Source organism: Cydia strobilella, chromosome 17 (genome assembly GCF_947568885.1).
Source record: "Cydia strobilella chromosome 17, ilCydStro3.1, whole genome shotgun sequence".
Taxonomy (NCBI): Eukaryota; Metazoa; Arthropoda; class Insecta; order Lepidoptera; family Tortricidae; genus Cydia; species Cydia strobilella.
The window spans coordinates 14,053,421-15,191,233 of record NC_086057.1 but is presented as its reverse complement, the minus strand read 5'-3'; the positions used below and the strand labels follow the sequence as shown (position 1 = coordinate 15,191,233).

Below are 1,137,813 nucleotides of genomic sequence, written 5' to 3'. Positions count from 1 at the left end.
GATAGCGGAGGCTAAGAAGGACTTGGCGAGCAAGGGACTCAGTTGTTGATGCCGTACATTCCAGTAGACTAAGATACATGTAAGGATAATTTGTAAATTTTATATTATATATTTAATGAAGTTGACTAGAGACTTTTAATATGGCTGACGGTCATCTGCAATTCATGTTAGGTAACTAATGCCAAAGCATTTTTTTATTATACACCAGAATGTGTAGTCGGTGACTACATTGGATGACACAATGGTATTGGCAAAATAGACATGCCACTGATCGAAAATATGGCAATGGATGGTCCAAATCTTGACTAGAAAGTAGCGCTTAGTACACCTGAACCAACAGTCCAACAATGTTTTAGTTGTACTAGGCGATCAGTTGAGAAGGGGGCGGATCAACTGAACCCTGCTGGAAAGAGCTGGAAGTAGCTGCTCAAGATTGCGACAAATGGGGAATTCTTCTGCAAGCTATAGGGCTTCATGATTGGTTGTACTAAACTTACTTTCCATTTACACAGTGGAGGCATATTGTGCAGTCGCAGGTGCATGAATTTGAAGCCAGGCGACACAGAACTCGACGCTAAGCATGACGAGCACCTGTTACATCGGATTACATCGGAGGGGTGCTGACCTTCAGTGAGTGTGGCCGCACATTTGCTGCAAAGAATGACTATGTCAGTCACCTGAGAGCACACTAGCGACACTCAGCAGTAGAAAGCAGTTGCTGTGGCCAAAAACGGCTAGATGATGATTTTGACTCTCCATTTGACACAACCAATCTCAGAGCCCCAAGTTCATTAGGTAATTTATAGGCTTGCCCCATGAGTCAAAACGGGGATCTGGCAGACCTCATCGACGATGGTGGGATAACTTAGACTCCTTTTTGAGTGACTGGCCAGATGTAGCTCAAAATCGGGAGGAGTGGAAGAAGAGGGGGGAGGCATTTGCCCAGCAGTGGGACACAATAGGCTCATCATAATAATAATAGGCTTAGGGGTAGGGCTTTTAATCCTGTTAAAAATAAGAAAGGTTGTATAAAGGTCTAGTATCTTGCACCCTAGAGGAGCCCGGGGTCCCTAATCAAGCAACTCCTTTTTACCTTCTAACCCTGAAAGGAACCTAGGTCTTAATGAGATAATCATTCCTTAATGTTTTCCTTCACTATTAAGCAGTTGGTATACTCAGATTTGGTATAGTTCATCATACTAGAGAGGAGAAAGAAATATAACCATTTATTTTAACACATTTAAAGAGGGTCATACCCCTATTTAGATGCTGTATTTATATTTTTGCATCAAAAATTCAATGAAAATTAGAAATAATTTATATTGATCTCACAATTTAAAAATAATTTAATCAAGGTGAAACAAAGAATAAAACAATTATATATTTTATTAAGATTTATTTTAAGCTAGTTAAAAGTTAATTTATTTGCATAGAATATTTACATTTGGATTACTTACAATGTATCTATTAAATACAATTTAAATGCCTTCAACTCAAATAAATAACAGGCATTTCACAATATTAAATTAGCAAACAATTATATAAAATTATTCAAAACAAACTTTTTAGTTGACATATTTTGGTCCTTTTTGGCTTAAAGAAACTAATTTATTTATCCTTAGTTTAAAAATATATTTAAATGGCAACACTTTAACATACCTGCTTTAGAGGTAATTATAGTTGGTCAAGCAAATCTTGTCAGTAGAAAAAGGCGCGAAATTCAAATTTTCTATGGGACGATATCCCTTCGCGCCCATTTTTTTTAAATTTGTCGCCTTTTTCTATTGACAAGATTTGCTTGACCAACTATATAGTCACCAAGACACATTCTGCTATCTTGCTGTGAGTGACAAGAAAATTGTATATACCTTTCTCAGTCCCACACACAGCAGAATCAGATAGAGGGTATTAGAATAGAATAGAATTATTTTTATTCGTAAGCACAAACAAGACAAATTACATAGTACACAAGTTACATAGGTAATATTATAAAAACAGAAAGATTAAAGTGCCACGACATAGCCTCATCTTAGCATGTTGCTGGTGGCTTCCAGCGCTGATATTCTGATGAGATGTATTCTTAAACTTAGATTAGATAAAATGCCTGCCCTTAGGTATGAGGTAGTTAATAAAGTGTTACTATCTAAATACACTTTTTTATATAAAAGAAGTTACGAGTAATCATTAAGAAAATAACTTTTAAAATCAATCTCAAATAACCATCAAAATGAGCAACATTTTGCCACAATTTGGACCTTGAATATACAATTAAATTTAAATTTGCACCTTAACTCTATTTACAACAAACTTTAAAGCTGTTTTTTTCTTATCAATACAATACAATATGCAAAGTATACAACCGGCAAAATATCACAAACCTTATCAATGGAAGTGCAAGGGGGAAAAACAATAAAGTCGAGCCTATGGCCTCGTGAGTCTAAAGGATTTGCCACATTGGATGCGTTCTGCGGGCAGCGGTCAGGTCAAACTTCAACTTCAAAGGTTGCTGTCAATGTTACGTAATACGGGTTTGACCTGACCGCTGACCGCAGAACGCATCCAGTGTGGCAAATCCTTAAATGAACATTAAAATGTAGGTAAGTACATATTCATTGCAATCTAATTTGAACAAATGAAACAAATAAAGTAGCACTTCTATTCTATTGTTTCATTGCGTTGTAAAACAAACTAAATTCGGTCTAATTTACTTATAGAACAAGGTTCAAATTAAAAATTGAAAAACTTTATATGGTGGGTCTTACGAGGATAGGCTTGACACTATGACACTCTTGATAGGTATTCAGGTGTATTCGAGTATATCACGTTCCCTGTCCGGGTGCCCCCAATGTGGGGCCATGAAGCTTTTTGACAAGAGTCCGTGCTTCCATGGGTTCACATGTTCACAACTAAAAAGTAAAAGCACACTTTTGGACGTGTGACTTTGTCATATCATTTTGTATGTGTACAGTAAACGTGTTATGACTAGTTTAAGATGTTGGCTTATTCCGAAAATCACCCATTATTCCATCATATTATAGTCAATTTTTGTAATTACTAGAAATTCTGAACTTTTCGGAATTACCTGAATATACCGTATTACATTAAGGTCTGGCTAACAAAAGTTACAAATGGATATGACTTCAAAAGCTGTTATTATAATATGTCAGGTAACGCAGGAGACAATAAGTATATAGCTTAAAACGTAACAATTCAATTTTACTTTGTTAGAATTAAAATTTCCTCTTCAAAATCATGTTTTAAAAGAAGTTTTGTAAAGGTTTCTTGGTAACTTCAGAGACATTTTAGTAACAAGATGTGAAAATGGTCAAAAGATTTCTGCAAGTAGTAGGTAAACCCTTTGACAAAGGATGTAGAAGCGCCTAACTACGTCTAGCGCATCTACTACAGGGGTCTCCACGTCTAAAGCTCGTGGGCAATACGATACGATACTAATGTATTTACACAGTACCTACTTAATGTAATTCTCTGGTATTGCAAGCGTCCATAGGCTACGGTAACTGCTTACCACCAGGCGGGCCGTATGCTTAATTGCCACCGACATGGTAAAAAAAAAACTTACAATGATTTAATTCTCAGTCACCCATATTTTTTTGCTTAGTGCTTTTTTTACTCTGTTTTAGCTGAGGACAGTTTCAAAGAATTCGAACTAAAGCTCTTGCTAGACGGTCGCCGACAAGCCCCTCGGACCGCGTGGCCTTGGTCTGGACGGACCGTGTAGACAGTTGTTTTCAACAAAATTCCGTACAAACATACCAAGGTCAGACGGTCTGAAGGCTTGTCAGCGACCGTCTAGCACACGCTTAAGACCTTTCGTTCCTACTCCTCCTCTCATCTCATCAAGAATTAAATCACAAAGAAGCGAATAAACGTTATTTTAGATCTCTCAAGAAAAAAAAGTGTCATTTTTCTCGTGCACGATTAGAATCAGCTTGCGTGTGTAATGGAGACCCCTGCTCTAATTCATCACACTTATGGTCCAATTCAAATTATACACGGTGTTCCCTCACTTCGTTTATAATAATCTATAGGTGGATCAACTTTCTTGTGTTGTTATTCTGTCCCGTTGTCCAAGAGACAACAGTGGTACAGTTAGAAAAAAATCTCGTATAAGGATTTTGTACTTAGTAGATGGCCTGTTGTGGAAATGGCTTGTATTTACCATAGAATGATTGGTAAATTTAAATGCTGCTTTTATATAAGGGTTTTAAGTTGTACAGGGAAAGTAATATTGCAACGAATGACACTAAAAAGTTGATTCATCCTAATACCTATCTACTTTAGATAGTTACAGAGCTACTGGGACGCTATATCTATACTAGACATTCTGGTTTTGAACAGCCATATACATATTAAGAAATCTAGGTTTCCTAATTTAAACCACAATTGATTAATTAGAAAATATCTAGTCTATTGACGTTGGTTGAGAAGTCATTTACATATTTGTTTCCGTCAGTGGCCATAATATATATAGTAGGGTAGTTTTGATTGCTGTTGATAAATCATCGGTATTCACAAATACATGCCTCTATTTACAAAAACTGTGCTAAATTATGATTTTTCAAAACGTTTAGCAATATTACAGCCCTCTGATCTATACCCTTTCCAAGTTATGCAATTTAAACATAATAAAAATGTCAGCAATAGGACATTATAGAAGATAGTGATGTGACTTGAAGTGATGTGTTATGATTCATTATTGTCAAAGTTGTATACAAAAAGCAGAAAAATCTTTATCGTAATAAAAAATGGACTTTTGTTTTGCAGTAAAGATGAACCTCGCAAAACATGTATTGTTAGTAAGTTAAATATACGAGCAGCGGATTTTATACACACAAGTTTATTATGCTAGCATGCGTTGTATCTATCTATGCATCAGTGACTTTTGACTGAAAAGGTCTGAAGTAAATAATTTGCTTAAATCAGCTATTATACAGCGGATGATATGGTGTAGATTTAAAGCTACAATTGAGGTATCTAACTACATAGTAAAGGATTTAGAAGTGATAATTATTTAATATTTATGTATTAACTAAAATTATTTTATTTTGTATCGTTATAATTTATTCATGATATACCTACATTGCGCCCATTTCGGCGATATTTTTACCCGTTTATTCTATATAATCATATTTTTTTGTTAATTTTTACTAGTTTCATAATTCGTTAAAACATCCAAAATAATTTCAATGTAGCATTTTTCAGATGTTTCGATCTATATATAGCATAAAACTTTCACACACTTTGCTCGGTAACACAGGAGACAAAACCTAAGAAGCTATTACAGATTTTGGATTTTCGTTGTCTTTCATAAATTGCAATAATTGCCAGTAGCAATTAAACTAAACAGCAATAAATAAAAATACTATGGTAATATTAAATATGAAGTCAAAAGGTAACGCAGGAGACAGCAAAAGTGTAATGCATAAATTGATCGGTCCAAATAAAAAGAACACTACATTTTTCCGTTGCCTCAAGAATTCAGATAGGCACGAGGCACGAATGAATTTCAGTCGATGTACCTGAGGCCAATTCTGTTTAAAAAAATTGATGTTTTAGATCTTATTTTGATAAGAGTTATTTCGACAGGCATCTCACGCGCACCAATAAGTGCGAGCGAGATGCCTCAAAGACGAGTTCTGATTGCTTTCGTGAGGAACAATCAGCGTTAGCGACTTACGCTGATTATAATGCAGCGGCGCATGCTGATTGAAGTTCGTGTCAATATAAGATGAAAATACGTTTATTTTGAATATTCGGTTGCTGCAAAAACACAATTTACAAATACATTTACAATAAAAAACTGATGTACACAATTTATTTAACAGTTAAACACGAAATAATTAGCAAGTGCTGTACGCTACAGCAGTAAAACCATAACAAATTGGCGAATCAGAATCGGCTTCTGGGTATCGCTCCAGGCGGACCGTACTCATGAATAAAATATAACGGTCAACTTTTATAAGTTTCCGTCTATCTAGATATATTTCGTGTTGCTAACTAAGTTGAGAAATATTGTGTTTTTATTTTAAGGTAAACTATGTTTACTATCAAGTGCGCGGTTGTTTTATGCGGTAAACGCAGCGTTAAACGCAGCATGAAACGCAGCGTTAAATGCAGCATTAAACGCAGCGTTAAATGCAGCATTAAACGCAGCGTTAAATGCAGCATTAAACGCAGCGTTAAATGCAGCATTAAACGCAATGCGTTTGCCGCACACCCATTTTACATCAGATAATCTGTGACGTTACCAAAAGGTACCAAGGTTGTCGCTTGTTGATAAGGTTGATTTCTAATTGAAGCTATATGGAAATAGCGCCTTACTGACAAGCGACAATAAGTACCCTTTTGGTTAAAAATGGCACATCTAATGACACTTTAATTGTTTTACGCGGTAAACTCAGCGGTAAGCGCATTGTCATTTTTCCTACATTCCGTTGACGCATGCGTTCAACGCTGCGTTTAACGCATAAAACAACTGCGCTACTTAAAGTTTTTTTCTAACCTAATAATAATTTTACATAAACACTGAAAGCTTTCATATGAAACAAAATCGGAGCTATTTCATAAATTGAAATAGATGTCATATACTAAAGAAAAACCGTAGATTGAAAAACACTGTTTTTTATTTATTTATATATTACCTATTCTATACATTCTATCGGACAGAGCACATTTAAACGTCAAAACGAAAATCAAATACGATACACTGAACTACTCGGTATTTACTTAAAATTGGTCCGAAACTTTGCTCGCAATGTTTAAACATTAAAGTTCAGACTAAGGAGTAAATATAATAATTTATGAATAGTACAGTCGAAGTGGAAAGTGCTAAATGTAAAGGACTAATATAATACGAACGTGTACACAGTAACCCACTGTAGGTCCCAAGTCATTATGAACTCAGGATTTTGTTAGATAACTTTTTTAGTTAAATATGTAGGTATTTAAGAACGGGTCACACGTATTTTGCACGTTGTTTTTCGGGTTTTTTACGGAGTGAAACATGTCGAGCGTTTTTCGACTTAAAATGCGTGAGTGGCCCGTTCTTAATATATTTAATATAGTTTGTCAAGCAAATCTTGTCAGTAAATAGAAACAAAACAAAACTACACCCCTTGGCTTCTTCTGGGCGGCAGCACCAGTGCAAGACAAAGACAGTATGATTCTTCGCCATAACGAGCAGCTTCAACGGGACTACGCGTTGGCGGACCGACGCAGCTCTCCGCGACCGATAGCTCAGTGCTGTCAACGTCGCCAGGGAGACAAGAAACTACCCTCGGCATTATTGACAAATGATGGGTTGCACGAAAGAGAATATACATATATAATAGAGGGCTACTGTCATAGTAAATTTTGTAGTTACAGTAAATTTACTGCCATCTATGGACACACGATTAAAACTAAAAATAATTATATAATATATATATGGATTAATAATTTTTTTATTTGTATTTATTATTTTTATATGATTTTGACTCATGTTCTTCCACTGATTTGTGTTAAAATTTGTTAATAACAAACGAAACCGTCAACGCCATCTAAACGAGAATAGGCCAAAGGTTGGTACTTATGGTGGTAGCGATCTGATTTCCGATGCACGTTTTTTCCTTAGACTTCACTAAGTTTTTAGTTAAAGGTTCGTCCACACTGTCCACCGACGTAGTACACAAAACAGCTAGAAAATTGTCTCATTAAGGCATATCGCACATTGCTGCGTGTGAGATGCATAATGACGCTTTTAGCTAGAAATTACGTGTAAGTACACCTTAAACCTACCTGTATGTATAGTAAGCAACATTAAAAGCCCGAGCATCTTGCACCGTCACCCTTCGCCTTCGCCTGTCAGGGCTTAGCACTGAATTCGGCGTTTATTTATAACCAGCACGTGTATCAAATCGATATAGTTGACTACCGAAATCGTACCTAGCGCCGTATTATCTAATCGTTAATTATATACTAAAGATACTAACCACAATGAGACACACTGATCAATGTTTTCCAGCAATGAATTGAAACTTTCCATGTAGGTATAAATAAGACCGTTCCCTGAGCCAGAAGGCAAAAAATCTCGATATGATCATATTTTTAAAATTATATTTTTATACATGTGAATTTTTAATTTTAATCGTGTGTCGATATATGGCAGTAAATTTATTGTAACTACAAAATTTACTATGACAGTAACCCTCTATACTATCCATTCTCTTTGGTACAAGTAATGGCGCGCGAGAAGTATTGGCAAATTATAACAAAATGTTATCTTTTGATGCCAAATTAGAATTGGCCTCTAGGTCTAATAACTAAAACAAAAATATAGTCCTATCCACTTTCCACTTCGACTGTACCTATACCTAAAGAGAAATATTTGGCATGTGGAAACAGTGTTGTGGAGCGTTTATCAACAGTTTACGATACATTTGTGGGCCCATATACCGATAGTTAAACTTTATTGCGATTTCCTTGGTTTACGCCGCAAGTCCGCAACTGTCGAAAGAATAAGACCCATTCGATATCATTATCTTTAATTTTATGCATTTCGATATCAGTGATCTGAGCTGATCTCATTTTGTTATTGTTGAATTGCACTTTAGTATATAGGTAATTCAAATTTCAATTTTCTTTCGACAGCTGTTGAAACTAGAGATGCTCCGAATAGTGATTTTGGCCGAATACCGAATATTCGGCCCCTCTCGGCCGAAGCGCCGAATATTCATATTAATAGACCCTTTGCCATGTTTAATTGAGTTTATTAATGCTTACACTTAGTTTTTAGTATTTTTTTTTCTTATTGTATTGTATGTGATCTTATTATGGCAAGAAAACAGTTTTTATTATTATTCTTAAATGCTCAAAAAAGGGTTTTCGTATTTAACAACTTTCAAGAATACATTTTAGTTATTAAATGTACCTACTTACCTAGTTTTTGGTTATTTATATTGTGTAATTTTTCTTTTTAGGTAACTTACCTGCCTAGGTGCAACATACATTCTGTATTCGGCCGAATAGTAGGCAACAGTCGGCCGAATACCGAATATTCGGCAAAGTGGCCGAATACCGAATAGTTGCCGAATATTCGTGGCATCTCTAGTTGAAACATTATTCACTTGTATAATCCGCGGCTCAGAGCTGAGGGATTTCCTTTTCAATTCAAATTGTGGAAAGACTGGAAAGCAATCTCACTACATCCACTTTTGTTAGTATACGTTACAATTTAACTACATAGTTATTTTATAGGCTAGATTGCGGTGAAATCCATTGGAATATGATATTTTCCCAGGTAGCAAAATGACGTATAAATGCTACTGGGGTTATAGCCATCGTATGTTTTAGATACATAAATAAACGAAGTAGACTAAAACAACCCAACTAATAGTCTAATACGTCTCAAATATGGTCCAAAAAACTCTAATACCTGTCTTAATTTAGGTGTGACTAATATAATTTGAAAGACGCATTGCTATTAGGCAAAATATTTCCAAAATATAAGAAAAATAACTTAGATAACATAAAATGATGAGCTCAACGAGGGTGCGGAGCGTTAGGGTCGGCAACGCGCATTTAACTCCTCTGCAGGCTACGGAAACTGCTTAACATCAGGCGGGCCGTATGCTTGATTGCCACCGACGTAGTATTAAAAAAAATAAAAAATAAAAAAGTTTTGATAATTATATAATTACAAATTGATCTTGGGGACCATAGATGTAGTGTTACTATAATATACGGTGGGCACAGTTTACGCGACGTTTGTTTTGTCGACGATAAGGCCTTTGCTATAGTATAGTTTAGAGTAAAGGGACCCACTGACTATCAGTCCGCCGGACGATATCGGCCTGTAAGTTGTTCGGAACTGTCAAATTTTTGTTCTAACTGACAGGCCGATATCGTCCGGCGGACTGATAGTCAGTGGGCCCCTTAAGAGTAATTTATTGTTGTGATGTATAAAATGTACTTACTGTAAAATAATTGTGAAATATTGTAATTTGCATAAATAAATAAACATTTAACGTAGGTATTATTCCAATATGATACTGATTTGATACTGATCTGTTCACCAAATGACCAATTCAGCAGGTCGTCTAAAGGATATTGGAGCCATCTCATATTGGAATGAATCCATGTTAGATCAGTATCAAATTATATTACTGGAATTGGCCTGTTGACTCCGTCCACCGTTTAGAGCGCAGTTTCCTTATGGCTGCTGCTATATTCCTATACAATATGACGCTATTCGCAGCGTAATGGTGCCAACGAAAGAACAATAGTAGATTGTGTCACAAGGGAGCAAAATGACGTATTTACAGCGAGGGCATACATTGGATCCTGAATGAAGCGAAAGATTCTATAATTGAGTCCTAAGCGTAGCGAGGGATTCTAAATAGAATCCTGAGCGTAGTGAGGGATTCAAGTGGTAACGCCCAAGGCGGAAATAATTTTGCTACCATGTGACACATACTGCTTTTCACATAACCTATGAGTAAATTATTATGTTCCAAAATATTATTTAACCTAAAAAATATAGTATGTAAAAAAAAAAATCGTGTTCTTGAACAGAAAAGTGCCACTTTGATCCCTCCTAGCAGGAAAGATAAGTGCTACTTTGATCCCTCCTAGCGGGGAAGAAAAAGCCCTTTTTCGAATAGGCGATGTGAAAAACAATATGCCAGCGTGCCATGGCTCTTATAAAACATATTTCAAGTACATGAAGAGTCACTTTGAGTAAACTCTTGTATATATTTAGGTACACATACTTTTTTTTTTTAATCTTTATTAAAGGGCTTTTTCGAATACGAATATGCCGCCCCAACACATACTCATTTTTACACTATATCTCTTTGACGGACTGTGAAAGGCCTAAGGTGTTAACCTCGAACATGTAAGGCCTATAACAGTCTCACAACTGTAGAACTAAATAATGAAATCTCTCTTGACTATCCTTACATAATGACTCACTACAGTCCGGATGACCCTACTTTTCCAGATGTGTGTGTAGACGCGTGCACGTGCGCATTGAATTATATAGATCGGCCCACCGCTTGCGTGAGGAGTGCGTGCACGGCTCCAACATTTGTGGTATTTTCTATAAAAAGGGACCTACTTGTCGACGGCGCTTACGCCATTATAAACGATGCTCCGATATAAACACAATGCCGCGCAACGCTGTGCGGCGTAAGTGCCATCGACAATAAGGTCCCTTTTCATAGGAAATGCCCCATTTTATGGCTTCTGTACACCATGGCCCAGCGTAGGCGAGTCTAAGGGACGCAGCTATGCGGTGGAATGAAATAGCAATATCACTTGCTCCCTCTAACGCATAAATGCGTCCCTTGGACTGGCCTACACTGCCCCATGGTGTACAGTCGCCATCAGATATATCGGAGCGGTAAGTGTGCTCACAAATATCTGAACATGCCTCTATTGTCAAGGCGTTAGAGTGCGTGTTCAGATATTGTGAACACCTTGGCCGCTCCGATATATCTGATGGCGACTATACAGGAGCCTTTAGAGCACGCGCATGAGCCCATCTATGCATTATCTACACACACGCAGCCGGTGTGCTGTGGCCTTTACCCCGCTTCAACTTGCGTCATCATTTCGTTCATCGTGAACATTAACAATTGAAAACTATGTTATTGATCACCATTCATGCAAATTAATAAAAACTGTCCCAGATTTTTTCTGTTTCTCCTACCATACTAAGTCCAGCGTTACATAAAATCTTTCACTACCCAAAAATACTATGTTATATTTTGAAATTTTACTCAAATCTTTAACACTGTTGTTGAAGCATTTCACTTTCCTATATCACCATTACAAAACTTCACTAGACCACACACTGTACACATTTACAACTCCTATATCGTTGCATTCCAACAGTCTATGATTTTCACGTTTTCCTCCATTAAGGCCTCTACAGACCTTGCGACAAATGTCATGCGATTTTAGATATTTTCTGCCATGAACAACAAAATTTAATCGGTCGGTCAAATACAGCAACGAATCGCATGCGATATCAGTGACCGGTCCCAGGTAGCATTTATACGTCATTGTGATGTCCGTTACGTCATTATGACGTATAAATGACGTCATTATGACGTCGCTGACGTCACTGCTACTAGGGTGACGTTTGAAAAGGCCATTACTGGCTAGTTTATACTCAGACAAGCCTAGCAACGGCCACGGCGAGTATCGACATGCCGTATTTAAGTTCTTTCGATGGCAGGATGTGGTGCGCGGAAGAGTTACCGGCGAGTATGAGCGCCCGCAGCCGCTGCCGCTCGCGGTACCGGATGTCTTCGCCGGGTGGATCCAGGCATTCGAACTCGCAGCACCGCTCGCCTACGCGGAAGTTCTTGCAGAACTGGAAAGAAGAAAAGTTATTTTTTATCTATTTTGTTAGTTACACAACATAGCATTTATACGTCATTATGACGTCCGTTACGTCATTATGACGTATAAATGACGTCATTTATACGTCGCTGACGACACTTTGCTACCTAGGATACAGTTAAGTGTAAAAATATGGGACAGAAGGGCGAAATAGTTATTTGTTTTACAAGTGGGCAAAGTTGTTGTTTAACCGCTCGTGCTAATATCAAAGAGGATATAATAGGATAGAGCGGTACTGTCATAGTAAATTTTGTACCCACAGTAAATTCACTGCCATATATCGACACGCTTTAAAACTAAAAATAAAGATTTATAAAAATACGATAAAATATATTTAAATATGGATAAATGATTTTTTTTATTTGCATTTATTAATTTTATGATTTTGACCCATGTTCTTTCACTGATAAGCGTTAAAATTGTTAAATAACAAACGAAACCGTCAACGCCCTCTATACGAGAGTAGGACAAAGGTAGTGGCGCCATCTGATCGAGAACGTTTTTTCCTTAGACTGTATCCATCTATTACGGAGTTATATCTATCTTTGCTAATATTAATACCCGAGCCACCCGAGCAAGCGTAATATTCATAAATTGAACCGAAATCGAAAAGTGGAATCTTGAGCGTTGCGAGGGTTCCTAGGCACGAGTGTAAAACGATTTTTGCCACTGAATGAAACACAAAATCTTTCACCACAACAACGCGAGGAAAATACTTACTGTAAAATAATAAATAAAATCAAACCAAATCCACCAAATGAACGTTATTAAATATTTATCATTCAAATTCATCATTTAAAAGACAAATATTTGGGAGACCGAGCTTTGCTCGGAAAACATATAAAAATTCAAAAATGCGTTTTCCCAGAGATAAGACCTAGATAAATCGATTTTTCGCCCCCGAAAACCCCCATATAGCAAATTTCATCGAAATCGTTAAAGCCGTTTCCGAGATCCCCAATATATACCTAGTCGGCTCATAAGTTCTGTCACTGGCCTTTAAAATTTAAATTTGGAACTCCTAAAACAAAAACCGTTCTGCATTTGAATTTCGAATCTTTATTAAATATTTGAGTAGTATAATTTTGCAATTTTCTGTTTTCTTCAACATGGAGTGGACGCTTAAAGATAGCCGTACCGCAATAATTGCACTATAGCGTTGTGGTCACTCGCCGACTAAAATTTTTATGCTACTTGAAAATTTAAAATTCTCTCTAAGATTTGTGTATCGTACCATAGAAAGATACAGTGAGGTTTCTAGTTTAAATTACAAGAAAAGAAGCGGTCGTCCGCGTACAGCTAGGACTCCAGCGGTTGTACAAGCAATTAGGGCACGCATTGCCAGAAATCCCGCTAGGAAACAAAAAGTTATGGCCCTCCAGATGGGTTTGAGCAAAAACACGGTGAAAAGAGTGCTTAATCAAGACCTGAGACTTCGTGCTTATAAACGAAAAACTGGCCATCTTCTCAATGGTCGGCTTAAAGCTTTAAGGCTTAAAAGATCTAAAGCTTTATTGAAGAAGTACGCTAAAAATAAGCACCGTTGTATACTGTTTTCGGACGAGAAAATTTTTGACATAGAAGAAAACTGTAATAAACAAAATGATAGAGTGTACGCTCGCAATAGTAAAGAAGCGTCTAATAGCATTCCCCGTATTCAAAGAGGTCATCAACCTTCATCTGTGATGGTTTGGCTGGGAGTTTCTTATGCGGGCATCACTAGTATGCATTTTTCTGAGAAAGGAGTAAAAACTAGTGCCAAAGTGTACCAAGACACGGTGTTGACTAATATTGTGAAACCACTATCCCATACGATGTTTCTAAACCAGCATTGGGTTTTCCAGCAGGACTCTGCTCCAGCCCATAAGGCAAAGTCTACACAAGCCTGGCTCGCCTCCAATAAAATCGACTTTATACGGCATGAAGATTGGCCCTCCTCTAGCCCAGATCTGAATTCTTTAGACTATAAAATATGGCAGTATTTAGAGGAAAAGGTGTGCTCAAAACCTCATGCAAATCTAGACTCGCTGAAAAAATCTCTTGCTACGGCAGTGGCCAATATCGACATGAAAATGGTGCGTGAATCCATTGACGACTGGCCACGAAGACTTCAAGCCTGTGTAGATAATTATGGCGGTCATTTTGAATAAATGTTATACATTTAGATTCTCTAGTTTATAAGCTTTCAAACGCTGTACAAATTATACGGAATAAACTTAAACTTTTGATTTTATTTGATACTATGTATATGACAGAACTTATGAGCCGACTAGGTATATATATATATATATATATACAAGAATTGCTCGTTTAAAGGTTCTATATACTACTACTACTACTATTAGCGTAATTATAATAGCCAACATAACGAAACAATTCAAAATTTGCATTTGATTACTTTGCCACACATGTGGATAAAATTCAACTTTCTCATTAGTTTTTGAACACTCAAGAGAGCCTTTACCAGTTGGTGTCGTGAAAAAATATGTCCCATAGCTCTTATGTCGGCGTACATGTCCTCATATATTAGTACACTTGACTATATCCACATTACAATTTATAAGAAGGAACCAAGAACGAACCCAAATTGTAAAAAAACCTGAAATCATTATCTGCCTCTCTATCGCTCGAATTTGCAAGAGAATTAGAGACGCAGATTTTCGATATTTCGATGATGGCAGTAGGCCGTCGGAATATTGCAACAACAGAATTGGAACGCAGCGTTATTTTTATTTTTGTGGGTAGGTAAGTTCTCCCAACGTACCTTCTGTCATTTGTTTGAGTCAGTGTCGAAAGTGTAATCTAGCTATATTTTAAACGAGAAAGTGTATTTAATAACCATCAGTAATATTGGGGAGGGCTGTGATCAGCATACTTTTAGTTTTAATAGCACCAATACACCTTTTTTCATTCAATCATCGATAAACGGTAAGACGGTAATTGAAAATAGTATAATTTTTGTGAAAGTTTTTATGCGGTGGCACTGCTAACAATAATGGCCGCACACGCGCATATCTTTTTAGATAGATTTGGATTTATTTATTTCATAATATTAAATTACATTATAAATTATTTTAAGCTAATCTATACGTATTTATATTATGATCGTCAACTATTATATACAAATGTCAATACAGATAAAAATTCATCATCAAATATCATGAGCCAAATAAATTCATTACAAAGTTAAATAAATATTGGGAAATAAATATAAAATATCAAATAATAGCATGGTTACAAAAAAGATGTCAATATGGATAGGTTTTTGACATGAAAATTTATCGATTTTTAGGGTCCCGTACCCAAAGGGTAAAAACGGGACCGGTATTATAAGACTCTGCTGTCCGTCCGTCCGTCTGTGCTGTGCAACCATGCTGACACCGCTGGTGACAGACAGTCACCAGCGGTGTCAGCATGGTTGCATTTTTATCACCTGTCACTATGTCTGTCACTTTCGCACTTACATACTTGTTAGAACGTGACAGGCATGGTGACAGGCGATAAAAATGCTACCATGCTAAGCCCGCAGGCTGTATCTCATAAACTCAAACTCAAAAATTATTTATTTCAAGTAGGCTTAAAAATAAGCACTTTTGACAAGTCATACAGTCATAATCAGGAGAAAATAAAATATAACAAACATTCACTGAATAAAATAAAATTTTGAACAAATACAATTGGTTACAATTAATAAATTAATAGAGAATTTACATACAAGAAGGGAATAAAATGTCAGACAATTGGTAACAATTAATAAATTAATAGAAAATCAGTATCAAAATTACATACAAAAAATTGAATAAAATGTCAGCACAAGAAATAAAACAAACATAAATATCATTCAGTCCCAGGCAGTTTTGTCATTAATGTAATCTTTGGTACTATAATAAGCTTTACAAATTAATTTACTTTTAATGTATGTCTTAAATCTATTCATTGGAAGCTTAGTTATACTACTTGGCAGTTTATTGTAAAACCGTACACAATTACCTTCAAAGGAATTTTTAATTTTTTGCAGCCGTGTGGCTGGCACTGCTAACTTGTCCTTGTTTCTTGTGTTAATATTATGTACGTCACAATTTCTCTTAAAATTATGGATATGTTTATGAACATACACAATATTTGCGTAAATGTATTGGCAGTATACAGTTAGTATATTAATATCTTTGAACTTATTTCTGAGCGAATCTCTAACATTCATTTTATAAATTGAACGAATGGCGCGCTTCTGCAGTACAAAAATGGAATTGATATCAGCAGCATTACCCCAAAGCAAGATGCCGTATGACATGATACTATGAAAGTAGCTAAAATACACTAATCTTGCTGTTTTTTCGTCTGTTAAATGACGCATTTTGCATACTGCATATGCTGCAGAACTGAGTTTACCTGCGAGAATATTTATGTGAGGGCCCCATTGCAGCTTGGAATCTAACGTCAAACCCAGAAATACTGTACTATTGGTCATTTCCAGTTCCTCATCTTTGATAGTGACAGTCGTTTGTATATTCCTGACATTTGTAGTGACGAACTTTATATATTTGGTTTTCTTCTCGTTCAATAATAGGTTATTGACATTGAACCATTGCACTACTTTTGCTATAGCACTGTTTACATGATTGCTCGTATCTTCGTGACGCTTGACTTTAAAAATGAGGGAGGTATCGTCAGCAAACAGTACTATACCATGGTGATCACTCACTAAGTACGGTAAATCGTTTATATAAATGAGGAATAGGAAGGGCTGTCACCCACCTCAACTATTCCTATTTAAAACTACTCTTATGCTAATCACCTCTTAAGAATTTACCTCTAAAATTTGGCCATGTGATCGTCTAGTCTAGCGTTAGAACCCCTCGAAGTGAACCGCGGAACCCTAGATTCTTTAATGAGTAACAACTATATTTTGGACCCAGATTTTAAAGAATAAATATTTATGGTACTGAAGATATATTTTATTATGACACTTAAGGAATATTTTAATAGTTTACAAGAGTAGAAAAGTCAGTAGTAGATTGAGTCACAAGGGAGCAAAATTACGTATTTACAGTGGTACATCGAATCTTGAACTAAGAGTAGGATTCCATAATTGAATACTGAGCGTAGTGAAGGACTAAAATAGAACCCCGAGCGCAGTGATGAAATTAATATTACAATTTAGTTAAATTTATTTGTGTAATGTAAATGCTGTTAAAGGCATACTACATATGACGTTATTTAGGTAATTGCAGTAGACATGGTTAGTATGAGGTTAAAATTGTTGTTAGTAAAATAAGTTTAAAAATGTTTTTGGTGAAGTCCCGCTACGCCTATTAAGCCTTCGGGATAACATACGAAGCAGCACTCCCAGGATAAGCCCAATTAATCCCTAATATTTTAGGAAAAGTTATAATTATACTATCACCTTCTAAACGATGTGTGAGTTCACACGTACTGCTTCGCATGCTCGATGCGGGTCAGAAAGCCTTATCCCGATTCAAACCATCAATCGGGTCACCTATCCTAACATTGTAGCCAGACGGGCTATGACCAACGCTTCGCAACCTAAGCATTCCTAGATGATCTGATGAAAGAAGCGCCAAGTATCATCAATCAATCAAAATTACTTATTTTTTATGTCCAAAAGCTAGGGATACTGATCCCTTTTCCCCAATCCCCAAAACTAAAAGAATAGACTGCATTTCCAGTCTTCAGACGCACAAACGAAGTACCAAATTTATTTGTTAACTATTTTATGAAACAGAAATATCAAGTCGAGCATTATTCCACTCTTGACTCCTCCCATTGGACTGCTCTTGCCTGCCAAGGGATCCCTAAAACAAACCATTCTTCTATTCCAGAACGGTATGTATACCTAAACCCAGCTTGATATTTTAGGAATTTATTTTGTATATACCTTGGAATCCAGAATGAAATATTTAGTACCTCGCTTCTACCTCAGAACACTAGAAATTTTAGCAAAATAAAACCAAATAGTATAAGATTTTATATACAACAATACCTTTTTACGCAGATACATTATAAAATAGGAATATCTAGGCAATTAAACCCCTTGCCTATTACACGTACGCTTTTCAGGATAATGAAGAAAAATATATATGTCAGATTTTTAGATCAAGCATTAAAAGAGACCCTAACTCCTAACAAATGGTGAGTGTGAAGCTACCCTATTCCTAATACAATGGCCTATTCTAGTGTAATCAAAGCACAGATCGTACTTACCATTGACCTAGTACTTTGAAAAACACGCAAGTGATTTCCCTAATTAGAGAGCTAATCGTTCAACCGGCCAAGTTGATACATCAAAACTAAACGGCCTGTGTTTTTAATCCCCTCCAAGGCGGGTTGCACAGAGGCAGGGACAGCACTTGGATAGATTAGGTCCCTATTATGTCTATAAATGGCACATATAAATATATTTAAAATACAAGACCTCCAAATACTGTAGGTTTCAAACGAGCAGAGTTTACACTCAATGGCACGCACGTGATGCCCTCGCTTTAGTTTAACAGTTGGGCATTGGAGACCAGGGAGGGAGAGATATTTCGCTTTCTATGTTGGTAAAGAGAAAGCGCCAAGTACACCCTCATCTTGGTAAAAGAAAGACCTCCTTCCATTTGCCGTTTGTCACCGTTTTGGATAGCAAGTGAAAGGCTAGACTACTGTCTGTCTAGACACTGATCTGGCTTTGAATCATAAGAGAAACAAGTAGGAGTTTTCTGATATTATTCTCAAACAAATAATTTTTATTACTTTATAAATTATGTCATATAGATATTATATTTTACATAATCAATCATAACGCAAATATTTGATCAAAACAATTTAATTAGATATTATTTTATGAAGGCATAAAATGATAATAAAATACTCCGCCCGGATGCATTAACTCCAAACGATATGAGTTCATAGACCCCATTCGTCCGAAAAATAACACATCTTCTAAACTTAGCCTTGTTGAAGACGTTTGTCCTCAGTAAAACCAAATAATAGATATCATGGGCAGAGTATTCACTAGATGTTAAACCTTCATTACAAAACTCCTGTTAAAATTAATAGCAAAAGTGGAAACACACTGCTCGATAGTATCAAAGTTTATCCATTACGAAAACAACCATAGTTTCCGCAAAGCCAAACAAAGACACAATTTCCAAAGGCTAACTTCATCAGGTCAAAGACTAAGTCTTGTCCTAAATAAAGTCAAACACTTAGAAAAATGAACAGAGATTTTCCACTCACCAGTAATTTTTTTCAATCACTATTAAACCAGAGTCAATTGCCGGTCCGAAGCACAAAGTAAAACTGAATTCTGATCCTTCCCTACTCCCTTTTATATGGTTTCATTTGTCGTCATTTCAATAACACCTGCGGTGCACCTGCGTAATGCCGACATGATTCTCAGAAAGTCTTTAGACGCATTATGGACGCATTATGGTAGCATTATGGTTGCATTACGGTCTCATTATGGTTACATTAGAATTTACCTACCAAATATAAGATTGCAATTTTCATAATATAACTCTTACGTCCTTTAATTTAAGTCTCATTTTTGTTTAATGACATAAGTTGGACAACATGCACCTGTGCGAACACTCGATTTCTCAGAACAAAAAGTCGTAACAACGTGTCTTTCGCGTAACCCTTATTCCCCATACATAAGATATGTTTTTGATTGACCACGATGTAATACCTTAATCAGAGCCATCTATGATCCCTCTTATGCAACCACTTGAACGTGAAACAGCTCGTTGATAATGTTTCGATAGTCAATACTTTTATACGTACATCATAATGCACTGAATTTCTCACTCGGCCCACAGATGGCGTTGTTTTCAAAAGTTGATATTATTTTCTAAGATTTTGTCTAATAGTTTTCTTATTGTTTTTACTTTAATACAATTGTATTTATATTGTAATGTTTTGTCAAAACCCTAGAGAAAGATAAAATCAAATAAATCGACATTAGCCCATATGAATATTATAAAAAAATAACTAATTTTATTTTGAATCTAAGGCTTCTTAGTATTTAATTGCTTTATATTTATGGATAGAGCATATGGCTAGTCACATCTCACCCCCAAAATGGATTCAAGTTTTGTAATGGCTCACAATGTGTGCTATGGAAACTTTAATCTATTTTTCTAGACTTGTCGGTGCTTTTCCCCCCCTGTTTAAACGTGTAGTGTGTTTTCCATTACTAAGTGACTGTTAATGACTCAGCTCTGAAACAAGTTCATCAGAATTCTGTCAATGAACCATGATAACTTTTTCCCCAGAATCCTCGCTCCGCTATGAGATACCAGGTTGTGAGTCTGATAAGTTCTAATAACTTATCCTTGCCAGTTCATTCCGGCATCGTCGGGTATTCCTTCCCCCTGTGAGCCGCACACTTCCGTAGAAGAGCATCTAATGAAACAGCAAAAACTCCCCACACGAAACGAAGAGACCTTTAATTCTTATAAGTACGAAGCTTTCAAATTCCATTGCCAAAATTCGAACTAATTTTCACGGCCTTATCACCCTCAGTCACGCTTTCTTGGCGCATGTCTTGTACTTGAATAAAATATACCGACTTAAGTTTGTTTGGGTGTTTTTTTTTTTATATAAAACAAACTTAAATTTGACACAAATAAATACCCCATCATGGTATTATAAAAACCTTTTCGTCTAAACTAAAGCATTGCTTAACCAAAATAAATAACATTAAAATTATTTGCTCAATAATATACCTCACTTTCATGAAAACATAACTGTACTTCTTTAACCTCTTGAAAAGAGCCTCGCCCTTTCTAGACGCTCACGGCCCATCAAAATATGTCGAATGTCGGATATATCCCATCCAAGCCAAGGTGTGTAGAGTTTCGTATTGGGCTTATTACCATGTGTAGTTCTGGCTACAAAAATCTACCCTTTAAATGGGTCTAGTCCAATGGACTTTAACCTACTGATAAGATTTTTCCAGCCAGATGTCCCATTTCCCCCCCGTTTTGTTCCCATTGCAAATACCGACAATTCTAATTTGATTACACTCAAGCCCTTGTCTATCCGTATCAATCCATTTTTTCCAATAAAGGTTCATTCGTCCACTTTTCATTCATCATCTCATAATCATACATCCCTCACATAAATCATCACAGACTCATAACTAAATATAAACACTCAATCACACACACACAATCATTCCTCCTCAGTTACGCTTTCACACGATCTTTACAGACAGCCAAGGCTCCGTTATGTAATCAAAATGAAATAATAGAAATTAAAGTCACAATTACATATTTAGTAAAAAATAAAAATCACCTATCTTGTCCTATCCCAATAAATAACCCATTATTTCTAGCCCTACATGAAACAAAATCTATTGGCATTCATCCCGAGTATACCCTTTAATCATTTTAATTTTATTTCTTATTTATTCATCATTATCTGTTAATATTTTGACTAAATAATTAATATAATTAATTGACTCATACGAAAGAAAGAAAAATGCACCAATTTAGCCCCTTTTTTTTTTTGATCTACTAGGCTTTGTGTTTATTCTAAAATGAACGCTATATTATCAAAACGCAACACTAACAACCCACTACACAGTGAATCAACGTTGGAACTGTACAGTTAGTTGCAGAGAAAAATGACCCACCTTGCATTCCTACAAACGGATAATACTGCTAACTGTACATACTATTGTTTTATTTTTTAATTGCTTTTTAAAATAATTACTTAACAAAAATAATTCTGTAATCCACACAATATAACGCAAATACCTATGCACATATACCTATGTACAAATTATATCTCTTGAAAATGTGTTATCTACCGAATTGCAAACAGAATAATCAAGAAAGCATGTGATTATAAAATTATTTGAACGCTTCAGAGATCTAAACACCAATTAAGTATTATATTTCATATTATGTGGACAAGTGATAATATATTTTATATACTAACATAACCTGGAAATTGGTTTGGACTTATCAAAAGTTGTACTCGCGTGTTATAGGCAAATATAAAGAGATAAAGACATATGTATAACTTTAAATCCGAAATGTGAATACGTTCCGAACTACTGTTTATCCATCCATAAACAAAAAGTCACCACAGTTGTTAGTCATCTGTCACTGTAGGTAAATGAATAAAGTTAAGAAAGTAAAGCTCTCCGATTTTGATAACTCTGATCGCAATATGTGCATGGGACCTCTAAAAACTTGTTACAAATATGGTTTATGAAAAGTACTGTTGCTACTCCCGAAGTTGCTATATCCACATAAATCCAGCACTAAAGTATGCTTTTAATTCATGGGCCGAATAATCACTACAACCAAGTTGATAATAAATGAAATCCACTGTATATAAATAATTTCATACATAAAAATGGTTTATTCCGCAATTCTTTAAAAACAAAGGAAGCAAAACAAGAAAAGAATACATACTAAGTTTTCCAAAATTCCATGTGTGATGTGAATTTGCCCAAATCACCTTCAGTGTGTATCTAAAAGATTCTTCTCTCCGTCCTTGGCTTGTGCAATCACCTGTTTATCTTGACTTTAAACATACTTGCAAAGAGGTTTCCTTGAGTGTTTTATTAATCATCCATAGTAGTTATGATGTTGTGAGTGCCAATGATTATCTAAAGAACACCTTGCTCTCTCCTTCTCCATTTAAATCTTGAGCCTTTATTGAAGCAACTGCACATCATTCGTCGTGTTTACTGTCGCGCAGGGAAACCGTGATTGAAGGATTGATCCTAATATGCAATTTGATCTGATGAGTTTCAGTCTGGTAAGGTTTCTTCTGTCTGTGTTCTTGAATATCTCCTGATTGCCTGATTCAAGTCCAGCAGTTGCGTGAACGCCTTAGTCAGCTGTAGCACTAGCACCTCTTTGTGTCACTTTCGGCAATTCCACAGATTTCAACGTTGTTATAAAGCCTCTGCCTTGACTTTGAAAGTCGAGTAAAATTAAATTGTAAAATTCACCGATTTTTATCACTCGCGCACAACAATAATCACAAATTATACTCATTTTAACATAATTTGAATCAAATACCACTACACTTTCTTCACTTTTCCACTAAAACAATAATTTATTCGTAAATTCACTTTGTTTATTTTGCAAATTAAATATCAAACTGAACTGTCAAAATAGAAACCAAATAAATTTACCGCCAGGTTATTGCCAAAACCCAAGACCACCCAAGACTATTAACGACAGATCAAAATATCAAAAAGAAATAATTTTATTGAAATAATTTTTTAATTGGTCATATATTTTTTCTAAAGATCAATCTAATCTGTTTTTTATGAAGAAATAATTAGCAATCGATTCATTAATTAATTTCAATACTGTATGAAAACGACAGTGTAAACCGCTTTTTCGCATAGACAATATTCTTTTATAGAGGTGCGCGAGCGCCCGTGAGTATAATGTGATGAAATCAAAACATGCTCTAACATCCCCTGCAACACACCGAACACAACCCACGCAATTGGGTCGGGTATAGTTTGTTTGTCTATGAATGTAGTGTATCGGACTTAGTTAAGTAAGTTTCTAATAGATGGCGTAGCAAAATAAATTATTATTTAGGCCTTAAAATTGCACGTCATATTAATTTAAAGATAAAGATGCATTATACAATGGGAAAATTTAACTAATCAATTTAATAGCTTCAAAACCACAACCAAACCTCTAGACTGAATCGAAATGTTTAACACCTGCTTAACTTGATTTGTCTATGGCAACCTTCGCTACTGTCAATTGTTTAAATACCTATTTATTTTCTTCTTGAAACGACGTGTCGACGTTCATTTTTTCTTATTTAATATTTATTATTCAGGACAGTTACCTATTCCAGTTACCGGCGTTATACTTTTCAAATACCTAAACATACGATAAACGCTGGAACAAAACTGAAGACGCCATTCTTGTAATGGAAGTCGTGTCTATCTACGATGTGACATTGTTTCGTAAGTGATTTGCGACAACAAAATTGTCCAGATGGACCTAATTTGAAAACCAGAAAGCAAAGCAAAGATTGCCTCTGAGAGCGCTCGTGTGATTTTCGTAATATAGCCTATCGTAAAATCGGTAGAAAATAAAATGACGTGGGAACTCAGAAATATTATATGGCCAATGTTCCTCTTTTCTCGTCAACTTATGGATGTTTCTAGTGCTTTTTACTATGACCCAGCGTACGATCAGTCTATAAAGGATGTTTAACAGGCCTACATATCGTTATTGTGCATGAACTGAGTTTTAAACTTGGAGAATTTATTGCACAAACAAGGTAAGGTTTTTTTATTTATTTATTTGTTAGATAAAAATGTCTTTTAGAGGATGTTAAACCTACTTTAGCACTAAATAATTGATCACAAATTGAACTATCTGTCATGAAATCTACTGTCTAATGATTCCTGTCCCTTACAGACTTGCATTAAGGTTTCTTGTTGAATAATAAGTAACTACTTAGCCCTGTTGTTAAAATTCTATATATAATGCTCCCCTCTACTGTTGTATGTTTCAAAACAGAAACAAAGATGAGTATTTAAAACATTTTTTGTTTGTTTTTAGTTGCCTATCTAATATAATAGAAATAAAGAAAATTAAGCTTACAACCTGATCTTTTTTTTTTTTTACAGCAAGCCAACAACTGCTGATATGATCCCTGGGTACCTGATAAGCATAAACTGTTTACCAGAACAAAATAAATTGGCTCTATATTATGAAGATACCCTGACTAATCTATTTTGAAGAAATATTCAACAACTTAAAGTAAGTACAACCCCATACTACTAGTTGACAGTTACTCTTAGGTTTGACCATACTATGTTTAAAAATTTATTGTTTTCAAAGACTGACACTTATTTCAAAACCCTAAGGAATAAGTGGAGAGGTTCCCTAGAAAGAACATTTCTAGCGTTATACATATTATTCTAATTCTGTTAACTAACCTAGTTTTAATCCTGTTAACCTGAATCTAGCCTATTTGTGTCCTAATTAATAGAAATTTGCCCCGTAAAGCAATAATATCCTAATTTTCCCTTTTCTTAACTGTTAAGACCCTAAGTACTTATAGTAAATAATAATAAATACTGTAAATTAAACTTATAAATAGGTTTTCTTAAATATACCCTATTAGCTAACTCTTTTTCTTTCTGTTTCCAGCATTTCCTGGAGAACTGACATTCCCCCGCAGCGTCAACATATCCGCCTTCACTGTACATCTACTGACTATTCCCATTTAAGACAGGTATTTTATCTTACTATGTAAATACAAAACTTATTTTATGCTTAAAAACTTATGGCTTACATCTGACACAAATATTTCAAAAAGCCTAAACGGAGAGTTCCCGATGAAAGAGTGAAAAGATGAAAATGTCTTTAGGCTTACATATCCTCCCTATTCTAATTCTGTTTACTAACTAACTTATTTTCTAGCTTATTCGTGATCTAAACTTATGGAAATACAACCTGTAAAGCAAAGGTTCTCAAAATTAGAATTTAAGTTTTGTTCTATGAAACTTAATATTTCCTGTGGATGTGTTTAATAATTACCTAGGTTAAACTAGTATTCAAATTGATGCTGTACCCCCTCAAATGGATGATTTAAATGTAACCATTAATAAGTTTTCTTTTGTTTCAGGTACTCCAATGAATATTGTCCATATAAAAAAAATTAAGTTGTTAATGAATGTAGGTACACAAATGATGTTTGTTTTATTTTTTAAACCACAAAACCCTCCTGGTTCCATTTCGTCCCTATATTTTACCTATAATTACTTCATACCACCCTACTTAAATAGCAATAAAATAAAATAAAAAAATCGATAGCTTAATCAGCTTGAGATAATTAGCAATGTGGCAGACAGATGGACAGAGTCGCACCATAAAGTCTCCCTTCGCACCCCCTTGGTACGGAACCCTAAAAGATCACATTTGTAAAAATCATCTTAACTACTAAGTTAACGAGATAAACTCAACCCATTCACAGAACATACGCAATGATTGCACTATCCCTGCTACTCCTATCAAAAGCAAAAGACACAAGACCACCCCGCCCGGTGATCTCCCCTCTCCCTCTAAGTTTCATCTAGTTATACTAAATTCATACTACCAACGTAACGAGATAAACGCATAAATGTCATTTTGATGTATTGCTATAATAAAACGAACCTAACTTGTCAATCTTGCGCCTATATTTTTCAAATCAGCCGCCTTCCTCTACTGACAAAGTCGCCGTGTCAGAGTATATCTGTGATATGTACCAATGGTACCAACCATCCGCACGTTTTCTTTCAAAACAAAACATGGACGTTCGCATAAAATGTGAACTGGCGATATGTGATTCCAAGTCAAATAAAACAAATGTTGGGAGTGTGACTAATTTCAAAGAACAAGTTAGTATTATACTTTAGCCCTTAAATATTGTTTTGTTCCAGTAATGCCGCATGAACAATCTTGTGAAAATTATGTACGTTGTGTCAATCTTTCAATGAAAATTCTTATTTACAGATTGAAATATCACTCACATGAATCTACAAAAGGATTTTGCCGCGAATTATGGATGAAATACAACAATAATTATTGGAAAATGCAGTGTTAGAGGTTAAAATGATCATAAAGCAGAAAATCAAGAAAAAACGCCCGTATTTAAATGTCTTCTCTAGTATTATTATGAAGGAAGGCTGCTTTTTATACTGGATACAACAAGAAAGATGGCTTTATATGTTGCAGCGCGTAACGTCAGGTACCTTAAAGTCTAATCCTACTCGATAATATTGAATATGTTCTGTACATTCATAAAATACTGATGCCTATGAAAGTGAAATACCAATAAGTCACCTAACGATAAGGAACCCAATGTGAATGTCTCCCCTGTACCCCTAGCTAATTGGAACTTAACTGCTGTAACCTGCACACTACTAGCTATCTATTTGTCAAATGTAGTGTCACATTTGCATTGTTATTAATAAAAAGTTAGGCTTCACCCCCATTCCTTCAGACTACTTGTAATTTTGAAGTGTTTTATACCCCACTGCTCATCATCATCAGTCTAATACACTATGGTTCTGTGGCTAATGTAATAAGGTTCACCCCCCATTATCTAAACTGAAGTACTCTTACATGACATTGTTATAAGCTATCCCGTCTTAACTCATCTTAAGTTTTAACCTACTAGTAAATTTCCTATTTAAAAAGGCAATATTATTTAACTAATGTGTCTATTTTTATTTCTCAGATACAAGATACACTAGCAGTTACAAAAATGAAGGTTGCTCCTAAAAGTCCCTAACGTGACTAAGTGATGAAAGAATATGAAAGATGAAAAATGGGTACCTTCCTGGCAGCAGTATCTCTAAGAACATTACCCTGAACTAAGACTGAAAACTGAAGAAATGTATTTAAAGCCTGTTATTAAATAATGAACTCAAAATTTGTCTTTTTATCTCCAAAAGGTCAGTTATTTTCTCTTAAAAGTCCAAAATATAGTGTACACACTCCGTTTCACGTCAACAAAATGTAGCCAACGGCTACTTTTATATATTTTGAAAAACCATAGTAAGGTAAAATGAATCCTGCATCATGTTACACCAAAATGTACCCCAAGGTACATTTCAGATACTGGTCACGGCTTCCAAAATGCCACCCCCCCAACTATAACCCTTACAACTACTCTTATTCTAAATCTTAAAAATCTACCCCTTAAGAATTTACCTCTAAAATTTGGCCATGTGATCGTCTAGTCTAGCGTTAGAACCCCTCGAAGTGAACCGCGGAACCCTAGATTCTTTAATGAGTAACAACTATATTTTGGACCCAGATTTTAAAGAATAAATATTTATGGTACTGAAGATATATTTTATTATGACACTTAAGGAATATTTTAATAGTTTACAAGAGTAGAAAAGTCAGTAGTAGATTGAGTCACAAGGGAGCAAAATTACGTATTTACAGTGGTACATCGAATCTTGAACTAAGAGTAGGATTCCATAATTGAATACTGAGCGTAGTGAAGGACTAAAATAGAACCCCGAGCGCAGTGATGAAATTAATATTACAATTTAGTTAAATTTATTTGTGTAATGTAAATGCTGTTAAAGGCATACTACATATGACGTTATTTAGGTAATTGCAGTAGACATGGTTAGTATGAGGTTAAAATTGTTGTTAGTAAAATAAGTTTAAAAATGTTTTTGGTGAAGTCCCGCTACGCCTATTAAGCCTTCGGGATAACATACGAAGCAGCACTCCCAGGATAAGCCCAATTAATCCCTAATATTTTAGGAAAAGTTATAATTATACTATCACCTTCTAAACGATGTGTGAGTTCACACGTACTGCTTCGCATGCTCGATGCGGGTCAGAAAGCCTTATCCCGATTCAAACCATCAATCGGGTCACCTATCCTAACATTGTAGCCAGACGGGCTATGACCAACGCTTCGCAACCTAAGCATTCCTAGATGATCTGATGAAAGAAGCGCCAAGTATCATCAATCAATCAAAATTACTTATTTTTTATGTCCAAAAGCTAGGGATACTGATCCCTTTTCCCCAATCCCCAAAACTAAAAGAATAGACTGCATTTCCAGTCTTCAGACGCACAAACGAAGTACCAAATTTATTTGTTAACTATTTTATGAAACAGAAATATCAAGTCGAGCATTATTCCACTCTTGACTCCTCCCATTGGACTGCTCTTGCCTGCCAAGGGATCCCTAAAACAAACCATTCTTCTATTCCAGAACGGTATGTATACCTAAACCCAGCTTGATATTTTAGGAATTTATTTTGTATATACCTTGGAATCCAGAATGAAATATTTAGTACCTCGCTTCTACCTCAGAACACTAGAAATTTTAGCAAAATAAAACCAAATAGTATAAGATTTTATATACAACAATACCTTTTTACGCAGATACATTATAAAATAGGAATATCTAGGCAATTAAACCCCTTGCCTATTACACGTACGCTTTTCAGGATAATGAAGAAAAATATATATGTCAGATTTTTAGATCAAGCATTAAAAGAGACCCTAACTCCTAACAAATGGTGAGTGTGAAGCTACCCTATTCCTAATACAATGGCCTATTCTAGTGTAATCAAAGCACAGATCGTACTTACCATTGACCTAGTACTTTGAAAAACACGCAAGTGATTTCCCTAATTAGAGAGCTAATCGTTCAACCGGCCAAGTTGATACATCAAAACTAAACGGCCTGTGTTTTTAATCCCCTCCAAGGCGGGTTGCACAGAGGCAGGGACAGCACTTGGATAGATTAGGTCCCTATTATGTCTATAAATGGCACATATAAATATATTTAAAATACAAGACCTCCAAATACTGTAGGTTTCAAACGAGCAGAGTTTACACTCAATGGCACGCACGTGATGCCCTCGCTTTAGTTTAACAGTTGGGCATTGGAGACCAGGGAGGGAGAGATATTTCGCTTTCTATGTTGGTAAAGAGAAAGCGCCAAGTACACCCTCATCTTGGTAAAAGAAAGACCTCCTTCCATTTGCCGTTTGTCACCGTTTTGGATAGCAAGTGAAAGGCTAGACTACTGTCTGTCTAGACACTGATCTGGCTTTGAATCATAAGAGAAACAAGTAGGAGTTTTCTGATATTATTCTCAAACAAATAATTTTTATTACTTTATAAATTATGTCATATAGATATTATATTTTACATAATCAATCATAACGCAAATATTTGATCAAAACAATTTAATTAGATATTATTTTATGAAGGCATAAAATGATAATAAAATACTCCGCCCGGATGCATTAACTCCAAACGATATGAGTTCATAGACCCCATTCGTCCGAAAAATAACACATCTTCTAAACTTAGCCTTGTTGAAGACGTTTGTCCTCAGTAAAACCAAATAATAGATATCATGGGCAGAGTATTCACTAGATGTTAAACCTTCATTACAAAACTCCTGTTAAAATTAATAGCAAAAGTGGAAACACACTGCTCGATAGTATCAAAGTTTATCCATTACGAAAACAACCATAGTTTCCGCAAAGCCAAACAAAGACACAATTTCCAAAGGCTAACTTCATCAGGTCAAAGACTAAGTCTTGTCCTAAATAAAGTCAAACACTTAGAAAAATGAACAGAGATTTTCCACTCACCAGTAATTTTTTTCAATCACTATTAAACCAGAGTCAATTGCCGGTCCGAAGCACAAAGTAAAACTGAATTCTGATCCTTCCCTACTCCCTTTTATATGGTTTCATTTGTCGTCATTTCAATAACACCTGCGGTGCACCTGCGTAATGCCGACATGATTCTCAGAAAGTCTTTAGACGCATTATGGACGCATTATGGTAGCATTATGGTTGCATTACGGTCTCATTATGGTTACATTAGAATTTACCTACCAAATATAAGATTGCAATTTTCATAATATAACTCTTACGTCCTTTAATTTAAGTCTCATTTTTGTTTAATGACATAAGTTGGACAACATGCACCTGTGCGAACACTCGATTTCTCAGAACAAAAAGTCGTAACAACGTGTCTTTCGCGTAACCCTTATTCCCCATACATAAGATATGTTTTTGATTGACCACGATGTAATACCTTAATCAGAGCCATCTATGATCCCTCTTATGCAACCACTTGAACGTGAAACAGCTCGTTGATAATGTTTCAATAGTCAATACTTTTATACGTACATCATAATGCACTGAATTTCTCACTCGGCCCACAGATGGCGTTGTTTTCAAAAGTTGATATTATTTTCTAAGATTTTGTCTAATAGTTTTCTTATTGTTTTTACTTTAATACAATTGTATTTATATTGTAATGTTTTGTCAAAACCCTAGAGAAAGATAAAATCAAATAAATCGACATTAGCCCATATGAATATTATAAAAAAATAACTAATTTTATTTTGAATCTAAGGCTTCTTAGTATTTAATTGCTTTATATTTATGGATAGAGCATATGGCTAGTCACAGGGCCCCAATATCGACCCCTGGGGTACGCCCATTGAAACCAGTGATCCAGAGGACCGCTCTCCATTCACATCCACTTTTTGGATTCTCCCATCCAAATATGATTTTAGCAAATCCAGCGCTTTCCCTCTAACACCATAGAAGTGAAGTTTCCTCACGAGTGTTTCGTGAAAAACGCAGTCGAACGCCTTAGATAAGTCACAAAAAATACCAATGGCATCATGTGACTCCTCCCAGGCATCGAAAATGTTTTTGATTAGTTCTATCCCAGCGTCAGTGGTCGATCGACCCCGAGTGAACCCAAACTGCTTGTTGTGCATCAAATTGTTCGTGTTAAAATGACTAACTAACTGAGATAAAATTATCTTTTCAAAAATTTTGCTAAGTGTGGGCAGAACTGAAATAGGCCTATTATTAGTGGGATCGGTGGTACTACCTGTCTTAAATAGAGGAGTAATTTTGCTCGCCACAGTCGACGCAGTTGTTAAATATGACTACTAAGTCAGGCACTAGTAGTTCAATAAGGGGCTTAATAACGAGAATAGAAACTCCCCAGAGATCACCGGTTTTTTTTACATTAATAGATCGAAATGCTTTTAGTACATCTAGGTTAGTAACGTATTTAAATTTAAATTCTGTGAGACATTTAAGCAAATTATTTTCTAACAATCCAATGGCAGACGAACTTGATGAATTAAGATGCTTGGTCGTGGTAACTGGTGCATTAGTAAAGAAAGTTTCAAATTCAGTAGCGACATCTGTATTAGATTCTATTACTTTCCTATTTACGTTAAGCCGGTATGTGGTATTTGTCTTTTTTTTGCGACCAGTCTCCTCATTTATTATTTTCTATGTAGTTTTAATGACGTCAGAACTATTTTTTATCTTATTGCTTAGAAAATTACATTTAGCTAAACGACAATTAAATTTGAAGCTTTTAGAAAACTGCTTTACATATTCTTTGAATTCATCGCTCGTTCTATAGCGCCGTTCCTCGTAAAGTTCGTATAATTTTTTCCTCTGATTATGTAAGTCTGCAGTAGCCCACTCACTAAAAGTATTTGCACCGCTAGCTACAACCGATTTAGAAGTGAATATTGTATTATACTTTTTTAAAAAGGTTTTGAAAAATTTATCGTACATATCATTGGGACCTAATTCCGCTGGCAAAAGTGGTAACTGATGTGCAAGGTTATTCCTCATTCTCTCCAAACGCTCTGAAGTTACTGGTACAACCGTAATTTTCTTCTTTGTAGGACTTAAACTCCGTACTAGCTCAAATGTAATTAATTGACCCAAGTGATCTGATTCCAGTGAACTGATTACATTTTTACTAATAGGAACAATATCAGTAAAAATGTTATCAATACAGGTTGCGCTCGTAGCAGTTACCCTTGTAGGTTCCATAAAAATATGATCTAATCTAAAAGATTTGAAGAGACTTATCAAACTAACACTTAAGGAAGAAGTTTCTAGAACGTTGATGTTGAAGTCTCCACATATGACAAGTTGCTTTTTAATGTGTGAAAATTTTGATAAAATGGTTTCCATTTTCTTTTGGAAGATTTCAAAATTGCCCAAAGGTGGCCTATAAACACAAATGACAATGAACTGCTCTAATTCTACAGCGGCTATTTCAACAATTCTTTCGACAGACAAGGACACGATATCTTTACGTTCTTTGTATTTCAACTGATTGCTTATAATAATCATAGACCCGCCATGTATGGATTTAACTCTACTGAATATACTACCAAGTTGATGATTGTTGAAATTAAACATTATTTCATTAGAACTTAGCCAGTGTTCGGTAATGCACAATATATGTATACCGTTACAATTTAAAAATAACTCAATTTGTAAATCTTTACCTCTAATGCTTTGTATATTTGGATGGACCAAGTTGATGCGACTTACATGATTGGAATCCTTTTTTTTGTTATTAATCCTTACAATATTAGTATCACTTAACTTATTATTATTATGTAAGATGCCAGCACTGGAGTCCACTGTTGTCACATGATTCAATTTAAATTAATTGGAACCATCACCAGGTTTGTGCTTCTCTGCTGGAAGTTAATAGACTTGCCATAAACCGTGATAGTTAGTGTTTGTTGTTATAACGGCAACAGAAATACATCATCTGTGAAGATTTAGACTGTCTAGCTATCACGGTTCATGAGATACAGCCTGGTGACAGACGGACAGACAGACAGACAGACAGCGGAGTCTTAGTAATAGGGTCCCGTTTTTACCCTTTGTGTACGGAACCCTAAAAAAAACGAGTTTTTAGGCAAAATGTCAGTTTACTCTTTCTAATTCTTACAAGCACAGGGTTGGCTCAAAAAACGTTGACAAATGTTTGCATCCTGGAATCAAACCTTAAGGCAAATATTTTGCAGACAATACGTTTTATGTTAGTTAAATAATTGTAGTTTTTAATTTTTAATGACATTTTGTAAATGCATACGAAAATTATTCCTGAATATTTTTTTATCCCTACTAAATTTTTGGTAATTTTAAAAAGTAAAATTTGTACACGCCAAAATAGGGGTTTTATTAGTTTCACCGCTATGCCTGTGTGTCTGTCTGTAGCACTCTGTGATGTGTGTGTGTGTTTAATTTAATAAACTATATAATATGTATTTTGCTACTCGATTATTTCTTTACAGTACATATGGTGCTACTTTCTTGAACTAGTGCGTAGAAGAGCACTTTTCGAGCATATGTCGAAAGTTTAAAGGGCCATATGTACTGTAAAACGTTGTACGATACACGCAACTCGTGTCGATTTAAATTCGATTTATCGCCACTAGTTTCGAATTTCCTCTTTTCCGCATTTGTATCGTAAATAACTATTACCTTTCTAGGTGGCGCTACGTGCAGCAAAACATGGCTGCTAACATCATGGAAATATTGAAACAAATACAACGTGATTTATCTGATCAAAAACAGTATATGAGGAATTTACATGTCATAAATCGGAACCTGAATGAAAAGTTTATACTCATGGAAGAAAAAATAAATAATCTTGATAAAAATAACGATCAACAACAAATTCTAATGACTATAGAAAGGCTTGAGCAAGAAGTTAAAAAGAATAATATGGTGTTGTTCGGAAATGACGAAACTCACATCAACTTGGAGGAAAAAACTACAATGTCTTATGAACCAGATGAAATGGAGAAGCCAGGCTCCTTCGAGAGTAACTCCAAGACAACTATTGAAATTGCCGAGTTAAACGAATTTAAAAATACTGAAGTAGTACAAATGGAAGAAATAAATCTAAATTATGATGACACAGGAAAAAATATAGACCATTTTCGTAATGAACTAAAGGAAATGAAACAGTTGGTAAAAGATTTTGTAGCAATAAAACAAACGCCTATTGATAAAAGCTGCAAACAAAATTCTGGAAAGATGGTCACTACTTTTATAAACGCAGATCATATCAATAGGCTCGATGATAAACTTCAGCAAATATCTGACGTGCATGCGTCTGATATGGAGAATTTGAGGAAATCAATTAAGAATTTTGAAGAAATGATTAAACCTTGTGTTGTAAAAGCACAAAACACAGCCCGGCAATAAGATACTGCCCAGACATTCTCAACATATTTCAGCATTGAACAGATCAATCAACTTAATGCTGAAATTAAACGAGTCACAGGCATGAATCAGTCCGAGACAGAAGACATTAAAGATTTAATAAAAAATTTGGTAGCAACCAGCAAAATCCCAATCAAAGAGTCTGTAAGTACTATCCGTGAAGGAACTATCCAGATACCATCAACTTATTTTACAACAGAACATTTCAACGAGTTTAATGTCAAATTGATGCGAGAGATAGAAGAAATTAAGAAATTAATTAATGAGTTTATTGCAACAAGTAAAGTGTGGAATGAGGATGCTAAAGAAATAAGTACAACCGAGGAGACCGGACTGGCATTACCTATTTGTTCTGAATTAAAACGAATCACGAGAACAAATCAGTCTGATGTGAGAGAAATTAAAGAACTAATCAAGGATGTAGCAACAAAATTGCGTGTTAATGTCGAAGAAGCTGTAAGTGGCAAACAGAAGACTGTTCAGATATCTCCGACATATTTCAGTCCAGACCAGATCAGTAAACTCAACAGTGAACTGAAGCGTGTTGCAGAGATATATCAGGGGACCGGCATGTTCCCTGTTATAGAAGTTGTACCGGGGGCTGCTGATGAGCACCCTGTTATGAAACAACTAAGGCAGGGTGTACGCTATAAACCACGTGACTCGTGCGACCAAGATCAGATAGTCAAATTAAAGCTCGGACTCGGAGGGTTTAAAAGATTCGATGTTATAGATATGATTACAGAATATCCAGATTTAACTTTGGTTGAAGTTATTAGGGAATGGTGGTCACCTCGTAAAGACAGAAGCAGGACATGGCAGGAAGCTTATAAATTATACAATTTCAGTGCTCCACTGACGCGTGACAAGGATGGCAACTTAGTACCATTAGAATCGTTCAAATAATTTATCTATGTATTCTTTTTTTAACTAGCTTCTGACCGCGACATATCGTCTACATAAATGATAATTTCCGAAGGCCTCAAGAGTTTAACTACTTATTTCTTAATTTAGCATGTTTTTAGAGTGATTTAATAATCATTATGATTGACCCTATCGATTGGTCTCATAAAAGTACAAGTAGTTTTTTTATTTAATTTTAGCCGGTCCGATTATTTTGAAATATCTCTAAATGCTGTTTTGTTTCTTTTCAAAAATATATAATTTACAGTATTTACAAGTTGAATTACTTTACAATCACTTTTGAATCATCAAAATTACATTAAAATGTAAAATAAAATGAATTACAAATATATGAGTCTTCATTTATTGTTCAACAATTATAACTTATAACATTTGACACTTTATACATTAACATTTCACATTTTATTGTATTAATTACAAATTAATATAATGATAAACATTAAATTTTCCATTCACTAACCACTGCGGGAGCCGAGATTGCCCGAAAGGTAGTGTCTCCGATGCCTGGAGTTACCATGGTTACCAGTACAATTTGACACTGGGTTAACAGTTTAATCGCTTAACCCCGGGTTAGTGGGATGGTGCAAGTGGGCCTTAGGGAATATGAAAGGGGTTAAGTGGAGGCAGAATACCTACACGAGAAATAGAAATTAACACGTTATAATCTATGATTTAAAATTTAAATTAGTCGGTTTATTCACACGCACTGTACTGTAATACAATACATAGGGCCTACCGCGAACACCGAAGTTCACGAATTGTGGACATTTGTCTCTGTCACTCTAATTACGCCCCAATTAGAGTAAAAGAGACAGATGCCCGCAATTGGCGAACTGCGGTGTTTGCGGTAGACCTTTAGTTTTAGTGCTACCCCGTCAGCACATTCCCGCGCCGGCGCAGCCACCTCGTCTCTTGTCATTCAAATCCTGCTCGCAGTGAGAGCGATAGAGATGGAGATACTCGTTCTCCGAATTCGATAAGCTTTGCTCGAGTTGCTCGAGTGTCGCAGATAATGACTAACAACTCTAACAAGCGGTATTGTCCCCACAGCCACAGCCACAGTACAACATTGTCTTGGCCCATTAAGACGTGGTATTTATTTGATACTCAAAATAGTTTGCTTAATATTCGTGGGTTTTCAGGATAAAGGCAGTTTGTGAATTGTGCCCAGGACTGACTACCTACCATTTAGCAGGTATACATTTTTTTTGTTACTATTAAGAGTATTAGTTAACAGTATGTATATAGGTACCTACTTTTAGAAATATTTTTCGTGTAATAAAGTAAATATTTTAAGTTTTTTTAAAAACGGTTCGGTCCTTTAAGCCAAGTGCTTTTCCAGTAATTGTTTTTAGGGTTCCGTACCCAAAGGGTAAAAACGGGACCCTATTACTATGACTCCGCTGTCCGTCTGTCTCTCAGAAGGTTGTACCGTTGAAGGAACCGTGATAGCTAGACAGTTGAAATTTTCATAGATGATGTATTTTTGTTGCCGCTATAACAACAAATACTAAGAAGTACGGAACCCTCGGTGCGCGAGTCCGACTCGCACTTGGCCGGTTTTTTATTATTATTACTGGCGAATTTAGTGAATCGGGTGAATCATGGTCATTGGTGTTAAAAAATTAAGTTACCTAATTTGCCGAAATGTGCATTTTATTGACATTTTAAGTTTATTCACGCATTATTCGTTTTTTTTTAATGAAAATTGTGATAGGTACATAAATAATTGTAATTATTAGTCGCTATTATTCTAACAATTTCATCAACAAAGTTCAATGTGATGGACATATTGAACCAATAAAATAACAGAAAAATATTCAGCAGTAATCTAAGCTATAAAGCTACAAAAACTTTTGTAAGGAAAATTTAATTGATTCTCTTGTGTTACTAAAAATTAACGCAATTATATGAATTCATCTTATCTTTCGATTTTTTTATGTTTAGGTACCTGTTCAATATAAATAAATAAATAAATATAGGACATTCTTACACAGATTGACTAAGTCCCACAGTAAGCTCAAGAAGGCTTGTGTTGTGGGTACTCAGACAACGATATATATAATATACAAATACATAAATACATAGAAAACACCCAAGACTCAGGAACAAATATCTGTGCTTATCACACAAATAAATGCCCTTACCGGGATTCGAACCCAGGACCATCGGCTTCACAGGCAGGGTCACTACGCACTAGGCCAGACCGGTCGGACGCTTTGGGGTCATCCATTAATTACCTCACACGTTTAGGGGGGTCAAAACATGTGACATGTTGTGACAAGGGGGAGGGGGGAGTCACAAACTTTGTGACGTCACTTTAAATTATTTTATTCGCTGTACAGTTTAATAACACGTTTTTGGAACGATAATCGTTTTTATTCGTTTAATTTTCTTTCCTAATCAGTTTTGGGTTATAAAATTACTAATATTTCTTTTGTCAAAATATTTTGATAAAATAGTAACAATACTTAATTCGATTTGCCGATTTCATTGAAAAAATGTGACGTCGCATCAGGGGTTTGCCATATGTGACCAAGTGTGACAAGGAGGGGTCAAAAAACCTTGAAATTGTGACGTAATTAATGGATGAACGATCTTTTTAACAATTCACTTAAAAAAAAAATGTTATTTATTAGTGCGCTGTACTACATACATATAGGTATACATATATCTTCTTCTTCTTCTTTTAAAATTATGGCTTCAGCCCAGTGGGACTATTTCGCCAGTATCAAGGTATTGAGAGGTTTACAAACGACAAAAATTGTACGGTTGTACAAGACAGTGTACGGTGATTTGTTAGCTCTTGTAAATCGATAGCTAGTCTTTACAAGAAGCACGTGGACTACCGGCCGTTGACTCCAAGATGGTGGTTAAACGCGCTTCAAAATTAATTCTCCATTCACTGCACACTACCACATTAGTTTACTGTATAATAAGCTATCGATATTACACTTTAAACAATATTAATAAGCAAAAAACAAAGTAATTAATCACGATGCTAACTATCAAGATGGCGCTCGAACCGGAAGTCCCATACATATATCGACATCACGTAAAATGGAACGAAACGTTGAAACGTTGTCTTCTACCCTTTTTCGTTTTATGTAGATCAAGTTGTAATGCAACGCTTACTTAGTCGTTAAAACTGTTAAAAGTGTATCTTTAAAAAAAAGAGCTTCACAGGATATAACTATTTGACGACCGGTCTGGCCTAGTGGGTAGTGACCCTGCCTGTGAAGCCGATGGTCCTGGGTTCGAATCCCGGTAAGGGCATTTATTTGTGTGATGAGCACAGATATTTGTTCCTGAGTCTTGGGTGTTTTATATGTATTTATGTATTTGTATATTATATATATCGTTGTCTAAGTACCCACAACACAGGCCTTCTTGAGCTTACTGTGGGACTTAGTCAATGTGTGTAAGAATGTCCTGTAATATTTATTTATATATATATTTTTTTTAATTTTTTTTTAACTAATCACTAAACACAAGAAGTGTGCGAAAAGTGAAAGTTTTCTTTTTATTGAATGTGTTTTATACATTTTGCAATCACAGGTAAGCTAAAGGCCAAACGGACTTTTGTTCTAGTCTTGTTTTTTTTTAACTTTATAGTAATACCGTATTTTTTTTATGCAAGGAACAAATAAGCGTTCCATATATATTATTATTTCCTATGAGCAGTACTAAATAGTCACAAAAACCGGACAAGTGCGAGTCGGACTCGCCCACAGCCCTCTGTATAGTACGTTCCGTACTTTTTAGTATTTGTTGTTATAGCAGCAACAGAAATACGTCATCTATGAAAATTTCAACTGTCTAGCTATCACGGTTCCTGAGTACAACCTTGTGAGAGACAGACGGACAGATGAGTCTTAGTAATACGGTCCCGTTTTTACCCTTTGGGTATGGAACCCTAAAAAACAGACTAATTCAGACTATGATACTTTGCTTTTTAAAGTGTTTTTACATTCAGACATATCAGATAACTATCTTGTGCCCGCGACGTTGTCTGCATAGCATGATGTTAACTTATGACAGTATTTTGATTACGAAGAAATAAATTGCCAAATTAGCACACTTGAGTGACATGATTTTTTAGGGTTCCGTACCCAAAGGGTAAAAACGGGACCCTATTATTAACTCCGCTGTCCGTCTGTCTGTCTCCAGGCTGTATCTCATGAACCGTGATAGTGACAGATGAAATTTTCACAGATGATGTATTTCTGTTGCCGCTACAACAACAAACACTTAAACCGGCCTAGTGCGAGTCGGACTCGCGCACGAAGGGTTCCGTACCATTACGCAAAAACGGCAAAAAAATCATGTTTGTTGTATGGGAGCCCCACTTAAATATTTTTTTATTCTGTTTTTAGTATTTGTTGTTATAGCGGCAACAGAAATACATCATCTGTGAAAATTTCAACTGTCTAGCTGTCACGGTTCATGAGATACAGCCTGGTGACAGACGGACGGACAGCGGAGTCTTAGTAACAGGGTCCCGTTTTTACCCTTTGGGTACGGATCCCTAATAAAAAGTAAGTAGCCAGACTCTGATGACAATCATTTTGACGCTTGTAAAGCACAAAAGTATCGGAAGTATTCCAGCAATTGTAGGGTCACCACGTCTTTAATAATTTGAAACTTTTAATTTTTTTTACTAAAAATAAATAAACGTTAATCACACAACAAGTTTGGGAACATATCAAGTTATTTTATTAAATATATATATATTTTTTTTTTAAGTAGTCACACTACTATATATAAATTAAAAACTGTTACAGTTTTTAATATATGACATCTATTACAGTTTTTAAGTTAATCTCACAATTCAAAAGGATCATAAACCGAGCTGGGCGAGCTGTCAATAAGGATGCGGCAAAAGTCGACATTGTTTGTCGATGATTCTAAATCAATGACACAGTACTGTGCTTCTTTGTTAATTTTTTTATGAAGTTGCAACTTTATTATCTTAGAATATGGTAATTAAATAATGACCTAATCATGTGATATAATTATACTACGAAATGGGTACGTAATATATCTGTACCTAGTTAATTATCATAGCGGTCATTATTAATTACCGAATATTCATTAGTATCCACGTATCATGAGTGTCCACATAAATATTGTTAAACGCTGCACAATCCCATATAGTAGTAGAGTAACATACATGTCGCGCCTTCTATACCCAACTATGCATAATACAAGTGCCTGAATCCAATTGGGTATAGATTGCTCTGGGCAACAAAACATATCATCATGAATACACATAACACCATGCTACATGAGAGTAGGAGAAGGGGCCGACCTACGACCACACTGTTACATGTACAAGTACATTTACTTCCGAGTTGGCATCGCACATCTGTATCAATATGAGAGTGCAGTCTACTGGCCTATCCAGAGTGACTCTCCCGTACGATTCGGTTCGCCTCCAGACTAGGTACTACCGTCTAGTACCCTGGTGTCCTGCACACCACCTGGACGTGGGGGCGGTGCCCCCACGGGATCCTCCATATGCCTGCCCCCTAGATCCGGCCCTTATACTCCAACTCATAACCGACCGTACTACATGCCTGCCTGTGTGCTTCCGATACACACTCAGGGAAGCCCCGGGCTTCCCAGTCCAATGTCGAGATTGGACTGCACCTTAGTGAAACTACGTTAACCAAGGACCGTTGGTTAACCCCTTGTTCCACTCCCATGTAGCTAGGATGTCGATTATATACGCATAAATAAGTGTATAAACACTCACCTGGGCAGGCTCTCGTTAGAGCGTGAAGGCGCACCGTGTACCGACTCAGTACACCCCGCGCCGTCCAACACCTCATGCACGTACCTCCATCTTTTCTCTAATGGCGCCATCGTGCTTTTCCCCGCCATGAGAACTGTCATTCTATCTGTCAGTGTTGCCACATGACAAAGTAGAACCTGGTTGATACCACTTACCAACTTACATCGCGCTTGGCGCTTGGCGCTTGGCGCGACACTCCCGACAACAATGAAGGTTACTGCAGCAAGGCGAGCAGGTGTCGCGTCCACTCCAGGATTTTATCCCTGGCACGAATGGCTGCGATCCGCTTGCTTCTCCCATTGCCTCTTTCCTCTGGCTGCTCCTCTGGTGGTGGGACTTCATTGTGACTGGTCATATCACATCCAGCCAGATGATCCGCGTCGATCTCCGGTTGTTCATCGAGCACAGGTACGTGAGCATCCACGCTGGTTGGAACTTCCAACTCCCCGCTGTCCTCTTCAATCTCAGGCAAGCCTCCCTCTACAGGTTCTACCTCAGGCGTCTCGTCATCTACCTCCAGCGGGTAGAGATGGCCAATGGAACGCGTTAAAGTAGAATCGTCAACCTTGACCCTCGCTACTCTACATTCACCATCACTTCCTCTGATCAGCTCGTGGATCTTCCCCACTTTCCAGAGGTTTCTGTTCTTGAGATCCGATTTAACCTGTACAAGGTCGCCTACTTGTGGTGATCGATGAGATTTAACTCTAGGTTGCTTGGGCGAGTTGTTGTACCTCTCTCTCAGACTAGCAAGGTACTGCTTGACGAACATTCTCTTAAATTCCTCTAGGATATTGCATCCTCTCTTCCAGCTCTCAAACAGGTCGCTCTTTGTAGCAGTGTTACAAGTAGGAATATCTGCGGCAGATGGTCTCATAGTCAAACATTGTCCTAGGCTTAAGAAATCAGCCGGGCAGAGAACATGTTCCACTTCTGTACCGACTCGTGTCAGCGGTCTTGAATTCAGTACCGTTTCCACTTCCTTCATCACCGTCAGTAACCTGGTATCATTGAGAAGGTGTTTTTCTAGAGTTCTTTTAAGGCAATGCTTCACCAAGGCCACAAGCCGCTCGTAAAACCCTCCATGCCACGGTGCTAGTTGACATATAAATTTCCACTGGATGTCATTCTTAACGCAGTATGGCTGTTGTACCATTTCAGCGACTAACTTAAAACAAGTTGCATTATCTGAATACATCCGTTGTGGCTTGTTTCTAGCAGCTATAAATCGTCGCAAGGCCAGGAGACATTCTTCAGCCGAAAGGTCCTTCACGATCTCAAGGTGTATCGCTCTTACTGTCAAACACGTGAATAAGGCTACCCATCGCTTCTCTTTGCCAGTCTGGGTACTCACAAATAGTGGTCCTAGATAGTCAATACCAGTGTAAGTGAAGGGTCTGTTGTAATTTACTCGTTCTGGAGGCAGCGCCGGTGTGCCTGGTAAACGATACGGACCGCCGCCGTGTTTGACACACTGGGTACATCGCTTTAACACCTTCATCACCTGGGCTTTCCCTTGGGGTATCCAATACCGCTCCCTGATGATACTCAATGTATGTGGAGCACCGACGTGGTAGTTACTCTCATGCGTCTCCTTTATGATTCTGTCAGTGAACTCAGAATTTTTTGGCAGTAGTATCGGATACTTCATGTCATAGCTCCAGGTGGTGTTCGCCATACGCCCGCGGCACCTAAGAAGGCCGTCCACATCGACAAAGAGATCTAGATTTCGTGCTAAATGTGTTCTTTTACCATCTAGTTCTTCTTGGAAGTGCTTTCTTTGCAGATCCCTTATCTCGGACACTATTTTGGAAACAATCGTCTGCTGCTGGATGTCTCCTTCATTGTGATAGTCAGGATTGTCAAGTTCCATGCTTCCATCAGTAGGATATTCACCACTCTCTGTAGGTATACTCAAATCCTGGGTTTCCATTGGTTCAACGGGATCACTGGGACTTCCTTGCTCCAGGGCCTCACTCTGGTCAGCGTCATCACCAATGGGTACTTCCTGTGTCGGCTCATCTGGGTCGTCACCCAGGACCTCCCCAACAGAAAGAAGGTTCTGATGTGTCTCATAGAGTCTATTTTGGGGCCAGCATGATTCTTCCTTGGCAAGAAACTCCGGTCCGTTAAACCAAAGTTGCCTTTTCTCTTCAAACAGTTCTGGACGTGTGGCAACATCAGCAGGATTTGCCTTTGTGTGGACATAGAACATCTCTGTGTTTGGATGGTTACGCTTGATTTCGTTTACCCTGTTGGCAACAAAGGGTGGGAGCAGTTTGTTTGACCTCATCCAACTAAGCACAACCAAACTATCTGACCACAAATATTCTTTCTCGATGTCAAGATCAAGATGGTTCCTTACGTATTTCAGGAGTCTGCTTCCAATCAGAAATCCTAGAAGTCCTAATTTAGGAATTTTCAATTCATCCTTGTCTTTGGTCTGTGACACGTGTGATTTTGCCATCAAAAGGGAGACTGATTTTCCTTGTCCATCTTCAATCACTTTAAGGTAGACAATGGCAGCATATGCGTCTTTGGAGGCATCTGTGAAGCAGTGCAAGTGGTACTTAAGCTCACTCATTGAGACATCTGTTCCGATGTACCTCGGCACCTCTGTGTTCACTATGGATTTCAGACTTTCCATGACATTCTTCACAGACTGTGTCATCTCCGTAGGTAGTTCTGTATCCCATTTGCATTTCTTTTCACAGATATTCTGGAAGATCAGCTTCATTGACAACATGAGTGGGCATACAAAACCACATGGGTCATACACACGTGCTAGAGCCCGAAGAACTTTCCTCTTTGTGTCTATCGGAGGATCTGTGCTGAAGTGGTCCTCAGTCAGATTCAGTTTCAGCGTATCTTCTTCGACATTCCACATAAGTCCGAGCACTTTGACCTGTCCATGTTTGACTGACCTATGATGTTCTGGTATCTTGTCCATAAGGCTCTGGTTGTTTGAGATCCAGTCTCTCATATTCATAGACAGCTGTTCAAACACTGTTCTGGTTTGCTCATAGATCTGTTTAGCCTCCTGCAGGCTATCAGCTCCAGTCACTAAGTTATCCACATAGCATTTGTCAGCGACTTGTTTCAGCAAGGCCTTGTTTGACTGGCTTATGTAGTGTTGGATCGTTGCTGTCAGTAAGAATGGACTTGCTACAACTCCAAAAGGTACCCTGCAGAACCTCAGATACAGTAAGTTATCCTCCGTTGCTTCCTTGGTTGTGTCCTTTAACCAGAGGAACCTTGTGACATCGCGATCATCCTCTTGAAGTGCTACTTGTAGAAACGCCTTTTCTACATCAGCCAGTATGCCATACCTCTTAGTTCGGAACTTCAAAAGTAACGCCGTTAGGTCTTCTAACATAGAAGGTCCGCTGTAAAGGCACTCATTGAGGCTTTTCTGTCCAGTAGTTTTGGCACTAGCATCGTATACTATCCTCCCCTTGCCGCCGCCATCTTGTTTCACCATATGGTGGGCGAGGTAGTGAATTGGGTGGTCTGCGTTCAAGTCTGACCCTCTAGTAACGACTTCTATAATTCCTAGGTCCAGCTGTTCCTTCAGGATCACGTCATACTCCTTGATTAAATGCAGGTCCAGTCTTTTCAGGTTACTCTTCAATCGACCTAAGGCCAATCCAAAATTTGATGGCAAATCTGGTGGGTACTCAATCCAGGGCCATTTGACTAAGTACCGGCCTTCCTCATATTGCACGGTCTCATTGAAGTGACGAACTGCTTCTTCCTGTCTTGTAGCTTTTGGAGAGTCCGTAATCCCTAGGTTCTCTAATGACCATAAGAACCTTACGTCTATGTTTCTTAAAGGCAGATCTGGCTCACTGAAATATGGGCAGTTAGGAGTGTGACATTGACAGTATGTGACCACTGAGAGGACTTCGCTTCTTTCTTCAGTAGTAAGCTTTCCTGAGGGCACCCATCCAAAGTCCGTATCCAATAAACAAAAGTCTTCTGACACCTGGATCTTTCTTCCTGTGAGGATAGAGCCAAAGTAGTCATTCCCGATGAGTACATCAACAACCTCTCCAACTGTATCATCATCAGCAACAATGTCGACTCCGGGATGCTTGAAGGACGTCACCGGAACACTGTCTGTAATTCTTGGTACGACGTTTACAGTAAACTGCTTAGTGACATCACGTTTCGTCTGGATGTTGACTGTTGTTCCGGGGGTTAACGTCTGCAGAGGTTCAGAAGCTCCAAAAGTGAAAATGAGTAGAAGGTCTTCCTGGAGGGTAGGCAGGCCTAACCTTTTTGCAGCTGCCAGAGTAATGTAACTCCGCTGACTACCGCAGTCTATGAAGACTCTGCCTTTGATACTTTTCTTAGTTAGAGGGTTTTGAAGAGTTGCCACTGCGGTCTGCAAAAAGGTATGTTTGTTAGAGGTAGCACACAAGGATTTTAAAGAGAGTTTCTCCATTATGTCATGTTCCTCACCATCTGAGGCCGGATTGGGACAGAATATAAGCAGGTGGTCTCCTTTACAGCGGAAGCAAGCAATCTTGCGCTTGCAGGATGATGCCTTATGGTTGCGTCGTAGGCAGTGTAGACACCTTCCCGTTACTTGCTTCTGCCGAGCTTCGACTGTATTGTATTTGCGACAGTCCCTGCTAGCATGTCCTTTCAGGTTGCAGAACAAGCATGCTCTCTTTGCTTGCTTTGATGGTGGTGCTCCAGCATTTCCCGCGTGTTTCCGCTTCCGGCTACTCTGAGACCTTACTTCTGTACGTACTTGCAACGCCTCAGTTGTGCTTCTGCCAGGCACGGCAATGTACTTTGGACTCGGTACAACTGTATCCGCTGACTTTTCCATTGCTGTGATAATTTTATCTAAATTATTTCTAATGGCCATCAAGTCAGTAGCTTCACCTATGAGGTGGTGCTCATGGATCACCTTTTCTGGGAATTTTGACAAGACTAATGCTCTCAAATGATTGCCTCCAACCGGTTCCCCGAGCTTCTCCAACACCCTGATATTCCGTTCAACACTGTCCAGGACACTACGGCAGCTGGCACTAGTATAGTCTGCCTTTTGGAGGTTGTTGAGGGCGGTATAATGTGCGTCAATCAGAGTGTCAGTTGACCCGTAACGCCGCTTCAAAGTTTCCACTGCAATGGAGTAGTTTGCATTGGTAGCCGCTATTCCTGAAACTGTTTCAAGCGCTGCGCCCTTCAGGCAGCTCAGGAGGTACATTAGTTTCTCAGACTCCTGTAACTGTCTATGGTCTACATTAGCAGCAAACCGGTCCCAAAACTCGCACCACTTCAACTTGTCCCCCGAAAAGGATGGAAGACTTAATTCAGGTAGTTTGGATTTTTTAACAGTTTCACTCCGCCTTTTGCCAATCTGTAATGCAATTTCCAATTCTGTCAATAGATCTTCAGCCTTAAGTTGATCTTGGGTCATCTCAACCACATCTGCCTCCGGTTCGACACTTAAATATTGAAATAACTCCTTTTCAAAAGTCCCCAAGCATTGCTTCAATTTTAAGTGGATTGCTGTGAATTCCTCTTCACTGACAGCTCCCTCCGCTTGCAACTGCTCCCAGAGGGCTTGAGAGTCCGCAGTCACCTTTTGCAATTTTTCATGGCGCAGCTTAACCCGACTGTACAAGCTTGCCATGGTAACGGCTGAAAATAATTTACACAGTTAGCCTTCACTACATTTTAAGGTATAAACAACCATCATGATTACATCCATGACTAGTCAACGTTATAATTTTATAAAATAACTAATTCAAAAATGTAGGTAGTATTCTCTCGGCGGAGGCACTAGCGTGCACCCATTTACTTTCTTCAGCGTAATGTTGTTAATATGGTGATTTCATGTCGAATGTTCCCAACAAAATACATAAATCATTACGTATCCATTACTTCTTGTTTAAACTCACCCTGGAAACCTTCCTGCCGTACAAGTTTTCTTTTCTTTTTTCGGTCCGGGCGGTGGAATTAATACGCGCATACGTATCACAAAAATAGTCTCGAACTGGCCAGGTATATTCCCTACTTCTTTGTGCAGCTGTAATGTACACAGAATACCACAATTACCACCTTTTACATAAGAATATTAACATATTTGCTGATAATTCGAAGATAAAGTTAGTCGCCGGGAAGCCGACAACGTCATGGCGGCTCAACCAAGTACATTACAACTTGTTCGTACCTGTAATTCTGCTGCAACTCGCTTTGGAAATGATTTCCTTTACCAGAACTGAGATCGCACTTCTCACAACACTGATTTATCCACGAACACTTACAACCATGAACTTAAACAAGAAACCTCAGGACGCCACTCGCTCAAGTAACTTTGAATACCGCGAAACTTATGTTTTTTCCTCGTTGATTTTTTTCTTGACTTGTTGGGTCTTGCCAGAGTTGCCAGCGCACAGTGGTGCGTTCCAATTCTCATTCACGTCCGAAACATTTTTTGGCTTATCGGTAAATTTACCAAATAGTAAATCTATTTAAACGCGAATAAGAAATACAAATTATCATGAGTAATCGAATTCATAAAAGTAATTATTAAATGCCCTTCATCTGACATTCTTTACCACGCTCTTTCATTTATCACTGAAAATAAAATGATGAAATGAAATCCGAACGTACCCTTACGGGCATAGATAAGAAGAAGAGGAACAACCATTCTTTTACAATCATATAAAAGGTATGATGGCCAACATAACATAAAAAATACCTTATGGCTAAATTCTTAAAACAAATTATTACACAAGAACAAATGTATAATTATAACAATTACGCAACATTTCACAACACTTAATCTAGCCTAGGGTGCACCCTTTTACCTCTAAAGTCAAACAAAGGTTAAATTAGTACTATGGAATTAAAACAACATTCATTTTATATTTCTTTATTAGACTTCGTTGCATGCTGTGAGAGAAATAATAATTAATTACGTATTTTCGAAACAAAATACGCCGAACAGGTACCTTGAGCTCAAACAATTCAAAACTTAATTTGACAATCTCAGCTACAAGGCCCTTCATAAGGGATCTTCAGATGGAATAGCCAAACCTAATCTGGCTTCCCACCATCAGAAATCTCAGATCATCTCCACCATTTTTGTCGCGCCTTCTATACCCAACTATGCATAATACAAGTGCCTGAATCCAATTGGGTATAGATTGCTCTGGGCAACAAAACATATCATCATGAATACACATAACACCATGCTACATGAGAGTAGGAGAAGGGGCCGACCTACGACCACACTGTTACATGTACAAGTACATTTACTTCCGAGTTGGCATCGCACATCTGTATCAATATGAGAGTGCAGTCTACTGGCCTATCCAGAGTGACTCTCCCGTACGATTCGGTTCGCCTCCAGACTAGGTACTACCGTCTAGTACCCTGGTGTCCTGCACACCACCTGGACGTGGGGGCGGTGCCCCCACGGGATCCTCCATATGCCTGCCCCCTAGATCCGGCCCTTATACTCCAACTCATAACCGACCGTACTACATGCCTGCCTGTGTGCTTCCGATACACACTCAGGGAAGCCCCGGGCTTCCCAGTCCAATGTCGAGATTGGACTGCACCTTAGTGAAACTACGTTAACCAAGGACCGTTGGTTAACCCCTTGTTCCACTCCCATGTAGCTAGGATGTCGATTATATACGCATAAATAAGTGTATAAACACTCACCTGGGCAGGCTCTCGTTAGAGCGTGAAGGCGCACCGTGTACCGACTCAGTACACCCCGCGCCGTCCAACACCTCATGCACGTACCTCCATCTTTTCTCTAATGGCGCCATCGTGCTTTTCCCCGCCATGAGAACTGTCATTCTATCTGTCAGTGTTGCCACATGACAAAGTAGAACCTGGTTGATACCACTTACCAACTTACATCGCGCTTGGCGCTTGGCGCTTGGCGCGACAATACATATATACCATACATACTGTGCCGTTAACAGTTATTTGACAAGTTTTCAGAGATAATAAAATATAACATTGATAAAATATAACATTTAACCAAGGCGGTTTTTTATATGAATATTTTTTTTGATTTGAAATATGTAAGAGTGACAGAGATGTTAGATAACGAAATTTCGATTTTCTTGTTTAGTGATAGACCCTCAGATTGTGGTAGTGGCGCCCCTGCGCAGAGTTTCGCGTAATATTCCCTATTAATACAACTTTTTACTAATTTGCTCCCGACATTAGGCCTCCATGTATAAAATTTAATAAATAATTTATGTTACACGTCCATCTTTGGGTCACCGATTTACATATTATGTGTACCGAATTCTGTCATTGTGGTCGGTTCATTCAAAAAATAAAAAAAGTAAATCAGTTCAAAGTTTGTATGGAACACGAACTCGGAGCGCAATTCCGACTCGCATTTATTTAACGGTTTAAAAAATAAATCCCACACGAAACTGGCATCATCACATATTGTCCAGGTGATTTGGTCAAATTGTGTTTTTTGAAAAACAAATTATAGCCAGCATGAACTGAATGTAGCGTGATACCTTTGGGTATGGTGCTTTACGCACACTAGTGTCCCATCCCCTCCCCCTTGTCAAAAATATATATAACTCCGTAATAGATGGATACAGTCTAAGGAAAAAACGTGCCTCGAAAATCAAGAAAATTTGATTCTCGATCAGAGGGCGCTACTAGCTTTGGCCTACTGTCGTATAGATGGCGTGAACGGTCTCGTTTGTTATTTAACAATTTTAACGCATATCATTGAAAGAACATGGGTCAAAATCATAAAAATAATTAATACAAATAAAAAAATCATTTATCTATATTTAAATACATTTTATCGTATTTTTATAAATCTTAATTTTTAGTTTTAAGGTGTGTCGATAGATGGCAGTGAATTTACTGTGGTTACAAAATCTACTATGACAGTACCCCTCTATCTTATCATATCCTCTTTGCCCTTGTTTAAAATTTATTAAGGATTAATATTTCTTACCTTGACATTCTTTTCCTAATACTTTTCTAAAAAATAAAAAAACCGTCAACCGGAAAAAATTTCATGCTAAAAAGGGGGGGGGGGGGGTTGCGTCAGGGGTAGGGGAGGAGACGCTATATGCTAGTGTGCGTAAAGCACAATACCCAAAGGTATTATACTACGTTCATTTAATGCTGGCCTAATATAATTTGTTTGTCTTCCCCATAGATTAGAACATTTAGAACATAACTTGACCGAATTTGTTGGGTTGTTTTACTTTACTGTCTATTTTAATTCTTAATTTTTATTACTTCTAGGTGAACTACTAGAAGCAAGGTGAAGTGAACTACGTGCATGAAATCATGGCTGCTAATATTATGGAGATGTTAAGACAAATTCAACGTGATTTAGCTGATCAAAAAGATTACATGAGGAACTTGCACGTAATTAATAGAGACCTGAAAGAAAAGCTAAATCTCATGGATGAACGAACAACAGACTTACCTAAGGTACTTGTGGCTATAAATAGGCTAGAACAGCAAGTTAAAAAGAACAATATGATTCTTTACGGAAACGACGAGACTGAAATTATTTCCGAAGGAACTATAATGCCCTACAAATCTCATATTGACGACGAGGAGAAGGCAGAATTTCTCGGTAGAATATCTGAAAACAGCACAGAAAATACTGAGGTAACTGAACTTTATCCATCGAAAGTAAAATTAAAGGAGGAGTTAAATGGCAATGATGAAAGTAAAAACGATGACCACATTGAAACGCCGGAGTTTACCACAGACGAATTAGGAGAAATAATCAGTAAGGAGATGCACGAAACAAAGCAACCGATTCGGATTCTAAATTGTCCATTCTGCAAACAAGATGCTGCTGAGAAGTTCACGACTTATATAAACTCAGATCAGACTCAAAAGCTCGAAGACATTTTGAACAGAATAACTGACCTGTATCAGTCTGACATGAAAGATCTGAGACAATCAATGAAACATTTAGAAGCGACAATCAAAATGTTTACTGAGGAAGCAGTGAGCACAGTACGACAACAAGAAACGATTCAGAATACACCTACTTATTTCACTACAGAACAGATCAGCCAGATCAATGCTGTATTAAAACGAATTACAGACTCGAACCAATCTCAGACCGAAGAAGTTAAGAAACTAATTAACGATAATGCAAGAAATGTTAGTCAAGAACAGATTGACAAATTAATTGCCACTTGTACTAAATTAAAATCAAACGCAGAAACGAATCAGTCTGAAATGAGACAAATGCAAGAACTTATGAAGTACTTTGTAGCAAAAAAGTTGCCCATTGAAGCGAGTACAGCCAGCAAACAGAAGACTGTCCAGATATCTCCGACATATTTCAGTCCAGACCAGATGAGCAAGCTTAATAGTGGACTGAAGCGTGTTGCAGAGATATATCAGGGGACCGACATGTTCCCTGTTATACAAGTAGTACCGGGGGCTGCTGATGAGCACCCTGTTATGAAACAACTACGAGAAGGTGTATTTTATACCTTGCGTGTGGATTGCGAAAATGAAGGTAAATATTTTAAGGTTAAACTTGGAACCAATGGACTTAAGAGGACTAGTGTCATAGACATGATCACAGATTATCCGAATTTGACAGTAAATGACGTTGTTAAGGAATGGTTGATATCAATCAAAAAATGGAATACGTGGTCTCAAGCATACTGGTTTAATTGGCCTATGGGATATAATAAAGTCACAGGAAGATTACGAGCTCTTGAGGTAGGGCAGTAGGAACTAAGGCGTGGGCCAGTTAAGTATTATCGTACTGCTTGATACTGCTCCTATAGTTGCCACCTTCAATTATAATTCCTAATACCCGAATACCTAGGATATAAATAGGATGCCAACTAGACGGAGTATTATTGCAATGTTCTGTCACCAGCGTGCAGCACTAGAACAAACCGTAAAGCATAGAGTAACTTATTAATCGTATTATAGATATTATGCCCTTAACTTTTTTCACAGAATATTACTCGTACTTGTTACGAATAAAATTAAATATGACATTGACGCATCAAGGCGGTTTGTTGACTGCTTACTGTGCTAATAGCACAAACTGATTAAGACTAACTGCGAAATCTCTAGAACAGTCCTGAAATTTGGTATGTATATAAATTAAAGGCCCCTTTTTCATGTCCACGGATACCATTTGACATTATATTTTTAGTTTACTTGTCGCCAGTTAAGGCTTAATTTGATGATAAATGACTATAGTCTTTCGATAGCGATTATATTTTAAGATTTATTTTTAATTATATACGTGCAAATTTGTGTGCCATACGTTGATGACGATTATGAAATAAAATAAATGCCTAATACATTTTCATTTTTCATATCCCGGTCAATATAAGTCTAGCTAATACATTTTGTTTTTATTTTATTCTCTATTATGTATTATCACTATTATCAGCCACAAAAGTAAATCATGGCGAGTTATCAATTAGTTCATTCATAATTTCTCTCTTCTATAACTAATTCATGGAGTACATCAGTAGGTAGTCTAGCAAAAAAGAGTAGAAATTAAAAAGTTGCAACACTGTAGTGTCGTCCCTTTCAAATCAATCTAATAAAAACGGGACGACACTACAGTGTTGCCACTTTTTAATTTCTATTCTTTTTTGCCAGACTGTATGTGCCCTTATAAATGCTTTGAGTTAAAAAATGCAGGTAAATTTCATTTGTTTTTGTAGATACTCGTAGTTATAGTGGATGTGCTAGAAAGCCGCTTTCTGCAGCTTTTGGAGTTTTTTTTTTACAATTAGGACGGATGCGAGTGACGCCAAGAGCTTATATCTAGTATTTGGGATATTTTTATATCATTACTGTCGAATTTAGCGAATCATGGTCATTTATTATAGCGAAAGTGTATTATTATTGACATTTAATTTAATTTAACCGAATAATGCAATCGCGTTTCGTATGAAAATTGTGAACACAAATACTTATGTATTTTTAAGATGTATTCGCGATCATTATAACAATTTTATCAATAATATTAAAACAATAATAACAAAATAATATTCAACAAATACCTATGCTATGCTGTAAGGCTACAAAAACAAAACTGTTCTATGGAAAATTACCTGCGCTCCACAATTTGTTTAATATTTCATCGATTGTATTTATCGTATTTATTAATATGTATCAAAGCGAATATATAGGATTAGAGCCCAGGTAGCAAAATGACGTCAGGGACGTCATAATGACGGCATTATTACGTCATAATGACGTCGCTGACGTCATAATGACGTATAAATGCTACTGGGGAGGGGTAGTTACTGTGTCATAGTAAACTTTCCTCGCTATAATGAGGCGAAAAGTTTTGTGTTACACACAGGTGCAAATGTATTTTACTTCTCGTGTGTTGAAACACTTGCGGGTAAAATACAACTTTGCACCCTTGTACATATAACAAAGAACTATTCTATTATTCACCTAATAAACTTTATTTTATTTTGTAGTATACAACCTACCTACCCTATTGTGGTATCACTGCAATGTTCTGCTACCAGAGTGCAGCACTAGCCCCTCTAGTAAACAATAGATTAACTTATACATTCTGCGCCTTTAACAGTTTTTAGATAATGAAATATGTTATCGATGCATCAAGGCGGTTTGTTTACAGAGGACCTACCGGGAAACGCGAATCCGAAATTTCGCTATCTGCCTCTTTATCGCTCGAATATGCAAGAGTGACAGAGATGTTAGATAACGAAATTTCGATTTTCTTGTTTCGCGATAGACCCTCAGATTGTGGTAGTGGCGCCCCCTAAGCAGAGTTTCGCGTAATATTCCCTATTTAACAAAGAGAGGGTCGTTGATGTTTTTCCTTTTAAAGCTATATACCAGATAGATATAACTCCGTAATAGATGGATACAGTCTAAGGAAAAAACGTGCCTCGAAAATGTTTGTTATTTAACAATTTTAACGCATATCAGTGAAAGAACGGGTCAAAATCATATAAATATAATTAATGCAAGTAAAAAAATCATTTCTCCATATATAATTTCATTTTTTGATATTTTTATTTTTAGTTTTAATAGTGTGTCGATAGATGGCAGTGAATTTACTGTGGCTCAAAGATAGATATAACTCCGTAATAGATAGATACAGTCTAAGGAAAAAACGTGCCTCGAAAATCACGAAAATTTGATTCTCGATCAGATGGCACCACTTTGGCCTACTCTCGTATAGAGGGCGTTGATGGTTTCGTTTGTTATTTAACAATTTTAACGCATATTAGTGAAAGAATATGGGTCAAAATCATATAAAAAATCATTTATCCATATATAAATACATTTTTTGATATTTTTATTTTTAGTTTTAATCGTGTGTCGATTGATGGCAGTTAATTTACTGTGGCTACACAATTTACTATGACAGTACCGCTCTTGCTAGTTCTCTCCTCTTTGTATATACCTAAGTAATATTTATTATTATTTATTTTATTTATTTAATAAAATACAGAGTATTCTTACAATAATCATAGCCCCGCAAAACTCAATAAAGAGTTTGACTGTGGGGTCATCAGTCTCTAGTTACATATGTACTTAACTTAATTTTTATAGTATTGCAATTACTACAAAATATTGAGGTAGTGTATTTTTAACATAGATTTAAATTTAGACTTCTTATTTTCACATCTTATGGCTTCGCGCATATTAAGTAAATATGGAATTCTTTTCCTAAGGGTTCTATCCCCGTAATAGTTATTAATTCTAGGAACGCATAGTTTGCCTGAAGTCACAGCCTTTGTGATGTAATTGTTTGTAATTATTCCTTGTGTGTATTTTTGTAATGTTTTAATATGTATCTTTGTGTGTTATCTGTCGTTTTATCACCGAATGGGCCTTACGGAAGACCAGCGCTGGCTTTATAGCTAGCATTATGCTGAGTTGGGTCCATTTCGTGATGCACACTTGATGATTTCTTCTTTTCTTGCTGTTGTTGTCTGTACATGTTCGTACTTGTGTTGTGATCGTCACGAAAAAATATCTTTTATCTTTATCTTTTAAGTACTTACGTAGGGTGGATCACAGTAGATGGCCTTGCACCACATCGGCTCCGAGTGGTAACACACGCAAAGGGAGCACACGCCGGGCCCCGGCACGTACAGCAGCCCGTGCGGGATGGACTTGCCTTCCCAGTCTATGCAGTCCTCTTCTACGCATGCTGGAAAGAGATGGATGATGTTAGAATAAGAATTAGAACGGTCTGTATCGATAGTAGAAGATAATGCAATGCGCCAAAAGTACAGAATAAATAATAATATTATCATAATACAGAACGGTCACGCACCGCCCCGCCCCGATTCGAATTACCTCGCCCCGCGACAGCAGTTTGACGACCTTTTGCCGACCGCTTAGTATTGTTTTTCAACAACTTACTTACACAATGACGCATGCCGCGTGTACACACGTGCCGTTCACACATAGAAACGCAAGTGATTTTTGATGTATAGCGTGTTCGCCCTATGCCAAAAGTATGTATAGGTAGAGTAAACCAAGCTAACTCCGCATGGCATTTGCAGTGACAAAGTGTGGCAATGTCATCATTAATGTCAAATTATAGCCTGAAAATAGTTGGAGGTTACCTCTTGCGTCAGTACATGCCATATGTTCCTATTGCGGGCGAGATGATCGTTTATATGTACCAGCTGCTTAACTCCGACTTCTAAAGAGGTCGGAAAATATAGTCTGGCAAACCATCTGGCAACCAAACTACTAGACTTTTTTTTTCTAAGCCGATTTGAGTATCCCACTGCTCGGCCCAGGCCTCCCCCCATGAAGACTATATAACCTCCCCCTTGATTTCTACGACTACCTATTTAAAACAAATTGTAAAGTGACGTCAGTGACGTCATAAAGAAGTCGATGACGTCATACTGACGTATAAATGCTACCTGGGACTTATCAGTGACCACGTCATGTCATATGCGACATGACTGTGAACACTAGTCGCTTTGGCTTCTTAGCTATTGGAATACATCCTAGTACCGAAATAATAAATGACAGCCATTATCTACGCGGGCCAACGGGTGCTGTATAATGATATACAGATTTCAGGTTATACACAATCTTACTCGTTGAACGCAACGAAACTTTTCGTCACGTGTCAGAATATTTGTCGCAAAAGAGTGCACGTCTTTTGAAGATATGAAATGTGTTCTTTTTACTTTAAATTTAAAGGCTTTATCACAACACAAAACACAAGTTTTATTGAGCTTACTGTTGAACTAGGTAACATTACCCTGACACACACGTAACACACACACGTATCGTAACATTGTCCTGTGTGTGTTATGTGAGAGGTTTTATTATTAAAAAATAAATAGGACAATCTTACACAAACCGTGACAGAGATTGTCCTATTACCTACCTATATATATTTATTTATTAAATCAGACCACGCACCTAGTACCTACTATACATAGGGCTCGCGGTCGCGTCCGGGTTTCGTGTACCCGTCGCCGGGGCCCCGTTCTCGTGTTACACGAAACCGTATTTGTGGCCCGTTCGGAACAGGTAATTAGGGTCCGTGTAATTAAGGTTCGTGTACCCGTGTTACCCGTGTGTCCGGATGCACGGATATTAATTACACACGGGTCCGGCCCGTTCTCGACGTATAGTGACGATCGGACGCGTTCTTTATAAGAGCGAAGAATCACAAGTTTAATATCGATCAATAACACATTAACAATAACAAGCAAAACAAAAAAAAAACAGAACCGCGAGGACCGTGGCTACGGAGCCGAACGCAGATCCGTTCCCGAACGCACTACACGGGCACGGACTTCGACGGGTTCGTGTAGTTCGGACGCTTAGCACCGCCGGGGCTAAGAACACGGACGCACGGGTTGGCGTGTAGCACAGATACCGGGAGCCCTACTATACACGTAAGCTATCGTGTAAAACTTCTTAACCTAAACAAACTTCTACAAACTGCTTCTGTGCTTAAATTTCCGTACGAACGTTATCCTATGTTTAAATTTCCGTACGAACGTTATCCTATGTTTTAGAGCGTCGCTAAACACAGGAAAATTCGAATGTACACTGACATCAGAATGATATCTAACTGATGTCATTCAGTTATTGTGCATTTCTCTCGTACTTGTCCGTACATGTGTTAGCGCGGGCGAGACGCACAATAAAGGATGACTCACACTACAACGGTCCGGATGCGCGAGCCAAGGCGTCCGACAGGTCGTTTTCTATGACAGGTGATAGGCGATGACTCACGCTAATAACGTGATTTAAATATTCTGATGTCAGTGTACTTTCGAATTGGCCTGCCAATCTTAATATAAAGGCGTTCCACACTCACTCGGTTTAATTCCATTTAGGCGTTAAGCCCGGCTTTAGTTCCGTCTATATGCTAATTTGAGTTAAGGTTTCCTTCACACTGGCGTGCTTATCGCGTTTAGATCAGCGGCGGCGAAAACAAACATATGGTAGTAAGTATGTAAATGTTATCAATAAGCTCCCTCAAAAAGCAAAAAACCCTGAAGATTAATACCTGGAACAGGGTCTCATGTTTCTAGTTTTATTCTATGGGATTTGCATCTAGGTTAAAAGGAAAACAAGAATTTGGCACTTTTATATTATATTATAGGACATTCTTACACAGATTGAAGTCCCACAGTAAGCTCAATAAGGCTTGTGTTGTGGGTACTCAGACAACGATATATGTAATATGCAAATACATAAATACATAGAAAACACCCAAGACTCAGGAACAAATATCTGTGTTCATCACACAAATAAATGCCCTTACCGGGATTCGAACCCGGGACCATCGGCTTCACAGGCACTTTTGGTAAAATTAACTGAGATTGGCCAAATAATTTCTTTGATACACGGCGCGATTCGGGAAATGAATTAGAGTTTAGAGATTCACTAGATATGAAATAGTAAAGATATGTGACGTCTTACGGGTAAAGGTAAAAACCTTATAGTGGTTGGCAATTACGCTATTATTAACGCCGCTCCAATTAATATTGGATGGCGCTTACGTCGCATAGCGTCGCAAATTATTGCGGCGCTAGCCGCCATAAGGTACCTTTACCCGTGGGACGTCACATATCTTTACTATTTCATACCTAGTGAATCTCTAATTCATTTCCCGAATCGCGCCGTACGTCAAATTTACAGTCTAGTTAACTTTCGTTAAACATAAAAAAACATTGGCCTATTGTGAAGGGCCCTTTATGCAAACCACGGTATTCAATCAGCGGGTATCTCGTCAATCTATCACTTTTTGTGGACGTACAGTCGCCATCAGATATATCTGAGCGCCCGAGATGCTCAAAATATCTGAACACGCACTCTAACACCTTGATAATAGAGGCGTGTTCAGATATTTGTGAGCACCTTGGCCGCTCTGATTTATATGTGATGGCGAGTGTACATCGTACAGGCCGGCTGTCTTATTAAATGGGCCCCAATTTTCCCGAAACATTGCCCGTTTTTGTAAGATAGTAATATAAAGTTAGTCGGGGGAAAATGGGCGATTTACATTGATAGTTTTTTGAGGGGCATTTTCGATTTTTCGGGAACTTTCATTAACTTTTTTGTGCGTTTTGGCGGCGTCTAAAGGGGCCCACTGACTATCAGTCCACCGGACGATATCAGCCTGTCAGTTGTTCGGAACTGTCAAATTTTTGTTCTAACTGACAGGTCGATATCGTCCGGCGGACTGATAGTCAGTGGGCTCCTTAATATGTTGGGTCGTCTAATATATTTGAATGAAGTAGGGACAATGAACCAAAGCAGTCGTAATCTCTTGAATACAAAGATAATGATTTATCATAATCAATTTATAGTATACTATACAATAATTTGTGTACAGATGAGATGGTATTAGGTTTATTTTGACAGGTTTATAGGCCAGTTCAGAGGAATGTATGAAGTGTATGTGCCGTGCCTAATTGATGACATTTTGCAACTGATACTGTCGTTTATAAAAAAACAAATATCTATAGGAAAAAAACAGTGAAAAATTCGTGTTTTTTTTACTAAAGGGTAATAAACTAATTAATATAGACATTCGTCCAGGTGGTCGATTTTAATTCATGTATTGAATTTGATCTGTTTTGATACGACCGTCTTGGTGACTGGCGCACATCTCACGCACGACTTTCACTTCATTTCATATGCATCAATCAGCGAGAAAGATCTTCAAGGTTGTATGAAAATAAGATCAAAACCATAACAAGTTATTAAATCTGAATCGAGCATAATAACTTTTTAAATAATTTTATGTCACTTGGCACAGGCCGAGCCATTTAATAGATATAGAATACCTGAAAGATATTTTATAATAACATTAATAACGTTTAGTGACGCAAACGGATATTTTAGTTTTATTGGTAACGAAGGTGTGAATGTTGTAAACAAACTTTATGAAAAATGTTTTTAGTGTTCCGTACCCAAAGGGTAAAAACGGGACCCTATTACTAAGACTCCGCTGTCCGTCTGTACGTCCGTCTGTCCGTCTGTCTGTCTGTCACCAGGTTGTATCTTATGAACCGTGATAGCTAGACAGTTGAAATTTTCACAGATGATGTATTTCTGTTGCCGCTATAGCAACAAATACTAAAAACAGAATAATATAAATATTTAAATGGGGCTCCCATACAACAAACGTGATTTTTTTGCTGTCTTTTTTTCGTAATGGTACGGAACCCTTCGTGCGCGATTCCGACTCGCACTTGGCCGGTTTTTTCATCACACTTGCTTAAAAAAGATCTTATTTCATGCAGGTGTACTGAAGGACAAAGGCCTATATAGTTCCCGCAGGAGTTATGGATATGGATTCTGAAAAAAAACTAAAAGCTTTTTTTTAATATGTCACTAATTCATACGAACCAAGTAGGTATAAATGAGTTTAACTTTGAAAATACTGATGTTTTTAAATTATTATTTTTTGTTTATGCTTTAAAATATTTAATTTGATAAATGTAATAGCCGTTTCAAATTGTTTTAATGTTTATTTGGGCACAAACGGTACATGTTTCTTATAACTAGTATCTTATACATAATTCATAAACCAGGACAGTTGCCACCACTTAATAGCTCATTAAATAAAAACAAAATACGGGATAACTAAACTTAAAAATTAACAACATGGATCGAATTAGGACAGGGGCTTCACTAATGAAGATAAAACTATTTTTATACATTAAATTTGCAATTAGGTGTAAAGTTACAGTGCAATGTAATGTTTTCTATAAGTCCTCAAGCCTCGTGTAATGCCATGAAATAATATGTATAATCCTGTTAAATTTAAATTTAAACCAATTAAGCACGGCGACTGTTTACTGTTATATTGGATTATGCGCAAGTTGCCTTCACAACTAATTTATTTAAAGTCTTGTCCGCGGCAATATATGAGTAATTTTTTTATACTTACGGAGGCAAAAAGGCGTTTTTCTCACTTCTATAAGTGGTAAAAAGTCGCTAAATTCTGGAAATTTTCATATGTTTTTCATGCGGAAATCATCGTGAGGAAACAGTCCACTATTACTAGTGGCTCTGTGACCTGTAGACCTCGTGACCCTCACGGTTTCGCCATTTTAGAAATTTTCTACAATCGGAATTGACAAAAAATCCTATGTACACAATGTTTTTATTGAATTCCGTTCACTTTGGCGTACCTATGGCTAAATATATTTGAGGATGTATTTATCATACAAATTCATTAAACGCCGATGACACTTATAGTGTTGTTGTAACATGGCATTTAAATTTAAACCAATAAAACAACTAAAACAACACGTAATTATCTAACTTGCTTAACAAATATCTCTATACATATAATAAGTTGAAAAATGCTATCTGTAAAAACAGCGGGACAAACATACAAAAGCATATCCCCAAGCTGAAACTGAGAACTTAACTCTCGCTTGGTCAGAAATCCAGACCTATTTTCAGTTTACGCCTTGATTATAAAAAAAGATTTATTTCAACAGCCGGCCGCCTATTAAAATATCGGCACTAAAACGCAAATACATCATGAAAGTCAACATAGAATAGGTACCTACTACTCGTAAATCACGGCTTAAAAGCTGCACTGAATAAATTTACATTTTTAACGTCACAATATGTAGGTTTTAAATCCTGAAATCCTGATGTGCCACTGTAGTGCCGTTGGATTTTCAACAGAAAGGCTATTTCCATTTATTAACCAGCAAGGTGGGACTGGAAGTTACGAGTTAGCCAAAATATTGTGATCTCGGAACGGTAGAAATAAAAATATTAAATATGTACTTTATTATATTTTTTTATTATTTAAAATTTAAATCAGACAACAAGGCCCGCCATATTACAAATACCTTTAAAACTAAACACTATTTATGCGATCATATTTTAATAACAAAACTTCCGTGAGACACAGACATGCATTATGATACAAGTGTGCTAAGTTGGTCATTACACACGAGGCGATATTGTGCGCGCAAGCTGTAAGCGAGCGCGCAATAAGAAAGCCGATGTGTGTAATGACCAATGCACACGCGTTTCATACGACGTTTTTCAACACACTTGCGAAAAAAAAAAGAAACTTTCATATTAATCAAATTTTAATAGTTTAAACAGTTAGTAGGAGTTTGGTTTTGACCGCGGCCGGGGTCGGTTGTGTTCCGGGGGCCCTTTACAATGGCATTCGCAATTGCATCTTGTCGCCAGATGTTGACCGGACCGTGATAGTTTTTACCGACGCGAGCATCTAGATATGCAGTTTACGTTTCTCTAGAATATCTGCTTATCTCGAAAAACGTGGGTTGGTTGTATGTGAAAGTGAAACAGTGAGTGGCAATGTTAACAGTGCAATTTACCGGTGAGATTTTTCCATTTCACGTCTTTTAAATAACGGTCCGTTCTTAACAGTGTTTGTAGGTACAACTACATTAGGTATTGTTGGGGTTAAGTTAGTTTAAAAGCAAACGACTTGTTAGGCTACAAATTTTACGCTTGAGCCTTCCTCGGGAGTCGCCCTTTTGATGGGTGGGGGCCGCATGGGGGTCCGCTCGGTGGTTTTTAGGGTTTCGTGCCCAAGGGGTGGAAGCGGGGCCCTGTTGCTGGGACTCCGCTGTCCGTCTGTCTGTCGCCGGCCTGTGTCTCGTGAACCGTGATGGCTGGACGGTTGAAGTTTTCACGGATGATGTGTTTCTGTTGCCGCTGCAGCAACAAATACTAGGAAGTGCGGAGCCCTCGGTGGGCGGGTCCGGCTCGCACTTGTCCGGTGTTTTGAGTTTATCCCGAACGTGCAAGCTGACGGACGCGGGGGAGGGGGCTCAACGAACAAAGAACTTAACGAAACCATCGTATTATTACTGACTGCGAGTGGTCAACGTTACGCTTCAAAATTCCTTTTGCATTGTCTACACGATTTCCTGCATGTGCAGTCAGTGCTACAACATGTGCAGTGACAAAAAAAGGGTATCGCCACTTCACTACGCGGAATTAGAGGACTCTACCACTCAAAATTGATAGCTATGCAATTCAAGTAAGGTGCTATTTGTGTGTTTTTTTGTGGTGCTATTTGTGTATGAATTGTTTAAATGAGTGTTGTTTAAGTGACAACGTGCCGTCCTCTTGTGCTCGAAGTATGGGCATTTTGGTAGACATAGTTTTTTATAATATAGGAGGCAAGCGAGCGGGGAGAATCGCATGATTGGGAATTGGTGTCAAAACGGCAAAACAATAAACAAGAGGATAAAATGCTACCTAGGACATCCTAAGACGCCCAAAACCTCATCTCTTCGAAGCCGCATAAAATATAGCTACAGAGCTCCATCCCGGTATCCCTCTGAATGGCTCAAATGGCAGACGACAAAGGCGAATTCATCAAAGCAGCAAGAGAAATATATCAACTGGACGATACCGACAGCGAATCAGACGAAGTAGAACCAACACCTCGAATCGACGAGCAAACGGCATCTTAAGATGATATTGGCCTCGCTTGGCACAAGATGTTACGAAGACCGAAACGAAAACGATGAGAAGCATATCACCAACGCTCTCCCTCGACGACATAACCTACCCCACCTACCTTCCAATATTGGCTTAAGGCTGCATAGCCGGCTGATTATAACTATCCATTTCCCATCCCAGAGCGTGTCACTCCTCATAAAATTACGTCCCCGGGTATGCCGGCTAGTCCGGAGCAGGCATGTTCCTGGCTGGGTGTGGCGTCTCTTGTCTTGTGTCTTGTCTTTTAATAGTTTAAACAGTTAGTATTGTGTGTTTCATCTGTCATACTCGTACTGCCGGCCGGCCCTCGCTCGCCCCGGCCGCGGGCGGCGCGGCGGGCGGGCCGGCTGGGCCGCGCACTGCGCAGGCGGTCGGGCGCGCCCGTGCCCGCCAGTCCGACCAAGTAAAGAAGGCTCCCTTTCCATACATATTATTAGCAATCAGTTAGCTTCTTAACTCAGTCGGATAATATAATGAAAAAGCATGAGTGGAATAATACACTGAAAGAGCACGCGTGTTTAATATCTAGGATTATGAGCCAAAAATCGGTGGAATGAAAACGTCGTTTTGAGCAAGTGTGTCGAAAAATATATTAATAAGGGGTCACTCACCTATTTAAAAAACGCTCGGTACGGAGTGAAACATGTCGAGCGTTTTTCGACTTAAAATACGTGAGTAACCCGTTATTTATATATTCAATACTAGTCATATTATTAATTTATTACAATAATATACATCGAATTGTATAAAAGTGTTTTCTAAAATATTAATATCCAGATAGGAAAATGAATTACGTTCATATATGGAGAAGTGTAGCTTTCTTAAGCGGAACTCTGATGGACAGCACTACCCTGGTCTTGTCTAAAACATTTTATATTACCTTAGCGTACATAAGTTTTTATAACATCGTTAAAACGAAACTATGTTTGCTGGTGTTTCCACTCTTAAACACGTTCAGGCTTTTTACAATTTTATCCGAATACAAAAAGTCGTAAGTGACAAATATTGTTTACATTCATATGACTTATCTAAGCATGACCTGTTACTAGGACCCTTAAGGTTTAACGGTTTTGTTTTAGCTTTTAATTAAAGTTTATGTTACATGGGTTACGTGGGTGATTCCGTTGACGGGGCGGTTTTACGATAACAAAGATAATCCCTGACCTCCACTATAATAAGAATAGAATAAGTAATAGTTCTTCTTCTTCCTTGGTGCTGCTGCTTGCTGAGGATCGCGACTATGTATGCACCGTCTCCATAGTGTGCGGTCATAAGTCTTACTCTCACTTACTCACTAATCTTAATACTAAATCTCGCTACAAAGTGGTCTACGGCTATTTTAGATTTTGCGTTTCCATTCGACGAAAATAGTTGATCTTGACTGGACCGAGACGGACAGAATTGGATTATGACCGCTTGCACCTCAAATACTAAGTGGCCACTTGCGAATGACGTACAATTCTATTTCCTCCGAATATATAAAATCAAGAAGCTAATAAATAGAGTGCTAATAAATTGTGGCTTTCCATTACAAAAGGGTCCTTATGCTTCAAGTACAATAAGGTCCTTTCTAATAACAAAACTTCCGTGAGCCACAGACATATTAATTAACGGGTCATGTCGAGCGTTTTTCGACTTAAAATACGTGAGTGACCCGTTATTAATATATTTAATAAGGTCCTTTCTATCTGAAATTCCAACATAAAATCTGTTAAAAAGGTCCTTATTGCACATAAAGCATAAGGGTTATATATATTGCATATATAAACTTTCTCTGATGGAAAGCCACAATTGTTAAAGAAAGTTATTATTCGTTTTGGCTTAGGAAAATTGTAGCAAGTCTAGTTTGGGCAAATCAAAGTGTTTCTTGTACTGTAATTTTAGACCTTGGATATACAGCTTTAAAGTAAAAGTGCTTGATGTGCATACTTAAACGAAAATATTTTCACAACACACCATAATCTAAAATGAAAGAGAGTTCAGCGTTATATCGTTTGAGGTAACCTCTGAGGGACGCGGGATATTTAATACCAGATGAGATGAATTTTTAAGAGTTCGGCCTTTGCGGGTGCAGCCGGCCACAGAGGCGCATTTTGTGGGTTCTTGGTTATTCGAGAGTAGCTTTTTTATATTATTAAATGACCAGTGATTGACCCTAGTTACACGATGGAAAGTGAAGACAGAATCTAAGACAGAGCCCGTTGTAATAGCCTATTCACTCTTGTTTCAACAAGACCGAAATCATATTTGTCAGGGAACACAGATAGCGGGAGCGCATCCCATGCCTAAATAGTAAACAAAATTCATCATGTCACCAAGCCTTATCCGTAGTAGAACATTTTTTTATGTAATGGGAAGTAGTCATCGCCGCCCATGGACATAAGCAACATCAGAGGAGCCACTTATGCGTTGCCCACCTTTGAGAACCCTAATTACCTGCTTCTTGAAGAACCCCATGTCATAGCGCAAGGGATACGCCTCAGAAGGTAGCTCATTCCACAACTTGCACGTTCTGGGCAAACACGAGCGAGATGACCGCTTGTTTTTGGTTGGTTGGTTTGGTTTGGTTTGGTCGACCATAATAACTAACTTCTTATCAACTGCATTCATAAAACTATTAATTTATTTATTTATTGCAATCATGTTCATTACATACAGGTGTTAAATAAAATATAGTACATGATATCCTGCACAGCCAATTTATTCCCCTAATTTAAAAGTCCCCGGCAAGCTCGGCCGAATTTCACCTTCCCATACAAACGGAGTTTCGTTCTCATTTTAAAGCTGCATGTTGGATTGTAATAAAACTTGCACATACAGTGACATGCGGTATACCAATGCCTGTAATTAGTTTATATAGCTCCAGTTTATAAAACAAACAAAATAGGGGCAAAACAAATTTCGTATGAAAAACTTAAATTCACTGTATTTTTTTACTATAGTATCTGAAAGCTACATAAACTAATTACAGACCTATACAGTATCCTATTGTAAGTACAGCGTAACTACGTTTGTATGGAGAACCGAGCCTGCCGGGGACCCTTAAGGCCGTTCCATCGGTTTGCCGCTGTCACTCTCACATTTCGCAAGAAAGAACGGGAAAGATCATACGCGCCAAATGTCAATTTTGATCAAATTTAGTCGATTTTTATTTATTTTAAAAACGTTACCTTACAATATCAAAATTTGAAAGCTATGAAATTACTATTTAAGTTAAGATTGTTTTTTTGTTTATAGTATCAAATAATAAATAACCGAGTAAAGTAGGATTAAAAGTCCGAGTTAGAGGTTACTTTGGGAATTAAATGTATCGAGTGAAGTGTCATAATTCATGTATCGGAAGCTATGTTGTTAAAGATAATATAAACAAGAACTATATATATTTTTTCCACGTCTACGAATATCAACGCCTCTTAGAAAAACATGATCATATAAGGGGATTTTTCGCCTTCAGGCTCATGGAACCGCCTGACATTTACTTAATTTTCTAAGCGACCCGCCCTGGCTTCGCACGGGTAGCTTACCTAATTTACACAAAACCTTTACAAATTATACATATAAACCTTCCTCTTGAATAAATAATAAAAAATAATAATAATAAAAATCTTTATTGCTTTAAACCTTGGATATTACATTTCACATTATAAAGTTTGACAATATGAAACAGGTGTAACAGGTTTGTAACACATTTAGGTAGTGGGGTTGAGTCTCTGCCTCCCGAACTAGGTCCAAGCCTGTGTCTCGGGAGTCAGTGATTCCTCCTAGGTACATTTGAGCTCTCAATTTAATAACAATAATAGTATACACGTAGCAATATACGTTCTTAAACAGGGATATAAAGGGATATAATCACTCTATCTATTAAAAAACACTGCGTCAAAATTCATTGCGAAGTTTTAAAGATCTAAGCATACATAGGTACAGCCATACCTATACAGTAGTAAGTAGTATCAACAATTAAGAGAAGGAAAGCAGCATATTTTGGACATATATATATGGAAACAATAAATACAATTTACTTAAATTAATAATTGAAGGAAAAATTGAAGGCAAGCGTGGTAGCGGTAAAAGGCGCACATCATGGACTGGAAATATAAGAGACTGGTTAAAAGTGAAGAGCATAGATAGACTAATTCGCATGACTGAACATAGAGAGACATATAGACATATGGTCGCCGACCTCCTGGACGGAGACGGCACGTGAAGAAGAAGAAGATACCTATACAGTACAGACAGTGGAAAGTGACTTTGTTTTATACTATGTAATGATTAGGGCCCTATGGAAGGTGGCAGATTATTACTATGGCGCATAATTCCATCCACTACTAGGTACTTCGCTGACTATACATCACTCATGATTACATAATCGTTAAGCGTTCAGCTTCCTAAGAGTGCTCGTTTACGTTAATTTCCTTCGAGACCAATATATTAAAGAACTTCTGAAGATGGCTAATAAATCAAGAAACCGCACACTGCAGTTTGTCTCTGGAGTAAAGCGAAATCCGAAGTAAAGTGCAATTTAATCCCTTGGTATTTTGTATCCGTTATTTTTAACTCCTGAAGAAAGGCCAGGTCAAGAGCACCCTAAACCGGCGAGCGTGTATGAGGAATGTTATGAAAGTGAAGGAAGCGAAAGAGGTATGTCAGGATCGTAACAAGTGGAAATCCGTGGTCTCTGCCTACCCCTCCGGGAAATAGGCGTGATTATATGTATGTATGTATGTATGTATGTATGTATTTTTAACTCCTAGGGTTATCTTAAAGTCGGACCCGCTAACTCCGCACAGACTAGTGTTGGCTAAGTTTCGAGTCGTTTGACCCCTCTGCTTTAAGACTCGACTCAGTAATTCAGACTCTTTATGATTAAGTTGAAACTTCAGTTCAACTTGTTAGACCCGAATCTTTTGTAGAGATTTGACTCCTAATTTTTACATTAAAATCCAAAATGCATTGTCTTCATGTGGGTTAATTACACCATACAATAACGCTTATTTTGTTTAAAGACTTTTTTTATTTTTCTCGTACATTTCACTTCACGAGAATACATTAAAATAAAAGTAAATCAGTGAGCATCGCACATATAAAACAAACAATAAAAACCGGCTAAGTGCGAGTCGGACTCACGCACGAAGGGTTCCGTACCATTACGCAAAAAAATCACGTTGTTGCATGGGAGCCCCACTTAAATATCTATATTATTCTGTTTTTAGTATTTGTTGTTATAGCGGCAACAGAAATACATCATCTGTGAAAATTTCAACTGTCTAGCTATCACGGTTCATGAGATACAGCCTGGTGACAGACAGACAGACAGCGAAGTCTTAGTAATAGGGTCCCGTGAACCCTTTGGGTACAAAATTAGAAATGATTAGGTACTTCATTTTTTTGTCTTAGATACTTCTTCAATTTTGCATTTTTTTTTGTATGAGGAATGTTATGAAAGTCAAAGACGCGAAAGAGGTATATCAGGATCGTAGCAAGTGGAAATCCGTGGTCTCTGCCTACCCCTCCGGGAAATAGGCGTGATTATATGATCGAATTTAAACTGTTGTGAAACATGTTGCGCGAGTAACTAAAACAAGTGAGTCTAAACCGTAAAATGATTTAACGTGATTATATGTGTATTTTTTTTTCCACCTAATTCTGAAATAATTAAAGTTCTTAAGCTTGTTTGGTCCATATCCTCAAAACGGGAACAATAGACACATACAAGTATAAGCAAGCCATTTCACGATCGCTTTTCATAGCGTGGTACGATCAATCTTGTCCGTCCATCCATCTTCCTAGACATAGTTGCTTTTATTGTCTATGTCTACCCTTTATACTTGTAGTTAAAGTGGCTCTATTGTCTTTAGTGTCAACTCTACTTAACCCTCAATTTCGAGGACCCATTAAATTAAAGGCCGTTTTAAGGGTGTTAATCGTGGACAAAGATATATAAGCGGTGTCCCAAAAAGGACGCAAGATTTCAATTTGCCGCCATTTTTGTATTTTAGTGCTGGCAACCCTAAAAAAAAACTATTTGACAACTGAATTTTTAGGATTTGTAAAAATGGTGTAAAAATATCGATGTGGAAGCAATGTGGTGTCAACAAGACGGGGCCACTTGCCACACAGCCCGAGAAACGATGCAATTATTGCATGAAACATTTCCTAGTCGTGTGATCTCTCGATTCGGTGATCAGAATTGGCCCCTAGGCGATCTTGCGATTTAACGCCTTTGGACTTCTTTTTATGGGATTATTTAAAGTCTAAAGTCTATGCCAATAAGCCCACAACCACTCATGCTTTAAAAAAGGAAATTCGACGCTGCATCGGAGAAATTCAGCCGCATCTATGCAAAATGGTCATAGAGATTTTTGACAAAAGAGTGCGTATGTGCCAGCAAAGCCTGGGAGTCCTCCTGCATTTGCCTGACGTATTATTCCACAAATACCCCTATTTTATGCATTTCAAAATTTTATATACAAATATATTATACCGAAAAAAAAAATGTGTTTTTCATCAATTTCAAATCTTGCGTCCTTTTTGGGACACCCTTATAATATATAAATACTTAAATATATAGAAAACACCAATGACTTAAGAACAAATATCTGTGCTCATCACACAAATAAAAAGGTGTTAATGGTGGATAGGGTAGACTGGGTACGGTTGGAACAGAGTATTCACGAAAGTATGTACAGGAGAGTGAGGGTTTCAAGGTGAAAGAGGCGTGTGTAGCAATAAACTTGGTGATCGATGAAGCTGTGCTCTCCACGCGATGAAATATTTCTGGTTGAAATTTTTTTTTAACCTTTTGACACTTTTGGCACTGACATATCATATCTATTATATCCATACACATCCCAAGTTCATTATCTGTATAAGATACAATCATAATACGCCTCACGCCTTCGGAATATGTGTAGGATTTGCATATAAACATTATCTTTATTTATATCTGGCTATTATATTTTAACGTTTTGCGCAACCGTATCTTTACTGGACTACCACTAGATTTTTTCCATCTTTAAAGGCGATCCCGAGTGGGACCCACGGAACACCATAGATGGTGCTGGCCGGGGTGCAGGCAGGCCGAAAAGGAGATGGCGGGACGACTTGGATGCATTTTATCCGGATTGGCGGGACACTACAAACGACAGGGTCGAGTGGAGGAAACGAGGGGAGGCCTTTGCCCAGCAGTGGGACACTAAATTAGGCTAGTAAAAGAAAAAAAAAGGCGATGAAGGTTCGTTGCCTTTAAAGATGGAATAATCGTATTCGTAGGTACGAACAGCTGCAAAATTCTCCTGAATAATAAAACAGCAAGCAAGCGTAATGAAACCGACTTAATTCGATATAATAGTTTAATAGCGTGATTACTGTCATTAGGTACCTCACTCTCATTAATAATGCTCAGTAATTCGAGTATCGGGTCATTAAGTACAGTCGCCATCAGAGAGAGCCGTGGTGCTCAAAAATATCTGAACACGCACTCTAACGCTTTGACAGTAGAGGCGTGTTCAGAAATTTGTGAACACCTAGGCCGCTCCGATATATCTGATGGCGACTGTACCAACACGCGATATTGAAACTTACGTATAAATAAATAATAAATAAATAAATATTATAGGACTTTCTTACACAGATTGACTAAGTCCCACGGTAAGCAAGGAGGCTTGTGTTATGGGTACTCAGACAACGATATATATAATATATAAATACTTAAATACATAGAAAACACCCATGACTCAGGAACAAATATCTGTGCTCATCACACAAATAAATGCCCTTACCGGGATTCGAACCCAGGACCATCGGCTTCACAGGCAGGGTCACCACCCACTAGGCCAGACCGGTCGGCAAATATATTTATTACGTATATATATTTATTACCAACTATAAAATGGAGGGTGGATTTGTCGGACTTTTTTTTGCATTTTTAAGTATGTTCCCAGATTTTTAGATATTTTTATTAACTTCACGGTTGGTCCAATGAGGCCGATTTTGTGATCAAAATGATATCTACATACTTGTGATTCTTAGGTATGTTTGATAAAAATCGATCCGGTAGTTTCAAAATTATCAACTCTTTTCCAAAATGAGGCATTTTTGCATAAAATGGTTTTAAATCTTTTGATTTGAAATTCATAAATAATAATTAAAAAATGTCCCAAGGTTTTTTTCTCCTATTGTGTTACCATTTCCCCATATACTTTGAATGGCGGTAACAAAAAGGAAAGTTTGAAAAATGTATGGAAATTTTGGGACACTTTTTTTCTCCTATAAGGATGCAAAGGGCTCGTAATCCTGACTAGAAATAACACAACAGTGGCAAAAAAGTTCACATAAAAAAATGGCAAAAAAAGAAACGCTATTACGAAGCACCGTCGAAAGCAAACCTCAAGCTCCGCTTTCACTTGTGCGATAAACGCGACCGAGTACTTATTTCAACCTGCACTGCACTGCGCTAGTTCTCTGGAGCACTCTTGTGCGAAAAGAGGGGAGCCTGTTTTATAAACTTGTCATTATCGGAGGCACTCATGTACTAACGTTTAAGGGTGAAAATATGAAAGATACTTCGAAAACAGTAATAATGTTATTAAGAGTAACACGAACATAGCCTCCGCCATACAATCGAAGCTAAGCTGTCTGTCTGAATAATATCTTATCTATTATATACTATATTATGACGACCGGTCTGGTCTAGTGGGTAGTGACCCCGCCTGTGGAGCCGATGGTCCTGGGTTCAAATCCCGGTAAGGGCATTTATTTGTGTGATGAGCGCAGATATTTGTTCCTGAGTCATGGGTGTTTTCTATATATTTAAATATTTATATATATTATATATATCGTTGTCTTAGTACCCATAACACAAGCCTCCTTGGGCTTACCGTGGGACTTAGTCAATCTGTGTAAGTATGTCCTATAATATTTATTCATTTATTTATTATTTATTTATTACTATTACATCTTAAGGGGCCCACTGATTATCAGTCCGTCGGACGATATCAGCCTGTCAGTTGTTCGGAACTGTCAACTTTTTGTTCCAACTGACAGGCTGATATTGTCCGGAGGACTGATAACCAGTGGGCCCCTTAAGATGTAATAGTAATAATAGTATATAATAGATAAGATATTATTGAGACATGAAGTGTAATTAAAAGGAGATTAATTATTCATACGTGGTCCTCGGCGGCATTTGTATCTAAGTTGTTCTATAGGGGCCCACTGACTATCAGTTCGCCGGACGATATCAGCCTGTCAGTTGTTCGGAATTGTCAACTTTTTGTTCCAACTGACAGGCTGATATTGTCTGGAGGACTGATAACCAGTGGGCCCCTTAAGATGTAATAGTAATATAGTATATAAGAGATAAGATATTATTCAGACATGAAGTGTAATTGAAAGGAGATTAATTATTCATACGTGGTCCTTGGCGGCACTTGTATCTAAGTTGTTCTTAGTTGTTGTTAGTTAACTAACAACGTAGTTCGTGTGAAACAATAGTTTGTTTTGTTACCGACAAACCGGAACGGAATACTATGACTATTCTTACCGTTACCTAATATACTACCTCTTTATACCTTTAAAATAAAGAAATACAGTTTAACACAAATAAAAGGTAGGTTAAATCATTGCCGAAAATTATTTTGCCGAATATCATTTCGCAACCAATTATTCGCATAATTTCATTTTGCGGAATAATCAAGTGGCAACTCAACACAATAATAGGCTAGATGACGATCATCAAAGTCGTACCAAAATAAGATCAAAACCAACGAATTGTTAAATCAGAATCAGCCTCTAAATTGAGTTTTTATGTCAATTTCAATAGTAAAGATGATCCCAACTCCTATTACTGAGTTTTTTAAATTTTGAAATGTTTTGTCAGTATTTCACGTCCATCGCAACAATTTAGTTTATTTATAGGAAAAAACCCTATTCTCGTAGTTAAATTCTAAATGATATTTAAATTAATGCATTCTACACGTTTGTTGAAAACTGATGTTGCCGCAGACAAAGTTTAGTTACATCAGAACAAACTGTGTTTTATTAATTTTAAATTGAGAGCAGCAATTTTAATTCGTTTATTTATAGCCGAGGACCGGAAAGCAAGTAATTGGCAGAGCTGAACACTCACGAGCAGGCAGCCAGGGCGAGGCTTGCCGGGGCCGTCAAAAAAGCTGAGTCAGGCAATTCCTATTTCCGATATGGAAATCATTATAAATACTGTGAGAAAAGAAAATATGTACATAACAATAATAACATAATTATAGCTAATCGTCTTTAACTATGGTGGTATTAAATAAACGCTTATTAATTATTATTATATTAGGGCATAGAGCATTCTGTGTATAAGATTTTTTTTGTAATAAATAAATCTGCTGTATCTCATGAACCGTGATAGCTAGACAGTTGAAATTTTCACAGATGATGTATTTCTGTTGCCGCTATAACAACAAATACTAAAAAATACGGAACCCTCGGTGCACGAGTCCGACTCGCACTTGGCCGGTTTTTTTCTAAGTTGATGTAAAGGGGCCCACTGACTATCAGTCCGCCGGACGATATCGGGCTGTCAGTTGTTCGTAACTGTCAAATTTTTGTTCTAACTGACAGGCCGATATCGTCCGGCGGACTGATAGTGAGTGGGCCCTTTATTTATATAAGTAGGTGCATGTGTGCCTAGAATTTTATCCACGCGTTAAATATCATTTGTTTAACTGAATGGTACCGGAAATGTTCAATTTACTACCGACCTTTATGTTAAGTGATATTAATTACCATTCATTACCTCCATTTACGTTACGTAATGGTAATATTTTATATAGAACTGACACGCTCCACGTTAATTGAAAAAATGATTTATTAAACTTCTTTATTCATGAAGAACATGAAAACGGTCTAATCCGATTAGATCTAACGCTTCTTTCCGTTACCTATATGTAAGGCGTAACAGTTATTTATACTAAAAGGTAAGCTAAGTTTTGGGACTAAACTAAAACTAGGTTACATACATAATACCATATATTGTACTAACCCTAGATTTAAATATGTATGTTAGTAACACAATTAGTGCACAAAGGAACTTAAATACAAAATACAGTAAGTAGCAGCCCCCTTTTTTAAATATCATTGTTAAATTTAAATAATCACAATTATTTAGCAGTGGCGCTAGTGTGCACGTTGATGGGCTCATAATAACTTTTTACTAACCGCCTCAGTTAAACGGTAGATCTATTACGTTTCGTTCGGCCTTAACGATAAACGATTCCGCTCAGCCTCAAGTAAAGGTTGAAAAGCAAGCGATTATCGTATTTCATTAAACCGGGAGGTCGATTTTGATATAAAAAATTGTTATGGTTTTGATACCACCTTAACGTCTTGGTGATTAATCGAACTTCAAATATCGTAAGACATATTTCAAAATACAACCGCCCGCACCGCCCGCCGCCCGCCGCACGACCCGCACCGAATCGCACGACGTACAACCGCCGCGGACACTCGTGCCCGAGGAAGGATTCCCAAATAATCCGAAACATGTCGTCAAAAGCGACTAAAAATAATAGTGAGTGAAACCGTACTGATCTAAATGTCTTGGTGATTGGCGAGCATCGCACGCACTACTATCACTTCATTTCGCATGCACCGATCAGCGTGAGCGATCTTCAAGGCCGTATCAAAATAATATCAAAACCGTAATAAGTTATTTAATTTGAATCGGGATTTGGGGGTGAGAATAAACAGCCATTAAGTTTATAATATCTTGACAGGATTCAAAGCCAAATGCCTTTGTAACTTACGGTAGTTGGTAATATTTGCGTTTGAGAGCCGATTTTTATACCTGCCTTCCTTTTTTAGGGTTCCGTACCTCAAAAGGAAAAAACGGAACCCTTATAGAATCACTTTGTTGTCTGTCTGTCAAGACCCTATATCTTGGGAATAATCTCGGAAATATGAAACAGAAACGATAACGAGATATTTAAGAAAGTCATGTCAAATTTGACATTTCCGCGATTCCGAATGTCCTCTTGACCGATCTCTTTAAAATTTGCTTAAGATATTACTTAGACATTAGATATCCAATGGATATCCCAAAACGTCACAATAATTGTAGCGTGAAATGACAATTGGTTTCTCGAATCGAACTGCAAAAGATAACTAGTTGAGAACTAAACTATAACGTATCTATTAGATTTCGTATTGTTCTCGTATCTCGTACTAGTAATTATCACGCTTCGAATTCACCGGTGTAACTCCTGAATACATATTTTCGTATTTTTCAGTTGGTTAACCGTATATTCATATTCATATTTTTTATTTGTATTAATCATACATTGTCATGGATGCGTAAATTACATTATATCTAAGAGTACAGTTTTTGGTTTTTAAACTCAGACGTTTACTGCTTCGCAATAATATGTTACAATAATATGTTGCAATAATATGTTACACAACGAAGGCCGCAAAAATATTTGACACGACCTTATTCGTAAAACGATTCTTGAGCTCTTGCATGTCACATATTTTTTCACCCTTCAAAGTCACATAATTGCAGCCTGCAGGTGGCTGTACTGTCATGTGAATGTAAATAATTATACCGTCAAACGGGAAGGCTTTAGGAAAATTTGGGGTTACTTTGATAGTTTTAAAACGGCCATAAGATTTAGCTAACTTAGCGGTTTCACTCACGTATTTTTAGTCACAGCGCGACACACAGTGAAACCGCTGTTAGCTAAGTTAATATGTCTCACGACTCACGATAGTTTAAATTCGGCCATAAAATTACCATTATTCATTATTTATTGAAACTGTTCGTGTAACTAGTTAGATTACGATACATTGATGTTCACCTACTACCTATACCAATGGGTTTTTCGGAACTTATGTACGAAATATCATTTGATATTTACCAGTCGCTTTTCGGTGAAGGAAAACATCGTGAGGAAACCGGACTGATCCTAACAAGGCCTAGTTCACCCTCTGGGTTGGAAGGTCAGATGGCAGTCGCTTTCGTAAAAACTAGTGCCTACGTCAATTCTTAGGATTAGTTGTCAAGCGGACCCCAGGCTCCCAGGAGTCGTGGCAAAATGCCGGGATAACGCGAGGAAGAAGAAGAAGAAGATGTTCACCTACTGTAAAAAATCTCGCATATATATATGGCTTAAAAACCAAAATTTCAAAGTCGCCCCTGCATTTGAAAGCCCCCCGCTTTACCATAGTAAATTATCTCTTAACGTCGTAAAATGGATGCTACCCGAGCTACAAAAACTTTTATCCTCAAGCAATATCATTTGTTACATGACGCACAAAAGCCTCATAACAGGGAAAACAAAACAGCCAACAACGCTTCCCGAACTCTGTGACGTTCATAAGAAACAGCTGCGTTGACCTATTTCAGTTTGTCTTTACCTCCGTGTCGTCGTAAACGATGTTCACGAAGCTATTCTTTAGCCTAAGACCGGCCAGTATAATGCCAGCCCCAACCGCCTCATGCGTGTGGCGAGCAGGCTGGACTGCCAGTTCCAGCACCACTGATGAAGCACCACTGGGCAATCTAGACTGCGCAGTTAGGTAATTAGTTTTATTTTTTGTTTTAGCCTTAAGTAATATTAACATTATCCTTATTGTTTTGTTTTGTTATTTGTTACTAACCAATTTTATGGATACCTATAATGTGTCTTAAAGTTTTTCATTTTTTTTTATTGAATAAGGAAACAAATTATAGTTTATTGGATTATTACAAGGCCCATCGTAGGCAAAAGGAGGTTCGTGTGCCGATGGGGAGTTCGAGAATAATACAAAGAAAAACAATATTATATCCTATACCTTATCATAAGTATGATTCTGACTATACATAGCTTGTGTCGTTAGTTTTTAATAAGTGCATTTTAACAACTTTTTTATATGTTTACCATTTAAATATTCAGCACAAACAACTTTTTTTTTATACCACGTCGGTGGCAATCAAGCATACGGCCCGCCTGATGGTAAGCACATCATTCAATATTTCAATTATAATACAATTTAGTGATTAAAGGTGGGTCACTTTGTAATAAAACCACAAAAAACTATAATACATCACAACTTTCAAGATTTAGCCAAGGTATTTTTTTTTTCAACCAAAGAAATAATGAATAATTCATCAATCAGAAATACTCGTATTTCACTACACCTTATAAAACAAAATCCTCCGCCGCGTCTGTATGTTTGTGTGTTTGCGATAAACTCAAAAACGACTGAACGGATTTTCATGCGGTTTTCACCTATCAATAGAATAACTCTTGAGGAAGGTTTTTTTCTTGTGCAAAGCCGGGGCGGGTCGCTAGTTTAAAAATATATATGTAGATAAGAAGGTGTAAATCATTCAAATACCGCGCCATTTACGAGTACTTACTTCAGCTGTGAGATTTATGGCGATAAGATTATAAAATAAAATATATAATGGTTTTAATGTTGATATGATAACATGCACTGAATGTCGTGTCAAAACAATATATCAAAAGTCATGTTAGCTATCATATTCACAAATCACAATAGCTGGGGCGACTTTTATACTGAAGCCCGATTTTGACTTAACAATTTGTTACGATTTTGATATATCTCGACACAACTGTCAAGATTGCTCACGCTAATTGGTGCATGCGAAATTAAGTGAAAAACGTGCGTGAGATGCTCGCAAACCAGCAAGACGATCGTCAAGACAGTATCAAAACCATAACAAAATGAGCTTCGTGTAAAAAGACTTTGCTTATACCTCTAGGGATCAAGTTACACTAGTTTCTGTCCCACCGCTGAGAAGTTTTTACACGAACGAGCAAGGACTGCCCCATTTGGCATCCCGCCACGGTTCGATATCTCGCATAAGTAATTGGCTAACAAAGAATTGTTAACGAAAACAAAACACATAATTAAACCTTGACAACATGTAATAGAACTGAGTTTGTGAGAAAATGTTTGAAAGAAAACGTTGCAAAAACGTTGTTTCTTGAGGTATGACTTGCTTGAAACAGATGCAGATGACATGGTATTTTAACCCTCTGAGCGCTTTACATTAGAGTTAGGCCTCATACTCACGAGCGCTTTTTCAACGCGCGTTAAAAAAAGAGCTTGAATCTGCCCGCACGCTAAATTCGATTTAAAGACCAACTCTTAAAGTTGAAAATCCAACAACGCTTGATAAAAAGCACTACCGCTATCGTGTGAATAAATACATACGTTTCCTTCCATCTTCCTCGCGTCATCCCGGCATTTTACCACGGCTCCTGGGAGCCTGGGGTCCGCTTGACAACTAATCCTAAGAATTGACGTAGGCACTAGTTTTTACGAAAGCGACTGCCATCTGATCTTTTAACCCAGAGGGGAAACTAGGCCTTGTTAGGATCAGTCCGGTTTCCTCACAATGTTTTTCTTCACCGAAAAGCGACTGGTAAATATCAAATGATATTTCGTACATATGTTCCGAAAAACTCATTGGTACGAGCCGGGGTTTGAACCCGCGACCTCCGGATTGAAAGTCGCACGCTCTTACCGCTAGGCCACCAGCGCTTGAATAGAAATACATACGTTTCCATCTGTGTCATTCAAACGCTTTTTTAACGCGCGTTGAAAAAGCGCTAGTGAGAATGAGGCCTTAGACCAAGAGTCTGCAACGATTTTGATAGCACACGCAGTGCAAGTGTAAGTGCAACTAAACGTCAAACTTCTATGAAATTATAGCATATTATAAATAACCTTTGCACTGCGTGTGCTATCAAAATCGCTGCAGACTTGTCTTGGTCTAACTCTAAAAACAAAAACATCACTGACACGCCAAGGTCCCGGGCGCAAGCGAGCTAATATAAACCTTACTTGAAAGTTGAAAGTGTGTGTCCTAAAATTAAAATGAAAATGAAAAAATTGTTTTTTTTTTTTTGGTTACAACATTTCAGAATTTACAATTTAGTTATGCTTGGAATCTCCTTGTAAGTATTGTAAATACTTGTGACAGAAGACCCCGCTACTAACTATTAAGGGTTTATAAATAGTAACCGAACATATCATATTAATTAGTATGAACTTTAGCTAAAGTAAAATTTAACATACAATTTATATTAAATTTGAAAACAAAATTATATATAATGTTGAGAGATTAGTGCATTCAAAACAATTGAATTTACAAAAATTTTGATAAAACGTGTATGTGTGTGAATGTGCGTGCATGTTTTTACATGTGTATTGATATAATACTAGTGTGTAACCGTAGTGATTTAAATATTTTGAAATATGTCTAACGATAGTTTAATTTTGATTGATATAAATATGTTTGGAATAGCTGATTTATTTTATTTTATTATTGTTGCAACATTTAAGGTCCTAAGTTTCTTTAAACAAAAACTTCACTTTTGGCATTGACAGTTTCGCTCCATATCGTATCGAGATAACATTTTTGACGTTTATTAAAATTAGAATCAGGCCGCCGTCTTTGGTGCGTGGCCTGTCGGACATATTTGCAGAACGTGCTAAGACGGCGTAGCAAATTCTCGTAGCGGCGCTCGTAGCAATTCTTGGTAAGGTTCTCGTAGACCCTCTACGCTAACAACTGTGACGTGTAGAGGTTTTAACTTTTGTTTGTAGTTAGAAAAAGCCGACAAAACGTTCTTTATGTTGTTATAATGTGTATTTCAAGCATAGATTTTTGTACAACATAAAGTTTAAGGCTAATATTATAAAAGGTTTTGTGATTTCACTGATAAGACTGTACATTACCTATCCAAAAATACAACACAGGCTTTTGATTTAATTAACTTTCTCATATATTATCAATTTATCACAAAACAAATTCAAAGAGAAACGAATACGTCGGCCGGCTGAGTTGAAAACAAAGAGGATATAATAAGATAGAGCGGTACTGTCATAGTAAATTTTGTAACCGCTGTAAATTCACTGCCATCTATCGACATACTTTAAAACTAAAAATGAAGATTTATAAAAATACGTTAAAATGTATTTAAATATGGATAAATGATTTCTTTTATTTGCATTAATTATTTTTATATGATTTTGACCCATGTTCTTTTACTGATATGCGTTAAAATTATAAATAACAAACGAAACCGTCAACGCCCTCTATACAAGAGTAGGCCAAAACTAGTGGCGCCCTCTGATCGAGAATCAAATTTTCGTGATTTTCGAGGCACGTTTTTTCCTTAGACTGTATCCATCTATTACGGAGTTATATCTATCTTTGGTTGAAAATAATGAAATAACATTTTATGAAACATGCTCCAATAAAATGGAAGCAAACAACAATACATTCGTTACTTTGTAATTGTGAACCGTTCGAAATGTTAATTATTCGTTTTTATTGAATAAGTAGGTACATTATATATGTCTAAAATCTACGTTATAATTGGTAACCTAACATTTACTTGTGCTATTTCCTGAATTATATCTGGCCTAGTGTGTAGTGACCCTGCCTGTGAAGCCGATGGTCCTGGATTCGAATCCCGATAGGGCATTTATTTTTGTGATGAACACAGATATATGTTCCTGAGTCATGGGTGTTTTCTATGTATTTAAGTACTTATATATTATATATATCGTTGTCTGAGTACCCATAACACAAGCCTTCTTGAGCTTACTGTGGGACTTAGTCAATCTGTGTAAGAATGTCCTATAATATTTATTTATTTTATTTATTTATATAAGTTGCCAGAGCTCGAGGGAGAGGAGTGTAAGGGTCGGCAACGCGCATGTAACTCCTCTAGAGTTGCAGGCGTACATAGGCTTTGGAGACTGCAACATCAGGCGGGCCGTATGCTTGTTTGCCACCGACGTAGTATAAAAAAAAAATATATAAAAAAAGTCACTTTTTTATACCATTCTTGGTGAACAATATAGTAAGTAAATTAATTTTTAACAAGCAGAAACGTCTGCGATCGATGCTATTAAGCTTAGAATAAATTTAAAAGTGGAAAAATTACTGCGTTGGGTGAGACTTGAACTCACGGCCTCTGGATAACTGGTGAATTTCCAATATGACTTGGAACTCCGGTGGCCGTTTAAGAAGTGTAACACTCTTACGGTAGATGTCGCTAGGGTCCCCTAGACCCATATAGTGGGAAGATTTGCTGACTATGGATGAGGTCTTGGTGGCTCAGTTGGCAGAGCGCTGGAGTATCGATCCAGAGGCCGTGAGTTCAAGTCTCACCCAAGGCAGTAATTTTTCCACTTAAAAAAAAATATATATATAGTAAGTAGTAAGTATATACTTGAATGTTTATAGTATTTATGTGGCTAATCAACTAATCATTCCCAAATTGTAATTTACCTTCTAAGACGCTGTTCATGGAACGGCATAAAAATTGTGCTTGAAACTACATCGCTTTTGTTCCATTATCAGGAATGAAACGTAGCTGTTTTGTATCTATCTGAACACCACAATTAATTTAAACTACATCGAGTGACATCGGTTTCAGGTCGGTCATTGAATTGTAAAACAAATCGCCGCTATACTTACTCAACCTCGTATCTGCAACACTTATTTGATGACAAAAACACCCGTATTCCGAATGAAAGAAAAGCGACATTTCCATCAAATGATTGTTGCAGATAGCGACGAAATGGAACGCAGTGGTTAAGGCCGAGCGTGCTGCAAAAACTGTCCCAAAATTTCCACATATGTTTCGCTCTTTTAATTCCGTTACCAACATACAAACAATACAATGAAAAATAGTAACGAAATGACAATAAATAATCTATTGATACTTTTATTCTCCTATTAGAATCGAAATACCTCGTGATTTTAAGTAGAGATAACTTAAAAATGACAAGATTACAAAGTCAGTCCGCCGGATGATATCGGCCTGTCAGTTAGAACAAAAAATTTAAGGGGCCCACTGACTATCAGTCCGCCGGACGATATCGGCCTGTCAGTTAGAACAAAAATTTGACAGTTCCGAACAACTGACAGGCCGATATCGTCCGGTGGACTGATAGTCAGTGGGCCCCATTACAGTTCCGAACAACCGACAGGCCGATATCGTCCGGCGGACTAATAGTCAGTGGGCCCCTTAAAACTTTAAATAATAATGACCCAAATATCTGTAAAGGGGCCCACTGACTATCAGTCCGCCGGACGATATCGGCCTGTCAGTTAGAACTAAAATTTTACAGTTCCGAACAACTGACAGGCCGAAATCGTCCGGCGGACTGATAGTCAGTGGGCCCCTTAAAGCTTTAAATAATAATGACCCAAATATCTGTAAACTAAATATCTGTAAACTAAAATTTGACAGTTCCGAACAACTGACAGGCCGATATCGTCCGGCGGCCTGATAGTAGGTAGACCCCTTTAGCCACAACCGTTTTTTTTTTAATTTAGTTGTTTATTACAACAAGAAGTCATAATTGTTTGTTATGGACAAAGCTCCACAAAATTACATTTAGTTTGATGTGCAGTGGAGTCATCTATCAGTCTCACTCTTTAATTAATATTATAAGTATTTGTAAGTACATTGAAAATTCTAGTAATTAACCGGTCAATTCGAACAACGTGATAATTACTAGATACGAGAACAATACGAGATCTAATAGATACGTTATAGTTTAGTTCTCAACTAGTTATCTTTTGCAGTTTGATTCGAGAAACTAATTGTCATTTCACGCTACAATTATAATATTGTGACGTTTTGGGATATCCATTAGATATCTATTGGATGTCAAAGTAATATCTAAAGCAAATCTTAAAGAGATAGTTCAAGAGGACATTCGGAATCGCGGAAATGTCAAATCTGACATGACTTTTTTAAATATCTCGTTATCGTTTCTGTTTCATATCTAGTGGACATCTAGTTGATATCTAGATCATTATTCGAATTGGCCCGTATGTCGTGAATACTCCGTAGGGGAACACATCCCCTATAGAGTATCTAAGAGTAACCTTTCAGACGGTTTTTAAATCATTTTTTTGGGCTCTTGTTGTACTAGTATGTCCGCGAACAAAGTGTTCAGTAAATAGGGTAAACGTTTCTTAAGTATCCGAGGTCCGTATTTATTTAAAATACATCGAGTGACATCGGTTTCAGGTCAGCTATTGAATACCCCCTGCAGTAATACCCCCTGTATTACTGCAATTTTCTGCCAGCAGAGTACAGCAGTAGCTGGTTAGTAAACCATAGATTAACTTATACCAAAGATAGATATAACTCCGTAATAGATAGATACAGTCTAAGGAAAAAACGTGCCTCGAAAATCAAGAAAATTTGATTCTCGTTCAGAGGGCGCTACTAGTTTTGGCCTACAGTCGAATAGATGGCGTTGACGGTTTCGTTTGTTATTTAACAATTTTAACGCATATCAGTGAAAGAACATGGGTCAAAATCATAAAAATAATTAATGCAAATAAAAAAAATCATTTATCTATATTTAAATACATTTTATCGTATTTTTATAAATCTTCATTTTTAGTTTTAAAGTGTGTCGACAGATGGCAGTGAATTTACTGGGGTTACAAAATTTACTATGACAGTACCGCTCTAGTATTACTCTATGCTTATACTGTGCGTTTAATAGTTTTTTGACAAGTTTTCATTAATAAAATATGACATTGATGCATCAAGGCGGTTAGTTTACAGAGGACCTACCGGGATACGCGAATGCCAAATTTCGCTATCTGCCTCTTTATCGCTCGAATATGCAACATGACAGAGATGTAACATAACGAAATTTCGATTTTCTTGTTTTGTGATAGACCCTCAGATTGTGGTAGTGGTGCCCCCTGCGCAGAGTTTCGCGTAATATTCCATATAAACAAATGGAATGCAGTGGTTAAGGCCGAGCGTGCCGGAAAACATTTAGCGGTGACATTGGCTTCACTTTCCTGTTGCAGTCATTATATTGTGTACACGTAACACGTAATCATGTACCAGTATGCCTAGTGGGCAATTGTTGAGTCATAAGTATGTAACCTCGTAACGCAAAATACTATAAAAGTCCTATTTCATAATTTGAACCTTTTTTTTATAGTAAATTTGAATTTTCGTTTGTTTAAGAAAGCAATGAAACAAAAGAAATGCTACTTTATTTGGTTTATGTAAGGTTCTAATTAGATTGAAACGGAATGTACATTGTAATGCACATTGGGCTTTACGAGGTTATTCTTTACCGACGAAAAAGGAAAGTTTTATGAATAGATCGAACATGTTATTGTTTAACCTTTTCAACGCCATGTCAAACACAAAAGCTGTCACTCGGATTCCACGTCACCCAAATGTCAAAACTGAAATTAAACTTTATTCACATGCACGTAGGTTTATGTTGCTCTGTGGTCTTTGACCGATTAATCCATCTTTGGCGTTGGACCTGCGGTACCGATATATCCGTCATTGGCGTCCAAAAGCCCAAAAAAGCCCATGTATTCAATATATAGCGGAATAATGTTTATATGCTAGTTAAGTATTAGGTAAGTAGTTTAGTATTTTGGTATTTATATACGTTAGTCTTAAGTATATTGTACGTCCGTGATGGATAAACTGTTTCTTCCTAAATGTATTATTGCCAACATCTCTGTACACAGTTATTCAATAATTATTATGTTATCTTATCTTAAGGCGAAGTTATGTACTAAATGCGAACTTGCGTATTTATTCCAAACCATATTTTCAATGAACTGCAACATTGATAACGGGGTTTGGCAATAAGGTACAAACAGCAACACTCACTGATTATCTGTGGTCCTTATGCCTTTTGTAATAAGACCCAGCGACGGACAGTTAAATAACAGCGATGGTACAAGAACACGCGCAGTAGGTTGGTTCTGGTTTACCAATATTTGATGATATGCAGAGAGCGAAACTTTGGTGCCGATGACAGACGTATGACGTCAAGCTAAATACAGTGTGTTGTTATCTAGATACTTAATCAAATAACAACTTATTACCTTAGCCTCTTTAGTTTGAACCTTGAGTTGAGAGTTTTTATACGTACTGGCCACGTATAACTGTCTTTGTCATGTTAAAAACAAGATTGTTGGAGAAGACAACCAATTTCTGTTTAATTTTTGTATAAATTACCAAAAAACAAATAAACATCCTATTTATATGCGACTTAACGTCATACGTCTGTCATCGGCACCAAAGTTTCGCTCTCTGAATTGATATGATATGATTTATTTATCTCACAATATACAATTGCACTTAAAATTACACATGGTAAATTCTTAGGAATTTATATCGTGATTGTAAGTTTTTTTAACATTATGAATTATGAATAATTGAATATGAAAAATAACAGTTACAATCAAAATTACATTCAAAATTATTAAATTACAATCGTATGTCAGCAGTTTCATAATAAATTAAAAACAATTATTTAGAAAATAAATTCGCCAGGAATGGGTCGTTATGTTATGCTATGCTATGAATAAGTTATGCTTTTGATTTTGTTGTGATACGGGTGATATCTACGACTAACAAGTAACAATACATTTCACACACACTAAAGATGTCTAATGACAACAATGACACGACTTCCAGTTATTTTTCACTCGCACCATTCACTAATCAACGTCAGCTATCATCAAGGTCGAAATAACAAAATTAATACCGTAACGAATTGTTAAATCAGAAACCGCTTCCTGGATTTCAATTAAAACAAACGAGGCTCGAGCTTTTTTAATAAGTTTGTACCACGGTTTACGCTTGCGGCAATTATCAGAACCTTCTATAATGTATATGTATACATTTTCGCCCTATTACAATGGATTAAAGTACAAAATTGTATAGATATATTTGACATTGACTGCACTGTCACCGCAATAAAGGGATTTGTGCAAGACTATCGGCCTGATTCGAACTTTAATACGTCAAATATTTGCTAAAGATACGACATGGATCGGATATCACTTTTAACACTGACATATCCGATCTTTATCGTATCTTTAGCAAAATTTTGACATATCTTAAAGTTAGAATCTGGCCGTATGCGTACTAGTATATAGGTCACGTCAGGACGTCTTTAATCGTTTTCACTTTAATATTTCCTTGCTTTTTACATACATATCTTAAATATGACGCATAGAAATTAATATTTATTTGTGGTGTAGGTAATATTTTAGAAGTAAACTTTAAATAACATAATTTAAACATAGAAACAAAACATCACTGGCCTAAAATATTATTAGTAAGGTTTCTTTTATTACATTTTAAATTATACTTACCTAATTACAATTTTATGTGATAATAATATGGGTTACATATGTGTATATCTAAACGAAACGTTAAACATATTTTAAAACGTTTCGAATCATAGGGGTTGTTAATTTGACCAAGGGGGTTTATTTTTTTTTTTTTTTTATAGTCGTTATAATTAACGTTTTTTTTTTATTGCATTCATTTTGCAAATTTTATTTAATTCATATGAATTTTATTTACATAAACGGATTTTTTTTGTACTTAATCTTTATAGCTATACCTACATATCATTGTAATAACAATTTATTTTATGCAATAAATTATTTTGTATTTTAAATTTATTAGCTTTGCATTAAAATTTTGTATTTTTTTAATAATAGAAGTATCCAAATCAATTGTAACTCAGAGGGTTATAGCACTTACAAAATCATCTACATAATGCTGTAAATGAGTGTAAACCTACTAATCTCCGCACTCACCAACAGCTATTTCTTAAAATCATGAATTCACTTTTGCTCCTCTTTAAGCAAGCACCATTAAAAATATAGATACTAAATGGAAATAATTTAGCGACAATAATAATAATAATAATTCATGGTTTTTTTCAATTAAATGAATCAATTTTCTTTTTGACAGAAACTTAATTTTTTTGTTCATTGGATATTCTTCCCTAAATAACATCTTTATAAACGAACGCATAAACAAACGTATGTATTTTTTTATTGACAACTCTTCCACTAACACATCTCGCTAAACCGTACTTATAAACTATCAATTTCCGAACACATCGACATTTTTTTTTTTCAAAAAAAAATCGTAAACTCACCGGCAAACGCAGCGAGCAGTGAGACCGCGAGCGCGAGCGTGGCGGCCGCCATGTCTGAGCGGTGGGCATGCCATCCGCAGACTGCCCCGCGCCCCCGACTGCGGCATTGCGACCGTGCACTGGGTTACGGGGTACGGGGTTTCGGGTCTTCCGTACCAACATGAAAATTTATAAAAAATAAAGTGAGTAAAAAACTTAACTTTTACACATTTCTTAAAGGTGCTGGTACATGCTGCAGCGAAAAGGTACCACCTGCATACCGACTTCTATGCACTTTATCTCTGCAGATAGTCCATTTTTACGTTGAAGAGTAAATTTAGTATTAACCGATGGACAAAATGTAACGGTTGAAAAGGACAGTTGTATGACATTACATTATTCGTGGTTTGATTACTACCTCTGTCTGACTGTCTGTATGTTACCTCTTCACACTTAAACCTTAATGAAATTAGAAATGGAGATAGTAAAAGGACATAGGATAATTTTTATCAATATCATCATCATTCAACGCAGACGAAGTCGCGGACAGCTGATATCACTACATAGTATAAAACATTCGCTTTCCGCTTTCTGTCCGTCTGTCCCTATGTATGCTTAGATCTTTAAAACTACGCAACGGATTTTGATGCGGTTTTTATGTATAATTTGTAAAGGTTTTGTGTAAATTAGTTGAACTACCCGCGCGAAGCCGTGGGTCGCTATTTTATTAAATGTAAGAAAAAACTCAGACAAAACCGAAAAGAAAATTGATAATGACATTAAATTACGTATTGAACTTGTAGACTACAGTTATAGTACAATATTAGTGTAAATTTCATCCGATAGCGTAACGTTACGTTCGCGTTTGCGTACGTGTCCCGCTTGGAGCGCTGTTCAAAATCCTATACAACAATAGACATAACGAAAACGCGTACGTCCGTCAAGCTATCGATAGGGTTGGCAACTGTCAAAGGTTTGCAGAGATGGCGCCATCATAGCTTGCCCCTTTTTCTATGAGATTTGGCTTAAAGGGCAGCCATCCAGGGCATTAAAAAACAAAAATTTGACACAATTCTAGGGATTGACAGGGCAAGCTATGCTAGCGCCATCTGCTTAATATTTCGACCGGCCAACCCCATTAAATTAACAGGGTTTTAGATTATATTCGGGTGGTTTTCCGGTACCTACTCAAACGTGAAAATAGAAATATCTTAAACAATACTGTCCCTATTCTGGGAGTAAGCTGCCTCACGAGACGTGCCCTTTTCTACAAACATTATTAATGGAGTTTAGTGCTCACGTCTTCACTCGCCGTAATCAAATAAACCGCAATATAAGAGAATAAGATTTACGGTCAGATTTACCCTCTATTTGACTTTTAATGGTAATCTCGAGTAAATGTCACATAATGAGGTAGGTACCAGTCGTGGTACCACCAAATATAAAATCAAAAAATAAAATCAAGAAAATTTGATTCTCGTTCAGAGGGCGCTACTAGCTTTGGCCTACTGTCGTATAGATGGCGTTGACGGTTTCGTTTGTTATTTAACAATTTTAACGCATATCAGTGAAAGAACATGGGTCAAAATCATAAAAATAATTAAAGCAAATAAAAAAAATCATTTATCCATATTTAAATACATTTTATCGTATTTTTATAAATCTTCATTTTTAGTTTTAAGGTGTGTCGACAGATGGCAGTGAATTTACTGGGGTTACAACATTTACTATGACAATACCGCTCTAGTATAAGTTACTCTATGGTACCACTAATTAATAAAAGGTTATATGAACCGATAAACACTCATAGCAACGCATGGCGTGTCAATGTCAGTAGTCGCGTGTTGCCTAATAAAACCACTTATTTTCGGTTATTACCAGTTATAAAGAGGCATATTTATTTAGTTACCTATCGTGCGTCTCGCCCTCGCCAAGACATGTACGGACAAGTACGAGCGAAATGCAGGATAAATAAATAACAATAATTCAAATTAAAAACTGTAATAGATGTCATATATTAAAGAAAAAGTGACGAAGCCCTCCAGTGGTGAAGGCCGGATTCGAACCGGCGTCTTTAGCTATTTTTTTATGAAATAGGAGGCAAACGAGCAGACGGATCACCTGATGGTAAGCGATTACCGCCGCCCATGGACACCCACAACACCAGAGGGGTTGTAAGTGCGTTGCCGGCCTTTAAGATGGGAATACGCTCTTTTCTTGAAGGTTTGAAGGTCATATCGGTCCGGAAATACCGAAATAGCTATCGCGGCTAACGCCATGAACTCTCTACACCTCTATATATGACATCTATGACAGTTTTTAATTTATATATAGTAGTGTGACTACTTAAAAAACACAAATCTAAATGTTTAATGAAATAATTTGATTTGTTCCCAAACTTGTTAATAATTCGAATATTATTCTGACGTCCAATTCGAGCGTACAGTACGTTCGAATTAGCCTGTCAGGTATTGTGATATTTAGGTAGATACAATGAAACCGAAGCCAATCGTGTCAGTAACAAATCAAGTTGGCATTTTTGAAGTTCGAATTAGCCTCCAGTAATAAGAGTCCTGCCGTGACCAATTGGAGAAGGTGAAAGTGCTCTCAGCTTTCTTTATGTTATTGGTTTGCCCTCAGGACCTATTTGGCACGCATACTTTTCTATGATACGCTGAGGCTAGGGGCCCGATTCGATTTGTTTTAATAATTTGAAACTGAAATTGAAAATCTTTATTTCAGGCCTGTTGGCCCATATTTTGTTAGTTTATAGTGCTTAAAAATATATTAGTTGAAATACATAGTTCGGACCAAGATTTCGTCGGCATTTGCAATGACAGTTTGGAAATGTCATCATTAATGTCAAAGTTCTATGAAAATGATGATGATGATGGTACTCTCCTGACTGATTTCGGCCACAGTGACTGTGTGCCTGGAGTAGGCAGTCAGTCTAGTGACTAAAAATACGTGAGTGAAACCGCCAAGTTAATTATTTAAACTCATATTACATTTTTTCTTGTTTTGGCCCCAGATATGCGTGGTTCAAATCATTCGGGTTCTTCGTGAGCGCTTGGTATACATAAACTAAGTCTAGGATTAAGAATATACATAGGTTTGATGGTGATTTAGATGCACTTAAGTTAGTCGTAGAGGGTCTACGTGCTACGCTTCTACAAGCGGCTACGCAATGCTATGATATATGACGAAGAAAGGAAAAAAACTGTAATATATGACATCTATTACAGTTTTTAATTTATATATAGTAGTGTGACTACTTAAAAAAACACAAATCAAAATATTTAATAAAATAATTTGTTTTGTTCCCAAACTTGTTCACGAAGAAAGGAATTAGTTTTATTTATTTTTAGTTTTAGTTTTTAAGTTTTATAGGTTATTAATTTTGTATTAATTAAGTAATGTATTTATAGCCCGTTTGAATAATAAATACCACAAGCACGAAAAAAAATTGTAAATTTAATAAAAGCCTTTAAACCGCAGCCAAATAACACTAGACCTTAAACATAGTGTTGTGTTCCTGCCGATGAGTAAGGTTGCCAGAGCTCAACGAGGGTGCGGGGTGTTAGGGTCGGCAACGCGCATGTAACTCCTCTGGAGTTGCAGGCGTCCATAGGCTACGGTGACCGCTTATCATCAGACGTATGCTTGTTTGCCACCGACGTAGTATAAAAAAACCTTCAAGAGAGCGTACTCCCATCTTAAATGCCACAGGTCCGCACTTACATCCGGACGGTAATCGCTTACAATCAAGCGATTTATCTGCTAGATTGCCTCCTATATTATAAATAAAAATCCGGCCGTGCGAGTCGGACTCCCGCGCGAAGGGTTCCGTACCATTACGCAAAAAACGGCAAAAAAATCAAGTTTGTTTTATGGGAGCCCCCCTTAAATATTTATTTTATTCTGTTTTTAGTATTTGCTGTTTTAGCGGCAACAGAAATACACCATCTGTGAAAATTTCAACTGTCTAGCTATCGCGGTTCATCAGATACAGCCTGGTGACGGACAGACAGACAGACAGACGGACAGTGGAGTCTTAGTAATAGGGTTCAGTTTTTACCCTTTGGGTACGAAACCCTAAAGAAAGCTTCTCAAGTATGCACTATGCAGGTCGCATGGAAAATGCACCAGGCACTTACCCTTCCTACAATTTAACATAATGTCATCTCGTGTTTGTTTTGCAGTATACCAGCTTTATGTAACTCTATCTGGCAGTGCAATTCCATTGGCTGCAAGAGCACAAGAGAAACAATGCGGTATTTTGATTTTACAATAGGGTATTTGACAATTTTTATGGTTCCGTACCCAAAGGGTAAAAACGGGACCCTATTACTAAGACTCTGCTGTCCGTCTGTCTGTCTGTCTGTGTCTGTCCGTCTGTCTGTCACCAGGCTGTATCTCATGAACCGTGATAGCTAGACAGTTGAAATTTTCACAGATGATGTATTTCTGTTGCCACTATAACAACAAATACTTAACAGAATAAAATAAATATTTAAGAAGGGCTCCCATACAACAAACGAGATTTTTTGGCCGTCTTTTGCGTAATGCGGAACCTTGTGCGCGAGTCCGACTCGCACTTGGACGGTTTTTTTATGAATGGTATCAGTCGATCAGGTCAGGGGTCGGAAACCGGTATTTGCTCCATACAAAAATACCGGTATTATTACGTTCTTTTTCGTTCTTTTGTTTATAATTTCATTTTTAATGGGACGTTTTAATAATGCAAAATTGTTTCCTAAATACATGATTCAGTCCTACGTAATGAGCATAAAAAAATTCAAAATATTGGGCTATTTCGGGGTTTAAAAAAAATACCGGTTCCGAGCCCTGGATCAGGTTTGTTTTGAGGATCAAATGTCTGTATGTGACCCATTGCCTTAAAGCAATACAAAAGTCACAAATGATCGTCAAAGTCTGGCACCCGCACTTTTCTGGCAAATTTTTTTTCGATGTATGGAAAACAAGGACGTTGCGATTTTGTCGGTGAAATATTGCATTTATGTATATTGTTGCTATACAATTTTTTTTTTTTAATAAAATGTAAGGAATCGTATAGTATCTACCATTATTGTTTTCCTATTTGGCAGCAAAATTTTTTTTAACAGGTATTTTTCTATTATTCCTATGCTTTTAAAATTTCCAAATATATAGTTATTATAGTAACTAATGGCATCGTACACAGCGCTAAAATGCTCATTTTTACTATGACAATAACCCTCTATACATGCTATTCTCTTTGATAATATATAGTAATTATAGTAAGTAATGGCGTCGTGCATAGTGCTATTTATTTTGGATATCATAATATCATAGCTTGCTGCCTCTTTGCAAGCGATTGTAATAACACCTTGTAGCTTGCAGCGTATTCGAATTTTAGATTTTCGTCTGTTTCCGATATGATACTGATCTGTTAGTGTCAAAAGTACCGTTTTTAGGGTTCCGTAGCCAAATGGCAAAAAAAGGGTTCCGTAGCCAAATGGCAAAAAACGGAACCCTTACAGATTCGTCATGTATGTCTGTCCGTCCGTATGTCACAGCCACTTTTTTCCGGAACTATAAGAAGTTTACTGTTGAAACTTGGTAAGTAGATGTATTCTGTGAACCGCATTAAGATTTTCAAACAAAAATAGAAAAAAAAAACAATAAATTTTGGGGGTTCCCCATACTTAAACTGCAACTCAATTTTTTTTTCATCAAACCCATACGTGTGGGATCTATGGATAGGTCTTCAAAAATGATATTGAGGTTTCTAAAATAATTTTTTTCTAAACTGAATAGTTTGCGCGAGAGACACTTCCAAAGTGGTAAAATGTGTCCCCCCCCCTGTAACTTCTAAAATAAGAGAATGATAAAACTAAAAAAAGTATATGATGTACATTACCATGCAAACTTCCACTGAAAATTGGTTTGAATGAGATCTAGTAAGTAGTTTTTTTTTAATACGTCATAAATCGTAAACCGCAATTTACCTTTCACTCACGTTTAACATAAAAAATACATTGTATAAATTGTGTAATGTACGGAACCCTCGGTGCGCGAGTCCGACTCGCACTTGGCCGGTTTTTGTTTGAAGAAATGTCACTTTTGGCACTGACAGATCAGTATCACGTCGGAAACAGATCGAATAACTAATATTCGAATACGCCTGCTTGCAACGTTAACAGCCACCCACAAACTAAGCACAACTTTTAGTTTCAGTTCACAAGCACATAATTTATAACTTTATCTCCAAGTTATAAGGTGGAAATTTGAATACATATACGTGAAAGGTTAAGTTACACGTGTCTTGTAAGAGCGCCTTTACGATGTAACGCGTTACGCATTATAAGGCAAAACATGTAGATATATTTTAGATCCTTTAGGAACATAATGTTGAATTCTCATAATGTTGGATTCTCGAAATGTTGCATTCTCAAAATGTTGAATCTCGAAATGTTGAATTCTCAAAATGATGAATTCTCAAAATGTTGGATTCCCAAAATGTTGAAACTCAGAATGTTGAATTATAAAAATGTTGAATACTCAACTTAACTAGACGGAGCCCCGCAAAGCGGGGCTCCTATTTTTGATCGGTTTGCCCTTCGGGCATTTGAAGCTACCTAACGAACCTAACCTACCTACCTATTGATTTAGTGTGATATCCGTGAAAACATTACACTGGGGAATAAAGCGTAGGTTCCATTATGTTACATATTTTAGTATAATAAAGGCAAACAATTTGGTATTATATTTATAGGTAGGTAGGTAGGTGCACAGGACAAAAACAAATATATTTTAGTTTCGGCATAAAATTTTACTTTGCTTCAATTTTCTCCATCATTTTGTACATAAAAGTCTATAAATCCCCGCTATATCGAAAGTGGAAAAATTAATATCGTCTCCTCAGTCGATTAAAATGTTTTCTAACAGTTTCACTCCTGAAACTAGCGCCACCGTAACCTTGCGGCTGGAAAACACGCCTGTAACAATTTTTAATACAAAAATGAATAGAACTTTGGTCGACCGCTGGTTTTCGTAACTTCATATCTGTGTATTTATATGGGTTGGAAAGTGAACTTTATTTAGAAAGGGTTTAAGTTGAGTTTGCAACGAATGTTTGTATCTGATACGACAATGTGAAATATTCGGTATACAATTTGCGGCTGAGCTTAGATTGTAGGTTATTGCTGGCACATTTTCACTGCAGTCTTAGTTCCTTGGTGCCAATTTATTTATGAACGATGAATTCGAACTTAATTACTCTATATTGTCTGTTTCTTATAAAGCATGGTTATAACTTAGTATAATATTATATTATTATGAGAAAGATAAATAATGTTAGGTATATTTATCTACCATTAATAGTAGATTATAGTTTTTTATTTAACAAGGGGGCAAAGTTGTTGTTTAACCTCTCGTGCTAATATTGATACACGAGCAAGCGAACGATTCCAAAACTGGGCCACGAGCGCAGCGAGTGGTTCGAAAAATGAAAGCTTGAGCATTGCGGGGGTTTCAACGCACGAGGGTTAAACAAATTTTGCCACCAATTTGCCATTTTATTTATTTATCTACAACTTAATAGTAATAGTTATTCATTTTAAAAGGGGGCAAGGTTGTTGCTTAACCTTTCGTGCTAATATTAATATTCGAGTAAGCGCAAGATTCCAAAATTGGACCACGAGCGTAGCGAGTGGTTCGAAAAATGGAAGCTTGAGCATTGCGGGGGTTTCAACGCACGAGGGTTAAACAAATTTTGCCACCGAGTGAGTTGAAACACAAAATTTTTCACCACACCAACAAACAGAATTATTATTATTATTTAATCAGGTAAATACACATAACATACAACTTAATTACAAAAGTACCGTTAAACCAGTAAGGTTTGTCTCGGTACGCCATTCGCAGTAGATTTGATACAATAATAAAATATAACACTAACACAATGTCACCCGTTGACCACGAACGCTGTAAAGAGTTCGAAACGTCGGGATGTATTATAAATTCAATATACGCGATATAATCCGTTTTCATAGTTTTATTTCATGAGTAACTATCGCGGTAACCGAAGACAATACTAACACAATGAAAATACTAACTGTAAAATATCAAACGAAATTCAAGCAAATCGATTCAAAATTAATGTTATTAAATATTTATCATTCAAAATCATAATTTAAAAGTCAATTCTATCAGCCAATTTATAATTAATATAAATATAGGTATTTCCTTAGGAACTTTAAGCGGTCATCGTAAAGTGCTAAAAAGGACATTCGTATTCAGCCGGCACCGAACCCGCGACCCGCTGTGTTTTATTACCTCCGACAGGTCCGACATATTGCCGGCTTAACCGACATGACTTGCAGACCAGCCTAGCGTTGGCCAGACTAAACTCACAAAAGTATGTGAGTAAATATTCTTTTCACCACACTAACTGGTAAAGGCTCTCTTGTTTGTTCAAAAACTGATAAGAAAGTTGCATTTTATTCACACGTGAGCCAAAGTAATCAAATGCAATTTTGAGTTGTTTTCTTATGTTTGCTGGTAGAATTGACTAAATGATGATTTTGAATAATAAATATTTAATAACATTTATTTTGAATCGGTTTGCTTTAATTTTTTTGTTACTTTTTTTTGTTTTTTTTTTCTGTGCATCCACCTTTTCTGTAGCCCTATGGTTAACTTGTAGAGAATGCCTATAATGGCATTAAGTCCGCCTGTTGTACACTTTTTATGTGCAATAAAGTTTAAAATAAATAAATAAATAATATTTTACAATTAGTATTTTCCTTGTGTGGTGTGGTGAAAAATTTCGCGTTTCACTCGGTGGCAAAATTTGTTTAACCCTCGCAATGCTGAAGATTCCATTTTTCAAACCACTGGCTACGCTCGTGGTTCAATTTTGGAATATTTCGCGTGCTCGGGTATCAATATTAGCAAGAGAGGTTAAACAACAACTTTGGCCCCATGTAAAACAAACAACTATCATTGCACCAATACATTTTACATGTAAAATTACATATATATTAAAAAGATAATTATAACTAGGTAACAACAGACGGTCTTATCGCTAAAGAGATTTTTTCCAGACAACCTTTGGCTAGGGATCCTAAGATTTGAATTATATGCCTATTTCGTGGCGTAATCGTAAAGCTTTAATAATTGCAAGACGGGCCCTTGACGTAACTTGGAAATTATTTTATCTTCTTCTTCTTCTCCTAGCCTTTTCCCATACCACTTGGGGTCGGCTCTCCTCGTCATCCTCCAGGCGTATCTATTCTGGGTCGTCGAGGCATCTGCTTGGGCTTTCTTAAGGTCTTCGTTAATGACGGACAACCAGGTCGTAAGGGGTCTACCTCTGCCCGATCTTTTGGAGCCGATGTTGATATTAAGGACTTAATTGTCTAGTCATGTGATTGGAAATTATTATATATCTGGCCAATTATGTCAAATCGTGCATTATGTATTTTACCCATATGCTACGGTCTCGAAAATATAATTGCAAACACCTAACAAAAAGCTGTGGACACTGGATGCTTAATATATAGGTCACGTAATGTGTTAACAGCCTATAACGTGCAGGGCGTAGCAAGCTAGAGACACGCTTAATTACGAACCAGGGTGCGTAGCCAACGTGCAATCGTTGAAGGAGTTGACACACTGGATGCGTTCTACGGGCAGCGGTCAGGTCAAACTTCAACTTCAAAGGTTGCTGTCAATGTTCTTCATACATAATGCGGGTTTGACCTGACCGCTACCCGCAGAACGCATAGCTAGCCATACACGCACGGATTTGCCTAAAAGATGTGTCTAGCGGACACATCCGTCAATGTGTGGCGAGAAATAGACACAGATGGGTAGCGGACGGGCATCCGGCGGACAAATCTGTGTCTATTTCTCGCCACACATTGACGGATGTGTCCGCCAGACACATCTTTCAGGCAGATCCGACGGGCAAATCCGTGCGTGTATGGCTAGCTCAGTGTGGCAAATACGTAAGCGAACGAATCGCGAACGCGAAGCGAAGCAGCGCGGCGCGGCACGGCAGGTCCACGGCGTTCGCGTTCGCAACGAGATCGCCCACGTAGGACACTTCTATAGGTATCAAAGGATTGATTTACCTCGCGCCGCATCGCGTTCGCGTGTTGTTCGTCTACGTAGTACGCTGCGTAACGTTCCGTAGCGAACGAAACGTAACTGTCACTGTCGCAGTGTGGAAGAGTTATAGAGAGAGATGACTACGATATGCTAGATACGAGTTAACGATTGGCACGTTGGCTACGCGCACTGGTGTGGTTCAACTTTATTCTAGGTGTGAAGCAATTAACTCTGCAAGCGCATACAATGACAGTCCTTGGCATCCAGATTAATTAAAAATGCGGCCTCACGGCATGTAATTGTTACATTCCAGATTCATTACTGGCTCTAAAGAACATTTCCTTTAATTAAACTCGCTATTGACGTTGAGTTGTTTTAATGAAGATAATCTATTTTCGACTGTTGTAAGAAAGGTGTTAATGCATTTGATTGAAATAGTATTTGAGCTTTGACTTTCAGGCTAATAAAACTTAGAATTTTTTTCCAAGTTAGAAAAACTTACCGCTGCTGTAGGCCGAGCAAATGATTGGCGCGACAGTATCTCGCCGCGAGATAGACTACCCGTCTTTTACTAACTGTATGAATGAAAGGGGGACAGGTAGTCTATGTAGCGGCGAGATACTCTCGCGCCAATCATGCGCTAGCCCGGCTGCACTTCTTCCAAAGAAGTCCACTGCTTCCAGATAGATCTCATGATATGGTCTGAAGATCCACTACTTCTATATAGGTCACTACAAGACTGACCTTGCCCTGCTTTTATCTGCTTTTATCCAACAATGCCATGGATTTTGACCAGATCATTTGGTATGTTCATGATGATGGATGGAGGATGGTCCATATTTTTAGAGCTTTCTTGTGTACTATATAAAAACTAGAATATTATTCTAGCTTGCGGTTGCCACACATCTTCGTTGTGGTATCAGCATTTGAAATTAGCGTATCACGACTAAATGCGATGGTAAATTTTATTTTAAAAATATTGTTTATAAAATGCCCAACCAGAATTTCGCTTAATTTATTGACACTGACATATAGAGTAAAAAAATATAACAAACGACAGAAAAGGATTATTTTTTACGAAAAAGCAAAGAATACACAATCAGATCAGGTACGACGCTAGTTCACATATACTATGTATTACATCGTATTTAGTTTTAATTTACCTTATTTATTATTAATAATAATAGACATAGGTCAAAGAGGGGGCATGAACTCTTTCATCCAACATCGACAACCCTAACGGTTGCTTGGTTACCAAACAACCCCTAGCAACCACCAAGCTACCACTAACGCTTGTGACAGTCAAATATTGTCATTTATCCTTTTTGTGCGTATTTATTGTTATTGTATTAATATTGTGGTGTATTCCGTGGATGAGCAGTCATGTCCGGAGTTATAAACAGGCCGATGAGTCAAATGAGGAAAATGGAGGCGGTACGTTCTGTTAAAATTGTTGTCATCACTACATACAACAACTATGCTGGTCAACAATTTAAAATTAAGCAAAAGTGCCAATTTCATATTCGGTTTTGTCTTAAGTTTTTTCATCCATTTATAAAAATAGGCCCGCAACTTCGTCTGCGTGGAATCAGTAACAGCAGCTAGAGTAAGTTTAGCGCCTGGATAAAGTGTAATAGCAGTCATTCAATTTCGGCATAAGCATTGCTTACATCAATTATCAGGCAATTCATTATCTCTCTCAATTCCACCCCCCTTTTTACTCTCTTTAGGGATGATTTCCGGCATAAAAACTATCCTATGCCCTTCTCCGGGACTAAATCTATCTCTATACCAAATTTTAACTAAATGGGTTCAGCGGATTAAACGTGAAGAGTTAACACACAGACAGACAGAGATTTTCGCATTTATAATGATATGTTAAATCAAGTTGATATTAACTCAAACTCTAAAGTACCTACTTATCAGTTTTAATAGAATAAGTAAGAAAATATGACATTTTACATTTTACAGTAGCTATTGTATAAGAAAATACCTATTGTGTAAGAAAAGTACGATACATAGTTCTATGCTTTACAGTACCTATATATAAGAAGTGCCACACACACACACACACACACACACACACACACACACACACACACACACATTTAATGTAGATAAAATTGTATTAGCTTAAGTTTTCTTTCTGCTTTTGTTAAACTAAAAATTACTTGTTGCTACGGAGGAGCGGGGCTTCCTGATACAGGTATAATATACTTAAAAGGAAGTCCCAACCTACTACCTTGTAATGTAACATTTTATTAATGAAATAAAATATTTTTATTTTCATTTTTTCATTTTCATTTTCATAATATTATAGTATACTAGCTTTTGCCCGCGACTTCGTCTGCGTGGACATAGTTACAGCAGCTAAAATAAGTATAGCGCCTGGAAAAATTCTCATAGCAATTATTCAATTTGAGCATATTATGCACACAAATTTGCAGGCACTCCATCCCGCTTTTTACTTTCTTAAGGGATGATTTTCGGGATAAAAACTATCCTATGTCCTTCTCAGGGACTCAACCTTCATCTAAATCGATTCAGCGGTTTAAGAGTGAAGAGGGAACACACAGACAGACAGACAGACTTTCGCATTTATAATATTAGTATGGACTAGCTTTTGCCCGCGACTTCGTCTGCGTGGACTTAGTAACCGCAGCTAGAGTACGAATAGCGCCAGGAAAAATTCTCATAGCAATCTAAATTTGAGCATAATGTTATGCACACAATCACACAAATTAGCAGGCACTTCGTTAATTAACTCAATTCCACCCCGCTTTTTACTTTCTTAAGGGATGATCTTCGGGATAAAAACTATCCTATGTCCTTCTCAGGGACTCAACCTATCTCTATGCCAAATTTCATCTAAATCGATTCAGCTGTTTAAGCGTGAAGAGGGAACACACAGACAGAAAGTCAGTCAGACAGACAGACAGACAGACTTTCGCATTTATAATATTATATATTATAGTATGGAAGTATGGACAGTATGGATATGGATTTAACCAAACAACACTCACGAAATTAAAATATTTTCATAAGAAAGTAATTTAATTTGTTCTTAGAGAAACAACATTCAAATAAAAATAGTTGGGAGCTTTTGTACTACTTATAGTTGGGTGGTTTAACGGTATTTAAACTTAAGCAATATCGCCGCTATACTTACTCAACCTCGTATCTGCAACACTCATTTGATGAGAAAAACACCCATATTCCGAATGAAAGAAAAGCGACATTTCCATCAAATGATTGTTGCAGATATGAGGTTGAGTAAGTATAGCGACGATATTTTTTTTGTCTTTAAACAGAAAGAGTCCCTCTTCCGGACTCGCAAGCGAATCCTTCGGTACCTGGTCCACAGCTACCTGAAAGCCGAAGGTCTGTTCCACGCAGCTGATACTATGGCGGAGGAAGCGAGTCTTACTGCGGAGTACGAAGTTTGTGATAATATAGACCTAGACATCATCATGCAGGTAAAAGTATTGATTCTATCTCCATATTAACCAAAAATAGTTGAAGAATTATTTAATCAGCAGTCATACTTACTTACTTACTGCTGTGGCGCGACGACCCGAAGTGGATCTTGGCCTCCGACACCAAAGACCGCCATGCTACTGTGTCCCAAGCCATTTCTGTCCAGTCGACGGCGCCGAGTTCGCTGAGATCTTTCTGCACTTCGTCTCTCCAGCGGTACCTAGGGCGTCCACACGGCGCCTGGAGCACCGCACGGGGTCTGGAGGGCGTACTCTGGAATCAGCAGTTATAATTATTATAATTCTTGAGACGAGAGAGATCCTTTCCCAAGATGATTGATGAAAATAATAAGTGCCTGCAGAGAATGATAAATATCTACTAAACTACAAGCACTTTCAGCAGAGCTGTAGCAACAATAAGCAAGATGTCTTGGTTGCAGTAGCGAGCGAATTTTCACATTGTACAATCCGATATCGGATGTAGGAACCTACACTCACAATATCGGGCTGCGGGGTGTGCCGTTCCGATATCGGATGTCATGTGGCCTTTATGGGAAAAACAGATGTTAGAGTGCCATGTGGCAATTTTTTTTTTACAAAAATTTTCCAACGGGCTGATTTTTGAATAACGACCTCTCGATTTTGTGTATTTTATTTAATACTATTTCCAGTACTAGGCATTTAAATTCTACTAATATAATCTAAAACGAGTGGACATCAATACCACTAGATTCCCAATTCCGATAGCTTGTATTTCAAAAATAGCATTTAGCCGTTTTTGACAGATTTTCGAGTGACGACATCGAGGGCTCAAAATTAATAAAAACCGGCCAAGTGCGAGTCGGACTCTCGCACCGAGGGTTCAGTACTTTTTTAGTATTTGATGTTATAGCGGCAACAGAAATACATCATCTGTGAAAATTTCAACTGTTTAGCTATCACGGTTCATGAGATACAGCCTGGTGACAGACAGATGGACAGACGGACAGACGGACAGCGGAGTCTTAGTAATAGGGTCCCGTTTTTACCCTAAAAATCGGCCCCTAGATTCTTAAATGAATCAATAACTTAATTTCACCCTATATGTAACTTTAAGTGACACATATTCGGAATCCAACTCCCGCAGTGCAGTGTTCAGTGAACCGGTCCGTTCCACACGAGAGCACCAATCACACTGAAACGTTTAACGGGGATGTTGCCCCCTACTGTCACAATAGGAGGGTAATGGCTACAACACTTATGTGTGCATCTTGGATATAGGTCGCACATATAACAACAGCAGTTATAGTGTAGGTAAAAACCTAAAAACTCGAGTAAGATTTTATAAAGGTCCCTTTTTATAGTTTTTTAGGGTTCCGTACCCAAAGGGTAAAAACGGTACCCTATTACTAAGACTCCGCTGTCCGTCTGTCTGTTTGTCACCAAGCTGTATCTCATGAACGGTGATAGCTAGGCAGTTGAAATTTTCACAGATGATGTATTTCTGTTGCCGCTATAACAACAAATACTAAAAAGGTTTGCATCAATGTCAAAAGTATGTTTATCTTCTTATCAGGATCGTCAAACATTAAATACCAAAAAATATAAAATAAATTAAAATAATTTTCTCTCCCGATTAAAATCGTCATTTATGTATATATAAAATAAACAAAAACAAGTCAAACAAAAATAAAATACCCCAAAAGAAGTAAATGTCATTTTTAAAATATTATCAAGGGGTGTTGGAATCTGGTACAGAACAATCCAAGATAGACCCTTGTGGATACCCTGGTTTGATTCTGCTAACCTCTCTAGAAAAGTTTTAGTCTCAGCTTTCCGAGTCCGGTCCGGACACATCCCTACAAACAAATTTCTGTGCATGATGGGTGTTAAATCGTCACCACTGTGTGCAAACTGTCAGAAGACTGATGACTTGTCTCACGTGTTGTTGGAATGCGTCCGGAATTCGGACTTGAGAAAAATAATTTTTGGTAGTCTGGGCTCCATGCACAATGGACAGATCAATTGTTGGTTGGCAGAACCTATATCGGACAAAGCAATCAGTGTTTACCACTTTATTGACCTCTCCCTTGAGTAGGGAACTATGATAGCACCCATGAGGCTGACATGTTCACCTAGAGTGTCCAAAGCCTTCATAAAAACCAGATTTAAAAAAAAAATACAAAAAATCATTTGAGTTATAAATAAAATTACACATATATATATAATACAAATTACAATAATTATTGATGATTACAAATTCAATTCCATGAACTCATTTATAGGTTTATTTTTTTTCATTCTTTTAGGATTATATGCGCCATTCTTAAATAAAGTTTATTTATTACAAGCTTTTATTTAACTTGCAATGTACAGATGTAAACTTATGTATGTAACTGTTGGTATTAAATTTGAACCAGTTCCCAGTTTCCGATGAAGCTGAAAATCTGCATACATATGTAAATCGGGTGACAATGCAATATTATGAATATTATGATACCATCGAGCTGATGTGATGACGGAGACAGGAGGTGGCCATAGGAACTCTGTGATAAAACAACGCAACCTAATTGTGTTTGGGGTTTTTAAAATTGTCTCGATGAGTATTAGTTGCCTGTGGCAAGAAAAGTACAGTCAGCGATAAAAGCTTGTACCATTTTTGCCAAAAACTTATTTTATCCATCTAATCTGGTCTAGCGTCATCGTTCAAATAGATTTTCACATATCAATCTTACGAATTCGCATCAGATTTTGGAGATATTCGCAGCCTCATGAATTAAGGTCACACGTCATAACCATAAAACGTATTAAATTGTATAAGATGACGGCTTTACGATATCATAGCGACATTCACTCTGTTGGCGGGGTGCCTAAACTGGCATAACCTTGCTACATTCAAAAGGCCATAACTCCATGTTAAAGTTACAAAGATATGACTTTTCGGAGTTGGGCGGTGTGAGAGCGTCATCTGTGTCGTATGCAATATATTATATATTGGCAGAGTCAAAATTTAAGTCATTATTTATATTATGAACGCGCCTAATCCGTGTTATCGCCTAAGTATCTAAGTACATATATAGGTATAATTACTTACTAAATATAATTACTTCTTGCCAGTACCAAAAGATCCGACTACCTCAAATTTACGCCCTAGAAATACAATTCCGGTTCCATTTTCAAATTTAAGTATCCATAGCTCTAGTTCATACTTCCAATAGATATAAAAAACGAAAAAAATTGACAATATGTTTAACAAAAAACTTACGAAATATTTATTAGAAAATAGTTTTTTCCCCTCACTAGCTCGGAAAGTTGTCTTTTATCCTTCAAAACAAGCGGGGAAAAACACGTTTTATCCACTAGTGGGGAAAGTAATTTGACCTTGGATGGAGCGTGTTTAAGTAGCTTGACAGATAACAAAACGTAAAACGCTCATGATAATGGTTCGTTCGATATTAATTATCATTAAACAAATGGTTTGAGAATCTAATAAAAAATACCAAATTTAGCTTTATTTAATGATTTTAAGTCATAAGCCTTAAAATTCCATAAGAAACGTTTGTTTTTTATAATGATGTAAATATAACTGAACGCACAAGTTGAGTCGATGCAATTTCAAAACGCATCGTTGACATTTCATACGTCAGAAATGTCAACATTTGTCAACAAATTTGTCAACAATTTTTTTACTTAAAAACTTCTCACCGACTCGCGTAAAAATACACAACTTCCAGAGTTTTCTGTTATAATATCGTAAAAAATGAGTGATTCCAGTGGTGAAGATGATCTAACGCCTGTGGATGTTGCACTTTCCTCGCTATAGTGAGGTGAAAAGTTTTGTGTTACACACGGGTGCAAATGTATTTTACTTCTCGTGTGTTGAAACACTCGCTACGCTCAGGATTCTATTTTAGAACCACTCGCTTCGCTCGTGGTTCAACTATAGAATCCTTTCGCTTGCTCTTGTTGCAATTCTACACTCGCGGGTAAAATACAACTTTGCACCCTTGTATAACAAATAACTATTATAATATGCAACAGTTTTTTGAAAGTTAAATTTATGTTAGGTATATGATATAATATATATAATAGAAATGTAAAGATCTCATGAATGTTATTATTACTATTGTGAGCCTAATTGTGTCCCAATGGTGGGATAAGGCCTCCCCCCTCTCGTGATGTTAAATTTCCGTATTTATATTGAGATTAAGTTTATGTTACGTAATATTATAAGTTAAATAAATTGTAAGTAACGTGCTTAATTTGCAGTGCTCTTACAGGGTTCATAGCTTGTTCACCATTTTAATGTCATATCATATCATATCATTTATATTGTACCTACGAAAGCAATAAATTACTGATTACTGATTACATATACACAAGTTAGACTATACAGTTAACACACGCTTATGAATTATCGCCTGAAGTATTCTCTTTACGTTATTGATGAGGTTCTATTATCTTGTACTCGTAGATATATTCTCATCAACTTTGTAGTTTTAAAGATAATAAAATTCACACGATAAGTAAGTTTTCCTGTTCGCTCTGAAACTTTAGCTGGCAAGATTCTCAGATGAGCTCAACTTTCACTCATAACATTATTAGGGTTCCGTACCCAAAGGGTAAAAATAGGACCCTATTACTAAGACTCCGCTGCCTGTCTGTCCGTCTGTCACCAGGCTGTATCTCATGAACCGAAACAGTTGAAATTTTCACAGATGATGTATTTCTGTTGCCGCTATAACAACATTTAGTATTTGTTGTTATAGCGGCAACAGAATAAAATAAATAATAAATATATAACAGAATAAAATAAATATTTAAGTGGGGTTCCCATACAACAAACGTGATTTTTTTGCCGTTTTCTGCGTAATGGTACGGAACCCTTCGTGCGCGAGTCCGACTCGCACTTGGCCGATTTTTATATCCGCGAAGAGTTGTTAGCACTACTATTAGAGAGCTAAATTTAATTTCCGCTAGAGAAGACTAAGTATCAATCATAATACAGTCGAGTTCACAAATATCTTTACACGCCAACGTTCCAAAAATATGTTTACTTGAACTTATTGTCAGTGTCTTAGAGACGTGTAAATATATTTATGGTACGTTGGTTTGTAAATATGTTTGTGAACTCCTCTGTACTCTAATTAAGGTGACTTGCGTCAGCCAGGGTTAGCAACTAACCCGGGGTTAACCGTTAACCCAGTGTCAAATTGTAGTGGTAACCATGGTAACTCCAGGTTTACAAATTAATTTATGTAATTTTAATATAATTTATTTTAATTGTAATGCTTGATTTGTTGTTGTGGACCATTGTTGTCTGGAGTTAAATAAATGATTATGATTAACCGGTTAACCCCGGGCTAGTGGGCTAACCCTGGATAGTGCAAATTGGCCCTTACTCGTTAAATCTTGTGCAAGTTGTGCATCATAACATTCATAACTGTAAGCTCTTCTTCCAGCTAAATTTAATCTGCATTTGTGACGTTTTCAACAAGAAGGTACCACATTGTCGCTTGCCAATAAGGTTAATTTCTAATTAAAATAAGTACCCTTTTGGTTGAAAATGGCACATTTGGTCGTGCGTTCGATAAATACGGTTTCTTATTTACTTTCCAATTGTGGCGAATATTTTCGTCCTATCTAAATTGCAACTTCAGTGCCTTTAAATGTGCTTACTTTACTCCAGAATTAGCTCCAAAATTATTATTTTTTATTTGTGGTATATTGACATATTAATCATGCCGATTATAAGGTTGTGATATGGTTTAATAGCTGTTGTAGTTTATGACTGTTGAAGCACAATAATTACCCAATGGGGACCAAATAGACACATTTTACGGTTAGTTATGTTCAAATGTGGCCTCTCCCAAAGTGGTGTGTGTGTTTTATAAAAATGTTTTCGTCAGCTCTGCTAAAACGATAATTTCATTTTGCAACCAGTTAGTTTTGCAATCAAATCTATTCTATAATTATTTTCTGTTTGCGTTATTTTATCCATAACTGATGCATCTACAAAAACCAATGTAATTCGAATTTACCCCCTCTTTTTTTCTCTGTCTAGGACTATACAAGTTACTACCTATCCCGCTTCAACAAGCAGCCACAATTCTTACGCCAGGTGTCGTCTCCGGCCCCCCGCAGGCCTCCGACGAGACAGGCCAGGCCGAGGCCGGAGCCCGAGGCCCTTGAGCCTCTTGAGGCCTCGCTGCCTAATGTCACGGTCACGCAGCTTGGTTTGGCTAAACAGGTGTGGGTCTTATAACAGACAATAATCAATTGATTGATAGTTTAAAGTGACAGAAATGTTAATGTTAATTCTTTAGCTGTCAAGAGGCTTGGTTTTTAATTAATACAATTATACAACAAATACGATCAATGAATCCTTAGTAAAAATAGTTTTCAATTTTATGCATGTTTTGTCTTTTTGTTTCTATAGGACTATCAAAGCATACCAGCCATAGAATTGAAATCCTTATCAACATTCCTGGCCCGAGCGTCTCCAGAGAAGAAGCAACTGGTTGAAGACTTGTACCAGGATATCATCAAGCCGGCGAATGTCAGCTGGGAGGACATCAAGGGGCTGGGAGAGGCAAAGAGCTTGTTGATGGAGTCTGTTGTTTATCCTGTCAGGTAAAACAAGTAATTTTTTTTGTAAAATCAATTTGAGGAAGGCTGGCATATAAAATGCATATAAGGAAGGCCGTCATAAGGCAAGAACTCTATTTGTATATGTACGTCGATCAGACACAGTCAAAAATAAAGAGCTTCTTTACTGCTCTACCTTCTGTGAGTGCATAGTATGTGTTAAAAGACGACGAAATAGCTTGTAGACGGTCTTCCGTAATAAACGATCTTTGACCCTATACAATCTTTGCCCTTTGTAAAATCATTTCCAATGCAGCTTAGCTTTGTATGTTAACAATTGACACGTAAATCATTAAAATCAGGTAATTTCAACGCTACATTGGTACGTATACCCCAATCCAACCACATAAGTAGGTAGTTACACTCAGCGTCAAATACTCTGTAGCAGACAGTGGCCAAATAGTTCGGTACACCATCTATCTATACATATAATAAAGCGGAAGAGGGCCGAAAGTCTGTACTTGGAAGATATTCGAAAAAAAATTGGCTAGGGATACTTTGAATCGATAACAGAACACGTTCCAAGAGTTTTTAGATTTTTTGTCTGTTTGTCTGTTTATCTGTTTGTCTGTTTATTTGACCGCGCATCACGTGAAAACGGCTGAACGGATTTTGATGCAAACTTTACTAATCTGTCGAGAAAATCCCCGGCCAGGTTATAGGCTATAAGAATTCAATCCATTAAGGGGGGGGGGGTGGCCACTACACTCTAAAATACGGCGTTGCGTGAACAAAAGATTACCTGTCCTTAGGACTCATGAATGGATTTAAGAAGTGGAGCCACCAGCCACCAAGATTTTTGATGTAATTTTTTAAGGGGCAAGGGTGGGGGGGGGGGGGGGGCTCAACTTTATCTTGATATCTACATATATCATTTAGGCCAAGTTTGGTATCGTTTTCGTTGACAAAATGAAACCATTCTGAAGTAATAGTACGAAAAATATGAAGAAAAAAAATCCTCTACACACTACAGTCCTCTAGCGTATCCATCTGTCAACTTTACTTCAAGTTCCGCCTCCAGGGGAGAGGGAGAGAAATTAGGGGTGAATTAGCCGCTTACTGACACAGACTGAATTCCACGCGGGCGGAGCCGCGGGCACAGCTAGTACTAAATATATGGTGTACCGAACTATTTGACTACTTTGGTTGCTAGTTGCTACAATGTATTTGACGCTGAGTGTACGAATAGTTTACATAGACTGTTAAAATCACAAACTTCCCTTCTGGTTTTGCTGTATGTATATATTTGGGAAAAATGTATTTGAGGGATATTGAGAAATAAAACCTTTTATAGTTATGCTTTGAGAACTTCCGCAAATATAATTTTTTTGTGGATGAGGGTACTATATACCTAGTTGCACGAGTAGAAAGATAAACTTTTTAATCCTTGAATCAAACACAGGAAAAAACCTACAAAACGTAAAATAAAGTTTGCTAGTCACGCATTGACTCTGGAGGCGAACTTCGGAACTCGCTGATTGCAACGTTGTACAACTTAGCCCGTCTTGAACTTGAAAGCGCATAGCGGGAATGCTTTTAGGGTTCCATAAACTAACTAGAATAGCTATAAAAGTCTGACTAGAGCTAAAAAGTTACCCCGCGGGAATTGTGCCGCGAGCGACTCAATTGTACGGCGCGTATCTTGACAATGTCAAATATTGTCAGGTAATGCCGCATAAGAGGTACATACAAAGGTGCAGAGGCTGTTGAGTCGCTCTCGGTAAAATTCCCGTAGATCATTTTCGAGCTCTTAGTCACTTCTACAAGTAGTTATTCTAGTTGAACAAGAACATCAAAACAAAAACTTTGACAACAAACTTTTATTCAAGGCACCCAGAAGTGTTCACTGGTCTTCTGGAACCCTGGCGCGGCGTTCTTTTACACGGCCCCCCGGGCACGGGCAAGACTCTGTTGGCGCGCGCGGTGGCTAACGAGAGCCGGTGTACGTTCTTTAATGTGCAGCCGAGCACGGTCGTCACCAAGTGGCGGGGGGACTCTGAACGAATTATTAAAGTAAGTTCCTTTTACCCCCCGGGCATGGGCAAGACTCTGTTGGCGCGCGCCGTGGCTAACGAGAGCCGGTGTACGTTCTTCAATGTTCAGCTGAGCACGGTCGTCACCAAGTGGCGGGGGGACTCTGAACGAATTATTAAAGTAAGTTCCTTTTACTTTACCCCCCCTGGGCATGGTCAAGACTCTGTTGGCGCGCGCCGTGGCTAATGAAAGCCGGTGTACGTTCTTCAACGTCCAACCGAGCACGGTCGTTACCAAGTGGCGGGGAGACTCTGAACGAATCGTTAAAGTTAGTTCCTTTTACACCTCATCCCGGCACGACGCTCTCCCATTCTCTCTAAGTGTCCAAGCCATTAAAGCCTAACTGCTTTGGTTGGCTTTGGTTATTGGATATTTTGAAATTCTTCTAAATTTACTTGTTCCAGGTACTCTTCGAAATGGCGTCTTATTACGCTCCCTCAATAATCTTCATCGATGAGGTGGAGACACTGGCCTCAGAGCGATCCATGCCTGGCGAACACGAGGCTTCACGACGACTGAAGGCACAACTCCTGACTGAGTTAGATGGAGTAAGCGAGAGGGAAGGCATCGTGTTCCTGCTTGCTAACTCTAACATGCCATGGTTCGTCATAAACAGTTTATGCATAGGATTTGCCCCATTCTTCACCGTTATTAATTATCAGCACAATAATATTGTAGTTTATTCATTAGTATCTTCTTCATGTAGATCTCTGTTAACTCATCGGAACTCCTTGATTAGGTATAATTGCCTGCATTATGATATGATTGTCATCATTATCAACGATGTTATCATTCATCATTAATTCTGGGCAAGATACTATATAGGTAAATATGTTGGAATTGACGTACATACGACTGTCGGACTTTGACTATCATTTCTGACTTTTGTATTGCTTTAATGCAATGGGTCCCATAATTATAGACATTTGATCCTAAAATTAAACCTGATCGATTGATACCATTAATGAAAATTTATCATCTGGCCTATTCTACTATTCCACAGGGACATCGACCCAGCCATGCTGCGTCGCCTAGAAAAACGAATATATATCCCCCAGCCAGACCACAAGACTCGAGCTGAGCTGTTCTCACTGTTCCTCGGTCCTGATGCGGCACCGTACCTCACAGTATGTATAAGAGTTACGATGTAAGTAACGAGTACACAGATGTATTGTTTAAATAAGTGTTTTCCACCGTATTTTCTTGAAAACGTTCGTATTTGTCATGCTAGTTCAGTCAATGTCAGTACTTTTAGTACCGAGACTGACTGAAATGAAGTTTCCGTGAGAATACGATGGAGAATATTTTGCTCTACCTACATTTGTACATGATTTATAAATCAGTATTTGTAACCAGTATTTTTTATGTTGATACGAGCCCCGATGCCCCGATATTGTTTTTTCCTCTTTGTTTTCGTCTAGTGAGACCATTTTTTGAGGTTCCGATGTACAAAAATAGTGTTTAAGTTTAAAAATCACTAACATTTTAATGCTAATGTAGTTTAATTTTATATGGTAATATTCTCCAATAACCAAATCCAAATACAAGAAATATCGTTTGTACTAAAAAAAATAACGATTTTTTTATTTTATTTGACGGGTAGGAATATAACAGAGATGTGAAAAGGGTCATTACTAGGAAAAGCAACACGGCTCTACCAATGTACTGACAATTTTGTTTCGAGTCCATGCATGCAGCAGTGCTATAGGAGAGGACAATATGATTTGAAGAACGTTTTTGAAAAGTAAATTTTTTTAACAATAAGAGTCTAATGCAATTTTATTATACGATCAAAATAAACTAGATTAAACATTACTATTACCAAAGATAGATATAACTCCGCAATAGATGGATACAGTCTAAGGAAAAAACGTGCCTCGAAAATTTGATTCTCGTTCAGAGGGCGCTGCTAGCTTTGGCCTACAGTCGTATAGATGGCGTTGACGGTTTCGTTTGTTATTCAACAATTTTAACGCATATCAGTGAAAGAACATGGGTCAAAATCATAAAAATAATTAATGCAAATAAAAAAAATCATTTATTTATATTTAAATACATTCTATCGTATTTTTATAAATCTTCATTTTTAGTTTTAAAGTGTGTCGACAGATGGCAGTGAATTTACTGTGGTTACAAAATTTACTATGACAGTACCGCTCTAGTATAAGTTACTCTATGCTATTACAGTTCCCATTACTGGGTCATTTTATCTTCATGTGTAAAATTTATTAGAATAAACAAAATTGTTGTGTGGAACTAGACGAACTAATTTGCATCGGGGCTCGTATTGACGTGAAGCTGGCAGATATGTCTAAAGACGATTTTCATCGTTTTTTTCACGGAAACGACCGGTGAACGTGTCTTGCTATTTCAGTCAGTCTCACTACAAAAAGTACTGAGGTTGACTGAAGTAGCATGACAAATACGAACGTTTCCGAGAAAATACGATGGAAACCAATTATGTATGCACTACATCTGTACACATTGTTTTACGCAACATAAAATCTTTCAGTTCTCATTTCATCCCTTACAAATACAGTCGCAATGGGTGCCATCTCATATAGGTCTAACGGGAAACGAATCAGCTGATAGATTTGCTAAGGAAGCTATCACAGAGGGAATAATATTTAATTGTTTACCATACCATACTGACTGTCTAAACATGGTACGTTCTAAATGCCGGGACTTATGGAAGGAGCACTTCGACGAGAGGTCTCTGAACAAAGGAATATGGTACAGAACAATTCAACCTAATCTGTGTCAAGTGCCATGGTTTAGAGGATCTGGTATGAGTAGGTTAGATATCATAATAGCCCTCAGACTTCGATCGGGACACATTCCACTTAATAGCTTTGCTTTCTTGATGCGCAAGAGTGATACTCAAAACTGTACGGAATGTGGGACGAGAGAAGATGCTACTCACATTATGATGGAATGTATCCGGAACGAAACAGAAAGGCAAGCTTTTGTAATTAAACATAAAATTAATATATTGAATGTGGGTACATGTAATGATATCTTAGCACACCCTTTGTCTAAAACAGCTAAAGATTTATATAAATTAGTCAATTTAGGAATAAGGCGAAGGTAAATTTGTGATTTTGATTTGTAACAATGGGGGTGCCATCATCAAATATGATAAAACCCCTTTATTAAATAGATTAAAAAAAAAATCCCTTCATTTATGTATTTTTCAGGATCTGGCCACGAGAACCGAGGGGTATTCGGGCAGCGATGTGAAATTGGTGTGCAAGGAGGCGCTCATGGCAGGCGTTAGGACGATGCTGCCCAATATGGGGAAAGGTAAGTTTCACAGGCAGCATCCTTTCCGACTCCGACTTTAATTAACTTTTACATTTATCTTGCCTCTGTTGAAAGGACCCAATTAACTATACACCTAATCTCTTTACAAATCGCTTAGCACCCAAACGTCAGTTTCGACGCGATTATGATCGACGTTGGCACTATCCCAAACTAAAGCACTATGCGTCAAAATGGTCCAAAAACAAATAGAGTTAAGAGTTATCTCATTTAATAGGTATTTTTATCTACTATATTTCATAATATCGACACCAAGTTGAAATCCATTGCAGAACTGAAATAATCAAGTTTTAAGATAAGGTAAGTTAATGCAAGCTGCATGGCTTTTGTTTCATCCGCTTGGCGAGCTCGGCAGATGGGTCTAACATTCATGATGGAGCTTCCCGATGATACTCAGTTTTTAGGGTTCCGTACCCAAAGGGTAAAAACGGGACCCTATTACTAAGACTCCGCTGTCCGTCTGTCACCAGGCTGTAATAGCTAGACAGTTGAAATTTTCACAGAAGATGTATTTCTGTTGCCGCTATAACAACAAATACTAAAAAATACGGAACCCTCGGTGCGCGAGTCCGACTCGCACTTGACCGGTTTTTTTAGATATCCGGGTCACACGACGCTGGACAGCGTGGCGCGGAGTTCGATCAACCAGAGCTCTCGTAATAGCCTATCCTACCCTTCTGTGTTTGAGGCAAATGGAGCTTTGTGGCGCCCTCTGTTGCACAACTCATGAATTTTTTTGTTCAGGAGTCAAACACCAACGCAAATACCGTCTAGATCTCGCCGCCATCTTGACGGCCATAAACAAGACGAAGCCAGTCTCCAAGAACCTGAGCAAGAGGCACGAGGATTGGCAGAACGAGACAGGTTGCTCGTGATCGGAATTAAGTGTTATTGCGTCCTGATAAAATTCATTGCTCAATATATCATTATAATGTCTAACTAGTGTGTTTACTGTTTGTTTTATTCAAGGGCCTGACACTCTTTGATAGAGAAAGATAGTCTTATTGCGATTTCTATAAGAGGAAAGAGAAAATAGTGCCATGCTTTGTCTTTATCACCGACCGGGCATTTTCTTATGGTCGGATAATGGCATCATAGCAAGGAGGCGATGGCGAAATACCGAAATTTATAAGAGTGAAAGAGAAAAAGGATTATGCTGCCATACATGAAACTGTCAATGAATATGTCTTTCTCTTAACCCTGGTTACCTCGGTTTCATGTCTATAACTAAAATTTGTCAAAGGACTGTCTCATTTCAAACATAGACAGAGAGAATCATACTATCTTTGTCTTACACTAGTACTAGCGCCCAATAGAAAGGGATGCGTATAATTTTCCTGGTTGTTAGTGACTGACAAATTGGTTTGACCAACTATACTTGTATATACTATGTCTATGGTTTTATTGAAACATTTAAGGTGGTTCGACTAGGTTACCCAAAGCTTAAACCCCGCTAGATGGCGTCACTTTCGCAAATTTTCAGGTTTTATTTTTTTGTGGAATAGTGTTGGTATCTGTATACTTAAAAGTATGTTTAGCGCACTCATTACATAAATATTGAACTATTATAATAAACATTGAATACTTCATTAGTGCAAAAAACACTTTTAAAGTCGACAGAGTGTTTCTGTCATGCTATTTCCTACTATTACTCACACATGCAAACAGTGTTTCCGTGATGCTTGTAGTAGACAATTTCATGCAGTGTAAGTATGCTGCAATGGCGTTGCGGTATGTTCGTGGAAATACGTGCAAGAGGATTCGGGTTCGAGACTGGTACGTCAGGGGTACTTTTTTTTGTCCTTTTTGTGTTATCTTATGTTTCTTATACCTTTTATTCTTCGAATTCTTGTCCGATTCCGATATAACCGAAATATATTTCAGTGATATCGGAAACGGCTCTAACGATTTCGATGAAATTTGCTGTAAGGGGTTCGATCTAGCTAGGTCTTATCTCTGGGAAAACGAGCATTTTTGAGTTTTTACTTATGTTTTCTTTTTCTCCCAGATATTCAGTATTATTAATAAATTAGTTTATAACGTTTTATTAAAATATGTGACGTTTTGAACTAAAAGGTACCACATTGTCGGTTGTCGCTTAGGTTGATTTCATTTTGAGGCTTTATGGAAATATGACAACAATAAGTAGGTACCCGTTTGGTTGAAAACGCCACATATATTGAAAACCTGACTTTCACAAATCTCACCTTTTTGGGTTCTTCCAACTCAGAAAGGATGGAGAATACTGACGATTCTTAGTAGCACTAGCCCAAGGAAGTCCAGGTTTGTAAGTGTCAGGTATCAGTTTTTTTTAAAGCGCTAAATATCGTTCTACAAGTAAAGCAATCCCTTACTGCCCAGCCTCTATAGTATTTTTCAAACTGGAAGGGTACGATGATAAATTTCATCTCCATACAATTTATAACCTAATAATGCCAAATGTTGCAAAATTATATTGAATTGAGATCTATCATCGTACCCTTGCAGTTTGAAATAGTTATTTACGATACAAGTGCGGAAAAGAGAAAATTCGAAACGAGTGGCGACAGATTAAAACACGACCGCAGAGAGTGTTTTAAATCGACACGAGTTGCGAATTACCTATTCGCACGTGTCTCGTACAACGTTTTACAGTACATATGGCCCTTTAAACTTTCGACATATGCATGAAAAGTGCTCTTTACGCACTAGGGCGAGAAAGTTGCACCATATGTACTGTAAAATACTTTTTAGTACATATGGTGCTACATATACGTTACCGCCCTAGTGCGGTAATTGGTACAATACATGCATATGTCGAAAATGTAAAGGGCCATAATTATGTACTGTAAAACGTTGTACAATACACGTGCGAAAAGGTAATTCGCAACTCGTGTCGATTAAAACACTTCCTTCGGTCGTGTTTCAATTTATCGCCACTCGTTGCCTACTTTTCGCACTTGTATCGTAATGTACTAATAATAAAGTAGTAATTGTAAAATAAAATTAAAACTTTTTTTATATTTTTTTTTTGGATTCAAGTAGGTACAGTGAGTAACAACATTGCATGGCCTTCTAATTATAACTATTATAGAAAACGGGATATTTATCATGTTTATTTATATTATTTATTTCTCGATATTTTGGCCGGTCTTGCAAGACCAGTCGTTGTGGAGATCCCTGGGGAGGCCTATGTCCAGCAGTGGATGTCTTGTTGGTGTAGATGGATTCACAAAACAAATGAAATAACATTTTTTCATATTTGTTATCCGTAGTTGTCCCTGTACCTGAAAGAAAAATAATATCATGATAGCACAAAATCTCTAATGTTATAGGAAGAAAGATGATGCAACAATATGGATTCTAATAAAGTTATTATTTACTTACCTAGTAATAATTGTGTTTTTCATTCATAGACAAAATTCCATAATTTTCATCCCCAGGAAATGTTTTATTTTACTTTATTGCAGTGAGGATGTCCTGATTTTTTCTGGCTAATGAAGGAAAACATTATATTTCCAAGAATGCCTCTTCATTTTGCACAATACCTAAAAAAAACCTAGAGTTAACTCTGACTATTCGGCAACCAAAACAGTAATAATTACATTATATAGGTATTGTTCACTGCTTATATTACGGAAGAAGTGAGAATTATTTTCTAAAAAGATCGGCACGAGAAAATTACAATGTACAATGAAGGAATGAAACTTACGAAACTTCACCATCATGAATTCCGCTTCAATTGAGTCTGAATTTTTCTGGATTTTCGCGGACCAGAACACCGATGATTTTTGTAACTTGATTTAGACGTTGCTATCATTTTCAATTTATACAAACAAATTGATGTCACAATAAACATGACTATGTGTCAGTGTCAACACTGTCAAATAAAAATGCACTAAACATGACGGCACTGCAAATCCTGCCAGGTCGGCCAGGCAACGTCGCCAACGTCATAGAGTGGCAACGCCGCACGCAACGTATTTGTACACGACATTTGTGACACACACATACGTGAAATTGATGAAAAAATTACGTTGATTTATGTATGATTTCTGTATGAAACAAAGTTTTTCTATTAATTTAGCGCAAACGAATATTCGAAAGTAGATAAATAAGCAAATATTTCTGTAGTAATAGTGTGTAGTGCCTTAATTAAAGCAGATTGAATTTTGTATGAAAATCGAACCACCTTAAATTGCAAATTGGTTGCTCTCAACTTATTCATTGAGCCAACGCATAGACAACTATTTTAAACACGGGGGCCACTTTTGGGGGGTAAATGAGAAAATTAAAAATAAAGTTTTTCAAACTATATCGTGTTACATATCAAATGAAAGAGCTCATCATGAGAATCTCAAATATTTTTTTTTTATAATTTTAGGATAAACACTAGAAGTTATTCAAGAAAATAGGCAAAAAATGACCATTCCCCCTTTATCTCCGAAACTACTGGGTTAAAAATTTCGAAAAAAATACACAAAATAGATCTTTACCTATAGATCATAGAAAAACCTATTAGAAATGTGCAGTCAAGCGTGAGTCGGACTTAATTACTTAGTTTTTGATCCGACCCCTACGGGTTTTTTTAAAGACATTTCACTCACGTTTCGCATAAAAATGTAATAAAAATTGTGTAATGTACGGAACCCTTGGAACGCGAGTCCGACTCGCACTTGGCCGGTTTTTTTTTTCATATAAGTATACAATAAAACGATATAGTCAATTGATGCTTTTTATTCATAAAAATAAATACTGGCTGTAACAAAATTCATCATCTAAGTTATTCTCAATTTGAAGCCTGACCAGGAATTTTGCACGCGCCATGTTGCGGAATTTCACTGGAACTAATTTTTTCATACTATACTGAACTTTCACCCTATACATGAGAAGAAACGGGCGCTGTTTATTGCTTGACAAATTTTGACTAATATTGACTAACAAAATTGCTTGACTAATATATGATATTAGGTCAGGCTTTACATGCATTTTTGTGACACTGTTTAAAAGCGATACAATGAGGGCTATCGTTTTTTTGCTCACCAGTTGGCGCCTCTGTTGATGGTGGTCCAAAAGACTAAAGAACGGCTGTCAGTCATTGAAGTGACAAGTGACATTTGACATTTCGAACTATGGAAAAGACCACCATCTACACTAGCGCCACTAGCGGCGAATTCATACGCGTTAGCCCTCATTAATGTCATCGTCATCGCACCGGATACGTAGTATTTCCGGATCTAATTTGAAGTAAGTGTAGTGAAATTATATCATTAGTTACCTAAATAGTTGAGTGAATTTGATTGCTTTTTTTATAGAATATGTATAGACTAATACTGAAGAAGAAAGAATATTAAGCCCAAAAGAATTCCAAATGTTATGCGCCATTCGCATACACAACACAAATAATGCTGACAGGTAGGTAACAATGTCTCAATAGGGGGTATTACTGCAATGTTCTGCCACCAGAGTGCAGCACTAGCCTTTTTATTAAACCATAGAGTAACTTATACATATTGCGCCTTTAACAGTTTTTTGACAAGTTTTCACAGACAATAAAATATGACATTGATGCATCAAGGCGGTTTGTTTACAGAGGACCTAGCGAGAAATGCGAATATAAAGTTTCGCTATCTGCCTCTTTATCGCTCGAATATGTGACAGAGATGTTAGATAACGAAATTTCGATTTTCTTGTTTCGCGATAGACCCTCAGATTGTGATAGTGGCGCCCTCTACGCAGTGTCGCGTAATATTCCCTATACATTTCCTTTTCTCGAAATTGCAGTGAAATGTTGACACGACTTACTTCAAATTAGATCCGGAAATACTACGTATCCGGTGCGATGTTTATCCGAATATCATAATTCATAATACAATAGATTAAATGGTAGTTTTATCTAATACGATATCAAATTTAAAGATTGGGTTATTTAGTCAATTATATTATGCACAGATCATTTCTTATCATTCTGGTACCGATAAATCTATATATTTTTTTATATTTTGGTATCAGATCTCGACAATCATTGCAAGAAATGTGACGTTTTCAATCAAAAGGTACCACATTGTCGCTTAACATAAGAACGAAAATTGCTTGTACGAAAAACCCGTCAGAGCGTCCTTATGGCAAGCGACAATGTGGTACTTTTTGTTTGAAAACGACACAAATAATCAGTAAAGAAAGTGGTCTGCCAAGCAATTTTGAAAAGACAGAACCAGAGACTTAACTGACTTCGTGACTAGCTGAATTTCGAACCCACCCATACTCACAGTTGCGAATGTGTGCGTGTAGCGCACACGAGAAAATCGGCGCGTTGGAAAATCAGTTTCTTCTTAAGTGGGATTTACATTACGAAATTAGTGTCATGCATGTTGAAATCAGTTTCACGAAAGTAGTTTCGATATATGCGAAAGTGATTTCATGAAATAATTAGTGTTGTGAAATTCACAGTATCGCAGTGACCGCGGCACTATCAGCATCTAAGCTACAAGTCCGGCACTTTCACGACACTAGGTTTCACGTCGCATTTACACTACGAAATTAGTTGCATGGCACTAATTTCACCTAAAAATCGCGCAGGACACGAAATTGATATGCTTTCATGAAATTAATGCATGCATTACGAAAATATTAAATTACACGTGGAACTGTTGGTAAAACTAATATCACAAAATAAAACTATGAAAACGGATTATATCGCGTATATTGAATTTATAATACATCCCGACGTTTCGAACCCTTTACAGCGTTCGTGGTCAACGGGTGACCCGTTGCCACCCGTTGACCACGAACGCGGTAACCGAAGACAATATAATGTCACAAAATCAATTTCACGCCACCAATTTCGTAATGTTAATTCCGCTTAAAGTAACGTCTCCTCTCGTAGGGTTGGAACTCTGTGGATTTGACTAATCTGCAGGGGTTAAATGTAGAAGATGATGGCGGGAACCTGTCCGTCCTCGACCGAGGTCCCGTTGTTGTTGCCGGCCGCGTACGAGAACTGAAACACCACCTTGTCCCCGTTGTTGCACTCCACCGTCACCCGGCGGAGACCTTTGGTGCCGTAGTACGAATCCGTGCCCTGGTAATGGGAAATTGCACGTTAGGCCCACTTGCACCATTCCACTAATCCGGGTTAACCGGTTAAACCTGGAGCACAGAATAAGTAATAGTATTATCATACAGAGCGGCCACGCCCCGCCCCGCCCCGACTCAAATCCCCCCGCCCCGCGACAGGATTCCGGCAACTCAGTACTATCATAGAGTAACTTATACTAGAGCGGTACTGTCATGGTAAATTTTGTAACCCCAGTAAATTCACTGCCATCTGTCGACACACTTTAAAACTAAAAATGAAGATTTATAAAAATACGATAGAATGTATTTAAATATAGATAAATGATTTTTTTTATTTGCATTAATTATTTTTATGATTTTGACCCATGTTCTTTCACTGATATGCGTTAAAATTGTAAAATAACAAACGAAACCGTCAACGCCATCTATTCGACTGTAGGCCAAAACTAGTAGCGCCCTCTGAACGAAAATCAAATTTTCTTGATTTTCGAGGCACGTTTTTTCCTTAGACTGTATCCATCTATTACGGAGTCATATCTATCTTTGGTACTATTTTTAAGCAACTTACTCACACTATGACGCATGACGCGTGTACAGACGTGCCGTTCACACATAGAAACGCGTGGCTTTTGATGTGTAGCGTGTCCGCCCTGTGCCTGGAGTTACCATGTACCAGTACCAAAGACTATGTAACTCGGTATTAGATGGATACAGTCTAAGGAAAAAACGTGTCTCGAAAATGAAGAAAATTTGATTCTCGAACAGATGACGCCACTACGTTTTACCTTTGGCCTACTCTCGAATAGATGGCGTTGACGGTTTCGTTTGTTATTTAACAATTTTAACGCATATTAGTGAAAGGACATGGGTCATAATCATATAAAAATGGCGCGGAACATGTCGTCGGTGTTACCTTGAGTTTAGCGCTGGCTATGTAGGAAGTGTTGGGCAGGATCTCGACGGGCTCCTTGAACATGTCGTCGGTGTTACCTTGAGTTTAGCGCTGGCTATGTAGGAAGTGTTGGGCAGGATCTCGACGGGCTCCTTGAACATGTCGTCGGTGTTACCTTGAGTTTAGCGCTGGCTATGTAGGAAGTGTTGGGCAGGATCTCGACGGGCTCCTTGAACATGTCGTCGGTGTTACCTTGAGTTTAGCGCTGGCTATGTAGGAAGTGTTGGGCAGGATCTCGACGGGCTCCTTGAACATGTCGTCGGTGTTACCTTGAGTTTAGCGCTGGCTATGTAGGAAGTGTTGGGCAGGATCTCGACGGGCTCCTTGAACATGGCACGGAACGTGTCGTCGGTGCCGTCGCAGCAGAACGTCGTTGTGTTGGAGCCGCATACTTTCTTTGTTGCTAGGTGGATTATCTAAAAGATAAGATACTATTTGAAAAAGAAATGTTTTTATTTTTTCAGAAAGTGTGCCACTTACACATCTAATCATCTTAATCTTTAAAAAGCATTGGTGCGGTAAGGCTTCCAAACTTTGTACTAGTCCATAGAGTTTTTGTTTATCAGTTTTTTTTATAGTGTTAAAAAACCGGCCGTGCGAGTCGGACTCGCGCACGAAGGGTTCCGTACCATTACGCAAAAAGGCAAAAAAATCACATTTGTTGTATATGTATGGGAGCCCCACTTAAATATTTATTTTATTCTGTTTTTAGTATTTGTTGTTATAGCGGCAACAGGAATACATCATCTGTGAAAATTTCAACTTTCTAGCTATCACGGTTCATGAGATACAGTCTGGTGACAGTGGTGACAGACGGACGGACTGACAGCGAAGTCTTAGTAATAGGATCCCGTTTTCACCCTTTGGGTACGGAACCCTAAAAAGGATAAAAACACTGTGGAAATTGAACTAATCCCAGAAAAGGTTCCGCACCCCTCTGAAAAGGCAGGTGTCTATTTCGTAAAAATTGTGCCTGCACAAATGCTGATTAAGTTGCCAAGCGGTTCCCGTAGCTGTGGCAAGCCGCGACTATGCTAGGAGGATTAAATCCTTCTGTCCGAAGGGAAAACCGCCCAGAAATAGGAGCCCCACTTGCGGGGCTCCGTTTAGTTGTTGTAGAGGAAAGGTTTTTGGAAAAGAAAGACTTAGTAGTGCTGTGGGGCCATGGTAAAAATAAAGTTCAAGTCTCACTGTGCCAGATTTGCATTTGGACAAAAAGCAAGAGCCCTAAGTCTCCCTGTGCCAGATTCGTATTTGGACAAAAAAGCAAGAGGCCTAATTCTCCCTGTACCAGATTCGCATTTGGACAAAAAAGCAAGATACCTGTCTCCCTGTGCCAGATTCGCATTTGGACAAAAAAGCAAGAGGCCTAAGTCTCCCTGTGCCAGATTCATATTTGGACAAAAAAGCAAGAGGCCTAAGTCTCCCTGAGCCAGATTCGCATTTGGACCAAAACGCAACAAGCCTTATTCTCGATTGGACTAGGCATAACGCGAATTAGTCAGACTACGTTTTAGGCACACCCGGACAGAACAGACAGATAAAAACTGAGCACTAGTATTTCCCCAAAATTTCAATGAATTTAAGACTGACCTAGACAAGCATAATGCAAGAACCTTGTTAAGATGGCTGGATACAGGCATGGTCAGTTTTTACAACTGCCTGCCTGCTAATACTCTAAGCGCCACTTGCACCATTCCACTAACTTGGGGTTAACCGGTTAAAGCATTAAACCAGTGTCAAATTGTACCCATGGTTGAGTGAATGGCGCAAGTAGTGCTAATACTATTTGTCAATGACTGCAACAGGTTTAAAGTGTCAGTTAATATGAAATAGAAACTTCCGTACTGTATGTACCGTCTTGAACAGAAAGTGAAAAGTGTTTAACAAACCTGCAGATGTACTTCATACTCCGTCGGCCCGAAATATGAGCCATAAAGTCCAAATCCCACTACAAATATTCTTTGGTCTACTGTAAACCGTATCCGATCAGTGGTTCCACTGTAACCCCATCGTGACTCCGTCTGAGGAAACCTGTTCACTGTTAACTCCTTCCCAGTCATACAACATCTCGGTGTGTCTAGAAACCCAACATTAGGTTTAGGGTTTACGGTAAAATAAAGAAACAGTTGAACTATTTCTCGGTCATCAAGTAAACCACTTTGTGCCGGACCCATTGCAAATTCTTCAACAGACATTAGAGGGAAGCGGATGGCGTTGAAAGCTTGTCCTAATGCTGTGCGTTGGTTGGTGGGGGTTACGGGGAGTTGTCTACGGATGCACTCAGCTTCTGACCAGCGTAGTACCGCTGAGAATATTTTGGCTTCTCTGATGCGTAGGGTGTCCCTGAAATCACATAATATGCTTTTTATATCCTGTAGGTGAATTAGTTGTTTGACAATTTGTAGTGTTAAATAATATAAGGGAGCTCCTACAAAAACCAGTCTGGTTTAGCATATTACTTATTTAATCAAATGAATGATGAATAACTGAAAAATATTCAGTCTAATTTACGTTAAATTTAGATCAGTACGATTTAGTTGCGTCGGTTCAGTCGCTTCCTGCTGTCTGTCTGTCCCTATGCGTGCTTAGATCTTTAAAACTATACAACGGATTTCGATGCGGTTTTTGTAGTAGATAGAGTGATTCAAGAGGAAGGTTTATATGAATAATACATCAGCATTGCACCCGTGCGAAACCGGGGCGGGTCGCTAGTTGTTAATATTTGTGACTATCAGACATTGTTGTTTATCAATATCACATACAAAATAGCCGGGCTCGCGCGCTGCAAACGAACGGTTGCCAACCGCCGTTCTATTTCATACAGCTCTTAAAAATAATTTACCTTTCTAAAACTGCATTCAAGGTATCCTGATCAATATCAGTAAAACCTTCAGCATTTAAAGCATCAGCTGTATTCTTATCTATCATCTCTAAGCAAAGAGCAGCTAGTTGCGGCTCGTCAAACAACCTCGCTTGTGTCAGTAGCAGGAAAGCATTGTCCGTACCCAAGTTACTCTTAAGAAAATCCACACAATGCTCCTCTAAAGCGGCCACCGCATACTTCTTAGCAGTGTACAGAGTTGTCATAACACTCTCCGGGCCAATTCGAACTTCATCCGAGTATAGGAACTTAAGTAAATGGAGAAACGCTGCCGGCTCCACATCAGGTAACTCTACTTCGTCAGATTTGGTCGCTAGGACGCCATTGAACATCACATCGAAGACCGCACTGCCGACGGAAAGGACAAATTTGTGCGCGGGTATGACTTGCTGGTTCGCCTCCCTACCCACAATAAAATGGACGTCGCACAGTATTTCGTTGTTGAAGAGAAAGGACAGGCGTTCCTTGACGGTCGTTTTGGTCGCTTGCCAGTTGTGTAATCGGCCGCCGCTGCTGTTCGTAGGTTGAAGATTCTCGATGGCAGACGACGACGCGATCGCCTCGCAAGACGGCCCGCTTTCTTCGTCAGGCGCGTTGCTCCCTTGCCTCGCCTGCTGGTTAGAAGGCAGCATGTTCTGCGGCGGAACCTCGTCCCCGTTCCCCCCATCGTCCAGCCTCACGTTAAGCAATCTATTTACTACATCGTTCTTAAACACAGGAGCCATTACAAACTTCACCCGTTGCACATATCAGTCGAAAACGCCGCGCGAATTCGCAATTGGAACCTAAATTGACGAACTGGCAGACTATTATCTGAATATTGGAATAAATTGGTGTGAATTTGTGATTGTAATGACCAAGAGTTTTGTTTATTTATGTACGAAATGTCTCGACAAATTAGTTTTATTTAATGTTTTATGACACAAGTGACATGTCAGTGAGCTGAGCGAAATGTAAAAACAAAAAAAAATGTTGCCAGTAATTTAGTTCCAAAAACTACCATGAACGGATATTATACCTGTAAACCTCTCCACACTCGTGTCTGGAGCGGCTTAATAAATATGCTAACGCCAAATGGAAATTTGAATATCTTTCAATGTCATCTTATCAACAAGATTAAAATATTATATTTTTAATTATGCTTTTAATATAAAATTTTAGCGACGACGACGGAGCTATGACCGAACGCGTTGATCGTATCCAATTCAATACATTCGATAACAAAACTGAAGACTGGGATTATTATATCCAGCGCTTCGAAATTGAATTACAAATTCACGGCCTCGACAAAGAAATTTCTGAAGACAAACGAAAACAACTTCTTCTCTCTCAGACTGGACTTGCAGCCTTCAAGGTACTAGTAGATTACTATTGACCAGCCGTCGTTACTACGAAGTCGTACGATGACCTATAAAAGGTTCTTAACGAATATTATGGCAAAAAAACGTATTGATCCGATGCCGGTGAACATGCCAAACGTCATGACGTCCGTGACGTACTCGCCATCGACCTTGTGGCAGCGAAAGGGGAGCAGTACCTACCTAATATACTTACTACAATTTGGCAGTACCTACCTCAGGGAGGGAAGTCAAGAAGTCAGGCCCGCTTAGAAGGTCTGGTGGTCGTTGAGCGATTTCCCCGACACAATCAAGAACCCCGCAATCAAGAACTATTCGCAGCTTGTCAGGTTTGTTAGGATTAAAAACCGCGGAGTGGCGTAGTGTGCGAACCATTCCTTCGAAGCCCGTAGAGAAGCCTAGCCGTACGTTTGAGCCCGCAGCACGCTACGCGGTACCACCCAGCAGTAAGCTCGCGCTAACGACGAAGCAACCTACGACCAGCCGACCGGCGGACCCGCCGTGTTCACAGTAAACAAATAGAACAGTAAGTCAACTAAGAAGTGCGTCATGTGCGAAGACAAACACGGTATAGAGGTGCCCTAAATTCCTAAATTTAGGGCACTTCAGCCAGGGCCCTTTCGGGCCAGTTCCAGTTTGCCAAGAAGAGCGGCGTGAGATTTCTGTCCACTGCTGCCACATCACGATGCATCCTACACTCGTTGTTAAGGAAATAATTCCTGAGATTGCACACCTCTCGCGGTTATGGAGATCTTTGGCGTTTAGAAAGCCTCGACCTCCACACTTCCGTGGGATGTACATTATTATTATTCTCTTTATTTATCTTTCATCTTAGGCTAGGTTTTTATAATATGGATATAAAAGTAAAATACAAAAACACTTACAAAACATTACAAAAAAATATATAAACACATTATAAAAAACCTAACCTAGGGTACCGCCGGCAGCGGGGCAAGGCCCAAGCTGCCGGTGGTCAGGGCCGCAGAGAGAGGAACCGGCGGACTATCCGCGCCGTGTCCAAGATCACCGCCTTCTGCATCTGACCCTTGATCCAACCACCCAGCGAGAGTCTCTCTAGGTGTTGGTCGAGACTCTTCGCAATGAGACCGTTCGCTGACACGACTATAGGAACAATGATCGTCGAGTCAACATTCCACATGGCGGTTATCTCGTGAGCCAAGTCTAGGTACTTGCTGGACTTGTCCTTCTCGGCCTTCACGAGATTCTCATCATGGGGGATGGTGACGTCGACAAGCACAGCCCGGCGCTGCGTTCGATCTATCAGCACGATGTCAGGCTTATTGGCTACAATAGTCCTGGCAGTGATGATAGACCGATCCCAATAGAGCGTGGCACGACCATTCTCGAGAACTGGCACAGGTAAATACTTGTAGTACGGTACTTCGCGGTCCACAAGGCCATATAGAAGAGCAAGCTGCTGGTGAATAATCCTGGCTACGAGATTATGTCTGTGCAAGTATTCGCCGTTAGCAAGATGAGAACAACCGGAAATGATATGCCTGAGTGACTCTCCGGGACGGCGGCATGCCCGACAAATGTCGACCGTACCGTCCTTCAGGATATATTTCCGATAGTTGTTCGTCATCATAACTTCGTCCGCAATTGCACAGGCAAAACCCTCGGTTTCTCCGAAGAGGTCCCCGAATCGTAACCAGTTCACCGACGCGAGCAGGTCTACATCGGGTCCCGTGAGGGCCTTGTAGAACCGCCCGTGTAGCTGCTTATCCTTCCATACCGCCCTGCGGTCCGCAGTACTTTGTACCACAGGTTTGTGCCAGTTCTCGTTTGCCAAGGAGAGCGGCGTGAGTTTCCTGTCTACTGCCACCACGTCACAATGTATCCCACACTCGTTGTTAAGGAAATAATTCCTGAGATTGCACACCTCGCGGTTGTGGAGATCTTTGGCGTTTAGGAAGCCTCGGCCTCCACACTTCCGTGGGATGTACAATCTCATAACTGACGAGCGTGGGTGTAACATACGGTGTGTGGTGAGCAGTAGCCGGACCCTCCGATCCAGGGCATCCAGCTCGGTCTGAGTCCACCTTAGTATGCCAAAGGAGTATATGAGTAGGGGCATTACCCAGGCGTTGAAGGCGCGCACTTTGTTGCCTCCTGACAAAAGACTGTTAAGGACTTTTGTGAGCCGACTGAAAAAGCGCTCCTTCACCGTCCGTCTAATACCCTCATCCTCAATACCCAACGACTGTGACATACCAAGGTATTTATAGGTTTCTGATTCAGAGATAGATCTAAAAGACATAGTCTCAGAAAGTTGTAAATTTGTTGAATTTACAACCTTCCCCCGCTGTACATGCATAACCGCACACTTATCGACACCAAACTCCATTCTGATGGCGGTACTGAAAACTTCTGTGGTTTTCAGTAGCACCATCAAGTCTTGGTTATTTGGCGCAAATAGTTTGAGGTCATCCATGTACAGAAGGTGAGAAATGACTTCACCCTCTCTCCGAAGCCGGCAACCTAACCCTGAATCCTTCAGCAGGGTGCTGAGGGGATTCAGAGCTAGGCAGAACCACAGGGGACTCAGACTGTCACCCTGAAATATTCCTCGCTCGATCCTTATAAAGTCCTGCGGGCCAGGGCGGTCATCCCCACCACCTGGTTGACGAAGAACTGTGATCCACTGCCTCATACATGCGCTTAGGAAAGATATTAAAGCTGCATCAAGTTTATACAGCTCCAATACCCTTCTCAGCCATGAGTGAGGCACCGAATCATAGGCCTTCTTATAGTCAATCCAGGCAGCCGAGAGGGCCCCCCTGTTCCGCCGAACTTGTTGACATATGGTCATGTCTATGAGGAGGAGCTCTTTAGTACCACGGGACCCAACCCTACATCCATTTTGAGCGGAGGCCAAAATATTGTTTGCGACAATATGCGCGTTGATTTTTGCTCTCAAAATGGATGTAAGGAGCTTGTAGAGTGTAGGCAAGCACGTGATGGGTCTGTAGTTCTTCGCTTCCGTGGTACTACCGGACTTGTGGAGCAGGAAGGTGACACCAGTTGTTAAGGAAGGTGGGAGAGAACCAAGCTCGAGGGCTAGTTGAAATTGTGCTGCCAAGCAGGAGTGCGAGCATCGGAACCATTTTAGCCAGAAGTTGTGCAATCCATCCGGCCCAGGACTTTTCCAGTTCTGGGCCGTGCGGGTGGCACAACTTATGTCATCGGGGCTGATGGTGACTGCCCCCATAGGTTCGATAGACTCGCACTCATGCTCAACAACATTCATCCAACTCCCCTCGGTGTGTCCGACAGGCACCGACCAGATGCTACGCCAGAAGTCAGTCATGACAGTAGCATCCGGCGGCTGCGTGTCGGACGCGCGAAGGTTGGTTTCCTCCCACCTTCGGTACACCTTCCTTTGGTCACTCTGGAAAAGACGATTCTGCTGGAATCGATCCACACGCTCTCTGTAGCGGCGAATACGGTTTGCCCATGCATAGACTTTCTGCTTTAGAAAGTCGACGCGCTCTGTAACATTGGCCATGTAGTCGCGGGGCCTGATATCCGTCCCCGCGAACGCCTGGTTCACAAAGCGCATTACTCGGGGGCGATTATTGCCCCCCCTAAAGCAGATCAGCTTTGCAATGAGAGTCCTAAACGAGCTGATACGTCGCTCGATCCGCGCTTGCCATGCAGGGACACCTCCGGCGGTCCTAGTTGCACGTTCAGCGTCCGGAAACTTGACTCGAGCAACACGGCACGCCGCGATGGCTCCGCAGTACATGATCGAGTGCGTATCTTCTAAATCTTTACTAGTCCGCAGATATGGCTCTAACAAAGCGTTTAGGGCTCCCATTATCGCTAGATTGCGTCTATTCATAGGTAAACGTGGTAATCGTGGCCTAGTGTCGGGTGCGGAGCGATACTGCGTAATTGCCTCCTCCAGAGTCCTCCTCAGTTGCTCATTGGCTGTACTACTCACACTCTGCGCGAACTCCTCCTCGTCGGCATTGAGATCCACCCGCGGCGCCCCCGGTGCCTGGTCGGGTGCCGGCACCGGATCCGGCGACGTGGCGGGCGGGTCCCGCGCCGAGGTGGAGGCCGCGCGAGCAGAGAGAGCCTCCAGGCGAAGCCGATCAAGTGTCGAGTCATCCAACCGCTTTAGCCGCTGAATGACACGCACCTGATCCGATAGTCGTTGCGCAGTCACGTCGATGGTCGGTTCAAGAGTCTGAAACAGAGGAAGCATCCGGACACGATACGCGGATAGATTAGTTCCCCCCTCTGTAGCCCCATAGTAGGCGCGCATGACGTTCTCATTCATGGATTGAGACCATCGCATGCGACGCACTACACCACCGGCAGCGGGAGCCGTGGGCGGGGCAGGATGTCCCGCAGGCCCCAAGCGTGCCGGCAGCGGTGGCCGCCCTCGTCGCGCAGGTGGTCGTGGCGGCGGCGGCGGCGGCGGCCCGCTCTCGTCACTGGACCCGTCTGTGTCAGGCGCCGTTGCAAACTCGTCGCCTGACGACGATGTTGACGAGGAACTGGACGAGGCGGGCGAGGGTGGTGGTCGTGCGCTTGTCGAATCCGCTGCACGTGTTCGACTCCTCGTAATCATTATATTACGTTATTTACGTTTATTTATCGTGTTACTGTTACATTACGATTTATGTCATGCAAATGTCAGTGGCGTGAGTATTGATTTTCGTGCTATGCATTTCAGCCGCATTTCTTTCACGATTCCACATATTACGTAGATTCCACATGCACTTGATGGTAAAATACACAATAAGTTTGCAATAAAAACGTATAAAAATATATTTAAAGCAATAAAAATTTTACGAGACGTCTGTCATTGTCAGAGCGGTTTTTTTTTTTATATATAACGATTTACGCAGCGTACGTAGGCGAACAACACGCGAACGCACGAACCTATAGAAGTGTCCTACGTGGGCGATCTCGTTGCGAACGCGAACGCCTTTGGCCCGCCGCGCCGCGCCGCTTCGCTTCGCGTTCGCGAGTGTTCGCTTACGTTACGCAGCGTTAGGAAGGGCCATCTGCAATTCTGAACCAAAACTAGACTTCTGTAGACCCGACTTACACATTGATGTGTTAGGCGCGAGTTCATACATTAAAACGACCGGTTTTGATACGACCTTGACGATCGCCTTCGTGATTGGCGCGCACCTCACGCACGAACAAAGAGTAAAGTAAGTATATCGGGCTCTTGTTCTAATCACGTTTTGACAGTGGCGTAGCGTGGACTAATCCAGCCGTGGGCGAAGTCGCATCTGCGAAGTTCTTTTCATTCAAAATGATAAAAAGGGTTGGCTTCCGCGAAGCCTTGGTGAGGGCCCACTTCGCGCACGCCTAGCTACGCCACTGCGTTTTGCATTTTTTTTTAAAGTATTCGTATTAATTTAATAAATCGAGAATATTTATAATGTATTAAATAAAAACCTAAAAGATAGAAAAAGGAAACAAGGACCACCAAAAATGAGGTGGGAGGACGAAATCGTAAAATTCGCAGGGAGACACTGGACCAGACTGGCGAGAGATAGAGGAAATTGGAAAGGGATGGAAGAGGCCTTTTCCAAACGGCACACAGACCAAACCGATGTTGTCTGAAACGATAAATAATATGAAAAACTATGTTTAGATAAGATATGTACAATATAAACTATAAAAATGTAAAATTTGCATAAACAAAATATGTCTGAATAAAAGGCTTATATTATATTATTAAATAAAAACCGGACAAGTGCGAGTCGGACTCGCCCACCGAGGCTTCCTTTACTTTTTATTAGAGTTCCGTACCCAAAGGGTAAAAATGGGACCCTATTACTAAGACTCAGTCTGTCCGTCTGTCTGTCTGTCTGTCCGTCGCTGTCTGTCACCAGGCTGTGTCTCATGAACTGTGATAACTAGACAGTTGAAATTTTCACAGCTGATTTATTTTTGTTGCCACTATAACAAAAAATACTAAAAACAGAATAAAATAAATATTCAAGTGGGGCTCCCATACAACATGATTTTTTTGCCGTTTTTTGCGTAATGGTACGGAACCCTTCGTGCGCGAGTCCGACTCGCACTTGGCCGGTTTTTAGTAGGTATCTGTTGTTATACCGGCAACAGAAATACATCATTCGTCTGTCAAAAAAACTTGTCAAGATAGTTTAGCTTGAAAACATCGAAATGCATCGTGCAGCAGTGTGTTCCAATTTGAATGTAGTAGTAGTAGTAAAACTCTTTATTGTACAAAAATAAACATAAAACAATAGAAAAACGCATCTTTTGTATAAAGGCGAACTTATCCCTTTCAGGGATCTCTTCCAGTTAACCTTTGAGCAACTGAGATGATTGATTGATGTAAGAACTTTTGTATAAAGGCGAACTTATCCCTTTCAGGGATCTCTTCCAGTTAACCTTTGAGCAATTGAGATGATTGATTGATGTAAGAACTTCACTTCGCTTCGCTCCCTCGTTCGATAATGCGTTACGGTTTTGAACTGGTTTTGACACGACAATGAAAATAGCTCAAGCTGATTGGTGCATGGTCGTATCAAAACCAAATAAAATCAAGATTTATAATAATCTTGATTTTATACTGATTTAAACTAACACGATTTTCACTCATAATTTAAAACTAACACGGGACTTAATAGAATAGTATAGAATAGAATAGAATAGAATAGAATAGAATAGAATAGAATAGAATAGAATAGAATAGAATAGAATAGAATAGAATAGAATAGAATAGAATAGAATAGAATAGAATAGAATAGAATAGAATAGAATAGAATAGAATAGAATAGAATAGAATAGAATAGAATAGAATAGAATAGAATAGAATAGAATAGAATAGAATAGAATAGAATAGAATAGAATAGAATAGAATAGAATAGAATAGAATAGAATAGAATAGAATAGAATAGAATAGAATAGAATAGAATAGAATAGAATAGAATAGAATAGAATAGAATAGTATAGAATAGAATAGAATAGAATAGAATAGAATAGAATAGAATAGAATAGAATAGAATAGAATAGAATAGAATAGAATAGAATAGAATAGAATAGAATAGAATAGAATAGAATAGAATAGAATAGAATAGAATAGAATAGAATAGAATAGAATAGAATAGAATAGAATAGAATAGAATAGAATAGAATAGAATAGAATAGAATAGAATAGAATAGAATAGAATAGAATAGAATAGAATAGAATAGAATAGAATAGAATAGAATAGAATAGAATAGAATAGAATAGAATAGAATAGAATAGAATAGAATAGAATAGAATAGAATAGAATAGAATAGAATAGAATAGAATAGAATAGAATAGAATAGAATAGAATAGAATAGAATAGAATAGAATAGAATAGAATAGAATAGAATAGAATAGAATAGAATAGAATAGAATAGAATAGAATAGAATAGAATAGAATAGAATAGAATAGAATAGAATAGAATAGAATAGAATAGAATAGAATAGAATAGAATAGAATAGAATAGAATAGAATAGAATAGAATAGAATAGAATAGAATAGAATAGAATAGAATAGAATAGAATAGAATAGAATAGAATAGAATAGAATAGAATAGAATAGAATAGAATAGAATAGAATAGAATAGAATAGAATAGAATAGAATAGAATAGAATAGAATAGAATAGAATAGAATAGAATAGAATAGAATAGAATAGAATAGAATAGAATAGAATAGAATAGAATAGAATAGAATAGAATAGAATAGAATAGAATAGAATAGAATAGAATAGAATAGAATAGAATAGAATAGAATAGAATAGAATAGAATAGAATAGAATAGAATAGAATAGAATAGAATAGAATAGAATAGAATAGAATAGAATAGAATAGAATAGAATAGAATAGAATAGAATAGAATAGAATAGAATAGAATAGAATAGAATAGAATAGAATAGAATAGAATAGAATAGAATAGAATAGAATAGAATAGAATAGAATAGAATAGAATAGAATAGAATAGAATAGAATAGAATAGAATAGAATAGAATAGAATAGAATAGAATAGAATAGAATAGAATAGAATAGAATAGAATAGAATAGAATAGAATAGAATAGAAAACGTTTATTGTATAAATCTACATACAGCACCATACAAGTTTAAAAAGAAGAAGATCTTATACACTAACACGTAAAATTACAAGTAGCTTATACTAACATGCAATAATTACAATATTGATGCTGCTATAGAGGCTACAAATGGACACCACTCAGCATATGCTCTAACATATGGGTATATACTACAGCGCTGGTCTTCCGTGGAGCCCAGGGCAAGAAGATAGCTCAGAACAGTAGAGGCAGTAACTAATAATTAACACAAATTAGAAACAATATACAAGGAAAAATTTGAAAGTGGATGTGGAAGTGAGTGGTTTGGGAATATGTAAAGATATATATAAAGAGGTGTAAGTCAAGCATGTATTTAGTTTAATATATAGTGGAGCGTATATACCTTATAATCGCGTACAACACACACACGCGTACAGGGTCGCGTGTGTGTAGGCAAAGTGACAACCCCAGCGTACAAGTTAATAATCAAGATCAAGTGCGGGTAGTTCGCAACCGCGCGGCAAGAAGATGTTGATACAATTTCCTCGCCAGTCTGCCTGTGACCACGAACGTAACGTGACGTTTGAAACGTCAGGCCATAAATAAACGTAAGTTTGTACGCGATTAAGACACGTGTTAGATTTTAATCTTCATTTTATTTGTATTATAATTAATACAAATAAAATGAATTATGTTGATTTTAATGAGTTATTTTGTAATTTTATTTGTTCCTGAGTCATGGGTGTTTTCTATGTATTTAAGTATTAATATATTATATATATCGTTGCCTGAGTACCCATAACACGAGCCTCCTTAGGCTTACCGTGGGACTTAGTCAATCTGTGTAAGAATGTGCTATAATATTTATATTTATAATAATCTTGATTTTATTTGGTTTTGATACCAACAAAATCAAGATAATTGTAATATAAAAGTTTATCCAGATATTGGCTCTTGCTGTATTCTAATACACTTGTAATAGAGCCGTTAAGGGGCCCACTGACTATCAGTCCGCCGGACGATATCGGCCTGTCAGTTTGAACAAAAATTTGACAGTTCCGAACAACTGACAGGCCGATATCGTCCGGCGGACTGATAGCCAGTGGCCCTTGGCTTTAGGCCTACTTGACGAACAAATTTTTGAATTTAGTGCGTCGGTATCTTTTATACATTCATTACACTGAATAACTTCATCAGCCTACTTTCCCCGTCAAGCCTCTACCTCGATAAGGCTGCGTTTCCACCAGAGATGTGCGAGAATGCGTAGCGAGGGATGTGTTTGTTAAGAACCAATAGAATTACTTCATTTTTAGGGTTCCGTAGCCAAATGGCAAAAAACCGAACCTTTATAGATTCGTCATGTCTGTCTGTCTGTCTGTCCGTCCGTATGTCACAGCCACTTTTTCCGAAACTATAAGAACTATACTGTTGAAACTTGGTAAGTAGATGTATTCTGTGAACCGCATTAAGATTTTCACACAAAAATAGCAAAAAAACAATAAATTTTAGGGGTTCCCCTATAGAATAGAATATACTTAGAACTGACAATAAAAAAAAATTTTTTTTCATCAAACCCTCTAACTTCTAAAATAAGAGAATGATAAAACTAAAAAAAATATATGATGTACATTACCATGCAAACTTCCACTGAAAATTGGTTTGAACGAAATCTAGTAAGTAGTTTTTTTTTAATACGTCATAAATCGTAAACCGCAATTTACCTTTCACTCACGTTTCACATAAAAAATACATTGTTTAAATTGTGTAATGTACGGAACCCTCGGTGCGCGAGTCCGACTCGCACTTGGCCGGTTTTGTCCCTCGCTCAGCGTGTAGTGATTCTATGTCTAATGCCTATTACAGCCTGTCCACATATATGCAAATTATTAGAATAAAAAACTTCTTGAAAATTTACATTCGGTAAAAAAATCATCCACGACCACTTTTTTTCGTGGACATTTATAGCTTATTCTGCCCTTGCGTTGTGGATATGCTGTCCGCGCGCCAATTCCGTGCATTCGGAGGTCGAGGAAGTGGGAGCCGTACGCCGCGCCGTACGAAATATAATGTACAAAATGACACCATTCTGTCATGACGCCCAACATTCCTAACATTCCTCAGCCGTGCACGGAATTCGCGCGCCGACAGTTATATTTTATTGGTTTCTCCACAATATTCGTAGCTCCCAGTAAATTTTTCGTACGTCACCAAGGGCACGCACGCGCGGAACGGTCGATTAAGCTACAGGTGCCCAGCACCGGGGCCCAGTCATACCGCGGCCGCCGACTAAACGCGATCCCCACCTAAACGCCTGCAACAATATCAATAGCAAAGCAACGCTCGTGACTTGTTGCGCTGACATTATCAACAGGCGCTTGTAAATTTAATGGTTGTGTTTCATGTTGTCCATACCTACTCTATATCTAGTGTGTATAAGTTGTGATTCTTGACATGTTGTTGTTATTTCTTCGTGTGTGAAGTGAATGGATTGTAATTGTCAAATTCGGAATATGAATTCTGTTGTTAAGTGAAAGTAAGTAAAAAAAATTATCAATAGGGTATAAATATGACTGTATTTAAAATAAATTTATTTACACCACGCATGAAATAAAGCACCAGAAGATTAATAGAGAAACGTAGACAGCAGTTATTTTTAGACACAATCTATATTTTAAAACCCGTATAAAACTATAAAGAGTAGGTAATTTGATTGTGACGTCACATGCTAATATTTCATATAAATCCTATAGCAGCAAAATCGTTTTGACAGTTCTAAAAAAGAAACTGATTTGACTAGTAGTCAAATACCCTATTATCAATAGTTTATTATTTTAGAGAACCTACCCTCAACTTGTTTATAGATTGTTATTTTTGTTCATTGCCTATTTTTGCCAATATTCAGCCCATTTTCAGGTGATTTCACGTCTCCATTTATTTATTTATTACTGACGGATTCATTTTCTTATTCTTTTACACCTGGTTCTTTGGTATTTTACACATGGTTACACCTGCCATTTAGTTTAATTACGAGGAAAAAAAACAAAATTATTTGTGATTTTAAGGTTAAGGTTAGGAGGATCTTGAGCGAAGTTTTAGTAATTTCTTTTGACCTTAGGGTATTTGACCGTATTTAAAATAAATAATTTTACACCATGCAAGAAATAAATCAGAAGATTAATGAAGAAACGTAGACTTTAGTATTTTTAGACACAATTTCCATTTTAAAATCCGTATACAACTATAAAGAGTACCTAGGTAATTTGATCGTGACGTCATATGCTAGTGTTTTATATAAATTCCATAGTAGCAAATCGTTTTGACAGTTCGAAAAAAGAAACTTATTTTTCTCTAGGAGCGTTTCAACTAGTTTCAAGGCACGAGGGTTAGGCAAACTTTGTTAGCGAGTAAATTTTTCACTACACCAATTTGAGGAAAATCAAATCAATGCTATTAAATATTAATATTAATCATTCAGTATTATCATTTGAAAGTTCTAAGGAAGAGTCTCTAATTTAACAATTTGTTATGTTTTTGATCTGGTTTTGACACGACCTTGACGTTCGTGTTTGTGATTTGTACTTAACGTATTCGTATGTTGTATCGACACACGACTTTTACTTTGTTTCGCTTGCACTAACCAGCATGAGCTATCTTCAAGGTCATATTTAAACAAGAACAAACCCGTGGGTCAAAATTATTTTCATTGTCTTGTTTCTTATTGTCACGATTGTTTCCGTCTTTTATCAAATAAATAAAAGAAGTCAAGTGCTATCGCATGTGTTTCTAGCTGTAAATTATAGTTTACATGAGTCAGATTAAAAACTAAAAGTCATCTCATACAAAAAGCTCCACTCCGTAGGTAATGTATGTTTGTTTAACCGAAAACGAGTCACCATTAAATTTTAAGTTTTTAATATTTGTACGCCAATTACGCCAAACACAGAGCTCTATTTATTATTTTATATATAAGACCTCAACTGTATTACCTGTGTTCCACAAATAAATTTTACTTTACTTACATTTTTTGGGGACAAAAAACAAGACATCGAAAAGAATTTGGACCACCGTTACAAATTGTTCGAATCGGACGGATGGTGTTTGAATCGGACTCACGGCGCAATTCGGGAAATGAATGAGATTCACTAGATATGAAATAGTAAAGATATGTGACGTCCCACGGGTAAAGGTACCTTATGGCGGTTGGCGCTTACGTCCCATAGCGCCAATAATTTGCGGCGCTATGCGACGTAAGCGCCGTCCAATATTTATTGGAGCGGCGTTAATAATAGCGTAAGCGCCAACCGCCATAAGGTACCTTTACCCGTGGGACGTCACATATCTTTACTATTTCATATCTAGTGAATCTCTAATTCATTTCCCGAATCGCGCCGTCACTGTGGCCAGGTCAAAATCTACATCATCTTATTTAGAAGTCAATAAAAGACGTCGTGACGTCTTTTATTCAAGTCTAAATTATGCAATTATCACATTAAATATTTTAAATGTTATAAAAAGTCGGATCTCAAAGAAACCCCGCCGCTGGGCTGAGCAATTTGTCCGGTAAACATTCATCATCCTCATTATAGCCTTCAGTCGCCCACTGCTGAGCATAGGCCTCTCTTCGTGTACGCCACTTATCCCGGTCCTGGGCTAGTCTCATCCAAAAGTGCCCAGCGATTTTTCGAACGTCATCCATCCAACGAGCCAACGGACGCCAGGCGCTTGTTTCATGTGAAAGCGACCGCCAATCCGTCAACATTTTGGTCCACCTGCCATCACTCTGCCTGGCAACATGTCCCGCCCAACTCCATTTAAGCTTTGTAATGACGTCTCCCACATCTCGCACCTTAAACTTAAACATTAAACTTTCACAAAAGACTTGAGTGCAGAGACATATTTTAAAATATTAAAAACAAACTCGCACACTCACTCAAACAAAGTTACTCACCAACTCAACCCAAAGTTACTCAACGTCGGCGCTTTAAATACAAGATGGTTTAAGAGGAAAGCGGACGACCGTGATCCATACGAACGTAGTCCCCATTTTCCTATCTCGATATTGACTTTATGGAAAATAATTATGTTGACTTACACAATGTATTTGACTGTATTTAAAATAAATTATTTTACACCACGCACCAGAAAATCTGGTGGTTTTTTATTTTTATTTATTCTTACTGCTTTTATTTGTATTTATTTTAGACACAATTTCTATTTTAAAACCTGAACTATAAGGAGTGCGTAATTTGATTGTGACGTCACATGCTAGTGTTTCAAATAAATTTCATAGTAGCAAAATCGTTTTGAGAGTTCGAAAAAGAAAGATTTGACTAGTATAGTCAAATACCCTATTCGATAGATTAGATGTTGTCGGAAAAATAACCGACATTTTCTAAAAGTTCCATCGATAGTCTTGTACCTGTTGCACTAGCTACAGGAGCGGGACACTGAAAATTAATCTTTGTTTCTTTGGAACTAGGCACAAAATAAACATTTTATCCCATTCGTCCCCAGATTCATGATGCTGAGCCCCAAGATCCAGCGCTCCATCCGCGTAAACGATGGGCAGCTCATCGCCCTCTCTGAGCGGGCCCAGTACGACCACATACAGGTATAATTGACTAGCTGTCTCTAGATATAGGATGCTGGGCCCCAAGATCCATCGCTGGCCAGCAACGATGGCCAGCGCATTGCCCACTCCAAGCGGGCCCAGTACGACCACAATCATACAGGTATAGTTGACTAGCTGTATTCAGATCCAGGATGCTGGGCCCCAAGATCCATCGCTGGCCAGCAACAATGGCCAGCGCATCGCCCTCTCCAAGCGGACCCAGTACGACCACATACAGGTATAGTTGACTAGCTGTCTCCAGATCCAGGATGTTGGGCCTCATCAAGATCCAATGCTCCATAAGCGAAGCTCTGTGGAATGAAATGTGACCCGCGATATTTTCGGACTTATATGACCGAAAATAACCTTCAACGAAAGAACGTACTCCCATATCAAAGGCCACCTCCCAGGTAGCCCAGAGGGCCTACCGCGAACCACGTTCGACGTGTTGCCTGCCTGTCACACTTCCGTACGAATTTACTAGTGCGAAAGAGAGGCAACACGTCGAACGTGGTTCGCGGTAGACCATCAGACCCCTCTAGTGTTGCAGGTGTCCACTGGCGAAGGTAATTGGTTACCATTAGCCTCCAATATAATAAAAAACCGACCAAGTGCGAGTCGGATTCGCGTTTCAAGGGTTCCGTTCATTACACAATTTTTAACAATGATTTTTTTATGTGAAACGTGCATGAGTGAAATGTCTTTAAAAACCCCGTAGGGTTCGGATCAAAAACTAAGTAATTAAGTCCGACTCACGTTTGACTGCAGATTTTCCTGTCATCTATAGGTAAAGAACTATTTTGTATATTTTTACAAAATTTTAAACCCAATTAATTTTTTGTCTATTTTCTTAAATAACTTCTAAAGTATTTATTTAAAAATGACAAAAAAAATATTTAAGATTTTAAAAATGATCTCTTTCATTTGATATGTAACACGATATATAGGTAGTTTGAACAACTTTATTTTTTTAATATTCTCATTTACCCCCCAAAAGTAGCCTACTTGTTTAAAATTCATTTGTTTACGTCACATCTTTGGGTCACTAATTTACATGTGTACTCAATTTCAACTTAATTGGTCCAGTAAATAAACTAAATTGAACTGAACTGAGTAGTTTGGGAGAAAAAAGCTGTGACAGACGGACTGACAGACAGACGCACGAGTGATCCTACAAGGGCTCTGATTTTTCCTTTTGAGGTACGGAACCCTAAAAAACGTATAAATCATGGCTTTCAATTGTTTCAGGCTGGGTACCTCCACAAGCGGAGCTCCGACAACACAAAATGGCAGCTCCGATGGTTCGTGCTCTACCAGGTACGTTTTCCTCAAATGACTGCAGTAGTATTTCAGCACGACATTACTGCTGCAGTAAGCCTGCCTGTCCACTGGGGCGGAGCGGAGAGGAGATGTGGGGAATTAACCAATAAAATGGGGCATTTTCTATGAAAAGGGACCTTATTGTCGATGGCGCTTACGCCGCACAGCGTCGCGCGGCATTGTATTTATATCGGAGCATCGTTTATAATGGCGTAAGCGCCATCGACAATAAGGTCCCTTTTTATAGAAAATACCACAAATAGCTTTGGTTGTAATCTCCGCTTCGCTTGATTGCTAATGCTGGTGTAAGTACTAGTCTGAATCTCTTACACCTTAGACAATAAAGTCGTGTTCACATATTTTTGAGTAATTTGTCTGGATCGATATTTTTGCCTTCGACTGTATAGTGAACTGAACATGTAAAAAATACGTGAAGAAATGCTACGTCTATTTAGTTTATGGTCTGTATTTGCACCCTCTAATTATCTACGTAAGCAGAATATTTATTAGATAATTAGCATTTTTGCATTAGCTATTTTAAGACCTACAAATCTTAGTAAAGTTCTTATTGCATTTTTAAATACCTCAAGATATTAATGAAAGAGACGCGGAATATTTTACCTTTCAAGAATGACCCATAAATTGCAATAAGATGGCAGTTTTCATAACGGGAGTTGAGACATTAGAACTCTTTATTACTTTCCTTCTCTCTGACACGCATCACGCATCAGAGAATCTCCAATGAGTCTTCCATAATAAATGTGGAAGTGCGTTCCTGTGTTCACGTTCCTGTGTTCACGTTTCGGGAGTTCAAATGTAATAGTGGCCTGACCTTTTCTCGTAAAGTCTTCTAGCAATCGATTTTCGCTCATTGATCTCGGATATAGGTATATTTGGTATCCGTGCATTCAGTATGATGTGCGAGCGTAGTTCCATTTTTATTGCCTGTTACTATGCCCGTCACTTTCGCACTTACATACTTGTTAGAACGTAGCAGGCATATTAAATATATTAATAACGGGTCACTCACGTGTTTTAAGTCGAAAACGCTCGACATGTTTCACTCCGTACCGAGGAGCGTCATCAGGAGCTTGCGTCGACGGTGACGGACCGGCGCAGACTGCGGGCCGCAGCCCTCCGCGCCCGATGACTCGGCGCGGGCGCCGGTGGCGGCAGGGGGGGCGAGAAACTACCCTCGTTTACGTCTACTACAGCACTACATTCGCAGTTTAGCGAATGACGTAGTGAGTGTTGTGTGCAACCCATCATTTGACAATAATGCCGTAAACGAGGGTAGTTTCTCGCCCCCCCTGCCGCCACCGGCGCCCGCGCCGAGTCATCGGGCGCGGAGGGCTGCGGCCCGCAGTCTGCGCCGGTCCGTCACCGTCGACGCAAGCTCCTGATGACGCTCCTCGGTACGGAGTGAAACATGTCGAGCGTTTTCGACTTAAAACACGTGAGTGACCCGTTATTAATATATTTAATATGTCTATGTCTCACGGAAGTTTTGTTATTAAAACGTAGCAGGCATGGTGACAAGCGATAAAAATGTCACCGTGCTACCGCCGCTGAATACAAATATATGAGATGAAAAGCGCGAAAGTGGTGGGGGTAGTTTCTGTGACGTCATAAAGTCGGCATTAAAAAGTATTTTTCCTTTTTTCTTTTAAACATACCATGTGTGGTAACAAATGAAAGGGCTTTGTGAGTAGATCACAAATATATAACATATTGTAACATTTTTACTACTAAAATACTTTGTGAGTAGATTAGCGCTTTGTGTTTACCGCTCGTAATCTCATATATTTTTTGTACAGGACATTATACTGAATGCATTAATACCATATTCACCCGATTCCGAGACGACATGAACGAAAACTAACCTAAAGGAGCCCACTGATTATCAGTCCGCCATTAGAACAAAAATTTGACAGTTCCGAACAATTGACAGGCCGATATCGTCCGGCGGACTGGTAATGGGTGGGCTCCTTTAAGCCTGTTCGGCCACCCTACTATAAAGGGAAAAGGTTACGTGTGTTTATTAAGCCGTACGACCTCGATCTCTCGATGAAAATAGAGTATTAGGGTGTTACAAAAATAAGTTATTTTACTTATCTAAAGATATCAAATAAACACAAGAAGTGAATTTGCAATTGTTTTTTCAGCTCAGCAGCTCGAACAAGCCTACTTTGGAGTGACGAAAGTGCGACTTTCTTCACTCCAGGGAGTAAAACGAAGTAGCTTTTTAATTTAGTGAAGGCCATGAACTGCCACTTAATACTTCGTGGTCTATTACAAATTCGAAATTCATTTTAACCTTTAATATGTACTCACTACTGAGGTGAAAAATTATATGTGCAACACGAGAGCAAAGTTACCGAGAGTTATTTCGAATTACACAGAATAAACAGAAAAAAAAAGAATTATAATTGTACCATACCATACGATACGATACGATACGATACGATACGATACGATACGATACGATACGATACGATACGATACGATACGATACGATACGATACGATACGACACGACACGACACGACACGACACGACACGACACGACACGACACGACACGACACGACACGACACGACACGACACGACACGACACGACACGACACGACACGACACGATACGATACCAAACCATACCATACCATACCATACCATATACCATACCAAACCAAACCATACCATACCATACCAATTTCATGGCCTTCACTAAATTAAAAAGCTACATTGTTTCACTCCCTGGAGTGAGGAAAGTCGCACTTTCCTCACTCCAGTCAGTGATGAAAGTAGGCTTGTTCGAGCTGCTGAGGTGAAAATAACTATTTCCAATTGCTAGTTGCCTGTGGAAAGAAAAGTACAGTCAGCGATAAAAAAATAAAGCTAGTAGCAATAATTAAATTTTTGCCAAAAACTTATTTTTTCTACAGTGTACTTGCAATAACGAGGCCATATTCTCGTGTCCTCGGGGAACTGTCCTATTTCCGCCCAGTTACAGCCATATTGGATTACAGGATATTTTTATACCCGTGTTAATTTGCAGTCGAGTATACTAACCCACTGGTTAAAATATGATAAAGTGGTATGGTATCCATTTATAGAGTGATAAAGAAACGAAAGTGCTTCTTGTGCGTTATTTTTATTTGACCATTGCTGTTTTTTGAAGTTTTCTGTTTTTTTGCGACAATAAATGACTTGTTTTTAGGCCAGGATTACACTCGTAAGTTTTACATACGTAAGTAGGGACACAGCTATACTACAGCATGAAATAAAATAAATAAATAAAGTTTTATTTTCAGGCATCACGTACAGTAAATAGTACACTCATATCAGACTAATTACAAATACTTAAAACTAAGATAAAAGTAAAACAAATAAAATAGTTAATTCTTACTATTTTTTGTTTCCGTGTCGATGCACTGAAAGCCAGTGCCTAAACATGTTACAGTTAATGTTGCGGTACACCGACATGAGGATGGTGTTATGCGAGCGGCGCATCCCCTCCCAGAAGGAATCAATGCGCGCGCGTACCACTGCAAAGAAGTCAGGGATTCTGGCTTCCGCGAACATGGTGGAGGCACTGCAGGAATGCGGCAGCCCCATCAGTGTCCGGAATATATTATTATATTGCACACGGATGGCGCTGTACGATTTTCTGCTGTACCTGACCCACAGTTGACAGGTGTAGAAGGAGAGACAATATGCATTAAATAATGTACATTTGACTCCCCTGCTACACCCGGCAAATCTGCGGGCTATCATGTTGCCACGGACAGCCAGAGCTCTTCTTTCGCGTTCTATATCACTGTCGTCCCTCATGTCGTCCGTCAGTATATGGGCAAGATATTTGAACCGCTGCACAATACGCAGCTTCTCTCCATTTAATTTGACTTCTGGTATGTTATCCGGACCCCTTCCAGCCCTGAAAACCATCAGTTCAGTCTTAGCCACGTTGTAAATCAGCCCATGAGAATTTACATAATTTTCACAGACTGAAACCAGCTTTCTCAGACCCTTGATGGAGGGGCTGAGCAGCACCATGTCGTCAGCGTAGCTGAGACTGTTAATACAGACGTTACCCACGTGACAACCGACTCCAGTGCTCCTCAGCCTCCCCATCAACTCATTGACGTAAAGGTTAAAGAGGTCCGGAGAAGTAACTCCACCCTGGCGTACCCCGCATTCTAATCTATAACTATTAGATGTCGTGTCGCTCCATTTCACACAGTTTGATTGATTTCCGTACCAGCACTCGAAAACGCGTACCAAGTCCTCAGGTACTCCCGAGCCGCGCATTTTACCCCACAGAATTTCATAATTCACAAGGTCGAATGCACGGCTGAGGTCGAGAAAGCATGCGTAGACGGATGTATTGTTACTCATGTAATGGTCCACTGCATGCTTCAGACTTACGATCGCGGAATCGGTCGAGAGACCGGGACGGAAACCAAATTGCGCGTCGTCTATTCTGAGAGCCTTGAGTAGTCTGGGCTGCAGCAACCGTTCAAATATGTTGTCCACCACCGTTCCAAGGGATATTGGTCGGTAGTTAGCCGATTATGACAAATCTCCTGTTCGGTTCTTGACAATCGGGACGACAATGGTACGTATCATGTCTGCAGGAAGATGAGAGTACCGCAAACATAAATTAAATAAGGTATGAATATCGTTATCTCATTCTAGCAAATAGCTTTGTCCCTACTTACGTAAGTAAAACTTACGAGTGTAATCCTGGCCTTAGGACTTTTTTTGTTTTATATTTCGTTAACCCGCTCAACCGCTCCGTGCAAACGCGCCAGCTAGCGGACGCCCTTAATCAGATCTGGATTCGGAATTCAAAATAATTTGTTTGCCAACAGAACTTGTTGTTTTACTACGAGTCAGAAAACAACACTCGACCAACAGGAGTCCTTCTTCTGGAGGGCTCTTACTGCGAACGCCTCAGCAAGCCGCTAGAGCGGGCTCCTGTGGGGGTAAGTTTTAATTGTATTCTCATCTTTATTGTATATTTAGTAAACACCCCTATGATGGGCATGACACCGATAATGGGATGTATATAAAATGAGTATTTATCGTCACATCTTGTCGTACTGCGATTTATCGCAAAAATGCGTATAATATGTGCATTTTTTATACCTATAACCTGAGGATATGAGGCAACTGGAATACCTATAATAAATGTGCAATTGATCACTGAACTGAATTTTTTTTTATAATATCAGGGAATTTATGGACTTTAAATTGTATAACCAAAGATAGATATAACTCCGTAATAGATGGATACAGTCTAAGGAAAAAACGTGCCTCGAAAATCACGAAAATTTGGTTCTCGATCAGATGGCGCCACTAGTTTTGGCCTACTCTCGTATAGAGGGTGTTGACTGTTTCGTTTGTTATTTATAATTTTAACGCATACCAATGAAAGAACATGGGTCAAAATCATATAAAAATAATTAATGCAAATAAAAAATCATTTATCCATATTTAAATACATTTTATCGTATTTTTACAAATATTTATTTTTAGTTTTAAAGTGTGTCGACAGATGGCAGTGAATTTACTGGGGTTACAAAATTTACTATGACAGTACCGCTCTAGTATAAGTTACTCTATGGTATAACTAATAACTGGCATTACTACTTTTATATAATTATTGACTGATTGGCAATATAATATTATTTGCATCGTAATTTTATCGTGATTATTGTAATTTTAAGTTCAGTATCTATGTTAAAGAAAATGTTATCTTGTTGATATTAGTTTATATAATTCTTGCATGTCGTTCACCGGCTGAATACTTTATACCTTAACATCCTTTACTACATGTTGTTTTTAAGTATTCTGGCAAATATTCTAATTCATCACATTTTACCGTAAACAAGATCTAGCTAAGTTCAACGTTTCAGTAATTATTATTTGTTTAAAAATAAATGGCGCCATACTGCCCATGACTGGAGAAAAAAATATTTCTCTTAAATCTCTCTTAATTGGTGCCGTTATATTTAATTTTGTTCTCCTTAATAATCTATTTCGCAATATCCTAATTAACGATTCTAGCGGGCTGTAATTCTGACACAAATCGGTTTAGAGTGTTTAGACTACCTACGAAGCCTACGCATTTTTTTTCGGGCTCTGTTTCACGTCTACCCTGGACCTGGGTAGGAACAGGTTCCTACCCTCCCTGTACTTTCCCTAAGTGCCCTTTTTACAACGCTCTGTCCGGGAAATAAGGCTCGAAAAATAGTATAGTTTAAAACGAGGTTTAATGATATGAAACAATAGGAAATCCGCAATCTCTACCTATTCTGCTGAAAACGGGAGTGATTATACACACAGATCAGATAAGTACATTATGTGCTGTTAGATAGCGTTAACTCGAAAAGCGTTGGAAAGTGTCTAAAATTCCACTTGGATTTTTTTTGACATTTTCCATTCCCAAAACGAAAGTGTCCTTTATATCTCGTGTAATTTTTGTGAAATTTTCAAGAGCTCTTCAAACTTTTTGAAAAGTTTCCGCAACTTAAAAAAGTGTATAGATAATATGTTTACCTACGTGCTAATCAATAATTTGTTGCAGTTTTGCTTCACAATATCCTACCGTCGCGAGAGTCAGAGGCAGTATGAGCTGCGCGCCGCTTCGGAGGTCGACTGCGTGCACTGGGTCGACGCCATACGAGAGGCCAGGTTAGTCTTCACTTAATTACCACTTGCAGCGCCATTTCCAATACAACATGAATATTTAACAAATAAAACGAAAGTGTTCCAATATTCCCATACCAAAATTTTTCGTTCCGTCCATTCCGTTGCCGTCATACAAAGTCTATGAAACGTAACGGAGTGGATATTAAAATTTTGAGACATGTTTTTACTAGGATCGAAATATTTATTGATTTAGTGTAGGAATAACATAAAAAAAAAACAATAAAAAAATAATATAGCTACATACTAAAGACGATATTAGACGGTTCTTGGGCTTATGAAAACCCATACCAAGGCCATGAGTACTGCAAGATTAATTCGAAGTTCGGTAAATTTAAAGATTCTAAAATAAATATTATCCGTTATGCAACGTATTTTTATTGTTATTTGTTATTAATTTGGATTCCACGTTATACGAGTATTGACACGGCGGCTGAAGCAGTGGCGAGGCAATGTAGCGGCAATCTGGTGCCAATCTGAGATCACTCGGCGTCTGTTTGCTGAGCAAACGTTCCCTGCGACAACATTTACATGCCCCCAACCGTAGAGGCGTAGACATTAGGTACGAGTATAAGTACATATTATGATTATGACATATATGTATACTGATACATCGTATAAAATCTAGGAGGATATAACCAAACGGAGTAGCCATTAAAGGGGCCCACAGACTATCAGACCGCCGGACGATATCGGCCTGTCAGTTGTTCGGAACTGTCAAATTTTTGTTCTAACTGACAGGCCGATATCGTCCGGCGGACTGATAGTCAGTGGGCCCTTTAACAGGCATTCCCCTCTGTCGAAAATAGTCGGCCAATGGTCATACACAATGTATGGACTGACGTTTATTGACATTTGACGTTCCCCTCCCCCGCTAAAATTAGCAGACTTTTTTGTACAGCAAATTATGGACGCGGCGGCTCCGTTTGGTTATATCCTCCTAGTATAAAATATTTAAATTATTTAAGTTTGTCAGCTGAAAAAAACATAAGGCATAGGTATGGTTATTATTATTGTGAGCCTATTGTGTCCCACTGCTGGGCAAAGGCCTCCCCCCTATTCTTCCATTCGTCCCGGTTTTGAGCATCTGTCCAGTCTCTCAAAAGGGAGAGTTATCCCGCCATCGCCGACGAGGTCTGCCGAATCCCCGGTTTGACTCGTATGAGGTATTGAAATATTTAGTATCGAGTATGAGGTCTTGAGGTATGGTATATGGTAATAATACTTAACCACTACAAGCTGAAATATATTATATCGTACCCCAGTTATCAATGGTGCAAATTATTGAAAATTTAATATGGTTCGCAAAAGTATCATATTGAGTTTTTGCCCAACTTCGCCTTTAAAATAATATGTTCACCAAGAAATAGATATCACATTAAATAGAGCTGTAATCGGGGTTTGATACTGTGATATTGTGTAAAATATTTTAGTTTGACATCCGAAAATAAATAAAAATAACATAAGGCGAAGAATAAATAACTTTAAAGAAATAAAATAAAATTTTTGTTACAAGCTTTTATAGCTGACTGTACTTTTCTTTCAACAGGCAACAAATACTAATTGAGACTATCCTAACAAACTCAAACATAACTATGTTGCGTTGTTGACGTGATAACGTCTTATAAATCGATGAACACCGGTAGCATGCACCAAAAACTGGACAAGTGCGATTCGGACTCGCCCACCGAGGGTTCCGTATTTTTTAGTATTTGTTATTTTAGCGGCAACTGAAATACATCATCTGTGAAAATTTCAACTGCCTAGCTATCACGGTTGATGAGATTCAGCCTGGTGACAGACAGACGGACAGAGGAGTCTTAGTAATGGGGTCCCGTTTTTACCCTTTGGGTATGGAACCCTAAAAAGTTATGTGTGCAAGCCTTACAAAACCCTGAAACCTGATAACAGTGTTGGCGAAACGTTAATTGCAATTAACCATTAACGTTTCGGCCAACACTACCGGATAAGAACCTCTTTTACGAAGTCAATAAATAAATAATCAGCCCTTGAAATCTAACTCTATTTCGAGTAGTTAGTTTATTTATAGGGGCTCAGTTTATTCCGAGAGGGTGGCTTTTGGTACGAGTATGCTGAGTATGCATATTGCATAAATGATGTCAAGCGACAAGGGAAGAAATGTCGATAGTGTTAAAAATATCATTACACAATTTGTTGACCCCCTTTGTTTGACATAATTATTGAAAGTCATAATGTAATGTAATTATTGTAAGTCATATTATCATTAGTCATAATTCTGAAATGTTACGCGTTTCTGAGAAAAACCAAATTATGGCTAACGAAAATGTGGACAAACAATACATTATGACTTAAAACTTTATGGGAAACAATAGAGACCCATTTGTTGTATATTAACCACAGTCATGCCTTGGGTTTTTTTTTGTCGTTGGCAAATAAGTTTACGGCCAGCCTGATGGTAAACAGCCACCGCAGCCTATGGACGCCTGCAACTCCAGTGGTACATGCGCGTTACCGACCCTTTAGAAACCTATACACTGTTTTTTGAAGAACCTCTCTAACAAAACTCGGCGGGAGCTCATATATTCCACAGCCGGAGCGTCTGTGGGAGGAAATTCCTCTTAAACCGCACAGTACGCGACCATTGGTTCTAGGGTGTGAGGATGAACACCCTGCCGACGGCGAGCGGTGCGGTGATAGAAAGCGGCCGTTGGCATCATGTCAAACAATTCTTCAGCGCAGAGCCCATTGCACAAGCGGTAGAACACACGCAAGGAGGCAAAGTCTCTCCTTAGACTTAAAGGTTTAACACCGCTTGTGAGTTCGAGATCGTCGACAATTCGTACAGCGCGCCTTTGGACTGATTCGAAGGGTCCATACAATGGACCATAGAAAGGCGCTTATCATCCTCCTGCCGTTTTTATACAGGCAGGTCGATTCAAATATAACAATTTGTTTTGGTTTTGATACGACATTGACATCCCACGCAAGACTTTCACTTCATTTAGCATGTACCGATGAGCGTGAGCAATCTGCAAGCTCGTAATAAAATAAGATCACCTTAACAGATTGTTAAATATCGAGCTCATTGTCAATGAGAGAGAAGTTAGATTAGTTTATTTTTTTTTCTGAATACCTATATACAAAAAGAATGGACCTCCCATAGAAAATGGACCAGCCAAAATGTATGAAACGGACAATAGTTATTTGTTATACAAGGGTGCAAAGTTTTATTTTACCCGCGAGTGTAGAATTGAAACACGAGCAAGCGAAAGGATTCTATAGGTGAACTACGAGCGAAGCGAGTGGTTCTAAAATAGAATCCTGAGCGTAGCGAGTGTTTCAACACACGAGAAGTAAAATACATTTGCGCCCGTGTGTAACACAAAACTTTTCACCTCACTATAGCGAGGAAAGTGCAACATCCACAGGCATCATCTTCATCACTGGAATCACTCATTTCTTTACGATATTATAACAGAAAACTCTGGAAGTTGTGTATTTTTACGCGAGTCGGTGAGAAAAGGTTTTAATTTAATTAAAAAAATTGTTGACAATGTTGACATTTCTGATGTATGAAATGTCAACGATGCGTTTTGAAATTGCATCGACTCAACTTGTGCGTTCAGAATTATATTTAACATCATTATAAAAAAACAAACGTTTCTTATGGAATTTTAAGGTTTATGACTTAAAATCATTAAATAAAGCTAAATTTGGTATTTTTTATTAGATTCTCAAACCATTTATTTAATGATAATTAATATCGAACGAACCATTATCATGAGCGTTTTACGTTTTGTTATCTGTCAAGCTACTTAAACACGCTTCATCCAAGGTCAAATTACTTTCCCCACTAGTGGATAAAACGCGTTTTCCCCCGCTTGTATTGAAGGATAAACGACAACTTTCCGAGCTAGTGAGGGGAAAAACATTTTTCACGATTTCGGGGTTGGTCCCATCCCATAGTAAAAGTTGCTTAGTATAATCCCAAAACCTCCCCGGCAACGGGGATGCACTTATTTTTTAGCCGCCGTGTACTACATAGGATAGAGGGGTACTGTTATAGTAAATTTTGTAGTCACAGTAAATTTACTGCCATCTATGGACACATGATTAAAACAAAAAAAAAAAAAAACAAAAATATGTATATGGATAAATGATATTTTTATTTATATTTATTATTTTTACAAGATTTTGACCCATGTTCTTTCATTGATATGTGTTAAAATTGTTAAATAACAAACGAAACCGTCAGTGCCATCTAGCCGAGAATAGGCCAAAGGTTGGTATTGGTGGTAGCGCTATCTGTGCAACAATATTTTTTTCTTGATTTCCGAGGCACGTTTTTTCCTAAGACTGTATTCATCTTATAAACTTTGTATAAGATGAATACATAAATAGGTCTTTGATATATAAATCGGTAGCAGAGCTTCTGCGTCTTTTATTATTGACCTTCGTTTGATCTATACTGAAAGCGACACCGTATTTATTTTATTATTTATGCACAATTGAAGCCACAACGCTGTGTTCTCTTTATTTATATCTGTGATGGCTGCCATCAATTATCTGCGAACGTAATCTGGCCTGGGGTGACCATGATTTAGGCAAGGTACCTTAATGAACATGTGGTATTTTCTATAAAAAGGGACCTTATTGTCGATGGCGCTTACGCCATTATTAACGACGCTCCGATATAAATACAACGCCGGACGCTGTGCGGCGTAAGCGCCACCGACAATAAGGTCCCTTTATAGAAAATGCCCCATATAGCAAGTACGTATAAACATACTATTTATTGCATGAAACAATTAGATAAAGTCGGACCAAGCTAACTCTGCAGTTGCAATCACAAAATGTGGCCATGTTATTCGTCCTGTTGCCTTATGTTTTTGTAAAAACGGTACCCTAGTATCTGTCACCAGGCTTTATCTCATGATCCGTGATAGCTAGACAGTTGAAATTTTCACAGATGATGTATTTCCGAGAACAATTTACAACTAATATTATTTTATTTATTTATTTATTTAAGCCTTTTATTTCTTTAATAATACATTACAATATATATTACATTTAAATTATACAATTAATTTTACAATTCATTTTTATCGGTTAAATTAATGTAATTATTTTTCAAATTTCATTGTATAAAAATTATAATTATTATTACTATAAAAATTTTGTTCTTTTAAATTTGATTATTATTAAAGGCCTCTCGACGAGTATAGGCCTCCTCCATTTCTCTCCACTTTTTCCTATCTTGGGCTTCTTTTGTCCAGTGGTCGTTCAACCCTCCATTCGAACTAATATTATAAGCAGAAGGAATTGAAAATATTGTTCCGGTTAATCCGGTTATAATATTAGCTGTAAATCGTTGAGGTTTTCCGTTCGTCGCGACGGACGGACGTTTTTGACGGACACTTTGATACATGGAGATAGTATTCCTTCCATATATAAGGGTTAAAATGTTAGTCTCATATAATTTACAAAGTGACGAAGCCTGTTGCGGATATCATCATTGGTATTTTTGGGACGAAGCATTTGTATTTGTGGCCACCTGACGAAGCCTGCGTTGCGGATTTTTTACATGTAACTATATTATTTTTTAAGATTTTCTCAAATTCTGTATTTTATTTTTAATGTAGTGTGCAAATTAAATAAATATTTTACATCGAGTACATAGATTTACAAATACAAATGCATTTATATTTAATTATACGAACGGGTCTACTGGGATTTAATTTTATTGCTTTTACCTTTAATTCCGACGTGCGTATAATTAAATATTTGTTCAAAACGCGAGAGTTTAAAGTGTAAAAATGCATTTATTTCATTACTTTGTACAGCTGTTCTTAGAATGATGGAATTGTGGTGTGGTCACCCCGGTATCGACTACGATGTCACAAATGCCGGTATCGCGTGATGGACACCGAGCAGAACTATCTATTTACCTAACTAGCTTACATCATTCTATGAAATTCCAATTCAATATTTATAAATATTTTTAAAAAACCGGCCAAGTGCGGGTCGGACTCGCGCACGAAGAGTTCCGTACCATTACGCAAAAAATGGCAAAAAAATTACGTTTCTTGTGAGGGAGCCCCACTTAAATATTTATTTTATTTTGTTTTTAGTATTTGTTGTTATAGCGGCAACAGAAATACATCATTAAATAATATCACGGTTTAGACTCACTTGTTTTAGTCACTCGCGCGACATGTTATGTTATGTTGTGTTATGTTGTATATGTTGGTATGTTAGTATGTCTCACAACAGTTTAAATTCGAGAAATACATCATCTGTGAAAATTTAAATTTTATCACGGTTCATGAGATACAGCCTGGTGACAGACGGACAGACGGACGGACGGACGGACAGCGAAGTCTTAGTAATAGGGTCCCGTTTTTACCCTTTGGGTACGGAACCCTAAAAATATAAAATAATTCGTATTTAGTTTCTAGAAGATTAACGGAAGGAGAAATGGTTATACTTACTGGGCAATTAAATGTGGTTCGACACACACTTGGCCAGTATTTTCATTAATTAAAAAATACAGTACCTACTTATTAACTCAAAATATTTTGTATGCGAATATGGAGAAGGCTACAGATGTAGTGCATACCCAATTGTTTTCCATCGTATTTTCGCCGAAACGTACGAACGTGTCTTGCTATTTCAGTCGGCCTCGGTAAAAAAAATATATATTAACTAATTCAAATAATAATAATTAATTAATTAATAATTAATTAATAATTAATTAATTATTATTATAGGAATTAGTTAATAATTTTTTACCCAATACCCGAACTCAATACCCAATAACCGAAATAATTAACCAATTAATTAATTAATAAATAAATAATTAATTGGTTAATTATTTCGATTTTAAATGTTTTAACCTTATATGGAAATATTTTCTGAATTAAATAATTTCATTCATTCATTCAAAAAAAGTACTGAGGTTGACTGAAGTAGCATGACAAATACGAACGTTTCCGAGAAAATATGAAGGATAACAATTATACACTACATCTGTATATGGTTAAAATACGTAGGAAGCAAATACTTAATTGGAGTGACGGTGACACATCGATCGATTCACAGATGCAGCATGGATTACATTACCCCTAATAGATGCCGCGTAATAATGGGTTTATAAAATTGCGTCTACTAGGCACTTGGCCAACTCCTTATATGCTGTGCGAGCCTTGACCCCACGGCCCAAGCGCCTAATAGACGCAACGGGTGACCGGAAGGCTGGAGCATACCTCGCCCAACGCATCGGCGTTGCCGTTCAGCGCGGCAACGCCGCCAGCCTTCTGGGCACCCTACCGGACGGCACAGACCTGGGGCCAATTTTTTATTTGTAGAACTTTTTAGTTAGTTTTAGTTTAGTTTGTTTAGTTCGTAGTTTAATTTATTTTTGTTAGTTTTAATTTGTTTTTAGGTTTATAGGTTAATTTTAATAATAGTTTATGAATTTTGTTATTGTTTTTTATACAATATTAAGATTATCTAAACCTATACATTATTTATTCTTTATATAGACAATTATTTATTCTGTTTATAAAATAGGCGGTTTTCTTCTGTCAAAATTCTCCCATGGATTTGACTAGTTAAAATCGTAAGAGCGTTTTTACATTCTCCGATCCGATATCGGATGTCGGGAGGAAGTAAAATGTAAGATATACAGAGTTCCAATGGCCACCTCCTGTCTCCATCATCAGATCAGCTCGATGGTACCATAATATTGCACTGTCACCCGACTTTCATATGTATGCAAATTTTCGGAGAGTGGGTCAAATTTAGCTTCCAAGATTTGACCCACACCAACTACACACGCAGGGCAAGTTAAATAAAAGCTTGTAAATAGGCATACTTACACCTATACGCTTAAAATATTCCATTTTTTTTAATTTATATTCGATTCTTACATAATTCCTTTTCCAATTCAATTCAAACATTTCCTTACAGAATTGGTCGTTTTGTGAAAAGATAATTGCAAATTGAAAGGTTAGGGTTGGCAGCAGGTAATTGAATCCTATCGATCGTTGTTCCATGGGTGCGGAACGTTTCCAGTTTGGTACCAGTGAAACCAGTGGGTCTCTATTGTTTGACATAATTTGGTTTTTCTCAGAAACGCATAACTCAGGATTGCCATAAAACAAACCTAACCTCACCTAACCTATCTATAGGATAACCCGAGGAAAATCCTGAAAAGTTAAAGGTTTCAGAATTATGACTAATGATAATATGACAATCATTACATTATGACTGTCAATAATTATGTCAAACAAAGGGACCCCAAAACCAGTAACCTTACCACGAGTATGGCACTAACATAGTCATATTAAACAAATTTCCCCTCTTAACATAATATATTAGACATTCAGGATTACGACCCAAAAATCATCCAGTATTCTTGTTTCCGTGTGATTTTTTTCGTTGCACTTGACTACAATGGTTAAAAATTCATTATAAAAACTACAATTGTGCGTTGTCTCCCTAATAATTCAATAAAACTCCAGTACCCAACAACGACGTGTATTTGAGGATCACTTTTTACTGGTTTTTACTGTTTACTTGGCTCGGTAACCGATAGGAATATCACGCTTAAGCCCGCCATGGAAAATGTGGAAGGACGCAGCCCTGACCTATATATATCATACCTAGGTGTTCGGTATGTTTCCGGTAAGGAAAAAATAGTCCAATAACCAGACATCAGAATCCAGAGATGTAAAAGCTGAAGGCTATTTGATACTTTCATCCAATCATTTTAATAGATGGATCAATTTTATCGATCACATTTTATCTTGTCACAGGAACCAGTGGGCCGGTCAGTTAAATCGACCAAATGCCGCAATGTAACAAAAACCGCATGCATGTTCTTAAACCGTCTAAATGGGTTTTCCGTTCCACTATTACTAATTGCAAAGAGGATATAATAAGATAAGAGAGAGCGGTACTGTCATAGTACATTTTGTAGCCACAGTAAATTCACTGCCATCTACACACGATTAAAACTAAAAATAAAAATATCAAAAAATGTATTTATGTATGGATAAATGATTTTCTTATTTGCAATATTAGCATTGATTATTTTTATATTATTTTGACCCATGTTCTTTCACTGATATGCGTTAAAATTGTTAAATAATAAACGAAACCGTCAACGCCATCTATACGAGAGTAGGCCAAAGGTAGTGGCGCCATCTGATCGAGAATCAAATTTTCTTTATTTTCGAGGCACGTTTTTTCCTTAGACTGTATCCATCTATTCTATTACGGAATTATATCTATCTTTGCTAATTGGCTCAATATGTAATATTAATTGTTTTACAAATTACAACCCACTACTCTGATGGAATTCTATCAATTCCTTCACAGGATCAAATAGTTCTCGTAACTTCTATCCGGCAAGCCGGGTAACCACGGCAACCTGAGATTAAGGCCGCAACCCTGACCCGCTGCCGCTTGCGTTCTGTTTATTTGCCGCTTCATCGCTTCTGCGTTACATATAAGTAAGTGGCAAGTGCTGCCATTTATCGTTCTCGTACGTTTTGTTGTGCTTAGTATTAGGTGCTGCCATTTTGTGGGCTGCATTGAAAGCATAAACTTCTTTTCATGGTAACTTTTCTGATAGTAACTTAATAATTTACAGTTTTACAGGGCCCACCAATGAATAGGCTATTTTACTAATTTTTGAAAATGGTTTTAATTGATTGTTTATGACTTAATAATTACACTACATTGATATTTCCGTGAAATTTCCTGTATTAAATATAAAAAATCAATGTTAAAGTTTATTTATTTTGAACGCGCCTTAAACGCTGTTTTTGCAAAGGGGCTAATCACGTGACACGTGTGACGTCACACGCGAGTAAACTCAGTCAATGACCTTAGTAAATCTTATGGTTTATGTGCATTGAATTGATTATTTCACTGTAAAATGGTATATAAATGGTGACTATAAAAAATCCAGATAAATTGTTTGTTACTGTTCCAACGAATCCCAAAAAAAGAAAAATGTGGTTAAAACTAGCGCGAAGAGACGATAGAGAGAGGGAATATTTAACTGTAAATAAATATGGTAGTTAAAGCAGCGGATTTTGTTGTATTTAACGAAACAAGATCTAGGTATTTAATGTATTACTACATAACCTCATAACATAGCTCTTTCAGCATTAGTAGGTAGGTAAAGTGCAGTATGGAGATACTATTCTCGTCATCGTATTCTATACCTATATATATATCGTCGTCGTATTCGTATCATCGAAATCGAAATGTTCGTAAATAAACAATTTCTACATATACTTACATAGCTGTTTTTACATTTCTAAGTTCAGCAGCATAGTAATCCGGATTATCTTTAAAGAAAAGTGCAACCATTAATGCGTCTATGTCTGGTAGGTTGCCGCTATCAGCTTTCACATATTTCGGCTCCATTTTGAGATTCTTATGAATATTGTGCTACTAGATATACGGATAAATCGGAATATATCAGAAAACTGTGGAACAATAACTAAATACAAATAAAACAGTTAAAACACTCAAGGCAATCAAGAATGTTTACGCGCGTGTGACGTCATCCGAGCGTTGACCAATCGCAGAGCGTTCACGTCCCTGATGAAATTTCAAAAAATATTAAATTTTCTTTCGTTTATATTCCAAAAACTAAACATAATTTACATTCAAATATAGTGAAATATACTTTATTAGTTTATTATCTTTCAGGATGACAGCAATTCGTTATATATTTTTAATGTTGTCAAATACCCTATTCTATCATTTCTATTCCTTCACAGGCTCACATAATTCCCGTAACTTCTATACCGGCAAGCCAGGTAACATAATAAAATTGTAAAACGGGACTTAATCTCGTATTTAAGTTTTAAGATTTACCTCCGACGAAGCCGGGTAACCACGGCAACCTGAGAGGCCGCAACCCTGACCCGCTGCCGCTTGCGTTCTGTTTATTTGCCGCTCAATTGCTTCTGTGTTACATCAATTACGGGAAAATGTAGGTGCAGTAGGTTCATCCAGCAGTTTTTGAAAAATCGTAGCGCTTTGAAAAATCGTAACGCTTTTTGAAAAATCGTAGCGCTTTTTGAAAAATCGTAGCGCTTTTAGAAAAATCGTAGCGCTTTTTTAGATCACAATACGGTAGCTAAAAATGTAATTAGCAATATTGCAGTCTTTCTCTAGTAACTTTATCGATTCGAAACCTGATATCTTGATTTTCGCTCGATAGGCAAAAAATCACGAACTTCTAAAGCGCACCTTAAAATTATTATCAATTTTTGAAAAACATTTAAAAATATGAATATTGCTATTTTTTGTATTTTGGATCGAACTTATTTTGGTAAAACTTACAAAAAATTTAAATTCAAATACATGATTCCGTGATCCCGGGTACAGTCAAGGGCATACATATATACATTCCCAAAGTTTCAAAAATATGTGTACGCTCTTACACCTTAGACAATAAAGTCGTGTTCACATATTTTTGAGCCATTTGTCTGGATCGATATTTTTGCCTTCGACTGTACGCAAAGCCATCTCGCTCTCCCTTACACTCAGTGAAAATGAAAGAAGGACCCACGGGGCTTTAAGGTTTGAAATTAATTTTCAATAATTTCCATGGTGGTTTTTCTTGTAGTAATTATTACTTATTTATTGATAAGTAGGAATTGTTTGACAAAGGGCTGTATTTATCTTTTGATTCTTTCTTCTTTTGACTGTTTGCAAATGCAAAAGAGAATGATTTTTTCTGCTCTATACGGAGGTTTCAGTTCACGATTTTTGACCACCAAGGTTAAAATAATTCCATATCAGAATCACACCTGTTTTTGACAGGTAATATATTGAGTAAGTATGAGCAAAATGGGAATTAGAACTGAGCTCCTGTGTGGAGAGTGTTGGGGTCAGGGTTGTGACCCTAATCCCTGTTACCGAGGTCCCGTCGGCCTTCTAAACCTTACCTATAAGGAATATTGTCTTCGGTTACCGCGATAGTTACTCATGAATTAAAACTATGAAAACGGATTATATCGCGTATATTGAATTTATAATACATCCTGACGTTTCTAGCCTTATGAACCGATTTTGCATGTACAACCAGCCTTAAAGTTTATAGTCTATGATGGTTCATTATTTTTAGTATGTGGGTATTTCTGCACTTTGTAGTTTTTCCTCAGTCACCCGTTGATCACGAACGTTGTAAAGGGTTCGAAACGTCGGGATGTATTATAAATTCAATATACGCGATATAATCCGTTTTCATAGTTTTATTTCTTACCTATACGGTTTATAGCAGTTGGAACTTAATTGGTTTTAGCAAAGATAGATATGTCTCGAAAATCAAGAAAGTTTGATTCTCGATCAGATGGCGCCACTACCTTTGTCCTACTCTCGTATAGATGTCGTTGACGGTTTCGTTTGTTATTTAATAATTTTAACGCATATCAGTAAAAGAACATGGGTCAAAATAATATTAAAAATAATTAATGCAAATATTGCAAATAAAAAAAATCCTTTATCCATATATAAATACATTTCTTGATATTTTTATTTTTAGTTTTAATCGTGTGTCGATAGATGGCAGTGTATTTACTGTGGCTACAAAATTTACTATGACAGTACCGCTCTATCTTATTATATCCTCTTTAGTTTTTACCTGATTCACTTTTTTACCTGGGTGACCTACTAGGCCAGACCGGTCGTCACCTTATCCCCCCCCCCGACCCGCCCCCCCCGTCCGTCCCGTCCCGTCCCGTCTGGTCGTCGGGTCGTCGGTCGTCGTCCTTTTATTGATGTTAATGTTTAATTGTATTCAAAATATTTTTACTTGCATCTTTTAGAGAAATCATATAATGTATTTTTTCCCATATATTCCACGACATTTCTCTTTCTGCATAGACTCTACAGTCCGTTTTTTTTCAGATTAGAAATTGTATAACTTCAAAAGTAGTGGTAACTTTTTCCTCCAAAATTAAGTCTGAGTAACTATAACTATGCACTGAATTATAGCGTCGTTCACATACTATTGTATCGCAATATTAGATAGGTATCATAGGATCTAGCATATCGGAAGAAAATAATTATTAAGTCTGAGTAACTATATAGGTAACTATGCACTGAATTATAGCGTCGTTCACATACTATTGTATCGCAATATTAGATAGGTATTATAGGATCTAGCATATCGGAAGAAAAGAATTATTAAGTCTGAGTAACTATATAGGTAACTATGCACTGAATTATAGCGTCGTTCACATACTATTGTATCGCAATATTAGATAGGTATCATAGGATCTAGCATATCGGAAGAAAATAATTATTAAGTCTGAGTAACTATAACTATGCACTGAATTATAGCGTCGTTCACATACTATTGTATCGCAATATTAGATAGGCATCATAGGATCTAGCATATCGGAAGAAAAGAATTATTAAGTCTGAGTAACTATAACTATGCACTGAATTATAGCGTCGTTCACATACTATTGTATCGCAATATTAGATAGGTATCATAGGATCTAGCATATCGGAAGAAAAGAATTATTAAGTCTGAGTAACTATAACTATGCACTGAATTATAACGTCGTTCACATACTATTGTATCGCAATATTAGATAGGTATCATAGGATCTAGCATATCGGAAGAAAAGAATTATTAAGTCTGAGTAACTATAACTATGCACTGAATTATAGCGTCGTTCACATACTATTGTATCGCAATATTAGATAGGTATCATAGGATCTAGCATATCGGAAGAAAAGAATTATTAAGTCTGAGTAACTATAACTATGCACTGAATTATAGCGTCGTTCACATACTATTGTATCGCAATATTAGATAGGTATCATAGGATCTAGCATATCGGAAGAAAACAATTATTAAGTCTGAGTAACTATAACTATGCACTGAATTATAGCGTCGTTCACATACTATTGTATCGCAATATTAGATAGGTATCATAGGATCTAGCATATCGGAAGAAAATAATTATTAAGTCTGAGTAACTATAACTATGCACTGAATTATAGCGTCGTTCACATACTATTGTATCGCAATATTAGATAGGTATCATAGGATCTAGCATATCGGAAGAAAAGAATTATTAAGTCTGAGTAACTATAACTATGCACTGAATTATAGCGTCGTTCACATACTATTGTATCGCAATATTAGATAGGTATCATAGGATCTAGCATATCGGAAGAAAAGAATTATTAAGTCTGAGTAACTATAACTATGCACTGAATTATAGCGTCGTTCACATACTATTGTATCGCAATATTAGATAGGTATCATAGGATCTAGCATATCGGAAGAAAAGAATTATTAAGTCTGAGTAACTATAACTATGCACTGAATTATAGCGTCGTTCACATACTATTGTATCGCAATATTAGATAGGTATCATAGGATCTAGCATATCGGAAGAAAACAATTATTAAGTCTGAGTAACTATAACTATGCACTGAATTATAGCGTCGTTCACATACTATTGTATCGCAATATTAGATAGGTATCATAGGATCTAGCATATCGGAAGAAAAGAATTATTAAGTCTGAGTAACTATAACTATGCACTGAATTATAGCGTCGTTCACATACTATTGTATCGCAATATTAGATAGGTATCATAGGATCTAGCATATCGGAAGATTTTTTTTTATTAAGGACTACTTTTGAGACTAGAAAATATTTTAATTTAAAAAAACGGGGTACCTATAGTAAAATAAGTTAGTACCACTAAAAATCCGCAACATGACGAGGCCACAATATCCAATTCATACCAATACCACAGAATAAGTAAAAGTATTATCATACAGAACGGCCACGCACCGCCCCGCCCCTACTCGAATTACCTCGCCCCGCGACAGCAGATTGACGGCCGTTTGCCGGCCGCTCAGTACTATCATAGAATAACTTATACTAGAGCGGTACTGTCATAGTAAATTTTGTAACCCCAGTAAATTCACTGCCATCTGTCGACACACTTTAAAACTAAAAATGAAGATTTATAAAAATACGATAAAATGTATTTAAATATGGATAAATGATTTTTTTTATTTGCATTAATTATTCATGAAATAAAACTATGAAAACGGATTATATCGCGTATATTGAATTTATAATACATCCCGACGTTTCGAACTCTTTACAGACCACGAACGCTGTAAAGAGTTCGAAACGTCGGGATGTATTATAAATTCAATATACGCGATATAATCCGTTTTCATAGTTTTATTTCATGAGTAACTATCGCGGTAACCGAAGACAATATTATGCATTAATTATTTTTATGATTTTGACCTATGTTCTTTCACTGATATGTGTTAAAATTGTTAAATAACAAACGAAACCGTCAACGCCATCTATACGACAGTAGGCCAAAGCTAGTAGCGCCCTCTGAACGAGAATCAAATTTTCTTGATTTTCGAGGCACGTTTTTTCCTTAGACTGTATCCATCTATTACGGAGTTATATCTATCTTTGGTACTATTTTTAAGCGCTTAACTATGACGCATGCCGCCTGTACAGACTTGCGGTTCACACATAGAAACATAAGTGATTTTTGATGTATAGCGTGTCCGTTCTGTGCCAATACGGTATAAAGTAGCTACTAAGTTGACCTTTCAACTTCCAGCATCACGGGCACATAATAGTCCAACGCCAACGGGAGAGTGCACTTTAACTAACTAGCTGCACTGGTATTAAGGTTGCCATATGAAACATGGAATATCCTGACAAAAGTGCGAACATCACCTTTAAAATCCTGATATATTTCTTGGACGGCATTTCTTCAATAATCGTTCACGGTTTACTGTTACTATTACCATAAAGTACCTATAAATGCGCACATAAAATCACTTATTCCATAACTTTTCATGGGTCTTTAGTAACTTACTTTCCACCATATGCTGTAGCTATACCCCGTTTTTTTTCAGATTACTAATGTTATAACCTAAAAAGCATTGGTAACTTTTTACCTCCAAAATTAGATCTGAGAAACTATGCACTGAATTATAGTGTTTTACATAATAATATTATTGTACCGCAATATTAGATATCATGTGAACCCTAGCTTATCGGAAGAAAAAGTTAATTACTACTACTTTTAGGTACTAGGGTTTAATAGGTTATAAAAATTATAATCTTAAAAAATTGGGGTATACAGCATAAGTAGCATAATTTAAGCTAAAACCATGTGTCATTCAGTGTCAAAAGTGACATTTCTTCAACCAAAACCGTCACATTTGACACTGACAGATCAGATCCATAACATCCAGCGGTGGCAGCATGGTTCCATTTTTATCGCCTGTCACTATGCCTGTCACTTTCGCACTTGTTAGAACGTGACAGGTGACAAAAATGACACCGTGCTACGGCCGCAGTACGGATATGATGGTCGTATTTGTCCACGTGACAGCGTGGTAAAGAAAGTTTCTCTCTCTTTCAATCGCGTGGCGTTAAAAAGTGACACTTATTTTATCACTTATTACATCCATAATGTGTATAATTTTACTATGTGTTTGTCTCAATGTATTATAGGTTAAAAGCCTGAAATAAACGGTATTTTATTTTATTTATAATACGCCCACAGTCCCTGTGGATCTAATTCATAAGCTGTTATTAAAATCAGAATATGCCTGTTAGAGTATTCATAACGTCCGATTGTCTACCCGTGTCTATGAATCCGAGTGATCTGCTACGGCCAACGTTCGTAGCAATTACCTGAGTGCTACATGCTACGAAACTTCCATAATGCCGCTACAAAATGGCAGAAGCAATTTAGGCCCTCTGTGAGTCAGCACACGGACCATAAGCGTATCGTTAACACGTTACGAGTTCGAGACGCGTAGAGTTCTGCGGTGGCAACATGGTTGCATTTTTATCGCCTGTCACTATTCCCGTCACTTTCGCATACTTGTTAGAACGTGACAGGCATGGTGACAGGCGAACAAAAATGCGACCGTGCTTGGCCCGCTAGGCACTAAGCGTCGCGTAAGCGTAATCGTTTTACGAGTATAAGTGATATCTTATTAGTTGAAATCATGACGTCACTGGCGTCAGATGTTTTTGGCGGATGTATCGACGATCTTACTCACTCGTCAGATGAAGAAGATTTTTTTATTGTTTGATTATGTCACGCTACGACGGTCGTAATTACGACAGAAATCTCATACGCTACGTTACGACTACGCTTCGTTTGCGGACTTGTTTGAACTTGTTCCTGCTCGTAGCGCTCTTGTTCTACGCGCGTATTACGATACGCTTACGCGTCTCTTACGTTACGACGCCGTGTGCTGAGGGCCTTAATTGCTCGTGCACTTCTAAATTAAGCTTGGAGGCCTATTCCGATAGTAATTTCTTGGAAATAATTTGTTACGGATATGATCCGTCAGCTGTTAAGGGGCTACCTGAGGTTTACATCGATTTTTGACAAGGTTTGAATCGTATCTCCTACTTTTGCACTACATATAGAATTATAAGACAAGCGGCTATCGGTTCTTCAATCTTTTATCTCCATTTTTGTCTACCGGATTGTGAAAAAAATGAATACTTATTTATTTATGATTGTTTTAAACGTTGTCTAAAAAAAACCACTTTTTTCGTATCTCGATTGCTGTGACAGATCTTACTTATACGAAATCTACATATTTGGGTTCGTCTTAGACGTGTCTAAAAATTTGTCTAAGGTTTTAATTTTAAACTAATTAACACAAAAGTTATGGCCAGAAAACCAGTTTTTTGGCCTAAAATTGTTCAACTTTGATGCCAAATATTTCGAAAACAATGAACTTTGAAATAAATATGGGATACTATATTGCTAAAATCCTTTGCTGTTAATATGATAAGCTACAAAAAACATTAGAAAACTAAGGGATTCAAATCGAAGGTCATTGGGGCATGGGATCCCCTTAACCCAAAATGTTATTGTTGACAGCTGATCTTGGAGCGCGATTGTGATTTTATAGTTTTAGCTTGAGGCTGATTATAATTTTACAGTTTGTTATAGTTTTGATCATGTTAAGATACGACCTTGACACAGATAAGTGCAAGCGAAATGCCTAATAACACGACATCAGCGTTAGCGATTGTCAAGATAGTATCAGAACACGATCCTAATCTTAACAAAAAAAAACAATCTGAATCGGCCTTCTTGGGTTATTATTGATACGCGCATTCATCTCACGCGCGAATAATTGGAGCGAAAAATATTTTATCGGTATTATAACAAATCAAGTTAAGATTTTGGAATCCGTTTACAGCACATAGAAAAAAACATTTATTTTACAACTCACAGTTTAATTTATTACGTTTGATATCGTAATCTCGTACGGTCACAGATTTTAATTGTGGATCCATCTAAGGATCAAGCTAATTTAGTTGTCAATACTAACGGTTTGAAATGTCCAATATGAAGTAAACCCTAAATATTTATCAGTACGGTTTTTACTCACTATTATTGCTTTTGGCGACATGTTTCAGATTCTTTGGGAATCCATCCTCAGGCACGAGTGTCCGCGGCGGTTGTACGTCGTGCACTGCTGCTAAATAATAAATATTTGCTGCTGATAAATATTTTGAAATATGTCTCACGATAGTTTAAGTGCGATTAAACCCTAAATGGCTGAACAATTAAAGTCCGTGACTGTACTACGTACTTATAGTGTGTAAATATTACTAACTCTCTAAGATCACATCGAATCCTTAAGGCGGTTCCCTGAGCCAGAAGGCTAAAAATCTCCTTTTATGATCATATTTTTCTAAGAGACGTTGATATTCGTAGACGTGGAAAAAATATAATAATATGTAGTTCTTGATCATATTATCTTTAATTTATAAACTTCCGATACACGAATACACTTCGCTCGATACAATTAAATTACGTTTAAACGTTTAAAAAAAAAAATCGACAAAATTCGATCAAAATTGACACTTGGCGCGCACGGTCTTTCCCGTTCTTTTTTGCGAAATGTGATAGCGGCAAACCAATGAAACGGCCTTAATTAACCAAGCGAAATGACCAAACATACCTAATGAAGTTCCAGTTACCCTCTGATTGAGTCCCGTGAGTTCCTTGCGAGTACGTTTCGTCCCTCGGGCGCAAGCGGGCGGAAATACTTCAAAGCCCTTCGTTTGCTTAGGATTACATAACTAAAAGGTTATAGAAACGGTGAACGAACATATTACATTACATTTTTATTACATTTCGGTATTAAAATAAAAGTACTAACGAACTTGAATAACTATAGAAGTCGGATAGCTCAAAAATGACCCCAAGTGTATAGTCGAAGGCAAAATATCGATCCAGACAAATGGCTTTAAAATATGTGAACACGACTTTACTGTCTAAGTTGTAAGAGCGTACACATATTTTTTGAAACTTTAGTAATGTATATTTTATTTTATGTTTATTTTATTGATGCAAAAAATTACACAGCATTACAGCGAACTAATACACTGCGAAATTTAAAACGGACAGTATGAAACAGTTTCCATTTCAGTCAAGTCCAGTTTTGGTTTATACTTTAAATTATTCGTTTGCTGTAAATTAATAGAAATGTTGTTTATACAGAAATCACGCAATGTTTTTATACTTGTATCAATGTAACACCATAATAACGTTTGTTTCGTACCTAAAGGGCCCCTACAAAAAGTAGAGGAGGATAAGTCGGTAAATAGACCTTGAGTTCCGAAGTAGCAGCTAATACAACCAATACGATAAACAAACAACATTCTACATAATTAATTGGAATCTTCACTCCTGAGACACCGCTAAACTACTCTTGTATACCTTTACTATCAAAGTATGTAAGTAGTAAATAAGACTTTTGCCCCTGTTAGGTACAGTCACCATCAGATATATCGGAGCGGCCGAGGCGCTCACAAATATCTGAGCACGCCTCTATTGTCAAGGCGTTAGAGTGCGTGTTCAGATATTGTGAACACCTCGGCCGCTCCGATATACCTATATCTGATGGCGACTGTACTACATTATGTTGTCTAACCTAACGCTAACGCAACATTGTGGTTTTTATTTTTTTTAGTTTATGAGAACGACTGTGGCTAGGCAAGATCTTGCCTTGTACCATACTCTATCAAATAAAGATATTTTTTTTAAAGTGGGGGCACTTAAGTACCTTTTGCTCATAACAGATCGAAACATGTCGAGCGAAATTTGACAAGAAATTCGTGACTTTTTAGAGTTCCGTACCCAAAGGGTAAAAACGGGACCCTATTACTAAGACTCCGCTGTCCGTCTGTCCGTCTGTCACCAGGCTATATCTCATGAACCGTGATAGCTAGACAGTTGAAATTTTCACAGATGATGTATTTCTGTTGCCGCTATAACAACAAATACTAAAAACAGAATAATATAAATATTTAAATGGGGCTCCCATACAACAAACGTGATTTTTTTTGCGGTTTTTTTCCGTAATGGTACGGAACCCTTCGTGCGCGAGTCCGACTCGCACTTGGCCGGTTTTTTTTTTAGTTTATGAGACGTCAGCTTCGGTGGTGCGGTCACGTTTCGCGGATGAACGACTGTGGCTAGGCAAGATCTTGCCTTGTACCATACTCTATCAAATAAAGATATTTTTTTTAAAGTGGAAGCACTTAAGTACCTTTTGCTCATAACGGATCGAAACATGTCGAGCGAAATTTGACAAGAAATTCGTGACTTTTTAGAGTTCCGTACCCAAAGGGTAAAAACGGGACCCTATTACTAAGACTCCGCTGTCCGTCTGTCCGTCTGTCACCAGGCTATATCTCATGAACCGTGATAGCTAGACAGTTGAAATTTTCACAGATGATGTATTTCTGTTGCCGCTATAACAACAAATACTAAAAACTGAATAATATAAATATTTAAATGGGGCTCCCATACAACAAACGTGAATTTTTTTGCGGTTTTTTTTTCCGTAATGGAGTCCGACTCGCACTTGGCCGGTTTTTTTTTTAGTTTATGAGACGTCAGCTTCGGTGGTGCGGTCACGTTTCGCGGATGAACGACTGTGGCTAGGCAAGATCTTGCCTTGTACCATACTCTAGCAAATAAAGATATTTTTTTTAAAGTGGGAGCACTTAAGTACCTTTTGCTCGTAACGGATCGAAACATGTCGAGCGAAATTTGACAAAAAATTCGTGACTTTTTATAATTTAATATTCAGTATTCCGCTTATCAATTTTAATTAACAAGCATCGAACAATTTCCCATCGGTGCCCGGTTTTCCGGATATAACCTGGCCTTGCTCTACTACCCCATATCTGTTATCCCTTATTCCAATGTTGGATAGCGGGAAATAACAATTTTGAGTTCAATAGGTACGCTGATGTAATGTGAGTAGGTAATATTGTTTTACCCTCACTAGCTCGGAAAGCCGTCTTTTATCCTTTAAAACAAGCTGGTAAAAACGCATTTCATCCACTAGTGGCAAAAGTAATTTGACCTTGGAGCGTGTTTAAGTAGCTTTTGACAGATAACAAAACGTAAAACGCTGATAAAATTGGATCGTTCGATATTAATAAAATTATCATTAAATAAATGTTTTCAGAATTTAATTAAAGATACCAAATTTAGCTTCATTTAATGATTTTAAGTCATAAACCTTTAAATTCCATAAGAAACATTTGTTTTTTTTTAATAATGAATTCCGTTCCGTTTTGTCCTGCTGAGGTATGGAACCCTAAAAAATAGTAATTATAAACCACAACAGTAACACCCTTCATTAGCAGAAAAGTACACGGATACAGCCATTAAAATTATTAACGGTACAATCTCTGTCCACCATCTTTGGTGAATGATATGAGAATTTAAAAACGAACTTAAATTTACAGCCACCATAATCGCTACTCTCTTACAAATGCATCAAATTAGTATGAAATGATGTTAGTTCTCGTTTTGCTCACCAGCAAAAATAAGTTGGTAGCGTTGTACATTACACGGGCATTTTGTCTAGTTAAATATTAATCAAACCTTGCGTGAGGAAGGTGTTTTACTATTTTGAGCCATAAGCGCTTGTTATAGGGCTCATTTTTCAGTGAAAGCAATTAAAATTGTTCACAACTGGCTGGAAACATTTAAATGTTACTGGCCACATGGGGTGAATAATTTAAAATACATATTTGTAGCTGTCTGAATTAATTTTTCAGGACATTATTCTGCTGGTTTAATAACTTAAGTTTTAATATTGTTTTGTGCCAGTAATAAAACGTGTGTTTATTGTTTGCAACACCTAAGTCATCATCTTCCTCGCGTTGTTCCGGCATTTTTGCCACGGCTCCATGGGAGCCTGGGGTCCGCTTGGCAACTAATCCCAAGAATTGGCGTAGGCACTAGTTTCAACACCTAAGTATGTAAGAGAACTGCTGTTTTGCGTTAAAAAGCTACTTCTAATGCTAGTTTCTTCTTTTATAAGACAATGATTTAATTTTATTTTTTAACAACATTATTTTTAAACAGAAAATTTATATTTTCATTATTATTTACAACGACGGGACTTAATCGCGTAAAATAAGTATTAAACCCACCTCCGACGTTTCGAGGACGGCGTTGTCCCCGTGGTCTCGGAGAAGACTGAAGATTTACGCGATTAAGTCCCGCCGTTGTAAATAATAATGAGTAAAAATCGTGAAAGTTTAAATTTATATTTTATTTTTAAATATTTTTTATAAATGTCAGTAACGTCAAATATTTTTAAATTGCTGTTCTGTTTTAATTTATTTATTTTTAATTGTTTTTTTTTTACATTGTAATATGTTGTCTATGTTGTGTAAACGGATTTATTAATTTATTATTTAAACAAAAGAGGGTAACTATACAACATTAGAAGCTTTTTACGACTTAACGACCGTGTACTTACTCACTCGAGTGACATGTTTCATAGAGCAGGGGCTATGATAGTCCGGCGCCCGCGCCGACTCACAGTTTAAATTCGATTCTTCGTAAAATTCATCACCTTCAGGTATTCTTCACCTGACATAAAACATCTGTAATTATTAATTTCAGAAATAGATCGATATTTCTTCCATTTGTGAAACTATTGATTTATATATATTTCTTTGTCCCCAGCTTCAATAAGCTGCTCCTCCAAAAGGAAGAGCTGGAACAGAAGCAGCTCCACCTGCTGCAGGTGGTTGAGAGCGAGAGAACATCTCGGTGGCAGTACGCTCAACAGTGCGATGAGTTGAGCAGCGAGGTCAAAAAGCTGAGAACTGAGGTATGTTGAGGTTAGGTTAGAGGTTGAAAGCGAGAGAACATCTCGGTGGCAGTACACTGCGATGAATTGAGCAGCGAGGGCAAAAAAACTGAGAACTGAGGTATGTTGAGGTTAGGTTAGAGGTTGAGAGCGAGAGAACATCTCGATGGCAGTACGCTCAACAGTGCGATGAGTTGAGCAGCGAGGGCAAAAAGCTGAGAACTGAGGTATGTTGAGGTTAGTTTAGAGGCTGAGAGCGAGAGAACATCTCGGTGGCAGTACGCTCAACAGTGCGATGAGTTGAGCAGCGAGGTCAAAAAGCTGAGAACTGAGGTAGGTTGAGCTTAGCTTTACAAATGCAAGGAGCAATTCCACCTGCTAGTGGTTGAGGGTGAGAGAACATCACGGTGGCCGGTAAGCTCAACAGTGCGATGAGTTGAACAGCGAGGTCAAAAAGCTTAGAACAGGCAGCTGAGCTTAGCTTTACAGACTCTGACTGGTTAAGATCAATTCCTTCACCGAAACTACAGTGGAACCTCGATAAGGCGAAATCCTCATTAACACGGAATAAAATGTCGTTCCCTTTCCTTCAAACCCTAAAACGTCTATTCCTTTCACGACTACCCAGTACAATTTTTACCTCTATAACTCGAAAAATGTAATCTGACCTCTACAACTCAAAAAAATAGGCGTATTATTTTATCACCTCTATATCTCTTAAGTTAGAACTAACTAACAAGCTTCTGTACCTCGAAAAAGGCAATAAGATTGTACTTTACGCATTTGTATAATTACCTCTCTAATACGAATTTTACATGCATTGTACCTTTATAACTCGAAACCTCTTTAAGACGAACCAAAACCTGTAAGAATCTCCTATAAGAAGTCGACACCATCTATAAGACAAAACCTCGTTAACACGTTAACAGTTTTTGATGTTTTCCTTGAGATTCGTACTATCGAGGTTCCACTGTATTAAATTTCGAGGAACTGGCGAGAAATTGATGTAATTGGTTACTTTATTAAATTAAAAATTAAAAAGCTTTTATTTCGGATTATAATTATATCCATATAGAAGTACATATTATTAAAATTAAATTGAAATTAACTTACATATATTTAAAAGTTACATTTAGTACTTGTGTAGTGTAGTGTAGTGATGGTGTAGTTTGTAGTAGTAGAAATATATGCTCTTATTGTATATTCTACTATAAGTTTTGTTTCTCAACAGCTATGTACGTTCAAGAAGGAGCATGATCAGCCGACCCGCACGGAATCAGCTAGCACGTCCCCCAGCCACTCGCCAGACATCGACCCGGCGGAGCTGCGCAAAATTAAGAAAGTCCAGGTATCACAGTTACTTATCTTCTGGTACCTATGGATCAAAATACCAGAATTTGGGTACATTTTACTAATAATACAGATTTTAAAACGTAGATTTTAACACGCCTCTAAGAATCTACAAAGAAAATTAAGCCTTCAAAGTCCATTTATTGTATTATGTCCATAGAAAGATACATGCCTCGCGTTATTTATATTAAGAAAGTTTTTGGACAGTTCAGGAATATAGTCTTAACATTTTCGAGAGATACGAATATTACAAAATAGCAGGAATTCGTTATTTACGACACAAGTGCGGAAAAGAGGAAATTCGAAACGAGTGGCGATAAATTAAAACACGACCGCAGGAAGTGTTTTAAATCGACACGAGTTGCGAATTACTTATTCGCACGTGTATCGTACAACGTTTTACCGTACATATGGCCCTTTAAACTTTCGACATATGTACGAAAAGTGCTCTTTACGCACTAGTGCGAGAAAGTAGTACCATATGTACTGTAATAAAATTTATAAATCTAAGTTAAAACTTTGACATTTTGTTTCGTGTTACAACACTTACGAGTGTTGTATGAATCTTCTCAAATTATTTTTACGCCTAATTATTTTTTTATTTTTTGCGCATGTTGTTCATAATTTTATTTCATGAGTAACTATCGCGGTAACTGAAGACATTCATTATGTTGTTAAATACATTCATAATGTCGAATATAAGAAAATTATTAGAGTTTTGAATGATTCACGGTTAGTTTCACTAGACTTATATTGACCGGGATATAGACCGTGATTACCTTTTGTATTATTTGTGAGCAGCCGACGCGCAAGAATGAGGGTAGACAGAGCGCTGTCTACACAACTTTGACACCCACCCGCTATCTTCAGTCACCCGTGAACATGATGCAGGTAACTGCGTCGAAATATCGGGAGCTCACAAATAATACAAAAGGTAATCACGGTCTATATCCCGGTCAATATAAGTCTAGAGAAAATTATTACTTCCAAAGTAACATAGCTCAATATGAAATCATCGAGCATCGACACGAGAAGAATAAGATTGGTTGTAGAAAGAAACTTTAACATTGATATAACGAGGTTATAGGACGCGGGACGCTAGTCACTTTCTAAAACGATCTTAAATGAAATAGGGTGTATTCTGATAATTCCAAATCACTCTCGAATGCCGGGTTGTTCCGAAAATCGCCTCTTATGTAATGTACTAAAGATTCTAATAAGCTATTCTCAGAATTACCAGTGTTCCCAATTCCCAAGTGATAAGTATGATACAGTAAGGTACCGAAGAAAGTGACTCACTTTAGACGACAAATTTACACAGTGACGTCAGTGACTCTTTTACATGACTCTTTAGTCAAAAGAGAGAAAAATAATCTAAACTAAATTTTCAGAGTTTCTTCCGAGGCTGGCTGTGCCGTCGGCGATGGAAGCAGATTGTCGACCAGTACATCAAGAGCCCTCACGCTGAAAGCATGCGGAAGAGAAACAGGTACAGTAAGATTTGTTTAAAGCTACCTAATCGTCTGGACCATGATGGTCTCACATTAATCTATTCAGCTACCAAAAACGGTGTCTCCCCGGTGTTATACTATAAACCGTCTGCAGTAGACGAAAGGGCCAATGATGAAATTGATGGCATGAAACGACTTTCGAACATAATAATGAGCTCATTTTCTCATTATTAGGCAGTCAAAGAGCTTGTTACTCTAACTTAAAGTTTTAATGTCCCTTCTGTAAAGACTTTTATCAAGAGTTCATGCAGATTTCTATTCTCGAAACAACTCTTTGTTACTGATTGTATAATTAACGTTAATTATACGTCTTTGATCCTGCAAAGACGCATATTTAATGTTAATAATGTTATTTTTGCTTCCAGCTTGGTCTTCAAAATGGTTGAATCAGAGGAAGAATATCTAGAACAAATGGAAATATTGGTAAGCCGTAACGAAAAAAATATGTTGGTATTATTTAGGTGCATTCCACCCAGGTGTCGCTTACCTAAATATTATAATTTATATATTTATTTTAAACTTTCTTGCACAATTAAAAACAAGTACAAATGGCGGACTTAATGCCTTAAGGCATTCTCTACCAGTCAACCACAGGGCAAAACAGAAATTCTCGAATGTGGATCGAATGAATATTAAAATAGTTTTGACAATTCGAAGCAGCTGATTGTTGCTCTGATGATGATAATTCATGGTTTGTAAATTTGATAGTCAGCTTCTTAGCATTTTCCGAAGAACTAAACACTCCGGGGCGTATGTTGACGTGGTTATCGACATGTTATAAATTCTAAATAGAAGAGAAAAAGGTACTTTTCAGCATACATGCTAATGTACAAGTATTATATTTATTTATTTATTTAAAGATTAAATCAGGCAACAAGGCCCATATTACAAATACCTTACAGACTAACATACATTAGTTTTAAGTTAATATAATACATACTATATTAACTTAAAACTAAACACTATTTATGCGACAAAACGGCGTGACTCCGTTGAATCGGCGGGCTGCTCTTGTGTCGGATTCGGCAGTTTGCCCCGGAACCTCCGAAACACGACACCCTTCGGCCAGAAGTCGGCGTACGATACAACATATATGATATATTATATGTATCAACTTGCTTTCTCCCCAGGTAACTTGCTTCCTTCGTCCATTCAAAATGGCGGCCAGCTCCAAAAAACCCCCCTGCACCCACGAGGACGTCAACTCCATCTTCCTGAACAGCGAGACGGTGCTCTTCCTACACCAGATTTTCTTCAAGGGTCTCACATCTCGCATGGAGTCTTGGCCAACGCTCGTATTAGGTGAGATGCCATGGATTTTTGATGCATGCGTGCATGTCTGTCGTCTACGCAACAAATTGAAACGAAAGAGTTGTTTCGCAAAGAATTCTAGAAATTCTGTACATATTATAAATGTAAAACAATGGTTTCTAAAATAAGCTCAATTTGAATAGCAGCAATTACTCTAATTGACTTTACTTGAAATAGGAATTCTACATTTTCAATAAGGTTGTGATTAAATGTTATATAGGGAAAGTGACTGTATTTCATATGGAGTCCAGAAGAGGGCTATCTACAATTAGATTTCATCGGCCCTTTCTATTAAAAATTAAAGCAGTCACACGTTGCGTAGAAGATGGACAAATTTGAAAAGATAATACTGAAAATTTGCTCTCCAGCAATAAATTAACGATTCAAACTATTTGCAAGTTTAGAAATAAATTAAAATTAATTTAGTATGGGATAGCGCATCGTTACCTACTGGTGAATTTCCAATATAACTTGGAACTCCGGCAGCTGTTTAAGGTTCCATCGGTTTGCCGCTGTCACTGTCACATTTCGCAAGAAAGAACGGGAAAGAACATGCGCGCCAATTTGTCCATTTTGATCGAATTTTGTCGATTTTTATTTATTTTAAACACGTTACCTTACAATATCGAAATTCGAAAGCTATGAAATTACTATTTAAATCAAGATTATTTTTTCTTCTTTTTTTGTTTATATGTATCACATAATAAATAACCGAGTAAAGTTTGATTAAAAGTCCGAGTTAGAGTTTACTTTGGGAATTAATTGTATCGAGCGAAGTCTCATAATTCGTGTATCGGAAGCTATGTTATTAAAGATGATATAGTCAAGAACTACATATATTTTTTCCACGTCTACGAATATCAACGCCTCTTAGAAAAACATGATCATATAAGGAGATTTTTCGCCTTCTGACTCAGGGAACCGCCTTAAAAAGTGTAAGACTCTTACGGTAGATGTCGCTAGAGCCTCCCTACGGCTCATATATGGTGGAAATATTCGCTCTATTGGGTACGGTCTTGGTGGCTCAGATGGCAGAGCACTGTACTAGTCTAGTAGTCGTGGGTTCAAGTCCTACCCAAGACAGTGAATTTTTTCACCTTTAATTTATTTCTAAGCTTAATAGCATCGTTTGCAAACGTTTCTACTTTCGTTAAAGCTCAATCTCTAAAAGTATTATCTTTATCTCCAACAGCATGATTTAAAATTGTTTTTCCATCGCTCCCTTATAAAAGTGACTTAATAACCAAATAGATCAAAGAAAAACCGCATTAAATGACCGAATGCTACCAAGATGGCTCTCAATAAGTCTACCTGATGGAAAACCAATTTTGATTGATAATGAAACTTGCAAAAGCATGACCAATACTTCAATGGAAATGGTGTATCAAAGCACCAAGTGACTGATGTTTACTTTTGGTGTTTCAGCAAATATTGCTATTATTTAGATATAACTAATAAAGAAAAATAAAGTCTAGGTCCACCAATGCGCTGACGAAATTAATCCTAGGATCAAAATGCAATAGAAAGCTTTTGTGTATTTTTTATGGGTCTCTATTGTTTGACATAATTATTGAAAGTCATAATGTAATGATTGTCAATTATCATTAGACATAATTTGGTTTTTCTCAGAAACGCGTAACTTGGTCAGGATTGCATATAAAACAAACCTAACCTGACCTAACCTATCTATAGGATAACCCGAGGAAAATCCTGAAAAGTTAACGGTTTCGGAATTATGACTAATGATATTATGACAATCATTACATTATGACTTTCAATAATTATATTAATTATGTAAAACAAAGGGACCCCATTTTTTAAACATACTAAATATATTAGAACGCTGGAAGCACTAAGTGTCTCCAGGAATCAGAAAATAATGTTCAACTGTTGTCCAAACGTAAGTTAGTGTTGAACGTTTAATTTTCTCTGCAAGATTCACAATTTTGTTCAGAGCACTGTGTGGAAACTTAGTTCGTTTAACAGTAAATTATAATATACGTGTAATGTTTAGGTGATACAAGATATACATACGCGACTGTACTTATTACTGTAAGCAACTTTTGTTATAAGAGCAACACTGAAATCACAAAGAAAAGTTTACGTGATCCATACTAAATTCGGCATTTATATGGAGATAAGAATTATTTTTTATGATTTCAGTTACTTCTATTGTAAAAGTTGATCATAGCAATGAGTATAATCACAAACATATACCTTGTATCACCTAAAAAAATACACCCAGTATAATATATACATATAACACCAAGAAAAGAAAAACCGTATTCCCATCTTAAAGGCCGGCAACGCACTTACAACCCCTCTGGTGTTGCGGGTGTCCATGGGCGGCGGTAATCGCTTACCATCAGGTGATCCGTCTGCTCGTTTGCCTCCTATTTCATAAAAAAAACAGTATACAGTTTTATCGAGTAACTATTTGCCATTTGCCATCATTATTGCAATTGTTAGTTATATTGAAGTCATGTGTTGCTATTTGTTCAAGTAACAGCCTAACAGTATTTAGATGGCGTGACTTTCTGTTAGTAGTAGAAAATAATAGTTTACAAAATTATATATATGCGTACAACACTTTAATTACACTTCATAATGACATTTAGGTAAAAAAAATCATTTTAATATTTACCCTGGCATTAATAAACGTGTATTTCTTTTAGGTATGTAATTATTATTAATCATAATTATATATGTATCTTTTTTTTTCAGTAACAAATGAGTAGAAATATTTATTTTGCCGCGTAGAATGTAGAATAATTAGTCAGTAAGGTATTATGTGTACAAAATTTTATATTATATATCTTAGAGTAGGTAGGTAGATTAGACAACATAGATAATAGAGTAGCGCAGCATGGCGAAGCTCATTAAGACTTTAAAACAAACAGAAATAAAGACCTAATAAGTGAATTTAAAAAATATGTGTCCCAATGAAACCTGTATAGTAAAATCTTGAATCCATAGTGAATGCCAATGTAGTAAGCGTCCTTAATACATATGTTAAACCGATGGCGGTTCCGAAATATGATGACTTTAAGAATGTGACCTTGCATAACTCCCTAGTGTATTTTTTCTGTGTGTAAAGTGGTCCCGTCTTCAGTCCAAAAGGCATCCTTTGTTGTTCATAAAGACCTTTCCTTACTTAACCTGAATGCAAAGCACATGTTAATGAAACTGCCATCATTTATTTTTTATCTTGGTCGCCATAACCAATTTACAATGATATTCATGTTTCGCACATTTTATCAGAATACATAGTATAGAAATGCTCCACAGATGTGTTCTTTGGACACAAAGTGTTTCTATACCGATCTGAATAACCAATGGTGACAAGACTTAAATGTAAATTTTCTCGAGCATTTCATGCTTGAGTACGTATGTATTTTGTCTCCAGTTACTGTATATTTCCACGTCTGGGTAAAACTAAGTTCAAAAAAACCCTTGACGTGTCAACTGTTCCATTAAAAACTAGTACAAAACCTAAGAAAAATCTTGTCACTGTAACAAACTAGAGAACATAATGTAAATTGATGACTAAACATTATAATGTAGGCGGCCAGTAAATGAGACCAACCCCTCATAGCCTGGAAGCTAGCATGGCATTCGGTGTCGTCGTAGCTACCCCTCGTGAACTGTCAACCAAACAATCAGACGGTAGGCGTGTCCACAGGGGACCTGTTCGACATGCTGCTGCCCATGCTGACGATCTACCAGGAGTACGTGAGGAACCATCATTACTCGCTGCAAGTGCTGACTGAGTGCAAGCAGAGCCAGCCGTTTGCTACGTTACTGGCGCGTTTGGAAAGCAAGCCAGCGTGTCAGGGTCGGTCGTTGGAGACTTTCTTGACGTATCCTATGCATCAGGTATGTTTTTGGTACCAGAAAATTGTAATCAAATTTAAACTATCGTGAGAACTACCAAATTTAAGCTAATTTTGCGGTTTCACTCACGTATGTTTCATGTCACTGTTAGTGGTTGAAAATGGAGACCTAAGCTCTCCGGAACATGTCGTGCGAGTGACTAAAATACGTAAGTGAAATCGCAAAATTAGCTTAATCAGAAAATTGTAGTTTAAAGACTTAAAGTTACAATGCCACAGAAAGCCTTCTGTAGAAGTAAGAAGTTTCCTCAAGTTTTTAATACTCTTACCCTGGAAACCAAGTTAGATTGGGCACAACAATTTTTTTTTGGTTTATAATTATTTGTAAGAAAATTGCAAAGAAAGGGTGTATCCCTTTTTAGTACGAATTTTGACAAATTTTTCTTTGTATTAAACGCAGTGTTGTAATGTTTTTTCTGAATAATATATGTCTGATACAAAGTTATAATCAGAGTTCTACAATTCAAAAATCTCATTCTGCGTTCTTATTAAGGGTACACTAATAGTGGTCCTGTGTACTGGATAACCGGATATGGTAACATCTAAGAATGGTCCTTTGAATCGAATACCTATACTGATTTCTAATAATGGTTATCCGAACCAGATTCTAAGTACCTCTTATGCAGATACCTCGCTACATTATAACCCTGCACGAGCTGCTGGCGCACACGCCGCACGACCACGTGGAGCGCCGGAGCCTGCAACATGCGCGCGCGCAATTAGAAGAACTTTCGAGGCAAATGCACGACGAGGTGAGGCACATTGCTTCTAAGTTTTGAAATTTGTGTATTTTGAGAATTTTTTTCTCAACTTGCAGCTAAGCGTAATTCTGTAACAAACCATGAATTTATAACATGTAAATACAAATTGATAATATGACGTCGTGTCAATTTATAATTGATATTTAAGTTAACATTATGGCCGACAGGGAAAAGGATTAAAATATCAACATCGGACCAGCCAAAATGTACGAAACCGCCAATTTTTTTCGCGATTTCAGGGTTGGTCCCATAGTAAAAATTGCTCAGAATAACATATATATTCTTGCAGGTGACTCAATTTACACCCTGTATGTAACATAAAGGTCTTAAGAAGATGTTTGACTGTAAGTTCTATGTTATCATCTCTATGATATTGATAGGTGAGCGAGACAGAAAACCTGCGCAAGAACTTAGCCGTGGAGCGCATGATCATCGAGGGCTGCGACATTCTGCTCGACGTCAACCAAGTCTTCATCAGACAAGGTAATACTTTCATAAATAACAATGGTAGTATTTGATATAAGCTAGCATGCCTCATTTTACTTAAAATATATCATCGCTATACTTACTCAACCTCATATCTGCAACAATCATTTGATGGAAATGTCGCTTTTCTTTCATTCGGAATACGGGTGTTTTTGTCATCAAATGAGTGTTGCAGATACGAGGTTGAGTAAGTATAGCGGCGATATAAGTATCCCAAGCTATGACACGCGTTCCGGCATTCAGTAGATTTTGGTAATGGTTTGGTTGAGAAGGTTCAGAAAAATCAACGACTATATAACACAAAACAATGACTAATAGTTGTATGCGGTTTAATGTGCATAATCGCTTGAATATCCTTGAGATCATAGACAAAATTGAAAGATGAAGATGATACTCGAACACGAAAAAATGCGAAGTGTTGACAATGGACATAGCTTTAGAAGCAGTACTTATTTTATCTGTTATTATTCCTCAGGAACGATTTCACAAGTGGTCGGTAAAGGCCGTCGAGCCTCACTCCAAGCCCGCCAAGCGTTCCTGTTCAGCAACCACCTACTCCTCAGCACCAGGGCTACGGGAGGAAGACTGCATCTGCCACCAACTGGAAGGCTGCCACTGCATGACGCATTGCTAGTTGAAGATCCTAGCAGTCATGATGATGATGGTATGCTTCCAAGATTACATTCATCTAAGATCACCATCTTCCATCTGAAGATCATACTGAAGATGGGATTGAAGGCTTCCAACTTACTCAAGATCTTGGGAGGCTTGTTTCCTTAACATCAGAGTTACAGGAGGAAACTGATTATAGATGATCAGTTGTATGTGTCAGATCTCCATCAGATGTCATTTTTTACCAGTGACATGTTCTTAGGCGATTAACCAGTTTAACCACCAAACGCTTCTATATGCTTTGCGATAACTTGAAAAATATTTCTTCAAAAGTTTTGTATAAAACAACATCAAACTTGTTACTGCTTGTAAAATACAATCACCCCTACAATACCAAATACTTTATCATAGGTTAAAGTCGTCTAATTATCTCTTCTATCAGGCAGAATTTTAAAAATATTCACACCACAAGACGTTTTCTTAAAATTCTTAACATCGACAGTTACAACAAAATTACTTTTGCTCATTTTCAGATTCTACATCCATCTGTTCTTCCCCAGGAGGCGATCTCTATCAAGGGAAAGACTTTAAGATTCTTGTTGAAGTCAAAGGAGAACAGATCTGTGCTCACTTAGGTAAGTATATATCGCCAGGTCTGTTGCTTTTGTCGGTTCGAATGCTCTCTTGTATTGATGTTTTGGGCAGTAAATAGTAACAGCATGAAAAGTGGATGTTCTGACATTGTAAAAAGTTTCTTCCAGATTTGAAGTGAATTCCTGATTATTTTTTTTAATTTGGAAATCTGGAGACTACGCAGATCCATTGTTTGAGGGGTTTACATTTGAAGAGTTCATAGTCGGATATCCTTTAACATTTTTAGAATAGACAGATTCTATCAGGCTTAATCTGTCCGTCATTGTCCGTTGTTGCACCTTCCAACCGGTCAATGATTGACTTTAATTTGTCACCTTTGTTTATCAATATACTGTCAATGTGTCAACAGTGGCAGCAACTCTCGAAGAGAAAGCAGCCTGGACCTCCGAACTAGCGCAGTGTATGGAGAGCGCCGCGTTGACAGAACTGCTTAGAGCTTGCGGTTCATGTGGTGCCGCCTCCGCCAGTCTGCCCGCCTGCCGCTCCGACAGAGCTCTATTCACCGATGACGTCGACATACGGTTCAGCAGGTATCTAGTCTTATGAAACCACCACATTTAAAGAGCATGGATTTTTAGGACGATATGTCATCGTTGGAGCATATGAAGTACCATTTTGATTTGTCATAATTGTGAGGGAACGATAAAGAAAGAGAAAACTCTCATCTACCATCACCTATATTCTCATTTCATTTTCCGTATTATTCTGTGTTGCACAACAGAATGTTGTAATTTTTCAGGACGCTGAATTCATGCAAGGTGCCACAGATCAGATCGGCCACCCCACAACGACTTCTACAGCGGCTTACTGGTGAGTGATGCCAATTTTATTTCAGCTATGTCTTTCATCAAACCATCATCCTACACAGACAATGTCTAACCTATATGTTTATTATGGTAGTCACTTTATCATGTCATGCTCAATCAGTTGGATTTGATGGGTAAAAATTATAACAGTTTACAATAATTCACAATTGCTGTATCTATCATGTGATACAATAATTAAATTCTAAGTATGTAAATCCATAGCCATACAAAGTAACACTTACAGTTCATTCAATGATCATTAATTTAAAGTGTCACCACAAGATTCAGCTGCATTCGTCTAAAAAAAAACGTGGAAACTTTCATTTTTTCAGATCTCCGCTTCCTCTCAGTGGACTTCCTAAACACGTTCCTACTGACGTACCGCGTGTTTACCGACGGTGTAACGGTCCTCGAGGCTCTGAAGCAGGTGTTCTACGAACAGTCAGCCCAAGAGTTGGAGTTGGCTCCGCCGCCTGATGCTACGCGGAAGACCAGCGCTGCTAGCTCTGTCTCAGGCAAGTTCCCTGCCGGCTTATGTTCCCAAATTGAGGGTTTCCACATGGAAAAATCTCGCAAAGAAAAGTAGTTGTTATGTTGGATAAAATTAATTAATCTATTTGTTTCAGGATATGGATCTGAATTTAGTGAAAGAGATTGGCATTGGAAACCTTCGAGATTAAAAAGTAAGTTTACATTTACACTTAAGCCTTTTTCCTAATTAGCTATATAACACTGTTCATCTTTATTATGTTCTAAAGGCATTTATAAAGATAGGAACTAAAAGCGTTTAATTTTTACGCAGGCGAGGAAGAGGATAAGCTGTCACCATATTTAATGGCGCCATCACGACGGACTTCCTCAATAAGTGTATGCAAGGTAAATCAATTATTTACACCCGTGTTTTTATCACCTCTGAAAATAATTTGGAGGTAGGCGAAAAACATTTAGTCACCGTACTGGCACTGTAATGCACCTGTCAAAAGTGTCAAAGGAAACTACTGCTGCCTTAAAATAAGTTTAAAGGTTGGTTAACCCTGAGTTACTTATTTAGACTTTGATATTTAAAAATTAAATAAGCAATATGGTATATAAATCAGCATGTAAATAAGCAAACAGGTAAGTAGCAGCAGGCATGTATGTTACTGACTAATGTTCTTATCGGTTTGTCTTTAACCATGCTAACAAAAGGAGGAGGAAAAAGAAGAAAAAGACAACAGCCTCTTAACTATCCCAAAGATAATGGCCACGTCTTCTAGCAATGAGACTTTGAAAGGTAACCCAAACCCTTCATTTCATTTCCGAAGAATCATTTTGTCAACTATGCTTGAGAATGAAGACATAGGCTCTCTGAAATATGTCGCGCAAGTGACCAAAAATTAGTGAGTTCAACCATCAATTTAGTTTGTTGAATCATCGAACTCACGATAGTTAGTTCATCATCTTCATCATATAATTATTTATGAGTTAGACTTGTCGGTGGAGCGATTTCTATGCATGTCGGTCCTCTGCCTTCTCCTTGTCAGCCTGATACGAAACGACGTTGAGCTTTTCCTTTACTTCCCTAACAGCATTTATACGTCATTATGACGTCAGCGATGTCATTATGACGCCATAATTACGTATTTATTACGTCATTATGACGTCGCTGACGTCACTTTGCTAACTGGGTTGATCTATGTACGTTCTCCTTATAGTTAGTTCAAGTTTAATTATAATGTAGTTTTGAGAAGTTTTAATTCAAGATCTGTAAAATATTTATAACGTAGTTTATAACTCGGTTATGAAATGATATCATAGCAAATATTGACCTTTATCAGATATATAAAAACACAACGTCATGCTACTTACTTACTTTCGCTTGAAATTATAATTATCATACTAACGACAAACGGCTTGGTACAGTAAACAAATATATATATTTAAAGGTACAACCCCCACATCTCCCGGCGGCATAAGCTCAGTGACCCTAGTGGGGACCCCAAAGAAGTCCAGCCCCGAACCCCCGGACCCCAAGACCCGGAAGTCCCCGACCAAGGATAATGATGCGGCCGCAGCCATCATGAAGGATGAGAGCATAGAGCTGGTGGACCAGAGCGATGAGGATATCAAGTATAAGGAGGAGGAACAGGAGAAGAATAAGAAAGAAGAAAAGTTTAAGATATCACAGAGATTTTCGGAGGTAAGTATCTTTAAGGAAGTTTCGACGGTGGAACGATGATTTGACCAAGATCGCATCAATCACATGAAATCCTACAGCAGATTTTTAATGGAAATGGTACCCAGGGCCCAAAGTGACTGATCTTTTCCGAGATAAATGTCTTGGGAAAGAAAAAAAAGAAGTCAAGATTTCATTCAAAATTCTGATACTTTTTGAAAGAAGTATTTTTGCTGACCCTTAATTTTTAACATGACCATCATAGGGCTTGCGTACCTAAGTATATATAGTAATTAAGTTATATCCTTTGCGCCTTGCCGATAAGGAATCGTTGGGACCTATAATATCTGATAGGTGCGGATGTGAATGGTAGCCGCAGTCGCACATTAATAAAAAAACCGGACTCGCCCACCGAGGATTACGTACTTTTTAGTATTTGTTGTTATAGCGGCAGCAGAAATACATCATCTGTGAAAGTCTGTCTAGCTATCACGGTTCATGAGATACAGCCTGGGGACAGACAGACGGACAGACAGACAGTGGAGTCTTAGTAATAGGGTCCCGTTTCTACCCTTTGGGTACGGAACCCTAAAAATTACTAAATGAGCTATTCATAACACATATCCGCCATATCCAAATCCTTCATCGTTTCTCAGCGAGTCCGCACAATGTCGCAAAGTCCACGGCGCCTGCTGCCGGCGGCGGCGTCGGTGTCGGACGCGCGGCGCCGCTCCGAGGGCGCGCGGGAGGCCGCCGCCGCCGCGGCCGCCGCCACTGAGGAGAGCCGTCGGGCTTCGGACACAGGACGGTACACACCGAGGCGCTCTGTCAGGTATGACCATGGAATCCATTTCAAGTCGCAACTTCAAATTTCTTTACACAAGAATATCGCCATTAGCCATACTCCTTTTTAACACAGTTCAATTAAGGCGGTGCCAGTCAATTATTGGAATTAACTTGGATTACGCTCCTTTTCTCTCCACTTTTCAGTTTAAATTTCTTAGCCACTTGTTGTGTGAAACAAAAAATCCACATTTGTAGTTTGCACTTAATGTCTCGTACTTCTTTCAGCGAGCGTCGCTTCACCAACTCTTCGATCAACAGCGAGAGGCGCCGGTACTGGGGTGGCTCGGAGCCCCGCTCCTCTGTCACTTCGCAGGTGTCCCAAGTACAGGTATATTCATTTTTTCTATAACATATATTAAGCTCTAAATACATTTATTTTGGCATGGTAGTTAACGCACTGCCAGCGCGAACTACACACTACGTTCGTAGCCGATAACGCATATTTCAGCTTCGTAGCGAAAAGCGCCAACGAACTGGTGACCCACCTAGCGGGTAGCTGGCAGTGAGTGTGTTAATAATTTAAGACAATATGCTATTGAACCAAACATTTGAACCCTGATGATTTCTTAGGTACTCTTCTTTTGTTATCTTATTGTTTTTTATACCTTTTCAGAATTATCGTCGTGAAACGAGCCAATCCAAGGCAGGAGTGGTCATTACGTCGTTCCGTCAGTCTCACAGGAGGTACGACTAACCTGTTATTGTTTCTACTGTTATCATCATCTCTCTTATTCATAACTTTATCGATTTACTAATTACTGTTCAGCACAAATTGAGAGCTTATTCATATCTCAATGTTGTGGCATGTAACTTTTCTAAAATTTTACAATCACAATTTTTAAATAATTTTCACACAATTACGGGTCGGATCGTGACGTCCGTTACGCAACAAAATTGTTTAGAGAAATAACTGAATAATTCAATTGGTATTCGTTTAACAGCTTTGGAAAAGACCCGTTGTGGTGAGTGGTTGAGAGGTAACTCGTAGATTGCAGGCTTTTAGAGCGGCCGTAGAGGACGACTGAAATTACGCTTCTTTAGAATTTTTAGAATTTTGCCCTTTTTAAGATTTTTTATGTATGGTCCTCGATTGATGTAGTACACAGGGCACACCGAACTACACTTTGAACAGAACTCACCACACGTTTTACTTTTGACTTTTAATCTGCTTATACTCAGCCACTATCACATCGACAGCAATTCAGTCTACATTAGCTTCCATTCATACTTGTTCTTTATCAAACTTATGTTAACTTTTCCTACATGGTCTTCAGTCACAACTGTCACAAGCCTCACGCCATCAAAATCAGAAAACAGGAACTAACACAATTCGGACATTTGTATGTAAAAATATTTTTGAAATTCGTAGAAAATTGGCACGATTTAATCTTACCCTTTTCATTAACGTAAACGCCTGAACGATCAATTGATATCTTTGAGGTTTTTGCACCATGTTTGATTCAAAATTATCTACTTTAGAAACTGCCCTGTGATTCATTATGTCTCCTTTAAATAAATTCCTGACTAAATCAATCTATGCATGAACTTGAATCGTTTTTAATTTTACATTTTCTATCTATTTGTCTTTTTCCCTATGCATGTAGTAGTTAGTTCACTATGTGGCGTTACGTAATTTATTCTAATCTTTATTTTGCTTTCTCCCTTTTTATCTTTAACTCACTGTCCGTCCAGTTTCAATCTTAAAAGTCTTATCTCTACATGTAAACATTCTAGTAAATCCTGTGTCCTAATCACTAAATAAATTCTACGTTAGACTTTGACAAACTAAATGGCTATCTAAGAAAATATGCACAAATATAATAAATATTAAACGTCATTACTAACCCAAATAATTTTGTGGTCATCATGATGCTCAGCGTATTTCTGTAGCGAACTATTTTTCTGATAAAAACCCTAAAAATACCTTATTAGGTAGGATACTTTTGAGATTCCACGAACAAGCATACAAGATCGATAGGATAATAAATCAAAAACCAAAAAAAAAACAGCCTTAAAATCCTAAACGAAAAAAAAAACAATATTTAACTGTTTATAATTCAAATTAAATGAAAATATAAAATTTATGATTGGATTTGGCTTTATCACTGGTCAGGGTGTCAGAGAAAAAAGTAGTTAGGTACTTTAAGTTTTTAAGCCGCCAAATTTGGCGTATGTTTCCGATTTGAGATTGATGCAACCTCCCTATTTGAGCATATGTACTATATAAGTAGAAAACCATAAACACCCGAAGGTTAGCCTTTTTTTCCCGGAATGTTTTTAAGTAACCTGCAGCCCGCACTTTTAACCCTTTTCTGTTATTAAGGGACCTAACCTAATAACAACCGTTTATAGAAAACGCCAAACGAAACGTAAATAACCTATTATAAACTGAAATATATAACATACACTAAAGAAAAAGTGACCAAGTCCAAGGGCGGGCAGTGCGTGTGTACTTGCACCTCCTAAACGAATCCTTTACTGAATTACGGTATAGCGAGAGAGATGGTACCGTCTATCCAACTAGGGAACAAATCAAATTATTTCTCCCTTAGAGTTGGTCAAAGATAGCATACACCAGAGAATTTGGGACGGGTACCGCCGTGGCCGGGTGGTCTAGTGGTCAGGACGTTAGCCGCGTCAGCTGAAGACGCGGGTTCGATTCCCGCCACGGCCACCGGTGGACTTGGTCACTTTTTCTTTAGTGTATGTTATGTATTTCAGTTTATTATTTATATAGCAGTGTAACTACTGAAAAACACAAATCCAAAATATTTCATAAAATAACTTGATTTGTTCCCTAGTTGGTTAAATAACCTATCTTTATGTAAACCGCATGATTTCCCTTACGGGACTGTAAATGTAACTGTTCTAATATTTTTCGGAAAACTACTAGTATTTGTATGTATATAAATGCTCACGTCACTTTTCCTTACATTCTGAAACAGTTTTCGATTGGCGTTGGTCAATATACGGTTATCTTGGGTAGGCTCTCAGATCCCGTGTCTTTTCTTTGTCTTTACTGGAGTTTTCAATATGTAGGAGCAGTACGTCAACGGCAGCGGTTGCATTTGCTGTAGCCACGTCGGCATCCTCGAACCCTCGGTCGCCACCCACCACGTCACCTCCGCAGACTAGACGAGACTCTGTTATATCTACTGCGGCTACTATGCGAGTGTTGAATGTGCTGAGGTGAGCACTTTAGTAAAACTATTGGTTAGGTTAGCAAAGCTCGTGGTTTTAAAATTACCGTTGATAGTGTTGATAAAGAGGAAATACAAGTAGTTTTAGACTTGAAAAAAAAACTAAAAGGAAAAGGGGTAAGATTTTGGGGAAAGATGAATTAAATTTAACATTTGATGGCTGAAATATTCATCAGTGCATTCCCAAAGTAAGCTCATATCAATATCATAATGTCCACAACAATTTCTTGTTAGTGGCCTCAAAGAGGAATCAAAGGAATTTATTAAACAGGCAATATAGGCATCCGGAATCATGCGGTCCACATAGGAGGTCACAACCCTCAGTTCTGAGGAGAACGAAGCAAGGAGAAGGAGGAGGATATGCACACCTGTTGTTAGAACGAGAACCAAGTTGTCACAATCTACTGCTGAGTTTCTAAACATTTGTATAAAGAAAAACTTAAACATGTTTATGTGATGTTTATAATAAATATTATTAGAACAACATGAAATTCGCATTAAAAACTATTTATATTGTCTTATCACGATCAGGCACTGGATCTCCAAGCACTCCTCCGACTTCTGGTCAGACGAGCGTCTCCGCGGTCTCACCATGGACTTCCTGAAAGAGATCGAGGCCAGTCCAGGACTATTGCCGGCGGAACATAAGGCGGCTGCTCAGCTGCTGCGGTTACTAGAACGGTCTCCTGATAGAGCGGTCGATTTGAAGGCTCTGTTTGCTCCGCCTCCAGTAAGTAGTATTACTACCAATAGGTTATCTTTATATCCATTGTCATTTTGTTTAATATCATCAGTGACGTCATTATTTAAATCATCATTACCATAAATATTATCACTATCATCGCCGTCATTGTCATCAATATTAGTATACATATTGTATTTTATATATGTGACAAAACTCGTAAGCGATTTTCATTTCACCTTCGGGAAAAGCATCATCTACGACATCATTGTCATCTTAATTATTGGCATGCTCATTATAAAAATTGTGATCGATTTTACGTTATTATTTTCGTTGTTATTATTATAGCCATTGTCAACGTCTGTATCATCATGGTAATTTTTTGTCATTGTAAGTAATTTACTATTCAATTTTTGCAGGTACCAACTAAAGAAAGCGTAGAGACTCTGTCAGCATTGGAGATAGCTGAGCAAATGACGTATTTGGACTATCAGATCTTTAGCTCCATTCACAGCGAGTAAGGAGAATCAAATTTATACCACCAACACTTTTAGACCCGTAAATGTCATTAAATATAATTAAATTTATATTTACCTGTCTCTGTTTCTATATTAGCGTCAATCTTTGAAAAATATTATTAGCAGTGGATCCAAAGTTAAATCTAACTATGGTTGCATGATTATTCCACACATACACGTTAGCATGCTTATTCCATACAAACATGTGTCAGCGACCCTTTAACCTGTTAGTCCTTTCTCTTGAGAAAAAATCAAAACTGCAGAAACCTAAGGTTTTATGTAGCCTATGCTATAATATGAGGAATATTTTTTTGTAATCCTTCAGAGAATTCCTGGGGCAAGCGTGGACGAAGGCTGACAAGGCCGAACGAGCGCCACACATCCTGCTGATGACGTCACACTTCAATCACATTTCCAACCTTGTCATCTCGGAAATCCTCAAGAAATATACTTTAGCAGGTTCGCATTTTCAAAGTGAAAAATAATACATCTTTATTGTGAAACGTCTTCGATTTCGAAACTCGAACTCAAGGCAGGGCATGAAGGCCGGAAGATCCATTCACATCGTGCGACTGTGAAGTCCAAGACCGAGCTTTAGAAAGGCTGAGATCCGACACTGACTCTAGCTCACGCAAGTCGTTTTAACTACATAGTCTACTTTGGATGCGTCATGCGTCCCTGATATGTAATACTTTTTTACACGCTTTTACTTAGCTTCACTTTGTATATCTGTATAACACATATTTGTCAAGTCTTTCATTCAAACGTGGAAAGTTATGAACCATTTCGTCAAAGAAGCTTCATGAAAAAATTACATAAAATTGGAACTCAATAGAAAGGCTTCGAGAATAAGATTTATAGACGTGCAAATAGTCAGCAACAAAAGCATGGATCCAAAAAAAATTTTTCTCCAGGACGCGTGGCTGCCATTGAAAAGTGGGCAGCAGTCGCCGACATAGCACGTTGTCTCCATAACTTCAACGGTGTACTGCAAGTGTGCGCTGCGCTGTCCAACACATCGGTGTATCGCCTCAAGAAGACTTGGGAAAAGGTCTCCAAAACTGTAAGTTCACCGTTTGAAGGCTCTAGCTTAGACTCATAGCTGCACTGTTCAACACATTGGTGTATCGCCTCAAGAAAATTTGGGAGGTCTACAAAATTGTAAGTACACCGTTTGAGGGCTGTAACAGGATATACAAACTGCTGCAAGTGTGCGCTGCGCTGTCCAACACATCGGTGTATCGCCTCAAGAAGACTTGGGAAAAGGTCTCCAAAACTGTAAGTTCACCGTTTGAAGGCTCTAGCATAGACCCACAGCTGCACTGTTCAACACATTGGTGTATCGCCTCAAGAAAATTTGGAAGAAGGTCTACACAATTGTAATTACACCGTTTGAGGGCTGTAACAAGATACACAAATTAACCGGCCTGCTGCAATCGTGCGCTGCCTGGGCTATTCAACTCATCGATGTATCGCCTGAAGAAAATTTGGGAGAAGGTCTACAAAACTGTAAGTATACCGTTCACTTGTATAATTTTGAAAAGGAAAAAGCCAAAAAAACAACGATGTGTTAAAAAATATACCTAAATTATAAGACATGGAACTACAAAAAAGATTGCGTCACATATTTTTGCACGCTTCATGGTGTTAGATATTATTTTCTATAAGTATTTAATTTCATTTTGATTGGCTAATATTATTAGTTAAATAAATAAATATTATAGGGACATTCTTACACAAATTGGCTAAGTCCCACGGTAAGCTCAAGAAGGCTTGTGTTGTGGGTACTCAGACAACGATATCTATAATACTTATACAAATACATAGGAAACATCCATGACTCAGGAATAAATATCTGTGTTCATCACACAAATAAATGCCCTTACCGGGATTCGAACCCAGGACCATCGGCTTCACAGGCAGGGTCTAGTGACCCACTAGGCCAGACCGGTCGTCGTAGTTTTATTCAATCATTGTTTGTTTTCAGAGCAAGCAGACGATAGAAAAAATGCAAACGATCATATCGTCTGAATGTCGATTCCGAATTTTAAGAGATGCCCTTCACAGGTCAGTACCTAATTTTGAAAATCCGTATAAAATTTTAATTATTTAATAGTGATTTTATTATATTTATTATCTTCGCCTTCCTATAATTACCACAACCCTTTTCATAAATATATGGAGTCGTAGCAATTAGACTGTATAGGTACACATATTTAGTAGTAAAAACTATGCGTGAGGTTTAAACTAGTAGTGGCAATTAGGTATGATTGCCAGCATACTTTACGTACAGTTTTATAGTATCGCAACTATTTTTTTAAAAAAACGTTATAAATTTCTTACAGATGCGATCCGCCATGCATCCCTTACCTGGGAATGTACCTGTCGGACCTCTCTTTCATTGACGAGGGCACAACCAACTACACTCCTGATGGCCTGCTAAACTTTTCCAAAATGCGTATGGTAAGTGTAGGTATACTAACTGGGAGATGTCCGGTCAGAAGGCCTAGGTATCGGTGGATCGATGAGGTCTAGAAAGACCTATGTAACATCCAAGCGGCTGAATGGCGTCGGATCGCACAGGATAGGAAAATGGCGAAAAGTATCGGAGGCCAAGGTCCACTTCGGGTCGCTGAACCAGCGAAGTAAGTAAGTAAGTAAGTGTAGGTATAAGAAATTGGTTGTTGTACTTGTTGTTGTAGATTTGAACTAAATTGAGTCTATGAGACATCATTTTCTGATTGCGTCATCGTCAAAATTGTTTATTAAAAAAAAGTCTAATGATTTCGTTTTAAAATAGTTCATGTTTTGACAAAATTCGCAAATATTTTTTCGTACATTTCAGATCGCGCACGTTATTCGAGAAATAAGAAACTTCCAGCAAACACCGTACAAGATAGATCACATTCCAAAAGTAAGTCAACGTTTGTGATATTTTTAACGTATTCCATTCACTCCCACATTTAAATAATTGATAGTTTAGTGCCTAAAGGTAAAAAAATTGTGCAAGAAACGTGACCAAAGTAATCAGAAACAACAAGGCATACAAAATATTCGATTTTTTAGCTGATTGTATTAACAACGTGGGGGCACCGGAGACCGACAGGGAAACAGTAATCCGACACTTCAATTTTTATCTTAGATAATAAGGGTAGGAATGTGGCAACACTGTCCAGCTGCGCGCAGTGTTGCCGTGCTGAACTTATAAAGCAATATTTTTTTGAATTTGATCAGGTATGCGACTTTCTTCTCGACCGCAACCTCGTGATCCCCGAGGAGCGGCAATACACGCTCTCTCTCGAGCTGGAGCCCCGCGTGGCGCGCGGCTCGGCCGCCGGGCTGCACTCGCACTCGGCGGCGCCCGCCTCGCCCGCCTCCTAGCGGCGGCGACGCGCGTCCCTCGCCGCGCTCGCGCCCTTGCGGCCCGAGCGCTAGGACGCGCGGCTAACTCACAGTACCTATACACTGACAGTGTGATACACCTGAGCAGTGTCGTAACGTCAGTCGGGACACTGGACCTTTCGGGCGCTCTCGGCTCCGTTCGGTTCAGCGTTGCAACGAGCTATTATTAGGGTTGGCAAAACTTGACGTTCCTTAGCGTTACAACCACAGATAAGATAATATGTGTCGTTTGGTCTTATATTATATAGTCTGTGGCGTTGCTTGACGTTGGCAACCCTAAATAGCCGAAAGTACAGTAACAGTAGTAGTGCCCTAAGTAGCAGTAGTAGTGCCATACATTAGAAAGGGGCAGTATGATTTGTCCCTGAATCGCTGTCAAACTTCGGTTTTGTAGGAAGTGTCATTTCTGTACGGTAGTACTATTGTTTATTCTGTGGTAACGTGACTCTAGTCTATTCTAGTCCTTTCATTTCAAAATGTGTTCCCGAGGTAATAAAAACGGATGGCTTCCGCGGGCTCCCTTAAGTGCGAGGCCACTTTTCCCTCGCCTAGTTACGCCACTGGACCCGAGAACCATGGAACGCTCGACGCTGACACCGACCGCCATATTGTTTTAATCAGTGTTTGGCAGTAAGCGTTAGCGTCAAACGTGGAGCGTACGTTTCTTGTCCTAGGCGTTAGTGAAACTGCTACATATATCAGTGAACGGAAATTTCTTGGAAATTTTTCTTTTAGTTTGATTTCATACAATATACATTACCCATTGTCTTATTATTACTTCGTAAAGACGGGCCCGGCCCTTACCAACATTACGATGTTGGCCCGTTCATTGGTGCACAAATGGCGTTTGTGCGCGTTTGCGTTCGCTCGGCATTATATGAAAGGGCCCTATCCTTACTTTTGAAATCTTTGACATTACCTATATTTACAATGCAAATGAATCTCGGGTTAAATGCATGGGTTGTTAAGTATTTCAAAGCGCAACAGGAGAATTCCATGAAATTATCTACCGTTGTCCCGTACATACGCGAATTAGAGTTTTCAATACAGCTTGGTACGGTCAAGTGTAAAAATATGGGTGCACTCATCATACTCAAAAATATGTCCCATAGCTCTTATGTCACCGGATTAAGAACTATAGGACATATTTTTGAGTAAGTTGCATGCACCCATATTTTTACACTCAATACTACTGACAAAATGCAAAGTAAGGAGAGGTATCAAACTGCAGTAAAACAATAAGTAGGGGAAGAAGAAATGTCAGAAAGATTTTTAAACTTATGACTAAAATTCTAACACATACACTAATAGATATAATTAGAGAATATAAGAAAATAAGTAGTAATAGTTAATGCATTCTAATAGATATACCAAGTGAGAAATTTAAAATAAATGAAAAGTGTAAGTGTAAAATTAGGACAATTTAGAAATATGCTGCTTTTCTGTTTAGACATGAAAATTATGTGTTTAATGTCACATATTAACTACTTATAATAACATACAAATGTGTTAGAATCTTTCATTATTGTAACTGTGCCTGTAACCTTAACATCCAAAATATTGAATATTTAAAGACTCAATTCTTTTTACTACGATTCTACGATCATGTCTTTTTACTACGATTTTCAATAAATGAGCACAACATTAAGTTTTAATTTAAAAGAAATTAAATAAAACTATATATACATAAATAAACGATGGAGATTTATGTACCTAACTATACTATTTAAAGAGGCTTAAGTTTAGCCTTGAGTTGTTATGGAATTGTTTTTTTTTGTATATTGACATTTATTGAATAAATTTGATAATGTTACTGATTGATATCAGTATTATTAAATCTTTAAAAAAATATAAATAATTAAGACTGCACATTTTACTATGTCGTTTACCTCTTGCTCTATTTTTGTAAAATACTGTCATTGTCAATTAGTTGAAATACCATTAATATAAAACATATCACAGTAATAAAGTGGGTAAATTATATTTTCATATTATTATAATCGATTAGCGTCATAATTCATTTATATCAAACATACAGTCTGAACATAGCAACAGAACTCATTAATTATAGTTAAATGTTATGATTATAAAAATAATGAACAGATATTCTAAAACGCTGCTAAAATGATTAACAGTTCAGATTATACGTACGTAATTATATAAAGTATTTGATAAGTACCATTATAACGCAGAATATAATAAAATACAGTATTTGAAATGTCCGATTACCTTAATAGAAACCGATTCTTATTAATAATTTGTTACGGTTTTGATATTGTTTTGATACGACTGAAGATCGTTAACGTAGTTTGTTGCATGTGAAAAAAAACAAATTCGGGGGTTTTCAAGCTCGTATCGAACGAAACAACAAATTTTTATCAATTTAAGTAAGAATTTACTTCAAGTAAATTTACTCTTATTTAAGTAAATATATCAATTGATTTATTTTCAAGGTCATTGATCGATTATGATTACACACTGATTTGTTATAGTGATCGATCAAATTACATTTCATTGACTTAGATCAAGATTGTGGTTGTCTGTTACTCGTTAATATGGTTGTTATTGTAAATATTACTCGTCTATTCGACTGCTTATACACTCTTGTCGTAATTTCGTGGCTTTATCAATAACTGACAATCGTCATCTGACACTGACAACTATCTCTGGCTGGAAAAATAATTATAGTAAGGATAATTAATATCTTAATTGTCAGGTTAGCTGACAATTGTCAAGTTAGTGAGATATGAGTCAACTCACTAAGAAAACTATCTGCATAAATTAAAAATTAGTATTTTTAGTCGTTTTAGAAAAGTTGTTTAATTGAGGGATGGTCCTAAAATGGTGACCCAAATTTATAATCTTCTAAACGTTACCTGAAGTTTATAAACATAAGTTAAATAAAATTAAATCTAATATATCAGTGAGTTTTACACTAGGTACTTACTAATGAATACGCCAAAGCTTAATATTCTTCTCTTTTAAAATTAAACCACTAAAAAGGGTCACTAGTGGATGAAAATTGTATGATGTAACCTAACGTGATTTCAAGTGAGAATAGATATGTCTTTAAGTCTTTTTCTACGACCTTTTCTATGTCATTTAATGTTAGTGTTATATTCTATTGTAAGTTCCCCATGCGTTCTCGTTGTTTGTTCAAGGATAGGTGTACCTAATACCTACCGTTGTTTCATTTTATCGACAAAATAAAAAGTTCCCTAAAAAGTGTTTAAATCTATAAGAATTTATGAATTCGATCATGTAACTTTTTTTTTTACGATAAAATTTCGGGTGTATTTTAATTTATATAGGTATAAACTAGGAAATTTGCCAATGCTATTACTAAAAGGTACATCTAATGTTGGACGTGACTTTTCCAATTCGTTCCTCTTGTTTCCAACGAGCTGAACTGAAAGACAGTTCTATGAGGCTAAGGAGTTTTGTCTTAGGTTAAGGAATTGTTGTAATTGTAGATAAAACAGTGGCTGTTTATAGAATGTTGTGGTTGATTTCACTAGTTCTCAGCACAATTTTGAAGTATTATCACGTATCAAAACCATATCCTCGTTTTTATTTGTTTTAAATTTAATAATAAACCTGTAGGTAAGCTTTCTGTGAATATTTCTTTAAAAAAAACGTCTTCCCTTGTAATATAAAACCACTTTTTATCTTTTAAATAGTTATTAGTATAATATAATATATTGAAGTATCTGAAGAGTACTTTTCGTTGTTTAATAACAGAATATCTAATGTTTATTATATCGGCTAGATAAAACTTATGAATATTTAATAATAAATTACTGTGCGCTTCGATTTTAAAATCTCTTATGAATATCCAATAAGGAGTTTTGATAGTAATTTTGAATGTTTACGCAACTTTGATCTACCTCTTCACTTAAATTCTAAATATATTGAATATAATTATTTAGAAAACATCTTTAAAACAGCTCAACCTTTGATTGTTTAGACGAAAAAAAAAAATTAAATATAATTGTAGATTGGCGTTTTTGGTCACAGCAACTAGAGGGCGTTGTAAAAAATACATAACTTTTCATAAAAGTTTCAAAAACTCGAGAAACGCCTTTTGCACAATGCTTTCTAGGCGTATTATTGTTGTAAATAATATTATTATCTCACATTGCGACGCCTTAACAATAAGAAAAGATTTATTTCTATTTTTATTTAGCGTATTTTCTTATTAGGAAAATGTGACAAAATTAGTTAATTATATTTTGTATAGGATCAAATAAAGTGACAAAAGGATGTAGGTGCTTGCAGAATTATATTGGAAAGAGTATTTTTTGTAAGTAATGCTAAGAAATTTCCTTTGGTGTATAGTTTCTGTAGAATATGTATGTAGGTATGTTAGTAAATATTATTATACAGTACAGCATGTGAGCAATTAGTAATCAAGTACACTACATAGCGATCAAGGTATAATTCGCAAAAATCTGATGAACTATAGTGATTTTTTGATTTATTGTACGATATAACAAACCAGAAAATCATATACAACTTGAATCATTAAGTCCATATCATTCGATTGGGCGACCTATTTTATTTTTAGTGTTCCATACAAAACTTTGTTCACGCAACACTTGTGGGATCACTTCGATCTTGCAAATGAGTTATTTTATGAAGAAAATCAAATAGATTAAAATCATCTGCCAATTAAAATGATACCGTAAAAATGACATCAAAGTCCAACTATGAAGTGGAAACCAGGATTTTTGAAGCGAAATACCAACCATGTGTTTTCTTGAAACTGTTAATTTATGACTATATTTTTAATGAGAAATACATGTTTATTCCTAAGCAGGTGTAAGCATTTACAAATAAGACTTATTTACAATTTCGTTAGAACGCACTGTAGGCGCAATTTATTATCGTCTCACGATTTCTATCCCCATATATCGTAAGTTACTTTGTCATTAGGAAAAATCTGAGTCTATTTATTACATTTAGTAAGTAACTAAATTACAAAAACACAACTAAATAACTGTTGCAAAGTTTTTATAGTTATGTTAATTAGAAAAAATGTTATCCACTAAGTTAGGGTGTCGGCAGGAGAATTGAGGTGTAACGCACATAGCTACAGAGAACAAGTTGCAAAAACACAGTGAATTTACGAATACTTAAGCCAAAATAATAGATTTTATTTTCCTTCAGCGACCCTCGCCCTGCTTCGCACGGGTAATACATTGAAATATAACAAAACCTTAACAAATTATACACCTAAACCTTCCTCAAGAATCACTCTTTTGATAGATGAAAACCGCATGAAAATCCGTTTAGAAGGTTTTGAGTTTATCAGAAACATACACACATACAGACAGACAGACAGACGCGGAGGGGGACTTTGTTTTATAAGGTGTAGTGATATTGATGTTGCAGTGGGTCGTTAAACCTGCTATCAATAATTAAAAAAGAACAATATCAAAATCCCGCTGCCATCGCAATATGTTTTTTATGTTTAGTTTTTTCTGCATTAGTACGCTAATTTAAATTCGTGTTGTTGTATTGTTTTTGTTTTAGTATGGGTGCGTACTGCGTAGTAACGAGAGGAAAAGATGCATTTGTATGTAGTTTCTTCATATGTGTGCTATTTCGTCCCCGTAGAAAAACGGCAGAATTATTTTGTTAGGAAAGATGTAGTGATGCGTACTCCATTACTAATTCTTTCAAGATAAAAATACCTAAAAATACCATATTTATTGTAATTTATTGTTTTATTGTTTTTCACTGTAATTTACTTATTGTAATTTTTAATTACACAGACTTCATTTCCTATTGCATTAATTTCTGAATTGATAATTGAAAATTTTATATACCTATTGACATAATTTATTGTAATTTATTTTGATAATAATTGTAAGTTTTAACCAATGTTTGACAGCGTTGTATAATCAGTACCAATAAATACCTGTGTGCGTAACCTCAATTCTGGTGCCGATAACTAAACACGCATCTGTAAAGAGACATAATCTTGTTATGAACTGTCTAGTTGATTGTATTTAAAACACTTATAAACATTTTAATGTTATCAATGGTGTTAGTGACCTCGACAATACCTATTTTCAATGTTATGATTACATTTCTGGATATTTGTAGCAACATTGTTAAAATATTGTCTGAAATGAATGTTGTGAATTAGTATAATATATGTCAGTGGGGGCTAATATGTGGCTTAAATTTTATCGCTATGTCCCTTTTTCAGTAACTTGACAATCGTCATTTGGTGGTAGCAGGGGCGTAGCTAGAGGATATGGTGCCCGGGGCAGTCACCAAATTTGCGCCCCTGACGACTGACAAAAGTTTCCCTGCTACTTTTTGACCATTTTGCCCCCCTTGGATGGCGCCCGGGGCAGTTGCCCCCCCCCTAGTTACGCCACTGGGAGGTAGTTTGTCATTGATATTTCTTTGTTATTTTCTGGCCCCTGTTTCATCGCGCTGACAATTGTCATCTGACAATGATATATAATGATAATTCACCGTGTATTCAATGTATGTATTCAACAAATATATTTTTAAGCGCAGTGTAAACTAACAAAATAAGTCGTGTTCACATATTTTTGAGCCATTTGTCTGAATCTATATTTTGGCCTTCGACTGTACATTAAAAGGATCGCTTAGTCGCGTTATAACCTGATACATAAACATAATATACAGGGTGGCTTAAAAATACGTGCATTCCCGTTGCCAGGGAGGTTTTGGGATTATACTGAGCAACTTTTACTATGGGACCAACCTAGAAATCGCGAAAAAAATTTTGGCTGTTTCATACATTTTGGCTAGTCCATTTTCTATGAGAGGGTAAATATTTTTTCGCGATTTCGTGGTTGGTCCCATAGAAAAAGTTGCTCAGTATAATCCCAAAACCTCCCTGGCAACGGGAATGTACGTATTTTTAAGCCACCCTGTATATGGCATTGTCAAGTTGATGAAATTGGTGTCGAGCGCATCACTATTTTGTGTTGCACAATTTTTACCCCAGTTTTTTTATTTCTTTTATAGTGTTATGACAAATATCAGCTAGCTAAAAGTACCTAAAGATTTTCTAAGAGACTTTCAGTGGAAGCCAAATATTAGCTCTCATTAGTCATTATGTTACAATAAATATGCTTAAATTACTTTCATATCATATTATTATATTATATTTACATAACAGAAAATAGTTTGTTAAAAAAATCCCACGAGCCATTTCGTAACCCTGACTGAGTGTGTAGATATTTATCAATGGCAGTGTTGTGTTATTATAAAAATGCATTACAGTGTAATAGTCAATTAAAAATCTTAAATATCATTATTAAATTCAAGAAATACGTTTCAATTAAACGTGACAAAATCCCAGAGTCCATCTAAGCTAACTCTGCACCGACTTTGACAAAGTGTGGCTATGTTATTATAGCGGACATATTTTCACCAAAAAAATTGTTTTTATAGTAAAACCAAGAAAAGTCTACAGAGATTTTGACAGCACACACAGTGCGTGTTATTTTAAACGTCAAACTTCTATAGCCCCCTCCACACACGTGCGCGAATCGCGGCGCGAAGTCGCGTAGTCTAGAGCGCCCTTATGAAATTATGACGTATAAATAACACTGGCACTGCGTGTGCTGTCAAAATCTCTGCAGACTTTTCTTGGTCTAACTCTATAGACCTGTACCGCTGGCTATATTTTGACCCCTAGGTTATAAAAATATTAAAGTCAATTCTGTTTTCGCTTATGAATACTTTGTTAAGATGTAAATCTTACATTTTGTTTTGTGTCATATATATAATTTGCTTTTCTAGTAATTTGTTATTTTGTGGTAATTATTTTTTATTTTGAATTATCTTGGAGAAAAAAATATTCGAGAGAAAACATGTAACTGTGTTGCATTTAGGATAGTGTTTTTAGTGTGAAAACATAGTTTGTGTCAATTACGTCCACTGCAATCTGATACTATGTCATAATATTCTAAATGACACAAAAAAAAATTAGAGTTAAAAAAAATTACTTAGGTCGAATTTAATCGTTTAAATAGGTCCATTAAATGATTTTGTGTCTTATTAAGGCATAGCTTCATAAGATATTTGATGATTTTGTTGTAACAGGCTGTCACCGTTACAAAAGAATATTAAAGATATTAGAGTTTACATCTTATTAATTTGAAATGCGGGATAAATAAGATGTATGAATTTGTGTCACTTGCATCCACTGCATAAACAAATATTACAAAAATATTATTTGCGTTCAAACGAAGCTAGCGGGCGGTCTGAATGGGCAACGGAGGCCGTGCAGGGTGGGGCCGCGGCGTGACCTTGCCGTACGCAACGCATGTTTACTTCGCCTGTGCGCCAAATTAACGCAACTTATTCAAAGAAGTTACGCAAACAACACAACAACAAGCAACAAGCAAGAATGCGTCGAATTATCTTTTACCTATTTAAAACTCATAGATATTGTACAATATCACCATTATGCAAAAGAACTGTAAGTACATGTTTGATTTGCGAGCGAGCTGGCAACATTGCGCAGGGAAATCTTAAAAATATCGCGTTTACGTGAACGCCACATACATTTGTGACAGTGATAGGGAAAAGGTACCACTAAAGTAAAATTTGGTTATTAATACCGTGACTTTCTTTCATTCTTTGATAAAAAAAAATTGCTATTTATGCAACAAGTGCGGAAATCATCTTTACGCACGTGTATCATACAATGTTTTACTATGCATTGTGCGAGTAAATAAAAAAACATGTCATGGCAAATAAGTTTAATTATTAAAAGGAGTGTTTTAAATCGACACGAGTTGCGAATTACCTATTCGCACGTGTATCGTACGTTTTACAGTACATATGGCCCTTTAAACTTTCGACATATGCACGGTAAGTGCTCTTTTCCGCACTAGTGCGAGAAAGTAGCACCATATGTACTGTAAAAAAAATTGAAAACAAAAAGCACTAGTGCGGAAAAGCAGTACTTTCCGCACGATATGGCTCCGTAGGAAACGCACTTTTCGAGCACATGCATTGTAAAAAAATATATAGGACTGTATCTCCTAAACCATGCGTCGTAGCGCAAAAATAATAAAATTTTCGTTCCCCTTTATGTAACCCAAAAGTAATACATGAAAAATACAATGAAAAAAAAAGAAACAAAATCTTTATAGGGCTGTATTAGCTGTATCTCCTATATCGTGCATCGTAGCGCAAAAATAATCAAATTTTCGCTCCCCTTTAAGAAGCCCCTAATTAAGATTTAAAAACGCAAAAAAGAAAAAAAAAGAGGAAAAAATCTTTATAGGGCTGCATCTCCTAAACCGTGCATCGTAGCACAAAAATAATCAAATTTTCGTTCCCCTTAAGAAATCCTTAATTAAAACTTTTAAAAAAACCAGGAAAAAAACTTTATAGAGCTATTATAGCTATATATATAGATATAATATCTCCTAAACCGTGCGTGGTGGCGCAAAAATAATAAAAATTTCGTTCCCCTTTATGAAGCCCCAAAGTAATATACTAAAAACACAATGAAAAAAAAAAAGAAAAAAATAACAAAAAAACTTTATAGGGCTGTATCTCCTACACCGTGCATCGTAGCGCAAAAATAATTAAAAAAAATCCCTTTAAGAAACCCCTAATTAAGATTGAAAAACGCAAAAAAGAAAAAGTGGAAAAAAAAATCATTTTAGGGCTGTATCTCCTAAACCGTGCGTCGTAGCGCAAAAATAATAAAATTTTCGTTCCCCTTTACGGAACCCCAAAGTAATACACAAAAAAACCCAATAAAAAAAAAACAAAAAAAAAATCTTTATAGGGCTGCATATCCTAAATCGTGCATCGTAGCGCAAAAATAATCAATTTTTCGTTCCCCTTTAAGGATCCCTTAATTAATACTTTAAAAAAAACAAAAAAAAACAGGAAAAAATCTTTATAGAGTATATCTCCTAAACCGTGCGTGGTAGCGCAAAAAGAACAAAATTTTCGTTTCCCTTTACTGAACCCCAAAATAATATACAAAAAACACAATGAAAAAAAAAACAACAAAAAAAATCTTTATAGGGCTGCATCTCCTAAACCGTGCATCGTAGCACAAAAATAATCAAATTTTCGTTCCCCTTTATGCAACCCATAATTTATATTTAAAAAAAAACGCAAAATTTTAAAAAAAAATCTTTATAGGGCTGTATCTCCTAAACCATGCGTCGTAGCGCAAAAATAATAAAATTTTCTTTCCCCATTATGCAACCCATAATTTATATTAAAAAAAAAAACGCAAAATTAAAAAAAAAAACATTATAGGGCTGTATCTCTTAAACCATGCGTCGTAGCGCAAAAATAATTTTAAAAACCCCTTTAAGAAACCCGTAATTAATACTTTAAAAAAAACCAAAAAAAAAACCAGGAAAAAAAACTTTATAGAGCTGTATCTCCTAAATCGTGCATCGTAGCGCAAAAATAATCAATTTTTCGTTCCCCTTTAAGGATCCCTTAATTAATACTTTAAAAAAAACAAAAAAAAACAGGAAAAAATCTTTATAGAGTATATCTCCTAAACCGTGCGTGGTAGCGCAAAAAGAACAAAATTTTCGTTTCCCTTTACTGAACCCCAAAATAATATACAAAAAACACAATGAAAAAAAAAAACAACAAAAAAAATCTTTATAGGGCTGCATCTCCTAAACCGTGCATCGTAGCACAAAAATAATCAAATTTTTGTTCCCCTTTAAGAAACCCTTATTTAAAACTTAAAAATAAAAACCAGGAAAAAAAACTTTATAGAGCTATTATAGCTATATATTAGAGATCCACGCCGCAGCCAAAAAACCCGGCGGCGGCGCGCTGGGTTTTGAACCCGGCGCGGCGCGGCGTCGCCGGCGTGAGGACATTTTTTAGGAGGAATAATTAAAAAAAACATAACTATGCTAGGAATAAACATTTATTTCTTATCTCCATCAATCACTGACTAAAAATTGTTTACAGTACAGCTACAGTGGTTGTAATTATCGTGAATAAAAAATATTTTGTTCACCTTTGCCGGATTTAAGCGCGATCGCTTAGCAGTCAAAACCATCCCAGCTACAGAAAACACCCTTTCACTGGGTGTACTTGTAGCTGGAATGCTTAAAAGTGACCGCGCCAACCCTGCAAGCTAAGGAAACATTTTTTTTTGTTCCCAATACAATATCGCCTACCCTGTTCGTTCTGCATATCAATGATATGTTATTTACTAACAATATTCATTGCTATGCGGATGACAGCACTGGTGATAGCTGTTATACAGGTCGTGCAAACGCCCCCCCCCCCCCCCCCTGAGCAGGTGTCGGAGTGCAGGATGCGACTTGTGTCTGAGATCGAGACGTCCCTTGAATAGGTCTCCGAATGGGGTAGACGTAACCTCGTCCAGTTCAACCCTAGTAAGACACAAGTCTGCGCGTTTTCCGCCAAAAAAAACCCCATTTGTCACGGCGCCAAAGTTTCAGGGCATTCCCCTTACCACCGCTAAAAGTATCGCGATACTTGGTGTCGACATTACGAACGAAGTCCAGTTTCGTAGTCATCTGGAACAAAAAGCCAAACTGGCCTCCAAAAAACAGAGCCAAACAGTACTTCACACCGGGTCACCGACTTTTGTTATATAAAGTGCAGGTTCGACCTCATATGGAGTACTGTTCTCATCTCATCACTGGTCTGGCGCTCCACAATACCAGCTCCTTCCCCTTGACTCCATCCAACGGCGGGCAGTTCGTATTGTCGGCGATCCCGAACTTACTGTACAATGGGGAATGTTCCGAAGAACTTTTTGATCTGGTGTCATCGTCTCGTTTCTATCACCGCACGCACCTCCCGCCAAAGGAGCAAAACTCATCCTCACTTCTTAGACACATGGCACACCAAGAATAAGCGGGCATCTTGCTCGTTTCTTCCCAGAACGTGCAAAATGTGGAATGAGTTGCCTCCTGAGGTATTTCCTTTGCGCTTCGACATGGGATTCTTCAAGAAGCGGGTATTTAGGGTTCTCAAGGGTCGGCAATGCTTAATGGCTCCTGTGTTGTTGCTTATGTCCATGGGCGACGATGACTGCTTCCCATCAGCCGGCTCGTCTGCTCGTTTGCTGACTATCACATAAAAAAACTAGTCAAGCCAAGCACTGCAATGAAGTGAGTGATCCAGCGTTCGTTCTTTCACTTCACTCACGCGGCGTGATGGATAGATGATGCGGTGGGGATGGGGGTCAGTGGAGCGGGCGGGAGTGATGCATGCAGCGACCAGTCGCTAGCGCACGGAATGGCGACAGCGCATTGTTTGTTTTGGTCGGTTTGTTCATCATATTTATTCGAATTTCGAGGTCGGCGCGAAATTTTGAACGAATATAATATCTCCTAAACCGTACGTGGTGGCGCAAAAATAATAAAATTTTCGTTCCCCTTTATGCAACCCATAATTTATATTTAAAAAAAAAACGCAAAATTTAAAAAAAAATCATTATAGGGCTGTATCTCTTAAACCATGCGTCGTAGCGCAAAAATAATTTTAAAAAACCCCTTTAAGAAACCCGTAATTAATACTTAAAAAAAAAAACAAAAAAAACCAGGAAAAAAAACTTTATAGAGCTGTATCTCCTAAACCGTGCGTGGTACCGCAAAAACAATAAAATTTTCGTTCCCCTTTATGCAACCCATAATTTATATTTAAAAAAAACGCAAAATTTAAAAAAAAAATCTTTATAGGGCTGTATCTCCTAAACCATGCGTCGTAGCGCAAAAATAATAAAATTTTCTTTCCCCTTTATGCAACCCATAATTTATATTAAAAAAAAAAACGCAAAATTAAAAAAAAAACATTATAGGGCTGTATCTCTTAAACCATGCGTCGTAGCGCAAAAATAATTTAAAAAACCCCTTTAAGAAACCCGTAATTAATACTTTAAAAAAAAAAAACAAAAAAAAACCAGGAAAAAAAACTTTATAGAGCTGTATCTCCTAAACCGTGCGTGGTACCGCAAAAATAATAAAATTTGAGTTCCCCTTTATGAAACCCGAAAGTAATATACAAAAAACACAATGTAAAAAAGAAAAAAAGAAAAAAAAACAATAAAAAAATCTTTATAGGGCTGTATCTCTTAAACCATGCGTCGTAGCGCAAAAATAATTTAAAAAACCCCTTTCAGAAACCCGTAATTAATACTTTAAATAAAAACAAAAAAAAAACCAGGAAAAAAAACTTTATAGAGCTGTATCTCCTAAACCGTGCGTGGTACCGCAAAAACAATAAAATTTTCGTTCCCCTTTATGCAACCCATAATTTATATTTAAAAAAACGCAAAATTTAAAAAAAAATCTTTATAGGGCTGTATCTCCTAAACCATGCGTTGTAGCGCAAAAATAATAAAATTTTCGTTCCCCTTTATGAAGCCCCTAAATAATATACAAAAACACAAGAAAAAGAAAGAAAAAAATAATAACAAAAAAACTTTATAGGGCTGTATCTCCTAAACCGTGCATCGTAGCGCAAAAATAATCAATATCCGTTCCCCTTTAAGAAGCCCCTAATTAAGATTTAAAAACGCAAAAAAGAAAGAGAAAAAAATCATTTTAGGGCTGTATCTCCTAAACCGTGCGTCGTAGCGCAAAAATAATAAAATTTTCGTTCCCTTTTATGAAACCCCAAAGTAATAACAAAAAACGCAATGACAAAAAAAAGAAAAAAAAAACAACAAAAAAAACTTTAGGGATGTATCTCCTAAACCGTGCATGGTAGCGAAAAATAATCAAATTTTCGTTCCCCTTAAGAAGCCCTTAATTAAGATTTAGAAACGTAAAAAAGAAAAAGAAAAAAATCTATATAGGGCTGTATCTCCTAAACCGTGCGTCGTAGCGCAAAAATAATCAACTTTTCGGTCCCCTTTATGTAACCATTAATTTATACAAAAAAAAAAACGCAAAAAAAAAGAGTTTTTTTTTTATAGGGCTTGATCTCCTAAACCATGCGTCGTAGCGCAAAAATAATTAAATTTTCGTTCCCCTTTATGAAACCCCAAAGTAATATACAAAAAACACAATGTAAAAAAGAAAAAAAGAAAAAAACAATAAAATAAACTTTATAGGGCTGTATCTCCTAAACCGTGCGTCGTAGCGCAAAAATAATCAAATTTTCTTTCCTCTTTATTCAACCCTTAATTGGACGTAGTTACGCGAAAACGTTCCAACCCACAAGTCACTCGAAAATGAGTTACCATAACCAGGGTACTATTTTTGACATATTACATCATGTGCACACAAAGATGCAAGTATTTTTAGGTTAGTTTCATCAATAAAGTTTGACCCAAATGTTCCAACCCACCATTTTGCCAAGGACGTGTACTCAAAATAAAGTAAAAACATTACATGCATACTGAAACATATTGTTAAAAACTCTTAATAGAATAACATATCGTTATAATGTTCCACTTGTCTTGGAACATTATACTAAATTCATAAAACGCACATTAATTTGTTTCTTAAATGATCCATGTGGGTTGGAACGTTTTTGCAAAATCTTTATACATTTTTTATTCCTGCAAAAATGTTCCATGTAATTTGAAACCTTTTAGATTAATCCATACTGTTTTTTTAAGCTGCGAAGACTGTTCTAAATAAATTGGAACGTTTTATTATAATATATTATTTTCTAATTTTTTGCTATAAACGATCCACATATACTTGATCCATTTTTGCTATTAAATATGTTCGAGAGAAAAAAATATTTTTTACCAAAATAAATAACTATGGTATATTTAAGTTTATGTATTTAGTCAAAAGAATCAATGGACTATTTACAATAAAGGTGGCAACATTATTACTCTTTGCTCCCGTAAAATGACAGCACCAACGAAACGCACATGTGAAACGAAACGCCGCCGCGGACCTACTTGTCATCGTAGTGTGAAAACAAATGCCGACAAAGTAAGACGTGCTGCCGTGTTGTCTTCTTTTGTTAAATTGGACGTAGTTACGCGAAAACGTTCCCACCCACAGCGACCCCATTTTGAGATAAACGCAATTTTGTGTTTTAGTGGTACACTTTTTTCCTGTAATTATTTCAGGCAAATACTATTGGTTTTACTGTGGAATGCCAAACTGGTTATTGAATGATATGCATATTTTTTGTAAATACATAATACAAGGGGCATATAAATAGGTAAAACGAGTTTGAAACGTTTTTGCTAAATTTAATTTTGTATGAACCTTGTTAAATAGCAATTATGCATAAACGTTCCAAAACGAATTTAAGTGTATTATTTTATAAATATATCTAAAATAAATTTAATATGTAAAATAATAAATAACAATGAGGAACACACAAAAACAAAAAAAAATGAATATGTATTACAAAAAAAATAGGACGTGATCTTTTGAGCTTAGAACCTATGCCAAAAATTAGCTGATATGGTTCCAAAAGTTATCAAAAACTTATATTAAACATTCAATCATCGTCGTATTCTATGATCTCGAAGTCCGGAACTCCACCAAACCCATCAACATCATCAGAAGCTTCTTCATAACATCAATATTATTAAAACCTGTAAAAAAGTTAAACCTCTTCAAGTTTACAAAATGACAAAGACTGATTTTTTTAGTTCAACTAAACTGGAAAAGAAGATTACCAATAGGAAGAAGTTTACAGACTCATCTAAAGTTAGTTGGCTACATACAAAAGAAATTAAGTTGGATAAAGATAAAATGTTTTCTATTTTTATGCTGTCTACGATGGATTTCATACATAAATACAAACATACATATAATCACGCCTATTTCCCGGAGGGGTAGGCAGAGACCACGGATTTCCACTTGCTACGATCCTGACATACCTCTTTCGCTTCCTTCACTTTCATAATATTCCTCATGCACGCTCGCCGGTTTAGGGTGCTCTTGACCTGGCCTTTCTTCAGGATTTCCCCGATCTGATCAGAGAAAGTCCGCCGAGGTCTGCCCCTTCCAACTCCCGTTTCTACCTCTCCCTTGTACACTCTCTTTGTTAGCCTTCTTTCACTCATTCTTTCCACGTGTCCAAACCATCTCAACATACCTTTCTCAATTTTTGTCACTACATCTTCGCTCAGTCCACACTTTTCCCTTATCACACTGTTCCTAATTCTATCTTGTAATCTCACACCACACACACTTCTCAACGCTCTCATTTCCACTGCATTCACTTGACTCTGATGCCTCTTCTGCCATACCCAACTTTCGCTACCATACATAAGTGTAGGCACCAGCACCCCTCTATGCACAGCCAACCGTGCCTTTTGCGACACCTTCGTTGTCGACCAATGAGTTGAAAATTGATAAAAGAATAAAGCGAGAACTGCAATACATAAAAGAATCTGATTTTTGTTTATTGTGGCCTAATAGCAAAACGAGCGATGGAAAGGAGCATGCTAAAGCTAAGGAAAATACATAAAGTCAGAAGTGAATACATAAGAAACAAAACGAAAATCACAGATGCTATGCACTTAAAATAAAATGGCGATGGGCCGGCCATGTAGCAAGATACACAGATGAACGGTGGACAAAAGAAGCGACTCTATGGAAAGGTCCCGACGTAAAAAGAAAGGCAGGACGACCACGAAAGCGATGGAGCGACGACATAGTAGCCACGGCCGGTCTAAGATGGCTAAATAAGGCAAAAAACAGAGACGAGTGGAACAAATTGGAGGAGGCCTTTACCCAATAAAGTGGGGTTTCTATCAACTTTTAGTTTTAAATACATAAACATAAAAATAAGTAAAATAATTATACTATTTATACTAACCGAGTAAAATAAGTTTTAAAAAGCAAACATATATATATTAATTAAAATAAATTAACAATATTAAGTGTTACCAAGTTTGTAAGTAGTTGATAAGAAAATAAAAAGGCTTTTTATTATTATTATATAATGGCAAACCGATTGCTCCAGCGAAATTAGTGGACTTACAATCCATGTACCACAACATACCTGAGGATTGCCTTCAATTTTATAGAACGCTTCAAAGTTCTGAAGAAGCTACTGATGATGTTGATGGGTTTGGTGGAGTTCCGGACTTCGAGATCATAGAATACGATGATGATTGAATGTTTAATATAAGTTTTTGATAACTTTTGTAACCATTTCAGCTAATTTTTGGCATAGGTTCTAAGCTCAAAAGATCACATCCTATTTTTTTTGTAATACATTTTCAATTTTTTTTTGTTGTTTTTGTATGTTCCTCATTGTTATTTATTATTTTACATATTAAATTTATTTTAGATATATATTTATAAAATAATACAATTAAATTCGTTTTGGAACGTTTATGCATAATTGCTATTTAACAAGGTTCATACAAAATTAAATTTAGCGAAAACGTTTCAAACTCGTTTTACCTATTTATATGCCCCTTGTATTATGTATTTACAAAAAATATGCATATCATTCAATAACCAGTTTGGCATTCCACAGTAAAACCAATAGTATTTGCCTGAAATAATTACAGGCAAAAAGTGTACCGCTAAAACACAAAATTGCGTTTATCTCAAAATGGGGTCGCTGTGGGTTGGAACGTTTTCGCGTAACTACGTCCAATTTATATTTAAAAAAAAACGCTTTCACTAAACTGCTGTAACTCGGAAACTTAGAATCCACAAAGGGGACTTTACTAAATTATGACACATATTAAAGCCTGACCAGTAATATATGATCATTGTCAAGAGGGCGCTGTTCATTCTCATGTATAGGGTGACAGTTCAGTATAGTATGAAAAAATATTGTATTTAATGAACATCATCATCAATGTAATTAATGTTGCTTGCCACGCTTAAACATAACAAAAATCACAATAAATTGCGTCTTAAAATAAACTTAAAAAGTCTACTAAAAATCGAAACAAAAGTAATTTTTAAGTCGCTGTTGTGACATTCTCAATCAAAAGGTAGGTACCACTTTGTCGTTTACCATAAAGACGAAATTTGATTATATCTTTATACAAATAACCTGTCAGAGAAAGTGGTACCTTTTGATTAGGAACGTCACAAATGTTGGTCAGTATGAGGAGTGCAGCCTACAGTTTATTTTTAATTATATTTATATACCTACTACGGTAAGATTGATAAGACAATGTAATTATGCCTCCGAATGAAATAAATACACTGTATCGCAAAACTAAGTGGCGAGACAGCTCATAATGCCATCTCTTGGTTGGTCTTAACAAGGGTAAAGGAGATAGTATTAAGATCTCAGTCGCCAGCTGATATTGCGGCAAGTATAATAAGCACCCCACCCGCGTAGGTACCCTTCCCCGCGCACGCCCTTCTTGCTCAATTGAGTTTTATTTTGCCAGATAGTAAAAAAAACCGTGGATCAAAATGACCCAAATTATGAATGATGTCTCAATGTGGTATTATAATATTGTAGACGTAAACTTAATAACATGATTTTTTTTTTGTGGCAGATACAGGGTGTTAATTAGAAAAAAATTGTTTTTAAATAAAAGCGGTGGATGAATTTGACACAGATTTGTTTGAATAACATATAACAATGTTCTGTAAAGTACAACACTTCACTTACCGACTCTAATATTTTTTTAGGCGTTTTAGGATCAATATTAGGTATTTATTAAATGCCATTATACCCGTGGATGAAAATGACACAAAATGCGTGTGTACGTCGGAAGCCACTTTGCCTTTACAGGGAAACAAAGAATTTCGTCTCGAATATTTTTTTTACAGAATGCTGATTGAAAAAAGAAATACCTAAATTTCTACCTAAGCAAATACCTAGGATGACACAAAATATTATTTTTAGGTTTAGTATATGGTCTGGAAACTATATATAAAAAATAAGCAACATTAATATTCTTATAACCTCAGAAGTTATTGGTACAGGTCTACTAATGATAATGACATACTTACACTTTTTCATTGGCAATACTATACAAGGTTAGCTTGGTCCAACGCAAACATTTTTTGAGAAATCAACAAACTTATATATTTTAATGTATTTCTCAGGTTAAATTGGCTATGTACTCTTCAAAGGTATAACATCATAAATTGACTAAAAAACCTTTCAGGGTTCCGTATTTTATTATATGTATCTTTATTCGTCATCAAATCATCACCTAGCACAAAATAAACTATTAAGTTTTAAAATATATTTAAAGTTGTTTAGTTCATAGTGAGGGTAAAGGGGAGCGAATGTGTTATACTTAATAGTAACTAATTAAAACTACTTAGCTAACGAAATCGTACTTAGTCAAGTCATTAAAAAGAAAACCAATACGGTTACCACGTGTTGACACTTGACGTTTATATAGTGAGTGCGTGAACTTGATCGCACTCATCTCGTTTGCACTGAAAAGGAATTTGCGATCGAGAGGTAATGTTCATGGTAAGGTTACTTAAGAAAATTTAAGTTTATTCAAGTCAGTGAAATATGAGCTTGATATTTTTTCTAGTCGCCTAGAATATTTTTAGGGTGCAAAATGCATTTTTGCTCCCCCTGCCCACGCTCAGAGTTCATAGCTCAATGTAGGTATTCTATTGTTGTTGTTGACAAAACTATCGTAATGTTGTTTCCTTCAATAAAGTTGTCAGTATAAGGTTGCATTGAATTTTATTTTATACTTAGTTTATTTTAGCTTTAGAAAAAGGGTAAGGTTGACCCGTCTTTTTATTGAAAAACGATAAAAAATAGTAAATTATTACTTATGAAACCAAATGATCATATGGGGCATTTTCTATGAAAAGGGACCTTATTGTCGATGGCGCTTACGCCGCACAGCGTCGCGAGGCATTGTATTTATATCGGAGCATCGTTTATAATGGCGTAAGCGCTATCGACAATAAGGTCCCTTTTTATAGACAATACCACATATATATACACAAATTGTTACAGATTTGCTGACTTATTTTTCGAGACTAAGACTGTTTTTAATAAAAAAACACGTCAAGATCGCTTACCTTCTTTCTAATGCTACAAAAAACGAAGTACAGTGTCAAGTACCTACACCTGCCCCTTTGTGATGTTCGGATAAAGACTACGCGTTTTTCATAAACGCGTTACTGGCCTGAATTAGCTATGAATCGTTTGTCTTTATCTGTAATTTTAATTTATGTATTTGTAAGAAAGGGACAAAACATAATAAATCAGGCCCGTAAAGATTAAGGAATAAGGGCGCATTCCACAAATATCAATCAAGTTATCATCGTAGTCAATACAAACAATGACTGAAAGTATAAAAATAACGATTGAGATTGTGTTTTCTCGACAGTATTTATTTTATATATTTATTATCAATTTATCATCATCATCATCCTTGCGTTATCCCGGCATTTTGCCACGCCTCTTGAGGGCCTGGGGTCCGCTTGACAACTAATGTCAATTGAATTGGCGTAGGCACTAATTCTTACGAAAGCGACTGCCATCTGACCTTCCAATCCTTATTGGGATTAGTCCGGCCGGTTTCCTCACGATGTTTCATGTTTCACCGAAAAGCGACTGGCAAATACTAAATGACATTTCGTACATAAGTTTCGAAAAACTCATTGGTACGAGCCGGGGTTTGAACCCGCGACCTCCGGATTGACAGTCACACGCTCTTACCGCTATAGACCGATAGTGGGACCATATTTTTGACCTCAAAGTTATGATAATTCTAAAGAAGGAAAAGCGATGCTTATATGGCAGGGGACATGTTTTTAAGCATATTTGTAATTTAAGAGGAAAAGTTAGAACGAGCGTTAGGTATAAATTAGGTATTTATATATTTTGATTGATGCTTTTTGAATATTGAATTAAAGTGCAAAGTTTAAGCTTCATCGTTTAAATTATGTATGACTCTTTAAACTGTTACATTTTTAGAAAAAATTTTAACGTGCTTCTTTGTCAAACTAAAATTAGCTTATTATTTTGTCGATATTGAATTAAAGTTTTAAAAATCCACAATAATATCTCTAAATTCTTAAGTTAATAGACAAAGCCGAAAAATTAGAAAAATAGGATTGCTGCTTAAATTTTAATATGCGTTTTTTGTCCTGTAAGGTCCAATATTGAATTAAAGTCTATAAAGATAAGTTTCATACTATAAAATAATATATGCAACCATATTATGAAAAGTAAGAAATTTCTGTGAGTAGCTTCCATTGTTATAGCCAAATCTATTTAAAAAGGCGCGAAATTCATACATACGCCGCGCTGGTCCGTCAAGGTGCCGGCGCGGCACGCGGGAGCCTATCGTAGCATTCGTATCTATCTATACCTATAGGTACCTCGCCCGGTCGCCCCACCCCCCGCTCAGCTTCGTAAGTACTTCGTACTTTTCTTGTCATTCATTAGTTTGTTTACCGTGCACATAAATTAGATGCCGATATTACGTGAAATTAATGTAATTATGACTTCAAAATGAGTACAAAATGTTTGTTATGTGGACTGATTATTTGTAGTTACTTAGTGGTCCGAGAGCTGGTAGACATTTTGGAGTAGGTCCTTGAGGCAAGCTGAAAATTTGCCTGATACTTCTCCTATCATACCCTAACTCAGCACTGGAGGTCTGGCTGCAGGGTAGCGGGGCTAAATCAACCCTTATATTTTTTAAGATTTTTTAGGGCTCCAAAAAAGTTCGTGAGGCAATCTGTAATTTTTACAGGTTGAAGTTAAGTATCTAAATAGTCACAAAAAAATAAGCCTGAACATTTGGTCGGGTCTTTGACCTTGCCAGAAGAGCTAAAAAGTAACGTATGGCACTTACTCGTACGTAAAATTAAGTTTGTCTACTATAGTAATTGTATGCATTACAAAGTTATTTTTGTAGTACAGTAAATTAAAGACTACTGGGTAGGATGTACAGTCAGCAATACTATTCGCTTAGCACCGTTGCATACAAACTTCTTTACAGGGGTGGTATCTTTTCTCTGCAGCTGACTGTACAATGTGATTGTAACTATGACGATGGTGTATATTTATGATGATGTATGTTATTTATTGTGTTTTTTGTATGTTACTTAAGGGCTTCTGTTCAGGGAACGAAAATTTGATTATTTAAGCCCTGTAAATATTTTTTTCTGTTTTTTTTTTCTATTTGTTTTTTTTTAATGTTTATTAAGGGTCCACTGCAGGCGAACGAAAATGTTTATTATTTTGCGCTACGGCACACGGTTTAGGAGATACAGAATTAAAAAGGTTTTTTGTGTTTTTTTTAAATATATTAATTAAGGGTTTCTTAGTGGAACGAAAATTTGATTATTTTTGCGCTCCGTCGCACGGTTTAGGAGATACAGCCCTCTAAAAAATTTTTTGTTTTTTTTTTCTTTTCTTTTTAAATGTTAATTAAGTTGAACGAAAATTTTATTATTTTACGCTACGACGCTATTATTAAATTATGTTAGATTTTGAAATTTTTATATTAAATATATCTACTTATATATAAAGTTGAAGTTTGGTTATTGAATTTTATATTATATAAATATACAAAAAAAGAAATATAGGGTTGTATCTCCTAACCCGTCCGTCGTAGCGCAAAAATAATAAAATTTTCGTTCCCCTTTAAAAACACTTTTAATATACAAAAAACACAATGAAACACAATAAGAAAAAAAACTCTACACGGCTGTATCTCCTAAGCCGAGCGTCGTAATATTAAAAAAAAAAATACCAAAAAAGTCTTTTTATAAAGACCGTATCTCTGAACCGTGGGGCGTAGAGTAAAATAATAAAATTTTCTTTCAACTTAATTAACATTTAAAAAGAATAGAAAAAAAAAACAGAAATTTTTTTTTAGAGGGCTGTATTTCCTTAACCGTGCGTTGTAGCGCAAAAATAATCTAATTTTCGTTCCCCTTTGAGAAACCCCTAAGTAACATGCAGAAAACACAATGAAAAACTAAAAAGAAAAACAAAGAAAAAATCTTTATAGGGTTGTATCTCCTAAACCGTGCGACGGAGCGCAAAAATAATCAAATTTTCATTCCACTAAGAATCCCTTAAGTAATATATTTAAAAAAAACACAGAAAATCTTTATAAGGCTGTATCTCCTAAACCGTGCATCGTAGCGCAAAATAATAAAATTTTCGTTCCATTGCAGTGGACCCTTAGTTAACATTAAAAAATAAGAAAAAAAAAACATAAATAGTACATTTCGATGCTAGTGCGGAAAGTATGTCATACTTTACATACTTTCGAAGAATGACATTTCCGCACGTGTATCGAACGACGTTTTTTAATACCGTTGCGAAAAACAACAAGTAAGGAATTCGAAACTTTTATATTATTAATTCTGTGACATTATTGACATTAGACTTATATTGACCAGGATATAGACCGTGATTACCTTTTGTATTATTTGTGAGCTCCCGATATTTCAAAACCACCGTGAATCATTCAAAACTCTAATTATTGACATTGACATTATGAAGAGGTGTTTTTATAGCTTTTATTCGACTAGAATGGATTTTGTTATTATTATTGAACCCACTACATACAACATTATACACATTGTATTGTTTTACAAATATAAAACATTGTACTATTATTACCTAAATATCGTTATTAACGATTATTTCAATACTCAATACTCAGTAATCAACATAAAAACCTACTGTTAATGTTGTGTATTTTTGCCTTCGATATTATAATTGCTAACTGTAAACCATAGGTTAAATCTTTAACTGTACTAGCATTACACAAACCACCAAAAATGAATCCACATACCTCTTTGATGACATGCGACGACGGCGATGTGCGCTAGATTTAAATGTTTCGACCGGGCCCAGCGTATATCTTTATGCACACACACTTATAGTTATATTATAAATCTTTTTAGGTAAAGATGAGTTCACTTCTCACAATATTTTTAATATAAATCTTAGTTTGAAGCACTGAGAAAACTTTTACATTCCGACATTTTTACAACCGACAATCAAGACTAACTTGATTGGTCCATTTGAACGCTTGTTCTTTTCGCGGCTGCGCAGTGCGAAGTTTGGTGTTGCCATGCCATGACACAGACAATGGATTTCAAAATTGAGAGAATGAATAATGCTTGCACATATTCTCCCCCCGAACCAAGCTAGGTCTTGGTTAGCAACTATCCATCAAAGGCAATACACAGAGTTTTGAAACAGGCCGAAATAAAGAACCGTTTTGAACCCTTAATTCAGCTACACGATTGATTCCGTCTTTTCCTGGCAATAATCTAATAATGCGGCCACGTTTCCACTGTAAGGGTGGATAGTTATCTTCCTTTATTAAAACTAAATCATTAATTTCCGGAGATTTCGTACGTAAAGTCCATTTAGGACGCTGTTGTAGAGTATGAAGATATTCATTGCGAAAACGAGACCAAAAATGTTGTGTCAGTTTTTGAACTTGTTGAAATTGTGACAAACGCCCTATGTTCGTTAGTTCAAATGGATATTCCGGTAGAGCTACTAGTGGTTGACCGATAATGAAATGACCAGGAGTTAAAACTTCCAAGTCTGTCGGATCTGAACTAAGAGGACACAAAGGCCTTGAATTCATCACCGCTTCGACCTTAGTAAAAAATGTCGTCAAACATTCGAACGTAAGCCGTTGATCACCGAGTACACGATACATATGTGTTTTAGCCGATTTAACAGCAGCTTCAAACAATCCACCCATATTTGGGCTACTGGGAGGGTTGAACAGCCATGTAATTTGGTTTTTGATTAAATCGCGTTCTAACTCGCCGTGGTGATTATTTAAGTATATGAATAACTCCTTTAAATGTTTGTTAGTCCCGACGTAATTTGTACCACAATCAGAGCGAATCAATGAAGGTAACCCCCTTCGAGAAACAAACCTAGTAAAAGCAGCGACAAATGCTTCGACTGATAGTTGAGAGACTATTTCCAAATGTACCGCCTTTGTTGACAAACAAACGAAAATGCACAAATAACACTTTTGAATGCGGGCATTTCTTAAACTACTGCTCTTCATGAGGATTGGACCTGCAAAATCCGTTCCTACTCCTTCAAACACTCGATAACATCGAACCCGATCCGCAGGTAAGTCTGCCATAAATGGCTGTTGGTGTCGAGGCGCAGTTTTAAAGCATGGAATGCATTTAAATGTCACATTTTTAGTCACAAATCGCATTGATAATATCCAATAATTCCGACTTAGAATTGAAGCTAAAGTGTCAGCACCTACGTGACAATATACCTTATGATAATGTTCCACTAAAAGAAATGTGAGTTTTTCTTTTCCCGGAAGTAAAATGGGATGTCGAGCCGAATAAGGGAGTTCTGAATGACAAAGACGTCCGCCAACTCGAATCAAACCTTGTCCGTCGACAAATAAGTTAAGTTTTCGTAACGAGTCTCGAATAGGTTTCCCAGCACATATATCTTCGATATGATTATAGAAATGTTTCTTTTGAATCATCAGGAACAAACGAGACAAGGCGAAACGACGTTCCGATACAGAAACATTTTTGTTAATGTTTTTATTACCACGACAATTATTCATAAATCGAAACAAAAGAGCAGTTACGTTGACTAATTTTTCAAACGAACTATACCGATCGACTAAATCAAAGTCACCTAAAGCTAGACTGTTAGACACAAATTTTGAACGTAAACCTGGCAAGTTCTCAGGAAAATCTGGCTTGGTTTGACTAGGCCAATATTCTCGAGGCTGATTTAACCATTTTGGACTCCACCACAAAGGAAGTTTAAGTAATTGGGCGGCTGTACAACCACGAGATGCAACATCCGCACAATTTAAATCACTGTTAATGTAAAACCAAGAAACTGGTAAATTGAGCTCATTTATCTGGGAAACTCTGTTGCCTTGAAATACATTCAATTTATGGGGTGAAATACTTAGCCAAGCTAAAGTTATCGTGCTATCACACCAACCGATAATTTCCGTTATTGTAAGTGAGAGCTCACATAGTGCTAAATATACGTGAGACAATAATTTAGCCAGCAAAGTTGCGGCACTTAATTCCGTCTGTGGTATCGTCAATTTGGTTTTAAGTGGAGAAATTCTTGTTTTTGCAATAACCAGGCGAACAGTAACTTCTCCGTCACAAGATTCTGATCGCAAGTATACCGCAGCTGCATAACCGACAGACGATCCGTCACAAAAACCGTGCAAAGAGTATGACACTTCGCTCTTTAACTTCAAACACCGAGGAATAACTAGTTTTTTTAAATTGAGTAAGTCTGAGAGAATGTTATTCCATTTGTCGATTATATGGCTAGGTGCCGGTGAATCCCAGTCTACTCGTTTAGCTCCATCACTTACTAGCTCCTGTAATAATAATTTTACTCTGAAAACTACGGGACTAATCCATCCGAGTGGGTCAAATAATTTTGCCAACGACGAAAGAATACTGCGCCTAGTAGGCGTAGCTTGCTCGTCAGGTAAATTAACTCTATAGGTAAACGAGTCCGTTGATGGATTCCACTGAATACCTAAGACCTTGATAAATCCAGTACTATCATCATTGTCAAAACAACGAGGAATTTCACAATGATCCGTGGGAAATCCAGCCAATAAGCGAGGTTCATTAGATGCCCATTTTCGCAATTCATAGCCCGCAGTTCGCATGATCTCGATTAGCTCCTTCATAAGCATTTCAGCTTCCTGAATGGAGTCTGCTCCTCCGTTGATATCGTCTACGTATGTGTTAGCTAATAGAAGCCTGGCAGCATTCGGAAACCGCTCCTTTTCGTCCGCAGCCAGCTGGTGAAGACACCTAATCGATACAAAAGGACTCGACTTCAACCCGTAGGTATTAGTAGCCAGTTCAAAAAATTGAACAGGCTCAGTTTCATTCTGTCTCCAAAGAATTAGCTGGTATCTTCGATCTTCAGGATGAATCCACGTCATTCGAAACATCATTTTTACATCAGTAGTAAAAACAATCAAGGGCAACCGAAAATTTAAAATTATTGTAGTTATGTCATTTTGCAATTTTTCCCCTGAATATAAACAATCATTTAAACTAACACCAGTTGTTGTTTTTGCACTTCCATCAAAGACAACACGAATCTTTTCAGTGTCCCCAGATTTCTTAAAAATTCCATGATGAGGCAAAATGAAATATTGATGACCAGAGTCCACATCAAAGTGTGAAGTGTGTATGACCAAGTTCTTGATATTCCTCCATAAATTGTTTGTATTTTTCTTTAAATATCGGCTGTGATTTCATGCGCTTTTCTAAAGCTATAAACCGACGAATCGCATTTGGTTTTGAGTCACCTAACTCCGCATGATTAGGTATTAACGGTAAACGAACAACATATTTACCATCAGTCCCCCGAGTAACCGTAGTAGTAAAGAAATTCTCACAATCCACATCCATAGGATCCTTTATAGAAACCTTAGGAGGCTCTTCCGTTTTCCAAAACCGCTCGACCGTGTCAATCAAGGAAACACCCGAAAAACATTCCACACTACGTGGTATCTCCCGATTAATACCACGTAATGGACCGAAAACCGCCAAATCAAATATTGTATCGATAGCATATGGACCACCCTTCCGTATAATGATTTTATTTCCTTCAATTATTTCACCGAGTATGTCACAACCGAATATTATGTCCACCCTAGACATGTGTTCAAAACCGAAATCCGAAAGATATTCATTAGATAAACCGAGCCGAGAAGCAATATACGCCGTTGGCGACCGTAAAACCACCGCATTTACCGACAAAATAACGTTTTCTTTACGTTCCGACCGAAAAGTAAGAGTCACTATATGCTTACTATTACTACCTTTGTCACCGACACCCGATAGCGAGGTAAAAGAGTAATGTTTCTTTAGCCCCAAAGTTTCAACAAAATCTCTCCGCACTACTGTAGTTTGAGAACCTAAATCTAAAAGAGCTCGAGTCTTAATAAATTCTGCATTTTTTGATAATACACTAACGATAACAGTTGGTAAAATTACATCTTCAAGCAAAGCGGGCTTCGAAGAAACATTACTCGTGATTAATTGCTATTCCGTGTTGTCAATAGATGTCACTGGCGCATCAGAGCGCTCGGACGTACAAGTACAAGTACGCATGCAGTCCGCGGCGGCGGCGGCGGTGGTGCTAGAACTTAGTATAGCCGCATTTGTAGTTCGCTCATTTCGAACACGCCGATTATATTGTTCAACCGGGTCACGTGTGCTCATTTCCATCACACAAATTAAATAATTATGTCCAATATTCCCGCATCGTGCACAAGGAATGTATTGACTACACGTTGCCGCCGAATGGTTTCCAAAACAACGAAAACAGCGATTATTATTTCGTACCCAATTTTTGCGATCACTGGGCGTACTATTTTTAAACTTATAACAATCTGTTATAACGTGTCCCGACACAGAACAAAAAGCGCACCGCAAACTAGGAATCGAATTATCATAGTTTACGCGTTGTTCAATTATATTTACGCTTTTTCCCGTTTTATGTGCGATTATTTCTGACGTATTAGCAGTGTCAATAAGTTGACATTCATTTTGTAGAAATTCAACCAAGTTTTCGAATGCAGGAATCTTCTTCACGCCTCCATAAACTTGTTCAAACCGAGATTTAATATCAATAGATAATTTCGTAAGACTTATATGGAGTAATATGAAGCTCCAGTGCTCTGTCGGGAAACCCAAAGATTTAAGGGCCCGTGTCGACTCAAGTAAAGGATTCAATATTTGCGCCCGTAATGCGCTTTGTTTTTTAATAGGCATTAGATTCAAAATACGCGAAATATGACTATCCGCGAGCAACCGTTTATTGTCATACCGCGACTTCAAAATTTCCAGCGCTACATCTAGCGAAGCATCTGTCATAGGCAAATGTTGAACTAATGACTTCGGTTCATTGCATAAGTTTGAAACTAAATAATGCAATTTTTCAGTTTTTGAAATATCTGTCCTTGACTTGACCAACGAGGTGTAGAGACTCATAAACCCGGACCAAGCAAATATATCGCCATCAAATTGCTGAAGATGGATTTGTGGGAGGCGTGGCCGTTGTGCTGAAGGCACGGCCGCTGCGACCTCCAAGTTCATTTTTTCCAAGGACAACGCATCTAAATTATTATAGTGCATCTCAGCATTTTTATAGCAAAGCTTATATTCTTTGATCTTTTCACCATCGGTTTCCACCTCGAGACTTTCAAGTAAACCCTCATACGCCACAGTCAATTTATCGAAATGAGATTCCAACTTTCGTAATCTCGCCGCTAAAATACTAGAACTAATCTCGGATTTTATCATCTCAAAAGATGATTGCAACCAGTCGCATTCTATATTAAACCGAATATAATTTGTTTTGTTCTTCGCCATTTTGAAAACACACAAAATAAACACACGTATTTATTTACATTGACCGCACCGCGAATTAAAGGTCAATGATCCGGTTCGAAGGACCAAATTATGTTGTGTATTTTTGCCTTCGATATTATAATTGCTAACTGTAAACCATAGGTTAAATCTTTAACTGTACTAGCATTACACAAACCACCAAAAATGAATCCACATACCTCTTTGATGACATGCGACGACGGCGATGTGCGCTAGATTGTTCATGCACAGATTTAAATGTTTCGACCGGGCCCAGCGTATATCTTTATGCACACACACTTATAGTTATATTATAAATCTTTTTAGGTAAAGATGAGTTCACTTCTCACAATATTTTTAATATAAATCTTAGTTTGAAGCACTGAGAAAACTTTTACATTCCGACATTTTTACAACCGACAATCAAGACTAACTTGATTGGTCCATTTGAACGCTTGTTCTTTTCGCGGCTGCGCAGTGCGAAGTTTGGTGTTGCCATGCCATGACACAGACAATGGATTTCAAAATTGAGAATATATTTAAAAATATACATATTTCATATTTTATTACTTACCTCTTCATCATTATAACACGTCTATTTTTTTATATATTGAATATTGAAAAACCGTTCTTAATAAGTTGTCTGAATAGAACGGAACGCCTGTCAAAGGAGAGGCGTTTTTTATTTCTGCTTTAAATTTCCGAAGGCAACATTCGATATTGTTTTTATAAATGTACGATACACAAATAATCGTAATTAACGATATTTGGGTAATAATAGTACAATGTTTTATATGTACAATTGTCTTATAGAACATGCATTTAAAAAAAAAAACTTTCATTAAAGTGGGTTCAATAATAATAACACCCAGCTAAAAAAACACCTCTTCATAATGTCAATGTCAATGATGTCACAGAATTAATAATATAAAAGTTTCGAATTCCTTACTTGTTGTTTTTCTTATTTTTTCGCAACTGTATTGAAAAACGTCGTTCGATACACGTGCGGAAATGTCTAATAATGACACACTTTCCGCACTAGCATCGAAATGTCCTATGACAGGGCTGTATCTCGTAAACCGTGCGTTGTAGCGCAAAACTAATCTAATTTTCGTTCCCCTTTGAGAAACCCATAAGTAACATTCAAAAAACATAATCGAACAACAAAGAAGAAAACAAAAAAATAAAAAATCTTTATAGGGTTGTATCTCCTAAACCGTGCGTTGTAGCGCAAAAATAATCTAATTTTCGTTCCCCTTTGAAAAGCCCCTAAGTAACATACAAAACACACAATGAAAAACTAAAAAGAAAACAAACAAAGAAAAAAATGTTTATAGGGTTGTATCTCCTAAACCGTGCGTCGGAGCGAAGAGCAAAAATAATTAAATTTTCGTTCCACTTTAAGAAACCCTTATTAATATTTAAAAGATACAACCCTATAAAGATATTTTAATTTTTTGTTTTCTTTTTTGTTTTTCATTGTATTTTTTGAATGTTACTTACGGGTTTCTCAAACGAGAACGAAAATTAGATTATTTTTGCGCTTCAACGCACGGTTTAGGAGAGACAGCCCTGTAAAGATATTTTTCTGTTTTTTTTTGTTTTTTTTTTAATGTTAACTAAGGGTCCACTGCAATGGAACGAAAATTTTATTATTTTGCGCTACGATGCACGGTTTAGGAGATACAGCCTTATAAAGTTTTTTTTTTTAAATATAAATTAAGGGTTTCTTAAAGTGGAATGAAATTTTGATTATTTTTGCGCTACGACGCACGGTTTAGGAGTTACAGCCGTGTAAATATTTTTTTCGTTTTTTTTTTGTTTTTTCTCATATTAAAAAAGGGTTTTCTAGAGGCAAAGAGGATATAATAAGATAGAGTGGTACTGTCATAGTAAATTTTGTAACCGCTTTAAATTCACTGCCATCTATCGACATACTTTAAAACTAAAAATGAAGATTTATAAAAATACGTTAAAATGTATTTAAATATGGATAAATGATTTTTTTATTTGCATTAATTATTTTTATATGATTTTGACCCATGTTCTTTCACTGATATGCGTTAAAATTGTTAAATAACAAACGAAACCGTCAACGCCCTCTATACGAGAGTAGGCCAAAGGTAGTAGCGACATCTGATCGAGAATCAAATTTTCGTGATTTTCGAGGCACGTTTTTTTCCTTAGACTGTATCCATCTATTACGGAGTTATATCTATCTTTTTTAGAGGGGAACGAACATTTTACTTTTTTTGCGCTCCGACGCACGGTTTAGGAGATACAGCCCTATAAAAAGATTGTTTTCTTTGTTTTTTTCTTTTATGTTTTCATTGTGTTTTTTGTATGTTACTTAGGGGCTTCTGATAGGGGAACGAAAATTTGATTATTTTTGCGCTATAACGAACGGTTTAGGAGATACAGCCCTGTAAATATTTTTTCTGTTTTTTTTTCTTTGTTTTTTTTTTTAAATGTTTATTAAGGGTCCACTGCAGGCGGACGAAAATGTTATTATTTTGCGCTACGGCGCACGGTTTAGGAGATTAAGCCTTATACGGATTTTTTGTGTTTTTTATATACCGATATTCATTAAGGGTTTCTTAAAGTGGAACGAAAATTTGATTATTTTTGCGCTCCGTCGCACGATTTTTGCTCTACAACGCACTGTTTAGGAGATACAGCCCTCTAAAGAATTTTCTTTCCTTTTTTCTTTTTTTTATGTTTATTAAGGGTCCACTGCAGTTGAACGAAAATTTTATTATTTTGCGCTACGACGCACGGTTCAGGAGATAGAGCCTTATAAAGATTTTTTTGTTTTTTTTTTGTTTTTTTTTAATATTAATTGAGGGTTTCTTAAAGTGGATCGAAAATTTGATGATTGTTTTTGTGCTACGACGCGCGGTTTAGGAGATACAGCCGTGTAAAGATTTTTTTTTCTTTTTGTGTTTCATTGTACGACCGGTCTGGCCTAGTGGGTGACCCTGCCTGTGAAGCCGATGGTCCTGGGTTCGAATTCCGGTAAGGGCATTTATTTGTGTGATGAACACAGATATTTGTTCCTGAGTCATGGGTGTTTTCTATGTATTTGTATATTATATATATCGTTGTCTGAGTACCCATAACACAAGCCTTCTTGAGCTTACTGTGGGACTGTCAATCTGTGTAAGAATGTCCTATAATATTCATTTATTTATTTATTGTGTTTTTTGTATATTGAAAGAGGGGAACGAAATTTTTTTTATTTTTGCGCTGCGACGGACGGTTTAGGAGATACAGCCCTATATATATTTTTTTGTTTATTGTTGTTTTTTTGTATGTTATATAATATAAAATTCCATAACCAAAATTCAAATTTTTATATAAGTAGATATACTCAATATAAAAATTTCAAAATCTAACATAACTTTTAATAGAAATGTCCTCATACATCATAAATATACACCATCCTCATAGTTACAATCACATTGTACAGTTAGCTGCAGAGAAAAGATACCACCCCTGTATAGGTTTGTATGCAAAGGTGCTAAGCGAATAGTATTGCTGACTGTACATCCTACCTAGTGGTCTTTAATTTACTGCAAAAAAACCTTGGTAATGCATACACTTTGTTTAGTAGACAAACATAATTTTGCGTGCAAAAATAACTGCGATGCATACGCTTTGTATAGTAGAGAAACTTAATTTTGTGTGCAAAGATAACTTTGTAATGCATACAATTTGTATAGTAAACAAACTTAATTTTGCGTGCAAGTAAGTGCCATACTTTTTAGATCGCCTGGCAAGGTTAAAGACACGACACGACCAAATGTTCTGGTTTATTATTTTTATGACTATTTAGATACTTAATTTTAACCTGTTAAAAATACAGATTGCTTTTAGAACATTTTTTTGAATTTTGTGAAATATTATTTTGCACGCGTCTAGCAAGGTTAGGTTACCCGCTAGTCCGTTGATCTATATACCGTTGATCTACCTATATATCAATACCGTTTGATCGCTGCCTCGGCGGCGCACAGCGCGGCGCGCGCAACCATGCCGCGCGTTTGAAATGTAACGTAAATATAAGCACGGAATGCATACGTATCAGTATTTAGTGACGCACAAATTTTATATTTCTAATCTTTTGTGTGGGAACTAAGATCATTGTCATGACCGTTTAATATTAACTCTACAAACTTTAATTCAATATTGGCTATACTGCTTAACCAGATATCAATATCTAGAGAAGCACATTGTCTACATTTCTAATTTTTTACAAGTATAATAAGATGATCCATAATATCGTAATTTTGCAATATCAGCTACTCTAATTATTTATTTACAAAATAATTCATGTTTTTAAGTTCACCAGAAAGCACATGTTCCAGATTTCTAAAAACCGAATATTGTGTATAAATTAAAGTGGTATTGAATATGTTAAAGTTTTTTGTAACTTTAATTCTATATTTACAAAGTTATTAGCAGAAATTAAAATATATCAATATATCCGAACGCTCACCCTAAAAATTTCTAACTTTTTACAAAAGTCTTATTTAACATGCTAACAATGACATATCGAAAAAGAAAAAACTTTAATATTATCAAAACCCATTTTTGTTCCACCGCTGGTCTACTAGGCCACTAGCGCTGTTGCCAGCGCTAGATTTATTATAAGTATATACAAAGAGGATATAATATGATAGAGCCGTACTGTCATAGTAAATTTTTTAGCCACGGTAAATTCACTGCCATCATCATCGACACACGATTAAAACTAAAAATAAAAATATCAAAAAATATTTAATTAATTATTTTATTTGCAATATTTGCATTAATTATTTTTATATTATTTTGACCCATGTTCTTTCACTGATATGCGTTAAAATTGTTGAATAACAAACGAAACCGTCAACGCCATCTATACGAGAGTAGGTCAAAGGTAGTGGCGCCATCTGAGCGAGAATCAAATTTTCTTGATTTTCGAGGCACGTTTTTTCCTTATACCAACTATTACGGAGTTATATCTATCTTTGGTATATAACATTATCGTTCTTCGTCATTTTTCCTTACACACATTAGTCTCGCCTAAATCATGTGCAATATCGTTTCGTGGTATGATTCGTGCAATTCTAATCAGTACGACACAAATCCATTTTTATCTCCACAAATACAGTATCCAAACAACATTATTTACCCAAAGATTAGACTAAAATAGTTACAACAAACAGTAGGAAGGAAAAACACTGATGACGTGAGATAGAGTGGTAAAGTTGTTTGAGATAAAATCAAATCAAAATACCTACCTAACGTACCTACTACCTACGTAGCGTTGAAAAAACCGGGAAAATCGGGCTCGTTTTTTTTTCAAGTTTTATCGAAAAAAAAACAATGTAGTTTTCTATATACTTAATTAGGAATTTAAACAGGTAGGTTAAGGTTGCATGTCTAATGTGTTTGTTTATGGCATTGACACTGTCATCACTCATTGGTGGCATTGTGTGTGACATATTTAATTTTTCTGAATATATTATATTGTATGTTATAACTGGAAAAAACCGAAAAGAACGAAATTTTGTAAAACTCCCGAAAAACCATTTGATTTTTTCCGGAATTTTCATCCCTATACCTACGTACACTTACACCCATAAGTAGTTAGGTTTGGTATTTTACTAAAATAAATAAACAGAACTGCACGTGACCAGATAATTGCAGCTACTTACTTATATTGTCTTCGGTTACCGCGATAGTTACTCATGAAATAAAACTATGAAAACGGATTATATCGCGTATATTGAATTTATAATACATCCCTAAATAATGTATGGGATGTATTATAAATTCAATATACGCGATATAATCCGTCATAGTTTTATTACTTTGAGTTAGACCAAGAAAAGTCTGCAGAGATTTTGACATCACACGCAGTGCCAGTGTTATTTATACGTCATAATTTCATATTAGTTTGACGTTAAAAGTAACACCGGACTGCGTGTGCTGTTTAAATCTCTGCAGAATTTTCTTGGTTTAACAGACTTGGTTCTCAGAACCAGAAGGCAAGTAGCGCCTTGCGCGTTCATTGAGTATAATAACTTACTGAGGATGCTGTTGGGTCTTCCCAGATACTGTAGCATTTCTGGTATTTTGGCGGATTTAAAAATAGATGGTTTCCAGGTAGGGTTGCCACCTTTTTTCTATACACATATAGTATTTTTGTCAAAATATTGAAAAAATATAGTATTTACTATTTACTGGGAAATTTGAAAAAAAAAAATAGGACGCCGATTTGAGGCGAATTAAAAATCCAAGTCACATACGATGCGATACCGGTGACATTTGTATACCCCATTCTTGAGTGATGAAAATATAGTATTTTACGTAGTATATTGTTTTTGTATAATATATAGTACAAGTGACTAAAATATAGTACGATACTATAGGTATATTATAGTATGGGTGGTAACCCTATTTCCAGGCCATAATCCGGAAACGGACCGCTTGCATTATGCGCCGAATACGTGAGCAACCAGTCCAACAGCATCCATTAATAGATTATACGGATAAATGTGACATTTTCAAACAAAAGGTACCACATTGTCGCTTGTTGATAAGGTTGATTTCTAATTGAAGCTATATGGAAATAGCGCCTTACTGACAAGCGACAATAAGTACCCTTTTGGTTGAAAATGGCACAAATTCTGTATAGTTTAAATTTATCGCCCGTATTGGATTCTCTTGGAAGGTATTTAAGGGGCTACCTGAGGTTTTCATAGTGTTTTGACAAGTTTTGAATCGTATCTCTTACTTTTGCACTACATATAGAATTATAAGACAAGCAGCTATCGGTTCTTCAATCTTTTATCTCCATTATTGTCTACCGGATTGTAAAAAAAATGAATACTTATTTATTTATGATTGTTTTAAACATTGTCTAAAAAAACACTTTTTTCGTATCTCGATTGCTGTGAAAGATCTTACTTATACGAAATCTACATATTTGGGTTCGTCTTAGACGTCTCTAAAAATTTGTCTAAGGTTTTGATTTTAAACTAATTAACACAAAAGTTATGGCCAGAAAACCAGTTTTTTAGCCTAAAATTGTTCAACTTTGATGCCAAATATTTCGAAAACAATGAACTTTGAAGTAAATATGGGATATTATATTGCTAAAATCCGTTGCTGTTAATATGATAAGCTACAAAGAACATTAGAAAACTAAGGGATTCAAATCGAAGGTCATTGGGGCATGGGATCCCCTTAATAAAAAGTTGATTTAAAAAATATTGATTTATTAAAAATGGCTTAATATAACAATGGCAGTCGTAGTACCTATTTATATGAGTACCTAGTAGATGAGTAGGCCGGAGTAGGTAGGAGTAGGAGTAGGTATCACATATAATATAGGTAATAAGTACATACATATTGTTATATAGGTACTCATTACCGACTTATGTTTGAGTAAAATAGTTGTATGCATATTTTTTTTTCTATACCTATATAATACACAGTTAAACAGATCAATACAAATAATTAATTATCTATTACTTTGTACGTGATACATAATGTTATACCTACAATATACATTTTGTAAAAACATCTAAAATCGAATACAAATAAAAATATTTCAATAAATTGTTATGCTTAATTAAATATGAGATTTATTTTACATAATAACCGGAGTTGTGTAATTTCATTTGGTAAAATTTGTAATAGCTACTAAACTAAACCATAGAGTAACTTATACTAGAGCGGTACTGTCATAGTAAATTTTGTAACCCCAGTAAATTCACTGCCATCTGTCGACACACTTTAAAACTAAAAATGAAGATTTATAAAAATACGATAGAATGTATTTAAATATAGATAATTGATTTTTTTTATTTGCATTAACTATTTTTATGATTTTGACCCATGTTCTTTCACTGATATGCGTTAAAATTGTTAAATAACAAACGAAACCGTCAACGCCATCTATACGACTGTAGGCCAAAACTAGTAGCGCCCTCTGAACGAGACTCAAATTTTCTTGATTTTCGAGGCACGTTTTTTCCTTAGACTGTATCCATCTATTACGGAGTTATATCTATCTTTGACTAAACCATACTAAACTAAACTTTTTTACAAGACTTAGCGAATGTCTATCTCGATCACACATCAACACCGCACTCGCTCTTCTCCTCAGCTTCCTTCAGCAGCGGGGCGCTGCCACACATACGCAAGTCTTTCGTGTACGCGATGACGCCTACGCACACACCGGAGATGACCAGCCAGAGGCCACCGATGTAGAACGTCAAGTCCCAGGTTCCCGTCACGTCGTAGAGCATTCCTGGAACAATTATAATATTTTACAGTACATATGGTGCTACTTTCTCGCACTAGTGCGTAAAGAGCACTTTTCGTGCATATGTCGAAAGTTTAAAGGGCCATAAGTACTGTAAAACGTTGTACGATACACGTGCGAATAGGTAATTCGCAACTCGTGTCGATTTAAAACATTCCCTGCGGTCGTGTTTTAATTTATCGCCACTCGTTTCGAATTTCCTCTTTTCCGCACTTGTATCGTAAATAACTATTACAGTACATATAATGCTACTTTTTCGCACTAGTGCTAGAATGAGCACTTTTCGTGCATAAGTCGAAAGTTTAAAGGGCCATAAGTACTGTAAAACGTTGTACGATACACGTGCGAATACGTAATTCGCAACTCGTGTCGATTTAAAACACTCCCTGCGGTCGTGTTTTAATTTATCGCCACTCGTTTCGAATTTCCTCTTTTCCGCACTTTTGTATCGTAAATAACTATTTTATGATTTTCATATGCTAGAAATCATAAAAAGTATAAAAAATATGCAATTCTTGTAATTAAAGAGCCGCCTGCTACTAGGGTTTGCAATCCGGACCCGAAATGTATGAAATTATCCGCATCTGGATCCGGACCTACTAAGACTCCGCTGTCCGTCTGTCCGTCTGTCTGTCTGTCCCAGGCTGTATCTCATGAACCGTGACAGCTAGACAATAAAAATTTTCACAGATTATGTATTTCTGTTGCCGCTATAACAAAAAATACTAAAAAGTACCGAACCCTCGGTGGGCGAGTCCGACTCGCACTTGTCCGTTTTTTTTGTATTTTAGTCTTGTTACGTATATATTATTTTAGTCTTTGTCTGTCACATTAAGAAGATAATGATATAGCTGAGCGCTGAGCATCATGGTTACGGTCGGGGACTTTTGATATGTTCACCCCCTAACTAGTCCATACAAAGCTACGAAGTCAAAAATTGTGTTCCAAGCATTTCCCTCTATAACTTTTTTTGGGCATTCATTTCCTGGCCTACTTATGATGTTGTAAACATTATTTTTCCCCTGGGATTAACTATAAATGGTTGTCCATTATTTATAATTAATGAGACTGGAAGGCCGATATTATTATTTGCGTTGTTGTGTTTACTCGTAGTTTATTGTAAATGTTAGTATTTTATTTTACTTGCTTTAATTTTGGAGCTCATTAAAACTTTTGATTTAAAATTACATGAAATAAAACTATGAAAACGGATTATATCGCGTATATTGAATTTATAATACATCCCCGAAGTTTCGAACTCTTTACAGCGTTCGTGGTCAACGGGTGACTGAGGAAAAATTACAAAGTGCAAAAATACCCACATACTAAAATAATGAACAATCATAGACTACAAACTTTAAGGCTGGTTGTACATGCAAAATCGGTTCATAAGGCTAGTTATACACTATAATTATTTTTCAAGTAAAGATATATCAATATACGCGATAAAAAATAAAAAAATAAAAAAATAGTAAATTCAATATACGCGATATAATCCGTTTTCATAGTTTTATTTCATGAGTAACTATCGCGGTAACCGAAGACAATATTAAAATTACATATCTAGTGAAGTGATGCACGTTTTCTTAATAAATTATACGGAGTGTGCATGAGGTATAGGAGCCGTCAGATTTTTGCCGCGAGGCGTAAACGTGAAGTTTATGCTTCCGATGTAGCCCACAAGATGGCAGAACCTACTATGCACAAGAAAACGTACGAGAACGGTAGATGGTAGCACTTGCTTTGGCAATGTACATGTTTATGTTTTCGATTCAGGACATTCAGGACACAAGATGCGATGGCAGACCCTAGAACGCCCTATAGCATGAAAAGCTCGGAGTCCCAATGAACTGTTATTACTAACGTATAGAACCGGTACAGAGAACAAGTATTTTGCGCCATAAGTCGATGTAGTTTTGGCATCAAACCATAGAAGCGGAGCGTGAATCTCGCGACCTAAACGCGTAAGCGCCATGATTTTTTACGGCGCTTACGACGTTTGGGTCGCATGGTACACGTTGTGATTGCGACAATTTCATTGTTTGGTATGGTTTCTGTATAGTAATAATAATAGAGTCCGCTAGATTAATTTTAAGTACGGTATTATCTAACACTAATTTTAAGTATGGTTAGATATAACGGATGTCCGGTGACTTTATTGTTAAGTAGCAGACAACAGCCGAGATCAACAACTGTTAAACACGTTTTAAAATACGAATATAATATAAAAGCTTCAGAAGGTATCGTTATATTTATAGCAACGATAACAAAATGACAAGAGCCCGTTTACTTATATTAATTTCTTATTGTTACGGTAATACAATATATGTTCTATAAAGGATGACTCACGTTAGACCGGGCCGTGTCCGGGCCGGAGCTTCCGGCGCTTCGTTTTCTATGGAAAGCATTACATGATCACCTGTCATGTCATAGAAAAGTAAGCGCCGGAAGCTCCGGCCCGGACACGGCCCGGTCTAACGTGAGTCATCCTTAAAGGGTAAACGCATTATTAAATTTGAATGACGACACTTGATGCATAAACTATTACGTCGTAGAAATGTAACGTTTTATAATAGATATTGTTATTATTCACTACACTGTTTACTGAGAAGGTTCATCGATTATCTTTAACGTCTTCATACTGACCAAGCAGGGCTAAGTCCCACATAAGAGGCGCGCTGTGCGCGCTCTAATGCCGGACGCCTTCGGCGCTCTTACACTAACAAAATAAGGGGCACGCTGCACACGCTATATTGTCAGACGCCTTCAACGTTCCCACACTGATAAAGTCGGGCTAGCCCCATAATGAAAGGGGAGCGCTGTGTGCGCTCTATTGCCGGGCGCCTTATTACTTACTTATTACTTTTAAGGGCGCTTTAAGTAATCACGTTTTGAACTTATTTTTATAGTACAAAGGATATATTAAAACAAGAATAAATTAAACGAACCTCCAATAGGCGGCCCCACAAGATGTCCGATTCCCTGACTCAACAGAATCAACCCATATGCCACAGTGAAATGATCGATCGGCATCAGCTCCATCAGTATGGCGGGCGTGTACGAGTAGGAGCTGGCGAACGACAGCCCGAAGATTGCCGAGATGACTCACGTTAGACCGGGCCGTGTCCGGGCCGGAGCTTCCGGCGCTTCGTTTTCTATGGAAAGCATTACGTGATCACCTGTCATGTCATAGAAAAGTAAGCGCCGGAAGCTCCGGCCCGGACACGGCCCGGTCTAACGTGAGTCATCCTTAAAGGGTAAACGCATTATTAAATTTGAATGACGACACTTGATGCATAAACTATTACGTCGTAGAAATGTAACGTTTTATAATAGATATTGTTATTATTCACTACACTGTTTACTGAGAAGGTTCATCGATTATCTTTAACGTCTTCATACTGACCAAGCAGGGCTAAGTCCCACATAAGAGGCGCGCTGTGCGCGCTCTAATGCCGGACGCCTTCGGCGCTCTTACACTAACAAAATAAGGGGCACGCTGCACACGCTATATTGTCAGACGCCTTCAACGTTCCCACACTGATAAAGTCGGGCTAGCCCCATAATGAAAGGGGAGCGCTGTGTGCGCTCTATTGCCGGGCGCCTTATTACTTACTTATTACTTTTAAGGGCGCTTTAAGTAATCACGTTTTGAACTTATTTTTATAGTACAAAGGATATATTAAAACAAGAATAAATTAAACGAACCTCCAATAGGCGGCCCCACAAGATGTCCGATTCCCTGACTCAACAGAATCAACCCATAAGCCACAGTGAAATGATCGATCGGCATCAGCTCCATCAGTATGGCGGGCGTGTACGAGTAGGAGCTGGCGAACGACAGCCCGAAGATTGCCGAGATAACGGTCAGGGCCCAGAAGTTCTTGATGAAGGGAGGGTAGGCGGCGACGGAGAGACCGCAGATAATGAGGCAGATTGCGTAGGTCTTGGTCACGTTGATCCAGGGCTGGTCGCCTGCCCAGCCGAGGACAACCTGGGAAAAATAATCAGCTCTTAGAAATGGACGTTATCACGGTATTACTAAGTCGTACAAAAAAAATAGTTCTCGAACAAAAATTAAAAAATCCAGGCTTCTTAAGGTGACGCATCGTTAAACAATAAAATCTAAAAATGAGGTGCTTACTTGCTTCCCAAACTCAAATCTGTAATGAATTTGCTTTTGCGTTATCTTATTTTATGAGGTCGTATGTGGCATGTGGCGAAACGACGACAAATTAAAGTAAAAAAAAAATTACCGAAAGATTTTTACCGAGAGATTTTTTGAAGTGTGTGTCTTAGAATAATCATAATCTACGATTTTCTTTGCTATAAAAGTTAACCAATCATGCAACGGCAACCACAGAAATAAAGTCGATGCCATGAATAATTTTAACAAATAATAATTGTTCCACACTTAATTATATCCTACATATACTCATATACTGACAATAATGACATTACATTATATTCTTTGCTTACCTACTCATATTCGCAATATATGTTTTTTTTTATCTTTTTTACTGATATATTTAGATCTCCAAGGTTAAACATACGAATTAGGCACTAGACGCAACAATGTGACATAGCTTAACAATTTATAATGAAATGCTATTATTAAATAAATAAATCTACTTACAATCCCGATGCTGCTAGCGACCCCAATGATACTAATCATCAGAGCACCGCCCTCAACGCCGCTATCCGTCATATAGGACTTCAGGAAGAAGTACGGCACGATGAACCACACGGAGAGGATGAGGGAGGCCAGGTTGAACATCAGGAAGTGGAACTCGGTGAACATGCGGAAGTCGAACATGGACTTCATGGTCTCGAAGAAACGATCATACCACATCTGCGAAAACATAAAAGTTCACACCGGCTGTGTAAAAACGTAAAAGGTGAAACCATCTGTAAAGATATAAACAGTGATAACATCCCTACAGAAACATGAGAAATTTGCAGACACAGTAGCACACGATAGGTTGCTCAAAACAATGTGCTATTCTATTACTAAATGCATTTTTTATTTATGGTCCTTCAAATCGGATCTAAACTCTTCTTGTATTACTTATTTCGTGCTCTTGTCATGTGTTATGAACTTTATGAAATATTATATGGAGAAACGTTTTAGTAATTAAAAGATGTTAGTTGAAACTTGAATAGCTTACCATTTCATCATCCGATTCAGATGCAAGAGACCACATCGAATTGCGATAAATATCAGGAAGAGAAGATGCCCGAAGCTTATATCTCGGTATATTGAGCATGGCACCTCTATGCATCAAGGTATTTCTGGTCAGATGCATTTCTCTTAGATAATGATGATCCGTGGATATTTGTCTCGAAAACCAGTTAGTTTGCGGCATATTGTGTGATGCATGCGTATGGTGAGTATGAGGTTTGGGCTTAGACTTATCTTGTAATAATTTAAGATTACTCGCTGTTAGAGCGCTACTTGTTCCCACTTTTTCTTCAGCCTTATTTTCTTCATTTATTTTCTCTTCAGATTTCTTAGTTTCCGATTCATGCTTAGGTTTCTTGACTTTGATAGTTACTGGCAGTTGAGCTGGTTCGTTTTTAACATCTGTCGGAGCTTCTATAGCAATATTGACTTCTGATTTTCTTCTTGTCAATACATCTGGATAGTTTTGGAGTATTATGTTGTACAAACGCTTATTGGTCATCAGTTTTTCAATTACTTCAGCTGGCACCTTTTCGTTCTGTTGTACGAATGTAGGTAGATGAATCGCTGAATGCATCCTTCTTTGGAATGCCTGATCCGCGTTCATTTGAGTAGTCGCTTCTAATTGTTCAGCCTCTGCTATAGTGGTAGCCAATGTCGACAGAATGTATTCCGGGCTCTTTCCACTCTTCATCAAGTCTCTAATCTCTTCAGCAGTTAAGAATACCGACTCTCCTCCGATAGAGCCCACAGAGCTATTACTGGACGATCTTCCTGATTTTGACCTTGATAATTTCCTCTCCTTCCTCTCACGCTTCATTTTAATCTCCAACCATTCAGGGTTTCTCATCAGAGCTCCGCAAACACACATGTTTAACAAAGTGCCAGCTAACAACACTATAGTATTTCTCCAATCATATAAATATAAAAAATAATTCGTCATCGGTGAGTATAACAATGTGCCGAATCCTATCCCGCACGAAGCTAAAGATACCGCCAAGTTTCTTCTCTTGTCGAACCAGAACGCTACTGAGACGACAGAAGTTACGTATAAAATGCCCATAGCTAAGCCACTCAGAAAACCGAAAGTTAGACAGAGTACTTCAACAGAATTGCTCACTGAAGCCAGAAGGAATCCAACCGTTGAAAGGACTCCAGCCAGCATAGTCATTATTCTGCAGCCATATCGGTCCACTAAAGCGCTCATAATTGGTCCAGCTAACAACGGAGTAGCTATAAACAAGCTTCCAATCAAAGATGTTTTTGATTGCGTGGTTTCGAAGAAGGAAGTAAATTCTTCGTGAAGTAAACCAAAAGAAAATGCCAAGCCATCGGCACAGGCAGCGACTAGAAACGCAGAGATTACAACTACCCAGCCCCATCCACCATCTGGAATTGGTGGGAGCTTTTCTTCTTCACTAGACTCATCGGAACAGATGCTGTCATCTTCTATCCCAAAGAATTTCACCCGATCTACTGGTGACTCGTCACCAGCTTTAGTGTATTGAGCCGCTAAGTCATGCCCGTTTGATTTAATTGAGTTTATTTTGTCAAGATCTTTCTTCTCATCCAAATCAGCTGCAGCTTCGATTGCGTCCATGTTCTTTACTACTGGGTTACTATTCTCTTTACTCGTTTCATGATCGTCTACCATTTTCTAAAGATTCACAGTCAGAATATGACTTATTTCATATGGTTCAGGTGAATGAGGTCTGAAACAAAAGAACGTTTTATACTCATTTAAGTAGTTTGGTGAATCAACTTTTTCTTAGCACTCGTTGCCATGTTTACGTTTCTCTGGGTAACTGGCTATTTAAATTTACCCAACATACATGTATGTGGTAGTTATCGAAGCATGTTAATAGGACGTGATACAACATTTCCTTTAATAAATCAGTTTCCCCTGGACAACAACATATAAAAATGTATATAGGTACCCAGTTAATCGTTGTTCAGTCCAATGGTTAGTAATTTGAAGGGAAGGTTCTGCTTAACTTTACTGTTCAATACTAAAAAGTCAGTACAGTATTTATTGTACTAATAAGTTAGTAGTCCTAAAACTGTGCCAGGCATCTGCCTTATAATTTATAATATTAATATTCGAATAATATAATTTTTTAGAGCAGAATATCCAAAAATTTAGATTTTGGACAACATATTTAAGTCGAAAGCGGTCAAGGCCGAGCCTATCCCATTATGACGATTATTGAATCATTACGTCATTGCTGTAGGTATGTCCTTGGCCCATATTATTACAATAGGAAAATTATGCAACGTGTTAGTAGTAATTATTAATTTTAATTAATATCAAGATAGACTCAGTTGGCTTGTCTGATCACGTCTAGCCTTTTTCTATTATTTCAAAAATCATCAGTGAGATTATTTTAATTGTCACGGATGTTGCACATTTGATTAGTGTTATATCTGCATTATCAGTTATCACGCTATGGTTGTTGTCTTATTAATAACAAGTACTTGTTAAATACAGTTTATCTTATCTTATCTTATAGTTTCGGGGGCCCTTACGGATACACTTCGACCCATAGGGATCTTTTGTGCAGTTACCCCCTAGGAAAGATCCGTCCGCTACTCAAGAGCCTTCCCCACCATCTCCATATGCCGGATGATGGACCTTATGGGTAGCTTTTTGAATTCCTTTGGTACCAGGTAGCCTGTTCCAAAGTCCTTCATTCTTTGTCTGGCGAGGGCGTGACATTCACACATAAGGTGTTCTATTGTAATACAGTTTAGTTTCTTTCTGAATTTGTAAAAGTGCATAATTTATAATTTGATACTGGATATTCAAGGAGCATTTCGTAGTGTCAACAAAAATTATAGGTAGGTATTATTATTTGTAGGTTTTTGTTTGATCTACTATTTACACTATTTAACACTCTCCACTTGCTCAATTGGTACCGTACCGATGATCATTTGTTTTCTTAGTTGAATATAAAAACTATTAAGTATAAATAGTAACTAAACTACCTACAAAACTAAAACTAATACCTAAAAAAGAAATAAAACATAACATGGGTGATCTAGTATCATGTACATATTAGGCTAGATCACCCAGGTCCGAGCCCTGTGGAAGGGTTCCCATAAGTTCCAATAGTAACTAGACTTAGAAATTCTTTGAAAGTGACGTTTTTATTTGAAGAAATGTCACTTTTGACACTGTCAGATCGGTATCGTATCGGTGTGACATCGTAATTGTTCGAATTGGGCCGATAGCATGTTACATTTTTGTCTGAATTAGCTTAATGCATGAAGCTTATATTTGAAAGAACGAAATATTTTTTATTCGGATGTTTGTTACCGTTATATCATGTTACACATGCATTTCCGTTATTAAATTATCATTTAATTGCTTAATAATTCAAAGTACAAAAATTTGCCCGCGCAAAAGCTAGTAAGCGAAACGCGCGAAACTTCACGTGACGTCACGCGTTAGACAGATTAGTTCACATAAATGTCATTAGCAAACGTCAGTTGGACCGTCCAACGTGTGACGTCATCACGCTGTCGAATTCGAAAAAAATTATGAGCGTTTCAACCGCTCAAATTTTTTCTACATTTTAAATATTTTTTAATAAAATAATGTGAAGGTTTGTTTACAAAAGTATTTTTATTTTTTCCGGTGTTAAAACGATATAAATAACGATTAGAAAAATTAAAAAAAATCATGCATGGATCTAATAGTAGACTTTAGCGACAAAAGGTAGGTGTTTTTCTATAATGGCATTCGCACGTGCGTGACATCATGCAATTTGCATAAGAATACATAAAACAATTTCTACGTATAAAGCAGAAGAGAAACGAGTTCTGCGAATAGCTTGTACAGTCGCCATCAGATATATCGGAGCTGCCGAGGTAATCAATAATATCTGAACACGCACTTTAACGCGTTGACAATAGAGGCGTGTTCAGATATTTGTGAGCACCTCGGCCGCTCCGATATATCTGCTGGCGACTGTACAATCGCCATCAGATATATCTGAACACGCCTCTATGAGGGCTACCGCGTTTAATTTCGTCGCTAGGGGCGCTAGTGTAGATGGATTTCAAAATGTCAAATGCATAATAGAAGTTTTGGGGGTTTCAAGCTTTTTTATCGGGAATTTTCACTCCTTATTCATAATTGTGGTATATCTTTGTCCATCTTTGATTAATCATGGTAAACAATAATAGATATAGCTCAATAAATGTTAGTGGTTTAAAAAATGTGCCAACTAAAATATATGCAAAATTAAACAGGTTGAAAAAAATGGCACATTCAGACGTTAAAATACCTTTGTGTATATTTAGAACGCATTGATTTTTATAAAAATAAGCCTTTAAGCATAGAAGAATTTTGAGATTTGTTCTTCTCATGTTTTACTGGACCTACATCTACAGTGGCGCCAACTGGTGAGCACAAAAACGGTAGCCCTCATTTTCAAGACGCTAGAGTGCGTGCTTAGATAGTTTTGTGCACCTCGGCTGTTTCGATATATCTGACGGCGATTATAATAGGCAAATAAATTATACCTATTTATAGTCATCAATGTTATCATTCGTTAATTACGTCTCCAACAATAAATAAAATTAGTATGCTTTGTCTGTTATGTTATCATTTGACCTTGAACTGATGACAATTGGCGCCAGATGTCTTAACATTATTATTGTCACTACATAGTATAAAACAAAGTCGCTTTCCGCTGTCTGTATGTCTGTCCCTATGTATGCTTAGATCTTTAAAACTACGCAACGGATTTTGATGCGTTCTTTTTAATAGGTAGAGTGGTTGTGGTGTGTATAATTTGTGAAGGTTTTGTGTAAATTAGTTGAACTACCCGGGGCGGGTCGCTAATCGATTATATATATTTTTTTATACTACGTCGGTGGCAAACAAGCATACGGCCCGCCTGATGTTAAGCAGTCTCCATAGCCTATGTACGCCTGCAACTCCAGAGGAGTTACATGCGCGTTGCCGACCCTAACACTCCTCTCCCTCGAGCTCTGGCAACCTTACTCACCGGCAGGAACACAACACTATTAGTAGGGTCTAGTGTTATTTGGCTGCGGTTTTCTGTAAGGTGGAGGTACCTCCCCAGTTGGGCTCTGCTCTAGATCTGGAATGACATCCGCTGTCCTGTGCCCTACCACACAAAGCGAGATGTCATTCACAGTGCCCATACCTCTCTTTTGGACGTAGTTTAAGGACATACCCGGGTCCATAATTGATTGAGAATAGCAATATGTCTGTCTGTCACGGCCACGTACGTCATCCCTCTTGACCTTTCATAATGTGTGTGCTGATCAAAAATCACGTGTTCAATTCACTGGTTTTACTGATTAGAGCAGAAATTAGACACACACAGATTTGACATTTGATATGGAGATAGTTTGACTTCCGGAGAAGGCCCTACCCTAGGTTAGGTTTTCGCACCCAAATCGCCATTATAGGGTAATTGCGCTATTAGTTTCAGTCCATGCTGTAATTTTTGTCCACTTGACAGATTAGCAAATGATATATTTGATTTTTAATTTGTTACTTGCGAAATATCATTTTTGAGTAGATAGATATATTGTTTACACATGCAGGATTGCAATAAGTCCAAATTTGTGCAGCAATGTAGATAGGTTTATATTCAAATTTCTTCAAGTGGACGAAAACTAACGCACCTGCCCTACGCAGACGAAATCACAGGTACCCACCGCCTATAATAATAACGAACCCGTCGAACACTAACACTCGTATATAGCTCAATTAAACCGTTCTAAATTTAAATAATGCGCCCTAATCTAAGTGTCACGATAAGGCACTGTACACACTGTTAAATTAGGACTATCGTTTTTCTGCTCACCAGTTGGCGCCTCTGTTGATGGTGGTCCAAAAGACTATAGAACAGCTGTCAGTCATTGAAGAGACAAGTGACATTTCACATTTCGAACTATGGAAAAGACCACCATCTACACTAGCGCCCCTAGCGGCGAATTCATACGCGTTAGCCCTCATTAAGTCGAATTCTGTACATATAATACCTAAACCATTTTTCCGAATCGTCGTAAATCTAGAACTATTTTCGATATCAAATAAAATGTTCAACTTATACTGTACCTAAGTATCTACATATTTATTTACTTATTCAGGGTGTTTTATAAACGGTACCTTTTTTTTGTTTATTCAAATATGTATTTTAAATAAGTTTTGTATCCACGAGTAAAGTACCCATTACTTTAAACAAATATAGTTATCTCTATGGTTTAAACTTGCTATGATTCACCTCACCGAGACTGAACATTGAACTCATCTGCGTGTCTGTCAAAATTATAATTATGATATATGTAGGTACGGCGGAACTGTTACTGCACCTAAGCACCTACCTAGGCACCTAGTTACTGAACTGGTTCTGATGAAAGCTGAATCCCTGCTAAAGGATATCAAGTATGTTAGGTACTTTGTTTTTGAAAATCTACCCACTAGGGTGGGTGAGGGATTTGAAATGACTGTCCAAAATACTGGTCTACCACGCGGGTTAAGCCTGCTAGTGAAACATGTCATGTCAGTTTGATTTCTAAATAACTAACTAGATAAAGCCTGACCAGGAATATAACGCGCCATGTTGCGGAATTTCATTAGAACTAATTTTTTCATACTATACTGAACTGTCACCCTATACATGAGAATAAACAGCGCCCTCTTGACAATGATCATATATTACTGGTCAGGCTTTACTTTCCATTAGAGTTGAAATCTCACTTTAGACCCAACCTCACAATCCCGTCACTGCCAAATCAAATCTGCGAAACGTTCCACCAATGTGCACCAACCTTAACCTAACCCACAACATTCCAATTTCAAAAACCGCCACAAACTTTTTAATCTTCGAATTTCGACGAGCACATTCAGCCACTCACCTAGTTACGAGCGTGAACATAACACGTGACGGTTCAGTTAGTTTAGTTAATCAAAAATGTAAATAAAGGCGCGGCGCCGGTGCGTCATACCGGCTTCGGGGGCGGCGGTATACTGAACTGAACCGAAGTTGGAACCACTCATGGTTAGCAATATAATTATAACCAGACTAACCAGTACTATAACTGCTAATACAAACAGTGTAAGCAAGGGGTATAATTTTAATACGGGCGTCGGTGTGTCTGTCTACTGTCTATGCCCTATAGTATTACCAAAGAGGATATAATAAGATAGAGCGGTACTGTCATAGTAAATTTTGTAACCACTGTAAATTCACTGCCATCTATCGACATACGTTAAAACTAAAAATTAAGATTTATAAAAATACGTTAAAATGTATTTAAATCTGGATAAATGATTTTATTAGTTGCATTACTTATTTTTATATGATTTTGACCCATGTTCTTTCACTGATATGCGTTAAAATTATAAATAACAAACGAGACCGTCAACGCCCTCTATACGAGAATAGGCCAAAGCTAGTGGCGCCATCTGATCGGGAATCAAATTTTCATGATTTTCGAGGCACCGTTTTTCCTTAGACTGTATCCATCTATTACGGAGTTATATCTATCTTTGGTATTACTGATGTGCCGTTGGAAAGTTTCCAAAATTGAGAAATTTTCATGAAATTTTCTAGAATTTTTACAACTTTTAGGCAACGTTCTACAACTTGCACGACTATAAGGGCCACTTGCACCATTTCACAAACCCGGGGTTAACCGGTTAAACCTGAAGTTACTATGGGTAACCATTCCAGTGTCATATTGTACTGGTAACAGTACAATATGGCACTGGATTAAAGCGGTTTTACCGTTTAATCCCGGGTTAGTGGGATGGTGCTAGTGGCGCTAATTATAATACAAAATGACAGCAATAAATCTGAAATTTCTTATAGATATATAGTTATTGTTATAATATAAGTGTTCCCTGGAAGATATTTCTGAATGGCGGCACGGGGAAAAAAAATAGGAAGTTAAGATACTGATTTTAATTAAATATCTGTATTTAATGTACCTATATTTAATTATATCGAGATAACTAAACTTTATTATATGCATATAATAGCTGTCTTACCTTCCGACGTCTAGAACAATTAGCTTAGGTAAATAAAATATACCTATTTCATCCATGGAAACCTAAGATGTTCTTTGAAAGAAAACATCGTTAAGGCCAAAAATGTAACATTATACTTAGTACTAACATAGAGTAACTTATACTAGAGCGGTACTGTCATAGTAAATTTTGTAACCCCAGTAAATTCACTGCCATCTGTCGACACACTAAACTAAAAATGAAGATTTATAAAAATACGATAAAATGTATTTAAATATGGATAAATGATTTTTTTTATTTGCATTAATTATTTTTATGATTTTGACCCATGTTCTTTCACTGATATGCGTTAAAATTGTTAAATAACAAACGAAACCGTCAACGCCATCTATACGACAGTAGGCCAAAGCTAGTAGCGCCCTCTGAACGAGAATCAAATTTTCTTGATTTTCGAGGCACGTTTTTTCCTTAGACTGTATCCATCTATTACGGAGTTATATCTATCTTTGGTACTTATTAGTGAGTTTTTAAGAAAAGTTAATCACTGTCAGTTTTGTGACGAATTGACGATTAAGGATGACTCACGCTAGACCGGGCCGGGGCCGGGCCGGGGCCGGGCCGGGGCCGGGCCGGAACTTCCGGAACTTTTCTATGGAAAGCACCACGTGATCAGCCGTCATAGAAAATTATATGTCTGACGCCTCGGCCCCCGGCCCGGCCCGGACTAGCGTGAGTCATCCTTACCTAATTGAGCATTAAATTTTAGCTTTGAATGATTCACGGTTAGTTTCACTACTTATATTGACCGGGATATAGACCGTGATTACCTTTTCATAAATAATACAAAAGGTAATCAATATAAGTCATTTAATTTTAATAAAAACTTGTAAGCGATATTACAATGTAAAAAAAACCGGCCAAGTGCGAGTCGGACTCGCGTTCCAAGGGATCACATTACACAATTTAAACAATGTATTTTTATGAGAAACGTACGATACAATTCTCAACCATAATGTTTGGAAATAAAGTACATATTTAGTCCGTGGTGTACACGACTAAAAGGTGGATTTACGGCAAATGATGATGATGGAATTTCATTTTGCACAGTTGCTCCTTTCAACTCCTTTAAATTTAGGAATGAATTAGGAAGTCATTGAAGAGACAAGTGACATTTCACATTTCGAACTATGGAAAAGACCACCATCTACACTAGTGCCCCTAGCGGCGAATTCATACGCGTTAGCCCTCATTAAGTCGAATTCAGTACATATAATACCTAAACCATTTTTCCGAATCGTCGTAAATCTAGAACTATTTTCGATATCAAATAAAATGTTCAACTTATACTGTACCTAAGTATCTACATATTTATTTACTTATTCAGGGTGTTTTATAAACGGTACCTTTTTTTTGTTTATTCAAATATGTATTTTAAATAAGTTTTGTATCCACGAGTAAAGTACCCATTACTTTAAACAAATATAGTTATCTCTATGGTTTAAACTTGCTATGATTCACCTCACCGAGACTGAACATTGAACTCATCTGCGTGTCTGTCAAAATTATAATTATGATATATGTAGGTACGGCGGAACTGTTACTGCACCTAAGCACCTACCTAGGCACCTAGTTACTGAACTGGTTCTGATGAAAGCTGAATCCCTGCTAAAGGATATCAAGTATGTTAGGTACTTTGTTTTTGAAAATCTACCCACTAGGGTGGGTGAGGGATTTGAAATGACTGTCCAAAATACTGGTCTACCACGCGGGTTAAGCCTGCTAGTGAAACATGTCATGTCAGTTTAATTTCTAAATAACTAACTAGATAAAGCCTGACCAGGAATATAACGCGCCATGTTGCGGAATTTCATTAGAACTAATTTTTTCATACTATACTGAACTGTCACCCTATACATGAGAATAAACAGCGCCCTCTTGACAATGATCATATATTACTGGTCAGGCTTTACTTTCCATTAGGGTTGAAATCTCACTTTAGACCCAACCTCACAATCCCGTCACTGCCAAATCAAATCTGCGAAACGTTCCACCAATGTGCACCAACCTTAACCTAACCCACAACATTCCAATTTCAAAAACCGCCACAAACTTTTTAATTTTCGAATTTCGACGAGCACATTCAGCCACTCACCTAGTTACGAGCGTGAACATAACACGTGACGGTTCAGTTAGTTTAGTTAATCAAAAATGTAAATAAAGGCGCGGCGCCGGTGCGTCATACCGGCTTCGGGGGCGGCGGTATACTGAACTGAACCGAAGTTGGAACCACTCATGGTTAGCAATATAATTATAACCAGACTAACCAGTACTATAACTGCTAATACAAACAGTGTAAGCAAGGGGTATAATTTTAATACGGGCGTCGGTGTGTCTGTCTACTGTCTATGCCCTATAGTATTACCAAAGAGGATATAATAAGATAGAACGGTACTGTCATAGTAAATTTTGTAACCACTGTAAATTCACTGCCATCTATCGACATACGTTAAAACTAAAAATTAAGATTTATAAAAATACGTTAAAATGTATTTAAATCTGGATAAATGATTTTATTAGTTGCATTACTTATTTTTATATGATTTTGACCCATGTTCTTTCACTGATATGCGTTAAAATTATAAATAACAAACGAGACCGTCAACGCCCTCTATACGAGAATAGGCCAAAGCTAGTGGCGCCATCTGATCGGGAATCAAATTTTCATGATTTTCGAGGCACCGTTTTTCCTTAGACTGTATCCATCTATTACGGAGTTATATCTATCTTTGGTATTACTGATGTGCCGTTGGAAAGTTTCCAAAATTGAGAAATTTTCATGAAATTTTCTAGAATTTTTACAACTTTTAGGCAACGTTCTACAACTTGCACGACTATAAGGGCCACTTGCACCATTTCACAAACCCGGGGTTAACCGGTTAAACCTGAAGTTACTATGGGTAACCATTCCAGTGTCATATTGTACTGGTAACAGTACAATATGGCACTGGATTAAAGCGGTTTTACCGTTTAATCCCGGGTTAGTGGGATGGTGCTAGTGGCGCTAATTATAATACAAAATGACAGCAATAAATCTGAAATTTCTTATAGATATATAGTTATTGTTATAATATAAGTGTTCCCTGGAAGATATTTCTGAATGGCGGCACGGGGAAAAAAAATAGGAAGTTAAGATACTGATTTTAATTAAATATCTGTATTTAATGTACCTATATTTAATTATATCGAGATAACTAAACTTTATTATATGCATATAATAGCTGTCTTACCTTCCGACGTCTAGAACAATTAGCTTAGGTAAATAAAATATACCTATTTCATCCATGGAAACCTAAGATGTTCTTTGAAAGAAAACATCGTTAAGGCCAAAAATGTAACATTATACTTAGTACTAACATAGAGTAACTTATACTAGAGCGGTACTGTCATAGTAAATTTTGTAACCCCAGTAAATTCACTGCCATCTGTCGACACACTTTAAACTAAAAATGAAGATTTATAAAAATACGATAAAATGTATTTAAATATGGATAAATGATTTTTTTTATTTGCATTAATTATTTTTATGATTTTGACCCATGTTCTTTCACTGATATGCGTTAAAATTGTTAAATAACAAACGAAACCGTCAACGCCATCTATACGACAGTAGGCCAAAGCTAGTAGGGCCCTCTGAACGAGAATCAAATTTTCTTGATTTTCGAGGCACGTTTTTTCCTTAGACTGTATCCATCTATTACGGAGTTATATCTATCTTTGGTACTTATTAGTGAGTTTTTAAGAAAAGTTAATCACTGTCAGTTTTGTGACGAATTGACGATTAAGGATGACTCACGCTAGACCGGGCCGGGGCCGGGCCGGGGCCGGGCCGGGGCCGGGCCGGGGCCGGGCCGGAACTTCCGGAACTTTTCTATGGAAAGCACCACGTGATCAGCCGTCATAGAAAATGATATGTCTGACGCCTCGGCCCCCGGCCCGGCCCGGACTAGCGTGAGTCATCCTTACCTAATTGAGCATTAAATTTTAGCTTTGAATGATTCACGGTTAGTTTCACTACTTATATTGACCGGGATATAGACCGTGATTACCTTTTCATAAATAATACAAAAGGTAATCAATATAAGTCATTTAATTTTAATAAAAACTTGTAAGCGATATTACAATGTAAAAAAAACCGGCCAAGTGCGAGTCGGACTCGCGTTCCAAGGGATCACATTACACAATTTAAATTTAAACAATGTATTTTTATGAGAAACGTACGATACAATTCTCAACCATAATGTTTGGAAATAAAGTACATATTTAGTCCGTGGTGTACACGACTAAAAGGTGGATTTACGGCAAATGATGATGATGGAATTTCCTTTTGCACAGTTGCTCCTTTCAACTCCTTTAAATTTAGGAATGAATTAGGAATTCATTATAAATTTAATTCATTATAAATTTATAATGTTAATGTTAACTTTATTTACTTCTCTTAGTATAGATTTAAAAAAAAAAAATAATTCTGGAAGAGCGAGGTCTCCTGATACAGGTACTTCATACCTAATAGGAGGACTCGACCACTATGTATTTACCAACTAAGATTGAAATGAAATAAATTATTATCTTATCTTATCTAGGAAGGGGAGCCAATCGAATTTTCAATGCAAAATTTTGACTTACGGAGGGTACCGATTTACGGTGGAGGTAAACATTATTTTTTTTTGGTTCGTATTTTTTAAAATAAATATGCCATGTGTACCTATTATACTTTTTATAATGAGGAACAATAAGTAGGGCTTTTTTATTAAATATTTTTTTTTTTGTGTGCATATTAAAATAAGAAAAATAAAAGCATTTATTTAAAAATAAAATAGCAAATTTTTATTTTTCCTCTTTTCCAACATATTAAACCGTATAAATTTAATATCATAAATAAATTTGGCATCCTTGAGTTAAACAAAAATGATACCAAACTTGACCACGCAGCAAAACTTCTTTTATTTTTATTTCGGGAGCATTTTTTTAAAAGTCAAAATTATACATCAAAAATTCGAATGGCTCCCCTTCCTAAATCAATCTGTGAGTCAAAAAGAGCAACTCTGCAAAAGGAAATTTCATCATCATCATTTGCCGTAAGTATAATGAAATGTAATTATATAGTTGGTCAAGCAAATCTTGTCAGTAGAAAAAGGCGCGAAATTCAAATTTTCTATGGGACGATCACGAATTAATAAACTACTCCGTGGGGACGATAACACTTCGCGCCTACATTTTTTTAATTTGCCGCTTTTTTGTACTGACAAGATTTGCTTGTCCAACTATATTTATGGCCTTGATTGTACATAGGTACACGTTTATGCAATGGTGGCCCCAGACGTTATAGGGCGCCCGTCTGGCGCTCCGTCTGACTCATACTCTCAATGGCTTCTATTTGCCAAAATATATGGGAATGAACCAAAGAGTAAAGTAAGTATAATAGGTAGAATGGACGGTCAGAGTTCACAGCAAGTTCACAGTCATCGTGGTATGCTATAATTTACTAATTGACAACTAAACTATAGTTGGTCAAGCAAATCTTGTCAGTAGAAAAAGGCGGCAAATTTAAAAAAATGTAGGCGCGAAGGGATATCGTCCCATAGCAAATTTGAATTTCGCGCCTTTTCTACTGACAAGATTTGCTTGACCAACTATATATAATTACTTAGTATTGTCTTCGGTTACCGCGATAGTTACTCATGAAATAAAACTATGAAAACGGATTATATCGCGTATATTGAATTTATAACGTACGTCGGGATGTATTATAAATTCAATATACGCGATATAATCCGTTTTCATAGTTTTATCATGTTTTATTTTATAATTACTTAGGTTACAGTTACAGGCTCGAGTTACAAAGGATAATTGTTGTTTTGATTATGTTGGTAAAATGTGATTACATGTGGTAACATAGCATGGTAATGCTACAACAATAATTTCAATGGTCATGTTATTTTATAGTCACTTACTGCAAAAAAATAAGTAGGAACAAAAAGTTATTAATTTTAAAAATTCGCGCTTGAAAACTCATGAATGGTAGAAATATAGAGCTACCATTACTACCATTACACAACAGCGTTGTAATTTTTAGTTTAGTAGTTTTTATACGCAACCTGGCAACACAGCACTTAACGTCATAACGTCATTGTTGTCAATCTATGCAAGCTGCATTTCTATTTCTGTTTCAATTAAAACCAACTAATTCCTCACAAACCATGGCTGAAAAGCCGCCAGAAGAAGGCTATATATCCGTCGTGGACGAGGAACCAGAGATTTTCGAACTCCTAAAATGGGACGCGCCGCAAACGCAAAAGCATCATCAGAACCCTCATCCCGACCATCGGGGTTTGGAGAAAGGAGTTTATACTCAATTAAAGGATAAATCTGAGCAGATGAATCAGCAGAAGGTTTCAGAACAGCCCATGGTTCAGGAGAAGAGGTCAAAGCCCGCGGAAACTGACCCGTTTGACCTGCCTGACCCGACGTTTATAGAGACGTATAGATTGTCAAAGGACTTGGCACGCGGGTTGATTGAAGAGTTGAAGCCTGTGATGCCCGAGTCTACGAAGTCTATTGAGTTCTCCGTTGAGAGCAAGGTCTGCTGTGTACATGTTTTAACTCAACTGACAAGTTTGATAGCTATTTTTTGGCTTATACATTGTTTTGATTGCACTCACAATTTTAATCAAGTAGATATAGCTAAGGTTCAAAACATAGTGTAGTTTATTAAGACCTAAATGCCTCTTTAACAACTAAAAAACCATGTAAGGACATTTTTTTCTGTAGTGATGCACTGGACTTTTTTTAGAATATGTTATTTGTGCCCAGAATCATGAGCTGATTCCTAGGAAACAATGTCCCATAATTTTCATACATTTTACGTACTTTCCGCTTTTTTCCTCCTAGTAGGAACAAAGGACAAGGAGAAAAGCATTAAATTTGCCTATTTTGGAAAAAAAGGGCTAGTGCATCACTACAAAAAAGGGGGCCCATAAGGGTTTATCTGTAGGCTAAAAGTTTGAGTATGACCAAACTTTATGTTACTATTGAAAAATATGTTTTGTGACTAAAAGCTTTTACTCCCATAATAAGAAGAAACATCTAGTGTTGGCCGAACGTTAATTGAAAAGAACTGTAAACTGTAACCATCCATTACGGTTTATGGTTCAATTTGTACTGGTTAATTGTTAATTGCATTAACGTTTTGGCCAATACTGCTTGTTTCCATAATTTCCAGCGGTGGTGTATATTTATGGCCTACAAAAATAAATATACAAATTTGTAAATTAATTTTTAACAAGAAGAAACGTCTGCAAACGATGCTAAGCTTAGATTAAATTTAAAAGTGGAAAAAATTACTGCCTTGGGTGAGACTTGAACTCACGGCCTCTGGTTCGATACTCCAGTGCGCTGCCAACTGAGCCACCAAGACCTCATCCATAGTCAGCAAATCTTCATCTTAATTTTCTTCTTGGGTGAGTTCAAGTCTCACCCAAGGCAGTAATTTTTCCACTTTTAAATTTATTCTAATACATTTTGTATTTCAGGTAATGGCAGCTCTAGCATTTTTCGCAACGGGCAAATACCAGAAGTCCATCCACGGAAAGACTGACCCAAACATAACCCAGTACTTCGTGTTATCAGCCGTCACTCAAGTTACGGAGGCCTTGAACAATCCGGCTTTAGTGAAGAAATACATACACTTCCCGCATCTGAGAGTGGAGAGGGATAATCTTAAAGCTAGGTTAGTATGTGCTGAGGTAGAATATGAAATGTGAGACAAAACTTTTTGTTCATAACAAAAATATTAATTGTTAAAGGAGAGAATTTTTCAAGCCTCAATTGTAATTAAATGTGCCAAATTTGTTTTGTTTATGCAATTTTGGGGTCATCCATAAATAACATGAATTTCATAATTTTTTACGTGCTACATTTCCTGCCACCCCTCGTGTGACTTATTAAATGGATGATCCCTTTTAAGTTATCCCTTAAACCTACATTGTTCTTGTAAATTGCTAAAATGGACATCATAGATATGTTTATACTTTTACAGATTATTTTATTGTTAGTATTGAAAAGCCACAGATTATATAATACTTCTTACGAACAGATACTTATCTCTCAAAGAAAACGCAAATACCTACCGTTTTGATACCTACACAAAAATACAATGGAGTGTCCTCCAACGCGCCGCTCCCCGCTCCGCGCGCGCCGACACAACGCTAGGGTTGCCGACGCTTCTTTCAAATACTTAGGTGTATTAGGTAGAATCTAGCTATAAGTTTGTCGTAAAAAAACATTACCTACATCTTTAAACAATTTAATAGTACATACGTAGCTTGTAACTATCGTAAAAATAATAACAATAGGTGTAAGTACTTTTTTTATTTTATTATTATAAACTGATCGGCGATTGGCCCTAGTCACACCTGATGGAAAGTGAAGACAGGGCCTAAGATGGAGCTCACTTACTTTTCCTCATTCGTCGAAAGAGGAAAAAACTATACTTTTAATTTGTTTTGTTGTTTCTGCATCCATCCACACTACAAGCTGTATTATTTGTTTGTGACGAGGACATTTCTTTAGCATAGCGCGCGGTGACGTGCGTGCGTGAGCGCGTGTGGTAACCAACTGGCTAGCTTGAGTCCCGCCGGCGGGAAGCGAGTCGTAGGTATAAATCCGAGCTCGCGCGAAGAGTTCCATAGGCCTGGAAAAGCTTAAAAGAATCTAAAACTAAATAAGGGTTGCATAGATGCTGGCAGCATTTTCTTGCTGTATTGCCACTTATCCATTGAGCAAATGCCTTAAAAATGTCAACTGTTTATATCTTTTTCTAGGTTCTACATGAAGTATGGAGTCCCAAATGTCGTTGGCTGCATAGAGTGCACCCATGTGCCTATAGCGCGGCCCGATGTGGACCAGAAGAGCCATTTCAACAAGTCATATCACTCCAAGAAGGCACAGATTGTAAGTATGCTGGCAGGACTAACCCCCACACCAACCCCCCCACCTCCAGTCACGCAAAATAGTCGCCACTCGTCGAGTTGCGGAAATTCGCCCGAATTACAATACGATCTAAATAAATATAAATATTTGGGCAAAGCTTGTACAGTCGCCATCAGATATATCGGAGAGGTCGAGGTGCTTTTAATATCTGAACACGCATTCTAACGCCTGGGCAATAGAGGCTTGTTCAGATATTTGTGAGCACCTTAGCCGCTCCGATATATCTGATGGCGACTGTACTATGTGCACTAGGCGACGATATACATATTTATAATAGATAAATATACATACGTAGATACATAAAACATTCATAAATAAATAAATAAATAAAATAAAATAAGCCTTTATTACTGACTATTCTTTTACAATAAAAAATCTCTTAACCTCGTTAGGCCCAATGTGCATTACAATGTACACTCTGTTTCAATCTAATTTGAACCTTACACTAACTTAATTAAGTAGCATTTCTTTTGTTTCATTGTTTTCTAAAACAAACGAAAGTCACCCTAATCTTCTATACAGCAAGGTTCAAATTAAAAATAGGGAAACTTTGTATGGTGGGCCTTACGAGGTTAACATTTATTAAACTTAATCTAATGTTCCTGACACCGAGATGTTTTCATTCTTCAGTCTGCCATTTGGCAAAGGCCTCCCATAGAAATTGCCATGATTTTCTGTCCATGGCTATCCTTCTCCACATTAGTCCAGCTATTTCTTTAATTAAAAATTAAAATTAAATTAAAGAAAAAACATCCATAACTCAGGAACAAATATCTGTGATGAACACACAAATAAATGCCCTTGCCAGGATTTGAACCTGGGACCTGCTGCATCGGAGGCAGGGTACTCACTACTCAATATCTTTATTGCTAATAAGGACGAATCCATGCAGTAGTGGATACACAGTATCAAACCAATTTGAATATATATAAGTAATTAATTTTATACATGTCAAAATTATAGATACCCAATAAATCAAAATTGATGAGTTAATTTCGATTACAATAATAATGAATAATTATACAGATTAATTCGTCATGAAATTCTACAAATAGTAATAATAATAGTCTAAAACAATAAAAATTAAAATAAAATGAGTGTAATTGTCAGTCTTTGTTAATCAAATATCTTACCAAAATATTCGTCTAGGTTATAAAATGGTCTACTTATTAAGTGTACTAACTAGGCTAGGAAGCCGTTAACTTGTGCGGCTCCATTAAAATTCCTAATATTTGCTTCAGATTTGCGACAGCGACCTCAACATCATCAGCGTGGACGCGATCCCCGGTGGGATGCACTCACATGACACTATACTGAACCAGCATGCGGTCAAAAATGATCTTGAGAGCCTTAACAACTCGGGGGAGCAGTGCTGGCTTATTGGTAAGCTTTGGTTTGGTTCCTTAAAATTGGAGATTTGATTCCTAGCGATGTAGCTTTTTGTCACAGCTTTTCACCCGGTCGGGAAAACGTCTTACTGGAATAAGTCCAGCTTCCTCACGATGTTTTCCTTCACTAAACGCAATCTAGCCATACCTAATATTTGTTTTTCATAATCACTATTAAACCATTTAATATTTCTTAAGGAAACTTTAAATGTTTTCACACATCCTTTATGTTGAGATGATGGCTTTGTGTGATGTGCGTGGTGGGAAAAATACAAGGAACGATAACGCACGGCATAGAAAAAAGGGAACTTACACATGTTCTCACAATTTGACAGTTGTTATCAACTGTCATCCCCAATGTACGACTTGTATGAGTATCCCATAGTCACTACACGTGCACATAGTGAATAATGATAAAAAAACACGTCCTAAAATTATAAACTCTTTTCAAGGCGGTCCACACTACGCCCAAAAGCCCTACATAATGACCCCCATACCGAAGATCACGAAAAAGTCTCCCGTGTCACCTGAGAAGTACTACTCGACCGTACACACACAGACACACAGCGTCATCCTGGAGGCCATTAAACAGCTGAAGAGTAGATGGAAGTGTCTGCAAGCTACTTGTAACAAGCAGTACGATCCTAATACTGGTAAGTACTACTCGACCGTACACACACAGACACATAGCGTCATCCTGGAGGCCATTAAACAGCTGAAGAGTAGATGGAAGTGTCTACAAGCTACTTGTAACAAGCAGTACGATCCTAATACTGGTAAGCACTACTCGACCGTACACACACAGACACATAGCGTCATCCTGGAGGCCATTATACAGCTGAAGAGTAGATGGAAGTGTCTACAAGCTACTTGTAACAAGTAATATGATCCTAATACTGGTAAGTACTACTCGGCCGTACACACACAGACACACAGCGTCATCCTGGAGGCCATTAAACAGTTGAAGAGTAGATGGAAGTGTCTGCAAGCTACTTGTAACAAGCAGTACCATCCTAATACTGGTAAATACTACTCGACCGTACACACACAGACACATAGCGTCATCCTGGAGGCCATTAAACAGTTGAAGAGTAGATGGAAAGCTACTTGTAACAAGCAGTACGATCCTAATACTGGTAAGTACTACTCGACCGTACACACACAGACACACAGCGTCATCCTGGAGGCCATTAAACAGTTGAAGAATAGATGGAAGTGTCTGCATGCTACTTGTAACAAGCAGTACGATCCTAATACTGGTAAGCACTACTCGACCGTACACACACAGACACATAGCGTCATCCTGGAGGCCATTATACAGCTGAAGAGTAGATGGAAGTGTCTACAAGTAATGTGATCCTAATACTGGTAAGTACTACTCGGCCGTACACACACAGACACACAGCGTCATCCTGGAGGCCATTAAACAGTTGAAGAGTAGATGGAAGTGTCTACAAGCTACTTGTAACAAGCAGTACGATCCTAATACTGGTAAGTACTACTCGACCGTACACACACAGACACATAGCGTCATCCTGGAGGACAGTATACAGCTGAAGAGTAGATGGAAGTGTCTACAAGCTACTTGTAACAAGTAATATGATCCTAATACTGGTAAGTACTACTCGGCCGTACACACACAGACACACAGCGTCATCCTGGAGGCCATTAAACAGTTGAAGAGTAGATGGAAGTGTCTGCAAGCTACTTGTAACAAGCAGTACAATCCTAATACTGTATACATATAAAACTTCCTCTTGAATCACTCTATCTGTTTAAAAAAACCGCATCTAAATCCGTTGCGTAGTTTTAAAGATCTAAGCATATATAGGGACAGACATCCAGACAACAGGAAGCGACTTTGTTTTATACTATGTAGTGATTACGTCTAGTAATACACAATCTTTTTCCAGTGTGCAACATGATAGTGGCATGCTGCATGCTGCACAACCTCTGCAACCGTCGAGGGCTCCCCGTTGCACCTTTGACACAGACCGAAGAACGACTAGAAGCCATGAAGCAAAAGGTGGCCAATAGTCCGGTCTCGAGGAAACAGGTTGAGGACCCGAAGGGAGTGCAAGCGAGGCAGTTGCTGGTTGATCATCTTTGGAATGAACGGAAGGTAAGATAAAGAAGATATTTAATTATTCTTATGTGCGAATGCACAGGCAGCTGCAAATACGTGCACATCTATGTCCACATGAACCGTGATAGCTAGACAGTTGAAATTTTCACAGATGTTGTATTTCTGTTGCCACTATAACAATAAATACTAACAGAATAAAAAAATATTTAAGTAGGGCTCCCATACAACAAACGTGATTTTTTTGCCGTTTTTTGCGTAATGGTACGGAACCCTTAGTGGGCGAGTCCGACTCATACTTGGCCGATTTTGTTCTATAGCGTATCAGCCGTGCTCACTCACAGGTACTGATTTTTTGATAACGAAACTTCCGTGAGACACAGACATATTAAATATATTAATAACGTAACGGGTCACTCACGTATTATAAGACAGATTTTTTGGTTAGCTTTCTTATTTTTTCCTTATTCCCAGGTTACCCCAGACTGCGGTAAAAAACGAAAGAAACCCGTCGAAGAGCGCCCTCCTCAACCCCAGCCTACACACATCATCCATCAGCAACCCCACACGCACACGCACACACAAGTCACACAACACCAGCCCATCATGCACGAGCACCATTTGCATCATGATGACGTCAATAAAAGGCCGAGGATCGTCATGAACAACCCCACTTACGGGCTGGGGGTCACGTCGGGGTGGGGCCATTTTCCCCCGCACTAATTGTGACGTTTTCAACCAAAAGGTACCACATTGTCGCTTGTCGATAAGGTTGATTTCAAATTAAAGCTATATGGAAGTAGGGCCTTATTGACAACCGACAGTAAGTACCCTTTTGATTGAAAATGGCACAATTTGAGCAAGAAGGAATACATAAAAGTATAAGAAAATGCAAAATGTGAGGATGTTAGAGATGTCATTTCGAAGAGATTAATGTTTGTTTTATCGAGTAACACAGCGAACTGACCGTGATCGCATATTATAGTCGAGATAATTATTTTATTAGTCAATTTTGAATCTTATTCCAATTATAGTATACGAGCTCAGTAGATACTGAGCTCGTTCACTTACCTGTACTGGCAATGGCATTCTGTTAAACAAAAGCCATTATTTCTTTTGTGCCTGAGCGCGTGGCCTTTGTGCCTGATCGCGTGGCTATTGTGTGGGAGCCTCAGGCACAAAGGCCACGCGCTCAGGCACAAAAGACATAATGGCTTTTGTTTAACATAATGCCATTGTTAGTACGTAAGTGAACGAGCTCAGTAGACATAGCGTTAACTATACCATAGAGTCGTGAACAGAAAAGTGTTATTTTGATCCCTCCTAGCAGTCCACTTTGCTCCCAGCAGGGAAGAAAAACCCCTTTTTCGAATTGGTGATGTGAAAAGATATTGGTTAGGGAAATATTTTAATAGAGAAGTGGGTAATTTTTGTCCTCACAAGCAAATGTGACGTTTTCAATCAAAAGGTACCACATTGTCGCTTGTCGATAAGGTTGATTTCTAATTGAAGCTATATGGAAATAGCGCCTTACTGACAAGCGACAATAAGTACCCTTTTGGTTGAAAATGGCACAAATAATGATACTAACAAGCCTTTAAAGAAAACTAAATCCTAGAATAGAAACATCGTTTTAGTGGTTTACCAACAAAAAAATACCAATTTTACTATTTGTCTCGAAAACTAACAGTACTTAGGCATTACCGAATGATATGCAGTTATACTATGTTTATTTATATTGTAATTTAATCTACTTAAGTTTTCTCGAATGATTTGTATTTTAAGCTAAATTAGTTTTAAAAGGCAATTGTGTTTCAGTCGTTCGGCCAATGACATGATTCCATAGATTCAAAATGCAGTAGGTACCTCACTGCACGAATGATCGGTTCATTTTTTGTAATTTTTTTTAATCGTTGTCGATTTTAGTTCGATTAAAAAATCGTATGGAATGGAGTGTAATACCTACATATGTGGTATTTTCTATAAAAAGGGACCTTATTGTCGATGGCGCTTACGCCATTATAAACGATGCTCCGATATGAATACAATGCCGCGCGACGCTGTGCGGCGTAAGCGCCATCGACAATAAGGTCCTTTTTCATAGAAAATGCCCCAATGTATAGTATGAATTATCTCAAATGATTTTTTCGTCCAAACCCTACGCCGTTAAACAAAAGGCATTGTTTCTTTTGTGCGCCGCGGTGGCTACCTCATTTCTCATCAGTCAAAAGGACCACGCCCGTTTTAAAGGCAATTTTAGCGTACATAGGGCTTAAACTTATGGTACAGCTTTTTCCCTACCTCCGAATATTCTAACCTGTCGCCCTACATTACCCAAACGTGTTAACTCCGAATGCTGTTATCTGAATTTGAACCGTAAAAGTAGAACGCTAAAATTGCCTTTTAAACGGTCGTGATCCTTTTCACTGATGAGAAATGAGGTAGCCACCGCGGCGCACAAAAGAAACAATGCCTTTTGATTAACAGCTTAGGGTTTGGGCAAAAAAATAATTCGTACTATACATATGAAGGGTACACGGAAAGAACATGTCTCGTCACTTTAGTAACATTTTAAGTAATCGAATCGAGGTTTTAAAATTTGGAAACATGTCAAAATGTATGGTAATTCCGTGGCCAGGTCTTATTTAACAAAAAAAAAATTTGTTACATATATTATACAGTGGTAGCAAAAGGTATAACTAATAGTTAATTAACCCTTAAATGCATGATTTTTATTTTTGGTTGGAAAAAATGTTTTTATTCAGAAACTTAAGCTTTTTTCTGTTGAATTTGTGAGCTGTCCAATGCTTTGTATACATTTGGCAACAATATGCATTTAAGGGTTAAGAGCACTACATTTTGAAATGAAAATCTCATTTTCCGAAAAAAGTGACTAGGACATGTTCTTTCCGTGTACCCTTCATATATACTCCAGGCCAGAAACAAATTCCTGTGGCAGCTGACGTTTACGGGGTTGCGTTACATTTAAATATATCCTATAAGTGTTAAGCTGTAGTTGGCCTGCGGTCAAATATTAGAGAGCAGATATTGACCTAATGTCTATGTAGCTACAACTGGTCTCTATTGTTTCCCATAAAGTTTTAAGTCATAATGTATTGTTTGTCCCAATTTTCGTTAGTCATAATTTGGTTTTTCTCAGAAATACGTAACTTTTCAGGATTGCCATAAAACAAACCAACCCTAATCTAACCTATCTATAGGATAACCTTACGAAAATCCTGAAAAGTTAACGGTTTCAGAATTATGACTAATGATAATCTGACAGTCATTACATTATGACTTTCAATAATTATGTCAAACAAAGGGACCCCAGCTACGAGCCTACGACACTGCCTTAAGACTTTGATGTTTAGATAAGTACAATGTTACTAATGTATTGAACATTTACATGTTAATTTGTACAAAATTCTTTGGTGATCTTCTGTTGTCAGACATTTTGTACAGCCGCATACATCAAATATATATTATGCACTTGCACGTAAATAAATGCTTTGTTCAGATATTTGTGAATACCTTGGCCGCTCCAATATATCTGATGGCGACAGTACATACACATTTTGCTTGAAATTGATGTTTCCAGGTCTAAGTATTTTTTTAACAGGAAGGGTATGCTGACAGGTGTCATCTCCATACAATTTATAACCTAAAAATGCCAAATGTCGCATAATTGTATTGAATTGACATCTATCAGACTTCCGGTTCGAACGCCATCTTGATAGTAGCCTCGTGATTAATTCCTTTGTTTGTTGCTCATTAAAATTGTTTAAAGTGTAATATCGATAGCTTTATTATACAGTAATCTAATGTGGTAGTGTGCAGTGAATTTAGAATTAATCTCAAAGCGTGTTTAACCACCATTTTGGAGTCAACGGCCGGTAGTCCACGTGCTTCTCGTAAAATCCAGCTATCGGTTTTACAAGACAATAACTACCGAACAACGTCGTGCTCTAAGAGCATTTGGTATTTCTACCTCTAACCGTGTCTGGCTAGAGCCCTAGAGGCCCATAATTTTATTTACCGTACACTGGCTGAAGAAAAATCAAGAAATATTAATTCGATCCCACGTGGATCGGTTTGACGTTGGCGAAATCATCGACAGTATCGATGGAGCCATACTACTTAAAGATTGATTGATTGACATCTATCAGCGTACCATTTTGAAAGTTTGAAAAATACTATATAGGTAATGAACATAGCATCAATATGTTATTATTATTTTATACTGTGGTTCTAAAAAAAAGTGTGTGCGTGTAATCTTTACGCGTGATTGAAGTAAAACTTCTTTGACGATGACGTTTATCGCTATGTTGGCACTTTGACGTGTCCTATGTGCGTGTGTCAGTGTCGCTACTGAGCGTTACTTCCGTCAGAAAAAAAAATCGTTACCCTCTAGTCGCGCCTAAAGAAGTTTTACTTCAAAAAGTCTTAAGGTTTATAAAATCATTTTAAAACACCGTAAACAATTAAAAAGAACAAAAGTTAAGGACTAAGGAGACAAAATCGTGTAATTTTTAAGTTATAAATAAAAGAAAAATTATGTTATACATAGTGATATATTTCGTTTTATAATATAGATGATAACTTAATCCAAAATGTGTTTTATTCACCTCACCCTTGATATCTATCTTATGGTTATATTTGCGTTTATATTATGTTACTAGATTTTGTTATAAAATTCAACATGTGTCATCATCCCTATTCGTTTCGAAAAAAAGTACAGTCGGTGATAAAAGCTTGTGTCAAAAAGGACTTGACAAATACGACTTAAGTAATATAAATATGAGATAGGGCGTTAGATTTAATTATGTGTTGAACGCCTGAGCTACCTGATTGGCTAAGAGAGAAGCAATCGCCATGTTGGGACAGTTTGCCGTTACTCGGGTCGAGTCCGAGGCGATGTTGACGGAGAGTAGGACTAAATCTTGGGATGACATCATACGACCGGCAAATCTGTGGAAAAAGCAAAAAAAAAACAATGACCATGAACTTCATTCTTGAATCCCTAAGGGGTCCACTGACTATCAGTCCGCCGGACGATTTTGGCCTGTCAGTTAGAACAAAAATTTGACAGTTCCGAACAATTGACAGGCCGATATCGTCCGGCGGACTGATAGTCAGTGGGGGCCTTTAGTTTTCTAATGTTTTTTGTAGCTTATATTAACAGAACGGCTTTTAGCAATATAGTATCCCATATTTACTTCAAAGTAATCGAAAATAAACTAAACTGTCGTGAGACATATTTCAAAATATTTAGATCAGTACGGTTTCACTCACTATTATTTTTAGTCGCTTTTGGCGACATGTTTCGGATTCTTCGGGAATCCTTTCTCAGGCACGAGTGTCCGCGGCGGCTGTACGTCAATAATAATAAAAATAGTGAGTGAAACCGTACTGATCTAAATAGTTAATTGTTTTCGAGATATTTGGCATCAAAGTTGAACAATTTTAGGCCAAAAAACTGGTTTTATGGCCATAACTTTTGTTAATTAATTTAATTTAAAGTTAAAACCTTAGACAAATTTTCAGACACGTCAAAGACGAACCCAAATATGAAGATTTCGTATATGTAAGATCTTTCACAGCAATCGAGATACGAAAAGTGTTTTTTCTTTAGGCAATGTTTAAAAAAAAACATAAATGAATAAGTATTCATTTTTTTCAAAATCCGGTAGACAAAAATGGAGATAAAATATTGAAGAACCAATAGCAGTTTGTTTGCATATAATTCTATATGTAGTGCAAAAGTAGGAGATACGATTCAAAACTTGTCAAAAATCGATGAAAACCTCGGGTAGCCCCTAATTCAATGCCGAAAAAACCCGAGTATCGGGTATTTTATGGTTTCGCTCCCAGGCCGGACGACCCGATAGTCGGGATCGTTGTACAGTCGCCATCAAATATATCGAAGCGGCCAAGGCGCTCACAAATATCTGAACACGCCTCTATTGTCAAGGCGTTAGAGTGCGTGTTCATATATTGTGAACACCTCGGCCGCTCCGATATATCTGATGGCGACTGTACTACAGCTTTATATGACTAAATCTTTGTGGCCTGGCGCGGATGTCTTGTGGCTGGGTGACAATGAATGTGTTAAGCTGAAAATGGACATTATTACATGGCAAAAGATACTATATTCCCTTACCTAAGGAGATCCCCTTCTGCCGTTATGGCGGCCACATTCGCCGTTTCGAACACGCGCTTGCAGATCGCCGCTCCATCTGCTGGCTTCGCCGCTTTTTTATCGCACTGAAATGGAAAGTAAGGAAACTAAAATCAAAGAGGATATTGTGACAATGTGCAGTTCCCCACTACCCTTCCGTTTCCAAAATCATAACTTACGCCGATCGTTCGTGAACGCTCGGCAGAATGCGATCTGCCTCCGAGCTTGACACGTATCGCGCGTGTGCGTCCCGGACTCTTCAAAAGAACTCAAAAGGGTGAAGTTCTACACCCTCCGTGTCGCGTGTGCCTTCCGAAACCAAAGGCCCTCCGAAACGCGAGTGAAAGGAGTGAACAGTGCACTGTAATTTAGACAATCGAAAGGACGAGCTGTGAGTACCATCCCTTCACCTTTCTCTCACCCCCTACACGTTATCACAATATAATAGGATAGAGGGGTACTGTCATAGTAAATTTTGTAAATTCACTGCCATCTATCGACACACGATTAAAACTAAAAATGAAGATGTATAAAAAAAAAACATAAAATGTATTTATATATGGATGATTTTTTTATTTGTATTAATTATATTTTTTAAGATTTTGACCCATGTTCTTTCACTGATATGCGTTAAAATTGTTAAATAACAAAATAAACCGTCAACGCCATCTATTCGAGAGTAGGCCAAAGGTAGTGGCGCCATCTGTTCGAGAATAAAAAAAAATTGATTTTCGAGGCACGTTTTTTTCCATCCATCCATCTTTTTGCCTTAAACTGTCTTACCTCAGTCATGCCACGAAGTCTTTTCTGTTCAGTGTCCCACCGCGCTTCTGACATGGTGACCGCTCGCATAAGTTCGCCAACAGGTGGCGTTATAGACACTAATACTTCGCCTGTAAACAAAAAAATTTATACATCTTATAAATCAAAGTCCCCCGCCGCGTCTCCGCGTCACAGACAGGCAGACGCCTGTCTGTGCGTTCGCGATAAACTTAAAACTACTGAAGGCCGTTCCATCGGTTTGCCGCTGTCTCTGTCACATTTCGCAAGAAAGAACGTGAAAGAGCATGCGCGCCAAGTGTCCATTTTGATCGAATTTTGTCGATTTTTATTTATTTTAAAAACGTTACCCTACAATATCGAAATTAGAAAGCTATGAAATTACTATAGGTATTTGTTAAGATTGTTTTTTCTTCTTTTTTTGTTTGTAGTATCACATAATAAATAACCGAGTAAAGTTGGATTAAAAGTCCGAGTTAGAGGTTACTTTGGGAATTAATTGTATCGAGCGAAGTGTCATAATTCGTGTATCGGAAGCTATGATATGAAACATAATATAGTCAAGAACTACATATATTTTTTCCACGTCTACGAATATCAACGCCTCTTAGAAAAACATGATCAAGGAGATTTTTCGCCTTCTGGCTCAGGGAACCGCCTGAATGGATTTTCATGCGGTTTTCACCTATCAATAGTGTGATTCTTGAGGAAGGTTTAGGTGTATAATTTGTTAAGGTTTACCAGTGCGAAGCCGGGGCGGGTCGCTAGTAATAGGTCGGTATTACACTGTATTTTAAATAAAGCACCAGATATTTATAGAAAAACATAGGTAGCACATTATCATACAGAACGGCCACGCACCGCCCCGCCCCGACTCGAATTACCTCGCCCCCCGACACCAGATTGACGGCCGTTTGCCGACCGCTTAGTACTGTTTTTAAGGAATTTACTCACACTATGACGCATGACGCGTGTACAGACGTGCAGTTCACACATAGGATCGCGATATTTTTGATGTATGGCGTGTCCGCCCTGTGACTTACCCATGAATCTAGTATAACATGGATCGGTCATGAGGGGTGGGGCGAAATGACCGAACGGGATAGTCTTATGTATCTTTCAGTAGTAGTGACAGAGAGCAATACATTACTTTTTGTCTTTGTCATAGTTTCACTTTTCCACCGCTGCCACAACCGAAATTGTGGCAAACAAATAAGTACGTGACATGTCATGCTTGTTCGTTGCTTGTTTAATTATTGTCGTTTTCTATGAAATTGTGCTTTCTCTTATAAAACATAGTGATGGTTAGCGTTTTGAATTGATAAAATAATGGTGAATTGTTCTGTAATCGGCTGTAATAGCCGCTCTGAGCAAAAATATGAGAACATAACCTTTCACACGTAAGTACGGTATTTTACGCCTTCCTCTTAACGCAATATGTGAGAATAACATCGTAAAATTACGTTACACTCAAAGCAATGTAGAATCAAACGATTTCAATAAAAATACCACAATTATTTACGCAAATTAACAAAACATTATTTGTAAAATTATCCGCCCAAATTACGTAGGTTGTTTGTGGTAATATGTCAGCTACTCAGACGAGTCTGAGGTCAGCCGTTTTTAATCTTCTTAATTTAGCTGCATAACAATCATGTTAGGGATACCAGATGAAAATATCATAATTTTATGGGTAATTTTGACCTCGAAGTTTTTTCGTTTCGTAATTCCAAAAAATAAAATAAACAAATGTTGTGATGATTAAATGTGGTGTACATTAATTGGTGTGAATAATGTGATTGTGATTTGTGATTTCATAAAATTAAAACTCATAATACATTTTATTTACTAAACATGTTTAGTTTTGTACCACCTGCGCGAATTATAGGAGGTATTTCATTGTTCATATGCCTAAAACGAACGGCCCATTGACATTTTATTCAACAATTTTAATACCGTCAAACTTTGCCTCCAGGGTAATCGCCCCAACGTGATATCAAATATTGGGGTAATTTTTACCAATATGGTATCCTCACGTTTATGACGTCATCTATGTCTATCCCATACGGGCGCACGCGGTAGGCCGCATCTATGTAATGCTAGGTCTATGGACTTACCTAAAGAAGAGAGAACAGTGAATTCAACAGGCTGTATGGAATCTTGGAAATCTACTCCAAGGGTGGTGCTGGCCGATGCTCCGGGTGCAAGGCCCGCTATGCTCGCGAAATCGTGGATTGAACGGGACCCTGTTAGCGTCTGTGAACAATATGCTGATTGTTCAGTTTATCGTATCGGGTGAAAGAACAGGGACAAAAAAATAATAATTTGTAAGGAGACAAGAAGCAACGTGTAACGGGGTTTGAACACGCCGCAATGTTGAAATCGGCTCCCGCGATTCGGTCTGTACGGCGTGAGCCAGGAGGCGGTGGGAAATGTTCAGTTTATCGTAGCGATTGTGATCACCAAATATTTTTATACTATGAGGTATGCTCTAAACAAGGTTTGGAACAGGTTTAAATTTAACGGTTTATTCGCGTTTGACAAATTGACAAATAATTTATTGAAAAAAAGTATTGTACAGAGGTTCATCTTAGACTAAGAGTGAAGAGGAAAGTGGGTTACAAATGCCTGAACTAGGAGTTCCTGTGTTTCAGGCAGCGAAGGACAAAATTTATCACGTTTTAACGTTTGGCTCTATTTACTTATAAATAATCAAAAACATTGTTATCTGAAATTATCATGATAAATTTAGATGAGGATAATTTCTTGTTTCATACTTCTCGCCAGGCCATGCGACGGGACGTCCCGCGGGAGATTACTTTTTGTGGTGTTTGAGGGTCTGGCTTTGGAGCGAGCGAAGCGCGCCCCATTTGTCAGAATTGTTTTAGCGTGACGCCAAAGCCAGGCGTAGTCGTTACTTATTCTTATTATACCTTTTTATTAATCCTAATATTCCCGATTGCAGTTGCTGAACGGTATCTCTATGGCGCAGATGGACGCGGAGTAGAGATGCGGCGCTCTGGTCCAGCGGCGGACGTCACGCGGGTGACGAGTTCCGTGGTTGTGGTGGGGGTAAATTTCTGTCTTCGTCCGACCTTATTAGTTTGAAGGAGTCTGGCATTGGAGCGCGCGCAGCGCGCCCCATTAGTCGAACTTTGCTCGCCTTTTCTCTATGAACAGGCGCGCGCCTTGGCGTTAGAGCCAGACTTTTTTGGCGTGACACCTGGCTTTGTAATGATCACTCATTACATTAACTGTACCTAGCCACTTATTGCACTGACCTTTTTATTAATGTTGATATTCCCGATATCTTCCTGCGTGCAGTTGGTGAAGGTGATCTCCACGGCGCACATGGAGGCGGAGTAGAGGTGCGGCGCGCGCGTCCAGCGGCGCGCGGCGGCCAGGCCGCGGGACGTCACGCGGGAGATCACCTCCGTCGTGGTGGTGGGGGTCCATGCGGGCGGGACGGGGGTTATTGCGTCTATGGGAAAATGGTCACTGTTTTAAAATTTTAGAGACGGAGATTGTATAGGATATAAGGCTTTTTGCTATAATCATCGACCATGTTCGCGGAAGCACGCGTAGACAGTTTCAATGCTCTGCTGCGGAAAAAGATGGCATCGCTTCTGAACAGAATACGTGACAGCCCCAACAGCCTCCTGAACACAATAGCTGTAAGGAATGAGTGCTCAATAATGCAACACTTAATTAAAAATACGTTGTCATTAGTGAGGTACGAATACTAACATAGTTTTTAGGTTTAGTTTGTAGATTACTAACAAAAATGGATCTTGTTATCTAAATAAATAAACGTTTTATATTATATATATATAGGTATATTATAATATTAAACACAAGTTGTGACGTGACGTGTTGAAGTAAAAGGTACATTGTCGCTTACCATAAAAACGGAATTTGCTTGTATCTTTATAAGAATAACGTATCAGCGCGCCCTTATGGCAAGCGACAATGTGGTACCTTTTGCTTGAAAACGACACATTTGAAGATTAAGAGCTAGTTTAAAACGTGTAGCCTATTACAGCTTTTTAACTGCTGAAACATATGTACTTATTGGTCTCTAGCCTAACCCCGGGCGGCTAACAGGAAACCATATAAAGTGTGTACTTGTGTCACACAAATTATACATTAAAGTCATAATAGTCAGTAGAGAACTGGCAAATATCGTCCAACTCCAGTAAGAGTACCGAATTCGAACAAAGAGAGGTTTCAGTAAAACAGACAAAAAGAAAACGTTGGATAAGCTAGGAAGCTACTGTTTCACACGGTACGATAAGAAAAAGAGAGAGAGGGATACATGTATATACCTATATATAGACACTTACCATCGCCGTAAGCCCCAGACCCAACACTGGGCGGCGACAGAAATCCCCCACACGTGGGTGTCATAGTCGGCAGAGAACTCGCAACTTCGTCCAATTCCAGTAACAATTCCAAATTTGACTTCTCGTTGGATTTGGGTTCCGGTTTCGGCTTAGATTCTGATTTTTCGGGCACCTATGAAATTATTTAAAAGTGTTATTATTTCAAAAAAGTCAATCATTTACCGTGAACATGTTAAATTTTCGCTATCTGTCTCTATTGCTTTTGTATATTCGAGAGAGAAAGAATATTAGTGTAGTGGTCCGCGGTAGACCGTCGGCTACAAACGACAATAACTCGAAATTTTATACTTATACTATTAGAAAACTTAGTTTTTATTCAACACAGACGCGAAGTGTCACAAGTGGTAACTGTTAGTTAAGGTAAAATTAAAAACCCTTTTTAGGGTTCCGTACCCAAAGGGTAAAAACGGGACCATATTACTAAGACTCCGCTGTCCGTCTGTCACCAGGCTGTATCTCATGAACCGTAATAGTTAGACAGTCGAAATATTCACAGATGATGTATTTCTGTTGCCGCTATAACAACAAATACTAAAAAGTACGGAACCCTCGGTGCGCGAGTCCGACTCGCACTTGGCCGGTTTCATTTAATCGTTTCATGGCACTAACACTTACGACTCAAATCAATTAGCGGTTGTATTAAAAATACACCTTGTATAAAGTTATCATAACGTTTAATATAGACATGCGGTTTAAACTATTGGCGTAATAAATAAAATAATTATTAAATTAATGATAATAATTAAAAAGAATAACTTACCTTCATTAGTGAATTAGCAAATTAAAATAATTCGTGCACACTTTTAGTTATATAAATATGTAACTACATCGAAAACGAATACAAAAGGGTAGGTGCTAAATAAAATTAATAAAGTAAGAGTGAAACCAGGACCAATTTATTATATACACTAACAATAGTATTACTACATGACAAGAAAATAAATAAATAAATAACAATATATTAAACGAAAATATAATAGGCCATTTATTAGTAAACACCATTATACTATACTTAAAAATATTGTTATCTAATCAAAATCATAATCCACAAGAAAAACTACTTAGCTTTTTAAATATTATGATAATAGAGTGAACTTAAACTATCATAAGACATATTAACTTAACTAACTTAGCGGTTTCACTCACGTATTTTTAGTCACTCGCGCGACATGCTTCGGAGAGCCTAGGTCTCCATTTTCAAGCACTAACAGTGCCTGAGTGAGTAGCGATAACGACGGGTGGGCGTCACGTACATGTCGCGCGAGTGACTAAAAATACGTGAGTGAAACCGCTAAGTTAGTTAAATAGAGTGAACTGTCTGTCGTCGTCCGCTATCTGTCGTGAACTGGTCGTCAACTGGTCTTGTGTTTGTCATGTCTAATTTTGAATTTAAATGTCGGTCGTTCCAATATTCCAAATATGTATGTCAGTCAGCCAGTCAGTCAATCGGTCTATGTCAGGTCGCCACAGAGGTTGGAATGACGACGGTAAGACCAAGATAAGCCTGCAACGATTTTAATACCACACGCAGTGCAAGTGTTATTTATACGTCATAATTCCATAGAAGTTTGACGTTTAAAAGAACACTTGAACTGCGTGTGCCATTAAAATTGTTGCAGACTTATCTTGGTTTAACTCTAAGTACATTGTCTGCTTATTTGTGTGTAAACTTATGGTACCTACGTTGCATTGATAAATATCTATAGTGCATTGGTTCATTCACACCAAAACTTTTACAGAACTTTAAACACCTACTGTGATCACTTAGCAAAGCAACTAACTGTAGGTAACCAAAGATATATTTTAATGTATTAGATGTGTAAATTGCAAGACAAATTTGTGTTTCGAATTTGACTAAACGTACGATTCCGTACGGTTGTCAAAAGATGACGTTTGACAATAGGGGGTATTACTGCAATGATTTGCCACCAGAGTGCAGCACTAGCCCCTTTAGTAAACCATAGAGTAACTTATACACACTGTGCCTTCAACAGTTTTTTTGACAAGTTTTCAGAGATAATAAAATATGACATTAATGCATCAAGGCGCTTCGTTTACAGAGGACCTACCGGGAAACGCGAATCCGAAATTTCGCTATCTGCCTCTTTATCGCTCGAATATGCAAGAGAGAGATGTTAGATAGCGAAATTAAGATTTTCTTGTTTCGCGATAGACCCTCAGTTTGTGGTAGTGGCGCCCCCTACGCAGAGTTTTGCGTTATATTCCCTATTCAGATAACAAAACACATAAAAGCCTGTACAGCGCCATCTGTTCTGCCCTCCTAAGCTAACTATCTCAAAAGAAAATTCATTGCTAACATACTTTATAGCTGATATTTCCATTTTCAAAATCATTTGTTATTAATATTGTCTTATGTTACCGCGATAGTTACTCGTGAAATCAAACTATGAAAACGGATTATATCGCGTATATCGAATTTATAATAAAAAAAAATAAAAAAATTGAAAATATTTGTATTGTATCTATTTATCTATATATCATGTACAACCAGCCTTAAAGTTTATACTCTATGATGGTTCATTATTTTTAGTATGTAAGTATTTTTGCACTTTGTAGTTTTTCCTCAGTCACCCGTTGACCACGCTGTAAAGGGTTCGAAACGTCGGGATGTATTATAAATTCAATATACGCGATAGTTTTCATAGTTTTATTTCATTTGTTATTAAGATATCGCTGTTCGGCTTAGGAGGGCAGTGTTTGAGCTGTTAAACTCGAGGGCAAGCTTTTGTCATAGACTTTTCACAACTCAATAGAATCAATGGATTTTACCATAACCAAAGATATTTTTATTGCACTCTACCACCACTTTATCTATTTTTGTACCTTCTCCTTCACCTCCGTGGAGTGCTCGCTGCTCTCCGCCGAGCTGTCGGATTCGCTCTCCTCGTCTGAACTGGAGGAATCACTGTCCGAATCGGTGTCCGATGTACCGGAGTTACTGCGAGAAAATGTGCCAAGTTATTGTCGTTTGTCAATAAGGCGCTATTTCCATATGGCATCAATTTGAAATCAACCTTATCAACAACCGACAATGTGGTACCTTTTGGTTGAAAAGGTTACTAATGTTTGTGTATTTAATTCACTATTGACTATAGTTGGTCAAACCAAATTGGCAGTAAATAAGAACAAAAAAAAACTATACTCATCCTTTTCATTTGGGAGCTAATAGGACTAGTGTAAGACAAAGATAGTATGAGTCTCTCTGTATATGTTTGAAATGAGACAGTCCTTTGACAAACTATAGCTTAAGCACTAGGCGTAGGCACGAAGTTGGGTTCTGATTTTATATTCTACTAAAGTATGTACAGTCAAGGGCATAAATATATATACATTCTCAGTCTCAAAAATATGTGTACGCTCTTACACCTTACACAATAAAGTCGTGCGTGCGTGCGTTTTTAATGTAGTGTGAAAATTAAATAAATTATATAAATAATAATAAAATAAAATAAAAAGTCGTGTTCACATATTTATGAGCCATTTGTCTGGTTCGATATTTTTCCCTTCGAATGTAATTCCAACGTAATGAGATACTTTTAGGGTTGCAATATAATAACAAATAGTAAAAACAGAATAAAATAATTATTCAACTGGGGCTCCCATACAACAAACGTGATTTTTTTGCCGTTTATTGCGTAATGGTATGGAACACTTCGTGCGCGAGTCCGACTCGCACTTGGCCGATTTTTTTATGTGTCGTCAACATACCTGTTGTAGTTGTTAGCCTCTTTTGCTTTCTCCACTTTCTTATCCACATCGTTGGCATCCTCTCTGTAAACAAAAAAATATTGTCAAAAGTTATCGTATCCATTAATTGCAATTTGTTTGTATATATGCCATTCTCAATCAAAAGGGTACTTATTGTCGGTTGTCAATAAGGCGCTATTTCCATATAGCTTTAATTTGAAATCAACCTTATCGACAAGCGACAATGTGGTACCTTTTGGTTGAAAACGTCACATTTACAACGGGAAACAATGTGTTATCTGTAGACCAAGAGTGAAAATTACACACGAGACAAAAAATAGTAGATTGTACAACAAGGGCATAAAACGATCCATTTTCAGCCGAGGCAATTTATTGGTCCGAGCGGAGCGAGGACCAATATAGTCGAGGATAAAAATGGACATTTACGCCTGAGTTAGACACTGCTTTTCACTTCGATTGTGAGTAAAAAAAAATTTTTATTTTTTAATTTTATTTTATTTATTTGGGGCATCAACAGCAATACAAAAAGTAATACACAGCATAGTGAACAGAAAACAAAGCCAATAACAGATGTCCACAAAAGTACAATTAACATGCAATAACTAAGTGGAAACAAAAAAAAGAAGGGAGTAAAAAAGCATTTTATACAAACTAGATATGGCTTGCATAACATGTGTACGTGTGTGTTTTGAGTGATTGTGTGTGCGTGTTCGTGTGTGTGTGTGTGTGTGACTGTGACTGAGTGTGTAATGGAAGACGGAAAGATTAAGGTGTGTGATTATTTACCTAGTTAGATTTTGTCAATTGTCGTTATTTTTGGATTTCAGTAGCAGTGACTGAACTCGTTTTTTTAAAGTTGATTTTGTGCAGTCGAACAAGTCGATACTACTTAATTGTTTATTATAAAGTTTACATACAAAAATATCCAATATTGTAGGTTACCATATTTATTTGAGACTAAAGAAAATTGTACTCGGTTGTCTCGGGGGCGCGCCGGCAGGGCTGGCAGTTTGTATGGCAGATGCAGGACTTTATTGTTAAGTCAAAAAGGTTCGTAATAGATGTACTTTATGCTATAGAACATAATAAGCAAATTAATGTCGTCTACGCACGACTTAAAGTCAAACTTTACGAACATGAGAAGTGGAAAAAAAGTTTTCATTGTTTTCAATAATTTTGTTTTTATTTTTCGTACAACAAAACTTCAAGTCTCTAGATAGTTAATAAAATAAATAAAGTTTTTTATTTCGTTGCAGATTACAAAAAAGAGAGAAGAGATGAAAACAAAAATTAAGTTCCGTACCCATAGAGTAAAAACGGGACCCTTTTACAAAGACTCCTCTGTCCGTCTGTCTGTCTGTGCGTCTGTCAGTCACCAGGCTGTATCTCATAAACCGTGATAGCTAGACAGTTGAAATTTTCAAAGATTATGTATTTCTGTTGCCGCTACACTATGACGCAGTGTACAGACGTGCCGTTCGCATATAGAAACGCAAGTGTTTTTTTTTTATATGAAATAGGAGACAAACGAGCAGACGGATCACCTGATGGTAAGCGATTACCGCCGCCCATGGACACCCGCAACACCAGAGGGGTTGTAAGTGCGTTGTCGGCCTTTAAGATAGGAATACGCTCGTTTCTTGAAGGTTTGAAGGTCATATCGGTCCGGAAATACCGCAGTTCATTCCACAGTTTAGCTGTGCGAGGCAGGAAGTTTCTAGAGAAACGCACAGTTGAGGACTGCCAGCCATCTATGTGGTGATTTTTAGGGTTCCGTACCCACCGGGATTCCGCTCCACTCCGCTTTCCGTCTGTCTGTCACCAGGCTGTATCTCATGAACCGTGATAGCTATCACAAGTTCAACAGTTGAAATATTCACAGATGATGTATTTCTGTTGCCGCTATAACAACAAATACTAAAAAGTACGGAACCCTCGGTGGGCGAGTCCGACTCGCACTTGGCCGGTTTTTTGTTAATACTTGAGTTATTAGTGTTTAAAATTAATTGTTAGATCTAGATAGTTAAAAACCGCTAAATAATTTTGTATGTTGGACTTACTCATCTGAAGACTCTTCAGAGCTGGACTCTTCTGAGGATGAAGACCCGGACCCACTGCTTTCTGGCTCCGAGTAGAACGTCTTGTCTTTCTGTGACTAAAATTATATGAATTATATTACAAAAATATTTCAACTATACATTTTTAGAGTTCATAAATATGTATAAATTTTTTTCACCATTTTTGCAATAGATTAAATGTGAAGAAATGTGAACTCGACTGTACCAGTCGCCATCAGATATATCGGAGCGGCCAAGGCGCTCACAAGTATCTGAACACACCTCTATTGTCTAGGCGTTAGAGTGCTGGCTATGTGTGCGAGCCATTCTTAAATGACGCAGATCTGGCGGCACCTTTACACTGTTTACTTCATATTTTAAGTTGTGTTGTGTATATTAATATTTTTTTTATATAGCAGAAACGTCTGCGAGTGTTACTCCAAATTTTTAAATTAAAGTAAAAATTTAAACATTTACACCGGCAGGACTCGAACCTGCGACTATTGGAACACCGTTCCAATCGCTTCTGCCAACTGAGCCACGGAGGCCTACCAGATGTGTACGAATTTTTCCATCCCTTCCCTCAACGCCTTATGAGTGGCGTATAGCAACATCTTATACGAATAACCTGTCAAAGCGACCTAATGGCGACAATGTGGTACCTTTTGCTTGAAAACGACACAATTATTTAGACCCGGTGAACACTTACGAGGATGCTGACATGTTTATTAGGCGGTGATTCTATTTCTTGCGTCGGTTCTGCGCGTAGACGCGCTCCTTGTGCTGTTTCTGGTGCCGTGGGCAGCGGGCGGTACCCAGCCGCCGTAGTTCCGATGTATTGGGATAGGGAGCCAAAGATGAACTGCTCACGATCTGTGATATTATAATTGGCCATTTTCAACCAAAAGGGTACTTATTGTGAGTTGTCAATAAGGCGCTATTTCCATAATAGCTTCAATTTGAAATCGACCTTATCGACAACCGACAATGTGGTACCTTTTGGTTGAAAACGTCACTTATTAAGGCGGTTCCCTGAGCCAGAAGGCGAAAAATCTCCTTATATGATCCTGTTTTTCTAAGAGGTGTTGATATTCGTAGACGTGGAAAAAATATATGTAGTTCTTGACTATATTATCTTTAATATCATAGCTTCCGATACACGAATTATGACACTTCGCTCGATACAATTAATTGCCAAAGTAACCTCTAACTCGGACTTTTAATCCAACTTTACTCGGTTATTTATTATGTGATACTATAAACAAAAAAAGAAGAAAAAACAATCTTAACTTAAATAGTAATTTCATAGCTTTCGAATTTCGATATTGTAGGGTAACGTTTTTAAAATAAATAAACATCGTCAAAATTCGATCAAAATTGACACTTGGCGCGCATGATCTTTCCCGTTCTTTCTTGCGAAATGTGACAGAGACAGCGGCAAACCGATGGAACGGCCTTAAGAAGGTTTACATCGATCGATGTATAGAAAGATGTATCAGTAAGCGAGAATGATAACAAGAATATGAATTAGATAAAATACATATTTGAGTAATAATAATGTTTGTATTTGTTGTTGATTAAAATCACGCTGTTCATATTACTAATAGCACACGCAGAACCGGCTTCAGTGATGATAATTTTTAAAAACTTTTATTTTGACGATATTTGTAGTATTTTCTATAAAAAGGGACCTTATTGTCGATGGCGCTTACGACAACGATGCTCCAATATTAAAACAATGCCGCGCGACGCTGTGCGGCGTAACCGCCATCGACAATAAGGTCCCTTTTTATAGAAAATGACCCATTTTACCTTCTTTAGTATAATAAGTACCAATTTCAAGAACAAAGCTATTAAATATCAAGCAAGCTTTAATCAAAATAGCGGGCCTACTGTAAAAAACGAACAAAAAAAAATTTAAATTTAAACTGTTTATTTCATAAGACAAAATAAGGTAAGTAAGTATAAGGTTACCTTTGAAATTGCTCTGACTCGGCGGCTTCGGTTTGTGGACGTGAAATATCTCTGCCTTGTGTTTAGACAACTCGCTGTCCTGCAAATAATAATACCTTAACCTTTTGACCGCCAAAGACGGTAAATCACGTCGTCGACATTTTGTGCCACTCACGCCGCCGACGTCATTTGCCGTCCAAACTTAATTTATCAAAGTCTCTTTAATAAATAACTATATTTCTTTGTTTGTATTTGCATTATTTTATTTTGCCCTTCTACTTTATTGTATAACTTTATTACAATTCAACTATGAATAGAAGGTTAAAAAAAAACAACATGATGTTATAATACGACTTACCCAGTAAATAGCATAGCTAGCCACGCCAAAAACGGCACTTGACGTCGCCTAGTGATGTGACCGAGTCATGGAGGAATAATATTATTATATGAAAGTAACAATCTCCTAATAGAAATCGTTTCGCGCAGTTCCGACAAACACGCTAGCGCCATCAATAATAGATATGGCTTAATCCCATACATTTTGTAATAGGAGTTGTTTTTGCTAAAATAACTGCTATTTGTGCTGTTACGGTACTTGTTTTCGTGCTTAATTTAAACAACTTGGTTTGAAAGACGGTACTGACCTTTTGTGATAATGTAACCCCTTATGCATTTATTTTATTGTAACGATACTGCAGTTTGCTAATTAATAGGTAATAATAATCGACAACGGGTTTGCACATCTCTGAGTAACGCGCGCTTATCAGTGTTCCGTGCGCCCATGACGGCACTTCACGTCCGATGCCTGACGTCACCACCAAGTAGTGATGTGGCATTATTGAGAGATTTGAGTGGAAGTTACAAGTACATTTTGATATTTAAATACGTTATTTAAAGGTTTTTAGTAGAGCTAAAAGCCAGAATTATCTAATATTATAATGTAAAACACCTGTGTAGTGGTTCTTCTAATCTAAGTATGTCAAAAACGAAATCAGTGAAACTATCGATATCCTGTTTTGTAATCACTATTGTTCTCTAAGGTTTTATTTTGCTTGATTGCGGTGTCACGTCGAGTTACGTCAATGCTTGGCGTTCAAAAGGTTAAAAACAGTGATATATCCAGTAGTAAGTAGTCTAGAGCCTAAAGAGAGCATGTCATGATCAGGGAGGGACATCATGAAACGCGATCTTCAATTACTTTTAGTCTGTAGTTGCGTTATTGTCAGTTTTACATTTTCCTCTAAATAAGATAAGATAAGATAAGATAAAAGATATTTATCCGTGACGATCACAACACAAGTACAGACAACAACAGCAAGAACAGAAGAAATCATCAAGTGTGCATCACGAAATAACCTATCTTTCTGCCAAATTTTAACTTACTAGTCTTTCTAGAAATGCTTTGTCATTATGATGAATTAAACGTAGCATCCTCGCTCGGAAACGTCCATCGTAACTCGCATCGTAGTGTGCGAGCGTCATCACGTAGCGACACACTGGTAAAGCGTAGGGTTACATATTGCCAATTTTAATTTTTTTCTTGTCATTGGACTAAATAACCCACCTGCCTGCCAAATTTCAACACTACGCCTTTTAGAAACTCCAAAAAAAAAAGTTTTTAAATGAGTTACCTGTAATATGAAACGCCGCAGCATACGCGCTCGGTCGCGTACATCGTAACTCGCATCGTAGTGTGCGAGCGTCATCACGTAGCGACACACTGGTAAAGTGTCGGGTTGGGTTATTGACAGTTTGACAGCCAATGATAGCAGCTGAAGTTTCACTAGTTCATCCTGAAAAAGAAACCTGTATATTTTTTATATATATAAAGAGTTATATTTGTTATTTTTTATACTCAAGATACCTTTCCAACGATAACTCAAACGGAAACGCTTAAAAATAGTGCTGATGATTGTTTATAAACCTACGAATCACACCCAACGGTTTGAGTAGAAATACGCTTAAAATATAAGTATTAGAAAATAAATAAAAATGACAACAGTAGCTACAATCCATATTTAAATAAGTGTTAGCGCCGCAGCGGCCGTAGCACGGTCGCATTTTTATCGCCTGTCACCATAGACATAGTATAGTAGTTATAGACATGAAACCGAGCGACCAGCCGGGCTAGCACATGATTGGCGCGACAGTATCTCGCGGCGAGATAGACTACCCGTCCCTCTTTAATTAATACAGTTAAAAAAAGACGGGTAGTCTATCTCGCCGCGAGATACTGTCGCGCCAATCATGTGCTCGGCCTACAGGGGTAAGATAAAGACATATTTATGTATTGACAGGTTAATGTATGGCAGCATAATCCTTTTTCTCTTATACATTTCGGTATTTCGCCATCGCCTCCTACCTATAACCCGACCATGAAAAAAACCCGGTCGGTGATAGGGACCATTGGTGATGGCATTATTTTCTCTTTCCTCTTATAGGAATCGCAATAAGACTATCTTTCTCTATCAAAGAGTTACATACTTGTTAGAACGAAACCATGCTGCCGCCGCAAGTCTCAAGCATTTGCGAATGCGCCTCTACTCTAGCTGTTTGTATGCACTTCGTAATTTCGTAGGTATACGGGTATGTACAATGTTTCCGATCTATAAAATCGCCCTTGGCATTCTTTTAATGGTATAGGAGGCAAACGAGCCGACGAATCGCCTGATGGTAAGCGATGGTAAGATGGCGACACCCGCAACACCATAGGGGTTGTAAGTGCCTTGCCGGCATTTAAAATGGGAGCGCAATGGGGTTGGCAACTGTCAAAGACCTTAGCGCCATCATAGCTTGCCCCTTTTTCTCTGAGATTTGGCTTAAAGGGCTGGTGGATGTCATGGGTGGGTGGGCATTAAAAAAACAAAAATTTGACACAAGTCTAGGGATTGACAGGGCAAGCTATGCGTGCGGCGCCCTCTGCTAATTATTTCGACCGGCCAACCCCATTGTTTCTTGAATGTTTGAGGGTCGTCGTCGGTCCTCGTTGTATAACATACCTGGTCAGCGAAGTTGCTAGCCATGTGCGCCAAGATGGCGGCCGCGCGGGGGTGCTCCGCGCCGTGCTCGGCCACCAGCCACACGGCAGCCGCTCGTGCATTTGGTGCCAGTCTGTACCAATATTACTTATTATTTATGTTAACTTTACACATTAGTGTCACCAGGGATTAGCAAACTAACCAAGAGTAACGTAATTTAAACACCGGCCAAGTGCGAGTACCATTACGGAAAAAAACAGCAAAAAAATCACGTTTGTTGTATGGGAGCCCCATTTAAAAACACATTATTCTGTTTTTAGTATTTGTTGTTATAGCGGCAACAGAAATACATCATCTGTGAAAATTTCAACTAGCTAGACAGCTATCACGGTTCATGAGATACAGCCTGGTGACAGACAGACAGAAGGACAGACGGACGGACAGACGGACAGCGGAGTCTTAGTAATAGGGTCCCGTTTTTACCCTTTGGGTACGGAACCCTAAAAAAAGACTAGTTCAAAAAACAGTTAAATTCGTCGTAAACAAATCGTCATTTTCGGGAGAAAATGCCCGAGTTAATGAAAAATACAAAAATAAAGCAATATTGGGTACGATATTGAAAAGCTTGATTATATCACTATTGTATACAATACCTTTTTTACGACTCAACAAAAATAATACTTTAAATTAGTATGAATCCAAAACCGGCGGGTTGGTCAACGACACCTTCTCGTAACTCATGAGGCCCTGGTACTTGCTCCGCGCTAAATTAAATACATTTTTAGACAGCTTTTTTTTTTCTCGATTTTGGCGAGCTGTGATTGGTCAATTTCATTATAGTTGACTAAACTGTTTCGAAATGAATATTATAGTTGAGTTGGGAGCCGATACATTAAAAGTACCCAATAACTGTTTTGTATACGAAATAACTATTACAGTCGACGAGTAGAAAACATATTTTTTTTTTATTGAAATAGTACATTATATACTTTACAGTTGGTCCCACTGACATCAGGTCAGGCTCTGACGATGGCAACACCGAGCTACATACTGACCGGTCAGATCGCAGCAGTTTAGCTGCGCGGGCGACGGCTGCGCGCGCTGAAGTGGCGCCGCCTCCCACCACCCGCTTCACCACCACCACGGCTTCGCACACCACCCACTCTGTTCAATAAAGATACGAGTATAGCGCATTACAGTAAACTCCTCTAACAAATACATATAGCGGGAAATATGAAATCACTGGATAAGTAGTTAAAAATCTGCGGAAATACGACTGAAAACCAATAATAATGTAAGGTTAATATAAGACGACATACATCCAGCCGCAAAGTGCATGTTCACTTAATAATGGATTTATTGTTCATGCAATTTACTCGCTGTACATAAAACTGGCCTGACCGGACGTAACGTAACGGGCCCGCAAAGATATACTAACATTCGTTGCTGGCTCGCGCTAACGCCGGCAGCGTTTGCTACCTAAAGCCTCCGCAGCATGATGTTTCACAGTCAATTGTCACGATTTTTAATGATTTTAAGTATCTCTGCATATGTTAAAAAATGGTAGAGAGGAGATTTAACACTTTCCTTCAATAATACAGAATCATATTTCGGTCCAGACAAGATTAAAAGAAATACTTTTCAATTTTAATTCACTATACACTACGAACTCAGTTATAACTCACCATCTTTACTGCTGAGCAACTTCAGAAGGCCATTGAGACACGTTTCTGCCTCGCCTTGAATGGCCACGGCCAATCTGCCGATAGCCTGGATAGTTGCTCCAGCGAACACCTACATAAAAATGTAAGATATGAAATATGAATAATTATATATTGTAAGGAGTGTTCGCCACCAAGGATAGACAAAGACGAGGAGGGTTATAGAAAAGCTAAACTCAGGTCACAAAACATTAGATTTTGGTTTGTTTCCCTTTATGATTCTACTCGTTTAAAGTATTATTTTTGTTGACTTGTAGAAAAAGTATTGTATACAATAGTGATATAATCAAGCTTTTCAATTTCGTACCTAATAAGACCACTCAGCACTATTGTGGGAGTGCTTGAAATCAGACTTGTGAACGTTACCTTATCAGAGCAGGTGACGTATGTCTGGAACTCCCTAAGTACCACGGCAGCGCTGGTCTCCGTAGCTAGGTTGGTGAGGATCTCCAACTTGAGCAGTTTTAGGTGTGTGGGGTCCGAGTTGCGAACGAAGAAGGATTTCAGGAACGGTTCGAATAGAGTCTGAAACAAGATCATATATTAAAAATGTGCAACATAAAAATAACTTAATTTACGTATCAATTTATTATTTTCTTTGAGATTATGTTGTACAAAAATTAGCTAATTTGTTTATTTAAAAATTTAAACAAAACCAATGGGTGTGGAATTAAAAAAAAATAAAAATAAAAATTATTTATTTTCGTAAAATATACAGGTGTCTATAAGTAGGGGATAGTGCTGCCCGGTAAGCAAAATTTGCCTGTGTTGGGCAACACCGCTGTTCCTTAATTAACAGATTGTTACACGAAACATTTTTTTTTAAGTACTAGTTTAAGTAATATAACATGTATACAATTAAAATTATATATAACATTTGTTTATAGAACTAAGTGAATAACTGAGTTGTTAGACATGCAGTAATAAAAAAGGAATTAAAGGAATTAAAAAAGGAGTAAAGGAGCCAGTAATTTTGTGTGTGTGTGTGTGTGCGTGCGTGCGTGCGTGCGTGTGTGTGTGTGTGTGTGTGTGTGTGTGTGTGTGTGTGTGTGTGTGTGTGTGTGTGTGTGTGTGTGTGTGTGTGTGTGTGTGTGTGTGTGTGTGTGTGTGTGTGTGTGGAATGTGGCTGTGCCTTTTAAAAATGATGTTAAAATTCGTTGAAATTACGACTTTTATATATAAGTACTATTAGTAGGACCGCGGGTCTTAGGTTACAATACCACAACTTAAAAAAAAAAACAAGTTAAAAATTAAAACAATACAAAATGAAAAAAAAAATCGCTGAGGACAGGATTCGAACCTGCGCGGGTAGAACCCATTGGATTTCAAGTCCAACTCCTTAACCACTCGGACACCTCAGCTGTTGCTGCGACTGACGAAATTCAAGACCTCTTTCAAACAGAAAACTCCGTTAATGAAGCCCTATTGTCTTATTCTGTTGTTCATAAAACGAGTAGATATTAGCAAAAATAGATATAACTCCGTAATAGATGGATACAGTCTAAAGAAAAAAACGTGCCACGAAAATCACGCAAAATTTGATTCTCGATCAGATGGCGCCACTACCTTTGGCCTACTTTCGTATAGAGGGCGTTGACGGTTTCGTTTGTTATTTAAACATTTTAACGCATATCAGTGAAAGAACATGGGTCAAAATCATAAAAATAATTAATGCAAATAAAAAAAAAACATTTATCCATATTTAAATACATTTTACCGTATTTTTATAAATCTTCATTTTTAGTTTTAAAGTGTGTCGATAGATGGTAGTGAATTTACTGTGGTTACAAAATGTACTATGACAGTACCGCTCTATCCTATTATATCCTCTTTGATATTAGTTATTTACTTTGAAAACTTACATTATACACCTATGGCGTCATTCTGTCATCTGTCAGCATTAACATTTTGTGTTCAATAGGAAATATAAATTTGACGAATATGCTTAATTCTTTTGTAGCGTAGAGAAGCGAAAGATTGACGAAGATGGCACCTACTTATATGTCATGACCAAAGGTGGGAAAAGGTGAGCTATATTTGCTATAAAGACGTAAGGCAATGTCAAATTATAAGGTAAATAGCTAACCCAGTCCGACCTCTGGTCATGACAAAAGCTCAAACATTGGCCGGTCGAAGTATTTAGCAGATGGCGCCAACATAGCTTGCCCTGTAAATACCTAAAATTGTGTCAATTTTTTGTTTTTTTAATGCCCTGGATGCCAGCCCTTTAAGCCAAATCTCATAGAAATAGGAGCAAGCTATGATGGCGCCTTCTATGCAAACCCCATTGAAAATATTTAAACAACATATTTTTAAAATCGATATAATTCTGAATATTTACGGTTACGGTTGTATAAACAAGATCTTCCTAATGCGGTTCTGAACATTAAGTTTAAAACTGTGTTTGTTTTAATTATCAATCTATTGTTCACTACTAATTGTTTGCACCTGAATAAAACAGACAAAAAATAAAATTAAACAATATATCGTAATTTTAATTGCCAATGGACAATATTAGACAGATACTATGCGAAAATAAACCTTAACATACACACTTAAGGACTTCAAATTGAAATTTCTCTTACTATAACCATATCTATCTTTGCTATAACTAAGTTTATTTTGCCATGAAGAGGCGTTAAAATTCGTCAGTTACAGCAACGGCTGAGGTGTCCGAGTGGTTAAGGAGTTGGACTTGAAATCCAATGGGTTCTACCCGCGCAGGTTCGAATCCTGTCCTCAGCGAGTTTTTTAGCAATAATATTACCAACATTATGAGATAATAAGTAGACTTTTTACATTCAAACCACGATTTTTTGTAAGTATAAAATATGCTATTATTTTTAGGATAATAGGGATAATGTTTTATGTACTATAAAAGTAAACTTTACGGGTTCCGTTTTTGCCATTTTGGCTACGGATCCCTAAGAAGAAATTCAGTTTTACCCTTAGACTACTTAATAATAATAATTTGCCTGTGGACTGACATGGTAAGCAAATGATTATAAGTTTATTTACATTTACTGTATGTAATTTTTTCCATTCATTACGCTCCATGTTCATTCAACCCATATATGGGGCATTTTCTATGAAAAGGGACCTTATTGTCGATGGCGCTTATGCCGCACAGCGTCGCGCGGCATTGTATGTATATCGGAGCATCGTTTGTAATGGCGTAAGCGCCATCGACAATAAGGTCCCTTTTTATAGAAAATACCACATATATGTACGAAGAAAAAAGTTAAAATCTGCCGGTGTTACAAACAGCAAATAATAGGACAATAGGGCTTCATTACCGGAGATTTCTTTATGAAAGAGGCCGTTAAGGCGCTTCGCGCAGTTTTTGGCCAAAAACTGTTACTTTTTAGAGCTTATAACTTCTAAATGAGTCAACCAAAAATTATGAAAAAAATATATATGCATCTTCACTCTATGGACAACAATCGCAACATTTGACTTTTTTCCTGAAATTTGTAGTTTCACCGAAAAAAAAATAACACGACAGGCCGTTTTGCGGCTAACTTTGCTTATAACTTCTAAACGGCTTAATCGATTAAAATTATTTTCAAACTAACAAATATGTTTTAACAGGTTCTACAAATGCAACATAGCTTTTCTTAATCAAAAAATATTTTCTTAAGAAAACGAACGTTTTTCCACATTTCATGCGTATGCAGCCTGAAAATGGCGTGGCCGGCAGTCGTGTGCCAGCTTTGAGACGAGGAGGCTGTGTCGCTCGTCGCTCCGTGCCTTCCTTGCACTATGTTCGCTTATGCACAAGCAAAGTGCTATAATATCGGAGTTATTGTGGCCAAAGAATAAATAACTGCAGAGCGCTGATTTGGTTGCGACGCGCATTAGCGAGCGCAACACGGTATTTTGCGGTCTATTACAATGAATGTAATGATAATATCCGTATATAATATACTATGATATACGTATGTTTGAGAAAACTTCATTTGAAATAAATAAATAAATGTTTTCTAACCGACATATTATAATGTCATTCAAGTTTTACGTTTTGAATAATGTTCCATTCCATCTCGAAACAATAAATAATTGATTTAACATATTTAAGCTACCTATTACCTATTACGTTGTATGTATGAATAGTACCTTTTAAAAAACATTGTTTTTGTAGTTTAAAAATAATTTTAATCGATTAAGAACTAGCAAAACGGCCTATCGTATTTTTATTTACGGAAAAACTTACTATTATGTTTATTGTAGGTTTAGTTAAGTAGTAATTAGTGTTAAATAGTGTAATTGTAGTTATGTCTGTAAATTTTTCATGGGTGATCCTTGCCTGTTAATAAACGTTTTATTATTTTATTATTATTTGTATCTCCTTCTGGATTTCAGTAATTATTTCATTGGGTCAACTTGGTGTATTATGTCTTCTAAATGGGTAAACAAAAAATTATGAAAAAAATATATATGAATCTTCATTTATTGTTCAACAATTATAAAATTAAACTTATTTCCGGATATTTATAGTTTTACCGTAATAAAAATAATAAAACAGGCCATTTTGCGGCTAACTGGTTATTTTTACTAAACGGCTAAATCAATTAAAATTATTTTTAAACTAACAATAATGTTTTAATAGCTGACGGTCTTTCCACAGCGATACAACCGGCCGACGATTTGTTTTATTAACAATATCATCTAAACTACCATCTGACAAAGTATGAAATGGGATGCGATGACTGAAAAGATTTTTTTACATGTTCATGTGACCAGCTGACGGTCCACCGAGATACAACCGGCTGACCATTTTTTTTATTCACAATAGCATCTAAACTATCATCTGACACAGTATCAAGCGGGAGGCGATAACAATTTTTTTTGCGTGTTGCGGTGGCTGCCATTCCTCAACCCATCAACGGAGCGGCGGCTGACGTCCACAGGGGTTCATCATACATAGCCGTTAACCACTAAAAAAAAATGACTACAAAGCGCTGATTTGGTTGTGGCGCGCTTGTAATAAAAACCGGCCAAGTGCGAGTCGGAGTCGCGTTCCAAGGGTTCCGTACATTACTCAAATTAAACAATTTATTTTTTATGTGAAGCGTGCGTGAAATGTCTTTAATAAACCCGTAGGGGTTGGATCAAAAACTAAATAATTATGTCCGACTCACGCTTGTCTGCTCATTTCTAATAAGTTTTCCTGTGATCTATAGGTAAAGATCTATTTTGTGTATTTTTTTCAAAATTTTATACTTAGTAGTTACGGAGATAAAGGGGGGAATGCTCATTTTTTGCCTATTTTCGTGAATAACTTCTAAACAATTTAAAAGTGCTTGTTGCTAGGCCTATTTGAGTAAAGAATATATTGAATTGAATTGAATTGAATTGACTGTTTATCCTAAAATTATAAAAAATATACATTTGAGATTCTCACAATGAGCTCTTTCATTTGATATGTAACACGATATAGTTTGAAAAACTTTTTTTTTTAATTTTCTCTTTTACCCCCCAAAACTGGCCCCCGTGTTTAAAATTAATTTGTTTACTTTACATGTCCGTCTTTGGGTCACAAACTTACATATATACACCAAATTTCAACTTAATTGGTTCAGTCGTTTCCGAGAAAATAGGCTGTGACAGACGGACAGACAGACAGACAGACGCACGAGTGATCCTATAAGGGTTCCGTTTTTTTCTTTTGAGGTACGGAACCCTAATAATGATGATATTCCCACGTAATGATTGAGAAAACTTCGAACTTCGAAAAATAACACATTTGTATTAGTATATGAAGCTAGTAGGTACTTTAATTTTATAAGTTAACTATTAATGGCATTATTTATATTTATTTATTACGGATAAAAAAAACTGTATAAAATAAACGCACTGTACGCCTCAATTTAGTACATACCAAGCTTTAGCTATAAATCTTAATCCGTCGATTTGACTTAGGTATTTATTTGTAAGAAACAGATAAAACACAAATTAACTAATTGAGGCTTGTAAAGTATAATGCATAAGGGAATATATTTTTATTATAATTTACGACCACTACACGCATAATCTACTCATAGTCAAACAACAAAATATCTGCAAAAGATACACAAATACGAGGTATGGCGCCAAATGCCGCGCGCCTCTGGGCTGTAGGTTATTCTTTGAACCTCGTTCCGCCGCAGTCGCCGCACCGAGACGAAATTCACGTACGATCGCAGTGAGCGGGGTGCGGGTACAGAGACGCTGAGACGCTCAAGGCCAAATCAGCGAGAATCGTCTTAATTTCGTCAGTTGATGCATTAGCTGAGGTGTCCGAGTGGTTAAGGAGTTGGACTTGAAATCCAATGGGTTCTACCCGCGCAGGTTCGAATCCTGTCCTCAGCGACTTTTTTGTTCTCTTTACATTTTTTGCCCATCAAGTTTGTATCAACCATTTAGCTGCCAAACTACGCATGTATTTATACACTGCTGACAGTTATTACAAATATGTATCGTTCGTATTTATCATGCTATTTCAGTCAACGTCACTACTTTTTTGTATCGAGACTGACTGAAATAGCAAGACACGTTCGTACGTTTCCGTGAAAATACGATGGAAAATAATTACATCTGTACTTACGCAGGTTATTTGTAACATTAGATGTTTCTCTCGTTCACTTGAGCGTCGCGACAGTATCTCGCAAACACATATTTTTCTATTATAAAGAGGGACGGGTAGATATAGTTTGTCAAAGGACTGTCTCATTTCAAACATGAACATAATTACGGGGGTGTAGTGGTTTGCGCCATTTGAGATGTAGTAGATGAAAATGAGTGCAACATCAGCCAATGTTACAGTGCATTACAATTATGGTGCTCCCATGGCTGTTATAAATGTTATATAACAGTGTGTGACCAGGGACCGGACAACCCTTTCCGCGATAAAACCCTTTCAATGGGCAACACTTAAACACGGCTAACACATTGAAAGACTTTCCCTTTTGAACTGCAAGCCCATTCAAACCCTTACCTTTGACTAACCCTTACCGAAAAGCTAACCAAAAATAAGGCTAGCCCTTAATAAGGGTTACCCTTATCTTTAAGCGCTTTTTATAAAGGTTTCCCTTTGCGTGAAAGAGACAGGATTAGTATATATCTACGGTAGTGTATGAAAAGGAAAGAAAATACGTGCCTAGTCAAAGAACGCCGCCGTCGCCGCCGATGATCGCTCGGATTCGAAGTAATGTGTGCTTTATGAACAAGGTAGACGACTTAAATTAGCACGCTTATATGCTAAAAGGGAAGCCCTTTATAAGGCTAACCCTTATAAGCAATATGCAAGGTGTTGGTGAGCGGATGATAAGGGTTTTGTAAGGGTATTTGGGCTACCGATTACTCAAATATGGTAGCTTTATATAAGGGTTTTTAAAACCAAAACAAAGGGTTTCGTCTGGCAAAGGGTATGGTGAGTTAAGCCTTATGCAATACCCTTATAAAACCCCGATAAGGGATAGCGGGCCGGTCCCTGTGTGTGACAGGAACAACATGATAGTATTGATAGTGTTTTATTATGCTGTCCCTGTCACAAAATGTTATATAACATTTTATAATAGCCAATGTGGGAGCACCATTATGCTTGAAATAGTTAAGCTTATTTACTGGCTTACCACATCCACATTCACATTGGCATTGCCACTCACTAAGTAATATTATCCGCAGTAGAACTAGGGTCACCGACATATCTCGCAGAATTGCAAACCTTAAGTGGCAGTGGGCGGGGCACATTGCTCGCGGAACTGATGGCCGGTGGGGCCGGAAGGTTCTGGAGTGGCGTCCGCGTACCGGAAGACGAACTGCCGGTAGGCCTCCAACGAGATGGAGCGACGACCTGGTGAAGGTCGCGGGAATTCGGTGGTTGCGAGCGGCACAGGATCGGTCGGAGTGGCGAGCCTTGGGGGAGGCCTATGTCCAGCAGTATACGTCTTTCGGCTGACATGATGATGATGATGATGATCAAGTAATATTACATTACATACATTCGTATTTGTTCCATATAACAATACATTAAATTGACACGATGACGGTAAAAATGTCTCCCGCCCCCCTTTTTTTTTTCTTGCGTTTTTTCCTCTTGAGGTACGGAACCCTAAAAGTAGGCTCACCCGTTTGTTAACCGTGAGCGCCGCTATGGAGTTGAGCACGACGCTCTGCACTTCGACTGGAGCGCGCAGGAGGCGTATCATTGCTTTAGCCACCGGCGCTAACTCTTGCGCTGTACAAAAAAACACAATTTTATTGAGTAAATTTAAAAATTTAAAAACTCGAAATACCTTAAAAAATTAAAATCAGCCCTTCGGCGATGTCAACGGGAAAGACACGACGAATCTAAATCTCTATACAACACGAGGTTACATAAATATCTAAGTACAATGGATTTCGGATATAACGAGCGTGTGGACGAGCGCGGAACGAGTTGTTCTAGTTGTTTTTGGTGATTTTGTTTAGTTTGTAATTTTTTCATTTAGTTCTAATAAACCCTTGGTAAGCCGGAATTCGAACCCGCGGCCTTCGGTATGGAGCGCAAGCCTTACCACATTAGGCTATTAACTAACTAATTGGTCGCTTAATAAGTAATACTAATAAATAATTACCTGGTCCGGCGTGGTAGAACAGCTGAGCCACCGCCATAACGACGCCAGAGTTTCTGCTCTGCAGCAACGGCTTAGCGGCGCGCAGCAGCAATCTGAGTAGCAACATCATAAATGATTTATTTATTTGTAAGAATTTATACACAAAACAAGTTCTCACAATATAAAAATGTTCAATACATTCTGCTTGACAAAGCATGCAAAGAAGGTTCAAAAAACAAAAGTCTCGCAAGGCCGTCCTTTGGCCTCGAACGGAAGCTCCGGGTTCTATTCAGAGCTCGGTCTTCGGCCTCGCTTTTTTAAAACACTAAATATATGGGAATAATAAAAACATACAAGAAGTTTCTAAAAAAAACTTTTGTTTAATTTTCAAATAGGAAAAAAATAACGGTAAGTACCATTCGATTCCTTACATTTTATTTAAAAAAAAATTGTATAGCAACAATATACATAAACGCAACATTTCACCGATAAAATCGCAATTTTCTTGTTTTCCACACGAAACGGCTTCTAAGCAAAGTGACACAGGACACAGTGACGTCACGATGTGTTGCCATTTTGTTAGAGCGTTTCGTCAGTAAAGTGCGGTGCTAGACTTTGACCATCATTTGTGACCTTTGTATTGCTTTAAGACAATGGGTCCCATACAGACATTTGATCCTCAAAACAAACCTTATCGACTTATACCATTAAAAAAAAATTACCAACTATCCAATTCATTATATACAAGTAGTTATAGACGCGCCACCGAGCGACCGGGGGTGAGAGAAAAAATATTTACATAAAATTTGGGCAGCATAGGATTTTTTCTCTACTCTTCACTTATAAATTTCGGAATTTCGCCATCGCTACCTATGATGCCACCCGGTCGGTGATAAGGACAAAGCATGGCACTATTTTCTCTTTATAACATTTAAAACTTTCGCGGTTTAAACACATATTAAATCACATTTAGAAACGGGTCGAAACGTCGGTAAATAAAGGTAACAAAATAAATTCGCGATAGACCCGTTTCTAAATGTGATTTAATATTTTCTCTTTCCTCTTATAGGAATCGCAATAAGACTATCTTTCTCTATCAAAGAGTGTCAGGCCCTCGGTCCAATGAGTGCAGGTACCTGTGGTCGGGGTCTAAAGGCGCCGCCCTTTGCGGCCGCTTCTTGGGCGCTCCGTCAGTTTCACTGTCCGACTCATAGAACGGCTCGTCGCTGTCCGTAGAGTATTGCTAAAATAAAGAGTTTCGATTAAAGTGAAAATGAAATGAAAAATGAAAAAGGTTTAATTAGGCAAAAAACATCACAGAAAACTTGACAGTGGTCCCTTAAACTAGGCCGAGCCTGTATCTTGGGAACCGCAGAGAGTTCGTAAGTATTTAAATTTATGTTACACTTATATATGTCACCTAGTACTTAAAGAAATAGTTATTGTAATACTAAATGCTAACATGTTTAAAATTATTGAAAATTACTAAAAAGGCATGCAGTAAGTATCTGGGGGCACGGCCGTGCCCCCGCCAAGACGAGACAAAGGGCAAAAGGCAGTGCATATCTTTTCTCGGCACGTTTCGCCGTATTTTCGAACCCTCGTAGTTTCGGCTTGGACAATGCTAGAGAGCTGAAATTTTTTGTATACCATGTTAACTATATTTACAGAGTAAAGATTGTGATATTGTAGGGTTTATTGTAGTATGATTGAATGAGTGTGTGGATCCTACTTACTTAAGGAGAATAGGGTCTCTGTCTTACAGTATGACAATGTCAACAACCAGGACCACTTTCAACTTAGGAAGTGAAAGCATTACTTCCATTATTGAATCACATTTAAGGATTTGCCACACTGGATGCGTTCTGCGGGCAGCGATCAGGTCAAACCCGCATTATGTATGAACAACATCGACAGCAACCTTTGAAGTTGAAGTTTGACCTGACCGCTGCCCGCAGAACGCATCCAGTAAGGCAAATCCTTTATAATCGGGTCTATCGCGAATTTATTTTGTTACCTTTATGTGATTGAATATGTGTTCAAAGCGCGAAGTCGGACTCGCCCATCGAGGGTTCCGTACTTTTTTAGTATTTATTGTTATAGCGGTAACAGAAATACATCATCTGGGAAAATTTCAAGTGTCCAGCTATCACGGTTCATGAGATACAGCCTGGTGACAGACAGACGGACAATGAAGTCTTAGTAATAGGGTCCTTTTACCCTTTGCGTACGGAATTCTAATAAAGTACATGTAGTTTACGACAAAATAGTCCCGCCTCAGCATAATGCTCCCTAAAGTCAGCGGTGGTCTTCAAGAGACCATTTGTGGACCACGATCGCAAACGTACGACATGGCCTTTTTAGGGTTCAATACCCAAAGGATAAAAACGGGACCCTATTACAAAGACTCCGCTGTCCGTCTGTCTGTCACCAGGCTGTATCTCATGAACCGTGATAGCTAGACAGTTGAAATTTTCACAGATGATGTATTTCTGTTGCCGCTATAACAACAAATACTAAAAAACCGGACAAGTGCGATTCGGACTCGCGCACCCAGGGTTCCGTACTTTTTAGTATTTGTTGTTATAGCGGCAACAGAAATACATCATCTGTGAAAATTTCAACTCTCTAGCTATCACGGTTAATGTGATACAGCCTGGTGACAGACGGACAGCGGAGTCTTAGTAATAGGGTCCCGTTTTTACGATTTGGGTACGGAACCCTAAAAAGTATCGGTGGGCAAATCCGACTCGCACTTGGCCGGTTTTTTTTTCTTTTATTTGTATGGACTTGAGGGCGGTGTAGCCCGTAGCCAACGTCAAACACGGCCTTATCATTAATCTGAACGCGAAAAAATATATATAAGTTTACCTCATCGTTGGGATCCGGGAAGAAAGTCTTCGCGTACACCGTCAGAACGTTGAGCAGCGTCAGCTGACCCCACTCGTCCACGTCCGCCAGCAGGGAACAGATTTTTCTGAAAAGAAAAAATATATACCGTCCAAATGGTTACCTAATGATTCTCCGACACATTTTAACAGATTATCGATTATAAACTCTATTTACAGGGCATTAAAGTTCACTTACCTATAACTTTCATAAAAAAAAAACTGCGGTGAATCAAGCTCATTCGTTCGGGACAGACTTCGGTGAACGCCATTGCTTCCGAACCGACCGCTAGAGGAGCCTTGTCTGACAGCAACTAGTCTATTATGAACTCTATTTACAAGGCATTAAAGTTCACTTACCTATAACTGCGGTGTATGAGGCTCATCCGTTCGGGACACACCTCGGTGAACGCCATAGCTGCCGAGCCGACCACTAGGGGCGCCTTGTCTGACAGCAACTAGTCTATTATGGACTCTATTTACAAGGCATTAAAGTTCACTTACCTATAACTCCGGTGAATCAAGCTCATCCGTTCGGGACACACCTCGGTAAACGCCATAGCTGCAGAGCCGACCACTAGGGGCGCCTTGTCTGAGAGCAATTTGTCTATTATGGACACTAGCTCTTCTTTCTGCTCGGGGTCGAGGCTGTCAGTAAAGAAAAATAATTGTAAGTAACTAAATATAATTTTTTGTGTACCATATCATGAAATAGATAATATAGAAACACACAACTAACAACTAGAAAACAACAGACGGCTGACAGTTGTTTTATTTATCGTAAAGGAGATCATAGACATTCCGCACATTCTGGTGCTTCATTTCAGATCCAGTCGGTGCTTAAAACAAATTTCTTAGTCTTTGCACAGGACTTTGCAGACCTCAACGAAGGTGCGGAGTGTTAGGGTCGGCAACGCGCATGTAACTCCTCTGGAGTTGTAGGGTACCGTCAAATATTACCTGTATAGTTTAGGTATAGCATGTGCAGCGGTCTTCCTCACGTAGGGACTCATGTCGGAGGAGGAGTCCCGGATGGCCAGCATGACGATGGGCACTATCATGGGCACGCGGATCGAAGACAGGACCCGTAGGGCCCCGGCGCGGATCAGCTGGTTTGGGTCCTAGAATGGCAAGTTTTGAAATATTTTTTGATTTTTGATACAAGCTTTTGTTCCCATAGTAAAAGTTGCTCAGTACAATCCCAAAATCTCCCTGGCAATGCACTTATTTTTTAGCCACCCTGTATATCTGGCCAGCTCTCTAGCTGGCCAGATGATGCTAGGGTAAGATGATGTGAATATACCTTGAGGGCCCGTTGGAAGGTGCTGATTGAGAGTAGCGCCAGATCCTGCTGCTCTTCAGCATACCGGACCAGGTACACATACACCAGCTTCTTCACTTCTATATTTTTTGACACCACATTCTTTACAACTGCTGGGAAGCTACAAGGAAGAGAATAAACATGGTATCAACACAGAACATAAAACAAAAAACCGGACCAAGTGCGAGTCGGACTGGGTCACCAACGCAACGTCCAAATTGAACTTATTTTTTATTTATTTTTGAAAAATGTATAGTTTTCAGATTTTTTCTTTTACTTGTAGTATAAGATGACATTACTTGCCAAATTTCATAGTTGTAGGTCAACGGAAAATACCCTGTAAAAATTGTATTCCCTTCAGAGTCGAAATACCTATGTTACCATAGAAGTTCGATTTTTTCATAGCTTCAAGGGACTGTATATCTGAGTATATATGGTTTTATTTTTAACTCGATACCTCCACGCGTTTCCGAAATAAAGCGTCTTGACAGACGGATGGACGGACGGACAACAAAGTAATCTTATAAGGGTTCCTTTTTTTTCCTTTTGAGGTACAGAACCCTCAAACCATACTTTTTAGATGCTGTGGCATTTCAGAAAAGTGTCAGGGATGAGATTATGATGCTACTAGCTTTTGCCCGCGACTTCGTCTGCGTGGAGTTAGTAATTTGGGTAGCTTATTTTTTATTCAATCTGCTTTTTATCACGATTCCCCATACAAACTTCCATGCCACCTATCCCGATCCTGCGCAACTTCCTGCCAGTTACTAATGCGAAGCTGAAGCAGATCCACCGTCAAAATGTCTTACAGTCGTTCCTGACTACCAGTCAGTCGTCCTAAGAACGCACTCTTGACAGCCCGATCCTCTTCCATTCTGAGTAGGTGACCGAACCTGCAAAATATGTGGGCTTTCCTTTCGCTGATGAGTGGGCAGAGCCCGGTTTTTAATTTTACTTACAGGTCTGAAGCATCCCTGCCTTTAGCAATCAATCCAATGATCCTCTTCATGGCTTCCAGCTTTAAGGAATCCTTGGAGCCATCAAGCATCATTTTAAGATCTTCATTCCTGAAAAATACATTCTAAATTTTATACTATATTCATAATTTTGTTGTTGGTTTTTACTTATATCTGGACTTGGAACACTTGATAAAATGATTTTTCTTAAATAAGTGTACCTAGTCGGCTCATAAGTTCTGTCATATACATAGTATCAAATAAAATCAAAAGTTTAAGTTTATTCCGTATAATTTGTACAGCGTTTGAAAGCTTATAAACTAGAGAATCTAAATGTATAACATTTATTCAAAATGACCGCCATAATTATCTACACAGGCTTGAAGTCTTCGTGGCCAGTCGTCAATGGATTCACGCACCACTTTCATGTCGATATTGGCCACTACCGTAGCAAGAGATTTTTTCAGCGAGTCTAGATTTGCATGAGGTTTTGAGCACACCTTTTCCTCTAAATACTGCCATATTTTATAGTCTAAAGGATTAAGATCTGGGCTAGAGGAGGGCCAATCTTTATGCCGTATAAAGTCGATTTTATTGGAGGCGAGCCAGGCTTGTGTAGACTTTGCCTTATGGGCTGGAGCAGAGTCCTGCTGGAAAACCCAATGCTGGTTTAGAAACATCGTATGGGATAGTGGTTTCACAATATTAGTCAACACCGTGTCTTGGTACACTTTGGCACTAGTTTTTACTCCTTTCTCACAAAAATGCATACTAGTGACGCCCGCATAAGAAACTCCCAGCCAAACCATCACAGATGAAGGGTGATGACCTCTTTGAATACGGGGAATACTATTAGACGCTTCTTTACTATTGCGAGCGTACACTCTATCATTTTGTTTATTACAGTTTTCTTCTATGTCAAAAATTTTCTCGTCCGAAAACAGTATACAACGGTGCTTATTTTTAGCGTACTTCTTCAATAAAGCTTTAGATCTTTTAAGCCTTAAAGCTTTAAGCCGACCATTGAGAAGATGGCCAGTTTTTCGTTTATAAGCACGAAGTCTCAGGTCTTGATTAAGCACTCTTTTCACCGTGTTTTTGCTCAAACCCATCTGGAGGGCCATAACTTTTTGTTTCCTAGCGGGATTTCTGGCAATGCGTGCCCTAATTGCTTGTACAACCGCTGGAGTCCTAGCTGTACGCGGACGACCGCTTCTTTTCTTATCATTTAAACTAGAGACATCACTGTATCTTTCTATGGTACGATACACAAATCTTAGAGAGAATTTTAAATTTTCAAGTAGCTTAAAAATTTTAGTCGGCGAGTGACCACAACGATATAGTGCAATTATTGCGGTACGGCTATCTTTAAGCGTCCACTCCATGTTGAAGAAAACAGAAAATTGCAAAATTATACTACTCAAATATTTAATAAAGATTCGAAATTCAAATGCAGAACGGTTTTTGTTTTAGGAGTTCCAAATTTAAATTTTAAAGGCCAGTGACAGAACTTATGAGCCGACTAGGTACAGTACAACCTGCTTAAGAGAAAAGGAATGCTGGTTATTATAAAATTATAAAATATTTACTACTAGCTTTTGCCCGCGACTTCGTCTGCGTGGAGTTAGTAATTTGGGTAGCTTATTTTTTATCCAATCTGCTTTTTATCGATTTCCCATACAAACTTCCACCCCCCCTTTTCTCCCCCTTAAAGGATGATTTCTGGGATAAAAACTACCCTATGTCCTTCCCCGGGACTCCAACTATCTCTATACCAAATTTCAACTAATTCGGTTCAGCGGTTTAAGCGTGAAGCGGTAACAGACAGACAGGCAGACAGACACACTTTCGCATTTATAATATTGGTATGGATAGTATGGTCCTTTTAGGGATTAAGAGGACAATCTGGCCCTTGAAAAGGAAGCAGGAAACCCGAAGGCCTCGCCGTGGCACTATGACAGTGAATTTTTAAGTGACTACTTTTGAAAGGGAAGATATTGAAATAATCCACAATTTTATTAAATATACTAAAAAAGAAATGTTGAAACGACTGTTAAACTACAGCAGGATATTCTGTAATTCATGGAATGCATTGATACATCATCTTGTTAAAGAAATGTTAAAATTCCACTTACTTTTTATAATCCGCTTGGAAGAACGCCCCAGAAGCCGGATCAGTGGCAGGATACTCCACTTCGCCTTGGACAACTTTGTCATTATTATAAGACGAATTACTCGTCATTTTGAACTTTCTAGCCACTTGGAATGAAATATAATTAACACAAACAAAATATGAGAAACGAGAAACTGCTGCACTCTCTTTTCGATGTTTGACGTTCGAAAAATGCTCCAATTTACGCTAAATAACAGTTTATGTTTTGCTGCTTTTATGCAGACTTAAGCCTTAATATATTAAAGAAAAGGTTTATTTTAGTGTTGTATTTTGTTCAACAGTTATAAAAACCGAAGGAATTAACACCAACCTATTTATGTCATTGTGACGTTGGACACGAAATGTCAAAATTGCGTTTAGTCTTTGCTTTGTTTATTAAATAGGGAATATTACGCGAAACTCTGCGTAGGGGACGCCACTACCATGACCTGAGACCGCGAAATAAGAAAATCGACATTTTGTTATCTAACATCTCCGTCAATCTTGCATATTCGAGCAATAAATCCCGATTCGCGTTTCCCGGTAGATCCTCTGGTGGTCCTCTGTAAACAGTAAACAAACCGCCTTGATCTTGGGGGATATATATAACCAACGGAGACGCCTTGTCTGGAATTTGCTGTACAAAAAGTCTACCAATTTTTGCGGGGGAGGGGAACATCAAATGTATATCAAATGTATACGTAACGTCAAAATAGCCATGTCAGATAAACGTCAGTCCATACATTGTGTATGACCATTGGCCGACTATTTTCGACAGAGGGTATCGCCTGTTAATGGCTAATCCGTTTGGTTAAATATCCTCCTAGGCATTTACCAACGTCCAATTTTGCCGGCGTGCCCATTGTTCAATGTCGTTCACAAGCCGTAAATCCATTTGCACCGCTTATGCACTTGGTTAAACTGCAGACCGCAACGTTTCAATAATTGCTTTCTGTGGACGGACTAACGAACATCCTCAGTAAAACGGATTTATAAGGGCCCGTACAGACGGACTGTTCCCATACAAATTGCAGTCGGGTTGCATTCCGTCTGTCATCATCTTCATATAATTTAAGAGTAAGACTCTTGTCGGTGGAGCAATTTCCATGTTTGGCAGTCCTCTGCCTTCTTTATGACCTATTCCACGATGTAAAATATTGCGGGTCATAAAAAAAGCAGCATGTGTAGCGGCCAAATAACCTTTTGCTTGATCCTTCTTGTATCGCCGTAGTCGGGTAACGTGCAGATAGAATCCAGAGCGCTTGTAGATTCGTAATTTCGTAGTTCGATGTACCCGATACTGATTTCGATTGTGACTACAAACCAGTTTGATATTAGGTAAAAAAATATAAGAACATATACGCAGTCAATAAAAAGTTTCAGATGAATGATGTTACTACACAACATCGGTCCTTCAAAAATATCATGGCTGTGGGTAATTTTACAACGCTAAAATAAGAAACCTAGATAATAACGTGTATTAAACATATTAATAACGGGTCATACGTATTTTAAGTTGAAAAACGTTCGACATGTTTCACTCCTTACCGAGGAACATCATCAGGAGCTTGCGTCGACGGTGACGGACCGGCGCAGACTGCCGAGGCGAGATTCCGTCAAGTTTCAGTCAATCTACCTACAAATGGTAATTTTGTCCTAACTACAAATACTTATTCTATGACCTTTGTAGTTTTGATAAAATTCTTCTACGTAACACAGACTGATAAATATTAGTTAGAAACTACAAAAATAGAAAATTTGCGCTTCGCGAATTTTCCAGTAAGAGGTGTACTGGAAAGAACTCCACGTGTAAAGCCAATAAAGACTATTAATAAAAGTTCGGGTAACCTAATATTTTCAAGAAACCTGATTTTATGGAGATATTAATAATTAATAATCAAATTATAAGGCTAAAGGATACTGGCAGCATTTCCTTGCTGGATCGCTATGCTCAAGCGTTGGGCGAGGAAGATGCCAGCCAGCTCTCTTATCCCTTATCCCCAGTCCCATCCACAAGCCGTTTCGCCAATTGCCGGTATAGGCCCTGTGCTGCGGGGCCCTACGGACCAAGAGTCTCGACTCCAAATGCAGTTGTAGTTGGTGTCGAGACTTAACGAGACTCGAGACTCCCGTATTTGCGCTGTTTGAGGGCCTCGGCCGCCTTCGCTGCCGCGCCGGCTTTGTGTGTAATATATAGTTTTGTTATATACGTACATGTTTTTTTATATTTATTTACCTATTTATGTAAATTAAAATTTGTAAGATTACACTCGATAAATAATATATATATTTTTTTTAAGTAAAACTTCTTTAGGCGCGACTAGAGGGCAATAGGGTATTTGACAACATTAAAAATATATAACGAATTGCTGTCATCCTGAAAGATAATAAACTAATAAAGTATATTTCACTATATTTGAATGTAAATTATGTTTATTTTTTGGAAAATAAACGAAAGAAAATTTAATATTTTTTGAAATTTCATCAGGGACGTGAACGCTCTGTGATTGCTCAACGCTCGGATGACGTCACACGCGGGTAAAAATTCTTGATTGCCTTGAGTGTTTTAACTTGTAGTTTTAACTGTTTTATTTGTATTTAGTTAATTTTAGTTATTGTTCCACAGTTTTCTGATATATTCCGATTTATCCGTATATCTAGTAGCACAATATTCATAAGAATCTGAAAATGGAGCCGAAATATGTGAAAGCTGATAGCGCAACCTACCAGACAGACGCATTAATGGTTGCACTTTTCTTTAAAGATAATCCGGATTACTATGCTGCGGAACTTAGAAATGTAAAAACAGCTGTGTGAGTATACGTAGAAATTGTTTATTTACGAACATTTCGATTTCGATGATACGAATACGACGACGATATATATATATATATATATAGAATACGATGACGAGAATAATATCTCCTTACTGCACTTTAGTTTGAAAGAAAAAGTATGCTACTAACTACCTACTAATGCTGTACTGTAAGAGCTATGTTATGAGGTTATGTAGTAATACATTAAATACCTAGATCATGTTTCGTTAAATAACAAAATCCGCTGCTTTAATTACCATATTTATTTACAGTTAAATATTACTTACATTAAAACATTTATATGCGATAAAATGCTCTTTGGGTCTCTTCGCGCTAGTTTTAAACACATTTTTCTTTTTTTGGGATTCGTTGGAATGTGGTTGGAATGGAAACAAACGATTTGTCTAGATTTTTTATAGTCGTACTTGAACATTGCGGCACTATACATCATTTATATACCATTTTACAGTGAAACAATTAATTCAATGCACATAAACCATAAGATTAACTAAGGTCATTGACTGATGGATGAGTTTACTTGCGCGTGACGTCACACATGTCACGTGATTAGCCCCTTTGCAAAAACAGCGTTTAAGGCGCGTTCAAAATAAATAAACTATAACATTGGTTTTTTTTATATTTAATACAGGAAATTTCACGGAAATATCAATGTAGTGTAATTATTAAGTAATAAACAATAAATTAAAACCATTTTCAGTCAAATAGCCTATTACTGATCATTAAAAGCCCTCCACACTCATGCGCGAATCACGGCGCGAAGCCGCGAACGTAAGTGTGGCGTCGATTTCGCATTTCGCAGATTGTTCACGCCTTCGCGCCTAGTTCCCCGTTTTTTGTCGGTTTATTAGCCCGCGTCAAAGGAGGCCGGAAGCGCGAACTGGCAAGACTCTACATTACACACTATTTTGACTCGTATGTGGTAAGATAAATAATAACTATATTATATAAAGCGGCTATATTTTACGGTTTTACAACAAAACAAAAGGGAAAAACAGCTAAATCACGTATGATGCCATAGATAACTAGCAGTTAAGCTCGATCAGCTGATGCTTTTCCGCCATCTTGGCGAGAACCAAACTGCGAAATCGCCGTGAAGTTTGCGAGTGTGGAATCATACGTCAACGTCGCGACATGTTCTCTCCGCGAAGTCGCGCCGCGATTCACGCACATAGTCTGGAGGTCGATACCTTTACATTATGACTTTCAATAATTATGTCAAACAATAGAGACCCATTCACCCTACATATAATACTATATTATATAATACTCACATGTAGGTCCTTAATTTAATTTGAAAATAGTGACATATTTTCAATTTCTGTCGCTACACACGCTACATCATACTAGTACCTAAAAGCATAACCGTTCCCCCACACTCGCGTAAAAATTGGATTATCCAATTCTGTCTAATGGCTATCCAGAGTCCAAGGTCTAACGTTTCGGTGTCAAATTTAAGTGGCTACTCTGATGCTGTTAGGTATATAGCTTTTCGTTATTATACCTAACTATTTAATAAGAAGATCACGAAGATCAACCTAAAATATTTCTTTCTTAAATTTTTACCTCTCTATGGAGTTAAAGCTTCTTTTCACAATATACCTAGGCCTTTTTTCCTTCAGTATTACACCTGCCAACCGCATGAAATAAGATCTTTTTCGATCAAGTGTGGTGAAAATATTTTTTTTGTCTAGTAGAAAAAGTATTGTATACAATAGTGATATAATCAAGCTTTTCAATCTCGCGTACCTTAATTAAGCAACACTAAGTACTCGACTGAAAAGCTCTCAATTATATCACGATTATGTAAAATACTATTGAACGAGAACTGTAGTTTTATCTCTATTTGGAAATAGTTATTTACGATACAAGTGCGGAAAAGAGGAAATTCGAAACGAGTGGCGATAAATTAAAACACGACCGCCGGGACTGTTTTAAATCGACACGAGTTGCGAATTACCTATTCGCACGTGTGTCGTACAACGTTTTACAGTACATATGGCCCTTTAAATTTTCGACATAGTTGCGTAATGCGCTAACTATCGCACTAGTGCGAGAAAGTAGCATCATATGTACTGTAAAGTATTATACGGTGCCAGATACTTTTGCCGCGTTATTTCATCCACTATTATTGATGCTGACCATACATCCCTGTTTGAACCCGCAGAACATTACGCTTAATTGATATGACGTGTTTGGTGGCGAGGGTAAGGTTGTCGCGAATATTAACAACAATTTTGTATAACTATAATACTCGTACTTGCAGCACAAGGCGGACACGCCATACATCAAAAATCACTTACGTAGAAACGCAATGAAATGTGCGAACGGCACGGGCATAGTGTGAGCAAGTTGCTTAAAAAAGTACTGAGCGGCCGGCAAACGGCCGTCAATCTGCTGTCGCGAAGTAATTCGAGTCAGGGCGGGGCGGTGCGTGGCCGTTCTGTATGATAATACTATTACTTATTCTGTGCTTGCAGTTGACTTGCTTGTTATTATCGCAGACATCAGTCCATTGTGGGCTAAATTAAGAGTAAATGAGAGGAAGGGAATTCTTACATCGATCAACTCAATTATCGATATAATCGCGGCAATGGATTGGGTTGGATGGATTGGATTTTTTTGCCGTTTTTCGCGTATTGGTACGGAACCCTTTGTGCGCGAGACCGACACGCACTTGGCCGGTTTTTGATTATGGTAATAATTAGGAGCGAAAAACAGATTTCTAATAATTCCTAACTTTTATATAATAATTTAAAATTCGAAAAAAATCTGTGGTTGATATGCAACAAACTGTGTCAAAATAATTGTGACGTTTTCAACCAAAAGGTACCACATTTTCGCTTGTCGATTCGGTTGATTTCTAATTAAAGGTATATGGAAATACCGAAATAGCGTCTTACTGACAAGGGACAATGAGTACCCTTTTGGTTGAAAATGGCAGAAAATGAGGACTACGTTTGCATGAAAAGACGATTTCGCGCGGATCCTCCAATTTTGTCTTAAAATGAGATCTGAGTTCTCAGGAACCCAGAGAACTCAATATTAGTCTTATATAATATATATCTTGGCTGATATATGTTATATATCAGCCAAAATGCCACACAGCCATATACCTACAAAAAATGCCTATAATATGTGTATAGATATACGATAGCATAGCGTACCTGAAAATCTGAAATGTCTAAAAGCAACTGAATTTAGGAATAGAAGAAAATGACAAACTTTCTGTTAATAGTACATTATGATACAAGTGTGCTAAGTCGGTCATCACACACGAGGCGATATTGTGCGCGCGAGCTGTAAGCGAGCGCGCAATAAGAAAGCCGATGTGTGTAATGACCAATGCACACGCGTTTCATACGACGTTTTTCAACACACTTGCGAGAAAAAAAGAAACTTTCATATTAATCAACTTTTAATAGTTAAAACAGTTAGTATTGTGTGTTTCATCTGTCACACTCGTACTGCCGGCCGGCCCTCGCTCGCCCCGGCCGCGGGCGGCGCCGCGGGCGGGCCGGCCGGGCCGCGCACCGCGCAGGCGGTCGGGCGCGCCCGTGCCCGCCAGCATATTATTAGCAATCAGTTAGCTTATAATATGCTACTTATAATGAAAAAGCACGAGTGGAATAATACACTGAAAGAGCACGCGTGTTTAATATCTAGGATTATGAGCCAAAAATCGGTGGAATAAAAACGTCGTTTTGAGCAAGTGTGTTGAAAAACACTGTTTCTATAGTGCCGAGGAATATATTAAACACAATGATGCAAATAATTAATATTATCATAATGTAATTTAATAGAAATTTAATTATAATCAACTTATGTAGGTAATGTAATGTATTTGATATTAACCGAATTAGTTTAATGAAAAGTGATATTAAATTTTGTATTATATGTATTGAAATTTAGTTTAGTAACATTCTAACACATGTGCTAAGCTGTAAATTATTGTTTTTCTGTAAAATTTGCGCATCGTTTAATTACGATAGAATACAAGAACATTCTGTAAGTATAATTAAACATTCTTGCAAATAAATTATATCATTGATATCAATAATTCGGCGGCGACCGTATAAAGTTACTTCAACCTTGTCGTAATAATACTAAATACTTAGAACGTTTTTTCAGTGACATTATTATTAGAATTACAATTGGAATTTTATTACATCACAATACTAAAAGTGTTTTCATGAAGAAAATAATGCCGCTAAAAATAGACAGTAAAAATGTGAATGCCAGCCTAAGTAGCCATTAGGTAGCCATTATTCTAATCTTATACCTGCCACTTTATGGATTAAAACCTTTAATGGCGACATCAGAAGTAAGCGTTCTGCGCATTTAGGTCCTTTTAATAGCACGATACGAAAAATCGATATTGGTAAAACATGTAAAAATCCACGCATTTAATATGTAGAGTGCCACAAATGGTTTGTACAAAAACTGATAATAGTTATTTGTTATACAAGGGTGCAAAGTTGTATTTTACCCGCGAGTGTAGAATTGAAACACGAGCAAGCGAAAGGATTCTATAGGCGAACCACGAGCGAAGCGAGTGGTTCTAAAATAGAATCCTGAGCGTAGCGAGTGTTTCAACACACGAGAAGTAAAATACATTTGCGCCCGTGTGTAACACAAAACTTTTCACCTCACTATAGCGAGGAAAGTGCAACATCCACAGGCGTTGGATCATCTTCATCACTGGAATCACTCATTTCTTTACGATATTATAACAGAAAACTCTGGAAGTTGTGTATTTTTACGCGAGTCGGTGAGAAAAGGTTGACAATGTTGACATTTCTGACGTATGAAATGTCAACGATGCGTTTTGAAATTGCATCGACTCAACTTGTGCGTTCAGTATTTAACATCATTATAAAAAAACAAACGTTTCTTATGGAATTTTAAGGTTTATGACTTAAAATCATTAAATAAAGCTTAATTTGGTATTTTTTATTAGATTCTCAAACCATTTATTTAATGATAATTAATATCTAACGAACCATTATCATGAGCGTTTTACGTTTTGTTATCTGTCAAGCTACTTAAACACGCTCCATCCAAGGTCAAATTACTTTCCCCACTAGTGGATAAAACGCGTTTTTCCCCGCTTGTATTGAAGGATAAACGACAACTTTCCGAGCTAGTGAGGGGAAAACACGTTTTTGCTTTTTGGTCGCGCAATCGGGTTCCAGGTGATTATATAATATTTTTTCATATGATTGTATAATATTTTGAGAGTTTGTACTGTTCAAACACATCACAGGACTCAAGTATTTTGAAAATTTATTTTTAAAATATTACGATCAAGCGTTTTTTAGAGTTCCGTACGTACTACTGATTCAGTCATGCGTTGTACCCAATACCAACTTCTTAACTCTTCACTTAAGATGTTTTTACTTCTACATTCGTCTTCTATTAAACAGTGTTAAATATTCGCGGTCTCGTAGCTGCGCGTCCTCTTACCATAATAATTGTTCGCGGAGGTTCCACGTATTTACGACGCTTTAACCCTCTTTGCGGCTTGGCTTTTATTATCTGAATGTTACGTGACCGAAAATGCGGACCACCATTTTTTTCTCGTGAGTGCTGACGTCACTATAGCAGAAACAAGACTTGTAGCTTTAAATTTAATTTTCATTTCTCATGCTCTGAAAAAGGATCATATTTGTTCTAAAAGGTGCGCAGAAAATGATACGTGTCTGCACTAGAGCATTTTACGTTCGAAGTACGATTTTTAATTATTTTTTTTACGATAAGCAATTGAAATTTGAGTTCAAATGGATTTGTTATACAATTTCCATTTTGATATTTGACTCTCTATTCCATAAATTACGACACTTTAGGCTAAATTGTTAACTGAAAATACACTTAAAAAGTACTATGAAAGTTTATACTTGTTCATGTTTAAAAAATGCATTTTACTTTCCTCGTATTCGAAATGAAAAGTAGAGTGTTTAACTCGGGTGAAACGCATCATTTCAGCCTCGGACTATTGGCGCTCTCACTGCGTTCGAGCGCCAAAATACCTCGGCAGGAATGAGTGCCTTTCATCCCTTGGTTAACAATCTACTATTGTAACAGCGGCGAAAATTTTCTCTGCACATTTGGCGTTCCTTTGTTATTGCACTGCTATTATGACGTCACAAGAATGGCGGCTGCCTTTTTTGCGGGAACATTTATCGTTAAAATTTTAACCAATTTTTCCTTGCATATAGCGATATTCAGGAAATAAAAAACATGTTTTTAATTACTGCGCAAGCATCTTCTTTCAGAAGAATTTAAATAATGTTCTCCATCTTGTCTGTAGTAATGTATTATTTTATCTTCTATATAAGTATTTAATTATAATTTTGTAGGTTTATTTTATTATGTTTATATTTATACTAGCTTTTGCCCGCGATTTCGTCTGCGTGGAATCAGTAACAGCAGCTAGAGTAAGTTTAGCGCCTGGATAAAGTGTAATGGCAATCATTCAATTTGAGCATAAGCTTAATTGCTTGACATAAATTATCAGGCAATTCATTAAATTTCTCAATTCCACTCTCTTTTTCACTCTCTTTAGGGATGATTTCCGACATAAAAACTATCCTATGCTCTTCCCCGGGACTCAAACTATCTCTATGCCAAATTTCAACTAAAACGGTTTAGCAAATTAAGCGTGAAGAGGTAACACACAAACAGACAGACTTTCGCATTTATAATATTAGTATGGATAATATTTGACTTTTTTGGTTCAATTTCTCGTTATAATTTATAAATACTCTCCTGCACCAACATTTATGTCTCTGTTTGACCCAATGGTTGACTGGTAGAGAATGCCTTTTGGCATTAAGTCCGCCATTTGCATATTTTTATTTGTTTATGCAATAAAGTTTAAATAAATAAAATAAATAAAAAAGTTCTACATATATGTATTTAACCCTTAAATGCATATTGTTGCCAAATGTATACAAAGCATTGGACAGCTCACAAATTCCTAGATCCTACATCCAATTAACTAAATAAAAACATTTTTTCCAACCAAAAATAGAAAATCATGCATTTTAAGGGTTAAAAAGAAATTTAAAAGCCTATTATCAAAGATAGATATAACTCCGTAATAGATGGATACAGTCTAAGGAAAAAACGTGCCTCGAAAATCACGAAAATTTGATTCTCGATCAGAGGGCGCCACTAGTTTTGGCCTACACTCGTATAGAGGGCGTTGACGGTTTCGTTTGTGATTTATAATTTTAACGCATATCAGTGAAAGAACATGGGTCAAAATCATAAAAATAATTAATGCAAATAAAAAATAAAACATTTATCCATATTTAAATACATTTTATCGTATTTTTATAAATATTTATTTTTAGTTTTAAAGTGTGTCGCCAGATGGCAGTGAATTTACTGGGGTTACAAAATTTACTATGACAGTACCGCTCTTAGTATAAGTTACTCTATGCTATTATGTATGCAGAGGTGCTTTGCCGACTGTACATATTGTACATAATTATTATTGGAACCGTGACGATTTCTTCGTAACTCGCATTATGTAAATGGTGATCATACGTTTCAATAAACACACAATTCGAATTCTGAATTTTCCTGGAATTTTCCGCCATTTATCTTGCATGTAGGTACCTATACCTATAAAGTAATGTAAGACTCTTGGAGGTAATAAGGCCTATAGTATATAAGGCCTACCCGAAAAAAATGTACTTATAACTTGGACGCATTTTATCCGGATTGGCGAACTACAAACACAGGGTCGAGTGGAGTAAGCGAGGGGAGGCCTTTGCCCAGCAGTGGGACACTAAATTAGTCTAGTAAAAAAAAAACAATGTATCTGTCTTGGTTATTGGGTGATTCTTAATCTTACCATAGAGTAACTTATACTAGAGCGGTACTGTCATAGTAAATTTTGTAACCCCAGTAAATTCACTGCCATCTGTCGACACACTTTAAAACTAAAAATAAATATTTTTAAAAATACGATAAAATGTATTTAAATATGGATAAATGATTTTTTTATTTGCATTAATTATTGTTATATGATTTTGACCCATGTTCTTTCACTGGTATGCGTTAAAATTATAAATAACAAACGAAACAGTCAACGCCCTCTATACGAGTGTAGGCCAAAACTAGTGGCGCCATCTGATCGAGAATCAAATTTTCGTGATTTTCGAGACACGTTTTTTCCTTAGACTGTATCCATCTATTACGGAGTTATATCTATCTTTGATCTTACTGAGGGACACTTACAAACCGTGCTTATGTACTCTTTTTGTTTACCTTTCCTGAGGGTATTAAGCTTGACTAGGTATGCATCAACAAGTAGCCTTTTTTATGTACTTTTTAAAATGTAAAAATAAATAAAAAATATATAAAAAAAAATCTGGACAATACGGTATTACTGCAATGTTCTGTTACTAATAGCAAAGATAGATATAACTCTGTAATAGATGGATACAGTCTAAGGAAAAAACGTGCCTCGAAAATCAAGAAAATTTGATTCTCGTTCAGAGGGCGCTACTAGCTTTGGCCTACTGTCGTATATATGGCGTTGACGGTTTCGTTTGTTATTTAACAATTTTAACGCATATCAGTGAAAGAACATGGATCAAAATCATAAAAATAATTAATGCAAATAAAAAAAATCATTTATCCATATTTAAATACATTTTATCGTATTTTTATAAATCTTCATTTTTAGTTTTAAAGTGTGTCGACAGATGGCAGTGAATTTACTGTGGTTACAAAATTTACTATGACAGTACCGCTCTAGTATAAGTTACTCTATGCTAATAGAGTGCAGCATTAACCCGTTTAGTAAACCATAGAGTAACTTATACATACTGTACCTTTAGCAGGTTTTTGACAAGTTTTCAGAGATAATTACAGAGGACGTACCGAGAAACGCGAATCAGAAATTTCGCTATCTGCCTCTATCGCTCGAATATGCAAGATGTTATAACGAAATTTCGATATTTTTGTTTCGCGATAGACCCTCAGATTGTGGTACTGGCGCCCCCTACGCAGAGTTTCGCGATATTCCCTATTTAAGAATGACCCTATTAGAGTAACATTTAAAATGATATAATTAAAAGCTAACAGCAATCCAGTACATAAATAATATCTTATACAAGGAGCTACATTTCCTTGATTCGTACATATTTGACGATCTCCTCGACCTTCGTAAGGTAGTCTAACTGGTCATAACACTCTCAATAGACACCTTAAGATAATGGAAATTAGCAGAGACGCCTCCTGTCCACATTGTGGTAAGGAGGAGACTAGCTTTCACTTACTAGCAGAGTGTATTATGTATGCGGCATCGCATATAATACATTCGGTAGAGACACGCTGAGAGAGAATGAACTAAAGGACGTCGAACTTAAAGATGTCCTTCTGTTCTGCAGGAAAACAAAAAGATTTGAGGAGAATAGTGTGGGAATGCCGCCGGGACAGTCACCTGCAGCTCCAACTTCAGGGAACTGGGCTGAATGAACGCGACACGGGATCGACAGCCCGCCTGCCTCCGGCCGGGCGTCCCTACACTACATCTACATCTACAAGGTAGTCTAAACGGGACTCGAACAGCACCATAAAAATACCCTCAGGCAAGCACAAAAAGCAGCAGCCATAAAGGAGAAATTTTATGTCAAAGGGTCGTCCCGACGACACGTACATGCACCCACGCTTGAATAACTTACGTCACAGAATAAGTAATAGTATTATCATACAGAACGGCCACGCAGCGCCCCGCCCCGACTCGAATGACCTCGCCCCGCGACAGCAGATTGACGTGAGATTACTAAGATTGACGGCCGTTTGCCGGCCGCTACACACTCGCGTTCACGGCTTCGCGCCGCGTAGTCTGGAGCGGTCGGGAAACGATGGGAAACGCCGTTGATTATCGCGATAATCCCAGTGTGGCCGTATGAAAAACGTCGAATTAACGTGATGATTTAGATACCGTTAGTGAGGCCCCAGCAGTAGGAACCCTAGCATTTCAGAAGAAAAAGTTAATTACCACTATTTTTGATGTAAGAAAAATTCTAATCTTTAAAAAAACGGGGTAGTTATATATAACAACCGGAACAAGGAAATGAAACAAAATCTGATATCCAAAAATATAATATTAACAACACCAGACCTGCAATTCACATTTACTTAAGAATATCAAGAACCATACCTATGCATGGTCCTTGGTAATATAATATTTACACCATGCAATACTTATTATTACACATATTTACAGCACATTTCAATCATTTCTTTGATATAATATTTGAAAAATACATAATTCGTAACTACGAAGCCGAACTTCCATTGCGACATTAAAATTTATTTAAAATTTAAATCAGGCAACAAGGCCGATACTACAAATACCTTACAGACTAATATACATATATATACTCGTAACATATATATAATAAAGAGATCCCACGTAGGACAGTTCCACGCGCCACTAGGTAGCGTAGGTGCCACGCGCTCGCCTAAAAGAAACAATGGCTTTTGTTTAACAGATCTTTGGCGTAAAAATCATTTGAGAAGATTCAAACTATATGTTCGCGTGTTGTCCGCCTACGTAATACGCTGCGTAAGAGTGTGTCACATATTTTTTCTGCGAAATCTGCGTGCAAAAGTCTATTTTAACCGCTAGCGTGTAAAAGTCATTTGAATTTCGAACACGATGAATGTGTGCTTTTCTCTTGTTTATTTTGTTTGGATTTGAGTGGATTATGTCTTAGATATGTTAAATAGAGTGCAAAATTAAATATGAATATTTTTATATTGTTACGGTTTTTTTTTCTTGAATCTCGCATTTTCCTCGCTGTAGTGAGGTGAAAAGTTGTGTGTTCCGCACGGCTGCAAAATTATTTGGCGTCTCGTGTCTTGAAAGCCTCGCTCAGGAATCTATCTTTGAACCATTTGCTTCGCTCATAGTTCAATCTTAGATTCCTCCGCTCGCTCAGCTTTCAATTTCAACACTCACGCCAAATAACCACTTTGCAGCCTTGCATAACAAATAACTATTGCGGCCTTCATTGTGTAACATATTACTGCAGGTGACTGTACTAGTTTTTGTTGCAAAAAATTGTTATACAAAGAAAATAGAGCCAGTAGAACTTTTGTCTGTAATACTTATATCGTAAAAAACCGACCAAGTGCGAGAAGACGCGAGTCCGTCACTAAGGGTTCCGTACCATTCCGCAAAAAACTGCAAAAAAATCACCTTTGTTATTTGTTGTTATAGCGGCAACAGAAATACATCATCTGTGAAAATTTCAACTGCCTAGCTATCACGGTTTATGCAGAGATACAGCCTGGTGACAGACAGACGGACAGCGAAGTCTTAGTAATAGGGTCCCGTTTTTACCCTTTGGGTACGGAACTCTAAAAATTATGGCATATGTGATTGGAAGCTTTTTGGTGGCAAGTTTGTGTGACTCAAATAAAATAATTGGTTTTTCAACACTTGCTCAAAACGACGTTTTTATTCCACCGATTTTGGGCTGATAATCCTAGATATTAAACACGCGTGCTTTTTCAGTATATTATAACACTCGTGCTTTTTCATTACTGACTGAAGAAGAAGTCTGAGTCTGAGTTAAGAAGGTAACTGATTGCTAATAATTTGCATGGAAACTTTAATTGGTCGAGTAGATTTTACTGGACCGCGAGCCAGGCGCAAATTTCGTCAGTCATCGCCTCCCGGGCGAAAACTCGTATAGCGGTTGACGGCTATGTATGATGAACCCTCATGAACCCACCAACGGAGCGGCAGCTGACGTTCACGAGGGTTCATCATACATAGCCGTTAACCACTATACAAGTTTTCGCCCGGGAGGCGATTGGTCATGGACATCTGTTCCTGGCCCGCGGTCTATACTACGCGGACTGGCGGGCGCCGGCGCCCCCCGACCGCCTGCCGCGCCCGGCCGGCCCGTCATCGGCCGGGGCGAGGGGCGGCAGGCAGTATTACAGATTTTAGACTTTTACTATTTTAACAATTAAAATTTGATTAATATGAAAGTTTCTTTTTTTTTCCTCGCAAGTGTGTTGAAAAACGTCATATGAAACGCGTGTGCATTGGTCATTACACACATCGGCTTTCTTATTGCGCGCTCGCTTACAGCTCGCGTGCACAATATCGCCTCGTGTATAATGACCAACTTAGCACACTTGTATCACAATGTACTATTATACAGTATGTAATTAGACTAATTAGAATATTAATTATCACTAAGAAAGTAGTTACATTACTAATTGCTAACATCGCCTTTGAGCCGAAACTTAGAAATTAATTAATTTAGTTGAAATATATATATATACATATTTAGGTACAGTCAAGTGGGATAACTGAGGACAGAGGGGTACCTTTAGAAATTTTTTTTTACTATGAAGTAATCTAGCTCGTTGAAAAATTAAAGACTGGTAAATCCTGATGCAAAGGTGGCAAAACGTATAATGCTGTCAGCCATGTTCATGTAATTGGGAAATATTTCCTATATGTAATGTTACCCCTCCTTTCCCATGTAACCCCACTTGACGGTATGTACGTATGTTACATGTGTAACAGCTGACACATTCAATATAACAAAAGAATCCGTTTTCCTTCGTCATACGTTATTAATATCTACACACTTCTCTGCAACTTATTTTCATAATTTTTTTCACCGTTAAAATGGTTTCTCGGCTCCACTCGTCCGCAGCGCACGTGAGGCGCGTACGGCCCGATTCGAACAATGCTTATTATAAGTCACAGCGTATGCGTTGTTATAAGTCTATATCTGCACAACGGTAGTTTTATCCCGGTTATACTGCGACAGCACCCGGCTCCGCTCGTGCGCGGCGCACGTGAGGCGCGTACGGCCCGATTCGAACAATGCTTATTATAAGTCACAGCGTATGCGTTGTTGTAAGTCTATATCTGCACAACGGTAGTTTTATCCCGGTTATACTGCGACAGCACCCGGCTCCGCTCGTGCGCGGCGCACGTGAGGCGCGTACGGCCCGATTCGAACAATGCTTATTATAAGTCACAGCGTATGCGTTGTTGTAAGTCTATATCTGCACAACGGTAGTTTTATCCCGGTTATACTGCGACAGCACCCGGCTCCGCTCGTGCGCGGCGCACGTGAGGCGCGTACGGCCCGATTCGAACAATGCTTATTATAAGTCACAGCGTATGCGTTGTTGTAAGTCTATATCTGCACAACGGTAGTTTTATCCCGGTTATACTGCGACAGCACCCGGCTCCGCTCGTGCGCGGCGCACGTGAGGCGCGTACGGCCCGATTCGAACAATGCTTATTATAAGTCACAGCGTATGCGTTGTTGTAAGTCTATATCTGCACAACGGTAGTTTTATCCCGGTTATACTGCGACAGCACCCGGCTCCGCTCGTGCGCGGCGCACGTGAGGCGCGTACGGCCCGATTCGAACAATGCTTATTAGAAGTCACAGCGTATGCGTTGTTATAAGTCTATATCTGCACAACGGTAGTTTTATCCCGGTTATACTGCGACAGCACCCGGCTCCGCTCGTGCGCGGCGCACGTGAGGCGCGTACGGCCCGATTCGAACAATGCTTATTATAAGTCACAGCGTATGCGTTGTTGTAAGTCTATATCTGCACAACGGTAGTTTTATCCCGGTTATACTGCGACAGCACCCGGCTCCGCTCGTGCGCGGCGCACGTGAGGCGCGGCGGCGGACGTCAAGCCGGCGCGCGCGGCGGCGGCGTTGCATAAAACGCTGTTTCGGCAAAACGCACGCGCGTTTGTCGCCCGTTCTGTGGACAAGACTTTATTTCAATCTATAAAGTATATGTGGTATTTTCTATTAAAAGGGACCTTATTGTCGATGGCGCTTGATGACCTGTTGTAATGTATGGATCAGAATGCTGGGCGACGAAAGTGACGGATGAAAGAAGAGTGCACGCAGCGGAAATGAGAATGTTGCGATGGATGTGTGGAGTGACGAGGAAGGATCGGATTAAGAATGAGTATATTAGGGGAAGTTTGAAAGTAGCACCAGTAACGGAGAAGATAAGAAGTAGTAGGTTAGCGTGGTATGGGCATGTGATGAGGAGGGATGAATGCCATATAGGCAAAAGAATGTTAGGGATGAATGTTGATGGACGGAGAGCGTATGGTAGACCCAAAAAGCGATGGATGGATTGTGTAAAAGAGGATATGAGAAAGAAAGGAGTGAGTGCTGAGGTGACGAAAGATAGAGGAGAATGGAAGAGAAAAACATGTTGTGCCGACCCCACATAACGTGGGATAAGGGTAGGAAGAAGAAGATTGCCGATGGCGCTTACGCCATTATAAAAGATGCTCCGATATAAATACAATGCCACACGACGCTGTGCAGCCTAAGCGCCATCGACAATAAGGTCCCTTTTCATAGAAAATGGCCCATATAAGGAAACACCAGGAGGCTCGAAGAAACGACTCATCATTTGCAGTAGCATCGGGAGGTTTGGTAGCATCAGGTACATCATTATCACCAGCGGGGCTAAGATGGACGGCTGTCTATCATTTGTCACCATACCTGTCACGCTCTAACAAGTACGTAAGTGCGAAAGTGACGCATGATATGACAAGTGACAAAAACGCGACCATGATACCGGTGCTGGCTTCGGATTTTCGTGCTACAGAAACTGATTATCACACATCGTGGCGTACCGTACGTAATACCGGAATTATCGGAAACTAGTTTCTGTAAGTCCTCGGTGAGTGATGTGGGAACACAGTAAACACTTAAACAGTAAATTTGGTACATGAATGATTACAATTCAGACTTTATTTCAATCTATAAAGTATATGTGGTATTTTCTATAAAAAGGGACCTTTTTGTCGATGGCGCTTACGCCATTATAAAAGATGCTCCGATATAAATACAATGCGGCATTGTGCAGCGTAAGCGCCATCGACAATAAGGTCCCTTTTCATAGAAAATGGCCCATATAAGGAAACACCAGGAGGCTCGAAGAAACGATTTTCATCATTTACAGTAGCATCGGGAGGTTTGGTAGCATCAGGTACACCATTATCACCAGCGGGGCTAAGATGGACGGCTGTCTATCATTTGTCACCATACCTGTCACGCTCTAACAAGTACGTAAGTGCGAAAGTGACGCATGATATGACAAGTGACAAAAACGCGACCATGATACCGGTGCTGGCTTCGGATTTTCGTGCTACAGAAACTGATTATCACACATCGTGGCGTACCGTACGTAATACCGGAATTATCGGAAACTAGTTTCTGTAAGTCCTCGGTGAGTGATGTGGGAACACAGTAAACACTTAAACAGTAAATTTGGTACATGAATGATTACAATTCAATTCAGACTTTATTTCAATCTATAAAGTATATGTGGTATTTTCTATAAAAAGGGACCTTATTGTCGATGGCGCTTACGTCATTATAAAAGATGCTCCGATATAAATACAATGCCGCACGACGCTGTGCAGCCTAAGCGCCATCGACAATAAGGTCCCTTTTCATAGAAAATGGCCCATATAAGGAAACACCAGGAGGCTCGAAGAAACGACTCATCATTTACAGTAGCATCGGGAGGTTTGGTAGCATCAGGTACATCATTATCACCAGCGGGGCTAAGATGGACGGCTGTCTATCATTTGTCACCATACCTGTCACGCTCTAACAAGTGCGTAAGTGCGAAAGTGACGCATGATATGACAAGTGACAAAAACGCGACCATGATACCGGTGCTGGCTTCGGATTTTCGTGCTACAGAAACTGATTATCACACATCGTGGCGTACCGTACGTAAATACCGGAATTATCGGAAACTAGTTTCTGTAAGTCCTCGGTGAGTGATGTGGGAACACAGTAAACACTTAAACAGTACATTTGGTACATGAATGATTACAATTCAATTCACCATGATTATAATTAAATGCTGGCAAGAACTTCTGACGTATTGATGAACAGTTGTAACAATAACAACTCCTCACTTACCGCGTTTACAAACAAAATTAATTATACCGCTGCGGCATTTAAATTTCAAGTCGCAACTTGATTTCTTATTGATATAATATGAATTTGCGAATAGTTAATAGCCAGGGGAATGAGATTGCTGTAGAAATGACCCTTTTATCTGTATGTTATAACCAACGAGCATTATGTATGCAAATGTTATGATTGGCAAAACCGCCATTGGCGTGCGTGAATTGATTTGCGTGAATTTAGGAATTTAGGCGAGGACACCGGTAGCAGCCGAACTTTAGAATTTGTTATCATTCGCAGAGACCCTGAATATACAGGCTGATCAATCCAAATGGGTCAGTAGGGAGAAGTCAGAAACTATGAGAGATAACGAAATCTGTTCTTCTCGGGAATCGAACCTGGTCAATATTCTTTATTGTAATCGCGTGAGTATTTGTTTGTATTATCGATTGAAATTTGAATAAAACAACGTGAAAAAATTTAATACCATCATCATCTTCCTCGCGTTGTCCCGGCATTTTGCCACGGCTCATGGGAGCCTGGGGTCCGCTTGGCAACCAATGCCAAGAATTGACGTGGGCACTAGTTTTTACAAAAGCGACTGCCATCTGACCTTCCAACCCAGAGGGGACACTAGGCCTTATTGGCATTCAGTTTTTTTAAAGCGCTGGTGGCCTAGCGGTAAGGGCGTGCGACTTGCAATGGGAGGTCTGGAGGTTATGTGCGGAATATCTTTGATATTTACCTGTCGCTTTTCGGTGAAGGAAAACATCGTGAGGAAACCGGACTAATCTCAATAAGGCCTAGTTTCAACAATTTGAATTGGTTTTTAATTTGATGATGGATAATTTGAAAAAGGCGCGAAATTCAAATTTTCTATGAACTTTTGAATAGATAATATAGAGTTCGCACTTGTTTGTGTTAAGTTCTAGTCCTATTGATTTGAATTGGTTGATGATGGATAAAAGATCATTACGAACGGAATTCGCTTTGCATCCCAAGCTACCAAACTTTGAATTTGGAATTTAGAGCCGAAATAATGGGATGAATAGCTAGGCAAAATTTTCAAATTTTTAAATCAGAATGTGCCTCCGTATGTGGTGTCAGCTCAGTGCAATTGTTCTCAAATTTAGACAGTTTAATAGATGTGGCTGGAACTCGAACGCAAGTTTAATTAATTTTAGTGAAGCCTTAAACCACTTGATTGAGATGTAATTTATCAAATTCTATTGTTATTATATTATTCAGATGAAGCTACAGCTGAAATAAAACTATGAAAACGGATTATATCGCGTATATTGAATTTATAATACCTACATCCCGACGTTTCGAACCCTTTACAGCGTTCGTGGTCAACGGGTTGTTTCAGTATACGCGATATAATCCGTTTTCATAGTTTTATTTCATGAGTAACTATCGCGGTAACCGAAGAAAATATTATGAAACTACAGCTTTTATAATTAATTTTAAAAATCTATTAATATATGTATATTATGGTTATCGTGATTCATTCTTTATTTCTAAATATTAATTTTAGCATCTCGCCAAATAAAAGACTCATTAAATATTCGTAGAATTAAAGTAATTTCATAAATCTCTACTCAAAGTAAATTCATTGTTATAAACCTAGTTATCAGAGGAAGTTGATATTTAATAGGCCGATTGTACTGATAAACTCATAAATTACTTATTTCCAAGAATATCTCATTTACTTGACAAACAAATTATGTACTTACCCGCTTCAAACTCCGAAGATGTTTAAATGATGAAACAGATGTTTAAATGAATGATGTAAACAAAGTTAATTTGTCTAGCCGCTAGTCGACAAGTTGAAGAATATATCTAATATATGATCACGCGCCATGTTGCGGAATTTCAATGGAACTAATTTTTTCATACTATACTGAACTGTCACCCTATACATGAGAATAAACAGCGCCCTCTTGACAATGATCATATATTACTGGTCAGGCTTTATAAAAATAGAGACACTGCTCCTAAAAATACGTGCGATACCTCATTGGATTCGAAATGATGTGTTGCAAAATTGATTTCAAGCGTTGAAGCACTTAAAAAATTGCTTAAGTTATAAACAATAAAAAATTAATAAAAAAAGGTATGTTATGTTTCGCCAATATCTCGTAAACTATTAACATTTAAGAAATGTTATAATAAGAGTCTATAACGAGAAGGAAAATTCCAATAAAAACTAAGTCCCGGAATATCCATTCTTTATAATTTCCATTTCAAGATCCCAAGACCTCCTACAATTCATCGGGACAGCTGGTGTTTCGTGCTGCCGGACTTTTAAAACCAAATTTTGATTTGCGAGTCATGCTCGCGCCCAATGCGCGTAATAGCACAGAATAAATAATAGTTCTACGTAGTAATAATAAAGATCCTTTTAAATTATGTCGCCATCAATGGATACGTCTGTGAGGACATCATCATATCGTACCGAATGTGTAACGATGTGTTATATTTATTTATGGATTTATTTCTTTAATATTATTTGCATCTAAAAATACGCAAATATAACGGGTTAGCACTAATTGAATAGCAAAAAAAGTGTACGTAACACAATGGAATATTCACAATAATGTGACACAAAAATGAAGAAAGTTACACAAAGGAAATTATAAAGTTTCATATTGAACAAAAAAGTTCATTGTGGTAAAAAAATAACAGACCGCGGTTGGGCAAAGCAACATTTTGATTAATATGGATTTCCGCAAAGTAACGCCTGATTCAATAAACAAAAGACTGTCACTGATGATAGATGGCAGATCATATCTATAACAGATTACATACATACGCTACACACACACACATAGCGTACATGGCGTACATAGGCTACGGAGACTGCTTAACATCAGGCGGGCCGTATGCTTGTTTGCCACCGACGTAGTATTAAAAAAAAAGATTGATGGCAAAAAATACTATCCGAATAGGCCTTCTGGTCGCAAACTTAAATCCCGCTGAAACTAATATAATATATATTTTTTATTTTTTTCGTCCTTTAAATAAAAATAATAATTAAGCAATTAAACCCTTGTCAATCATTTATCCTAAAAAACTGACTTACGTCGGTTAGAATAAAAGAACTCCGACTAATTGGATGTCGTGCTGTTTGGATGACATTTAATCATCATGCTCAAAATGTATCAACTAATTGGACATAAAATAAAAACATTTTCGGTTTTTGTTTCGTTTGCCTCACTCTTCGAAATCTGCTATTCGAAAACTCATTAAATTCATATCAGTTCCAAATTAAAACAGGTTTTCCAATGACTGAGTTTTTTTTTTTAATTACAAGATCAACAAACTGGATCGTTAAAAAAATTACAATTACAGTTGCACCATCCGCACTTGACAGACTGATCAACGTCACCCGGCGCGCCGCGGCGGTTTACTATGAAACTTTCCATACAATAAAATTTAGCGAACTCTTTAACGGTGACAAACAGTTTGGTCCAACCGACCCTTAGTCTGTTGGTTTATACAGTGTGTCCCTACTAGCCATTGGACAAAGCCAAAATGCACATAATTATGCATTAGGGACCAGTATACAAAGTATCATAACAACCGGTGTAGCGGTTACGTAAAAATTCACAAATTACGATTTTTTACTTTGGAGCAACCTGCATGTATGTGTTAGTAGCTCCTGAGGTAAAAATATCTAGGAGACCTAGCTTTGCTCGGAAAATATATAAAAACTCAAAAATGCGCGTTTTCCTAGAGATAAGACCTAGCTAGATCGATTTTTCGCCCTCGAAAACCCCCATATAGCAAATATCATCGAAATCGTTAGAGCCGTTTCCAAGATCCCCGAAATATATATAGATAGATAGATATATACAAGAATTGCTCGTAGGTATAAAATTTAAAAAAATACCGGCCAAGTGCGAGTCGGACTCGCGTTCCAAGGGTTCCGTACATTACACAATTTAAACAATGTATTTTTTATGTGAAACGTGAGTGAAATGTCTTTACTAAACCCGTAGCGGTCGAATCAAAAACTAAGTAATTAAGTCCGACTCACGCTTGACTGCATATTTCTAATAGGTTTTCCTGTGATCTATAGGTAAAGATCTATTTTGTGTATTTTTTTCGAAATTTTTAACCCAGTTAGTTTCGGAGATAAAGGGGGGGGGGGGAATGGTCATATTTGCCTATTTTCTTCAATAACTTCTAAAGTGTTTATTATAAAATTATAAAAAAAATATATTTGAGATTCTCTAGTTCTAGTTTGAAAAACTTTATTTTTTAAATTTCTCATTTACACCTCAAAAGTGGCCCCCGTGTTTAAAATTCATTTGTTTACGTTACATGTCCGTCTTTGGGTCACAAACTTACGTATGTGTACCAAATTTCAACTTAATTGGTCCAGTAGTTTGGGAGAAAATAGGCTGTGACCGACGGACAGACAGACAGACAGACGGACAGACAGACAGACAGACGCACGAGTGATCCTATAAGGGTTCCGTTTTCTCCTTTTGAGGTACGGAACCCTAAAAATAAGTTATGAGCATTTCTAAGAAATAACCCAACGTGAGATTTCAGGGTTTGTCCAATGGCTAATATAAGGACACACACAGTGTATACCACGGTTTAAGAGTCCCCGGCAAGCTCGGCCGAATTTCACCTTCCCATACAAACGGGAGGTTTTTTTTTTATACCATTGCCTGATAGTAAGCAGTTACCGTAGCCTATGGAGTTTCGTTCTCAGTTTAAAACTACGTGTGTGGTTGTAATGTTTTGTAATGAAACTTTCCGCATACAATGACATGAGGTATGCCTGTAATTTGTTTATATAGCTTTAGTTTATAAAACAAGCGAAATAGGTTTTATTTGACAGAATTTGAAAGAATTTACATAATTATTTAAAAGAATTAAAATCAAAATTACAAACTAAATTAAAAACTAAAATTAAAAACTTTATTAAAAACAAAAAAAACAAGCGAAATGGAGCGAAAACAAGTTTTGTATGAAAAACTTAAATTCACTGGGCTATTGTGGATAGACAGGCGACAAGGATATCAGTCTCAGAGGTAGCCAAAGCCATTAAATCCATGTCTGGTGGTAAGTCACCTGGTCACGATGGCCTCAGTGTGGAGCATCTACGGTGTGCTGGTCGTCATATCCTGCGTGTACTTGCAATGTTTTATTCTCTGTGCGTATCCCATTCTTACCTGCCCCTCGACTTAATAAAAACCGTTGTCATACCAGTGGTGAAAAACAAGACAGGAGACCTAACTAGTAAAAATAACTATAGACCGATATCGCTCGCTACTGTTACAATGGCAAAGGTACGGACGGTGTGCTTAATGCGCAGTTGAATAAAAACCTTTCGTTGCAGTTCGGGTTCAGGCCCGGGCTGTCAACTGAAAGTGCTATCCTGTGCCTTAAGCATACCGCCGCGTATTATGTTGACAGGAATACGCCAGTGTATGCTTGTTACCTAGATTTATCAAAAGCGTTTGATCTGGTTTCCTACGATATACTGTGGAAGAAACTAGAGGGAATTAACTTAGCTCCCGATCTGATAGGTATATTTAGATATTGGTATGGAAACCAGATCAACAACGTGAGATGGGCAGGTACATTGTCTGAGACGTATAGGTTGGAATGTGGGGTGAGGCAGGGGGGGTTGAGCTCACCATCACTTTTCAACCTATATATGAATGAGCTTATTGTCGCACTCAGCAGCATGCATGCGGGCTGTCACATAGACGGGGTTAGTATGAACAACTTGAGCTATGCCGACGACATGGTGCTGTTGAGTGCGTCAGTCTGTGGCATATCAGAAGGTTGCTTAAAGTGTGTGAGGATTATGCACACACGCACGGACTCATGGATAATGTGAATAAAAGTCAGTACATGGTGTTTGGGGTCGAGTCTAAAATACCATCTGTAATACCAACTATCAAAGTAAACACGGTTGCCCTGCAAAGGGTATACCAGTACAATTATCTAGGTCATTTAGTTACTGCCGACCTCAAGGACGATGCTGATATAGAACGGGAACGTAGGGCCTTATCGATCAGAGCTAATATGATTGCACGCAGATTTGCTCGGTGCTCAAAGGAAAGTAAAGTGACATTGTTCAGAGCTTTTTGCACAACATTTTACACCTGCAGTCTGTGGCGAAAGTTCACCTTGAAGTCGTATAAGGCCCTACAAGTACAATATAATAACGCGTTAAGGGCGCTGATGGGGCTGCCGCGATATTGCAGCGCGTCAGGGATGTTTGCGGAGGCGCATGTGGCGTGTTTTAAAGCTACTATTATGCGCCTGCGAGCCGCGTCCCTGGTGCGACGCGTCCGCGCCAGCTCCAACAGCGTCCTAGAAATGATTGCGGACAAGTTTTGTCCGTATATCACATTTTGCTGCGGACTTCATACGCCCGGCGGCACTGTGGTAAACACATTGAGAAATAGATGAAGGGTGTCAATGTGTTTACCACAGTTACCTACCTTAATGTAATTTTTGTAGTTTTTTTAAATGTTTGTGTTTTGATTAATGTTTGTGTTTTGTTTAATGTTTGTATTATGTATTATGTACTTATGAGTCACATGATACTCGAAATAAATTAATTTTAATTTTTTAATTTTATTTTTACTATGGTATCTGAAGCTACATAAACTAATTACAGACCTAGATATACCTTATTCTATTGTAAGTACAAAGTTTCAGAGTAATCCAGAAAGTCGTTTTAAAATGAGAGCGTAATTACGTTTGTAAGGAGAACCGAGCTTTATGAGAATTATGAGTTATACTTCTTATCAACACTGTCTGGAAAGTTTTTTAGTCGAAAGAGCGAGCGAAGTGAAGTGAAGTTCTTACATTCAACTTGGAACACGCGGCCGGCTAGGGGCACGTCCCGACATTTCGATGTTTTTAAGCTGAACTTTTCTAAATTAAATGAAATTAAGGAAACGTGTAGATGAAGGCATTATATTTAAGTCATTAAATTATGAGCAGGATCAAGGGGTTATGGAGCTAGAAGAGCGTAGAAGGCCAAAATAGTACATTGTGCAACATGGGGCGTAAGTTCAATATTGCAAACGAGAGTATAGTTAAAGTAAAAAGATAAAGATTTATAGACTCAAGTTTGCAATATTATTACGCCCCGAGTTACACACAATGTTTTTCATCACACTTGCGATACAAAAATGAAGTATAAAGAAAAAAAACTGTTAATTATAATACTAGAAGCTTGATAACTCCATAGGGAAAACGCTTTTTCTTTAGTTCCCGCTAAGCCTGCGTTCAATTCCACATTTACTGAGCGAGTGTGATGAAAAGCTGTTTGTGAGGGGTCTTGATATTCTGGTCATCTTATTTGCAAGAAAGTATGGTAAGGTAGTGTTATCGGGACACATACAGCAGCGTCGTCGGTGTTGCAGGACGCAGCAAATGATTGGGTCCAGTCGGTGCGGTACCGCACTGGTTCTGACGAGATGGCTTCTTTCTCCTCCCCACCTTTTTGAAACCATCTCTGTCGCATCCCGACCTAGAGTCGGCTGTGATCGATCCTTGTGAACAGGTTCACGAAAGCTCTGCACCCCTTTCTTCAATAATTCTATTTCATTTTCTTTTTCTTTAGGTAAGGGCTCCACAGACCCGGTTTTCGTTCCTTTGCCGACTAGCGAACAACTAGTTATGCAGATTAGATTAGAATTAAGACTAAATTACCTTTATCACAAGTGGCGATTCCAGATTAATGTTCCTCTTCATCGAACTTGAAGCCGCGGAGTTGCCTGCGGCAAAAGAAATTAAAGATTAAACTCTCGCTTCGAGTTCCATAAGGTCGAATTCGAATGTAAAAAAGTCAACTTTTCAGGAGAGCCGAATGTAGCCGCCGTGCAGGTCTCGACGACAAATAAAAAGACTTCGATTTGAAGTAAACGTGTAATCATATAGGTGCTGGTTGCTTTACAAGGTACAGTTGACGTAAACGGTTAAAGGTGTAGAAGTGGTGGTAACAGTATGGAGGCTGATGCGAAAGTGGTTAAGTTAATTTTGAATGTTAAAAATGGTAGTCTAAATTTAGGTGCCTCTAATTGGCCGCGATACAGGTTATGTGGAGCGCTCCTATTGGTGCATTTAAATAAGCCTCCGCATAGTAAGCGAGCCCGACGGCTGCGTTTTGCTACTGCATTATACACATAAAAGGTTGCGTTCGCAACACCGAAATATAATTGACTCTTTGGCGAGGTTTAGACTAGCAAGAACTTGCATGCAATTTGCGTTACATTGCTGACTACTAAGGTAAACTGCATTCAAAATGTTTATCAGATACCGCAATGAATTGAAAATTACATGCAAGTTCTTGCTAGTCTAAACCTTACTTTAGGTTTGAGTATGTCATGAAACTCATGAACTATGTAAGCTATCTAGAGTTCTAGAACATTTTTAGGGTTCCGTACCCAAAGGGTAAAAACGGGACCCTATTACTAAGACTCCTGTCTGTTTTTCTGTCTGTCTGTCTTTCCGTCTGTCACCAGGCTGTATCTTATGAACCGCTCATCTGCCGCTATAACAACAAATACTAATAACAGATTAATATAAATATTTAAGTGGGGCTCCCATACAACAATCGTGATTTTTTGCCTTTTTTGCGTAATGGTACGGAACCCTTAGTGCGCGAGTCCGACTCGCACTTGGCCGGTTTTTTTTTATTTAGCAGTCTTTGTACCTTTTATTGTGGATAAGGGATAAGTGTAAACGTTTTAATTAGTAGTAGGTACATGTATACACGTGTAAACGGCTACACAATTAAAGTACATGATTGTAACACGTTTAGGAGGAATTCCCCTAACGCCGGACGGCACCTAATGCCGGACACGTACTATCGCGGCAACTAACAATGCGAGCGATTCAAGGATAAGAGAAAGGGGTGCGTGGGGAAGTACAGTCGAAGGCAAAAATATCGATCCAGACAAATGGCTCAAAAATATGTGAGCACGGCTCTATTGTCTAGGTGTAAGAGCGTACACATATTTTTGAAACTTAGGGAATGTATATATATTTATGCCCTTGACTGTACCTACCGATGCCGAGTCACGGGACGCACATTGCCTATATAACGCGCGTAACAAAACGGTGGGAACGGTTGTTTTGTGTTTTTAGAGGGAAATCGCGTATTTATGTCACATGCATACATACTTGCGTACGCAGGGGTGTTAAGGGTCCCCGGCAAGCTCGGTTCTCCATACAAACGTAGTTCCGCTCTCATTTTAAAACGACTAGCTAGATTGCTCTGAAACTTTGTACTTACAATAGGATAAGGTATATCTATATCTGTAATTAGTTTATGTAGCTTCAGATACCATAGTTAAAAAAATACAGCGAATTTAAGTTTTTTCATACACAGTTTTTGCTCTATTTCGTTTGTTTGATAAACTGGAGCTATATAAACTAATTACAAACCTAGATATACCTTATGTCATTGTATGTGACTATGTGCAAAGTTTCATTACAATCCAACACGTAGTTTTAAAATGAGATCGTGATGGCTTCCCTATTGCACACTTAGGGCCGGTTGCACCAAACCGTCTGTCACCGTTTTACCATTCGCTAAATTTTATTGTATGGAAAGTTTCATATTTCTCTGTTGCTTGACGTTAATCAGTCTGTTAATTGTGATTGGTGCAACTGGCCCTTATTCTCTCAAAGGTACCGTTCGGATTCAGACTACACCAGACCTAAGACGTAAGCGCCTTTCTAGTTCTCTGGTTGAGCAGAGCTGCTTACTTTGATCTTCACTGAAGCAAACGCCCAGATGCAGCAAACTAGGTTTTGTTGCTTATACCTTTTTCCGAAGCTAGCTCTCCTTTTAAGAGGCTGTCAAACCTAAAAACCTAAAAAAAACCTAAAAAACCTAAAAAGCGCGCTCACTGTCTATTTGTATCGGAGTAAATGAGATAGAACTCTGTCGTTGTTACTGGGCCTGGGCAGGGGTGCAAATCTCGCTTCGGGTAAACTTGGCTCCATTCGGCTCAGCATTGCTCCGAGCAATTATTAGGGTTGGCACAACTTTTTTTTTTTTTTTTTTTTTTTAATTTATTTAGGCAACAAACAGTCATATACAAAAATGATGTAATAATAAGCAATGTGTTAATAGACCTTGAGTGCCCTACCTTAATTAAATAATTTCTAATCTAAAGTAGCTAGTGTAGGAGCAGTAAGCGGAAAATAAAGTTATCATTAATTAACAAACTTATCAGTAACTTGAAGTGTATCTATATTCATTCATCCATGTATATGTATGCACGGACAGGTTGCTTACTCGTACATACAACCACACGGGGTACACAAAGAAAGTTATAAATTATTTGTGCATAAGTTACCTATTACAATGTTAAATTATAGAAGTTGTTACAAAAGTTTAATTATACCTACTTAAATAAACAGTTTGTTATTGTTTACAATTTCGATTTGAAGTGAGTAATAATTTGTTTTTTAAAACTTTCACAGGTTTTATACGAAAAAAGATCAATGTCTTGACGTCCCTTTGCGTGCACGACCACAGATAACACACAACAACACATTATGATGTTATTAAACATGATGTTAAAATATTTTCATTAAGGAAACTGTAAGTCTAGCTTTAAGAAAATTTCCAGTGTTATGTATAACTATAAAAGACTGTTTGTTTCTTAAATAAATAAATAAAATAAATAATAAATAATGACTTAAATTTTGAAAGGCCCTGAACCGGTGTCAAGCTTCGGTTTTGTAGGAAGTTTCCTTTCTGCACGGTAGTACTATTATTTATTCTGTGGTCTGGGCAAAGGAATAATAAGAAAACTATTGAAATAATAAAATGTGGATTATTTGTCTAATATTACTCGTTAGCGATTTAGGTATACAGGGTGAAATTTTACCCACCGTTCATACTTTGCGTAGTGACTTTATAGGTCATACTGAACAACTTTTATTATGGGGCCAAAGGGTTGCCACCCGTACTATAATATATAATATCGTACTATATTTTAGTCAATGCTCATGCGCAATGTCAGCTAAGGAATGGAATGCGCTCCCGCCATCTGTATTCCCTGATCAATATGACCTCGGTCTCTTTAAAACAAGAGTGAATAGGCTGTTACTGAACCGGTGAGCTCCATCTTAGGCCCTGTCTTCACTTTCTATCAGGGGTGACTAGGGCCAATCGCCGATCAGTTTATAATAAAAAAAAAAAAATTATACAAAAACAATATAATACGAAAAATATTATATTTTCATCACTCAAGAAAGGGTTATACAAATGTCACCGATATTGCATCGTATGCGACTTAGATTTTTAATTCGCCTCAAATCGGCGTCCTATTTTATTTATTTTTTTCATTTTTCCCAGTAAATACTATATTTTTTTCAATATTTTGACAAAAATACTGTGTGTATAGAAAAAAGGTGGCAACCCTAGGGGCCAATGTCGAAATCGCGAAAAAAAAAATTGGCTGCCCCATAGAAATCAGCGGCATCACATCACCTGGAATGTATGAAACAGCCAAATTCTGTTTTTGGCGATTTCGGCATTGGTCTCTTAATAAAAGTTGTTCAGTATGACCTATAAAGTCACTACGTAGAGTACGAACGGTGGTTAATATTTCAACCTGTATAATGTTTTGAAATTGCGATTTTTATTGCAAAAAAGTAAAGACATAAAGCCGTTTATTTGTGATTTTAATAGCAATCTTTGCAAGTATTTCCTATCAAGCCGATTTCGTTCAATACTCAATATCTTTAACTTAACTAACATAGCGGTTTCACTCACGTGTTTTTAGTCACTCGCGCGACATGTTTCGGAGAGCCTAGGTCTCCATTTTCAAGCACTAACAGTGCCTGAGTACCCAGCCGCAGTACGTGATGCCCATCCGTCGTGACCGCTACTCACTCAGGCACTGTTAGTGCTTGATAATGGAGACCTAGGCTCTCCGAAACATGTCGCGCGAGTGACTAAAAACACGTGAGTGAAACCGCTATGTTAGTTAAGTTAATATGTCTCACGATAGTTTAAATTCGATTACTCAATATCTTTAGTGCTGATAAGGAAGAATCCATGCAGTAATAGATACACAGTATCAAACCAATTTGAATAGTATAAGCAATTAATTTAAACATGTCAAAAATATAGATACCCAATAAATAACACTTAATTAAAATTCAATCATGTATCGAGTATGGCCACGGTGTTTGAAATTTAATATTAAAATTATATTGTTTTTGGTTTTCTTAAAAAACTGCTTAACATCAATTTCAATGACATTGGGTGTTGACAGCCTCTTAATAGGATAGAGCGATTGACGAGCTTATATAACCAGTATAAATCCATCTCCAAACGAGCATAGTTGTTAAGTATCACGGGGTCTAGTTACATTGGTAATTGGTAATGTTTCCCCAGCTTTTAATTCTAAATATTTAAATATGGTACACGTGTACCTAATTGAATTGTCTTTTGTAAGCGTAAGCTGAATAATGAGATCTAATAGACAATTATTCTCTTTGTGTAAAATGTAAACTGGTATTGGCATCTTTTGTATAGAATCAAAGAATGAAGCCATTAAATGACCAAAGATAAGGAAAATATATGTACTTAATAAATATAATTTAATTTGGAGGCTAAATGATATGATATTACCGTACTGGTTTTATGTCGAACTCTTTCGCCGTTGAGGCAATCCGTCTCTGGAATTCCCTTCCTCTCTCGATTCGACAAGCCCCAAGCAAGCCTGTTTTTAAGCGTCTACTCCGCAAGCATCTTCTGTCAGAAGAATTTAAATAATGTTCTCCATCTTGTATGTACTAATATGTATTAGTTTATCTTTTGTATATCATATAAGTATTAGTATTTAATCATAATTTTGTTAGTTTACGTTATTATGTTTATATATATATACATAATATTTGAATTTTTTTGGTTCTATTTCTCGTTATAATTTATGAATCTATCCTGCACCAACATTTATGTCTCTGTTTGACCTAATGGTTGACTGGTAGAGAATGCCTTTTGGCATTAAGTCCGCCATTTGTACATTTTTCTTTGCTTGTGCAATAAAGTTTAAATAAATAAATAAAATAAAAAATATTATTCATTAAGGTTGCGGAGGTTGCTCTCTTTGGCGAAATTCACGATCGGTGTTATTAGAAACGAAATAGATAGGGTAGCCCTTGTCGAGGCCTTCATGCGATTATTTGTGCCTAACCAGTACATTCGCGCGCGGTGTCACCCGCTGCTGGCGGAGGGCTCCACGCGCACGCGGGCGCACGCGCAGGCGCCGGTCGCGCGCGCGCACGCTCTGCTCAACTCCGTACTATTTATTAATCTGTGACTAACCCGGAGTGTGATTTGTTTGTGAGTGCAATCGGACGACTGATGATTGAGTGTAAGATAGTGAGTGAGTGAGTGATAGAGCGAGAGATGCCTGTAAGTAGTATTATATAAGTATAATTAATACTGTTATGTAAATACTTTTGTACCCAAAGTATAGTGTCTCCCAATTTGTGCCGCTGTGGCTCTAGCTGTTAAGGTACAATTGTCAACTTAAATAATAATAAACAATAAACAAATTAAGGACCGTCCACACTCATGCGCGAATCATGCCGCGAAGCCGCGAACGTAAGTGTGGCGTCGCTTTCGCATTGCTCACGCCAGTCACGCCTTCGTGCCTTAGTTCTCCGTTTTTTGTCGGTTTATCGGCCCGCGTCAAAGGAGGCGCGAATCGCGAACTGGCAAGACTCCACATTACACACTATTTTGGCTCATGTGTAGCAAGATAAATATTAATTATATTATAAAAAGCGGCTATATTTTATTGTTTTACAACAAAACAAAATTGAAAAATAGCTACAGCACGTATGATGCCGTAGATAAATCACAGTTAAACTCGATCAGCTGATGCTTTTCCGCCATCTTGGCGCGAACCAAACTGCGAAATCGCCGTGAAGTTCGCGAATGTGGAGTCACACGTCCACGTCGTGACATGTTCTCTCCGTGAAGTCGCGCCGCGATTCACGCACATAGCCTAGAGGGGGCTTTAAGAAGCAACCGGTAAAGTCAGAGTTATGTTTTAATGTAGGTCGACATAATTATTAAACATTCGTATTAATTATGAAATTGTATGGTTATGGTGGTGGTATTATTATTATGATTGACTGGTAGATAATGCCTTAACGCATTAAGTCCGCCATTTATACTGTCTTGTATGCACAATAAAGGTTAAATAAATAAATAAACAAATATGCTTATAACGTTAATTGTCATAATTACACCACAAAGTATAAAAAATATACATATTAGTTTGTATAGGTGTTACTAATAAAATGTGTCTTGGTTACATGAAATAAATGCACTGAATTGAATAATTTAATTTTGACGACCGGTCTGGCCTAGTGGGTAGTGATAGTGACCCTGCCTGTGAAGCCGATGGTCCTGGGTTCGAATCCCGGTAAGGGCATTTACTTGTGTGATGAGCACAGATACTTTTGTTTCTGAGTCACGGGTGTTTTCTATGTATTTAAGTATTTATTTAAGTTTTTATGTATTTGCATGCATTATACTACGTTTTATGTGCAAATAAATGATTGATTGATTGATTGATTATATGTATATTATATATGACTTAGTCAATCTGTGTAAGAATGTCCTATAATATTTATTTAATAATCACCATAATCCAAATTTATTTAGAATACAATAAAATATTACATTTCTTACAAATAATTATATAATTACACGAGGTAATTTAGTCAAACCCGTTCGTTATCGCTTCCGGTGCAAAAGTGCCCATAATGCTCACGGCATTACCCCGCTGGATGGCTATGGACACCATCTGCACCAGAAACGATTCGGAGCGGGGGTCCTCTCCCTTTTGCCTAAGTCGACGGCCTATGTCACGCACAAATTGCTTCGCGTCAGCACCCCAGCAGCCCGCCGTTTCCACCGCAAAAGGGACGAAAATATACCCCGAGCCCAATGGAGCATACTTTTGGCGCTCATCACCATAATTTAGATTTAAAAAATAGTTTGTATTTGAACTGCCGATGTCGACGCGTTCGAAGCATAAAGCTCGATTTATAAAGAGTATAAAATAAAAAATTATAACCATAAGAAATTCATAAAAATAATTAATCGCAGCGACGGCATGTAAGCCGAGCCGGACATAAAGGTGCTATTGTTTACGCCCACTGCCCTTTTTTGTCCTTATCATCTGCATATCAAAGTGCAAAAGAGAGACCGCTATACTAGCTCGTTATCTTGGATAGAGTATACAGACAATAGATATTGAGCGTGCCAGACACGTGCCTTGTATTTCTTTTTCTATACCATAGACATAGTATATACAAGTAGTTATAGACACGCCACCGAGCGACCGGGGGTAAGAGAAAGAATATTCATGTAAAATTTGGGCAGCATAGGATTTTTTCTCTTTCACTTTTATAAATTTCGGTATTTCGCCATCGCCTCTCCTACCTATGATGCCACCCGGTCGGTGATAAGGACAAAGCATGGCACTATTTTCTCTTTCCTCTTATAGGAATCTCAATAAGACTATCTTTCTCTATCAAAGAGTGTCATGCCCTTGTTCTAGACAGTTGTCTGCGGCGTCTGCGCGGCCGTGGAACGATAGGTATAAATACGTACCGTCAACCAGGTTGAATAGGGATGGCTGGGGTGAATAGGGACAAAGCATAAAATGTGATTTACCTGAAAATTTCTTAAAAAATACCAACAGAAATGGTATCATACAAAATCTATTATTATTTTCAATAGAATGATACAATTTGTGTAGGCATTTTTTAAGAAATTGACAGGTTAAATCACATTTTAAATTTTGTCCCTATTCACCCCAGTCATCCCTATTCACCCCGGTCGACAGTACCTATAGACTGTCTATAATAGACACTGTATAGATTAATACGGCACGTGTCTGGCACGTTCAATGGCTGTAAATATAAACAGAGCTTAAAACGTGTTTTAAACTCTGTTTGTATTTACACAATTTCCAATTGGGGCATTGTGATATTTGTGATCTGAATTAAACATGGATTTAAACATTAATGAATGATCTGCTGAAATGATGGGTAAATATGGAGCCTGGGGTAGCGGACATCATTTAGAACAGGGATCTGCAAACTTTTGAGCAGAAGAGCCAACTCCAGTAGAAATCATCAGTTTGGGGAAGCTCAAAGAGCGTCGTTTTCATTGGTGTAAGAACTCTTTAGGGTTAATTCTATGGATCACTTAAAGAGCCGCAATTGTATCTCCAAAGAGCCGCATGCGCCGCGGTTTTCCGACCCCGGATTTAGAGAAAATAATCTAACCCACAAAAATCTGTCATGAATCATGATATTGTCAGGTTTTTAAAGGGTCGGCAACGCGCGTGTAATATCTCCGGTGTTGCAGGCGTCCATAGGCTACGGTAACTGCTTACCATCAGGCGGGCCGTATGCTTGATTACCTCCGACGTGGCATAAAAAAAATCTGAACGTTCTGTCAAAACCAAAAGACATTTTCAATGACAAAATGTTCAGATGGACTCTTTTCTCTAAACTAAGTCCTGTTCTCACCTATGGTATCAGAAGCGCTGGTAGCTATACAGCACCCCTTGCAGAACCTTCGCGCCATACTCCTGAAGTTGAGGCGGTAGGAGCCGTAGACCAGCGGGTTCATGCAGGAGTTGGAGACGGCCATGGCGAACAGTAGACCTTGGACGCGCCTGGGGATCTGGCGGGCGGAGTCCCGGTCTACCATCCACCTGGGGATACGGAGATCGGTTACTACGTGATACTCCAAGGATATACTTATATTGACCGGGATATAGACCGTGATTACCTTTTGAACAATTCGATCAATCCGGTCAATATAAGTCTAGTGAAACTAACCGTGAATCATTTAAAACTCTTACTTCGAGGATAGTACAGCATGGTTCCATTTTTATCGCCTGTCACTTTTTGCACTTACATACTTGTTAGAACGTGACAGGCATGGTGACAAGTGATAAAAATGCGACCGTGCTACCGGCCCAGGTTGTATTGTATCGATAGATTTCTGAAACCTAGCTCCAAAGCCCAGAAAAAGTAATAAATAAAGAACTTAGCCCTGACTTGGCAAGTAACAGAATATGAAAGTGTCCAACAATAACTTTGGCTTTGTTCTTTCCGATTTATTGTGTCATAAAATGACTGCAGTCTTCGTTTTTCCACAACCAGAAATGTCATCAAAATATTGAAACACTGTCATAAATATGTCCAAAGATATTAGAGGGATTAAAGACTGACGATGGCGAGACCCTTGAGGATGGGGACGGTCACACAGCACATGACACGCTGACGATGGTGACGGTCATACTCACCACAGGCGATGACCCACATGACTGTCACTCACCACATGCACATGGTGGCGTAGGGCAGCCAGCACAGCGCGAACACGCTAACGATGGTGACGGTCATTCTCAGCGTGCGGCGCCGCGCGCGCTGCAGAACGCGCCGGTCCGAGCGACGCAGGCGCACCGGCCCGCCGGCGCGACGGCTGCCTGCCGACAATACATAATAATAAAATAATAAAAAAAAAAACATTTTATTTTTTAAATTCAACTAGAAATGTCGATTGTGGAGGTACTATCGGGAGCGTTGCCGATTTAAGGCGAAAATCGTTTAAACGTCTTCAGGCGTTCAGGCGATTAAGTACACGGAAGTCATAACCAATAGCATGGCACTTAAAAATGCGAGTGTTTGGTTTGCTCAGGTAAAATTGATTGTCATCATTGTTTTTGTAGTGGCCAGCATTTGCAAACTAAGATAAGGAATCCTAAATGCATGCTAATTGGTTTATATATTGGTAAGTGTCCTGACACGACGTGGAAAACTGCTGATAGGATTCTAACTAATTACATATATACGGTCGCCGGTCACTTTCTGAGAGGAACAGAGATATTTCCCAGGCACTGTTATTGTAAGGCCTGAGTGGACGTTCGAGTTGGGCGTTCAGCGGGGCGGGGCGTGCGGCGTGCATGTTAAACAAATGCAAACGTATAGGAGCGGCCTTAGTGCACGCTGCTCAAATAACTTGTGAGCGCGACGCCACGCTGCACGCCCCGCCGAACGCTCCGCTTTGAGCGTCCACTCAGGCCTTACACTTAGCAGAAAGTTCCTAAAGAGAGATCTAATAACCCCTGTTTACAGTGTTTACGCACGTTAGCATCCACCCTATCTGGAAGGGCGTACGGCGAGTGTCCAAGATATACAATACAACATAGCGACAGAGAGGCATATAACTAAATTTCGATGTCGATTTCCGCGGTAGAATCTGATTTGTCGCGGCTGAATCGGTATTATTGGTATAGTGTTTCTTTCTGATTGACAGTAGCATGCGACAATATGGAAGTAATAACCATATCACACGAATTCTTTTTCATCTTCTTTTTGTGTTTTATTTATATTAAGACGAAACGACTCGACCGCTTCTCCATACAAACGTCCCAAGTTTTCTGTCTGATTGAGATTATAGAAAATATTTTAACGCAATTCGATGTGTATTAACCTATGCCCCTTCGTGTGATATTTTTAGATTTTTTAATTACTATAAGAGGAGCTTTTGAAAATTTGAATGGAATTTGTTTTTCGCTCCTAATTGTTATAAAAAAAATATAACAAAAACGGGCCTATTTAATCGACGGGCTGGACATAATTCACGGTATTCGTTTCTTTGACTTTATTTTATATAATTTTTATATTTACAAACATCGGATCCCGTATACTTCTAAGGAAATTCAAAGAGGTGTGTGAAATCCCTATTCTCGATAACTTCTCTCTTTGTTTTTCTCACATGTATTTATTATTATTCATAGAATATCCTTTGATATTTGAGAACAGATTTTACGACTTCAGAAGTGAATGGAAAAAAGGAATGAAATAAATAACACACGTGTAGGTAAAAATATTGACGAAACTATTTGTATGTGTATTTATTTACAAAATTCCTAATATTATAGTTATAAGTCCAATATTGTAACAGCGGCAATACAAAAAATTGTGGCTTATGCTATAAGTACAATAAGGTCCTTTCTATCTGAAATTACAACATAAAGTCTGTTAAAAAGTCTTTATTGCACATAAAGGATAAGGACCTTTCTCTGATGAAAAGCCACAATTATAAATACACATTCTGTGAGGTTTCAACCAAAATCACGCATTTATTGTTTAAATGTAATTGCACCTAAATTTCATAATGCCAAATTATCTTTAGGTATTTGTCCAAAATTTCAAAACAACTTAGCCTCAAAATGCCTAAGTTTCAAATTGTTTCTTTCTTAATTAATATACCCGAAATATGTCATAATGACTTATTCCTATCATCCAAATCCCAAAATACCCAAATGTTAAAAAGTAAATTAATCAAATTTAGAATTACCGATAACTTTTTACAACCTCTTCATTAACTTGCAATGTACCTATGTATGTATGTATGTACGGGTCAAATTTTGCAAGATAAATTTGACCCACTTCCCACTTCTCGATTGAAGCTGAAAATTTGCATAACAAAGAATTTAACATTAACATAACATTCGTAACGGTGGATGAGTGAATGCCTTCTGCTATTAAATTACATTATAAATGTTATTCAGAATCCAAATAGATAATGCTGCTTTAAAAAAATACCCACAATATAGTTTAATAGTTTCTGCCAAAAAATCTTTTTTTTAAACACACTAAATTGTACAGGTTGATCCTGTTATCTTTGTAAGTCGGGTGACAATGCAATATTATGATCCACCGAGCTGATCTGATGATGGAGACAGCAGGTGCCCATAGGATGATAAAACAACGAAACCTAATTGTGTTTGGGATTTTTAGAATTGTTTCGATGAGTATTGGTTTCCTGTGGAAAAAAGTACAGTCAGCGATAAAAGCTTGTACCAAAAATTTCATTTTTGCCAAAACCATTATTTTTTAAATATTATATTGTTTAAAAGGTAAAAGGCGTAAAAGGCACTGGTCGTTTGTCGGGAGAGTGAGCGAATCGACAATCGACGAACAGCATTGTTAACGTAGTGTACGCAACCTGCTACTGTATGAGCAAGGCCTCCGTTCCGCTGCAACTATTTAATTAGTGTTATAGATTATTTAATTTTAGTTTAGTTTAGAATAGTTAAATTTAATATAGATTAGCATGTGTAAATTATAATAATTATTATTTTAATGTAATGGGTTGATACCTAAATAAATAAATATTTTATTTCAATTTTATTTAATCAAAAATTAAAATCATTTATTGTCAGGCAACAAAAGCTCATAGATATATACATTTAAGGACCATACATATTAATTTCCCAACCTCAAACTAAACACTGGCTCCGTTGAATTGTCTGCTCCGATTCGAACAATGCTTATAAGAAGTCACAGCGGTACGATACCGATCTGTCAGTCAAAAGTGACGTTTTCTGTCACCCGACTTACATATGTATGCAAATTTTCAGCTTGATTGGAAGTCGGGAAGTGGGTCAAATTTAACTTGCAAGATTTGACCCGTACAAACATAAGAGTCAAACGAAGAAAAGTCTGCAGAGATTTTGACAGCACACGCAGTGCAGGTGTTATTTTAAACGTCAAACTTCTATGACATTATGACGTATAAATAACACTGGCACTGCGTGTGCTATCTACATCCGTGGTGCTGCCAAAACCTCTGCGGACTTTTTAATTCAATTTATTTATTTAAGACAACACTGGCCCATAATGGTTAGTAACAATTAAGATTAAAAACTAAGGATTAAGGAGGAGGAGGAGGAGGAGGATGGAGGGATTGGTCTAACTCTATATAGACTGCAAGTTAATAAAAAGCTTGTAAAAAGAAGTACCTACAAATTTTTAAGATGGCGCTGTCGTCAAGTATACATCTCCCATGGAAATTTCTCGCAATTTTCTACTGAAAACTTAGGTGTGCTTGAGTATAAATGTCACAATCCCTGTTCTTGATCTTGTTTAGGGTACCGATTGATTGGATACGGAAGCGTATTTCCCTTTCCGTGTTCAACTGGCAACACCGGTCTCGCTAAATCCGCACGCCTTTGTCACTACCATAGCGTACTCCCATCTTAAAGGCCGGCAACGCACTTACAACCCCTCTGGTGTTGTGGGTGTCCATGGGCGGCGGTAATCGCTTACCATCAGGTGATCCGTCTGCTCGTTTGCCTCCTATTTCATAAAAAAAAAAAAAAAAAAAAAAAAAAGATAGTATATGTACAAGTAGTTATAGACGCGCCACCGAGCGACCGGGGGTAAGAGAGAATATTTATATAAAATTTGGGCAGCATAGGATTTTTTTCTTTTCCCTTAAAAATTTTGGTATTTATTTCGCCATCGCCTAAGCTCCTACCTATGATGCCAGCCGGTCAGTGATAAGGACAAAGCATGGCCCTATTTTTTCTTTTCTGTTATAGGAATCGCAACTGTCTTTCTCTATCAAAGAGTGTCAGGCACAATCTTGGTCACTACACAATCCAACCAACCCGTGCTGAGCCCGCGTCAACTGGCACATTTTTCGATCAAGCCGTTAAAAGAGGTTTTACAAAACAGTATGCGATGGAATTGAACGTGGTTCAAAACAAATCCGTGCTCATTTAGAGCGTTCGTAAATGTTCGGAATAAATCTTGTGGGCCGAAGCAAGCTATTTTGTAAAAACCCCAGCGCCACTAGAGATGTGCCAACCCGAAAATATTGCAAACCGGGCTGAGCGGTTCGACTTTCTGTGTAAACCGGTTTCAACCCGGGTTGCTAATGCTATGATGACGGTCCAAATTGAAAGCGTTTAGTGTAGTACCTAGTACCTATTAGGGTTGACCTGTTTGAGGCGATTCGTAAACGCGAATTCGAGTCAGTCGGGTCGGGTCGAGTTATAGCCGAAACACATTATTAAAGCTCGTCGCGTCGGGTGGCGTCGTGTCACGTTTTAATAATGTTTTTCGGGGTTTTCGGGCTTTATTGTCACATTTGTGAGCGTTGCTACAGTTACAATATTGCCATAGAGTAATAATTAAATTAACCATAGATAGCTAAATCTATACTATATATAAGCCTGTCAAGCCATTTCCATCATGAAGCGAATTGAACACGTGAAGTGCAGTGCAGTGTGTAGTTCAATTCTATAGCAATACAAAAGCTTGCAGATTTCACGAGATCGGTGTCGCCCGTTGAACACGAAAACGGAAATACGCGATACGGAACCCTAACAAGTTGATATTGTGCGTTATTTCCCTCGTTTGCTGTGGACACCCCATTTCCTACCTTCTCGCTTTGAACTCTGTGTTCAAAGACTTCGCCCACCACAGAAAATAAATTGAGCAGAAGTCGGAATAGAATAGAATGCAATATAAAAAAAATGTTTTTCAAACGACACCAAAGGAAACATTTTTCTAGTTGAGTATATTTTTAAATGGTTCCAATTTGTGGAAAGTGGGTTAACCGTTCGTAAAGCTAGTTGAACTAGATATGAATACAAGGTGTTACATAAATAGTGTGGATCTGAGGGCATATTTGGTACCGTGTACCTACTGATTAGGAAAAAATATTTTATTTATTATTCAATAGCCCGTTAAAGTGTCCCACTGCTGGGCGAAGGTCTCTTCCCTTGATCTCCACAACTCCCGCTGTTGTGCTTTTTCCGGTCAGTTACTGATGAAGGTGTCTAAGTCGTCCCGCCATCGCCATCTCCGTCTGGTCCGTCTTCTCCCCCACGTCAGCTATGCCTGTTTTGGAGCACAATGTAGTGTTTCGGATGCGAGGAAAAAGTAGAAAAAAAATTTTTTGACGCGAAAAAAACTTTTCTTTTTCTCTGGGGCAGGTCGTCCGAGTCGGCCAACCCTTCATACATAGGCCAGATCTTTCTTCTACTTTTTCCTAATATGTACACCCTAATTTTGCATATATTTTCTTAACTTTTGAATTATCTAATTTTATGGTCACGAATCTTACAGACTATATTATAATCTGGATTAGTTATGGCAAACACAGACATATTAAATATATTAAGAACGGGTCAAACACGTGTTTTAAGTTAAAAAACGCTCGATATGTTTCATCAGGAACTTGCGTTGAGGGTACCATTACACAACCCCGAATTACCTAAACGAAATTGAATGTTTTTGATCCAGATAAGTATATAGTAACCTACCTATTGTTTTTGCAAATTTTTCTCATGCAAATAGTTAATTAGGCCTATTTAATTAGGTAGTTTTAGGCAATGTTTGAAGAAGTCTCGCTTCAAATACCATAAAAAGCAAAACAGTATTAGCTGCTTGCAAAAAAAAAACTACATAGGTATGTCAAGAAATAAAACTATGAAGCGGATTATATCGCGTATATTGAATTTATACTACATCCCGACGTTTCGAACCCTTTACAGCGTTCGTGGTCAACGGGTGACGGGTAACGGGTGAGTATAACTATCGCGGTAACCGAAGACAATATTATACATAAATATGTCAACAAAGCAGTGTGACACAAATATAGATAACTAGATAACTTTTTTACGTCATATTTTTTCAGCTAATGTTCGACTGCCCTAATGGAATCCTTCATTAAAAATGTTACAATCACTCACTGAGATCTTTTTACCTCTACTTGTTAGGGTTCCGTACCCAAAGGGTAAAAACGGGACCCTATTACTAAGACTCCTCTGTCCGTCTGTCCATATGTCTGTCAGTCTGTCACCAGGCTGTATCTCATCAACCGTGATAGCTAGACAGTTGAAATTTTCACAGATGATGTATTTCTGCTGCCGCTATAACAAATACTAAAAAGTACGGAACCCTCGGTGGGCGAGTCCGACTCGCACTTGTCCGGTTTTTTTATCCTACACGTGGCACGTAATATCACTAGTTTCTCCTACACTTAATATTACTTGAATTGCTACATATTTCCATTGGGACTCAGAAACAGACGCTATATTGACCAAAAAGAAAGTAACGTTTCGGGTAAGTTTGGACACTACAATTTCGTGTTATTTTGTTACGTGTCAGTACAAGACACAAACACGAAATAGAAACTCAAATAGGTATTATTATTTGTTATTTCGTTGTCAAGAGAAGGGCCACGTGTAGAAGAAACAAGTTGAGAAAATCTTAGTACTTAACTTGAATGTTGGCAAATTTTTCACTAATTCCTCCGAATATAGAAATAATATATTAGCAGTAGAACTGCTAACATATCAAAAAAAAAGTAAAAATAAAAATAATAAATATTATTTATGGCACTTAAGGCGGTTCCCTGAGCCAGAAGGCGAAAAATCTCCTTATATGATCCTGTTTTCCTAAAAGGCGTTGATATACGTAGACGTGGAAAAAATATATGTAGTTCTTGACTATATTATCTTTAATATCATAGCTTCCGATACACGAATTATGACACTTCGCTCGATAGAATTAATTCCCAAAGTAACCTCTAACTCAGACATTTAATCCAACTTTACTCGGTTATTTATTATATGATACTATAAATAAAAAAAGAAGAAAAAACAATCTTAACTTAAATAATAATTTCATAGCTTTCGAATTTCGATATTGTCGGGTAACGTTTTTAAAATAAATAAAAATTGACAAAATTCGATCAAAATTGACACTTGGCGCGCATGACCTTTCCCGTTCTTTCTTGCGAAATGTGACAGAGACAGCGGCAAACCGACGGAACGGCCTTAACGTGCATAACACCTAATTTTACAGAGACATGCAGAGAGGAAAATGATGACTACGATTGTATGGAGAACCGATCGTCCTCTGTCCTACATTTATGGGTCATAAAATCTTATTATAAACTCATATGTCTGGCATTGACAGTTGTCTTAATTATTACAACTTTACATTGACCATTAGGTTCAATGTTTTTTTTTTTTTTTTCATCTCTCCTGTTCGGAAAGTTCACTTTTCATAGGCTGATAGCCGGGTGAAAAATTGCTTTTCTAATAGTAATTCTAATATAAATATGCCTGGCAAAACTTTAAATTTTTCGAATTGTTAAAATTTTACCGTAATCTTCAACTAATTTAATTTCATTGTTGTTATATGGTTTACCTATAATTTGTTCTAAATAAATATACTTACCAATAATAAACAGTTCTAAAGAAATATATGTACTTACCAATAATAAACAGTTCTAAAGAAATATATGTACTTACCAATAATAAACAGTTCTAAAGAAATATATGTACCTACTTACCAATAATAAACAGTTCTAAAGAAATATATGTACTTACTGTATGAGTTTGCTTTTGGTTCTTCTTGTGTTATAATGTGCCACGAATAAACTATTACTATTTCTATTTATTTTCTATTTACCAATAATAAACCTTCTTGTGTTTGAATTTCCTCATAGTCAAAATGAAAAGTAGAGTGTTTAACTCGGGTAAAAGTAACCATCTCACCCTCTAACTATTGGCGCTCTGACTTCATTCGAGCGCCAAAATATCTCGGGTGAGATGATTCACTTGTCACCCTTGGTTAACAATCTACTATTTTTCGGCTTTTGTCAATTTTAATTGGGGTACTGTTGTGGTGTATCTCACCTTCAATATCCTTGCTGCTGTGGTGTATCTCAGCAAAGATACACACGTAGCAGGCGGTGATGACAGCTAGTGGCAGAAAGTACATCGCGCACAGGCAGAACACGTTGTATGCCACCTGTTCAACATAATCAATGTACCTAATTTAAAAAAAAAACTTGAAAAAACAGACTTCAAAAAACATAAAATAAAATATAATCCCTTTTTAATGGGGTCCCTTTGTTTGACATAATTATTGAAAGTCATAATGTAATGATTGTCATATTATCATAAGTCATAATTCCGAAACCGTTAACTTTTCAGGATATTATGGATATTATATATATATTGCTCTAATGCATTGTTTTTGTGCTATAAGGGCATGATTTACATATGACGAATTTCCCCACATCAATATACCGTACCTTAAATTGGATACAACATAAGCATGATATGCCATTATTGACTAGTATTGAAACTATTTGGCTTGGCACCGACTTGCAATACAATACGGCTTCGCATTACAAAATTTACCCTCCCATAGAAAATGGACCAGCCAAAATGTATGAAACAGCCAAATTTTTTTTCGCGATTTCGGGGTTGGCCCCATAGTAAAAGTTGCTCAGTATAATCCCAAAACCTCCCTGGCAACGGGAATGCACTTATTTTTTTAGCCACAGTGTATATCTACTAAAAATACTTTTTATGTGTCAAAGTTACTACCAGGCGTATTCTAATTTTAATTATAGGATATGAATTCGATCTGGATTAGATATGGATCGGATCTGTCAGTGTTAAAAGTGACGTTTTTGGTTGAAGAAATGTCACTTTTGACACTATTTCTAATTTTATTTTGAATATCACTGTACCTCTTGGTATGGCGAGCTGAACGCTTCGAAGGAGACACACTGGGAAAACCCGGGGACAACTGGATGCTGTTTCACGCTGAATACCACGCTCTAGAACAAAGGTGATTACAAGAGTTTTTTATTTACAAGCTTTTACTTGCAATGTTTACTTGACGATAATGCTAAAAACACGAATAATAGAGAATTAGAGAATGTAACGAATATTCGGCAACTATTCGGTATTCAACGTATACGGCCACTAATATTTGGTATTCGGCAGAATGTTGCGTTCTATTCGACCGAATACCGAATACCTGTTACGCCTACTCTACTTGTTAGGGTCCTACAGGGACGTATAAATGAAGGGTCTCTATTGTTTGACATAATTATTGAATGTCATAATGTAATGATTGTCATATTATCATTAGTCATAATTTGGTTTTTCTCAGAAACGCGCTTAGAAACGCGTAACTTTTCAGGATTGCCATAAAATAAACCTAACCTAACCTATCTATAGGATAACCCGAAGAAAATCCTGAAAAGTTAACGGTTTCAGAATTATGACTAATGATAATATGACTATCATTACATTATGACTCAATAATTATGTCAAACAAAGGGACCCCATAAAGGAAATCGCGGACTGTATAAAAATAGGCTGGTTTATTCCGCCTTCATTATAACGAGAAATCCCGGCCAAACAATTATAAAAACTAATTCGGTACTCGTCCGTTGCCGGTGAAGTAGAAGCCGAGTAAAAAGAAAAATTGCACAAATCTCGTTGCGAACGCGAACGCCTTGGGCCCGTCGCGTCGCGCCGCGCCGCTTCGCTTCGCGTTCGCAAGTGTTCGTCTACGTAAGACGCAGCGTATAAGGCAAGCTCGGCCGAATTGCACCTTCCTTTGTAATTGAATTTAAGTTGTTTTAGTTTTAAGTACACTCTTATTTTGTTTGACATTTAACATATTACTTTCGTTTGACATCTGTTATAATTAGTGCATGCTCCATCTTTTCTTGGTTATATTTGTATGCCAAATGGCAAAACATAGTGAAACATAAATTATTGTATAAGACCTATATTTAACCTATGTTTACAAATAAATAAATTTTGATTTTGATTTTGATTTTTGAACAGGTACACGGAAAGAACATGTCTAGTCACTTTACTAACATTTTGAGTAATCGCGGTTTTAAAATTTGGAACCATGTCAGAACGTATGGTAATTCCGTGAGTTGTGTTACATATATTATACAGTGGTAGCAAAAGATATAATTAATAGTTCATTAGGAGCTCTACATTTTGAGATGAAAATCTCATTTTCCGAAAAAAGTGACTAGACATGTTCTTTCCGAGTACTCTTCAATTAGTTTATATAGCTCCAGTTTATAAAACAAACGAAATGGAGCAAAAACGAGTTTTGTATAAAAAACTTAAATTCGCTGTATTCTTTTACTATGTTATCTGAAGCTAAACTATTTACAGACCTAGGTATTCCTTATTTTATTGTAAGCACAAAGTTTCAGAGCAATCTAGCTAGTCGTTTACAATGAGAGCGGAAGAACCGAGCTTGCCTGGGACTCTTAAATCGCATCAAGATCGTATTTTCCGGTTTACGATCTTACGACTTCCTCTGGAACACGTAATTGGCTAACGTTCCCAAGAATTTCTATCTGCCCGGGTATTTATTAGTTCCGAATCGGAACTGATCGGAAGTCACTTCCGATCACTCCATACATTGTAACGTATCGATGTAGGTATAAATAAAAGTAAGTTAGGTAACTTTTACACGTGTAGAAAAAATATTGTGAATAAATCTTACGTCGACCTACAACTAAGCGAAGCTTGCACTATACTATGGGTATACTCTACAATTTGTGGCCTGTAATAGGAGCAAACAATTAAACTGTAGGCTATACTCCTCAAACTGACCAACATTTGTTCAGCGACTTTTAAAAATAATGAAGAGTTTAGACTTCGTATTTTTCATACAAAATAAACATTATCTTCAATGTACGCCATTATCATTGTGATTGACGTTGCCTGTCACACCTTAAACATAACAAAACTCGCAATACATTGCGTCTTGGAAAAAACTTTAAAGTGTATTAAAAATCAAAACACAAGTTATTTTTAACAGTCGCTGAACAAATGTTGGTCGGTATGAGGAGTACAGCCTACAGTTTAATTTTTTGCTCCTATTACAGGCCACACATTGTATACTAGGCGACGATATACATACATACCTAAAGAGATAAATTCATACTAATAATAAGTTTTACATACATAGTAAACATACATATGAGTAGAAATACTCGTGATAAACACACACTCATGATTGGAGATAGAGCTTAAGGTTATTATTTCCATTCATACAAATAAATATTAATCTGCTCTTCAATATAATGTGGATCTTACAGTTTAGTACCAACGGATTATGAAATTTGGGTCGTACACAGATGTATTTTTGTTTTTTCTTTTGTGCAATTTTTTATATTTTTTCTGGTAGTAGCAATAAAACATTTTTTATTTTATGTACCTAGCTTATTTTTTAGGGTTCCATACCCAAAGGGTAAAAACGGGACCCTATTTCTAAGACTCCGCTGTCCGTTTGTCCGTCTGTCACCAGGCTGTATCTCATGAACCGTGATAGCTAGACAGTTGAAATATTCACAGATGATGTATTTCTGTTGCCGCTATAACAACAAATACTAAAAAGTACGGAACCCTCGGTGGGCGAGTCCGACTCGCACTTGGCCGGGTTTTTTGTATTTCTTCTAACTACTCAAAAGCTACAGGCTACAGTGGTGAAAAAATATTAGTGCACTATTTAGAAACTATTTTAAACGAGTTACTGAATAAACGCTCGACAATGGCTGTGTTTATTCGAATTACGTGAGTAAGCCGTTTAAAATAAACTTAATATGTTCGAGTCTCACGGGAGATTTATAGTTAGAATTGATAACCCAAAGCACAAAACGACATTATACTTTGACGATTGGACGATACAAATCAGAAATCAGGCTCCAACAGCTTTCCAGGATAAAAGAATCAACTTTTGTTTCCGCGTGTGACCCACTTCTCAACATAAGCCGCTTGCGATAGGTTGAGTCAACATTGACAAGTAGTGGATAAAACAACGTGCTTAATCATGGGTGGTTATGATTAGGCACGTAAACTAATAGTTTTACAAATAGAGATACTCGTGTGTATATCACTATCACGTTCAAAATTTCTGCGAACCAGTGTTTCGAGTTCTACTTTCATTTGTCAAGTTAGGTAAATCAAAAAATAGTACTTATTGGATAACGTAGCGTCTTACGTTGGCGATCGACGAGCGAACTCGAAGCGAAGTAGCGCGACGCGGCTAAATCAATCCTTTGATACCCATAGAAGTGTCCTACGTGAGCGATCTCGTTGCGAACGCGACGCGGGGCGAAGCGGCGCGATTTGCACGCGAACGTCAGGCGGCGCGACGCGGCGCGGAAGAAACAGACCGTTCTTACCTATGTAAGTGTCCTAGGTGAGCGATCTTGACGCGATGGCGAAGCGGCGCGGAACGAGCGCTATCAATCCATTTGACTTTTTGACGCGAATACGACGCGGCTTGAGGCTTGGCGCGTGTAAAATACCGGATTAGATTTGATTAGTCGACTCACATTTGATTTTTTATAGGTTTAACTGTTTTTTATAGGGAAATGAAATAAAAATTATTTATATCCTAAGTTGATTACAGCGCCTCCTATGGACCGTCTTGTGAACTACGTACCCTGGTGGGTGCGATAGAGAATAGAGAGCGTCGAAAGATGGCGCTGTTAACACACAATACAAAAATAGACTTTAATAAATATGAATAAGGTCGATATCTTTCTAGCATCAAACCCGTACACGTGTATTATAGACGGCCATCGCATTGCGCCGCCTGCGTTCGCGCGAAAACGCTCACCTAGGACACCTCCATACGTATCAATGGTTTGTTTCTTCCGCGCCGCGTGGGCCGCCGCGTCGCGCCGCTTCGCGTTGCGTTCGCGAGTCGATCGTCTACGTAAGACGCAGCCTAACCGTGAAGGAAATCGTTGGTTACTTCGTGTTAATGAGATTTAATATTTTTTAAGTTACGGAGGTTTTAAGCTTTGAAGGGATTATATTTCGCATAATAGCATTATATTATTATTGTGTTGACCACGCTAGTCGTGCCAGCTGCATTACTGAGTGGAGACCATTTCGGCTTCACATCTCTATTTCTACTGTTTTGTTTATCTTTGTCTTGTATTTGCTATATATGTGTTGTATTGATGTGTTGTCTCAATAAATGATTTCTATTCTATTCTATATTATATAGCATTATGTTAACCAGGATTTCGCCCGAGGTTTGAGTTATCGAGGTTCCACTGTTTATTTAAATTTACCTGAGGTAAACTGCAAGCGAGGGCCATAGCCCACGCACAGTACAGCATTTGCTTGCTCCTCCTACGGGCAGCAGGCAGTCGCAGTGGGTACAGCACCGCGAAGAACCTATAACAAAACAATTGGGGCACATAACATTATACATTTCTGGGAGACCGAAAACATAAAAACTCAAAAATGCGCGGTTTTCCCAGTAATAAGACCTAGCTCGATATAAATTTTTCGCCCCCGAAAACCCCCCATATAGCAAATTTCATCGAAATCGTTAAAGCCGCTTCCGAGATCCCCGAAATATAAAAATATATATACAATTGATTTGCTCGTTTAAAGGTATAAGATGAATTTTCTCTTTTCACTTCTTACCCGAGCGTCACGGAACGTCATATTTATTGCATTTCGCGAGCGCCACAAAAAAATCACATAAAAACTATTTATCTTTGTAAAAACTAGTTATTTATCTTTATTTGAAAAAATACGATTAATTAATATCGAAAGATGAATTATTATGAGCGTTTTACGTTTTGTTATCTGTGAAAAGCTACTTAAACACGCTCCAAGCTCAAATTACTTTCCCCACTAGTGGATAAAATGCATTTTACCCGCTTGTTTTCAAATGATAAAAGAGAGCTTTCCGAGCTAGTGAGGAGAAAAAAAACATTTTTTTTTGTACTTTTTATTTTACAGTTGTCGCCATGCATGATTTATATATCCATGCCAAATTGCAGCTTTCTAGCACTAACGATCCCGGAACAAAGCCGAGGACGGACAGAGAGACGGACATGGCGAAACTATTAGGGTTTTTAGTTAACTACGGTACCCAAAAAAAGCGCTAAGATTTTTAAAGAACTAGTGGCTGAACCCACTACACCTTGAGACGAAAGTGGAGGACCCGCGCGAAATCGCCTTTTCATACAAACGTAGTCCTCATTTTCCTCTCTCGATATTAACATTATTTTGATACAATTTCGAATTTTTAATTATTATAAGAGTAGCATTTAAAAATTTGTATGAAATCTGTTTGTCGCACCTAATTTTTACATAAATCAAAAAATCTAAAGAAGTCAAACGTATGGGCATAGCTATGGTTAAATACATCAAATTATGTAAAAATATTTTCCATAATGTCATTATCCAGAGAGGAAAATAGGGGACTACGTTTGTATGGCGAACCGGCCGTCCCCTTTCCTCTTAATATAAATAAGAGTGCTCGAGTGTTTAAACGTAGTTATCTAGAGAATTCAGGGCAAGCTAAACTAATTGAAAGGAATTTTAGCGAGGTATCTGCAAATACCTTGGAAATACCTACACAGAGTAAAATTCAAAAACGAGATCAGAGTAATACTTATAACGTGAAGGTGATAAAAAAATAATTTAACGAAAATGTTATTAACCCAGTATTAAATTAAATTACATCCAGTATTTAACTTTGAACTTACAATATTGGAAAGTATTAACACATAATATTGTCTTCGGTTACCGCGATAGTTACTCATGAAATAAAACTATGAAAACGGATTATATCGCGTATATTGAATTTATAATACATCCCGACGTTTCGAACTCTTTACAGCGTTCGTGGTCAACGGGTGACGGGTGAGTATTAACACAATATATATTTTAATGTGTTTGGCTTTCCTTCACAGGAATTTTCACAGTAGGGGATGAATTATAGCGTTCAGTTCACAAGTTCACAAGGCCAAAAGAAAGGTTATGAATTTGGCAACTAACTTTAAGTTAACCAATATTTATTTGTGCAACAAGAGAGGAAAGTTGGTTTTTCTTGCGTGTGTTTATTTGGAGTCCCGAGAAAGCGAAAGAAGCGAGTGATTCTAAGATAGAATCTTGAGCGTAGCGAGGGACTCAAAAACACGAGATGTAAAATAACTTTGCTCTCGTGTTGCACATATAATTTTTCACCTCAGTAGTGAGAACATATTAAAGGTTAAAATGTATTTCGAATAACACAGGATAATACAGAGAAACAAAAAAAACGAATGTGTAATAGCACTGGCAGTTAATGGCCTAAATTAAAAAGCTACTTTGTTTTACCTGGAGTGACGAAAGTAGGCTTGTTCGAGCTGCTAAGGTGAAAAATACCTACTTATAATGTAGGTTATTTATTTCTATAGATATTTTCGAGTGGCAGAGCCATGAGCGGAGCGCCAACGCAGTGCAAGCCGCAATAGTAGCAGATTTCGGTTTATAAAGTTATTATTTTCATTCACAGCGACGGGACTTAAGCGCGTAAAATAACTTTTAAATTTACCTCCGACAATTCGAGGAAAATCGTGAGTTTAAATCCGTGTATAACGTTATTATACCGTTTAATAAAATGCCGGTATAGTACTTATATAACATTATTTTTCGTGAACCGGTTAAAAAATACCGGTAAAACACCGATTAAAATACCGGTATTTTCTAATGTTACTCCTAAAAGTACCGGTAGGAAAGAACGTTACGCGAAAATACCGGTGTTTAAAGCCCTTGATATTCCGGCAAACCTAAAGTTAGAGTTCGTAAAAGCTAGCTCGAGACAGACTTTGATAAAACAATTTGTGGAAATTTCCTTACATCGTAATTTCTTTGACGTTTAAGAAATGAAGACATATCTGGTGCATTTCATAAACGCGTGTCAAGTAGGCCAAGCAATAAGAGGGTATAGAGAATTTTTGACTTCGTAGCTTTGTTTGCACTAGTTAAGAGATGAACATATCAAAAAGTCCCCGACCGTAACCCTGGTGCTGGGGGGGAGAGGGGGGTTTGAAGGTTCCATTTTTCGGTTTTTCGATTATATCTCGGAAACTATGCGTCTGAGCGACTTGGCCACTTATACAAAATGAAAAGAGATTTAATTTGTTACAAGTTTTATTCAGTCAAGTTTTTCGATATCTTGTATAGTTTTTGAGATATCCGATCTTCAAGGTTTATTTAGGGCTCTCATTTTTATCTTGATTATCTACATCAGTGAAGCTGCTAGGCCGGGTTTGGTTACGTTTTCGTATAAATCGGGGGTGCTGAACTCATTTATACATACAATCGCTTAAAGAAGTTTAAGACGTACCTAGACGTAAACGTCCTCTTTCTCCTCTCATCTACTCAAAGGTTAACTGGAAGAGATCCCTCAGAGGGATAAGTTCGCCTTTGTACATCTTATTATTTGTACCATGTAATTTTTAATATGTATTTTTGTACAATAAAGAGTTTACTACTACTCTACTACTACTACTAAACGTTTTAATTTTAATACGTAACTTCGGCAGATATTTTTCTTATAATACCAAACCCAATAAATATTTTTTGTTTGAAAACTGTTTAAGTAGGTAACTTTTATTTCAAGGTTTGTTGTTCAACAACAACAGCCTTCGGAGCGTGTACCTATAACATTTAAAAAAACGGCCAAGTGCGAGTCGGACTCGCGCACGAAGGGTTCCGTACCATTCTGCAAAATCACGTTTGTTGTATGGGAGCCCCACTTAAATATTTATTTTATTCTGATTTTAGTATCTGTTGTTATAGCGGCAACAGAAATACATCATCTGTGAAAATTTCAACTGTCTAGCTATCACGGTTCATGAGATACAGCCTGGTGGTAGACGGACAGACACAGACAGACAGACAGCGGAGTCTTAGTAATTAGGGTCCCGTTTTTACCCTTTGGGTACGGAACCCTAAAAAGGTCTAAAATAGCTCGCTTTTGTTTGACACAGTTGGAGCATGGCAGACGGAGTTTATGGTATTTATTTATACTTTCCTTTCATAAACAGCCAATGTTCTTGTGTACATTGTTAAAATAACATACTCGTATTTACCTACGTCGACCGTAGGTAAACGTGTTGGAAAGCGATAAATATTTTTTAAGGGATAATCCGGACAATAAATAGGCCTTTTCGTCTGTGTCAGATGATTTAAGCAGCATCCTGTGGAGACGACACTTGCGTTCGTGGCTGTATTAAAAGTTAAAGAGCGCACCGCGCCCTGACAGGTAGCGGCCTGAGTCTGGATTAGTATGGAAACCTGTCGCCAACACGCACACTACTACAAACTGTACAAACACAAACACAACGCTATCTAAAGGGATGATTGGTCATATTTTCTTATGTCGAAAGAGATTATGAGCCCTCGCCCATTACAATCATTTGAACTTTACAGTAAAGGAAATTACGTCGAAATTGCATCTACGATTTTTGTTTTTGAAGATAGTCCTATCTAGCTTCGCATAGTTGAGCTACAATCACAGAAGTTCTGCTCAGGGGCCTAAGATATTCGAGAACGTTCTTGAATTTTACGCTATATAGATATCAACCTTATTACATTTAAATAAAGTTGTTTTTTGTACTTAACAATCAAAAAATCCTAACGAAACCAAAAAGTGGAAAATATTGCAATATAAATGAAATAATACTTAGCGATGATACGAAATCCCTCCGGGCATATGATGCGGAGGGATGAAAGTCATGTGACGAGAAAGGTATTAAGAATAAATGTGGAGGGAGGTACGAGGAGAGGAAAACCGAGGAAAAGGTGGATGGACTGTGTGAAAGATGATATGAAACTAACGCAAGTGAATGATCTCTCTGCTTTGCCCTAAGGTTGACTGGTAGAGAATGCTTTTGGCATTAAGTCCACCTTTTATACGATAAGTATTTCTTTTGTGCAATAAAGATTAAATAAATAAATGATGAGATGACGGGTGAAAGAGAGGTATGAAAGAAAAAGACATGCTGCACCGACCCCAAGTGAATGGGACAAGGGCAAGCGAATGATGATACGAAATCCCTCCATGTGTGATATTTCTTGTTTGGTTGGAGTTTTTGCAGTCCAAGACAGAAATACGGCATTTTTGTAGTTTTAAACGGATTTGTTTTCACATTGACATCTCTTAAACGCCGTACTGAACTTTTTTTTTTTAATTTATTAACCCAAAGGGTACATGCTTACAAACAAAATTTATGCATCGCCAAACTGTAACCAGTTTGTTGGCGATTGAAGCGCTCAATAACAAAATGGAATCATGCACCTGAACAAAATAATTAACAGCTTAGACAGTAATCCTTATATATAACATAAAAACTAACATGCACAAATACCTAATAAGTAAATAAATTTTCCCAATGTTTAATTTTCTAAAAGGTATGTTTTTAGTCTCTTTTTAAGGATCGGCTTACTAAACCTAGACCTGAACACCTCAACTGAAACCTGCTGCCTGTTGGTTGCCTGTGGTAAACATAAAAAAAGCATTTATTTCGTTAAATAGTACATCATAACACTCTCATGGTTGGGACTTCCTAGTAAGTATGTATTGTACCTGTGACAGGAAGTCCCGCTCTTCCTCATGAGTGCAGCTAATCCTCGTTTGCCACACGCTTCACACCTACGCATTTCTATTACTTATGCGAGAGATGATCCCGCGTCCACACACGCGGCAAGTGTATGCTTTTACGGGATAATCTTACACAAATCGACAGAGTTCCACCGCACCAATTTTTTTTTTCATGATTTCGGTGTTGGTCCATTCAAAATATGCCCAAGACTTAAAAAAAAAAACCGGCCAAGTGCGAGTCGGACTCGCGCGCTAAGGGTTCCGTACCATTACGCAAAAAACGGTAAAAATCACGTTTGTTGTATGGGAGCCCCACTTAATTTTTTATTTTATTCGGTATTGTTCGGTTCTGTAAGGATCGCAGTTCAAAAACACCCACCCAATTAACCCACTTATCTAGTAGCATTTCCGGGTCCGGGTTTGGGTTCGGTTAATAAAATTTCAACTGTCAAGCTATCACGGTTCATGAGATACAGCCTGGTGACAGACAGACGGACAGACATACAGACAGACGGAGAGTGGAGTAGGAACAGGGACCCGTTTTTACCCTTTGGGTGCGGAATTCGACTTCGACTCAGTCCAAAGGCGCGCTGTACGAATCGTCGACGATCCCAAACTCACAAGCGGTATCGAACCTTTAAGTCTAAGGAGAGACTTCGCCTCCTTGTGTGTGTTCTACCGCTTGTACAATGGGCTGTGCTCTGAAGAATTGTTTGACATGATGCCAACGGCCGCTTTCTATCACCGCACCGCTCGCCATCGGCAGGGTGTTCACCCTCACACCCTAGCACCTAAATGGTCGCGTACTGTGCGGTTTAAGAGGAATTTCCTCCCGCGTACGCTTCGGCTGTGGAATGAGCTCCCTGCCGAGGTTTTCCCGAGGGGCTACAGTATGGGGTTCTTCAAAAAAGGAGTGTACAGGTTTTTAAAGGGTCGGCAACGCGCGTGTAATATCTCCGGTGTTGCAGGCGTTCATAGGCTACGGTAACTGCTTACCATCAGGCGGGCCGTATGCTTGATTGCCACCGACGTGGTATAAAAAAAAAATCCTAATAAACACCCTGTATAATTTAAAACTAATACGGGACTTAATCGCGTACAAACTTACGTTTATTTATGGCCTGACGTTTCGAAAGTGACGTTACGTTCGTGGTCACAGGCAGACTGGCGAGGAATTGTATCAACATCTTCTTGCCGCGCGGGTTTTGCGAACTACCCGCACTTGACCTTGATTATTAACTTGTACGCTAGGGTTGTCACTTTGCCTACACACAACACTCACGACATCCAATGGTATGTGGCGGGATGTTTTTTCCCCCTTACATTTGCTAATTACTGGATTCCACGAAGACGAATTTCGTCTTCGTGGAACGCGATTAAGTCCCATATATATTAGTTTTAAATTATGAGTGAAAATCGTGTTAGTTTAAATCAGTAAACACCCTGTATATTCGAAAAGACAATTCACAGTTTTATACCTACTAGATTAATACAATACCCAATATAGGTAGGTAAATAGCAAATACTTGTGAAGCAATTGTAACTTGACAAACATTTAATATAGGTCTTCCTTATTTATTTATCCGTGGGTGGCACGTGGACGTGGCGGCGTGGGAATGCGAAAACACTAAATTTACCTATATAGGTATATATTGGAAAATAGCTGTTTCAGCGATTTCTGGATTTTCATTCTGGATTCAAATGTTATACGAACCCAATTACCCGTATCAGAGACAATGAGTCGCCATATTTTCAGATAGAAATAGAAATATTTATTTGCTTATATATGGTAATTGCATACGGATGTGAGGAGCAAATAAATTAATTTAGTATCACATGTTTAGCCAAAATATGGCATGCAAACTTAAAGCTAAAAGAAACCCTCTATTACAATGTCAAAATAATACAAAATCATTAAAATAACATGCAAGTCACGTAGTTTAAATATTACGTACATTATTTATTTATTTTTAACTTTATTGCACATCAAAAAAAAAACAGTACAAAAGTACAAGTGGTATTCTCTACCATTATAAGTTTATTTAATGAATTTAAAGTCACTATAATCAAAATCATTTAAAATACATTTAGTTAACAGAGAAGTTAACTAATGGAGACCTCGGGTGACCCTAGGGCTGGCTCATTCCTTGGGCAAAGAATAGGCATAGCCATCCAGCGGGGTAATGTAGCCAGCCTCATGGGTACCCTTCCGCAGGGGACAGACTTGGGGGACCTTTCATAGGTGGGTATTTATCTATATTACTTTAATTTTTAAGTAGTTTTATTGTAATATTAGTTTAGTTTTAATTTGTTTAGATAATATGTAGTTTTAATGTTTTTTTTAATGCTTAGATATGTAATTTGTTATGTATGTTAATACATTAAATTCCTATTAAGCTTCTATGAAATATGAATATAGGTATTTATGTTTGTTAAAATTAATAAAAGTTAACAGAGTAATCCAGAAAATCGTTTAAAGAATAAAAGCATTTATTTTTTAACCATTTGTGTAGTAAATAATTTGTCGGGTAATTGCCTTATCTCATATGGCAACTTATTGTACACAAGAATATCATCACATAACAGTTTTTTTAATACAGTTGCTCAAAAAGTGCTACTTTTCGTGGCTGTTTAGCGTGCGGAAAGTTGGTTTTCGCGAACTAGTGCTTTTTACTTTTCCAATTTTTTTAAATTTATACTTGTTCCAATTCATGACTACTTATTGATGAGTGTTAATATTAGCTTCCTTTAAACGTCGTAATCAACATAAAAACCTACTGTTAATGTAAGAATTCCAAAAATATGCATATTTCATATTTTATTACTTACCTCTTCATCATTATAAGTATTATAACACGTTTATTTTTTAATGTTGAAAAACCGTTCTTAATAAGTTGTCTGAATGGAACGGAACGCCTGTCAAATAAGAAGCGTTTTTTTCTTACTGCAAGAATGTTGTAAGTTTCCAAAAACAACATTCGATATTGTTTTATAAATATACGATACACAAATAATCGACATTTAGGTAATAATAGTACAATGTTTTATATTTACAATTGTTTCTGTCTTATAGAACATGCATTTGAAAAAAAAAAACTTTAATTGAAGTAGGTTCAATAATAATAACAAAATCCATTCTAGTCGAATAAAAGCTAAAAAAAACACCTCTTCATAATGTCAATGTCAATGTCACAGAATTAATAATATAAAAGTTTCGAATTCCTTACTTGTTGTTTTTCTTATTTTTTCGCAACTGTATTAAAAACGTCGTTCGATACACGTGCGGAAATGTCATTCTTTCCGCACTAGCATCGAAATGTACTATTTTAATACAGTTGCTCAAAGTGCTACTTTTCGTAGCTGTCTAGCGTGCGGAAAGTTGGTTTTCGCGAACTAGTGCTTTTTACTTTTCCAATTTTTTTAAATTTTAGTTCCAATTCATGACTACTTATTGATGAGTGTTAATTTTAGTTTCCTTTAAACGTCGTAATCAACATAAAAACCTACTGTTAATGTAAGAATACGAAAAATATGCATATTTCATATTTAATTACTTACCTCTTCATCATTATAAGTATTATAACACGTTTATTTTTTTAATGTTGAAAAACCGTTCTTAATAAGTTGTCTGAATGGAACGGAACGCCTGTCAAAGAAGAGGCGTATTTTCATACTGCAAGAATGTTTTAAGTTTCCAAAGGCAACATTCGATATTGTTTTTATAAATATACGATACACAAATAATCGTAAATACCGATATTTAGGTAATAATAGTACAATGTTTTAATATTTACAATTGTTTCTGTCTTATAGAACATGCATTTGAAAAAAAAACTCATTGAAGTTGGTTCAATAATAATAACAAAATCTATTCTAGTCGAATAAAAGGTAGAAAAACACCTCTTCATAATGTCAATGTCAATAATGTCAGTGTCACAGGATTAATAATATCATAGAGTAACTTATACTAGAGCGGTACTGTCATAGTAAATTTTGTAACCCCAGTAAATTCACTGCCATCTGTCGACACACTTTAAAACTAAAAATGAAGATTTATAAAAATACGATAGAATGTATTTAAATATAGATAAATGATTTTTTTTATTTGCATTAATTATTTTTATGATCTTGACCCATGTTCTTTCACTGATATGCGTTAAAATTGTTAAATAACAAAAAACTGTCAACGCCATGTATACGACTGTAGGCCAAAACTAGTAGCGCCCTCTGAACGAGAATCAAATTTTCTTGATTTTCGAGGCACGTTTTTTCCTTAGACCATTTGCATTTCCATCTATTAGGGAGTTATATCTATCTTTGATAATATAAAAGTTTCTAATTCCATTCCTTACTTGTTGCTTTTCTTATTTTTTCGCAACTGTATTAAAAAACGCGTTCAATACACGTGCGGATATGTCATTCTTCACTCGTCCCGAGTCTTGCCGATATCTCAGTACTCGTGTAGTAATGACATACTTTCCGCACTAGCATCGAAATGTACTATTCTTAAATAAAGTGGCATCCGTAGCTTAAATTCATCCCTTGCTCTTAATTTACTATTTAATAGACGTTTTCCGTCACTAATTTTGTGAACGTTCGTTTGAAATACAGTGGAAGTTTGCGTACAAGGCACCCTAATTCTAATATTATACATGTCCTATAAGGTTCTCTAAGTCTAAGTCTCCTACACTCCTACACAAACGCCGGCAAGAATCTCTCGGCTTAGCTCCGCAGACCGCTCTAACACACTTTTTAGGGTTCCGTACCTCAAAAGGAAAAAACGGAACCCTTATAGGATCACTCGTGCGTCTGTCTGTCTGTCTGTCTGTCTGTCCGTCTGTCACAGCCTATTTTCTCCGAAACTACTGGACCAATTAAGTTGAAATTTGGTACACATATGTAAGTTTGTGATCCAAAGATGGACATGTAACGTAAACAAATTAATTTTACCCACGGGGGCCACTTTTGGGGGGTAAATGAGAAAATTAAAAAATAAAGTTTTTCAAACTATATCGTGTTACATATCAAATGAAAGAGCTCATTGTGAGAATCTCAAATATATTTGATTTCAAACCATCAGATCCATATTTTGTTAGTTAATAAGAAAAATAAAACTATGATGAAAACGGATCACATCGCTCACACTGAATTCATATCCCGACGTCTCGAACCCCCTACAGCGGTCGCGGTTAACAGGCGACTGAGGAAAAGCTACAAAGCGCAAAAACACCCACATACAAAAACAATGAACCATCACAAACTACAAACTATACTATATAACTTACCTATCAACCGATATACAGACGAGTACGTTAGAGGATAGGTAGAGGCCGAAGGCTCGCAGAACCAAGAACAGCTTGCAGCAGAAGTTCCCCGCCAGCCACGCGTTCGTGTACTTCCAGCCGATCTGGGGACAACACACGAACATAAAGTTAGGGACAAACAGCCCATGTACGCAACGTATGCAATACGTTATATTGACCGGGATATTGGACCGTGATTACCTTTTGAACTCCCGATATTTCGACGCAGTTACTATAACATCTTGTTCACGGGTGGACTGAAGATAGCGGGTGGGTGTCAAAGTTGTGTAGACCGCGCTCACGCACAATCACCAATCATCAATGTAAAAGGTAATCACGGTCCATATCCCGGTCAATATAAGTCTAGTGAAACTAACCGTGAACCATTCAAAAACACTGTATGCAATGCATTATGAAATCTGCATAACTTATTTTCTATAGGTACATCTCGCTCGCACTAATATGCCACGAGCGAGATGCATAGAAAGTAAGTTACGCACACGCTAGCGAATACATGTATATCAGTCGAGCTCGTGGTAAGGCTGAATGCCTGATGACGAGGAGGTTTTTCTATTTCGTGGTTAGTTTAGCAATATGCATGATGCAGAACATTGATATCTCAACAACGCAAGCTTCCCCTACGCGTAAAATATCTTAACAACATCTGCAATAATCAACACAACACAACTTTCTTGGGTATATAATATAATATACTAGGTATGGCTCCAAAAAATTTTAATAATATCCCACACTATATAAAGTGCCTGCAGCCTGACCAGTTTAAAATACAACTAAAAACATACTTAATTAACAAATGCTATTACTCCGTAAGTGATTTACTTGCAGACACCTGAAACAATTATAACTTGTCCATTTTATATAATAGTTTAACATTGATTGTAATTATGTACGTGATTTGTGAAATGTTATTATTTTATTTGAATGATAAACAATATGTTATTTCTGCTCTAAATGTTTATTGCCGTAATATTACTAATAGGTAGATAATGTATGTTTGTTTAACTGAAATATTTTATTATTATTAAGTCACCATTATATTTTAAGTTTTTAATATTTGTACGCCAATAGGCAAAGCACAGAGCTCTATTTATTATTTTATATATAAGACCTTAACTGTATTACCTGTGTTCCACAAATAAATCTTTACTTTACTTTACTTTACTTTACTTTACTTTACTCTACTTTACTTTACTCTACTTTACTTTACTTTACTTTAATTTACTTTACTAAAAAAAACATTCTCAAAATCTCCGCAATTTCTGGAAACTTGCATGAGAAACATAAAAAAGTCGTTAAAATGCACTTATTAAAAACTAACGACACAAGCTATGTATGTATACTAAGAATCATACTTATGATAAGATATAGGATATAATATTGTTTTTTTTTTTATAATATTGTTTTTCTTTATATTATTCTTGAACTCCCCATAAGCACACAAACCGCCTTAAGGTATTGCCTACCATGGGTCTTGTAGGTATTATTTTAAAAAACTTACTTATTCAATAAATTAAAAAAAAAAGTACAAAAATACATTTATTTCACGGGAGCTTTGCAATTTTTTTAAATTATTTTTGGCACAGTGCTTGTTTAGATCAGAATCGCATAGGCGCGTTCCCACTCGCTTTCACGCAGCCGTACGCAGCGTACTACGTAGGCGAACAACACGCGAACGCGAAGCGGCGCGACGCGGAGCGGGGTGAATCAATCCTTTGATACAGGATAGAAGTGTCCTACATGGACGATCTCGTTGCGAACGCGAACGCCTTTGGCCAGCCGCGCCGCACCTCTCCGCTTCGCTTCGCGTTCGCGATTGTTCGCCTACGTCGCAGTGTTAGCTTGATTGGTATTTTTCACCTCAGCAGCTCGAACAAGCCTACTTTCGTCACTCCCTGAAGAAAGTGAAGAAAGTGAAGGGAGTGAAGAAAGACCAACTTTCCTCATTCCAGGGAGTGAAACAAAGTAGATTTTAATTTAGTGAAGGCCATGAACTGCCACTTCATACTTTTTTTTGTCTGTATTATTCTGTGTAATTCGAAATACTTACATTTTAACCTTTAATATGTTCTCACTACTGAGGTGAAAAATTATGTGTGCAACACGAGAGCAAAGTTATTTTACATCTCGTGTTTTTGAGTCCCTCGCTACGCTCAAGATTCTAACTTAGAATCACTCGCTTCGCTCGTGATTCAATTATGGAATCTTTCGCTTTCTCGGAACTCAAAATAAACACTCGCAAGAAAAACCAACTTTCCTCTCCTGTTGCACAAATAACTATAGATCGATAGAAGACGGGGAAGCGGGCTTACAAAAGATTAATATGCAGATATCTGCCAGTTACCGGTTAAATGGAAATCTATTTACGTAAGAGGCAGATTAATGCTAATTTATTACCCGGGTTAATTTTGGCATGAAAATTATATGACTAGAAATGTTTTGGTTCGCAAGCAAGCTGTGCCCAATTCGTTACCAGATTTGGTTTTACCACACCAAATATAGCAAAGTAAGTTTTATAAAAAGTAATTAATAGCATTGTTGATTATACGATTATACCTATGTATGATTTTGATGAAAGCAAATACACCTACATGATGATACACGCTTCAATGTGAGTTTTGAAGCGCTTGAATTACCTAATGAGTATGACGATTGTAACAATGTGGTTTAGTCGCGCTCAGGCAAGCGAGAGATTCAGACGTTCTGTCAGTAACCGCTGCCTTATTCCGTTACCGGACGCCAGACCTAGATATACACCGTTGGCTCGAATAAGCCGACAGATTTTTAACCACGCATTCCTGTCAAATTCGGCAAAAACATTTTTTTTGGGTCTGTGTGTAACGAAATCACGAAAGGGCCGTCACAATAGATCACTGCTTGGTCGACGTGACACTCACAGGCCCACAACACCCCAACAATAATAATAAAAATAACGAAATCACACACCCTATCCTCATTATCTCGGGGTCAACCGCGATGAACTCAAAAAATACACCTTTAAAAGCTCGGGTCGGGTCGGGTTATTCGAGCCCACGGCGGTCGCATTCACACTCGTTAGTCTGGTCGCGTTCACACTCGTTGGTCTATCCAAGCACACTACACTCATAGAGTAACTTATACTAGAGCGGTACTGTCATAGTAAATTTTGTAACGCCAGTAAATTCACTGCCATCTGTCGACACACTTTAAAACTAAAAATGAAGATTTATAAAAATACGATAAAATGTATTTAAATATGTATAAATGATTTTTTTTTATTTGCATTAATTATTTTTATGATTTTGACCCATGTTCTTTCACTGATATGCGTTAAAATTGTTAAATAACAAACTAAACCGTCAACGCCAAAGTCAAGGCCAAAGCTAGTAGCGCCCTCTGATCGAGAATCAAATTTTCTTGATTTTCGAAGCACTTTTTTTCCTTAGACTGTATCCATCTATTACGGAGTTATATCTTTGCTACACTCACAGTGTCACTGCGCGCGTTTGATTTAGATATCACTGTTTTTTTACACAAACAAATCACAGGATTCTACACATTTGACAGCAAATATAGTCGTTTCCTTGTGATTGTTTCCATAGCATTTGGCCCCTGATTTAAACATGTAAAAAATCAAAATAAAAGCCCCATCCTGAACCCCTATTAGTTTCCCTTATTTGTGTTTGGAATAATACCAGAGATTTTGCTTCAAGACTAAAGTAAACCGGCTACGTCTTTTATCTTAATTGAAAGCTTATTTTCTCGTTTTCTCTAACAGTCAACAACATAATCTATTATACGTTTAAGAATTATTCACCTTATGCCAATGACATAAAGTTCAAATTGTACAAATAACTTGTGTTGCGAAATGTATGTACTTAACTCGGCTTGTAACCTCAAACAGAACTGTACATAAACTGTGTAACTAAAATAAAGCTTAAACAGAAGTTGGAATCTATAAAGGGCTGGAAATAAAGTAGAAAGTCTTATATGGGGCATTTTCTATGAAAAGGGACCTTATTGTCGATGGCGCTTACGCCGCATAGCGTCGCGCGGCATTGTATTTATATCGGAGCATTGTTTATAATGGCGTAAGCGCCATCGACGATAAGGTCCCTTTTTACAGAAAATACCACATATATCTTTATGTAGTGAGGTCCCTCCTTTTATTGTGGTCACGTAAACGAAAAGTTAAATAAATGAAGACAAACATACCTTCTTGATGATAAGTACACCACACAAACTGGTAAAGGCTCTCTTGATTGTTCAAAAACTGATGAGAAAGGTGCAGTTCATTCACAAGATTCAAAGTAATTATAGATGCAAATTGAGTTGCTTCCTCATGTTAGCTGAAGAAATTGTCTTTTTAATAAGTGATGATTTTAAATAATAAATATGTTATAGCATTCATTTGGATTTGATTCGTAATGTTTTACAATTAGTATATATGGGGCATTTTCTATGAAAAGGGACTTTATTGTCGATGGCGCTTACGCCGCACAGCGTCGCGCGGCATTGTATTTATATCGGAGCATCGTTAATAATGGCGTAAGCGCCATCGACAATATGGTCCCTTTTTATAGAAAATACCACATATTTTCCTCGCGTTGCTGTTGTGAACATTATTGTGGTTCACTCGGTAGCAAAGTGTGTTTAACTCTCGCGCCTTAAAAGCCATCGTAACTCTCAAGACGCCACTTGTCGAACGACTACGCTATTTCGCTATTTTGTAATTTTCCACTTGCTCGGCTAATATTAGCAAGAGAAGTTAAACAACCACTTTGCCCCCTTGTTAAATAAATAACTTTTGATGCTTTGAATTGCTTCCTCGCGTTACGTGGTAGGATGGACTTATGATGTGATGGACTTATAATGATGACTTTGAATGATAAATGTGGTATTTTCTATAAAAAGGGACCTTATTGTCGATGGCGCTTACGCCATTATTAACGATGCTCCGATATAAATACAATGCCGCGCGACGCTATGCGGCGTAAGCGCCATCGACAATAAGGTCCCTTTTCATAGAAAATGCCCCAAATATTCAATAGCATACCTACATGTACATTTGGATTCGATTTGTAATAAACTGAAATAAATGTCATATACTAAGAAAAAGTGACCAAGGCTGGAATCGAACCAGAGTCCACTGCTATCGCATCAGGTACATAAGCCATTCGATATTTCCAATAATATATTTGCATTTCTTACTGAAGCTTATGGCGCTCCCTATTATTTTTTACTAAAAATAATTTAATTTGTTCTAATACTTTAAATAGTATCGCTTCGTAATGTTTTACAGCTACTTATAAGACCTTTATAGGTCTACCGTTTAACTGAGGTGGTTGCTATGAAGATATTACGGTCAGCTACGGACTGGTTGAACTTGACTGCATGAAGATTCAAACTTCAGATATTATTATTTATTCTTTTTTATCAACCACCTGAGACAAGTGATAGACCTATAGTATTTTCCTCGCGTTGGTTAGGAGACAAATGTAAAATACCCTCGCAACGCTCAAGATTCCACTTTCCTTACCACTCGCTACGCCTGTGGTTCAATTTTCTTGCTTGCACGGGTATTCAATATTAGCACGAGTGGTTAAACAACTCTTGAACTTTCAGCTGTGAAGGAAAGTTGTGGCTTTCAGTAGCATTAATCGGATTATGACTCAAACATCAGACAAAGTTAATAATCAGTTCAACTATGCACGCGTGTTGGAGATAAAAGGGAGCATTAAAACCTGTGCAAACAAGGCTTGCTTTTGCAATGGCATGTGCAAAGTCGGCAGAGTTAGAGAAAGAATGTAAGATGTGGGTTAGGAATATCCAGTGTCCCATAACTGGGCTAAATGACGTAGGGTACCTATATACTTCATCATCATCATAAGTCAGAGCCTGGCTCTTGTCGGTGGAGTAACCGCCACTCCGTTCTTCTTTCTGCCACTGTTTTGAGCTCCTGATACGTCACTAAATCAACGTAGTGACGTATCAGGTATATACTTAGTTAAGTAATATTTTATAAGTAGATAATCTTTGTTGACATTATTTTTCATTTTGCTTTTATTATTATTTTATTATTATTTTGTGTCGTCATGTATTTGTATTATGGGCTAAAAGCCTGAAATATTTTTTTTATATCTAGCATAATGAGACGAACAAATAAATGAGTTAGATAAGTGAACGAATGGCTGTATTAGTTATCTCGATTATACAAAGGTTGCATAATATACCTGACAGCAGCAGATTTTATAGGTACTAAGTGGCAGAATGAGATAGATGTAAACAACTGTGCAACATAATTACAAAAAAAAACATGTCAATTTATAGTTCATAATCAGCAACGCAGGTTTCGTCCTTACAAAAATAAATTAGCTACAAGCTTCGTCACCTACTAGTAAATGACACAATCCGCAATTGATATTAAATAATTGAAATGGGAATGTTGACTATTTTTTAGAACTGTTTTCATTTTATAGATAAACGCGTAATTATTGCAAAAATATAATTTTTAAATTTTTAATAAAAAATCGACGTTAATTAGTTTAGTGTTTAAATTTCGCGCAAAAACGCTCCAAGCTGTCACGTGATCTGGATGACGTAACGATGTGATAAACAAACAACAGTCGGGAGGACCACCGTTTGACAACTTGTCTGTGCGTGTTTCTGACACCGTGACGTCACGCGCTCCGATTTGCGTTTGCAGTCACGTGATGCTGGGCATCATTCTAAATAACTTTTAATTATTTTTTATTAAATTATTACGCATATTTACACTTAAAAAATATGATTATCAGCATTCTAATATTCTCTGCATAAAATTTTATGGTAAAAACATAAAATTTTATATATTCGCGATTCATGTCAACATCCCTTTGTACAAGTTTTTGATTTTAGGGCTTTTAAAGGGTTGGAAAGGCTATCTATGCTTTTTGTTAGTTTAGGTTCATTGTTTACCCAATAACCTAGACCCTTCAAACTTATGGAATGGCTCCCACGCTTTAATTATAGTAGATAAATAGTAACAAGTTAACAACTGCCCGCAACTTTGTCTACGTGGAACCCGTCTTTACCGGATTTTACCTTCAATACAAATTTAATAGTTTCGGGAACAAATATAGTGTTCACCCCTCGTGATATAATTTCAAACTTTTTTAATTATCATTTCCAATGCTCACTTTCATACAATAAATTATTTACAGTCGATAGTTCGTAGCATGTTAGAGGGCGAGAGAGACAGACATATTAGATAGAGATAGAGACAACAAAACAAAACTAGTGCCTCCGACACTGTGCTATGTATGCCTGTGTATTTTTCATAAATATTGACCGTCAAGGATTACTTAACACTTTTAACTGCCCCTCGCTTTCACTACAGTAGGCCGAACACATGATTGACGCGACAGTATCTCGCCGCGAGATAGGCTACCCGTCTTTTACTAACTGTATGAATTAAAGGGGGACGGGTAGTCTATGTCGCGGCGAGATACTCTCGCGCCAATCATGTGCTAACCCGGCTGACATGGATTGATACGTCCGTGCATTACAGGTAATGCACAAATGTATAGAGCCATCCATTCTGACGTCACGTAGACGTGACAGAGTAGTTTGACGGTGCATGTCATGTAATGCACGGACAGTAAAAGTGTTAAAAGACCCTATTCTAAACATGTCGAATATACTAAAATATATTTAACGGGTCACTCACGTTTATAAAGTCGATGATTGCTGGACATGTTTCGCTCCATAACGAGGAGCAAATGACGTTGTGAGTGCTGTGTGCAACCCATCATTTGACAATAATGACCAAAACAAGGGTAGTTTCTCGTCTCCCCTGCCGCCGCCGTCGCCCGCACCGAGTAATCGGTCGCAGAGAGCTGCAGCCCGCAGTCTGCGTCGGGCTACCAACGCGAGCGCTCATTGAAAATGTTCCTCGTTATGGAGCGAAACATGTCGAGCAATCATCGACTTTATAAACGTGAGTGACCCGGTTTAATTTATTTAATACTAGCCTTTTCCCGCGACTTCATCTGCGCGGACTTAGTAACAGCAGCTAAAGTAAGTATAACGCCTGGAAAAATTCTTATGGCAATCATTCAATTTGGGCATATTATGCACACAAATTAGCAGACACTTCATTCATTATCTCAATTCCACCCCGCTTTTTACTTTCTTAAGGGATGATTTTCGGGATAAAAACTATCCTATGTCCTTCTCCGGGACTCAAACTATCTCTATGCCAAATTTCATCTAAATCGGTTCAGTGGTTTAAACGTGAAGAGGTAAAACACACAGACAGAAAGACAGACAGACAGACAGACTTTCGCATTTATAATATTATATAGTATATATAGTATGGATGTCAGTGCCTCACGGAAGTTTTGTTATTAAAATGTCGAATATACCTCCAGCGGGATGACGCCGCAAACGACGCACACGTCCGCAACGGCGAGATGCGTCATGAGCAGGCTGACGCGCGAGCGGCGCCTCGAGCGCGCCAGCGTCGTCAGCACAGCGAGGTTCCCCGCCGCTCCGCCGAACAGCAACACGAAATACACCGTCACCACACACGCACCGTCCGTCTGTACTGCCAGTGAAGTGTTGTATGGCGATTCGCTCTCGAAATACTCCCAGAATTGTTTGTCTATTGTTGAGTCTTTGGTTGAATTGACAATTTTTGTTACGTTTGACATTTTTGTTTTAGTTTTTAACTGCTATGTTGAGGATAAAAATTAAAATGTGAATAAAGTTTTTTACGATATAAGGGCGAGAAATAGGAAATTCGCAACGAGTGGCGAATTTTAAAACACGACCGAAAGGAGTGTTTAAAATCGACACGAGTTGCAAATTTCCTATTCGACGTGAAGCATTATTGTTAAGAGTGGCCAATTACTATGTAGTGGCCAATAACTATAGCAACATCATTACTTTTATACACGTTAAAAACATTGGTGTTACTGCCAATAAAGTTACTATGACATGCGGTCACTCACGTTCCACCGTTCCGACTTTAAGCGTTAGTGACCCATTTTATAATAAATGACATAAATACCTACATATTTAATAACTAACGCATTTTGAAAATACTGACGCTCCGTTTCCAAAAGCCAATAATTAATATTGTTATATTAAATTAATATATTATGATTAAAAGTAAATAATAATATTATCCTCAGAAGATAAAAGGAAATATCAAGCGTAATACATTGTAAACCAATTTTACACTAATTAATTAGATATGTACCGAAGATTATTACGATCTCAGCTCAACTCGAACATTTATCAAAGTAAAGTGTACCTAGTCGAGTACGAGCCCCGATGCAAATTAGTTCGTCTAGTTCCACACAACAATTTTGTTTTCCCCTCACTAGCTCGGAAAGCCGTCTTTTATCCTTTAAAACAAGCGGGAAAAAACGCATTTTAGCCACTAATGGGGAAAGTAATTTGACCTCGGATGGAGCGTGTTTAAGTAGCTTGACAGATAACAAAACGTAAAACTCTCATAATAATGGTTCGTTCGATATTAATTATCATTAAATAAATGGTTTGAGAATCTAATAAAAACTACCAAATTTAGCCTTATTTAATGATTTTAAGTCATAAACCTTAAAATTCCATAATAAACGTTTGTTTTTAATAATTATGTTAAATATAATTCTGAACGCACAAGTTAAGTCGATGCAATTTCAAAACGCATAATTGACATTTCATACGTCAGAAATGTCAACATTGTCAACAAAAATTTTACTTAATAACTTCTCACGTAAAAGTACAGAATTTCCAGAGTTTTTTGTAAATAACTATTATTCTAACCGTACCGTTCGAACCGTAATAGTAATCCTCGTAATAGTGTCCTTAAACTACGTCCAAAAGAGAGGTATGGGCACTGTGAATGTGAATGACATCTCGCTTTGTGTGGTAGGGCACAGGACAGCGGATGTCATTCCAGATCTAGAGCAGAGCCCAACTGGGGAAGTACCTCCACCTTACAGAAAACCGCAGCCAAATAACACTAGACCCTACTCATAGTGTTGTGTTCCTGCCGGTAAGTAAGGTTGCCAGAGCTCAACGAGGGAGAGGAGTGTTAGGGTCGGCAACGCGCGTGTAATATCTCCGGTGTTGCAGGCGTCCATAGGCTACGGTAACTGCTTACCATTAGGCGGGCCGTATGCTTGATTGCCACCGACGTGGTATAAAAAAAAATGTTTAATCTAGTTTATTTTGATCGTATAATAAAATTGCATGAGATTCTTTATTGTTAATAAAAACTTGTACTTTTCAAAAACGTTCTCTGAATCATATTGTCCTCTCCTATTGCTGCATGCATGGGCTCGAAACAAAATTGTCAGTACATTGCTAGAGCCGTGTTGCTTTCCCTAGTAATAGCCCTTTTGATATCTGTTACATTCCTACCCGTCAAATAAAAAATAAAAAATCGTATTTTTTCTTCATTCAGTACAAACGGTATTTCTTGTATTTGGATTTAGTTATTGGAGAATAATTACCATATAAAATTAAACTACATTAGCATTAAATGTTAGTGATTTTTAAACTTAAACATTATTTTTGTACAAACGCGAGAACCTCAAAAAATGGTCTGACTATACGAAAACATATGCATCGGGGCTCTTACTACTTAAATAGTCTGATAGGTAATTCCGAAAATAACCCTTCCTTATATCACTATACAAGTGATATACATATAATGGATCAAGTTACTTAAAGTTAAAAAATAAATTGACTGACTGGCTTTTAGAAAATTGTTTCTATAACGTAAAAACCGGCCAAGTGCGAGTCGGACTCGCGCACGAAGGGTTCCGTACGATTACGGAAAAAAACAGCAAAAAAATCACGTTTGTTGTATGGGAGCCCCACTTAAATATTTATATTATTCTGCTTTTACTATTTGTTGTTATAGCGGCAACAGAAATACATCATCTGTAAAAATTTAAACTGTCTAGCTATCACGGTTCATGAGATACACCCTGGTGACAGACGGACAGACGGACAGACAGACGGACAGACGGACAGCGGAGTCTTAGTAATAGGGTCCCGTTTTTACCCTTTGGGTACGGAACCCTAAAAAATACCTGAATCGGAATTCGGAACTGACATTTGGTCTTTCCATTGTAATATGTAATTTGAATTCTACTAGTTTTAATTGACATTCATAATTTGGTAGCTATTGTTAAACTCTATTATTTTATATAGCCTTGGCTATAGATGGTATAGAAAGGATGTCAATCTCTTATGGCAGAATTGTTGTAAAAGTGACCGCGTTAAGCTTTAAATAATAGTTCCTAATCTCTCCGGTGGCGCTAGTTAGGCTCTGGGACATGAGTATAACATGAACCATATAAGGCAACAAATAACCCGACCAAATTACGTAGGTTGTTTTTGGTAGTATTTCGGTGTATGGTGGCGCCGCCTAATTACTGTTTTTTGATGGACACTTTTCATACATAGAGATTTGGCTCCTTTATACAGTCCCATGGCCTTGGCTCTTGACATTGTTTAATCAATTTTTAGTTATAGTTTTTTATTCCGTAGACTAAAATGGCATTTCATGTGTTGCTAGTTTTTTACGTCTTATACTTATATTTATATTTATAAGAAAACGTAAAAAACTAGCAACACATGAAATGTCATTTTAGTCCACGGAATAAAAAAATAGACTTTATATAATCCTTGATCCTCGATTTTTTATATTGTGATATCACTTTGCAAATTTTATATCACGTATATTTATATTATTTTAAGCTTTTGTAAATATTGCCTGTTTTTAGGGTTCCGTACCCAAAGGGTAAAAACGGGACCCTATTACTGAGACTCCGCTGTCCGTCTGTCGGTCTGTCCTTCTGTGACCAGGCTGTATCTCATGAACCGTGATAGTTGAAATTTTCACAGATGATGTATTTCTGTTGCCGCTATAACAACAAATACTAAAAAGTACGGAACCCTCGGTGGGCGAGTCCGAGTCGCACTTGGCCTGTTTTTTACAATATTTGCACGCCTACATGCAGACTGAATACACGGAATTCTTTTATCTTGTAACACCTTCTCATAACTGTGTTCAATACAAATAAATTCTTTGAATCTGAAAAGTTTCGATGTTACAATAAAAACGCCAAAAATATTCCCAAAGAAGCAAAAATGTTTTTAACAAGTGCGAGGCGGACTCGCCCACCTAGGCCGTACTTTTTAGTATTTGTTGTTATAGCGGCAACAGAAATACATCATCTGTAAAAATTTCAACTGTCTAGCTATCATGGTTCATGAGATACAGCCTGGTGACAGATAGACGGACAGTGGAGTCTTAGTAATAGGATCCCGTTTTGGGGTACGGAACCCTGAAAAACCGGCCAAGTGCGAGTCGGACTCGCGCACCGAGGGTTCCGCTTTTTAGTATTTGTTGTTATAGCGGCAACAGAAATACATCTGTGAAAATTTCAACTGTCCAGCTACCACGGTTCATGAGACACAGCCTGGTGACAGACAGACAGACGGACAGCGGAGTCTTAGTAATAGGGTCCCGTTTTTACCCTTTGGGTACGGAACCCTAAAAAGGACGAAGGATTACGTAGGCTTATTGTTCACGTCCAGTAAAGATTAAGCCGCGGGGGCGCGCCGGGCCGTCTGTACTGTCTGCAGCGGTCACACACAATACAACAACAGGCATTACGCCTACACATACGCACACAAACAAATATTATCGGTCCGACAGCTGACGGGAGGCTACGACATGGCTAAATTTATCGGAAGCGCCTTTCCGATATCGGATGTCGGAAGGCGCCTATGACAAAGACGGTTGCACGAGTGCCATTGACATTGTCGGCCTTTTTTGCGTTATTTATCGTGTTTTAGTAATAATGATTTATTAAATACAGAGAAACACATAATATATCTTACACTAGTCTTTAGGAATTGGCTTATGCCTATGATGCATGTTATCTCATAAGTTAGTGTTAAGTATATTGCCATACCCTTACAGGGTTCATGTGGAACTGTATTAAATAGTTTAAAAACTGTATACTAATATGAGTGCAATAAACAATTCTAATTAATATTGAAATTTTAGTTAATATTGTAAAATACAGTTGCTAAAATATGTAATTTGCTATGTCCTGATCAGGGTCCATGAGATACTGTAACTTTATTTATAACAATTGTTTATTGATGAATACCATGGTTGCAATAAAGTATAAAATAAAATAAAAAATAAAATAATTCTAATTCATTTTACTTCCTTCCGACATCCGATATTGGTCCGAGTGTTAAAGTGGAGTCCAGACGGGACGATCAAATCGACCGATTTGATCAGAAATGAAATTTTCGTCAATCTCCAATTTAATCACCAATTTTAGATTTATGGTGATATTTTGAGCTCTCTAAATTCAAAAAATGGCCACAAACGAAAATACTTGCGTCACAAACTATTCTTGCGTCCGCGCCTCCATTTTATCGGTAATAGCGGTCATAATCGGCGAGTCAAATTGGCGTTTACATCCGCACGACCCTGATTTGATCCCGTCTGGACTGGACTTAATTCCAACTAAACCATGATTTGTAAACTCAATTAAAAAGTTTGTATAACACAATTTGTACCTATCTAGAACTTTTTTACACGAAGTTACAGAGTAATTTATAACTGTTGTTTTTAGACTGGTTTTTATTGCAATGATTACAATTTTTTTAATGTAAATTTTTTTTGAAAATCGACTTTAGTTTTCGTGTAATAATAATTATAAACTTTGTCTATTAGCACTTTTAATGATTGTTACTTTCATCAACCAATAATCATACTCGTACTTATTTTAAAGACACGAAACATTATTCACATCTTTTAATTTATTTTTCTTTATATTTTTTATTCAAAACTCTAATTTTAGTCAAACTATTATTGCACACGCATCACATTTACTATATTTTTTAACACAACATTGGCACTTACTTTTTTACTATTTATACACAATTTATTTATTTACGTTTTTATCAGAACAAAAATTTACCTTCAAATAATATTTTTATTTCGCGAACATTACTGTTAAGTATCATCACTACGCGAGTCACTTGTATGCAGGTGTGCGCTACGCGACGTCGTAGCACCAACTGGCGTAGCAGCTACGAGCCGCTACAGGGCTACGAGGAATCAACAAGTTGGTTCGACCATTCATTTTTGTAAGTGGAAAGCTTACAGGCGTATTAAAATTTTCGTTATTCAATCTGTTTCCGATATGATACTGATCTGTCAGTGTCAAAAGTGACATTTTTTTCAACCAAAAACGTTAACAAGTCAATTATTACGACATTATTCAAACATCAGACATTTATTTAGCAAATAGGCCAATTTTACATGTAAAATTTCTACAAGCAATAAAAATAATCAAAAATTACAAAATACAATTACAAATCTCTCTTATTGTCGAATTACGCAAACAAAAACTATAATAAAAAAATATACAAACAACAGACAATAAATACTAAAATTGTTTAGAGATGTAAAAGTCCCGAGGTTTTCCCGAGGGACTACAGTATGGGGTTCTTCAAAAAAGGAGTGTACAGATTTTTAAAGGGTCGGCAACGCGCATGCAATATTTCTGGTGTTGCAGGCGTCCATAGGCTACGGTGATTGCTTACCATCAGGCGGGCTGTATGCTTGTTTGCCACCGACGTGGTATTAAAAAAAGTATCTAAATGTCAGAGATAAAAGATATAATATATAGTGCGAGTTGGACTCGCGCACGAAGGGTTCCGTACCATTACGGAAAAAAACAGCAAAAAAAATCGCGTTTGTTGTATGGGAGCCCCATTTAAATATTAATATTATTCTGTTTTTAGTATTTGTTGTTATAGCGGCAACAGAAATACATCATCTGTGAAAATTTCAACTGTCTCGCTATCACGGTTCATGAGATACAGCCTGGTGACAGACAGACATAGGGACAGACGGACGGACAGACGGACAGCGGAGTATTAGTAATAGGGTCCCGTTTTTACCTTTTGGGTACGGAACCCTAATAAAAACGGAACGATCCTTAGAGATGTAAAGGGTCTCCAAGACTTGAATTGTTATATAAGTAATTAAAAGACAATAAATTAAATCAGACAAACAGACAACAACCGAATGAAGTGTCTCACGTTGATGTCACTCAAAAGTAAAGTTACATAGGTACTTATAACGTAACATGAAGCCCTTGTAAGCTGAAACAGACCTTCACGAACAGCACCCGTTCACGAGTATGACGCGTATCTCAGCCATCGCCTCCCTCAATCCGCCCTCCGCCCCATTCGGGAAAGTGGCGACCCGATTAACGACGCCACCGTAACCAAAGACTTTTAAGGGGCCCACTGACTATCAGTCCGCCGGACGATATCAGCCTGTCAGTTGTAGGGAACTGTCAAATTTTTGTTCTAACTGACAGGCCGATATCGTCCGGCGGACTGATAGTCAGTGGGCCCCTTTAAGGGTCTCCGGCAAGCTCGGTTCTCCATACAATCGTAGTTCCGCTGTCATTTTAAAATGACTAGATAGATTGCTCTGAAACTTTGTACTTACAATAGGATAGGTATATCTATGTCTGAAATTAGTTTATGTAGCTTCTGATACCATAGTTAAAAAACAGCGAATTTAAGTTTTTCATACAAAACTTGTTTTTGCTCTATTTGGTTTGTTTTATAAACTGGAGCTATATAAACCCTACCTCATGTCATTTTATGTGCAGTTTCATTACAATCCAACACGTCGTTTTAAAATGAGAGCGGAACTACGTTTGTATGGGAAGGTGCAATTCGGCCGAGCTTGCCAGGGACTCTTAAGTGAGCATGACATGTTCAAGTATTACTACTGGAAGAGATCCCTTTTTTTTTTTTTTTTATACCACGTCGGTGGCAATCAAGCATACGGCCCGCCTGATGGTAAGCAGTTACCGTAGCCTATGAACGCCTGTAACACCAGAGATATTACACGCGCGTTGCCGACCCTTTAAAAACCTGTACACTCCTTTTTTGAAGAACCCTATACTGTAGCCCCTCGGGAAAACCTCGGCAGGGAGCTCATTCCCTTATAGGGATAAGCTCGCCTTTGTACCTAAATTTATATGAATTTCATGTTAACAATTTTTGTTTTGTACAATAAAGTGATTTACTACTGCTACTACTATTACTTAATTACCACTGACTATCAGTCCGCCGGACGATATCGTCCTGTCAGTTAGAACAAAAATTTGACAACAACTTACCGGCCGATATCGTCCGGCGGACTGATAGTCAGTGGGCCCCTTAATACACCTCCTTTTCAAATTTTAACTAAATACTAAAGAAGTCGTTTAAATAAATACGAATATTGGAAGAAAACAATGATCGGAATCATCAAGCGCAAAATTGACGAGTTTAAGAGTTATAATTGAAATAAATAATATTGATTAATTGAAACAAAAGTGTTTTTAATTGTTTAAGTTGTATGGCTTTTTGTATTATATATGAAGACACGCGGAACCTGGTTAAACACGCGCTTGGCCGGTTTTTCATTAGCTGCACACTTCTATATTTCCGCGGCAATTTGATGATTTGTTTTAGTTTTAGTCTTTGTTTTAGTTTTAGTCTTAAGTTTAGTTCGTTCTGGTGTTGGTTTTTTCTGTAACTTTCGTTATAAATATATTTAAAAAAGGCGGTAATTAATATTTTGTTTGTCTTAATTTTCTGTTTAATAATATTTGTTTTTTTATGTCAATGTAAATTTATTTGTGTGTCGTTGGCGTACGTGTCGCCATTATTTTTAGATTAAGCCAGGTCCCCACAGAAAACCAGGTTTGCCGCGGCACTATGCTGAGTGGGGATCCTTTTTGGCGTCCAAATGTTTTTTTGTCTGCATGCTTTTCTTTTTTATGTACTATGTTGTGGCGTCAAATAAATGTATTTTCTTTCTTTCTTTTCTTTCTTTCTATATTAGTTCACTGCATAACAAGCTATCATAAAATTAATTAGCAAAAAACCGAAATCCAATAAGTATTGCCTCTCGGCCTGATTCTAATTTTAATATAAGTCAAAAATTTGATCTAGATACGATATGGAACGGATCTAGATTTAATATTTGAAATTAAAATTAAAATCAGGCCTTATTTACTCGTACCGAAATATTCTTATCAAGAGTAAAATAAATTATTCTCATGCATACATCACATATAAAACAAACATTATTTGTTCAAACGAACCCTATACAAACTTGCGTTTGGGATTGAATATTAGAATCGGCCAAGTGCGCGTTCGATCCCGCGTAATGAGGGGTACATTATTTAGGTCTTTTTTAGGGTTCCGTACCCAAAGGGTAAAAACGGGACCCTATTACTAAGACTCCGCTGTCCGTCTGTCCGTCCGTCTGTCCATCTGTCTGTCTGTCACCAGGCTGTATCTCATGAACCGTGATAGCTAGACAATTGAAATTTTCACAGATGATGTATTTTCTGTTGCCGCTATAACAACAAATACTGAAAACAGAATAATATAAATATTTAAATATTTAAATGGGGCACCCATACAACAAACGTGATTTTTTTGCTGTTTTTTCCGTAATGGTATGGAACCCGTCGGGCGCGAGTCCAACTCGCACTTGGCCGGTTTTTTATACTACAGTCCCGGCCAATAATATATCCCCTTTGAGTGTTTTTGTATGAGCTTGTATAGAGTAAATAATATAGGTTAGTTTGTAGATTGCATATTTTACTAGTCATTTTATACAAATATATGATGAATACTGGAATGAAATACTCTGAATTACAAAAGGAGACTCAGCATATTACTAAAAAATCTCTACTAAAAAAAATGAAGTTGACAATACATTAAAGAAACCTCTATGAAAACACCATTACATGAGACCAATTTTTCTCATCGCTCGTACAAAGGAATACTACTAGACTACCCTAAACAGTGAGGTGGAAGTCACTCACAAATATATAAAAAAAGTTATACCGTAAAAACATGGAGTTGATATTATAGGCCGGTACTGTATATGTATACTACGTCGGTGGAAAACAAGCATACCCGCCTGATGGTAAGCGGTTACCTTAGCCTAGGAACGCCTGCAACTCCAGAGGTATTACATGCGCGTTGCCGACCCTAACCCCGCACCCTCGTTGATCTCTGGCAACCTTTGATGATCGTTTTTTAGGGTTCCGTACCCAAAGGGTAAAAACGGGACCCTATTACTAAGAATTCGCTGTCTGTTTGTCTGTCTGTCTGTTCGCCTGTCACGAGGCTGTATCAGTGTATCTCATGAACCGTTATAGCTAGACAGTTGACATTTTCACAGATGATGTACCTCTGTTGCCGTTATAATAACAAATACTAAAAACAGAATAAAATAAATATTTAAGTGGGGCTCCCATACAATAAACGTGATTTTTTTACCGTTTTTTGCGTAATGGTACGGAACCCTTCGTGCGCGAGTCAGACTCGCACTTGGCCGGTTTTTTTATTATATATATTTTATCTCTGACACCTAGAGACTTTTATTTTTATACAAATACAAATAGTTTATTTGGTTTAACATTATGATACACTTTACATAAAAGGCTGGAGTCTCCCATTAAGTATAACAATACTTGTGACGGGAGAGCCCGCTCTTCCATTAGGAAATAAGGTACTTTTACATCTCTAAACAATTTTAGTACTTGTCTGTTGTTTGTATATTTTTTATTCGTTTTTTTTTTGTGAAATTCGACATTTAGAGACTGGATACTCTAACAAAGTATCTAATACTTCATTGATTTCATATTTGTAATTTTTTTTGTAATTTTTGGTTAATTTTATTGCTTGTAAAAATTGACATGTAAAAGTGCCCCTGTGGCCTACTTGCTGAATAAATGTTTGATGTTTTAGCAAGCAAGATGGCAGACCCTCCAACGCGCACGTATACGATTTGGCAGCTGCCGAGGCGGATACGAAATACTTACAAACTTTAAAAAGAAAGAAGACGGCTTCGGGAAAGATGTGTCCCGTCGAGTTTCTTGCCGGTCCCATATTGGGATACCCTACAAATTAGGAGGGAATTAAATCTTGTCGGGTCAGAGGTGTAGGGTTAGAGCCTGCGTAGCTTTATCGCTTATATCTTTACTTGAAAATTGTTGTATTGTATAACTAGCCTTATAAACCGATTTTGCATGTACAACCAGCCTTAAAATTTAATATGGTTCATTATTTTTGTATGTGGGTATTTTTGCACATTGTAATTTTTCCTCAGTCACCCGTTGACCACGAACGCTGTAAAGGGTTCGGAACGTCGGGATGATAAATTCAATATACGCGATATAATCCGTTTTTATACTTTTATTTCACGGCTTCAAAAAGGTTGAATTATTTTGTGAGAATACAAGAGTATAAAGTATGTAGCCACTTTTATATATATTACCGTAAAATGGGGTGAGTCGGGTTTACGGGGACAGTTGGGTTATGAATGGGGAGAGAAGGTTTGAAAGGGTGGTGAGATGGGTTTTTAGGGCTACTGCTACACAAATAATGTATTCCAATTTAAAATGGAGCTATATATATCCAAAAATCTTCTAAAATCACCTTTGTATGAAAACCCATCTTATCCCAATTACGAGGGACTACGGGGTGAGGTGGTTTTACCTGTTTATCGTCAAAGTTATGAAATGGAACTACCCAAAATAAAATAAAAACTAAAATACAAACGTCCGGAACACATTCAGTTTGCATATGCAAAAATAAAATGTTATCGAGGTTTGAATGTCAGTTTTGCTCCTACTCACCCCATATTACGGTTAGTGTTTTATAACTACACGAGTTGAGAATTGCCTTTTCTGTAGGCCGAGCACATGATTGGCGCGACAGTATCTCGCCGCGATATAGACTACCCGTCTTTTACTAACTGTATGAATTAAAGAGGGACGGGTAGTCTTTGTCGCGGCGAGATACTCTCGCGCCAATCATGTGCTAGCCCGGCTGTGTATAAATTTACTGTCTATAAAATGAAACAGAATTTTGCATGGCTAAATGTAATTGGAAACTGTAATTGGTTTTCCCGAGGGGCTACAGTATGGGGTTCATCGAAAAAGGAGTGTACAGGTTTTTAAAGGGTCGCCAACGCTCATGTAATATCTCTGGTGTTACAGGTTCATAGGCTACGGTGACTGCTTATGCTTACCGTCAGGCGGGCCGTATACTTGTTTGCCACTGACGTGGTATATAAAAAACAACTAGAATTATCACCCCTGGACCAAAAACTAGAATTATCACCAGGTGGCATGCTCTTGTTTCGGAGGCCAAGATTCTCTTTGGATCACTGAGCCAAAATAGTTAGTTAGTTCAGAATTATCACCCCTAATCTTGTAACTTTGTATAGTCAGCTGTACGTAGTTACAAGATGAAACCATAACGGTTCCGTTTTGGCATTTGGTTACGGAACTCTAAAAAATGTATGTTAAATAATTGAAAATATGCCAGTCATACCGCAATTTATTATCCCCGAGGCCTTCGATAATAACGAAATTCGTGGAGTTTTCCCTGGAGAAACAATTTACCAACAAGGTTGGAAAGATTTTATGTTCATAATAAATGGAGAAAAATATATATATTCCACATATTTAAACAAGTTTACACAAAATAACAACAAAATAAACTAACATTAAAACTAAACTGTACCCAATAAATATTAAATCTTAAAGTAAACTTATAAATGCTGACCTCTATAATGACAAGTTGTGTCTTTTGTGCTCAAAAATATCCCAATATTTAAATGTTTTTTTCACACGTCCCTAGCAAAGGCGGTTGGGAGATATGCCCGAATATAAAATGTTGTTTTTATTATGTTTAATTATGATATTTATGATGAATTGTTTGTTTTGTTGCGTTTTACTTGTGTACGAAATGTTCTTTCCATGTCCTGGCGTTTGGCCTATGCTGTGAGCCGGACATCTTTTTAAAAATAAATAAATAATAAAAATAATAAATAAAAAATGCTCCCCAGGTCACCTTCATGCGTTATGGTGCCCAGAAGGCTGGCAGCGTTACTTCTTTGGATGGCCAGGCTTATCCTCAGGCCGAGGCAGCTGCCAGCCCTCCGGTAACCTGTGGTGTCAATAAGGCGCTGGGAAATTTCCTTGAAAAGGGTTTTTGCGCTGAGCCCCCACGGTCCCAGAGTTTCTGCGCCAAACGGCGCAAATATGTAGCCCTCGCCGAGGACAGCATATTTGCGCCGCTTGTTCTGTTCTGCGGTTGTAGCCGCAGCTCCTCCTCCTAGACGGAGGTCACCTGTAGGTGAGACGGCGCGAGCGTGTCAACGCAGGATAAATTGATAATATTTGTGGGTTAGGGGTTAGGGGAAGGCGGGATAATTACGAACACCTAAGGGAGTTTTGGAATAAATCAAAAGACAGTATTTGTAGGTTCACTGTAATAGCTTCTTCTGAAAGGTAAATTATCGTGCTTGAAAGTACTACAATCAACAGTATTAATTACTCTTTATTTATTCAATATAACAATAACAATACCTCTTGGTGTTCGTGTTTACCCGACACTGGTCTGGCGTGATTTCTAATATGGCGATGAGTAAAATCATGTTATCTCTCTCTAACATAGTGAAACAGGCTGCGTTCGCGATTACCCTGCGTTCGTGATTACCCGGCCTTCCCCTATCACTTCACTACATAGTATAAAACAAAGTCGCTTTCCGCTGTCTGTCCGTCCGTCTGTCCCTATGTATGCTTAGATCTTAAAAACTACGCAACGGATTTGAAAATGTCTTGATTTATGATTTAATAATAATCACTAAAAACCGTGCGGTGCAGTGCGAGTCGGATTTGGGCACGAAGGGTTCCGTACCATTACGGAAAAAACAGCAAAAAAATCACGTTTGTTGTATGGGAGCCCCATTTAAATAATTAAAAATTATTTCATTCAGACTTTCAAAAAATCCATATTTTGTTAGTGATACTTATAAACTAGGGAACCTATAAACTAAGTGTTAGTCTAATTATAACATTTACAACATTTACTATACAATTAAGAGCTAGCCATAAAAACAAAAAACAAATACCTACTTACTTACTTTATTAATTTGTACTGCCTATTACTGTGTACAGGTTTTTAAAGGGTCGGCAACGCGCGTGTAATATCTCCGGTGTTGCAGGCGCCCATAGGCTACGGTAACTGCTTATTGCCACCGACGTGGTATTAAAAAAAAAATATATATATTAGCCCAGTGCCTTAATATAGGGCAGTCGAGGCGTCCAGCTACCATCCTCAGGATGCTGTTACTGCTGCCTCTCACTCGTCTCAGCAAAGAGGCTACCCTCTTGCGTCTGATGATAGCAATGGAAGCCATCCATGTGCGCCTCGGCAAACATGCCTGACGCACTACAGCGGCGAGGCAGCTTTAGCAACATCCTGAAGATATTATTTAACTGAACACGAAGCGCGTTATAAACACGCTTCGTATGCTTCACCCATATAGACTGCATGTATAAAAAGATGTACAATATGCTTTAAAGAGTGTGAGCTTAACTTCCCTTGAACATTTTGCAAATCTACGGCATGCATGCATGCCCATGTCATGCCATTTTGCATGTTGCCCCTGATTGCTAAGGCTCTTCTTTCTCTTTCTATATCTAGGTCATCATCCAACTCCTCTGTTACTATGTGACCCAGATATTTAAACTTGCTAACTATTTTGAGAGGCACACTACTCAACATGATCATAGGTATACTTTGAGGGTTGTATTTGCGAGCTTTAAAAACCATCGTCTCACTTTTATTTGCGTTATACCTAAGACCATGCCGTAAATATATATATTATTCTGTTTTTAGCATTTCTTGTTATAGCGGCAACAGAAATATATCATCTGTGAAAATTTCAACTGTCTAGCTATCACGGTTCATGACGGTCTGGTGACAGACAGACAGACGGACGGACAGACGGACAGCGGAGTCTTAGTAATAGGATATAAGAAGAGAAGGAATAAGAGGTAAGGCGTAACTACGGGCTGTTGACTACTGCATGTAATGTCTTACGGGAGAACTCAAGACTGCCCTGAACTGGTTGCACAGCTCGTACGCCTGTTCGTTCCATCTATAACTAAGGCCCAATTTAATTTCCGACCGCGAAGTTGTCACCTATTAGCTGTGCCTAAAACGCGCACTATATCTCATGGCAAATCACCACTTGTCCGCGCTCTACAATATATCAACGCGCTCCTCGCATCAGCACCGGAATGTGATGTATTTGCAAGGAGTTGGATGGATCTGTGTAAAGAATGTATAAAGTACTGTGAGGCGATGGATAAGCGTGAATCATCTGTTTTGTATTAGTTCTTCTTTCTTACATTTGTTCTGTTGTCCTTTCTAGACTGTATCATGTACCTATATTTTGTATAAATACTTTAGTTTGTATAAATACTTTCTATTATAAATTTCTCAGTGTATTAGTTCGCTGTAATGCTGTGTAAATTTTTTGAAATTATAAAAAAAAAGGGTCCCGTTTTTACTCTTTGGGTACGGAACCCTAAAAATGAATGTTCCCAACTTTGAATTGTGGCAACAACAGGCTTTACTAACTTCCAAGAGATCAAAGAAAAGCATTCTTAATTAACCAAAAGGAACGATTGAAGTAAACAAAATAAAATTGTGAAGGAAACGCTATGTACCTAAATGAACGAGTATAGTTTATTGCTTGAGATAATTTTGTTTTTGATTAAAAACATTAAAATTCTATCCAGTTGAACAATGTGGAGCAATCAATCTTAAACATGAAAACATATTAATATTTAGTACTAGCTTTTGTCCTCGACTTCATCTGCGTGGAATTAGTAATTTGGGTACCTTATTTTTTTAAGAAATCTGCTTTTAAATCCATCCTTGTATTCACACCCAAATTTATAAATTTTCCACCCCATATTTTACACCCATAAGGGATGATTTCGGGGATAAAAAATATTCTATATCCTTCCCCACAGCTCAAACTATCCCCATACCTTTTCATCTAAATCGGTTCAGCGGTTATTGATTACCCATACAAATTTCCACCCCCCTTTTCACCCCCTTGAGGGGTGAGTTCTGAGATAAAAAGTATCCTATGTTCTTCCCCGGGACTCAAACTATCTGTACACCAAATTTCAACTTAATCGGTTTAGCGGTTTAAGCGTGAAGAGGTAGCAGATAGAGAGACATACAGACACACTTTCGCATTTTAGTATGGATTTGTACAATTAATATGACTAATAGTATTCCAACAATGTTGTACTAACTATAACGCAGCGTACTACGTAGGCGAACAACACGCGAACTCTCTGGGCAAGGGCATAAATATATATACATTCCCAAAGTTTCAAAAATATGTGTACGCTCTTACACCTTAGACAATAAAGTCGAGTTCACATGAAATAAAACTATGAAAACGGATTATATCGCGTATATTGAATTTATAATACATCCCGACGTTTCGAACCCTTTACAGCGTTCGTGGTCAACGCCACACGCGCGCGTGGTCACTGGTCAGCGTGGTGGTGGTGGTGGTTCGTGGTACAGGGTTTGTAAAGGGTTCGAAACGTCGGGATGTATTATAAATTCAATATACGCGATATAATCCGTTTTCATAGTTTTATTTCATGAGTAACTATCGCGGTAACCGAAGACAATATTTCGAGTTCACATATTTTTGAGCCATTTGTCTGGATCGATATTTTTTTCGCCTTCGACTGTACACCACCTACCTACCTGCCCGATATAAATGCCGCGTTTGTCATCAGGAAATTGAAGATAAACTTAATTTCAAAATTTGTACGTAATTGATTCAAGTTCAGCAATGTTCTAATAATGTTCTACTTCTATATCATAAAGCTTAAGTGAGTCTAATCCTCGTCGTCTAGCTAATAGTCGCTCTTATAGCTAATATCCTTATGATCTAAAATAGCTTAGATATCCACAAGGACTTACATCATTTCGTTTTCAGTAACAGGTTTATCAAATGATTCAAATCCCTTGCGAAGTTTCCGAATACAGAAGTTTTAGGGAGAAGGTCGTTTGCTTTCCGTTTTGTGACGCGATATTTCTTCGAATCCTTATCAATTTACGTAGGTACCTATATGTATTGGCGAAGGCGGGCATTTCCAAGGCTGGAATACTCTTCTAGTTGGGGTATGTGTACGGCGTCTGTAATAATGAAAAATCAAAGTTACTTCTAATTTATTTTTTAGGTATATTCTTTCGTAGCGTCAAAGATATTATAAAGCAAAAACTAAAAACTTAAATGAACGTCATATATGAAGGAAAAGTAACCAAGGCCTCCAGTGCCCAAGGCTGAAATCGAATCGAACCAGCGCCTAAAACCGCTCGGTCAATTGAGTCACAGCTGCGGCATGGGTCGAATTTTTCCCTCTTATATTATATGAAATTTCTTAAGGGCTTATGACGCCCTCTTTATGGGGCTTAGTAAGCAAGAATTTAGTTGTAATGATGCTAACCCCGATGGACTTACGTCTGAAGTAAACAACTGTTATTTATTTTCAAATAATTATATGTGTAAGTCGCGTGGCGGGATCGATGGGGTTCCAATCAGCAAAAGGCAGTGGTTGACGACATATGGTTTTTATTTTTAAACTTAGCAAATGTATACAGGGTTTGTAACAGTTATCAAAAAGGAGGTAACACTGTTCGCGTAAAGTGTAGGACCCACAAGATATTGCAGGAGCAAACACCCTATCGAACGTGACCGCCAGTTTTTAATGGCATAGGCGTAGTATCAGTGTCCGAATATCTCTAGTCAGAAAATATACAGAGTAGCTGACACTTCGCATGTGTACAACCGTGTTACCTATGGAATCTATCAAATAAACAAAAATCAAACTTAGAACTTAACTATTCTACGAAAGACAAACGCTTGCGTGTACTATCTCGACGCCACCGCCATCTAGTGAGCGGTAAGCATAATAATGTCTAATACATGCCATGAAATTACGAAAGACAAACGCTTGCGCGTTTTATCTCGACGCTAGCGCAATCTAGCGACAAATTGGGTAAACTTTCCGTGTTGGAATTGATGTTATGTTACATATGTATAATATTATAAACATTTCTTCAACCAATAACGTCACTTTTGACACTGAATGATCGGTATCGTATCGCTGTGACATCCTATAAGCATTGTTCGAATTGGGCTGATAGTCTCGGTCCTAATTTGTTCAGATAACGAGGTTCTGTAGTTAAATACTTTGTTCATTCGAGTAACGTACCTACGTCCTACCTACTTGTTAGTTAATTTACCGCAGTGTTTATATTTAGCCTCGTGTACGCTCCCAAGGGCGCAAAACGCTATTTATTGGTGCTGTAGCTTCCCAGAGCTGTTGAAATTGCTTTCACAATATAGGGCGTGAAATAAAATCCATTCAATAGTGGCTCTGTCGAATATTTACCCGTGGCAACGGGTAAATAGTCCAAATTAAAAACCTGGCCGCTTGGCTAGATGTATAAAAATCTATTTACAGTTAAAGTTTACTATAGGAGGCCAGTTCCAAACTTACATTGTGACGTCAAAATGATATATTAATGATGTCATGTCAGTCGCCTATGCGTCACGCTCGCGCCAATACATATATACGCACGATTTGCACGTGCGAGTCGTGCGACTTACGTCTTTTAGATATAATTTTGATGTCACAATCACATCACCGAAACCCGAAAACCACCCACCTACACTACACACACACACACACACACACACACACACGCACACACAACAAAAACAATCAGATTTCAAGTATTCGAAAATAGCGCAGTCGTATTTTTTTTCGGTGATGTTCGGTGGATGTCCGTGAGCTCGGCGTAGGCGAAAGCTGGCGTGATATCGCTGGACCGGCCAAAGTGGCGTGCTCTTAATTGTTTTGGAGGCCAAGAATCATTTTGGGTCATCACGCCAGCCAAGTAAATAAGTAGAGTATGGCTAATGAAAGTTGAACCTGAAAAAACGTGACAATTTCAATAAGTCTGTAGCAGGTAGGGTTTGCATGGCGGATCCGAGATGCATGGAAAGATCCGCGCATTCGGATCCAGATGCGGATAATTTCATACATTTCGGGTCCGGATTGCAAACCCTAGTAGCAGGCGGCTCTTTAATTACAAGTGCATATTTTTTATACTTTTTATGATTTCTACCATATGAAAATCATAAAATAGTTATGAAATAAAACTATGAAAACGGATTATATCGCGTATATTGAATTTATAATACATCCCGACGTTTCGAACCCTTTACAGCGTTCGTGGTCAACGGGTGACTCATGGAACCCTTCCCTGTCACCCGTTGACCACGAACGCTGTAAAGGGTTCGAAACGTCGGGATGTATTATAAATTCAATATACGCGATATAATCCGTTTTCATAGTTTTATTTCATGAGTAACTATCGCGGTAACCGAAGACAATATCATAAAATAGTTATTTACGATACAAGTGCGGAAAATAGGAAATCCGAAACGAGTGGCGATAAATTAAAACACGACCGCAGGGAGTGTTTTAAATCGACACGAGTTGCGAATTACCTATTCGCACGTGTATCGTACAACGTTTTACAGTACATATGGCCCTTTAAACTTTCGACATATGCACGAAATATGCTCATTTACGGACTAGTGCGAGAAAGTAGCACCATATGTACTGTAAAGTATAAAAGTTATGCAATCCTTGTAATCAAAGAGCCGCCTGCTACAGATTTTTTGAATTTGCCGCGTTTTTTCAGGTTCTACTTTCATTAGACAGAATCATATCACAAAAGAGCCAAGATCTACGAGTAGAAGCTCAGTTTACACATCCAATTTTAACTTCAACTGTAAGTACATTTTAAATAGATTTATAAAGTTCTCAAATTGAACACTCGCGTCTAGTTTCGCAAAGCGCTAGCGAGTTCTTTGGACTTTCTCGAGTTTTCCGATACCGGTTAACATAACTTCTCAAGAGGGAAGTGGACGACCGACCGTTTCTCCATACAAATGTAGTCCCTATTTTCCTCTCTGAATATTAACACTGTAGAAAATATTTTTACACAATTTGATGTACGTAATCCACAGCTATTAGTGTTCCGTGCAAAACTTTGTTTTGACAAACGGAAATCTTATGGGATCACTTCGGTCTTGCAAATCATTTAAATGCGTTTTTCTCAGAGACCGTTTGACATAGATACCTAAAATTTGAAACAGTTATAGCAATTACCACTACTAATATTTATTTTTTTGTTTGATTTTCTTATAGGGTTGGGAGATTTTTTTATTATAGGCAAAGATAGATATAACATAGGTTTAGAAGCGTTCTTAAATTTTAATGTATTTTTATTTCTAACCTAACAAAGTATCACCATATGTATACTGTAAAAAATATTTTTCATAGTGTCAATATCAAGAAAGAAACATGGAAACTACTAAGGGGCCCACTGACTATCAGTCCGCCGAACGATATCGGCATGTCAGTTGTTCGGAACTGTCAAGACAGGCCGATATCGTCCGGCGGACTGATAGTCAGTGGGCCCCTTAACGCTGCGCCTTACGTAAGCGAACTACTCGCGAACGCGAAGCGATGCGGCGCGGCGCGGCGGGCCCACGGCGTTCGCGTTCGCATCGAGATCGCCCACGTATATAGGTGACTTCTATAGGTATCAAACTGGTATCAAAGGATTAATTCACCCCGCGCCGCATCGCTTCGCGTTCGCGTGTTGTTCACCTACGTAGTAAAGCTTCGTTAGTTACGTTTGTATGTAGAAGCGATCGTACGCTTTCCTGTTAACAGAACTTCCTACTCAACTCGTTTATAAGTTTAGAAGTTGATACCCTTAACATAATTCCGAAATATTTTATGCCGAATTTTAGAATGTCGAATTTTAACATCCCGATTTTTAAATGCTCGACCCATCATTATTAATCAATATTCCGATTATCATAATTTTATTACGAATGATGAAAATCACGAAGGTTTAAAATTAAAATGGTCCTACTTTGCTCCAATATTTGCTCACTTTAAGGAAATTTTGAATATTTTCTTAAACTTCCTTGGCAACTAATCCCGAGAATTGGCTAGTTTTTACGAAAGCGACTGCCATCTGACCTTCCAACCCAGAGGGTAAACTATAAGTAGACTTTATTGGGATTAGTCCGGTTTCCTCACGACGTTTTCCTTCACCGAAAAGCGACTGGTTTGAACCCGCAACCTCCGGATTGAAAGTCGCACCAGCGCTTTCCTAATATTTTTTTTAAAGTGTTTATTATTAAATATTCAGACGAATTGAATATTAAGAAGAACATCTTAGGTAAATCAACTTTATGAAATATTGTTTTATATAAAACGAAGCTATGAATAAGGAGCACAAGATACCCATTATTTGGGGTATTTTTGCTCCTACCTATAGTTTACTTAGGGGTGCAAAGTTACCCCATTGTGCGCCAAAACTATTAGGCTCCGCCAAAAAAGAGGGATTAATTTTATGACTAACGTTCCGACCATAAGACATCGTCTACAAACACTCTTATCACCGAGGAAACGGCTGCCGATTCCAATATCATTCTAATATCCGTTTGATGTCAATTCACATTACAATTGGCCTGTATGTTTACCCAACGCATTTGCGAAGACTTCCGTCATAATTCGAGTCAAGTCAAGCCTCATGCGTAATATAAGTAATTTCCTGTTACTGTCTCCCCAGCGGTATCTGGGACGACCTACCGGGAATGCTTAAGATAAAATGGACCGACAAAGTTAGTAACGAAAGAGTCATGTTATTAATGAAAAAAAGGTGGAAGTCGTAACAACAATTAAAGAAAGGAAAGCTTCATATTTCGGACATATATATAGAAACGCAAAATACGACTTGTTAAAACTAATAATTGAAGGGAAGATTGAAGGGAAACGAGGACGTGGCAGAAGGAGAATATCATGGACAAGGAACATAAGAGACTGGTTAGACGTGGACAGTACAGAAAAACTAATTCGCATGACTACGGATAGAACGGCATATAGGCATAAGGTCGCCAACCTCTGGAACGGAGAAGGCACTTGAAGAAGAAGACCGGGCGGCCACCAGTTGGTCTTCGACGACATAATTCAAAAGAAACACTCATACTGTAGGTAGTGCAGGTTATCATAACAGTAGGTATCTATTTATCCAAGGACTAAATTAATTAAATGTCCAGTGGGAAACCCGAGACAAAACCTTTGAATAGGATGTTAGGAACGGAAACCTCTGCATACAATATTCACTCCTCATAATTTAACCATTAGATTTCCAAATTTCTCTCGTGTCCCTCTCAGCTTATGTAGGCTTTACAAACGTACTAATGTACATTAAGTATGCATGAATTTGGTAGGAATCATACGGAAACGAAATTTGCATTAATTATGTCAGAAGATAATGTTCACTGTAAGTAGTACTATTTCATTTCATAACACAAGCTAGCCATTCTTAGATTTCCGTGTAGTGTACAGTCTAAGGCAAAAATATCGATCCGACAAATGGCTCAAAAATATGTGAACACGACTTTATTGTGTGAGCGTACCTACAGATATATTTGAAACTTTGGGAATGTATATATATATATATATGAATGCCCTTGACTGTACCTAGTACCTACTATAAGATAAGATAAGATAAGATAATCATTGATGGTAAATACATAGTGGCCGACTCCTCCTATTAGATATGAAATACCTATGTCAGGAAACCTCGCTCTTTCAGATTACATTTTTAAAAATCTGTACCTGTAAGGGAAGTTAATGGAAAATGTACATTATAATTTAAAATTGAATTAACAAATTGATAAAATTTACAAAATCTACATTTGATTATAATTATTTATTAATTTTTTACATACTTATTCTTAATTATTTTTACGTATCTATTTTAGGCAGCATGTGAGTGCGTGCATGCTTGCGTGCTTGCGTGCGTGCGTGCGTGCGTGCGTGCGTGCGTGCGTGCGTGCGTGCGTGTTTTTATTTACGAATATTTGACATCCATTTCATCCGCTGTGTAGATATATGAAGTTTTAAGGTTGCAAAGGTTACCTATGTACAACTTAGTCACTAAGTGCGTTACAATGTGCATACAGTTCTGAAGTGGGCTATCTTCGTGGCTTAAAGTAGGTCTTTTTCTTCTTAAGAGGTACGTAGGTACTAGGTACGTTTATATACGTTTGTAATTTGTTGTGTAGGTATTAATACGGACAATTTGTCTGATTGCAGACACGTTTATAGAAACATTTACAAATTGCATTGCATAATTTCCAGGAAATTCGTGTTTGTTCGGAACGTGAGACATTTCATGGAATACTCAACAATTTCGTTCAATAAAGTTTAGCTTATCGCTCTTTGATGGAACTTCATTATGACTACACGTGTTGGCGTAAATGTCGGTGTACCTCAAAGCCAGTATTATTCTAGGGATGGTACCGTAATATCAAAGATAGATATAACTCCGTAATAGATGGATACAGTCTAAGGAAAAAACGTGCCTCGAAAATCAAGAAAATTTGATTCTCGTTCAGAGGGCGCTACTAGCTTTGGCCTACTGTCGTATAGATGGCGTTGACGGTTTCGTTTGTTATTTAACAATTTAAACGCATTTCAGTGAAAGAACATGGGTCAAAATCATAAAAATAATTAATGCAAATAAAAAAATTCATTTATCCATATTTAAATACACTTTATCGTATTTTTATAAATCTTCATTTTTAGTTTTAAAGTGTGTCGACAGATGGCAGTGAATTTACTGGGGTTACAAAATTTACTATGACAGTACCGCTCTAGTATAAGTTACTCTATGGTAATATGTAATACCAAGAAGCAAAGTAGGTATAATATAATAAAGAGCAGCAGAGGAAGCGCTATTATCGTTTGTCGTATTACTCTCACTTTAGATTTCTTGTACTTACTAATATGGTTGGGTAGCCCAAGAAGGGATTTATGTTGTTACTCGAGCGAGATTAAGATATGAGTGATATCTTCCTATCCCGTGGAGTCTACCTTTACTTTAAGCCGTCTATGTGGCGTAGTTAATTGGTAGGGGGTTCAACAAATCGTTAAGCAGATTGTGGATTTGGTCATTTTAGTCCAAATTAATGCTATAAATAACAATATTACTAAATCTGACAATTATTTATACGTTACAATGTGAAAATCGGGCGTCAAAGATGTTTCATTCCACTTACCCGTCATCAACTACAAATATTGTAAACATTGCCTTTTTTTCAGCTTGAATAGCCTCGTGCAGATTTTTTATTATTGTAAAATTATTTATCATGCGGAAAAGTAGCTCCCGCACGCCGCTTTTATAAGATTTTACCATGGTTTCCCCGTTTCTAACAAAACATAATTTTATTTATACTATTCTGACAATACACATGCCATGTGGATGACGTTTAGTCACTAGGTTCGTTTAGGTCAGTAGGGAGAAGTAGAAACTATGAGAGATAGCGACATCTGTTCTTAGGAACCATGGCTTCGATTTTAGATTTAATAATATTCGCATTAAATTTGTTTACACAACATTTCATAGCAAAATTTGGTCCTTATACTTTCAGATCTACACGCAATTACATAAAGAATATTGACCAGGTTCGATTCCCGGTTATGTATGTTTAAAAAAGTTTTAATGTCATTATTATATCTAAAATCGAAGCCATGGTTCCTAAGAACAGATATCGCTATCTCTCATAGTTTCTGACTTCTCCCTCTGACCCATTTGGATTGATCGCCCTGTATATTTTAGTTTTTAATTGAATGACAGCTGCAGACTTTTCTTGGTTTAACTCTATCCTCTTTCAACAGATGAGGAAAAGTAAGCAGACATTTTCAATATAGGTACTTACACCTGCTGTTATTATTTTTACGATAGTTACAAACTACTTAGGTAACTATAGTTTGTCAAAGGACTGTCTCGTTTCAAACATAGACAGAGAGAATCATACTATCTTTGTCTTACACTAGTACTATACATAACATATAGCACCCAAAAGGAAAGGATGAGTATAGTTTTTTTTGTTCTTATTTACTGACAAGATTTGCTTGACCAACTATAGTAGTATCTGTTCGTAAGAACTATTATATAATCTGTGGTAGAGGTTGAAGGGTTAAGGCCGGTTAAAATCTAAATCCGTGGGCCGGTTATTGCCTCTTCAAATGTTGCCAGGTGGAGTTATTAGAAACATCTAATGTTTTTCCCGCCGAAAGCACACAGAAAACTTCTATTCAAAAGAATCGTAATATAATTTATTTTATTTTAATGTATGTATTAGGTACTTAATGTATATTTATGATGAGAGCATTAGCCTCCACCCGCAAATTTCAATAATCTTTAGAAAAAAAACCGACATTAGAAAACAGTTTTAAATGACATTTATTTTGTAAAACTAGTTTTAATCAGGGAATACGCGTTACAACTTGAAAAGGGTTTTTACTTTTACGGTAACATATAATGCAGCCAGTGTCAAGAGGGCGCTGTTGTTGTGCATGTATAGGGTGACAGTTCAGTATAGTATGAAAAAATTAGTTCCAGTGAAATTCCGCAACATGGCGCGTGATCATATATTCCTGGTCAGGCTTTACACCATGTTTTTTTATTTCCGTTAATTTCAAGGGTGCATTCCTGAACTTTTTAGTAGTAACTTTCTCAAAAACACCTGTATTCTAATTAACTCCATTTCGGAGATAATCAATAATTTAGTTTTATCTGATAAAGCCGCTACGAGCGTGTAAACTTGCCTTAGGGCCTGTTTGCATATTGATTAGTGTTAATTAGTACGAGTTTATACATTTTCTACTAAACGTAAGTACTATCTCCGAAGATCGATATTCGAAATGTCACAGTCACAGTTTTCAATTTTTAGTGTTCCGTGCAAAACTTTGTTTTAACAAACGGAACACTTAAGGGGCCCACAGACTATCAGTCCGCCGGACGATATGGGCCTGTCAGTTAGAACAAAAATTTGACAGTTCCGAACAACTGACCGGCCGATATCGTCCGGCGGACTGCTAGTCAGTGGGCCCCTTTATGGCAACTTATGGGATCACTTCGGTCTTGCAAATGAGTTAAATGTTTGGTTGAGTAATGCCCATGTTACAACAACGCTGTAACATTTAATTACTTTTTGATTAAAAAAAAGTATTTTTATTTAAATTAAGTAACTATGCCATTTAGTGTTCATAACTACCTATGTGGTGCGCGTATATATTGCACACTATTAAACGGGCTTCCCCCCCTTTTAATTTAAACTAGAAAATAATGTTGTTTGCGAGAGGAAATTACTTTGAAAACCCTTTGCGGAGAAGTTTCATCATTACTGAGCATGACGTTCATAACCAAGAACTATTTTTATCTAAAAAATATCAATCTCGCTTTAGAATCAGGGCTTTACGGTGGTGGGCGTGTATTTCATACAAAACAGTCATTTCAGAAAAAATTGTACTATTTACTTTTTTTTCGAAAAATCAGCAACTTTTGGGTTATTTAGACTCAGAATCACGAGTACTTTTGAATGAGACAAAGAAAAAAAGTGTCCCCGGTTTTTCATACAAATTTTGGGTGTCAGTTTTGTAACGGTCCATACAAAATGAATGTGAAAAATGCGTTACAAAACTAACATTGTTTTGGGGACATTTTTTTCTTCTTAAATCGATAGTACTCGTGATTCTGAGTAGAAATAACCCAAAAGTTGATGGATTTTCGAAAAAAAGTAAATGGTACACTTTTAAGTAAAAATGCCCATAAACCATATTTCAACCGTAATTTTGAAAGCATTTATAATAAATACTTAATAATGTTTAAACTTCTCTAACTGATCAAGAACCGAAATTCCAATTTCGTATTCGATCTGAGGATCTGTTTCGTATGATTTCCAATCTAAGTCCGTACGGACTTAGATTGGAAATCATCGGACGGAACAGATCGTTATTGGTTTCGATTCGACTTTAGTTTACAATAGCTGTCCCAAAGAGAATTAAGTAGACATAGAGTGCTCACTCTATACCTCAGTTTTGTTACCAAAAAGACTATTATTTTCGTAGTCTACATCTAGCGCCAAGTAGCGGATTTACACACTGACAAACGCTGCGTCTTACGTATAAGCAAACAACTCGCGAACGCGAAGCGGCGCGGCGGGTAGAGTTGTGCATGCTCGTTCACTAAAAAGATCGCTCCCAACCAGTACAATCTAACAACTGTACTAGTCTTTTTACAGTAGTACACAGAGAGAGTCGACGTTTAGTTTGTTCGGTCGGATGAGTCGGATCACTCGGATCGCTTTGCTGTCAATGTCACTCCTCGGTCCTCGCTCCCATTCTGTTTCGTTCGCGTGTAGTGTACTAAAACGTACTAAGAGCAGAATCATTAGGGAATAGTTCGGTGTAGTACAGTGGAGGGAATCGTGTCTTTTTGATTTTAGTACATGTACTACCCAAGCCTAGCGGCGGGCCCGCGGCGTTCGCGTTCGCAACAAAACCGTCCACGTAGGACACTTCTATAGATATCAAAGAATTAATTCACGTGTTGTTCGCCTACGTAGTACGCTGCGTAACAGACGGGACTTCCAGCTTGAGTTAAAGTTCCTTGTTGCCTTTGTTCGTTGCTTTTGTCAATATCAATATTGTATTGAACAGAATTCTCTTCAAATCCAATCGTATTTGAAATTTTGAACTTCACAACTTGATCTATATAATAATTAAACTAAATAGTAAATACCTATCTGGGAGACCGAGCTCTGCTCGGAAAACATATAAAAACTCAAAAAGATGCATTTTCCAGAGATAAGACCTAGCTAGGTCGATTTTTCGCCCCTGAAAACCCCCATATAGCAAATTTCATCGGAATCGTTAGAGCCGTTTCCGAGATCCCCGAAATATATAAATATACAAGAATTTAGAATAGCTCGTTTAAAGGTATAAGATATTCGCTGTCCTCGGGTATCTATAACAGGTTACCATCTGATATAAAGGATGTTGCCTCAGATGTCATTTTTATAAAAAAACTCAAGTGTTTCCTGACCAAAAAGGCGTATTATTCGGTTAAGGAATTTCTGGAAGGCTAATGAGGCTAGTATTATAATTCCTAACAATTTAATTATTATTATTTTTCCAATGTTTACAATGATACCTAATTTTAATCGTATATGTATATTTCTGACATATCTATTGTATATATGACAATGTATGACCAATACAAATAAAGATTTGATTAATTTATTGATTAATGACATTCATTCATAAGAACAGCGGAGATGAGTTTTGTTTTGTTATCTTGGCACGAAGCGCACGTGGATGGGTTCGACGGCCCGCAGCACTAAGTCCGCCACCAGCGCCGGCCGGTGGTCCTTGATCCTCGGCTCCACTATGAAGTTGTCACAGATCATGCTTAGCACGCATTTCATCTCCATCATAGCGAAACGTTGACCTGAAATAAATTTATTTATTTTTATTTTATTTATTTAGAAACAAACAGTCTCTTATATTAATAAGTTGTTACAATATAGGTTAATAGACTTATAGACCTACAGTTTCCTAAAAAATTGTGTGAAAACCATGTGACTTATATAAATACTAAATTAAACTAGAAATGGAAATTCCAAGTTGTCAAAACAATGTTACAAAAATACTCTTTCATTTTAACAAATAAATAAAATAAATACTATGACTACTCACTATGAATTTGAAAATCGCCAAATTTCAAAATATAAAAGTTAACATGAATGGCGCCTCATGGAGTTATTAAGTACCTAAGACGAATTATGATGAAAATTGATATCTGAAGATCCGAAATGTACCTTAATATGAATCCGTAGTCAAAGTTGTAAAAATTGGCCATCATTTTGAATGTCTTTATTGGTATTGTACTGTATTATGTATTGGTATTGTATTATGTCTAAATCAACATATTAACAGTAACGTAGTTACTGCCTGCAACATAAATATGCGACGCACGTAATTGAATAAATAGCACGTAAGCAATAATAGTCTATAAATAACTAATGTTTAGATTTACGAGCTCTCTCTATACTTGAACACCGACAATATATACATCTTCGGTTAATGTTTGGTTTCACTTAACCTCCCACTCGCTCGCTCGCTTCTCGCTTATCAACCTATTTGAGTATGTTGATGTTTATGTAATCACATTTACAATCGGGTCTATCGCGAATTTATTTTGTTACCTTTATTTACCGACGTTTTGACACAGGTTTACCAAGTTTACAGGTTCGGTTAAGGTTTAGGTCTGTGCCCTGTTTATCAAAAGCTTGTGGCTTGTAATACAAGCGGAACTCACTTTTTGATCGCTTTTGTTAGAGAGGGACTTCCACTTGTATTACAGGCTACAAGCTTTTGATGCTAATTGACGTCCCAGCAAAATGTAACGAAATTGTATCGAAACGTCGGTAAATAAACCCGATAGTAAGTACTTGTAATTTTAGTAATTTAAGTTTAAGTAAGTGAAAAGTATAAGTCTTTTCTATTTTTTATGCATTTATATGCTATTGTTATTAGTAGGTGTACTATTGTTATGATTATGTACAACTACTAGGTACTACAAGTTTGCACTATTTATCATTACTTTTTAATTGTACCTCGATATGTGAATTAGGAAACTATACGTCTATAAAAAATTAATTTGTAGCTATTAGCTAAGTTGCTTATGTTTATTTTAAGACTGTTTGTTTCTCAATAAAAAAATAAAAAAAAAATAAAACAAAAATGAAGGTAAAATAAATTCGTGATAGACCCGATTGTAAATGTGATTTAATATGTGTTCAAAACGCAAAAGTTTTAAATGTTATCAAAACGAGATTAACAAATTGTTAACATAGAAATAGTTCCCCATACTCCGCAGTGAGCGATGCACATTGCACATGCATGATGCGACATGCACTTTCACAGTTAAATATTATAATGTGCACACATCCTATTTCAAACTTTTCCGTCTCCAATTGCTTTGTGAGTGATACATGAGTTTCAACAAAGAGGATATAATAGGATAGAGCGGTACTGTCATAGTTAATTTTGTAACCACAGTAAATTCAGTGTCATCTATCGACACACTTTAAAATTAAAAATGAAGATTTATAAAAATACGATAAAATGTATTTAAATATGGATAAATGATTATTTTTATCTTACTTACTTACTTACTGCTGTGGCGCGACGACCCGAACCCGGTGCCGGTGCCCGGTGTGGCGGTTATTTTTATCTTACTTACTTACTTACTTCTGTGGCGCGACGACCCGAACCCGGTGCCGGTGCCCGGTGTGGCGGTTATTTTTATCTTACTTACTTACTTACTGCTGTGGCGCGACGACCCGAACCCGGTGCCGGTGCCCGGTGTGGCGGTTATTTTTATCTTACTTACTTACTTACTGCTGTGGCGCGACGACCCGAACCCGGTGCCGGTGCCCGGTGTGGCGGTTATTTTTATCTTACTTACTTACTTACTGCTGTGGCGCGACGACCCGAACCCGGTGCCGGTGCCCGGTGTGGCGGTTATTTTTATCTTACTTACTTACTTACTGCTGTGGCGCGACGACCCGAACCCGGTGCCGGTGCCCGGTGTGGCGGTTATTTTTATCTTACTTACTTACTTACTGCTGTGGCGCGACGACGCGAACCCGGTGCCGGTGCCCGGTGTGGCGGTTATTTTTATCTTACTTACTTACTTACTGCTGTGGCGCGACGACCCGAACCCGGTGCCGGTGCCCGGTGTGGCGGTTATTTTTATCTTACTTACTTACTTACTGCTGTGGCGCGATGACCCGAACCCGGTGCCGGTTATTTTTATAGCTACATTAATTATTTTTATATTATTGTGACCCATGTTTTTTCATTGATATGCGTTAAAATTGTTAAATAACAAACGAAACCGTAAACGCCCTCTATACAAGAGTAGGCCAAAAGTAGTGGTGCCATCTGATCGAGAATCAAATTTTCGTGATTTTCGAGGCACGTTCTTTTCTTAGACTGTATCCATCTATTACGGAGTTATATCTATCTTTGGTTTCAATAATATTATTAACGTGTCTGACACGATTTAATTTAATTTCATTATTTTACCTTTTTACCTGGTAAAATAATGAAATTTAATCGCGTTAGAGCCATACTTAAATATTTATTTTATTCTGTTTTTAGTATTTGTTGTTATAGCGGCAACAGAAATACATCATCTGTGAAAATTTTTACTGTCTAGCTATCACGGTTCATGAGATACAGCCTGGTGATAGACGGACAGTGGAGTCTTACTAATAGGGTCCCGTTTTTACCCTTTGGGTACGGAACCCTATAAATTGAGTACCTATTTCCTCCGAAATTTAGACGTCGGTTGAAAAGTTAAGGAAACCCCTCCTTTTATCAAGCCATGCGTGAGTTGAACACGAACGGACATGCACTTAGTACTTACTGTACTTACTCGTAGTGCCACCCGCCACCCCGCACTAGTCTTTTGAGCGGCGGCGTCTAATGGCTCCTGTACACTATGGCCCAGTGTAGGCCAGGGGACGCATTTATGCGTTAGAGGGAGCAAGTGATATTGCTATCTCATTCCACCGCATAGCTGCGTCCCTTAGACCAGCCTACGCTGGGCCATGGTGTACAGAAGCTTATGGCTTCGTCAGCGCTATGGAAAATGACATCGCTGCGCTGTTGCGTCGAGCAGCAGCCATACTACATAGCTATAGTATACTGTTTTGTAGGTTTTAATTAGTTGTACTTAAATACTAAGCTTTGGCTTTCCCACGAAGTGTGATTTGGTTGAGTACTAATCTTTTTATTATTGTTTTTTTTTGCACGTGATATATATATATATATATATTTAATATTTATTTAGTACTATATATTTATGTATGCTAGTACATATTTATTTTATTGTATTGATGTATTTTAGTTATTCGTAGACGTTAATATTGTAGTTTTCCTTTTTAAATATTATTGTACGTTCTATAAGTTTGTCTATCTATCTAATTTGAATTTTCCACTCATTATCTCTAAGGTTAGCTGGAAGAGGTCCCTTATAGGGATAAGCTCGCCTTTGTACCTAAATTTATATGAAGTTCATGTTAAAAAAAAATTGTACACTAGACGCCGGTGGGGTGGCACTTAGAGTTTACAGGCCCGCTGTTCCCTTTTAATGGGCGAGTGCGGGGGGAATTTTCGGGTCCAGTTTAAGGAGGACTAGAGGCGCCGTGAGTTCAGGGCTATAACCGCGAAAATAGAAGTTCGCAAATTGCGGGCATCTTTCTCTGTCACTGAAATTACGTCTTCATTGGAGTAAAAGAGAAAGATCCCCGCAACTTGCGAATTTCGGTTTTCGAACCACGTTCGACGTGTTGCCTCTCATTCATGGCTTAAGGGATCTAAATTGAACCCGTTTATTTATGTAGCTACGTTATTTTTTGCAAAAACAGACTTACTAGATTTTAGCGGGGTAATTTCGACTGGTCTCCATACTAAATATGGGAGCCCCATTATTCTGTTTTTAGTATTTGTTGTTATAGCGGCAACAGAAATATATCATCTGTGAAAATTTCAACTGTCTAGCTATCACGGTTCATGAGATACAGCCTGGTGACAGACAGACAGACAGACAGCGGAGTCTTAGTAATAGAGTCCCGTTTTTACCCTTTGGGTACGGAACCCTAAAAACAGTCGATAATGTTCTACACATCTGCAGGATCAAAAATCCTCAAAAACCCCTCCCGTAATTAATGGACGCCCCCTAAATTATTTTATTTGTAAGCTTCAATTTGTAAACATATTTTAATGAATAAACCATTGTATTTGATTCCACCTTTTTCACGTTCTGGAAATGAGCGAACGAGAATATAGGCAATAATAGTTCACTTATGGGGAAACTTGGATTCACCCAAACACGGCGACCATATATATACGAATGCCCGCGCAGCATGGTTTCCCGTATCACTAAGTCCGTCACTTTCGCACTCACATACTTGTTAGAACGTGACAGGCATGGTGATAAGCGTACCGTGCTACGACTGCTGCTGCTGGTTTGATCACGACCACATCACGACCCAGCTTTTAAACTTGCTTTTCCGTATTTTTAACAACTCTTAGGGGGATAAAGAACGTGTTTTTACTGTTAAAATAGGTAAATGGTAATGGATAACTGACCTTTCAGCTTAGAACGGAATCTAGGTTATTAGGATAACGCTAAGTGAAGATTGAGTCGAATGGTTAACGACTGGGGAAGTCCATTATACTATTGGAAGGTTACGGTTTTCTTTTTCACCCTAAATAAATGGCTAATTGTAATAAATGGTAATAAAAATTTAATTACACTGAATAAAAATTATTTGCCTTAACCCTTATACCGAACGTATAGCCAAAAAAATAACTGAAACTAAAGTCAAAAAGAAATAGAATTAGGAAGCGGTGTAGCTCGCTGTTGAGGCGATGGCGCGCCAGCTATACCATTCTGTGCACGTTGGCCGACCGGTGGCGGTGGGACTCACCGTGGCTGAAGCACTGGGTGCAGCTACATGCCCCATTATGTGAAATTCTGTTTTAATAATATCTAATCTAATCTATGTTACTTACACATTATGGACTTATTTGTTCGAAATAAATTATTATTGATTGATTAGGTACTCAATTTTTTATCAATTTTGTTTTTCGCTCCTATTTTTTAGAATAATAAAAAAATCGAAATAAGAAACTTATACAGAGCTATGGTAAATAAATTACATCAAATTATGTAAAAAAACATAATGTCAATATCCAGAGGCAAATGGAGACAACGTTAATATGGAGAAGCGGCCGTCCTCTAACCGCGTCTAATCTTTTGATTCGAATTGAAGATATCTTACCGATACAGTTTCTAGGGCCAGCGCTGAAGGGCACAAAGGCGTAGGGCCTGTGGTCTGACTCAAGGAACCTCTCCGGCTTGAAGTCGTGAGGTTCTGGGAACAGGTCCTGGCGTCGTTGGAGATCGTAGATGCGGATGGCGACTTGGGTGCCGGCGCGCACTAGCACATCATCTGCATGGACAAATATGTTTTTTTAGGGTTCCGTACCTAAAGGGTAAAAACGGGACCCTATTACTAAGACTCCGCTGTCCGTCTGTCCGTCTATCCGTTTGTCCGTCTGTCTGTCTGTCACCAGGCTGTATCTCATGAACCGTGATAGCTAAACAGATGAAGTTTTCACAGATGATGTATTTCTGTTGCCGCTATAACAACAAATACTAAAAAGTACGGAACTCTTGGTGCGCGAGTCCGACTCGCACTTGGCCGGTTTTTATTTATTTATTGAAGCTTTATTGCACATAAACTGTAATAGATGTCATATATTAAAGAAAAACCGGCCAAATGCGAGTCGGACTCGCGCACGAAGGGTTCCGTACCATTGTCTTTAAAAAACGGCAAAAAAAATCACGTTTGTTGTTGGAGCCCCCCCTTTAATATTTATTTTATTCTGTGTTTAGTATTTGTTGTTATAGCGGCAACAGAAATACATTATCTGTGAAAATTTCAACTGTCTAGCTATCACGGTTTATGAGATACAGCCTGGTGACAGACGGACAGACAGACAGATAGACAGACAGACAGACAGCGAAGTTTTAGTAATAGGGTCCCGTTTTTACCCTACCGTACCGTATAGAAGATTTACCGTATAGAAGGTGAGTTGGTCAAAGACGCCTAGTCTTACTAAGATGGCATATAGTCGAGAAATTGGGACGGGCACCACCGTGGCGAGGTGGCCTAGGGGTTCATGGCGTTAGCCGCGATAGCTAAAGACGCCGGTTCGAATCCGGCCTTCACCACTGGAGGGATCCGTCACTTTTTCTTTAATTAATATATGACATCTATTACAGTCTAATAATAAGTTTGAGACAAATGTAAACTCAAATAGTTCGATTACTGAAATGAAGATTCATTCATATTTTTATTTAACAACTACACTTTAATTAATTATAATAAATTGACTTCGGTTACCGCGATAGTTACTCATGAAATAAAACTGTGAAAACGGATTATATCGCGTATATTGAATTTATAATACATCCCGACGTTTCGAACTCTTTACAGCGTTCGTGGTCACCCGTTGACCACGAACGCTGTAAAGAGTTCGAAACGTCGGGATGTATTATAAATTCAATATACGCGATATAATCCGTTTTCACAGTTTTATTTTATAATAAATTGAGTTTATTTTAAATGGCCTTCGTTTTTAATTATAGCCATATGTTGGCATTTAAATCATAACAACACTATGAATTTAGCACCTTTTCTTCAAAAATAAGGAAGGAAGGAAGGAGAATGTATGATGTAGTGTATTCACATGAAAATATCTTCCCCACCACTAATTAATTACGGAATTACGCGTGCGATAAAGATAGGAAATGGCATGTCAATGTTCTTATTCGTGCTTAGCGTCCTTAACTTTATAGTTGACTGTTGACAGAAAAGTACCGTGGGTCATGGATATTGACATATTGTATTAAAAACTATGAAGAATTTGACAAGAAACTGTTCCTTCTCACCGAGCATAAAGTCCTCACTAACAGTCCGTCCAATAAACGGTACGCTGGGATACAGGCGGAGCGTCTCCTTGATCACAGCCTCTAGATACTTCATTTCAGTGAAGTCGGACATAGTGAACGAGCGATCCACCTCGCCGATGATTTGGCGATATTCTTCACGAATTTTATCCTGGAATTTGAGTAGAGGCCAAAAATAATAATTACTCTAAGTTGCCTACCATATGAAGACTTGTTTATAAATGGTGATTCTCTTCCAAACACTAACCTTTCTTAATAATGGGATAAAAAGGGACAATCTCCCCCCTGATTCCTAAACCCCCAACCTCTGCCCCTCAACTCTCCCACCACCATCTTGAACCCCCGACTTCTTAAACCCTGTCGTTTGTCTCCACTACTGAATATCAGTAAATGTAATTCATTCATAATTTCTCCATGCAATTTCGAACCTCACTGTACAGTCAGCTGCAAGGATAGTTGACCCGCCATGCAAACAAATTTCTATGCAGTGGGTAAGTTATTTAGCTGACTGTACGTTAAAGATATAGCAACATACCTGTACTTCTGGATGGTCAGCCAACAACATTATACCAAAAATTAAGGCATTCGCGGTAGTGTCATGGCCCTGGAAATTAATTTCCAATAGATAAAATAATTTCATAATACGAGTATTACGTATACGAGTAGTACAGTGACTTCGTGCAGTTAATTAATAGAAACTAATAAAAAATTTCATAACAACATACTCGTAGGTATATGACATTTGAGAAAACTTCAATCTGAATCTGAATGGATAGTGCCTATAATGGCATTAAGTCCGCCTGTTGTACACTTATTATGTGCAATAAAGTTTAAAATAAATAAATAAATAGTGGATACCCCTAGGATTTTATTCTCATACAAAACCAAACCACTGGGGGCCTAGTCAAGATAACAATCGTACATTGACAAACTCCAAACGAAAAGAAAAAATGCTTCGGGATGGCAGATGAAGAGATGTCACAAGACTATTTCCATACATTATTTTAGTTTGGATTGGCGATCTCTATCAACGATTGTCGTTTTGACTAGGCCCCCAGAATACCCACAAGCATTTTTTCACCTCAAACATGAACGTATTAACTTCCTCTCTGATTCCCTCCAAATCTATTTCTCCTTTACTCTCAACTTCCAACAAGAGATCCAAAAACGCCAGCCGCCTTTTAACTCCATCTTCTGTCGTCTCAAACTCTTCCATATCCCTAAGTCTCTGCTGTTTACTCCTATGAATAAGATTATCGGCAAAAGAGTGGATTGTTTTCAAGTATTTATCGTGCTGTCTACCAGCGGGTAGTCTGCGGTAAAAGAAGTCCGATTGCAGCCAGAAGCGTAAGTTTCTTTCTAAGAATAAAGGTCCGATGTTAATAACAGCTTCGAGATAGTTTACAGCTGGCTCAGACTTGTCTAGATCTAAGCTGATGCCCATGGCAGTTTCTGTGGAAAAAAAATGCGAGATAATTTGCATGACGGGCCGAAAATACCGCAGGCGACAATTCATTCCACAGTTTAGCTGTGCGAGGATGGAAGAATTCAGGTATTTATTTTATGTAGCTGGGAAGCCGGCGATGTTAAATGTGTAGTTACTCGAAAGTCGAGCGTCGTAGAGACCTATTGAAATCGAAAGATTAGATGATAAGAAGAAGAAAAAACCGGCCAAGTGCGAGTCGGACTCGCGCACCGAGGGTTCCGTACTTTTTAATATTTTTTGTTATAGCGGCAACAGAAATACATCATCTGTAAAAATTTTAACTGTCTAGCTATCACGGTTCATGAGATACAGCCTGGTTACAGACAGACGGACAACGGAGTCTTAGTAATAGGGTCCCGTTTTTACTCTTTGGGTACGGAACCCTAAAAAGGTTATATAAAGTTTTCTTTTCCAGCGAGCAGGAAAGCGTCTACAGATTTTTTTAAATTTCGGGGGGTTGGTGGAGGGTTAAAAATATCGATAAGCAGATTGTGCATTTGGTCGTTTTGGTCCAAGTGAATGCTATAATTTATAACTGAATATGACACTTATTTATACTCATTTCCTTAATCTGACGACCACAAGTTCGACGCCCGATTTTCACATTGTAACCGTCAGATTAAGGAAATAGGTACAAATAATTTTGAGATTAGTAATAGCACAATTATAGCTTTAATTTGGACTAAAATAACCAAATCTACAATCTGCTAAACGATTTGTTGCACCCCCCACCAGCCGTCCACTAACCCAACTGCCTTTTTTTTAAATATCACGTCGGAGGCAATCAAGCATACGGCCCGCCGTAAGCAGTTACCGTAGTCTATGGACGCCTGCAACACCGGAGATATTACACGCGCGTTGCCGACCCTTTAAAAACCTGTACACTCCTTTTTTGAAAAACCCCATACTGAAGCCCCTCGGGAAACCCTCGTCAGGAAGCTCTTCTTTTTCAGAGCACAGCCCATTGTACAAGCGGTAGAACACGCATAAGGAAGCGAAGTCTCTCCTTAGACTTAAAGGTTCAATACCGCTTGTGAGTTTGGGATCGTCGACGATTCGTACAGCGCGCCTTTGGACTGAGGCGAAGGGTCCAAGCTGGCATCCAGGTACTCCTGCCCAAAGGTGACAGCAGTACTCCATATGGGGTCTGACTTGCGATTTATATAGCAGCAGTCTTTGCCCCGGAGTAAAGTATCGCCGTGCTTTATTGAGCACACCGAGTTTTTTGGATGCCAGATCAGCCTTCCCTTCCAGGTGGCTACGGAATTGGACGTCACTGGAGATGTCGACACCGAGGATCCCAATACTCCCTGACATGGTAAGGGCTGTGCCTTCAAACTGTGGGACCACAGTAAATGGGGTTTTCTTAGCGGTAAACGCGCAAACTTGTGTCTTGGTGGGGTTGAATCGCACTAAATTGTCCCGGCCCTACACCGAAACTCTGGTTAGAGTGCCCTCAATATCCGACACAAGCTTCTTACGACTCTCTAGCACCACGGAACGAGGGATGTTGGCACGGCCTTATTTTATTTTATTTTATTATTTAAGGAGTACTAACAGCTACAAAATTATTATGCTTATTCAGGTAACAATACAAAGCCAATTACAGTTAATTGTACTATATATTATACAAAAACAATATAGTACGAAAAATACTATATTTTCATCACTCAAGAAAGGTTTATACAAAATGTCACCGATATCGCATCGTATGCTACTTGGATTTTTAATTCGCCTCAAGTCGGCGTCCTATTTTTTTTTTTTTTAATATTTCCCAGTAAATACTATATTTTTTAAATATTTTGACAAAAATACTATGTGTGTATATAAAAAAGGTGGCAACCCTATTTTAATCTGACGCGCTCGAGTAACTACAAAAATCCCCTATTAGGCTCTCCAACCATCGCTGAACGGCCGGACTGCCCGATAATGCGACATTAGGACGAGGCACACGTTTCAGTGCGTGCCTCTGTCCGTCGGTATTGGTTTTTAAGATTTCTTTATTTTATTTTCTTTTTTATTTTTATGTTACTAATATATATGTATATACAGGGTGTCCCTAGCCATTGGACACAGCCGAAATGTACATATTATGCATTAGGGTATTTAGAACCAGTATACAAAGTATCATAACAACCGGTATAGCGGTTACGAAGAAATTAACAAATTACCATTTTTTTACTTTGGAGCAACCTGTATGTGTTAGTAGCTCCTGAGGTAATAAATAGTAAGAAACCTTCGACCTCTGTGATAATCTTTTTTATTTATGACACTAATAAGTTTCTGACTTTTGACAAATGTCATCATTGCCGCACATTTTCGAACAAATTGTCAAAAACACTGCCAATGATTAATACAGCATGTTTCTTTTTGTTGTCGATTATTGGAAATAACTTTTGTTTGAAAATTTATTTTTCACCTCAGTAGCTCGAACAAGCCTACTTTCGTCACTCCCTGGAGTGAGGAAAGTGCGACTTTCCTCACTCCAGGGAGTGAAACAAAGTAGCTTTTTAATTTAGTTAAGGCCATAAACTGCCAATTCATACTTTTATAAAAAAACATTCTCTGTGTAATTCGAATTACATTTTAACCTTTAATTTGTTCTCACTACTGAGGTGAAAAATTATGTGTGCAACACGAGAGCAAAGTTATTTTACATCTCGTGTTTTTGAGTCCCTCGCTACGCTCAAGATTCTAACTTAGAATCACTCGCTTCGCTCGTGAATCAATTATAGAATCTTTCGCTTTCTCAGGACTCAAAATAAACACTCGCAAGAAAAACCAACTTTCCTCTCTTGTTGCACAAATAACTATTTTCATCTTCTGTTATAATTTAAAAAATATTTACGTTAGAGCATTCCTGAGAACCCTACGTGGGATTTTGGGGTTTGTCCAATGGCTAAGGTCAACCTGTATATGTTGTGTAACCAAACTATGGACCCAGAGATGAATTAAATTATTTTTATTTTACCACAAATAGTGTAGAGTGTGAAGTTCTTGATCAGCGAAGCTACTTCGACCTCCGTCCCTTTTGTATCCCGAAGTTGACGAACGAAGGATCTGCTCCTCTCTTCCATGACGACAGTGAAGTTCTTCAGGATGTTGAAGTGGAACGTTGGGGTTAGGAGTTTTCGACGACTGTGCCATTTGTTACCTATGAAATGTATAAGTAATCCATACTTAATCCATACTATCCATACTAATATTATAAATGCAAAAGTCTGTCTGTCTGTGTGTTCCCTCTTCACGCTTAAACTGCTAAACCGATTTAGATGAAATTTGGCATAGAGATAGGTTGAGTCCCTGAGAAGGACATAGGATAGTTTTTATCCCGAAAATTATCCCATAAGAAAGTAAAAAGCGGGGTGGAATTGAGATAATTAATGAAGTGCCTGCTAATTTGTATGCATAATATGCTCAAATTGAATGATTGCTATGATAATTTTTCCAGGCGCTATACTTACTTTAGCTGCTGTTACTAAGTCCACGCAGACGAAGTCGCGGCCAAAAGCTAGTGTATAATATTGTTAACTTTTCTATCGTTGGAAAGAAAACATTATAGCTTTTGAAAGAAAGAAGAACTATAGTACAACTGATAAATATTTTCCGTATCAATTTATTTTAAAATACTGAGCACAGCACGAAGAATTTCAAACCTTCAAGAAAAGAACGTATTCCCATCTCAAAGGCTGGCACCGCGCTTACAACCACTGATGTTGCAGGTGTCCATGGGCGGCGGTAATCGCTTACCATCATTTGTCTGCTCTTTTGCTTCATATATCATTTAACACGTTCACGGGCACAGCACCATTCTCTAAATTGCGTGATGTGGCACAGGTAAATCCCATACAAGATGTTTTCCTGTCTATGGACAAACTGCCACATGGCATTTTCTATAAAAGTTGTACTACATATTGACAGCTCAGTTTGTATACATCTTCATACATTGAAGAGGCTCGTTATACGGTATCTCGTCTATAGCCGTAACGCCCGTAACGTCACGTAATGTTCTCAGGAGTGTCGTGCCACAGCATGCGTCATGGCCCTATACTGGTGGTGGTGATGCATAAAGTCGGTAAGTAAGTCACTGAGGATTTTGCTGTGACACCAGAGAGCCTTGTGGTGTGCCTAAAACGGCACAAGATCCTTGACTTCATTATAATCCTGTGAAAACTCGGCGTCTGTGGACGGGATTGCGAGGGGGGGGGTTCTCTATCACACGCGCGTAATTATATTGCTGTCTATTGTCTATGATGCGGGCGATCAATGCCACTGTGCGAGAGGGACTGCAATAGTATTATGCGCGTGCGATAGAGATAGCGGGATAGGAAATAGCGGGTGAATGTACGTTTTTTTTTTAAATACGTTTTGTGAAAACAAACCTGTGCTAAGCAGCAACCCGGTTCCAAGCATCGGCTCCACAAATTTGTAGTGGGTACTTTTAGTAATGTTGCGGGAGTGTGACAAAATCACCTGCAAAAAGAAATATATTTTTCGCCTCAGCACCAACAAGCAGCAGCAGCTCGAACAAGCCTACTTCCGTCACTCGCTGGAGTGAGGAAAGTGCGACTTTCCTCACTCCAGGGAGTGAAGAAAATGCGACTTTCCTCACTCCAGGGAGTGAAACAATGTAGCTTTTTATTTTAGTGATGGCCATGAACAGCCACTTCATACTTTGATTACAATTTTTTTTTGTTTCTGAATTGTTCTGTGTAATACGAAATACATTTTAACCTTTAATATGTTCTCACTACTGAGGTGAAAAATTATGTGTGCAACACGAGAGCAAAGTTATTTTACATCTCGTGTTTTTGAGTCCCTCGCTACGCTCAAGATTTTAACTTAGAATCTTTCGCTTTCTCGGGACTCGAAATAAACACGCAAGAAAACCCAACTTTCCTCTCTTGTTGCACAAGTAACTATTCCTCACTGAATATTAAGTCCCCAAGAAGCTCAGTTCTCCATACAAACGTATAGACCGCGGGCCAGGAACAGATTTCCATGACCAATCGCCTCCCGGGCGAAAACTCGTATAGTGCTGGTTAACGGCTATGTATGATGAACCCTCGTGAACGTCAGCTGCCGCTCCGTTGGTGGGTTGAGGAGTGGCAGCAAATAAAGTCTATAAAAGAATTTAGTCATCGCCTCCCGCTTGATACGTTGTCAGATGATAGTTTAGATGCTATTGTGAATAAACAAAATCGTCAGCTGATTGTATCGCTGTGGAAAGACCGTCAGCTGGCCACATGAACATGTAAAAAAGAAAATTCTTTTCAGTCATCGGCGTCATCGCCTCCCATGTGATACTTTTTCAGATGATAGTTTAGATGCTATTGTTAATAAAACAAATCGTCAGCCGGTTGTATCGCGGTGGAAAAGACCGTGTTACGCGTTTCGGTGGGTGCCATTCCTCAACCCACCAACGGAGCGGCAGCTGACGTTCACGAGGGTTCATCATACATAGCCGTTAACCGCTATACGAGTTTTCGCCCGGGAGGCGATGACTGACGAAATTTGCGCCTGGCTCGAGGTCTAGTAGTTACGTTCTCATTTTAAAACGACTAGCTAGATTGCTCTGAAACTTTGAACTTGCAATAGGATAAGGTATATCTAGTCCTGTAATTATACTCTGATTTGTAATTAGATTCCAAAAAACTAACCTCACTTTTTCTCTTTTCCGTATGTTTTAAGAAACTAAACAAAGCTAAAAGGATACATCAATATTGATTTTAAATGCTAGAGTATGCAAAAGGGAAATTTGTGTTTACTTCTTCACATATTTTCCATTATTACGAAAGAAAAAGGATCTGAGTGAGGTTAGTTTTTTGGAATCTAATTACAAATCAGAGTTTAGTTTATGTAGCTTCAGATACCATAGTTAAAAAATACAGCGAATTTAAGTTTTTCATACAAAACTTGTTTTTGCTCTATTTCATTTGTTTTATTAACTGGAGCTATATTAACTAATTACAGGACTAGATATACCTCATGTCTTTGTATGTGCAAAGTTTCATTACTCATTACACATTTTAAAATGAGAACGAAACTCCGTTTGTATGTAAAGGTCAAATTCGGCCGAGCTTGCTGGGGATTTAACATTAAGTACTGAAAATATTTTACCACAATTTGATTTATATAAACAACAGCTTAGAGATTTAGAGATTTTAGATCCCTTCGTTAGAGATTTTTCGAGTTATTATAAGAAAAAGGATAGGAGCATTTAAAAATAACGTGGTGAAACGGCTAGTGTGATGGGTACCTTTGCGCCAGGGATAACTGGGGGACAAATTATGCTTACTTCTGTATCCTTAGCGCCGCAGATGTTGAGGACCCTCGTGTTGAAAACTTTAAAAACGAACCGGTCGCCATATTGTTTCACGAATTCACGCAATAGGATGAAATATTCCTCTGAAAAAAACATTTCAATTGATTATTACACAAGGAAAATTATTCTTTTTACAAGCTTTTATTTAACTTGCAATGTACCTGTGTAAAATGTTTGTAAGGGTCAAATCTTGCAAGTTAAATTTGACCCACTTCCCGGTTTCCGCTGAGCGGAAAATTTGCATACATATGTAAGTCGTGTGACAATGCAATATTATGGTACCATCGAGCTGATCTGATGATGCAGACAGGAGGTGGCCATAGGAACTCTGTGATAAAACAACGCAACCTAATTGTGTCTGGGGTTTTTAGAATTGTCTCGATGAGTATTAGTTGCCTGTGGAAAAAATGTACAGTCAGCGATAAAAGCTTGTACCAAAAATGTAATTTTTGCCAAAAACTTATTTGTTGTTGTAAAAGTATAAGTAATACACTGGCGTCCGTTGGCTCGTTGGGTGAATGACGTTCGAAAAATCGCGGGGCACTTTTGGATAAGGCTAGCCCAGGACCGGGATAAGTGGCGGTCACGAAGAGAGGCCTATGCTCAGCAGTGGGCGATTGAGGGCTAAAATGATGATGATGATGATGATGATGATGAAGTAATACACAGTATAAGTTAAAGTTATTGGCAGATTCATATAGGTAAATACATAAATTAAAAAAATATGTATAGAGACTGTGCTCGTAAAGAGAAGAGTGGTAAAATATAAGGGGGGAACCAATACATTCTATGACTTCCCTTTCCTTTATCTGACATGGCTATGTTTACGTTACTGTTACTTATATATACATTTGACGTTTCCCTCCCCCGCAAAATTCGGTAGACATTTTGTGCAGAAAATTACAGACGTGTCGTCTCCGTTTGATTATATCCTCCTACGTTAAGGTCATTAGCTATTTGAGACGAACAGTTTACGCCAGGGGCGTAGCTAGAGGATATGGCGCCTGGGGCAGTCACCAAATTTGCGCCCCTTGACGACTGACAAAAGTTTTCCTGCTGCTGCCTTTTGCCCATTTTGGCGCCCCCCCCCCCCTTGGATGGCGCCCGGGGCACTTGCCCCCTCTGCCCCCCCCCCCCTCCCTAGTTACGCCACTGGTTTAGGTTTATAAGCTGAACTGCGTTTGGATCGTGTCAGAAAAGACAAATTGAAATTGAAATTGAAAATCTTTATTTCAGGTCTGTCGGCCCATATTTTGTTAGTTTACAGTTCTTAAAAATATATTAGTAAACACACATAAATTGTAAAATAAATAAAGTCTATCTAGCTTTAATGTAGGTACCTTGTGACGTCATGGACAGGATGAACGGGTTGCCCACAATAGGCCACTTCTTCGGCCCTGGTAGCTTGTCCAGCGGATCATCCTCTGCCAACACCTTCCAAATTATCCATAATAGGGCCCCGATAATGATCACCCAGAACATGGCTCGATAGTCTGGAATAGTACATAATGATAAAGAAAGGACGCTTACCTCAACGAATTTCGTACATTGAGCCGCCTGTTGCTATCTCTATTGCACGTGCATAATTATATTGCTGTCTCGCACACACAGTGACATTGACAGCCGGCATTATGGACAGGTCAGTAATATAACTACGCGTGTGCGATAGATAGAAAGATAGATAGTGATGTGTGTAATGACCAAAGCACACGTGTTTCATATACGACTTTTTCAACACACTTAGGAAAGATAATCAAATTTTAATTGTTAAAACAGTTTATAAAAGTACAATTAATTAAACCAAAAAGTGTCTTATTAATGCACTAGTTCGATAACTAGTGCAGTAATAAGACACTTTTTGCTGCAAGTGTGTTGAAAAAAGCCTAAAATCTGTCATACTGCCGGCCGCGGCAGGCGGTCGGGCGCGCCCGTGCCCGCCAGTCCGACCAATTAAAGAAGGCTCCGTTTCCATGCATATTATTAGCAATCAGTTACCTTCTTAACTCAGTCGGATAATATAATGAAAAAGCACCAGTGTTATAATAAACTGAAATAACACGCGTGTTTAATATCTAGGATTATGAGCCAAAAATCGGTGGAATAAAAAAGTCGTTTTGAGCAAGTGTGTTGAAAAGTACTAATATTGTTTATGTATAAAAATATTTAATTTGATAAATTTAACAGCCGTTTGAAATATTTTTACACAATTTTCAATTGTGGCTGAATGCCGGATGGGTCTGTGCTTTTACCTAAACCTAACCTAATCTGTCAAAAAAATTACAATATGGCGGACAAATGTCTGAAATGTCACCGTATGTACTTTTCTTCGCAAGTGTGATAAAAACATTGTGTACGATACGAGTATATATCCGGGGGTAAGAAAATTGCAAACTCGAGTTATTAATTCACGCCAACCTGCGGCTGTCGTGATTTGTAATATACCTCCCTCGTTGCACAATTAACTATTTCTAAAATGTGTTTGACCCGTTAATGTCTTTAGAGCCACTTGCATTAACCGGTTAAACCTGGAGATATCATGGTTACCAGTACAATTTGACACTGGGTTAACGGTATAACCGCTTAACTCCGGGTTAGTAGAATGGTGCAAGTGGGCCTTACTGTAGGTATACTAAAGAAACTTACGTTTATCGGTACCCGCGGTACCTATAATCGCCGCTTTGTCGCGCAAACAGCGACAAACTGCCGGCTTGTTTATCGCTAGTGACAGTCGTGACCGCGTGACGCGACTTTTTTGTCGTCACGATTTAGGTTTATTATCGATGTGTACAAGGTGTTAGGTTTTAGATAAGCGCAAAACACTGTGTAAAGGAATTAACTAACTATTTAAGTGAAAATGTGAATTTTTTGAGGTCAAAGCTTATGTGAAAGTAGTAAACTTAAGGATGACTCACGTTAGACCGGGTCGTGTCCGGGCCGGAGCTTCCGGAGCTTCGTTTTCTATGGAAAGCATCACGTGATCACCTGTCATGTCATAGAAAAGTAAGCGCCGGAAGCTCCGGGCCGGACACGGCCCGGTCTAACGTGAGTCATCCTTTATCTTTCAATAACTGTTTAGCATGGTGGGGTGGAGTACATTTTAGGATTCCGTACCTCAAAAGGAAAAAATAGAACCCTTATAGGATAACTCGTGCGTCTGTCAAAACGGCACTTTTCTGTTCTAGGACACATTATTTTTACTTTTTTGCATACTATTTTTTTAGCTTAAATTATACTTTGAAACACAATAATTTCCTCTTAGGTGAAAATGTCGTGTCACATAGAAGCAAAATTATTTCCACCTTGGACGTTAACGATTGAATCTCTCACCACGCTCAGGATTCTATATTCTTCCCTTGCTACGCTTGGGATTAAATTATAGAATCCTTCACATCGTTTAGGATTCAATGTACGCCCACGCCGTCAGTATCTCATTTTGCTCCCTTGTGACACAATCTACTATTATTTATTTTTTTTAACTCAATAATATTGTTTAAAGTATACTCGTAATACAGAAGAATTATTCTTGAAACGCGTTTAACCATTCTTTAGTGAACACCCGGCACCATTTTGGTTAGGTACCTATCTTCTTCTTCCTCGCTCGCTAATGGGAGCCTGGGGTCCGCTTGACAACTAATCCCAAGAATTGACGTAGGCACTAGTTTTTACGAAAGCCACTGCCATCTGACCTTCCCACCCAGAGTGGAGACTAGGCCTTATTGGGATTAGTCCGGTTTCCTTATAGTATAGTTATTTTACTCTAATTTACAGTAATATAATTATTTTCGTAAATGAAGAATATCGCGTAGGCATCCATCATATAACTTTTTAAACTTCTATCAAACATCGGAATCTTTGGCTATTGCTGGTCCGTTTATTTGGGCAGTCTTTTTAGGCAGTACAATTTAAACAATGTATTTTTTATGTGAAACGTGAGTGAAAGGTAAATTGCGATTTACGATTTATGACGTATTATAAAAAAAACTACTTACTAGATCTCGTTCAAACCAGAGTGGTTTTTAACAGGGACACTAAAGGAAAATTGGAAACATTAAAATTATGATGTTCTTAAAAAGGAATCTTAAGCAAGTTAGACAGACTTTTTGTATTTTATAATGTTAACTTAGAAAAATAAGCTTTTTTTATGTTATGTTTGCAGCTTAGTAAAAAAAACCGGCCAAGTGCGAGTCGGACTCGCCCACCGAGGGTTCCGTACTTTTTAGTATTTGTTGTTATAGCGGCAACAGAAATACATCATCTGTGAAAATTTCAACTGTCTAGCTATCACGGTTCATGAGATACAGCGTGGTGCCAGACAGACAGACGGACAGCGGAGTCTTAGTAATAGGGTTCCGTTTTTACCCTTTGGGTACGGAACCCTAAAAAGGAATGTAGACATATGTTGTATAGCCATAAGCGAAAATGCATTGGCCGTCTCAACCGCAGCGCTCTTGACACAGCGTTGCAACAATCATCCGTCAGGGATGCAGTGGCCATTGATGATGAAGGTGTTTGTAATATGGGCCTTGTTGCCTGATTTAAATATTAAATAAATACTTTATACTTACTTACTTACTGCTGTAGCGCGACGACCCGAAGTGGATCTTGGCCTCCGACACCAAAGACTCTGTCCAAAGCCGTTTCTGTCCAGTCGACAAATAAATAAATAAAGATATAAATTGCATTCTTTTTTGTTTTCAGCAAGTATGAGATGAGATCCTATTTTCCCAGGTAGCAAAGTGACGTCAGCGACGTCATAATGACTTAATAATAACAACCATGGAGACTGTATAAAGGAGCCAAATCTCTATGTATGAAAAGTGTCCATCAAAAAACAGTAATTAGGCGGCGCCACCATACACCGAAATACTGCCAAAAACAACCTACGTAATTTGGTCGGGTTATTTGTTGCCTAACTAGCGCCACCGGAGAGATTAGGAACTATTATTTAAAGCTTAACGCGGTCACTTTTACAACAATTCTGCCATAAGAGATTGCGATCCTTTCTATACCATCCATAATAACAACAATTAACAATAACAACAATACAACAACAACACAACAACACCACAACACACACACGTAACAATTTATTTCCTGTGTACTAACATAGTTTTTCTAAGTATTACCTAACATATTTAGTTTTAATTTAAGATTAGTTATTTTATTTTAAATGTAAATGTAATTGTATATGGAATTTTTGTTCTGAAATAAATTATTTGAAGTGAATTGAATTGAATAATGACATCATTATGAAGTCACAATGACGTCTCTGACGTCATAATGACGTATATATGCTACCTGGGATTTAACTTGCAATTCTTGCAATGTCGGTTTGTAATATGTTTGTTTGGGTCAAATCTCGCAAACTAAATTAGACTCACTTACCATTATTTTAAGCTAAAAGTTCACATCCATAATATGGACTCAGTAGAGCGCCGGGCTCATAGACTCTTTGGCGATGATCCATCTGTCAAGTCAAGGATACAGAGCCTTGAGCATCGCCGTCGAGTCGCTTGCCTATCGGTGTTCTATCGGATACATTTCGGGGAGTGCGCACAGGAACTGCACGACCTGATCCCACCTTCCCCTTTCCATCATCGGACATCCAGGCGCGGGGAGCGTATGCACCTGTTCGTGGTCCACATTCCATTCGTTCGGACGAAACGTTTTGCCTCCTCCTTTTTGGTACGGACGGCTAAGGAATGGAATGCGCTCCCGCCATCTGTATTCCCTGATCAATATGACCTCGGTCTCTTTAAAACAAGAGTGAATAGGCTGTTACTGAACCGGTGAGCTCCATCTTAGGCCCTGTCTTCACTTTCCATCAGGTGTGACTAGGGCCAATCGCCGATCAGTTTACTTATAATAAAAAAAAAATACCATCGAGCTGATCGTGAGCTGATCTGATGATGGACACAGGAAGTGGCTATAAGAACTCTGTGATAAAATGTTTGGGGTTGCCAGAATTGTATCGAGTTGGCTGTAGAAAAAAAAGCTAGCAATAAAAGCTTGTATCCATAGCACTCCATAGACATAATATATACAAGTAGTTATAGACGCGCCACCGAGCGACCGGGGGTAAGAAAAAGAATATTCATATAAAATTTGGGCAGCATAGGATTTTTTCTCTTTCGATTATAAATTTCGGTATTTCGATATCGCCATCTCCTACCTATGATGCCACCCGGTCGGTGATAAGGACAAAGTATGGCACTATTTTCTCTTTCCTCTCATAGGAATCGCAATAAGACTATATAATTATATTTCTCTATCAGAGTGTCAGGCCCTTGCTTGTATCAAATATGAATTTTTAGAAATAAAACTTATTTAGATTTCACCTCAGTGTCTCTTTAAAAAACCGGCCAAGTGCGAGTCGGACTCGCGCACCGAGGGTTCCGTACATTACACAATTTAAACAATGTATTTTTTATGTGAAACGTGAGTGAAAGGTAAATTGCGATTTACGATTTATGACGTATTATAACTACTTACTAGATCTCGTTCAAACCAATTTTCGGTGGAAGTTTGCATGGTAATGTACATCATATATTTTTTTAGTTTTATCATTCTCTTATTTCAGAAGTTACAGGGGGGGGCACACATTTTACCACTTTGGAAGTGTCTCTCGCGCAAACTATTCAGTTTAGAAAAAAATGATATTAGAAACCTCAATATCATTTTTGAAGACCTATCCATAGATACCCCACACGTATGTGTTTGATGAAAAAATTTTTTTTGAGTTGCAGTTCTAAGTATGGGGAACCCCCAAAATGTATTGTTTTTTTCTATTTTTATTTGAAAATCTTAATGCGGTTCACAGAATACATCTACTTACCAAGTTTCAACAGTATAGTTCTTATAGTTTCGGAAAAAAGTGGCTGTGACACACGGACGGACAGACAGAGACAGACATGACGAATCTATAAGGGTTCCGTTTTTTGCCATTTGGGTACGGAACCCTAAAAACACTCTGTGTACCAACACTACTGATTAGCCTTTTTGAGCCGTCTTACCCGACCGTAGGCAAATACCCAACCCTTATCTCGCACATACGTGTTCTGTGAACGACCGAGGGTTTTATTTGCACTACTTACGGCTTATTTTATTTAAGATATGGTCTAGGTACAGACAAATATTTCTATACATATATTCTTAGTTATTCTAGTAACTGATAGGTTTTTGGGTCACAAGTTATGACTTCTATAAATTATAATTGTTGCCGTTATATCTCAATAAATAAAACTTTTCACCACACCAGCTGGTAAAGGCTCTCTTGATTGTTCAAAAACTGATAAGAAAGTTGCATTTCATTCACATGTGAGGCAAAGTAATCAAATAAAATAGAAAAACCACTAAAAAAATCGGCCAAGTGCGAGTCGGACTTGTGCACGAAGGGTTTTTATTTTATTTTATTTTATTACAAGGAGATAAAACAGAAGCATACAAGTGAAGAACAATATAGACAGAATATACATAACTATTATAGATTATGTTGTTTCCTTAAGCATATCTCACCGAGAACATAAGTGGTATTAGAATGTAAACCTAGCAACATGCAACACTTAACTATTTTAACTACAACAACTACATTAAATTCATATTTATGATTTATGAATGTTATGATCTAAAACTACTTATCTATTTTTTATATAATTTTGTGACAGCAGCCTTGAATGAGGCACGGGAGCATGAGAATAAATCTACATTACAAAGTAGCTGGTTGTGGTGGTCGCAAATTCTATGTAAAGGAGCCCGTTTGCCTGCGTTAGAACGCGTAAGCGGTAAACTAAATAAGTGTTTGGTTCCGTACCATTACGCAAAAAACGTCCAAAAATCACGTTTGTTGTATGGGAGCCCTACTTAAATATTCATATTATTCTGTTTTTAGTATTTGTTGTTATAGCGGCAATAGAAATACATCATCTGTGTAAATTTCAACTGTCAAGCTATCACGGTTCATGAGATACAGCCTGGTGACAGACAGACAGACGGACGGATAGACGGACAGTGAAGTCTTAGTAATAGGGTCCCGTTTTTACCCTTTTTCGTTTGACATTTTACAGTTAGTATTTTCTTGTGTTGGTGTGGTGAAAAAGTTTGCGTTTCAATCGGTGGCATAATATGTTTAACCCTCGTGCCTTGAAACCCTCGCAACGCTCAAGATTCTTTTTTCGAACGCTACGCTACGCTACGCTCGTGGCACAATTTTGGAATCTTTCGCTTGCTCGTGTATCAATATTATCACGAGAGGTTAAACAACAACTTTGCCCCCTTGCAAAACAAATAACAATTTACTTAAGTTTAGTTCATAATATGAAACAAAGTTAAAAATACTTCACACTGTTTTATAATAAATTGAGACGTCAAAAGGTCTTCAATTGCCTGACTTTTGATTTTAAGAACAAGTTTCCGCGCAGTCATTTAATTTTCAGTCAAGAAAATTAGCAGCTGTTTCAGAACTTGTAGAATTTATAAATCTCCGTAAAATTATGTCCCCTAAAATAAGGCGATTCGATTCGTCGGCGTCCACTAGGCTCGCCGAGGCGAATCGCAATAATTCGCCTTCTACATTTACTATGAAACTGCGTCTATTGATGAAGAGTGAAACTGCGTCATAATGTTAGCTATAGCATTGAAAGTCTTTATCAAGCATTTTTTTACAAAAAAAATTTCGCATTTTTGGACTTATGGCTCAAAAGTTAGAGGTTGGAAATATTCAATGTATCAAAAAATTGTTGTTGAAGACCCTCATTCGTTTTTAAATCCTACCCAATGTTATCAAAAAATTGTTGTTGAAGAACCTCATTCGTTTTTAAATTCTATCCAATGTTATCAAAAAATTGTTGTTGAAGACCCTCATTCGTTTTTAAATCCTATCCAATGTTATCAAAAAATTGTTGTTGAAGAACCTCATTCGTTTTTCAATCCTATCCAATGTTATCAAAAAATTGTTGTTGAAGAACCTCATTCGTTTTTCAATCCTATCCAATGTTATCAAAAAATTGTTGTTGAAAAACCTCATTCGTTTTTCAATCCTATCCAATGTTATCAAAATATTGTTGTTGAAGACCCTCATTCGTTTTTAAATCCTATCCAATGTCACCCCACACCAGACACCATATTATAAGGTCACGTGCGGTTTTACTTACAATAGACAAAGAGTTAGCCGTAAGAACAACTATACTATACTGTAAGAATCGTCGCGCTATCTGATAAGAGCTATAATATTGTGAAGTATTTTCGTGGCAGTTTTATTTTCATAAACAACTTGTTAACAACTGTTTAATATGTGAATCAGCTTGCAACATGCACTTATCTAGAACAAAGATACGAATTAAGTTACATATTTTGAAAGTAAATATGTACCTTCTTATTTCAAACAAAATTGTTACTTTCTTTAATCCGGCCTCCCTTAGACTGGCGACTGGTTTGCGACTCGGGGTTTCGGTGTGTACGCCACACATATGCTCTTGTGGCACGGACGTGGACCGACTGGGACACCATGGATTATCTTGTCAAAAAAGTGCCGGCCGTTTTTCAAGACATGCGTCGCTTAATGACATAATCCGTCGGTCTCTTGCCACCATCAATGTACCCGCTCTTCTTGAGCCGACTGGCATTATCAGAGATGATGGCAAGAGGCCCGATGGGATGTCCTTGGTTCCTTGGAGCTTGGGACGGATGTTGGTGTGGGATGCTACCTGCGTAGACACACTGGCACCGTCCCACCTCCAACGGACTAATGTATAAAAACTTTTATAAAAAAAAAGATAAACCGACTTCAAAAAGGATGAAATAAAATATTATCCTTTTTAGGGTTCCGTGTTTAAGTATATGCGTTACCAACTGATATTTTTGAAGTCGGTGCCAAGCCAAATTTTAAACCATATATTCATAATGATTTTGGTGCAATTCGATAAAGATACATAGATATAGAAGTGTCCTACGAGGGCGATCTCGTTGCGAACGCGAACGCCTTGGGCCGGCCGCGCCGTGCCGCGTCGCTTCGCTTCGCGTTCGCGAGTGTTCGCCTATGTATAGTAAGACGCAGCGTACACGACGACAATAAACGAACTTTCTGTACACCTCAGAACAGAACACACGGTTGAACCTTCTTGGCGCAGTTCGTACCATGCTTGTCGGCACGTTAGTGTAAATCTAATACGTTTTGTCGTCGTATTTTTTTAAAGAGCATTTCTTACTAATTCTTGAACAGTCATAGCACGCAAGTGTGGGATTGGGACTGTCGCTTATCCAGAGGACTACATTTCAAAATATAAAACAATTCAAGGAACCTTCATGCAAAATTTCAGCTAAAGCGGTTCAGTTGTTTAGCCATGAAAAGGTAACAAAGAGGCAGACATAATTGCTTTCACGTTTATAATATTTGTACAGTTGTAATGGGATTTATAGACATAAAGCTGATTATTTTTGACTGGTATTGTTACTACTTGGAGTACTTGGCTTGGCACCGACTTCAAAAATATCAGTTGGTAACGCATATACTTAAACACGGAACCCTAAAAAGGATAATATTTTATTTCATCCTTTTTGAAGTCGGTTTATCTTTTTTTATAAAAGTTATTATTTTTCCATTTTTAGTTTTAAAACATTGTTAAGAGCGTGACGCATGAATGAAAAACATAATGATGTTTAACTGTAAATTCGTAAACTTTATTAAATAATCAGAATTTTCCTCGAGTCCGTCTGGGAAATCATTCCTGTCACTAAATCCATTCTCCGCCCCGCCACTGACCCAATCCCTCAAACCCGGTGATCACTCAACCTCACAGCACATCAACCCCTGATCACTGAACCCCTCGACCCTAAACCACCAACCCTTCAACCGCCATTCCCCGACCCCTAACCCCAGACCCCTTAACTTCTAACCCTAACCCCCGATCCCTTAACTCCCAACCCCACAGTCCCCGACCCATCAACTCACCTCCCCTCAACCCCCAACCTCAAACCCCCCAAACACTAATACCCTCTACCTTCACCTCTCAGTCTCTTTGGTTGTTTCCAACACTACCTACATCAAAAATCATAATACACATACGAGGGAAGTTATCAGTAGCCTTACCACGAGTTTGACATTGATATATTCGCTATCGTGTGCGTAACTTACTGTTTATGCATCTCGCTCGTACTAGCATATTAGTGTACAAAGTAAGTTACGAAGAATATTTAGTGTCAAACTCGTGGTTAGGCTACAGTTGCACTACATCAAATTGGTGGTTTTGGGGAGGAAATGCTTGAGTTACTTTAGAAAACACCGAAATTACCACACACGTGCCTTTAAAAATTGAGGAGTTCCCTCAATTCCTCACGGATTCCATCATCAGATCAAAACCAAAAATATTACGAAAACACCTTGGAGAGGTAACTTCTTTCAAACAGAAAAAGAATAACTCAAATCGGATCATGGGTGCCGGAGTAATCGCTGAAATCATTATCAACAAAACAATCATCATCATCAGCTCCACTTCATCAAATTGGTGGTTTTCGAGAAAAAATGCTCAATTTGCTTAAGAAAACGACCAAATCACCATACATGTGCCTTTAAAAATTGAGGAGTTCCCTCAATTCCTCATGGATCCCATCATCAGAACAGCACCAGATTAATGTGGGACCACCTATGAGGTAGTTCCTTTCAAACAAAAAAAAAATTGTTCAAGTCGGACCACGGGTCTCGGAGTATTCGCTGAACATCCTACAATAAAAAAATCATCATCACTATCTTCAAAACAATCATCATCATCAGGTGCAATTCATCAAATTGGTCGTTTTCGAGAGAAAATGATAAAGTTGCTTATGAAAACACCCAAATCACCATACATGTGCCTTTAAAAATTGAGGAGTTCCCTCAATTCCTCAGGGATCCCATCATCAGATCAGAACCAGATTAATATGGGACCAACTTGGAAGTAGCTCCTTTCGAACAAAAAAAGAATTACTCAAATCGGACCACGGGTCTCGGAATAATCGGTGAACATACATAAAAAAAAAAAAAAAAAAAAAAAAACAGCCACAACCGAATACAGAACCTCCTCCTTCTATGAAATTGAAGTCGGTTAAAAAGCGGGCGGAGCGGCGGAAAGCGCCGAAATTTTAAAACGTAATAAATAAAAGAGCCTCGGTAGAGAATATCATTTCATTCCATTTGGAGTTGAAACTCTAGGTCCATGGGGTCCCAGCGCGCATAAGTTGTTTGCAGAAATCGCGAAGCGTCTGGTTGACGTAACTGGTGACCGAAGAGCTGGCGGCTTTCTCGCACAACGTATCAGCATTGCGATACAGCGGGGAAATGCCGCCAGCATCCTTGGTACAATGCCTCAAGGGCCTATTTTAGATTTAAGCTAGTTATTAATTTCGTTTACGTAGTACCACTGTATATATCTTGTATGTAAATAAATGTTGTTTAATTGTTAAATATGCTTTATCACGTCTATATCCGCTAAATTCCAAATTGCCTCTCACTGATAATCACCTTTTTTCCAAAAACTAAGCGTAATAAGCTTTTTATAACATAAATATCATTAATACAAGTTAACACTGTAAAATAAAAACCAGTTTAGTTCTTAAATCTCACCATTTTAAATATTTTATAAATAATAATTTTTACTCACCGAAATGAGTAAGTAAATACGAGTATGTACTGGGTGCTTTGAGTAAACAGTATTTACTCACCCCTACCCATCTCTAGCTGGGGGACATGTTTAGATTCTCTCTCTTGATGGAAATTTGAATACCAAATATAGATTCTGCACTGCTCTAACATATAACAATACGAGATCATTAGACAAGGATAGGCTACACTTGTTCAGTATCTTCAACAAACTCTTAGGTTTATATTCATAATTCCATTTTTAATGCTGGGGCCACACTAACGGGAAACGCGTTTATTCGACGTTCAACGGCGTTTCCCGCCGTTTCCCGTCGTTATGCCCCTGGCATAATTGAGCGATGGTATCTTGGCCCGCCCAACCCTCGCAGACGTGGCAAAATGGAGGTCAGCAGACGTGGCCATTGTATTTCCCTCCCGCTGCGGGAATTCCGCACACGAAGGGTAAAGTTATCTTATTCTGGATATTACTGTTTCTGAGAGGCTCTTGACCATCCACCATTCTCTAAAATCTCCATAAACAGTCGTTTTTGTCATTGCTGCTTGGTCGTTGAGCAGTTTACATATGTTGCATACATCTTCTTCCTGAGCTGTTGCTTTGAATGTGTAATGGTTTCGCCATCTGAAAAATAACCATCGAAAAACTTGAAAACTGAGTGGTCGCTCGAGCGGCGGCGACCGGGGTGTCTAGGGTGGCGTCCATATTAAATGCAAACATACTTATGATAGTAGCCTCACTCCTCAGTAGACATGAGTTTAACACTGACAGTGACATCGCTCGTAGGTATAGGTACTAGCATATTAGTGCGAGCGAGATGTATAGAAAGTAATTTACGTTAGCAAATGTGTCAGTGTCAAACTCGTGGTAAGGCTATGGCACACGTTGCTCAAATGGTTTGGACGCTCGACAGAACTCTGCACTCCCCTCACGCGCGCTGAGCGCCGCTGGCAATTGGCAAACGAACTGAGAGAACACAGTAGACTCCTCACCTAACGGCTCGGCCACGACATTGCGCGACTGGCGGCTGCAACTATAGGTTGGAGCGAGACACAGTGATCGGACTTTTTGTTCCCACCTATGGTTATGGTTGCCGCTGCCGCCGCCGCTGGTCGCACAATGTCGTGGCCGGCTGGAGCCGTAAAGAGGCAGGGTCCTAATACTCCTAATAATAATCATCATGCGCAAGCGGGTGGCGTCGCTGGTGCGGCGCGTGCACGGCAGCACTAACAGCATCCTAGCCACAGTCGCAGACAGGATAGATGGCGCTTTCTGGAAATACTGGAGTAGCCTACATGTTTATAATTAGTTAAAGTATACATAGGTTACATACATAGATATTGTCACTAACATAGGTTAAGAGTTAATAGATTCTGATATAAATAATTGTTTAATTTAATTTAATAATGAACACGTGCTAAATAAAAGGATTACCTAAAGAAGTCATGGTACATACTGCCGTTGCCTCTCTTGTGTTCATGAATGATGGCGGCCATCCGTGCCGCCAGACGCTTGGCGCCCAACTCGCGCGCATCCAAGTAGCTGCCCGGAGGCAGGAACCTGCAACATCATCATTCCTTATGGTAGGAGAGCGGACTGCAAAATTTCGTACCGACTTGATACCGCGATGAAATGCACAATGGTTTCCCATAAAATTGATGCTAAGCCCGAACTTGATAGTCTGCCACGGCGGAAGTTACCGAAAGTACAAAAAAGAAAGCCACTTCCGATGCGAAAAACGGGGGCTTATTTTACCCATCTGATACTGAAATAATAGTTATTGCACTAGTTAGAAATTTACTAATAGATACAGAAAAGCGAAATCTGTCAGTATTTTTTTTACCGGAGAGTGCTTGGCAGACGCTCTCAACGGTCTCAAAGGTGACCATCAGGACCCCTAAATACGAGTATACCCATCTGATACCAGCATAAAACCAATTCCAGACGGTAGATATGAACCTTCATTTCAGGAATATATAAGTCTGCCAAGTCTTTTTTTCCCGAAACACCTTGACAGACGAGATTATGTAAGCAACATCCGCGTGGAACCCGTATTTTGGAATTGTACAGATTACAGACATTTTAATTACTGCAGGCTTATTTATTAGGTACTTTATACTTATGTTTGTATATTATCATATACTTAATTAATAACATAATTAAAGGATGCCCAGTAATATACGATCATTGTCAAGGGGGCGCTGTTCATTCTCATGTATAGGATGACAGTTCATATAGTATGAAAAAATTATAGTTCCAGTGAAATTCCGCAACATGGCGCGTGATCATATAGGTACTCCTGGTCAGGCTTTACCTATATATTATTTATAATAATTATAATAAACATCCGTTCCGTTCCGTATCCGTTTTCATAGTTTTATTTTATAATAAACAAAATAAAAATAAATTAAATAATATGATACTTACTCTCTTGGCAATACTTTATAGGTACTGAATTAGCTATGAATCGTTTGTCTTTATCTGTCATTTTAACTTATGTATTTGTAAGAATGGGATAAAACATAATTTAAATAACTCAGACAACAAACAATGTCCAGAGAGGAAAATTGGGACTATGTTTGTATGGAGAAACGGCCGTCCCCTTTCCTCTCATATTAATGTTTGAAATGAGGTGGATAAACTACGAGTACATTTGGGATAGTAAACTAGGTCTTACCTGGAATAATTAGCTCCTCCGAACACAACAGGCACCGTGTAGTGATTCAGAGCCGTCAGCACCTTTTCTGTCACATAGTCTTCAGACAGCGAATTCTCAAATGCCAAGTAAAAGTAGTATTTCTTTTCCAACACTTTATCACACTCTGGATTTCCCCGCGAACACACGCCATGGCGATGGCGCCTATGGCCACACGCTCCGTAGACGTGTAATAAAAGTCCGCGCCGTTGTAGCTTTCTTTTCAAAGCTTTAGCAAATGCTTCCCTTTCACTAATTGTGTTACAATTAGACGCGAACCAAGCTGCTGCTACGCTCTTCGAAGACAAACGAGCCTCGGTCTCGTCGTCTATAGGATCCATCTCTTGCCAATGCATTTCTTTTTTAGGCCCAACAATTTGCCCTGCCAAGTTGTAAACTGTGAAGTAGCCCCAACGCAAATCAGAATCCAACTTAAAAGTCCAAGTCCAATTAAAGTAACCGTTAAGGTGAGTGTCGTAAACGGGAAAATTTTGAGGCGACTCCATATTGGCATAAACGTATTTCTGCTTAGGCGACCTATATCGTGGCCAATGGTGTGCTTTAGGGAGTTGCCGCCCGTTGAACACGATTGTATCGAAATGAACCACGCTTCCCAGATCGCTCACATTATGCGAAACGTAGCAGTTCGTGTATTCGCAATCGTTCGATGTAAACGCGTCAAATGCGTGACTTAAAAAACTCAAAGGAGCGAAATTTGGGTCAGACCACAGTAGAATATATCTGATTATGTTTCTCTCTCCCTGTCTTTGTATTGTCGGTAAATAACGATAGGCGCACAGAAGCAGCGCGGTTGTGAAAACGGCTGGATAGAAAAAAGCAGGAGCCATTTTGAACATAATAGTTCTCATGATATCTAGTCTATCTCAGACTAGTGTTCGATCGGCAACAAATTATCCACAAGCATTAATAACTAAATATAGTATTTAAAATTGATTAGATTGAAATCTGTTGGTAATCTGCTGGTACTCAATTCATTATCTGACCGACTGCAACCGAAGATAGTGTTCGCGATAGGAATGCGTTCGCGTCCGACATATGAGGAGCATCATGTGCGTTTGTTGTGAATTCTTTGCATATTCGTGAGTCATGTACAGGAGGATTCAGTCAAAAATCGTGGTTGCCGTATAGTCCAGAAAAAAAATGCTCACAAAAAAAATACAAAAGATGACTAAAATTTCGATCAGGATCCTTAAGGGCACAGATGGACTGCAACCCAACTGCAACTTGCATGGGAACTGCATTTCGACGTTGCAGTTGGCGTGCAGTCGGGTTGCAGTACGTCTGTATCAGCCCTATCACAGACAAGAGCTTAATAATATTATTTAGCGCATTAATTTACACGCGCCCGGCTTATGAAAACGTGCAGTTTGTACATCAAACCTGCAGCAAACATAAAAAGAGCATAAGTAATTAAAACTTATGTATGGTGCCCAACAATCGAGGGTGCAAAATTGCAAACTACGTGTACTCGGGTAATACTGTAGCGCAGAAAAATCACGCGACCAAAACGTCGTACAGCGCCGTGAAACTCATGCTTACGCCTTACGCGTTTAGGTCGCGAGATTCACGCTCCGCTTCCATAGTTTGTCGGCCGGCAACAACTCAAGGCGCAAAATACTGATTCTCTTGCCGGTTCTGCGTAGTAATAAAGGCTGGCGTCCACTAAACTCACCGAGGCGAATCGAATCGAATCGCAATAATTCGCCTTCTATACATTTACTATAAATGGCAAATTAGTTTCGACGCGCCGCGGCTCTTCGTCACCAGACGCAGTTTCATCACGAACTGCCCGCGACTTCGTCAGCGTGCTTAGTAACAGCAGCTAAAGTAAGTATAGCGCCTGAAAAAAAACTCATAGCCATAATTTAATTTGAGCATATTATGCACACAAATTAGCAGGCACTTCATTAATTATCTCAATTCCACCCCGCTTTTTACTTTCTTAAGGGATGATTTTCGGGATAAAAACTATCCTATGTCTTTCTCAGGGACTCAACCTATCTCTATGCCAAAATCGGTACCCCTTTTCACAAGGCTATCTAACACGGCCTTCGGTCTAACATCCGCGTATTATTCGCAAGTTTCGCAACATTGTAACCAGTTTACTCCTTTAAACTGTGGCTTTATAAAGTGGACTCCTGATCTCCTTTATACTTAATTTCAGGTCCAAATATTACGACAAAGTGCCAGTAATTTTGCAACAACAAAAGTAACAAAACGCAATTACATAAAGCGCCACCCACTGTCTGTTTTTAAGTGTTTATAAACCATAAACTTCAAATGATCGTTTCCCAGCGAGACCTTTATTCGACAATGAAGTTTACGAGTACTGCAACAAAATAAATAAAAGGAAATAAACAATTACCTATAATTATTTTGACACCGACAATTCGACATTGTCCATAGAGTAACTTTTTATATGCTTTTTATTAGTTTTTATATACAAATTGTCAATACATTGTCAGTAAAAAACAGAGGGCCTAGCAAAGAGTATAATATGGGCCTAGTACGAAAATCAAAAATGATTATTATTTGTGGTATTTCTACAAAAAGGGACCTTATTGTCGATGGCGCTTACGCTATTATAAACGATGCTCCGATATAAATACAATGCTGCGCGACGCTGTGCGGCGTAAGCGCCATCGACAATAAGGTCCCTTTTCATAGAAAATGCCCCATTTATCAGGGAACGGAAATCGTTCACTGTTATTTATTTATTTATATTATACTGCCTCGTTTTTAACTCCCGACGCAACAAGACGAGTGTTATATGTTTGACACCAATATCTGTCTGTGTATCTGTCTACGGCATCGTAGCCACCAAACGGATGGGCTGATTTCGATGCGGTTTTTTTTATGTGAAAGCGAGTTTCCTTGCGGTGCTTCTTAGCTACCTATTTGATAAAAATCGATCCAGAAGTTTGAAGAGTATGATATCAGCTCTTTTCCAAAATTATGTAAAGCATTTTTGGCATATTTTTTTTATTTTTTTGGATAGGGGATTTTTAATATTTTTACAAGCTTTTATTTATCCAGAGGTTTTTTCTTACGGTGAGATCTAAATAAGTCTTAACTGAATGCCTTAGCTCAAATAATTCACGTTTAATATCTTGCAATAATTCCGCTGACGTATTCTCCAATATACAATATTCATCTGCGATATTTTTTCAACCATGTTTGGGTGGCAGCACTCTCTAGCGTCGAGTAATCGAACTCTATATGTCCAACAATTTTCTTGTTTCACGTCCTGTCTCATGTCGCGGTAAACGTTTCCTAGATGGCGTTATTATTACGCACTTATTTTAAAATAGAGGCTATCAGATCAGGGAGACGATTATCTACATCTATCTATATACATATTACCATTAGAGAAATATAAGTAAGAAAAGGGTGCTAACTCCATACATCCGTTTTCTTACTAAAGCACGAGTTATTTCGTAGGCGACATCTAGCGTCAAGTACTGGATTTATCAGTACCACTACTTTACACTACGGATGGTATAGAAAGGATGCCAATCTCTTACGGCAGAATTGTTGCAGAAGTGACCGCTTTCACCTTTAAATAATAGTTCCTAATCTCTCCGGTGGCGCTAGTTAGGCTCTGGGACATGAGTATAACATGAACCATATAAGGCAACAAATAACCCGAACAAATTACGTAGGTTGTCTTTGGTAGTATTTCGGTGTATGGTGGCGCCGCCTAATTACTGTTTTTTGATGGACACTTTTCATACATAGAGATTTGGCTCCTTTATATAGTCTCCATGCTTTACACGATGTCACGATGGTCACGACTGACGAAAAATGTATTGCTAAAACAATTAACAACTAATATTGCAAGCAGAAGGACTTGAAAATAGAGTTCCGGTTAATCCGTTAATAATATTAGCTGAAATTTGTTGAGCTTTTCGTTCGTCGCGACATCTATTGTCAACTATCAGTACTGATACATTCGCTACTTGACGCTAGATGTCGACGAAAATAACTCGCGTTTTGGTAAGAAAACTGATGTATGGAGTAGCATAGAAAATTTAACGGTTTATAAGAAAAGAGAAAAGAAGAGAACAGCTCAACAACGGGAGTCATGGAAATCTAAGGGAGAGGCCTTTGCCCAGCAGTGGGATACTACAGGTTATTAAAAAAAAAAAAAATAAGAAAAGACTCGAGACTCGAGAAATAAAATGGGTCGATAAATCAGAAACCCTACAAGAAATTAAGCTTATGCTCAAATTGTATGATTGCTATTACACTTTATCCAGGCGCTATACTTACTCTAGCTGATGTTACTGATTCCACGCAGACCAAGTCGCGGGCAAAAGCTAATACCTAATATACAAGAGCAATAGATACCTCGAATATCGAAATTTGGTTATCTCATCTCGTCACTGAATTCATAAGTGTCTGCCGCGAATATCGAAATTTCGTGATTTGCCTCTTTACTTCATTTCATAGAGTAACTTATACTAGAGCGGTACTGTCATAGTAAATTTTGTAACCCCAGTAAATTCACTGCCATCTGTCGACACACTTTAAAACTAAAAATGAACATTTATAAAAATACGATAAAATGTATTTAAATATGGATAAATGATTTTTTTTATTTGCATTTATTATTTTTATGATTTTGACCCATGTTCTTTCACTGATATGCGTTAAAATTGTTAAATAACAAACGAAACCGTCAACGCCATCTATACGACAGTAGGCCAAAGCTAGTAGCGCCCTCTGATCGAGAATCAAATTTTCTTGATTTTCGAGGCACGTTTTTTCCTTAGACTGGTATCCATCTATTACGGAGTTATATTTATCTTTGCTTCATTTATACATCGAGCGATAGAGAGGGAGATAACGAAATTTCGATTTTCGACGTTCATAATAGGTAGGCTTGAGGTAGGCGATAGATAATTATATTTTACTCTTTGGGTAGGCCCTCCGTAGAGACGTAGAGACACCGATAGCTATGGTTACCTACTATACCTATACTCTTTGGTGCTTTGGTCCAACTTTTGGTCCATGGAGACTGTATAAAGGAGCCAAATCTCTATGTATGAAAAGTGACCATCAAAAAACAGTAATTAGGCGGCGCCACCATACACCGAAATACTACCAAATACAACCTACGTAATTTGGTCGGGTTATTTGTTGCCTTATATGGTTCATGTTATACTCATGTCCCAGAGCCTAACTAGCGCCACCGGAGAGATTAGGAACTATTATTTAAAGCTGAAAGCGGTCACTTTTGCAACGATTCTGCCATAAGAGATTGGCATCCTTTCTATACCATCCATATTTTGGTCTCTGCTTACTGACAATTGAGTACTAGTGCCAAATTTTTGAGAATATTTTCGTCATTTTTGTACTACATACCTCGTAATTTTATTATTTGTTTCGGCTGCAATGACTGTACTTTTAAAACCGCGTGAGTCCTTGAATGACCTTTAATCAAATCAGCTAGTTCAAAACACTGAAGACAAAGACATGATTTTAATTCACACCAAATCCATATGATGTACGGAAAGTCCCTTTGTGTTGGACGCAAACGCATTCAAATCGCAATCACCTATTATCTGCAATTCTGCCGATTCTGCAGCGCAGTCGTTGACAGATAACAAACCAAGTGCAGCCAGATTAAAATTCGAATCCGTCTCATACAAATCTAATCAAGTAATCAGTTTTAAAGTACCTAAGTATTGTTAGTGAGCTCTGCTTTATGGTACTCTGCTCACACATTAAGTTTTGTCACGTCAATGGTAAAGCAAATCTCTTTCAGTCCAATCAACGAACTATATATTCCGTCGCAAAATAGGTGTAATGTCGAAATCGATCCGATACTCGAACAGAATAACAAGGTTCGCTTTACTGTATGCAACCACCTTCATAACCGCTTTACTTCTATGCACCTACCTTTATTCACCGTATATTGTACATACCCGAGAAAAAACCAAATATATCCTACTATGGACTGAAGCCAGCTCGTTTCCTTTAAACTTCTTACGACACGGATTCGATGCGTTCACATCCAACGATTGTCAATACACAAACTGCTACGTTTCACATAATGTCAGCGATCTTGAAGCATTGATTCATTTTGATGCGATCGTTTTCAACGGTAAGCATCTGCCTGCTATGAAACCTATATCATACCATTGGCCACGGCATAGATCACCTAGTCAAAAATATGTTTATGCCAACGTTGAGTCACCCCAGAACTATCCTATTTGTGACACTCATTTCAATGATTTATTTAACTGGACGTGGACTTATAGACTAGATTCTGATTTGCGTTGGGGCTACTTCAGAGTTTACGATTTGGCAGGACAACTCGTCGGGCCTAAAACAGAGATGCATTGGCAAGAGTTAGATCCCGTAGACGACCAGACCAAGACTCGTTTGTCTTCGAAGAGTATCGCGGCAGCCTGGTTCGTGTCTAATTGTAAATCTAGGAGCAGGAGAGAAAAGTTTGTTAAAGAATAAGGAAAAGAACTAGACCAGAATGGTCTATCTTTACACATCTACGGTTTCTGTGGTACACACAAATGTCCACGGGGAAAACCAGAGTGTGGCAAAGTATTGGAAGAGAAATACTACTTCTACTTCGCATTTGAGAATTCGATATATAAAGAATACGTGACAGAAAAGGTGCTGACGGCTCTGAACCATTACACGGTGCCTATTGTGTTCGGGGGTGCCAATTATTCCAGGTAACAGCCATTTTGCCAACCGTTTTAATAGTAGGTACCTATTCTTATTCGCACAGAGTTAATAGAAGAAGATTTGCTAACAGCCATTCACACAAATACTTAAACTGTACTTTAGATTAGGCCTGAAAAAAATCAGAGCGACCACAAAAATCGAAAAACTGACTTGTTATCACTCTTAGCTCACTCTTGTATATTCAAGCGATAAGCGCCCTCCACACTCGTGCGCGAATCGCGGCGCGAAGCCGCGAACGCGAGTGTGAAGTCTAGTTCGCTAATCAGCGAAATCGACTCCACACTCGCGTTCGCGGCTTCGTGCCGCGTAGTCTGGAGTGGGCTATAGAGAAGCAGATAACGAAATTATGATTTTCGCGGTAGACTCTCAGCTTGTATGTGGTGCTCCGTCGTATGATACTTAAAAGTCATAATGTTGCAGGTTCCTGCCTCCAGGCAGCTACTTGGATGCGCGCGAGTTGGGCGCCAAGCGACTGGCGGCGCGGATGGCCGCCATCATTCATGACCACAAGAGAGGCAACGGCAGTATGTACCATGACTTCTTCAGGTGCCTATTTTAATTCTAGAGTCAGACTACAATAAAAAATTTATTGGATATTTACTTTTTTTTGCTTTAAAAAAAAAACATTTATTTCGGATTTATATTACAATCCATATTTTGTTATTTACAAATATACTTAAATTACTACCTATATGTTAGTACCTAAACTAAGATGTTGGGAGGTCCAGTGCCTAATTAGGGCACTGTCCCATCTCCCTGCCACGACGGCCAGGAGACTGTGGCGGCTGTCGCGCACCCTTCGGAGGGTACTTTGTCAGTAGAGAAACGCGCGAAGTTCAAATTTTCTATGGGACGATTACTCTTCGCGCCTATATTTTTTAAATATGCCGCTGTTTTCTACTGACGGAAATGGCTTGACAGACTATATAAACAACATACTTGAATAGATTTTTGGCATTTCCACACTTACAGGCTAATTCGAACGTAGGTACAGTCGCCGTCAGGGAACATATATGTCCATACTACGTGACCCATCTTTCACAAGGTTTTAACCCAATTTCGGGGACCGCGCCCGTAGGATATGCCAACGAGCTAAAAAAAATGTAGGTAGAGAGTCAGACCAAGATAACTCTGCAGCTATTGTTTTTTGCACGATGCAACATGCAATTTTATTTTAAAAGTCAAACTTCTATGAAATTATGACGATTCTCACAATATGATGTAGGTATAAAATACAAAAACTTGTTATGCTCATGAAATAAAACTGTGAAAACGGATTATATCGCGTATATTGAATTTATAATACATCCCGACGTTTCGAACTCTTTACAGCGTTCGTGGTCAACGGGTGACTGAGGAAAAATTACAAAGTGCAAAAATACCCACATACTAAAATAATGAACAATCATAGACTACAAACTTTAAGGCTGGTTGTACACGCAAAATCGGTTCATAAGGCTAGTTATACACTATAATTATTTTTCAAGTAAAGATATATATATATACGCGATAAAAACTATGCCGGCTCCAACCCTACACCACGGACCCGAGAAGATTTAATTCCCTCCTAAATTGTAGGAGGGTATCCCAATATGGGACCGGCAACAAACTCGGCGGGACACATCTTTTCAAAACATCAGAATGTCCAGCATCATCCAACACTAAGGTCTCACAGTCTATGTCTCGCTTGCTCCTTTATCAGGTGGACTACAGGATCCCAAGCTGGTGGTAGAGAAAAGCCATCTTCCCTATTAAAGTTTGAATATTTCTTAATCTCAATGGCCTCGCGCAGCATTCTGGGTATGTAACGCTTCTCCTTGGCAAGAACCAGAGGCTTATCAAACTTGATTGAGTGATTGGCTTTATCCATGACATGCTCACAGACAGCAGACCTAGGTCGACGGTGCTTGACATCAGCTATGTGTTCCTTCACCCGAGTGGAAATGCTCCGTTTCGTCTGCCCGACATATGATAGGCCACACTCACAGTCCAGCCTGTACACTCCTGCAGTCTGTAGAGGGGTATTGCATTTTACAGGCCTCAGGAATTGTGACATCTTCTTCATTGGCTTGAAATATGTTTTTATAGAAGCACGCTTCAAGATGTGGCTGATCCTGTCCGTGACCCCCCTGACAAAAGGCAGAATGGCAGGCCTGCGCTCGACTGTGGGGATCTTAATGTGGGACCTCTGGTTGACCCGCGGTATCCTGAGCTCATTTGCCTGGAGCGCGCGCCTGGCATGCTGGAGCTCCGCGGCCAGATGCTGGTCATCACATATCCTCTGGGCTCTCTGAAACAAAGATTTGCCTACTGTAACAAGTTGACTGGGATGGTGATGCGATTTGCCATTTAAGTACCTATCAGTATGAGTAGGTTTCCTATACACAGTTATGCTTGTTATGCTGTTTGCAGATGGCGAAACCACTACAAATTCAAAGCAACACTTGATACAGAAGATGTGTGCAGCATGTGTAAACTCCTTAACGACCCAGCAGCCATGTTAGAAGATACTGTTTACAGCAATATTCTTGAATGGTGGATCGGTAAAGGAATGACGTGTACAAAGCTGTGTTAATTGAGGGTCACCCCACACTAGCCTCTCCTGAGCGCCGGGGTGTAGTCAACTCTGTCGCTGAGCACCGAGCGGACGTCCGTGTGTACCACCCTGGGTACAGAGGGCCTACCGCGAACCACGTTCGACGTGTTGCCTCTCTGTCGCTCTTGTAAATTCGTACTTAAGTGTGACAGGGAGGCAACACGTTGAACGTGGTTCGCGGTAGGCCCTCTGATCATGTAATTCACGAGGACGCATGCCTTGGTTCGTATTGTCATGCCATTAAAGGTTAGATTTGTCAAATTCACGCGTCATCGTGAATGACACGATCTATAAAAGTATACAACTTTGCCCTTTCAACATAAAATTTCTATCTGTAGGTATCTACTTTTAAGTTATTTCGCTTTTACTGAACTGTGACGCGGTGGGCAAAGTTTTGTTGAAAGGGCAAAGTTGTATACTTTGTTGTTGTATATCATTGTTCTTGAATTATTATTTTTAAATGAATGTGAATCATTCAAAACTCATAGACAACAATACGTATTTTAGAAGTACAAATACCTAATTTTCATGTTAACAGCTTTTGTGCAAAAATAGTTAAGTACAAATATTTATGGGTCCGTAAGACGTTACCTTGTTCGTGTTTTATTCTATTCTATCGATCGAAAGTAGATTTACTTCCCTTGTTTTGTATGTACCTCCGACAACCTCGCTCCGTTCAGCTGTTTCCACTAGAGCTGCGGTGAGCGAGAGTAGGTAAATGAAGTGTTTCTATTTGGTTCAAAAACACATACACATCCATGAATCTAGTATAACTGGATCGGTCATGAGGGGTGGGGGGAAATGACCGAACGGGATAGTCTTATGTATCTTTCAGTGGAAGCAGAGAAAGCGCTGTTATTGTTTATCCTTATTCCCCACCGTAAATTTAGTATGGTTTATGGTGGGCTACAAATCTTCTCGACCAATCATATTGTCGCATTGCGTATGTTTTGTCCCTCACGGGCGTACGCGTTACGCGTATAGCTGATCTATGTAATGCTAGGTCTATGTAGACATCCCTCGCTAGACATCATTGCACATCGCAGGTGGAAACGCAGCATATAACTTGTGTGGTAAAAAAAACAAAATCGATTAGTTTATCTGCCGAAAATAATTCCCGCCTGCCGGGTAGGGACCCGTTATCTTCACCCCCAACCTCCGGTACTTTTAGTATGTTGTTTAATAGGTACACCATTCCCTACAACTAGGCCAAAATTTGCTTATACACGAATTATTTCCCCTGATTGGCAATTTTTGGTCTTCGCATGTCTTCGTTTGGTGAATGACATAAGGCATATAATTGGAAGAACAGCACCATCTAGTGAGCTAACTGAGAGGTTAAAAAAGTCATGGCCTCATTCGCACGAGCGCTTTTGTCGACGCGCGTCAAAAAGCGTTAGAATGAAACAAATGGATACATGTGTATTTATTCTTGATTTATTCACATTTCGATTTTCGAGTGCGTTGGCCCTTAAATCGAATAGCGTGCGTGCGAATTCAAGCGCTTTTTTAACGAGCGTTGATAAAGCGCTCGTGTACTGTGGCCTAAATCTAAACTTTGGTGGCTTTGGTGATTCAATGAGGGCTATCGTTTTTTGCTCACCAGTTGGCGCCTCTGTTGATGGTGGTCCAAAAGACTAAAGAACAGCTGTCAGTCATTGAAGTGACATTTGACATTTCGAACTATAGAAAATAAGGGAGACTTCCGGTTCGAGCGCCATCTTGATAGTTAGCATCGTGATTAATTACTTTGTTTTTTGCTTATTAATATTGTTTAAAGTGTAATATCGATAGCTTATTATACAGTAAACTAATGTGGTAGTGTGCAGTGAATGGAGAATTAATTTTGAAGCGCGTTTAACCACCATCTTGGAGTCAACGGCCGGTAGTCCACGTGCTTCTTGTAAAGACTAGCTATCGATTTACAAGAGCTAACAAATCACCGTACACTGTCTTGTACAACCGTACAATTTTTGTCGTTTGTAAACCTCTCAATACCTTGATACTGGCGAAATAGTCCCACTGGGCTGAAGCCATAATTTTAAAAGAAGAAGAAGATAGAAAATAAGGATCGCAATCTCTTATTGCAGAATTGTTGTAAAAGTGACCGCGTTAAGCTTTAAATAATAGTTCCTAATCTCTCCAGTGGCGCTAGTTAGGCTCTGGGACATGAGTATAACATGAACCATATAAGGCAACAAATAACCCGACCAAATTACGTAGGTTGTTTTTGGTAGTATTTCGGTGTATGGTGGCGCCGCCTAATTACTGTTTTTTGATGGACACTTTTCATACATAGAGATTTGGCTCCTTTATACAGTCTCCATGTATAGAAAAGACCACCATCTACACTAGCGCCCCTAGCGGCGAATTCATACGCGTTAGCCCTCATTTTGTACGTGTGCTGTGGAGTGGACCTACGCGCCCTCCACACTCGTGCGCTAATCGCGGCGCGAAGCCGCGAACGCGAGTGTTTTGGAGTCAATTTAGCAGATCCGCGAAGGCTCTAGAGATTAGATCACATTAGATTAATGTTAAATTCATTTCTGATCAAATTGTCAATTTGATTGTCCCCGGACTGGCCTTAAAATTTGTAGTTTGTATTGTAGATCCCCGAATTAATAGCTGGTCACACTGAATTCCGCGTTTTTCCGAGAACACCTCCATTTTTTGATTTTATATTCTAATAAATAATAAACTCATTACGAGTGTTAACGTCAAAGGGAAACTGTTATATATATCTCCGCTTTTAATTGTTAAACAGTTTAATATATCTTAGTTCTAGTAATTTGTTCCACATTAGTTGACTTTTATTGCAAACCATGGCTGCTAATATGATGATGAAGGTGTTGAGAACAATACAACTTGATTTAGCCGAACAAAAAGATTACATCAAGAACTTGCATGTCGTATATACAAATATAAACGAAAAGTTCAATCTCATGGAGGGAAAGCTTAACCAACATCAAGCAACTATGGAAAAACTTGAGGAGGAAGTTAGAAAGAACAATACGCTACTGTTCGGGAACGGAAACAATGTATCGGGAATCGAACGCGACGACACTACCATGACCTGCGAAGAACTGGACACCAATGATGTCAGTGTGCGGACTGGCAAAAATATTGAAAATGATGAGGCAAGACAACTTCAAATTTTAAATAAAGAACCACTCTTGGAGCAGACAAATTGGCAAGGCGAGGACAATAATAAAAATAATGGCTTTCAACGTTCTGACAGCGGCAGCAATGTGAAGGATTCCATCACTGGAGATATGAGGGAGATTAAAGAACTGTTTGCCGATTTTGTGCAATCAGGAAAAAGATTCTTTGAAGAAACAGTACCTCCGGTTCGGCAAAAAGAGGACCCAATATCGCAGACTTATTTCATCCCAGAACAGATTAGTCAGCTCAATGGTGAATTTAAACAAATGATGTCTGAGGTGAGTGACAAATAGAATTAAATCAATTTTAACTAGATATTATTACACTCAAAATATTTCAAATTCAGATTTATTTATTTATCTATTATTAAGGTTTGCCAACAGGTGTAATATAAAAGCAAATGGACTTAAGTAAGGGTGGTATTCCATCTGTCCAATATCTTTGTCCAATGTCATTGTGTCTCTCTTTCTCATTAAGCAAAATGTGAGACAAAATATACATTAGACAATGAAATTGGACAGGTGGAATAATACCCTAATGAACACAATATTCACCCAATTTCTATTATCACCCAATTATAGAAATGATCTCATTGTATAATCCCGTAACAAGACTGTCCCTTATGTAACAAAATGATTACCAAGCATCTGTCCATAGACAAATCTGAATGCCGCTTACTTTAAAAAATTAAATCCGTAACGTTTTCTGTCCATTAGCTATGTTGTTACCAATTTTCGACATCTCGTCTCGCCAGCTAGCTTGCTAGCAGCTAACTTGTTTTGTGAGCAAAATAAAAAAATTAAATATTTTTGGTCTCGGTCTCAGTGGCGGGGTGGCCTAGGGGTTCATGGCGTTAGCCGCGATAGCTAAAGACGCCGGTTCGAATCCGGCCTTCACCACTGGAGGGCTTCGTCACTTTTTCTTTAATATATGACATCTATTACAGTTTTTATTTTTGGTCTCATTGAAGTACAACTGAAGAGCAAAGCCATATTTTCGAATTTAGCATGCTGGCCTTAACACATTCACTGCCCCCAACGCACATGTGCGTTCACCGTCATACAAGTTTGTTCCTAGGCCACGCCCCCTGGCAGTGAATGCGTTAAAAGGTTTGCAACCCCATAGGCACCCAAAAATTGAAACCTTATAGCTAGGTTTTTATTTTATTTATTTATTTATATAGTTATCTTTTCAGGCACCAACTTATGAAGAACAGATAAAAAATCTTGATAGCCAGTTGAATGAAATTAGAGAAAAATATCAATCTCAGATGAATGAAATGAGAGAATTAGTTAAGATAATTGAAACTGAGGGCAAAATGCCCACTAAAAAAACTGCAACTTCAGTCCCTCAACAAAAACCAGAGACAATTCAGATACCAAGTTATTCAAGGCTTCGTGAGATCAGGGAGCTCAATGCTGAATTGAAGAAAATCACTGAAAAGTATCAGGAAACCAACATTCCCAACATAGAAGTTGTACATGACACGAGCCTTCACACACATCCAGTCATGAAAGCACTAGAACAACATAAGGGTGTAGCATTAATAAACTTTATAGACAGCAAAATTATATACATTGATTATCACCTTTTTCAACCTTCTCTCATAGAGCAACTAAAAGACAAACCAGACATGACCTTAGAAGAGTGTCTTAAGGATAATTGGGGAAGCATAAAAGATGCTAATGGATTACCTCTTCATACCAGATGCCATTTTTATACTCGTATAAATTTTGCAATAGTTACGTAAGTATATTCATTTTCTATCCCTAAATTAGCCCAAAATCTAAAAATCTGAACTAAACCACTAAGATTTAAAATAAAATAAATAAATAAAAAAAGATGATAAAAAATTAAAACAAAAAAACAACACTAAAAAGTATAAAATAAAATTTAATAAATGAAAAAAAAAACTTAAAAAGTAAAAAAAAAATTAAAGAAAAAACCAAATAATAAGTAAAAACTGTATTAACTTAATTTCAATTCTTTAAGAAAAAAAGGGAACCGCCTTCAAAAAACCAACCCACTGAAAAGCACAAAATAATTTTTATGTAATACCCCACCCCTATCCTTGTCCAGTCCTTATCCCGTCGTAAAGCAAATTTCTGCCAAAAAGCAATTAATACCTAACAATAAGCAAATTAATAACCATCCAGGTAATAATTAGTTCTTGCACTACTAACTACTCGTATTTTTTTTTTTCTATTTGTCAGCAAAGAATGTTTTTGTTGGTTTTATTAGTATAAAATAGCTAGTGCATGTAAATATTAATTTTATATAGCCGAGGGATCTGACAAGCAACATTTTAAACACTTGTTTCCTATGAAACATGCAAACTTTGTGAATCTTAATTTTAAAGAGGGGTAGCAGAAACAGAGAAGAACATCTGGACTTACAAAAGCATTTTTGCTCAAGCTGTAATGGAGACACCTCACAGTCGCTCGGTCGATAGTGATCTGCTTTTTGTAAAAGTACACAAAAGTTACATAAAAATTTCGAACAATAAATAGCTAAATTCCCGAATCATGAGGTCAGGTGTTAAGGGGTCATTTATTAATAACATCACACGAATTTGAAGATTTTTTTGATCCCTTTCCCCTACCCTGTCACACCTGGTCACATTTGACTAACCCCTCCCCCCTGGTGTTGACGTCACATATTAAATTTGGCAATTTTGTTTTCAACACAATGAACAATTTCAATTAGTTTTTATTATTTTCATTTTTTTTTTTACAAAAGCAATGTAAGAAATTTGTAACACGAAGCCGATTAGGAATTAAAACATCCATTAAAACTATTATCTTTGCAAAAACTAGTTATTTAACTGTTAAAAGCGAATAAAAAAAATCAAACCCATTTTCGGTTACAGGTGTAGTTCGTGACGTCACAAAGTTTGTGATTTCCCCCTCCCCCTTGTCACAACGTCACATTTTTGTCCCCTCCCTCCCCCTAAACGTGTGACGTAATGACCCCTTATATAAAAGTTAATTTTTAGAATTAAGTAGATCTTTAGTTTAGTTGATTTTCAGTAAGAAGTTCGATTGAAGCTTGTTTTTAAATATATATATATATATATATATATATATTGTCTATTTTTAAGTTTCTAATTATTTGTAACAATAAATTTAATGAATAAAAATAATTACTTTTACCTTATTGGATTTTATTCATCCAATTTAACCAAGCTAGTGATCCTGATCGCCAAAGGGCGTTCGCTAGCTAGCGCGGTTGCACGGGGCGGGTGAGCGGGTTAACGGAACATACTTAGTATGAGCAACGCAAACTCGCGTTTACGCGTGTGGTGGCTTCTCTACACGATGGACCAGCGAGATGGCCTTACGATGGTTGAGAGCACGCACTATGGAATGGGCCACGTGCAGATGCGTACGCACCATCGCTGGCGCCGCGGCTATCCCATCGCCATCCCGCCGCGCCATAAGCCATCCGACACCACTACCCTCTCTACTCGTTGGCCCATATATGGCCCATCGTGTAGAGGAGACATGATGATGACTGATTTTACCTACAGTGGCACGCTTGCGAAGTGCACCCGCCTACGCTAGCGGACCGGAGACCCAAAGACCCGGACCGGAGACCCAAGTGACGCGCGCGGCTACAGCCTAATATCAAATTTCGTGTACTTCCGACAAGGTTCACGATACCGGGCCGCACACGATGTGTGCGGTGCGCCATTCAAAGTCGTCGGTACAGACGGAGACGGGCTGCAACGTCGTCGTGCAGTTTCCACACTAGTTGGAGTCGGGTAGCAGCCCTATGCGTGGACGCAAACAGCCATCCTAGAGGCCACACGCACGAGCGCTTCATCAACGCGCGTTAAAAAAGCGCTTGAATCCGCCCGCACGCTAAATTCGATTTAACGGCCAACGCTTAAACGCAAAAATCCAACGTCGCTTGATAAAAAGCGCCATCGCCATCGTGTGAATAAATACACATGTATCCATTTGTGTCATTCTAACGCGCCTCGAAAAAGCAGGAGAGCTCGAAATAAAGAACTTGACAATTTAATCAGATTGTGCGCTTAAATGAAGTAGCAGGGCACGAAGTACCTAACCATTAATAATTATTATTAAAAATCGTGTGCGATATTAGTGAAGTGTGTATTAGAGCCCATTGAATTTTCATTTATATCATAATTGGTTCATTTGCGGATCGCTGGTTAGGAATCGGCCGGCGCGTACGCCAGCCCGAGGTTCCGCAGCTCGCAGTCTTCGCGGATGAAGTCCTGCAGCAGTAACTTCTTGAGAGCCATGCGGCGGACCTGACGGAGTGAACATTCATTTGTTACAGACTGAAGAAAAAGGGCAGAGTAGAGAGTGTTTTTATCCAGCTAATTAATCTGAAATTCACCCGTTGCGAATGGATTCATGAATGCATTTTTACAGTTGATAATTGCACGAACTCACGAAGGGCATGTCTAACTAAGTGAAGCTTTGATGTTTAGAAAAATGGAAATAAATTAATAAAATCTAATGTCGTTTCTCAGAGGGCCTACTCTTTTACTAAAATTGACCTGTATTTATGAACGGTAAAGGCCTGAACCTTGGTTTGTACTTACAGCAAAGACCTGGATCTTGGCCTGTACTTACTGCAAGGGCCTGAAATTTGGCCTGACGTATAGCTCATCTGTGCGTCAGCAGATCGTTACGCCGTATTGATACTTTGGTCAGAGGCCTAAAACTTGGCCTGTATTTATAACAAAGGCATGAAACATGGCCTGTACTTACGGCTAGGGCCTGAAACTTGGCCTGGCGCAGCTCATCGCGTATGAACATCATTTCGGGGCGGAAGTCTCTGTGTGCCAGCGGATCCATGTCGATCTTCAGCCGTGGGTCGATGTTACTGAGTTGGTAGTCGCTGAAAAAGAAAATAAGTTTGTTTAACAAGGGGGCAAAGTTGTTGTTTAATCCGTCGGGCTAAGCACACTATATAACCTGATCAAGCAAAACATTCCAAAAGTGAACCAGGAGCGTAGTGGATTCCAAAATTATCTTGAGCGTTGCGAGGCATTCAAAGCACGAGGTTTAAAACAAACTGCTACCTACCGCTTAAAACAAAAAAAAACACCACGTTGTGAGGAAAATACTACCTAACCACACCTAACTAAAACATTACTTAAAATTCAAATCCAAATGCACGCTATTAAGCATTTATCATTCAAAACCATCACTTAAAACTCAATTCTACCTGTAATCGGTCAACATGAGGAAACAACTCAAGATTTGCACGAAAAAACTTTGCCACTTGTGGATAAAATTAGGCCATAAATGAAATAAAACTATGAAAACATGAAAACGGATATAATATAATCCGTTTTCATAGTTTTATTTCATGAGTAACTATCGCGGTAACCGAAGACAATATTAGGCCATAAATGTTCAAAAAAAAAGTGGATAAAATTGATAAAATGTAAGTTTCTCATCCGTTTTTGAAGAATAAAAAGAATGCCTGTATTGAGCGTAATGAGACTAATGAGGTGTGGTAAGCATCCTGCTGAGAGACACGTATATTACTATATTTCTGTTGAAAGGGATAGGGCGTAGACCTTTTGGCTTGTGGGTGTGTAAAGCGTTTAACCCTTAAATGCATATTGTTGCCAAATGTATACAAAGCATTGGACAGCTCACAGATTCAACAGAATAAATAAAAATTGAATAGATACAAAGATTCTACGGTTGAAATCATGCATTTAAGGGTTAATTTTCTTTTTTAATAATTTTAATCAGGCAACAAGGCCCATATTACGGCTACCTTACAGACTATATTATTACAATAACTTAAATAAATAAAACTACTACTTAAATAACTAACTTAGCCCAACAGCACTCCTGTTGTCCATGTGCATGGCATTCCATTTGTTTACTATTGGACAATCTAACCTGTCCAAAACAGTATTCAGAAGGCTGCTGGGGCTGTCCCTAACACGGCGCATCAGGGAGGCCACTCTCTGGCGCATTATTAAGAATAATAAGAATTGTGTTAAGAATGATCGAATTGAGAAACTTGAACCAGCAACAGATTTTTTTCATTTAGCTTTACTAACAATCGAGCCCCGACGTCGGCCTCCAGAGCTCCCGTCTCCTCCAACACATCAGGGGTTTCGTCCTGTTCTTCTACTGCTGACATTATAGCAGATTTCTAGATTTATGTTAGCTATAAACTCTTCAATTAAAATAATAAACCAATGTTTTAATTTTAGACTTGGCTGTTTGAATGAAGATTGAAGGTTCCGGAAAATCAGAAATAAGTATAATATGTCAATCAAATTTATTTTTTATTTTATGTGGGTGGGACCAGTAGTTTTCAAAAAGTTTTCACAAAATCTGAAATTTAAGTAAAATTATATAAAATCTGAAAACATTCCAGAACTTCCGGAGCAAAGTTGGTCAAGCAAATCTTGTCAGTAGAGTAAGGAGCGAAATTCAAATTTTCTATGCTGATTTCGTTGATTAGCGAAATAGACTCCACACTCACGTTCGCGGCTTCGCGCCGTGATTCGCGCACGAGTGTGGAGGACCCTGTGCATACACAGATGATTTATGATTCATCCATGATTCATGTCATCGACGTTCAGATACTTCAAATCGCTCATAGAAAATAAATAGAAGCCATAATGTAGAGTTCTCACTGATTCCGTTACTTGGTGATAATAACAGAATAATATAAACATAAATGGAAGAAAATTACATATGCATGGGTAAGAAAGCACAATATGCACAAAATAAATTTTACATAACAAAGGTTACGTAATATCGTTTCGGAACGCTCCGATCTTGCATTGGGCGTTTTTCAGTGTATTCACAGGTATTCACGACCTTGTATCAAATTTGTCCAATAACATTGTAGGGAACGCCTGAAACAAAGCTCCGATTGGCCGATATTGGGGTCAACACGAATATGTTTGAGAGACGGAAAAGTTCTCAGAGGGGTGAGTGAACCGCCTCATTGTCATTTGTCTTGTCATTTTATTGCATTCGACTCTAATAATAATACATTAATTAGTCGTCTTCGCGCTTGTGGTACTGGGCGTGCATTAACTGATCATAGGTCGAGCAGCCATGCCGATGTGAGTAATACCAGAGGTGTGGCAGCCGACCGACGTTTCGCGTCGTATTCTCCTTCAAGTGACAGTAGTGAAAAAGTGAAAAATACACTTCCTACACCGTTTCAAGATGACCGAGTACAAATTGGTGGTTGTCGGCGCTGGTGGCGTCGGCAAATCCGCATTGACTATACAGCTAATACAGAATCATTTCGTGGACGAGTACGATCCTACGATAGAGGATTCGTATAGAAAACAAGTGGTGATAGATGGTGAAACGTGTTTGTTGGATATCTTGGATACGGCAGGGCAGGAGGAGTACTCCGCGATGCGGGATCAGTATATGCGTACAGGAGAGGGTTTCCTGCTAGTGTTTGCAGTGAATAGTGCAAAGAGTTTCGAGGATATCGGCTCTTATCGTGAGCAGATAAAGAGAGTCAAGGACGCTGAGGAGGTGCCCATGGTTCTGGTCGGGAACAAGTGTGACCTGCAGGCTTGGGCGGTAGACATGACGCAAGCTAGAGAGGTGTGTTTTGTTTTTTTTTTTTTTTTTCAAACAAAATCTGTTATTTTTGTAAAATGTAAACAAAGACTTGTTGAGGAACTAAACTAGTAACAGTTGATAGTTGTCAAATAAATTGGAGAGGACAATGATCATGCCCTGGTTAAATGGGTGCTAAAATGTACCAATGTTAGTGAATAATTAAACAGGACTGTAATTAATATTGATATGGAATGAAGCAATTTCTGAATCATAATAACAAATGTGACTTCCCCTCAAACTAAATGTATTAATTCAAGCATCATTATCTATTTGCAAACCTTTTTTATTTATTCTTATTGAAACTATAAATATCTAACATATAAAGAAAGAAAGAAATAAATAAAATGCATTTATTTAACACCACAACATATAGTTCTTTTTTTGCATTAGAAAGAAGGTAAGCGATCTTGACATGTCTTTTTATTAAAAATCACTTGAAAAATAAGACAGCCTAGGACATTTTAGCGCAACTTCATTCTGTGTAATTATTTTTAGTTTTATGTTATGTTGTGCTAATAAATGCTTTTTCTTTTTTTATTTCTTTCTACAAACTTTACAAAATGTATTTGCAGACCGGTCTGGTCTAGTAGGTAGAGACCCTGCCTATGAAGCGAATGGTCTCAGGTTCTAATCCCGGTAAGGGCATTTATTTGTGTATTCCTCACAGATATTTGTTCCTGAGTCATGGGTATTTTCTATGTATACATATAAGTATATATTTATCTATATACATATGTATATCGTCGCATGGTACCCATAGTATAAGCTTTGCTTAGTTTGGGACTAGGTCAATCTGTGTAGGGCTGTCCCCAAATATTTACTTAAAATATTTATTTATTTTATATTTCATTTATACCTTATTTCATAGCTATAAATGAGTCATTCCCATCTTCGGATGGGAGATACAGTCAATTATTGACAAGGATGACAAACACTAGAATGATAACTAACATATACAAATCACAAATAGGTATTAACAACAATGCTCGTTTTTAACAACAATACTATTTTTCTAGCCAGTAATGCAATATTTATTTTCATTAAACTATGCTTCAGTAAATTAACTATAAATAATACAAGCCACACATCAGATAAACAGTTGGGTGTAAAATAATAGCAGTATTTAAATTAAGTTAAAATAAACCCCAACATTTTCATGTCAAACTTAGATATTTAAAAAACTTATAAAAACGGCTAAATCAATTTTGATAAAACATCGCTAGAAAACCTGCTTTTAAATAAATAAAAAACTGCATCCAAATCGATTCACCTGTTTAAGAGCTACGGTCAGACCACACCCACACACAGACACCCGTCACACATGGCGGTCAAACTTATAACACTCCTGTTTTTGCATCGGGAGTTAGATCACGCCAGGGGCTCTTCTAAACTTTTTCCAAAGAAATATTTTCACTTTGCGAAATAATATTTCCCTGAAACAACATTAGTAATGATTGCATTTTATAAATAAACTAGTGACACATCGCGTGGGCGGTAAACAGGGAAGTGGTATTATTCCAAGGGACTTTGACCAACTTTGGTGATAGATGGACCAGTTTCTTCAATTTTGTGTCAAGGCTATTCATCTCAATTATTTAATAAATATAAATAAGACAGCGAGTTTTTCCACTTTTCCTCTATTTCAGCGTTGTCTTTGATACCCCTGACTTACCCCTCACACATTCCAGGTAGCGCGAAGTTACGGCGTCCCCTTCGTCGAGACATCAGCCAAGACGCGAATGGGCGTCGACGACGCTTTCTACACGCTCGTCCGAGAGATCCGCAAGGACAAGGAGGCGCGAGGCAAGAAGAGCCGGGGCAAGATCGGCGGCCGGCGCACCATCAAGTGCGAACTGATATAACTTTGTACTATAACTCTTAACTGTCCATCGGTGGATCTTATCCATTATTCATAAAACTTAGCGAACCTTTGTTAAATTGTGTCTCTTTCCAGCCAACAGAAATGTCAAAATGACGAGGGACAGACGATTGTCAACGACTTGTTAGAGTTGACAGACGATTATCAACGACTTGTTAGAGTTGACAGACGTTTATGAATAACGCCGTATGCATAGTTCAAATACCTGCTAATATAATAAATACGATAGTTATTGTCTGTCTGTCTCTATACTCTAAAACGAAGTTGGTATGGAAATCGTTTAAGTCCCGGGAAAGGATGTCCTTTGGGTCCTTTCCCGTGATAAAAACTAATATGTACATGTGTATAGTTTTTATCACGGAAATCAAAATCATCGTTGGTTCGCCTTGCCCATGGACTGTATGTTAAGTACTTTGATAGTAAATTGTCCCATATGCTCTTAGCGCTATGGGACGCCGGCTTCGGTATGGTAGTTCTTTAAGCCTGTCCATTCGTATATTTTAACCTTTACCTGGGCTTTATCAAAAATTACAATCAAATTTATTGATCTTAACTTAAAGCACAATGCTTATCTTATTGTTTGGGGGCCCTTGCCTGGACACACTCCGACCTATCCGGGATCTTTTGTATAAGCCCCCTCAAGATGTACCTTGTGCTCAAGCTCAAAGGCAGCGCTTTGAATTCCTTTGATAAATATAGCCTGCTCCAAACTTTTCATTCTCTCTCTGGCGAGGGAGTGACATTAACACATTAGGTGTATTACTGTCTCTTCCTCTTTGCCAGACATTCGAGAATCTGTGTTGTGGTATCGCTTAAAGACAAGGCTTACAGAACTAGCTTTTTATGTGTAAATCGGTGTTCAATGAAAGACAAAAATGTATAAAATTAACTAATTTTAGACTAAAATGCAATTTTTTTTTTTCTTAAGAAAGAACGTGAAGTAACAACCAAGTGTAATGATTGTTGATACAAGCATTACTGATCTTTGACTATTATTAAACGCCATTTTACTATAAAAAGTATATGAACGCACAGGCAGCAGCGCCGAAGCCTTTTGCCATAATTTTTTCAACCAAGCCGAAAGGCGCGATGTTTTAGGGCGTTTTGGGATACTCTCTTAGACCATTTTGGCAAAAACTGTCTATGTCTGTATATTTTCCATAGTGCCTCAAGACGCCCATTTAGAGTTAAGCTTGCAACACTCAAGACTATTTTACTCTAAACTTGAATTATATCTTAGATAGTGTCTATCTAATAAAAGGCTAAGCCGTTATTGATCATTTTTGCAAGTTGAATTGCTTGTTTCAATGCCACACATTATCATAAAGATAATGTTGAATTTATTAAAAAAGGTTAACCCTTTGAACGCTATCGTGTGCGGCGCGTTATTATGAACCATGTCACAATGCACGAAGGTTGATATTGGGCTGTAGCAGTGCACGTCAGTTGACATCTTTGGCGGTCAAAGGGTTATGATTCCGTTTGTGTACATATTTTTACACATTAGGCGCTTGGCGCTTTCATACTTGCTTACCCACTTAGTGTGTGATCAGTGTATCGTTGTTACGAATTTTATACATTTTTTCTAATCTATACAGTTTATAAAAGTTTATTTCATTAGTAAAGTTCTACTAATTTTAATGTTTAATTTGACCAATGGGATGAAATAATATCAGATAGAACTTATGTTGGAAAAAATATTCTAGTATTGTTTAATTTACACTAAATTCTATCATACGAAAACTAACTTCATAGTTTTTGTTATGAGGTTTAAAATACAATTTTGTATTACATTCATAGATTAACATTTATTCTGTTTTAATAACAAGACTTCCGTGAGGCACTGACATATTAAATATAATAAACCGGGTCACTCACGTTTACGTAACGTACCATGAGTGACCCGGTTTAATATATTTAATATTTATTCTGTTAAAGTAATATACACCTTAATTACATTGAAAAACAGTTTAAAGTTGCGATGCCTCTAGTAGTGATCTACAAACTATAAAAATAATCCCTTTATTTTTAAAGGGTATTTGGTAATTTATTAGGATTACCTAGCTCTACGTATCTCTACTGAATTTACATATACAATTATGTAGATAAATATAAATATACTTAAATGTTTGCATACATTGTTGTAAATGAAGTGCGAAGTCCTCCCCACCCTTGGATTGATGAAAAACCTTATTAAACCAACACTCTAAAGCCGTGTTTTCACTTAGTGTTTTGAACAGCGCTGAGCGAAGTCCTTAGTACTTTTACAACTGAAGTGTTCAGAACACTAAGTGAAAACACGGCACCTTTAGTATGGGTGGGTGAGAAGAAATAACAAACATGTCAAGAAAATGACCATAAAATTTGGGTCAACAGAGGGAATGATTTGAATTTATATAAAGCGCCGAATTCAAAATGGCCGTTTTTATAAAATGGCGGCAAACTTTAGCCATCTATATCATTGTTGAATGTTTTCTATGATAGCTACTTTCTATCTGTAGAACCGAACGTTTTATCCTTAAATTCCATTCGTCAAGTTAATTTTCGATAGACAAGTTTTCTGTAAGAAATGCTTTCTATTTTCTGCAGTTAAACGTACCTTTAGAATAGTTTGTATTAAACATGTCCGATAAGTCTTCTAGAATAGAATATCTTTTATAATGTAAATGTTTATGAAATTTTGAAATCTAAAAAAACTAACTGGTCCTATGCAAAAATACTGAGTTGTGAGGATTTTATCCATGGATTATTATTATAACAGTATATATAGCTATTAAAGTCTAATTAATATTCTATGCTTGCAGGAGGTATAGTTTGGCCAGCCAACCGCAAGAGTAAGATAAATATAAATAAACATTATGTTTTCCAGAATAAATTGTGTCGTTGGCTGGCCAAACTGTATTACCATAATTTTCATAGACGCAATTTTATAATAACTTAAATACAATGAATTTTAAACGAACTTTCACATACAAAAATAGTGTTTTATAGTTTTAAGTTCAACAGAAGTTTCAAAAAACTATTTTATAGTTTTTGGAAATCACTGTTTTTTTTTCTACGCCGATGCCGATGGAAATAAATAACGTTGGACGTTTTAATGACTTTTTTGATGACATGAAGTATTTATTTTTCATCGGCGTTACCATTAGTTTTTAGCGTAAAATATGGATTTATTTACGAATATTATGCTGCCATTAATAATTTTCCCTTTTTTATCAATTTGCGTATTTAGTGTCACAAACAATTGAACTAATAGACGTGCAAAGTGATCCTTATTTCGTGTTATTAAGACAGATTTACTATAATTCGGTTTATTAGCATTAGAAAAAGGGTCTTTTTATTGAAAACGCTTCAAAATAATTATCCTCGTAAGGCCCACCATACAAAATTTCCTATTTTTAATTTGAACTTTGTTGTATAGATGATTAGGATGACTTTCGTTTGTTTTAGAAAACAATGAAACAAAAGAAATGCTACTTAATTCAGTTAGTGTAAGGTTCAAATTAGATTGAAACAGAGTGTACATTGTAATGCACATTGGTCCTTACGAGGTTAAGAAACCAATAATGTAAATGATCCATACATAATAATTGTTAATAATAATGATAATTGTTACATATTAGCTGTAACTTATTTTCCAAAAGTGTTTTTTCAATAAAAAGACGCCGAGATTGTTTAGGTGACGCTATTTCTTGCTTGATTGCATTGCTTTCCACTATAAGTTCAAATATCTCGTGTTTCGTTGAATTGGCAACCCTAGCCCTAGATACAATTGATAGAAAACACAAACATAAGGTACATTTTAACGCCCTCGGACGCCTGATATTTTAGGAGTTCACCTATTCAGAGGGAGTAGTAATTAAAGCTGGTCAAGCAAATCTTGTCAGTAGAAAAAGGCGGCAAATTTAAAAAATGTAGGCGCGAAGGGTTGTGGTCCCATAGAAAATATGAATTTCGCGCCTTTTTCTACTGACAAGATTTGCTTGACCAGCTATATCTATCGTATCGATGAGAACTGGCAATTTAAAAAAATATATGACAAAAAGATGCAGTCGCTAGGGTTGCACATCCAATGTTTAGATAAATCTAAAAAAAATTCAACTGGCCTCTTAGCTACTATGTACAGTGATAGGTCTTGTAAATAAATTAATCAAAGCATTATGACATTGTATCAAATGAATTTCGATGCTAGTGCACAATTATGTTGGAAATAGTATTTATAATTAACTCTGTAACAATAAAGCACAACACTGTGTGCTAATTTGAAATAAATAAAATCAAATCAACTATTATTATGTGTTTTTAGTTATTTCATCATTTGTCATAGTCGTGAAAATGTGGATTATTATAGTTTGTCAAAGGACTGTCTCATTTCAAACATAGACAGAGATAATCATACTATCTTTGTCTTACACTAGTACTAGCACCCAAAAGAAAAGGTTGAGTATAGTTTTTTTTGTTCTTATTTACTGCCAATTTGACTTGACCAAGTGTAGTTAGTGTTCGAGCAAAATCGGATATTGCTCTAGTTTCGGCCAAAACCAAACCTTTGATTGAAGTATGATTTTTATAGCGATATTAAACTTCGGCCAGACACTACAGTTTCGGTACGGCCGAAACCGAACCTTCGGCCGAAACATGATTTTTATGCGGAAGCCTACCGAAACCGAAACTTCGGTCACACACTTAATATTATAAATGCGAATGTAACCCTATCTGTCTGTTACCTCTTTACGCTTAAACCACAGAATCGATTTAAGTACCTAGATATACGTAGTATCTTCTTAGTAGTTTGTGACTTAGATGAAATTTGGTATGTAGATAGTTTGAGGCACGGGAAAAGACATCATCATCATTCGACGAAGTCGCGGGCAAAAGCTAGTTCTTCGATGTGTAATTAAGTTAAAGAGAAGTCCGTCGTTTCGAATGGTCACGAATTCTAATCTCACTCGAAGTGATTTAAAATAAATGTCCATAGTATGAGCAAAGAGGATATAATAAGATAGAGCGGTACTGTCATAGTAAATTTTGTAACCACTGTAAATTCACGTATCCATCTACTACGGAGTTATATCTATCTTTCTGACAATCAAGATAGTGATCTGATAGTGGTATCTTTGGTGACATTAATAAGAATCACCATAATCTTATTGAAGGAATAAAATTTATTATCCCCTTATTAATAAACAAGCTTCGTCTATGCAAACGTTCATAATTAATATTAGCTAAACAAAATATCCCGAGCCTAGGAGGATACATCCTCTCAAGCTCCTCCACACTCGTGCGCGAAGCCGCGAACGCGAGTGTGGAGGCTAATAAGCGAAATCGACTCCACACTCGCGTTCGCATCGCGTAGTCTGGAGCGGCTCTAGGTATCCATAAAACTGGTGCGTTCACATACCTGACATTTTATTTGAAGTAGACTATTTTCAAGACATTATTTTCAGGCTCACCCTTACATAACATACAAAATTGATGAAAATTATTACGATTGTTGATGATGATGATGTTTTGAGAATAATAGTACCTACTATGTGAAGTTGATTAGCTCAGAAGTAGAACTAAAATATTTACTTCAAACACGTTCAGATACTTTCGGTTATTATTCTGCATCTGCAGGGGTGAAGTTGTCATGTTGTCAGAAAACTGTCAAAACAAAATTTCATTTCATGGATTGTGCCATGATTGTGCCTTAATTCCATGTTAATAATTCTACAATTTCTACATTCATTTAATAAATAATGGATGCTAAAGACGTTTGTGTGGAAATAGAAAACGATGAGTTCTACAGTAAGTTCCTTGTCGACACTGTAAAGCCGCTGGTTGGCGAAAACATATCAGTCTCCGATCAAGTCGCAAGGCTCACACAGGGCATAGAAAAACTCGGAAAAAGCCTAGAAAAGCAAGTGCTAGCTAAACACAATGATCTGCTAACGCAGGCGAGCCATATATCCGATTTAGAGACGACTTTGGCATCGGTGCAATCGCAAGTCCAGGGGTTGTTACGTAGCGCCGAAAAACTGAAAGATAGGGTCCACACACCGCACCGAGCGCTTGAAGAGCAAACGCTCATGCTTGAGCGAGTCCAAACAACATGTAATTTACTCAGACACACAGCAAAAATTCTGTTTTTATGGAACAAACTGGCCAGTATTAAAGATAACCCACCTAAAGAAGCTATAATCTTATTTGAGCTGAACGAGCTAATCGGCGACTACGATTTTGAAGGCATTGTGATCCTCGAGGAAGTACTAAAAGAAGTGGAGCACAGGAAAAGGGAGTTGTTAAACAATTCTACTGCTCTTTTACAGTCAAGTTTATTAAATGGAGAAAAGGAGAAATTATTGCAATGTTTTAAAGTATTTCATAATTTACAATGTACAAATGAGCAGATCAGAAATACTGTTGATAATATCCTTAGTGACCTTAAGAAGGAGATTAGAGCTGGTTTAAATGTACAAATGGTTTCTATTGAAGTGAAAAAGTCAAGTTCAGGCCGGGTTGCCCCGGGGAAAGCAAATATAATGAATGCACAAGATTTCAAAATTAAACTTTGGGACAATATTGAAAAGCTGTTCAAAGTAGATATCTATAACGGCTGCACAAAAGTAATTATGCTTCAGAATGTTGTGAATGAACTACATGCGATTGGTAACTTCAGGAACATTGCCAAGACCTTTTGGTCTGATTTGTGTACTGTGTTCAGCAGCGAACTGGAAAAGAGTCCACTTAATGTCAACCAGTCTGTAGAGATTGACTTCCCAAAACTATTAAAGTGCTTTAATGATTTGCTATCTAAACTTAAATGCAAAGACTTGGAGATTAACCGGTCCTCATTGGTAAAATGGGAGAACTCATTCTTGTCCAAGTCTCTTGGGAAGCTATTGGAGCCAGTTAGAAGCATGTGGCACTTGAACCCTGTGCCAAACATGGATCAGCTTGACGGTGCAGTCAGGACCATTGCTGAAGCTCTAAGCATTTCTCTTGGAGATAAACAGCTAAGTATAAGCTTAGCTAACAGTGTGGCAAAGTGCATCAAACAAATGAATGTTGAGGCAGAGCAGCAAATAAATCTTGACATTGATGTAGCACAGATTGTTGAACCACCAACCAGTGCTCAGCAGAAAAATGCAGAACTCTGTAATGCTTTATATTACTTCTCATCACAAATAAAACGGGTATTAGTCAACATGAACTCGATGCTGCCTCAAGAGAGTGCTCAGATCGTACAAAATAGTCTTAAAGACATCACAAGCATGCCAGTTTTACAATTATTTACAGAATCAATTAAGAATTCTCTTTTCATAATCCTAATGACAATGCATGATGAGCCGGACCTGATGCGCTCCGATGACCCTACTGGCAAATCTTTATCGTGCTCACCATATATGAAAGAGCTGCAGCAGTTTGTATCTAGATGCAAAGACATATATTTATCAATGTTCCATGAGAAAGCAGCACTGAACACTTGCTGCGTTACCATCGCAAAGATGACAGTTGAAAGATTTATCCAGCATGTCTGCAATGTGAAGTCTTTAAGCAAGTTTGGAAGATTGAAGCTGCAAATAGACTGCAAGCATTTAGAGACCGCCTTATCACCTCTAGTAGATATATCAGAGTTAGATAACTGCAGACAGCTGAAAGCACTAAGCTTGCTGCTTGAGAAAACTCCTCAAGATATAGCGAAGAGTCAAACGGAAGGAGCATCACTACCATATTCCTTAGTTATGATGTATCTCTTTTCATTTGCTGGTCCTCAGTTATTAGCTCCGCATGCCTGTGCGGGCTGGAACATTCAGAAACTCATGCAATGGCTGGATTCACACCGGAAAGAGAAGGAGAGGTTAGACTTTGTTGCTGGCGCGTTGCAGCGATACCAGAACCATGTGCGGCAGAACCAGATCGCAACTTATGATGAGGTATATCCGATCCTGCTGCAGTTGCTGGAAGACGGACGGGAAGCTGCTAAGAAACAAGAGAAATGAGCAGCAAGCTGAGATTAGTTTTACGAATACTAATTTTAAAGTAAATAATAGGAGAGTTCATGAGATGGCATTACAAACCTGAATGTTAATAATAGGTGTGAGAATGCCACCTATCACCATTTATTATAAAATTTCTGAAAGTCATGAAATAAACTAAAAAATTTGATTATATCGCGTATATTGAATTTATAATACATTGAACCCTTTACGATATACGCGATATAATCCGACTATATAGTTTTATTTCATGAGTAACTCGCGTGTTAACCGAAGACAATTTCTGAAAGTCATGTTACAAATACATACTATACTAATATTTTATCAGTATGACAGACAACATTAAATAGATACTCGTAGTGACGTCTGAAGTGGCCAATTATATTGGTACACATTCCTTATTTCTATAGTAACAAAGATGTGTTACAATATATTTGGTCACTTTGGCCGTCACTATCTTTTTGACTGTACATATATGAATGTGCAATAGGCAATTAATTAATAATACTGATATGTTAAATATTATTGCATTAATTAAAGCGACTTTCCATTCGATTCCTAAACCCTCCCGGTCCCGTCTCCCATAGCCATTTTCTTGGTTTCATCTTCGTGCATGCGCGCGGGACCTAGTTCAATAATAGATAAAGGACCATCCCTGGCGTGAACTTGACCACCTACCGACCTACTTGACCTGATAATGGTAATTTAGAGTAAAAACCCTTAATCGATTATTGGACTTGTAATATATTATTTATAGAGATATAATCCGTTGGACCTTCAAGGTGGTTCTGGTATCGGTCCGGAAATACCGCAATTTGTTATCTTAGTACGTGTTCAGCCCGTCACAGACTGAGCGATAATATATCGGCAGGTACCGACAGATATTTAGTATCGCTAATGATCGCTAAGCACCACACAGGCCAACGACCCAACGATACCAAAATATTTATCGCTCTGTTTAGCACCTACATTGTGAGAGAGACGAAATATATCGTAATATACCGAGCTATAACATCTTAAGGTATCTTAAGATGCCTTGCGATAAGATATATATAACAGCTTCGTGTGTGGGCTCTGTCAAGTAAGATGCCGCATCCGGTATCTGCCGATATATAATCTCGCTCCGTCTGTGACGCGCTTTAAGTGGCCCGGATGGGACATAAATTAAAACTTTTTTTAAAGTTAAAACACAGAAATACAAACAGCCGCAGCTTATTTAATCATTGTACCAGTCCAGAAACAGCAAAGTAAACGACAGTACAAGTAAAAAGAACAGTATGTACACTCGCAGCCCCGCGTTGCGCTGGATGGCCGCCCTTATTTGGGCGTTCGCGTCTTTTACGTTCTCTGTGGCGCCGACAACGGTGTTGGAGATGCGATCTATGTCTTGTTCTTGTTGTAATACCTGGAAGAATAATTATAGCTGTATTTAGTATATACCATTAGACCATTACGTATGTTTTTCTTACACAAGCTACCCAGGACCGAGGTCAGTAAGATTATGATTTGAGCCCTACAACCCCAGTAACAGAATGAAAAGAAGATGATAAAATAGCAAAAACGGAACTTTTTAGTTTCGTCGTGTCCTTCCACCTGTCTGTATTTCGCAGCCATTTTACTCGATCTATACAGAATTTAAACAGTTTTGTGATCTGCTAATATGTAAGAATTATAAAGCATTAGGGTCTCCCCAGATATATTATTATTATTTTATTATTATTTGTAATGGAGGCAGGCAGTTTAAACAACTGATAATGCCTGTATCCAGAGTCATAAACCGAGTTCTCAGTGTTGAGTAGAATTTTCTTTGTGCTTATCTAATTTATTCTTAAACTCATTGACACTTTGGGCCGCTACTACATCCCCTGGGAGTTTGTTTCAAGCGTTGACCACTCTGTTGCTAAAGAAGTGTCTATGAGGATTATTACCGACGAGAAAACGCCAAAGTCGATAGGAAAAACCTTTATGTCTGCGAAATATGAGCGAAAAGGCCGCCGACGTGTCGGCCGGTGCGAGCCGAGCCGAACGACGACTTTTTCGTTCGTTATATAGGTATGTTCATTTACTTTAAATTGAGCAAAAACAAGTTTTGTGTGAAAAACTTAAATTTGCTGTATTTTTTTAACTATGGTATCTGAAGCTACATAAACTAATTACAGACATAGATATACCTTATCCTGTAAGTACAAAGTTTCAGAGCAATCTAGCTAGTTGTTTTGCTCAGTGCAACTGTGTTTGTATGAAGAACTGAGCTTGCCGGGGACGCGGGGACTCTTAAGTGAACCTTGTAAGATTAGTTAGATTATACAGAAACAGACACTCTCAGAGGAAAGTAATTGAAATCTTGTAAAATACCTTCTCAGTGAAGATTTCTTGCAGCTCCGCAATGTGAAGCACCTTGCTTTCAATCTGCCGCACCTCCTCCGTCATGCTATTTAGCTCATTGAGGAGCTGAACGTTCTCCTCCTCCAGCAGCTGCAGCTCCTCTGGGTCTAGCTGGCCTTCATCTTGCATTATAGCCACCTGTGGAGCAATGTTTGAATCACTCCATTATAGCAGTCGGCAAGTATGAGTCAAAGTAGCAAAGTTATTATCGGTGTTGGTAATAATAGCAAAGACAAAGAGACGCTGTTAATGATTTTGTTGGTCTTAATCAAGAATCGGAACTGGTTTTTTGCCAACTTGGAAATAACCATATTTTTTTCTAATTATTTTATACTTGAGATGTAGGACTCAGTTGTTTTTAGGTAACAACTTATTATTAGATTGCCCAATTAGAATTTAAATTATTAACAAAGAATGAAAAAATACTGTCTTCGTTCCCATACAAAAAATACCGGTATCCGATCCCTGGTCTTAATAGCTTTTAAAAAAAAAAAAAGCTATCCTAGGAAAAATCTTAATACTATATTATGATATTCCATTCAAAAACTAGAAGAGTCACATATGTCCCTCAAAGCCATGTTTTGCCAAAAGAAAAAAGGGGGAATTATTTCATTAGTATAAGCACAATTTTGAAAAGAAGTTGACTTAAGAATTGGATTGATTTGATTTTCATCTACAAAAACATAAAATACATACCTCACTATCAGTCAAATCCACTGGCCTTTTCAAACTATCTGTCTCTTCAGGCTCTATTTCTGCATCCTCTTTAACAAGCTTTTCTGTTTTAAATAAGCTAGGATTACTAGACTTTACTTGAGGCTGTTCTAGCCTTGAAAGCTTTCTCATATCAATTGCCCTTTTTACCCTAAGAGCTTTAAGCTCACTGTGGATTTTACATACAGCCTTCAAGTACGAATCTATGATGTCGATGACCACGTCCATAAACTCCCTAGTCTGTCCCGACACCGCTAGCTTTCGGTTATCATTCCTAAACTCTTTTAACAAGTGGGAACAGGTGTTGATAATTCTCTGAGCTCCCGTGTCTATTTGATCTCTCTCCGCCTCTGTCATCTCGTCCCCAGTCATATTATTGAAAAAACTTAAATACCTTTCTCTATGTTCAAACAAAAAGTCTCGTAATCTAGTGATTTGTGAACAAATATCTTTCGCCGTTTGCATGAAACCATGTTTCGATTTAGGCCGCAGTATACGCTGTTTGTCTTCACTCACGGGGCTTTGGATGCCAAAAGCTTTGTTACGAGCTTTTAAAGTTTTTACACAGGCTTTGAAAAGTGGAGTTATATCCATGTTGAGGCTAAGTTTTAATACAATAAGTAGAATAATAACATTCCACAAAAATCACACGTCGATACGAATATTTGGTGACATTATTGACATTTGAATTTGACAGCTACAGCTTGTCTATGGGTAAACTGCTAGAGGTGGAGACGTATGTTTTGGATATTACCGGTTTCTTAAATTGTGCGATGCAAGAAGTCTTACGAACTATAAAATGCATTTATCCGGTGAATGGATGGATGGACTAAAAGTCATAACACACTACCGGACTGCACGGCACCCATAAGTGAGAGCGAGAAACAGATCTCTTTCTCGCTCTCATTTATAGGTGCGGCCTCCTAGTGAGTATTATATTCTTAGAGTGTGGCGCACCGAGGTCACGGTACGGTGCGGTAGTGTGTTATGCTTTAAAATGTGTCGTTGCGGCCTCCTAGTGAGTATTATATTCTTTGGTCGTGACATTTTGATACTCCTGTTAAAAAAATCAGTAGTAATAAATACACATGGCAACACCCAATTAAAACTGTCAAATGTCAAAATAAAATACCTAGAATTCATAATTTTTGTAGATTTCGGTACAAAACCAAAACAAATGTGTTTATTAGTTTAAATACTTCTATTTTATAAAATTACTATTATAAAAACAGTAAGTGCCACCATGGCTACAGCTGGTAGCTCGATTCGTGTTAAACATTCAATTCCCATCGATATTCTCGATGACTTATGCAGGTTCGTATTGCAAACAAACGAGCAATAAAAACAGCGTTATTTGCCCTTTTGTATGCTTTCAATATTTATTTCCTTTGTAAAATATTATACTTATATTTACAACCAATAATAGTAACAGATTTTTCTTGTAGTAAAGGGTAGTTTTCTCCCAACAACAACCTATGAATACAACATTCTATAATTCCACTTCCTTATTAGAATTATGAATGTTTTTATTGAATATCAAGCCAATACACAGTTTTCCGACTTAGATAATACATATTTAGCTTAAACCACACATTTTTAACCTTGACCAGTATGTTAGATGTGCATGGTGCAACCAACCAACACAACAATAACATAACAATGTTACCTGCAGTCGCTTCATCATTAACCTGCCGGAGTCAGAGCGGGGAGACCTGGTGCGCATCTGCTTCCAGATGGAACTGGCGCACTGGTTCTACCTCGACTATTACTGCACTGATGAGGTGCACAACCTGCATCCGTGTGGTATAAGGGACTTTGCTCAGCACATATTCCAGGTATGATTTGAGGTACTTTACGTCATTTCATAAAAAACGCAGTTCTAACCTAACCTAACCTACTTTTCTGGTAGACCTAATGGGTTCTACACAATAACCTTTTAGCTGTACCTAAAAAGTAAATGGTTTTTGAAAAAAAAAAAGTTTATGAAATGAAAATTCTATGAAACAATTTTCTGTGAAAGAAGCGGACACCCTTTAGCCTCCTTGCAGCATATGCGCCTTGAATTGTGCGCTTTTAGCGCGTCATCACACCATTGTTTGATTGAGCTAAAATTTATATACATTATATATCCCCAAGCCGATTGGTCATCGTGGGGATTGCGACCAATACCCTTCTACAAACAAAATACACATCAAGCCGAAAAAGTGTTTAAATGTGAACAACACCATAAATGCAGAAACATGTAATAAATACAACAACAACAACAACAACAACAACACTATATTAAGAATAGCGTCATACAATACAAGATCCCTAAGATCAGAAGAGAGATTAGAAGAGCTATGTTACGAATTAGACAAGGTCACATGGGATGTCCTTGGTCTTTCGGAGGTTCGAAGACAAGGAGAAGAATGTATCAAACTTCAGAACGGGCATACCCTGTACTACCGAGGGGATGACAATGTCAGTCACGAACATGGAGTTGGTCTCCTGATACATAGAAGACTCAGTGATAACATCAAATGTATTGCCTCAGTGTCAGATAGGATAATATATGCTATACTTCAGATTACCAAGAAGCTTACACTTAAAGTGATACAAGTATATGCACCAACTAGTACCACATCAGACCTCGAGGTGGAAAAATTCTATGAAGACATCAGTGCTTGCATTCGGGACAACAAGAGCACATACACAGCAGTAACTGGGGACTTCAATGCAAAAATAGGCGCTGAAAGAGACGACACAGTAACTTTTGGCAGATTCGGCTTCGGATCTAGAAACTCCCGCGGAGACATGCTGGTTAACTTTATAGAACAAGAAAAACTTGATATATGTAACTTGGCTGACAATGCAATATTATGATGCCACTGAGTTGATCTGATGATGGACACCTAACCTAACCTAATTGTATTTGGGTTTGTTATAATTTATTCTTGATGATAGTTGGCTGTTGAAAGAAAAAAACTTGTATCAAAAATGAAATTGTTGACAAAAAACTTATATGTAACATTGATCCTTCCAGCATGTCCCAGCACTCCGAGAACACCTCACCAACCTGGACTCGGTGCTAGAGAAATGGCGGGAGTACAAGCAAACAGTACCAACATACGGTGCCATACTTCTAGACCAGGAGCTGACGCATGTGCTGCTGGTGCAGTCCTACTGGACGAAGGCCTCGTGGGGCTTCCCTAAAGGCAAGGTCAATGAGGGTGAGGAGCCGTGGAAGTGTGCTGCTAGAGAGGTCAGTTCACAATACAATACAATACAATACAATATATTTTATTTTCAGACCATGTCCATAGTGTTAGCAAATTAACACATTTATTCCTGAATAAAGATTTACAATTTTAGTAACAAAAAACAGAAATATATACAGTTAATTATAATTTTATATCTAAATTGAGTAGCCAATCCCTTGCTTCCGGTGTGAGTGCTAACAGGTCCTGCATGCCTCCCGCAAATCGCCTCTTAGGACATTTTTCTACGATGTGAGGGATTGTTTGAATAGGCTCCCCACAGTCACAGGCTGCTGTCGGTGAAATTCCCCATCTGCGAAGGTTGTGATTACAGCATCCTACTCCCGTTCGGATAAGGTTTATAGTGACCCAAATCTTCCGTTGGTCTTTAAACCCAGTCGGCAGTTTAGTGGGGTCTATGTTGGAGTCACCATCTTGTTCTTGCCACTGCTTTCTCCACTCCGCTATGGACAACTAATAACTAGCAATTAATTAAATTATTATTAATTTTAGTTTAGTGTTTAGTTACAATTTAGAATTAGCTTTGCTCTGAGCCCTATAAATTCACTGAGAGAGGTAAGTCCTCTTGTAAAAGGCAGGTCAGTCTATTACTAACTTTTTTTTATACCACGTCAGTGGCAAACAAGGATACGGCCCGCCCGATGGTAAGCAGTCACCGTACCCTATGGACGGCTGCAACACCAGAGATATTACATGCCGTAGGTGCCTCGGAAACAATCCAGCACATTACATAAGCATGATGCGTTCAATTTTACGAAGCCGTGCCGTACAGCTGCGATCGTGGCCCACAAATGGACTCGCCGGAAGATCAGCGGTGACACTTAGGACGGCATTATGCTGAGGCGAGCCCATTTTGTGGTAAACACTGCAAATATGTTCTAATTTAATTTTTCATGTAGTGTTACTATGAAAGTTTATCACGAAATAAATGATTTATGATTATGATACCTTAAAGTGCAGCTTTATAAGAGGTATCTTATCTTGATCCACATTATATAAATTATAAAATTGTTTGCGAAAATCAAATCACATTCACAATTAAATTTACAGGTTCTTGAAGAAACGGGCTTCGACATAAGCAAGCATATAAGCAAGAACGACTACATTGAAGCCATCATCCACGATCAGATTGTCCGTCTGTACATCATCGGCTACATACCGCGGGACACCAATTTCCAGCCCCGCACTAGGAATGAGATTAAAGCGTGCGAGTGGTTCCCTCTTGCAGATCTACCGTCCAATAAGAAGGATATGACGCCCAAGGTACAGTAAGTTTTCACATTACCCGATCCGATATAAATAAATAAATAAATAATAAGAAATATTATAGAGACATTTTTACACAAATTGACTAAGTCCCACAGTAAGCTCAATAAGGCTTGTGTTGTGGGTACTCAGACAACGATATATATAATATACAAATACATAAATACATAGAAAACATCCATGACTCAGGAACAAATCTGTGCTCAACGCACAAATACCGGGATTCGAACGCGGGACCATCGGCTTCATAGGCAGGGTCACTACCCACTAGGTCAGGCCGGTCGTCAAATGGATATCGGATGTCAGATGGAAGTAAAATGCTATACAACTATAAAACCTGCACAAAAGTCGATTTGATTTGATAGGTCTCGCCTAAGGCGACGGTGGGGCAGTGCGGGGCGCGACGCGGACGCACCGCACGTTTCCATAGTAATGCTTTAGCAACCGGCAACCTGCGCAGTAGCAATGCGGTAGCAACCGGCAACCTGCGCAGTAGCAATGCGGTAGCAACCGGCAACCTGCGCAGTAGCAACGCGGTAGCAACCGGCAACCTGCGCAGTAGCAACGCGGTAGCAACCGGCAACCTGCGCAGTAGCGGCCATGTTGTTTTACTTACGTGCCGCGGACTATAATCAACTTATAGTGTCCATATATTTACAAGAACTTATTTTTTATCTTCAGGTGAAAATGGGCGTAAGTCCGAACGCGTTCTTCATGGTGCTACCATTCGTGAAGCGCATGCGGCGTTGGGTCGCCGAGCGGAACCCCAAGGGCCGTCGCACACGGCACAAGTCGCTAGGAGACCTAGACCTCAACAAGAGTAAAGGGAAGATATCACAGGTTGACTACTCTCTCTTTATTTATTAAACTCTTACTTTCCAGATGTATTAATATTTTATAGAGATTAGAGTATCTTGCAAGTTTAAACCTTCATACGGCAGAGGGAATATATTTACCACAATGATTTTGAACTTTGTGTCAAAGTCATAGAGTTCCATTCATAGATATAGTATAGACATGAAACCAAGCGACCAGGGGTAAGAGAAAGACATATTCATTAATATTCAGGTTAATGGCAGGTATGGCAGCATAATCCTTTACCTCTTTCACTCTTATAAATTTCGGTATTTCGCCATCGCCTCCTACCTCTGCTGCCATAACCCGACCATGAAAAAAAAACCCGGTCAGTGATAAGGACAAAGCGGCACTATTTTCTCTTTCCTCTTATAGGAATCGCAATAAGACTATCTTTCTCTATCAAAGAGTGTCAGGCCCTTGGTTCCATTTAATTTCTGACACCTTTATGCCTGATAGTGTTAGAAAAATATTCAATATTCGATTTTATGACTATCTACAAAACTAAATTGAGTCATTATGACGACTGTAAAGACTCAAAATCGTTAACAACACAAATATGGACTCTAGGAGGCTTTCGTCTAATCCTTGGACTCTGTTTGATCCTCCCGTATGATCATAGTGACCTTATTCTTAATATGAGGTTAACTACACTATTTTTAGGGTTCCGTACCCAAAGGATAAAAACGAGACCCTATTAATATATTACGCTGTCCGTCTGTCTGTCACCAGGCTGTATCTCATGAACCGTGACAGTTGAAATTTTCACAGATGATGTATTTCTGTTGCCGCTATAACAACAAATACTAAAAAGTACGGAACCCTCGGTGCGCGAGTCCGACTCGTACTTGGCCGGTTTTTTTTATACCCTACTTAATTATAGGGCCTTTGTTTGAAACTACTTATCAACCCAAGAAATTTCAGTATAATGATAACTTTTAATCCTTTTCAGGGTCTGCAAAACGAGATAACAGACTACCAACAGCAAAACCCGGTTAACCCCACTCCAAAATACAACAGCAACCCCAAACATCAACCACACCCAAGCACATCTAAAAACACCAATGGCAGTGCCAGGAAAGAGCGAAGGAACCCCAAAAGGCAGCTCTTTACACCCCAGAACACGCAAAGTGCTAATTTCTCACCTGTTCGAAAAGAGCAGACTCCAACTCAAGAGCCGGAAGAAGAATTATTTGTGGCGCCGTCTTGGGCTAATTTTAAGTTTGATATGCAAGCGATATTGAATTGTCTTAACTGAGATTTTATATGTGCAAACTCGTTAGTTTACACTTATTACTTATTAAAGTTGTAAGAGAGTGTATAATGTATTTTTTTTAAACATAACTCCCCCGAATTACCCTTGTTTAATACACATTTTTAAGTTTTACACATTTTTACTCCATTTATTTTAGTAAATTTGTATTGCATAGCACTCTTGTACCAATTATGGATCTACTGATGTCTATTTTATTGAAATCCACTCAATAGTTTAGGCGCTAGAAGTAAAAATATGATTTACTATTCGGCGTCCTCTCAAGGCGGCTGTATTAATTATTCTTTAATAAAACAGGTGTAAACAGGTTGTGAAGGGCAAGAGGAATCTACCGATATGTCATTTTAAAAAATCCGTCCAGTATCCTGAGCTACAGGGTGTACTGATTTTCAGTATTTAAACCCATAACCCTACTTTCTGTTTAAGTCGCAGTCGAGTAAAATGTTGATATTGGAGTAGAACGTGTACAAATGTATAGACAAAAGTGGAATTCATATTCCTCTAAGTTTCATATTAAGAGAATATCCCCTGAAAGGGTATAAGCGCTAAATCTGGATTCAGCTATTATTTTCTATAACAAGATGTATTTTTTCCGCAAAGTTATCTAGGACTTTTTTGTGTAGAATTTAATAAGCTTTAATGTTGCCTTACACCATATTTTCATAGAGAACGTATATTTAGTAAAACGTAAATTTCTCCAGGATGGTACACATTTTCCAAGATAGCTGTGATTCCTCGAGGTCCCCCAAATGTCAAATAGTGTGGACATGAAAAAGAGACCTTTAATTAACATACATACCAAATTTCATATCTTTGGCAGGATTTCGAGGTGAGACTTAATCCGATTGTGCTAAAAAAAAAACACGTTTGATGTATGGGAGCCCCACTTAAATATTTATTTTATTCTCTTTTTAGTATTTGTTGTTATAGCGGCAACAGAAATACATCATCTGTGAAAATTTCAACGGTTATTACGGTTCATTAGTACAGCCTGGTGACAGACGGACGGACAGCGGAGTCTTAGTAATGGGTCCCGTTTTTACCACTTAAGGTACGGACGGAACCCTAAAAAAGAAAAAAATCTTACTTGGAAAGTAAAATGCAGTGCAGAAACGTATCACTTTCTGCACACTTTTTAGAACAACAACGGCCCTCTTACAGGGCATGAGAAATCAAAAAGCCCTTTTTCGAATAGGTGATGTGAAAAATGTAGCAATTACTATTACTATAACATATTGTTTACTGGCAATTATGGTGCTATCGTTGCACGCTGACGTCAGGTCACGTCAAATTAACCTTTGACTCTACTATCGCTGCGATTAAATGGTACGACAGATAGCCATGGCTCTTCAAACAAATTACTTTATCAATATTGAGGAACAAACAAATAGGGTATTCTCCTACTAGTCAAATCAGTTTCTTTTTTAGAACTGTCAAAACGATTTGTTGATATGGAATTTATATGAAACACTCACCTATATTTTAGGGTAAAAACGGGACCCTATTACTAAGACTCCACTGTCCGTCTGTCTGTCACCAGGCTGTATCTCATGAACCGTGATTGCTAGACAGTTGAAATTTTCACAGATAATGTATTTCTGTTGTCGCTATAACAACAAATAATAAAACGTACGGAACCCTCGGTGGGCGAGTCCGACTCGCACTTGACCGGTTTTATATTTCTATCCGATTTATTAAATAGAACTTGTGTTTAAAAATAACAGCTATCTACTTATATGTTTTTCTAATAATTATCTGGTGCTTTATTTCATGCATGATGTGAAATAATTTATTTTACATATAGTCAAATACCCTATTAGCCATGTAGTAAATAAAAAAAAAATATTTTATTTCTGGCAAGCACCCATATAGTAGTAGTATTGTCGATGTAGCGCTTTTCATCTTCGATTGAAACAATAGTTATTTATTATTTGTTTTACAAGGTGGTGGTGGTGGTGGTTTACAAGGTTTTTTGTTTTGATACCCGACCAAGAAAGATTCTAAAATTGAACGTCGAGCGTAGCGAGTGGTTCAAAAAGTGGAATCTTGAGCGTTGCGAGGGTTTCAAGACACGAGGGTTAAACAAATTTTGCCACCGAGTAAAACACAAAATTTTTCACCACACCAACGGCAACTTGAGGAAAAAGTGATACTAATCATACCTACTGTTATCAGCCACTGAGTAGAAAAGAAAGCGGCGCACACCTCTCGACACTCCTTTTTTGATCTCCATACAAACTTTCATCCCCTTTTTAACCTTAGGGGTTGAATTTCTCAAAATCGCTTCTTATCTCTTGTACACTATATAAATGCAACCTGGTGTGCAAATTTCAACTTTCTATAGGTCAGTTATAACTCAGAAGGCTTTTGTCATTATAGGATATGATGGTGTTTTAAGCTATTTTTAAATATTTTTAATGTATTTTATAACTGTTGCGTAATAGGTCTTACACAGAGATATGCAAAACAAGATGAATTGTTAAAAACATGGGTAGATAGAGGCGTCATAGGTCAATTGCTAGACCCATGAATCTTCCATAACAGTATGATAACTAAGATAAGTATCCCATAATCACAAAACATATGCGTTTCGAGTGGTGAGCTCGTACCTATTGTAAATTGAGCTTGGCTTACGTAACATTGATGTAATATTGAAGATCAGCTAATACTGGTCAGCTAATGCTATGATATGAGCTACGATATAATTATGCAATTGCAAGTAACAGTTTATTAGTAAAGAGGTATTTAGATCTTTAATTCGCAGGACATATTTTGATATCTTGCTGCTAAGAAAAGCAATAAAACAACATATACCTTTCTCTGCTTCCCTCAGCAGTAAGTGTCCTAAAAATTAATAACTGAAGGTGCGCCACGAGTGTGCAGGGTACACGCTAACTTGCTGTAGAGTGTGCGCTTTTTCGCCAAGCCTGGCATGAGCTTTAAAGTAATTAAATTAACCGGCTAAAAGCTGGCAGCAGGCTGCTCTTGACAGCAGCATATGCGAAGCCTGCCATTTTTGAAAGCATTGCGGGTGCAGTTCTCTTTTTTTGAACTTAGCTTGACACGCTCCCGCGAGTCCCGCGTGTCTAATAGGTCTACCTATGAAGGGGCCCACTTTTTGGAGTGTGTTGAGTTTTTTTTCATACCACGTAGGTGGCAAACTAGCATACAGCCCGCTTGATGGCAAGCGATCACTGTAGCCTGTGGACGCATGCCAACAATCGCTGATTGAAAACGCCAATCGGGACTTCAATAATGTAGTATGGAAAGTCACGTGACTTTTCATAGCATCTGATCCCGTACATTTTTTAGGGTCCCGTACCCAAAGGGTAAAAACGGGACCCTATTACTAAGACTTGTCTGTCCGTCTGTCTGCCTGTCACCAGGCTGTATCTCATGAACCGTGATAGCTAGACAGTTGAAATATTCACAGATGATTTATTTCTTTTGCCGCTATAACAACAGATAAGTACTAAAAAAAGTACGGAACCCTCGTCGGGCGAGTCCGACTCGCACTTGTCCGGTTTGTCGATGTACGAATGTCATCTTGGCTAGGCAGGATAAATCTGCAAAAAAAACCGCGGCACCCGTTTTTGATACCTATGGTGTATCGCAAAAAAATGGACGGATATTCATATGCACATTATAATAATAACACATATTAATATTGTATACAATATAACTAAACCTAAAACGCACATTGGCATTTCATAATGCAACTTAAAAAGAGAGAAGGAAACATAACACACAGTCTTCAGTCTTCACACAACAAAATAAAAATAAAAACTTGTAGAAGCATCCCTAATAGACCGCGAGCCAGGCACAGATTTCCATGACCAATCACCTCCCGGGCGGTAACTCGTTTAGTGGTTAACGGCTATGTATGATGAACCCAGTTGGACGCCGTTGGTGAGTTGAGTAATGGCAGCCACCGAAACCCGTAAAAAAAGACTTCGCTTCCCGTTTGATACTTTGTCAGATGATAGTTTAGATGCTATTGTGAATAAAAAAATCGACAACCGGTTGTATCGTGGTGAAAAGAACGTTAGGTGGAGGCCTTAACATGTAAAAAGTAAGCGCTTTACCTTTTTATTATAGTAATACCAAACTCATGAAACTTTGCTTGTAGCATTTCATCAGGCGTTTCAATAAACTACACAACTTCAATCACGCATACTTTGCGCTATTATATAATCTGTGACTTTGCGGACATAAGTGGGAAGGCGCGTATTTTTTAAATATTCATGTGGACAGCTGACGGTCTGTCCACCGCGACACAACTGGCTGACGGCTTTATTTATTTAAAATAGCATCTAAACTATCATCTCATCTGACACAATATCAATCGGGAGTCGATGACTGAAAATTTTTTTTTACATGTTTAAGTCATCAACATTCAACTGACGGGCTTTCCTTCGCTACTTCGCGATACAACGGCCTGACTATCTTATACCTTCAAACGAGCAATTCTTGTATATATGTGTATATATTTCGGGGATTTCGGAAACGGCGCTAACGATTTCGATGAAATTTGCTATATGGGGGTATCGGGGGCGAAAAATCGATCTAGCTAGGTTTTATCTCTGGGAAAACGCATTTGAGTTTTTATATGTTTTCCTAGCAAAGCTCGGTCTCCCAGATATTTTTTTTAAATTCATGATAGCATCAAAACTATCATCTGACAAAGTATCAGCCGAGAGGCGATGACTGAGCGATATATGCTCCTGGCCCGCGGTCTGTAACAAACACGTAATCAGATATTACGTATTCGCGATACCCTGGTCAAAGGGTAAGGAGATAAGCCACCATAAAAACTATGGTGGACCATAGCGACCATCATTCGATCGCCGCTGGTCGTCGTCTTCACAAAGGTATTTATACAATCCTTTTTTTGCACATAGAATTTTTTTTATTTTTTTTTATGGGACCTGTGTTTCGAGAAGTCGCGAGAATCTTACCCGAGGTGGTGATATTTATCCATGTGCATATCTTTTAACGAACTTTTTTTCTATTATTATAAATTTAAAAATAACCTGTAGGTAGGTTATTTTGGTACTATATGCCAAAAATGCCTTCATTCAAATAAATAAATAAATGTCATCATTTTGGAAAAGAGCTGATATACCTTCTCTTCAAACTGCAGTGCTGGATCAATTTCTATCAAACAGAGCATCTAAGAATCACTGCAACGAAACTCTCTTTCACGTAAAAAAAAACCGCATTAAAATCGGTCTACTACATTGGCGTTCCGAGTGTCCCGACCCCTCTTTTTGCATCGGGGGTTAATTATGTAATGTTCCTTAAAGATTGCTACAATTAAGTAATCAGTTTTGCTTAAACCGTTCGTCCGTATGTACTTGTTAACTAACTGCCTAGTGTTACAATGAAATCTCAAATCAAATTGATTGTAAAATTAACTCCTTTGTACTTTGTAGTTTCCGTTCCGTTTAGATTAATGTATTATGAATGTTGGTATTTCAGGCGCACTGTATCACGTGAACCGCAATTTTTTTATTTTATTAGAAACTAGTTGTTAGTGTAATCTCATAGAAATTTTAACCTATAATAAACACACGCAAAGATAGCAAGGCAAATAGCAAGATAGTGGTGTAATTATATTTTTCCAGTGATGTTTAAGTATGTTAATGTTGTGTAAAATTGTCATAATTTTTAATGGAAGTACAACTTATTAAGCTCTTTCACTTGGCCTAGGAAATAGACTTTGAAATTTGCCCCATAATGGGGAATTTTTCATAGCGAATAATTAAAATAGATAAATAACACTTCCAATGCGTCTGGTTTAGCCTTATTCATAACTATTCTAAATTAAAAATCGATAGCGTTATATAGCGATAGCGTAGCGACGAAGTCGTGGGCAGAGGCATTACTAATTAATTAAATACTTTCTTAATATCTACTTGGACCTAGATTAAGACTTAGGTTAGGCCAGGAGCTTTCATTTCATATAGTCATTATAATATTTTCTAAACTTACACTTAAATTGCAGCAAAATGGTGAAGCTTACTCCCGAGCAAATCCAGTTCTTTAAAGACAATGGCTACATCAAGGTGTCCGGCATCTTCACGGAGAAGGAGCTGCAAACCTTGTCCAAGGAGTACGACCGACTGTTCTTCTTGAAGAACAACCCTGGCATGGAGTCGGCGTGGCTCGGATCAGCTATGGCAAACGCAGTTAACGGAGATAATTATTCCGTAAGTTAAGCTAAGATACAAAAACATAATTAGGGAGACAAAAGGAATTTTCAAGGACATCTAGGCAGGGTTTCGATGCAAGGTTAAGCCGGGCGGCAATTCAAAGTGGACTAGAGTCTTAGGATTAGGAGCCTAATTATGGTCTTCGAGCCATTACAGCCTGACACGGAAAGTAAGCGGGAGAGCCAAAGGCCATATAATCCCGCCCGCGAAAAGGAAGCAGAAGTCAAAAAGTTTGAAGACTGTAGATCCAACACATTTTGCTGGATCTTGTGGGTTTAAGTAGTAAAATATATTCGTCCAAAATAATCATCCTGGATGCACTCCTACTCGTGTGATCCCATTGTACAGTCACGCTCAGCGATTGTTATGCCATTTAGGGTCTAATTAAATTGGAATACCATAGCGTAAGCATGGAGAACAAACAAATCTGAATTCAGAGTCCGTTTGTCTAATTGTTCTGATGTAATAGTCGAGATTTAATGCCTACAAATTGACTAATAATACAAACTTCCCTGACGAGACATCCTGGCATCCATGAAAAGTATGATAAAGTACACATCCAAACCTAAAGAAAAGCATACAAACTAATATAAACTAATTTCTTCCTTCCAGGTGCACGCCGTCCACAACCTGCAGTACCACAGCTCAATCTTCGCTAACGCACTACACAACGAGAACCTGCTGGATACTCTGGAAGGCGTCATGGGCACTGAAGACATCCTGCTCCATCACACCAAGGCTCACTACAAGCCACCCAGAGTTGGAGCGCCTTACCTGATGCACCAGGTGAACTTATCTTCAGTTTATTGTTCGTGATTTGGATTCTCGGCACAAAGCTGTACATACATCTAAACATTCTAAACATGACTATTATTTAATCGCGTTAGACCCGTTAATGACATCCGTTGTGCCTGTGCCTTTTGACATACTTGTAAAAGTTCCCTTAAGGCCAAGTCGCAACGTTTCAATTTTTACTCTCTTCCACACAGGACTACCCCTACTTCCCGTTCAAGAAGCACTCCATGGTAGCCGCCTTCATCCACATCGACAAGGCCGACCCTGAAAACGGAGGTCTCTGCATCTACCCTGGCTCGCACAAGCTCGGACCTCTAGAAGACGTCGGCACCATTGAGAAGGGAGAAGCCTACCATTACGTAGACCCTGTAAGTTTTCTTTCATAAGCTGACCACAGGCCAGTGATAGGTTCTGACAAAGCTTATCTTGTTGCACGTTAGAACTTAGAACCTCTTAGTTCGGCCATTCTGATCAAATCCTCGTCCCCGACTTCCATCTGTAGCCCAAATTCTAACGTGTTCATCTCCACAGAAAAAATACCCCATCGAGAAGGCAACGCCCGTAGTCGCCGAGCGCGGTGACGTGGTCATCTTCTCGTACCTGACCCTGCACGGAAGCTACCGTAACCTGTCCGACCGCCCGCGCCGCATGTACCTCATCCAGCTCATGGCGGCCGACGATGAGCCCCTCGTCCCCGGCGTACACAAGAGCTTGGGACAAGGCTGGGTGCTCCGAGGAAAGAACGACTACAAGAAAGCTGACATGGCTGAAAGGTTCCTCCACTGATTGTTGATAGCAAAATCCGAGTTCTTATTTATGTTATTGTTATGTTTGTTAAGACTGTAAGATTAAACTGGCTTTAAAACCAAATGTGTTTGTATTTTCGCCTTGCTTTGTCACACGTAACATAATGTAGGGTGGTTAAGGCTGCCTGTCCACTGGACTGAGCGAGGCAGCGAGGTGAGCGAGATAACAATCCACCAATTGTGCACCTCACTCGATGGCAACTCGTTGCGCGTGGTCGTTAATCTCCGCCTGGGCTGCGATGTGTGTTAACCACTTTAAATTTATGCATCTGCGGTTCCATGGTGGGTGCTGATAGTCACCACGCACTGAGTTGTCGCCAGCATCAGCGCCACCATGCCCTAAATAATACGATCCAGCGGCCCTTAGGTCGGCTGGTGTCCCATCGGTACTTGAACCACCAAGTCTTAGTCGTACCGACGGTAAACGGCCTGATGGCCTGGCTTTAGTACCATGGGAAAGTGGACGGTGTTTGGTATGGGACGCTACGTGCGTCAGTACCTTCGCTGCCTCCCACACCGGCTACCTTGCTCGTGGCCGGAGCGGCAGCCGAAACTCAAGCGGATCTAATGCGTCAAAAATATGCTCTTCTCTCCCCTGGCTACATATTCGTCTCTTCCTCTGTAGAAACGGCGCGTCCAAGACATTCCTTGTTAGTGCAAAGGCTGTCCGTGGTACTCCAGCGTGGAAAACCTGCGAGCATCATGGGCACCTTTGCACCGGGAACGGCAGCAACTGAGAACGCCACATTCTGAGACCGTCACTTTCTGAGTCAATTAAAGACTATGAACTCTAAGTACTAGAAATAAAGTAGAATTTTACTGCTGTAATTCTGTAATACGGCATGCTGAAGACGGACCAAAAAATTTGAGGGAATAGAATAATTAAGTTTCACTTTAAAAATAAAAACTTCTAGAAGCATCCTTAACAAACACCCTGTACCTACCTACACGTAATCAGCTATTACGTATTCGCGATACCCTGGTCAAAGGGTAAGGAGATAACCGTAAGCCACCATAAAAACTATGGTGGATCATAGCGACCATCATTCGGTCGCCGCTGGTCCGACGGTCGTTTTCACAAAGGTATTTATACAATCCCTTTTTTGCACATTTTTTTTATGGCGAGATATTCGCGAGAATCTTACTCGATGAGGTGATATTTTTCCATTTACATAGTTACCTAACTTTTAACTATTACCTTTTTTAACTTAACAAATAATACTTAAATAACTTTTGAATATAAATTTAAAAAAAAAAAAACCTACACTATATGACAAAAATGCCTTACAATATTTTGGAAAGGAACTAAAATAATCTTCAAACTGCTGGATCAAATTTTATCAAACATAGCTAAGAACCTTCTTTTTCTTCTTCTTCCTGCCCTTATCCCACGTTATGGGGGGTCGGCACAACATGTTTTTCTCTTCCATTCTCCTCTATCTTTCGTCACCTCTAACATAGCTAAGAACCACCTTAAGGAAACTCTTTCACGTAAAAGAAACCACATTAAAGTCGGTCCATCCTGCATCCTTTGGAGAGCTACAATGCCACAGACAGACAGACAGACATTGTCGTCCCGACTCCTCTTTTTGCGTCGGGGGTTAATTATGTATGTTCCTGATAGTGCTATAATCAAGTAATTAGAAGAATGTAAACATGTAGATGAGCACACGATCAGTTTTGCTTGGACCGTTCGTCCTTATGTACGTGTTAACTGACAACGGTGATGAAGTTATATCGAAAGTGTTTTTTTGGGCCAAAATTCTTTTCGTTGTCTTGTTTCGGTTGTTTCTGACCACTTTCACGCTTCTATTTTTGTATTTTATCAAATAAATAAATAAAGTTGAGGTTGAATGCTGTTGCATGTCTTTCTAGCTGTAGATTATAATTCTCTTGAGACAAATTAAAAACTAAATTTCATACCACACACAAAGCTCCACTCCGTCAGAGTTTTGGGGACAAAAAACAAGACAATGAGAATAATTTTGACCCTTTTGTTTATAAAATAAAATCATCATCAGTTGTGATTAAATTTAAAATGTAAAATTATAATAGGTAAGTATTGGAATGTAAATTTACAAGCTCTTTCAAATGATACCACTATTTACTACACCACCATGATACCACCACTAATGATAATAAAAAAAAACTTTTATTGCCACTTGATCGAATGTGTGCTCAACGTGTAGTACTAGCAGAAATTATTTTGCAATTTACCTACTAAGGGATAATACCTACCTACGTAAATTCGAAATCATTAGAGGAAATAGCGACATACCTATAATAAGAGGACCAAGTCGTCAGAGGCATTACTACCCAATCAATTACCTTCATAGTGTCAACTTAAGGTACACATCATTTTAATCACGGACTATTATATTTTCTAAACTTACACACCACACACCTCAATTACAGCAAAATGGTGAAGCTTACTCCCGAGCAAAAGCAGTTCTGGAAAGCTACATGGCTACATCAAGGTGTCCGGCATCTTCACGGAGCGGGAGCTGGAAACCCTGTCCAAGGAGTACGACCGACTGTTCTTCTTGAAGAACAACCCTGGCATGGAGGCGGCGTGGCTCGGATCGGCTATGGAGAAGGCAACAAGCGGCGAGAATTATTCCGTAAGTAAACCTACTTACAATAAACTTGTGGCTCTGTGAGCTGTAGACCTCGCGATAAAATTGATATCTGAGCTTAAAACATGTAAAACACAAAAATACTTTACTTTACTTTAAGAGTTTTGATTCACGGTTAGTTTCACTAGACTTACATTGACCGGGATATAGACCGTGATTACCTTTTGTATTGTTTGTGAGCTCCCGATATTTCGACGCAGTTACATGCATCTACTCACACCCACGGTGTACGGGTGACACTCATGAGTCACCCGTGAACAAGATGCATGTAACTGCGTTGAAATATCGGGAGCTCACAAACAATACAAAAGGTAATCACGGTCTATATCCCGGTCAATATAGTCTAGCAAAAATACTTTGTTGAGTCATTATCACAGCGTACTCACAATAGTCTTAAGTGCCATAGACCCTAATGGCACTTAAGTCCTTTATGCAAATTTCCACCATTTTCCACCAGAAAACCTGTTCGAAAAATTTCAATTTCAAATTTCACGAGAATCGGTTGAGCGTCAACAAAAGCAGATTGCCCAAGTCAAAACGGAGACCTTCACTAACGCTTCGGTCAATAATTAGAGTCAAAAATAGTCTAACATTAGGCAGTTTAAAAATTGTATTATGGAGTACTCAAGCCCAAACTTTCAGAACCGAAAGAAAAACATACAAACTAATAACAAATTTCTCCCTTCCAGGTGCACTCCGTCCACAACCTGCAGTACCACAGCTCAATCTTCGCCAACGCTCTCCACAACGAGAACCTGCTGGATACTCTGGAAGGCGTCATGGGCACTGAAGACATCCTGCTCCATCACACCAAGGCTCACTACAAGCCACCCAGAGTAGGAGCGCCGTACCTTATGCACCAGGTGAACTTTTTTCTTCAGTCTCTTATTCTTGGTTTAGATTCTCGGCTCAAAGCTGTACACGACTAAACACGACTATTGTCAAGGCAATATTGCACTTTCTAACATTTTTAAGTACATCGGGTATATAGTTCCATGCCCGTCACTTTCCACCTATACCTACCACCTTACAGAAAACCGCAGCCAAATAACACTAAACCCTACTCATAGTGTTATGTTTCTGCCGGTGAGTAAGGTTGCAACGCGCATGTAACACTTCTGGAGTTGCAGGCGTCTTTAGGCTACGGAGACTGCTTACCATCAAGCGGGCCGTATGTTTCCCACCGACGTAGTACAAAAGATAAATAATAAACCCAGATTGTCGGCTGAGCTCGCTTTACTGCTGGCTTTTCTCCAGTATCCAGCATGTCTGTTCTTTTATAAGTACTTTTAAGCTCCTGTCAGAATTCTAACTTAAAATTTTCTTTAAAAGCACTCATCCATGATCCATGAGAACGAATTAAAGTCCCTATAGATAATAGACAGTTATACAATACACCCTATATTAGCAAAATCTCGTAATGTGGATATCTTTATATACGTTGCATCCAAGAATAATATCTGCGATAATAATATTATAAACAGCCTGTCTTAAAGGTCACGAGTGGTCACGATAACAAGATCAATGTTAATTGTCGACAAATTAATAAAGTAATCACAGACACATAATGACACTCAACATATTCAAATTCGGGCTTATGTAATCATAATCAACCATAGGTAATAGCATAGGTAAGTACAAATATTCCATCTTCTAAAAATATTTGGGTCTAAAAACAGTTTACAATACTACTACATTTACCTTTCAAGCTGTCCGACTCTGGAACTCTTTACCTGGAGGCATTAGCTCTCGTTTTCAAAAAATCACCTTTATCTTTATCCCCGTTGGGATGTTCCAAATATGAACAAGAATATTTTCCGTTGTCTCCTTTGCCATCTTTACCCATGAAAATTCCCTTGGCAAAGTCGCAGAATAAACATTTCAATTTTCACTTTCTTCCCTATAGGATTACCACTACTTCCCGTTCAAGAAGCACTCCATGGTAGCCGCCTTCATCCACATCGACAAGGCCGACCCCGAGAACGGAGGTCTCTGCATCTACCCTGGTTCACACAAACACGGACCTCTAGAAGACGTCGGCACCATTGAGAAGGGAGACGCCTACCATTACGTAGACCCTGTAAGTTTCCTTTTATATGGTGACCACAGGCCAGTGATCCTGACAAAGCTCACCATGTTGCACTTAGTTCGGCCATTCTGATTAAATCCTCGTCCCCGACTTCCATCTGTAGCCCAAATTCTAACGTGTTCATCTCCACAGAAAAAATACCCCATCGAGAAGGCAACGCCCGTAGTCGCCGAGCGCGGTGACGTGGTCATCTTCTCGTACCTGACCCTGCACGGAAGCTACCGTAACCTGTCCGACCGCCCGCGCCGCATGTACCTCATCCAGCTCATGGCGGCCGACGATGAGCCCCTCGTCCCCGGCGTACACAAGAGCTTGGGACAAGGCTGGGTGCTCCGAGGCAAGAACGACTACAAGAAAGCTGACATGGCTGAACGGTTCCTCCACTGATTGTTGATAGCAAAATCGAGTTCTTATTTATGTTATTGTTATGTTTGTTAAGACTGTAAGACTAAACTGACTTTTGAAACCAAATGTGTTTTTATTTTCGCCTTGCTTTGTCTCACGTAACATAATGTAGGGAGGTTAAAGAGGTACTTGTTTGGGCTAAAAAATAAGTGCATTCCAGTTGCCAGTGAGGTTTTGGGATTATACTGAGCAACTTTTACTGTGGTACCATGGTACCAACCTAGACATCGCGAGAAAAAATTTGGCTGTTTTATACATTTTGGCTGGTCCATTTTCTACGGGAGGGTAATTTTTTTTGTGGTTGGTCCCATAGTAAAAGTTGCTCAGTATAATCTAGGGTTTGCAATCCGGATCCGAAATGTATGAAATTATCCGGATCTGGATCCGGATCCGCGGATCTTCCCGTACATTTCGGATCCGTCGTGCAAACCCTAGTACAATCCCAAATCCTCCCTGGCAACGGGAATGCACTTATTTTTTAGCCATCCTGTATACAAGAGAGTAGTTACAAGTTAGGAAAATTAAAATGTCAAAAGTACCATTTGATTATAAAATAGTAGCTTCACTATAACTGGCATGATTAAATTGCATTGGTCAACGAAATGAAAGTTTTGTGGAACAAGTTCAGTCACATACGTATTAGTCCGGAATGTCCGGATGAGGGAAGATCGCGCAGTCTGGAGGGCGTAATCTGGAGTACCAATTGGACGAAGACTTCTGGACGCCCTAGGTACCGCTGGAGAGACGAACTGCAAAAAGACCTTAGCGAACTCGGCGCCGACGACTGGACAGAAACGGCTTTGGACAGAGTAGCATGGTGGTCTTTGGTGTCGGAGGCCAAGATCCACTTCGAGTCGTTGCGCCACAGCAGTTAAGTAAATAAGTTACATATACCTAAAAAAAATGGTACAACCAGAGGCCCTAAGCGAAAAACGAAATTTCTTTATCTGCAGCTCGAATACGCAGGAGCGATAGAGAGGCAGATAACGTTTTTCGATTTTTCGATGTTGGCTGTAGGGTAGACCCTTAGAGTTACTGGATAATGTACGTGGAGCCCTGCCGTGTAGTGCCATCTAAATTTCGACATCTTACACAATCTTTCGATAAAACCACAATGCGTAATAAACCGCAATAGGTTATGGGCCCAAATGTTTGTAAAGTTTTAGATATAGGTATTTTATTTACCTGTCATTGGTTCCGAAATTGAATCACAATGTGTAACAAAATAAGTATTTATTGTTTAGTTACTGGGTGGAGTACAATTTAATAATAAATTTTAGGTGGTCAAGCAAATCTTGTCAGTAGAAAAAGGCGGCAAATTTAAAAAATATAGGCGCGATGGGATATCGTCCCATAGAAAAATTTAATTTCGCGCCTTTTTCTACTGACAAGATTTGCTTGACAAACTATGTATTGAATTTAGTGCGCCTGAAAAACATGAACTTCATATTGTTACCATAAAGCTATTTAAAAATATAAGGAGATTTGCAAATAAAGCCAAGCCTCTTGTTATTCCGATTTTTATCTTTTTACATGATACTTCGATGAACCTTGATCGCATACCCAGTGAAGCAGTATTAGACTTTTTATACTACTATATATTATACTAACAAACAGCGTAAGCGGTCACCGTAGCCTATGGACGCCTATAGTCAACATTTTGTGAAGACCTAAAAAAATTTGAAAGGTATTTCTAAGAAATCTGTTTTCAAGTTTAACACAAAACAGGCTAGCAATGTCACGAGTAACGATTAAACAACTCGAACAGCGTGTTTATTTTAAATATGTTGTGAATCTTAACTGCCAAATTCGAGAATAACATGTTTTGATTTCAGAAGCATAGCGAAGTTACATCAGATCGGCGTTTATTTTCGTATGCTAGGTATGAAAAAATAAAATAGCATAACACCTACAATGACTACATTCATGTCTTGCAGGGAAAGATATAATAATTATGGTCTAAGCCTGTACATAACTATGTACTTAGTAAGCCATGCCTATCAACGATGTAAATTGATAGAGAAAATTTAAACAATTTTACCCTCCCATAGAAAATGGACCAGCCCGACCAGCCAAAATGTATGAAACAGCCAAAAAATTTTTCGCGATTTCGGGGTTGGTCCCATAGTAAAAGTTGCTCAGTATAATCCCAAAATCTCTATGGCAACAGGAATGCACATATTTTTGGCCAACCTGTATAGTATCATCAATTGAATCACCAAATAATATAAAATACAAGAAACGTGTTAATTAACGGTTTTAATTACCATTTTTAAATGCCTAAAGGGAGCTATTTGTCTCAAAAAAGTATGTACATAGGTATAGGTGGGCATGATGCTAAACAATAATAACTAGAAGAATAACTGTTTCACTGATAGCAACCGGTACGGCAACCTTCACCCGCGCCAGACCGCCAGTGCCGCGGCGTCAGCTGAGCGCGAACGACGCTATTTTATTTTTCTATTGACGTTTTTTTTAACTCGCGATGTCGCAGCAAGGCCCCGCGTTCGACGCGAACGCGATGACGCTTACGCGATGGGTGCTTGCGCAGCAGAGGACAGCGCCTGCTGCTACTGGAGATCTCACACAGCTGCTCAACTCTATACAGACGGCGGTCAAGGCCATTCAGTCGGCTGTCAGGAAAGCCGGTATTGCTAAATTGTTAGTGGTTTGCAAGTTATAGTACCATTTATTTACCTATTAGAGCAAATTTGACATGTTTTGATGTCAAATAAGTAAGCAAACCGATGACAAATCGTGACTAAACACTGTTAAAAGAGGTTATGTCACCGCTGAGGCAATTAATGTCATTCATATTAATTAGTGGCTAAAAAATAAGTGCATTCCCGTTGCCAGGGAGATTTTGGGATTATGCTGAGCAACTTTTACTATGGGACCAATCTGAAAAAAATTTTGGCTGTTTCATACATTTTGGCTGGTCCATTTTGTATGGGACGGTAATTTTTTTTTTTCGCGATTTCGTGGTTGGTCCCATAGTAAAAGTTGCTCAGTATAATCCCAAAATCTCCTTGGCAACGGGAATGCACTTATCAAGACACTGGTCAAGACATTTTATTTCTATTTGAATATTTTGGTAGGTATTGTTGACAGACCACACCCCAGCATCCGCTTTGTTATCATTTTCGATAATTAATTACCCTAATGAAGTAAGAGCAAGTAGAATGAAGTGATAACTTGGGAGATAGGTATATCTGTGTCAGTGTTTAAGAAAACTTTTCAGTACTAAGGGATATGATTTGTAATAAAGTAGGTAAACTTTTTTTTTGCTTTAATAACTTAATTTCTCGGAAGTAATTTTTAATATAGGTATTTAGATTTAAAAAATGTCCTTTGGTTAATTTGGCTTTTTCCTTCTTAAGATATAGACAACTAGCTTTTGCCCGCGACTTTTTCTAGCGTGGAGTTAGTAATTTGGGTAGCGATACCCCATACAAACTTCCACCTCCCCCCCTTTTTACCCCTTTAAAGGATGACTTCTGGGAGTAAAACTACCCTATGTCCTTCCTCGGGACTCAAACCATCTCTATACCAAATTTCAACAAAATCGGTTCAGCGGTTTAAGCGTAAAGAGGTAACAGACAGACAGACACACTTTCGCATTTATAATATTAGTATGGATTAGTGTTTATTAAAGGTACTTAAATAAGCTACATATGACCAAAATGTGACCAAAATGCACTTAAGATAAGACTGAGTACCGAAAGTAATGCATTGTATGACCTTGCAATCTCCTTATTTATAAGTAAGTACCCACGTAGACATAACATCACCTATGCCTGTTATCTAGTAGATACCTAGATATCTACCTGTTGTTTGTTAAACGAAAGACCAGCGTCAAGATACCTAAAGGTAACTACTTAATTGACATCAAACTGAAGGGAGACCTTTATGATCGCACAAACTATCGTGAGACATATTTCAAAATATTTATCAGTACGGTTTTTACTCACTATTATTTTTAGTCGCTTTTGGCGACATGTTTCGGATTCTTTGGGACTAAAAATAATAGTGAGTAAAAACCGTACTGATAAATATTTTGGAGACCTTTATGCTTTATTATTAATGAAAGTGTATACTAATTGTAAGATTTGTAAGCGTCCTTAATAAACTTATTATCTTCTTTTCTTATTAAAACCGTTGCATTTAATGATCAAGCTTGTTAGGGCTCCGTAGCCAAATGGAAAAAAACGGAATTCCCTTATGGATTCGTCATGTCTGTATGTCTGTCTGTCCGTCCGTATGTCACAGCCACTTTTTTCCGAAACTATAAGAACTATACTGTTGAAATTAGAGTTTTGAATGATTCACGGTTAGTTTCACTAGACTTATATTGACCGGGATATAGACCGTGAGTCCCCCGTGAACATGATTTACATGATGCATGTAACTGCGTCGAAATATCGGAAGCTCATAAATAATACACTAAAGGTAATCACGGTCTATATCCCGGTCAATATAAGTCTAGTATACTGTTGAAACTTGGTAAGTAGATGTATTCTGTGAACCGCATTACCGGTCTAATAACAGCTGATACTGATATCTCAGAGGCACAACGCAGGATGCAGCGCGAATTTGATGTGTTATGCAAATGGTCCCACGATGCAGGATTATCAAAACCAACATAATACCCAAGATTACAGCACACAGCAGCTCGAACCTGACCCATGCAAACACCCTTGTTTGCATGGGTCAGGTTCGAGCTGCGACTGTGAGCCCCTGGACATAGTAGAACAGCATAAATACCTTGGACTTATATAATTGACCATGTATGTATTAAGAGACTAAGAGCTGTACTCAGTAACCTGACAATACTTAAAAACAAAATGCCCTATAATACACTCCGTCTAATATACATGGCCATTGCTGACTCGGTGATAAACTATGGATCATCTAGCTATGGCAGAACCCACAAAAGTCACCTTCAGCGAATATATAGTTTACAGTTAAGAATCTTAAAATCCATTGTACCACCTCCCATACAACAAACGTGATTTTATGCCGTTTTTTGGGTAATGGTACGGAACTCTTAGTGCGCGAGTCCGACTCGCACTTGAAGATTTAATGCCTGATGTAAGTATTCGTTAAAAGTCAATAGTCATCGGCCTTATAAAAGTCCCTCCCCCCCCTAACCCATCAGCTGGCGACGCCCTTGTGTATCTATGATGGTTGTTCCCAGGCATGGCATCTCTGGAGACACGAACGTGCAGGGCGAGCAGGTCAAGAAGCTGGACTTGCTGTCCAACGACCTGTTCATCAACATGCTCAAATCCTCCTTCACCACGTGCCTGATGGTGTCTGAGGAGAATGAGAACGTCATCCAGGTACTTCATTGAGCATTACAAAACGTGCTACCTACGTACACAGCCCGCCGCCATATTTGAAGCCAGAATCCCTGACTTCTTGGCAGTGGTACGCGCGCGTATTGCTTTTTTGGGAGGGGATGCGCCGCTCGCAAAACACCATCCTCATGTCGGTGTATCGCAACATTAGTTATAGGTATGTTTAGGCACTGGCTTTCGGTGCACCAAAACGGGAACAAAAAATACTGTAATACTATTTTTCATTTCTCATGCTCTGAAAGAGGGTCATTGTTGTTCTAAAAGGTGTGCAGAAAATGATACGTGTCTGCACTAGAGCGTTTTACGTTCGAAGTACGATTTTTTTAATTTTTTTACGATAAGCAATTGAAATTTGAGTTTAAATGGATTTGTTATACAATTTCCATTCTGATATTTGACTCTCCATTCCATAAATTACGACACTTTTGCCTAAATTGTTAACTGAAAGTACCCTTAAGAAATACTATAAAAAATTATACTTAGTCATGTTTAAAAAAACAACACATGCATTTTACTTTCCTCGTATTCGAAATGAAAAGTAGAGTGTTTAACTCGGGTGAAAGGCATCATTTCGGCCTCGGACTATTGGCTAAAATACCTCGGCACAGTTGAGTGCCTTTCATCCCTTGGTTAACAATCTACTAATTAATTGTTTACTTTTATCCTTTTGGCAAACTTTTAAATTGCATGTTGATATGGGTATTATATTTTTATATTTCCTTGTCCGTTGATCTGACAAGGCATTGGCGTACTTGAACAGCTTTAACCTGATCCATACGGGGTCTTGTCTGAATCCAATCTCTTTGATTTACACGTTAACTAAAAAATAACTTGCAGGTGGAGACTGAGCGCCGAGGCAAATACATCGTCTGCTTCGACCCGTTGGACGGGTCTTCCAACATCGATTGTCTGGTGTCCGTCGGTTCTATCTTCGCTATATACAAGTAAGTCACTGAACACAAAGTCACATTTTTTCTTTTGTAAATAACTTCCTAGAAATTCATAGGTACGATCTGGAGCCGGCTCCCCCCAGAACCCGAAACCCCGGGGTTTGATCGACCTCCGGTTTGGATTCCGCACGGCTTACCATTGGGCCACTGCTGCCATTAGCGCTCAATCTAAATATCATCATCATTAACTTAAGAGTTATTCTCTTGTCGGTGGAGTATCTTCCAGAATTCCCTATCCTGCGCCAGCTCTTTGACTTTTTGATACGACACGACCCCTACTTTTTCTTTCACTTGATCTGAAAAGGTGCGTCTGGGTTTTCCTCTACCCCGCTTATGCTTCCTATCCGCCCCTCCAGGATAGTTTTAAAGAAGTATGTAGTCGTGTCGTATTAAGTGTCCAATCATTTTCCCGCGTCTATTTGCAATAGTGTTCAATAGCTCCTTTCACCCACTCGTCTTAGGACCTCCTCATTCGTTATCCAGTCTCTCCAACTAATGCCTTCCATTCGCCTCCAGCACCACATTTCAAATGCTAAATGCACAATCTAACATATCGATATCTAAAAACCCAAGGTCCAGTCAGAATATTTCGTCATGGTGACTATTGATCGTTCTTCATCATCAGCATGTGTCCATTGCTGGACCATATGCCTCTCTCGTGTGACGCCACGCCAGCACGCAAGCACGCAACTACGCTTGAGCTACAGATCTCGTCCAGGCCAGGCTACGCCAGATGCGACTACGCGCCAAGTCTCTAGCACTTTCTAGTATCTTAACAAAAATAAAAATGTAGAACAATTAGTATATTTGTGCTCATTCGGTTGTGTCTATGTTTGTGACTTGTGTATTATTCATTAAGTTACAGTATGCTTAATGGAACTAATGCCTACGGCCTACATAAGCCTTGTAAGGTCTGATTTTAGTACTTAAACGTTCCAGGAAGCATTCAGACGGCGAGCCATCAGTGGCGGACGCGCTCCGCCCCGGCCGGGAGCTCGTCGCGGCTGGCTATGCACTGTACGGCTCTGCTACCATGATGGTGCTATCGTTGGGTACCGGCAGAGGCGCCCATGGCTTCATGTATGATCCTAGCATTGGGGAGTTCATCCTGACTGATCCTTCAATGAAGATTCCGGAGAAGGGGAACATTTATTCTATAAATGAAGGTTAGTTTTTTGTATTCTGCAACGTATTTCTCTTAGTAGTCACAGGCCGTCTACGGCGAACCATAAGGCTTTGCTACCAAGACGGTGTTATCGTTGGGTACCGGCAGAGGCTTCATGTGTGATCCAAGCATAGGAGAGTTTATATTGACTGATCCTTCTATGAAGATACCTGAGAAGGGGAACATTTACGTTCGCCTTGCCTTCTTTACTTACTGTTTGATATGGTAGCGAGTGAAGTGACACACACACGGGTGACAAGATATTCTGAATCCGAGCATGAAACAACGATTATGTCTGACACTGACTTCAAAAATGCCGTGGACCAGAATACTAGGATCTCTCGTCTCTCTTTAACTTACCATTTATCCCAGTGGATCTTCAGCTGAGACCATTCAGTCATTTCTCGCAACGTCCAGACACATGTAGACATGACGGTTCTCGCAAAACGTGGCCGTACCAGCGCCTAATAGTTAGCTATGTCACTATCACACGACCACGGGCTCTAACAATGACCAACTATTCCAGGTTACGCCGCCGAATGGGAGCCAGGCCTAAAGAAGTACGTAGAAGAGAAGAAGAGCCCCAAAAGTGGGAAGGCGTACGGTGCGCGCTACGTCGGGTCCATGGTGGCCGACGTACACCGCACCATCAAGTACGGCGGCATCTTCATGTATCCTGCCACCAAGTCTGCGCCCAATGGGAAGGTAAAATGACAATATATTCGCAGAAAGTCTTGATGTTTTACTAAAATCTGGAAATATTCACTATACCTAACCCGGGCCTCAATCTTTCTCCATACCAAATTTCATCTAAATCGGTTCATCGGTGTAAACGTGAAGGGGTATCAGACAGTTACATTCGCATTTTATAAGATTAGTAAGATTATCGTTATTTTTCTCTCTTAAACAACTGGTAACTAGAGCTTGAAATTTTGCCCCCTTTAAATTGGGTATTTTCCATAATTTTAATAACAAAACTTCCGTGAGACAGACTTATTATATTTAATATTTTCCATAATTAAAAAAATACACTTCCAAGATGTCCGGGTTAGCGTTGTTAACTAATCCAAACTACTATAACTATTCCAAATTTCAAATCGATAGCTTAAGTAGTTCTCGGGATATTTAGCAATGTGACAGACAGACGGACGGACGGACCGGACGGACAGTCGCACCATAAGGGGACGCTATTTATTGAAAAGGATCCATCCTCTAAAATTTGCCATTTAAATCTATGACTTTTCGTTTTGACAGAAAGTTTAAATTCTATTGACAGTTTTTTGTGGATTGGATCCTTTTCCCTAAATGAAGTCCATGGGTTCCTTTTGTACCTTTTCGGTACGGAACCCTTAAAGCGGGTAGTCTATCTCGCGGGCAAGATACTGTCACGCCACTCCTGGTCTGTATCTGTATAACTTGGTGGTAATCGAAACTACTTAATCCTGTTATTTGATTTTAAACCTTAACTTCATTAACATAAGTCTCTATTTCCAGCTGCGTCTCCTGTACGAATGCAACCCGATGTCGTTCATCGTGTCGGAGGCGGGCGGCGTGGCCAGCAACGGGAAGATCCCTATCCTGGACATCGAACCCGCGGCCATACACCAGCGCGCCCCGTGCTATCTCGGCTCCAAGAAGGACGTAGAGGAACTGCTCAAGCATTTCAAGTGATTTTGTGTATTTACAAAATGGCCAGTTTTCGAATAGAAAAATTTCGAAAATGTTTGACAGTTTTCTTGGAAAAATTCTTAAATAATTTTAGTGAATTTTGCTATGATTCTGAAATTTTTCTTGCAAATTGACCATTTATTTTTGCTTTTATAAACTGATCTACAGAATAAAATTAAGAATAAAGACTGAAAATATACGATATGTACCGTACTATAGTTCTGATTCCAAATCTTTTTAGGGTTCCGTACCCAAAGGGTAAAAACGGGACCCTATTACTAAGACTCCGCTGTCCGTCTGTCTGTCACCAGGCTGTATCTCATGAACCGTGATAGCTAGACAGTTAAAATTTTCACAGATGATGTATTTCTGTTGCCGCTATAACAACAAATACTAAAAACAGAATAATATAAATATTTAAATGGGGCTCCCATACAACAAACGTGATTTTTTTGCTGTTATCTTTCGTAATGGTACGGAACCCTACGTGCGCGAGTCCGACTCGCACTTGGCCAGTTTTTTTTTGTTTATGTATTAAGATAGAAAAAGGCCTTTTTCTTTAAGGACTTTAGCTCCCGCTGCACATGCCTGAAACAGCACGCTTATTGAGCAAGTGTGATGAAAAATTATAAATATTGATGGTGATTTGTAAACTGCCCGGAAAAAAAAACAGGATTTAAACCTTAGTCTTTTATTTTATATACAGGAAATATGCTTCCTCTTATCTTACCAGAAATTCACTTATTCTATTTAGTAAATCAATAAAACATAACAGTCTATATTAAAACACAATATATCATAGACTGTCAATTTGTAATAAATAGGATTGTAATAATAATTTTAGTTTATGCTCCAGAACATAATAAGCAACTTTATGTCGTCTACGTACGACTTAAAATCGAACTTTACGAACATGAAAAGTAAAAATGAGCGTTTCTTTTTTTTTTGCCATTTTTTTAAGTGACCGTTTTTGCCACTCTTGTGTTATTTCTAGTCAGGATCACTAGCCCTTTTTATCCTTATAGGAGGAAAAAAGTGTCTGAAAATTTCCATACATATTTCAAACTTTCCTTTTAGTTACCGCAGTTAGCGCCATACAAAGTATATGGGGAAATGGTAACACAATAGGAAAAAACCTTGGGACATTTTTTTATCCCATTAGGATTATTTAGGATCGAATGAGCTCGTTATTCTGAGTAGAAATAACACAAAAGTTGCAAAAAAGGTCACATCAAAAAAAATGGCAAAAAAAGAAACGCTCAAATAACTATTGTTTGTGGCCCGTCCGTACTGCGGTACGATAAAAAAGTGTGCGAGAGAGCAGTCAAACAAATTTTTTACAAGAACGCCAACGTGACAAATACCTAATATGGTAAATTTGCGTAAGTGAGACACAATGCTATTTCGGACTGTTTTCTCTATTTAATGTCTTGCTCGGTGATAAGGTTATATTTAGAAATAAACTAAAAGTGGAAAAATCACTGTTTTGGGTGGGACTTGAACCCACGACCACTGGATCACTAGTACAGTGCTCTACCATCTGAGCCACCAAGACCGTACCCAATGCAGTGAATATTTCCACCATACATTAGCCATTAGCAAAGATAGATATAACCGTAATAGATGGATACAGTCTAAGGAAAAAACGTGCCTCGAAAATCACGAAAATTTGATTCTCGATCAGATGGCGCCACTAGTTTTGGCCTACTCTCGTATAGAGGGCGTTGACGGTTTCGTTTGTTATATATAATTTTAACGCATATCAGTGAAAGAACATGGGTCAAAATCATATAAAAATAATTAATGCAAATAAAAAATCATTTATCCATATTTAAATACATTTTAACGTATTTTTATAAATCTTCATTTTTAGTTTTAAAGTATGTCGATAGATGGCAGTGAATTTACAGTGGTTACAAAATTTACTATGACAGTACCGCTCTATCTTATTATATCCTCTTTGGCCATTAGGGATGCTATAGCGACATCTACCGTAAGAGTGTTACACTTCTTCTTGGCGGCTCAGATGGTAGAGCACTGTACTAGTGATCCAGTGGTCACGGGTTCAAGTCCCACCCAGACAGTGAATTTTTCCACTTTTAATTTATTTCTAAGCTTAATAGCATCGTTCGCAGACATTTCTGCTTGATACAAAATTAATTAAGGTTTTATTTAGTTTAGCAAAAGTAGCCCACTTTAGATAAAATTAAATCCATGTTGGTGCTAACCTAGGTAGTCTAAGCCGTGAGCGCGACGAACTGGTGGAACACGTCGAGGATGTGGGGGTCGAGGTCCTGCGTGAACAGCAATGTTTCCAGCGTGCTGCTGTACTTCTGCACCTGCTCGTGGTGCTGCGGACAAAGGTTACGTTATAAATACCTATAGATAGATAGGGTTTATTCGTGGCAAAAAAGAGGAAAACACATACATAGGTAACACAACATAAATAATATAAGCCACGAAATGGTCCCGACTCAGCATGGTGCTAGCCTGGCTCCCCAGCCATATAGGGTATTTACCTGTATTTAAATAGCTATTTATGCAACAAGTGCGGAAATCATCTTTACGCACGCGTATCATACAATGTTTTACTATGCATTGTGCGAGTAATTAAAAAAACATATCATGGCAAATAAGTTTAATTATTAAAAAATTGAAAACAAAAAGCACTAGTGCGAAAAAGTGCTCTATTCCGCACTAGTGTGAGAAAGTAGCGCCATATGTACTGTAAAAAAAATGCGGCTAATTTTGCCGACTAGCCGCCGACTATAAATGTGGCCGGATAGTCGGCTTTCCCGACTAGTCGGTACATCCCTAATAATTATTGAATCTGCTCACAAACTTTCACGAGAATTGGTTGAGGAATGCGACCTGTAGAGGAGAACATCCTGACATTTCTGGACGAAAGCATTTTTGTCCAAGCTGAAACGGAGACCTTCGCTCCTCTCGGTCAATAAACACTCACAGCGAGGAACACCTGCCGCAGGCGGCCCACGGTGCTCCGGTACCAGCCCGTGTTGGGGTCGCGCGCGTCCGTGTCGCACCGCACCAAGTGCTCGGACAGGATCATGATGAACCGCTGGAACACGATCAGGAACAGACGCTTCTGGTCCATGTGGGCCGCCTCCAGACGCTCTTCCATGCGCTCAACTGCCTGCAAATTTAGATTACATATTTTTTTTTATTGATAATGGGAAACAAACAGCGAAAAATGACACATATAGATAATTACACTTAAATACATACACTACTGAAATTAAACAATTATGGTTGCTCAGACAAGACTTGTTTGTACAATTCAATTAAACTATCTCTGGGTCTAGTGCTAAAGAACTAAACAATGCGAATTTGAAACCACAAACGTGACATGCATTAATTTAACTTAATTTTTTTAAAGCTATATTTAGATACTAGGCCTCTGAAAATGGCCAGGTTTTGCAATTTTTAGTTGCGTCCATTGGGAATAAATATAAATAAATAAATATTATAGGACATTCTTACACAGTTTGACCAATTCCCACAGTAAGCTCAAGAAGGCTTGTGTTGCGGGTACTCAGACAACGATATATTATACCTGTAATATACAAATACATAGAAAACACCCAAGACTCAGGAACAAATATCTGTGCTCATCACACAAATAAATGCCCTTAGCGGGATTCGAACCCAGAACCATCGGCTTCACAGGCAGGGTCACTACCCACTAGGCCAGACCAGTCGGAATGCGTTGAAAACAAAAATAAGAAACTCTGAGAAGTGTGTACATACAGTTCTGAAATCATAGAAAACTGGCGACCCGCCCTGGCTTCGCACGGGTTACAAAAAATTTAACAAATTTTACACCTTACCCTTCATAAAGAATCACTCTATTGAAAGATAAAAACCGTATGAAAATCCGTTCGGTAGTTTTTCAGTTTATTGCGAACAAAAAGGATCAGTGTACAACGGATCCAACAACCACTGTTTCATCACTCCTTCTTCCTGGACTCCTACAGTCCAAAGAGAAGAAATACATTTATTGTTTGAACTTAAAGGTTACCTCTTCAGTGGGCTTGTCCTGATCTTTCTTCTTCTTGCTGGTGCCCTCGTCTTCAGAATCCGAGCTGGAGGAGTCAGCCCTCGCCAGCTCCGCGCGAGCGTCCTGCAGTTCGCGACCTGGAAATAATATAATAGGGATGTTGAAATTTTTTTAGAACTGTTTTAATTTTCTCGTGTCATACTCGTGAACGGGTGCTGTTTGTGGAGACCGGTCTGTTTAAGTTCACACGGGCTTCATTTTACCTATGTAACTTTACTTTTGAGTGGTATTAACGTGAGGCACTTCATTCGGTTCTTGTCTGTTTGTCTGATTTAATATCTTGTTTTTTATTAATTATATAACAATTCAAGTCTTGGAGACCCTTTACATCTCAGGATAATTTGATGATCTTTTTTATTATTATATACATTTTATCTCTGACACCTAGAGACTTTTACATCTCTAAACAATTTTAGTACTTCTGTTATTTGTATAGTTATTATTAGTGTTTTTTCTTGTGTAATTTAACATTTATATTTACGTAATTGTTTTTTGTAATTTTGGATTAATTTTATTGTTTGTAAAAATTTACATGTAAAAGTGCCCCTGTGGCCTATTTGCTGAATAAATGCTTGATGTTTATACACGTAATTATTACAAAAAAAAATCGACTTTAATTCGAGTGTAACAAGCTCTAACTCCAGAAGATTCGGTTAAAGGAAAGCCATAGGCGATCTACGGTCCCTAGACAAATAGTCTTGCCGTACTCACTGAGTTTGGAGACGTGTTTGTTCATCTTGTCAATAGTAAGATGCAAGATCTCCCACAGCTGCGCTCCCGTGAAGTACGGCGCCATCTCCTTAGAGAACAGCCACGTGGCCACGGCGCTGCACTCCACTATCTGCGTCTTCAGCATCTTGTCCACCAGAACACAGACCATTTGAGGGTGGCGCTGCCAGAGCTCCCACACGTTGCGGAGGATGCAGATTTGGGCCTCCTCGGATTCGGCGAGAATCTGTGAGAAATACAGGCGATTGATAATGTGACACTTTAAACTCTCGAACAAAAAAAAATTAAAAAAAATGAAATTAAATCGCGTTAGACCCGGTAATTACATTAATTATGATTGATAATGTGCTTAATGAAAATCATCTTTGACCAGTAGGTATGTGTCGTTTCCAAGCAAAAAGTCCCTTTTTGTCGCTTGGCATAAGGACGCTTTGACAGGTTATTCGTATAAATATACAAGCAAATCTCGTACTTATGGTAAGCGACAAAGTGTGACCTTTGACTAGACTTCGACACATATTTATTCTAGAATTCTAGGGTTTGTTTTTTTTTAAGTTTTAAACTCATTTATTATGGACATTATGGACTTTCTCCTACTCGTCTTAACGTACAGGAAATAGTTATTGTTATGGGATCGAAATGGATATATAGTTGGTTAAAATTTTATGAAATTGAATATAACACCAAAGCTATGTGAGATGGCCTGCGCTGCCGACGGCTGCTCACTTTATGTAAAGGTTTGAGCACCTTTTACGTAAACGTCCCTTGATGACTGATTTCCCCTCATGGGTCACCAAAGAAAACACACCTTAAAGACGTAATGAAACTTCGATATAGCAGCAAAGCTATGAGAAATGCTCTTGCTGCCCATCAAGTTAAGTAGTGTCTGGACAAACACGTCGATCGTGAGCGGGTTGTGTGGCGCGGCCTGCGCTGCCGAGGGTTGATCGCCCTCGCGTAGGGGGTTCGAGAGCTCTCGGAGAACGTTTAGGGCTTCGTTGGACACTTTTGACGGACCTACAGGTGTTTTTTTTTTAGATTTGCTTTCTTGACTAAGAGTCAAAAGGGCCACCAAAGAAAACTCACCTTAAAAACGTAATGGAACTTAGATATAGCAGCAAAGCTATGAGAAATGCTCTTGCTGCCCAAGTTAAGTAGTGTCTGGACAAACACGTCGATCTTGAGCGGGTTGTGTGGCGCGGCCTGCGCTGCCGAGGGTTGATCGCCCTCGCGTAGGGGGTTCGAGAGCTCTCGGAGAACGTTTAGGGCTTCGTTGGACACTTTTGACGGACCTACAGGTGTTTTTTTTAGATTTGCTTTCTTGACTAAGAGTCAAAAGGGCCACCAAAGAAAACTCACCTTAAAAACGTAATGAAACTTAGATATAGCAGCAAAGCTATGAGAAATGCTCTTGCTGCCCAAGTTAAGTAGTGTCTGGACAAACACGTCGATCTTGAGCGGGTTGTGCGGCGCGGCTTGCGCTGCCGAGGGTTGTTCGCCCTCTCGTAGGGGGTTCGGGAGCTCCCGTAGAACGTTTAGGGCTTCTTCAGGGGTGCACTTGTTGCGGACGCAGACTACCAGCTGGTGGGCTGCTTCGGTGCCGGGGAGAGATGCTGAAACAAACAGAGAAATGTTTAAAAGCCGTCTAATTATTGTATGTACTAAAATGTAGTAGTAAATGACGTTTAAATGACCAACCCGATATAAAGGCAATCAAAGGCTATGAGGGAGATAGAGCGCAAAAGTCGCACTTAAATGTCTAAGGGCGAGTTGCACCATCCACAATTAGCGGACTGATCAACGTCACTCAGCAGAGAACCATGAAAATTCCCATACAATAAAACTTAGCGAACGCTTTAACGCTGACGGAGGGTCTGGTGCAACCGACCCTAAATGAGACATTAATGATCACAAAATTAAACTTGTAATTAATAAAGATCGGTGATAAGATTTAGAATCATTTATCATTTATTGCATGTCACAAACCAGTTATAAGGTGGTACTTATTATTGGGTTAGTTTAAGTGACGCCCTGTATGGACACAGCAACATTTTTATTTATTTTATTTATTTAATAAATCTTACAGCTATCCTTACAGTTTCCCAATGCGATAGCGACATAAACTTATTATACTACGGTTTCCTTAAAACTACAAACTTAACAATTAAAACATTTAAAATTTTCATTACATATTATAAGATCATTTTTTTCATCATATTTTTCGTTAAAGTAGTCTTTCACACTAATATTAAAGCACTTAGACTTAGGTGCTCGACAAAAGGAAAAAAAAGCTTACCATTTTCGAGATCAATGAAACTCCTCTAGTTTCATTCTTATTTCTACATCCGGGCATTGAGTGGAGGTTAGAGTGGCATGTCATATAGGTGCACTTTTCTGGGGTCCTAGCCAAGATGCCAAACGTTTGAGCCGTAGCGAACGAAACGCTAATATCTCTGTCGCAATCATATTGTAGTGATAGAGATATATTACCGTTTCGTTCGCTACGGCGCAAACGATTGGCATCTTCGCAAGGCCCTCTGTTAATCAACTATGTTCTAACAGCAACACACTTTGAACATTAGTAGATCTTATGTCATCGCAATAGAGTTTACATCTGCTCAGCCAACTGTGTCAACGATGGTACGTCTCCTAAGCGCGATGGCGCAAAAATTCCCGCGCATAAAAGTCCAATGAGACATAACGCAACGTCGTAATTAATGTAGATGTGCGATAAGATGCACAATACGTTGGGCAACTAGTGTGGGAACGAGACAAGTGCTAAGTATCTGGTTTAGTGTCAATTCGACCAGGGAATAGTTTTGTTCTAAGATTAATTTTATTAGTCCACTTCAACTTCAAACTTCAACTTCAAAAATCGTTTTCGTTCAAAAACCACACAATCTTGACGATCTCGGAATATGAATAGTTTCCTATCTACTTCTAACAACAATATTGATGAACCGGGTAGCTTTTTAGGGTTCCGTACCCAAAGGGTAAAAACGGGACCCTATTACTAAGACTCCGGTGTCCGTCTGTCTGTCTGTCACCAGGCTGTATCTCATGAACCGTGATAGCTAAACAGTTGAAATTTTCACAGATGATGTATTTCTGTTGCTGCTATAACAACAAATACTAAAAAGTACGGAGCCCACGGTGCGCGAGTCCGACTCGCACTTGTCCGGTTTTTTTTCCTCAACTATAACTGCATAAAAGGTATTTTAGATTGTGATCAAAGACATAATATATTGTATGTTTAACAATTAACATTTAAACAGTCTTTACGTATTTACAACTATATGTATCTGGCGTTTGCGGCTGCGAACGTGTATTCAATGAGAGAGATTAGAATTTTATAGTTTAAATCTAATACTTTTACAATTTATATGCATCGAAAATCATTTTTGACAACATTTCAAGCTAACATAATCACATTTTAATTATAGTACATTTTATTGAAACATACATACATGGTAATAAATATAATATGTATGATAACATTGATAAGTTGATAATATTTGTACTAGATGCTATATTATTTTACTTTTCATCAATTTAAATATAATTATTAGTCATTGAACATACTTAGCGGCCTTTCTTTATCTTTTAAAATTTATGATTATTTCAGTATTTGGAGATACAATATTAATTAAAAAACCGGCCAAGTGCGAGTCGGACTCGCGCACCGAGGGTTCCGTACTTTTTAGTATTTGTTGATATAGCGGCAACAGAAATACATCATCTGTGAAAATTTCAACTGTCTAGCTATCACGGTTTAAGAGACACAGCCTGGTGACAGACAGACAGACCGACAGACGAACAGACGGACAGCGGAGTCTTAGTAATAGGGTCCCGTTTTTACCCTTTGGGTACGGAACCCTAAAAATTATAATGTTAAGTTTCCTTTTAAAATGTTGGTGCCCAAGAGGCCTTATTGCAGGCACCAAACGACTTATTTGTTATCTTTGGGTCCAAATCAATTCAATTAAAAGCAACCATGTGTGAACAGATACAGTATCTGAGAGTATCGTACGTAAATCGTATTTCATCACTAAACTTACCGGTCTAACGCCTCCAGCGGATAACGATGAAATCTATTGCAGATGAAATCCATTCTAAATGCTTTGGTATATTGAGTTTGTGTGATTATATCATTTGATAGCTGTGTTCATTTTTATTTTGTTTTGTTTTCATTTCGTCAAATATTGATAAAATTTGGTAATATTGAGCTCCTCATTTTATAAATCAAGGGAAGATTTTGGAACACTTGGTAAAACTGGGCTTACATTGTAGATATGTATAGAATAGAGAACTCTATCTATTCACCAAGTTTTATCGAAATCTGACGAAAGAAAAAACAACAGTCAAATATAACTCGGCCCAAGTAGAGTCCGTCCAGCTAGCTCTTAATATTTCAGCGCATTAAGAACAATGGGACAATTGGGACATCTTTGAGTGAGTTTCATGCACTCGTATAGTGTACAGTCGAAGGCAACAATATCGATCCAGACAAATGGCTCAAAAATATGTGAACACGACTTTATTGTCTAAGGTGTAAGAGCGTACACATATTTTTGAAACTGGGAATGTATATACAGGGTGTCCTTAGCCATTGGACAAAGCCGAAATGTATGATGTATGTGTGTGATGCATTAGGGTATTTAGAATCAGTGTACCGAGTATCATAACAACCGGTGTAGCGGTTACGAAGAAATTAACAAATTACGATTTTTTAATTTGGAGAAGCCTGTATGTGTTAATAGCTCCTGAGGTAATAAATAGTATGAAACGTTCTTCGACCTTATTGATTATCTTTTTTATTTATATTTATTATTTATCATCATTGCCGCACATTTTCGAACAAGTTGTCAAAAACACGGCCAATGATTTATACAGTATGTTTATTTTTGTTGTCGATCATTGGAATTAATTTTTGTTTGGCAATTTTTTTTTCTTTCGTTCTAATTAAAAAAATATTAACGTTAGAGCATTCCTGAGAAGTAACCCTACGTGGGATTTCAGGGTTTGTCCAATGGCTAAGGTCACCCTGTATATTTTATGCTCTTAACTGTTGAATTACGTACGGCCAAGGTATTTGATTTGATATGATCCTTATACCATCCAATCCAATTCAGATCAACACAATTAGGAAATATGTAATGATGATTTCATTAAGGAAAGCGGACAATTGTCTATCTCTATTCAAGCATATCTCTACGCATGTTACATGCATCTATACATTCTAATATTAGCGAATATTTGTTATTTATTACTATACAACCAAAACCATGATGAGTGATAATGAACCTTAAAATGTTGTATATAAAGTTGTAAATTGGTTGTTGAATAGTGTTGCAAGAGGGAATGTATAATTGTATATGTATATGCGTTCCGCGTGCGACAGGGACATGATGAAGAATTGGTAAAGATTATTTTTTTTAGAACTCAAGGTTCTGCAGATTTTTTTTCGATGATAATAACTCGTCTCAGTTCATCTCAAAAACGAATTTCTAAATCAAATCTCAATCTATGTAACTAAGTTTTAGAAAAATTATACGTATGAAAATCATCGCCTGGTACCCATAGTGTGTATTTACAGGAAGCGATGCTTAGTTTGGGCCTATCTGTGTAAGTGTCTCGAAATATGCATTTTTTAAATATGTATTTTATCCTTGGGATTAGGTATTTATCTACTACCTATCAAGCAAACTTAAGAAAATGAGAAAAAATAACATGGTAGAGTAAGAAAGAGTACCTATTATCGAATTTAAACTGTCGTTATAGTCATAATATATGTATTTTAACTTACGTATTTTTACGCATTTGAAACAATCTCACCAAGGGGGAGGAGGGTTTAAAAATCATCAAAAACCCCTCACGTGTTTAATGGACGCCCCCTTACTTGTTTTCAGTAAGACACTTGAACTTTACTTACTTTAACTTTAAAAAACTTAACTAGAATTAAAATAAAACAAAATAAATCTGAAATAACACTACTCATAATAATTCTAAAAATGGCCCCTGCGGCATGGTACCGAAAGCGCTGGCAGCATTTCCTCGCTGGATTGTTAAGCTGATACGTTGAGCGAGGAAAGCTGCCAGCTCTTCGGTCTCCTGTGGCGTCTCTGAGTCTCTTCGAAAGGTTGATTTAGTTTTTATTAATCATCATCATCACTCCTAGTAGAAGCTCATCATCATAACTCTTACGAGCCTGGCTCTTGTCGGTGGAGTAACCGCCACTCCGTTCTTCTTTCCGCCACTGTTTTGAGCTCCTGATACGTCACTACGTTGATTTTCTCATTGGCTTGGTCCAAAAACGCACGTCTCGGTCTTCTTCTGCCTCCCCTTTTTCCTATTCTTCCTTCTATTATAGACTTTATGTTATCGTGCCGTATCAGGTGCCCCAACATGTTTCCCCTTCTGTTTTCAATTATTCTCAATTATTAGCAGAAGCTAGTTTACTATATTCCAAAGAAAAATGCGCAAGGAACCCCGTTCGCAAAAACGGCGAAAAGCGCTCGAGATGGAAAGTGCACACGCGAGGTTTTCACTCGCCCGCCGCGCCGCCTCGCGTGGACGTGGGTACTATATTTCAGACGGACACATTTTTGCACACAGTCATACTGCTGACGAGATTTGTGGGTTTTCACACGACTTAATTTTAGCTACCCGACCGAACTGACATTTCAGAACAAAATTGGTATAAAACAGAATGATAGGGTATAATATTAGCCAATTTAACTGTCATTTTAGTATCCAGGATATAATAACAGAGCTTTTATATAGAGTTCGTAAGAACTTGAGTAAGTTTTAGGTAACTGCACTTTTACTAGTACCTATATATAGACCAGCGGTAGAACAAAAATGGGTTTAGATAATATTAAAGTTTTTTCTTTTTCGATATGTCATTGTTAGCATGTTAAATAAGACTTTCGTAAAAAGTTAGAAATTTTTAGGGTGAGCGTTCGGATATATTGAAATATTTTAATTTCTGCTAATAACTTTGTAAATATATAATTAAAGTTACAAAAAACTTTAACATATTCAATACCACTTTAATTTATACACAATATTCGGTTTTTAGAAATCTGGAACGTGTGCTTTCTGGTGAACTTAAAAACATGAATTATTTTGTAAATAAATAATTAGAGTAGCTGATATTGCAAAATTACGATATTATGGATCAGCTTATTATACTTGTAAAAAATTAGAAATGTAGACAATGTGCTTCTCTAGATATTGATTTCTGGTTAAGCAGTATAGCCAATATTGAATTAAAGTTTGTAGAGTTAATATTAAACGGTCATGACAATGATCTTAGTTCCCACACAAAAGATTAGAAATATAAAAATTGTGCGTCACTAAATACTGATACGTATGCATTCCGTGCTTATATTTACGTTACATTTCAAACGCGCGGCATGTTCGCGCGCGCCGCGCTGTGCGCCGCCGAGGCAGCGATCAAACGGCATTGATATATAGGTAGATCAACGGTATATAGATCAACGGGCTAGCGGGTAACCTAACCTTGCTAGACGCGTGCAAAATAATATTTCACAAAATTCAAAAAATGTTCTAAAAGCAATCTGTATTTTTAACAGGTTAAAATTAAGTATCTAAATAGTCATAAAAATAATAAACCAGAACATTTGGTCGTGTCGTGTCTTTAACCTTGCCAGGCGATCTAAAAAGTATGGCACTTACTTGCACGCAAAATTAAGTTTGTTTACTATACAAATTGTATGCATTACAAAGTTATCTTTGCACACAAAATTAAGTTTCTCTACTATACAAAGCGTATGCATCGCAGTTATTTTTGCACGCAAAATTATGTTTGCCTACTAAACAAAGTGTATGCATTACAAAGTTATTTTTGTAGTAAATTAAAGACCACTAGGTAGGATGTACAGTCAGCAATACTATTCGCTTAGCACCTTTGCATACAAACCTATACAGGGGTGGTCTCTTTTCTCTGCAGCTAACTGTACAATGTGATTGTAACTATGAGGATGGTGTATATTTATGATGTATGAGGACATTTCTATTAAAAGTTATGTTAGATTTTGAAATTTTTATATTGAGTATATCTACTTATATAAAAATTTGAATTTTGGTTATGGAATTTTATATTATATAACATACAAAAAAAAACAACAATAAACAAAAAAATATATATAGGGCTGTATCTCCTAAACCGTCCGTCGCAGCGCAAAAATAAAAAAAATTTCGTTCCCCTCTTTCAATATACAAAAAACACAATAAATAAATAAATAAATATTATAGGACATTCTTACACAGATTGACAGTCCCACAGTAAGCTCAAGAAGGCTTGTGTTATGGGTACTCAGACAACGATATATATAATATACAAATACATAGAAAACACCCATGACTCAGGAACAAATATCTGTGTTCATCACACAAATAAATGCCCTTACCGGAATTCGAACCCAGGACCATCGGCTTCACAGGCAGGGTCACCCACTAGGCCAGACCGGTCGTACAATGACACACAAAAAAAAAATATCTTTACACGGCTGTATCTCCTAAACCGCGCGTCGTAGCACAAAAACAATCATCAAATTTTCGATCCACTTTAAGAAACCCTCAATTAATATTTAAAAAACAAAAACAAAAAAGAAACGAAAAAATCTTTATAAGGCTGTATCTCCTGAACCGTGTGTCGTAGCGCAAAAATAATCTAGTTTTCGTTCCCCTTTGAGAAACCTCTAATTAACATACAAAAAACACAATGAAAAACAAAGAAAAAATCTTTATAGGGTTGAATCTCCTAAATCGTGCGACGGAGCGCAAAAATAATCAAATTTTCGTTCCACTTTAAGAAACCCTTAATTAATATAGGTATAAAAAAACCACAAAAAATCCGTATAAGGCTTAATCTCCTAAACCGTGCGCCGTAGCGCAAAATAATAACATTTTCGTCCGCCTGCAGTGGACCCTTAATAAACATTAAAAAAAAAATCAAAGAAAAAAAAACAGAAAAAATATTTACAGGGCTGTATCTCCTAAACCGTTCGTTATAGCGCAAAAATAATCAAATTTTCGTTCCCCTATCAGAAGCCCCTAAGTAACATACAAAAATCACAATGAAAACATAAAAGAAAAAAACAAAGAAAACAATCTTTGGCTGTATCTCCTAAACCGTGCGTCGGAGCGCAAAAAAAGTAAAATGTTCGTTCCCCTCTAACAAAGATAGATATAACTCCGTAATAGATGGATACAGTCTAAGGAAAAAACGTGCCTCGAAAATCACGAAAATTTTATTCTCGATCAGAGGGCGCCACTAGTTTTGGCTTACTCTCGTATAGATGGCGTTGACGGTTTCGTTTGTTATTTATAATTTTAACGCATATCAGTGAAAGAACATGGGTCAAAATCATATAAAAATAATTAATGCAAATAAAAAAATCATTTATCCATATTTAAATACATTTTAACGTATTTTTATAAATCTTCATTTTTAGTTTTAAAGTATGTCGATAGATGGCAGTGAATTTAAAGCGGTTACAAAATTTACTATGACAGTACCACTCTATCTTATTATATCCTCTTTGCCTCTAAGAAACCCTTTTTTAATATGAGAAAAAACAAAAAAAAACGAAAAAAATATTTACACGGCTGTAACTCCTAAACCGTGCGTCGTAGCGCAAAAATAATCAAAATTTCATTCCACTTTAAGAAACCCTTAATTTATATTTAAAAAAAAATCTTTATAAGGCTGTATCTCCTAAACCGTGCATCGTAGCGCAAAATAATAAAATTTTTGTTCCATTGCAGTGGACCCTTAGTTAACATTAAAAAAAAAACAGAAAAATATCTTTACAGGGCTGTCTCTCCTAAACCGTGCGTTGAGGCGCAAAAATAATTTAATTTTCGTTCTCGTTTGAGAAACCCGTAAGTAACATTCAAAAAATACAATGAAAAACAAAAAAGAAAACAAAAAATTAAAACATCTTTATAGTGTGTTTTTCAATACAGTTGCGAAAAAATAAGAAAAACAACAAGTAAGGAATTCGAAACTTTTATATTATTAATTCTGTGACATAATTGACATTATGAAGAGGTGTTTTTTTAGCTGGGTGTTATTATTATCGAACCCACTTCAATGAAAGATTTTTTTTAAATGCATGTTCTATAAGACAATTGTACATATAAAACATTGTACTATTATTACCCAAATATCGTTAATTACGATTATTTGTGTATCGTACATTTATAAAAACAATATCGAATGTTGCCTTTGGAAATTTAAAGCAGAAATAAAAAACGCCTCTCCTTTGACAGGCGTTCCGTTCTATTCAGACAACTTATTAAGAACGGTTTTTCAATATTCAATATATAAAAAAATAGACGTGTTATAATGATGAAGAGGTAAGTAATAAAATATAAAATATTTATATTTTTCGTATTCTTACTTTAACAGTAGGTTTTTATGTTGATTACTGAGTATTGAGTATTAAAATAATCGTTAATAACGATATTTAGGTAATAATAGTACAATGTTTTATATTTGTAAAACAATACAATGTGTATAATGTTGTATGAAGTGGGTTCAATAATAATAACAAAATCCATTCTAGTCGAATAAAAGCTATAAAAACACCTCTTCATAATGTCAATGTCAATAATTAGAGTTTTGAATGATTCACGGTGGTTTTGAAATATCGGGAGCTTACAAATAATACAAAAGGTAATCACGGTCTATATCCCGGTCAATATAAGTCTAATGTCAATAATGTCACAGAATTAATAATATAAAAGTTTCGAATTCCTTACTTGTTGTTTTTCTTATTTTTTCGCAACGGTATTAAAAAACGTTGTTCGATACACGTGCGGAAATGTCATTCCTCGAAAGTATGTAAAGTATGACATACTTTCCGCACTAGCATCGAAATGTACTATTTCTGTTTTTTTTTTCTTTTTTTTTAATGTTAACTAAGGGTCCACTGCAATGGAACGAAAATTTGATTATTTTTGCGCTCCGTCGCACGGTTTAGGAGATACAACCCTATAAAGATTTTTTTCTTTGTTTTTCTTTTTAGTTTTTCATTGTGTTTTCTGTATGTTACTTAGGGGTACAAAGGGGAACGAAAATTAGATTATTTTTGCGCTACAACGCACGGTTTAGGAGATACAGCCCTCTAAAAAAAAAAATTTCTGTTTTTTTTTTCTTTTTAAATGTTAATTAAGTTGAACGAAAATTTTATTATTTTACTCTACGACCCACGGTTCAGAGATACAGCCTTATAAATATTTTTTTTGGTATTTTTTTTTTAATATTACGACGCTCGGCTTAGGAGATACAGCCGTGTAGAGTTTTTTTTTCTTATTGTGTTTCATTGTGTTTTTTGTATATTTAAAGTGTTTTTAAAGGGGAACGAAAATTTTATTATTTTTGCGCTACGACGGACGGGTTAGGAGATACAGCCCTATATTTCTTTTTTTGTATATTTATTTAATATAAAATTCAATAACCAAACTTCAACTTTATATATAAGTAGATATATTTAATATAAAAATTTCAAAATCTAACATAATTTAATAATAGCGTCGTAGCGTAAAATAATAAAATTTTCGTTCAACTTAATTAACATTTAAAAAGAAAAGGAAAAAAAAACAATTTTTTTTTTAGAGGGCTGGTATCTCCTAAACCGTGCGACGGAGCGCAAAGATAATCAAATTTTCGTTCCACTAAGAAACCCTTAATTAATATATTAAAAAAAAAACACAAAAAACCTTTATAATTCTGTATCTCCTAAACCGTGTGCCGTAGCGCAAAATAATAAACATTTTCGTTCGCCTGCAGTGGACCCTTAATAAACATTAAAAAAAAAAAACAAATAGAAAAAAAAAACAGAAAAAAATATTTACAGGGCTTAAATAATCAAATTTTCGTTCCCTTAACAGAAGCCCTTAAGTAACATACAAAAAACACAATAAATAACATACATCATAAATATACACCATCGTCATAGTTACAATCACATTGTACAGTCAGCTGCAGAGAAAAGATACCACCCCTGTAAAGAAGTTTGTATGCAACGGTGCTAAGCGAATAGTATTGCTGACTGTACATCCTACCTAGTAGTCTTTAATTTACTGTACTACAAAAATAACTTTGTAATGCATACAATTACTATAGTAGACAAACTTAATTTTACGTACGAGTAAGTGCCATACGTTACTTTTTAGATCTTCTGGCAAGGTCAAAGACCCGACCAAATGTTCAGGCTTATTTTTTTGTGACTATTTAGATACTTAACTTCAACCTGTAAAAATTACAGATTGCCTCACGAACTTTTTTGGAGCCCTAAAAAATCTCTAAAAATATAAGGGTTGATTTAGCCCCGCTACCCTGCAGCCAGACCTCCAGTGCTGAGTTAGGGTATGATAGGAGAAGTATCAGGCAAATTTTCAGCTTGCCTCAAGGACCTACTCCAAAATGTCTACCAGCTCTCGGACCACTAAGTAACTACAAATAATCAGCCCACATAACAAACATTTTGTACTCATTTTGAAGTCATAATTACATTAATTTCACGTAATATCGGCATCTAATTTATGTGCACGGTAAACAAACTAATGAATGACAAGAAAAGTCAAGCAGCGCTTACGAAGCTGAGCGGGGGGTGGGGCGACCGGGCGAGGTACCTATAGGTATAGATAGATACGAATGCTACGATAGGCTCCCGCGTGCCGCGCCGGCACCTTGACGGACCAGCGCGGCGTATGTATGAATTTCGCGCCTTTTTAAATAGATTTGGCTATAACAATGGAAGCTACACACAGAAATTTCTTACTTTTCATAATATGGTTGCATATATTATTTTATAGTATGAAACTTATCTTTATAGACTTTAATTCAATATTGGACCTTACAGGACAAAAAACGCATATTAAAATTTAAGCAGCAATCCTATTTTTCTAATTTTTCGGCTTTGTCTATTAACTTAAGAATTTAGAGATATTATTGTGGATTTTTAAAACTTTAATTCAATATCGACAAAATAATAAGCTAATTTTAGTTTGACAAAGAAGCACGTTAAATTTTTTTCTAAAAATGTAACAGTTTAAAGAGTCATACATAATTTAAACGATGAAGCTTAAACTTTGCACTTTAATTCAATATTCAAAAAGCATCAATCAAAATATATAAATACCTAATTTATACCTAACGCTCGTTCTAACTTTTCGTCTTAAATTACAAATATACTTAAAAACATGTCCCCTGCCATATAAGCATCACTTTTCCTTCTTTAGAATTATCATAACTTTAAGGTCAAAAATATGGTCCCACTATCGGTCTATATACTCGTATTTTTGGAGTGTACCACATTTGAAAGGTTATATTTAATTACCTAATAATTTTTTGAGAAATAATTAATTGCTTAGGATATTTTTTTCAGTATATATTTCGTTTCACGCACGCCGACAATGATATCGTTCGTCCGTCCCATCCAAGAATTCGTTCGAAGCTACCATCCCATGGGCTTCCCGAGAGATTATGTGTATGGGTCAGTAGCTTTCTAGCAGACAGAAGCATAAAGGTCGTAGTTGACGGTTAATGCTCCGACTACATGTCTGTGAATGCTGGTATCCCCCAAGGTTGTGTGCTACCCACGCTATTCCTTCTACATATCAATGACATGCCTTGGTCCGATCCGTTTATTGCGTTTTCACGAACACAATACAAAACCGGAAAACTGCGTATTTGTTTTTAATTGAAAAACGAATGCCTCAAAACAATTGCAACACGCAGAGCGTTGACACGGGAAGCAGTTGCAATTTTAAGACAAAGTTGTAAACGTTTCCTTAGATATGGTCTCCGATGTGGACATCAGATAGTCGGCCATTATTATAAATCGCGAGTCGTTTGCGCTTACATAGTAAAGCAATAATCGCAGTCCGTTTACTAAAGGACGCTGCATACGTACCGTCCGGGAAAAAAATCATGGCGCCGCTGCGAGTAACCACACACGCACAGATTCACTCTTTGAGATCTATTGTGTGCCAGGCGGGCATAACGGTCAATAAACGGTGAGGCTGAGGACTGGGCACTGTCTTGTCTGCTATATGTCTGTTGATTGCCCGTTTTTCGGCGTACAGTGCAAATTTGTGCGCCTATTGTCTGGTGATTGGAGTGGAAAAGCGACTTGCACAGTTTAAATAAATTAGATAAAAGTCGCTTCACACGTACGGTGATTTTTACTGATAACGAGGTCAAGAAAACTCTAGTTCAAGCGACCGGCCGTCCCAAAGGAAGTTAGGTATTAAGTGCCTACAAAATTTTCCAGTCAGAAACGGGGCATATACGGTAAATGCTCTTGTCTTGCACCCAAAATGCAAAAATCATCTTTGTCGTATCCTCATGACGGAGGAACGTGACGCCTGTCCTGTGGACACTCTTCACCAGTGCTCTCCAAGCCGTTCCATCTTGGGCCCGGTGTATGCTAGCCTGATGTAATGTACAAAAGACAAAGGGAAAAAGTCTCTGACGTTATTCTGACCGCCCAACGCGTGGCCATACGAAATGGCCATGCAAAAATAAAATGTACAACTCATAGCTGTTCCGATCGGCATGTATGCATCGACCTTAAGATTTCTATTAACCATAATATAATATATGTTATGTATGTACCTATGCTGTCAACATATGTGGAATATTTAGATCTTTAAGTCATCGGCTGAGGGTAGAATTTTGGTTGGCATATCGTCGGGGATAGCGCAATACCGCGTAACTAACAAATGCAGTAAGGTCCAATATCTTTGTTGCATTGTTTGAATTTAAGACTCTATTGACTTTGTTAGTTAGTTAGTTAGTTACGCGGTATTGCACTATCCCCGACGATATATTAGGTAGTTATAGCTGTCCTTTGTTGGCTTCCTCAGTTATCCTAACGCTTTACCGGAAGATATCTGATGTAAGATGCATCAAGTAGCTGATCACCATACTTATGTTTACAATTTGCAACACTGAATGAATGTTCTTGTCCGTCGTACGGTACGATGGATAGGTTGGATTGTTAAACTCATGCTAGTGAAAAACAAAGTAGGCACCTAGTTAAATAGAAATAATGTAATTAAAAAGATAGGTATCATCACAATGAACTTTTCGCAACATATGTTTGACGCACAGCTGTGCAGTGTGCAGTGCAGTGTGCATGTATACCATCAGTAAGATTAAGATTCGGAGGCATATCTGTCAAAAAACTTCATTCACAAATAATTAGAACATATTGTTTTCCGTATTCTAGCCAGTAGTAATTGCCTTAAACTTTATAAAGACTGCAAAGTGATCCCAGGTAATGCGCTTACGTCACAACATAGACTCCTAGTTGCAGTGATGACTCTACCCAAGCCTATAAAAACACACATAGACCGGACAGAGAGCATAAAGTGGAAAGAGTTGCACACCTCCAAGGGATCACAATTCCTCGTATGGGCGGCCACCTATGTGGTAGAAGATGTAGAGGCGAACAAGCCAGGCAAGCAAATGTGGGACGATTTCCAACAACTCTGCCTCAAGAAAGCAAAAGCAACCTTGGGAGTATCGCGCGGAGGACTGCGTCTGAATAAGGAGACATCCTGGTGGAACGAGAGTGTGAGAGATCTAATAAAGGCAAAGAGAGAAGCGTTCAAATTGTGGCAAAAATCAGACCTTGAAGAAGACCGTCTAGAGTATAAAAGCCACAAGAAGATAGCAAAATCTGCCGTAGCACAATCCATTGCGAAATCTAGAGAAGACTTCTATGACAAACTAGAAAAGGCGGAAACTGAGAATACCATCTACAAAGTTGCTCGACAACGCTACAGATCCACCCTCGATATTAAAACTAACAAATACATCAAGGATACCCAAGGCAAACTGCTAACAGCAAATAAAGATATCAACGGCCGTTGGAAGGAATATTACGAACAACTAATGAACGAGGAATTCCCCAGTGCACTTATGCCATATGCGCCTGCCACCCAGGGACCTATAAGCTACATAGCAGTTGAGGAAGTAAAGAAGGCATAACCAAAAATGAAGTTTCACAAAGCTACCGGGCCTGACCAGATACCAGCTGACATCTGGAAGAAGCTGGACCAAACAGCACTACCCTGGCTGACTAAACTTTTCAACTGTATTATTAAAGATGGCAAGATTCCCGAAGACTGGCGTAATAGTACATTATGTCCTATTTATAAACAAAAAGGCGATATTGCACAGTGTGGAAACTATAGAGGAGTGAAGCTCACATCACACACATTAAAACTTTTCGAAAGAGTCATTGCTTCTCGCTTAAATGATCACATCCGCATAACCGAAAACCAATATGGCTTCACTCCTGGCAAATCAACGATAGATGCTATTCAAACACTCAGAGTTGTGATGGAAAAATACCGTTTGAATAAAGAAAATTTGTATCTCCTTTTCATTGACTTGGAGAAGGCTTTCGATAGAGTTCCCCGAAGGCTAGTATGGCAGGCGATGAGAGCGCAAAACATCCCAGAGTGCTACATAACTATAGTCCAAGATATGTATAAAAACACAAAAACGCAAGTCAAAAGCCCTGCCGGCCTCAGTGATCCGTTCTGTGTAGAAGTAGGGGTCCATCAAGGATCAGCTTTGAGTCCTTTACTGTTTAACGTATGCATGGACTACATCACCAGAGACATACAAAAGTCAACACTAGAATGTATGCTGTACGCGGATGATATCGTCTTGCTATCGAAAAATGCAACAGACCTTCAGGAAACACTCTGTCAGTGGGTAACACGCATAGAAAGCCACGACCTACGTATAAGCCGGAGTAAAACCGAATATTTGGAATGTAACTTTGGAGGCACAGAAGAAACTGGGTGCAACATTTATATAGACAATCAAGCACTACCCAAAGTAAACAGTTTCAAATATCTAGGGTCGGTACTTACTTCTGATGCAAAAGTCGATAAGGACGTAGATCACCGTATCAACACCGGATGGCTTAAATGGAGATCATTATCGAGTGTCCTTTGCGATCACAAAATGCCCATCAGAGTAAAAGGCAAAGTGTACAAAACGGTTGTACGACCAGCCATGACATACGGAGCAGAGTGCTGGACCTTTAAGAAAGTACACGAACAGAAACTCCACACAAGCGAGATGAAAATGCTCAGATGGGCGGGAGGAGTGACTCGATTGGACAAGGTCAGAAATGAATTTATCAGGGGATCGTTTAAGGTAGCACCTATAGTTGAGAAAGTAAGGGAAAGTCGATTGCGCTGGTATGGCCATATCCTTAGACGTGATGATGACCATTCTGTTAAAAAGGCCCTAAATATACCCAACCAATCCCGAGGAAGAGGAAGACCACCCAACACCTGGTGGTCAGACATGCAGAAAGAGATCCGGAAAGAGAACCTGAGTACGCAGACAAGCCAGAACAGAGCACTCTGGCGCAGACATACAAGGAGGCCCGACCCCAGATAAACTGGGAAGAGGGACAGGCAAAGAAGAAGAGATATTGTTTTCCGTATAACTTTGGACACGCAGAATATACAGATTCCTCGCTAATAACGACTTATATACACATCGCATGCGTATTGCCAACTAGATCGATGAAAAGTATCACGAAGTGTCGTTTTATAGCTATTATTTACAACCTATTAATTGTAATTTGTAAGCAAATATGCTTTACATTTTACATAGCAATCAATTTATCGGTTCTCTTTTATACAAAGGATTACAAAAGTATTCGCGCCCTGGGCCAACCGTGCCCCCATCCACGGCACATCCTGGGTGACACCCATTTTTTTTGGGTTGATTTTATTTTAAAATGGCAAATACCTACTATAATTTTTACTGTAGCAATAGTAAGCAAGATGCCTTGGTAAGCGTTGCGGTAGGGTTGCTAAAGTATGAAGTGCTTTTAGTTTTATTTATTGTTATTTTCAAAATAACTCGAAGTTATGCGCCTTACCCATAGACATAGTATATACAAGTAGTTATAGACGCGCCACCGAGCGACCGGGGGTAAGAGAAAGAATATTCATATAAAATTTGGGCAGCATAGGATTTTTTTCTCTTTCTTCTTTCATTTTGGTATTTCGCCATCGCCTCCTACCTATGATGCCACCCGGTCGGTGATAAGGACAAAGCATGGCACTATTTTCTCTTTCCTCTTATAGGAATCGCAATAAGAATATCTTTCTCTATCAAAGAGTGTCAGGCCCTGGACTTTACCGAATACCCATTCATAATAAGAAAACAACTGAAAGTCTGTAAAATATCGATGTGGGCCGTATTACATAATAAACTACAACTAATATTACAAGCGGAATTCCTTTACTAATTTCACTTATTAGAAAGAATCTTAAATTGTTTTTCTACGAGTATTGCTGTTAGCTGGCAATTATTTGTCCGTAGGTATGCAAAAAACGTATCGCGCACAGTATGACCCTTTTGATAACGAGGTTTGTTTTTCACCTTATTTCTAATAAGATAAACATGTGACGGGCAAAGTTGAAAATACCACATTTTCCCGAGCGAAAGGCTTCAGTGGGTCTACCCCGAATATCCAAAACCTATTTTGTTATTTTCATCTCTAACACTCGAATATCCAAGAGCGATAGAGAAGCAGATAACTAAATTTCGATTTTCGAAGTTCGCGGTAGGCCATCTGTCCCTAAGCCTCAGTTTTCAACCTAAGGACGTGACTGTCACAATCATTGAAGGAACGAATGATGATGAGCTGGAACAGGGCGGCTACCGGTACAACTACTTTGTGGATTTGCGGTAAAATATTGAGTTTTGAATGATAAGTTGACACTAACCAACCAAGAAGGCAGCGTTGTAAAACCACTAGCAAAAGCTGAGTCACTAGCATATCGTTGTAGGCGTAAGTTATGTTGTTTTTCCTTTATCTGTGAATGCCCGCTGTTTTGTTTTGACAGCTAGAGAGTGTTTAATGAATGGATAGTTATTAGATTAACTATATTTTACTTTACAACACTCCTAAAAAGCACACCAGAAAAGTCCTAATTACAGCCGCGAATCTTGTCAGTCAGTTTTTGCCCGCCCAGAAACGTCCATAAGACTTGACGGACATCGCAAGTTTGTTTTTCATTTGCTTTCCCTTGCAAATCGCATGTTTCTAATTAAACGCGGTTACATAATGGGTGTAACACACGTAATGTCATTTCCCGGATCGTTGACGCGGTTGAATGTTTTAGGAATTTTGCTGTATAAAAAGTTTAATTGGCAGTTTAAAAGTTTGTAATGGCACACGAAAAAGTTGTATTGGATAAAGCGGTGACTCAGGTCCTAGTATATGTGACTTTGAAACCGTGGGTTCGAATCCTGGCTACAAATATCACAGTAAAATAAATCAAGTCAGTTTAACGATTCTTCGCGTTGAAAAAAAACTCCTTTTTTGGCGTGACTCAAAAGAACTCGGGTAATATACGAGTACTATTTCATCAATTTTAAAAATTGATATTTCCTCTAGTTTGTTTAACAAATTCTAGTTTAGATTAAGAACCATGAAGGATTTGCCACACTGGATGCGTTCTGCAGTCAGCGGTCAGGTCAAACCCGCATTATGTATGAACAACATTGACAGCAACCTTTGAAGTTGAAGTTTGACTTGACCGCTGCCCGCAGAACGCATCCAGGGTGGCAAATCCTTGAATTGCACCTAAAGATTATCGTGACTACTTTGAAAAAAAAACTCGTATCTTGTTCTGTCAATCTAAAGAAAAATGTGGTAACTATGTATGGGATGCACACAGAGTTACTGCGTTTTAACTTTGAGTAGCAGTGCGAGATAAGAATTTTTTTCAAAACAGTGACGTTAAAATGCGTCTTTAATCAAATTCGCATCCAAACAGGGACCGGACAACCCTTTCCGCGATAAAACCCTTTCAATGGGCGACACTTAAACACGGCTAACACATTGAAAGACTTTCCCTTTTGAACTGCAAGCCCATTCATACCCTTACCTTTGACTAACCCTTACCGAAAAGCTAACCAAAAATAAGGCTAGCTCTTAATAAGGGTTACCCTTATCTTTAAGCGCTTTTTATAAAGGTTTCCCTTTGCGTGAAAGAGACAGGATTAGTATATATCTACGGTAGTGTATGAAAAGGAAAGAAAATACGTGCCTAGTCAAAGAACGCCGCCGTCGCCGCCGACGATCGCTCGGATTCGAAGTAATGTGTGCTTTATGAACAAGGTAGACGACTTAAATTAGCACGATTATATGCTAAAAGGGAAGCCCTTTATAAGGCTAACCCTTATAAGCAATATGCAAGGTGTTGGTGAGCGGATGATAAGGGTTTTGTAAGGGTATTTGGGCTACCGATTACTCAAATGTGGTAGCTTTATATAAGGGTTTTTAAAACCAAAACAAAGGGTTTCGTCTGGCAAAGGGTATGGTGAGTTAAGCCTTATGCAATACCCTTATAAAACCCCGATAAGGGATAGCGGGCCGGTCCCTGCATCCAAAAACCTGTTTCTCAAAGGTGTTGTTTTTTTGGTAGCACATGATCATTATGTATTTCCTAAAATAATATTAGGCCTGTGTGGTTAAGTCCTTTTAGTCCCACCTGAAATACGAACAGTCTAAAACTCAACCCCTACATCTGAAAAAACACCTATATGGAAAATATTTTATAGACGATTCCAAGTTCTAACTATATTAATTCTCACTCATTATGAAGTCTGAAATAAACGATTTTTTTTAATACTAAAATCACTACACCTTATAAACCTAAGTCCCCCGCCGCCGCCGTGTCTCGCGATGTCGCGATAAACTCAAAAACTAGTAAACGAATTGTCATGCCGTTTTCATCTATTAATAGAGGGACTCTTGAGGAAGGTTAAGGTGTAAAATTTGTCAAGGTTTACCCGTGCGAAACCAGGGCGGGTCGCTAGTTGATAATAAATTCGAACGTTTATGATAACTGTGTAATTTGGAATAAAATTTACCTAACAGTAAATAGCATACATAATTCATTATATGCAACAACGCTACCACAATATTTCTTATAACCAACAATTTCCACAAAAAAAAACACAAACAAATTATTCAATACATCAAAAAGCCAAACCGCCTATCAATACAATACTTACCAATCAAAAAAGTCCTAAGCTCAAAGACATATAAACGAATACACGCCTATTCGGTATCATGCGTGATATTTCCGCATGCCACCCCCCACTAGGGGTGAGCTGTGCGTCCGACGGTGCGCAGGCGTCAGTCCGCGATGCTCGGTGCCACGGCGCCGCACGCGTCTGATCTATGATACATATCGATCATCTATGTGCTGTGAATCAGTGATTAACAATGCGGTCCGGGGTTATATGCGTTTTGTTAGTTTTACTTGTGAGTAGTTTTGTATATTTTTTTATATAGTGATATTGGTAGATTATATTTTTGAAATTATGAGTGCAAAAGTAAAGATTAACACGAAGATTTTTAAAAGAAGCGAATGTTTATATCAATAACTTTAGTAAATCAACATTGACAAGATACAATATACGACCAGAAAATAATACAAAATAATATAAAATTGTATACTCAGAACAGAAACTTTTAAAATAAATATTAGGCCAAATATTTATGTAAAACTGCGATATAGGTCTACAGTACGTAGAACTTTGTAATACACAAATGTATTAAAATAATCATGGAATTCGAAAATTAGAAACTAAAAACCACTCAAAGTAGGAGTTAAAGGGCGTGATGGAAAACCCCATCGCTTTTCTCCAACAAATGTGCTTTAAATGGATTTATTTCATTACCTAAACTTCATTTTCGTTTTTAACCACCCTCCCTCCTTGAATCGGGCTGAAAACTACCCTTTCTTTTTGCGCCTACTTAACTAGCGAATAAAATACTCTACCAAGTCAATAAAGTGTAATCAAGTTTAAAGATTTATATGAACCAAATGTCGGAAAACTTTTACATCAAAACACAATAGTTATAATTATAGGTAATAGTAATTACTAAGTTACGTTACGCTCTCATCCAATAAGTGACAAACGTTAGACAATGACCTTCTATTGTGGAATGTGATTTTCCCAGCGAAGTAGAGCGTTGGCGGATACCAGCGCGTCTTATTACTCGAATCATATATCACGATTGTTTATTACGGCTACGTTCCGTGTTGTCTTAACTAGGAGACACTATTGTGGGGATTTTTCAAGTTGTTTTTTTGTAAACTTTGGTATCATGTTACCCCATTAGCGCCCATTTTACCTACTTGGGTACACCTGGGTTACGGTGTTAGATTCGATCTTCTACTTTAACTCTACCTAACAGCATTAGAAATTGGTAGGTTCCCAAAAAATGGGTGTAGGCGCTAATACATGTGCCATAAAAGGCCCGGTTCTTAAGCTAGCCTACTTTCAAAATTGTATAAATGTAAATAAATGGGTTCAAACTTTGCGTCCATGTTAACGATTACCATTGTCAAAACTGCAAGTTCATATTAAACGTAAAGCGATGTTTAGGCTAGCAAGAACATGCATGCAATTTAAGTTACATTGCCGAGTACTAAAGTAAACTGTATTTAAAAGATTGATCATATACCGCAATGTAACGAAAATTGCATGCAAGTTCTTGCTAGTCTAAACCTCGCTTAAGAAAAAATAAAAACAAAGATGGGGTTCCTTGGTGCAGTTTTTGAGCTGATACAACTGGATCGTGTAAATCAATTTTCAAGAAAATTCGTGTCGGCGGATTTTAGCGAACAATTTATTACGGGCAAAATAAACCTTACATATTAATGGAAACAGCGCGATTGTTTATTATGGTTATGCTCGTTGTTATTTCACCGTAAAGACATTGTTTTTGTGTATTGGAGTTTTATCGCATTCCTTAGAGATGTATTACAAAAATGGCGGATTTCCGCCGTGACAACAGGCGACTGTTAATCCGAAATTTATATTAACGCAAAGAGGATATAATAAGATAGAGCGGTACTGTCATAGTAAATTTTGTTACCAGTGTAAATTCACTGCCATCTATCGACATACTTTAAAACTAAAAATGAAGATTTATAAACAAACGTTAAAATGTATTTAAATATGGATAAATGATTTTTTTATTTGCATTAATTATTTTTATATGATTTTGACCCATGTTCTTTCACTGATATGCGTTAAAATTATAAATAACAAACGAAACCGTCAACGCCCTCTATACGAGAGTAGGCCAAAGCTAGTGGCGCCATCTGATCGAGAATCAAATTTTCGTGGATTTTCGAGGCACGTTTTATCCTTAGACTGTATCCATCTATTACGGAGTTATATCTATCTTTGATTAACGTAATGTAAAAACATTCTACTTTTTTGACATTTCAACTATATTATACTAAAAGTTTTTAATTTTTATATTCTATCTAGAGGAATATTAAGGTTTATAACAAGATTGACATAATAAAATTCCTGTGTATTTTGTATCTTGTACCTACTTTTGTATTATATTTTTCAGGAAATGAAATTTTCTGTTAGGTTTAGTTTCTCGGCGCATTGGTGTTTGCTGTAATGCCGTTTAACCAGAATTGTATTAAATAAATTATAAACGTAAAACTAGCCTTCCTTCCTTCCTTGCTTACCTAAACTTGCAATATTTAAAATTTACTTGCAGGATTTCGTCAACTACATTGTTTGCAAGTTATGTTACAAGTGAAGTTAATAACAGTGTTTAGAAACAATACCCTCCATTCAACGTCCAGCTAACAACGAACAATTTATAGATCTATAAAAATGCATTTACCTTGCTATGATTATCATATGGAAAACTGAATGGAAGTGGCGTATAAATCGTTACGATAAGACAACACGCTACGTGCACAACTGGGTCTAGATCATAAACTCCCTACTAGATCGTTTAGATAATTTATGTTGTAATATCTCTAGTGGAAAAAGAAACCCGTTCCATTAATCGTCAGATTTTGTGCTTCACTGTACTCGATTGCCACCGGTTTGCGCAGTTTAAAGAGATTGAACACTTTCGGACCAATTCGAACAATGATCTAAATATCAACTAGATATACCTATACACGGTATCCCTAACCATTGGACAAAGCCGAAATGTACATATGTATTAGGGTACCTATTTAGAACCAGTATACAAAGTATCATAACAACCGGTGTAGCCGTGGGTGTAGCGGTTACGAAGAAATTAATAAATTACGATTTTTTACTTTGGAGCAGCCTGTATGTGTTAGTAGCTCCCGAGGTTATAAATAGTATGAAACCTTCTTCGACCTTTTTGATTATCTTTTTTATTTATGTCACTAATAAGATTCTGACTTTTGACAAATGTCATTATTGGCGCACATTTTCGAACAAATTGTCAAAAACACTGCCAATGTAATACAATATGTTTCTTTCTGTTGTCGATTATTGGATATAACTTTTGTTTGAAAAAAAATTTTTTTTGTATTTTGTTCTAATTAAAAAAGTATTAACGTTAGAGCATTCGTGAGAAGTAACCCTACGTAGGATTTCAGGGTTTGTCCAATGGCTAAGGTCATCCTGTATATCCACTAGATTACTAGATATCAAAGATAGATATAACTCCGTAATAGATGGATACAGTCTAAGGAAAAAACGTGCCTCGAAAATCAAGAAAATTTGACTCTCGATCAGAGGGCGCTACTAGCTTTGGCCTACTGTCGTATAGATGGCGTTGACGGTTTCGTTTGTTATTTAACAATTTTTACGCATATCAGTGAAGAACATTTTATCGTATTTTTATAAATCTTCATTTTTAGTTTTAAAGTGTGTCGATAGATGGCAGTGAATTTACTGTGGTTACAAAATTTACTATGACAGTACCGCTCTAGTATAAGTTACTCTATGCTAGATATTAAACAGAAACGATAACGAGATATTTAAGAAAGTCATGTCAAATTTGACATTTCCACGATTCCGAATGTCCTCTTGAACGATCTCTTGAAGATTTGCTTAAGATATTACTTAGACATCCAATGGATATCTAATGGATATCCCAAAACGTCACAATAATTGTAGCGTGAAATGACAATTGGTTTCTCGAAAAAGATAGCTAGTTGAGAACTAAACTATAACGTATCTATTAGATCTCGTATTGTTCTCGTATCTAGTAATTATCATGTTGTTCGAATTGACAGGTTTATCCTAAAAAAAACCTTTAACTACCTACGCACGTATGATTAACAATGCCTGGAGTGGAGGCATTAAGTTCGCCTATTTTGGCAATAATATAAATATACAAACTGGATTTGTGTCGGCTTGCCTACTAGTTCTACTACTAATTTATAATCCTCGGAAGAAGGTAATGTCGGTACCTTGGGGTACTGAATTTGTATGACGGGAACAGGGAAGTCCCGGTTCCGGGACTGAGTTTGTATAGAAATCAGCTATGTCAAGTATGGAGCTTATAGTGATATGCGTGCATTCTTACTGCCAAGTTTGTGCAAAATTAGCGCGGTCATCTAGCTTATTGATACATGGACATATTCCAACATTGTGTTTAATAATCATAATGTCATAAACATCTATAAATTAAGTAAACCTTCGCTCTTGACACTCAGACGGGTGAGAATATTTCGCAAGTACACTTTACACGCAGCTTTGTGGCCAATTATTGTCTATTGGTCGAGATTAGACCATTGTTACAGGTTTGCGCAAATCATACAGAAATCGGTGTTAGTTTAGTAGGGAGTATTACTGCGATGTTCTGCCGTCAGAGTGCAGCACTAGTGCACATGCTAGAGTAACATATACATAATGTTCACACTTAGATTTTGTACGGCAAAAATGACCAGCCGTAATAATTATTTGTTTTACGAGGGCCCAAAGTTGTTGCTTAACCTCTCGTGCTAATATTGATACCCGAGCAAGCAAAAAATTCCAAAATTAAACCACGAGCGCAGCGAGTGGTTCGAAAATGGAATCTTGCGCGGGTTTCAAGGCACGAGGTTTAAACAAATTTTGCCACCGAGTGAAACACAAAAAATTTCACCACGCCAACACAAGGAAAATACTAACTGTAAAATATCAAACAAAATCAAAGCAAATCGATTCAAAATGAATGTTATTATAACATTTAAAACTTTCGCGTTTTGAACACATATTAAATCACATTTACAATCGGGTCTATCGCGAATTTATTTTGTTACCTTTATTTACCGACATTTCGACACAGGTTTCACTAGTCGTGGTCGCGGCTAAGTTAGTTCAAATTAAAAATAGATGAATGCTGTACGGTGGATCTTACGAGGATACCTCTGTCGAGATGTGTTGCAGAAATCGAAAACCCACCTTGATTTTTTTAACTAGGTACAAATAATCTTCTAATATTCTAAAGTGCATAAAGAAGAGTCATTATCATTAGTTCTGTACATTTATTAATAATTCTTTATTATTGACCGAAGCGAAGCGCTTTCAACTTGGGCAAAAAATCTTTCGTATGTCCGTAATGTTCTCCTCTACAGCCTCTACAGGTCGAATTTTTCAACTGATTCTACTAGTGAAATTTAGTGAGTAGGTTCAAGAATTTTTATGGCAACACATTCAGTTTTTGGATTTTTTTCAAAATGATGTAGACAGGGGTTCGCGAGGTCTACAGCTCACACAGCCACTAGTTTATTTAGATTACAGTATCTAATTATTTGTCAACGATCCGTGTTCATTAAGGAATTTCAACGCGAACGCTGCTCGCACTATTAGTGCTTGAGAAAGGAGACCTAGGCTCTCCGAAACATGTCGCGCGAGTGACTAAAACAAGTGTCTAAACCGTGTAATTATTTAAGGAATTTCAGACAAAATTCTAGTGTAATCAGTGCATTGGAAATTGTCGCGGGGACGGCCCGACAGGCACGCGAGCCCGGCACGCCACACTTTCCCGTTTTACTTTCGAGCGCACGCTGAAATACTCATTTTTTACAATTCTAATAATAGCTTGTTTACTCCATTTGTGAAATTGTATTTGAGGTATTGAAGTTACATGTCGACGAAATTACGTTCTAATCTCTCTCTTCGGCCATTCCCTTAAGAATGAGGATTCTAGTCATTAATGGGTGAATTTCGCATTATAAACCGAAATAGATGGTAACGGCATTTATTCAGTGATGAACACGGATATTTGTTCCTGAGTCATTGGTGTTTTCTATGTATTTAAGTATTTATATATTATATATATCGTTGTCTAAGTACCCACAACACAAGCTTTATTGAGCTTACCGTGTGACTTAGTCAATTCGTGTAATAATGTCCTATAATAAAATAATATGTATGTATGTATGTTATATATTAAATAAAAAGTGACTAAGCTCTCCAGTGGTGAAGGCCATTTTAGTTTATAATTTATATATTTGTAGTACTTAGTGTGACTTAAAAAAAAACACATCAAGATATTTGATAAAAATAATTTCATATGTCCCCAATCTGAATTTCGCATTGCATTGGTACACGTCACTGTCGGATTCTGTCTATGGTGTTCCTTACAACAGAACTGAATTTTGAGAACTGAGGAAGATAAGTCGTTTAACACATATACAACGCAAAGACGTTTGTTTTATTTAATCATAGAAAACTAAACGCTACGCTATTTGTATTACAATAATTTGGCAACACTGGCCAGAAACGTTCTACTTTTGTGTAAAGTTGTAGACCTCATTCTTGCGAATAGAAAATCTTCCTTATTCTGAGATTGGGCAAAACACATTTGACACCAAAATTTTATTTTCGATTTTAGCATTGCCGTATGTATGGGTAGTAAGTAGAGTTAGACCAAGAAAAGTCTGCAGAGATTCCAACAGCAGCGTGTGCTCAGCGCAGTGCCAGTGTTATTTATACGTCATAATTTCATAGAAGTTTGACGTTTAAAATAACACCTGCACTGGTTGTGCTCTCAAAATCTCTGCAGACTTTTCATGGTTTAACTCTGTTACAATAATTGTATGGGAGCGCCATATTTGACGTAGCATTTAGCGTGTAAAACTTAGCGTAGACAGACTGTACTATTGTATTGTTGCATAGACTTACCTATTTTAGAATTACATCAACCACCAATACATTTAATCATAAATTATAATACATAATGTCATGAACATCTATATAAATTATGTTAATTATATATTTCCATGGTTTCAGATACAAAAAGGAGCAGGGGATGAAGATTTCCGGCCGACACCGATACCGCTGAACGAGTGGCACGAGGTGCGGGGGTGGAGGGGTGGGCGCGCGGACAGGGTGCCCACCCTGCAAGAAGTACTACACGCGCCTGGCCACTACTGGGAGGACGCACTCAGACACAGCGTCTACCTCACCCTCGTCAGAGACAAGATAGACCAGCTCATAGCAAACGGGAGTCCCGAACACACCAACTATCTTGACGACAGAGATCTCTGGGACAAAGTCAAGCAGGCGCCCTTCGAAAGAAATGATAACGAAGACCCTGCCATGGTCGGAGACGTTGTCATGATGGCCAAGGGAAAGGTGATGGAGGAGAACGGCGGATTCAGGTTCAAAGAAGATGATAAGTTCAAAGATAAGTGCAGGGAGAAATGCATGGACGGAGTTAAAGCGCTCTGGTCAGTTAAGAGGATACGACAGAGAGACTCAGACGTGACGGGGCGATATCATTACGAGCTCACGTTTTCAGTGGTCACGCAGAAGAAACACAAGAAGCATGAGAAACCCGCGAGAACGTTTACTGTCAGAGAGACCGTTCCGGAGAGAATAGTGGAAGCACCGTTGGAGAATCGGTATTATGAGTCTACAACACCACCGGTACCGATACCGGCAGCAGTGCAGCCAACGCGCACTGAGCGAGCGCTTTGGATCCACAAAAACATCGCTCCAAGGAACCAAGCGAGACAGCATCATAACGGCCTCGACAGACTATGGTCCTCACTGTTTTCTGATGATGATGATGACGTAGCCCCACCACGGTACAAGCCTAAACAGTACCAGCAGAACCAGTACAATCCACCCCCGCCGATATACCAACAGTATTCCAAGGCTGGGTACGTAGGGTCGCCGAATGACCATCAAAAGGCAGCATATGTAGGTTCTCCAAGCGAGCATCAGCAGAAGAAGCTAGTACCTCACAAGATCCACCATGTGTACAAATATAATCAGTACGGCCGTCCTCTTCCCCCGCCACCCCCGCCGCATCATCAACAACACTACTTGGATATCGAGCAGATAGGAGTCGTGAGCGCCCCCTACCACCAGGACCACAGACATGGACCGCCTCACAAACCAGGAAAGACGTCACGGCCACCTGTATTACCAACTCCACCCTATCCGGTTTTGCCCCAAAAGAACTTCACCATCGAAACTACAACACCTTTGAAACCTAACAGTGAAGAAACTACTCAGAAACCTGACGTGCATCCACCGAAAACTTATAACAAACACAAGCCGACGACGGTGAAAATTAGTTACGTCACGGACCATGTCAGGCCGCCCGTCTACAACGCGCCTCCTGGAGTTTTCGTGACAATGGACAAGAAACCTTTCAAGCCAATGCCACCTCTGAGACTCGTCCACTCGTCAAAGTTCCATAAGACTCCTCGGCCGACCGACTTCCGACCCAGCCCTCAAGTTCTAGACGTTTCCTCATTCTCAGAACCGGATCCATTACTTGACACTGCATTTAGGCCGATCACATTAAATTATGCGAACAGCAACACTACCGAGAAAGCTGAAGCCGCGAGCGACAATCATTTCCGAAAATCTAATTCGACCGCTAAGAAGCCACCGAAGAAGAACGAAATCGTAAATACACAACGAGTTACAACGACAGCACCCGAGATTATAACCGCGCACAGCGTGGCAGAGGACAGCGATGCGGAGTGGACCAACGTGTTGGGTGCGTTCGCTAAGACTACGCCGATGGCCGCTGAGAGTGCTGAGAAAGGAAAGGCTAAAACGCCAGAAACAACTACTCCTATGACGACGACAACGGTGTCAACAACCACCACAATAACGCCAGCTCCAACCACGACCACCAAGCGGTTACCCAAGAGAACAACGAAAACTACCACTACCACTGAAGCGCCTACAACAACGCCAAAGCCCAAGAAACGCACGCGTCCGCCACCGAAATTCACTAAACCAGAAAAAGTTAAGAAACACAAACGCATTACAACAACTACCACTACAACTGAACGTCCATCCAAACGCAAAGAACAAGATCTGACGCCTCAAGCGAGTTCAGCGTCTGCCACCGCGCAATCTACTACGACAACGTCCACAACGACGACAACAACCACTACTACTCCTGAGCCCACGACAACAACCGTTCAAACGACGACAATTACCACACAACCTCCAACAACTACCGAAACGCCGACACCGGCCCCGGAAACTGAACCACCAAAAACAAAAAGCCGCTACAGGCAATCTACGTTAAGATACAGGAGTGTTCTAACAGGCCATGATAAGAAAGAAGAAAAAGCACGGACGATCATACCACCAACGGGTGTAATCAAACCGAGAAGGAAGGGAACTAAATACACGAACTACATTACGTCTACGCCTAAATTCTCAGACATGCAATTTGACGAAGAAGGCCAAGAAGATCATGTTGTCAGTCCGTACAAATCCAAATCTGTATCTACTACTACGGAGTCTATAACAACTACTAATCATGCTGCTTCGAAACCAACTACCCCAGCGTACGAGGAGGTAGCAGATCATGTTTATATCACAAGTGAATTACCAGAATATTCCTTTGGCCCTGACGATGATTTTGATGATTCAGATGAAAGAGATGAAGAACAGGAAACCTCAGAGTTCCTTCCCTCTACATCAGCATTGGTAACTCCGATTGAAACTACAAATGAAGTAGTAGAAAATGAAGACGAGCCGGTGGAAGCAACTGCAGAAATCGTAGTGACGACGCCTTTATCCGCAGCGAAAAACAAAACCAAATGTAAGAAAAAGAAACTACACACTCATAACAATACTACAGAAGAAGTTAAGACTGAGGAATGGAGGGCAGAGGAATCGAGTGTACATGAGACAATATCAGTAGAAAAGCCAGAGGAAAGGTTAGAAGAAACAACACTGGAGGTTAAGAAGCTTGAAGAAGAGGAGTTAGCAGTTCAAGCATTAGAACAAATAAGTTCAACAACCAGTACGACCACAACGACTGAACCATCTTCAACAGCTGACATGTTCGAAGAAATCTTCGGAGGATTCACGTTTGACGACTCCGTAACAGAATCAAAAAACAATGAGTCCTCAAAGCTAGATGAACAAGAAAGTACCAATCAGGAAGAATTCATCAAAGCGGAGGACGATTTCGAAGATTTCTTTGAAGCCTTCGATGAGAAACATAGGCAGCATAGAGATGGGAAATATGATGATGAGTATGAATATGATGATAAAGAACGTTTATTAGATGATGACGAGTTCCAGTACCAAGGCGACGAGGATCGGAGAGGTTCGAGAGACGTTAAAGAAGAGGAAGATTCGTATGAAGATTATCAGGAACGTCCCTTCAGTTTATTAGAACTCATGGCCATGGAGTAAACTGAATTTTTGCAATACCTTTTCAAGGAGCATGTTAATTAATGGTCTACCTTGGGTCCCGTACAAACGCGTTTTTTCTAGCGTCATAGGTGTAAAAGTATATATGTGACGTTTTCAACAAAAAGGTACCACATTGTCGCTTGTCGATAAGGTAGATTTCTAATTGAATCTATATGGAAATAGCGCCTTACTGACAATAAGTACCCTTTTGATTGAAAATGGCACATATTTCTGTGACATTTATTTAATTCTTAGGAAAATAGTGATCCATTTACATTTTGGCGAAAAAATATGTTATACGGGACAGATTTGTGGAAATGCTCCTGAAATACTCATATCATAGCTTTAAATCTTTCCTGCTCTGATCTCAAAAACTACAGACTTTGTTTTTCTATCATTTACTGAAAATACACCTTTCAGGAGCCAGTATGTTACCTTGAGATACTTAAGAACTAGAGAAAGACCAAGGCAAGCCAGCAACGATTTTGATAGCACACGCAGTGCAAGTGTTATTTATACGTCATAATTTCATAGAAGTTTGACGTTTAAAATAACACTTGCACTGCGTGTGCCATCAAAAGCGTACTAGAGGAGTACTAGATGTCATAAAGAAATTTTCTGTGAGTGGTGTAAGTTAGAGAGAGATCACTGTTGTAAGCGTACGTAGGATAAATAGGAATAGTATTACAAAATATTTAAAAGCATTTATTTGTGAACTCATAGTAACTGTATCGAATCGCACTCTTGCCCACAGCTCGTGTTAATACCGATGTGTAAATATTTCAACATTCTAGATTAGTTTAGAATAAGATGAAATAAATTATTTTTATATGAAAAATAAAACGGTTAAAATTGTATGGCGTTTTACTAATTACTAACCTTAAAAATGCAAGAGGGCTAGCAAAGAAAGTTTAATAAAAAGAGAGTGAAAGGTTCTTCAGCAATCTTTCTTCAACAAAATTGGTTATACACTAACATTTTGGTCATACACAGACTGATACACCAAATCCTACACTCCTATATCCTTCGAGCAACGCGGGCTCCCTGCTACTCCTACTAGTAGTAGGGAGCCCGCGTTGCTCGAACCCTATATCCAAATGTTAAGGATACTGGAGCCAAATTTTTGGTTAGACGCAACATTAAACGTCCTTGAAGACAGTACAAATAATGCAAGTGAAAATTTCGATAGTTTTGGCGGAAATTCTCAAGATGGTAGCGAAACTCTCCGGGATAGCTGTTGGTCGCGGGTACGACTTTCGCTGGGCCAATGATTTATCATCCTGTTTATCTTCGTAGCGTTGTAGCAATCACATTCCCGTTACTTTCAAACATGATTTTTCACTTTTCCCACTTTGATTAAAATTGTATATTTAGCAAATGGCGATTGGTGATCTCTGGCTATTTAGAGCGGGGCCACACTGGCGTTTTACGTGCGAGTTGAAAGCGAGGCGAGCGCGCAGGGACTTCACCGCGAGCGCGCAACGAGTTGACCGCGAGCGCGCAACGAGTTGACCGCGAGCGCGCAACGAGTTGACCGCGAGCGCGCAACGAGTTGACCGCGAGCGCGCAACGAGTTGACCGCGAGCGCGCAACGAGTTGACCGCGAGCGCGCAACGAGTTCACCGCGAGCGGGCGCCACGATTTCGCTGCGTATGGAATGGGAGCGAAGTCTTTGCTTGCTCGCGGCGTTATTATGGAAAGGCATGGTTACATGTACCTATGTAATATGTATGTATAGACTTACCAGCTCCCTCCATAGAGTATTTGTAGATGGGCTCCGGCTTGAGTGGCACGAATGACGCGAACGCTTCAGGCATCATATCCTTTAGTCTCTGCTGATATGACAACCTGCCAAAGAATGAAAAATTTAGTGTTTCGTAAAGTTTTCACAGGATTTCAAAATATTCATTTTGAAGAGGTTTTTTCAAGTTATCAAAAAATTGGGATGCAGTATTTTTTTCAAACTCAAGCTACTCCCAACTTCGCAACCGCTTAGACCAAGTTTTCGATTAACCTGTGGATGGTATAGAAAGGATGCCAATCTCTTATGGCAGAATTGTTGCAAAAGTGACCGCTTTCAGCTTTAAATAATTGTTCCTAATCTCTCCGGTGGCGCTAGTTAGGCTCTGGGACATGAGTATAACATGAACCATATAAGGCAACAAATAACCCGACCAAATTACGTAGGTTGTTTTTGGTAGTATTTCGGTGTATGGTGGCGCCGCCTAATTACTGTTTTTTGATGGATACTTTTCATACATAGAGATTTGGCTTCTTTATATAGTCTCCATGGATTAACCTTTTCGACGCCGTGTCACAAAAGCTGTCACTCGGACGCCACGTCACCGAAATGTCAAAACTGAAATTGAACTATATGCACATGCACGTAGATCTATGTTGCTCTGTGGTCTGTGACGGATTAATCGGTCTTTGGCGTTGTACCTGCGGTACCGATATATCCGTCATTGGCGTCCAAAACGTTAACCACCGCCAACTTAGAGTAGAGAAAAGGTTTAGGCAAGCGGTGGTCATTCATTGGAAGTGTCACCTCTCTAGCACTGGCAGGATGTCGCAGTTATTATAACCCCCTGGTGTCCATGGGCGACGGTATTTGCTTACCATCAGGCATATGGCTCTGTAGGTATCTGCTCGTATGCCTCCTATATCAATAAAAAAAACCTTATAAGCTGCCGTTGCATCAGTGTACATTCACCCCGTTTAGGGTTCCGTACCCAAAGGGTAAAAACGGGACCCTATTACTAAGACTCCGCTGTCCGTCCGTCTGTAACCAGGCTGTATCTCATGAACCGTGATAGCTAGACAGTTGAAATTTTCACAGATGATGTATTTCCGTTGCCGCTATAACAAAAAATACTAAAAAGTACGGAACCCTCGGTGGGCGAGACCGACTCGCACTTGGCCGGTTTTTCTGTTTTGAAGAGGCAGCTTACCTCAGGCACTTGGCGAGTACTTCTCGCACGAAGCGCGGCTTGGGGTGGTCGGCCTCGAGCTGCGTGCACGCCTCCCAGTCGTCCCACGACCACCGGTATTGGAAGTTGCTCAGGTGGTACGCGAACCAGTTGGCGAATCTAAAAGGTTCAAAATATTAAATTTGAGCAATAAAAAGATAACTAATTTCAATAAATATGAGTGTTAAATTACGCAATTTGTCCCAAACTAAAATCTTGCCTTATACATTTAATGCACAATGGGCGGGTCCATACGGAACGAAACGCCTCGAAGAAAATTGCCGCGCGAAGCAGCTGTGTATAAAACTCGCGCACGGCCGCGATGCGATGCCTCGGTCGACGTACGTCTACAAGACCGACCTGCTTAGTGCGGCAATTTCCTTTTCAAGTGTGTAATAGTTAAAGCATAGAGTAACTTATACTAGAGCGGTACTGTCATAGTAAATTTTGTAACCCCAGTAAATTCACTGCCATCTGTCGACACACTTTAAAACTAAAAATGAAGATTTATAAAAATACGATAGAATGTATTTAAATATAGATAAATGATTTTTTTTATTTGAATTAATTATTTTAATGATTTTGACCCATGTTCTTTCACTGATATGCGTTAAAATTGTTAAATAACAAACGAAACCGTCAACGCCATCTATACGACTGTAGGCCAAAACTAGTAGCGCCCTCTGAACGAGAATCAAATTTTCTTGATTTTCGAGGCACGTTTTTTCCTTTGACTGTATCTATCTATTACGGAGTTATATCTATCTTTGGTGAAAGCAATAGCTACAGTCTGGCAAAAAAGAGTAGAAATTAAAAAGTGGCAACACTGTAGTGTCGTCCCTTTCAAATCTAAGAAAAACGGGACGAGACTACAGTGTTGCCACTTTTTAATTTCTACTCTTTTTTGCCAGACTGTAGTTCAGTTTTTTTTTAAATAATAAAATGGCGTCTGTCCACTGGGACAATTTAACCAGTGTCAAGGTAGTGAGAGAAAAATTATACGACGATTATACAATGTACGGTTACTACAAGACAGTGTATGCGTGTGTATGCGTGTGTGTATGTGTGTGTGTATGTGTGTGTGTATGTGTGTGTGTATGTGTGTGCGTGTGTACGCTTGCATGCAAGCTAGATACATGAATTGTAAAACTAATGTATTATTACCGAGGCCTTCCCATGAGCCCTAGGAGGGAGTGAAAAGGCACGATCGTCTGTCCTGCTCGCCACGCTGACGTCACATCGCGCCACCACGCGCCGGCATGGCAAGGGGAGGTGGAAGTCACTCCGGAGCACGGACGTTCACTTCGGCATCGCGGTTGATGGGGATCGGTAGATACTCATTCATTCGTAGCTTAGTGTTAGACGTAGGATACCTAATTAAGACCTAACTTGTAACTTTTATTCGTTAAGAATAAATTTGTTTTGATTTTGTACGTTTTTCTATTCTGATTCCTAAAAGTATTGTAACATTCCCATACTGTATCAATGCAAATAAATGATTTCTGATGGTTATGAGCTCGACTTATAGAGCGATAGCTGGACTTTACAAACAGCCATGTTGACTACCGGGTGTTGACTCCAGAATGGTTAAACGCGTTTGAAGATCAATTCTTCATTATCTGCACACTTCCACATTAACAAACTATCAATAGGGTTCATCCATTAATTACGTCACACGAATTTCGAGGTTTTTTGAACACCCCCCCCCCCCCCTGTCACACTTGTTCACATTTGGTGACGATATACGATTATTGTTCCAAAAACTTGTTATTTAACTGTACAGCGAATAAAATAATTTAAATAAGTTAATGTGACGTCACAAAGTTTGTGACTCCCCCTCCCCCTTGTCACAACATGTCACATTTTCTTGACCCCCTCCCCCCCCCCCCATTAACGTGTGACGTAATTAATGGATGACCCCATATTACACTTTAAACGACTTAACGAGCAAAAATAAAAAAGTAATCACGAGGCGTTATCACCAATATGGCGCTCATCAGCTCATCACTCAACCGTAAGTCTTCTTAAGAAATATGTACAAATAAAAATACAGACCTGTCAAAACTAGCCACATTCATAGTATCAATCCTCAAGAACAATATCTCAGTAGCCTGCGCCAGCACCTGCGGCATCGTTGATGGCTGCAGCTTACACAGCTCAATCAATATCGTCCCGTAACAGATCTCCAAATACCTCGGCCGAGGCAGGTTAAACAGCTCAGCAAAAATCACCTCTACGATACAGTACTCTAATGGTATCTTTCCCTTGTACGGGAAGCAGAGTAGTTGAGCAGCGCATTCTTTGCGTTCTAAGTGGTATGCTTCGACGATGTTGTGGAGGTGTTCCTCAATGAGGAAGCGCTCAATGGAGTGCGCTCCGGGGAGGACAGGGCCATCGGGGCAGTCGGTGTAGTCGAACATACGGAAGACTACGCGGGGCATTGGGTAGGAGTCGCCGTCGTTGTGGGGTGGCGGCTGCAATGTAGAAAAGTTTATGTGTATGTTTTCGGAGACAGTTTTACAAACCAAACTAAGCTAAAACTATGAGTATTAAGCATGTGCCAGACAGCAGACAACCACAGTTTCTGCAACATTACCTTGGTAGAAAAACAGTGGTTTTAAGCCTTGTAGCAAGTGGTTGAAACCAAATTCTGCATGACCTTTAAACGCCCTTGGTAGACAGGGGTGCTCTGCCAACCAATGGCAGAAGCAGTGGTTTAAAATCGTCTAGCCGCTTGTTGTAAATCACTGTTTTTCTACCAAGGTCATGTTGCAGGAACTGTAGTTGTCTGCCGTCTGGCACATGCTTTAGGCAACATACAAAACTATTAAAAACTCGGGAATAAAATGAAAAATTCTCAGGTAAAGGAACTTTAAAGGATTCGAAAGAGTTTTTGAAATATACTGTGTAGCAGTCTTAAATAGAATCTGATCAACATAGCAGGTTTTGAATCCTAAGTAAGATGATGATGAAAATGAGAGGTATTTAACAAATGACGGTAACATAGCTTGCCCTGTCAATACCTAGAATTGTGTCAAATCATGTTTTTTTTTTTATGGCCTAGATGCCAGCCCTTTAAGCCTTTAGAACAATAGAGAAATGGGCAAGCCATAATGGTGCTATCTATGGCAACCTTTGACAGTTGCCCACCCCATTGACTGACCCCATCAGAAAGAAAAGACCTTTTTGTTTAAAAATTAGAACTTACTCCCCAAGACATGTCATTAAAAATATGTGAGAAACAGTTAGTGTCAAACTAATACCAGATTTTATATTTTTATGCGGAAACCTGCACCACCGAAAACACAGTTTCGGCATGGCTAAAAGGTTCAGCAGTTTTTTGACCGAAACCAAACCTGTGGTTGGACACTAAAAACTGTATAAAAACAGTCTTATATGTCAGCATTTATCTTCCTTAGATCGAATGAAGTAATAGAACACAGCATGCTGCTAACCAAGGCTCAGAACCGGTTTTTTCTTCATAAAAAAATACCGGTATTATTACGTTCTTTTTCGTTCTTTGGTTTATTATTTTATTTTTAATGGGACAACCTAATAAAACGAAGTTGTTGCCCAAATACATTATTCAGTCCTACGTAAAGTAAAGAGCATAAAATAATTGAAAATATTGTCCAATTTTGGGATTAAAAAAAAACCGGTTCCAAGCTCTGCTGCTAACTGGAAGTTAATTTAGTTTAAACCAAAATTCTATCTATTTTTTATATAGAATAAGGACAATGTTTTGTTTCTGGCAATGATTTAAAAGTTTATAGCAACCCGCCCCGGCTTCACACGGGTGCAATGCTGATGTATTATACATATAAACCTTCCTCTTGAATCACTCTATCTATTAAAAAAACCGCATCAAAATCCGTTGCGTAGTTTAAGATCTAAGCATACATAGGGACAGACAGACAGCAGGAAGCGACTTTGTTTTATACTATGTACTTATGTAGTGATGTTTGCATAATCTATGCGCTTTCAGTTTTATAAAAGGGCCGTGTCATACAGCTGCGTTCGTTCGTGGCCCTCAAATGGTCTCCGGAAGATCAATGCTGACTTTTGGGTTAGCATTATGCTGAGGAGGGACCATTTTGTGGTAAACTATTTTTCTTATTTTGTTTATATTTCTTTGTTGTTTTTATACTTTTGTATGTTATAGTTTATCACAAATAAATGCGATGATTTCTGATTTCTATGCACATTTTTTTTATCATAATAAGCAAATCAAAATTTTCTTATAATATTTCCATAATGATTTACCTGAATTGTTGGCAGTGTATGTTGCAAGGCTTCACACAAAATAGAATCAAAGGCCAGATATGGGCGAGGAATGTGCTTCTCTGACCAATTGTCCTGTCTCAACTTCTTAATCTGTGCCCAAAGGCAGTCCAGATACTCCTCTTGAAGATGCGGTGAGTCTGCGGACCATACTTTAAGGGCGGGCCAGTGTTTCTTACTCCTCTTGTTCAAGAACACTTCAATAGTGACGAGTAGATGATCAAGCTGAGATTCTTTCTTCTCGTAAAGCTCCCGACCCACCCAAGGCAAAGTGGAGAGCACCGCAAACACAAACCAGTCTCTCCTGACTTGCGGTACTCCATCCTCATTAGCACAGTCTACTAACGTCTCCAATAAGGTTAATAGGGATGATGCAGCCAACACGTGACAGTTGACCAAGTCAGATATAAACCTCAAACAATATCTAGCAGCGTTCCATTTACCCGCTTTCAGGTTTTCTTTGAATGTCTTAACTATGTAGTCTACAAATTCACCACCAAAGTTATAGTTCTTTGCATTAAGAAGACCAACGAGCGTAGCGTAAATCGTGCACTTCTCTGGCATACGGATAGCGCATTCGGTCAGAATACGTAGGATTTTCACTCGGAAAGTATTCAAATCCGCTTCTAGAACGCTTGCCAAACCCTCTAGATTACTCTCTAAACTTGAACTGCTTTTCTCTCCGACCCTTAAAATAAGGGACTCTAATCTATCCTCTATTTCCTGGTTCTCTGATACACGACGTCTTTTACGGTGAAGGCGATCTGAAACGAATAATAATTACAATAGTAACTTGCTATGGGAGAGTAAACAATTATAACCTAAAAAAACCTAATTAGGCAAAACAAAACATACCGTAACCGTCTCCATCTTCATCTCCATGACCCCTTCTACGATTCATTCTTGCTTTTGTTTATTTAATTTAACACATAAACAATATTTCTTAAGAAAATGCCGAAGAAATATCCAAAGCAAAATGCAACGCAACGTCAAAGTCGTCAAACGAAACGAACGAGCGTCAATTCGTCAAAATGATCCATTCCGTCAAACAAACGTCATAATTTTTCAGGTTGCAACACCCAACATACGTTCTGATACACATTTCTGGAAATATAGTGTATTTAATTGGTAAATAATCAATTACTGCCAAATAAATAAAAATAATAATTGAAAGCCAAATTAGAGAACGTCTTCAGAAATATAAAATTTGTTTGTTATACTAACTACTTTGTGCTCAATACTAAAAAAAACGCTTTCGGTAATTAGTCTCAATTCAATCTTCTAAACGTGGTTTAATACGTCAGCTAGTTGCGAGTTGTCAATTTGTCAAAATAAATAATGTGCAGAGCTCGATAGTCGTAAAATGTGGAACTTTTAAACTTTTTTTTTTATTGAAAAGTTGATGTTTGCAAGAAGATATCGCTTTATATTTAAACCAGCTTACCAAGTAAGGTTTGTTCATATACTGAATTGAAAGTTTACATTGTAATAGTAATTATATTACTGTATAACCTTTATGTTCGTAGATAATTATGAAAATGGAAAGCTCTTCAGCTCCTAAATCAATTAAGGAGGGCCAAGCTGAAATAAAATTGAGTACGGAGAAGGTTTTTTACAATCCAGTTCAAGAATTCAACAGAGACTTAAGTGTCGCAGTTCTCACTGTTTTTACTGATGATTATAAGAAGGAGAAACGTGAGAAGGCTGAGAAGAAAAAGACAGGACCAGAGAAGGAAGAAACTGAAACGGAGGTTTGAGTTTTAAATAGTTTTTGGTATACCTTTTATTCATAACTTTCATAAAATTGAGGTTAAAAAAAGTAAAAAAAAAAAAACCTTTAATAGAGGCATGGCAGTGCCTCTAACAAGACATGCCAAGTTTTATAATCGGAAATGAAGAGTGAAATTATTCATAGGAATGCCTATTAATAAATAACAATATTAGAAACATGTAAATTTGTAAGAAAACATCCTGACCTATATTTAAAAGCTAAAGATTGTCATAATACTTGTACCTTAAATTTAAGACACCAAAATAAAATAGCCCTTCCCGCCAGTAACTTACAAATAAGTAATAAGAGCCCCTATAATATGTCAATAAGAATTTTCAATAGTCTCCCAAAGGAAATAGCGGGAGAGCAAGAATATGATAAATTTGTTAACTGCTTGAAAAATTATTTAACGAGTAATTGTTTTTATTCTATACAAGAATATTTTGATTGTAATAAATACCATAAATAGACATATAAGTAATACATAGCTTAGATAGGTATAACTTTTGTGTAATGTTATCTCTGTGTTTAATTTACATATGTATTAGTTTAGAGTAGATAGATAAAATTGCAATACCCTTACAGGGTGTCATGTTGTGATACATTATCGATTAAGAACATCTGTAATTTTACCAATGTGAAAGCAATAAATATATTATTATTATTATTATTATTATACAACTATATTTCTACATCTATTGAATGCTTTGTCTTACTTATTTGTAGCTATGTAATAAAAATGGACCCCTTCTGATTTATTATATTTCTATGAAAATATTTTGTGTTATTTCAAGTAGACACACTACTATTTAAACTATAAACCGAAATAAATGTCATATAGGAAGGAAAAAAATTCCCTTTCAGATTGAGGTGACAATACTGGAAGCCTTATCAGCTACTGGACTGAGAAGCATCCGCTATGCCAAGGAAGTGCCAAATGTGACTAAAATTGTAGCCAATGACTTGTCCGAGCAAGCTGTAGAGACAATCAAGGCCAATATAGTGCATAATGGAGTAGACAACATCATTGAAACTAGCCATGATGATGCTTGGTGAGTGATTTTTTATAATTTTTGCTTTTATTTTGTAACTGACAAGCTACAAACAAGAGGATTGTTTGTACAAGAGGATACCACTTTTGAAATTTTTGGATCATGTCTGATAGTTATGATAGACCATGCATTTTTTTTTCTTTAAAAAAACTGCAATATGGGATCTATTTGATCATGAAGATGTTAAATGAAAGTAGATGCATGGAAGGGTGATGGCCAAGTTCAGAAACTTATAGATGTGTTTCATTTAATTTCTTTATTTTCTTCATGCAAGTTGCATTCGTTGTTACTTAAAATGCATACGGAATTCAGGTTGAAAATAATGTATCTAACAATTTTTGATGTACTTAACCAAAATAATATTGATAAGATATTTTTCAGCATGCTAATGTATAAACACAAGCACCCTCAGAAAAGATTGTCTGCAATAGACCTAGACCCATATGGCTGTCCATCCATTTTCCTCGACTCTGCAGTCCAGAGTGTGCAGGATGGAGGATTGCTGTTAGTTACTGCCACAGACATGGCAGTCTTGGCAGGAAACTCCCCAGAGACATGTTATTGCAAATATGGTGCCGTCAGTTTAAAGACTAAATGCTGTCATGAAATGGTAGGTATTTGTTAAATATAATTTTATATTTTGAGCAGAATTGTCTGTAATAAAAATATTCAGTTTTGTCTTGTTACATTTTGGTTTAAGTTCTTGAAAGTGGCAAATAATTTTATTTGTTTTATTTTTTGGGTGAAATTATTTATTGTGCGAAAATTTTCTTGTATTTAAAAGTTCAATTTTAATTAATCTGAAAAAAAAAATACTTTTTCAGGCATTAAGAATTCTTCTACAATGCATAGAGCAGCACGCCAATCGCTACAGTCGATACATTGTACCCCTCATCAGCATATCGGCCGATTTCTACATTCGCGTATTCGTCAAAGTCTATTCTGGTGCTATACTTTGTAAAAAAACTACGAGGTAAGCATCGTAGTGTAAGAGCCAAGATTGTTAAGATGTTCATAATTGTATTAACTCATAATACTTTACTGTCTTCCAGTAAACTGTCAATGGTGTACCAATGCGTAGGCTGCGATAACATCACCCTACAGCCCCTAGGTGGCTTCAAGCCCAACCCTACAGAGAAGAATCCGGCCCAGACGAAGGCGTACCTGCCCACCGTCCCACCAGTGGGCGAGTTCTGTATGCACTGCAATCAAAGGCATCATGCAAGTATAAAATCATCACCTTGGGCCACTGGGCTTCAAACCCAACCATATCTATTGTGTGGAAATGGAAATGTGCAAAACTGGAAATTGCTAACTTTGACTTTAATCTGTGTGATAAACTGTCAATCTTACTCAACTCTCTTTTTTATTGCTCTTGAGTATATCAACATTTTTTTCCCATTAGCTTGGTGGTCCAATCTGGTCAGCCCCGATCCACGACGAATCCTTCGTGACCCGCGTACTAACCCGAGTTCAAGAGCAACCAGAACTATTCGGCACAGCTAAGCGAATAGAGGGTGTTTTATCTGTGGTACGAGAGGAACTGCACGAGACACCACTATATTATACTATGGATAAACTTTTTGGGCGCGTGCATTTGGAGACCATGCCTATGTTGGTTATGAGGTTAGTTTTTCTAAAAGCCGTAAATCATGATGGTGATAATTAATACTAGCATCTGATCACCATAGCTTATAGATGCTTTCAACTTTACGGCAATTACATACACTTTAAATATATTTTATGGGTGTTTTTTGGTCGCATGTGGTGAGCAAATTGATTTGTATATTTTCAATAGTACATCTGCCTTTCGCTTTACATAACGATTATGATACTTCGGTATTAGATAGGTACTAATTAAATAAATTTTATTAAACAGGTCGGCCATTCTGAATGGTGGTTACAAAGTATCCTACTCGCACGCGTCTAAAATGTCGATCAAAACTAACGCACCAGCGCAATACGTTTGGGACATTATACGGACATGGGAGAAGTCACATCCGATCAAACCAACCAAGTATGTTGATTCTTTACGTATATCACGGCTCAGCCGTCCTGCACAAATCTAGTCCTCGCATTCGCTCAAAATGTTAATGACTAACGAAGTGGAGGCAATACGTTGATACAGGGGCATTGTACGGTACGGACATGGTACGAATATAAGCCGCATCTGAGCAAGGCAGCTAAGAATGTCCTTTTTTACGTATTTAACAACTCGGCCATCGTAACCATATCACATGTACACGTCCAAAATTTCGAAGACCAAGGCGCTGGTGCAATATGTGTGGGACATACGGATATATGTCTTAGCCACAGCGATCAAGATCAATACGTATTGGTAATCAAAGAAACGATAGAGGAATCTCTTCTCTACTATATGTATAATAGATGTGTACCAACTAAGATACTAATGAATCTCAATTTCAACAGGCTTGAAGCGGACCCGGTCACAAAACACCTGCTGAGCCAACCCATCACCAGCTCAATAGACCTAAGCCAGAGGGCAGACGCGAACCCTATCAGTCGGCGCGACGGTCAGCTGCGGTTTCAATTCAACCCTGCCCCATACTGGGGTCCGGGGACCAGGGCTGCTGTTAAGTGAGTAATTTTGACCTTTGTCTATGCTACATTTTTTTCCTGATACAAAAACGTAATTATTAGGAGGCGAAATCTCTGCACACGCCTAATTAACTTATACATACTAAAGTCTTACTAAATTTGATTTTGTACATCATTATTCATTACACATGATCATCATACATACATGATGTTTCAGTTTTTCTCTAAATCATTAGGACGATTGCGCGTCAAGGACACTTGAACTCATTATCGCTACCTTTTTATTTGCAGTTAAGGTTTAACTTAATCAATTTCAGTTTTTTAATAAAACGCGGGTTTTCAATGAAACTCAATAATAATTGTTAATTGTGAACTTTATTTACAGTGTGGGAGAGGAAAAAATGTCCAAGGCATTACGAAATCAAAACAAACACTCAAAAAATAAAACCACAAAACGACAACATTCGCCGGGTGAAGAGGAAACGCGCAAGAAACCAAATGTGGAAGAAGTCGAAGCGTAAATTTATATTTGATATAATCATTTACATGTAAATAAATAAATAAATGTGTTTTCTATAGGAATTTTATTATACGATATCTACATACAGTCAGCAGATAGGTTCGTCTTTTACTGACATAAATTGTACCTATTTACAGGATTTGTACTATCAAGTAAGTAAGTCTTTAATTTGTACATAGTCAAGATACAAAGGTAAGGCAAAAAATAGAAAAATAAAAATAACAATTATGCGATCGAACTGAATCTCTATACATATAGCGGTTATTTGACCCTTTCTATCACTCTTGCATATTCGAGCGATAGTGGATCTAATAATCGTGTGACTGAAAAATCTAAGTTCCCTGGACTCCTGTGGAATGTTGCTGAACAGTTGAGGACGCGGTGCGATCAGCGACTTATAAAATAAGATTTTTTAGGGTTTCGTACCCAAAGAGTAAAAACGGCACCCTATTACTAAGACTTCGCTGTCCGTCTGTCTTTCTGTCACCAGGCTGTATCTCATGAACCGTGATAGCTAGACAGTTGAAAGTTTCACAGATGATGTATTTCTGTTGCCGTTATAACAACAAATACTAAAAAGTACGGAACCCTCGGTGCGCGAGTCCGACTCGCACTTGACCGGTTTTTAAATGTTCCGAACAATAGTTATTTGTGCAACAAGAGGAAAGTTGGTTTTTCTTGCGAGTGTTTATTTTGAGTCCCGAAAAAGCGAAACATTTTATAATTGAATCACGAGCGAAGCAACTTAGTTAGAATCTTGAGCGTAGCGAGGGACTAAAAAGCACAAGATGTAAAATAACTGCTCTCGTGTTGCACATATAATTTTTCACCTCAGTAGTGAGAGCATATTAAAGGTTAAAATGTATTTTGAATTACACAGAATAATACAGAAACAAAAAAAAACGAATTTGTAATTGAAGTATGAAGTGGCAGTTCATAGCCTTCACTAAATTAAAAAGCTACTTTGTTTCACTCCCTGGAGTGAGGAAAGTCGCACTTTCCTCACTCCAAGGAGTGACAAAAGTAGGCTTGTTCGAGCTGCTGAGGTGAAAAGAGAATATAACCACTACGTGTTCCGAACTTTGCTGTCACTCTACTGTGCTTCCAAAAACAGTATGATGGCCAAAAAAAAATTTTTCAAGTAACGTGCTGTCATTTCATATCCATAAAGTTTCAGTTTCTAAACGCACCAGAAATGACGTTACTGTAAGCCGTTTAAATTAAGAAGAAATGAATCATTTTGAAAGTATATTCCTGTCTCTTTCTTTCTCAAGTGATAGTTGTAATACACTAGCGCCAGAATGAAATATAAAAGTAGGTTTCGTATAACACTACCATATTGGGATCGCGATCGCGTGACGCAAACGCAAACTCGATTTGTTGTTACCACGAGGACATTGTTTTCATCGAAATCGATTAAAACAGAGATATAAATTATTACACAGCACAGTTATCGCGCAATTGCTCATCCTCTGTGCTCGTGCCACCTAATTATCTGTTTGCAGTTGACTTGTGAACCTACTTGAGTGTTATTTTATTTGCAACAAATTATTGCTTGTTATTGTTGTATTTAAAGGAAGTGAGGGTTTCCTTTTGTGATAAACATGCATTTACGGACTTTGGTGTTAATTTGTGTGCTTTCTTTAGCTTTTGGACAGGACAGGAAGGTACGGAAGTGTTTTATCTAATGTTTGTAAACACCTAGTTTTTCACTGTCCATTTTACTGATAGGTAGCCTAAATCTTTATCTTAAAATGTCCTTAGTCTTGTTCAAGTTCAAAGGCCCTTTGTATTGTAAATTACAAGTCAATTTATAGAAAATAAGTTGAATATTAATTTGAATTAGCTCGTAATTATTGTAATTAATGTTTCACTCACAAAATATGTTGTAAAGCAAAAATGACCTACTTCTGGTTTAAATTGAATGTACTGGCGTAGTGTCTAGTTACAATCATGTAGGTAACAATAGTGAATCAATGTGGAATTGGAACATGGTAGAAAGATACATTTTAATTTACCTTTAGCATAGATAACACAACTTTTTTAATTTAATCTCTTCATCTTTAAAGTATGTAGGTATGTTGAGCTTGTTAATTAAAACATAATTCCTAATTTATTTTGATAGAACATTAAGATTCAAAAAGAGATTATTTTCAGCAAAGTACCTATATTTTGGACTAAGAAGAAAATATTAACCCTTCTACTCAATTTTTTTTTGTTTTTCTGCTAACTCAATATGACATTGGTAGGAATCGGGGGGTTAAGCAATAGTTACTGCTTTTCAACATATTTTTTTCTTTATTAACTTATCTTGAATTTGACCTTCATTCAAGAGACTACACTATCATATTGGTTGTGTCTTAGCAGTCGAGGGGTTAATATATTATAAATGCCTGTAGCTATGATTATATCTTTGTTTCTATTGCTTCTGGTAAAGTATCCCTTAACAGCTGAATATTAGGGGTCTCTATTGTTTCCCATAGTTTTAAGTCATAATGTATTGTTTGTCCATATTTTCGTTAGTCATAATTTGTTTTTCTCAGAAACGCGTAACTTTTCAGCGTTGCCATAAACCAAATCTAACCTAACCTAACCTATGTATAGGATAACCTGAGGAAAATCCTGAAAAGTTAACGGTTTCAGAATTATCACTAATGATAATATGACAATCATTACATTATGACTTTCAATAATTATGTCAGACAAAGGGACCCCGAATATTTGTCATAAGTACATACAAGTACTTGGCAATGACAATCCATGCATTAATTATAATGAATCACTAATTCCACAGATAACTCCAACACTAAACCCAAACTGCGAAGCATGCTCGTCAAACACCACTCTCGTGTACATAAAAGCCGAAGGCTCCCACAACACCATACACCAGCTCTGGGACTTCACGCAGGGGACTCCGACTATTATCTTCGCTGTCTCTGGTGTCAACTCGTCACTGCAAGTTGAATGGGCACATGACAGGCCTGTCAAATTCAATATGTCTGAAGACCCGAGTTATAGCTTTGCTATGGCTATTTCTGATGTGAGTTTTACCACTTATGTAATGGATTTTGTCTTAAATATTTAGTTCAACTCTAAAAAAACCGGCCAAGTGTGAGTCGGACTCGCGCACTAAGGGTTCCGTACCATTACTCAAAAACTCATTACTTTAACTAGGTACTACTAAAAGTAGAATAGACTGTTTCGGCATTTAGCTATGTCAAATAGATCATTATTTATAAATTTTCTAGATAATTGTTGTTATGTTGACAGACCTCATTTTCATAACTGATGACAATCCCAGACTACCGAACATTCTCCTCACGTGTGAAAGTCAAAAACCGACATTGGCAAATTCACCCCGTGCAAAATTGCGGGGAGTAAAAGCCAGATATATTAAAAAAAAAAAAAAAAATGGAAAATAATCTGAGCTGTGAATCTGAGTCACTGCTGAATGTGGTATTGACATGACACCCATTATTATTATTTATATTGAAATGACTAATAACTTTTGTTTTCAATAATTATATGGTTTATGTTTATCTGTGGGTTAATAATAATCAAATCTGAGTTGAAACACATTTAACCCTTTTTTAGGCCACACCAATCTACAAGATTTTTCTAGAAAATCCAAATAATCCAGCTTTGATGATTCAGTTGAAGTTGTTGAAGACAAGTTACATTTCCAGACAGTGCAAAAAAAATTGAACCTTAAATCGGAATGCTAAAGTTGAAATTCTATTGACGCGTATGTGGTCGATAAATCGTACTATGCCTGGAATCTGGATACAAAATAGGTATTAAATAAATATAAGAATAACCATTCAACTACGCCAAAGTATTGACTATAAGTATTATGAAAACACTAAAATCGTATCTAAAGAGTGAAATGGTTTCTAAGGCAGTTTCTCTAAATCTCCCATTTCCCCACACTATTCTAATACCCGCATGCGTCTCAACGTGTAGTTAAACCAATTACATTACATTTGCAGGCAGATCTCAGTGAAATGAAATGTAATACAATCACTTATTGTATTTTATATTGAATTACAATTGAGTTAATCTAAACATGCTGGTGTGATGACTCATGGCTCAAATACAGACCGACATAATGGGGTCATGTTTAAATGTACAATCACGTAATGCTCGCTTGCTATAAAACGGAAATCACTTTTTTAGCGTGTTTGAGTGATAATATCATGACAAACGTCGACTAATTAATTCCCATATTAAGACCTAGCTCGGTCGCTATCAGGTTTCTTTTTGTTTTATCTGGTTTTTATTGAGGCTTTGGACACTCTAGGTGAACATGTCAGCCTCATGGGTGCTTGAATAGTTCCCTACTCAAGGGAGAGGTCAATAAAGTGGCAAACACTGATTGCTTTGTCTGATATAGGCTCTGCCAGCTAACAGGTTGGGCATACTTATCATGAACAATACAGATGTATATACTAACATGCCATTTTTTCACAGATATACGAATACAACGATCTAGAAGACAGGGGCCATCCAAACAGCAGCACCAAGTTCAGGCATTACCCTCTAAAAGAGCTGAACTGGGCGCGGCAAGAAAGTGTGCTGACTGAGCAAGAGGCTATGGTCGTGATGCAGACGGAGAAGTACAGTCGTCATAGGAACGGGACTGTCGCTATAAAGGTACAGTCAGCTTGTCTATGGCAGGGGCCCTCCGAACAGCAGCACCAAGTTCAGGCGTTACCCTCTAAAGGAGCTGATCTGGGCGCGGCAAGAAAGTGTGCTGACTGAGCAAGAGGCTATGGTCGTGATGCAGGCGGAGAAGTACAGTCGACATAGGAACGGGATTGAGCGTTGCGAGGGTTACAAGGCTCGAGGGTTAAACAACTTGATTAAAAATTAATGTTATTAAATATTTATCGTTCAAAATCATCATTTAAAAGTCAATTCTACCAGCAAACATAAGAAAACAACTCAAAATTTGCATTTAATTACTTTGCCTCACATGTGAATAAAATGAAACTTTCCCTTTTTTGAACAATCAAGAGATCCTTTACCAGCTTTTGTGGTGAAAAATTATTTTTGCCAAAGTTCGCAAAAGGAGTTTGGTCAACCATTATTTATTCTGTGGTTTGGTTGGAGCTGAACGGATTTCGGGTATTAAACGTAAGGGTCTTTTTACACATTGATTAGTGTTTAATGCGATTTCATACATATGCTACTAAACTAAACCACAGATTATATAATAGTTAACTTACGAACAGATACTTATCTCTCAAAGTAAACGCAAATACCTACCGTTTTGATACCTATACAAAAATACAATGGAGTGACCTTCAACGCGCCGCTCTCCGCACCGCGCGCATCGGCACAACGCTAGGGTTGCCGACGCTTCTTTCAAATACCAAATACTTAGGTGTCTTAGCTATAAATGTGTCGTAAAAAACATTACCTACATCTTTAAAACAATTTAATAGTACTTACGTAGCTTGTAACTATAGTAAAATAATAACAGTAGGTGTAAGTACCTATATTGAGAATGTCTACTTACTTTTCCTCATTCGTCGAAAGAGGAAATAACTATATTTTTTATTTGTTTTGTTGTTTTTGCATCCATCCACACTACAAGCTATGTTATTTGTTCTTGACGAAGACATGCGCGGTGACGTGCGTGTGTGAGCGCGTGTGGCAACCAGGCGTGTTAGCTTTAGTACCGCCGGCGGGAAGCGAGTCGTAGGTATAAATCCGAGTTCGCGCGGAGAGTTCCATAGACCTGACTAAACGCAAGTAGCACATGTCTGAACTAGAACTAGCACTAAACACTAATCGATTTGTAAACATGCACGGACCCTAACAGTTGCCTGCATATATAGCACAACCTTTATCAGCAATTAGCTGTTGAATTGAATAATCCTTGACATGGATATTAGCAATATTTATAAGTTATTACCTTCACTTACATAATAATCATAATAGTAAGATGATAAAAAGTATAAAAACGAATGCAGTGCATTTGTTATCTTGCTATTTAAATAATTTGGTTTGTTCCCAAAGTTTAATGAAAATGTTATCAGAAACTTATATCATGCATTTTGTCCACAGCTCGACCTCCTACCATTCCGTGACTACGCAGTACAACTACCTCACCTCATCCACACAGCCAACTCAACATTCATAGACGTCCAACTAGCCAACCTGACGCAAACGCGCGACTTTAACTCGTCGCGATTCGCGCTGCGACTGATCTTAGTCGCGTCGGACGAGAACGGTACATTGTCCCGGCGCGTGGAAAAGAGTTTAGACGACGAGCACACGCCCGGGGTGTTCGAGGTGAGCAACGCTCTTGTGATACCCCAAATGCGTGTAATACATACATGAACATATACAGTAAAAAGGCAACGCCCATGTGACCTCCCAAGCAGTATAAACGCTGTATTAAACATGAAGTTCCAACTTTGTTAAGCGCCTAAGCGCGAAATCGTATAAATAAACGTTTAGGTACCTTTACGTTAAGAGTTTGACTTAATGAAATATGTGTAATGGTACAGAATTCTCGGAGCGCGAATCCGACTCGTACTTGAAGGCATATTCTGATAGTAATTTCTATTTCGTGGTATGTTGTTACTAAGCGGGTTTTACTGTAGTCAAAGAGGATATAATAGGATAGAGCGGTACTGTCATAGTAAATTTTGTAGCCACAGTAAATTCACTGCCATCTATCGACACACGGTTAAAACTAAAAATATCAAAAAATGAATTTATAAATGGATAAATGTTTTTTTTTATTTGTAATATTTGCATTGATTATTTCTATATAATTTTGACCCATGTTCTTTCTCTGATATGCGTTAAAATTGTTAAATAACAAACGAAACCGTCAGCGCCATCTATACGAGAGTAGGTCAAAGGTAGTGGCACCACGCCATCTGATCGAGACTCAAATTTTCTTGATTTTCGAGGCACGTTTTTTCCTTAGACTGTATCCATCTATTACGCAGATCATCGAAATCAAAACGCCCCGGTGCGTCACCACCGGCGCGGGCGGCTACATGCAGTTCCGACCCGTCGCGTATATACAGAAGGAACGCAGCGTCACCTCGTCCACCGTCGTACACGTGTCGGATTTCAACAGGTAACTAATAGTTCACAGTTCGAACATACATACATACATACATACAACCTCTGTGAGACCTTGTTACATATCACTCGGTCGACAAAACGCCCCGGTGTGTCACCACCGGCGCGGGCGGCTACATGCAGTTCCGACCCGTCGCGTATATACAGAAGGAACGCAGCGTCACCTCGTCCACCGTCGTACACGTGTCGGATTTCAACAGGTAACTAATAGTTCACAGTTCGAACATACATACATACATACATACAACCTCTGTGAGACCTTGTTACATATCACTCGGTCGACAAAACGCCCCGGTGTGTCACCACCGGCGCGGGCGGCTACATGCAGTTCCGACCCGTCGCGTATATACAGAAGGAACGCAGCGTCACCTCGTCCACCGTCGTACACGTGTCGGATTTCAACAGGTAACTAATAGTTCACAGTTCGAACATACATACATACATACATACAACCTCTGTGAGACCTTGTTACATATCACTCGGTCGACAAAACGCCCCGGTGTGTCACCACCGGCGCGGGCGGCTACATGCAGTTCCGACCCGTCGCGTATATACAGAAGGAACGCAGCGTCACCTCGTCCACCGTCGTACACGTGTCGGATTTCAACAGGTAACTAATAGTTCACAGTTCGAACATACATACATACATACATACAACCTCTGTGAGACCTTGTTACATATCACTCGGTCGACAAAACGCCCCGGTGTGTCACCACCGGCGCGGGCGGCTACATGCAGTTCCGACCCGTCGCGTATATACAGAAGGAACGCAGCGTCACCTCGTCCACCGTCGTACACGTGTCGGATTTCAACAGGTAACTAATAGTTCACAGTTCGAACATACATACATACATACATACAACCTCTGTGAGACCTTGTTACATATCACTCGGTCGACAAAACGCCCCGGTGTGTCACCACCCGGCGCGGGCGGCTACAATATACAGTTCCGACCCGTCGCGTATACGAGGTGGCCAAAAAATAAGTGCATTCCCGTTGCCAGGGAGGTTTTGGGATTATACTGAGCAACTTTTACTATGGCACCAACCACGAAATCGCGAAAAAAAAATTCACCCTCCCATAGAAAATGGAACAGCCAAAATGTATGAAATAGCCAAATTTTTTTTCGCGATTTTGGGGTTGTTCCTATAGTAAAAGTTGCTCAGTATAATCCCAAAACTTCCCTCGCAACGGGAATGCACTTATTTTTGGCCACCCTGTATAATAAATAAATAAATATATAAATAAAAATCTTTAACTACAAATATATCGTGAAATAAAACTATGAAAACGGATTATATCGCGTATATTGAATTTATAATACATCCCGACGTTTCGAACCCTTTACAGCGTTCGTGGTCAACGGGTGACTGAGGAAAAATTACAAAGACAGATATATCTGTGTCAAATATATAATATATAGAATATATAATATATAGAATATATAATATATAGAATATATAATATATAGAATATATTATATATTTGACACAGACAGAGAGAAAACTTCGATCTAACTTCTTAACCCCCCAACCAATTGTTGTCACATTTTAATCTTAAAATTGTGTTTATATGAACTAGTGAAGTACGTTCCTGCTAAATAACATGAGTTGAACATCTCTAATTAAGAAAAAAATTAATAACTATTGAATATTTTTTCAGTACACACATAGTTCCGCCATCCACGTTGACCCGTTTCTATCCTGACATCAACGAGATGCTGATAGAAGACATGATTGTGTCATTCGGCGAGCCACAGGACGGGTTCTACAGGCAACACAACTATACTGCTTGGTGAGGCTCTAATATAGTATTCCAATATACCACGTTGTCCCGGTTCTAATTTTGAGTCTAAAGTATTTAATAGGGATGATGACACATGTTAAATTTTATAACAAAATCTAGTAAAATAGAAAGCAAATGGGCAATTTATCACAATAATGTGAATATTAAAATAATATATGGAAATGATAAAAAAACATAGGTTATAAAAGTTTCAAAATTTAAAGTTTTTTTTAACTTCCAAAAGGGAATAAAGTAAAGATGCTATTCGATTCCTTACGTTTTATGGGCAATTTATCACAATAATGTGAATATTAAAATAATATATGGAAATGATAAAAAAACATAGGTTATAAAAGTTTCAAAATTTAAAGTTTTTTTAACTTCCAAAAGGGAATAAAGTAAAGATGCCATTCGATTCCTTACGTTTTATCCAAAAAAAGATTGTACTGCAAATATATGCATAAACGCAATGTTTCACCGACAAAATCGCAATTTTGCTTATTTTCCATACATTCAAGACGGGCTCTCAGTGTCCTCGACGTCACGTTTACTTATCGCTTTGTTAGGAGTGTTTTGCGATTGAAGTACGACTGTCGGACTATCATTTCTGACTTTTGTATTGATTTAATGCAACGGATCCCATATAGACATTTGATCCCAAAAACAAACCTAATCGATTGATATAATTAATAAAAAATTGTCATCAAACCTATTGTCCTCAGGTCCACAACATTCGGCTACGGCGCTCCACCCGTCGAAACCTTCTCTCTATTCGTCATCCTAGTCATCACCGTCGGGTTGTCCGTGCCGATCCTACTCGCGCTCTCGGGCGTAGCGTACGTGGTGGCGCGGCGTTGCCGGCGCGGGCGCGGGCGCGGGAGCGAGACCACTAGACTGCGGGAGCGGGACGAGTGACTAGCGGGCTTCAGGCTGCTGAGCCAGGACGATGTCGAGGTGGACGCTTGAATTATTTGTGAAATAATGGCGGAGAAACCGCCCGAGGCGCGAGACGATTAGAAAGTGCAAAAGTTACGTGAGTGGCGCGGTCGCCATGTGAGGTTGCGTTCAGTTTAGTTGCCTAATAACCTGTTTTATTAGGGTTCCGTACCTAAAGGGTAAAAACGGGACCCTATTACTAAGACTCCGCTGTCCGTCTGTCTGTCACCAGGCTGTATCTCATGAACCGTAATAGCTAGACAGTTGAAATTTTCACAGATGATGTATTTCTGTTGCCGCTGTAACAACAAATACTAAAAAGTACGGAACCCTCGGTGCGCGAGTCCGACTCGCACTTGGCCAGTTTTTTTTTTGGTATATAATATACCGCGTACCGGAAGACGAGCTGTCAGTAGACCTCTAACAAGATGGAGCGACGACCTGATGAAGGTCGCGGGAATTCACAAGATTGGTCGGAGTGGCGAGCCTTGGGGACCTCTATCGGCTGACATGATGATGATAATTATAATATTTTGTATATAAGCATACGCGCATGATGCTAAGCGGATACCGCAGTGTATGAACGCTAGTTTGTATTTGAAAACATCGAGGACAAGGCACTAACAAATATTTATATGCTACTTTATTGTCACGGCGTTAGTGCATTTTTTGAAAACAAATTTGATGGTGACTTTATTATTGAATTCTGTTGTGTTAAGGTAGAGTTATATAAAATATCAACGATACTTATAGCTGATCTCTCTTATTGGATAATTTAATGGTAACATTTGGGAATTCTTCGTCTGCGCGTTTTAAAGGCGGATTATGTGTTTATCCCTAATGGATGGATGGACTAACTAAATTGTTGCTATAAATAAATACAAATAGCTAATTTTGAATAATCTAAAAACATGTATAAATGTATGCCTATTGAAGTAATTGTCATAGATAATCACTTCGGTCTTACATGGTAGAAATGTATATAAATGAATTGAAATGTATATTTACTGTAAAAAATATTTAGTCGAGTAAAGTGATGTTCCTTATTATTTTTTTGTAAAATATATCATATAATGAAATGAATGAATATACTCAAAGATACACATGTACTAAGGCAGTAATAACACTAATAATTTTTTGAACATTGAGAGAAGTTATGTACCTATTATATAAATACTACTATCCTGTCTCAAACTGTCTCTATACCAAATTTCAACTAAATCGGTTGAGCGGTTTAAGCGTGAAGAGAACAGACAGACACACTTTCGCATTTGTAATATTAGTATGAATTAGTGTGAGTGGATATAAAAAGTGCCTGCATTGTGTATAAATGTGTATAAAGAGTAGAGTAAGTCACTAAATACTTATTTTTATTCATAGTTTTTCGTTAAAATATTCTATAATCTTTTTTTTTATTTGCAGACAAAATCGATAATTAAAAAAAATATCAGCATAATCTACTAATTCATAATTAACCGTGAAAAACTGTTAGAAAATGAAGTTTTATATTTTTATATAATAATGAATGTTAGATTTTAAATAATAAAGACTAGAAATTGAATACTATTAAACTTAAGTAGGTATAGTAACTATAGTATAGCTAATACTTCCACAAGATATATCTGTCTATAGTATGTCTGAAAATACTTTTATTCCAAATCCTAACAGAATGTGATGTTTTAGTATTTTTAAATTAATTAGAAAACGAAAAAACTTTCTTCACTAATTGGACTTGATCTAAGAAAAGATTGGGAACCACTGGACAAAATGATGGATGTAACGGGGCCCACCCATTACCAGTCTGCCGGACGATACTGTCCGGCGGTCTGGTAATGGGTGGGCCCCTTTACTATTGTATAATCGTAAGAAATTTTTGATTGAACAGAAACTCTAATATTTTATTTCCGACGAATTTACGTTTAATAATTAATTGTATTTTGATGTGATATTAATCTGACTTATAGTCGACGTGTATATTAGATGAATTAAATATATTATAATTTTAATACTGTTTGGTTATGTCATTTAATTTTCCTTCCATTTGAGCCCATTTCCTGAAATATATATCCTTCTATGTCTGAGGATGGATTTGAAAAAAAAGTGGCATTTCTGATTTTGTGGAGTCTCAATATTTATTAATATTAAGCTTAGAAACAAATTAAAAGTGGAAAAATTCACTGTATTCGCCGTATTGGGTACGGTCTCAGATGACAGAGACAGAGATCCAGTGGTCGTGGGTTCATGTCCCACCCGAGACAGTGAATTTTTCCACTTTTAATTTGTTTCTAAGCTTAATAGCATCGTTCGCAGAATTTGTTGATATTTCATAGAAGTTTGACGTTTAAAATAACACTTGCACCGCCTGGGCTATCGCTATCAAAATCGCTGCCAACTTAGCTTGGTCTAACTCTACCTACGTGGCAAATGCAACATGCAGAAATGGCCAGGGGCCATAGACCTAACATTACATTGATGAGCTATACTATACGGGAACAGAACATGTGCAATGCGACAATATGATTGGTCAAGTAGAATTGTAGCCCACCATAAACCATACTAAATTTACGGTGGCGAATAAAAAAAATGTGAGACTGTGACAAGGACAAACAATAACAGCACTTTCTCTGCTACTCCTACTGAAAGATACATAAGACTATGCCGTTCGGTCATTTCCCCCCACCCCTCATGCCCGATCCAGTTATACTAGATTCATGCCAGGGGCCCCATATCTCGAACGGTATTAGACTAATATTATTAGTCCACGAACTGGGGCCCATTTCTCGAACGGTATTAGTCTAATATTATTAGTGTGTTGCCATATACAGTTCGTTGACTAATAGTATTAGTCTAATACCGTTCGAGAAATGGGCCCCTGTCCACTCGTATGGGTTACCATGGCAACACACTAATAATATTAGACTAATATAGTACCGTTCGAGAAATGGGCCCCTGTTATATCCGTAATTTATGACTTTTATGAGTTTTTTACAATCAGGTAACCGGTTCATTCCTGTTACAATTTCGCATCACAATCACAAATAGCACTACGCAATTGACGCAATATAGTAATTAGTTATTCTGTGGCAATATCCTCAACCTTTTGATAGCTCTTGCAAATTGCAAGATAACACAGTCAACAAAACCGGCCAAGTGCGAGTCGGACTCGCGCACCCAGGGTTCCGTACTTTTTAGTATTTGTTGTTATAGCGGCAACAGAAATACATCATCTGTGAAAATTTCAACTGTCTAGCTATCACGGTTCATGAGATACAGCCTGGTGACAGACAGACGGACAGCGGAGTCTTAGTAATAGGGTCCCGTTTTTACCCTTTGGGTACGGAACCCTAAAAAGGACATATGGCTCATGGCGCATTGAGCAGACAGTTTGCATGTATATAAAGCTTATCAATAATTCGACATATATTACGATCCCTTGTATCTTGTCATTGAATAATGAACTTTATTTTGTAAGGGTCAAGGTTTATAAAAGCAATTTTGTTGTTTGTGAGCTTTCATCCTTGTGTTGTAAAGTGAACTTTATGTTATCAGCGTCAAGGTTGCTTTTGTAAGTAAAATATTGATAACAAATTTCGTCCTATATTATGGTAAAGTGCGAAAAATAGAAAATTCCCAACGAGTGGTGATAAACTAAAACTACGAAGGGAGTGTTTTAAATCGACACGAGTTCTGAATTACCTATTCGCACGTGTATCGTACAAACGTTTTACATTTACATACACTTACCGTGTATGGAAACCGTGTACTGGAAAAGCTCATGGTCACTGGTTCGGTGGAAGGAAAGAGATAAAGAGGCCGCAGTTCAACGCGGTGGTCCGACCAGGTTAGCAAATCGCTAACCATCAAGGTCTATGATGATGCCTTAGAAATCGCAAGAAATCGGAATGCCTGGAAATCTGCCATCCGGAATCATGTGTTCCACGTAGGAGGTCACGACCCTCAGCCAGTGGCGTAACTGGTGGGGGGGGGGCAGAGGGGCAAGTGTACCGGGCGCCATCCAAGGGGGGGCGCCAAAATGGGCAAAAGGCAGCAGCAGGGAAACTTTTGTCAGTCGTCGGGGAGCGCAAATTTGGTGTCTGCCCCGGGCGCCATATCCTCTAGCTACGCCCCTGCCCTTAGCACTGAGGAGAACGAAGCAAGGAGGAGGAGGATACTTATCGTGTAAGTGACTTTTGGTTTTTAACCGACTTCCAAATCTCAAAAGAAGGCCCGGTTATCAATTCGGTTGTATAATGATTTTTTTCTCCGTCATTTCTGGACCGATTTAGAAAACTCTTTTTTTGATTGTAAGTATATACATACAGATTGGACCCGTTTTTGTCAAAACGCAGTTCTGATGATGGGAGGAATCGACGGAACTCCTCAAATCTTAAAGGCATACGTATAGAGATTTTTGTATTTTCATCAGAAAATGAAGCATTTACATTAAAAACTGTCGCATTTCATTAAGTGGAACTGCTGATGATGATCAGAATGGAACTCTTCAACGACGCATAGTATGTACACGTTTGGCGATTTCGACTTGGACTGGGAGGTGTACCTGAACTCGGACCCGGAGAGTTATAACTGCGGCCCTTACAGAAACGAAATGCTACCTACTAGATAAGTGGGTTAGGTTAGGTTTGAACTGCGGTTCTCACAGAACCGAACTGCTAGGTAAACTATCAATATTTTCGGAAATAATCGCTCCAAAAGGAAAAAAATTGTTCCAATTTTCGCGGTTATAGCCCTGACGACAGGAATGTATAGATGAGTGAATGAGATTGGCAATCAAATTTACAATTTAATTTTTGATAAAATTGGCACATGGCCTTTAAGGCTTCTACAGACGTCGCAACAAATGGCGTTCGATTTTAGACATTAATGCTAGGTCTATGATTTTAGATAAAAATGGCTAAATAGCAGCAACGAATTCAATCGATCGTATTGCAAATCGCATGCGGTTATCGGCGATATCTGGAGAGGTCATCATCATTAGACAACATATCAAAAATTCTCTGTTTGCCTCTCTTTCTAATAACAATATGTGTCGCATGGATCTGTTATGAGCATAGACCTAGCATTACATAGACCAGCTATACGCGTGCGCCCGTAAGGGATAGACATAGATGACGTCATAAACGTGGGGATACCATATTGGTAAAAATTACCCCAATATTTGATATCACGTTGGGGCGATTACCCTGGAGGCAAAGTTAGCTTGTTTGACGGTATTAAAAAATTGTTAAATAAAATGTCAATGGGCCGTTCTTTTTAGGCGTATAAACAATGAAATAGCTCCTATAATTCGCGCAGGTGGTACAAAACTAAACATGTTTAGTAAATAAAACGTAAAATAAAATGTATTATGGGTTTTAATTTAAAGAAATCACAAATCGCAATCACACTAATTAATGTACACCACATTTAATCTTCACAACATTTGATTATTTCTTTTTTTGAATTAGAAGTACGAAAAAACTTCGAGGTCAAAATTACCCATAAAATTATGATATTTTCATCTGGTATCCCTAACATGATTGTTATGCAGCTAAATTAAGAAGAAGTTTAAAAATGGCTGACCTCAGACTCCTACCTACCTACGTAATTTGGGCGGATAATTTTACAAATAATGTTTTCTTAATTTGCGTAAATAATTGTGATATTTTTATTGAAATCGTTTGATTCTACATTGCTTTGAGTGTAACGTAATTTTACGATGTTATTCTCACATATTGCGTTAAGAGGAAGGTGTAAAATACCGTACTTACGTGTGAAAGGTTATGATCTCATATTTTTGCTCAGAGCGGCTATTACAGCCGATTACAGAACAATTCACCAGTATTTCATCAAAGTTCAAGCATTCAAAACGCTAACCATCACTATATTTCATAAGAGAAAGCACAATTTCATACAAAACAACGATAATTAAACAAGCAACGAACAAACATGACATGTCACGTACTTATTTGTTTGCCACAACCTCGGTTGTGGCAGCGGTGGAAAAGTGAAACTATGACAAGGACAAACAATAACAGCGCTTTCTCTGCTACTCCTACTGAAAGATACATAAGACTATCCCGTTCGGTCATTTTCCCCCACTCCTCATGACCGATCCAGTTATACTAGATTCATGGTTATGAGTGGATCGGTCATTAGGGGTGAGGGGAAATGACCGAACGGGATAGTCTTATGTATCTTTCAGTAGGAGTAGCAGAGAAAGCGCTGTTATTGTTTGTCCTTGTCACAGTCTCACTTTTTTTTATTCGCCACCCTAAATTTACTATAGTTTGTGGTGGGCTACAAATCTACTCGACCAATCATATTGTCCATATTGTCGCATTGTTCTGTCCCTCACGGGCGCACGCGTATAGCTCATCCTCAGAATAATGACTAAAGCAGCTCATCTGTGTGTGTCATAGACCTAGCATTACATAGACCAGCTATACGCGTGCGCCCGTAAGGGATAGACATAGATGACGTCATAAACGTGGGGATACCATATTGGTAGAAATTACCCCAATATTTGATATCACGTTGGGGCGATTACCCTGGAGGCAAAGTTAGCTTGTTTGACGGTATTAAAAAATTGTTAAATAAAATGTCAATGGGCCGTTCTTTTTAGGCGTATGAACAATGGAATACCTCTTATAATTCGCGCAGGTGGTACAAAACTAAACATGTTTGGTAAATAAAACGTAAAATAAAATGTATTATGGGTTTTAATTTAAAGAAATCACAAATCGCAATCACACCAATTAATGTACACCATATTTAATCTTCACAACATTTGTTTATTTATTTTTTGGAACTATGGTAGAAGAGCCGGCAGTAAAGTTTCGAACCAACGTGATACCGCGATGAGATGCACAATGGTTTCCCATAAAACTGATGCTAAGTCCGAATTTGATAGTCTGCCACGGCGGAACTAGCCGAAAGTACAAAAAAAATAGCCACTTCCGGTGCGAAAAAGGGGGGGTCATTTAACCCATCTGATACTGCAATAAAAGCTATGGCATCAGTTAGAAATTTACTGGTAGATACAGAAAAGCGAAATCTGCCAGTATGATTCCTGCCGGAAGTGCTTGGCATACGCTCTCAAAGGTGACCATCAGGACCCCTAAATTAACCCATCTGATACCAGCATGAAACCAATTCCAGTCGGTAGATATGAACCTTCTCTTCAGGAATATATAAGTCTGCCAGGGCGCTTTCAGCCGAAACACCTTGACATACGAGATTATGTGAGCAACATCCGTGGAACCCGTATTTTGGAATTGTACAGATTACAGACATTTTAATTATTGCAGGCTTATGATTTATTACCTAATGCTTATATTTGTATATTTTTATGCCATTAATAACATATATTTCAAATGTATTAATATACACAATATAATTTGGGCATTAATTTAATACCTGCTTACGGCTTTGTACTTCTTTGTTTGCCTTATAAAGGTGCTAACAAATTAGCTACCGATATCTTTACAGTTGATAGTACTCGGCTCCTGAAGTATATGTAAGTATGAAACATTATAGGTTTTATGATGTTATTTTGAGAAAATTGGAAAACAAATTTGCTTTGTAAAAAAAACTCTGTTAATGAGATAATTAAATGAGACCTCATTGAACAGATTCTAAAACCTCTTTTAAATATAAAACTTAACTGGCCACTTCACGCTGATAAATCAAATGACACGTTGACAATGACATTTAAGACAAACAAGCAGTTAAATACATGATGATTATTTTTTAGATAGAATTATAGTTTATTTATTTTGTTCGGTAAATAAAATAAAAATTATGAGAAACTTTCTTAATTTCTATTAAAAGTTAATTGTTCTAGTGTTCTAGTACCAACCATCTCGTAAAATTTCTGTAGCTAATTTGTTAGCACCTTATATATAAATAATACAATAATTTCAAATTACAATATCCCTTATTTACCAAAATGAACAAAATTATTATTATTACATACTTATTGTAAACGGGTGTAAAAAGACAGGATTTTCAACGTCAAGGACGATTTTTACCAATAATCCAAATATGAACATTTTAAATCATTTTTAGGGTTCCGTACCCAAAGGGTAAAAACGGGACCCTATTACTAAGACTCCAATAGATTATATTCTGTTTTTTATTCCGTAATCCGTAGACTAAAATGACATTTCATGTGGTACTAAGAAATGTCATGTCTTACATATGAAACGTCATTTTAGTCTACGGAATAAAAAAACAGACCTTAGTTATCTCAATTTGTAGTGTTATAAAACAACACCCTGAATGTTAAACTACGTCAGTTTTGCGTCAACGTCAAGAAATGTAGGGGAAAGGTGGGCATGACGGGATACTTAATGTTTCAAGTCCAATAAAACTGAAAATGCTATTTTTTTAAAGTTTTTGTTATTTTTATTTTTATCTTTGGTAATCAGTCTTTCATAATCAACACTTACTAGGAACTCTCTAGTTAGATAATTAAATTAAAAATAAATTAAAATGGCCAAAAGTGCCTTCTCTCCATCTTGCCCCCAAGTATGGTAAGATGGGGAACCCCTACGGGACAAGATAAGAATGATTCATATAAATATTATATTAGGGCCTAAACAAAACTTAAATTTTTGGCTTTTGGGTCCATCGTCTGATAACTTCTCACGAACTGTTTTACTTTTATTTCTTAAGTCGTCTGAGAGACAGAAAATGTGTTTACAGCTAACATGTACCCCATCTTCCCTTGTTAATTTTATTGTTTGTTGGGTTAATTTTATTGTTTGTAAAAATTGACATGTAAAAGTGCCCCTGTGGCCTATTTGCTGAATAAATGTTTGATGTTGAAGAATAAATAAATTCAAATCCGCAATTCTTCATCAGTTTATCACTTTAAAACTACGGCCGTCAAGATGTACCCCATCTTGCCCCATGTGCCTAATGAAATTCGAAAGTTTTTTGTAAAATAAACCGTACTTGAAACCAAACAAGTCCTTAGCTGTTGGCGTGATTGCTGGGCCATAGGAATAAATTAACAGTATATATGTGCTGGTGATAATAAGGAAACAAACGCAAACCAAATAAAACACAAAAACCGGCCAAGTGCGAGTCGGACTCGCGCACGTAAGGTTCCGTACCATAATACCATTAAGCAAAAAATGGCAAAAAAGTCACGTTTGTTGTATGGGAACCCCACTTAAATATTTATTTTATTATGTTTTTAGAATCATTTATTCATCAATTGTGCATTACAGGTAATGAATACAGGTGTTATAAACAATTAGTTATAGTTTGTTATAACGGCAACAGAAATACATCATCTGTGAAAATGTCATCTGTCTAGCTATCACGGTTGATGAGATACAGCCTGGTGACAGACGGACAGACAGACAGACAGACAGAAAGCGGAGTCTTAGTTATAGGGTCCCGTTTTTACCCTTTGGGTACGGAACCCTAAAAATAACAAGGAATATGGCAAAAACAGTTTTTTTGCAAATAAATAATTAACGACACCATTTGTCTAGCCGGTCACTGTGCGAACTGATTGCTATGATGGTGACGCATCGTCATGCGTTAACGGGATTCTGATGGTTGGTCAGTCGTGTCGCCATATAAAGCCGCTACCCCGTCTTACTCGTCTTGCCCCTCTCTCCCCTACATAAGATAGTGATTAGATACACCAAATAGGTGAAAAAACGCCTCAAGCGTAAAAGAAACCACCAAAAATCATTTTATGTCGCATTACAAGCCTGATTTAGCTATGAATACTAATACCCCCTTATTCGTAAAACTTTACGAGCCTGAATTAGTTAAATTATGTTTTATCCTTTTCTTACAAATACATAAGTCAAAATGACAGACAAAGACAAACGATTCATATAGCTAATTCAATGACTATTAATCATATTAATCACATTATTTAATTTATTTTAACTTAATTTATTATAAATATGTGTTATTAATAACGTAATAATATACAAATATAAGCATAGAGTAATAAATTAATAAGCCTGCAGTATTTGAAATGTCCGTAATATGTACAATTCCAAAATACGGGTTATACGGGTACCACGGATGTTGCGCCACATAATCTCGTATGTCAAGGTGTTTCGGCTGAAAGCGCCCTGGCAGACTTATATATTCCTGAAGAGAAGGTTCATATCTACCGACTGGAATTGGTTTCATGCTGGTATCAGATGGGTTAATTTAGGGGTCCTGATGGTCACCTTTGAGAGCGTATGCCAAGCACTTCCGGCAGGAATCATACTGGCAGATTTCGCTTTTCTGTATCTACCAGTAAATTTCTAACTGATGCCATAGCTTTTATTGCAGTATCAGATGGGTTAAATGACCCCCCCTTTTTCGCACCGGAAGTGGCTATTTTTTTTGTACTTTCGGCTAGTTCCGCCGTGGCAGACTATCAAATTCGGACTTAGCATCAGTTTTATGGGAAACCATTGTGCATCTCATCGCGGTATCACGTTGGTTCGAAACTTTACTGCCGGCTCTCCAACCACTAGAAGTACGAAAAAACTTCGAGGTCAAAATTACCCATAAAATTATGATATTTTCATCTGGTATCCCTAACATGATTGTTATGCAGCTAAATTAAGAAGAAGTTTAAAAATGGCTGACCTCAGACTCTTACCTACCTACGTAATTTGGGCGGATAATTTTACAAATAATGTTTTGTTAATTTGCGTAAATAATTGCGATATTTTTATTGAAATCGTTTGATTCTACATTGCTTTGAGTGTAAAGTAATTTTACGATGTTATTCTCACATATTGCGTTAAGAGAAAGGTGTAAAATACCGTACTTACGTGTGAAAGGTTATGATCTCATATTTTTGCTCAGAGCGGCTATTACAGCCGATTACAGAACAATTCACCAGTATTTTATCAAAGTTCAAGCATTTAAAACGCTAACCATCACTATATTTCATAAGAGAAAGCACAATTTCATACAAAACAACGATAATTAAACAATCAACGAACAAACATGACATGTCACGTACTTATTTGTTTGCCACAACCTCGGTTGTGGCAGCGGTGGAAAAGTGAAACTATGACAAGGACAAACAATAACAGCGCTTTCTCTGCTACTCCTACTGAAAGATACATAAGACTATCCCGTTCGGTCATTTTCCCCCACTCCTCATGACCGATCCAGTTATACTAGATTCATGGTGTGTGTAATGCTAGGTCTATAGCGCCCTCCACACTCGCGTTCGCGACTTCGCGCCCCGTAGTCTGGAGCGAACTTATGATGTGTCGTATGTAGATGATTGTGTCTTAAACATGCTTTGTCTAGAACGGAACGTAACGTAACAAATAGTAGTTAGCTTGTGCTAATGACCTCATTTATCTTAGTTGATCTCATTTTCTTACCCATACAATTTGAACCTTTTTGTTTTTGACATAAAGCCTACTTATTAATACAAATTAACCTGGAACGTGGATATGTCGTTGATTCATTTTGATTATACGTGTTGTTTTATTTTGTGACTAAATAAATATGGCACCGAAGCAAAAGTTCGCTGAAGGTAATTGTGTTATTTATTCGTTAATATTCTATTAACTCTGCCTTATTTTACAAGTGATTCTTTAGTTCATCTGTTAACTAAATACATTAGATACATTTACCATTTTTCAGGTGAGAAAGTATTGTGTTTTCACGGTCCTCTGATTTACGAGGCAAAATGTCTAAAAAGCGTTACTAAAGACAAACACGTCCGTTACCTAATACATTACGCAGGATGGAATAAAAAGTACGTATTTAAATATTTTTTTTGCTTGTGTACATTGTAATGAAGAACATAACCTAACATTTAATGTATAAAGATAAGATAAGATAAGATACATTTATTAATAAAATTGTACAAATTTTACACGTCAATTCAACCATACTATAATATACAATATCAACCATATAATTATAATAAATTTATACGTCTTTTTCAGTTGGGATGAGTGGGTTCCGGAAAGCCGTGTCTTGAAATATAACGAGGCAAATGTGCAGCGGCAGAAGGAAGTGCAGCGGGCGCATTCAACCCAGCCCGCAAAGACCAAGAAAAGTAAGCTAAATGGGTTTTTGACAGGCTGTTAACAAAGTGTTAATAAGGTTGTATTTCAAGATTGTTAAGTTGGGAGTGTTGGGACACAGTGGGCTCTGAATAATAATAATAAGATGCAGAAGGCGATTAGTTAGGGTTGAGCTGGAGCGAGGCGCGAGGCCAGAAGGGTCGCTGAACATAGGAAGGCGTGGCGCGAGCTTGTGAATGCCCTTTGCACCTCTGGGGTGCCATAGGACAACAACATAATAAATTACCTAAGTTTTAACAATATTATTATACTAGCTTTTGCCCGCGACATCGTCTATGTAGAGTAATTTGGGTAGCTTATTTTTTATCCAATCTGCTTTTTATCGATTTCCCATACAAACTTCCACCCCCCTTTTCTCTCCCTTAAAGGATGATTTCTGGGATAAAAACTACCATATGTCCTTCCCCGGGACTCAAACGATCTCTATACCAAATTTCAACTAAATTGCTTCAGCGGTTTAAGCGTGAAGAGGTAACAGACAGACAACTTTCGCATTTATAATATTGGTATGGATTTCCGCAGCTCCGTCAAAGGGTCGTAAATCTGAATCAGCTGCAACTGGAACACCTGGAAAGGAGGAGGCAGCCACACCAGCCGGTATGTTACTCCATTACAGACTTATACGTTCGTTATCGACAGATAATGGTGGAGAACAGTACAGAATAGGAAAGAAGGAGCATTCCATCGTTACGTAAGGGACATTCGGACCCATTTTTTCCACTTTCCGAGCCTGGTTACTCTTATTTATTGGCTTACCTCTTTATAGTGTAATATTGGTATCATCTTAAAGCTGCTTCTTTTCTTAATAAACTGTCTAATTAACTAAGTCGACAAAGTAATTCGGAATTAAAGCAAATATTTCGTAAGCGATTTGCATGCAAAATACGCCAACACTTTGTCCTACACGTAGACATTGCATAAATAAAGAATTTTGTTGAAAAAAAGTAGATGAAAAACTTACCGATTTCATGGAATGCCCCAGAATGGGAAAAACTGGGGTAGGCCTTTTCCGCACGTGACATGCAAATAAGTACATATATCATAGAAGGTAGGATCCTATAAACAGAAGTAGCCTACCGTGTGCGCCCGTGAGGGACAGAACACGCAATGCTACAATATGATTGAATTTATGGTAGGGAATAAAAAAAAAGTGAGACTGTAACAAGGACAAACAACAATAACACTTTCTTTGCTACTCCTACTGAAAGATACATAAGACTATCCCGTTCTGACAACTCACTCCCCCCACCACTCATGCCTAATCCAGTTTTATACTAAATAAATTTGTAATTTAATATAATTGTAAAAAAAGTATGAAATAAAGGCCATTAGTTTTATCAATGGAGCATTTCATCATGAAATTTAACTCTGCTCCGTTATTTTTTATATCTAATACTCCTTGAATGCCTCGTTAATGTTCTAACTTGTAAGTTCTAACCTGTAAGTTGTTCCCTGCAGCGGCCACCAAGGGACGCAAGTCGGAGGCGGCACGCGACGAATCCCGGGCTTCCACCCCCGCTGGTACTGATTCCTGCTAGTCTCCACTACACCAGGGGCTCCCAACCTACTGTCTTGTCTAGGCCCTTAACTTCAAAAAAATAACCATTATAGTGTATATAATTGTTTAAGCACACTAGTTGTGTCCCTTTTTGTTGTGTTTTTCCAGCCTGTTTTTCTTTACCGGTATGACACAGTGCTATTGTTGGGAATTCCTGGCCTAGAGAGATTGTTCAATAATATTTGAAGCTTTGGTCTTCAGTTGACCCCCTTCACTGCCTATAGTGTAGCTTTTTCTGTATGTAATATAGCAAATGAATGCAGCAATGCTTCCTTGAATAGCCTTGAAATTGCCGCGCGAAGCAGCTCGGTCGGTGGAGACGCCTCGCTCGAGGCAATAAGGCCTACGTCTCCACCGACCGAGCTTAATTGTCAACTGAAGACCTAGGTTTGAGACAATAATACTATCAAGCAATCAACACTCGAATATATTCAACGAATAATCCCAAAGCATGAATAATCAGCTAGATAGATAACATAAAGCCTGTGTACTTTTCTGCTTGCATTAACCGAAACCACAATCAATCAACAGTGAAATTATTTAAATATTCAAACATACTTTACAAGCTCTAGTTTAGAGTTTTCATGAATTACAATTATGGTACCTATTTTCAAAATTCATTACGAAATTTCATGACTCTATAAACTTGTTGAGAAATAGGTCTTATTTCAACATAAGCTCGGTTCTCCATACAAACGTAGTTCCGCTCTCATTTTAAAACGACTAGCTAGATTGCTCTGAAACTTTGTACTTACAATAGGATAAGGTATATCTATGTCTGTAATTAGTTTATGTAGCTTCAGATACCATAGTAAAAAAAAACAGCAAGTTTAAGTTTTTCATACTAAACTTGTTTTTGCTCTAGTTCGTTTGTTTTATAAACTGGAGCTATATAAACTAATTTCAGACCTAGATATACCTCATGTCATTGTATATGCAAAGTTTCATTACAATCCAAGAAGTTATTTTAAAATTAAAATGAGAGCGGAACTACGTTTGTATGGGAAGGTGCAATTCTCCCGAGCTTGCCGGGGACTCTTAAACCCACAAAACTCAGTAAAGCCAACAGTCAAGGAAGATCTGAATGTTAAGGGGCCCACTGACTTTCAGTCCGCCGGACGATATCGGCCTGTCAGTTAGAACAAAAATATGACAGTGCCAAACAACTGACAGGCCGATATCGTCCGGCGGACTGATAGTCAGTGGGCCCCTGTAAGCCTTTGACCGCTATCAACGTCAACTGTGTATTCTTACAACGTTCACGATTCATGGTTCATGGGTTTGCGTGTTGTTCATGTTAAAGGTAAAGATGTAGAGACCCCGGCGGCGGGCAAGGCCAGCAAGACCTCCAGCAAGGACGCGCCTGCCGACTCCGGCTCCGACCAGCCCAAGTAAGGCCGTTCTATCCTACTCCAATAGTATTGTACAGTCGCCATCAGATATATCGGAGCGGCCAAGGTGCTCCCAAGTACACGACTCTATTTGTCAAGGCGTTAGAGTGCTTGTTCAGATATTTTTGAGCACCTCGGCCGCTCCGATATATCTGATGGTGACTGTAATAACTTCTGCTCGCGATTTCGGGCTATTCCCACTAGTTACCACCAAGTTGTTACCAGTGGTAACTAACTGGGATAATTTTTCCCACCTTTCCAAACCAAACCGAGTTGGTGGTAACTACTGTTTTTATTTCCCAGTAGTTACTAGTGGTAAAAGGTGGGAAAAAAAATTCGAGCAGTTACCACTGGTAACAACTTGGTGGTAACTAGTGGGAATAACCCGCGATTTCCTCTACGTAAAATGTTGATGATGATTGATGAAAGCTATCCTATATCCTTTCCCGGGCCTCAAACTCTCCATGCCATATTTTATCTAAGTAGATTCAGTTATTTAAGCGTGAAGAGGAAACAGACAGACAGAATTACTATCGCACTTATAATATAGTCAATGTGAGAGTTTGTAAGTGTCGATGCCTATTTCAAAAACTTATGGAGCGTAGCGTGGACGCAACAACTAGTCTAATTAATTTAATTTCATAATATAAAATGTAAAAGACAACAAATTTCACTTTACAGAAAAAAACGCAGCCGCCTTGACCTATCTATCGAGTCTGAAGAGCAATACCTAGCCAAAGTAGAAGTGAAGATCAAAATCCCTGAAGAACTGAAAGTCTGGCTTGTCGACGACTGGGATGTCATCACGAGACAGCAGAAACTAGCCATCCTCCCGGCCAAACTCACCGTTGAACAAATAGTCGACAACTATCTAGCATTCAAGAAATCCAGCAAAACGCATAACCAAGCGAAGGAAACCGTCTTAGTAGATATTACTGAGGGTATCAAAGAATATTTCAATTCTACTTTAGGATCTCAACTCTTGTATAAGTTCGAAAGGCCTCAGTATAGTGAGATATTGCAAGAATACCCCGATACACCTATGGCACAAGTATATGGTTCTATACATTTGCTCCGGCTCTTTTCCAAAATGGGCCCAATGTTGGCATATACAGCGCTGGATGAAAAGTCGCTTCAACACGTTTTAACGCATATACAGGACTTTTTGAAGTATATGGTCACGAATAGATCGACGTTGTTTAATCTCCAAGACTATGGAAATGCTACGCCCGAGTACCACAGAAAGGTACAATAGTGTTTACATTGTAAGCCGCCTGGTTGTTTGAAAGAACAAAAAGAGCAGCAAAGATGAGTAAGTAAAAATGACTGCTATTACGCTAATATTCATTATTTGCAGTTCTTTAAACACAGATAGATTAATCTTTCATAATTAGCCTCATGCATGAAGTTTATATTTGAACGAAATATGTTTTATTCGGATGTTTGTTACCGTTATATCATGTTACAAATGCATTTCCGTTTTTAAATTACCATTTAATTACTTAAAATTATAAATAAAAAGTACAAAAATTTGCCCGCGAAAAGCTAGTGAGCGAAACGCTCGAAACGCCACGTGACGTCACGCGTTCGACAGATTAGTGTCATTAGTAGCAAACGTCAGTTGGGCCGCCCAACGTGTGACGTCATCACGCTCTGTCGAATTCGCGCCAAAAATTATGAGCGTTTCAACCGCTCAAAAATTGTCAACATTTTAAATATTTTTTAATAAAATAATGTTAAGGTTTACAAAACTATTTTTATCATTTCCGGTGTTCCAACGATATAAATTATGAATCCAAAAATAAAAATAAATTCATGCATGGAGCTAATTGTGTGGTGGCCAAAAATTGTGGGTTCATGCCTCATTTATGCTGTATACACGGTGCGGTCCTTTAGATTGGATTCAGATTCATTTATTTCTCATTGAAAATGTACATTATATTTTACATGTAAAAATAAAATGCATTCACAAATAAATCGTCACAACACAATATCAAGAATAATAATCAAAAAATAAAATAATGTTTATTTTATATTTATGAGTGATATGTAAATATGGATGAGTAGATTTTTTTTTAATGGAGACGGAAGCTATAATAATATGACTGCACCGCTATCCTAGGAAACCAGAGCTTGAGCCTCGGATTCAAAGAAATGCAATTTGTTTGGATATTAGCAGTGGTTGTTACAAAAAAATATTACCTCTGTTATGTTATAATTGTTCAAAAAACATGATTATATTTTTAAAATATTAATTTAATTGCTGAAATAAATTTAGATCATACTGTACAGAGGCAGCGAAAAGCAATGTTATGAAATCTTTGTGTCATTCTCAGCAAAAATGTACTTCTTTGTTAGTTCTCAATAACTAAACTGGTCACTGATGACCTAATTAGCTTGAAAACCGACAAATTATGCTTTTTAGATGACAACGTCACATTTGGGTTTCTCCTGTGATTAAATAAGAGTTCCTTTTACCTTATCTTCATACGGAACCCTAAAAAAGTGCAAAACCGGGCTGGTTCGCTAGTTTAGCTTAAGATTGACTGAATATTTGAAGTGAAAGTATTCAATATTGTTGAGAATAATTCCTGTAATGTAAATGTTAGGACATTCATATTATTTTAAATATATAACTAGATAATTTGATACATTTTAAGGTCAAAAATATCAATCCGGATTATTCCGGACAGTGGTAAAATTATGTGAACACTAACTTTATTCTTAATAGGGGGTATTACAGTGTTCTGCCACCAGAGTGCAGCACCAGCGCCTATCGTAAACCATAGAGTAACTTTTACATACCTACTGTGCCTTAATAAAATATGACATTTATGCATCAAGGCGGTTTATTTACATCGAAATTTAGTTACCTGCCTCTTTATCGCTCGAATATTATGCAAGAGTGATAGAGGTTTTTGCAAAGACCCTCAGAGATTGTGGTAGTGGCGCCCCCTACGCAGAGTTTCGCGTAATATACCCTATTATTATATTTTTGACCTTAATTGTAACTAAGTAGGTAGTGTTTTGTAAGTCTAAAATGTATCTTTATTAAAATATATTACTTTGTGCATAGAGTAACTTATACTAGAGCGGTACTGTCATAGTAAATTTTGTAACCCCAGTAAATTCACTGCCATCTGTCGACACACTTTAAAACTAAAAATGAAGATTTATAAAAATACGATAAAATGTATTTAAATATGGATAAATGATTTTTTTTATTTGCATTAATTATTTTTATGATTTTGACCCATGTTCTTTCACTGATATGCGCTAAAATTGTTAAATAACAAACGAAACCGTCAACGCCATCTATACGACAGTAGGCCAAAGCTAGTAGCGCCCTCTGATCGAGAATCAAATTTTCTTGATTTTCGAGGCACGTTTTTTCCTTAGACTGTATCCATCTATTACGGAGTTATATCTATCTTTGCTTTGTGTCAGTGTGAGCAGTTATTTTTTGTAAGTGTTGTTAAGTCTAAGAAAAATTCGTGCTTAGTATTTGACGGCTGATGCAGATGGCGCTGTACTCCCCGTACATTATGCGGTAAAGCCTGACCAGTAATATATGATCATTGTCAAGAGGGCGCTGTTTATTCTCATGTATAGGGTGACAGTTCAGTATAGTATGAAAAAATTGTTCCAATGAAATTCCGCAACATGGCGCGTGATTATATATATTCCTGGTCAGGCTTATCTTATACTTACTTTACTCTTTGACTCTGCTTGTCAAAAAAATTGACGTTTGACAATTTACTTCAGTTACTTTACCGCCATCTACTTCAGGGCGCGTAGCCAAGCGTTGCTCCGTCTCCGTAGCGTCACAGAATAAATAAAAGCACTACCGTACAGAAAGGAAACTTCCTACAAAACCGAAGTTTGACAGCGGTTCAGGGTCGAATCATGCTATCCCTTTCTAATATATGGCAGTATCCCTTTCGGCTATTTAGGGTTGTCAAAATTCAAGTCATTATCTTATCTGTGGTCGTGAACGCAAAAGTAATAATTGCTCGGAGCAATGCTGAGCCGAACGGAGCCGAGTTTGCCCGAAGCGAGGAGTTTCGCACCCCTGGTAGCGTATCGTAGTACTAGTCATCTCTCTTTATCACTTCTAAATCGACACTAGTGCGACAGTGACAGTTGCGTTTCGTTCGCTACGGAGCGTTAGGGCTTGCATGTTGGCTACGCACCCAGCTGTCTCGGGACACTATTTCTTAGATTTAACAAATTATTTTGGTTTAAGTTATTCTATGTTTTTCTTTTTTTTATACTACAGTACCGGTTAGAAAAGCATGTGGTATGAGTTTGCCTTGGAGGCAATGATGATTTAAAATAAATCTCTTTAAAGTATTATTGTCTTTTTGTACTTTTCTTACGAGTAGGTAACTACTTATAAACAATATCAAAATCACTTAAGTCCCATGATACCTACTACCTAGTTACCTACCCTTTCAAAAATAAATAGTTATTTCGTTATTTGTTTTACATGGAGGAAAAGTTATTAACTCCTCGTGCTAGTATTGATCACCGGGTACAGTACGCATTATCTTAAATGATTTTTCACACATCACCTATTCGAAAAAGGACTTATTCTTCCCCGCTAGGAGGGATCAAAGTGGCACTTTCTTCCCTGCTAGGAGGGATCAAATTGGCACTTTTCTGTTCTAAGACACGATTTTTTTTTTCTTTTTTGCATACTATTTTTTTAGGTAATTAATATTTTGGAATATAATTTCCTCATTAGTGATGTGAAAAACAGTATGTGTCACATGGTAGCAAAATTATTTCCACCTTGGGCGATATCGCTTGAATCCCTCACTACGCTCAGGATTTACTTACTATTTTCGCCCAATCCCTAAGCTGTTAAGGACACTCATGCGCGAATCACGGCGCGAAGCCGCGAACGCGAGTGTGGAGTCGATTTCGCTGATTAGCGAACTAGACTCCAGACTCGCGTTCGCGGCTTCGCGCCATGATGCGCGCATGAGTGTGGAGGGCCCTTTAAACAAAAGGCATCTTTTCATTTGTGCGCCGCGGTGGCTACCTCATTTCTCATCACTTATCAGTGAAAAGGATCACGCGATTAAAAGGCAATGGGGTTGGCAACTGTCAAAGGTTTGCAGAGATGGCGCCATCATAGCTTGCCCCTTTTTCTATGAGATTCTCCTCGTGAGAGTCGTGAGTATTATATTCTTCGATGAGATTTGGCTTAAAGGGCTGGCATCCAGGGCATTTAAAAAAACAAAAATTTGACACAATGAATGAGGGCTATCGTTTTTTTGCTCACCAGTTGGCGCCTCTGTTGATGGTGGTCCAAAAGACTAAAGAACAGCTGTCAGTCATTGAAGTGACAAGTGACATTTGACATTTCGAAGTATGGAAAAGACCACCATCTACACTAGCGCCCCTAGCGGCGAATTCATACGCGTTAGCCCTCATTCTAGGGATTGACAGGGCAAGCTATGCTGGCGCCATCTGCTAATTATTTCGACCGGCCAACCCCATTACTGCGGCCTTTTTAGGGTTCCGTACCCAAAGGGTAAAAATGGGACCCTATTAATAGTAACACTCCACTGTCCGTCCGTGTGTCTGTCCGTCTGTCTGTCTGTCACCAGGCTGTATCTCATGAACCGTTGAATTTTTCACAGATGATGTATTTCTGTTGTCGCTATAACAACAAATACTAAAAAGTACGGAACCCTCGGTGGGCGAGTCCGAATCGCACTTGTCCGGTTTTTTTTAAACGGCCGCAGTTTTATTTATTTACTGCGCTAAATCCAGGGGTCACCAACTGGCTCATGCTGTGAAACCTTGCTGACGCCAAAGATAGATATAACTCCGTAATAGATGGATACAGTCTAAGGAAAAAACGTGCCTGGAAAATCAAGAAAATTTGATTCTCGTTCAGAGGGCGCTACTAGCTTTGGCCAACTGTCGTATAGATGGCGTTGACGGTTTCGTTTGTTATTTATAATTTTAACGCATACCAGTGAAAGAACATGGGTCAAAATCATATAAAAATAATTAATGCAAAAAAAAAAACATTTATCCATATTTAAATACATTTTATCGTATTTTTATAAATATTTATTTTTAGTTTAAAAGTGTGTCGACAGATGGCAGTGAATTTACTGGGGTTACAAAATTTACTATGACTATGACAGTACCGCTCTAGTATAAGTTACTCTATGCTTATATGGTTCATGTTATACTCATGTCCCAGAGCCTAACTAGCGCCACCGGAGAGATTAGGAACTATTATTTAAAGCTGAAAGCGGTCACTTTCTGCCATAACCTAAGAGATTGGCATCCTTTCTATACTATCCATACCCATTACTGCGGCCTTTTTAGGGTTCCGTACCCAAAGGGTAAAAACGGGACCCTATTAATACTAACACTCCACTGTCCGTCCGTGTGCCTGTCCGTCTGTCTGTCTGTCACCAGGCTGTATCTCATGAACCGTTGAATTTTTCACAGATGATGTATTTCTGTTGCCGCTATAACAACAAATACTAAAAAGTACGGAACCCTCGGTGGGCGAGTCCGAATCGCACTTGTCCGGTTTTTTTTAAACGGCCGCAGTTTTATTTATTTACTGCGCTAAATCCAGGGGTCACCAACTGGCTCATGCTGTGAAACCTTGCTGACGCCAATGTCGCGACCGCTGACTCATACTTACCAACTTATCTCTGCCGTCAACACACGGCAGCTCTCTAAATATAACTTTGAAGAAACATGTTTGTCACAGACATTGGTAAGTTTGTACGGTAAAAAACCAGCCGTATTAAGTTAGTAATTAATGTATTATGTACATAATGAATGTTATCTGGCGCGAAGTATAAAATGGTAATTGTTTGGTTCGTATTGCTTTGGCGCCATTGGTGTTATGCGGAAATAGTTCGAATATAAAACCGGTAAAAATAGCACGCTCCGGCGGAGTCCAGCTTCGTAAAATTTGCTATTGATATGATATTACTCTCTCTGCGAGCGCGTTCGGAAGTGTGAAGGAGCATATATGATCATCTAATCAATAACAGATATGTAAATCTGAAGTGCGCTTCCGTTTCTCAATATCAGAGGGACTACAGGGGTCTACCGCGAATAACGAAGTTCGCAAGTTACGGCATCTTTATCTGTCACTCTAATTACGCCGTAATTGAAGTAAAAAGAACCGGCCAAGTGCGAGTTGGACTCGGCAAAAAAATCACGTTTGTGGAGCTCCACTTAAATATTTATTTTATTCTGTTTTTAGTATTTGTTGCAACAGAAATACATCATCTGTGAAAATTTCAACTGTCTAGCTACCACGGTTCATGAGATACAACCTGGTGATAGACGGACAGACAGACAGCGAAGTCTTAGTAATAGGGTCCCGTTTTTACCCCTTTGGGTACGGAACCCTAAAAAAGTACCTACATAATTAGAATTCGATTTGTTCTGTCTGGTTGACTAATAGAGAATGCAATTTGGCACTAGGTCTGATCTTTACAAATAGTATGGTCTGCATCAGAAGCTAAGCAAGGTGTTTAAAAATGATTTGACCTAAGACTGTTGTTTAAAAAAAGAATAGAATAGAATAGAATAAAACTTTATTTTATATAATTAAAGTTACAGAATGATGGCCCGCCAAGTGCAAGCAGTATTATTTTACATATATGTCTTAGGTATCAAAAAGATCTGATGTAAAGGAAATGGGGCTCAATTCAGGCGTGAATTGGCTCACGCTAAAGCTATGTATATAATTAAATTAAATGACAGGAATACGAGGTGGGGCCATCCGCTTGGAGAGTGGTTTTCCTCTTTCTTGTTTACACACATAGTCAATTTCACCAGTACGCAGACCAGGCAACATAGGATTATGGTGGTTCGGCTTATCATATCTGTCCCCAGGTTGCGTAAGACCCGGAATTTGCTGATCCTTTAACTTACGGAGCATATCTTCATGGAAGTCTCTAGCACGTATGTACCATGGGTCTTCATCAAGCATCTCCTTAAAAAAGCGCGTGTGTTGACTATTTTGAACACATGGCCCGCTTATCTACTTCTGCAGCTGACTTTCCCTAACAGTCACGTAGCTGTTGCATTTAATCATCAATATCACTGTCGCCATCCACATATGGTCACGGACCGAACACATCATAAACAGGAAAATAACTAGCGTAATATATACGTGTTAATCTGTAAAGCTGAGCGCTAAATAGCCAGGGTCCACGAGTGCCTTAAAAGGAAGAAATGGCGGGCCGAGGTCGCTTGCGAAACCGAGGTCTGACGACAGCTGGTGCCGCTGGTGGATGCTTTTAAGTAATTTGGATACTATACTTAGGTGTGATGCGTAACCTGTACCGCGTACAAGGGTCATTCATACAGCAATCTCATTCCCCTGGCTATACTGCATATTCGCAAATTCCCAGGAGATTCCGCTCAGCCGTTATGGTTGGTATGCCCCCATACAACGTCTGAGAGGGTGACGCCGCAGGGGATGTTAGTGGGTATTCTCCTCCCCATCCTCTGGTTAGAGTATGTACGGGAGGAGCGAGCCCCACATACCACCCCCCCAATGGGCTTCCTCGGCCCGGGGGGTGAGATGGGTAAATGCATTTACCCCTGGGTCAAAAAAAAAGAAGGTTTGATGCGTAACCTGTACCGTAAAAGAGTCATTCAATCAATCAATAATTTATTGCAAGAACATAGTATTACATAAGTTAATAAACATTTAAAAGAAGCAATTCTACAGCAATCTCATCCCCCTGGCTATACATATTCGCAAATGCCCGAGATTCCGCTCAGCCGTTATGGTTGTAGATGAAACTAGACACGGGTTACGCAGTCACCAAAAATGAGATGCTAATAATGCATCATGCTAATTTGCGAATATTAATAGCCAGGGGAATGAGATATTTGTAGAATAACCCAAAATCACCCAACTACCTCTTAAGTCCGAAAGCTCTCGTCGAATGTCTTCGTGCATATTATTGTCTGTATTTAAATGCCGCATTTCTACGGGAAGACATTTTTACAACAGAAAGGTAATAAAGCTCGGGCAACACCAAAAAGAACATTTATTAAAAATATTTATCAGTACGGTTTTTACTCACTATTATTTTTAGTCGCTTTTGGCGACATGTTTCGGATTCTTTGGGAATCCATCCTCAACCGTACTGATAAATATTTTGAAATATGTCTCACGATAGGTTAAGTGCGAAGAACATTTATTGCTTGTGAACCATAGTTTGTAGTGTACTGGACTAATATTTAGTTGTGGGTAGCTTAACGATAGTCGAATCGGACTTGAATTTCGAGCTCATTTGGTTCTGGTCTGGGATTCTGGATGCTCAATAGCGGGGACTGTATTAGAGTGTAGGGTCTGCAGGATTTTCGGAAAGAACATGCAACATTTTATGTAAACAGAGATAAAGAAACAAGAATTGCATTTTACCTATGTAGGTTAGGTAACTACAGGTTATTACTTTACTTTAGGTATATACCTATCTACTCATTTCAACTGACCTATCGTGCCGAAAAGTCTCGAAACTGCATTGCCGTGCTGAATGGCAAGTGATATTTAAGTATACTTACCTAGGCCTAGGTACCTATTTACTGATGGGTAGGTTATGGGCCATATAGTTGCCTGAAATAAGTTTTAAATAATTTTTTTCGTCCTTAATTGCTGGACTGTACCAAGATGACCACAGTTTGTTTTTTGTTTAACTTATAAATAGTAACTTTCCGGAAGAGCTAGGACAAAAACAAAATCTGAATCTGTGATTTATTTAGCACTCTTTATCACGTTATTGTTGCCAATGTAATTTGGCAATTCTATTGCTGTTAGATTCATCCGGTTGACAGTATTATACCTACCTACTTAGTGACAAGGCGGAAAACAGTTTTTTAAATTTTTAGGTACGTTCTTTCTTTCTTCAGTCTTTTACTGCCTAATTCCAATAGTTGATAGCCAGTTTGTCACCTCTATAACTTGCAATTAAGATTGAAGGTGGCAAGGTAACTGGGCTTTGTGCTCAGCTGCTCAGCACTGGGACATTTACGTTACATCTACCTATACCTACCTAAATATCTAAAGGTTTGATCAAAATTCGAAATAGTAAAACTTATCAAGATTCTGAAGAAACCAGCAAGTCAAAGGTCAAAAGCGCATCTTTTATTTAAGCAGGAAAGCGTATATTAACTGTAACCTGTGACAAACGTGTAAATATAAGTTGTATTAAGCGGGATTTATGTATCCTGTCAAGAATTCCATGTCAACAGCAAATTTTCTATAAAACCGCTAACCGCCTGGAAGACACAACATGGCCCCCGGCTATTTGCGGCGGCATGCCAGGAATAACAAAGTGTCGTCATCGGCCGCGTACGGATACATCACTGATTGCGTCCTATACAAGGGGAGGAAAACGATATGTAACTTATGTGAAAGAATTTCTCTTCAGTGCTGAACTGTTAAAATGGTCTTGCCTAAGATAACAGCGTGTCGTCATCGGCCGCGTACGGATACATCACTGATTGCGTCCTATACAATTTAAGGGGAGGAAAACGATACGTAAACTCATGTGAAAGAATTTCTCTTCAGTGCTTAACTGTAAGAATGGTCTTGCCTGAATTATCAGGGTGTCCTCATCGGCTGCGTAGGGATACATCATCGATTGCATCCTATACAAGGGGTCAAGGGTAGGAAAACGATACGTAACCTACAAAAGAATTTCTCTCTTAAACTCTTAATGGAGAGAGAATCTTTATTAGTCGCATTGCGACAGCCAGTGGTCTGTATACAGTGGGGTTGTTGATGGCGATGACGAGGGTATGTCTTGTAATTAGTCCCAAGCAAATCCCAACTAAAATGACATATTGGCGAAAAAGGAATGCTGTCGCTGCTTTGACCCTCAGTGAAAACACATACTTTCCGACTGTTGATACCTACCTAGGTACGTGCCTAACAGGTTACAACACCTTCGTATCGTTCAAGTTTTAAAGAAAAAGTATGCCAAATTAGCTCCGATTATTGTTCCCCTTCATAAATAAGCACGATATACTAGACTTATATTGACCGGGATATAGACCGTGATTAGAGCTCACAAATAATACAAAAGGTAATCACGGTCTATATCCCGGTCAATATAAGTCTAGTGAAACTAACCGTGAATCATTCAAAACTCACGATATACTAGTCGCAAAATAAGTTTCCTCGTATTAGACGTATTAAAAGTTTGTCATATGGCAGTAGCAAAACTAATAGGTATATATTCTAGCTAGTATTTTAGTTTTTAGAATCCTACGCTTCGTTTTGTTCCATTGTGACTCGTTTATGGTAAGTATTCTGACTGTTCTGTTCACCAAATGGTGCGGAAGTGGCATGTTATAACCTTGTGGATTGTGGATGTAGAGTCCTCCAAATGGTTATTTTTATGAGACGTTTGCACCATCAGATAAACCAAAACCCAAGGTTTAATTCTTATTTGGAAGACATAATAGACATGGAAAGTCAAAGTGGTTTTCGTGACATTACGACTAAGGAAGCTGCACAAAAATAAGGCCCGGTTACCTTGCTATAACTTCCAAAATTTCATAGGTACTTTTATGTGTTGAATTGGGTTCAAATTGTGCGACCATGTCCGCTGTACCATAGAACAAAATAAAAATAAAAGATAAAAACAAAGAAGGGCCTTATTTCGTGCAGGTATCTTATTTATACCATTTGCTATGTTACTGCTTGCCAAATTACAAGATTAAGCCGCTTCAGCGAGCAGAAAAACCGACGAATCAAAAATGGAAGCAGTTGCCCAGTTTACCTACGAACGCCGCCTTTTGTGCCTTATTATTAACAACAACAATATAGTTATAAGTGGATAAACTATGTCATAAATACACGTACCTAATCCTTGTTTTCATATACAAGTGTTTCCAAACCATGACATATTCACAATATACACATATCGTAATTACGCCACGAATTCCTCGATGCGTCGGTGACTCAACGTCCGTGACAGCTGCGCCGACCCAGAATCTTTTTAAGGTGTAGCCTTTACCTGAAGATCATGCTTACAATTATGTACGTGAAGACGCATAGCATATGAGTTGGTACTTGGTAAAACTGGTAGAAGAGGGCCTAATTCGACTTGCTTTATACACAGCTTATGACATGGATCAATCGCTGAGCTGGTCGCAGCCGATAACATGGGTTTCCCGATATGTAGCTAAAATGCTTCGTAGAGGCAAAACGACAACTTGTCGTTATTGGTGCTGAATGGAAGAATAAAAACCGGCCAAGTGCGAGTCGGTACAAATTAAATTTTTTAGTGTTTATTGTTATTATAGCGGCAATAGAAATACATTATCTATCTAGCTGGTGACAGACAGACGGATAGGATAGGATGTTGTTTACCCTTTGGGTACGGAACCCTAAAAATGAGTGATCCGCCATAAAGCACGTCACACACCGCGAAACCTTTGGATCAGCTGTTGGGCACTGGGTGATTCAGAGTTTTCCTCTCATTGCCGTGAATAGCGTTGTGGGACTTGTGGGGCTGTGGCCGCTTATCAAATGTGTCGAAAGCCAAGGCGGTACGAATTCTTCTGAATTGGGTCAGCGCAGCGGGTTCGGAGGAATTCAGAATACGTTGAAGTTGTTATTAATTATTTTCCTTGAAGACAACACAATTTAAACACAGAATTATTTATGGAAAAACCTTAAGCCTTTTTCAGGCTAAGGCCATATTATTTATATACGAACGGAAAATGTTTAATGTTTATTAAATGGGAATAGTTATTTGTTATACAAGGGTGCAAAGTTGTATTTTACCCGCGAGTGTAGAATTGAAACACGAGTAAGCGAAAGGATTCTATAGGTGAACCACGAGCGAAGCGAGTGGTTCTAAAATAGAATCCTGAGCGTAGCGAGTGTTTCAACACACGAGAAGTAAAATACATTTGCGCCCGTGTGTAACACAAAACTTTTCACCTCACTATAGCGAGGAAAGTGCAACATCCACAGGCGTTAGATCATCTTCATCACTGGAATCACTCATTTCTTTACGATATTATAACAGAAAACTCTGGAAGTTGTCTATTTTTACGCGAGTCGGTGAGAAAAGGTTGACAATGTTGACATTTCTGATGTATGAAATGTCAACGATGCGTTTTGAAATTGCATCGACTCAACTTGTGCGTTCAGTATTTAACATCATTATAAAAAAACAAACGTTTCTTATGGAATTTTAAGATTTATGACCTAAAATCATTAAATAAAGCTAAATTTGGTATTTTTTATTAGATTCTCAAACCATTTATTTAATGATAATTAATATCGAACGAACCATTATCATGAGCGTTTTACGTTTTGTTATCTGTCAAGCTACTTAAACACGCTCCATCCAAGGTCAAATTACTTTCCCCACTAGTGGATAAAACGCGTTTTTCCCTGCTTGTATTGAAGGATAAACGACAACTTTCCGAGCTAGTGAGGGGAAAAATAATTCGCAATATCATTAACCCTTTAATTTGTATCTGAAATTAAATTAGGTGCATTGCATAACTTAAGACTAGATTGAAACGTAGGTAACGTATATGAAATTTTGCCTTCACAAAAAGAAAATTTTACTATACAGGTTGAATATTTTAATGGGTCGAGTCAAAAGTAGATAGCTGCAAGATTGATGATCTTAGGAACCCTTCTATATATTTTTTTAATTTAGGACAGTTGGAATTTACAAAATAAAAATATGTGTCAGCAAAAAAATATGTCAGCAAATATATAAAATGTTTTTTACATGTCTTCCGACCTCATTCCTAAAAGTTGAATGCTTAGGACAAACTTAATGGCGTTCATTTGGATTTGGTTTTGTTTGATACCTATCTTAGTTAATAAAAAAAGTTAATATTTTCTTCGGGTTGGTGTACCTAGTGAAAATTTTTGTTTCACTCGGGGGCAAAATTTGTTTAACCCTCGTGCTTTGAAACCCTCGCAACGCTCACAATTCCACTTTTTAATTCAATTTTAAAATATTTTTCGCTTGTTCGGGTATCAACAACTTTGCCCCCTTGTAAAAATAACTATTTTTTGTTAAATAGCAGGTTTGTACGATACGAGAAGGAATTATTGCCATTACATTTGAGAGCGCTAGCTTTGATGCTCTTAAAGTCAGATTTCCGAGACATTGAGATTTCCATCATTGTAATCAAAGAGAGAGCTTTCTGCAGATCCCAATTGCCAACTTAATCGCAATTCGGAAGGCTTTTCTTCACACTTATTCTCGGAGCGGGGAAGATCGCCATCTCCTTACGCGGCCGTAAGGCGACACCAGTAACCGCGCGCCGCCAACTCGCCAGTCGCACCACAGCTCGCGTCGACTCGACATGTAAGTAACCGTGCCATAGTGTTCGTGAAAAAAAAGTGTTTTTTTTTTTAATTAACGTGTTGGTGGTAAGTAGGTAGTGCAGTGATTCAGGATATTATAGGATTATAAAAATTGATTTTGATTTTTGGATGATTACAATTTGTTATTAAAAGCCAAAAAAATAATGCGAAATTAGTGCCGGTGTTTGCGCTAATTGCTTGACATTTAATTTGTATTTATCTTATTCATTTCTTTAGTATCTATTTATGTATAATTATTTATGTATAGCATTAAGTAAAATAAATAGTTAAAGCTCGTAAACTTATAAGCGGTATTTCAATAATTAGTCCAGGAAAGCGGCCAGAAGTTTTGTAATCGCCCGTTCTATTTTTGAATACCGCGGTGCTTGGTTACATTTCGGGCGACCAATAGAAACTGTCTATGCCGAAGTTTTGCCGCGCTTTTGGCAGCCGGCCAGAACGTCGGCCAATGATGAGCGAGCGAGGAGCGGGGGCGATAGACGCATGCGCGGAGCGGTAGATAAACCTTTTTTTCAGCCGAGTTAATTTTAGATGCCAGTAAATCAGGATATCGAGGGGAAATTTTATGAAAGAAATATTCTGAATACTTTTTCAATTTTCAATCAAATGCAGCTCCACGAAAAATATGTATTTAATTAGGTTGGGTGTAAACGTTTAATTTGTTTGTACTCGATTGAGTAAATAAAACTTAGAACACATAATTGGGAATTATAATTTAAATTAAAGTTTAATACCTCTGTACTGTATGAACGAATAAATCTATTCGACATTTAAGATAATATTTACTAGGTATGTTAAAAGTTTAAAATCTTTTATGATTTTTGATGGCGACCGGTACCGATCGATAGGCATCGTACTTTTTTATACCTACGTATATACGAGTACTTACTTTTTTTACAACCAACCTAAAGACTTTGACATGAATACATTCTGCCTTGACATAATACTCAGCACAACAGGTACGCTCACCTTCCCAATTTGGGCAACACGTTTCATTAAGTTGTAATAAGTCGCGATAAAATCAATGCCCGTTATGGATAACCGTAATGGTGTATTATATACCACTACGTCAACGCCAGTAAACAAGCATAATAAATATAACAATTTAAACTTATATAGCCTATCAAATGAATTTAAAATACATTCCGACCCGACGTTTTAAACCCTTTACAGCATTCGTGGTCAACCCTCCAATATATATAATCCGTTTAAATAGTTTTATTTCATAAATAAAGCAGGAACTTTAGGGATGTCACGTGTCACCTTTGCAAAATCTTAACTTTATATTTGCCAACTTCAATTTTAATTTCAAGATGGAAAGAGAGGTGACCAACGGCCTGCTGTCAACTATTGGAATTAAGCTGTTAATCTCTAGGAGCTTTTTACACACCTTTTTGAACACGAATCTGTAGTCTCTCGAAAAAACTTAATTATAATTATTGCAACGTGAAACACTTGAAATACCGGAAAATATTTACCCTTGAGGACCGAAGCTAAAAGTTGATCGAGGTTTCAACCGCGACGCTTTCTTTATTATTAAAGTTTATTACATTACTTAATTTAAATACACCTGACCTTAATTTTTCGGATTAAAAGAAACTTTAAAAGTTGCTGGAAATAATACGTGAAGATAAATGTTAAAGCTTAATAACTAGGCGAATGATTACTACGATAACTGCATTTTTAGTATATTGAATTTTAAAAATCCACAGCATGTAAATTATAGCGAAGTAACAATAAAAATTGCGCTGTCTTCTGTTGCATTTAAGATCGCTGAGCCAACGGAGTAAGTAAACATAAAAATTAAAATAAAAGTCCCTACCAGAAATACCACTACTTAATAAAATAATTCATGGTCCGTGTCGAATTCATCCTCCGAAGTGAAATTACCATTTAATTTTATCAACAACGCATTTGGACGCAAGACAGACCTTGAATCTCGCAATCATCTTTAGCTCGAACCAATCAATCTTCGTAATTAGGGCGGAATTTGTAATCGACCATAACTAAACACAAATAGATAATTGTTAGCGGACAAGTAGCCATTAACTGGGTACTTTTTGGACGGTGGCCAATTAGTGCAGCGTCTTGCGTCAGTCGTCAGCGCGAAACAATGACAACACTTCAAGAGAATTTGCACACAATGCATAGTAATTTAATTTATTAAATTAATATATCTTTATTACTACCTAACATTGAAGACGAACAATATCAAATTGTTTGATGCTAGACGTAAATAATCTTAATTTACCATTGTTTACTAGAATATTTGCCTGTTATCTGCTTACAGCCTGTATAACTGCAAATAGGTACTAGCTGTTGGACGATGATGGCTGAGTTAATTTTTTTAAACACTAAAACTATTAATTAACTTCTATACCCTTGATATATTTAAAAAACTATTTTGAAACAACACCGGATTTAGTACAGTACCACCAATAATATATCACCTTTGTGTTTTTTTTTGTATGAGCATGTATAGAGTACCTAAAAAATATAGGTTAGTTTGTAGATTGAACAGAAATACATCACCTGTGAAAATTTAAACTGTCTAGCTATCACGGTTCATGAGATACATCCTGGTGACAGACGGACGGACAGTGGAGTCTTAGTATAGATAAAATTTCTCTACTGAGCTCGTTCACTTACCTGTATTAATAGGTACAATGGCAGTCTGTTAAACAAAAGCCATTATTTATTTTGTGCGAGCGCGTGGCCTTTGTGCCTGAGGCTCACACACAATGGCCACGCGCTCAGGCACAATGGCCACGCGCTCAAACAAAAGAAATAATGGCTTTTGTTTAACAGAATGCCATTGTTAGTACAGGTAAGTGAACGAGCTCAGTAGAGAACATTTTATCTATAACAGGGTCCCGTTTTTACCATTTGGGTACGGAACCCTAAAAAGTTCTACCGTAAAAACATGGACGTGATATATTATTGGCCGGTACGGTACTTGTTTGTTTATGAACGTTTATTAGAGCCTGATACCTAGTTACCTACATAACAACCTAGATGAAATTTTCTAAGAAAACTATGTGGCAATCCTAATATTAGAATCTTTATCAACAATCTTGTGTATATAACGATAAACATCAAACGTATGCAGATAAACAGGCATAATGCACGGAAGGAATGCAAAAGATGCAATCGTCACGGCATACGGACGTGCTTTTACTGTACTCGGATTATAATATTTCTTAAACGCGATGGCTATACGATAATAATGGTTCCAAATCTTTTCTGGATGAAGATTTACAAGACAATAAATTAATTTGTTCTTGTAAATCTTCATCCAGAAAAGATTGGAACCATTATTTTCGTATAGCCATCGCGTTTAAGAAATATTATAATCCGAGTACATGCAACATGTGTAGTCCTGCAAGAAAAAAATGGTATAGATTCAAATTACTTACTCCTGGCAGTCCTGACTCCATACCTAAATTTAATATTCTTGGTGTTGATAAAGAGTAATTAGATCAAAATAAGAGCCTGAAGAGAAATAATAATAACTTTAATGATTTACTGACCAATTGTTACATTTGTTACTTCAACTAAACTAATTTCAACGAGATAAAATCTATTATTGGTCACCTAATCCACTCGGGATTTCATTGAGATTTTTTCCAAAATCGGCAAATGCAGTTTTTTCTTCCATAAAAGAAACTTGCTTCTCAGCAAATTAAGTGATCTGAACGATTTGAAGTTCTGGACGGAGGATCAGTTAATTTCTTCTACCCTATTGTTTGTGTATTTAACATTATAACAATCTTTTGAGTTTGAGAACCACTGCGGAAACCGGTCCAGCGCGGCCTGTGATTTAAGGCTTATGACATTCCTTCTCAGTTCTTACTGACGTGCTCATTTAGCTACTTATATGTGCTTCTAGCCTTTACTCGCAACTTCCTATGGTAGTAATCCAAAACTTACAACCCCATTTTCACCCCCTTCAGGGTTGAATTCCAAAAAAAACCTTTTTTTAGAGATCGGCAACATTTAAAAAGAATATATGTTTCAAATGCCAACGATAAGTAACGATACTATTTGATCGATATGCTGCATCGCATCGACGGTTAAGGAACCCTCAATTATCAAAAATGAGGACTTGAACTGTGCATCTTGATACGATTCTAGTGCATTTAGGAATAAAGGTTAATATTTACCGGAAATATGTTAGGTTTTGCATTGTATATTTAAATCTAATTTTCGAATGGAAATGGGCCACAGTGTGGCACTCTGTGTGTCAATACTTCCTCGATAGACGATGCCCGGAGTCCGGACGATGGTATTTAATTTAGGTCGGAAACCTTTAGTTGAAACCTAACTAGGTAAAACGTATAAGAAAGCTCAACCTAAATTTTAACATTTTAAAGCAATCGGTTATTTATTTACACTGGCTTACAATTTATTGTCTGTTAGCCTGCAATTTTTGCGATTGCTAGAAAAGTGCTAGAAAATAATCGAAAAAATAATTAGGGATAATATATAAGTGTGTCCATAGGCTACGGTGACCGCTTACCATCAGGCGGGCTGTAAGTATGCTTGTTTGCCACTGACGTAGTATAAAAATTAAAAAATCTGGTTTAAATATTTTTTCGTCTTTCATTTACAGTTTACACGGTGTAGGTAATTTTTTTATGTTTTTCGTTTCAAAAGAATTCGTACCTATTTTGAATATGAAGGTAATATTCAAAGTGCAGAGTTCAGTGCAGGAAATCGGGAAGTGGGTCAAATTTAGCTCTCAAGATTTGACCCACAGTAACATACTAACAGTTGTAAAAACACGCTCTTGTACGGAATTTTCCGCAGACGGATTTGGCCGCATTGACCTTACTTAATATAAAGGTATAATTAAATTAATGAATCATTGATAAAACATTCGTTATTGGATGGTGTGAAAAAATCAGTTGCCTCCGACCGAACTGTGACCATCCTGTTTTCTTTTTGTAAGTATGTTAGTTGACTCACGGTTCAAATTGCTTTCTTATGAATCATCTCCGTTGACTGCATATTTTGTGGAAAATTTTAATTGTTCGGGTATTTTTTCTCATAATTCCAAAGGACTTATTCATAAAGTGACGTTCGTAATCAAAATAAATAGAATACTCTTTATTGGCACACCTCAGTAAAAGAAATATTGTAATGCTTCTCTTCAAAGTCGCTCGGGGCAATGGGGTTGGCAACTGTCAAAGGTTTTTTTTATAGATGGCGCTGGCATAGGTTTTACATGTGTCTAGTTTTGTTATAAGAAGGCTGAAAGGGCATCCAGGCTACTATAGGTACTACTAGGTATGCATAGGATTGGCAGGAACCTAGGCTGGCGCCATTAGTAGGAAAATGCATCGACCGGCCTCATTGAACCTACCAACAACCGTAAATAATGGGTAGGTAATAAGAACACTAATGTGTAAGGTTAAAATAAGTAATAATATTTCCCTTTCTCATTGAGAATACCTACTGCTGTTTGTGGAATAGCCTAAGGGTTAGAGAACCCATTATCAGGTTCATTTGCTGCGAAAGATTAAATGCAAAAAATTCAAAATGATTGGGATCATTTAGGTAATAATATTGCCCAAGATGACAAATTCAAAATTATCGCCTATTTTCCCCGTTTATAAACGGGGTCAAATTCTGAAATCTTAATTCAACCATTATGGCCGTACCACACCATCGCACCGCACCAAGGTCATTGTACGAGGCACCCATAAGTAAGAGCGAGAAAGAGATGTCGCTTTCTCGCTCTTACTTTTACGTACGTACGTTACGGCCTTTACAGTCGACGAGTAGAAAAAGCTATAAATTATTAACAAAAGACTTTTTGCTACGGGTGTCATTTAATCTATCTGCAAAATTTAATTTAAACTGTGGTGAGACATACTAACACACTAGACAAAACAACAAACAGACTAAAAAAAAGGAAAAAAAAGTGATCGCTGAGTTCCCTCAAAAATATTGCGCATTTTTAGAAGCAAATTTCATATTTTTTTCGGTAAAATATTTATTTATCAACCTTATACATTAGTATTTTTTACAATAATAAAACTTTAATTAAAATTTATTTTTTTGCATGTACAACCAGCCTTAAAGTTTATAGTCTATGATGGTTCATTATTTATTTCATGTGGGTATTTTTGCACTTTGTAGCTTTTCCTCAGTCACCCGTTGACCATGAACGCTGTAAAGGGTTCGAAACGTCGGGATGTGTTATGAACTCAATATACGTTTTTATAGTTTTATTTTATAATTAAAAACTAAACTAAAATAAGACTAAATAAATCTAAAATAGAAAAATATTCTATAGTAGAAAAATATTTTTTCAAATCATACGCCTCCAACACACCTCTGTCCAACTCCAAACCCCACCAACGACCGCTGACCCTACTCAACCGAACAAGCGTGAGTTATGGTTTGCAACGGCTCGGTCAAGTTTCAAGATCAACGTACCCGAGCTAAAAATAACCTGCCATTTTAAAATTATTTTACATTTCTTAACTGAGAGCTCGAAAGTAAGGCTTGGTAGCGGTAATCTCGTCGGGTTGTACCTAAATGAAATGGGTTGCTTTAAAATAAATTAATATTTTCTAGCTTATGCTTAAAGTTAACTTACACTTACACCGTCACTTACACTTACACACTAAAACTTACACCGTGAGCCTTTAATAACTGGAAACAGTTTAAATTACGGATTTCTCGCTGTAACCTGTAATTGTTTTATCATTTTCCAACATTGGTTTAATTACGCCATATATCCTTTCCACGTTAAGAACACTACCATAATATCATCAAATCATCAATCATCACACTAAGTAAGAACTATGTTGGCACATTTGTGCCCTGGATGTTGGCGTGTGTGTGATATTTTTGTATAAGTTAATTGGTTAAATGGTGGTAAAAATGTGAAGTTTCCTGAAACAAAATTAACAAATTTTATTTAGTGCGCGTCCATGGTAAATAGGTAAATAATTTACAAAAGACACGTTAATTCGTGTATAAAAAATAAATAATTATAAAATAAGTATTAAAGGACATTATTACACAAATGGACTTAAGTCCCAAAGTAAGCTCAATAAGGCTTTTGTTGTAGGTACTTAGACAAAGATATAATATATATATAAATACTTAAATACATAGAAAACACCCATACAAATATCCATGCCCTTCCCAGGATTTGAACCCGGGACCATCGGCTTCATAGGCAGAGTTACTTTACTTTTACTACACACTAGGCCAGACAGGTCGTCAAGTGTATCGCACAGCACAGTAACATTATAACTACTATACGTTCTCTTTACGTTCTCCACAATTTACATTTGTACAAATATTGCACACGACCTAGAAGTTATTTTTAAGTTCAGTGTCAATGCTTGTTTGCCACCGACGTGGTACAAAAAAAATGTTGGTAGGTATCATTATGATTTCGTTAAAAACAAAAGAAAACGATATACACCTCTTATTTAAGAGATAACGTCGTAAGTAGTCGATGCATTAGCTTACACTACATTGAGTGCATTGTAAATGTAAAGAAAGCTGGTATCATCAGATTATCACGAGCAGGCTTAAAACGCATTCCTTTCGAACAATCCGTTTGATTACCGTTTTAAAGAAGATTAGGGACCAGTTTCATTAAATAACAATGAGATGTCGATTAAACTACTTTTTAACTGCACTACCTACCTTACTAACCACCATAGTAATACCGTTGAAAGATTGAAAAAACTTCTTATATTTTCATAAAATGTCTTCTGGCTAAGTTTCAAACATGTTTCAAACAATCGTACTAAAATGACCTAATCTTACGGCCAAAATTTATTATTTTCCTTTTCCATAGACTTTGACCCAGGGAATAGACAAAACAAACCGCCGCCATGGACGCGATCAAGAAGAAGATGCAGGCGATGAAGCTGGAGAAGGACAACGCGCTGGACCGCGCGCTCATGTGCGAGCAGCAGGCCAAGGATGCCAACCTTCGCGCTGAGAAGGTAGGCTCATAGAAGATGCAGGCGATGAATGGAGAAGGACAACGCGCTGGACCGCGCGCTAATGTGCGAGCAGCAGGCCAAGGATGCCAACCTTCGCGCTGAGAAGGTAGGCTCATAGAAGATGCAGGCGATGAATGGAGAAGGACAACGCGCTGGACCGCACGCTCATGTGCGAAATATTTTAGGGAATGAGTTGTTTAGAAATGTACGTAAATTGTGTCTGACCAACACAGAAAACCGCTGACCAATCAAACACATCTCTGGAAACAATAACGGATCAGTTTGAAACAAATTTCGACATCCGAACTGCAAAAAATTATAGCACAAAAGTACTCATTTGTACCGAAAACAAAGGGTGTACTTAAACTTTTGACCGGTACTGTATAAGTACGTTTCAATTATAAAGTTTTGTAACGTTGCAACAATCTTTAAAGAAAATGGTCTTTCGAACCGTATGTCGTTTTAAAATAAAAATGTATCCATTAATATAAATTCTCCCTACAGGCCGAGGAAGAGGCTCGCCAGCTCCAGAAGAAGATCCAGGCCATCGAGAACGACCTGGACCAGACCCAGGAGTCCCTCATGACGGTCAACGGCAAGCTGGAAGAGAAGGAGAAGGCTCTGCAGAACGTGAGTACATTGTGTACATTATGACCTGGCAGAATTATAACCATAGTTTCCGAGGACTGGAAAAGTTATATGTCAACGTGGCCAAATCCGTCTGTGGGATATTCCGTACATGAGCGTTTTTTTTTCAACAATAGTATACGATGTTAACTTCATCGACAAAGCGGCGGTTGCTTTTAGTTCCACCAGTCTAAAGCAGATGGGCTCTATGTTCTACAGTTGAAAGAAAAAAAATTGAATAAATAAATACCTACGCTCGTGTACAGTATTTTCCGCAGACGGATTTGGCCCTATTGACCCTATGACATACGCTATGTGACTGCTAACTACAAAATATCATAAAACATCCAGGCAAATTCATCCTGAGGGTTACTACCCTTAGGGTCGCTTTTTCAGTCCACAGTTAAACAGACGCATAGGATTTATTCCATTGATAGCACGATTCTCAATTTTTCAGTAGTCAGAAAGGAGTTAACGGCCATTAAGAGTCCCCGGCAAGCTCGGCCGAATTTCACCTTCCCATACAAACGGAGTTTCGTTCTCATTTTAAAACTACGTTTTGGATTGTAATGAAACTTTGCACATACAATGACATAAGGTATATCTAGGTCTGTAATTAGTTTATATAGGTCCAATTTATAAAACAAACGAAATAGAGCAAAAACAAGTTTTGTATGAAAAACTTAAATTCGATGTATTTTTTAACTATGGTATCTGAAGCTACATAAACGATCTTATCTTTTCTATTGCGCGATAGAAATCAAAATACCTTCCTAGGTTTAAACACGGAACGTCAACTCTTGTACGACCACGGATTTTAAGTGATGATACATTTAGAGTTCAAGGTAATTTGCTTGTTCAGTACTTGCACTATCTCCAACATAAAGTAAACCTTAACAAATATGTAGTCAAGGGCATAAATATATATTCCCAGTTTCAAAAAATATGTGTACGCTCTTACACCTTAGACAATAAAGTTGTGTTTACATATTTTTGGGCCATTTGTCTGGATCGATATTTTTGCCTTCGACTGTATGTTCTTCACCCTAGTAAAATAGTTACAAAAGTACGAACGTAGGTATTTAAATTTTTATACGGTGTTAAGAATTTGTCATTCATTCATAGTAACTTAGTAACCTACTTTGAGTTAAATTTACCTAGGCACCAATATTTTATTAACCTAATTAAATCTTGGGTGTAGCATAATATTGTTGTGTTTATGGTTTATCGTTTATCATTATCAGATAATTGTTACCTACAGCAAGTGGCTACGCAAACGTAAACTTTAATTCTAAAGTGATAAAAACGTTCGAATCTATTTCGTTCGATGACAATGACAATTAGATGACGCTGGATGACAGAAGCAAAATTGTTTGCCAACTACCGACTTTCAGCGTTTAGTAGTAGTTACAAGATGCCGTTCGGTGCCTAACGTAGTTTAATACGCGCTCCAGGGGGGCTACACGCTCGCGGGGTTATTTTCAGCGTCTGACACCTAATATGGGCCGATGCCCGGTGTTTCGGTAAAAATAGACGCGCTTACATCGACGTGGCTTCTGAATGAGTGAGATTTCTAACGACTCAATCAATCGCTTTGATCGAGTGATTGAATTCTTTAGTCTCATTTCACATTATTTACAATTAAACACCAATCTGGTAAAATGTATTTCGGTAAAACTACTTGAAACGGTCTAATAATAATAATTTCTGTAGTATCAACAAAAGAAGTTTTTAGAACTCGCGCGCCATAGTGTAAACAAAAAGTTTCCGCTCGGTCGGTAAAGCAGATCGGAAAGTTAAACAAAAGATGGCAGCAGAGTGGCGACGGCAGCGCCGCGCGCGGCGAGACGATGCAGACGCCAGTCAACATGGCGGCCGCCTGAGCCAGCGCGGCCGGAGCGCGCCGAGAGCAGAAATGTCCGCGTCCGCGCCCCACGCCCACGGGCGCACCCCCGTGCGGCGCAGGGGGCACCAACACCACCCGCGGCTCCGGGGCGATCGCGCGCCCGCCCCCACAAACGCGAACACTGATCCGTCCAAACAAGTGACCTTACACAGCCAAACAGACGATGTTGTGCCTTGTGTCAATAGTGTTAGTGAATCTCAACAAGTGACAAGGACGTACGGTGACGATACACTTTCGAATCGAAACGTAATAGAGGGATTTTCGAATATTGACGATGAAGATGAATTTGATAAAATAATAGCGAGCGTAGAATTGCGCGAAAGTTCGGATGATGATTTTTCTAATAAAGAAGAGAGGTCGGCGGGAGACGGTGCAGAGGTCCCCGCGCTCACGGACGCGTCAGACGATGATCCGGAGACGGCGGAGCTGGCCCGGCTGCGGTGCACCAGCGTGTGTACGGAGGTGTTGGCGGAGCGAGAGAGCCGTAGGCGGCGGCGCTGCGCCGACTACCCGGGCCTGGCCTTCGGCAGCTCAATATTTTCATCAGACACGATGATGAAATTTTCGATCATCAAGAATGAATTGCAGAATATCAAAAACACTGCTTTGAAAAGGGTAATGTCCTATATTATTTGAGTTGAGTTATCGGTGGGCCGCGCTCGCGAGTTGGGCGGCCAACTGCGCCAGAACTATTTTTACACGGGATGAGGCGGAATGTTGACGCTGAACGGGGCGGCGAGCATCACTCGCGTCCGATCAGCTGAGCCTGACATTTCGTTTGACATGTTTACGCTTAGTACTGCATTGATATTCGCCAGATGTCGCTGCGGTCGCCGCGACCACGTGGCCTTAAGCTTGATTACATTTTATGAATAAGAGACTAGGAATATTTAAACGCTGTAATTAATTAATTCAACGATTTAATTTATTGGGGCCTCTGATTTCACAGTTGCGAACTATTTAACTATGCGTTGTACATCTTTTCACTTATTTTATCTTAAGTGCTCTGGTATTTAGAATCTGACAAGGACAAGAGCTAATCTGATAAGATCTCTCTGTGCTACTTAGATAAAACATCCTAACTTCAGAAAATCAAGTTCATCTTTGTATTAAAATTCTTATTTATTCAAATCATATGCCATTTAATTAGCAAATTCAATTTTCTTTATTTTTTATAATGATCACATTTCAGTTTAGTAACATGAAACAGCATAGTTGTGTGTGGGCGGGGAACTTTCTAAATTATTCAACATTACATACTCAGTGAGCAGTTGTAAGTGCCACTTCTATACCCGCTGGTTGAGGAAGCCTTATACAACTGTTATACATTTTCACATACTTAGCTTTCCAACTTACTTAGATTGACTTGTTTACAATTCGGTTTTTGGCTTAATAAAAAAAAATTATAACGAAAAAACACAACTCGAAGTCGCTCGGTAGGGTGCCCAGAAGGCTGGGCACATTAAACAAGTAGATTGATAGGAGCAACATAAAAGTATCCTGCGTGCCAATTGGCTAACCCATCTTTTTCTAACCGTATTAATTAGAGAGGAACAGGTAATATATCTCATGGGCGAGATACTGTGGCAGCGCTTCCATGCTAAGCCTACTGATTAGCTAATAATATTCAATAAAAAGATTAAAGGTCAGGTCGGGTTAAGGTTTTGAAAGTGTGTCCCTTGTTTGATAAATAAAACAATTATCTGACGTCAAAACGCAATCACATCCATAAATTTGGAATTTTTTTAAGACTTTGTCCTGTATCAGACACAACCTAATTTCTCATGAATAAGGATCTCTACACAAAACAAATGTATGTATGTATGTAAACACTTTATTGCACATAAGACAGGTTAAGATATACAATTAAACAGAAAGTATACAATGTACAAAGGCGAACTTATCCCTGTAAGGGATCTCTTCCAGTCAACCTTTGAGTGACTGAGAGTTGACAATTAAAAATGACAGACAAATGAACACTATGTACAGGTAAGTGAAATTATAGTTATACCACAGAGGATATAAAGGATAGAGGAGTACTGGGGAGATTTGACCCCCTAAATTATAAAGATATATTTAATTTAAAAAACCAATTATAACTACAATCTTTTCAAAATTAGAACATTATAGCGAGTTGTTAAAACATTATTTTAGTTTAGCAAGAAAGCAAACTAAGGTGTTTGGTTTTTCTATCATATAAGGTATACTTGTTGAGAGGCAGGCTAAACACATATTATGGCAATTTGAAGTCCTAGTCCTATTTATATAATTTTTGTATCAGAAAATGAAATCAATTCCATTTCTTCCTATGTAGGTATTTTCAAAGCAGAGCAATGTTTCCAGTAAAAAATGGACTACTGAAAACTATCATTCATCATTTTATAGCCTTGTAAGTCCATCGGGCACAAGGGCCTGACACTTTGATAGAGAAAGATAGTCTTATTGCGATTCCTATAAGAGGAAAGAGAAAATATTGCCATGCTTTGTCCTTATCACCGACCGGGTGACATCAATACCGAAATTTATAAGTGAAAGAGAAAAAATCCTATGCTGCCCAAGTTTTATATGAATATTCTTTCGCTTACCCCCGGTCGCTCGGTGGCGCGTCTATAACTACTTGTATATATTATGTCTATGGGTATGGCGGACAAGGATAGTTAAGCAAGACATGCATGACCTGACCTTATATTTCTTATAATATATATAAATATAACTGGATGACTAAGCCTCCAGCTGTCGTTGCATTGAGTATCAAACCAAGTCCATGTAAGGCAATGCTAGGCTTATGAGTACACATTAATACAGATGAACATATGGCTACATGATAATATCTCATTAGTATGTTTTTACAGCTATACAGAAATGGTGATGAATTGCAATATAATTTAATAATACCTAATTGAAATAGGTTTCTTTAGTTTCAATGTATCTTTCCTCCACCAACATAATACATACTTATATCAAAGATAGATATGATAGATATAACTCCGTAATAGATGGATACAGTCTAAGGAAAAAACGTGCCTCGAAAATCACGAAAATTTGATTCTCGATCAGATGGCGCCACTAGTTTTGGCCTACTTTCGTATAGAGGGCGTTGACTGTTTCGTTTGTTATTTATAATTTTAACGCATACCAGTGAAAGAACATGGGTCAAAATCATATAAAAATAATTAATGCAAATAAAAAAATCATTTATCCATATTTAAATACATTTTAACGTATTTTTATAAATCTTCATTTTTAAAGTATGTCGATAGATGGCAGTGAATTTAGTGCTTACAAAATTTACTATGACAGTACCGCTCTATCTTATTATATCCTCATTGCTTATAAGCAACTCAACTGTTGACTAGCAGAGAGAATGCCTTTTGTACTTTAAAGTATAAATAAGTAAAGAAACATTATAATTGAATACCTCAGGTGAAAGAATTCACAAATGTGAACTAGAAATTTGTTGGTAGATGTAATTCACAGAAGGCAAAAATATCGATCCAGACAAATGGCTAAAAATATGTGAACACGACTTTATAGTCTACGCCTCTAAGGTGTAAGAGCGTACATATTTTTGAAACTTTGGGAATGTATATATATTTATGCCCTTGACTGTACGAGTACAAACTGCAACTGAAATTTTGGATAAGGTTCATCAAATGAACACAATTGATCACTTCCTGTACAAAGGAAGTACAGACTAGCAGAGCGGCAACTGGTTAGGTTATGAGTAGGTATTTTAGATGTCTACAAACTTTGTTAATTGGGTACAATGCTACCTAGGTTGCGTAAACAGTTAAAACAACAAGTCAGTACAAAAAATGAACTAAAATCCTTTGTCTGAGCATTACTTAACGGAATTTTCAAACAGCCAAATAATGCTTTCCAAATGACGTCACCTTACAAAATTCGGGCATCACCGCGTTTGCCGCTACTTACCCGGTCACCCTACTTAATACCGGTTAACGCCGGCTGCCGTTGAGGGCGCTGAGGTCGCCCGCATATCTTTGAAGGTTCCGATGAAGAGCCCTAGATGGCGTTACGGGTCTCAATTTAACCATGGTCATAAAATAAATGTTGATAACATTTATGTGGCTTCAATTATAACAGTTATTTTTGCTCATATGTAATTAAAATAATTATCTATCTATCATAATTACGTAGGCTTATTCCTAAATTAGGTACCGCTGTGGTAATTCTTTCCCACGTTAAAAATTTGATGTACTACTAGTAATGCCCTTTTACCATGTACATAACTATCGCCTGCTTCCGGTCACTTTGTTGTATGGTCATTGGACCGATTCACCCATCCCATGATTTTGGATTCTTTCAAAACCCCACTTTTGACCCTACAGGATGTAGTTCCTGTGATGTGTAACAGGTGGTGCTGCTAGTCGCACGGTCGATCGCTTAGTGACGTGACGTTTGCCGTGTCTGTGTGCTGTCAAAGTCATTTTATTCGAAATAATGCGTGGTTGTTTCATTTACTAATTTGATTCGTGTTAATTTTTATCGCCGTGGGTTCCGTCCGATTATTAGTTATCGTCGAATGCACGAAAGTGCACGTCATTAGTATTGCGATAAAGTTGTGTTGTGCGCCGAGGTTGGTGTCCGCCATCTTACTCGCCGGCTGTGTTCATTCGTGCTGCGCCCATCTCTGCGATACCGAGCCAGTCAGTTGGCATTTTCGCGACTCGAGCGGAGGTGTCCTTAGTTTTTAGCTTTTAGGCTTGTAATCTAAACACGAAAGTGCATAAAAATGACGACAAACATGCAGCAAGGAACGATTCTGGACGTTTTGAAGAAGAAAATGCGCCAGACTAAAGAGGAAATGGAGAAATACAAGGATGAGTGCGAGGAATATCACAAACGGTTACAAGTGGAAATAATGCGGAGAGAAGAAGTAAGAATTGTGTATTGTTGCTGTGTATAGTGTTCTGTGTAATTCTAGTTACAATGTGTAAATATTTGTGACACAATTATCACAGGGAAATATGGAACTTATGGAAGTTATCACGTTCGGTTACTATCTACCTATAGTGAGTAATGTCCGGCCATACTTAGGTGTGCAGGCGACGTACGCATACTTCCGTCCCTTTCCGATTCATCTCGCGAAAAAGAGATAGCTGAAAATATTTTTCGTGTTCCTAAAATTTAGTGATGTCCTGAAAATAGAAACATGTTATCGACAATGTATATTGTCTGTCGAGATCTATCCTTAGTCCGTGAAATTAACCTTACATAATTGCCTGTTGAATGGTTCGTGCGGTTTTTATGTTACACGTAACAGGTTTGGTTGCGTTGGAGGTCGTATAGGTAGGTACCGGTCTTTTGTGGCACATGTAGAGCGAGGCGACGACGGGTCCGCGAGCCGGCACCCTTTGCATTCCTGTTCGGACGTCCTCGGAGGGCCGCTGGCGCCGGGAAGGCGTGTCCGACCTCTTCGCCGTTATCGCCGTATGACGTAACCCTGTACGGCGACGATGCCCTACCGGCCAACACCTATGGACGGCTTAATTATCTCCTGCCATTCTTTAAATTCAAATTACAAAATACACATTCTTCATATTTTCAATCTCCTTAGAATGTAATACATTGCCTTATCAGCTTACGTGTAATCAGACGTGCGATAAGACGTTTACAGTTGGGCAATAAAGGTACATTAGGTGAAATGAATTTGGTAGGTTGGATGAGTCAAACCCAAATTAAGAGATGTGTAATGACCGCGTTTACCGTGGGCGTAAAAACTAACATTGAACTGTTTAAGTGTTGTTATTACACTTTAAACTGCCATCGATGTCATGACCGGCTAAGCAAAAGCAGTATTAAGACTCAATACTTCCACTATTAAAAGGGACATATGACTGACATACTGCTTTTATGCAGAAAAAAACATTCACACTTATTAAATTCTTCGTAAGAAATGCAAAATAACTCGACATGCTGACAAGCTCCTGAGCCGACTTTGACCTGTCTGACCTGTCTCTTGTTTGAGAAATCCAACACACATTATTTCAAGTCTAACCCTGACTAGTTGAACTTGAGGGTTCTATCGTAAAGCTTTGGTTACTATTTAGGTATATTAAATTTCACAATCGTATCGTAGCGCACCGTTTACAAGCCCTTCGTGGCTGTACGCCGCCTATTGTATTACAATTCATTGGGCTTGCCATTGTCCTCATATCAATAGCCATTAGCCCTACGTTTCCCAATACCATCAAATTAAACAATGTTAAAATTTATCAGAAAGACTCATCCGGAACTAACTGCCGAAGGGAGCAGGTTCATTCAAACCGTTTCGTCGTTCAGTTCATAGACCCCACCTCAGGCTATTTGATTAATGTGTATAAAATAGCCTTAAACATCAATTAGAGCCATGTTCGAGTTCAAGGTGACTAGACAGTCCAGCGTCACGAGGTAATAAACACTTATGTGAGCTTACGTGTAACTTTTTTACTTCAATCGGACTCCGATCAGGTTTTATCAGATCGTTCTACGTACTGCCTCGGTTAATTGGTTGAAAGAAAGTTAAAAAGATGATTGTCTGTGGTCTATAAATAGAGGCCACGCACGGATGACGACACAGGATAAAAGGAGGAGAAACTGGGACTCGTTAGCGCATCCTCGCGGGCAAGGACGCGTGATGTCATGAATATATCGGCGCGACACTTGTCACATACCTAACGTAAACAATCCTAGCTGATCAGCATTACTGCTAGAGTTCTGATTTAATATGGACCAAATTTGTGAAATTATCCCATCGTTATTGTCACTAAGATTAATAAGACCGTTTGACACATTGTACCAAGGAAAATATCATTTTTTTTTTCATCCATACTGGGTTTATATGCATGAAAAAAATGTCCGCGTCCTATAAAAAGAACGGCTAAAACTGCTTGTAGGAATGTTTTTGTGGAAAAATCCTTAAAAGGAATTTTGTATAAACAGTCGGTTGGAATAAATCAGTCCTAATTCGGCAGTTGGTAGTATAGCGATCAGTATGCTACTGTCGTGCCGTGAATTCGAAACACGTGTATTGTGTAGACGTTGAACAATGCGACTTTGGCAATACGGACACGCACAGGCTTCGATGCTCAAAACATGTGTACACTTGCACCTTACTGTATTGTAATAAGGGTGAGAAATGTCTAGTTAAGTTTGACAACACAATAAGTGACTAATCGTGAACTTTATTACAAAGGTAAAAAAGTCTTCTATTGGGAAATTATCTAGGTTCGTTTTTGCAAGAAATTGCTTTACCGCTAATCACTAAAATCGCTAGGCATCTTGTATGCAACAATTTCTAGAATCTATTGAGCTTTTTGCTCTCTTCGCTCGGTAAATTTAAATATTTTTATCGTAATACATCACGCGCGATTGTTTATGGTTATCGATACTACACGCCTGACTAGCGTTGTTAATTTGTATGAAATTGGAGCAATTAATAATTATGCAACATGTCTACTTTTTCTGTGAAGGAAAATTCTACACATGCTCATTTGCCTGGATAGTAGGTATCTTATAAGTATGGAAGATTATAATTATAGGATTGTGGTAGGTTTACCTTATTTAGTATAATAAGCGCAATGGATATTTTCGTAACTTAAAGATTGACGTAAATGTCAACTCGTTAATGATATTGTTTATTGTCGCTATAAATGCCAATAGTATTCGGTTACTGTTTCAACATAGGCCCCTTTTACGTTGTGGGTAAGGTAGGTTAGTAATCGAATGTCTAAAGTTTTGATTTATGGAGTTGGGAGTTACCATATGTAGGTTAACAGGTACTTAAACTTACATTTCCATAGAGAGATTTAAGAGAAAGCGCTATGGTAATACAATACATGAATGTATCGTACTATAGGTACCTAGTATAACTGCGTCATGTCTCCAAAGTCCAAACCCGTGTCCAAAAACTGGATTTTCAAATTTAATGCAGTATCAAGCATCAGGGGCAAAAACGTTTGAGAAAACCAGCGTTTTTCTGTGGACATTATGAAAGTTAACGATTTGAATACATTTTTTAATACTTTATTATACAACTTGAAGTAGAAGGTTTTAACGTGCCTATAAGGATAAAGTAATAAAATTAGGCTTTAAGTCCGGTTATTTTATGATGTCTACAAGAGAGTAGCATAACCTTTAACTAAATACTAAAAAAGATATTTGACCCATCAGCTCATTGTAAAGGTCTACACAGTAGACAAATGTTTTAAGGTTACTAAGCCATTAACCTCCTTTCCAGGCTGAGTCCGAGGTTGCCGCCCTCAACCGACGCATCCAACTGCTGGAGGAGGACCTCGAGAGGTCCGAGGAGCGTCTCGCCACCGCCACCGCCAAGCTCGCGGAGGCCAGCCAGGCCGCCGATGAGTCCGAACGGTGAGTCAAACAACAAAATGAGTGAGAGTATAAGTAAGCTGTAGACTAAAAATATGTCTTTTTATGACAAGATTGACATGTTAGTAGGTTCCATTTTCTGGCACAAGTATACGTTTTGGCGGTTGTCATAAATATGTTTTGTGGCTGGCCAAAGTATTTTACATATAGCGGCAGCACAGGTTTTACGAATGCTGTTAAATTATTTTTATTTTATAACCTGAATGCTAGCCCTTAAATATAGCCAAATCCCATAAAACAAGACACAGGTAAAACCTATGCTGCCGCCATCTGTCAGTTGCCAACACCATTAAAACCTTCTTACAACCGACTAAGTGGTGCCTCTTGCAAGAAAATTGCCTAAATGCAGGAAAACAATAAACACACACATATTTGCCTTCTGATTACTTACGAGGATTTTTAGCTATCATTATCAGATTAAGATTAAGAGTGAATCCTTCGCCATTTTACAATCGTTTATTCTTTATTTTATTATTTTAAAATTACTAGATAACATGATATGATATATATATTATATATGATGTAGCAGCGAAGCAACAGCATTTCGTTTAGTCACCGGTCGTGTCTATCCGAAAACAGTTTTAAGTCACCATTGACACTGCAAGTGTTAGTTGGTGTGATTTCAAAGAACGTGACAGTGACTAAACAGATGTTGGCGCCAGAAAACCTTATCTCAAAGAAATGCCACCTTTCCAAATAGTTTTAAAGAGCAGCCATACAACAAGGTTTAAATGCCTACAAAACATATAAAATAAATACGGACTCAGACAGTGATTTCTTATAAAACCTTGTTGTATGGCTTCCATTCAACTGTAAATGGATTAGCCCTTGAGTTTTTGTGTGCATGAGTGCTTTCGTTTTTATTTTCGCCCATAACCACCATATTTCTAGACCAAATGAAAAAATAAATAGTGTTTAAAAGCCACTTTATCGATATCGATGTTTGTAACACGCATGTGTTTGGCCCCGCACTAACCAGAATACGCAAGGCGCTGGAGAACCGAACCAACATGGAGGATGACCGCGTGGCCATTTTGGAGGCGCAGTTGGCGCAGGCAAAGCTCATCGCTGAGGAGTCGGACAAAAAATACGAAGAGGTGAACGCTTATCATCGTCATTATTGAACAAGATAGAACAACAATCAGTAACGTTGGGACAGTATTTTTCAAAGTGTAGGCGGCTAATCAACCTACCTTTTTATGGAATTCTATTTTCTGGTACTTTTAGAAAGATTACGCACATGTTCAATACTGTCTCAGTTACTGTCTGTCTATATTTTTGTCATTATTAGACTAAGGTATAAAACTGAGCTCAAAAATACAGTTCTCTACTAGTAAATCTTTAGAAAAAACACTAGTCTGACTGGTCAGAGTGCCGTTATTTTACATGACATTCAAATGTATTTATGAGCTGTTGTGAAGAATGTAATGTTAAACTCAATACTATTACTCACTATACTTCGTCGTGATGACTGTTTGACCATCATGCGTCCAGACATCTGTCAATGATCGCAAACGCAGATAACATGATGTAACTGCCGTATTTACTAATAATTGATGTATTTATATCGCGTTATGTCACCAGTGTCGTCGTGACTCAAGTATTCAGTGTACATTACATTCTCGTATTGTGTTATAATGCTACACGAATTTAACCCTTTGAACGCCTCTTAACACATTGAATGCTATAGCATTCGGATAGTTTTTTGTTTCCCTTGGCACATGACGTCACTTACCGTCCGCGAACGTGTTAAATTGTAACCGTGCGCGTCTGTGGCCGTATTCGCCGGTGCAATGGGTTAAAAATTAATAAAAATTCGCATAGCCTTATATAGCGTCATATTTGACATTTAGATACTTATCTTATTTAAGTTTTTAAATGTCAACTTTAGTGTTGCAAAATACATACCTATATGTAATTTGCAGTACTGTGTCTTACCGTTCCGTAGAATACTGTTTCTGATCATTATGTGTTAAGAATTTGTAATGGGCATTAACAGTTATATTTACCGCAATTGTAAAAAAAATCCAAAAAGCTAAGATGGTTACAATGTGTTTCGAAATAGAACTGTCATGGCTACAATTTGCGGTTTCGATATATAAGTTAATGCTCGTCGCAAAGTATTTCCTTCACAGCTGTATCCAGTCGGACGAGTCGCTTTGTGTGTTCCTTCCGTTGCATGTTTAACTCTTGGGTCACCCTTCGAAATCGTTTGGTTCATCCATTTACGTACAAATCCCAAAAGAAAAAGACGTTTTTTGCTAGGATTTTTCTGGTTACTCATGTTGTTTTGGATGTAGCGCCCGCAAGGTCCTCGAGAACAAGTCCCTGACTGATGAGGAGCGTATGGACGCCCTGGAAAACCAGCTGAAGGAAGCCAGGTTCCTCGCTGAGGAAGCCGACAAGAAATACGATGAGGTCTTTATTCGATGTCGTTTGGGTTGCGCTTACCTACGTGTGGAGATTTCCTCTTCGAAAACCCCTTCCATTGATGTCTCAAACAGTAACTCAGACTAATCCAAATTTAGTTTTGTTTGACACTAACATATAATACAACCTAGTAACAAGCAACGATGTTACATTCCCTATTTGACGTGTTCTGTAGCATGACGTCGTCTTTTATATAACGTTTTCAGATGATTGGGTTTTCAAACAGATATCAATAATTGGAAACAGATGCAGTGGCCAGATGGTCCGTCCTAATTTCTCTGACACAGTCCCGTAGAAGGAGTCGTGTCGTGTCGCCTGATCTTGGCTTTCGCCGTAAAAGGCGCGACAGGCTTCGGTCGCATGTCGTTACATAAGCTTTACTTCCATATACGTAGTCGTCAAGACCGAACGTGATAAGATACCCGTAATTACTATACTCAGCAACTGTAATTCATGTCCAAAAATGTTGCCAACGCGCAACGTGTAGACATATTTTTTTAAAATGTGGTTTTACATTCGGGAAAAAGTCACGTCAGTAACTTAATTTTGATGTAGCTATAAATTTACTGCAAACAATTTGAATTATTCAGTATTGCTACAAATATTATCAAATTAAATATAGTTGATAAAATGACTCATAAATAGCAGCAGTAGGTGATAACTGATAACGTCTTTTTTTTGACAAGATTTAAGTATGATTAATTGATTATATCCTGCCTAATTTCGATCTCAGCGACTGCCTGTTGGACTCGAGTTTTTTTTATATCGATGGCTGACTTTTGGGTTTTGATGTCCAGGTGGCCCGTAAGCTGGCCATGGTAGAGGCTGACTTGGAGCGTGCGGAGGAGCGCGCGGAGTCCGGCGAATCGTAGGTTTTCAATCTCGGACCCCCCGCACTTCATATTGTTTGGTTGCAAGGAAAATTAAATCAAAACACCTTTAAATTAGCAATCAAATTTGCATACCAAGCAATACAGAGCTAGAGGGGAATTCTGAGACAAGTTTTTGCGCCGTTCTGCATGGTTGTTGATTAGAATTCCTAACGCACCGTAACCCGACCTACCTACATTGGTATTTTAACATAGGTTTACTGTTTTTTATTGCATGTCCCATTCTAGGTCGAGCCGGCGTACGAGACATTTATTTTTACATTTAATTTGCATCGTTAAGTGTCATCGCACACGGCTTTTTGCATTAATACAGCATAGATAAAGTTGCCCCAGAAGATTGCGTGTTAACATCAGTTCAGTAGTACATACTCAGAATACGTTGCTTTGCTGTATCTTTGCATAAAATTGCCATGTGCGATGGCGATAAGGTGTTGTTCCATTAAAGTGGCAACACCGCCTTTTTTTAAGTACCTACGGTCCAGAGTCATTTACGTCCGTAACTGGACTTAAATGACACTGTGCCGATAGATAACCAAAACAAGGGTTGCCCCATCTCATGGATATTTCTATGCGTTAACTATCATGTCCATGTGTCGACTAAACTTCTTAAGTGTGTGTACGGTAGTGGCTGTAGGCTAGGCCAGGAAATATGTGTGGTATAGGGCAATTTTGTTTTCAGATATGCACGGCATTACACCAGAATTACTGGCCGTATGCGTGCCGCACATATACAAGCGCACACATCACATAGTAATAACTTTAAAGCACTAGATAGCACATAGATATTTTTAATAATGTTTACAAAAAGTAAAATTTAGAGCTAAATGTTTTGGGACAACCCTCGTTTATTCTTACGCCGCCGCCCTCGACTAAGCTTGTGTTTTTTTCGCTTCGCTTTCTTTTTAGCATCGGCGATTCCGTCCTAGCACCTTTTATATGTTAAATCGCCGAGCCTAAAACCCTTCCATCTAGCATTAACCCCATCCTTAGATCCACGTCCTTTGCACATGACTTGGCGCATAGCACCGCCACTGCACACAGCGGGTCGAGAGCGGCGCGCTCAAACGTAGCATAGTGTGTGTTGTGTGTGCGTGTACTAACGCGGCCGGCCGCAGGTGGCGCGCAAGCTCGTTATGATGGAACAGGACCTCGAACGCGCCGAAGAGCGGGCCGACCAGAGCGATAGGTAAGTGGAAGATACACTTATAACCGACCTTATGTCGATGGGATAAGGTTGAAAGTTCATTGTGTCTACGATGTTACGGTTTATACGCCTTAAAAATACATTAATACATTATGCACCGAGCTACAATAAAATATGGGTAAAAGCTCAGAAGGTGCAGTGTAATGTGTTAAATTTTGAAAGCAAGTGTTCTACATATTTATGCATACAATTTTACAAGTTGAAACCGGTGACAAAATGCAGATATTATTTTTATGGCGTGTGGATCGAGAAATGCCTTCTGCATAAAATTGAATTGTCGTGTCATGACACAACAAATTGAAGACATAACCAAATTTCACGACGCGCAATGGGTAACAGCCCAAATAGGGAACAAACCATTTAATTTATAAAATAGTACAGTAGTTTTGGATCTACGAACTCCTTAATAAAATTAGCATTTTAATGTAGTATTAGTAAAAACTATTTTCCCCTCACTAGCTCGGAAAGCCGTCTTTTATCCTTTAAAACAAGCGGGGAAAAACGCATTTTATCCACTAGTGGGGAAAGTAATTTGACCTTGAATGGAGCGTGTTTAAGTAGCTTGACAGATAACAAAACGTAAAATGAAATAAAACTATGAAAACGGATTATATCGCGTATATTGAATTTATAATACATCCCGACGTTTCGAACTCACGGGTGTCACCCGTTGACCACGAACGCTGTAAAGAGTTCGAAACGTCGGGATGTATTATAAATTCAATATACGCGATATAATCCGTTTTCATAGTTTTATTTCATGAGTAACTATCGCGGTAACCGAAGACAATATTAAAACGTAAAATGCTCATAATAATGGTTCGTTCGATATTAATTATCATTAAATAAATGGTTTGAGAATCTAATAAAAAATACCAAATTTAGCTTTATTTAATAATTTTAAGTCATAAACCTTAAGATTCCATAAGAAACGTTAGATTTTTTTATAATGATGTTAAATATAATTCTGAACGCACAAGTTGAGTCGATGCAATTTCAAAACGCATCGTTGACATTTCATACGTCAGAACAGAAATGTCAACATTGTCAACAAATTTTTTACTTAAAAACACTTCTCACCGACTTACGTAAAAATCAGAATTTCCAGTGTTTTCTGTTATAATATCGTACAAAAATAAGTGATTCCAGTGATGAAGATGATCTAACGCCTGTGGATGTTGCACTTTCCTCGCTATAGTGAGGGGAAAAGTTTTGTGTTACACACGGGTGCAAATGTATTTTACTTCTTGTGTGTTGAAACACTCGCTACGCTCAGGATTCTATAGTTGAACCACTCGCTTCGCTCGTGGTTCAACTATAGAATCCTTTCGCTTGCTCTTGTTTCAATTACACACTCGCAGGTAAAATACAACTTTGCACCCTTGTATAACAAATAACTATTAAGATGTTGTATTGAAACGTATCTTTTTTTATTTTTTCGCTATATAAATGCTTAGATAATTAAACGAGAATGTTGCGTGTTCGTTATTTTCACTTTAATATGGTAATAAAAAGCAAAGATTTACGATAAACATACGATCGATTAATGTAATTAAAATGACGTAATTGTTATAAATTAAAGGATTTTTTAATTTATCTTTGCTTTGAAGCAAATGCATGTTCTAGTTCAGTTGGTATTTATTTTTATTGAAGCATTCTCGTGAAAATGAATGTACAAATAGCAATCTTAAGGCCATGTAAAAAAATATGTATCATTCGGCCATAGGAAAGAGAAATATACATTTTTTCTAATACAGCAAGTACTGTAAATTTGTTATAGATGTTTAAATGAAAATAAATGCCATCGTTTTGTAAATAAATATTCAACATTAACCAGCACGCTTTTTGATGCCACTAGTTTGTATTTGCTCTAGCTAGATATTAAATTCAAATATTTAGGTCAGGACGTCCTTAATTGTTATTGATTGGTAGCCCTTTGTTGTGAAAGAGTCTCTATGATATCAGTGAATAGAATGTACAAGAAAAGGCATCTTTATATCACCCTTAATTTGTACCCATACAGTTCGTGGTTTTGACAACCTACCTGATAATGTTACGTATATGTGCCATTCTCAATCAAAAGGGTACTTATTGTCGGTTGTCAATAAGGCGTTATTTCCATCTAGCGTTAATTTGAAATCAACCTTACCTTTTGGTTGAAAATGTCACATATTTTTAATCACTTAACGGAATTTAATCTACAAATGAAACATAAAAACAATAATGTTGTTTTCAACTAGCAAATTTTCCCTGAGTTTTCTGGCACGGCCGAAGCCACCCAACCCTTACGTTATATCTGTATTCTAAAGTAGCCATAATTGCTTCATTGGGGCACTTCTTTAATACTAGACTAGTGCCTAAGAGATCTTTCAAATCTTTCTCGAATTAGAACTTTCAATAGGACACGTGACATGATATTTTCTGATGTGGCTCCTAACGTTTCCAGCAAAATCGTCGAGCTTGAGGAGGAGCTCCGCGTCGTCGGTAACAACCTGAAGTCCCTGGAGGTCTCCGAGGAGAAGGTATCTTATTTAATTATCTTAACCAAACCTTGATCTGCATAATCTATACAAGTATATCTAAGCGTGCGTTAAAGACAATGTGTATTCTTATAGTATGTCAAATTATTGTACCACTCTTAAGTAGGTATAAACATTGAAGGTTGAATTTAAAAACTATCAGAGGACTTTTAATAACTTTTTGTTGTTGATTCTACTAAATACTACTTAAATTTAAAATACAAAAATGGAGTAAATAAAATGGTAAATGACTATATAACATTGAGAGCACCTGTTTGATATCTTTGTGCAGTTCATTTATAAAATTCTAAGATCCTGTAGCATCTGCAACCGATAGCTACGCAGCGCAACGAATATGTAAAATAGGTCACATCACAGCCGATCAACATATTTGTAATTCGATAGTCGGATATAGCACAGGACAATGATCTTCAGTTAGTATTAACTCGGACTGAAATCTTGTCTTTAATGCGCGCTTACACTGCCAAAGTACCTGAGGTAGGTTTCCAAACGCGGCTTCTTTATATTAACTGAATATATACCTAGGAAAATTTAATTGCACTGAAAATTAAATAAGTAATACGATATAAGACATATAATTTTTGAATCGGATTTAACTATTTACATTATCGGCAACTTTTTTTTGTAATGCAATAAAGGCGCAGCGTTTCGAAATCTGCTCGACCGGAGCTCTAATGTTGTTGTTAGAGGCTCTACATGAATTCACCCAATAAAATATTGTTTTTTCATCTCGCCGGTGGAAACACTTTGTCTTTTGTCCAATGTTTTGGACTAAAGTAATTTCTGAAATGTCCTTTAATAATGTAAAATGTTAAGATTATGATGCACCAACCAAAATTTTATCAATTGGAGGTCTTATAATAGGACAAACGATTAGGATTAACCTTAAGTCCTGACATAATATTTGTAGAACGATTGTAAATGCAGACATCATGTGTAAACTAACTTGTTAGGTTATTTCAAATAGAGGAGTTCAATAACAGCTGATAATTTAATACAGGCCAACCAACGCGAGGAGGAGTACAAAAATCAGATCAAAACCCTCACCACCCGCCTAAAGGAGGTGTGAATGCGACCAGACCGTCGACTGATCGCTTGCCTAACTGCATACTGCCTCACTGTAGTGTGTTTTCTATGCCTGATTCACAAATGAATAATAAAAATGTACAAGTTTGATTCGGCGTCAAAAACGACGCGTAACCATTCTGTCTGATATGCGTATTGACCACATGGTGCGTAAGCAATGTCAATCAGGCATAGAACGTAGTGCGTCTTAAAACTTTTCGTATTACGTTACCCTCCTCTCACTTTTTATTTGGATGTTGTTGTTTTCTTTCTCTAGCGTTCTAATCTAGTGTATATCCGTTGTTTTCTACGCGCGGCGTTGCCAAAAACATTGTAACATAAGGCAACGCTGTGTGTGCATGAAGTTTCGTTTTCGTGTTGTGTTTTTTCGTTAATAAGTAACAATCGCAGGCTACGCAAAGGGAAGAGACGTTCGAGGGGCAGGTCAAACTTCTGGACGCCCAACTGAGAGAGGTAAACCGCGGTCTGAGAGTAGATAGCGGTTGCGGTTGTAGATAGGATCATCCATCGCCATCATGTTGGGGTTGTAGTTGCTTTAAACTGTGTGAAGTGTGACTTAGGCGAATGCCACGCTACTAGTCGAGGGACCCTCGATCTTTGTTTTGGAGATACATGAACCTAGCCGCCGCCATATTATTAAAGTTCCGCTCTCATTTTAAAACGAAATTCTGAAATAACATGAATTTTGAAATGAACATTCAAGTAACATGTATCTGAATTTCGTTGCTAGATATTGAAAGAAATTGGAACGAGTAGAAGTTGTACATACAAATAATCTAATCGCTCAAAATTTCTTTGTATTACAATTTCTAGCAATGAAAACTAGTACCTGACATAGTTAGTTTATGTAAATGTTGATATCAATTTTCATGTAATTTAAGCATGTCCTTTCGTTTGTATGGGAGCGGCCTTTTGGCAGCGGGTTCGCGCGACTCTTTAAAAGTTACTGCTAAATATGCGTGGCATTCTGGTTAGGATTCAACGCTTTCGTAACAGAGTTCTTCATACAGTTTAAAGCTTGTCCTTAGGCTAGGTATGGTGTAGGCCCGAGCAGCGGTTGGTGCTTCATCTATATGTATGTACAGGTCTATCCTCTGTGCAATAATTCTATCCCCTATGTATGTCTTGAGCCTGTATTGTGACTGTACGCTTTACGTTCCTTTAGTCGTGCTTGTCTTCTCCAGATGTCATGATTTATTTTCCAAGTGTCTTATTAATATTTTTATTTTATTTTTAGTGAAGGACTAAACGTAACATCTTAGGGTCAATATCATAAGCGTTTTAATACACTTTTTTTCTTTGAATATAGTTTTGACGAAGTGATTCGACATTTTGAATTTTTATGTTATTTTTGGTTGTTTGGTAGAGGAGCCTGAACAAATCAGAAATATCATCAATTACCGTCAAAAATGTGTCCAAAGAAATTTGGTGGTCGTAATGCCCGTGATGTTGACCCATTAGTCCCATTACTAACCAAGACCAGACCAAGCTAACTCTGCATGGCATTTGCAACGACCAAGTATGGCAATGTCATCATTAATGTCAAACTATGAAAATATGACGTTTATAATGTTATTCCACACTTTGTGGTGTTCATGTTAGTGCAAAGTTAGCTTAGACGGACTTTAGACACCTTACTGCCATGCATACCCTAAAACCCCACCCCACACTAGCGTCTTTTGAGCGTCGGTGTTTAGTCATCGCTATGGAAAATGGCGTCGCTGCGCAGTTGCGCCAACCTTGCGTCGAGCAGCAGCCATAGAGTTGACTATATCCGACGCTCGAGAGACGTTAAAAAATATTGACACATTGGTGGCCCTAGGCCCTAGTTTTGGGACTGGTAAAACGGTCACGACATCTGAAAAAGTCAGGTCGGTACAAGCGAATCGTACAATCGCAACGGGCGTGCTCGAGCTGTGAGTAAATACCCGTGTGTGTCAGGCGATGGCGTCCCGTGAGCACGTGGAGGATAAGATCCACGGCCTCTCCGCTAAACTGTCGCAGGTGAGTCGCGGGACATGGGACAGAGAAACATCTATACAACCCCTGTTATCTTAGCTAGGTTGCGTATAGCTGTTACTCTGCTTCTTTCAGTGATGGAGCGCGGTGAAAATCGACCAATGATAAAATTGTATGGCTTCTCCATACATCCTCTGACAGTTCTTCGATATAAAAAAGTTGGATTTGAACTTGTGAATTCGAAATTGTACTTTTGGTGTAAACGTTGAAAGAGTCGTGTTCATTGAGTAAATATGATAAAAAATTTAGACAGAGGTTCATCAGTCACTCTGTGTATGTTAACGTAATCCTTATACAAAAGACAAAGATATGGGAGAATTTTTGTATAGAAAAACTGCCAGAAAATCATCTTCTTGAACATTTTTTTTTTCTATATTTCTTATTCAAATAAAGTATTCATTCCTAGATATAAGCATCACATCATGATCATATTTTGTAGTCACATTACACAGTATTTCAGTAGTGGGTAACGGTATATTGTTGTCTAGTTAGTGACCGGCGACATAGCTGCTTGCGGTGAAGGTAAATGCATGAGTTGTGGTGCTTCAGCTTTCTATAACAATGTGTTATTTGTTTTTATAATTATAATTTTAATGAATTTTAACTGTTTTAAAAGTCTATTACTCGGATTTTCGGTAGCAAATTGTATAATGTCTCTTTATTATAATTATTTAGATTTATAATAAAGTTGCCTTGTCCGATGTTTTCTCATTTTAACTTTATTGATTAGTGTGGGGACAAGTTTAATCGATAAATTTCGCTAGCATAAATTGTTGATGCCTATTTATCGAAAATAATTTTGGAGAATATATCAATGTCAGATACATGTTGTTCATGTTTGTAGGCAGAAATAAATTAATCTTACGATTCAAATAATTAATTTATTCTGCAATTAAAGATTATTAAAACTGCCACCGAATCCGTTGGGTCAAAACATAATTAACTAAAAAAGTTTGCATGTTTTTGGTGAAATAAAAAGAAAGCAGTCCAATTTATAGTAATTAAAGTTAGTGAATGTTTAATTCAATTACGATTCTGTATCGTTTTTTCATTAGATTTTTGGATTCTTGGTAAAATTGGACAGTTTTCGCCATAAGGTCAGAAACTTACTTTTTTTAAATAATTGCAGGCTGAAGCCCGCGCTGAGTTCGCTGAGCGCTCCGTGCAGAAACTCCAAAAGGAGGTCGACAGGCTCGAAGGTAATATATATTCCTGTTACAAATATATTAGAAACTGTATAAGAAACGTCGGATGACATTTTGATAAAGCATTCTGGAATATATATAAAAAACAAGTTCAAGCCACGAGAAAATAATGTAAGGGGTCCAGTTATTTTGTTAGTCAAACTTTTTTATTCTGTCTTATTCTGACATATGCCTGTATCGGTTTTCTTAGATCGCGTCAATAAGCAAATTTTGGTACACTAAACCAGATCGTTATCATGGATGCTTCGTCAAAATGTTTATATATTTAAAAAAATCTAGGTAAATGAATAATATGATCTACCAATTGCTAGTTTTCAAGGTTCTCCAGATCTATTACACTCTACTGCAGTACGGTTAAGTCAATTTAAAGTACCTCAAGTCAAGTTATAACATGTTTGACAGAGCTTGATCATTAATGCACAGTCATCAGAACTGGCTTTCTTCTTGACGCAAAGCTAAGCTCAGCTATAGACGTAAAGCTTATTTACTTACTTCATTGCGCTATTAATTACTGATTTTATTTAAATCATAGTAACAGTTTTTTTTTTATAATTTTATTTTTTAAGCATTGTCGATCACACAGTTGTTACTGGCACATGAGCAAGAAAAAAATAACATAACATAAAAGTGTAGTTTTGATAGTATCGATATCGATATGGCATTATTGTTTTGTTACAAAACGTATTTTATAAACACCCAAAAATCCATTTTTGAATATACGCATTACTAGAATTAGAACTTGTTCTTTGCAAAGATGTGACCGAAACGATTGTGTGTTTGACTTTAATTATCAATATTAGAGCTCATTTACAAAACAACCTTGAACAACATGGTACTTCAATCATAAATCTTAGATACTATGCGAAAAATTTGTAGGTGAGCTCTGATACTTAATTACACAATTTAGCATGTCTTTGTGTTAGACTGCTCGGTCGTTGTATTTATATAGTAAAGCATGGATTTTGATTTCTGTTGTTTTTTCTTTGTTTTTAATTCACATATTTTCTGTCGTTTGGTGACTATTTTCATACTTTTATCGAACTTTAAGTGCACCCTTCTCCTTCACACATATACCTAAAGAGATTGATGCATTTAATATTTTTTATTAGTTTCTTTTTCATTTAAACTCAATATGGACTGGAAAGCAGCGTTCAATGCAACGATGATTTAATATGAAATAAAACTATGAAAACGGATTATATCGCGTTTTCATAGTTTTATTTCATGAGTAAATATCGCGGTAACCGAAGACGATGATTTAATAGTTCAGATCATATCGCTATAAAGAGTGAGTGAGATCTAACAAATTTTGCCGCTCTGATAACCCGATATGTCACCACGACAGATAATGTTTGAATGTGTTGTGTGTTCTGACCGTGGCCGCGTCGCCTTGCAGACGACCTGGTTGCCGAGCGCGAAAAGAGCAAACTCCTGCAGGAGGAGATGGAGGCCACGCTCCACGACATCCAGAACATGTGAACGCGTGACCGCCGCGCGCCCGCCCGCTTATCGATATCGATTCCAGATACGCTAGCGCGCTTTCCCAACCCTACAACTGTCATTTAAAAACGGAACGCGCGCTAGTTTTTTTTTTTTTCAACGGCATAGATATTATTTTATATTTTTGACTAGAGAATCGATGCCCGCTGAGCTGGCCGGCGCCTAGATGTTACTAGCTATAGAGTAATTGCCAGCCGCTTCTATTGTAACGTCGAGTGTTCGCTACGACACCACTGCCATGTGCAATTGTTTTTAATTTGATACACAAATTTACTAATATTTTTTTTTTGTTGAGAAGTGTACTCGTAAATCCTCATTTGTTTTAGTCATTATTTATCGAGAGTGACTGATTTAGCCGATTGCGGCCGTTGTATGCAGCTTACTAAGATCTTAGTTGATCTTACGGCACTCTAGTTCTAAGGGAAAATGTTGACATTCCAAAATGGGGACCAAAATGTTAAATACATTCAGCATTTGTCATACTCTAAAGTCATTCCAGTAGCGTAGAACAAAATAGATACCAACGTCAATGAAATAAGATTTCCACAGTAACTTATGTATTCAGATATCGACTTTAGCAAGTCTGTTTGCAATTCAATGAGCTCTTACTTAATTTTAGAGAAGAGATTAGATGTTTTATTTAATGAGTGATGGTAAGCATACGATATTTATAAGAATATACTTGCTATGAAGTATTTTGATATTCTATTTTGTTTCGAGTATGATTTTTCTTGTGTCATAATTTGAGTTTGTTGCTATTTATTTAAATTAATCGATGAAATTCACCGCACCGTGTCGCGATTTAGGTTCGGCGCGTCGAGTACCGCCCGCCGTTCATTACATACAAATACTTATAAAAATGTGAAAAATATAAAATTACGTTCGATAAATCGAGGGGAATCCGTCTTTCTAATGTTATCGATTAATGAAATGGTAGATAAGTTCGTGAGAAATAAATTAATGAATTTAAGAGTATTCTAACAAAAGTGTTTATAAATATATATTATCATTATTTTTAACTCGGTGTTGTTTTTTTGATACTAATCCGTGTGCTCCTTCTAACCTCCCTTTCACTAATATAATCGATTCTATCAGCTATAAATAAAATCATTGTAATTATTCATATCATTTGTGATCCATCAACGATTCGGAAGAGGAATGATCAAAAACGAAATCATCACGAAGAAGCATCGAACGTACATTGTCACGAGGCACGGGGCATGGCCCGACCCTATCCTATGCATTGTTCGTTATGGGCATGACTCGGCCGCTACCCGGCACTGACGGCTCGGCCTGCCGCAGATGAGGTGATCAACGAGAGCGAGCGCGTCAACGACATGGGGCTCGACCTTGACGACTCGTTCGTGGAGATCATCCCGGGCGTCGACCCCTCCGACCGCCAGATGATCGCCATCCGCGCCGAGCGCGCGCGCCTCGCCGAGCTCGCGCGCATCGAGGCCGAGCGCATCGCCGAGGCCAAGCGCAAGGAGGAGGAGCGCATCGCCGAGATCGCGCGCCAGGAGGCCGCAAAGCGTGCCGCCGAGGAGGCCGCCGCGGCCGCCGAGGCCGCCGCCGAGGAGGACCGCATCCGCCTCATGGAGGAGGCCAGGATAGCCGCGGAGCTCGCCGACGTCGAACTCCAGGCCCGGCTGGCCGCGGAGCGCCAGCGTAAAGCGGAGGAGGAAGCTTTCCAGGCGGCGGCGCTGTCGAAGGAGGGAATTTTCGAGCGGGAGGGCTCAGTGTCCCATCTTACGCAGACGAGCGAGGAGGATCTCGAGGCCGCTAAGGCAGCGGCGGAGGCGGCGGCGTTGGCTGCCGCTAACGCGCCACCCCCGGAGCCGGCCGCCGCGCCGGCCGAGGGCGCCGCGCCGGCTGAAGGCGCTCCGCCCGCCGAGGGTGACCCCGCCGCGGCGCCAGCGGAGGCGGCCCCCGCTGCCGAGGCCGCGCCGCCGTCATAAAATATACTATTTGAATCTATATAATCAAACTGCGTCGTAACAATTATAATGTGAATTCTATTTTTTATCGTCAAATTAAACGAAAAACAAGCTATAGCTGATGGAATAGTATTTCAATTATCTTTAGTGTCCGTGTTGCATGCGTGTGCCACTGACGACCGTGGGCTGATCGCGTCGGTTTGTGCAGACGACCTGATATCGGGCAAGGAGATGTTCCACGAGATCGGAGGGGAGCTGGACAACGCGTTCAACGACCTCGGCCTGGAGGCCTCGCCGCCCGTACACGGGCCTCTCCACGCCATCCCCCCGGCCACATGCGAGCTGTGCACTTGCTGCCATTGACCGACTTGCCAAAACACTTTCTCATACGCATTTAAAGCTTATAAACCTTACATACCCATATAATTATCAAAGCTTCTACTAAATTCTAAAACCGCATGACCGATTGACTTTCGAGCGAAACGCTTGAGGTAACAGCAAGACCGGCGCATGGCTTCGGAATAAACAGGATCACGACATGTAAGCACTCATTTTCTTTTTTCATACGCTGCTAATAAATTCAATACTTGACTTGGAGAAAAGATACCACTTTCAGAAATATGCGCCTACGAAATTAGTAGGCGCAATTGTGGATTAAGCAGGAAATTGCTAGTACAAAATTTCTAGGCGTCTCATAAATTCTTCCAATCTAAGATTGGCAAGATTGCTAAAAGTAACGTAAGTTTGTTACTGTACCTATAGCGCCAATAAATATAAGCGTATATACGCTATCAAAGTAACTTTCATGCTTCAAGTAAGGTCTATAGACTGCTCAATGATAAATAAATGACGATGAAAGGGAAAAAGTCACCCATATTTGTCTTAATTTACGACTAATATCTCTTAAAATGTACAGACGAGCTCGTCGCCGAGAAGGAGAAGTACAAGGACATCGGAGACGACCTGGATACCGCGTTCGTGGAACTCATCCTCAAGGAATAAACGAGCCAAGGCAACTCCATCTGCCCGCGATTCAAATTATCTGTATAAACGTATCTTAATTTATATTTTATACTCCTGATTTTAAAGTATTACAAACCATAGGTTTATGGCGGTATTTATTTTCGTTTAATTTAATAAATAATTTATTAATTATCTCTGTTGTTTTATTTATCTACTTACTGATCAGATAGAAGCCTTCGAGGTTAGGAGGATATAGCTTCGAGGTTATATTAATTCAAAACGATTTTATTTCGTGACATGACATTGACGATCCTTTGAATAGGGGTATTACTGCAATGTTCTACCGCCAGAGAACAGCACTGGCGCAAATTGTAACCCATACAGTAACTTATATAATTGGTCAAGCAAATCTTGTGCAAATGTTCTTGTGCAAACAGTTTTTTGGCGGTTTGCTTACAGAGGCCTACCGCGAAACGCAAAAATCGAAATGTCGTTATCTGCCTCTTTATCGCTCGAATATGCAAGTGTTTTGCGTAATATCCCCTATAAATATGTCATGGATTAATAGACAATTCAAGTGGCCATCGGACATCATTGTATATCTTGATATCTAGATGTAAAGCTCGCTCCAGACTACGCGGCGCGAAGCCGCGAACGTGAGTGTGGAGTCGATTTCGCTGATTAGCGAACTAGACTCCACACTCGCGTTCGTGGCTTCGCGCCGCTATTGGAGGGACCTTCACAAAAACGACCATTATTGAAAGCTCTCTTGCAATGTGGCCGTTTACGAAACGCGAATAGTCACAGAAAATATACTTGTAGTTATGCATTTGTAAACTAATTCTGCCTATTGCATTCCTTGATGTTCATATATCTTACACTTTCGAGCTAGGACTTTAACCTAAGTTTAACCCTTAAGGGGCCCACTGACTATCAGTCCGCCGGACGATATCGGCCTGTCAGTTGTTCGGAACTGTCAAAGTTTTGTTCTAACTGACAGGCCGATATCGTCCGGCGGACTGATAGTCAGTGGGCCCCTTAAAACCACTTGACATTCCTTTCTAGTAATTCGATTCCGAAATGGCAAAATTGTAAACAAACCAATGAACCTTTAAATATTACCTAGTAAATAATAACTTTATAAACGATATTGGCTCTACCAATGCTTTAAACTAAATTTTAATTAAAATCTCTTCATTAGGTAATAGGTATCCATATTTCAGTAAACGTTAGGTACCTATTGTGCCAGATGTTACCGAAGTCAGCCATACTTGTTTACAGTTTTTGCCTTTTATTTTCTCAAACCTTTCGAGTCAAATTAAATATCCTCATTTTACGTGACCAAAGTAGCTTCTTTTAGCACCCCTAGGTTTTGTTTTATGCTTTTAGTTATTTATTTATATTTATCATATCATATCATATCATTTATTCCATTGTAATCATGTTCATTTGTACATACTGGTCTTACATATTGGTCAAGTCGGTACATGATACCCTGCTAGGGTGTACAATATTGGATCTTTTGCAATTAGATACATCAAGCTTGTAAATGGCTTAAGTTTATTTCTGTATTTTATTATTTGCTAGATACATAGTAGATGCACGTAAAGATGACACGAATTATTGTTAAAATTGCAATCGCCCTATAATCATAATCAAATATGCCAATCTCAAGTTTTGATTGCAACATCTACTTTTAATCTGTCGAGAACCACATATTCGAGGAGGCATCGAAATACTTACCTTAAATATTGGAATAGATGGAATGATTTATCGGTCTGTAACCTAATAATACCGGATAAACTTTTTTTAAAGGTGACAATTGAAAATAGGCACCTCTAACCTTCGCGTTGTCCAAAAAATTGTGTGATAGTAGGTAACGACTTTTGTCAATCATGCAGTCAAAAGTAGCAGTGGGTCAGGTGTTCAAAATAGGGTAGGCCGATCGAAGTACCTAAGTATTTTACAGATAAATAATAATAATAAAGACAGTACTCGAAAATGGTCGTGCCACGCTCTATTAGGATCGATCTATCATCACTGACATATGTCGGTTCCTCTTTCTGCGGCCCTGACCACCGGCAGCTTGGGCTCTGCCCCGCTGCTAGCGGCACCCTAGGTTAGGTTTTTTTACAATGTGTTTATATTTTGTTTGTATTGTTTTTGTACGTGTTTTTGTTTTTTACTTTTATATTCATGTTATAAAGAACCTAACTTAAGAATAAAAATAAATAAAAAGAATAATAATAAATAAATATTGTAGGAAATTTTTACACAAATTGACTAAGCTCACATTGACACGGCTCACACAAATTGACAAGGCTCAAGAAGGCTGAGGCTGAAGATGACGCCAGCATAGGTTTCACCAGGTTTCAAATGCTTGTTTTTTTTTTTAATTTTATGGCCCGTATGCTCCCTTTAAGCCAAATCATATAGAACAAAAATAGAAACGGGAAACCTATGCTGGCGCCATCAATAAATACCTTTGACAGTTTTCAACCCAGCCAAAGAAAATATTACCTTATAAAAAAAAAGTTTATTTATTTAGATAACAAGATCCATTTTGTTAGTATTCTACAAATTAAAACCTAAAAACTATGTTAGTATTTGTAACTCACTAATGACTTATGATTATAATGTACGTAGCCGTACAGCGCCATCTATATTAGCTGTCCTAAGGCCGCTCCAGACTACGCAGCGCGAGGCCGCGAACGCGAATGTGGAGTCGATTTCGCTGATTAGCGAACTAGACTCCATACTCGCGTTCGCGGCTTCACGCCGCGATCCGCGCACGAGTGTGGAGGGCCCTCTAGATTTAACACATATCAATGAACATTTACTAACCACTAACCCTTACAGACGAGGTGTTAGAAGAGCGCAGTAAGTACAAGGCGATCGCCGAGGAGGTGGACCAGACGTTCGCCGACCTGTCCGGCTACTGAGCAAGTGAGCAACTTAACGCGCCGCCATCTTGCGTGATGTGGCGGGAAAATGATTAAAAACTAAACGCTCGTGCAGAGGGCTCTATGGATATGGTCTAACCACAAATTAAGGCTTCTACAGACGGCACAACAAATGGCATGCGATTTTCGATAATTGCCGGCTTACGCAATGTAGGTATAACTAATCGCATGCGATTATGGGTGAGGTTTGTAGAGGCCATTAGTCTGGCTTTATTTTAACAGTAGAAAAAGGCGGCAAATTTAGCGGCAAATTTTATAAATGTAGTCGAAAAGGTACGATCTCATATGAAGAATTCGAATGTCGCGCCTTTTTCTACTGTTTGACCTAAAGAGGATCAAATCCATGGGCGCCTTCTGTACCGAGAATTAGTAATTTTAATCCTATTGACAGCGCGCACTGCGGGCTCAACTTGCTTTCTACTTCTTTATATTATTATTTTGCGATGTGCACATGAAAAAAGAATTATGATGAGTTTTGTATGTGACTAAGTAGAGTGGCTTAATGATGAGCAATCTTATAAATGCCTAATACTTATATGGTTGTTAGCGTTCACCTTAATATTGAAATATTATTGTTATTCACAATCAGCCAATGTTAAATAAAAAAAAACATCAAATTTTAAAATTGTAATTTTTGATATCTGTACAAAATTGTTATTTAGAAGAAAAATGGAAACAAATATGTTTATAATTGAATGTAAAACCGGAAAAATCAAATTGAAATTTCAAATTTATATCCTGAAAATTTGGCCGAAGTGCCCTTTTTAGTAGATCACTGCCGATTATAATTGTAAATTTTAATGTAATTTAAATATTCGCATGTTAAATGAGATTCTAATTGATTATTGTGTTGCTTTTTACTTTTAAACGTACGAACGAATGTAGTTTTCGTAGGTTGCGATTTTCATATTTTTTTATCGAGTAATTTTATTGAAATACATTTATTTAATGAATTAGTAAAGATGATCTTATGAAGTAACATGATTGTTTGCTATAAGTCACAGTATGTACGAGTAGGTATGTTTTGGATTATTCGTGAAATGAATGAGTGAGTTTTTTATACAGCTAAGTATTAGACTGATTAGCGCACAGTTTCTAAATCTAGAAAGTGGGACGTTGCTTATTTTACTGTAAAAAATCGCATCCGATGGGAAATTTGATAAAAAAATATTTTGCCAATAAAAAAAACAGCGAAAAAAAGCGTTTTTTTCTACTCGTCGACTGTAATGGTTAAATTAAGATTTCGTATACCGAACTATAATGCGTACTTTTCATGTATGGTCTCCCAACTGAACTATAATATTCATTTACGCTGTAGTCAACTATACGATAGTGATATAATCAAGTTTTTCGATCTCGTACCGCACTTAGGCAACTCAGCAAGCTTCGTTCCCTAAGCACGGTACTCGACTAAAATCTCTATTATATCACGATTCTATAAAATACTATTTAAAGCGAAATAAACAATATAAATACCTATTCCTACTAGAGTTAGACCAAGATAAGTTTGCAATGATTTTGACTAACCCGCACATATATATATATATGAATCTAGCGTCTACAAATGGAACTGTTTCAAACCGCCTCTCGCGTGCTTACTTAGATTTTGTACATCCTTTGGCAAAATGTTAGCGCTTGACTATAGTCCTAATTTAATGTGTGAATGTTGTGTTATTTACTTATTTACTATAACTAGAACTTAATGCTTAACCCTTTGAATGCCACGCGCGTCTCTCGACGTCTTTGGCGGTCAACACTGTTATTATTACTATTTGTTACTATAGAGACGACATACCAAACAATGAAGTTATCGCAATAACAATCTGTACTACGTGACCAAAACGTCGTAAGCGCCGTAAAATTCATGGCGCTTACGCGTTTAGTTCGCGAGAGTTACGCTCCGCTTTACCGCGGTTTGATGCCAAAACACCAGGAACTCATGACGCAAAATACTGGTTCTCTGTGCCGGTTCTATACGTTAGTAATAATAGTTCAATGGCGGGCAAAGGGTTAAAATGACTTGAAATAAAATAGGTATATTTTATAATATTTTAAATGTTTAAGCTTATGTTGGTTCCATCCCTACAACTTAATGACTGCTTAGTTTGTAATGTAGCTTCCTTTTTCAAGAAACTTACCTGCTGTATCTTTTCATTCCAATAAAATATACTTTTTACAATAATTTGTTTTATTGAGGCCGATTTCGCTTTCGCTAGGGTTCCGTACCCATAGGGTAAAAACGGGACCCTATTACTAGGACTCCGCTGTCCGTCTCTATGTTTGATGTGTAATTGTGACAAAACTAAATTGAAATTGACTGCCTATAATGGAAATGCAAACGTAAATCTTCTGTTTTGTATTAGTTTTTCACTTTTGCATTTGTACCTACTGTTTGTCCTCTACTTTAGACCGTATAATGTACCTAGTCTGTATAATACTGTCTGTTTTAAATTTTACAGTGTATTAGTTCGCTTTAATGCTGTGTAATTTTTTGCATCAATAAAACAAAACCGGCCAAGTGCGAGTCGGACTCGCGCACCGAGGGTTCCGTACTTTTTAGTATTTGTTATTATAGCGGCAACAGAAATAGATCATCTGTGAAAATTTCAACTGTAACTATCACGGTTCATGAGATACAGCCTGGTGACAGACAGACGGACAGCGGAGTCTTAGTAATAGGGTCCCGTTTTTACCCTTTGGGTATAGGAACCCTAAAAAAGAAAAATGTATCATGGACAACGTTAATTTTTGGGGTTGTCGCGCCGCTGCAGTGCATCGGGCATGTTCGCGGAGGCGCGCACTGCGTGCTTCTTCACCACTGCGCAGGCGGTGCACGTCCTTGCTCTGCAGAGTGCGTGCTAGCCCCAACACCATCTTGAACATGATCTCCAGCAGGTTTGATTGCCTTTACATGAACCACTGCATGTTAATACATATAAACAATAATGTAAAGCAAGGAATGAATTATTGGATTTAAAGAAAATGTATATTTTAATCTAAATTTTATTACTGACTTAATTTTAATGTATTGATTTGATTGTATATTTTGAAATTGCTGACATTTTAATTATTTTTAACTTATATATATTTAATTTTTTATAAGACAATAATTTTGCAATGTTTTTTTTAACTACACATTATTTTTATACAAAATGTTATAGTTTATATTTTAATGTTTTATAAATGCCAGTGACGTCCAAATATTTTTTAAATTGCTGTTTTTTACATTGTAATGTTGTTATTATTTAATAGATACCTTTTAACTTATATTGACCCATATTGAATCGATCGGCTTTTCGATGTTTGTCAGCGCGTAGCAAAATGTTACTCTACGAACGAAATGAACACGCTACGGCCTACGGCGTAGCACATGTGCGCGAAGCTTTGCACCCATAGGGTCACGCGGAAAACAGTGAAAACGCTCCGGAGCGGCATTCAGATATGAATAATCAAAACTGGAATTGTTATTTGGATTATTAAATTTAAGGGCCACCCCACACTAGCGTCTTTTGAGCGTAAGCGCTATGGAAAATGGCGTCGCTGCGCAGTAGCGCCAACGTTGCGTCGAGCAGCAGCCATAGAGTTGACTAGACGGCGACGCTCGGAAGACGCCTTTAAGGAGAAGAAGGAGTGTGTAATAATGAAATATATGTTCTCATACTCGCAGTAAATACATAAAATTTTCATTTTGTTCGTTTTCCAAAACGAATGTCAAGTATTGTTATTAGTTTTTCACCTCAGCAGCTCGAACAAGCCTACTTTCGTCACTCCCTGGAGTGAGAAAAGTCGCACTTTCCTTACTCCAGGGAGTGAAACAAAGTAGCAATTTAGTGAAGGCCATGAACTGCCACTTCATACTTCTATTACAATTTTTTTTGTTTCTCTGTATAATTCGAAATACATTTTAACCTTTAATATGTTCTCACTACTGAGGTGAAAAATTGTATGTGCAACACCAGAGCAAAGTTATTTTACATCGTGTTTTTGAGTCCCTCGCTACGCTCAACATTCTAACGCAATTGTAGAATCTTTCACTTTCTCGGGACTCAAAATAAACACTGGCAAGAAAAACCAACTTTCCTCTCTTGTTGCACAAATAACTATTGCTTTGACCTATGATTCCTGATGAATGATGTTCTTTTGGAAAAGCACAAGTACAGATGGATTTTCGCAAGTAAATAGCATTAACTTACTGCTAGTCTAGAAAAATAATAATTGTACATGTTACTAGATAGTAGTAACACTATCAACTCAAACAAAACATACAACTGAAGAGTTGTTTTTAGTACCTACAAGTACCAATAGTATATCGATACACGTTCAATCAACATACGAATTCTGGGTCTGGCTGAACGTCCCAACCTGCGCTTGCCAAAACACTGCCAGTCGCAGACTGCCCAGCGTCTCAGGGCATACCAGTAGGCCGAGCACATGATTGGCGCGACAGTATCTCGCCGCGAGATAGACTACCCGTCTTTTACTACCTGTATGAATTAAAGAGGGACGGGTAGTCTTATGTCGCGGCGAGATACTCTCGCGCCAAATGTGCTAGCCCGGCACCCGATCCGATTCGCGATTAGCGTATGCGATTTTTAGTGTTTTTATTAAATTTTTATGTTCCCAAAAGCTATGAAGATTAAAATGCCTACAATTTTGATAGGTACACCAGATAACTATGTTGTGAGTGTCGTGACCGGCTTTGGACGAAGTCAGAACTAAAAATTAGGCTACGATCCCCAACTTTCGGGTACAGGAGAGTAAATGTTGAATTTAATGTCTACCTATGTATGATTCATCAACGCGTAATTATCTTTAATCCTATTATGGGGTTCAAAACACACAGACACCGGTCTTTTTGGGCTGTTACTGCACAGTCTTTAAACGCTGGTTCTAATTATAATTTAGTATTAATTAGAAATAGTGAAAAATGATTGCTGTACATATTTAATTAAGGAAAAAAAAACATTCAAAAACAGTCGGTTCCCTAACATAAGTATCCACTTTTCTATACTATTAGTATGGCAACTTGGTTACTTGAGTTGGGGAACCGACCATACAGTGTCGTGATTAGAGGTAAATTATGTTTCTGGTATGTAACATATTGAAGTCATTTCGATGTTGTCTGATGAAATACGTGTAGATTATATAGGTTCATATAGCCAAGTTAATTCTTAGCATACCTAATATTTGAACAGAAATTACTTTTTATCGTTTATTTACCTAAAACTAGTAAGTAGGCGAGTTCTTATAATGCAGGTAAGAATTACGTTTATTATGTTTGTTTAACCCTTAAATGCATAATGATGTATATATGCATCGCATATTTGATGGTCCGTGGCTCAATATGCAGCTATCCAAAATCACATTTATTACTTTTATACAGCATGACACATCTATTTCAATTTATTAAAAAGTTATACAAAAAATCATGCATTTAAGGGTTAACTTTGAGATCGTTTTAACCAGTTAAGGACTACGATAAACAAGTAACGCCGGTAAACTCGTTCAGCTTTTAAGTTTAACGCAACGAATACAAACAAACTTTATTTACAGATACCGTCATAGATTATGTTACCGCGATGAAAGCATAATCCCATAGCGTTCGATACCGGCTAAATATAGTCCAGGCGATACAGCAAAATGGAGAAAATTTGCAAGCGTGCGAGCAAGCGAGACCGTTGACAAATCACGACAGATTTAGCCGGCATTGACTGCGAGCAGTGCATCGATCTATCGACCCGAACCTCGATGCATCATCGTTATACCCTTTGAATTGGAATAGTTTAATAGCTGAAAAGGCGCGCGAGAGCGTGACGGGCAGCAGAGTCTCGCTATCGGATCCTGGATTTTTGGCACCGAAAATAGCAGGGCGGGCGCTCGGTGTGCGGCGCTCACGCAGTGCGTGTCGCTCCGCCGTGTGAACAGCCCGCTCGTGAGGTGAGTGAGGAGCGCGGGTACTCCACCGGGGCCGGATTGAGGTAGTGTCCTGCCTAGGGGCCCTCGCTGTCCGCGACCCTACTTCAGGACTAGTACTTGGCTTAATCCGGCCCTGCAGCCAACCACGTTGTGACCAGGAAGTGGATTTTGTGCCTGTGCAGTGTGGAGTATCCTAACTCTGGATTGTGTTCTTTTTTGGGTTAAGTGACGTCACGGTGTGAAAGTGAACGCGATGCTTCTTATGGTGCGCCCGCGCTACAGTGACTCGGGTTTCAGCGGCGGCGCGGCCTCGCTGAAAATACCTCGTCCCGCCCACGCGCCCGCCTTCGTTTCGACCTATTTGTGGCATGCGCACGGACGTTTATTTAGGAAACGCCTCAATTTTTATTTAGAATTAGACATGGCCCATATATCAAGTAATTAGGGCGCTCTGGAATGTCACTGGAGCTTTACATGTCGAATGTTTCCGTTTTTTAATGATCTATTTAAACTCTTGGCTCACACAGAGTTAACATAATTTTACTCGAATTCGCACACATTCACACTGTGAAACACGCTTCAAAACGATATAATGCAACTTTACCATAAACTAGGGTTTGAGCTTATAATCGACATGACCTTTTTAGTGGAAAGTATCACGTAGAAGCGATATGGTAGTTAACAGCTGTAAGTGACAGTGGGGAATGTTGGCACCGGATCAAACGGGATCTGAGGCCGCTTCTGAAATATTTGGGCCGGAGATACTTTGATACAAGTGGTTTAGATTTCAGAAAAAAATAAAAATAATAGGTAATAGTAGGATATAAATACCTTGTAGAAGTTTTTAAACTGGCGGAAACATGAATAAGACTGAACCATATTGAACATAGGTATAATCTGTGCATATAAGAATTAAAAATTTAGCTTTCGATAGATCCTTTCTTATTTATTATTTACCAACTCGGTTTAAGAGTAAGTTTACACGATAAAGTTTCGTCTTATTTAAACAATAAGCGTAAATCGTGATTCTTTGGTTCAAAACATGGCTTATTAGACATTTAATTTCTAACATGCGTTCCTTCTAAGTGCGTCGACATCAAATGTATATAATAAGTATATTTGTGCGACACGCACACGCACGCACAAATACATATAATAAGTATATTATTTAGACTGTTCGCTTTAATATGTTTTTCAACCGCAGCTTAATCGCGATAACTAGGTACTTAGTAGAAGTTAATAAAGTTCGGTGACCTGAGTGACCATCTTCTATCATTTAAAACATTAAAAATACGATATAATGTATTTAAATATGGATAAATGATTTTTTTTATTTGCATTAATTATTTTTATGATTTTGACCCATGTTCTTTCACTGATATGCGTTAAAATTGTTAAATAACAAACGAAACCGTCAACGCCATCTATACGACGGTAGGCCAAAGCTAGTAGTGCCCTCTGAACGAGAATCAAATTTTCTTGATTTTCGAGGCACGTTTTTTCCTTAGACTGTATCCATCTATTACGGAGTTATATCTATCTTTGGTAGAAGTTAATAAAGTTCGGTGACCTGAGTGACCATCTTCTATCATTTGAAATGACAAGGATGCCTTACATTTTTGCTATTTATAATAGCTATATACCCGTAGCTAAGTGAGCTGTTGAAGTAAAGTTACTGACAGATTTTTATTTCACATATCTTCATTCTAGTTCCAGTTAACTCCCTCAATTAATTTTAGATGAATTCGACAACATAACAACATTGTGTGTTTTTATCATAAACTCTAGTTATAGTTGGTCAAACCAAATTGTCAGTAAATAAGAACAAAAAAAACTATACTCATCCTTTTCTTTTGGGTGCTAGTACTAGTGTAAGACAAAGATAGTATGATTCTCTCTGTCTGATATGTTTGAAATAAGACAGTCATTTGATAAACTATAGTTGCTACTTGCTAGATAGTTAAAATATAAATGAGTATTCACTTATTCAGTAAGGTAGATCTATTAAAAACCCGGTTTGACTTTCGAGTCCGCAGCAAGCTCGGTTCTCCATACAAACGTAGTTACCTACCCTCTCATTTTAAAACGCGTAGCTAGATTGCTATGAAACTTTGTACTTACAATAGGATAAGGAATATCTATGCCTGTAATTAGTTCATGTAGCTTCAGATACCATAGTAAAGAAAATACAGCTAATTTAAGTTTTTCATACAAAACTAGTTTTTGCTATATTTCGTTTGTTTTATAAGCTGGAGCTATATAAATTAATTATAGGTATACGTCATGTCATTGTATGTGCAAAGTTTCATTACAATCCAACACTTAGTTTTTAAATGAGAACGTAACTCCGTTTGTACGGGATGATGAAATTCGGTTGAGCTTGCTACGGACTCTCAGCGCAAGGCGAAGGAACATCATTTGAAGGAGTTTTTCTTGGCCGCTACGGCTGTTATAGGTGGGCTATTTGAAATAGGTTTTCGTCACATTACACAGACAATGGTATTAGATCTGACGTGGGTTTTAACGATAGATGGACCACGGCTTTCTGCCCACACGTTGGGCGTCTGCCAGATAGAATTAGCGAGGATGTAGTTAATAGTTTACGTAGCTTTGGAATTCAAAAAACCGGAGAGCATCAACAACACATTAATCAAAACAGAATCAATTGGAACAGATTGTGGAATGACGTCAATGAGGTAACTTTTAAGAATAAACTGCGATATCAAGAGCGAAAATTTCAGATATTGCAATTAAAAATGCAAAGTTTTGTATGACGGATATGTCAACATATTTACGATGTCACAATCTGTTAAAAGTAATGGAATCACGCCCTTATACACTTGTAAATTTAAATTCAATAAAAGAATCTTGAAAAAAATTCATACTTACACAAACACAGTGCGCCAACTGTCAGATACCTATATCGTTTTTTTTACCTATGTATTTTTTAGCCCCGTATATAATTAGGTGATAAAACGTAGGGTGACTGCTAAAGTTATTAGCCACTCTTAACATATCAGAAAGAAACAAGGCATTAGAAGTCTTTTTGTTTTGTTAAATGGCCAATTACTATGAAGTGGCCAATAGCTATGCACAGTCACCCTACATGTTTTGCGTTTAGGATTACATAGATCAAATGTAATCTGGACGCTTTCTGCCGGTATTTACTAGTACTACAGTCTATAAAACAATGCAGTCATTCGACCAAGCAATCGTGCGGGGTGCGAGGGGTGGGTCGCGCGCACCCGAGCTGCATACATCGCCATTGTTAGTAGCTCGGTACTACTTACAGGGCTAGCGTGTCTTATTTGAAATGTTTGGTATGTTTTGTTGGTGTGTAAAAGGCTGTGACAACCCTACTTTGGTGTGTGCGTGTGGGCGGTGTCAGCATTTACGCAAACATCAAAGGAGGAATCGTTTCCTACTCTCACAAACGTCATGCTGTTAAGTTATTATTTATTATTGTAAATAACTAAGTAATAAGTAAGTAACTTTAAAATAGTCCGATAAGATATTGTAGAAAATAAATGAGGGCGCCACTTCCTGTGTATTTATGACGTAAAACATGCCACCATTTAGTATGGAATTTTTTTAGTTCCATTTTATTGAATTTCTACTATTTTATGTCGCACTAAATCTGGCATTTAACAACACAACTAAACTAGTAGGCCAGCAGGCGTATTATGGATGGTTTTATCCACGTGATAAAATAACTGTCACTTTTGATCACCTCAGGGTTGAAAGTGACGGATACGGTTTTATCACGCTGTCACGTAGACAAGAACGACCATCATATCCCTACAGAAGTCTCAGTACAACAGGTGCAAGTCTGCAAGCCATATTGATTGATACGGGCTATTTTAATCTTCAATAATTAATTTATATGTATGATGATCAGCAGCCCAGATCTACGGACAAAAATAATAACTGTGCCGCTGTTCAGTGCCAAGGATTTTGTTACTTTTAAATAGAGAAGGGCCGAATATGAAGTTTGCGAATTATTCGGTTCATCTGTATCATTGTAATAAACCATTTGAAAACGCTTTAATTACATAAGCAGCCTAAAGATGAATCGATTTCCCACTTAGGTAGTTCCCGAGCAACCAACAGATCAAAAAGCAAGGGACTCACAAACAAACGTGGTTGACTGGTAGAGAATGCCTCAAGGCATTAAGTCCGCCTTTTGTACTTGTTCTTGTGCAATAAAGTTTAAAATAAATAAATAAATAAACAAACACTCCAAATAATCAAAAAATCCTATAAATTCAACATACGTATTAATGACAACGGGAAAAAGTTACCTCATGGGATTGTTTACTTTAAAAATCCGGAGGAGCTTACATTTTACAGTTTTACAAGACAAACGTCATAAAAAATATTTGCCGAATATTCGGCCCATCTCTACTTTTAAACAAACACCAACATAAATAATAAATTAATTATCATACATATATTTATGTTTAACCTAAAATAAACAAAATTTTAATATCAACAATGACGACCGGTCTGGCCTAGTGACCCTGCCTGTGAAGCCGATGGTCCTGGGTTCGAATCCCGGTAAGGGCATTTATTTGTGTGATGAACACAAATATTTGTTCCTGAGTCATGGGTGTTTTCTACGTATATAAGTATGTATTTATCTATATAAGTATGTATATCGTCGCCTAGCGCTTTGCTTAGTTTGGGGCTAGGTTGGTCTGTGTGAGATGTCCGATGTCCATGTCCCCTAATAAAAATTAATAAAAAAATAACCAAAAATGTTGGCCATAATTAGCGTAAAATCTACATATACATATAATATACGTTCTTTAACAGCCTACATAATGATCGCGGATGAAACAACGCGCCAAAGTATCTGCCACCCAGGAATATTTTTCCAATGAGGGCTAGCGTTTCTCTGCTCACCAGTTGGCGCCACTGTTGATGGTGGTCCAGAAAAACAGATCTCAAAATTCTTCTATCCTTTTTTTTATAAAATCTATACGTTGTAATATACACAAAGGTATTTTAACGTCTAAATTTGCGGTTTTTTCAACCTGTTTAATTTTGCATATAGTTTAGTTGGCACTTTTAGACCTCCATCTACACTAGCGCCGCTAGCGGCGAAATTGAGCGCGATAGCCCTCATTAAAGATACTCGTATTATATTTCTACAGCTCACGTTCAGAAGTACATATCTCACAGTCTAATTGTTCTACATATACAGACATCTCTTTGTTAAGTTACTAGAGATTGGTTGATACTTTCGACACGTACTCTGATCCGGTACTTTTGATAACGACTGTACCATCTTTACTTTCGGTTCATTAAAGTCATTTAAAATCACGAATCGTTACCGGGATAAATTAAAATTTAAACAAATATGAGTTATGAGTATATACGAGTATCGCCTTGTATTCGGAATAACTTGTTAAAATAAAATACTAGCTTATTTCTATAGAAATAATAAATAAAATGGTTTTTTTTTCTTCAAAAACTTTAAACTTATATATACTAGGTTCGCCAAACTTGCGTTTAACGGCGAGATGATGCACTCAAAACAATCTGTTTAAATTATTATGAAATATTTTTTTTTATAAGACACAAACAAAAGTAAACAAAGCAAGTAAACTTACATAAGTACAGTAGAATACCGAAACTTGACGCCTCAGCGATTAAGAAAACGGATATTCTGTGGAGTCCAGAAATATCTTCACGTCATCCTGCCGACAGATGTTTTCGCAATCGTCGAGATTTGTTTGTATTATATAGCTTTTAATGCAAAGGAACTTGCGTGAATTATAAAAAAAAACATTTATTTCGGACAATTCGGAATCCATATATCACATATCAAATATAAAATATTAAAATTAAAATACAATCAACTTTAGAAATTAAATTAAAATTACAACATTGTTTAATTGGCTTTTTGTTATTTACTTATATAACTATTGTATAATTAATAGCTGTTGGTTCTCCGAAAATAAATAAATAAATAAAAAAATTAAAATTAAAACAGAATTAAAATAAATAGTTAAATTTGAATTTAAAAAAATTGATTGAAAAACGAACCTATTAAAAAAATTAAACATATTAAATTAAATTAAATTAATTTATTAAATTAAATTAAATTTATTTATTTATTTGAGAACATTTTGAGCTAGCGTTATGATTAAACTAGTCTAGTGTTTACTCGTAATTGTCAACGTGTCTTTCGATTAGGCACATTTTAAATCGTATGCAAATAATGTTTCTAATAATTTAAACAACTTTTTTCGGTGAACTGACGTAAATCTTTAAAATAATGTAATATTGAGCTTATGACAAAAATATCAAACCGTATTGTAACTACACAAACTTTTTTAAATTAAACATGGTTAAGTCGATATAACTAGGTACATAAAGTGAACCCGAATGCGTTTAATTATTATGCACCCATCTGGTATTGGCCCCGTGCCAGGAGTTGCATAATTCCATGCAGGAATAGCCATTATCCATGTCATGACATAATTTGGTGGGTTTGGTTTATCAAATCCTTTATTTAAAATGACATTATGGAAAAAGACATCGTATCGCTAACAAGATGGACAATCCGAATTTACCTAATAAGATGTTATTTGGTTCTTTTTTAATAGGTAGTCATTAGTTATTAGACATATATATGAACTAAGAATATACAAAAAAAAACGGTTTTCAGTACGTTTACTAAAACTAATGCATTTTACATAATAACACAAAATGATATGGCTTAATAATTCTTAACATTGGACTGATTAAGAAACATAAAATACCTGCTACAATAGTGCATTTCGATGCTAGTGCGGAAAGTATGTCATTACTTCACGAGTACCGAGACTCGGGACGAGTGATGAATGACATTTCCACACGTGTATCGAACGACGTTTTTTAATACAGTTGCGAAAAAATAAGAAAAGCAAAGTAAGGAACAGAATTCGAACACTACTACTACTTATAATGATGAAGAGGTAAGTAATAAAATATGAAATATGCATATTTTTCGTATTCTTACATTAACAGTAGGTTTTTATGTTGATTACGTTTAAATGAAACTAATATTAACACTCATCAATAAGTAGTCATGTCATGAATTGGAACAAGAAAAATTAAAAAAAATTGGAAAAGTAAAAAGCACTAGTTCGCGAAAACCAACTTTCCGCACGCTAAACAGCCACGAAAAGTAGAACTTTTTGAGCAACTGTATTAAAAAATCTATTGTAATACCAGAATCTTGCATACCTAAATATTAGGCTCCTGACTGAAAGCGACACGTTATGAAATCTGGGCACGAAGAAAGAACCTGCATATCTAAAAAGTAGAGCAAATCTACGAGGCAGACAGAGCTTACCTGCTAAAATAACAGCCAAATGAAATTAGTTCGCTGAAGAAAAAAAACAAGATCACAAAATGTAACGCAGCTCCCGTGGCGCATACTAATGTGTTCCTAAGATATTATGATTTCAGTTTCTGAACATAGAAATAAGAAAGCTTTCTATCTGCGTCCCTGTTATTTTCATAATGCAAGAGCGATAGAGTTACATAGACTTTATTCAAATTCGATCCGTCTCGTTCTTGTTCTTAGAGAAATACTTATTTCTTAATGTTACTTTTTAATTTTAATTTTTCTTAATTAACCGCCACCAAGACCCTCGAGGAGAAGGAGAAGACCCTCACCACCACCGAGGCTGAGGTCGCCTCCCTCAACAGGTCCGTACTTATTACTTAGGTAGCAATTGAACGTTATTAAAAATACATTTGCTCAATGTACTATTCGAGTTGTTATTACCATATAGACAACATACCAAACAATGAAATAGTCGTAATCACAACCTGAATTCATGGCGCTTACGCGTTTAGGTCGCGAGATTCACGCTCCGCTTCTATGGTTTGATGCCAAAACGGCAGCAACTCATGACGCAAAATACTGGTTCTCTGTACCGGTTCTACGTTAGTAATAATAGTTCAATGGCATGATATAATATTCCAATTACAGCTCTGTATGTGAAATTAAAATATGATGTAATTGGTCACACATCTGCTAAAACCCTATTTAATAATAAATGCTTCCACAATATATTAATAAAACAATGCTACATTTTTTTCAATAGCACCTAAATACTGTGTAAAAACTCGGGAAAGTCTACATAAATAAAATCTTGTGTAAATTAGCCAAAAATGATTCATATGGACAAAACCAAAAATTGTAAAGGGGCCCACTGATTACCAGTCCGCCGGACGATATCGGCCTGTCAGTTGTTCGGAACTGTCAAAATTTTGTTCTAACTGACAGGCTGATATCGTCCGGCGGCCTGATAATCAGTGGGCCCCTAAGTTACAAAAATATGTAAAATCGTAGGAACAATTTAAATTGAAGTTGCTCTTGGAACTTGAATGTAATTAAATCACGACAAATTAACAGTAAATATATATTTCATTTATTACCTACAGGAATTTGGCAAAGAAAATTAATTAGTTACAAATAGGAAGGTATTTATCAAACATATTAGCTCGGATATTGCAAAACAACTAGGTATCGTGCCAAAATTGTGAAATATTTAGTGACATACCGACAGCCTTGAATATCGGTAATTAGATTTTATATTACCAATACAAGATGTTTGACAAATCTACTACAAAAGGTGTCACGGGAGCAGACGCATCGATTTTACGAGTCTACTATCAAATACTTCATGCCACTACCTAATAGATTAGACCCCACATAGACCCCTGATATCCTGATTATGACTTTATAAATAATACATAATTTTTCATATTCCAGGCCCATTGGCGTATTTTCTGTAGAAAAAGCAAACACACAAAGCCGCCACCATGGACGCGATCAAGAAGAAGATGCAGGCGATGAAGCTGGAGAAGGACAACGCCATGGACAAGGCGGACACCTGCGAGCAGCAGGCCAGGGATGCCAACCTCCGCGCCGAGAAGGTAAGGCTCGTTGGAGAAGCTGATCTTATACTATCAACTCATACTTACATTTGAGCTAAGCTTTTCTTGCGTGTTAGATATTAAATATTTCGTCAACTATTTTTTTTATATTAATCCTATAGACCATAACCTTTCATCTGTGGCTTGTCAAAGATGTGCTATTTAAATAGTGACCTTGAAGTTCAAATTTTGAATTTAAAATTGCCGCAAAAACTGATGCCCGATTCGGGTCTCCGACAGATGAAAGGTTAAGGCTGTTTATTTGAAAGCCTTTTGAGGGCTTTAAACATTAAATCTAAAAGCCGGAGCAACATAAGCCTATTATATTCCATTTTACTTGCCTTTATAAGAGACAGGATACCTCCCGTGATCCCTTCTGTCAGCTCTACGTCAGAAATCGTATCGATGGTTTAAAACAGAGATGTCTTTCCAGACGCTGTCTTATCCAAAATGTCTTCTTTCCGTAGGTGAATGAGGAAGTCCGTGAGCTTCAGAAGAAGCTGTCGCAGGTGGAGGAGGTCCTCACCCAGAGCAAGAACCAGCTCGAGACCGCCACCAAGACCCTCGAGGAGAAGGAGAAGACCCTCACCACCACCGAGGCTGAGGTCGCCTCCCTCAACAGGTCCGTACTTATTACTTAGTACTTATTACTTATTACGTCCGTATAGGTACTTTTGTATCCAGCACTTACCTATAGGATTGCGATTCTATCATCTCACATATCACGTCGTGCCTCTCCCTTGCAATTCAATTATTCCATCTTAAGCAGAGATTCCTCTCTGACTTATGACTCGATGTAAAGTAAGGAGTTATTTAAATCAATCTTTGGCTATATACCATAGGGTTCCAGAGGTTAGTCTGCCTCATTCCACGTTATAGGTATCATGGGAAAACCAGTTTAAATTTGCACTTTGTTGTAAACAATTTGATAAGTTTTCAATAGCTGTTACCACCGACTATTATGCAAGCTCTATGTACTCACTTTAATTTAAGAAATTATGAGTTTTTGTTGCCCATGTAGAATTTCTATACCTTCTGACCATAGGATCTAGCACCTAAAACGTCTAAAATAACGCGATTTGTACTAATGTGTTGTTCTTTACACAGGAAGGTTCAGCAGATTGAGGAGGACCTTGAGAAGTCCGAGGAAAGGTCCGGCACTGCCCAGCAGAAGCTGCTCGAGGCCCAGCAGTCCGCTGACGAGAACAACCGGTCAGTACCAAACTAATTTAACAGTTAAATCCTGCTCCATAAGGCCGTGCAAGTGCAAAAGAGAAATCATGATTCCGATGATTTTACGACCTGACTGGTCACTTACCCCCTCATTCATAAACGTCTACTAAAGTTGAGAAGCCGCTAATAATCGTTCGTCCCTTTCCGACGTATTGGTATGATGGAAAGGGACAAACGATTAGTAGCGGCTTCTCAACTTTAGTAGACGTTTATGAATAAGGGGGGTTAGTGTATAGCGTCTTCGTCTGTGTAGAAGTTGTTAAAAAAAATTATCACTTTTTTCACCCCCTTATGGACTGGCATGTACGGCATGGCGTGGCGTATCGCTGGACAAGTTGACATAGCTGTCAAAACGTTCACGAAAGTCGGCGTCTTTTCTGTGGACATTACAGAAGTTAATGATTTGGAATATTTGGATACCTACACTTTTCTAACAATTTCATCATATTTACCATGCATTTACCTTTTTAAGAAGTAGATGATTTTAACATGCCTTTAAGGATTATGTAACTTAGGCTTTAATGTCAGTTTATTTTATGATGTCCATAGAAAAGACTCGAAACCATAACGCCAACTAAAAAGTTCTTGACAGCGTAGATGGACTTTATTTAACTTAGGTATACTTACGGGGTGTTGTTGTTCCAGTATGTGCAAGGTGCTGGAGAACAGGGCGTCGCAAGACGAGGAGCGCATGGACCAGCTCACCAACCAGCTCAAGGAGGCCCGTCTGCTCGCTGAGGACGCCGACGGCAAGTCCGACGAGGTACATTCCTTTTTTATATTATTAGATAATGTTACACAAATCGATCGATTTACTTAGATGGTTGGCAGTCCTTAACTGTACGTTTCTCCAGAAACGTCCTGTCTGGCACAGCTAAATTGGAATTAACTGTCGCCCGCGGTATTTCCGGACCGATGAACGGGTTAGGGACTTTTGCGACTGTCATTTCACCTTCCAACACAGTTTTTCATATTTTTTGTTGAGAGGAAAGGGAGTAGACAATGTGACAGTTACAACTTCTCAAGGCTCGTCTTTTCAAGTGGCGCATGATACTGATGCCGTCGGAAAGTTCTCCTACTTTTTAAACATTCCTTTCAACTTCGCTATCTTCAATTCTTATTTTATTGTACCTAGCTATTAATTTTATTCTTTAGTGTACCTAAATATGTGTATAAACATGTAGATTTCATAGTGAATGTTATACTCTAAATAGTTACATTGTAGCCTGACCTACTTTTCAACATTTATAGCATTTATATTATAAGTTAAGGAAAGTACATATAAAAGTAAAAGGAGCAATAAATGTAAGTAACAGGGGCAATAAATGTCCATTTAAATATAATTCACTAGCGACCGTGAAACGGCGTCAAAGGACGCAATTAAGGAGCTGAAGTTGCTGTACTTCAGCTTTTTACTGCCACAGATTTACAAAAGCTATTAGAAAGTTAATCAAATAAAACTACAATTTAAATGTTTTTATTTCCTGTTCAATTCGATATCTAAGAGCGTTTTTAGACTTGGGCCATAGGACATTCTCTAGCAGCTCATCATCCGACAACCGATGTCGGATCAGACAATGTGAAAACGCTCTAATAGGTCAACATAATTTTATCTATTTTTGTTTATGTTCCGGTATCACGGTGTCTTTATTTTTTTTTGTCAAGATAACAATTAATGTTGGACGTAAATACGATAAATTACCAAATTTCAATCAAAGTCGAAACGAACTAAAAACGTATAAATTAAAAAAAATTATAAATAGAAAATGTATACAATTTTGCCCCTGCGCGCATTCTTCGCTGTACCGTCTTCAGTCACCAGTAGTGTCTACTGTCCGCGCGCCAATTCCGTGCATTACAAAATGACACCAGTCACCATCACTCTGTCATGACGCCCAACATTCCTAACATTCCTCAGCCGTGCACGGAATTCGCGCGCGGACAGGAAGTTTACATGTATATGTAGATAGGTGTTAAGATTATGCAAACATTGGTACTAAATAAGCTAATGTGATGTCCAGGTGTCCCGCAAGCTGGCCTTCGTTGAAGACGAGCTGGAGGTCGCCGAGGACCGCGTCAAGTCCGGAGACTCCAAGATCGGCGAGCTTGAGGAGGAGTTGAAGGTAACTTGGTGATTTAGTTTGGAATCACTTTAACCTGGGTTTAACCTCTTGTCTGTGTATAGTAAGGATCAAGACCAAATTTTTATTCTCCTTGCATTTTTTCGGGAACGATTTTTTTGTGTTTTATAAATAGGGTAGGGTAGGAAACAGTGGCTTAGCTCGAACAGTGGCTCAGTTGCCCCAATATCGCCTCTATCGTGTTGGAATTAGGTTGAGTAAGCCTCTGTACCCGGCTATTTTTTTCCGAGCCACTGTTTCCTACCCTACCCTACAGCACAGATTTCATAGAAGTTTGACGTTCTTTCCAAAACTTCAGGTAGCTAAACATTGCGCAAGATATCAGGCAGTCGCTATTTAATAAGCTCCCTACTGACCTGAAAGACATTACGGATTTGTTTTTATTTAAGCGTAAGTTGAACTCGTTCTTATTGACTAGATGCTTCTTAGTATTGGGGAATTATTTGATAAGTCGCTAATTTAAGGTATTTATAATTGTTATTTATTTAGTATTAGTTTAAATGGTTTATTATATTATTATCGATAAATTGTATTTAATATGATTTCTGACACAATGATTGTATTGTTTAAGAATAAAATAAATGAAAAATGAAAATGAAGCTCATAATATTTAAAATCGGTGAAAAATCCACTTTGCCAGAGCTCAACGAGGGCGCGGAGTTTTAGGGTCGGCAACGGGCACGGGCATCTCTGGAGTTGCAGGCGTCCATAGGCTACGGAGACTGCTTGTTTGTCACCGACGTATTATAAAACTTTTTTTTATCAATTTTTTCCTTTTCAGGTCGTAGGTAACTCCCTGAAGTCCCTGGAGGTATCCGAAGAGAAGGCCAACCAGCGCGTGGAGGAGTTCAAGAAGCAGCTCAAGACCCTCACGACCAAGCTGAAGGAGGCCGAGGCCCGCGCTGAGTACGCCGAGAAGACCGTTAAGAAACTGCAGAAGGAGGTCGACAGGCTCGAAGGTACGATCACATTGTCTATGGTCTTTGTTTTTTTTTTTTCATTTGTCCAGGAGGCCTGGCCAAGATGGCAAGCGTACATCAACGAACACAGACAGAGAGAATCATACTGTCTTTGTCTTACGCTAGTAATAACACCTAAAAGAAAGGGATGAGTATAATTTTCCTGGTTCTTAGTGACTGACAAGTTGTGTTTGCCAGACTATAATAGAAAAAAAATGTTTTGGGATAACACGATCGATGATGCTACGAAAAGTCACGTGTTATCATACATTATTTGTGTTAAGAATGGCGTTTTCTATCAAAGATTGTCATTTTGGCTAGGCCCCCATGCCCCTATTTTATCACGTTGATAATTGTTGCCAGTAGGCCTAGCACAGGAGGGGCGCGACAGCATCTCGCCCGCGAGATAGACTACCCGCATTTTTCTAACTGTATTAATTAAAGAGGGACGGGTAGGTTATCTCGCGGACAAGATACTGTCGCGCCACTCCTGTGCTAGCCCGGCTGACATTGACATTCACCGTTCATAGCTGGTCCAACAAGTGAATATTGATGCTTTGTAGCGTCTTTACTTACAGACCAAGAAATGTACCGGAAAATGTCAGTGTCAGACAGAGGCTACCGCAAAATTTCTTTATCTGCCTCTCTATGTCTTTTAAGTATGCAAGAGCGATAGAGAGGCTGGCAACGAAATTTCGGTTTCCGTTTTTCGCGGGAAGGCCTCAGGTGGCAATTGCCATGATGGTGAAATAGGCGCTTGCTGGACAGGATTAGGCTGAGGACTTTGAGATGTCACATATGCTCATGAATTTCATGACACAGATTTCTAGAGTTAGACCAAGAAAAGTGCAGAGATTTTGACAGCACACAGCCAGTGTTATTTACACGTCATAATTTCATAGAAGTTTGGCGTTTAAAATGACACCAGCAGCGGTATCATGGTCGCCTTTTTGTCACTTGTCATATCATGCGTCACTTGTTAGAGCATGACAAGTATGGTGACAAATGATAGACAGCCGTCCATCTTAGCCCCCCTGCATTCCGTGTGCTGTCAAAATCTCTGCAGACTTTTCATGGTTTGATTCTATAATTTTACTTTTGAAGCATTTTTCAGCGGATTAAAAATGATATCTGTACCCAGACTTTAATTGTTTACTAATGACTTGAATTTTCATCACAAATTGTAATACGAAGCGCGCTCTTCAAACTTAATTAACGCTGGATCTAACAATTAAGGAGAACTTTATAACTTCTCTATTGAAGCTTTTTAATCAACTTTAAAACTAGGTTCTTCACAACAATGCATTAAAATATTATGGAGTACTGATTGATATATGATAACTAAACAAACTTGATACCTACCTAATGCTATTCTACTTATAACAGAAGTAGACTATAAAGCGCTTTTGCTGATTTTTTATTGGCATCAATAAGAACTAAGATGTGTTTTCAAAATTCACCATTAAAACTTAAAATCACGGCGAGTTTAAATGATTATTTGATAACAGAACTGTTCTTACTTTATACTTGAATCTACTCGCGTGATTTTAGTTTTATTGGTCTATTATTGTCACTTAACACCATTTTCCAGACTTGTTATTCAACGAGAAGGAGAAATACAAGGCCATTTGCGATGACCTCGACGGCACATTCGCCGAACTTACAGGATACTAACCGCTTAAAGCTTAGTTGAAGACAAACCGTCCAACGCGCTTTCCGTAGCCCATAGCTTTAAGCCTATTACCTCTTGTTGGTGCTCCCAAACTGGCAGTTATATAACGTCATATAACATAGTGTAACAGGCACAATATGATAGTATTGATAGTGTTCTATTATGTAGATCCTGTCACAGAATGTAATATAGTGTTATATAACTGCCAGTGTAGGAGCACCATGAGAATTCTTCCTTGCTATGTAGGATAGGAGAATGGGTGCCGTCTTCTATTTTACTATTAATGCTTTACTTTTTTCACACTAACTCTATTTTAAAAAGATTCTCGACGCGCTGAACTTCAGAGGCCAAAAATTGTCTTAATAATTTTTATTTTCCATCAAGTTTACTTCGATCCTGACTCGCTGCAAAAGGAACTATTATTATCACATAACACCATTTTCCAGACTCATTGTGGAAAGAGAAGGAGAAATACAAGGCGATATGCGATGACTTGGACGGAACATTCGCTGAACTCACAGGATACTAACCGCCCTAGCTTAGTTTAAGACAACACCGTCCAACACAAATTATCCGTAGAGTCCATTTGTATGCCCTTCGAGGAGTTTAGACTTCTCGCCTACGCGTGATTACGTGTAGCTGATGAGAGAATCAGCGCAGCCATTTCCGTTTTAATTTTCTTTCTCACTAATCCCCCTGTTCTTTAGAGGATTGTTGATATTTGAGCCAGAACACATTTTTATAACGAGCGCATTTATTGTTCCTCGGTAAAGGACTAAAATTGAATTGGCAATCATTGTACCTAATACTGTTTTCATATTTAAAACTGTATTAACGTAAAGTGTAAAAACGTGTTCTCTTACTCCTGAACGTCTGCAGAATTTTGTCAAGTAGTTTAGCTTTTAAACAGAAAATAAAACTGTCTTTTGGGGCAACTTGTGACAAGGTATTTAGGTAAAGCTTGCAAATCCTTGTCACAAGGGTTCTAAATGACGACGGTGGTTTTTGCAAAATGGATGCAAAAGGTGTTTTAATGCATGGAAATAAAGTTCTAATTCCGAGCATGCTAGGACGTTCAGACAATCCTGTATAGATCGCATAGTTTTAAGGCCCCGCTTTTCGTGTTGTGACTAACATGTCTTACGCTTTGCTGCTACCGGCGGACAATGCTTTCAAGGTACTGGTTGTTCTTAATTAAATTCTAGACTAGTTAGGGCAAATAGACAAGTTCGGACATCTGTTTGAACTTTTCTATTCGCCACAATTATTCTAAAGTAGAATTTTAAAAATAGTGTAGTAAATAAAGCCGACGCTTGCGCTGCAAATTAAATTAAATTAGTAACATAATAATTCTAGTAATTTTCGGATTTCACAATTAATATTTCATATTAAAATGCTATAACTTTCAATTCGCTTTTCATGAACTAATTTCACCATCTATTTAGACGATAGAGCACCAACGTAGAGCAGCCAAGTTTTTTTTAAATTCTAATAAAAAAATGTCCGTTCAACAGACGAGCTGGGCATCAACAAGGACAGATACAAGTCCCTGGCTGACGAGATGGACTCCACCTTCGCCGAGCTGGCCGGATATTAAAAAAAAATAAGCTCCCGCGCACTCCAATACAAACCCACGAGCCATTTCTTTCTATCACACTTGTGCGACAGAGAGAGACTCTTGCGTTTGTCTATGTAACAATTCATACTGCTGCCTGCAGAAATGGACATCGACTATCGTGATGTAATAATATTTATTATTTTATGTAAATTTATTTACGATTTTCAATAAAATTAATTTATAACATCTTTTGACTTCTTATTTTAGTTTAATCCATTTCTTAACGAGGACCAGTAATAATTAAGTACCTAGTACCTATGGTAGTATGGTACTTCATGGTCTTAGGAAAGTCTTAGGTGCTAAATACTCGTAGTTACATTTGACACTAAGTACTTACCTACCTACAGTCCTGTTAAAAAAATGACAACCTGGCAGATAAGTGTCATTCATTTCGGACAGATGTTCAATAAAGCTTCATGTCGCAATTAATTAATCCACTAGCCTCCCACCGCACTCGAATATAAAATAAACAAAATAAAACCCCAGCTGCTGTAACAAAAAGTCTCAGGAAACAACTAGAAAATAAACTATGAAACCGGAACCACATCTGTCACCTGTCAACCGCACAATTGGCGGCAAATGACGTCTTTCCGCCGCAAGATGGCCGTCGGCGGCGCGCGCAGACTCGGCCGCGGTCCGCACACGCGCACTCACCTTCTACCCCAATCGATAGTGCAGCCCAAGTCGCACAACAGCCTGTTGGCCGCGCGAGTTTCACGACGTATTTCTGATCTGAGAAGATTTTTCGGGACTGAATAGAGTGCAAAAAACGTCAAGGTGTCTGTGTCCAGCAGTGTTCTGCCAGGGGCCATCACTATGAAGATCTTAGCAGCGCCCGACGGGCCTGCGATCTCGCCCGTTGATCCTTGTAAGTTAAAGTTAAATAACAAGTATTTAAATGAATCTATCATTATCTTATTAGGCTTAATAATCAATCAGAACAATTTGCTGAATATATTCTTCTCCGAGAAGTTTTTAATGACCATCAAAACAGCTGGAATAAGAGTCAGCAAATGATGCGCAATAACATCGGATTGTAGACAAAATATAGACCTCTTCGCCCTGTGGGACCATGAGGCCGATTTTTGAAATTCGAACGCCCGATTTCGTCGGTCGAAAATCTGTGGAAAACGGCGAAATGTTATTTTTGAAATACGAGGAATAGAAATTGAGAATCTCATGATATTGACAGCTCGTTTTCAATTATATTAGTAGAATTTAAATGTCTAGTAGTGGAGATATATTGAAGGGAACCACACGAAATCTGAGCGCTCGAAATTCTAAAATCGGCCCCGTTTCACTCTTATTAGATAGGACGAGTCTCAAATACATGATTTAAGAAAAAAGATAGGTAATTTGTGTAACAAATGTGTTCTATTGAGTTCATTTTCTTCACATTAGTCTTATAAAAGAGTATAGGTACTCAAGCTATGCGAAATAATCAAACTAAAGGGGCCCACTGACTATCAGTCCGTCGAACGATATCGGCCTGTCAGTTGTTCGGAACTGTCAAATTTTTATTCTAACTGACAGGCCGATATCGTCCAGCGGACTGATAGTCAGTGGGCCCCTTAAGGCTCTATTTAAAACAGTCAGGCAATAAAAGTACTTTCATATTTTTCATTCGGATTATGTTGTTACTTTGGACCAAAGGTAATGGCCATTATAATGAAATTTTCTGTTACCAACTATGACACAATGTATAAAAAAAGTTTTTTTAGGAGTTCCTGTTAATCAGTAATATATCTTGAATGTAACTAAATGTCGTGTCGAAACCAGTTCAAAAATATAACAAATGAAGGGTATACGGAAAGAACATGTCTAGTCACTTTTTTTCGGAAAATGAGATTTCCATCTCAAACTACTAGTTATATCTTTTGCTACCACTGTATAATATATTTAACACAACTTTTTTTTTAGCTAAAAAAGACCTGGTCACGGAATTACCACACATTTTGACATGGTTCCAAATTTTAAAACTGCGATTACACAAAATGTTACTAAAGTGACTAGACATGTTGTTCTTTTCGTGTACCCTTAACTTTATATAATTAGAAACGGTCTCCAGCTCAATCGTGAGTTCAATCTTGTTGCGCAAACACAGCTCCCGCAAGAAGGCACTGCAGAAACTGAGCTTCCCTTTCCTCATTTCTCCAGCAGAAAACGTTGAATTTTCTAATTGAATTTGGTCGTAGATTTTGGTCAGTTAATTCGCACCTACTTTCAGTAGTGTAGCCTGAACTAATCTAGCCGTGGGCGGAATCACATCTGCGAGGCCCTTTTCAATGTGTATTCCCAAGGTAATAAAAAGGTTGGCTTTGCGAGGCCCCTCTTCGCCCACGCCTAGCTACGCCAATGCCTACTTTAATTTAAGAAAGTACCTTACGGCGACGTGGTTTTGTAGAATAAATTTTAATAAAATTTTGTCACCTCATCTTAACTTTCTTATTCGGGTCTAAACAATATTTATAATGACATAAAGATTTTTTTTGATGACAAAATCATAACTTTTTATACAGCGTGTATTTTTAATACAACCGCAAATTGAATCGAGGCTTAGGTCTTCTCAGTGCCATGAAACGGTTTTAAAATATGTTTTAATGAAGCCTTAAGTAACAGTGCGATTATAAAAAAAAGTGATGAATTATTTTACAAGGAAAAATAAAAAATATATATAATTCAGTAAAACATATGAAAGTTTATTTATTCATACTAACTACTTACCCTTAGAATATACGGTCGTAATAAAATATTTATACGTATAAATAGCATCATAAATTATAACTAAGAACTAAATTATATAAATAAATAAATCACATATTAAGGATAATTTAAAAGTTGATACTTTATTTAACATATAACACAAACCGAGCTATATCCTATAAGTTAACAAGTTTCGCTTATACATAGTTTGATAATCCCAAGCGCATCTAACTTAGTCCATTTTAAGCGATATGGATAATCCACCAAGCCATCGAGCTAACCGGGTCATCCAAACACTCACTATCACACGTAGAGGCAAGGCTCTGGCCCAGTAGACAACATGCCAATCGCTAACGCTACGTAGCCAACGAAACACAACTGTCACTGTCACACTAATATAGAAGAGTGATAGAGAGACACAGTACTTCGATGGCGAAGCGCAAGCGATTGTCACCATGGCTAGGCCGCCAGGCTCTGCAATAAGATAATTACGTTATTAGATTAGAAAAGTATTGGTTATATCGATATAACCTTTACGCAAAAGCGACGCGATTTGTCTCATACATTTTCAAACACAGATCAACTACGTGATCGAATAGGGTTCTGTTTTACCATATTTGCTACATCTCACCTTGTTAGATTTAGCGACAATATCTTCGATATTTTTGGTGTTTCAAGTAGGTGCAATTGTTGTTAGTGGGTTTAGTTCGAGAATATCATTCATTCATTCATTCATTCAATATCTTTTTTGCTAATAAGGACGAATCCATGCAGTAGTGGATACACAGTATCAAACCAATTTGAATATATATAAGTAATTAATTTTATACATGTCAAAAATATAGATACCCAATAAATTAAAATTTATGAGGTCATTTCGATTACATTTCGATTACAACAATAACCTGAAACCAACAATAGCCTGAAAACGCGGCCTTATGAGTCCCCGGCAAGCTCGGCCGAATTGCACCTTTCCTAAATTTCCATACAATTTTCAAACTTTCCTTTTTGTTATCGCCATACAAAGTATATGGGGAAATGGTAACACTATAGGAAAAAAACGATAGGGCATTTTTTTATCCCGTTAGGAACTTAGGATCGAAAGAGCTCGTGATTCTGAGTAGAAATAATACAAAATTTATAAAACCAATACAAAATTAATGAGTGGCTTTTTTTTAAGAAACGCTCATCTGCACTAAAATCCTCTCCAATAAGTTATTTAATTTGAGTTTAAATGACTTTGTTTTGGTGGTTGCTGAATGCAGACAGCCCGCATGCACTCGTCTGAAGAGTTGAGCAATCGAATGCAAATTAAATAATCGCGATTGAATTGCGGCCATGATTAATTATTTTGTTGGTCCTACTTTGCAGTCTCATCTTGTTTGGCTCAATATATGTGGTATTTTCTATAAAAAGGGACCATATTGTCGATGGCGCTTATGCCATTATAAACGATGCTCCGATATAAATACAATGCCGCGCAACGCTGTGCGGCGTAAGCGCCATCGACAATAAGGTCCCTTTTCATAGAAGACCCATATTAGGTCTACCCTCGGTGATATATTGAATAAACTGTTTGCTGTGCCCTACAGGGTGTCATGTTGTACACAATTCTATGTTAAGTATAGGTTAAGATACAATGTGATATGCAATAAAGATTATGAGTATGAGTATGAGTATAATATATCTATCTGTAAGGGTCCGCGGCAAGCTCAGTTCTCCATACAAATGTAGTTCCGCTCTCATTTTAAAACGACTAGCTACATAGATTGCTCTGATACTTTGTACTTACAGTAGGATAAGGTATATCTATGTCTGTAATTAGTTTATGTAGCTTCCATATATATAGCTTATACCATAATTGAAAAATACAGCGAATTTAAGTTTTTCATACAAAACTTGTTTTTGCTCTATTTCGTCTGTTTCATGAACTGGAGCTATATAAACTAATTACAAACCTAGATATACCTCATGTCATTGTATGTGCGAGGTTTCATTACAATCCAACACGTAGTTTTAAAATGAGGGCGGAACTACGTTTGTATGGGAAGGTGCAATTCGGCCGAGCTTGCCGGGGTTTCTTAAGTATAAAAGAAATAAAATACGCTAAAATATTTATTGGATTTATGCTTAAAAGAGTCAGCTTCAATTTGTGTTCATTCAACACATTTGACAGTTTGACAGCTAATATTGCTCTTACTCTTAATATAAATATTAAATATAGTTTGTTGAGTAAATATTTTAGCAACCTTCGGCTGGTAAGAGGCCGTCGCCTTCAATTTATGTTAGTTGAGCTCAGGCACAGGAGGCTTGTTCGAAGTTTCGGAATCTCGACTTAAATTATTTTTGATATGATACTTGACACGACACAGGGTCGATATTTGCTTTAATATCTGTTCAGGAGAACGGTAACCAGTTGTTTTTTTTATACTACGTCGGTGGCATACATGCATACGGTCCGTTGAATGGTAAGCGGTCACCGTAGCCTATGGACGCCTGCAACTCCAGCGGTGTTACATGCGCGTTGACCACCCTATCACCCCGCACCCTCGTTGAGCTCTGGCAACCTTACTCACCGGCAGGAACACAACACTATGAGTAGGGTCTAGTGTTGATTCACCCAACTTACATTTAAAATAAAATTATTACCTACTTTACAAAATAAGTTCTATGTTATATGTACCTTAATAGTTGAAGGAGGCACGTGTTCATAAAATCTGAAAATTACGATAGTTTGAAAGTTTCTGCGAACAAACTTTCTAACTACTAATGGAGGGTTTTTTACTGTCACGCAATTCATGAAGTCTACTTTGAAGTTGTTCGCCAATTTTCCACGTCATGATAAGATTGTTAAGCTCGTATCAACAATAATAAATCAAGTTGAGACTTCGAATAGGCCTCCAATCCAACCTGTCCTGATTGCGACTATTGCGAGCGAAGCCGGGATTAAGTCTGCTAATCAAATTACGATTTAATGTATCCCAAATTCCAATTTAACGTCTATCCCAATTTCGACAAGGTATTGGACTTGAAATATTTAATTACATATTTGTATAGAGAATTTAGAAGTCAGCGAAAGAAGCTGATCAATTTGTTTAAGGTCTAGATTCTTTATTTAGGAATTCGGTAAATATTTGATACCTTTACAGTCTGTTGGTAAGAAAAATTGAGATCTCATTATTTATATTATTAAAAATAGAACTCACCCCATCTCTGTCAAAGCAAGTAGCAGTTATTAGATCAAGAAAAACAGCCATCACGTAACTCACGTAAGCGTCTGTTATTAAATTCAAAATGTATATTGGGTTAAATGTGACACTGCAGTGGCACAGCAATATACTCTTACTTATTTAAAACTTTCATGCATAGAAATTACCTTTTTAGGGTTCCATACCCAAAGGGTAAAAACGGGACCCTATTACTAAGACTCCTCTGTCCGTCTGTCACCAGGCTGTATCTCATTAACCGTGATAGCTAGAGACTCGAAATTTTCACAGATGATGTATTTCTGTTGCCGCTATAACAACAAATACTAAAAAGTACGGAACCCTCGGTGCGCGAGTCCGACTCGCACTTGGCCGGTTTTTTTTAATTGATATTAGAAGGTGTTTAAGCTTTATTAATCATACAGGGTGGGCCAGTGATAAATTCTCTTTTCGTATTGACGTCTTTCGTTAAAATATACACAAACACACACACACACACACACACACACACACACACACACACACACACACACACACACACACACACACACGTACACACATAACCGCGAGCATTCCTAATGTCTAGTTATTATTTTTATTAAAATGTCATGTTGTTTCCTTATGTTATAAGTTTCCATTTTGTAATTTAACTTGTTATTATTATCTTCAATTGTTCCTATTTTAATGACCATAGCGTCAATTGTACTTAATTACGAGCACAGATGTTATCATTGTAATTGATATAGTTAATAATTATGCTACCCTCCGGCCGTCCTAGTCTGGGACCGGTCTGAAAACCAGCGCCGGGCATCTCGGCCCGGCACACGCTGAGACTTTAAACCCTTTGCCCAATTGATTGTACTTACTTATAAATTAATAATTGTTTTTTCTTATTCTTGTTTTATGTAATTTTATTTTATTTTCTTTTGTACTTTTATTTCATTTTCTTTTGTACTTGATAATGTGGCAATAAACAATTCTTATTCTACTTATTCTTATTCTTCTTAAAATGTATTTATTATTCACCCTATATTTGTCGCTGAAATTTTTCTGTAAATATACAATATGTGGTAGGTAAATAAATTGTAAAGTTAAAAATGAAAGCTCTATCCCACTGGGCCATCTCCCTTACACAACCTATAAATAAGTTGTCCTAAAAGCAATCAGTTGAATGTCTTTTACGCCTACCTAAGTCAGGTAATATAGTAAGTGTATACTTAAGATAAGTTGAATTCTTTTGGGAGGTTACTAAAGTGCCTTGGTAAGTGCTGGTAGAATTAGGTACCACAAATGTGCTTTTAGTTACTATTCTAGATATTTTAAATATTTAATTACGGTATAAGAAAAAAACTTGCATTTGTATGCTGTCTGTTGTGTACAATTCACAAAATGTATTTTATCTATATGACAATAAAGTTATAAGACTTGTAAATAATGAAATTTAGCTAAGTAAAAATAATTTGTGTGCGTAGACTACGCTACCTATGTAATATATCTCGTGATATATGTAATATATGTACAGTTTACAAAATACATTTATTAAAAGTAAACACAATTGACATACAAAACAGTGATTAATCTAAATCTAATCCTAAATTAGCCTGAGGCATTGTTCCCAGGACACTGGCCGCGTTCCCCCTCTGCACAGTGAGGCTGAGCTTCTGCGCAAAAAATGTACAGTACAGTCGCCATCAGATATATCGGAGCGGCCGAGGTGCTCAAAATATATCTGAACACGCACTTAACGCCTTGACAATTGAGGTGTTTTCAGATATTTGTGAGCACCTTGGCCGCTCCGATATATCTGATGGCGACTGTACATCGTTTAGCCGCCCAGCCAGAGCCCTTTACCCATTCCGTGTTTTGAATCTTCATTTTAGCAATTTTTTATTTGTGGGCGGTTGGAGGATATTACAAATTCAAATATCGAATGTCTATCCGAACTTACAAGAGGGGCTTTATCTAAGGCCAGGATTACACTCGTAAGTTTTACTACAGAATGAGATATAAATATCGTTATCTCATTCTAGCAAATAGCTTTGTCCCTACTTACGTAAGTAAAACTTACGAGTGTAATCCTGGCCTAACTATAGTTGGTCAAGTAAATCTTGTCAGTAGTTATCGTCCTATAGAAAATCCTATAGAAGGTTTGCTAGACCAACTATATTTACCTACACACGAGTATTAAGGTGTATTAAGGTTTCACTAAACAGAAACAACAGACGGTATAAAAGAGAAATAAAACAAAAGCTACAGTGCGGTTAGGAAGAACTCCCCAACAATTAGATTAGTGATGCCCGCACTATTTCATTGTCGGGGTAATTCGGTTTGCGGACAATGCAATTAGGACATGTTCGAGATACGCCGAATTAAGAACCCTCTGCTCTTCCAATATATTATATATTATATTATATGTATAGCCCTATTAGGCCTATTGCTATAGATAGCCTTTTTGAATTAAGTATGGGTATAGTGTTTGAAGGAGCGGCGCGCACGGTACCTAATGTACTGATAAAACTTATTTTTAAAGAAGATTAAAAATTCTTAATGTATTACTTGTAAATACTCAATTTTTTTTTTAATTTCATTAACTCATTCCTCTCTACTATTCTTAAATTACGAGAACTGTATATCTACTCCGCTGGGATTAATTCTGAAACTAATAGAATACATACTTATATATATATAGAAAACACCCATGACGCAGGAACAAAATTCCGTGCTCATCACACAAATAAATGCCCTTACCGAGATTCGAACCCAGGACCATCGGCTTCGCAGGCAGGGTTAATGACCGTACCCACTAGGCCGTTCCGGTCGTCCTTTGTAACTTGTACTTAAATAAACTATATCACATTTAATTTTAGAACATCTGTTTGCAATAGACCTATCAAAAATTAACCGTCATAGGGATCATCATTGGACGCGCGAGGTTTTTAAGTAATTAATAATGTCTAATCAACATCTTTAACAAAATCTGAATTGAGCTCCATATGTTTTATGTATCTGTACCTACAGCGTAGACAGTCTACGGCGTAGCAGGTGCAACACGTAGAGCCTGGTATTACTTAATTAGCTCCATGCATGAATTTATTTTTATTTTTGGATTCATAATTTATATCGTTGGAACACCGGAAATGATAAAAATACTTTTGTAAACCTTAACATTATTTTATTAAAAAATATTTAAAATGTTGAAAATTTTTGAGCGGTTGAAACGCTCATAATTTTTGGCGCGAATTCGACAGAGCGTGATGACGTCACACGTTGGGCGGCCCAACTGACGTTTGCTACTAATGACACTAATCTGTTGAACGCGTGACGTCACGTGGCGTTTCGAGCGTTTCGCTCACTAGCTTTTCGCGGGCAAATTTTTGTACTTTTTGTTTATAATTTTAAGTAATTAAATGGTAATTTAAAAACGGAAATACATTTGTAACATGATATAACGGTAACAAACATCCGAATAAAACATATTTCGTTCAAATATAAACTTCATGCATGAGGCTAATTGTGTTAGCCTACCAGCAATAAAGGGACCTTATAATATAGTTAAATTGTATTCCGTGTCATGTTGGCCACAAAAAGGAATCGATTGGAACCTCATCGATCAGAATCAGCTTAGTAATTTTCACTGTATACTCTTACATGGTTGAAGGTTCTTGTATGTTCTTCATTTAACCATTTGAACGTTTGAGAAAGTACATAATATTGTAGCTGGCATATCATGAAACATACACGACAAACGTTTTGTCTCGTTTAACTATCTACCAAACCCTAAGATATGTTTGACCATCAACGGTCAGATTGTCATTACTTTTTCTAAAAAGAAAGTCCTGACTGTTCAGTTATTAAGTACATAATTTACGACCATCACGTAAAAATAAACAAAACCAAATATAGCAATGGTAGGATTTTCTCTTCGTGGAGAAACACGCGGTCATCCGGACAGTATTAAACATGTTTGTTCCCGTTTCAAGGGCCGAGAGTACTTCGTAATCCGATTGAGCGCGTGGCGTGGGACGCACGCGATATCGTTGTAAGTGACCAAACTTCACAGTCTCATACGTGGTGAACACACGGGAACATTACGCTGTATTCATATTCATATTCATATTCATATTCATATTTTTTATTAGTATTAATCATACATTGTCATGGATGCGTAATTTACATTATTAATATTATTATTTACAATAGATATGTCAGAAATATGTGCAATTAAAATTGGGTTTCATTAAACATTAGAATAACAATAATAACAAAAAATAATAATAATAATTCAATTGTAAATAAAATAATCATACCCCGTTCCAATACGTTAGGAGTGATCCCAATTAGCCTTCCAGAAATTCCTTAACCGAGTAATACGCCTTTTGGATCAGGAAACACTTGAGTTTTCTTATAAAAATGGGATCTGATGCAACATCCTTTATATCAGACGGTAACCTGTTATAGATGCGTGGGCCTATAATTTGGAAGCAGTTACCTGTTTTTGCAAGCCTGTGCCTAGGTATTACTAGTACCTGCGTTCGTCTTGACGACTCACGCATAGTAGAGATGGAAAGGTGTTTCCTGCTCCGTCGGATAAGTTTTCCCACCTCAAATATAAAGAGCGAGGGAACCGTTAGGATGCGTAATTTAATAAAAAGCTCTCTTGCTGGTTCGTCAGGTGGTACTCTGCATATAGACCGGACGACTTTTTTTTGAATAATAAAAGGGCGATCACGGTCTGCAGCTAAACCCCAAATATCGATTCCATAGGAAAGATGGGAGTGAAAATAAGCGTAGTAGGCGGCTAGTAGATTCTTTTGAGACAAGGAGCCTTTGAGTCTGGTTACGGCATAATAAGCAGAGTTTAACCTAGCACAGAGGGAATCAATATGCTCTTGCCACTGCAGTCTACCGTCTAGAGTGAATCCCACGAATCTTGCGGAGCTCACGGCTTCAATGTTTGTGTTTTGTATTACTACAGGGTTTAAGTTTGTGGTCTGACTTGTAGCCAATGAGAAGTCCAGAATATTCGTTTTTTCGAGGTTGAGCTGCATGCCGTTCGCAGTAAACCAGTGCAAGAGCCTCACTATTACCGTTTCGACATTGATACGGAGCTCATCCTCACAGTCCCCAGTCACTACGGCGTATACCTGTAATACAAACAAACCAAATGGTAACAAAGGTAGAATTTTCATCTTCGCCGATACACGCAAGCCGGATAGTATAGAACATGTTTGTTCCCGTTTCAAGGGCCGGGAGTACTTCGTAATCCGATTGAGCGCATGGCGTGAGACGCACGACGCACGCGATACCCTTAGTAGATGAGAAAACATCACAGTTTCATACCAATAGTGTACACAAGGGAAGATACTAAACTGTATTACGCTGTATATTATACAAACCAAATGTAACAAAGGTAGGATTTTCTTCGCCGAAACACGCGAGCCGGACAGTATAGAACATGTTTGTTCCCGTTTCAAGGGCCGGGAGTACTTCGTAATCCGATTGAGCTCGTGGCGTAGGACGCACGCTATATTAGTATGAGCAAACTTCACAGGTTTTATATACCAAGTGTCAAAAATCAATGTGATGTGTGATGGGCACCTTTGTGCCGGGCGGGGGTTGCGCGGGGAGGCCTCTTTCAGTAGTTTTAATATTGCGTGTTTAATTTTGGATTTATTTAGGGTTTTTAGATTTAATTTGGTTTTATTCATATATATTTTTAGTTTACAAGTTATTTGTCTTTTTATTATTGAAGTCCCAAACTAACCAGAGCTTTATATAATCTTGCTTTTCTTCCAACAATGTTTGTCCTATTTTCGGACCGACGCGACGCGAGGTGACCCTGCGAGATGTAATATTTTAAGGCTCGGTCAGATGTTTGTTTGTCTCGCGTAGGCCCAGAATTTTCTCTACATGACAATCCTAATCCTAATCCATCTAGGATATTATTTACTTTACCAGCGTAACAATTTTACCACATAATGATTTTGCCAGCTTCTGCCTGCGACTTGGTCTGCGTAGAATATTTTAGTATAATAAAAACTATGTTCTATGCCCTTTCCCGGGATTCAACTTATCTTCATTTCCATTCCAAATTTCATCCAAATAGATTGAGCAGTTTAAGAATGAAACGGTAACAGACAAAGTGAAACGGTAAAGAAGGTAAATGTTGGTCAGTTTGAGAAGTACAGCCTACAGTTTAATTTATTGCTCCTGTTACAGGCCTCATTCGGTATAATCGACTCCACGGACCCGAGTGCTCCCGAGAGTCGGACAGGGTCTCCGTCTCCGGCGTGTCTTCGTCGGTCGGAGGACTCTCAGCTCTGGCTTGCCTTCATTGGCCGTCCAGAGGGGAGTCGCTAGAGCTATATGCTCCAGGGGTGGAAGTGAAAGATGCATAAGACGCGAGTTGGCACAGTGGCTGTTAACAGCCACTGGGTAGAAAGCGGCGCACACCTCTCGACCCCCCTGAGCCGCTCACACCGGTGTTGCTCCTGGTCGTCTTCACGACGACAGTTTCAGGGGCCCATCTAGTCAGCGGCAAGTCACCACCTGCCTCGATAACTTGTGAAAACATTGTTATGGCAGGTGTCCGGACGTCTTTACAATAGCCCAGTCTCATTGTCCACCCAAACTTCAATCCATAGACCGGTATACTGTTCACTTTTTCTACAATAGTCCCTATGCCTGCTGCGACTGGTTCATGGGTGTCTATTTTGTTGCGCCTATGAACGGGTTCCAGCAGGCGTTCTACATGACATTAAAGCTCTCCAAGGGGCCTCTACGTGTTGGATCTATATCCCCACGCAAGCCTATTAAAAAGACCGGGATTCATAGGCCCGTGAAATCCACAAGGAGATACAAATAATAATATATTCTTTATTGTGCACCACATAATGAAAAAAGAATACAGAAAAAGAACACACATTACATTTGGTAACAACAGGCGGTCTTATCGCTCAGAAGCGATCTCTTCCAGACAACACTCTTACTCTTATAGTATGATAGATAACACTTTGTCAGGGTTATTGGCTTTAATATCTAAGCCACTTTTTTCTTCAGATTCAGATTCAGTTATTTCATTCATGGTGATACTAAAGTATAAATTTTACACAGAGTTATCACGAAATAGATGTCATGCTATATACCTATTGTATATATGTAGGATGGAGTCCAAAAATTAAACACACTTTCACTTCTTGATTTATATTTGCACTTTTTAACCATTAAGGGGCCCACTGACTATCAGTTCGCCGGACGATATCGGCCTGTCAGTTGCTCGGAACTGTCAAATTTTTGTTCTAACTGACAGGCCGATATCGTCCGGCGGACTGATAGTCAGTGGCCCCCTTTACAGCTCAATTCTAGTTACTCCACAATCCGCCATTTTTTCCCATCTCCCCTCTCACTCCCTCACACGCTAACAGTTGCGTTCAGGTAAATAATGTTACAATCAAAATAAAATACAAAATAGACTCCTAGATATATAGGTATATTCTTCGTTATATTTTTCATGACTACAATATAGAAATCAACTTCTTACCTTAATTATTAATATTGTCGCATAAATACTTTGAAGCTTAATACGAATCGGAACTAAGCTGACAATTTGAATTCCTATTTACGTGACTGCCGTCCCGATGGAATTTCCCCAGGCACGGATTTATATCTAGTACCTATCTTATTATACGACGTTTTCCGAGCTAAGAACTGTAATACTTTGGTAACAATATTTTACTAACAAAAGGTACGAACGGCGCAAAAACCTTCAAATGAACAAAAAGTAAAAAATGCGACACAAGTAATCAGAATTCACAATTCGTTAAAAACCTGTAATAAGACTAGATTTACTTTACGTTAAATAATTAAAATTGTTAGAACTTAAGAAGGAACGAACTGATCAACGTCAAATATGGCGACGGTGGCTGTTACCGCAACTGTCAAACTTTTCACACAATTTTAACGAACCATACCTAATCTACAATCACGTCACGTGCACGTCACCGTCTTCATTTCTCATAAGTATTTACTAATTTCATAGTATAAAATCTAATATATAGCCTGGCTAATTTGACTGGTTAGTATTTTAGTACACTACCTACTGATTACTAAATTAGTGTGCTACTAGCTAAGAATATATGTATACATATTTAGTACAGATGTGTACGTCAGATGTGACGGACCACGGACGACACGGACGGACGGGATGTGTGTGTGTGTGTGTGAGTGTGTGTGTGTAGTATTTCTGGGTGGTTTGCATCTGAAGCTACCTAACGAACCTAACCTATCTATCTATCTATCAACAGTGTGACTATCGTGAAATTTGGGGAAAAAAAGCGACTGGGACATACACCTGTAACTACTGTAAAAATAAACGACTGGTTAAAAAGCAGAATGCGGAAAAACGCGAATGAAATAGTTATTTGTTATACAAGGGTGCAAAGTTGTATTCAACACACGAGAAGTAAAATAGATTTGCACCCGTGTGTAACACAAAACTTTTCACCTCACTTTAGCGAGGAAAGTGCAACATCCACTGGCGTTAGATCATCTTCATCACTGGAATCACTCATTTTTTTACGATATTATAACAAAAAAAACTGGAAATTCTGTATTTTTACGCGAGAAGTTTCTAAGTAAAAATTTTGTTGACAATGTTGACATTTCTGACGTATGAAATGTCATTGATGCGTTTTGAAATTGCATCGACTCAACTTGTGCGTTCAGAATTATATTTAACATCATTATTAAAAAACAAACGTTTCTTATGGAACTTTAAGGTTTATGACATAAAATCATTAAATAAAGCTAAATTTGGTATTTTTTTATTAGATTCTCAAACAATTTGTTTAATGATAATTAATATTAATATCGAACGAACCATTATTATGAGCGTTTTACGTTTTGTTATCTGTCAAGCTACTTAAACACGCTCCATCCAAGGTCAAATTACTTTCCCCACTAGTGGATAAAATGCGTTTTTCCCCGCTTGTTTTAAAGGATAAAAGACAACTTTCCGAGCTAGTGAGGGGAAAAATATATTTTATTCAATAACAAAAGATTAGGTTAACAATAACTATGCTGGTGCCTCTTTTTAAGTATTTACAATACTCGTGTTAAGAGAACACCGCTCTTCCATAGGTTGTTTTGCTTACAGTCTAATATAAAGGTACAGCGTTATCTATCGCAGACAAAGATTTTCACTTGAAAAAGATAAAAACAATAGGCTTATATCAACGCGTCTGCGAAGGCCTTACAAATTTGATTAACCGTCTTTATTTCTTTAGGAATTTCGTACATTCGACATTATCAAAGATAGATATAATTCCGTAATAGATGGATACAGTCTAAGGAAAAACGTGCCTCGAAAATCACGAAAATTTGATTCTCGATCAGATGGCGCCACTAGTTTTGGCCTACTCTCGTATAGAGGGCGTTGACGGTTTCGTTTGTTATTTATAATTTTAACGCATATCAGTGAAAGAACATGGGTTAAAAATCATATAAAAAAAATTAATGCAAATAAAAAAATCATTTATCCATATTTAAATACATTTTAACGTATTTTTATAAATCTTCATTTTTAGTTTTAAAGTGTGTCGATAGATGGCAGTGAATTTACAGTGGTTACAAAATTTACTATGACAGTACCGCTCTATCTAATTATATCCTCTTTGACATTATTATTATAATAAGACCTATTGTTAACCACATTTAATGCAAAGAAACGATTTACTTTACTTTTTTTCTACTTTTTTGATTTTCGATGTTGTGTCTTTAGGAATTTCGTACTTAGGATATTTGATTTTATGCTCTGGACCCTTTTTTCGCAAGTTAACATTTCTAAAACACCATTGTTAGGTACCTCACTTCTAGAACATTGGAAAACACTCGATGTCTTATGTTTTATGGTCATACCGTCAGTGGGTGTAAAGTTCACTGCGAGGCTCGAGCGGCTCGGCCGCGGTCAGCGCTCATTTCTCAAAGGGTAACGTGGCTGCGAGTGGATTGCATGTCACTTTAGCAATAAAACCACAACAACATGAATAGTAGGTATTCCAACGAAGGACTGGTTTGACATTCTCCAAGTGCGAGTCGCTCGTGCTTATTTGATATATATCTAATAGTAGTTCGCCCCGAACTGACTTCGCGTTTCGCCAAAAACTATAAAGTTTCAGTCACTTTTTTAGGGTTCCGTACCCAAAGGGTAAAAACGGGACCCTATTACTAAGACTCCGCTGTCCGTCTGTCCGTCTGTCTGTCTGTCACCAGGCTGTATTTTGTACAGTTGAAATTTTCACAGATGATGTATTTCTGTTGCCGCTATAACAACAAATACTAAAAAGAACGGAACCCTCGGTGCGCGAGTCCGACTCGCACTTGGCCGGCTTTTTCTTTAATATATAACATCTATTACAGTTTATAATTTATATATAGTAGTGTGACTACTTAAAAAACACAAATCAAAATATTTAATAAAATAATTTGATTTGTTCCCAAAAGTTGTTTATATACAGTAGATTCATAAACATCAATGGCTGCCGCTTTTTACAATTTTGACTAAAGATTTATGTTTACCTATACTTGTATTTCCGAGGTCTAGTTAGTCTCGATAGCCCAGTTAAAAATTATGATACAATAATTTCACTATATAAGAACAGCCGATATCAAAGTTAATGTTTAAACAACTCCAACCTCCAACTCCTTCCTCTTAGATAGACGAAAACGTCGACAGTACATATTCAAAAGAGAAAGCTTTTACGTACGTAGCGCTTATTGATTGCATCTCGTGGGCTTACCTTGCCCTTGAACCATCAAGATCGATCGCTGGAAAATTCCTTCAAGTAATTATTAATGTGTGGAGCGCACTAATAATTACGCATACACTTTCCTTTTTAATTAAATTAACTTGAGCGAAAAATTATTGAAGATTAAAGTTTTCAGGGAATGTTTCGACTTGACTCATTCACTACTAAGTTACGCTCGTAAATGATAGTGTAGGTTTTCCCAATATGTAGCGAAATTGCTTCGTAGAGGCATGATTCGGAGGTCGATTATAATCTGATAGTCAGTGGGCCTCTTTAATAACACGCACTCCGTGTGCTATCAAGATTTTTGCAGATCTTGGTGTAACTATAGTGCAGTAAGTGCTACATATAATTGTAGAAATTAAATAAAATGGAACTAAGGGCAAAACACAGTGGCAACAACAGTTGACTTGTCACTTGTCACGACCATGTCACAACCATGTATATTAGAGCGGCATTCTGATATTTAAAAAAATGTTATTGATATGATACCTACTATTCTCAATGCATCTCACACGCGTGTATGGTGTGAGCTTGATCCTTAGAGAAAATCTGTCATATTAATATCCATTCAAAAACAGATATAAAAATCTGAATGCCGCTTCAGGTATTTACGTAACTTCGCTTGAAAATTGTAACAATTGACTACCATTCGTAAAGAAACGTGTTTTCGTAAAATTATAATAATAGTTATTGTACCTATCTATTTATATAACGTAAATACTGGTAATATACAAACAGTTTTCGTTTAGCATTAAATTGAAACACGTTTAAATGAAATTTATGCCGTATTTACCTACAAATTAACCACGAATAATAACATTTTAAATAAATAAGCATTTTAGTACGGGAAAATTGTTTTAGGAGGAGAATGTATTCATCTACAAGATTCCTAAATTTAACGTCAAATTCTCAATTAAAATATCATAATTTCTTATAGCTATTATAAGAACAAATTAAATTACTTTCTTAAGCAAATATTTTAATTTGTGTTTTTTACAAGTAGTCACACTACAATTTAAACTATAAACGAAATAAATATTATATACAAAGGAGAAAATAACCAAGGCCTCCAGTGCCCGGGACTGGAATTGAACCAGCGTCCTCCGTTTACGCGACAGATGCCTGCTATTACATTAAATTTTATTTCCATCGTCTGCTCAAATTCTCGGCACCATCTAGATATTAGTATGTCTTGCCAGTTTGCCAGCAGTTCTCCCCCTTTTATTACGTCGTCGGCTTAAGTGAGCATCAAACCAAATAAAGCTAATAAAGGTTTTGTTAAGGTTACAGATATTAATAAAAGCTCAATGCTGACGCAATAGGTTTTATGTAGCTACAACTCTACAAGCTTCTAGCTACTTTCTCAAACTTCATAATTCAAATTGGGGTTATGCGTGCTAATGGAGTCTAGTATTTCGAACATGACGTTAAATATTTATATATATCGATATATAATCATTTAAATGCTATAAGCATTATATTATATGTTACGATTCTGAATCGGATTCTATGGTATCGGTTTTGATGCAGCGAACGACAAGTTTACTTAGGTGTTCATATTCATATTCATTTATTTCGTATATGCACATTTGAAAACATTTTAGAGATAAGATTAACACTTATTGAGCGTTTCTTTTTTTTGCCATTTTTTTATGTGACCTTTTTTGCAACTTTTGTGTTATTTCTACCCAGAATCACGAGCTCTTTCGATCCTAATGGGATTAAAAATGTCCCAAGGTATTTTTCCTACTGTGTTACCATTTCCCCATATACTCTGTATGGCGGTAACAAAAAGGAAAGTTTGAAAAATGGATGGAAATTTCGGGACACTTTTTTTCTCCTATAAGGACGAAAAGGGCTCGTGATCCTGACTAGAAATAACACAAGTGGCAAAAAAGTCACATTAAAAAAATGGCAAAAAAAGAAACCCTCTATTATTAATGAATTGTAAATTTATTAATTTTAATATAAATTAAAATTAATAATATAAATTTTATATAAATTAAAATTAATAAATTTACAATTCATTATAATATGGACAATACATTCTATCATACAATGACAGATTATTAACAAGAATAATAACAATAGATTTGAAAAAAGTAGGTACCTAAATTTAAATTAAATGTCACAAAATTCACGGATGTTATAAAACGCATTTCCTATAAAATTAGTTATTATTTTCTATGCTTTGTTTTGTAAATTTGTATGCCATTTGGGATAGCATTGTAGATTTTTGGACCGATTGCATAGCTGGTTTTGGTAGACTTGGTTAGTCTGCATTTGGTTGTAACTAGTTTCCTCCTTTGTCTTACTTAAATGGGTTTCGTTAAATTAATAATTTCTTCGAATCTTCTTCCCCCAAATTACAATGCCGTCAATATGGGTCACACATAACATAACATTGCGCTAGAACTTAGATCACCGAAAGCATTGTACAAGACATCATGGTGTGATAAGTGGATAGAATCCGTTCCATGCATTAGAGGAGTACGGGACTGGGTCAGCTGGTGGTCACCCCACTCCCCCTGCCTACCCCCTTCCCCCCTTCCATCTTGAGTCTTTCACGGTCAAAGGTCACGGCCTCTTGAGATATTAAAATCGGTTTCGTTGAAGACTTAGATTTACGTCGATACGCTTATGTTTTGAAGTATAACATGTAAAGACCAAATAATAGATGCTTCAATATGAAGTATTTTTTGTCATTTTCTGGTAAAAAAGAACTACTTTTATAGGAAAAACTGACTAGGCATCTTCTTTATGTCAACAAAAAAAAATTTAGTCCCTGATACAACGATTTGTTCGATTTTTAGGGACGATATCTTCGATTTTTAGGGTTCCGTACCAAAATGGTACAAAAGGAACCGTTATACTTTACTCGGCCAAATTTTTAACGTATCTTGAAGTTCGAATTAGGCCGTTAAGGGGCCTACTGATTACCAGTCCGCCGGACGATATCGGCCTGTCAGTTGTTCGGAACTGTCAAACTTTTTTTCTAACTGACAAGCTGATATCGTCCGGCGCACTGATAATCAGTGGGGGTATTTTACAACCGTTATTTTACTCGTATTTAGGTGTCGTGAAGCAGTATCGTACTAAATTAAATAAATAGGTGTAGGTAAAATATATAATAAGTTGAGTTATCTAATGAAAATAATAATATTTCTTACGTTTTAGATATCTAATTAATAAGGTTGTATTATTTTTGGCATTTTTTTTTAATACCACGTCGGTGGCAATCAAGCATACGGCCCGCCTGATGGTAAGCAGTTACCGTAGCCTATGGACGCCTGCAACAGCAGATATATTACACGCGCGTTGCCGACCCTAACACTCCTCTCCCTCGTTGAGCTCTGGCAACCTTAATTACCGGCAGGAACACAACACTATGAGTAGGGTCTAGTGTTATTTGGCTCCGGTTTTCTGTAAGGTGGAGGTACTTCCCCAGTTGGGCTCTGCTCTAGATCTGGAATGACATCCGCTGTCCTGTGCCCTACCACACAAAGCGAGATGTCATTCACAGTGCCCATACCTCTCTTTTGGACGTAGTTTAAGGACATATCCGGGTCCGGACGCAGTCCTTTCTGTATTTTTGACTTATTTTATTATGAATTGATGATTTTTGTTGTATATTGGAAGCATAAAAAAAACCGGCAACCGCAAAAAACGGCAAAAAATAATGTTTCTTGTATGGGAGCCCCACTTAAATATTTATTTTATTCTGTTTTTAGTATTTGCTGTTATAGCGGCAACAGACTAGCTATCACGGTTCATGAGATACAGCCTGGTGACAGACGGACAGACAGACGGACGGACGGACGGACAGCGAAGTCTTAGTATTAGAGGGTCCCGTTTTTACCCTTTGGGTACGGAACCGGAACCCTAAAAAATATTTAGTTAACTAAGGCCAAATTTACTTTGTATATAAGCATACAAAAATACCTAAAAGTTTCTACTTGAACATAATATTAATTAATTTAGTACTTAACATAGTTTTAAGGTTTTTTTTATATATACTAACACCGTTATGGATCAATGCAGATCTGAAATAAACGATTTTATTTTATTTTATAAGTACAAAACAATACAAACGACACAACAATAACAATATTGAATAAAAGTAATGCTCTCTCGTTAAAGATGTTAACGGTTGTCTCGCTGAGACCAAGTACAAAGTACTTTTAAACTTCCGTCTCGCACTGTCTAAAAGTACGGACTTACTTTCATAATGTCATAAAATAAAAGCAGGCAAACGCATACTATTTATAAATGAATTTTAATATTGTTAAAAAATAGTGTCTGTAAATACCTACTCAGTATCTCAGGCGTGATATACTTTCGGACGTCATTGTCAAGTACAATTACACAATAAGCATTAGCTCTGACATTTTCGTCAAGTATTTATATTAGTTTGCCTTATAAATGGCGAAAAATTAGAAACATAAGATTACCACATTTATAATCATAATACTTATAACCGCCTGTAGTAACACGACCTTTTCTTCAAGGCCTCTAATATGAAAAATCACGGGAACGGGAAAAAGGACACATATCAATAAGAATGAGGTGCTTTGAGAAGATAAAGAAAAGGTTAAAAGTAGGTATGCTAAATAATCCTTATACAAATAATAATTTAGTACACAGGTACGTTTTTATTCAATATAAACAGTAATTTGATGTGTAGTCATTGAGATTACTTATGTAGTACCTACTCTGAAACTATGCATATCAGTTTCATAGCATGCTGCATATGTAACTGACCTAAAATTACCATACTTCAGTAATTTGACTTTTTTGATTCTGTATATCACTGCAGAGACATACAAAGTATCCACACAACCCTCCCCAAACTAGGTTGAATATGTGAATTCCTCTGGCAGGTGTACAAAGATCTCATTGTGAATCTTCCTCAGCAACAAGCTTGTTAGTGTGCTGAACATTTTTAGGGTTCCGTACCTCAAAAGGAAAAAACGGAACCCTTATAGGATCACTCGTGCATCTGTCTGTCTGTCTGTCCGTCTGTCACAGCCTATTTTCTCCGAAACTACTGGACCAATTAAGTTGAAATTTGGTACACATATGTAAGTTTGTGACCCAAAGACGTACATGTCCATCTTAAACAAATGAATTTTAAACATCGGGGCCACTTTTGGGGGGTAAATGAGAAAATTAAAAAATAAAGTTTTTCTAACTATATCGTCTTACATATCAAGAGCTCATTATGAGAATCTCAAATATATTTCTTTTATAATTTTAGAATAAACGATTTAAAAGTTATTCAAGAAAATAGGCAAAAAATGACCATTCCCCCCTTTATCTCCGAAACAACTGCGTCAAAATTTTTGAAAAAATACACAAAATAGATCTTTACCTATAGATCACCGGGAAACCTATTAGAAATGTGCAATCAAGCGTTAGTCGGACTTAATTAAGTACTTAGTTTTTGATCCGACCCCTACGGGTTTTTTAAAGACATTTCACATAAAAAATACATTGTTTAAATTGTGTAATGTACGGAACCCTTGGAACGCGAGTCCGACTCGCACTTGGCCGGTTTTTCCAAAGGAGCTCAGATGCCAACTACACCTCCGCTTTCAAAAGTGAAAGTGAATTCACTCTTTTCAGATTCCTTTAATCTTGAGAGTGTCCTGAGGCACTACGAAATTTTCTAAAGCCTAGCTCGTTTACATTTCACGTCTATTCACTAAAGGGTGAAAGCTTTAAGCGTATTCACAATATAAATATGGAAATGAGTACACCTACGTTTAATTTCAGGCAAATTTGTAATTCCACTTCATCTTAAATTCTGCTCTGGGGCACATTGCAAAGAACAAGCATAGAGGGATTTATTGAAGGTACTTGACTTATGTGATGAGAATTACTAAAATTTCACTTCGTAGAGCAACAGGGGACACCGGTCCGACCGCTGTAACCAATTAACTAAGTTAAGATCGACGATTACTTAAAAATTCACAGAGAGTCGATAACTCAAAAGAAGGGAGCCGAAAAAAGAGTTTTATGTGCTCAAATTAACCGCTGAGCTAAATAACTTTGCACCGACTTGAATAGAACAAAGTGAGGGAGTGTCGTAACACATTAATGATGACAATGCCACACTTTGTCATTGCAAATGGCCTGCAGAGTTAGCATTATCCGACTCTACACGCGTAAGACCGTTAAATACATTGATCTCAGTGGATACCTAAAATAATTGACACTGAAAACCATATTACCTACTCCGGGAACTGAATAATTTAACGAACAGAAACTGAGGGATTACTTATCCACCAACACCGTTTAAAATATGATGTATCTATCCTAATAAGTTTATCTTATCGTTGCCTACAACAAGCATCTACAACAGATGATGTGGCCAATGATGATGATGATGATCGTTTCCTATACGGAAATTCTTGTAAAAATTACGAGCAACCTATATGAAATTCCCGACGCACCGGGACGACATGTCATACGATAACTTCTACCGTAATGTCACAAAACTATATAACTTGTGGCCTACGTGCCTAAGGTACTAAAGTGGGAGGGGTCGGTGATGGTAATATACTTAGTTTGGACAGGTTACTTACAAAGATACCTGCTATAAAACTAAATTTAAAAAGTTGGTAATTGTTTGAAAGCCACACTATGACAAACACTTCTTGTATTATGCCACGCAATTTGGAGAGAAGTAAATTGATAGTGGTGCAGGTTGACCAATATGATATTGGGAAGAAAGTTTTTAACTCCTTGTATGTGCACGAAGTTGTGGGCGGAGGCGAGAGTCTAATTGGGTCTATATAAATCAGCGTTGTTTTGTTTCTAGATGTAATATCCATTTAATTTTGCAATTAAATGGATATAAATGGGGACGTAACTCCCAAGAAAGTAGGTCACACTGCACGTGCCTAGAACATGTGCTGTGCATTGCTAGCTGCTCCTTTATACCACTATTTATAGTAAAACTGATATTGGAATGGAAACGACAACGTTCTCTCTTTCACCCTTACGCATATCATGTAAGAGCGGGAAGGAATCCGATATATATCTACATATTATATGTATAGGTACGATGTCAAAACAAGCCTGACGCAGCGTACTACGTAGGCGAACAACATGCGAACGCGAAGCAGCGCGGCGCGGAGCGGGGTGAATCAATTCTTTGAGGCTTTGATACCTATAGAAGTGTCCTACGTGGGCGATCTCGTTGCGAACGCCTTGGGCCCGCCGTGCCGCGCCGCTTCGCTTCGCGTTCGCGAGTGTTCGCTTACGTAAGACGCAGCGTGAGATTTTATATAGGTAACGGAGCTTTCTAGCTTCTTGGGAAACACGTGTCGTTACGTATGCTGATGGTATTTGTTACGTGGTTAGTTGAAATATGCTCCTGTCAAAAAATTGCTATTTACATAGCAATCTGCTTCTAAGCATACCAATGCTCCTGTCAAAAAAAGCATACCAAAGGTTAAGGGTATTGGTTGGTAACTTTCAATTTTCTAATCGCAATTACAAAGAGAAGAGTGCGGCTTTGAGCTTCGAATTACAAACGTACGATGATCGACTATGCGACAGATAGGCAATTAAACTGTTGGCCGACAGACCGGTGCCACGACGAACATTTGTTCGAAAGGTTGAAATCTCAATAAGCTGTTGCTCGATGGTGATACTTTTAAACTGTTGCCAGTGTCTGTTGGTCGACGGAACGCTTGTACGCTTCTACACAACTTTAGTACGACAAATAGCGTATCGAATAACCAGTATTAAGGCGGGATTCCACTAGTGTGCGGCATTGTGCGGCACTAGCAGTATTTAATACTTGTGCCGCACAGTGCCGCACACTGGTGGAATCCCGCCTTAACAACGATAACTTGAACAAGACAGCTTTAGTGCGACAAATAACAGACAAATTTTACGATATATTTTGCAATATTTTTTATTTATTTATTTACAAAGTATTTGTTTGGAGATTGATATTTAATCTTCACCTTGTGTTTGTTGCAGCGGGCGAATGGCACGGCGTGACATTCTGGTTGCTAGTGCTAGGAGCGGGCGCGTTGGCCCTCGCCACGCTCGCCGGGATAGCATGCTGGCTCGCCAAGCGACGCAACTCTCTTCATAAGCTAGGTAACTGTGGCATGGCGTGACATTCTTTTTGCTAGTGCTGGCGCTCGCGACGCTCGCCGGGCTTGCTTGCTGGCTCGCCAAGCGACGCAACTCTTTCCACAAGCTAGGTGACTATTGCATTGCGTGACATTCTGTTTGCTAGTGCTGGCGCTCGCGACGCTCGCCGGGCTTGCTTGCTGGCTCGCCAAGCGACGCAACTCTTTCCACAAGCTAGGTAACTATTGCATTGCGTGACATATTTATTGCTGTAAATAAAATAAACTGTTGTCACTGTGATCATTTAACAATAATTATAAAGATCATTTAAACCCGTAAATAACATGTTTATCAATATTTTATTTTTCTCTAAGGAGGCAAACGCGGCCCAGATAAAGCGCTAGTGTTCCAGCCGCCACGCCGCGCCACCGCCGTGCGATCTCCAGGCTCAGCGACCCACTACCTACGCAAGTCTCCGTCGCCCACCGCACCAACTGCGCCAGCCGCTACCTCGCCGCCTAACGCGCCGATCCCGCCGCAGATTCCGGTCAGTACATCACTATCCACCGCCGTGCGAGCTCTAGGCTCAAGTGCAACACTAGTCACCACTCTCTGAGCTCAGCGTCACTTACGCAAGTCACCACTGCACTGCACCGACCGCACCCGTGACAGTCCCGTCGACCACGCCAATCTCGCAGCAGATCCCGGTGAATGCAACACTCCAGGCTCAGCCATCCATACCTACGCCGTCATTAACTGCCGTACCTGCTAATGCCTCGAATCAAAATTTCGCGGAGGTCCCTAACCTCAACCTAGATACAGGGGCGTAGCTAGAGGATATGGCGCCCGGGGCAGTCACCAAATTTGCGCCCTATGACGACTGACAAAAGTTTCCCTGCTGCTGCCTTTTGCCCATTTTGGCGCCCCCCCCTTGGATGGCGCCCGGGGCACTTGCCCCCTCTGCCCCCCCCCCCTAGTTACGCCACTGCCTAGATAAATTACCTATCGCATCTCAACATGCAAATGTTATCTTGCAGTCATCCGGCGGCAATAGTCCGCACACGCCGACGGCGCCGGAACCGGACCCGCTGAGCAAGGAGCTTGCCGACGCCAATGCCACCGAGAAGCCGAACAAGCCCGCTGACTCCGACAACAACGAGGGAAGGCTCGGCGACTTGCATTTCAAACTGCGGTGAGTCGTGTTTTGTCTGACATAAATTGACCCAAAATGTCTTCTTAGATATTAATTCTAGTATCAACCTAAAATACTCGCCAGTTAAAGGATGATTCACGATAGAACGGTCTTGGCCCGGCGGCGATAGCGTTTACTGCATTTCGATGGAATTGATGCATTATTTCCACCATCCTGGAAAGTTAATAGGTTGTTAACACATATTCAAAATACTTACCTTGAGAAAGCTATCCTGAATATGAAAATGCGTAGGCTAATCATGCGTGACCTACCTTAGGTAAATTCGTTACTCAATTCGGTCTCGTGTTGTATGTTACATAATCAAATTAAATATTATGCCCTAAATGCGCTCTTAATACAATGCGTCTTTTCAGGCAGTATATTTCTCAAGTACAAACTCCTCCTTCATAATACAGCGTCAATCTATTATTTATTTTGTCTTTCTCCCCAAAATACCTAGATACCAATATGCGAGGCTGTAGTAGAACCGTCCATTTCCTGTGGACAATGGGAATCGAATTCCAAACCGCTTACATTATACATGAGGCTGCATTGTGGGCTTGTGTCAACGTACTTGCGGCCGGGAGCGGGAAGCCGGTCGATATTCCGATCAGGACGTAATCTGACCGCAGACAGACAGAAGACAGACTAGGAAGATACCTAATTGAATATTTTTTTGGTAAGGTTTATATATTTATTTGGAAAGATATTTGATTAACAAAGACTGACAATTACACTCATTTTATTTTAATTTTTATTGTTTCAGACTATTATTATTACTATTTGTAGAATTTCATGACGAATTAATCTGTATAATTATTCATTATTATTGTAATCGAAATGACCTCATCAATTTTGATTTATTGGGTATCTATATTTTTGACATGTATAAAATTAATTACTTATATATATTCAAATTGGTTTGATACTGTGTATCCACTACTGCATGGATTCGTCCTTATTAGCAATAAAGATATTGAGTATTGAGTATTGAATGTTGAAGTGCTGGTTTAAAATATAGGAAAATAGGAACTCTGATCTAACGTGAAATATTGATATATACCATACCTATTTCGTTGTCTATGAGACCTCTAATGCTACAGAACAAATAGTTGTCATTTAAATAAAATGCATAACCACCATAACGCAAACATTACATACCTATGTTATTATGAATGAATAGGCACGTAACAAATAGTTATTTGTGCAACAAGAAAGGAAAGTTGGTTTTTCTTGCGAGTGTTGATTTTGAGTCCCGGGAAAGCGAAAGATTCTATAATTGAATCACGAGCGAAGCGAGGGACTCAAAAACACGAGATGTAAAATAACTTTGCTCTCGTGTGACACATATAATTTTTCACCTCAGTAGTGAGAAGATATTAAAGGTTAAAATGTATTTTGAATTATGCAGAATAATACAGAAACAAAAAAAAAAACGACTTTGTAATAGACGTATGAAGTGGCAGTTCATGGCCTTCACTAAATTAAAAAGATACTTTGTTTCACTCCCTGGAGTGAGGAAAATCGCACTTTCCTCACTCCAGGCAGGCAGGTAAGGCTTGTTCGAGCTGCTGAGGTGAAAAATATATTAAACATTACACTCGTCCATACTGATAATTTTTACGTGCCCATACCTCCGTTTAAAACTCCGAACTAACAACACATATTTTTCGAGTAAGTATGGATGGAAGCTAGAAACACGCATTTTTAGAATCCCATACATCCGATCATTTCAATTCCCAATCCATCAATGACAGTCATAAAGATGGATTAGTCGGGACAAACAAGCAATACACGCTACAATCGATTGGTTACTAAATAAATATAGGTGGGTGATATAGGTATCGGGACGCAGTCACTACAGGTCTTATTACTTTAAATATGAAATACGTAGGTAAAAAGATATGTAAAGTCATCACAATACATCTCAAATACGTTTAACTGTGGTCCGTACGGTATACGTTAAGACTGAGAGTAGGTCAACATTCGTCTGTGCTAATATGAAATTTGACCGAAAACATAATAATGTTCAGCAATATAATAACATTCAGCAGGTAAGGACGATGCTCCAACTTAAGTACCCACGTCGCCAGGCTAATTGTATAGAAAAGTGGATACTTATGTTAGGGAACCGACTGTACATGTGTACACAAAAAGCACGATTAGATCGAATCACCGACAAATTACTGTTTGAATGCTGTCCGGTCATTAAATTTGATAGTTTTGATTGAAGAATGTACCGAGTAAGCTAATGAGGTGTATTTATATTTATTACTTTGTGAATTTGCAATAAAATATTGAGTATTGAGTATTTTTGCAGTTTTCAATGAGGGCTATCGTTTTTTTGGTCACCAGTTGGCGCCTCTGTTGATGGTGGTCCAAAAGACTAAAGAACAGCTGTCAGTCATTGAAGTGACAAGTGACATTTGACATTTTGAATTATGGAAAAGACCACCATCTACATTAGCGCCCGCGCGCCCCTAGCGGCGAATTCATACGCGTTAGCCCTCATTGAAACAAATGAATGTTGCTTGCTCTATGATTTCTTGAAAACTGATGTGTGTTTGGGGAAATACTTAGTTAATAAATATCCGGTCACCTGGAGTAATATGTTACTCTTCAAAGGCCGCAAAAATATATGACACGCTGTTATGGCTCTAGAAATCGTGTCAGATATTTATGCGGTCTTCGTTGTGTAACATATTATTGCAGGCGACTGTGCGTGTCCATATCTATGGCGCATATATGAAAATAAAGTATCGTGGTCATACATACATACATATAAGATTTATTTAACGGCAATCTAAACTGTTTTCAATTGGAATAGAAACAATAAATAAAGCCTTACAATAAAAAAAAACTACAATTAACTACACTAAAACTACTATAAAACTAAAAATCTAAATCTAAAATGGGCCCCCGTGGCATGGTGCCGAGGATGCTGGCAGCATTTCCGCGCTGGATCGCTATGCTCAAGCGTTGGGCGAGGAAGCTGCCAGCTCTCTTATCTCCGGTCCCATCCACCAGCCGTTTCGCCAATTGCCGGTATAGGCCCTGTGCTGCGGGGCCCCATGGACCAAGAGTCTCGACTCCAAATGCAACAAAGTTGTAGTTGGTGTCGAGACTCCCGTATTTGCGCTTTTTGAGGGCCTCGGCCGCCTCCGCTACCGCGCCGGCTTTGTGTGTAGTACCGTGGAGGTGGGACGGCGCTAGCGTGTCAACACAAGTTGCGTCCCACTCGAGCACACGTCCCATCCTCCACGGGATCAAAGACATCCCGTCGGGTCTCTTGCCATCGTCTCTGGCTATACCGGCAGGCTCCAGTACAGCTGGAACGTTGACGGTGGCAAGTGACCGACGGATTATGTCGTTAAGTGCAGCGTGGCGCAAAAGGCGACCCGCGCTACGTTGGCAAGCAAGCCCGTGGCGCCCCAGCTGGTCCACCTCAATGCCACAGGAGCATTTGTGCGGTGCGCAGATTGGGGGCGATTTTAACGGCTATATTATGTTATAAAATAAGTTATAACGTATTTTGCGTACGCAAATTGAATAATACAACATTATTGTATGAGGCGTTAAGTTATCTTAATATCACGTCTAGACTATACTAAAAGTTGATAAAGGATATATGTACCCACGCTAAAGTTTGATAGCGAAACAAATACGCTTCAATAGGCAATTATTACAATTAATTATAACTAGCTTAGCATTTAAAACTCCCTGAAGTGTACTTAGTTTAATTGATAGATACCTACAGGTACACACTACACACCAAAAAAAAAATAGCATTACATCATTTCGTTCGAAAAAGTGAAATGAAATCAACATAAGTAAACAAAGGCAACGCGAGGCACGCTGCTCTCGTGTGTGAGCAAGACAACTATGAACGCTTAAAACGATGTCCCGCTCGCACACCGGAGAGGCCCGCGGAACGCATCCAATGTGAAAACCATAAAATCAATGAGGCGTTAAACAACTGAAACCCATCGAAGCCCACTCACGCCCCCGCGCCGCGCCGTGCGTCACTCATTATTTATTTTATACTAACCAAAGATAGATATAAAGTTACTCTATGATACTAACGAACTGTCTTACATCGGAGAAGGGGAAACATTCTGCAAATAGTCTTCGAAGAACTGCCAGTGTGGAAAAGTACTATAGAAGCGTTGGTGGCCTTAGCGGTAAGAGCGTGCTACTTTCAATCCGGAGGCCGGTTGAGATGATGACTTATATAAAAAAAACCGGCCAAGTGCGAGTCGGACTCGCGCGCGAAGGGTTCCGTACCATTACGGAAAAAAACAGCAAAAAAATCACGTTTGTTGTATGGGAGCCCCATTTAAATATTTATATTATTCTGTTTTTAGTATTAGTTGTTATAGCGGCAACAGAAATACATCATCTGTGAAAATTTCAACTGTTTAGCTATCACGGTTCCGCGACTTACTTAAGGAGAGTGCCCTTATTTCAATTCGCGCTTTATGGAGGTATGTAATGTATGTACTTTTGACAAGATATAAATATATGTACAAATCGTAGGTACAGTCTGTCCGTCTCAACCGTGTGGTAAAGAGTCAAACCAGAACGTCAAGAATCAAGAATTAAACGGATAGTCTTACATTGGAGAAAACTTTTTATAGACAATGCTTCAGGAATGTCATTGACTCATTGTGGATGACCATCTTATATTTCATACCACTTTCATAGGACACTTAAGTGTGGTACGCTGGTACGATAAGCGCAAGGATAAACAAGGATAAATTTTATATTTAACGCAGTGGAATGGACATGCTGCTAAATTGGACTGGACCCCAAAAAGACCCGAGTTCAATGTACAGGCTGTATTCCGCTTTTCAAGTTTTTCTTCTCCTGAGTTGACGCCAGTCGCTTACTAATACATAGAGGCCTACTCGAATTTCCAAAATTAGAATTATAATAATATATTATTATTGTTATAATTACATTATGCTCGGAATAATAGTCTTACCTAACCTAAATCAATCTCCTCTAAATATCAAAACCCACGCGTACGATACCCACACTTTTCTTATTACCTACTTCCTATTATTATATACAAATACAAATTATAATTATATACAAATAGCTCACGTACCATATCCTATGTTACCAGACATCTTACTTGACAAATAAAATTTAAGGCCTTGTTATATTCGTCCCCGTGGCGGCAGTAAGTCTTTTATGGCCTGTTTCAGACAAACTTAACCTTCAGCCGCGTCGGCTGCCAACTATACGAGTGTCTTAATAAAAAATCATAGGAAAAATAGACCTTAAGTATGTGCGCTTATGCCATTGTCAAAGATACCGCTACATTTAAACGTCTACGGGTCCATTATTTTTCCCTTAAAGTAATACACCAAAACCACCTTCGTTTATATTTTGTCCAACGGTTAGCAAGTAAAGTTTTTCTGATGCCTGTTCAAACTTAAATTCTCTGCGTTGCCGTTCCTTACATAGGTACTATATTTGTCCATATAAAATGGCTCCAGGTTTGGTTTGTCCAACTGCAAATGTAAGGTGGTAAGAATGTTGTTATACAGTTTCTAAAGTTAGTTTAAAAGGTATAGGTACTGGCGCTGTTCATTATTTAGTGGAATGATGTTTGACTTCATCTCATTGAGGGGGCTTTCTTAGTTCAAGAAATCCCTATGTGAGCCCTATGTGTGCCCTATCAAGGTGTCAACTACCTGTAACTAACATCTTTTGTAATGCAAATGACATGTATTGTAATGTTGAATAAATAAAAATAACTAAAAATCATAGTTCTTTATTGATGAACATTGACTTGTAATGCATAGTGATGTACAAACACGTACAGTCAACCAATTTGATTCCTAGGCCACTATAGAACCATGTCAAAATGAATCAATTTATTTATCTTCTACGACAGTGCCTTATAAGTAATGTATATGCCATGTATCTAGTAGTTAAAACCATAAGGTTCTGTAGTGGCCTAGGAATCAAATTGGTTGACTGTATCCGTTTACTATTTGCTAAAGCGAAAACCTATCTCGAAATGGAAATTAGATCTATTCAACGTTATACATTTAGAACCTCTTGAAGGCTTTAAAAGGGTTTTTATATCGTTCTCAAGTATTATGCTATACCCAAGGGAGGGTCTTTGGTAGCCTAGATTTGGTCGATTAGAGGACGCTACCCAAATAAAGTATTATTACATACGCGTTAAAAACGAACCCTAAAGTTGGTTGCTAGGTGTGATTTTGATTTGTAGATTTGTTAAGAAATAAATCGTGAAGCAGGCGTATTAACGTTTGAAACAAATATTCAATAACAATGTCTTTTATTGTCACAATATTTGTGAGGAATACGCGAAGTTGCGCCGAGTTGGAAATAGAAATAGATATTGTGTGGGGAAATATGTGAGAATGATTTAGGTACATACCAGGTCGGATATTATCTGAGAAACAAGCTTGGGTCAAAACGTGTCGACATGTGTGTTTTCTTTTATATTTTGTTATGAAGATGTACCTACGACGAGTATGTGGGTACCTAAGAAGGTAATATTTTTTTTTATTATCTTCAAATTTTAATAGGAAACTTACTAAATATTTTAGCGATACTATTATGGAAAATCATTCCAGGAAAACTTAAATTACTTGATAATGCCTGTCTATTTTTAGTTATGTAAATATGTATCTGTTGTTCTAACTATAAGTCTCTAGTTTACCACGCTCGGAAAATACAAATTTAGTTATGTAAGTCAAGTGTGGAAAAATGTATGGGCTCTGGAGGAAAAGTTACCTTAAAACCTTAAGTTAGCTCATTTTACTTAAAGGAGACATTTTTTTTATTTTTTTAAATAAACAAAACTGCATTTAGTTTTTTAACTTAAGATTTTAAGGCACTTTCCCTGGGCCCATTAATTTTTTCGACTGTATAAGCCTATAATTAGCTTCGTTTATCGAAATAGTCGACTACCATACTGGTTCCGTTCCAAGACTTTACATTTTTTTTCAGATATGAGAACGAGAAGAACGCCTTGGTGGTGTCGGTGGTCTCCTGCCAGGGCTTGCCAGGGCGCGAACCCGCAGGCCCCGATCCCTACGTTAAGCTGCAGCTGCTGCCGGACAAACAACATAAGGTCAAGACCAGGTTAGTACTTAAAAGAAAAATTGATAAGTATCTAGGCAATACCATTTTGCGAAGCATATGAGATGCATGTAATTACCTAGACTTAAGAAAATTGAGTGCCCTGACAGGGTGTCATGTACCTACCATCCTCAAACTGTAACACCTAATGTATTATGAACATGACTGCAATACAATAAAGAATAAAGGCAATACAAGTAAATACCATTTGCCAAAAGACATTAAGCCGCTGCATATATACAGTTCCACACACGATACTTACTGTTTCGGTCAGCAAATCATAAAGTTGATACAGTCGTGGGTGACAATAAAGATCCTTTTATCCTATCTGCTCCATGTTCCAGGGTGGTGCGCAAGACCCGCTGCCCCGTATACGATGAAGATTTCACATTCTACGGCCTGGCTCCGCACCAGCTTCCTGCCATCACTCTGCACTTCGTCGTGCTTAGCTTTGACAGGTGACTATACGAGTATACGAGTATACGAGTACATTGTCAATGTCAAAGTCAAAGTCAAAATATTCTTTATTCAAATAGGCCTAGCAACAAGCTCTTTTAAAAACGGAATATTACTCAAAACTGCGTAGGGCAATCTGAGGGTTTATCGTGAAACAAGAAAATTTCTTTATCTAACATCTCTGTCACTCTTGCATATTCAAGCGATAAAGAGGAAGATAGCGAATCTTCGGATTCGCGTTTCCCGGTAGATCCTCTGTAAGCAAACCGCCTTGATGCATCAATGTCATATTTTATTATCTCTGAAAACTACAAAAAGCCTAGTCCTGCACTGGTGGCAGAACATTGCAGTAATATCCCCTATTGTCAAGTTTTTAGTAGGTAGGTACTTATACTTATCTATTATTAAAATGGGAAAATTGATTTAAATTTTAAAAATATTGAGGGGGAATTTCAAATCAAATTATAGGAAGGAATTACCTCAAAAGGAAAAAAACGGAACCCTTATAGGATCACTTTGTTGTCCGTCTGTCAATCTGTCGAGACCCATTATCTCGGAATGCGTGGAGGTATTGAGTTGAAATAAAAAACCAACCCCTTGAAGCTGTGAAAAAATCTAACTTCTAAGTTAACGTAAAAAAAGATACGGCCGTTTATGCCGCAAAAAATGTATATTTCGATAAACCCAAGGAAATCAAAATTTATAGGGTACATCCGATGCATCCCGTTAACCTAGAACTATGACATTTGGCCAGTAATATGATAATAATCGTCTTACACTACAAGTACAGGGAAAAAATAGAAAACTATAAATTTGTAAAAAATTAAAAAGAGGTTTGTACGGAACCCACGGTGGGCGACTCCGACTCGCACTTGGTCGGTTTTTTCTACTAACAATAGAATATATGTCACGAATGTAAACATTTACCTTAATATAACTGGTTACTCCAGTTTGGCGTATTGATTGTACCTATTATGTAAGTGTGTAATTGTTTTTCATGAATAAATAAATTAATAATAATAAAATAATTTTACGTAGGCTTTATTGAACCCATTTCGTCTACATTTTTATGGGTTCCTTTATGTAACGAAAAACATTTATACTTTGAAACGACCAATTAACGTTACAATGGAATCGAATATTAAAATAACGGACGAACTGATGTCACAAATTAATTTCACTTAGGAAAGAGGAAAATTCATACCTCAGTCAATCGTAAGAATGTTTCACGATTATTCCATGTGGAAAATTTTGCAGAAATTCTCCGTCGGCAGATTAGTATCAGCCATCAGACTTTCCTTTATTTGTGGCTATAGTAGATACCTATTTTTATGTTATTTATTTATAGATACTCCCGGGATGAGATAATTGGCGAGGTGGTGGCACCACTGTCGACACTTCACCTGCAGAGCGGCGAGGCCATGGCGCTGTGTCGCGAGATCCAACCACGTAGTCTCAAGGTACTGTTCTGAAATCCACTGTTTTTGGTACTGTGAAGGAGTCTGCCCAGTGAGGAAGAATTTTCACTTACAAACAAATAACAAATATGGATATTATAACGAAGCCTCTTCCACAGTTTTTCAAATAAACTTCTTATTCTGACAGATGCGACCCAAGTTCCAATTTGAAATAACTATTGCTTCAGTATCCAGTATCCAAATACAGTATCTTGTCAAAACAAATCAAAAAGGTCGAATCGCTGAGTGCTAAAATCCCTATCCCAGAAATTTATGGATTGCTTTTTGCAGAAGAAGACTTTTTTTGTATAAAAAGTTAGTCATATAGTCATTTATTTATAATATTCTAAATATTACATGTTAATAAAAATTTTGTCTTTTACTTCACTAGCTTATTCGTTCCGAATACGAGGTTTCCAATCACACCTTCTGGTGTAGAAACCTGTATGCGGGGTCCCCAAACTTTTACGCTTGAGCCGCGGCCGGGTTTTTCGCGGTGCAGATTGTATGGGATTTGGCTTTTTTCTCGGGCCGAATCGTCAGACTCGCAGGCAAGATCTGGCCCTGGTTAGGAGACCTAGGCTAGCCGATGACATTGTGATGAGTTCCAAAAGCTAATAAGAAGTATAATGTTGGAGATGCTGCGCGTGGGGCGCGGCGAGGTGCTGGTGTCGCTGTGCTGGCAGCCCGCCGCCGCGCGCCTCACCGTGGTGCTGCTGAAGGCGCGCAACCTGCCCAAGATGGACGTCACCGGGCTGGCCGACCCGTGCGTATACGTATACCTGCCTGAACTGTTACTTGCAGAACTTATAACATGCCGTGTGTGTGCCTCGGGTATACTCCTCAGTACTTAACCTGTGAGATTGGAGGAACTCGATAATAAAGATAAAAAATCAAAAACTAGTTATTTGGGTTTTGAACAGAAAATAAAGCTAATGTAGCCTTCTATCCATCCGTCCCCGGTCTCCATTTTCCAACCTTTGATTGTCTTTGGAAAATCTGCTGATATAAAAGGGATGGTATGCTCCTTTCTAGCTGTAAACAATAATAACTGCTGGTATCATATGACTTAGTAAGTTTTTTGCACACTGTAGGGTGAAGCCTACGTAACAAACACTTTTTTACAGTATTCACTCTACAATTGAATTGAATCCGTTGTGTAACGAAAATAACAATTGAAATATATTTCACACTAAGCAATACATTAAACTAATCACAAATTGGCTCAATTACAGCCTTACTCACGTATAGCGGTTTTGATTTCACCCCTAAACTATTCATCCTCAATATTTATGAAATCAAATGTCATTATGTCAAAGTTGCACTTTCGTTTCACAGATACGTAAAAATGTACCTGCTGTACAACGGTCAGCGCATCGCCAAGAAGAAGACGCACGTGAAGAAACGCACGCTGAACCCCGTGTTTAACGAGTCCTTCGTGTTTGAAGTCCCGGCTGCACCCAACGCCGCGCTTGACCATGTGTCGCTAGAGCTGCTGGTTCTGGATTGGGATCGCGTTACCAAAAACGAGGTGGGTACTAGGTACTTCTCTAATCTCTAACAATATCCCCTGTACTAGATACTTTCCTCCCAAACTCAAACTCAAACATATTTATTGCTCGTAGTATTACAAGTTACAAGAATACAGACCCTGTAAGAACACAGCAATTTATTTTTATACATATATACTTATACTTAAAATTAATCTTATTAATTACATTGCAAAAAAAATACTAACATTCTACTTTTTTCGGATAGTATCATCGAAAAACCCCTGCAGTACTAACTGCAGTAATAACTTTTATCTAATAAGTATCTATTTAAGGTGGTTTCAAATGATTTGGGGTTTTCTATTGATTTTATTGCTTGTGGAATTTTGTTATACATTTTAATGCACATCATGATTACTATAATTCTGATACACTTTTTTGGTACAATAAACAGACTTTACAGTTGTACTGTTGCCCCAAAGCAATATGCCGTAGCGGAACAAGGAGTAGGCGTATGTATGGTATTTGTAGCTTGTGCTCGATTAGGACCGCGTCACCAAGAACGAACAGCGAACAATAAAAAGGGTGAATTTAACCCTTTTTATTGTTCGTTGAGAGGCGATTGACTCTCCAGCCTTAGGGGAAGTAAAAGAGATGTAACGACAAGTCCCAAGTTCTCAGCGTTTCATTCTTTTCTGTCGTTGTCGTAAAATATTAAGTTGCCCAAAGGGCCTAGACAAGATGATAGAAAACATCAATCGAAACTTAAATAAAGTATGGAAATAGTCACGTGATTTTAGTAGCATCTGTCAAGTGTCATCCCGATACATAATTTCTTTTCGTTTGTCGATGTACGACTGTCATCTCGACTAGGCCCGCAGATTGCAGAGTACCTACTAGTAGTTTATTATAGTCTTAAACCAACTCGGCTCGTTCTAAAATATTAAATAATAAAATCTTTATTCTATATGATTACAAAATCCACAATTTACCAGTGGTCTCCGCCTCCGCACTAGGCATGGCCTGTAGCAGTTGTGCCATGTTTCCAGGTGATCGGTCGGCTGGAGCTGGGCGCGGCGGGCGCGGGCTCGGCGCGGCATCACTGGCGCGAGGTGCAGGCCGCGCCGCGGCGACAGATCGCCGACTGGCACAAGCTGAAGGAGTGAGGCGGCGGGATATTATCTGTCTCCGTCTCCCGCCATCTTGGCCAGCTGACTCAACTTATTCTCCATTGCCCTGGAACTTGACTAATGTAGCGTTTGTTTTAATCTGTCAGTATCACGCCTTGAACATAACCGACCTGTTTTTAGGGTTCTGTAGCCAAATGGCAAAAAACGGAACCCTTATAGATTCGTCATGTCTGTCTGTCTGTCCGTCCGTCCGTCCGTCCGTATGTCACAGCCACTTTTTTCCGAAACTATAAGAACTATACTGTTGAAACTTGGTAAGTATATGCTTTCTGTGAACCGCATTAAGATTTTCACACAAAAATAGAAAAAAAAACAATAAATTTTGGGGTTCCCCATACATAGAACTAAAACTCAATTTTTTTGTCATCAAACCCATACGTGTGGGGTATCTATAGATAGCTCTTCGAAAATGATATTGAGGTTTCTAATATCATTTTCTTCTAAACTGAATAGTTTGCGCGAGAGACCTTTCCAAAGTGGTAAAATGTGTCCCCCCCCCCGTAACTTCAAAAATAAGAGAATGATAAAACTAAAAAAAATATATGATGTACATTACCATGCAAACTTCCACCGAAAATTGGTTTGAACGAGATCTATTAAGTAGTTTTTTTTTAATACGTCATAAATCGTAAACCGCAATTTACCTTTGACTCACGTTTTACATTCAAAATACATTGTTTAAATTGTGTAATGTACGGAACCCTCGGTGCGCGAGTCCGACTCGCACTTGGCCGGTTTTTTAGAACACCTGACGCTTGGGATTTTCTTAAAAGATGTATTGCAAAAACATTGTCCGTCAGATATGCACGAGCTCAAGTAGTGAGACACCATGATGTCTGTCTCGCGCTCTCTTTTAACCTGAAACTTTGGGCAATGCGACGTTCTTTAGAACACTACATATTTCAACAAGACCTTTTCACTTTAATTCAATTGCAAAAAATATATTGCATAATGATTCGTCAACAAATTAATCAATTCCATTGTGTAACGAAAACTTTCTCCAGAAATATATGATTATGTTTCGTTACACAATGGAATAAATTAAACTGATGACGAATTTAAGGCTCAACTTGAGTCTCCTCGCGTACCTGTAGTAGTTTTGAAGTTCACTTCTTAACTTTTTAGAATTTTTGTCTTAATGATCAGTGTTTAGACAAACAACTCACTACAATTCTACGGCAATATACAAACCTAACCTAAAGTAGGTACTTAATTAAATCTATACGAAGTGATCTAAAATTTTCTTGTTTTCAGGAGAATGTATCAGGATCAAAAAGGTATCTGAGAGCGTATGTGGATTTGAATCAAACGTTACATTTTATCAATTTCGGGTTAAACGACAGTACACCACGTATCTGCCATCTTTTTGACCACCCTTTTTTAATTTAATTTCTTCCATAATTATTTGCTGATCTAGATATGTTTTTGGTAAAGACAGCAGTTGTTGGAGTGGTCAGAATTTGTAGTAGTTTGAAATAGGAGGGAATGTCTTGCATTACTTCCATTCTCAATATGGAAATGTCTATCCTTGCGCTATGCGCCTTCTTTATTAAAAACCTACATTCCGTTTATTGTTATGTACTTTATAGTTTCTTTATGTGTTTTTTCTTTGTGTGCGACGATATTTAGTAAAATATTTATCAAAATACGTTTACGAGAACTCGTTTGTAGCCAGATAACAGGCACAAACAAAAAAGGAAAAAATGTTATAATTGTTTTACGAATATTTTATATTTACTTCACTTATTATTGATGCACGTTTGTATAATCGAAGCTCGAAGGTTTTCCACCACCAAGGTTAAACCAAAGTCCAAAAAAGATATGGAGTTAGCTATAATTTTGTAGTTATAATGTAGTTAGTAAATCATTCTTATTTCCAAACCAAATCGATCTCAGGACCCTCTAAAGTATTACGCACACAGTTTTGTATACTACTCGATTTTTCATTTTTATGTGTAGTTAAACTTGAATATAGACACCGGGATCTCGTGTTTAATATAGATGTAGATTGTATTGTTTACTGTGAAGAAGTAGAACCTCGGTCCTGCTTCGTTTCGACTCTACATATCTGTATATAAACACTTGATGTAACATTGGGAAGTAGGAACACATATTAATATGTCTTAAAGAGATTTGGACAGTAAGTAAGCTACACTTGATGCAAGTTAATAGCGATTTGTTTCCTTAATACGTTTTTTGACGTTATTTAGTTCTCTTTACAAGATTATTTTGTATATTAGGAACGATGGCCATTGACATATGAATAAATAAATTACAGTACTGTTAAGGCTTTGTAATCAATACAGGTATCTATAGATTATTATCTAAGATATAAGCGATTGCTTCACTACTGATATAATACAGTTGACATCGAATACGTTGGTACAAAAGTACCTACAACATTATCTGAACACTCTTTGTTATACTCATACCAAATGATGTCAACTGTACCAGTGTTAATTAATTGATTGAGTGGCAAATAACATTTTGTTGTCAAAGTAATTATGTCATTCTACTTATTGTTGGCTTTTCAAACATGTCATAGTTAACCAAATGTTGAATAATCCAAGTTACTCTGGGCGCAAAAACATGTAAAGACTAAAGATACATATTTGCATTTTGTGGCCCTTTCTAACTAAAACATAATAAACATGCCATATTCAATTATTGTTGTCTATGCTTTATGGATGGATTTTAAAAATATCTAGTTAGTTTAGAACTTTCAATGGTCTACAATTCATTCCTTTGTGTAACGAAAAGGGTTAATTTAAAAAATGACGTAATTAAATGGGGCCTCTGAATCTACCTATATTTTCGTGTATAACTTAATATTTTAAATTACAGCTGTTTTTTCATATATTTAATAGAAAATTAAGCTTACGGTTGATTTTAGTTCGTTTTTAATAAAGTAAATTAAAATTTAAATGTTAAACGTCCCGTTTAAGCATAGACAACATTTTTATATGTATTTATAATGTTTCAAGTAACAACATCTAGTTTAACATCAATACTCAACACTATCAGTTTAGTCAGAAGGAAATACTATGTATAGAGCTAGGATAGGGAAATCAATCTATTTTATACTTACATTACGTAGTTCGTGGATGTAGAATAAATCTTTTACTTCTACAATAATTAAGTGTATATTTGTAAGCTCATTTAAATATCCACATTCATAAAAAAAAATTAATTACTATTTAATCATGAATGTAAAAAGGCGTAGATCTGGTTAATAATAGTGGAAGATTGCAACTCATACAAATGTAAAAGATAAACAAAGGGGATATTACAGAATGACTGGAAATGTTTTAAAACCATTGCCTCATTAGGTAGTATTTTACGTGTTTAATATTTAGTGTCACAATTTATCGTAAGTATGGTTAAAATATAACATAAAACATTTATGTTAAATAACTACCCATAATCTTTGAAACAAAAAACGGAACAATTTATTTATTTTTTTAAACAAACATAGTTAGTGATGGAAATAGTCATTACCAATTATTTAATTACTTTTTCATGTTGTGACAATAAAATTGCACGATACGCAAGCACAGCCAACAAATATTTCACGTATTCTTAAGCGCTTGATTCTTTTTCCACCTCTGCATTTTAAGTAAAAGTACAAATGATAGGAAGATACCTTTATGAAAGAAAAACTTAATAGCTATATTGGTATGGTATGAAATTGAGCTTGATTGAATGTACCTGCCGAAAGCACTAGGTAGTCAAAGTTCTGTGTAGGTACACGATTATCTTATGTCTATAACGAACTATCTTGTATGATACTCCATACTTCAACATTCCTTGGTGTAAATGTAAATAGTCATGCTTTAGTGTTTAATAACCGTTTCATTCTATTCGTAATTGTAAGTACACACTTATGAACCTTAACAAACCGAATTCATAGATCATAAAGTTGTTTTGATTCAAAGCTTGTGACACGAAAAACGCCCTTTTCGAAATTTTGATCAGATTAATAAAAGTTATTACAATTGAAGCCTTAAATTTCTACTTTTGAATTGGTTCCACTGTGTAACTAAAGGTTTCATATAAATTGTGTGAAACATTTACGTTACACAATGGATCAAATTAAATTGAAGACATACTTTGCCTTAATTTAGTAACTATAGACATTGTTTAATCTATCGTGTTTCTTTAATAACCAATAACGTCATTTCGATTAAATTCGAATTGACCTTAATCGTAATACAATGTGGATGGAAATAACTATCTCGTGAACTGCAACGATTGTTTTCTTATTTTTAATAAATACCTAAATGTTTGAGTGTGTAGCGAAGCTCTTCAAAAGAGCAAGTCTTTGTAATAGTTCATAAGTTTGAAAGTGTTTGGATTTGGAAATAAATGAGAATTGTAATAACTAAAGAACATCTTGGATTATTATGATTTTACTGGAAATGTTACACTGACACCATAGTTAAAGTTTTTTGATTGGTAAGCGTGATTTGCTCTTGTTTGAAATGTCACAACCCTTTCAATGCCACACATAAGATGATATTTCAAAAAATAGTGACTCGGCATACTCCTAGACAACGCACCTTCGTGCGTTGAAACTTCAATTCCTCGGCATTCAAAAGGTTACATAGCTAAGCTACAATTTGCCGGTAAAAGAAGTCCAAGTCTGAACACTATGCTCGAGTAATGTCCCGCGTTCGCCGCACGTATATTGTATTAGTGTTAATGTCACCCCACTGATACCTACCATGTTTGTATACTAAGAAATTTTAGTGAATAAATTATTGACTGGTGCTTTCACAATAATTGTGCGTTTTATTACTACCTACGACACAATACTATGTTTAAAATTCTGGTATTCGCATACCTGTGAGTGGATGTACTGTACATTAGGTACACCTACCATGCTGTACCATACTTTATGAGGGTATGGTTGGTGGACTTGGTGGTGAATACGCCCATTGCCCAAACAGACATACAAATTAAATAACAATAAACGTTTATGTACGACCCCATTATGACTAAATGAAAATTAAACTACTCCATTCAAACTACTGTCTATATCCAAATGGAGTTAGGAATAGTAAAACAAATCAAATCTCTTATCAATTGTATATTTGATATCAAAACTTAATACATATAACACAGCTTAACAAATTTAGTTGAGACCAATTTCACTATAGTGACAACTTTTATATCGATATTCGAGTTTGATCAAACAAAACGACCAACATATCTGAATTGGTGGCAATTTTGAAACTTATTTTTAGAAATACGTACAATGAGATTATAGCGACACCTTAAGTCGCAAAGTTTACGTACCCGAAAATACGGTTCACTTCAGTTTCACGCTTTAAAATAAACTACCTATTTGACCGAGCAAAGTGAAGAGCCTCGTTTCATCTTAGGCAAAAATGCTTTTATATATCTGGCCTCTACAGGTCTCATTTCATAACCACTACTCATGAAATTTTGTGAGGATACTTATTTTTATGTCGATTTAGTTTATGATATTTTAAAAATGGCGGAGCTATGGGAGTTAAAGAGCTCTACAGCTGAAAGAGACACTAGTAAAAATAGAAGATAGGATACCGAAGAATATTGCTGTTTTAAGATACATTCAACCCGAAATATCCCTTAAAAACAATCTTAGGGTAAATATCTGAAGGTGTCACTAATTCACAATATCAATCTAATATTTGTACAGTTGTTTTTCGTGTTTCCGTTTAAACTCAGTGCTTTCTACGTGTTTTCTTATCATTTCAATGCAAGTTAAAAGTTTTGCGACCAGCGAAAATATAAAAAATTAAAGTATAAATGTAAGATTTAAGATTTTCGCTAGTTGCAATACGAGTACAAAAGGTGACGCTATGAAACTAATTCGCGATTCGTGTAAAATAATATACTTATATAAGATAATAAGCGTTAAAATTACCTTATCAATTACCAATGAGACAGGACTGATACATAAGTACTCCAGTCAACGAGACACAACTGTTCTACTTGATAAAGTCGCTCAGCGACATGTTTATAATTACGAAAATTGGATTGAAGTATCTCGTTGATCGGAGTAAAGGCCAGTCCAGACGGGACGATTTTTCGCCCAATCTGATTAAATTGACAATTTAATCAGGTGGTGTCGATGCAAAAAAGAAATTAAAGGACATTTGCTCGCCAATTCCACTATGAAATTGTGTACGTGTGGACGTTAGATGAGATTGACGCCAATTTTTTTATCTGATCAAATTGTCAATTTCATCATCCCGTTTGGACGTGCCTTAGTATACACCACGTAGAGAGTAACAAAACTAAATAAGGTATCACTACACATTTATATTGTCACTTTAATACAATCCCTACTTGGACGTCTTTGATTTCATCTAGCTATGACAGTTACCTGTAGCAGGTTACTGTGCAGGCGAGTGGGTATTTACAAAAACAATGTTGGTATATTACACGACTTCGTGGCCATGTAGATTATAGATAGAGGACCTAGTAACTATCAGATATATATGTCATAAAGTAATATACTGATATAGATATTTGAAACGAGATTTTTTTTCCAATTCTTTCTGACACTGACTAGTAACCTAGTGAAACCTACAAAAATAATAAAAGTGGCAAGATTTTTTTGTGCAATATAAATATTTTGAACACTCACAGGCACAGATCTATTCTTTAGAAGGGTTTGACTTTTCTTTTAATGTATTTTGTGACTTACCAATGTAGAAGAAAATACAATTCCAAGAAGCATGTCTTATTTCACTTTTGCATAAAATATTCCATTCGTAAGACCCCCGTCTAAGGCCAGCAAAGCAAGGTCTAAGCCATGCGAAGTACGAACATGTGGACGTTTAAATCTACGCCTGTACACAGTAATTGACACGACCAGGCTACAGTTTGACATAGCAAGTGCGGACTTATATGCTCTACTTTAAAGATAGTTTTAAATAAATTAATTGCTTGTATACTGTGACGCTACAATGTTAAACACATATATTTGAACGTGATTTAGTTTACAATTTAATTAGTTCCATTGTGTAACGAAAATTAAACAAGTTTTTTTCGTTACACAAAGGAATGAATTTGGAATAAAAATTCTGACCGAGGTAAGGTAAAATTTTAGGTGTTATCTTTCTTAACGTGTCCTCTGGTAACATCTTAGTATACAAAAAATACCTATGCCTTAAAAATATGCAACCGAAATTAACCATTTCGATTACAGAAAGTTAAAATAATTATTGCTAATACAAAATTAGATATGACTGTTAGATCAGATATGTTGACTGCGTGGCGATACAATTTTGGTCCGAATATAGTTCATATAGAGAGTATATTGTACACAAAGCTATGGATTAAATGATTAATACAATTTAAATACATTAATCAGTTCACGCTATTATATGTAGACGTAATATCGAAATATATATTGTGTATTATTTGGACAACGTTTTTGTATTTGATAACATTATAATTATGACGCTATTATAGTTTTATAAATAGGTATTGTTATTAAATTAAAATATACACTTAAATTACTTTCAGATAACTTAGACAATTTCGTTAGATCAGTTCAGTTTATGTCATGTTTTAGGCTATCTGGTAACTGGTCTTAAAGTCTAACATAAATCATTAAATCCGTTAAAACATACGCCTATAAACATTAAAATCACATTTAGGTACAGCTATTAAATGCATTCTAACCTTAATTAACATTAACCCATTCAACAAACCGACATCACAACATATAACTAATAAATTATACAGCATTCAAAACAATTATACCTTTTATTAATTAATGTCATTTTATAAACTTACACTAATTCATGTTAGAATAGAATACTGGCAAACGATACGGCAAGCCTTGAATAAAAAAAGTCTTTTGTTAAGATTTCGTGATTCATATTTTATTCCGTTGCGTAACGAAAAAATATACATTAAAATATACAACCACTTTTCGTTACACAATGGATTAAATTAAACAGTAGGCGAGTTGTTATACACAAAATTCTTAAACTGATTTCTTGTGATGGGTTTGGCAGGTAAAAGTTATCTTCATTTGAGATATTTTATTTGATTATTTGCAAGATTAATTAATATCCAAGCCAGATTACAAAATGTCAGAGTATATCTCTACCTGTTGATTTAAGCAAACAATACCTTTTTTGTTATTTTCGTCCTTTTTGTTATAATTTGTCTTACATGAGATATGTTACAGTGAAAACGTCGACAACAATTACATTTATCTATCTAAAAGATATGTGTAATATAAATATACCAAGCCAGTAAGTAAGACGGATTTCAATTACTCAGTTATTGTAAAAATGTAATCGGAACGATATGATTGTCATCAATGAGACATGAGTATTCAGGTTTCAGTAAATAAATGCACTCATAATTTCGTCCTATTAATATTCGATGTTGACAAGACGATTAATGGCAAAAATAGAGTTATTAGTAGTTCCAATTTCTGATTATTTTTGCTTAAAACTAACCCTAATTCAAGCAGTGAGTATGAAAATTAAAAACTCGTGTAAAAAATAACATATAAATTAGTGAGATTAGGCTCAAGCAAGATCTATTCAGTGTGAAAATGTCATGTCATCGATGTGAAGTAAGCTGCTACAATTGGATTGGTTACACCAATTTGGTAGTTCCCTTTTGTCCTACAGACTGAAATCTTTAATAAATACACAAACTCGTACGAAAAGTATCATTAGAGCTATCTAGATAGAACCTTTCGCTGAGCAGCGAACCACCCGCAACGATACACACTACAGTGCAAAAAATTTGCCTTTTAGAAAACCAAATCCCCATTTTTGGGGATAACGTGATCCCACAGTCGTCTGCAGAAACGACGATTCGGGAAGATTCCCGCGGAAAATTGGACACAGACCTTTGGGACGGTTGGATTATAGGAGGCCACGGTCGAGTTCCTTGCGAAGCATGCGTGCTAGTTTGAGGACGTCATCGTCGACTTGACCGGCGAATAGTGAGTCGAGTAGGTCGGCGCGGGAGACGAGTGCGAATACCCCCGCGAGTCGAGACACAGATTTGTCGGAGAGGTGCCGTTCCACCACGGATCTGGAAAGTGGACAATGCATTATTTAGAAACCGAATTAATTAATTCGTCTATTACCATCTTTTCTCGTCTTGTTATAAGATTTAAAAGCGGTGGTGTTAGCGAATATTTTGTACAATTAATTACCCTGTGGGTTTAGGTTCTCGTAAGTTTGTTTTAACTTATACCAATGGAATTATTTAATATGATCTGAAATGAAACTCACTTTAGCGATTGATGCGACTCACGGAGAGCGTCCTGAAGGAACTCGCGATCGTAGGAGAACTCCACTTCGCAGAAAGATACCACCGCCATCAGCACGGTCTACAAAAAATATACGAATATCTAAGTAAAGCGCATTTTCTTCTTTACTGACCTTAATATTTACAAATAAGTACTGCTCAAAGCCTAGAAATCTGGGGTTTCCAATTCAAATCAAAGAATTAGTAACAAAACTCACACCGAAACATCAGTGAATAGTTACATACAGTTATCGTTATTCCTAACGCTCAGCAACGAATTCATTCAATCTGTTCACAAAAGCTACACAGCGCTCGGAGACTGTAGGCTTGAGTTACGAGGTTACGTCATTTGCAGTTCGTCTTCGTCCTGCCTACTAAGCGCTGACTGTTTATTTTCAAACGTGATAACCCCTGCTGCGTCTACAAATTGAACAAATTCTGTTATGATATCGAGTTCCCTATTTTTTTGTTTACTTAAGGAAAGATTGAAATTTGAGGTTAATTTGTTGGTTGACTTTAAAACTCACGTGGAACTTGGCCCGGAAGGCGTCGAGCCCGCGGTCGTCGGCGGACAGCAGCTGAGAGTGCCGCCGCAGCACGCCTAGCTTCACCGCCGCTTTGATCACTTCACCATCTTCTCCGTGTACAATACTCACGTGGAACTTCGCCCGGAAGGCGTCGAGCGCGCGGTCATCACCATCAGCGGACAAGAGTTCAGAGTGTCGCCGCAGCACACCGAGCTTCACCGCCGCTTTGATCACTCCAACATCTCCGTGTACAATACTCACGTGGAACTTCACCCGGAAGCCGTCAAGCGCGCGGTCATCAGCGGACAGCAGCTGAGAGTGCCGCCGCAGCACGACGAGCTTCACCGCCGCTTTGATCACTTCACTATCTTCTCCGTGTACAATACTCACGTGAAACTTGGCCCGGAAGGCGTCGAGCGCGCGGTCATCAGCGGACAGGAGCTGAGTGCCGCCGCAGCACGCCGAGCTTCACCGCCGCTTTGATCACTTCACCATCTTCTCCGTGTACAATACTCATGTGGAACTTGGCCCGGAAGGCGTCGAGCGCGCGGTCATCAGCGGACAGAAGCAGAGAGTGCCGCCGCAGCACGCCGAGCTTCACCGCCGCTTTGATCACTCCACCATCTCCGTGTACAATACTCACGTGGAACTTCGCCCGGAAGTCGTCGAGCGCGCGGTCATCACCATCAGCGGACAAGAGTTCAGAGTGTCGCCGCAGCACACCGAGCTTCACCGCCGCTTTGATCACTCCAACATCTCCGTGTACAATACTCACGTGGAACTTCACCCGGAAGCCGTCAAGCGCGCGGTCATCAGCGGACAGCAGCTGAGAGTGCCGCCGCAGCACGACGAGCTTCACCGCCGCTTTGATCACATCACCATCTTCTCCGTGTTCAATACTCACGTGGAACTTGGCCCGGAAGGCGTCGAGCGCGCGGTCATCAGCGGACAGGAGCTGAGAGTGCCGCCGCAGCACGCCGAGCTTCACCGCCGCTTTGATCACGTGCTTCACCATCTTTTCCGCTTCGCGCTTCTCCACGCGCGACCGCAGCACGCACAGGAACTGGAATCATAGTTATGTTTTTTTATTTATATCTTTGCTGACAAACACAGTTATAAAGGAAGGAACATATAAAGCAGTGATCGCTGTTTCAGGAGAGCTCTTGAAACTTGATGAACGCATTAGCAATTTATTTCCGTTTTGAAGAGTCGCATAAGCCGAAATTTATCCCCACTAAACGAATACACAAAAAAATTACACAAGTCAAACACAATATAACCTAATACACAAAAAAACACATCCTATTCAAATAACCCACCACGAATCATTCTGGGCGCAAAAGTACCCAACACGCTCGCTACGTTTCCGCGTCGAATCGCGATGGATAACCTTTGCACCTTTACACTTTTTGAGGCTTTTCTCTTACCTGGTCGAGGAGCTTGGCAGCATGCTCGTCTAGCACGAGTGCGCGCGCGCTGGCCGAGCCGCCGACGCGCGACAGGAACTTCTTCTGCGCGCGCAGCGATATATCGCGGGCGCACCACGCGCCGCCCTCCATTGCTGGTACAAAGAATTTGAAGGTTAGTTTCGTTATATCTACGACTATTTACATGATCCTGAACTTGGCAAGCCTCTTTAATTTTGAGCATTGTTCTCAGGAGTAATAGGTATGTATTAAAATAGGTAATTCAAACACTTTTCAAACAAGACAGGAACCTACAGTATTTACTATCTTAGAGGTTGGCTCTGCAAAAGTTTTAACGATACTACTAATAAATTAAAGGAAAACATCACCGCTTCCTTTTGGACCTTTTGGAACACCAATTCGCTTTTTGACTGGTGTTGTCGTGTAGACATGTTACAGTACTTACAATTATTAGAAAGACATTAAAATACTTTTTAAGAATAATTTAATTGAAATGTTACTTAATTCAAATAGAAACTACTATATAAATTACAAGCTTAGGCACCTGCCACTATAGCAGAGGGACGCTGGTTCGATTCCAGCCCTGGGCACTAGAGGCCTTGGTCACTTTTTCTTCGTATATGACATTTATTTCAGATTGTAACATGTACAATTTGTGATAAATTTCATTGTATCAATAAAGAAACAAATAAGAAAGGTCACAATTAAATAACACCCACACCCGCGGGCCAGAAAAGGTTACACGCCAGTAACGCTAGTTCAACCGAAGCGAGTTTTGATAATTGAAGGCCTACAAAGTAAAGACAACAATAAATGCCGTCGAACCTTTTAACCGAAATAACCGAGCCCACGGTATACCGAACGTGTATACCGAACACACGTAGACAAATGATATTGCATATTGAAATGATATATTATACTGATACGAAATGATATAGGTATTGATACATGTTGCCAGGCAGAGTGATGGCAGGTGGACCAAAATGTTGACGGATTGGTGGCCACTTTCGGATGAAAGAAGCACCTGTATGGCGTCCGTTAGCCCGTTAGACATTCGGAAGATCGCGGAGCACTTCTGTTCTGAATGAGACGACGAGCTCAGGACCGGGATAAGTTGGTGTACACGAAGATAGGCCTAGAAATAATGCTCAGCAGTGGGCGACATGAGAATAAAATTATGACGATATATTCATTATTCAGATTATGTATATTATTTATATTGTTATTAAAACGATATTTTTCTAGTAGAACCGAGAATAAAGGGCAAGATTTATTGAACTGAAATTATTTACGCAATAAGACATATTTGTTATTTATTTTATCAGCACTAATATTACCTTAACCTATCAACAATCAATAGGTATGACCTTAAGTATAAAATATGACGGGCAAATCTCTCTCTCCTACTCATATTATTACACTCAATCAATATGCCATCAAAATAATAACTTTAAATTTATCGTCTGTCTGCCTTTGGCGACCTCCAATTTAATTCTAATCTAATTAAAATTCGTCGCGTTCCTAGACAATTACACGTTACAAATACAAGGGAATTTGTGATTATATGCAGGTATTTAATTTCATTCCAATACATCACATTCTTATGTCAAAATAGACTCAAACACACGTCAAATCTTTCAAGCAACAATTTATCCACACGATGTATTAGCAAGCATTTAGTCAAACTGATAATTTCAAAATAATCAAGTCGCCTTATGGCAGTTGGCACTTAAGACCTTACTAAGTTCCTACCAGTATAAATGAGACAGTAAAACGACTTAAGCGTACATTATCAGATGGTTTAGAGGAGTACGGGATTATTGCAATACCGTGGTGTTATTGGAGCGGCGCGTTCCAAACGATTACCTCGTGATGCGATGCGATTTCATTTCTGTGGCGTACGAGTTGTTTAATAGCAAGTAGGTATATAATATATATGGTCTTATGATGGATTTGTATATGTAATACTTAAATCGTACACATTACCTTATAAGTGGCAAAAGGAATTTATTTGATCGATTCCTTTGTGTTACGAACGTTAATGTACTATATGGTAAGTTTCGTCACGCACTGGAGTTAATTAAATGAGAAAAAATTAAGGTCCTAAATCAGTGCAAGTTTTTTAATGTATAATGTATAATATTATTTAACAGGATTTTTGAACTGAATCATTCATCAACAAAACGTTGCAAACCTCCCGGTTTCCAAACGAACAATATTTAGGATATTATTTATTTTTTATTCCACTTTTAGAAAACTAATTATTCTTGACAATAAGTTTATTTGTGTCGTTCGGACCGACAATTGTGAACAAGGCCATAAATATTAATGTCCGAATTGAACGCATTGTGTTATGTAACATATTGTGTGGTGTATCAAACTCCCAACAGACAATTGTCTTAATTGAACATTTAGCGTGGTGAACTGGGACAAGCCAGTGCACCATCGGCATAAACAGATTTGAACCTTATTGCCAGGGTGTAAGGTTTAATAATAAGCGTAAGCTAATCATGTCACAAGATGTTCGATGTCACGGGATCCTCATCTTATGTCGGCTGTAGGTAGGTACACTCTGGTCGAGAGCCTAGAGCAGCGGTTCCTAACCTGGGGGTAATTACCCCCGTGGGGGTAAAACTGGCATTTTACGGGGGTGATAAGCTGACAACAAAGATAACAAAGACCTATCTACCTATAAAAAAGAATATTAATGATTATGGAGGAGGGGTAAAATCGAGTTCCCTAGTTAGTCAAAGGGGTGACAGTACTAAAAAGGTTAGGAACCACTGGCCTAGAGTCTCCGCACCGCTCCGATTCAATCGTAGAAACGCGAAACGAGAGAGGAAGAGCGAAACGAGAAAGGAGCAGCATGTACACATTTCTCCATAGACCCACATTTAAATTGGAAATCTCACGTGGAAAAAATAATTAATCTTCTCGTGCAAGAAACTTACGAATAAAAATAAAAGTAAGTCATGTTATTTAACCGTTGCTAACTGACTGTCCAGAACCACACTATCGGCGGCAACTTTCTATTTGAAGAAAAATCCTACGTATAAAATAAACTCTACTCACTCCTTGAACTGACAAACGAACTGGATTGAGAAATCTTAACTTGACTAATTGACAATATTCAATATGACAAGCTTCATCTATGTATGCTCAATGTTTCCGAGGATTATTACATACTGATATTATACACGGCAAACTTAATAGGATCACGATCATGTGACGAAATTACGCCATTGTTTGTCTTCAATGTATTTAGTAATTCTGCGCGGCAAACAATCCATCCCCTGGGACCGCCTCTTACAGTCGAAATACCTGCTGTGCCGTTTCACACGCTTACCGAGTACTAGCGAACCGGGTGGTGACTAACAGCGGCATACGGGACAACTTACGGGAACACGGTAAACAAATCCATGGTTTTCTCAACTCTAGAAGTATTTACACGCTTAGGCTGCATTTCTATCGGAAATGTGCGAGGTTGCGTAGTTGAGGGATGTGACCAATAGATTCACTTCATTTACCTATTCTCGTTCAGCGCAGTTCTATATAGTACAGTATTAGTTCTTAACAAGCACATCGCTCTACGCATTCTCGCACATCTCTGGCGGAAACGCAGCCTTATACGAATGAAGCCAAACTGACTGACATCCAACCGTGACCGAGTATACACACCTCGTCCAGTAAGAAAGCCTCAGTTCACATGATTTTGGTTGAAATTGAAATTTCGGTTATTAACCGGTTTGTTCATACAATTAAAAACCGGTTTGCATTCCCTAGCCACCAGTACTTCTACGGCCACCTGCGTCCACGTAGAATTGACTGACTGCAAAGCTGTGGTACCTAATCATTTAAATATAAAATCCGACGCTAGTAAATAATACTGATACTGTTTTCTTTCAGTCTAGTAAAACTGACTCGGGACCAGCTCGATGTGAATCGTTCATTATACAATATTATTACACATCTGTTTATATCGTCGCCTAGCAGCCATAGTACAAACTTTGCTTAGTTTGGGGCTAGGTTGATCTGTGTAAGACGTCCCCTGATATTTATTTATTTATCTCGAGTCTCGAGATTAGTTTATAAACCGGTATAACTTTAATACCGGTTTATAAACTAATCTCGTGCTCGCAGCAGCAATAACATTACACGGTGTGGCACGTAGAGTCTTATCAAGAAAATTGAATCTGGCTATTAGCCTAAGGTCGGAGCCCTCGCCTAGACCTTGGCTTCTAGCGTCGAACAGTCGAGTCATGTCATATTATTTTCACAACGGATATTGTGCTGTAAGTGCTTTCCTTTGCGGCCTAGTCGTATCAAGGCCACCGCTAATATATTAGCTACCTTCGTGTAGTTTTGAACTTATTTTAAAACATTTTTGTACGAACCGGCTTCGATACATATTTACATACCTATATATTAAACGGGTCCACACAACGATAAAGGGTCAACGATACACATCGCAAAGTTAAGAAAATCCAAAGCTTATCTTTATGCTGCACCCGTACGGGCGGGATACGTTTTCAGTAGTTGAGACTCAAATAAGAAAAACGCGTTAAGTAGGTATAGGTATATGAGTATGTACCTGGCTCGTTTGCAACAACAAAAATAGATTTAAACCAAACGTACGAATAAAAATAACAACAAAATATAGTGTGGAGTTGTGTGCCTAAATGCTAAAAATTATGTGGTTGTTTGGATCCTGAGTTCAGTCAACAACTTTTTATGAGGGTCTTACGGGATTATTTTTATATACCTAAAGATTAATGGAATCCAATTTATGTCAGCCTATCTTATCAAGTCGGCAGTTTTTCTCTTCACGCGAGGGTGTTTACTGTTTATGACTTACAAAAGTTTCAATAAAGTAGAAGAAAAACATGTAGTAAATAAAATCTATGATATTTAGAGCACCCTATCATCACCTGTATTTGTAATTGTATATTTTTTTTTTTGTGTGGACTCTTTTTCTGAAATATAATATATTTTTTTTATCTGGGGAAGTAGATAAGAGAATTAAGAGATAACATAAGACCACATTCACAAACCAGTGCTCCTTAATTGCTCTGAAGATATAATGTAGGTATGTTTGTAATCTTTTCCTGAGTGAGTAAGATTGCCAGCTGGTTACAAGAAACAGCCAACATGAACGTGTAAGTTAATAAAGAGCATTATTTTATGAAACAGAAATTAGTAATTTATAATAGTTTGTAATCAGCAAATTCAGCAAAGCCGGTTTCGTCAGATGAACATACGCAGTAAATTACTCCAAACCAAAGATAGATATAACTCCGTAATAGATGGATACAGTCTAAGGAAAAAACGTGCCTCGAAAATCAAGAAAATTTGATTCTCGTTCAGAGGGCGCTACTAGTTTTGGCCTACAGTCGTATAGATGGCGTTGACGGTTTCGTTTGTTATTTAACAATTTTAACGCATATCAGTGAAAGAAAATGGGTCAAAAACATAAAAATAATTAATGCAAATAAAAAAAATCATTTATCTATATTTAAATACATTCTATCGTATTTTTATAAATCTTCATTTTTAGTTTTAAAGTGTGTCGACGGATGGCAGTGAATTTACTGGGGTTACAAAATGTACTATGACAGTACCGCTCTAGTATAAGTTACTCTATGCTCCAAACGGAATTAAACTACTCGGAAAGCAGACTCTATTAAGCGAAGCATAGAAGGCCCTAAAGCCTATCAAATCCAAACGAAAGGGCACAACACACTTTATCAGAAGTCTCAGAATAAACCTTGCATCACTAGGGGTGACCCATTGCCTCACCTGCCTATAATTTCACCTAGGCGAAACCACAACAAGTCGTAAGCGTACAGGAATAATAATACACATACGACCTTTTACAACGGTTTAGAATTACTAACTCACTGCGCCATTTTGTACGGAAGTACCCCCCTTGGGAATCATTAACCGCTCAAAAGTGTCTGAGAATGGGCAGTTTTAACGAGGGACGTAAGTAATGGACGAATGAAAGGGATAGGAATGTAGTGTCACTGTTGGGTAACTTGGTGAAGGTGTCAGGAATTTGTTGCTACAAATTTTTGGGTAAGGTTTTGCGTTTTTAATGTGACATGCGCATAGGTTCTTGATCTTCTTAGGGACTAGGTACTAGATCTTTTTTGGAGATACGAATCAGTATGGTTATTAAAAGATTTCGAAAATACCCCACGTCCAAACGGAAAATCGTAGAGGCTCTAAGATGAGGACGAAGATAATCTAACGGGCCAATTCGAACAATGATCTAGATATCCACTAGATATGAAAGACACGATAACGAGATATTTAAGAAAGTCATGTCAAATTTGACATTTCCGCGATTCCGAATGTCCTCTTCAACGATCTCTAAGATTTGCTTAAGATATTACTTAGACATCCAATGTATATCTAATGGATATCCCAAAACGTCATAATAATTGTAGCGTGAAATGACAATTGGTTTCTCGAATCGAACTGCAAAAGATAACTAGTTGAGAACTAAACTATAACGTATCTATTATATCTCGTATTGTTCTCGTATCAAGTAATTATCACGTTGTTCGAATTGACCGGTATAGATTAAGGAAAATTAGATATTAATATGGGAAAGACATTTAGAGGTAGATAGATGTATAGTATCTGAAGAGGAGTAATGTAATGCTGATAATAATGCCATCTCTGGGTTATGCTGGACATATATTCCTCAGCCGTGGTGCCCTGCTGAGCTAAAAAGCGGTATCTCAATTGAAGATTGCATGCAAATAAGTACCTTAAATTTGAATCATAACGTTCCATTTCCAGTTCATTCGTTTTTGAGATACCGCCTTTAGCATAAGGAGGGCTGAGTGTGGCTAGATATCATTCTTGTGTGTAGATAGTAGAAAACAAAATATACCAAAACAAATATTTAAGCAGGTAACTTAATCGTATTTAATTAAATCTAGAAGAATATATTTTAATAAAAAATGTTTTGATAGTGTTACTAACCTTACGTTGCAAATGAACTAGGAAACAAAATAAATTTGAAACGTAAAAGTAGTTTTTTTAATATGTAGTGCAAACACCGTACAATGACAGACTGACGTATTTAGACGAATAAAAAAACCAAATGACGTTTGGTTTGACGGGAAATTTTGAAATTATTTCTAAGTTGTTTTTTAATATAAATTCCGTTTAAACATATTTTTGGTCAGATTTATGTTAAGATATTAACAAACAGCGTTTCTTTATATCACAACCAACCTTGTAAGTTGTGTTGAGTTGTGCTCTTACTCATTCAACCAAACCAACGCAGGCAAGATGAAAAGCAATGCCGGCCGGGCCGCGCCGAATCTGTGTACATCGGTATAAGGGCAAGGTAAGTAAATTTTCGAGTTTATAATATATATATACCTCCTGAACATTTATTTATTATTTCATCTTTATCAAAAGCTTTGATAGAGGCTTCGGGTAAAGCATATTTATGAAATGTTGGCGATGGAACATGGAACATTGTAACATTTCAAATAACAGCCGTTGAACTAGCACCATTCTTAGTGCCCGTAAGGCCCGTTATACACGTTGCTCTGATTATCATAATTAAGATACTATTTTCCGTGCCTAGGTCTTAATCTGATAAATCAACTACAACCTGCCAAAATTAGAAAGACATACATCTAATGATAAAATCCAACCACAATACGTTACCTTTGTCGACATTTTACATGAATAATATCCCGATTCACTGATTTCTTGTTACCTAACATTAAATGTGACAATAGCACACCCTTAAAATGCATGCTCAACACTTGTCCTGTTTCGCTGTAAAATAACCTTTTTATACTTTTGATAACATCTTAACTGTTAATATATTTTCAGGTATTAAAAAGCTTTCAGAATAAAGTTGCGACACGGCAGGTATCGTGCTTTTCTTCGATAAGTTTTTCGATGTTGTCAATGGCAATTTCAGTGAACCTAAAAAAGGAAAATCTACCTAATCTAATGCGCTGTAACACCCAGATCACCGCACCACAAATTGTGGATAAAAAGCTTGAATGTTCTCAAAACTATGAAATATGCGACAAAAATGGATCTAAATTAAATCAAAAACAGTTGGATCAAACTATTGAAGCTTTCCAAGTTATTTTGGGATCAAGAAGAAGAAATGAATTAGGTTGCCTCTAATTATTGTTTAAAACATAGTCAGGAAATAAATTGTTACATACTTGCTGTTAAGTTATTTTTACGGAAGTGCGCTTAAAGCGTCGCTGTATTTGCATGTGTCTTAGTTACTTGGAATGGAACGTATGTAAATAAGTAGGTACTTATAAATAATATATTGTACTTGATTCAACATAAGTTTTCATTTATTTATTCTGAAAAACTGATTTATGTAGTTTTCTAAGCAAATGGAAATTGGTACGACAAAGATTACTACATAAATCAGTTTCCAATATTAAAGTTGTTACATGTAGGTAAAGAACCCATAAGTACGTGTGTGTGTGTGTGTGTGTGTGTGTGTGTGTACATGTGTGCGTGTTTACTGCATATACAGTCTCATTAGTTGAGAGCAGGACCGCTAGGGGCAGCACTAGTAGAGACGTGAACGTGAAATGTCCGAGAGTTTCTTATCTATTACAGTAATAACATATACTAATCTATGGATAGATGGGCACCTATTCTTGCAAAAATATATTTGCAGAATACCTATTTTAGTTTTTTCTGCCCCGAAAATCGGCATCGTGATCTTAAAACTGTGTCTGTATAGTTTTTGATTTACCCTGAGCCAGGCGTGGCTCACTCCGCGATTTCGTCGCGCTGCTACAAGTACATGCGGCCGCCCCCAATTCTGGGGTCTAGCCATAGTTAGTAATTGCCGCGCACCGCTACGGAACGGACGCCTGTTCGCGCTTGCGCCACCTAGCGCCGGTCATATCTGTCGTAATAGACGCGTTTTCTTAGAGAGTGAATCTTCTGTACCTAGTACTATTATTTATTCTGTGCCTCAGCACCCTTTATACTCGTAGAGTCTGTGCGGCAAGAGACGAGTCGTGGAATATAAGGGAACCAATACATTCTATGACTCTTCTTTTTCCGCACAGACTATCTACGGCACGACAGTCTACAACATTCGGCCATTGTGCTTGTGAAAACGTAACACAGTGGCCGTTATCAAGATCCAAGATTACCTCAGACCTTGGTCCAAACATTGACATTGCTGGAACTTGACATTGGTCGTGGTCTAATTCCAGTGGCTAAGCCAACACGGGCGGCAACTCAACCAGAATAAGTTCGCTCTTTGATTGTTTAACCACAGGTATTAGATATAGTAAATATGTATTAATAATTTATTTTCGCTGCACTTTAGAGGTTATATACTGTTGTATACTCTATTGTTTCCCGTAAAGTTTTAAGTCATAATGTATTGTTTGTCCGCATTTTCGATAGTCATAATTAGGTTTTTATCAGAAACGCGTAACTTTTCAGGATTGCCATAAAACAAACCTAAACTATTTATAAGGTAACCTTACGAAAATCCTGAAGTTTCAGAATTATGACTAATGATAATCTGACAATCATTACATCATGACTTTCAATAATTATGTCAAACAAAGGGATCCGATACTGTACTATTAAAATGGTGTAAAGCTAACGTTTAAAAGTTTCGTAAACCAATTTGTCAGTAAAAACAGAGTTCGACCCTCGCGTCTACTTTTTTCAATGGTTATTCTGCCTCTCCCTGCATAGACCTTAGGTCTCAGTTACCTTTGCCTTACTCACTGTCCCACACTCTGCAAGCCACGGGTATAGTCGGCCATTTTGGCAGCCCTCCAGCTAGGCTTTCAGCACGCGATATGCTAATACACGGCTATCGCAGTTCCGTCAGGAAATTGCCTGGCTGACTCATCAGCCTTGTCTGTTGTAGACCCCTAATGTTAGTCTAATGTTCAATAGATCTAATGCATTACATACAAGCGTTTATTTAGCTTCACCTGTGCCGTTGTCTGTATGTATTCAAATCTTTGCAAGCCAATGACTCCCTTCAAATTATTCGATTGAAGTAAAACTGCACGTTCTTATGTAAGTTGTACCCAACTTGATGCAATATTATGGTCTGATGATGATGGAGACTGGAGGTGGCCATAGGAACTCTGTGATAAAACAATGTCACCTTACATTTGCGTTTGTTAGAAATGTCTGCGCATTGCGCACTGTAATATGGCTACTTGAATGATAAACTATTTATCATTATCTTTGTCTCAATGAAAGTTAGTTGACTGCTTAAAGAAAAATACAGTCATCGATAAAAAACTTGTATATATGTAAGTATCAAAAATGTTTGACAAAACATTTGTCATCTATAAAGATCAATGAAAAATAGACGCAATAGAGAACCCTAAAAGCTTGACATATCTATATCATAGGTTCATCCTATCGATGTTATCGCCTAAAGGTACTCGTGGTTGGTTAGTACTTTAGTAAATATTATGGTAATCGACATTACTAGTTTTTAGATAGGTAAATCGTGTAATAACCGCGATAAGAGATGATCTATGTATTGTTTTACATTAAAAGTGGATTGGGATATCATTTAACTATCTGTGAACGTGTTTAAGTCAATCTCCTCGTAAAAACTGCTATATATAGCCCCTAATATTCGTAAAACATAGCCAACGTCGGTTAAATTTTATCTCTTTCTAACAACGCAAATATTTAAATGACAAATAGAGATAATGGATTATCCAAATTTGACAGCCTTTTACCAGTAAAAGCCGTAAGTATAGATGTCAAAACCGTTTATACCGACATTGCTTAATAACAACGAACCTGATACAACGACAAAATTTTCGAGGGTCCTGTCATGGAATAACATGAAACTTTAATCTTGGTTATAGCGACTACAAGTTAAAGGTAATGACCATAATTAATGTCCCTTGTTATTAAGATTCTTGATCATATTTTTAACAAAAAATAATTCGGGATGTAACGTTTACCATTTCTTCTTCAAACCTGTTCTATTCAAAACATTTCATTCGGACAACTCGTGCGAAAATTACGGAATACGGATGAGGAATTGTTAACCTCAAAATTCCCATCCTTAGGGTTGTATTGTACGGGTCACGTCCTAGTCAGAACCCTTGTAAAGTTACCGCCGTTATAACGTCCTGGATGACACGGGCCCGGGTCAATGGCCTCGGCCTATTAAATAACCTTTTGTTAATTGGGGGCAACTGAGCCAACTGAGAATTTAATTGTTATAGCGGTGTTTAAAATGTGACTGAAGTTTAAAGCAGTAGAATTAGAAATCGAATGTGGGCTGTAATTGAATAGATTGTATTTGAACTAATTAATTGAGCGCATAGTTGACCGAGTGAAAGCGAAGGTCTCCGTTTCAGCTTGGGCAAAAATTCTTTCGTCCACAGGTCGCATTTTTCAACAAAGTTTTATTTGTCGATTCAATCTTAGGAAATACTTAAAAATGGCAGAGCATGTGTACAAGGTCTTCAGGTCAAAAGAGCCAATACCTAATATTAAGTTGCTTCATATTATCAACCGGTCAAAGTAAAACTTAAATTATCACGGCTTCCACGGGCACGCAGGAATAATGATAAAATCATAATAATAGAACTCTAGGGCATTTAAAGTCAGACGAAAAAAAAACAACGTTTTAATAAACGTGCTAAAAAAAAGTTTAGCGGCAAACGAAAACTTAAGATGTCTAATAGAAAATAGACTACAGGTAAAAATAACTATCTAAGGTCAAACGGAAAGTTATTACTATGAAATTTCAATGTCAGTTAATTCTGTCCAAAAAACACCCACTATAATAGGTACAAATACCTAATTCCCGATTCCAGATCTGATTTATTATTTAGAGCCACTGCGTACAAAAGGCGGAATGAATTCTTTAAACGCGTCACGCGGGTCACGCCCAGGCGATGATAAAATAGAAATAGAAATAATTTATTCATTACCGCAAACGCAAAAATAGAAAATTATACAAAACAGAGAAACATAAAAAAGTGCCACGAAATGGTCACACCTCAGCATGTAGATGTTCCAGTGAAAAAAACAAGAACTAAAGTTGCGTTTATTTTTAATTCAGTTCAAGATTTGTCATATGGAGACCCTGCTGCATTTTGTACCGTTAAATAAAAATCATTAGGTATTTTATTATATAAATAAATGTTTTCTAGCTCTTTTTAAAATATTTTCTAACTCATGGTACAAGCTATTCGGACTTGAGATTGTCTAAGAATAACAAGTATCTATATAGGTATATAATATACTATTTAAGTAGTACCTACTCTATATAGGTAGCGTAGGTATTTATTTAAATAAGACGAAAAGTAAACACATCAGCAAAATATTATTCTCATTCCTTTTCAATCAATCAATACTCCAATTTATTATGTTAATACTTATAAAATGATCGTTATACCCATGTAAATATTAAATATATTTTCTTACTACAAAATAAATACTTCAAGGCATAAGTTTTTAGGTGGAAATTCTACAGGGCGTAAATAGAAATCGCGTGAAACATTTTAAACAACTAAGGTGGTTGAGCTTTCTGTAAGATGACGAAGCCTGCAAAGTATGCTCAATTTTATTTATTTATAACAAAATTAGAATAAAATTAAACCTAAAATTAAAACTTTATACATCTAAATTACATATATAAATACTAGATAGACAAAGCTTTAAAAACTGCTTTCGAAAAGCAGTTCTGGTATCATACAGAACCGCCACGCACCGCCCCGCCCCGACTTGAACTACCTCGCCCCGCGACCCGCGACAGCAGATTGACGGCCGTTTGCCGGCCGCTCAGTACATACTATTTTTAAGCAACTTACACTATGACGCATGACGCGTGTACAGACGTGCCGTTCACACATAGAAACGCAAGTGATTTTTGATTTATAGCGTGTCCGCCCTGTGGTGATATTGAATATTTAAACAAGTATATTTCGGTCTTCGGGACGATATTAAAGTAGTTAGAGTATTAAATAATTACTTGCGTGGCTATTTATTACGTAAGACGCTCCTAAGGAATAGTTTTTTTTACCCGATTCCGGCAAAGACAATAGGAGGCCTTGGGATTTATAAAGAGAAATGTTCTATTAAGAAAAAGGCACTTCGAAATTTTTACCTACTTACATTCATGAAGTCTTCGTTCTCAATTCATGAAGTCTTGTCTTGTTGTTGTTGTGTTGTGTTGTTGTCGTTGTTGTCTTGACTTGCTGTCCTAATGTCCCTCGTTATTTTCCAATATCAGGTCAGCATTATCATTGTCGCACTCTATGCGTTTGCGCAAATAGTTGTGGTTGTTGATTCAACAATTGATCACTTGTTAATGAATGAAACGAAACGTTTCGTGCGACTGATTTAACTAGTTGACCATTTAACATAAAATGAAACCTTAACTCAAGTATATATGGCAATGTCTTATAGCACTATATTTGGATTGATAGGAGCGGTAAAACTGAGCAAATAATAAGTTTGAAATACATACCTACCCACTATTTTATATAATTTGTATAATAATACAGAAGGCCTGATTATAAAGATAAAGATAAAAGACATTTATTCGTGACGATCACAACACAAGTACCAACATGTACAGACAACAACAGCAAGAAAAGAAGCGATCATCAAGTGTGCATCACGAAATGGACCCAACTCAGCATAATGCTAGCTATAAAGCCAGCGCTGGTCTTCCGTAGGGCCCATTCGGTGATGAAACGACAGATAACACACAAAGATACATATTAAAACATTACAAAGATACACACAAAGAATACCTAATTATATACAAACATATTAACCAGACCAAAAAGAAATACATGAAGAGCACAAACAAAAATAAAAAAACAAGTATACAGGAAAAAAAAAGAAAAACATTCAAGAAACAAACAAACAAATCCATAGACAATTAATAATTATGAATGCGACCATACCATATGTCAAAAACCAGCTTGCAGCTGCTAGCGCCAGCGGCTACTGGCAAAACTAAAACTGCCTGCAACTGCAAGCACGGTATAACCTCAACTAAATGGTATTTTCGCAACATAAGACGTAATCCTAACATAAACTTAAAATTATAAATTAAAAGAAGTAATATGGCAAAGCAAAAGGGACAAAAACGAACGAAACGGTCAATAAATACGAGAGACAATTTAAATGCAACTAGTGTCATGACTCAAAGTTTCCTGTGATTGTTGGTGTAAATACATAAACTTCTTGAGTTTGCATCTAAAAGTGTTAACATTTTGCAGGTTCCTTATTGTTCCTTATTATTATAACTTTAAGATACTTTTAATCTAAGATCTTTAGCAATATTGACGTATCTTAAAGTTCGAATCAGACTGAGTTTCTAACGACGGCAGAAAACTCAATGCAATTCACTTAGCCGAGTTATTTACTGAGCTCGCTACGCCGTAGCGAAGTTTCGTAGCGGTGGCTACGACAATCTCTTTAAAAGTTTTATTTACCAGTCATATATATTACATAGTTAGGCCAGTTCTAACGTAGAATGACATCATAATGATATCTGAATGATGTTATTTAGTTATCGTGCGTTTGCGTCGTACTTGTTCGTACATTACGCATTAGTAGAGTCTCGGTTGCGATACAGCATTACGTTTTGGGGTCAAAGCTACAAATATAATATAAATAAAGCGTTTGTAGCCCAAAAACGTGCCATCAGAATCATGGTCCGTATCCCGTGGTGGCAGTCGTGTAGGGAACACTTTGTTCGGCTCAAAATCCTAACGGTACCGTGTCTCTATATTCTAGTTATACTGACTGGTGTCGTAAAACACTTAGAGAGATACGAAACCGAGGAAGAAAGAATCTCTAGAATGAACACACGCAGGAAGGACTTGGATAACTTGTTAGCGCCTAAATTGAAAGTTGTTCACCATTGTGTGCGATATCAAGCAGTAAAACTGTATAATTGCCTCCCCACTGAGCTCAAAACAATACATAATGTGAACAACTTTAAATGCCGTAATAGCATTTACTGATTAAGGGACCATTTAATCAGTAAATGCTATTACGAAATCAACGATTTTATCTGTAATATGTAATTTATTCTTCGATATGTTCTTAAATTTGACTAAACTAAACTAAATATAAGACTGTGATTGTTTTTATTTTGTATATTTTAATTTAATCTATAATATGCATGTTATTGTTATTGTTATTTATTTTAGTAGCTTGTAAGATATTTCCGACATGATTGTAAAATTGTTATGGAATAAATTATCTTATCTTACATGTAATGACACGGGCGAGACGCACGGTAACTAAATGACATGATTCAAATGTCATTCTGATGTCATACGTTCGAATTGGCCTGATACACTCGAGAGCGATGAAACCGGTTCAAAGAAACCAACAACTAAACTTCTAAGCTAGTTAAAATACGTACAACTTTCAATGTCAAACTCTATAACTAATCAACTTACTTCAACGTAATTTACTATACTCATTCGCAACCTAAAAAATACCTATCAAAATCATTGCCCGATAGTCGACGTCAATTTGATATAACTTTAAAATGGTTTCGTATTGAAACCGTATAGAAAATCAATGAAATCAGGGTCACCCTGACGTCGAGAAAAATATCAAGCCACCGAGGCTGATTCTGTTTTCTTTTCCAACAATTAGGTAAGGTTTTGATCTTACTTTGATAGTATCTAGAGGCATCTCACACGCACCAATTAGTGCGTGCGAAATGCCTTGTGAGAGGACTCCTAGTCAATCAAAACTAAAATAATGTATGGAAATAGCCACGTGACTTTTCGTACCGGCATAGCCAAGGTGACGATCGCTATCTCTTCACCATCGAATCGCTTTGTGTCTCTCTATCACTCTTCCATATTAGTGTGACAGTGACAGTTGCGTTTCGTTCGCCACGTAGCGTTAGCGATTGGCATGTTGTCTAACGGCTCGGCCACAACATCGCGCGGCGGCGGCAGCGGCGAGCGGCTGTCATAGGTGAGAACGAAGGATCCGATCGCTGTGTTTCGCTCCAACCTATGGCCGCCGCTGCACCAGTCATCCCGATCATATTTTCTTTTCATTTGGCGTTTGTTGATTTGTACGATTTGTACGATTGTCATCTTCGCTAGGGCCTTTGATTGCAATACAATCAAAGCATGAGCATGAGCTGCTAATGCTGATAGATGCTCATGGTAAAAATCGTATCAAAACAAAATGGAAACCATATCAAATTGTCGAAACAGAACCGATTTTACGGAAAAGTGCGCACAATATTTCAGGAGAACCTTTTTTTACTATATTTATAATAATGGTAAGGTTCTAAGGTTACCTGTCCCATTCCTGTAAGGTTGGCGACAAAGTCAAAGTTTCGGGAGAAAGGTTTACGCGTAGGATTTTCGTTTTATTAAGGTATGGATCACGTTTCTAGTTACAAAAATAGCTTTAAACGAAAGTGCTTTCTAGAAATAATTCAAGATAAGGCCAAGCCGAACCGTTAATAAAAAAAGTTTCTACAATATTAAGTTGTCATTATAGTGACAGATTTTAATTTCGTATTGTACCTATAATAATGGAGAGAAGCACAGATATCGGCACTATTTTGAAAGTTACCTTTTACCTTTTGTATTGTTTTCCCGGTCGATATAAGTCTAGTGAAACTATTGCTGAATCATTCAAATCTGTAATAAGCAAATTACTTCAACAGTTCATATTAGATATGTGATAAGTAAATACTAGTACCTACTTGAAACACTGTAGAATCGTCACGAAACCATGCCAGTAGGCATTTTAAAGCACAAGCCGTATTTAGTCCGCCAGATCGATGCGCGCGACACGCAACTATTGTGCTTTAATACCTATCGTCGCTATACTTACTCAACCTCATATCTGCAACAATCATTTGATGGAAATGTCGCTTTTCTTTCATTCGGAATACGGGTGTTTTTGTCATCAAATGAGTGTTGCAGATACGAGGTTGAGTAAGTATAGCGGCGCTATGCTTATTGTTTACTATTATTGTTTTACACTTTAGAGAATAGGGTCCACAAATTCTTTGTGGAAGATTATTGTTTTTGTATCTATTAAATCTATAATTAGTAAGATTAGTCTGCTTATTTGTATTTAAGTAACTTTTAGCGGACCAGACACTATACTGTAAATTCCTTTTCTTCCGGTCGGAAAGCGTTAACAATCGTCTCGCTGCGCTAAACGAAGTTGCCACTTTCCGGCTCCATCGAGCAGAAAAATAATATACAAAACTCGGGCAATAAATAAGAAACCCTTAGATCGCATGTTTGGCGACCTCGGATTCGTCTCGGCCGATAATTACCTACACGTGATCTGAGACATTTCTTGCTTTACTGCCCAAGGTAAGCAATACTATTTCATATTATTTCACTTCGTTCCAATCACAACAGATGTCAATAATGTCATGACTTAGGTACCTATTAATTGTGTCTAGTGCGCATTTATCGCACGACGACATAATAAAGACGCAGTTTTACATCTTGTTTCATTTTCCTGCTAAATATGTAGGTAAACATGACGCAGTTACCGAGTAGGTACATTTATTATAATTTCAATAAAATACAATGTGATGTTGGCAAATAATAACAATTTTGGCCAAATAAATTGTTTGATGTAGGTACGGTTCCTTATTTGTACAAACAGGCCAATTCAAACGTATACATCAGAATGATATTTGAATCATGTTATTTAGCTATCGTGCGTCTCGTCCAAGGAAACAAGTACGAGCGAAATGCACGATAACTGAATGACATTAGACGTCATTCTGTTATAAGTGTACGTTATAATTGGCTTGTAAGGCGCTAACAAAGAATCATATATCTGGATGGTGAGCAGTATCAAATACACAACGAAATGGGAAAGAGAACGTGCGAATCAAAGAAGCCTCTTAATTCCCAGGCACGTGCTTAGACGGGAACAAAAGAAATGTAAATTGGGTCGAACACGCTTGTACATGGACGTAGGCGTCTAAAATCCAGAAGTAATTTGGGGCATTTTCTATAAAAAGGGACCTTATTGTCGATGGCGCTTACGCCGCACAGCGCCGCTCCGCATTGTATTTATATCGGACCATCGTTTATAATAGCGTAAGCGCCATCGACAATAAGGTCCCTTTTTATAGAAAATACCACATTTAGTGCTTTCTGAAATTGGCTAAAATAATAGTATTTTTCATCACACTTGCTCGAAAATAATCTTATTTCATGCAAGACAAAAGCCACTGAAGGACAGAGGCCTATATTGTTCCCGCGGGAGTTATGAAATCTGAAAAACAAAAGCTACAACTCACTCGTGCTGAGTTATAGTTTTTTTTTATTAGGTATGTCAATAATTTGTACGGACCATGTTGGTTTAAATGAGTTTTACTTTGAAAATAATGACGTGTATAAGTTATTTACACAATTTTCAATTGTGGCTGAATGTCGATGGGTATGTGCCTTGCGATGCCTAAACTGCCAAAAAATTTCAATATGGCGGACGAACGTTTGCAATGTCACCGTATTTAAGTCCGGTAGTAACATAGACATAGTATAGTAGTTATAGACATGAAAACGAGCGACCAGGGGTAAGAGAAAGACATATTCATGTATTGACAGGTTAATGTATGGCAGCATAATCCTTTTTCTCTTTCACTCTTATAAATTTCGGTATTTCGCCATCGCCTCCTACCTATGCCGCCATAACCCGACCATGGAAAAAAAACCCGGTCGGTGATAAGGACAAAGCATGGCACTATTTTCTCTTTCCTCTTATAGGAATCGCAATAAGACTATCTTTCTCTATCAAAGAGGAGTGTCAGGCCCTTGATCGTAAACGTAACGAGCAGGTGTGTGCCGCCATGTTTGACCAGCTCAAAGGGCACGTTCGTTGACTTGTTCCCTTTTTACCTATCCTAGATAACTGGGTGTACAGACACAGACAGACACATATCCCTGACTTCGACTGTACACTCACTTGCAATAAAGGACCTTTCATTTTTAATTTAAATTCAAGTAATTAGCACAATCGAAATAGGAGTAAAGGTCGAAATCTCTAAAACAGTCCTGAAATTTGAAATGTGCGTAAAATCGTCCCTAATTTTTTAACGATTTTCATGTAAGTCATAAAAGGACGTACTACAACCTTTTGTTGACCCTCTGTCATCAACTTACATATGTGTACCAAACATTGCAACTCAATTGGTCCAGGGGAAAGGGGCGGCGACCCTCGCTCTGGTTCTTTCCTTGTCCAAAATATATCCCTGGCCATTCAGCGAAGTAATTTGGTCCGGGGGATAATAAGAGTGGGGGGTAATATTGTATTTGTTGTCATTTAGTTTTACTTTTTCGTAGGTTTATTTTAATTTATAAGTAATTTGTATGTTTGATTGTTACTCTAGTTTAAATTTTATATCATACCTCCCAGAATATATATTATGTTCAGCTTTATTGGTCCAGTAGTTTCAGAGCAATATGGTTGTGACAGACGGACAAACATACGAGTTTCGGTTTTTCCGTTGGATACCTCAAACGGTCTGAAAATTTGTAATAGTGAAGGATCTTTTCAAATTCAGTTATACTAAGTGTGTGAAAGCGGGTTGAACCTTTTTAGCGACTTCTAGGTAGTTACATGGACGAAGACTAATTTTAAAATAACATGTTATGCAAAAGAAAAGATCTATTCTGAACACTATTGCAAATAGACGCGGGAAAATGATTGGACACTTTATACGACACGACTACTTCTTTAAAACTATCTTGGAGGCGCGGATAGGAAGGAAGCGGGGTAGAGGAAAACCCAGACGCAGCTTTTTAGATCAAGTGAAAGAAAAAGTAGGGGTCGTGTCGTATCAAAAAGTCAAAGAGCTGGCGCAGGATAGGGAAAGCTGGAAGATACTCCACCGACAAAAAAATAAACTCTTAAGTTAATGATGATGATGCAAAAGAAAACAATAGACCAAGCTATCTGTTTGAAAAGTTTATGTGCCATAAAGGCTGTCGCAGTCACAGGTAAATGTCAAGTTGCTCGTTATTTAACCATGACTTGTAATGAGGTCGGGCGCAGCTTGTAGAAAACAGTTGGTTCAGCTTTTTAGTACCTACGGGATACTCAATTCGTCGGGATCTTTGTTTTTTTTATGACAGACAAGGAATTTGACTTACTTTATGTACAATTTCGTACCTTGCTACAGTGACAATTAATATGAAAGCCACTGGCGATCTCAAATTATTGTCACTGATAAAGTACGAAATGGTATAGACATCAAATTCCGTGAACGTAAGAACGTAACCGTCTCTTGTGTATATTTTACAGTTAGTCCTAAAACTCGGTAACTGATTATGGAATGGAGAACTATATTTTTGTAATCTAACATGCGCAAAGGTTTTAGCTAAGTTTTTAACGTATACCTAGTTCAACAAATCTCCTTGGCAATTCAATTGGTTACAATGGCTACCCTGCCCGTGTAACGGAGCCGTTTGGGACGCCTACGATCCGACCTTCCTGTCCTTCTAACTAATTTAGTAAGTGGTTAAGTACAAATCCGGTTGAAAATAAATTCAAAACAGTCTGAAGGGAATTAATGATTTCAATTGAAAATTGGGGTCGTCAACCGATAACGTGTGATTGAACATTGGCAATTGAGTGAAATGAGTATCGGGAAAATTGAAAAGGGCGGAAATGTGGTTGTATTTGTTGAATCTTATCCGTTAATGGAACGTTTCATGTTAGAAGTGTTGTAGAGAGATCGATACTAATTTATGTACTTATCTGTTTTGTTGAAGTTAATATTATGTGGCTTTCCATCACATGACGGCCTTAAAGGGACCTTTTTATTTGAAATTCCAACAGAAATTAAAATAGAATGGTCCTTATTGCTCATGAAGCATGGAAAGCCACATACCTATAAAGTATACTCGGATTTTACTGAATAATATACTCTAATGCAATACCTGCAAGTGCAAGTACCGAATTACCGATTTAGGTTCTGAATTTTTTTTAAAATACGTTTATTAACGTAATATTTATCTAATTATTTTTTGATATTTTTCAAGTGATTGCCGCAGGTGGCGCAGGTACAAGGTATAGTAATACCTATGCTTAGTTACTTAAATAACTTTTAAGGACCACGCTTCGTTTAAATGTTGTATTTTATGTCTGGACTTCAATGACCTCATCCAGAAAACTTTGGCAGAACTGAATACAGGAACAGCAGTGTGTCAGCCAAGCTTGTAGATCTTCTTATATATGATCAAAGATAGATATAACTCCGTAATAGATGGATACAGTCTAAGAAAAAAAACATGCCTCGAAAATCAAGAAAATTTGATTCTCTTTCAGAGGGCGCTACTAGTTTTGGCCTACTGTCGTATAGATGGCGTTGACGGTTTCGTTTGTTATTTAACAATTTTAACGCATATCAGTGAAAGAACATGGGTCAAAATCATAAAAATAATTAATGCAAATAAAAAAAATCATTTATCTATATTTAAATATATTCTATCGTATTTTTATAAATCTTCATTTTTAGTTTTAAAGTGTGTCGACAGATGGCAGTGAATTTACTGGGGTTACAAAATTTACTATGACAGTACCGCTCTAGTATAAGTTACTCTATGATATGATCAAATGGCAGCCAAATTATGGAGCGGTGTTTTGGACTACGCAGATTCGGGCCAATAAATACACGAGTTATGACTTATCTTGTTTACACGGGGGCGTCGATCGCGGCACGCGCCGTGATTTGTATGGCTTTATGAAACACGCTTCACCTAGACAACTTCGAATAGAAGTAATCTAACAGAACTCGTCATTTGACTTCCGTCTGTCGAAGTTTAAGACAAAGAAAAGACAGATGGAGCCAATAAATACACGAGTTGTCAATATCTTGTTTACAGGTGGCGCCGATCGCGTCACCTAGGCAATTTTAACTAGAAAAGTAACCTAACAGAAGAAGGGGAAAAGACAGATTTTAAATGAGGAAACCTAGTCGCACTGTAAGAGAAAGTAACTATCAAACATAGTAATTAAGCAAACATTGACATTGAATTTATCATTGTAATTATTTATACCTCATACATGTACGAAATTTGCTCTAACCAATTATTAATTATACATTAATTCAAATATTACACAATAGCATATGCATGGCCATAGTGTAAATGTAATTTAGTAATAAGCTAGATATAAGACAATTTGTGCGCACTGACAGGGTGTCATGGAAGCTTCCTGTATAACTTTAATAACATCCCATGTACATGACTTTACAAATAAACATCTTATCTTATCTTATAAGATTACCAAAATATGCAACGGTTTCTCAGGCTACACATCAGGGAAATAAATTGTCAATTATCTTGTTCACATGAGACGCCGATCGCGGCACGCGCCGTGATTTGCTTTGCCGTGTGTGTAATAGTAATAAATTATACCTGAAGGTTGGGAACTCATGGCTTAGCGCCACTCGCGCATTTTATTTCAAGATTCATAGATTTCGTTTCTATTACAGTGATCACTAGATACATGATGCTGATCACTAGATGCAGTCAGCTGCAGAGAAAGGTGACCCCCCCTGCAAACAAATTTCTATGCAGGGGGTTACACTCGTAACTTTATCTATATACCGTTGAAGGTAAGAGCTTTAATCCACTTAAGGAAGATTTTGTAGGACGGAAGGAAGGCATATATAATAATTATTATAAGTATTATGACAAACAAAGTATACTGATATCTAGAAGTAGGAAAAGTATTATAAAATACTCTCCCTCAATTGTCAGTTTCTCTCTAAAATTCAATTCAATCAATCAATCGTTAATTGATAACAAGCGTTACACGTCATTTAACATTTCCTGTTTAGCACACTTTACATACAATTATAAATATGTCATATTCATGAGAAATAGGATTACATTAGACTTATCCAATTCAATTGTCTCTTTCTAAATTCTGAATGCGAGAAACGCGGCGGGGGACTTTGTTTTATAAGTTGTACTTATAGAATATAGATATGTTTGGGTTTCAGGTAAAGCATTTTTTAACAAAAAGACACATCTAGATCGTGATGTTGTCCTTTCTAATGGTAAAAAAAAAACGAGGTATAGCTAATAGTGACGGGTCGTCGACCTTATAGGAGATATAACTGCTGACCCATTATACATTACACCTACACGTAACACGCTTGGTTATTACAAATCTAATTATCTCGAGATACGGGCTAGCCCATTTATGCTTAGGGGAACATACAGTGTTAGTTACGTTTAATAAAAAAGCCAAAATGTGACCGCGGCCGGCAAAACGTCCCACTTTGTCGCCTGCCATAAGGAGGCCTTGACAGGTTATTCGAAGTGGGACGTTTTGCCCGCCGCGATCACAAATACTTACGTATCATTGTCTGTTTTTTTTTTTAAATAAAGATCTGCCCATTGGGACGCTCATTTGTTTATTTCATAGAAAAGCGAGTTAGGGACAGGTGAGAAAAAAATCGGTGTATTCCGATCTGTCCCCGCCGGGCACAGATAGGAATAGGCGATTCATATAAATCATTCCCACTTTTACTCGCCTCATATATGGCGGCGATTACGCGGGGCGAGACAAATGGGAATACACCAAAAAAAAACAGTTGTTGCCACTGATAACCTGAACATTACTTGAGCAGGTTGTCTTATAATAAAATCAGCGGCAAACACATTGAAAGCATTACAACCGAGTTAAATTGATTCACATTGAATAATAGAATAAAACCTTATAATGCCTTAACCTCCTGCCTACTCGTATTTTTAAGTTGAACTATATACAACATACATAACGGTGGTCTATGTCCTATGGGTAGGACAATTGTAGGCACAAGGTTAAAGGTCAAATAAGTCTGAATAACATAACGTTAGGTTCAATCCTCTAGTACGCAAGTACTGCATATTGCATTGCAGTCTAACCGGCCTTAGTATACTAATACAACGGCCAAGGAGTTCCGAAGTGGGCCAAGGATCTTTGTGGCAAATCGTTCATGAAGTTATGAGCGCAAACTTCATAGGTAAGTTAATAATGTATTTAGTTAGTTCACACAGATATCGATATATAATGCGTTTAACAACAGCGCGAGGTCACATAGGCTACGAAAGCATCTGAACACTACTGGGTTGCATGTTGCATCCTAATTCAGGAGTCAGAAAACTATTGATGATAAGTCAGTGTTAGGAATGTCAGAGCCACAAAAGTTGATATTCTCAATGTTAATTGTTTGGGTGTTATGAAGAGTCACAACTGCCGGCCCAAAGAGCCGCATGAGGCTCGCGAACCGCGGCGGTTTACCGATACCTGTCCTACACTATTTCATATATCAATAGCCTAGTTTATTTTAAGTCTTATAATATAGGTTACATGAATTTAGTGTTATAGATTAGTTAGTTTATTTTATTTTAAATTTTACTGTATATGGTTATTGTCATTTGTTGTCCCAATAAATACCTACTGTAGCCTAATTCCACCTCTAAAAAGTCAAAAACGTTCGAGAGAACTGGCGTCTGTTATATGTATAACTTACAAAAGATTTTGATACATTTTTCTAAGACCTTCGTTAACACCTACAAGGGTACCTACAAAAATAAACTTTCAAGTGCGTTTATTTTATGATGTCTACAGGAAATTCTTGCATCACACATGCAGATCATACTGGACTTATGTATTACGAGAAAAAAATCGTGCACAAAAGTCTGAAGAATAAGGTACAAAGAATCAATTTTATAACAATAAAATTTACGAACGAATAAAACTTCTACGAGCATAAATTTATGCCGTGTCGCCTAGTTCCATAAATCCTTGGTGAGAATCCTTGAAACGTGCCCCGCTTGCACTAGAAAATAGCTAATAGCATAGAAAAGTTATATTCATGAATACTTAAATGCAGTGAAAAACTTAATTTTACCTAATAAAATATTATATGTTTCGGACATGTGATGTGGAGGGACGTAAGAGGAAAGGCAAACAAAAAAGTGGATGGGCTATGAAAGAGATGATATGAAAAGAAAGCAGGTGAATGATGAGATGACGAACGACAGAGAGGTATGGAAGAAAAAGACATGCTGCGCCAATCCCAAGTGAATGGGAAAAGTTCAACATTGCTTCACCATGCCTGTTCATTGACACATATTACATTCAACAGAAACGTAAAAGTCATGTGACTCAGAAAATCAGGCGAGGCGTATGATATGAATCATGAAAACAATTAGCCGAGCAGTTTAAAATAACTGGACAATGTAAACGGTGATTGGTATTAATTGTATGAGAACAATACAGGCCAGTTGTTAATGCAACCAGTCTTATAAGTTATAACCTAACAACATTTTCAAATACACTTGTAAGTGAAATAAATGAAGACCTTGTGTTTTGTTCAGATTCACAATTAAAAGTACAGTTAAGCAATTTAATTTTTGCGCCCTTGTCAACGTAACAATCAATACAGAAGCCCCTAATAGAGATCTCATATTATTGTCACTGTGACAAGGTACGAAGTGGCATAGAAATGTACTGAATACATTAAAATGGGTTATGTTGTCCATGTTGTGTTGTGTTGTCCGGGGTGTGTTGTTGGAGAGACTAAAGCTCACAGACTCCGTTGGTTGGGCCATCTCGAAAGAATGGATGAGGATCGGAACGTGAAAAGAGCATACCTGGGCCGCCCAGCAAGAAGACGTCCTATTGGACGCCCCAGGTATCGCTGGTGCGACAGGGTAGAGGCGGATCTGCGCGAGCTTCGAGACACCAATTGGCGAGAGGTCGCACAGGATCGAGAAAAGTGGCGCTGTCTTGTATCGGAGGCCAAGTCTCATTTTGGGTCGCTGAGCCAACGGAGTAAGTAAGTATGTTGTCCATAACGCGAAGCTGCAACGCAAAGAAATCAAATTCATTGACCGAACTTAAGACGCGTTTGATAGTTCGACGAGCATGGTAACCAGTGTCATAACAGGTCATGGACTACCGTAAAACGGGGTCACGGGTAGTTTTTCCTGATTTTCTCTAAAATAAGCGGGCTTAAATTAAAAATACGTATACAAAATTGAAGACCCAACTAAGACTCACAAAAAAAATTACTTTATTAATAAAGAATTGAAGATAATTGAATTCATTCTTAAAATCGAGCTAGAAGTTCAAAATCGTGTCTATTCATCCCGGTTTACGGTATTCAACATACATCTTTTTATAACAGGTGTCACAGACAGTCCCCTATGCTGAGGATGCATGGAGACAGAAGAAACAGCTTCTCACGTGGTGCTGTAATGCAGCGGCCCCAACAGGGCAAAACTTCTCGGATCCCCGAGAGACCTCCCGGAGGTCCTACTCAACATCAAAGGTTTGATAGGATTCCTCGAAGAGCTGGGCTGGCTGGACTAGCCGATGGGTAGACTGACGCAGACAAGTAAGAACTATTTTTAAAACAGAATACAGGATGTCTTTTTCAAATCGGTTTTCAGTTTTCACACTTCGGTCATGTTAGGTGATGTATTCGTTTTTATTTAAGAACGTAGTCAATACCACTTTTTTATTAAAGAATAGCTCACTTTATAACAACAACTTAAGCAAGTAACAATGGCCAAGATAACGAGCGAATTTATTTTAATCTTTAAACAGTCATAATTATGCTCATAGCAGGAAGCAAACTAACTGCCGCTCTAAAATGAACTTTATATTCATACAAATAAAGATCGTATTACCTGGATAGTTTACACCTCATTATAATTTTTCGAGACAATCATCTGCGTAATCTTGGTTTATAAATTATGACTGTTAGAATTTAATTTATGTGAGAAATGTCATTAACTTATATCGTTGAGAAAACTTAGCGGCAACTTTGTGCTTATGTTTAGCAAATAATTGTATGTATATTTCCACGAATAATGATGGTCAGTTCTTGCGTCATGCCAATGCACTAAGTTAAGATCCCACTTTTTGCAGAACGACATAAAAATATTTGACTCTGTAGTGACTTTTACTCATACAAAAAATGCAATACTACAACTATTGTCCACAAGTTCTATACCTAATTAAGCATGAATATAAACTTGGATTATAAATTTAAATATATTTAGCACTAGAACTGCGTTGTTCAAATAAAAACCACATCTAAACGAGGATTTTCAAGTTGTTTTCTAGCCCATAGTTACGGTATGTAATTTCGCTCTGTCCGTCATTATCTCGAGCTGCTGATATATATACCTATATAGGAGTTATATGTAATCTGTAAAATAATATGGATCTGTTACTGTATTATTACTTAAATACTGAAAGATAACCACCTACGCTCAACCTCGAAATTTGAAACATAATTCAAAGGATTTTTGTAATTCAAGTCCTAAGTTAAAGTTTTAATGACTTCGCGGAAAAATTGTGGGCTGAGGCAAGTTTTAAAATAATTAAATTACACCGCCTTAAAAAGTATAAATTAATACAAGCTTTCCGTTGACCTTACGAGACCTTAGTGTATAAATAAAAGGTTAAAAATAATGATTTCCCTTATGTTTGGGAAGTTATGTTTATTTCTTTAAAAAAAATATTGAGGTTTGAAGTGAGTCAGTTTTACATTTTCATGAAAATGGAGAAAACTGAGGATCGAGTTGTCATACAGTTTTAAGTTTAAAAATGAGAAAACGGTTTTGGGGATAAAAACTCAGTGTTTGGTTCCCTTTTATACATTTGCCACTAAATACAAGTAGGTACATAACAAATGAATAAACTCAAACCACTAGTTAATCAACGTGTAAACAGCCGCATAAAGGTTCATAGTTAATTAGTTGTGCAATTAATTAACAAGGTGCAGCAACTTTCCGCACGTGCTCTCCTATACGCAATTGTGGAACCAAACACCGCTTCATGCGATTCAGGCACGTGGCAGGTTGCTGGGACCTCGTGATTTTACGCTTTAAGCTTTATCCGTGTACTAGTTTAGTTAACACGTGGCGCAGGGCGTTCTTCTGTAACGCTGCGTCTTACGTAAGCGAACAACTCGCGAACCACTAGCTTAACGGTGAAGGAAAACATCGTGAGGAAACCTGCATACATCCGCGAATAAATTCAAAGGTGGTATGTGAAGTCTCCAACCCGCATTGGGCAAGCCCTCTCGCGCATGAGAGGAGGCCTGTGCTCAGCATTGGGACGTAATATTATAGGCTGGATTATTATATTTACCTTTCAATTTGTCTTGCGTTAGCACATACTTTTTGAAATTCTAACAGCTAAGAAATCTAAGGTCTGACCAACCAAATAGTTTAGATTAGACATCTTGTCCAAATTCATAACCCACTTTAGTATAATCGGGGCTAAACTTACTGAGATTTCAAGCATCTTAGAAGATAAATCGCAATAAATTGGGTTATTTATACTGTTGTGTAACTTCGGCGGCCATTCGGAAAATAAAAACCGCCTAAGCCGATTTATGCCGTAACTGCCGTAAGCTCTCAATATAACATAGATCTTGGCGATCTTGCAGTGTATTTAGCGTGACAAAGCCAGAACCGCTTCTTTAAAATATTGTTAAGAGGTGTTGTTAAGGTTGGCTAATAAGGTTTCAGGTTACTTTCCGTCCATATGACTGTGCCAAAATCGATTTCAAGAAGACTTTTGGACCAATTACCGACTTACTATTAGGCGTAAGAAACCTCATAGTCTGCCATCAAATATCCGAGCCGTATGGCCGAAGGCCCGAAGCGTTCGGAAGGTTAGTGCTCTAACGTAGAACAACAAGTGTCTGAAGACCGAAGGCCCGAACCGTCCGGGAGGTTAGTGGGCAAACACAGAACAATAGTACAAGTGTGTAAATGCGAAGGCCGAAGGCAAGTAGCAGTACTGATAATTCCGCTACTTGACGCTAGATGTCGACAAGGAAAATAATAGTCTTTTTGGTAATAAAACTGATGTATGGAGTGAGCAAATGTCTACTTAATTCTTTTTTAAGATCAAAGGTTGAAAATATCATAAAAAGTCGTTATCACGGGGAGTGATACGCATACCAAATTTCATTGAAATCGGTTAAGTAGAAGTGGCCGAAAAATCGATTGCAAGATTTGAAGCACTATGTATACAAAAGGTATATACGGGATACGGGGTCAAGCTAAATAAAACCGTTTAATCATAGGGCCCTCCACACTCATGCGCGAACCACGGCGCGAAACCGCGAACACGAGTGTGGAGTCTAGTTCGCTAATCAGCGAAATCGACTCCACACTCACGTTCGCGGCGTCGCGCCGCGTAGTCTGATATCATCTGTTAAGAACTTGCATACATTTAAATCGTATTATATTGTGCACGGCTTTCCTATTCTGAATAACTCGTGTTGTTAAAGATCTACTGGATATTAATTTATCCGAGGTAACCGATATCTCATTTTGTCGATATCTGAAACGAGATAGAATATGTATTGACCTTTACAGTTGATGAGTTCACCTGCAGTTTGTGGAAATTGTTTTGTAAATGTCGCGAGGTGAAGTTGTAGCAGATGTTTGATAGGGAACCGTCCCTTTAGGGCGTCTACTAGATGGCGCGCAGGGTTCGAAAGGATAATTATCAATTATAGCTATCTTGATAATTATCGCGATAGTTATCGTGATAATTATCTCGATAATTATGGTGATTTTTATGCCTGATAATTATCGATTTGATAATAACCTAAAATTTACGAAGATTCTAGGACGAGATTTTAAGATTTACTAAAGAATTCAAAGAAAATAAATATAGCACCATCCATACCTGTGATATTTATTCGATATTTATCGGATAAAAATCGCGATAATTATCAAAGACTATAATTATCTGGATAATTTCGAACCCTGATGGCGCAGTTGCAAGTACTTACTCAAAACATGCTAAAGAGCCAATCGCTGGTAGACTTCATTTCGTTCACAATATGCAATAAACCAATATAAATAATAAGCACACAGAAAAATAATAATAATTAAACTAAAAGAACCAAAAAGACTTACAGGTAGAAACCATGGAGAAGTCAAAAGTAAACTTCGTAGTGACACACGAGAATCGTCGTCAGCTCCTGTAAAAGAGAGAAAGTAAAAATTGTAACCAAAAAAGAAAAAATAAAGGAAACACGAAAAAATTTGAAGAATAACATAAGTTAATCAAAATCAAAAGGAGGTGCAAAATAATAAGTATAAAACAACAGAACTTTTAAAGATTTTTACGACTACCATGTTCCGTATATTTCCCCTAAACCATAGAGTAACTTATACTAGAGCGGTACTGTCATAGTAAATTTTGTAACCCCAGTAAATTCACCGCCATCTGTCGACACACTTTAAAACTAAAAATGAAGATTTATAAAAATACGATAGAATGTATTTAAATATAGATAAATGATTCTTTTTATTTGCATTAATTATTTTTATGATTTTGACCCATGTTCTTTCACTGATATGCGTTAAAATTGTTAAATAACAAACGAAACCGTCAACGCCATCTATACGACAGTAAGCCAAAGCTAGTAGCGCCCTCTGAACGAGAATCAAATTTTCTTGATTTTCGAGGCACGCTTTTTCCTTAGACTGTATCCATCTATTACGGAGTTATATCTATCTTTGCCCTAAAGTCAGCCATTAATAGTAGCGGATGAAACAACTCATCGAAAGTATCTGCCACCCTGGGATACTTTATCCAGGCGCTTACTCTTACTGCTGGAATTAATTCCACGCAGACGAAGTCGCGGGCAAAAATTGCAGCAAAGGGCAGTGATTTCCGAGGCGCTGCAGTAGCAAGGCAGCCCCATCACTAGGACATCATCGCTAGGACTATGTTGGAGTTGGCTCGCACCCGCTGAACCAAGGACGCGGTGCGCAGTATGTGCATAGTGGTATGAAAACACGCCGTGTGCGCTGCCGCGAACATTCCCGAGGCGCTGCAGTAGCAAGGCAGCCCCATGTTCGCGGCAGCGCACACGGCGTGTTTTCATACCACTATGCATACTGCGCACCGCGTCCTTGGTCCAGCGGGTGCGAGCCATTAGCTCTAACATTGTCCTAGCGATCATCGCGGACAGACTGGACTGTCCTTACATCACGCACTGCCGTGACAGGCATGTAATTAAGACTGGGATAGGATAGGGACTTAGTGTATGCATTAAATTTCTATTGTTTTTTTAAAGCTAGTTAATTAATAATACTGCATTGACACCCAACTTACATATTACGTATGTCAAGTTTTAGCTCAGTCAAATAATAGAAAGTGGGTCTAATTTAGTTTTACATGATGATTTAACCCGACATACATACAAACATTGCAAGTTAAAAAAAGCTTGTAACATTGATTGTTGACGACCTGGGGCCCGTTTATCAAAAGCTTGTAGCTTGTAATACAAGTGGAAGTCCCTTTTTGACAGCTTTTGTTGCCCCTGTCTGGCCTAGTGGGTGACCCTGCCTAATATGAAGCCGATGGTCCCGGGTTTAAATCCTGGCAAGGGCATTTATTCGTATGATGAGCACGGATATTTGTTCCTGAGTCATGGATGTTTACTACGTATTTAAGTATTTATAAATATTTATACACGGAGGCTAAAAAATAAGTGCATTCCCGGTGCCAGGGAGGTTTTGGAATTATACTAAGCAACTTTTACTATGAGACCAACCCCGAAATCGCGAAAAAAATTTGGCTGTTTCATAAATTTTAGCTAGTACATTTTCTATGGGAGGGTAAATTGTTTTTTTTGCAATTTCCTGATTGGTCCCATAGTAAAAGTGGCTCAGTATAATCCCAAAACCTCCCTGGCAACGGGAATGCACTTATTTTTTAGCCACCCTGTATATTATACTATATCGGTCTAAGTACCCACAAGACTTAGTCAATTGGGTAACATAACAATGTCCTGTAAAAAAAAACAGAACGTGTCACCGGGGCCGACATGTTAATCATCAAAAACTTGGTAACTCAATATTTTGTTTTAAATTTTTACGGTAAAAACACGGAATGTTCGCGTCTCCGCAATCTAAATTTAAATCCGTTTCATCTCTGCGGGCGACGATGCGTCCGGATGCCATGGGGAAAAGAATAAAAAGAAAATGTCCAACCACATGTGGTGCATGGAAGCGTAATGCTATAATCACGTCATCCGAGTGTGCGAGAAATAAAGGAAATATCGTGTGTTTATTATACGAATGATTCGGTCAAGTTATCTAATGAATGTATAATTTACAAGTGCTACAAAGAGGCAACACGTCGAAATTGGTGCGCCGTAGGCCCTCAGAGCACCTAAGTCCAAATCACTATAATTTAAACTGCTAATGAAAAAAATGCATATTTTTATAATTTTTTATCTTATTTTATCAGAAAAAGAGTGCGATATGCGATGCGACACTAAAATAAAATATATTTGCAGAAGAAATTTCTACCGTTTTATATTCGTATATCAAAGTTTTGTTTAGGTATTAATAATAAAGTCTTATAAAAAATGTTTTAGAGATTATCCGAAGCTGAAACCAGCTTAAAACAAAACTCCAAGTGTAAACAGTTAAAACAAACAAACAAACAAAACAAGACCCGCAGCTGACAAACATTTGCGCATTTACCCAAAGGGGTTAAGTACCTCTACAAGTCTACACAGTACACATACATACCATAGACATAGTATATACAAGTAGTTATAGACGCGCCACCGAGCGACCGGGGATAAGAGAAAGAATATTCATATAAAATTTGGGCAGCATAGGATTTTTTCTGTTTCACTCATAAATTTCGGTATTTCGCCATCACCTAAATATAATGCCACCCGGTTGATGATAAGGACAAAGCATGGCACTATTTTCTCTTTCCTCTTATAAGAATCGCAATAAGACTATCTTTCTCTATCAAAGAGTGTCAGGCCCTTGGTACATCTACATACCGACTTACGAACCGCTTCTTTAACCTAGCCCTATATAGTGGCTTTGTGAGCTGTAGACATCGCAAACCTTGTTTTTTTTCTAGAAACCGAATCCACAAATATTTTCACAAAATTTCAAGAGATTCGATTGAGAAATGCGAATTATCTAGAACAGAGACAACTTAAACTGACAGGCCAATTCGAATTTTAGTCATTCTATTTGTTTCCGACATGATACTGATCTCTCAGTGACAAATGTGACATTTCTTATCCAAAGTCGTCACTTTTGACACTGACAGATCAGTATCATATCGGAAACAGATCGAATGACTAAAACTCGAAGTGGCCTATGAGAGTTGGTACGATGGAACAATGCACACCCACATTCAATCAGTTTACCATCGGCCCAGTAAGCTGAACAATTGTGAAGCTTATTGCTATATGATAAAGTCTACATATGATCGGTGTTGTAGTAATAAAATAAACTGCTTAGTCATAGATGTTTGTTCAAGCTCCATGTCTTGTTTTTGCGGTTAGTCAGTCTTGTTACAATGGCTATTATTAAATTATAGTCGTAATATGACCATTTAATATTTATTTGTTAATTTTATGCTTAAATAATAAAATGAGTTATTAATGCCGATGACAAAAGAGGAACAAAACAGGAAATATTAAATATAGCCACATTATCTATGTAGGTATACCTAACCTAATTAATATAGTTAATTTTAATGTAGTTAAGTTTATTTATTTATATGCCGCGAGGCTTCGCTTGTACAAGTTTAACTTGATGAAATAAATATAATTTTAATTTAGTCTGTAACTATACAAATGATTTAAAAAACAATTTAAATACTAAAATCCCGTAGGTGAGTAAAATTTAGATTTTACAATAGAAATTACATTACAATAGAAATGTTTGTAAAAATATCCAGATTTCGTATTTACTGGACCAAAGAAAAGCCGCAAATTGAAATTCCATGTTATTCCAAGATTTTCTTTCTCCAACAATTAGATTGCTGTAACAATAAATGAATAATTTCAATTACCTACTCTTACCTTTACCTTTTTATTGTATCATTGTTTATGACATTTACTAATTACTATTTGGCCCATTAATGATGTTTTACATATTTATTAAAAACATATATATATATTAGATAGTTGTAAGATCTATATTCAAACATATCTACATAGGTACTTTTTATTCAGATGAAATAATAAATGAATATTATAATTACCTACTTATACTTAATTAATTATTACAGAAACAGACCTAAAAAACAGGGATGTTGCGGATGCCGATTTTTTGACATGCGGATTTTTAAAGGCTCACATCCGCGGATGCGGATGCGGATTTAAGTACAATTGGAACGTTGGAAGCGTTCGCTGAATCAGATGGGAAATAACATAGCTCACTGCTGAATGGTTTTGATCAATCCCTTAATAATTGTGGTTGGTGCAACTGGCAACTGGCGCCAGGCGTGCAGCGTGCAAGCTTTCAAGGGATTAAAGCAGTCGCTCGCATACGTTTACATTCTTAACGTTTTCCTTAGATTTGTCCGGTTTGGAGCCCTTCCGTGAAGTATCTAAGCGTCCTACGTTTGAGGGGCTTCCTGTCACAGGTATTATACATACTTACTAGGAAGTCCCAACCATGAAAGTGTTATGATGTACTATTTAACGAAATAAATGCTTTTTGATTTTTGTTTTTTTTTTTTATCTAAGCGTCCGGGTTAATCTTGGCCATTCTGGGTATGGGTACTATGTTACTTTTGAAATTAAAATAATTTCTTGAGATGGAGTGCATAAACCCTATGCACTTTTCTCCAAAGTTGACAATTTAGGGGTTGGAAGCCCTATGCTGTACCTAAATCGCAGTGCATTTCTGTTTCGTTTAAACTTATATAGGCGTGTATTGGGGGATCCAATGATCTTATCAGCTCAGATCAGCAGTTTAAATTATCATTATTATAAGTGTATTATTGCACCAGCTTATCAACGGAAACGATACACCGCACTCGTGATGCAATATCCACATCCAGTCCACAATGCGTTGGCTAACCAAGGTAAACAACGCATGAGTGTTGTCAAACATTTTCGTAATGCTGCCAATTACTCACCGACCGGCTATGAATAATTGTGTTGTGTATTTAAGTGTGCAAACTGAGTGGACGATTGGCGACCATGTTTCGGCGGCTGTACGTCGTCGAGAGACCCCGAGACAGGCCGAGAACGAAGGTGTGGTCTTTGTAACATGCTTAAATCCCCTCGTAACTATAGTTTTTGAACCAAGGGTCAAAAAATATTAAAGAGATGATCAAATATGAGGCTTATTAAGTAATATCTATTGAATAAAATCGCTTGATCCCTTTTTGAATAATCGCAACAACTGTTCCTTTCTTACTTAAAGGACGTAAGTGTCGCTAAAAAAAAGCGTCCTTTTGATTGAGTGCATTAATAGTGACGGACCGGTCGGGCCGACTAGGAAATTCTCCTTTCACAACTAAAACTGAAGTCACTGTGCTTGTCAAATGTTTCGTGGCGGTCCATCTTATTTTTTTAGGGAGCCTATTTCTACGAGACGATGTCGGCTGTCCATCTTTATTTGAACCTTATACTTAGTAACATAAATGTTGATTTTAATATGCGCTTAAAGTTGGTAGTCTAAAAAAAAAACCCTTGTTGTGATTTTCTATTCATTCAGTTTTGTACCGTATTGATAAGACTTTAAGTTTAATGTTTAAGAGGAATTTTCTATTTTTTTCCTAATTTTTTTGGGAATTTCCTAATTTCCTCCCGCGTACGCTTCGGCTGTGGAATGAGCTCCCTGCCGAGGTTTTCCCGAGGGGCTACAGTATGGGGTTCTTCAAAAAAGGAGTGTACAGGTTTTTAATATATAATAATATAAAGGCGTGTAATATCTCTGGTGTTGCAGGCGTTCATAGGCTACGGTAACTGCTTACCACCAGGCGGGCCGTATGCTTGATTGCCACCGACGTGGTATAAAAAAAAAAAAAAAAAGTTGATATTAATAAGTAAGAGTAACTGGTCAAAAAATCTTCATCCGTTTCCATTGGTGGATAATGTAAATAAGTGACCGTTTCTCGGGTGCATGCGAAAATGAACCATGCCTGGTCAAAGCGTTACTGTCGGCGATAATACATGCTGATCCCTTCTCGTCTTGCTCTTACTCGTCTCGTGTCGCGCTTCTCCGATTGGGTCGGTTTTTTGCCGAGACGAGAGGCTCTCGACGAGTGTGTACAGCCGGCTTTAGATTTTCTTCGATTTTTAGTTATAATTCCGCTCCTATTATAGCTTAGTAGACCTGGCCCCGTAGACAACATGCCAATCGCTAACGCTACGTAGCGAACGATAAGCAACTGTCACTGTCACACTAATATGGAAGAGTGATAGAGACACAAAGCGATTCGATGGCGAAGCGATAGCGATTGTCACATTGGCTAGGCCGCCTGGTTCGCCACTGTAGCATGTATAGGTACTATTAACTACATATATAATCTATATATAATTAATTTTAAAGCATTACCCAGTCTTAATTACGTTTAGAGAATAACGCTAGCATGTTAACTAAACCTGATGTATACCAGTACGACGTTACTAATATGGCTAGGTCCGAGTTAAGCTAGAAGTTCCGGTTTGTTTTATGACTTCATACGTAGCATCATATTATGAGTAAATATTCACGTTTATAATGTTATTCGTGCAAGTTTATGAGTTTTCAACTCCTAGTTATCTCTTATGCCACGACGTGGATACGCGATATCTTAATGAATTCAAATAAATGTGGTATTTTTTTATTTTATTTTATACCACGTCGGTGGCAATCAAGCATACGGCCCGCCTGATGGTAAGCAGTTACCGTAGCCTATGAACGCCTGCAACACCAGAGATATTGCACGCGCGTTGCCGACCCTTTAAAAACCTGTACACTCCTTTTTTGAAGAACCCCATACTGTAGCCCCTCTGGAAAACCTCGGCAGGGAGCTCATTCCACAGCCGAAGCGTACGCGGGAGGAAATTCCTCTTAAACCGCACAGTACGCGACCATTCTATGAAAAGGGACCTTTTTTTCGATGGCGCTTACGCCATTATAAACGATGCTCCGATATAAATATAATGCCATTGAAAATGCCCCAAATTAGAGTTTACTACCTACATACTACAAGGATCCACGTTCCGATATACGAAAGGTAAATTATTATGATACTGCATCTTAAAGATGTTTGACTAGAAGATATAGAAAAACTGTACTATTGTGTGCCCTTACAGGGTGTCATGAACTGGCTATATAAAATGTAACACCTTATTAAGTACATGACAATGACTAAAAAAAATATTTTTGTTGTTTTTTACACTAAGTCGGTTAGCGAGCTCTATCTTTACATAGAAAATGTATTTTTTTTTTTACTACCGTTTTCAGAGCCCATTAACGTGCTCACTAGCGCCACTGCTTAATAATTATGATTATTTAAATTTAACGATAGATATTTTAAAAAGCGGGCCGCTAAGTACTGTATTTTGTATTTAAGTACCTTTTGAATACATACAATTAGTTTTTATGTTGCTGGATTCGTCGATCTATGAACTCAAAATAAAAACGGCCGTTTTAACTTTGGACGCAGCCAATCAGCAGCAATCCAGCAACGTAAAAACTATTAAGTATAATGTATATAAAAAGTTCTTAAATATACAAAATACAGTACGTAGCGCCCCCCTTTTTTAAATGTTTGTCGATTTATTAGCATTATTAATTCCATGTGGCAGTGGGCGGGGCACATTGCTCGCAGGACTGATGGCCGGTGGGGCCGGAAGGTTCTGGAGTGGCGTCCGCGTACCGGAAGACGAACTGCCGGTAGGCCTCCAACGAGATGGAGCGACGACCTGGTGAAGGTCGCGGGAATTCGGTGGTTGCGAGCGGCACAGGATCGGTCGGAGTGGCGAGCCTTGGGGGAGGCCTATGTCCAGCAGTGGACGTCTATCGGCTGACATGATGATGATGATGATGATTAATTCCATGTACTCGCTCGCTCGCTTAGTCCATCTTTTGTACCATATTTTATGCAAAATAAAGATATTTGATATTATGATATTAAATTTACTTACTTACTTAAGTACTGCTGTGGCGCTCGTCGCCTGAAGTGGATCATGGCCTCCGACACCAAAGACCGCTATTGCTACTCTGTCTAAAGCCGTTTCTGTCCAGTCGACGGCGACGGAGTCGGTGACGGTCGTTAAATTTAAATAATCAAAATTTTTTTGCAGTGGCGCTAGTGAGTACATTGATGGGCAAGCTTAATAAGTTTTAAAAGGCTAACGGGCCTAATATACAGCGTTTTTAAGAGTTAATATATTCGTCAGCTATATCCACAGCGCATTAATATGTCCGATGGTAGATAATTAGCAGGCTTCGTTACAAAAACTGGTCCAACCGGTCGACTGTTTTTAGGATCTAGTCTCCTTCATAAATACATATATTGCAGTCGGGCTCGCGCACCGAGGGTTCCGTACTTTTTTTTAATTTGTTGTTATAGCGGCAACAGAAATACATTATCTGTGAAAATTTCAACTGTCTAGCTATCACGGTTCATGAGATACAGCCTGGTGACGGAAAGACGGACAGAGGAGTCTTAGTAATAGGGTCCCGTTTTTACCCTTTGGGTACGGAACCCTAAAAACAACCTATATTCTATATTCTAGCCAATATTTAGCACCTTGTCGTTTTAACTAAGATGTTTAGTCAAACAGGATTTCGAATGTTTTATACAACTCACAAAGCGAAACAAATTCCTCTTTAGACTTAACTGTGTCCTTATTAAAAATCTGGTCAGCTATAGATAAGTTTCCAGGCCGCGATTTCATCTATCACTGTCATATATTTGGGCGCGTGTCACGACGTAAGATATGTTCTGGGCGGTCCGACAAATCAGTTAGCTTAGTAAAAAACCGGACAAGTGCGAGACGGAGTCGCCCACCGAGGGAACCGTACTTTTTAGTATTTGTTGTTACAGTGGCGACAGAAATAAATCATCTGTAAAAATTTCAACTGTCTACCAATCACGGTTCATGAGATACAGCCTGGTGACAGACAGACGGACAGAGGAGTCTTAGTAATAGGGTCCCGTTTTTACCCTTTGGGTACGGAATCCTAAGGACGGCCTGTCTATAGACAGCCTAGTCGAGACCCGGTAGTGACCCTGCCTGTATGAAGTTGATCGGTTCAAATCCCGATAAGGGATTTTTTTGTGTAATACCCACGGTATTTTGTTCCTGGGTCATGGGTTTTCTATGTATTTAAATAATTATAATAATATTAATAATATTACCTATATATAATACTAGATTTTGCCCGCGACTTCGTCTGCGTAGTTAGTAATTTGGATAGCTTATTTTTTATCCAATCTGCTTTTTATCGATTTCACATACAAACTTCCACCCCCTTTTTCACCCCTTAAAGGATGGTTTCTGGGATAAAAACTACCCTATGTCCTTCCCCGGGACTCAAACTATCCCTATACTAAATTTCAACTAAATCAGTTCAGCGGTTTAAGTGTGAAGAGGTAACAGACAGACAGACACACTTTCGCATCTATAATATTAGTATGGATTGTCGTTGTCTAAGTACACACAGCACTAAATAATAATGACCGCAAAAAATAAATAACAAACTGGTTTGCCATCTGACTGTTATACAAAATTGTAGTTGATTGTACCTTCTCTTGTTATGCAACAATTTGTGACGTTTTCAACCAAAAAGGTACCACATTGTCGGTTGTCGATAAGGTTGATTTCTAATTGAAGCTATATGGAAGTAGCGCCTTACTGACAAGCGACAATAAGTACCCTTATGGTTGAAAATGGCACATTTATAAAAATAAGGGTGAAGTTAGCAATTAGGGCTAGGTTTGCATTAGGGGAAAGACTATTTTTCATTATTTTCTGACAGGGTAACGCGCACGTAGAGCTTGTTTACCGTTTCACGTAAACAAATGTGAAATGTAATTACGTTTGTTACGTAACTTTTTTATTTCGCTGAAACTTTGTGTTCAATTTAAATTGGAGTATGTACGGCGAAAACTTGAAACTTTATAAATTGCATATACAGATGTCAATACTCTGGCTAACGTGGGAGTCGAACCCACATCTTTAGATTGCCGGTCCAACGGCCCAAATAAAATAAAATATATCTATGGTGGCCGCTTATTTTGTGCTTGTTTGCCACTGACGTAGTATAAAAAAAATACAGGAATACCGGGCATGGCCAATTAGCGCGGAAACATCTTAATTAAGCGACAAGCCTAATTGATAAATGATTCCCGTGGCTTTCGAAGTAAAATCGTGAGAGTCATAAAACAATAACCGATTTCGAGCGCGCGTGTCTAACGAAATGGCGTTTCGTGCGATGGCGTGATGCTGAGCTATCACTCGGATATGGTAGGCGAGGCAATAACGCACTTACTATCTATCTACAGTAGAACCTCGATTATCCGAACTAATTGGGACCGAGACTATAATTCGAGAAATTCGGATAATCGAAATGTGGGTTTTTGAGGCGAAATCAAACAAAAATAACGCCTTTTTACATTAAACATACAAACGAGTAGCTTCTGTCCGCGATTTCATCTGCATGGAATAATAAATAAATAATAATTGGATATTCTTAAACTGGCTAAGGCCCACGGTAAGCTCAAGAAGGTATGTGTTATGGGTACTCAACTCAGACAACGGTATATAATATATAAATACTTAAATACATAGAAAACAACCATGACTTAGGAACAAATATTCGTGTTCATACGGATAAATGACCTAACCGGGATTCGAACCCAGAACCATGGGCTTCATAAGGCAGGGTCACTACCCACTAGGCCAGACCGGTCGTCGGATGACGATTGATAAAAACTATCATATGTCATTCCCCGGTCCTCAATTATCTCCATACCTAATTTCATTACATCTAATTCGGTTTAGCGGTGCTAGAGGTGCGAGGATGCGTAGCGAGGAATGTGTTTTTTAATAACCAATAGAATATTGTCCAACAGAGCTGCGCTAAGCGAGGATAGATAAATTAAGTAATCCATTGGCTCTTTAAACACATTTTTCCCGCTACGCATCTCACCGTCTAGCATGAGTTGATTTCTCGCGCGCGAGTCCGTACTTGAAGTCGCGCAAGTTGTATGGTATCGCGCGCGAGAACGCAACTCATGCTAGCAGACCTGGTGGAAACGCAGCCTATAGAGGTAACAGACAGACAGTTACTTTCGCTTTTATAATATCAGTAGGGATAAATACGTATAGCTGTAACAAAACATGTCACAGGTTCTCGTATAATTTCAGGAATAATGCTTACCTAATTAATGCGATGTGTTCGCTCCATGTTTTGAGGTCGAGCTTTAATGAGCAGCGTTTAATTAATTTGCAAACTGGCGAAACTTTACAAGGTTAAACCTACACGTGTTATAGATTTAGATTTATTTATTTCATAATATTAAATTACAATATAAATTATTTTTACATTAATCTATACGAATTTATATTATGATCGTCAAGTGGAAAATAACAATTAATTATAATTATACAAAAACAATAATGTATGGTTATACATTGCTCTTTTCCGGCGAATTTATCGAATAACACTTATATAATTGAAAGGTACATTTGCGGTTATGTATGCCTTCGTAAATAATGAAATGCGGTCTTTTGGATAGGGTGACGAACGTACGCGTTTGCGTAGTCTCATTTTGTATGGGATTTTGAACAGCGCGCCAAGCACGACGTTTTGGCAACTCAAAATCCCATACAACCTGTGCACGCTGAGTGCGTGTGCGTAGACGTGCACGTGCGCGTTGTAATATACAGATCCTTATGAGAAACGGCACACCGCTTGCGTGCCGCGTGCGTGCGCGGCTCAAACACTTTAGCGCACTAAAATAAAGTTCAAAACAGACATATAAGAAACGGGCTATCTACATATATTGAAACGATAAAAGGGCGATAAAACATGTATTAATTGGTTGGTGGTTATTAATTGGTTGGAAACAGTAATTACGTAGTAGGTGCCTGTAAATAATGGTGACGCAATCCTGAATCTATTTTTAAACATTTGCCCGACAATTACAGGAAAATGGTGACATGATTTACATAAATAAATAGTTTAAATAAATGAGTGACTAGTAATAAAGCCAACAATGGATAGATCTTTACGCAGGTTTTAGTTACGTAAGATTCTCATAATGGTTCACTAATTGGTCAATCCGATTGATTGTTTTGTTTGGTTACATTTACATAGAATAATTTGTGTCGTTTTCAAGCAAAAGCTACCACTTTGTCGCTTACCATAAGGACGCTCTAACAGGTAATTCGTATAAAGATACTAGCAAATTTCGTCCTTAAGCGACAATGTGGTATATATACCTTTTACTTGAAAACATCACATTTATTTCAATAAGTTTGTTGTGGCAAAGTACACTCATGTGTATGTGTGTGTCGTTTTCAGTTGGGTTTCTTTTTCAGTAACTAGGGGGCATAGTCCATCCAAAAACGTAGAATTCTTGACAAGGAAAGCAAACTCATGACATTTGACTCACGTTCGAGTAAGGTCTACTTGGTAAAAATTTCTTCCAAATTTTTCGTAGCATAGCGAATTACAATGACGTCATTTGTATCATAAAGGTTTTGTGCAACATTAAGGGTCAGTTGTTGGTTTGTCATCGCTAAAGAGTTCATAGTAAACCGCCGGGTGACGTTAATCAGTCTGTCAAGTCCGGATGGTGCAACTGACACTAAATCCCTGAATGTTGTGACAATCGGAAGACATTTCTTATATTACACAGATATTATTTTAAGTACTCTGTAAGTTGCTAACGTAGAAAATAAGTTATGTTTGGTACTAACATTTTTATGGACTAATTATGTCTGATGCAAATAAATTGAAATTGTAGCTTTGCAGTAGCGAGAAACGTAAGATATCACTGTCAATAATGCGTTGCTCTTGGTATTGCTTTAATTCTAAGAAATTGAGAGTAACGTCGTCCCTTTTTCGGCATTGCAATGCTGCATCAACAACGCTGCTCTGCCATCCGAATGCCATCTCCCTTTGAAAACCACGCCTATCATGTGTGGCGCGTCATAGTGAACCTTGTCGGGATACACGAAGGTTGATATTGGGATGTAGCCACCCGCGTCAGTTGACGTCTTTGGCAAATTGTAAAAAAACTGGATTCGCTAAAAATGGCGTCCTGTAGCCTCGCGACGCGTATCGCTACCACTGATTGTTTACACGTAACCCGATAAGCGTATCGTTCGCCGCAGCCCGTCCTGTCTGAGATTGAGTTACGAAGGCCCCTCCGACCTAGGCTGGTATTCCAAACACGGGCGAATCGACGGATGGCAACCAATATAGTTGCAGTCAGATTACGCTTTGTTACGGATCCTTGGGTCTCGTTAGAATGGTTCTGCCTGAAACTGAGTACTCCATTCTTGCATACGAATAAGAGAATGTACAGCCCGTGACACACTTATCAACAACGCCACAGGACATTCGGCATGTCACTTGCAAAAATAATATCTTCTTTTAAGTGGGTAAAAACTTAAGAATAGATAGATAGATAGAAAAGAAACTGTAGGGCACGAATGTATCACTCTACAGTGCATGCAGACATAAAACATTTTGTAAATGCGCCAAAAATAAGCAAAAAATGTGTACGATAAAAACTGCCCCGTCACCGTGACAATACATCTTATGATATAGCGTCTCGTTGAAGGTATACGAAATAATCATTTCGTTAGACTAAAGCTTACTTTTGGCGCTGTGCGAATCACTATTCAATAAGAACAGGTTACGAGTTCAGCCAAAAATCTAATGCAACGGCTTATAAGGTCTATTATTAAATGTGCATTAAGACAAGGTCATTGTCTAGACAGACAGGCCTATTTAATGCATAAATCATGATCATAGAGCGCTTCAAGGTAATTTCCTATTATTACTTCTGAAGATTGAATGTCAAATGTCAAAAGCAATAGAAAAATCCGAAATAAAGTCAATATCTTGTGTTTTTACCGGCCCTATCATACAAAATAAAACAATACAATACAATGCAAACCCTCAAAATAAATTTACAAGGAAACACACATACTTAATACATGAAGACAGAGGTTAACAACCGGCGGCATGCGATCTCTTCCAGACAAACTTTAGGTAGTCTACTACCTAACTAAACGTCTGTGACGTTACATACCTTGTTAGCCACATAGAAAAATAAAGTTAGTTCCGACTTCCGACAAGCGAATAGTATTTATAATTGCATCAAGATCAAGAATTGATGTGGCTTTATATTTCCTGATAGATGGTTTATAAAACATAATTGCTTTCGATGTCTAGATTTAGCCAATGCATGAGTTCGACGCAATATTGCTTCAGATTTTATTTTTATGTGATAGCTGACGAGCCGCCACGCCAGATGGGAAGGTAAAGAATACCTAATGCCGGCTTTACACACTCGTCGAGAGCTTCTTACCGCTCTGACGGCTCTGACCCAATCGAAGAAGAGCCAGACGAGCCGAGTAAGGAGTGAGACGAGAAGGGAGCATTATGTACACACTCGTTCTCGGCCTGTCTCGAGGTCTCTCGAGACGAGCCGTCATGAATTTTGAATTTTTGAGAATATATTTTTTAGGCCGTTAGCTTAAATAATGTTTGTGAAATCGACTGTACCAACCTAAAGCCCGGTTCACATGTCTGTCGTGTCGTGTTGTGTTGTGTCGTGACGCATATCGGTTTCATACATTTAATATGATTGCGGGCACATTTGTCTGACGCAGCGTGCATTAGACAAATGTGAACGCATTACGCAACCATATTAAATGTATGCAACCGATATGTGTCACGACAACACAACACGACACGTCAGACAAATGTGAACCGGGCTTCCTGTCACACACAGACCACCGCCCAACTCACCACCGGTGTGGTGAATAGGTCTTATATAAGATTACACGCGCGCCGCTCCGATCAGTTGCGCCCAAGAATACGACCTGTTAGCAGTGTGCACGTCTGTACGAAAATAAATCGTAAATTATTGAATTCGTTCGCTAATAATGGTATATTGCAGCGTAAAATGGTGTGGCAAGTCATCTAAGACTTCCAAATACAAAACGGATGGAATAACATTCCACAGGTAAGTGAAATTCATTATTTTGTTGAAAATTGTTTCTTGTCCGCGGGGTTTATTTTATATTGGTCAATATGGTTGTACTGAGCAGCAACGAAGTATGCCCGTCCCTTTTCGTCAACTTTAAAATGCAATGTGCTATCCCTTTCACGTAAACGAATAGTGTTGTAACGATGAGGGTTTCGTTAGTTGCGGGAACTTTCGTGCTTTCGTTCGTACCCTATAGTACCATTTTAAAAATGTAAAAGAAAACTGTGATTCTTTTTATTTTTTATAAGAATAATTGTGGTATTTTCTATAAAAAGGGACCTTTGTCGATGGCGCTTACGCCATTTTTTTTTATACCACGTCGGTGGCAATCAAGCATACGGCCCGCCTGATGGTAAGCAGTTACCGTAGCCTATGGACGCCTGCAACACCGGAGATATTAACGATGCTCCGATATAAATACAATGCCGCGCGACGCTGTGCGGCGTAAGCGCCGTCGACAATAAGGTCCCTTTTCATAGAAAATGCCCCAATTAATCTTTAGTTTTATTTAGTTGGTAGTTTATCTTAGTAGGTACTAGGTAGGGATACGTAGTTTAGTTTTTAGTTAGTAGAATGATTAATGATCATTATTGAGGTAGGTATAGAAAATGAGAAATAAAATAAAGTAAGGGTTCCTTTTGTACCTTTTTGGTACGGAACCCAAAAAACGGGAACAAGATGTAACTGATGATGAACTTCGAAGATGTGCGAGACTGCGAGGGTACTCGGTATTGGTTTGTGATAGGCATATGTTGTGTGGGTTTTTTAGAATCCTCTAGGTGAGCAGTTAGGTCTCAGGTCTCGAGATGGACCTGATGATGAACTTCGAAGACGTGCAAGGGGTCTCAGTGTTGGTTTGTGATAGGCATATGTTATGTGGGGTTTTTAGAATCCTCTAGGTCTCGGGTCATAAGATGATGAACTTCGAAGATATTTTTTTTGTTATTGCAAATAATGCCACACATTATTTGGGGTCAGGTAAAATAATTTGATGGTCTTTCAGATTTCCAAAAAATCCTGCAATTAAATCAAAATGGATTGATGCCACGTACCGTGGAGAGTTATGGTTCCCATGTAATACTAGTGTCATTTGCTCAAGGCACTTCACTGCAGATAATTTCCACCAAGTAACGAGCCAGCGGAGACGATTAATGAGTTCTGCAGTACCAACTCTATATTTACCGGTTTTGGTAAGCTGATTCAACATGTAATTGATTATCTAAGTACTTTAACTGTACTTATTTATGTTTATTAAAAAAAACTTATCGTTTTTACGAGAATTATTTAAGTAATTTCATCATTTTAAATTACATTCAACAAGACAAAAACTTCTATGTACCTACTTAAAGCCTTCATATTAAAAACTATTTTATCAAATATTTGCAGGCTCCACTTCCGACACGAATGAACATGGACCATACCATTGAGGGAAAAGTACCACAGCGACTTGATGTTGATGAAGTTCCATCTACCGGTAACACAGTGGTTCGAATTTTGAATTATTGTTCTTTTTATGGATAAAATATTACAAATTTTACATAGAAATAATATTTCAGATTGACGATATAACTCAGCAACATAACAACTCGGCAGTAGCAGTTAAAATACCGCTTAACATTATATGTGTCTGTGATATCCATGATGAAGGCACATCTAAAAAAGAGGTTCGATTATAATATTACTACTAAAATTTCTAAAGAGGAAGTATTAATTAAGTATAATTCAACATGTAATTGATTATCTAGGTACTTTAACTGTATTTACTTATGTTTATTTAAAAAAAACTTCTTATCGTTTTGACGAGAATTATTTAGGTAATTTCATCATTTTAAATGACAAAAACTTATATGTACCTATTTAAAGCCTTCATATTAAAAATTATTTTATCAAATATTTGCAGGCTCCACTTCCGACACGAATGAACATGGACCATACCATTGAGGAAAAAGTACCACAGCGACTTGATGTTAATGAAGTTCCATCTACCAGTAACACAGTGGTTCGAATTTTGAATTATTGTTCTTTTTATGGGTAAAATATTACAAATTTTACATAGAAATAATATTTCAGATTGACGATATAACTCAGCAACATAACAACTCGGCAGTAGCAGTTAAAATACCGCTAAGCATTGACTGTGTCTGTGATGTCCATGATGAAGGCACATCAGTTATCATCAAAAAAGAGGTTCGATTATAATATTACTACCAAAATTTCTAAAAAGGAAGTATTAATTAAGTATAGTCATCATTGTATGTTGTATTTTCAGGATCATGGCTCTACTTTGCAGGAATCAGTGTTGATAATAACATCTCAACAGCAAAATACTGTGTCAGAAACAGCTACCAGGAAGCGAAAACTATCCCAAATCCGGGACCCTGACACACCATCTGCTTATGATACTACTGTCAACAAACAACTTTGTCGAAGAATCATGGAACTTAAGAGCATCGTAAATGAAAAAAATGTTAAATTGCGAAAGTTACGTGATTCAAACAGGAGATTAAAACGAGAGATCATTTCACTGAAATTTCATTTAGGAGAAATAGAAGAATTAGAATAGAGAGATCATTTCACTGAAACATTTTTTTAGGAGAAAAGAATAATCTATTACCTTAGCTCTGGTAGTTGAGAGTAAATTTAATATTTCTTTCATAATCGTTTTGTAGCACTAAAACCTACGGCTCGTTATAGAGAAATATAAGTAAAGAAAAAGTCAGTCATCAGTTTTCTTACCAAAACGCGAGATATTTCGTTGTCGCCATCTAGCGTCAAGTAGCGGAATTTATAGATGTCGCGACGAGCGAAAAGTCTAATGCTCAACAATGTTCAGCTAATATTATAACCGGATTAACCGACATTTTTTAACTACTTCTGCTTGTAATATTAATTGTAAATTGTTTTAGCAGTACATTTTTCATCAGTAGCGATACTTTTGACATCTGGTGTCAAGTAGCGGTACTGATAATTCCACTACTTGACGTTAGATGTCGACTACGAAATAACTCGCGTTTTGGTAAGAAAACTGATGTATGGAGTTACCACTCTTTCTTTACTTATATTTCTCCATGGTCTCGTTTAATTTTGTACTTATATGAAAAATATACATGCAGTCGAAAGGATTTTTTTTCTTGAAGTTACTGACTGATTTGTATGTTTTTTAGTTGTTCGAAATATAAATAACTTTTAAAAACAGCAATAAGACTTTATTTGTTACAAAACCACCTTCAAATATCCTTGAACATTACACGTTAATGAAACATTTAAAGGCCAACACTTCCGGACTACAACCCTGCTGTAAAGTTAGGCCATAGCAAGGCCTGACATTGACAAGTAAAATGTCAAAAAAAAAATCTACCACATCCTTTTATACGCATTTAGAAATTTTTCTGTAGACTTTATTGATAACAATTTTACCACAATAAATTACGGTACCACTGGTACCATTACCACTGCCTGTGAATGAACATTGTCCCATCCCTACGCTTGTGCACGTGGCAGCGCGCCATGTTTGGAACGACCAATCGCAACGCCGTGAGCACCCGTCCCGCATCTCACTGCTTCCTCAGTTTGGTCATTTGCATCACGAACAAAATGGCCAATATTAGGCTTCTATAGGCGGTTTTCTGTGATCTAAGTACACAAGCATAGAAAAATAAGTAAGCCTAAATCATATACATAACCGTTTCATAACAAGAAATGCCGATCTGAATAGGCCTCCAGGGCAGTGAGTCGAGTGACTCAATTAACGGTGATACCCGTCCGGCGAGATGCCATTCCAATCATCCGCTTAAATTAATCGCTGTTCAATTGTCAGCTGTATGTAGTTTATTGAACCGGGGACGTAGGACGTAAGTATATTGTAATTATGCCTTACATTAGCGCACAAATTGTGCTTTCTTGTATAGTCAATAGTGCAATAAATGTTACATAAATAAATAAAATAGATATAAAACAGAGGGTCTTGTCTAGAAGAAGGTTTTGTCTATATAGGTAACAGCAAAAATCGAAATTTCGATATCTGCCTCTATCGTTCGAATATGCAAGTGATAGAGAGGCAGATAACGAAATTTCGATATTCGCAGTATGCTCAGGCGGCCTAGCCAAGGTGACAATCGCTATCGCTTCGCCATCGAATCGCTTTGTGTCTCTCTATCACTCTTCCATATTAGTGTGACAGTGACAGTTGCGTTGCGTTAGCGTTAGCGATTGGCATTTTGTCTACGGGGCCTGTTCCGTTACTTATATCCTGACCAAACCGAACCTTCGGCCGAAACATAATTTTTATGCTGAAACCAAAACTTCGGTCAGACTAGTGTCTTTGTTCATCAATCATCCTCAGAAACACCTCATCTCACCTCATCATCAACAATACATATTTGTACCTCCTGATGCAAAGCAAATTAGCAGTGTTATTATGGCTGTTAACTTTTCTAAGGTACTTCGCCGGATGGTTACTAAAGACGTGAAGGCCCCTTTGCTGATATAATTCACCAGAAATTTAGCTGGCCTTGACTTTCAAAAACAGGGATAATATTTTTTTCTCCGTGACCCAATTACTAACAGGAAAATGTTCAATTATGTCAATGTCGCCATCAATCATCTTCTAAATTTATATAAATATAAGGCTAATATCGTTTTTTAGGGTTCCATACCTCAAAAGGGAAAAATGTAACTCTTATAGGATCATTTTGTTGTCCGTCTGTCTGTCGAGACCCTTTATCTCAGGAACTCGTGGAGGTATCGAGCCTTATACTCAGCCACAGGGCGGACACGCTATACATCAAAAATCACTTGCGTATCTATGTGTGAACGGCACGTCTGTACATGCGTCATGCGTCAGTGTGAGTAAGTTGCTTAAAAATAGTACTGAGCGGCCGGCAAACGGCCGTCAATCTGCTGTCGCGGGGCGAGGTAATTTGAATCGGGACGGGGCGGTGCGTGGCCGTTCTGTATGATAATACTATTACCAAAGATAGATATAACTCCGTAATAGATGGATGGAAAATCACGAAAATTTGATTCTCGATCAGATGGCGCCACTAGTTTTGGCCTACTCTGGTATAGAGGGCGTTGACATTTTCGTTTGTTATTTATAATTATAACGCATATCAGTGAAAGAACATGGGTCAAAATCATATAAAAATAATTAATGCAAATAAAAAAATCATTTATCCATGTTCCATGTTTACATACATTTTATCGTATTTTTATAAATCTTCATTTTTAGTTTTAATCATGTGTCGATAGATGGCAGTGAATTTACTGTGGTTACAAAATTTACTATGACAGTACCGCTCTAGTATAAGTTACTATATGCTATTACTTATTCTGTGACTCGGGCAGGTAGACCTTGAAGCTGTGAAAAAATCAAAAGTTAACGTAAAAAACGTATATTTCGACCCTAGTGTCGAATCAAAATTATAGGTCCCGTTGACTTAGAACTATGAAATTTGGCAAGTAATATCGTCTTACACTACAAGTACAGGGATAAATCTCAAAACTGTTTTCATAGGCAACTCTTACAATGAAAAAAAAAATTACAATCATAAGAACTAAAAATAATCTATCAAAAATACAACTATAAATAAAACTAAACTAACCTAATATAAAAACTAATCGAATAACCCACCCCGAATTGTTGTCGACGCAAAGGTGCCCATCACGCTAGCCCATCTACGTAATAGTTACGTTAGTTCATGCCAAGTTTCATGCAATTTGATCATGATTTAAAATGAGAGCCTAACTTCGATTGTAGCGACTTTGCGGCGGTCTGTGTGACTTGAGGCCTTTATATACCTGCGTAGTTTTGTGGGTTCTTTCGAGTAATTAAAAGGATCGGCTAAGTCACTGCTCAAAAATTTTCGAAAAATTCCGCATTTTCTGTCCGAAGACCATAAGGAATGAGGAATATGAGGATTTGTGGAGTATGTCGACAATGTCCAATCGCCCAAGAAGTAGCGCGGCGTTTTGAGTCAAAATACGCTGGCGCACCGTTAATTAGGCTTCGTCAAAGTCGCAACAAGTAATGAGGTAAATGAGGTTAAGAACCCGCAAATTGTAATGGAATTTTGGAAACCAAAAAAAACTGTAGTCTATTATATTATATATCTTTCGGTCCCCGTGTATATTTTAGGGTTCCTTAGGCAAAATGGTAAACACATTTAATCGAAAAAAAAAAGTTCCAGTAAACGTGTACGTAAAATCAACGTGGCACTTCTTTCTTTTGATAGATCTTTAAAGATCAAGAAAATAGCGTAGGGGAGACCGAGGTAAGTTGTGACGTCGATTTTTAGGGTTCCGTACCCAAAGGGTAAAAACGGGACCCTATTACTAAGACTCCGCTGTCCGTCCGTCCGTCCGTCTGTCTGTCTGTCACCAGGCTATATCTTATGAACCGTGATAGTTGAAATTTTCACAGATGATGTATTTCTGTTGCCGCTATAACAACAAATACTAAAAAGTACGGAACCCTTGGTGCGCGAGTCCGACTCGCACTTGGCCGGTTTTGGGAACTTATTAACTATAATCAAGTTCGCATACAGCGCGCGTTTGCTAGCTCGAGACTTGAACTAAAAATACTGTAACTATAATAGTTCATTGAGAGCTCTACATTGTGAGATTAAAATCTTATTCTTCAAAAAAATCGACTAGACATGTTCTTTCCGTGTACCCTTCATATATACATATATGTATATATGAAGATATAATAAGATAAAGCGGTACTGTCATAGTAAATTTTGTAACCACTGTAAATTCACTGCCATCTTTCGACATACTTTAAAACTAAAAAAGATTTTGAAAAATACGTTAAAATGTATTTGAAAAATAGATAAATGATTTTTTTTATTTGTATTAATTATTTTTATATGATTTTGACCCATGTTCTTTCACTAACAAACGAAACCGTCAACGCCCTCTATACGAGAGTAGGCCAAAACTAGTGGCGCCATATGATCGAGAATCAAATTTTCGTGATTTTCGAGGCACGTTTTTTCCTTAGACTGTATCCATCTATTACGGATCCATCCATCTTTTACTATTACTATCTATCTTTGTATGTATTACTATTACTATCTATCTTTCCATCTATTACTATCTATCTTTGTATGTATTGAGTTAAATGAGAGGCTGTAAGTTTGTGCACACAAATAAATATCCCCATTTATCTCTAAAACGAGTCGACATCAGATAAAAGTTCTAACTTAGAGCAGACTTGAAATAAAAGTAAGGGGGATACGAAGAAACCCACAAACCACAAACCGTTGACCCCCCACAGCAAGTTCTTACCCTTCCTGAATGACCCTTGTATTGTTAAGTGCTCGCAACATCATTCAATATAGGGGCCTTTATATGACCTACCAAGTTTAAGACTTCGCCCTGTTAGGTTTTAATACCATGACCAGGTCACTTGGGGCAAATTGTGTAACTTTTGTCTTTTTACAGGTTAACTACGTGACAAATTATATGACTATCGTCATAGACATAGTATATATATATATACAAGTAGTTATAGACGCGCCACCGAGCGACCGGGGGTAAGAGAAAGAATATTCATATATAATTAGGGCAGCATAGGATTTTTTCTGCCCCGGGCGCCATATCCTCTAGCTACGCCCCTGCACAAAAGAGCCGGAAAATTCTACGTTCTACGGTTATTTATCGCACTCAAACACAATACACAATAATTGAACACTCGACAAAAGCATATTCGTAAGTTATCCTATCAATAATTCAATGCGCAATACGCAACCGCGTGCCAACGAATGTATTATTCTAATGTGCCGCATTTTAAATCGAACGCATGTCTATATATAATATATGTATATAGTATATCCGTAAAGAATTGTACAAGTAACATAATGAAGATATTACTTAACGTTTTCTACTAGTATTATACATATACAATACATATTACCTTCCTACATTGCTTTTTAGAACAACGATTTATGACTGAAAACAGTGGCAGAAAGAAGAACGGAGTGGCGGTTACTCCACCGACAAGAGCCAGGCTCTTAAGAGTTATGATGATGATGAAAGTTATGACTCTCCGATTTGTCTCAAGTTTAGGGTTCCGTAGTCAACTAGGAACTATTATAGTTCCGCCATGTCTGTTTGTCTGTCTGTCTGTCCGTTCGCGGCTTTACTCCGTTATCGTTGGTGTTAGAAAGCTACAATTTGGCAATAAGTAAACCAATCGTGTCTACTAAGTGGTAAAATAAAAAATAGAAAAATAAATAAGGATAATAGCCTCCAATATACAATAACATCAATAGTAATGGAATATACCTAAACGAATTTAAACTATCGTGAGACATATTAATTTAACCAACATAGCGGTTTCACTCACGTGTTTTTAGTCACTCGCGCGACATGTTTCGGAGAGCCTAGGTCTCCATTTTCAAGCACTAACAGTGCCTGAGTGAGTGTAGCGGTCACGACGGATGGACGGACGGACTTTAACATCAATAGTAATGGAATATACCTAATCGAATTTAAACTATCGTGAGACATATTAACTAACATAGCGGTTTCACTCACGTGTTTTTAGTCACTCGCGCGACATGTTTCGGAGAGCCTAGGTCTCCATTTTCAAGCACTAACAGTGCCTGAGTGAGTGTAGCGGTCACGACGGATGGACGGACGGACTTTAACATCAATAGTAATGGAATATACCTAATTGAATTTAAACTATCGTGAGACATATTAACTTAACTAACATAGCGGTTTCACTCACGTGTTTTTAGTCACTCGCGCGACATGTTTCGAAGAGCCTAGGTCTCCATTTTCAAGCACTAACAGTGCCTGAGTGAGTAGCGGTCACGACGGATGGGCGTCACGTACTGCGGCTGGGTACTCAGGCACTGTTAGTGCTTGAACATGGAGACCTAGGCTCTCCGAAACATGTCGCGCGAGTGACTAAAAACACGTGAGTGAAACCGCTATGTTAGTTAAGGGAATATACCTATATACTTGTCAGAAGTATCTACAATTCTCTAATAGATTAAAGGATATAATTCTAAATACACAAATAATTAAGTGTACCGGATACCCTTGAACTCTATCTTTATATGTCAAATTATTAGTGGCAATGTATTGGTTCCCGTTAGCATCGAAATACTTAATATGGGGCATTTTCTATGAAAAGGGACCTTATTGTCGATGGCGCTTACGCCGCACAGCGCCGCGCGGCATTGTATTTATATCGGAGCATCGTTAATAATGGCGTTAGCGCCATCGACAATAAGGTCCCTTTTTATAGAAAATACCACATATAGTTGTACTGAATTCCTTTTTTTGCATATTATCCAAAAAAAACTCACTTAGGTAAGACAGACGCTTGAAAGACCGCATGCGCCGTCCGTTACAAACATGGCAGCCAACAGCTGTGCGCGCACCTGCCAGCGCACGCGCATTCTAACACCGACCTTTGAACCATGCGTTAAGGACTATATTAACGTATGCCTGTATCAATGTCTTATTCTTACGTTACGAACACGGACCTTACAGGCCAATTCGAGTTATTAGTTATTCGATCTGTATCCGATATGATCTGTCAGTGTCAAGTGACATTTCCTCAACCAAAAACGTCACTTTTGACACTGACAGATCAGTATCATATCGGAAACAGATCGTATAGCTAAAACTCGAAATGGCGTATCTACTAAAAGGATCTGGTAAGGACTTGACTTTAAAAGCAAGGTGGTAAGAACTTTTTTTGTAACGTAGTTTGAGCGAAAGGAGCGTATAAGTTAAATAAGTATGTGCTGGGCGCAGGTGAGACAAATTTAACCTAACCATTCTAAGTTCTAACCAATGTCCAATGTAACTTTGACCCTAAGATTTTTAGAAATTGGGTGACCATTATTTCTTATTTCACAAATAAACGGTGATAATTTTGTGATATTCACATGGTCTTTTTGAAAAAATGGTCTTTATATTTTCTTTTTTCTTTCATAAAATAAATTTAGTTTATACAGATTAATTACTAAAACGTTCAAGAAATAAAATTATGAAAACGGATTATATCGCGTATATTGAATTTATAATACATCCCACATCAATAATACATCCGGGATGTATTATAAATTCAATATACGCGACATAATCCGTTTTCATAGTTTTATTTCATGAGTAACTATCGCGGTAACCGAAGACAATATTATAAAACGTTCAAGTTAAAAAAAAACATGAATGAGTATCATAATTATTTGTAGAAGAAAAATGTACGGGTGACAGATGCTACGAAGAGTCACGTGACTATTTCCATACATAATTTAAGTTTTATTGGCGTTTTCTATCAACGATCTAGGCTTATCTAGGCTTGGACTAAATAATCGAGCGTATATCTTATATATTCTGGGTTGCGAGAAGTTGGACTCGCATTCTTTTGGATATCGCTCGGAATATCAAACAAGGTGTCTTTTTTATGCGAAAATGACTAAGGGGAAGCCATTGTTATCAACCCAAGACGTAATTCAAGCGATAATTTAAAAAGAAGGATAAGGAAGTGTTTTGTTGTTCTGTCCGTTCATAGACTTGTAGTCAAGAACGGGTTTAGGAAGTGTTTTGTTGTTCCGTTCATAGGACATAAACTTGTAGTCATCAAGAACGGGTTTTTAAGTACAAGGATTTTACGTACTTTTTAATTTTTGTCCCCAAAATGTTGATCACATCCTTGCTCCCAAGTATGATGTGAAGCTAAACAAGAACAAGCGACATGTAGTCATCAGAACCACGAAATATCTTATGGCCATCTAACTACCCCGGAATTATCCTATTTGTTTTGAAAAAATCCCGTAACTTGCACAATTGTCACTCAATCTATATCAAATATAATATAAACACATGTTTAAAACTTCACTCAAATACTTTCAAAGACAAAATATCTGCATATTCATTGTTTCCTTCATTACGCATCCCTAAATGAAGTACCAACCCCCGTAACGAGGAATGCAAGGCCGCGATATAAGAACTCGTTATACCAAACACCAACCTTGGCCTTCCACATATCGCACATTCCTATGGAATAATAGGGGGAGGAGTGCTTTTATTAATAAAATGATTTTGCAGCGTTCTTACGTCCATATACATAGTGCATAATTTTTTACCATCGTATTTTCACGGAAACTCACGAACGTGTTATGCTATAGGTATTGCAGTCAAGCTCAGTATACAAAAAGTATTGAAGTTGACTGAAGTAGCATGACAAATATGAACGTTTCCGAGAAAATACGATGGCAAAGGATTATACACTACATCTAGTCTGTAGATGAGGCGTTTAACGTTGTGTTTGGCTGCGTTTCCAACTTTCCAAGATGTGTGAGGAATTGAGGATGCGCGGCGACTGGCGAGTGATGGTATTTGTTAAGAACCAATACAATCATTTCATTTACCTATCCTCGCTCAGCGCAGCTCCAGTTTGCCTTATACTTATTGGTTATGTTTTTAAGCCGTATTTATATGTTATTTTTATACACACTTAAGCCAGAAAGATATAGCCAGCCTTGTGTTTTGTGTTAAACGGCCTCGTAATCTCTCGCTCGTAAATCCCACTCCGCAACCTTATTTCTCGACCTTTATAGTGTTACTATTCCTAATGCTCTTAGATAATACTTCAATAGTATGGTATACATGATAGAGTCCAGACGATCATTGCCGTAACGATGTTATCGAATCAATTTATCAAGTGGTTATGATTGTGAGCAAACTGGGGCAAACGCTTCTTACATCTTACGTCAGATTGGTCATCGCTTGTTATAGGTGATTATTTACCACAAGGTGTGGAATAGGTCCTTTGAGTCCTCTGCTTTAAGGCTCAACTGTACTTTTCAGACTTAAAAGACTGTGTACACGATAAAACCCTTCTTTTAAATGAATGTGCATTTTTAAGCAGCACTTTTTTGAAGTAAAACTTCTTTAGGCGCGACTAGGGTGACTCAGATTTTTTTTCTGATGGAAGTAACGCTCAGTAGTGACACTGACACACGCACAATAGCACACACGTCAAAGTGCCAACATAGCGATAAACGCCATCGTTAAAGAAGTTTCACTTCAATCGCGCGTAAAGTACACACTTTTTTTTAATGATTTGTGGTTATCAAACTACATAATAAAATGGGTGAGGAGGTGTTTTGCACTTTGTAGTTTTTCCTCAGTCACCCGTTACAAACACATTATAACATTAGATTGTCTGTGTGTATATTCCACAGTACCAAATTTTTTTTGTACACGGTCTTCTGAAAGAACTAAATTCTCCTGTTAAAAACATTTTATTATTTTTAATTCGACAAGCCAAATCATACCTTATTAAATTATCTTTTCACAATAGCTAACATTTTTCTAATTGTATTCAGATTGAGATAGTTCTGAGGTGTTTGAACTTAAACACCTCAGAACCTTAGGTCTTAAAGGCGCCCACTGACTATCAGTCCGCCGGACGATATCGGCCTGTCAGTTGTTCGGAACTGTCAAATTTTTGTTCTAACTGACAGGCCGATATCGTCCGGCGGACTGATAGTCAGTGGGCCCCTTTAGGTAGATATATTTGATAAGATTTTGGTTTCCCTGCGCAAGCTTCAATAAGCACGTTATATAACAGCAACGTATTTTAATAAACTTTATTAATAGTTAATATTAAAGATTTAATAATAATCATAGGTATATACTATAGTATTTTTCACATAGCTTGGGTACGGTAATAGCTGTCATCTCACTACAATTTAGCGTTTTCAAAAGGTTATAAATTGTATGGAGATAAGAGCTATCATTGCACCCGAGCTATGTAAAAATTAGTATAACGGCGATAGACTGTCAGTTACCACCACAGTAAATCGTCAATTGTTTATACTAAACTTATAAAGGGGAGTTGGCATAACACAAGTTACACGTTTAGAGCTGAAAGTATCCATAAGCTGTGGTTTTCGTGTGTGCCGTTGCATAAAATATTGTGCTCTTCATTTTTGCTTTACTATCGAGACAAAACGGTACATAATGCCGGCCGCCTAAATCTCTTTTCTTTCCGCAGCTTAAACGGACAACATTCTAAAAGCATAAAGAAGTTTGACCTTACACAACTTTGGGAACAAATCAAATTTTATTAAATATTTTCGATTTGTGTTTTAAGTAGTCACACTACTATATAATATAAATTATAAACTGTAATAGATGTCATACATTAAAGAAAAAGTGACGAAGCCCTACAGTGGTGAAGGCCGGATTTGAACCGGCGTCTTTAGCAATCCGGGCTAACGCCTTGAACCTTGAACCCCACGGCGGAACCGGTCCCAATTTCTCGACTATATGCCATCTTACTAAAACCATCATGACATCTATTTCTATCTTTATGTTTGACCTTATTAATCACGTGTATTTTCGTCAAACAATTGAATTTATCAATAATTTTATTTGTGCATTCACGCGGCCATATTGGATTTCTTTTATTACTTACACCGACTGAATTCAGAATGGCTGTCTGTTCCGACTTCCGACAAGCCCCCAATCTTAGACCGAAGGGACAAACACTTCAAAATGAATTGGAAAAGTAGCAATGATAGAACATTTGTTGGTTCTGAGAAGTGGAAATAGGGTACTGTGAGCAGTGTTGGTAAAGGTCTTTGAAGCTCTAATGAATAAGATTCGATTTAAAAAAAAGAATGAAGACGATGCCCCTAGAAAACCAGTATAAGCTGTATCTGTGATCGCACACAGTTGTCACGGGTCTAGAGGCCTAGTTATGCTGGACCCTAGTTTGGTAACCAGGGAATTCAGGGCCAGATTTAAGTTGGAATCGATTGGCACGCGCCGAAGGACGCGACCTCGGCCCAAGGTTCCTTCAACAGCTTCTATTCTTTAACCTGCTATTAAGTGTTTCGGGCATAAAAACTTTATCAAAATCAAATAAAGCCTCTAACAGGGTTCGAAAGGATAATTATCAATGATAGTTATCTTGATAATTATCGCAATAATTATCGTGATTTCTATGCCTGATAACTATCGACTTGATAATAACCTAAAATTTACGAATATTCTAAGATTTTAAAATTTACTAAAGAATTCAAAGAAAATAAATATAGCACCATCCATACCTGGGATAATTATCCGATATTTATCTAGACTATAATTATCTGGATAATTTCGAACCCTAGCCTCTAATATAAATCTGTGTAAGCAGATGTTCCCTGAGTGGAAGAACATTCATTTCAGCGAAATTTCATAACTTTTGCAGTATAGATATTCCGGGAATTTAGCCTAAAATTTATTATCCTTATGAGGTCGACGAACTGCAAAATAATGAATTTGTAATGAGGGAAAGTTGAAATTCTGCGAAAAGGTTTGTGCTTGTATAAACTAAGTACCTACAGTCAATTTATATTAAAAGGAAGCTTGTCAAAGGTAATATAAGTAATTGTAAGTCACAATCCTTATGGGGATTTGGGGATTACAGTGGGACTTGTGTGAGATTTGTTGAAGTCCCCAGCAAGCTCGGCCGAATTCCAACTTCCCATACAAACGGAGTTTCGTTCTCATTTTAAAACTACGTGTTGGATTGTAATGAAACTTTGCACATACAATGACAAGAGGTATATCTAGGTCTGTAATTAGTTTATATAGCTCTAGTTTAGAAAACAAACGAAATAGAGCAAAAACAAGTTTTGTATGAAAAACTTGAATTCGCTATATTTTTTATTTAGGGTTCCGTACCCAAAGGGTAAAAACGGGACCCTATTACTAAGGCATCTCTGTCCGTCTGTCTGTCACCAGGCTATATCTCATGAAGCGTGATAGGTAGACAGTTGAAATGTTCACAAATGATGTATTTCTGTTGCCGCTATAACAACAAATACTAAAAACAGAATAAAATAAATATTTAAGTTGGGCTCCCATACTACAAACGTGATTTTTTTGCCGTTTTTCGCGGAATGGTACGAAATCCTTTGTGCGCGAGTCCGACTCGCACTTGGCCGGTTTTTTAACTATGGTATCTGAAGCTACATAAACTAATTACAGGACTAAAATATACCTTATCCTATTGTAAGTATTGGTAGTATTGTAAAGCTTGGACAAGAGCAAAATCGATGCTTTCGAGATGTGGTGTTGGAGAAAGATGCTAAGAATCCCATGGACCGCAATGAGAACAAATGAGTCCATTCTGAGAGAACTAAAAATCACCAAACGACTCTCAACAATCTGCCAGGAGAGGGCTCTCAGATTCTTTGGGCACATAATGCGATCGCCGCACCACAGCCTCGAACGTGACATCATACTGGGGCAAGTTGAAGGCAAGCGCGCTAGAGGAAGAGCCCCGGCAAGATGGTCGGATTCCATTAGACAAGCATGTGGTTCCATGCAGAGGGCAGCCCACATAGCCCTTGATCGCGTTAAATGGAGGGATATAGTTCTTGGTCACGATCCTCAGTCATGAGGGAACGACGAAGAAGAAGAAGATTGTAAGTACAAAGTTTCAGAGCAATCTAGCTACGCGTTTTAAAATGAGAGCGTAACTACGTTTGTATGGAGAACCGAGCTTGCTGAGGACTCTTAAGAAGATTTGTGTAAGATTGTTTTATAAAATGTGTTAAAATCAAACTGGTCAAGCTTGAAGACAAATGGGAACATTAATTTGAAACACACAAACAAACAAAAACCGGACACCGTCCCGTCCCGTTCCGTACTTTTTAGTATTTGTTGTTGTAGCGGCAACAGACATAATATATCTTCGAATTTAAACTGTTGTGAGACATACTAACATTAAATCATTTTACGGTTTAGACTCACTTGTCGCACGAGTGACTAAAACAAGTGAGTCTAAACCGTAAAATGATTTAATAATATGTTCTGTAAAAATTTCAACTGTCTAGCTATCACGGTTCATGAGATACAGCCTGGTGACAGACAGACGAACAGACGGACGGACGGACAGACGGACAGCGTAGTCTTACTAATAGGGTCCCGTTTTTACACTTTGGGTACGGAACCCTAAAAATATAACGTTTTACTTCATTGACACTGAACAGATAATCACCAACATGTGGTTTATGATTATTAAGAAGAAACCATTAAGTTAATTGAGGGGCGAGTCGGGCAACTGTGAAACTGAAGTGAAAGAGACGCAGTTGTAAGTGAGAGCAAGACGAATCATTTCTTTGTATCACCGTGAGTGGAGTGTTGCATTTAGTACTGGCCTACTGTACGTATTCATTCATATCAAACCAAGGTTCCAAAAATATATTTACACGCCTCTACGTCACTGACAATAAGGTCGTGTAGGGTCAAGCAGGGAACAGTGGCTCGGTAGAAAAAGGCCGGGTACAGTCACTCAAGCTAATTTCAACACGAGAGGCGATATTTAGGCGACTGAACCACTGTTCAAGCTTACTGAGCTGAGCCACTGTTTGTTGTGATAATTGGATTTGGACAGGTACCTGAGATACCTATGTAGTGTAGGTATAGTCCGAAAAGAAATTATAGAAAATTATTGAGGGCGCCACTTCCTACGTAACTCACATTTTTGACGTAAAATGATTATTGATTAAACATGGCAACAATTTAGTATGGCAATTTTTTTGTCGCATTTTATTTAATTTTAACTATTTTATGACGCACAATAGTATGAAGTATGAATATTTTCTTGGCGCGACCGTTAGTCCTAACGGCTTAACGGATTTTAACGAACTTTAACTTTTTAAGAGGTGTCATCAATTTCGCCTCAAATTTAAAAAATAAAAACGTTTTAAGGTCGGGGTAGATTCAAATTGTCGGGTAATCCGAGAACCGACAATATGATGAAATTATGGGTGATTTACGGAATCACGCAAAATTCTTAGGTATTCGCTAATAAATGAAAAACCTTCTGTAAATATGTTGTTATATTATTTTTGTAAGTAGGTAGGTAAACAATATATGTATATAACATTAGGTATATCCTCAGATCAACCTTTGCTTCGTTTATATTATTATATCTAACTGGACGTAAGTAAATAATGTTATTATTTATTTGCTCAAAAGTAAACTTGTATCTTTCGTTTGTTCTTGAGCTAGTTAGATAGTTGTCTTTACTAATTATAGGTATTCTAAATTATTCTATTCTGTATTTACCTACTGCTGAAAAAATTAAAACAACCGCTACTTTCCGCTATTCGGGAAGTGTCGAGGAGCCGAGGAGTATTTTTTTCTAACTACAATTTTAAATAATAATATATATGTTGTACTTACAGCTAGACACATGGCACTCATTCAGGACACACTGGTAGATAATCCAGGATTCCAGTTCAATCATCGTAGAGGCCGTCATTTTCACGAAAATTCAATAATATCAATTTATAAACACAATCCAATCTGATATTTTCACCGAATGACACTGTTATTCACAGAACACTATTATCTGCTAATAAATAATGTAAGCAGCTAGTTTTCAGTCAGTGTTTTTAAATATTGTAAATAAGCACGCGAACATGAGGTACGTTGTGTTTTGGTATCGCCCACGTCCAAAGCAAAGTCGAGTGGTTGTGCTTTCAAACGATTGGAGGGGTGTCCGTCCGGCGATCATCTGTGACAGGCGGGGAGATATTAACAATGTTGCCAGCAACCAAAATAATTTACCCGGAATTGAACGATTAAAAAAGTATATTGAAATCAAATATTAAAAACTCATTGATCAAAAGACGCAACAATTTTTTTTTCATACTATTATAACTGTTTTTTTACTTGAAATTACCGCAAGCTAGGCTCTATGTAAATAAAAATATGTTTGGAGTGTAATACAAATAATACTCCCTACTCTTTATCTTTACAGATTGTTTTATGTCGTTTATCCTCTTTTAAAATTCACATTTTTATAATTTTACACAGACTTCTTTAAAAAAAGGCAGGCTTGATGCTAAAAAACGCAAAATCAGACGTATGTGCCTTAATTTACCCGATTATGAGTAATCAGGTTCAATAACGGCAACATTTTTACCATAGACAAACAGTAGCGCTTTCATAAACATCCAGAGCATATCTTAGGTGTCGATAATAAAATAATAAATTTAGTAGCTTGTAATCATTTTTGGTTAAATTATTAAGTAGATGTAATGCGACTTTCCCGGCTAACATTTCTTACAAAGCTTATTCACTGGAATATGTACTAGAATAATTTTTAAATAATACGTATTATTAGCAAATTAATCAAGTTATATGTTGTTTAAACTTTTGTATCTTCAATTCTGACATATGGTTCCATTGTATTGTAAGATGCAGCAAGATGTACCAAACGTGTTGGCCTAACATTTAACACAAAAGTGATTGTACCTATTTTGTTTTATCATGTATTTTTATTAGTAATTAAAATATCTTGACAGGTAAAAATATAATTTGACAAAAGTCGCTTGTAAAGGGAGCATTATTTTCTATTGTTACTGATAAGACTGGTTTCTTGTATTTTAAAGTAACGGTCCTCGGTACTAAAGACCTCATTTATTATAATTGTAACACTTTTTGCACGTTAAGGCTTAATAACTGTTGTTTTCAAATGTGTTTGTCAATCATATTAAACATATTAATAACGGGTCACTCACGTATTTTAAGTCGAAAACGCTCGACATGTTTCACTCCGTACCGAGGAGCGTCATCAGGAGCTTGCGTCGACGAACATGTAGAGCGTTTTCGACTTAAAATACGTGAGTGACCCGTTATTAATATATTTAATATGTCTGTGTCTCACGGAAGTTTTGTTATTAAAATGTTGGTCAATCAGCAAACAAAACAAAAAAATCAGTTATCGATAAATTTATCGATAGATGAAAATACCTACATCACTATTATACCTGTCCCTTTCTTGCACTTCCGTCAATCATCTGTTTAGTCTATGGTTTTTCAGAAGTGTCGCGCTGTGTAGAAAGTGGACTATTTGTAAATATTGTATAATTGTAAATAATCCGTGTTTCATGTTTCCAAATTATTAATTTACATATTTAATTGTTCGTGTAAGTGCTTAATGGATGTGAAGGTGATATAAAGCTGATAAACAACGTAAGTGGTTTTTGCGTATTATTTAATTTTAAAACACCTGTCGCAGGTATTTGGTTGAAAATTTAAATGCAATTGTCTAATTGAGTTTTCGTGTTGCGGAATGTGATTAGCATCTTCGTATTGGGTATTCTTATTTCGAAATGCGTTCTGGAATATTTCTGCTGCTTTGCTTGAAATGCTCGTAACCTTGGGCTATAGTGAGGAGTGTCATCGTCTAAAATTGGTAATGTAATACGGAGTGAGTTCGTAACCGCAGTAGGAATACGACTATTTGCGCTAATTAGGACATTATGCCATCCCTGAAAACTGCAAACTGCTTAAATAACATTGGCTGAAGGCTGGGAAATATTGTTTGTATTAATACTGTAAAACAGTGCATAAATATCTATTATTATCTGAACAACTGAGGTGTTCTTAATTATCTATACAACGTTGTTGCTAAGAGATAGTGGTAAATAATTTAAAACACCCTATCCAGATGGCATACTGTAAAACCACCTATAGTCTGTGATCTAGAATAAACTCTAATATCTTCATTTACATGTGACTTATCTAAATGCAGTAGTTATATGGCTAAATGTGACGTTTTCAACCAAAAGGTACCACATTGTCGCTTGTCGATAAGGTAGATTTCTAATTAAATCTATATGGAAATGGCGCCTTACTGACAAACGACAATAAGTACCCTTTTGGTTGAAAATGGCACAAATACTTTTATAAATGGAAGAGAAAACTCAAGACTAAACCGAATAAAACATGCACTTAACTTAGTGGCACCAGTGACCGACAGGGAACCAGTAACCAGTAGTAAGGTAGGGATGAAGTGGGGAGTAGTCGTGGTTTGACCGATCTGTTACAGTTTATTTACGTTAGGCTTCAAATAACGGTTCAAAGCTTAATCTACTGGTTTTGTACTCTAAGAACAAATTAAATTATTTTCTATGAAAATATTTTAACTTGTTTTTTTAAGTAGACACACTACTATTTAAACTTTAAACTAAAATAAATGTCATATACGAAGGAAAAAATGACCAAAGCCTGCAGTGTCCAGAGCTGGAATCGAACCAGCGTCCCCCATTTACCTGCTGCTCATTTTTTCCTTGGTATATGACATTTATTTCAGTTTACTGGTTTTGTGTTTGTCACTGACATTACGTGTCTTTAGGTTGTAACTTGTAAACCAGCAATGTAGAGGCGTGCTTTACTTTTTTGTAGTGATTGTATAGTTAACATCTGGAAAGGTATTATTTATTCTGCGACCATAAATAAATAATTAAAATAAAAAAGCCTTTTATTTCCAATTTACAATTATTTTACATTAAAAGTTTTAGTGTATTGGTTAGTAAGTTTCTTATAGTTAGTAGTTAGGTTTATGTATTCTATTTACTATCTATTTATTTAATTTGGACCCCTCTTTGGGTGTAGGCCTCCTCCAATTCTCTCCATTTCTGCCTGTCTTCCGCTTTGTTTAGCCATTCTTTCCCTGCAGTTTCTTTTATATCGTCCAGCCATCGTTTATATGGCTTTCCTACTTTCCTTTTGCCAATTGGGCCTTTCCATTTCGTTGCCAATATTGTCCATCTATGGTCTTTGTACCGTGCGATGTGTCCTGCCCACCGCCATTTTAATTTGAGGCCTTCTGTGACCATATGCTTAAATAAATAAATACAAAACCCCTTTAACGGCCCGGCCACGACATCGCGCGGCGGCGGCAGCGGCGAGCGGCGGCCATAGGTGGGAACGAAAGGTCCGTTCGCTGTCTCGCTTCAACCTATGGCCGCCGCTCGCCGCTGCCGCCGCCGCGCGATGTCGTGGCAGGGCCGTTAAAGGGGTTTTGTATTTATTTATTTAAGCACTAGCTTTTGCCCGCGACGTCGTCTGCGTGGACTTAGTAACCGCAGCTAGAGTAAGAATAGCGCCTGGAAAAAAATTCATAGCAATCTAAATTTGAGCATATTATGCACACAAATTAGCAGGCACTTCGTTAATTATCTCAATTCCACCCCGCTTTTTACTTTCTTAAGGGATGATTTTCGGGATAAAAACTATCCTATGTCCTTCTCAGGGACTCAACCTATCTCTATGCCAAATTTCATCTAAATCGATTCAGCGGTTTAAGCGTGAAGAGGGAACAGACAGACAGACTTTCGCATTTATAATATTAGTATGGATATGGTCACAGAATAAATAATAGTACTACAATGACATGCTTTTATACCTTTTCAAGGTTGTCATATTCTCTAAATGAATTATCCACTCTGTTCTCAACCATAGTTAAGCTACTATGTTACAAACCACAATTTTTTTATATAAATACCTACCACATTCTAGAAGCATCCCACCCACAATGTAATGCAATACATCAATACACAATATGATACCCTGGTGTAAGAGATACTCTGTGGTTTTGCAGTGGATTCGTCATACATACAAACTGTTCATGCATCTCTGTGGTTTTGCAGTGGATTCGTCATACATACAAACTGTTCATGCATGCAAACATTTTAAAGTATAAAATGAGTAATAATCATGCTACCTAATATTATTTCATTATTATTGACCGAGCGTTAGCAAAGGTCTCCGTTTAAACTTGGGGAAAAAATCTTTTCGTACGTTCTTTAAAATTCTCAACCGTTTTTCGTGAAATATTGTGAGCTGATTTTTGACTGCTTTCCTATATAAAATCGGGTTTACATCAGCATAACTTATTTCTGTCTTTGTCTATTGTATGTTATATATTAATTTTGTTGTTTTTCTTGTTACCTGTCGTGATTGTTTCACCGGATGGTCTCACCGGAAGATCAGCGCTGGAAGTCGCCAGCAACATGCTGAGGCGAGACCACTTTTTTATGTTTCTCTGTTTTGTATCATTTTCTATTTGTGTGTGCTAACGAATAAATTATTTCTATTCTATTCTATTCTATTCTCTTCATAAAAAATGTATCTTATCAATTAGTCACAACAAAAAATTACCACAATCTTTACAAACAGTTTGATAACAAACAGCTATCAACTTATCAGTCAGCTATAATTACAGTTTGTATTGGGTACGTCATATCTTCTTCCTTATAGCCTTTTTTTCATTCAATCCTTGAGATGTAGGCCTCCTTCAATCTTTGCCATTCTGTTCTATTTTGTGCTCTTTGTACCCATTTTGATCCAGCTGTTTTTTAAGGTTCCGTACCTAAAGGGTAAAAACGGGACCCTGTTACTAAAACTCCACTGACCGTCTGTCTGTCTGTCAGCAGGCTGTATCTCATGAACCGTGACGGTTGATGAGATACAGCCTGGTGACAGACAGACGGACAGAGGAGTAATAGGGTCCCGTTTTTACCCTTTGGGTACGGAACCTTAAAAATGTAAATTCTCTCTCTCTGTGGTCGCTCCCTCATGACTGAGGATCGTGGTCATCAGTGGATGTGGATGCTCCACACCTGGTTCTTTTAATCTGCCTCCATCGGTGCCTGTCCATCGCGTCTCTGACGACCGAGCAAAAGCTGGTTGAGGATGGGGCCCCTTTTACTTGATCGCTCCATCTAGTTGGAGACCGTCCCCGGCCTCGTTTGCCCTCCGTGTTTCCAACGATGATCAGCTTTTCAAGGCTTTCATCTCCCCTCCTCATTATGTGGCCGAAGTAGGACAATATGCGCTGTTGACAGACTGTGGATAGGCGAGTTTGGACACGAAGCTGTGAAAGGATCGATACATTGGTGCGCATGGCGGTCCAGGGTATCCTTAACATACGCCAAAAATGTAAATTACCTGCAACAATTTAAATACGTATTCTAATTGCGAAGACAATTAGGATGGTGCAATAAAGGTTAATTGAGAGCAGTGTATTGTTTAATGCATTGTATACAATAGTATACAAAGTTACATACTTGCCCCTTTAACATCATTATTCACTTTTGTGTTAGTTAAATTTATACAATTCAGTCATCTGCAATTAGTGCAATTAGGTAGGTATATCATGCACAATATAGCGCACAAAATTATCTAAAACATTTTTGTCTTATGGTTTATTTGTAGAGCCATAAGTACGTGTTATACATATGAATATTTCTGTACTACTTATTGATAAAATCGAAAATGCAACTCATAATATTAATATTGTAAATCAAACATTTCAGCTTCTTAACGTTCTTGTTGTATGAAAATCCAATATTGAAATCTTGATACCCACAAGTGCCTAAACATTAACTTTGCTCCCTTTTAAACAGATAACTATTATCGCCCTAAATATAGTCACAAAATAAGTAATAGTATTATCATACAGAACGGCCACGCACCGCCCCGCCCCGAATCGAATTACCTCTTACCTCGCCCCGCGACAGCAGATTGACGGCCGTTTACCGGCCGCTCAGTACAATTTTTAAGCAACTTACTCACACTATGACGCATGCCGCGTCTACAGACTTGCCGTTCACACATAAAAACGCAAGTGATTATTGATGTATAGCGTGTCCGCCCTGTGATATAGTATAAAGTCCATCTAAACTAATTCTGCACCAACTTTTTCGCGACAAGTGAGGAGTTTCATAGTAACCGTCATATTTTCATAGAAAAACGTTTATGGTTACGCTTCCACACTTTGTTATTGCAAAGTCTTTGCAGAGTTGGGTACCTTTTCTGAGGCGGAGACGAGCGGAGATGAGAGGAATCAACCATAGCATTGGTTGTAATCCACAGCGGGATCTCCGCACACTCACATCTCCGCAAAGCGAAGCGCCAAAGCCAATGCTTTGGTTGATTCCTCTCATCTCTGCTCGTATTCGCCTCAGTGGAAAGGCCGCCTTAGCTTGCTCCGACTGTAACACAATGACTTAGCTATATAATTAAATCGATTCGTAAACAATAAGCGACAACAATCGAATCATAATTCCCGACATGTAGTGTGTAGTGAAAGTCGCCGTATGTGTATCGTTGAACTCTGGCCGTTACAGGCGGAATGTTATATCTAGCGTGCTCGTGACATGGCCTCGACTTTGACTTGTACGCAGTACAGGTAAACTGTGGAATGAACCGTCGCCTGCGGTATTTCCGGACCTTCAAGAAAACAACTTTGGACCCGGGTATGTTCTTAAACTACGTCCGGACCCGGGTATGTCCTTAAACTACGTCCAAAAGAGAGGTATGGACACTGTAAATGACATCTCGCTTTGTGTGGTAGAGGGCACAGGACAGCGGATGTCATTCCAGATCTAGAGCAGAGCCCAACTGGGGAAGTACCTCCACCTTACAGAAAACCGCAGCCAATTAACACTAGACCCTACTCATAGTGTTGTGTTCCTGCTTGTGAGTAAGGTTGCCAGAGCTCAATGGGGGAGAGGAGTGTTAGGGTCGGCAACGCGCATGTAACTCCTCTGGAGTTGCAGGCGTACATAGGCTACGGAGACTGCTTAACATCAGGCGGACCGTGTGCTTGTTTGCCACCGACGTAGTATAAAGAAGAAAAAACAGCGTACTCCCATCTCCTTTAACGAACGCTTTAACTGTGACAGGCGGTTTCGTGCAACCGATCCTATAAAAAAAATAAAAATAAAAATTATTTATTTTCAGATAGCTGAGATCCATAAATTGTTAGTTACAAGACACTTATAAAACTACATTAGTATACTTATATCTATCCAAAAACGATTTTGGGGCATTCCACGAGAATGTCCTTTACGAAATACTTTTGACTTGTATGGCAGCTAATTCAATCAAATCCGTAAAGCTCGAGAATATACTGCCAATTTGTTAGCAAAGTCATGAAATATTACCAGACCCAATATCATTTTCTCAGCCTTTTCAGAACTACTCGTATTAGAAGAACGGCGTTTCGTAAGGGACATTCTCGTGGAATGCACCTTTTCGTGTCAAAGCGTTAGATTGCATGTTAAAAGGTGTAAACACAAGATGCTTCTATATTGAATTTGACGCTTTCCACCTAAGAGTTCATTCAACCCAGCCATATTTGCAGGTGGAATGCTAGTACAGGGCTCCGTTTGTGTTTTGACAGCAGTCTGGATTTATAGCCTTTGTCTAGAATGTCTGACTGTAACGCAGACGTAATTGTCACTCACAGTGGTTTTAGTGCCTATGTGGCGTTTTCTTTTCACTATTTGTAGTTTATGAAATAAAACTATGAAGACGGATAATGTCGCGTATATTGAATTTATACTACATCCCGACGTTTCGAACCCTTTACACTTTACAGCGTTCGTGGTCAACGGGTGACTGAGGAAAAAACTACAAAGTGCAAAAACATGTATTTGTAGTTGTTTTTATGAACAGAGCGGGGTTCCACCTAGGGGAGAACTGTGAACAACCTTGTCCAAAGCTAAGCTAATTAGGCATGCTTTACAAATATATGAAAAATATGTGTAAAACGTTAAAGACGTGCAATTTAAATTTAAATTTAACCGGTATGATATAATGGGGTATATCAAGGTACCATAAATAGGTATCCGCGTAACTAATTTGTATTTTGTTATGTTAGAAACGATTTACGTTTTACCATAAACAATTACGTGTGTTCGCGAATCTGCCCACACAATAAAACTACGCAGTACGCATCTCAGACCGTTAGTTCCTCTGCCATACATGGGCCAATACACAATTACGACACGATATAGTGTCGTGTTCAGTTGGCCAGGCGTAGGTACAGAATTGTTCGGGACGTGCAATTTTTAGCCCCGAAATTTGACTAGGTAATGTCCCGAAAATTGGGTTCAATCGGAGAATTAGCCTTTATAGCCCTTATGGTAGCCTATCATACGGATGAAGTGTTTTAAACTTAAGAAAATGCGTACAAGTAATTGTCAGATTAAGTATTACCACAATAATTTATAGCATCAACGTGGACCAAACTTCTAACTTATCACCAACCAACGGACCAACAAAGACGGCTCAGTGTTTTTTTAATACGACGTCGATAGCAAACAAGTATACGACCCGCCTGATGGTAAGCAGTCACCGTAGCCTATGGACGTCTGCAACTCCAGAGGTGTTACATGCGCGTTCCGACTCTAACACTCCGCACCCTCGTTGAGCTCTGGCAACCTTACTCACCGGCAGAAACAACAGTAGGGTCTAGTCATCTAGTGTTATTTGGCTGCGGTTTTCTGTGAGGTGGAGGTACCTCCCCAGTTGGGCTCTGCTCTAGACCTGGAATGACATCCGCTGTGCTTTGCCCTACCACACAAAGCGAGATGACATTCACAGTGCCCATACCTCTCTTTTGGACCGTACCCGGGTCCAAGGTTAAGGTAGACTCCACGGGTAGCAAGACATCACTCAAATCTTTATCTGACACGCTCACGTAAGTACATAAATTCCCTTTTGGGTTCTCCTATCCTGATATCTACAGACGGGACTAAGTTGATCTCTGGCGTCGACCTTGCACCAGCATCGTCGCTCCATATTAAGTCATTCATGCGGCGGCACGCCTGGTCTTAAAAGATTCGGCCTTCATTTCTTACCGCCGGCCTTGATTTAAATTCCTTCCTACTTGACTCGAAAACTCGCATCGTTAAGACAATTAAGGGTCTCCGGCAAGCTCAGTTCTCCATACAAATACAAACGTAGTTCCGCTCTCATTTTAAAACGACTAGCTAAATTGCTCTGAAACTTTGTACTTGATAAGGTATCTATGTCTGTAATTAGTTTATGTAGCTTCAGATACATTTAAGTTTTTCATACAAAACTTGTTTTTGCTCTATTTCGTTTGTTTTATAAACTGGAGCTATATAAACTAATTTCAGACCTAGATATACCTCATGTCATTATGTGCAAAGTTTCATTACAACCCAACACGTAGTTTTAAAATGAGAGCGGAACTACGTTTGTATGGGATCGTGCAATTCGGCCGAGCTTGCCGGGGACTCTTTAAACTTGAGACGATGAATTGAAGTATCCTAATATATATACAGGCTGAAATTTTAACTACCAGCCATACTCTGCGTTCACTACGCATATAGTATGACTGGTGGTTCAAATTTCCCATAGAAATTAGCGGCATCACATCAGCCGGAATGTATTGTATTGTAGTTCGGGCGATTATCCGCAACTCGACGACTGGCGCCTATTTTGCGTGATATGGGGGGGTGGGCTAGTCCTGCCAGCCCAGCTCCTCGAGGAAACCTATCAAACCTTTGATGTTGAGTAGGACCTCGGGGAGGTCTCTCGGGGATCCGAGATGTTTTGCCCTGTATGGCGCCACTCCGCTGCATTCCAGTACCGGAATGTATTATTATTTCTCTTTATTAGTCTTTTTTCTTAAGTTAGGATTTTTATAATATGTATATAAAAGTAAAATATAAAACACTTACAAAACAATACAAAATACATATAAACACATTATAAAAAACCTAACCTAGGGTGCCGCCAGCAGCGAGGCAGGGCCCAAGCTGCCGGTGGTCAGGGCCGCAGAGAGAGGAAAGGAGTATTATTATTGTTATTACGAGCCCATTGTGTCCCACTGCTGGGCAAAGGCCTCCCCCCTCTTCTTCCACTCCTCCCGGTTTTGAGCTACATCTGGCCAGTCGCTCAAAAAGGAGTCCAAGTTATCCCGCCACCGCCGACGAGGTCTGCCGGATCCCCGGTTTGACTCATGGGGCACCCACTCTGTGGTTATTTTGGCCCACAAGTCATTCGGCATGCGGCAGACATGACCAGCCCAGTCCCACTTTAACTTGTCCGCTTTCCGAGCTACATCTATTATTTGGGTTTTAGAGCGCAGCGTGGTGTTCCGGATGCGATCCCCGAGTTTCACCCCTAATATGCTGCGCTCCATACCTCTCTGACAAACCCCGAGTTTGGACTTTCTGTGCTTCTGTCAAAGACCAAGTCTGAGCACCGTAGGTGAGGACTGGAAGTATGCACATGTCTATGAGCCTACGTTTGAGTGGTTGAGGTAGGTCTCCCTTCATGAGGTGTTTCATGGACCAATAGCTCTTCCAGGCGTTCTCGGTCCGTCTGTCGACCTCTTTTCCTTGTCGCGCTTGGAAAGAGACTATTTGGCCCAAATAAAGGTATTCATGGACATATGCAATGTGTTCTCCGTTCACCTCAATCCTACCGGAATGTATAAAACAGCCAAATTTTAGCGATTTCGGCATTGGTCCCATATTAAATTCACTACGCAGAGTATGACTGCTGAAAAAGAATTAAAACTATGCCTTGTATATATACGATTTTTATTTAGACATCTTATAGTTGTTAACTTGTTATTAATCCGTAATCCGTGGGTTCCACTTAATGTATTACTAGACCCGATTCGCTCGGTATATGGTGGGAGTGGGAAGCATAGCATAGGCAATATTAGGTAACAGCCACAGGGCTTCCTAGTGTTTGTTACTATGTTAGCACTGAGTTACTAATCGATGCTGGTGGTAAGTGTGAAGTGTTTACATAAGACTTGTTATCGTTATCGTGGACACTTAAGTGACCAGTCGTATGTCTTGTGGCAACGAGTTAAAGTATAACATTGCTCAGTAAAACCAAAGTGTCTATTACACTGTGGTACAGTCGGTGCTATAACATAAATACCTATCCACTTTTATATTACACTAAGTTTAATTATCGCATAAAATAACTGTTATTTGTACAAGTTGTAGTAGGAGAGTGATTTGGGGGTGCGGTGCGGTGTTCAAAAATTATCCAGTATATTCCCTTTTCTCAAAAATGGACGGCAAAGTCGACGTTGCCGGTTAAAAAGTAAGTCGCGAAGTGCGTAGTTTATGGTCATCAAAAAATTAAAAAGTTAAAAACATTGCAGTCTCGATTTCGGGACTGCAATGTTGCATACAAATTTCATTATTTGTCGAGTTCCAAACTTTTTAAAAGTTGAAATGGCCATATCAAATGAAGGCATAGGTCCATTAAACAGCCAAACAGATGATCAGTACTTATTATTATAATGTTGGTACCGCGACTATTTAGGTGTCTCAAATAGGTTGGCGTATTTTCGGCAGAAAAATACACTTCTATTTTTTAATTTAAAAAAAAAAGGCGGCAAAGCAAATACTTTCAATTGTTTTTACTTTTTTCTGTGAAAATACGTAAGAACGTCTGTAAAGATATATTTTGAAACTGAAAATTTGAAGAAAATGAGTTCTAGTACAAGTGACGAGGACATGGAATGTACACCTCCACAATTAAAGGAAGAGGCGAATTCAGTAATAAATAATTTGTTTCCGGAGAAATCGAAATACAAATACCTAAAAGCGTACGAAAACTTTAGGAACTGGCAAGAACAAAAGCACGCGTCTTCATTTTCAGAAACTATATTCTTAGCATATTTCAACGAACTTTCGAAAACTAAAATGCCATCCACGCTTTGGGCAATATACTCTATGTTGAAATTCACAGTCAACATAAAGCATAATATTAATATAAAAAGTTACTCAAATTTAACTGCCTTGCTAAAACGAAAGTCCGATGGATATAAAAGCAATAAATCTCAAGTATTCACAACAGAAAATATAGAAACGTTTTTGAATGATGCCTCGGACCAAATATATCTAGTGACAAAGGTATTAAACCTACTTTTACGTTCATATTAACAACATGTAGTGTTTATAACTACCCAATACCTAACAACTATCAAAGATTATTTTAGTTCAAAGTATTTACCTAAGTACTATTTTTCGTTGCAGGTGGCACTTATTTTAGGTGTGAATGCCGCTTGCCGTTCTATTGAGTTATACAAGTTAACAATGAAAGATGTGACTCGTCATGAAAACTAACTGTGGATTAAACTACGGGATACAAAAACTAAAATAGATAGAGTTTTCGTTGTGAAGGATGAATATCTTCGAGTTATTCAAAAGTACCAAGCATTACGGCCCGCTTCAACAAGCTCTGACAAAAATTTTTTGCAGTACAGAAATGGCAAATGCCATAACCAAGTATTAGGGAGACACAAAATGTCTAAGTTTCCCAAGGAAATCGCTACCTTCCTCAATTTACCAAACAGCGATAGCTTTACAGGTCATTGCTTCCGACGCACATCCGCTACTTTATTAGCTGATTCTGGAGCTAATTTAATATCACTAAAACGCCACGGAGGGTGGAAATCTGATAGAGTCGCCGAGGGATATATAGAAGAGTTTAAAACAAGTAAAAGAGACATAAATAATCAAATCAACAAAAATATTCAGTACAATGATGCTCACAACCAGCCATCCACCTCCAAACACGGCCTGAACACAGAAAATTCATTTCCAATAAGTTCACAGCAACCTAATACATCTAAGCATTTCGTTCAGCAATCCACGTCTGGCGCCAACTTTCCATCGTCTAGTCAGCCTGCCTCCTGTCATGATACAACTCCGCCAACATCGATAACAAATACTCAGGCAGAAATTCAAACAACTAATATCAGTCTTCCCGGAAAGTCTGTGAATCTGACTTTTAATAATTGTACCAACATGACATTTAAATTTCAATAAATTTCTAGTGTTTATTTTTAATAAAATTGATATTTGACTACTAATTTTTTTTTTCTTGCACCATTTTTGAGAAAAGCACTATATATGACTCGGCTGGAAGGCTACTTGCTGGCTTCGGATTCAATTAAACGGACTCCCAAGGTCGTCCGTTTAAAACGAATCCTCAGCCAGCAAGTAGCTACTTCCAGTCCTCGACAATAATGTACTATTCCTTTCTTGTAGCTTCTATGGTCACGGAACTCCATTTTAGGTTTGCCACAAAATCTTTGAATGGGTTAATTATTGCAAGATCTCTTGAGACAAACTTGCAGTTTGCTTGAATTTAGAAATCCTAAAGATTCGTAATAAAATATGTATGCGACCACATTGAATACCTACGACCATAAAACCCTCCATTACATCACGCGTAAAAAACATTGACAAATAAATAATGCGTAACGCTAATTGACATTTCCTTATACTACTAACATCAATACCTGACCATAGGTATACTCTTAATCCCTTGAAATAAGGTTCACACATGGCTAAATAACGATGGTCGCCATTAGATATATCGGAGCGGCCAACGTGTTCACAATATCTGAACACGCACTCTAACGCCTTGACAATAGAGGCTTGGTCAGATATTTGTAAGCACCTTGGCCGCTCCGATATATCTGATGGCGACGGTACCTGTAGAATTCCATCGCTGACTCACCTAAACACCAAGACTGTGTGGCGCTATCTTAATTTCAGATGTAAAACGGCCTTCAAGGACTGATATGTTCAAGCACATACGCCTTTTTACCTTTAAGCGTCATAGGTATGTTATAATGTTATCGCGCGTGGAATGTTGATAACAAGTTACTCTTCAAACGGGAAAACAATAGTATATTGACATCTTAATTCTGTTGAAGGCTTTTGAAATGTCTGATTTCAAGGAATTAGTACAGTGTACCCTACTTACTATATTTCCACGGAATTATTATAGTATTCGCTCGTTATCGTTTAGAATTCCTTCAAGGATTTACCCTATGTAAATTCTAACACTGATTTAGCAGTGAAAAGCCATGTTTTATTTTTCCCAGAATTAGTAAACAATTATGTAACACATATATTAACTACAGGTAAAAAGAAAAAATCGTGCATTTAGTATTAAGGAAGATAAAATTCTCTTTGTAATTTAGACAAAATGATTATGTACATTATATTAAGTAACTTTCATGGATTTAAATGCTATTTGTCAATATGCGATGCGATGCGATTTCGTCTGCGTAGAATGGTGATTTCTGTGATAAACACTAAGCGCCAATTGCACCATTCCACTAATCCGGGGTTAACCGGTTAAACCTGGAGTTAACATTGTTACTAGTACAATTTGACACTGGGTTAACGAGTTAACCCCGGGTTAGTAGGATGGTGCAAGTGGCGCTTAACTTAATGTCCTTTCTCGAAACTTAATCCATCTCCATTCCGTTCAATACACGTTATATTTTCATATCAAGACATATCCCTATTAAACACCGACGTCATACCGAATTTGGATATCATAATAAGCTGTACTCATTCGCAAGTGGGTGGTAAAATTGTAAACAACATGTCCAACATAACCTGAGCTTTTCATGTAGTTTTAATTAAGAAAATCTTATAGAATAAGCCCGTTGACACGGTTCTTGAAATTCTGGTGTTGCGATGAGCTGTATTACTTGCATTCTATTTTAGCGTAGTGTAGGATGCATTTAGTCATATTCGTTGCGTGTTGGGTTGATGAAACACTTAAAACTTAAGACATAAATGTATATGAGTGGGTGAGAGTTGATAGAGCGTGTTAATATAGGAAATAGGAATGTATTATTGTTATGTCAACATTCTTTTTGAGTAAAGCCTGACCAGTAATATATGATCATTGTCAAGAGGGCGCTGTTACTCTCATGGTGACAGTTCAGTATATGTATGAAAAAATTAGTTCCAGTGAAATTCAGCGACATGGCGCGTGATATATTCCTGGTCAGGCTTTAATTGTTCTCTTTCTGGCCGATTTGTCATTATATATTCATTACAATGACATAACCAAATATGGACTGGGGCAAAAGGAATAGGGATCCTATAATAGTGCGGTAGACGCTTACGTTTGTATTAAAACATTATTAATAATAAATAAAATAAATAATAAATAAAATATCTTTATTTCAGAACATTCAAAATTCCATACAATATTGTTAGTACCATCGTTCTAGCTATGTGTTAGTAAATACATTAAAAATAAAAACAACTTTCAACAATAAAATCAAAATCCAATAAATTTAAATAATGAATATAATAATAATAATTAAATGTCCTAACCGCCTCTAAGACTTCTCTGACTGAAGTAGGTCCATTTTATTTGAAAAGTTTACCTTCCTTGAGAAAGTTACTAATATATATTTTACGGTTTAACAAACGGATTTGTAATCACTCGAGCGACATGTTTCGGGGCGCATAAGTCTTCATTTTTACGCACTAAGCGCCGCTTTCACCATCCCACTAACCCGGGGTTAACCCGTTAAACCCGTGTAACCATGTAACTCCAAGTTTAACCGGTTAACTCAGTGTCAAATTGTACTGTAACCATGGTATCTCCAGGTTTAACCGGTTAACTACGGGTTAGTGAATAGTGCGAATGGTCCATAAAATATTAATGTACCTACTTATGTTTAATGTTAGCACATCACGTCACGGCAGTTTAAATTTTGATGTCTCAAATTTATCTTACATTATTTCTTTGGTTTCAGGGTGAAATCGCAATGGTGATGGAAGCCGATCCAATTGCCGAAAAACACACGGACGGTAAATACCTACTAACATTCATAAACCTACTTGTTCAGTGTTGTTGTTGTGTTGTTTTGTGTTGTGTTATTAGTTGTCAAGCGGTCCCCAGACTTCCACGAGCCGTGGCAAAAAATGCCGGGATAACGCGAGGAAGAAGAGACTTGTTCAGTACCGGGTGAAACAACGCACCAAAAGTATTTGGGTCAAAATTATTTTCGGTGTCTTGTTTTTTGTCCGAAAAAATGTGACGGAGTGGAGCTTTTTGTATGGGGTGAAATTTAGTTTTAAATTTTTCTCAAGATAATTATAATCTACAGCTAGAATGACATGTTTTTTTTTATTTATTTCATAAAAGACAAAAGTAGAAGCGTGACAGAGTGGTCAGAAACAAGACAACGAAAATAATTTTGACCAATTTGCCACCCTGGAATAACTTTACAAATAGAGATAAGTAATCTCTACAAGTCTACAGTTCGCTTTAAATAGTATCCATTACAATATTTCCAATACAATCTAATTGTTCTACATAGAGACATTTCTATTTTTGTTAAGCTATAAGGGAATGGTTGATACTTTTGACGCGTAGTCTGACCTGTTTCTTTTGATGCTGACTGTTCATATCTATTAGAGGAGTATGCAACCGTGATAAATCTAAAGATGAAAGAGATCGTTCTGTATTTTCTTATATTGTACCGAGACGAATATCTGTTTGCAGACGCAATAAGCGCGCGAGCATGATCATTATCGGAATTATATAACTGAAATGAGGTACACATACAATAATATGTGGTATTTTCTATAAAAAGGGACCTTATTGTCGATGGCGCTTACGTCATTATGAACGATGCTCTGAAATAAATACAATGCCGCGCGATGCTGTGCGGCGTAAGCGCCATTGACAATAAGGTCCCTTTTCATAGGAAATGCCCCATATAAGTATCAAGATAATTGTCCTTTCGAACCCTGCTTGCTCCCGGTGATGTTGAATGGGTATTATTTAAGTATTGTCTAATTCTCTAAACACAACTCAAAACAAAAAAATAATAAAACGTATTTCAGAAGGTAAAAGTTATGACACCTAAAGCCAGTCTTAACTAACTCTTAACTAACAAAGTGTAAACATCAGAATCCCATTGGAACTTTACGTTAAGGTTATACCACAGAATAAGTAATAGTATTATCATACAGAACGGCCACGCACCGCCCCGCCCCGATTCGAATTACCTCGCCCCGCGACACCAGATTGACGGCCGTTTGCCGGCCGCTCAGTACTGTTTTTAAGCAACTTACTCACACTATGACGCACGATGCGTGTACAGACGTGCCGTTCACACATAGAAACACAAGTGATTTCGATCGAAGTGTGACCTTGACGCTGAGATCAACAGCAGGATCGGTGCTGCAGCTGCAGCGTTTGTAAAACTGTGTTCCAAGGTCTTCTGCTCACACGACCTAAAACTGGTCACCAAAATTTCTGTGTACATGGCGATCGTGCTGCCAAACCTTTTATACTCTTCCGAGACGTGGTGCGTGTACCGTCATCACATTCGTACCTTAGACCGGTTCCACCTCAAATGCTTACGTAAGATCATGAACATCAGATGGTCTGACCGAGTGCGAAATACCGAAGTTCTGCGTCGAGCCAAGGTCGGTGGAATAGAGGCTTACCTAATGCGTCGACAGCTTCGGTGGTGCGGTCACGTATCACGTATGGCGGAGGAGAGAGTGGCGAAGCGCATCTTTTTTTCTGAACTAGAGGAGGGTAAGCGGAAACCTGGCGGACAACTCCTCCGATACAAAGATGTTCAGAAACGAAACATGAAAAGATGCAACATCGAGCCCTCTCAGTGGGAAGGTTTGGCAGCACAGCGTCCTGAGTGGCGCAGGCTGGTGCAGGACAAAGTCCGCGATTTCGAGGAGCAACGCATAGTTGACCTCGATGCTAAACGCGACGAGCTGAAAGCACGCCAGCCTGCTTCCATTCATTACCATTATGTGGCTGGTGTTCTCACGTGCTCTCAATGTGCACGGGAGTTCGCCTCGAAGATCGGCTACGTCAGCCATATTCGGGCGCACGAGCGCCGTGCTAACTGTAACAGTTAGCTCCTAGTTACTAGGAGTCGAAGTGGTCGCCATGGTCGAAAGCGGCCGGAAGGATCATCATCATACTTTGTCACTGCAAAGTTAGCTCGGTTTGACTAAACATAATAATTAATAAAGAAACTGTTACACCACACCCCTTTAGCATTACCCCACAAACCCACGACACCATTCATCTTAATAAATCCAATATAAGGTTACGAGGCTGTTTACCAAGATTATTACGGGACTAGGTCACTGACGCTCGATGCAACCTATCTACTCGTACATATATCCATACTCGTACGTTTTGTACAAGATTGTGAGATCATTTCTAGGATTATTTGATGCCTAAAATCTAATTTGAATTTTTGTCTTCAGTTTTATTAAAGTTTACTTAATCCCGCGGCGGGATTCCCGCCATACATATAACCAAAAAAGGCAAACTGACTTAAGCTCTGTTTTCCTAGGATAGTGCCGATAGTGCAGATGCCACGCCGCTACATGGGTTTTGCGCCTAACAGTCAAAATAGTTCTACATATAGAGACAAATGTACCTATCTCTTTTTATTTAGCTGTTGGATAATGGTACATACTTTTGACGCGCAATCTGATCCGTTCCTTTTGATGTTGACGCTAAATTGAGAGAGACCTTTTGGAATCGTACTGTGTGCCCACGGTGAGTCGATGGCCCAAATCCGAGACATGTGACGCCGCTATTAATACTGCTCATGTCTACTTCATTTCATACTGGCGACTGGCGAAAGTCACTAACTTACTGTGTGTAAATTTGAACCGCTTTCATACAAATTTTCCATAACTCTTGAGACAAAAAGCAGTTAGAGTCTGTCTAAGCTAAACGGCACAGACTTTGAAGTGACAAAGTGTGGCCGTGCCACTATATGTCATAGGAGTGTAATGTTTATGGTGGCAAGCTCACACTTTGTCACTGCAAAGGCTTTGCAAAGTTAGTTTTGACTAACTAAGAAGTACCTAGTCTGCGTTTTCGTCGTAGTCTTGATTTGATTTGATTCGAATCTACGAAACTAAATTGACTATTAAACGAAATTTATTGTATACGTTCTCAATCAATCTTCTTCCTTGCCCATCTGGCAATGGCGACCCCACAATTCTTATTCGGATTATGAAATGCCCTAATGTGGCTCGCGACGCCAAACTTTGTCTTGAAGATGCGGTCACAGGTCGCAGTTGTCCAGTCGAGTTGCGGGTGTAAGTACGTGTAGGAGGGCTTAGGCTTAGGTCGAGTCTTGCGGAAATGACGCTTAGCATCTAGGTCTTCCAGTCGCTGCTGCTCTAAAGTCAGGTACGGTACGGCTTACCTATTATTTAGAAACCGAGTGTGCGAGTGTGCTTACCGAGGGAAAACGAGTAGCTACACTTGTACCACATCTGGTTGACCGTAATCTGTAAAGACAAATAATTTGATCTGCTCTGACGCCTGTGACACTGATATCTGTACATGTGTAAATCTAATATCCCCTTTGATCTTTTAATGCAATATGTTCTGTTACTTGTCAAAAATAATTTGTTACAAACAGTAACTAAATTTTGTGATACTTATATCAATTTGAGGCAACGAGTGAAAATGGTGTAAAGAAGGCGCAATTGCTTTCAGTAATCGTTCTAAGTTCAAGACTTCTTCGAATTCAAATAAATCCAAATTAGACGGAATTATGAGTAGGTACTATTGATTGGGTGATAATGATAAAGACTGTTCAGAATCCACTAATGCTTATCTCATCATAGTTATATATGGGCTAATAGGCTATTGTGTCTAAGGTAGCAGAACTAATGGAAAGTTTAAAATAGTACTTAAATACCAATACATGGTACACTTTTTTCTACTCTTATTTCACTTCTTCTCCATTAAATCCTTTGAATCAATAGTACTTATGATTCTGAGTAGGAAAAACCCAAAATGTCTCAGAATCAGAAGAACTCTAGATCCGATCATTTTTGAAAACACCCGTTAGAATTCGAAACGTCGTTATGGACATTCGATAAATTGCAAACTACAGTGTAAACTCTATATACCTAGCAATTATCAAGGGACCGGACGTTTTTGGACACTATAGAAAGTTTACGTTATATAGAGAGAAATTAATATTAAGGGGATCCCATGCCCCAATGACCTTCGAATCCCTTAATTTTCTAATGTTTTTTGTAGCTTATCATATTAACAGCAACGGATTTTAGCAATATAGTAAACCATATTTACTTCAAAGTTCATTGTTTTCGAAATATTTGGCATCAAAGTTGAACAATTTTAGGCCAAAAAACTGGTTTTCTGGCCATAACTTTTGTGTTAATTAGTTTATAATTAAAACCTTAGACAAATTTTTAGAGACGTCTAAGACGAACCCAAATATGTAGATTTCGTATAAGTAAGATCTTTTACAGCAATCGAGATACGAAAAAAGTGTTTTTTTTAGACAATGTTGAAAACAATCATAAATAAATAAGTATTCATTTTTTTCACAATCCGGTATACAAAAATGGAGATAAAAGATTGAAGAACCGATAGCCGCTTGTCTTATAATTCTATATGTAGTGCAAAAGTAGGAGATACGATTCAAAACTTATCAAAAATCGATGAAAACCTCAGGTAGCCCCTTAAAGTAAAGCAACTACAGGCAACATAATAATGTCGCCGTTATAGAGATAGGGAGTGAATCGTTATATCGAGTGACGTTATATGTAGTTTACACTGTATTTGGCTCAAATTTCAGGAAGCACGACACAGGGACATTCAATGACACTTCAATGTTGTCATGTATGTACAGTCGCCATCAGATATATCGGAGCGGCGGAGGTGCTCAAAAATATCTGAACACGCACTCTAACGATAACGGTAACGATAGAGGCGATCGGATATTTGTGAGCGCCTTGGCCGCTCCGATATATCTGATCTACCTACTTGGTGTACACTGTACAGATGTGTTCAAAATGTAAAATAGAACTTAATCCTTCCAACAAAGACTTCAGAAAACCAACTCCTTATTAAACAACAATATCCTCAATACGTCAAAACAATGCATTACGTTACTCGAATGACGATGCGTCTCACACGTCATTATGACGATTCAGTTTTATCTCGGGCCCTGTCATTCGTCCCACCATTTTAATGTGATCTTCAAATCAGTAAGAACTATACGTAATCTTAGCTCTCACTTATATTGGACCTGGTTGGAATGATTAGACCAGATACCTAGTTTCAGTTGTGTAGTCTTTCGTAAACGTCTCGTTAGTGTTGTTGTGCGTTGTGCGATAGTGTTTTGTTTTTTATTAATGCTAAAAGTTGTGGTTGTAAATATGCTTGTGTTTTGTCACTGAAGATAAGTCGCCAGATTTCGTTGTGTGCTGCTTTTAAGGACCCTTATGATGGGTAAGAATACTATTAAGAATTAAAAAGCGCGCTTCGTTTATGCAGTAAGCTAACGTTTCTTTACACGCCAGTTGACTGATAATACGTTGTTGTAGCCGTAAATATTTTGGAACTTTCGTTCACAAATGAAGAAGAGCTAAATCTGTCTGTAACCCGCCACTTGGCTGACGGCGGTCGAAAGAGACCTTAAAGAAGCTCAAATTGATACAAACGCCGCACGCAATCGTGCTCAGTGGAGGATGCGGACGAGGAGGGCCGACCCCAAGTAAATGGGACTACCGGTCTAAGGGGAAAGACAAATGAAGAAGAGCTGGTTGGTGGAAGAAGAACTGAATTAAACTAGACCACGCAAAAGCCAGAAGAAAAGCTTAATGTTTTACATATTCCGTTGCACAAAAAGAGACCTGTCAAGGACCTCCGGTCAAAAAGTTTGGAGACCCTGACCAATTTAATCATTTTGGCTTTCATTGCAATATATATGCTACTAGCTTTTGCCCGCGACTTCGTCTGCGTGGATTTAGTAATTTGGGTAGCTTATTTTTTATCCAATCTGCTTTTTATCGATTCCCCATACAAACTTCCACCCCCATAAATGATGATTTCTCGGATAAAAACTACCCTGTCCTTCCCCGGGACTCAAACTATTTCTATACCGAATTTCAACTAAATCGGTTCAGCGGTTTAAGCGTGAAGAGGTAACAGACAGACAGACATACTTTCGCATTTATAGGTATAATATTAGTATGGATTTTCCGTATTATTTTAGCCTCTGTATTGTTACTGCGTTTATAACGGGTGAAGTAACTCGTGTTTAGGTTGCAGACGTTTCAGCGTGTTTTTATTGGCCTCGTTCTAATTGTGATATGTGGGCCGAACCTATCAAAATTCTATACAAGTCGTTAACCGTTATTTGTGACGTTTTCAACCAAAAGGTACCACATTGTCGCTATGCGATAAGGTTGATTTCAAATTAAAGCTATAAGGAAATAGCGCCTTATTGACAACCGACAATAAGTACCCTTTTGGTTTAAAATAGCACATTTTAATGCAATTCACGTGGGTTAGATTCGCGAAGTGGCTCAGTAGGGTGCTGTTCCTTATCATCAGCCTGTGTCTATGTATAAGTAATTCATAAGAGCTGGCTTCAGAGAAAATCCGCGCCAGCGGTGGCAGCATGGTTGTATTTTTATCGCCTGTCACTATGCCTGTCACTATCGCACTCACATACTTGTTAGAACGTGACAGGCATGGTGACAGGCGATAAAAATGCGACCGTGCTTAGCCCGCAGCTTTCGTAGTACGAGTGGTACGACCCAGTTCTTCAATAGCATGCCACTAAGCTCGATCTTCAGCTCTCCTCCAATTCCCACCTAGTTGCAGGGTAGCAAGCACTACTTTTGCCGTCACGCGGTTTCCACTCAAAAACCAGTACTATTGCTATTGCTAAATTAATGTTTTATCAAGCATAAACATTTGCGTCTGTCTTTAATTTTGTTCTAAGTTGAGTACTATTGCTGCTTGCTGCTTTATGCGAACTGCTAAGGAGTGGAACGCCCTGCCCGAGTCTGTGTTTCCGCATGAGTACAATCTGGACCTCTTCAAGGCAAGAGTTAACGTATACGTTTGCATTTGTTTAACATGCACGCTGCACGCGTCGCCCCGATGCACGCCCAACTCGAGCGTCCACTCACTTACACTAACTTATCTGACATCAGGCTCCAATTTTATATTATTCCTTAACTTATTACATCCCAATGATTTATTCTGCCCGAGTGACACAAAAGGCAGTAACGTATTGAGTATTGTGACCATTGATTGCCGGCGATGCGCTCCACTACACCCATTGTTGTGCCTATATAAACTTAAGTAATATTTACCAATATTACTGTACTTAAATATACTGGATAAGAGCATCATCATCATACTCCTAATGTTTGTCTTGTACTTTGACGCTGATGGGGTCGGCCTTAATGTTAACTTCGCTTTATCCAACCCACAGGCGTTAAGATCTTTAGAGATGACATTACGCCATCGCCTGCCTTGGTTTGCCCATTCTGTTCAGGCCCGGCAAAACGAAGTACTACGTATTCTGGCGGCCTTTTGACATGCCAAAACTACCTTAGCCCACTTTCTTGGAGCTGAATGGCGATGTCTCTTACTCCGCGGCTCCACGGATATAAATAAATAAATATTATAGGACGTTCTTACACAAATTAACTAAGCCCCACAGTAAGCTCTAGAAGGCTTCTGTTGTGGGTACTCAAACAACGATATAATAATATACAAATACTTAAATACACAGAAAACACCCATGACTCAGAAACAAAAATCATGTGCCCATCACACAAATAAATGCCCTCAGGACCATCGGCTTCATAAGCAGGTTCACTAACGACTAGGCCAGACCGGTCGTCAAAATGGTCGTGGTCGTCGTGGATATGTTTCTTTCGAACCCTTTTTATTCTGGAGATGCTTGACATCCACCGTAGCATCTTCATTTTGCTGCCATAGTGAGAACAAGCATAAGGCTGCCTTGCCACTCTGCCGCGCTTAGCATAGGAGCAGTAACTCATTTTGAAATGTCTCTCAATTGTATACTTTGTACCGCAGTACAATGTGTTCTATAATTGGTGAAGATATGAGGAGAAATGAGGGAATCAACCAATAGCATTTTTGTAATCCAGCTAAGCGGAGAAGAGATGTGGATTACAACCAACCGGAGATGGAGACTTGCTGGTATCAGCCAATATGATTCTAGCAAGTCTCCATCTCCGCTCGTGTGCTCCTCAGTGGGAACTAACAGTCTAACTACAATGGTCCGTTCATAAAACTAGTACGGCTAACATAGCTTCTGCGCCTCATCGTGGCTCACGCGATTTTTATTAATACATGTAAATATTTTATTGAAAAGTTGCTTGAAAAAATTTAAGGTCGAAAAAGGAGGAAGGAAACTTTGTTGACCAGATCCTTGGAAATACGTGCGTTGAATATTTACTTAGCATTTCCTCTTTCAATGTGTCTAGCTTTAGCTCAACAGTCATTGTTCCGTATGTTACCGTAACCTAACCGAACATAACAGCCACAGCAGCATGAAACTGGGCAATATAGATACAATACAATACATTAGATATTACATTGTTGACATACAAGTAGGTAATTTGTTGTTCGCTAGTTGGTTACATATTAACTATGTCGTTGAATTTTGTAATCCGACGTTTATTTAGACAAAACATTCAAATATTATACAATACCAGAATACCGGCCTGAAACTTCGTCTGCGTACATTGATAATTTCCGTGATTAAAACTAGCCATGTCCTTCCCCGGGACTCTGATTATCTCAATACCCAAAATCTAAATCGGTTCAACAGTTGAAGTGTGAAGAGGATACAGACACAATTACTTTCATTTATGATATTAGTACAGATATACAAAAACTAAGTAAAACGACATAATAAGACGACATTTACATTACACACATAAGCATCAGCTGATTGTAAACAGTAATTTGTAACACTATGAAAAGTCCAAATTTGCTATTCGATTCGATTAAAAAAGGTCTGATGTGCCTTCGGAAAGTTACCAAAATTGCAAATTTTCCACATGGAAAATTTTTAGAAACTACTCGCATTTCTGTATCTGGGTCGATATTTTCAATTTTTGTTTCAAACATTTTCTTTATTTCCTGAAAATCCGAGCAATTTTCCAACTGTTTGATAACTTCCCGCAACATGCACATCCGTTCACAAGTTTGGCCATGTCACGACCTAATAAAAACGAATCGGCGAGAGGCCCCGGAATTAGGAACTGCACTTTACGAAAACAAAGCGGTGCCAAAAGGCATCCTTTGCTAATGCCGGCGGCATTGCCGAGTCATTGTTCGTGAAGGCTGTAGAAATGGCTCCGTGATTGCGTCAGCCTATATTGTTTACATTTGTTTATTGTGTGATGGTCACTACTATTAGCCTAGTTGGTAATGGTAGTGACCTTACAAAGCTGTTGGTTCTGGCCAAACATTTATAACAGCCAGCGTATAGCGTTTAAGAGACAGCGTTATAAGGGTAGTTCGTGTAATCTTACTCACTTTAATCAGTATTGTATTCATCATTATCATCATCATCTCAGCCGAAAGACGGCCACTGCTGGACAAAAGCTTCCAAAACGGTCATTCGCTGCCCTCAACCAACGGTTTCCCGCGACTTTAACCAGATCGGCGGTCCATCTAGTCTGGGGCCTTCCCACGCTGCGTCTTCCGGTACGTGGTCGCCACTCGAGAACCTTCTGCCCCATCGGCCATCGGTTCTGCGAGCAATGTGGCCCGCCCGCTGCCACTTAAGTCTGGCAATTTTCAGAGCTATGTCGACAACTTACGAGTATTGTATTACGAGTGAATTTTTTGCATTGGGGCAGATCATTTAAAAAAGCACACGTCAATATTTTTGTTAAGTGCCTACCTCTTATGAGACAGTAGGTAATTTCACTAATCAGAATGGGCCAAAAATACGTTGACAAAGTTTTTTAGTGCGGCATATTGTTGACAATTTTAACAAATGTTTGCGATGCAGAGCTGCTTAAAGCAATGTTTGTATGAAAAATATTCCGAAAAATTCATTGTCACTTAGTATTTTTGCGCCACTCTGTAAGTAAGATTGGTCAGGTTATTACATTATTTGCACACCTACTCTCCTACTCCAGTTTATTCTCGATACCAATGTCTCCTCGCCACATTAACAATTACACAGACATACCTACAGATAATTATGATGACAGATTTACACGCAATCGGATAAAAATACAGTCACGATCTAATCTCGTGCTGAAATATAATATGAATCATACACTGCGAAATAAAAATATCTCGCTGTTTATTTATATTACACTATTAAAATTCGTCTCGAAAGAAAGTATCTGAAGATGAAAAAGAGTATGAGTAATCAGTTTTTTATGTACACTGGTTGTTTACACCATGTCGATTATATTTCAGGACGATTTTTTTGTTAATGTAAAACTTATCGTACTTCTTGTTTACGATTGCTACTGTATCGTTAATGTATTTATTGAGAAGGAAAGAAAGGTACAGATCGGAGGGGAAATAGGGGATTTCGGTCGCCCGGTGCTTTGTTGCATACACGTTAATAATACAATTATTATATAAGGGTAAGAGTAGATTACACACCTACGAATCCTACGATGCGCCATCAGTTAATCCGCAAACCATACTGACCACGCTTAAATAGCAGGAGTAAAAGATAGTAATATAAAAATAAAAATAAGAAATAAAATAAAAATGAAAATAAAAAATAAAAATCGTTTATTTCAGACTTCATAATGGTCCATACATGTTAGTACTTAATACTATCTTAAGCAACTAATAATAATAATAGTAATATGATCCCGGTCGTCACTTTGGTTTTCTGACGGTTGCCTGAATAACGCTTTTGCGAGGATGTATCTTGCTCCTGGGAGCTCTCAAGCAAAGAGAACAGTCTTAGAGAGACCCACTCTAGCGTCTTTTGAGCATTATGTCTAGTCAGCGCTATGGAAAATAGTGTCGCTGCGCAGTAACGTCAACGTTGCGTCGAGCAGCGGCCATAGAGTTAACTAGACGCCCCACACGAGCGTTTCCAGAGCGTCTCAACACTGCAGTCTATAATTTACTCATACTTGTTACAGAACGCGTCCTACCGCCGCTGAAACCACGCGCGGGCGGCGACGTCAACGTCATCCCGGAGCGTTCAGTCAGCTCTCTGGACCTCATGTCGTACTCTACGCCTTCAAACCTAGTCCTCACACCTGCTCCGGAATGTAAGTCGAACTCACACACTAAAGTCACTAAATTCATCTAGCCTTTGTTACCTTCTCTCTGATTGTTATAATAACTCTTTGAACGCCACGTCTTGCGTGTGCGGTGTGTTATCGTGAAGCTTGTCGGACTGCACGAAGACAGGCGTGGCTCTCTCCGCGATTTCGACGCTTCGTTAAATGTACATGCGGCCCGCACCAATTTTGGTGTCTAGCCATAGTAGTTGCCGCGCACCTCTACGGAACGGACGCCTGCTCGCGCTTGCACCACCTTGCGGAACTTTTAAAACGTTTATCCTAGAAGATGAGTGATCGAATTTTTTCCGGCAAAAATTACGACTGACGAAAGAACTGTAGTCAAACGTAGTTTCTGAACTAAGTACTGATTTCTATATAAGTATGTTCCCAATTTTTTTGACATCACGTCATGCGCGTTGCCGACCCTAACACCGCACCCTCGTTGAGCTCTGGCAACCTTACTCACCGGCAGGAACACAACACTATGAGTAGGGTCTTGTGACTTGGCCGGTTTTTATACATATTGTTTTGTGTTGTCGGTTCTTTTTATGTAACGGTTATTAGATACTCCAGAAGAAATATCATGTTCCAACCTCAGTACGACACGCCTTTAATTTGTTTTTTAATGGGTTTGAACTCCCACAGTTTGGACCCACGCCAAATAGTCTGACGGTCATATTTTATTTTTAGTTTTTATTTTTACCTATTTTAGTTTAGTAAATAGCCGCATAAACAATGGCTATTAAATGTCACATGGCTATTCGTCTAACTTGTAGTTAGAGGTAGACCAAAGATTGCATAATTGCATGAAGTTTTACGTTTAAAATAACACTTGCACTGCGTGTGCTATCAAAATCGTTGCAGATTTAGTAAAAACATAGACTAAGACACATAAAGTATAGATAAAAAATAGTACATTTATGTACAAAGGTTATTTAAGACAGTCCACAGAAAATATTAAAGATAACTATTTCTGTGACGGCGCCACACGTTTTGTGACAACTAGATTGTCAAACGTGCTTGACTCTATCGGACTCATTTACCGTGTTTTATGATAGGAGACAAACGTCACAAATCGCGTGAGACTAAGAAATTGCCGTCGCCCATGGAAAATAGTTAAGATGAGAGTACGCTCTTTTCTTGACGGTTTGAATTTAACCAGGAAAGCGCAAAATAATGAAGGAATCAAACATAATTACTTAGTATAATTACTCAGCAAAGTAATGGCACTTCTTATTGAATTTGACCTCTTCCGTTTGAAGTCTCCAGAACACAGCGAGGTTTGTTTGAACTTCAAACTTAGAAGCAGGGGCGTATTTACCCTAGGGCCAAGGGGGCCATGGCCCGGGGCGGCAGGCTGCGGGGGGCGGCGCAGGCCGCCGCTGCCTTTCAGTTGCTTTCAGTTTTGGGTGCCTCAGTGGCGCCCCAATTTTTATTTGTGGTGTTACTGGTACTAGACATAATTTAATTTTAAGTAAGTAACTACTTATTCGTTGTCTACTTCCAGTAGACATTACAATTTTTACAGTGCGTTTGCGCCCCTTTGCCTTCGGGTCAAAATCATAAAAATAATTAATGCAAATAAAAAAAATCATTTATCTATATTTAAATACATTCTATCGTACTTTTATAAATCTTCATATTTAGTTTTAAAGTGTGTCGACAGATGGCAGTGAATTTACTGGGGTTACAAAATTTACTATGACAGTACCGCTCTAGTATAAGTTACTCTATGGTATAATTTATAAAATCACATTAAAAACTTTTGACATTGTCTAAGTTAAATTTGATTCAAAGTTATAAAGTTACTTAAAGTAAATAATGGAGTTTGACACATGATCGTTACGTTGAAATATTGAAATTTGTTGCAAAATAGACTAACTGGCAAGTTTTTCTTAGACGAAATATTTAAACGAAATAAATATCATATACCAAGGAAAAGATGACCAAGGCCTTCTGTGTATTTCTTTTAGAGTTTAAATATTACTGTGACTAATGACTATGTACTTGTAAAAAACACAAATTAAAATAATTTTCTTAAGAAAGTAATTTAATTTGTTCTTATAGTTTGTCTTAGCCGTTCACCAGATGTCATACTTTCCGAAGGTCCATTATGCCCAGCTGAAAATTGTCTATGTCCAATTCTATCGCACTTTCATTAGTGCGTCCAGATCTGGCAATTACCTACACTATACAGGGTGCATTACCGTTTCAAGGGAGGTTTTGGGATTATACTGTGCAACTTTTATTATGGTACCAAGGTACCAACCCCGAAATCTCGAAAAAATATTTACCCTCCCATAGAAAATGGACTAGCCAAAAATGTATGAAACAGCCAAATTTTTTTTCGCGATTTCGGGGTTGGTCCCATAGTAAAAGTTGCTCAGTATAATCCCAAAACCTCCCTGGCAACGGGAATGCACATGCATCTTTTAGCCACCGTGTATATTATACTAACACGCTAATGCCGAGCCGTTTGTATACGATTTGTGAATATGGAGTGTAGTTATCAGCGGTTGGCCCTTGCGACGTATTAGCCAGATGGACGCACTTTATGAATTTCAATGTCATAAGTATTTACAATATTTACAGAACAAATATTTAGTTTTAAATTTTGTTCCAGGCCGAAAGCTGGCCCGAGGCATATCCCGAGCGACAGATAATGAGGGTCTGGTTTGGGCGCTCCGCAGCAACACAGAGCCTGACCTGCAGACCCTGAGCTCCGAACACATACTGCTGCTGCCAGATATATCTATATATCCACCAGAGTTCAGGTAACTTGTGTTTAAAACAAATAAAGATTTTTGTATTAAAAAAAAAAAAAAAAAAAAAAAAAAAAAAAAAAAAAAAAAAAAAAAAAAAAAAAGTAACTTTATTATGCAGCTAGATATTAAACAATTAAGAGTCGATTGCACCAAACTGATCTACACGGACTGGATCAAGTTCTGATACTGAAATTCTGCTCCCACAACCTTGATGCTGGCAAAATTGTCCCAATGGACAGATGCCATAAGAACCAAAAACTGAACTGAACTGCACCAAACTGTCTGTCACCGACCACCGTTAAGACGAAAAAGTGGAGGACGTAGTCATTTTATTATTTATTTATTTAAACTTAATTGCACAAACAAAGAGAAATGTACAAATGGCGGACTTAATGCCAAAAGGCATTCTCTACCAGTCAACCATAAGGTCAAACAGAGACAAATGTTGGTGCTGGTGCATTTTCTTCTCTGTATATTTATTAACATTATTGAAAATATTTTGACTCAATTTGTTGTATACAACCACAGCAATTCCCCTACGTTTTAATTATTAATTATAATAAAAGTTACAAGCATTTAAAATTTTGTATGAAATATGTTTCGCTAAATTTTTACAATAATCAAAAATCTAAAGAAGTCAAACGTAGGGGCACTATTTATTTATTATTTTATTACGAGCCTATTGTGTCCCGTTGCTGGATGAGTCTTCCGTGACCACAGCTAGTGCAACCTAGTTGAAACGTCGGAAAAAAGGTAAAATAATAAAATTTAATCGCCTTAGACCCAGTAATGACGTTGATTATGTGTACAAAACACGAGTTTAAAGTGTTATATGAGCATTGAGAACCCTTTTTGCAAATCTGCTTCAAGTGTAACAAAGCACCGAAGTCACCTGTCCTGTCCTTTGAATCGCCTAACGTCATCACCCGCACATGACGTTGACGCGTTCTAAAATATAGTTTGGCAGAAAATCAATTTCGGCGGGCGGACGGGCACGCGACGACCGCCGGTGAACTTTGCGGTGTGTCTTTAGTAAACAAAGAGGTATTCATGAGTTGACATGATGACAAGGTTTTCTTTTTTATGTTTGACCTTAGATAACACTGGCTGGTGTTTGAGTTTTGAAAGAGTTTGTTGTATTGAGCTTTTGAATTGATTCTGGGACGAAAAGTACAAGGCCCCTTTATTTATTTTGCTTATTAAAGTCGACGCTGGGTATTAATTTTAGCATATTTTATTTAGCCTGAATGTTTCTACTCGTATAGTTTACAAGATATATGCTGATATCTGATACACAAGCATGTACAAAATACTTAAGTACCTACTAAATTTCTTGATTTTAAGTATGAATATTTTAATATTGTCTTCAGTTTAACGCGATAGTTACTTATGAAATAAAACTATGAAAACGGATTATATCGCGTATATTGAATTTATAATACATCCCCACATACATCGGGATGTATTATAAATTCAATATACTCGATATAATCCGTTTTCATAGTTTTATTTTAAGAATATTTTAATTTTTAGTACGTAATATTTTAAAGAAGCAAGCAACACTTTGTCTTGAATGTCAACAAGGTTAGGTCCAAAATGTCCAAATTGGGTTTTTTCGTTTTATTACACGAAAAAATGACCCAAAAATAAGCTAAATATTTTTAAAAGGCACATCCAAACAATGATGTTTATTCCAGAACATTCATCGAAAAGGACCTCCTCGAGACAGCCACACTTCACACATTAGAGTCTTCCTGTATACTAAACTGGTGGCGGCAAGGGCGCGTACCCGGCGCACCTAGACTTCTACCATTAGCTACGTCTGGAGATGGGAATTGTCTGCCTCATGCAGCATCATTGGCTGCTTATGGATTCCATGATAGACTGTTGGCGTTAAGGACGAAGGTTCAAGCGTTGCTGTGTGGGGAAGGCGGAGATGCTCTCACAAGTAAGTACTGGTGCCCCGATGCTTCTACCACTAGCTACGTCTGGAGGTGGGAACTGTTTGCCTCATGCAGCATCATTGGCTGCTTATGGATTCCATGATAGACTGTTGGCGTTAAGGACGAAGGTTCAAGCGTTGCTGTGTGGGGAAGGCGGAGATGCTCTCACAAGTAAGTACTGGTGCCCCGATGCTTCTACCACTAGCTACGTCTGGAGATGGGAACTGTTTGCCTCATGCAGCATCATTGGCTGCTTATGGATTCCATGATAGACTGTTGGCGTTAAGGACGAAGGTTCAAGCGTTGCTGTGTGGGGAAGACGGAGATGCTCTCACAAGTAAGTACTGGTGCCCCGATGCTTCTACCACTAGCTACGTCTGGAGATGGGAATTGTCTGCCTCATGCAGCATCATTGGCTGCTTATGGATTACATGATAGACTGTTGGCGTTAAGGACGAAGGTTCAAGCGTTGCTGTGTGGGGAAGGCGGAGATGCTCTCACAAGTAAGTACCTAAACTGATGCCCCGATGCTTCTACCACTAGCTGCGTCAGGAGATAGCATTATCTGCCTCATGCGGCGACGTTAGCAGCATATGGCTTTCATGACAGACTGTTGGCATTAAGGACGAAAGTCCAAGCGTTGCTTTGCGGGGAAGGCAGAGACTATGCGTTCACAAGTAAGTAAACCGCTTCCTAAACTGATCCCTGATGCTTCTACCATTAGTTACATCAGGAGTGATGGTGTTTGCCACATGTTAGCCGCTTATGGTTTTAATGACTGTTGGCGTTCAGGACGAAAGTTCAAGCGTAACATGAGTGGGGTAACTGGGAACAGTAACATTACAGATAAAGGAAATATTCCTAATTATATGAACCACCAGTTCTTGGGGTCAATTTTTCCAACAGCTAGATTAGTACATAGTTTAAAAAATGGCTAAAGTTATCCTTATGTCCCCAGTTACCTTACTTGACAGTACCCTGACGTGTTTCAGATGCCATAAAACGCCGTTGGCGCTGGTCGGAAAGCCTCTCCCTCCGCAGCGCGGGCCTCACCCCCTCCGAGGCCGAGTGGGAGCGCGAGTGGCAAGACGCCGTGCGCGCCGCTTCCGCGCAACCACGCCCCAAACCCGCTCCCAGTGCGGCCCCACATTATGATGGCTTGGAACAGTTACATGTCTTTGCTTTGGCACATGTGATGAGAAGACCGGTTATCGTTTTTGCTGATGTCGCTTTAAGGGTGAGTCTTAGTTCGAGCGAATGTGTGATGTAGTTTAATGAAGAATGGTAGGATTCCTTGAGCACCGCTTCCGGGCATCCACGCCCCAAACCCGCTCCCAGTGCGGCCCCACATTATGATGGACTAGAGCAACTTCATGTGTTTGCTTTATCACATGTGATGAGAAGGCCTGTCATTGTCTTTGCTGATGTCGCTTTAAGGGTGAGTTCATTAGTTACTAGCCTAGCTTCTCCCTCCGCAGCGCAGGCCTCACCCCCTATACTCTGATTTGTAAAGGGGCCCACTGACTATCAGTCCGCCGGACGACATCGGCCTGTCAGTTGTTCGGAACTGTCAAATTTTTGTTCTAACTGACAGGCCGATATCGTCCGGCGCTCATATCATAAAAGAGAAAAAGTGAGGTTAGTTTTTTGGAATCTAATTAAGGTGACTGATAGTCAGTGGGAACCTTAATTAGATTCCAAAAAACTAACCTCACTTTTTCTCTTTTATGATATGAGCGCCGGACGATATCGGCCTGTCAGTTAGAACAAAAATTTGACAGTTCCGAACAACTGACAGGCCGATATCGTCCGGCGGACTGATAGTCAGTGGGCCCCTTTACAAATTAGACCTCACCTCCCACCAGAGAAAACCTCACTTTTTCTCTTTTATTTTAAATGCTAGAGTATGCAAAAGGGAAATTTGAGTTTACTTCTTTACATATTTTCCATTATTACGAAAGAAAAAGGATCTGAGTGAGGTTAGTTTTTAGGAATCTAATTACAAATCAGAGTTTAGGCCAAATGGAAGCGAGAATAAAAAAATGCCGAGAACTAGCTGAGAAAATCAGTCATTCAGTTAGCATGTGTATATTATTTTGGTAGTATTCAGTGCGGCAAATCTCACTAGATTTGGACCACGCTAACTTTGAACAAACTTGGCAGTAAGAATGCATACAAACATATCCCTATAAGCTCCATACTTGACGTAGCACTTGGCATGAAAACTGAGCTTGGTCCGACTCTATAATACGAAACATTCGAGCAGTAGTGACAATGTGAAGCATGTAAAAAAATCATTTATAATTTTCAGGATTTCCGTGGCGACCCAGTCGCCCCCATCCCGTTTGGCGGCATCTACCTCCCCCTCGAACTGGAACCGGCAGTGTGCAGCAAAGCGCCCATATTGCTGGCCTACGATGCCGGCCACTTTTCCGCACTAGTCCCCTGCGAACCGTTACCCACTGACGGGGCCAGAGTGCCGCTTGAAGACAGCTCGGGGACCGCCATGCCTATCAGGTGAGGCCGGGAAATAATAGATTGCCGGAGTATTCAAGCGACGTGCAGACTTTGCCTAGGCTGGCAATATTGTATGATAATCTATTACCGGCGCGTTTAATTAAAGCACCTGTAACATGATGTTTCGCAGTCTAAATAGCATCTTATAATGTTTTGTCTATATCCTACGACTCGTATTCGGTTTGCAAAGATGTGACCATTATCAAAGTCTAGATAATGCAAGCAACCTGTCTATTAATTAAGATCTCTTTTTATGATTAATATTCATACCTAATAAAATTTCTGAACATAGTACCATTGCTCTAAGAACAAATTAAATTATTTTCTATGAAAATATTTTAATTTGTGGTTTTTCAAGTAGACACACTACTATTTAAACTATAAACTGAAATAAATGTCATATACGAAGGAAAAAATGACGCAGGTGGCGCCACAAGCCTTCGGGAATTGTCATATACTTGGAAATTTCGACCCATGCCACCGTGGCCAGATAGCCGAGCGGTTCAGGCACCTGTCCGGTAAATGGGGTACGCTGGTTCGATTCCAGCTCTGGACACTGGAGGCTTTGATAATTTTTTCCTTCGTATATGACATTTATTTTCAGTTTATAGTACCATTGATTATATTTCTATGTTTGATTGAGCAGGTCATATTTGAACGCGCACCTCACCATTCGCATATAATTCCAGATTCAACGTGGACCCCGGTGAAGATTTCCGCTGGGACACCGAACCGGACCAGAAAACCATAAACAACCTCCTCCCCGACGAATACCAACGTTCCGCCATGATGGCGGCCTACCTCGACCTCGAACGCGTCGAATGTCTCTCCCAAAACCCTCCCCCGGAAGAACTTAGAAGATCTTTAGACGCTCTATCAACCAAAAGCTCGAAACAGTTAAATTCCGTGGCTAAACAATTTGGAAGTATAGGACGGTCAATGAGTAGTAAATTAAAGAAGAATTTCGGATCGATGGCGAAATTAACGGGGAAGAGTCAAAGTAATCCAGAGGAGGGTTTGATGAGAAGACAGAGCACGTGTGAGGTGTTGTGCTGTAGAGTGCTGGCGGCAAGAGCACCGGTTCAAGAGGAAATGGTCAAGAATTATCTTAATGAGACTTGGATTAGGTGAGTTTTTAATTACTTTAATAGAGTAAACCTCTAAGAAAATTCTAAAGTAGGTAAGGTCTTTAGTGGCATTATCAACAAAAAGCAAATCAGTAAGTAAGTAAAACAGTTTGGAATTATAGGGTGGTTTATGTGTAGGAAGTTGAAGAATTTCGGTTCGATGGTGAAACTAATGCTGAAGAGTCAGGGTAATCCAGAAGAGTGGTTGATGAGTTAGGTTTTTAAATTTACATATTTTTCTTTCCTACCCCGTATGAATGTTTTCAAACTTTTAAATTAGTGACAAGGTGCAACATCGAACGTGATAATGGCATCCTATTTATTTATTTTATTTAAGCCTTTATTTTTCCTTAAATAGTTTTACATGATAAAAAAAAAAAAAAAAAAGTGACAGTGAAATAGAAGAGGCATCCTATTTACCGTAGGGAAACCTAAATACTCCATCGTTGTGTCCGGTTGTTAATCGATGAGTCCTAAATTTCGTGGTAGGTCCCACAGTAAAAGTTGCTTAGTATATTTCCAAAACCTCCCTGGCAACGGGAATGCACTTATTTTTTAGCCACCCTGTATTAGAAAGGGATAGCATGATTCGACCCTGAGCCGCTGCCAAACTTCGGTTTTGTAGGAAGTTTCCTTTCTGTACTGTACTAATATTTATACTGTGCCCGAGTCTAACGCATATTTTCCATTGCAGCTTCACGGCGGAAAAGAACCGTCGCTCTCAGCCCCAGTCTCCCCCCGCCCCCCGCTACGGCACGGGCCGCTCGCAGTTCTACGCGGACGCGGGCGCGCCCTCGCACGAGCACGCGAGAACATTATCCAACAAGTCCACCAAGCCCGCCCAGGACCGGACGCTATACCTCTCCAAGTCGACGTTCTATGATGACCGTCCGCCGTCACCGAAGCCTTGTAAGGCGCAGCTGTGTATGTATTATGGGAGTCCGGAGAATAATGATTATTGTTCGAGATGCTCGAGACTTCAATATGATTAAGTGTAAGTGCTTCCCTTTCCCTAGTAGTGTTGCGGATTTTGTAATGGATCTCTAAAGTGTTAAAAACCTGATTAAAAAGAAAACACACCAAATAAATCATTAAAAGAATAATCATATTAGAAATACTTAATTAATAAAACTGAACAGCCAAAGCTCTTTAAAATACCCACAAATACGCTAGAACATTATCCAACAAGTCCGCCAAAGTTACTCCCGACCGGACGCTATACCTCTCTAAGTCGACATTCTATGATGACCGTCACCGAAGCCTTGTGAGGCGCAGCTGTGTATGTATTACGGGAGTCCGGAGAATAATAATAATTGTTCGAGATGCTCGAGACTTCAATATGATTAAGTGTAAGTGCTTCCCTTTCCCTAGTAGTGTTGCGGATTTTGTAATGGATCTCTAAAGTGTTAAAAACCTGATTAAAAAGAAAACACACCAAATAAATCATTAAAAGAATAATCATATTACAAATACTTAATTTATAAAACTGAACAGCCAAAGCTCTTTAAAATACCCACAAACACGCTAGAACATTATCCAACAAGTCCGCCAAAGTTACTCCCGACCGGACGTTATACCTTTCCAAGTCGACATTCTATAATGACCATCCGCCGTCACCGAAGCCTTGTGAGGCGCAGCTGTGTATGTATTACGGGAGTCCGGAGAATAATGATTATTGTTCGAGATGCTCGAGACTTCAATATGATTAAGTGTAAGTGCTTCCCTTTCCCTAGTAGTGTTGCGGATTTTGTAACGGATCTCTAAAGTGTTAAAAACCTGATTAAATAGAAAACACACCAAATAAAACATAATTAGTAATTACAATTACACACCCTAAGAAGAATAAATAATAATAAAAATACCTACTTAATTTATAAAACTAATCAACCAAAGCTTTTAAACTGTCCACGAACACGACCGAACGTTATCCAACAAGTCCGGACCAAACCAGACATGAAGAACCCTAATACACAGAGAAACCCTATGTACTAAGCCATACCGCGAAGTTAACAAAAATTAAAAAAAAAAACATCCGCAATACTGCTTCCAAATTTCAGTGTTTTCTAGTTCTGTTAGAATCGTTAGATTATAATAATTTAAGATAAGAGAAAATGGTATAGTCATTATTGGAAGTTCTTAAAATATGTTCTCTTTCTAATAAACAATGTCAATGTGTAAACATTTTTTTTTTCATTGAATTTTGAATAAAACTACTGGAGTACTGTTGTTCCCATTTTTGAAAAATTAAAAAAAAAATAAAAAAATTAAAAATATATTTATGTTTTGCACACAAAGATGGGAATTTGCAGATGGAGTATACATGAGGTCCAGGTTGCGCGCATACAGCGGTACATTTATAACAGTATGAACAGGGGTCCCCAAACTAGGCATAGCCTGTATCTTGGGCGACCAGTTAGTGAATTAAAAACTAGATTGAAAAAAAAAAGTATGTCTATTTTTGTAAATGAAAATCAGTTTTTGATTTAAAAAAATAAGAGTATAGAATATATAGCCGAGAAATAAATCAACATTATGTAGAAATTTTAATACATATTGTTTATTGAATGATAATGTAATTTAAGAACTCCCAATAAATGGAGAAAGCAGTTATATTTTTATGATGGCAAACTATTTTCGTACATTAATAAAAATTGATCTTAGTTATAAGCTCGTTATAAGATTCTAATAGGATAAGTTTTCAAATAATCGTGATAAGATAACTCATTTGTTTATAATCACGTATTTTCCCATCCAAATTAACCATTTAACCGCAATAAAGAGACAAAAGTGGGTTATCCATTTTTATTAGAGATGCACCGGATATTCGGTTACTATCCGGTATACGGCCCTAATTTTAGTATCCGGCCGTATACCGGATAGTTATTTACTATCCGGCCGAATACCGGATAGTAACTGCTTGAATTTGGGGTAAACAAATGGAATCTAAAAACAGCCAGTCATACTCGAAGTCGTTGATTATAATTGAAAGACCCAGACGTAACATTTGCGTAATAAGTACATATACATCCAACGTATAATTTGTTTATAACTAAATACGCGAGCGCACGCGCAGGTACAGGTACATACTCGAAGTCGTTGATTATAATTGAAAGACCCAGACGTAACATTTGCGTAATAAGTACATATACATCCAACGTATAATTTGTTTATAACTAAATACGCGAGCGCACGCGCAGGTACAGGTTCTATAAACGAACTTACTCTTAATAACATGATAGAACCTTTGAGTTAGAACTCGTTTCGAAACTAGAAATGAGTCCGCGCAAATGTTCACTACGAAACAGATCAGAACGACGCCCACCTGCAAAACTCAAAATGTTCAGCCTGCCGAATAATCGGCGGCAGATACCGATTATTCGGCCGACAGTCTGGCCGAATATCCGGTATCCGGCCAAAGAACTATCCATTGCATCTCTAATTTTTATTTATTCCTTTACCAGGCTAAGGGACAAATATTTCCCACATACGGCACTTCAAACATGTGTTATATTTTTGATGAGTAAGACTGACATTCGATTGTCATTTTTGAAATGTCAGCTTGGTAAAAATAACAACAAAAAACCGGACAAGTGCCAGTCCGATTCGCCAACCGAGGGTTCCGTACTTTTTAGTATTTGTTATAGCTGCAACAGAAATACATCATTTGTCCAGTTTTTTCTTAGATGCTGTACAGTCAAGGGCATAAATATATATACATTCCCAAAGTTTCAAAAATATGTGTACTCTCTTACACCTTAGACAATAAAGTCGTGTTCACATCTTTTTTAGCCATTTGTCGGTATCGATATTTTTGCCTTCGACTGTATCTCTTCCACTATTAATAATTATTTGATAAAATGCAATGTTTAAGCGACTGGTTATGGAACAAGTGCCAAAAGTGGCTTACATATACATATATGCATATGCTTACAATATTTAACAGGCAATATCAGCGTTTAGAGAACCGAGTCAGGAATAAAAACATGAAATAACTGCTAAGTATATATTGTCTGATAAAAAAAAATACACTTTATTTCATAAAAATGTACATCAATCAATGTATGTCTGATCGCTTACAAGCTTAGAGCGAGTGTGTTCAAAATCCATTAGGACAATATTATATACCTATACCTACACAGGTTATATGTGGCTTTCCATCAGAGAAGGGTCCTTATGCTTCGTGTGCATGAAAATCGTATTGTTTCGAAAATAGCAGGCAAAGCTGGCTAGTTTCACGTTACTGAGAAGTCATTAAATATGAATGGAACCTTATCACAGCAAATTTATTATGTCTATTGATATTAAAGTTTTGTAGTTATATTATTGTGAAAAAGTTATAAATTATAATTATCATGTTGAGGTTTTTTGTTCACCATTCTACCTCAAGCGCAGCAAATAATATGAACAATATAACTGTTGACGGTTATTGTTGATCAGAATATATTTTATCGAGTCTTGTTATTGAATAACGATAGATGAAATATCTATACAATTTTGAACCATGATTTCTAGAAATAAAGTACGAAACGAAATTGTGTACATATTTATGTGGGTCATTATAATGTGATTAGGGTTGCCATATGGAAAAATTTACGTCATCCTAAAAATCCTGACAATTTCTGGACGGTCAATTCCCCGATAAATCTTGACCATGAATCTAGTATAACTGGATCGGTCATGAGGGGCGGGGGGAAATGACCGAACGGGATAGTCTTATCATCTTATGTATCTTTCAGTAGGAGTAGCAGAGAAAGCGCTGTTATTGTTTGTCCTTGTCACAGCCTCATTTTTTTTTTATTCCCAACCGTAAATTTAGTATGGTTTATGGTGGGCTACAAATCTTTTCGACCAATCATATTGTCGCATTGCGTATGTTTTGTCTCTCACGGGCGCACGCGTATAGCTGATCTATGTAATGCTAGGTCTATGATCCTGACATATCAGGGAAAATCCTGGTGTATGGCAACCCTCACTGTAATGGCCGTTCGTTACACACTTCGCTATTGTATTTGCGCAACTATGGCTCCGTTACTTTACGATATTAAGGGAAGAGATTCAACAAGAATATTTCGACGAATATTGCGAAGTGTGTTAGCATGTTGAAATAGTACATTTCGATGCTAGTGCGGAAAGTATGTCATTACTTCACGAGTACCGAGATATCTTGCCACGAGCCGTAGGCGAGTGGCAAGACTCGGGACGAGTGAAGAATGACATTTCCGCACGTGTATCGAACGACGTTTTTTAATACAGTTGCGAAAAAATAAGAAGAGCAACAAGTAAGGAACGGAATTCGAAACTTTGATATTATTAATTCTGTGACATCATTGACATTATGAAGAAGTGTTTTTCTAGCTTTTATTTGACTAGAATTGATTTTGTTATTATTATTGAACCCACTTCAATTAGTTATTTTTTTTCAAATGCATGTTCTATAAGACAGAAACAATTGTAAATATTAAAACATTGTACTATTATTACCTAAATATCGTTATTTATGATTATTTGTGTATCGTATATTTATAAAAACAATATCGAATGTTGCCTTTGGAAACTTAAAACATTCTTGCAGTAAGAAAATACGCCTCTTCTTTGACAGGCGTTCCGTTCCATTCAGACAACTTATTAAGAGCGGTTTTTCAACATTAAAAAATAAACGTGTTATAATACTTATAATGATGAAGAGGTAAGTAATAAAATATGAAATATACATATTTTTCGTATTCTTACATTAACAGTAGGTTTTTATGTTGATTACGACGTTTAAATGAAACTAATATTAACACTCATCAATAAGTAGTCATGAATTGGAACAAGTAGAAATTTAAAAAAATTGGAAAAGTATAAAGCACTAGTTCACGAAAACCAACTTTCCGCACGCTAAACAGCCACGAAAAGTAGCACTTTTTGAGCAACTGTATTAAAAAGTATGTTTCATTTCAGTCCATTAAAAAATCCTGCATAAAAGTTGGTACTTATTTAAAATTCTATATTATCTTGAAATTGTTCAAATATCAGGGTAAACTTGATGTTGTCACGTATTAGAGTTTAATTCGATATTAGAATCAACGAGCTTCGATATACCCGTCCTTGTTTGCCTGGTTCGAAAATGTGAATCATAATATTGATCTTCTAGTCTTATTCTTAGAATATATAATATATGCGAGTGATCTAGAATAAGTACTTTTAAGTATTATACAGGTAAACCATTTTTAAAATGCACGCACCCCGAGAGCTACGCTAAGTAATCTTATATACGCAACTCACGCAGATACAGCGACGCTTTTGCTGTTTGTGTGTTATGTCAACGAAAGTGAAATTCTTTCAGTAGGAGTAGCAGAGAAAGCGCTATTATTGTTTGTCCTTGTCACCGTCTCACTTTTTTTTTTATTCCCCACCGTAAATTTAAACTGTTTTATGGTGGGCAACAAATAACCTTACCAAATTACGTAGGTTGTTTTTTGGTAGGTATGTTGTAAGGAATTTTTAATTTTGTGTCGCATTACTCTCATTGCGTATGTTCCGTCCCTCACGAGCGCACGCGTGTAGCACATCTATAGAAATTATAACTACTAAATCTATGGCGTAGGTGCGGTAGAAAGGCGTGCATTTATAAAATGGTTAACCTCAACAGGTGTGTTCCCTGTAATATTTTCGAATTTTATTGTTTGTGTCATTTCGATTTTATTGTTTTTTATGTCACCTCCAGTTTTGTTAAGTATTCTTATTGTTAGTTGTTAGTATATGAGTAACAAATGTCTTGAATAGCCTTAAAGATCTATTTACGACTTATGGTGAGAACATGACAATGCCTTTAACTAAACGCTTGTTAGTTAAGGGTTCATTCAGAATATTCAGATGTATAACTAATCTATCTAATAAATAAAATTTAAAACAGAGCTATGTAAATGTTATATTTTTTCATGTAACAATAGAGGCAGAGCATATCATGTTTTGTAGAAATACAATAATTTTAAGACTATGAATTGTTTTATTTTACCCGGAATTATTGTAGCTTTAGATGTATAAGAACATCTGAAAATCCATTTTGACATTGTGTGCGTTTAATAAAGTGGTAAGTTAATCTGATTCAGAAAGTCTGCCAAGTTAAACCAGTTTGACAGCACTGGCTTCCCTCGAATACGGCTGACCCAATGTGGGTCGCGCTCACCGCAAAGGTTTTCGGGATAATATAGTCCGAAGACCTTTTCAATTTTGACATTGGAAAAATCTATACCATTGGAAAAATCTATATACAGGTAAATGGTAAAAGGCCTGAAGACTTCGAGAAAAAGATGGTACAATCGCCATCAGATATATCGGAGCGGCGAGCGACCAAAGTGCTTAAATATATCTGAACACGCACTCTAACACCTTGACAATAGAAGCGTGTTCAGAAATTTGTGAGCACCTTCTTCTTCTTCGTCGTTCCCTCATGGCCGAGGATCGTGATTAACAACTATATCCCTCCATTTAACGCGGTCAAGGGCACCTTGGCTGCTCCGATATATCTGATGAAGACTGTACAGCCATGCCTCTTTGTTTTGTAAGACTTGGCGGGGACACTGCCGTGTCCCCAAATAAATAATATCATCATAACATTTTTAAGGTTCAAGACTTTAAAGGACGCAAGACCCCTGAAGTTCCATGGGTCTACATCAAGTCTAAAACGACCTTGACGTTTTAAATTTACAATAGAAATTTGAGTCATTTCGGATATGATACAGGATCCAAGGAGTACAGATTTCTGTAGACTGATGTCCCTGGTGATTAATTATACTCTGTCAAGCCATTTGCATCAGTAGAAAAGAGCGGCAAATTTAAAAAATGTAGACGCGAAGAGATTGTCCCATAGAAAATTTAAATTTCGCGCCTTTTTCTACTGACATACTTGTTGGTCAAACCAAATTGTCAGTAAATAAGAACAAAAAAAACCTCAACTATACTTATCCTTTTCTTTTGGGTGCTATAGCTTGACCACAACCGCTGTGGCTGTGCCGCTCATAAGGTATGCGCCGGGAGGCGGGGTGCGGGCAGGGAAGATCACGGACACACAAGAGTCTGTCGTCGTGTCGACCCCCCCGTCTCGCCGCTCGCATACCTAAGGAGCGGCACAGCGGTTGTGGTCAAGCTATAGTACTAATGTAAGACAAACATAGTATGATTCTCTCTGTCTTTGTTTGAAATGAGACAGTCCTTTGACAAACTATTATTGGATTTTGCGCTTTTTTCTATTGACAAAGTTGTTTGACAGACAATAAAAAAATCTATAGTATTGCCACTAATTGTAATACTGTGGTATTGCTCTATTTAAAAGTAAGCGCACGCATTTGATCTTATTACATTTTATCGTGGTTCCTAATCCGTAATTCAAAAACTAAAATATCATCATAAATAAAATAAAAATAGTTTTCGAGTGATCCATTTTAAATAGACCTGTACCGCTGGCTATATTTTGACCCCTAGGTTATAAAAATATTAAAGTCAATTCTGTTTTCGCTTATGAATACTTTGTTAAGATGTAAATCTTACATTTTGTTTTGTGTCATATATATAATTTGCTTTTCTAGTAATTTGTTATTTTGTGGTAATTATTTTTTATTTTGAATTATCTTGGAGAAAAAAATATTCGAGAGAAAACATGTAACTGTGTTGCATTTAGGATAGTGTTTTTAGTGTGAAAACATAGTTTGTGTCAATTACGTCCACTGCAATCTGATACTATGTCATAATATTCTAAATGACACAAAAAAAAATTAGAGTTAAAAAAAATTACTTAGGTCGAATTTAATCGTTTAAATAGGTCCATTACATGATTTTGTGTCTTATTAAGGCATAGCTTCATAAGATATTTGATGATTTTGTTGTAACAGGCTGTCACCGTTACAAAAGAATATTAAAGATATTAGAGTTTACATCTTATTAATTTGAAATGCGGGATAAATAAGATGTATGAATTTGTGTCACTTGCATCCACTGCATAAACAAATATTACAAAAATATTATTTGCGTTCAAACGAAGCTAGCGGGCGGTCTGAATGGGCAACGGAGGCCGTGCAGGGTGGGGCCGCGGCGTGACCTTGCCGTACGCAACGCATGTTTACTTCGCCTGTGCGCCAAATTAACGCAACTTATTCAAAGAAGTTACGCAAACAACACAACAACAAGCAAGCAAAGAATGCGTCGAATTATCTTTTACCTATTTAAAACTCATAGATATTGTACAATGTCACCATTATGCAAAATAACTGTAAGTACATGTTTGATTTGCGAGCGAGCTGGCAACATTGCGCAGGGAAATCTTAAAAATATCGCGTTTACGTGAACGCCACATACATTTGTGACAGTGATAGGGAAAAGGTACCACCATAGAGTAACTTATAATAGAGCGGTACTGTCATAGTAAATTTTGTAACCCCAGTAAATTCACTGCCATCTGTCGACACACTTTAAAACTAAAAATAAATATTTATAAAAATACGATAAAATGTATGGATAAATGATTTTTTTATTTGCAATAATTATTTTTATATGATTTTGACCCATGTTCTTCCACTGGTATGCGTTAAAATTATAAATAACAAACGAAACAGTCAACGCCCTCTATACGAGTGTAGGCCAAAACTAGTGGCACCATCTGATCGAGAATCAAATTTTCGTGATTTTCGAGGCACGTTTTTTCCTTAGACTGTATCCATCTATTACGGAGTTATATCTATCTTTGGTACCACTAAAGTAAAATTTGGTTATTAATACCGTGACTTTCTTTCATTCTTTGATAAAAAAAAAAATGCTATTTATGCAACAAGTGCGGAATCATCTTTACGCACGTGTATCATACAATGTTTTACTATGCATTGTGCGAGTAAATAAAAAAACATGTCATGGCAAATAAGTTTAATTATTAAAAGGAGTGTTTTAAATCGACACGAGTTGCGAATTACCTATTCGCACGTGTATCGTACGTTTTACAGTACATATGGCCCTTTAAACTTTCGACATATGCACGGTAAGTGCTCTTTTCCGCACTAGTGCGAGAAAGTAGCACCATATGTACTGTAAAAAAAAATTGAAAACATAAAGCACTAGTGCGGAAAAGCAGTACTTTCCGCACGATATGGCTCCGTAGGAAACGCACTTTTCGAGCACATGCATTGTAAAAAAATATATAGGACTGTATCTCCTAAACCATGCGTCGTAGCGCAAAAATAATAAAATTTTCGTTCCCCTTTATGTAACCCAAAAGTAATACATGAAAAATACAATGAAAAAAAAAAGAAACAAAATCTTTATAGGGCTGTATTAGCTGTATCTCCTATATCGTGCATCGTAGCGCAAAAATAATCAAATTTTCGCTCCCCTTTAAGAAGCCCCTAATTAAGATTTAAAAACGCAAAAAAGAAAAAAAAGAGGAAAAAATCTTTATAGGGCTGCATCTCCTAAACCGTGCATCGTAGCACAAAAATAATCAAATTTTCGTTCCCCTTAAGAAACCCTTAATTAAAACTTTTAAAAAAACCAGGAAAAAAACTTTATAGAGCTATTATAGCTATATATATATATAGATATAATATCTCCTAAACCGTGCGTGGTGGCGCAAAAATAATAAAAATTTCGTTCCCCTTTATGAAGCCCCAAAGTAATATACTAAAAACACAATGAAAAAAAATGAAAAAAATAACAAAAAAACTTTATAGGGCTGTATCTCCTACACCGTGCATCGTAGCGCAAAAATAATTTAAAAAATCCCTTTAAGAAACCCCTAATTAAGATTGAAAAACGCAAAAAAGAAAAAGTGGAAAAAAAATCATTTTAGGGCTGTATCTCCTAAACCGTGCGTCGTAGCGCAAAAATAATAAAATTTTCGTTCCCCTTTACGGAACCCCAAAGTAATATACAAAAAACACAATGAAAAAAAAAACAAAAAAAACTTTATAGGGCTGTATCTCCTAAACCGTCGTAGCGCAAAAATAATCAAAATTTCGTTCCCCTTTGTGGAACCCCAAACTAATATACAAAAAACACAATGAAAAAAAAACAAAAAAAAATCTTTATAGGGCTGCATATCCTAAATCGTGCATCGTAGCGCAAAAATAATCAATTTTTCGTTCCCCTTTAAGGATCCCTTAATTAATACTTAAAAAAAAAACAAAAAAAAACAGGAAAAAATCTTTATAGAGCTATATCTCCTAAACCGTGCGTGGTAGCGCAAAAAGAACAAAATTTTCGTTCCCCTTTACGGAACCCCAAAATAATATACAAAAAACACAATGAAAAAAAAAACAAAAAAAATCTTTATAGGGCTGCATCTCCTAAACCGTGCATCGTAGCATAAAAATAATCAAATTTTCGTTCCCCTTTAAGAAACCCTTAATTAAAACTTAAAAAAAAAACCAGGAAAAAAAACTTTATAGAGCTATTATAGCTATATATATATAGATATAATATCTCCTAAACCGTGCGTGGTGGCGCAAAAATAATAACATTTTCGTTCCCCTTTATGCAACCCATAATTTATATTTTAAAAAAAAACGCAAAATTTAAAAAAAAAATCATTATAGGGCTGTATCTCTTAAACCATGTGTCGTAGCGCAAAAATAATTAAAAAAAACCCTTTAAGAAACCCGTAATTAATACTTAAAAGAAACAAAAAAAAACAGGAAAAAAAACTTTATAGAGCTGTATCTCCTAAACCGTGCGTGGTACCGCAAAAACAATAAAATTTTCGTTCCCCTTTATGCAACCCATAATTTATATTTAAAAAAAAACGCTAAATTTAAAAAAAAATCTTTATAGGGCTGTATCTCCTAAACCATGCGTCGTAGCGCAAAAATAATAAAATTTTCTTTACCCTTTATGCAACCCATAATTTATATTTAAAAAAAAACGCAAAATTAAAAAAAAAAACATTATAGGGCTGTATCTCTTAAACCATGCGTCGTAGCGCAAAAATAATTTAAAAAACCCCTTTAAGAAACCCGTAATTAATACTTAAAAAAAAAACAAAAAAAAAACCAGGAAAAAAAACTTTATAGAGCTGTATCTCCTAAACCGTGCGTGGTACCGCAAAAATAATAAAATTTTCGTTCCCCTTTATGAAACCCCAAAGTAATATACAAAAAACACAATGTAAAAAAGAAAAAAAGAAAAAAAAACAATAAAAAAATCTTTATAGGGCTGTATCTCTTAAACCATGCGTCGTATCGCAAAAATAATTTAAAAAACCCCTTTAAGAAACCCGTAATTAATACTTAAAAAAAAAAACAAAAAAAAAACCAGGAAAAAAAACTTTATAGAGCTGTATCTCCTAAACCGTGCGTGGTACCGCAAAAACAATAAAATTTTCGTTCCCCTTTATGCAACCCATAATTTATATTTAAAAAAACGCAAAATTTAAAAAAAAAACTTTATAGGGCTGTATCTCCTAAACCATGCGTCGTAGCGCAAAAATAATAAAATTTTCGTTCCCCTTTATGAAGCCCCAAAATAATATACAAAAACACAAGAAAAAGAAAGAAAAAAATAATAACAAAAAAACTTTATAGGGCTGTATCTCCTAAACCGTGCATCGTAGCGCAAAAATAATCAATATCCGTTCCCCTTTAAGAAGCCCCTAATTAAGATTTAAAAACGCAAAAAAGAAAAAGAGAAAAAAATCATTTTAGGGCTGTATCTCCTAAACCGTGCGTCGTAGCGCAAAAATAATAAAATTTTCGTTCCCTTTTATGAAACCCCAAAGTATTAACAAAAAACGCAATGACAAAAAAAAGAAAAAAAAACAACAAAAAAAACTTTAGGGATGTATCTCCTAAACCGTGCATGGTAGCGAAAAATAATCAAATTTTCGTTCCCCTTAAGAAGCCCTTAATTAAGATTTAGAAACGTAAAAAAGAAAAAGAAAAAATCTATATAGGGCTGTATCTCCTAAACCGTGCGTCGTAGCGCAAAAATAATCAACTTTTCGGTCCCCTTTATGTAACCATTAATTTATACAAAAAAAAAGCAAAAAAAAAGTTTTTTTTTTTTATAGGGCTTGATCTCCTAAACCATGCGTCGTAGCGCAAATATAATTAAATTTTCGTTCCCCTTTATGAAACCCCAAAGTAATATACAAAAAACACAATGTAAAAAAGAAAAAAACAATAAAAAAAACTTTATAGGGCTGTATCTCCTAAACCGTGCGTCGTAGCGCAAAAATAATCAAATTTTCTTTCCTCTTTATTCAACCCTTAATTTATATTTAAAAAAAAAACGCTTTCACTAAACTGCTGTAACTCGGAAACTTAGAATCCACAAAGGGGACTACTAAATTATGACACATATTAAAGCCTGACCAGTAATATATGATCATTGTCAAGAGGGCGCTGTTCATTCTCATGTATAGGGTGACAGTTCAGTATAGTATGAAAAAATATTGTATTTAATGAACATCATCATCAATGTAATTAATGTTGCTTGCCACGCTTAAACATAACAAAAATCACAATAAATTGCGTCTTAAAATAAACTTAAAAAGTCTACTAAAAATCGAAACAAAAGTAATTTTTAAGTCGCTGTTGTGACATTCTCAATCAAAAGGTAGGTACCACTTTGTCGTTTACCATAAAGACGAAATTTGATTATATCTTTATACAAATAACCTGTCAGAGAAAGTGGTACCTTTTGATTAGGAACGTCACAAATGTTGGTCAGTATGAGGAGTGCAGCCTACAGTTTATTTTTAATTATATTTATATACCTACTACGGTAAGATTGATAAGACAATGTAATTATGCCTCCGAATGAAATAAATACACTGTATCGCAAAACTAAGTGGCGAGACAGCTCATAATGCCGTCTCTTGGTTGGTCTTAACAAGGGTAAAGGAGATAGTATTAAGATCTCAGTCGCCAGCTGATATTGCGGCAAGTATAATAAGCACCCCACCCGCGTAGGTACCCTTCCCCGCGCACGCCCTTCTTGCTCAATTGAGTTTTATTTTGCCAGATAGTAAAAAAACCGTGGATCAAAATGACCCAAATTATGAATGATGTCTCAATGTGGTATTATAATATTGTAGACGTAAACTTAATAATATGAATTTTTTTTTGTGGCAGATACAGGGTGTTAATTAGAAAAAAATTTTTTTTAAATAAAAGCGGTGGATGAATTTGACACAGATTTGTTTGAATAACATATAACAATGTTCTGTAAAGTACAACACTTCACTTACCGACTCTAATATTTTTTTAGGCGTTTTAGGATCAATATTAGGTATTTATTAAATGCCATTATACCCGTGGATGAAAATGACACAAAATGCGTGTGTACGTCGGAAGCCACTTTGCCTTTACAGGGAAACAAAGAATTTCGTCTCGAATATTTTTTTTACAGAATGCTGATTGAAAAAAGAAATACCTAAATTTCTACCTAAGCAAATACCTAGGATGACACAAAATATTATTTTTAGGTTTAGTATATGGTCTGGAAACTATATATAAAAAATAAGCAACATTAATATTCTTATAACCTCAGAAGTTATTGGTACAGGTCTATAAAACCAAATAATCAAAATACAGAAAGAGGTAAATTCTTTTTTACTGGTGGCAACTTTATAACCGCTGTCACTCGGTCCGTTCCGAAAAAAAAAAACCGACAGACGAGACGGCGGAAGGTGTTTTCGTTTTGATTTGTTTGGTTATTTTCTCCTCGCGTGCGTGTTTTTAAAGGAAAATTACATTTCAACTATAATTAAGGCTTATTTAGTTTAACCATGGCGCAACAAGAGGTTTCGTGCGGTCTAGAGTACGTAGTGGCGCCAGATTTGCAAGGAAGTTTAACTGAAGCATTTCACGCAAACTACTCTTTTATCGTGACGCCGGTTGTGCACCCTAGGTTTCGGAGACATCATATAGCTGATGGGAATAGAGTAGGAGGGTTCACGCGGTCGGATATGATCCTTTCACCGCAAGATTGGACGAGTAGGATAGTGGGAAGGTTGTCTCCGTATTTAAACGTAGATAGTCCGAATGACGTAGTGCGACAGCGGCATGAAGACTGTATGAACGAGGAGCTATCTTATTCGAAAGGGCTGGGGCTGCCGGCCCTGCTAGTTACGGTGCATGGCGAGAATAGCCACAACTTGGCCAGGAATCTGTTGAGTTATTTGGAAAACAGGTTAGAAAAGTAAATTTTATTTTTATTTTATTGGACACTATAATAAAGTTCTTAAAAGTAAGGTAATTTTAAAGGAAAAGATGATATTTCCTCTCTAGCTCTCAGATTTGTTTTTAAATCATATTATTCTTTAGTTCCGATAAGAAACATTGAATATTAATAATTATTGGTATAAGACACTCTTGTAATCTCAAGTTTATAACAGCGCAGTCAACAATCAGAATCCACTGTTTAAGGGAACCTCAACACAAAAGAAGAAGTCAACATTATTTGTAAAAATTTTAAGCTAAAAAACTAAGTTAGGTTAGGTGTTATATATATGTATATGTATATTATTTCCAAAATATTTTAATATGTGCCATTCTCAATCAAAAGGGTACTTATTGTCGGTTGTCAATAAGGCGCTATTTCCATATAACTTTAATTAGAAATCAACCTTATTGACAAGTGACAATGTGGTACCTTTTGGTTGAAAACGTCACATATGGTTTTTATTTCTAAATTCTAGGCTTTTTTGTGGATTAAATCTAAGGCTAAGAAATTCTTTGTATTCCAGCCATCACCCCACATTGATATGGGCTCAAGTACCCATGATGTGCAGCCGGACCTTACGGAACACTGTGGTCCGAGGCCTAGATGATGACGAGGAGGCATGGAACGAGCCATGGCTGTGGTGGTCCAAGTTTCATGAAAGGTATGTGTAACTGACATCAAATTTTCATAGGAAGAGGTTCGTAGCAATTTCTATAGGCTGAAATCAGACACCAAGTTATGAAGTGTTGACAAAGAGTGTAAGGTGCCCATAGGTGCAATTTTGCTTTTAAAAAACTAAGTTGCAAGCAGTACAACTGTTGCATCCTACACCATTTTATACTATAACTGTCCATGTTCATTGCTAAAACTAAACTTGTAAATGCTTTCTATATTACTAGGAAGGGCTTTTATTCTTGTAAGGCCCAATGTGCATTACAATGTACACTCACTTTAAGAATAAGAATAATTTATTGAGATAACCTTATTGCTAATGTTACAAAGCATGCACTTTTACATCTTTTTTTTTTTTACCAAATAAATTAGCATTTCGTTTGTTTGATTGCTTTCTCATGAAGAAACGAATCTCATCCTAATTTACTATAAAACAATTTTGACAAAATAGGAAAATTTTGTATTGTGCCTTAATGCAAGGCACAATACAAAACTACTATTTAAATGGTAAACAATAACAACACAAGCTATGTACACTAAGAATCATACTTATGATAAGATATAATTAGGATATAATATTAAATAAAATAAAGATTACTTATTTTCAGACAATTACAGTCCATAGTTGTTAGTATAAACTTACAGCCTATGTTATGTTACAGTACAGTACATACACTAAATTACATACATGAAATTACATATTAATAAATTGCAACTTATTGTGGCCGATCTACCGAACTGCATGTTTGTGAACATGTAATTCGATATATTGTCCCAAAATAACAGAATCAAACCTGTCGGCTATCATTTTCAGTATCCCGTTGGAGCTCCCATATATACGGTGTACCACTGATGCTATATTTTTTCGCATAATGGCATATTGTTTTTCTTTATATTCTTGAACTCCCCATTGTAATTTCTAGACTGTAATTTGCTTCCTTATTCAATAAATAAAAAAAAGGATAATATATCTCATATGTTTGTTACAGACTACAATGGGATAAGCGCGCAGGTGTAGTCCTGGAACTTTCTGCCGATCTTCCATCTGAGGAAATCATGAAAAGATGGCTCGGAGAACCTGTGAAGGCTGTTATACTTCCTACTAATATCTTCCACAACAACAGGAAAGGGTAAGTTGACTTCCCTGTTCTGGTCCGGCACAGCTAAACCACAGGGCGGAGACGCTATACATCAAAAATCACTTGCGTTTCTAAGTGTGAACAGCACGTTTGTACACGCGTCATGCGTCTTAGTGTAAGTTGCTTTAAAAATAGTACAATTCGACACTGGGTTAACGGTTTGACCGGTTAACCCCGGGTTAGGGGGACGGTGCAAGGGGCGCTTAGTTTGTCACTACAAATCCCCTGATAAATAAATAAATAAATATTATAGGACATTCTTACACAGACTGACTAAGTCCCACGGTAAGCCCAAGGAGGCTTGTGTTGTGGGTACTCAGACAACGATATATATAATATATAAATACTTAAATACATAGAAAACACCCATGACTCAGGAACAAATATCTGTGCGCATCACACATATAAATGCCTTACCGGGATTCGAACCCAGGACCATCGGCTTCACAGGCAGGGTCACTACCCACTAGGCCAGACCGGTCGTTATAACGAATGATCCTGATGAATTATCTTTTTCCTCGGGTAGCTACCCGGTCCTGTCCCGGGCGCACCAGCAAGTGCTGATAAGCCTGGTGGAGCGCGAGGCGCAGGTGGTGGTGTGCGGGTCGGGCGCGCGGGGGGAGCGGGGGGCGCGCGCCGAGCACTACCGGCAGTACGTGGCGCGGCTGTGGGCACGCCGCCCCGCGCCCAACCAGGACCCCATGATGGACTACGCCAGAGGGTAAGAATAATCTCTTATGTGGGGTTTGTGTGTGTTCCAAATTAGGAGCCAATTCGCTATTATCTCCCTTCATTATTGACATTTTTTATTTTATTTTTCATTTTATTTGCATCGTAATTTTATCGTGATTATTGTATTAATTTTAAATTCAGTATCTTTATTAAAGAAAATGTTATCTTGTTGATAACGTTTTCGTATTAGCTTATATAATTTTTGCATGTCGTTCACCGACTGAATGCATGTTGTTTTTAAATATTCTGGCAAATAAAATAATTCTGATTCCCCATTTCCGATTGAGCTAAAATTTTGCATACATATGTAAATCGGATGACAATGCAATATTATGATGACATAGAGCTGATCTGATGATGGAGACGGGAGGTGGCCATGGGAACTCTGTGATAAAACAACGCATAGGTACTATTTGTTTCTGAAGTTAAAATTGTCTCGATGTGTGTTAATTGCCTGTAGAAAGAAAAGTACAGTTGCGATAAAAGCTTGTACAGTCAAACATTACTTTAATATGTCGTTTTCAATCAAAAGGTACCACATTGTCGCTTGCCATAAGGACGCTCTGACAGGTTATTCGTATAAAGATACAATCCAATTTCGTCCTTATGGTAAGCGACAATGTGGTACCTTTTGATTGAAAACGTCACATATATAGGCAATAAGGTCGCGTATACATATTTTTGACACTTTGCCCGTATCGATATTTTTGGACGTGACTGTACTTAAAATGAAAATTTTGCCAAAAACTATCTTTTCTGGTTTCCGTTCAGATGGGAGGACTACCTCCAAACACCGCTGCAGCCGCTAGCCGACAACCTAGACACGCACACGTACAACGTTTTCGAGAAGGATCCTATCAAATACGATCAGTACCAGAAAGCCATCACTCAGGCGCTCCAACACTTGCTTAAGAGACGAGAAAACAGCTCTTGTGAACAGGTAAAATGTATAAGTGTATATATAATTATGACGAGCGTGCGTCCATTTCGCGGCCATATTGAGGAGAACAGCTGGAGAGACATACGAAAGCATTTTTGCCCAAGCTGCTACGGATACCTTTCCCTCTCGCTCGGTCAGTATTTTCAGTTTAATTCGTTAACCCTTAAATGCATATTGTTGCCAAATGTAAACAAAGCATTGGAGCTAACAGATTTAACAGAAAAAAGCTAAATAACTAAATAAAAACGTTTTTTCCTTCCTTCCTTCTTCCTCGCGTTATCCCGGCATTTTGCCACAGCTCCTGGGAGCCTGGGGTCCGCTTGACAACTAATCCTAAGAATTGACGTAGGCACTAGTTTTTACGAAAGCGAATAAAGACAATACAGCGAATTTAACTACTTATATTGACCGGGATATAGACCGTGAATCGCGATTCGCGTCAGCGAATTTAAGTTGTTCATACAAAACTTGTTTTTGCTCTGTTCCGTTTGTTTTATAAACTGGAGCTATATAAACTAATTACAGACCTAGATATACCTCATTCCATTGTACTATGTGCAAAGTTTCATTACAATCCAACACGTAGTTTTAAAATGAGAACGAAACTCCGTTTGTATGGGAAGGTAAAATTCGGCCGAGCTTGCCGGGGACTCTTAAACTAATTTTCCCTTTTTTTTTCAGAATGAAACCAAAGACCTATCTGATGTGATCAACCGCCTGCGCCTAGGGTCAGGGGATAACAAACAGTGCGCAGAAGAAAAAGATGGTCCGTTCGTGGTGATGGTGCTGGGCGCGGGCCGCGGGCCGCTTGTGAGAGCCGCACTTAATGCCTCCGATATTGTGAAGACCAAAATTAAGGTACGAAGTTCCCTGGCAATACTATCTTTCGTTTTATAGAAATACTAGAACCCTGTAAGGAAAAGGTAAGCACGTACTGTTCGCCCTTAAAGTCAAAAGCGCCTAGCTTTTCAAAGATTGCATATACTTAAGAAATTGGGACGGATGCTTTCGTGACCTGGTGGGCTAGATCATGGGGGTTTGAATCTAGGTTCAGCCACTTTGAAAAATTAAAAACCACTTAAAAACTAAATTTCACCCCATACAAAAAACAAGATAACGAAAGAATTTTGACCCATTTACTCTACACCCATCCACTCAACACTGAGAACTCGGTTTATGACTCTGGATACAGGCATTATCAGTTGTTTAAACTGCCTGCCTGGCTGCCTGCATTACAAATCATAATAATAATAATAATTTACTTGAAATTGGCAAACTTTAATATAACTTTTCGTGAACCCACTGTTAACCGAATTTAAATGCTAACTGTTAATTTGCTACCGAGAGATGAGGTAATTTACTTTATCTTTAGCTTATAACACGTATAACGTCTATTTTAGTTCATGTATTACTTGCTAGTGTCCATTCATATAATTTAAAATCATCTTGAACCTTGTCGGGACGCACGAGGGTTGATATTGGGCTGTCTTTGGCAGTGAAAAGGTTAAGCGGCTTATCCATATTATTATTCCAGGTGATAGCCGTAGAGAAGAACCCCTGCGCCGTGGTAGTGTTAGAAGCACAGGCACGGGAGTTGTGGAGCTCCCGTGACGTCACTGTAGTGCCCGGCGACATGCGGAGACTGACACTGGCTAATAAGGCGGACATCATCGTGTCCGAACTGTTAGGTTAGTGGTTATGAATATCGTTAGTGATAATGAATGAATACCGCCGCCAAGTGGAGCCAAGCGAAGCGCAAGGTCACTACCATAGACCTAGCATTACATAGACCAGCTATACGCGTGCGCCCGTAAGGGATAGACATAGATGACGTCATAAACGTGGGGATACCATATTGGTAGAAATTACCCCAATATTTGATATCACGTTGGGGCGATTACCCTGGAGGCAAAGTTAGCTTGTTTGACGGTATTAAAAAATTGTTAAATAAAATGTCAATGGGCCGTTCTTTTTAGGCGTATGAACAATGGAATACCTCTTATAATTCGCGCAGGTGGTACAAAACTAAACATGTTTGGTAAATAAAACGTAAAATAAAATGTATTATGGGTTTTAATTTAAAGAAATCACAAATCGCAATCACACCAATTAATGTACACCACATTTAATCTTCACAAAATTTGTTTATTTAGAGTTTTGAATGATTCACGGTTAGTTTCACTAGACTTATATTGACCGGAATATAGACCGTGATTACCTTTTGTATTATTTGTGAGCTCCCGATATTTCGACGCAGTTACATGCATCATGTTCACGGGTGACTGAAGATAGCGGGTGGGTGTCAAAGTTGTGTAGACAGCGCTCTGTCTACCCTCATTCTTGCGCGTCGGCTGCGTTCACTTTCAACGTTACCAACGGTCGCATTCACACTTGTTGGTCCGGTCGCGTTCACACTCGTTGGTCTGTCCAAACACACTACACTCACGGTGTCACTACGCGTGTTTGATTCGGATATCACTGGTTTTTTACACAAACAAATCACAGGATTCCACACATTTGACAGTTTAAACCCATCTTCACGATTAAAATTTTTGTATTTGTGAATTTCAACGGCTTCTCTTACCAATCTTGGTATATAGTGGCGTTCTGTCGAAATGACCTTGGGACTATGCAACTCGATCCAGTGATTTGTACCCGACTCAAGGAGATGCTGAGCAATAGCTGACTTGCGAACGTCATTGTTCTTGACCGCAGCAATGTGTTCTTTAATTCTGCAGGCAATAGTGCGTTTGGTCTGCCCAATGTACGAACTACCGCAGCTGCACTCAACTTTGTATACACCAGGTTTTTCCAGGGGAAAATTGTCTTTGGGCGACCGCAGAAATTGTGCAATTTTCCTGTGCGGGGTGAAGATAGTTTTTACAGAGTAGTTATTTAGTATTTTTGATATCTTGTCTGTCACACCCTTGACGTACGGCATAAACGCTGGCTGTCTCTCAACGCGATGAGTAAGGCGCTTGGTTTTTGTGTCCCGCTTGTCCATGTTAACTCTGTAGCCATTCATCCTCAGGACACTCTGAACATGGTTCAGCTCCTGGTTTAGATGTAGCGAGTCACACAGAGCGTGTGCTCGATTAGTCAGTGATGCCACAACCGAGTTTAACTGTCTGGGATGATGGTGCGAGCTCGCGTGTAAATAGCGGTCCGTGTGAGTCGGTTTCCTATAGACTGAGTGTCCCAGCATGCCACAACCTGTAACATTCAGTCTCACATCCAGAAACGCAATACTCCTTTCTTGTTCCATTTCCAATGTAAACGACATAGATCGGTGCATGCTATTAAGGTGTCCTAGCATCAGTTCAGCTTCCTGTTTACCACCCTTAATTATGCAGAACACATCATCCACGTACCTCTTCCAAATTTTAACGGGAACTGGGGGCGCAGAAAGGGCTAGGTGCTCAAAGTGTTCCATCCAAATGTTAGCCACCACTGGAGCCACCGGACTGCCCAACGCTACTCCCTCTGCCTGTATATAATATTGCCCGCGAAACAGAAAGTAATTTGTAGTGAGGCAGTGTTCAAGGAGCCTTACGTATTCTATTGGCATGCCGTTCTCCTGGATCTTGTTTCTTACTACCTCAATGCTATCAATTACAGGTACGTTAGTGAACAATGACTCTACGTCAAAACTGACCATCACTTCATCAGGTTCAATCCTAACGTCCTGTACGATCTCAATAAAATGGCGAGAGTCCTTCACGTACGATGCCGTCTGCCCAACCAACTGTTGCAGCACCTTTGCGACGTGTTTTGCTAAGTCGTACGTAGGAGAATCAATCTGACTTACAATAGGCCGTAAAGGAGAATTCATCTTATGTATTTTAGGCAAACCATATATTTTGGGCGGCAGCACATTTCGGGGTCGCAAAAGAAACTTCACTGTATCCTCGCTTAACACCTGTTCACACTCCTTGACTAGTGTCAATGTAGAGCGATTGTACCGGGCTGTAGGGTTGTAATTTATTTTCTTGTACATAGCCTCGTCACTAAGTAGTCCATTAATTTTGCTCTCATAATCACTGACATCCATAATTACTGTGGCATTGCCCTTGTCCGCCTTCAAGGTCAAAATGTCAGGATTAGACCGCAAATCATGCAGAGCTTCCCATTCCTCCTTATTAAAATTACTCCGAGGAGGTTTTGCATGTCTCAGAACTACAGCAACATCTTGTCGCAATGAGTCAGCATCGTGAGGTGGGATCTTATTGCGTCTGATTACCTCTTCAGTGCTCCCAATCACCTCTTCAAACGGTATACGTTTCGGGGTCGGAGCAAAATTTAAACCCTTCTTAAGTACACTAAGAGTAGGGTCTGTCAACTCAGTGCTGGATAAATTGATAACTGTTCGAGTTTCATGCGAGTTATCATAGTAGTCAGTATTACCCAACTTAGGAGCGACTAACTTCTCAAATTTACGTTGATGTTTGTTCGCGCTTAATTCACGTGACCTTTGAGCGCTCATATACGTAATTCGATCACATATGTCAAAATCATCTCTTGACAGCACAACACTACACTTAAGATGTAAATTGTATGACTCACACTGCACTTTGTCTAATAGGTACCGACAATTACGAATTGCCCGTCGCAACAACTTTACACTCGCATTCTGCAGAATGTTCGCGGAACCAGGAATGTCCGGGCGAGGTTTTATTCGCATACACACGGGTATTACTTTAGCATCACGACATTTTGTTAAAAACAAAATAATATAAATAATACAAAAGGTAATCACGGTCTATATCCCGGTCAATATAAGTCTAGTAATTTGTTTATTTATTTTTTGGAATTAGAAGTACGAAAAAACTTCGAGGTCAAAATTACCCATAAAATTATGATATTTTCATCTGGTATCCCTAACATGATTGTTATGCAGCTAAATTAAGAAGAAGTTTAAAAATGGCTGAACTCAGATTCCTACCTACCTACGTAATTTGGGCGGATAATTTTACAAATAATGTTTTGTTAATTTGCGTAAATAATTGTGATATTTTTATTGAAATCGTTTGATTCTACATTGCTTTGAGTGTAACGTAATTTTACGATGTTATTCTCACATATTGCTTTAAGAGGAAGGTGTAAAATACCGTACTTACGTGTGAAAGGTTATGATCTCATATTTTTGCTCAGAGCGGCTATTACAGCCGATTACAGAACAATTCACCAGTATTTTATCAAAGTTCAAGCATTCAAAACGCTAACCATCACTATATTTCATAAGAGAAAGCACAATTTCATACAAAACAACGATAATTAAACAAGCAACGAACAAACATGACATGTCACGTACTTATTTGTTTGCCACAACCTCGGTTGTGGCAGCGGTGGAAAAGTGAAACTATGACAAGGACAGACAATAACAGCGCTTTCTCTGCTACTCCTACTGAAAGATACATAAGACTATCCCGTTCGGTCATTTTCCCCCACCCCTCATGACCGATCCAGTTATACTAGATTCATGGTCACTACCTACCTTTTCTCGGGGCGCTTCGTCGTTTTTGTGAACCCTCATAACTTGAGTTTGGATTATACCAGATAAACAAAATTCTCGGGATATAATGTCATTAGTGGACTCATTAATCATAAAAATGTTCAATTCTTCTTCTTCTTCAGTCGGTCCCTCAATACTGAGGATCGTGACATCATGTCCTTCTGCTGAAGACCAGGTTCCTCCATAGGGTTCTGTTCCTCGCCAAGCGCATGGCCTCGTGCAGTTTTAATTGCATAGGTGCCATAATTTGAGCACACCATCTAGTGGGAGGAGGGCCCCGAGGTCTCGTGCCTTCAACTTTGCCCGTCATTATTACTCTTTCCAGGCTATCCGGAGAACGACGTGAGAGGTATCCGAAGTAATGTAAGCATTTGGTCCTGGCATATCGTTGACAGCCGGCATTTTATGCGCAGCTCTTCCAGTATGGACTGATTGGTGCGCATTGCCGTCCACGGTATTCGTAAAAGCCGGCGCCGACACCACATCTCAAATCCATTAAACCGTTTGTCATGACACTAATAAATGGAAAATTCCCCATGTTTCGGATGCATGGAAGGAAACAAACTAAGCATTCTAACTAGTAAAAGCTGTTTGAAAAATACTATAATTGTGGTTGTTGTAACTGGCCCTTAGTTTACAAACCTTAGAGACTAACTAATGTGACATCTTTCCAGGTTCATGGGGCGACAACGAGCTCTCCCCGGAATGCCTGGACGGAGCCGCCGGTCTCCTCAAACCAGACGGCATTTCCATCCCGCACCGATACACTTCCTACGTAGCACCCATCTCTAGCCCGAGACTGTGGGCCGCTGCTAAGGCCGCTGTGATATTGGCACCGCATAAGAATAACCTGGAGATGCTCTGGGTCGTTTATATGCAGAATAAACATGATATTGGTGAAACTAAGGTAAACATTTAGTTTTGATACTAGTGCAGAATGTCATTTTACAGAAGCCCTTAGAAATAAAAGACTTACAACGATTGAAAGATACTAACTAACTGTCAAGAACATAATATTGTCTTCGGTTACCGCGATAGTTACTCATGAAATAAAACTATGAAAACGGATTATATCGCGTATATTGAATTTATAATACATCCCGACGTTTCGAACCCTTTACAGCGTTCGTGGTCAACGGGTGACTGAGGAAAAATTACAAAGTGCAAAAATACCCACATACTAAAAATAATGAACAATCATAGACTATAAACTTTAAGGCTGGTTGTACATGCAAAATCGGTTCATAAGGCTAGTTATACACCAGAATTATTTTCAAATAAAGATATATATATATATACGCGATAAAAACTATGCCGGTTCCAACCCTACACCTCGGACCCGAGAAGATTTAATTCCCTCCTAAATTGTAGGAGGGTATCCCAATATGGGAATTTAATATACGCGATATAATCCGTTTTCATAGTTTTATTTTATGTCAAAAACATACTTAATTGACCGATATACGAGTACATTATTACGTTGCAATAAGCCTAAAAATGGTTAGTTAATTCCCCATCCCACACCGCTACACTTCCTACGTAGCACCCATATATACTCAAAGACTTTGGGCCTTTTCTAAGGCCGCTACGGTGTTGGCACCACATAAGAATACCTAATTTGGAGATGCCGTGGGTCAAAACTCGTCAAAAAAAAACCGGACAAGTGCGAGTCGGACTCGCCCACCGAGGGTTCATAATTCATAATTCGTTTATTGTCTGTAGAACATGGGTATATAGGTATACAATTATGGAACATAATGATATGGAATCACCATGGTTTTGCAATTAGGCGTACAAACAGTTAAACTTATAACTACTTACTACTACTTAAAATATAAGTCATGCAAATTACAATATATTTACATATAAGTTAACAAAAGCGGTCTCATATGTAATATTACGCTATAATGTTAAAATTTGTCACAGAGGTACTCTTGAATGGAGTAGTAGGTTTTTTTTGATAAAAAGTCATGCAAAATTTTCTTAAAATGTTGTAAATTATTACAGTCTAAGATGGATTTTGGGAGTTTATTATATAATTTGGGTGCCATTCCATATACACTTTTGGAAAGTAAGGCCGTTTTATATGGTTTCGCGTATATTTCTCCTTGATGTCTAATGCTATTAACTTTTGTATATTGACCTATGTTAAGTTTTACGTGTATAGCTACTTCATAGATGAAAAGGCAAGGCAAAGTTAATATTTGATGTTTTGTGTACAGGGGTTTACATGGCTCTAAAGGTTTTTTATAACATGCTGCTCTAAGACATTTCTTTTGTGCTCTAAAAGCTCTTCCGTACATTTTTTAGTATTTGTTGTTATAGTGGCAACAGAAATACATCATCTGTGAAAATTTCAACCGTCTAGCTATCATGGTTCACGAGATACAGCCTGGGGACAGACAGACGGACAGCGAAGGGTCTCGTTTTTACCCTTCGGGGACGGAACCCTAAGAACTGTTTAAGGCACAGTATGTATAATGGACCGCGAGCCAGGCGCAAATTTCGTCAGTCATCGCCTCCCGGGCGAAAACTCGTATAGCGGTTAACGGCTATGTATGATGAACCCTAGTGAACGTCAGCTGCCGCTCCGTTGGTGGGTTGAGGAATGGCAGCCACCGAAGCGCGTAACACGGTCTTTCCACCGCGATACAACCGGCTGACGATTTGTTTTACTAACAATAGCATCTAAACTATCATCTAATAAAGTATCAAACGGGAGGCGATGACGCCGATGACTGAAAAGAATTTTCTTTTTTACATGTTCATGTTACCAGCTGACGGTCTTTCCACAGCGATACAATCGGCTGACGATTTTGTTTATTTACAATAGCATCTGAACTATCATCTGACAAAGTATCAAGCGGGAGGCGATGACAAAAAAATTTTTATAGACTATTTGCTGCCATTCCTCAACCCACCAACGGAGCGGCAGCTGACGTTCACGAGGGTTCATCATACATAGCCGTTAACCACTATACGAGTTTTCGCCCGGGAGGCGATTGGTCATGAAATCTGTTCCTGGCCCGCGGTCTATAAGTCACTCTATGGTTTTCGATAGGTGCTAGTATTGTGTCCCGTTCACAGCCCGTGTTCACGTTCGAGCACCCCGCCGCGCCGGCGCGCGACCACGAGGGCCGCGCCGTGACCGACCACCGCGACAACAGGAGACAGTGCACTCTCACGTGGACCGCACAACAGGTCAATCTTTGTATTTTTTTTTTTAGTCTTGTAGTATCCATTCCTATACGAACCAACTATGACGTGTAACTATGTTCCAATAACTATGTGTGTGTAATGTTATGTGTATGTGTTGTGTTTGTGTGTGACTATGTTCCAATTATGACGTGCAATATGAAATATTATTATAAATAAACGAGTATGAGTGTGAAGGAAATTCTCAACACGACCAGAAAATAAAGGGGTCAAAATTATTTTCGTCGTCTTGTTTTTTGTCCCCAAAAAATGTGACGGAGTGGAGCTTTTTGTATGGGGTGAAATTTAGTTTTTAATATTTCTCAAGACGATTATAAATATTATAATTTACAGCTAAAACTTTTTTTATTTATTTAATAAAAGACAAAGATAGAAACGTGACAGAGTGGTCAGAAACGGGACAACGAAAAGAATTATGACCCAAATAACTTGTTGAATATTGGTGTCTCCCGCGAATGCAGAAGACGCCGGTTCGATCACAGAGGCTTTAGTTTCTAGTAATCTTTTTCAGTTTATTCATCAATTTCAGTTTATCATTTCCAACACAAGATTTTTTTATATTTAACCCAATTTATCAAAGACTAGTTTACGACTAATACCAAAATCATTATTTTTATTTTTAACATTTCAATGGGTATTTTTTGTAATATTTATATCCAGTCTCAAATGAATGTGATGTTTTTGGCCAAATGCCAAATTGACATCGCCTTAAAAAATAACCTCATTATAATGACGGGTAACTATATGATATGAGCCAAATATCTTGAAATGAATGAATTTTAATTTTAAATTAATATAAATTCAAATTTTAATAAAGCTTTATGTTTTTAGGACAACGTGATGCATGGTTTCGGCGGGTACTTCGACTGTCAATTATTCGGCGAGGAAGAAATCAGCATAGTACCAGCCACGCATAGCAACGGCATGATATCCTGGTTTCCCGTCTTTATCCCTATCAAGGTATTTTCTTTTACACAGTTTAAAAAAAAAATGTGATTTTTAATAAAAAATACACGTCAAGATCGCTTACCTTCTTTCTAATGCAAAAAAAAACGAACTATAGCAGTAAAATAATACTTTTAACAAAATGTATGTTATTCTAGTCGCCGCTCCGCGTAAGTAAGGGCTCCGTCATCACGGCTCGGTTCTGGCGCTGCGTGGACTCGCACCGCGTGTGGTACGAGTGGCTCGTAGAACTTGACGGACGCTCTACCGAGCTGCATAACTGTGGCGGCAAGAGTGCAGAGATGCTCTTATAATACCACTTGCTCTACATATGGCTCTACGCGCCCGGTCTGTAAAGCAGAGCTACATACCTGCGGCGGCAAGAGTGCAGAGATGCTCTTATAATACCACTTGCTCTACATATGGCTCTACGCGCCCGGCCTGTAAAGCAGAGCTACATACCTGCGGCGGCAAGAGTGCAGAGATGTTCTTATAATACCACTTGCTCTACATATGGCTCTACGCGCCCGGCCTGTAAAGCAGAGCTACATACCTGCGGCGGCAAGAGTGCAGAGATGCTCTTATAATACCACTTGCTCTACATATGGCTCTACGCGCCCGGTCTATAAAGCAGAGCTACATACCTGCGGCGGCAAGAGTGCAGAGATGCTCTTATAATACCACTTGCTCTACGCGCCCGGTCTATAAAGCAGAGCTACATACCTGCGGCGGCAAGAGTGCAGAGATGCTTTTATAATACCACTTGCTCTACATATGGCTCTACGCGCCCGGTCTGTAAAGCAAAGCTACATACCTGCGGCGGCAAGTGCAGAGATGCTCTTATAACCTTACTAGCTTTTGCCCGCGACTTCGTCTGCGTGGACTTAGTAACAGCAGCTAAAGTAAGTATAGCGCCTGGAAAAATTCTCATAGCAAACATTCAATTTGAGCATATTAATGCACACAAATTAGCAGGCACTTCATTAATTATCTCAATTCCACCCCGCTTTTTACTTTCTTAAGGGATGATTTTTGGGATAAAAACTATTCTATGTCCTTCTCAGGGACTCAACCTATCTCTATGCCAAATTTCATCTAAATCGATTCAGCGGTTTAAGCGTGAAGAGGGAACACACAGACAGACAGACAGACAGACTTTCGCATTTATAATATTAGTATGGATTATTACAACCATTTTTTTTAAAGAGTTGACAACGCGCATGTGACACCGTTGGGGTTACATTCATATGCTACGTTTACCTCTTTCCTTACCAGGTGGAACTGTTATAAACTGCCATGCTTAGGGCCATTTGCATAGTACTAGTTTCACGCCTCAAATTCAAAATTATAGCTACAACAGAAAATATAATATACATAGTGATTGCAGATTGATACATCATAATCATACACGTATGATATCACACCTCGCCTACCTAACTTCAAGAAACTAGTACCATGTAAATTTGGCTTTATTCCACTGTTATGTTTTGAATGGTGTAAGTCTGCTATTTTATAAAAAAAAGTCAACACACTTGCTCAAAACGACGTTTTTATTCCACCGATTTTTGGCTCATAATCCTAGATATTAAACACGCATGCTCTTTCAGTGTATTATTCCACTCGTGCTTTTTCATTATATTATCCGACTGAGTTAAGAAGCTAACTGATTGCTAATAATATGCATGGAAAGGGAGCCTTCTTTAATTGGTCGGACTGGCGAGCACGGGCGCGCTCCTCGCGCCTGCGCAGTGCGCGGCCCGGGCGAGGGCCGGCCGGCAGTACGAGTATGACAGATGCAACACACAATACTAACTGTTTTAACTATTAAAATTTGATTAATATGAAAGTTTCTTTTTTTTTTCTCGCAAGTGTGTTGAAGAACGTCGTATGAAACGCATGTGCATTGGTCATTACACACATCGGCTTTCTTATTGCGCACAATATCGCCTCTTGTGTAATGACCAACTTAGCACACTTGTATCATAATGTACTATGGTGCAACACCAATGAAGCGCACAGCGCAATACGTATCCATAGTTAATAAAGAGAGCTAAAAATTCTGGGGCGTGTATATTTGAATTAAGAATCTTACCACATAGCTATAAAGTTTAAAATTGAATTTTTTGTTTTGTGATACCACCGATAGTGTATAAAAATAACTTTATTTTCTACTTTGATTTAAATTAAAAAATAACTTGCACTTTATCTCCGTCTTAAAACTTAACCACGAAACTCTTCGAAGTGACATTATGCACCTTTAATGTTACAAATAAAAAATTATGTATAATTATTGACATTATGTTTTTAAAAACATATGAAAATTGCAGTATACTAAAAATTTGTTATTTCTTTCATTAGCCCCTAGCGTGTTACATTTTATCATAAAACCCGAATATCACCATATTGCCTAATAATGAGACTTATAAAAAGCAAGCCAAATAAGTTGCTTGTTTATAATACTGCCACTGATTCTTATTTAGGTACGTAATATCTAGGTAATATGTTTGATCGTTTGCGCCGTAGCAAACGAAACGGTAATGTCGTAATGTCTCTCTATCACTCTTTTATATAAGTGCAACAGAGACACATTAGCGTATCTTTTTCGCAACCCATGAAAAGGCCCCCTATCGTCAGCTGACTGGAATCCGTTTTTTCTTTAGCTTTGCGACCCTTCACGAGTCCCTAGGGCGTAATACAGATTCAAACAAAAGCATTGCATATGATGATTTTAATGTTCCATGATAAAATTTACCATGTTAGGGACATTTCGTATATAAGTGATACAAAGATGTGATCTTGTTAAATGTTAATGTTAAGATTTAATTTTAAGAATACTTACGAAATAATAAGAGTAATTTTTATGGTTTTTGTTTTTTTTTTTATCCCATGAACTGAACTTATTTTCTGGAACATATTTGTTTCATATCATTATCATCATTGGCCATCTTTGCATGATAGTTGCAGACTTGCAGCGACTAAGGAGGTAGTCTACAGCCTACATACAACATTTAAATATAATGTTTTACGTTTTTGATACAAATAATTAAAGGGCCTATTAGAAAAAAATTAAATCATATTTTTTTTCAACCTACTTTTGGGCATCATAAAGATGATAATGAGTTGGTTCGGAAAGTTCTAACAAAAGTCTCATAGTATGCAATGTATGTACGTGTAGTGTATTGGATGTTGCTAAACCTGTCTCAAGCGCAGACGTCAGGCCCGAGGTGGGGGACGACAGTTGTTGTCGGACTGCCGAGCTAAGTGCAAGGGTTGATGGTGCGTTGCTGATCCAGTCTTGTGGTTACGTAGTGTAAAACAAAGGATATTACAGTACATATCTGTTGAAAGAAGCAACACTTTCTGAAATGATTATACAATTTATTAGAACCTTTTAAACTTTTCATAATCTGTCAAACAAAACAACTATAAACTACCTTCTATTTACAATAAAATACTTATAGAAAATTTGTTACTTCTTGAGCAATGGAACAATGTTCATCTCCTTATGAAATTCGTCGATATCTTGGTCCCATCTCTTTTCGAAGTATATGCCTGAAAACGAAAATAGTGCATATTATTTATACTTGCACTTGACTAAGGCTGCGGCCTTCACGCACGCAATCGGCGGGGCGGCGAGCGGCAAACCAAGGCCATTCATACATTGCACTTGACCAAATGTATGAACGGCCTTGATTTGCCGCTCGCCGCCCCGTCGCGTGCGTCCAGGCCGCGGCCTAACAGTAAGTAGAACCAAACAGTGATATCTGGAATCATATTAGACTTGGGGTTCTAATAGTGATACAATAAAATAAATATGATAAGTTATGGTCAGAACTGGATTAAAAAATGTTGAAATACTTATCACCCTATTGTAAGGCCAGGATTACACTTGTAAGTTTTACTTACGTAAGTAGGGACACAGCTATACTACAGAATGAGATATGAATATCGTTATCTCATTTTAGCAAATAGCTTTGTCCCTACTTACGTAAGTAAAACTTACATGTGTAATCCTGGCCTAAGACTCAGTGCAGTAAATTTCAACACAATTGTTAGGGTCATCAATGAGGAAATTTTAGATTTATTACTGGATGATGCAGGGGTTCCCACCTGTTGTCCACCTGTGCGTAGACAGTAAGGCCGCTTCCCCACGGCATCTCGGTGCAGTAGGCAGTATTTCTTCCTGATTGTCGCGCCCGCGACTCCGCCGTTGCAAACAGAACATGGTCGTATGGGGACATCTTCGCGGCCACTCTACTCAATGCGCAAACCATGGCGCACCTGAATCTGACCTGAGGGATGCGACGGTCAGGGCTGTCAGCAGCGCTGCTTTCTGGGCATCCACTGTTTGAAGGAACCTCGACACAAAAGATTACCTTGCAAAAACCTAGCATTATGTCCAGTCCTCACAGCCCAGGGCAGGTAGCATTTGAGGTACAGCTGCCTATGCTTTGGTTTAAGGCGAGCCGCGCCCCAGATACCACCACTGATGCACATGGGCAGTTTCGTCTGGATTCCTTCCACCCATTTTACAGCTACCTGTAAAATTTTATATTAATTTATCATTCTGGAAACATCAACACTAATTATGTCCCATTGCTGGGCACAGGCATCTTCTAATTGTACAAGAGGCCTTGGAGGTTTGGGCTTGAAATCGTCCCTATTCCATCCCGTCCCTTCAATCAGTAAATAAATGAAAATTAATATATGTATTTTGACTGACTGATTATAAAATGAATATATTTTTATTAATGTTGGAGTGTTCAGTGTTCAAAGCTATGTTTCCTAACCTTTCAAAATATTATTAGTTGTCAATAAAATTAAGGCATGTAAAACTTACCTCTCCCAGCATATTGGTCTTCATAAATAACGATGCATGTACTAAATCATGAACTTCTCTATACCTCTGCATTACATATGCCATTTCTGGATCTTCAATGAACTGTACTGGCATCCTCGAGTCCGCTGTGATATTGTTCTCCTTCATGAAGTCCGCGTATACCCTTCCTAAAGTATTCTCAGGCATATTCGCAAGCTGCTCGAAAGAAACCGTTTGAGAATTGATGCGAGGCATCTCACTTAATATTTCTTTTCCTTCTGTCGTCTCAAGCATTTTTTCCTTCATGTAGCTTATAGCATTGCCGCCCGTCACTTCACCCAAGCAGGCGATCATGTCACCCCGCCATGGATTGAAGAGGGAAATTGCAGCAGATCCCGCAGAGAGAAGCGTTCTTTGGAATTGGTTCGTGGGTATGAAGTTTTTGTGAAGTTCCTCCGCAAATGTGTTACATTTCGTTGCCGATACAGAGAATCTTCTTATCGCGTTAGACAGGTTTTTTGATTGCATTTTGCAAACTTACGATATGCTGCGTGCGTGAAGGTGAAAAGCTCTACTTTTATAAATATTTTGAAATGAAATTCTATTTGTTTTGACCGAACGGAACGAACCTGTCACTTTGAAGTTTAATACCATTTTGAGAAGCAGCGTTTCGGCACAAGTTGTATGCGGTAACAATCGCCTCCGTGCGACTTAAAATACCTCCACAGCGCTTTATGTGTTCTATGTGGACTTATACTCTTTGATGTGGACTATGTGTTATGTGTTTGTCTCATTAAAGAGTTATCTGTGGCAATGCGTTTGAAGAATTTAAAAAAAAAACTAATGTCAATTCGCGTCCGCTTTTTCTTCTGAAAGATGCTTTCTATAAATTTAGAATATTGAAGTGAAATATAACAATTAATGGTTGAAACTATGTCTGGAGGATTAGTTGAAAAAGTATACATAGGTTTGGACCACGCGCCAGCCGCCTTCGACATAAAAGGACGTATTCTTGGACCAGTATGTTACAGCTTTCATCTCAATAGATTTCTTGTTTAAATTGAAGGCAAATTCAATTAAGGCATTTTGTATTTCAGAATGGAACTAACATAGAATATATCCGCTCGGAAACGGGCGTTTTAGCCGTGCTGAAAAGTGAGAAATTCGAGCCACTGCATTTAGCTCTGCATCATACTAGATCTGAGGCTTTGGCAGCCGCTCGGTCGCTAGCGCTGAACTTGATCGAGACTATTCGTGCTGAATTAGCTCAGTGGAGCGCGCAGCAGGCTGGGGGCCCTCCGCCGCCGCTGAATGTGCCGCCGCCGACGTTGGCTACGACAACTGCGCCTCCGCCCGTCCCGCCCCCTGTAGCCACCGTGGCGCTCTCAACGCCCTCAACACTAACATCCCCAGCACACCAGACAGTCAACCCACCTGTTGTCAGTGTAGCTCAGGCCACAACTCCTTTAATGACAGTCCGGCAACCCACAGTCTTACAATTCCTGCAACCACAGCAACAATATGTGCTTAATCAGGAGAACGGTCAATTAATACCCATAGTGCAACCTGGGATGCAAGTGTCTAATGCGGCAAACTTTACTCATTTACCAATAGCACAACATCTAAGTTCGCTACAGCAGCCTAACTTTGGTGGGACCCAGATTGTAGATTTATCGAGCATGCAGCCAGTTAACGTGACTCAGTTACGTTTGAGTGGTGTGCCATCTTCCATGTCAATGATATTGCCGAATGGGTATTCATTTCCTCAAGCTAGCTTAACATCATCTGACACAACGACAGTGAGTTCAGCAACGGCTACCCCTGTCGTTTGTGCCGCTCAGAGCACAAATGCCTCTCAGAAGATCTTGTACAGCACGGACAAGGGAGACAAGGATGTGAAGTACCACATCCAAGGGGATACTGTGCAGTGGGCGATGCCGGGCTCGCAAACCATGTTGATCCCGTACCAGCAGTTACAAGACCTAGCGGCTAATCAGGGATTACCTAATTTACAATCTCAACAATTTGTTTCAGTAAGTATTACAAAATATAACACATTTGTTAATTAGCTAATTAAAGATACTCATTCATTATCATTAATAATTTTTCTACGGTGTGCTCGATAATAGTACTTTTTTTTTTTGCATTTATTTAGCATTTATCAACTTTTACCAATAATATTATTTGTAACAATATGGTTTTCAAACAATGGAAGTTTTTGACTCATGCAGAAACAATTATAAGAGAGTTACAAGGTTTATGTATCCTTATTTTATATTAAAGGTAAAAATGGAAAAAAAAAATTGGTTTATGTATCCTTGCTCTTAAATATTGAATACATTTTTAGGGACCCTATTACTAAGACTCCGCTGTCCGTCTGTCTGTCACCAGGCTGTATCTCATCAACCGTGATAGCTAGACAGTTGAAATATTCACAGATGATGTATTTCTGTTGCCGCTACAACAACAAATACTAAAAAGTACGGGACCCTCGGTGCGCGAGTCCGACTCGCACTTGGCCGGTTTTTATTTCTTTACATGGGCGTAGGACAGCTTCCACTGGCTGGCTAGGCTTTTTAGATTTAAGATTTCTTTCAACTATTGAATTAATACCTACACTAAGTGACTATTTAAAACTAAAATCTTGTATGAACAGATAGCACCTGCCGGTGGCTTGCCTCAAACATCACTCCCGCTAAGTGCAGCTCAGTTCCAGCAGCTTCAAGCCACGGGAACTATCATGCAGCTTAATCAGAAGGTAATATAATATACTTTATATTTATAAATAATTTATTAGTGGTTAAAAAATATGTAGTGTGAAGTTTCTATACCTAGTCCGTTTTTTTTAGATTACATTACAAATTTTATAACCTCAAATAGTAGTGGTAACTCTTTCCTCCAAAATTAAATCTGAGTAACTATTAGATATACTGAAACACACTCAAATTGTCAGTAGAAAAAGGCGCGAAATTAAAATTCTCTATGGGAAGTCAACTTCGCGCCCACATTTTTTAAATGTGCCGCCTTTTTTTACTGACAAGCTCGTTGTGCCATAGTTTTTTTTTATACCACGTCGGTGGCAATCAAGCATACGGCCCGCCTGATGCCTGATGGTAAGCAGTTACCGTAGCCTATGGAGTTATGGACGCCTGCAACACCAGAGATATTACATATTATAAATATATCATAGGAACATTAGCATTTTGGAAGAAAAAGTTAATTACCACTACTTTTGATGTTAGAAAAATTCTAATCTTAAAAAAAACTGGGTATAGAAATTGTTTATCTGTTAATAAGACTGTCTTCACACTGGTGTCGCAACTGGACGTGTCAACGGCGTGCGAGCGAGACAACGCTATAGACATGCATTGCGCTCTCTCACTTGCACACCATCACCGTGTCCGGTTTCGGCGCCACTGTAAAGTCTTGCCTCCCTTATTCATAAAACTTTACGGGCCTGTAGGCCGAGCACATGATTGGCGCGACAGTATCTCGCCGCGAGATAGACTACCCGTCTTTTACTAACTGTATGAATTCAAGAGGGACGGGTAGTCTATCTCGCGGCGAGATACTCTCGCGCCAATCATGTGCTAGCCCGGCTGATTTAGTTAAATTATGTTTTATCCCTTTCTTACAAATACATAAGTTAAAATGACAAACGATTCATAGCTAATTCAGGCCAGTAACGTGTTTATGAACGCTATAAGCATTTGAGTGCCTGAAACTTAAGGCCAGTCCAGACGGGATGATCAAATCGACCGTTTGTTTAAACGTTTTTTATGCACCTAATCTTGACATCCGCGTCCGCGGATGTCAAAAAATGAGCATCCGCAAATCCCTGGTCCGCACCTCCATTTTATCGGTAATAAATATCAAATTGGCGTTTGCGTCCGCACTACCTGAATTGATCAGTCAATCTAATCAGATTAGCGAAAAATTGTTCCCGTCTGGACTGGCGTTTAAAGATACAACTGGTTTAAAAAAAAGCTAAAATGGATTTATAAAATGTTGGAAAAATTCTAAAATATTGGCATTCAATATTCCTGCATATGCCATAGAAGATGTGTTTTCCTTTTGTATGTATCAATTTGTCAATTTAGCAGTAAGTCAGTTATAATTATAGTATGGACTACATTTACATGAATTCCCTACAGCCAATAGTGAGCAGTGGTTCACTGATAAATATAATATCCACTGGGCAGGCGTCGTCACCTCAAGTGTTATCTGTGAGCATAATAGTTACTACATGTTGTGCCAACCCACAAGCTTACTCTTAATTTCTCTTATAATTTTAATAAAGATGGCTGGTGGTTTTCACACAAATATTATGCATATTTGCTTAACCCTTTGACCGCCACGCCACGCTTGTCGGATGCACATAGGTCAAGGTCCTGACACTCTTTGATAGAGAAAGATAGTTTTATTGCGATTCCTATAAGAGGAAAGAGAAAATAGTGCAATGATTTGTCCTTATCACCGACCGGGTGGCATCATAGGTAGGAGGCGATGGCGAAATACCGAAATTTATAAGAGTGAAAGAGAAAAAATCCTATGCTGCCCAATCTTTATATGAATATTCTTTCTCTTACCCCGGTCGCTCGGTGGCGCGTCAATAACTACTATGTCTATGACGTAGGTTGATATTGAACTGTACCCGCGCGCGTCAGCTGACGTCTGGCGGTCAAAGGGTTGAGAAGGATGTCTGCTGGTTATTTTATACACAAAATGTTTAACAGCTTTTTGGCGTATTTGCTTACTATTTTTTCTGTTAATATTGTTTTATTCAATCAGACTCGGACAATTACATTAACTTATTTGCGCCAAGTATAAAGCTGCCTGACTGACGCGGAGATGAACGGAAAATAGCATTGATTGTAATCCAGCAGTGCGGATAGATGTGGATACTTTACTGCTTAATTAATAATATAATTCTTTATTTAGAAAGACATAGTCATACATTTAACATTAGTTTAAGGATATCTTATAAAGTACATTTTTAAATGACCTCTACCTAAACTAGGAAAATCCTGTATCTCAGGTGGAGATAAATAAATTACATAAAGGAAAACTTATGAGTTAATTCATTATATCAAAGATAGATATAACTCCGTAATAGATGGATACAGTCTAAGGAAAAAACGTGCCTCGAAAATCAAGAAAATTTGACTCTCGATCAGAGGGCGCTACTAGCTTTGGCCTACTGTCGTATAGATGGCGTTGACGGTTTCGTTTGTTATTTAACAATTTTTACGCATATCAGTGAAATAACGTGGGTTAAAATCATAAAAATAATTAATGCAAATAAAAAAAATCGTTTATCCATATTTAAATACATTTTATCGTATTTTTAAAAAATCTTCATTTTTAGTTTTAAAGTGTGTCGATAGATGGCAGTGAATTTACTGTGGTTACAAAATTTACTATGACAGTACCGCTCTAGTATAAATAAGTTACTCTATGATTATATCTAGGTAGCTACTGGTTCATTTCCACAGATCTCCTTTTATTTTTGCTCATCGCCTCAGTGGAAAAATTGTTAGAATACCTTTTTTTACGTTTAAAATTTTGATACGAAAATAATAATGCGCAAATAAACCAAAATTTCCACAAAATGCTAGTTAGGGTTCCATACCCAAAGGGTAAAAACGGGACTCTATTCTTAAGACTCCGCTGTCCTTCTGTCTGTCACCAGGCTGTATCTCATGAACCGTGATAGCTAGACAGTTGAAATTTTCACAGGTGATGTATTTCTGTTGCCGCTATAACAACAAATACTAAAAACAGAATAATATAAATATTTAAGTGGGGCTCCCATACAACAAACGTGTTTTTTTTGCGTAATGAAACCCTTCGTGCGCGAGTGCGACTAGCACTTGGCCGGTTTTTTTCTATTCATGCAAATAAGTTAACGTAATTAACTAATTATTACAGTTATAATTATGAAAAAGTTTCACTAAATACTCCAAAAAGCCGTAGAAAATTTAGTATAAAAATTTACCTGCACGTATCCACCATAATCAATAGCCATTCTAAAAACTATTTAACAATTTCTTTTCACATCATTTTGCTTCACGGTTGAGGTTTGTTGCAATGTAATTGGTTTACAGGTTATACTAATTTTAGTTATCCTAAGTTCATAAGTTAGTGCTTGAGCTCACAGTCTCATTTAGGCTTTAGATGTCTCACTGTTTAGTTTAACCGTTAGAACTATAATATGCAAGAGTAGTCACCCCATATAATTGTTATTCATAGTGGTTAATTATCTACTTAAGTATGGTCTTTCGATTTCTAGCTGGCCCCAAACGGCTTATCCTTTGTCTATTGTTAAGTAAAACGGCGCGTGCTATTAACTGGTTAATGAATTACGACTCTATGGTAATTTGAATAAGATTCAAAATGAACTAATGGAAAAATATAATGCCAAGCTGTGTGATCACTAAGGTTATTGAGTGCCGGCGAGTCGAACGCTACAGAACCAGTTTAAAATGTGTCATCTAGATGCATGCGACGACCGGTCTGGCCTAGTGGGTAGTGACCCTGCCTGTGAAGCCGATGGTCCTGGGTTCGAATCCCGGTAAGGGCATTTATTTGTGTGATGAACACAGATATTTGTTCCTGAGTCATGGATGTTTTCTATGTATTTAAGTATTTGTATAGGTATTAAATATATCGTTGTCTGAGTACCCACAACACAAGCCTTCTTGAGCTTACCGTGGGACTTAGCCAATTTGTGTAAGAATGTCCCTATAATATTTATTTATTTATTATTATTTATTATCTAGTAACAAAGGCGCGTTATCGGAGAGCACACCTACACGGGTTTTTTGAGCGTTGGACTAGCCCGCGCTCAGGTGCCAATTAGAATTACACGACCTTTGGCACGTGCTTAACAATAAACAAAGGATTAGCCATTTGGGGGCCCGCTAGAAATCGAAAGACTATACACTGTTGTGTACAGTGACACGTGCGGTTTTACTTAATAGACAAAGGATTAGCCGTTCGGGGCCAGCTACAAATCTAACGACTATAACAGTGTGGACAATAGTACCTATACTCTTTAGTTGTCAAACTGAACCAGTCGCGTTTCTATTGTCTTTACGGTTTCTAATAAACTCCACTGGCTGACACTTGAACAGCTAATGCCACTAAGCTGTGTCTTACAGAACGACAATTCCTTATATGTGGTGTCTACTCTATTTTATATACCTACTCACATTTTTAATCCAACCAAGCTTATATACAGGCTGGAGATTGAATTTAGAACATGCAAGGTCCGTTTGTGCCGGTTGTCTTTCTCGAAATTAGCGATTTAGAGTTAGACCAAGCTAAATTGGCTGCGATTTTGATGGCGCAGACTGTTAGTGCGTTATTTAAACATCATAAGGTCTATTTTTTTATTCCGTAGACTAAAATGACGTTTCATGTGTAAGACATGACATTTCTTACTCGTAGTACCACCTGAAATGTCATTTTAGTCTACGGAATAAAAAAACAGAATATAATTTCATAGAAGTTACTGGGCACTGTATGGGCTATTAAATTCGCTGCCAACTTAGCTTGGTCTAACTCTAAGTAAGGACGCTAAGCATATAGAATTCTGTACATGGACTCGCCATTTATCTATCCTTATCTATCACACGATACCGTGTGCGATAGAGTAAGGAAATGGCGGGTTAATGTACTAAATTCTTACTATAGTATTAGGCAATAGCAGCTAATAGCTATAAAGCGACTTTCGAGAAAATCATCCAGGAACAGAGTATATGTACTGTCCGCGCGCGAATTCCGTGCACGGCTGAGGAATGTTAGGAATGTTGGGCGTCATGACAGAGTAGTGTCGTTTTGTGCATAAGGGCGCGGCGCACACCCTCCCACTTCCTCGACCTCCGAATACACGGAATTTGCGCGCGGACTATATACGCACGTTGCGCGCAAATTCCATAAGCGTATAAGCGTATTGTCTATTTCTTTAACTCTCGATGTTATTAAATAAGCCAACTATGTAGTACTTAAAGACATTAACATTGTTGATTTTTCAGAATTCATCAACACCAACAAAAAATATGAATCAAGAGAATCGAGGACAAAAGAGATTGTCTGATGGCACTCCAAATCAGTTGCAGTTACGGCCCATTGCACCCGCTGGGTATGTTATAATTATAAGCTGAACAACTTGTTTACTTTGTGTACCTAATGCAACTTTTCTTTCAGATATTACGAAAGACATAAAATCGAAATAGTAATTGTAAATAAATACGTAGAGATTAAATCTTGAAATGATTTTGAGTCTTTCGCGAGATAATATTTGCAGAGATAATCCTTATACAATCTAAATTGTTTTCGAATTTCAAAAGCATTTGGCGTTAGTATTGATATTGAAATTATTTCTGAAAATATCCAAACACTTTCAACGGCTGCAGGAAGAAAAGCTATGAGAAGATTTTGAGAAACCTCGGTTTTGAGCGACTTGTGCTGTTCTGGTTTTTATAAAACCGCTAATATAACTAAATAATTCGACGAAATCAAAGATATTTTTGAAGAATTTATTTGGGCGCCAGTTCTGCAAATTTCATGGGAGAATCTTGGGAAAAATTTCACAGCGACTTCTGCCATTATTTTAGAGAACTTTCAGGCGCCATCGAAATGTTATGGGAGAAAATTTTGGACCGCCTTCTACAAGATTTCTTGGGAGACTTTTTGCAGCGCCATCTAGAAGTTTCTTTTAAAGAACTTTCGGGTGTCATCGAAATGTTTCTTTGGGAGTATTATGCATGTGTACCTGACGTGTATTGAAAGTTGTGTGTAACGCAGGTCGCAGGGCCAGGACAAGAGCTCGACCAGAGACTCTCGCACGTGGACGACTGCAGGTATTGATGATTTCTTGCCGTGATTAGCGATAACGTGTCTTTCACCTCTAAATTATAATGATCCACCATCCATCAATTTAACATCGGAAATTTCTAAATTATATATGTTGTTTGGATAACCCTAAAGAACTGCAAGACCTTAAAATAGTATTCCTTAAATTCGGACTGAATGGTACAAAAACTTACTTATTTACTTCACTGGCTCAGTGACCCAAAAAGGATCTTGGCCTCTGACACAAGAGAAGCTCTTAGAGTAAATCGCAATCGGTACAAAAACTACAAAATAGAATATGTGGGCATATATCTGTAACTAATAATTATTAGTTACAGATGCGATGGTGCCACACCAAAACAGATAATTATCTGTTTTGGTGTGGCACCATCGCCCACACTGTTAACTGACAGTTGGTAAACCAAAGTGTTGCTGTTTGTACTAACAAGTTACTGCCTTTTAATAAACATATATTGATATGTGATGGCTAATTATCTGTTTCGTTGATTTAGACGTGAAATTGACACATTATTACTAATATTTCATATTTTAAGCTTATCGAGTAGGCGTAGGCGTTATTGCATTTTGCGTAGTTTACCTAATTACTAAAGTTTTGGCGTAATTAATTAATACTTCTTTTGTACATATGAATGTTGTGCGTAAATACTAATTTATGTTCTGGATAAGATTTTCAACTTAGGTAACCGCACGCAATGCGTAAATGTGCTGATTTCTTACATATGTGGTTTTTTTTTTCTAACTTTTCCAGCATCCAAATCCAACATTATTTTCTTTTTTTTATTCTAATTTTCTGTCGTTTTTTATCCTCAAACAGACTTGATACAGAGTAATCCAGTCCAACTTCTTTTTCATCTTAGCTTTTATCTCGTTCACGGTTGCATGTTGCTGTTTCCGTGCCCGATCTAACTTTTTATTCTATTTTTTCCTCTTAGTTTACATTTGACAGAATTAAAGTGGTCTTCAATTTCGCCTATGTGTGAATCCAGTCGCAAACACCAGGAGTATCAGAATCGGTATGCTGCAGTTTAATTTAGATATGGCTATTATTAATTTTACCTATTTCAGAGTTTCTGGTGAAACGGTCTACGATGCACAGGTTTCATCTGCTGCTTTGAAGATTTGTTTAGAATTAAGAACTAAAGTACTAATGATCAACTTTTTATTTGAATACAGGTTACTGTTACTGGCACATGTTTTAACTTTCGCCAGAGAATGGACCGACTCAAAATCAACATGCTATGATTTAAAATTACGTTTTTTTTTTGCGTATAACATGTATCTATCTTACGCTGTTGGCGTAGCGTTACAGAAGAATCTGCGTAATTAATTGCATTGCGTAGTGATTAGTGTAAAATATAGGCGAACATATGTGGTATTTTCGCGCTTGTTATTTTGGCGCTTACGCCATTATTAACGATGCCGCGCTGTGCGGCGTAAGCGCCATCGACAATAAGGTCCCTTTTCATAGAAAATGCCCCATATTATATAGCTTAAATAAAACAGCGTGCGCGGCCTTAGAATCCTTCCATGCTTCTTGTTTTGCAAAAGCTTAATCGAAGCGCCATGTCAATAAGATAAACATGAACACGAACTGCGCGAGACGAACCAAACGTCATTTTATATTCTGTTTTTTTATTCCGTAGACTAAAATGACATTTCATGTGGTACTAAGAAATGTCATCTCATACACATGAAACGTCATTTTAGTCTACGGAATAAAAAAACAGACTTTAGTTTAGTGTATTACCTAAGTAAAAGCGTATGTAGAGCCAAGCGTAGTAAAATTGCTCCTCTTGCGTCTGTATATGCGTCCTATAGATCATTGGCGATTTTGCGTAACAACTATCTAACTCCGAACGGAATCGCCTAAGGTTCTTTATCGGTGCGACAACATCGACATGGGAGCAGCGACAAAATGTGCGAGTTTTTGCGATTCTATTCGAACGAATTGTTACCTGTGATAGTGAGTTTCTAGAATTATATTTGGACTGAAGCCAGCTACAAGGCGGTATCGTAAAGGACATTTCAATTGTAACTTGCAGTAAAAGTAGGTACGCAGTTAGCGATGGGTAGTACAAGCGCGACACTTAGCAGCCGCAATATACTCTTACTCTTTCATCTCATTCATTTTTGCCGGATACATCAGTCGCGATTTGGTATTGCTTCTATAACGACGCAGGAACTAACATGAATTGATTGCACTATGTAACGTACGAGCAAGCCTTCTTCAAACAGACTCATTCAAATGCGAGATCTGGAAGAATTGAATATACCCAACTGTTCCAGAACGGAGTGTCACTTACAAATAATACTGAATAGGTTAGACTGAGCTAATGTTCACGCGTCGAGCGTTTGTTACCCTCAATGGAATACTTCCTCATGATTTACTTTTAAATTGATGCATGCTTAATATTTAGACTAAGCCTTACAGATTGCAGAGAATCTACACTCAGGTTCAGAACCGGAGTTCAGATCTTCAAGCCCGTCTAGTATGCCTTCATGTTCCTGTTTATGCGATTAGCGGCGATTTTATTAACTTAAATTTAGTTTAAGAGCACGATGTCTTTCAGCTTTCAGCAAGTGTTCAAGCTGCAGGCGCCAGATTATCACTGCAATTATTAATGATTCAGTATATTGATCGCGCACGAAGACCGAGGATTCAGGGGCTGAGGAACCTGGCGCGGAGGCAAGGGGGACATTGGGGGTTCACCTATGAATTCTTACGCGAATACCGAACATACCAATATCCAATCGAAGATCCTTTGCAGGTCGGCTGTGACGACGACGTCTCTTCTTCTTCGACCTAGCGTTTTCCCAGTCTAGCGCCAGGGTCCGCTTTCCTACTCAATCTTCTCCACTTTGCCCGGTCTTCGGCATCCTCAGTGAGATTGTTCTCTTCCATGTCCGCCATCACGACGTCCAGCCAGCGCTTCTTAGGCCTACCGCTTCCGCGTGAAACGACGTCTAAGACTCCAAAATACTACCTAATAACAATTTTTCCTCAGCATTCTCAGCAGTAGTGTTCCAGTTGCATGTGCCATCATCAACACTGTTAACTGACATTTTGGTAAACCTTCTGGCTTTGGGTGATCGTCGGTTAAATAGTATTGCTTTTAGTTTACGCGTTGCGGTACTAGTATTAATGTGACAGTACATTTACGAGGCTCTTTACAACAGTACTCTTTCTTCCTACAGCGTAGATGAGAGAAATCAACCATAACCAATAGCATTGATAATCCAGCGGAGCAGAGAAGAGATGAATCACAACCAATGCTATTTGTTAATTCCTCTCATCTCCGCTCGTCTTCGCCTCGATGGAAAGCAGCCTAGTTTCGCTAGCGGCATTGCGTAGTAAAGCGTTGCGTGTAGATAGTATTGGAGGTTGTTGTAATAGAATAGATTGTTATTGCAGCTAGAGACAACACGGTGGTCAGTATGGGGATGAAGATTAATCCGGCACATGGCACCATCATACACGTGTCGTCTGGACAGCAGACTAAGTAAGTACCTAAAGCTACTGATGTGCAGGCGAAAAGATTCCAAAATTGCAAACTTCCACATGAAAAAAAATATCAAACCTCATATTTATATGGGAATCGAAATTTTCCATTTTCAAAGTGAAAGTTTCCTGTGTTACCTGTGAAATAAGGTGAAGTACAGTAATTTACAACTGGAACAGTAATTTACGGAAGTTATCAAAATGAGAGTTGATCTTTTTTTTCTACCTAAGGGACATTTTATATTTAAAGTTTTACACTACACTTATATTTGAGAATTTTATTTTATTTCCACTCAGAATCACGAGCTCTTTCGATCCTCTTAAATTTTACCGTCCGTCATTCAAATAAACAATCATTTCATTTTTTTTGCACACAATGTGAATTTTGTTTTATAATGAGCATTTTTTTCTTAGCGTCTCAGGCGCAACAACGCAAGAGAACACCGGGCAAATGTACATCAGGCAAATGGAACGTAACGCCATCCAAATACAAAGCAAAGACAAGCAGGACCCTAACAAGCTGCAGAACCAAAACGTGCAGATGATCACCGTGCCCCAGGGCATGACGGTTCTGCAGAACCCCCTCAACATCAGCCAGATGCCCATGATTGGTCAACAGAACAGCCAAGTCTACATGATCCCTGCAAACCAGCATAACATCGTCCAAGGAGGCCTACCACCAGGCCTGATTGGACAGCAAGTGTTGCAACCAGGACAGAATGTCACAGTCATGCAACCCAATCAACTCACGATGCCTAATGGCGTCCAATATAATATGCCTTTAATGCAAATGAATTTACCACCTAATTCGCACTACATGCCTGCAGGAATTAATTTAAATACGCAGTTATCAGCGCAGCAGCTAAACGCAGCTTTAGCCGGACAGCAGCTAACTAACCCTAACATGGCTGTATCTGGAACTATTCCTTTAGTCCAAGCTCCTCCACCGGCATCTCCAATAGCTCAAACTAATCCACCAACCCAACAACCGGTCCACCAAATAATGCCTCAAAACTCTAACTTTATCACCCCCACTTCTCAATACGCCGGTATGCCCGCTCAATACATGATGCAGTCTAATTCGGGAGCTATAGTTCCAGCCAATAATCCAGTGCAGTATACAGTTCCGGCCAATCAGAGCGCGAATCCACCATCGAATAATGGTAACGGTCAATCAAATACGCCCACGGACAATGAATCCACCAATGGCACCAATCAGACAAATTACATAACCTCATCGTCGCAGGAAAACTATGCTATGACTCAAAACCAACAGCAGATAATGACCAATGATGGAGCAGCGACTCAAACGTTAACCAATCAGCAGACTCAACAGAGTTACACGACCAACGGCAGCAATCCTCAAACTTATAACGTAAATCAGACAACAACCGCCCAGCCTCCAGCCACATACCAGCCAACAAACGGGTCAAATCCCCAAGCTAGCACACAGAACTACGCGGCTCCTACATCTATATCTCAAGCGCAAAACTATTCACCGTCAACCACACCAGCGCCTAACCAAACTTATCCAGCGACGAATCTCCCAAACATGCCTAATGTTTCATTCCCACCTAACCAAACTCCTAACCCTTATCCTAATGCGACAGGGCAAAACATGGCAGCTTACGCCAACAATCAGTATCAGTACACTAGCCGACCATGGTTCAGGCCTCGGTACGGGTCCCCGCAGGGCTCCCCGTACGGCGCCGGAGCCCCGCCGAGCGGGCCTCCGATGCCGGTCCCGCCGCCCGCGGGGAACTACAACTATTGGCAGGACAGCTGAGAGTTGGAGAACAACGTCTGGGAGGAGGGACAATCTTTACTGTGATGCAGTATTAACGTAAGGATGGCGTATAGAAACTCTTCAAACGATGAAAATGGTAAAATGTCCAATGCTGGACAAAGGACTTACGAGAATATGTATAAAAAGCGGAGCGATGCCTTTAATTAGACAAAATTATGAACCAAATCTTACACACACACACACACACACACATCTTATACACTTTGTTGACGAGCTTTCCCACGCTGGATCATTCGCTCTTTTTTTAACTAACTTCTTTCCCAGAAGGAGGTGGTTCTGAATTCGGTTGTGGCTATGTTTCTTTTTTAATTTATGTTCACAGATTACTCCTACTATTATTTGAGTATTTTTTTTGTATAATTGAAAACCTCTGCAAAGTAAAGGCGCTAAGCACGAAAAATTTCGAACATCAAACATGATGATAGGGAGCGTGCATGAACTATAGGGGGCAGCACAGGAGCCGTCAGATTTTTGGCGCGAGGTGTAAATTTTACACGACGTTTAATGCTTCCGATGTAGCCCACAAGTTGGCAGCACCTATTATGCACAAGAAAACGTACGAAAACGGTAGATGGTAGCACTTGCTTTGGCAATGTAACATGTTTATGTTTCCGATTCAGGCCACAAGATGGCAGACCTTCCAATGCGCACGGCCCTTCCCACGCTGGAACCTTTCTGTAATAGGACAATCGAACCCAAAAATATATGAGTGTACCAAAAAGGAAAATTTTAGAGATTCTATACGGAGGTAATGGTACCCCTGACTCAGACGTTTAAAATGTTCCACCGATTGTAAATACATCGAGTATTTGTAGTTTTAAGAATAAGGACACTTACGTAAGTGAGCAGACTGCTTTAATAAGGAAAATGTAAATTACATTTATGAAATGTAAAGAGATAAACGTGTAAATAGAAATAAATCTAATTATGAATTATATTTCTTAAATGTTGTTTTTTTCATACACTTTAAACTAGCCATTGGTACACGTTATGTTGTTGCATTAGAGTTTATTGTTTAACTATAACAATAGTTATTTGCGATACAAGTGCGGAAAAGAGGAAAGTTGCGAATTACCTATCCGCACGTGTATCGTACAACGTTTTACAGTACATATGGCTCTTTAAACTTTCGACATATGCACGAAAAATGCTCTTTTACGCACTAGTGCGAGAAAGTAGCACCATATGTACTGTAAATGGCTTATCAATATAACAAGGACACAGCAGGTGGTCAAAAGTCATGGGTTCAAAGTGTTCAAACCTTGATTGTGCTGCTATGAGCAGCAAAAATCGTTAGGTATCGAAAAAAGTAAAACAATTTGGTCAGGATCCTTATGATACACATTGCATTTTAACTTTTGAAATGTACGCCACAACCAGAATAACCGAGTTGCATGTAATCCGTGGTTGCACCATAGGTAATAGGTACCTACACCGTTTTGTGTAACAACAGCTATTTCGCTAATCAGCGAACTAGGCTCCACACTCGCGTTCGCGGCTTTGCGCCGCGATTCGCGCATGAGTGTGGAGGGCCCTTTAAACGTGAACAAAGCAGGTCGCGCTGCAAATCCAATTTAGTAAGAAGAAAACACCAATATGTGTGGTGATCGGAAGTTATATGCTCGATCTTGCAGTTCGTGATCAGTGTGCTAATAAAAAATAAAAATGTAATAAAACGGACTCCATTTTTGTGATTATATTCTTATATTGTCTTTGCTTCTTCAAACCAAACTGTCACAATGACATTGTAAATGAAGGATATTTATGATCCCTTTGTAAGGTAACATACTAATACTACTCTTTGAAGGTAACTGTTTACATTTCGTGAAACCAAATAAGTATTCTACCATAATGAGCATGAACACGACGGACCGCTACCCGGCCACGGCATCGCAATTCATGTTACGTGAGATCAAACGCCAACAAGAGCTGGTCAATCGAGGCTACCAGCTGCTGAAGAGGAAAGCCGAAGCTCTGCGGCTTAAAGGTAGTGCTATGGTACTCGACTCGAACGAGCTATCTGTCGCTCTTGCATATTCGAGCGATAGAGGCAGATAAAGAAATTTCGTCTTTCGCGGTAGGGACCTCTCCCCATCTTTAAAGCTCGCTCCACACTCGTGCGTAGATCTGCAAATCGACTCCACACTCGCGTTCGCGGCTTTGCGCCGTGATTAGCGTACGAGTGTGGAGGGACCTTAAGAGTTCAAGCCTATTACTTTTAGTCTTTTGGGTTCTTTTAAAAACTTGTCAATAATATTTCAATGAATTGTTTTCTTCCAAAATCGACCTCCTTTTCTCCATGCTGACCGTATTTCAATGTACATTCAATTCTTCTTTTCGTGTTGAGATTCCTTGTTTAATGAACGAGATGCCCAGCCCAATACGCAAGGGAAGGAATTACACTTGGGCCGTCGCGTCCCTTAAAACTTGTAGAACCTTAAAATTTAAGGAGTTCATTGTCGTCCTGAGTCAAACTCCAAAAAGGACTCAACGACTCGACCTTGATTTACGTCTCAAAAGACTCAGATTTATTTAAGCGCATTCTCTTAAACCTGACTCGTTTTATTAAGAGAACACTTTCTACTTTAGGTCGACAGACGGCATCCGACTTATCAGTGACCCAAGCTGTTCTGGGCCATACTCTTAAAGAGGCCTACATATCGTTGGCAGCGGTGAAGTTCACTAATGGAGAGTCTAATGCATTGGTGCTTGAAAACATTGAGGAGGTACGTTGCTGTTGGAATATAGTTTATCTTTAATAGGGTATATATGCTAGATATTGTGCATGACTGAAGAAAATCCGACGCTTCACGGGTTAAGAAACTATATTGTGTATAAGACCTTGATTTCAGTTGGATAAACGTTCATCTCGCTGTATACCTAACCCAGGGGTAGGAAACTAAGAGCGTTCGGGCATTTTCGGCTCCGTTCCTCATGTGCCTAGACCTACAGTGCTACGTTCTAAAGAAATGAGACGCACTGCTTACACAGCGTACTGCGCTGTATCAATCTTTAGACCAAGACCTACAAGGTCCAGCTGGCAAATTACTGATCTCTATGTCTGGCATTCCATTCCCGCATTAGTGCCCCAGCCCCACAACGCCTAGGATGACAGTAGCTGACAGTTACGCACCTTTTTTTTTGTCGCAGGGGTAAATACATTTACGTATCTCACCCTCGAGCTGCGAAGGCCCGTTGGGGTTGGGGTGGTATATGTACATACATATACTACATACAGAGGGAGGGGAGGAGAATACCCACTAACTTCCCCTGCGGTGTTACCCTCTCTGCCGTTATTGGGGAGCATCGTGAGGTCACGAGTATTCTATCACGATGCTCCCCCAACAGTTACGCACCTATACCAAGTCTGTCAATGCCACGTCAATGCTTTCAATTCATAGTAGGGCTAAATTCGTCTTCAGGTAACAAGATATTGGCTGTTGAGAAACGTTCTGCGTGTTTGGCTTCAATGGTAAAACCAATGAATCTTCTTTTTGCCTAGGCACAAATCCGTGTCAAACGCATACCAGAAAATATCTCCGGAGTCTCAACCGTGACACTCCACGCTATAGAAGAGCTGGGGGCCAGCGACGCTCTCCGCTACGCTGGCCTCGGGGCCGGCGGGCACCGCACCGGCGAGGCCAAGAGGGCCTTTCGCGAGGCCGTCCATATTCTGATCAAGTTCGCGTCGCTGCGCAATACGTGCATTCTGTTGGATACTGCGATCAGGTCGACACTGAGGTATATGGTACTCTATTAGTTGTAGGTACTCTCTATGATTTTAGTCCACCAAGGCGGTATCTATTATACACGATAACCAACGAAACTTCTAAAGGTCTAGTAATGTTCACCATAACCGTGGTCGGAACGCAACACAATTTGGTGGCAAGCCACCTACTACAAGGACGGAAACTATATACATATAGCAAGGTCACATTAGTTGGAAGCCTCGTTTCCAAATGTGTAATAGTCAGGCTTAGCTAACATAAAAAGTTTTTTTTAATATTTATTTTTGGTGTTACCAGTTAAATGCAATTAAAACTGGCAACACTTTGAATTTTACGGAAAATCCCCCACGTTAGCCGGCAAGTGTTGCTAGGTTATTTAACTTTTCGAAACCATTCCTTTATTTGTCTAATCGTCAAAAATGATCAAAATCATATTTTACAGAAAAGTGAACGGCATAGATAAGGTCATTATGCCTAAGCTATCGAACAGTTGCTAGGTTATTTAACTTTTCGAAACCATTCCTTTATTTGTCTAATCGTCAAAAATGATCAAAATCATATTTTACAGAAAAGTGAACGGCATAGAGAAGGTCATTATGCCTAAGCTATCGAACACAATGAAATACATTCAAGTGGAACTAGCGGAGCGGGTAAGACAGTATTCTAAATACCGTACCACTGCAATGTTTTAAGTTACGAACTAAGTTGTACTAGTTTTCATCGTATTTTATTTAATCAGGAAAGAGAGGAGATGCACAGGCTGAAGATGGTGAAGGCGAAAAAGATTCGAGCCAAAGCTCTAGCGACAATGCGTCTTGAAGACTCGCAAAATGGGGACAGCGCTGCAGGCGGTGAAGGTGGTGAAATTGGTAGGCGGATTTATTATCAGCAGGTAATAGAGGCGGAATATAGTCTACTTAGTAGCTAAGTAGTTGTTAGGAAACTTAATTTAAGTTGAACCGTTAGTAACTACCTAGTCTCAGTACGTAAAAAATCTCTGAACGACTCTTAAAACTCGTTTTACGACACTTCTTGAGTTCAATATTTCATATAAGTAACCTGCTGCTCCCTTTTATTACACCGCTCTAATGGAAAAAGGGATCGCGAAACGCATTTAATGTAAATACATTCCTACAGTCCTAAAATTAGGACGCGTTAATAGTGCTGTTATTTTGGTCGACGTACAGACTACTTTGTCAACAACCTCTATTTCCAGATGTCCGTTCTGCAGCCCGTATCCGCTCTGTCGAATGTCTCACAAGCATCATCTGCGCCTGCAAGTCGCTTCCCTCCACAGATTCCGTCGAAGACTTCTCTAAGCCCGTCTGCCAGCCCGCGGAATGGGACGATGAGGATCTCCTCTTTTAACCTTTGAACGCAATGCGTCATTAAAACGCACCGCGATCTTGGTGCGGTTAAAATATCTCTTTCTCGCTCTAACTTATAGCTGCGTCCTTAACGCACGTACGGCGACCACCTTCGATACATGCGCCGCACCGCACCTAGGTCGCGGTGCGGTAGTCTGTTACAGATTTAAGCGTTCACTGAGGAAAGATGCAAGCGTGCCAATATAAACCTTACTTGAAAGCAAATACCAGTGACGTAACTGTTATATGTACTCACGGCCTCTCAGTTAAATTGAGGCCCCTCTCAGGCCTATAACAATACTGTTCCTTACTGTAGGACGTCCAAAATATTAGGGTGCAGTAAGTTCCTGTTCGTGTTATTCTGTCACTCTCACTGAACGTAAGTGTGAGCGAAATGGAAGTGCGTGCCCGGGAGCGCGGATATCATGTTTTTTTAAATTTATTTTTGTGTTTTAAAAACAAAAAGTATTCGCTGAGTTCCCTCATGCATAATATTGCTAATTTTTAGAAATAATTTTCCTATGCTTAGCTTTTTGTGCAAAATTTATTATAATTTTTTAAAGTGCATTTTAGACCTACATATTTTCGTGATTTTTTTACTATCGAGCGAAAGTAAGAACTCGGGATTCGAAACGCTGAAGTCCCTAGAGAAAGGCCTCAAGATTGCTAATTATATTTATGGCAGCCGTATTGTAATCCAAAAAAGCGCTACGACTTTTTAATTCGTTTTCTGAACCTGCTGCACCTTAAGCCGCTTTTTTTTACTTTTAGGCCTCATTCACACGAGCGCTTTTTCAACGAGCGTTAAAAAAGCGTTTAAATGACACAAATGGAAACATGTGTAATTTATTCACACGGTGGCGGTAGCGCTTTTTATCCAGCGTTGTTGGATTTTCAACTTTAAGCCTTGGTCTTTAAATCGAATTTAGCGTGCGGGCAGAACGCGTAGGGTCACTAGCGCAGTGTATTAGTCTTAAGGCCCCTCCACACTCATGCGCGAATCTCGGTTCGAAGCCGCGAACGTGAGTGTGGAGTCTAGTTCGCTAATCAGCGAAATCGACTCCACACTCGCGTTCGCGGCTTCGCGCCGCGTAGTCTGGAGCGAGCTTTAAACGCATTCTGCTGACTGAGAGGCATGAGTAACTTTTGATTTTTTTTTAAATGTCTATGTTCTCTTATTTATAATTAAGTAGGTAATTAATACAATTTAGTTTCCTTGACCATCCTTCATGAAAAAAAAAAAAGAAATATAATATAATTTTATTTCAGCTAGAGTTTTATTCATATAAATGTAATAAATAGAATTTTAGACACAATTCAAATTAGAAATAAAAATAAAATAATAAGAGAAGTTTCGTAACTGAGAAACTACAATACCCAACCATTGTCCAACCTCTCTTCCATGGGTTTGGTAAAATACTGGCATCTTCGGAACTTTTCCAGAATTTCACCCTAGAAAAAAAACATAGAATAATTATTAAGCCATTTTTCTGTTTCCCTATATATCAATAGTATTAAATACAAGTGCTCCTTTAATTTATAGACCACAATTAATGAAAATCATTTGAGTACCTCAAAGGCTTAGCTAATTCTATTGCTATATTGCTAATGTACATGGAGTGAAAGCCCCGCCATTCCGAAGCGTACAGTGAAATCGAACGGGTCCCATAACCTGCTTGTTTTAGGGCCCAAAAGGAAACTATGGCAGATGACCTCATGAAGACATACTATAATTGGTACCTAGAAAGCACTTTGTCAAGCCTTTTATACCAAGATAAATCATTTATCTAATTGGAAGCCTGAAGGGACTGTGATAAAATTGGTGCAGGAATTAAAGTTGTTCATTAATATTCAAACCTTCCGCCGGAAATGACTTTGCCAATAACCGGATGTGTATCTATTGACCACCACCAACTAGGTACTTACCGGCCCGGTTTTCTGGGTTGTCTCACTGTAAAAAGTAACGGCACTAGACCCCGTTCCATACAAGGGATACTTTAGGTGCATCTGTGAACAAAATATTCGTTTACCTAATGGTTGATAAGTTGAAAATAGTTTACTGCATTTTACTTTGTCCAGCCGGGCTAGCACATGATTGGCGCGAGAGTATCTCGCCGCGACATAGACTACCCGTCCCTCTTTAATTCATACAGTTAGTAGAAGACGGGTAGTCTATCTCGCGGCGATATACTGTCGCGCCAATCATGTGCTCGGCCTCCAGGGTCGCGTTTTGGGAGGGAAAACTAGGAAGTCCTAAAAATTTAAAACGCGACCCAGATCTAGTTAATATTGGCCATATGGTGGGTGTTCCAATGTCTGGGAATGAAACAGATACATATTGTTATATCTTACGTTTTTGTCCAGAGGGATTTCTAAGTTACGAGGCTCGAAATCATCCTTCACATAGTTGGCTTCGTATTCGCTGCAGTACTCGGTGACAGGAGTAGTCGTTTTCAATTCATCTACAACTTCCTCTAACATTTGCTCCCAGAAAAATTCTTTTAACATTTGCTTCCGGATACCTATAGCCAAAGAAGAAATGTATATATGCCAATTTTAATAAGGAACTCTACTTATTATAGATTTTGCATAGATTTTACATTAAGAGTAAATACTCCAGCCAAAAAAACGTTATATATTTTCTTTTTAAAATTTTACCTACGGTACGTGGAGGTTTTTTTGGTACTGTATATTTGTTCCTCATTTCGCTGCCTTTAGCAGGTGCTACCCTGCCATCCTGTAGAATCCATGGACGGCTGTAACCCTTTCCTTTCCCGTAAGCAGATGGTTCTGGGGGAACTTTCGGGTGTAACTTGATCCGTTCAAGGGGTCTTATTTTTAACGATGTATCCTCGACATCAGGCTCTGGGATATCAGCTTGAGCTTCGGTGTCAATGTTGCTTGAATCTATAGCATCCATAGTTTACAAAAAAGAATAACTTATAAAGATTGCCGAAATCGCAAAAATAAATGTTGCGTTGCTATGGAAATATTGATTGATACTTTATGACTTCTCCAAACATTAAGGTCGTAAGTAAGGTAGGCCATAAGTAAGAGCGAGAAAGCGATATCTCTGTCTCGCTCTTACTTATGGATACGTCGCACGTGTGTACGGCCATTACCGATAATCGCATGGATTGACAATACATAGCAGCATTTGTTAGATCAATTAAATTCGTTCTCCTACTTAAGAGCTTATTACACTATCCTAATTTAGTGACTAATAAGAGGGGCGCCGCTATACGTGAAAAACGATAGGATGTATCTCTTATCGCGTCTCACGTATAGCGGCGTCCCTCTTGTTAGTCACTGCCTTTATAGCCAAAGCAATTTCTAAACGCACTTTCTCGTGTCGTCTTTCTGTCACTGTCAAGTTACGAATTATGACTTTTGTCGTTTATTTGTCAAAAGCAGTCAGTTGTCAGTTACTCAGTACACAGTACAGTTCAGTGAACGAACACAAAATGTCCTGCAATGCAGTGGCCAGGAAACAGGATCTGCCTCCTCCAGGGGGCTACAAGCCCATCCCCTTCAAGAGGATCCCGGCTAAGCAATTCTTCAGCGGTCAGTTCTCGTAATCTTTCATTGTTTTGGTCAATAAAACGTATTATGTAACTTAGTCGAGGTTAGATCAGTTTGTTATTTTGGTCTATTTATCGGATAAATAAGGATAGTTTAAGTAATATCAGCAATAAATACTCACATAAGTTTTAAACTACTGTAATATTAGAAACATTAAAAATTACTTATTGTAAAAATAGAAAAGTTATGAGCATCTACACTAGGCCTGCCAGTCACTTTAACTTGTTATTGTGATTTTCTTACTTATTATTCTAACCTCGCCCTACTTTTGTGTCCTAATTCTGAATGATTATACAAAGTAAAAACGTTGGCGAGTTTCTGTTAATATAAGCCACGAAAATATATACAGAATACTATAAATCAATATTTTGTCCCTTTTTAAGTATTTCATGTTCTATCAGATATACCTTGAAAAAGTAATATAGTATGTTTCATATTGTACATTTTACCAACCTAATTTCTTGTGTAATTGTTAAAATCATCTGCCTTTGAAGTATTGATTTTATCTTATTTATTTTGCATTAAACATTAACAGGTACAAGGTCTTAAACTTCTTAAAGCATTCTTATAGTAATAGTAGCTTTACTTTTGAAAGTACAGTAGAGCTTTGGTCAGGGGTCGGAAACCGGTATTTGCTCCATACAAAAATACCGGTATTATTACGTTCTTTTGTTTATAATTTCATTTTTAATGGGACGTTTTAATAATGCAATATTGTTTCCTAAATACATGATTCAGTCCTACGTAATGAGCATAAAAAAATTCAAAATATTGGGCTAATTCGGGGTTTTTAAAAAATACCGGTTCCGAGCCCTGGCTTTGGTACAGTCAAGGTAATAAATATATATACATTCCCAAAGTTTCAAAAATATGTGTATACTCTTATATACCTTTCACAATAAAGTTGTGTTCACATATTTTTGAGGCATTTGTCTGAATCAATATTTTTGCCTTCCACTGTGTACAGTAGGACCTTTACTAATCCAATGATCCCTGTAGTCCGAACTTGATGCTTAATGCATGTGCACTACCTTGGATAGTCACTAAATTTATTTCCCCGCAAAGAGTTCCTTTGAAATTAAGTGCAAAAATGGTAAGAACTTAACAGATTTTTTAGTGCTACAAATGGGGTTGGCCGGTCGAAATAATTAGCAGATGGCACCAGCATAGCTTGCCCTGTCAATCCCTAGAATTGTGTCAAACTTTTGTTTTTTTAATGCCCTGGTTTTTTAAGCCAAATCTCATAGAAAAAGGGGCAAGCTATGATGGCGCCATGTCTGCAAACCTTTGACAGCTGCCAACCCCATTGAGTGATTTTCATAAGAAAAAAAATTTGGAGACCTCTATAATCCTTTAACATTTTGTTTTTGCATGCCCATAGCAAGGTCCTTTTGTATATGTGGTATTTTCTATAAAAAGGGACCTTATTGTCGATAGCGCTTACGCCATTATTAACGATGCTCCGATATAAATACAATGCCGCGCGACGCTGTACGGCGTAAGCGCCATCGACAATAAGGTCCCTTTTCATAGAAAATGCTCCATATTCTTTACTTGTTATTGGCCCCAATGCACTTGATTCTGTGCCACTTTGTGGTTAGTTATAGGTATACAGAATTATGTTAAGGGGTCTAACAATGAAAAATGTGTAAATGATGTACCTACCATACAAACAATGATTACTTAAAGGCTTGGTCAATTTTATAGTTATGAAAAATATTATGTTGTATACATCAACTCGTGTCATTTACGAAAAAAAAAAGAAATTGCTATTAAAACATTTCAGGATATGCTATGTTTGCTGGCTTCATCGGCATGACCACCGGCGCCCTCTACCTGCACTACCTGAACTACAAGTGGGTGAAGAAGCACGAGATCGAGATGCGCTCAGCGAAGATGGCCATCTACCCGATGCTGCTCGCTGAGCGTGACCGCGAGTACTTGAAGCAGCTGCGCAGGAACAGGGACGCTGAGGCGGAGCTGATGAAAGATGTGCCTGGATGGGAGGTTAGTGACCTTGCCTAAGCTTTTCTAAATAATATTTTCAACTGCAGATTGAATTATTGAATAGCTATTAACCCTTCGAATGCCTTTTCCCGTATACGTCACAGCCAATTTGAACTTTAATATACAATTTCAAGGTTATTATTTCAGTAGCAAATTTTTGACACGGGCGTTCGAGGGGTTAATCCTATAAGAAGAATAGATGGAGGTAAATGGATGCAAACAGCAAAAAAAAGGAAAGTGGAAAACTATGGAGGAAGCCTACGTCAAAGTCATGAAACCAAATTAATATATACTACGTACTCCAAACTTCAATAATAAAGGCTATTTACATTAATCCAGTTGTAATGTAATCTTTGACCTAAATATCTCAACAAATTACCTTTCTAAGAAGCGATTACAAATAAAATAGGATATACTTCTTCTTCTTTTAAAATTATGGCTTCAGCCCAGTGGGACTATTTCGCCAGTATCAAGGTATTGAGAGGTTTACAAACGACAAAAATTGTACGGTTGTACAAGACAGTGTACGGTGATTTGTTAGCTCTTGTAAATCGATAGCTAGACTTTACAAGAAGCACGTGGACTACCGGCCGTTGACTCCAAGATGGTGGTTAAACGCGCTTCAAAATTAATTCTCCATTCACTGCACACTACCACATTAGTTTACTGTTTAATAAGCTATCGATATTACACTTTAAACAATATTAATAAGCAAAAAACAAAGTAATTAATCACGATGCTAACTATCAAGATGGCGCTCGAACCGGAAGTCAAATAGGATATAAATCACATTAATTTTTAACTTGACTGTCATTGTCCATAATGCCAACATCATCATAAGTACAAGATAGAAAAAATATAAACCTTACTCGTCTTCGGTTACGGCGATAGTTACCCATGAAATAAAACTATGAAAACGGATTATATCGCGTATCGCGTTTAATATACGCGATATAATCCGCTTTAAATAAAATAAAATAAATAAAATAAATTGATTTTATTTCAGGCAAGCACCCATATAAAACACAGAATTACCCAGAATTATTATTATTACACAGAATGTATTATTATTTTCATAGTATTATTTCTTACTCAAAATCTTCATGTGTATTGATTGTGTACACATAAGCATTATTGGCAATATGAACATGACAACTCACAATGCCTAAAGACTCTCTCTAGTGCTCTAGGCTAGGACTTAAAGAATTTCTTTTGAACATTTTTGACATGTAAATCATATCAATAACATACATGCCCTTGTCCAGGTCGGCACTTACTACGGCGAGAAGGTGTACAAGCTTCTGCCCCCGGACACGCTTGTAGAACCCATCTTCCATGAGTACTACGCCCACACTGACCCCATCGCTTGGTACCAGCGCGCCTACATCAAGCTAATGAGCTAAGCGGACCACTGTTCACATATTTGGGGGCTTTGGACTGAAAATATGTGCCATTCTCAACCAAAAGGGTACTTATTGTCGGTTCACAATAAGCCGGTATTTCCATTAGATTCAATTTGAAATCAACCTTATCGACAATGTGGTACCTTTTGGTTGAAAACGTCGCATATGTTAGCTTTTAAGATCTGTTTTTATATCCCAGACACTAAAATGAGGTGTATTCACATTTGTCCCGGACGAGGATGGGAATAGGTTCATATGAATCATTCCCATTTGTCCTTGCCTCATGTGGGTGTCAGCGAGGACAAATACATGACAAATGACAGTTTTTTTTAATACCACATTAGTGACAAACAAGCAAAGACCTGATGATAAAGATCGCCGTGGCCTATAAACTTTTGCAATTTCCTGACACATGCGCGTTGTCAACCCTTTTTTGAAGTCATGTCCCTCGAGAAAACCTCGGCATGGAGCTCATTCCACAGCCTGAGCGTCCGCGGAATGAAATTCCCAATCTGTCATGTCAAAAGTATACCATTTGTACAAAACATAATCAAACTATGGGTTTAGTCTTTGGGATATTAAAAACGGAGCTTAATAACATAACTATTCTAAATATATGTAATTAATCATGGTCCATGTTATATCAGAGAAAGTAATGGAGTTAGTTCAAATGGATGAGGATGTAAATTGACTGCCACTGATTTCCGTTTGTAAAACTATTTTATTTTAGCTGTTAATTTACAAATAAATCAATATAAGCAGTCTTTTGAAGTTTTTTTTTGTGTATAAGATTTAATAAAAAGATTTGGAAATAAAAAGTTTCTTCTCTCAACCTAAAAGTTAAGGCAATTACAAGTAAAACATGAGGTTTTTCAAAAAATCTTTATTTTATTAACTGGTATAAAGTAAAAAAAAATCTTAACAAATAATCACTTTACAGACTTCTTTGTAACAAATTAATTTAATATGAGTAAGGCCCACTTGCACTATTCCACTATCCTGGGGTTAACCTGGAGTTACCATGGTTACCAGTACAATTTGACACTGTGTTAACACGGTTTAACCGCTTAACCTCGGGGTATTGGGATGGTGCAAGTGGGCCTAAACATAAGAAATATGTCATTTTGTCAATATAAATGCGCCACCTTCACCAAAACTTATAATTATAACTCTTGCAACATAACTTAATTGCCATATATTATTATGCCATTTAATCCTTATGGTGCTCCCACATTGGCTGTTATATGTTATACAACATCGTGTGACAGGGATAGCATGATAGTGTTTTATTATGTTGTCCCTGTCACACCATGTTGTATAACAGATTAACATTCCAATGTGGAAGGACCATTAGGTTTTGCTTAGACAAGTTTTATACATTTGATTTTCTACGTTGTTGTAATAAACATTAATATAGACTAGCCCACCCCCACCCCCATGTCACGCAAAATAGGCGCCAGTCGTCGAGTTGCGGAAAATCGCCCGAACTACAATACAATACAAGCGTCATATGATTGGGCGGTTATTTTAAATATTGACTATATATTTACTAGCGACCCGCCCCGGCTTCGGACGGGTTAACAAATTCATTGATACGTGAAAACCGCATGAAAATCTGTTCAGTAGTTTTTGAGTTTATCACGAACATACAGACAGACAGTCGCGGCGGGGGACTTCGTTTTATAAGGTGTAGTGATTTTAAGGTAGAATATCAAGTGTATAAAAGTTTTAAAACCACATGTCAAGCACAAATTACTTTGACCTACGCGTTGTTTGTATTTTATTTTAACCTTACTATTATATTAAATCATTTTACGGTTTAGACTCACTTGTTTTAGTCACTCGCGCGACATGTTTCGGAGAGCCTAGGTCTCCTTTCTCAAGCACTAATAGTGCAAGCAGCGTTCACGACGACCGTGTATTGCGTACTGCCGCGCGCCGAGAAAGCCGGTTAGGGGAGATCTTGCGCTATCGTTGTAGGCGGGCACAGTGGTGTGTTTGGGTTTGGGTCAACTAACACTTGTAGCGCCACACAGCACGAACTCACTAAACCAAGCGAGCGAGTGACTAAAACAAGTGAGTCTAAACCGTAAAATGATTTAATGTTAGTATGTCTCACAACAGTTTAAATTCTTACCATAATATTTTGAATTTTGTACATTTAAACAGTACAGCTGTACGCTGAACCAAAGTTTTGAAGCAAAATATAGTAATTAAGCGTGGTTTCTTATCCGTTTATCTTATCACATACAACACAAGTCTTAACAAAACTTCCGTGAGACACAGACATATTAAATATATTAATAACGGGTCACTCACGTGTTTTAAGTCGAAAACGCTCGACATGTCATCGGGCGCGGAGGGCTGCGGCCCGCAGTCTGCGCCGGTCCGTCACCGTCGACGCAAGCTCCTGATGACGCTCCTCGGTACGGAGTGAAACATGTCGAGCGTTTTCGACTTAAAACACGTGAGTGACCCGTTATTAATATATTTAACACAAGTCTTATTCATTAACCTTTTGGACGCCAATGACCGATATATCGGCACCGCAGGTCCAACGCCAAATGATCAATCCGACACAGACCATAGAGCAACATAGACCTACGTGCATGTGCATAAAGTTCAATTTCAGTTTTGACACTTCGGACGTGGTGTCCGAGTGACAGTTTCTGTATTTGACACGGAGTCGAAAAGGTTAAAGGCAGGACTAGAAACAGTCCAGGGTACCCAACTAAGGTGAAACCTAGATATGTACTAAAATTAAATGAACCGAATTCCCGTACATCTACTTTAAACTACACACTGATTCTACTTGACTAAACATTGCATATCCCACTAAGTACACTACATTTACTACAACAAGCAATATTAAATCTGTATGTTGTCTCTATGTTGCGCGCGGTTGTTTTATGCGATAAACGCAGCAGCGTTGAACCAAAGAGAATTAAGAAGACATAGAGTACTCACTCCATACATCGGTTTTGTAACCAAAAAGACTATTATTTTCGTAGTCTACATCTAGCGGTAAGTAGCGGAACTATCAGTACTGCTACTCGATACGATGTCACATGTGTCGCGAGTGACGAAAAGTGTATTGCTCAACAATTTATAACTAACTAGCGACCCGCCCGGCTTCGCACGGGTAGTTCAACAAATTTCTTCTACAACAAGAACTTCTTCCTCAAGAATCACTCTAATGAAAGGTGAAAACCGCGTGAAAATCCTTTCAGTAGTTTTTGAGTTTATCGCGAACATACAGACAGACAGACGTGGTGTGGGACTTTGTTTTTACACGACTGCCCAAAAAAAGGAGTATATTGTTTTATAATATGTATTGATATTATAAGCAGAAGGAGTTGAAAATAGAGTTCCGGTTATAGTATTAGCTGAAAATCGTTGAGCATTTGAATTTCCGTCCGTCCGCTACGTGACGCTAGATGTAGACTACGAAAATAATAGTCGTTTTGGTACAAAAGTGACATATGGAGTAAGCACTCGTATGTCTTCTTAAATCTCTTTGGTTGAACGCATGCGTCCACGAAATGACAATGCGCTTAAGTCTAATAGTTCGGACTACATTACTTTAAAGCAAGAGTGAATAGGCTGTTACTTAACCGGTGAGCTCCATCTTAGGCCCTGTCTTCACTTTCTATCAGGTGTGACTAGGGCCAATCGCCGATCAGTTTATAATAAAAATAAATTAGTAATTTAGTCGAGTGGCGAGTATTTGTGACTTTGCATGCCTAAAGGGTCCTTATGCCCCTTATGCTCCATGTGCAGCATATACCCTATAGCTATTATATTTCGAATTATTTTATACTCCAAATGTAGGACTTAGTTGTGTTTTTAACGCCTTCGATTAGGTTGGGTTGCCCAATTAGAAATAAAATAATTAACAATAACGAAAAAATACCGGTTTCGTTCCCATACAAAAAATACCGGTATCCGATCCCTGTCTGGGACTCCTGATGATTCTCTTACCTCATCAGAATTCTTATACTGTTTCTCTTACCCCAATCAACATAAATTATGTTTCTCTTAGTCCACATGACCTTATGAACCTTACTAGTTTAAATTACATTTATCTTCAATTCCCAAAAAATGACAAACATCACGATAAAATGCCATCGTTATTTTAGTACAGACAACGTCCATACCAGTTATATGTGCTATCCAAAGAACAGTGCACAATTTCACCAAATCTGACGCAGCCTTACCTAAGGCGTTATACTATTTAGACTTCTTTATAACAACTTTAGGTTTTAGCTTGACTGTTCTTAACTTATGCATATGGCTCATAACGAAGTATAAGCCAGGGCACATAAGAAGTAATAAATATACTCGTAAGGCAGTTGGCATGTGGAAAGCGAAGTTCCAAGCGTTGGGTAGAGAAATTGTGAATTTTAAAGTTTCCTCGAAGTAAGGTATGTTTCTGATGAGGATGATGGCTTCACAGAAGACCCCTATGGGGTAGAGAGGGATCCACATGGTGTAGCGGAGCCAAGTGAGGATGTAAATCTCTTTTTTGTAGAGTTGAGTTATGTAGTATGGGTACCTGGAAGAAAAAGGAGAATTATTAGAAATGACGCGCCGAAGCGAAATTAAAATGGGTCACAAAGATTACTCACATGTTTCGACAGGAACACGCGTTGGCGGACCGAAGCAGATTTGCTCGAGGGTTGTTGTGCAGCGAAACATGTAGAGCAATCTTCGACTTAAACTACGTTAGTGATCCGTTTTAATATATTTATATTATCCGCGTGTCTCACGGGAGTTTTGTTATTAAGTATAAGTTTTTAAAACCATTTATAAAGTTGCGTTTTAGCTTTTTCGTGACGAAATAAGACAAACTGGCCTAACACACCTCCCTGTGGGATCCCGCTTTTAATGTAAGGTTTTATGTATCAAACGCCTCTAATAGTTCCCGGGTACTTGTTGTGTAAGCTTACCTGACAACCTCTATGAGACTCCATACTATGAATAGGTAGAAAACGACGGGTTTCGTCTGCATGCGAGGCTCTGCTTCGATCATGGCAAACAGGACCATGGCGCGGCCACTCACTTGGAGGAAGGGGACTAAAACGCCTCCCTGGAAGCAATTGTTGCTATTAAATTAAGTTAAAGAGAAAATCGGCATACGTTAAAATAAAAAAACCGGCCAAGTGCGAGTCGGACTCGTGTACCGAGGGTTCCGTACTTTTTAGTATTTGTTGTTATAGCGGCAACAGAAATACATCATCTGTGAAAATTTCAACTGTCTAGCTATCACGGTTCATGAGATACAGCCTGGTGACAGACAGACAGACGGACAGCGGAGTCTTAGTAATAGGGTCCCGTTTTTACCCTTTGGATACGGAACCCTAAAAACGACGGCAGTCCTTTTCAGATACTTGCTGAGATACTTTTAACGAACCCAGGCAAACTGAATTTGCGTTGTTTTACTGCAGAATACTTACAGATACCTCCAGTCTTCATCACCAGGGAAAGAAAGAGAGAGTTACACCGAGATTAGGCTAATAAGTCATAAGTCAATATTGCAATCAACAGTGTTGGTCGTTGATATACGAGAAACCGAATTGGAACAGGAAGAGTAGCGGGCCTAGTACATCTCCTTGTGGCATCCCGCTTGTAATGTGAGGATTTACTAGTCAAAAGCCTATGACAATTCCACAGTACCTTAGTATATCCGAACATGGGATGCATGACTTCTAGGTACTGCATTAGTTGAAGAAACTTCATGGCGGGCCCCACGTGCTCATAAGTATCGGCGATTGAGAGCCCTTCAAGCTTCATGTAGCGGACCGCCATGACCGCTAGTACGTAGGAGAAGCCCACGAATTGGAACAGGTTGTAGAGGATGAGATATACTTTCTTGTAGTCTTCTGAAATATAATATTATTATTAACAAACACGGGACTTAATGTCGTGTAAATAAGATTGAAAATACAACAATAGTGTGATGTGACGTTCTAGAAAGTAGTTGTTAAACAAGATCAAATACTACGCCAGTAAAAACTCGTCCAGCAAAATATTTCTCCGGAACCATGTATGTCGCCTTCAAATTGTCGGAGATACATTTTATGCTGATTTACGTGGAAATACGTAAGAAATACGTGGAAAGTAAGACCCAGGCCAAAAAACTAGTGGCATGTTCTAGAGCTTCATTTCGAGAAGATTTTTATAAACGTTTGGAGAATGCAACAAATGATAAAGATATTTTCAAATTATCCAAGTATAGAAATAATCAAAGTAAAGACATAAAATCAAATAAATACATAAAAGATAAAGACGGTAGACTTATAACCAAAGATAAAGAAATAAACATACGCTGGCAAGAATACTATTCCACCTTATTGAACGAGGAGTTTCCACGAGAAAGGATGTCAGAGTCCATGAATTACATTGCTGGCCCAATTGAGGCGATAACACCCCAGGAGGTAAAATATGCTATCAGAAGAGCGAAAAACAATAAATCGATGGGACCAGATGAAATTCCGACAGAACTCTGGAAAAAACTTGGTGATACAGGTGTAATCTGGCTGGCAAACTTCTTCACAACTATCATAGAAAGCGGTAGAATGCCGAATATGTGGAGAAGCAGTGAGATAATTCCCTTTTACAAAAACAAAGGAGACGCTGCCGATTGCGGAAACTATAGAGCCATAAAGTTAACCTCACATACGTTAAAAATTTGGGAAACTCTTATTGTTAATAAATTAAATCACTTGATTGCATTAACACCAAACCAATGTGGCTTTACTAGGGGCATGGGGACTATAGATGCCATCCACTCCATCAAAATGCTTTTACAGAAGTACAAATCTCTCAAAAAGGATCTACATCTCAGCTTTTTAGACCTGGAAAAAGCTTTCGATCGTATACCGAGAGACCTGATATGGGCAGCACTAAGAGAACAATCTGTACCTAAACAGTACATTGATCTAATAAAAGATATGTACCACGACGTTACCACAAGAGTGCGCAGCCCCGCAGGCTTGAGCCAAGCTTTTCAGGTTAAGGTAGGAGTGCATCAGGGTTCAACCATGAGTCCACTTCTGTTCAATACTGTCATGAACTTTGTCAGCGAAGATCTGCAGCGACCAGCTCCTTGGACATTATTATACGCTGATGACATAGTGCTCGTATCGGAGACCTTTGATGACCTACAAGATCAGCTGACCCAGTGGTGCAACCGGCTCGAAAGTAAGGGAATCAGAATAAGCCGCAAGAAAACCGAGTACATGTGCTGCAATCTCTCTGGCTCATCTGTGGATAGACCATCACCACTAGTAGATAATGTCCCCATCAATAAAGTTACCAAATTCAAATACCTTGGATCGATAATAACAAGTGACTTGAACACCCAGGCAGACATAGAAAACAGGATCCAGGCAGGTTGGCAAAAATGGAGAGCGTTAACAGGGGTGCTGTGTGATGCTCGAATGCCGACCCAAGTAAAAGGTAACGTCTACAAAAGAGCTGTACGTCCGGCGCTTCTGTATGGTGCAGAATGCTGGCCAATGCGTAAGGAGGAAGAGCACGTAATGCACTGCACAGAAATGCGCATGCTCAGATGGGCAGGAGGAGTGACGCTGATGGACAGGGTCCGGAATAACCATATCCGTGGAACATTCAAGGTTGCACCTATTGCCGAAAAAATGTGCGAGAGCCGACTGCATTGGTTCGGCCACGTGATGCGAAGAGACGACCACCACATGACTAAGAGAGCCCTAAATGACATTCCTGAAAGTAGAAGGGGCAGAGGCCGCCCCCCTACGACATGGATGAGCACAGTGTCGAAAGATTTGAGGACGATAGGCGCAAGCCCTGACATGACGCAAAACAGAGAAGAATGGCGCAAAATGATACGGAGAGCCGACCCCAAACCCTAGGACATGGGACAAAGGCTAAGATGATGATGATGACATTTTATGCTGATTTATTATATAAGCGATTAAATTCCGTTTCAGATGAAGTAAAATTTTTAGTCATTCATAATTGCTACGTGCGTATAATGTGTAAAAACCGTAAAAGTTAAATTTTTACAAATAATTTTCAGTTTCTCTTTCATTCTCTAGTTTTCTGCTAAGTTGAAACTACATATCTATGTGCTAGTCGCGGAAAGTTTCCAAAAAGCTGAAAAATTGCCCGAAAATTCTGGAAAATTTCACAGAAAAGAATGGCAACTAGATATATATGAAATTTCGCAAATTGGATACTTTCCGGCAGCACATCAGTAGTTAAAAGTTTCAACTTGAAACCGTCAGATGTCAGTCGTAATAATTAGTGCTTACCTTTCCTATAGCCAAATTCCTCTTTTTGCAGCTTATCATACATCCCGGGGTAGTCCTTCATGACGTCACGGGTCTCATCCTCGCTGTCCAATCCATCCTCAGTCTTCCATAGGTCGAAGTTTATCTGCAAATAAGTTTTTTTGTCGAAATAAGTGTGTACTTTCGTGTACTAATACGGTCAAAATTTTAACCTTTCGTAAAGTTTGTATGACCTATCAATCACCTACAAATTTTCATACCACTCCTGTACTATATAAGACTATAGCTATACAATAGACCGCGAGCCAGGAACAGATTTCCATGACCAATCGCCTTCCGGGCGATAACTCGTAAAGTGCTTAACAGCTATATGTATGACGAACCCTCGTGGACGACAGCTGCCGCAGCCACACGTAAAAAAAAATTTGTCATCGCCTCCCGTCTGATACTTTGTCAGATGATAGTTTAGATGCTATTGTGAATTAAAAAATCGTCAGCCGGTTGTATCGCATTAGATAGAACGTCAGCTGGTCGCTTGAACATGTAAAAAATAAGCGCTTTACCTTTTTATGATAGTAATGTAATACCAATTACAAAATTTGTATGGCAACATTCAAAATCGTTTACACGGAGTCTATGCGGTAAAACCGTCTAGCCGTGTGAATGATTTTAAACGTTGCCATACAAATTTTGCTATCACTACGGTATTCGATAAAATCCCGTAGTGATAGCAAAATTTGTATGGCAGGTTTGTATGTTTAATTAAGGTTTTGTTTGGAGTCTGACTTGCAAACTGCAAATATAGTCTGATTCCCATGTGACATTTTTCAAGGTATTTGCTCTTGATTCAGATGTTTAAAAATTAAATATAAAAACTAAAATTTTGCGTTAGCCCCCTCTTATGGCCTCGTAGGTCAGGTTCTTCTCTCACTACACACATTTGTGTCTATGCTAATTCTTGGGATTACTTACCAAGCGGACCGGCACGAAGGGTTCCGTACCATTACACAAAAAACGGCAAAAGAAACATGTTTGTTGTATGGGAGCCCTACTTAGATATTTCTTTTATTCTGTTTTTAGTATTTGTTGCTATAGCGGCAACAGAAATACATCATCTGTGAAAATTTCAACTTTCTAGCTATCACTGTACATGAGATACAGCCTTGTGAGGCTTATGAGGATAAACTTGAAACTATGTTACCTTCACCCAGGCTGGCTTTTGTGGTTGTGCTGTCAGTCGGGGCCACCATGATGGCTTCTCCTTCACCAGAATCACTTCCACGCGGTTGTCGAATATTCGCACTGTCGTTGGGTACTCGCTGTCAGATTCAATCTAGAAAAAACATTACCTAGAGAATTTTTTTAAGTAACTAATTTTTTTTTCTTCATTTAGTGAAAGCTTCAGACAGTGCACACAGAAAACCGCCTGGGTGGTTGGTCTGTGGCGTGGCATATAAGATCAAGACAAGTGCGTTAAAACCTTAAAACAGTCTTTATAAAAATACCGGCACGAAACATCGCTAACCAGAGTAGTGTCATAGTACTAACCGATTTTATGGGAGAGAACAAGTCTAAACTAAACTCATAAAGTGTTTTGCCATGAGCACCTATGCCGTCGGCGGAGAACTTAATCTTGCTTTCCAGAACATTCACATCAGGTTTTACAACATTTTTCAAGTCGATCTTTAAGGAAACCCCTTTCTCGGTTTGCGCCCAATAGACGAACGGGCTGGGTATCACCATTTTGTAGCTCTAATTTAATGCCTAAATTTACTACTTAGCACATAGTATTATACTTTAGAACGAGAAAATTATGGAATATTTTTTAAAGGCCGATTTCTAGGCAACCAAAGTCCGTCTAAGGCGTCAAATATTCGATTATCTACTGTCAATATTTTCTGACATTTCGTTGAAGTTTCGTTCAGAAATGTCCTTTCCACCACAAAGCGGTGCGAGATTATGCGAGATCTTGTTTTTATTTAATAAGAGCATGAAATTTTTGTTGTTTGCTTTTTTATTTTTACAGTGATAACTTATTATATTTATTTGTTAATATACTATAATAAATCATCAATTTTTATAATCAACGTAAAGACTATGACTATTGTCACTGGCGAGCGGTACTTTATTTTGAATATGACTTGTTTTATGATGATTTGTTTTTGTCTATGATTACTTTTTTTTTATCTACCCGCCGTCGTCCTTCTGTCAAAAAGCCGTTTGCTCTTTATTGATGGGTGTCGTATTTCTGTAATTAATTTCCAAATTAATCAACTTCATTCATATTTCGACATCCTTCCCGTCAATTGAAAATGGTTTAGCCAGGGCCGTGTCAAAATAAGCTCAAGTATCTGACTGTATTTAGTGTAAACAAATCCAAAATGTCCGTTCCCAGCACTGGTTTGAGCAAGTTGAAAAAGAAACACATTCGTGTGAAACATCAAAAAGTCAAATTGTTTCGTGCTAATGAGCCCCTTCTATCGGTGTTTATGTGGGGCGTGAACCACACGGTGAGTACCTGAGTGGAGGATATTTACAACTTAATTGGAATAAGGCAACGTACGCCTAATAGGATTTCTGGCGATTATGTAGAGGCATCTCGCAACAGCATTATGTCATTTCCTTCCGTACCGGATTGTTGTGGTTCCGAACTGTTTACAAATCGTATCGATGGCTGGCGCCTTGCTAGGCGATTGCTAGCTGGTGCTGTCACCTGGCAGCTGATCAATATCTCCTGTTTATGTCGTTTCGTGTTATCGTAGGGTTTAGGGCTTTATAAATAGAGATAACATGAGTTATAACCGGCGACAGGGTCATTCTGAAGTTGCCAGTTTTATTGGCTGTTTGCTAGAACTTAGCCATTAACTATTTGTATATCATGAATTTGCAAAGTGAATCTTTAGATTTCAACAACCTATCTTTATGCATATATCCTAGAATTTGAAGGACTGAAAACCTATAAAAAGACTGAAAACAGCTAGGTTTTAACTGCCCTGTTATACATTAGCATACATATCGTCAAATTAGCCAACTTTGCCTCCAGCAGAATCATAGCCCAAAATAGTACATTTTACAACTAGTGTGAAAAGAATGTCTTTTTACCACTAGTACCGAGGTATCTTGCCACGAGCTGAAAGCGAGTGGCAAGACTCGGTACGAGTGGTAAAAAGACATTTCACACGTGTTGTAAACGACGTTTTTTAATACAATTGCGAAAAAATAATAAATTAATATATCATTAGTAGAATCATACCACCAAACCAAACCAAAACCAAAAGTACCTATACAGCTAAGATACGCGAGCTGCCGCAGCCCGCGATACCTTCATACTCGTGCGCGCCCCGGCCGCGGCCGCCGCGGGCCCGGCGCGGGTTGGTCAACGACACCTCCTCATAACTCATGAGGCCCTGGTACCTGCTTTGCGCTAAATTCAATTTTAACTGCGTTTCGAAAGTATAGTTTGGAACTAAAAAGTAAAAAGCACTAGTTCGAGAAATTGAGCTTCTCGCACGCTACGCAGCCACAAAAAGTACCACTTTTTGAGCAACTGTATTAAAAATACTTTTTTAATAAAATTTGTTTATGTAGCCAAATGTGCAATTTATGTGTGTGCAATTTTCAAATAAGAATCCAATAAAATAATCAGTTAGAATTTACCAGAATCTAATATCCGTTCTGGTAGAATACTTCTTGTAATCTTAAAATTGACTGTAATGCTGTGACTCCTATGGATAAAAAGGTTCTTTCTCTCTTTTTCGTCTCGTCATTCCCTAATGCTTTCCCCTCTGCAGTGCATGTTGAGCTGGCAGTGCTTCTTGCGGTTCTTATGATTAGATTGCCAAGAGGACCCCAAGCTCCTTAAATGTGCCATGGGCAATATCGTGGGCGTTTTCCAAATCGACGGTCATATTGGTACCAAATGACTATTTTGTGTGTTGCCTGACATAAGATGATGACATATGTCAGTGGAAATTTGTTGTAACAAGATGAATTGTTTTCAGATAAATGAACTGAGCCACGTGTCAATACCAGTCATGCTGCTGCCGGATGACTTCAGAGCTTACTCCAAGCTCAAGGTTGACAATCATTTGTTTAACAAGTAAGTATGTCCGTCCCAGTCAACTGGTTAAATTAGGCAGCTAATTAGACGCCTAGCCTATTGAATGGCTGCAGAACAACCACCAGGCTTAAGTCCTGTAGTCATTTAGTTAAATTGGACATTGATGAGATTAGTGTTAGGTTAGGTTATTATAAAAAAAACGTTTATTTCGGACTTATTATTATTATTGTATTGTATTATTGTATTTATTGGCTGGCTATTTTAAATACCAATAAGACCCACTGGATAATAAAGTTTGTCATTGTCAAATGACATTTGTGATGTTAATAAAATTCACATTCTCCAAATTGACACAATGTATAATTAAGGTATATAAATTACAATAAATTCCATTATAGTTTAATGTAAAGTAATGATCGTAATGAGGAAAAATGATAGTTTAGATAACGATTATTTATAAAAACGTGGCTGTTTTTCATTGCATATATTATTAATAATATGTCTGCTTGTTTGCCTCCTATATGCGTGATTACGTCACAAATTTTACTAATAATTATGTAAAATAACATTTACATATGACAGATTACATAACGAAAACAGATACGCCATATACACAACCAAAGAATCCATTGATAAAATCATTCCTCCAGTTTATCCTCTACACGTCCTGTAGAGGTAAACATCCGGACATACGAATGCAGTTTGCCCGAGTAAACGGAGGCCTTTGCTAACGCTTCGGTCAATTATATTAAGTCAATGTGGGGAATACCGTGTATGAGGCAACGCCGTCTACAAGCTATTGTCGCGTCTAACTGCAATGCGTTTGTACACATACTCCAATTACAGAAGGTCAGTAGAGCAGGTGGAGAGAAGCTCTGTCTTTCTGACTGTGTCTGAGCGAAATACGTATACAAATACGAGAGTACTCACCCTATGACGGTCTTCCCACCCAAAAATTTTCGTCACCTTGGGTGTTATTTTGAATGTTCTTGGTAAGATGCTGACATTATCTTCTATTTGCAGGGAAAACATGCCATCTCATTTCAAAGTGAAGGAATACTGTCCATTGGTGTTCAGGAACCTTCGGGAAAGGTTCGGTATTGATGACCTTGACTACAAAGAATCGCTCACGAGGTAAGTCTAGATTTAGAAGTAATTGCCCCTCTCATAATGGACTTGCGGAGCGAAGTAAGCGGACGATCGAAAAAGAATAAAGCGCATCTTTGAAACATGGTAAAAATGTTTAACAAAATGCAATAATGACAATTAAATCGTTATCTGTCAAGGCCCTAATTAATTTGTCACTTGTTAATAATAATTTTCCATTTGGAACCCTACACGATAGAAGCATGTCGAAATTACGTTATGACACAGAATAAGTAATAGTATTATCATACAGAACGGCTACGCACCGCCCCGCCCCGACTCGAATTGCCTCGCCCTGCGACACCAGATTGACGGCCGTTTGCCGGCCGCTCAATACTATTTTTAAGCAACTTACTTACACAATGTCGCATGCCGCGTGTACAGACGTGCCGTTCACACATAGAAACGCAAGTGATTTTTGATGTATAGCGTGTCCGCCCCGTGGTTATGAATAAGATCATTAGAAAGTTCTTTGTTGGTTAATGTGAATAGTTTTACTGTGGCCTAGGGTTCGAGTTCGTTGTAAGAGAAATGTAGAGGAGAGAAACATCCATTAATTACATCACTCAATTACTCGTAGTAGCAGCAGTAGCTTTATTTATAGTAAGTAAAGCATTGTAATAGCTTATTTAATTTTGTAATCCAGTAAATTATTTATATATTTGTTAAAGTATTCCACGAGTACCAAGTGGCGCTGTCTATGACGACTAGAAAATTACATCGATACGATAATATACAGACACTTGGATGTCCTATTAATCGGTTCGATTACACCTATATACACCGATAGTGTGAAATTGTTTCTGCATATAGTTTTTACTGCGTTAGTGTGCTAATTTAACTTAGTGTTGTAGTATTCTTTTAGTATGGGTGCGTAGTGACGAGAGGAAAAAATGCATTTGTAGTTAGTTTATTTATATATGTGTGCTACCTCGTCCCCCTCGAAAAACGGTAGAATTTTTTGTTAGGAAAGATGTAGCGATGCGTACTCTATTAGTCATTACTAGTTCCTTCAAGGATGAATCCTAATTGTCATTATTGTCAATGTCAGATAACAATTGTCAAGTCAGTATGCGACTACCAAATGAACCAATAAAAGTCTTATCAGTTCTGTCTGGAGGACCACATAGAAGACAATATGAAAACACCGCGCATGTCTAATATGAGTCATCTTCACGCTAACAGTAGGTACAAAATGCGAAACGAATCTATCTAAAGTTGTTATATATTTTTAGATAACCTTGTAAAAACAATAGATACTTTGACATGCGTCCAAAACCCTTCACGATAGAATACCCGTGTTATCGTTATTTGGCTTGATGCTTATTCTGATTTGGGCGTCCGCTTAATTCGTTTCTAATAATATAATAGATGATGGCAGTGCGTTTTGTTGCAACTAAATATATGACCTAAATAGACCTAAGTTAACTATGCAGTGCCAAAGTCTGGAAGTTCCACTGTAAACGTCATACTTCCGTACGAATTTGACGTTAATGGCACTCCCACACTCACGCTTGCGAAATCGGTGAAGTTAAATTGACCTGTGTTTTTAGGATACTAAATGAAATTCTCTTTTATGATTATTAATAAAAATTGGTTTAGGATTTACTAGTTTTAATAGGATATTGAATATAATTGGTTCGCAAGAAAACGCACGCGACGAAAAGATATTTCGTCGCGCTCAACTTTAATGCAGTAACTACATTCGGAACTTCAATTGTAGACCTTCATGTACGAGAACAGGGTATACATTTGAACCATTTGTAAACTGCATAGCAAAGCGAATTTTCTATCTGCTCATAGGCTCACGTGTGCGCTAATTTTTATTTCAACATTTTTATTTTCCCCAACCCATCCCGCTCCTTTAGGTTTAGAAAGCCAGATTCGTACCTCCGTCCGCGGCAGAGAAAAATCATGAAGCTGAGAAGATCGGCCACAGCTCCCACAGCTGTAGGGGACTTTACGGAACAGAACCTCTTCCACGATGCCACGGCTTTTATGAAACGGGGCCTGACGATTAAACGACTGAGGTCAGCGGATTGCTGCTGTACGATTTTTTTTCATTATTTTTTAATTTAACAGTATTGTAGTGTGCTGTACTGACACGTCATTAGAGTCATGACACAGGGTGTTTGGTTGCGTTGTGCCAGAGTTTTGTCACTGTGTCACTGTTTCACTAAATTGTCAGTTGGACGTAATTTAGCGAAAATGATCCAGAGAGCGAGAATTCGTCATCTAAATGACTTTTCTTTTTGACAGAAAGTTCAAATTCCATTGACAGATTTTTGTGGATTTAATCCTCTAAATGACATCCAATTGTCATCTGACTATCACAATAAAAATAATGATTTTATTATTCAAGTAGGCATATTACAATGCGCTTATAACGTCAAATAAAGCTACGCCGGCTCTAACCCTACACCTCTGCCCTGAAAAGATTTATCCCCCCTCAATTGGCCTTGTATTCGTGATAATGGCGCCCAAGATTGCAAGATTTAATTTGTCACCTGACAATGACAATTTACCATGTATGTTGGGGTAAACGTTAAGTGTTAATGGCGTAGTACGTGATGATCTCAATATAGCGAATTGTCATTGTCAAATGACAGTTCATAATTAGTGAATAGTCCAAAGAACCATCACGAATCACCTCAACTATATACAAGTAAATTGAAAATTATATATTTGATACGTAAAAGTAATCTTTAAAAATGATATACTTTTTTTGTCTAGTCACCTAAGGTAGCTCGTAGCTCGCCCCAAGCTGCCCTGCGGCGTAAGAGTGCGTGTTCAGATAATTTTAAGCATCTCGGGCGCTCCGATATCTGGTGGCGACTGTACGTCAAGTCAAACATGTCGCGAATTGAGTCATGCCGTTTAATACGTTGAGTTGAGTTAATCATACGTTATTTTAGCTTCTAGCGTCGAACAAATACGATGACTTGTACAGGTATTTATTGTTTCCTGTGTGATAAGAGGAAAAAAAAACCGGCCAAGTGCGAGTCGGACTCGCGTTCCAAGGGTTCCGTACATTACACAATTTAAACAATGTATTTTTTATGTGAAACGTGAGTAAAATGTCTTTAAAAAACCCGTAGGGGTCGGATCCAAAACTAAGTAATTAAGTCCGACTCACGCTTGACTGCAATTTCTAATAGGTAAAGATGTATTTTGTGTATTTTTTTCAAAATTTAAGACCCAGTATTTGTGGTAATTTTTTCCCTATGTTCTTGAATAACTTCTAAATTGTTTATCGTAAAATTATAAAAAAAATATATTTGAGATTCTCACAATGAGCTCTTTCATTTGATATATAACACGATATAGTTTGAAATCTTAATTTTTTAATTTTCTCATTTACCCCCCAAAAGTTGCCCCCATGTTTAAAATTCATTTATTTACGTTACATGTCCGTCTTTGGGTCACAAACTTACATATGTATACCAAATTTCAACCTAATTGGTACAGTAGTTTTGGAGAAAATAGGCTGTGACAGACGGACAGACAGACAGACGCACGAGTGATCCTATAAGGGTTCCGTTTTTCCTTTTGAGGTACGGAACCCTAAAAATGTACGTTTTGATACATTATCGAATCTGTAATATAAATATACTATGGCTTTTGCCCGCGACTTCGTCTGCGTGGAGTAATTTGGGTAGCTTATTTTTTATCCAATCTGCTTTTTATCGATTTTCCATACAAACTTCCCCCCCCCCCCTTTTTCACCCTCTCAAAGGCTGATTTCTGGGATAAAAACTACCCTATGTCTTTCCCCGGGACTCAAACTATCTCTATACCAAACTTCATCTAAATCGGTCCAGCGGTTTAAGCGTGAAAAGGTAACAGACAGACAGACACACTTTCGCATTTGTAATATTAGTATGGATATGGAACGAGTATTTAATATGCATTAACAGAATTTAATTTAAAAAAATCCAATGGCAATGTGTCATTAAAATATCCTAACAAGAATAACAGACTATAATTCGGACTGGTAAGAGGTGTATTCATATTTGTCCCCGACAGAATTGGACCAATTTTATTCCCATTTGTCCCCTCTGGTAACTGATGGTAATATACATTTCTAAATGCTAGGAATACCCTGCATTTCTGGCATTTGAATTGCCAAAAAGTTACTTTGTTTATTTTTAATACTTCAAATATTCCATGGGTTTAATGTACAGTAAGGTTAGTAAGCAGTTATCTCTTGACTGACCCCCCTGCAAACAAGGTTCTATTCAGGAGGGTCAGTTATCTCTGCAGCTTACTGTACGTAGGTAGGTGTGTATTTTCCCATTCGACACTATGACAACTCGAAAAAGGCACAACGTATCTCAAACAGCCCTAAAATCAGTATCATCCGTCTAACCGCTTGAAAGATCACCTGAAGACGTGACTTTGGTTTTCTGCGAGTTTTTTTGAAGTGTGAAAGTCTCCCGATCCTGTCCTTTGTCCATGAGAGCATATTAAACCTTAAACCATCAGTCCATTAGTATCACCGTTGGTAGAACAGTACCCGTACTATGAGTCACTGGGGGCATTTTCTATGAAAAGGGACCTTATTGTCGATGGCGCTTACGCCGCGCAGCGTCGCGCGGCATTGTATTTATATCGGAACATCGTTTATAATGGCGTAAGCGTCATCGACAATAAGGTAAGGTCCCTTTTTATGGAAATATCACATATATACGCCGACATCTACGTAATTTACTTTCTATACATCTCGCTCGCACTAATATGTCAGTACGAGCGTGATGCATAGAAAGTAACTTACGTTCACGCTAGCGTTTATGTCAGTCCCAAACTGGTAGTAGCCACATATTTTTTTTTTATTAGCCTACTTTGGTGTCCCACTGCTGGGCAAAAGCCTCCCCTAGTTTTCTCTACTCCTCGACCCTGTTATCGGCATTTTCCCACCATTTGGGGTAGAATGCGTCCAAGTCGTCCCGCCATCTCCTTTTCGGCTGCGGGTCAAATATAACTAAGTAAAACTTGAATGTAATAATGAGTATGTAGCTACAAGTGTGATCCTGTAATTGGCTTTCCATCTCTTATGAATTGGCCCTACTTTGTATTGATAGCTGTTGGATCTCCAAAATATAAATAAATAAATAAATAATATCTCTATCTATATCGAAGCGTCATCTGAGAGGGGAAAGTTGGAGCTTAAACACGACCCATAGGTACCTCTAAAAATCGGTTATATCTTGCGTTATTCCTGCGATATTCTGATCTAACAATAATTTTGTCTCTCAAGTGTAGTCAAAAATACGCCGTTAGTGTTTGTCGGTTATGTCAGCATCACGATGTATAATAGCATATGTCACTGTTCTCCCAAGGGCCATTGCGTTAGTTTCCATACCCATGACCTCTATGTTATTTAACCTACATTTGTTACGCCCCCATATGATTTGATTTGTTTGTACAAAAATGTTGGCACTGATTAGGTACACGGTGGATAGGGTTTGTAGATATTTTTTAACTATCCTCGATACTAAAATAACTTCATTTACCCAGAGGGCCTACTGCGAAGTTCGAAGTTACGGGCATCTCTCTCTTTTACTCCAATTAAGGCGTAATTAGGGTGACAGAGAAAGATGCCCGTAATTTTAAACGTCACACTTCTATGACGTTTAAATAACACTTGCCCCGTTTGGGCTATCAAAATCCCTGCCAACCCGGTATAAATCGCTTCTAAGCGATAAGACCGCATTCTGATTGACTGTTTTCGTTTCAAAGTTTTTTCTTTTTAGTTAGTAATAAATATTGTATCGTATAACGTTTTCTGGCACCCAGCCATAACAAATTGAGACCATTTAAGCACCCAATATACACCGCAATTAACACTGCAAGCAATATCGTCTGACACGTTTTGGCACTATATTATGGAAGTTATTAAGCACTTCGTTACGGTAAAATAGAACTTTCGTTTTAAAGAATAAGGTGCAAAATGCTTTGGAAATAGGTTCGCTAGAAAATACATCACAAAAAAAAGGTAAGTACTTATTTTTTCTTGACTTATTTTATTGTTTATTACAGGTAAATAAGTAGTTTGTTTTGTTACTGTTTCTAATATTTGATTGTGATTTGTACATTTATTTACATGAAATAATTATTATGTCATATTTAGAGAGTACCTGTTATATAAATGTGATGTGTCAATGGTGCAAACATTTACAATTTACCGTTCTTGACATTGACTTGAATATCAGAACCGAATTAACATATTTTCTTAAAAGAGTTAAAAACTGAAATGAATTAAAAAATTGAACACGTGCGAGTCGGACTCGCCCACCGAGGGTTCCGTACTTTTTAGTATTTGTTATAGCGGCAACAGAAATACATGTGTGAAAATTTCAACTGTCTAGCTATCACGGTTTATGAGATACAGCCTGGTGACAGACAGACTCGCTGAACTCTCGAAGTCGAAGATAAAGTAAGAATGTCATCGTATCTTGAATATGTACAGTCACGGACTTTAATTGTTGAGCCATTTAGGTACTTTACATTGGACATTTCATACCGTTAGTATTGATAACCAAATTAGCTTGAACCTTATATGTGCCATTTTCAACCAAAAGGGTAACTATTGTCGCTTGTCAGTAAGGCGCTATTTCCATATAGCTTCAATTAGAAATCAAACTTATCGACAAGCGACAATGTGGTACCTTTTGGTTGAAAACGTCACATATGGATCAACAATTTAAGTCTGCGGCCGTACTGTAAATACAGACGATCATTGTCTGTAATCGGTTGCTACGCCGTTATCTCGTGACTCAGAGCAAATATTGAAATGCACTTGTCTTTTTATTTACTTACTTACCTATGTTTCCGCCAAAGATATACCCGTAAATCCCCGCGTCAAGTACAAGTACAGTCGAAGGCGAAAATATCGATCCAGACAAATGGCTCAAAAACATGTGAACATGACTATTGTCTAAGGTGTAAGAGCGTACACATATTTTTGAAACTTTGGGAATGTATATATATTTATGCCCTTGACTCTACTATTAATTCAGAAAACAAAAAAGTGCAAAAATTGCCCTGGGTCGCACGAGGATAATGTGTTGCTGTGTGATAAGCACAAAAGTGAATTGCTCTTTTTTTCCTTGAACCTAGTTTATTTATATAACACTTAAAACTTTATATTATTGCAACTACAAAAATTACTAAACTAGCAAGGTTTCCTTAATGCCATTTTGTTTATGGTATTTAAAAAAAGTGCCAAATTTTTTACCCGTGCGTATAGGCCTTTTAATCAAATCAAATATTTTCAGGCAACTGAGGCCTAACCTTACATACATACAATAATAAACATCTTATAATTTTGGCGACACAGTTTTTTGTTCTGCTGTAGGATTCGCCAGATTTCCACGGAACCGCCAAAACACCACCGGCCAGAAGTCCGCACGCGTACCACAAACGAGTTGCTTATATTTACATGTAGCATATAAAATAATACGATTATTCTCAATTATCCACGACTGGTTGGGTCCGGTTGATTGATTCACATCACGCAACACGGGCTGCAGCAAATCTTAAATTGCTCGTTAGCAACATTGTAACAGCCGTGTAACAATATTCAAGGCTACGTGTAGTTAACCGTTGAACTTTTACGTATTAGGTACGATGTCAGAGGGCCTTTAGTCATCCCTCCTGGTTCCCCCGGACCAGGTGGCATGCGTAAACGCATTTCCCCAACGTTAAAAAAAAAAAAGAAAAAAAAAAAAAAAAAAAAGAGGGCCTTTAGCCACGATGACGATTGTTGATAGAAAAACGTCACTCGAAATATAAATAATGTATGGTTATGTCACGTCACGTCATTCCATACATTTTTACTTTTAGTTTGGCGTTTGTCGATGTACAGTCAAGGGCATAAATTCCCAAAGTTTCAAAAATCCTACGCTCCTTAGACAATAAAGTCGTGTTCACATATTTTTGAGCCATGTGCCTTCGACTGTACGATGCGGTTGTGGTGCTTAATCTTTTCTAAGTCGGATATGGGTTTTCAACTTAAGACGGTAGTTTAAATACTTACGTACCTATTATGTATTTTGTACGAAGAATAAACTGTGCGGGTTTTAACCGCCTCATTTCACGCATATTTACCTTAATAAATGGCTTTAGATTTTGATGACAACATACAAATAATAGTAGAGGTAGATTAAAATATTAATAAATCAAAAGTATATTTACTATAGTCTTCATCTTCTCAAATGATTTTTACGTTTAGTTTAAGACGGTAATCTATTAAACAAAAGCCATTGTCTCTTTTGTGTGAGCGGTCGCCTATTGTGTACCATTTAGCCTGAGCGCGTGCTACGGCGCGTGCTATTGTCAGAGAAAATGGTACACAATGGGCGACCGCACGCATAAAAGGAACAATGGCTTTTGTTTAACAGATTACCGTCTTAGTCTAAAAAATCATTTGAGAAGATACAAACTATAGAGGAAAGGTGTATTTTATTATATCCCAGTCTGAATCTCTGGTGATTGTATTCCAGTCTGTATTTCTAGATGACATTTTCTTTTTAACAAGAAATTTGTATAAATAGTGTGTTTGGGTTTTAACTTAAAATGAACATGTAGAACACAAAAACCATGGCGTGGCTACATTGCATGGTCAACATCTATAACAACATCGAAACCATTCATTTATTCACATTCGCACTTACCTATAACTACGATCAAATATGTACGTAAGTCTAATAGAGCGCCAAGGTGCTCGAAAATATATACTGAACACGCCTCTTTTGTCAGATATTTTTGACCACCTTGTCCGCTCCGATATATATGTGCCGACTTTACATTTTTAATCTTAGTGGTTTGCCGTGTTTGGGTTGAGATGCTACTCATTGCAGGACTGCTGAAAAACTACACCCTTTATCGAAAGCAGTGATGCTAATATATTTAAAATATAATTTGACATTACGTTTTGTTCCCAGGTCACAGCCCATTCCGGATGACTCGTCCGGGAAATCTGGAGCTAAGTTCTATCAGAGCTACGACCGGCTGTTTATCCTCAAAACCCTGACTTCGGAGGAGGTGGAGAGGATGCACTCCTTTCTTAAACATTACCATCCGGTAAGCAAATACGGACGATCTATCCAGAAAGTCCGGAGATAAGTCATATCATAGCTACGACACTATGTTCAATTGTTTATTATCAAGATGTCATTCAGCATTACCATCCAGTCAGTTTGTACGCTCGATTTGTACAGTCGCCATCAGATATATCGGAGCGCCCGAGGTGCTCACAAATATCTGAACACGCCTCTATTGTCAAGGCGTTAGAGTGCGTGTTCAGATATTTTGAGCACCTCGGGCGCTCTGATATATCTGATGGCGACTGTACGTAATGCGATACCTTACAGTCTTTACACAATTCAGTTTTATCAGTAATTTCGTTATTTTCCCTTTGAATAGTAAGATAATGTTACTCTGAAAATGTATCCTGTTATCAATTTTTCCACGAATGGATCCTAACAATAGACAGGTGATATGGTTATCATTATATATGTAAATTCACTATAAATTGATGCATTTCGCATAACTATAATATCTAATCTTGTCACTCTCATGGCACTTTCTTCATTTTTAATCCAGGATAAACAATTTCACTTGATGTGATGTTAAATAAATGTGCCTAAACTTCACTTTTAGTTTATTTATTTATTTATTTAATCTTTATTGCACAAAAGAAATACTTATCGTACATAAGGTGGACTTAATGCCAAAAGCATTTTTTAATTTATTTATTCACTAAATATTCATACAACTTTTGCAAGCTGGCCACTATTGTAAACCTCTTTGGTTTATGTAATAGTTGGCGAATATAATAATAGTTCAATGTGGAGAAGACCGACATATAAATTTGGTTGGGAAGACCGTTATAGGGTAAGAACCCTCGTATTTGTATACCTACGTACTTCGCTCAGCCACAGTCACAAAGGAGGAGCTTTGCTCCTACTGGTCCACAGATTTAATATATACGCTAGATGACACAAATACCACGATTTGTATTGAAACCAAGCGTGCCGACTTTTTTAATACAAAATTTACGCATAATATAATATTAAAATTACTTATCTGTAATAGGAAATATGTTCTTGCCTTTTTGGGTGCTCGCAATTTTTGGCCTGTTGCAGTTAATTATCATGCAACGAAGCATTTTTTAAGTTTTCACGGACGTCCGGCTGCAACAACCGGCGGCGTGGACTGTAAAGAGCGACGGTCAACCTCGACGCTTGGTCGGGGTTCGGACACGCGAAGTAGATGCATTTGCGTCTTCTACGGTATATTTATTTCTGTGTTCTGGTCTATCGATCTTCTGTAAGTGGATTACCTATGTGTACAAACGCAAGAGTCAGAAGCGACGAAAGAGCTTATAAATGGTCTTACCTGATAGATTGTCTTCTCCACATTGATCCCCTATTACGTAAAGTGATTTTTACCATCCAGACGAGATTAGGAAATGTTGTGTTCGTTACGGGAGTCCGCTTTGTTTTACAGTTTTATTTCTACATAATATATAATAATAGCATGATAGTTAATAAGCTTGATTGTCCTTTGACGTGGAAACTTTGTCAAAGGACAAAATCTGTTTATTATTAAGTACTAACGGCTAGGATCAACTAACACTGATTGGGCCATTTGTTGTCTTTAATAAAATAATATAAATAAATAATGTACACATGGCACCCTGGTAAGCAAGCTATGGGCACAGGGCGGAGACACTATACATCAAAAATCACTTGCGTTTCTATGTGTGAACGGCACGTCTGTACACGCGGCATGCGTCATAGTGTGAACAAGTTGCTTAAAAATAGTACTGAGCGGCGGCAAACGGCCGTCAATCTGGTGTCGCGGGGCGAGGTAATTCGAGTCGGGGCGGGGCGGTGCGTGGCCGATCTGTATGATAATACTATTACTTATTCTGTGCTATGGGATAAAAACTAAATAACCGCAGCTTTTAGACTTTAAACTACACGATCGTCCAGATTATGCTACGCTAATTGCTCTTTTAATTCAATAATAAATTGACATTTATTTCCAGTACATAGTGGAGCGGCACGGCAAAACGCTCCTGCCACAATACCTTGGCATGTACCGGCTCACAGTTGATGGAATAGAGCATTATCTCGTCGCCACGAGGAACGTGTTCTCCAACCACCTTAACATACACAGGTCTGTCGTAGTGTATTTTATATCATCCAGTGTTGCCAGTTTGCACTAAAGCCAGTTGGGCCCAAAGAATTTCAATTTTCATTATTTTATCTGGAGTCCTCTAGGCTTTTCACTTTGCTCTATCCTGGACATCATTTCCATCTAACCCACAGGCATTTAGATCTTTTTTTGTTAACATTAAGCCAACATTTTATTGGTTTGTGTCTTCGAAAGCCCCGGCATGACCGAGCCCAAGTATTCTAGCGGCTTTTCGACATGGCCAAACAATCTTGGCTGACTTTTTAGCAGCTTTTCGGCGATGTCTCTTACTCCTGGCTTCACCTCCTCCTGGCTTTTTTCTTACTTCTGGCTTAGTTTGGCTTGGCTGGCTGGGGTTTTTGTTGGCTTTGGCGAACATGTTCGTTTTGGATCGTATCTACCTTTCTTAGATTTTTTAAATTATTTATTTATATAAATAGACACAATTCTGCAACGGCTTGTTAAAATTTATTTATACGCTAATTGTGTTTTGCAGAAAATACGATCTCAAAGGCTCAACGGTCGACCGCGAAGCGTCCGAGAAAGAATTGGAAAAGGAACTGCCCACTCTCAAAGACAACGACTTCATAAAACAGGGCGTTCGTATTGACATAGGAGATGCGGCGAAGGATAAACTTCTCGAAACGCTCACGGCAGATGTAGAGGTAAGACATATTGTATTCCAAATTGTCCCCGCTTTAACAGAAGCAAGAACTGATGGGAACTGATTGGAAAAGCAACTGCCCACTCTCAAAGGCAACGACTTCATTAAACAGGGCATTCGTATTGACATAGGAGATGCGGCGAAGGATAAACTTCTTGAAACGCTTACGGCAGATGTCGAGGTGAGACATATTGTATTGCCAATTGTTATTCCCAATCCCAATTGATATTGAGGTGATACTTAAACTAGTGTATTCCCATTCGTCCCCGCCTGTGTTAAAGATTGAAAAAGAACTTAAGGCGGTTCCCTGAGCCAGAAGGCGAAAAATCTCCTTATATGATCATGTTTTTCTAAGAGGCGTTGATATTCTTAGACGTGAAAAAAAATATGTAGTTCTTGACTATATTATCTTTAATATCATAGCTTACGATACACGAATTATGACACTTCGCTCGATACAATTAATTCCCACAGTAACCTCTAACTCTGACTTTTAATCCAATTTTACTCGGTTATTTATTATGTGATACTATAAACAAAAAAAGAAGAAAAAACTATCTTACCTTAAATAGTAATTTCATAGCTTACGAATTTCGATATTGTAAGGTAACGTTTTTAAAATAAATAAAAATCGACAAAATTCGATCAAAATTGACACTTGGCGCGCATGATCTTTCCCGTTCTTTCTTACGAAATGTGACAGTGACAGCGGCAAACCGATGGAACGGCCTTAAGACTCTCAAAGACGACTTCATAAAGCAGGGCGTTCATATTGACATAAAATATGCGGCGAATAAAACTTTAATGTCGTTCCAGAACGTGCAATATGAACACTTCCACGTACTTTGCTTTTATGAAAAAAAAAGAACCTCGATTACCCGTTTCTACTTATATCGTTGTCTTAAGGATAGTGATGAAAAAAGTAAGTATTAACAATGTGCTGAATATTCACCTTATCTATCATATTTGTTTACAGTTTCTAACAAAGCTCCATCTGATGGACTACTCCCTCCTCCTCGGCATGCACGAGTGCGGTCGCGGCGAGGCCGAGGCCGAGGCCGCGCAGCAGGCCGAGCAGGACTCCGAGCCCGAGTCCGAGACCGACTCCGACACTGACAATAGGCACGGGGACAGGTACTGTACCTGACTACTCCCTCCTCCTCGGCATGCACGAGTGCGGTCGCGGCGAGGCCGAAGCCGAGGCCGCGCAGCAGGCCGAGCAGGACTCCGAGTCCGAGACCGACCCCGACACCGACAACAGGCACGGGGACAGGTACTGTACCTGACTACTCCCTCCTCCTCGGCATGCACGAGTGCGGTCGCGGCGAGGCCGAAGCCGAGGCCGCGCAGCAGGCCGAGCAGGACTCCGAGTCCGAGACCGACCCCGACACCGACAACAGGCACGGGGACAGGTACTGTACCTGACTATTCCCTCCTCCTCGGCATGCACGAGTGCGGTCGCGGCGAGGCCGAAGCCGAGGCCGCGCAGCAGGCCGAGCAGGACTCCGAGTCCGAGACCGACCCCGACACCGACAACAGGCACGGGGACAGGTACTGTACCTGACTACTCCCTCCTCCTCGGCATGCACGAGTGCGGTCGCGGCGAGGCCGAAGCCGAGGCCGCGCAGCAGGCCGAGCAGGACTCCGAGTCCGAGACCGACCCCGACACCGACAACAGGCACGGGGACAGGTACTGTACCTGACTACTCCCTCCTCCTCGGCATGCACGAGTGCGGTCGCGGCGAGGCCGAAGCCGAGGCCGCGCAGCAGGCCGAGCAGGACTCCGAGTCCGAGACCGACCCCGACACCGACAACAGGCACGGGGACAGGTACTGTACCTGACTATTCCCTCCTCCTCGGCATGCACGAGTGCGGTCGCGGCGAGGCCGAAGCCGAGGCCGCGCAGCAGGCCGAGCAGGACTCCGAGTCCGAGACCGACCCCGACACCGACAACAGGCACGGGGACAGGTACTGTACCTGACTACTCCCTCCTCCTCGGCATGCACGAGTGCGGTCGCGGCGAGGCCGAAGCCGAGGCCGCGCAGCAGGCCGAGCAGGACTCCGAGTCCGAGACCGACCCCGACACCGACAACAGGCACGGGGACAGGTACTGTACCTGACTATTCCCTCCTCCTCGGCATGCACGAGTGCGGTCGCGGCGAGGCCGAAGCCGAGGCCGCGCAGCAGGCCGAGCAGGACTCCGAGTCCGAGACCGACCCCGACACCGACAACAGGCACGGGGACAGGTACTGTACCTGACTACTCCCTCCTCCTCGGCATGCACGAGTGCGGTCGCGGCGAGGCCGAAGCCGAGGCCGCGCAGCAGGCCGAGCAGGACTCCGAGTCCGAGACCGACCCCGACACCGACAACAGGCACGGGGACAGGTACTGTACCTGACTACTCCCTCCTCCTCGGTATGCACGAGTGCGGTCGCGGCGAGGCCGAGGCCGACAACAGGCACGGAGACAGGTACCTATTTTTTTACTATTATATTAACATTTTTTATTTATTTATTTAATTTGAAAAAATAATTTCTTTTGAATCAATTTCTCAACTTTCAGGGGTTCAAATTAGGAGTTTAGGTCAAAAACAGCCTTGACTTTTAAAATTTAAAATTATTCTTTTATATCTGAAGCAAAGAGAATTGAGTCGCTTATGCGATTGATTTTGGTATTAAGAAAAGGTAATGGATATTTGCTGAGTTGGACATCCAAAAAATATGGAGCTGTACAGCGCCATCTCATGTACCTGTCAAATTCGAAGCACGAAATTGTCTTAGATTTTACGCATCTTACTCGATCAATGTGTCTTTGTCTGAGGCTGAGGTAACCTGATCGGTCGCATGCGATTCCATACTCGAAGTTACGCTTGACATATGGGGTTGCGTGCGATAACTCAGGTCATGGTAATCGGTCTGATATCGCGTTAGACGGAGTGCGAAGAGTTGACATGTGTGTAATGTTACAGATGGGGCTTCACGACGCCCCCGGACAGCCCGCGCGGCGCCGGCCCCGGCCCGGGCCCGGTCGGGCGGCGCGCGCTGTACGCGGGCATCATCCCCGAGATAGACATCTACGCCATACCCAGCCAGGACGGTCTGTTATAATCCCATATGTTATGTGTAGGGGAAGCCCTTAGCGCCGCGCTGCACCATCACACTAACCCGGGGTTAACCGGTTAAACCGTTAACCCTGTGTCAAATTGTAGTGGTATCCATGGAAAATCCAGATTTAACCGGTTAATCCCCTGTTAGTGAATAGTACAAGCAGGGCTAGGAATCGGTTTTTTTTGTAAAATCCGAAATAGCCCAATATTTTTAATTATTTTATGCTTTTTACGTAGGACTGAATCATGTTTTTTGGTAAGCACATCGTATTATTAGATTGTCTTCTTAAAAATTCAATAATAAACCAAAGAACGAAAAAGAACGTAATAATACCGGTATTTTTTGTATGCAGAAAAAACCGGTTCCGAGCCTTGGGTACAAGTGGCCCCAAGAAATCTTCTAGCCCTAAGAGATCTGTGTGCCCTCGGAGTACTAGTGTGAAGTAGCGCAGTATAGTGGCGTTCTCTTGTGTCAAAGACCGACATCCTTTTCGGGACACTTTGCCAGTGAAGTAAGTAAATGAGCCCGGACCCGGAACGAGCATATCCGGTGATTTTAAGCATTGTCTATCCCGAGAAAAGTAACAATATTTCTAGATATAACCTTAACCGAATTTGACTAGGGAACAAATCAAATCATTTTATGAAATATTTTGATTTGTGTTTTTAAGTAGTCACACTACTATACACGGTGCCTAAAAAATAAGTGCATTCCCGTTGGCAGGGAAGTTTTGGGATTATACTGAGCAACTTTTACTACGGGACCAACCCCAAACTCGCCGAAAAAATACGGCTGTTTCATACATTTTGGCTGGTCCATTTTCTATGGGAGGGTAAATTTTTTTTTCGCGATTTCCTGGTTGGTCCCATAGTAAAAGTTGCTCAGTATAATCTTAAAACCTCCCTCGCAACGGGAATGCATTTATTTTTTAGCCACCCTGTATATTCAGTAAATCTAAATAAAAGTGTGTACAACGAGGCTTAGACTAGCAAGAAAATGCATGCAATTCTTAAATCTGTTTCTTTTTTTCAGGTGCACCTAAAAAGGAGATATATTTCGTGGCGCTCATTGATGTCTTGACGCATTACGGAGTTAAGAAACAGGCAAGTTCCATTTGATAACAGTCATTATAGAAAAGTTAGATAAGGAACACAAACCGGCTTGCCGGTCGAAAATCTGCGAATCTTAATATCTTCAGGTGACAACCAAGACTGACTTATTATCATTTTATTAGTAATTAGGTCTAATTACTGATTTATGTTCAGAGACCGTATGCAAGTAATAAAACAAGGTTGAGTTTGTTTGTAATTAGTTAAACAAAAAAAAAGTGCAGAGATTTTGACAGCACACGCAGTGCAGGTGTTATTTTAAACGTCAAACTTCTATGAAATTATGACGTATAAATAACACTGGCACTGCGTGTGCTGTTGGAATCTCTGCAGACTTTTCTTGATCTAACTCTAGTGAGTTTTGGTCGTGGCCTGACGATATATTTCTGAAAGAATCGGAGACATTTTATTTTTTAATTCTTTTTTATTATCTCCTACTATTTTAACTTATGTGTATGATTAAATACGTTTATTCCTGTCATCCTCTCAAACTTTCGAGGCGTAGATTTTGTAAAAATTAAAGTCATTACAACTAATATCAAAACTTCCGTGAGACACAGATTTTAATAATTTTAAAACGTTTGCGTCGGTCCGCCAACGCGTGCGCCCGTTAAAGAAGCTCCTCGTTACGGAGCGAAACATGTCAAGCAATCTTCAAAGTTAGCCGAGTGTCTCGTTTTAATATATTTATTATGTAATGTGCAGGCGGCGAAAGCGGCGAAGACGGTGAAGTACGGCAGCAACGTGGACGGCATATCCACCTGCGACCCCGAGCAGTACGGCAAGCGCTTCATAGAGTTCGTCGCCAAGGCCATCGAGGGCAACTGAACAGGTTCACCGACACTACTTCCATAACCTCTTAGTAAATGATGATTGAATGGAACTTTACACTAGCGCTAGGCTTTTGGTAAACTCGTAAAATCTAAATAATTATGCATGTGCGATAGAGATATGAAATGACCGGTCAATGTATGAAATTATATTTATTCAGCATCCTTACTTTAGCTAAGAAGATAATTCGGTGGCTTGAAATTTAACGGTAAATTCTACAAACATAGTTCTACAAATTCTGTTAAAAAAAATACAAAAATACAAAATTTCCAAACAAAATATTTTAGAGATAGTTTGAAACGACAACTTCCTATTGGTTTTCATCAATGATAAGAGGTTAAGATAGTAGTCAAGACGAGATGCTTCTTTTAGTACATTCTCTGAATAAAAAACGACTCTATTTTTAAAGTTCCAAGAACGACAAGCTTTCCACATTTTTTCCTCTAAATCTACCTTTATCGAATCTTTGTATTATAGTTATTTCATTCTTATTATAATATATGTAAAATCAAGGCTCGGAAACCGGTTAAATTTCCAAACCGTTATCATATACTTGGCGCAAAACCTTTTAATTTTTTTTTAACCGTAATTTTTTACCGGTTTTTAGGAGAACATTTTTATATTTATTGTCATAACAACAATATATGTCTTAACAATAAAACCGGTTTCTTCGTGCTGGATCGACGATCTTCATAAGTCACAGGCCGTCTCGTAGCTCGTAGAATTAACCGGTTTATTTATGTTACAATAAAATTCTTAAAACGTTCGCGTTCTTATGAAAGTTTGGAGTGAAACTGAAATAAACCGGTGTTTACCGCTAAATTTAAAACCGGTTCCGAGCCCTTGATGTACGCGCAAATATACGTAAGCCTAGCAAACCTAATGGACATCATTTAGTTTTTTTTATGGAATTAACAGGGTCGCTATTATCGTACTATTGCAATACTACTTGCCTGAAATCTAGATCTTATTACAACCTAGCTGCACAGTTATAGGCGAATTATTTTTTTGATGATACTAAAAGAAGCACCTATTCAAAGTATACACTAAGCTAAATACAAATAATGCAAAATATATAAAATAATTGCGTCAAAAGAGTTTGTCTTCTTGAATTTTTAAACCGCCATATGAAAATCTCAAAACTAATGTAAGGATTTTCGTTTGTGATCATAGTTTAATTCGAGAGGACAAATTGTTAAAGAAATTGTGCACCATGTCAATAAGTCTTGCTCTTTTCAATATTTATGGCGAAGTTGTTAGTAAAAACTGTTTTTAATGTATAACATTAGAAACTAAAAGTACATATTAAACATGCTAAAATTCGCAAGGAGTTTAGCATCAATTCTTATCAATTGTAGGTAATGTTGTAATATTAAAGATGTAAACACATTTCAAATCAGTTCCGTATAGGGAATGCAAACCGGTTTTATTAGTATCAAATTTCGGTTAATAACCAGTTATTAACCGGTTTTCACATACAATATAAAACCGGTTTTCATTCCCTTGTTCCGTAAGATTTATTTTTGACGGCAGTCCCTTGTATCTTTACGGTTGCATGTCGTTGGTCCGAATTTGTATTAAAAATATTAACGACGCTAACACTTAGGTACAACTAATAAAAGACAGTGAGAAAATGTGTCGTTATGTAAGCAAAAGGTACCACATTGTCGCTTGCCAATAAGAACGCTCTAACATGTTATTCGTATTAAGATGCAAGCAAATTTGGTCCATGTGGTAAGCGACATTCGGCTTCATAGGCAGGGTCACTATACCCACTAGACCAAACCGGTCGTCATGTTTTAATTAAATTTATCGCCACTCGTTGCGAATTTGCTATTTTTCGCACTTGTATCGTAATGTATTCCTTACGTGGATTATAAAAACGAATTTTAACATCACATGAAAAGGTCAGTTTGATTGTAAGCGAATACCATTCGGACTAGCGACGGCGCTACGATATCAATACGACGCGTCTTCCCATGGCCTTAGCACATATTGCAATAATGTTTCCTGTACAGTCGCCATTAGATATATCAGAGCGGCCAAGGTGCTCAAAAATATCTGAACACGCACACTAACGCCTTGACAATAGAGGCGTGTTCAGCTATTTGTCAGCACCTTTTCCCGCTCCGATATATCTGATGGCGACTGTACGTTACTAGCTTTTATAAAGTACCGCCGTAGATTAGTACTGACAAATTAAATTGTTAAAATATCATTGGAGTTGAATTAGTGATGTTCTCGTGTTAATATTGGAATATTGGCTGAATTATTAATATTAAATCTCAAATTTAAAGTTAGGTAAGGTTTTGGGAGCGCTGGCTTTGTGAAATTGAAGTTTAAGTGGTCTAATCAAATACTTGAATATATTAAAGAAAAGCGTTTCGTTTGACGCTCTAACAAAAATTTAAGAGTAAAGACAACATTTACATTATTCACATATAAAATTTGTATAAATAAATAATAAATAGATCACGTAAATTGAACCACTTATGTGGCGGCGTCAGATATATGTGGCATTTTCAATCTAAAGGTACCACATTGTCGCTTATCATAACGAAAATTGCTTGTATCTTTATACGAATAACCTGTCAGAGCGTCCTTATGGCAAGCGACAATGTGGTACCTTTTGCTTGAAAACGACACATAACCACGATTTCATAATCATTTGTATACGTAACGTTAAGACGAAAGCGGGCGGACCCGTGCGAAATCGCCTTTTCATACAAACGTAGTTCTCATTTTCGTCTGGATATTAACATTATTGAAAATATTTTGACACAATTTGTTGTATATCAATCACAGCTACGGTCCTACGATTTTTTTTTAGAATTTTTAATTATTATAAGAGTTAGGAGCATTTAAAAATTTAGTTTTTCGCTCCTTATTTTTACAATAATCAAAAAAAGTCTTCATTAAAATTATGTAAAAATATTTTTCATAATGGCAATATGCAGAGAAGCGGCCGTCCCCTTTCCTCTTAGACTCTTAGCGTAAAGCTCGCTCCAGACTACGCGGCTTCGCACCGCGATTCGCGCACGAGTGTGGAGGGGGCTCAAAGCTTTCGATATATCTGACGTAGACACTACTTTGTAACAATATTAAGAATGTAATTGTAAAGGTGCCCATTTGTGCTATAAAACTTGACTCCAAACACGAAAATTGTGAATACAATAAAAATGAATAGCTTAAAAACCGTGTATCCAGGCCAAGCCCATGTTTAAAAAAAGCTAGTAGCTGTCAAAATACTCAATAGGCAGTATAGTCCAGATAAGTGAAAAAAAAAGCTGTCAAAACACTGTGTCATATTGCAGTACTTTTGGGCATGGAGACTATATAAAGGAGCCAAATCTCTATGTATGAAAAGTGTCCATCAAAAAACAGTAATTAGGCGGCGCCACCATACACCGAAATACTACCAAAAACAACCTACGTAATTTGGTCGGGTTATTTGTTGCCTTATATGGTTCATGTTATACTCATGTCCCAGAGCCTAACTAGCGCCACCGGAGAGATTAGGAACTATTATTTAAAGCTGAAAGCGGTCACTTTTGCAACAATTCTGCCATAAGAGATTGGCATCCTTTCTATACCATCCATACTTTTGGGTTTTTATAGAACAAGTGAGAAATATCTGTGGTAACGGAACATATTAACCGACTACTATCTGAACTCCTTGTGTAAATTTCATTCAATAGCGTGACGAGTGTTAGCGGTATGTCTAAATTTGTATGGGATTTTGAACAGCGCGCCAAGCGGGACGTTTTGGAAACTCAAAATTCCATACAAAATGACACTTAACGCAAACGCGTACATCACGTTACGCTATGAAATTTACACTAGGGATACCGAATTTGATGGTTTTTCTAAGCAAAATGATTGTCGTTTTGCCAATAAATAAATTGCTTAGTTTCTGTGTAGCGTAGTTACTAGTAGTTATGGTGTAAGATTTTGTTATTTATTGTTCTATGTCGAAATAAGACTTGGATTGTTATATAAATTGTGATTTATTAAAATACTATCACGTCTTTTATATTCTGAATTTACGATATAGCACTACGAATTAGGCGTTCGAATTCGTTTTCACGTTTTCTAAATGTTTCTACTTACCTCAATCGCGTAGTTAGTATTTTGGTTACATAATAAATTAAACTTACCAATTGTTTTTGCCGTATAACGAAGTACCTTTTCTGTGGTTTATGTAATGCATTGTTTGTTCTAAAACAGTAATTTTCAACCCATATTGATAATATTTAATAGTGCTGGGAATGGGAAACCGCTCGGCGGGATCTCTGTTTGTTGTTGCTTTCCTCTACAAAGCGGGGAAACGCTGTGATCGGCTACGAGCGTAGCGCTACGAAACCGTTGGCAATGAATTGTCTACCATTGTCCCGCACAAACCCGAATTTTCTGAAGATTGTAGTTTTTTCGGCACCATGGATAATAAATGTGCCATTTTCAACCAAAAGGGTACTTATTGTCGCTTTTCAGTAAGGCGCTATTCCCATATAGCTTCAATTAGAAATCCACCTTATCAACAAGCGACAATGTGGTATCTTTTGGTTGAAAACGTCACAAATTTAAAATGGATGTAATATTTTTATGAAACGTTGAAAAAATATACCTTATGTATGTAACATAAAATGCGTTTGTACAGGACAACTCATGGGAAGCCAGTTGATCAACCTAGGTCTGAATACTTCAGAGTCAAGTAATTCCCAGAATCAGCCATAATTATATCATAGTCCATTTTCGAAATCACCCGACAGTTGCAAGTATTCGTATTTACCTTACAATATTTATTAGAAACAGGTAAACATTTACATAGTACCTAGTAGTACTGTTACGAGACGACCTCAGTTACTTATTATAACCTATGACATTTAAAACTTTCGCGGTTTAAACACATATTAAATCACATTTAGAAACGGGTCTATCGCGAATTTATTTTGTTACCTTTATTTACCGACGTTTCGACACAGGTTTCACTGGTCGTGGTCGCGGCTAACTGACGTCCCAGCAAAATGTCAAAACAGTGATTTGTGTGACTACCCCACGAAAAGTGCATTTAAAGTTCGAGGTAGACATCACATTTTCAAACCACCCACTACACATAAAAGTTAATTATTGTCAATAGTCCGACACACAACACACAACATCCGCGCACACATCCGAAGATAGATCCCTTGGCTTTAACTTCTGGATCACTGGTCCCCAAGTCGAAACGTCGGTAAATAAAGGTAACAAAATAAATTCGCGATAGACCCGTTTCTAAATGTGATTTTATTATAACTTGTTTTAGAACAAATAATCATTACAAACCTAGGAATAGCCTATTAGGTCCTTTAGCTGACGCGCACCCTCAGCATATTGTATTTCGTCAAATACTTTGTGATAGATATTTTACTTTAGGCTGTATTTATAATTAGACATAGCTTGATCGAAGACGGGAAGGGCTATCCTACAACTATCCTTTCGAATTTTGAAGTCAGTGGCAGATATATACACAAATAAATAATACCTACATGCACGTAAGGCGGTTTCCACACTGCTTCGCACTTCGGAATGACGTCCGGTGCTGCGATTTTTAACTTTATAAGTACTGTAGAATCTCGATTTGTATACATCAAAAATCACTTGCGTTTCTATGTGTGAACGGCACGTCTGTACACGCGACATGCGTCATAGTGTGAGTAAGTTGCTTAAAAATTGTACTGAGCGGCCGGCAAACGGCCGTCAATCTGGTGTCGCGGGGCGAGGTAATTCGAGTCGGGGCGGGGCGGTGCGTGGCCGTTCTGTATGATAATACTATTACTTATTCTGTGGTATATACCGTACGGATTTTTTTTCATAAACGCGATTCGTCGCGCATCGCACCATCGTACGCGTCGTCGCCGCATTCGAATTCGTCGCTTCGCACTTCGCAACGACATGCGACGGCAGTGTGATAACAGCCTAAAAATAGGGTGTATTTTTTAACTTCATCCGTGTGATATATCTGCTTCTGACTATACCTTTTAAAGCTCTGTGACAGTCTTTTGGGATTTGACAAATAAATATACTCTGGCACACCCACTTCGATAGTAGAAAAAGGCGGCAAATTAAAAAAAATGTAAGCGCTAAGAGTTGACTCTTTCTACTGACAGAGTGGGTGTGTTTGAGTATTTTTTTTGATAAAGTAAATTTTAAGTGTAAAACTTTTGCTGGCACTTTACTGAGCATGAATCGGGAAACATTAAAAATCCAACCAACATTTCCTAGTCTACAGTCGTGTGGTGTGTATCGGAGCGGCCGAGGTGCTCACAAATATCTGATCTGAACACGCACTCTACGCCTTGACAATAGAGACATGTTCAGATATTTGTGAGCGCCTTGGTCGCTCCGATATATCTGATGGCGAAAGTACTAAATCGATTTTCTCTTACATAATACGGACGAACTTCTGTGAATATAAATTCCTGCAGGTCTTCGATGGTCGCGCTTTTATCTCATCGTGTTCGTCACTTTCTAACAAGTACTGTCCGCGCCCCAATTCCGTGCATTCGGAGGTCGAGGAAGTGTGGGGGGGGGGGGTACACTAATCTGTCATGACATTCCTCAGCCTTGCACGGAATTCGCGCTCGGACAGTATATAAGTTCGATGATGCATGGCACGATAGAGGACAAAAGCGTAACCATTTTAAGCCCACTGAACTGCTGCGGTAGTCATGAAATGGTGAAATTTAATGTTATATGCGTTGCCATTGTTTAGGTCGGTAAATTTAATTAAGTCGGGTTTTTAAGGTGTTTTAAATTGCTGGTGGTCTCTTAAGCAACTAAGCAAGCAAATAACCTAAATGTTGAATATAACGGTAGTAGAAAGTCATCAAAAATCTGTCTAAAATTTTTGAAAAGATTTCATTTAGAAACAATTTTTGGTCCTGGAACCTATATTTTGTTTCATGTACAGCGAGCTGCAAACGTGCTTACCCACTTTGTTATGAATGGAATTCATTCATAAAGTAGGTATGTACTTTTGCAGCTGAGTGTACATAGGTACAAGTAATGCAATGTCGGACTCACTAAAATTATGGACAATTTGTAATTAGTTAACTAAAAACTAGTTGCTAAAGCAATGCATTTTAGAACATCTGTCAGCTCGTGTTTCCACGCGTTTTATTTTAAATTGTCTCGTGGAAACAGAGCCTTATGTACGATTCACATGTTAAACCGCCTCTTGCTAGAGTCGAAGGAATTTGAACCTTCTGTGTAATATACTTATAAGTTTCATTTTTAAATGGCAGCACCGCGCCGCTTGCTTGCGACCATAGACATTAAAATATGGAACGTGACTAGTGTATAGAAGGTTCAAATTCCTTTGAGTAAGGGTGTCCCGATACCTATCGTCGCAGAATCGGCAAAGCCGAAAGAAAAACCCTTTACTTATGTACCTAAATAACACCTCGGTCTAGCCGTTTGTATTGTGTATGTATTGATGTGAATCGTATATTAATGACCTTATTTAGTTGTATAGGTTATATTTTGTTTGTTGGGTGACGGACACCACTTTAGCATATATTTAAGATAGCTTCGCTACCGAATTCTCGGCAAGCAGCAAGATTGAAAATGTTAATTCTCTAGTCTCCTCTTGTAAAAACAAATATGAAAAATTAAAAACTTAATTTTTTTAAATATTCGGTTTATAAAGTTTCTGCAATATTTGTGTTTTATTAATTTTACGATCCCATCCCTTCCTGTAACATTTGGCTTGGCTTACATTAGTGCCGAGGTATATTAAAGGTAGGCTGGTCCACAAACTGAGTCCACGCAACTTACGCAACGTATGCAATGCATTATGAAAATGAAAACTTAAGGTGATGCATTTTTTGAGTTGTTTCCTCATGTTGGCTGGTTGTTTTTTTTTAATGTGATAGTCAGCAAACGAGCCGCCTGATGGGAAGCAGTCATCGTCGCCCATGGACATAAGTAACATCACAGGAGCCACTTAAGCATTGCCGACCCATGAGAATCCTAAATACCCGCTTGTTGAAGAATACCATGTCGTAGCGCAAAGGAAATACCTCAGGAGGCAACTCATTCCACATTCTGCATGTTCTGGGAAGAAACGAGCGAGATGCCCGCTTATTCTTGGATGTGCCATGTGTCTAAGAAGTGAGGATGAGCTTTGCTCCTTTGGCGGGAGGTGCGGTGATAGAAACGAGACGATGGCACCAGATCAAAAAGTTCTTCGGAACATTCCCCATTGTACAGACGGTAGAACATGCAAAGAGAGCCAACGTCTCTCCGAAGACTAAGAGGTTCTAAGCCGTCAGTAAGTTCGGGATTGCCGACAATACGAACTGCCCGCCGTTGGATGGAGTCAAGGGGAAGGAGCTGGTATTGTGGAGCGCCAGACCAGAGATGAGAACTGTACTCCATATGAGGTCGAACCTGCGCTTTATATAACAAAAGTCGGTGACCCAGTGTGAAGCACTGTTTGGCTCTGTTAAGCACCCCAAGCTTTTTTTTATTTATTTTTTATTATTAACTGATCGGCGATTGGCCCTAGTCACACCTGATGGAAAGTGAAGACAGGGCCTAAGATGGAGCTCACCGGTTCAGTAACAGCCTATTCACTCTTGTTTTAAAGAGACCGAGGTCATATTGATCAGGGAATACAGATGGCGGGAGCGCATTCCATTCCTTAGCCGTCCGTACTAAAAAGGAGGCCAGTTTGGCTTTTTGTTCCAGATGACATGAATGATGATGGTATAAATACTATAAATAAATAAATATTATAGGACAATTTAAAATACAATAGAAATTTTCATACTTTTATTAATAAATGTATATAGAGCAGTGTGCAATAGTATAATTAGTCCATCCTCGTCTTGACGTGTTTCTCGGTGATCTTGTCCTTCTCAATGATGTACACGACGGCGCCCCAACCCGAGATGGCGTCGCGATCTGCCGCGTTCACGAGCGCCTGGAAGAGAAAGGAATAAATCACTGCTTTACGACCCGACCATTACATCGCGTGGCGGCGGCAGCGGCGAGCGGCGGCCATAGGTGGTAACGAAAGGTCCGATCGCTGTGTCTCACTCCAACCTATGGCCGCCGCCGCGCGATGTCGTGGCCGGGCCGTTAGCAGGCCTATGGAACTCTCCGCGCGAGCTCGCATTCATACCTACGAATCGCCTCCCGTTCACGGTAGACAAGCAAGCTAGTTGGTTGCCACACGCGCTCACGAACGCCGCGCCGCACTGGCAATTTTTACGATAGTTAATAAGCTACGTAGGTACTATTTCTTTAATTAAACATGTAGTATTTATTACGAACAATTTATAGTTAGATATCTAACTATTTGAAATAGGTAGCAAACTTTAGTTGTTTTGGTAAATGTTTATTTTAACGACAGTAAGTTCTTAACTTTACACCGGAAAGTACCTACTCATTTATACTCTGGTTATAATTAATTACCTGTATTCATGGGTTCTCTATTTATTCAATTTTATTGTGTAACATTAATCTCTATCCGGTTTAAAATTACACGAAGTTTTAAAAATAATTCTTGCTGGGTTCATTGCGCGGTTTATAAAACGCCGTAAACACTGCGGTTACTGCAGGGACATACGACCTTTTAAAATGACTATTTCGCAAACACTAACGTATAAACGAAATATTATAATTATTGGAACTTAACTTGCTTAGTATGTAGGGATTATAATCACTCGGAGAAAAAAATCATACATTACATTTAAAAAAAAAACAGTAAAATAAATGATTTAAATACATAATTTAAGATTCAGATTTCATTTTATTTCACTCTGCTGTAAGTAGGTGTATCATTTCTAAGCGTTGGCAACCCTAGCGTTGTGCCGGTGCGCGCGGTGCGGGGAGCGGCGCGCTGAAGGTCACTCCATTGTATTTTTGTGTAGGTATCAAAACGGTAGGTATTTGCGTTTTCTTTGAGAGATAAGTATCTGTTCGTAAGAACTATTATATAATCTGTGCCGTTAGGCGAGAATCTAAGGACTTCGGCCCATCACTCGTTTAATCCTGGCTACAGCCTAATTAACCTTTTGGACGCTAATGACGCACCTGGGTTCAATGCCAAAGACCGATTTAATGGTTGTAGACCACAGAGCAACATAGTATTTGCAAACATGCAATTGCAAATGTCATGCAATCAGCTTGCTTGGTTTACCTGTGAGATGGTCTCAAACAGCTCATCGGGCTTGAGGTTGGGTTCCCACAGGGCTTCACACATGCCGTACAGCTGCTCGGCGCAAGTACCCGACACTGCAAAATCTTCCGGCTCATTTGGGCAGCCAATCTAAAATGTACAATTTTTGGTTACAATATTGAAGTTTTTGAGTCAGTCACAAGAATATGTGGCTTTCCATCATAAGGGTCCTTTGGAATTTGTGATGGAAACACTTTATTGCACTTGAAGCATAAGAGCCACATATGGGCCTTTCAAAGAAACCTCTTCTTCTTTGTCGTAACCTCATGGCTGAGGGACGTGACGAGTGTGGACACTCTTCACCAGTGCTCTCCAGGCCGCTCTGTCTTGGGCCCAGTGCATGCTAGCCTGCAGTGTAAAAAACCTAACTGTAGATAATAAAAAACCGGCCAAGTGCGAGTCGGACTTGCGCACTGAGGGTTCCGTACATTACATAATTTTAACAATGTATTTTTTATGGGAAACTGAGTGAAAGGTAAATTGCGGTTTAAAAATAAAACTACTTACTAGATCTTGTTCAAACCAATTTTCGGTGGAAGTTTGCATGGTAATGTACATCATATATTTTTTCAGTTTTATTATTCTCTTGTTTTAGAAGTTACAGGGGGGGGGGTCACACACATTTTACCACTTTGGAAGTGTCTCTCGCGCAAACTATTCAGTTTAGAAAAAAATGATATTAGAAACCTTAATATAATTTTTGAAGACCTATCCATAGATACCCCACACATATGGGTTTGATGATAAAAACATTTTTAAGTTTCAGTTCCAAGTATACCCCAAAATTTATTGTTTTTTTTTCTATATTTGTGTGAAAATCTTAATGCGGTTCACAGAATACATCTACTTACCAAGTATCAACAGTATAGTTCTTATAGTTTCAGAGAAAAGTGGCTGTGACATACGGACGGACAGACAGACATGACGAATCTGTAATGGTCTCAAGAACAGCACAACACTAGGGTTACTTGCTAAATTAAGTTTAATATTAATAATTAATTTTTAGGGTTCCGTAGCCAAATGGCAAAAAACGGGACTATTACTAAGACTGCGCTGTCCGTCTGTGTGTCACCAGGCTGTATCTCATGAACTGTGATAGCTAGACAGTTGAAATCACATAATGTATTTCTATTGCCGCTATAACAACAAATACTCAAAAGTATGGAACCCTCGGTGGGCGAGTATGACTCGCACTTGTCCGGTTTTATTATTATGTAATTTCTACAGAACTCACCACATCCATATTGCATACATAAGGTTTGGAAGTGTAAGGGTCCAGTCCGGCAATGACGGGCTCAATGAAGTAGGGGCCAAAGCGCTTCTCATACAGCAGGTTGGACAGCATGGCGGAGAATGTTTTGGGGCTCATTACTCTGTTCTCTTTCAGCTCGTACAGGTTCATTCTGTAATGTTAATATTATATCATTATGTGTATTTTAACATACAGTAATGGTACCATATTTGTGTAATATATCCAAGCATCTACTAAGCATGTAAGTAAAATTACTTTTAACAAAATTTACCTAAACTTTAGCCTCTGAAACACGGTCTGTGTGTCAGTAGCAAGCCCTGGCAGGCCCACAAACAGTGTGGGGCCCATTCGCTGTACCTTCGGGAAGTTTGTGGACACGGTCTGCGCCTGGATACCGTAGCGCTTGTCTGTAGCGATGGCCACGCAGTCCTGCCCCTTCATCGCTACTACTGCACCTCCATTATACGCCAAAATCGACTACGGAATCAGAAAATGTAGTTTCAAATTTTATCTAGTTCTTTTAGTAATGTATGCTTTATTTTTAAGATTTACATATTTAGGGTGCTATAAAGTAATTGAAGAACACTGGAAATCAAGGCAAAGGCTAGATTTTGTTAAAATTAAAAAATGTTTAGAACCAATATTGCATTGTAATGACGCTAACATAACCACAACCGGTAAACTAGGAAAATAAAGATTCTTTAGTATTACTGATATTTAGATACACTTCACACCTTTTATATAGATATTCTTACCATATTTTATTGTTTTACACTACGATTTGTTTTTAAATTGAATTATTTTACTCAAACTAAGCGATTTGCAGGACTCGAAAATGACATATCATTCGGCGACAAAAACGACCACAGATAATCATAAACTGTCTGTTTCTTGCGTTTCGTTTCACCATGTTTCACGTTTCAATGTAAAATTTTATTATAACCAAATTATAAAAAGGAAGTTCTTTTTCCGACTGCAACGCCAAAAGGAAGGGTTGTGATTGTGTAAATATTCTATTCATAACTAGCTTTTGCCCGCGACTTCGTCTGCGTGGACTTAGTAAGAGTAACCGCAGCTAGAGTAAGAATAGCGCATGGAAAAATTCTTATAGCAATCTAAATTTGAGCATATTATGCACACAAATTAGCAGGCACTTCCGCACTTCGTTAATTATCTCAATTCCACCCCGTTTTTTACTTTCTTAAGGGATGATTTTCGGGATAAAAACTATCCTATGTCCTTCTCAGGTAAGTACTTAACCTATCTCTATGCCAAATTTTATCTAAATCAGTTCAGCGGTTTAAGCGTGAAGAGGGAACACGCAGACAGAAAGACTTTCGCATTTATAATATTAGTATGGATTTCATAGGTGACGAGTATGTATGTTTTCTCAAACGAACCAACATTCGTTTTTGAAAAACGACTTACAAAAGGGATTTTGTATGAAGGAAACAGTGGTCGGGTTAAATCTGTTTAAACGTTTTAATTGTGCTTTAATGGCATTGTAAATGAACGCGCGCATATAAGTAGTTTGGCCCAGGACTGTCTCATATCAAACATAGACAGAGAGAATCATACTGTTTTTGTCTTACGCTAGTACCTGTACCTATATAGCACCCAAAAGAAAGGGATGAGTATAATTTTCCTGGTTCTTACAGACTGACAAGTTGAGTATTAGTTAGGAAAAATAACAACCGGCATTGAAAATGGTACCTAGTACTAGTACCTTCCTTATTTTAGGAGTGCCAAATAATTACAATTAAATCAGTTAAGAGTTTATTTTACGCAATTCATCAGCATACATATCCAACCTTGCAGTCATGTTAAAACTCCAGTGGTCTTTTATCTGTCTGCATAGGTTTAAATCTATTTCTGCAATCAAAAGACCGTCTTTCTCTCTTGATAGGCTCGGAGTTCTACATCCATTAGGTGCAGTTAAATAACTGGATCCATAATAACTTCTAAACACTTTATTAGTTCCATCTTGGAGAGTAAATTCTTCCGTTCCAACTCTGTTAATGCTGCATGTGAAGTAACTGTTTGCTATAGCAGCATTTCGAGCCTCAATTCCCCAAAAAGACTCACCAAATGCTGATATCGTTGCACATGGATTGAAGACAATTTCAGCGCCATTTAAAGCAAACATGAGCCAGTTTAAAGCTTGATGGCGTCCGTAGCAAATGTTAACGGCAATTTTTCCAAATTTAGTATCGAAAACTGGATGGCTGGTGTCACCTGGCGAATAATACGACGTTTCGCTAAAGCTGCCTATGCTTGGTAAATGGTTTTTACGATGTTTGCCCATCACCGAGCCATTTTCGTCAATAACTACGGCTGCATTCCACCACACTCCGTTACCATCCTTTTCTAGAATAGGTGATATTATGACCATTCCATGTTTCTTTGCTAGTTCAGAAATAAACGTGATCGTTGGTCCTTTTTCAGCTGATTCCGCAAATTCTGACCATCTATCCTTCTCTCTCGTACATAGAAAGAACGGCATTGACCATGTTTCTTGCAAGCAAAGAATCTGCACTCCTTCTCCTGCCGCTATTTGTATAATCTTTTTAATTTTAGCAAAAGTTGCCTGTCTTTGTTCTTTAATCGACGTATTGGTTGGCAAAGCAATTGAATGTTGGATTAAGCCCAGTTTCACTAACCTCGGTTTTCTGGTTTCTTCTTTTGCAGCATCAAAAGAATACGCCGCAATCTCGACATTATCTTCTTCGCCGGCTTGATTTGTTGATTTCTTTAAATTCAACTCGCAATGATCTTCCCTGCCGTAATATATTCTGTTGAATTCCTTCAATTGCTCTTTAGGTAAATATTGCTTCATTAAACTGTCAATAGTCCGATTTGGTTCCATGTTTTTGATACAATGTGAGAAATAAATCTAACAAGTCAATCTTATCACAAAATAACATAGTACGGTTGCACTGTCGCTACGGTGGCACGCTACACTTGGCTTTAGTGGGTGTGTAAGTTAGTTCGTGTTTTGACCACCGCCTTTAATAATTTTGTAGCACAGGTTACGTAAGTCTTTGCGTAGTAAATAACTGATTGGATGTTTAATGTATTATGGACCGTTGCAAAGTTTATTATGGCGTATTTTTAAGACTTTCGTAATACGGGTTAGGGTTGGAAATGGCTTGGTAAGGCAAATAATTATGCACACATAGGTTTGCATTAGCATAGTGGCTAGCGACACTTTATCCATATTTACTGGTCCATCGAGTGATTAACTATGTACTATGTTTGGATTAATACTGGTTGATATTCCAGCTGCAGAGTATTAAAACACACAGATGAAATGCAAGACGTTTCCCTGCATTTGCATTATTTAAATGGGTAACATTTAGTAATTAATAAATGCTGCATGAAAAGCAAATGCTCGTATGAAACTTACGTTTCTCGCGTTCTGATAAGCAGGCATCGTAAACTGCGAGCGAAATCTATTGAAATGACGTACTTTGACTTGACACAGCATCACAGCAGCAACCCTAGTACTTCAATGGATTTCGCTCGCAGTTTACGATGCCTGCTGATAAGCCAAACTTTTGATCGATTTTTCACCTCACAGGTACAGGTACTACAGGATTAGTCCAGAAAAGCCATCCTATATTTTTTTTAAATCTCGAATTCATATATATATTAATATTCTAGGAAATAATTTTCTTTTACTACATTCGCAAAGTGGACGAAGAATTGGGACACTTGACTGCTATTTTGTAGGGAATTATTTGAATCAATTTACTTGGCTAGATATTTACCTACGTCCACATTTTCCTTATTATTGTTTAACCCGATTAGGTATATTTAACGAGGTGTACATAGTTATTATCTACGGTTCTTGAACGCATTCCATGTGTCAACCTTCTATCAATTTACATACGTAACTACCCTTCTTTCTATATCTATGATATACATAATATGTTCGTATTCGTAGGTAGATCAGCTTATAGACAAAAGGCAAACAGACGACACAGGTTGTTTAAGTCACGTATCCCAGTGTGTTGATATACCAAAACCAAATATTTATCTCTCCAATATCTCCCCATTTTATCACATTAGGTCGAAGGTCGTCAAGAAAACAGTCGGACTACACAGACCCGGTGCACGCGCAACTAACAGACCTATATAAGGCTAAGCGCAAGCCGCGCCCGACACAGACCACTGATCATTCAGTCCGGCACCATGGACGGCGAAACTCTCAGCTTGGAAGCCATCGTCAACAACAACCTCAGCGGCCGAGACCTTGACGAGTTTAACAGAATCTACTACGGCAGAAAGGACCATCATGAAGTCAAGCTGAAGGAGGCCTCCATCGCTGCCGCCAAGGATGCCAACTTCGAAGTCGCCGCCTACGCCTTCCCGGCCAAGAAGGAACAAACCCGCGCCCCCAGGATCGTCAAAGTCGGTATCATCCAACACTCCATAGCTATTCCGACCGACCGTCCTATCCTTGAACAGAAAAAGGCTATCTTTGACAAAGTTAAGAAGATTATTGACGTCGCCGGCCAGGAGGGCGTGAACATCATCTGCTTCCAAGAGCTATGGAACATGCCGTTCGCTTTCTGCACTCGCGAGAAGCAGCCGTGGTGCGAGTTCGCCGAATCAGCCGAGCATGGTGAAACCACGAGGTTCCTTCGCGAGCTGGCCGTCAAGTACTCAATGGTGATCGTCTCCTCTATCCTCGAGAGGGATGAGAAGCACGCAGACATCCTGTGGAACACCGCCGTCGTCATCAGCGATTCCGGCAACGTGATCGGCAAGCAGCGCAAGAACCACATCCCGAGGGTCGGTGACTTCAACGAATCAAACTACTACATGGAGGGTAACTCCGGGCACCCCGTGTTCGCGACTCGCTACGGTAAAATCGCTATCAACATTTGCTTTGACCGCCACCACGTCCTGAACTGGATGATGTTCGGTCAGAATGGAGCCGAGATCGTGTTCAATCCTTCGGCTACAATTGCCGCTGAGGCCGGTAGCGAGTACATGTGGAATATTGAAGCGAGGAATGCCGCTATAACTAACTGCTATTTCACCGCTGCGATCAACCGTGTTGGGTATGAGGAGTTCCCTAATGAATTCACGTCAGCTGACGGCAAGCCTGCTCACAAAGATTTGGGATTGTTCTACGGTTCGAGCTACTTCACGGGTCCTGACGGCGTGAGGTGCCCGGGCCTATCGCGCACGAGGGACGGTCTGCTGATCGGAGTGCTGGACTTGAACCAGAACAGGCAGATCAAGGACAGGCGCTGCTACTACATGACGCAACGCCTGGACATGTACGTGAACAGCCTCAGCAAAGTTTTGGACCTGGACTACAAACCGCAAGTCGTACATGAGCATGATCCCGAGGAGTGATTGATTATGGTTCTTGTTTAATGATAAGGTAATAACATTTAATAAATTCTTTATAAATATTGCTACGTCTTGACTTTTACTTGCACCTTTTCCTCATTTAGCTTGTTATTTTAAATAATTAGATCGTAAGCAACAAGTTGTTGTCAAACGCTCCGGCAATAAAAATGGATTTAAAACTATCTAAAGTGAAGTTCAACAGTTGTTATAGTGTAAACTAGGACAATAAATTATAAAATTTCAGCAGTGTGTAATAATCCAAGTCAATTAGTGCTAAATTATAAGACAATTTACATTGAATCTATTGCAAACCATTGAACACGATTTTGTAAGTTACCCGACATATTCACAATTAAACCGTCTCGATCTAAACGCGTAAGTACGCGCGTTATACGGCGGTTAAGACTTATCGACCGCGAAGGGTGCGTCGAGTGCGGTATTGGGAGCATTTATTACCGTGCAACTACAACGAGTTTTATAAGCTAGTACTGGCGCTCTCCCGTGCGTGCGCATTTATTACAGTGCATGATAATTATATTAAAGAAAATAAAAAGCTTTTTTCCGCGCCGTCTTACCAACTCTGAACTATGGCCGATCAAGTTGTGGAATGGGCCTGCTGTCCATCGACTGACACAAATGAAAAGTTCGTACAATGTTGTCTGTGTAAAAAAGGCTATCATTATATATGCCTAGCTCTTGACTTCTCTTCCGAACCGGCTGACTGGATATGCCCGATATGCGCTTCAACAACGTCCAAAGTAAAAAAAGACGACCAAACTCCGATAAGATTCAACACCGGCGCTAGTGCACGCGCTGGCAAGAGACCAGCATTACAGTCTCCACCGGATGTATCAGGGGCACCGATTACAGAACAGGGCATACGTACAATTGTAGAGGAGGTAATGGAGAACCAATTAGAGACTTTAATGGCAAAATTTACGTTGAGCATGGGGGCGATTCTAAACAGAGAATTAAAAACAATGCGAGAAGAGATAAAGGGGATTAATGATTCTGTAACTTTTATGAACCTTCAGTACGAGGACATAAAAAAAGAGAGCAAAGAAGATAAAAAAAGAATAAAAGAACTGCAAGACCAGAATAATAAAATGTCAACTACCTTACAAGATATGACAGGCCGTCTCAATTATTTAGAACAGCAGAGTCGGGCCAGCAACGTCGAGATACAGTGTGTACCCCAAAAAAGTAATGAAAATGTAATTAAAATTGTTATGGACTTAGGGAAGATTGTAAAAAGCGAAGTAAAAGAAGAAGACGTCTCTCACTGCACGCGATTCATGAAGTCAAATAACAACAATAACCGACCTAAATCCATTATTGTGCAATTTAATACACCCAGACTTCGAGACTCATTCTTAGCTGCAGCAATTAACTTCAACAAATCTAAACCTGTTCCCGAAAAATTGAACACGTCACACCTGGGATTTGTGGGTGTGAAATCCCCGATATACGTTATGGAACATTTGAGCCTCGCAAACAAGTCACTTCATGCGGCAACACGAATAAAAGCAAAAGAGAAGGGATATAAGCATGTCTGGGTGAGAGGAGGCCGCGTCTTTGTGAGAAAATCTGACGTTTCCGAATATATACTGATTAGAGATATGGACTCTTTAAATAAGATAGTTTAAGATAGTTTAAGATACCTAGCAAGCTGATTTGTTATAACTATTTTAAAATTCTCGAGCATTAATATATATTATCAAAACATAGGTGGTCTTAGAACCAAAACTCATAGTGTTTATACGAATGTCTGCTGTTCTAATTATGATGTTATAGTTTGGACTGAGACCTGGCTAAACAAAAGTGTTTCTTCACATGAACTTTTTGATGACCGTTATACTGTATTCAGGAGGGATCGAGAGTCAACCGGCTTTGATTGTGGTAAGGAGGGTGGTGGTGTTCTTGTAGCAGTATTGAAAAGGTTCGCGCCTGTTAGAATGTATAGTTGGGAAACTAACTGTGAAGATTTATGGGTCACTCTCGATCTCCCCTTGCATAATTCATGTGCCAAAATTGCTTTATGTGCCGTATACTTACCCCCACCTGTTGTGAAAACTACCTTAGATTATTTCCTCTCAAACTGTAATGAGGTCATGGAGTCAATTGATAGCTCGACAATTCTTATAGGAGACTTTAATCTGGGACGCATAAACTGGGCACAACCGAATAATCAGCAATCACTTAACGTTAAATTGTCGCTGACAGAAGAGATGCTAATTGATTTTGCGAATTTAAATAACCTTGTTCAGCGTAATGGCATTCTTAATAATCTCGGCAGAACACTCGATCTAGTTTTGACAGATATTATATCTACATCTGTTTCCAATGCTTGTGAGATTCTTTCTAACCCAGGCTCTCATCATCCGCCCATTGTTATCACTATTCCTTTAATCGAGACCAATAGTTTAAAGAGCAACAACCTTCCCTTGATCCCAAACTTTCGTAAAGCTGATTATGACAGCATAAATAAACACTTAGATCGTCAAAACTGGGATGAATTATTTGGAAACTGTGACGATGTTAATGAAATGGTATCAACGTTCTATGAGGTTCTTATGGATGCAATTATGTTACTGGTCCCTTTTTATAAAAAAACCCATTCGAACACATATCCAATTTGGTTTAATCGTACTCTTATAAAACTATTAAAAGAAAAAAATAATGCAAGAAAACGGTACAAAAAGTTTAAAAATCCGCGAGACCTAATTGAATTAAAATTACTAAGAAAAAGATGTGACGCATACGCAATCTCTTGCTATAACTCCTATATTTCTCACGTTGAAAATAATATACATAATAATCCAAAATATTTCTGGTCCTTCATAAAAGCAAAACGAGGAGGTGCGAGTAGCTTTCCTGCTTCGATGACAGACGGGGTTACTGTAAGCTCGGAAGGATTAGAGATTTGTAATTTATTTGCTCAATATTTTTCATCAGTTTACAGGGAGGATGACACCAATAACTTTAATATGGCCAGTGTCATAAAATCATCTGAATGTCTTAATAACGTAACATTAAACCTTGACTCGATTAATAAAAAACTGAAACACCTTGATGCTGCTAAAGGAGCTGGCCCTGACGGTATCCCCCCATTTTTTATATCTAATTGTTCAAAAACATTATCTTATCCGCTACATATTATTTACCGTGAATCGCTTGAAACTGGTATTTTTCCAGATGTATGGAAAAGAGCTAAAGTTGTTCCAATACACAAGGCCGATGATATTAGCGTAGTGAAGAACTATAGACCGATATCTATACTTTGCACTTTTGCCAAGATATTCGAATCCCTTATCTGTCCTTTTATTCAATGTCACTTCAAACAGTATATAACCGATCATCAACATGGTTTCGTTCCTGCACGGTCAACTTCTACCAATCTTGCCTCCTTCTCTGAGCTTGTCACTACGGCTGTTGATATTAATAAACAGATCGACGTTATCTACACCGACTTTAGTAAGGCATTTGACCGAGTTTCTCATATGGTCTTGATTCAGAAGCTTTCTTCCTACGGCGTCACGGATCCCCTACTAAAATGGATTGAGTCATATCTCCATAACCGTTCATTTTATGTAGTTATTAATGGTTTTTCTTCTCAGACTTATAATATCCCTTCAGGTGTTCCACAAGGCTCCCACCTTGGTCCAATATTATTCAATATATTTATAAACGATTTGCCCGCCCAACTTCATCACTCTATCCCGTTCATGTATGCAGATGACCTCAAATTCGCTAGAATGATAACTTGTCCTTCCGATATCGCTCTCCTCCAGGATGACATTGACAGACTTAATAAATCAGAAAACGGTATGTCTCTCAATGCCAAAAAATGCTCCTCTATTAGTTTTACACGTAAGATCAATGCAGTTTCTTCATCCTATCATATTGCTGGCGAATGTCTTCCTAAAGTGCAGACTATACGCGATCTAGGAATTATCTTTGACACAAAACTTACATTCGTTCCTCACATCGATGCAATAGTAAAAAAAGCTTCAAGTATGTTAGGATTTGTCATAAGAAACGGAAAGGTATTTCGTAGGACACAAACCAAAAAACTCCTCTATTACAGTCTAGTACGCAGTCACTTAGAGTATGGTAGTATCGTCTGGCGACCACATTATGCAACTCATTGTCTTCGGATTGAAAGATTGCAAAAAAGATTTATGTGGCACTTGGCTCGATCGGTAGGTCTTGCTAAAAGATCTTTCTCTTACAAGGATAGGTTAAAACGTTTTAAAATGATATCTCTTGAGAATCGTAGAGATCTACTCGATCTCAAATTTCTCACTAAGCTTATAAGAAATAGTATAGATTGTCCACAACTCCTGAGTAGCTTTCGATTCTCAGTGCCTAGAAGAACACCGCGTTTTGCTATCAAGCCACTGTCTCGCCCCCAGCGCCGAACTGTTTTAGGGTCAAACTCCCCGGTACCACGCTTGAGCATTTTAATAAATAAATATAGTGACAAGTTCGACATTCACTTTGACTCCTTGTCCAAAATTAGAAATTTATTCACTAGTAGTTAGTATATTTAGTTTTAATTCCATATTTAATAATACAACTTAAACAGTCGACATCATGGTTGCGCTTTGCTCCTTATTCTACAATAATAAGGTGTTCAAATGTGTCGGCTTTGTCGTTGACTTTGCTTTTAAATTATTCGCATGTGGTGTTTACCAGTAATTAGTTATACATTTAGCATGTAATTAATGTTTGAATAGATGTAAGCCTCAATGTAATAACTGTCGGTGAACCTTAAAATAAAATAAAATAAAATAAAATTTTCGGTATCAGTATAAGTACGCATTGTTCGCAATGTACCCTACTTAGGCATAATAATTATACGGTACTTAGTTAAATTACTTAAAGATTTAAGCACCCACTTGCTTCAAATATTTTATAAATTCTAAATACAACTACATATAAGATAATAGATAAGATAATAATTTTTTAGATAAGATAATAATTTATTTCATTTCAATCTTAGTTGGTAAATACATAGTGGTCGAGTCCTCCTATTAGGTATGAAGTACCTGTATCAGGAGACCGCGCTCTTCCAGAATTACATTTTTTTTTTTTTTTTTAAATCTATACTAAGAGAAGTAAATAAAGTTAACATTAACATTATAAATTTATAATGAATTAACTAGTTTGCCAAATTAACGACTACATTTACATTTATTAATTTTACATATTTACATAGCTAAAATTATTCTTACATATCTATTTTAATCATCGTGTGAGTGCATGCGCGCGCGCGCGTGTGTGTGTGTGTGTGTGTGTGTGTGTGTGTGTGTGTGTGTGTGTGTGTGTGTGTGTGTGTGTCGTATACCTTAGAACTTTTCCAGTACAGTCACCTGCAATAATATAGTTCGTCAAAGGACTGTCTCATTTCATTTGAAACATAGACACAGAGAATCATACTATCTTAGTCTTACACTAGTTAGAGCACCTAAAAGAAAAGAATGAGTAGTTTTTTTTGTTCTTACTTACTGCAGACAATTTAGTTTGACCAACTATAATTATGTTACACAACGAAGGCCGTACTAATATCTGACACGCGATCTTATTAGAGCTATGAGAGCGTTGCACATTTTTTTGCGGTCTTCGAAGAGTAACATATTATTGCAGGTGACTGTACCTAATCTTCAAATGTATTCAACACTGAAAGTGAGATTTTTATTTCAAAATATTCTAAACTATTTTTTACCAGAGATAACATATAACAATTAACTTAGCTACCTAGTATGTGTAGCTATGTATAGGTACAGGAGCCAGCTGGTGTCCAATATTTATTTTATTATTTTTCGTGGTAATTCGGTTAAAAATGCGTTTTATTTTTGTGAGATGATTTGCTCTGTATTGTCTGTTTGTAATATCAATAGGAATTGTGATATTTGTGAGTACATTCGACTGTTTTTAATTGATAAATATGCAATATGCCACACACGAAGCATGTATATTAATTATGCTTCTAATGAATATGGAGATAATAATTAGATACTTATTTAACTGTATTGTTTTGACAAATATATCTCATCAATTGTGTATATTAATTGAGTTAATAATGCATAATTAAGTGCCATTAATATAGAGATAACACTTCATTGGATATAATAATTGTGTATATAGGTACCTATACTCAATATATACCTGCCTAATTTTATTTACAAAGGAAATATTTAATAAAATAAAATAAACCGGCTATATAAATATGTCGGGCCATGCTCGGTGTATAGGGTTCTATAATTCAATTGTTACCCTTCTTGCTTGGGATTGGTTCGGTTTAGTTTAAAATAAATTATGAACAGGTACATATTCGTGAAAAACATATTTTAGACACTCTTACTTTCGAATTTATAATCTCAGTAGAGATGACTGTACGTTTCCATATCGGATGAGGACACCCTAATAAACCTTGCCTTGTATCACAACTTAGTAAACAGATGATAACATTTGTTAATTATTTTCATTATCTGAACAAAAACATTTATTTATAAAATTTTGATAACGGACTATTGAACTCCGAACATTGTTTGATACCGCCCACAAACAAGACTTGAAAGAACGAAGCATTTCCACTCGGGTGAAGGAACACATAGCTGATGTCAAGCACCGTCGACCTAGGTCTGCAGTCTGAGCATGTTATGGATAAAGCCAATCACTCAATAAAGTTTGATAAGCCTCTGGTTCTTGCCAAGGAGAAGCGATACGAATAAGTAATAATCTGATAGTAATAAGCTAGTATTATACAGTACAGTAGGTATCTAAGTACCAATCAAACTGGTTAGTTGACGGACGTGATTTAAATGCATCAACTAGTGTTAACAGTTTTCTATAGGCGCCTACGAGACAGGATTCTTTACTTGACACCTACATGTTTAGAACTAATATCAGGCTGTTTTGTTCTCAATGCTTACGAGTTTTCCATCTTTCATACAAAGTGGAGCCCAAAGTCCAGACGGGATGATCAAATCGACCGATTTGATCAGAAATGAAATTGGCGTCAATCTCCAATTTAATCACTAATTTTAGATTTATGGTGATATTTGAGCCCTCTAACGAGCTTAGGTATAACAACACTTACTCTTCAGTAGTGTCCTATAGAAGTTATGGTTTCCGTTTCGGCAGTTTTTGGCATAACAATCATGTTTCGGTCGAAGGTTTGGTGTGGGTTAAAAACTGCCGAACAATTTTATTCGCCACCTGTTTTTCGTGGTTTTCGACCAAAGTTTCGGTTCCGGCATAAAGGGGCCCACTGACTATGATCCCGCCGGACGATATCGGCCTGTCAGTTAGAACAAAAATTTGACAGTTCCGAACAACTGACAGGCCGATATCGTCCGGCGGACTGATAGTCAGTGGGCCCCTTAAAAATCCTGTATCGGCAAAAAAACCCTAACCAAAGAGGATATAATATTATATCTATCTTTGCCCTAACTATATAAGTGTGCCCATAATATTTGAAGAGTTCGCCTAATAGGATCATATGCATGACCAGATCCGTGCCAGATCCTGACCTGATGTGAAATGAAATGTAAAGACCTTTACACAGAAACGAAATAATTTTCCAAATCGTTCCAGCTGTCGAGACTTCAGGGAACAAACACAAAAAAAACCAGCTGAATTGAGAATCTCTTTTTTATTGAAGTCGGTTAAAAAAGGGGTTCCCCGTAACATCCGACACCGAGGGCGCAGATAATTCATGACATCTAAACACGAGTGCTTTAAAAGCGTGCGACACTTCTCGACGCAATTTCACCGCAATTTCACCACTCGCTAAGAGATGTCGCTAATGTATGCTCCGCAGCGCCATCTAGTCTTCATCAACGCTAACTTATCTGTACACCTCTTGTGGACTCTATTACAGGGAAATAAGATACATTTTTTAAAGTTTTGTGGCGTGGTAAGTTTGTAAGCATGTTACTTTGCAAAGTTATTTAGACATGTGTAAAGGACTCTATGGCGATGTGTTAGAGTTGGTTTCGGAATGTTTTGTTGTGTGGTTCGCTAGTAGGCCTACTACTTTGGAGAGCACTTGAGTTGCAGCCTGTGACATCCATTACAATAATGATGTCTTTCCTTAAGGGCTGTGCAAAAGTATTAATTAAAAATTATTTAATGAGCTTTGGAAATGAGACTTACAGGAGAAACTCATGTAGGTATAGGTACCTACGAGCCTACGTGGTGACCTGGCGACTATTTACCAGAAGAAGGCCCCCGACCATGCAAAATATGTATTGCAAGTTCTGGTATGGTTTGTCAACCGGTCTCAGCTGTAGGCACTAGAGGGTGGAGATTGGAGGCTAAAGCAGATAAAATGTAAGGAGTACTGCCGGCCTAGCCAAGGTGACAATCGCTATCGCTTCGACAACGAAACGCTTTGTGTCTTTCTATCACTCTTCCATATTAGTGCGACAGTGACAGTTGTGTTTCGATCGCTACGGAGCGTAAGCGATTGGCATGTTGGCTACGCGGCCTGGTCTATGGTTTAAGTTTGGGTGGATAATATGAATTGGTTATTACTTTATTACCAAAGATAGATATAACTCCGTAATAGATGGATATATACAGTCTAAGGAAAAAACGTGCCTAGAAAATCACGAATATTTGATTCTCGATCAGATGGCGCCACTACCTTTGGCCTACTCTCGTAGGGCGTTGACGGTTTCGTTTGTTATTTAACAATTTTAACGCATATCAGTAAAAGAAACATGGGGCAAAATCATATAAAAATAATTACTGCAAATAAAAAAATCATTTATCCATATTTAAATACATTATATCGTATTTTTATAAGTCTTCATTTTTAGTTTTAAAGTGTGTCGATAGATGGCACTGAATTTACTGTGGTTACAAAATTTAGTATGACAGTACCGCTCTATCCTATATTTTTTTTCCTATCTGGCTTTTACTCCCTGTAATTTTGCACGGGGTGAATTTGCCTATGGCGGTTTTTGACTTTCACACGTGAGGAGAATGTTCGAGCTCTATCCTATTATATCGTCTTTGTTATTATTAAGGGCACCTGTCATCTGTCATAATAGTATTAATACATTACTGTTATAATGATCTGATGATGCTTTAGGGCTGTGTAAATGTAATTGAGTGAAATTTGAAAATGAGACCTATTACGGAGACCTACTGGAGAAACTCATGTAGGTGCCTACGTGGCGACCATTCAACTACGTACGTACCTTACTTACCTACCGGTGCGGTAGATTAGAGGAGGACAGTTAACCTCCTAAGACCCCGCGTACAAATTTTTGTACATATTCCACAATCTATTTTGAACTTTTGTTGAGTAACTAAGGGTTCCAAATTCAAAAACAAAACAAATGCTTCTGGGTCGTAGGTGACTAATTCGATTTTACTTACACAGCATTACAATTTTTTTTTTTAATTTACAAAAGTTAACTGCGGTGTGGATGCACCTGCACCTTTAGAGACAGCCCTGTGGAACTGGGTCTCGTTTAGTGCCAGTCGTGTAAAGCTGAGGACAGTGCGAAAGCATTTAGACGCGAAATGTATTCACCGTACTGCGTCTTTTCACGATTGTGACGTACTTTTGTCACATGATACGCGAAGGTGGCAAATAAGGGTCAATCTGACGTTATCTCATTATCATGATATCTCGTCATCTGTTACCACTGGTGAGAAAAAAGATCAGCTCTTACCAGTAGTGACAAGTTGACAACCGGGTGGGAAAAGGTGGGAGGTGGGAATAACCTGGCTGGACGCTTTAAACTGAGAGCACGGCCGTGTTCCCGCTAAGGCAAGACAAAGGGCACTACCTACGTTTATTTTCTTGATCCAAGACTGAAGACTCCGCTCGGTCGACTATTATGATAATATATATGTACTTTTGTAAATTCAACATTCGGTTATCGGGATATAAACACTTTTATTTCTACTGCATATACGACGCGACACAATTCTTAATAAAAAAGCCACTCTTTTCCAAACGTATTCTGTTTACAAAATATTTATAATTAAAAAAACAATGTTTCTCATCCCAAATTATCATCAATCACCATGATAATTATCAACATTTTTCCTATTTCCCGTGGAAAGCCCGGGGCAAAACGTGACCAACTTTAATGAGAAATTAAAAGGAAAAATTGAAATCACCGGGCGTAAATGAAAAATTAAAAAGTGGACGGAAACGGAAGGCGGCCATGTTTCACGGCACCTAATGGCCTTAATTACAGCGTGAAAGAATACTTTATGGTTTTAATCGAGTTATGGTCTGAAAAAAACAACAACATGGAGTTGTTTGACTTAAATTTCGGATCTGCTGAGACGATGTTCATGAGTTATAGGGACTCAGGGGCCCTATTCGAATCGTGAAGGCAAAGTGACAGGTGTGACGGCTACTATACGGCTAGTACGTACGTATAAGATAGTGTATTTACATTGTCCTTCTAATCTCTGGAGTGGAAGTGGTACCTCCGAAATATTAAAATTTGTGTTTGTTTATATCGTGTAGGTATACTTATACATATACTTTATAACATTATAAGAGCCAAAATTTAACAAAGGCAACTAGGTAGTTTCTACCTATTCCTCCGTACACCATAGTACCACAACATAACTACTTAATACCAAGTATTGTGCGACAAGCCCCGGAACTTTAAGCCAGGGACATGCGCCATAAATGCGACACGTTCCCTAAACTAAATTGGTAAAAGGATTTCGCAGTTTGGGGGAGCATAAAGAGCACATGTGGATTGTAGATGAAGTAACATTGGGCAAAGAATATTGTTACGTGGGTTTCTACAGTATTAATAAAATTTTGTTCTAAAGCGTGAAAAAGGGTAGATAAAATACATCGAAAAAAAAACAGAACTTGGGTCTAAGGAGCAAAATGGGTAGGTACTACCTTTGTATAGCAATTAGGGTCCACGTCTTTAACTTTCAGGAACAGAAGAACCAAATAGGTATTGTTTTTCTGTGTGTGTAATATGTATATAAAGCCTTTTAGAATCCTACGAGTAACACTAATAGCCGATTTTAATAACAGGTTATGAAACTTGTGAATTAGATCTGGATTAGTTATGGATCTGTTCTGCCAGTGTCAAAAGTGACGTGTTTGGTTGAAGAAATTAATTTTAGCTAATAATTTCCTATAATACTTAGATAAGTTCTAATCCTATAGGTTTGGACTTCCGGTTGAACTTCAAAATGGCGATTTTTTTTGTGTTTTCACCATTAATGTTGTAACGAAGAATTAGCTTGAATCGCGTTTAACCATTATTTAGTCAACATTCGGCAATGCATCATGGCTATATTTACCTAAAGTCCAGCTATCACCGAACAACGTCATTCTCTATTCTATGAACATAAGTCATGGCAAAATATTGATTGTGATGGAAGCCATTTTTTACAAGAAAAATTCCTGTATTTTACATGGTGCATCACTAGTTCTGTCATAAACGAAAACACTTTTTTAGTTTTTTTTTATCGCGACAGCCTTGTTTCCGCGAGTGTCAAATTTTAAAACGATAAAGTTGGATTCACGCGTGGGGCGCCATTGTCGCACTAAAGGGTTTTTTCGAGTGTACTTTTCAATTTGCCACCACCCCCGTCGAACAGCGGTTACGTGGAGTTGCGCGAATTTATTACTTAGCGCCACTTGCACCATTCCACTATCCCAGGGAACCGGTTAAACCAGGAGTTACCATGGTTACCGGTGAAATGAACACCAGTTAAAATGAAACAAAAAATGTATAAGTCCCTATCAGATATATGCGGAGCGGCCCACACACATATCAACGCCTCTAATTGTCAAGGCGTTAGAGTGCGTTTCAGATACTTTTGAGCACCTCGGCCGCTCCGATATATCTAATGGCGACTGTACTTACCTGTAGGTAATATCTGTATCTTAGAAAAATAAAGTTGTCCAGAAGGAATTCGACTAGATTAATAATATGTATATGATTAGTATTATGTATATTCATAAACTCGTGTCACTGTCACGACTCACGTTCGTTTAGGGCGTTTACAATATATATTTTTTATATTTTCGAACCTTAACTAATATTGCGTTTGCTTCTCCCAGTTTTTCTGTCCTTGGTCAAATCAAGTTCGTGTAATAGTGAAACACTTTTTTTTCAATGGTCTGTTAAAACGTATGGGTTGCAGCGGAAATGAAGCGGAACACGCCGATGGAATCGTCCGAACTATTGTGGCCAGAAACTACGTGTAACGAAACGCAACTGTCAACGTTGGCGGCGAATTTAGAAAAAATAATCATTGAATCAAAGAGGGGAGCGTCCACACCTGTGTTCGGTGAAATTGAATGTAAAGTTTGGGAAATAACTGATATCGTAATAATTATAGTATGTATCGTTTGATTTGTGCATCTTTTTCTGACTCAAAAATCAAATCTCGAAATGCAAATGCGAAAGTTCGGGTTGGCCTAAAGCAAAGGGGGTGCAAAAAAAAGACTTAGAATTTTTTTTGTAGGTACAATAACATGTCTGTTCGCGATCATCGCGGTCAACCTAACACACTCCTCCTCGCTTCGCTCGTCGTCGCACCTATCTTGTCTCTGTTACTTAAATTTACTGTTCCAAATAATTGCTTTTAATTTGTCAAGTAGTGGTTTCAATTTGCGGGTCAAATATCTCGGCCATTTTTGATTTTAGAGAAAAGTTTTTCCTACAAAACATGCTTATTTTAGCGTATTCTCTACGATAACACAATAAAAAACAGGTGTCATAATAACATCACTCCGATGAAAATTTTTGTCGGCACCCCCTTTGCTTTTTTAGTCCAACCAAAGTTCGTGATGTGACCTTACGAGAAAGTATTTTACAAAATCTGGAAAGTCTTATCTTATGGTTTTTGTGCAGTCACCCCCTAGGAAAGATCCATCAACTACTCAAGATTTTCCACCATCTCCATGTGCCGGATGATGAAGATTTGGAAAGTCAATTTTTCAAGAGAATCAATTATTAGTAGTAATAACTTAGTAAACAACATGGCAGCACTGGTGCACAGCGGTCCGCGATCCATCACGACTATTGCATTAGATCCCCCCCAATTATAACCTCACTAATTGCAAATTATTGCGCGGCCCCTGCGACTTTTCTTCCTGGCAGTTTTATCTTGCTTGTGTCCGGTTTAGTTTATACATTGTATAAATAACTTGCAATCATTAAAAAAATACAGTCGCTATTTTCTCATAGACATAGTATATACAAGTAGTTATAGACGCGCCACCGAGCGACCGGGGGTAAGAGAAAGAATATTCATATAAAATTTGGGCAGCATAGGATTTTTTCTCTTACATTCTTATAAATTTCGGTATTTCGCCATCGCCTCCTACCTATGATGCCACCCGGTCGGTGATAAGGACAAACCATAGCAATATTTTCTCTTTCCTCTTATAGGAATCGCAATAATACTATCTTTCTCTATCAAAGAGTGTCAGGCCCTTGGTTAGCACACAATGAATAGCGATGTAAATAAAGTCATTGGTATTTTTGAATGTAGCAATAAATTGCACTAGACGCATGGCCTTCCGAATTCATGTGTATGACATTAGTAACATTCAAACACCGTAATACCCCATACCTCACTCACCACAACCTATGACAGAACAAATTCGTCATATTTTCTATGAAACAACTTTAAACTTTACTTTAAAACTTTACCCATATACAAAAAAGGTTTACATTCCTCTGAACTGTGCGTAGAAGTAAACTTGTCGAGAGTACATAGAAACAATTTTATTTAGAACATTCATACCACTTAAGGCTTGCTGAATAAGTGCGATTTTTGCATAGGTGAGCTACTAAGTTGTGTTGGTAGAGAGTTGGGAGTAGATCACCCTCATGGGTGCCATACGTCATCGGAGCTCAGGGGACGGTTGGACAGTTTAAATTTGGAATCCATTTTCAAAATTCGCTTGTTCATTACATTTGAACTTGGAATGTTTATATGAAAAACTATAGTCTGTCAAGCCATTTCCGTCACTAGAAAAAAACGGCAAATTTAAAAAATGTAGATGCGAAGGGTTATCGTCCCATATAAAAATTTAATTTCGCGCCTTGTTCTACTGACGAAGTTGTTTGACCGGCTATAAGTATGTGGAAAACTATATTACAATGTGTTTTCATTTTACTTAGTTTTAATAGAATGAGTAGTACCTATAGTTTAAAAAGTGTGTTTAATGGGCGAAATTTATTATAACTTCTTAACAGAGCTATGAAAATTGGCCCTTTAGTTTGTGCTAATAATACATTTTCAGTGTGCAAGTTGTTTGTCTGTTAAAATAGTCATTAAATGTAAAAATGTCGTCACCACACACACACACAGTCCCGCCCTTTTAAAGGCCGTGGCAAATGTCGCGGCCTTTACGTCTCCAGGGACTGTTGGGATTGTTAGGGAAATAACTTCAAAAGTGACTAAAATTATGTAGTTAAATAAGCATAGAGCAAAAAAAGAGAGGAAATACGTAGAAAAGAAACTAAACACATTATGGAGCCCGATACAGAACTAGTGTAAATTTCATTCGATTGACGAGCGATCACGTTTGTGTTAATATCTATTTTTGTATGGGATTTTGAACAACGCGCCAAGCGGGACGTTTTGGATTGGAAACTCAAAATCCCATACAAAATGACACTTAACGCAAACGCGTACGACGTCACGCCATCGTTATACTTGGTTGAATTGAAATTGTAATTTAGAAAATAAGTAGTATATTATATATTACAGTGAATAAGATGTTTTGCCATACCCTACCAGGGTCCATTATGTACCTATGTAACATGTCCTCCGTATGGATGACCTCCGCTTGCCCAAAACCGTATTCTACTCTGAATTGGTGGAAGGCAAGCGGAAGCACGGCGGTCAGCATCTGCGTTATAAGGACGTGCTCAAACGACACCTGAACGCTTGCAACATCGATCCTGAGCGTTGGGAGGAGCTTGCTACAGACAGGTCATCTTAGCGGTCGACCATCTTTAACCGCATCAAATTATTTGAAGAAAACCGCCTCAATACCTTAGATGTCAAACGCCAACAACGTAAAGAAAGACCGAAGCCCTCGTACGCGTATACGTATAACGCGTCTGGCCAACTCTATTGTAGCACCTGCAATAGAGTCTTTAAGACCAAGTTCGGCCTGGCCAGCCACATTCGAGCCCATAATAGGCGTAATCCATAATTGCTGAGGTCGCCGTCATCGAAACCGATGAGGAGGACTATATATGTAACATACTGGTATGCAAATAAAGATCTCTATCTATCGAATGAAGTATTTCGGACAACAAAACCATTAGGTCAAAGTCTTAGCCCAAACCTAATTTACAGTTACCCCAAACAAAAGATTGTTGCATTCCAACAATTTATTTCTTCTTACAAATATAACAATCCTTACAGATTAACCCTTAAATGCATGATTTTTTGTATAACTTTTTAATAAATTGAAATAGATGAGTCATGCTGTATAAAAGTAATAAATGTGATTTTGGATAGCTGCATATTGAGCCACGGACCATCAAATATACGATGCATATATACATCATTATGCATTTAAGGGTTAAGAGCCCCCTAAAAATTTAATATCTTCGTACCAAAGACCATTACAAGTTAATCTTACCAAATGCTGTCAAATTCTCATAAAAAGCAACAATAACCTCAGAAGCTCTCAATGGCGTCAGGTGGCAATAATAGGCCACAGCTGAAGGGTTATTTTTTGCCAAAGATGACATAATAAATGAGATATGACACTTTATTAGAGATGCTGGTATCTATGCTGTCTGTACATTGTTTATACATATACTGATACCGTACGTACCTATACGTCGAAAATTGACTTTTTCCGGTGGACGAACAGAAAAAAAATGTTCACAACTGACTCCTGAAGTTTTTGTTACACATTAAAGGTAATCTTTTTTTGTGAGAGCAAATATGTGTTTTGTTCTCTTCATACATTAATATAGGTGTTACCGTAAAAACCCGTTTTTAATTAAAATGCGTTTTCACTGGTTGAAACTAGTTTTTGCAAGGTGCCTTAAATATTAAAAATATTAATAATCATATTTTTAGTTTTTGTAAAAAAATATTTTTTTTTTAAACTCCATTTTAGACCTAAGTTCATGATTTTTTTCCATCGAGCGAAAGTTAAAAACTCAGTATTCGAATCACTGAAGTCCCTAGAGAATGGCCTAAAGATTGCTAATTAAATTTATAGCAGCCATATTGCGATCCAAAAAAGCGATTTCGACTTTTTTGGAAACTCCGTTTACTGAACCTACTGCATCTTAAAAGCATCAAAATGGCATCCGATGTAAAATGTAATGGTGGTATATCTACCATATTCTGTCATCTATAAATCATCCCTGGCAAAAAGAGTTAATGAATCCACCAATTTATTCTACTATAAAAACAACCCCTGAAGCTATTCGAATAAGGTTTCATATCGCTTGCCCAAAAGCAAACCATCGATTAACATTGCCATAATATAATGATCTTTGTTAGGTTCTTAAAAGCTAAGATAAGAGAGGTCAAGTTTGTTTGGTTTCACAATTTCTTAGTACAAATTAAAGTTAATGGTTAGAAATTATTGCGATATAATGGTGGTAGATTTATGGAGATAATCCTTGTGATTCTTAATAAGAGCTTTGTCAATGGTACGTTTTTAATAAGAGTATCTTTATCTTAGGAGTTATTTACTGAATGCGATTTTTGTTGTCCGAAATAAAAACAACCTCATAATAAACTTTAAAGAGAATAGTTAGTTGTCAACAATGCTGAGAATCTGTTCAACGGGTATTTGTAAACTTTTTTACCTTACCTTTATATACTAGCGACCCGCCCCGGCTTCACACGAGTACAATGCTGATGTATACATATAAACCTTCCTCTTGAATCACTCATCATCATTCGCTTGCCCTTGTCCCATTCACTTGGGGTCGGCGCAGCATGTCTTTTTCTTCCATACCTCTCTGTCACCCGTCATCTCATCATTCACTTACGTTAGTTTCATATCATCTTTCACACAGTCCATCCACCTTTTCCTCGGTTTTCCTCTCCTCGTACCTCCCTCCACATTCATTCTTAATACCTTTCTTGTCACATGACTTTCATCCCTCCGCATCACATGCCCGTACCATGCTAGGCGATTTGCCCTTAATTTTTCTGTTATGGGTGCAACTTTCAGGCTTCTTCTTATATACTCATTCCTTATCCTATCCATTCTCGTTACGCCACACATCCACCTTAACATTCTCATCTCCGCTACATGCAATCTCTTTTCATCCGTCACCTTTAGGGCCCAACACCACCTTGAATCACTAGGGCTCTTGAATCACTCTATTTGTAAAAAAACCCGCATCAAAATCCGTTGCATAGTTTTAAAGATCTAAGCATACATAGGGACAGACATCCATCTAGACAGCAGGAAGCGACTTTATACTATATTAATGTAAACAAATGAAATTCCACCGAACCCTATATTGAGAAACTCGAATAAATTGAAAGCTTGTTTCTCGTTAACTTCATAATTCATTAATTTGGAGGGGGAAGGGTTTACATTTAAATGCGACAAATACTTAGACAAACCTGAGATTTAGAAAGTTTATTCACTGAATTTCTCAGACAAATTTTGTTTACATCTTCCCCTTTTCTTTGGGACTTGTTCTTATATAAAAATAAAAAATCTGGTTACCCCTCTCAACCCCCTAAATTTCTCCCTAAATTAAGAAATAAACGGACTTATTTATAATATTAGTGGTGGTAATTGCTATAACTGTTTCAAATTTTAGGTATCTACGTCAAACGGTCTCTTAGAAAAACGCATTTAACTGATTTGCAAGACCGAAGTGATCCCATAAGGGTTCCGTTTGTACGGAACACTAAAACGCTTTTAGTTACTTTAAAATAATATAAATATTTTAACTTCTAAACTTAGTAGCGGCTTACAAAATACACTGTAGGATGTTCCAAATTTAGTTGAAGTCAGATTTTTTTAAATGTAACCGTTTTTTATCAAATGACCAATTTACAATGTACAGTCAAGGGCATAATTATATATACATTCCCAAAGTTTCATAAATATGTGTACGCTCTTACACCTTACACAATAAAGTCGAGTTCACATATTTTTGAGCCATTTGTCTGGATTGATATTTTTGCCTGCGACTTTGCCATATCACAAGCAGTCATTAAACAAGTGGAATTTGCCTCCAGATTGTCCCCGAGGCAGCAGGTGTGTCATTAAAGGCCGCTAACTTTTTACTCTAACGAAGGAGTAATGTTATCGAAGCTACGCCCTCGGCACGTGGCTGATGAGTAAGTGGGGATTAAAAATGTTGTGGTATTTTCTATAAAAAGGGACCTTATTGTCGATGGCGCTTACGCCATTATAAACGATGCTCCGAAATAAATACAATGCCGCGCGACGCTGTGCGGCGTAAGCGCCATCGACAATAAGGTCCCTTTTCATAGAAAATGCCCCATTTTATGTAGACTGACCACATCAACTTGTCACAAACTTGACAGTAAAAATGCATACATATCCCTATAAGGTTACTGGTGGGTAATTATTGTTCAACATGTTAAAGTTAAGTAATAAGTAGGTAGACAGTTATAAATTATAAAATAAATATTTTACGCTTGGAAAAAAATATGTTTTCTGTACGTGAAATACACGAGTATCGACTGCGAATTGCGACCTGGGGGGCCTTTTTTTCTCCTTTTTTTTCTCGCTCCTCCCGTACTCTCCCTCCTCCTCCTCTCCAGGAGAAACAGAAATTATTATTACACATTATACATTAAGTATCTAAGTTTGATTGGCGTATTCTATCAACGGTTGTCATCTTGACTAGGCCCCCTGTAGAAGAAAACAGCGACCTTACAAAATATTTTTTTCTCAAGCTGAAACGGAGTTATCGATCGCACTTCGAGCTCATTCGGTCAATTAAAAAATTTCATTGCCTAAAACAAACCCTCATTTTTTCTTTATAAAAGAATTCCTCAAAAGTTTACTCAACCACTTAATATTAAAATTCACACCTTTTAAAAACCCATTTAAACAATAAAAATAATGAAATTCTCTATGATATAAAAACCGCCCTATAATCGTTTTCTAAGCAACGCAGAACCGCCATTTTGAATTCAAGGTAAAAACACAGTAAGTGATTTGGTTAAGTGCGAGTTAATACCGCGTACCAAGGGTTCCTTACCAGCGCAAAAAGTGATAAAAAGTTATGAGAGCTAAAGTAGCTTTGAGCCCAGAGTGAATGATTAGATTTTTTCGAATAAAAAGCAATAAAATTAAATCAAAATCTGTAACTCCATTTCAGCAACTAGATCACGTATGCACGCATGTTTTTTGTTCCGCCAGTTTGTGCCAAATGATGACTATCAATTACTTGCTATTTTTTTTTTTTTAATCTTATTTATTTTATAAGCCATACATCTTATGATTAAGTCGGCTTAAAAATAATAACATTGTTACTTAAACTTTAGAGGTTACTTAAACAATTGGGAGTACTTGAGGAGTGTTTCTATAATATTCGAATCTAAGGTCCAATGACTGTATGATAAAACTTATAAATCTACCACTATATTCTGTAGTGAACCCTGAGCTTAAGATTTGATGGAAGAAGAAGAGAAGATCCCCCGCAGAGCACCGAGTTTCTTTTAAGAGATCCAACCTAGATTGTTCGTTGATTTTGCACTCGAGAACTAAGTGGAGGAGGTCCTCCTCTCTCTCGCACCGTGTACAGTTTGGGTCGTCTCTTTTTTTCATTATGAAGTTAAATTTGTTGAGTGGGATGTGATAAGTTCGGGTTCGAAAGCAGATAACTAATTCTTTTCTGTTGAGGTTTCGAGAAGCAAACCAAGGTATGCGCGGTGGTTCGTCTACAATGGTCCTGTACCAGATACCCTTGTTTTTTGAGCACTCATTGAAATAGGATTTAAATTTACTGTAATTGTCCGTTTTTACTTTTGGAAGATGATCAGTATAGTGTGGTACCGTATCGAGAGGTATGCCGTTCTGTAGAGCCTCAGATGCAAGTGAGTCTGCTGCCTCGTTACCCCTGATGCCCACATGTGAAGGAATCCACTGTAAACGAACTTCAACCCCGTTACGTATCAATCTATGGATACATTTAATAATGAGGTAAGTTTCGTATCTACCGACACTACCGCCCTTAGCACTTCCCAACAAATGTTGTAGACTGCTCTTCGAGTCTGTAAAGATTACAATTTTACGGTATGTTGTCGATTCTATGTAGTGTACAGCTTCATTAATTGCTATCAGTTCGACTCCCATTATGGGTATACATGAATTTTCAATAAGAAATTTGGCCCCAAAATCCGCAGCCTCATCGTAAAACGCGCAACTAGAAACGTGTCTAGTTTTGGCCCCGTCAGTGTAAATTTGAATGTGATCTATGAACTGTACGCCTATCATATTTTCAGTACGTTGCTTCAGGTCGTGAATGGGTAGTTGAGCTTTAGGTTCATTAATAGTGCTCACTGTATGAATTATGATTTTATCCCATGGGAGTGTTTTAATATCAGAGGAAAGCAAAAATTGGGGCAAAATTTCAGATTTTGACATAGGTAGGTTGGAGTACTTTTTGAAACTTTCAATTAACAGTGGAAGTTGGTTTTTGCGCCAATATCTTGCGCCCGAATCTAATGCGTTGTCTAATATTTCTAATTGTTTTCTCAAATAGTCAGATGTTCTAGAAGAAAGTTTCAGGAAGTATTTGTCACTTAAATAGGTTCTTCTAAAATTTAATGGTGGAATACAAAGCTCGCTTTCCATTGCAAAAATTGGGGTGTCCCGAATAAAGCTTCCACAAAGGCGAAGACATTGGTTTTGGATTACGTCCAACCTCTGAAGGAGCTTAGAACTAGCGTTACCGTAAATTATGCATCCGTAATCAAGTCGAGATCGCACCAGTGCCATATAAAGTCTTCTTAAGTGAGTTGGGTGGACACCCCACTTTGAGCTACTTATGGAACTGAGGATGTTAACGTATGCAATACACTTTTGGGCAGTTTCTAAAACATGTCGAGTTAAACACACGTTTCAAGCTTAACATTATTCAATGGAACTGTCAAAGCCTAATACCAAAATTAAGTGAATTGGATTCATATCTAAATAACGAAAAAGTACATATATGCATTCTTTCTGAAACTTGGCTGGAATGTGAAAAACAGATTAAATTAACAGGTTACTCTGTTTTTAGAAAGGATCGAGCAGATGGGTATGGAGGTCTAGCTATTCTGGTCCATCAATCTATAAATTGCATTCTCAAAATCCTTCCAACTAATTATGATAATATTGACGTTCTGTGCCTTGAAGTCCTTAATAGCAATAAACTTCAACATATCATAGGTGTCTATTCCCCCTCAAATGTCACAGTGGGCGTTAGGGATTACCAGGAGCTTTTCAGCCACTTCTCTGAAAAAACTCTAATAGTCGGAGACTTTAATGCTCATCACACGGCTTGGTCATACACAACTGACACACGGGGTAGGCTTTTATCGGACACTAGCTTAGAACATAACTACGTATTTCTTAACAATGGAGACTTTACCCGTTGTGCCCAGCTTAATAATAGTATAGTATGCACATCACCTGATGTCTCTTTTTGTAGTGCTGATCTCTCACTCGACTTTGATTGGAATGTCACTAACGAATCTTTTGGCAGTGACCACCTTATTATTTCTATTAAAACGTTAGAGAGTACTCAAATTAGTCCCGAATTAAAAAGAAACATCAAAAAAGCCAACTGGGTAGAGTATACACAACACATTAAATCTGCATGCGAAGGATTAGATTTCGGAGATAATGTACATCTCCGAAGTAAAAAGTACATACTTTTTCGTTATTTAGATATGAATCCAATTCACTTAATTTTGGTATTAGGCTTTGACAGTTCCATTGAATAATGTTAAGCTTGAAACGTGTGTTTAAGTTCATTAAATAATAAATACAAAAAAAAAAAATAGTAAAAAAAAAAAAAAAATTAAGGTACCTAAAAGTAACTTACTTATTTGCTTCGGAATTTCCCTTCCGAGATAAGAGCTTTAGTTTACTTACAATACGCGAGAGTCTGTTCTTAACGCTACGATATGAGATGTTAGGTATCAAGTCAGTAAACATCTCAATCAGGGCGTTAATTTCTTCTGTGTAACTGTAAGTGATTTCTGAGATGTCCTTAACTCCATATGTGTCGGTGAGATATTTTTTCACTTGTTTTGTAGATAGTGGGTACGCTTTACAGGGATTGGTTATGAAGTTCTCTAAGTGGTCCCAATTAATTGATTCCAGATCACTGTGCGGTGTTCTCTTTGGTTTCTTTCCACTCCTGGATTTGTAAACTTCGTCTGAGCTGGACTGGGAAAAGCTGTCAAAATCCTCATCACTGTTCTCGTTGCTAGGTGGTATATTGTCATCTTTTGTTGCTTCGGACTCCATGACATCAGTCGTCGATGATTCAGTGGGTGGATGTGGACGTTTGAAAATTTGTGTCTCCGTTGTATGAGTGATATCCTGTGTTGTTTGGTTGGCAGCATTCGTGTCGTTGGTGTTATCTGGGCATTTAGAGGCAATGTGACCGTCTTTTTTGCATATAAAACAAGTCATTGTATCTGATGAAAAATAAATCCAGTAATTCGTTTCTTCAAAATCAATAGATATTTTTTCTGAAAGTCGGTTAAAATCTTCAGGTGTTACGTAAACTTGTCTTCGGAAGCTAAGAATGTGATTGTAGCCCGTTTCATTGAGACCAGCACGTAGGAAAGAGATAGGTGACTGTGGAGTGATATTCATTTCTATCAGTTTCTTTTCTATTTCAGTGTGCGGTATAATGGGGCACACGTTAGATATAATGATACGTTTGTTTCTGCTGATAAGCGGTCGGATGGGTAGTTTTTGTTTCTGGATTGTGACAAACTTTTTATTATCAATGATCTCATCAGCGATTAACTTTGAGGAAAGGTAGATACAAATTCTATTGTTTGCTATTCTTGACAAAAATCGTATTTGAGATGGGTCGATTATTCTTCCTAAAGCCTGAGCATAATCTTTTATTTGTACATTTTCTAAAGCATCGATGACGATTGGTTGGTCCTTTTTGGGAAAAGTGGTGATTTGTGTCACAGTAGCATAACTAGGGTTATTGGCTAACGTTTGGGATTCCATCTTGTTCCTGTAGTCAGAAACGATTAGAAATTTACGATTTTATCACTTATTGAAGAAAAAAAAGTCCGATTCCATCATTAGGCACTTTACACAATGAGGGTAGAAATTTCACTCGTGGAAATATAATTCACTACCGCGCGTAGGTAACGACCGCTCCCGGTGACGTCCTCGTAGGTACTGTACTTGCTAATTTTAATATTAAAACTTTTAAGTATATGGATCCATAATAATGTATCATTAGACTTATATTGACCGGGATATAGACCGTGATTACCTTTTGAATTGTTTATGAGCTCCCGATATTTAAAGGTAATCACGGCCTATATCCCGGTCAATATAAGTCTAGTGAAACTAACCGTGAATCATTTAAAACTCATATAATGTATCATGATCCAAGTTACTCTAACTATGCGATGAGACTCCGCCTTCTCCTACAAGTGTCATGACAAGCAGTTTCGAAAAAAAATGTTTTTATCGTATTAACCCTTTATTAGAAATTTTTCAAAATGGTGGAGCCTGGAGGATCGCGGGGTTTTCAGATCGCATAGCCACTAGTTATAAAGTTTTAAAAGAATTATAATTTGCACAGATATACGAAGGATGTAGGATTTAAAGGATTCCTTCCCCATCGCATGCGGAACCCTAACACAGTAAGTAAAAGAAAGATGTCGGACAATGAAGAGTGACACGAAGTGGGGTAACGGATAAGACGCTGACATTAGTTATGGCACTCCTGATGTTTTTCCGAGAGATTCGAGAAAGAAATGTCACCTGTAAAACGCGAGAGCACTTGGTACTTGGTGCGAAAATATTGAGGCAAACCCATTGAACCGTATAGAAAAGCCACGCCATGAGATGCTGCCGTTTTGGCATCAAACTATAGAAGCGGAGCGTCAATCTCGCGACCTAAACGCGTAAGCGCCATGAATTTTACGGCGCTTACGACGTTTCGGTCGCGTGGTACAGGTTGTGATTGTGACAATTTCATCGTTTGTCGTCTCTATAGTAATAATAACTTAATGGGCAAACCGCGGTAATACTTATCGCTTGAAATCTGAAAGCAAATGTGGACTTCAATGATACAGTTTTTTTACAAGTTTCTTTAACTAACATCTTGGCCTTTTCGGTTTTTCAGAGCTGGATTCAGATTTGACATCTTTTATAATTTGAACTGGTTTTAGTACGAACATGAAGATCACTCATGATTGGTGCATGCGAAATGTCGTGTCAAAACCAGTTAAAAAACCATAATAAATGGTTAAATCTGAACCGGTCATGTTGCATCTCTTCCTTTAATACCTACTCGTATTACCAAGTGACGCAGCCATGTTTTATCAAATAGAACGCACAAGTGAGTAGGCAAAGTAAAACGTTTACAACCAAGTATCAAAACTAGTACGACATTCGTGCAATGCAAATAGCTCCAACAATAATCGCACAAGTAAGCGATACGCATAAAAACGCGAAAACTGCGGGCCCCTCCCTGAGGCCCCCGGGCCCCCAAGCTTGTTCCCGCCGCTTTGCGGAGAGGCGAACGATCATGATAACTGTGTAACTACAGATTAACTTTTGGAAAGCAAAAAATAAAATGTTCCCATACAAAAATATGAAACTTTTCAATGTATTTTTTTTGGTGGAGCAACACGGTAATATTTCGTAACTTATTTAGTTACTAACTGTTGCTCCACAGTTTCTCCAGAAAAGTTAAATGCGGTGTGGATGCACCTCTAGGCCCGGCGCGTGTCGGCATGGCACGGCAAGGGTTGCCAAATCGTCCTCAGGCATGCCGGTCGAGGGATCCCTTGCCGTGCCAGGCCGATAGTGGGCGCCGGGCCTTAGGGCCACCCTACCCTAGCGTCTTTAGCGCTATGGAAAATGGCGTCGCTGCGCAGTTTCGCCACCGTTGCGTCGAGCAGCCATAGAGTTGGCTAGACGCCGAAGCTCAGGAGACTCTATTGGGGTAGCTCGGGGTCCCTTTGTTTAACATAATTATTGAAAGTCATAATGTAATGATTGTCATATTATTATTAGTCATAATTCTGAAACCGTTAACTTTCAGGATTTTCCTCGGGTTATATTAGGTTAAATTAGGTTAGGTTTGTTTTATGGCAATTCTGAAAAGTTACGCGTTTGAGAAAAACCAAATTATGACTAATGATAATATGACAATCATTACATTAATTATGACTTTCAATAATTATGTCAAACAATAGAGACCCGGGTGGCTCTTATAGTGGCTACTTTGCGAATTCGACTCGCCTATAAGTGGTTATAACAGCAGGGCTCGGATTTAACATACTTAATGCGGTTTACGTGTCGCTCTCCCCAGTAATCGTTTTAAGACTTGTCACTGGAGTTTCTTTATTTGGTTTTTAAGCGATTTTTGAAGGAAGTGTATTTTGGATTTGCGTTTATTTTGTAGGTGTGTTTAGAATTTTGTCGTGTGAGATTTGAGTGACGTGTCAATAGGGTTTGAACGTGTGTATAGTGTATGTAGGTATGTAAATATTCACGACAAAAATAGCTTTAGATAAAGTTTTTTCTTGAATCGCTCTGCATTTAGATTCCTACTAATATTATTAATACGTTAGTATTTCTGTCTGGCCGTCATAGCTGCTAAAAACGCTGAACCAATTCAGATGAAATACGTCTTAGCGATAGTTTGGCGCCCAAGGAATCAGTGGTTAAGGATCCTAATTGCCCTGTTTTTTTTAAACACAATAGATAAGATTTTTCTTCCCTCATACAAAAATGTGTTTTCTGTTGGCACATGAGGATTGAGGGGCTGTAGTAAAGATAATTGTTTATCGTGTCGAAATTTAGACATATTTATGACTTACACTAAGGAGCTGAACCCCCAAATGGTGCTAATTGTAGCCTATTTCTGAGGGAAAATATCATATTTTGCCTCAAATACTAGACTTTTTGGTGGCATCGTCCAAGGGCGGAAATTATCGTACTTTTGCGTACTGGAGTCCAAATTATCGTTCATATACTGGATAATTATCGTACGCCTGGCAACATCGTTATCGACAAACGCCATATGTAAAAGAAAAAAATTATCGATATGACAGATGCTACGAAAAATCACGTGATTATTTCCATAAGTACATTATTTAAATTTCGATTGGGGTTTTCTATCAAAGAATATCGTCTTTGCTAGGCCCTGCTCCAAGGGCCTGACACTCTATGATAGAGAAAGATAGTCTTATTGCGATTCCTATAAGAGGAAAGAGAAAATAGTGCTATGCTTTGTCCTTATCACCGACCGGGTGGCATCATAGGTAGGAGGCGATGGCGAAGTACCATAAGAGTGAAAAAGAAAAAATCCAAATTTTATATGAATATTCTTTCTTTTACCCCCGGTCGCTCGGTGGCGCGTCTATAACTACTTGTATATACTATGTACATGCCCTGCTCCTAACGAAAAGTCACGTGATCGTTTGATCATCAAGTTTAGTTTGTCATTTTCTATAAACGACTGTCAATAGCTATGCCCCCGTAGATGAGTCCTAATTGCCCTAACATAAACAGTAATTAAGCATGTAAAGTCTAAACAGCTAGAATAAGGCTGGGTACACACTCGGCGCCAGAATTAAGTGATACAATGGCAGGTGTACGCTGGATCCGCGCACTTAAGTAATTGGCCTAGCTCCAGGGTTGTCAACTATCTTTAGTGTATCTTGAAATATTAATAAACTAGCTTTTGCCCGCGACTTCGTCTGCGTGGACATAGTAACAGCAGCTAAAGTAAGTGTAGCGCCTGGAAAATTTTTCATAGCAATTATTCAATTTGAGCATATTATGCACACATATTAGCAGACACTTCATTAATTATCTCAATTTCACCTCGCTTTTTACTTTCTTAAGGCATGATTTTCGGAATAAAAACTATCCTATGTCCTTCTCAGGGACTCAACCTATCTCTATGCCAAATTTCATCTATATCGATTCAGCGGTTTAAGCGTGAAGAGGGAACACACAGACAGACAGACAGACTTTCGCATTTATAGTATGGATTAGTACGGATATGGAAGTATGGACTAGTATGGATATGGATGTATTTTTTTACTATCTCGGTTTAAAGAAGAAATAGTAGTAGTGTATTATACAGTGTTTAAATACAACACGGGCGAATATTTTGGCGGTGGTTAGCATTGAGATAAATTTTGCTTAGAAATACAATGAAAATATTAACCATAGGTACAAAATAAATCGGCCCGTAATGTAAAGCAACATACAAGACGATATATAAGCTTTTTTAGTGACTGTCAACGTTTGTTGGCAGTGTAACTTAAAAAAACTTCTTATTTAATGATTAGTCGGATAAATTCTATATCTGGTTTAATTTATTGCCCGTATTTGATTTACATACTGTAGATGTGAGAGTAACTATGTATTCTATTCATCGACTTTATATTGCCAGATTTTGAAAAAAAAAAATCTAAAAAATACATTAAGGGAATGACGATACATTTTGAATTTTATAAGAAAATATGGTTATAAAGTTTATCATAATAAACTGGACACTAAAAAAATATCTCAAAATACCTAAATAAAAAATACAAGACTTCATCAGTTTAATATTAAAGTTCAAAAATGAAAAAAAGGTTCGGTTACTTAAATTATATTGAAAAAAAAAAAAAATTGTGTGTAATTATATCTATAAACGTAATATTCCACCGTTAAAATAGCAATTTTCTTGTTTTCCATACTTCCTCCTGTCGTCGACGTGATTGTAACATCCTAACATCACAATTAAAAGTAGGTACCTACCTACTGTTTAGCAAAGGGCGTTTCTTGCGTTGCGCCATTTGTACTCGTTTCTGACTTTTGTATTGCTTTAATGCAATGAGTTCCATATAGACACTTAATCCTCAAAACACTCCGGGTCGACTGATACCATTAGTAAAAAACTTGTCATCTAGCCTATTGTCAAAAATACTTTAAACGTTGAGTGGCAGTGGCAGCCCTAGGTGCAGGGCGCGGCTAGGTCGTCCTCAATGCCCTCCCATTACAATGAGTGGCGCCTTCATTATTTACAAATGAGCGCATAAATCTTCCTCATCCTCGAACAATCACCGTCGTTCCTCTCGCACCCAACACCAAACCGTCCTGCGAGACAGAGAGCGCGGTAATTATGATGTAACCTGTAGTTAGTCGTCTTCAAAATTTATGAGTTGACTGATTACTGTGTTTGTATACTTTGTATATGGGCAAAGATTAAGTGCAGTCTAAGAAAAGCCTTTGAGTTTTCAGCTGAAGAAGATGGTGTACAGCGCCATATGTTTGTTGGCAAGTGAAAAAAACCGGCCAAGTGCGAGTCGGACTCGCGCACCGAGGGTTCCGTACATTTTAGTATTTGTTGTTATAGCGGCAACAGAAATACATCATCTGTGAAAACTTCAACTGTCTAGCTATCACGGTTCATGAGATACAGCCTGGTGACAGACAGACAGACGGACAGATGGACGGACAGATGGACCGCGGGGTCTTAGTAATAGGGTCCCGTTTTTACCCTTTGGGTACGGAACCCTAAAAAGAAGAAATTACATTTATTTTACGACAAAACATAGTACATAAAGATTAAAGAAAACACAATCATTTAATAAATTTATTATGAAATAAAACTATGAAACGGATTATATCGCGTATATTGAGTTTATAATACATCCCGCCCGACGTTTCGAACTCTTCACAGCGTTCGTGGACAACTATCCTGCGCCAGCTCTTTGACTTTTTGATAGACACGACACCTACTTTTTAGGGTTCGGTACTCAAAGGGTAAAAACGGGACCCTATTACTAAGACTCCGCTGTCCGTCTGTCCGTCTGTCACCAGGCTGTTTTTCATGAACCGTGATAGCTAAACGGTTGAAATTTTTACAGATGATGTATTTCTGTTGCCGCTATAACAACAAATACTAAAAACATAATAAAATAAATATTTAAGTGGGGCTCCCATACAACAAACGTGATTTTTTTGCCGTTATTTTACGTAATGGCACGGAACCCTTCGTGCGCGAGCCCGACTCGCACTTGGCCAGTTTTTCTTTCACTTGCTCAGTCTGGGCTATCAAAAATCAAAATCGCTGCCAACTTAGCTTGGTCTAACGGTTTACGCCTCTATTATTAATACTTCTTTGCTGATTACTGTTGTATGTGATTTGTATGCGAGGCGCCTAGGCTTTGTATGGTAAGTTTTGATTGTCAACGATCTGTTATTAGAGAAGCATCTATTAGGGTTATAATGGCTACTAAAGTACGATGCGTTTAATATTAATGGTCTTAATAACTGTGTTGATATGTATATTAAAATATGTAAATATATGTAGGTAACTGTAACTTGTACAATTCATAGTAAGTTAATGTCTTAATGTCTATATTACCCATATATTACCGTATTACGGGACATTATTGCACAAATTGACTATGTCCCACATTAAGCTCAATAAGGGTTATAAAAATACTTTAATACATATAAAACACCCATGACTCAGGAACAAATATTCATCACACGAATAAATGCCATTACCAGGATTTAAACCCGGTACCATTGGCCTAAGAAGTCACTACCCACTAGGCCAGACAGGTCGTCATAGTGTTTAAAATCCTAGTTTAATTGAATAGCAAACACATTGAAATCTCGTTGCTATTATGTTCTTTAGGCACTCAATTATTTTCAATTATTTTATTAATTAATTACTAGCGACCCGCCTTGGCTTCGCACGGGTGCAATGCTGATGTATTATAAAAACAAACCTTCCTCTTGAATCAACCTATCTATTAAAACAAACCGCATCAAAATCCGTTGCGTAGTTTTAAATATCTAAGCATACATAGGGACAGACATCAATCCAGACAGCAGGAAGCGACTTTATTTTATACTATGTGTATGTAGTGATGATGGTATTAATCATATTAAATAATGTTTCAATATTACAATGTGATTAATTTATGTGTGACCATTTTGGTATCAATTTGGTAGCTCTCAAATAGTTTTATTCCATAAAAGTTGACTTGGCTAGTGGTACTTTAATATGATATTAATATGGTCTAGTTTATGTTTTGTTAAGTTAGTAATTAAACAACATAATCATAATCATAATCCACATACATACATACATACATACACATATCCATACAAACATATACATATCCAGATATATACACGGTGGCCTAAAAATATAAGTGCATTCCCGTTGCCAGGGAGGTTTTGGGATTATACTGAGCAACTTTTACTATGGGACCAACCCCGAAATCGAGAAAAAAAAAAATTGGTTGTTACATACATTTTGGCTGGTCCATTTTCTATGGGAGGGTAAAAATTTTTTTCGCGATTTCTTGGTTGGTCCCATAGTAAAAGTTGCTCAGGGAAGTTTTAGGATTATACAATATTAAATAGTATACAATCCCAAAACTTCCCTGGGAACGGAAATGCACTTAAATTTTAGCCATCCTGTATATAAAAAGGTGGTGGACTTAGATGAGATCAATAAAATAAACGATAATAACTAAATATAAAATTCGACTTCAAATTGCCTATAGGTATAAACCATAATCATTTATTTGCATATAAATAAACACCAATCAAACCCCATTTAAGAGCGTTTTCACATTGTCCGGTTCGATGTCGGATGTCGGATGACCTTTGGAGAAAAAGAGCTGCTAGAAAATACCTTATGGGATCAAGTCCTTTTATTTTTACCAGTTTTTAGTGTTCCGTGCGAAACTTCCGTGAGACACAGACATATTAAATATATTAATTACCATTATTAGTCTGCGCCGGTCCGTCACCGTCGACGCAAGCTCCTGATGACGCTCCTCGGTACGGAGTGAAACATGTCGAGCGTAAGACTTAAAGCACGTGAGTGACCCGTTATTAATATATTTAATATTTCCGTGCAAAACTTTGTTTTGACAAACGGAACACTTATGGGATCAATTCGGTCTATGCGTTTTTCTCAGAGACTATTTGACGTAGATACCTAAAATTTGAAACAGTTGTAGCAATTACCACCACTAATATTGTAAATTAGTCAAAATCACTTATTTCTTATTTTACGGGAAAGTTTAGGGGGTTGAGAGGGGTAACCAGATTTTTTATTAACTTGCAATGTACCTATGTATGTATGTACGGGTCAAATTTTGCAAGTAAAATTTGACCCACTTTCCGATTTCCAATGAAACTGAAAATTTGCACACATATGTAAGTCGGGTGACAATGCAATATTATGGTACCATCGAGCTGATCTGATGATAGAGACAGGATGGCCATAGGAACTCTGTGATAAAACAACGAAACCTAATTGTGTTTGGGGTTTTTAGAATTGTCTTGATGAGTATTAGTTACATGTGAAAAGAAAAGTACAGTCAGCTATAAAAGCTTGTACCAAAAATGAAATTTTTGCCAAAACTTATTGCATAAACGCTTTCTTTTGAACAACAAACAATAATTAAATGGTACCGATACGACCTTTAAACTTTGAAGAAAAGAGCGTACTCCCACGTTAAAGGTCGCCATCGCCAACGCACTTACAACTTACAACCCCTATGGTGTTGCGGGTGTCCATGGGCGACGGTAATCACTTACCATCAGGCGATTCGTCTGCTTTTTTGCCTCATAAAAAAAAACGAAAAAAAACCGGCTAAGTGCGAGCCGGACTCGCCCACCGAGAGTTCCGTACTTTTTAGTATTTGTTGTTATAGCGGCAACAGTAATACATCATCTGTGAAAATTTAACTGCCTAGCTATCACGGTTCATGAGATACAGCCTGGGGCCTGACAGACGGACATGCAGACGGACAGCGGAGTCTTAGTAATAGGGTCCCGTTTTTACCCGTTGAGTACGGAACCCTAAAAAGCACCTTTTTACTTTTTGCTTCTTTGTAGTCGTATCCGACCTCCGACATCGGATCGGACAATGTGAAAATGTTCACCCCGTCACCGCAATAACTAACACTAATCTGGCAGTGTCCAAATAGTTGTGGCGTGCCCCGCGGTGAGGGGCGGGGAGGGAATTTCATTACGCGGACAGAATACCCTTTGTCCATTGAATTATGGCGGGCAGTGGGAAGATAGGTTGTTGGCCGGTTTGTGAAGTGGCTAGAGAAGGTACATATTGAAACGGTGCTGTGTTATTCTTTAAAATAAATAGGATATAATTATGAAATAAAACTGTGAAAACGGATTATATCGCGTATATTGAATTTATAATACATCCCGTCACCCGTTGACCACGAACGAAGGGTTCGATACGTCGGGATGTATTACAAATTCAATATACGCGATATAATCCGTTTTCATAGTTTTATTTCATGAGTAACTATCGCGGTAACCGAAGACAATATTAGGATATAATTAATTTAAAACTATATAGCTAAAGACGCCGGTTCGAATCCGGCCTTCACCACTGGCTTCGTCACTTTTTCTTTAATATATGACATCTATTACAGTTTTTAATTTAAAACTCTTTCACTTAGCTTATTTTGTTTTAGTGAAAAGCGTTTCCATATGATAGAGCCTTTGTTAAATATTGTTAGCAACGTTAACGTAGATAATGACATGCACATCTAGAAATAGATAGATAGATATACTTACTAGAAATGAAAGAGAATAAAGCCAAAAAACTGGCCTGCCGTTATTTCGTGGCACATGTAGGACAAAGTCAAATTAACAAACAAAACCTAATTAACCTTTCATCTGATGGCTTGTCAAAGATGTGTTATTTAAAGAAATGCAGCCCAGTGCGAAATCCCTTTTAAATATATCTCCGAGCGCCTTGTAGACGCCTCTGATGACCAGAGGGCTGGCAGCTACTTCGGCCAGAGACTAAGTCTGGCCATCCAAAGAGGTAACGCTGCCAGTCTTCTGGGCACCATACCACATGATAGCGACCTGGGGAGCATTTTTTATTTATAAGTTTATTTTAAGTTTAGTTTAGTTTTACAGATTAGTTAAGTTTATTTAATTTTAAAATTGACCTAAATAAATCATTTTGAAACGCTATTTAAATAGTGACCTTGAAGTGATTTTTTTTATTTAAAATTGCCGCAAAAACTGATGCCCGATTCGGGTCTCCCATAGATGAAAGGTTAAGTGGCACCATGAGGCCCTGAAATTAAATGATTTTTACTGTAGCTGGCTTAGCTTTTAAAAAAGGCGGCCTTGAGCTAGACCAACGGCCTGACACTCTTTGATAGAGAAAGATAGTCTTATTGCGATTCCTATAAGAGGAAAGAGAAAATAGTGCCATGCTTTGTCCTTATCACCGACCGGGTAGCATCATAGGTAGGAGGCGATGGTGAAATACCGAAATTTATAAGAGTTTAAGAGAAAAAATCCTATGCTGCCCAAATTCTCAAGAGCTTTCGATTGCCTGAACTCCCAACTACTTCTTGCAAAGTTATCATATTATGGTTTGTCAGATAATGCTCTAGAATGGTTTAAATCATTTCTATCTAAAAGGAAACAACAAGTAATATCTGAGGACCAAAACGGAAACCCCATAGTGTCACAAATAAGGGAGCTGAACCGAGGTGTACCACAGGGTTCAATACGGGCTGAGTAACGTTTTCGGTTCTCGTCTTCTGTTTGTAACGTTTACGGCGGACATAGTGAAGGTTCTAAAACACAGCAAAGTCCATCTTTATGCAGACGATACGCAAATTTATAGGTCATTTTACGCCAAGGACTCAGAACTTGCTATCATTGAACTAAATAACGACCTAGAAGCTATTAATGAGTGGTCACATAAAAACACCCTCGTCTTGAATGCGGTCAAAACTAAATATCTAGTAATGGGCACCAAAGATAGATATAACTCCGTAATAGATGGATACAGTCTAAGGAAAAAACGTGCCTCGAAAATCAAGAAAATTTGATTCTCGTTCAGAGGGCGCTACTAGTTTTGGCCTACAGTCGTATAGATGGCGTTGACGGTTTCGTTTGTTATTTAACAATTTTAACGCATATCAGTGAAAGAACATGGGTCAAAATCATAAAAATAATTAATGCAAATAAAAAAAATCATTTATCCATATTTAAATACATTTTATCGTATTTTTATAAATATTTATTTTTAGTTTTAAAGTGTGTCGACAGATGGCAGTGAATTTACTGGGGTTACAAAATTTACTATGACAGTACCGCTCTAGTATAAGTTACTCTATGTGGGCACTAAACAGCAAGTAAGCAGTGTTATTAGTCAGAATTTAAATATAGTAATAAACGACAAGGTACTTGAGAGAGTTACTGAGGCTAGAAATTTGGGTGTAGTTATTGATGAGCAGCAAAGATATATTGACCATATAAATATCAAAATAAAGAATGCCTTTTTTAAACTAAAGGTGCTGTATAATATACGCAAACATCTCGAATATAAGATAAGAGTCATCCTTACTGATTTACTCGTATTATCTCCCTTTAACTATTGTGACACAATGTACGGACCAAGGCTGCACAAATATACTAAGCGCGCCATCCAGAGGGTTCAAAATGCCTGCATCCGATTTTGTATAAATGTCCCAAAAAGGGCTCACATATCTCCAATCCTGGCTGAGAAAGGAATACTTAACATGGAGTCACGAAGGGAACTTCACATAGCATGCCTGACACATAGAGTAGTGTATACTAAAAAACCGACCTGTTTGAAAAACTATCCCTCCACAAAGAAAATCGATACCCCACACGAGAGACAATAAAGCTAAATTTAATGATGTTTAAGCATAATTATGCAGGGTTTAAGGGTAGCTTTAGGTACGCTGCCTCAAAAATATGGAACAATATACCACCACCGATTAGACATAAACGTTGTTTGATTACATTTAAAAAACACTGCAAACGCTTAATATTTAATAAACAACTGGAAACGGCAAATCTGCGTACCTAGGTAAATATAAAATAAATAAATAAATAAAAATAGATGAGTAGTCTTAGAGATTTTCAGCACTTTGTTATTTATATAAATTGAAGTTTGAGATTTGGCTAAGTGAGAATTGTATTTGTGTTGTGTAGTGAAATACGGAGCTAATTTAATTTATTTTAATTGGTATCTTGGTCTGGGCTGAAAAACAGCGCTGCAGTGTCACTCACGCTGAGTTGATGCTGGCAGCATTATGCTGACGCCCAAACCATTTGTCACAGCAAATGTTTAGTTATTAAGTTACAGATATTAGGTTAAGGTTATAGATTATAGATATAATGTTTATAGGTTAAGTAACTTTTTGATATTGTGTTTTCTGTATTCGCTGTTGTGGCAATAAATACATATTCATTCATTCATTCATTCAAATTTTATATGAATATTCTTTCTCTTACCCCCGGTCGCTCGGTGGCGCGTCTATAACTACTTGTATATACTATGTCTATGAGCTAGACATATTCAATATTGCCCTATAACCCACGTAACCACTGCACTGACCGCCGTGCGAATTGCCCACGATTGCCTGTCTAATTGTCTGAAGTATGCACGGAATAGTTCTATCCCGATAATGGGGTCATAAAATTTAAATTATGGGGATACATCCTATCCAGCCGCTCTTCTGGAGGTTGGACAATTCATAGGTTTCGTTAACCTCTCGCCTGTGTATGAAAAGATTGATAAGTAATATAAGTATATCCTGATCGAAATTTTAATCAACTCGAGAACGATTTTTCTGCTCTATACGGCACCACCAATGATTTTTGACCAATATACATATATGAAAGGTAAAATAGAACATTTAAAAATCTTGAACTCACATATGCGTTGAAGGCACTTGCCGAAAGTCGCTAAATATCACAGATGCGTTCATACGTTGAAAGTTGAAACCTCGGTGGTGCCGTATAGAGCAGAAAAATCGTTCTCGAGAAAAACGCAAGTACTTTGAAAGTAATCAAAATGCATAGGTATATAAGTTGCCAGCAGGGAATGCGTTAAGGGCGATCTACACAATCAAACGGTTGTCATGTCAAACCAAAAACACATCAAATTAAATATCACGTCATCAAATCTAGACTTTACTCACCCTCGCACACCTGGCCGATCGGCAATTGTTCACGCAATTAAAAAAAAAACTAAACCGGATGTAGTTCCGCACTGGTTCCCCGCTTCCTGTCGATTGGTCCTTTGACCCCTCCCACCTGTGTATATAATGTGTATAATGTATATAGGGCACCCTTTGCGTGGGTGGTACTTTTTCACCCTTTTTGTGGGAGTTTTTAAGTGCAAATGTTACTTTTCCCAGTCAGAATATCATATGTATACATATGTCACTATAAATGTTCGAAAAGTTAAAAAAAACATCGTTCAATTTGAACTTTAACCGACATTGATTTTCCAACCCCTTACGAGTAATTTCAATGAATTGCAACATGATAACGCGGTGAAATGAAACCCTTTTAAACGAAAAGAAAAAAAAAACATACGGCCCAGTGCGGTTTTCGGAAAATCAAAGAAAATTTCGGATTTCGAAATATTAAAGTTGGTTAACCTTTCATATGTGTATGGTGGTCAAAAATAGTAGGTTCACACCTCGGAATCAGCATCAGCAGAAAACATCGTTCTCGAAAGAATGCTAAAAGATGACCAAACCAAAGTTCAAATTAAATCACAGACAAGACGTTAAAAAACACCCCCACGTGCCGGACTCACCCCAACTACTTATATCCCGAAACATCAAAGAAACCTAATAAGAAGGCACATTGTAAGTGGTAATAAATATTACTCAGACTGATAAACAAATTAGTACTTACTGATAATGCAGGCCCATAATTCATGTAGATATCGCGGTTTACAATTAGACTCTTGTTTTTAACTTTAAGATAAGAATTGTGAAAAAAATGTTTAAGATAAGTACCTAAAGTCGTAAATTGAAGAGGATAAAGAATAACTGCGACTTGCTAGCCCAAAATAAACATAAAAATCTTGAAATGTGGCTGCAGGGTAAACGTGGCTCCATACATTTGCCACTACACGCATTTTGCTATTTGTCATGCACTCGAAATATAGTTATTTGTTATACAAGGGTGCAAAGTTGTGTTTTACCCGCGAGTGTGGAATTGAAACACAAGCAAGCGAAAGGATTCTATAGTTGAACCACGAGCGAAGCGAGTGGTTCTAAAATAGAATCCTGAGCGTAGCGAGTGTTTCAACACACGAGAAGTAAAATACATTTGCACCCGTGTGCAACACAAAAAATTTCCCCTCACTATAGCGAGGAAAGTGCAACATCCACAGGCTCATCTTCATCACTGGAATCACTTATTTTTTACGATATTATAACAGAAAACACTGGAAATTCTGATTTTTACGTGACTCAACTTGTACGTTCAGAATTATATTTAACATCATTATAAAAAAACTAACGTTTCTTATGGAATTTTAAGGTTTATGACTTAAAATGATTAAATAAAGCTAAATTTGGTATTTTTTATTAGATTCTCAAACCATTTATTTAATGATAATTAATATCGAACGAACCATTATTATGAGCGTTTAACGTTTTGTTATCTGTCAAGCTACTTAAACACGCTCCATCCAAGGTCAAATTACTTTCCCCAATAGTGGATAAAATGCGTTTTTCCCCGCTTGTTTTAAAGGATAAAAGACGGCTTTCCGAGCTAGTGAGGGGAAAAATACTATACTCGACGCCACCATTAGATTCCATTAATCTAACCTCACTCGGATCCTTTTTCTTTCGTAATAATGGAAAATATGTAAAGAAGTAAACTCAAATTTCCCTTTTGCATACTCTAGCATTTAAAATAAATATAGATGTAGCCTTTTAGCTTTGTTTAGTTTCTTAAAACACACGGCAAAGAGAAAAAGTGAGGTTAGATTATTGGAATCTAATGGTGGCGTCGAGTTTAAACAATGTGTAAACATGCCCCAATGTGAAAGGCTAGCCACACTCACCCATTACCTTAGTGTCATGATTCACATTTGAAACTCTATTTTCAATCCCTAATACCTATAAAACTGGAACTCGATTGCCTAATATTGGGCAGTAGATTAGGCTCCTCTACTCCTAAATGTAATTTTATTATTTGGTATATAAAAATAGAATTTAAAAGACAATATTACCACCTGGATTAGAACTCCGGCTCTATGACATAATTTATAATATTTTAAATGATAAATAAGACACAAGCGCTTTAAATTACTTAACTAAAGAAAGAAAGATAGCTTAATGAACCTAAAACAAGTTTTTGTATAAAATACGATTCATAGTTCTTTTTACATCAACAAAAAGTTCAACATCGCTTGAACCATATCTTTGTTTTTCCACACTTTTGACTTATTCTTAAACATTATCGCTCCTGTTGACAACTCAACCCCATAATTTAAACCCTTGTTTGCTTTTCCAAGATTTCCCTACCACCCTTTCACAGTAATTCGCAAACCTTCTTGAAATTGTGTTACTACGATCGCTTACAAAGAAAGGGTGAGGTAAAGGCTCAAGCGACCAATATAACGCGGCCCACAAGGGCTTAAATTGACTGAAATTAAGCACCGGATTCTGTATTGTGACAGGCAAAGAACTCTTAAACGGGGAAGATATTTCAAAATTTCGTGATTATCAAAATCTTTTCTTCAGGCTGGGACCGTCCGGACCAGCGAGGGTCCGGATTAGCGAGGCTAGATGATATTCCTTGGCCTTAGATATTGCGGTGATTAATTTCTGATAATTTTAATTTCTAGCTCATGTGGGATGCCCCTCAATTCACTTGGTAAGTACGGATCTAGGGATCACAAACCATTGGTGCTTTTGAACCCCGCGTACTCGCGCAACCAATAGGAACATAAGAATAAAGTGCCCATAAAAAGACCTTATCACGTTACATTAAGGTTCACGATTAGTCACTTCAACACGAGAAGGTTTCAAGTGTCGCCAAACACTTAATTGAGGCAGATAGGTGTGCAGTAATTAAAGTAACGAGCTCCCAGAGGACAGATATCGAGATGGTCCCCCTGGTGGTGAAAAACGAGCCTGATAACTGTGGAAAACTCTAGTTATTTATGGGGTTTGTAAGTTCGGCTGTTGTAGACAGGTATTCCGTTGCCGGAGTATCCATATATCTCGATGCCTACCAGCTTGTCTATATTTCATCCAGTTTAGCTCCGGGTTTTATATGAATATTATTGACGCACAGTTTCAAAAAGATAAATGGAACAATCGACACTTGTGTTAGTCACTCGCGCGACATGTTTCGGAGAGTCTAGGCCTAGGCGTACGCGATACACGGCCGTTGTGAACGCTGCTCGCACTATTAGTGCTTGAGAAAGGAGCATGTCGCGCGAGTGACTAAAACAAGTCTAAACCGTGTAATTATTTAATGATACGAGTAAATGGAACCTTTAATTATGAGCACCGAAGTATATGGTACTTATAATTCGTTGCTGGTCATAATTTAACTTTTGCAACGTCAAGAAGAAGAAACAACGTAAAGGCATAGTGGGTTTTCGCGCCCATGACATCGAAACCGAAGGTGGCCATAGGAACTAGGTGATAAAACAACGCAAATCCATTGTTTGGGCTCGTGAAAACAGTCTTGATTTGGAGTTGACTGGTGAAAGAAAAGTGCAGTCGAAAATGGCAAGAATTTTTTGAAAAGTTTCATTTCTAATGCAATCTAAATTAATTTTGTATTGCAGAAACGTCTGTAAACGATTCCACAATAAAGAAAAATTGGATAAATTCACTGTCTCGAGCGAGCCTTAATTTTTATTTCTTTTATTATTACTTTTTTCTCCTTTTAAATAAAATAAAAGTTAGTAAGCTAGTAAACTTTTGTAATTCCACCGCAAACATCTTAATCACACTATCCTCAGTAATTTATTTACTAACCCCCCCCCGCGGATTCCTGGCAACCCCGCATTGTTTCCGAGAAATTGGACGCCGTGATTAATATGTTCGACTCCCCTTTCGTGCAATTTGTCAACCACCAATGCAACTTGGACTACAGGCGTTGCTATTTACTAAACATTTAGTTTTAGTCTGTAATTTTTTGAGGCTACTAAAAACTGGAATCAAGTACTGAAGGCTCTGATATTCATCTTTTATGACTACCTCAATGAACGTTTTTGCTTTGGAAATACATTGTTGGATGTAAATTATAAACACATCTTGATAGTTTCAACATTTTCTCTCCAATAACCTCGTAAAATTTCATATCAATCAATCAATCAACCAATAATAATTTATTTCGAACAAAAGTCCATAATTATATGATATCCATATGATAGCGTAACGTGATGTACGCGTTTGCGTTAAGTGTCATTTTGAATGGGATTTTGAGTTTCCAAAACGTCCCGCTTGGCGCGCTGTTCAAAATCCCATACAAAAATAGACATAACGCAAACTTTTTTATACTCTCATACATAACCGGGAATCGAACTTGGTCAATATTCTTTATGTAATCGCGTGTAGTATTTGTTTGTATAATTGATCCTGAAAGAATAAGGACCAAATTTTGCTATGAAAGACCATTATTTTTTTGAATGCCATTATTACTAAATTTAAAATCGAAGCCATGGTTCTTAAGAACAGATGTCCATATCTCTCATAGTTACTGACTTCTCCATACTGACCCATTTGGATTGATCACCCTTCACCCTGTACGTATAGGTTTATGTTATGTAAATGTTCATGCCAAGTTTTATATAAATTAAGTATGTCGTTTTTAGGGTTCCGTACCCAAAGGGTAAAAACGGGACCCTATTACTAAGACTCCGCTGTCCGTCTGTCTGTCACCAGGCTGTATCTCATGAACCGTGATAGCTAGAAAGTTGAAATTTTCACAGATGATGTATTCTGTTGCCGCTATAACAACAAATACTAAAAAGTACGGAACCGTCGGTGCGCGAGTCCGACTCGCACTTGACCGGTTTTTAAATGAGAGTACCACTTCGATTGTACCAGAGCGGCTTTTTGGCGGCGGGTTTGTGTGACTACCAAAGTTCATGACACTTTTCATAGTTCCAGTTATTTTGGTTGACTTGGTTGCCTCCCAAATTCCTTGGCTTTTATTTGGTTTGCGTCAATAAATAGTGAATCTTGAGCACGAGATGTTTGCTAAATTAATGCTGTTTGTATACGCTTGTTTATTGTTAACAATCCCATGTGTCACGAATTATACTACTGCTGGAGGAGCGGAAGGGTAAATTTGAACATTTATTAATTGACAAAGGTAATCTTACTGTTGGTTTACTAATGTATTGCCAAAAATCGTTTCCCAAAGTATTACTTCCTAAACTATTTTACGCAAATTATCATTTGGCAAAATTTCATTTCGCAAATTTTCATAATCCAACCTAACCTAACCCAACCTAGTACGTCATTTTCATTTCGCAAGTATGGGGTTGGGAAATGAAATGGTTGCGAAGTAAAAAACTTGCTAAAATTTCATTTGGGAAATGAAATTGATGCCATAAGTTTGTTGGGAAGTGAAATTTGGCGAAAAATATTTTGGCTAAACGGCGGTATCCCCTTACTGTTTGAATAGTATATTTTAGGACTGTTAGGCTGCGTTTCCACCGGATGTACTTGTTAAGAACTATCATAATCACTACACGCTGAGCGAGGAAGACAAATGTGTAGCTTAACTTTAAACTCGGGAAAATCCATTCGACCCTCTTAGGAAATATGTACCCTTGCAAAATCTGACAGTTGGATTTACCCGAGTTTGAAGTTAAGGGACTCAAATGAAATACTATTGGTTCTTAACAAACACATCCCATCACACAACAGGTAGAAGTATATAGGAGCAAATACCTAGGGAATCCATGCACACTAAAGGAGGCAACTAGCAACCTGAAGACTTTGCTAGGCTTCGTGGAGGAGCTGGGGTGGTTAGAGTAGCGCTACCTCGTTTCACGCAAAATAGGCACATTGGATGTCGATTTGCGGAAAATGCCCAGCAAAACTAACTAACTATAACTAACTATCACATCCCTCGCTTCGCATCCTCGTACATCTATGATGGAAACGCAGTCTAAGACAGTCAGCACCAACAGTAGCGTCTTCCTCGCGTTGTCCCGGCAAAAAGCCGGTTTTTTGCTGGAACAACGCGAGGAAGATGATGGTGACCGGCGACCGCTATGATGTGGTACGATGACAACAAATGTGCCATTTTCAAAAAAAAGGGTACTTATGTTCGCTTGTCAGTAAGGCGCTATTTCCATATAGCTTCAATTAGAAATCAACCTTATCAACAAGCGACAATGTGGTATCTTTTGGTTGAAAACCTCACAAATATCCTAAAACTTCCATTGTAGCGTCACCGACATTTTAACTGATTCTTTAAACATTACATAAGATAAGATCAAGTGTATTAAGCTCAAAGGGTTTACTAGATCTTTTTCTTCATTAACGCAACGTTTTGGTGACAAACAATTGAATGTACTTAAGAGCCCTTAATAATAAGTGTACAAAACAGATGAAACAAGACATTGTGAGTGTTATTGGATAACAACTGACATCCGGCAAGATGCTACATTTTACACTCGACAGTCTATCTACTTGAGTAATACAAACTCATAATGTCACAGTTGTGTAGGTATAATATAGGTAATATCAGTGTATTTATACTAGAGTAACTAAAGTAAATCATTTAAAAATATAAGTTATGGAGAGTCATAGTTTGCCGTGGGCAGTACTATCACCAGAACCTCAAAATATACCAATCAAGAGCTCGCAAACAAACCAAGTAGTTGATCAAAAATCAATAACGAAATCCGAATGCTGCACCATTAGTAAAATCGGTTAGGAAGCTCATCGTATAGAAAAGGTTCATTATGCTGGTTGAGACGGGTGTATTGTAGGTGTAAAGCTTCGGTTGAAAATGATGGGCAAGATACTAAAATAAATTATAATAATCAATACACAATTGTATACTTTTATTGGGTTTTCCAGTTTTATAAGATTTTCTGTTAGGTAGTAAATGAGATGGTTTAATTTTTTCTTTCATACATTATTTATTTATGTTTCGACTGGACTAAGCTCCCAGGTCAAGTAAAGCCTGACCAGGAATATATGATCACGGGTCATGTTGTGGAATGTCACTGGAACACATTTTTTCATACTATACTGAACTGTCACCCTATAATCCTACATGAGAATAAACAGCGCCCTCTTGACAATGATCATATATTACTGGTCAGGTTTTAAGTATACTACTTAGTTTGAAATAACCACGTTAGGTGTTTTTCCACCAAACACCCGATTTTCTAAACCCGCCAATTCCTTATGTCCCTAGTAAAAATGCTAATGTGTCCCCACGCCACTTTGTCACGGGGATTTGTGCCGGACAGCGTAATCCGGGTCCGGCGATAAATCAGAGGTGAACTCCGACCCGCCTGCCTTATGTTTATTTAATTTTGTGGGATTATTGGTAAACTGTATCAATTTAGAAGTGGTCATCTAGCTGTAAGCGCACGTATTTATTTCTGCACTTTTACGAGGTGTTTTAATTTAATAATTTAACAAAAACAGACAGTATGAGAATAATTTACCAAAAAACAGACTGTCAGTGTTTAAGATAATATTATGTGAACTAGGTACCTACTGTTCATGGTACAGGTTCATGTACCTATCATACCTTGGTACTTTATAAATATCTCGATATCTCTATCTCAGATATCTTGAAGTATAATTTTGACATAATGTATGATGGTTTAAGGATCCATGTTCGATTAGCTGCACGGGAAACTATAATATTTAATAATATCTCTTACTATACTTAAATATAACGTATAACTTTTGCTTGCTGAAACCGGTAACAGTCTTTTTAAATATCTCCAAGTTCTAATAATATGTAGTAGTAGTAAAACTCTTTATTGTACAAACAGAAACATAAAACAAAAGAAAAACGCACGATATGGTCTAACTTTTAAAAATAGGCGTGCGTTTATGTCACTCAATAAAAATAAGACGTTAGCTACCCCAGAATTATGTGATTATCCTAACTGAATCGACCAACACATTCCAACATCATGACCATTTACCACAAATCGCACAGACAATATAACACGACAAATACGCACTGCCTCCTTTTACTACCAATTACTTATGGCATCGCTAATAGCACAAGCTGCCATAAATACTGTCCACTGTTCTCATTGCAATGCGAGCTAGAGTCCGTCCAAGTTAACTTTGCAGTCTTTGCACCGACTTGAATTAAACAAAGCGAGGGAGTGTCATTCTAAACGGCATATTTTCATAGAAATTTGATAATAATGATGTCTTTGCCGTACTTTGTCACAGCCATGCACATGCCATATGCCATGGTCTGACTCGATTGTCCTAAGATAATCAGTGGGTTATATGCGTAGTTGTGAAGAAACTAAAAGCGATGACAGATTTCGACGGGGCAAAAATGTGAATTTTGTTAGCTGATTTTTTTTTACGATTTGATAAATTTTTATGGTTAATTATCAAAATTATAATTTATTTATTTGTATTTTTGATGAAGCTATTAAGAAATAAGAACAGATCTAGAGGCTTATTCTGAGCTTCCCGCTGAAACTCCTCGTTATGGAGCGAAACATGTCGAGCAATCTTAAACTTAAAATAGGTAAGTGACCCGTTTTAATAAATTTAATATGTCTGTGTCTCACGAAATTTTTATTAAAGATCTAGAGGTTATACTTAAACTGGCAAGCTTCAACCAAATGCTCTGTAAGCGATGTAACGGTGGGTTAGAATGGGCCAATGTTGTGGGATTACGCGCGATTGTGGCGCTAATGCCCGATCGACACGGGATTATCGGACAAATCGGGACGGTCCTTAATTTACGGACGCCATGGACACCCTACAGCGAATCGTTCGCGTCTGGCCGAATTGGGTGCAGATTAATTGTTAAGTACCCATTGCATTGAATAAAGTGGATTCGATATTATACCTCTTCGTGTACCTATTTCAGATTTACGGTGTGAGATTCAGAATGTACAATCAAGGGCATAAATATATATACATTCCCAAACTTTCAAAAATATGTGTACGCTCTTACACCTTAGACAATAAAGTCGTGTTCACATATTTTTGAGCCATTCGTCTGGATCGATATTTTTGCCTTCGACTGTACCTAATAGTCGTAATACGAAATTGCAAGTGGATTGTCTATAACAGGTTATTTTTTTACTGATTTTTGACAGATACAGATACTATTGTAAGTACAAAGTTTCAAAGCAATCTAGCTAGCCGTTTTAAAATGAGAGCGTAACTACGTTTGTATGGAGAACCGAGCTTGACGGGGATTCTTAATTAACCCCTTACCGCATGTAATATAAAATATTTATTTAAATTTGAACTTTAATAGCTGTCAATAGAGTTGAATATCATATCTGACATGACTTCGCATGCGGTAAAGGGTTAAATCATGATCAATTCTAAGATTAGGCCACAACATCCACACCATTTTCCTAATTAATAATTAACCTACGTTGATTGTAAATATTTATTTATTTTAAACTTTATTGCACATAAAAAGTGTACAATAAATATTAATGGACAGGCAAAAATTCACAGCATCGTTTAAAAATTCGCGCGCTCATAATGACTATACCAGACGATATTTTATCACAGTACTCTTATCCAATTATTATTTATTCATGTCCGGGTCCAATCTGCTAAGTGGTATAATGACAGATTACGCCGTTGGGCACCTGCCCCGGAATATGCTATAATTCACTGCCCGGTGGGTTCAAACAATAAATTCATCAGTGATTAGGACCAGGGATTTTGTGACCAGAAGTTTGTCTATGCGGAAATACGAGTGATTCGGAACAACAAAGTTTTGAAATATTGTATGCCACATTGTTCTCAATACTACTAGTAAAATCAATGTAGGTAAGATCAATATATTTTTATTTTGGTTGGGAAGACCGTCATAGAGCGAGAACTCTCGTATTTGTATATTTTTTTTGTGTAATAGGAAGCAAACGAGCAGACGAGCCGCCTGATGGGAAGCAGTCATCGCCGCCCATGGACATAAGCAACATCAGAGGAGTCACTAATGGGTTGCCAACCTTTGAGAACGCTAAATACCTGCTTCTTGAAGAACCCCATTTCATAGCGCAAAGGGAACACCTCAGAAGGTAGCTCATTCCACAACTTGCACGTTCTGAGCAAAAACGAGCGAGATGCCCGCTTGTTCTTGGTTTGACACGTGTCAAGAAAGTGAGGATGAGCTTTGTATACGTACTTCGCTCAAACCATAGAGTAACTTATACTAGAGCGGTACTGTCATAGTAAATTTTGTAACCCCAGTAAATTCACTGCCATCTGTCGACACACTTTTAAACTAAAAATAAATATTTATAAAAATACGATAAAATGTATTTAAATATGGATAAATGATCTTTTATTTGCATTAATTATTTTTATATGATTTTGACCCATGTTCTTTCACTGGTATGCGTTAAAATTATAAATAACAAACGAAACAGTCAACGCCCTCTATACGAGTGTAGGCCAAAACTAGTGGCGCCATCTGATCGAGAATCAAATTTTCGTGATTTTCGAGGCACGTTTTTTCCTTAGACTGTATCCATCTATTACGGAGTTATATCTATCTTTGCTCAAACACAGAAAGGAAGGGCTACGCTCCTTCTCCTCTGCCGACCTCCTGTAAATGTGTGTACAAATGCAAGAGTTAGAAGCGATGAAAGAGCGTAATTCAGTAGACGGTTTACCTGATAGACTGTCTTCCCCACATTGGCCTTAATTATCCTGTCTGCCGTTGAGAGCTAACCTTAAAGTCGGCTCAGACCGAGCGTACTAGACGATTACATTTATACTTTGTGAAGTGCATTTATTTTCTGATAATTTCATTTGCCGTGCAAAAGTTTTGTCAGCAGGCGTCGTAGTCTCTATAAAATAATTATAACTGCTCAACATGAATTGCACGACTTACACTGTATACTGGGCAAATGTTTAAAACAACATATAACTTTACGAGAAGTAGGGACAGGTTCTTAAAAACAGATTAAAAAGCAGTAAGAAAATATATCTATCATAAGAATACAGTAAATTACAGAGTAACATTTAACTTCCCTTCTCTCGGGGTGCTGCTGGTGAGGGCACTGTCGTCCAGCGCGCGCTTTGGGACGCTCTGGCGCGCTCTCGGGATCATACTCTTACGACCACTCTCCGGATCTCGTCTTTTAATCCTGAAACAAGTGAGTAATTCATTAATTCATATGATAGTTTTTTGCAAGCCAAAGGTCATCTACATCGAAGTCTTTGTGGAGCAACTGAGGAGCAACACTGTGCAACAGCAAGTAACTTTGTAAGAATTGGAAGTTACTTAATGTTACCGTATTGCACAGTGTTACCATGTTGCACTGATCCAAAGCAATTGAAACATTGAAACTCATTCATGGCTTAAAATTCAATTGGATAACCATTACATGTACAAATTATTAAAGGACATTAATTAACTCACCTTGGTGCAGAACATACAAATAAATTCCTCGGGGAATTAACTATCTTCGGAATCTTGCTGGCTTTTGTTTTATCCAACTTTAATATTCCTTTCCTCTGTGGCATTACTTCAGTATTCTTAAGTATTCTTTGTCTCGGTTTCTCAGCCCGCGATCTACAGGGTCTATCCACTCTTTCTTGACTCTCATTTTCTTTCATTAATCGATTGATATTAATTTCGCTATTTTTAGTGTGAGTTCTGCTCGCGCGAGGTGACACGAATTCCACAGTTTTATCACTGTTACATAGCACCAGAGGTAAAACATCCATTCCATCATCGAATAATTCTAACTTGAGTTCCTTGACTGCGGAAATATTGTTTTCCTGCTTTGCCTTGATGGAATTATGACGATTGTAAGTGTCAGGGCTGCGTGATGGTACAACATGTCGTGGTTTGAAGCGCTTTGATTTTCTTAATACTTTGGAAGTGCTCTTATCCTGCGGAAGCACTGTTGATAAAGTAATAGTTTCACCGGTATCATCGGTATGTTTTACAGTACTGCTTGAACTTCTAGGCAGCGAAGCTTTAGACACCTGAGTTTGGCCTTGAGCAACGTCAATTTCATCAGTTTCGGTAATCTTGTATCGGAGAGATTGTTTGCTTGATGATGTAATCTTTTGATGGGAAGATTTTCTTATAAAATGCGATTCGTCTGCCGTGGTGGATGCGTCAGGTATTGAGGAATATGAGCGCCGAGAACCCGAAGCATTAGAGATTTCGGAGTTATTCTGGTTCGTCATAAACTTCTTGTTATTACTAGAATGCACCCTCGAAGTAATCTTAGTTTCACTATGGAATGATGAACTAGGTGAACTGAGCTCATAAAAAACTGTTTTGTTATTATAACTTTTTCTATTATGTATATGAACAGATGGCTTAGGCCCCGATGAGGCCGACTTAGTTTCTACATTATATTTCTTTTTCTTTTTCATTACGCAATACAGGAGAGTCGGGATACAACATATTAATTCGAGAATCAATATGATTGTTATTACTATCGTTTTCTTTGATATGTTATGGAATATATTCAGAAAAGACCTATGCTGTTTTTTACATTCAGCGGGGCCTATTAGATTATTGTCATCTATTAATGATAAAATGCCTTTGAAACCCGTGTACAAGTCATCATCGCTGAGATGTGGGACTACGGCCTGGTTCACCCATTCTTCGAATGAGCCTTGAAAGTACCTGCGGTCGGGGGTGATGGAGCTTTCGCAAGCCGAGGCCACCTGGTGGAACTGCTCCAGGATTGAGCTGATGAGCGGAGACTTTAAATCTACTATCCGATGGTTCGTTAACGGTACAAACATCATACGCGTCCTCCAGTCTATGGATGGCATCGGCATAGTCACATTTTGTTGATTGTTGTTCAAGTACAATAGCCGTTCGCACGGATTCTTTATTTTCGGCATCGGCGTGTTTGATCGAACGCCGCGAACGTTTTGAGGTTTAGGAATGTTCCTAAGCGGCTCCGACCACCCTTTACCATTCGTATGCAGCTGGTCTTTAATATCTTCGTAGTATTTAAACAACTTCATGGCATCTTTTGTGGGTATATCGCCGTTGTAGTAAGCTAACTTCGTCACTGGTAAAGCGACCATTTTTAGATAGCCCCCGAAAACATCGGACGCGGCAACCGTTAGGATTGTCCCGGTTTCCGCATCGAAAGCCGCTTGGTTCACGGCACCGTTGCAGTTTTCTATATAACGGATTAAAGAACTTATATAATCAGGGCTTTGCGAGATCTCCATTGGAGGTATCATACCCTGAAAGTACTTGCGTGCTCTTAGAAGAGCCACTTCTTTTTTATTCCACCTTTTCTTAGCTAGATCTGCAGGTGTGAATAACGTTGTCCGAACATTGAGAGCCAAACACTCCGTCACAATCAAAGGTTGAACTAGAAGCGTTGTTATAAAAATGTAGAACATTACAAATCTAGTATAAAATATGTTTATAAAACACAGGGCGCATTATGACATAATTCTTGAGACATCCTAAACGTCAGTCAATTTTGTAGCTAAGCCATAGTCAAGTCATACAGTAAAATGAGATTGAATAGGTCATATCAAAGAGTAAATTACTATACAAACTGAGCATTGTAAATTACTATGACGTGTAAAATTTTAATTTTATTAATAAATGATTGTATTGTATTGTATTGTATTGTATTGTATTGTATTGTATTGTATTGTATCGTATTGTATTGTATTGTATTGTAAAGTAGGTAAGTATAATTAATGGTCATATTGTAGATAATATGAACAGTGGGGCGTCCCATGAACGCCAATACTTTAAAGCCACAACGGAATACAGAACTTCCACCATGGAATTGAAGTCGGTTAAAAATACGTTTATTGTGGCATCTACACACTTTGCCATATCAAACTTGGTGCAGAGTTAGCCATAGAGTAACTTATACATATAAACTGGAGGAAATCCAAATGACATCTATTTTCCATTGAACTTATGGTCAAACCAAATTGTCAGTAAATAAGAACAAAAAAAACTATACTCATCCTTTTCTTTTGGGTGCTAGTACTAGTGTAAGACAAAATAGTATGATTCTCTCTGTCTATGTTTGAAATGAGACAGTCCTTTGACAAACTATACACCGTGTACCGGCACAGAGGCCGAAAACAAACTATGGAAGCGGAGCGTGAATGTGAAAACGCGTAAACGCCATATATGAATTTGAGGTTTTGGTCACGTGGTACAGCTTGCGATTGCGACAATAGGGGGTATTACTGCAATGTTCTGCCACCAGTGCAGCACTAGCCTTTTTTGTAAACCATAGAGTAACTTATACATGCTGTGCCTTTAACAGTTTTTTGACAAGTTTTCAGAGATAATAAAATACATATAAAACTCAGAATAAACTAAAGCATAGAAGCCGGGCAAAAATAAGAGCTTGGTAAAAGGTATCATATTCACAACACGCTATGACTTTTTGTCTATGAGTGAGTGAGACAACAATCGCAAGTTCTTTCGTTTTTTTCAGTATTGTCACAAAATGAACTAAGGAAAATGTCAAATGGTTGTTTTTGGTTGTCATTTAATCCAGCCAAATATGAGCCAAATAAAAATATATTATGGATGGTATAGAAAGGATCGCAATCTCTTATGGCAGAATTGTTGTAAAAGTGACCGCGTTAAGCTTTAAATAATAGTTCCTAATCTCTCCGGTGGCGCTAGTTAGGCTCTGGGACATGAGTATAACATGAACCATATAAGGCAACAAATAACCCGACCAAATTACGTAGGTTGTTTTTGGTAGTATTTCGGTGTATGGTGGCGCCGCCTAATTACTGTTTTTTGATGGACACTTTTCATACATAGAGATTTGGCTCCTTTATACAGTCTCCATGAATATATGTTCATTATTTGACAGATAGGTGTCAACTATAACAACTTTACATAGTCGTATTATTTTAGTTGAAATATTTCGCGGTCATCTCGCTGATTTTTAATTATATAATATTTATATTCGTAAACGATTCTTGAAAAACGTGCCTGTTTTATTTGTTATGGTTCCTAGTTTCTTATCTCACAATGGCTTGCGTGATCGAAGGATGTAAATCACATACATCACGAAAAGAAAATTCAGAAGAACGGGTAACCTTTCATCGGTGAGTTTCGTTAAATTTTGATGATATTAATTTATAAGACCCACATAAACTTTGGTAAGTATAATAGGGTAGTTGACATTTTATTATGGTATCAGTCGATCAGGATTGTTTTGAGGATTTTGCGACAATACATTCGGTGCTGCAGTATGGCGCGGAGATATGGGGGCGCGCCGCCGACTGGCTGCGAGTTTTCCGTCTACAAAAAAGAGCCGTGCGGTGTGTGGCGCAGGTAAGCCAGGATACCTCCGCGAAAGCGTATTTTAAAGAACTGGGTATATTGACTCTGCCGTCAATAGTGATTCAACAAGTCGCTATTTACGTGTATACCAACCTGACTCAATATAAAAAACGCGCCGACTCAGCCTGCACGCTACGGAACCCTAACCAACTTCTCCCGGTAAAACGTAGACTAGCAAGGTCCAATAAGCTGACCCACATAATGGGTCCTAAGTATATAATAGGTTGCCGGAGACAGTCACCTCGTCACCGTCGCTGCAATGCTTTAAGGCTAGACTGAAGGCTTGGCTTCTCGAACACACATTCTACAGCTATGACGAATTTTTGAATGTTGAGCTTTAGTATCAACTGTATTATTACATAATTGTTATAGTTTTTTTTTTACGAATGTACCTAAATATTATTATTTATTTTAGAATAATTATACAATATAAAAATATTGTGAATAAATATGATATGATATGATATGATCAAATGTCTGTATGGGACCCATTTATAAGACCCAACCTAAACATAAAAATCAACATTAGTAGTTTATCCAACTATCACCGTATTCTATTCTGAATAGATTTTAACATGTATTTTCGGAATTTTCTGCGAACTATCAAAGGTTATGTTTTTCCGCATAGTGATGTGTACGTGTTTTTATCGACCTTAGAATAATAATATCGACATTCATAGCTTTGTTTAATTAACACTACTTACTATTTAATACAATACTAACTACATACTTTCTTTAGTTAGGTACTTATTTATTCTCTTGTTACCTATCTGGCAAGCTCAACTTTTTTCATTTCAGATTTACAAAGGATGAGAACTTAAAAAATAAATGGATTTCGCGTGTAAATAGGCGAAATTGGGCTTGGAAAAATCGTAGCCACATATGCTCAAAACACTTCACACCGGATTATTTTCTACTAAATGAAAATATTTAGAGGCGGCTGAAAGCTGAAGCTATACCAACATTACATTTGACAGATACACACTTTGATGACATTTTGGTAATATGTATCTCCTCTGGAGTTGCAGGCGTACATAGGCTACGGAGACTGCTTAACATCAGGCGGGCTGTATGCTTGTTTGCCACCGACGTAGTATAACAAAGTACTTGTCTTTGCAAAACCTATCAAAGCATCATCGTAATATGCGGCAAGCGTTAGGAGTTTCCCAACAAAATTAAAAATTTCATTCATGAATATTTTAATTTAAGGTAAGTGCTCCAGTACCTATGGATGTTTGTGATGCAGAACAGATAAAAGTTTCCAGTCATAATATATTAACGGAGTCAGGAATTAACATTGATGTCCCTTTAAAATTGGTAAGTGTCAAATCCCATATAGCACAATAATTCAGAAATGTAACATTCAAGTGATAAAAATGCGGTAACACATATATAGTATTTACCTATGTGGCATGCCAACTAGCGAGTGGACTGTTTACTTACTCGACACTATAGTCGTCTTTCGCCTCAGCGCAGCGTTCTCGTTACTCGTGCGCTTGTATTGTCAGGCCGCGGGGAGGTGTTACTCGTATGCGTAATAAAGACATTCGTATACGAATGATTCGACCTACAGTGCGACAAAAAATAATATAAATTAAATGAGGACGCCACTTTCTACGTAACTGTCACATAATTGACGTAAAATGCATGACAACAATTTAGTGTGGAAATTGTTTTGTTCCCTTTTAATTTTAACTTCTAGTACTATTTTATGTCGCACTGTATGACTAGACACATACTCGTAGTGATCAAGCACATGTAAACTGCCTTGTATATTTTATTACTATTATCTATGTGCCAAATTCGTGATTTTTTTACAGAGAGAATAAAAGTGCGTAATTTATCGATATAATAAATCGACACACTACATCCCTAGGTATTAACAAAACTTCTGACCAACTTATACAAGCATAAGCTCTTTTCGACACATTATCTAATTCGTAAGGAATTAAAGGACGGGTATACATATTTGCGAAGCATTTTTGCCCGGCTTCTATGCTTTAGTTATTATTCTGAGATATAAAATATGACATTGATGCATCAAGGCGGTTTGTTTACAGAGGATCTACCGGGAAACGCGAATCCGAAATTTCGATATCTGCCTCTTTATAGGAAGGTTTTTAGGAAAGGTCGGTTTTGTAGGAACATGTAGGAAGTAGGAAGTTTCCTTTCTGTACGGTAGTACTATTATTTATTCCAAAGAGTAAATAAAGTAGTAAGTAAATTTATTCTGTGACTCTACGCAGAGTTTCGCGTAATATTCCCTATTTCATTGTTTGGGATGGCTTCTCTATATGCAGTAGGTAATAACAACTCACTCTCAATGCATTCTTGCATCGTTTTTTTATATAAAATTACCACTTTAATCCTGTCGTGCAACTTAGAAACTGGGCTTCCAATTTAGGCGTACAACTCGTACAAGCATATTGCGTTTCACACGTCATTACACTAATGAAAGGAAGGGATCTTGATCGCTGATTGATCATTACTGTTTGTGATATGATATCGATAGTAATTAATTAACACACTCATCATAATATATGTAGTAGACAAAACTGGATAGCTTTAAAGGATGCGATCCTCATTATCATAATTTTAAGAGTTAGACTTGTTGGAGCGATTTCCATGCATGTCGGTCCTCTGCCTTCTTCCTGACTGCCTGTTACGACACGACGTTGAGTTTTTTCCTTTTCTTGATCTATGTATGTTCTCCTTGGTCTCCTCCTCCCGTCTTCTTGCCTCAACTCTCCCTTCAATTATGTTTTTGATAGTCGTCGTATCGTAGCAGGTATCCAAGCATCTTTCCTCTTCTGTTTTCTATGGTTCTCAACAAACTCCTTTTCCCCTCATTAGCTCGGAAAGCCGTCTTTTATCCTTTAAAACAAGCGGGGAAAAACGCATTTTATCCACTAGTGGGGAAAGTAATTTGACCTTGAATGGAGCGTGTTTAAGTAGCTTGACAGATAACAAAACGTAAAACGCTCATAATAATGGTTCGATTGGTTCGTGCGATATTAATTATCATTAAATAAATGATTTGAGAATCTAATAAAAAATACCAGATTTAGCTTTATCATTGACATTTCCTACGTCAGAAATGTCAACATTGTCAACAAAAAATTTGCTTTAAAACTTCTCACGTAAAAGTACAGAATTTCGAGAGTTTTTTGTTATAATATCGTAAAAAAATGAGTGATTCCAGTTGATGAAGATGATCTAACGCCTGTGGATGTTGCACTTTCCTCGCTATAGTGAGGGGAAAAGTTTTGTGTTACACACGGGTGCAAATGTATTTTACTTCTCGTGTGTTGAAACACTCGCGGGTAAAATACAACTTTGCACCTTTGTATAACAAATAACTATTTCTCTCTACTATGCGTAAAACCTAAAACTAAACCTATGCTGTTGTATATAGTATTTGTATATAGTAGTGTTATCATCATTAACTTAAGAGTTATTCTCTTGTCGGTGTAGTATTTTCCAGATTTCCTTATCCCGCGCCAGCTCTTTGGCTTTTTTACTTTTTACTTTATATAGTGTGACTACTTAAAAAACACAAATCAAAATACCTATTTGACAAAAATAATTTAATTCGTTCTCAATGTTGTGTATCTTTATTCTAGTTCTATTTAGGCCTATGAGTATATTATAGCCAGAATTTAGGTAAGTGCGCGAGTAATAAGGAAGTATTTACTAATTGCCAGGGGTTTGAGTTAGTGCAGCGGAGATTTATCGCCTTTTACTCTATCAACCTTATGATTGGAACGCAAGGAGCTATGGGTGACTGGAAGAGATTCCTAGAAGATACAACAGCGCAGCGTACTCTAGGAGGAACTGGTATGCTATATTAAAATACAAAACAGGTGTATAGGTAGGTTTTTAAAGGGTAGGCAACGCGCATGTAACACCCCTGGAGTTAAATATTAAATAATTTCACGGTTTAGACTCACTTGTTTTAGTCACTCGCGCGACATGTTTCGGAGAGCCTAGAGGTCTCCTTTCTCAAGCACTAATAGTAGCAGCGTTCACGACGGCCGTGTATCGCGTACTGCCGCGCGCCGCGTCGCCCGCTACGCTACGATACGCTACGATACGTACCTATTTACCCGATTTAATTTTTAAAAGTAGTTTATTCGTATTCCCTAGAAATATTAAACAGTATTAGAGTCAGACCAAGCTAAGTTGGCAGCGAATTTGATAGCCCAGACGGTTCAATGTTATTTTAAACGTCAAACTTCTATAAATTGTTTTACGACCATATTTTTTTATATAAATTAATAATTTGCTACATACAATACAATAAAAATAATAGTATGTTAATTATGAGCAAACTATTAATATGCTGTGCCCTTACAGGGTCCATGTGAGACATTGTATATTATAATTTACATCTATACTGTACCATGGCTGCAATAAAGAATTATGAATTTATGACGTATTTAATACTTGCACCGTCTGGGCTATCAAAATCGCTGCTAACTTAGCTTGGTCTGACTTTATTTCACTGTTTCACTGAATGCTACTTCCAGTATCCTACCTCTACCCCGTGTAAAAACCTCTCGGCTAATGGGGATGAATATTAATATTCAACGTGAGATAACGGACGCCATATTTACAAGCGTTGTATCTACAGTTCTGACCGTTTTAATACTTTGTCGCAGTAACTATCTATACGAGAGCGGTTATATTTGCTTCACATTGGTAATAATACGACCAGGTATTTATTTTTTTATTTTTATTTTTTTTATGAAATAGGAGGCAAACGAGCAGACGGATCACCTGATAGTAAGCGATTACCTCCGCCCATGGACACCCGCAACACCAGAGGGTTGTAAGTGGTATTAAATTGGACTGCATGCATCGATAATATTTGATCACTTTCTTAACATTGGCTCGTGCCGCTTTTTAATAAAAATATAACTTGTTTTAAAGTTAACGTAATAGTCAAATGCCTATGTGTGTTAAAATTTCTCTAACGAGTTGTTTCGACATTGTTAAAGTACCGTTTTTTAGGGTTCCGTATTAAATTAGGAACCCTCATACTCGTAGTTCCATTTGTCTGTCTATCTGTCCGTCTGCCGTCTAGCTCAGTGATTGTTTGTGAGATGTCTTCGGATAGGTAGGTATTTTATAGGTAGGGGTCTTGATCTTGACAAACCATTTTATAATATATTAGTCAATATTTCCAGAAATAATCGTTCCGGACGACGATAAATGTGTCCCCTCTTACTCTTGAACCGTAGATCCAAAAAAACCGGCCAAGTGCGAGTCGGACTCGCCCACCGAGGGTTCCGTACTTTTAATATTCGTTGTTATAACGGCAACAGAAATACATGATCTGTGAAAATTTCAACTGTCTAGCTATCACGGTTCATGAGATACAGCCTGGTGACAGACAGACAAACGGACTGACGGACAAACAGACAGACGGACAGACGGACAGCGGAGTCTTAGTAATAGGGTCCCGTTTTTACCCTTTGGGTATGGAACTTGAACTTGAAAACTTGAAAATAAAAGTTAACAGTCTTTCAATGAAAACTATTTCGAACCTAATCTCGATCTAGTTTTCGTAAAAATGACCCCTTATTAGTGAAACGACGTAGTATACTTACTACATTTTTTTGGAAACTCAATTTTCTGAAGTTCCTAACAGCATTTATACGTCATTATGACGTCAGCGACTTCATCATGACGCCAGAATTACGTCATTATTACGTCATTATAACGTCGCTGACGTCCCTTTGCTATCTGGGCTACCTACTACTTACTGCCTACACACATTTTCAAAACTATTTTGCCCAACGCGAAGTAACCATTTCACGCCAAATTAACTTGCATCGGCAACCAACCGAGTATTTACAGCGCTTCAGATTAAATTCGTAATAAATTAACAATATTTTCACTAGTTAATTAAAAGGGGAAACTGACAAAACATTACAGACTTACGATCGTATCAAAACCGCGGTCTACACTTTCACAAACAATTGCAAAATGAACTTTATGGTACTAACTTTACAATACATATTGGATATTTAAAATTGCTTAAGATACGAGGTCCTGGAATTAACTGGAAGGAATGAGTGGTTATCGCAAAGCGCGTTGTTACAAAGGGCAATCACAGTATTATGTTTCACGCCATCTAGCGAGCGTCAGTTGCAACTTTTGAGTTATAGCTCGCTATAGGAAACATGAAGGTGAGTTTTACTTGGTTTTACGAAGTATTAAAATAAGTCAGTGTTCGCTGGCTTAAAAAAAGTTTTTTGTGGCTTTCCATTAAATAAGGGTCCTTAATTTATGCTTCATGTACAATAAGGACCATTTAGGACCAATAAGGAAGTTTTGTTATTAAAAAGGACCATTTTATCAGATTTTTTTGTTGGAATTTCAGATCTTTATTGCACTTGAAGCATAAGGACCCTTCTGTTATGGAAAGCCACATTTTTTTAATTCCTGTAGTTGAGTGAACAAAACAAAGTAAGAATTATATTTTGTACATATTTTTGATTTCTTTTCTTTTATTTTTAGCGCAAGGAAAAGATTCCCAATTCTCAAAAGTTTACAAAGGTAAGGCGGTGACGTCATGACTCGTGCCAACCGAACGTATATTTTGTCACGTACTTCAAGCGGGGATGTAACTCAGTGGTAGAGTGTCTGCTTCGCATGCTGAAAGTCCTGGGTTCAAATCCCAGCATCTCCAAACAATATCTTTTTGTTTTTTTTTTTGTTTTTTACTTTACCGTCTTCTACGACTTTTTTTTTAACTAAATCTATAGAAGAAAGTCTTACGCCAGTAGGTATCGTAATTAGTATATAGTTTTAAGCAACTACGTACGATCCATATCTAAGGTATTTCAGGAATATAAAACAACAAATCAGTTTGATTGATTAAAACCCGCCACAAATAATTATTTTTATAAGGATGATTATCAGTGAGTGAATGAATGATTTTTCGAGTCAATAGAGCGCGGACACGTGGCGATGTGAACGAATGAGCAAATTGCGGACGACATTAAAATTTAATGAATGATTGACACACAGCTGCCGTGATTGTTATTGTAGAAATTTTGCTATAACTTTTTTGCTAGGCAACTGATTTTATTTAGACTATAAGTATGACACAATATTGAATAGTGTATTTGACTGTATCTACTACAAAAAACAAACACACAAATCTACTGCGGATGGTGTACCGAGACAAACCTTACTGGTTTAACGGTACTTTTGTAATTAAGTTGTATATTATGTGTATTTACCTGAATAAATAAATAAAGTAAAATAAATAAAATAAATTATTTTACAACATGCATAAAATAAAGCACCAGAAGATTAATGCAGTAACGTAGACAGCAGTTTTTTTAGAGACAATTTCTATTTTAAAACTCGTATAAAACTATAAAGAGTAGGTAATTTTGATTGTGACGTCACATGCTAGTTTTCATATAAATTCCATAGAAGCAAAATCGTTTTGACAGTTCGAAAAAAGAAACTGATTTGACTAGTAGTCAAATACCCTATTCAGCAATTCCATAGCCATAGACAATAAATTGACGATATACTCGGGCAAGTCGGCTTTGTCAGTAGAAAAAGGCGGCAAACGTAAAAAAAATTGGCGCGAAGTTCTGATCTACCTACAAATTATGAACTTTGCGCATTTGTCTAACATGATTGACTTGCCAGAGTATATTTGTTATACCATCTATTTTAAGCTGAAAATGGTAAAAAATAATTTTCTTTTAATCTGCATTGATTTTTAAAAGCTTTCCTGGTACCCCGGCAGCCAGGAAATTGAGTCGCGGCTCGATTTCCACCGATCCGCCGGAAATCTAACTCCTATCTACCCCCTTTGCCTTTTTGTTGAGCGCTTGAGCGTGGCGGCTTGCTCATGATGTATATTATCAAGTACTTATATGTGTATCTCTCACCGTATATGTATTTCTTTTAAGATATACTTTTAATAACCAAAAACCTATGTAACTCCGTATAAGATGATAGTCTAAGAAAAAAACCTGCCTCGAAAATAAAAAAAAATTGATTTTCGCACAGATGGCGCTACCACCAATACCAACCTTTGGCCTATTCTTGGCTAGATGGCGTTGACGGTTTCGTTTGTTATTTAGCATTTTTAACACATATCAGTGAAAGAACAGGGGTCAAAATCATACAAAATCATATAAAATAGAATATCGTTAATAATGGCGTCAGCGCCATCGACAATAAGGTCCCTTTTTATAGAAAATACCCCATATAATGAGTCGCACCACCAAATAACCTGAAATCTATAAAAAAGAACGCCCCAAAAAAACCATGAACTATGCAGGACACGGCCAAATGCCACCGTCTGAAGGCAGAGCCCATTAGTACTGCTGATAATACCTGATGGCAGCATTCACATTGCTATACACACGTATCAAACCAGTATATTTTGGTCTTATTGCATCTGTCTGCCTTTGTTTTATTCGGGGTTACTTTGAAAAATCGTATCTCACTCAGTCGGTGTAGGCTGACCACGATTGATGAGAAGTAAACATAAGTTATCCTCTGCCATTTCATGTAATTTTGAATAAAAATGTTCTATGACTATGTCTATATCTATGTCTATATTACAAGTATTAGAACAAATTAAATTATTTTCATCAAATATTTAAATTTGTTTTTATTTTAAGTAGGAACACTACTATATAAATTATAAACTGAAATAAATGTCATATACTAAGAAAAAGTGACCACGGCCTCCAGTGCCCCAGGCTGTAATCGAATTAGAGTCCTCTGCTATCGCGGCAGGCGCTTGTGCCATTTGGCTACCGGGCCACAGCAGCATAGGTCAAAATTATCCAAGTATATGCACTTCTTACTGAAAGCTTATGGCGCACCCTGGCCATCCCTAAGGTAGAACAGTATGGTTCAACCTTCTAACTGGTTCATCTCAGGTGATACCGAGCTAGCGAGAGAGATGGCGCTGCCAATCGATACTCAACATTAGTTGACGAAAATTTATAAAACAGGAAAAAGGTTTTACGTTAGTAAACATTTCATTAACATTTTACTGAGTACTTATGTATGTTTGGTCCTGCTACCTTTATACTTTATAAAATATTACGAGGAATCGAAAATCTACATGCTTTTTCGTCGTTTCTAACTCTTGCGTTTACATAGAGTGAGAAGTAGAGCATTTCTGCTACTCCTCATTATTCGTTCCTTCGAACGAAAGTCTTCCTTTCAGAGGGCCTTACCGCGAACATCGAAGTTCGTATATTCCGGGCATCAGAGAGGAAATTACCTATAGAGTATCAGAGAAAGATGCCCTCAATTTGCGAGTAGTTTGCGGTAGGTATTAGGTAGACTATGACAGAGCGTTGTAACTTGTACGTATACAAATACCAAAGTTTTTGCCCTATGACGGTCTTTCCAAACGAAAATTTTATATGCCGGTTTTCTCTACATTGATCTTACACTAAAAAGATTTCGAGACATTTACACTGGTCTACCCAATCGCCCTCGACCTCGCGCCGCGCTGTCATCGCGAATAATTGATCAGGGCTTGATGAATACTTGATCGGCCCAAATGTCAGGCCAAATGGAATATCGGATGAGTATAGCTTCATCAGACCAACTGGACGAAAAGACTATCAATATTGTATGGGAGCTCGTTTGTTTTGCACGCAGTGATAAATAGGTATGATATGCCAACTAACTACCCAAAATTAACTCTATTGAATTTTTGGTCTATTTCTTAAATTTCGTAGTTTTATGGCAAAATATAATTATACATCGAAGAAAAAAGAAATCCAAAAAGAACATTATTGATACAAACTTATTTACTTGTTGATCTTGTAGACCATGTTTGTAGTAGGTACTGGACTATACTTCGGTGGTTTTACACTAACACTGAATGCTCCCACTATGAAATAACAAGTCTGGCAGTGTCATATTATATTAGAGTTTGAGTTCTTTATATGGATTTGTTTATTAATCATCATCATCATCATGTCAGCTGATAGACGTCCACTACTGGACATAGGCCTCCCCCAAGGCTCGCCACTCCGACCGATCCTGTGCCGCTCGCAACCACCGAATTCCCGCGACCTTCACCAGGTCGTCGCTCCATCTCGTTGGAGGCCTACCGGCAGTTCGTTTTCCGGTACGCGGACGCCACTCCAGAACCTTCCGGCCCCACCGGCCATCAGTTCTGCAAGCAATGTGCCCCGCCCACTGCCACTGTAGGTCACTCGTCGAATCCGACTCGGTTGGGCAGCGTTCGGGAAGCTCCACAGTATCTTTTCGTCCAAATTGCCGCAGTGTCTTAAGTCAAAAGTCTTTGACCAGTGTGTGTTGCCAGTGATGACATATGGATCTGAGACGTGGGCGCTAACAAAGGGCCTCATAAGAAGGATTTGTTTATTATTATATTATAAATATCAGCACTTACAGATAAACCTTACGTGCTAATAGTGTTGTTATATTCGTATTATTTTCATATGATTATACACTCTAACTAATATTAATTTATACAATTCGACATATTCATCTCTCTGTGATTATACATCAATTCTATCAAATGTTTCATTTCATGGATCACTATGTTTTTCAAAAGGTATCTACTAGCTGTATATCTCCGGTTTTTACTTTGTACCTTCTCCTTTCATAGACTATGTACCTATGCTTATGTAGGTATAGGCTAGGTAATTGTAGGTAGGTAGGCTAGGTACGTTTCTTAAGTAGGTATAGAATCCACACGTTCCAAATAGTTATACTCCACGATAGTTATTACTAGCGCCTCAAAAAATCACAGCTCAATAGGGTGTGTATGATTGACAGCTAATAACCGCAGATTTCCCCCGGGACTCCGCAATTTGTCCCGCCGACAACCCCAGCGGAGGCACCCTAGTGAACACGGGTGACTATTGAACATGATTTGCTGTGACTTTTCTAATACCGTCAAACTCGCTAACTTTGCACTTTTTTGATATTCTAGTAATTTTTTATCAAATGTTAATTTTCTTGCCTGCAACATCCATTGTGAATGATCTCATAAACGCAGATTTTACTTGCAGAAAGAATTTTAAATCATTATTTGACCCACTTTTTTTGGCAATTTAGTCGCGTAAAGTTATATCAAGTTTTTGCCGCAGCGTACTACGTAGGCGAATAACACGCGAACGCGTAGCGAAGCGATGCGGCGCGGGGTGAATCAATCCTTTGATACCTATAGAAGTGTCCTATATTATACGTGGGCAATCCCGTTGCGAACGCGAACGCCGTCGCCGCGCCGCGCCGCTTCGCTTCGCGTTCGCGAGTTGTTCACTTGAGTAAGACGCAGCGTTAACATTGCCCACGTCGATTTCGCATGGAAATAAAGCTCTTAAGACGTTGAAAGAAAGATTATTTCACTCAAATGGTAATCCTAGTTTCCTTCAAAATTCATGGTTAATTGTGTTAACTTCTCTAAGAATGACTGGGCAATGTTACTTACCCATTTTTTACTTCTTAGGGTTCCGTACCCAAAGGGTAAAAACGGGACCCCATTACTAAGACTCCGCTGTCCGTCTGTCCGTCTGTCCGTCTGTCAGTCTGTCCGTCTGTCCGTCTGTCTGTCCATCTGTCTGTCAGCAGGCTGTATCTCATGAACCGTGATAGCTATAGACAGTGAGAAACAACAAACATACTGAGAGCTTGACAGACTATATTATGTTATTTTTTGTTTTCTGTGTAAGTATAACGCATAAAACAACCCTTATTTAAACGTCCCTCTAAGCGCATCGTAGCGTGTAAAATCACTGCGTATCCGAATCGGAACCTTTTGTTGATCCTACACTGTTTTACTGACTTTTGAATCGGAACTCTTTTGTTGACCCTACTGTTTTAGTGACGTCTAGTTGATGTGTGATTATTATTCGGATGTGTGGTTATTGTGTGGTCATTGTTTTTGATTTATGCATATGTTAATGTTCGCAACTTTTTATTTATATAAAATATTCCTAGCAGTAGCTAAACGTAGCCGTCAGACTCGGTTAGTATGCGGAGGCTTTTTTAAAGCACAATAGGAGCGCCACATAATTTGTATCGCGGCCAATTCGAGGCCTCTTATTTTAAACCACCTTTTTTAACGTTCAATTTTGCTAGATCACTCTTTCATCAGCCTTCATACAACAACCATCACTTCGACACCTTTTGACCATTTTGGGCAACTGTACTTTTGTAAACCAGTAAGTATGGAAGTAGTATATATGGAAGATTACATCAGTTTACTTCAATCGAAGTCTTTTTATTTGAGTCGTCGAGACCTGCACCGCGGCTGCAGTTAAAAATATAAAAAAATCAATACATCTTGTTATTCTTGTTACAATTTGAGTCTTCTATACACACAGCTGCTCAGACTGGGCTACAGATTGACTTCTTCAAACAAAATCGTCACTTTTGACACTGACATATCCGACCCATCGTATCTTTAACAAATTTCCGACGTATCTTAAAGTTCGAATCAGGCTGTATGGCTATTTTGCGGCTTTTTTTATCTATACCATCTCTCCAGTCTGATAAAATATCGCACAGTTATAAATTTTTCAAGTTTCACAAATGTAAGAAAAATGGTAAATACCTACAACATGACGCAGGGCACGCGGTGTTATATGGACTATATGGAGAGATGGAGACTGTAGGTCTCTTCTCTATACAGTTATCTAGAGTTGAAGTCGCGCAGATAACAACAAAATCATGTAAAGCCTGACCAGGAATATATGATCAGGCGCCATGTTGCGGAGTTTCACTGGAACTAATTTTTATATACTATACTGAACTGTCACCCTATACATGAGAATAAACAGCGCCCTCTTGACAATGATCATATATTATTGGTCAGGCTTGACGTAGGTACATGATTAAAATGCAAAAACGATTAAAATTTCGATCAAACTTATTGATTCCTAAAAATATGTTTCATGAACTTTCCTCTAGATGATTTCAATATAAAACAGTTAATGAATTTTTCACCTGTGGTGTCGTTTTCCGTTTTCGCTGGAATGACCCAGCACACGCAGTGCAAGTGTTATTTTAAACGTCAAACTTCTATGAAATTATGACGTTTAAATAACACTTGAGCGTTGCTTTTTTTTGCCATTTTTTTATGTGACCTTTTTTGCAACTTTTGTGTTATTTCAACTCAGAATCGCGAGCTCTTTCGATCCTAATGGGATAAAAAAATGTCCCAAGGTATTTTTCCTACTGTGTTACCATTTCCCCATATACTATGTATGGCGGTAACAAAAAGGAAAGTTTGATAAATGTATGGAAATTTTGGGACACTTTTTTTCTCCTATAAGGATGAAAGGGGCTCGTGATCCTGACTAGAAATAACACAAAAGTGGCAAAAAAAGGAACGCTCACTTGCACTGCGTGTAAACTGCGTGCAAAATTATCATGGTCTAACTCTAGACGTGTACTAACACCTCGTAATCAGTATTGTATGCTAGTGCTAGACAGAATGCGGTAAGATATCGCATGCACATACATAACTATACTTATATATATACTATAACTTTGGCGCATGGTATAGTGGTATAGTGCAGGCAGAGCATCTTCCTACAGCGCCATGCGGTACACGAAATGCGGCTACCTTTCTATTATTATTTCATGAGGTTTTACAATTTTAAATGTTTTAATTGGCCTGCTATAGTAATCAATCATTTAAAAGATTAATTAAGGCCGTTCCATCGGTTTGCCGCTGTTACTGTCACATTTCGCAAGAAAGAACGGGAAAGATAATACGCGCCAAGTGTCAATTTTGATCGATTTTGTCGATTTTTATTTATTTTATAAACGTTACCTTACAATATCGAAATTCGAAAGCTATGAAATTACTATTTAAGTTAAGATTGTTTTTTCTTCTTTTTTTGTTTATAGTATCACATAATAAATAACCGAGTAAAGTAAGATTAAAAGTCCGAGTTAGAGGTTACTTTGGGAATTAATTGTATCGAGCGAAGTGTCATAATTCTTATATCGGAAGCTATGTTGCTAAAGATAATATAGTCAAGAACTACATTTTTTTTTTACGTCTACGAATATCAACGCCTCAGATTTTTCGCCTTCTGGCTCAGGGAACCGCCTTAAGTATAGATGTTTGGGTGCCCTCTTCCCTCTTTTTCGCATAAATTTGATTGTCAAATTTTTAGATGGCAACCTTGGCATAACACTACTTCGCATAAAAGGCATTGACTGATTAGTACAGTACAGAAATAAAAAGATTGAAAGAGAATACAGAGAATACAAAGAGAATACGGAGTTACATATATCTTTGGTACAGACAAAGATAGATATAACTCCGTAATAGATGGATACAGTCTAAGGAAAAAACGTGCCTCGAAAATCACGAAAATTTGATTCTCGATCAGATGGCGCCACTAGTTTTGGCCTACACTCGTATAGAGGGCGTTGACTGTTTCGATTGTTATTTATAATTTTAACGCATACCAGTGAACGAACATGGGTCAAAATCATATAAAAATAATTAATGCAAATAAAAAAATCATTTATCCATATTTAAATACATTTTATCGTATTTTTATAAATATTTATTTTTAGTTTTAAAGTGTGTCGACAGATGGCAGTGAATTTACTGTGGTTACAAAATTTACTATGACAGTACCGCTCTAGTATAAGTTACTCTATGGTACAGATAAAGGAACTTCTTACATGGAAGCTGGTAGCGCTACTGTGCCAAATTCCTTTTCAGCATAACCTCTTTTACATAAAAACTCTAACAACAAACGACACTGACTTCACTTGAAAATTAATTAAGGCAAGCTACACATCGAAACCATATTTATTATGTTGATTCCGCATATTGAATAGCAATTGTAGCCCGCTCATATTGATATATCGCTCCCGCCGCATACCGCAAGAATATTGTACATTCGCTTAAGATTAAGTTTTGGAATGATAGATGAGGACTACGGACTAACGGGGTAAGTCACCGGCGAGTACAAAATTTCTATCTAAGATTAAACTTTGGAACACCGCAGACCGCAGTATCGGCTCCAGCTCCCGTTACTATTGTTCGTTTTCCTCGAAATTCAAAAAGTTTACGACAATCTTTATCAGAAGCCCACTTGCCTTACCATGTTCCTGAATTAGATACCTACATAGGTGCGCATAAAAAATATGCAATGCTGTCATTGGTATTAACAATTTTGATAATCATTGCAAAAGAGTCGCCGCAGCGAAGCCAGCGAATTCGGTTTGGTATAACCTGTTGGCGAAAAACATAAATATTCATAAAATCGAAAACGACTTTCCCACTTCACTTCAAAAAAATATGGTTCCCCAATTTTTGTACCCACTTCCGAGATTCCCTGCAATTCAGAGGACGCGCGGATCCAAACGGCTCGCGATCGAACCTCAGCGGTCGACGAGAGAGACAGCCTTATGTCACCCACCCCTCGTGCGAGCGAGACGGCCCCTGTCGAGATGACCGGGGTCAGAGGTGAACGCTCTCAGGTGAGATGCACCAACAGCTTGTGCCTGGGTAAAGGTAGACCTTAAAACCTTGTGATAAGGTATATAATATGTCAGTTTATAGTTTGTGATGGTACTGGTTTCCGGGTGTGGATGACTTTGCCCGGGGCTTGGTTTCAACGAGTCCTAACGGTTGGATAGTTCGGTTTTTGATTTTAAGGATGTTCTGATTGTTCCGCTATCTAGTGTGTAAGATTTTGGAGTGGTGGAATCAGGTGAAAAGAAAAATTGCCTTACGGAATTTGTCATAGATAATCTTCTTCTTTCTCCGTGCCTCTTCCCATTTACTTGGGGTCGGCCCTCTGAATATGTTTTCGCCATTTGGCTCTGTCAAAGTAGGTTGCTGGTATTTTTTGCGATTTCTTCTCTAGGTTTCTCCACCAGGTGGCTTTTGGGCGTCCTGGTAGTTGTTTGCCTGTGTCAATTTCTAGTGCAATTTTTACCGGGTGATCTTTTTCTCGACGCATTTGTCATAGATAATAATAATATTAAACCGCCAACCGTCCGATAAGGAACTTCGTTCCAAAACTTCGTTCCAATATTTTTTTAACTTTTAACAGTAAGTGTTAAAAATTAATGAAAAGAAGTTTTAAAGTGGCTCCAATTACCGATAAATTGCTAGAACGTAGACTACGCTGGTACGGCCATGTCATGAGAAGAAATGACAACTTCGCAGTCAAAGTGGCACTCAACTTGTGCGAGAACCCCCGAGCTAAGGGGACGACCAAAAGCAACGTGGTGCTCAAGTGTCACGAAGTCAAAGTCAAAGTCAAAATATTCTTTATTCAAATAGGCCTAGCAACAAGCACTTTTAAGGTTTGGGTGAAGGGTAAGGTGAAGGATTTGGAAACCGCAGCAGTTCAAGAAACGACAACCCAGAACAGAAATGTCTGGCGCACCCGATCAAGGAGACCCGACCCCAAGTAGATGGGACAAGGGAAAGAAAAAGAAGAAAAGAAAAAGACAGTGAGTGTTCTGTTCACATAGTCCAATCCGATTTAGGATGTCGGATCAGACAATGTGAAAACGCTCTAACTTGTTCCCATAAAATGTCATTCGAGTCCATCTTTCATTTCGGAATGGTATTTCGATAACAAACCCGAAACCTTGTAAAACCGATTCGCGAACGCAATTTCGGATGCATTAAGAATGGCGGTCGAGCGTGAAATTTGCTGTAGCTTGCAAGATTAGAGTAGTGATTTATGACCGAGTTCGATTCCTGGCCCCGTTTATGGGCCCGTGAACGGTAGGTGTTGGTTTCGAAAAGCATGCGCGGTAATTTCGGCATATGTTGCATTTTAAACAATACAACGTGTCTACCCTCTGGACCTAGATGAATAGGACGTGTCGATTAAGGTATTTCTAACCTATGTACAGAAAAGGCAAATAATACAAATGGCTCAAAAATATGTGAACACGACTTTAGGTATTGTCTAAGGTGTAAGAGCGTACACTTATTTTTGAAGGTTTGGGTATGTATATATATTTATGCCCTTGACTGTACAAAGTCTCATTCCAAACGCCATAGTATTAACGGAGAAATTACTGATTTACGATTTAATACTTCGGAACAGCCTGTATGTACAGTCAAGTCAAATAAATATATATACATTCCCAAAGTTTCAAAAATATGTCTAACACTTTTTGATAAACAAGTTATCAACGTCTATTACTTTTGCAAGGCAGCTTTGTCCGAAGAAAATGGTGTCAACTTTGAAAAATGTAGACGTGGAAGTTCAACCTCCCATACAAATTGAATTTTGCGCCTTTTTGTACTGACAAAGTTGGCCAGAATATGGGGCATTTTCTATAAAAATGAAAAGGGACCTTATTGCCACACAGCGTCGCGCGGCATTGTATTTATATCGGAGCATCGTTTATAATGGTGTAAGCGCCATTGACAATAAGGTCTCTTTTAATAGAAAATACCACATATATATAAGTAAGTATATCAATGATCAAGGCACCATCCAAATCCAAGTATTTTTTTAACCAATTAAAGAATTACTCCATCGACAACGCTAATCAAATTTAACGTCAAATCACGATTCGAACCCCCTACCCTATCACTTCGACACCCACTGGGCCAAGGGCGCACAATCTATGCAAATGACATCATCCGGGATTGAATCGATAGCCCTCCAACATCTGTCAAGTTGACGCGTTCAATGCTTGGGGACAGTCTAAGATGAGATGTAATAGTTATTTACGATACAAGTGCGAAAAACAGGAAACTCGCAGTGGCGATTTATGTCGAAAATTCAAAGGACTGTAAAACGTTATACGATACATGTGCGAATGGGTAATTCATAACTCGTGTCGATTTAAAACACTCCCTTCGGTCATGTTTTTTTTTATCGCCACATTGCGAATTTGCTATTTTTCGCACTTGTATCATAGTATAAGTACTATTTTACCACACCAGATCCCAAAGTTTATCCATAAGATTGGAAAAGAAATCAGATGCTTTTTGGACTATTTCTACACTTTCTACGTGTTGGCTGGTAGAGATTACTTTAAAATAAAATTGATCATTTTGAATGATAAATATTTAATAGCATTAATTTATCTTGTGTTAGTGGGGTGACAATTATTGTATTTCAGTCGGTAGCTAAGTTGTAACAACCCTAGTGTCTTGAAGCCCTCGCAATGCTCAAGTTTTCTGGGAATTTTTACGAAGTCGTGGGCATACGCTAGTAAATATTATTTGGGGCATTTTCTATGAAAACCTTATTGTCGATGGCGCTTACGCCGCACAGCGTCGCGCGGCATTGTATTTATTTCGGAGCATCGTTTATAATGGCGTAAGCGCCATCGACAATAAGGTCCCTTTTTATAGAAAATACCACATTTAATTTTGTCTTTCACTGCTCACTGGATGACCTGCCTACATCATCATGCAAACAACATAATGAGTCAATATCGGCAGTGGATTGATTCCTGTTGCCCCCTTTGTGGTGCACATCAGACAACACTTTAAACTTTATACCGTCGTAATAAGGTGAATATTGTGTACATAATGTTGGTAATGACTACATATTGTGAGCCACTTGTTCAATTATAAATTTTTATAATAATAGGATTTTTTTTACTGTCTGTCACAAGCAATTAATGTTTTTCAACCCCCGACGCAAGAACAGTTTGACCGCGATTTCATATTTTACAGTACACAGCTTATACCACGTCTCCGTCTCGATCGGGTAAAAAGTAAAAACACAATAACTTACAATTCGCGGAATTTCCTTCAAAAGCAAGACCGAATATATCATTTATTCCACAACTCCTCCCCAATGATATTCGCATGCCACTAGAAAACTAAAACTATGCCGAGGGGACGATAAAAAAATTGATATTTTATTGCATCCGGGGTCCACTTTTCTGCCATATTTTATATTCGTTGTCTGTGGTTTGTCTCTGCCAACTTACATTTGCCATTCTAGTACATATCTCTCACCAAAACTCATCCTTATAGCGTGCGTGATAAGACTTGCAACGAAAAATGAAAGCGTTTTTCATCTGTAAATATAAGTTTGTTTTTCCATGCGTTCCGTCGCACGCACGAATGAGTAGTATATCATTTCTTTGAACAAATGTGTTCGTCTATCTCTCTCAACAGCCTAATCTAGTAAGAAAATAAACAATGGCTGCAAAGTTGACTATTGTGCGGTTGAAAAGGGGATATTTGCATTGGAGATAAAACTGCGGGGTTTTGGATTTTGTGTAGGTAGAGTGTAATATAAGAATAATACTATGTTGGTGTATAAATGATGACGGTGATTTGCGTATTCTTATTCTAACACGTTTTTAGAGTTAAACCATGAAAAGTGCAGAGATTTTGACAGCACACGTAGTGCAGGTGTTATTTTAAACGTCAAACTTCAAAATCTCTGCAGACTTTTCTTTGTCTAACTCTAGTTTATTGTACCCTGGACTACGGATTGAGATTTGAGATTAAAAAGTTTTTGAACTATTATATTTTAAAATATTTATATCGCGGTTGTACGTCGTGCACGACGTACAACCGCCGCGGACACTCGTGCCTGAGGATGGATTCCCAAAGAATCCGAAACATGTCGCCAAAAGCGACTATAAATAATAGTGAGTAAAAACCGTACTGATAAATATTTTGAAATATGTCTCACGATAGTTTAAGTGCGATTATTATATTTTATTTATTTATTTTTATTTAATCTTTATTGCACAAATTTACAAAAAAAGTACAAATGGCGGACTTAACGCCTTAAGGCATTCTCTATTACTCAACAATTGGGCTAAACAAACAGAAACAGTTTGGAGCAGGATTGTAGAGAGTGGACATGAGGTTAGACAACTTAGACACAAGCACACAAGTCGAGACTACTATGAAAATATACTACAAAAACATACAATTTGTTTTCTGCGGGGCTCCCGCGAAAACCGAAATTTGCAAATTACGGTGATCTTTCTCTTTTACTCCAATGTAGGCGTAATTAGAGTGACAGAGAAAAAATGCCCGCAATTTGCGAACTTCCATTTTCGCGGTTATAGCCCTGATACCTAGAATTCTTACAGGAAAGAAATAAAGTGGCGAAGTCGAGTCGAATTCCATTCAGTGAATTGACTTCGCCACTTTATTTATTTTTTATTTAAACTTAAATAATAAAATAATATTATTTTATCACACAATATCACTGAAGTCAATATGAACGAGCAAATAATGAATGTAGAGAGATGTAAACTAGTCTGTAAGAGGAAAGGCAAAGGAAGGCGAAATGATAAGATGATGGACGACAGAGGTATGGAAGAATAAGCGGTTTTGATTTATTCACAGTTTAAGTGGTAGTAGTTGCTATAACTGTTTCAAAATTTAGCTATCTAGGCCAAACGGGTCTCTATTGTTTGACATAATTATTCAGTCATAATTTGGTTTTTCTCAGAAACGCGTAACTTTTCAGGATTGCCATAAAACAAACCTAACCTAACCTAACCTATCTATAGGATAACCCGAGGAAAATCCTGAAAAGTTAACGGTTTCAGAATTATGACTAATGATAATATGACAATCATTACACTATGACTTTCAATAATTATGTCAAACAAAGGGACCCCGAGAAAAACGCATTTAACCGATTTGAAAGACAGAAGTAGGTCATGCCAAGTGTTATGTGATATGAACAAAGTTTTGTACAGAGCACCAAAAAGATATACCAAGTGAATGAAAAAGGGCAATCGAATAATAATGAATTCATGATTAAACACCTATTATGTGAATCATACAATGCTTGGTCGTATAGGAGAATATTGCTACATGAAAAAAAGACGGCAGCTTAGTACCACATAGAAAAGCCGTCTTTAAATTAATACCATCGATCTTAATAATTCACAGTTAACTAGGGTCACCGAACACTGTCAACTGTCATAATTTAACATAACCTTAAGTAGGTCTTTTGTAAAATCTCCACATTTCCAGTTTCTCACGATATTTAAAGTTAAACGATCTGTAAATAAGTAGAAATACAAAAGCAATACAATCCCAATACAACCCACACGTTGATGCATTGCTGTGACAAAAATATTTGACCCTAAACATTTAAAATAATGCAGAAACATCAAATTTCGACCGAGGATTTACAAACTTATATTTACATTTATAAAACGGAAATTTAATTTAATTTGAACTATTCGCAATCGTAATAAAAGCCACCTACGCATTTTTGAATAGCACTATTAAAATGGTGCACATATTAAGTTTGCATTTGATAAAATAGAACGCAAGCAGATTTAATCCCTATACCTTAGCAATAAAAGCTATAGAAGTATTTATGGACTTTTATGTATTGGGATCGCGTTTTTGCGACATTTTTGATTGTTTTGAACACAATGTCGTGGGAATGTGTTGTCTTGGCCGTTTTTAAAAGAATATTGACCGCTGGCCATTGTCGGTCAGTTCATAACATGGTATTTAACTATTTAGTACATCTTGACTTTAGTAGGACGGAAAGTTCTTGATCTTTTAACTAAAAATAAATTTGAATATACTTACTTACTTTACGGAAATCCATATTAAATAATACAAAAATATTACTTTGCTAATCCGCGAAAAGATAACGTGCTAGTCAGTCAGTGCTAACCTGTTATACTTACTTGCGTATTTTTTACATGCAATGAATGTTCCCACCCTCCCGCCGCAAAAATAAATACGCAAATAAATATAACAAACCACCACCAAAAGAACAATACTCGACACGTGTTTCGCCACAACATCTCCAGCATCTCCTGAGAGAGTACAGAGGCGAAACACGAGTCGAGTATTGTTCTTTTGTTGGTGGTTTGTTATATTTATTTGCGTATTTATTTTTGCGGCGGGAGGGTGGAAACATTAATTGCATGTAAAAAATACGCGAGTAAGTATAACAGGTTAGCACTGACTGACTAGCACGTTATCTTTTTGCGGATTAGCAAAGTAATATTTTTGTAATAATTAAAAATAAATTTGCAAGTTATAGTTTTTTTAGGCGTAATGCTCTATAAAGTTGTAAAGGTTATTAAATTAAAACTGAAAGATAAAGGAAAAAATTCACCGCTAGATTCATCGGTGTTTTAGTTAGAGCGATAGGACTGGTGTCCCAAAAGCTCGCAAGCTTAAATCTTGCCCGAAGAGAAAAAAGATCCATTTTTCTTTTAAGAGGGGGGCTGTCGTAAAATTGAAGTTTTTCTATTGAATTTTTACACGTTATAATTAAGGGTAAATTGCCAGGAAAAAAATCGACATCAAAACATAAATCGGCCCTTATACAAGCATTAAAGTATCAAAACGGATGCGTAGACGCAGATGCATTGTTGCGGTGATGTATCGCCAGATCGCTCAATACCGCTTTGTGCGCATACTATTGTTGACTTATAAGTACTAAGATCAGAAGAAATAGTGGGTTAAAAGACGAATCAGAAATGAGACACTTGGTATTTGGATATTTTGGATGTTTGCTAATTCCTCAATCATGCAAAAACGGCCAAACAAATCTGCTTAAATTAGACAAAGCATAGGTATAGAACAGTCAAAAACTTATTTAGTTTGAGTTAAGATTCTACTTAATGCGTCTTTTTGTGGACATTATAAAATACTAGCGACCCGCCCCGGCTTCGCACTACACAAAGCGTTTACAAATTCCTCAAGAATTACTCTATTGAGAGGTGAAAACCGCATCAAAATCCGTTGCGTAGTTTTAAAGATCTAAGCATACATAGGGGCAGACATACAGCGGAAAGCGACTTTGTTTTATGCTATGTAATAGTGTCTCAAACCACACTAGAACTAAAATTCACATATATAGTTAAGTAATAAAAACTTGCCTTTTGGCAAATATAATATAACTCTTGGGATAATTGGATTTAAAACAATTCGTTCCCACCAAATAGGGTTGACTGTGCATCTGTTACATTTATTTTGGACAGCACAATACCCTCCAGGATGTTTCATGTATATCTCTTCGTCACATAGAGAGCCGCAGCTTCAAAAGGTATCATTTTAATACTCACAGAGACAGATATGCAACACTTGAACACCTTGTAAACCACAACACAGAGTCAGGAGCTGATGAGCACGAGCATAAGGCAGGGCATTTTCATTAACGTGTGCACAGGGGCCGTGCCGAGTGCGCCCTTTGTCTTTTAACCACTGCGGGAGCATTCGCGTTGAGGGTTCTTGATTAGAAACGGGGTAAAGATAATTTTTAATAAAACTAAAGCATTCATAAGTCATTAATGCAAGCATAAGTCATTAATGGGGGCGGATGCCGGTGAAAGATTAGTATTGATGGTGAACTCTTACATTTCAGACAATGAAATGAAAAAGACAGCACCTTTTGCCTAAGTATGTAGAAAAGGAGGTAAAACCACCCACTTTTCTAGTAGCATTTCGTTTCTGTGAGGACCGCAGTTTTAACCTGCATTTCGTTTCTTTAAGGATCGCAGTAGCAGTTCTAACCTAACCTAACTCACTTTTTTGATAGCAGTTCGGTTCTGTGAGTATCGCAGTGCAAAAATAACCTAACCCACTTTTCTAGTAGCACTTCCGGGTCCGGGTTCAGATCCGAGTTCAAGTCCGTGTCCGGGTCCAAGTTTGCGTCCGAGTCCGGGTCCGGGTCCGGGTCCGGGACTGGTTCCAGGTCCAAGTTTGAGTCCGGGTCCGTTACGAAGGGGACAAATCGCCAAACGTGAACCATGTGTCGTTAAAGAGTTCAATTCTAATCGACACCAGCAGTTCCACTTCATCAAATGTCACTTTTTAAAATGTAAATGTTGATAAAAATAAAAAAGTCACTATATGTATGCCTTTTACATTTGAGGAGTTATCTCGATTTCTCATGGATCCCATCATCAGAACTCGAACTTGACAAAAATGTGTCTTGAAAACCTAACTTGCTTAACAAACATAACGAAGAGGACAAATCGCCAAACGTGAACTATGCGGTCTATGCGTCATCTGTATGTTTTCTATTTTTTGAGACAATAAAAAATGACTTTCTAATTTATTTTACTTTTAAGAGTTCAATTCCGATCATCATCAGCAGTTCTGCTTCATCAAATGTTACTTTTTTTAATGTAAATGCTGGATTTGTTGATGAAAATACAAAAGTCACTATATGTCTAGGCGACTTTAGAAGTAATTTAGCCCCTATTGTGCCTATTCCTCCAACAGCAACGAGAGTCCAGCGCCACCAGAAAATAAAGTTTTCCCTGCGATTAGAACGAGTTCAAAGTAAGAGTTTTGTCATCGAGGCATTGTGCCGTGATGGGTTCTTTAATATCGTGCACTCTCCCGCCATTCTATATAATAACCGCACAATTTCCTATCTTAAAATACCTACATTTGTCCCTCCGACTTTGAACTCTATCCCTTTACTATATGGTTGATATTTGGTTATAAAATGACGTAGATCTGCGATTTGACTTTTTGTCTGAGTGTTTTGTGTTCAGTAGATTGACTTTTTGTTCGCTCGTTTTAATTTGAGGGGTAAATTGGAAAATGGAAATCGATTGCAAGGTGTTGAAGTGTATGAATAATTATGATATAACTGTTTAATTAAAACTGCAGTTTTTGTAAATTTTGGTGTTTCATTGATGTTTTCGTAAAACCACCCAACCTAACTATGTATAACTATAGAACAACTCTTTGAACGAGACGAAATAAAGTATAAATATTATAAATGTTCTTTTAGGTTTTGTCTGAGTTTTTTCTTCCATTTAAGTATAGGTAAATAAGTAGTGTCTGTGTGAGCTGTAGACCGTAGACCTCGCGAAGCTGTAGAGCCCGAAAGTTAAATCAACTTTTAATTGGTATTCGGCATTTACCCGTATACAGCTAGTTTTACCCAACACTGGGAGGGTAATGTTAGGAGTAATATTGCAACACCTAACATAACCCAGCCAGCGTTGGGTAGACCTCTGATATGTACGGGTAAACGCCGAATACAGATTGTTGTTTAAATTTTCGGGCTTCACCCAAAAGGCTTGGGTAATACTTACTCGGGCATTGTAATCTTTTTAATATAAGGGTATGCCGTTTCGGGGCAAATTCGGAGGTAGATTCAACACCTCTGACTGTCCATCACTTCGGCTCGGGCGCGGCCTGCAACGCATGTTCCTCTGTGTGTTAATATTTCCAAAATTCGGTATTTCGGTGGTGTTTCCGAACAATCAGTTTACAAGGCATGTGTGACGACCTCTCAAGGCCCTGGAAGTGCTAGCTAGCTGAAGAAGGACCAGGATCCCCGAAGATCATCGGCGTGTGCTCAAAGGTTAGTGGCTATCCCATATTGGTTGATTGCAATGCCTGTCCAAAGTTCTTAATACGCTAGGGAACCTAGGACCAGCTGAGTTATCGAAGGGTTCATAAATACGTGAACAGTTATACCAGGGTAAACTTGATTATAATTTATTATTTAACCTTCATATAACCTTAATTAATTAACCTTCTAACATTACCCGTAACATAATACATTATGTCAAAAACTCCAAGACGATACCTTTGTAACAAAACAGTGAAGCCATATAATACCTGTAAATTCTGACTTATCTGTACAAGTTATATTAATTCATAACATTCAATCCACAGAATAATTCGAGACCACAAGTTCAAAGAATTATATATCCAAAAACGAAGCTCAAAAGGTTGAAAGTTATTATCCCCATCTTCATAAAGGACCTAAACTCAAAGAGAAAGAAGCCCATATTAAAATTTTCCTTCAGAATAATCCGAACACAACACAATATCAAAATTTAATATCATTTTAATCTTAATTCTACTTATTAATGTCGCCTAAGGAACCCTCTTGTGGTAAATCTGAAGGCCTACCACGTACACAGAAGATCGCGAATTACGGGCATCTTTCTCTGTCATTCTAATTACGCCTTAATTGAAGTACAAGAGAAAGATTCCCGCACTTTTAGCGAGCTACGGTATTCTCGGTAGGTCCTCTAAGCCTTATCTAACTGTCAAACTAAATTGAACTCTACGTCAAATTTGTTAAAGTCCAATTTTGATTAGTATAAAGCGCAGGTAGAAAAGGTTCTGAAAATCTTCGTCGTGCGGTTAAAAAAAAAGAACTTTGCGCAGTTGTATTAAGGTATAATTTAGTATGTTATGGTTTGTGTATGTATGGAAATGGAAGGACAGAAGAAAATCCGGGCAGGTGAGTTCAAAGACAACTTTGTCCTGAGGTTTGAGGTAAGGTTATTAGCATTTCGGTTGAAATTGAGGGAGAATTTGTTAAATGGAGTCCTATTTGTAATCATATTCGGGGATTCATTAAAATTGTGGATGAACCAGGAATTATTTCAAAAGCTTGCGTCATGAAGTTTTTATGTTAAATTTTACATATGGAAACCTAGCTGTTTATGTTTCTTGTAATAAAAAACCGGCCAAGTGCGAATCGGACTCGCGCACCGAGGGTTCCGCACCTTTTAGTATTTGTTGTTATAGCGGCAACAGAAATACATCCTCTGTGAAAATGTCAACCGTCTAGCTATCACGGCTGATGAGATACAGCCTGGTGACAGACGGACAGACGGACAGACGGACAGACGGACAGACGGACAGACGGACAGACGGACAGACGGACAGCGGAGTCTTAGTAATAGGGTCCCGTTTTTACCCTTTGGGTACGGAACCCTAAAAACCGGCTTAACCCTTAATTGCATGATTTTTCTTTTTGCCTGAAATTAATATATGTGTTACTTAATTGTTTACTGATTTTGGGAAAAAATAAAATTAAACATGGATTTACACTGCTAAATCAGTGTTAGAATTTATAGGGTAAATCATAATTTATGTAAATATACAAACGATATATGGAAAATCTTCCTACCATTAGAAATTTACCCTACATATTTGTAATATACCTGGGTCCCGCAGTATATACGGCGGGCGCGCGTCCATTGACATGCGTTAATTAAGCGGGTAAAAAGCCGCGTGATGGATCGCGGGCCTAATTGATGGGCTGCACCGTCCATTCATTAACAGTTATACTTTTTGTCCTATGACATGATATTGAGTGTAGCATTCGTTTTATTGAAAATATGAATTTTGTAATGGCTACATCAGGCAAATTAATTTATTTCTAGCATAGTGGGTAGTGACCCTGCCTATGAAGCCGATGGTATTGGCCTATTGGGTTCGAATCCCGGTAAGGGCATTTATTTGTGTCACACAGCTATTTGTTCCTGAGTTATGGGTGTTTTCTATGTAAGTATTAAAGTATTTGTATATTATATACATCGTTGTGTCTGAGTGCCCTCAACACAAGCTTCTTGAGCTTAAATATATGAAATGGAATGAAAAGAATATTTGTTATAACATAATTATTAATATTCTGAATAATCAATTTATTAAAATGCAACAATACATTAACTTCAACACAATGTCTTCGGACTATAATTGAAATTGATTTAATTTTAATGTAAGTTATATTATTATTTTTTATTTGCATTATTTCTAATTTAATTCAATTTATTTAATTTGAAATTAATTTAATTTGTTTTAATTAAATCGAATTTGTTTTTACCTAATTTAATTAGTTTTAGATTAGTTTTAAGTATGTTGTGTGCCCTAGCAAGGCGTCATGGACTGACATTATTGTTTTTTATGTACATGATTTTACGATGAATAAATAAATGAAATAAATTGCTGTGCGGTAAGCCCAATCTGTGTAAGAATGTTCTATCATATTTATTTATTTTTATTTCCTTATTATACTCAAATTACAAACCAAACAATATGCCCGCCTGATGTTAAGCAGTCTCCGTAGCCTATGTACGCCTGCAACTCCAGAGCAACAACATGCGCGTTGCCGACCCTAACAATCCTCTCCCTCGTTGAGCTCTGGCAACCATACTCACCGGCAGGAACACAACACTATGAGTAGGGTCTAGTGTTATTTGGCTGCGGTTTTCTGTAAGGTGGAGGTACTTCCCCAGTTGGGCTCTGCTCTAGATCTGGAATGACATCCGCTGTCCTGTGCCCTAGCACACAAAGCGAGATGTCATTCGCAGTGCCCAATACCTCTCTTTTGGACATAGTTTAAGGACATACCCGGGTCCGGACGTAGTTTATGGACATACCCGGGTCCAGATTTGATGGACTTAAATCTGTTTTCGTCTCAGGTAACACTTACGTTACTGCAACGGTCATCATGGCATCTCGCTTACTCTTGCTACAAATAACGGCAATTCGTAGGCAATATATTTTAATTCCAATTGCCACGGATATATTTGAGAATTTTTAGTAAAAATTGTGGTGGGTGTCTACACTTCCCAGAAACCCTAGTGTAAATTTAATTCGATAGCTTGACGAGCGTTCGCGTTTAATATATAACAACAACACACCAACAGCGCACCAAGCGGGTCGTTTTAGAAACTCAAAATCCCATACAAAATGGCTCTTTACGGAAACGCGTAAGTCACGTCACGCTATCGAATGTACATTAGGGGTACTTACTGATACCTATACGTTTTTCTGGGAAAGGTCGCCTAAAGTTTGCCAAATAATTATTTGGATTAAAAGCATTTTTCCAGAACCCGTTCACTATTTAAATGGGCCAAATACATTAAAAAACAGCTATCCATATATCTATAGGGGAACCATATACCTAATTTTCTAATACTACGATTAAGACATGACCTCGCATCGCCCCAACAATCCCTAAAATATTAAAACCATCACCACAGGCGGTCTATATTCAAATTCACAATCCTCTAAACAATAAACATACCACAAACAATGACCTATAACTAGCGTGTGCCTTAGCGGGTAGTCGTGCGATTTTCAAACAGAAGTTCGTCGGTTCGAATCCCTGAGCGTACGCTGAGTTTTTTGGAACTTATTTTTATATGTACCAATCGCTTTTCGGCCAAGAAGAACGGCAGATAAAGTCTGGCTGTCACTTTCGAGCAAACTAGCTTATACTGCGCCAATTTGTTGCTAAAAACTTGCTACTCGTACACTGCGCTAATTTGTCCTTTAGGTTGCAACTTGAAAAACGCTAATGGGCCTTTGGGTTCCGTACCCAAAGTGTAAAAACGGGACCCTATTACTAAGACTCCGCTGTCCGTCTGTCTGTCACCAGGCTGTATCTCATGAAGCTATACAGTTGCAATTTTCACAGATGATGTATTTCTGTTGCCGCTATAACAACAAATACTAAAACCGGCCAAGTGCGAGTCGGACTCCCGCACGAAGAGTTCCGTACCATTACGGAAAAAAACAGCAAAATAAATCACGTTTGTTGTATGGGAGCCCCATTTAAATATTTATTTTATTCCGTTTTTAGTATGCGGCAATAGAAATACATCATCTGTGAAAATTTCAACTGTCTAGCTATCACGGTTCATGAGATACAGCCTGGTGACAGACGGACAGACGGACGGACAGACGGACAGACAGACAGCGGAGTCTTAGTAATAGGGTCCCGTTTTTACCCTTTAGGTACGGAACCCTAAAAAGTAAGGAATCCTCGGTGGGCGAGTCCGACTCGCACTTATCCGGTTTCTTTTTATTCCAAGTTAAGTTGTACCAAATTTGGATTTATTTATTTCTACTCAGAATCAGCTTTTTGATCCTAAAAGGAAAAAAAAATTAGAACTAAAAAAGTAGACATGACCTCTTCTTGTTTAATTCCTTAAAAAATTTAAAACATTATATATTCAAATAAACCACATACAATGACCCATAACTAGCGTCTTGAAAACTCCAAGTTTTCCGAGTCCGGCGACATACTTTGAATAATTAATTGTGGAAGGGTCACTTTCCCCTCCGTTCAATCATTGCTAATCAAGCCCTATTGAGTGGCCTTTTTAAAATGCTTCGGTTTGGTGCACTCTAAAACTCTTGATAAAATATTTAGGGATCAAGTTTGATTCCCTGTTAATTCCTACTATCCCAAGGGCCTGACACTCTTTGATAGAGAAAGATAGTCTTATTGCGATTCCTATAAGAGAAAAGAGAAAATGGTGCCATGCTTTGTCCTTATCACCGACCGGGTGGCATCATAGGTAGGAGGCGATGGCGAAATACCGAAATTAATAAGAGTGAAAGAGAAAAAATCCTATGCTGCCAAAATTTTATATGAATTTTCTTGCGTCTTTAACTACTTGTATATACTATGTCTCTGCTACTATCCCTACTATATTTATAGGTATTATAACCGGGAAAGTAACTGACTGTCTGTTATCTCTGTCTGTTATTCTCGTATCTTGTTAGAGCGTGCTCAGCGTATAACTCTAAATATTCAAACCTCGATCTATTCAGTACGAAGCTTGGCAAATTTGTTTCTTTGTTAAAGAATGACGTTTAGTTATTTTTTGTTAAATTCTTAAATTTTCAAATTTTATTGTTTATTATTTTATTACTTTTCAAATTTTGTTGCAATGTACTCTTATTTTTCTCTTTTTCTTTCTCTCTGTTTCCTAGAACGATTGAAATGATATGTTATAATGTATTTTTACTCTAGTTCCCTTTGAGCATTTGTTTTATTCCATTAGTGGAAACTGTTTTGGCTCATGTATTAGTCATAATATCTATATCCTGTATTATTGTAAGCTGTTTGTTTCCCAATAAAATAAAAAAAAATCTTCACGCTTAAACCGCTGAGCCGATTTAGATGAATGACGATGAAAATACAACGATATGGAGGTAGGTTGAGACCCGGTGAGAACCTAGGATAGTTTTTAGGGTTCCGTACCCAAAGGGTAAAAACGGGACCCCACTAAGACCCCATCTGTCTGTCTGTCACCAGGCTGTATCTCATGAACCGTGATAGCTAGACAGTTGAAATTTTCACAGATGGTGTGTTTCTGTTGCCGCTATAATAACAAATACTAAAAACAGAACAATATAAAATAAATATACATACAACAAACGTGATTTTTTTGGTGTTTTTTGCTTAATGATACGGAACCCTTGTATCGGTTTTTATTAGGGTTCCGTACCCAAAGGGTAAAAACGGGACCCTATTACTAAGACTCCGCTGTCCGTCTGTCCGTCTGTCCGTCTGCCTGTCTGTCACCAGGCTGTATCTCATGAACCGTGATAGCTAGACAGTTGAAATTTTCACAAATGATGTATTTCTGTTGCCGCTATAACAACAAATACTGAAAACAGAATAATATAAATATTTAAATGGGGCTCCCATACAACAAACGTGATTTTTTGCTGTTTTTTTCCGTAATGGTACGGAACCTTTCGTGCGCGAGTCCGACTCGCACTTGGCCGGTTTTCGAATATCACCATCATTCCATGCAAACAAAGTGCGGGCAGAATCTAATCCATACTAATATTATAAATGCGAAAGTCTGTCTGTCTATCTGTCTGTCTGTCTGTCTGTCTGTGTGTTCCCTCTTCTCGCTTAAACCGCTGAATCGATTTAGATGAAATTTGGCATAGAGATAGGTTGAGTCCCTGAGAAGGACATAGTATAGTTTTTATCCCGAAAATCATCCCTTAAGAAAGTAAAAAGCGGGGTGGAATTGAGATAATTAATGAAGTGCCTGCTAATGTGTGTGCATAATATGCTCAAATTGAATTTGCTATGAGAATTTTTCCAGGCGCTATACTTACTTTAGCTGCTGTTACTAAGTCCACGCAGACGAAGTCGGGGCAAAAGTTATTTAAATAATAATATTATAAAGACTTATTAAATCACATTTAGAAACGGGTCTATCGCGAATTTATTTTTTTACCTTTATTTACCGACGTTTCGACACAGGTTTCACTGGTCGTGGTCGCGGCTAACTGACGTCCCAGCAAAATGTCAAAACAGAGATTTGTGTGGCTACCCCACGAAAAGTGCATTTAAAGTTCGAGGTAGACATCACATTTTCAAACCACCCACTACACATAAAAGTTAATTATTGTCAATAGTCCGACACACAACACTCACAACATCCGCGCACACATCCGAAGATAGATCCCTCGGCTTTAACTTCTGGATCACTGGTCCCCAAGTTGCCGATAAGTTAAAACCATCTTCCCTATTAAAATTTCTGGGGTGCTTCTTGATTTCAATCGCTTCTCGCACAACTCGAGGATAATAATGGCGTTCAGTGGAGACAACTTTTGGTTTATGAAGCTCAATCCAGTGATTTGCGCCGCATGTAAGTAGATGTTCGGCGATCGCGGACTTGTTTACTTGGCGATTTTTTACTGCCGCTATGTGTTCTTTCACTCTCTCTTGCACACTTCGTTTGGTTTGACCAATGTACACACTTCCGCAACTACATTCTATTTTGTAAACGCCCGGATTTTGGTACGGAATGACATATTTTGGTTTGGTATGTGTTTAAACCGCGAAAGTTTTAAATGTTATATTATAAAGACTGCAATATATGCAAGCTGTATAAGATCAAAAATTTAATAATATTAGAAAATTCAGAACAAAAACACCAACAAAAAAAAAAACACGAAAGCGTCTAATTTTCAGTTGTACTTATATCGTTGCCCTTTGCCCTGCATACTTTAGCAGTATACATTCATTAGTTTAAGAAAGCTAGTGAACTACCGAGATATTTTCAGTTTTACTTAATTACTTAAGTTCTGAGAACAATATTCTGGAATCTTTGAAGAATCTCAAGGTTAGAATTGCTGGCTGATCCCCAGAGTTTTATACTTGTATACCATACGTCCATATAGGTTTTTTGATGCATTTGTATACCAAAAGTTACTTCACCAACAAACTGACTGAAACTGACTTCCATATTCCACATTTTCTAGCCGTAAGCGCTTAAATTCTATGTTGGCTTCATTTTTCTTTGCTTTGTATTACTTAATTGCGAAACTTTTGGTACTAACGGCTTTAAACGGTAAAAATGTAATCGCGTGCCGCGGGTTACTCCATCAGTGCGACACTTATAAAAATATTACGATGTTAACACTTGATCACCCCTTATCATTCCATCTGTCAAACGCTACGCGACCACACCCAACGATACTCTAGTCTGTACCCTGCGTAACTCATACCACATCTATTATACCCAATAATGGTTCTATTGCACTATTCTATATCCATTGCTGGGTTTCGTTGTAAATGTTTGGTAGCTTGATGTTGTAAAGCAGCAATGGATGAGGAAGAAAGTGAAAATGAATGATAGTAAGGTAAAGTGACGTGTTGACTACACTATTAATCTGTTACACTTAGATTTATTTCCTCCTAAACAGAGACCGGTAGAAAGTAAAGACTGCTAGTCGCGTTTCGCGGTGGATGGCGTGACATTAGCGAATTCTTGTGTGAAATGTTTTGTAAGGCGTTTCGATCTCTGGTTATAAGTTGAGATCATATCAGGTGTAGTTTTTCTCTTCACCAGCCCAAGCCAAAAAGTTCACCTGATATTAGCTTTGCTATAACACCATGCGGTTCCATCTATTTTAATATTATTTTAATAGTGTAAAATAGATCACAAGATGGCATTTAGATTCAAGCGGAGCGTAGCATCGCGCCGTTGCTGCGCTTGTAAATTCCGAAATGTGCTATCGTTTTTTAAAACTAAAATATGTAAGCCCTGAAAATTATACTTAAGGTTTGACAGATCTCGTAGCGGATTTTACAAGCGCAACGACGGTATATCGTATGTACATTGTTGACGGCGCACAACGTGTCTAAAATGTGTTTTATTTGTGGGCAAAATTTTCATATTATTTGCAAAATGGTCATAGCTACAATAAAATGTATTTATTTTATAGTGTCATTATGTAAAGTGTTAAATAATATAGATGCCACCGGGAACATTGACAATCTGTACTATATAGTGCTCTCTTTACACTTAGATTTATTTGGTCTTTATAGTGTAGGCACTTTGCATACCGGTTTCCTTTTTGTTTTATGCCAGTATTAATGTTGCATTTTGTAATTATAATTCCTGTTTCTAGTAACAAATTATTTTATCGGAGATATTAATAATATTGTACCGGTAGTGTTGGGTGTTCGATTCCTTTTAACATATTACGCATTTATAAATAATAAATATATAGATAGGTGAGGATAGACGGGTAAGGCGAGAGATTTTCAAACCAGAGGCCGCAGGTTCGAACACTTCGAACCAGGACAAATATGTTTATATACACTTTAGCACCCTACTCCTTTATAATAAGGCACAAAATAGTATGTCGGAATATATGTTCGAAACATCATATTTGGGCGACAACTTTTGACCGACATAAATCTGTCGACAACTAATGGCTTTTCTGTTTCAGTTTAAGGTGTATCCAATTGTTAAACCTTTTAAACAGAAACAATATAGGTATATTAGAAGCCAGATTTTTTTCTTGGTAACTCCAGAGACATTTTGAGTAACACAAGAAACACTCAAAACTGTCGGTCAAAAGGTTGATTCGCCCATTTATGAGTCGCAGGTGAAGGAAAACATCATGAAGACTTAGCCTTCTTTGGTTTGGTAGGTCAGATTAGTGCCTGCGCCAATTTTTGGGATTAGCCTGCCGAGTGAACCATAAGCCACCCTAGTGAGTCGTGAAAAACAATTAGGCTGATGTCTGTTGCTGCCTTTGCATAAAAATATCCCACTTTTCCACTTAGTGTAAATTCCACAACTATGTAAATTCTAGTTTTTGTTTTAAGAAATTGGACACCTTGCAAAATGCATTTTGTATTCAATAAAAAAAAATCTACATATTCACCATTTTATATTTAGATATAAAGAGTAAAAGTCAAATTAGAATCTTAATTTTTTTGCGCACGTGAGCCTTGCCTTTACCCTACCATTTCGAAATAATTTTCTGCAAAATATTTCAATAAAGAAACCAATTTTACCCCCGAGCGTATCTGCAAGCCCCACGCCATATATGACGAAGGTCGAAAAACAATAGCAAACAACCACCAGGGCCAGAAGATGAAAAACTCGAATTTGTCGCAGCATCCATCTCAATCAATCCCTACGTCCCTGAGGGCCGAATAGTGATGTGACATTACACCTTTTCGAGAATATTACCTACGACGATAAATGTAACGCGCTATTTAAGGGGCCCACTGACTATCAGTCCGCCGGACGATATCGGCCTGTCTGTTGTTCGGAACTGTCAAATTTTTGTTCTAACTGACAGGCCGATACCGTCCGGCGGACTGATAGTCAGTGGGCCCCTTAATAAATATAAATATATAAATAAGGACGGAACCATCCGATACAACTGGACAACCCATTATATTCAATAAGTGTTTTTTTTTACATAACTGTATAATTTATAATCGCATACCATTTCTGACATTTTCCTTGTTTATTATTGTTACTATTTGACGATCCTTCTCAGGGCAAATTTTTCATATAATGTATAATTAATGAAATTAATATTGGATTATTTTGCTATTATTTAAATTTATTTCTGACGATCACAATGTAGATTCTTATAAATTGACATTAATGTAATTAAAACTGTAATCATATGTTGTGAAATAAATATATCTAATCTAATCTATCTAATATCTACTGTCAAACTGGCTTTATTTATTCAAGCAACTGAAGCAACATGAATACTACATATAACTAAGTAAATAATATAATAATTAAATCTAAAAACACAGTGTGTTTATTGATACGACCACATATTCTAACCTTTTCCAGTACCTATGTTAAATATACCAGAGCGTTAAAAAAAAACCACTGAAAACCTAATTCTTACAAATCTGGACTTTCTTGGGCCCAGTCTACTCAGAATCGTCAGCATTCTATATTCCACGATTTAATTTTTTTTTCCAAAAATGTTCGTTCCATTACGTCACATCTTAGTGTGTTTTTTCCACTTGCATGTGCGTGAGGAAGTGGAAACTAAAATTTTCATACAAATTTTTGGGACATTTTTTTTGCATAAGTATTGAATATGCTAGTGATTCTGATTTGGAAGAGCCCAAGCAATTCAGGATTTCAGAGAATCAGGTTTTTAATTTTTTTTTGGAAACCGCTCGCCAACACCCGATAAAAGAAGTATAGCCACCCCATACAGTCCCATCCCTAGCGTCAACCCTTTGCTCCCTCGCCCAATTAAACCGGGGGTAGTGTTACCAGCCGCAAAAAGTGTAAATTGAAAATGTTAAATTGGAAGGATCAATGACCTGATGACAGTTGGTAATTGAATTACGTAATTATGGAGTGATGAATTATGATTGGATTAGTGCATGGTGTTGCCTGCATGCGGTCAAAGTAAAAAAATATTGCCTTTGGTAACCGCGATAGTTTATCATGATATAAAACTATGCATATGTATACGAATTATATCTCGTAAAATGAATTTAAAGTTTATTCCGACATTTCGAACCCTTTACAGCGTTCGTGGTCAACAGGTCATCATCTTCTTCATACATATCTACAATGTTCATACTTACAAATATTTATGACGAAAAAAATTACAAAATAGTCTTCTTTTTGTGGTGACGCCAAGGATTTTTTTTTCATAAAAGGGTGATCTTGATAAGTTAACTAAGGGAATTAATTGTTTGTAACTTGTTGAAAGCTTTTTAATGACTATTATTACTTGTCTTTGTTTTGAGTTTTTCTTTTAACGTTCCCGGTAGTAGGATTTGGAGGATGAGAGCGAAACTTATTACGTATTGAATCTTAGATATTTTCAAAGTATCTAAAGTATTAAGGCTTATGTTTAATCTTTGTACATAAATTTAAATACTTACACTAACGTGGGGCGGTTTTGATCGATATAATTCGGAACGAAAATCATGGAAACAGAAGAGACATCTTTGTTTAATATTTTGATTCATTTCATATTCGATTTAATTCGAAGGGGAGAAAATAGGACCTCTTTAGAGGTTTGATATACTTAATACAATTCTTTAGAAACTTAATGTAACATTGCAGTTCCAACGAAATAAGTATGTAGAATTCCTGTATTAAAACAAATTCCGCATATTTCCTATATTTCTCTTCCTTGTACCGTTATCGGCCGAATAGACAGATAAACTGAGACGATAGCAGCCACATATTACATAAAATACCTTGCCTAGGTATTATACCCGTAGCTAGCCGAGAAATGCTCGGAGATGCACGATACACGGCCGATTCCGTTGTGTGAATGTGATACGGTTTTCCTCTCACTCGCAATCAGCTCACGAAAGGCAATCAGGAACATCTCATATGGCGCTCACACTGTTGGTGTGTGAGATGCCTGATGACAGAGGACTCAAGATCGTATCAAAATAAGCAAAAACATTATCAAATTGTTAAAACGGCACGCTGCTGCAAAGGTTGCGTAGGGCCGTGTCGTACGGCTGCGATTGTGGCCCAAAATGGTCCCGCCGGAAGATCAGCGCTGACTTTCGGGTCAGCATTATGCTGAGGCGAGACCATTTTCGTGGTAAACTTTAACCTATTTTATAAATTCCTATAGATTTAGTTATACTTCTGTATTCTGTATGTAATTTTAGTTTTACGTTTATCACGAATAAAACATTTGATTGATTGATTGAATACAAAACTTTTAAGGCGCGAGGAGCTGCAATAGAACATTATAAACTATATAAACTTAGTGTTCATATAAGGACCCTCCGCTTTTATGAAAATGAAAAAAAGAGAAGAATTTGTGTGTAGACCCTGTAAGATCCACTCCGAATTTCATTGATAGGATAGTTAATGATATGTTGCCGATACGCATCTCATGCATCTCATACAATACGCATGACGCATAAACGCGTCATTAGCCGTGACGACGGTGACAGGTGACGCCTGTCATTTGTCACGTCACGTGACGCCGCGATCGCCATGATCAAATGTGTGGTCGTTATTTCTTTAGGTCTGATGAAAAAAACAATACAATATATACAAACCTTTACGTTGATAACCGTCATAGAGTCGGACCAAGCTAAGACAAAGTGTGGCAATGTCATCATCTATATTGTCATAGAATTGCAGAAAAAAATGACCGTTTTTAGGGTTCCGTACGCAAAGAGTAAAAACGGTCTGTCTGTCACCACTGCCACCAGGCATCAACCACCAGCCACCAGGCACCAGGGTTCAATCTCATGAACCGTGATAGCTAGACAGTTGAATTTTTCACAGATGATATATTTCTGTTGCCGCTATAACAACAAATACTAAAAAGTACGGGACCCTCGGTCGGGACTCGCACTTGTCCGGTTTTTATTAAGTAACCAACCGTTATCTTCACTTTATAGGTTATTTAAATAGGTATTTGTTTACTTACCAACCGAAGACTTGTATTTTCCATACTGCATAAACTCTATAGTTTACCGATTTTGCATCTGTCCAGTCAGATGGGAGATAAAATTGTTAAATGCAATCTTCTGATCTTTTCTGGACACCTGGGTGCATCTCAAGTATCCAGTCATGCAATTGTTTTGTGTTTTTGTAAGTTTTTGTGAACATCATCTGTCTGTACGTTAGCAATGAAATTATTGACTACTAGCTTCTGTAGCCTTACCACGAGTTTGACACTGACATATTAGATAGCGTGTGCGTAACTTACTTTATAATTTATTTGCATCTCGCTTGTATTGGCATATGAATGCCGCTGTTGCTCGTAAGTGTATTTTATCAAAACAGTATATTAAACTATAAAATCGCTTAGTATAACGGATAAAATAGTTAAAGTTCTAATTTGTTTTGATTTCAATTTCAATTTCAATTTATTTTATTTTGCTAATATACACAGATACAATATTGGTCATGTCAGTGTGGTACAAATTCATGAGTGCATATTACGCCACAATAGGCATGCAAAATATTAATCTTACACTAAAATTATAATTAGCCTATCTTCTTAGCTAACTAATAGGTATACATTTAAACTTATTACAAATCACAAATTAATATATTATATATTATACATTATTAATCGACACATTGTGAAACATATAAATAATAAAACGTTCAAAAAAAAAAGTCAACATTATTATATTCATTTGTATATTTTTTCGAAAAATTCCGTTAAGGAATAGAAAGGCCTACTGATTAAAAATGATTTTAAATTCTGTTTAAATTTATCTAAATTACTGCATTCTGTGATGTCGTTATTTAAAGCATTGTATATTTTTATTCCATTATATTCTGGGCTTCTCTTAAAGTGTACGTAATTATTACATTTTGGTAACTCAATACTATTGTTACTCCTTAATGCATGCATCTTGTTTTCACCTTTGTACCTGTATTTAAATTTATTTTTATGAATATGTGTGCAAATTAAGTAGATATAAAGCGATATTACAGTCATAATTTGGTGTTTTATAAAAAGAGGGCGACAGTGTTCTCTAGGTTTTGCTTTTCCAATACTTCTAACATTCTACATACTACATACTTTCCCTTATTAAGATTTAAGAATCTACTTATAGAAGGTAACTTCTCTTATTAGAATATTTTACAAAACATAACAGTGAACCTAACCAAAATAGCTTGATACAAATTCAGTTTATTTATACTAGTCACAAAAGCTAATTTTTTGTGGCCGCGCGTGTTATTGTTATTATATTTATTATCAGATTTTACCTTTCTGAATATGCCTCTCGTTCTAGTTTCCATTTTAACATGTAGAAACGTATTTAAATGCCGCCTGAACTAGGTTCATTCAGAGTAAACTCGGCCGTATCCGCCCGGTCACCATTATGTACACTGAAATACACTAGTTTATACTTTTGTCTCTAACCTTACTTCCTAAGTAAGGTACTCTAAGTTCTTTAAACCTTGTGTCTTCAAGCTTAGTTCCCATTTCTACTAGTAGTTCTTACAGTAGAATGAGTGAGATTAGATCCCTATGAAACTGTACCGGTTTTAAAACAGGACAATTACGCAATTATGGCATTACTGTTCTTTGTCTAATTGTAGTCTAATCCTAAGATAAAGGTTAATTCAACTATCCTAATCCTGAACAATCTTCAAAAACTTAAAAAAAAACTTCAAAAATTTTATTGTAGGTACACAATAGCTATTTGTTATACAAGGGTGCAAAGCTGTATTTTACCCGCGAGTGTGGAATTGAAACACGAGCAAGCGAAAGGATTCTATAGTTGAACCACGAGCGAAGCGAGTGGTTCTAAAATAGAATCCTGAGCGTAGCAAGTGTTTCAACACACGAGAAGTAAAATACATTTGCACCCGTGTGTAACACAAAACTTTTCCCCTCACTATAGCGAGGAAAGTGCAACATCCACAGGCGTTAGATCATCTTCATCACTGGAATCACTCATTTTTTTACGATATTATAACAGAAAACACTAGAAATTCTGATTTTTACGTAAGTCGGTGAGAAGAACAGTAAAAATTTTGTTGACAATGTTGACATTTCTGTTCTGACGTATGAAATGTCAACGATGCGTTTTGAAATTGCATCGACTCAACTTGTGCGTTCAGAATTATATTTAACATCATTACAAAAAATCTAACGTTTCTTATGGAATTTTAAGGTTTATGACTTAAAATTATTAAATAAAGCTAAATTTGGTATTTTTTATTAGATTCTCAAACCATTTATTTAATGATAATTTATATCGAACGAACCATTATCATGAGCGTTTTACGTTTTGTTATCTGTCAAGCTACTTAAACACGCTCCATCCAAGGTCAAATTACTTTCCCCACTAGTGGATAAAATGCGTTTTTCCCCGCTTGTTTTAAAGGATAATAGACGGCTTTCCGAGCTAGTGAGGGGAAAAAATATTTACAGGGTTGTTAAGATTAACTTAAATTAAACACAGTTGACAAAATGTACCTGGCATAGAAAAATACAGTCAGGTTACTCTGGTTCCTACACTAGGCTTAGCCTGTCTCGTAGGTAACCCAGACTCGAATGAGTTTATACAATTAATTAACATAACTTCAAGCCTATAAGAAGAGGAGATAGAAAACAGAATTAATTTCACATTTTTTTACAATAAATTATTAAGAAACAAGCATTCTAAAACTATCTTAAATTATATTGATTCTAACTAAATTAAACTTATTGGAATTTTAAAGTTAACCATTAAGTTAAACAACCAAATATCTTATAAAGAAAATAAATATTTTTATTTCGTAAGTATTATTTTGATAATCGATAGATTTTTTTTATCTTTACAAAGCAGCGTCCCTAAAGGAGAAGAATCATTATCAAGAAGTCCATACTAATATATTTTTAATATTTAACCTTACCGAACCTTACGATCATAATTTCCGTATTTGGATACATTCTTAATCTCACAATGATTAAATTGAACATTTATAACAAGTTTCATTATTAACACTTAACGGTAATCCGAGACAACAAATGGGAGACCGTTGGTCGTCGGACCATTAATATCCTGGTCTAGGGGACTTAACATCAACACTTTTAACTGACCTTTTGTGAACTCTATGGCCTTTGTAATAAGGATCACTTATTGTCAGTAACAGCGTGGACGGTACATGTGAACGAGGAGGTTAAATTGGAATGATTAATGAAATACCATGCTTTAATATAACATTTTTGAGGGACGTTACAGAAGTTGCTGATAAATATTGAAAACCTAATTCTATCAAATCTTTCTCATTCTACTCAGAAATTACAGCATTCTCCATCCTGCCACTAAAAAATATGTCCCATCACGATTGAATATGCTAGTAATTCTGAGTTGAAAGAACTCAAAAACACCAGGTTCTGTGAGAATCAGGTTTTTAATATTTATTTTATAAAACGCCCGTCTACGATTAGTACGTTTAGTACGTAGTTAAATTGCGACGTATTTATACAGGGTGGAAAAAATTAATGGGCCCTGGAGGGAAAGTGCCTTAGCTCATTTTACTTATAGGAAAGATTCTTTTATTTTTAAAAAGAAATATAACTGCATTCAAAGATTTTTTTAAATTATCTTAGCACCCGGGAATCGAACGGACTAAAAAAAAAAAACGCTATTTTATTCCACTAGTGACTAGTCGATATAGTTCATGTTAATGTTAAAATTTCTCCTAGAAACATTATGTCTTACACTCGCCTAAGTCGAATATTTAGATTATTTAGTATTTTTAGGATCACTCGTGTGTCGCTGTCACAGCCTATTTTCTCCGAAACTACTGGACCCAAGTTTGTGACCCAAAGACGGACATGTAACGTAAACAAATGAATTTTAAACATGGGGGCCACTTTTGGGGGGTAAATTAAAAAATTAAAAAATAAAGTTTTTCAAACTGTATCGTGTTACGTATCAAATGTAAGAGCTCATTGTGAGAATCTCAAATATATATATTTATAATTTTAGGATACAGTTTAGAAGTTATACAAGAAAATAGGCAAAAATGATCATCCCCCCCTCCCTTTATCTCCAAAACTACTAGGTCCATCTTTGGGTCACAAACTTACATATGTGCACCAAATTTCAACTTAATTGGTCTAGTAGTTTCGGAGAAAATAGGCTGTGACAGACGGACAGACAGACAGACAGACCCACGAGTGATCCTATAAGGGTTCCGTTTTTTCCTTTTGAGGTACGGAACCCTAAAAACTACTTATAGTAGCTCTTATTTTGTTTATACCCGGTAACCTACCGCTACAAGATGACATATGAATAAACAATATGATTTTACGACAAAATATACCTTAAATATCATTATTGATGTGTAGCGTTTACTCATTTAAATGTGTTAAGAAGCTTGTCAATGAAAGCTTAAGCTTAATCGATACTTGATATTCACACCTCCAATGACTACTAAAGTGACAAACCATGAATCACACCTAACACGTGCAGCATTTAATCTCAAACGCCCTTTTAATATAACCACCTGACACAGGTTCTCCACGTGGCCATTCAAAATCTCCCTACATCGAAATCTCAAAAAACTATAATAAAAATCATCCCTAAAATTTCTCTTTTTATGGAGTATAAAGAAAGCGTGTTAGACTCGTGGCGATGCTGTGGTCAGTGGCCATCTCATTGTGATTGAGATGAAGTTGATGTGGTCAACAGGTTTGGTTAGATGGGTCCACGCGTGGATATTATTATGGAAAATAGTTATTAAATTGATGTTTTATTTATTTGTCGTCATATTTTACCATACTTAATGATAACTATAAGTAATTTGTTGAAATTGAATGCCTTACTCTGTTGTGCCACTTAGCTATTGTTGGAGTTGAAAATAGGTTTTACCTGTACTTTGTTTAGTTCTACGAGAGAATGACTTTAGGCATAATTTTTATCACTTATTAACTCTGTAGTTCGTGTAATTAAGGTTAAAGGTATGAATGAATGGATGGGGAATACAAAACTTAATCAAATGTAACTGGTAGAAAAAACGAGCACCGGAAGTTTCAAAGATGTCTGTCTGGGTAATATTTACATTCGCATAATAAATTACTGGTTCAAAATAAACGGTAGGCCAACTATTATCTACAGAACTGGAAACCAACCCCACATATGGGAACGAGTGTCCGAATCGGACAATTGGTCGTATTTCATAAAATTCGGACATCGGACAAAATCAAACCCGTTGGGTCATTACTGGCCACCGACAAAGGGGCCCAGGGGCCACGTCTTTACATGGCTAAGAATAGTTCTTGTTTAAGAATGATAAATTACCTAAATAGAGTCGGTATGTCCATTCCCACAGATATTAAAGTGGGTAACAAAAGGACCCTCGCGGACCCATGCTGCGGTATTGAAAATATTGCGGAATACAAGTCTTTGTTGACATGCAAATCCTTTTGAGGGTTTTGGCAGAAATTGGAAAAGTTGTGCTTTGATGTAGGGAGATCCTAGGTCCCAGAGGTCTTAGGTTTTAATCAGGGGTGTAACGTGGATTGATTGAAGTACTGCTGATGAATTGAGCTCGGATAATATGGAATTATGTACACAGACGATATCTGATACGCAAAAGACGACTTATAACTTGTAGGTACCTATTTTGTTATATGCAAATATACCTCTGGCATTAAGTCCGCCATTTGTACTCTTCATGTATTGTGCAAAGAAGTTTAAATAAATACCTACCGCTGATTTGTACTACATATATCTGCCAGAATTGTAGTAGTTATGTTTGCCAATCATGTGATTATTTATTATTATTTATTTAATTATAATATAAAATATAACAAACATTACAATACACAGACAGATGCCCATGCAAAACTGATTTAAGTAATATTTTGACTGAAGGAAGAAGTTAAGATCTAAATAAACTTGTTTTTATAAATACGAGTATAATTTCATTTAGCCTATCATAATATTAATAATATATTTATGCTATTTTATTTATAGGAGAAGTAATAAATATTTGTCAATTTTTGTTTAAAAACTACATCGCAGGTTAGCATCGGAGGTCTTAGAGTAAATTTCAAAGGTAATGACAAGAATAGAATATCAATTTATAATTACGGTGTTATATTTTTTTCGAGAGAGGTCCAGAAATTATCTCAAAATGCTGTTAGTTAACTAACCTAACTTTAGCCTGAATTCCATTCAAGGTATTGTACCTACGAAATTTGCAGCTGTCAAAGTTAAAATGAAGAAATTGTATAGCAAAATTAACATTCGGTTAAAATAGTAATTATCCTTGCATTATAATTACAGACAACCACAATGAAAATATAAAAGAGTTAAACACTTTTAATAGCAGCTCATAAAATTTGCTTGATTAGACATGAAAAAAAAAACCATTGTAATTAAAAAGCTACCCTCTTTCAAACTATAGAGGTTTAGTTCATTATAGCAACCGTATAATATAACACCTGAGCGACTACGATTACGCATAATGACTACAAAGACTATTGTTGCTATTCAGCCACTGATATTAATAAAAAAGGGATGACTGGTCCTTTGTAAGGACTTGTTTACTTGACGGAGTGACGTGAATGTTTAGATGTAAAAAAAGGCTAGTAAGGGAGACGTAGCAGAGAAAAAACCAACTTAGAGATACCGCTTGGTCGTGTTAAATTTTAAAATAACGTTAGGACGTAAGGGTTAGTTTTGCCTGATTGTAAATTTGGCTAGGAGTTTAGGAATGTGGTTTTTCTCATGGTAGATGATCGGTGACCTTTGGCTCGAGTTGTGTGGTTCGCTTGATTGACGTTTGTTTGACACGCGCAGCGAGAGAAATTTTAGGAATTTTGGAGACGGAAGGATTCGTAGCTAGTTAACTCTCCATTCAAGAGTTGTTTTGTTATCTTCTTATTTTGCCTAGAAAAGGGTTATCTTTTTTTATGTAATAGGAAGCAAACGAGCAGACGAGCCGCCTGATGGGAAGCAGTCATCGCCGCCCATGGACATAAGCAACACCAGAGGAGCCACTAATAGGTTGCCAACCTTTGAGACCCTAAATACCTGCTTCTTGAAGAACCCCATGTCATAGCGCAAGGGTATCAGAAGGTAGCTCATTCCACAACTTGCATGTTCTGGGCAAAAACGAGCGAGATGCCTGCTTGTTCTTGTTATCAAAACTAGATATTATTTTATGACACACCCAATGATATAGATACTTGTGACTGTGACTACAGTTAATGATAGATACTTTTTCCATTTGGATGAAATTAAATTATTTGTCCTAAGTAACTATTTCTTTTTACCAAGTAATTTATTACCTATATTTATCCAGTTCTATTTTGTCGACATTTACATGGCTATAAATTTACCAATTTGGTACTATAGTGTCTATAGCTCGTATAATTTTCCCGACGTTTTCTACGAACACTTCAAACGTCCTATACCAAAAAAATAGTAGGTACAATCATTTAAGAACAATTATTATAACACTAATGCACAATAGTACCAATAGAAAGTAAACGTTAACCTCCGATCGAACTGATAAATCGTGACAGGTGCCTGTCAAACGTAACGCATGTTGTTCTAATAGCAACACTTTTTACTGACTGAAACTGAACCTTTTATCATCGCAATAAGGTACAGGAATGGTTAGTTATCTGTGTTGATGGTTGTTCGTGAGCGATCGTCGCAATTTACTAACTGTTCATTTGTAGATAGTCAGATAGTGTTGATGAAGTTAGGGTTGGTTGCACCAAACTGTTTGTCATCGTTAAAGAGTTCGCTAAATTTTATTGTATAGAAAGTTTAATTAAACCGCCGCGGCGCGTTGGGTGACCTTAATCAGTCTGTGAAGTGCCGATGGTGCAACTAGCACTTACAGTGTCAGGAACAATTCTTAGCTATTAATATCAATATCACTACCAAGCTTAGTAATCCTCCAAATTGCAACCTTTACCCACACAAATATAAATAAATTTAAACGCAAAGGCATAGTAACCTCACATAACTTACGAAGCAACGCACATCGAGACCGTCTAGTTGCACCGCTTCACAAACTCACAAGGTCAGAGCAGTCTGTGTACGTCACAGGCCCAGCGATATACAACCGCCTCCCAGATAACATAAGAGATGCACCATCTCACCAATCATTTAAAAGTAATTTGGAATCGTGGCTACTCACAAAAACCTTTTATACTCTTAACGAAATGATGGAATTGCCACTGACTATGTAATAATTTTATTTTTTTTTACTCAAAAAAACCGACATTACTATGCTGTGTATATATTTCGTACTTATGTACCTACTCTGTAATGTGGAATTTGTATGTTTATTGTACAAAACTGTATTTGACGTGTATCAGTATGCTACCAATAAAGATTATCTTATCTTATCTTATCTTATCATCCTTGAACGTAAAATTAGCAAATTTAACTGGATAGCTTACATAATCTTCATCAAAGATTTCTTGTCCAAGTAAAACTTCAATATCTTTACCTAATCAATACGTGTAGGTCTTGCTTGAAATAACCTAACCGTTAAATGTTAACCCCATTTCTATTTCAAAACAATTTTTTGAGCTTTCTGTGGCAATACATCTTTGATAGAAAAACGACTCTTGCTACCTAGATATATTTAAACACTAGACGTACTTACGTATATGTGTAGTCGTACCACAAAAATTCACAAGAAAAACTCCAGCGGCTTAAGTCAAAAGAGAGCTAAGTCTTCTGAAGAAAAAAACAATAGAGACCAACCAAAGCAGGACAGCATATCGAAATGTTTCCAACCGTAAAGAGTATCCCGACGATTTAATAAGCCATAAATTAGTATTAAAACCGCACATTCATACCTAAAAAAACGCTAGACCAACTGTTGCCTAATACCATTGTGAAGACGTAAAAAACCTCGTTCACGTCTACAAAGGTGACAATAATGACAAAAGAAGATTAAACACAATGGCGTCCTTTATTCAAATATTGTTTGTTTAATACAGAGGTGACGGCAAAACAAATAGCTTCTCTTACCGTGCAACTTGCAACCCCATCGTCTAAAAAACCAAGCTAAAATTATCCTTCCCGCTCCAAGTAAAAACTCCGTACCTTTCTTTGGAACCATTGGAGAAAAGAGGGATGGAAGGTCTTTAGATCTGGTCATAATAACCAGGTTAATAAGACCTGTAATCCTTTAAAAAGCTCTCCGAGTTCTTTGAAAGGGTAAAGGGATTGATAGGTCTTTCTAAACTGGCCATGCTGTTGTATTTCACAGTTCTAATTGCCTATTATAACGATACTCGATACGTCTACTGTCTGCGGGTAAAATGACTGGGTTTCGTAGTTATTTTAACCGAAAATAACGGCTTTCAGTAAACAAATACGGGTAGAAAATGGAGTTAATATTAAAATATAATAAATGTTTTATGCAACTGTTAAAACAGTAGCGACTTTAAGGGCATTATATGTTAAATACCCATTCAGTGTTCTAAAACGTGTCACATGTGTTCTATAAAGGATTTTTGAAATGTAATCGCATCTCAATATACATACGTGATTTTAGAATGATCTTATGCAACTTTAAAAACAAGTTCTTCTTTTAACTTGATTATTTTGTGCAAATATTTCTTGTTTAAAGTCAAGTCTATCACGTTTTAACTGATACCTTGTTTTGCTTGCAGAAGTTGCAGATCACGACTCGTATTTACGCATTCGGGAATGCTAGGATTTGTAAAATACAATTACCTAAGTGACATTCTCGTTAGTACGAGTAAGTATATTTACTGTGATTAGTGCTAAGTGATAAGGTACACGAGAAATGAGTAAACGAGAAGTTTTTAAATATTTCAAACGAACGCAAAGAAACAGACGCCAAATCGTGGAATAATAACCGGAGAGCAAAACGACATGCGTCCCTTATTGTGGAAGCCGCAAAACGACGAAAGTTGTCATCAAATACGCATCCTTGGGGCGGGAATCAGTTTTAAAAGCCATTAGAGAGGGGTAGGGGGTTGTAATTAGACTGCTTTAATATTTAACAAGTGCTGCCGCCGATTAGCGCCCATCTGGGACACCTTCCGCCTTAAAAAAGCCATTATATGCCCTCAAAAATTTATATTTTGTCCTACAAAAGCGTCCGCGCGGTGTTAACTTAATCTTGCTGTTTTTTTTCCATTACCTTGTTAATTTTTAAGTGATAAGTAAAGGTAATCCTGTACGGGGAAGATGGGTGTCTGCGGGTTAACTAATGGCGTTGCATTATTAAAGTGAAAGGGTTGGGGACAGATTATGTTATTATAGATTTTGGTTTTGCTAATGCATGTATTAAACGTATGAAGTTTCTGTGATGCTTTGATGCTTTGTGGCCTTAGTTATAATTTGAAGGATTTGTCTGACTTAGGCTTAGTTACTATCAAATATACTTAGATGTGCAAGTTGCGAAAAGCTTCAAAAACGTTCAGGAAATTTAATAGGAAATTAAGGAAATTTTCATTTTAGAAACATCATCATCAATTCATACGGAGACTTCCGAAATTTTCGATATTTTTTATTGAACTGTGTCAAATTGTCAATCTAACTGAAGCCACCAAATGTATAATGGTATAGACTCAAGACCACAATTACGCCTTTTCATTTGTATTTGAAAGGTTTTGAAAATTCCATGGTAAGTTATATCAGCTTTGCACGAATGTAAGTAGGTACCCATATAACACAGCTGCCAACAAGTTAAATTTATACCCACTTATACTAAACTCTTATAGCAACGCCAGTTCTGTCTCCGTCCGTTACATCCTCAACATTAACCCTACGTGGGAATAACTAAAGCTAATCAATCTCCAAAAAACTTTGCACAAAATTTGCCTACGTAACTTCCCATCATTAGATGACCCTACCCAATCAGTCACACCCCACAATGGACTCAAGAAGTTAATGGACATGCATAATTTAAGGAACAAAGGGATAAACAAAGGTAAAAAGGATTATTAATACGGCCGTTAGACCGGTCTGCGAGATTTATTCTGTCACGTTTATTAGGATTTGAGAGTGTGACAAAAGAATGTCGCTTTTTAATTTTAGTGCGAAATTTAATCGCTGACGCTGGATTGATGATACTCGTAGTTGTGCTATTGAGCAGTAACTTATTCTGTATCTTTTAAGTTTCATTCGTAATGAGGAAATAAAATTACCTTTGGAGTAGTACTTTTTAAGCAGATCTGAAGAACTTTAGGTTGTCGTTATACGACTTGACAAAAAACGATGAAACGATCAGTTTTCTAGTTGTGATCTTCGGTCATAGTGTTATAGGAGGACGTTGGGTACCAATTATCACATGCACGTTACCTTTAAAACCTGTACCTACTCTCTATTTTTGAAGAACACCTAACCACACCGAACCGAACATGGTCGCTTGAAAATCCTTTCCATGGTTCACATCTGTTTTCCAAATGTTATACATATTTACTCACGCTTAAGCTTTTAGGACAAAATATGTCCAAGTCTTTTTTCAAAGGCAAAGTCGGAGGCAGGAATCGAGAGTATCCCAAGTCAGAAACTATCCGGAAATATGCTGTTTTTTTAACCCTAAGATTGTCTTAGGACAAAAGGTGTCCAAGTCGGCAAAATCGGAAGATCCCAAGCCAGGACAATCAGGACATCCGTGCGAAAACCATAACAATTACGTAATTAATGATGTCTCGACAGCCCCCGTGGCCGTGTCGGTCATCTGCGCAAACAGGTCACAAAAGGACGTTTAGCGGTAGTGTTGTAAACGTTTAGGAGTTAGGGTTCACTGGTAAATGGAATTGGGAAATTTCAAATGATGCGCAGATGTTTAAGACATTCGATATTTCTCAATTAATGTAGCTTTCATATTACAACTTCCACTATATTTCAAGGACTTTCGCTTATTTAATCATGCTAGAGATGCTGATATGCAAAGTGGAAATAAAGAAATGCTAGTATTGTTATGAACAGAATGAGGAATTAACGAAATGGGCTCGAAAAATAAGGGTTTTAAGATACAGTACCTCGTAAGTAAGAGAAGGGTTACTTGGAATATCCCGCGTTGTACGGGCCCGCAGTTTCTTCTTTTGATCTTCTTTCATCCTCACTGTTTAAGTCTGTCACTGTCCAGTTACAAGAAATATAGATGCTTATTAAGGCAGACACAGCTAAGGGTTGTGCCAATATCTTTGACTTTACATGATTTTAACGCGAATGACACGATATGTCAGCCATTACGGTATTGTCGAAGTCACTTCACTTCACTCTTTTGTCTATGCCTACCGCGCAGTTAAGCACAATTCTGCCAAAAACGAGTGCACACGGCTGACATGAGGGTAGATCATAAATAATCCGATCGAGAGATGACATTAAAATGTGTAATATCTGGAAGAAATACGACGGACACAATATAACATCAACCACCACCGATTTTGAACCATTTGTTCCAAAAATGAGACATTAAAAGCACATAAAGGATTAATAGATATGCACATAATGTTTTTATAGTTTTATGTTGTTTTTAGTGATGAATTTGCTTGGGGCACACATAATTTTTTTGTTATCAGTTAGATATAAAAGTGAAGCCATATTAGTGGGTGCGGTTTTACGTACAATGTTGCTACATAAAACAATATATTCCCAAACAAGTATTTTTGTCAAAAAAATAATACTTGAGTGATGCATAAAATTTATAATTTATGTTCAGAATAAAATTTCTTTAAAAAGTATATAAAGTGACAAATTCCAAAAGTTTTCTGCCATAAATATCGAAATCATACACTGATATCTACAATTATCTTGGCGAAATTTTTTTTTTTCATGAAAATCTGTACGGAACCTCAGTTCGCATATCGTTATGCAATGTGCATTTTTTGTGTATTATTTACAAACAGCAAAACGGTTCCAGGAGCCAGGACAATTATTCGGCACCATTAAACATATCATTAGTGCCGGCATTTGTTTTCTTCGTAGGGTTATCATTAATCACGTCAAATTCACCGTTTCTTCCAAACTCTCATATATCTCCTTAGCTTTGTATTAAAATAAGAACTCTATATTTGAGCGATAAGCTTCATTTTCCAGTTCTAAAAGTGTAAAATATAGGAGGTTGGAGAATTATGGGGTAGGAATGTAGGATCTTGACAAAAGTCTTTTATAAACGGTAAGCAAATATGAGAAAGGGACAGTGTCCCTTTTGAAATTAACGTTTGTCACCGTGGTAAGCTGAAATCACAGGATTTGATCTTGTGTATTTGTAATGATATTTTACTTCATTCACTTTATTACGAAAACCTATCATAAATATGTGGCTTTCCTTCAAAGAAGGGTCCTTATGCTTCAAGTGCAATATGGACGTTTCCATCTGAAATTCCAATAAAAGCCACATATGTCATATGTGCCAGTTTCATCCAAAAGGATACTTATTGGCGGTTGTCAATAAGGCGCTATTTCCATAAAGCTTCAATTTGAAATCAACCTTATCGGCAACAGACAATGTGGTTTTGGTTGAAAACGTATATAGGTATATCAGAAGCATAGTGAGCGGTACTACGGGATCTACACGTTCGCTGTTGTATCGGGTTGATTAGGTCCGATACAAGTATATTTTCATTGCGATGTTAAATTATTGCCGTAACTAAAGTACAGTCAGTAAAATACAGTCAATATCAAATGTATACTTTGAATCGCGAATTGTAGATACTACTCATTTATTAATTTGTTTTTGCGAATTGATATTTGTTGTTATAGCGGCAACAGAAATACACCATCTATGAAAATTTCGTCTAGCTATCACGGTTCATGAGATACAGCCTGATGACAGACAGATGGACAGACAGACAGCGGTCTTGTTTTTTAGTAATAGGGTTCCGTTTTTACCCTTTGGGTACGGAACCCTAAAAAATGACCACGTCATTATATGTATTAATAACAAAGATATATAATATTGATACGATTTTAACACCCCCGTTTTACATGTAATGTTTTTGATGGGATCAATATTTTCAGAATATACAGTTTTTCTATTTATTTCACCCATAAAGCAGCAACTGTGCGTCATGGTTACTGATCCCGAGTTTCAATAGCTTCCTTGTTACCTATACCTTCAAGCTTTTATTATCTCACGTAGCTTGATATTACATCTCACACTCAAGTAACGTATCCTATAAATGAAGCTACAGCGTCCCCAATAATCCACAACTGTTGCCTAACAAGGTAACCTGAGTGGTATTCGAAAATAAAAATCGAATTTTGATTTGATAGTGATTTGGCTTTGCTCGCAGTCAGTGCACTCGGATATCAGCATGTTCCTTGGAAAATTAGGGAACAAAGAACACCTAGAGACAATTAGGATAGGAAGATTGCATATACTCGAGAATTTGGGACGGGTATCGCCGTGGCTGGCCTAGTAGTTAGGGCGCTAGTCGCATAAACTGAAGACGTCGGTTCGATTCCAACCACGGCCACTGGAAGGTTTAGTCACTTTTTCTTTAGTACCTATATGATATCTATTTCAGTTTATGTTCCTTGTGTTATTAAGTTGATTGTTTTTAAAAATAATCTCGAAAATCTGCTGCCCACAGATCTTGCCTTTTATGGGTTTCACAATGATTCACTAATAGTTCAGTGTAGTTCATTCCTGATTCAAAAGAAAATACCAAATTTAAGTTTTCACTACGTCACGCACGTGACCATATGAAAATAGACATAATCGTACGAACAGTTGCTCCTTTACTAACTTCTTTTATAGGCAGGATGAAAATGCTAACGATTCTAGAAAAAAAACAGTAAGGAACAGATTTCCACGAACACTAACAATAAGATACACTGCCATTATATGAAATCAAAACAACATCAAATCAAGATTAGATTTCAAAAGTTCAGATGGTTCTCAAGGTGCTCCTATTGTGGATACTTCGGACCGCGATTTGAAATTCGCCGTGGATTTAGGCAATTTACATAGTCATAAATACATTGGATTCCTGCCGACACAATCTTGAGGTGTTAGCGCGCAGACGGTTTAGGAACAGATGGTGCAAATGTAATTAAACAGGCTAGATAACATATACCTTTCTTGGCCGAAAGAGCTAATACACATGATGGTTAATTACGAGTTACAATCATTGCCGCAGCGAACGTGTAATTAAAAATAATATTTTTTTACTCTCACGAATATAATCAACAAAATTTTATTTTTAATCAAGACCAGCGAATTTTCCTTTAAAAATTATATGGACCAAAGGAATATAATTATGTAATATAAAATATTATAATAGCCGCATAATAGCTGAACCATGGTGTCAAATTGCAAAAAATCACGGGATAAAGTAAAGAGATAATAAAAATCTGCAAGATAATCTGTCCCAAATATAATCCATCCTTTTGTGGGATATCAACTACGAATTCTACGAGTACATAAGGTCAATGTGGAAGATTAAATTTTATATGCCATTTTTCTCCACGTTGATCTGAATTACATACCATTTTAAAAATGAACCTTTAGGTTTAATTTTAAGTTGTCATATTTTTCCGGCTAGATAGATTTTTCTAACTCTACTGTACCGTTACTTTTTAGCCACAGCCGTGAGGGTGGAAACCACCCTTGGGGTTCGTTTTTTACCCGCCAGATAAGACCCGTCACGGCTGACAGTTGTCGCTTTTACAATTCGTCGACTGATAGAGCGATTTGACACCCGCAATTTTTGAACATTTTTTTAACTTGAAATTTTAATTTTTTTCTGACTGCAGTATGATACCTTTGGGTATGCTGCTTTACGCACACTAGTGTCCCATCCCCTCCCCCTGACGCAACCACCCCTTTTAGCATGAAAAATGCCCAGGTTGAGGGTTTTTTTTTTAATATTTGAGAAAAGTATAAGAGTTAGGAAAAAAGTGTCAAGGTACATAATAATCCTTGATAAATTCATTTCATGCTGACTGTAATTTGTTTGTCTTCCCCAAACATTTGAACATAACCTGACCATATCATTTCTTTCCCATTTGTCGTTTAAATAATAGCATTTACTAGTTCTTCTCTTTCGTAATGTCCTGGAAGTATAGCCTCCTAAGTCCTGCGGTACCAAATGATGTACATAATAAAAGTCGGGTGACCGTACCAGCATTAAGTAAATTACAATAGTAATAAACACCGATAGTACATATTTCGGTACAAAATGTTTAGAAGAGAAAAAAATGAACAAGAGTCCTCTAGGACTATGACGTTTAAAAAAAGCTGGGACTGAGGGGGATAGTCGAGAACTCTGGTTTCTGTGACATTTCATATCATTTCAGTGATATTCGATATTAAGTGTGTACTGTAGTATCGTGTTACTGATAGCGAGTGTCTAAGGATGTAGCTGAGAGGGGCTTGCATTTGACCCATGACACTTGACACGTTTTAAATGTTTATAGAGCTGAGGGGACCATATACTCACATATTTCGGACACATCTCACCTCTCCCGGATAGCCTGGACAGAATTCCAATGACGATGATGGGCAAAGTTGAAGGCACGAGATCACAGATCCTCCTGCTAGATGGTGTGCCCCAAATTACTGGACTTATGCAATTAAATTAAAGCTCAACTGAACTCGGCTGGAAAGACCTGGAAGTAGCCGCTCTAGATCGCGACAAATAGAAAATTCTTTTGCAAAGCCTTTTGTCCCTAATGAGGGATAACAGGAATATATCATCAATCATATATCATGCATGAAATAAAACTATGAAAACGGATTATATCGCGTATATTGAATTTAACCGAAGACAATATTACATATATCATGCAATTAAAAACGAAGCCTTGCGCTTAGCTTGGAACAGAAGCCTATGGAGGAACCTGGTCTTCAACAGAAGAATATGATGTCACGATTCTCAGCATTGAGGGAACCACCGAAGAAGAAGGGCGGAGTACAAATAAAATAGACTTGGCTAAGTCCCACGGTAAGCTCAAGAAGGATTGTGTTGTGGGTACTCAGACAACGATATATATAATACTTATACAAGTACTTAAATACACACAAAACACCCATGACTCGGGAACAAATATCTCATCACACAAATAAATGCCCTTACCGGGATTCGAACCCAGGACCATCGCCTTCACAGGCAGGGTCACTACCCACTTGGCCAGACCGGTCGTCACAAAATAGACATAAAAACATTCAAATACACAAAAATTCACAAGCACAACTAAAAAGTTAAAAACACATCATCATCCCTTTATCAATTGGGTAATGCCCTTTTTTCTAAAAAGTCAAGATGTCTCCAACGTTACGTCCAATCTCCCTGATTAGCCCCACACGCACTATAACTTAAGTGACAAGTTATCCGCGGAACAAGTGCCGGCACTTCCTTGAGTGCCCAAATGAAATGAGGGCCGAATATCAGTGGGGTGGTATCCGAAGATACGTCTTTAGATATTTGGGACTTCTTTTTTATCCTAACTTGATAATCGTCGTTCGAACCATTTCACCCGCCAAACAGGAAGGGTTATCACTGATTTAAACTTTCACGATTTTTATTCATTATTATTCAAAACGACGGGACTTAATCGCGTAACATAAATTTTCAGTTCGCGCGCCTAGAAGATGTTGATGTCAACTTTAGCCAGTCTTCTCCGAGACCACGAGGACAACGCCGTCCTCGAAACGTCGGAGGTAAATTTAAAACTTATGTTACGCGATTAAGTCCCATCGTTGTGAATAATAATGAGGAAGGGTTATATTTTAGTAAGATGTATTGTACATGTGTGGCAAGCTTCAAATATGGAAAACTTAAGGAAAAAGAGTTTTGAATCCATATGAAATTTTGAGAAACCTTAAAAATCTTATATGTGAAAAATTTTTAAAACTTCAAGTGGTTGTGTTGATACTTCTGACTCTTCTGAGACCATTTAGATAAATCAGGTGTCCTTCTATTGCCTTCTAAAGGGAGGAAGTTTTATAGAAAATCCGTAGTCGGGTTGAAGTTTTACCCTTTTTATTTTGGTGGATTGATACAGCGTTCGTTCTTATTATGATTTATAAAAATTACCTCCTTCCTTCTCTTCTATTATATGCTTATTATTTTCTAGATATTTATTGTGATTGTATTTTAAAACCTAAACCTCAAAATCCTAGCGTAAAAAAATATTTTACTTAACATCTCATGTGTACCCCGAGTTTGATGAAATAGCGCCGCGTAAAAAATCACCCTCGCGAAGGCAATTCAAGGGATAGAGTGACGTCATAAACGTGGCGATTCGATGTGTCTTGACGTCACTGTGTTACCTTTTACCGCATTCAGGAAGCTAGAGAAAAGTTCTGTTTAAGTAATTGTGACGTTTTCAACTAACAGGTACTACATTGTCGCTTGTTGATAAGGTTGATTTCTAATTGAAGTTATATGGAAATAGCGCCTTACTGACAAGCGACAATAAGTACCCTTTGGGTTGAAAATGCCACAATTTGTTTTGATACTACGTAAGGAAAACGTCCTAGTGGTCGTCTTATCTTTAAACTTAAATAATTCATTGGCAATAGAGGTGACAGCAGGGTAGAATAAAGTCAATACGGATAATAATAAAAAAATAATAAAAAAAAAAAAAAACAAAAAAAAAAAAAGTGTGGCTGCGGGGTTAGTATGGCTGGTATTCACATAGGGCGACTCGGACTCGCGTTACAAGGGTTCCGTACATTACACAATTTTTAACAATGAATTTTGTTTATGTGAAACGTGAGTGAAATGTCTTAAAAAACCCGTAGATGCCCGTTAGATGGAAAATTAGGAGTAGGTATGAGACCACACCACAAATTTGGTGCTTCAACAAGCTCCCATACTAAATTAGTATGAGGCGCAATTTCAGTTGCGTTTATACAGTCTACCTACTTTAATTACATACTTTAGAGATCCCTTATAGGGATAAGTTCGCCTTTGTACTTCCATTGCTGTGGGGGTCGGATTAAAAACTAATTAATTAATTCCGACTCTCGCTTGACTGCACTTTTCAAATAGGTTTTCGTGTCATCTAATGGGTAAAGAAATATTTTGTGTATTTTTTCAAAATTTTAGACCCAGTAGTTTCGGGGATAAAGAGGGGAAATGGCCATTTTTTGGCTGTTTTCTTAAATAACTTCTTAACTACTTGTTGTAAAATTACAAAAGAAATATATTTGAGATTCTCAAAATGAGCTCTTTCATTTGATATGTAACACGATATAGTTTGAAAAGCTTCATTTTCTAATTTACCCCCAAAAGTGGCTTCCATGTTTACGTTACATGTCCGTCTTTGGGTCACAAACTTACATATGTGTACCAAATTTCAACTTAATTGGTCCAGTAGTTTTGGAGAAAATGGACTGTGACAGATGAACGGATAGACAGACGCACAAGTGACCCTATAAGGGTTCCGGTTTTTCCTTTTGAGGAAAGAATGGAAATCACTCTTATTAGCCAAATATAGATTCTGAAGTATGTATCCTTGCTATCATATAATCCCATTATTATAATTGATTTAAATGATAACAATTCTCACATCACTTTAACCAAACGTGACGAGAAACAAAAGTTAGAAATAACTGTACTAGTGAGTTATGTGTGAGATGGAGATAAGACGGACGGACGGACGGATATCTGGTAAACGGCGCTGCTTGTACACCTAGGCGATTGTTGAAATTGGACAGAGGTGCTGTAGAGTCAGCGCATTAAAAAAATATTAGCCATTCATTTAGTAATTCAGTATAATTGAACTTAAATAATAAAGAAATTATTTTTTCTACTCGCCGACTGTAATGGTTGAATTAAGATTTCCTATACCAAACTGTAATTGGGTACTTTCATGTATGGGCTCCCAACTCAACTATAATATTCATTTTGAAACGGTTTACTCAACTATAATGAAATTGACCAATCACGTGGCGCCGCGGTCCAGTGGAAAAGATACCAACGCGCGACTATTTCATGAGTAATATGCACGCGTTGATGTCTTGTACTACTGAGATACTTACCTAATTTTCTTTAATTATTTAGGTTTTATAGTAGAAAAAGTATTATTTTAGATGACTCGTAGAAAAAGTATTGTATACAATAGTGATATAATCAAGCTTTTCAATCTCGTACCTTTATTAGGCCACTCAGCAAGCTTCGTGGCCTAAACACGGTACTCGGCTGAAAAGCTCTCTATCACGATTGTATAAAATACTATTGCACAATAACCTACATCCGATTTTGTGACACTTAACACACAGTTTCCAAGTCCCATTTTTTGAGTACCTAACTCTAACTAGTAACAAAATATATTATTTATTGCATGAATAACTATCGCGGTGATCGAAGACAATATGATGACTAAGCAAGCCAACCAACCCACCAACCAACCAACAACCAACAACCAACCAACAACCAACCAACAACCAACCAACAACCAACCAACAACCAACCAACAACCAACCAACAACCAACCAACCAACCAACCCAATTTTAATCTTGAGTCACCCTTATTGAGTGACATAACGGGATATCGGCTATTGAAAAAGACTGTCAAATTAGTATGTTTTCTTTACAGAAAAACTATACATATTACTAAAATAACCTTATTTATATCTAAATCCACTCCAACCGTCTCTAAAGCCTTAACCCGTGTCTAATCGCGCGGGTGGTCGGGCCTGATTGTGATTGACAATCCCACGTCACAGCACACCATTCAACACAACCACACGCTACCAAAACTATTCACACCCCATACATTACCCGTTTAACACAACGTCTTAAAACTTAAAGCGTTGGAAAGCCCGCAATGGATATGTGGGTTGGGTAAAGTGTAGAAGGAATTGGAAGAGGTGGTAGCGGGAAACTAACAAGTGTACGAAGGCTTTCATGGCATTGAGTTGCGTTCAAAGTGTTGCCTTTGATAGGGTAATGTATGGATGGATCGAACGTATGAATAATGATTTTTTACTAACGATTACTAAGTGAGTTAGTGAAGTGTGGTTATTAAGGAATTTTTGTAGTTGATGCGACAAAAGCGACACGGCGTGACGTAGTGACAGCGACAATATCAAGTGCCACAGTCATTTATTATGTATCATCATCATCATTACCTGTATTTAATGCATTTCACAGCTGGGAACAAACCTCGTCTTATGAGAGTTTGGATGTAGTCCAGTTCAATCCATACTAATCCATACTAATATTATAAATGCGAAAGTCTGTCTGTCTTTCTGTCTGTGTGTTCCCTCTTCACGCTTAAACCGCTGAATCGATTTAGATGAAATTTGGCATAGAGATAGGTTGAGTCCCTGAGAAGGACATAGGATAGTTTTTATCCCGAAAATCAACCCTTGAGAAAGTAAAAAGCGGGGTGGAATTGAGATAATTAATGAAGTGCCTGCTAATTTGTGTGCAATAATATGCTCAAATTGAATGATTGCTATGAGAATATTTCCAGGCGCTATACTTTAGCTGCTGTTACTAAGTCCACGCAGACGAAGTCGGGGCAAAAGCTAGTATATAATAGTACCTACCTTTGCACACACCAAAATGTTCTAAAAACTAACTGCTAAATATTACAAATTCAATCCAAATGAACGCTATTAAAAAGGGACCACTGATAATAATCATTTAAAAGTCAAACATGAGAAAACTTTTTGCCACTTGTGGATAAAATGCAACTTTCTCATAAGTTTATGAAGAATAAGGGTATAGAGGTGGTGCGTGTGGTGTAAAGGTTTTCTTACCTTGTGTACGCCAAATTAAAAACCAAGGTTAGAACCTTCGGTAGCACATGTATCACTGCGGCGTGATACCTTCGGTAGGGAGACCGAGGTGAGTTGTGACAGAGGAGAGTTGTGACAGAGGAGAGTTGTGACATTGTCGATTTTTTGGAACCTATTAACTGTTAGCGAGCTCGCAACAGTCCGTGTTTGACAGCAGAGCTAGTAACGAATTAAAAAACGCGCGCTATTGCGAGTTCGTTATTAGTTAATAGATTCCAATAAATCGACGATGTCACAACTATCCTTTGTCACAACTCACCTCGGTCTCCCTACCTATCATCACCTCCTGCGTCGATCTTCAGTCAACCGACTATATATCTCTATGTATGACGCACATCTTGTTAAAGTTTTGAATGATTCACGGTTAGTTTTACTAGACTTATATTAACCGGGATATAGACCGTGATTACCTTTTGTATTATAATTTTGTATGTTTTTTGTTGTATTTTGTGTTTTGTTTTGTAATACAAAAGGTAATCACGGTCTATATCCCGGTTAATATAAGTCTAGTGACATCTAGTTAAAGCCTTCCCAGCCTATCCTTCGCAGGGGCGTCAAACCTTTGGCACATCTAAAAAACCTCCACCGTCAATTTTAATTTTATTTAACCTACTTCATTCATAAACTTAGGCAGTCAACCGACAATATATGTAGCACATCTAGTAAGCCTTCCACTCAGCCTATCCAACGCAGGGGCGTCAAACCTTCGACACAGCGCACCTCCGCATATAAGTACAAATCAATCGCACAGCGCGGGGTCGAGGGTCGCGACCTGTGACCTCATTGGACGACCTTTGCCCCGCCCCCGCTGAAACTGAAAAAGATGGCATGAGAATGTATACCAATGGTGGTTTAGATAAGTGTGTAGGTAATTGAGATGAGGCGTTGGTATATACAGCTAGTATGTCATGTGGGTGTGTGGAAACAGTAAAATGATTAATAAAAGTTATTCGTACCTAAACATTTCATACCATTTTACCATTTTCTTATTTTGTATCGAAAAATGTTTACTTACTCATTTGCTGGAGGAATTGCTGCTCGTACGAGAAAAAAAAACTGGCTGCGGCTTTTATATTGAAGAAATATTATTCCATGGTCTCTTTAACTGAATTTCTTATACCTGTACACCTGTATATATACGCTTGTTTGATACAAATAAACATTCATTCATTCATTCATTCATTCTTATTACTTAAAATATGTCTTGCAATGTCGATCATATATATATATCATTTATCATAATAGAAGTAGAACTATTTGAAAAAAATAACAACGAAAATGTACAAAAAATTAGGTACATACTTTAAAATTGACATTAAAAAGATCTTCATCAATCGATATAAAAATACAAAATACATCATCAATTTGTAACGTGCACTTCGTTCTCGTTGATGTAATTTAAATTATTAACGGTAGTTAAATCCTACGCATATATCCATCGAAAGGGTTAACGTAACATACCTTAATATTTAATAGTGGCGTAACAATTAAGTAGTAGGTAGCTACCAAGATTCACTCCACTGTATCCTTCTAAGAACCCGCGTAAAATGTTAATGGGTACATATTACACTTTAATGAAACAAATATGCCCTGAGTTCTAGAATAAACATGGGATTTGATAGGGGTCTCTAAACTAAGGCCCACTGGCCCTCGTGTCTGCCAAGCCGACCCTTAAAAATAATCAAATTTCAAGCAAACCAAAAGGTGACCTGACCTGACAGTGGCTGACGTGTCAAAAAGATTGCTGACGCCTAGTACACAACAAAAACCGCCCATGTTTAGTGTAAAAAGTTGTAGATACCACAGATACATACTCTCTCTCTATTGTATTCAAAATCTTAAAATATTGTCCATAAAAGATACTTCTCCTAATGAGACAAATCTCACGTCAAAATCCGCCTGCTTGAGCAGCACTGCATGCCAAAGTCAAACGGCCTGATTCGAACTATAAAAATTTCAAAGATACATCAAAATTTGCTAAATATTTAAACGGTTTTGTTTGAAGAAACATCACTTTTGACACTGATATCCGATCCATGTCGTATCTTTAGCAATTTTTCGACGTATCTTAAAGTTCGAATCAGGCCGATAGACATATACTCGAAAACATTACCCTTTATCGGGTAAAAACGGTTGAAACAGCGTCGCACCCAACTCAATCACGTCAAAAAATAACGTTGCATTTTTAAAATAAATCAGTGCGACCGTTAAACCACTGGCTAATTGTGCGCACAAAAGACGCGGTAGCGTGACGGACGGTTGGCGACTCCTGACCCAACGCTTGACCTGCCCACACTGATAGTTACTGGAGTGTGGTGGAAATGCAAGACGTGGTGTCTTTTTAAATATGTATTTCACAAATATATACTTAGTTATAAACTGAAATAGAACTATAAAGAAAAAACCGGCCAAGTGCGAGTCGGACTCGCGTTCCAAGGGTTCCGTACATTACACAATTTAAACAATGTATTATATGTGAACACGTTGAATGTCTTTGCAAAACCCGTATGGGTCGGATCTAAAACTAAGTAATTAAGTCCGACTCACGCTTGACTGCACATTTCTAATAGGTTTTACTGTGATCTATAGATAAAGATCTATTTTGTGTATTTTTTCAAAATTCTAGACCCAGTAGTTTCGGAGATAAAAGGGGGGAATGGTAATTTTTTGCCTATTTTCTTGAATAACTTCTAAACTGTTTATTCTAAAATTATAAAAAATATATATTTGAGATTCCCACAATAAGCTCTTTCATGTGATATGTAACACGATATAATTTGAAAAACTTGATTTTTTAATTTTCTCATTTACACCCCAAAAGTGGCCCCCGTGTTTAAAATTAATTTGTTTACATTACATCTTCTTTGGGTCACAAACTTACATACGTATACCAAATTACAACTTAATTGGTCCAGTAGTTTCGGAGAAAATAGGGTGTGACAGACGGACAGACAGACAGACAGACGCACGAGTGATCCTATAAGGGTTCCGTTTTTCCTTTTGAGGTACGGAACCCTAACAGTGACCAAGTCCACCGGTGGCCGAGTGAAGCTGAATGCTGAAAAAGTAGATGGAGCTCAAGTCTAGTTCGAATTCTTCGCTTGAAGAATGTAATTTGCCTTCTCTTTCTCTCTCTGGGATTGGACCAAGTGTCGTCAAATAGGCTAAGAATCGTTCCTCCAGAATATTTTGTAACTTTAAACAATTTCGTAACAAACAAAGCTCTCTGATTTTTTAGGGTTCCGTACCCAAAGGGTAAAAACTCTGTCTGTCTGTCACCAGGCTGTATCTCATGAACCGTGATAGCTAGACAGTTGAAATTTTCACAGATGATGTATTTCTGTTGCCGCTATAACAACAAATATTAAAAAGTTCGGAACCCTCGGTGCGCGAGTCCGACTCGCACTTGGCCGGGTTTTTATTTAAAATAAAATAGCCAAAGTATCTTTTTAGGACGACAATATTTTTTCTTTTCCCTTTATGTCAAAAACTGCATTACAGTATACCTGTAATTTGTACTATAATTTACTGCATATGCCTTGAAATTTTACCTATATACTATTAAACCCATTTCGACAGGGTTGTCCGTCACGCTAATCTGGCGTGGGAAGCAATCACTGTAACATTCCTGCGCGCGACACCCCTAACGTGATCGGAAGCACCTGCGTGCGTTATCAAATTGTCATTAAGTGAAGTGAAACGTTGGCAATTAATTCCTTTCAAAGTATGCCTAAAGGTATAATTATGTGAGTAAAATATTTAATATTTCATGACTTTAATTGTTTTAGAAGGTACGTACTAAAATGCGTTGCGTTAAGTATCTTCGATGTAGGTTAAGTTTTCATATAATTACGTTGTGAACAAAAAAAAACTAGGTGATATCGATACGTGATAAGTAGTTTTGCAGTCTTAAATTCTGACGTTTTCATAGTTTTTGAAAAGTTCATCTTCTGTAGCCGAATATGTTAGGCATGGAGACTATATAAAGGAGCCAAATCTCTATGTATGAAAAATGTCCATCAAAAAACAGTAATTAGGCGGCGCCACCGTACACCGAAATACTACCAAAAACAAGCTACGTAATTTGGTCGGGTTATTTGTTGCCTTATATGGTTCATGTTATACTCATGTCCCAGAGCCTAACTAGCGCCACCGGAGAGATTAGGAACTATTATTTAAAGCTGAAAGCGGTCACTTTTGCAACAATTCTGCCATAAGAGATTGGCATCCTTTCTATACCATCCATAATGTTAGGTTAGGTTAGTTTAACAGGTTAAAATATCGACTGAATTGAGAAGTGAGAACCTCCTCCTTTCATATATTGAAGCTGATTATAAAGGGTAAGATTATCGCCAGAGTTTAGAAGCATTAGCCATGTAAGGTATACGTCTTATTCATATATTTTAGACCCATAGATATAATATATACAAGTAGTTATAGACGCGCCACCGAGCGACCGGGGGTAAGAGAAAGAATATTCATTATAAAATTTGGGCAGCATAGGATTTTTTCTCTTTCACTTATAAATTTCGGTATTTCGCCATCGCCTCCTGCCTATGATGCCACCCGGTCAGTGATAAAGACAAAGCATGGCACTATTTTCTCTTTCCTCTTATAGGAATCGCAATAAGACTATCTCTATCAAAGAGTGTCAGGCCCGCATATCTTTGACCTTGACTTTACTCGCCCACATGTCAGGGGTGTTGCGGTGAGCCGTGGGAAACAATCACAGTCACGGCATCTCCGTGACAACCCTAACAGGTGTTTCCTATGTCATTAGCACCAAATTACTGCGCTTTTACTTTTCCTGTTGGACAGAAGATGGTGACGGAAGTGACGTTTGAATGTGGTTGGTTATTGTCTCGTATTTCTACACCACCACGTGCGAAAAACTGGTATCCAAATGTTACGTTCATATTGGTATTGCCTAGTAATTTTCTCTGCAGATTTAACTCAGTCGGATTAAGCTAACTGCACGGGGTTTGCAATAACAAAGTGTCATCATTAGCGCCATATTTCTTATTGGCGATGTCGGTGCAGAGTTAAGCTGTTATGTATGTTAGTATGTTGCTCCGACGTGCGAGCGGGATGTCGCTGATACGCACATAGCGTTGTCTCGCTTAAACATCGTAGCGACTTGCAAATCGGATGCAGTGTGCCATACGCCTAAAGACGGGCTCTAGTAATTCTTACGAGTTATAGTAAGGCCAGGATTACACTTGTAAGTTTTACTTACGTAAGTAGGGACACAGCTATACTACAGAATGGGATATGAATATCGTTATCTCATTCTAGCAAGTAGCTTTGTCCCTACTTACGTAGGTAAAACTTACAAGTATAATCCTGGCCTTATAGTTAAGGTGATTACTTTGAAGTTTACGACATATTCTAGCATGACTTTTTTTTTACCTGCCTTTCTTGTAATACAAAGATTAGGTGGATAAGTTCGCCATTGACCATTTATTTCTGTAGTTTTGGTGTTACGAGTAGCTATACTGAGCTATAAGTTATTTGTCAGTAAAGTGCGATTGCCAGAATTTGACTATCATTTGTGACTTTTGTATTACTTTAAGACAATGGGTCCCGTACAGACATTTGATCCTCAAAACAAACAGCATTAATAAAAAATTGTCGGCTACCCTATTATCAAACGTCGGCTACCGGGGAACTTCTTACTTCGGCTTTCAAATTCGAAGGACATATTTTTCATCATACATTTCTACTACCTTTTCTACTATCTATAAACGACTCCTCCCTCCCTAAAACGACGACTTTTGATTCTGATTCTACCCCACCTAACAAAGTATCCGTCAACAGATAATTACGACAACAGTAATTAGTCTTCCCACGTGTCCGCGGGCTCGCGTGCTGCGGCCACTCACGCTACGGCTCTGTGCATGGGAATTTCCTATGTGGCAATCATATGTTCTGATTGGGGAGATATGAGGAAGGGGTTATTATGAGATGTCATGTCCGAGAAATTCGTACCTGTGTTTATTTATATCGTTAACTGCTTAACTAAGAAGATGCCTATCATATTACTTTCGCAAATTTTTTTGTATTTATTAGTGCCAGTTGCATCATCCGCACTTGACAGACTGATCAACGTCACCCGGCGCTTACGCTTAAATATTACAATGCTAAAATAGTGACGTACTCAGAAAGTGACGACCTCAGAATGTGACGTCCTCAGAAAGTGACCTAACCCGTAAGTGACCCTCTAAGAAAGTGACATACTCCGTCTATGCCGACAAATTTTATTTCATAATTGCAACTTTCATGGTAGGATTGAAATTCTTGTGTAACGATGCAGGTTTAATGAAACAAACATATCGAAATCCAGAGAGACATTTTTTTATTCCTCAACATTACTCCAGACATCATACAATTCATACAGTCTCATACACACCGACCTATGTTACACCTTCACTGTACATTATTGCGAATAAATACCTACATTGCTTTTTTACATTTAGAGATAGACCAGTTTTAAAATGCGCGCCCCTATACTACCTATGCTCTCATTCAAAATAACCTTACCGGCATAAGGTACATTTATACAAAAAGCAACAGTAAAGTTAGACCAAGATAAGTCTGCAACGATTTTGATAGCACACGCAGTGCAAGTGTTATTTTAAATGTCAAAGTTCTATGAAATTATGACGTATAAATAACACTTCCACTGCGATGCTATCAAAATCGTTGCAGACTTTTGGTTTAAGGCGGTTCCCTGAGCCAGAAGGCGAAAAATGTCCTTATATGATCATGTTTTTCTAAGAGGCGTTGATATTCGTAGACGTGGAAAAAATATATGTAGTTCTTGACTATATTATCTTTAATAACATAGCTTCCGATATACGAATTATGACACTTCGCTCGATACAATTAATTCCTAAAGTAACCTCTAACTCGGACTTATAATCCTACTTTACTCGGTTATTTATTATGTGATACTATAAACAAAAAAAGAAGAAAAAACAATCGTAACATAAATAGTAATTTCATAGCTTTAGAATTTCGATATTGTAAGGTAACGTTTTTAAAATAAATAAAAACCGACAAAATTCGATCAAAATTGACACTTGGCGCGTATGTTCTTTCCCGTTCTTTCTTGCGAAATGTGACAAAGACAGCGGCAAACCGATGGAATGGAACGGCCTTAACTCTATATAGTAAAGGCGGGATTACACCAGTGTGCGGCACTGTTCGACACGAGCATATTAGTGGAATCCCGCCTTCACATTACATAGTTTAACTTCATAAGGTCCAATATAATGTACCTACTCGTACCTACACTCTGTTTCAGTCTAATTAGAACATTTCATAGACCAAATAAATTAGCGGTCCATTGCTTTATTGCTTTATCAAACAATTAAAATTCCTCCCAGATTACTAGACACTAGGTTATAACCAAACGGAGTAGCCATTAACAGGCATTCCCCTATGTCGAAAATAGTCGGCCAATGGTCATACACAATGTATGGACTGACGTTTATCTGACATGGCTATTTTGACGTTACATTTACATTTGACGTTCCTCTCCCCCGCAAAAATTGGCAGACTTTTTTGTACAGCAAATTACAGACGTGGTGGCTCCGTTTGGTTATATCCTCCTAGACTAATAGACATGGTTAAGGCCGTTCCATCGGTTTGCCGCTGTCACTGTCACATTTCGCAAGAAAGAACGGGAAAGACAATGGCGCCAAGTGTCAATTTTGATCGAATTTTGACGATTTTTATTTATTTTAAAAACGTTACCTTACAATATCGAAATTCGAAAGCTATGAAATTACTATTTAAGTTACGACTGTTTTTTCTTCTTTTTTTGTTTATAGTATCACATAATAAATAATCGAGTAAAGTAGGATTAAAAGTCCGAGTTAGATGTTACTTTGGGAATTAATTGTATCGAGCGAAGTGTCATAATTCGTGTATCGGAAGCTATGTTGTTAAAAATAGGAAATTTGTGTACTTAGTGTGACTTTAAGAGGTTATGTTATTTGTAGGCGGAGTAGGTGGGGAGCGCATTTAAAAAATGGTTCATCTATATTACAAATTTGGCAGGAGACATGTCATTTAGACATTAGTTAGGGTTTTATTTAGAAGGATTGTTTTAATATGATATAAAATAAAAATTAAGCAGCTTTAAGCTTCGTTTACTTTAGGCAAGTAGGACATTGCAAGTTACTCGATCAAGTAATCAGTAACACTATTTGACATTGAATTTTTTGAAGGAATAATAAATGCTTTATAAACAAATGCAATTAAAATTAATTATGTTGATAAAGCAATAATTCTAAATAAGACCCATTAGATTAAGAAAGTACGAAGCATTATCTCGTAACAACAGTAAATATTAAAACAATTTTAATAATGTTTCGTTAAAAACAACAGTTGAAAATTAAGAATTACAATCAATAATTGTGCATATGCATATTACAAAATCTTGTAACAGAGCTGACTGATTGAATCATAAGGGTAAAAATATTACAGCGTAAGTGCTCTTAAGTCTAAGTGATGTTAATCTTTAAGGTTGGCTTGTTGTAGCTTAGTACTGAATAGTGTATATAATTCAGAAACGCATTTAAAATGTATGCCAACTACACTTGTGTAATTTACTCTGTTTTTATATATAAGTTGTTAATGCACCCTTATGATTTTATTTACTTAGTTAAAAATCCTTTAAATCAAATATAACTTATTTCTCACTAAGAAATCTTTTAAGAAATAGAAAATAAACTGCAGTGTTTATGTAATAAAAAAATCTTTCTATGAAAGTTACTTTTTGAATAATATAAAACGTAAAACTCTAAAAAAGTTAAGGAACGATACAATAAATGCTTTTACGGAATTGTTTAAGTAGACGTGTACCAAGTATAAATAGGTAATTTCAGTTTAGAAAATAACGCCAAAACTTATTCAAACAAAGTTTTGCTGTAGGCTCTACCAAAATACTTTAATATAAATTTCCCGTGCTGTTTTACTTTTAATTAATCAATCTCATTTTTTAACATTCTTATTGATACAACTTTAATCAAATAACCAATGATTTCTGTAAGAAGAGAGAAGTCCAAGTAATTTTGGTAGTGCCATACAAATCTCATATTTATTCAGAATTAATAAATACCAAAGAGCACCACTGTGAAATAAAATATCCGAAAAACTATGTCGTTGACTAAATATCTACACTATTACTACATACACACCAACATTGCACGACCGATGTAATCTTATTGCCTTTTATCATATAAATCGATTTATTTGATATAAAAACCTCATTGGCTTTAGAGAAGAAAATATAAATATTCCCTTTCCATTGACTCTTTAAAGGCGCTCGCATAATATACAAGAACCATTCAATGGACACCTAATAAAAAGGATTCCTCCGACCTATCACAAACATCGTAGAAAACTTCTTTGCCTTTCGCACCTTATCATAACTATATTACAATAAAACATTTTATGTACAATTAAATATAACCCTAAGTATTTTTACAGAGGAACAAAAAAACTTGAACTATTAGAGCACTAAATGTTCATTTCATGTCGCACGGTTCGGGCCGTAGATTTAGTAGGTTGTCGATCATCATGGAAGTCTTTTGAGCGTTTTTCTGAGTGTCACTTTGCGTCGTCTCAAACTCCTGGCTCTCAGTTGTTTTCGGGGGATAAAAAGCTGATATGGGATCAAAGGTTGGGCATTCAGTTCGCTCGCTATCCCTGCTCCTGGATCCGAAGTATTCTTCGGTGGCTGCTTCTTGGAACTCGCTGGAGCTGGTGACGGCGTCTTCTTGAGGGACTTCTCGCTGGAATCGTTGGAACGGATCGAACCGCTGGCTGGGCAAGTACGGCGGAAAGCCGTACGGCGAGGATCAGGCGGCCGCCAGCTGTCTCCACATCGTGTGTCACATGGTCGCCATGTAGGGCCAGGAGAACGAGCTCCCGGACAGCAGCATGTCCCTGATCAACGTTTCTATGGGCGTCTTCCCTACGAGCCTCACGAAGAACAGTTGCTCAATGACTTGGGAGCTGACGGTTCGGAGCGAGGGCAGCCGGAGTAACAGTTTCCCGAACCTTGTGGGCTGGTTGGGGTATTGACTTCTGCAGTACTCTTCGAGGGCGCACTGGGACTTTTCTTGTAAACTCTCTATGTGGGACACGTCTGACAGGCCGCAGGCATCTGTAAAAGAAACGTTTACTTTAGCAAAAAAAAGGTACAAAAATATTCTGAAACTATATGTAGTTAGTTTTATGGTTAACTTCGCAATGTATTGTAATAGACACAATGTTTATCACCTTTATTGCTATGAATTAACATTAAAAGTGCCTATTACTGCTGTTAAGCACTAGTCATTTACTTTAAACGTAGACTGCACAAACAATCCCGTTTTCTCATAATTTATCCAAAATATCGCATAAGGACAAAAAATACGGTTGTTTTAATGTAAATTGAGCATTACTCTATTTTATTTCAGTTTAAATGTTCTTATAATGTACTTCCGTAAACAAATGCACGAATTAAATGGTACAGAAACAGTTATGATGCTCGTTCTGTAAATCGTTTGAAGGGTGGATGTAAAATATACTTATGTACAGTCAGCTGCATAGAAAAGGCACCCCCCCTGTATAAAAGTTTGTATGCAAAGGTGCTAAGCGAATATCATTGCTGACTGTACAAACAATGCGAGGAAAAGAAATCTTCGTAGGTAATATCTAACATAGGACTCTACATAATAACCTAACGTCTTTGTAACTGTCTTTAATAGTTTATGATTAAAACTAGTTATTTTTAGGATTTTCATCATTAATAAACCATGTATATGTAAGCGAATAGAAGCCAATTCCTATAGTGATAAGCAGTTACCTCAACAGAAAATTCCCGGTTAGATAAGTACTTATCGCTTATCGAATGGCATAAATAAACAGTCACATGATTAGACAACCCCGTATTAAAACCATTATTTAACATGGATTTACAAAACAGATACTGGTCAAGTACCTACAGTGATTTAGTACTAATGACAAACACTAATCTAGTGTGAACGTAGCATAAGGGGCAATTGCAAACTAGTCAAATAATATTCTATTCAGTCTACGATTGATCATTACTTAAATTCATGTTGTCAGGCTTTATTATATAAATGTGATTGCTCAATGAAACACCAACAAACGACAATTTCCACTTGGTTGCATCCGAATGAATTGCATCACTCAAAATTTCGATAAAGGGAAAAGTTTGAGAAACAAATCTACAAGACATAAAATGTAATCCTTCCCCCATAATAAAAACTGGTTAAGTGCGAGCTAAGCTCCTCAGCAACGGGTTCATTTCGTTTAATTTTAAGTACTGTAGTACATATTTTATATATATTGCTTCAGGTTTTCTTGCAGTTGTCAAAACTTTTTCACCTCAGCAGCTCGAACAAGCCTACTTTCGTCTCTCTCTGGAGTGAGGAAAGTGCGACTTTCCTCACTCCAGGGAGTGAAACAATGTAGCTTTTTAATTTAGTGAAGGCCATGAACTTCATACTTTTATTACATTTTTTCTTATGGTATGGTACGGTCCGGTCCGGTACGGTACGATACAGTACAGTCCCGTCTCGTATCGTATCGTATCGTATCTTATCGTATCGTACATATTATAATACTTTTTTTTTCTGTTTATTCTGTGTAATTCGAAATACATTTTAACCTATAATATGTTCTCACTACTGAGGTGAAAAATTATGTGTGCAACACGAGAGCAAAGTTATTTTACATCTCGTGTTTATGAGTCCCTCGCTACGCTCAAGATTCTACCTTAGAATCACTCGCTTCGCTCGTGATTCAATTATAGAATCTTTCGCTTTCTCGGGACTCAAAATAAACACTCGCAAGAAAAACCAACTTTCCTATCTTGTTGCACAAATAACTATTTCACTGTCAGTAGCATGGATGTAAGTAACGGGAGGTAGATATGGCACCAGATCGTCGATCGTGAGCCATCAAATATAGTTCCGGAACCTATATTGAGTAAGTCACACTGACGCCAATGTGTCAAGATTGTCAAATTCATCTATTATATATTGCCTGCATTCTAGTTTTGTCAACTATGAACGTCACGCGTCTACTATTTATAAAAGGTCATTGGTCAGTAGAGATTGAATTAAGTGATGTACATAAATCGATTTTTTTATGTCGCTTCTCTAGGGTAACTCTTTAAACATAATATATCTACCAAATAATATAAGTAGTATAGTAGTAAGTAGTAGTATGGGTCATTTACCGTAAAACCACTTATTTAACTATAGTCTAAAAGCTTCGTTCAGGTGCGACTACTATTTGGGGTTCATCGATTAATTACGTCACACGAATTTTGAGGTTTTTTAACTCCCCTTGTCACACTTGGTCACATTTGGCAAGCCCTCCCCCCCTGGTGTGACGTCACATTTTTTTTAATAAATCGGCAAATCGAATTAAGTATTATTAATATTTTATCAAAATATTTTTGACAAAAGAAATATTAGTAATTTTATAACTCACACCAGATTAGGACAGAAAATTAAACGATTAAAAACGATTATCGTTCCAAAAACTCGTTTTTTAACTGTATAGCGAATAAAATAATTTAAATAAGTTAAAGTGACGTCACAAAGTTTGTGACTTCCCCTTTCCCCTTGTCACAACATGTCACATTTTCTTGACCCCCTCCCCCCCGTAAACGTGTGATGTAATTAATCGATGACCCCTTGAATGTCGCAGTTAAATGGCAAAATATTTTCATGTAAGAAAGAAAGATCTGACAAAACGAGAAAGAACTTTGCGTTCATACTTAACCACGTCTTGAACTTGTGCACGTGTTTTGCAGTAGGACTTAAAGGGTTTTACGGTACTGAGAACTGTATTAGAAAATATCCCAACGAGCATATTTCAGACCTACGGAACCCCAAAACCGCAGATAATAACCCGTGAACACCCCTAATCGGATTAGGGGCCGGCTACATTTGCGAGCGACATTAATATATTTTTATTGTGGCTGAAATGACGCGAACAACACAGTGTACCAACGTCTGGCAAGACATAATTAGTGTTATGGAATAATTAGATTGGTCTACGTCTTATATTTTCTATGGAGATATAGTTTTGCCAGGGACTGTCTCATTACTCTCATTTCAAACATAGACAGAATCATACTGTCTTTGTTTTACGCTATCACCCAAAAGAAAGGGATTAGTATAGTTTTTTTTGTTCTTATTTACTAACACATTTAGTTTGCCAGACTATAAAAATAAGTTGAAGAAGGTGAACTCGTTTTGCGCGTTACTTACTTTAAAATAAAAGTAGTAAGACAGTAATAAACTTTGCTTCACAGACAATAAAAAAATGTAAACTAGGAATAATTTATACAAAGGAGATGAATGTCATTTAATATTATAAAAATGTACCTATTACTGTTTAACAAGGTAATAGTCCACTTAAGAGCTGTGAAAATGGGTCATCAGATGGTAATTAGATAATTTCTATAGGACCCTAATATTATGATGCTTCATGATAGTATGTTAGAAGAGATTTTGCAAAAAAAAGCCAAGTTCATTTAGCAGCAGAATTATTGTACCCATTTATTTATTTTACTCCCAATATTTCCATACGGCTTACTCGGGTGGCCATCAATTACAAGCAGCTGTGACCATTTAACGGACAATTAGTACAAGTGATCGCAATTGTCTCGTTGCGTCATGTCCCGAGACGCTGGAAGGCGTGGACACATGAATTACAATTAATAGATTCATGGGGAACTAGGTTAGATTCATTATACGCATCTGTCGAAATCTTGGGTGTTTTTGGACTTGGCTGTGAACTACCGTGCGCAGTGACGTCGGGGGTAAGGTGACAATACTGGCCAAGCACAGGCGAGTTAAAGGCGAGAATTGGTTGTAATTTTTTTAATGGCTTATCCCTTGTGGGTTTGGCAGGAGGGATTTTGCCAATGACGACGTTTTATGACGTACAACGCACGAAGAGAATGTTCGATGAATATGGTGGATATTTTAATTACTTTATTAGTTATTTGACATATGGATGGTATAGAAAGGATGCCAATCTCTTATGACAGAATTGTTGCAAAAGTGACCGCTTTCAGCTTTAAATAATAGTTCCTAATCTCTCCGGTGGCGCTAGTTAGGATCTGGGACATGAGTATAACATGAACCATATAAGGCAACAAATAACCCGACCAAATTACGTAGGTTGTTTTTGGTAGTATTTCGGTGTATGGTGGTGCCGCCTAATTACTGTTTTTTGATGGACAATTTTCATACATAGAGATTTGGCTCCTTTATATAGTCTCCATGATTTGACAGTTGATAGACGTCAAATAGTACGAACATTTAAAGGAAGTTTGCGACTTCCGGTTCGAGCGCCATCTTGATAGTTAGCATCTTGATTAATTACTTTGTTTTTTGCTCATTAATATTGTTTAAAGTGTAATATCGATAGCTTATTATACAGTAAACTAATGTGGTAGTATGCAGTGAATGGAGAATTAATTTTGAAGCGCGTTTAACCACCATTTTGGAGTCAACGGCCGGTAGTCCACGTGCTTCTTGTAAAGTCTAGCTATCGATTTACAAGAGCTAACAAATCACCGTACACTGTCTTGTACAACCGTACAATTTTTGTCGTTTTTAAACCTCTTAATACCTTGATACTGGCGAAATAGTCCCACTGGGCTGAAGCCATAATTTTAAAAGAAGAAGAAGAAAGGAAGTTTGCATTTTTGTCACGTCGAGCGCGAATTTCGCTTTTAGTTCCCATACCATGTAGTTAACTAGTAAATAAGAATCTTATGACCAAAAAGTATCAATGCAAAGTTTAATAGGTATTGCTAGAGCGGGCTATTGTGTTAAATTCCTGCATTTTGAATCAAACATAAGTTCATCAAAACACAGTATGTAAATACCTTAGAATTACATCCACTTTGTAGATAGGTACTATAATACCCATCAAAGAGACTAATCCCCTTGATTTGTACAAGTTAAACATTACTTACTTATTCATATAAGTATTTACATCATTTAAACATCAACTTATTTTCCCACAAGCTTCCATCTTGCCGATCCCAGATTTACATTTAAAACACTACAATTCAATAACCAAATACCAATAATTCTACGATACCGAATATCAAGCAATATTTAATTTTATCTTTCAAAACGCCAACGGTTAAAGACAAGTTAATTTTTTAATTTCGAATACCCTCTAGTAATTAAAACGACCAGTTGGTCTTGACTCTTGATACATGCTTAATGAGAAAATTACGTGGTTCATTCCGCCGCTTACGTTTTCATTGGTATAGATTATCTGATATTTAACAGTAATTGTGACAGAAATAATATTAGGAAGTATGTATTGGTATTGTTAAAGTAAAAAAAGTTTAACGTAGGTATTAGTAACTTGCAGTTTGACAACATTTGACAAGATTCAGGGATAGAACGAATAAACATTTGTATGTTTTAAGATCCATTGCAAATTCAGTATCTGTAATTTACTTTCTATACATCTCGCTCTCACTAATATGCGAGTACGAGCGAGATGCATAGAAAGTAAGTTACGTTCTCGATAGCGTTTATGCCAGTGCCAAACTGGTGGTAGCCACAAAGGTTTTTAAAATAATATCTTAAGGTAGACTTTCCTCTCTGTCATTCCAAGCACGAGTAGTACCATTCAAGATCATGTATCGAAACCATACCTAGACTAGAACTCTGTCTATAGTTACTTGTCACGGTCATTATAGTTATAATATAGAGTATCATGTATCATAATTGCTCTTATAATAATCATGCTGGATGGATTAGACTCATGTGAACAATCATTTAAATCCATTACGTTTTGTTCAACAATTGTCTACAAAACATCAATTAAACAAGCACTAATTCCATTGACCAAGCCCCCTCACCTCTCTGATCCCCCCTGATTCAAAAGGTATACGCTTTGCTACAGACCAGAGATCAGGATCGCCTGTTAACCCTGCGCCTAACAATGTAATAACTTTGATTGGTGCCCTGGTGAACGAACGAGTGAATGAATTGAATGAATGAAACGATGATGACGGAGGTTTTCAAGAATGTGTCAGACAGATAAATGAAGAGTTATTTGTATTTGGAGTAAACAGAGAGGAGAAGTACCGACCAAATTAAAGTTTAATCCATTCTGGACTAAAAGGAATTTAAAACCTCGAAGAACCTAAACTATGTTGCAAACAAAAATAATGTGGAATGTTTGACTTGTAATGGCCAAAATAGCATAATACGGAAAAAACTGGAACCGAAGTCTAATCTAAATCCTTAAGTTATGGAAAACTCTAATGAAATGATAAATTTTACTAATAATGCAAATGATATTCTAAACGATTGAAATTAAAGGAAACGGATTGTATATGCGTATTATGTAAATATAGTATTTTAATAAGGGAAATGAACTAAAACAGGTTCATATGTGTACAGCCCTGTTAACAATGTATATTTATAATACAGTGTACCCCGAAATGAATCAGTTTCGTCGAAGCAAGCAGTTAGTGGCTTAAATAGTATTGATGGCGGGGTCAAACGATGCGCCCTGCTGAATCAATGTCCCATCAGCATTAATGAACTCCGACAGGAATGAGCTTGGCGCCGAATTGGCGATCATTTTCATCATCAAACCAAGATATTTTATTTGGCATTCTTTATTGAGGCAAATCGGGGTAGTTTAAATGCTTAAGCATTTTTTAAACACCAGTTTATATGGATTATTCGATATATTTATCAGTACGGTTTTTACTCACTATTATTTTTAGTCGCTTTTGGCGACATGTTTCGGATTCTGCACGACGTACAACCGCCGCGGACACTCGTGCCTGAGGATGGATTCCCAAAGAATCCGAAACATGTCGCCAAAAGCGACTAAAAATAATAGTGAGTAAAAACCGTACTGATAAATATTTTGAAATATGTCTCACGATAGTTTAAGTGGGATTATTCGATGTTTAGGTCATAATTTTTTCTTCCTATATGAATTCCACACAGCTGAATTTTATCACATGCATTATTCTTCACACTCATTAATTGTTCACAATCTTGTTTCTTTCTATTCGCGATTCTACACAATATGAATTCCACGCAGCTGAATTTTATCACATGCGTTATTCGAATAATCCGTTCATATGATGGCAAACTCTATCAACGACAGCGAGATGAGCTCGAATTGTCTTTGTAAAGCTCGCTCCAGACTACGCGGTGCGAAGCAGCGAACGCGAGTGTGGAGGCGATTTCGCTGATTAGCAAACTAGACTCCACACTCGCGTTCGCGGCTCCGCGCCGCGATTCGCGCACGAGTGTGGAGAGCCCTTTAGAAGAGTACTTGAACGCAAGCATACGATCAAATGTTTGAGTATTATGAATACTTTGTTTTCCGATTTTGTCAAACTCCGTTTTGTTTCCAAATATAAACGCAACTCGTGTTTTGCTATCAGGATATCTTCGTAAATCATCTTCTATAGACTTCTTTTTCACTCTAAAAGCAATACTTTTTAGGGTTCCGTACCCAAAGGGTAAAAACGGGACCCTATTACTAAGACTCCGCTGTCCGTCTGTCTGTCTGTCACCAGGCTGTATCTTACGAACCGTGATAGCTAGACAGTTGAAATTTTCACAGATGATGTATTTCTGTTGCTGCTATAACAACAAATACTAAAAAATACGGAACCCTCGGTGCGCGAGTCTGACTCGCACTTGTCCGGTTTTTTTAAACGATGAGGATGATGAAGATTGAAAAGGCTGAAAACGAGCAAGCCTTTGTCCAGCAGTGGGACATTAACAGAAAAAAAATATTAGCCTTAAAGGTGTAAAACATGGCTGGCATCTAACGATTTAAAAAAAAACCGGCCAAGTGCGAGTCGGACTTGCGCACCGAGGGTTCCGTACTTTTTAGTGTTTGTTGTTAGATATAGCGGCAACAGAAATACATCATCTGTGAAAATTTCAACTGTCTAAGCTTTCACGGTTCATGAGATACAGGTGACAGACAGACAGACGGACAGACGGACAGATCGACAGACGGACAGCGGAGTCTTAGTAATAGGGTCCCGTTTTTACCCTTTGGGTACGGAACCCTAAAAATCCGTTGTTCTTGCATTTTGAAATCTGATTCGGATTAAGACAATAGTGTCGGTATAGGTTAATAGGTCTTCGTTATTCAAACAAAATATAAAATATATTATGCCTATATCAACATCTACAATTGTAATAAATTGTATGATTTCAAGTGTCCATCAATCGCTTGCTTTCGATACATAATGTTCAATTTATCGTTCATTAGAGTAAAGGGTGATAATCGAGCGAGTTAAATCGAGCCCGCATTCGTTTCATTCACTCATTCATTCATCGTTCACGCTCTATCTTTTATAAAATATATAATTATCCCTTATTAAACTATATGCGGGTTACAGTTTTTATGCTTTTTTGGGGCTATGATTTTTTAAGACAGTGTAACAAACTTGAATATAGTTTTGTGACAGCCTTACCAATCTACAAATGAAATAGGATTTTGAAAATAAACAATTGTTTATTTTTATATATGATGCTAATATATGTTTGACCTCTAATGACCTTTGATTTTTTTTAAGTGATTTTTTGACTGCATAGGAAGATTAGGAAGTTATGTATGAAGTTGTAGTTGTTGTATGGTCTTTTGGTATAGGTACTTAGATTTTATTTTGCACTTATCTTGAGCTAACCTAAGCGCTGCGCGCTGCGGTGTTTTTTTTTATGTAAAATTTTCCATACATAGCATCCTGATACATTCTACTATTCTACTATTAATAGTTTGAATTCTGGTTCTGATTTGACGACCGGTCTAGCCTAGTGGGTATTGACCCTGCCTATGAAGCCGATGGTGCTGGGTTCGAATTCCAGTAAGGGCAATATTTGTGTGATGAGCTTAGATATTTGTTCCTGAGTCATGGGAGTTTTCTATGTGTTTAAGTATTTGTATATTATATATATCGTTGTCTGAGTACCCACAACACAAGCATTGAGCTTACCGTGGGACTTAGTCAATTTGTGTAAGAATGTCCCTATAATATAATATATAATAATAATTCTACAGTAAGTCGATCAACTGAATACAAAATCCGTCAATGCCTCAAAGAGGCGGTTTCTCAAACACAACGTAGGCGGTACACCGGGCAACAATCAATATCTTAATCTCAATCTTACTTCTCATATCTTTAAGGTTGAAATTAAACTGTTCTCATAGATTGACTGTACGACAGATGTTTACTTTGCAAACATTGGGATGATCTTGTAGAATGGAATAGCGGGTATTAGTGTAACAAAGGTGTTCGTACAACGTTATGAATGCCGCCGCAACAGCGTCTTTTGAGAACATTTGTTTCCGATATCGATTTTTCTAACGGTAAAAGCAACTTTGGTTTTGAAAGTCTGTTAGATCGTATCTTATTATAAGTGACGCGGACATGAGTATCTTTGAATGTGTTTTTTTTTAAACACGGCCTATGCTTTGTGGCGTTTGAAACTAGGCTTTGTCCATGTCTACGAAAAATAGAGCCACTGATGGACAATTAAGGTTTTTAACAGAAATAAATTTTGTTTTGTGTTAGAATTTAAGGTGTCCAAATGTTATGAATATGAACAATTCATAAGAGGAAAGGGGACGGCCGTTTCTCCATACAAACGTAGTCCCCATTTTCCTCTGGATATTGACACTGGAAAATATTTATACATAATTTGATGTATCCATAACTATTATGCCCCTTGATTGCTAGACGCCGGTTCGAATCCGGCCTTCACCACTTTTTCCTATAATATATGACATGTATTTCAGTTTATAATTTATATATATAGTAGTGTGACTACTTAAAACACAAATCAAAAATATTTAATAAAATAATTTGATTTGTTCCCAAACTCGTGTATTAAAAGTAGTTTTATGGATTTTTTACATTGCCCTCCAAGTTATGAAATTAGCCTCAAAACCAACTTTCTACCTCTATATTTCTTCTATAACAATGTGAAGACGATAACATAACCTATAATTTAAATCACAATACAGTTAACAATGGCTTCCTTACAATATAATCTGTAAGGAGATCGAAATAGCGAAACAAATTTAGCACCCACAATGGGACCGGGGTTTGTCACCGAGATGCCATCTTGGTAATGTTTGTGTTCCAATCGCGACTCGATTTGACTGGGAACCAATGTAAATGTGAACTTAAAATGTTGTTGAAATACTTTTCATATGAGTGTTGTGGTCGAAAATTGTGGACTCAAACCTCGGTTGTGCAAAAAAAAAAAACGTTCTTGAAAAAAAAATGCAAAAAGGTGACTAAAAATTTAGCGAGGATAGATGTTACATACAGACGGGGTTAGGTAGCAGCGGGTTGCTCGTTAGAAATGATGCTGGGGTACAAAAGTTCTTAAAGGTAGCCACGGTTGCCACGAACGAATCCGAAGACGCAGCAAGAAAAGGATCCCAACACGGTGGATCGACGTTCTGGTCAAGATCGGATGAAAAATTGTATGAGAGTGAGTCTTTTCGTTAGCAGTTTTATTTAGGAAATAACAAGCAATCTTACAGGATTCGTTTGCAAGCGGTAAGCGGTAACGTACAGGAAAGGTGCAATTGTAATTTAATTTTACATTGATTGAAATGTAGATGTTACATGGATTGAAAGTAACTGAACAAGAAGATATACGACTCTATATGTCATTGTCATTATATTATGTAAGAACAATTAGACTGTGGCAAATAGTTTTGAACGCGAAATGTTAAATTTTGGCTCTATTTGAAAAAGTATCTATTTAAAGGTGGCAGATACTTTTGGCGCGTTGTTTCATCCGCTACTATTGATGCTAACTATATACAACCACAAATAGAAATCGCAGATAGTAGTTTGCAGTCAAATAACGTAGTGGTACCAGTGACCAACAGGGAACCAGTGGAAGCACTTCTTAAATTTTTTAGGTTATATGAAGGGTACACGGAAAGAACATGTCTAAGTCACTTAAGTAACATTTTGAGTAATCGCGGTTTTAAAATTTGGAACCATGTCAAAATGTATGGTAATTCCGTGACCAGGTCTTTTTTAACCGAAAAATAAGTTGTGTTACATATATTATACCTACAGTGGTAGCAAAAGATATAACCAATAGTTCATTAAGAGCTCTACATTTTGAAATGAAAATCTCATTTTCCGAACACACATGACACACATGACATGTTCAATGTTCAGACATGTTCTTTCCGTGTACCCTTCATATGTCAAATGCTAATACGTACTGACATATTTGTTTATATTACTTGCCATTTCTATTGAACCACAGTTTGTATAAGTATATATATTGTGTGGCTTATGAAACTGTTAGTTTAAGCGTTTAAGTTATAAAATTTGTTTAATAGGTTAAGTGTATAAAAACTGAGCGCATCTCGCCATCAAACGTAACAGTTTGTCGAGAATATAAATTTAGTAAGTTGTAAATTTGAATATATAATCATTGGTAGCTGCGTACACATGAGTATGTAGCAGCCGATGAGTGTACCCTGGCTCCTGCCAAAATAGAAATACACTAATAATAATATAAATAATTTAAGTTTAGTTGCTTAAGATAGTATTAAGTACTAACATGTATGGACCATTATGAAGTCTAAAATAAACGAATTTTATTTTATTTTATTTTTTTATTTATTTTACAAAGAAATAAATAAAAAAAATACATTTTTTTTATTAAAAATGATAATTAAATGTTGACATGTGATAGATTTGACTTTACCAGAAGACTCAACAGCATGAGCTTAAAAAACAAAACGGAATAGGTCCCCAGCGCACAGCAGCAAATAATCATACCTTTTAGCCCCACGACCGACAGCATGTAATTTTCATCTCGGAGCCGTCATTTTGGCACGCGCCTAACAATCATTGCGACGTTTCTGTTGTGGTTATATATTACAAATATAAAAGTTACCCTTTTTGCAATTTCTGTCATTGTAATTATATTTTTGCGCAATCTATGATTATTTTTGTCCCTATTTTGTATGAAAGTCGACAGTAATATTTTTTTATAAAAGTGTGCTATTAACTTATAATGCTAGTGTTTTGTAAATGTCATTGATTAGTGGTTATGTAAATTTTTGTTGTGGTTATACATTACATTCAGTTGTTAGTATTTTTTTTCCATAAATATTTTTTTAAAAGCTGTGTGTTGAAGCCGTCAAGCATATTTAATAAAATTATTTGCCTAGTGAACTAATTATGTATTTGTAGAAAATAATTTATGATAGTTACTATAGTAAAAGCTTAATAAAATTAATATTACTATATCTAAAAATACATATTGGTAGTTTCTCATAACAAATGCAATTACCTATATTTTTTCTAATTGAACGTAGTTTAGCGAAATGGATCCGACCTATATGTCATTTAAATGAATGATTTTTCATTTTGACAGAATGTTAAAATTTTATTTACAGATTATTGTGGATTGGATCCTTTACCATAAATTATGTGCATTCAATTATTGTACACTTAAGACAAATAGTACGTACGTACGCACGAACTATTTGTCTTAAGTGGAAGTTGGCCGTATTCTAAAGGGTATCAACTCGTATAATGATACTCCAAATTTTATATTAAAGGAAGAAATGGAAAAAGTTACGCTTCCGGCAGGACTTGAACCCGCAACCTCCGCAATCCGTGCGTTGCTCTTAACCAATTGAGCTACGGAAGCCTTCCTTAGAACGGAAGAAACCTTAAAAATCTTTCCATTCCTTCCCTTAAAATGTATCGCTCGCAGACGTATCTGCATGTAAAGAATTCGCATAATGATAGTGTTGAGGTCCTCATTGATTAGCGGTCAGGGGTGTCGCAAGTGACGTGTGCTGATACGATTATCCTTGCCCGGGGGATGAATGTTAAAAAAGTACAAATGAAATGTCGGCATGGGGATGAATTCGAGCATTTCAATTTTTATTTGAGTTTTATACCATTATATTTCTAATTTGAAGTTTAGACCTGCAAATCTATTTTGTTTTAGTTTCTTTTTCAATTATTTTTTATTTAAACTAGTATAAGACATACAACAACTATTTATATTATAAATATTTTATTTATTTAATAATTAAATCATACGAAAAGGTAATCCGCCACATGACATTTATTATTAACGTTTATTTTCTAAGTGACACATATAAGTCTGTTTATCATAAGTGTGCTCGAAAGAGAAGAATAAGTACTTTATCTCCTTCTTCTCGTTTAGAGTTTTATTAGACGTCTTCTGGTTTAGGTTTAGACAAAACTCACTCAATATTTAGTTGCTATACCGGAACACGTGATGCTGCAGCAAGACTGTGTCGCCAAAATGATTTTTAGCTTTTATTATTGTATGTATTTTAGTCTGTAAGGTATCTATGAGTATGAGTTGCCTAAAAACAAATGGTATTTGGAGAAAAATTATCATCACTATCCCCGAACTTATCCCCGGATCTACCCGCGTCCCGCGCAGTGGGTCGAACCAAAAGTCGCTCGTTAGATTGCGGTCTGGAGGGTCCGGACCGCGGACCGCAGTGCAGGGGTGCTCCCCTCATCTGCGGTTTGTCGCGTGTTTAGATGTTTTTGGCTTTTTATTTTATTGGATGTTTGATTTTTAGTGTTTATTGAACTTTATGGGTTCTTTTTACGTTTGTGAAATGATAGTAGATATTAATTCATTGTAAACGTAATTTAAGAATGACACCTATGTAGGTACGTAGACATTTAGCAGGTTATTTTCAGACAAGGCAGGGGCCTATTGCATAATAAAATACAAGCTAATAATATTAGTGGTTTTACTTACAAAATCACTAATAGCTTATATTATAAACTGAAATAGATATCATACACTAAAGAAAAAGTGACCAAGTCCACCGGTGGCCGAGGCGGGAATCGAACCCGCGTCTTCAGCTTACGCGGCTAACGTCCTGACCACTAGACCACCCGGCCACGCCGTGTGTGTGTGTTCGTGGACTTGGTCACTTTTTCTTTAGTGTATGATATCTATTTCATTTTATAATTTATATATAGTAGTGTGACTACTTAAAAAACACAAATCAAAATATCTCATAAAAATAATTTGTTTTGTTCCCTAGTTAGCTTATATTATATTGGCTTGTATTTTATTATGCAATAGGGCCCAGGTCGTTTAAAGTTGACTTAGACGGACTGTATGTACAGAACAAAACTACCTCACGTAGTGTCATTACTCATTATTATTTTTTATATTTTCTTAGAAGTTTGACATTAGTGATGACATGGCCACACTTTGTCATTGCAAATGCCATGCAGAGTTAGCTTAATCCGACTGTACATACTTTTACTATTATGTAGGGATCTATACCCGCTATGTGAGTTTGGCGTCATACAATAAAAATGTCTAAAAGCAAAAGTTATTAAAAATTTTGCTGTATGTGACTTTTCCATTACTCTAACATAGTAATTAATAACATGATTTTCAGGAGTCAGTCAAGACACTCTTCTTCAAGTTTTTGATTGCTATTCAAACATTTAACAAATTAGGACGGCCGTTAAACCGTTCACACAAAAAAAAACTTCCCAAATTCCATAATTAAAGTTCAAATTTCGAACGAAACGGCTCATTAAAACGCGTTTAAAAGTTTGCGTCGTGATTCCCCGCAAACTTTGTACCTGGTTAATTGTGGATATCTCATATCTCCGAAATAAGAAGGGCGTATGTGTGCAGGCCTTTAGGGGATGTTAGGGCAGTTCGGGTGTTCGGGCAGATCAGGCGAATTAACCAAATGAGGCGACACACCGGCTTGGCTTGTTCCGTACGCTCGGATGCGAAAATGCTTCATTATCCTTTGATATATGGCGTTATTCCTTATTGGATGAGGGGAAATTACTGGATTAATGGATATTATGACATTTATCTGTGAGTGTTATGAGTAATCAAGCCAAACTGAATTACAGATATGAACTCGTCTGGTCAATGTAACATTCTTGCAGTTGGCGTTGGCACTTTTTTTAAACCACTAACATTTATTGAGCTATATCTATTGTTTAACATGATTAATCAAAGATGGACAAAGATTTACCACAATTATGAATAAGGAGTGAAAATTTCCGATAAAAAAGCTTGAAAACTTCTATGCATTTTACATTTTGAAAGACCATCTACACTAGCGCCCCTAGCGGCGAAATTAAACGCGGTAGCCCTCATTATTAATGTGTTACTCATATGTAATTTAAAAGGTTGTTCTATTGTTTTTTTTTTCTAAAAATGGCGCTGTCGCAGGAGAACTATCTGGCAAGCCAGCAGCAGCTTTATCATTGTAAAAAGGTGACATAAGTTTGAAAAATGTAGGCACGAAGAATAGGTCTCACATAATTTCCATACAAATTTTGAATCTTGCACCTTTTTTTACTGACTGGCTGGAAATTGGCTCACGATCCATCATAAATAAAAAATCATACGCATAATGCAAAATGAGGGCTAACGCGTATGAATTCGCCGCTAGGGGCGCTAGTGTAGATGGTGGTCTTTTCCATAGTTCGAAATGTCAAATGTCACTTGTCAGTTCTTTAGTCTTTTGGACCACCATCAACAGAGGCGCCTTCTCCTCACTTGTGAAAGTCAAAAACCGACATTGGCAAATTCACCCCGTGCAAAATTGCGGGGAGTAAAAGCCAAATAGGATTTAAAAAAAAAAACAGAGGCGCCAACTGGTGAGCAAAAAAACGATAGCCCTCATTCCGTGATCAGACGACTATGTCACAAAACTGTCAATGTCACCAACAAACGTAACTCAATACAGAATTGTCCTCCAAGTTTAGTTTCCTGATCCCTATCCAAAGTCCAGCATCACTGTACAATTAAATAAAATTCGTGATCTGCTCACTGGCCATTAGCGAGCCGTGGGCGTAATTAAAAGACAAATACACACGGGAATTAAAAACAATTAAATGGAGTACAATGGGCGACGGCGCACGACTTGGGTCTATATGGGAGCTCGGAGTTGTTAGCGGTAAAAGGGCAGTGTTTGTGGATAACGGGAACTTCAAAGGGATGTGCAATTTGCACTAGTTACGTAAATATAATGTCTAATAATGCACTTAAGAATCACACTAATCTAGCTTTTGCTATATAGATTAGATTAGATTAGATTAGATATATTTATTTCACAACATATGATTATCTACAGTACAAATTACATTAATGTCAATTTATAAGAATCTACATTGTGATCGTCAGAAATAAATTTAAATAATAGCAAAATTATCCAATATTAATTTCATTAATTATACATTATATGAAAGATTTCCCCTGAGAAGGAACGTCAAATAGTAACAATAATAAACAAGGAAAATGTCAAAAATGGTATGCGATTATAAATTATACAGTTATGTCAAAAAATTCACATATATAATCAAAGTTACGCTCTTATTTAAAACGTCATTTTGATATTATAACTTGAGATTACAAATACAAATTTTTATTGTTTGAATGTGAGTGGTTATAAATGGTGGTAGGGTTAGTATTTGGTTACATCACAATCAGCCTGAATTTGGCGTACAATACTCTTTGACTCTCAATGTGCATTTAATTTTGATCTGGATATTCAAATAACATACAGCTTGTCTTACACCATGGGGCTTTAAAAATTTAAAGTCACGGTTCGATTCTACTCGCTAAACTGAACTTTTAATGGGACCAACCCCGAAATGGCAAAAAAATTTTTGGCCGTTTAATACATTTTGGCTGATCAAATATCGATCTTCTATGGAAGAGCCAATTTTTTGTTCGATTTCAGGGTTGGTTTCATAGTAAAAGTAGCTTAATTTAGCGAGTATTTTTTTTTTTTTTTATTCATGTATTTATTTAGGGACTTTTAATCTTAAGATTACGCCAGTCCCATCGTACCTTAATCTAAATTACACTCATCTACGGCCTGTAGTAGTATACTGACTAATATAATTATACACAAATAAATATATCTCCTTTGCCTCTTCTGAGATTGGTGCCGCCAAGATGCTTTGAAAAGCGCCTACATCTAACCTATTAATATTTAGTGACTTCATCAAGCCCCATGGTGAAAGACATGCTGTAAGGTATATAAATAAAATAAATAAAAATAAAATAAAATAAATCTGGTATATAGCAAGTAGATATAAAAGTGAAAATACTAAGTAACGGATAAGGACAAACGACTATTAGATTTGAAAGCGTTTATCAATAACGCTATTAAAGTTTATCTATAGTCTTGACCTTTTGCAAGATAGATTAGATTGAAGCTTCTGTACCTATTTACTAACCCTTAACAAAATTGACCTCAAAACTAAAAATCAATCGCAAATGGGGGTTAATCGAGGCGTCAAATTGGGTTTTCACCGCGGCTTATTCCGCAAAGTGCTGAGTCGCGCCGACACCCCTCGACGCCATTTTCTTTTTTCCACGGTGTCGCAATCGTATTACTGGCTTTTGTTTTTGATGTTCAAGTGTCAGGCTTTGTATCTGTGCATGTTATGGGTATAATGCTTATTGTATGTAAAAAACCGGCCAAGTGCGAGTCGGACTCGCGCACCGAGGGTTCCATATTTTTTTTGTATTTGTTGATATAGCGGCAACAGAAATACATCATCTGTGAAAATTTCAATTGTCTAGCTATTACGGTTCATGAGATACAGCCTGGTGACAGACAGACGGACAGCGGAGTCTTAGTAATAGGGTCCCGTTTTTACCCTTTGGGTACGGAACCCTAAAAAGTAAGATCTAAATATTTGAATTATTGGCGGTATTAATAGTATCCCAACTGAAGTAACGTATTTTTACTAAGGTAATTAATTAAGTTTTTTTTATCTGAAATAAGACATTTATTGAATTATCGTCGTTGACTTAAACTTTAACTTTTAATATTTATTTACTGTCGGTAAATGAAGTCAATTATAACACTGAATAAATTCATTATTTTGTATTTTAGGACTAAATAAAGTGTGAAATAAAAGTGCAAGTCAATCAACGGGTAATTTGTATATACCAATCATCTTACTCGTGCACTGTATTAATGATTTTATTATATGCATTAATAATAACGTAAAAACAGATAGGTATACGTCTTCATCAAAGCAAATTACGGCATCTAAAAACGCCCAAGGCACCCGCATGCTACTCTACGGTTAGCTACACGGCCCTTTCAATAATCGAACGCTGATTTCATTTAAAAATAAACTGCGCGTTGACGTTTTTCTTTTTTTATTATTTAATTAAGTAGGCAACGGTAATGAGGGTTCAGCCAGTATCGTGTTTCGACACGCGTCAAAAGCTCAAAAGCTGTCGGTCGGGTCCCCCGGGCTTCAGAGCACCCTCTGATGGCTATTGATAAATATCAGTGTTATATCGTTTTACAACCAGAACAAAAGGCGATTACCGTATTATTAAATTAATACTGTATGATTTTGTGCGGTTTTTTAAATTTCGGGTGATGTGTGGGGAGTATCGAGATGGATTATCAAGAGGACGTGTATTATGTATTTGCATTGTCAAAAGTAGATTTAAATCCTTCGTAACCGATACCTATACGTAGATAACATCTTAATATAATACTTTGAATAAAAATGATCTTTTGCAAAATCAAAAAAAGTTAACTAAACCTTTTTAAACTACCACTAAAGGAAAATTTCCTATTTTATTTATTTGTGAGCTATAGTCTCAAGAACAATGTATTTTGAATAGAAATTCTACACAAAATGCCCTATTTTCATTGCTTCTGACTGAACATAATAGACAACCTAGACCGTTCGAAAGACAAAACACTGGCCACATACATAACCACAGACAATGCTTTTTTGTCGGTCGTGTACCGTGTAGCGTGGCTTTTTGAACTGGAATTTTTTCACTCCATTCGCCGTGTAGGCAGGCTTTATTTCACCCCATCAGCCAGTAGGGTTGACAGGCGCTTTTTCTTTTTTATTTCGTCCATTGAGTACATGTGTTATCGGAAAATGGGTGTGCCAATAGATTCTTTTTAGGTTGTTACTTGTTAGTAATTAAACTCTTTGAAACAATGAACGAAACGAAAAAATTAATTGCGAACAGGTGACCAAATGAATGATTATAGATTAATTAATGCAGTTTTGTTTCTTATAAAAAAATAAAAGAATGTTTCCTTTAAGTAAAATGAGTTAACTTTAGGTTTTAAGGCACTTTCCTTCGGGCACATAAATTTTTTCCAGCGTGTATGTTTAATGAATACCAAATTGCAAGATGAAAGTTAACCCTTAAATGCATGATTTTTTCTTTTTGCCTGAAATTAATATATGTCTTACATAATTGTTTACTGATTCTAGGAAAAATAAAAATATAAATTAAAACATCGATTTTCACTGCTTAACCAGTATTAGAATTTACATAGGGTAAATAATAATTTATGTAAATTTATACAATTATTGGTAAAAGATATAAAAAATCTTACTACCATTAGAAATTTATACTATTTGTAATATACCTATAATAAAGATTTTAAATATAAATAATTACAAACCCCGAAAAAACCGCCTAAATTACATATTAAAAATCATTAAATATTCCCAATTTTCCGCCATTTCGTGTTAAAAGAAATGTAATTTTTTTAAACTTAAATACTGCGCAAATTTCAATAAAACGACGGAAAGTGTATTAATTTACGATCAAAATAATATACAGGACCAAATAGATTTTACCTAATTATGCATAAAATTATATGTTTTTTGTTGTGTACATACATACATCACTATGAATTTAAGGGTTAAAGACGAACGATTCAATATGAAATCAAATACATTTACCTACTACTGTTTTATGCTTTTTTATTTACTTGTAATATTGTTGCGATGTCTACATAGTTAAATATGCGGTAGAAACTCGTATAGCTTTGTAAGTGTAATCGTACAGGGAAACTACTCCCAGTTAATACCAGTTTAACATTATCAAGATGAAACTTTACAGACTAATACGCAACTGTCACAACTGTCAACGTTTTTTAATTTCCCCGAGTCGACAGCCCTGCAGCGTTAGTTTCCAACTCGGACAGTGGCCATCCCGTTTGGTGTAGTCGGATAATGCCACGTATGTACAGTTGACAATATATTTGTGCCACGTATGTACAATTGTACAGTCGGCAATATGTTTGTGGATGTCGTACAGTTTGGGTGTAGTTTGGTTGTGATTTGAAGGCTGTTATGGGTGGTTCGTTTTGTAAATAAATAGAAACTATTATATAAATCAGGTAAGACCGTCTACAAGCTCTTTAATTACTTGCTTTGTACAGATACGTACTCTACTTAGAAGGTCGGTAGAGCAGAATTTAAGGAGCGATGCTCTTCCTTTTGTACCGTATTTGAGCAAAGTAGGTACCTATACAACCCAGGTAGCAAAATGACGTCAAATGACGTCAGTCACGTCATAATGACGTAATAATGCCGTCATTATGACGTCGCTGACGTCATTTTACGTCATTTTGCTACAGGTAGCAAGCAGGCAGGCAGGTAGGCAGGTAGGTATTTCCCAGGGGAAATACGAGAATTCTAGCCTTATTTTTTATTCATTCATTAAAAAAAATGAATGAATAAAAAAATAAGGTCTTATGAATGTCTTCCTACCCAAAAATTGTATACTTCCTCACAATGACCTCAATTTAAACAAGATAGTTACTCAGTACACTTTTTATAAAACTAGAATGACTTTTAGAAATTAGATCTCTGCTGAGTTTTCTTAGGAAAAGAGGATTGGGTTATAAGAAAAGTACACCGAAAGAAAAGTACACTTTGTCCGAAATCATTTTATTTTTGTTAATCGTTTTATTTTATTATATTTCATTGAATTTAGTTGGAAATTTTATTCGATTTGATAGCTTCCCACATATCAAGACGCGGGCTTAAAAACGTACCAACATGATGCAGTTAACCTTTGATTTAATTTCAACTTCCATTTAGTTATCAAAAACAATTCTAAGGAAACTAAATTACTGTGCAATCCTTCCAAGATTCCAAACTATCCAAAAACTGGCGAACAAATAAAACAATGGCGTCGTAAGTCGTAATCATGTGAACAATGCACCGCCGGCGGCAAGCGGTGATGGGTGATGGATGAATCTTGGCCATGGAATCGATGGAGACTACTGACGGCGCTACGCCTTCACTAAAATGACTGATGTCAGTCGTTGGCTGAACTGCACGTTTCTATTTAACATTTTCTTATATTGAAGAAATCTAAGCATTTTACGCAGTTTTATCCACATTAACTTCTCACATACGCCCTTTTTTACTTCAGTATCCAAGTACCGACCGACAGCTTTAAACAGATCTGGAGTCTAATCCCCCATTGTCCTATTGCTTTAAAAGGGCCGATCTCTGCACTTTGACATTCGCGGTTTAATCACGTCCTCATAGAGGGCGCTGGAAGATCAGCGCGCTCTTGACACTCACTCACTTTGAAAACCACGATATATAAAAAAATAACAATCGAAAATCGACCTTATCACGTTTAAATAAAAGTTAATAAGAATACAAAGTTTCCTGGTTTTGTTGAGAAGCTCTTTGGACGGATATCGGCTCTTCAACGGCATTGTCTGTCGCGTGACTTTTCGACGTTATCATTGATATTGAGGGCGATTACCGATCAAGTATGATAGTTGTTCAGTAGTTTTTGATCTTCAATGCTTCCGTATATCGATTAAATAACTTGATAACATTAATTCAGGTAATAATAGATCGTAACATGGTGAAAAGTATGAAAACAACAGAGTTTTCTATTGTCATTTGAATATTTTGAAAATGTATAACAAAAATTAATTAACTACAGTTAATTATATTGTTTTTATGTTTAAAAACATTTTGTAGTACAGTTTCAGTTTTTTTAAAAACATTGCTTTAAGTAATTTATCACCCATATTTGCCATTACACTATTTGCTCAATTTAAAAGGTTGCACCGTCGCGACAACACAAAAAAAATGAAAAACCTTTTTAAATCGTAATAAAATCCTCCAAATCTAATCAACTCTTTAAACACTTGCGGATCCCATTTAAATTTAAACCATTCACTCCAAAAGGGTTCAAATGTTGATTTAATTATGGTCACATATGACATTATGCTTTTTAACGTATGAGCTCATCCACGTTTCCAATTTAAATCAAAATGTCGTATGTGTATTCTAGCATAGTCAAACTTACGACATTTTTAAAAATAGGATGGCCATATGTAGCTTCCATAGATTAAAAAGTATAAGCGAGCGGTTGCACAGCCATTATAAAAGTGAAACCTTATTACGTAGACTGCTCTCACTTTTCGGGTTCAAGCTTACACTGGATTGAAAGAGATGGAAGATTTCGATAGGAATGTCGCACATCGCCCTCTCGGTGTCAATCTTTCGTTTTTCCGACGCGGCGAGCGGTCAGTTCTTTGTTATTTAAATCAAACACGCCATCTGTTGTACTGGGGAATAATTAACTGATGCGTTTTTAAAATATTAATTTTAGAAGGAAATGTGGACGAACGCTGTAGCATAGACAATAGAAATAGCTAAACAAATATACATGAGAAATAAATTATTGACAAAAAGACGCGGTCATAGGGTTATTAGGGTTAGGCAAAAAAAATCGTTTTTCGCTCTGAGTTGACTATTTTGAGTTGAATTAATTTATATTTTAAAAATGTAAATACATAAAGTCGTCTCGTCAATAGAACTTGCAAATAATGTAAATAAATATGACAGATTTTGTTAGCGTTTGACACATAACCTAACATTTTGACGAAGGTTATTTTCATTGAAATATTAACAATTAACAAGTATACAGACTGTTGATAAGGTCATGGTTGTCCTTTTAAAGAGCGAGATTACGAAGTAATGAAGGTAAAATGAATGAATGAATGAGTAATGAGGTGATTTAGATTATTTGCAAGTTCTATGGACAATGACTATTTGAAAATGGTAGGTACCATAAATAGAACACATTTTGGTTTACGTTTTTAACGACTTATAAAAATAAAAAAAATTAATTCTTGTACAAATCCGTAAACGCGAGTTTCTACGTTTCCGGTGTGCATTTGAACCTAAACTCGAATACTACTTTTGTATGTATAAAGAGTAAATTTAAGCTATAAGCATTTTAACTAAGTAACTTCCGGGAAACAACCTAACCCTTAACAAAACAGTACCGCACAAAATAAAACCAGGACCTAAAGACAAGCGATAAGTCCTAAGTTAGGTCCTAGGTCCTAAGCTGCGCGGCGTGATAACGTTAATGACGTCGTAAACTTGCGCGGATGCGCTCGCGCAACGACTTTGGTTATCACACTGTGTGCGAGAGGGACGCGCTATGGATTTATACAGCGATGTCCTGCTTGCACTGAAGCCTGACTTTGAAAGATCGAAGATTTTCACAAGCGAACCGTGACTGTTGAATGAGCGCGTTTTCTCGACAAGCGTAAGCGGAATATAAGAAAGGAGTTAGTTAGGAATTTTAAAGTCAAGTTTGTTTTTCATGAAAGTAATATTGAGAATAACCGACTTGGCTATGAGGCCGATTCAAAAATTACATTTTGTCACCAAAATGTCTAAATGATGTAATTTTGTTATCAATCGTGCGTGCATTTCGCTTGTACTTTTCAGTATTCTCGCGATCACGACGCACGGGCGAATGATAACAAAATGATATCACTTAGATATAATTTTGATGTCAAATGTAAGTTTGAATGGAACTCCTGGACTAGAACTTTGATCACGTTACAGGGGTTCTTACGATGTAAGTACCGCCAACCGGGGTGAATAGGGATGGCTGGGGTGAATAGGGACACAACTTAAAATGTGATTTATCTGACAATGTCTTTTAAAAATACCCACAAAAATGGTATTATGCGATTGAAAATAATAATAGATTTGGTATGATACAATTGGTGTGAGTAATATTAGGAAATTGACGTGTAAATTAAATTTTAAGTTTTGTCCCTATTCACCCCAGCTATATCTATTCACCCCGGTTGACGGTACTAATATTAAAATCGACTGTTTATATTGAAAAATGTCCTTCTACACTGTCTTCTTGCTACAAATCAAGTAACCAAGACTATACCAACGAGATTTTATAGAAATGGAAATGTAAACGTGGCACTCTTCAAGGTACCTATGAACTGTAGATCACCTATTTTTCTAAAATTTCTCGTCTCTTTTTACTCATGTAATTTCTCGTTAGTTTAGATGACTATAAATTCAAAATTGCTACCCATTAGTACCGACGCATCTTCCCTTGTAGAATGACTAATACCTATGACAGGGCTCCTCACACAACCAATTTTGAGGTGGTCTCTAATTCCATATACTTGTTACGCATGTCGGGGTCACATGTATTGGTTGAAGGGATAGGATAGGAGCAATGGAGAGGGCACACACAGTTAACTGACTGGTTATTAACTCTTATTGCGAAGACTTAAGGTCTGATATAAGTTTGTTTTGTGTTGTTCAGAATTCAGAAGTATGCGGAAGAATTAGCTGCCTTACGATGGAGTAAATATCGGTGCAAGATTAAGTTTAAAGTACGCTTAAATCACACGGTTTATATGGCCGCATTTATCATAGGATCTTTATTAAAGTATGAAATTCTTTGAGAAGAGTTTGTAAAACGCACATGTGACATATTGAGCTGGCCGTACACACTAGGGTATGCCTGCAGTTTCGCCAACTGCAAAGGTAAAAACCGGCCAAGGTCGAGTCGGACTCGCGCACGAAGGGTTCCGTACCATTACGCAAAAAACAGCAAATAAATCACGTTTGTTGTATGAGAGCCCCACTTAACTATTTATTTTATTCTGTTTTTAGTATTTGTTGTTATTAGAAAAATAAATCATCTGTGAAGATTTCAACTGTCTAGCTATCACGGTTCATGAGATACAGCCTGGTGACAGACGGACAGACAGACATACAGACAGACAGACAGACAGCGGAGTCTTAGTAATAGGGTCCCGTTTTTACCCTTTGGGTACGGAACCCTAAAAAAGGAGCGCATACATACGTGGTATACGTACAATTGTGGCATTCGACTGTGCAGTTTCCTAATCAGCTTTAACTGTGCAGTTAAACTGTACATCAGGGAAAACTGCACAGGCATACCCTAGTGTGTATGGCCAGCTAGGCAGTCTTTAATAAACAAGTTGCGGGAACACTAGTTTAAACTTTCGCGATTACATTATTAAATTGTAAAACGGGATTAAGTCCCGTTTTACAATAAAATTTAATAAGCTGCGGGAATACAAGCATCATGAAATAAAGCTATTTGAACGGCTTAAATATATATCTAACTATTATAAATTAATTATACGCGATATAATCCGTTTAAATAGTTTACGAATTGATAACACGTTAACCGGAGACAATATTAACAGAACGGGTTGTTTTCGAACGTAAGTTAACCTTTGTAACTACCTAAATTTTTGTATGTTTACGATTAAAGTCACACATGTATTGCACGTACATAAACAAATAATCAGAGTCGAACAAAACTGCAGAAAAAACAGAGGTGACTTTGACTTAAAAAGGTAAAAGTTCAACACAGGCACAAAGTTCGTAACATCTGAATACCGAACACAATCAGACCCCGCCATTATGGCTGGACCTATCTCGACACTGACGCTGACACTTGACACTTGTCGACACTTGGGGACACTTTGTGACACCGATGCGAGTGACCTAGTTGCTTTGTGTGGAGTGTAGATCGATGTAGCTTCTCGTTTGTATGCGTGTTTGTTTTGTCTTTAGGTTAGAAAAGTACCTAAAATCTTAGAGACTGAAATGAAAACTTGAATGTCTGATGGATCTGTGATTTGTGTGATAGATTTGTGGTGATTTTTTGATGAGCGGTCGGTCTAGCCTAGTCGGTAGTGAATCTGCCGATAAAGCCGATGGTCCTGGGTTCAAATCCCGGTAAGGGCATTTATTAAAATTGGTACAATAGGAGGACGATTGACTAGTTTGAAACAGTAGGATTGTAGGATTGACATTTTAGTATTTGGAATATGAAAATCAGCATTTTTTTTTCTTTTTCTAGACACATAAACGAAGAGAACATTTGCATAGAAGTTCCTTCCTCTATTAGGTACATTTTTTATGATATAGGAGGTAAACGAGCGACGGTACCGACGGCACCTGATGGTAAGCGATTACCGCCGCCCATGGACACCCGCAACACCAGAGGGGTTGTAAGTGCGTTGCCGGCCTTTAAGATTTACGCTCCTCTCTTGAAGGTTTGAAGGTCGTATCGGTCCGGAAATACCACAGGCGACAGTAAACTTTTTTTGTTTTTATCCCATAAGACAGGCTAAGGTTAGTATCTGCTATATTTTAAAGGCCGATGAAAACTGTCATGTTTATGACATTGTGTCATCAATAGACGCATTAGACCATACAGTTTATTTCCAATAATGAACATTATACTAAGTGTATAAATCCTATTCACTACAAAAGCCTCAATAGGCACAAATTTAACACTATACACGTGTCCGAAAAAAAAACAAAATCTATGGAATCCAAGCTTAAACTGCTTTTAAAATAAACCTTATCTCGAATACATAAAGTCTATGACATTTTGTAGACGTTATGAATGTAGCAGAGGTGAAATCGGACAATTTTGACAGTTGCAAAATTCGCGCGTCATCCTAATGGTCCCGAATAGCTTTAAATGGCGCGAAAAGAAAAAGGTGACAATCATATTGTGCCACGAAAATTTTAAATAAACACCTTTTGAGTGGGCGGGAGCGAAGTATTTGTAAATAGGTTTTGTGAGGAGCCACAATAGGTTTTTTTCGTGTTTTTTGCGATGTCCTGCGGGGTATTTGACAGTATTGTCGCGTGCCCTAATGCGCGCGTTGTCAAGAAAAAAATACAATGCCAGTGTCAATTTGTAGTCTTTTGAAAATTACGTTTTTTTTTGGTGACAGGCTGCTGTAAAAGGCGATAATGCAGTCCATGTTGTACAGAAATATTACAAATAAACAATACGTTAGAAATGTTAGAATGGTTCGTCTTGTAGTGTCTTAATTTTATAAAAATAAACCTTCATTAAGATGATTCCTAAAGTTTATTGTAGCAACAACAGTATCACAACAAATGTAGGTCTAAAATGCACTTTAAAAATTTCTAACAAATTATGCACAAAAGCTAAAAATATGAATGAATTTGAGGGAACGTATCGATTACTTTTTATTTTATTTAAACGAAAAAAAAAAACATGATATCCGCGCTCTCAGGCACGCACTTCCATCTCGCTCACGCTTACGCTCAGTGAGAGTGACGACACGACATTTACCTACTTAGATTTACCTACTTAGGCACTTCTGTTTGCTGGTAAATTCAAATTACGAGAGGTTAAAAACATTAGTACTAAAATTCCCTATTAAACTTATATATTGATTTGACCTTTAGCAAACATTATGAGCCCTATCTGTCCCGCAAAGTTCAGAAGGGTCATAAAAACGAAAGAAAGGTCACCCAAAGGGCACAGGAACGTGTTGTGACGCTTCGTGGTAAAATCGTCAAGTCCCCGGCAAGCTCGGCCGAATTTCACCTTCCCATACAAACGTAGTTCCGCTCTCATTTTAAAACTACGTGTTGGATTGTAATGAAACTTTGCACATACAATGACATGAGGTATATCTAGGTCTGAAATTAGTTTATATAGCTCCAGTTTATAAAACAAACAAAATAGAGCAAAAACAAGTTTTGTATGAAAAACTTAAATTCGCTGTATTTTTTAAACTATGGTATCTGAAGCTACACAAACTAATTACAGACATAGATATACGTTATTCTATTGTAACTACAAAGTTTCAGAGCAATCTAGCTAGTCGTTTTAAAATGAGAGCGGAACTACGTTTGTATGGAGAACCGAGCTTGCCGAGGACCCTTAAGTGGTAGTAGGTTCAGCTAGCAGAGTTTTAGAAAAATCGTATCGCTTTTTAGACTACATTGCCAAAAAATTAATTAGCAACCTTTAGACCTTCTAGTAACTTCATCCATTCGAAACCTGTACGGCTACCACCAGTTGGCACTGACATATTTGCTAGTGTGAGCGTAACTTACTTTCTATGCCAGCGGTTCCTAACCTTAAAAATGCCAGTATTACCGTGGGGGTAAAACTGGCATTTTACGGGGGTACCTATCTATAAGAAAAAATATTAATGATTATGGAGGAGGGGTAAAATCGAGTTCCCTAGTTAGTCAAAGGGGTCACAGTGCTAAAAAGATTAGGAACCACTGTTCTATAGGTATGCATTTCGCTCATACTGGCATATTAGTGTGAGCGAAATGTAGGAATAGAAAGTAAGTTACGCAGACGTTAGGAAATATGTTAGTTTGACACTGATGGCATTTTATGACCAATAAATTCTCGTACATAAATAATTTTATTTTTACCACACCAGCTGGTAAAGGCTCTCTTGATTGTTCAAAAACTGATAAGAAAGCATTTTATTCACATGTGAGGCAAAGTAAAATGCAAATTTTGAGTTGTTTTCTTATGTTTGACGGTAGAATTGACTTTTAAATGATGATTCTGAATGATAAATATTTAATAACATTCATTTTGAACCGATTTGCTATGACTTTGTTTGATATTTTAAAATTAATATTTCTCATGTGTCGGTGTTGTGAAAAATTTTGTGTTTCACTCGGTGGCAAAATTTGTTTAATCCTCGCAACGCTCAAGATTCCATTTTTCCAACCCCTCGCTACGCTCCTGATTCAGTTTTGGAATTTTTCGCTTGCTCGGTTATCAATATTAGCACGAGAGGTTAAACAACAACTTTGCCTCTTTGTAAAACAAATAACTATTGATTTTTTCAATTCAAAGAATAAATTGTATTACAGTTGGTTTGGTCAGGTACATTTAATTAATTAAAAAAACTACACCATAACTTAAATCGCAAAACAATCTCAACCACATACTAAACAAATTTCTCCGCCGTATAAGGCAGGCCGCACACTAAAAAGGCGCGAAACCCTATACCTAAGGTGCGTGCACACAATGCTGTTATCGCGGCATCGGGACATAAATAAAGCGGCGGGTGGCGCTACCGGGCGCTGCGGTTTACGATGTTACGAAACCACTAGCTCAGTAGCAATTATGCGACCAAATTTAAAGCTGGTCTACACGAGAAGTGTTTATAGTTGGTCAAACCAAATTGTCAGTGTTGTTGTGGTTACTTAATAAAAACAGGACAAGTGCGAGTCGGACTCGCCCACCGAGGGTTCCGTACTTTTTAGTATTTGTTGTTATAGCGGCAACAGAAATACGTCATCTGTGAAAATTTCAACTGTCTAGCTATCACGGTTCATGAGATACAGCCTGGTGACAGACAGACAGACAGACGGACAGACGGACAGACGGTCAGACGGACAGACGGCCAGACGGCCAGACGGACAGACGGACAGACGGACAGACGGACAGACGGACAGCGGAGTCTTAGTAATAGGGTCCCGTTTTTACCCTTTGGGAACGCTACGGAACCCTAAAAACTACACTCACCCTTTTCTTTTGGCTGCTAGTACTAGTGTAAGATAAAGATAGTATGATTCTGTCTATGTTTGAAATGAGACAATCCTTTGATAAACTATGTAAAATACTTGACATTCTTTTTGTAACAATCTTTTGGGATCTTGTTGGGTTTGAGGTATTTACGATTGAACGAAAACCTTAAGCGACCAAAATTAAGGATGTTGCACATAAGTTGAAACAGCCTACTTCAATTTGATCACTTATAAATTTGCTAGTACAGTAAGTGCTCCAACTAAAGCACCCATATACAGCTAGTATAGAAATACTAGCTGTATAGAAATATGGATACCATTTTTAGGGCAACGACTGTATATTATTTATTGCGGAATAAATAATAGTTTCCAATATTGCATTAGGTAAAGCCTGACCAGTAATATATGAAGGGTACACGGAAAGAACATGTCTAGTCACTTTAGTAACATTTTGTGTAATCGTGGTTTAAAAATTTGGAACCATGTCAAAATGTATGGTAATTCCGTGACCAGGTCTTTTTTAACTAAGAAAAAGTTGTGTTACATATATTATACAGTGGTAGCAAAAGATATAACTAATAGTTCATTAAGAGCACTACATTTTTAAATGAAAATCTAATTTTCCGGTAAAAGTGACTAGACATGTTCTTCCCTTCATATGATCATTGTCAAGAGGGCGCTGTTATTCTCATGTATAGGGTGACAGTTCAGTATATAATAGTATGAAAAAAATAGTTCCAGTGAAATTCCGCAACATGGCGCGTGATCATATATTCCTGGTCAGGCTTTACCTGATTGTCATATTCTATCTTTTGAGATAAACATCCTTTTAGTGTTAGACCAAGCTAACTTGGCAGCGATATTGGTAGGAAAGCACACTGCGCAAGTGCTATTTAATTTTTAAACGTCAAAAATAATTTCATAGAAGTTTTTATCGAAATAAAGCTCTTTTATTTACATTAGTATTACAGTATCTGTACAAATACTACAGTCGCCATCAGATATATCGGAGCGGCAAGGCGCTCACAAATATCTGAACACGCCTCTAGGTGCGTGTTCAGATATTTTTGAGTCCCTCGGCCGCTCCGATATATCTGATGGCGACTGTACACTAAATTACTAACTAGGTTAAATCTAAAATAGGCCCTTGAGGCATGGCTTTTAATTTTTTATTTAGATTTTTTTTTATTGCACCGAGGATGCTGGCGATACCAAATATCGATTTAGGCCCAATGGTGTTACTCTGAGTGACAATTTTTCTGAAACTAATCGAGACTTGTATGGGTCGGATACTCTTCATGGCGATACCTAAATATAAAAATGAAAATAAAATCTCAATTCCAGACTTCCTCTAATGAATGAAATTGTAGACATACCGACGGGAGGTGTCGTATTAATTTGGCTGCATATTCATGATACTCGTTAGGTCAGCTAACAACGGGGTGGACATTGACATGTGTAAATTGTGTATCATGTTGGAAATAGAGGTGTTAATCCCCACACTGATGCCTTAGCCGAAACTAAAACAAAATATAAGTTCTAATACGAGTATAGGTTTTTAAAATAAAAATGACATTGTAGTTTCTTATTTTACCAGGAATATTGTAGATACAAGTATACTATATATATGGTTCTCTGCCTTATCGCCGAAATTGTATGCAGAATTTCACTTGGCAACCAACTTTTCGCCAAAGTTTCATTTGGCCGAATTACATTTCCCAACTTTACATAATTATTGGCGATTAAGATTGTAATGTTATTGGCGAACGCTGTAATTACAATGTTTTTTTTGAATAATAAACAAATAATTCAACCTAACCTAACCCAACCTAGTACGTCATTTTCATTTCCCAACTATGGGGTTGGGAAATGAAATGGTTGCGATATAATTATTTGGTAACAATTGGTTTGTCAAATGAAACTTTGGCGAAAAGTTGGTTGCCAATTGCAATTCGGCAATACAATTTTCGCCAAAAAGGGAGTACAGCTATATAAATGTAAAAACAGAGGGTCTATGGCGAAAAATAGAAATCGACATTAAAATCTACCTTGCCAGTTAGAGCGATGATTTCCTTCTACATAAAGCATGATTCTCATAGTTCTAAAAATACATTTTTTTTATGATGTATAGGCAGGCGTTTGACCACGATCCCACCTGATAGTAAGTGATGATGCGGTCTACGGTGGAGCACGCTTACCTATGAGATACCTATTAACTCTTGTCTTGAAGCGGCCCAGATTGTACACAAGGTAATATTTCTGTTTTACAAGAACGGGAAATAGGTATAAAACAGCACGTAATCTGACAATATTAAACGTTTTATACACACCATCATTCTAAAACCTCATTACTATAACCATAAACGAACTATAAGAACGATAAAATTACACATAAAATTTGACATGTCACAAATTACGCCTCAAACGAAGATAGATGCAAATGCCTTTTATTATGGATGGTATAGAAAGGATGCCAATCTCTTATGGCAGAATTGTTGCAAAAGTGACCGCTTTCAGCTTTAAATAATAGTTCCTAATCTCTCCGGTGGCGCTAGTTAGGCTCTGGGACATGAGTATAACATGAACCATATAAGGCAACAAATAACCGACCAAATTACGTAGGTTGTTTTTGGTAGTATTTCGGTGTATGGTGGCGCCGCCTAATTACTGTTTTTTGATGGACACTTTTCATACATAGAGATTTGGCTCCTTTATACAGTCTCCATGCCTTTTATGTTAACGCAGAATACTAATGCCTATTAGATTTAATAATAACGATAAAATAGCCAATGTCAATGCCTTTAATGAGCAAACAGACCCGCAGACTACGTATATTTATTTTATACAGCGTGCGTTGGATTCGTTCGTAGAATTTAAAATATTTCCGCTTACCGTAAACTCAGGTCACTATAGTCCTTAAGTACAACTATGGTCCAGTTTTTAACGTTGATTCTTAACGAGCCTTTATGTGAGCCTTTATGTTTAAGTGAGTCTAAACCGTGAAATTATTTAATGTTAGTGTGTCTCACAACAGTTTAAATTCGAGCCTTTATGATTTGTACTCGTTACATTTATATATTAATGCTTTTTCTATAGTATATACTCAATATAATTTGAATGATATGTAATGATACTTATACATATTTTACTGGAGCTTGTATTTGGACCATAGATAAAAGTTGTGGACTAAAGTTGGTACTTTCAAAGACGTACCTATGAGTAATGTAAGTTTATTGAAAGAGCAGTCTTTTCATATAAAATTATACTGCCTTGCGTGGTAGGGCACAGTTTTAAACATATTAATTTTTAACAGTTATTAAAAAAAATAGCTGTTGAAAGAACAGTTTCTAACTAGGTACAATTTCGTTAGAAGTATTAGAACAAATTAAATTATTTACAGAAGATACTTTAATTTGTCGAACCATACTGTTCTACCTTAGGGATGGCCAGGGGGCGCCTTAGCCTTCAGTAACAAGTGCATATACTTGGAAAATTTTGACCCATGCCGCTGTGGCCCAGTGGCCGAATGGCACAGGCACCTGCCGCGATAGCAGAGGACGCTGGTTCGATTCCAGCCTGGGGCACTGGAGGCCTTGGTCATTTTTTCTTAGTATATGACGTTTATTTCAGTTTAGGTACAATTTGTTGCGAAGGATCAAGTAAAGTAAATAATTGAAGAAGTTTTTAATTATTTACTAATGTGGCTGTGCTGCTTGGTGGGCCAGAATGTACATTTAGGGATAAGGTATGTAAAAAAAATGATTAGTACGGAGAAAGTAGTTTTATATATTTATTGAGGAAGCTTTTAAAATTAATTTGTTTAATTGTTAATTGAACTTTTTAGTGTAAACTTAGACGGATAAAGTACTAGGCATAGAAAAGTTTAACTTTAAAAATGTTTCTGAAACGTAACTTGTGTTGGTATAAGGCACACACTGTATAAGGCAGGCGTCTCTCACGCTCTGCTGGCCTCTTTGATTTTACGTCTATCTTGGTTTGCTTGTTTTCACTTAGTTACTTTTTAATTGATTGGTATGTTTTATATTTATTTTTACAGATAATTTCCGTCAATATAGCAAATACAATAAGTACATAGGGGAAAAATTGGCCTTTGACATATTCTTATATATTTTCTTTTCTTTTTTAGGGTTCCGTACCCAAAGGGTAAAAACGGGACCCTATTACTAAGACTCCGCTGTCCGTCTGTCCGTCCGTCTGTCCGTCTGTCTGTCTGTCACCAGGCTGTATCTCATGAACCGTGATAGCTAGACAGTTGAAATTTTCACAGGTGATGTATTTCTGTTGCCGCTATAACAACAAATACTAAAAACAGAATAATATAAATATTTAAATGAGGCTCCCATACAACAAACGTGATTTTTTTGCTTTTTTTTCCGTAATGGTACGGAACCCTTCGTGCGCGAGTCCAACTCGCACTTGGCCGGTTTTTTATGTAAACTTGTTTAATAAAGTGACATACGTACACGAGAATGGGTGATGTACTCGTGGATATTACAAGGTCTAAGTTATTGTAAGTGAAGCTACAATAAATATTTATATGATAAGTTTTAAGATGTAATAAGATTAAAATTTATCATTTTTATTTGTATTAGGTATAAGTTAGGTTAAGTAATATTGCTAATTGCTAGCCCTTGCAGGGCTCATGTTTGAAATTACCTACCTACTACAGAAAGTATATACCTACAACATGAATGCAAATAAATAACTTGAACTTGAAGCTAATAATTAAATTACAATGGTTGCAATAAAACCCGACATAAAACAACCCTATTATGAGAAACATTCCTTATTCTCCTAATTCGGTTCGCCCCGGTGCAAGTAATTAGTAATTCCTTTATTTGGGGAGACAAACGAATCAAGGGGACTAGCCAAATATGACAATCGTCTATCGAAAACTCGAATAGAAACTTAGAAAGAAAAAGAAAATATGGAAATAGTCATATAGCTTTTCTTTTCGTTTGGCATTTGTCGAAGTACAAATGTCATCTTGGCTAGGCACCCAGGACTGTTACCTCCATCGCTTACGTGTACAGCAGGCCAATGGCATACCACACATAAAACCCATAACAGATATTGTAAAAATAGGTCATCATTCGCTTGCCCTTATTCTATTCATTTGGGGTCAGCATGTCTTTTTCTTGCATACCTCTCTCTCGCCCGTCATCTCATTATTCACTCGCATTATTTTCATATCATCTCTCACACAGTCCATCCACCTTTTCCTCGGTTTTCCTCTCCCGATATTTGCCTCCACATTCATTTGTAATACCTTTCTCGTCACATGACTTTAATCCCTCCGCATTACATGTACGCATGCTAGGCGATTCGCTCTTACTTTTACGTTGTAAAAATAGGTAGGTAAATTAGGATTCTTAAGTCGAGAATACTATTTACAATGGGTCTTACGACGGTAATGCTTGTTGAAGTAGTTATATAGTTGAGCTTATCATATGTATTGTCACATACTGCCATCGGCCGTTAAAGAGACGAGAGATATATCATGTCATGATGGAACCACTAATATCTGACAATTCTTTTTTGTCGAGAGTCGAGAATGTTTCAAAAGCAAAGGTTTTTGAATGGTTTTCAATCTATTTACCTAATTTAATTGTTACTTAAGCCAGTGAGTCTCATTTGTTTCCGAATATCCACTGTCCCTTACCGCAATGACATTTCAAAGTAACACGAATATCAAGTTGATGATTGATAAAAGAACGTCCCTGTGGTCATAAATAAATCTATATTAATACAAAATAATTAGAACACCCGACGGTACCCTGTCTTTTTACCGGGGGTGCATTTATTTGCATATCTGTCATACCGTTTTAGAAGGGTCTTTTAGCTATCGGCACTTATGCCCTTATAAACCATGGAGCCCTGCACGGATCTTTCCCGTAGAAACATTATTTAGTCTTTAATCGCCATTTTCTACATAAATCGATAATTAGTTTTTAAGTACTTTTTTCTCTTTTTTATCACAGAAAGAGATAAAGTTAGACCAAGAAAAGTTTGCAGCGATTTTGTTGGCACGCGCGGTGCAAGTGTTATTTTGAACCTCAAACTTCTATGAAATTATGACGTATAAATGACACTTGCACCGCGCGTGCCACCAAAATTGCTGCAGACTTTTATTCGTGTAATTCTACTAAGATACACATAATAATCGGAAAATTCGCGTTTGCACGACACATGGTACAAAATTCCATACAATGCTCTAACTGCTGCAGTTTAGGACGTAAGCGCCAATCGGCTTATAGTCTCTTTTGTGAACTCGGCATATCTCTTGGATCATAAATCTCGGTTTCACTTATTAGCTGGGGTTGTTTGGTTTGTGTTGATGGCTTTTGGTAAGGGTTAAAGTGGGAGTCTAAGGAATGTTTTGCGTCCAGTTAATGATTTTTGGGGAATGGATTGCATGCATTACGAATAGAAGAATAATGAAAATGAAAAACTAAACAGTGATTAGTAGAAGTTTTAGTGCTAACTACTTTTTAGTTATAATAACGAAGGTCAACGAAAATATAGTGCTCTTAAAAATAATATTAGAAATTCTTACAAGATTGAAAATCTGGTAGATGAATTCCTATTTACAGGACAAACATTACAGTACATAGAACAGTACAGTATTTTTGTTGACTTTACTAGTCTAATTTAACTATAGTGTGCTAGACTAAACTACAAAAAAGTGCCTAAAATAAACATTTATAAAAGTATTTAAGAAAAATCGGCATTTGCCGTTTATCAACATAATACAACAATTTATGTGAACTGAAAAGTCATGATATACAAGAAAAAATTAAAATAAACAGATAATACCCACAAAAAATAAAAAGTGAAAATACTTACGTTTCCAATGTTCGGTGTATACTCGAAGATGTTAGTGACAGTGACAGTGGTTTAGTGACCTGGTGACTAGGTGCTCAGAACAGAGAAACGGTTAGTGAATGTTACATTAGAGACAGAACCAACACCGAGAAACCGTCACCAGACCCCAAGAACAGAGGGCCTACTGCGAACCTCGAACGAAGTTTTGCCTCTCTGTCGCACTTGTAAATTCGTTCGTAAGTGCGACAGAGAAGCATAACTTGGTTCGTGGTTCGCGGTAGGCCCTCTGGAATGGCATTCAAACTTCAAAAATCTGAACTTGATTTGATATTAGTTACTTGCGTTTTGCATCTCGGACATATGTGTCCAAGCAAAATGCATTGCGAGTAAAATTCTAAACTTGATTCGATTTTCAAAGTTCAAATCTCTCTCCAAAGGTTCCATGCTGTGATTTTTTAAACATAGGAGTGTAGTAGCATCCGCCTAAGCTAACTCTACACAGATTTGGTTTGTTTTGGACAAAGTGTGACAGTGCCTCTATACTATAAATGTTATATTTTCATAAGAATTTGACGCTTAAGGTAGCGCTTCCAAACTGCCATTTGCCAAGTCGGTGGAGAGTTATCTTAAACAGATTTTAGTAAGTACTTAAGAAAAGTACTGTTAACACTTTTGGGGTATCTTGATATATCTGCCGCATTTTCGGCGTTTGAGATGAGAGAGACGAGACAGAACGACAGAAAAATATTATAAATGCTTCCCCAAAAGTGTTAAAACAAGAGTGTCCGCTGAACGGCAATTTCCAAAAACTTGCAGAGTTTGACATAATGAGATTTTATTTAACATAAGTCTTCAAAAGTTGCTATAAGTACCTACAACTAGAAGTCAAAATGAACTAATGAAAATACATGCACAATAGTTGGTAATGATTATTATAAACCCGTCAATAAAATGTCCATGCAATTTAAAAACTACCACCACCCCACCAAATAAACCTTAATTAATTCACGATAAAACAAACACAAGTTACGTAGCAAAATATGTGACAATAACGCAACGTATGACACTGAACTGAGGTTGTTCGCTAGCAGATTCAACCTTACATTTTTGTCAACGCTGTCATCTTTAGTGTCGTGCTAATCCGCTTGCAGCGTTTTTCGTGGTCTTCAGGTAAGAAAGACCCACGCTAGCGTCTTTTGAGCGTTGGCGCCATAGACATAGTATATACAAGTAGTTATAGACGCGCCACCGAGCGACCGGGGGTAAGGGAAAGAATATTCATATAAAATTTGGGCAGCATTGGATGTTTCTCTTTCACTCTTATAAATTTCGGTATTTCGCCATCGCCTCCTACCTATGATGCCACCCGGTCGGTGATAAGGACAAAGCATGGCACTATTTTCTCTTTCCTCTTATAGGAATCGCAATAAGACTATCTTTCTCCATCAAAGAGCGTCAGGCCCTTGCATGGTTGCGTCTAGTCAGAGCTGTGTAAAATGGTGTTGACTGTTGATGCGCAGTTGCACCGACGTTGTTGCATCCAACAGCAGCCATAGAGTTGACTATACGCCGACGCTAAGACGCTACTGTGGGGTCTCTCGAAGTTTACGGCGAGGTAAGCGTCAATCTGCCACCGTAGGACTAGACGCGGATTTGCGTTTCACCCTTACGTCGTTACTCTGCCACTGATTCGTACTAAGCGCTATGCATCCAGCTTTATCATGCGAACGGCTAAGGAGTGGAATTAACTTCCTGCAAATCTATTCCCAGTCCACTATACTTGGATCTTTTTTAATCGAGAGTGAATAGACATCTTTTAGGTAAACATGTTCCACCCTAGACTGCATCGGCACTTACCATCAGGTGAGATTGCGGTCAAATGCTTGCCTTTTTGTAATAAAAAAAAAACAGCGCGTTCAGCGGGGCGGGTAGCATTTAAATTAAACCATTGCATTCGTTTGCTACACGCCCCGCTACACTTCCCGCTTCTTCTGCAAACTTTAGATACGACTCGAATGACTCCTCGCTAAGTACAGGATTTCGTCAAGTTCCGGTGCCATCGGCTCATAATGTAACGTATCAAATTATCGCAAAGCAACCGCGTTTCTTCAAAATACCTATCGTCAGGCATGAAGCCGTGACCACAGATTAGACACGACACAACTAAGAACCAATCGCGACGATATCTGAAACACCGATTCGTTTTGAATCGATCCACTTCGATTTCCATGAACATCGATTCGGGTTAGCGCAATCATTTTGAAAACGTTGTAAAGAAAGCAAAGATGAAGAAACGTATGTCCTAAATAAGTCTGCTTAGTATAATAAAAATTTTTTTTTTTAAGTTTTTCAACATATCAACATACAACATACCTTTGTAACATACCAACTTAAAGTGCGACATAAAAAAAGTTGAAATCAAATAAAATTGAACTAAAAAAATTCCATACTACTTTGTTGCCATATTTGAGCATGTTATGTGACAAATGTGACAGTTACGTAGGAAGTGACGCCCTCATTTATTTTTTACAATTTCTTGTCGGACTAATACCTAGCCCTCATTCTTGATTAAACATGAAAGCTTAATGATAGAATTAGCTTTGCCGCAAATTTTATGCTGACATTTGATGGACTCGGTTGCCAATGATACCTATGTCTATTAAATGATATTTCTCTATAACGTTGTTATCACTTTGTCCATAAGTATATTTTCATCATCATCCTCTCGTTGTCTCGACATTTAGCCACGGCTCATGGGAGCCTGGGGTCCGCTTGGCAACTAATCCCAAGAATTGGCGTAGGCAATAGTTTTTACGAAAGCGACAGCCATCTGACCTTCCAACCCAGAGGGTAAACTAGGTCTTATTGGGATTAGTCCGGTTTCCTCACGATGTTTTCCTTCAACGAAAAGTGACTAGTAAATATCAAATGATATTTCGTACATAAGACCGCCGATAAATTTAAGTAACATTATTCACAATAATGCAATAATGTTGCTTAGACAAAACTTAGTATTAGTAATTCGATACGTCCTTTTGCAAATTGAAAACAGCCTCAGATCTCTGATTAATTAAATCGATGGGATCTGTATCGCATCGGCATCGTATCGTTGTCGTATATCACGCGGAACGCCCCGGTAACGCCTACACCGTGTTGCGGTATCTGCGATCTGGTGGTACAACTTTACGCTCTAGTGTTCAAATCATATTGTTCGTATGTTGTTGCGGGCTTTAGAACTTTCTTAGGCAGCTTCAATTCAATTTATTTATATTAAGAGTTGGAAAACTTATCCGAATCGAATGTTGTTTTGGTGAATATATTACTTAGGTATCACTGAATAAAAGAAAAATCTTAAAGTATTTATGACAGTAGGTATAAACTTATAAGGGTCCAAATTTAGTATTTTTATAGGTGGATACCTATTCTATTTTTTAGTAGAGAATCTGGGTGAACTCCCAAGTACTTTAGGATGTAAACGAGAAAACTCTAATGGTAAAAAAATGTTCAGCTCGAAAACAAAAAAATATTCTTGCCCTGTCGCAAGATATATCCCCATATAAAAAATATATTCGCGACGTCTTTACCGAGTCACATTGACTGGTCACTAGTAACCTAATACTAATAATATTTCCCAGCAATTGATAGCAGGCGCCCAAGAGCCACTGAAAGTGCGGTCAGTAGGCAAAAAACCGCCAAACTAACTAGACATACCTCGCCCCGCGCGACCTTAAGACCTAAGCTCGTAAAAAGGGAATCTTTGCGTCTCATAAGAGGTCACGGTGTATTGGTCTTTTTATCATACGACAATTTTACTAATACGTTTCGGTCAGAAAATTATAGACCTTGTTTAGTAAAGCGTAAGGATTTATAAGGTGTATAGGAATGGTAAGTAATGTATATCAATTTCAGCAATGGGCACGGCGACACGCGGGGGCGCGCGTGACGGGAATGTCCATTGGTCGGCTTTTTATTGTTATTGAGTGGCGTACTTGTTAGATTTATAGGTTATGTTTGGGATAAAATACGTATTTCGCCATATGAGGTAAGTACGAAGTGGAAACTTAGCTTCCTGCGACACAGAAGCATTTGTTTTGTTTTCGAATTTGGAACCCTTAGTTACTCAATAAAAGTTCAAAATTGATTGTGAAATATGTACAAAAATTTGTACGCAGGTTAAGATTAAGATTAAGATAATATTTATATTACTCAATATGTGACGTTTTTGAATTATATTTGTTTGTTTTAAATGTTTGGGTGAGACTTCCGGTTCGAGCGCCATCTTGATAGTTAGCATCGTGATTAATTAATTTGTTTTTTGCTCATTAATATTGTTTAAAGTGTAATATCGATAGCTTATTATACAGTAAACTAATGTGGTAGTGTGCAGTGAATGGAGAATTAATTTTGAAGCGCGTTTAACCACCACCTTGGAGTCAACGGCCGGTAGTCCACGTGCTTCTTGTAAAGTCTAGCTATCGATTTACAAGAGCTAACAAATCACCGTACACTGTCTTGTTATGTCTTGTACAACCGTACAATTTTTGTCGTTTTTAAACCTCTTAATACCTTGATACTGGCGAAATAGTCCCACTGGGCTGAAGCCATAATTTTAAAAGAAGAAGAAGAAGAAATGTTTGGGTGTTTTTAAATGTTTGGGCACCTATCTACCAAATAATAATGCAAAATTTGTACAAAAGCAATATTAACTTAATGACATTGACGGATGGCACTGTATCGGCAAACATGCAAAAACAGGAAAAAGTAAAAAAAAAATTACTCAATTAATAAATTAATTAATAAAATAAAATAAATTTAATATGATGAACAGATTATTATTTATTTGACACAGAAGACCTTTTGAAACTGTAATTGAATATTGAATGAATAATTTTAATCAGAATGAGTCCAAATTTTCTTTAAAATACCAAAAGATAGCTACAAAACTCGTTGCGGTAACGCTATCCGGTGACACAATCAAATCATTATAAAACAGCATTACTTATATTAGCATGAAACCAACATTTCCGCCAAACCATTAAACGTAAGTGAAAATATCTATAACTTCCCCCGACAGAATAAGAGGAAACTATTTTCGTCGAACAAAAAATCGTATCCGGTAAAAGATTTATTGCCAGCCTCGCAGCCCTCGGTACGAGTAAAGCGTGAAATGAGGTGTTGCCATCCTCCCCGCTTTTTCATCGCTTTTTTCCGCTGCACTGACAGATTTTTTTTATTGCTCAATTAATCTGATTTCGCGCAGATTTGCCTGATGCTGTAAGTGGGATGATTTTTAAGAAATTATGTTAGACAGTAGTAGTAGTAGTAGTAGTAAATCACTTTATTGTACAAAACAAAAATTGTTAACATGAAATTCATATAAATTTAGGTACAAAGGCGAGCTTATCCCTATAAGGGATTTCTTCCAGCTAACCTTAGAGTAAATGAGTGGAAAATTCGAATTAGATAGATAGACAAACTTACAGAACGTACAATAATATTTAAAAAGGAAAACTACAATATTAACGTCTACAACAGTTATCTAATTTGCAATTGTGAAAATGATGTCACAACTGAATTGACAAAACGGCGTATAAGTAACGCCAAGTAGTTCCCAACAATCCCAACCGACCGCGTGAAAATAATAAAATTGGAATTCAAAAAATCCATTCATAATATCTCAATAATGTATTATTCTTCTGTTTAACTGTTATCAAGGTAAGAAATAAAGAAATAAAGGTATCTAACTCAACACTAAAAATTCGTGAAATTATCTCGTTTAAAATAACACTTGCACACTCCGCGCTATCAAACACGGTGCAGAATCAGCTAAGCTTGACTCTATGATTGCTGGCAGTGGTGTTATGTGTGCAATTTTTATTTTATATTCATTTTGTGTGTCGCTTTTCATTACGTATCTTTATTTTACTTTAGATTGGATTTTGTTCAAAAATTTTTATAACTGAGATTACTAATTTCCATCCTTAAAATTTATTCATCTGATTAATTCTGTGATGTAAACATCGTTTTACATTTTGATGACTTAGATTTTGTATATTTTTCATCCTTTCGCCTTAGGCAACCATCAACCATGATATATGCTTTGCCGTATAAATCTGGAATACATTTTTTAAGCTAAAATGCTCCCTAAATCTCCCATTTACTATACAGGATAGAGACAAATGGCTCGAGGTTCTTTATTCATTCCAGGGGTCTGGCTAATAAATCAGCCGTGCCGATACCGGTCAGGTTGGTCAATGTTGGCTACATATTGGTGTAAGCCACAAATGTTTGCACCAATGTTTATGAATCAACGAATTAAAGAAGTCTGATTAGAGCTCAAAAATGTCGCCACGGGAATGGGGTTGGCCGGTCGAAGTTTTTTACAGATGGCGCCAGCATAACTTGCCCTGTTAATCCCTAGAATTGTGTCAAATTCTTGAATTTTTTAAAATTTTATGGCCTGGATGCCAGCCTTCTAAGGCATATTTTATAGAACAAAACTGCAAGGGGCAAGCTATGATGGCGCCATCTATACAAACCTTTGACAGTTGTGCCGCGAGCGAATCAACCAGCACGCATGACTTGTTGACAACACACATTTTATTTTAGCCAAACATAACTTTTACTGGCCAATCACAACTTGTTTTTATAGCGGAAAATTGTATGTTCGGTAATATTCATAGCTGCGAACGGGATATATTTATGGAGAAGGGATAACTTTCAGTAGTTAGGTACCTATTCAGTGATACGTGTCAGATAAGTGCGTCATAAAGTAGTAAATGTTAGTATGTAGTAGATTTTGATTTTGCGGCCTGTGGTAGAGTTGTAGAGGTGAACGGGACATTCAATCAACCAGAAACACCATCAAAATCAACACTCTATTCATAAATCCTTAAAAAATGCATAGTGATGGATGCAGCCTACACAACAAAAAAACATAATGTTAAGCATAATTAGATAAAATCGATTTGGTCCTGTATAACTATTTTGATTGTAAATTAGTACACTTTCAGATGTTTTGTTCAAATTTGCGCAATATTTCAGTTTAAAAAAATTACATATATTTTAAGACTAAATGGCGGAAAATTTGGAAAAGTGATGATTTTTTTGTATGTAATTAAGGCAGTTTTTTTCGGGGTTTGCAATTAATATACTTATTTAAAATCTTTATTTTACGTATATTACAATTAGTATAAATTTCTAATGGTACCTTAGTAAGATTTTTCACATGTCTTTTACCAATAATTGTATATTTCCATAAATTATGATTCACCCTATGTAAATTCGAACACTGATTTAGCAGTGAAAATCGATGTTTTTTTTTCCAGAATCAGTAAACAATTATGTAACGTAGGTATATTAATTTGAGGCAAAAAGAAAAAACTCTGCATGGTTAAGAGGTGAAATAACAGTAATCTTACTTACGACGCTTAAATAATAGCTCAACTACTTTCACCAATGTCACTTACGCCTAAAAGCTTATTACCCATGCACCCTGTTTTTTGCAATATATCGAGTATTTTATCCTTGGAAGTGTTTGCGTTATTTACAACGTGGGGTCACCGCGAGATTTGGCGGGATAAAAACGCTTCTGACGTAACTAATGAATTGAATGAAAGAATGTGTTTTGGGGCGTTTTTACGAAAATGTTTTTGTTTATGATGCTTGAAAGGTGGCGTTCGAAGGAATATTACGTATAGAAAATTCATAAACTATCTGCTTCTCTTGCTAATAATACGAGTATGTTGTTGTGGACATAAAAAAACCGGCCAAGTGCGAGTCGGACTCGCGCACGAAGGGTTCCGTACCATTCCGTAAAAAACGGCAAAAAAATCACGTTTGTTGTATGGGAGCCCCACTTAAATATTTATTTTATTCTGTTTTTAGTATTTGTTGTTATAGCGGCAACAGAAATACATCATCTGTGAAAATTTCAACTGTCTAGCTATCACGGTTCGTGAGATACAGCCTGGTGACAGACGGACAGAGGAGTCTTAGTAAAAGGGTCCCGTTTTTAACCTTTGGGTACGGAACCCTAAAAACTAGCAAGGTAGCTTACTTCTAAATTCAAAAACATAAATTTGACTTGTGTACAATACAGACAAATCAGACAAATATTCTATAAATAAAAAATATGTTTCGGTATATCTAGGTAGTTACCTATTGGAAAGAACAAAGTCTATCACAACATTCACAACATTGATAATATTTATAGCCAAAATAAGATAATATATTTGGTTTTCCGATGAACTAAATGTTTTCGTAAAGTAATAATAGAATAGAATAGAATAATGATTTACTCACATAGTCATACACAATACAAGATAAAACAGAAAAAATATTAAAAAGAAACAGCGTTTTCTAAACAACAAAATAACAAGCAATGTGACAAAAGGGATGATCTCAGCATTTGCTGTGGTGCAGTGTAGACTGGCAGCCACAGCGCTGGTTTTCAGTTCACCCCCAATTACTATTATATACAGGATGGCTACAAAATAAGTGCCTTCCCGTTGCCAGGAAGGTTTTGGGATTATACTAAGCAACTTTTACTATGGGACCTACCACGAAATCACGAAACTTTTTTTTACCCTTCCATAGAAAATGGACCAGCCAAAATGTATGAAAGAGACAAATTTTTTTTCGCGATTTCGGGGTTGGTCCCATAGTAAAAGTTGCTCAGTATAAACCCAAAACGTCCCTGGCAACGGAATGCACTTATTTTTTGCCACCGTGCATATATCAATAAGATTAGCGGGTGTTCAAATTACAATTAATGATTAGATAAATGTGAGTCGTCTGTTATATATTAGATTTGTATTTTAAATGTCTCTGTTGTATTATTGATTGACATAATTGTATACACTTTTATATAAATTCCACAGTGAATTGGTTTCACAGTGGTGTGTAATTTGTTAAATAAAAAAAAATTGGCCAGACGAGAAAAAAAAATATATCAAAAAAAGAAATCTTATATAATCTTATATAATATGCTCGCTGCATCAATTCTAATAATATATACAATATTAACATACAAACCTGTAATAAATAATGCAAATCAATAGAGATCCCGTATATATTTTTTTTCACACAATTAAATTACAGATTAGGATGCCGTTAAAGAAATTTACACCTTTAGAAAATCTATAAAATACATCTAAATTCGTCCAAACTAACTAGCTAACTCTTATTCTCGTACAATGTATAGGAGTTTAGAGATCTATGTTAAATGGTTATGTGACCAACCCGATATTGTGTGAAAGATAACACCTCATCGATTTTTATGGTATTTAAATGGCCTTCGTGTTACATTCGGCTCCTATATTAAACGATTCGTTTTTACAAGGACACTGAATTCTTCAAACCATGGAGACTGTATAAAGGAGCCAAATCTCTATGTATGAAGTGTCCATCAAAAAACAGTAATTAGGCGGCGCCACCATACACCGAAATACTACCAAAAACAACCTACGTAATTTGGTCGGGTTATTTGTTGCCTTATATGGTTCATGTTATACTCATGTCCCAGAGCCTAACTAGCGCCACCGGAGAGATTAGGAACTATTATTTAAAGCTTAACGCGGTCACTTTTACAACAATTCTGCCATAAGAGATTGCGATCCTTTCTATACCATCCATATTCAAACGAATAAAAGCACGTGCCTCTTTTAATAACATATACAAATCGAAGAATCGATATATGAAGAAAAAGTTTATAGGCACATATGCCTATTAACTTATTCTTCATAAATTCCGTGACTTAAAACAGTTAGTTTAAAATTTAACAACTACTTTTCAAGCTTTTTATATTTTCAGATCGTCAGTTTTGATGTTAAACAGTTTCAAGTAAAAATGTCGCAAACAAAAAATATTTATTTTTAAATGGTTAAAGTAACGATCAACTCTAGTAGCAATTTGTTACAAAATTACTTACAATTTTTTTTAATACTCTGACCTATGAAACTCATATGTTCGTCTGTTTATTTGGCAAGTGAAGTAGGTAGCCCAAATGCAAAGAGTAGTTTCCTTCATTTAATTTTTGTCATCGTATTCAATAACATTTTATAAAATCATCTCTAATAACATACATTCCCAAACATTATTTTAGGTAGGTACAGTCGCCATCAGATATATCGGAGCGGCCGAGGTGTTCACAATATCTGAACACGCACTTTAACGCCCTGACAATAGAGGCGTGTTCAGATATTGTTAGCGCCTGAGCCGCTCCGATATATCTGCCTCTCTATCGCTCGAATGTGCAAGAGTGACAGAGAGCCAGATAACGAAATTTCGACTTTTGTGTTTCGCGGTAGGCTCTCTGTTAAGTCACTCGCGGCACAATTCCATTTCATTTTTAGGGTTCTGTACCCAAAGGGTAAAAAACGGGACCCTATTACTAAGACTCCGCTGTCTGTCTGTCTGTCCGTCTGTCACCTGGCTGTATCTCATGTACCGTGATAGCTAGACAGTTGAAATTTTCATAAATGATGTATTTCTGTTGACGCTATAACAAAAAATATTAAAAACATAATTAAATAAATATTTAAGTGGGGCTCCCATACAACAAACGTGATTTTTTTGCCGTTTTTTTGCGTAATGGTACGGAACACTTAGTGCGCGAGTCCGACTCGCACTTGGCCGGTTTTTAAGCTATTGTCAGACTTTCATAGTTATTCTAAGAATTCTAACTCATTAGTTTTGCGTTGTTATTAGTGTCTTTATTACTGCCCTGTCTCTGTTGAAACTGAAATCCGGATTAGAAGTATTTATAAGTGAAAAGTATTAGGTTCTCAGTCGTGTACCGAGATCGCAATAATGACGCTCGGTTTAATTGACTCGTCGTGAATTGCAAGCACTGCTGGCTTAGACCGTTTTAATTTATGAGCGGCAGCGAAAATAACTATAATATAAAAAATATATTAATTGAGAAAAAAAATACGGCTCCACCTCAGGGCTCCATATTTGTTGACAGCTCGTGATCACTCATCACTAGTGGTAACGATTTGCCATATTTTTTCTAGAGACTAATGGCGTTATAAATTAATTAAATTAAACGAAATAAAAAAAAACGATGATAATCTCTCTCTTTGTTAGAAAGAGACAAAATTTTACAGAGGCTTTTAAGAGGTTGCTAAGTTTTATTAAAAAAATTGATTATTCTCGGATGTGCATTTCATTTTTAATTGAGATTAAATGAACTAGGGTTAGACCGAGATAAGTCTGCAAAGATTTTGATAGCACACGCAGTGCAAGTGTTATTTTAAACGTCAAACTTCTATGGAATTTTGACGTATAAATAACACTTCCGCTGCGTATGCTATCAGAACCGTTGCAGACTTTTCTTGGTCTAACTATCAAAGATCTTAGATAAGTTATGCATTTATAGATATGCGATTCTGAAAAAAAAAATTGTAGATGTCCATGATCTAACATGTCATAAGTCATAACTAATAATGTTTGCATCTTTTTATGGCGAAGTTAAGTTAATTATTATTACTTGTATTAATAAAAAATAAGTTTGAGTAACTTTAAGTAAGGTTTTCTCTTTTCAACATTTTTATAAATAAGTTTAAATCTAATAGTGGGAATCAACAGCACTGATTACTTGTGAAGAATGTAAATTTCAGTTGTGTCAATAAAAAAAAAACTGAATGTAATTCAAATTTTAATGGTTTCTATTTAAGGCACAGGCCATAGAAGATCTCCTAGACATACCCGCATGCCGGCCGACACAAATTTATAGGTAAAAGTTCGCGACCGCACCAACCGGTCCACCATCAGCACGCCAACCAAAAACCGACTCTAACCAAAACAAATAAAGTCCTTAATCCTTTATAGTAACATCCTTATCGGATACTTTCTTAATTGTGCTTTAATATGTGGTTGTTGGAATATTGACCTTATTATAAAGGTTTTAAGTTCAGTTTAGAATTGATAGTTGTGACCGGCCTTGCCGCTGGATCGCTCTCACCTTTAGCGTGTGAACTTGCATTAACCTGCCATGTTGGGGAGTCACGTCAGGTGCGCGCGCGCTTTCTTCGGTGATGACTTTTTTAATTATCGGGTAAAGATGTTAAGATAGTAAGATTAGTAAGGCACGCGGTGTTTTTTTATTGGCTCGTGGCCGTGGGTTTTGTTTGATGTTGATCTATTAAAACAGTTTGGAATATTATAGAGCTATTAGTTGTATGAGCATGATGTTATTCGGTTATGTGTCTCTTAAAATATCTATCTATTGTTTAGAAACAATGAAGCTTTTACGAGACGAGAGCATGGATATACATGTATTTATTAGATGAATTGTGTATATTTTTGGATTTTACGTGTAGTATTTTATGAACTGTAGCATGTTGGTTATCAGCATCAGCTCTAAAGGGACTCTTAGAAGTAACTTAATGAAATAAATCTGCTATTTTTTAATTAACCAAAATGTTTACAGTAAGTACATATGGCGCTACTTTATCGCACTAGTGCGGTAATTAGCATTTTACCTGCCTATGTCAAAAATTTAAAGGGCAATATAATAAATGTTGTACTATACATGTGCGAATAGATAATTAGCAACTCGTGTCGATTTAAAACATTCCCTTCGGCCGTGTTTTATTTTATCGCCACTCGTGCCTTATTACCATTACCATCAGCAACAAAAATTACATATTTATATTAACGTTGATTACAATTATTAGTTAAATAGTGCTACGCGACCGATAGTAATCGTTCAACTGAACAGAAATAAACGGCGGAATGAAAAGTAACAATTTTCTCACTTCATTAAGTGTAATTTTGCCGTCTCCACGTAATTGTCCACGGAAGACAGAGAGGGAAGACAGTTCAATTAATAACGTTCCCTTATTACTGGGGCACAGATTATATAATTGGGTCATCTGGATCACTTTTTTAAGAAAATAACGGTAAACTTTTTTATATAAATTTTTGAGTCCTCAGCAAGCTCGGCCGAATTTCACCTTCCCATATAAACGGAGTTTCGTTCTCATTTTAAAACTACGTGTTGGATTGTAATGAAACTTTACACATACAATAACATGAGGTATATCCAGTCCTGTAATTAGTTTATATAGTTCCAGTTTATAAAACAAACGAAATAGAGCGAAAGAGAAAAAGTTTTGTAACAAAAAATTTACTTCGCTGTATTTTTTTAACTATGTATCTGAAGTATCTGAAGCTACATAAACTAATCACAGGACTAGATATATCTTATATCCTATTGTAAGTACAAAGTTACAGAGTAATCTAGCTAAGTAGTCATTTTAAAATGAGAGCGTAACTACGTTTGTATGGAGAACCGAGCTTGCTGGGGACTCTTAAGCTCTCGCATTTTGTACAAGTATTTAAGCGGGTCTATTTTATTTCGTTATTTTTACTTTGTGCAACGTTTCAGCTGTGGTCATGGTTGAGAAAAGAAAGATAATTATATAAGGTAAAAATAATAAAATAATTTAGTTTTTTTTTAAATATTTGTTGGGCATTATACGAATATCAGCGAATTTTGTGTAATATACGAAGTACACCTTACGTAAGTGCTATAGTGAATATAAATAAATAAATATATATATAGCAACGAAATCTTAAAAAAATTTTGATAGAGTGGTGTGTCGTATCTTCTATTATTACTTAATCTGTGCCGGTGTATACTGTATATGAGTGTACTCAAACGCGCCTTTCACGCTCAGCGCAGTATTTTACACTAAGACAATATAATTGTACTAGAAATATTTGCCATTAACAACCAGACTTACTGGTGAGTTCTTCCCGCTTTCCATTACATAAAAAAAAACTTGCACACAGTAGAAAGTAGACGTGACAGTCTGGCAAAAAAGAGTAGGAATTAAAAAGTGGCAACACTGTAGTGTCGTCCCTTTCAAATCAATCTAAGAAAAACGGGACGACACTACAGTGTTGCCACTTTTTAATTTGTACTCTTTTTTGCCAGGCATGTGAATCAAATACGAACGATTTAGGTATTCGTCATATGGCCTATTTTTCGAAGTCAAAAATCTACTAAGAGCTTCGTATAGGTAGGCCAATCAAATTAGATTATTTCCAAGAATTAATTCTCAGCATGCTGGAAATCGTTTTATTACCTTCATTTGGTCCTAAATGCGTGTGATCCAAGCTTGCTCCATCCCAGGTGTGCACAAATTTATGCTCTTTTTCCGAAATCCGAAATCCGAAAAACAACCTTGGTAGTGACATTGTAATTGATGGTGGGTTCCTTTTACATCGAGTCCTACAAAATCTATCCAGACTTCCTCCTGGAGCAAACTGATTACACGCATTTAGGACCAAATGAAGGTAATAAAACTATTTCCAGCTTGCTGGGAATTAATTTCTCAAAACGCTTTTTTTAGGGTTCCGTACCCAAAGGGTAAAAACGGGACCCTATTACTAAGACTTCGCTGTCCGTCTCTCCGTCTGTCTGTCCGTCTGTTCGTCTGTCCGTCTGTCACCAGGCTGTATCTCATGAACCGTGATAGCTAGACAGTTGAAATTTTCACAGATGGTGTATTTCTGTTGCCGCTATAACAACAAATACTAAACACAGAATAAAATGCATATTTAAGGGGGGCTCCCATACAACAAACGTGATTTTTTTGCCGTTTTTTGCGTAATGGTACGGAACCCTTCGTGCGCGAATCCGACTCGCACTTGGCCGGTTTTTTTAAATCTAATATGATTGGCCTAAGGTATATTCCGTCGTTGGTGCCTGGTAGCTATGTCACAACACCCATAAAACAAGTCGAATTATGCCGCATACTCCATATGGTATGCGCACATGATCATCTATTCACAAAATGCGATTCTAAATCAATGTCTTCCGTATGGGACACCCTGTATCTAACGGTTGTCTGAGAAGAAGTATGTGTTGTGTAAAGTACTGCGTTTTGCATGAAATCTTAGAATGTAGTGTACTACGTAGGCGAACAACACGCGAACGCGAAGCGAAGCGATGCGGCGCGGGGTGAATCAATCCTTTGATACCTATAGAAGTGTCCTACGAGGGCGATCTCGTTGCGAACGCGAACGCCGTGGGCCCGCCGCGCCGCTTCGCGTTCGCGAGTTGTTCGCTTACGTAAGACGCAGCGTAACACTTAAAAAGCCGCCGTCAAAAAGCCGCTTCCATACAAACGCTCTCATTTTAAAACGACAGCCAGAAAATTTGTATGTAAAGCCTCTACTCACTGTAATTTTTACGTATTACAAATTTATAGTAACGAAAACTAGTACCACACATACATACATGTTAGGCACATTAATTGTTCATATCAAATTTCTCGTTTTTTCAGCATGTCGACACATTTTTTTTCTGTTAAACATTTTCTTTACGGCTATATACCACCAATTTGATACCAAAGATAGATATAACTCCGTATAGATGGATACAGTCTAAGGAAAAAACGTGCCTCGAAAATCACGAAAATTTGATTCTCGATCAGATGGCGCCACTACCTTTGGCCTACTCTCGTATAGAGGGCGTTGACGGTTTCGTTTGTTATTTAACAATTTTAACGCATATCAGTGAAAGGCCATGGGTCAAATCATATAAAAATTATTAATGCAAATAAAAAAAAACATTTATCCATTTTTAAATACATTTTATCGTATTTTTATAAATATTCATTTTTAGTTTTAAAGTGTATCGATAGATGGCAGTAAATTTTCTGTGGTTACAAAATTTACTATGACAGTACCGCTCTATCTTATTATATCCCTCTTTGTTGATACTAAAATATTCACTAGCGTGTGCGTAAATTACTTTCTATGCATCTCATCATCGAGATGTATGGAATGTAAGTTACGCAGACGTCAGCGAATATGTCAGTTTGACACTGGTAAGGCAGTCGTGGTAAGGCTACTAATAGTTACGTGCCTTTAAGGGGCCCACTGACTATCAGTCCGCCGGACAATATCGGCCTGTCAGTTGTTCGAAACTGTCAAATTTTCTAACTGACAGGCCGATATCGTCCGGTGTAGTGATAGTCAGTGGGACCCTTTAGAAAGCAGAAAACTTAATCCATGCTATCTAAATATGTTAACAACGGGTCACTCGCGTATTTTAAGTCAAAAAACCGGCCAAGTGCGAGTCGGAGTCGCGCACGAAGGGTTTCGTACCATTACGAAAAAAAATAGCAAAAAAATCACGTTTGTTGTATGGGAGCCCCATTTAAATATTTATATTATTCTGTTTTTAGTATTTGTTGTTATAGCGGCAACAGAAATACATCATCTGTAAAAATTTCAACTGTCTAGCTATCACGGTTCATGAGATACAGCCTGGTGACAGACAGACGGACAGCCGGACAGACGGCAGACAGACAGACGGACAGCGGAGTCTTAGTAATAGGGTCCCGTTTTTACCCTTTGGGTACGGAACCCTAAAAATCGAGCGTTTTTCGACTTAAAATACGTGAGTGACCCGTTATTAAAATATTTAATATGTCTGTTATGTGTCTCACGGAAGTTTTGCCATGTTATCTAATATGATGTGTATTTGTGCAATTATAGGAAAAAACTCAATCTAAAATCACGACTGTTCACCGATTATACAATGGCCATTTTAACGTATATGTAATAGTAATTATAGTGTGTATTACATAACTGATTATGTTTATTTAATAACGACGAGTCGAGAATTCAGTTAACTAACAGACAAATATAATAAGGCGAAAAATCCTGCGTAAAAATCCCTGAAATCGAGGTTTCGTTCTCGACATTTTCCTTCTCCAAAACAGAACCAATCGTAACGAAATTTTGGGAACGGAATGAGAAAGAAATTATCTGTCTCGCCGTTTCGTAATTTTTGCGTGATAATTTCATAGGTTTGACATTTAAAATAACACTTGCACTGCGTGTGCTATTAAAATCGTTGCACTTATCTCGGTCTGACTCCATGAATGATAATTCTATTATTCTCAATCGCAACTAGAAATAGCATTAAGCGATAGCTAATAAATTATAAAAAACCTAAACTACGACTTACTATGAGTGAAGAAGAGCTAAATACCAAAAAACCCCTACTCACAGGCGACTTAGAAACAACGACATCTTTAACACGTTCACTGCGGCACGGGGTAAATTTGACCCAGCACAAATATTCGTAATAACGAGTAAGAATATTGCTGTAGCTATGATGTTAAGGGTTATTGTTGTGCATGAGCACAGTAAAACTACTGTGCTCATGTTTTTAAAGGATCTCCAATCTGTATATTTATAAGTATATCAGAGACTAAAATAACTGTTTGATTTTCCAATTTACTATCCTTGGTCATTCTGTTTTTAAACTAATTTTGTAGTAAAATAAGAGAGCATTGCAATCGGACTGTCATCTTAAATAAGTAATTAGTAACACTTCTAAGTAAAATAACTCTATTTTAGAATATAAAAATAAGGTTTAGTTTGGTCACTATATTGGTTAGCTCGACTCGACTATGCGCACGCGCCATTAACCGTGACTCAGCTGATCACGCGCACACGAACGATTTAACACCTGTCAACGGCGCACTGACAGCAGGGTGTGTGTAAAACGTGGGCTGGATGCATTTTTTAAACTTAAAAGATAATCGAAATATTTGCGTTAGCCTCCGTCATGCTCAGTGCTTAGAAGACAAAAAGGTATGCAAATATCCTTTCATATTGGGTCGGATATTATATTTTATAGCAATGAAATTTAGATTGATTTTATTGTAACTGACAACTCATAAAATTTGTCATTTCAACAACGTAAAAACGACGTTAGGAATTTAAGATGTTGAAGACCTTTTATTTTAATTTAAAATTAATATGTAACCTAAGCACTAAAACAACAAGTCTCAAAATACATTTTTACTTGTACTCAAACGACAGGGAATACAAAATTACAAATAATTATGGTGTTGATGTTGTTGAAGTTTTCTGTAGGATTTACGCAATTTGAAATTTGTACCTACATATGTTAGAAAGAATAATATATACTATACATTCCATTGAATATGTTTGCTCATCTGATGAGGAAAGCAGAGTCGCCCAACTGCGATATTTGCGACTCTGTCGAGGATGTACAGCACTTCCTAATGGAATGTTTTCGGACTCGAGACAAGAGGGCGCAACTATTTGAAGCTAGGGGTTATGCAGTAACTGACATTGGGGTTTTTCACACGATATTGGCGGAACCCCTGTCTAAAACTGCGAAATTCGTGTACAGTTTTTTTGATGTATACTAACACTTATTGAAACTGTAATGTAGAGGCCCAACGGAGCCGACATGTCTCAGTGATAAAGGCTCCTTTTAAATATGTAGATTAAAAAAAATATATATATATACTATACAGGGTATACTCGTACCTACTTTAATAAAATTTAGTAAATCTGGAGTTTGTATTTGTCATTAAATTTCATTGTTTAACTTCTATTGTGTTATTGTTGAATAATTTTGAAGTTTTCTGTAAAATTCTTAATATGTAATTTTACTTACGTTTAAAAATATATATGTAAAAACAACTATTACGTCTTGTATTTATAATTTTCGTGACGATTCCGTTAAAATCATGATAAGAATAAATGATAATTTACTGTTGTATCACAATTAATTTAAAAACCGCCAAATAAATAAAATAAATATACTTTTATTAAAACCCGATATCGACAAATTAGTAAAACAACGTTATCACCGTGAAATTGATGTGAAAACTACCAAAACGCGACGCTATCGATGTACAATCGATATAAAATATCACTTGTTATTAATCGCATATCTGAGTACATAAATCGAATGATCCAAACAATGGGATGACGATGGCTCGGACGTAATCGATAATCGATGATCGGTATGCTTGAGATTCTCTTGTTGGTACGCAAGCGAAATTACCTACTATTGTGTAAGATTTAAGGCGAATGTGTGTTTGGATAATTGCTTTGCTAATTTAGTTTAGTTTAGTTATTTCCGGCACTGAATGATTTATATACCTATTATTTCATATTTATGTAACTATTTTTTAATGTATTTGTGTGTAATTTGTAATGGGTCAAATAAATCAACAATAGATTTATTTTAACAAATCATCAATACTTTAAAAATTGTAATGAATAACAAATTAGTGCTCCTTGTAAATCATCCTGGAAGCCTATTCAGATAGGGATTTCTTGTCATGAAACGGTTATGAATATAAACGGTCATGGAACCGTTTTATAACAAGATTATAAACTTCGATTCCCCTCCTGAAAAATTTAGTAGGTATAGGTATGTAGTATGTATTTATTGCACAACTTATTAAAATTTACTTTGGTATAAGTAAATCAAATTCTCGTTAAAAATTAAACCACTTTTACTAAGGTTAAATTAATCCTGAAACCTTTACAAATAGAGTAAACACGGCTTTTGATAAAAAAAACTCGACTTTTTATCAAATAAGTAAATCGGTTAGTTTATATCAAAAAGCAGTTAAGTAATCGTAAATTTGTCATATTTATAAGATACCTCTAACTACCACCACGCTGGGCCTTAATACGATTTGTCTTACGGTACCAAAATCGTGACAAATACTATAGCGATAACCGAGTATCGATACAAGCACTGCTCGATAAACGTGCATCGATAGATTAGATCGATATCTCTGGATGTAACTTATGGGCGCAGATACTGGCCACTTACTGCCATGAAATTTGAATTTAGATTTTAGAATCTACGAGAAATTGGTAACGTTAAAAAACATAGGAACGGTTAACGAATATATTGTGACTGGCAACAAGAAAAACGAATGAAATTTCATTTTACGAAAAAATAATAACATTGGTAACAATAACAACGTTGTTGTTGAATTGAACAAGAGTCAAAACTTTTAGTATGAGTTAAGGTTATGCTTATGCGACTTTCTTGTGGACAGCAAAAAAACTATAATTTTCGTACTTTATTCTCATCGGCATGTTAAAATTTATACTTCTTCAAATTTGTGTGATGAAAGTTTTAGAAACATGTACCCAAATCGGCGCCGATTTTACCGAACGTTTTTGACCCAAGCTGCTTTTTTAATTGGGCGCAAGATGCTTATTTAGCAAAAGACTTTACGTAATATAGGTACATAATAAATGAATAGTAGAACTAAATAGTAGTTTAGTTTCGTTCCATACAACTTTCATCTTCCTCATGCGAGCCACTGTACACCAGCGCCATAAACCACGGCCGCCATATTGCAATAAATAACGAAATGTAACCCATAAATAATAACTTTCGTAATAATAAATTCTAAGAAGCTGTATTCATCTTCAAAGCAGGTCTGTAGTAATTATTCAAATTACCGTCTTATCAGTCTATGGCAGTTTTCAAGCCCTCCTTCGAGAACAAATATAACTTGCATTCGCTTCGTGCTTTATTATTATAACGTCAAAGTTCAAATTGCGGTAACTCAGCTTGATAAAGATCATTACTTTGTTATCATTCGTTCTTGATAGATCTAATTATATACTTACGATGTTTTGCAATTTAAATAACCACAATTTGAATTAGATATAGTTTGAGAAAATATATTTATATTGCTGAAATATACATATTTATATTTCATATACCTACAATAAACAATAGGTTGTAATGTAACAAACAATACATTAATATTATTATTGTAAATGTTTTAAAAGACGAAGAGGTAAAATTGTAAATTCAGTACCTACGTCGTCCAATAGATTATTCAATGTTGTAACTATTCAACTAATATTCGTGTATTTGGGATACAACATATAGGTATAGTCTATACTATCATCCCTACAAGTGTAAGCTATTATTACAACATATATTTTCATCCGCATTTATAGCACACTTATGCCTGTTATGGCAACATTAAATTCATCCCCACGGCCGTCTGCTGTTACGGTCTTGCTAATCAATTAAACTATTGTTATTGAAAACTGTGATACTACAGAATAATTTGATAGAGGACTACATGGAAAAGTAACAATAAAACACAAGAAAGCTACCTACGTCAGAATTTGTCTCAATAATAAAAATTCTAAAACATAATCGGCTTTTTGTATTTAAGACGTAAAAGCTAGTAAATGAACCATAACTTTTAAATTTAAATTACTTTAAATTAGCCTATTTCTTGAAAATGTCTCTAGTTAGAGACGGGAGCTGTAAATATTTACCACAAAAACGACCTAATCGATTTTCTACTAGACTATTTAATTATTATAACAACGTTTGCAGTGTGTCTATGCAGGGGACTGTTTTATGATCATAGTTGAAGATCGTTTCTCCATACAAACGAAATTCCCATTTTCTCTGAATGAAAAATATTTTTACACAATTTGATGTACATGAACTATGCTTACCCATAGCTATGCCCCTTAGATTTTTTTCGATTTTATTATTTTCCAAAATGTTAATATCTAGAGAGGAAAATAAGGACTACGTTTGTACTGAGAACCGGTCGTCTATTTTACCCGTCCGTGTTACAATTTCGTCAACATTTAAGCAACACTTACACAGACGACATTAAAATTCATCCCAGAGCACCCAGCAGCCGTTGATACGGTCTCGATAACCATTATCCCTTAATTTGTTCGCAGCCCTTCACCTATCCTTTCCGTATCCCTTTACGGATCGTTAGGGCGATCTAGGGCAGCTGGATATGGTGCGAGATTAGAATTAAATAGTTCTGTAATATCGTTTTGGTATGATATTAGTGTTGGGTCAAAAAGACCCCTAAAGCTTTGACCGAAAATTCTTAAGCAAAATTTTTGGATTGCCATTATTATTTAATACGTTACCAAAATTATTTCGTGGTAATGTCAATGTTTAATGCTTTAATTGTTTTTACCGCATTGGTGACTAACAACTCTAACAAGCGAACGAACAGTGAAGACGCTTAAAACCTTTTAACTTTAGAAGGTTTATGCTGATGTGTGATGTGAATATATTATCGTTATTGTTTTGTTGGCTTAAGGAACACATTTGAGTCCACTATTGTTAACGTAATGAAGGCTTCTATACACTAAATATTTCTTACTAATCTTATAAGTACCTAAACTGTATATTCAAAATGAAAGCAAGAACAAATTCCAATATCATTTAAATTACTTACAAGTTAAGCTAATGTCACATCCAGCTAACCTAACCTGGCCCTTGTTCCGTACTATCGCTAATCCCTTTAGTTCGCGTCCGATGCGATATTCTAATGTTATTGTGCCGAGATTGAATATCGCCTGATTTGTGTTCTTGCGCAAGTTTACCTAAGGACAGTAAGGACCCCGCTAATGGTCATTGTCTGGTAAATGTGCTGATAGGGACGTTGTACACAATTGCACATGAAGGTTTCTAGGGATATTGTGTACTGATTCGTACCTACTCGAATATGAACAGTGAAATGGAAATTTAAGTCATTCGAACCCGCCGTCAAAAAGCTGCTCCCATTGTTTAGTTTGATGTCCAAATTTCATGAAAGATGGCGCTGTTACAAACGCAAACTAGGTAACGCTAGTTCATCCTAGAATCTTTATAGGAATCTGTCAAATATTGAATAAATGAATCACTCCGACAGTCGTTGGGCCTAGCTGAGTTTCTTGCTGCAGTCTTCTCGGCTAGGCTAGGTTGTAGCGAACCAGCGACAAAACTCCCATTAGCTCGATTCCCTTTACACCCTCAGATCAGGTTGAGACCGCTCAACCGATCTGCGCTGGAGCGAAAACTCTTTAGGAGTATTCCAGCGTAGCAAAACCGTCTCGTGTGATGCGGAAGGGTCCTGGATTTTCCCCAGGCTACCATCCCCCCACACAGTCCTACCGCTCTAATTGCCCTAGGTGCAATAGAGCCCGCCAGGTAAAAAAAAATGAATAAATGATTGGTAACGTAGCAACTTGTCTCTTTTATAAACACCCATACAATGGAAGTTACGCTCTCATTTTAAAACATTTAAAACAACATGCTTAAATTACATGGAATTAGGCAAACTAAACTTCTACTTAAGCTGAATAAAGATTATTTATTTATTATAAAAAAAGCTAATATTCGTTAAAAACAAGAAAAATAAATTATAATAATAGTATCAAGTTCAGCTAAATTAATAAATAGATACAGTTATCTACAGTAAGGTTCCTAAGTAAATCAAATACAAGTCTAGATTTATTTATCTATCTCATAGTCCCACATAAATTAAAAAGAAAATGCTATAAACAAAATGGGTTACTGTGCTCAAATCACAGGTTTTAATATAATAAAACAAACCAAACTACTGTTATAAAATAATCGCACCTGTTACATATCATAACAATTACATTATCATAACATAACAGTTCCGTATACAAATCAATTGCGGGGTCAGACGAACCCTAAACAGTATAAACGCTGCTGACTCTTAACCCTCTAATACCAGGCCTCTTTGACCCCTCAGCGCTCCTCTATCTCGTAGTCATTACGGTCTATTAGAGCCACTATAATTGCCATCAAAGGTCTAGGTAATTTTGTTGTTTTAGTTCGACCTAAGCAAATAGATTGAGGTGTCGGCATTGGGTTTTAAACGCTTGTGGTAAACTAGGTTACTAGCAGTTTTTAATTAGTATTTTAATTTTATCGAGTAGCAAAACTTCTTTTTAATAGGGGATATTACTGCAATGTTCTGCCACCAGAGTGCAAGACTGGCCTTATTTGTAAACCATAGAGTAACTTATACATAATGTACCTTTACCAGGTTTTTGACAAGTTTTCAGAGATAATAAAATATGACATTGATGCATCAAGGCGGTTTGCTTACAGAGGACCTACCTGGAAACGCGAATCCGAAAATTCGCTATCTGCCTCTTTGTCGCTCGAATATGCAAGAGAGAGAGATGTTAGATAAATAAATTTTCTTGTTTCACGATAGATCCTCAGATTGTGGTAGTGGCGCCCTGGCGCCCCCTACGCACGCAGTTTCGCGTAATATTTCCTGACGTTCAACTAACGTAGTGTGTGGTTTCTAGAACTCTTAAAGTCATATTGAGTAGATTGGGTCTTACAGGCCAATTCGAATTGGCCTGTAAGTTCAAGTCTGCCGTGAAATATTTCGCCACACGCGATTAATTCAAGTTTCGTTAAAATTTTCACTTGGTACAACATCGTTAAAGCAAACGGAATACATTTACAATTCTCTACACTCTTACAATTCTACGTAATCTCGTAACAGCACTACCCGTAAAATTGTTTTAAGTTATTGATTTCCTGCTTCCCAAAGGTTGTCTGGAAGAGATCGTCGCTTCTGAGCGATAAGACCGCCTGTTGTTACCTAATGTAATGTGTGTTCTTTAGCTGTATTCTTTTTCATTATGTGGTGCACAATAAAGAATATATTATTATTAATTCTTAACTAGGAAATATTTTAAGTCTTTACGGAATCTACGATACATTATATTGCCACGAAAATAAAAATAAAAAACAACAAAATACAGTTACATTACTGGCTCATTATACAACGATATAGAATGTCATCAAATTAAAACAACTTAACATTAACATTTAATTTCAAATTTAAAATATCGTCATTCTGTTCGGCAGTTATATGACAGATTCGATTATAGCGGTACAAATTTACAGATGCAGTTACCTGTGGCGCTACGATCATTCAATTGAGTGGGTTTATGAAAGGAAAATGATAGTGGTAGATTTTGCCACCCGCATGAATAAGTTTGTATTTATTACTTCAAGTTTTGGATGTGATCTCGTAAATTAGTTATATTAGATGACACTAGATATTTGGATTAAGTGTGGGTGTAACCCATTGACGTTCATTAACCGTCTAACGTAATTAGTAGCAGTTATTCTAACGATTGGGTTTTTTGATAAAAAACTTTTTCTTCTTTATTATTATACCTTCCTTATACTAGACATATTTTTAGTATTCAGTTGAGTGTCTTAGCAAAATATAAAACTCCAATTTCCATGATTGTTAGTGTACCTAACTATACAAATAATGAAATAAAAACCTTATTAAAAGTTTTTCTTTAACCTGTCCGACGCTGAAAATTCTATTCTAAGGCCAATAATTTCAGTACATTTTGTGTAATTTTCTAACACAAAAGTTATTAAACGGACAGGTTAAAATTGACATTTTACTGAGGGCAAAACTATTCCTTTAATTCTGTATGTATGATTGTATAAACTCTTTATTGTACAAAACACAGAACACAAATATGGCACAGAAATAGGCAGTACAAAGGCGAACTTATCCCTTTAAGGGATTTCTTCCAGTTAACCTTTGAGTAGATGAGGATTGATGAAGAACGGTAGACAAATATAGCACTGCGTACAATAGACTAGAGGAAAGTCAATAAAATTATAAAAGATGGCAAAACTATTGTTTTAATATTTATCATTATAACCTAAAATCACAGGAAAGAACAAGTCATAACATCTAAAGCCGTGACACTACAGTTTCTATCGCACTTCCCCAAGAACCCCTTTTAGGCTCTGTCAGCTGTCCAACTTAGGACCTATCCATTGTGGCCTCGGCCTTATCGCCAACTCCTTAGACAATGCGAGTGACGCCTGTCTGACTTTTACCACCTTAAGGGGACGTTATGTTATGTGACAAAGTTTTTATTTAAATGTTAGAAAATTAAGATTTGTAGACAGGATTTTTGTAGAAAATCTTATGGTGGAAAAATTCACTTTCTCGCCTGAGAGAGTGAATTTATCACTTAATTTATTTCTAAACTTAAACCTTATAGATTGAGAAAGCGTTATTATCAAAGAAAATATAAAACTAGTTTTGTGGCCAGTGCAGACTGAAAACAAGCTACAGAGGCTATTTGAACGACAATCTACAATTTTGACCTGAAATGGACGATAGTCTCAACAAAGTGAACTTGACTTGTATTGACCGGGATATTCAAAACTCTTAAAGTGAACTTGACTTGTATTGACCGGGATATTCAAAACTCTTAAAGTGAACTTGACTTGTATTGACCGGGATATTCAAAACTCTTAAAGTGAACTTGAAGAAGATATTGATAGAAGCTTATGTTTAAAAAGGCTTATAATATGCTGCGATTGGTAAAGATAGCAAAAATATGTTGTGGGAAATTAACACAATGACTTTTGCGCGTGGTTGAAGTGTGTTACGAAACTTACGAATATTCGAAAGCCTTCTTTGGTTATAAAAAAAACAAATTTTTGATATGCTGGCTTAATCTTTCAAGGTTCGTTTGATCCCTAATTGTGATATTTTCTATAAAAAGGGACCTTATTGTCGATGGCGCTTACGCCATTATAAACGATGCTCCGATATAAATACAATGCCGCGCGTCGCTGTGCGGCGTAAGCTCCATCGACAATAAGGCCCCTGTTCATAGAAAATGCCCCAATTCATAATGAAGGTTAGTTGACTGAATAGAAAATCGGAAGAGCTTCCCCTTAAGCGGCACTACACCCTTGCCAAAACAATGTAGTATTTTGCGAAAGTTAACAGTCTAGTGTGGTCCTGCCAAGTTGGGCTATCACCTTAGGACCTAAACAAGGCTGAAAGGGACCTAGACGAGATAGACTGGGCCTGTGGTTAACATAACGGGACTTAACTGCGTATGGATGTAACCTCCTGACGACTGGGTATCAAAATTTAGTTTAAATTTAAGTTTGAGTAATTGTCAAAAAGTCAAAGTTATATGTTTGAGACCTATGTGCTACGTGTCGTATAGAGAATAATATTCAAGAGAATAATATTCTTTAAAATCCCGTAGATATAAATATTTCCACTTTATTTTTGAACAGCCTGTAAAATCGTGAATCATTTGTCGTATTAAAAATGCCGCTTTACATTTCTAAGACTTAAAAAATATATTATATTTTAGACGCACGCTCATTAGAAACAACACAACCTACAAATACATTCGGAAAAATACTTAAAATACACACAAAAAATGTGACACCATGTACTACTTGTATTGTATTCGAGTTTGTATTGTTACTTAATAACCGAAACTTAATTGATCAGCAGTATCGATTCACAATTAAAATATAAATCTAAAATTAGTGACTTATGTAATTTAATTAGTGAGTTCTGGTTATCAATGATTTTGACACCCAATAGTCTTTATAGACCAGTCTACGAAGTTTTTTTTAGTAAACAACGAAGTTTTTCATTCTGTTATTTAGTTAAAATGAAAATTAAAATAAGAGCTATCACACTCTTAGTTTACCATGTTGGTTCATTACTTTGAATAGTAAGGGGTGATTTCGACCCCGCTGTGCAAATATGAGGTCACCAGCGTTGGTAGTGTTAACGAAATTACGTGTCCATTCGAATTATACGCCTGCCCGTTTGTTTGTACTAATTATTTGTATAGTTAGTTCATCTAGAGTACTATTTGCCAGTTTTTGGTAGTTTAAACAATAAACTGATTGCTAAAAGGCCAGATGTGTCATTAAGGACGATATTATTTGCTTATGTTCATACCTTTAAACAAAATCTAAACAATTTTTAGTGTATTTTTTTCAAAGAATTTTATGCATACAATATAAAATTAGTCTTTAATTTGTGTGTCCATGTGTTATTGGCCTAAAAACAAATAATCTTTTGTTTTATTTGATCATAGGTTAATGAAAAGAAGGGGTCAGTAACACCAATATGATTGTTGAATTGGAATACCCAAATATTCCGAAATACGTTTTTCCGATTTTTATAACCACGATCAAAATTACGATTTTTAAAAACACGATGGAATAAAATCACGAATGTGCTATTTCCGAATTCTAAAATCCGACTGTCACTTGACCGAAAGCTTAAATTGTTCAGGTGTGAATATTGTTAAATGTTTTTTTTTGTTTATATTGATATAGTGTTGCAATAATGTTGAATTTTTAAGGCGAAACATTGCCGTAAAAAGAAGAAAAACCTCAGGTAAAAAGAAGAAACAACTTTGTGTTGAACTTGTGAACCATAATTAATTTTTAGGTTTAAAGAACTTTATTTCCCAAAGAAATTTACATTTCGCTTAATGAGAAAATTGCATACAATACAAGTGTATCTTGAATTACAAGAGCATCAAAAGAGCAGTTTACATTAAATGTAAGTACTCACTATTATATCTATAAAATAAAAATAAAAAACTAATATTACATTTGTACATATAACTATTAACTAAGGCAATCATTCTTATAACAATGTTTATGCTACACAAGTGTGTGGGTATTTTGCAAAACGTAAAAGTTAACTTATAATACTTATATGCTAATCACTGGTGCAAATGCTATGGTGTGCTAATTTCAACCTTATAAACTAAGTGTTTAAATTTACAATCCTAAAAAAAAATGCAGTTGACTGCATGAGCTTATCGCACATTCTTTGTTGTCGATTCGCAAACTCCCAGGGCCGGACTTAGATATTAGAAATTACGTATTGATGCAATTTATGTTTGTATAAATTAAAACTTTTGCATTCTTTTACACATTTTGGCAGTTTGTTATAGAATTGTGCCCCTTCGAAACTTATATTCTTCTTACCGCTTTTAGTTCGTGCCGATTTAATACAGAGGTCGTTAGCATTACGTAAAGGCATGTTTCCTTGTTTAAATTTAGTTTTAAATGTTATTTCAGAGTGAATATTTTTATCTATTATTTTCCTTATTAGTATGCACGTGTTATAATAGTAAAGCTGATTTATATTCATTATCTTAGTTTCCGAATAAATTTTGGAACTAGAAGTCAAGCGATCATAGTTAAAAAGTGTTTTTATTAGTTTATTTTGTGTTATTTGTAATTGTTTGAGAGAAGATTTGCTTGCACTTCCCCATATTTCTATAAGGTAGTTCAAATGAGATTTAACCAGCGAATTATATATGTTAGGGCGAATTTGCTTAGGGAGGCATTTCATTATATTATATAGGCAACCGCGCAGTGATGAAAGTTTTGATTTTATCTTTCTTATATGGGGTGTCCATGTAAGACCACTATCTAAAACAAGTCCTAGGTATTTCTCTTCCATTGATTTTTTTATTGGTGTATTATCGATAACGAGCTGTAGGTCCTCATTTATTTTTTTATTTTTAGCCTTAAAAAGTATGTAGCTTGTTTTTTGTATGTTTATGGTAAGTAGATTATTTTGAAACCAGGTATGGAGGGTATTAAGATCTTCTTGTGCCCTTTTTTCAATATCGTCGACCGATGATCCGAAATAAAATATACAAGTATCGTCCGCATACAAACTGATTTCTCCATGTAATTTCAACTCACAGATACTATTAATATATATTAAAAAAAGAAGTGGACCGAAAAGAAGTGGTCTTGGTGGCTCAGTTGGTAGTACGCTGGAGTATCGATCCAGAGGCCGTGAGTTCAAGTCTCACCCAAGGCAGTAATTTTTCCACTTAAATTTATTGGTAACCATAGTTGTAATAAGTACTGGACTACATTTTAGGGGCTTTTACAGTATTTACATTGTGGTTCAGGGACAGATGAGTGTCAGGATGGCCGAGTAGCGACCCTCTCAAACATCTGTGACCAGCCTGATCGATCATGGCGCCCATTATGCGGCCGCCATAATTAAAACTTTAAAATCATAATTGTAGCTTGTCAAAAGATAAACAGGGAAAAGGGAAGTTTGAAGTATGAAGAGTAGTTAGTAATGCGTACAATAAGAAATACATTTTATTACTGCAAATATTTCAATAAGTAACTATTTTTGGAAAATAGGTGAAATCATAAAGTTAAAGTTTCTTTGTTATGACGGTAATGCCTACTTTATAGTGCGCCAAATAATAGAAATATAGTTTTTATGTCTCACGAAGTGAAATGTGAATTTCTTTTATAATAAATATCTTTAACCCGAAATTAAATAAAACTAAAAAAAGTCCATACTAAATTGTTGCCATGTTTAAGCAGTTTACGTTAAAAATGTGACAGTTACGTAGGAAGTGACGCCATTAACAATTTTCTACAATTACTTGTCGGACCATAAGTTTTCTTTTTCACTTGGAACTTTTATATTATGCCATTGTTTATATTATTATTCCGAAAACCATAATCGAAACATTTCTATAAAAACAATATTGATATAAATAAATTGTGCTTAGTGTTTAAACTGACTTACAATGGGTCATAAAAATTTCAATATGTTTTATTTTACGGTTGTACATATCGAATAAGATTAAATTTATTTATAGGCTTTTTTTGAAACGTACACTTTTGTGTAACGCGAAATGCGAAAATACAAGTTATCGGTGCTGTCGTCACCTGATTAAATTTGATTTTTTATTGGTCAAAGCAATATAAATGATGGCCGAATAAGTTTCTACGGGTTTGGAGAGTATATTTATAGTGATTGACCTCAGTAGCTGATGGCAATACTTACTAAGTACTATTTTTGTCATAGGTACCTATTTACTTATGCTTTGCCGCAAGCAATTCCTTATAAAGTTTTGTACCTATTCGAGATTGCAAAGGCCTACCCTTCATTCATCCAGCAATAGAAAACAAAGAAAGGGTTGAAATTACACATGTAGGTACACGACTGTCTCATTCTATTACATAATATATATGTAGGTACGTACCCACTTTGAAAGCTCTTTCCTCATATGAAAAAAAAAACGTATTTTTTTGCATTGCAGGGTCATTTGGAGTTTAGGATATACACAATAATATAAGGTTGTCTGGAAGAGATCGCTTACAGCGATAAGATTGCCTGTTACTACCTTTATCTACATTGTAAATATGTTTTTAAATTAGTTTTATTTTTGTGGTGCAATATAGAATAGTTTACGTTACTGTACTTGCAGTACATACTTTACTGTACTTTACAGTAAATTTTATTCTTAAAACTAAACTTTACAATCTCACAGTACAAAACGTAGTGTCATTTAAATTACACAGTCTTGTAAAATCCACCTATAAAGATTAAACAGTACAAATAGCTCAGCCTCCGTATTCAAATGTCCCCCACAAAACACTTGAAGTGCGGATTTAAAATTCAAATGCATCTCAGTGGCCGATATCGAAGCACGTGTTATCCTAACCCCAAACCCTTGGCTTCCCGAATCTGATAAGCTGGCACAGTGGATAGTTAACGAACAGTACGATCCTATGAAGACAAACAAACGCATGGTAGGAGAGAAGAGGAGTTTGTTGAGAACCATAGAAAATAGAAGGGGAAAGATGCTTGAACGCCTGCTACGACACGACGAATTTATTAAAAACATCATTGAATGGAGAGTTGAGGCAAGGAGACGGAGGGGGAGACCAAGGAGAACGTACATAGATCAAGTAAAGGAGAAACTCAACGTCGTGTCGTATCACGCTGTCAAGGAGAAGTCAGAGGAACGACATACATGGAAATCGCTCCACCGACAAGAGGCTAACTCTTAAATATATGATGATGATGACGATCCTATGAAGCTCATAGCTTCAGAGTATTTCCCATTTGTTTTTATTACTATAAAACCACCCAAAAGTCCAAGAGCTCCCAATTATGGTACAAAATTAACTTGAATACCTTTGTCTGGGTGGCACTATTATTTGAATGTAGTAATTTTATGGCTAAATATTTTGATAAATGGAAGAAAAAAAGCAGACAAAACCAAAAAGAACTTATTCTTATATGCGTTTTGAATTTATGGACCATACTTAGTTGTAGTATTGGGATATACCTTGTTTGTAACTAAGGAATTACTGGGAAGTATTTCATCATTACAAGTCAAATGATATTGTAAAACAAGAAACAACTATACAATAACAATTTTGACAATGACTGTACTGATGTAGATGGCGTTACTAGTTGATAAATTCTCTTAATTAGGGCTGAGTAAGAAGGGTGTTATCTCATATGTGGTTCAAGCGGGAGGCAAAGACACCTAAATAATATGATTATGAATGAACGAGTAATAGACAGCGCGAAAACGGTAATTGACTAAATTATTTCACAACATGCATGAAATAAAGCACCAGATAATTATTATAAAAACATAGATAGCAGTTATTTTTAAACACAAGTTCTATTTAATAAATCGGATAGAAATATTAAAAGGTGAGTTGACCGTGACGTCATTGCCAGTTCGTTCGTTTTGACAGTTCTAAAAAAGAAACTGATTTGACTAGTAGGAGAATACCCTATTATAATGCATTCATTCATAAAAACCTGCTAGGTAAGTTACTTTAAAATCGTGTAGAATCCTTGGCAATGAATATATTCCAACCTAATAATCATCGAAGTCCAACAAAAATGCCCTTTTCAATACTTTTTATAACGACTTTGACGATTTTTGATATTAAATATTATTTTTAGCTTTAAGTAACAAATACTGTACGCCATTAAGATGGTAGGCTATGGCTTTAGTACTTATGAAATGTACCTTTTTTTTGTATACCTATAGTCACAATAAATATATTATGATTATGACTACTGTTTCTTAAATGTATACTGTAAAAAAGGACAGTCGCACCCTTACACTTATCGGCCTGATTAATATTTCCATACATTAACCATTTAGGGTAATATCTCCAACCTAAACTTGACCTTATGCTAAACGCTCAGGGTTCTTTTTACCCCGCTTCCTGTCCAGATGGGAAGCTAAAAAGATCTATCAGGCGGTTGATATACAATCGTATATGTTCACGACTAATCTCGGGGTTGCCCGAAGCCTTTTTGGTGACTGTTTAACAGTTTTATATTCTACGTGTTGTCTGCAGATGGTCGGAAAATATATTTTTGGAACTTGTCATAAATTCAGACGAAAAAGCAAACTGCAAATTCATATATTTAAAGCGGATTATCATGTTTTTAAAACATAGGTAAATATAGTGTAAATATCATAATAGACTAATTTATGGAGACCTAGGCTCTCCGAAACATGTCGCGCGAGTGACTAAAAACATGTGAGTGTAACCGCTAAGTTAGTTAAGTTAATATGTCTCACGATAGTTTAAATTCGATTAGACTAATTTATATAAATAAAAACAATATTAAATTCAGTTCATAACTTCAACGATTGACGGTTGATATTTACAAATACGCAAGCTATAAAAACTTCTTCGGGACTAACTTAGGTACAATTTACGTTAAAATTTTAAACGTTAAGATTCTAGTCACAACACCAAATCGTATACCACGTTTTTTTTTCAATGAGGGTTAGAAATGCACCAAAATTACATTCAGAATTTTGGCAAAATATTATTTTTCATATTCGTTTTTCGGTTTGCGTTGTGTTTGTGACATGTCGTGTTTTATTAATATTATGCGCCCGCATGATTCGGCACACATCTGTGCCCTCGCCGACATTCGACGCCCTCTTAGGGCCCCATTACACGAATGTCAAACCGATATTTGACAGTTTAGTCGGAACATCGTAAAGTTAAGTGAAAAACTGACTTTTGTATTACAAGTTAATCGAAATAAATTGGTAGTGCGATTAACAAACATACTTACTTGATTTATATTTTTTGAGTTTATTTTTCTTAGGATTAGAAGCTTCTATTATTTCACAGAAAAAACGAAAGTTGGAAACGATCTCTTGCTTTTACTTCAGTAAGTAGTGGATAGGCTCTAAAAACCTACAAGTTCTAAGGAAATAATACCTACGTGTTTTTTCTCCAAATGTGCATACAATATTCTTACCATACTACAATTATTTAAGAAATTTGCACGTCATTCAATGACATAAGATTGCATTGCGTTAGAATGTCTTCTTCATCATAACAATTAATTCAAAATAGCACCGTGAAAAATTAATTCCAAAGAAGACTCAATTTACGTCATTGTCTGTTTCAAAAGAGACCACACGATTCGACGTATTTCTGCTTGAACCTTAAATCAAATGATTAAGTATTATATTCAAATGGCGTGATAAAATTTGAAGATTGTAAGCAATCATCTGTCCATTGTAGTACATTACTTGCAGAATTGGGAAACTTGTGAGGCATTGACGTGAATTTTAATGACGTGTACAATGATGCGTGGGAGTGAAAAGTTTGAGGCTTGTTAGGGCAGCCAGCGATGTATGTAGCTTCGAAAATGAAGCAAAGTGATACAGTAGGTCGTTATAAGATATGTTGTGAAAAAGATATATATGAATAAACAGATTTAATACGTAGGTATAAACAGAGGGAGATTAAGTGTGTCAAAATGTATTAATAAAAAAATGCGTTGAAAAAAAAATAACTCATACAGATTAAACAAATTATTTCATATTTAACTTTAAAACACACGTTACGTGATTAAGAATTTGTTATAGAATAAAATAGTCGAGGCTCCTCAGAAAGACTATTTGATTTATCACCGTTTCTAGGCTCCTTTCAAACGTCCCTTTCACATCGTCAATACACCACAAGACAATTATTGAATACGATATACGTTTATATCGTATAGTTTGAATTAGTTTAATGCTATTAACACACACACACACTAACACTTAGTTTTTAATCATTGTTACTAACCATTATGGGCCTGCAGTGTTGTCTTAAATAAATAAATTGAATTGTACAGGTTGCGATTGCGACAATTTCATTGTTTGGTATGGCGTCTCTATAGGTAAAGCCTGACCAGGAATATATGATCACGCGCCATGTTGCGGAATTACACTGGAACTAATTTTTTCATACTATACTGAACTGTCAATAATAGCGCCCTCAGCGTCCTCTTGACAATGATCATATATTACTGGTCAGGCTTTACAACCCTCCTATAAATAGCTTCTTACAACAGTTCAGTTACTGACAAGGCCAATTAACACGATCAAGGAAGAGGCCTAAATCGTATCTATTTGTACGGTCTAATTCCTAGACATCTTTACAAGCCAACGCTCTAAATATAGTGTATTAGAGGCGTGTAAGTATATTTTTGAACGTAGGCTTGTAAAATTGTGTGTAGGTAAGCTCGACTGTACGAGAATACAGACAAGGGTAGCGAATTTACTGTTCACAATCTCCTACTGTAGGTATTTTCTCCGCTACTATAAAAGGACCTGTGGTTTGCGGTCCGGTCCGACTTGAGTATGACTATGGGTTTTGCAAGATTGAAATGTCGGATGCATGCTCAGGCTAATAGAATTCCGTTGAAATTGGTTTATTTATTGTGAATTTCGATACTAGCAATATGTTGATGATACCGCAAAATACTACTGAATAGGCAAAAATTGCCAAATAGGTTCGGCATTTTAGAAATTGAAACGTATTGCTTTTTTTGAGTTGATTTCGTATTTGTTAACCGACTAGCACAAGCTCTTGTAGATTCAACTATACATTTATTTAAACATTTATCACTCAAAAATCCGCCATTTAATAGCCAAATCTTTTTTTATTTATTCGTCCAACCTGATCCCATTTTTGGATCACGGAATATATGAAGGGTACACGGAAAGAACATGTCTAGTCACTTAAGTAACATTTTGAGTAATCGCGGTTTTAAAATTTGGAACCATGTCAAAATGTATGGTAATTCCGTGACCAAGTCTTTTTTAACTAAAAAAAAGTTGTGTTACATATATTATATTATACAGTGGTAGCAAAAGATATAACTAATAGTTCATTAAGAGCTCTAAAGTGAATAGATATGTTCTTTCCGTGTACCCTTCACATGAGGTATCAACAAAATTTTTTTTTTTTTTTATTGTTATGTGTCATTTGTACCTAAAGGTCTAATATTCTATACCTAAGTAGATGTATTTCTGTCTATACCTATGTATTTAATTAACTTAACAATTGTCTATTAGTTTTTGGTGTGCAATAAAGTGTTATCGTATGTCCTCAACTATCAAAATTATTACCCTTTTAACGGTAGAGCTCGACAAGCACTTGTTCGTTTAGCTAGTACATCATAAAGCTATAGCTATAAGTACTAGCACAAGTTGCCGCTGTCCTGTATGTTCGTACATAGTTCTTGCCAGATATCGGGGACATGCGATACAGGCTGGGAAGCAGCGAAGAGACCGGCGCCTAAGCCACAAGAGATTAAAGATACGTTTATAGTAGGGATTCTTGAAATTCTCTGGACTTCGAATTCAGGGCTATAACCGCGAAAATCGAAGTTCGAAAATTGCGGGCATTCTTCCCTGTCACTCTAATTACACCTTCATTGGAGTAAAACAGAAAGATCCCCGCAATTTGCGAATTTCGGTTTTCGCGGCCCCTCAGGTGCCCGTTCAGGACTGGCGCCTGATTCGAACTTTAATATACGTACGTCAAATATTAGGTCTAGATACGATATGGATCGGATATGTCAGTGTCAAAAGTGACGTTTCTTCAAACAAAAACATCACTTTTGATACTATATTAAAGTTCGAATCAGCCCGTGGATCAAAATAAAAATACATGTAAAAACTACGGAACCCTAAAAATGGGATTCTAAGTAATTATTATTTAACTCATTATCCTATTGACTACTAGACTACTAGATAAATATGTTGGGTAAATTTGGCCCAGTATAAGTACTATACATAAATTATATACCGCACTAAGTGTTACAAATTTCTCACTGCTAAGGTATGGAATTCGCTCTTTTCGTCTGTGTTCTCCGATAAATTATCCAAGTAGGTATTTTTAAAGCAAGAATGAATTGGCTATTACTGAACCTCTGAGCGTCATCCATCTTACTGACGTCATTTTCAGTGTCAGATTTTATAAACATCAACAACCAGGTTAAACTGGGAACACCAAGGGCCTGACACTCTTTGATAGAGAAAGATAGTCTTATTGCGATTCCTATAAGAGGAAATAGAAAATAGTGCCATGCTTTGACCTTATCACCGACCGGGTGGCATCATAGGTAGGAGGCGATAGCGAAATACCGAAATTTATAAGACTGAAAGAGAAAAAATCCTATGCTGCCCAGATTTTATATGAATATTCTTTCTCTTACCCCCGGTCGCTCGGTGGCGCGTCTATAACTACTTGTATATACTATGTCTATGGGAATCACCGAGAAAACTGACTAGCGCTGTCGCGCGCGCCTCCATACTTAAAGTCGCGCTAGATAATAGAGTCGCGAGTCGCGCAACAACGTAAGTTATGCTAGTCGGTGAAGTATGTGTCAATCGTATCTGCTGAAATGAAAATTGCTGTTTTTCTATATAGGGTTTTTTTAGGTCAATTGTCCGTCTAAGCTAATTATGCACCGACTTGGAAACAAAGTTAGGGAGTGTTGTTATTTTCATAGAAATTTGACAGTAATAATAATAATAATAAATTTTTTATTTCGAAGCACTGAGACTCCATAGATGTTAGTTATAAATGTACTTAAAAGCTACGTTAGTTTACCTACAAATATTTACATACAAATTTACACATTCTTAAATGGGGGGGCTGAGTGCTACATGTTTGATTTGTCCAATCCAGTAAATAAGGATTGGACAGTCATATTTAACAGCAAACACATTCAGAATGCTGTTAGTACTATGCCTGACTCGACCCAGCAGGGACACGATTCTCTTTCGCATGATTGCTGCGAATCCGTCCGTCCGCGCCTCACAAAACATGCCGGACGCACTGCACCTGCTGGGTAAGCCCAACAACATTCTGAATGCGTTGTTGTACTGCACTCTGAGGGCGCTATAGGCCCGCTTCGTATGCCGAACCCACAGGCTGCTCGAGTAAAAAGACTGGCAGTACGCTTTAAAGAGTGTCACCTTTACTTCGTGCGTACAACGAGCAAACCTGCGGGCTAGCATATTACCCCGGACCGCAAGCGCCCTCCGCTCCCGTTCAATATCCTGGTCATCATTCAGGTCGCTAGTTATAATGTGACCAAGATATTTGAACCTGTCTACAATTTTAAGGGGCATTCCATTAAGCACAACAGGAGGTACATAGTACGGCTTAATTTTTCCCGCCTTAAACACCATGACCTCGCTTTTTCTAGGGTTGTAGACATTGCCACGCTTTGTACTTGCGAATACCATGCAGAGTTAGCTTGGTCCCACTCTAGGCAAGTATTCCTTAACAAATAATATACTAGTAAGAAGATAATTTACACTTCCAAATAACGGATATTCCATAGCTTACGCCAAGCACCGGACCCTTGGGACGCGGCCGGCCGTCCGACACTTTTTCAAAATCGTGACTCGCCCGCGCCGGCGGTCACGACCGAATCCCGTTACTAGCACCCTGCTCTCTCTAACGGATATATACGTAAGTTAGACAGGGATAGATATGTTTTTGTCGGTTTGGGGAGCCTGAAGGATCGCCTCGGGCGTTTTTTGATTGTTTTTGATGTGTGAAGGTAAAGTTCCTCAGTTGCATCGCCGAGGTCGACGATGGATCATCATAGGAATAAGGAAACTCTCCTTCTCGCTGAGAGAGAGGATACCCGAGAAATTATGTCCTAACTTTTTGTATCGATAAATAAATTTGTATAGCTATTCAAAGTATTCGAACAATAATAGTCCAATTAAAGTATCGTAGGTACAAGTACTCATAAAAATATCAAATTGATTTACTAGTTACACCAGGTTATAGGTTAAATTAACCCGATCACTACCCGATATTAATGTCACCAACCTTATTCTGATACAGGTCTTTCTCGTATTTTATATTGAAACTGTGTTGCCTTTAAAAGCTACTTAAACTCGTCAGCTCACGTAATGTACTTTAGCTAACCTAATTTTTTAGCGAACAAAATGTGGGATTGTCATCATATACGTTAAAAATTCCTACGAAAATACTTCTGTAGTGTCACTTCCATGCTTTGTCACTGCAAAGTGGATGCAAGTTAACTTAGACGCAATTTTTTATTACAAATTGACAGTGACCAGATACTATCAGCAGCTTAAGTCTTATTTTTAGTTGAAATAAAGGATAAATTATCCGCCGTTCTATCAACTCGGCTACCGAGCCTTACCGAATTATGACGAATATTTCCATCATATTCTTCGTTGACATCACACTGTTTTCCTAGGATAGCGGTGCCGTTGTACTAATAGCGACCGTTGTACAAAATAATAATCTCCATACTAAATATGGATTAGTAGTATTTTGTATGGAGACGGCCGCTATAGGTACAGTCGCCATCAGATATATCGGAGCGGCCGAGGCGCTCACAAATATCTGAACACGCCTCTACTGTAGAGTGCGTGTTCAGATATTGTGAACACCTTGACCGCTCCGATATATCTGATGGCGACTGTACCTATAGCGGCCGTCTCCATACAAAATAATGATCTCCATACTAAATATGGATGAGTAGTATTTTTATTATATATATTCAAAAGATGGCTGGTTCAGTAATAAATAATTCACTCTTGCATTGAATACCTGTTTTTACTAGGGCACATAGACGACATCCATATTAAATATATTAATAACGGGTCACTCACGTATTTTACATCTCTCTCTCGACTCGACATGTTTCACTCCGTACCGAGGAGCGTCGAGCGTTTTTCGACTTAAAATACGTGAGTGACCCGTTATTAATATATAATTAATATGTCTGTGTCTCACGGAAGTTTTGACATCCATATTACCGGTAACGAACACCTATTTATATCTCATTGATTTGGCATTAGTGTCATATTCCCATTTCTGAATCAGCCCCGGCTACCGTTCAAACTAAGTTCTCACAGAGAAAGTTAGCTACCTATCTATAAAGCTACATTATTACTATTGCATATTCAACACGCCCTAAGGCCTAGCCATTCTACCTAGACCTCTCAGGTCCCTCACTCATTGAACAAATTTAAGTGAGGGAAAGATCAAGAAAAACTGGTTTTGGGTGCGTCGACGGTAACTACTTTTGAAGTCTGTTTAGCCGTGGTTTAAGGTTTTTACGTTGAAATATGTGGGAAAAGTGCTTTCTTTTTATGTAAAATATTATGCGCTTAAATTAAGTCCGTGAAACGAAAAAACAGAGGGGACAATTTTTTTTTTACCTAATTAGAAAAAAGATAAGTATGCCTAAGTAGGTAAGTACTACACCTATTTTTTGGCAACCCCTGTAGGCCAAACTGTTTGCTGATTTTAATGAGGTGTAGTGTTATTTATCGTTCAGTCGTAATATGTAATAGTTTAGTGACAGATTGAATATCCTAGCTCCTTTTTTAAATCTTACTATCATAGTCAAAATCAATTAAATACCTATACCTATTCATACAAAACTACTATCTTTCCATTCATAAATTAACTAATTCTAATTTCATTTATCAAATGCCCGAGAATAATCCCTGTCAAAAGTGTCGACACGACACGATATGTCACTGATAATCCGTACATGGTAGGCCTCACATCTCAACCAGTATAAGCTTGACCTCCTACTACTTACAGTTGTCATATATCTTGAGGTCTAGTTGTAGTGGACAAGATTACTGTTGTTTCGTGAATTGGGCTAGTCTCAATCAATGTCTAAGTTGCGAACTTGCGAGACGATGTGGAGGGATTTATTGATTTTTATGTCGATATGTGGTTTTAGTTGTGCTTTTTGGAGACAGTATTTTACATAAGTGGTGAATGAAATCGATTTTCTATTTACCTATTGCCGTGTCACTTTACGTTTGTTAGTTGATTTATGTCATATTCTAAGTTTTTTTCTCGTAAGTAATTAGAATTGTGTAATAATTATCTGGGTAAAAGGAACCAAAAAATGTAACCTTCACATAGGTAGTTGGAATATATACATATGAATTCTCCAATCGGAACTCATAATCTTACCATACATGCTTTACACTGATTTAAACTTTCACGATTTTTACTCATTATTATTCACAACTACGGGACTTAATCGCGTACATGCTTTATCGAATTATCAGATATTTCGATGAAGACGGTATTGCTAGCTAAAGTAGACCTAATGGTATTCCCCAAAATGTAATCTCTGTACATTTCTGTGCATCTGTACATGCTTTATCGAATTATCATAGATATTTCGATGAAGACGGTATTGCTACCTAAATGCCGACATAGTTTAACATACGGTTTACATGCAAGCTTCTTATTTACATGCACCTAGAATATGTAACTGACGTTAATATCCCATAAAATGCCATAAATTATACAATCTGTGTGTATAAGCCTACTTTAAAAATGATACTTACGCTTACTTTAATGCCCAATAGACTGCATGCTTTACGATCTCTATGAGGACTTTAGACTTTAATGCAAAATAAAAATGCCTTTAAATCTATTAATGACTTCTAACGTTTACTATCTATAAAAGAAAGGTTTTAAAATAATAAGAAATGAAACAAAAAACGATTACGATTAAATTACGCGATGTATTAATAAATTAGTAATAAATTAATATTTACATTCAATAAATACTTAAAGGGTACGTGCGTGTACCGGCACATAATGTGTAATCATTACAATATATTTTAATAATTATATCACAAATCAAAGGCGCGATTGGAGAACAATAAGTCGCGAGCTCCCCGTGTAGTCCTACCTAATTTAGGTCTAGCCTACCTACTTTAGGACGTGACTACCTAGTTTCGGTTGACTACCTACTTTAGGTTTGAAGAGCGAGAGTTATTATTCCCAAGTACATTACGAAGGTAACGTTAACACCCTACGTTCTCAACTTCTCAAGGGACGTTTTCCGACACCAGCCATGCTATTCTTCAAAACACGATCCGCATTCCTCTGAAAACCTCGCAAAATTCTGAACGATAACAGGCTTTGTGCACTACTGACACGAAACCTAAAACACTTCCGAGGTAGTGCACAAAAATGGGTTTAATTTCGGTATAACCCCACTCAGATACCGCGAGATTTGAAGATACCAGTACGTGTCAAAAAATAGCACCCCAGATCCAAATTATCCAAAGCCCGCTCTGGACAACCCTCAGCGTCAACCACCGAGATCCTTCTGACTCTTCCCTAAACCATCCCACGGTTTAAATGGGGATGAAGTACTAGCCTCAGCCATTCTAGGGCTGCTTGTGTAATTTGGCGGTAATCGGGAAGGAGTTGATAAGAAGCTGCCATAGGATAACGAAGAGTTGACGCCGAGAGTCGAGTCCAGAGTTGAATAGTAGCCAGAGGAAGCGGCGGATGGTGGTGGTGGCGCCGATGGCACTCTGCTAGCCTCCGCATAAGCATCTAAGTGTGTCCTGACTAACACAAGGAGTTCTCCATAGTTGGTAACAGTGGCACCAGCGCCGGCCACCCTGTAAAGTAACAGCCGCGCTTCCCCAAAAAGACTATCCAAAATTTTACCTGTCGTGAAGAGGACGATGGCCTTCAGACAGGAGTACTCCGCCGAGTCGACGTGGAGCGCTTTCAGCTTCTCCACTTGCTCTTGGAAGATGCGGATGTGGTCCATGAAGGCGACCACACGGTCCGCCGCCATGGGTGACGCGTGGAGACCCGCGGCCGCCAGTAAAGGAGCCACGTGAAGGGGCATGGAGCACTGAGACGCGTTGAGGACGAAGAGTTCCGACCACACGAGCCGGAGTAACGCCACTTGATCAGTGACTTGAAGGTCCGGGAAGAAGGGTATATTCCGCGCCCATTCGACGGCGGAGAAGAGTAATCTTGCAGCTAGTTCGCAGATATTGTCTATTCCCATAACGTTGGTGGGTTGAACGCATTGGCCGTATCTTGACGTTGGGTAGGGTTCCGCTCGCAGCAGCAGGGAGATGTAGGAGGAGAGATAGGGGTGGCTGTTGAGGCCGCCGGCGGGGTCGCCGTTGGCGAGGGCGAACTGGCCGGGCAGGGCGAGACCTGAGGGCTGCGACGGCGGCACTCTGCCTCTCTGGACAGCTGGAACAAGGAAATAGGCAAATAAACATAAAATAGCAATGACTTCGCGTAATTGATGGAACATACATTTTATTCAGATATTATCCTAACAAAATGGCGAATTTATTTGACAGATTACATCTTAGTATTGATGCCATAATACTTAAATTATTTTGAAGAAACTCAGGTACCGATATGATGATCGTATTATCTGTCTGTGACAGCGTAATTATGTCAGTGTTTTTCTCTTCCAATAGCGTGGTGTTAAAAACTGACACTTATTTTATCACGTGAATAAAGTCATCCATTATGCGCCTGCAGGTCATGTAAACATTTTTTTAAACATTAAATTTCGCATCTTGCGCGATCAATGCTAAAACTCAAATTATTTATTAAGGCAGACAAGCTACAGTCTAATGAATTTAGAGTCCCTTAAAACTTAACTGCAGCAATTCGCAATCCTGGGCCGTATTAGCATATGAGCATCTTGATTGCCCGCGTCACTGTAATAAGTAATAACTCACTTTATGACCCCCGACAATAGAAACCACAAAACCCTCCACAACCTCCTATCTTATTAACTCACGAGATACAATTTACAATTTTGTTCAATTAAAATAAAGATGAGAATCGGAAAACAAGGATAAGTTTCAAAAGAGTTTGTGTGAAATACAAGTTGGAAGGGGAGTGCAGTTAAATTAGTAACTCTAGAGGTTTTAGATTGAATCTACATGGATTCACGCGTTATGGAAAACTGAGTTGACGATAAAATTCAATTTTATAAGCGACGAATACATTTGTTAGGAACTGTATCGTATAATTTTAACTACTTTATCTTACGTTTAGATCTATCTGCTAATTCGTTACTATAATTTGACTGTTATTAATAATTAGAGAAATGACAGCCTCTAGGGCTTATGCCAGAGTTAGTTAGAGGTAGAAAATATAAACAAAATTAATTATACATTATTAGTAAGAAAAAAAAAACGATGCACCTACTCCCACCAAGTTTGCGCCAGGAGTTTATTTGTTAGGTTAGAATGTTTAGTTTATTTTAATACAGGTACAGTTAGACCAAGTAAAGTTGATAGCATAAGCAGTGCAAGTGTTATTTATACGTCAAAATTTCATAGAAGTTTGACGTTTAAAATAACACTTGCATTGCGTGTGCTATCAAAATCGTTGCAGACTTATCTTGGTCTCTACTAGTCATCAGTAACAGTGACTTCTAGTTCGTGACATGACGTCAGATTTAAAAAACTTTAGACGAGCAGGTTGGTTGCGCGGCTATTCAAAAAATGTCTAGTCGAAAAAATGCCACAGACAGTCATTCGGTTGGACCATGGTAATGTTTTTGTGGGGTATAGTTTGGCAATAATCGATTGTCAGAGAGAATCATACTTTATTTTTCTTATGCAGCACTAAAAAAGAGAGTGATGAGTAAAGTTTTTTATTCTATGTTGACATAGAAATCAGAGGTAATAATGGCAAAAACGGCGGGCAATGATTTAAATCGCATTAATGGAAACTGAGACAAATTGCTCAAGTAAACTAATAACAACTGATATTAACTTATGAACTGCATAAATAACAAAACTTCCGTGAGACACAGACATATTAAATATATTAATAACGGGTCACTCACGTGTTTTAAGTCGAAAACGCTCGACATGTTTCACTCCGTACCGAGGAGCGTCATCAGGAGCTACGGTACGGACACGAGGACGGTACGGTACGGAGGAGGTACGGTCGGTACGGAGTGAAACATGTCGAGCGTTTTCGACTTAAAACACGTGAGTGACCCGTTATTAATATATTTAACTGCATAAATAAGGTAAAATCATCCAACTACAGTCTAAAAGCTCCCAACTATTGACCAAAAGGATAAGATCCTGTAAGGATAGTTGCTAAGTGTAAAAAATAAAAATAAAATTATAATACCTATATATACACGGTGGCTAAGAAATAAGTGCATTCCCGTTGCCAGGGAGATCTTACGATTATACTGAGCAACTTTTACTAAGGGGCCTACCCCGAAATGGTGAAAAAAATTTGTCTGTTTCATTCATTTTGGCCGGTCCATTTTCTATGAGGTTTCGTGGTTGGTCCCATAGTAAAAGTTGCTCAGTATATACCAAAACCTCCCTGGCAACAGGAATGCACTTATGTTTTAGTAATCCTGTATATATCTTCGTTCAGGGGTGACTATTAACTATTTGAATTTCGCAGAAAATTTATATAAATGGAAGAAAATACTCAAATAAAACAAGATAGAACATTGGTATTGTATCAAACTTGTGGACGATATAGTTGTAGTACTGGACGGCCTAAACATAATTATATGCTTAAACCTGCCGAAACCGAAACTTAAAATAAAATAGATAAGAAAATAGATGTAAATATGTATTTTCAAAATATGTTCTCATGTCAGTGATGTATTATCTTTATTTATTTTTTTATAATTTTTTTATTTTTTTTATCTTTATGAGAATAAATATCTACATAAACTTCGTGTCCGACCGAAGTTTATGTAGATATTTATTCTCATAAAGATAAAATATGTTCTCATGTCAGTGATGTATTATCTTTATTTATTTTTTTATTTATTTTTTATTTTTTTTATCTTTTTGAGAATAAATATCTACATAAACTTCGGTCGGACACTAGTTTTAAGTCACAAACAGTTGCTTAAAATGTAAAAAGTGATTTAAAAGCTTAATTTACTCTCTTCAATACAGACATAAAAGATGATCGCGTCATCCCAAAGACAATAAAGCAGTATAGTGTTTATTACCAAACTTTTATAAGCGATGAGATGAGCGCAATGAGTTCTCACAGTGATTGACGGACAGACAGACAGACTAATGCAGCGATGACGTTTACTTTTCATTGGGTTAATTCATATTAATTCTTGTTTTAATAAAGCACTTTGGTTTCGTCGTGTAGTTTTTTAAGCAAAAGCTAAAGAGTTCATCTATACTCTGGGCAAGCTAGCGTTTTTAGTATTAAAAGACGGAAAAAATGAAAAAACAAAAAGTTTTGAAAATTTTGATATTATCCTTTTTTCTACTGACAAAGTTTGCCGGAGTAGAGATTTTCGCCGTTAGGTACCTGCTTGTTACCTAAGCTGTTAGTATTTTTTTATTTACCGAACAAAAATGTTTTTTATTCAGGTAACTTGTCAAACAAAATTATACAAAATGGTCTATTAAACGACACCTGTACAATACGGAACGAATCCGCTCTAAAAATGCCGAACGAATTTAAATCGAACGGTCCAAATTGTACTCCGACAAAAATGCCCAGCGCGCTATGCATTCGAAGTATTTTCTTGTGAATTTGTTTTTTGGCGGGAACCGTACGCTCCTACCAACTTACATTGACAGATAAGGACCACCTTATCGCTTACTCTTAAAGATTATTTTTGCTTAATCTGATACAGTTTAAAAATTGGTCGGCCTGTCACCGACTCGAATGCTCGCGCACGCGCTGGTCGGCTTTTGTTTTTTTTTTTCAGGGAAATCTTAAGCAGGTTGTATTTATGAAGATTCAAAAGAGGTCGTTGTCATTGAGTAAGCTTATGTTTAATGCTAGAGAGATTTTATCATTATCAATACTCATGTTAATAAAAGCGATTGCGAGCGAGTTGATAGCGAGGCGAGCGCGCAATGAGTTCGCCGCGAGCGCGCAACGTGTACGCCGTGAGTGCGCAACGATTTTGCTATATACTGACATACTGGCTTTAATTAGAAAATTAACTTTAATTGCACTTTTGTTTTGTTTACAATTTATTCATTTTAGTTTTATCCATTTTTTATCCATTTTTGTTTTATTTTTCCATTCTTGTTTTATTTTTGTTAAAATGAAAGAGTATTGTTGTAACATTGTTTTGACAACTTGGAATTTATATTTCTAGTTTAATTTAGTATTTATATAAGTCACATGGTTTTCATACTATTTTTTAGGAAACTGTAGGTCTATAAGTCTATTACCCTACATTGTAACAAGTTATTAATATAAGAGACTGTTTGTTTCTAAATAAAAAAAAAAAAAAAAAATACTGGGAATGGGAATAGTTTTCATTCCAAGTGCTACGTTAAGTATAGAGCTTATAGAGACATGAATGCGTGCTTACTGCTAAGTTTGTGCAAAGTTAGCGTCGACAGTCTACCCAACTTTCTGAAATTACGTTCAATGAAACTTTGTGCAATACTACTATCTATCCACTCTGAATTACTAAACAGTACTAAAGAAATTATAAAAAGAATATAAATAAAAAGAAATCCTCACGCATTTCGGAATCAATACAGAATTATCCATATAACACCGTCCGAATCATAGTAATAACGCTCAACTCGTGACGTACCCATCGTCCATTATTATACGTCATTCGTAAACGTTATTTCAAAGAAATAAGGCTCAAATATGGTCAGTTGAGTGTTGACCGTATGTGGGTCGCTCCCACGCGTCGACACCTCACTTAATAGCGTCATTACGCTATCCGTCGATACATCTCGGACCGAGGTACGTCACTAATCGATCATAGTGCACATAATACAGTAAGCTATCTCGATCTTACAATTGTTACAAGTGTCGTGAGTCAATAGGGTTACAAGGTGTTGTTTGCAGCCAACCTGTGCCTCTACCACCAGTTTTGACATTGACATATTCATTTGTTTTGAAATTACTTTCTATACATCTCGCTTATACTAATATGCGAGTACGAGCGAGATGCATGGAAAGTAAGTTACGTAGACGTTAGTGAATATGTCAGTTTTGACACTGTCAGTGACTCATGGTAAAGGAGCCCACTGACTATCAGTCCGCCGGACGATATCGGCCTGTCAGTTAGAACAAAAATTTGACAGTTCCGAACAACTGACAGGCCGATATCGTCCGGCGGACTGATAGTCAGTAGGCCCCTTAAGGCTGCTGGAGCCATCATTGTTTTCGTTCTATTCGAGGTGTAGGTATAATTAAATAGTTAGAACTTTTATTTTTTCCGTTTTTTTAAATATTTTCGTCTTCAATTCTCCCTCAATTGTTTAAAGGTTACGTGGAAGAGATCCCTAAAAGGGGTAAGTTCGCGTTTGTACTAATGATGTGTGTTGTTTCGTCTTTTTTTGTACAATTAAGTGTTTTTCTACTACTATATATACTGATGACTCCTTCTCTTCTTGGTCCTGGCTTTTTATCCCATTTTACTTGAGGTACACTCCTAGTATTTTTGCGCCACATCACACGATTGTGGGTTGTCTCCGGTACTGCATTTATACTTTATAGCTTTCAGGTTGTTTTGAATGGTTTGTGACCAGGTTGCTGGTCGTCGTCCCGGGTCTCGTTGACTACTCGTCGGGTATACGGTATACTGATGACTATGGTTCAAAAAATAAACTGACAAAGTCGTTTAAAAAGTAAATTGTCAACTCATGTCTCATAGACCAAAATTGGATCTTATAAATTGACCTATAGGTAGACAAAACAATTTAAATACAAGGAAAATCGAGTCTGGTATCATGAACAAGTTAGTTTTAATTTACATACAAATATCATTAATGAACAATAATTAGAATATTCATCAAATCAATAATAAATACGTTAAGCTTTTTTTAGCCAATAAATAACACCCAATGACACAAACAACAAAGCAATTTTGCTGACAAATTTATAATAGTGGCATTAGTATATTTATAATAGTAGCATTATTAACATTCCTTGAATAATGCCTCTGTGGCCGATACTTATTTAAAATTTTGTTACGGTTTCCATCTTGTTATGATACGACTTGTAAGATCTCACGCCGATTGGTACGAGCGAAATGCACTAGAAGTCGTATAATCAGAGCGTCTTCACATTTTAAATCACATTTACAAACGGGTCTATCGCGAATTTATTTTGTTACCTTTATTTACCGACGTTTCGACACAGGTTCACTGGTCGTGGTCGCGGCTAACTGACGTCCCAGCAAAATGTCAAAACAGAGATTTGTGTGACTACCCCACGAAAAGTGCATTTAAAGTTTGAGGTAGACATCACATTGTCCAATCCGATATCGGATGTCGTATTTGACTACAAAGAAGTGAATAGAAAATAGTGCATTTTTGCTTTTTGCTCAAAAGAAAGCATCAATACAAAAATAAAAGGACTTGTTGTCATATGGCATTTTCTAGCAGCTGTTTTTGTCTAAATATCATTCGACATCCGATATCGGATCGGACAATGTGAAAACGCTCTTAGACATCGTATTCGCGTTTATTAGTGCGCGTAGGATGCACCGTGAGTAGTGTGCATACAAGATCATTTATGTAAGTATATCCTATAAAGTATATGTTTAAGTTTATGAATTCATAGTATATTAATTAGTATTTACTTTGTAAATACTTATTTTGTAAATAGTAGGTAGCGATTATCGTTTTAATTTTTCGAGTATTAATCATGCACCTAACAACCATCTCTTTTTAGCCCAGTGGTTGACTGGTAGAGAATGCCTTATGGCATTAAGTCCGCCATTTGTACTTATAATTTTATGTGCAATAAAGTTTAAATAAATAAATAAATAAATAATAAGATCAAAACTATAACAAATTTATTATTATTCACAACGACGGGACTTAATCGCGTAAGATAAGTTTTAAATTCACCTCCGACGTTCGTCTTCTCCGAGACCACGGGGACAACGCCATCCTCGAAACGTCGGATTTTAAAACTTATTTTACGCGATTAAGTCCCGTCGTTGTGAATAATAATGAGTAAAAATCGTGAAAGTTTAAATCAGTGTTATAACAAATTTGTAAATCAGAATCAGCGTCACATTTATTCTCAAGGAACCATTTACATTTATAATTGATTTAAATCAAACAAATTGCCTCGGAATCCGAATTCATACAATAAACAACTCGTTAAGGACGCTGTACACTTTCCCATTAAATCGACTCGATTTTGGAGCTAGTGGACGATCATATTTAACACAGTCTGTGTAGAAAACAGTTTTTCAACTCCACAACTTCCACAACTTCCATATATGTCATTTATATCACATATATTACAACACAAGCTGATAATTGCATTTATTTCAATCCTTACATATTTTTTCACATTTCTTTAGCCTTTTGGTTAAATGTTATGTTTTACATATTAAATCACCACAAGAAAATCTGTCACATCTGTTTCTGCTCCCTTAGAAAGGTTGTACACCCAGCTGCAAAAGTGTCCATACAATTTTGCTGCTGTACGTCCAACAGTATTGGTAACATAGTTAATTAGTGAGTAATGGTTTATTTTAATTGGATATGTTTTATATTGCTCAAAACCGCGACGAATGGAAATCGAGGGGGGAGACCTTTGCCCAGCCTCGAGAGACCATAATAGATTTATAATAATAATAAATAATGTTTTATTATACGTATATTCTAACTCTAAAAATCTGTTCTGGATTTGATACTGATTAGACATAGGTCCTAATAATTTACGAGAGCTTTAAGCACTTATACGAGTAACAAAATCTAACATAGGTATATGAAATTACAGTGAAATTAAACTCCTCATAGTCCTAATCACAACATGAAGTACCTACATTAAGTTATGTAGGTACTTCATGTTGTGATCCTTTGTTGTGATTGTGTACCTACATTATGTCATATAAAGTTATAAACTATTTGCAGGTGATTCAAAAACGTTCCTAAGCAGTCAAAATACTGTCAGTTCTACATTAACCATATCTTTATGGATGATAATTAATGTATATTAGTATTAACAGGGGCTTCCATTCCGTAGAAGTTGTCCATTAGTGGACATTTGCATACGTGTACGTCTCATTTCGGATTTCATTCGTAAGTTTATCTTTAGGTATTACGAATTTAGGCTATGCTAGCACGGGCGACTGAACAACAGAGGGTCTACCGCAGAAAACGAAAATCGAAATTTATTTTTAGATTTTTTAATGTTGGCGGCAGGCCATCAGGTTTCATGGCTAAATATGAATATTTAGCTAATAATAATAATATGTCACTTACGCGAGTAAAAAACTTTAATTATAGCTACTACTATCAGATTTATTTATAAGAATGTTGTACAGCAACTATGTACCTACTTAAAAACTATTAAATTTCAGCGGGAATCTTTCAATTCAAGATGATTCACACAAAAGTTTGGATTTGAAAAATATGTAACTATTTATTATAGTAATATTGTCTTCGGTTACCGCGATAGTTACTCATGAAATAAAACTATGAAAACGGATGAACGGACGGATGGGATGTGTCACCCGTTGACCACGAACGCTGTAAAGAGTTCGAAACGTCGGGATGTATTATAAATTCAATATACGCGATATAATCCGTTTTCATAGTTTTATTTCATATTTATTATAGTATTTATGTTGTATTTGGCTCATAAATCATAATTTAGGTACATAGATACTTTTCACTGAACCCTCCTTGAAACATTTCTGTTTCGCCCTATAGTTGAATGGTAGAGAATGCCTAGAGACAAGTCCACCTGTTCCACTTTTTTATGTTTAATTAAGTTTAAAATAAATCATTCAATCCAAAGTACTTAACGCTATAAGTTACGGTATGAGTCTTTGAAACAAAACAAGTGGAAAGTCACCTATATGTTACATATTTAGGTATTTACTAAGTCAGTATATTTAAACTGTGATATAATTCACGCCATTTCTTGTTTGCGATTGTCAAAAAATCCAATAATTGAATGGATTTCAGTCGTTTATTTTCGTGTGGACTTAAGGAGCCCACTGACTATCAGTCCGCCGGACGATATCGGCCTGTCAGTTAGAACAAAAATTTGACGGTTCCGAACAACTGACAGGCCGATATCGTTCGGCGGACTGATAGTCAGTGGGCCCCTTTATAAGCGCATCCCACGGCGGATTAAGTGAAATTAACGCTTTTCCCATAATAAACAAAATTAGTATGATAAACTAAAATTGAAATTCGGTAAACGCCGTGACTAATTGATGCATCATGTATTAATAAAGATTATAATAAAAATCTATATTCATTATTTATGCGAATATTTCTAACAAGGCGTTAGTTAAAGATTAACTTTTTTTTTTATGAAATAGGAGGCAAACGAGCAGACGGATCACCTGATGGTAAGCGATTACCGCCGCCCATGGACACTACTTACATATATATACATCTACCGGCGCCTTGGTTTTGACACTTTTGACTTGTATATTGACATCCGGGTTTCGTAATTAATTTTTACCAATAAATTACTATGTAGGTTTCATTGGTTCATGATTTTAGTAGCTTTTTTACAAATTAAAAAAAACCGGCCAAGTGCGCACTTACGCAATTAATTACGCAAAAAACGGCAAAAAAAATCGCGTTTGTTGTATGATAGCCCGACTTGAAATAGTTATTTTATTCTTTTTTTAGTATTTGTTGTTATAGCGGCAACAAAAATATATCATCTGTGAAAATTTCAACTGTCTAGCTATCACCGTTCATGAGTCCCGTTTTTACCGTTTGGGTAAGGAACTCTAAAAAAACATTGTTCACTATTCTTATAAAAAGTTTGTAAAGGTACAGTCGCCATCAGATATATAGGAGCGGCCAAGGTGCTCACAAATATCTGAACACGCCTCTACGAGCGCTACCGCATTTAATTTCGCCGCTAGGGGCGCTAGTGTAGATGGAGGTCTTTCAAAAGGTCAAATGCATAGAAGTTTTGGGGGTTTCAAGCTTTTTTATCGGGAATTTTCACTCCTTATTCTTAATTGTGGTAAATTATCCAACTTTGATTTATCATGGTAAACAATAGGTATAGCTCAAAAAATTTTAGTGGTTTAAAAAAAGTGCCAACTATAAGATATGCAAAATTAAACAGGTTGAAATGGCACATTTAGACGTTAAAATACTTTTGTGTATAGAACGTATTGATTTGATAAAAATAAACATAGAAGAATTTTGAAATCTGTTTTTCTGGACCTACATCTACAGTGGCGCCAACTGGAGAGCACAAAAACGGTAGCCCTCATTGTCAAGGCGATAGAGTGCGTGTTCAGATATTTGGGAATACCTCGACCGCTTCGATATATCTGATGGCTACTGTACCTGCAACTAAATGGAGCTATTTAAAAATCTTCTCTTGCACAACCTACTTATGCCGAATGCATCAAAATAATAACATTTATACATTTTCTGAGCGTTCATATTCCGTGCACGTACAAATCCATATAACGAAGAAAACTCGTTCAGAGCAGAACTTCAAATCTTAAATATTAGGTAATAAGGATCATGTTGCACGATTCAAAGAAAATTTTTAGTTCTGGGAGCTTAGCCAAGATACCAATCGTTAACGCTCCGAGGCGTAGCGTAGTCATCTCTCTCTATCACTCTTCTATATTAGGGCGACAGAGACAGTTGCGTTTCGTTCGCTAAGGAGCGTAAACGATTGGCATCATGGCTACGAACCCAGTTATGTTACACTCGCGTAAGGGAATTTAGACTACATAAGTATATTAGAATAAGGGCTATTTGAAGTAAAACAGAAGATTGTCAAAGTTGTACTTGACACAGATTGTGGAGGACACGATCTTAGCCGTGAGAGCGCAATTCGACTTTCTTTTAAACAGCTCGAGACATTGCTAATTTTGTTATATGGCCAAACTTTTTACCTGCGTGTGACAAAACAATAACAATAAGCAATAGTTCAATTAAAACAGTTCACAAAATAGGATACGGGCCATTGGTAATCAGCCATCAACAAAAGTGGTAATATTAATTAGTTCGAAAGCTGTAAATTACAATTAGCCACAAAAATAACGCCGCAAGCATAACATAATTCACAATCAAATAAAGTATCACGTTACTCTCTTATTTAGAATAGATTTAAAGAGAATTTGCTTTAACCTTTTTAAAATTCTGATAATAAAATCTTAGTAGGTAATATTTCTAGATTCTGGTAGTGATGTCAGGAATCGCAAGAATTGCCAAAAACATACAAATATTTCCATAGCAATTTGAAATTCACTTTGCGCAAGTTTTAAAGTCTTCTGAGAATATTAGAAAACGGTCTAATAAGTCAAATTAGACCCCCAGCAGACGTATTATGAATTGGGTTTATCCACGTGTTAAAATAACCTTTTTAACACCCCAAGATTAAAAGTGACAGGCAACGTTTTATCATGTATCACGTAGACAACAATGCCGCATCATATACGTACTGACTGTTAAGCCATTTCACGACTGGTCAATAAGACAAGTCGCATTGAGCCGCTGGTCTGTGGTACCCAAGTATAAACCTAAGATACACGCGTATGTCCTTGATCTTAATTGTAGTCTAAGTCTAATCGTCACCGTAAGTCTAGATTCCAGATCGATTAGCACTAGATTGTTTCTAGTGAACTGGTAAATGTCGCAAATGTAATAGTTACTTTGTTTTACAAGGGGGCAAAGTTGTTGTTTAACCTCTCGCGCTATTGATACCCGATCAAGCGAAATATTCAAAAATGGAATCTTGAGCGTTGCAAGGGTTTCAAGGCATGAGGTAAAATGGATGGTACTCTAGTAGGATTACTAGGTACATTATTGATACCTTAATAAGTAAATACATTAATCTTTATGTATGTTAAAATATGTACCTACTTAAAATGATGATTTGCTTGGAAATAGGAAATTAATTTTCATCATACAAGATTCCTTTGGCGTTTTAAAACAAATGTCTTTGATAATTTTTGTGCCGTCCATTTAAAAAATGTTTAGATAAAAATGCCTCAATAGCATTTTGGAAACACGTCGCTTTCTACATTAAGTGAGTTATCTGTTCCCGGTATTCGAGGCGTAAAAATAAAATCTTAATGATATCAAACACAACCGTTAGAGGAACAAAGGCTGTCGACCATTTGTCGCGTGCGCGGGCGCTGTTAAGGCGCGTTTACACTCTGCGACAGGCCGACAGCAAGTCGCGTCGTCGTGTCGCACGTATTCAAAATCTGATATCAATCAGGACCGTGAAATGAAAACAAAATTAGTCAAAGATGCATTGTACACCATTGACGAATTCTTTTTGTAAATAAGTATTTAGATTGTAATAGTAATAGTTGTTTAATGTATATTTAATATCTAATGTATATCTTTTTGGTTTGGTTAATATGTTTGTATATAATTAGGTATTCTTTGTGTGTAGCTTTGTAATGTTTTAATATGTATCTTCGTGTGTTATCTGTCGTGGCATCACCGAATGGGCCCTACGGAAGACCAGCGCTGGCTTTATAGCTAGCATTATGCTGAGTTGGGTCCATTTCGTGATGCACACTTGATGATCTCTTCTTTTCTTGCTGTTGTTGTATGTACATGTTCGTACTTGTGTTGTGATCGTCACGAATAAATGTCTTTTATCTTTATCTTTAATGTAATGTGTAATTGTAAACCGACGGACGTATAAAATGTAAAATTTTATGAATAAATAATTGAATTGAATTGAATTGAGGAACGATACAGTCCATGTCCTGAGTCCTGAGGGCCATTTCTTGTGCGTGTTTGCTGTTCGCAATGATGGCAAGGTATACTTTGTGGCATAAATGCAAAGGACAGTGTCAATTTTAATAAAAGTGAGCATATCTGCCGTAGATCTTTTCCTAGCTAGAAAAAGACTGTACGGTAGGTACACCTAAAATACTACATACAGTACAAATTTAGAAGTCAGCTATGAACATATTATTAGTAAATTAGTTGAAGATTTCCCCGTCCTTCCATTTCAACCGCATAGGCTATTAAGTTTTGAAAAAAATATTTAATTCCAAATAGCATAATTGGGGCAAATGCTTTTAAACTGTAGGCGTGAAATTTGTTTCAAAACTCTCCCAGCCCCAATAAGTCTCAAAACCTTCATACAAAATTTAAGTTATTCTATACGAGATACACTCAAATCAAATGAGCATTATTTCGTGGTTTCGTGTTTTAAATCTGAACTATCATTGCGCCAATGCGACATCGCAGCACTAGTGTAAACGCGCCTTAAGACCCACATAAAAAATCGTGGACATAAATAAAATTGTACACATAAATAATAGATTATCAACTGGTATCCGGACGTAACGAGATAGAGGTATACAAGTAAAATAAATAGGCGAACGGTAAATGAAGTTGTACCATCTACACAAACCATTTGTAAACCCTATTTCAACGGCATAAAGTCTAAGATACGTCAGTTAATGGCAAATGAAGTTACATCTGTGACACAGACCTTTAATAAACTCTATTTGAAAGGCATTAAGGTTCAAGATATATCAGTTATGGCCCAGGTTTGGTGGTAATGGTGATGTATTCGAGGGCCATGTGTCTTGGTAATGGGGGATGGAGGTAAGGTTGTCGATTTTGGTATGTTGGATATCCTGAGGTGCTAGTGAAGGCAATATGGTATTTGCTATTGTGTGATATTTTAAGAAAACTATCAATTACGTTTCCATTTATTTATAACGAGCGACCCGCCTCGGCTTCGCACGGGTTACACAAAACCTTTACAAATTATACACTAGAACCTTCCTCAAGAATTGCTCTATTGATAGGTGAAAACTACATCCAAATCCGTTGCGTAGTTTTAAAAATCCAAGCATGTATAGGCCATAGGGACAGACAGACAGCGGAAAGCGACTTTGTTTTATACTATGTTCTATGTTGTAGTTTGTGGTTTTTTTTTTATACTACGTCGGTGGCAAACAAGCATACGGCCCGCCTGATGTTAAGCAGTCTCCATAGCCTATGTACGCCTGCAACTCCAGAGGAGTTACATGCGCGTTGCCGACCCTAACACTCCTCTCCCTCGAGCTCTGGCAACCTTACTCACCGGCAGGAACACAACACTATTAGTAGGGTCTAGTGTTATTTGGCTGCGGTTTTCTGTAAGGTGGAGGTACCTCCCCAGTTGGGCTCTGCTCTAGATCTGGAATGACATCCGCTGTCCTGTGCCCTACCACACAAAGCGAGATGTCATTCACAGTGCCCATACCTCTCTTATGTATTTTTATCATGTCATGAAAGTAAGACCATAATTATAATGTTGTTCAGGTAATTAAAAAGTAAGTAATATAAAAAATCTGAATTTTGAGATAGATATTAGTGTTATCTGAGTAAATAAGCAAGAAGCTGTAGGTCATAAAAAAAACCGGCCAAGTGCGAGTCGGACTCGCGCACTAAGGGTTCCGTACCTTCACTGGAACAAATTTTTTCATACTATACTGAACTGTCACCCTATACATGAGAATGAACAGCGCCCTCTTGACAATGATCATATATTACTGGTCAGGCTTTATAAAGTTATGGTCCCTAATTTTTTTTTTATAAATAAATAAATATGAAGTATGAACTGGTAAAATGTATTAAGTGTTCAAATGCATTGTCAAAAATTTTAGTACGTATTTTTAAGTACCTTATAAAAGAAGGACACGTTATTTTTGCCAACCCTAGCGCCATCTACTATCGTTAAGGCCGGAATTTATAGGCTGTTATGAATAAGTTAGTAAGTTTGGTGCGGACAACGCTTTTTCAGCCCTAGTGACGTAAAACATTCATTACTACCTAGTCCTTTAGACGACAATTCTGATGTTAGTAAGTACTTAGTAATATAAACGTCAAGTAATTAATTGTCATCAAGTCATTGTGAACTCAGCAACCGCAACTGTTGGTACGAGTAGTACGTGACTAAATTTAATGTCGTACAATCAATCGCAAAACTATATATTTAGAACATATTTATATGTCAACTGATATCAATCGTATATTACGCAACTTGAATTTACGTTCTCTTATCAATTTTTCAAGATTTGAAACTTAAATTAGTACTTGACGATACATTTTGAACATACTATATTGCTGTTACTGTACTGTATCACTAGATACCGTAGTTTTCGTATCCTGTAATTTTTTGTTTGTTTAAAAGTTTCCTAATTGCAACCCATTAGATCTAACCCAACATATTTATCCATACTAATATTATAAATGCGAAAGTCTGTCTGTCTGTCTATCTGTCTGTGTGTTACCTCTTCACGCTTAAACCGCTGAACCGATTTAGATGAAATTTGGTATACAGATAGTTTGAGTCCCGGGGATACTTTTTATCCCAGAACTTACCCCTCAAGGGAGTGAAAAGGGGGGTGGAAATTTGTTTGGGGAATCAATAACCGCTGAACCGATTTAGATAAAACTTATTATGGGGATAGTTTGAGCTGTGGGAATGGATATAAAATAACTTTTATCCCCGAAATCATCCCTTAAGGGTGTAAAAAAATGGGGTGGAAATGTATAGTGTGGACCAATTTGGGGGTGAAAAAAAGGATGGATTTAAAAGCAGATTTGTTTAAGAATTAAGGTATCCAAATTACTAATTCCACGCAAACGAAGTCGCGGGCAAAAGCTAGTTTTAGAATAAAATCTAAATACCAACGATACACTGATTTAAACTTTCACGATTTTTACTCATTATTATTTACAACGACGGGACTTAATCGCGGACCACGGGGACAACGCCGTCCTCGAAACGTCGGAGGTGGGTTTAATACTTATTTTACGCGATTAAGTCCCGTCGTTGTAAATAATACCAACGATACAGTTATGTAATATAACCAGCTGTACGTGTTTTATAGGAAGTAATCCGTACCATCAATTATCATAATGAATAACACGTGTCGTTGAATTTAAACATTTTTCTCGAAATAGTTACGCGTTACGCGTTCGAAGAAAACCATAATTATTGTTTACTAAGAGTTATTTATTGTTGAAGAGATGTTTAGTTCAGGGGTCGGCAACCTTTTAGCAGCCAAGGGCCACATAGTAGTTAACGAAATTGACGCGGGCCGCACTTTGGTAATATTTATGACTTTATCAGGTATTGTCGTTTGTTAAAATTATATACAAAATAGCCATGGAGGCTCGCAGGCCGCAAGTGAGAGGTTGTCGGGCCGCATGCGGCCCGCGGGCCGCCTGTTGCCGACCCCTGGTTTAGTTTAAGCTTGAATTGTGCGTTAGACGCCAAGGGGCCTAGCCAAGATGCCAATGATAGAAAACGCCTATCATAATGTATGGAAATAGTCACGTGACCTTTCGTAGCAAGGGCCTGACACTTTGATAGAGAAAGATATTATTGCGATTCCTATAAGAGGAAAGAGAAAACAGTGCCATGCTTTGTCTTTATCACCGACCGGGTGGCATCATAGGTAGGCGATGGCGAAATACCGAAATTTATAAGAGTGAAAGAGAAAAAATCCTATGCTGCCAAAATTTTATATGAATATTCTTTCACTTCTCTTACCCCCGGTGGCTCGGTGGCGCGTCTATAACTACTTGTATATACTATGTCTATATTTCTTAGCATCTGTTATCCCGACACATTTTTAGGGTTCCGTACCCAAAGGGTAAAAACGACTAAGACTCCGCTGTCCGTCCGTCTGTCACCAGTCTGTATCTTATGAACCGTGATTGCTAGAGAGTTGAAATTTTTGTTGCCGCTATACAACAAATACAAATACTAAAAACAAAATAAAATAAATAGTGGGGCTCCCATATAACAAACGTGATTTTTTTGCCGTTTTTTACGTAATGTACTTAACCCTTCGTGCGCGAGTTCGACTCGCTGCGCAGCTATCATGGTTGATGAGATACAGCCTGGTGACAGACGGACAGACAGACAGCGGAGTCTTAGTAATAGAGTCCCGTTTTTACCGTTTGGGTACGGAATCCCAAAAAACTACCGGATAACTTCAACATACCCGACATATTCGTAAAGCGAGGTTTAGACTAGCAAGAACTTGCATGCAATTTTCATTACATTGCGGTATCTGATAAACATTTTGAATGCAGTTTACCTTAGTAGTCAGCAATGTAACGTAAATTGCATGCAATTCTTCTTGCTAGTCTAAACCTCCCTCCTCCTCGCTTAAGAATTTTAATCGCCTGTACTTTACATATTATGTAAAATATCCAAAAAACAAAGATCCTCACTTTACGCAAAATCACCGTGACACACTACAAATTTAATTAATTAACCAAGAATGTTTCGATCTTACGCAAATAACGGGAATTTAGAAACCGCCCACCTAGAACTTATATAAATTACCGGACACGGTTATCAAAATAGTACGAAACCTAATTAAATTTATAGATGAGATAAAAATCTTAGATTGTATAATAAAGTGATTCAACGCGTGCGCGACGCATGCCAAGACTGGATTGGTAATTAGGTAATTATCTACTTACGAGTATTAAATGCCCAAATTTATAGACGATGTGTCGAAGAGCAATTAACATGCACGTGGCTGGATGAAAGATATATGGCGGTGGATGCTTACAAAATTGCTTATTAAGGTGATAAATTCTTATGGTTAGCTGGAAGAGATCCCTTAAGGGGATAAGTTCGCCTTTGTACACATTTACTGTATTCTCTCTGTATTATGTACTTGTTTTGTGCAATAAAGTGTTTACTACTACTAGAGATCCCTTAAGGGGATAAGTTCGCCTTTGTACACATTTACTGTATTCTCTCTGTGTTATGTACTTGTTTTGTGCAATAAAGTGTTTACTACTACTAGAGATCCCTTAAGGGGATAAGTTCGCCTTTGTACACATTTACTGAATTCTCTCTGTGTTATGTACTTGTTTTGTGCAATAAAGTGTTTACTACTACTAGAGATCCCTTAAGGGGATAAGTTCGCCTTTGTACACATTTACTGTATTCTCTCTGTGTTATGTACTTGTTTTGTGCAATAAAGTGTTTACTACTACTACTATTACTAATACTACTATTATTATTCATAAACACGACGTGAAGTTTAACAAGCCATTGATAATCCTGATTTCTAACGAACGAAACAAAATTTAACGAAAGAATTGCGAAGTTTTATGAATAGGTAAGAGGGTTAATTTTTAAATGATACCCCTTTTCCCAAAACTCAAATTCCAGATCAACAACTATACATACTTAGTTTTGTATTTTTTCTTCCTGATTTACTTTTACTTTTAATTAAAATAAGTATACCTAGACAAAATATTGATGTTTTAATTCGTTAACTATTGACCACAGAAAGAAAACTTACTAAACTCGACTTTTATTCTGATGAAAATTAGAATACCTAAACTCAAAACTTTAAAATCAAAATAATATACCCTGATTAGTGAATACGATGAACATTTATTAGTATATGCAATTATACAGATATACAGAGCGATGATAGCAATTAGAAGCGTTATAACAAATTAGACAAGCAATTAATAATGTTTAGAATGACAAGGTAATTTAAGATGGAATGTAAAAAACATACTAAATGATGTAACCGAAGACAAATGTAGTAGAGTAGTACATGTTAAGAATATTTTTTTAAATAAGTACAGAAAAAAAAACAATGTATAAAACGTTGCGGTCCAATCGAGAACGGAATAAGAGGTTAGTGAGGTAAATTATGTGAACTCATAAAACAATACTATAGGTAGTTATTCGTATCGTAAAGGCAAAGTTAGATTACAGAAAAAACCCTAAAGACTAAGAGAAAAATTAGGAAGAAAATTGTGATAAATCAGTCATTGTTATTTAATTGGCTCAAAATCAAAGACTGCACCCCAACGTATGCACTATGCAGACAACAGACATTCCAACTATAACGCATTATTTGGTTGGACCTGTTGTAAAACTCGTGATTTAAAACAATATTCATCGTAAAGAGCCGAGTCAGTGACCACACGAGAAACTAAACCTTGCGATAATCATACTACTGCAGATATGTGATTAGCTTCACACCTGCCTGACCTAAAACAGCTGACAAACCTGTACTTCCTAAGGAACTTACGACCTTTTAATTTATCTACACTTCGGGGTCACGAAACGGTCGGCGTTAGACGGAGAGAATATCGCCCTCCCTGCTTTAACCCATCAAGCTTTGTATTAGGCCGTCCTTGTCTAGCAAACGACCGTAGGCTCTCCGACCGCTATAGTAAACTGTGACCTCACGAAATATGCGCACGATATGATGTTGATGATTCACTAATAATGAAGAAACGTACAGACAGATTTTTAGTACAATCTCACGTATGTGCACGACCGTTTTATAAAGTCTGACCATCCGCAATAGTTTTTTATGAAGTCTAATTTAAGACACATTCTACTGAGCGTGAGCACTTGAATTTTGATTAGGTTTCGTAATACCTATAGACATTTTGCAATCAGAAAATATTTTTGATTTTCCGTTAAAGTAATAAAACAAGTTTGAATACTTTATAGTGTAAAAATATTGTCACTAGGTATCCAGTTTTTTAACAATTTATATCGACAAAAATTCTTTACTATTCAAAATGAATTCCCTATTGTTTCACTATTACCTACAAGTCGTTATTCGAACTCGTATCTGACCACACAGGGCCACAAACCTTTCAAGATAAACTTTCGATCAGCTTTTATTAAGCCATCATTTACATTAGCATACTAAATTAGTATTTGTTTACGATTCGTACTGGATTCTTTGCATTTTAAAATCTGACTTAACGGCGCATCTCCATATCAGGCTTTCAAAACAAATAAAAGGCATTATCTCTCCAAATTTACATGCCTTATCATAATATAATGCGAAGAAAGCAGAATTGTTAAAATTTATTGCGATCTAATACAAATTCTGCCGCTTTTACCTATGTTCAGATAAGAAATTGTTTATCCTTTAAATTGTATACATTATTTTTTTACCAATAATCCCAATTGCTTCAACAAGGGACGTTATTTAGGGAAAAGGATCCAATCCACAAAAAACTGTCAATAGAATTTGAACTTTCTGTCAAAACGAAGTCATTGATTTAAATGGCAAATTTTACAGGATGGATCCTTTTCCCTAAATGGCGTCCTTAAAGGTTCTTCAAGATAGGTATGGCAAATCTAAAGACCATCAACATATAGAAACAACCTCAATTACTACAAAAATGTCTAGAGTTAGACCAAGAAAAGTCTGCAACGATTTTGGTAGCACACGCAGTGCAAGTGTTATTTTTACGTCAAACTTCTTTGAAATTATGACGTATAAATAACACTTGCATTGCGTATGCTATCACAATCGTTGCAGACTTATCTTGGTCTAACTCTATAAGTATAGCAAATTAAAAAAATAACAAATGAGGAAGCCTCAAAGATTCTGCAGGTGAAATCCTCCCAGGTTATAAACTTGAACGCCGAGAGTAATGCACGGCATGTATATTGGTTACTAGTACGACCAAACCCGTTCCGAGCCCGTGCCCTCTGTACCGGCGCGGCGGCGTATCCATAGTTTCACTTTATATTAAAGCGATGCTCGTTTTGCTTAGGAACATGTTTGTGCAGAAGGAAAACTCTTTAAATCTAAATACATAAAACTACTGTTATATAATATAGATACTGATAGACAACATACAGGTGAAAGCATTGAAGGTGGGACTAATTAAAATTGTTAACATACTTTTCGAGTTTAGTAATGCTCCACAAACAAAATTTGGACATTAAAAAAACAAGATTTTTGGAAATACAATTCTGAACTGCTTAAGGGTTGGATGTGAACAGGGTTGAAAGTTTATAGAGCCTTCGAGGTTAGTAGAATATATTTAGAGACTAAAGCAAAGTACATAGGTATCCTAGAATTATTCCGATGTTTTAAAGTTAAAATGTTTATTCGTAATGCAAATATCAGGCAGAGAGAATCTTCAGGTAAAAATTATATAACAGAGATAATACCTTAATCTATTTGATATGCCTAGTGTATTAATTGACGTTAAGTTAAATTTGGTCTTAGTTTACGTAGATGATAATCCGTAAAACAATCTACTTTCCAGGATATATAACCTTGGTGTAGTCCAGGTTGATGAATTCGCAGGGCTAAATATAGTTTCAGATAAAAATACCGACAAAACACGCATTAACTCCAACAAAACATAAAAGATGCCCAATATTTCATTAACATCACACGTTGTAAAGGAATTAGCATCGGCTCGGCCAGATAAATCACCTGCATAGTTCGTTACCGCCCGCGCTCCGCGGGGGTCCGGCTTCGGTCCGGCCCGTATGGAGGTGATTATTTTGACGTGCTCACAGTGTCGTGTTGCGGCTGATAAATTGTGGTTCTGTATGATTTCTAATTTTGTATGTTGGTCAATAATTTCTTATAAGAAGCCGCCTTTTTAAATGTTTCAATGTGTAAAGTAATTGACTTTCCTTTGCGTTTTAGACATGTGAATATGAATTAGATACTACAGTTAACTACTGAATGCCCAAACTATGATCTTCCGAAGTAATTCAAAACCAAAGAGCAGTCCACAAACTGTGAATACAATTTGTTCCTGACACAAAAAGGGAACTTTACATGATCGTTTGATTCCAAATTTATATCGCGGAGTATTAGAAGTATTAGAACAATTGTTTATTGATTCAGTATTTTAGACTGTTACGAGTTCGCAGCAGTAGGGTGCCTGACGTAACTAAATCCATTGAGGGAAATGGCCAAGAAAATCACGTCATTCGCAGTAAAATATGCAAGAATTTAAATCTTTTGTGGTATTAGAAAAGCAGTAGAAGACATTCCGCGGGTCAACTGGTTTTAGAGCGTGTGCATCAGAGACTAATCCCAATTTCGCTATGTATAGTGATGAGAATAGCTTGATGTGTATGTTTTCGATTCCGCACCCAGAAGATGAAGGCGTCAGTCAAATTTTAAAAGTTAATTATCGAATATTTTCACAGTGGTGCAGTCCTGAACGATACATCATGTGGGAGAATATAAATCATAGCATGATTGATAGTGGTGTATATCTCACGCTCGTATTCGTATGCTAGCTCCTTTTTTAATCCGACACAAATGATTTTACACTTTGATTCCTTTTTGTAACGCCATTTTGCTTTGGCTTTACGAGGTGTTCGTATTGGATTCTGATTGTGGGTCCTTCTTATACAATGTTTTCTTTATAAGGATGTGATCATTCTAGGAGCAAGCTATACATATTGTTATTTTATCTTCTAATAATATATTAAAATCAATCTTTTTCTAATGTCTTAAGAAAATATTCCTAAATTGCAGATGTTTGTAATTTAACGCATTAACGCAAGAGTAGATGATTATCAGTTATCATTAAGCTTTCAGCACATAATATATTATGTAATAAGTAACGCAGAAGTCACAAATATATTTACAGGGAATTAGTAACCAAGAGCTTGTCTCAGTATTTCTCCTATGAGTGAATAATGAGTTTAAACCTATAATAGATCTAACCTAAACAGTTCAAAGGTTTCTGTGCCAGTTATTCGCATAAATCCACAATAGATGGCCTCGTTGAAATTTCCATACAACATTAAGTGAAATTGAATATTTATTCCATTCTACCGTTCAATGTTTACAGAGAAAACTTATCGAGTTTCTAGCGGGCATTCAAGCAGCCCTATTCCCATATTTGGTCCTTTTTCAAAAGGTCTAATCGGCTGAGTATATACTATATAAAAATCAACCTTAAATCCACGGTTAAAGGGTTCAGTTGACAAGGATTAATATCAATTTTGGACTGGTTTTGTCTATTTGAGTTTTACCTGAACCATTCCATTACAGATTAGCGCTATTCCTATTGTAGTTGAACCCCGATTCATATGCAAATTTGGACAAAACGTGCAGAAATATAATTAGCTTACGACGCCTGCGTATCGGCTTAGACCTTAGGGTCTTGACCGTGCAAACCGGTCCGTTTGTTGCTGTAATTAATGTTTGCACCGGATAGTAACATTTGACCATAGGTCACTTGAAAAAAGTGTGAGACTGGTCGGGAATTTACGTGAGATTGGGGAACAGGGAAGACCCGTTTTCAAGGAAGCTTTGTGTGACGTGATTTGCAATAATATTTAAAACCAACCATACTTTTATGTTGACTTTACACGACTCAATAAGGTTCAATTATTTCTCTCAATCAACAAATTTTGCGACTTATGCTTAGGATAATATCGACAAGTCGATAACGTTTGTATTTATCAATTCAGCAATAAATCTAAAAAGCCCTTTTAGAATTTAACCACAACATACATTTTATATGCATTCAAGTCGTCTACTTTCGCTGGATGAGACGAGAGCAACAAGAAACAGAATTTTATTCATCATTAAGTAGTCATTAAACAAGATGTTCGGACTTCTGTAATTATGATGGCCCGTCTTGTACTCTTGAAGTTAAACGTTTTCTTCCTGATTTATTGACATGTCCCGCTATTATTTTTGTGCATGTATTTTGTATTAGTTTGTAAGATATTGCTAACACAATATCATTTATTGTTATATAAATAAATAAATGAAATGAAAATGAAATGATCAACTAATAATCCGATCTTCAATCCTCCTGAATATTGTGAGATATCCTCCTCATCTTCAGTATTATGACCCGCGGAAATTTTGCCTCTTTCTCTCACTGCGTGGGTTTTGCTTTTTTGAGTGGGTTATTTCATGACCAGTTCTAATTTCCAATTTCCTTGACCGCGGGTCAGTGCAGTATTGGGGCATTTCGCGGCGTGGGAACACTCCATTCCGCCTCACGCGCGATGCTATCTTTATGTCAGCCGCGGCTAGCAAGACTCAGTTTTCCCAGAATAAGGCCATAAAATCCGGCCCTGGAGCGTCATACGAAACATGTCACAGTTATTATGCTTAAAAAAGATAATATCATACGGCTGTGACGCGGCAAACAAACGGGGTAAAAGCACTGATTCTGGCTTGTTCTATCGTCATTGTACACTTGACTACAAATTAAATACACTTGGATCAAACAATGTTTTTGGATCAGTTAAGGTTATGCGATTTTCCTGTGGACATCATAAATTAAAAGGACTTTCATAATTATTGTACTTTGTCTTTATAGGCATGTAAAAACCTAATTCTTAAAACTTGTATGACGAAAATCTTAAAAAATGTGTCCAAATTATTACCTTCTGTAAGGTTTACAGAAAAGAAGTCGTTTTTCACGAACGTTATTGACCCACTTTAATTGGATGGAGCCAAAACTATCAGCGAATTGCGTTAATGTTAAGCATTTTTTCAATATTATGATAAGCCTCTCTTCGGTGATGTTTGGTTTGGACCCTGCTTGTACACATAAAAGCTTCTCTCCAATTAGACACTAATTCAAATATTTGCATAAAGCGGTTAATTTATTCCAAAATTTGTTTGTCATCCCGCCGCTACTAGTTTAGATTTCCCAGTTAGAAATGACATCGATCAATCCCAGTCTATTGCAGACTGTTTAATCAGTGTCATGTACTAACATCATCATTCTTGACCTTAAATAGACCTTATATCGTTGCAATAAGGTACACAAATTTTCAGTTAACAGTATGGACGGTACGCAAAGCCTTTTACGTCTATGCTTGCTAATATGGCAACTTGCGATGAACATTTTAATTGACACAAACTTTCTTTATACAAAAAGAACTAACAGAATAGTTTTATGTTGGTTGAGAAAGTGTAGTCAGTGCTTGTCCTTATACTGAGGACTTTGCCCTAAAATGAAATGTAAAAATGTAAGTTGATTTCGACACGATTAACTTATTCGTTTAATGCGTATGTTTAGAATGTATTCTTTAATTTATCTTCTGTAATGTCGTAGCGTAGCACTTTAAAGAGTTTTCAGAAATTCAATTATTTCGTTATTACTAAGTCATCAAGCTTAGTTCTCTCTCAAGTGACAAACGTAACAATGCGACTCATGTCGCGACACGGCGGTAGCGATGATATCAAAGATGTCACACTTGTCCTATATAGTCGCGTAAATCTGTTTGCAAAAATGGATCGCGTCAGGACAACGGGTCAGTTTTGGGTGACCATAACCCTATTTTCAAAGCATTACTTTGCATTTCTCACGGTCACGCAATCAATGTTTAGCAAACGGGTCTAATGGGACGGTCAGTTGGTCAACAAAGGTTAAACAATGACCACACCTGGCCCTTCGAAACACCACCCTCAGGACGGTCGAGCGCTTCCTTTCTCGACCTTTGTCAAATATAGGCGTACACTTTAAATAAAAGCACAAACATTGCTAAATTTCACGTATAAAAGAGCGTAAGTTGAAAGGATTTTTAAAAATATTCGTCGTTCTTGTGTCGGAGTACCCCTGGGAAGCATTCTCGGATGACGATTTTGACATGTCTTGTGGGCTTGAAGTTGCATTGTGTATGTTCCGTTGTGTTTACGCTTGGATTAAGGAAATATGCGGGAAGACAGCAGATTAGGGCTTTAGTTTCGGTCAAGCTGTTAATAAGTAACGGTTTCTTATGGGGTTGGGAGTTTGAGGGAAGTTGAGTTCTTTGCATTATTCAAAATACCAAATTTTTTAAGGCTTTATTTTTCCGGCACAACGAGTTTGATCTGTAAGAATTCATTTAAATTGTTAACGTTAAGTATGGTAATAAGGTACAAAAATCTGAATACATCTAAATTTTACAAAATAATGTATTTTTTTTACCCAAATATAATTAACTTTGCAAAAGTTGAAAGACCGCCAAAACCAAAACAAAGATCCGACCGATACCTTTTCAATTTCGCCATAAATCACCTATCCATTAAAATTCATCTCGAACTCGGGGGAAAAAATCGGAAGCGATACGAGGAATCTTTCTAAATGACCGGACGAACACAAAAACTTATTAAGATATTACAAACAATGTGGCCGTGATGGATGCGCCTCAGACAAAAGGTACCAACCATTGTTCAACGCCTAAAGGGCTTTGTAGATAACGTTTTATGCACTCTAATATAATCCAGTTTAATATTGTTAATTAATCAATCGGTGTGTGCTTTATCTGAGTTTGCATATTTAACATGGGAAATTCAGTCGTCTAACTAATTGATAGTAATAAACCAGTACAACGCTTGAACATGCAAGTTTTCTGCAATTTTCAACATTATCTCTGATTTTATCTTCTTGTAAATTTTCTTAATTAAGTTCGTCGTGTTTCTCAAGTTTAAACGCTTTATTTTTAAGCTCAACAAAAGTTTCATTTACTAACTACAATTTAAAAGCTTAGTCACTTTTGTAACCATTATCCGATACTGCTCAACAATGACTGACCATATCTACAGATCGACTACAATTAAAGGTATTAGTAGCACATTTCAATAGGGTCTTTCAAGCTCTTAAAACGCTGAACTATACAGAAAACAATACTGACAAAAAACATAAAAGAAGCGTCAATGCATCTCCGCTCAAGTTTGATATCTAAGACGATTACAATCAGTACAAAGAGGCACACTTTTACCCGCCACTAATCTGCTGTTCTAAAATAGTGTTTATTGCTTGGTGTGAAAGATGAGTGATCTTACTTAAAAAAGGAGCCTGCATCTTTGTTGACAGCAAACAAATCGTTTCGGCAAAATACAGGGTACTTTGTTAGGGTCGAAAGGGTGCTTAAGGGTGGAATGGAGAGCAGCGGGTTACCGTGTCCTTTCCGGGTGAGGTAGGAAGTGTGAATGTGGGTCCTTATGGCGGTAATAAAAAGTGTCCAGTTACTTGTGGTGCTTGGTTAGTAAACTGTCGAGCGTGTCAAAGATGTAGCTATTGTAGAAGAGTAGATAAACTTTTGTTTATGTCGTTTTGTGAGTCTGAATAAATTATTTTGTGTTCAAAGGTTTTGGATAGGTTAAAAGAAATATATGTCTGCGAAAACTATCAATTGCATTAGACGTTTACTCTATTGAATGTTACTTATCGGCCTAATTCGTTAAATTACAATATTTGTATTGTGAATCTGTAAAAAGTTACAAAGATTATTTCCACTTTTATGAAAATCAACTACGCACCGATTATGTATTATATACTAATGAAGCTTAATATATTTTAATAAAATCAGTGTCTGTGTTCCTGTATATACCTATATAACCAACTACAAACCGAACCTCGAAGTTTCAAGGCGAAATATCATTTAATGTTGGATTTAAAATCCTTCAAATATGGAAATTCTTTTTCTACATACTTATTTGTATTTTTCCGGACTTAACCAAGGAAATCTACATCCATGCTCCATTTTCAAATCACGTCCGCTCAGGAATCCAGACAGGTGTACGCATCAAGTGTAATGCGCGCCGCGGGTGGCTCTATGACCTGCCTCTGCCCTCCGGCCCTTCCTTTATACCAACTGTTATCTTTGAAATTGTGAGCATTATTGTCTGCTGCGCACCTAATTCCGTTAACAAGGTCTTGAGTACGGTTAAGGGTTGTAGTTTATATGGCATTTGTTTATTTTATTTGGAAGGCTGTATTTATGTTCAAAGGGTACGTATAACTAAAATATATTTTTTTCTCTTTTATTGATTACTTAAAAATATCTTGTCTTTTAATACCTACCTATTATTATTACCTATAATTCAGAATGTCTAGTTTAAACACTTTTTATTATACTGATTTTTATGAGCCGTAATATGCTTATCGACATTTTGATCTAACATAACTTATTTTACACCAACAAACATACATTATTCTTTAGTCATACTATTTTTACTGTTATTTGAGTTTTTCTTAACTTCTTCATCAGCTTGAATGCGCATGTGCCGACAATAGTCCGGACAAAGTTGATCAATGGGCCCTTAAAATCATATGCTATGTCATAAGCTGTCATGGCTTATTCTTGTTTAGCCTTGACACGCCACTATTTACGCAGTCTGTACATTCAGACACAAAACAACCGCTTTTAATTTTATCTACTACGCTTTTAAGGAGTTCGTCTTCATTAAAAGTTGTGCTTAAAATCAAATCTGAACTTATTTCTAGTAATCTTACCTACAGGTATAATTAACGGATGCAATTACACTAATTGGTGTAATACTGTTATGTAGTACATCAATATCAAAGATTTGACCTTTATTTAATACTCCAACTTTTTAATGATACTGTTCTTATTTCACTTGATTAAAATCAGTTCCTGCATTTATATTCTCAGATTCTTTGCCATCTCCATTAATCACATCGCTGTCTTTAAAACAATAACCCTCTATATTAATTCCATCGTAATAATAAGCTATTACGGCTCATAACTTTATATTAATATGGATCGTCAACAGTTAGTTAGAGTTGCCCTTGGGCAGATAGCCTAATGACTCGACAAGATTGATGATTTCACTAATTACACCAGCGACAATGAATGCATCGTAAAACTATTTGCATATTTTTCAATCTATTCATATCATGGATAAGTTACAATACGAGATCGCTTAAGTTGGGAAAATGACAATTTGTTCACAAAAAGACGATTTTTCAAAGTCACATGCTAAATCTACGTAAAAATAGACAAGGCTTCCGAAGGCCAATATGACACACTTCAGAAAATCTTTCGTAAACCTGTACACATGTCAATTCGACTACTTGATTAAAAAACAGTATATTTTTAGAATAGTACCTACATGTTTTGCCACTTAATTTTAGGATGTATTTTTAATTTTACTTTTGCCAAAAGGATTTAAATAGGTATGATATTTATGGTATTGAAAAAATACCAAATAGTTTGTTTAATCTTTCAATGCCAATATTTTCCTACTAATATTAGACATCTAGTCCCCCATTTATTACTACGTATGAAAAATCTTGTATCATAAAATAAATTATAAATAGAGGTACTTCTAGAAGCAATTAAATTTACGATGACGGACCTCATACGTTACCTACATAGAGCAATAAATGACAACTATTAGTGTTACATAGTGACTACAGAGTAAGGATAACTACCGGCGAACAAATAAAAAGAAGCTTTAGTATTCGAGTTTATAACTGGCCGGATGCCTACAAGTTACGGTCGAATAAATAAAAACATCCTATAAAAGAATTGGCTTTTGAGGGAATAAAAACATATTAGATAAGTAATAAAAGGCCAAAACAATGGACAAAGGAACACATTTGACCAAGACTGTGTCTTTTTATTGTATAATAATACAAATATCTGTTTGAATACCTGTAAGTATCAATTTTAATAAACAAATATATCATCTATAAGTTCTTACTGCAGGTTGACCAATCAGGCATATTCAGGCTAACGTGAATACGCTAATGATGCTTGTAATAGCTGCGTTGGACATTTAATATCTCTGCCCATGCAATGCTTGTAAAAAAGTTAAGTCTATCGTAAAATGTTGACTCACCTTCTCGCCTCATGCCCATCTTGAGGCATTTTCTGAGCCTGCAGTATTGGCACTGGTTCCTGTGATGCTGGTCGATGGGGCAGTTCCTGTTTCCTCGACAGGAGTATGTCAGGTTTCTTCTCACTGACCGCTTGAAGAAGGATTTGCATCCTGTGGAACAAAAGATGAACGTGTTAAAATAGACAATGTTAGGTATTTGATCAAAATTTTGCAAGTAATGGGCGGAGCAAGTATACTAGAGGAGAAGAGAAGCAACTCATTGGACCGAAAGACGCTGTTAGGGAGGTTTTCGATTCATGACCCAGAACCGAAAGACGCAGCGTGGAAGCGTTTCCACATTGTCCGATCCGATATCGGATGTCGGATACGACCACAAAGTCTAATTCTAAAAACTGTCTCTTATATTTATTTATGTTTAATGTTCAAATGAAAACTTTAAGCCAAGAAACAAAAAAACTCGATGTCATAGGGCACTCTCTAAGAGCTGCTTTTCTCGAAGGATCGTCGGACTATTCCGATATCGGTTCGGCCAAAGTGAATACACTCTAAGGAGGCCTCAACAATGAGGATTTGAGTATAAGTGAAGATCGTAAGAAATCGTTAAATAAGAGCAACGCATAACCGGCCTTCATGGGCCTTTTAGGAGCCCTTGTCCAATAGGTATTGGACGTCTTACAACTTATTGTACCTATATGATAATGATTATATTCGAAACTCAATGTAAATTATTCTTGCATTTTAAGACCGGTAAAATGAACCCAGGGTCATCAACATATAAATCCGGTAATTGAAAATTCCGTATCAATAACAATGTTTACCTATTAAACAAGTTTTGTGACCAATCGGTACATTTACATTATCATCCAATGAAAACCATCTTCAATAATCATCACTTGTTAGCTGTAGATATAATGTTATTAGAAGAATCATCATAAACTATAAATCAACGGCTACTCGGCATATAATTTTATATAATTCGACTATTCGTATGGAAGAATGGAATCGAAACGAATCGATAAAATGGTTAAAATACTATCTTAACGAGCTCAAGACAGTTAAAAACGCTCTCATGAATATTTTTATGCATAAAAATTATAATAAGACACATTATCTGTTATACAACGAGTCCAAATACAACAAATTTAAATATTGCCTGTGCCTATACATGTGTATACATTCTTGCAGATTAAATTAGAGAAAGATTCTCTAATGTAAGCGGAAATAAATTAATTTTCATAACAAAAATTATGCTGATACGCTGTAAATTAGAAAAAGAACATCACAAATGTCGAAATGTGACATTTTCGTTATTAATCTGGCAAAGTTATTACCTGCTTTTGCTGATATCGTGTCACCAAGTAGCTTTAGAACCTCTTTTTAATTTAACTGGATTCCTGATATAAACAACGTTTTTTTATATTCCGGTAGTCGTGCTCATTTGTGTAACAATCTAAATCAACTTTCTACATAACAACATCACTTTCGGTGATAACTTTTGGTAAATAACTTTGTAACTCTTTAAGAAAAACTCTATCAAGTTTCTCGCGTGCTTCTCTATCATTAGAATTGATATTAATTTTATTGTAATTGGGTTTGTTAGTAATATCGGATTCCAAATAGGATGTATCGTTTTGTAAATTAAGTTGTTAAGTTATTACATTGTTTGTTTTAATGCGGCCACGGTTTTTCTCATTGAGATCGTATCTTACTTTAAGCTTTAGCCAGCCAGGGTTTTGAATATTGACACGTGATTAATGATTAATCATAGTGCACCTATCATAAAAAAAATTTAAACATTGATAAGACGCCTATACTTTAAGAAACAGTTCATACGAGTAGCTTTTACGATTCAAATAATGTTTTTAAATTTTTCTTATCTAAATTCAGCTTAAGTTCTGTAGTTAACGCTACCTTCATCTAACGGTACCTATATGGGGCCTTATTCCCTAGCTCTATATTATTTATACCAATTTAATGTGAGCATCTTCATCACGCTCGCACACGTGTAACACTAAAGCAAGTACGCGTTCACAATCAATACCTTTTCAATAATATTTCGAAACATCAAGTGTACATTTAAGAATAAAGCCTGGGTTATTCTTATCAGTTGCAGACTAGGAGGTGGCATATAATATATAAAGTAAAGCATTTCTGCGGCTTGATACTGAGACTGAGCTTATATCTAACTCTTACAGTACAGTCTCCTCAAATCGACCAGCATACGTGAAACTTCGAGCTCTGCATAGTAATTCATAATCGGAGATCCTAATATACTGGCTTTTCTCTTAGTAAGAGTAACAGTACTGAAGCGAAACCTAAAGAAATATGTTTTGAAATACGTTTATTTTATACAGAGATGCGTTCTGCGACAATAGGCGTGGAGGCAACTGCGATACGAATAGCACACGATAAACCTGGATGCTACTCTGAAATGCATTTCTGCATTACACTGTAGCCTAGGAGTATAGTTTTATACCGAGTAGAAAATATTTTTGTTTTAGCTGAACAAAATCTACTAAAGATATAGGTAGCTTTTTCTCATCCAATATCAACTTATCATGTCCTCTACATATAAATAGCAAGTAAAAAATAAAGATCGAAAAGTTCAAAAAAACACAGCTGCAATTTGTTAAAAAACCACATCCCAAACGTTGGAAGGTAAAAATTGCTGCTAAGGACGTCGCATTTATGTAATTTACTTTATAATGGTATTTTTTTAGCCAGTATTCACTATCATAAGAACGTTTCATGTATCTGTAATATACAATAACATATCACAATAAATATCTATATCACAAATCAATTGGCATGACGCCTTATTATGGTTCAGCAAATCACGTTAGTGTTTTCGCGCCCAAGATGACTTCAAAACATGGATGCAACCTCCCCCGTTTATCTCAAAAATAACCGCCGTAACCATGATCTGGCATTGTTGCGAAGTTCATTGAACCTTTATCTTGGCGGAATACAATTTGTTGCAGATATTCCCAACGATAGTAGTAATTGGGTACCGCGACGTGGGTTTACGACAATATTAAACGGTAGAAGAAAACGAGTCGCTATCAGATATAGCTGAGCGGATGAGATGTTCATAAATGCCTGAACATGCGCTCTAAAAGGTTGAGCATACAGGCGTATTTAGATATTTGTTAAGATCTTGACCGGATATATATCAAGGTGTTTAAATTCAACCACAGTTTTGTGTAAGAACAAATGTTGGAGGAATCAGATGTAGATCATAATGAATGGATTTTAGCGGATAGCCCGAAACACGTCCAATCATGAGCATAAAAGTGAGTCGGAGGTATTTCTCAGATAACGACCAAAAACAAGAACGTTTAATATGTAATATTTTATTGTATTAATAAACGACTGAACTGAACTGTTTGGCAAAAACAGAAGGCGAGGAGGATACCACCTTAGACACTAGGATTTGAATAGCTCTGGGGATTATTGCATAACAAATGGTGATTTGTAATATGTAGTAATACCTATACCTAAGCGAAGATCCCTGGCCAAGGTTTAGGCTACTGATATTTAGAGCATAAGAAGCTTAAAGTGTCTTCGAATTCCATATTTGAATTTTGGATTTGATTTTTGAACAAAAGCTTTTGATTGGGTGCAATCAGTTGACTAAAATATTTCAATAAATTTTAGTTATAGTTAACGCTATCTCTACTGAGCTCGTTCACTTACGTACTAACAATGGCATTATGTTAAACAAAAGCCATTATGTCTTTTGTGCCTGAGCGCGTGGCCTTTGTGCCTGAGGCTCCCACACAATAGCCACGCGATCAGGCACAAAGGCCACGCGCTCAGGCACAAAAGAAATAATGGCTTTTGTTTAACAGAATGCCATTGTCAGTACAGGTAAGTGAACGAGCTCAGTAGATAGACCGCATACTATAATAACTTTATTTTATAAAAAGATAACTTACAGAAGGAAGACTTCCAGCTTAAAAGCCTCAGTGCACTTAGTCATACTTCTAAACTGGGATTAAACACTTTCTTCTGATCCACCATGCTTTCCTTTTTACAGTATTTCGCGAGTAGCGAACGACGATGTAAGGCAATTATGTCATCATCCGATGTAGGTCATCAGGCGATGTAGCAGGTTGTTGTAGGTACAGCAACCTCGTCGCTTGCGGCATACCGACTGACTGCTGGGAGGACACTGCATTACAAAGATCGGAATGGCGTTCTAGTGTTCATATGAATGTAGACCAATTTGAGCAGCAGCGATTGGAAGACCTAGATGCTAAGCGCCATATCCGCAAGACACGACCTAAGCCCTCCTACACGTACACCCGCAACTCGACTGGACAACTCCATTGCGCATCCTGTGACCGCATCTTCAAGACGTTTGGTTTTGCAAGCCACATTAGGGCATTTCATAATCCGGACAAGAATTTTTAATGGCGTCGCCATTGCCGGATGCGGCAAGGAAGAAGACTGACTGACTGAGACTGTAGGTACAGATAAATAAAACCTTCGAACAACGATATACTTATTGATCTGAAAGTATGATGCTGATGATGATGAGGTGTTTTTCCTTGCCAGTATTTTGGAAGTTACTAGTTTTCTACGGTTATCGATTTAGATTTCTTGAGGGTTTGATTTTATGACAGAAATGTTTCATTCTACTTTTCTTGACAATAACTGTGTCTGAATTGAGAATTGATTGAGAATGAATCATTCGGCCAAGATGATGCATGCGAACGCTTACTCTTTTGCATGTTCTCAGAATGCTAAAAAACAGACAGTTTTAACACAGTTAATATTGTCATTAGACCAAGAATCTAATTTTTCAAAAGCTCTTAAGCGAAAGTTTAGAATGATCCCTCTAAAAATGCATCTGGATTCAGTAAATGTACAGCGAGTGCGAACGCACGCTTGCAAGTTGCAAGACTTACGTTTATTAATGAAGCGCGCAATCTAATGTAAACATGCGTACGCATACGCACACACACACATCTGTCCCACATATATCAGGACGCACCTCGATGTGTAAATTCATTCCAAATACCTCAGTTTTTATCGATCAAGTATTTCAAGATGACTCGACAAGTGAACGGAGCCATTCGTCCAATTTTCTTTTTACTGCAGTGCCATTAAACACCTGGCTATAATGACGACCGATTACCGCAAAATATGAATTATCGTAGCCATAAAGCCCGGTTATGACTAAAGTTGCGTAAAGCAAGGACGACATGGCAATAGTGCATCTTTTTGTGTGTGATATGAGGTCAGTTAGTGACTACTTTTACACAAAAATGAAACAGAGCGACCAGGGGTAAGAGAGAGACATATTCATGTATTGACAGTTTCATGTATGGCAGCATAATCCTTTTTTCTTTCACTCATGGAGACTATATAAAGGAGCTAAATCTCTATGTATGAAAAGTGTCCATCAAAAAACAGTAATTAGGCGGCGCCACCATACACCGAAATACTATCAAAAACAAACTACGTAATTTGGTCGGGTTATTTGTTGCCTTATATGGTTCATGTTATACTCATGTCCCCGAGCCTAACTAGCGCCACCGGAGAGATTAGGAACTATTATTTAAAGCTGAAAGCGGTCACTTTTGCAACAATTCTGCCATAAGAGATTGGCATCCTTTCTATACCATCCATACTTTCACTTATAAATTTCGGTATTTCGCCATCGCCTCCTTGCTATGATGCCATAACCCGACCATGAAAAAATGCCCGGTCGGTGATGAAGACAAAGCATGGCACTATTGTCTCTTTCCTCTTATAGGAATCGCAATAAGAATATCTTTCTTTATCAAAGAGTGTCAGGCCCTTGTATGGGTCGAAGTACACCACAATCGACAAATAAAGATAATTTTTCTCTATATTCCACAACATATATTAGGATCAATACAAATATAGTTATTTTATAAGTTCTTAGTACTAATTGAAGCCAAATAGATGTGTTACTTATATATGCAATAAAAAGTAGATTATGTTAAAATGTTACTTTTTTATCACGACTTAAGTAAAAATATGCCCAATGCTCCCCTACCTCCCCTAACTATATCGCACATGACACATGACTTAAAAGTAGGTTTTGCACACAAGAACGAAAGCGAAAAAATGGCATCGCGTTTCAATACTTTAAAGGAGGTTAGTTTGTATATCTTCAATTATTTTGACGACTGGTCTGGCCTAGTGGGTAGTGAACCTGCCTGTGAAGCCGATGGTCCTGGGTGCCAATCCCGGTAGGGGCATTTATTTGTGTGATGAGCACAGATATTTGTTCCTGAGTCATGGGTGTTTTCTATATATTTAAGTATTTATATATTATATATATCGTTGTCGGAGTACCCATAACACAAGCCTCCGTGGGCTTACCGTGGGACTTAGTCAATCTGTGTAAGAATGTCCTATAATATTTATTTATTTATTTATTATGCACTTCGTAATAATACATTTAAAACAAAGTAACGTGCTAACTGATTTAACGGTTGTTTATAATTAATAAATATTGTGTTGGGATAATAAAATGGTAAAATACAAATTACATAATAGTAAGTACCTGTAGTGGTCAATTATACAACTATTTTTTATTACACTAACGGCCTTCTCTAGAGATTCTAGTGGTTTTATGATTCTAGGAATATCAACTTTGTAGAAAAGACTTTAAGATTTATAGGTGTGTAATAATGACTTTCATTTATTGCAATATCCCCGTGTAGTATAATTAACTTATTGTAATGAAGCGGTACGCTAACCTTCAGTACTAGATTTTCCATTTTTCATTGAAAAAATTTAATTGGTTTTATTAAATAATATTTATATTCAAGATTGTCACTATTAACTTTATAATGCTCCTACCCTGAAATATAAAAATGAGTTTCATAAAAAAAAACGGCCAAGTACGAGTCGGACTCATTACGCACGCAAACGCAAAAACGGCAAAAAAAAACACGTTTGTTGTATAGGAGCCCCACTTAAATATTTATTGTATTCTATTTTTAGTATTCGTTGTTATCGGCTACAGAAATACATCATCTGTGATCATTTCAACTGTCTAGCTATCACGTCACGGTTCATGAGATACATCCTGGTGACAGATAGACAGACATACGAACAGAGGAGTATTAGTAATAGGGTCCCGTTTTAACCCTTTGCGTAGGGAACCCTAAAAAATTAAAAAAGGTGTTCGTTTTAAAATTAACATCCCTCAGATATTGCTGTATTTTTCACTGTATGACCATATTATCACGTCGGTTTCTACAATTATTGGCATTTTCACAGCATTAACATTAGAAAATATTTAAGTCAAAAATATATATAGTTGGTCAAGCAAATCGTCGTCGGTTATCGTCCTATAGAAAATTTGAATTTCGCGCATTTTTCTACTAACAAGATTCGCTTGACCAACTATAAATTTGTTTAAACTCTTCAGCAACAATCAATTTCACATTTACTATTCTTAAGCGTTATAAATAAAATAAGAATAAGTAAATCAATTAATTTTAATTAGCTTACCATCAATCATTGGAGGCGTTAGGATAAATCATTAGTGGATGATTGGAGCACTAATTATGGGCGTTAGTGGCGCTTGTACCCTAATAGGGTTAAAATTACAAGTAAATTCATAGACATAGTATATACAAGTAGTTATAGACGCGCCACCGAGCGACCGGGGGTAAGAGAAACAATATTCACATAAAATTTGGGCAGCATAGGATTTTTTCTCTTTCACTCTTATAAATTTCGGTATTTCGCCATCGCCTCCTACCTATGATGCCACCCGGTCGGTGATAAGGACAAAGCATGGCACTATTTTCTCTTTCCTCTTATAGGAATCGCAATAAGACTATCTTTCTCTATCAAAGAGTGTCAGGCCCTTGAGTAAATTACTTATATTTAGTCACACGCACCTAGCCGTCGATACAATCAAAGTTAAGCTCTCATTTTAAGAGGGGGTAGAGCAGGGTATTTTTTCAGATTCTGTCAAATTACCCCATTACACACACCAACACAGTCCACGCACACTACCTCAATTGACTGGGACAGGTGACCCCTAATGTTTTTTTTAAGGTGCTAGTTTGAGTTTGGTATTAACCACTGGCCTAGCTCCTTTGTAAGAAAAAGAAGACAGAGAAAAAACACTTTTTATCAAGGGCCTGACACTCTTAGCTAGCGGTTTTTTGGCAATAATTTGCATTCACAAAATCCCAGAATACATAAAAAAAAATATATTCGATAGTCACATTACTGAGTATCAAAAATAAATGCCCACGACCCACGACAAACAGGACCTAGATCGTTAAGACAATATATGCGCAGGAGTCATTAGTGCTGTAATTTTCATTGATTTTCTCCTTTGTACCGGAGGCAAGAGCAGGATGTCTAATCGACTTGTCTTTAATTATAATTAGTTTAGCTTTTGCGATGGTTGGTACAGTTAAATTCAAAAGCAATTTATTATACACTGGTATTTTTGTAAATATAAAATCCAAAAATTTTACCTATATTTCACTAGACTTACATTGACCGGGATATAGACCGTGATTACCTTTTGTATTATTTGTGAGCGCCCGATATTTCGACGCAGTTACATGCATCATGTTCACGGGTGACTGAAGATAGCGGGTGGGTGTCAAAGTTGTGTAGACAGCGCTCTGTCTACCCTCATTCTCATAATACAAAAGGTAATCACGGTCTATATCCCGGTCAATATAAGTCTAGTGAAACTAACCGTGAATCTTTCAAAACTTTACCTATATTTATTTTAATCTTTAGTACCAATGAACAAGTTTGGGAACAAATCAAATTATTTTATTAAATATTTTGATTTGTGTTTTTTAAGTAGTCACACTACTATATATGTATAAATGCAAAACTGTAATAGATGTCATATCACTAGACTAGAACTAGATGTCACTTTTTCTTTAATATATTACAGTTTTTAATTTAGTACCAATGTTCATTTTGTCATGTGACGAGAAAGGTATTGAGAATGAATGTGGAGGGAAGTACGAGGAGAGGAAAACCGAGGAAAAGGTGGATGGACTGTGTGAAAGATGATATGAAACTAACGCAAGTGAATGATGAGATGACGGGTGACAGAGATGTATGGAAGAAAAAGACATGCTGCGCCGACCCCAAGTGAATGGGACAAGGGCAAGCGAATGTTCATTTTGGTTTGGTCTGAGTTGTTCCGTCGATATATAAAAATATTTTGAGTGAGATGAAGGTGTGAGGTGAGGTGATGTGATGCTTTTACTGAGGTCTGCTAATAAGGAGTATTCTATCTATATATTTGTGACGTTTTCAATCAAGAGGTACCACATTGTCGCTTACCATAAGGGAGAAAATCGCTTGTATGCTTATACGAAAAACCTGTCAGAGCCTCCTTATGGCAAGCGACAATGTGGTACCTTTTGCTTGAAAACGACACGTTTTGCTTTAGAACTACAAAATTCGAATAATATTTTCATCTGAACGAAGAAAAATATCTGACACGATCTTATTTGTAGTGCTATAAGAGCGGAGGGTGTCACATATGTTTGCGGCCTTCGAAAAGTAATATTATTACAAGTGAATGTACAATTAATTTTGAAGACTGTACAATTAGCTTTTTGACTAGTTGGGTGGTTTAACGGTAAGTACTGGCACTGATTTAAATATCGTCTTCATTTGCATATGATAAAATTCATTTGTTTAACTTATATTTGTACAACCAACGACAAAAGATATAATTTAATCCGTTTTTATGGTAAACATAAACACACAAATTAGCATTTTAAAATGTAGAGTATCGGAAGTCAGACATAAAATCGTCAGGTGACCATCAAAACTCACCAATTACTAAAAAAAAATTAAAAAAATCAACCTTATTATTGCACTTTCACGGTTGACTGGCTATGAACTTGTGGTGGTAATTATATAGTGAGTTTTCAAAACTTCAACTTCAAAAATAATTTATTCAAGTAGGGTTAAAAATAAATTAATAAACAGTTTCAGTCATACAAAATATAAGTAAATATTACAATCATTAATAAAAAAGATAAAAAACAATACAGTTGGTAACAATTAACAATAATAATTGGTAACAATTTTGGTTGTCACCAGAGGAAATACACAGTTATATTTTTTATAGTACCGGTCCGGTCTGGCCTAGTGGGTAGTGACCTTGCCTGTGAAGCCGATGGTCCTGGGACTCCTGGGTTCGAATCCCGGTAAGGGCATTTATTTGTGTGATGAACACAAATATTTGTTCCTGAGTCATTGGTGTTTTCTATGTATATAAGTATATTATCTATAACATCGTCGCCTAGCACCCATAGTACAAGCTTCGCTTAGCTTGGGGTTAGTTTTATCTGTGTAAAATGTCCCCTAATATTTATTTATTTATTTATTATTATTTATAGTGCAAAAAGTAATCAATTGGTATTACAAAAATGAATATTAATTAAGAAAGGACAAAGAACTATATATTGTTATCGAAGAATTATCAGATTTATAATACCTTACTATCTTTATGTGCGTGTCACTTTACTTTTTAATGTTTTTTATACTTGCATAGGTACCTGAGTATATTTTTTATACTTGCATACGTGAATAACAAAAAAACCATACATATATACAAAAAGCAATATCTCCATACGTCAATATATCAAACTACGTTGTAAGCGTAACGTAAATTCTACATCGTTTAAAAAAGCGACATGGAAGCGTTTAAAGTGTTTAAACAATAACACATAAATAACGATTTACAGCGTGACAAGAGAAATAACAAATATGGCCTTAAATTAGAGACCTCGTAAACGTCTCCACCTTATTGGGTACTTTAATTCATATAAATCTTAGTTTGATTCATTGAATGTATAGTTTAGTTTATACATAAAGGCCGATTTTTTAGTTTTTTAGAAAATTCCTTCTAAACTTTTAAGACAAAAGTGGAGGACCCGCGCGAAATCGCCTTTTCATACAAATGTAGTCCTTATTTTCCTCTCTGGGTATTAACATTTTTGAAAATATGTTGACAGTTTTAATTTAAAACTAATGCGGGACTTAATCGCGTACAAACTTACGTTTATTTATGGCCTGACGATTCGAACTTGACTTTACAAACGTAAAACGTAAACGTTATAAACATCCCGTTGTAGTTTTAAATTATGAGTGAAAATCGTGTTAGTTTAAATCAGTATATGTTGACAGTTTGTTGTATATTGTCTCCCTGTCTCATTTACGTACGAATTTACAAGTGCGACACACACAACACGTCGAATGTGGTTCGCGGTAGGCTTTCCGTACCGGTTAACTATAATTATGTCAACGGTATAGGTCAACGACTAATTTCAAAACATTGTTTATTGGAATGGTACGCAATCCTTCGTCCTCTTGAATTACAATCAATCAGTCAATAGGTATATATTTATTTCAGACTAAATTACAGTCCATATTTGTTAGTTAAGTACAGTAAAAACTACTTATATCTATTTTAGTTTATCCTAAATATCCTAATCCTATCCTAAGAATAACTTATTTATTTATTTACAGTCTTGGTTCTTTGGTTACAGGTTTAATTGTAGTCAAAACTACTACTTGTAAGGAACCAATAAACATTTTTTTTTAAATATTTTTTACTTGGTAAAATCGCTTAAACTGTTGATACAAAAATGTACCTAGCTATACTTCTTGTACCTACACAGTTTGCACAATAAATGTTTCTGATTTCTGATTTCTAAAATTACGAAATCGTTTCTTCTTGTTTACATCGGTGACATTCGATGACTTTCAAGTTGAATTGCGTGTGAAACTTTCCACGTTAAATCCTTGTCAGTGAAATAAAATTAGTAGAGTTAAACCTAGAAAAGTCTGCAGAGATTTTGATAGCACAAGCAGTGCAAGTGTTATTTATACGTCATAATTTCATAGAAGTTTGACGTTTAAAATAACACCTGCACTGCGTGTGCTATCAAAATCTCTGCAGACTTATCTTGGTTTGATACCTACTGAAAATCCATAACAGCGAAGGCCAACAGAGTGCATGTTATAAGAAAACCATAGTTTTTTTTTATACCACGTCGGTGGCAATCAAGCATACGCCCCGCCTGATGGTAAGCAGTTACCGTAGCCTATGGACGCCTGCAACACCGGAGATATTACACGCGCGTTGTCCTTTAAAAACCTGTACACTCCTTTTTTGAAGAACTCCATACTGTAGCCCCTCGGGAAAACCTCGGCAGGGAGCTCATTCCACAGCCGAAGCGTACGCGGGAGGAAATTCATCTTAAACCGCACAGTACGCGACCATTTAGGTGTGTGAGGATGAACACCCTGCCGATGGCGAGCGGTGCGGTGATAGAAAGCGGCCGTTGGCATCATGTCAAACAGTTCTTCAGAGCACAGCCCATTGTACAAGCGGTAGAACACGCATAAGGAGGCGAAGTCTCCTTAGACTTAAAGATTCGTAGTTACAATTAGATCTTGATTCTCGGACTCGGGTATGTCCTTAAACTACGTCCAAAAGGACCCGGATTAAACTACGTCCAAAAGAGAGGTATGGGCACTGTGAATGACCTCGCTTTGTGTGGTAGGGCACAGGACAGCGGATGTCATTCCAGATTTAGAGCAGAGCCCAACTGGGGAGGTACCTCCACCTTACAGAAAACCGCAGCCAAATAACACTAGACCCTACTAATAGTGTTGTGTTCCTGCCGGTGAGTAAGGTTGCCAGAGCTCGAGGGAGATGAGTGTTAGGGTCGGCAACGCGCATGTAACTCCTCTGTCTCCATCTGCTTAACATCAGGCGGGCCGTATGCTTGTTTGCCACCGACGTAGTATATAAAAAAAAGAGTAATTATGAGCAAAAAGACGTCAAAGACAGTCAAAAAGTACAGCAAACGAATTTTTAATATAAACACATCCGTTAAAAGCGTCAAATTTTTATTAAAATACGTTCCGTTTTATGGTAGCCACACGCGCCGATTTCGGATTCAATTTAAGAAATGGAATGAGATAAAAATAAATAAGTTGGGGCAGACACTTACGTTTAGAGTTGGCCATAAAGATAGGGTTAACTGCCACGGCGTCGCGGACAAAACATACCATAAACCGACCGGTATAGTGGATAGGGCTGCGCTTTATCGATAATTGACCACTGGTATCTGCTGAGAAACTAGCAGTCGTAGGCATACCGCGCTTTATGTCTATGTTTTATAGTAGAAGTTTAGTTTGCACTGAATAATTATGTACATTATTATTTACAACGACGGGACTTAATCGCGTAAAATAAGTATTAAACCCACCTCCGACGTTTCGAGGACGGCGTTGTCCCCGTGGTCTCGGAGAATCAGTGTTAATTATGTACAGTCAAGGGCATAACTATATACACAATCGCAAAGTTTCAAAAACATATGTACGCTGTAAGGTGTAACACCTTAGACAATAAAGTCATGTTCACATATTTTTGAGCCATTTGTCCGGATCGATATTTTTGCCTTCGACTGTACGTACAGTCAGACAGTGTATGTAACAGATACGTTTGAAGGCGAACTGAAGAGATATACTCGTATTTCTATTTAGAAAAGTATTCCAGGGTGGTAGATTCTATTGGTGCATTGTTTGATCCGCTACTAGTTAGTTTTCCACCAAAAGGTACCACATTGTCGCTTGTCGATAAGGTTGATTTCGAATTGAAGCTATATGGAAATAGCGCCTTATTGACAACCGACAATAAGTACCCTTTTGGCTGAAAATGGCACATATACTTAGTTAACATCTTTAAAGACTTTGTATCAATATTGTAAGGTCTTCTATAGTCTTCATCTTCTCAAATGACTATTTCGTCTAAAACGGTAATCTGTTAAACAAAAGCCATTGTCTCTTTTCTGTGAGCGGTTGGCCATTGTGTGTAAGCGCCGGACGCGCCGTGGCACGCGCCAACACAACAAAAACGACGTCAATTATAATGATAATAGCGTTCATTGAAGATAATATTTAATTTGTATGAAAAACAGGAAAGACTTCATAATTTTTAAAAAGTTATTGAACAAAAGTGTCATCGTATGAGGAGTAGGTACAATCTATGTTTTAATTATTTGCTCGTGTACAGGCCCCACCCGTATATAAATCCACTTGTATGTTGTGAAATTCTCTTGGAACCATGAACAATATTTCCCAAAAAAGGTTTTTTTTTAGTAGCATATACTGAGCAGTCCAATGTTCCAAAAAGTTTTTTTTTATAAAATACTAAGCGATACTTAATTATGACATCGAGCCTAATTATAATTAGGCTAAAATCTATAAATCGATAAATCTATGAATCGATAAAGCGCATTCGATCGATATCTTCTAAATCGATAACACCCAACCACTACGCACAGGTGTCAACTGCGATCAAGTAATGTCGCTCACGGACGCGAGCATTTAAGTCAAAAAGGGCCCCGCACCGAGGAACCCTGTGGTACCAAGGCCCATTAACGCCAACACTCGACTCACCATCAGGCCTCACTGCGACAAAGTCCCATCACGGACAGCGGGAGGTCCAAGTGTTAATAAACTTAATAAAGTGGATTTGTCGACATCAAAATAACAGTTTATGGTAGGTACATCACTAACGCCTTACAGATAGGGATGGGTAAGTGTGATGTTTTTAGCCGTTTATGGATTAATGCACTTATGGATTATTGGACCTGTATAATCTTTAGGTGTACATGTATATACAGTGTGGAAATAATGAATGGGCCCTGGAATTAAAGTATCTCAAAACCTTAAGTTAGCTCATTTTGCTTAAAGAAAACATTCTTTTATTTTTGAAAATAACTAACTGCATTCAAAGATTTTTAGTTTTTTTTTTTTAATTTTGCTCTATAACTATTCTTGAATAACTAAATATTCGATTTTACGGATATTTTGTACGACAGACGAGTTTTAAGGCCTAATGTTTCTTGGAGAAATGTTATCATTACCATTAACTGTAATATTAACATTAACTGTATCGAAAAGTAGAATAAAATAGCGTTTATTTTTTTAATTTTTAGTCGGTTAGATTCCCGGGTGAATCAAGCTAATTTCAAAAAAGATTTGAATGCAGTTTTGTTTCTTTTTAAAAATAAAAGAATGTTTCCTTTGAGCAAAATGAGCAACTTAAGGTTTTAAGGCACTCCCTCCAGGGCCCATTCAATCATTCTACACTGTATATTATGAGATTAGATCCGTTTACACTTGTGAAGCTTATGGCCGCGAAAATAGCAAAGGAATAAGAATGATTTTTAGAAATGTGTTTTATGGCGGTTCCCTGAGCCAGAAGGCGAAAAATCTCCTTATATGATCAAGTTTTTCTAAGAGGCGTTGATATGTAGTTCTTGACTATATTATTATTAACAACATAGCTTCCGATACACGAATTATGACACGTCGCTCGATACAATTAATTCCCAAATTAACCTCTAACTCGGACTTTTAATCCTACTTTACTCGGTTATTTATTATGTGATACTATAAACAAAAAAAGAAGAAAAAACAATCTTAACATAAATAGTAATTTCATAGCTTTAGAATTTCGATATTGTAAGGTAACGTTTTTAAAATAAATAAAAACCCGACAAAATTCGATCAAAATTGACACTTGGCGCGTATGTTCTTTCCCGTTCTTTCTTGCGAAATGTGACAAAGACATCGGCAAACCGATGGAACGGCCTTATGTAGTAATTATCTTTAGTTTTACATTTAGTACGTAATAAGTGACTTTGCAATCTATAGATTTTCAATTTACGACTATGATAAAAACTTTTAGTAGGTAATCACGTAGGCAATTTGCGCTACGCGGTATTTGTTAAACCATTTTGCGTTTTAAATTTAACACTTAACTCTCGCGTTTTGAACACATATTTAATTATACGAACGGGTCTACCGCGATTTAATTTCATCATCATCATCATCATTTATTTATTGTATTGTCATGTACATAATAGGTGTTACATAATATAAAGTCCGATCATGACACCCTGTAAGGGCACACAATAGTAATATTATTCTAAGCTATTCTAGGCTAATTACATTTACTTATTAGTAATCGGACGTACACTGACATCTGAATGATATTTGAATCCCGTTATTTAATTAGGACTAGCAAGCCAATTCGAACGTTCACTGACATCAGAATGATATTTGAATCCTGTTATTTAGTTATGAGGGAAATGCACGATAACTGAATGCCATGATGTCGAATGAGATGTCGTTCTGATATCAGTGTAAGTTCGAATTAGCGTGTTATAATTACGGCCTGGCCACGACATTGCGTGACTGGCTTAGGCTAAGGCGACAACCATAGGTTGGAGCGAGACACAGCAGTATAACATGAACCATATAAGCATGGAGACTATATAAAGGAGCCAAATCTCTATGTATGAAAAGTGTCCATCAAAAAACAGTAATTAGGCGGCGCCACCGTACACCGAAATACTACCAAAGACAACCTACGTAATTTGCTTGGGTTATTTGTTGCCTTATATGGTTCATGTTATACTCATGTCCCAAAGCCTAACTAGCGCCAACGGAGAGATTAGGAACTATTATTTAAAGCTGAAAGCGGTCACTTTTGCAACAATTCTGCCATAAGAGATTGCGATCCTTTCTATACCATCCATACATATAAGGCAACAAATAACCCGACTAAATTACGTAGGTTGTTTTTGGTAGTATTCCGGTGTATGGTGGTGCCGCCTAATTACTGTTTTTTGATGGACACTTTTCATACATAGAGATTTGGCTCCTTTATATAGTCTCCATGCATTGAACTATTATTACTAATGTATAGAACCGGCACACAGAAGCACAGAACCAGTATTTTGCGCCATGAGTCGATGTTGTTTTGACAACAAACCATAGAAGCGGAGCGTGAATCTCGCGACTTCGCGTAAGTTCCATAAATAGGCGCTTACGACGTTTTGGTCAAGTTGTGTGTTATTTTTAAAGTCATAACCGCTATTAGGCGATAGTTGTTAGAATGTTATTGCTGTCTTTGTTTTGTCGCTTTCTGTTTTTTGTTCCACTAACACTTAGTTTTTAATCATTGTTACTAACCATTATGGGCCTGCAGTGTTGTCTTAAATAAATAAATTGAATTGAATTGTACAGGTTGCGATTGCGACAATTTCATTGTTTGGTATGGCTTCTCTATAGGTAAAGCCTGACCAGGAATATATGATCAGGCGCCATGTTGCGGAATTTCACTGGAACTATTTTTTTCATACTATACTGAACTGGGTGACAGTTCAGTATATACATGAGAATAACAGCGCCCTCTTGACAATGATCATATATTACTGGTCAAGCTTTAGTAATAATGCTGTCATGCAATGAAGTCTTCATTGAAAGCCATCGCATAGTACTATTGTCTTGAATATGTGTCAGAATTAAAAATGGTAATTTGATTTGAAAGCTTTAGATATTTCACAACTTTTTACAAGTATTGTGTTTTATAAAACGTATTTTAAGCCAAATCTCTTGATTTTAGATAAAGAGAATTCATGTAATAACATTTTTTTAGTTTAGTTTGGTTTGCTAATATTACAAAAGCAAATTTTGACAGGAAATTTTATGCCATTTATATCTAATTTTGAAGTAAACAGATTCCTTGTTCTTTCCATTTTCATACACTTGAAGACAATTAAATTGTTAATTGATCCTAGAATCATTATCTTTAGTTTAGGTAATAAAGCTTTTATGACGTTTACCTAACAAAACACTGATTTAAACTTTCACGATTTTTACTCATTATTATTTACAACGACGGGACTTAATCGCGTGAGAAGACTTCTCCGAGACCACGGGGACAACGCCGTCCTCGAAACGTCGGAGGTAAATTTAAAACTTATTTTACGCGATTAAGTCCCGTCGTTGTAAATAATAATGTTTACCTAACATTCTAGATTTTCATTGCGAATAAGATTTTGTAAGTATATTATAACTTTTATAGTCTTTTTTTATAGTTATAAGTATAACCCTATTTTGTAAATAAAGTACGTTAACTAAGACAATTTTCAATACCTGATTCGATTCTAAAAAAATCCCGAAATATTGTATTTCTACGCTAATTTTCTTTTATATATTCATATTTTTGTTATCTTTAAATAATAGAATGTGGAACGGCGCCAAAAAGGTCACGAACTCTGTTATCATTACACTTACAATATCTTAAGATCTAAAAGAGCGTAAACGCCATTGGCCTATACTACATTTACGCCTCTTGAGTCTTAAGGTGTCACTATCGTAAACTGAAAGCTATAAGGGCGTAAGTGCAAAAACGACGTATCGGAGATACGATTCTGTATCATAAGACGCTTATCTCAAACTTAAGGTCATAAAGGCGTATATGTAACAGCAGTAATTTAGTAGATACGCGCATCTTAAGGCGTATTTTAAAATATACTGATAACACCGATCACACTTGTGTTGTGTCTACATGTTATTTCATTCATTTAATTAAACGTGAATCATATTGCGTTTTAAGTTTTTCAAGCGGATATCATCCTTCATATTCCTACTGCGTGGTTCCACATTTATCAAGCCCGCCTTACAATCTGGCTGAAACGGCGGATAAAAGGTAAAATAGTGAAATTTAATCGCTTTAGATCCGTTGATGACATTAAGTATGTATACAACGCAAAAGTGTTCGATTATTTTCCTCCTAAATGTATAGATAAGACATTTTCATTTGTGTAGGGCTGCTGCATGAAAGGCTTTAACATAATATTGGCTGGTACCTACTGTAGGTACACATTACACATCAATGATTGCTCAACATTGTATTACTCTATGTTTTCCTCAACTTACATATTAATCCATATCCATACTTCCATACTATCCATACTAATATTATAAATGCGAAAGTCTGTCTGTCTGTCTGTCTGTCTGTGTGTTCCCTCTTCACGCTTAAACCGCTGAATCGATTTAGATGAAATTTGGCATAGAGGTAGGTTGAGTCCCTGAGAAGGACATAGGATAGTTTTTATCCCGAAAATCATCCCTTAAGAAAGTAAAAAGCGGGGTGGAATTGAGATAATTAATGAAGTGACTGCTAATTTGTGTGCATAATATGCTCAAAATGAATAATTGCTATAAGATTTTCTCCAGGCGCTATTCTTACTCTAGCTGGGGTTACTAAGTCCACGCAGACGAAGTCGCGGGCAAAAGCTAGTAGGTATCTAATTAGATGTTTATATTGTGACCTAATTAGTTTGGAAACGCTGAATGGTGTCGTTACGGTGTTGTGTAGTTAACAAAGGCTGTACTTTAATTTAATTAATGCATTTTTGAATTTTTAAATAGTGCTAATAACTAATTATATGTATTCATTCACATATCATTGCAGTAGCATTAATAAAAGGGATATCTAGCGAAAGTGTAATTGCATCAGATATAGGAATATTTTTAATATAGGAAAAGTTTTTTTTATAGTTTTGCCAGGATTGAATTGTGAAAAAGCGTGACAACAATATCTTAAAGTCCTTTTTTTTCTAAAGTACTCCTCACTCTAATAAAAACCCGAAGTTGTCAATAAGTTTTCTAAATTATTTCTTAAAAACATATCTAGGTAAGAAGAAGTTTAGAGTCTAGTCTCAACAACAACGACATATAATGAATAACAAGTTATTTTAATCATAACCAATTACGGACAAAAATATTAATAACTTTTTCGTTAGTAGAGTAGAGGTATCTAACGCATCTCTATATTTATTTTACAAAAATAACTGACTACCAAAATTGGCTTCTCCGTATCAATACAAACACTAAAACCACGTATTTAAATGCATTGTGCACGCCACTAAACTTAATTACCTACTTCAATAAGCTGAATAAAAGCTTTAAAGTTGTTGTAAAAGCGCATCGGTTAGCGCTTTAACCCGTCAAAGGTCAAGGTGAGATAATAACAGGTATGGCAATGCATGCGATACTAAATAACGTGGATACGGTGAGGATACACGGATAGACATTGTTACCCACATCCTACATATAGAAGAAGAGATGATATACATTTCCTAATATATCAATAGTAAACTTATAGTTTTAATTAACGTAAGAAAATATTTTAAAAGCCCTACGGTTATTGTAAAGCATATAGCAATTCATGTGTTACTATAAAACATTAAATTTTTTTTTTCTGTAACGCGGAGACAACTCAACGCGGAAGGCGAATTTTGTAGGACTATAATCTAGCTTTCTTTTTCTAATAGCCAAAACACTAAAGCAACTTAAATATTGTTAAGCTAAATGTACTTAAATATTGAAAAATAATTTGTTCGAGGTAAACGAAAAATCAATTTGTGATGTAGGTAAAAAGATATTGACAATTATAAATCAAAAATACTCAAAACGTATTAACCTATGTCAAGCAATGTAACCAGTTAAGCAAGGAAAAACTTGTAACATGAATAATAATAATTACATGTCACTTTTGCAACCGAGACAAATGTAACGACACCTCACACGTCAAAATACGACAAACCACACACATATTAAAACTTTCGCGATCCTTTTCGTTCGTATTCCGGTTTAACTTCAAAATGGCGAAGTTTGAAAATACTTTTTTGTTTTTTGTTCATTAATGTAATATTGATAGCCCATAATGCAGTGAACTAACGCTTAAATGTACAGATGCTAAAAAAAATTGTCTCGAAACGCGTTTAACCATTCTTTAATCAGCAATTCAGCACCCGGCAATCCATCGTGGCTGTTTGTAAAGTCCAACTACTTTACTAATAACAAATACCGAACAAACTCATGCTTTACGAGAACACAGTTGACATTGGCGAAATAATAATTATTATACATTTGACGTAAGCCATTTTTTAAGAAGTCGGATACAGAAATACGGAAATTTTAGTTTGGTACGGTTTATAAACTGAAATAGATAACATACACCAGAGAAAAAGTCACTCCGCCTCCCAGTCCAGTTTCCCGCCTCGGCCACCGGTGGACTGGCCACTTTTCCTTTGGTGTATGTTATCTATTTCAGTTTATAATTTATATATAGTAGTGACTACTTAAAAAAAAAATATTTCATAAAATAATTTGATTTGTTCCCTAGTTGGTACGGTTTGTTAAAAATACCCGTAATGATTGCACTAAAGTGTAGGTATTCAACCACTTTTACCCCCACGCAGCAAAGCGCCGTAAGTCCACAATATCATTTAATTAACCCAAGAATTTTCTTACAACACTCACCCTTTGTCTTCGAGAGGTTCCCAACCCATTCAACGCTATCGTGAGGCTATCGCCATCATTTAGGTAATTATTTGGTGACGTGACAGCTAATTATACAGCTTTTGACGTCTTCGGTACTTCGGTAGGTAGTTCTTAAATGTTATGTTGCATTATTTTCTTTGGTTTATTATTGATTGTCTTTTTGTTTAATTTAAAAGTTAAACGAGTGAAGGAAAATAAAGAACAATTGTCCCCTGTGTTTAGGTAGCGTAGGTATTTCTGAATTCACCTACGTATGAATAAAGATTTTCTATGAAAAATTCAAGGATCTTAAAGACAAATACTCCTAGTAGGTAACGAGTA

At 37.6% G+C, this 1,137,813-nt stretch overlaps 47 protein-coding genes, 2 long non-coding RNA genes and 7 other non-coding genes across 104 annotated transcripts; 32 read left to right on the top strand and 24 right to left on the bottom strand.

Moving 5' to 3' along the window:
• Positions 1–15,213: 15,213 nt before the first annotated feature.
• LOC134748954 (uncharacterized) lies at positions 15,214–36,199 on the top strand. The gene is made up of 2 exons (XM_063683820.1): positions 15,214–15,336; positions 34,246–36,199. Exon 2 carries the CDS (start codon positions 35,048–35,050, stop codon positions 35,888–35,890), a length of 843 nt encoding a protein of 280 aa, XP_063539890.1. The 5' UTR covers positions 15,214–15,336; positions 34,246–35,047; the 3' UTR covers positions 35,891–36,199.
• Positions 36,200–37,049: 850 nt separating this feature from the next.
• Positions 37,050–52,969, top strand: LOC134748953 (uncharacterized). Its single transcript, XM_063683819.1, has 2 exons — positions 37,050–37,103; positions 50,976–52,969. Exon 2 carries the CDS (start codon positions 51,021–51,023, stop codon positions 52,440–52,442), a length of 1,422 nt encoding a protein of 473 aa, XP_063539889.1. The 5' UTR covers positions 37,050–37,103; positions 50,976–51,020; the 3' UTR covers positions 52,443–52,969.
• Positions 41,920–47,355, bottom strand: LOC134749109 (uncharacterized). The gene has a single exon (XM_063684013.1). The coding sequence runs from the start codon at positions 47,353–47,355 to the stop codon at positions 41,920–41,922; it is 5,436 nt and encodes a 1,811-aa protein (XP_063540083.1).
• A 46,099-nt stretch (positions 52,970–99,068) lies between the features above and the next one.
• On the top strand, positions 99,069–114,108 carry LOC134748909 (katanin p60 ATPase-containing subunit A-like 2). Its single transcript, XM_063683780.1, has 9 exons — positions 99,069–99,179; positions 101,057–101,221; positions 107,265–107,450; positions 107,640–107,833; positions 109,678–109,861; positions 110,287–110,483; positions 110,886–111,009; positions 113,080–113,185; positions 113,948–114,108. Exons 1-9 carry the CDS (start codon positions 99,129–99,131, stop codon positions 114,076–114,078), a joined length of 1,338 nt encoding a protein of 445 aa, XP_063539850.1. The 5' UTR covers positions 99,069–99,128; the 3' UTR covers positions 114,079–114,108.
• Positions 114,109–119,969: 5,861 nt separating this feature from the next.
• LOC134748767 (BTB/POZ domain-containing protein 2-like) lies at positions 119,970–125,032 on the bottom strand. The gene is made up of 4 exons (XM_063683546.1): positions 124,057–125,032; positions 123,104–123,557; positions 121,481–121,627; positions 119,970–120,263 (listed from the first exon to the last, which is right to left on the bottom strand). The coding sequence occupies exons 1-4, from the start codon at positions 124,818–124,820 to the stop codon at positions 120,105–120,107; spliced, it is 1,524 nt and encodes a 507-aa protein (XP_063539616.1). The 5' UTR covers positions 124,821–125,032; the 3' UTR covers positions 119,970–120,104.
• Positions 125,033–173,110: 48,078 nt separating this feature from the next.
• Positions 173,111–190,262, top strand: LOC134749108 (ras-specific guanine nucleotide-releasing factor 2-like; the record flags this gene model as incomplete). The annotated part of the gene is made up of 20 exons (XM_063684012.1): positions 173,111–173,214; positions 173,602–173,659; positions 174,367–174,538; positions 178,230–178,423; positions 179,067–179,192; positions 179,582–179,684; positions 180,163–180,351; positions 180,833–180,934; positions 181,303–181,483; positions 181,693–181,763; positions 182,092–182,274; positions 182,386–182,442; positions 183,685–183,938; positions 184,571–184,746; positions 184,986–185,088; positions 185,150–185,252; positions 188,440–188,690; positions 189,062–189,159; positions 189,486–189,619; positions 190,075–190,262. Coding segments are annotated over 20 exons (2,847 nt in total), but the record flags the coding sequence as incomplete, so codon positions are not given.
• On the top strand, positions 184,978–187,961 carry LOC134748932 (uncharacterized). The gene is made up of 4 exons (XR_010128447.1): positions 184,978–185,088; positions 185,374–185,444; positions 185,702–186,100; positions 187,800–187,961. It is a non-coding gene; the product is annotated as an uncharacterized LOC134748932 (long non-coding RNA).
• Positions 190,263–229,307: 39,045 nt separating the features above from the next.
• On the bottom strand, positions 229,308–242,376 carry LOC134748923 (uncharacterized). Its single transcript, XM_063683795.1, has 5 exons — positions 242,238–242,376; positions 235,324–237,049; positions 234,792–235,007; positions 233,864–234,149; positions 229,308–230,140 (listed from the first exon to the last, which is right to left on the bottom strand). Exons 2-5 carry the CDS (start codon positions 236,989–236,991, stop codon positions 229,962–229,964), a joined length of 2,349 nt encoding a protein of 782 aa, XP_063539865.1. The 5' UTR covers positions 236,992–237,049; positions 242,238–242,376; the 3' UTR covers positions 229,308–229,961.
• A 7,135-nt stretch (positions 242,377–249,511) lies between these two features.
• On the top strand, positions 249,512–256,945 carry LOC134748907 (putative nuclease HARBI1). The gene is made up of 7 exons (XM_063683778.1): positions 249,512–249,989; positions 250,941–251,137; positions 252,231–252,360; positions 253,641–253,782; positions 254,240–254,440; positions 255,701–255,909; positions 256,345–256,945. Exons 1-7 carry the CDS (start codon positions 249,552–249,554, stop codon positions 256,591–256,593), a joined length of 1,566 nt encoding a protein of 521 aa, XP_063539848.1. The 5' UTR covers positions 249,512–249,551; the 3' UTR covers positions 256,594–256,945.
• A 3,487-nt stretch (positions 256,946–260,432) lies between these two features.
• On the bottom strand, positions 260,433–295,765 carry LOC134748898 (AP-3 complex subunit beta-2). 2 transcript variants are annotated; one of them, XM_063683734.1, is made up of 25 exons: positions 295,549–295,765; positions 293,417–293,524; positions 292,440–292,578; positions 292,097–292,257; positions 291,641–291,784; positions 291,120–291,225; positions 289,385–289,491; positions 288,270–288,361; positions 287,781–287,890; positions 280,039–280,197; positions 279,637–279,745; positions 279,007–279,115; positions 277,973–278,084; positions 276,605–276,766; positions 274,995–275,073; positions 273,730–273,893; positions 273,024–273,118; positions 270,964–271,026; positions 270,079–270,193; positions 267,175–267,346; positions 266,113–266,312; positions 264,949–265,087; positions 262,835–262,944; positions 262,034–262,137; positions 260,434–260,841 (listed from the first exon to the last, which is right to left on the bottom strand). In XM_063683734.1, exons 1-25 carry the CDS (start codon positions 295,653–295,655, stop codon positions 260,694–260,696), a joined length of 3,114 nt encoding a protein of 1,037 aa, XP_063539804.1. In that variant the 5' UTR covers positions 295,656–295,765; the 3' UTR covers positions 260,434–260,693. The 2 variants fall into 2 exon arrangements, with proteins under 2 accessions (XP_063539803.1, XP_063539804.1); XM_063683733.1 differs by lacking the exons at positions 291,641–291,784; positions 292,097–292,257; positions 292,440–292,578; positions 293,417–293,524; positions 295,549–295,765 and adding an exon at positions 291,497–291,614 and having other exon boundaries at positions 260,433–260,841.
• Positions 280,952–281,033, bottom strand: Trnas-uga (transfer RNA serine (anticodon UGA)). Its single transcript has one exon. It is a non-coding gene; the product is annotated as a tRNA-Ser (tRNA).
• On the top strand, positions 282,336–282,417 carry Trnas-uga (transfer RNA serine (anticodon UGA)). Its single transcript has one exon. It is a non-coding gene; the product is annotated as a tRNA-Ser (tRNA).
• On the top strand, positions 285,942–286,023 carry Trnas-uga (transfer RNA serine (anticodon UGA)). The gene has a single exon. It is a non-coding gene; the product is annotated as a tRNA-Ser (tRNA).
• A 35,168-nt stretch (positions 295,766–330,933) lies between the features above and the next one.
• LOC134749107 (adipokinetic hormone/corazonin-related peptide receptor variant I-like) lies at positions 330,934–364,493 on the bottom strand. The gene is made up of 7 exons (XM_063684011.1): positions 364,192–364,493; positions 355,772–355,893; positions 345,169–345,274; positions 340,783–340,872; positions 339,920–340,052; positions 331,768–331,915; positions 330,934–331,138 (listed from the first exon to the last, which is right to left on the bottom strand). The coding sequence occupies exons 1-7, from the start codon at positions 364,477–364,479 to the stop codon at positions 330,934–330,936; spliced, it is 1,092 nt and encodes a 363-aa protein (XP_063540081.1). The 5' UTR covers positions 364,480–364,493.
• Positions 364,494–391,903: 27,410 nt separating this feature from the next.
• LOC134749020 (cytochrome P450 4C1-like) lies at positions 391,904–409,837 on the bottom strand. Its single transcript, XM_063683912.1, has 10 exons — positions 409,765–409,837; positions 408,462–408,614; positions 407,095–407,204; positions 405,179–405,269; positions 403,768–403,950; positions 400,392–400,762; positions 399,846–399,914; positions 399,293–399,461; positions 397,617–397,787; positions 391,904–392,206 (listed from the first exon to the last, which is right to left on the bottom strand). Exons 2-10 carry the CDS (start codon positions 408,601–408,603, stop codon positions 392,049–392,051), a joined length of 1,464 nt encoding a protein of 487 aa, XP_063539982.1. The 5' UTR covers positions 408,604–408,614; positions 409,765–409,837; the 3' UTR covers positions 391,904–392,048.
• A 10,359-nt stretch (positions 409,838–420,196) lies between these two features.
• On the bottom strand, positions 420,197–422,973 carry LOC134749106 (uncharacterized). Its single transcript, XM_063684010.1, has 4 exons — positions 422,422–422,973; positions 421,179–421,304; positions 420,681–420,981; positions 420,197–420,433 (listed from the first exon to the last, which is right to left on the bottom strand). Exons 1-4 carry the CDS (start codon positions 422,943–422,945, stop codon positions 420,197–420,199), a joined length of 1,188 nt encoding a protein of 395 aa, XP_063540080.1. The 5' UTR covers positions 422,946–422,973.
• Positions 422,974–428,317: 5,344 nt separating this feature from the next.
• On the top strand, positions 428,318–431,768 carry LOC134748916 (alpha-(1,3)-fucosyltransferase C-like). The gene is given in 3 exon segments (XM_063683788.1): positions 428,318–429,161; positions 429,595–429,720; positions 431,587–431,768. Coding segments are annotated over 3 exon segments (864 nt in total). The 5' UTR covers positions 428,318–428,586; the 3' UTR covers positions 431,750–431,768.
• Positions 431,769–434,437: 2,669 nt separating this feature from the next.
• Positions 434,438–437,968, top strand: LOC134748879 (uncharacterized). The gene is made up of 2 exons (XM_063683712.1): positions 434,438–435,210; positions 436,128–437,968. Exons 1-2 carry the CDS (start codon positions 434,593–434,595, stop codon positions 436,680–436,682), a joined length of 1,173 nt encoding a protein of 390 aa, XP_063539782.1. The 5' UTR covers positions 434,438–434,592; the 3' UTR covers positions 436,683–437,968.
• Positions 437,969–439,098: 1,130 nt separating this feature from the next.
• Positions 439,099–441,175, bottom strand: LOC134748921 (uncharacterized). The gene is made up of 3 exons (XM_063683793.1): positions 440,994–441,175; positions 439,678–439,807; positions 439,099–439,211 (listed from the first exon to the last, which is right to left on the bottom strand). The coding sequence occupies exons 1-3, from the start codon at positions 441,074–441,076 to the stop codon at positions 439,110–439,112; spliced, it is 315 nt and encodes a 104-aa protein (XP_063539863.1). The 5' UTR covers positions 441,077–441,175; the 3' UTR covers positions 439,099–439,109.
• Positions 441,176–441,866: 691 nt separating this feature from the next.
• On the top strand, positions 441,867–448,701 carry LOC134748997 (GTPase HRas). Of its 2 annotated transcripts, none has more exons than XM_063683882.1 (2): positions 441,867–442,518; positions 444,225–448,701. In XM_063683882.1, the coding sequence occupies exons 1-2, from the start codon at positions 442,123–442,125 to the stop codon at positions 444,396–444,398; spliced, it is 570 nt and encodes a 189-aa protein (XP_063539952.1). In that variant the 5' UTR covers positions 441,867–442,122; the 3' UTR covers positions 444,399–448,701. The 2 variants fall into 2 exon arrangements, with proteins under 2 accessions (XP_063539952.1, XP_063539951.1); XM_063683881.1 differs by having other exon boundaries at positions 441,878–442,522; positions 444,229–448,701.
• A 1,366-nt stretch (positions 448,702–450,067) lies between these two features.
• Positions 450,068–452,936, top strand: LOC134748995 (conserved oligomeric Golgi complex subunit 5). The gene has a single exon (XM_063683879.1). The coding sequence runs from the start codon at positions 450,157–450,159 to the stop codon at positions 452,398–452,400; it is 2,244 nt and encodes a 747-aa protein (XP_063539949.1). The 5' UTR covers positions 450,068–450,156; the 3' UTR covers positions 452,401–452,936.
• Positions 452,937–453,593: 657 nt separating this feature from the next.
• LOC134748915 (syntaxin-18) lies at positions 453,594–456,183 on the bottom strand. Its single transcript, XM_063683787.1, has 3 exons — positions 455,479–456,183; positions 454,753–454,920; positions 453,594–453,802 (listed from the first exon to the last, which is right to left on the bottom strand). Exons 1-3 carry the CDS (start codon positions 456,088–456,090, stop codon positions 453,614–453,616), a joined length of 969 nt encoding a protein of 322 aa, XP_063539857.1. The 5' UTR covers positions 456,091–456,183; the 3' UTR covers positions 453,594–453,613.
• Positions 456,184–456,615: 432 nt separating this feature from the next.
• Positions 456,616–462,162, top strand: LOC134748913 (m7GpppN-mRNA hydrolase). The gene is made up of 6 exons (XM_063683784.1): positions 456,616–456,810; positions 457,169–457,331; positions 458,522–458,740; positions 459,807–460,019; positions 460,704–460,862; positions 461,830–462,162. The coding sequence occupies exons 1-6, from the start codon at positions 456,740–456,742 to the stop codon at positions 462,133–462,135; spliced, it is 1,131 nt and encodes a 376-aa protein (XP_063539854.1). The 5' UTR covers positions 456,616–456,739; the 3' UTR covers positions 462,136–462,162.
• On the bottom strand, positions 460,088–908,512 carry LOC134748928 (uncharacterized). The gene is made up of 2 exons (XR_010128444.1): positions 908,157–908,512; positions 460,088–460,219 (listed from the first exon to the last, which is right to left on the bottom strand). It is a non-coding gene; the product is annotated as an uncharacterized LOC134748928 (long non-coding RNA).
• LOC134748752 (probable alpha-ketoglutarate-dependent hypophosphite dioxygenase) lies at positions 466,940–470,030 on the top strand. The gene is made up of 5 exons (XM_063683527.1): positions 466,940–467,021; positions 468,158–468,362; positions 468,978–469,151; positions 469,355–469,528; positions 469,692–470,030. Exons 2-5 carry the CDS (start codon positions 468,162–468,164, stop codon positions 469,944–469,946), a joined length of 804 nt encoding a protein of 267 aa, XP_063539597.1. The 5' UTR covers positions 466,940–467,021; positions 468,158–468,161; the 3' UTR covers positions 469,947–470,030.
• On the top strand, positions 471,008–475,152 carry LOC134748760 (probable alpha-ketoglutarate-dependent hypophosphite dioxygenase). Of its 2 annotated transcripts, XM_063683537.1 has the most exons (6): positions 471,673–471,689; positions 471,988–472,021; positions 472,382–472,587; positions 473,292–473,465; positions 474,509–474,682; positions 474,824–475,152. In XM_063683537.1, the coding sequence occupies exons 3-6, from the start codon at positions 472,528–472,530 to the stop codon at positions 475,076–475,078; spliced, it is 663 nt and encodes a 220-aa protein (XP_063539607.1). In that variant the 5' UTR covers positions 471,673–471,689; positions 471,988–472,021; positions 472,382–472,527; the 3' UTR covers positions 475,079–475,152. The 2 variants fall into 2 exon arrangements, with proteins under 2 accessions (XP_063539608.1, XP_063539607.1); XM_063683538.1 differs by lacking the exons at positions 471,673–471,689; positions 471,988–472,021 and adding an exon at positions 471,008–471,049.
• On the top strand, positions 477,523–509,155 carry LOC134748914 (fructose-1,6-bisphosphatase 1). Its single transcript, XM_063683786.1, has 7 exons — positions 477,523–477,757; positions 480,294–480,438; positions 481,294–481,400; positions 482,346–482,572; positions 483,098–483,276; positions 484,066–484,246; positions 509,146–509,155. The coding sequence occupies exons 1-6, from the start codon at positions 477,582–477,584 to the stop codon at positions 484,240–484,242; spliced, it is 1,011 nt and encodes a 336-aa protein (XP_063539856.1). The 5' UTR covers positions 477,523–477,581; the 3' UTR covers positions 484,243–484,246; positions 509,146–509,155.
• On the bottom strand, positions 485,722–485,794 carry Trnat-agu (transfer RNA threonine (anticodon AGU)). The gene has a single exon. It is a non-coding gene; the product is annotated as a tRNA-Thr (tRNA).
• LOC134748922 (nuclear cap-binding protein subunit 1) lies at positions 486,125–528,816 on the bottom strand. Its single transcript, XM_063683794.1, has 10 exons — positions 528,674–528,816; positions 527,801–528,582; positions 525,593–526,011; positions 523,520–523,657; positions 522,313–522,416; positions 490,406–490,659; positions 489,029–489,272; positions 488,279–488,394; positions 487,205–487,393; positions 486,125–486,590 (listed from the first exon to the last, which is right to left on the bottom strand). Exons 1-10 carry the CDS (start codon positions 528,717–528,719, stop codon positions 486,477–486,479), a joined length of 2,406 nt encoding a protein of 801 aa, XP_063539864.1. The 5' UTR covers positions 528,720–528,816; the 3' UTR covers positions 486,125–486,476.
• On the top strand, positions 510,293–520,665 carry LOC134748892 (mucin-2-like). Its single transcript, XM_063683723.1, has 2 exons — positions 510,293–510,411; positions 517,176–520,665. Exons 1-2 carry the CDS (start codon positions 510,373–510,375, stop codon positions 520,566–520,568), a joined length of 3,432 nt encoding a protein of 1,143 aa, XP_063539793.1. The 5' UTR covers positions 510,293–510,372; the 3' UTR covers positions 520,569–520,665.
• Positions 529,135–533,774, top strand: LOC134748906 (tRNA (guanine(26)-N(2))-dimethyltransferase). The gene is made up of 10 exons (XM_063683777.1): positions 529,135–529,265; positions 529,345–529,569; positions 530,454–530,641; positions 531,023–531,251; positions 531,466–531,614; positions 531,694–531,862; positions 532,047–532,267; positions 532,521–532,658; positions 533,072–533,239; positions 533,586–533,774. Exons 1-10 carry the CDS (start codon positions 529,221–529,223, stop codon positions 533,719–533,721), a joined length of 1,668 nt encoding a protein of 555 aa, XP_063539847.1. The 5' UTR covers positions 529,135–529,220; the 3' UTR covers positions 533,722–533,774.
• On the top strand, positions 535,094–545,323 carry LOC134748927 (glycosylated lysosomal membrane protein B-like). Its single transcript, XM_063683801.1, has 7 exons — positions 535,094–535,387; positions 536,515–536,760; positions 538,191–538,373; positions 539,793–540,020; positions 540,689–540,822; positions 542,490–542,621; positions 543,335–545,323. The coding sequence occupies exons 1-7, from the start codon at positions 535,325–535,327 to the stop codon at positions 543,525–543,527; spliced, it is 1,179 nt and encodes a 392-aa protein (XP_063539871.1). The 5' UTR covers positions 535,094–535,324; the 3' UTR covers positions 543,528–545,323.
• LOC134748853 (mortality factor 4-like protein 1) lies at positions 554,961–561,647 on the top strand. Of its 2 annotated transcripts, XM_063683675.1 has the most exons (7): positions 554,961–555,075; positions 555,186–555,300; positions 555,494–555,606; positions 556,157–556,231; positions 557,093–557,155; positions 558,496–558,583; positions 559,265–561,647. In XM_063683675.1, exons 1-7 carry the CDS (start codon positions 555,048–555,050, stop codon positions 559,836–559,838), a joined length of 1,056 nt encoding a protein of 351 aa, XP_063539745.1. In that variant the 5' UTR covers positions 554,961–555,047; the 3' UTR covers positions 559,839–561,647. The 2 variants fall into 2 exon arrangements, with proteins under 2 accessions (XP_063539745.1, XP_063539746.1); XM_063683676.1 differs by lacking the exon at positions 557,093–557,155.
• LOC134748901 (tropomyosin-2) lies at positions 572,788–610,661 on the top strand. Of its 38 annotated transcripts, none has more exons than XM_063683767.1 (10): positions 572,788–572,949; positions 580,798–580,948; positions 581,453–581,578; positions 591,721–591,854; positions 592,852–592,969; positions 596,308–596,378; positions 598,843–598,918; positions 600,413–600,475; positions 603,171–603,240; positions 610,506–610,603. In XM_063683767.1, exons 2-10 carry the CDS (start codon positions 580,835–580,837, stop codon positions 610,586–610,588), a joined length of 855 nt encoding a protein of 284 aa, XP_063539837.1. In that variant the 5' UTR covers positions 572,788–572,949; positions 580,798–580,834; the 3' UTR covers positions 610,589–610,603. The 38 variants fall into 38 exon arrangements, 35 of the variants coding, with proteins under 35 accessions (XP_063539837.1, XP_063539814.1, XP_063539815.1 ...); XM_063683744.1 differs by lacking the exons at positions 592,852–592,969; positions 596,308–596,378; positions 600,413–600,475; positions 610,506–610,603 and adding exons at positions 594,173–594,290; positions 595,100–595,170; positions 599,937–599,999; positions 606,049–606,805; XM_063683745.1 differs by lacking the exons at positions 600,413–600,475; positions 610,506–610,603 and adding exons at positions 599,937–599,999; positions 606,049–606,805.
• LOC134748917 (tropomyosin-1) lies at positions 616,388–633,276 on the top strand. Of its 3 annotated transcripts, XR_010128443.1 has the most exons (9): positions 616,388–616,546; positions 625,302–625,465; positions 625,933–626,087; positions 626,573–626,677; positions 627,344–627,461; positions 628,720–628,821; positions 629,621–629,798; positions 631,917–632,647; positions 632,985–633,276. XR_010128443.1 is itself a non-coding variant. In XM_063683789.1 (8 exons), the coding sequence occupies exons 2-8, from the start codon at positions 625,352–625,354 to the stop codon at positions 633,065–633,067; spliced, it is 855 nt and encodes a 284-aa protein (XP_063539859.1). In that variant the 5' UTR covers positions 616,388–616,546; positions 625,302–625,351; the 3' UTR covers positions 633,068–633,276. The 3 variants fall into 3 exon arrangements, 2 of the variants coding, with proteins under 2 accessions (XP_063539859.1, XP_063539860.1); XM_063683789.1 differs by lacking the exon at positions 631,917–632,647; XM_063683790.1 differs by lacking the exons at positions 631,917–632,647; positions 632,985–633,276 and adding an exon at positions 631,390–631,535.
• LOC134748911 (synaptotagmin-4) lies at positions 633,556–671,442 on the top strand. Its single transcript, XM_063683782.1, has 10 exons — positions 633,556–633,956; positions 657,801–657,923; positions 658,274–658,446; positions 658,937–659,091; positions 666,085–666,219; positions 666,561–666,674; positions 668,021–668,132; positions 668,768–668,895; positions 669,468–669,660; positions 670,669–671,442. The coding sequence occupies exons 1-10, from the start codon at positions 633,905–633,907 to the stop codon at positions 670,783–670,785; spliced, it is 1,302 nt and encodes a 433-aa protein (XP_063539852.1). The 5' UTR covers positions 633,556–633,904; the 3' UTR covers positions 670,786–671,442.
• On the bottom strand, positions 675,884–744,667 carry LOC134748693 (tumor necrosis factor alpha-induced protein 8-like protein). Of its 2 annotated transcripts, XM_063683461.1 has the most exons (6): positions 744,323–744,667; positions 712,009–712,073; positions 682,043–682,176; positions 681,520–681,678; positions 680,073–680,170; positions 675,884–679,869 (listed from the first exon to the last, which is right to left on the bottom strand). In XM_063683461.1, exons 2-6 carry the CDS (start codon positions 712,019–712,021, stop codon positions 679,698–679,700), a joined length of 576 nt encoding a protein of 191 aa, XP_063539531.1. In that variant the 5' UTR covers positions 712,022–712,073; positions 744,323–744,667; the 3' UTR covers positions 675,884–679,697. The 2 variants fall into 2 exon arrangements, with proteins under 2 accessions (XP_063539531.1, XP_063539530.1); XM_063683460.1 differs by lacking the exon at positions 712,009–712,073.
• LOC134749062 (THAP domain-containing protein 1 B-like) lies at positions 726,873–729,875 on the top strand. Its single transcript, XM_063683968.1, has 4 exons — positions 726,873–727,084; positions 728,112–728,298; positions 728,665–728,772; positions 729,378–729,875. Exons 1-4 carry the CDS (start codon positions 727,005–727,007, stop codon positions 729,669–729,671), a joined length of 669 nt encoding a protein of 222 aa, XP_063540038.1. The 5' UTR covers positions 726,873–727,004; the 3' UTR covers positions 729,672–729,875.
• LOC134748925 (OTU domain-containing protein 7B-like) lies at positions 745,940–786,979 on the top strand. The gene is made up of 9 exons (XM_063683798.1): positions 745,940–746,119; positions 760,305–760,359; positions 771,499–771,630; positions 774,269–774,419; positions 776,108–776,358; positions 777,346–777,590; positions 778,665–778,870; positions 779,560–779,997; positions 780,692–786,979. The coding sequence occupies exons 2-9, from the start codon at positions 760,317–760,319 to the stop codon at positions 780,987–780,989; spliced, it is 1,764 nt and encodes a 587-aa protein (XP_063539868.1). The 5' UTR covers positions 745,940–746,119; positions 760,305–760,316; the 3' UTR covers positions 780,990–786,979.
• On the top strand, positions 794,641–811,154 carry LOC134749017 (protein arginine N-methyltransferase 5). Of its 2 annotated transcripts, XR_010128451.1 has the most exons (12): positions 794,641–795,153; positions 795,710–795,847; positions 796,848–796,988; positions 797,524–797,718; positions 798,501–798,669; positions 799,351–799,527; positions 800,204–800,357; positions 804,856–805,088; positions 807,269–807,382; positions 808,229–808,357; positions 808,501–810,791; positions 810,838–811,154. XR_010128451.1 is itself a non-coding variant. In XM_063683906.1 (11 exons), the coding sequence occupies exons 1-11, from the start codon at positions 794,750–794,752 to the stop codon at positions 808,654–808,656; spliced, it is 2,010 nt and encodes a 669-aa protein (XP_063539976.1). In that variant the 5' UTR covers positions 794,641–794,749; the 3' UTR covers positions 808,657–811,154. The 2 variants fall into 2 exon arrangements, 1 of the variants encoding a protein (XP_063539976.1); XM_063683906.1 differs by having other exon boundaries at positions 808,501–811,154.
• LOC134749018 (ubiquinone biosynthesis protein COQ4 homolog, mitochondrial) lies at positions 811,687–813,813 on the bottom strand. Its single transcript, XM_063683907.1, has 3 exons — positions 813,183–813,813; positions 812,719–812,881; positions 811,687–811,894 (listed from the first exon to the last, which is right to left on the bottom strand). The coding sequence occupies exons 1-3, from the start codon at positions 813,687–813,689 to the stop codon at positions 811,812–811,814; spliced, it is 753 nt and encodes a 250-aa protein (XP_063539977.1). The 5' UTR covers positions 813,690–813,813; the 3' UTR covers positions 811,687–811,811.
• LOC134748895 (dual specificity protein kinase splA-like) lies at positions 814,013–828,284 on the top strand. Of its 2 annotated transcripts, XM_063683726.1 has the most exons (8): positions 814,013–814,181; positions 814,259–815,194; positions 815,818–815,919; positions 817,316–817,387; positions 821,201–821,307; positions 821,973–822,028; positions 825,454–825,541; positions 825,955–828,284. In XM_063683726.1, exons 1-8 carry the CDS (start codon positions 814,083–814,085, stop codon positions 827,324–827,326), a joined length of 2,832 nt encoding a protein of 943 aa, XP_063539796.1. In that variant the 5' UTR covers positions 814,013–814,082; the 3' UTR covers positions 827,327–828,284. The 2 variants fall into 2 exon arrangements, with proteins under 2 accessions (XP_063539796.1, XP_063539797.1); XM_063683727.1 differs by lacking the exon at positions 817,316–817,387.
• Positions 829,205–832,454, top strand: LOC134748951 (V-type proton ATPase subunit D-like). Its single transcript, XM_063683818.1, has 6 exons — positions 829,205–829,334; positions 829,937–830,073; positions 830,850–831,088; positions 831,644–831,725; positions 831,815–831,944; positions 832,292–832,454. Exons 1-6 carry the CDS (start codon positions 829,205–829,207, stop codon positions 832,441–832,443), a joined length of 870 nt encoding a protein of 289 aa, XP_063539888.1. The 3' UTR covers positions 832,444–832,454.
• On the bottom strand, positions 833,775–835,439 carry LOC134748855 (uncharacterized). Its single transcript, XM_063683678.1, has 4 exons — positions 835,101–835,439; positions 834,795–834,964; positions 834,369–834,449; positions 833,775–833,894 (listed from the first exon to the last, which is right to left on the bottom strand). Exons 1-4 carry the CDS (start codon positions 835,360–835,362, stop codon positions 833,811–833,813), a joined length of 597 nt encoding a protein of 198 aa, XP_063539748.1. The 5' UTR covers positions 835,363–835,439; the 3' UTR covers positions 833,775–833,810.
• Positions 835,848–840,198, top strand: LOC134748968 (NADH dehydrogenase [ubiquinone] 1 alpha subcomplex subunit 13). The gene is made up of 3 exons (XM_063683834.1): positions 835,848–836,006; positions 837,811–838,031; positions 839,297–840,198. Exons 1-3 carry the CDS (start codon positions 835,907–835,909, stop codon positions 839,432–839,434), a joined length of 459 nt encoding a protein of 152 aa, XP_063539904.1. The 5' UTR covers positions 835,848–835,906; the 3' UTR covers positions 839,435–840,198.
• LOC134748966 (very-long-chain (3R)-3-hydroxyacyl-CoA dehydratase) lies at positions 841,255–849,559 on the bottom strand. 2 transcript variants are annotated; one of them, XM_063683833.1, is made up of 6 exons: positions 849,256–849,559; positions 848,909–849,040; positions 847,729–847,852; positions 845,111–845,313; positions 844,384–844,523; positions 841,255–843,989 (listed from the first exon to the last, which is right to left on the bottom strand). In XM_063683833.1, exons 1-6 carry the CDS (start codon positions 849,448–849,450, stop codon positions 843,665–843,667), a joined length of 1,119 nt encoding a protein of 372 aa, XP_063539903.1. In that variant the 5' UTR covers positions 849,451–849,559; the 3' UTR covers positions 841,255–843,664. The 2 variants fall into 2 exon arrangements, with proteins under 2 accessions (XP_063539903.1, XP_063539902.1); XM_063683832.1 differs by having other exon boundaries at positions 841,360–843,989; positions 845,111–845,316; positions 849,256–849,558.
• On the top strand, positions 849,896–873,842 carry LOC134749122 (phosphatidylinositol 5-phosphate 4-kinase type-2 alpha). Of its 2 annotated transcripts, XM_063684025.1 has the most exons (11): positions 849,896–850,217; positions 851,709–851,806; positions 852,791–852,901; positions 854,782–854,943; positions 861,859–861,997; positions 863,970–864,100; positions 864,615–864,783; positions 865,759–865,916; positions 867,751–867,878; positions 868,922–868,992; positions 869,704–873,842. In XM_063684025.1, the coding sequence occupies exons 1-11, from the start codon at positions 850,089–850,091 to the stop codon at positions 869,824–869,826; spliced, it is 1,419 nt and encodes a 472-aa protein (XP_063540095.1). In that variant the 5' UTR covers positions 849,896–850,088; the 3' UTR covers positions 869,827–873,842. The 2 variants fall into 2 exon arrangements, with proteins under 2 accessions (XP_063540095.1, XP_063540096.1); XM_063684026.1 differs by lacking the exon at positions 854,782–854,943.
• On the bottom strand, positions 878,643–882,205 carry LOC134748919 (proteasome subunit beta type-3). Its single transcript, XM_063683792.1, has 5 exons — positions 882,062–882,205; positions 881,578–881,783; positions 881,289–881,457; positions 880,016–880,144; positions 878,643–878,794 (listed from the first exon to the last, which is right to left on the bottom strand). Exons 1-5 carry the CDS (start codon positions 882,062–882,064, stop codon positions 878,684–878,686), a joined length of 618 nt encoding a protein of 205 aa, XP_063539862.1. The 5' UTR covers positions 882,065–882,205; the 3' UTR covers positions 878,643–878,683.
• Positions 883,060–884,407, bottom strand: LOC134748754 (beta-ureidopropionase-like). Its single transcript, XM_063683529.1, has one exon. It carries the CDS (start codon positions 884,170–884,172, stop codon positions 883,075–883,077), a length of 1,098 nt encoding a protein of 365 aa, XP_063539599.1. The 5' UTR covers positions 884,173–884,407; the 3' UTR covers positions 883,060–883,074.
• LOC134748869 (beta-ureidopropionase-like) lies at positions 885,452–886,736 on the top strand. The gene has a single exon (XM_063683693.1). The coding sequence runs from the start codon at positions 885,501–885,503 to the stop codon at positions 886,674–886,676; it is 1,176 nt and encodes a 391-aa protein (XP_063539763.1). The 5' UTR covers positions 885,452–885,500; the 3' UTR covers positions 886,677–886,736.
• A 25,338-nt stretch (positions 908,513–933,850) lies between the features above and the next one.
• LOC134748846 (uncharacterized) lies at positions 933,851–934,674 on the bottom strand. The gene is made up of 2 exons (XM_063683667.1): positions 934,303–934,674; positions 933,851–934,027 (listed from the first exon to the last, which is right to left on the bottom strand). Exons 1-2 carry the CDS (start codon positions 934,608–934,610, stop codon positions 933,889–933,891), a joined length of 447 nt encoding a protein of 148 aa, XP_063539737.1. The 5' UTR covers positions 934,611–934,674; the 3' UTR covers positions 933,851–933,888.
• LOC134749061 (uncharacterized) lies at positions 934,662–936,318 on the bottom strand (the record flags this gene model as incomplete). Its single annotated transcript, XM_063683967.1, has 1 exon — positions 934,662–936,318. A coding segment is annotated over exon 1 (1,608 nt), but the record flags the coding sequence as incomplete, so codon positions are not given.
• An 8,512-nt stretch (positions 936,319–944,830) lies between these two features.
• Trnaa-cgc (transfer RNA alanine (anticodon CGC)) lies at positions 944,831–944,902 on the top strand. The gene has a single exon. It is a non-coding gene; the product is annotated as a tRNA-Ala (tRNA).
• A 59,586-nt stretch (positions 944,903–1,004,488) lies between these two features.
• Positions 1,004,489–1,137,594, bottom strand: LOC134748918 (steroid receptor seven-up, isoforms B/C). The gene is made up of 4 exons (XM_063683791.1): positions 1,137,472–1,137,594; positions 1,116,277–1,116,426; positions 1,086,648–1,087,193; positions 1,004,489–1,008,331 (listed from the first exon to the last, which is right to left on the bottom strand). The coding sequence occupies exons 2-4, from the start codon at positions 1,116,293–1,116,295 to the stop codon at positions 1,008,057–1,008,059; spliced, it is 840 nt and encodes a 279-aa protein (XP_063539861.1). The 5' UTR covers positions 1,116,296–1,116,426; positions 1,137,472–1,137,594; the 3' UTR covers positions 1,004,489–1,008,056.
• On the bottom strand, positions 1,020,842–1,020,914 carry Trnas-gga (transfer RNA serine (anticodon GGA)). Its single transcript has one exon. It is a non-coding gene; the product is annotated as a tRNA-Ser (tRNA).
• Trnat-cgu (transfer RNA threonine (anticodon CGU)) lies at positions 1,022,093–1,022,164 on the bottom strand. Its single transcript has one exon. It is a non-coding gene; the product is annotated as a tRNA-Thr (tRNA).
• Positions 1,137,595–1,137,813: the final 219 nt, after the last annotated feature.

Bases quoted from the DNA above. Each gene is read 5' to 3' on its own strand.
- LOC134748995 (XM_063683879.1), top strand. From the start codon at position 450,157: ATGGATGCTAAAGACGTTTGTGTGGAAATAGAAAACGATGAGTTCTAC.
- LOC134748914 (XM_063683786.1), top strand. From the start codon at position 477,582: ATGTCGCAGCAAGGCCCCGCGTTCGACGCGAACGCGATGACGCTTACG. The intron at 477,758-480,293 runs GTTAGTGGTTTG...GGTTGTTCCCAG, and splicing joins AAAGCCGGTATTGCTAAATT to GCATGGCATCTCTGGAGACA. The intron at 480,439-481,293 runs GTACTTCATTGA...AATAACTTGCAG, and splicing joins AGAATGAGAACGTCATCCAG to GTGGAGACTGAGCGCCGAGG.
- LOC134749020 (XM_063683912.1), bottom strand. From the start codon at position 408,603: ATGTTCTGGGTGATCATTATCGGGGCCCTATTATGGATAATTTGGAAG. The intron at 399,462-399,845 runs GTATGTTGCTAT...CTCAAATTCCAG, and splicing joins CTGACCATCCAGAAGTACAG to GATAAAATTCGTGAAGAATA. The intron at 392,207-397,616 runs GTAAGATATCTT...AATTTATTTCAG, and splicing joins TGGCCCTAGAAACTGTATCG to GTCAACGTTTCGCTATGATG.
- LOC134748922 (XM_063683794.1), bottom strand. From the start codon at position 528,719: ATGAATCGTAGAAGGGGTCATGGAGATGAAGATGGAGACGGTTACG. The intron at 522,417-523,519 runs GTAAGCTGCCTC...ATTCTTTGGCAG, and splicing joins GTACTCGCCAAGTGCCTGAG to GTTGTCATATCAGCAGAGAC. The intron at 488,395-489,028 runs GTGAGTACGGCA...TATTATTTCCAG, and splicing joins CAAACACGTCTCCAAACTCA to GTCGCGAACTGCAGGACGCT.
- LOC134748951 (XM_063683818.1), top strand. From the start codon at position 829,205: ATGAACACGACGGACCGCTACCCGGCCACGGCATCGCAATTCATGTTA. The intron at 831,726-831,814 runs GTAAGACAGTAT...TTATTTAATCAG, and splicing joins AAGTGGAACTAGCGGAGCGG to GAAAGAGAGGAGATGCACAG. The intron at 831,945-832,291 runs GTAGGCGGATTT...CTCTATTTCCAG, and splicing joins CGGTGAAGGTGGTGAAATTG to ATGTCCGTTCTGCAGCCCGT.
- LOC134748855 (XM_063683678.1), bottom strand. From the start codon at position 835,362: ATGGATGCTATAGATTCAAGCAACATTGACACCGAAGCTCAAGCTGAT. The intron at 834,450-834,794 runs GTAAGATATAAC...TTTTGTTCACAG, and splicing joins AAATCCCTCTGGACAAAAAC to ATGCACCTAAAGTATCCCTT. The intron at 833,895-834,368 runs GTAAGTACCTAG...TTTTTTTTCTAG, and splicing joins CAACCCAGAAAACCGGGCCG to GGTGAAATTCTGGAAAAGTT.
- LOC134748953 (XM_063683819.1), top strand. From the start codon at position 51,021: ATGGCTGCTAATATTATGGAGATGTTAAGACAAATTCAACGTGATTTA.
- LOC134748892 (XM_063683723.1), top strand. From the start codon at position 510,373: ATGCGGTCCGGGGTTATATGCGTTTTGTTAGTTTTACTT. The intron at 510,412-517,175 runs GTGAGTAGTTTT...CCATGGTTTCAG, and splicing joins GCGTTTTGTTAGTTTTACTT to ATACAAAAAGGAGCAGGGGA.
- LOC134748907 (XM_063683778.1), top strand. From the start codon at position 249,552: ATGCAAGCTGCATTTCTATTTCTGTTTCAATTAAAACCAACTAATTCC. The intron at 251,138-252,230 runs GTTAGTATGTGC...ATCTTTTTCTAG, and splicing joins AGGGATAATCTTAAAGCTAG to GTTCTACATGAAGTATGGAG. The intron at 255,910-256,344 runs GTAAGATAAAGA...CCTTATTCCCAG, and splicing joins ATCTTTGGAATGAACGGAAG to GTTACCCCAGACTGCGGTAA.
- LOC134749107 (XM_063684011.1), bottom strand. From the start codon at position 364,479: ATGTCAAACGTAACAAAAATTGTCAATTCAACCAAAGACTCAACAATA. The intron at 340,873-345,168 runs GTAAATTTAAAT...CCTTTGTTCTAG, and splicing joins TCGCTTGCAGTTTACCTCAG to AGCGTGGTATTCAGCGTGAA. The intron at 340,053-340,782 runs GTACAGTGATAT...TATGTTGAACAG, and splicing joins TCAGCTCGCCATACCAAGAG to GTGGCATACAACGTGTTCTG.
- LOC134748911 (XM_063683782.1), top strand. From the start codon at position 633,905: ATGAAGATCTTAGCAGCGCCCGACGGGCCTGCGATCTCGCCCGTTGAT. The intron at 659,092-666,084 runs GTGAGTCGTGTT...ATTTTTTTTCAG, and splicing joins GACTTGCATTTCAAACTGCG to ATATGAGAACGAGAAGAACG. The intron at 668,133-668,767 runs GTACTGTTCTGA...ATAATGTTGGAG, and splicing joins TCCAACCACGTAGTCTCAAG to ATGCTGCGCGTGGGGCGCGG.
- LOC134748966 (XM_063683832.1), bottom strand. From the start codon at position 849,450: ATGGTGATACCCAGCCCGTTCGTCTATTGGGCGCAAACCGAGAAAGGG. The intron at 844,524-845,110 runs GTACTGTGGAAT...AATTGCTTCCAG, and splicing joins CCATGTTCGGATATACTAAG to GGAGGCGTTTTAGTCCCCTT. The intron at 843,990-844,383 runs GTAAGCTTACAC...TTTTTCTTCCAG, and splicing joins AGTCTCATAGAGGTTGTCAG to GTACCCATACTACATAACTC.
- LOC134748901 (XM_063683743.1), top strand. From the start codon at position 583,383: ATGGCAGCAGAGTGGCGACGGCAGCGCCGCGCGCGGCGAGACGATGCA. The intron at 591,855-592,851 runs GTGAGTCAAACA...CGCACTAACCAG, and splicing joins GCCGCCGATGAGTCCGAACG to AATACGCAAGGCGCTGGAGA. The intron at 600,476-603,170 runs GTAAACCGCGGT...AAATAATTGCAG, and splicing joins TGGACGCCCAACTGAGAGAG to GCTGAAGCCCGCGCTGAGTT.
- LOC134748954 (XM_063683820.1), top strand. From the start codon at position 35,048: ATGAATCAGTCCGAGACAGAAGACATTAAAGATTTAATAAAAAATTTG.
- LOC134748906 (XM_063683777.1), top strand. From the start codon at position 529,221: ATGTTTGCAAGAAGATATCGCTTTATATTTAAACCAGCTTACCAA. The intron at 530,642-531,022 runs GTGAGTGATTTT...GATATTTTTCAG, and splicing joins ACTAGCCATGATGATGCTTG to CATGCTAATGTATAAACACA. The intron at 531,615-531,693 runs GTAAGCATCGTA...ACTGTCTTCCAG, and splicing joins CTTTGTAAAAAAACTACGAG to TAAACTGTCAATGGTGTACC.
- LOC134748898 (XM_063683734.1), bottom strand. From the start codon at position 295,655: ATGACGAGTAATTCGTCTTATAATAATGACAAAGTTGTCCAAGGCGAA. The intron at 291,785-292,096 runs GTAATATTTGAC...CTTTACTGACAG, and splicing joins GCTATACCTAAACTATACAG to CCTCGACCCCGAGCAGAAAG. The intron at 279,746-280,038 runs GTAACGTTCACA...ATTTTTATGTAG, and splicing joins ACGTCACCTGCTCTGATAAG to GTGTTCGCTGGAGCAACTAT.
- LOC134748915 (XM_063683787.1), bottom strand. From the start codon at position 456,090: ATGGATATAACTCCACTTTTCAAAGCCTGTGTAAAAACTTTAAAAGCT. The intron at 454,921-455,478 runs GTATGTATTTTA...ATTGCTCCACAG, and splicing joins TGGATTTGACTGATAGTGAG to GTGGCTATAATGCAAGATGA. The intron at 453,803-454,752 runs GTATTTTACAAG...TTATTCTTCCAG, and splicing joins AAGAAATCTTCACTGAGAAG to GTATTACAACAAGAACAAGA.
- LOC134748879 (XM_063683712.1), top strand. From the start codon at position 434,593: ATGGCTGCTAATATGATGATGAAGGTGTTGAGAACAATACAACTTGAT. The intron at 435,211-436,127 runs GTGAGTGACAAA...TTATCTTTTCAG, and splicing joins TTAAACAAATGATGTCTGAG to GCACCAACTTATGAAGAACA.
- LOC134748925 (XM_063683798.1), top strand. From the start codon at position 760,317: ATGGTGATGGAAGCCGATCCAATTGCCGAAAAACACACGGACG. The intron at 771,631-774,268 runs GTAAGTCGAACT...ATTTTGTTCCAG, and splicing joins CCTCACACCTGCTCCGGAAT to GCCGAAAGCTGGCCCGAGGC. The intron at 776,359-777,345 runs GTAAGTACTGGT...GACGTGTTTCAG, and splicing joins AGGCGGAGATGCTCTCACAA to ATGCCATAAAACGCCGTTGG.
- LOC134749122 (XM_063684025.1), top strand. From the start codon at position 850,089: ATGTCCGTTCCCAGCACTGGTTTGAGCAAGTTGAAAAAGAAACACATT. The intron at 861,998-863,969 runs GTAAGCAAATAC...ATTTATTTCCAG, and splicing joins TTCTTAAACATTACCATCCG to TACATAGTGGAGCGGCACGG. The intron at 865,917-867,750 runs GTACTGTACCTG...GTAATGTTACAG, and splicing joins GACAATAGGCACGGGGACAG to ATGGGGCTTCACGACGCCCC.
- LOC134748923 (XM_063683795.1), bottom strand. From the start codon at position 236,991: ATGGTAGACGATCATGAAACGAGTAAAGAGAATAGTAACCCAGTAGTA. The intron at 235,008-235,323 runs GTAAGCTATTCA...ATGTTTTCGCAG, and splicing joins CTGAATCGGATGATGAAATG to ATGTGGTATGATCGTTTCTT. The intron at 230,141-233,863 runs GTTCGTTTAATT...TAATTGTTCCAG, and splicing joins TGTGGGGCCGCCTATTGGAG to GAATGCTCTACGACGTGACG.
- LOC134749017 (XM_063683906.1), top strand. From the start codon at position 794,750: ATGGCGCAACAAGAGGTTTCGTGCGGTCTAGAGTACGTAGTGGCGCCA. The intron at 800,358-804,855 runs GTTAGTGGTTAT...ACATCTTTCCAG, and splicing joins CATCGTGTCCGAACTGTTAG to GTTCATGGGGCGACAACGAG. The intron at 807,383-808,228 runs GTCAATCTTTGT...TTATGTTTTTAG, and splicing joins TCACGTGGACCGCACAACAG to GACAACGTGATGCATGGTTT.
- LOC134749018 (XM_063683907.1), bottom strand. From the start codon at position 813,689: ATGCAATCAAAAAACCTGTCTAACGCGATAAGAAGATTCTCTGTATCG. The intron at 812,882-813,182 runs GTAAGTTTTACA...AAAATTTTACAG, and splicing joins AGACCAATATGCTGGGAGAG to GTAGCTGTAAAATGGGTGGA. The intron at 811,895-812,718 runs GTAATCTTTTGT...TTTCGTTTTCAG, and splicing joins TAATGCTAGGTTTTTGCAAG to GCATATACTTCGAAAAGAGA.
- LOC134748917 (XM_063683789.1), top strand. From the start codon at position 625,352: ATGGACGCGATCAAGAAGAAGATGCAGGCGATGAAGCTGGAGAAGGAC. The intron at 625,466-625,932 runs GTAAGGCTCGTT...TTCTTTCCGTAG, and splicing joins CCAACCTCCGCGCCGAGAAG to GTGAATGAGGAAGTCCGTGA. The intron at 629,799-632,984 runs GTACGATCACAT...TCCGTTCAACAG, and splicing joins GGAGGTCGACAGGCTCGAAG to ACGAGCTGGGCATCAACAAG.
- LOC134748909 (XM_063683780.1), top strand. From the start codon at position 99,129: ATGTCCGGAGTTATAAACAGGCCGATGAGTCAAATGAGGAAAATGGAG. The intron at 101,222-107,264 runs GTAAAAGTATTG...TTCTCTGTCTAG, and splicing joins ACCTAGACATCATCATGCAG to GACTATACAAGTTACTACCT. The intron at 113,186-113,947 runs GTAAGTTTCACA...TTTTTTGTTCAG, and splicing joins GCTGCCCAATATGGGGAAAG to GAGTCAAACACCAACGCAAA.
- LOC134748919 (XM_063683792.1), bottom strand. The intron at 881,458-881,577 runs GTAAATTTTGTT...TTAACATTACAG, and splicing joins TTTCAGAGGCTAAAGTTTAG to AATGAACCTGTACGAGCTGA. The intron at 878,795-880,015 runs GTAAACCAAGCA...TTTCTCTTCCAG, and splicing joins TGTTTGAGACCATCTCACAG to GCGCTCGTGAACGCGGCAGA.
- LOC134748767 (XM_063683546.1), bottom strand. From the start codon at position 124,820: ATGGCTCCTGTGTTTAAGAACGATGTAGTAAATAGATTGCTTAACGTG. The intron at 123,558-124,056 runs GTAAATTATTTT...ATGTGATTTCAG, and splicing joins TTGAATGCAGTTTTAGAAAG to GGACACCCTACGCATCAGAG. The intron at 121,628-123,103 runs GTTTGTTAAACA...CTTATCTTTTAG, and splicing joins AGTATGAAGTACATCTGCAG to ATAATCCACCTAGCAACAAA.
- LOC134749106 (XM_063684010.1), bottom strand. From the start codon at position 422,945: ATGGAGTCGCCTCAAAATTTTCCCGTTTACGACACTCACCTTAACGGT. The intron at 421,305-422,421 runs GTAAGACCTAGT...ATGATGTTGCAG, and splicing joins GGAGGAGCTAATTATTCCAG to GTTCCTGCCTCCGGGCAGCT. The intron at 420,434-420,680 runs GCGCGTGAGGGG...ACGCCACCCTAG, and splicing joins AATTGCCAGCGGCGCTCAGC to ACACCCCGGTCGCCGCCGCT.
- LOC134748853 (XM_063683675.1), top strand. From the start codon at position 555,048: ATGGCACCGAAGCAAAAGTTCGCTGAAG. The intron at 555,301-555,493 runs GTACGTATTTAA...CGTCTTTTTCAG, and splicing joins TACGCAGGATGGAATAAAAA to TTGGGATGAGTGGGTTCCGG. The intron at 555,607-556,156 runs GTAAGCTAAATG...GGATTTCCGCAG, and splicing joins GCCCGCAAAGACCAAGAAAA to CTCCGTCAAAGGGTCGTAAA.
- LOC134748921 (XM_063683793.1), bottom strand. From the start codon at position 441,076: ATGTCAGCAGTAGAAGAACAGGACGAAACCCCTGATGTGTTGGAGGAG. The intron at 439,808-440,993 runs GTTAGTAAAGCT...TTTCTTTTTCAG, and splicing joins GCCGACGTCGGGGCTCGATT to CGACTACCAACTCAGTAACA. The intron at 439,212-439,677 runs GTAAGTACAGGC...TCACTCCGTCAG, and splicing joins CCAAGTTTCAGGCCCTAGCC to GTCCGCCGCATGGCTCTCAA.
- LOC134749109 (XM_063684013.1), bottom strand. From the start codon at position 47,355: ATGGCAAGCTTGTACAGTCGGGTTAAGCTGCGCCATGAAAAATTGCAA.
- LOC134748927 (XM_063683801.1), top strand. From the start codon at position 535,325: ATGCATTTACGGACTTTGGTGTTAATTTGTGTGCTTTCTTTAGCTTTT. The intron at 540,823-542,489 runs GTAACTAATAGT...ATATTTTTTCAG, and splicing joins CACGTGTCGGATTTCAACAG to TACACACATAGTTCCGCCAT. The intron at 542,622-543,334 runs GTGAGGCTCTAA...TATTGTCCTCAG, and splicing joins CAACACAACTATACTGCTTG to GTCCACAACATTCGGCTACG.
- LOC134748997 (XM_063683882.1), top strand. From the start codon at position 442,123: ATGACCGAGTACAAATTGGTGGTTGTCGGCGCTGGTGGCGTCGGCAAA. The intron at 442,519-444,224 runs GTGTGTTTTGTT...CACACATTCCAG, and splicing joins ACATGACGCAAGCTAGAGAG to GTAGCGCGAAGTTACGGCGT.
- LOC134748846 (XM_063683667.1), bottom strand. From the start codon at position 934,610: ATGGATGTTTTACCTCTGGTGCTATGTAACAGTGATAAAACTGTGGAA. The intron at 934,028-934,302 runs GTGAGTTAATTA...CACTTGTTTCAG, and splicing joins TTTGTATGTTCTGCACCAAG to GATTAAAAGACGAGATCCGG.
- LOC134748754 (XM_063683529.1), bottom strand. From the start codon at position 884,172: ATGGAACCAAATCGGACTATTGACAGTTTAATGAAGCAATATTTACCT.
- LOC134748760 (XM_063683538.1), top strand. From the start codon at position 472,528: ATGGAGGCGGCGTGGCTCGGATCGGCTATGGAGAAGGCAACAAGCGGC. The intron at 473,466-474,508 runs GTGAACTTTTTT...TCTTCCCTATAG, and splicing joins CGCCGTACCTTATGCACCAG to GATTACCACTACTTCCCGTT. The intron at 474,683-474,823 runs GTAAGTTTCCTT...TCATCTCCACAG, and splicing joins CCTACCATTACGTAGACCCT to AAAAAATACCCCATCGAGAA.
- LOC134748693 (XM_063683460.1), bottom strand. From the start codon at position 744,401: ATGACGGCCTCTACGATGATTGAACTGGAATCCTGGATTATCTACCAG. The intron at 682,177-744,322 runs GTAAGTACAACA...TCTTTGTACCAG, and splicing joins TGAGTGCCATGTGTCTAGCT to CAATGGAGGGCGGCGCGTGG. The intron at 680,171-681,519 runs GTGAGTATTGAA...TATTTTTTGTAG, and splicing joins CCTTCCGGGCCAAGTTCCAC to ACCGTGCTGATGGCGGTGGT.
- LOC134748968 (XM_063683834.1), top strand. From the start codon at position 835,907: ATGTCCTGCAATGCAGTGGCCAGGAAACAGGATCTGCCTCCTCCAGGG. The intron at 836,007-837,810 runs GTCAGTTCTCGT...AAAACATTTCAG, and splicing joins GGCTAAGCAATTCTTCAGCG to GATATGCTATGTTTGCTGGC. The intron at 838,032-839,296 runs GTTAGTGACCTT...GCCCTTGTCCAG, and splicing joins AAGATGTGCCTGGATGGGAG to GTCGGCACTTACTACGGCGA.
- LOC134749062 (XM_063683968.1), top strand. From the start codon at position 727,005: ATGGTATATTGCAGCGTAAAATGGTGTGGCAAGTCATCTAAGACTTCC. The intron at 727,085-728,111 runs GTAAGTGAAATT...ATGGTCTTTCAG, and splicing joins GATGGAATAACATTCCACAG to ATTTCCAAAAAATCCTGCAA. The intron at 728,299-728,664 runs GTAAGCTGATTC...ATAATATTTCAG, and splicing joins CTCTATATTTACCGGTTTTG to ATTGACGATATAACTCAGCA.
- LOC134748918 (XM_063683791.1), bottom strand. The intron at 1,008,332-1,086,647 runs GTAAAATTTTGG...TTTCTTTTACAG, and splicing joins CATCGTCCTCTTCACGACAG to ATGCCTGCGGCCTGTCAGAC.
- LOC134748895 (XM_063683726.1), top strand. From the start codon at position 814,083: ATGGTTGAAACTATGTCTGGAGGATTAGTTGAAAAAGTATACATAGGT. The intron at 822,029-825,453 runs GTATTGATGATT...TTGTTATTGCAG, and splicing joins TCGCACGTGGACGACTGCAG to CTAGAGACAACACGGTGGTC. The intron at 825,542-825,954 runs GTAAGTACCTAA...TTTTTTTCTTAG, and splicing joins TCGTCTGGACAGCAGACTAA to CGTCTCAGGCGCAACAACGC.
- LOC134748913 (XM_063683784.1), top strand. From the start codon at position 456,740: ATGGCTACAGCTGGTAGCTCGATTCGTGTTAAACATTCAATTCCCATC. The intron at 458,741-459,806 runs GTCAGTTCACAA...TTAAATTTACAG, and splicing joins GGAAGTGTGCTGCTAGAGAG to GTTCTTGAAGAAACGGGCTT. The intron at 460,863-461,829 runs GTTGACTACTCT...AATCCTTTTCAG, and splicing joins GTAAAGGGAAGATATCACAG to GGTCTGCAAAACGAGATAAC.
- LOC134748752 (XM_063683527.1), top strand. From the start codon at position 468,162: ATGGTGAAGCTTACTCCCGAGCAAATCCAGTTCTTTAAAGACAATGGC. The intron at 468,363-468,977 runs GTAAGTTAAGCT...TCTTCCTTCCAG, and splicing joins TTAACGGAGATAATTATTCC to GTGCACGCCGTCCACAACCT. The intron at 469,152-469,354 runs GTGAACTTATCT...TCTTCCACACAG, and splicing joins CGCCTTACCTGATGCACCAG to GACTACCCCTACTTCCCGTT.
- LOC134748869 (XM_063683693.1), top strand. From the start codon at position 885,501: ATGGACGGCGAAACTCTCAGCTTGGAAGCCATCGTCAACAACAACCTC.